Here is a 1,153,433-nt window from a genome sequence, read left to right as displayed (position 1 = left end):
CATGAAAAATCAAATGTGACTCTTTACAAGAAAGAGCAGCCAATTCCGAAACCCTCCTTGCTGAGGATATACCAACCAAAAATACCAATTTCCTTGTCAGAAGGACTAGAGGAATATGCTGTATCTGTTCAAATGGCTGTTTTTGTAACACAGACAAAACTAAGTTCAAGTCCCAAGGGTTCAAGGGAGGTTTGACTGGCGGATTAAGCCACATCACCCCTTGCATAAAACCCCAGACTAAAGAATGTATAACAAGCGGTCTTCAAAATAAGACTGATAAAGCTGAGACTTTGGCCTTTAATAGTACTCAAAGCCAATTTCATCTCTACCCCTAATTGTAGAAAGGCAAGAATTCTGCCTATGATATATCTCCGAGGGTGCCAACCCTTGGATTCACACCAGGAAACATAAGCCCTCCAGACCCTATAATAGTTCTGGAAGCTGGCTTCCTTGCATTAATCCGGGTAGAGATAACTGACCCGTAAAGCCCACGTTTCTTCAGAATGTGGGTTTCAATAGCCAAGCCATTACATTTAGAGACCGTAAGGTAGGATGGAATATCGGTCCATGTGAGAGCAGATCTGGCCGAAGTGGGAGGGACCATGGGCCCTCCTCTGCCATCTTCATGATTTCTGCATACCATGACCTTCCGGGCCATGCTGGTGCCACCAGAATTACCGGCTTTTTTTCCAGTCTGATCCTGCAAAGGATAGGGAGGAATGCAAAGATTAGTGAGAACTGATCCCACGGGGTCACCAATGCATCCGTTCTGCATGTGAGTGGATCCCTTGTTCTGACCACAAAGTTGGCTAACTTCATGTTGAATCTGGACGCTAGAAGATCTACGTCCGGAGTCCCCCATCTTTGGCAAACAGCTCGAAAAATGTGAAGAGACAGTTCCCCTGGGAATAACTGCTGGTGACTCAAGTAGTCTACCTGCCATTTCTCTACTCCCAGAATGAAGACGGATGATAGGCACTGAATATTCCTTTCTGCCCAAGTTAGAATTTGGTTCACATCTCTCTGCACTGAGAGACTCTTGGTGCCCCCCTGGTGATTGATATAGGCCACAGCCGTGGCATTGTCGGATTGGATCCTGACAGGACAATCCCGTAACCTGGAAGTCCAGGCCTTTAGAGCCAGGCGCACTGCCCGAATCTCTAGGATATTGATAGGCAAGGTTCTTTCTGCTCTTGACCACTGTCCCTGGATAGTTGTCTTTCCTAGTACTGCTCCCCAGTATGAAAGGCTGGCATCTGTCATTACCACTTTCCAGATAACTGGTCTGAAGGATTTTCCTTTCAGCAGATTCTGAGTTGGTAACCACCAACTGAGGCTTTGTGACACCCTTGGAGACAGCCGCATTGGCAAGTCTAAAGTTTGAATTGTTTTGTTCCAAGCGTACAGGATACTGTTTTACAACAGTCTTGAATGAAACTGGGCATAGGGAACTGCTTTGAATGAAGCCACCATGGTTCCTAGCAACCTCATGCAAAGGCGAATGGAGGAATCGCCTTTTCACCTGACCATCCGCACCAGCTCTCTTATGGAGTTGATCTTTTTCTGTGAGGCAAGAACACCTTTTCCTGGGCTGTGTCTATGATCGGTCCCAAGTACTCCAGCCTTTTTAGCGGTATTAAGGAAGATTTCTCTAGGTTGAGAATCCAACCCAAACTTTCCAGGTCAACTGATTGTAATGCGTACGCTTTGCTCCAAACGAGCCACCGTCTGGTCTATAAGCAATAGATTGCCTAGGTACGCTACGACTGTTATGCCCTGTGCCCTTAACCTGGCTAGAGGTGGGGCCAGCACTTTTCTGAACACCTAGGGTGCTGCTGTTCTTTTGGTGAGCGGGAAATATAGGAACATGCAGATATGCATCCCTGATGTCGATAGATGCCAGAAGTTCTCCTTCTAGAAGGATAGAAACTACTGACCAGATCACCTCTATGCGAAAGAAGCAGATCTTCAGGAACTGATTTCGATCTTTTAGATCTAGAATGGGCCTGCCATTTCTATTTGGTTTTGGTACCATAAAAAGATTTTAATAAAACCCCAAACCTTGCTCTTTTGTAGAGATCTGTATGATCACCCCTTGAGATATTAATCGGTCTAGTGCCTGAAACAGAGATTATATTTTCTCTGGATCTTTAGGAATGCTTGACCTCAGGAAACGAGACGATGGAAAGTCCCGAAATTCCAGCTTGTACCCCAGAGTTACTGTGGAGATGACCCATCTGTTCTGAATTTCCTCTTGCCAGACTTCTGAAAACTGCAGAAGTCTTCCACCCACATTGGTGAGGGGGTTTGCCTCTTCATGATGTGGCTTTAGGATTCTGCTTTGCAGGTTTCCGACCCCAAGACTTCTTTTGAGCCTGGGTCAGACCCTGAGGTATTGCTCTAGAGTCTGATGGCAGAGGCCGTCACCACTGCCTAGAGGCAGAAGCCCTGGTGCAGGGGAAAGAGCTCATTTAAATGAAGGGCTTTATACTTTCTTTTGACTGGCGAAAGAATACTTTTCCCAATAGAAATTGTTTGGATATATTTGTTCAAATCTTTTGCAAATAGCAACTCCCCATGAAAAGGAAACTCAGTTAGGAGGTTTTTATATGGTGCTACGACTGGCCAACTTTTAACCACAGGATTTTATGCATATGAGCAAGCATAAGCGTGAGGCGGGATGCCTGGTGAATAGAATCTTTAATGCCATCTATGGCAAAGCATAACTCTTTTGATTTAAGGGCCTGTCTAAATAGGTCCTTTAGGGATTGACAGACGCCTATTGCAGCGACTGCAGGCTGAGTAACGGCACCTGCAAAGGAAAAAGTAGATTTTAATAGGGATTCCAACTTTTTATCTGTTGGATCCTTAAGCATTTGTGCCATGTCTACAGGACAAGCTAGGATTTAATTCACACTGGAAATTGCAGCGTCAACTGCTGGTACTTTCCATTTTTTGGTGAATTTCTCCTCTAGGGGATAGAAAACTGAAAATCTCTTAGGAGGGAGAAATGCTTATCCGGGTTATCACATTCAGCAAAAATAAGCTGTTCTTGTAATGCATGGACAGGAAACTCATGCAAAGGCTGAGAAGGTTTTAAGGAACCCAAGGAAGAAACCGAACTTTCAGCAGACTCCGTTAGGGGAAGCATGAAAGTAGAACGATCCCAAATCCATAAGAGATAGTATCAGCAATTTCTCAGATTGTGAGGCTGAAAAGGGTTTATCTGCTGTTGTTTCCTCTGCAGAGGAATCATCAGTTTGTTTTTCCTCCTGATCTACTGAGGGTAACACCTCATGAGTCCACTGTTCCCCTTGCAAAGGGTCTAAAGTGGGGGAGGGGGATCTAGCATGCTTCCTAACCATTTGAATGGAGGATGCGATTAAAGCCACTAATCTTCCTTCCAGACCCTGCAGGGTGGAGGAAAGGACATCTTCAGTCACATATACAGGGGCTGAGATGTGAGAATCAGTTGCACCATCAATTTGTTCCAATGGCTCACCCTGGCTTGCCATAATTGGTAATTCAGTCGAGGATGACAGCGTGGAAATGAAACTCGAGATCCTAGCACCTGGGGGTGAAAATTTTAGTACCTTTTTGGTCTTTGTGGTATCTTTTTTGGCAGGCATAATCCTAAGTACAAATACAGAGGCACTATACAATTGCACTTAATAGCTGAATATAGTCATGACAGTAAAGTCGCTATAAAGTTCAGCCTAGTGCTGGGAAAAAAAGTGTCCTTCCCGTATCAGGAAATGCCAGGTTGCAACCCTCACAGGCCCTGCAGCTCCTTTGTCTCTATGTGCAGACCGCTTGCTTCCTCCTCATCAGCCGAGGAGAGACTGTCACAGCTGTGTTTTTATTAACATTGCCTGCCGTGCATCCTTGTGTTTTGTGTTCTGAGGGAGAAACAGTGTAAGTATCAAATAAGTTGCACTGTGGTGCTCATGTATTAACAAGGGACATGCTCATAGGAGGAGAGAGAGAGAAAGATGAACTTATCAGTTTGCTACTTCTCCGGTCACTGTCCAGTGACAGGCTGGGAGAGGGACAAGACCTGTAAACGTTACTGAATTTTTGCAGAGAAAATCCAGGTTTCCTGCCAGACAAGGTTGTGCATGTATTTAAGTTGGTGCCTCCAAAATGCACTGAATGTTAAAAAGGTTATTTTTCTTCTTTTGGGGTATGGACTCTGAGTCTGCTCAAATCAACTGTATCTGTGTGAAAAAGTCACTTGTTAAAATATAAGCTTACTGCAATCTGCCCTTAGTTGACCTGTGAATTTGTGGTTTCTGAGAAGGAAGGGTTAATGTTGCTGGCCAGGTTTTCACACTCTTTTCAGGATGGTTGCCATGCCCTACAGGTAATTTCCTATAAATAAGGGCTCACCGGTGTCATAGAGAGGTCGGTTAGGGGAAAGTCTGCCACAATGAAGCTTTTATTCTGTTGGATTGTTCCCGATTGGGTAGGAAGCGTATGGACTTGTTCTACCTGTTGCTTATGCATTACTGCCACTTCATGTGGATTTACTACCAGTAAGAAGTCTTCTTTTAAAAAGGATTTTTGTATGGACTTACTACCTAAGAAAGGTATGACTACCTCATGGGACACTATTCAAGAGCACTTAGGGAAATTTGTTAGGAATGTGTTGAAGATGCTATCAAGTACTGCTCAAATGTATAATTTAACTACCTCAGTAAAAGATATTTACTTTTCATTTAAATTGCCTGGCCTGAAGTCTCTCAAGGGGTGCATGTAAGGCTTATCAAAATAACAGAGTTTAGAACAGGGGACTGAAGAGAAGTTATAAAGGATACAGTACAATGGTCTAGTAAGCATGGAAGCTGTCCTAAGGATATTGATATTGATATTGCTAAGGACCACCATGTTTGTGCCATTCGCTTAATTAACCAACCAGCCAGGAAAAGGATTAGATGGCTGGCAGGGGTACTAGATATTCTGCTACTAAAGAGGTGGTGTGCTTGGCTTCTTCACTAGCAACCAGCTCCCCACATTCTGAGATCCAGTCCAATGGCACAGAGTACTTAGGGACCTAGCCTGGAGTCAATGAGAGAGACAGAGATTTGATGGGGCATCAGGAGGAAAACAATCATGAAGTTATAGAGAAGTGAGGAGTTATGGAGAAGTGTGTTCCCTGTATCCAATAGTAACATACAGGCATTGTCACTGGGAATGAGGCGATGGGACTGCTGAGTTGGTGGAGACGGATACAATATCCACAGTACCAGTTCAGAAATGCTGCAAACCTGGGGATAGATGATCTCTAACAGAAGTTGTGCATATAATATAGTGGTGTCAACAGTATAAGAAGTATGACCACGGATTACAAAGTGTTAACTGTGTAAGTTGCCTGGTCACTTCTAAATCTAGAGTGCTGCCTTAATGCTGAATTCACATGACTGCGGCTCCAGCGTGTGTTACAGGCATTAGTAAGTGCAGTTTCAGTGTCCCCTTTCGGGGTTCTTTAAGCCCAGCCCACATTTGTATCTCAAGACATAACCATCAGAAGTAGTGATGGCCGAACGGTTCGCCCGGCGGTCGTTTCGCGGCGAATTTCCGACTTTCGCCGTCCGCGGGTTCGAACGCCTTTTTCCGTCGTTCGCCCCGGCGGACTTACGTGTTTAATGTATACAAGAACTTTAACCTTTCGTGACACGTTTATCATGTGTTACAGGACAACCAATTGAGACATGACAGCTCATGGACACTTGGACATTCCCCCTAACCTATAAATACACCCGATCCGGTGGCCATTTTACATTCTTTCTTCTGTCACTGTAGGGAAAGGATCCTGTGTGGAGTAGGGACAGAGAAAACGCTAGCTATTTGGTACACAAAAGTTCTTTTCAGGACTGGTATAGGTGTTAGGTCAGCAGCCTGAGTTTCTTTTGTCAGTTTAGATAAAGGGACAGAGCGCTGTATGCTGCTATTTTAGGGACAGCTCAGCCAGATTAGTCTTTCTTCATCATCATCATCATCATCATCATTAGCTGTTACTATCAGGTCCACAAAAGAGCTGTTCCAGCTAATCGTTCCAGCCTACTCTTTTTTGCCAATTTGTATAGGGACAGGCAGGAAGCAGTGTGTCAGGCAGTGAGGATAATTTTAAAGACTTGCTGTTACTATTAGTTCCACAAAGGTTCTTTTCAGGACTGGTATCAGTGGTACGGTAATAGGCTTGTACACGTATAATATTCTTTCTTCCAAATATAGAAAGAATATTATACTTGACTGCTGCCCTTCTGCTGCAGTCTGCTAATCATTCACAACTCACTTGTTCCACAAAGCTCTTTATCAGGACTGGTAACTTGGTCTGTCTAGGGTGCTACGGTACATAGGCTTGGGTGCGGTACAGTCTGCTGTTCTGTAAGGACCGCTATCGGTCCACAATACATAGGGTTGCCGTGCACTACTGCTGACCGCTGCCCTATACTGCAGCAGTCCTTCATTGGTATAGGGACTGACGTACAGTCTGCTAATCACTAACACACAACCTGCTTGGTCCACAAAAGTTCTTATAAGGACTGGTAACTTGGTATAGGGTGCTACGGTACATAGGCCTGAGTGCGTTACAGTCTGCTGTTCTGTAAGGACCGCTATCGGTCCACAATAGATAGGGTTGACGTGCACCACTGCTGACCGCTGCCCTATACTGCAGCAGTCCTTCAGCGGTATAGGGACTGACGTACAGTCTGCTAAACACTAATACACAACCTGCTTGGTCCACAAAAGTTCTTATAAGGACTGGTAACTTGGTATAGGGTGCTACGGTACATAGGCTTGAGTGCGGTACAGTCTGCTGTTCTGTAAGGACCGCTATAGGTCCACAATAGATAGGGTTGACGTGCACCACTGCTGACCGCTGCCCTATACTGCAGCAGTCCTTCAGCGGTATAGGGACTGACGTACAGTCTGCTAAACACTAATACACAACCTGCTTGGTCCACAAAAGTTCTTATAAGGACTGGTAACTTGGTATAGGGTGCTACGGTACATAGGCTTGAGTGCGGTACAGTCTGCTGTTCTGTAAGGACCGCTATAGGTCCACAATAGATAGGGTTGACGTGCACCACTGCTGACCGCTGCCCTATACTGCAGCAGTCCTTCAGCGGTATAGGGACTGACGTACAGTCTGCTAAACACTAATACACAACCTGCTTGGTCCACAAAAGTTCTTATAAGGACTGGTAACTTGGTATAGGGTGCTACGGTACATAGGCTTGAGTGCGGTACAGTCTGCTGTTCTGTAAGGACCGCTATCGGTCCACAATACATAGGGTTGCCGTGCACTACTGCTGACCGCTGCCCTATACTGCAGCAGTCCTTCATTGGTATAGGGACTGACGTACAGTCTGCTAATCACTAACACACAACCTGCTTGTTCCACAAAAGTTCTTATAAGGACTGGTAACTTGGTATAGGGTGCTACGGTACATAGGCTTGAGTGCGGTACAGTCTGCTGTTCTGTAAGGACCGCTATCGGTCCACAATAGATAGGGTTGACGTGCACCACTGCTGACCGCTGCCCTATACTGCAGCAGTCCTTCAGCGGTATAGGGACTGACGTACAGTCTGCTAAACACTAATACACAACCTGCTTGGTCCACAAAAGTTCTTATAAGGACTGGTAACTTGGTATAGGGTGCTACGGTACATAGGCTTGAGTGCGGTACAGTCTGCTGTTCTGTAAGGACCGCTATCGGTCCACAATAGATAGGGTTGACGTGCACCACTGCTGACCGCTGCCCTATACTGCAGCAGTCCTTCAGCGGTATAGGGACTGACGTACAGTCTGCTAAACACTAATACACAACCTGCTTGGTCCACAAAAGTTCTTATAAGGACTGGTAACTTGGTATAGGGTGCTACGGTACATAGGCTTGAGTGCGGTACAGTCTGCTGTTCTGTAAGGACCGCTATAGGTCCACAATAGATAGGGTTGACGTGCACCACTGCTGACCGCTCACCTATACTGCAGCAGTCCTTCAGCGGTATAGGGACTAAGAGTTTTGTCACAGGGTCATTTAAAAAATGACATGCAGAGGAAGAGGCAGGCCCTTCCGCAGGGGTGGTAGGGGTAGGGCAGGAGCAACAGGCTTGAGCCAAAGTGGGAAGTTGCAGAAGGTGCGTTCAATTACTTTAAAGGATGCACCAGACTTGGTTGAGTGGCTCGCTCAGCCTTACTCTTCTGCACCCTCCTCATCCTCTCGATCTGCACCCTCTTCTTCACTCTCTGCTATGTGCACCCCCAAAGACACTACCACCAACAACACGACCACCACCACCACCACCACATACCTTCCGCTTGAGTCACTGGAATTATTTTCCGATCCATATCAAGAGGACATTTCTGATGCGCAGCCACTCTTGGTATTGGATCAGGAAGAGGAGGTAGCAACAAGCGCTACTCAGCAGTCTGACGCCAGTACCCAGATCAGCCCAAGGAGGAGGTTGGTCCCCGGTGTTGCTGCCTACTCTACTTATAGCGGTGGGGAAGGTGACGTTGATGATGACGTGTCTAGTGATGTCACGTGGGTGCCCACAAGAGAGGAAGAGGAGGGGAGTTCAGAGGGAGATATGGACCAGCAGATAGGGAGGAGAAGCAGCAATGACTTACATTGCACAGCAGGGACAAAGCAGACTGCAAATGTATCAGGAGCGAGTCATCGACCATGTACGGTCACATCTGGCGCTCCCAGGACACCGGCACATGGCTCCGCAGTGTGGGCTTTTTTTAACGTGTCCGCTGCTGACAATAGCGTTGCCATCTGCAATCTTTGCAGTCAACGCGTTAGTCGCGGTAAGCCCAATACTCACCTAGGGACGACCGCCTTAAGAAGGCACATGAGCAGCCATCACCGAGCCCAGTGGGAGCAACGGAACACACAAAGCCACACTGCAGGCTCTCACCGTCCAGCCTCGTCTTCTACTTCTCCTTCTCCTCTCTCCTCACAATTGTCCTCCACTCCACCTTCCATCACGCCAAGCTCACATTTTTCTGCAAAAAGGCAGGCTTCCGTGGGCCTAATGTTTGAGCGTAAAAAAATGATGACGCCGGATAACCCTCTTGCCCAACGGTTGGCGGCTGGCTTGTCAGAACTCATAGCCCGCCAACTACTGCCATATAAACTGGTGGACTCGGAGGCCTTTCGCAAATTTGTGGCCATTGGAACACCACAATGGAAGGTCCCAGGAAGGAAGTATTTCTCAGAGAAGGGCATCCCAGAGCTATATGGCCATGTTCAGCGGCAAGTGAATGTATCTCTGGCACACAGTGTCGGTGCCAAGATACATCTGACCACAGACACGTGGTCTAGCAAACACGGGCAGGGAAGGTATATCAGTTTTACTGCCCACTGGGTGAACCTTCTGACGGCCGTCAAGCATGTAACCCGTGGCACCCGTGTAGATTTGGTTTTACCGCCACGGATTGCATGCAGGCCTGACTCTTCTTCTCCTCCTCCTACTCCATCCTCCTCCCTCTCCTCCTCAGCTGCCTCCTCCTTTTCCGCTGCTAGCGTCTCTTCCACTGCACCGCCCAAGCTCCCCAGAACCTATTCCACATGCCAGGTGAGACGTTGCCATGCCGTGCTGCGTCTGTTGTGCCTGGAAGCAAAGAGCCACACTGGCCCGGCACTCCTTTCAGCTTTGCGTTCACAGGCAGATGAGTGGCTAACACCGCTCAATTTGACAGTTGGTAAAGTGGTGTGTGACAACGGTGCCAATCTGCTTAGCGCATTGAAACAGGGCAAAATCACGCACGTGCCGTGCATGGCACACGTCTTAAACTTGGTCGTGCAGCGATTCCTTGTCAAATACCCTGGGGTCCAGGACATCTTGCGGCAGGCAAGGAAAATCTCGGCCCATTTCAGAAGATCTTACACGGCCATGGCTCGCCTTGCTGACATTCAGCGGCGACACCATCTGCCGGTCAGACGTCTTATTTGCGATTGCCCGACGCGATGGAACTCAACCTTCTATATGCTTGATAGGCTGCTCCAGCAGAAACGTGCAGTTAACGTCTACCTGTATGAACTCTGCGAAAGAAACGGTTCTGGGGAGCTGGGTTTTTTTTCACCGCGCCAGTGGCTGCTCATGCGCGACACATGCAGACTTCTGCGGCCATTTGAGGAGATCACCAAACTGGTCAGTCGCAGCCATGGCGCCATCAGTGACATGGTACCTTATGCCTTCTTTCTGGAGCGTGCATTGCGTCGTGTCATTGATCAGGCTGTGGAGGAGCAGGAGCGGGAAGATGAGGAAGTCGCAATGCTGGATGAATTCCCAGGGGGGGCTACTCTATCTGAGACAAGTCAACAACAGGAGTCTGATGAGGAGTCAGAGGAGGATGGTGCCGGGGCGGATGAGCAGGAGCAAGAAGAGCATGCTTTAAACCTTTCTGGGATCCCTGTTGTGCGAGGATGGGGAGAGGAGAATGAAGAGGACGACATTATCCTGGATGATGAGCAGGAGCCAGGCCACCACACCGCTTCCACTTTAGTGCAAATGGGGGCCTTCATGCTCCAGTGTTTTAATAGGGACCCCCGTATAAAAAGCATGAGGGTCAAGGACCAGTACTGGGTGGCAACGTACTTAGACCCCCGGTACAAACACAAAATGGCGGAAATGTTACCGCCGTCGCAGAGGGCTGTCAGAATGCAGCACTTCCAGGCCTTGCTTCGAGAAATGCTGCATTCTGCTTTTGCGTGCGCTGGCAGAGGAGCAATTCCCACTCCCAGAGAAGGATTTGCGGGTACCAATCCAACAGCGCCTGCAAGAAGAGGCCGGTTTGAAGATGTGTTGGTGACTTCGGATATGAGGTCATTCTTTCAGCCGACCCATCGACAGGTGTCATCCGGATCCAGCATCAGGGAACGCCTAGACCGTCAGGTGTCCGACTACATTGGGTTAACGGCCGATGTGGACGCTCTGAGGAGTGATGAACCCCTAGACTACTGGGTGGGCAGGCTTGACCTCTGGCCAGAGCTTGCCCAATTTGCAATCGAACTGTTGGCTTGCCCCTCATCCAGTGTCCTGTCCGAAAGGACGTTCAGCGCAGCAGGGGGGATTGTGACCGATAAGCGTACTCGCCTAGCTCACCACAGTGTTAACTACCTCACATTTCTAAAAATGAATGAGGCATGGATCTCGGAGGAATTCAACACATGTGATCAGTAGACCATGTATATGTCTATAAACAATTTTTGGAATCAAGCACACAGACCTTCTTAATTCATTTGGCTCACTTCCCTGACCCAAAAAAGCACACCGTACTATATGCCCCTACCCTCCTCTTTGAAGAGGTTGAGCGGTGTCATATTTCTACTGGGGCTGCTTATTATGAGGGGTTCCCACCATCCCTGTGCTGTGCTGACTTCCTCCTGGGTGTTCTTATTATGAGGGGCTCCCACCATCCCTGTGCTGTGCTGACTTCCTCCTGGGGGTTCTTATTATGAGGGGATCACACCATCCCTGTGCTGTGCTGACTTCCTCCTGGGGCTGCTTACGGTGCTGCTGTCAGCGCTGTATGTCACGGAGCTGCTGTCAGCGCTGTATGTCACGGAGCTGCTGTCAGCGCTGTATGTCACGGAGCTGCTGTCAGCGCTGTATGTCACGGAGCTGCTGTCAGCGCTGTATGTCACGGAGCTGCTGTCAGCGCTGTATGTCACGGAGCTGCTGTCAGCGCTGTATGTCACGGAGCTGCTGTCAGCGCTGTATGTCACGGAGCTGCTGTCAGCGCTGTATGTCACGGAGCTGCTGTCAGCGCTGTATGTCACGGAGCTGCTGTCAGCGCTGTATGTCACGGAGCTGCTGTCAGCGCTGTATGTCACGGAGCTGCTGTCAGCGCTGTATGTCACGGTGCTGCTGTCAGCGCTGTATGTCACGGAGCTGCTGTCAGCGCTGTATGTCACGGAGCTGCTGTCAGTGCTGTATGTCACGGAGCTGCTGTCAGCGCTGTATGTCACGGAGCTGCTGTCAGCGCTGTATGTCACGGAGCTGCTGTCAGCGCTGTATGTCACGGTGCTGCTGTCAGCGCTGTATGTCACGGAGCTGCTGTCAGCGCTGTATGTCACGGAGCTGCTGTCAGCGCTGTATGTCACGGAGCTGCTGTCAGCGCTGTATGTCACGGAGCTGCTGTCAGCGCTGTATGTCACGGAGCTGCTGTCAGCGCTGTATGTCACGGTGCTGCTGTCAGCGCTGTATGTCACGGAGCTGCTGTCAGCGCTGTATGTCACGGAGCTGCTGTCAGTGCTGTATGTCACGGAGCTGCTGTCAGCGCTGTATGTCACGGAGCTGCTGTCAGCGCTGTATGTCACGGAGCTGCTGTCAGCGCTGTATGTCACGGTGCTGCTGTCAGCGCTGTATGTCACGGAGCTGCTGTCAGCGCTGTATGTCACGGAGCTGCTGTCAGCGCTGTATGTCACGGAGCTGCTGTCAGCGCTGTATGTCACGGAGCTGCTGTCAGCGCTGTATGTCACGGAGCTGCTGTCAGCGCTGTATGTCACGGTGCTGATGTCAGTGCTCTGTATTACGGTGCTGCTGTCAGTGCTCTGTATCTCCTGCACCCTCTTGTTTGCCTACCCTGGTCCCTGACCTTCCCTCTCCTCCATTGCCTTCATTAGCTCCATAGTCCTGAATTGTCAGAACAATTTCCCAAATAAAAAAAAAATGCTTGTAGTTATCGATCCCAAATTCACCTCATACATGTATTATGCTATTGTCCAGGTGGTGGGACTACGTGCTACCCCCTAATAATTACCCCGTGGCCGCAAATTCGACCTAAAGGTTTGCGAAATTCGCCTCCCATTGAAGTCAATGGAGCCCGCGGCGAACGGTCGTTTTCGCGAACGTTTGTGTCCGTTCGCGTTTCGCGTTCGCGAAACGTCCCGTCGGAAGTTCGTCCATCACTAATCAGAAGTACAAATCCTTTAGCAAGTAAACCAGCTCCCATATACAGTATGTATTTTATCTGTGTATTTAGCTATTTACCTGATCAGCTTTATTTTGCTAGTATTTTGAAAGACTTATGTTTTAAGACATTTCAAGTAGGGATGCCCAGCCGGTGCCTCCTAATTGTCTACTACTGTCAGTCCCCAATGACCCTCTGCATCAGCAGATCAAATTAAGTCTGATGGACCTTATAATGAACAGAGACATCAGACAGCAAGTATTTGAAACCGCATTGATGGCCATATAAATTGAAGCTGAAGAAAATAAAAGCACTGTACCAACTTGATGAACTGCCTTAGTAATGGCTTGTTTGAGGTCTACCACACAATTACATGGTCTCTGCTTTAATTTGGAAAACCTTGATGAACTAAACTACTACTTGCTGACTTCAACAGAATACAAATATAAAAACCTTTTAAAAGGTATAAAACCATACACAAGACAATATGTTTTTTGGGGAAGAGCTAGATTTTAATTGTACGTTGTCTTAATTGGGGAGATTTCCCCTCACTTTCTATATCAGTGTGATAATTTCAGAGGGACATGAAATGATGGGAAAAATATGCACAAATGAAAGAAGCGCCAGGCCAAAAGATAAGAGTCCCAATAAATTTTTTAGTTTGTTCTAAAAAAAAAAAAAAACAGCCAACTCGTTTTGGGGATGAGATAACGACCTTTTCATTTATTAGAAAACAAATAAATGGATTTGGACTCTTAACTTTTGGTCTGGTGTTTCTTTCATTTGTGCTAGATACCTACTGAAGGGTAGCCTTGTCTGTCATGAGCAGCCTAACCTAGTCAGTGAGCTCCTCAAATATTTTTGCCCTCTCACTCCCTTGTATGAACTCACATAAAAATCCCAGAGCCTCTTGGATGCTTTTTCTTCTAGGAAGGAAATGATGGGAAATAGCTCCAGTGCAAAAAAAAGGCAAGCACACTTTTTAGTAGAGTAAGGAAGAGATAGAACCTAGCTGAGGTTTTTTGTTGCTACTGTAACTGGGCCTTTATGCTCTCATGCAGCCTTTCTCAACCTTTTCAACACAGAGGAACCCTTGAAATAGTTCTCCGGTCTCGGGGAACCCCTGCTAAAAATTAGAAATCTACAACTCATGATACAATAGTGTAATGGTCAGTGGGAAGAATGGTCCTTAAGCCGCGTACACACGGGGCGGACTGTCTGGCCAACTTAGTCCGTCAGACAATCCGACGGACAGTCCGTCATACTTTAGAATGAACGGACTTGACCACACACACCACTTTTTGAGCGGACTAATACGGCGTACTAAGTCCGCCATACTATCCGCCCTACTTTTGAAATGAACGGACTCGCCCACACACGCGGAGGAAAGTCCGCTCATTTCGAGCGGGTATCCAGGTAGGCGGGGCCCGCGAAGGAGACCCTTGTCCGAGCACGCTACCCGGCCGGCCAGGAAAGGGGGGCGAGCGAGCGCCCCCCTCCTGAGCCATACCAGGCCGCGTGCCCTCAACATGGGGGGGTGCCTTGGAGAAGGGGGGGCCACGCGGCCCCCCCACCCCAAAGCACCTTGTCCCCATGTTGATGAGGACAAGGGCCTCTTCCCGACAACCCTGGCCATTGGTTGTCAGGGTCTGCGGGCGGGGGGGCTTATCGGAATCTGGGAGCCCCCTTTAATTAGGGGGCCCCCGGATACCGGCCCCCCACCCTATGTGAATGAGTATGGGGTACAATGTACCCCTACCCATTCACCTGTAAAATAAAAGTACAAAAAAAAACACAACACACGAGATAAAATACTTTATTGCACAGCTCCGGGGGTCTTCCGTCTTCGGGGGTCTTCTCGCCGGACTCCTCCGCTATCTTCTTGTAGCTATTTTGCTAGCGGAGGAGTCCGGCTTTCTTCCTCGCCGCCGGCCTCTTCTCCGGGGGTCTTCCGTCTTCGGGGGTCTTCTCGCCGGACTCCTCCGCTATCTTCTTGTAGCTCTTTTGCTAGCGGAGGAGTCCGGCTTTCTTCCTGGCCGCCGGCCTCTTCTCCCGACTTCGGGGGTCTTGTCCCCCTCTTCCGGTCTTCTGTCGCCGCCGCCGCCTTCCGTTCTTCTTCTTCTTCTTCTTCTTCTTCTTCTTCTTCTTCTTCTTCTTCTTCTTCTGTCACATGGGTTGTCGGGAAGAGGCCCTTGTCCTCATCAACATGGGGACAAGGTGCTTTGGGGTGGGGGGGCCGCGCTCGCCCCCCTTTCCTGGCTGGCCGGGTAGCGTGCTCGGACAAGGGTCTGTTGTGGACTTGGGGGGGACCCCGGGCCGATTTTTTTCGGCGTTGGAGTTCCCCTTTAAGTCCATACCAGGTGGCGGGGCCAGCGACGTCTCCTTCGTGGGCCCCGCCTACCTGGATACCCGCTCGAAATGAGCGGACTTTTCTCCGGGCGGGAAAAGTCCGCTCATTTCAAAAGTACGGCCGACTGGCATACACACGGGCGGATTGTCCGCCGAAATGCGAGTCCGACGGACAGTATTACGGAAATTCCGAAATACTTAGTCCGCCAGACTGCACGCTGAAAAAGTCCGCTGAAGCCCACACACGAGCGGACTGTCCGCTGAAATGTGTTTCGGCGGACTAAGTTGGCCAGACAGTCCGCCCGTGTGTACGCGGCTTTACATTTGTGGTCATTGGGAAGATTTACCCCTTACAGAGAGATAAAAAGATCAACGGTGTCAGTGGGAACTTATCTGAGAGGCATAAATTGCCCAATGCTGAAGGAACCCCTAGCAACCTTTGGAGGAACCCTGGTTGAGAATCACTGCTCTAATGACTTCCATTGTTTTGGTATCACAGGGATAAAGTCTAGTGAAACCATAGACAGCAATACAACAAATACTTTATCCACAAATTAGAAGACTTTTCTTTTTTCTTTTCTTTTTTTTGTAGCGTTGGGCTTTAGAGCTGAATTTTAGGAATGGCACATTTAACATAGTTACATTAAGAATATAAGTATGTAGAATATGTGTGTTACCTGTGGGATTCATGTGGAAGCTGGAAAACATTGCAGTGGTCTCTGCCGAGTGGCTGCCCTGCTTTATTGTGAATACATGAGATTGGGCATTTGGCACAGACATCAATTAGGGAACAATTTGCATTTTCTCAATGAAAGCAAAGCATTCACTGATTGGATGAAGTAGAGAGGCAGGTTAGTGACATCACAATCTCTACCTTGTCCAATCAGAAAATGCAACATGTTCTCTGAAAGGTGCCACATGTGTGACCCCCTACATTCAGAAAGCAGCAGTGCAGACGCTCGGCATCAGGGCTGGACTGGGACAAAAATTTGGCCCTGGACTTCATCCGGACCGGCCCACTCCAATTTTGCAAACACGCACAAAAACAGTATGCTGCGCACTTGCACGAGAGTGACGTCATCATGGCCCGGCTAGACACATAGCAGGAGTATGCAAACTCAGAAGCCGACAGCACACTGCTGGTGATCTTTTCTTTTCCAGCCCCCCCCCCCCCCCCCTCTACCCCCTGGTGTCCTCCTGTCACCTACCCGAAGCCTGGCTCTGCATTATATATTTTAAAATAAACAACTAATGCACACACTTATTTTTGATCAACCGCAGTAATGAGAAGCTGCCAACATCAAACAGGTTAACACAAACCCACAGATAAATTGAATATATAGCAAAGGATGTGATGCTAACCAAAATAATATAAAAAAATCCATTTGGTGCAAATAATGATTCAAATAATACAAAAAATCCAACATAGCTAAAAGTACATCAAACGTGTCAATTAATATTGAAATGTGCATAAAAAAAAATTTCAGCAAAAAATTCATATATAAACCATGCTTAAAATTAAAACCATTTTATCCAAACTATGTCCTTGGTATTAAAGTACAAAAAGAGTGCAAAAAAAGGGGGGATTTTAATTATAAGCATGGTTTATATATGAATGTTTTGCTGAAAATATTTTTATGCACATTTTAATATTAATTGACAGTTTTGGTGAACTTTTATCTATGTTGGATTTTGCATATTATTTTTATCATTATTTTCACCAAATCGATTTTTTATGTTATTTTATTTAGCACCACATCCTTTGCTATATATATATATATATATATATACACACAGCCATATTCTATATACAGCTATATACCGTATATACAGCTTTATACAGTATATATATATATATATATATATATATATATATATATATATATATATATATATATATATATACACATCCTTTGCTATATACAGTATATATATATATATATATATATATATATATATACAGCCATATGCTATATACAGTGTGTATATATATATATATATATATATATATATATATATATATAGCCATATTCTATATACAGCTATATACACAGCTATATACAATATATATATATATATATATATATATATATATATAGCCATATGCTATATACAGTATTTAATGACTGTGCTGGGCCGGCCGGTTACCTGGACGGGTTCCTGCAGCACCGCCATCCTCCAGCCTCCCTCGTCTGCTCTGGGGACTTCTCTGCCTGTCGGCTGCTCTCAGGACATCACACGGCGGCCCCTGCTCATTTAAACTCACAGCGTCCGTTACCGCGGGGGCCACCGGAGATAGCCGAGTTTTGTTTGCTGAAGCTGAAGAGCTGTCAGAGAGGAGGGGGGCGGGGGAAGCCGAGCGGTGGCGGAAAAGGACGACTGTGGGCCGGAGGTGGCCGAAGATGTGTGTAATGCCAGTGTTCTGAGAGCACCGAGTGGAGGCGGAAAGAGCCGAAGTGCGCCGCGCCGCGAGTAGCGCAGACATTAATTTGGCAGGCTGTCACTGAAACTGGCCCACTGAGCCATCGGCCCACCGGTAATCTCCCGGTAGTCCCGATGGCCAGTACATGCCTGCTCGGCATGAGACCTGGAAGCAAATGGCACTTACTAGTGGTGACTACTATAGTGATTTCCAGCTTCCAGGGGGATCCCACAGGTATGGCACATACATACATACCTACTGAATGATACCTGATTGATCCAAGCTGGACTAATGTAGCTATGTAAAAATGTTAACACCTGGAATTCAGTTTTAAAGTGGAAGTCAATTTTTTTTATTTATTTTTTATTCACCCTTTGCTGTTAAAAAAAAAAAAAGAAAGAATTTCTATGTATCTTTTCCATGCTCAAGTGATGTCTCTTCAGTCCAATATTGGCGGTCCTCTTCAGGCAGAAGAACATTCATGTCCATCATCCAGGCTGGGGTCACAATACTCCTGGACCAAGAGGCACTTTTTCGCCATTATCTAAACACAGCTCAGTCCTCAAATAATGAGGGCCTCCCTCTGCTGCTGGAGGAAGAATAGGGATCTGCCATGATATCCCTGCATCTCCTAGAAGACAGTGAGATATAAAATATATATATATATATATATATATATATATATATATATATATATATATATATATATATTTCTTTTTATATTAAAAGATTTCCTGGGAAGTAGAATTTGGGGTACAGGGTTATATGCTGGAGTTCCACTTTTATTGTAAAGCCATAGAGACGTTTTTTTTAAAAGAATAATAAATATATCACAGAAGGATAAATAGTCTGAATATCTATCTTTTATACATTTTAGGTACATATAAGGAAAAGATGACATTCTGAATTCTTAAAACAGATCACTGCAGTGCAATTATTTCATTGAAAAGGGCACCAATTTGCAACCAATTAGATGTCAACTTTTGTCAGTTTAGCGTCACAACCATAGAAGATGACTTTTCACTTTGTACATTGACCTTTATTAAACTATACATATGTCCAACTACTAAAATCTCATACAAGCTTTAACATGTTAATGTAATTTCAAAAGGCATTTTCAATCTTTTTAAATCTGCCATGGCAGTTCTTGTTTCTGCTTTTCCTGTCATAAGGTGACAGTGCTCTGTTCCAGTCTTCCAGTTGTACTCCTACATTGTCACCCTAGCTTGAACCAACATCTTCTCCAAGTGTTAAAGGGTTCAACATCTTTAGCTATCTTTGATCCTGGGACAGTGCATGGTCAGGGCAGATAGCAAGCAAGTCTAGTCTAAAGATAGTTACCAGGTCAGGGTAGGTTGCAAACAAGCACAGTCCACTTAACAATTAGGGATGGGCCGAACTGACCCCTGTTTGCTTCACACCAGAACTTTCGAACACCACGAAAGTTCGGACCTGAATAATGAACCCCATTAAAGTCAATTGGACCCAAACGCCAAAAATCAAAAGTTCCCATTTTGAAGGCTTATATGCAAGTAATTGCACATACAATGGTCATAGGGGTCCGGGTTCTGCCCGGACCCCTATATGTTTATGTATCAATAAAAAATAAGTTTGTGAAAACTGAATTTTTAAATGAGCAGTGATTTTATTTTTATTTTTTAAAGTGAAAGCCTAAATGAAAAATTCCTTCCAATATAGTGCCTGGGGGGTCCCCTTAGTCTACCTGTAAAGTGGAAGACCTTTACCATGTCTAGAATCTGCTGCAGCAATAATTGCATTTATAAAGCCAAAAAAAAATTTACATTTTCCCTGCAAGCTGCCTTTATTTTGCTCAGCAACAGCTGGGGAGCCAGTGTGTATGATGAGGCCACAATGTAGTGCATTGGGAACAAGATTAGAGATTTTTTGGATACATTCTGGTGTCATTTTGACTTTGGATGGAAGTAACGGATGAGTAAAAATTGGTATTTGGGTGTCAGTGGCACCTTCCCACTGTAACCCTATAAAGGTACTCTTGATGGAAAAAATAAGAATAGGCCTTGATGTAAAAAATTGCAATGATATGCACCTGTCAAACAGGTGCTGAAAAATTGGTCTTTGGGTGTTAATTCTTCGAAAATAATGAAAGTGCCAGAATCCTCCTCCCCTCTCTCCTCCTGTGTGTTCTGTGACATAGGAATGATGGTGTCTGGATAAAGTGGGCCTTGAGAGGAAAGGAAGTCCTCCTCTTCCTCCTGCTGCTGTGCCTCCAGTGCCCTGTCCATAATGCCATGCAGAGTCTGCTCCAGCAGGAACACAACAGGGATTGTGCCACTGATGCATGCACTGTCACTGCTCACCATTCTTGTGGCCTCCTCAAATAGTGACAATACAGTGCATGCACCCTTAATGATCAGCCATTGACGTGGGGAAAAAAAGCTGAGGCGGCCTGAGCCTGTTGCCGTGCCATACTGGCACAGATACTCATTGACGGCCCCTGCTGCATGTATAGCGGCTGCAGCATTCCCAAATTTGAGTTCCATCTGGTGGGAATGTCACAGATCAGGTGGTTTACGCGCAGGTGTAATTTCCGCTAAATTTCAGTTCTGGACCCTTTTTTGTCGCTCAAATCGAGCAGATTTGGGCGTTTTTCTTCTTTTTACATTGGTGTCCTTTTGCCCTGCAGAAAATCATGGCAAAACGTGGTAAAAAAACGCCGTAAAATCGCACGATTTTCTACCTGAAAATGGACCCATACTTTTGTGGGGTGCGAATGAGCCATGACTGGATAAAGTCATGATGACAGTATCCAATAATGACTCTGACAGTGCTCTGTGCCCTGATTGGCTGAAGCAGTGAAAGCTTCAGCCAATCAGGGCACAGAGCACTGTCAGAGTCATTATCATCAGGGCTTGCAATGCACTGTTCAGCGACGCAATGCATTTTTGTCCATTCGGGGGGGCCGAACAAACGGATCAGCAACAAGGGAATCCAAGATAATAGCAATCTGGGTCAGGCAAGGAAGCAGACAGGAATCCAGAAAGCTGATGCTAACAGAAGTTTAAAAAAGGGGGACTAATCCAGCTAAAGGGTGTGTGGCCAGGCTCAACTGGCATTTGATGGGAGCAGTAAGGAGTTCAAGAAGACTCATTAACCTGTAGCTGATGGAAGAAACTGGAAGGCTGCCTATTACATCCTATGATCATCAGCATTATCAAGCATCAATAATGCAGTATTTTCCTGATTGTGGTGTAGTGCTTCTCCTGTAGGAGGGGTAGGATTACTGTCCAGGTCTTCCCAACAGGTTTTGCCCCGCAGCCAGGCATGCAGGCTCATCCACACATTTCTCCAATGACCAGTCTAGGGATGTTGTTTTTGTTATTTTTATTTCTGGAGAACTTGGATAGGGATGACATGGACAGCCTCCCCTTAGTCAGCTTTCTTTAGCTTCAAGGTCTCTGCTTTGAGGTCCTCAGGTCGCCACCTGCAGCCTCACGACAGCAGACATAACAGCAGCTTTACCTGCAAGGCAAGCATGTCCTCCAGGCTGGACCAATCTTCTCCAGTAAAAGACCAGGAGCTCAGTGTGGTCACGGAATATATACAGTCTCTCAGCATGTCTTCAGAACCTGCCTCTCTAGGATAGGTCAGGGCTGTGTCAATATATACTGTATGCTGACATCTGAATATCTCCAGGCCTATCACCCAGAAATCCTCAAGTTCTCTATATGCAAGGGAAGCTATTAGACCAGACTGGCATCACTGAGCAGACTTGACTAGCAGATTGTACCTTCACTAAGTACAATGAGCAGACTATGCTTTTACCTAAAAAAAAAAAACATTAACAGCCACACTGACTACAATGTGGCAACTAAATTTACCTATCAAAACACATACTAATAATATCTGTTTAAATCTAGCACTTATCTAGGAGGGTGCTACAGAGGTATTCCAGAAAAATACATCATAATAACCACTAGAGGGAGCTGAAAATCATAGGAAGTAAACATAGTATATAAATTACGTAGGTTATTAGGGATGGTTGTGTGAATGCTGGAGACATTTGCACAGCACATTTTTTATAAATAGACCCTATGACAGTGATGGCGAACTTTGGCACCCCAGATGTTTTGTAACTACATTTCCCATGATGCTCAACTACACTGTAGAGTGCATGAGTATCATGGGAAATGTAGTTCCCATGATGTTCAACTACACTGCAGAGTGCATGAGCATCATGGGGAATGTAGTTTCAAAACATCTGGGGTGCCAAGGTTCACCATCACTGCCCTACGGCATGTCTTTTCTGCAATAAGAACATCTGTGCTCACGTTTTTTTAAGTTAAAGTGCCAAGTGGGCATTTCAAAATACTTTAAGCAGACATTATCCACTGGTATCACCATCGACCTGTCACTCTAAGCAATGCCATGCAGCCATCGCTGGAGTGATTGCATGTACACAGGAAGTAGCAGCAGATCAGTAGCGCAGAGATGCAACAAATGATGAAAAAAAGGTGAAAAGAGAACTTTATTTTTAAAAATGCCAGGTACTTGTGATACACAATGCTGTTGCAAACTGAATATTATTTATTTACATCATAGGTTAGTATTTGTTCTATTAGTCTTCCTAAAGTCTTAAATAGGCTGAGCTGTGAGACATGAAAAGAGTCAACTATTTTCCCGTATTCGATTTTACTGTTCCAAGCTGGACACATTGAGATATATGTCACCTCTGAAGTTTGAGGGTAATACATCCCTCTCTAAATTCTGCAGAAATGTGTTTCTTATTTTTCTTTTTTTTTATATAGCATGAGGGGATAGTTACAGAATATAACATATTAGCATTTAAATATAAAAATGTCACAATGGAAGAAAATTCCCTATTAAACAAAAAAAATAAAAAAATAATAAAAAAGACAAATGAGGCAGCTTTATGAAAAGAGTAGAAAAGTGTAGCCTGCAATGACCAACATGCAAGCTTTTATTTGCTATCTTGCAATGGAAATAAAATGTGGAGAATGGTTGCTATGGCTAGTTGGATGCTTTTTCTTTTTTTGGTTTTGATAAATCAGATCCTGGTATGAACAGCTATTGTATAATGTAACTCTAGTGTGGCTCTAGCTATATGCTGAGTTATATGCCATTGACATAAACAATTCTACTTTCTCAGTGTTCAGCATCATTATTTCGGCAGGAAACTCTTTCCAGTAAAAATTGGTTCTTGATCTATTGCTAAGATGTAATTATGAATGCTCTATAGGTATATTCTCCTAGCAGCCATAAGAAAAGCCAATTTAGGGCACTGCTTAGCATGATATGGCACTTTGACTCAATCACCTCTATTCATACAAAGTACACATTGAAGACATGTGCTGTTCAGTGAAGCAGTCAGATTTTGCCAGTTTTTCGAAGCCAATGGTTGCTATGGTTTACTGCTACTCTTTAAAGGTTTAAAGGTTGATTTTAAATAAAGAACATTGTGTGGAGTGCTTAAAGTGATTATAAAACATTTTTTTACAGGCTTTCAGCAGCTGATTTAACCACTTTTTTGTATGTAGTGTCTCTATCTTTTAATCGTTGCCTATGTTCCAGCCCAAGTGGGTGCCATAACCATTACTCCAGGTTTCATGTTTCTGGGGGGGCTTGCAGCATCCTATGGAACTGACTACATTGCGTGCATCATTGGAATCACACAGCCTCATAGTCTAGAATGGCAAGACATTCTCCTGCTCCTCCCTCTTCTTCCTCCCTCTCTTCTCCAAACTAACTGTCTCTACACTGCCTCCTGTTAACTCTTTCCTGTGAAGATCATAACTTCAGGGATTATCACGGTCAGGGGTCAGACTCTGAGACCAGTAGCTATAGCAGTAGAGGGGTTCACACTGACCAGTGGGATAATTACATGAGCAGGTCACCCTGGTGGATGTAGTACGCTCATCCAAAGTGCGAGGTCTAAGCACTAACTGGTCTTCACCAGAGCTCCTGATGGTGAGATTGATTTCACTGCATGCTAGTGCCAGGTCGCGGTCCTCTGGTTCGCTCCACCAGGAGGTGTGCAAGCCTGGGGCCAGTAATAGATGTATCAGGTAGGGATCAAGCACAAGCCTAGTCAGTAAACAAGTCAAAGGTCGGTAACAAGTTGTTGCAGGTTGCGATCAAGCAGAAGCATAGTCGAGGAACAAGCCAAAGATTGGAAACAAATGGTAGCAAAGAAAAGGACAGCTGCAAGTATGCAAGGAGCAAGATATCAGCTGGAGAGAGCACAATCATCTGGAAAACAGGAAGTGCAGAGAAATTAGGAAGTTCTTGGGGGGAGCGGAGTTCAAGGTTCACCAGTAACAAGGTACAAGGCAATATTGTCCAAGGGATCAGACAGGAAGCTGGTAGAGCTACAACCAGACAGCGCAGAGATCCCAAGTTCAGATCCAGACCCTGACAAAAAAAACAGCACTTCAAGTGTTACTAAACCCACAACAGTAAAGTCAGTCTGTATATGCAGTAAAGCATGTTTGGTATACTCACTGTGGAACCTAAGGAGTTAATCCTGTGTATTGTGTAAAAAGGCTATTTGATCCAGTCTTCTCTGATCCTCCCCTTCTTTTACTGTCCTCAAGCAATCTACTAATATTACAGAGCCTTGGAGACACTCTGCACATGCTCAGTTTGATGTGTACTGCTAGAGAGATTTTTTATCTTTGGGAGGGTGCATGTGATCAGCACAGGGCCAATCAGCACTGTCCAGACAGAGGGTCAGGGGTCCTGAAGGGGTCATAGGACAGTCAGAGGAGAATGAAAACTCCTACAGACTTTAACCAGTGCTTGCCTGTTCACTAATAGAAGTCACATGACTGCACTTGGCCATAGGCTTCTAATATATCCTGCAGGTTTGGTGCACTTATTAAATGCAGGAGTTTTGGTGCGCTTTCAGAAAGTGCACCACCCCTGCGGGATATAACAGAAGTCTATGATAAAGGGCAGTTAGCCCTGGAAGGGTGCAGGTGCACTGCGCTGCACTGGCAGTGCAGGTAACCCACAGCACATCAGTGTGAAAGAAACCTTATAGGGAGCTCAGAACAATAAGGGTCTATTTACAGTTGCAGTTTGGGGTGTGCCTCAAAGTTAAGAAGTGCTTTTATCACCCCCTGTCCAACTGCACCCCCTTTAGCTGCAGTGGCCAGGGGTGTACACATCACAGCCGAAGCAGACGTTATATGCCTGGTCATGCCTTGTCATGGTTGGTGGGTGTAGCACCTGCCAAGCATGACCTATTCAAGTGAATGAGGCCACTCTGCAAGGACCCTGCATTTGAGAGCATAGACCACATCCATGGTGGTGATGGCATCTCAGATGACATTCTCAAGGAAATTTCTTGAGCACTCTCCTCATAGATGGGTAGGGGATGTGCTTGACCCCTCTGCGGGCCAAACCTTGAATAATCAGGGGGTGTTGCCCTGGATGTTGCTCCAGATCACCTTCCTGACTGTGGCATTTAGCATCTTCTTTCCCCAAGACGCTTCCTTCTCTACCGTGACCAGGCATCTCTGTAGCTACTTCTTTAGCCAGACAAACAGACCTCAAAGACTCCAATGAACTTCACCAACATGTTAAAACCTCATGGTTTTTGCCACAAGTTCAGGGAAATTAAGTCTCTCAATTTTTCTCATGCCCACTCATGATGAGAAATATTAAATTGATGAACTTACCGTATATACTCGAGTATAAGCCGAGATTTTCAGCCTCTTTTTTGAGGCTGAAAGTGCCCCCCTCGGCTTATACTCGAGTCATCGCTGTCTGTCTGCCCGATCAGCGTGTCGAGCAGACAGACAGCGGCCATTCTAGGATTCAAAGGCCGCGCCTCCGTCTCCGCCTTCGCCTGTGATAGGCGGAACACTGAATTTCCCAGCAGTCTGTGTTCCGCCTATCACGGACGTCCTCTCATCCTCGTCCGTAGTATGAGGATGAGCGGACGTCCATGATAGGCGGACCACTGACTGCTGGGAAATTGAGTGTTCCGCCTATCACGGACATCCGATAGGCGGAACACTCAATTTCCCAGCAGTCAGTGGGAAATTGAGTGTTCCGCCTATCACCGACGGAGGCGCGGCTTTTGAATCCTAGAATGGCCACCGACGAAGAGCTGCGGGACGGGCCGGGACGCAGGCCGGGACGGGACGCAGGCCGGGACGCAGGCCGGGACGGGACGCAGGCCGGGACGGGACGCAGGCCGGGACGGGACGCAGGCCGGGACGGACACAGGCTGGACGGACACAGGCTGGACGGACACAGGCAGGCTGGACACAGGTAGGCTGCACGGACACACACACACACACACACACACACACACACACACACACACACGGATGCATGCACACACAGGGATGGATGGACACACACGGATGCATGGACACACACACACACACACACACACGGATGCATGCACACACACAGGGATGGATGGACACACACACACACGGATGCATGGACACACACACACACACACGGATGCATGGACACACACACACACACACGGATGCATGGACACACACACACACGGATGCATGGACACACACAGGGATGGACGACACACAGGGATGGACAGGCATGTCTCACCCTCGGCTTATACACGAGTCAATAATTTTTTCCAGTTTTTTGGGGGTAAATTGGGGACCTCGGCTTATATTCGGGTCGGCCTATACTCGAGTATATACGGTATGCTCTGGAAATCAAGGTAATTGGTGGATTGCTAATTTCCTGATCTCAGTACTTCATGCCCGTTCAATATGAGACTTTTTTTTAAATCACACAGGTTTGTCTATTACAAAAAAAATGAAATGCAATTCATTAATCACAATTCAATTCTTGAATTGCTTGATTCTCCACAAATCTGCATATAAATATTCAGGTCAATCAAGCACCTGCAAGTTGCCAATCTTCTCCTCACTAGGTTGCCACATTTTTTACTGTTGCCATTATCAAATAGCTACCAAATAATTTCTATATAATATATATATATATATATATATATATATATATATATATATATATATATATGAGTCCTAGGCTGAACACTAGGAAAAACATTGTGTGTGCATGTAATATGAATAGAGTATGATGTTGGGCATATGGATACCATTAGGTTTGCTTTCCTTTTGTTTTATACAGAATGTTTTATAAAGAATGACTCTTGACACCAATGGAAATGGAAATTTTGCCGAGCTTTGTGGTGCCTTATCTTTCATGTCCATTTGCCCTAAAGCACTTTGTTTTCTCTCAGCTTCCTCTGTTTGGCCTTTTAGTTGCCATCATTTTGTGAATGTTTTATCAAGATAAAAGAAATCTGAAAACTCTCAGGATCAAGCGCAATAGCTTTTAACTTTTAACTCTGTAGGAGACTCAGAAAAAGCTGTCTCAGGTCATGGAGAAGAAAGCGAACAAAGGAGAAAGGAGTATTATAGTGGACGAGAAGACAATGAAGCAAATATAAACTGGCTGTAGGAATTAAGTTGTCAGGCAGGAGGAGGAGGGAAAGTGGCTGGTAAGAAGGAAAGGGATCTATGCAAAGTGACAGAACTTGTTTTAAACGATATATGAATAAAGTATGTTAGTGGCTGACGAACTAGATCTGCATGTTCAAAAAAATTAGATTTATATAATTATTAAGGTACAGCTGTGCAGAGTATTGACCATAACAACCAGAGTGTATCCTTCGCTGGACTATAACAGGCTAAAATCTGACTGGTCGCATTGAGTTATTGCACTTTGTACAACAAAGCAATTTTTGGCTACTTTATAATGAAATGTAAACACACGCAGGTTGATTTAATAAAACTGGAGAGTGTAAAATCTGGTGCAGCTGTGCATGGTAGCCAATCAGCTTCTAAAGCCCCTTTCCCACGGGGCGGATGCCAGCAGCAGATCCGACCGCTTAACAGGGGATCTCTCCGCTGATTCCCGCTGAGCAGGCTGATGACATGTTCGTATCCACTCCGCTGATTCAGAGCTGGCACAGACACAACCCACTGTTCTCTATGGGGCAGTCGGATGGAAACAGACCACCTGTCTGCTTCCATTTGATTGTCATCCGATCTGATCCACCGGAAAGATGGGTACCGGATTTTCATCCATCTGGTCCTGATTGGATCGGATGCCAGTGGGTGTCAGCGGACCTGTCCACTGACATCCGTCGCTCCATAGAGGTTCCGATCAGGTCTGCCTGAAAAACTTACAGGCGGACCCAATCGGAATGTCCATGTGAAAGGGGCCTAACTCCAGCTTGGTTAGTGAAGCTATGACAAACAAACCTGGAAGATGATTGGTTTTTATGCAGAGCTGAACCAGATTTTGCACTGTTTCAAATGGGTTTAAAAAAATACCCTGGCCCCACTTTCAGGGATGCACAGGTGATATAACTGCACCTCCCGGCAGACCCAAGAGCTTGAGAATGCAATCTTGCAATACTGGAGGGCATTCTTATGAGGTCCTTCCTGAGCTTCAAACCAATGCTGCGTACACACGATAGGACTAGGTCCGATGGTCTTCCCGATGGACTTTCGGCAGAGTTCCGACTGACTTTTTGAACAAACAGACTTGGCCACACACAAGCACACCAAAGTCCGATGGATTTGAACGTGATGACGTACGACCAGACTAGAACAAGGAAGTTCATAGCCATTAGCCAATAGCTGCCCTAGTGTCGGTTTTTGTCCGTCAGACTAGCATACAGACGAATGGATTTTTCGACTGGACTCGAGTCCATCAGAAAGATTTGAAACATGCTCTAAATCTAAAGTCCGCCTGATTTTTAGACAGCAAAGGTTCAATGAAGCCCACACACGGTCAAATTGTCCGACAGATTCATTCCGTCAGACCTTTGCTGACGAAAAGTCCGGTCGTGTGTACACGGCATTAGTTGTAACATAACCTGTGTCTCCTAGAAGCATCAGAAGACAAGCCATTTTTTTAGCTATTTGTGTTGGGGGTGGGGTGGGTGTCAGTCAAAAAAGCTATTTGCTATTTGTCACGAAAATTAATGGCTTTTAAATCCATTTGTGTAGGGGCAGGGAGTTGTCAAAAAAGTAGACCTACTGTTTGGCCATGAAAGGTCCACTTTAATGGGATGGTGATATTAAAATTCTATTTTCAAGTACTGCTTAATTTTGCTTACATTTACAGAAAATCAAGTCAAAATATTCAATTTAGTGTGCATGAATATTAAAGCAACTTGTATGTAAAATTACATTAGCCTTAAGGGCAGAAATTAAGTGTATATAACCCCTAACAATTAACTTCTATTATTTTCTCCCTTGTGGCCTGTTAAAAGCATTTTGTTATATCTGTCTGATAAGTGGGAAAAAAATCCTACTGACCCTGCCAGCTGATAACTCCCTGTAAACTCTGCAGTGTTGTCTAAAATAATGTTGGTAGCCTTGCCCAATGCCCAATCACAGAACACCTCGACCCTTATGTTAGACAAGGAGAGGGGAGGGGAGGGTGTTCTTAAGTCCTAATACACTTCCTGCCCTAGGGTAACAACACTGCTACTAAATAGATACAGTATACTGAGTGAGCATTGTCACCCTCAGGACAGGAAGCACGTTACTGGGTTAATGGCAGGATCACCACTTAAAAATAAACAGAAAAAAAACCTCGAAAAAAATAATAATTAAAAGATCAGATAAATGTAGTAACACTATGGGGGTTATTTACGAAAGGCAAATCCACTTTGCACTGCAAGTGCACTTGGAAGTGCAGTTGCTCTAAATCTAAGGCAAATGAGGGGAAGCTCTGCTGATTTTATCATCCAATTATGTGCAAGCTAAAGTGCTGTTTTTTATTTTCTTTTCATGTCCCCCTCGGATCTACAGCAACTTTACTTCCAAGTGCACTTTCAAGTGCACTTGCAGTGCAAAGTGGATTTTCCTTTAGTAAATAACCCTCTATGACTATCTAATGATTGGTAAACAACAATATTTTTTTTTTTTTATTCTTGTTTTAGATATCTTTTAAAACAAACCTGAAGGGAAAAGTACTTACCCAACAGTTGCAAAAACATTCCCTCGCATTCAGTCCTGCTAGCCAAAGGTTCTTAAAACCTTCTTCTACTATGTTAACATAAGCCTCAGGTCAACTCGGCTGTCTACATTTGTAAACATGTTGAAGCGTTATCAAAGATTAAACTAAGAACAAGCTCACCTGGAGCTCAAACTGTACCTAAAAGAAGATATAAAAGGTTTTGGTAAATGTATTAAAGCTGAATTCTGGTCTAGACTAACATTGTCTAAATGCAAGAAGCATGTATATCCTTACTCGAATCTTGGTGCCCTGTTTATTTCTTCTATAAAATGTGCAGTTATTTAGCATTTATAATTTATTTAGCATAGATTTTTTGTATAAAAGACTGATTGCTGCTGCTCCCTCTCAATGGGCAGGGTGACTGGTCTTGTATCCGCCCCCTCCCTAAAGTTTTCTGCAGGCAGGCTGTAGTGGGATGACCTACTGGGTCCCTCCTGTAACAAAAATGTAAAGGTAGGATAGTTTTGCCTTAACGAGATGTGATCTGTAGAAGTAGTGTAATTGTAGATGTAGTTTAATTCTGGGTTATTAAAAATATAGTATTCAAATTAGCATCATTAGCATTTGAAAAGGACAGAGCCAATTTCTAGGATCGAAGTGACACCTACAGTGGTGTGAAAAAGTGTTTGCCCCCTTCCTCATTTCCTGTTCCTTTGCATGTTTGTCACACTTAAGTGTTTCGGAACATCAAACCAATTTAAACAATAGTCAAGGACAACACAAGTAAACACAAAATGCAATTTGTAAATGAAGGTGTTTATTATTAAAGGTGAAAAAAATCAAAACCATCATGGCCCTGTGTGAAAAAGTGATTGCCCCCTAAACCTAATAACTGGTTGGGCCACCGTTAGCAGCAACAACTGCAACCAAGTGTTTGCGATAATGTGCAATGAGGCTTTTACAGCGTCCTGGAGGAATTTTGGCCCACTCATCTTTGCAGAATTGTCCTAATTCAGTTACATTAGAGGGTTTTCGAGCATGAACAGCCTTTTTAAGGTCATACCACAACATCTCAATAGGATTCAGGTCAGGACTTTGGCTAGGCCACTCCAAAGTCTTCATTTTGTTTTTCTTCAGCCATTCGGTGGTGGACTTGCTGGTGTGTTTAGGATCATTGTCCTGCTGCAGAACCCAAGTTCGTTTCAGCTTGAGTACACGAACAGATGGTCGGACATTCTCCTTCAGGATCTCTTGGTAGACAGCAGAATTCATAGTTCCTTTTATCACGGCAAGTCTTCCAGGTCCTGAAGCAGCAAAACAGCCCCAGACTATCACACTACCACCACCATATTTTACTGTTGGTATAATGTTCTTTTTATGAAATGCAGTGTTCCTTCTACGCCAGATATACTTGGACACACACCTTCCAAAGAGTTCCACTTTTGTCTCATCGGTCCACAGAATGTTGTCCCAAAAGTCTTGGGGATCATCAAGATGTGTTGTGGAGAAATTGAGACGAGCTTTGATGTTCTTTTTGCTCAGCAGTGGTTTTCTCCTTGGAACTCTGCCACGCAGGCCATTTTTGCCCAGTCTTTTCCTGGTGGTGGAGGCATGAACGCTGACCTTAACTGAGGCAAGTGAGGCCTGCAGTTCCTTGGAAGTTGTTGTGGGGTCTTTTGTGACCTCTTGGATGAGTCGTCGCTGCGCTCTTTGGGGTAATTTTGGGCGGCCGGCCACTCCTGGGAAGGTTCACCACTGTTCCATGTCTTCGCCATTTGTGGATAATGGCTCTCACTGTGGTTCGCTGGATTCCCAAAGCTTTGGAAATGGCTTTATAACCCTTTCCAGACTGATAGATCTCAATTACTTTCTTTCTCAATTGTTCCTGAATTTCTTTGGGTCTCGGCATGATGTGTAGCTTTTAAGGATCTTCTGGTGGACCTTACTGTGTCAAGCAGCTCCTATTTAAGTGATGCCTTGATTGTGAACAGGTGTGGCAATAATCAGGCCTGGGTGTGGCTAGAGAAATTGAACTCAGGTGTGGACAACCACAGTTATAGTATGTTTTAACAAGGGGGGCAATCACTTTTTCACACAGGGCCATGATGGTTTGGATTTTTTTTCACCTTTAATAATAAACACCTTCATTTACAAATTGCATTTTGTGTTTACTTGTGTTGTCCTTGACTATTGTTTAAATTGGTTTGATGTTCCGAAACACTTAAGTGTGACAAACATGCAAAGGAATAGGAAATGAGGAAGGGGGCAAACACTTTTTCACACCACTGTAGATGCCAATAAAAGTTCCCATCAGAGTAAACATAGAATGCCACCTTCCTGAGGCTTCAAAGAAAACTGCTAGTCATCTTGGCTACAGAGATCTGCAGGGGGCAGTTGCAAGGCCCTAGCCGTTCTGCAAAGTTTGATTAATATCAACAGATCTAAGGAACCTATTTTAAATCTCATAAAAGCTAAAATATTAGCCACAGAGAGATGAAAATAATTCCTTTTGATCGTGCACGTCATGGGTTATGTATACATGTAACTCTGTATTTTTAGCATGTGTGGAATCCTAGAAAACCAAACAAAACCGATATATGGCGCCTAATTGCGGCAGGCAGGCAGTGATTGGTACTGTTGCGATCAGACTGATGCGCTGGTATCGGAAATCCTATCCATGACCCAGCAATCAGTGCTGTTCTGGGCCAATTCGACTCTGGTAATTTCAGAACACAAAACATCCTGTGGGCTGAGAAAGGAACAACCCAGAGGGATTGGCCAAAGGATAGCGTCCAGCCCACATCCATATTTCAATAAATTGGGTAGCCTGAGATATGGACATGGTTCTTCCATGAAGCCAGTTCGAAACTGGGGAGTTCCCACATGTTCCAGTATGCTTCTTCTAAAGGATAGACTTTCGTAAAGTTTATTTATGTTTTTATCCCCTTTTAGTTTCATAGCAAATTGCCAATTTGTGTGTCTTTCTGTATTTGTTGTATCTTTTTTGGGTAAATCCTTTTTCTTTGTATATCTTAAATGCACTGCCCACTTTCAGGATATTAAATGATAAAATTAATACGTGACTTCTGTGTACTAAGCTAGGAATCGGTATACAATTGCACTGCGTGTTGGCAGATTGCATGCAGATTGTACGCTAACAGATCTGTCAGACGGAGATCTCTGTGTGTGGTGGCTCAGCAGACCAGTCTGCGGACAAACTGTTGGGTGGTGACAGGCTAACGTTTATTAAAAATCAGATACAAAAGACTGCATATGATCAGAAACCATATACAAACAAAAAAGCCTTTGCCGTACAAGAATTTTTGTACATTTCCTTCCACGGTTCTGACTTGCTGTGAAACATCGAGGAAAACCGGACAATCATTTGCCCGAATGTCTCATAGTGCATACTTAGCTTTATAGTGAGTGTCAAGTTCTATGTTACTATGTCAGATGGCAGCTTAAAGTTCTCAAATTACTTAAGGAAACCAAATGAAATATCCAAATGTGATGCTTATCCCTTGCCCTGGGTGGATGAGTTGATAGAAAGGTCCCACCAAGTATATTACCACCCTTAATCTTATTTAAGGGTATTGGCAGGTTTCCTTAACAAACAAACCAAATGAAAAGAAAGCTTGTGTTACACCAGATGGTCCTCCCTTTCGACTTACATGAGGCCCTGGTCTCATTCCAAAGAATGGTAGACAGCATAATCAAGACGCACAACACATATACTTGGACATATCTAGATCATGTTGTCATTTTCACTTTTGACTGGGATTCCTGCCTACAGAAGGGGCAGACAGTTTTAGATTCCATGCATAAGAATGGTTTATCAACCAATCCAAAAAATGCACAATAGACATAGAAGAAGCCTGCTATGTGATCTACAGCGTTGGGCAGATAAAGCCTCCAATAAACCGGACTGAAGGACGGAAAGAGGGAAAGTGACAGAGGGGTTAGGTTCAGGGATCAGTGAACATTACCAGTAACTGAAAAGGAAAGCACATTTTTGTGTAAATCAATATTTTGGAAAAAAGATAAAATTCAAGACAAATCCATGTTGGCACCAATTGATTTTCACTTTTCTACAACTCAGAACCTCTTCTAGTGAAAATGCTAGAAACAGGCTTGAATCAGCTTTATTTTTGATGGCTAGCGGGGCTTTGATGTTGGGGATGGGGAATGATCTAAGCAGTTGCAAAGAGCTGTCCATACATATATATATATATACATCTTTTTGCTTATTCTGTTTGGTGGCCGCTGTTTATTTTATTCCTGCTCTACCAACCACTGCTAGGTCTAAACCTTTTTCACCTAGGAATGACAGTATTATTTGTTAATTAGATACACAGATATCTGAATGTCATAGCAATGTGTTGTAATACCCATAGCACAGTTTGTGCTGTGTTAAATGTATTGTAAGCATGTTTACTTTCTCTCTGCTGAAAAACAATGTGGCCTTTCAGATCTCTAATAAGCTTGTCAAAATGTGGGTCTTGTGGTTAGTAAGGGTCACATACTGCCTGGCTCGTTTCATGTTTGTGTCAGGAACTGACCTCCAAGGAGAATTGATCCCAGTGTCTCTATCAGCCATGCTTATGGAATTCTATTAAAGATGTTATTAAAGGCAGGGACGTGTTTGTTAAATAGCTTTAAAAGGGATATTAGTACAGATCGGGAAATGATGAAACAAATATAAACTCACTGCAGGTGATGTCAGTTAGAAGGTGAGCCAACGATCTGGATTTATTGGTAAAAAACCTCCAAAAAAATAAGCAAAAGCTCATAATTAACCACTTCAGCCCTGGAAGATTAGGCTGATCAATGACCAGAGCACTTTTTACAATTTTCACTGTGCTGCTTTAACTGGTAATTGTGCGGCCATGCAATGTTGTACCCAAACAAGCTTTCGTTTGATGGTATTTTATTGCTTCTGCAATGTTTATTTTTTGCGATATAAACGGAAAAAAATAATGTTTTCTACTTTTTGTCAGAAGAAAAATCCAATAAACTCAATTCTAATCATACATTTAGGCCAAAATGTATTCAGCCACATGTCTTTTGTAAAAAAAAATGTCAATAAGCGTATATTTATTGGTTTGCGCAAAAGCATCTACAGACTAGGGTACATTTTCTGGAATTTACGCAGTTTTTAGTTGACTGCCTATCTCATTTCTTGAGGTGTTAAAATGGCAGGGCAGTACAACCCCCCCCCCTCCCCCAAACAACCCCATTTTGGAAAGTAGACACCCCAAGGAAATTGCTGAGAGGCTTGTTGAGCCCATTGAATATTTAATTTTTTTGTCCCAAGTGATTGAAAAATGACAAAAAAAAAATTACACAAAGTTGTCTCTAAATGATATATTGCTCAAACATACCATGGGCATATGTGGAATTACACCCCAAAATACATTCTGCCGCTTCTCCTGAGTACGGGGATACCACATGTGTGAGACTTTTTGAGAGACTAGCTGCATACAGGACCCCAAAAACCAAGCACCTCCTTCAGGATTTCTAAAGGGTATATTTTTGATTGCACTCCTCACTACCTATCACAGTTTCGAAGGCCATAAAATGCCCAGATAGCACAAAACCCCCCAAATGACCCCATTTTGGAAAGTAGACACCCGAAAGTATTTGCTGAGGGGCATGTTGAGTCCATGGAATATTTTATATTTTGGCAAAATTTGCAGGGAAATTACAAACTTTTTTTTTTTTTTTGCACAATATTGTCACTAAATGATATATTGCTCAAACATGCCATGAGCATATGTGGTATTACACCCCAAAATACATTATTTTACTTCTCCTGAGTATGGGAAGTGTGCTTAAGAAAGTCCAATTAAGAATTTCCCATTGTTAATATGTATCAAAAAAGGATAAAGAAGACTCTATCCATAATTCAATGAATGTGAATACTATTTTCCTGTGCAGCTCGACGTGAGGCTCCCAGAGATCTCAACAATATGGCCGCTGCTACGTGAGTCCTTAAATACCCCTCCCCGTTACATCAGAACACGACGCAAGATATTGCACCGTGATGATGCACCGCGGATGCAAACAGAGGGGAGTGGCCATGCGGTGCGATATCCAGCGCCTGCACGCTCGCCGAAACACATATCCCATACACAGATGACGTCAGGACCACAAGTCACTGCTCCATGCATGACAGGGGCAATGCCCCAGCCCGCAGAGACACCCGAAACCAGAAGTCCGCACCACAAAGGTCCTCCCCACACAGCGGCACACATAGGAAGCCAAAGTCACGACAATCCCATTAACATCCTTTGGCGTCCGTACGGGGACCCAATGACAGATCGGCAAGAGAATGGCACTGTGGCAGCAAACGCCAAACCCCATCCAAATAAAAAAAGCAGAATAAAAATGTCATTTGAAAATGATTAGAATCTCATCAGACATATTTTGTTCATTTAATAAATGGAAGAACCAAATGCAGGTGGGATTTTTTCGGTGCAAAATTTAACAAAAGAGAGATATATATGTTATATAAAAAAACAATTTTTATTTTCCCATAATAAAATTAACACATGCACGTGTTACATAAATATCCTGATATACAAAAATTACAAAACAGTGGCTGGTCCATGTAATGAAAAGATTTTTTGAGGTACTTGGTTATCCCGACATGTTTCGCAATAGCTTCTTCGGGAGATATACAAGCTAATAGTAACAAAAACATAAAATTAATTTAAATCAATACAACCATGTTAAAATACGTTCAATACATATTATTTTATTTTATTTTATTCATAGAGTACTTAGGTATGAATCTCCAAAATCAAAGCCTCAAGAGGGCGCTTACCCTCCCTCCAGATCCACCGTCCCATGCAAAAACACCAATCTGGATGTAATTAAATGTGATGACTCTACTTAGTAGACAATATGAACACGACTTGGATATATTGGATAAGTCGATTGCCCAATGGTACGAGGATTATGCATTAGCCGCTATGACTCCTAAATTTAAGAAAAAGGAACTTGAGTTAATAAAACATGTTGAAAATTACACCTTGGAAACTATTCGTTCTAAGGAAAAGAAATTTGCTCGTGATAACAGTGCCTATACCAGTGGCTAAGCCTATAAATGGCCGAGTAATGGTCAAAGTAAAGGATTTAAAGTCCCACGTTCATATAAAGCTAAAAATAATAAATATGATAAGAATATGTCTAACCTTTCTCCTTCCTCCCTTTCATCTAGCCAATCTACCATTTACCGAGACCTCTCTGGAGATTGACTTCCCAAGAAGAGTAAGGAACATTCGGACACAGCCTCTTCCGACTCACAGCCGGAACTCACTCCGGTACCCCTTTACCACCTCGCGCACTAATCTTTACTTCTAAATCTGCACTGCCACGTTCTGGTACAATGTTTCAACAATCTTCTCTATCTCTCCCCCGTAGATCCTCTTTCACTGCCCCTACCCCCACCTTGGTCACTTCCATCACAACTAATGTCACATCTGTTACAGGTCATCCTACAGTAAGTAACTTAGATAATACTATAATCTCACCTTCTGGCACTTCTATACTGGCTGATCTCCGTCTTGCCCCAATTTTTTTAGGGAAAGAACCCTCCCCGGGGTCAATGTAAACGGTGACATATGTTCATATGTTCAAATCATGGAAATATTGATAATCTTGAATTGTCTATAATTAATCTGTCTAGCTATTCTTTAACTGACTCTGAAGAAGAAGTTTTGAAATTGGGCCTATCATTCTGCCCCGATGTGGATATAGATAAATTTGATTTAATCAAAGATGTCCACCTATTTGCGCGTAGGTTACATAGTTACATAGTTATATAGTTAGTCAGGTTGAAAAAAGACACAAGTCCATCCAGTTCAACCTTAAAAACAAATAAATAAAATAGGTTATTATTTAAAACCATCTTTGACAAACCCAATGACGAACCTCCTAATCAGTCACCTGATTTTCTACTAAAAGCTGAACATCAGGCCATTCAGGATTTGATGGACCTTTGGGAGGAGGGACATGACACCCCGGATGACCCGGGACTTATTAATCCTGGGGGTATATCCATGGCTGCCATGTCTCCCCCCCCCCATCAACCTACAAACCCAAATCAACTTTATTTCCCTTGCTAAATTAAAATCCAAATATTTGGGCCTTCACTGAACAGGTCTGTAAAACCATAGAACAGAGTTCATTTACTTTCAACAAATCCTTTAATCTCACCAAGCAGCAAAAAAATGCAGTAAAATCCTTACAAAGTAATTCGGAGATAATGATCAAGCCAACCGATAAGGGTGGAAATTTGGTCATTATGGATATTCCACAATACACCCATATGTGCCTAAATATCTTGAAAAATCGAGACTGGTATCGGCCTATTTCGACCACAGTAATTTCGAACTTTGATGCTAAGTACCGTTGTATAATCTTTAAAGCCTACAAGTCTGCTATTATTGACAAGAACACATGGGAATTTCTTAATATCAAAGATCCTAAAACTCCAACATTTTATGCACTCCCTAAAGTTCATAAATCCCTGATGGAACCCCCTGGACGACCGATCATTTCCAGTTGCCAAAGTTTTACAGAGAATGCTAGCTCTCTAATTGACAATTACTTACGTCCCCATGTTACTTCCCTTTTCTCGTATATTAAAGACACCATCGATTTGTTGAGAACTATTGATGATATATCCTTGCCTCCCAATTCGTGGCTTGTATCAATTGATGTGGAATGTTTATACAACGCAATCCCACACCACAAAGGGGTTGAAGTTGTATGATCATACCTCAATCAAAGAGGTCCATCTTCTAGTAAATACAATGATTTTGTGATGGAGCTTTTAGAGTATGTCCTCAGACATAATGTTTTTCAGTTTGACCAGACCCACTACCTCCAGGTACAGGGGGTAGCGATGGGGACTAAATGTGCTCCATCGTATGCCAACCTGTACCTGGGGGGGTGGGAAAAAGATGTTTTTGCACGTGATGATCTAATTCCATTTCTTGACTCTATTATTGCATGGTACAGATATTTGGACGATGTCTTGATTTTTTGGTCTGGTACTGAACTTCAATTACAACAATTTTTCCAACTAATTTCCATTAATGACTTCAATCTTCACTTTACATACAAATACAGTTGAGATGAGATTGAGTTTCTTGATTTAAAGATTAAAATCAATGCTGATGATACTCTTGCCTCCTCACTCTTTAGAAAGCCAACAGCCGGGAATACAATACTCCATGCAAAGAGTTTCCATCCTGAATCATTAGTGCGAAGTATTCCGTATAGCCAATATTTAAGAATTAAACGTAACTGTAGCAACGAAACTGACTATCGATTAGCAGCGAAAGATCTTTATAATAGACTCAAAGCCCGTGGATATAGTCATACTTGTTTAAAGAGAGCATACAATAAAGTGAAGGCCAAAAATAGAAATACCTTAATTTTTCCATCTCAATTACATGAAGATAGAAACACGGTCAAACTAATTACAAGATATTCTAATCAACATAAAAGTTTTAGGGATATTCTACAAAGATTTTGGCCTCTTTTAATGGCAGATCCTTTAATTAATAAACATATTAAAAATCATCCAGAAATAACTTATAAACGAGCACCATCATTAAAAGATCGCCTAGTTCATAGCCATTTCTCTATTGAAGCTACCACTAACCCAAAACAATTTGGAACTTATTCTTGTGGACACTGTGATATGTGCCCATTCATGATGAATTCATCTAAATGTAAACTACCTAATGGTAAGTGGTTTCTATCTAAATCCCACGTGGTGTGCTCCACACCGAGCATTGTGTACTTGGCACAGTGCCGTTGTTGGGGATACTATGTGGGAAAAACTAAAATACCCTTTTCTGTCCGTATGAGGGACCACATTAAACCTATACTAAATAAAAAAACTGTTACGGCTGTAGGCAGACATGTTGGTACTCATCATGCGTTTAACCCAGACGTTATTCGGTTTATTGCCCTGGACCATGTTCCACTGTCCTCGCGAGGAGGCAGTGTTGATAAAACACTGCTTCAGCTTGAGGCAAGATGGATATTTAATCTGAGGGCTACACGATTTCCAGGTTTTAATGAGAAGCTGAGTTATAGATCTTTCCTATAAATCTCGTTTTGATTGCTTAAATATTTACTCTCTCTTGGTGCTTTCGTTTTGGCCGTTTGATTGGTGCTCTGTGGGGGGAAATGGGGAGATGAATTGTATGTTGCTTTCTTCCCTCCTCCCTTCCTTTCCTTTTTTTTTCTTCCTGTTTTGAATAATTATAAAATAAATTATGTAAATTCAAAGTTGATTAACCACCTCGCGCCCACCCTATAGCCGAATGACGGCCGTAGAGCAGGCGCGTTCGTCCGGGAGGCCGTCCCTGGACGTCCTAATGTTTACTTCCGCAATGCGCGCCGCCGCGGGCACGCATCGCGGAAGTTCTGTGTTCGCCGTGTCCCCCGGGGACAGGCAAACACAGATCGCTGTAAACGGCCAATCACAGCGGCCGTTTACAGCGTGATCGGCGTGTCCAATGGGAGATGATCTCATATGTAAACATATGAGATCATCTCTCAGCGCCGCTCTCCCTCCTCACACAGACAGTGTGAGAGGGGAGAGATGAACGGCTGCAGCGGCAGCCGTTCTGCCTTGAGTTAAAAAAAAAAAAAGTAAAAAAAAAAAGTGCCATCCTCCCCCAGCAGTGCCATCTGCCCCAGTGCCATCCGCCCCAGTGCCATCCACCCCAGTGCCATCCACCCCAGTGCTACCTGCCCCCAGTGCCATCCACCCCAGTGCTACCTGCCCCCAGTGCCACCTGCCCCCAGTGCCACCTGTTGTCAGTGCCATTTGTCCCCAGTGCCATCTGTCATCAGTGCCACGTATAAGTGCCATCTGTCATAAGTGCCACATAGTGCCATCTGTCATCAGTGCCACGTATTAGTGCAATCTGTCATCAGTGCCACGTATCAGTGCCATTTGTCATCAGTGCCACCTGTCAGTGTCACGTGCCATCTGTTGTCAGTGTCACGTGTCATCAATGCCACTTATCAGTGCCATCTGTCATCAGTGTCACGCGTCATTGGTGCCATGTATTAGTGCCATCTGTCATCGGTGGCACGTATTAGTGCCACGTATTAGTGCCATCTGTCATCAGTGCCACGTATTAGTGCCACGTGTCTTCAGTGCCATGTATTAGTGCCACGTGTCATCAGTGCCACGTATAAGTGCCACCTGTCATTGGTGCCACATATTAGTGCCATCTGTCATCAGTGCCACGTGTCATCAGTGCCACGTATAATGTGTCATCATTGCCACGTATCAGTGCCATCTGTCATCAGTGTCACATGTCATTGTCCTGGTGCTTCAAAAGTGTAATAAATAGTCAACAAGTTAGATGTGTAATTTATGTTCCTAGAACACATGATGGCGCTACCTGCATGTTGGGCCTCTCTATGTGGCCAGGCTGTGAAAAAGCCCCATACATGTGGTATTGTAATACTCAGGAGGAGTAGCAGAATTTTTTGGGGGTGTAATTTGTGGTATACACATGCCACGTGAGAGAAATAACCTATTACAATGACAATTTTGTGGAGAAAAAAAAATGAAAAATCTTAATTTTGCAAAGAATTGTGGGAAAAAAATGACAACATCAAAAAGCTCACTATGCCTCTTACTAAATACCTTGAAAATGTCTACTTTCCAAAAAGGGGTCATTTGGGGGGTATTTGTACTTTCCTGACTTGTTCGGGTCACAAGAAGCGAGATAGGCCACCAGTACATCAGATGTGATCAATTTTGTGCGATTCGCACCACAGCTTGTAGACTCTCTAACTTTCACAAAGACCAAATAATATCCACTAATTTGGGTTATTTTTACCAAAGATATGTAGCAGTATAAATTGTGGCCAAAATTTATGAAGAAAAATTAATAATTTGCATAATTCTGTCACAGAAACAAAGAAATATGCGGTTTTTTTTCAAAATTTTCGGTCTTTTTTCATTTATAGCGCAAAAAATAAAAACCCCAGAGGTGATCAAATACCACCAAAAGATAGCTCTATTTGTGGGAAAAAAAGGACAAAAAATTCATTTGGGTACAGTGTTGCATGACTGAGTAATTGTCATTCAAAGTGTGAGAGCACCGAAAGCTGAAAATTGGTATGGGCAGGAAGGGTGTTTAAGTGCCCAGTAAGCAAGTGGTTAAATAATTTAAATGTATGTTACTATATATGCAAATGTTTTGGTTGGTGTGAATCTCCATATTCTTAGTCCTTGGCGATTTGCCCCATGGTCATAATATTTCTGGTCATTGCTGGCCTATGGGCTTGCTGCCTCTGGGAGGCGCAATTTTCCTTTCCTTTTCCACTTTCAATCTGCCCAATAGTGCTGGCATTAGTGCAAATGACGCTATTTCCCCTCTTGTTCCCTCAGCTGATGGATTTTGGCATTTTCGGGGTGGTCATACGGACACCCAGGGCGTTCCTGAATGGGAGTATTCCCATCAGGACGCCCGCTACTACGGCGGCGGCGGCAGATGTATGTTCGATGGGGTGGTTGTATGGGAATGTATGGCTTTTGCTCCTTCCATTTGAGCTTTACGTTGCCCAGGTACTCATTGATTGGTTATCGTCTGATTACGTAAGGTCCATTACTGCTTTAATGGCCTTATGGGTATTGTAGTTCTCTTCCTCACTCCCTCTCCCTTCGGACATGCGCTGTGCCGTTGGATGTGTCCGCGTCGAGCCGGTGACGTCAGACGCCGGCTCGATGGATGGGAGTATTTAGACTGGCTCTACCTAGCTGGATGTACTGGCGGAAGCGCTGGGTCAGCTTTACATGTGGTATGCTGTTCAACGTAAGTTTTTTAATTCAGAGACTGTAACTAATTTATACCCTAATTTACCTACTCCCTGTATACCAATGCAGATTATACTTTTATATACTTATAGGCACTCAGCGAAAGAATCGTTAGCTTGTGGGTGTTGGGTTGTATTGCAGTAGCGGTACACCGTAACCTGTATGCACTGAGTCTCTATCAGCATACCGGCTTAATATTTTACTTGCATCCTGATAGCATCATTTGTATTAGTAAGTATTATTTGGACTATTTCCTTGCTTTATTTATTCAAATTCCATGGTCTCCCCCCTATGTGATATGAGCTCATATGAACTACATTATGATAAGTCTGTTATACCCTATTTTTTTACACCTAATATATAGAGGCTGGATAGCCCCCCTGTCCCCCCCTCCCCCTTTACTTCTTTTTCTTTATTGATTAAATGAGATATTAAATAAAAATATTTATTTGATTGATAACAAATAAAAAATAAAAAAAGTTATAGTCCTATAAATTTGAGAGTATATTTAGCATCTTTCTTTTTTACTGTCCAGACTGGCTCCTATCTATGCCCTCCTGAGCCATTCCTCTCCTCAGCTGATGAATGAGTGGGTTTGCACACCTTTAATTACATCCAGATTGGTGTTTTTGCATGGGACGGTGGATCTGGAGGGAGGGTAAGCGCCCTCTTGAGGCTTTGATTTTGGAGATTCATACCTAAGTACTCTATGAATAAAATAAAATAATATGTATTGAATGTATTTTAACATGGTTGTATTGATTTAAATAAATTGTATGTTTTTGTTACTATTAGCTTGTATATCTCCCGAAGAATCTATTGCGAAACATGTCGGATAACCAAGTACCTCAAAAAATCTTTTCATTACATGGACTAGCCACTGTTTTGTAATTTTTGTATATCAGGATATTTATGTAACACGTGCATGTGTTAATTTTATTATGGGAAAATAAAAATAGTTTTTTTATATATGGTCTCTCTTTTGTAAAATTTTGCACAGAAAAAATCCCACCTGCATTTGGTTCTTCCATTTATTAAATATTCTAATTGGGATTAGGTGCCTTTAATTTTGGTGCTGATGGAAGCTTGAATCAAACCTTACAAAAAAATATTTTGTTCATATTTAATGCATTATTCTGTATTTTTCTCTGTCTCTGTTGCACAGCTAAAGTTGTTGAATTATAGGTTCTTATGTCAGAAATAAACAAACCCCCCCCCCCCCCAGTTCTTTCCTAAAGAAGCCATGCAACAAAACATGTAGAAAACATGAATGTGACTACAGTAAAACATTTTCATCAATAGGATGCCTTGCACACACCTATGGCCATGATTATATTGTATGTATTGTTTTTATGACATTGTTCATTTAATACAATGTGTCTATACTTTTTACATATTGTTGCTTCAGTGCTTTGCACCTATAAAGTCCTATATCTACCAAATGTTTTTCCTTATTTAAACGGGATGTTGGTGCTATATCTTATGTAGACTCTGTTTATGTAGTCCCTGACCACATAATTGACCATATTACCTAGGGTGGATAATGCACCCATGATACATACTAATGTGGCCAGATACCAGTGTTAAATATATTTTTTTTGTATTCTGTTTTGTATTAAGTAAAAACCGTTGTTCTAGAATTTGAATTTTTTTTAACAATATTTTTTTATTTTTGACTTTCCTGCACAATAGTGACTCATTCTGTGGTGATAATGTGGATGGGTTCTGATGCAACCACTCTTGGTGTTGACTCTCCATCTTCCATTTCTGGTAGACCTTTCTGGTGAGCAGTGGGGGACATGATGGATGGGGAGGGCTTCATACAAAAACAGGCATCAAAATCTCTCAGCTCCAATAGAAATATCATAATCAAACATTCAGATAAGGGGGGAACCTTGTCGTTATGGATGTGGAAGACTATGAGAGGATGTGCCTAGACATCATCCGTAATACACAATGTTATAAACCTGCTCCAATGTCTCACATTGATTATTACACCAAACAATATAAGGAAAATGAAATACTCTTACATTTTTGGACAGTAGAAATCCCACTACTCCTATATTTTATGTGTTGACAAAAGTGCATAAAAGTTTACTTCACCCCCATGGTCAACCGATCATTTCAGGTTGTAGATCACGCACGGAAAGAGCGAGTCAACTCATAGATGAGTATCTCTATCCACATGTTAAAGGTCTCTTCTCCCATATGAAAGACACCATTGAACTTTTAAAAATTGTGGATGGCTAGCAGGTCCCACAGGGGGCCTGGTTAGTTGCTATAGACATTGAGGCCTTGTATAATTTAATCCCACATGTACGTGGGGTCCAAGTGATACAGGAATTCATAGATGAGCGAGATTTGGATTAATGGAAATACACTGACTTTATTGAGGAAATGTTGAGCTTCATTCTTACACATAACATTTTTGTTTTCAAGGGTTCCACTACCTCCAGGTACAGGGAGTTGCTAGGCGAGCCAAGTGTGCCCCCTCCTATGCTAGCCTGTACCTGGAGGGGTGGGAATGGGACTTATTTGTAGATGAGTTGAAGACATTAGAAATAGATAAAATTCTGTCTTGGCATCACTATATCAATGACGTCTTTATGGTACGGGCAGGATCAAAAAATGATCTGATTGAATTTTTGAATAGCTTGCAACACAATTTTTACAACCTTAAATTTACTTTTACATTTGATCAAGAAAGGATCACATTTCTATATGTGGAAATCTTCATCAATGAGATGGGTGTCCTTTGCTCAACACTATACAGGAAACCATCAGCTGGCAACAGTATGTTGCCAGCTGATGGTAGCAAACAGCTCTCATCTGGAACAACTAATTAAGAGAATCCCTTATAGTCAGTTCCTTAGAATCAAACAAAACTGTACTCAGTATGAGGACTTCCAAAGGGAAGCTGACTTATTGCGAGAATGTCTCCTGCTGAGGGGTTATAGCAAAATAAGCCTTAGAAAGGTATTTATTAGGGTTAAAATACAGAGTAGACTCTCACTCATCTATGAATCTCGGAACAAGAAAAAGACTACATCTACAAGAATTATCACCAAGTACAGTAGGCAACATAACAAGGTACGTAATGTCTATAACAAATGTTGGTATCTACTAACTTCTGACCAGAAAATTATGAAATTCATTAAACCTTACCCCGAAATAACATACAAGAGATCAAAATCATTGAGAGACACTTTAGTGACCAGTCATCACAAAACTAGAGATGGTGGCAAGAGTAAGACACCTGGCACGTACCCGTGGAAATTTAATTTCTGTATTTTAATTTTGAAAGCTAAGAGTGTCACCCTTCCCAATAATACTAATAATAATTTGGACTCCAAGATATAGGACCACTTGCCAATCAATAGGAGTTGTTTCCATAATGAAGTGCTGCTGTGGAGCATTTTATATAGGCAAGACTAAACGACCACTTTTTTGCCGAATTAGGGATCATGTCTCAATAATTGCTAAACATAAAACGGAAACTCCTATCAGTAGGCATTTGGGACTATATCATAACTTTGACTTGAATTTAATTGGTTTCTTCAGTCTTGAACATATCCCAACCATAAAGATGCAGTGGGAAAAAATACGTTGCTACAGCCGTCAGTATTGGTAAAAGACTGGTAAGTACAGAGTCCAACAGATAAGATATCTCAGTATATGGAAAAAGACTTAATAATATTAGAAAAAGATATTACTCAAAGTGCAACAGAAACTCTTATATTCGATTATTGTATAAAAGAAGGATAATACGTCCTTTCACCTTTCAATTAAAGTGTGACATACCATCAGACCATATCAAAGTGCAGAAGTGCAAAATGGCATCCGTGCAAACAATGCAAATATAAATAATCGTGTATAACCAATCAGTACAAAATCCACAATAAAGTGCAAAGTGAATATTATCACTAAAGAAAATTAATAATCAATATTAGATATATAGTGCACCAAGAAGGTTTACTGATACCATGTAAAAAAAGAGAACAACAAAACGTATGTGTTCTGTGAAACTAAGCTGTGCAAAATTATGCAAAAAAAAAGTGTAAATAAATAACACACAATAATTAATAAATTTGATCCATGCAAATCCATCAATATATAAACAAAAAATCAAGTAATTGCAAATAAATGAATCCATTAATTCAGAAAAGTCCTCAATATATGAATCGGCGTATAAATGTATTCAACCATGCATACGGTGCAAAAATTCCAAAGTGCGGGTGCTTCACTGTGCAAATATAGCAATGTGCAACAGTTCCAAAAGTGTAAACATCCAGGTGTTTCTCTACTTCCTGTGTACACACTCTAATAAGTAATGGTCCCTTAGCTTGCGACAAAGAGGCAGCCGCATTTACAGAAAGACTGGGCGTATTAAATTCTTCTCCCCGTATCCCTGGATCTGAGTAGATAATTATCCCAATAGGTTCTCTTTTTCCTACGTCTTTGTCTCTCAGTGGGAGCAAGAGCAAACCAAAAGAGGGGGAGTGCCATAGTGTAGTAATTTTCAACAAACAGCGTATTTATTAAAATGTTATACAGGGTACTCACATAAACTCACATAAACAAATGCAAACAACACTTATCTCCTACGAATGGCAAGCTCGTGTTGCCTATGTCAATATGTCAAGCGCCTATCCTGTCCCTACACGTGACATCACGACCACGTGAATTCATGCACTTCTATTTTCTTTTTAATAAATACCTGGTCATAGCCCTTTTTAGCCTTTTTCTGTCCCATGTTTTCTGCTTGGTCTAGGAAAGTCTCTATCTTGGTGCAGTTGGGTCTAAGGTGCATGAATTGTCCCTTTGGTACATTGAAAATCCAATTCTTGTGATGACAACTTTCTATTGGAAGGTAACTGTTCCTGTCCACATTTTTAAAGTGCATTTGTGTCTTAAGCTTGAATTCTTCTTGCATAATTTCCAAATCTAGGAACGTTACAATTTTCTCACTGATTTCCCAAGATAGTCTTATATTTCTTTCATTTCTATTCAGTCTTTCTAGGAATAGGACACGTTGATCTGAGTCGCCTTTCCACAGTATAAAAATATCATCAAATATACCTTTTGTATATTGCCAATTCACCAGGTTTATTATTAAAGACATTTTCTTCTTCCCATTGAGCCATAAAAAGGCCCGCCACACTTGGGGCAAATTTCGCCCCCATTGCTACTCCAGTTCGTTTTTGATAATAGTTTTTCTCGTACCAAAAATAGTTGTTCTTCAGACAGAAATCATTTTACAATAAACTTCCTCTGCATACACGGTAATTTAGTGTACGTCCTCAGACCCCATTTTATGGCTTCACAAGCCTGATGGTGAAGTATTACTGTATATAGTGATGATACGTCAGCGGTGGCCAAGATCCATGGTCCTTCTTCTTCTGGGATATTCTCAATAATCTGCAACATTTGTTTTCTGTCTCTTAAATATGCTTTTGTACTTTGAACGACTGGTTGTAGAAAATAGTCTATATATTGGCCCATTCTGGCAGTCAGTGATTCGATCCCATTTACAATTGGCCTAAATGGTGGATTTATTCTATCCTTGTGTACTTTTGGAAGTGAATAAATAATTGGCGTACGACAGGAATCTGGTATTAAGTGTCTCACTTCTTTTTTATTTAGTATATTTTTCTTTAGTCCCAAGTGTACAATTTGTTCAAGCACATTCCTACATTTAAACATGGGATTTCCTAATTGCTTGTTATATGCATTTTCATCTTCCAGCATCTTGTTCTTGCCATCACGATATTGTTCTTTTGAAAGAATAACAATGGCTCCTCCTTTATCCGCTGGTCGGATGACCAAATCTTTCCGTTTTGTAAGTTTACGAATGCCACTTCTTATATAATTGGGCTCTTCCTTCTTCTTAATTTTAAAATCCTTAATTTCTTCTAAAACCACTTTTTTAAAACTTCAATGTGTTTATTGTCTTTTATCGGGGGATTAAAAACAGATTTATTCCTCAATGTACTGTGTAGAACTTCACCCTTGTGGTGCTCTGGGGGTTTGTGTCTAAACGAATTTCCCATTGTGTACTTTTTAATATTTCGTTTTCTGATAAATTTCTTGATGCCAATATAGGTTTCAAATTTATCTAGATTTTTTGTGGGCGTGTATTTTAGGCCTTTATCAAGGACCCCTATTTCTTCATGTGTAAGTACTTGACCGCTGAGATTAAGAATGCCCTCCCCCTTTATTCTCTTTTTCTTTTGTTCTCTCTTGCCTGATCATTGTCCTCTCTTCTTTCCTGACTTCTTCTCATATCTATCATTTCTTCTTGATTCTGTGGTGGGTGGTTCTCCCTGCCCTTGTCTAAAAAAGACCTATTGTACTCTTAGCCTCTGTATTGTGTGGCATATTGTCTGTCATACCTCTCTTCTTCCTCTCGATTCATCAATGGGGCATAGTAATTGTAAGTCGGTATCGGACTCCGTCCTCTCTGATACTGGTTTCTTTGATGTGTACTTTTTCTCTCATCATATCCATATTCTTGAGCTGGGCTCCTGCCTCTTGGCCCATAATATTCCTATGGTGGTGCCCTATTCTCTCTATATTCCTGTGGTGGTTTTCTATGTTCTCTTTGTTCCTGAGGTGGTCTGTATTCTCTTTGTTTCTGGGGTGGTCCTCTATATTCCCTATAATCATTTGGTGGTCTGTGTCAGTAGTTTCCATTTTGAGGCCTCTTGTTCTTCCCATAGTATGTTTTTTTTCCAGCCATTTTGTGGTGTCCAATCGTTATATGGCGGCCTTCTATCAACTGGATGTGGAGTCTGTTAATAGTAATTCCCATATCTTTCATCTTGATTTCCTTGTCTTCTGCGTAAGTTGTTCATTTGTGTATTGTGGATGGGCCCTTACTGTTTTTTCAGGTGTAGAGTATGTTGAAATCACATCTATTTTGCCCAGTTGTGCTTGCCATTTAAATACCTGATCGTTTTGGAAGTCATTCATATCTCTGATATATTTCTCACTTTTTCTTTGTTGAACATCTCTGTCCTTTTTTGGGAGATCTTTATTTAGCTGTAAGGTAAGTGTTTTAAACTCGGCAGTTTCTTTATGTATTTCCAGTTCTTCTTTTATTTCTGCAATATTCTGATCGATAATTTTACTTTTCTTATGTTTCCTTTGTAATAAGAACTTAAGTAATTCTAGGCCTTTTTCATTGAAAAATTTAAACCATTCATCATTTGATTCCTGATCCATCAGACCATCATTTGGGGGTATGTACCATCTAAGTCTTCTTGGGACAATATTCTCTTTCGGATAGGTTTCAAAGGTATTAATATCCCACCATAAGCTCACCTTTTTCTCCATATTATGTCCTAATCTTCTCATCAAACTTTCTAAATCTGTAGTTTTACTACTGACATTAGTATTAAATACTTCTTCCAAATTTATTTTTCTTTTATCCATAAATGTAAACACATCCATGGTTGCTGCGGGAATGGGTGGTATGTGTGTAACTTATATGGGGAGAAGAATTTAATACGCTGAGTGTTTCTGTACATGCGGTTGCCTCTTTGCCACAAGGTAAGGGGCCATTACTTATTAGAGTGTGTACGCACGAAATAGAGAAACACCTGGATGTTTGTACTTTTGGAACTGTTCACGATTGTATCTTTTATATGGTAGCGCAGGAATATTTATCTATTACATAAGCACATTTTGTTGCTTACTCTTATCTAAAGCATTATTTGCTAACTCATGCTAAAGTGGGCAGATTTAAAGAGGTTGTAAAGCTGCGTGTTTTTTCACCTTAATGCATCCTATGCTTTAAGGTGCAAAAACACCTTGCACTCTCTGGCCCCCCTGAGCCCCCGTTTTACTTACCTGAGCCCCGAATCTCCGTGGGCATGATCCCACGTTGCTTTCCCCCAGCTTCTGTGGGCTCTTCATTGGATGATTGATAGCAGCGCAGCCATTGACTCCCACTGCTGTCAATCAAATCAATGACATGGCACGCCGGGGCGAGGCCGAGTGATACACTATACTATACAGCCCCTTTAATGTATTTCTCATTGTGATATCCATTTGATTGCACATAGCTGCACTTGCTGTGCCTGGTGAGACTCTAATCATTTTCAAATTGCATTTTTACTTTGGAGGTTTTTTTTTGTTTTTGGATGTGGTTTGGCGTTTGCTGCCACAGTGCCATTCTCTTGTCGATCTGCCATTGGGTCCCCGTACGGACACCCAAGGGCGTTCATGGGATTGTCCTGACTTTGGCTTCCTATGTGTGCCCATTGTGTGGGGAGGCCCTTTGCGGCACGGAGTTCAGCTTTGGGTGTCTCTGCAGGCTGGGGCGTTGCCCCTGTCATGCACGGAGGAGTGGCTTGTGGTCCTGCCCCAAGGGGCGCGAGCTTCATGATGCCCTCTGTGTATGGGATATGTGTCGCGGCGCAGGATATCCTGGACCTTTGCGCCGAGTGGCCGCTCCCCTCTGTTTGCGTCCGCAGTGCATGACATCTAGCACCATGCTCTGATGTAACGGGGAGGGGTATTTAAGGACCCACGTGGCAGCGGCCATATTGTTGGGATCCCTGGGAGCCTCACGTGAAGCTGCACAGGAAAATAGGTATTCGCATTCATTGAATTATGGGTGGAGTCTTCTTTACCCTTTTTTTGATACATATTAACAATGGTAAATTCTTAATGGGACTTTCTTAAACACACACAGGCATTGTTTGATGATTGGGGGTCCACCTTATCTCCCTTTGTATCCTTGATGGGGCTACATGCCCCAACTCATGTAAGGGTTAGGCAAGTATGTCTGGATTCTGTTTTATCTCTTTATGAGAACTCATTATGCCATTAATATCGTATACTAAGGTTCTTCCCTTTTTCTTTTGTCTTTCTCTTCATATGACTCTAGAGTTGTGTAATGATCTTCTTTTTTGCAATACAATTCCCGTTATCTTTTGGACGGTTGAGGCTCCCAGTTTAATAGTCCATTACTTCTAGATATACTACATTCTAAGTGAGTTAAATATAGGGTTATATCCCCGCCATGGAATTCAATTTAAAATTACTTTATTCATATATGATATGGTTTATTGGATTTAATATATACTTACATTTATTGGCAGGATACCTGTAAACCTCTGATATTATATTATTCACCCCTCCCTACGGGTGATCTGGCAACATTCGGAGGTTTATGGTTTTGTGGATGCAGTATATGGTCGTATCTCATTCTTCATCAAATTTTTAACACTATTTAGGGCCCCAACACCCATATCATGAGGTAGGGCCTTTTTGGTTTTTGTTTTAATGAATGTCTCTTGTCTCTCATTTAAGTGCAGCCATCATTTTATAAAAAGACATTGTTTGTTCATGTTTAATGCATTAATCTCTGTTGCACAACTAAAGTTGTCAAATTCTAGGTTCTTATATATAAAATAAACAAACCCTCACGTTCTTTCCTGAAGAAGCCATATGGCGAACATGTAGAAAGCATGAACGTGACTATAGTAAATCATTGTCATCGATAGGATGCCTTGCACACATCTATGGCCATGATTATATTGTATGTATTGTTTTTATGACATTGTTCATTTAATAAAATTTGTCTATATTTTTTACATATTGTTGCTTCAATACTTTGCACCTATAAAGTTCCATATCTCACAAATGTTCTTCCTTATGTAAATGCTTTAGTGTGCATGATCTGGACACATGTTCACTTTAATGTTGGATCTTTCTCTTCATTGCAGAAATGGTGCATGCCCAGAAGAAGAATGAATGGCTGAATTGCAGCAGCAGAGTAATCTCTGATCAATAAAATTATTTACATATATATAGCAACGATTTTGAGTGCTGATTTGATTGTTTTGTGACCTTACATGGTTTCATGTACTCTGACCTGGGAGTCCTAACATCATTTAATATCCTGTGTGCTATCCCATCTTCTCATGCTTGTTTGTATGGTCATCATTTATAGGCTCACATTCATCAAAGTAATAGAACTTTCACAACCATCACATTTGTACAGTAGACCCAATGTCACCTCATTCTCATTACTTATTTAATTTGTAGATGAGGTCAAGAAGAACATTTTAAAGAATAATTCAAAAGGTTTCCATAGAAAAATGTTGCGCTTAATCACTTATTCCTCTAATTGTGTCATTGTGCCTCTAAAGTCTGACCTAGGGCTGGTTTATGCACATTTTTTTCTTTTCTTGTATCAATTCCCAGACGGATGTGGCCATAGGAGTGATTCTTTCATATTTGTTCGTAATCATTCATTACTTTTTAAGCTACAGTTCAAAAGATGGGCGCAGTGAGGCTCCATTTGATGGGCACAGTGAGGCTGCAATTGATCAGCACTGGTGAGGCTGCATTGATATTGCAGCACTGATGGGCACTGATGTTTTTTGATGAAAACCATGGATAGTAATCACGGATGCATCACGGCATCGAATCGAATCATTGACATGATAATTGGATCGAATCAAAATGTGAGACCAGTGAAGATGTGCAGCTCTACTGGGTATAGGCTCATCTTTTGCATTGGCTGGTTTATATGCAAGTCTTGGATGTTGGGGTTTGTTCTGATTGCATTGGTGAGATCTTCCATCACAATGATATAGTAAAAGGCTGATAGGGAACAAGCTTGACTGATATTGCTGTGGATTTGGAAAGACTGGGAGAGAGAGAGCAATTTATTCTAAGTTTGGCAGTTGATGGACAGTTTATTTATTTATTTATTTAAACTTGTAACCTATCTTTACCAGAGAAACATGGATGAAGTGCCATTCTACACTAGACATGTGCATTCATTTTCGTCCAAATTTTGGGTATTTTCGTTATCGCTTTAACAAACGATAACGAACGTGCAGAATCTGAAAACCGAAAGATCCGACATAAACAAATTCTTTATTTTTGTTTTCGCTGCAACAACAGTTCGATATAGATAGGAGATTCGACATGACGCTGACAATAGTGATCTGTGTCCACCGAACCTCTGGTCAAATGTGCCTAATCTTAGCTCTATTAGTTCAAGATTATTCTACATAGAGAGAAAAGATTCAACATTATAGAGACAATAGCAAAAAAGGTTGAATGTGCCTAATCTAACTCTATTAGTCCAAGATTATTTGACATAGAGAGAAAAGAGTTGACATGAAGATTTGACGAAGCAGTCGGCGCAAGCATTATCAAATTCTCCGCCCATAGGCTATAGAAGAATTTTAAAGTTGGTTAACTAGTAATAATAATTAATAAATATAATTATTACTAGTGTCATACAACGTTAGAATTCTACTATAGCTTGTAGGCAGAACATTTGACAGGAAATGTACGATTGCGGCGTCGTACAGTTTATCTATTCCGTCGAATCTTCTTAGAACATTCGAGAGACACCATAAAGCCCTGTACACACTATCAGATTGTCTGCTGAGTTTTTCCTTCAGATTTACCAAAACCATATATTATGAGGTCAAACCTTAGGAGTTTCAATGTGTATGCAATCAGGCAGGCCCTTCTACTACATGGTTTTGGTAAATCTGAAGGAAAAACTCAGCAGACAATCTGATAGTGTGTACGGGCCTTCAATAACAGATTCGACCTTAATTATTTCAGATTTTCGGACGAATGCATTTTTTAATGAAACAAAATAATTAAAAACTAATTTGGGGAGTAACTAAATAAGTTTTTTTGGACGAAAATGAAATTCCGAAACAAAATAGTTCAGTGTGCACATGTCTAGTCTACACTGCTGAAGGCATTCTTCCTTTTTGTGTTGCCTTTGTGATACAAATCCAAATGGTTCCCTGTTAATTAAAAATGAGATTAGGGGTTTAAATCTAAAAGCTAGTAGCTTGCATACATTTTTAGATCTATAGTTATACTGGAGATGGGACAATAATTGTCACAGTGTAATGGATCTCTGTCAAGTTTAGGAATTATTAAGTGAAGGGGAAGTAGGTGAAAATGTCATTGAAGGTGAATTTAGGAACGAGGAAGATTGTTTCCTAAGAGTGCTTTTAAATTTGTTAGTGAGTCCATCTGTGCCAGACTCTTTCCAGGGAAGGGGATTCTTTTATTATTGTACAAGCTTCTAAAAGGATAAATTGTGCCCTTAGCTTGTCTAAAATATAATTTGGAAGTTTGGGAAAAGCCATTCTTTCCAAGTAGTTGAGAAGTTGTGATTTATTATTAGAATATGCATTAGTACTAGGGACTTTTAGCAGATTGTAAAGATTTTAACAGTAATGATGGAATTCCAAGTCTGATTTATGGATAATACCTTGGGAGAAAGAGAAGAGTTTCATTATGTATGTGGAGGATTGTTTTTGTTGTATAGGCCTGTGTCTAAAAGAGAGAGCATCTAGTATTTTATGTATTTTAGTTCTTGTCTTTATAATTTATTTTAATAAGGAAGGCTCCAGTTAATCTTTGTGGCAGGTTTCCACAGGCTTCACAATTGCAAAAGTCTTATGTTAGTGGGCAAATTACAACATGAACTACAAAACCAAATGATACAAATATACTGTGAAAAATAATCATGCAGACTATTCAGGAGTAACAGAAGAAGTGAAAGACTTGAGACCAAGGTAGGCAAGGTCAATGGTCATGCCACCGAGTCTGGGGAAGGTCACATTCACTCCTGAGGGGACAACATGATAACCTAGGAGCAGTGGCGTAACTAGAACCTTCAGGGCCCCGATGAAAGAAACCATGAAGGGCCCCCCTGAACCCCAGCCAGGGCCCTTCCCTCCGACTCCGGCGGTGGAACTCCAGGGCGTGGTCACAGGTATGACCTTTGTGAGCCCTGTAGTTCCACCACTGGCATCAGTAGTTTTTTTTTATTATTATTTTTTTTTTTCTGGCTGGGGAGAACAGACATCGGACTGAGCGACAATGCATGGAGCAGGAGAGGGGTACTCTGAGGAGCCGGGTAGTCACCCTCCACCTCCAGCCACCCATGTGCATGGTGCACTGGTACCCCTAGCTGCCTATGCTGCTGCTGGCCATATGTAGAGGGGGCTGCATGGGCCCCCTGCAGCACAGGGCCCAGTTGTGGTCGCGACTGCTGCACCCCCTATAGTTACGCCCCTGCCTAGGAGCTTATATAAAAAGGTGGTTATAAGGTTTGAGGACAATTAGATCTCAGGTCAGGTTAGCAAGCTAAGAAATTACATTTAGTTAAAAATAAAAAAACAATTCAAACTCTTATAAATGCAAGAATAAGTTGAGCTAATTTAAAACAAATGCAGAAAAATAGAAATCAGTAACAGGATTACAGAGCAAGGTATGACACAACAAGACATATTTGCTGTTCACAAAGTATAACAGTAGTGTTAGATGAATCATGATGACATATGATCATGTAGTCTCCAAGAGGCAAACTCCGGACAGGTATCAAAGCAGATAGTAGGTACCAAATGAGTGAAGGCCTAGTTCAAACAGGTGAAGCTTGGTGAAAATCAACCGTGTAGGCAAAAAAAAGAAATAACTAATAGGAATACAAAACCAAAATATGAATGTCTCTTAATGGGACACCTGACCAAGTTTGAGTCATATGTCACTTATGGGATACTGCTGGGGATTACGCAGAGAATAATGGCTATGGTCTGCTGCTTAGACCTCCCATTCACCTGGCTAAGACAGGACAATTAGATATCTAGCTGACAGGGAATATATTTATATGAATGCTTACCCAAAATAAAGAAGTGGTTTGTAAATCCATTAACTGTAAAGTCGACAGGGATCAGAGGGTAGTGACTATCAGGGCCGCCGATAGGGGGGGGCACCGGTCCTCCTGTAGGGGGGCCCGAACAGGGAGGGGGGATCAGTGCAGCACCAGAACAATGCACTGTGAAGCTCTCTGCAGTAGCTAAATGCCTGTTTCTCCCCCTCCCACTGGCTTTCAGCTTCTGTAGGGTGAGACAACACAAAGGGTTTGTCTGTAATTAACCCCAGGGTCGGCATTAATATGTAAATTGCCCGCTATTCACATGTAAATCATGCAGGTATTTGTATGCAAATTAAGTCAGCAACCTGCCGGGATTCATATGCAAATCATGCCCCTCCTCTACATGCCACCCACCTAGAGGATGTAACAGCCACTTCTACTCCCATTGACCCTGCCACCACATACTGCACTTGCCCTGCTGCAGAGGTGAGTAGAGCAAAGGGGGTTATTGCTTGGGATGCAAAGGTACACAGTGAAGGGATCACCATTTCACCCTCTCACACTGACAGACCAATAGGGTGCGCCTGTCAGTTTTTCAGGTGGACCCAATCGGACGATTCATAGGTCTCTATGGAGCTGCAGATGTTAGCAGACATGTCTTTTTACATTTGTCTCACACTTGACTCCTCTTTCTTTTCACTCTTCTCCCTTTCTCTGAGTCCGCAGAGTTTATGCTCAGAGGAGCCAATTTATGATTTTTCTCATATTTACTGTGACACTAAATTGATTGTCCCTGAATGTTCAGGGCATGAACTCGCCTCAAAAAAGAGGGAAAGTTTTTAAGTATCTCAAGAGGCAGCAGATAGATATAGCTTGTTTGCAGGAAAACCATTTTCAACTGCCTCTGCCTCAACTGCCTCTTGCCCTAAATATTTTGATGCTCAATATCTGTAGGTTTATCTGTGCTCATTGCCTTTCGCAAATCGAATCCTTTTAGGTGCACTTAATAGATAGCAGATACGGACGGTAGGTATCTGTTGCAACAAGGTACCATTCAGGATACGGAGATTACTATCATGACTTATTAGGCTCCTAATTCTACCCTGGGACCCTTTTTGACCCATGTCTGTTACTTACTGACATCCCACCAAAAGGGTACTCTCCTTCTTGTGGGAGACTCATATCTGACTTTGAACCCTTCTTCGGACAAATATCCCTTGAAATGCGCTGTCCCCTCCCCTGACACCAAGAAATGTATCCGCTCCTTACAATTTCATGATCTGGTTTATCTCTGGAGGGAGTCTCATCCTCTGGGTAAAGATTATACATATTATTCCCACCCCCATCAATCTCACTCTAGAATAGATCATATGTTTATGTTAAGGAAGCATCTCCCCTTAATGGTATCTACTTCTATTCTTGCCACCCCATGGTCAGATCATGACGCCATTCTGGTAGTTTGCTGCTCTATTCTTGATAAACCTCAGCACTCCCCCTGGGTAATGAATGACCCGCTTTTATACCTCAAAGAGGTTCAGGCTGATATTCTGAAAGCCTCTGTAGACTATTTCCGCACTAATGTAGGTTAGGTTTCATCTCCTATAACTCTCTGGTAGGCAAACAAGGATGTTCTCAGGGGCCACATTATACAGTTGGCTTTGAAGAGTAAACAGGAACGATGTCTAAGACAACAAGATTTACAGGCCTGTCTGGGGGTACTCTCTACGACCTTTAAACAATCCCCCACCCCTGCTAATCGTAAACTCTTGGATCAAGCCCACTCAGAGTTGGACCTCTGTCTCACAGATGGAGCTGAGCACATCTTACATTGTTCCAGACAGAAATGGTATGCTAAAGTGAATAGGCCGAATCAGATGTGGGCCAACAAGCTTCATACTTTTACTTCTAAATTTACCCCTATCGGGGGGGCGCATGCGCGGCGCGAACCTGGAAGGTCGCACTTGAGCGGAGCTCCGTCTCAGCGGGGACGCTATCTCACTCCCCGGGGCCATTTAACGCACTGTTTGAGCACCTGAAGTACCTGCACCCCCGGAGGAAAGATCGGTGCATGCCGTCCGCCAAGTCCCGTCGCGGGAAACCAGCACAGCGGTCCCTCACAAACTATCTCCTCAGGGCCCGGGAGATGGCGGGGAATTCCCAAGATGGCGCTGACCTGGGACGCACGCCGGAGCTCAGAGGCAGCCCTGCAGCCTCCCCTGCACATTCGATCAGGGATGGTGAGTACTCTTTACAACTCACCAAAGCGGACCTAGATGACAGCCTCACAGCTATGTATACAAAACTGGCGGAGAAGTTTCAAACCGAACTCCATAAGTCCACCAGCACATTGCAACAGGAGCTTGCTGTTTTAGGAGGCAGAACTGACTTACTGGAAACAAAGCATGATGAGCTGCAGCTTGCATACTCTGACCTCCGCAGGGATCATGAAACCCTCTCAGAGTCGGTCTCCCAGCTCCAGGGCCACTTGGAGGACCTTGACAATAGAAACAGACGTAACAACCTGAGGCTCAGGGGGGTCCCGGAGGCCATAACTGATATAGCCCCTGCCGTGCTGAAGCTGTTTCAATCCCTACTGCCTGCTTCTCCTATCTCTGCATTTACCTGTGACAGACTGCATAGAGCTTTGCGGCCCAAGCCCCCTGAAGACAAACCTCCAAGGGACATTATTTTGTGTCTCAAAGATTATTTGGTGAAGGAGGAGATCCTAAGGGCTTCTCGAGCCACCCCCAACATTACCTTGGAGGGGGTCAAGATCCAAATCTACCCGGACATTTCCCCGGCGACCCTGGACAAGAGGCGCAAATTTAAAGAAATCACGACTCCCCTGCAGGAAGCACGAATCCGGTACAGATGGGGATTTCCATTCAAACTTCAGGTTATCCATAACGGCACCACGTACTCTGTTACCACCATTCAGGAGGGCAAGGAGCTCCTGGTCAAGCTGGGACTCATGGCGAAGGAGGACCTGCCCAGGATGCCCTCTACACCTCGCCCTTCGGCCATATGGGCCACTCCTTCTCCGAACAGAGACCGCAGGAGGCAAAGGCAAAACCTTAGAGCCCACCTCATGTGAAGACGGGTCTTGTAATTTTTGTTTTCTTTTGCACTTTGATATTTAACCCGTTGGCCCGGTTGCTTTTCTTTTCCTCTTTTTTCCCCCGGCCTGAGATTTGATGGGACTGGTGGACTGGTGTGGAGGCCAGCTGGGGGGGTTTTCTTCTTAGAACACTGTACTTTTGACACCCTTCCCCCCTATGGCCCAATGCGCTTTTCTGGATGCACCATTGGCTCTACCTAGTCCCCGCTGTGCGGAGATATTGGGCCCGCGCTTGTTTTTCCCCCCACTCTTGCGTCCCCGCGGGAGAGTTGAGGGTTGGGGTGAGTGGAGGCAAGTTAGTCCCTGCTCCTCCCCGCCATCTGTCTCCTCTCGGGTGGCCGAGAGTGTTGGACCAGGAGGTCCTACTGTTCAGGAAGGTCACTCACCTGGCAGATATGGTTTATCTTTATGTCGGGATGGTCTATCCCCTCCCGACCCCAATGGTTTATATGTTCACTATGTTTTTTTTGGTTGTTTTTATTTTCTGGTACGGGACACTTTTTTGTTATATCATTAGAATACCTAAGGTTAAGATCCTCTGGAAACACTTCTTTATATACGCTAGTAGTCTTCCGCTGCAGTGCGGCCTATTGGGTTGTCCAATGTGTGTATGTTTATCTTTCACCCCCCCCCTCGGGATCGGAGTTAATAGCCTCTATTGGGTTTTGCTTTCCCCTCAAAATGATCAATGGGGATTAAGATAGTCTCACATAATGTTAAGGGGTTTAACTCCCCTCAAAAACGTAAAAAAGCATTTAGTGCCTACAAACAGTTGCGGGCAGATGTGTTGCTCCTCCAGGAGACACATTTCTCTACGGGTAATCACCCCTCATTTTTCGATAAGGCTTATTCTCGTGGTTATTACTCCACTTATGCATCCCGATCCCGAGGGGTGGCTATTTTTTTACGCAATGGGGTTCAGTTTAACATGGACAGAATGTATAAGGACCCTGAGAGCAGATTTATCATCCTTCAGGGTTCCTTGCAAGGTAAACAGGTTACCCTAGCAAATGTTTATGCACCCAATGACTCACAACTAGCTTTTTTTAAAGCGTTCTTCCGGGTCCTGGATGGTTATATTTCTCCCCACATGATAGTGGGGGGTGATTTCAACCTGGTAGCTCACTCAGTGCTTGACCGTAGTAGGGACAGAGGCTCCGCTAACGCCTTCTCGAAGTCTCTAAAAACATTGCTTCTTTCCCATAACTTGACAGACTCTTGGAGGGCCCATAACATGGGGGCCAGGGAGTATACATTTTATTCTCACCCTCATGACAGTTATTCCAGGCTGGATTATTTATTCTGTTCTGCAATTCTCCTGGCAAACTCCACGGCTGCATCCATCCACCCCTGCCCATGGTCAGACCATCAGATGGTATCCCTAGACCTGTCCCACATGGGCCTTAAGCCCTCAGTGGCGGGTTGGAGACTAAATGAGGCACTTCTTTCAGACCCAAGCGTGTTAACGCAGATTTCCTCCCATATTACAGAGTATTTTGCTCATAATGATACGAATGAGGTGTCCCCCCCCATACTGTGGGCCGCTCATAAGGTAGTGGTCAGGGGGCACCTGATTCAGTTAGCGGCAGAAAGGAATAGGCAAAGGTTGGCAGACATTCGCAGACTCACGATCGAACTGGACAGACTTTATCACTTACATTCTCAAGATCACGACCCTAACATTCTCTTACAAATCAACTCGCACAGACTAGAACTTGACAGAATTTTGTCTGACAGAACAGAGAAAGCTTTGCGCTGGTCTAAGGCCAAGTTTCTGTTACACAGCAGCTCGGCCTCAGCTATGTTTGCTAGAAAGTTGAACCAATCTATTCAAGCACCGCATACATACAGATTAAGAAACGCTCAAGGCACTGCAGTTTCCCACCCAGCTGAGATCCTTAAAATTTTTTCCAAGTTTTACGCTGACCTTCTCTCCCCCCCGGCCTCCCCTCCGGACCGGGCCCTCGAGGCTTGGCTGGAGGAGATACCGCTCCCTAAATTATCTACGGTCCAGATTCAAGCATTGAATGCCCCGTGCTCTGATCAGGAAATCTCTAAAGTTATCAAATCCCTTAAACCCTCCAAAACCCCCGGGCCAGATGGATTCTCGGCCCAGTACTATAAGAAATTTCAGGACTCCCTGACACCGTACCTCAGGGCCATGTTCGATCATATCCTTGAGGGTAATACCTTCCCGGATGACATGCTCTTGGCGAATATGTCTCTGATCCCCAAGCCGAACAGGGACCACACTCTTCCACAGAATTATAGGCCGATTTCGGTTATCAACACCGACCTCAAGATTTTTGGGCGCATTTTGGCCGACAGGCTCTCTAAGATAATCACCTCTTTAGTCTCCCCTGACCAAACGGGTTTTATATTGACCAGACAGATCACGGATAATATCAGGCTTGCCTCTAATGTCATTCAGGATGCTGATCTATTTTCCCGTAGAGTGTTACTGTTGGGCCTTGATATCCACAAAGCGTTCGATAGTGTGTTGTGGTCCTATCTAGAACTGGCTTTAGGGAGATTTGGTTTTTCCGGAGCCTTTGTGCATGGCTTTAGGGCACTTTACCACCACCCCCGCACCCGAATCAAGCTGCCAGGCTGCAACTCAGACTATTTTACACTGGGTCGTGGAACCAGGCAGGGGTGCCCGTTATCGCCCTTGCTGTTCGCCCTCGCCATAGAACCTCTGGCTCGGGCGATCAACCTCAACCCTGATATTAGGGGCTATGTTAAGGGCGATCAGGAATTTAAGCTGAGCATGTATGCGGATGATGTACTCCTGTTTTTGACGGACCCCATGGTCTCCATACCCAACTTAGTTTCAGTCCTGCATGATTTCCGGGGTCTGTCTGGTCTGGGAGTTAACCTCACGAAATGTTCAGCTCTGCCAATTAATTTTCCCCAACAGATAGCAGCTCAGATTCAAGCGAACTTTGGTTTTCCTATGGATTGCCAGACCTTCTCTTATCTGGGGATTAAGCTAGCGGCTTCTAGCCATAAAATATACCTTGCTAATTACCCGGCTATGTTTTCCCGAGTTAGACAACTGTTACACACCTGGGACTCTTACCATATTTCATTCTTGGGCAGGGTTCAGGCGGTTAAGATGTCGATCCTCCCTAAACTATTATTTTTATTTAGATCCCTGCCCAATTATATTTCCCGTCTCACCCTGGAATCTTTACAAAGTGATATTAATAAGTTTGTCTGGCACAACAAAAAACCTCGTTTGGGCAAACATATGTTATACAGGAGTAGAGACAGGGGAGGCCTGGGTTTACCGAACATCTGGTTGTACTATCTTTCAGCCAGATTTCTCCAGCTTGCCCAATGGCACTATTCCCCGAGATCAGTGCCCTGGTTGCGCTTTGAACGGGCCTCGGTGATCCCCTATTACCTCCCCGGTCTTCTCTGGAATAAATCCTTACACATTAAAGAGCTCTCAGCCCTGAATACAGTTGTGAGTCAGTCACTTCGCCTATGGTCCCTGTACAGTGGGAAATTCTCACTTCGTCCCCCTAACCCAAAACTGGCCTCATTTATCGGGAACCCTGAGTTCCCTGCGGCCCTCCAGGATTATGCTGGTTTTGCATTATGGACTAGGGGGATCTGATCACCTACGGTTCCCTACATGTCAGGGGGACCTTTCGGTCTTTCGGATCCCTCCGGTCCTCTCATGCCCTACCTAACTCTGAATTTTTTCGCTACTTGCAAATTAGACATTATTATAACACTTATTTCCCGAGGGCCACCTGGGGGGCGGACACCTTATTTGAGAGACTATGTGGACCGGGATCTAGAGATAGGGGCGGTATTTCCATCTTATACTTATCCCTTACGGATGTGGGCCTTTCGGAGAAATCTGCGGCCATACTTAAATGGGAACTGGAGACGGGAGAGGTAGTCTCCTCGGAGGAGTGGTCTCGCAGAATTTCTAACATGCATAAGTGTACCAGGTCCGAGGCGGTGAAGGAAACGGTGTTGAAGCTCCATACCAGGTGGTATTACACCCCTGCGAAGCTGCATACCTTCTTCCCCACCGTTTCTGGTTCTTGTTTTCGGGGTTGCCCTGATTCAGGCACTCATCTCCATATTTTTTGGAGCTGCCCAGCTCTCAGAACCCTCTGGCAGAAAGTGCAGGACAGAGTGTCGGGTATCATTGGCACCCCTGTCACGCTTACCTTCCAAATGTGCCTCTTTTTTGCTGATATCCCAGGCTCTACCCCCCCAGAGCAAAAGCTCTCCCATACTCTCTTTAGTGCAGTACACTGGTCGATTGCCTTATTCTGGCGTTCGCCTACGGTTGCATGGGAGCGGGTGCTCAAGAGGATGGCTGAAATACAGTTAATGGAGAGGATTTCCCATACAATTTTGGACACCATGCCGGTATACGACCTTAAATGGAAGTCTTGGTCCCCCTGAGACCCTATGCCTTCGGGCTGGGGCTATCTGGGAGTTTGCTCGCCCCCAAACGGGGTTCAGACCTAGGTTGAGGATCTTGTAGTTCCGTACCCTTTTGGAGCATTTATTTCATTATTTCAGTTTTAGTTATTGTCTTGTGTTATGATTCCTGTTTTTCTTTGGTTTTCTTTGGCATTTCCATGCTTGATGTTTTTCGATGTTACAGTCACTACCCCAGTGCTTGGTATAGTGGGGGATACTTTATCTCTGTTTGATGCTTCGCTCTTTATACCCCCATGAACAATGACTACTGTGTTGGATGGCAGCTATTTACCAACCATTACTCTGTTTTACACTTGAATGACTGCTACTCCATTACTGCAAGCAATGTATTATTGTTTACTCGGTGTACTGTACTTTGATGTTTGTATTCTGGAGCACTCAGTCGCTCAATGTATGTGCCTATTTTTTTCTCTTTAAGTCTCAATAAAAGTTCGTATTAAAAAAAAAAAAAAATTTACCCCTATCACCTTGCGTATTCAATATAATGTAGGGCTGCACAATTAATCATTAAAAAATCGTAATCTTGATTCAACCCCTCTGACGATCTCTATTGTGGAGTTTGCAGAGTTTGCCGATTCTTTCATACAACAAGTGGAGAGACTTATCTGCTCACTCAGCTGTCAAAAGAAAACATCTGGGCAGTCTGCCAAGTTTTTAAAATTAAACATTGTAACTAACTCTTCCTTCTTAGATCAAAGGGAAATGTCTGTGTGTAAAGAAAAAAATCCAGGCAGTCTAAACTGTATTCGGCCCCTGATCAGTCAGGCAGTCAAGACACTGATAGTTTTCTCAGTCATCTCTCGCTCCCCACACTGACTGATGCTCATATGGCCCTTATGGTCTGAGACATTCAAGTTTCAGGAGTCCTCCAAAGTATTAAAGACTTACAAGTGGGTAAACGACCTGGACTGGATGGTTAAATGGCACTTTATTATAGGAAGCTAGCTGTCGTTATAGCCCCACATCTGATAGCAATGTATTATTCCGTTTAAGATGGCCAAACTTTGACAACAGATCTTTTGACCACTAATATTGTGATGCTCCCTAAACCTGACCATGATCACTCCTCTTGGGATAATTTTAGGCCCATTTCTCTTATTAATATAGACATGAAAATCCTGACCAAAATGTTGGCTAACCATTTAAACTCTTTTCTTCCCTGCTAAATTAAGAAAGATCGAGTATGTTTTGTACCGCAGAGGCAGGGGATGCCATCTGGCGAATATTGCAGTTACAACCTATAGCCCATTAGAATAAATGCTTTTGTCTATTGATGTGAATAAGGCCTTTGATACCTTGTCATCTTATGTCATCTTATGTCCGTACTTCGTCATTATGGATTCGGTGCCTCATTCTTGCGATGGATGACAGTCCTATATGACTCCCCTCGGGCTAAAATTAAATACTATGGATTTGAGTCACCTCTTCTCAATATTGGGAGGGGTACTCACAAGGGTGCTCACTCTCGTCACTTCTTTTGTTTTAGCTATAGAGCTATTGGCGGAGGCAGTTTGTTCCCATCCTGATGTAAAGGGTATTGCTGTAGCTGGCTCTTCCCATAAAATATCCTTATTCACCGATGATATCTTGTTAACTCTAACCTTGCCCAGCATCTCTTTAACAATCTCTTCTAGACACTTTTGCCTGTCTTTCGGGGCTTCGTGTCAACCCTTTCAAATCTAAAGCTCTGTCGGGTCAACCTTTCTCATCCAGTATTAACAGATTTGAAAGCTTCCTTTCCCTTTGAGTGGCACTCATCTTTGCCCTAACTGGGAATTCGCCATACATCAACATATGTGGGATGGTATCAGGCCAATTTACCACCCTTGTTCAAAAGATTGTCTGATATGCTGTCTTCCTGGATCCATTTACCATTGTCCTGGTTCGGTAGGATAACTGCTATCTGTATATCTCATCTCCCAAAATTGTTCCACTCCCTTCACATACAGTATTTTATGTATACACCAGCGTAATATTTTGCTGTTTATATGGGGAACTACCCGTCCTCGAATCAACAAGCAGGTTTTGTATGCCCAACGGATCAATGGTGGCCTTTCGGCCCCTAATTTGCAGGCCTACTATACTGCAGAAAGCATAGCTGCGCACTATCATCTTCATGAAATGTATCAGCTGCCTTAATGGGCCACAATTGATCTTGTTGATTCTGATCCCATACCTGTCTCGTGTCTACCCTTGCTCCCTACTATTCATCGCCCGACTACAATAGGGCCTCATTTAGCCCACTCTCTATGATTATGGGACTCTGTGGGTTTGATTTCCCCTCACCTTCAACTTTTACGATTTCTTTGTTGTCCATTATTCCCTCCAGGTTGCGAAAACCCAGCCCAATTTTTATGATGGACCATGAATGTGTTCACGGAAGTCCATTCCCTTTTTACCCCTACTAAGATACTGACATGCAATGCCTTACGCTCTTCTCATGATTTCCCCTTGCGAGAACACTATAGCTACCTACAACAGAGCCAGACCCCACTCTCTGGGCCTGATATCATTGAAATATTCATCCATAATTTCTGCAAAAAAAAGCCTCCATTAAGGCCCTATCATCTTCAATGGGAAAAATAACTGGGGAGGCAGTTAGATCCAGAGGATTGGCAGATTATGACCATAGCCCTTTCCAAGTGTTCAAGAAATGTTCTTATATTGGAGAATGCCTATAAAGTACTATATAGGTGGTATTATACAAGAGATTGGCGGATTTTATGAATGAATGAATGAATGACTTGTATAGCTCTACCTATACGAACTGAATCGCCTCAGGGAACTTACTCTCCTCTCTGTTTTTGGGGGTTGCTCACAAGAAGGCTCCCTGGCACATATTTGGGGGTCATTCCTGAGAGAATGCAGGCAATGGGTCAGGTCTATACCCTTCTTTGTAATTTATTCCACATTAACCTTAAGAGATACCCCTATCAAGCCCTCCTTGGTAAACCAATTGTTGTATTGCTATGTCCAGAATGGTAGTTGGCCCAAAATCTTTTTACTGCAACTAAATTAACTATTGCAAAGGCATGGAAAACCCCTGCGCTCAGTTTTGAGTTTCTTAGCGTTTGGTAGCCATGGATTACTCATATTCAACCATCTCGGTTTGACAGTACACTTCTCTCGATTTAATGCTCCCATGGCACACACCCCGTGGATTCTCCTCCTCTTTTCTTCTCCCTTCTTCTTGTCCTCTTCTCTTCTACCAGATTTCCTCTTTTCTTTTTGGTTGTCTTCTTCTCCTCACTCTGTTAGGCTTTATGCATTTAATCCATAGATCTACCAGGCCACCAAGTATTGCCCTGTTCATAATGGTTATATGTAAAACAATATATTTTCTATATTGATTCTATTTAGTTTTAATTGTTATGTTGACATATCCCTATGATCCCTAGGACATCTTGGAAACCTATTTCTGGACTTCTCTTTTTCTTTTTTTGCTTTGCTCCATGGGGCACTACGTTTGACTCCTGCATATTCCTACTGCTCATCTTCTTTCTATTATTGCACATCTTTTGTTTTGCCTTTTGTTTGCCCATTAATCAATGAAATACCATCCAAATGCTGACCTGATATGGTGGATTACATGCTAATAAATTGTTGTAAAACAAAGTTACAGTGTGATACTTCCTGGATTAAAAGCTGGTCAGTGGGAAAGCAAGGTGTAGCGTTTGGCATAGATTTCTGTTTTCTGTACTTCCAAAATATAAAAAACTTGGTACACCAAATGCTATGAAATTTATAAAAATTATATTTAATATTAATATTATCTTATATGTTTGATATATTTTTTCCATATGTTTGTGTGACTTAAAAGTCCAACATTTTGGTTTTCTGTTTTAGGCTGCTTTCACACAGGCGGTCCAATCAGGCCAGCCTGTCAGATTTTCAGGCAGGCCTGATTAGACCAGCCATTGTTCTCTATAGAGCAGCGGATGTTGGTGGACATGTGTCCGCTGATACCTGTAATGTTTTAACACCAATAATAGGCAGACAGCATGAGCTTTAACATGAGCCTGGTGTTTATTCAGCAGCATCCATCTTACAGAACAAACCACAGCTCCCTGCCCTCAGATCACATGACCAAAACTGTTAACTGTTTCCTAACATGCATAAGGAACTAGGCATAACAATTGAACTTGAATTATAACATAAAGCATACACATCATTACAATATCTGCCATTATCCGATCTGATCCTGTCTGCCAAAAACAGACAGATGGGGGATTCATTCCCCATCCATCCGGCAGATTGGATCGAATAAAAGTTTGATGGAAATGGACAGGCGGTCCGTTTCCATCTAACTGCCCTATCAAGTACAATGGGGCTGTGTCTGTCTCTGCTCTGCATAGCGGAGCGGACACAGACCTGTCATCTGCCTGCTCAGCAGGGATCAGCAAAGATCAGCAGAGAGATTCCTTGCTGAGCAGGCAGATGCTGCCCCCTGTGAAAGGGGCCTAAAAGTTACTCATCAGGAAGGTGATTTGGTGATCTTATTATGGTGCATTTCCAATTTCTTTTTGCCCACAAGGAGAAAGTAAAAGCCCTATTGATATATAATCTTTAGATCTTGTAGGATTCTTGTTGTTGGTTGAACAACTATTAATATGATACATTGGGATACGTCCAGAAAGTCTGTAATCTGTACACCATAAAAATTAACAGTTTGTTTTCTTTCTAGACTTCAGACACGTGTTTTGTTTTTCTTTAAAGAAATGTACTCTGCAGAGTTAGGGTTCAGAGCTCCTGTGTGTTCTGTGTACCTAATTTGATGTATTCTAACGTGAAGGAACACTTCTTAGTCATTGGGCCCTGTAGCGTCTGGGATTGTTAGACAGCCTCCCTGCTCTTCTTTGTCAGCTGCAGGGTAATGTGTTCGGCCATGTGCACCCCAGATCACAGATTAGCGCCTGGTACAAGAGGCATCATCGTTGTTTTCTGTTGATTTAGTACACTTGTGTCCTGGATTGTTTAATTATTTTGCTGACCTTTTCTACATTTTATGGATACTTATACCAGTCCTGACTTCTGCAGAGTGGCTTCCATCTTGTTTCCTTCATTGCTGTATGGTACATCTAATCTTCTTTCTTGGGTCTGCTGGTGAAATTCCAGGGAATATAGTTTTGTATAATAAATCCTAGGGGCAACATGATACTGGTTGGCCTGCTTGTTTTAAGAGCTAAGGGGCATGTGGCCAGATTCATTACCCAGCAGCTAACAAGGGAGATCAGAGGGGCTGGGAGGCTACCTATTGTTTTTACAAAGTGGATTTTTCTAAATCTTTGAAGTGGGACCAGAGAGCAGTAGTGTAGGATTGTTATATTTGGGTAGTCTCCTGAAGCAATGATATAGTCTTGTAGTCTTGTCACTATAGGTTTGCTTCACGTACTCCATTCTCTCCATAAAGTGTTGGATGTCTTTCTGTAGAGAATTGAAAAAACTGTGCTGAATGTCACCGGAGGTGCTGATCTGCTCTACATCCCTTCAAACTAGGAATAGAATAATCAATTTCATCTTGGTGTGGGATTTGAATTAGGGCAGTCAGCGTTTATGACTAGTAAATGAGGTAAAAAAGTATATACGATCTTTAATATAGATTAAATGCTATAAAACTATCCCCTATTTTGTAAACGCTATAACTTTTGCGCAAACCAATCAATAATCGCTAATTGCGATTTTTTTTACCAAAATTATGTAGAAGAATACGTATCGGCCTAAACTGAGGAAAAAAAATTTTTTTTTTTATATTTTTGGGGGATATTTATTATAGCAAAAACATTTTTTTTCAAAATTGTCGCTCTAATTGTCGCAAAAAATAAAAACCGCAGAGGTGATCAAATACCACCAAAAGAAAGCTCTATTTGTGGGGAAAAATGTTTTGTTTGGGAACAATGTCGCACGACCGCGCAATTGTCACTTAAAGCGACGCAGTGCCGAATCGCAAAAAGGGGCCTGGTCCTTTGGCTGCAAATTGGTCTGGGGCTAAAGTGGTTAAATAATCTATATTAACCACTTGAGACCCGCGCTATAGCCGAATGACGGCTACAGCGCGGATCTCCTTTGGCGGGACTACGTCTATTGACGTAGTCCCGTGCACGAGCGGCCTGCGCGCCCCCTGAGGGGCGCGCGCGGCGCGCTCTGTGATCGGCGAGTCTACGAGACTTGGCTGATCACCGATCCGTGTAAGGGGTCGATCCCGGCCCCTTATCACGTGATCAGCTGTCAGCCAATGACAGCTGATCATGTGATATAACGGAGCCGGTAATCTGCTATTATTCCTCCTTGAGCTGACAGCGCGAGGAGAAAAAAAAAAGCCGATCACCGGCGGCCGTGATCGGGACATCAGTCCCGATCACGGCCAGCCCTGCCAGTGCCCACCTGCCCCCTGCCAGTGCCCACCTGCCCCCTGCTTTGCCACATGAATAAAAAATGTGTCCCCCCTGTCAGTGCCACCCAGCAGTGCCCACAGTGCCACCCAGCAGTGCCCACAGTGCCACCCAGCAGTGCCCACAATCTGCCTCAACAAAGGTGCTGCACCCCAGTGCCACATATCTGTGCCCAGCAGTGCCGCCCATCAGTGCCCAGCAGTGCCACCTATCAGAGCCACCTATCAGTGCCACCTATCAGTCCCATCTATCAGTGGTACCTATCAGTGCCCCTTAGTGCCACCCATCTGTGCCACCCATCCGTGCCATCTTATCTGTGCCTGTCTTTGCCCATCAGTGCCGCCTTATCTGTGCCCATCGGTGCCGCCTTATCTGTGCCTATTAGTGCCGCCTTAACTATGCCTATCAGTGCCCACCAATGCAGCCTATCAGTGCCCACCAATGCAGCCTATCAGTGCCCACCAGTGCAGCCTATCAGTGCCGCCTCATCAGCGCACTTCAATGAAGGAGAAAAATGACCTGTTTGCAAAATTTTATAACAAACTATTAAACATGATTTTTATTTTTTTATTTTTTTTGCATCTTTTTTTGTTTGTTTAGCAAAAAATAAAACTCCCAGCTGTGATTAAATACCACCAAAAGAAAGCTCTATTTGTGGGAAAAAAAAGATAAAAATTTCATTTGGGTACAGTGTTGTATGCCCACGCAATTGTCATTCAAAGTGCATCAGCGCTGAAAGCTGAAAATTGGTCTGGGACTGAGGGGGGTTTAAGTGCCCAGTAAGCAAGTGGTTAAAGATCGTATATACTTTTTTACTTCATTTACTTGTCATAACGCTGACTGCCCTAATTCAAAGTCCCACACCAAGAAGAAATTGATTATTCTACTCCGATGTCTTTCTGTAAGTCGAAGAAAGCTCTATCATGAGACACCTTCTTTTTGTGAAACAAGGTCTCCAAATCCCTCTTATGCCATGTACACACGGTCGGAGAATCCATCAGAATGCGTCTTATCGGACCGTGTCGTCAGATAATCCGACTGTGTGTGGTATGCATCGGACTGATTCCGTCCGAATCTCCGTCCGACCCAATTTTCCAACATGTTGGAAATATTTCCCGACCAACTGGGCCGGTCAGACCTAATCCGATCATGTGTAGAGCATTTTGATCGGACCAAGTGCCATGCATGCTCACATTCAAATTCCGACACGGAAGCGCTCGTTCAGGTAAAACTACTGCTCGTAAGCGATATAGCACATTCGTCACGCTGCAATGTTAAAAATTCATTCATCAAGCGCATTCTCTTGTTCTTTACAATGCTGCAAGAACCAACTTCTTTTGATGCTCATAGTCACACACACTTCTCCCGAACGGATTTCATTACTCTTTTTTAACCATTTCAGCAATACAATTTTAGTTTGCGTCACATCTACACAATTTTAGATTAGGTTTTTTCTTTTTTGGAAGTTTTTGTGGGGGGATTCCCTAAAAATCTCCTTTAAAGACACTTTGCTTATTTCTCCTTATTTTTTTTATTTTTTTGTGTAAACTTACAACAACAACATTATTCTATTTTTTAGATTTTGTTTTTCTTTTTTAATCTACAGGAGGTTGTTTAGTGTTAACACCCCTTGTTATTTATTTCACTTTGTTTTTTGGAAATGTACCTGCCTGCTCACAAATATACTGGCCTTTTGGAAGGAAAACACATACACAAGTATTTCATCCAAACAAAAAATACCTTTATTTCGGTGTCAGTAACAGATAAAGAGGGAGGCAGCAATGTTGAAACTGGGGAGATTTGTGAAGCCTTTGGCCCCCAGGGCACACATCAAATATTTCTACGCAAAAATTGGTGGCCTGAGGAGTATATATCTGAGGGAGAGAAGTCTGGTCCTGAAGTCAATGAAACCCAGAACAGCAGCAGATGACATCTATGTTCCCAGGCTGTGGTACTACAACAGGCTGCATCTTCTGGCAGACCAGACTGAACCCAGGTCATCACACTCTGGTCTTCCTTCCACGCTTCCTTCCAGGCTGTGGCTGTGGTGCTGGAGGTGTGGCAGAAGGAGGAGGAGGAGCAGGGGCATGGGCCAAATGACACAAGTGTGTTTCTGGTGTCATTTGGCCCAACAGACCCATGTTGAGGGTTTGGAGAATAACCTGCTCACACAAGATCTGTTGCCCCTGCTCCATTTTCTCAAGCTTGCATACAACCAAGGCGGCCAAGGCCTCTTGGTAGGTTGGTTTTGCTTGGAGTGCCGCAGAAGCCTCACCAATCAGCCTCAGGGCCGACTCCTCAACATTCCCCCCCTTTCTCGCCCTTCTGCGTGGAAGGCGGAGGGGAGGGACCTGGCATTCGGTGAGGCTCCTTTGGCTGCCCACCGCCTGGCTGCCGCTTACCCCCGCCTCCTGGTGGCTGCCACTTTCCACAGCCACCTCCTGGCTGCTGCATTCCACACCCTCCTCCTGGCTGATGTCTTCCTGTGTATGAAAGGGACATAGTTTGAGTTTTTAGTTCATCAAACACACACAATTTTCACATCAACACTGTTGCAAATTGTTAACCAATAGAAAATACTATCATTCTGAGCCCAGCATTTTTCTTTCTTGACCCAAAGGTTTTGGCCACTACTGTCTATTGATATGTGAAACACTTTCTAAACTCACCAATTAGGGATCAGAAATCAAGTTAACATCATTCATTTTGACTCCACAAATATGTACAACAATACTATACCTGGCTCAAGCTGGGCTCCTCCAGTTCTTCCTGAGTGGAAGGCCCAGGTTGGGCGTCGGAAGACTCATCAGGTGTGGAATGTAGCATAGAAGGACGCGTGGAAGGAAGAGTGGAGAGGGATTCTCTGGCCTCAGCCTGGTCTGCCAGAAAATTCATCCTGTCATAATACCACAGGGTGGGAACATAAACCTCAGCTGCTGAAGCACCAGATTTCATGGACTTCAGCACCTTATTCCTCTCCTTCATATATGTACTCCTGAGGTTCCCAATTTTCTTTTTGATATATTTGTCATCTGCCCTGGGGACCACCGGCTTCACAAACTCAACCAGTTCCAACAGTGCTGCCTTCCTCTTTGCTCTGTTACTATACAAAGGGTGCGTGTTTTGCCACAGGATTGGCATGTCTCGATATTTATCGATGAACAGAGGGAGGAAGCTGTAGTCATTAAACCCGTCCATGTCTGCAAGACACAACACAAGACAAACCCTAATGTCAGGCTAAACTCCACTAATGCAGGCCTCAATCTAGAAGCAGTGTAGCCTAGTGATGTACCAAGTTCAAAATTTCTCCTTCGTTTGCGCGTTCGTCGCCTCAGCTTCTCCCTCTGTTCACAGATCGTACGGACGACACACGCGTGTTACGTTTTATATACAGTGCGCATGCGTGCAACTCCGCCCGCCCCTGACGTTCTTTCCAGACTATTCCCCGCCCCTTCGCTTCCGGCGCAGTGGGGAGAGTACATGGCGGAGAGAACACAGGTGCGCACTAATAATTACACTAACGAGGAGGAGGGTGAGGAAAGGCCGGAGCCTGAAACGTCCCGATCCAGGAAGACAAGATTTAAGGCCGCAAATATGTCTTTTGGAGAGATGTTGGAGGTGGTCGACATATTGAACAGGACCGACTATGATGGGCAGTATGGACCTTACCCAAACCCAAATATCAGAAAGACCAAGATCATGAATAAAGTTGTGAAGTGTCTTCTGCCTAATTTTGGGGTACACCGATCCATGGATCAATTGAGAAAACGCTGGTCAGACCTGAAACTGAGGGAGCACGAGCAGTACATAAGGATCAAGCGTGTTCTTGCCAAAAGTAAGTAGTTGTCGTGTGTTCATATGATTATTATTGCTTGCATACTGCTCTATGTGCTTTGAGTTCATGTTGTGCATTTTAAAATGGCCACTTCATGGTTTCATTCGTTCGTAGGAAACATTGTTCTTCCGGTAAGTATTCTAGCTGAACCCAGTGTCCCCTATAATGTTATGACCTTGAAGCTCGGCCAAAATAAACAATTGAACAACACTTCCAAACAATGTTTCATATTGTTAATTCTTCACTCTGTGTGTTCATTCTTTATTTTTTTGAAATCTCATAGGGGAGAGAAGACTCGGCAAGTATGAGGACACCAGTGACCCCACCCCTCACCAAGAAGGACAACTTCCAAAAGCACAAACAGAGGAGCAGGAGGAGGGAGGAGGAGGAAAGAAAGATCGTGCAGGTTGGGCAAATTGTCACCACAACAGGTGAGTGTCGGAGAACACAGCTTCCGGTAAGCTCATCAATGTATGTCACCATATTTATATTACATGTTTTTTTTTGTTTTGTTTTGTTTTGTAGGTGATGTGGAAGAAGATTTCCATTTTACCAGTGAAAGTGCCCAGATCGGGGAGATAATGGGGTGCAATCGGGATTGGGAACATATCCTGCAAAACATCAATGATGTTAATTGAAATTTGAAAAACATCATCGATGTTTTTGGGAGAGTGTGAAACACCCCAAACTAGATAGGGTCTTATTTTTGGAATTTTACTAAAAAAATGTTGTATTTCTCCAAATTCGACATTTGGAAGATGCACAGATTGTGTAAACATGCATTATCTCCCATCATGGGGGATCAATGTATGTGTTTTGTGTTTAGTGTCTGAGATGAAGGGGTTGCAGCCCCAAAGCATGTACATTGATCCCCCATGATGGGAGATAGCACATGTTAACACACTGTATGCATCTTCAAAATTTGGATTTTTCAGGGGTGACACCCCATGTGATGAAGGCAAGATCAGACCAGTTTGTACATACTAATGTCTGATATTGTCTTCACTTTTCAAAGTGTTCTGTATTTTACAGTTAGATACATGCCTGTTTACACAAAAACAACAATGAAACCAAATTTTGAATAAACTAAGTTTTGGAAACACACAATTTCTTGGTTGGTTGTAAAAACCTTTTCAAAACGCACATGTGAATGTGGTTGGATTAAACAGTTAAATTAGCAACAATGTGTGGCTTTTTTTTCATGGCAACAAAATGTATTTGGAGTACAATTTAAGTTTGTGCTGAGAAGGAGTGTGATTTAATAAAGGCAACTCCACTTTGCACTCCCAGGGCAGTTTCAGGTGTACTTTTGCAGTGCACTTGTAGTGCATAGTGGATGTGCCTTTACTAAAAAAACACCCACAGTGATGTGTAAATTTTGACAATCATGCCATTTTACTGCCATGGTGCTGAAAATGAGCACGATTTGGGTCAGTAATGCATTACATACATTAGTTACCAAAAAAGAAGGTGTGTGTGTAGCAGACCCACAACATAATAACAATATCTGAAGAAGAGACTGTCCCCTCATCTCGCTCTGAACTTGGGTTTGCACTGTTGGTGAAAAAGGCACAACTTGATCAAACCTAATTATACCTACGAGACACATAAATCCAAGCCAAGCAGTAAATGAAGGAGTTTCAGATAAAAATTTATTTTAAAATGCCGCTCAGACATTGTCTGGCATATCAATGGCCCCCTACCCACAAAGCAGTCCATGTATTGTGTTCTAACCTCACGGGCACTTTGGGGGGGCAAGCCAGGATGAGCATGTTCAAGGCCCGTGAGGTTATCTGCATTGTCCATCAAGTCTGCTTCTTGTTGGCCAACTGAGACCGCATAGTTCGCAGAAACTTTTTTCAAATAATTGTGAAGAATACAGCACGCCAGCACTATGTGATTCAGTTTGTATTCTGCCATGTGAATAGGCGTAAGAAAAAGGCGGAACCAGCTGGCCAGTATACCAAAAGTGTTCTCCACCACTCTTTGGGCTCTGGACAGGCGGAAATTAAAAATCCTCTGCTCTGGGGTGAGGGTCCTCATGGGGAAAGGATGCATCAGATGGTTCCCCAGGGAAAACGCCTCATCCACGACGAAGACGAACGGGAGTCCTTCCTGATTCTCCTCTGGGGGTGGCAAGCCCAGACTGCCACTCTGGAGACGCCAGTAGAACTCTGTCCGTGAGAACACTCCACCATCCGACATCTGTCCATTTTGCCCCACGTCCACATACAAAAACTCATATGTCGCAGACACCACCGCCAACATCACGATACTATGAAACCCCTTATAGTTAAAATAGTATGACCCCGAGTTGGGTGGTGGGATGATGCGGACGTGCTTCCCATCTATTGCTCCTCCACAATTGGGAAAGTCTCAATGACTGGCAAAGTGGGAGGCCACAGTCTGCCATTCCTGTGGCGTTGAAGGACACTGTGGATTGAAACAAGAACAAAAATTATTAATTTGACCAATCAACATTCCAAGCAGATTACACACAAACTTTTTGTGACAAAATTAGTTCAACATTTTGGGAACTGAGTATTTAAAGCCTAAAGTCTAATGTCCCCTTATGAGAGTCATCACCCCCCATCCCCCCCATCTGATGGGCCCTTGCTAAAAAAATGAGGGGGGGTGTTTAGGACAGGTAACCCTCTCCACTTGATTGAGAGTTGAATGGCTAAATAATGTGTGATACTTTGGGAAGCCCCTCCTTAGTTACACTATTGGCAGCCCACCGGACAGGTAAGAAGTGTCAGAATAACAAAAATTAAACAAAATGTAAGCACTTTTTGACATTCTCATATTACATATTCAGATAATTAATAGGTTAAAAGCAAAAAAAAAAAAAAAAACGTTTAAAGTATTGAGGCAGGCCCTTACACTACATGCTTTGGTGAATTCATCCATAAATGTGAGCATCAAAAAGGTAGGTATAGTGTGTATTGAGTTTGGTAAAGTCAACAGATAGAGGATTGCTATCAGCTGAGCTAGCAGTTGGGGGAGGGGGGTTCCTAATGAGTTTGGCACAACCCCCCCCCCCCCAAAAAAAAACACTCTGCATGAATTGAAGCACCCACATCACATTTGTAGGCATTTTAGGGGGTGTTTAGGGTAAAGCAATACTATGGAGCTGACAAAAGACATTGTTAAGTGACTAGACTCTAGTTTTATGGGCCAAGAAGAGCATGGTGGGGAAGTTAGTGAGGCAAATATGCCTGAGGACAAAGGGGCACAGCATATAAATTAGAGCATATTGCAATGATGGTAATTAGGGAATGAGGAAAGAAATCCAAGACATTAGCAATCATGAAATACATAGAATGTGATGTTAAAGGATAACACTTACCTTCATATAGTCCTTCTGCAGGACCTGAATGATGGCAGAACAGGTCTCTGGAATAATGATCCCCAGAGCCTGGGGGGAGATGCCTGTAGAGAACTTGAGGCCCTGAAGGCTTCTCCCTGTCGCCAAGTAGCGCAACATGGTGATGAGCCTCTGCTCCGGAGTGATGGCTTGCCGCATGCAGGTATCCTGCCTGGTGATATAGGGGGTCAGCAAAGCCAGCAGACGGTGAAAAACGGGGTCCGTCATCCGGAGATAATTCCTGAAATCATCAGGATTATTCTCCTGGATCTCATGGAGCAAAGGCATGTGCGAGAACTGGTCACGCTGGCGCAACCAATTCTTGGTCCACAAACGCCTCCCCTCCCTGTTCATGGACCTGCCTTGTGTCAAAGTAACAACCCCAACACGAAGCCCCTGCACAGCAGAAACTCTACGACGAGTACGTAGAGGAAACATGGTTTGAAACGGTCGGCTGGTCAGAACGGACACCAGAAAGCACCGATAAACAGCAAGGCCTGAAAGAACGACCTGAATAGCAGAAGCAAGCAGACAATAAGAAATGCCTTTCAAAGCGTACTATACCAAGATATAGTCCACAATGATCAACAAATACTTACTGACTGCACGCACTGATTATCAGATACGCACCGACAAGCAGAAACTGAAGAGCTGTAGCGATCTGAATCACAAATCTGAAAAGCGCGAATCGTCTATCACCAAACTTCTACTAACACGCGATAGACACAAGATCAGCAGAAGGAGCCCAAAGGGTGCCGGACGTGGAGCTGAACTTCCTTTTTCTAGTCCCGCCGTACACGGCTTACGTCACCACGTTCTTGGCAACCGCTAAATCAGACAACTTGGCCCGACTGTGTGTATGCAACAGTTTCGGACACAATCCGTCGGACTAAATCCGACTGACAAAATCCGACGGATTTGGGTGGCAAAATCTCAGACCGTGTGTACGTGGGCTTAGTGGGAAACATTTGCATTATGTCATTAAAGTAGGCTTTTGGGTTTGAGGGAAGATCATATGGGGCTAATTCATCATCTTATGGGGAGCTAGAACAGTATTTTACTAGCTCTGGAAATTCAGGCTAGGCTAGAAGCTAGCCATCTTGGAATTAGGATCTTCAAATCTATTAAATCAGAAAAAGAGCCGATTACTTTCCATGAGATTTTGAAGAACTGAATTTCGGAGGCTGTGGTGAAAGTTTGGATCTTATAGTGAGATCTCTGGCTAGATGCTTCCTCCTGAGACAATGCATTGATAAGCTTCCCTACAACTGTACCTTTAAAGCTCCAGTCTGGCCAAACATATTAAATTTGGGTGTCCTGTTCCTGCACCAGCTGGTCCTACACTGTATGTGATAAAATTGACAAGGGAGGGCAGCAACATAAATGTTGAATTAAAGACGCTTCAGTGACCTCACTACTGGAAGAGGCATTTACGAAACCTGCAAGCGAGACTGCATTTGTGTGAAGTCAACATTAAGGCAATACCCCATATTAGACGTGAGCCATGCACCCAGTGTAATTGTAAAGTAACTTGAGGCATTGCGGTACAAGCCACACTGTCCCATGATACGTACACCTGTTCTTGGACATTTTGAAGGAAACACTACAGAGCACTGTCCTGGGACCATGACCACTCGGGAGGAAGGCAGCAAACTGTTCTCTTCACTATGCATAAGAACCTTTACCCCTGCCGGTACTACTCTGCTGCTGTCTGGCTGTCATATAATTTCCTTACACTGGCTGCCTATAGTAAAGGCATGTTCTTTACTTCACCCCATGTGTTTTTCTTCTAACATCCCATATACCACCATTATATCCTTTGCAGTAACTTTAGACTAGGCATAAAAAGTAAAATGGTTAATTAAACATTACTGAGCACTCTCAATAGTACAGTCCAACAGGTACAGTCCAACAGTGCAATAATAGTCTTCCCCTAAATAACAAAACATAGACTTCCCAATGCATACATTCCAAAGTAAAAGTCCATAGTGTGGAAGAGTCCTGGTTCCAGGGGGATCTCCCCAAAAGAGCTCAGAATGTTGCTGCAGGTTCCATCTTTCTGTTGTGCCTCTCCTCTTCTTCCCATGCAGATGCAGGCCACAGTTTAGGACTCTGAGCAGAGTCCTCCCCATTTTTTGCAGCCAAGGAAGGAGAGCAGAACTCAGAAAGCCCAGGAGAATGCAGAACCTGGCTCAACCCTTTCCCATCAGAGCAGCCTAACCAACTGCTTAGTGCAATCACAGAACTGGCATTAACAGAGGAATTCTGGAATGCAAGCAGGGCTTAAAATGCACCCATACCCCCTGGATGCACCTTCTTACATGCTTGTCAGACCTCTTGTAATAGTAACAAAGTTAAGTGAAAAACAAGTAACGTGTAATGTAAAGGACTCTTGCTCCCCTACACACACACACACACACACGCGCGCACGCACACACACACACACACACATTTTTCAGTAAAAAAAAAATGTGTTTTATGTGCATTAAAGTTCATTTTAGTGTATTTTTTACAAAACATATAGGTTTGATAATTGGTTGTGCAAATATGCAATGTGAAATTTGCAATGACCATCCTTTTATTCTACAGGTCCTTTATTTTTATGGCCAATTTTAAGGCCTAAAATGTGCATTTTAAAATGCTCTGGCAGCTAAAGAAACTTTACTATTCATTATTATTAATAGTTTTTATTTATTTTAAGCAGGACTTTCACAGCAATGCCGATGGTCCACAAGATTAACCACGGATTGCGATTGTTTGATGCGGTTCTTTTGAACGCAACATCATAACTAGTACAAGGAAGGCAATATGGTACCCAAGTAAAGGCTCTCCGTCTTAGTCATGTCCAACTGGACAGAGGCAAAGACTTTTCATAAATAAGTTAACTATAGCCTTATATAATCTTTACCTTACTGGCCTTACTGATTTTGGAATCGATATTCATGTAATTGTTCCTAACAACTGTCATTACTTTCTGTTAAAGGAATTGCTGACCCTTAATTCAGTGCAATGCACTCCTGACCATTAAATAAGGACAACATCTATTTTTAATAATGTTGTTGCAATGCTTTTCTGCTGCTTTGACGTAGGTAGTGGCAGGTTTTCAGTAAGCAATCAGAAATATGAAAAGGCATTTTTTTACTGCCTTACCAAACCTTAAAAAATGAAATTGTAAGCAGAAAAAAATACTAGAAATATTCTATATAATGAAATTATAGACAAACATGAGTAGAAATTGATTTTGTTATATATCTCTGTCCTTTTCATAGCTTGATTATTTCATGTCCTGGCTCAGAAACCTTGCTCACAATTGTTTTCTCTTTGATTTTTTATTTTTTTTGCATTCATAAGTGTTAGCTGGCTATCACAAAGACATTCCTTCACTGGAGACATGCCATCTTGCCCGCCAATTGATTGTCTCTTGCAATGTGCTAACTGCTGTGTCTGTAACCTACACTAGCAGGCAAGAAACAAACAAACACATACAGTACCTTGAAAAAGTATTCACACCCCTTGAAATTTTCCACACTTTGTCATGTTACAACCAAAAACATAAATGTATTTTATTGGGATTTTATGTGATAGACCAGAGGTCTCCATACTATGGCCCCCCAGTTGTTCAGGAACTACAATTCCCATCATGCCTAGTCATGTTTGTGAATGTCAGAGTGGCTAGAGAGCATCTGTAAACAGCAATTTTCAAGTCTTGCCACAGATTCTCAATTGGACTTAGGTCTGGACTTTCTAACATTTGAATATGCTTTGATCTAAACCGTTCCATTGTAGCTACATAGTTAGTCAGGTTGAAAAAAGACACAAGTCCATCGAGTTCAAACATAAAAATAAATAAATAAATAAAAAATAATATCAAACAATCCCATATACCCAATCCTATACCCACAGTTGGTCCAGAGGAAAGTGGAAAAACCCCAACAAAGCAGGATCCAATCTGCTACAAAAGGGGCTGTATGTTTAGGGTTGTTGTCCTGCTGGAAGGTGAACCTCTGTTCCCAACCTCTGAGGGCTTCACAGAACAGCTGTATGTATACTGGGATTAAATTACACACATGTGGACATTATTTACTAATCTGGTGACTTCTGAAGGCAATTGGTTATGAGTAATTAAGAGAATCAGAATAAAGGGGGCTGAATACAAATGCATGCCACACTTTTCAGATATTTACTTGTAAAAAAATTCTGAAAACCATTTATCATTTTCCTTTCACTTCACAATTATGTGCCACTTTGTGTTGGTCTATCACATAAAATCCCAATAAAATACATTTACGTTTTTGACTGTAACATGACAAAATGTGGAAAGTGTCAAGGGGTTTGAATACTTTTTCAGGGCACTGTATAATATAGGGAGTCTAAGCTCAAAGGAATCCAAGAACACAGCAAAAATACAATTCCATAAGAGCATTAGGAGGGCCCTGCTCCTATCAGCTCACAATCTAATAGAGACATAACAGCATTATAATATCAATTCCCCCCATTTAGAATTAAAAACTTTGAAAAGCAGGGGGGTGCTAGGGTGGGCTGTGCCCCCCCAGATTTCAGTTGTGCTCCCCAGGACCAGTCATGTAGGTATCTGGATGTGGAATGGCTGCACAGTGCCACCGCACCACAATATTCTTTTCTATGGTGCAGGGGGGTGGACCAGGATGCATGGCATCATATATTGCTATCCTTCTGGAAATTGTATTGCCTGTATTGCCTCCTGAATGCCTGTTTTTTTTTTCCATAAGACAAATGCCTGTTTTAACCAGTGACAGCCTGCTGCAGCACAGTTGCAGTGCTACCCCATTCACTTGAATGGGTCATATCTGGTGGTGGTGCTTCCTGCCAAACGTGAAAGGCTGTATAAATTTCTCCGTGTTGTACCGCAACTGTGCTAACATGTGGCTCAGCAGTTGGGGGTGGTAAAACCATAAGGCCTAACAGCTGTTTCGGTTTATCTGAATCTGCTGACTTTGCCCGCCATTCTGTCCCCACTTTGTGACATCAAAATGTGCACTCTGCAACCGCTGGACAGTCAATAGGAAGTGTCCATGTCACCCAGACAGTGAAGGTTATAACCAAAGGTTTATGTACGTAGTTTGGTTAAGAGGTCAAAGGTTGTGTGTGTAATGGGGGGGGGGGATTGATGTTTTAAGAGAAGCTTTAAATATATTTCAAATTCATATAATGTAAGTATCTGAATTTGACTTGGCATCAGCCTCCTGTATTCCCCTATACAGCAGCACTTAGACTGTAAAAGAGCCAAGGAAGACACTGACAGTAGAAAAGAGCACAGGGGCAAATTCATCGGTCTGCTGCTTCTCCTTTACTGGCAAGTCACAGGTTGGGGGCAGGGAGGTGATCTGGCTGTGTAGCCAAGCTGCAACAGAGAAAAGTCAAGTCACCAGGGTGGCTGTGCACATGCTAGATGTATAAAAATGCAAATCCATTAACAAGTACAACAGCCTATATACAGTGTCCTTCAGCTTTAACCACTTGCTTACTGCACACTTAAACCCCCCTCCTGCCCAGACCAATTTTTAGCTTTCAGGGCTGATGCACTTTGAATGACAATTGCGCGGTCCTACAACACTGTACCCAAATGAAATTTTTATCATTTTTTTCCCACAAATAGAGCTTTCTTTTGGTGGTATTTAATTCCAGCTGGGAGTTTTATTTTTTGCTAAACAAACAAAAAAAGATGCAAAATAAAAAAAAATAAAAAATCATGTTTAATAGTTTGTTATAAAATTTTGCAAACAGGTCATTTTTCTCCTTCAATGAAATGCGCTGATGAGGCGGCGCTGGTGGGCACTGATAGGCTGCACTGTTGGGCACTGATAAGCACAGTTAAGTTGGCACTAATAGGCACAGATAAGGTGGCACCGATGGGCACAGATAAGGCAGTACTGATGGGCACAGATAAGGCGGCACTGATGGGCAAAGATGGGCACAGATGGGAGGCACAGATGAGTGGCACGGATGGGTGGCATGGATGGGCACTGATGGGTACCACTGATAGATGGGACTGATAGGCACTAATAGGTGGGACTGCTGGGCACTGATGGGCGGCACTGATGGACACTGATGGGCACTGGTAGATGACACTGATGGGCACGGATATGTGGCACTGAGGTGCAGCACTGTTTTTGCGGCAGATTGTGGGCACTGATAGGTGGCACTGTGGGCACTGATATATGGCACTGTGGGCACTGATAGGTGGCACTGTGGGCACTGATAGGTGGCACTGTGGGCACTAGTGGGTGGCACTGTGGGCACTAATGGGTGGCACTGATGGGGGGCACTTTTTTATTCTATAGGTGGCACTCTGAGGGGGCAGGTAGGCATTGGTAAGCTGGCCGTGATCGGGACTGATGTTAAACATAGGTGGCACTGTGAGGGGACAGGTAGGCATTGGTAAGCTGGCCGTGATCGGGACTGATGTCCCGATCACGGCCGCCGGTGATCGGCTCTCTTTTTTTCTCCTCGCACTGTCAGCGCGAGGAGGAAAAATAGCCGATTACCGGCTCTGTTTTGTCACATGATCAGCTGTCATTGGCTGACAGCTGATCACGTGGTAAGGGGTCGGGATCGACCCCTTACTCGGATCCATGATCAGGCGAGTCTCATACACTTGCCGATCACAGAGCGCGCCGCGCGCGCCCCTCAGGGGGCGCGCAGGCCGCTCGTGCACGGGACGACGTCAATAGATGTCGTCCTGGCAAAGCAGGTCCGCGCTGTAGCTGTCATTCGGCTATAGCGTGGATCTCTAGAGGTTAAACAGGTATACTACAGGGACATCTAAACAGACATATCCTGTAGTCAGGGGAGGCAGGTAAAGCAGAGCCTCACCTGCCATGGGCATTAAAAAAAAAAATCAAGCTTTGAGGGTCGTAGTTTGTCGACCTGAGGTCACAGAGCCTAAGTCCTACCCCACCACTGGTAAAAAAAAAATTGGTGCTCCTATGACCTATGGTTCCGGATATACGGGGCTCCTTGCACAGCCTGTCAGAAGCTACATATAGAGCAGGCAGTTTAAATACAAGCTGGCACACTCTGCAGCAGACTGAGGATGAGCTCACAGTGCCTCTCCTCACTTCTTGTCAGAGGCACTGAGCTCAATGGACAGCTTGGAATATTGGACCAATGGTAAAGTACCATTAGCCCCAGCTGTCCAATAAAATTGCTGCAGTGGAGGCATGCCTCTCACTGCAGTGTCATAGAAGAAGCATTTGTCTAAAAGACACATGCTCCCTTCCAGCTCAGCCCTCTTAACTACAAGGAAATACATTTTATAGGCATATGTTTTACCCACAGATTTACCCACAATCCCATGTTTTTCTCACACAGTTCAGAGGGAGAATAAGAATCTGCTGCTGTTGAAAAGGTTATTATTATGCTATATGTTATAACATAATACTTTATTATTTATCTATTTACTGTAAAATTACTGGTTTGAAGTTTTAACTTCAAACTTTAGTAATTTGTCCGTTAAGCCACACACTTTTTAAAATATAGTAAATTACCTTAAAAACAATATATAATTATTATTTTTATATTACTTATGGTAATTAACCCCTTTCCACCCAGGCCAATTCTGACACTTCTCTCCTTCATGTAATAATCAGAATTCCTTTGCTAGAAAATTACTCAGAACCCCCAAACATTATATATATTGTTTTAGCAGACACCTTAGGGAATATAATGGTGGTCATTGCAACTTTTTATGTTACACAGTATTTTTGCAGCAATTTTTCAAACAAGTTTTTCTTTTAATTTCATGAATATGAAAAATAAAAAAAAACACTAAAGATAATCCAATTTTTCTTGTATAATGACAAAGATGATGTTACGCCAAGTAAATAGATACCTAACACAGGGCTCAAAATGTCAAGCCCTGAGCTACTAGCCAGGCCTCAAGAGTTACTCGGCACCAATTGCCCCACCCAACCCCTACACTGCCCCGCCCCTAATTTTGCCCTAAACTCGCCATAATAATTTATCTCATGGAATGACACAGTTAAATGTTTTATGCAGAATTAAGTTACACAATTAAATATTACCAACAACATTAACAATATGGGATAGGGCACTGGGGCAGACCAGAGGGACATGGCACTGGGGACAGACCAGTGGGACATGGACTTTTTTACTTCTGCAAATTCTGCTCTTCCTATGTACAAGCCTCCCTCCTCCTCCTCCGCCTTCTCTCTCTAGAACCAGAGGGACATGGCGCTGGGGCAGACCAGAGGGACATGGCACTGGGGACAGACCCGTGGGACATGGACTTTTTTACTTCTGCAAATTCTGCTCTTCTTATGTACAAGCCTCCCTCCTCATCCTCCATCTTCTCTCTCTAGAACCAGAGGGACATGGCACTGGGGGCAGACCAGAGGGACATGGCACTGAGGACAGACCAGAGGGACATGGACTTTTTTACTTCTGCAAATTCTGCTCTTCCTATGTACAAGCCTTCCTCCTCCTCCTCCACCTTCTCTCTCTAGAACCAGAGGACATGGCACTGGGGCAGACCAGAGGGACATGGCACTGGGGGCAGACTAGAGGGACATGGCACTGGGGGGGGGGGAGACCAGAGGGACATGGCACTGGGGACAGACCAGAGGGACATGGCATTGGGGACAGACCAGAGGGACATGGCACTGGGGGCAGACCAGGGGACATGGCACTGAGGGCAGACCAGAGGGACATGGCACTGGTAGGGAGACCAGAGGGACATGGCACTGGGGGCAGACCAGAGGGACATGGCACTGGAGGCAAATCGAAGGACATGGCACTGGGGGCAGACCAGAGGACATGGCACTGGGGACAGACCTGAGGAACATGGCACTGGGGACAGACCAGGGGGGCATGGACTTTTTTACTTCTGCAAATTCTGCTCTCCCTGTTCCTATGTACAAGCCTCCCTCCTCCTCCTCTGCCTTCTCTCTCTAGAACCAGGTCTCTTCCCCATTCTCTTGCTGTCTCCTCTCCCTCTACCCCATTATCAGTAGCCCCTGTGTGCGGCTCTGCGCTTGCATGTCCGCACTTCCCCATTTCATTCAGTCTGGTAGTGAGGAGAGGAGCTGCAGCACAGCGGGAGGGAGTACAATCCAGCGCCAAGATCCACACACTTGCATAGCCATTGACAGCACAGTGTACACTGGCACCGCACAGCACACATTAAGACCAGTCAGCTCATACTGCACTGCTCAGGCTGAACTGCTGGACACTGTTACATAGAGCACAATGAGAAGAAAATTGCACAAACTGGAAGGCTGCCGCACTCTTGTGAGGGTAACTCTTGGTGAGCACTGCACTGCCTACATCGGACACCCAGAGTGGTGATTATTGCTGTCCCCTGGCTCACTCATTCCTTCCTGCTCTCCAGCTACATCGGCTGGGGTGGGAAGCTAGGCTCAGAGAGGTCATACTGTCAGTTTCCATGGCTTGATGAGAAATGTAGGGAGAGCACCTGTGTACTGCTCTGCCTGTGTGTGGCTCACCAGACTACTTTTCCCGGCCACGCACCTTTCCTCCTTAGCCACCAATTGCAGCGGGGCTCTAAGTGTAGGCACAGATTGGACTGTTGGTCATGCAGCCCTGTCATCACCCGCCCCCAGCTTAAATCCACTCGCCAAATGTGAGCAGGTGAGTGGAAATTTTGAGGGCTGCCTAACATATCACGCTTTAAAATTGTGCAGACTTGTGGAATGGCGCCAAACTTCAGTACTTAGGCGACGCTTTCAATTTTTTTATAGATTAAATGTTTAGAGTTACAGAGGAGGTCTAGTGCTAGAATTATTGCTCTCGCTCGAACAATCGCAGAGTATGTAACCTGTGTGTATCTGGCTCTGATACTAGCCAGTGCCCCACCAGTCACTGACCTCACTGCACGTCCCTGTCCTATAGCTGATGTAAATGCAGAAAAAAATAAATAAAAACTAAGCATGCCTCTGTTTAAAATAAAGAAAAACAAAGAAGAATTTATTAGGCCTTATGCACACAGTGAGTTTTACTGCCACTTTTAGTAGCATCTGGCATTTTTTTACAGCTTCAAAACGATTTTAATGCGGAGGCCACCAGTGTCCTTAACAAGCAGGGATTAGCTGGTTGTTAAGGAGCAGGCCGGGAAGTCAACCGCTGCGTCCTTAACAATGAATTAGTCATCAACTGTCAGCGTGCTTTTCCTCAATCCATACTAGGGCCTTTGGGTCTGGTATGGATTTTAAGGGGAATTACACAGCAAAATTAAAAAAAAAACATTGTAGGGTCCCCCCTAAATCCATACCAGACTCTTATCCAAGCATACAGTCTGGAATGCCAGGAAAGGGGGGTGAGCAAGCGCCCCCTCCCCTCCTGAACCACACAGGTCACATGCCCAGGGGGGTGCATGCTGGGTCAGTGATGTCACAAGGGGGCAGTGCAACCAGATGATGTCGCCAGTTGGCCCTGCCCCTTACCTGTCACACGGCGGACAGGGAGATGGTGGTAGCCTTCATTACGGGTGGAGCTTTGATTCTGTCCTTGCCAAATATGCTGAGTCTGGCTGCAACCATTTTAACTGTGGGCAGCTGAAGTTGCTGCCTGTTCACTTCCTGGATTTACACAGACACACAGAGGTACACCTCCAGCTCTGCAGCTATCATTTGCCCTCTTATGACTCATCCCCCCTCCCTTCCTGGTGAACTCTCATGAAAGTGAGAGAGAGCTATGCATGATGTCATAAGTAGGGATGGGATGAACACCTCCCATTCGGTTCGCACCAGAACATGCGAACAGGCAAAAAATTTGTTCAAACAAGCAAACACTGTTAACACTTTGACCTACAGGTAAGCCTAGATTAAGGCTTACCTGTAGGTCCAAGAATTATCTCCTAAACCTACATGGTTTAGGAGATATTTACCTGAAGACAGCATGCGCAGGAGTGACGTCATCGCTGCTCCGGCGGATCACAGCACCGGAGCAGCGAGACCCACAGAGACCCACCAAGAAGATGGACGCTCGGAACTACAGGGGACAGCGGTGACTTCGCTGGCTACTGTGCGATGCATAGTAGTCCATTATGCTTTACCATTATGCTTTACCTTTGCAGGGAATCAAAGAGGAAGTAAACCCATTAGGGTTTACTTCCTCTCTAAAGTCTATGGGACACGAACATGAAAAATCAAAAGTGCTAATTTTAAAGGTTTATATGCATGGTATTGTCTTAAAAAGTGTTTGGGGACCTGGGTCCTGCCCCAGGGGACATGTATCAATGCAAAAAAAAGTTTTAAAAACAGACGCTTTTTCAGGAGCAGTGATTTTAATAATGCTTAAAGTGAAACAATAAAAGTGTAATATACCTTTAAATTTTGTACCTGGGGGTTGTCTGTAGTATGCCTGTAAAGTGGCCCATGTTTCCCATGTTTAGAACAGTCTGACAGCAAAATGACATTTCTAAAGGAAAAAAAGTCATTTAAAACTACTCGCGGCTATAATGAATTGTCGGTCCGACAATACACATAAAAGTTCATTGGTAAAAACAGCATGCGATCCCCCACAGGGAAACCCCGAACCAAAATTTAAAAATAAAAATGTGTGGGGGTCCCCCTCAAAATCCATACCAGACCATTCAGATCTGGTATGGATTTTGAGGGGAACCCTGCGCCATTTTTTTTTTTTAAATGGTGTGGGGTCCCCTCAAAAATCCATACTAGACCCTCATCCGAGCATGCAACCTGGCAGGCAGCAGGAAAAGAGGGGGGGACGAGAGAGCATCCCCCATCCTGAACCGTACCAGGCCACATGCCCTCAACATTGGGAGGGTGCTTTGGGGTAGCCCCCCCAAAGCACCTTGTCCCCATGTTGATGGGGAGAATGGCCTTATCCCCACAACCCTTGCCCGGTGGTTGTGGGGGTCTGTGGGCGGGGGGATTATCGGAATCTGGAAACCCCCTTTAACAAGGGGACCCCCAGATCCCGGCCCCCCCTGCGTAATGGGGTACAAATGTACCCCTACATTTTACAAAAAAGTGTCAAAAATGTTAAAAGAGACAATAGACGGTTTTTGACAATTCCTTTATTAATGTCTTCTTCTTTCCCCGCTTCTTCTTCCATCTTCTTTTTAGTCTCCCTTTGGTGTTTTTCTTCTTCCTCCATCTTGTTCTTCCCCCGCTTCTTCCTCTATCTTCCTCCACTTCTTCCTCCAGTCTTCTAGTCCGGCATCTTCCTCCGGCTTCTTCTTCTTCGCTTCGGCCTCCTGACGATCCTCCTCAATGGGAGTCTCCCGCTGTGTGACGGTTCTGTTCAGGTGATAGCTCTTATATAGTGGAGGGCAGGGCCACCCGGTGACCCCTTCCCCTTTGAGGCACAGGGCTTCCCTATGGCTTTCCCCGTGGTGTCAGAGGGAGGCGGGGTCATCTGTTTACGGTGACGCTGGTCATCAATTAGCATGGAAGTAGCCTAACACTGTTCATGAGAAAGAAAAGGTTGGTCTGCGGGAGACAGAGTCAGTAAAGGGAGCCATGAAATGACAATTTTTTTTTTCTATTTTTTTTTTTTTAATGCTGAGCAATTTTATTTGAATAATTTTTCCCTATACTGGAGTTCTACTTTATGTAGGCATCCTATAAATCAGATTTGATTGGTTTGCCTAATTACTTGCATATTTCAAACATCTACAGAAACATTTTCTTTTTTTTGCTTTGTAATTTATAAGAATTGTCCAAAACATTTTTATGTGTTAAAGCTTTGGTTCGAAAATCTCACCGGGTACCATGCCTGTAATAGCAGGAATTTTCCCACAGATTGCTCATTTTATTTGTTTCCAGCTAAAAGTATGGTTGCCTTCTTCCATGCTGAGTTGTGAGAGGTGTAATTCAGCTTCTGTTAAAAAGTATCATTTTTATTTCATGTCTTCAAAAGTGTACAAAGGTGCATACGTCAAAATGGTGGTATTCATTTGGTTCAATGCAAAATGCTATCATATAGGAGAAAGTGGCTATAAAAGTAAAGCAATACAATAAGAAAAAAATATTGTTTAAAAATAATAATATGTTAGTGTGCTTTTAGCGTGATTCTTGTGAAGGCATCAGCAGATACTGTAATCTATCAGTTATTAGCTGAAAATTGCTAAACAAGACATATGCCATATATAAAAAAGGATAATGATTCTTTATATTATATTTAGCTTGTAATTTTACAACTAAAAAATTGCTTAAAGTGGAACTAAACCTGCAATAAAATATAGAGCAAGCAGCTATTTATTGCAGAAGAGACATACCATGTTTCTTCAGCAATAAAACAAACTTACCCTCCTATCTTCTATGAAAGAGGTATTGAACCCAAAACGAAAAATAGGATATTTATATACAGCTTACCTGTAAAGTCATTTTCTTGAGAGTACATCACGGGACACAAGAACTCATTACATAGTGGGTTATATAGGCACCTCTGGTGATTGGACACTGGTAAACCCCAATTAAGGAGAATTCCTCCCCTATATAACCCCTCCCATATGGGAGGCACCTCAGTTTTGTAGCAAAGCAATAGGAAACCATGTAAAACCCAAGAGGGGCGGGAGCCCTGTGTCCCGTGATGTACTTCTCAAGAAAAGGATTTTACAGGTAAGCTGTATATAAAAATCCTATTTTCTTGATCATACATCACAGGACACAGGAGCTCATTACATAGTGGGATGTCCCAAAGCAATGCTCAGATTGAGGGGAGGGAGACACAGATCATAATTATAGACCTCCATGGACCAGAGGACCTAAACTGCAGCCTGCAGTACCCTGCGCCCAAAGTTGATATCCTCTTGCCCTCTGACATCCACCTGATAGAATCTGGTGAATGTGTGGACTGATGACCAAGTTGCAGCCTTACAGATCTGAGCTAGGGAGGCCTGGTGATGCACTGCCCAAGAAGCACTTACAGCCCTAGTAGAGTGCGCTTTCACTTGAAAAGCAGGGATTTTCCCTTTAACACTATAGGCCTGAGAAATAATCTGTCTAATCCACCTTGAGAGAGTGGATTTTGATGCTGCCTGGCCTTCCTAGGGCCTTCCGGCAAAATAAATAAGCAATCAGTTTTCCTTATCTGAGCAGTTGCTAGAAGATAGATACTGATTGCCCTAACCACATCCAAAGTGTGCAAAGATTCTTCTTCTGCGGACTGTGGGTCCGGAAAAAAGGATGGTAGGATTACATCTTGATTCAAATGGAATCCCGAAACCACCTTAGGTAGAAAGGACCTGTTGGGACGCATGACCACCCGGTCCTTATGAACAATTAGATATGGCTCTTTGCTGGAGAGAGCTGCTAGTTCTGACACTCTTCTAGCCATGGATATGGCTACCAGGAAAACCAATTTTTTGGTCAAAAGAACTAATGAAGCCAGATGCAAAGGTTCAAAAGGTTGCCCCTGCAAAGCCGAGAGAACCAAATTCAGATCCCATGGGCATACCGAAGGTAAGACTGGCGGCCTTATGCGCATAGCCCCCTGGATGAAAGCCCACACCAGGGAATGCGATGCAAGTGGCTTCTGAAAAAACACTGACAAGGCCGAAAATCTGCACCTTGATAGTGCTTACGGCCAAATGTATTTCTAGGCCTGACTGGAGGAAGGCCAAGATCCTGCTAATGACATACTTTCTAGGATGCAATTCCCTGAGTTCACACCAGGAAACATATGCCCTCCAGATTTTGTAGTAAATAAGCCTGGAGGCTGGCTTTCTGGCATTAACCAGAGTAGAAAGGACTGGCCCCGAAAGTCCACGGTCTTTCAGAATGTGGGTCTCAGCAGCCAAACCATCAAGTTCAGACTGTGTAAAGCAGGATGGTAAATTTGACCCTGTGAGAGCAGATCTGGCCGGAGAGGGAGGATCCACGGCCTGCCTACTGCCAACTTCATGATCTCTGCGTACCACGGTTGCCTTTTGTCTCCCTCTTGACTCTTCCCAGGAACCGCGACAGAAGCGGGCACAGGGGGAAGGCATAAATCAGATTGTACTGATCCCAGGGAACTGTCAGAGCATCTGACCCCTGAGCAAGTGTATCTCTTGTTCTTGACACAAATTTGTCCAGTTTTCTGTTGAACCTGGACGCAAACAGATCTATGTATGGAGTACCCCACCTGCGACATATGTCCCAAAACACGTCAGGGTGCAGAGCCCATTCTCCTGGGCACAACTGCTGGCCGCTCAGGAAATCCGCCTGCCAATTTTCCACTCCTGAAATGAAGACTGCAGAAAGGCTTGGAACATGCTTTTCTGCCCAGACAAGTATGCGATTCACCTCTTTTTGCGCAACCAGACTCCTGGTACCGCCCTGGTGATTGATATAGGCCACTGCTGTGGCATTGTCGGACTGAACCCGAACAGGGAGACCCCGTAGTCTGGAAGACCAGTTTATGAGAGCCATATAAACTGCCCGGATCTCCAAGACATTTATGGGCAATAGCTTCTCGATCGCAGACCATTTCCCCTGCGAGCACGTCTCCTCTTACACTGCTCCCCAGCCTGTCAGGCTGGCATCTGTCGTAATAACCTTCCACGGAAGAGGAAGAAAAGTTTTGCCTTTCAGAAAATTCTCGGTTTGTAACCACTAGACGAGACTCTTGCGTGTCCCTGGGGATAGACGCATAGGAAGATCCAAGGATTGGGGCTTCCTGTTCCAAGCCGCAAGGATGCATCTTTGCAGAGGCCTTGAGTGGAACTGGCCGAATGGAGCGGCCTCGAAGGAGGCGACCATTTTCCCTAACAGTCTCATGCACAACCGAATGGGGGAAGATCTCCTGCCCAGAATTAGGCGCACCAGATCCCCAATGGCCAAGGCTTTTGGCCTTGGAAGAAACACCTTGCCCTGAGCGTTGTCGATAAACATACCCAGGTATTCCAACTTGGTAGCAGGCTTTAGGGACGACTTTTCTAGGTTTATAATCCAACCTAGGCGTTCCAGGTGTTCTAGCGTTCTGGTAACACTGTGGTTCAGGAACGCTACTGTTTTCTCCATGAGAAGCAAGTCGTCTAGATAAGCCATGACGGCTATACCCTGAGCTCTTAGGTTTGCCAAGAGAGGGTCCAGAATCTTTGTGAAGACTCGAGGGGCCGTAGCAAGCCCGAACGGCAAGGCCACAAATTGAAAATGGCGCCGCTCTACCGCGAACCTTAGATACTTTTGGTGTGCGGGAAAAATTGCCACATGTAGATATGCATCCTTGATGTCTATTGATGCCATAAACTCTCCCCCTTGCAGGGAGGAGACCACAGTGCAAATTGACTGCATTCGGAAGGACCGGATGCGTAAAAACCGGTTCAGATCCTTCAGATCCAGGATAGGTCTGACACTTCCATTTGGCTTCGGAACGGTGAAGAGATTCGAGTAAAACCCTGAACCCTGTTCTTTTGGGTCCACTTCTACTATCCCCCCCTGGGATAGTAAGTGATCTAAGGCCAGAAATAGCGGTTTTTGCTTTACTGGGTCCCTGGGGATCCTTGACCTTAGAAAGCGAGAAGGTGGAATCTCCTGAAACTCTAGCTTGTAGCCCAGAGATATCGAAGAGATCACCCACTTGTCCCGGATCTCTTCCCGCCAGGCTTCCGCAAACTGCAGGAGCCTTCCCCCCACTCGGCCCGAGTGGGGGCGCCCCTTCACAAGGAAGCTTTTGGGCTCTACTTGACAGGCTTTTGCCCCCAAGTCTTTTTCTGCCCCTGGGCCCGGCCCTGAGCCTTTCCTGTAGAGGAGGGTTGAGAAGGCCGTCGCCACTGCTTAGAGCTTGATGCTCCAGGAGAGAGAGAACGCCTAAATGATGGAGGTTTGCTCCTTTTGACTGGAAGGAGAGTATATTTACCCCCTGAAATTTTTTGAACGAATTTGTCTAATTCTTCTCCAAATGTTCCCCTTTAAACGGGAACCCAATCAAATGCTTCTTGTATGATAGCTCAGCTGCCCAAATCTTTAGCCATAGGGCCCTTCGCATGTGTACCAACAGGAGAGACAAACGAGATGCTTGCTGGACAAAATCACTTTAATCAATAAAACACAGAATTTGAGGTATTTCTGCATAATTCTCCACTTCCTCACTGGGAAGGAGGCCAAGCATCTGCTTAACCTGTTCCTTGAGGAACTGACACAACCCCACGGCTGCGACTGTAGGTTGCACTACAGCGCCAGTCATGGAAAAGGAGGCTTTTAATAATGTTTCCAACTTCTTATCAGTTGGATCTTTAAATACCTGAGCATTATCCAACGGACAGGTCAGGTTTTTATTCACACAAGAAACAGCCGCATCGACAGATGGGACCCCCCATTTCTTGGTGAAACTTTCCTCCAGAGGATAATGCATAGAAAACCTTTTAGGAGGAGCAAACAGTTTATCGGGATGTCCCCAATCCTCATACAACAATTTATCCATTAAGGGATGAATTGGAAAGGAAAAAGCAGTCTGTGTGACTTTCCTGACTCCCAGGGAAGAAACAGAGGATGTAGCGACTTCAGCAGCAGGCATTCTGAATGTGGTACGCACCAATTCAGTATAATACTGAACCTGTTTTCTGAGCGCCTGGGAGGAGGGGACTCTCTCCTCTTCCTCTGATTCCTCCGACTGCTTAAGATCACTGTCCCAAGATAGGGATCTCTCCTCATTGTCAGAAGAATCTTCTGAAAGAGGAATCTCAGCAGAGGGAGGGGATCTACCCTTTTCCTGCTATCTTTCAGGGAAGCAGAAATAAAATGTATGATTCTCCCTTCAAAACCCTCCAATGTAGCCCTAAGGGAGTCCTCAGTGATGTATACCGGGGCTGAGACATTAGGAGAGGCTGCAAAACCTGACAGGGGCACTGATTCATCCTGTGAGGCTGGCTCCAGTCTTGCAGGGGGGGATGGTAACTTACAGGCCTTTTTAGAACCCCTGGACCTAGGCGGTGATTTACCAGTGCCCTTGTTACCCCCCCCTGAGACCCTCTTACGAGGAGACATAGTCCTAAGCTACAAAGCAGAGGTACTAGTACAAAGTGCAATCACTGTTGTGCTGAAAGTCTCACGATAAATATATATGCTTAAACTGCACAACCTGATGCTGAGTAGGTGTCTAAGGTTTGCCTGGATCCAATCCCTTGGGATGCTCACTGCCCACAGCTCCTGTGTCTCACACTTACAGCCCCCTGACGCTCTGGGCTTTTTTAAAACTGCCGCCTGGCGCCTGTGCAGTACAGCGCCGTGCACACCAACGTGCATGGCTCACAACCACACTCCCCCCTCCTCGCACGTGCATGAGGACCGCCGGAATCCAGGGGGGAAAGGGAATCTCCATCAGAGCTGCGTGGGACCCCCAGACTACGTGGGACCCCTGTATTACCTTTATTGTGGCAGGGATTGCAGTGGAGACGTGAGACCTCTGGAGAACCAGGCTTCACTGAGCGTGTGTACTGAAAGGCATGTAAGTATGCATCAGGCTGCTCTTACTCCCTCTAGTGGTGGAAACCAGGTAAGACATACTACTACTCAAATGAAGAAATCCATAATATAATTATATATAGGATTAACTTCCCTTACCTGTCCTCGCCACAGGAATTGCTGAAAACAGACAGATTCCAGCCTTCACCCATCACGGCGGGCAGAGTTGTGCCAACCTTCAGGTTTTTTTTGGGGGTTCTTTCTCAGAAGAACCTCCTACCTGGACCTTGTAAAAGACTCTGCCAGAAACTTTCGTGTCACTATGTAAATAGTACACCAAGTCTGGTTTTCCCAGAGCCCAGTCTTCCAATAGGGGAGGACTTACAGGCAAAACCTTGTTTCTTCGGATGACGAGGTCCAGGTACCATACCATCTTGGGAGTCAAAATATCAGCCCAAGATATGGATCCGGTTTGTTGTAGCCCTTAGGCCCCCCCAGGGACCTGCACAGAGCTTTCTTCATAGCACATGTTTTACGTGACCAACCACCATAGACACTGGTGAAAAAACTGAGGTGCCTCCCATATGGGAGGGGTTATATAGGGGAGGAGTTCTCCTTAATTGGGGTTAATCAGTGTCCAATCACCAGAGGTGCCTATATAACCCACTATGTAATGAGCTCCTGTGTCCAGTGTTGTATGATCAAGAAAAATGTATTATAGTGCAGCTTACCAATCATTAGATGTGGTGGCTACATCACATTTCTTTTCTTGTTTTTTCACTTGGTGATGTGGCCAGTGACACAACTCCTGTATTAGTGAAACACAACTCTGGAGGAATGGGAAAGGGAGGCAGAGCAGAGAGCACCATTGTCAGTCTGGGGGGAGGGTAGTGTTAAATGTAGTAGCAGATTTATATGCACTAACAATTGGAAGCCAAACTCCAGCTCATACTTTATAATCAGTTACAGCAAATCATTTTTTTATTTTTATTTTTTCGGATTAAGGTTTTGCATGAATAAATAAAATCTGATCATTTTAATCACCCTTGCCAGTGTTAAGTAAGTGGTTTGTCTCATCCAAGTAAACTGATATATTCTGCTAGAGAGATGGAGAGCTTGTGCTAAACAGACTTGCTGGCTGCTTCACTAGATGAAAATAGTCTTTTACAAAGGTGTGTTAAATTTGGTGTTATCGCTCTTACTCTCTCATACTGGTCACTGGAAGATCAACATGGCACCTCATGACAAAGAACTCTATGAGGATCTGAAAAAAAGAATTGCTACTCTACATAAAGATGGCCTAGGCTATAAAAAGATTGCCAATACCCTGAATCTGAGCTGCAGAATGGTTGCCAAGACCATACAGCGGTTTAGCAAAACAGGTTCCACTCAGAACAGGCCTCGCCATGGTCGACCAAAGAAGTTGAGTGCACATGCTCAGCGTCATATCCAGAGGTTGTCTTTGGGAAATAGATGTATGAGTGCTGCCAGCAATGCTGCAGAGGTTGAAGGGGTGGGGGGTCGGCCTGTCAGTGCTCAGACCATATGTCACACACTGCATCAAATTGGTCTTCATGGCTGTCTTTTCAGAAGGAAGACTTCTCTTAAGATGATACATAAGAAAGCCTGCAAACAGTTTGCTGAAGACAAGCAGACTAAGGACATGGATTACTGGAACCATGTCCTGTGGTCTGATAAGACCAAGATAAACTTATTTGGTTCAGATGGTGTCAAGCATGTGTGGCGGCAACCAGGTGAGGAGTACAAATACAAGTGTGTCTTGCCTAGAGTCAAACATGGTGGCGGGAATGTCATGGTCTGGGGCTGCATGAGTGCTGCCGGCACTGGGGAGCTACAGTTCCTTGATGGAACCATGAATACCAACATGTACTGTGACATACTGAAGCAGAGCATGATCTCCTCCCTCCGAAGAATGGGCCCCAGGGCAGTATTCCAACATAACAACCCCAAACACACCTCTAAACGCGCGTACACACGATCAAACAATCCGGTGGAAAAGTCCGGCCGGACAAATCCGCCCGTGTGTGGGCTCCAGCAGACTTTTTTTTTTACCCTAAGAAAGTAGTTTTGCACATCAATCTGTCCACTGGACTCGCATTTCGGCGGACAATCCGGCCATGTGTGTGCTAATCCGGTGGACAATACGGCCGTGTGTGTGCTAGTCTGCCATACTTTTGAAATGAATGGACTTTTCCCGCCCGGACCAGCGAAGGAGGCGTCGCTGGCCCCGTCACCTGGTATGGACTTAAAGGGGAATCCCTACGCTGAAAAAACGACATGGGGGTTCCCCCCCAAGGTCCATATCAGACCCTTATCTGAGCACGCTACCCGACCGGCCAGGAAAGGGGGTGGGGACGAGCGAGTGGCCCCCCTCCTGAGCCGTACCAGGCTGCATGCCCTCAACGTGGGGGGGTGCTTTGGGGAAGGGGGGTGTGCGGCCCCCCCACCCCAAAGCACCTTGTCCCCATGTTGATGAGGACAAGGGCCTCTTCCTGACAACCCTGGCCATTGGTTGTCGGGGTCTGCGGGTGGACTACATTTTAGGATTTCTTCACACCAGGTGCAGCGAGGTAATGTGCAAAATCCCATGTTTTCCTGTACTGCACAAAAAGGCGCTGCCTTTGCAGTTGCATGTGGGTTCCATTATTTCTTAATAACGCCCCACGCATCTAGCAATGTGTGTACATTTGCACTCATTAAAAAAAGCACATGCTCAGACGTACCTCCTTGTGTGAATGAGCCCGCAGACCGGTGTGCCCTGAGACTATGCACAGTTCTAATGGATGCCTTGCCTGAAATGGTTGAAAAACACTGCACTAATGTTTTGTCATCTTTTGATATAGTAATTTTTAGCAGGGTTCCCTGAGCCAGGAAAGTTATTGCAAGGGTTCCTCTATGGTAAAAAGGTTATGAAACGTTGCTGTAAACAAAGGGCCTTTTTTCAACACAGCTGAAAGACAAAACAGCTGAAATTGGGAAAAGCAGACTGGAGCACCATCTGCTGTGCAGGGAAAAAACTGTAGTATTGCATATTTACCTAACTAGTCCTGAGCATAATAAATATATAAAATATGTATAAAATCATTTAATGCTCTTCTTGTTACAGCTGACATATTTAATTCTCAACAAGATTGCTGTAAACAAGGTTGCTGTAAACAAAGGGCCTTTTTTCAACACAGCTGAAAGACAAAACAGCTGAAAATGGGAAAAGCAGACTGGAGCACCATCTGCTGGGCAGGGAAAATACTGTAATATTGCATATTTACCTAACTAGTCCTGAGCATAATAAATATATAAAATATGTATAAAATCATTTAATGCTCTTCTTGTTACAGCTGACATATTTAATTCTCAACAAGATTGTCTTGTGCCTGGAGTTTTTCTGTTTTGGTAGCATAGATCAGTTGACATTGACACTGACAGAGACAAAGTGAGGCTGACATAGATTAAGGTAGTACGACAAGGCAGACTTACTCTGGTCCAGCATCAATCACGGATGTATTGCTGTGATGAACAGAAAATAGGATGTTTTTGTCATAGAGGCACGCAAGGCCCGTGATATTATTATTATTGACAGTGATTTATCCACATGTTGAAAATGAAGATATATTTTCTGAATTTCCTCAAACAGTATTTGCATACAATGTTATTTTACAGTTCTCTATATAAAGCAAGCTGAGGCCAATTTATGGACATTTCAATCGGCATTGTTAGCCTTAGTATTCTTCATCTAGTGACCTGTTCTATGCAGATGAAAGTACACACAACACATAGTCCCGTCGCTGTAACAAGTGCAGAAGAGATCAAGGCGCTATATGGTATATGAATTTCAGCTTCAACACTGCAAGCACAACTCAGACTTTAACCCCTTTATGGCTGAAGGTAAAGCAAATATTAAATATTTATATACAGGTGCATCTAAAAAAATTAGAATATCATCAAAAAGTAAATTTATTTCAGTAATTCAATTCAGAAAGTGAAACTTGTATATTATATAAATTCATTACACATAAAGCAAAATGTTTCAAGCATTTCTTTCTTATAATTTTGATAATTATGGCTTACAGCTAGTGAAAACCCCAAATTCAGTATCTCAGAAAATTTGAATATTACATGAGACCAATAAAAAAAGGATTTTTAATACAGAAATGTTGGCTTACTGAAAAGTATGACGATTTACAGTATAGTATGCACTTAATACTCGGTTGGGGCTCATTTTGCATGAATTACTACATCAATGTGGTGTGGCATGCAGGTGATCAGCCTGTGGCACTGCTGAGGTGTTATAGAAGCCCAGGTTGGTTTGATTGTATAACAGAATAATATGTATACACTATAACTAGTCAAAAATTATAATACAAAAACCCAACTAAGTGAATAATAAAAATATACTCTATAACTCATACAATAATCAAGTGTAAAAAAAAAATATATATATAAATTGCTCAAAAATTATATATAAGCAACAGTTCCTCATATATAATTTTTGAGCACTTTATATATATATATATATATATATATATATATATATATATATATATATATATATATATATATATATTGTACACTTGATTATTGTATGAGTTATAGAGTATATTTTTATTATTCACTTAGTTGGGTTTTTGTATTATAATTTTTGACTAGTTATAGTGTATACATATTATTCTGTTATAGGTTTTAGATATATTTTTTTAGATTTTTGTAATTGTGAGCGCGGTTGAAATTCCTGACTTATATGCTTTATAGGTGTGTATCACATCGTATCAATCGCAGCCTTTAGACATTTAGACTGATTGTTGAGAGATTTCTTTAGCACAGTATTTTTTTCCCAAATTTTTGTACAGTTGGTTTGATCGTAGCCTTCAGCTTGTCGGCATTGCTTGATCTGGTGTATCTCAACTTCCTCTTGACAATATCCCAGAGATTCTCTAAGGGGTTTAGGTCAGGCAAGTTTGCAGGCCAATCAAGCACAGCGATACCATGATCATTAAACCAGGTATTGGCATTGTGGGCAGGTGCTGCACCTGGTTTAATGATCATGGTCCTGCTGGAGAATTAAATCAGCATCTCCATAATACTGGTCAGCAGAGGGAAGCATGAAGTGCTCTAGAATTTCCTGGTAGAGGGCTGCGCTGACTTTGGACTTGATAAAACACAGTGGACCAACACCAGCAGATGACATGGCTCCTCAAATTATCACTGACTGTGGTAACTTCACATTGGACCTCATGCAACTTGGATTCTATACCTCTCCACCTTTCCTCCAAACTCTGGGACCTTGATTTCCAAAAAGAGGACTTTGGACCACCAAGAAACAGTGAAGTCCCTTTTCTCCTTAGCCCAGATAAGATGCTTCTGACATTGTCTCAGGAGTGGCTTGACACAAGGAATACAACAGTTGTAGCTTATATCCTGGATAAATCTGTGTGTGATGGCTCTTAAAGCCTCAATACCAACCATAGTCCACTCCTTGTGAATCTCCCCCAAATTCATGAATGGCCTTTGCTTCACAATCCTCTCAAGTCAGTGGTTATCCCTGTTGGGTGTGCACCTTTTTTTTACCACACCTTTTCCTTCTACTCATCTTTCCATTAATATGCTTGGATACAGCACTCTGTGACAAGCCAGCTTCCTTAGCAATGACCTTTTGTCATTTAAATCAATGACTGTCTTCTGGACAACTGTCAACTGTCAAGAGCAGTCTTCCCCATAATTTTGTGTAACCTACTGAACTAGTCTGAGAGACCATTTAAAGGGTCAGTAAACCTCTGCAGGTGTTTTGAGTTTTGTAGCTGATTACAGTGTGACACCATGAGTCTATCAATTTTTTATGATTTGCACCATAGCTTGTAGACTCTCTAGCTTTCACACAGACCAAATAATATCCACTAATTTGGGTTATTGTTACCAAAGATATTTAGCAGTATAAATTGTGGCCAAAATTTATGAAGAAAAATTAATAATTTGCAAAATGTTATCACAGAAACTAAGAAAAATGTGTTTTTTTCAAAATTTTCGGTCTTTTTTCATTTATAACGCAAAAAATTAAAAAACTCACAGGTGATCAAATACCACCAAAAGAAAGCTCTATTTGTATAAAAAAAGGACAAATATTCATTTGGGTACAGTATTACAAGACTGAGTAATTGTCATATAAAGTGTGAGAGCAACTTTTTTTTACAAAATTCTAATACAGAATTTTGGGTTTTCACAAGCTGTAAGCCATAATCATCAAAATTGAAAGAAAGAAATGCTTGAGTTATATCACTGTGTGTTTAATCAATCTATATAATAGATGAGTTTCACTTTTTGAATTGAATTACTGAAATAATTAGACGCACTTGTATATACACTTTATAAGATACACCTTGCTAGTACCAGGTTAGACCCCCCCTTTGCCTTCAGAACTGCCTTAATTCTTCATGGCATAGATTTAACAAGGTGGTAAAAAAATTGCTCAGAGATGTTGATTCCTCATTTGCTGCAGATTTGTTAGCTGAACATTCATGATGCAAATTTCCTGTTCTACCACATCCCAAAGGTTCTCTATTGGACTGACATCTGGTGACTGTGGAGGCCATTGGAGTACAGTCAACTCATTGTCATATTCAAGAAACCCGTGGTGAGATGATTTGAGCTTTGTGACATGGTGCATTATCCTGCTGGAGGTAGCCATCAGAAGATGAGTACACTGTAGTCATAAAGGGATGGACATGGTCAGCAACAATACTAAGGTAGGCCGTGGTGTTTAACCACTTGACAACTGGACACTTAAACCCCCCTCGTGACCAGACCAATTTTCAGCTTTCAATGCTCTGACACTTTATATGACAATTACTCAGTCTTGTAATACTGTACCCAAATGAATATTTGTCCTTTTTTTTTTATACAAATAGAGCTTTCTTTTGGTGGTATTTGATCACCTCTGAGTTTTTTATTTTTTTGCGTTATAAATGAAAAAAAAGACTGAAAATTTTGAAAAAAACTAATTTTTCTTAGTTTATGTGATAAAATTTTGCAAATTATTAATTTTTCTTCATAAATTTTGGCCACAATTTATACTGCTAAATATCTTTGGTAACAATAACCCAAATTAGTGGATATTATTTGGTCTGTGTGAAAGCTAGAGAGTCTACAAGCTATGGTGCAAATCATAAAAAATTGATCACATCTGATGTACTGGTGACCTAATTTCTTGCGACCCGAACAAGCCAGGAAATTACAAATACCCCCCAAATTACCCCTTTTTTGAAAGTAGACATTCCAAGGTATTTATTTAGTAAGATGCATGGAGGGGTTTTGATGTCATTTTTTTCCCATAATTCTTTGCAAAATTAAGTTTTTTTTTTCCACAAAATTGTCATTGTAATAGGTTATTTCTCTCACATGGCATGTGTATACCACAAATGACACCCCAAAATACATTCTGCTACTTCTCCTGATTATTACGGTACCACCTGTGTTTTACACAGCCTGGCCACATAGAGAGGCCCAACATGCAGGGAGCACCATCAGGTGTTCTAGGAGCATAAATTACACATCTAACTTGTTGACTGCCTATTACACTTTTGAAGGCCCTGGAGCACCAGGACAATGACATGTGACACTGATGACAGATGGCACTGATGGCACGTGACACTGATGTGGCACGTGACACTGATGTGGCACTGATGACAGATGGCACTAATACGTTGCACTGATGACATGTGACACTGATGACAGATTCCACTAATACGTGGCACTGATGACAGATGGCACTAATACATGGCACTGGGGACAGGTGGCACTGGGGACAGATGGAACTGGGGACAGGTGACACTGGGGACAGGTAACACTTGGGGAAGATGCCACTGACAGATGGCACTGTGGGCACTTTATTTTCGCTTTTTTTTTCTAACACTCAAACTGCAGCCATTCGCTCTCCCTCCTCACACGCTGTCTCTGTGTGAGAAGGGTGAGCCGGCAATGAGAGATGATCTCATATGTTTACATATGAGATCATCTCCCATTGGACACTCAGTAGTAAAAAGAGACAATGAAACATTGGACACTCAGATCGAGTGCTAAATGGCCGATGCGGCACTGTGCAGAGGGGAAATAAACAGGAAGACGTCCAGGGATGCCTGCCCGGCAATTGGAGTCCACGCTGTAGCCATCTTTCGGCTATAGCGTGGACGCCTAGTGGTTAAACAATGCTCAATTGGTTCTAAGGGGTCGAAAGTGTGCCAAGAATATTCCCCACACCATTACACCACCATCACCACCAGCCTGAACCGTTAAAACAAGGCAGAATGAATTGATGCTTTCATGTTGGTAATGCCAAATTCTGACCCTACCATCTAAATGTCGCAGCTGACATACAGCCCCATAGCTCTCTCTTCCTTCCTCCTCCTCCCTCCTCCCTTCTCCAAGCCAACAGACTGGCTGGAGATTGCACTGCCTACTGTTAATGCTTTCCTGTAATATATATATATATATTTATTTATTTATTTGTGCATGTTACCACAACACCATTACCCTGTAGTTTATAAGATCAAAGATACAACTATGTTGGTGTCCCTTGTGAATTTTACATTGTATTTTTTAAAATGTAACTGCCTACTCCCAAACTGTCATTTGGAAACCTCCTTTTTTCTATGCCTATCATATTTTATTCTAGTTCCATGAAGGATCTCACCTCGTGGAGTTTCAATGATCATGAGAATGGTGAGGAATCAGCTCAGAACTACATGGGAACATCTTGTCAATGATCTCAAGGCAGCTGGGACCATAGTCACCAAGAAAACAATTGGTAGCACATTACGCCGCAATAGACTGAAATCCTGCAGTGCCCTCAAAGTCCCCCTGCTCACAAAAGCACATGTACAGGCCTGTCTGAAGAATGCTAATCAACATCTGAATGATTCAGAGGAGAACTAAGTGAAAGTGTTGTGGTCAGATGAGACCAGAATCAAGCTCTTTGGCTTCAACTCAACTCACTGTTTTTGGAGGAGGAGGAATGCTGCCTATGACCCCAAGAACTTCATCCCCACCGTCAAACATGGAGGTTGAAAAATGATACTTTGGGGGTGTTTTTCTGCTAAGGAAACAGCACAACTTCACTGAATCAAAGAGATGATGGACGGGGGCATGGACCGTCAAATCTTGCGTGGGAACCGCCTTCCCTCAGTCATGGCATTGAAAATAGGTCGTGGATGGGTATTCCAGCATAACAATGACCCAAAACACACAGCCAAAGCAACAAAGGAGTGGCTCAAGAAGAAGCATATTAAGGTCCTGGAGTGGCCTAGCCAGTCCCATAGAAAATATGTGGAGGGAGCTGAAGGTTCGATTTACCAAATGTCAGCCTCAAAACCTTAATGACTTGGAGAGGATCTACAAAGAGTAGTGGGACAAAAGCCCTCCTGAGATGTGAGCAAATCTGGTGGCCAACTACAAGAAACGTCTGACCTTTATGATTGCCAACAAGGGTTTTGCCACCAAGTACTAAGTCATGTTTTGGAAAGGGCTCAAATACTTTTTTCACTCATTAAAATGCAAATCAATTTATAACTTATTTGAAATGCATTTTCTGGATTGTTTTCATTGTTATTCTTTTTTTAGTTTTGTGTATTTTCCAAGAAATGTTTTTATTTTAGGAAAATAAAACATTTACAGAAGTCTCGATCATCTATTGTACATAACCGAGTATTGGAACAACAAAATTGTAATACAAGAACAAAATAAAAAAATGTATTTTTTTTTTCACTTCAGCATAAACATTCACATAGTGGATCTAGACCTTCATAGACATGTGCACACTGAAATATTTCGTTTTGGAATTTAGTTTTTGCCCGAAAAATAAATTTATTTAGTCACTCCCGAAATTAGTTTTCATTTATTGAATTTAATTTAAAAAATGCATTCGTCCAAAACTCCGAAATAATTAAGGTCGAATCTGTCATTGAAGGCTTATGGTGTCTGTGGAATGTTCTAAGCCCCTGTACACACGGTTGGAGATTTCCACAACCAAATCCGTCAGATTTTGCCCGTCGGATTTTGTCCGTCAGATCTTGTCCGAAACTGTTGCATACACACGGTCGAACAAAGTCGGCAAAAAATCAGATCTTTCAGAACGTGATGACGTAATTTCGTTACGATGGGACTACATTCAGGCTAGTAGCCAATAGCTTTGATGTAGGAATTTGAACTGAGCATGCGTGGCACTTGATCCGATCAAAATTCTCTACACATGATCGGAGTATGTCCGATCAGCCCAGTTGGTCGGGCAATATTTCCAACATGTTGGAAAATTGGGTCCGACGGATATTCCGACAGAATCAGTCCAATGCATACCACACACAGTCGGATTATCCGACGACACGGTCCGATAGGACACATTCCGATGGATTCTCCGACCGTGTGTACAAGGGCTAAGAAGATTCGACGTAGCATTTAAACTGTACGACACCACAATCATACATTTCCGGTTGAATGTTTCGCCTACAAGCTATAGTAGAATTCTAATGTTGTAGTAATAATTATATTTATTAAATATTATTACAAGTCAACCAACAGTAATAATTATATTTATTAAATATTATTACTAGTCAACCAACATTAGAATTCTTCTATAGCCTATGGGCAGAGCATTTGACCATATATGTCCATTCGTGGCGACTGCTTCGTCGGATCTTCATGTCAAATCTTTTCTCTCTATGTCGAATAATCTTGGACTAATTGAGTTAGGTTAGGCACATTCGACCACAGGTTCGATGGACACAGATTGCTATTGTGAGCATCATGTCGAATCTCTTATCTATATTGAACTGTTGCAAAATGCATTCGGACAAAAACGAATGCACATGTCTAGACCTACTGTTCCGTTCAATATGGTCTACATTTCTTTGTTAAGTTGTATCAAAGACAGGGGCCCTTAAAGAAATGCGGCTACTGCTAAGGTTCTCAGACAATTGGCTAGGAAGGGAAGGTATCTAGAGTAGAAAACGTGGACACAGTGTGACCATATCTGGAGGGAGTTGCGAATAGTAGTAGTGAAGGGATCACTGCGTGTTAAGCCCATGTTTGGTCCTTACATGGCATAGCTGAGCAGTATGTGAAGTGAAGTTGTGGTGAGAGTCTGTGTGTGATTGAGCTGGAAACCATAGTAGAGTGTGGAGGGGGTGAATCGGAATGGAGAGTGGCAATGAGGAAGGGAGGAGAGAAGGGAAGGGAAGTGTGGGGGAGGGGAGAGAAGAGGAAGAGAGGGGAAAAAAAGTGGGGGGGGGTGGGGAGTGTCCGTCTCTGACTGTCCTCCTCAGGCTTTAAAGGAATGCAGGGAATTCCTGTTGTAATTCCAGTGTGCCTTGGGGGGGGAGGCAGGCCTTAAGGGGCGAGGGATGAGAGGTAACGTAGGATTTGAATTGTTTTTTTTTTCCCTGAGGGGGTAGATAGGGTTTGTCATGGCTATCGCAAACTCCTTATATGAGTGAATTGAGTACGTTTGAGTATGCAGGTGTCGTCTGAAAGTGTAAACAGCATGCCCATTTTTTGCTGAATTTTGATAGGGGATGACGTGAAATGTGGATCAGTTCTTCCATTTCAGGAACTTTACGTATCCTGTTAAACCAGTCTTTGATTGCGGGTATCTGAGAAGAGCTCCAGAGCAGGGGGATGCATTGTTTTTCTGCATTAATCATCTGCATTGCCAAGGATTTGTGGTAGGAGTTATTCAGTAGGGGAGAGTCGTGAAGGAGGAATTGGGCTGGGGATAAGTCTAGCTCATATGAGGTTATCTGGGAGGTGATGCGGCATACTTCTTTCCAAAAGGTTTGTAGATGGGCGCAGATGCAGATCCATCAGATATGTAGGGTGCCTTTGTCTTAAGATGCTGTTGGGGAGATTTTTGGGTGTAGAGCCTTTTGAAGGGGGTTGTCTTGAGCATTGCGAGTCTTTGTCTAATAATTTTAGGTAGTGAGTAATTAACAAGTATGTCCAAGGTGGATGGGTGGTTTTTCCATGTGGCTGGCAAGCTGGGAGGCAGTGAGGAGTTTTCCTTTATGAAAGAATTGGTGGGTTTGGGTTTTATCTTGTGACCAGGTATCTGTGGGAAAATGGTGATACATCCCTGAGGGAAAGTCAGGGTTCATTTTTACTGACGTTAGTGGTCCTGGGATGGAGGATATGGTAGTTTTGGTGCACAAGTTCCTGGTGCAACATAAGGTGGGTCCAATCAGTGGGTGTAACTGAGTTAGCAAAGGAATGTGGCTTGGGGTCATCCATGGCAGAGAGGCTAGAGGAAGGGTAGTGAGAGATGCTTCTAAGGGGACCCAATCTTTGTAGCAGGAGTGGACATTCCAGTCTAAAATTCTGGAGAGCTGTACTGCTGTGTAATAATTTTGGAGGTCTGGGAGACCTATTCCCCCTGGTCGTTTTGGTCGGGTGAGTTGTTTAAAGCTGATTCTAGGTCTCTGATCCCCCAAAGGAATCTGGAGCATAAATTTTTGCATGCATTAAAAAAGGCTGGTGGGACATGGATCGGGGATCATTTGTAAGATGTATAACAGTCTCGGCAGTGCATTCATCTATAAGATCGCTGCCCTACCAAACCGTGAGAATATTGGTTTGTTCCAATTTTTGAGGCCGTGGTTAGTTTATTTAGGAGAAACTAGTGATTTTTCATGTACAGGTCAGAGAGTTTAGAGAGAAGTTTATACCAAAATACGTGATTGAATTATTTTTCCAGTGAAATAGTACATTTTCTTTACTTTGGGGAGGGATATGTTGAGGGCAAAAGATTTAGAGAAATTGATCTTGAGGTTAGACATTAGTTGGAAATGTTGGAATTCTGCTAAGAGTATAAGTATAGTGGTCAGGGGTTCCGTGAGAAATAGTAATACGTCGTCCACAAAGGCGGCGTATTTATATTCTTTATTAGTCGTTTCCCTTAATGTCCGGGTTGAGTCGTAACTTTTGAAGGAAGGGCTCCAGCCTAAGAATAAAAAGGATAGGAGACAGAGGGCAGCCCTGTCTCGTTCCATTACAGATGGGGAAGGCGTCTGACAGAGTATTGTTGACTCATACTTTGGCTGATGGGTTGGAATATAAAGATAGAATGAAGGTGAGGGCCCAAGCCAATAGTTTGCTGCTTCCATGTAGTCCAACGCTACTCTGTTAAACGCCTTCTCGGCATCTAAGGACAGGAAGAAGCTCTTTTGATCGGTTTGTGTCATCAGGTGGTGTAGCTTGATAGCCTTAATGGTGTTGTCCCTGGCCTCTCATCCAGGAACAAAGCCTACCTGGTCTGGGGCGATGAGAGAGGGGAGGAAGGGTAATGCCGCGTACACACAAGTGGAATGTCTGACAGAAAAAGTCAGACGGAAGCTTTTCATCATATATTCTGATCGTGTGTATGCCTCATCTGACTTTTTTGTTTTAATGAAAATTCTGACGGACCTAGTAATAGATCATGTTTTAAATATTTCCTAGGGAACCAATTCCTATCGGGAAAACCGCTCGTCTTTATGCTGTTCCGACAGACCAAAAACTGGCTACTGGCTATTGAACTTCCTTTTTCTAGTCCCGTCGTTCATGCTGTACGTCACCGCATTCTTAATGATTGGACTTTGGTGTGATCGCGTGTATGCACGACAGTTTCAGCGGAACTCCGTCGGAACTCCATCGGAAAAACCTTTGGAGTTTATTCCAACGGGAAAACCATGTGTACACGGCATTAGAGTCTGTTTGCTAATACCTTGGAGAAGATTTTGATGTCCACATTGACTAACGAGATCAGTCTATAGTTCCCAGTGTTTGTATGGTCCTTTCCTTCTTCTATGTGGGATTCTAGTAACCAGCGTGTAAGGGGATTTGAAGGGGATAGGGAGTTGAAAGCATTGAGAAAGGGGGACTGTAGTGTCTCTGCAAAAAGTTAGTAATATACTGCCGATAGCCCATCTGGGCCTGGACTCTTGCAAAGTTTTAGTTGTTTTACTGCTTATTCCCATTCTGTTGGGGTGACTGGGGAGTCAAGTGTTTCAGTGGTATCTGCTGGTATTTTCCCAGGGGTGAATTTGTTCAGGAATGATTGGGTTTTTTGTTGTTATTCTACCATTAAAATTATAGATTGAGCATTTCTTTGTCAGTGGGCAAGTGTACAAAATCAGCAGGGGATCAAATACTTTTTTCCCTCGCTGTAGGCTTACATTTAGATCATGGAGCTATATACATGGGTAAAAACACATAGACATGGAGTACATATATATCTCTGTTACATCTCATACTAATATACCTTACTAGGATCCACTGGACCATTGCTTTCAACTGGCGCTCATCCAACGCCCCATGGTCTCAGGTTCTTATCCGCATGGCAAACATCAAATTATCAGAAAGAATACATCATACACTATACGACACCATGCATACCTACCAAAAAAAATGGATTATATGGGAAACCTCACTAATTGTTTGATGTCCACTACTCTTATTTCATTCAAGCACGTCTATGGATCCTTTCCTACAAATACAATATGGGTTTATAATCTAATATATGTATTTTCTCATATGATATGTCAATACTCGTATATAATGTATAATCAAAATGACTCTCATTCTCATTCCTTTCCACTGTAAATATCTTGTATTATGACCTAATTCATAAAAAAAAAATAGTTTGTAAACATAATATACCTTACTAGATTTGTGAATGTAAACATTTTCGATAATGTCAAAGCATGACTAATTGGATATTATTTGTAGTTTAAATGATGCCAGAGGGCTTTAGGTGGATAAAAAGAGCTTAACATGTCTGCCCCTTTAAGAAAACCTAATGTTTTTTATTGACTGGTATATATAAGGAGGTTCGTTCCCCTGACCACCCCAAACTCTATGATTAAGCCTATCAGGGTGAAACAAATCAGAGGTGGCAGTTCCTAGGTGGAAACTCGTTACTGGCTGGTTGTGACTGAACAACGTTTAATCCAGTGACGGCATTGGTGTACGACCTTCTACTTATTGCAGTAGTGCATACACTATTGTAAATGCACATACTGTAATCTTATGTGAAGATTTTTGAATGGATAGTGTGGCAACAAGGTCTCTTTAATTTAGGAAACCAGGTATAATTCTTAATATCATACACACTTTTTACATTTGCGTACCTATAACTTAAGAGTTGCAGTCCATGTTCAATTTCCCATAACAGTTTACCATTGATCAATGGCCCTATCTTTCTGCTTACAGCCCACAAGATTATTTTCTGTCTCTTTAGTTTTTCTTAATCGGGGGTTTTCTCGTTGAAACGCATCCCTCAAGGACCATCTTAGGAAGTTGATGTCTCACAGTGGACAGTAAAATTGGATTGTCTCTCTTCTTGTTAATCCCTGTGTCTGATGCTGTGTTCTGCAACACTTATCGCTATCATGGCCTGATCCTTACTGAAGGATGTCATACAGGGTCATCTGAAACTTTTCCATGTTTTGATCCTTTTCACTACCCAAAAGAAAGATAAGCTTTCTGTGCTATATTCGTCATAAAATAAATGCATTTCTTTGATTTCCCTGTGTTGACACTGAGCTCCCTCACATCAAATGCTAACTCAGAACAGACAAGGAAAAGCTTTCTCTGAAAGTGACATGTCAGCCTTTTATGGATTTTATGTATCTTTCATAAATAGATCCAAAGGTTAACTTTTTGGCATTATTCATTTTAATATTATTTCATGGAGTTATCATTTTCAATAACTAAATCTGCTTAGCAGTCTAGAGGGACATAACATGTATTAGTTCACTTGTAATACCCTACTTTTAACTGGAAACCTATGCCACTCACTACAATGGAGCAAATAGAGGCTATGCTTTGCCATACACCACTCAACTGTTACTAGTATAGTGGTGAACCAGAGCCCAGGGTTGTGCGGGTCTGCGGGCAGGGGGCTTCTTTAAAATGGGGCCACCAGATCTCGGCCCCCTATGTGAATGAGTATGGGCTACATTGTACCTATACCCATTCATCAAAAAAGTGTATAAGTGAATAAAGACAGTACAAGAGTTTTTGACAATTCTTTTATTAAAAAAATAACAAAACGATAGTGTTCGCCGCGACCCCCGCTACACGCTCGTACCCTTTTGTCCGCAATCCGATCGGGGGGGACCGCGGGATTCGGCCCGTTGTGATCTGCATAGGCCGCACTGCCGGACGCCATCTTGCGGCCTACAAAGCCTCCGGAGGCACCGCACTTTCCTACGGGAGAACCGCCGGAAGCCGCTCCGGCGGCGGAGTGAAGCAATCCCGGGGGGTGGCTCGTTATTGATGCCCTACACAGGCGGACACTATCTAGGGCTATACTATCCTGCCTCCACCTATGCCGGTGAGTCTCTACAGGAACTTTTCAGTTGATTCCCCCCTTCCAGTCTCCCCCCTGTCGGATGGATGCTCATTTTGCCTGAATCTACCTCTCCAAAGGGGGCCACGGACTATATAATAGCCTACAGCAGACCTAGCTAGTCCCCATCTGCAGTCCTACTCAGGCAAGGCCCTGGCTTTGGCCTATTCTGGATGTAGGCATCCATCTTACTACACCCAGCACATTACAGTTGCTATCACCACAGCCTCATAGTGAGCAAGAAGAGTGGATTCTTCTGAAAATATCTACACCCATTATCTGTCATCTAAATGTTGTCTGTCATCTACAACCATCGTGAACTTTAAATGAGTTAAAGGGGGGCGCATGCGCGGAGGCTCCTAAGATGGACGCGTAGTCCAAGAGCCCCGTCCCGCCGCAGCAGCTCCGGCCTCTCTTTTTGGCACCCCCAGCAGCAATTTTCGTTCGGAAAGTACCCACGCAGCCAGCGGAAACTTCGGGGACACATCCGATGTATGCGGGAGCGGTAAGAAGAAACCTGAAGCCTGCATTCGAAGCCGCTGTGTCCCTGTCAGAAACAGCCAAGATGGCGGCGGATCCGTGTGGCCCAGGCCCCGCGCGCTCGTCTAGCCTACACACAGCGGCATCCCCGTCCTTACTGGCTCCGGACCCCTTAGCTGACTTCCCCCCCCTGGGAGCCTCCTCTCCTGCCTCTACTGCATCCCTCCTGGAGCATACCCTGGCGGACATGGGTCTTTCACCCATGGAGGCAGGTCCACCTCAGTCGCATCCCTCACTACAGCCTGAGGCCTCGAGCCTACATCATAACTTGAATGTGTCTGATCTCTTTACTAAGTTTGCTGAACTCCTGAATGTAACGGCACATAAGATTACAAGTGACATTAAGGCGGACCTTCAGCATATAGGCTCCCGCATTGAAATAGTAGAGTCTAATTTGGAATCCACTATTACCAGGACCAATCAAAACACGGCGTGCATTCAGAATCTACAAGAACAATTGGAGACTGCACAAGCTAAAATAGACGATCTCGAAAATAGAAATCGAAGGTACAATTTTCGGGTCAGGGGGCTTCCTGAATCCTTCAAAGATGTTCCTGAGGCGGTTTCTTCTCTCATCAAAACACTAATTCCAGATATCCCGACCCACCGACTGGAATTGGATAGGGCCCACAGAGCCCTCAGGCCTCCCAGGGCGGATGGCCTCCCCCGAGACATCGTGGTTAAACCCCACTTCTATTCAGTCAAAGAGGAAATAATGCGCAAGTCAAGATCCTTACCGAAGATCCTTTTTCAAGGCCATCATCTGCAGATCTTCGCGGACTTATCTCCGTCTACTATCCAAAAAAGGAGAACATTGAAACCTCTGCTTCAAGTCCTGATGGAGAAAGAAATCAAATATTGGTGGCTCTTTCCATTCCAGCTCAAATTTGTCTGGAGAGGCAAAGCCTACACTTTCGGTTCCCTGCATGAAGGGGAAAAACTCCTGCTGCAGCTAGGCCTCATCAGCCAGACCCCAAATCACGCTCCTCATGGAAACACGCTACAATCTGCCAAGAGACAACTGCCCACCAGCCCCCTGCCTCCAGTGTGGGAGACAGTACGTTCCAAAAAGTCTAAGGAAACTGGTCCCCCCTGAGAGCACCAACCACAAACTGTTCAAGTTCTGTTTAACCACTCAGATGCTCCCCGAGAGCAAATGCCACCCCACTTGTGCCTTGGATTCTGTTCCTTTCCTTTGTCTACTGCTGCCTCTCACATCCACGGTGGACATGAGGTGGACTCTGGAGAGTGACTAGGCCGTGTGACACCCTTTGGGACTTCCCATTGTTTATCCCCAGGTCCCATTCCTTGTCATGCATGTTTCTGGGGGGGGGGGGGGGGAGGGAATGTGTTCCTATCCTCGCTCACCCGTGAGGTCGGGGTCCTTTTTTTTTTTTTTTTTTTTTTTTTTTTTTTTTTTTTATGATCGCTCATCTACCTGCCAAATGTCAGTGAATTTAAATTCTTATTAGTTTCAGGTGTCCTTTATGTTCCTTTTGCGTACACTTTCCTTACATATTTCATATGTTGATCTTTTACACATTTATTGCTGCATGACGGGCTCTCGGTCTTCCCCCTCCACTTTAGCCTATCCAAACTTATTATTCACAGTGGGGACACGAGAAGCCTTGGTTGTAATGGTGCCTTATTTCAGCTTATTTTTATATGTTTTATGGTTTACCCATAATTGTTGGGGCCTGCCTGCTGCGGCGGTACTCATGTTCCCCCCATTTGTCTGGCTTACTGGGACGTATTGGTCCTAGTGACTGGACAAACCATGTCCCAATTTTTTGAAGGGACGGTTTGTGTGAATGTTTTGTCGTTGCTTGTTGAGGGCTCTGTCCCTTCCACTATTCGGTTGGCTCTCTTGTCACCCGTCTTTCTATCTATCCTTCTCTCTTTTCTTCTTTCCCTCTGTATTTATTTTTACACTTTCGTTGCAGGAGTCGCCGGAGGTTCCTTACATCAGAACATTCATCTTCCTCAGGGGCTACTTCCATGGTTGGTAGTATGGATGGGGTTTGGTGGGCTCTGTGGGGTAAGTGCTTTTGATTTCTATGGCGGTCCCCCCTCTCTGCTCAATGGTTGATACGCCCTTGCCTCCACCATCCCCACTCAAAATTATCTCCCACAATTCCCAGGGACTGAACTCTCCCATTAAACGTCGCAAAGTATTTCAGTATCTATACAAACATGGGGTAGAGGTGGCTCTGCTTCAGGAAACACACTTCCCTAAAAGATTTAACCCCTCCTTTATACACTCTAAATTCCCTCTATTTTATCTGGCCAATGCAGAGGATAAAACTAGGGGAGTGGGCATCTTTATTTCTAAACGCTGCAAATTTACACTGAAATCCGAATTCAAGGATACGGAGGGTAGGTTCTTGTTAGTGGTGGGTGATCTCGATGGAAAGCTGTACTCTTTCGTTTCTTACTATGCTCCCAACAAGGGCCAGCTAGCCTTTTTTAAACGTATGCTTTCTACTCTTTCGCCATTATTGGAAGGTACTGTGGTTTTCGGTGGGGACTCCAATACCGCATTTGACCAGGGTTTAGACAAGTCACGCCCTCCTGGCCATCGCCTGACCAGACCCACCAATCAAAGCCTACGTATAGCCAAGCTGCTCTTTCAGCGAGGTTTGGTCGACATCTGGAGAGAAGTGAATCCGACCCTAAAAGACTTTACTCACTATTCTAACCCTCATGGTTCCTTCTCCCGGATAGACCACATCCTTGTCGAATCTGCCTCTATTCCTCTGGCTACAAGGGCTAGTATTAAGGAGGTGGTCTGGTCGGATCACTCAATGGTAGTTTTGTGCCTCTCTCGTCCTGCTAATCACAGGCCGAGTAGACGTTGGAGACTTAATGAGTCTATTTTGAGTGATCCCGCTAACGTTCAAGAAATTGAACGTAACATCCTTCAATACTTTGCCACAAATGACACACCTGACATAAATGCCACTTGCCTGTGGGCTGCCCATAAGGCGGTAATTAGGGGTCAACTTATACAACTTTCTTCACAAATCAACAAAGCTAACAAAGCTAATATTGAAAATCTGGACAAGGAGTACACCAAACTAGCCAAACAACATAAAAAGAACCCAAACTCGGTCCCCATTCCCCAACTTGATGCTGCTAGAGTGGCTTTGAACTTGGCCCTAACCACCAAAGCCGAAAAATGGATGCGCTGGAATAGAGCAAGATTCTACCATCAGGGTGATAACATTGGTTCTATGCTGGCCAAGAGATTGACACCTAAATTCCGATCCCCGGCACTTCCCAGAATCAGAATACAAGGAGGCTCTATTTCCCAGAATCCCCAGCGCATTATGCGCGAATTCCACGACTTTTACACTTCATTGTACAGTAGTAATCATAGTCCATCCCCTGCAGAGATTAACAAATTCCTAGATACCCTCCCGATCCCCTCACTAGAAGATAGACACAAATCTAGGATGGATTCGCCCATTTCAGCGGAAGAGGTGTGCGCTGTGATTAAAAACTTGAAAACGCATTCGGCCCCTGGTCCGGACGGGTTTTCAATTCCCTACTATAAGGCGTTTGCCCCTACGCTTGCCCCGTACATGGCCCGTTTTTTCAACGCTCTCCGAAGGGGGGGGAGTTTAGATTCCTCTCTCAATGAGGCTTACATCACTGTTCTCCCTAAGCCTAATAAAGATGCCAGTTCAGTCGGTAATTATAGACCAATCTCTCTTTTCAATAATGATTTAAAGATTCTGACCAAGATCCTTGCGGATCGTCTGGCTTCCTTCATTAGCTTATACATACACAAGGACCAAGTGGGATTCATTCCGGGTCGACAAGGTCCGGACCAAACTAGAAGGGCCATAGACATCATATCGCTTCTTAACTCGAACTGGGACGGGAAATCTTCCAGACAGGGATGCCTCTTGTCTTTGGATCTCCAAAAAGCGTTTGACTCTGTACACTGGTCATATATTTTCACCACCCTACAACGTTGGGGATTTGGAGAGTCTTTTCTCAATGTCTTGCGCGCCTTGTACTCGTCCCCAAAGGCCCAGGTACGTCTGCAGGGATTTTATTCGGAATCTTTCCCCATATCCAGAGGGACAAGACAGGGATGTCCGCTTTCCCCTTTAATTTTTGCATTAGCGATCGAATCCCTGGCCATAGCCATTAGACATAACCCTAATATACAAGGTATCCATTGCGGTTCTATCCAACACAAATGTGCTTTATTTGCAGACGACATCCTTATGTTCGTCTCTTCCCCCCTGACCTCGTTGCCCAATATTTGTAGTCTCTTAGATGACTTTGGATCGATTTCGGGTCTCAGGGTTAATTATCAGAAATCTCAAGCTCTTAATGTTAATATTCCTGGCTCACTCATAGAAAGGCTTAGGGACAGCTTCCAGTTCACCTGGAGTGACACATCAATATCGTATCTGGGGATTAAATTAACCTCTAGGATTGATCTCCTCCATCAAGCTAATTACCCTTCGTTATTCCACAAATTGGAGGAGGATCTCATCGGGTGGACTGGGCTGTCCCTATCCTGGCTGGGCAGAATCAATGCTATAAAGATGACGCTGCTCCCTCGCATTCTGTATTATTTCAGGGCTCTTCCCATCCCGGTGGATAGAGTACGCCTGCAACGCTTTCAAGCTAAAGTTATTAAATTTGTCTGGGGTAAGGGTGGACATAGATTTTCTAAATCTATTTTATTCCGATCCAAATCGGAAGGTGGTTTGGGACTTCCAAACTTACGATTATATTATCAAGCAGCTCAATTGGCACAGATGTCAGCTGTCTATTCTAGATGGGAACAGCCTGATTGGATACAGATAGAGAGACAAGCGGTTCCTAGGCACACGCTAGACTTCCTGATGTGGAGCCCTAAAAAGATGAGACCTCCGATCCTTTCACCAACTCTCTCGCACTCCTTCGCAGTTTGGGATGGTCTTAAACATAATTGCTCCCTAATTTCCCAATTAAAACCTTTATCTCACCTGTTCCATAACCCAGACTTTCCTCCGGGCCTGAACATTAAAGCCTTTCAATGGTGGCTGGACAAGGGGCTATATAGAATAGGTCATTTCCTTAGACCAGTGGGCCCAATCTCTAAAGCCTACTGCACCAGCAAACTTGATTTGCCCCCCACTGAAATATTTCGATTTACTCAGATCTCAAATTTCCTACACAAAAAATGCAAGTCCCTTCCCAGTGGTCCTCAGGTGACATCTTATGAAGCGTGGTGCTGTCAGTCCGATGAGCAGAGGGGGGGGATTTCAGTCATTTATAGGGCACTGTCTTCCACAAAGTCCAAGACATCTTATATGTCGGCCTGGGAAGAGGACCTTAACCAATCCTGGAACATTGAGCAGTGGCATGGGGTGTTCCTGAAATCCTTCAGAGGTATCCTTAACCCAAGTATGATAGAGGCTGGTGTCAAGGTGCTTACAAGATGGTACCTAGTTCCTTCGAAATTGGCCAAAATGTTCCCTTCCGCCTCCCCACTGTGCTTCAGGGGATGCGGCCTTCGAGGTGACATGATACACACGTGGTGGACATGCCCTAGAATACGGAAGTTCTGGTATAGGATCTTTACCTGGATATCCAGAGTTTCTGCAACACCGGTTCAGATGTCTCCTCTAGTGGCACTTCTTAATTTCCCTACAGAGGGAGCCTCCAGGAGTACGCAACGCCTCATCACTTTCATTTTATTGGGCGCTAAGCTCACTCTTGCCAAAGCTTGGAAGCAACCCTATGTCTCCACTATACAGGCCAAAAGGAAAATTTCCTGGATTATGTTACAAGAAAAGACGGCAAGCGTACTCCTGGACCGCTCGGATAAATTCAGGGCCACTTGGGAACCATGGGCGCACTTCGTGGGAGTTTCTTTATCCACATAAATGCTCACGGATTTAGACCCTGAGTACGGTTCTGTTACCCCCAGGCGACTCCTGTGGTAAAATGCCACTTCCCTTTTCCTTTTTATATCTTTCTTCCTTCCTCTTCTTCTCCTTTTCTACTATTTTTTATTCTTCACCTTCTTCTAAGGAGCTTAGTGAGAGACGATCTTTCGTGGACACTTCATTGCGGAGTTGGGCCGGGCCAGCTGATTTCAGGGCCAGTTCCTGCATCGCAATGTGGATCTCAGTATTTTACACTCGGTTCATAGAAACCTGATTTACGTACTTTCATCCAGTTGCACTGGGTTTCTGTGCCCATTAGGGATGTTGTTCCTTTCATCTTAGGATTACTGTTACATTATAGCCATACTACCTGTTTTTGTTACATATGATGGCTCAAGTATATAATTTAATAACCCTGGTTGATCTACTCCTGGTCCTATCTGTCTTTATTCTTGGCAGGGGGATGGGGGCCTTTGGCCACAGCAAAGAGCCCTTATGGGGTGGCGGAGACCCCTCCCTCCTTCTATGACCATTATATTTTATACGTATTTTCTTCATTACTTGACTGGGAATTTGTTCTAATGCCTATGTTAGCTCAGGCCTATTAGAGGCAAATATTTACCTCAGTTACATGAATGAGCACTTTCCATCATATGTATTTCGTGTTGGATGTTGGTCAGTATTATAACGCTCTGTATGCTTGAAAACTGGCTCGACATATTCAATCTTAAGAATGTCCATATCTCTATATTGTCTTTCACTATGTTTTAGTCATTTTCACGTTGACTTTGTTTATTGTACTTGATGCAAAATAAAAACATATTGAAACTAAAAAAAAAAAAAAAAAAAAAAAAAAAATAACAAAACAATATCCCAAGATTTAGATCCATCGTCAATCACGTAGGCCTACGCCATCATCAGGCTCAAGAAAAAAAAAAGGTACCCTCACTGTTAACGCTCCCGTGGTCTTCCTGCCCTGCCTGTGACGTTTCTTAAATAGCTATGGAGTGGCGCCAGCTTGCAACATCACCTGGTGGCATGCACCTGTTGATGATGTCACAGGGGGTGGTGCCAGCAGGTGCTGTCTCCAGGTAGCCCCGCCCATTGCTATTTAAGAAATGTCACATGAAGGGGCAGGCAGACCGTGGCAGCATTTGTGGCGAGTGGAGCTTTTTCTGTTTTAGTTTTTCAGGAACAGCGGTGGCGACGGCATCGTGAATGATGATGCATCTACATCAGGGCACATTGTTTGTTTTTGGCTCCCGCTGCTGTCAATCAAATCCAGTGACACGGGAGCAGGGCTGAATCTCACTGCCTGTGTTAATGGACTCTGGGAGCCCCCATGGAAATTGGCATTTCGTGGGGGCACCTGGTAAAGAGGAGCACCGGTGGGCTACCCCAGGATCTGGGCTGCTCTGAGCAAACCAAACTGCATGTAAGTATGATTTATTTATTTTTTATAAAAATAGCAAAGAGGGTTTACAACCCCTTCAAGTTAGTCTTAGTTACTTACTTAAATTTAAATATAAGTGTTCTGCCTTACTTTTGGATAAGCAAGTTCTCTTCTAGAATGCTGCTTATTGAGAAGTTCCCACCCCCAGTTCCATCCCGGATTGGCTATGAGACCAAGTAAAAAAATGAATTTAGGAAAGCGGTTTCCAATGTCTCTTCATATTTTGCTTCCTTCTCTTTTCTTTTGATGTTACATCACAACGCACACAGAATAATCAGTTTGCATAGACTGTTAACATAACAAAATGACAAGAGTCAGTTTTCACAGACAGAATTTAGCAGAAAATTTTCATTTTCTTAGGTCTGCACTTGTTAAGATTCCGAAAGAAACTGTGCTCAAAATAAAAGCAAATGTCATCCACAGTATCCTTTGGGACATGGGGATTAATGGAGAGAGTGAATTTCTTTTTTGTTTTATTGGATTTTTTTAACCCCTTCCTGCCCCGCCCAGACATCTCTTTAATTGGGTCTGTACACCAGAGGGACGTGACAACTGTGATTGGCTGTAACAGTGGTCACATGATCAATAGCTGGTCTCGCCAACTCTCGATCATTAGTATGGACTAAGAGCTAACTTTGACAGCTTGGTCACTGTGCTGAGAGTATAGATCGGGTCAGGGGTCAACGTGGAACTTAAAGGGTAAGTTCCCCTTTACAGAATATCTGTAGGGTGAACTTACTCTAATTGAGCCATCTGCAGGAGTCAGTGGGTGTTGTGTGCTTCCAGCGCAGTATACACCTGTATCTACCTATATTGCTGTTCTCTAATTGAGCCATCTGCAGGAGTTAGTTGGTGTTGTGTGCCTCCAGCGCAGTATACACCTGTAGCTACCTATATTGCTGTTCTCTAATTGAGCCATCTGCAGGAGTTAGTAGGTGTTGTGTGCTTCCAGCGCAGTATACACCTGTATCTACCCTTTATTGCTGGTGTTCTCTAATACAGCCATCTGCAGGAGTTAGAGGGTGTTGTGTGCCTCCAGCACAGCACAATATACACCTGTATCTACCCTTTATTGCTGGTGTTCTATAACAAAGGCATCTGCAGGAGTTAGTGGGTGTTTTGTGCCTCCAGTACAGCACAATATACACCTGTATCTACCCTTTATTGCTGGTGTTCTATAATAAAGGCATCTGCAGGAGTTAGTGGGTGTTGTGTGCCTCCAGCACAGCACAATATACACCTGTATCTACCCTTTATTGCTGGTGTTCTCTAATACAGCCATCTGCAGGAGTTAATAGGGTGTTGTGTGCCTCCAGCGCAGTATACACCTGTATCTACCCTTTATTGCTGTTCTCAAATAGAGCCACCTGCAGAAGTTAGTGGGTGTTGTGTGCCTCCAGCGCAGTATACACCTGTATCTACCCTTTATTGCTGTTCTCTAATAGAGCCATCTGCAGGAGTTAGTGGGTGTTGTGTGCCTCCAGCACAGTATACACCTGTATCTACCCTTTATTGCTGGTGTTCTATCATACAGGCATCTGCAGGAGTTAGTGAGTGTTGTGTGCCTCCAGCACAATATACACTACCCAATTGCTGGTTTCCCCATCTCACTGCAGGCCATTACCATGTCTGGAAGGCCAACAAGGAGAGGCAGACAGGCACGAGCCAATAAAAGAAGGTAAGCAGGCTCTGTGTCTAGAGACAACAGTGCTGGTCGTGGACACGGTGCATCGTCATCAGCACGTGGCCATGGGACACGCTTGTCCTTATTTTCGGCAGCTGGACGCGTTTAGCCGCATCATGCTGAAGACTTGGTAGAGTGGATGACCAAGCCCTCTTCATCCTCCTCATCCACTCTCACCCAGGCTCAGGGTACTAGCAAAGCAGCTGCCAACGCAACTCTTCCCTCGTCTCAATGTCATCATCAGTCACTCCTTCCCTAGACCCACCATGTCCTCCTGAGGAGTCCCCCGAACTGTTTGAGCACAGTGTTGGGTACATGCTCCAGGAGGATGCCCAGAGAGAGGGGATGCTCAAGAAGGACAGCAATCTGGAAGTCATGTTCTACAAGCTGCAGTATACTGCAGGTTTGCTCCAGTGATGAAGAGGGAGGGGATGATGAGGTCACTGACTCCACATGGGTGCCTGGTAGGAGAGAGGAGGAGGAGGAGGAGAACGAGGCACATCTCCAACGAGGCAGGATGCCCTCCGGGGGCCAGCTTAGGGGCAGCACACTGACTGAATCACACCGCAGAGCTCCGCCTGTGCAGGGCGCTGCCTCTGCACGTTATTCTAAAAGTTCTTTGGTGTGGGCCTTTTTTGAGACGAGTGCATCCAATCGCATCGCTGCTATTTGCAACATATGTCTCAAGCGTATCTCGCGTGGCCAAAACATCAACCGCTTGGGCACCACATGCTTGACCAGACATGCAGCTTGTTGGCAAGCTTACCTCAAAGACCCACACCAAAGAACAAAGCAGACCTCTCCTTGCTCCTCATCAGCTGGGATCTCCAACCCCACTAGACCTTCAGTCCTCTCTGAAACCTGCACTGAGAGGAATGAAGGTGTAGAATTAGGTGTGTCACAGCCAAGTGCTTGCGGGCACTCTGCCAGCAGTACACCCACTTCCAACTGTACCAGGCACAACTGTTTCCCTGCCCCAGCTGCTGGACCGTAGAAAGGAGTTCACTCCCAGTCATCCACATGCCCAGCAGTTGAATGCTAGCTTGGCTAAATTGGCAAGCACTTCAACTGCTGCCTTTTCAGTTGGTAGACTCAGCCCCCTTCCGTGAGTTTGTACAATGTGTGGTTCCTCAGTGGCAGGTCCCCAGATGCCATTTTTTCTCATGGAAGGTGATTCCGGCTCTCTACCGGCGTGTGGAAGGCAATGTCTTTGCCTCGCTGGACAGGGCGGTCAGTGGTAAGGTGCATATTACCGCTGACTCATGGTCCAGCAGGCATGGACAGGGACGTTGCCTGTCTTTCACGGTCCATTGGGTAACTCTTCTGGCAGCTGGAAAGGATGTAGGACAAGGTGCAGTAGTGTTGGAGTTTGTTCCGCCACCACGCCTCTAAAATGCTACTACTGGTTGTGACACACCTCTCTCCTCCACCCCCTCCTCTTCTTCTTCCTCCATGGCCTCTTCCTGTGCTCCGTCCTAGGAACCAGCAGTGCTCCGTAGGCGTTCAAGGGGCTACGCAAGTACGCAGGCCAAACAATGCCATGCCGTGCTTGCGCTGGTTTGTTTGGGGGACAGGAGCCACACTGGGGCAGATATTTTGTCAGCTCTTCAGGGGCAGGTCAAGAGGTGGTTGACGCCACGCCAGCTTAAGCCAGGATTGGTGGTTTGCGACAATGGCACCAACCTCCTCTCCGCCCTCCAACAGGGACAACTGACCCATGGGCCCTGTGTGGCTCATATCCTTAACCTGGTGGTGCAGCGGTTCTTGGGCAGGTACCCGGGCTTACAGGATGTCCTGAAGCAGGCCAGGAAAGTCTGTGTGCATTTTCGCCGATCATTTAATGCCAGTGCTCGGCTGGCTGAGCTCCAAAACGAGTTGAACCTGCCCAAGAACCGCCTTATATGTGACATGCCCACCAGGTGGAACGGAACGTTGCACGCGCAGCAGAGGGCCATCAATGGGTACCTGTGTGACTACGGCACCAGGACAGGGTCAGGGGAGCTCGGTTTTTTCTCTCCACGCCAGTGGGGCATGATCAGGGATGCATGCACTGTCCTGTGATGTTGTCCTTAGAGACCCAGAGGACTCCGGACCGAATGCCTCAGCTATCCTACGGTGCATGGCCTCCTTGGTCCTGCAAAGCCTGCGGAAGGATCCTCGTATTCTTCGGATCAAGGAGAGGGACCATTACTTGCTGGCCACTCTCCTTGATCCACGGTACAAGGGTAAGGTTGCCGACCTTATCTTGCCGTCGCAGAGAGAGCAGAGGATGAGACATCTCCGGGAGGCCTTGCAGAAAGGTCTGTGCAATGCGTTCCCAGAGACTGGGAGGTTACAAACTCCTGGTCCTGGATAACGTGTTGCTGAGGCTTTGGTAAGAAGGAGAGGTGGAGAAGGTGGCCGTCTGACCGATGCGTTCAGACAATTTTTTAGTCCCCACCCCCAAGGTATGATCGGTTCCAGCAACCATCTCCAGCATCTGATTTACATGGTACAGGAATACCTAGGGGCAAGGTCAGACTTGGACACCTTTCCCACCAAAAATCCTCTGGCTTACTGGGTCTTGAGGATGGATCACTGGCTAGAGCTTGCACAGTATGCAATTGAGCTGCTGGCCTGTCCTGCGTCCAGCGTTCTTTCAGAACGCACCTTCAGTGCTGCTGGAGGCTTTGTAACTGATCACAGGGTGCGCCTGTCCACCGACTCGGTTGATCGACTGACCTAAAGATGAATCAGTCTTGGATCACCACCAGCTACCAAGCACCTGAAGCTGATGTAACCAAATAATTTTTTTTGAAATGTCCCATCCCTTCAAGACTGCCTATGCTGATGCTGAGAGACTGTCCTGTTATGTTGACTGATTATCCTCTTCCTCCTCAATGATCCTGCTGATAGGTTGGAAGAACACTTTTGGCTCAATTTTTTAGCCCCTGTTTAACAGGGGCATGTAATTACAATTGTTGATGCAATGCTTTGCAGCAGGGCTCATTCCTGCACTCCAACTAGAGTATCTGGGAGAGGTTGCAGTGTCGTGGCACCAGCACCAGTGCCTAAGGCTCAATTTTTCAGCCCCTATTTAACAGGGGCATGTAATTACAATTTTTGATGCAATGCTTTGCAGCAGGGCTCATTCCTGCACTCCAACTAGAGTATCTGGGAGAGGTTGCAGTGTTGTGGCACCAGCACCAGTGCCTAAGGCCCAATTTTTCAGCCCCTGTTTAACAAGGGCATGTAATTACAATTCTTGATATAATATTTCAGAGCAGGGCCCGTTCATGCGCCCACTGAGAGTAACTGTGAGGACTTAAAGTGTTGTGGCACTAGCACCACCACCACAACCACCAAAGGCCCAATTTTTCTACCACTGTTCAACAATGGCATCTAATTACAATTCTTGATATAATCATTCACAGCAGGGCGCTCCATCGCCCACCAAGAGTCACTTTGAGGGCTTACAGTGTTGTGGCAACACCAACACCTTAGGCCCCCATTTCTGCAGAGCATATAGGGCAGGCCCCTACTTTCAAACATCCAACTTACAAACGTCTCCTACTTGCAAACGGAAGGAGACAACAGGAAGTGAGATGAAAAAAGACGGATGGCAAAAAAAAAATTATACAGTGGTGATAACCCTTCCCTATGTTTTCCAAAAATCTTAAAAATAGATTTTTTGACTGGAGCTACACTTTAAAAATGTACCAGTTCAAAATTACAAACAGATTCTACTTACCACAACAAACCTACACAGTCCCTGTCTTGTTTGCACCGCCTGTATACTGCTGTTCTGAGTATATAGGGCCTGGGGGCCCCACGCCTTTACTTTTTTTAATTTGGGAGCGGGGTTCCCCTTAACCACTCAACAACCGGCCCATAGCCGAATGATGGCTACAGGGCAGTTGCTTGACTCTAGGAGGCCGTCATATGACGGCCTCCCAGAATTTCGCTCTTGCGCACCCCCTGGAAATATTGTACAAATGGACAACTTTGTGTTAAAAAAAAAAGTATTTTAACCACTTCCCGCCCACCAGCCGTCATATGACATATTTTACTTTGTGCAGGCATATCTGAATGATGCCTGTAGCTACAGGCATTATTCAGATATCAGCTTTTTCAGCTGGTGATTCCCTACACCATAAGAATAATCATAGCGGCTGTTCCGCTGCTTGATCGTTCTTACAGGAGGCGAGAGGGGACGTCCCCCGCCCTCCGGTGCTTCTACCGACTCACCAATACGATCACATCGTTTTTTTTTATTTTTATTTCAGGCTTCCCAGCCTAGAGGTGAGATGTGGGGTCTTATTGACCCTATATCTCACTGTAAAGAGGACCTGTCATGCCATATTCCTATTACAAGGGATGTTTACATTCCTTGTAATAGGAATAAAAGTGATCAAAAAATTTATTTTTGGGGAAAAAAATGTCAAACGAAAATAAACAAAGTAAAATGAACAATAAAAATTTTTTTTTTTAAAGCGCCCCTGTCCCCATGTGCTCGCATGCAGAAGCGAACGCATAGGAAAGTCCCGCCTACATATGAAAATGTCTTCAAACCACACATGTGAGGTATTGCTGAGAACGTTAGAGCGAGAGCAATAATTCTGGCCCTAGACCTCTTCTGTAACTCAAAACATGTAGCCAGTAAAAACATTTAAAGCGTTGCCTATGGGGATTTTTAAGTAGCGACGTTTGGCACCATTCCACGAGTGTGTGCAATTTTGAAGGGTGATGTGTTAGGTATATATTTACTCAGCGTAACTTCATATTTCACATTATGCAAAAACATTGGGCTAACTTTACTGTTTTGTGTTTTTTTTACAAGCACAAAACTGTTTTTTTTTTCAAAAAAACGCGTTAAAAAAATTGCTGCGCAAATACCGTGCGAGATAAAAAGTTGCAACGACCACCATTGTATTCTCTAGAGTCTTTGCTAAAAATATATATATAATGTTTTGGAGTTCTATGTAATTTTCTAGCAAATAAATGATGATTTTTACATGTAGGAGAGAAATGTCAGAATTTCCCTGGGTGCTCCAGAACGCCTGATGGCGCTCCCTGCATGTTGGGCCTCTGTATGTGGCCACGCTGTGTAAAAGTCTCACACATGTAGTATCGTCATACTCGGGAGTGATAGCAGAATGTGTTTTGGGGTGTAATTTGTGGTATGCATATGCTGTGTGTGAGAAATAACCTGATAATATGACAATTTTGTGAAAAAAAGGAAAAAAAAAATATTGATTTTGCAAAGAATTGTGGGAAAAAATGATAACTTCAAAAAACTCATCATGCCTCTTACTAAATACATTGGAATGTCTTCTTTACAAAAAGGGGTCATTTGGGGGGTATTTGTACTTTTTTGGCATGTTAGGATCTCAAGAATTGAGATAGGCTGTCAGTCCTTTGGGTGTGATCAATTTTCGGATATTGGCACCATAGCTTGTGGACTCTATAACTTTCACAAAGATCAAATAATATCCACCAATTTGTACTTATTTTTACCAAAGATATGTAGTGGTATAAATTTGGGCCAAAATTTTTTGAAGAAAAATTACTAATCAGCTAAATTTTATAACAGAAACAAAGAAAAATTCATTTTTTTACAGAATTTTCTGTCTTTTTTTCTTTTATAGCACAAAAAATAAAAAAAACAGCGGTGATTAAATACCACCAAAAGAAAGCTCTATTTGTGTGAAAAAAAGGACAAAAAATATGGGTACAGTGTTGCATGACTGAGTAATTGTCATTCAAAATGTGAGAGCACCGAAAGCTGAAAATTGGTCTGGTTATTAAGGGTGTTTAAGTGCCCAGCAGTCAAGTGGTTAATATCCGTACAAGACCCAAAGGGGCTGGTAATGGGCAGGGGGGCTACCCATGCCATTTTTCTCAATGATTTTCATCCGTATTTCTGGAACCAGACATTACATTAAAACCGCAAGCAGTTTTAAATTACTTTTTTTCCGTTAAATGTCATTTTGTGCAGGGACTGTTCTAAACACGGGAAACACATGCCACTTCACAGGCATAGTATAGACGCCCCCAGGCACAATATTTAAAGGAAATTTCACAGTTTTTTTTCACTTTAATCATCATTAAAATCAGTGCTCCCAAAAAAAGTCAGTTTTTAAAAAAGAAATTGGCATTGATCCATGTCCCCTGGGGCAGGAGCCAGGCCCCCAAACCCTTTTTAGGACAATATCTTGCATATTAGCCATTAAAATTAGCACTTTTGATTTCAAACGTTGGTGTCCCATAGACTTTAATGGGGTTCTAAAGTTCGTATGAATTTTCGGTCCATTCGAAAGTTCTGGTGTGTTTTCATTGTGAAATACTTCTTTAAACAGGGTTGCAGGAGGTGACATATGCCCTTCTATGTCTAGCTGCATCCCAGACTTTCCTAAAGGAGATTGCATGCCAGTAGCCAGGCTCATGCAGCTCATCATGCTCCAAACTCTTGCTCTGTGTTTAAAATTTAAAAAGTTGGGAGATTGAGGAGTCACTGCTAGAAGCAGGGAGTAAAGTGAGCTGAGCAGCTGAGAAAACAGCCAGCGATCCTAGCAAGTGAGCCACCAGTGCAGTCAGTCAACTTAAGCATCAGATTGCAGTGCTGAGGATCTGCAATGCATGGGCCCCTCCAGGCAAGTGGGGCCCCCGGGCAACTGCTCAGCGTGCCCAGTGGAAAAAAGGGCCCTGAACCTCAGTCCTCAAGTACCCCCAATGGGCCATGTTTTGGGAACTTTCTTTAGATAAAATAGCTACTCTAGGACTGAGGTTGAGAACCATTGCTTTTTATATTGCAGTTTACCAGTCATTGTTGTGATGGTTTCATTATTTTCCTTTTTTTTAAGGCTAAGGCCGCGTACACATGGGCTGTACTGTCTGACGGACTTGGTCGTGTGTGGGCTTCAGCGGACTTTTTCGGCGGACAGTCTGGCGGACTAAGGCCGCGTACACACGGGCGGATTGTCTGCCCAACTAAGTTCGTCAGACAATCCGACAGACAGTCCGTTCAAAATTTGAATGAACGGACTTGACCACACACGATGAGCAGACAGTCCGCTGAAAGCGTGCGCGATGACGTGTACAGCACGTACGACGGGACTAGAAAAACGACGTCCTATACACTGCAATGCAACCTTCGGCCGTGTAAATCCTTTCTGAGCATGCGCCATACTTAGTCCGTCCAACTTGCCTACACACGAGCGGACTGTCCGCTGGAACCAAGTTTGGACGGACAAAACCAAGTTTGAATGGACAAAATTACGGAAATTCTGTAAGACTTTTTTCATCAGACAGTCCGCTGAAAAAGTCCGCTGAAGCCCAGGGGATTGTCCGCTGAAACACGGTTCAGCGGACTAAGTTGGACAGACAATCCGCCCGTGTGTACGCGGCCTAAGTCTTTCGGAATTTCCGTAATATTGTCCGTCCAAACTTGGTTTCAGCGGACAGTCCGCTCGTGAGTAGGCTAGTTCGACGGACTAAGTATGGCGCATGCTCAGAAAGGATTTACACGGCGAAAGGTTGCATTGCAGTGTATTGGACGTCATATTTCTAGTCCCGTCGTACGTGCTGTACACGTCATCGCGCAAGCTTTCGGCGGACTGTCTGTTCATCGTGTGTGGTCAAGTCCGTTCATTCGAAAGTAGGGCGGACTGTCTGTCGGATTGTCTGACGGACTTAGTTGGGCAGACAGTCCGCCCGTGTGTACGCGGCCTAAGAACATTTTCATGAAGTACAGAAAATAACCTGATGATTTTGCCAGAAATGCAATCTCCTTGTCACTTCCTGTTAGCTGAAATTAAAGCCCAAACAATGTTATCTTCCTTCTCTAAACCACTAATTGCCCATTACCCATGAAATGGAGATGAAGAGAGGAAGACATGTTTGAAATCAAGTCTGGGTTTTAACCACTGCTTCCTGTGGAAGTGGAAGGGACACGAAGTGTATCTTCCACAAGATTTTCAGATGAAAATCTAGAAACAAAAGCCTGAAAAAATAAAAATAAGATTCAACCACCACATCTAAGCACTGGTAAGCGGCACTTGGGCCAGGTTCAAGTGCATTGCAGCACATTTTCCTTCTGCACAGAAAACAGACAATTTTCCTTTTTTTAAACCGCACCGTATAGATCTGAACAGCCCCATTAAATACCATTGCTTCTTATGTCACATGGATTGTTTTGCTGAAAATAATACACTTTACAACTTGAAGTTGTGAACAGGACCTTAGGGTTTAGATTTGTTTTTAGAAAATCAATGGCCATAATAACAAAAAACAAGCACACTACAAGTGCTCCAGTGCTCCAGTATGTAGGGCATATACAGAATGAAACTCATCTTCTCATTCACTTATCCAGTTTCTCATGATTTCATAAACTTGCAGACGGGCCAGTTGATTGGTACCTGAGATGGAGTAAAGGTACAGAGACCAAGGAATGTGGCACAATTACTATTTGGCAAAACAAAAGTAACAATTAAGTGGCAGACAGTGGCAAGGAACTCACTTAAAGTTCCAAACACTGTGGCAATGTAGCCTCAATATTGCAGACAACCAGGGTAAAAGGGCTCTTAACAGCACTGGCTGTACTTGAACAGAGTCTTTGTATTTGAGAGGGCACTTTGGTAGGCTACCTTACCAAAACAGCATCTGATAAAGGAGTTTGCTGACAGGCAAAACACTGGTGCAGGCACCTTTAGTAACCAGGTGGGCAAGTCCTCATCCCGATTCTCTAGGGTTCTCTCATGGTGGAGCCAGGCATAGTGTCCCTGTTCTGTTCCTCCTCAACCAGAACCTCTCCCTTGCGTGAACTGCACTGTTCCTAGCTAGTGGGGATTCTGTCTGTCCACTTTTCAAATGCACGCCAACTGCAGAGGGACAATGCTACGTATTAGCGTTGCCCCCAATAAAGATGGCTGTAGAGGTCATTCAGAGCAGCAGCATCCAAGCAGACCGGTTCTCCCTGATGGGACCTACAGAGGCTTTAGAGGAACAAAGCCCCTCTCAACCTCCATTTACCTCTTCACAGCAGCCAACTGAACAGAGCCACCTACAGTGGGAAGGATAAACTTGTTTACAGCCTTGAACTTCCCTGGCAGATTTGGGAAATCTTTAAAGAATAAGTTCACTTTTATAACATGTTACATGTTCCATCCAGTGGTGGCAACTACATTAGGGGCACTGCACCCTAATCCATGCGCCTGGCCCCTAATCTACATGCAGGGTGCCGGACGCATTGGATTTCAATAGGGTTTTTTTTAAGCTCATGATTAGAATCTGATGCTCTAATTGGCTTCAAAAATGGCTGGGCTTGGAGCGCAGAGCACTGCACCCTGAGCTCTCCCAGTTGTGTGACATTAGCAAATTAATATTCTATAATGTCTTCTTGCATCTCCTCCCAGCCAAACAGGAAGCAGGTCCTGAACCAGAATGGTCAGGGAATCTTAGGACTCCCAGCCAATTGGGTCTCAGGACTCACTTCCTGTTCGGCTGGGAGGAGAAGTAATGCCTGTTCGGCCATGAGGAGAAGCAGCGGCCCCTCGGCAAGCTGGAGTGAGGAGCAGCATCGGCCTCCTGCATTGGCAGCATTGGCAAGCTAGAGCAAAGAGCACCATAGGCCTCCTAAGGTAAGGCCACTGATCATGGCCTTCCTGTCCGTCTCCCGGACAGGACACCTATTTTTAGGGTGGAACATGTAGCATGTTCCAGCTCCTGCTGCTCTCCCCCTCACCCTTCTCTACCTGTGACAGCAAGAGAGGGTTCTTCTACCTGCACCTGCTGTAATAATTTGAAAAGTGCGCAGCCATGCAGGGCTCTGCCCACACGACCATGCAGGGCTCTGCCCACACGACCATGTCACACATTTACAGTTGCCTGTGAATGAATGCCTACACGTTCCATCAGTCGATATAGCTGACAGCTTGTAGTTCTCAATGAGCTGCCAGAGTGCTAGTGGGTGATCTGGTAGTCCACTGATTGTTTCTGCTCTTGGGTAACTGCCTGTCCGTACCTTGTATGAGGTATGGGCAGACAGCTATGCTGAGAGTCTGCAGGAGACTGAGACTGTACCTGCAATGCAATGTTCTGCAGGCTCTAGAAAGAAAATGCACATCTTTACCTGCAAAAAAAAAGTGTATTGATTGTTTTTTTTTAAAAGTGAACTTATCCTTTAACCACTTCAGCCCCAGAAGGATTTGCCCCCTTCCTGACCAGGCCATTTTTTGCGATACGGCACTGCTTTGCTTTAACTGACAATTGCAAGTGCGACGTTGTACCCAAACAAAATATATGTTCTTTTCCCCCACAAATAGAACTTTCTTTTGGTGGTATTTGATCATCTCTGCGGCATTTATTTTTTGCGCTATAAACAAAAAAAGAGCAACAATTTTGAAAAAAACACAATATTTTGTACTTTTTGATATAATAAATATCCCAATTTTTTTTCAAAAACACATTTCTTCATCAGTTTAGGCAGAAATATATTCTTCTACATATTTTTGGTAAAAAAAATTGCTATAAGTGTATATTGATTGGTTTGCACAAAGGTTATAGTGTCTACAAAATAGGGGATAGATTTATGGATTTTTTTTTTTTTTTTACTATTAATGGCGGTGATCAGCGATTTTTATCATGTCTGCGACATTGCGGCGGACAGATCGGACACTTTTGGGACCAGTGACATTTATACAGCAATGAGAGTTAAAAATACTGATTAGTATATAAATGTCATTGGCAGGGAAGGGGTTAACACTAGGGGGCGATCAAGGGATTAACTGTGTTCCCTAGGTGTGTTCTGTGTGGGGGGGGGGGGTGGGATTGATTAGGGGAGGAGACCAATCGGTGTTCCTACTTAGTAGGAGCACACGATCTGTCTCCTCTCCCCTGAGAGAACCAGGATTTGTGTGTTTTCACACACAGATCCCAGTTCTCACTCTGTCACAAGCGATCGCGGGTGGCCGGTGGTCATCCTGCCCGCCGGGCACACACATCGACTCCGGGTGCACGCCTACCTTCTAAATCGCCTTAAAGTGCCGACGTACAGCTACGACAGTTCGCACAGGGAAGCCAACCTGCCGCAGTATAACTGTGGTGGCTGGTCGTGAAGGAATTAAACTGTACTAGAATAAGCAAGAAGAAAGAGCGCACTGGCTTTGTGCATTACCTTTCACACCATTTGGTAAAACCAATAAAATACTCATAAGGAAATTATTCCGGACGGCTGCACTTCCAAAAATCCTTTTATTGAAGCTTCATATGACAAGTGGTTGACAGATGGAGCAGGGGACAAGAAGGTAGACGAGTTTCATACAAACGTTAGCGCTTAGTCATTACCTATTGGAACTAGTCACCACAATCACCTATATACTACTCTAATGTTTCATTATTAGGTTACAGGTGAACTAATCAATAAAAACTAGTACTCAGCTAGTGTTACAAAAAAAAACCCAGCTAAAATACACGGTACTTACTCCAATCTGATGTCAAGAGTTCGGTCCAAATCCACTGCCAGATAAAATCTGCTACACCAATTGAACTCAGAGCAAACTCAACGCATCAGTCAAAATCATTGTATAGTTAACACAACATACACAAAACAATAAAAAACATGTATATATGTATACACACAATGAAGTTGATGTTAAGAACAAATGATTTTAAAAGCAAAGTGTTAAGCCCCATACACACTATCAATTTTTCTGCTGAGTTTTTCGATCCCTGCCTGATTGCAATTGCACATTGAAACTCCGAAGGTTTGACCTCATATTATATGGTTTTGGTAAATCTGAAGGAAAAATTCAGCAGAAAAACTGATAGTGTGTATGGGGCTTTAGCATATCATGAGGATCAATACTGGCATATTCTTAAATTATGTACATAGTCTCGAATGAATGTAAATGGCAAATAAAAAAAATAATAAAAAAATAATAATAATAATTAATAAATATATAAGGTGAGAAATAGAGGTGCTGATAGACTGCAGGAAACTAGCTAAGAGAAAAAAAAGTAGGAGAGAAATAGGTGCTAATAGACTGAAAAAATATATATATTACTAAATATATAGGAGAGAAATAGGTACTAATGGACTGAAGGAAAGTAGCTAAGAGAGAAAAAAAGGCAGGGGAGAAATGGGTGTTAATAGACTGCAGGAAACTAGCTAAGGAAAAAAAAAAAAGTAAGGTAAGGTAACTACAATGTTATGGGCAGACAGCTATGCTGAGAGTCTGCAGGAGACTGAGGCTGTACTTGCAATGCTCTGCAGGCTCCAGGAAAAAAATGCACATTTTTCACCTGCAAAAAAACATGTATTGATTGATTGTTTTTTTTTTTTTTTTTGAAAAGGTGAACTTATCCTTTAAACTGTACTAGAATAAACAAGAAGAGAGAGCGCACTGGCTTTGTGCATCGTTTTTCACACCATTGGTAAAACCAATAAAATACATTACTATTGAAAATAAAATCATATAATCGTCCATGAGTGGAAATACAGCCGTTATATGTTTCCTGATGCATTTCAAGGGATAAGCTTTCTTTCTCAGAGCTCAGACTTTATACCTGTATTGTCAATATTCTTGTGAGCATTTTTTTTTTATTTTAAAGTTGTGTAAAAGGTGAAGAACCAGTGTGCTCTCTCTCTCTCTCTCTTGCATATTGAAACACATAATTGGCCAGTTTAGGCCAAATTTAGCTTTTCATGTGTAAATATATAAAACCAAAGTGCCCAAAAAGATTTTGACAATTGTATTTTGCCACATTTATCGAAACAGGCATAGGCTCCACTAATTAAATTTTTTTAATACCGAATATACTCAAACAATCCAACAGTGAAGTCTATGGGGGTTATTTACAAAAGGCAAATACACTTTGCACTGCAAGTGCACTTGGAAGTGCAGTCGCTCTAAATCTAAGGGGTAGATCTGAAATGAGGGGAAGCTCTGCTGATTTTATCATCCAATTATGTGCAAGCTAAAATGCTGTTTTTTTATTTTCCTTCCTTGTCCCCCTCGGATCTACAGCGACTTTACTTCCAAGTGCACTTACAGTATAAAGTGGATTTTCCTTTAGTAAATAGCCCGCTATGTCTCAAGATGGATCTACGTAGAGAAAATACTATACTAGAGCTATTAACAATGCATACGTACACATTTTCTGCATTTGGCACAATTTATTGTAAACATTTGTAAGGATCAAGGTATGTGGAAACAAAATGGTTGACAGTATGTTTTACTAAATACTTGTCTGTCTTTATCCTTCTCAGTAAAATAAGGACTCATCATCTTTAGTCACGTACGCATAAGAAGAGGCCATATCAGCCCTAAAAAGCAGTCTACGCCCAGAAGATTGTCTTATCAGCTGATAACACCTGGAGAATTGCCTTTTCTTTGCAAATTGTTGTTTTTTTACATTGCTGATGTTTGCCTTTTTCTGTCTATAAAAGAGATGTAATAAAGAGCCTCAGAGTCAGAGTTAAGTACGGACTTCTGAGCAGAAATACTGAGTACCTCCGTGTCTCTTTGCTTAGATAAGAACTCTAACTAACAATTGGGAAATGGTAACATAACCTGACAAATAGGTGACTTGTTGAGGTCACACCTAACATTCTGGCGCCCGAATAGGGACCCGCAGAAAGAAACTACAAAGAGGCGAACGAACATAAGGACGGAACGAAGTGGTCGGGCACATCAAGAACCACAGACAAAAACCTGCGCAGGTAAGAAAAGCTTTATTTTCTTATAAACTCTGTGCTTCTTAGATTTGTGCCCACCTGATCTGTCTGAATTGTTCTTCAGGTAAACACCAACCTCTGTAGTAAGCGGGTCTTGAACTTAATATTTTGGCTTATGTTACTGTTGTTTCTTGTCTGTCTACTTGTCATCTGTCTGTTGTGAATGAGATAAGCCCTGTTTGTATGGTGTGAATTGAAACATATATCATCCCAATGGGTAACGGAATGCGCCCTTAACTCGTAAGAGTACTTTGGGGGTCCGACACTTAAGTTTGATATACGCTTTTTGATTCATGAGCCTAAAAACGGGTTGAAAGTATAAGTCCTGACTGCCTCGATAAAGCAGGAATAAGAAACGAATGCTGAGAGATTCCATGGTAATGGGAAGGGAATAAGGTCTCCACAAAGTCCCGGAGATCTAGTCATATGTGTTTGGCCACCTATAAGTGATGATTGTGATTGTCGTGTCTGCTGTATTAGTAGTCGCATTCATTGTCTGGTTGGGGTATAAAGTAGTTCGGTTTCAAAGTAAATACCCCGGACAAAGTTTTAATATTTTGGCACCCTAGGAGGAGAAGGCAACGAGACACTTAATAAGTGATCCAAACGCCACCTAGGCAAGACTGTCAAAATGGGCCAGACACAGGGTAAACCCCAGGAGGAATCTCAGAAATGTTATAGTGTTAAAGACATAATTACAATGTTGTATGGGAAGGATAAGGCACAAGGCACAAATAGGATTCTCAAGAAATTTGGAATGGATGGAGAAGATGGGCTAAGTATAGAAGGTTGGGAGAATATAAGGAGAGACAGACAGGGAGAGGTCCTACAGAACAGATGGGTATCACAAATACAATGTTTAATTAAGGTTTCCAACAGGGCTAAAGAGGAGGGATGGATCTCGGAAAGAATTTCAAACTTACCAAACAGACGTTATGGGTTTAACAAGAAGTACAGGTTCTGATAGAAAACATGTTAGTAGGTGTCATATCTAGAGGTCATCTTTGACCTAATTTTGTGAGTGTGGGGGGTGTGGAGTATGCAATACTGATGTGTCCTGTGAAGTTTGTTCACAGCTGCTGACAGCCCATTCAAATGACCCCCCTTCTTTCTGACCAGGTCAGTGAGAATGTAAAGCAAACTGTATTGACATGCAAATGACCTGAGCCAAGACTTGTACTAATGAACTGAAAAGGTGCATTTACTAAATTGTGTTTGTTCTATCATTGTTACAATTCCTGGCTGAAAAAGGGTGCAAAGTGAATAGAACTAAGTTACAGGTATGCCAGAAAAAGGTTGTCTTTTTGGGCCACTGTATATCCCAGGGTACTCGACACCTCACTGAAGAACGAGTCCAGGCCATAAGACAAATGAATGTCCCACGCAACTTTAAGCAACTTCGTATGTTTCTGGGAATGGTGTCATATTGTAGACAATGGATACCACATGCCAGTTCTCTGATGCAGCCATTATATGATTGCTTGAAAATAGTACCCTATGTACTCACAGAAGCAGGTCATAAGTCTTTTAGCACCTTAAGAAAGTTACTAATTTTGGCACCTGCGATCGGGATCCCTGACTATACCAAAACATTTCATTTGTACATTGCTGAAATCACGGGACACGCAACAGGGGTGTTGACACAACAACACATCAAACAAAGGCCGGTAGCATATTTCTCCTCGGCTCTCGATCCTGTCTCTAGAGGATCACCGTCCTGTGTACGAGCAGTTGCAGCAGTGTCAATTATCATTGACAAATCCTCAGAAATTGTCTTAGACAATCCTGTAGTGGTACATACCACACATGACATACACGCCATCTTGTCACAGGTCCAGCCAAAACACATATCAATGGCAAGGCAGCTGCGTCTACAATGCACCTTGCTCCTACCCCCCAATGTTACTTTTCAGCAATGCACTTCTTTTAACTTAGCACAGCTTTTACCATTACAGACAGATTTGACAGGGGGGAGTAATGATGATAATGGTGTAGACACAGCACAAGATACTCAGGATTCTGACACACTTTCGTTTCAGGACATAACATCTGATGAACACGATTGTTTCCAACTTATGGAACAAGAAACCACGGGGTTCCCACATGTCACAGACATACCCATTGCAAATGCAGAACACACACTGTACATAGATGGTAGTAGATTTGCCGATGACAAAGGTAAATATCACACAGGTTATGCTGTGGTAATGGACACACAGGTAATTGAGGCAAAGTCACTACCAGCACACATGTCGGCACAAGAAGCGGAACTAACCGCTCTGGAGAAAGCCTTAGAACACTTGGAGGGACAAGAAGGGAACGTTTACACTGATTCCGCATACGCCTACGGTGTTGCACATGATTATGGCCAAATATGGAAAGCTAGAGGTTACCTTACAGCAGCAGGCACACCTGTTAAACATGGTGAAGGAATCAAAAGAGTCCTGAACAATCTTCAAAAGGTTAAAAGAGTAGCCATCATGAAGATAGCGGCACACACGAGCGCAAAAACAACTGAGGCAAAAGGAAATGCATTTGCAGATTTAACTGCAAAACAAGCAGCTCTAGGGGAAGTAAGCCCTGAGACCTTAGCCACGGTACAGGTGAGTATGCCCGAAACCACATGGCAGCAGCTAATCGAACTACAGGAACAAGCAGGGGCTATTGAGAAGGACCGTTGGGTTAAGGAGGGAGCTGCACCAGGCCTTGACAATGTATGGAGAGAAGGAGACAAAATATGTCTACCCGCTTCTCTATACCCCGCAATGGCAGCGGCTGTCCACTTACCCACTCATGTCAGCTCCAATTCTATGTATAGGATTGTAAGCCAAGGATGGCTAGCCCCTGGATTCAGTAGTACTGCAAGGAACTACTGTGCTGCATGCCAAATCTGTCTGATTAATAACCCAGGACAGAGAGTGAAAACCCCACGTAAACATCAGGTCCGGGCCCAATATCCCTTTCAGAGACTGCAGATTGACTACATACAAATGCCTAAGAGCGGCCCCTTTGAATTTGTTCTCGTGTGCATCTGCCTATTTTCAGGCTGGCCCGAAAGTTATCCTGTAAAATCAGCTACGGCAAAAGCCACCGCCAAGAAACTGATTACTGAGCTGATACCTAGGTTTGGTCTCCCAGAAACAATAGAATCAGATAGGGGGACACATTTCACGGGAGAAATAATGCAAAATGTGATGGCAATGTTAGGGGTTCAACAAAGTTTTCATACTCCTTACCACCCACAGAGTTCAGGATCAGTAGAAAGAGTAAATGGTACAATCAAGCTGAAAATACAAAAGGCCATGCAGGAGTTGAACAAACCATGGCCTGAGTGCCTACCCTTAGCTTTGTTCGCTATTAGGTACACCCCAACAGGAAAAACCGGGTTATCCCCATATGAAATACTGTTTGGAAGTGCACCTAGATTAGGTTTATATTTTCCTCAAAGTATGCAATTGCAATGTGATAGTTTAACTACGTATGTAATACAGTTGCAACAGCGTCTGACTAAAATCCACAAGAGTGTGTATTCTTCTCTTCCAGACCCTAATTCTGTCACAGGTACTCACGACTTACAACCGGGAGACTATGTGTATGTAAAGAAACATACCAGGAAGACACTGGAACCAAGGTTTGAAGGTCCTTTCCAGGTGCTATTGATTACAGCAACCTCAGTGAAATTGGAAGGGAAACCTACCTGGATCCACGCTTCTCATTGTAAAAAGGAGCCAGTTGGCAAATGACAACATGTATCTTTTTATTCTTTTTGTTTCAGTAATCCTGGCTAATAGTTTGGTTACCTCACAGAATAAAATACACAAGGATGAAGGATTTTCTAAAAAAATGTTATTACTGAAGTTTAAATATGCTTATGCCCAGAAGTCAGGATATGAGAAATGTTGGATTTGTAGCAAATTACACCCCAGCACAGCAAGTATACCACTGATGGCAGTTCCTATAAACTATACTGATCTTGCTAACAGTAGCATTAACATAATTAGAACAAATACCAGCGAGACAGTAATGTTTAAGTCAAATGGCCTCGCCTTTTCCCCTGATTGGTGTTTCAACCTAGGGAAAACAACGGGAGGAAATGGAGAATGCCAAGACAGCAAATTTAACTTGTCCATTTTCATACCAAAAGCTACTCCTGGGAAAAACACGGTCTTCTACCCTAGTATAACCCACACACACCAATCGTTAGCTGAGTTCCTCGGTAATATTTCAGACAACAACACCAGGTGGTTAGTGAGTAACCTATCTCTTTATGGATACACCTCCCTTTATAGAAATAATATCGGTAGTAGATCAGTAGCACTGGGAAATAATATATATATCTGTTGTGAGGATAAATGTTATACTTGGATACCTAGAAGAGCTCAGGGATGGTGCTACCTCGCAAGTTTAGTACCAGTAATGGGAGTAGTAGGTGATGAACGAGGTGATCACCTATTAGAAGCTAGCATGCACCCTAGGTATCCCCTCAGGTATCGTAGTAAAAGAGAAATATTCCTGAAGAAGGACATGGCATGGGCTTGGTTCCCGTCCTGGACAGGATGGGGTATAGACTTAATGAAACGACTAAATAACTATACAGGAATTATTAATGATGTTTTGGAGAAAAACTCTGATGACATTACTAAGTTAAATCTGGAGACCAGAGCCATCAGACAACAATTAGAATTACATGAATTAGCAATTGAAAGTATGAGTGCAGCACTGACAGGACTCTGTGAAACTACTGAGGACTATGAGTGCTGTACTTGGATACATAACACCAGCATTGAGGTACCTGACTATTATGACATCATTGCACAACACCGTACGGAAGTAAAGAATTTACAAGAGAAGGCCCGAAATATTGGCCGTGACTGGGATCCTTTTGGTGGAACTTTTAGTTTCTCAGGGTTATTTTCTTGGTTCAAGAAGGCAGCAATGATGATTATAGTAGTGCTTATATTCATATTTCTCATTTATTTGTGTTTTAAGTTGTTTATGTGCTTTTGCAAGAAAGCCAAGGTAAATGCTGTAGAAAAGATGGAACTTTTGTAAGTTGATAAGTTGGATAAGATAGGTGGATTTAGTTTCTTGACATCACCCATCTGTCAGAAAAGCCACTCTTCCTGAATTTTAGATGTTGGTACTGTCCAGGGGGATGGGTGTATACCCCTCTGACAACTCGCGGTCAGGGAGAGTACTCTGGATATAGGCCGACTAGAACTTGTTCAGGTGGACCCAGGGCAAGAAGGAGGGGTGATGTCAAAGGGGGAAATGTAAGGATCAAGGTATGTGGAAACAAAATGGTTGACAGTATGTTTTACTAAATACTTGTCTGTCTTTATCCTTCTCAGTAAAATAAGGACTCATCATCTTTAGTCACGTACGCATAAGAAGAGGCCACATCAGCCCTAAAAAGCAGTCTACGCCCAGAAGATTGTCTTATCAGCTGATAACACCTGGAGAATTGCCTTTTCTTTGCAAATTGTTGTTTTTTTACATTGCTGATGTTTGCCTTTTTCTGTCTATAAAAGAGATGTAATAAAGAGCCTCAGAGTCAGAGTTAAGTACGGACTTCTGAGCAGAAATACTGAGTACCTCCGTGTCTCTTTGCTTAGATAAGAACTCTAACTAACAATTGGGAAACGGTAACATAACCTGACAAATAGGTGACTTGTTGAGGTCACACCTAACACATTTTCCTCTAGAACAATATACCACTCAGTCAGAATAATTCTTTCAATTATGACTCACACTTGAAGACCTGAAATAACTGAAAAGGTACATTCCACTTACTGTCTGCTATGTTGTCTATGCTCTACAATGTATTTCACCAATGAGTCAATTGAACTTTGCTTCCAATAATCAGGTAGTGCTTGGAAAATGAAGAGCAAAAAATTCTCCAGCAAGAAATGAATGTTGTGTCAATCTTCAATACATTCCAACATGAAAGCTTACAATATTCGTAGCTGAGCCTTGATATAGGGGATCGGCAACAGGTCAGTAACTATCTACCCGTCGATCATTACCATGTGAAGCAACACCAAGCCAGCCACCTATTGGTTTGTCTGGGCTTCAGCTTTAATTACTTGTACATAAATTATTATAAATCCACCCCAAGCAATTACAGATTTTCTCAAAACAGAGACCATAAAATAGCGGCAGTTGCAATGTTTGTGCAGCACTGTGAGTATGTAGATACCAAACATGTCAAGCCTTAAAATTGCAAAAAAAAATATGTTGTCCACAATTCTCCATTGGCTTCACTAAAGAGTCTCTCTGATGGAGACTCTTTACCATGTGATCAGACGTATCCAATCACGGCGGTTCACAGTGTAAACAGGAAGAGCCGTTGATCGGCTGCTCCTCTGATAGGGGGGTCTGTGTTGATTGATTATCAACACAACCCCCCAAGGATGCCCACACTGGACCACCAGGGACGCCACTAGGACCACCAAGGATGTCCCCACCAGGTATGCCACCTTAGACCACCAGGGATGGCAATCAGTGCCCACAATGGATGCCAATCAGTGCCCATAATGGGCATCACTGATTGGCAGGCATTAAGGTTTGGCACTGATTGGCATCCATCCGTACCATCAATTAGTGTACATCAGGGCCACCTATCAGTGCCCATCTATGCCCATCCGTGCCGCCTATCAGTGTCCATTCATGTCACCCTACAGTGCCCATCTGTGCCGCCTTTCAGTTCCAATCATTGCCACCTATGTGTACCCATCAACGCTACATATCAGTGCCACCTATCAGTGCCGCCTATCAGTGCCCCATCAGTGCCGCATATTAGTGCCAATCAGGGCCACCTCATTGGTGCCACCTCATTGGTGCCCATCAGTGCCGCCTTATCAGTGCCCGTCAGTGCAGCCCCATCAGTGCCCATCAGTGAAGGAGAAAACATACTTATTTGTAAAGTTTTGTAACAGAAACAAAAAAAAAACATTTTTGTTTCAAAATTTTCGGTCTTTTTTTTATTTGTTTAGCAGATAATAAAAATCCCAGAGGTGATCAAATACCACCAAAAGAAAGCTCTATTTGTTGGAACAAAACGATAAAAAATTTAGTTTGGGTACAGTGTAGCATGACCACGCAATTGTCATTCAAAATGCAACAGCTCTGAAAGCTGAAAATTGGTCTGGGCAGGAAGGTGTATAAATGCCCGGTATTGAAGTGGTTAACTGTGAATGATGGGCCTAGAATTCTTTCTCTCACTCTTATGCTGATTTTACCTTCAAGATGGTGGTGCCCCAGCACTCAGGGCTCTTGGATATCTACACAAGAAGGCTGTACAGATAAATAACATGCATAAAACACTCTGAATATACATATAATCCTATGAAAAGAGAAAATATTTTTTTTCATTTTTTTTATAAATGTTCTGGTGACAGGGTCTCTTTGAGTGTTCCTTTACAGGTAACAAAGAAGAAATGAATTAATAAGGGTATATTTGGGCAGGGCTAAAATGTTCTCATTTGTAATTTTTACCTACAGGTAAGCCTATAATAAGGCTTACCTGTAGATACAATTAATATCTCCTAAACTTGTCCAGGTTTAGGAGATATTCACTTTGCATGCAGCCACTGTCAGCAGCGCATGCGCTCTGAATGCCTGGCTGAAGGTCCAACAGACACTGCTGGACCTTGCCAGAAGACTCCCACACACAGTGCCGGAGCTGCGAACCCAGAAGAAACGCTGAGGGCAAAATGTCCGCTCCCTCGCCGTGGACTGGGCTGCGATACGGGGGCTTTGATCTGAGGTATTTCATAATGAGCTGCGGTGCATACTAGCTCATTATGCCTTTGCCTTACAGGGTTTTTTTTTATTTTACATGTGCATGTATACTTTACTACTGCTTTAAGGCACTCTAGTGGGGACACTGTGGAACTGCACTCACTAATGCCTGAATCACAGGCAGTAGTTGCGGACATGTGAAATTTAAATTTACATTTAAACCCCATACACACTATTAGATTTTCTGCAGATTTACCTAAACCATATGATATGAGGTCAAACCTTAGGAGTTTCAATTTCAGGTAGGCCCTTGTACTACACGGTTTTGGTAAATCTGAAGACAAAAATCTGCAGAAAATCTAAGACCTTGTACACACGGTCACATATTCCGACAACAAAATCCGTCTGATTTTTTCCGACGGATTTTGTCCGAAACTGGTGTTGCATACACACGGTAGGACAAAGTTGTCGGAAAATCTGATCGTTCAGAACGTGATGATGTTTGTTCGTTGCGATGGGACTACGTTGCGGCTAGTAGCCAATAGCTTTGGTCTCGTAATTTGATCTGAGCATGCGTGGCTTGTCCTATCTGAATTCTCTACAAGCGATCGGACCATGTTGTCGGAAAATTTTATAACCAGCTCTCAGACTTTGTTGGTCGGACATTCCGACGGAAAAAGTCCGATGGAGCCCACACACGGTCTGATTATCCGACAACACGGTCCGATCGGACATTTTCACTGGCTAATAGTGTGTATGGGGCTTTAAGCTCCATGTACACTAGTGTTTTTTATAAGCTCAAAAAATGCTAGAAAAAAATGCTGTATAAAAAATGCTGATAATATAGTTTTTTTGCTGGCTTGTAGTAGCGTTTTAGTAGCTTTTAGAAGAATTTATTAGTATTTTCACAGTACATGAAGAGAAAAAAAAAGCTGTTAGGAGCATAATAGTAGCATTTATGCTGCGTACGCATGATCGGACTTTCCAGCAGACTTGGTCCGGCGGACAATCCGAACGAGCGGACTTGCGCACACACGAACTGACTTTCCAGCTCACTAGGTCCGATTGACTTCTCATCTGACTTTTGGTGGAGGTCTGACGGACTTTCAAAATGAATGAACTTGCCCTCACATGGACTAAAGTCCATTCATTTTGAACATGACTCCAGGTACAACAGGACTAGAGAAGGAAGTCACTCTCACTGCTTTCATCGGCGAGATTGACAACTTTCCAACCCCCGTCGCCTGGTATGGATTTTAAGGGTAACCCCCTACAACATGGGGTCCCCCCAAAATCCATACCAGACCCTTATCCGAGCACGCAGCCTGCCCGGTCAGGAAAGGTGATGAGGACAAGTGAGCGCCCCCCCTCCTGAACCGTACCAGGCCGTATGCCCTCAACATGGGGGGGTGGGTGCTTTGGGAAAGGGGGCACCCTGCGGCCCCCGCAAAGCACCTTGTCCCCATGTTGATTAGGACAAGGGCCTCTTCCCGACAACCCTGGCTGTTGGTTGTGGGGGTCTGCGGGCGGGGGGCTTATCGGAATCCAGGAGCCCCCTTTAATAAGGGGGCCCCCAGATCCCGGCCCCCCACCCTATGTGAATGAGTATGGGGTACATTGTACCCCTACCCATTCACCTGGGGGAAAAATGTCAATAAAAAAACACACTACACAGGTTTTTAAAGTAGTTTATTAGACAGCTCTGGGGGTCTTCTTCCGAATTCTCTGCTCTTTCCGGTTCTTTTCGCTGGACTCCCCCGCTATCTTCTGCTCTTTTGCCGCTCTTTTGCTAGCGAAGGAGCCAGGCTTTCTCCTTCTTCGTCGCCATCTTCTTCTTCTTCCTTTTTCTGTTCTTCCGATGTTGACACAAAGCTCTCTCCCGCTGTAATGCCGTGGAGAAGATGCGAGGTGACTTATATAGGCATAAGAGGCATGGTCACCAGGTGATGTCACATGGTAAACTCACCCCTTATGACGTCACAGTCCTGGGGCAGGCGGGGGGGGGGGGGGGCGGCTTGCTCGTCCCCACCCCCTTTCTTGACCGGCCAGGCTGCGTGTTCGGATAAGGGTCTGGTATGGATTTTGGGAGGACCCCACGCCATTTTTTAGGCGTAGGGGGTTACACTTATGCCGCGTACACACGAGCGGACTTTTCAACATCCAAAGTCCGACGGAATGATTCCGTCAGACTATTCAATCGTGTGTGGGCTGCAACGGACTTTTGATTCGCAAAAGTCTGACGGACTTTAGAAAATGGAACATGCTTCAAATTTTTCCGACGGAACTCCGCCGGACCCGGTCCCTTCGAAAAATTTGCTTGTGCGTATGCTATTCCGATGGACTAAAACCGACGCTAGGGCAGCTATTGGCTACTGGCTATGAACTTCCTTATTCGAGTCCAGTCGTATGTCATCACGTTCGAATCCGTCGGAGTTTGGTGTGATTGTGTGTGGCCAAGTCCGCTCAGTCGAAAAGTCTGTCAGAACTCTGTCGGAACTCCGGCAGAACTCCGGCAGGACTCCTTCGGAAGTCTGTCGGACATAAATCCTCTCGTGTGTACGGGGCTTTAAAATCCATACCACACATAAGGGCCTGGTGTACAGTACCTTGTAGCCGAGAAGCAGCACGATCAAATATTCTCGTGGGCAGATGCTGTAGTCACTGTTGCGTTGTACTTGGTCCGTTGGACCAGCATACAGACGAGCAGACTTCCGGACAGGAACTGGGTCCAGCAGATTTTCGGCTGAAAGATTTAAAACATGTTTTAAATCTAGTTCCGCCGGACTTTGGGGAAGAAAAAGTCAGCTGGAGCCCACACACGATCGAATTGTCCAACTGACTCTGGTCCACCGGACCAAGTCCGCCGGAAAGTCCGATGGTGTGTACGTCAGAGTTTCTTTTTCCTGCTGGCAATCCCAAGAACTTTACAAAAACAATTTAAATAAAAATAGTGTAAATGGACACATAGGATAACAGCTTCTAGGTGCAAAAAACAAATGATCATAATAGCTTCCAGAAGCTTAAAGAACGCTACTGTGCATGGAGCCTAAGTCAGGTCTCCAGACTTTAGAAGAGAGCAGCAATGTGCACAGTTAACTCTTTATAATCCATTAAAGTGGTTGTATACCCGCTGAATTTATTTATTTATTTTGCTCACCTGCAAGGGAAAAGGTATAATGAGCTAGTATGCACCGCATACTAGATCATTATGAAATACTTACCTTAGGACGAGGCCCCGACATCTGTCCCGATCCATGCCGAGGGAGCTGACATGTTCCCTCTGCGTTTCTTCCGGGTATCGCGGCTCCGGCGCTGTGAGTGGCCAGAGCCACGATATCGTCACTCCCGTGCATGCGTGCGGGAGATTTCTCTCCGGCAGGGTCCGGCGTCTGCTGGGATTCCAGCCGAGAATCCCCTGTGCGCATGCGCCGCTGCAGTCAACGGTGCATTGCGAGGGGAATATACCTGTACGGTTTAGGAGATATTTTTTTTACCTACAGATAAGCCTTATTATAGGCTTTCCTGTAGGTAAAAGTCCCAAATTTGACTATACAACCACTTTAAGCACTTCAGACAAAATGTCTGTTAGAACACACCTTTCCCTTCTGGTGTGCAGCATTTATGAGCTGGTACTGGAGAACATGAACTGGTCTCCACCAACTTAGCAGTTTTGTCCCATCACTCCCAGTGACATTATTCTGTCACTATTGGAAAACAGAAACACACTTCTCCATAACTTCATACTTATTCTCCTTCCCGGGGCACCCTCTAAATCTCTCTCCTATGACTCCCGCCTAGGTCCCTAGGCACTCTGTGCCACAGACCAAATCCCAGTATGTGGGTACATGGCTGCTAGTGAAGGAGCTAACACCCATTTACTATCAGAGTAACCATCATCTTTGCCATTTCATCCAATTCCTGTCTGGTTGTGTGCTTTAGCAAGTGACACAAATTCTGTAGTCATTAGCAATGGCAACATATCTTCCTCTGAACAGCATTATGCTCATTAGACCTCTGTACTACATCTTTCCTAACTTCAGTTGCCTTGTTGTAAGCCCTGTTCTTTTGATAAACCATGCACACACCCCTTTAGAGACTCCAGACCAATCAATTCAGATGAACAAGTGAAGGTCTTTTATTGAACTAGTTGCAAATAACAGTTTTCAAGACATTTTCCACACACTTTTCTGTATAAAGTTCTCTAGTGCCCCATTAAGTGACTGTACCTTAGGCACAAAAAGCAGTCCTTTCAAGGCAAGTAAATACACAACAAGTAGCAAGTAATCCCTTAAAGGAGAAGTACAGCCAAAGCTTGTTTGTCTGTACTTCTGCTGTGACTCACAGGAGTGCTGTTCATGCTGCACTCCTGTGACCCATTTTCAGCAGACAGCAAGCTGAAGCCCACTGATGGCTGAGGTCACAGAGTCGGTCTGGCACCAAGTTCAGACTCTCAGCAAGTCGCTGAGAGCCTGAGCCAACCGAAAATAAAGCATTTGTTTATGTCGGATCTTTCGTTTTTCGGATTCTGCACTTTCGTTATCGTTTGTTAAAACGATAACGAAAATACCCGGAATCCAGACGAAAATGCATTCGGACGAAAACGAATGCACATGTCTAGTAACAGCTACATTTTGGCAGTTTTTTTCTCAACAACTCCCTCAGGAGACTTAGTATGCCCCTGTGGGCTGGTAACCTTCTGAAAAACAGGAGAAAAACCTGGCCAGCAATGTTAACCCCTCTTTTCAGACACCACCAGGTCAGCAGGTCAACCTGAGGACACAGTGCAACATTCACACATTGAAACAATTTGCATCTGGTTGACTTAATTAACTTGAGGGCATGAACACAGTAAAAAAAAAAAAAAACTGACCCCTCAGAACCCTCTTGGAAGCACCGGCTTACATGTAGACTCTAATCTACAATCCTTGAACTCGTGAACAGCCCTAGATATATATATATATATATATATATATATATATATATATATATATATATTGTTAATAGCAGAATTTCGCCCCAGCTTGCTTTATAACTATTTCCAATCTGTACACAACACATAATGCTATTATTAAAGTAATTGTGTTGCAGGGAAAGAACTACTCAGAAGTTCTGAACTACCGAAAAGTGGTTGTATTGAATGAGGGCGTGAAAGGCTTCAGTCTTCACTGCTTTGACCAGATCTATTGTCGAACAGAAAATTGTCCCTGTAAATATAACAATGCAAGCATTATATTGATTACGCTGAAAAGAAAAAGTGCCAAGTGAAGTCCTGTTGAAGGCCAAAATTCATATTTAATATATTAGGCATAGTTCTGCCTTTTTCATAAATAAGATGTCATTTTCCCTCTGCAAATTAAGAAAAAGAAATATTCACACAGCGTGATATATGGAGTTAAATATAAATCAGACAGATTCACTCCATTTCCAAGTATTCTTTGCTGTATTTTACAGCTTTGCTCAGATTTGTGCTCTGAAAATCACTAATTAAAAGGCCACTGGTTTCCATTGTGTGCTTTTAATACCATGTAAGACACATATCACTGCACTCAGAAAGCAAACTGAAACTGCTGTATGCAAGAGTTTGGCAGCACACCACAGAACACTCGCCATCTAGGCTGTTAGCTTGCAAATGGAGGAATACTACAAGCAAGAATCTGTTCTTTATTCAATCACAGCTTACTGTGCAGATGTATTTTGAGTCAAAACACAACACTTTTGAGAAAGCAAGTGAATTTATTCGATTTGCATTGTAAGAAGGGGCAGTAAAGCATAGCCATTGTGCTGCAGAGTTGGGAGCAAAGGCTGCAGATATAAACTGCAATAGTGGCTGCTCCCAGATACATGTAGAGCCCCTGCCCTGGGCTTGCTACGTTTAGTATATGGCTTTGCCTTTAACCAGTTAAGCTGTAATTTACCTTTTAGCAAAGGAAAGAGAGCAGCGCCATCTGAGTGCAGTATGTTAAGTATTTTAATGGCAACAAAAGAATATATACAGAATATATACACTTACACTTTAATAAGAGAAGGTCAGAATGGTGTAGACCAGGGGTCTCAAACTGGCGGCCCTCCAGCTGTTGTGAAACTACAAGTCCGATGAGGCATTGCAAGGCTGACAGTTACAAGCATGACTCCCACAGGCAGAGGCATGATGGGACTTGTAGTTGGAGAAGCTGGAGGGCCACCAGTTTGAGACCCCTGGTGTAGACACTGTATGGCAGGCATGTCCAAAGTCCAGCCCACGGGCCAGTTGCGGCCAGTCCGGTTTTGAACGGCCCGCCTGCTCTTTCTCAATTTATTGTGCCATGGGAGCAGGGCTGTCAGATCAGCCGATCCCCGGCACCGTGAGAAGCTCCGTGAGCTTCAAAAGTGAAAGTAAAGTGCAGAGGATTGTGCTGTGCTCTCTGCTTCCCCCTACAGTGCAGTACCCGGCTGAATGAGGAAGCTGCAAAGGTACTGTACTACAAGCTAGATTCGTGTTAAAAAGGCCTTTATTCATGTGTGTGTGTGTATGTATGTATGTGTATGCATGTGTCTGTATTTGTGTGCATGTATGTCTGTATGTGTGTGTGTATGTGCACATGTGTCTGTATGTGTGTGTGCACATGTGTCTGTATGTGTGTGAGTGCACATGTGTCTGTGTGTGTGCACATGTGTCTGTATGTGTGTGTGTGTGTGCACATGTGTCTGTGTGTGTGTGCGCACATGTGTCTGTATGTGTGTGCGCACATGTGTTTGTATGTGTGTGTGCACATGTGGCTGTATGTGTGTGTGTGTGCACATGTGTCTGTATGTGTGTGTGTGCACATGTGTCTGTATGTGTGTGTGTGCACATGTGTCTGTGTGTGTGTGTGTACACATGTGTCTGTGTGTGTGTGTGTGTGTGTGTGCACATGTGTCTGTATGTGTGTGTGTGTGCACATGTGTCTGTATGTGTGTGCGCACATGTGTCTGTATGTGTGTGTGTGCACATGTGTCTGTATGTGTGTGTGTGCACATGTGTCTGTGTGTGTGTGTGTGTGTGTGTGCACATGTGTCTGTGTGTGTGTGCACATGTGTCTGTGTGTGTGCGCGCACATGTGTCTGTATGTGTGTGTGCACATGTGTCTGTATGTGTGTGTGCACATGTGTCTGTATGTGTGTGTGTGTGCACATGTGTCTGTATGTGTGTGTGTGCACATGTGTCTGTATGTGTGTGTGTGCACATGTGTCTGTATGTGTGTGTGTGCACATGTGTGTGTGCGTGTGTGTGTGTGTGCACATGTGTCTGTATGTGTGTGTGCGCGTGTGCGCACTTGTGTCTGTGTGTTTTTTTTTTTTTTTATTGCACTGCACCAAAAGCACCCTACATTTTCCAATGTGTGGGGTACCATTAAGAATTAACGGTGCCCCCTAAAGTGCAGAGCATTCGTCTGTGTGTTGGGAACGAGTGAGACAAAGGCAAGAGAATTCTTGTTGGGCTGTGTATTAGTGCTCGGATGGACACACTTAGACCGAATTTTCAATGGTTCAAAGAATGTCAGGCAAAATGGTCGGCCCTCAGGCATGTTCACTTCATCAAATCCGGCCCACTTTGAAAAAAGTTTGGACACCCCTGCTGTATGGGGTTCATCTGCTCTGGAGGGAGGACGGATGGCCACGGTGTTCCATCAGATATAGCGACCCATCAGAATTGGTAACGAAAGTGACTTTCCGTCACCGCCATCTTGCTACACTCCTCCGCAGTAAGGATACACCGAGAAGGGACAAGCGGACATCTTGTTACACCCATCGGAGTTTTGCATTTCACAGTTATTTTTAACAGTAAACAGAGCTTATATGATGAACTACAGCATTTAGAAATCCAACGGACTGTTTAGATGTTTCATTTTAAAAGCAGCGGCAAACCTGCTGATCTCACAGGTTTGCTAATGTGACAGAACACCGCTGATTTTATAATTCAACATGTAAACAGTCCGATGGATTTCCAATACTGTATTTCACCATATATGCTCCGTTTCCTGTTAAAAATAATTGTGCAATGCAAGACTCTGGTGGGTGTAACAAGATGTCTGCTTGCCCCCTTCTCGGTGTATCATTACTGTGGAGTAGTGTGGGGTGCAGTAAGATGGCCGTGACGGAACGTCACTTCCATTACCAGAGAAAAGGGAAAGGGGAGAAAAGTGAAAGTAGAAGTAGAAATAAAAAGACTAAAAATAGAAATAAAAATAATAATAAAAGATTATAATGTTAAAAAATAATAATAGAAGGAAAAAAATTAATAATGAAGGGAAAAAAAACAATAGTAATGAGGATGAAATAAAAATTATTATAGTACAGAGTGGATGGTAGAATAGTATTTTGTTTATATAAATATAAATACAACTTGGATATAAAAAATGAAAGGGAGGTGGAAAAGAGAGGGTGGACAATGTCATTTACTTGAGAATTTACTTTTTAGGTCTGATCAGGATTATCTTCAAATCTGGTAGCTGATTGCTTCTACCTGCTTCTGAAAAAATATTCCATAAATGGTGTGAAAGGATGGGCCACTGGATTATGTATAGTTAACTGACCTTAGCCAATCCTTGGGAGGCTGATCCAGATGGTGTGGCTGGGGAGAAGATAAATATTTGGTAGGATCTGATCAGAGATTTTTACCTAGGGCTTCCCCCCTAGTAGAAGGCCTGTGTGTGTGTTCAAGAGAATCATTGCTTCTAGGCCTCTGCATATGCTATGAGGTGATGACCTGAAAGAAGACTTGCATCAAAGAAACTTGTCTGTGGAATCTCAGCTGGAGAGGTGGATGACTTTCAACTGAAGATTCAGGTGTGGAAGTACTTCTTGAGGGGTGAGATGCCATAAGTTGCTGCAAGGACTGTGACTGCTCTCATAGGGTCTCAAATATACTGACTGTCCCTTCTTTCTTCAGCATTTTGAATGTGCTACTATAGGGCCTGATACTGCTGGAACAAGATGTTTTCAGGAAGTTGTCCTGCAGGATTTTTTAATACCTTTGGGTATCCTGCACCTCAACCCTCCTTCCTGCATTTTGTTCAAGATTTGCAATATACCAAACAGACTTACTTTATCACTCTCATTAACACCCTCTCACGCAGTCCCCGTAAACTCTTTTCTACCTTTAATGCTCTACTTCGTCTTTCGTCTTTATATTTATATAAACAAAATACTATTCTACCATCCACTCTGTACTATAATAATTTTTACTCAATGCCCAGGAGATTGCTAATCACATCAAAAATTTGATTGAGACAATTTGTCTCGAGATCTCCTCCACTCTACAGATATCTTCCTCAGTTTACACTCTTTGTCCTCATGTACAATCAAAACTCTTGTTTAACCCAACTACTACAAAGGAAGTCAATAAACTTTTTTCTAACGCCCACTTAACCTCCTGCCCAGTGGACCCCGTTCCTTCTCAAATACTACGGTCACCCTCTGACTCTATCCTAAACTCTTACATTCATATCTTCACCTTCCCTTTCTCTACTGGCATCTTCCCCAACCCTCTGAAACATGCACTAGTCACTCCCATACCAAAAAAGGCGTCACTGGACTTAACAACCTAAGACCCATCTCCTTTCTTCCTTTTGCTTCCAAACTCCTTGAATGTTTGGTCTACAACCGACTGAGCTACCATCGCATTGAGAATAACCTTCTTGATCCCCTCCAGTCTGGATTTCGTCCACAGCACTCCACAGAAACTGCTCTCCTAAAACTCACAAACGACTTACTAACAGCTAAAACCAAAGATCATTATTCCGTACTCTTACTCTTGGATCTCTCCCCTGCCTTTGATACTTGATCACCCCCTCCTCTTCAAAAAACAAGATTTGCTTGGTATCCATGGCTGTGCTCTCCGTTGGTTCGAATCTTACCTATCTCACCACACCTTAGTGTCGCTTACAACTCTACTTCCTCCTCTCCAACACCTCTCATCATTGGGGTCCCCCAAAGTTCTTTCCTTGGACCTCTACTATTCTCAATCTACACATCCTCCCTGGGTCAGCTAATAGCCTTTCATGGCTTCCGCTACCATTTATACTGTATGCCGATGACACCCAAATCTATCTCTCTACACCTCAGCTCATCAGATCAGTCTCCTCACACATCACTGATTTACTAACAGACATATCAGCCTGGATGTCACACCACTTCCTCAAACTGAGTCTGAATCTAAAACCGAGCTCATAATATTTCCTCCCCCACGTGCCCCTTCCCCTGATTTCTCTGTCAAGATCAATGGCACAACTATCGGTCCTTCCCCACATGCCAGGTTGCTAGGGGTAACCATAGACTCTGAACTGTCGTTTCAGGCTGACATCCAATCACTGTCCAAATCATGCCGCCTTAGCCTCCACAACATCTCTAGAATACGCCCATTTTTAACCAATGACACCACTAAGCTTCTAATTCACTCCCTGGTCATCTCTCGCCTCAACTACTGCAACTCACACCTCATTGGACTACCTTTACATACACTATCCCCCCTTCAGTCCATAATGAATGCTGCTGCAAGACTCATCCACCTTACCAACCGTTCAGTGTCCTCTACCCCTCTCTGCCAATCCCTGCACTGGCTTCCACTCAGCCAACAAATAAAATGCAAAGTACTAACAATAATTTACAAAGCCATCCACAATTCCGCCCCCAGCTATGTCACTAAGTTAGTCTCAAAATACCAACCAAGCCGCTTTCTTCGGTCCTCCCAAGACCTCCTGCTCTCTAGCTCCCTTGTCACATCCTCCCATACTGGTCTACATAATTTCTCCAGAGCTTCTCCCATCCTTTGGAACTCCCTACTCCAATCTGTCTGACTGTCCCCTAATCTAGCCATCTTTAGACGATCCCTGAAAACCCTTCTCTTTAAAGAAGCCTATCCTGCTTCTGACTAATACACTGTTTTACTTTCTACATCAGCTCATCCCCCACAGCTATTACCTTTTGTATCAATTGACCCTCACTCCTAGATTGAAAGCTCTAGCAAGCAGGGCCCTCTGATTCCTCTTGTACCAAATTTTAATGCAACTGTAATGTCTTACTTTATATTGTTAAGCGCTGTGCAAACTGTTGGCGCTATATAAATCCTGTATAATAATAATATACCTTAAAAGACCCTCTAGACCATGTGTGTCATTTTAGGCCATATCAGCATTATGGTTGCCAACTAAGGGCCAGTTGTATCTGTAAAACTAGATTTCCAGATCCCCCCCACATTCAGAAGTCAAGAGTCTCTCACCCTCCCTTACATCACAGTGCATCCCTTACCTTGTGCTGCTGCAGGGAAGAAGCTGGGGGCAAGTCTGGAGGGCAGAAAGTGCAGAGTCTGGAGGAGAACCAAAGGAGGGCTGGAGTCTGCTGAATGCTGAGACCAGGGGAGGTGCAGAGGAGGGGGTGCTGCAGCTGCACAGAGAGGTTCAAGAGCTATAGAAGGAGTTCTGTTTTCCTCTCTGCTGCTGTCTGCTGGGGGAAGGGGTGGGGCAGGGGCAGAAATGAGCCTCTCTATGGCTGTATGGAGAAGTGCAGGATCTGGTGGAGGAGTTCTGTCCTCCTCTCTGCTGCTGACTGCTGAGACAAGGTGGGGGAAACAATGAGGGGGTTGCCATAGCTGCAGAAGAGGTGCAAGGGCCACATTAAATTGCCTGGAGGGCAGAATTCAACCCCCAGGCCTTGTGTTTGACACATGTACTCTAGACGGAGCGTGAGTTTGTTGGTGTGCTTCTGGGACTGAGCACAGGACAGGCAGCCTCTGAACAGGTAAGGGAGTTTATTTTCAATGGCCCCTTTGGGGGTTATGGCTACATACAGATAAAATTACAAACCATACAGTGAACAAGCTTTTTATTAATACACATTGTTAAGATATTTTGTATCAGACTGATCTCAGGTTATGGTGAGAATGTAATAAAGCAATCAAAAAGTCTTCCAAATAAATCAGTTTGTAGCACAGACAGTAAAGCACTTTTAGAACAAAAAGTGTTCATATGTGTCATTCCATCACATATCCCAAAATTAAAACGATAATTGCTTGTTTCAGGATAGTGGGCGGAGCCATGTAAATAATTATTTTACATTCCATCAGCCTAATGCACAAACAGATTCTCTGGTGTACAATGAAAAGATAGTCCAATATTATAGAGCCAATTATTCCAGGCCACACACAGCTGTTTCAGGATTTGTTTTCTATAAAATAGGTCTTCATAGGACAGTTTAATCATACAGGACACAGTAAGAAGGGACTTAAACAATCACAAAGCCCTCTCACCAATCCAGTTAATAGTAAAGTGTTCTCACAACAGAATGTACTGTATTCTATCATATATCCCAAAAATCAGAAGGATATTGGACGGAGTCATGCAAATTATTCCTTTACGTGCCATCAGTCAGGAAGCAATGGCCTATAAATGGCTACTGAAGGCTCTAGAAGTTCCTTTTACCAAAGCGATACCATTGTTGTACCAAAAAAATTCATCTCATTCGTTTAATTCCTTTTCTTTTACAGAAAGAAAAATATGACAGTAAAAAAAGTAAAATAAAAAATTTAAAGCAACAGTACAGAACAGCCTTTTTCAACCAGGGTGCCCATGCACCCTGGTCTGGCTTCAGGTTTCTTCAGGGGTGCCTTGGAAAAATACCTAGAAATTTCCCAAAAATTGTATACAAGCCAGTGGGTAGATCAAGCCAACCTTTTAATTACACAAAGCCACAGGTTTTAATTGTGAACCATTAAAACCTTCTAGCTGTTGGCATCCTAACAACTATTAACGTCATTGGTTGATCAGAAGAACCTCGGGCACCTTCAAAGCATCCTTGTTTGATCCTCCCCTGCCCCTCCCCATTAGCTATGAAGGTCACATTAGCTGAAAAAATGAGGGAGAAGAGAAACATTGGAATGCTAGTCAATACCAGTGTGCAAAAGTAAATTTGCTTTGGAGAAAATAAATCACCTCCAACGTTGGCTGTCCTACGTGTTTGGATGTTGCTGCTTTATTTAAAACTTAGTGTCGTTTTTGACATTTTGGAATGGAGTGCCTCAAGAGTGTGAAGAATTTTAAAGGGTTCCTTGACTGAAAAAAAGGTTGAGAAATATAGAAATAGTGATCAATTACACAAACACATATACAATGAACACACATAAACTAAGAATACTATAAATACATTATTCTCACACTTGTTTCTCTGTCCAAAAAAAAAAAACCCCTCTAAAAAAAAAAAAAGAAGACTTTGCTTAATTTTTGTTAATTCTATTTTCAGCAAAATTAAAATCAACATGTCTCCAATGACAAAAATCTGTATTTTCGCAGTAAATCAATTTGACATAAATCACTCATCTTCAACCATAATACTTCAACAGCTTGTTTGAAGGAAGGGCTAAGTAATAATTTCTACCTCCTAAGTCGCTTACTTAATTAGAATAATTTAAGTCACAAAGGGGAAGTTGGATTTCCATAACTGCATGTTAATTTTTTGCTGAGAACGTAACCATTTCACCTGAAACACTTGTGCTTGTGTTCCGTCGTTATCCCTCTAATCTTATTTTCAATAGTACTTGTCCTGCAGGTTCCCTGGTCATTTGCTGGTTTCAGGAAAGATGCTTTGCTCAGCTCTGTTTTGCAGTTATTTTCTGTATGACAAGAACAGTTTTTTTTTTCTCCCCCCACCATTTTCCAGTCTAGCAGAATATTTCTTCAGCAATTTTCAGGAGGAGAGAATTAGGCTTTAGGGATTAGTGATTGAGAGCTAACTTTGTCGGAAATCAGTTTAGGCGCAACTACATAATGATGACAAGACACCAAAGGTCCAGCAATGATTACCCAAGAGAGAGCTGGGGATACGCTAACTGAATGGTCCATTAACAGGCCAGATAACATGCAACTCAGTAATGACAGCAGTGCAGTAGTTATAGATCAACCTGAGATGTCTAGTTTTGTGAGTCAGAGATGGATCTACACTGTACTGTAAGAAATGTCCATCAGGGACGCAGTATATGCTAAATTATGTATTTTTATTTTTTTTTGTAAAGGGGAAAGCATATTTTTCATCACTAAGCACACAACTGTTTTAATACAGACTGCATAACTCAGCAGTACCGGATCTTTTTCAGTGACCTCTCTGGTTATGTAGCTGTGCCAGCTATTTGGCATTCCTAAAAGGTCTCACATATCTTCCAAAGTGTCTTCAAGGGAAATGTGAATAAGCGTGTTCTTTTAATTCTTAAAGTGACATTCCAGGCCAACCGTTAAATACACAGTGGAAATACAAATATTACTGTTTGTAACTATTTCAGAGTTTAAGATCCAATGGCAAGCAAAAATAGGCAGGGATCTCAGCTTAAGTCCAAGCACACCTTCTCAGCACACTTTTGAGGACAGTAACACACAGGTAGGTCAACATATAGTAGGACTGCCAGTTGGTTATGCAGTGCTACTTCCGTGGGCGCCACTGGTAATTTTGGGTCCTCTGCTCTCTCTAGCCCTAGGGGAGGCTTCACCCTCACTGACACCACCAGAAAACCTTATCTGGACACCCCAGGAGACATACAAAGATTGCACACACTGCCCTTTAAAAAGATAAGCAAACTCTATTGACAGAGTAAAATCAAAAATTTCATGGAGCAGATTGGTACATCAAGATCAATGCACAACAAAAACAAATGCAATGCACCCAATAGAGGTACCTCTATTGGGTATTGCATATCTGTTGGGTTTTGCATAAGCAAACCAAGCTTATACTACAATACTATGAGTGTAAACAGTAGTTCTCTAAATGAGAGGTTATACCTCAAGTGACCAAGGAGGATTATAAGGGGGTGTAACAGGCTAAGTCACTTGAGGCCGCTCAGACAAAGGGGCTAGACATAAGCTTTGACATTTCAACTCAATAACAGCAACCCAGTTGTGCCCTCAGATAGTGACTTGGACAGTCTTATGATGCGCTTCTGCCGGCAATGTGGGACCTTTTAACATAGGCATGCAGAAAGGTGGAGATGACTCAAGGAATTTAAAAAAGGGGAGGGTGGGACTTTATATGAAGCACCAGACAGCAAAAGGGTACTAGGATGAATATACGGAATTTTATTAGAAAGCCCAATTAGAATTATATAAATACATGGTATCATTAATAAACAGTTACATACATATAGTAATTGGGCCATTAGACACAATCCATATAAGTTTATGGTGATAACAATAATATGCAATAAAAATGATAACAATAAAGTTAATGATGGTATTACATAGGTATAAACACACTAAATTCCTTAATTCATCTCAAAAAAATGGATACAAATTTTTATTCAAATGGTATTGCCTACAGGACCTATGGCCTCACTGGAACTGGGGGGATAAATTGCATAATCATTTGAAAAATCTTGATATAATTGGTAGGTACACGGCATCCAGTAGCTCTATGCATTTCGTGGCTTTCATGCCACTCGCCAGGAGCAAGCGCGTGTGGTATCTGTAAAAAGTTATTGTAGAGATAAGAGAAAAAATAACACAAATGCATAAGACAAAGTTGGGGGTAAAATATAGAACCCCAATAGCCAAGGCTTACTTGCTGAGGTTGAATGTGTTGCTAATATGGTGGCGGGGCCCCACAGACAGTCCGATAATAGTTCCAACCTGGAGCTGTGGTGGAAACCCAGCGGACTGGAAAAGGACAATAGCCAGGGCAGGCACAGCAAGCGAGGACACTCTATGAGGGGAAAACACACTGTGAGCAAATTGGGGGAAAGGGGGAAAAGGGGGGGAAAAGGTAGGTAAAAAAGAAGAAAACGGGGAAAAAAATTTGAAAAAAAGGGGGGAAGGACGGTGAAGGGGGAGGGGTTTAGGATAAAAGGGGGGAAGGGAAGAGGGGCAGGAAAAGAAAGGGAAGGAAAGAGGGGAAAAAAGGGAGGTGGAAGGGGGAGGAGGGGAGGAAAAAGAAGGGGGAAAGGGGGGAAAAGAGGGAAAAGGGGGAGGAAAAGAGGGGGAAAGGAAAAAAGGTAAGGGAAGAAGAGAGGAGTTAAGGGAAAGAAAGAAATGGGGCGATATGGGTGAACAGTGAAAGTGTGGGAGGGGTGATGTGGAGGAATAGGAAAAAGAGTGGGCAAGGTTGTGTATGGTGGGAATGGTGAGAAAGGGACAAAAAACGAATGGTGAAATAGATGAGGCCAAAATAGTGATAGTACAGTGTGACACATTTACCTTGTGAGGACGAGGAACCAAAGGGATCAGGAGTAGTCAAATTGTGTACAGGTTTGTGTAGAGAAAGCCGGGACATGTCGGGACCACCCGGGGATTGCCCCTAAATAGACCAGGCAAGGGAAAATCCACCAATGTCACACCGTGCACCGGGGGGAGGAGCACCATGTGGCGGACTGCCGGCACCGACACACAGTCACCTCCCCCATTGTACACGTGCATGGTAAACACAGCCTGCTCGCAGCGGCATCACAAAGACGCCACGCGTGCAGCGTGAGGTGCGTGACATCGACATGAAGTAACGGTGCATCCGTCCTCCCCGGCAATAGAAAGTGCAAGGGGGAGGGGAGGAAGCCCGGAGGGCACGTCGCAGCTCCCGGAACAGGAGGCAAATCGGACAACAGTGATGCCCAAAATATGTCCACCAACAGCAAACACAATGTCTACTATTAAACCTGTTTAGAATGTAGGACTAACACAATTGGGAAGATGGCAAGTTAATATGGTACAAAGTTAATAAGGTAATGTAGAGGACTTTTAAAACATAGGTCATAGAGGGCAGAGGAGATAATACAACTCAACTGATAGAGCTAATCAGTGTGCTTCCACCCCTAATTATATTCAGAAAAAAATTGGAAAAAATACACTCTTTTCGCTCAAATGTATACGGGATGGATATTCATGACTCTACCAAATAATGATATCATTTAAAGTCCCTAGGGATGGAAATACATGACCTTACCCGACCTTGGCTTCCTCAAAGTCCCTAACTTCTCCCCGGAAAAAAATCAGTTTTTTCCAATTTTTTTCTGGATGACTCAAGGAATGCCGTTCAACAACAGTCTATTGTTAAGTTAGGCTCTGAAAGTATATAGAATCCTTAGTTCAACAATGCAGAAGGACTAAGCTATTATGTAGCAAGGGGGAGCAGATGGAAAGCAAAATAAAGTCAGCATTTGGGGATACCGATGGCCTTAGGCTCTGCATTTGGCTTTGATGGCTGCTGTCTACTGATGGATGCAGCAGCAAGTGAGATAGATATCTTGGACGACGATTCTGGATGGCAGATGCCCACGCTCAGATCAGCCTCCTGGTCCCAGCATCCAGCAGAGAAGTCCACTCTCTCTCTCTGGCACTTTACAGCCTAACACATTTCAACCTGGTACAGCTCGGCTTAACATAGTGCGGTTCTCTCATTGCCTTCTGGTTGACGCACTTCCCCCAACTCCCTGGCTGCTTCCCAGGCTTTTACTCTTATATGGTCCCTCCTGCTCCTAGGTGCTTAGAGGTCTTGTAGTTGAAACCCATAAACAGCGGAAGTTAGGATCTATATTCAAGACTACATCTCCCAGACTGCACCTGGCAATTGTAATTCAGTCACAGTTAGGCAGACTAATTGGCAATGTTAACTTGCGGACAAATACAGTTCTGCAATTCAGTAACATTGGACAGTGTTACACTTAAAAATAATACCAAGACGTATTCCAGGTATGGCTTTTTTTGCATAGTTACATTGGTCCAGTTTGGTATGCATGTTCGGAATTTGGCCAATCCTTGTGGAACCTGAAAATCACTATAGTGAGCATAACTAATACAATGGTTGCTCTTATTGTATAAGATGGAGAGGAGAAGTGGTATTATCACAATCTTCATCTCATTCAATCACACTTTGCATTTATTGAGAAGTTGCAAACTGTTCTCCGAATGAGATCTGTGACTAGTAAACAACTTCCTGTGTTCATTAGGCAACAGGACAAGAGCTTTTTACGGGACCCAAAGTCAATTTCTGTAGGAGAGGTGCCTACTACAGTGTTCCAAGTTTCTATAGGGGTCAGCCAATCTAACTGTGGACTTTTAAGTACATTGGCTTATGTTTATTTCTATGTGTTTTATTTGCATTTTTTTATTCATTTTTCAGTGAGGGAAAAACATTCACAATAGGGGTTTTCCTTGGTGCTTATGTATTCAAAATGCTCAACACTACATGATATGAGTTTTTGTGATTGCCATTCATTTCAATGGGCCCTGCTTAACACACGTCAATGCACACAAATACTAATTTTGTAGAAAATGTGCACTGAAGTGATATCGACATGTCATATAAGAATGAATGGTATTTCTAGTTAAAATGCATTTTTATGTAGTAAAATGGAAGCATTTTTTTGCAGGAAAATGGCCAAAAGTGAAGGAGCCATAAGTGCGTTGTTTGTACATGTATATTATATGTGTGTGTACGGTATATGCAGATTATGTATGTGCATAGGTGTTATGTGGATATTTCAGTTTTTCTTTGGTTATGCGACTTTTTTTCCCTCAAAGAAAACATGAAAACAATACTGTGTGAGTGCTGGTAACATCCTGTATATTTATCTTGAGCCGTGTAAGTGGGCAGGGCTTGACACACTCGGTGTGGACAAAGTGAAACATCGCTTGTAAATGCCTGCATGGTGGGCGGCCGCCACACTCTTCAGCATTAAGACGGCACTTCAAACTTAGAAGCAAGAAGGACAACTTGCACAGTTAACACCTTGTAATCTGTGGTCATACTTCTTACATTGTTGACACTATTGCAATACACAAACAACTTTCGTTAGTGAGTTACCCAGGAGCTTGTAACAATCTTCAACAATCCGGCAGTCCCCTCACCTGACTCTCAGAGACAACGTCAAGATACAACACAAAAACCTCCTGTGCATGAGTGTTGTGGTCCAATGCCAGAACTTGAGACACAACCGATCCACACTGGAGAAACAAACAAAAAGAACATGAAAAAGTGTAGCGCAACTCAAAATAAAGTAATCCACTTTAACATATACAGTATCTCACAAAAGTGAGTACACCCCTCACATTTTTGTAAATATTTTATTATATCTTTAACACTGAAGAAATTACACTTTGCTACAATCTAAACTAGTGAGTGTACAGCTTGTATAACAGTGTAAATTTTCTGTCCTCTCAAAATAACTCAAACACACAGCCATTAATCTCTAAACTGCTGGCAACAAAATTAAGTACACCCCTAAGTGAAAATGTCCAAATGCCCTCATTCTTCTTTTTTGGAAATCTATGCGCACCCCATCCATTCAGGAATGGCTACATAGGATCTCCAACATCTGTGAGATGGAGGAGAACATTGTCCAATCAAATGAAAATGTTGAGCAATATCATAAAAATTGGTATCCGTGGTTCATTTATAAATACTCTGAGGACTACGAGAAACTAATTTGAATCGCTCACTCATACCTGGATCTCATATCCTCAATCAGAGGCATCACACCTACTAGTGAACATCCCTTAACATCCTCTCGCGTGTTCCAGTCCATCTTTTCAAATAAGTACAACAACTTACGTTTGATTGAATGCTACCCTGGTATTTGAACAGTACTGCGCAAATAGCATATCGAATATCCTAACCCCCGCCCATTACCCCTCTTTGCCCCCTTCCCTTTCACTTTCTCCCTTTCCTCCCCTACTTACTTCTTCTTGGCTCTTATACTATAATAAATTCCTTCTCTACACATAGAACTATGGAAAGTTGTTATTCCACTGCTGTTACTGTATTTCAATGAAGATAAAAGGTCTTCAGATGCTATTACTAGGCTCTAGCCGTCTATCTGACCTTATCCACTAACTTGTTCTCACCTGTTATTTGTACTACCTTGTTCCTACATAACATGTCAAGTATAATCGGATATGTAATCCATGTTCATATGTAAACCTTTTTTTCTTCAATAAACTTTAATGACAAAAAAATACAAAAATTGTAAATGTATCTGCTCAAAGACAACATGATTAACACAGCACATTGAGGTTGCACAATGAATTCATCCACTCCACATGCTACTGTGCTTCAAAGGACATCACTTAAGGATCAAAATGGCTTACGCGTTTCAAGGGCCGTACCCTCTTCCTCAGAGTTAAAAAAATAAACTATACCCGTTTGTTATTAGTGGATACAGGAAACACATTTCTCCAAAACTCCATGCTTGTGCTCCTCCCTGGGGCCCCCTACCACATCTCTCTTTCCCTGACCCCAGGATAGGTCCCTAGGTGCCTCGTGATGCAAGACCGCTCCCAGTATGTGGGGAACCAGTCGCCAGCATAACACCTCCTAACTACCAGAGTATCCGTCACCCTGGCCATATCACCTGTTTTCTGGCTGGTTGGTTAAGTTAGCACTTAACACAAATATGGAAGTCATTAGCAATGGCAATATTGCCTCCTTAGGACAGCTTCTCTGCTTGTTAGATACATGTACTGTATCTTATCTTACTTCTCTAGTCCTCTTGCTTGGCCTCTCCCCCGCTCCCTCGTCACTGGCCTTGATTGACAGCAGCAGGAGCCATTGGCTCTTGCTGGTTCAGAAAAACTTGCAAGACCAGGAAGCTAGGGCAGAGCGCTGCTGCAGATGGTCACAGTGCTGGATTAAATGAGAGCTCAGGTGAATATTAGGGGGTGAGGACGATAGTACTACATACAAATTTTTTACCTTGATGCAAGGAATGGATTGAGGTAGAAAATGTTTAGGATTTTCAACTATTTTAAGCTGAGCCACCTTCAGGATCATCCTACTGTAGCAAAGTCACAGGGCCCCTGAGGCCTAATGGTGAACTCCAGAGTTAGGGACAACTGACATACTTCAGTGCAGAGTGGGTTACAAGGCATGGTGGGTGTTATGCAAGATGAAACGGTGGGCGCCAGACACTTTAAATGCAAAGAGATGTATTGTCTCTTAAACAGAACTGTGGGAGAGAGGATTAGGGCCAGGACACCCTTAGATAGATGTAATGTTAATTGGCAGACTCTGATACATCTATAGGTAGACAGCTATTGAGGTGAAAGCCTCCAGCCGGACACCACTTCTGTATTGGTAGTCTCCTATGGCAATAATCTTGTAGCTGTTACTAACGGTAAAGGTATTCAACTATCTGCAACACGAACAGATCACTTTACCCCACACTCACTCACTGTGGGTCTTCACTCAACAAGCTCCCGGTCTCTCTCACTAGACTTCAGATCCACTAGCCACTGGATCCCATGAGCTCTTACACTGTAGCACTCAGTATCTTCCTCAGGCATCAACCATGCTTCACTGCTGGGTCCCTGGCTTGGCACTCACAGATACTCCTTAGGCTTCACCCCTGCTGACATGTTAGGTCCCTGGCTTGGCACTCCCCAAGTGTCACCTCTGCTGTCCTGGTGGGTCCCTGACTTAGCACTTGCTGATGCTTTCCCACTTCTTCATCGTCCCCGGCTGGTGAGAACTCTGCCCTGGTACTGGCCTCAGCTTACTCAGAATGGTTGCCAGTAGCAAGGTGGATGGTCTGATCAGAGGACATCTAGGGATGTAATCAGGGCACTGATCATCATTGCCCTGATTACAAGTAAGTGCCCACCACTGCCAGCAATCAATGCCCACCTTTGCCCACCAGTGCCAGCAATTAGTGCCCACAAGTGCTAGAAATCAGTGGCCATTAGTGATGACAGTCAGTGCTGGCTATCAGTGCTGCCTATCAATGCCCATCACTGCTGCCCATCAATGCCCATTAGTTCACACCAGTGCCACCTATCAGTGCCACCTGTCAGTGCTCATCAGTGCCACATATCAGTGCCAACTATCAGTGCCCATAAGTGCAGCACGTTAGTACCTCCTCATCAGTGCCCATATGTGCCGCCTCATCAGTAACCATCAGTGAAGGAGAAAAATTATTTATTTACAAAATTTTCTGACAGAAACTAAGAAAAACTTTTTTTTCAAAATTTTCGGTCTTGTTTTTTTTTTTTTTTTGTTTTAGGAAAAAATAAACAGAAGTGATTAAATACCATCACAAATAAGTTCTATTTATGTGAAGAAAATTATAAAAAAATTCACATGATTAAAGTGTAGCATGACCGCGCAATTGTCATTCAAAGTGTGAGTGCTGAAAGCTGAAAAATGGCCTGGGCAGGAAGGGGGTGTAAGTGCCCTGTATTGAGGTGGTTAATGTCGCTTTAGGTTCACTTGAATGAGGGGAAAGGAGGGATAGGAAAAGGGGAACGTTAAAAGGAAAGGAAAGAGAAAAGGGAAACAGGAAAAGGAAAAGGGGAAAGAAAAGGATTATAGCGCGTATTAGTTTGTCACATTTAACCAGATTTCTTATTGTATTGTTGAAGACATCTTACAGTTTAAAGGGACATTAAACCTTTGTTTTATGTTTTGTTTTTTGTTTCAATTATAATAACAAACTTGTTATACATACCTGCTGTTGTAATATGCCCAAAACATGTTCTGCCATTTCAATATACAAGATGGCTTGAATCTGCAACTAAAAAGAATGCTAATGCCGCGTACACACGTAGCGGACTATCCGGGGAACTTCCCACCGGACTGTCCGCCGGACTTTCCGAACGGCTACTTGCCCAGACACGGCACTTTTTCAGCGGACTAATACGGTGTACTAAGTCCACCGGACTATCCGCCGTACTTTTGAAATGAACGGACTCGCCCACACACGCGGAGGAAAGTCCGCTCATTTTGAGCGCGTCTCCAGGTAGGCGGGGCCCGCGAAGGAGACGTCGCTGGCCCCGCCACCTGGTATGGACTTAAAGGGGAACCCCAACGCCTGAAAAAAATCGGTGTGGGGGTCCCCCCCAGGTCCACATCAGACCCTTGTCCGAGCACTCTACCCGGCCGGCCAGGAAAGAGGGGGGACGAGCGAGCGCCCCCCCCCTCCTGAGCCGTACCAGGCCGCATGCCCTCAACATGGGGGGTGCCTTGGGGAAGGGAGGGGGCCGCGCGGTCCCCCCCACCCCAAAGCACCTTGCCCCCATGTTGATGAGGACAAGGGCCTCTTCCTGACAACCCTGGCCGTTGGTTGTCGGGGTCTGCGGGTGGGGGGCTTATCGGAATCCGGGAGCCCCCTTTAATAAGTATGGGGTACAATGTACCTCTACCCATTCACCTGTAAAAAAAAGTAAAAAAAACACAACACACAAGGGCTAAAATAGTTTATTGCACAGCTCCGGGGGTCTTCCGTCTTCGGGGGACTTCTCGCCAGACTCCTCCGCTATCTTCTGCTAGCTATTTTACTAGCAGAGGAGCCCGGCTTTCTTCCTCGCCGCCGGCCTCTTCTTCCGACTTTGGGGGTCTTGTCCCCCTCTTCGTTTCTTCTTCTAGCTCTTTTACAGGCGGTGGCCCGATCTTCTGTCGCCGCCGTCGCAGCCGCTGCCGCCGCCGCCACCGTCTTCTGTTCTTCTCTTCAGATGTTGCCTCGTCGCTCCCTCCACTCACAATGACGGGGACCGGACGCGCGGCGACTTATATAGGGACATCACCGGATGATGTCCCCACCCAGTATGATGTCACAGTCCCAGCATCCTCTGGGACTGTGACACCATAATAGGCGGGGACACCATCCGGTGATGTCCCTATATAAGTCGCCGCGCGCCCAGTCCCCGTCATTGTGAGTGGAGGGAGCGATGAGGCAACATCTGAAGAGAAGAACAGAAGAACAGAAGACGATGACAGCGGCGGAGACGGCGGCGACAGAAGACCGGGCCACCGCCTGTAAAAGAGCTAGAAGAAGGCACGGTGGCCCGGCAGAAGAACCGAAGAGGGAGACAAGACCCCCGAAGTCAGAAGAAGAGGCCGGCGGCGAGGAAGAAAGCCGAGCTCCTCTGCTAGTAAAAGCAGAAGATAGCAGAGGAGTCCGGCGAGAAGACCCCCGAAGACGGAAGACCCCCGTAGCTGAGCAATAAACTATTTTAACCCTTGTGTGTTGTGTTTTTTTTACTTTTTTTTACAGGTGAATGGGTAGGGGTACATTGTACCCCATACTCATTCGCATAGGGTGGGGGGGCGGTATCCGGGGGCCCCCTTATTAAAGGGGGCTCCCGGATTCCGATAAGCCCCCCGCCCTCATCAACATGGGGACAAGGTGCTTTGGGGTGGGGGGGCGCGCGGCCCCCCCTTCCCCAAGGCACCCCCCCATGTTGAGGGCACACGGCCTGGTACGGCTCAGGAGGGGGGCGCTCGCTCGTCCCCCCTTTCCTGGCCGGCCGGGTAGCGTGCTCGGACAAGGGTCTGATGTGGACCCGGGGGTGACCCCCACGCCGATTTTTTTGGCGTTGGGGTTCCCCTTTAAGTCCATACCAGGTGGCGACGTCTCCTTCGCGGGCCCCGCCTACCTGGAGACGCGCTCAAAATGAGCGGACTTTTCTCTGGGCATGAAAAGTTCGTTCATTTCAAAAGTACGGCAGACTGGCATACGCACGGCCGGATTGTCCGCCGAAATGCAAGTCCGGCGGGAAGATTGGAGTGCAAAACTACTTTCTAAGTCCGCCGTACTTTCGGGTCAAAAAAGTCCGCCGGAGGCTACACACGGGGCCCCACCGACACACCAGGCTCCTCCTCTTTGGCTCTTCCATGGAGATCCACTCTCCATGGGGACACCCATGCAAGCTCACTCCCGAGATGTCAAGTCTGCATCTATTCAGGGGCGGACTGACCATTGGGCCACTCGGGCCCCATGCCACTAGGGGGCCCCATCAGGGTTGCCAGCCTCAGTAAAACCAGCAACAGTATATAAAAAAATTTGTGTTTTTTTTACATCTGTCTCTGAAATGTCCCTTACCGACATCCTTTTGGTCTAAAAATACAGAGATTATAGCTGTCCCATCTCTCCAGTACCTTCTCAGCCAATAGAAACATGTTTGTGTATACTGTGTGATTGGATACTGTATGTGTGTGTTTGTGTATACTGTGTGGCCCCATAATCTCTGATTGCCTAGGGGCCCCATAATCTCCTATTGCCCGGGGGCCCCATGAGTTGTCAGTCCACCCCTGCATCTATTGATACAGATCTGGCAACTCGGCCCCACTCCCACCACTCCCTTGTCACAGCATTCGACTGAGAGCAGCGACAGCCTACTATCAATCTGCCCAATGGGGAGGGAGACAGCATCAAGAGCCACTGCTCTCATGCACATTGCTGGATTGGATCGGGCTCAGGTAAGTAAAAAGGGGGGGGGGGGGCTGGAGGGGATCCTGCAGCACAGAAAGTTTTTTTTATTTTTTACCCTAATTTATAGAATGCATTAAGGTAAAAAACCTTGAGGCTTTAGAACCACACCACCATAGTTGAATGTGAAGTATGGAAAGGGAAAGAAAATGCAGAAAGAAAAGGGTAAGGAAAGGAAAAATTTGAGAAACAAAATGTGGACATAGTGTTTCAGCCCACGGCAACTAGTCATATTTCACCTTTCATTCTCCAAAAAATTATAAGGATTTTGGAGTCTGGAAAACATCAAGAAGTTTTTATTCTCATTTACTTTTCTTCAATTCAATCTCTGAAAATAGAAAGGTGAAGAGGACGAGTACAGATTGGGGCCAAAGAGAAATTTTTCTATTATTGTTTATTAAATAAAGGAAAAAGTTTATATGGGAATCTTTTGTCACGGGTCGCTGATGACCTGTACCCAGGCAGCTTGGCTTTTAACAGGTTTCTGCTTAATGAGAAAGAACTGGCTGCCTGGAAGGAGAAAATAAAACCTTGTTATGACCCATAATATAGATACAATTTAGAGAGTAATTTTAGAGTAATTGTCAGAAATGTCTGATTCTCGTCATTCCATAAATGTGTCAGCTTGGAATCCATTTATAAAAAAAATGCAACAGGGAAAAATACTGCTGACCTTACCACCCAATGTTGGTGTTCATTTACTACCCAGCAAAATAATTGTAGGCTGGTGGGTTATTCAAGGTAGAAAACGCACTTTTTTTATTTATTATAAAGAGCCTTGTTAACTGCCCAGCCACCGCAGTAATACTGCGGCAACATAGCTCGGCTGCGTGAATCGCTGTCATGTTATGTCAGTTCCCCTTTTGTCCACTAGGGGCACACGCATGCTCCCCCTGATCACCACTGGGCTCCCCCTGATCACCACCGGGCTCCCGCGATCGCTCGGGGCACACAGAGAACCGGAATCTGTGTGTATAAACACACAGTTTCCGGTCCTCTGAGGGGAGAAGTGACAGATTGTCTGTTCATACCGAGTATGAACAGCAATCTATCTCTTCCCCTACACAGTCCACTCCCCCCTTCAGTTAGAACACACACTAGGGAACACATTAGCCCCTTGATTGCCGCCTAGTGTTAACCCCTTCCCTGACAGTGAAATTTTTACAGTAATCAATGCATTTTTATAGCACTGACCGCTGTAAAAATGCCAATGGTCCCAAAAATGTGTCAAAATTGTCCAACGTGTCCACCATAATTATATTATATTATATATCATAATTATATATATCCCCGTTGAAGTCACGTGACAGTGACGTAATGCGTAGGACAAGCATACGGACACCGGAAGTGACATCTCTGAATGAGCACGCTGCTCGTTTTGTATGCTGTGCGTTTTTAATGGACAAAATGTGAGTAGTTTGAATTTTAATATTTTTTTTTAATAAATGATTTGATGGAAAATACTACACCATAGTAGGCTCTATTCCTCTGAGTATTTCAAGTAACCCATGTGGCTCATTACGAGAAGGAAATAGGAGTCAGTTCACCGGAGTGGTCCTCATTCCACCACTTTTCACCACTGTCTACATGTTGTTTGCCTTACAGCAGTAAGAAAGCCCGCAGCAAAGACAGAGGAAATAGGCGGAGGGCGGGCATGACAGGGTTAACTGGGAGACGTCTGTGTCCTTAAGGGGCGGTTCCATGCAGAGGCTGAGAGGGGAGGAGCAGTGTTAAATGTGTTAGAGTGGGCAGCTCCTCCCCTCCTCAGTCTGCAGGGAAAACGAGCTGGAGAACATGGCGGCCGTGTAGGAGCTGTTTGCTCGGCTGAAGGCCGAATCGGCATCCCGCGGATGGCTGGAGGCGAGGCTGGCGGCGGCGCTGGGTGAGGTACCCCCGGTGGCCGAGCGGGAAGGTAACGGGCGAGCGCGGCGCTCCCGGCCGCCTTCTCGCTTTTCACCGACCCCCCTTCCCCCCCCCCGCACTGGGACGCGTGGCGGCAGCGGCAGGGATGGCAGGGGTCACTCAGGCCCGCCCGCGAACCACGCGGCACGGCCTGTGGCGGCAGAGGGGTTGGGGGACAATGACACTGGAGAGGGACAGGTGGGGGGGGTGCAGAAGTTTCACGGCCGGTGGCTGACGGGGGCAGGAGGCCCAGGATTGTGCGGGGGCCCCACCTCATGGCTTTGAGACGGCGGGGGCGGGGCTGGCATCTGGGACGCCCGGGAAGATGGCCGCTGGGGGCAGGGGACAGTCGGCAAGTGGCACTCCTGGGGTTGATGGTCGGCAGCCGTCCCCTGCTATGGGACGGCGGGCTGTGGCGGACGGAGGAGAGACGGCGGCTGCCTGCAATGGTCTTGGGCGGCACTGCAATCGGGGGCAAGCTGGCCCAGGCAAGTCCTTGCGGAAGTCGGCAGGCGGATCTGGCGTGTTGCAGAAGACCAGGGAGCTCTGCGGATCCCCGGCACCCAGTGACGTTTCTGATGGATGGCAGCCGGCAGGCGAGGTGGAGTTGGCGGACGTCCACTCGGAGGGAGAATTGTCGCAGTCGGAGGACAAGGGACGGCACAGCGTTCTGACGGCAGTGGACCCGGGACCCTCGGCTGGTGGGACTCCATCCAGGCAACACGGTGAGTCCGCTTATGTTTGTTATCCTATGTCTGGCAATGTGGGGGGGAAAGCGGGTGGGGGCTGGGGATGCGCGGGGCGGCCGGTGGGGGCCGCGCCCATTGCGCCGGCCGCGGCGGTCACGGACCGCGTGGCGGCGGATGAGGGGTTGAGGGGTTTTCTGGCGGGTTTGAAGGAGCTGGTCCATCGGTTCGAACCGGGAGTGGGCGGGGCCGGGGCCCCAGTGGCGGCTTGGGTGGCCCCGGGCTCGGGGGACGGGGCGGACGTTGGGGGGCGGGGTGGGTAGGGGGGGTTGACGGTGGGGGCTGCGGAGCCAGCGGCGCCTGCCACCGTGGTGGCTGCGGTGGCTGACTTGGGGGCGGGATCGGCACCCGCAGGGGGTGGGACGGCTTCGGAGGCCTCCAAAAAACAGGACTTTGTCCGTTTGGCGGATGCGGTGAAATGTGAGGTATATGTTTGCTTCGAGGGGCCCCTCGGGGCTCATCTGAAGCCTGAGGTCCGGAAGAAGATCTGGAAGGGTGAGTATGTGGAGATCTTTGCCCTTCTGCCGCTGGAGAAGTTCAATCTGGATAGGGTGAAGCCGGAGGATCACAAGAAGGAGGATGAGGAGAAGTGGCGGTACAGGCTCATTCCCAGGACATTTACCAATTGGCTGCAGGCGTTCGCGATTCTGGCTAGTGTGATAGGCGAGAGAAACCCGGAGCACTGCTCGGCACTGTTTTGCTACTTGGACGCCGTGGGAGAAGCCTACCGGGTCTATGGGGGAACGGCGTGGTTACGTTACGACGAACAGTTTCGTCAGCGGAGGGTGATTCGCCCGTCCTTATGATGGGATCATAAGGACATCAGTCTTTGGATGCGCCTTATGACTTCAGCGCGGTCGACTGGCCAGTTTTTTCCAGGCGGGGCCGGTGGGTCCACTAACCCCGGACAATCGGCCACAAGGAAAAAAGGGGTGTGTTGGCAGTTTAACGAGGGGTCTTGTAGGTTCGGGCTGCGGTGGGGGTCACCCATCGTCCCGCTGTTTCAAGCAAGGAAAGGGCAAGTCCGGTGATGCGGCTGGAAAAGGGGACAACTCCGTTGAGAGTGGGAAGGATGCTGCCTTTTCTCGATAGGTATCCGGATCGGGAAGCGGCGCAGTTGCTGGCCCGGGGTTTGCGGAAGGTTTTCATATTCCGGTACAACTGGGGGTGGCACCCCCTTTGGCTCATAATCTGCGTTCGGCGTTGGCTCACGCCGAGGTGGTGTCTGCGAAACTGGAGAAGGAGGTGGCTTTGGGGCGCATGAGCGGCCCCTTCCCGACGGCACCCATTCCAGATTTGGTGGTGTCTCCCTTAGGTGTGGTGCCCAAAAAGGAGCCTAATAAATTTCGGCTCATTCATCATCTCTCGTATCCAAAAGGGGGATCGGTGAATGATGCTATTGACCCGGAGATTTGCACGGTGTCTTATACGTCCTTTGACGCGGCAGTTTTTTGGGTCCGGAAGTATGGGAAGGGGGCATTGATGGCTAAGACCGATATTGAAGCGGCCTTCCGGCTGCTCCCGGTCCATCCGGACAGCTTCCGGTTGCTGGGTTGTCATTGGCAGGAGGGGTTCTACGTCGATAGATGCCTGCCCATGGGATGTTCCATATCGTGTGCTCTGTTTGAGAGGTTCAGTTCTTTCCTGGAGTGGGTGGTGTGGGACGTCGCGGGATTGAACTCAGTGATCCATTATCTGGACGACTTCCTCTGCGTGGGCCCGCCTGCTTCGGAGTTATGCACGATACTGTTGGCTACGCTGGAACACGTTGCGGAGAAGTTTGGCGTTCCCTTGGCTCCGGACAAGACGGAGGGCCCGCGGACGGTGTTGAGCTTCTTGGGCATTGTGCTGGACTCAGAGAGGATGGAGTGTAGGTTGCCGGAGGAGAAACTGAGGGCGCTCCAAGCGGAGATTCGCGGGATGTTGGGCTTACGCAAGGTTCAACTTAGGCCGTTGCAATCGCTGCTGGGTAAGTTGAACTTTGCGTGTCGCATACTGCCAATGGGGAGGGTGTTCTGCCGACGGCTGTCGGCCAGTACTGCTGGGGCCACCTCGCCCAAGCACTATGTGCGCTTGGTCGGGGCACATAGGGATGACCTTGCGACGTGGCACGCGTTCCTGGCTAACTTCAACGGCAGGGCGCTGTGGATGTCGGGCCCCGTCAGCAACTTTGATCTAGAACTGTACATGGATGCGGCAGGGGGCAGCGGGCTTCGGTGCCTTTTTCCAGGGCAAATGGAGCGCAGGGCCTTGGCCGGCTTCGTGGAAGGAGGCTGGCCTGGTTAAAAACATGTTGCTGCTGGAGCGGTCGAACTGTGGGGAGAGGCTTTCCGGAATCTGACTGTGCGCTTTCATGGGGACAATTTAGGGGTGCAGGTGATCAACAAGGTGTCGGCGGCTTCGCCGCCGGTGGTCAGGTTGCTCAGGCACCTTGTGTTGCGCTGCTTACAGTTAAATGTGTTTATTTATGCTGTGCACCTTCCAGGCGTTGAGAACGTCATCGCTGATGCTTTGTCTCGCTTCCAGTGGGACAGGTTTCGGGAATTGGCACCGGGGGCGGAACAGCAAGGGGTCCCTTGTCCGGAATGGCTGTGGAGGATTGTCTTGGACGAGTAGCGGGCTGAATACGGCGGTCGGTGAGCGAGGCGACATGGTCCGCATACAGCAAGGTGTGGAGAGAGGGGGCTGCCTTCATGCAGCAGGCCACGGGGGGTCAGGAAGAACAGGATCTGCGCTTGTTGGTTACTTATTTTGTGGCCAGGAACTTTGAAGCTGGGGTGTCTGCGTCCGGGCTTACTAAAAAATTAGCTGGGTTGGCGTTTTGGTTCAAGCTCAAGAGTTTGCCAGACGCGACAAAGGATTTCTTGGTCAGACAGGCCATGAAGGGCTATTGGCGTTCTCAGGTCAGGAGGGATTCTCAGCGCCCGGTTTCGTTCGAGCTTTTGGGCCGGTTGTTGGAGCAAGTGGTGGGTACCTGTTCGTCGCCATACAAGGTGGTTTTGTTCAGAGCGGCTTTTGCTTTGGCATTTTTTGGGGCTTTGCGGGTTAGCAAGCTGGTTAGCCCATCGCGGAGCCGGCAGGGTGGTTTAGGCTGGGACGCGGTGGTGTGTGAGGTGGACAGGTTGTCCATCCTGGTATGCCGCTCAAAAAACGGATCAACAAGGTAAGGGTAAGTCGGTGCAGCTGTTTGCCTTGCCGGGTTCGCCTTTGTGCCCTATTGGGTTGGTGCAAACATTTTTGGCGGTTCGCCCTGCGATCCAAGGGCCATTTTTGGTGCATCAGGATGGGCAATTTCATTCGCGATTCCAGTTTTCTGCGATTTTTAAGCGATGCTTGCTGGCCTTGGGTTTGGGGGAGCAGAAGTTTTCCTCACATTCCTTCCGCATTGGGGCGGCCACTGAGGCGGTCCGGTGGGGTCTGGATGAGGCGGCGGTTAAGCGCATTGGGAGGTGGGAATCCAGGAGGTTTCGGTTATACGTTCGCCCTCATTTATTGGTTGCGTGAAGTGCCGGGTGGGGGATAGGAGACTGCTTATTGTTGATTGTTTTGGTTTTTCTTTTGTGGGTTTATGTTTTATATTGATGTTGGGGGTATGTTTTTCTTCTCTTCCTTTCTTACAGGCGGCCGGCCGGGCATGGTGTGGATAGTGGGCCACTCCTATGTTTGTTGGGGGGCAAGACGGGGAGATACCCGCCCGGAGGGTCGTCAGCTTGGGTTTTCTAGGCAAGAGGCACTAATACGCTGGCTTGAGGTGCCAGACATGCTGTGGGGCAGGGCGGTGTCGGAAGTCCACCGTTTTGCACGCTGGGACGGGCCTCCGGATGTGCTGGTGCTGCACGTCAGTGGCAATGACCTAGGGGTCAAGACCATGCTGGATCTCATCAAGGAGATCAAGTTCGATTTTTGCCAGCTACGCCTTGCTTTTCCACACATGATTATTGTGTGGTCTGACATGGTGGCCAGGACAGCATGGAGGTTCGCAAGGTCGATAGACCGGCTGAACAGGGCCCGGAGAAAAGTCTGTGAGGGTGTGGCAGGGCATGCAAGGGTAAGGTGTTGCCCTTGCTTGCTGTGGCATGTTGTTGGTCTGTGCGGATGAAGGATTTTACCCCAGGGATGGAAGAGTTCGGGGACTATCAGTGGTATAGTACCCATCGGTTGGTGATATAGCTAACAGTAGTTTAGCTACAGTGGGTGATCAGGTGCACTGCGGGCAGTGTTTGGCCTCTGAGCTAGTTTGTCAGCTTGAGGTCCGTTATAGTTTGGGTACCGCAGTGCCGTTAATGGTTTATGGTGATTGGTGGGTTATCCTAGCACAGACCAACGGGGAGGAGTTGCAATGGAGGAAGTGCCTTACTACCTGATTTAGTTATGTTAATTTATGTTATTTATGTTATTTATGTTAATTGTTTGAATATTTTGATAATAAAGATAATTGGCTGCTACGGCCATGTTTACTCCAGATGGGTGTGGTCTCAATTTCTGGGGTAGTAAATGGGGAGGGGCGTAGCAGTTTAAGAAGGAAAATGTTGGGTCAGTAAGTCACATCAGTTATACAATAGTCAAGAAAGCCCGTAGCAAAGACAGAGGAAATAGGCGGAGGGCGGGCATGACAGGGTTAACTGGGAGATGTCTGTGTCCTTAACCACTTGGGATCCGCGCTATTGCAAAATGACGGCAATAGCGCGGACCCACATTTTCGGGACTACGTCTATTGACGTAGTCCCGGTTACGAGCGGCCTGCGCGCCCCCTGAGGGGCGCGCGCGGCGCGCTCTGTGATCGGCGAGTCCGTGAGACTCGCCTGATCACCGATCCGTGTAAGGGGTCGATCCCGATCCCCTTATCACGTGATCAGCTGTCAGCCAATGACAGCTGATCATGTGATAAAACGGAGCCGGTAATCGGCTAGTATTCCTCCTCGCGCTGACAGCGCGAGGAGAAAAAAAAAAAGCCGATCGCCGGCGGCCGTGTTCGGGACATCAGTCCCGATCACGGCCAGCAATTTAAAAGGACACCTGCCCCCTGCCAGTGCCCACCTGCCACCCGCAGTGCCATCCTGAAATAAAGTAAGTGCCCCCCTGTCAGTGCCACCCAGCAGTGCCCATAGTGCCCACAGTGCCACCCAGCAGTGCCCACAGTGCCACCCAGCAGTGCCCACAGTGCCACCCACAGTGCCACCCAGCAGTGCCACCCACAGTGCCACCCAAAATCTGCCTCAGGTGCTGCACCCCAGTGCCGCCCATCAGTGCCCAGCAGTGCCGCCCATCAGTGCCCAGCAGTGCCGCCCATCAGTGCCCAGCAGTGCCACCTATCAGAGCCACCTATCAGTGCCACCTATCAGTGCCCATCAGTCCCATCTATCTGTGGTACCTATCAGTGCCCATCCGTGCCACCCATCCGTGCCACTTATCCGTGCCACCCATCCGTGCCATCTTATCTGTGCCCATCTTTGCCCATCAGTGCCGCCTTATCTGTGCCCATCGGTGCCGCCTTATCTGTGCCTATTAGTGCCGCCTTAACTATGCCTATCAGTGCCCACCAGTGCAGCCTATCAGTGCCCACCAATGCAGCCCATCAGTGCCCACCAATGCAGCCCATCAGTGCCCACCAATGCAGCCTATCAGTGCCGCCTAATCAGCGCACTTCAATGAAGGAGAAAAATGACCCGTTTGCAAAATTTTATAACAAACTATTAAAACATGATTTTTTTTTTTTTTTTTTTTTGCATCTTTTTTTGTTTGTTTAGCAAAAAATAAAACTCCGAGCTGTAACTAAATACCACCAAAAGAAATCTCTATTTGTGGGAAAAAAATGATAAAAATTTCATTTGGGTACAGTGTTGTATGGCCGCGCAATTGTCACTCAAAGTGCATCAGCGCTGAAAGCTGAAAATTGGTCTGGGACTGAGGGGGGTTTAAGTGCCCAGTAAGCAAGTGGTTAAGGGGCGGTTCCATGCAGAGGCTGAGAGGGGAGGACTAGTGTTAAATGTGTTAGAGTGGGCAGCTCCTCCCCTCCTCAGTCTGCAGGGAAAACGAGCTTCCCACCCTCCCTCCCTTAGCTTTTGGGGGGGGGGGGGGTTGTGGTGGTAATAATGTTGTTCCTTTGTTTTACAGGTTTGAATTGTCGTGGCAGTGGTATGTTGTTGGTCTGTGCGGATGAAGGATTTTACCCCAGGGATGGAAGAGTTCGGGGCCTATCGGTGGTATAGTACCCGTCGGTTGGTGATATAGCTAACAGTAGTTTAGCTACAGTGGGTGATCAGGTGCACTGCGGGCAGTGTTTGGCCTCTGAGCTTGAGGTCCGTTATAGTTTGGGTACCGCAGTGCCGTTAATGGTTTATGGTGATTGGTGGGTTATCCTAGCACAGACCAACGGGGAGGAGTTGCAATGGAGGAAGTGCCTTACTACCTGATTTAGTTATGTTAATTTATGTTATTTATGTTAATTGTTTGAATATTTTGATAATAAAGATAATTGGCTGCTACGGCCATGTTTACTCCAGATAGGTGTGGTCTCAATTTCTGGGGTAGTAAATGGGGAGGGGCATAGCAGTTTAAGAAGGAAAATGTTGGGTCAGTAAGTCACATCAGTTATACAATAGTCAAGGTAATTATTCTATATACTTGTGGGTGCTGTGGACACCGAAGGATCACCAGTGTTTTGAACTACATTGTCACTTGGTTGCTGTGATCACCTTTTGTTTCACATAAGCTGCTACTTTGAAGCACTTTATTTGCGCTCTGCACTTTGGACTGTGATTGATCGATTGTTCACCTGTGTTTGCTTTATTCATTTTTATTATTTCATATTTAATATATTTTTATATTTGATAATTGTTTTTAAATTAATTTGGGATTAGTAGCATTTTGATTTTCTGAGGACTGTTACACAATCACGTGTTTTTATGTGAGTTTATTGGTTCACATATGTTTTGCATGTGGTATTTGCATATACACTAATTTATTTAATATTTATTTGCACACTGGAAATGTATTTATTTAATATTTATTTGCACATTGACACTTTAAAGCTGATTAGCATATATTGATTTATGTTATAACTTGAACCCATTATTTCTCACGTGATTTATTATTATCATCATATTGCACATAATAGGAGTGCAACACCAATATTTTTTCATGTGTCCATAATGTCGCAGTCCCAATACAAAATCGCAGATCCCCACCATTACTAGTAAAAAAAAATAATAATAATAAAAATGCCATAAAACTATCCCCTATTTTGTGGACTCTATAACTTTTGCGCAAGCCAATCAATATACGCTTATTGCGATTTTATTTACCAAAAATATGTATATGCATATTGACCTAAACTGAGGAAAAAAAAAATATGTTTTCATATATTTTTGGGGCATATTTATTATAACAAAAAGTAAAAAATATTGTGTTTTTTTTTCAAAATTGGGAAAAAAGGACGTGAATTTTGTTTGGGTGCAATGCAACATCGCACGACCGCGCAATTGTCAGTTAAAGCGTCACAGTGCCGTATCGCAAAAAGTGCTCTGGTCAGGAGGGGGGTAAAATCTTCCGGGGGTGAAGCAGTTAAAACAGTAAAGTTCAGAGATAAAAAGAGATCACAATTTATCTTCTGTCAATGTAAATACAGTAAATTTGAATGTCCAGTGAAAACTTTTTTTTACTAAAGAAAGTTTAGAACTGCTGCCAAGTATTCATTGCTAAGGTAAAGAAAGTAATGATAGAACATAGAATTTGACTGGGGTGAGAGAGCATGGACTGAAAAACTCAACACTTTGAGAGCTGTTGTCTAGCTTGCAGTGCTATGAAAAAATATCCTGCAGAGTCTTTAATGCTGAGATTTGACTATAACTTTTCCCAAAGGACCAGAAACTGCACACAGTCACTAACTTCCAGCACCGGGTCATTGGCTGCCTTCTTCCAGTATCCACTGGGCACTCTCCAGTGAGGGAGACACAAACTCAGACCACCATAGGACAGCTGGATACCTTTCCCCCAACTTCCTCCTGTTACTCTCCAGTGAGTTTCTCCAGACCCAAATGACTAAACATTTGCAAATGAACTACCAAGCTGAAGCCGGGACCTTGATGTCTTGTAGCTGACACCCTGAGAAATCCTGTCCCAGGGGTAGCCTCCTAAAAAAAAAATTGAGGAAACTCTTCCTATAGAAGAAATGTTCTTACTCCAGTCCAGTTTATTACCCATGTGAACCCCCAGATACTTATATCTCTCTACTACATCCACATCTACTCCTCAGATGGAAACAGCCATCACTAGTGCCTTCCTCCTTCTCAAGTTCATCTACCTCAATGCAGGTGGTTAGGCACTATAGCTAGCTACTGTGTGCTTCACCTATAGCAGACCCCTTTCCCTTAAAGCAAGCAGGCCTACCGGTACTTGGTTGCCTCCAGGCCTTATACACAATGCTATAGTACTTGCCCACCACACCAGGGCAGACGCAAACAGAGGAAACAACAGACTACTTGCAGTTTAGCAGAAAGATAGCGTGATTCTATGACAGTCCAAGTAAAAGGCAGGCTGAGTTCAGGGAATAGTCCAATATCTGATCATACACAGGGCAATCCCACAGCAAAGCAGGGCAGACAAACGTGAGGCTTGATCACGAACAATGCAGGTAACTCTGTCTCTATCACAAGCAAGGGATAGAGTGTTCGGTATACTCATATCAGGTGACTGACCAGATCAATCACCTTGCAGGTCAACACAGACAGGAGGAATGCAACAGCCGGCTAACACCCAGATGCTGGAATGAGGAGCAGGAGCACTAAGTGATCTTGACAGCAAGAAGATGATAGTGTCCTCTACTCCCAATCTATTTTGGTTGGCGCGTTGTAGGGAGTCTCAGGATGTACTAACCATGGGCTTTAACTGATGTAAGATGAGTCTCTCCAAGGTCTTCATGACGTGGAAGGTCAAAGCTACCAGCTACCAATCTTTGGACTTGCCGGGGTGTGGTATCGTTGGGGCTGAGAATTCCCCGCTGACGTCAGGAGAGACATGAGATGTGTGAGGAGAGAGGCGGACGGGGCTGGGCAGGGCAGTCACATGAGCGGGATGTATTGTACTGTGAAATTCGGTATGAAGTTCCATATTTTTTTTAAAAGCACATACAGCAGGGCACTTCATTGATTAAAACACAGTAATTTTAACAACATTAAGTAGAGTACAAATGTGTATGTACTATACTTACACCTCATGCTCCATGCTGACAGTTCCCTGGGCTTCCCCTTTGCACATTCCACTGTTAACTCCTAGTGTGCTGAAAGGTGCAAACAGGAATGCCAAGGAACCGTCAGCACCAGTGGCAGCCCGTGCATTGTGGGAGGGTTAGTGAAGTTATGGCTGCATTTGATTGGCACAAGTGTCTGAATTTGATTGGCACAAGTTTCTGCATTTGATGGGCACAGGTGGCTGCATTTAATGGGCACAGGTGGCTGTTTTTAATGGGCACAGGTGGCTGCATTTAATGGGCACAAGTGTCTGCATTTGAGTGGCACAAGCGGCTGCATTTGATGGGCACAAGTGGCTGTATTTGATTGGCACAAGTGGCTGCATATGATGGGCACAAGTGGTTGCATATGACGGGCACAAGTGGCTGCATTTTATGGGCACAAGTCGCTGCATTTGATGGGCACAGGTGGCTGCATTTAATGGGCACAAATGGCGGCATTTGATAGGCAAGTGGCTGCATATGATGTGCACAAGTGGCTGCATTTGATTGGCATAAATGGCTGCATTTGACGGGCACAAGTGGCTGTAACTTATGGGAACAAGTGGCTGCATTTGACAGGCACAAGTGGCTGTATATGACGGGCACAGGTGGCTGCATTTTATGGGCACAGGTGGCTGCATTTTATGGGCACAGGTGGCTGCATTTGATGGGCAAAAGTGGCTGCATTTGATAGGCAAGTGGCTGCATATGATTGGCACAAGTGGTTGCATTTGATTGGCACAAGTGGCTGCATTTGATGGGCACAAGTGGCTGTATTTGATGGGCAAAAGTGGCTGCATATGATGGTCACAAGTGGCTGCATTTGTGGGCACAGTGGCTGAGTTTGATGGGCACAGTGGCTGCGTTTAATGGGCACAGTGGCTGCATTTGATGGGGAGGTTCAATATTTTTCAAAACATAGAATATAGCTGTGCATAAAGTTAAGCTAAAATAATGTAATAATATATGACAATAAAGCCTTGACAAGCTGTTGTTGTGAAGAACCTGTTTTTTCCCTAGCTGTTATTGGCTCCACCATTAGAGGAGGGGATGGAGTGCAGTTCTGGACCCCATGGCTAGGGTTAGGAAGCACCTAACAACTTTGTACAATGTACTACACTATATTGTCAAAAGTATTGTGACATCTGCCTTTACACGCACATGAAATTTAATGGCATCCCTTTCTTAGTCCGTGGAGTTCAATATTGATTTTGCCCACCCTTTGCAGCTATAACAACTTCCCCACTTCTGTGAAGGCTGTCCACAAGGTTTAGGAGTGCATCTATGGGAATGTTTGACCATTCTCCACTTTTATTCATCCCAAAGGTGTTGTATCGGGTTGAGGTCAGGACTCGCTCATCCATGTCTTTATGGACCTTGCTTTGTACACTGGTGTGCAGTCATGTTGGAACAGGAAGGGGCCATCTCCAAACTGTTCCCACAAAGTTGAGAGCATAAAATTGTTCAAAATGTCATGGTCTGCCGACACCTTCATTGGAGTTACCTTCACTGGAACTAAGGGGCCAAGTCCAACCCATGAAAAATAACCCCACACCATAATCTCCCTCCACAAAATAATTTGGACCATTTGCACAAAGCAAGGTCCATAAAGACATGGAGGAGCATATTATGGGGGTGGAGGGATTTGACTGGCCTGCACAGAGTCCTGACGTCAACTTGATAGAACATTTTTGGGATGAATTAGAGCGGAGACTGTGAGCCAGGCCTTCTCGTCCAACATGGTCAAGCACTCCCATAGACACACTCCTAAACCTTGTGGACAACCTCCCAGAAGAGTTGTAGCTGTTATAGCCTCAAAGGGTGGGCCAACTCAATATTGAACCCTACGGACGAAGTCTAGGATGTCATTAAAGTTCATGTGTAAAGGCAGGCATCCCAATACTTTTGACAATACCGCAGGCTAAAAGGTGCCATGCAGTGCTTCAGCTGGTGTGTTTAGGGGACAGGAACCACACTGGAGTGAAGATTCTTGCAGCTCTGCAGGGACAGGCCTAGAGGTGGTTCACACCACACCAGCTGGAGACAGGAATGGTGGTGTACGATAATGGCTCAAGACAGGGAAAGCTGACACATGCGCCATGCCTGGCACATCCTCAATTTGGTGGTGCAGCATTTCCTAAATATGTACCCAGGGTTGCAATTAGGGATGAGCTTCGAGTTCGAGTCGAACTCATGTTCGACTCGAACATTGCCTGTTCGCCTGTTCAGCGAACAGTGAACAATTTGGGCTGTTCGCAGCAAATTCGAAAAGCCGGAACACCCTATACAAGTCTATGGGAGAAATCTAAAGTGCTCATTTTAAAGGGTAATATGCAGGTTACTGTCCTAAAAAGTGTTAGGGGACCTGGGTCCTGCCCCAGGGGACATGGATCAATGCAAAAAAAAGTTTTAAAAACTGCCGTTTTTTCAGGAGCAGTGATTTTAATAATGATTAAAGTGAAACAATAAAAGTGTAATATTCCTTTAAATTTCGTAGCTGGGGGGTATCTATAGTATGCCTGTGAAGGGGCGCATGTTTCTGGTGCTTAGAACTGTCCCTGCACAAAGTGTCATTTGTGCAGGAAAAAAAGTATTTCAAAATCACTTGCAGCTAAATTGTCGGCTCCCCGTAATACAGAGAACACTCAATGAGTGTTCTCTGTATAAGCCGACAATTCATTCATTCATTGATTAAAAAAAAAAAAAAAAAGCGTGGGGGTTCCCCTAAATTCAATTACCAGGCCCTTCAGATCTGACATGGATATTAAGGGGAACCTCGTGTCACATTTAAAAAAAAAATTGACGTGGGGGTCCCCCTAAATATCCATACCAGACCCTTCAGGTCTGATATGGATATTAAGGGGAACCCCGCATCAAATTAAAAAAAAAATTGACGTGGGGGTCCCCCTAAAAATCCCTATCAGACCCTTTATCTGAGCACGCAACCTGGCAGGCCACAGGAAAAGACGAGGAGCGGCCCCCCCTCCCTCCTGAACCGTACCAGGCCACATACCCTCAACATTGGGAGGATGCTTTGGGGGTCTGTGACCCCTCAAAGCACCTTGTCCCCATGTTGACGAGGACAAGGGCCTCATCCTCACAACCCTGGCCGGTGGTTGTGAGGGTCTGCGGGCGGGGGGCTTATCAGAATCTGGAAGCCCCCTTTAACAAGGGGACCCCCAGATCAGAGGGGCGGGGTCAGGTGACGGGTGGCCCCGCCCTCCTAATATAAGAAACGTCAGCGCTGGGATCTCTGCAGTGTCTCCGCAGTGGAGACAGAAGAAGGATGTATGGACAGCGCTGGACTGAGAGATCCTCCGTCGCTGGATATGATCATCCATCGCTGGACCCCGGAGATCCGTCGCTGGATAGCAAGAGTGGATTAGCACCGCTGGAATCTTTTTTTTATTTTTTTCATTTTTAATAAAGGAATTTTTCAAAAGTGTGTTTGTCTTATTTAACCATTTTGACACTTTCTTTGTGAAATGGTAGGGGTACTTTTGTACCCCCCTTACCATTTCAAACGGGGGGGGGGGGATCTGGGGGTCCCCTTGTTAAAGGGGGCTTCCAGATTCTGATAAGCCCCCCGCCCGCAGACCCTCACAACCAACGGCCAGGGTTGTGAGGATGAGGCCCTTGTCCTCATCAACATGGGGACAAGGTGCTTTGAAGGGTCACAGACCCCCAAAGCATCCTCCCAATGTTGAGGGTATGTGGCCTGGTACGGTTCAGGAGGGAGGGGGGCCGCTCTCTCGTCCCCCCCTCTTTTCCTGCGGCCTGCCAGGTTGCGTGCTCGGATAAAGGGTCTGATATGGATTTTTAGCGGGACCCCCACGTCAATTTTTTTTTTAATTTGACACGGGGTTCCCCTTAATATCCATGTCAGACCTGAAGGGCCTGGTAATTGAATCTAGGGGAACCCCCACGCTTTTTTTTTTTTTTTTTTTTATCAATGAATGAATGAATTGTCAGCTAATACAGAGAACACTCATTGAATGTTCTCTGTATTACGGGGAGCCGACAATTTAGCCGCAAGTGATTTTAAAAGACTTTTTTTTCCTGCACAAATGACACTTTGTGCAGGGACAGTTCTAAGCACCAGAAACATGCGCCCCTTCACAGGCATACTATAGATACCCCCCAGCTACGAAATTTAAAGGAATATTACACTTTTATTGTTTCACTTTAATCATTATTAAAATCACTGCTCCTGAAAAAACGGCAGTTTTTAAAACTTCTTTTTGCATTGATCCATGTCCCCTGGGGCAGGACCCAGGTCCCCAAACACTTTTTAGGACAGTAACCTGCATATTACCCTTTAAAATGAGCACTTTAGATTGTGAACGTTCGAGTCCCATAGACTTTAATAGGGTTCTAAAGTTCACACGAAGTTTAGGTCTGTTCGCAGGTTCTGGTGCGAACCGAACAGGGGGGTGTTTGGCTCATCCCTAGTTGCAATATGTGCTAAAGCTGGCCTGAAGAGTCTGTAGCCATTTCAGACGGTCATACACAGCCAGTGCTCGGTTGGCTGAAATACAGCAGGAAATCCACCTGCCCGTAAACCACCTAATTTGTGACATGCCCACCAGGTGGAACACGACTTTGCGAATACGGCACAATGACAGGCTCAGGCCGCCTCAGCTTTTTTTCCCCACATTAATGGCTGATCATTAACCACTTCAGCCCCAGAGGATTTGGCTGGCCAAAGACCAGAGCACTTTTTGCGATTCGGCACTGCGTCAATTTAACTGACAATTGTGGGGTCGTGCGACGTGGCTCCAAAACAAAATTGACGTCCTTTTTTTCCCACAGATAGAGCTTTCTTTTGGTGGTATTTGCTCACCTCTGTGTTTTTTATTTATTGCGCTATAAACAAAAAAGAGCAACAATTTTGAAAAAAGGGGGTTAACCGGGAGGTGGCGCTGTAGGGGTTTAGTGTGCCCTAGGGAGTGATTCTAATTGTAGGGGGGGTGGGCTAGCTGTGACACATCACTGATCACCTACCGATTACAGGGAGCTGTGATCAGTGACAGTGTCACTAGGCAGAATGGGGAAATGCTTGTTTACATTAACATCTCCCTGTTCTTCCTCTCCGTGTGATGATCGCGGGTATCCCCGTGGACATAGAGTGCGTGGGACTTGTGGGCGGACTCATGGAGCTTGCGGCAGGCACGCACGCCTGATATGCAAGCCTCATTAGATCACGTAATATAATGTGATTTTTTTTTTTTTTTTTTTTTTTTTTCCATAAAAGTTTTTATTGTTTTTCCGAAAAGAAAAAGGAAAATGTACATTGCATTTCAGAATATACCAGAGTTACATTCAAATAGGTAACAAACAAATATCCCAAACATTGAGAAGTAATATTAAAGATTAAGTACACATATTACTAGGTGTATGATCTGTTGAACAATTAGACCACCTTAGCTAGAAATATCTCCTTACCCCAAAAAAATAAAAAATAAAAACTCGGTTGGAGAGATGGGAGATATAAATTACACATGGGGGGGCATAGGGAGAGATAACCCTATGTGTCTACCTTCGCGTAGACACCGAGTCGTTCCATCAGTGAAAAGAGAAAACGGGGTGGCGCTGGGTCTGAGTAGGGTCAAGTTGGTCCGTCTTGTGGTACAAGACGGTCTCTCCTGGGTGTCGTGCTCAAATGGTGTCAATAGAATTTACCTAGTAGGAGTCGCAACTACAACGGTCAATATAATGTGATTTTGCGCAGCGGAGCCAACCTGTTGCAGTAAAACTGCACGGCTGGTCTGCAAGCGGTTAAGGATGCATGCACTGTATTGTCACCATTTGAGGAGGCTACAAGGATGGCGAGCAGTGACAGTGCATGCATCAGTGGCACAATCCCTGTTGTGTTCCTGCTGGAGTAGACTCTGTGTGGCATTATGGACAGGGCACTGAAGGCACAGGAGGAAGGGGAGGACTTCCTTTCTTCTCAAGGCCCATTTTATCCAGGCACCATCATTCCTATGTCACAGAACACACAGGAAGAGAGAGGGGAGGAGGATGAGGATTCTGACACTTTCGTAGACTTCAAAGAATAGGAAGACATGCTTCACTCTGTAAGCGATGGCTTTCCAACCCCAGGACCCTTGGGAGTAGTACGTGGCTGGGAGGAGGAAGTTCCATCCTGAGTGACCCCCGAGGAGTCTGCTTCTCAAGGCTGCCCTGCATCCAGCATGCTTTCAGAACGGCATTCAGTGTTTCAGGAGGTTTCGTTACTGATCATAGAACATGTCTGTCCACAGACTCCATGGACTGTTTGAATTTTATAAAAATGAATCAGTTCTGGATTACCAGCTATGAATTCCCTGATGCCGATGTCACTGATTAAGTCATTTTGGGATGTGTAATCTCTGCAGGATTTTGAGGTTGCCTAGCTTTAATCAATGTTCAATCATTTTATCTGGAAGAATGTTTTTGGTATAGGTTACATGGGCCCAATTAGCACCCAAAGATCAATTTTTCTTTTTGCCTTCTACTACTCCTACTTCCTACTCTATAGGGTTATGGTGGGAAGGCGCCCCCAACGCCCAAAGAGTAATTTTTCTGCACCTGTTTGACAGGTGCATATCATTGCAATTTTTTACAGCAAGGCCAATTCTTGATTTAATCAAGAGTACCTCTATAGGGTTACGGTGGGAAGGCGTCACCGGCACCCAAAGACCATTTTTTATGCACCCGTTACTTCTATACGAAGTCAAAGTGACACCAGAATGTATCCAAAAAATCTCTAATCTTGTTCCTAGTGCTCTACATTGTGGCCTCATCATACACACTGGCTCCCCAGCTGTTGCTGAGCAAAGTAAAGGCAGCTAGCAAGGAAAATTTTTATTTTCTTTGGCTTTATAAAAATGCAATTATTGCTGCAGAAGATTCTAGACATGGTACAGATCTGCCACTTTACAGGTAGACAAGGCTCTATATTGAAAGGCATTTTTCATTTTTATGCTTTCCCTTTAAAAATTAAAAAAATCACTGCTTATTTAAAAATTAGGTTTTTCACAAACTTTTTTTTACTGATACCCAGTCCCCCAGGGCAGGACCTGGACCCCTATAACGATTGCATATCCAATTACCCGTATATAAGCCTTCATAATGGGCACTTTTGATGTTCAGTCCCATTGACTTTAATGGGATTCGTTTTTCGGGTCTGTACTGATAGACAATAATCAACTTGATTAAAAAAATATATAATTTATTACATATAAAAAACATACAATTGAACAATATCAACATACAAGTGAAAGAAAAAATGTTATATTACAGTATACTAGTAGGTTTTCCCAAAAGATATCTGGTAATGGAGTTTTCCTCACAGATTAAAGATCCTCTACTAGTTACGCGGTCCTAAGGCCGCTTTGTCAGGAGGAATAATCTATAAAACAGGTAAGCGTATAAAACGGAGCATGGCGGGAGGGGGGCACTCCCACCGCCGATAAAAGTAATCTCGCAGTGAATCCGCCACAGAGACCACTTTTATCTGAAAGCGGATCGCCTGCTGAAGAGGAGGTTACTGGGTTATGGCAGCTAGCTGCTGCCATAACAACAATATTCCTCTTTAAAGTAGCGACGTAAAACGATGACGGGCGGTCTGTAAGTGGTTAATGGGCCTCGGCCCACTGATGAGCAACGCAGACATCTTCTCCTGGAGGTTGGGAGGCCGGTTATATGGACAAAGGTGAGACCTCGATTTTCTGACTATCTGCCCTCTGACGCTTACCGGGGCCGTTGGCAGCGGCGGAGGTGATCGGGTCCTTTCTCCTGTGTGGTATGGAGATGAGATATCGGATATCATTGCAGGGCATAAACAATGTCAAAATGTCACTTCCGCCCATAGCTCTTAAAGGACATTTTTTTTTTTTTTTTGTCTTTTTGACCCCAGATCTCATATTTAAGAGGTCCGGTCATTCTTTTTTTCTATTACAAGGGATGCTTACATTCCTTGTAATAGGAATACAAGTGGCACCATTTTTTTTTTTTAAAGAACAGTGTAAAAATAAAAGGTCCGGCCGAGCTTGTGTGCAGAAGTAAACGCATGTGCGAGTAGCACCCGCATATGAAAACGGTGTTCCAACCACACATGTTAGGTATCACTGTGATCATTAGAGTGAGAGCAATAATTCTAGCCCTAGACCTCCTCTATAACTCAAAATATGCAACCTTAAATGTCGCCTATGGAGATTTTTAAGGGTAAAAGTTTGTCGCCATTCCACGAGTGGGCGCACTTTTGAAGCATGACATGTGTATCAATTTACTCGGTGTAACATTATCTTTCATAATATAAAAAAATTGTTGTCTTATTTATTTATTTAAAAAAAGGTATTTTTTTCCAAAAAAAAGTGCGCTTGTAAGACCGCTGTGCAAATACGGTGTGACAGAAAGTATTGCAACGACAGCCATTTTCTTCTCTAATGTGTTAGAAAAAAATATATATGATGTTTGGGGAAGTCATTTTCTAGCAAAAAAAAAAAAATGTTTTTAGCTTGTAAACACCAAATCTCAGAAAGAGGCTCGGTCCTTAAGTGGTTAAATGAGCTCCCCAACCCAGAAGACGTTTGGACGCCACCAGGACGGCGGCGTGTGACGTCACCGAGTCTGGCTCCCCACTCACGCCTGTACGTGATCCACGCTAATGCTCAAGAGCGCATCGCCTATTGTCGTGTTGGCGGGTGGTGAACAAAGGCAGTACAAGTGGGAGGTGGCACTCCCGAGGGTGAGCCACCCCCACCAGGGAAGTCACATGGCCGCCATTAATGGGAAAGAATGCGTAGTCGAGGGCCATACGACAAAAAAAACAAGAACATAGACATAATATTAAAGACGAATCATACAACATTTTTTTGACAGAATTCTAACCCAATAAGGGGATAGCTGTAATGGACAGTGGACTGAGGATTTAATGAACCAATATGGGGTTTCCAACATTCGGTCAAAAGGGACTGTATATAGGAAGCCAAGAAAGAATGGGAAAGGGGTAGAGGAAAAGAGAAGAGATGGGTGGGCGGGCGACGGCTGTAAAGGCCGCTAACGGGACGGTTTTATCCCATTTATTTCTACTGAGACACACAGCCGCTATATCCCAATATGACATGTTGGTGCGGGTCCTTGAATAAACCCTGCATGCATTCTGGGATCCGCACGCATGACATACTGGGATATAGCGGCTGTGTGTCTCAGTAGAAATAAATGGGATGCATGTAACACTTTATGCATCCCCAAGCCAGTAAAAGACAGCCCTGCATGTCTGCCTGTGTGAATGAAGCATAAAGATACAGATTTCTGTCATTCTATATCATCATTATTATCATGATAATCACACAATACAGGTGCTGTGGCTCAACGCACCTGTGCTGTGTGATTATCATGATGATAATGATGATGATTGGTAATTGTAATATGACACATGGAGGGGGTTAATGTACTCACTGATGTATTACTGACCAGTGACAATTAATTAACCCCTTTGTGCTGCATTAGTGGCACTAGTGGCAGTGTTTATAAACCCCTTCATGCTGTAGCATAAAAGGGGTTAATTAACATTGATGGTGCCACTGTCATTAATGCAGCACAAAGGGGTTAATTGTCACCGATCACAAATGAGTGAGTACATTAACCCCCTCCATGTGCCATATTACAATTACTATTGTAAATTATTTCACCCCCCACCCCCAAAGCATTAACCACTTCACCTGTAAGACAAGGTGTTAAAGAGGAAGTAAACCCTGATGAGTTTACTTCCTCTTTCATTCCCTGCAAAGGCAAAGCATAATGGACTACTATGCATCGCATAGTAGCCCATTATGTGTCACTTACCTGACACAGGAGCCAGCGAAGTCGCCGCTGTCCCCTGTAGTCCGCCGCATCCATCTTGTTGGTGGGGTCTCGCAGCTCCGCCGCTGTCATTCGGCGAAGCCACGATGACGTCACTCCCGCGCATGCGCACGGGAGCCGACACGCGTGGCAGCTCCGTCGCTGAGAATGCCGCGCTCAGTGCGCCTGCGCGCCGCTGTCTACGGCGCATGCGCCGTAGACAGCGGTGCCCGTTTTCGGGCAAATATCTCCTAAACCATATAGGTTTAGGAGATATTGCTTGGACCTACAGGTAAGCCTTAATCTAGGCTTACCTGTGTCAAAGTGGTTTGTAAGGGTTTACAACCACTTTAACTAATTAACATAGCAATGCCTGCCGTAGCTCATTAACATAACAATGCCCCTCTTAGCTCATTAACATAACAATGCCCACCGTAGCTCATTAACATAACACTGCCTTAGCTAAGTAAGAGATCACTCACTTGCAGTGCACTGAGCTGGCTACAGTCCATCTTGTCTTCAATCCTGCACGCCTCTGAATCGTGACGTCACACCCGCCGGGACTAGGAAGCTCCTGTCGGGTAGAGATCACTCCGCCTGACAGGGAAGTGAAGTGACACTCGCACCGCTCTGCTGCAACTCTGCCAGCATGTAGCAGCAGCCTGTGTCACATCAATTACAGACCCCCATAGTGACCCACTGGCCCCCTCTAAATGAACTGATGGGAGCCAGGGGAAGCAGCAATAAAGTCCCAGCTGCATTTAGATGCCTCATGCAAATCTGGTGAGGTGGCGGAGGGAGAAAGCCTTGGAGTAAGTTCTATTTTCTGGGAGGGGGCAATTGCCCCGTTGCCCCCCCTGGATCCGCCCCTGTCTCTAGTCCCGTCGTACGTTTTGTGCTTCACCACATTCTTGATGGTCGGAATTTGGTGTGACCGTGTGTATGCAAGACAGCTTGAGTGAAATCCCGACGGAAGTCCGTCAGGAAAACCATCAGAGCTTTTTCTGATCGTGTGTACGCTAAGAGATCATTTTGTTAAGGCCAGGGGGAATAGTGTCATTTAAACGTTCAATCCACATTGTTTCTCGTTGCAAAATAACCCTATCCCAATACCCCCCCCAGGTTGTATGGTTTTTAGATGTAATAAATTATATATTTTTTTACTCAAGTTGATTATTGTCTATCAGTACCGGGATAGTCCACAACTATATTTTCTTTGGTTAGAGTGGGGAAAGGACAGCCTCAGCAACTGTCCTCACCCTCTTTCCTCCCCCTCATTTCTATAAAAGTGCTACATAAGAGACAAAACAGTAGAGTATATAATAAAAATATATATATAATGAGAGTTTTTCTTTGAGTGGTAATGGTTCAAGGGAGGTTAGGGGTTTACAATAAATGCTGGGATCAAAACCCATGTAGTTCGCTAAAGCACTGTTAATCATAGACTGTTGCCATTTTTTTCCATAACATACTGGTCTTACTTTTTTCATCCTTCTTTGAATTTCAGTGCTGCTGATCTCTTGCAGCCTTTTTCAGTCACTTCCTCTCTGCGTGCACTTACTCCATTCTCAGCTGCATACTGTTGCTCTGGAAAATCTTCCTTATACTGACAACAGAGGACCATGGCCACCACTGCAAAATACCTGATTAGTGATGCACTGAAATTTCGGCCGCCGAAACATATCGTCCGAAAATGCCCTTTTCGGCAATTTGCCGAAAGAGAAAAACGGCCGATAATGGAGCCGAAAATGGGGCGTGGCCTGGGTGGGGGCGGGGCGCCGCCCCCCGCCCCTGGTGACGCCCATCATGGGGGGTATATAGCGCAGGAGAGCCGCCTCCGCCGCCTGTTTGATCACAGCGCCGGGAACATCACAGCTTTCATTTCAATAGCTGTGTGTTCCCGGCCGCACGCCGTCACACGCAGCCCCTCCCCCTTGTCCGGGCACTTAGATAGACCAATCATCCGCAGGATTGGACGGATGATCTGTCTATTAAAGTGCCCGGACAAGGGGGAGGGGCTGCGCGTGACGGCACGCGGCCGGGAACACACAGCTAATGAAATTAAAGCTGTGATGTTCCCAACGCTGTGATCAAACAGGCGGTGGAGGCGGCTCTCTTCCCTGCACAGGCTGGCTGCAAAATGGCACACAGGCTGCAATGGGACACAGTGGCTGCAAAATGGCACACAGGCTGCAATGGGACACACTAGCTGCAATGGGACACACTGGCTGCAATGGGCTGCAATGGGACACACTGGCTGCAATGAGGCACACTGGCTGCAATGGGGCACAGGCACACTGGCTGCAATGGGGGACACTGGCCTGCAATGGGGGATGCCTCCTGTACCACGTCCTCTGTCTCTGACCATCTCCTGTACCATGTCCCCAGTCTGACCATCTTCTGTACCATATCCCCTGTCTCTGACCACCTCCTGTACCATGCATGCAGTCTCTGACCACCTCCTGTACCATGCATGCAGTCTCTGACCACCTCCTGTACCATGTCGCCAGTCTCTGACCACCTCCTGTACCATGTCCCCAGTCTCTGACCACCTCCTGTACCATGTCCCCAGTCTCTGACCACCTCCTGTACCATGTCCCCAGTCTCTGACCACCTCCTGTACCATGTCCCCAGTCTCTGACCACCTCCTGTACCATGTCCCCAGTCTCTGACCATCTCCTGTACCATGTCCCCAGTCTCTGACCACCTCCTGTACCATGTCCTCAGTCTCTGACCACCTCCTGTACCATGTCCCCAGTCTCTGACCACCTCCTGTACTATGTCCCTAGTCTCTGACCACCTCCTGTACCATGTCCCCAGTCTCTGACCACCTCCTGTACCATGTCCCCAGTCTCTGACCACCTCCTGTACCATGTCCCCAGTCTCTGACCACCTCCTGTACCATGTCCCCAGTCTCTGACCACCTCCTGTACCATGTCCCCAGTCTCTGACCACCTCCTGTACCATGTCCCCAGTCTCTGACCATCTCCTGTACCATGTCCCCAGTCTCTTACCATCTCCTGTACCATGTCCCCAGTCTCTGACCATCTCCTGTACCATGTCCCCAGTCTCTGACCATCTCCTGTACCATGTCCCCAGTCTCTGACCACCTCCTGTACCATGTCCCCAGTCTCTGACCACCTCCTGTACCATGTCCCCAGTCTCTGACCACCTCCTTTACCATGTCCCCGGTCTCTGACCATCCTGTATAAAAATATTTTTTTAAAACAGTAATTTTCGGTACCGGTGCTGTTTCGGTATCGGTTTCGGTTTTCGGCCTAGTGTATTTTTCATTTTCGGTATCGGTTTCGGCACCAAAAAACCCATTCGGTGCATCCCTATACCTGATGCTTCCAGTTATAAGGGAGCATGTGACCTTCTCCTATAATGCAGTGTTAAAACCTTTTGTCCAGCTGCTAAGCCTGCACACTGTCACGCGATAGAGGGGGGTGACTTTTGAAAAGTGAAATTTCATCACCTTTATTAAGCTCTGTGGAAACTTCCCTTGCAAAGTCAAATTTACCCTAGCAAAGTGAACGGCCTATTTGCCTTTTACCACTTAAAGCGGAGTTCCGCCTAATTTTTTATTTTTTTTTAAAGTCAGCAGCTACAAATACTGCAGCTGCTGACTTTTAAAATAAGGACACTTACCTGTCCCGGCCCCCAGCGATGTCGGCACCCAAAGCCGACCCGTCCCTCCGCTCTCGGGTGGAGGCACCGCCATCTTCAGTAAGGGAATCAGGAAGTGAAGCCTTGAGGCTTCACTTGCTGGTTCCCTACTACGCATGCGCGATACGGTCGCTGCTGTCACCTGTTTGTCTCCCAGAAGACAGTGGGGGGGAGGGGGGCGGAGAAGGCACCAGATGGGGCTTAGATACCCGTGGGTCACTCGGCTATCTGTGCCCGGAAGTGGGAGCAAAATACTTGTATTAGACAGGTATCTGCTCCCCCCTCCCCCCCTGAAAGGTGTCAAATGTGACACCGGAGGGGGGGTGGATTCCGAAAAGTGGAAGTTCAATTTTTGGGTGGAACTCCGCTTTAAGGACCGCCCCATGTACCTGTACGTGATTTATTTTTCCTGGTCTGGGGTGCACCCGTGTGCCGCCAGAAACCACAGTGGAAGCCAATCAGCAGGTCTGGACGACCTGATGTCCACTGGGAATCCGGCGATCATTTGGAGAGAGGCAGAACGACGGTCTGCCTATGTAAACAAGGCAGACCACCATTCTGCCAGAGGGGAAAATGGAGATCTTGTGTTTCTGCTAAGCAGAAACACTGGTCTCTGTTCTCCTTTAGTCAAAGCACATCCCCTACAAATTGAAAGCACCCCCTAGGGACACATTTAACCCTCTGATTGCCCCAGATGTTAACCCCTTCCCTGCCAGTGTCATTATTACAGTGACAGTGCATTTTCTTTAGTGCTGATCACTGTATTGATGTCACTGGTAACCCAAAAAGTGTCACTTAGTATGAGATGTGTCAGCCGCAATATCGGAGTCCCGCTAAAGATTGGTGATTGCCGCCATCACTAGTAAAAAAATAAATAAAAAAAAATGTAAAGTCCCTAAATCTATCCCATAGTTTGTAAACACTATAACTTTTGTGCAAACCAATCATTATACACCAATTAGGATTTTTTTTTTTTTTTTTACCAAAAACATGTAGCAGAGTACATATTGGCCTAAACTGATGAAGAAATTAGATTTTTTACATTTTTTGTATTGGATATGTTCTATAGCAGAAAGTTAAAAAAATATGTTTTATTTTTTTTTTCCAAAATTGTCCTTTGTTCATACCGCAAAATAAAACAAAAACGCAGCGGTGATCAAATACCACCAAAAAAAAGGCTTATTTGTGGGAAAAAAAGGACATCAATTGTATTTGGGTACAGCGTCGCACAACCGCGCAATTGTATAGTAACGCAGTGCCGTATTACAAAAAATGTATAGTAACGTAGTACTGTATTGCAAAAAATGTATAGTAACGCAGTACCGTATTGCAAAAAATGTATAGTAGCGCAGTACCGTATTGCAAAAAAGTATAATAACGCAGTACCGTATTGCAAAAAATGTATAGTAACGCAGTACCATATTGCAAAAAACGGCCTGATCAGGAAGGGGGTAAAACCTTCCGGAGCTGAAGTGGTTAATAAATGAAATCCCAGTGTCTCCTACAGTGCTATAGCCATTGGATGAATCAGAATTGATGCCAAAAAAAACAAAAAAACATTCTTCTATTTACTGTGAACGTTTTAATGAAAATGTATTTTTAAAAATGGAACAACATTTCTAAGTGCAAATGATTTGACGGACTGACCTCTGCGCCCAGTGCTGCACCTTAAAATATAGGCACTCCAGGCAGTGCTGAGACTGTCAGGCCATGCCAATTATGCTGAGTCTGAAAAGCCTTAATAGTTATCTGGGTCTGCTTCTCAGTCTATTTGCTATTTTGTACATTTCTAATGTAGAATTTCCTCTATGCACTTCATCACCAAAAATACAACCTAAAAATCTCTGAAAATCTATTACCGGCCAAGCCACTGTGATAAATTGCCACCTTACTAGACTGCATTTAATGGCAGAGCAAAGCCTTAATAGCTATTGCGTCTGCTGAAGCCCGGCTTGTACAGGCTGTACCTGGACAGGCAGGGGTTACATCAGGATCTTGCAGCACAAAGTTACATTTGATTCCTAAGGGCAATGAGCATTGGTGGATATGTCACTCTGTCCTTGGCTAAGCACACATTGCTTTGTGCGCCCGTTTCCTCCTCTCTGATAGCATGTCTCATGGCTTTGTGGAGGCCGGTATTCCACGTTGTGCTTTCTTTTCACAGCCATGTGCAAGACTCATTGCACAAATACAAAAAAAAAAAGTAAGAAATGATTAAAGAGGCTCCCTAACTGCTAACTAGCGCTGTTGGTCTTGACAAAATACCCAGCAGTTTTTCTGTTGATGAAATGAGTGTGGTGGCTTACCATGTGTATCTTATTGTGACTTGTCAAAATTAGCTGTGAACCTGCTGTGTGATACACTTGATTGCCGCTGGCAGTATTGTACAATCATTTCTAGGGACAGGATGTTCTTCAGCCAACGGGTGCAAGCTTGTTAAGGAAAATATTGTTTCTGCGAATGAATTTTAAAATGCAAACATGTAGGAGTTAAGAATGTGTTTTGTTTTGTTTTTTCCAATTTTACAGGTAATCCTGAAGTAGATTTGAGCCAAATGACAAAAATGTCATAGGAAATCATTTTCAATATATTTTTAACCACGTTCTTACTGGGCACTTTTACCCCCTTCCTGCCCAGGCCAGTTTTCAGCTTTCAGCGCTGTCACGCTGTGAATGAAAAATGAATGGTCTTGCCACGCTGTACCCATATGACATTTTTTTTTCATGTTTTTCACACAAATAGAGATTTTGGGGGTATTTAATCACCTGTTATTTATTTAATTAATCACCACTAGTTTTTATTTTTTGTTAAATAGACAAAAAAAGATTTAAAAAAATGAAAGAAAAAACACAAAAATGTTTTTCTTAGTCTTTTAAAATTTAGCAAAGAGGTAATTTTTCACCTTCACTGATGTGTGCTAATGAGGCTGCACTCATGGACACTGATAGTCTGCACTGATGGCCATTGATAGTCAGCACTGATAGTCTGCACTGATAGTCTGCACTGATGGGCACTGAAAGTCTGCACTCATGGACACTGATAGTCTGCACTGATGGCCATTGATAGTCAGCACTGATAGTCTGCACTGATAGTCTGCACTGATGGGCACTGAAAGTCTGCACTCATGGACACTGATAGTCTGCACTGATAGTCTGCACTGATGGCCATTGATAGTCTGCACTGATAGTCTACACTGATGGGCACTGATAGTCTGCACTGATGGGCACTGATAGTCTGCACTGATAGTCTGCACTGATAGGCACTGATAGTCTGCACTGATGGGCACTGATAGTCTGCACTGATAGTCTGCACTGATGGGCACTGATAGCCTGCACTGATAGTCTACACTGATGAGGCTGCACTGATGGGCACTGATAGTCTGCACTGATGGGCACTGATAGTCTGCACTGATGGGCACTGATATTCTACACTGATGAGGCTGCACTAATGGGCACTAATAGTCTGCACTGATGGGCACTGATAGTCTGCACTGATGAGGTTGCACTGATGGACACTGATAGTCTGCACTGATGGGCACTGATAGTCTGCACTGATGGGCACTGATGGTCTGCACTGATGAGGCAGCACTGGTGAGGCTGCACTGATGGGCACGAGTGGCGGCTGGTGATAACATTTTTGGTGGGGAGCAAACCCCTCCAGGTCTTTATCTGCCCATCCTCGGCTGTCATGGCTCCCAATACCCAGACACACTATACACAGAGAACACATTGTATGTTATACACAGAGCACACACTGTACACTATACACAGAGCACACACTATACACAGAGCGCACACTGTATATTATACACAGAGCGTGCACTATAAACAGAGTGCACTATACACCGAGCACGCACTTTTAAAGTGACCACTTTTTTTAAAATGAGAATAGCCCCCTATGGACGGGCTGCCACTGATGGGCACTGAGAGGGAGCACTAATGGGCACTGATAGGCAGCACTGATAAGTGACACTGATAAGGAGGCACTGATTAGACATGTGCAGAATGGAAAAATTCCTTTAGTTTTGTTTCATTTTGTTACTAATTTTGTTTCATTGTTTTGTTTAGTTTCATTTTGTTTTGTTAAATTTAGTTTTGTTTAATAATTTTCTAATGAATTCCAAATTTTTGGAACAATTCAAATTCAGACCAGTTGAAAAATAATCGACCAATTTGAATTCTGTTTGAAGAATAGCTGGTTGTTAAGGAGAAGCCGTTGTTTCAACAGATTTGGTGACCCGTCAGAATGTGTAACGAAAGTGACATTTCATCACCGCCATCTTGCTACACCCCACACTCCTCCATAGTAAGGATACACTGAGAAGGGGGAAAGTGGACATCTTGTTATACCCACTGGAGTTTTGTATTTTACACTTATTTTTAACCGTAAACTGAGGTTATATAGTGAAATACAGTACTTAGAAATCAGTCTGGGGGCAAAATTAGTCACAATTCTGCATAGAAACCAATCAGCTTGCAGGTTTTATTGCCCTAACATAATTGAACAAGCTGAGATTAAAATCTGATTGGTTTCTATGCAGAAATGTGGCAGATTTTGCCCTCTCTAGCTTTAGTAAATAACCTCCACAGTGCATTAGCAATCTAGGATGGAAAAGGATGTGGGGGTCCTAGTAGTTGATAGGCTCAGCAATAAGCTGCTGATAACAAAGCAAAGAATATCGGCATGCATTAAAAAGGGGATTAATTCCAGAGATAATACAACTCTGGCAGGGCTGATCCTAGGGTCACAGATGCCTGGGTACAGAAATATTTCTGGCGCCCCCACGTGGGCGTGGTCATCTTCCCAACTCCTCCCCTTTACAAATGTTACTATGGCAATGACTCAAACACAGAGATGCTCCCCTAAGAATCCTTTGTTACCCTAGGATCCTCCGATGATCTTTTAACAATAAAGAAAATACAGGAAGAGCATACATTAATGAGACCTGGAGGGGGGTCTCTCTGATGCACACAGAGAGGGCTTCTGTTGGAGAGTCTGTTAGAAAGAGCCCCCAGACATAGTAAAGGAGATGGTCAGAGACTGTAGACATGATATAAGAGACGGTCAGAAACTGTAATAATGGTACAGGAGATGGTCAGAGACTGCAGACATAATACAGGAGACAGTCAGAGACTGGAGATATAATACAACAGGAGATGGTCAGAGACTGCAGACATAATACAAGAGATGGTCAGAGATTGCAGACATACTGCAGGAGACGGTCAGAGACTGAAGATATAATACAGGAGAGGGGCAGAGACTGCAGACATATTACAGGAGATGGTCAGAGATTGGAGACATACTACAGGAGACAGTCAGAGACTGAAGATATAATACAGGAGATGGTCAGAGACTGCAGACATAGGACAGGAGATGGTCAGAGACTGGAGATATAATATAGGAGATGGTCAGAGACCACAGGCATACTACAAGAGACGGTCAGGGACTGCAGAAATACTACAGGAGATGGTCATAGACTGCAGACATGATACAAGAGATAGTCAGAGATGGCAGACATAATACAGGAGATGATCAGAGACTGCAGACATGTTACAAGAGATGGTCAGAGACTGCAGTTCCTATGGACGTTATTAGTAATGGCCGATCGGCCCTCTCACCTGACCCAGCGATACAGCAACAACGGTTCCTCTGATCAGGAGTCTGCTCACTCTGAATTGCCTGTGGCGACTCCGCTGGGTAGAGCCCAGATCTGTATTCTGGCAATGACTCCATTCCTTTCTCCGCCAGGGATGGCGCTAGGCTGTGTGGCTTTCCCTCTGGTGGTGCAGGGAAGCGGGGTTCTCTCTCTGATAGTGTTCTCTCAGCACTGTCCTCTTCCTCTGGAGTCCTGAGTGTACTTCCCTGAAAGCTTTCCAGGGCTCCTGGCTCTCTCTCTCTCCCATTTAGCTAAGCATGCTGTGTGGGCTGCAGTTTCTGTGTTACAGTGGGGCTGCCAGTCCTTGGGACTACATGTCCCACAATCCTCTTCTTTGCACCTTTTTTTTCTTCCCTGGCCAATATGAAGGCGGGGGAAGAAACATAGTGTGCCGCTCACTAGTACAGCAGTGCGTGCGAGGAGGAGAGGGAGAGGGGAAATAAGAGCACGCGGTTGCATTGGCGTCACTAGGGTTGGTGTCACCTGGTGCGGTAAAACATGGTATCACTCCCCCTCCACCAACTATATTCGCCCCTCAGTACAGACCCCCCTCCACTAAGTATAGACCCCCTCCATCAGTGCGGACCCCCCACTAAGTATAAACCCCTCCCTCAGTACAGACCCCCACATCAGTATAGACCCCCCTCAGGACAAACCAACCACCCTTCCATTAGTACAGACCTCCCTCAGGACAAACCACCCCCTCCACTAATACAGAACCACCCCCTCCATTAGTACAGACCCCCCCTGAACAAACCACCAGCCTCCATTAGTACAGACCCCCCTCAGAACAAACCACCCCCCTCCATTAGTAAAGAACCACCCCCCTCCATTAGTACAGACCCCCCAGGACAAACCACCCCCCATTAGTATAGACCCCCAGGACAAACCACCCCCCTCCATTAGTACAGACCCCCCAGGACAAACCACCCCCCCTCCATTAGTACAGACCCCCAGGACAAACCACCCCCCCTCCATTAGTACAGACCCCCCCAGGACAAACCACCCCCATTAGTATAGACCCCCCCAGGACAAACCACCCCCCTCCATTAGTACAGAACCCCCAGGACAAACCACCCCATTAGTATAGACCCCCCAGGACAACCCCCCTCCATTAGTATAGACCCCCCAGGAAACCCCCCCCTCCATTAGTATAGACCCCCAGGACAACCCCCTCCATTAGTATAGACCCCCCAGGACAAACCCCCCCATTAGTATAGATCCCCCAGGACAAACCCCCCTCCATTAGTATAGACTCCCCCGACAAACCACCCCTCCATTAGTATAGACCCCAGACAAACCACCCCCCTCCATTAGTATAGACCCCCCAGGAACCCCCCCCCCCTCCATTAGTATAGACCCCCAGGACAACCCCCCTCCATTAGTATAGACCCCCCAGGACAAACCCCCCCATTAGTATAGATCCCCCAGGACAAACCCCCCTCCATTAGTATAGACCCCCCGACAAACCACCCCTCCATTAGTATAGACCCCAGACAAACCACCCCCCTCCATTAGTATAGACCCCCCAGGACAAACCCCCCCTAAATTCGTATAGACCCCCAGACAAACCACCCCTCCATTAGTATAGACCCCCGACAAACCACCCCCCTCCATTAGTATAGACCCCTCAGCACAACCCCCCTCCATTAGTATAGACCCCCCAGGACAACCCCCCCCTTCAATAGTATAGACCCCCTAGGACAAACCCCCCTCCATTAGTATAGTTTTCCCCAGGACAAACCCCCCTCCATTAGTATAGACTCCCCCAGGACAAACTCCCTTTGAATAGTATAGACCCCCAGGATAAACCCCCCTCCATTAATATAGACCCCCCCTAGGACAAACCCCCCCCCCCTTCAATAGTATAGACCCCCAGGACAAACCCCCCTCCATTAATATAGACCCCCCAGGACAAAAACCCCCCCTTCAATAGTATAGACCCCAGGACAAACCCCTCTCCATTAGTATAGACCCCCCCAGGACAACCCCCCCTTCAATAGTATAGACCCCCCAGGACAAACCCCCCCTCCATTAGTATAGACCCCCAGGACAAAGCCCCCTTCAATAGTATAGACCGCCCAGGACAAACCCCCCCCCATTAGTATAAACCCCCCAGGACAAACCCCCCCTTCAATAGTATAGACCGCCCAGGACAAAACCCCCCTCTATTAGTATAGACCCCCAGGACAAACCCCCCCTTCAATAGTATAGACCGCCCAGGACAAACTCCCCCTCCATTAGTATAGACCCCCAGGACAAACCCCTCCTTCACTAGTATAGACCCCCCAGGACAACCCCCCCTCCATTAGTATAGACCCACCCAGGACAAACCCCCCCTTCAATAGTATAGACCCCCCAGAACAACCCCCCCCTCCATTATTATAGACCCCCGACAAACCACCCCCCTCCATTAAGCTAATTAAAAAATACCCGGACGGCAGCTGAAAAGGAGAGCACAGTGTGCAGCCGCACTGCTCAGGTGGAGAACAGAGCGTGTCAGGCTTGGGCAGCAGGCAGGAGTTACAACCAGGAGGAGGAGAACTGGAACACATCGGGCTCGGCACGGATCGCCCCCCCCCCCCCCCCATGATGTCACTGTGCAGCCGCGGCTGGTCTCTCTGCACACAGAGACACAGCCGCTCCGATTTCCGGCTGTTTCCACTCTCCTCCTACGACAGGAGGAGGGAGGGGGGATGCAGCTGTGGTGACTGGCGGAGAAAGCAGCCTATGGACAAGGAGAGGAGGAGGGAGGGAGGAGAGCATTCTGGCGCTTCAGCCCCCCCCCCCCTCTGTGGAGCCTGGGTGCACTGCCTCGTGCACCCCGTCCAGAATCGACCCTGGGCTCTGGTCCAGCCGCACCTGGAGTATTCTGTCCAGTTCTGGGCACCAGTCCTCAGGAAGGATGTACTGGAAATGGAGCGAGTACAAAGAAGGGCAACAAAGCTAATAAAGGGTCTGGAGGATATTAGTTATGAGGAAAGGTTGTGAGCACTGAACTTATTATCTCTAGATGTGATATGGTTTAAATTTACAAATACCATACTGGTGACCCCACAATAGGGATAAAACTTTTTTGCAGAAGGGAGTTTAACAAGATACGTGGCCACTCATTAAAATTAGAAGAAAAGAGGTTTAACCTTAAACTACGTAGAGGGTTCTTTAGTGTAAGAGCGGAAAGGATGTGGAATTCCCTTCCACAGGTGGTGGTCTCAGCAGGGGGCATCGATAGTTTTAAGAAACTATTAGATAAGCACCTAAACGACCACAACAAACAGGGATATACAATGTAATACTGACATATAATCACACACATAGGTTGGACTTGATGGACTTGTGTCTTTTTTCGACCTCACCTACTATGTAACTATGTAATTAGCAAATGCAATCACATTCATTAGGGGTTTATATATACCTTAGTGTCCTAACAGTTTTTAGATGGATAGGTAAATGCAATGATCTTGATCAAAATAATGTTACTACTGTAAATCAATGATTCAAATGCCTTGCTTCTATTTATAGACATGAGTTATATTTGTTCTTGAAAGTAGCCTTATTGATGTCTCTTTATGCATGTTGTAATTCCAGCTTAGTGCTGGTAATTGTACTTTACTTTTCCTTTTAAATTAGCCCAAGTCTAAGGGTACCTAGAGATATAGGTGACACTCGGCTGGGCTAGTTGACAATGCTTTTTTTAGAGCTGGTGAGGGTACAGCTATTCTTGGCATGACATTGTTGCCACTAAAAGAAAATGTAATAAAACATCAAACACGTCCTTAATACAAAACCTATCCCTAATGCTGACCATACACTGTTAAAGCCTAAGGCTGGGTTCACACTAGTTCCGGATCACAGCAGGGGTCTGGTGCGTCCCTGTTCTCCATTTTAGGGACCAATCAGGGCCAAATTTTTGCCTGAATTCGGCCTTGAAATGGAGTCAAAGATGCACAGGACTCCTGTGCAAGTCGCTCCCCAGCTGCCCCGAAGATGTGAGAACCGGTCACAATCTCCTGTTATGCGAATTGGATGGGGGGGAAAACCCCACATCCAATTCACACTAGTTTGAACCCAGCCTAAGTGCTGTGAGAGTAAAAAAAAAACACAAATATCAGCACAAGAGACATAACTTCTAGTAGTCAGTAGGATGTGTCCCTTGTGCTGATGTCTCTCCTGTTAGCTGAAATTTTCACTCACTGATGCCACCCCATCCCTGTCATAGATCCTGTTTCATTCATGGTAGTTTTAGTACTGGCTTCCATTAATGGCAGAGGTGGACAAAAGGGATGGGCATAGTCAGGCACTCTTCATGAGAGCCTGGGATAGCATTCACAGTTCTATTAACCCCTGCCACACCTGAAGATTATGGCAGCAGGGGTGGGGGAACATGTGCAAAGTAGGATCGGACCTAACAAGACAACTCCTACTGTAATCGTCACAAAAGGAATTTCGAAAGGCTCTGCACACCGGACAGTATCCCTCATTCTGTCCCTATGCTAAGCAATGTCCAATGTCTCTATCCAGTGGGTTCTTCTCCCTAACCTACTACCTGCTTGAAACAAACTCAAATGATGTGGGATCCACTATAAGGTTCCCATGTTAAGACGGCCGCCTCAACGCTCAAAGGAACACATTTAATCAGGTGCTTACCTTCCCAGAGAGGGCAATATTTCCCTAATAGACTCCTCTTCCCCTTTAACAATGGGACAGTGTATATTAAATATGGTAATAGATGTACTGCAAGTCAAGCAAATAATAATTTAAAAGTCAGGTCAAAAACAACTATAGAGCTACCCCCGAAGGACCCACTGGAAATTGTCTGGATTCCTTTTGCCAGTCGTTTGCCCCACATTAGGTACATGATCACAGTCAGCCTTTGGCTCAATAACAAGTCTAGAAGTGTTCTTTTGGTGTTTTTATTTTTGGGGTAACTAGGATAGGGTTGAGGGAACTAGGTGGGATAATCTAAAAAGAACTATGTACAAGATGAGGACAGTAAAATTCCTTCTGTAGAAGTGAAGCAAAAGTCCTTCTAAAAGAAAAAACGGTAGACTTGACTTGTAACATAAGCAGTTAAAAGCACACAAACTTCTTTATTTGAGCAATCAGAGCATAGTCCCTTCACAGAGAATTGGACAATGTCCCCTTTAAACAAACACTCTCTAGCAGCACCCCAAAAGTCTCTGAGACCTCTCACAGCAGTCTGTACTCACAAATGTCCTTGAAAAATTGGTTGTCTCCTTCCAACATCCATGTGGCACCTTTCTACTGTGATACCAGACTAGATCTTCAGATTATATTACCCCAATCAGCTCTCGGTAGCTTCAGCATCCAGGTCCCCCAGCTAACCCTTGCAAACGACAATATATGATAGGGCTGCTCAGAAGGTAGCAAGCCCTTCAGGCTGGACGTCCCCTCTGCAGGATAAGACACTGAAGTTCTCTGTCTCAGAGTATTTATACAGACTCCCAGCTGCCTTCAGGGCCATCCGATCTGAGATTGACCAGGGCTGTATAAATATTCATGATGCTACTATATGTGCATTGTTCCACTCCTATGTTACAGACAGTTCTACAGTTCTTTGGAAAGCAAAGGAAAAAGAAAAACAAGCAGAAGCTGAAACACTGAACAGACCTAACTAATTACATACAGCTGCACTGATTACAGTGAGCACAACTAAATTTACCTAACACAACAATTATAGCCACTCCGTTTACAGTGAGACAAGATAAATTTAGTAGTGAGTGTACAGCTTGTATAGCAGTGTAAATTTGCTGTCCCCTCAAAATAACTCAACACACAGCCATTAATGTCTAAATCGCTGGCAACAAAAGTGAGTACACCCTTAAGTTAAAATGTCTGAATTGGGTCCAATTACCCATTTTCCCATCCCCAGTGTCATGTGACTCGCTAGTGTTACAAGGTCTCAAGTGTGAATGGGAAGCAGGTTTGTTAAATTTGGTGTTATTGCTCTCACTCTCTCATACTGGTCACTGGAAGTTCAACATGGCACCTCATGGCAAAGAACTCTCTGAGGATCTGAAAAAAACAACTGCTGCTCTACATAAAGATGGCCTAGGCTATAAGGAGATTGCCAAGACCCTGAAACTGAGCTGCAACACAGTGGCCAAGACCATACAGCACTTTATTAGGACAGGTTACACTCAGAACAGGCCTCGCCATGGCCGACCAAAGAAGCTGAGTGCATGTGCTCAGCATCATATCCAGAGGTTGTCTTTGGGAAATGGACATATGAGTGCTGCCAGCATTGCTGCAGAGGTTGAAGGTTGGGGGTCAACCTGTCAGTGCTCAGACCATACGCTGCACACTGTATCAAATTGCTCTGCGTGGCTGTCACCCCAGAAGGAAGCCTCTTATAAAGATGATGCCCAAAAAAGCCTGCAAACAGTTTGCTGAAGACAAGCAGGCTAAGGAGATGGATTACTGGAACCATGTCTTGTGGTCTGATGAGACCAAGATAAACTTATTTGGTTCAGATGGTGTTAAGCGTGTGTGGTGGCAACCAGGTAAGGAGAACAAAGACAAGTGTGTCTTGCCTACAGTCAAGCATGGTGGTGGGAGTGTCATGGTCTGGGGCTGCATGAGTGCTGCCTGCACTGGGGAGCTACAGTTCACTGAGGGAACCATGAATGCCAACATGTACTGTGACATACTGAAGCAGAGCGTGATCCCCTCCCTTCGGAGACTGGGCCTCAGGGCAGTATTCCATCATAATAATGACCCCAAACACACCTCCACTGTCTTGCTAAAGAAGCTGAGGGTAAAGGTGATGGACTGGCCAAGCATGTCTCCAGACCTAAACCCTATAGACATTAGACATTAATGTTTGTGTGTTGAGTTGTTTTGAGGGGACAGCAAATTTACACTGTTATACAAGCTGGACAACCACTACTTTACATTGTAGCAAAGTGTAATTTCTTCAGTCTTGTCACATGAAAAGATATAATAAAATATTTACAAAAATGTGAGGGGTGTACTCACTTTGGTGAGATACTGTATTTAGGAGGGTGCTACACAACGTTCAGGGGGCCTCCCTCCCTTTTTATCCCTCAATTCCGTACCCGCCCCATTACCCTCTCACACTATTCTACCACCCTTTTACACCTTACACTTTTATCCCTAGCTCAGTTACTTATTCCCGCAATCCCCTCCTCAATAGGGTGCCTGGGAAGTCGGGTAGAAGATGACAGCGCTGGTAAGTGACATTGTTGATGTAGCAATTTTAAAAGTGTTAACAGGAATTTGGCTTTAATTAATTTAGTCAAAAACATCTAATACTAATTTAATCTTGTTCCTATAACACAGGGATCCCCAGGCATGCAGGCTACATTAGGCTCGCAACGTGATTTTACTCGCCTTGCAAAAACTAGTCCTGTATTTGCATCATGCGTTTCCATGGTGCAAGTGGGCCAGCTGCCAGCACCATAACAACCAATGATGCTGAGCAGGACATCAGATGTAACTTGTTGCTTTGGTGCTGGTGGCCAGCCCAACCACATGATGGACGTGCATGACACTGATTCTGAGCTGTGGTACCCAGGGCCACCCCAGCATTCAGGAGGACCTGCTCCACCTCCTGCCCTCTGGCAAGACTTCCTGGGCTTTGCACCCTGTGTCATTCATGCTCTGGTGAAGAAGCTAGTAAGAGGGAGTGAAGGAGGGGCTCTGATGTACAGTGGGGACTGTGTTGTGAAGGAGGTGCTCTAATATGTAAGGGAGAACTCTGATGTAAGGGGGGATTCTATTGTGAAGTTTTTTCTTGGAACAAGCTTAATTATTAATTTAAAAAACTATTTTTTTCTGGCCTATGAATATTTGTAAAATACATGAAGTGACCCTCATACTGAAAAGTTTGGAGACCCCTGCTATAGGAGAGACAACACTACCTACAATATAAATACCTGCCTTTCCTTGTTCTCCATACTATTTTTTTCAAGATCTCCCTATACATCTGAAGTTCAATAGATACACACTTGTTACCAAACCTCGTCTATCACTAATTCCGAATATGTAAGGAAAGACACGATACTGTAAACTATACCAGAAGATGTTTATTCTGCTATGTAAAATTTGTAAACTGTTAATAAAATCAGATTATACAAAAAAAAACGACTTTCAGATAAACTTTATAATGACTCAAAATATGTACTCACTAAAAGCATACAACATAATTGCTTCTCTGCAGAAGTTGTTAAGGAAAAAAGCTTTCATGAGCAATGCTGTAAAAAGACTGGTTGTCTATCTGTCATCTCTGGTTTGTCGTTGGTACTGCCCCTGGAAATCCAGTATTGACTTGATGTAACATAAAAACCTTCTTTTAATTTATGGGAAATTACATAACACAAACACATAATAAGGTCTTCTAGGTTTTTAAAGGGCATGTCCACACACATGTGACCTCAGTACAATATGGAGGATGGTGGAATAAATCAGCCGTCTGGCTCCTTTTTTTTTTTTTTTTGCTGAACTCTGGGGATGAAAAACATTTACCCTTGTAATGGGTCTACCTCCCCACTGCAAGATATAATTGCTTGTTTTGCTTAGAGGATGATAAATTAGAATATATACTTCCCTTATTCCTCACTCTCACAGGCTCCTGTTTGGCTGCCACTCCCTCAAAGCCTCTTTCCTTTGTCACCCAACTGGTTGCAGCTCTTTGATGTCAACCCATACAATGCAGGAACAGCAGTCCACATTCCGGGGTGTTGGACAGCACTGGCTGCCAAAAGAGTGATGAATAAGGTGAGTATAATGGGGAGGGAGACCACATGACAAGATCTAACTACTGTAGTCCTGGGATTTCTTCTTGTCCCCTGAGTTCAGCGTTAAGGGCTCTATAGATAAGATCTACCTACCATAGTTTCCAGATCTCTTCTTGCCCATATCCCCAGCATTTGGCTTTAAGGACACCATGAGTAAGATCTACCTACCGTAGTTCCTGTATCTTTTCTTGCCTGTATCCTGAGAGTTCAGCTTTACGCACTCTATGGGTAAGATCTACCTTCTGTAGTTCCTGTATCTTTTTTTGCCTGTATCCCGAGAGTTCAGATTTAAGGACTCCATGGGTAATATCTGCCTATCATAGTTCCCAAATCTCTTTTTGACCTTATCCTCAGAGTTTATCTTCATGGACTCCATGGTTAAGATCTACCTACTCTATTTCCAGATCTCTTCTTGCTCCAGAATTCGTCTTTAGAGACTCCAAGGGTAAGGTCCATCTAACCTAGTCTCTTCTTGCCTGCATCTACAGAGTTTGGCTTTAAGGACTCCATGCATAAGATTAATGTATGATTGCCTCCATTCTGGATGAAGGAGCAGAGGACACCTTAAGGCTACGGTACACATATATGCGAATCAGAATAGTTTTTAACAGGATCCAGTTCGCATAACATGTGAATCGGACCAGCTTCCAATGGATCTGGTTGAGTAAGTTCTACCTACTGTAGTTCTTGGATCTTTTATTACCCTCCTTAAGGTGGCCATACACTATACAAGTCAACTGTACAATCTCCTTTAGATCTACCATCAACTACATAGTGAAAGCATCTTCCTGATTTAATGTCTGTTTATTGGGTTTGTTCAGGTTTGTCCCCATATTAGTTTGGTAAATCTAATGCAGCGTACACACCATCAGACTATCTGGCGTACTTGGTCCAGTGGACTAGAGTCCGCCAGACAATCCGCCCGTGTGTGGTCTCCTGGGGACTTTTTTCCACCAAAAGTCCGGTTGACTTCATTTTAAACATGGCTCCAGGTAGGCGGGACTAGCACAGGAGGTCAATGTCGTCGCCTCCATGCGTGAGATTCACACTTCGCTAGCCCCGTCACCTGGTATGGACTTAAAGGGGAAGCCCTACGCTGAAAAAACAGCGTGGGGGTCCCCCCAAAGTCCATATCAGACAACCCTGGTCGTTGGTTGTTGGAGTCTGTGGGCGGGGGGCTTATCGGAATCTGTGAGCCCCCTTTAATAAGGGGGCCCCCAGATACTGGCCCCCCACCCTATGTGAATGAGTATTGGGGTACAATGTACCCCTACCCATTCACCTGGTGAAAAAAATGTAAATAAAACACAACACAAGGTTTCAAAATAATTTATTGCACAGCTCCGTCTTGTCCCCCTCTTCGGTTGCTCTTGCCGGGCCTTCGCTTTTTTCCTTTAGCTCTTTTACTAGCGGTGGCCCGGTCTTCTGTCACCGCCGCCTATTCTTCCGACTTCGGGGGTCTTGTCCCCCTCTTCTGTTCTTCTTGCCGTGCCTCTGCTCCTTCTTCCAGCTCTTTTACTAGCAGTGGCCCGGTCTTCTGTCGCCATCGCTGCCGCCGCCTTCTCTTCTTCTTCTTCTTCCTTGAGATGTTGACATGACGCTCTCTCTGGCCGCAATGACAGGGACGCGGTGTGTGGAGACTTATATAGGGACAATGAGCGGGGTCACCGGGTGATGTCCCCGCCCCTTTTGATGTCACAGTCCCAGCCGCTGTTCTCCGGTTGTGTGTGGGCAGGTCCCCTCGTTTGGAAAGTCGGTTTGTCCGCCAGACTAAGTCCGCTGAATAGTCTGATCATTTGTACGCGGCATAAGGGAGATAGTGCAGTGAGGTTATATGATCAGCTTTAGGCACAATACACATTATAATCTCTCAGTACAGGACACAGCAGTGACATGAGGGACAACAGGAGACACAATAGGGAGCTGCGGTGGAAATAGGAGATCAACACTTCAGGGGCGAAAAACAGGAGAGGTAAGTATTCTGTTTCTTCTTTGAAGGTATTTGCTTCGCTCCAAATTTTAGATTTTTTGCTCTTTATAGAGTTAGTCCCCCCAAAACTTGGATTTTAGTTTTTGCTAGATACTGGATGGTTGAGTGTCCTCTATCTCTCAGAGACCACAGGTGCATAAGCTATGTGTTTCGGTAACCAGGTTTCCATACTTGCCAGGGCGGTTATAAATATAACTAAATATAAGTAAATGAGAGGGCAATGGGAATACAAAGCACTCTGAACCAGGGACGTGCAGTCAGGGGAGGCAGGTGAGACAGAGCCTCACCTGTCATGAACATAAAAAATAAAACGATTGACCTTAGAGGGTCGTAGCTCAGTGACCTGGGGTCACAGAGACAAGCCAGAGCCCTTTCCTACCACTGGTCAAAATTTGTGGCTCTTGGGACCTATGGTTCCAGAGATACAGAGCTCCTTGTGCAGCCTGTCAGAAACTACATACAGAGTGGTCAGTTTAAGAACAAGCTGGCACACTCTATTTGCAACAGACTGAGAGGATGAGCTCACAGTGCCTCTCACTTCTTGTCAAAGGCACTGAGCTCAATGGACAGCTTGGAGCCTTGGGCCAATAGTAAAGTACCATTGGCCCCAGCTGTCCAATAAAAATTCTCTAGTGGAGGCTGTCCTCTCACTGCAGTGTCATAGAAGGGGGCATATGTCTAAAAGACAAATGCTCCCTCCCAGCCCACTACGGGGAAAAACATGGGTTTATGTGTATTATGCCGCGTACACACATAGCGGACTATCCGACGGACTTAGTCTGGCGGACTTCCCGCCAGACTGCCCGTCCGACTTTCCGAACGGGCTACTTGCCCACACACGGCACTTTTTCAGCGGACTAATACGGCGTACTAAGTCCGCCGTACTATCCGCCCTACTTTTGAAATGAACGGACTCGCCCACACACGCGGAGGAAAGTCCACTCATGTCGAGCGCGTCTCCAGGTAGGCGGGGCCCGCAAAGGAGACATTGCTGGCCCCGCCACCTGATATGGACTTAAAGGGGAACCCCAACGCCTAAAAAATTGGCGTAGGGGTTCCCCCCAGGTCCACATCAGACCCTTGTCCGAGCACGCTACCCGGTCGGTTAGGAAAGGGGGGATGAGCGAGCGTCCCCCCCCTCCTGAGCCGTACCAGGCCGCGTGCCCTCAACATGGGGGGTGCCTTGTCCCCATGTTGATGAGGACAAGGGCCTCTTCCCGACAACCCTGGCCGTTGGTTGTCGGGGTCTGCGGGCGGGGGGCTTATCGGAATCCGGGAGCCCCCTTTGATAAGGGGGCCCCCGGATACCGGCCCCCCACCCTATGTGAATGAGTATGGGGTACAATGTACCCCTACCCATTCACCTGTGAAAAAAAGTACAAAAAAAACACAACACAGGGTAAAAATAGTTTATTGCACAGCTCCGGGGGTCTTCCGTCTTCGAGGGTCTTCTCGCCGGACTCCTCCGCTATCTTCTGCTAGCTCTTTTGCTAGCAGAGGAGCCCGGCTTTCTTCCTCTGGGACTGTGACACCATAATGGGCGGGGACATCATCCGGTGATGTCCCTATATAAGCCGCCGCGTGTCGCGTCGGAGCCATTGTGAGCGGAGGATGCGACGAGTCAATATCTGAAGAGAAGAAGAGAAGAGAAGAAAAGAACAGATGGCGGCAACGACGACAGCGGCGACAGAAGACCGGGCCACCGCAGAAGATACTCATTCACATAGGGGGGGGCCCGATATCCGGGGGCCCCCTTATTAAAGCCAGGGTTGTCGGGTTGTCGGGAAGAGGCCCTTGTCCTCATCAACATAGGGACAAGGTGCTTTGGGGTGGGGGGGCTGCGCGGCCCCCCCTTCCCCAAGGCACCCCCATGTTGAGGGCACGCGGCCTGGTATGGCTCAGGAGGGGGGCGCTCGCTCGTCCCCCCTTTCCTGGCTGGCCGGGTAGCGTGCTTGGACAAGGGTCTAATGTGGACCTGGGGGGACCCCCACGCCATTTTTTTTCGGCGTTGGGGTTCCCCTTTAAGTCCATACCAGGTGGCGGGGCCATCGACGTCTCCTTCGCGGGCCCCGCCTACCTAGAGACCCGCTCGAAATGAGCAGACTTTTATCCGGGCGGGAAAAGTCTGTTCATTTCAAAAGTACGGCGGACTGGCATACGCATGGCCGGATTGTCCGCCGAAATGCGAGTCCGGCGGGAAGATTGGAGTGCAAAACTACTTTCTAAGTCCGCCGTACTTTCGGGTCAAAAAAGTCTGCTGGAGGCTACACACGGGGAGATTGTCCGGCGGACTTGAGTTTGCCGGACTTTTCCACCCGATTGTTTGATCGTGTGTACGCGGCATAAGATTTACCCATAATCCCATGTTTTTCTCATACAGTTAGGAAGGAGAATGAGATTCTTCAGAATCTTCTGCTGCTAAAAATGTACTGTTTTAATCAAGCTAAATCTTGATTAAAAAAAATGTTGCTTAAAAAGTGTTAGCTGGAGTTCAGCTTTAATTTGTTAGTCACTTACAGTGCCTGAAAAAAGTAATTTTCCACATTTTGTCATGTTACAACCAAAAGCGTTAATGTATTTCTTTGGGATTTTATGTGATAGACCAACACAAAGTGACAAATAATTGTGAAGTGGAAGGGAAATGATAAATGGTTTTCTTCTTCTTTTTTTTTTACAAATAAATATCTGAAAAGTGTGGTGTGCATTTGTATTCAGCCCACTTTACTCTGACACACCTAACTAAAATCCAGTGAAACCAATTGCCTTCAGAAGTCACCTAATTAGTAAATAGAGTCCACCTGTGTGTAATATAATCCCATATAAATACACTTGTTCTGTGAAGCCCTCAGAGGTTAGAGAACCTAATGCCGTGTACACACAGCCGGACTTTTCGACAGCAAAGGTCCGACGGAACGAATCCGTCTGACAATTTGATTGTGTGTGGGCTTCATCCGACCTTTGCTGTCTAAAAAGCAGATGGACTTTAGATTTAGAACATGTTTCAAATCTTTCCGATCGACTCGAGTCCGGTCGAAAAACCGTTTGTCTGTATGCTAGTCCAACGGATGAAAACCGACGCTAGGGCAGCTATTGGCTACTGGCTATGAACTTCCTTATTCTAGTCCGGTACGTCATCACGTTCAAATCCGTCAGACTTTGGTGTAATTGTGTGTGGCCAAGTCCGTTCGTTCAGAAAGTCAGTCAGAAATCTGCCGAAAGTCCATTGGGAAGACCGCCAGACCTAGTCTGCCGGAAAGTCCGGCCGTGTGTACACGGCATAAGAGAACAAACAGCATCATGAATGCCAAGTAACACACCAGACAGGAAGGGGGTAAAGTTGTGGAGAAGTTTAAAGCAGGGTTAGGTTATAAAAAATATCCCAAGCTTTGAACATCTCACCAAGCACTGTTCAATCCATCATCTGAAAATGGAAAGAGTATGGCACAACTGCAAACCTACCAAGACATGGCCATCCACCTAAACTCACAGGCCGGGCAAGGAGAGCATTAATCAGAGAAGCAGCCAAGAGGCCCATGGTAACTCTGGAGATGCTGCAGAGATCCACAGCTCAGGTGGGAGAATCTGTCCACGGGACAACTATTAGTCGTGCACTCCACAAATCTGGCCTTTATAGAAGAATGGCAAGAAGAAAGCCATAAGAAGTCCCGTTTGCAATTTCCGAGAAGCCATGTGGGAGTCACAGCAAACATGTGGAAGAAGGTGCTCTGGTCAGATGAGACCAAATTAAACTTTTTGGCCTAAAAGCAAAACACTATGTGTGGCGGAAAACTAACACTGCACATCAACTTGAAGACACCATCCCACCATGAAATGTGGTGGTGGCAGCATCGTGTTTTTGGGGATGCTTTTCTTTAGCAGGGACAGGAAAGCTGGTTAGAGTTGATGGGAAGATGGATGGAATCAAATACAGGGCAATCTTAGAAGAAAACCTGTTATGCCCCGTACACACGAGAGGACTTATGTCCGGCAGACTTCCAAAGGAGTTCCGCCGGAATTCCGCCGGAGTTCTGACAGACTTTTCGGCCGAACGGACTTGGCCACACACGATCACACTAAACTCCGACGGATTCGAACGTGATGACGTACGACCCGACTCGAATAAGGAAGTTCATAGCCAGTAGCCAATAGCTGCCCTAGCGTCGGTTTTAGTCCGTCGGAGTAGCATACACACGAGCGGATTTTTCGAAGGGGACCGGGTCCGGCGGAGTTCCGTCGGGAAAATTTGAAGCATGCTTCATTTCTAAAGTCCGTCAGACTTTTGCGAAGCTAAAGTCCGTTGCAGCCCACACACGATCGGATAGTCTGACGGACTCGGTCTGACGGACTTTGGATGTTGAAAAGTCCGCTCGTGTGTACGGGGCATTAGAGTCTGCAAAAGAGACTGGGGTGGAGGTTCACCTTCCAGCAGGACAACAACCTTAAACATACAGCCAGAGCTACAATGTAGTGGTTTAGATCAAAGCATATGCATGTGTTAGAATGCCCCAGTCAAAGTCTAGACCTACATCCAACTGAAAATCTGTGTCAGGATTTGAAATTTGCTGTTCACTGATGCTCTCCATCCAATCTAACAGAGCTTCAGCTATTTTGCAAAGAATAATGGGCAAAATGTCACTCTCTAGATGTGCAAAGTATTGACTGTGGGGGTGAAATACAAATGCACGCCACACTTTTCAGATATTTATCTGTAAAAAATGTCAAACCATTTATCATTTTCCTTCCACTTCACAATTATGTGCCACTTTGTTTTGGTCTATCACATAAAATCCCAACAAAATACATTTACGTTTTTGGTTGTAACACGACAAAATGTGGAAAATGTCAAGGGGTATGAATACTTTTTCAAGGCAAATGTATGTTAAGTCTAAATCTACCAGGCCATCTAAAGCTACCCTCTACATAGGTTGACAATGCTGCTATCCAAGATGGCTACACAGCTCCTTCATATATACAGCAAAGGAGTGAGCGTAGCACCCCTAATGGTGCTCATTCACCTAATACTGGTCACTCTACTGGTTGTCAATGATTTTATAAATTATTGTATTGTTAACTGATTTACTGCCTGGAAGAAAGATACACTTGGAAGATCAAAAAGATAATTTGACATGCCATATACTTAAAGTGGTTCTAAAGGCTGAAGGTTTAAAAAAAATCTTCTGTGTGCAGTATCTCTCCCATCCCCCCATCCTTACCTGAGCTCCCTCCGATCCAGCGATGTTCATGATAGCCTCGGTTGTGCCGGGACTCTCCCTCCTCATTGGCTGAGACAGCATCGGGAGCCCATTGGCTCCCACTGCTGTCAATCACAGCCAGTGAGCCAATGAGGAGTGGGGGGGGGAGTGGCAGGGGTGAGCTGCAGCTATTTGTGTCTTATGGACGTATAGAGTAGTGGCTTAGGAGCGAAAATGCAGCAGTGCACCCAGGGCAAGCGGCTTTCTCTGGCGGTATTGCTTGAGGGGAACGAGCCAGGACCACTTGAAAAGAAAAGGATCTGAACCACTGCACAGAGCAGGTAAGTATACCATGTCTGTTATGTACAAAAAAACAAATAAAACATGAGTGGAAGGAAAGAAAATTGCCTGATTCCCCCACCAACACATTCAGTGTTGATGAGGTAATCCCTTCCGGCAGCACTATTGTGTTCTTCCGAGGGTGGGGGGGGGGGGGCAAGAAAGGAGCCTTCCTTGCTGGCGGAACACAATGATCCCTACCTGCTGCTATAGCTACAAAAAATCCATGGATTGACCAACCTGCCCATGGATGGATTGAATTTTGTCTGGTACCTGCTGAACCAGCCAAAATTCAATCCGTCTGTGGCCGGCTTTAACAATCATATTGCTCTATTTCCCTATGGATTAGACTTTCCATCCAGACAATCTTGAAGAAACTGGCTCTTTTTTCTCAAATTTGATTGATGACACAGTATGTGTCTTTTTAATAATTTATGGATTCAATGATATTGTCCAATTCTGTGACTCATTATGTGTATGGCCACCATAAGGCAAGAAGTGAGTTACTGGTAGGGATGAGCTCAGGCGAGTCCAAACCTGCCTGAGCTAGCCTGTTAATAAGCTGTGGACAGCCAATAATGAGCAGTGGAGGCTTGCACCACCCCGCAGCCATAACTATACAATACCTCCACCACCTATGATTCATTGTCCTCTTTGACAGCTTACTAGCAGTATAGCTCAGGTGGGTGTGGAATCTTGCGTTCTGAGTATACCTGAGTAGTGATGGCCGAACGGTTCGCCCGGCGGTCGTTTCGCGGCGAATTTCCGACATTCGCGGTCCGCACGTTCGAACGCCTTTTTCCGTCGTTCGCCGCGGCGGACTTACGTGTTTAATGTATACAAGAACTTTAACCTTTGGTGACACGTTTATCATGTGATACAGGACAGCCAATTGAGACATGACAGCACATGGACACTTGTACATTCCCCCTAACCTATAAATACACCCGATCCGGTGGCCATTTTACATTCTTTCTTCTGTTACGATAGGGACAGGTTCCTGTGTGGAGTAGGGAGAGATAAACCACTAGCTATTTGGTACACAAAAGTTCTTTTCAGGACTGGTATAGGTGTTAGGTGTTGATAGGTTTGCTGTGCTGCTGATTCTTGCAGCAGCCTGAGTGTCTTTTGTTAGTTTAGAGAAAGGGAAAGGACGGTGTATGCTACAGGGACAGCCAGATTAGTCTTTCATCATCATCATCATCATCATCATCATTAGCTGTTACTATCAAGGTCCACAAAAGAGCTGTTCCAGTAACCACTAATCGTTCTCTTTTTTTGCCAATTTGTATAGGGACAGGAAGGAAGCAGTGTTGTCAGGCAGTGAGGGTAATTTTAAAGACTTGCTGTTATTATTAGTTCCACAAAGGTTCTTTTCAGGACTGGTATCAGTGGTACAGTAATAGGCTTGTACATGTATAATATTCTTTCTTCCAAATATAAATATAGAAAGGATATTATACTTGACTGCTGCCCTTCTGCTGCAGTCTGCTAAACATTCACAACTCACTTGTTCCACAAAAGTTCTTATAAGGACTGGTAACTTGGTATAGGGTGCTACGGTACATAGGCTTGAGTGCGGTACAGTCTGCTGTTCTGTAAGGACCGCTATCGGTCCACAATAGATAGGGTTGACGTGCACCACTGCTGACCGCTGCCCTATACTGCAGCAGTCCTTCAGCGGTATAGGGACTGACGTACAGTCTGCTAATCACTAACACACAACCTGCTTGTTCCACAAAAGTTCTTATAAGGACTGGTAACTTGGTATAGGGTGCTACGGTACATAGGCTTGAGTGCGGTACAGTCTGCTGTTCTGTAAGGACCGCTATCGGTCCACAATAGATAGGGTTGACGTGCACCACTGCTGACCGCTGCCCTATACTGCAGCAGTCCTTCAGCGGTATAGGGACTGACGTACAGTCTGCTAAACACTAATACACAACCTGCTTGGTCCACAAAAGTTCTTATAAGGACTGGTAACTTGGTATAGGGTGCTACGGTACATAGGCTTGAGTGCGGTACAGTCTGCTGTTCTGTAAGGACCGCTATCGGTCCACAATAGATAGGGTTGACGTGCACCACTGCTGACCGCTGCCCTATACTGCAGCAGTCCTTCAGCGGTATAGGGACTGACGTACAGTCTGCTAAACACTAATACACAACCTGCTTGGTCCACAAAAGTTCTTATAAGGACTGGTAACTTGGTATAGGGTGCTACGGTACATAGGCTTGAGTGCGGTACAGTCTGCTGTTCTGTAAGGACCGCTATCGGTCCACAATAGATAGGGTTGACGTGCACCACTGCTGACCGCTCACCTATACTGCAGCAGTCCTTCAGCGGTATAGGGACTGACGTACAGTCTGCTAATCACTAACACACAACCTGCTTGTTCCACAAAAGTTCTTATAAGGACTGGTAACTTGGTATAGGGTGCTACGGTACATAGGCTTGAGTGCGGTACAGTCTGCTGTTCTGTAAGGACCGCTATCGGTCCACAATAGATAGGGTTGACGTGCACCACTGCTGACCGCTGCCCTATACTGCAGCAGTCCTTCAGCGGTATAGGGACTGACGTACAGTCTGCTAAACACTAATACACAACCTGCTTGGTCCACAAAAGTTCTTATAAGGACTGGTAACTTGGTATAGGGTGCTACGGTACATAGGCTTGAGTGCGGTACAGTCTGCTGTTCTGTAAGGACCGCTATCGGTCCACAATAGATAGGGTTGACGTGCACCACTGCTGACCGCTGCCCTATACTGCAGCAGTCCTTCAGCGGTATAGGGACTGACGTACAGTCTGCTAAACACTAATACACAACCTGCTTGGTCCACAAAAGTTCTTATAAGGACTGGTAACTTGGTATAGGGTGCTACGGTACATAGGCTTGAGTGCGGTACAGTCTGCTGTTCTGTAAGGACCGCTATCGGTCCACAATAGATAGGGTTGACGTGCACCACTGCTGACCGCTCACCTATACTGCAGCAGTCCTTCAGCGGTATAGGGACTGACGTACAGTCTGCTAATCACTAACACACAACCTGCTTGTTCCACAAAAGTTCTTATAAGGACTGGTAACTTGGTATAGGGTGCTACGGTACATAGGCTTGAGTGCGGTACAGTCTGCTGTTCTGTAAGGACCGCTATCGGTCCACAATAGATAGGGTTGACGTGCACCACTGCTGACCGCTCACCTATACTGCAGCAGTCCTTCAGCGGTATAGGGACTGACGTACAGTCTGCTAATCACTAACACACAACCTGCTTGTTCCACAAAAGTTCTTATAAGGACTGGTAACTTGGTATAGGGTGCTACGGTACATAGGCTTGAGTGCGGTACAGTCTGCTGTTCTGTAAGGACCGCTATCGGTCCACAATAGATAGGGTTGACGTGCACCACTGCTGACCGCTCACCTATACTGCAGCAGTCCTTCAGCGGTATAGGGACTGACGTACAGTCTGCTAATCACTAACACACAACCTGCTTGTTCCACAAAAGTTCTTATAAGGACTGGTAACTTGGTATAGGGTGCTACGGTACATAGGCTTGAGTGCGGTACAGTCTGCTGTTCTGTAAGGACCGCTATCGGTCCACAATAGATAGGGTTGACGTGCACCACTGCTGACCGCTGCCCTATACTGCAGCAGTCCTTCAGCGGTATAGGGACTGACGTACAGTCTGCTAATCACTAACACACAACCTGCTTGTTCCACAAAAGTTCTTATAAGGACTGGTAACTTGGTATAGGGTGCTACGGTACATAGGCTTGAGTGCGGTACAGTCTGCTGTTCTGTAAGGACCGCTATCGGTCCACAATAGATAGGGTTGACGTGCACCACTGCTGACCGCTGCCCTATACTGCAGCAGTCCTTCAGCGGTATAGGGACTGACGTACAGTCTGCTAAACACTAATACACAACCTGCTTGGTCCACAAAAGTTCTTATAAGGACTGGTAACTTGGTATAGGGTGCTACGGTACATAGGCTTGAGTGCGGTACAGTCTGCTGTTCTGTAAGGACCGCTATCGGTCCACAATAGATAGGGTTGACGTGCACCACTGCTGACCGCTGCCCTATACTGCAGCAGTCCTTCAGCGGTATAGGGACTGACGTACAGTCTGCTAAACACTAATACACAACCTGCTTGTTCCACAAAAGTTCTTATAAGGACTGGTAACTTGGTATAGGGTGCTACGGTACATAGGCTTGAGTGCGGTACAGTCTGCTGTTCTGTAAGGACCGCTATCGGTCCACAATAGATAGGGATGACGTGCACCACTGCTGACCGCTCACCTATACTGCAGCAGTCCTTCAGCGGTATAGGGACTGACGTACAGTCTGCTAATCACTAACACACAACCTGCTTGTTCCACAAAAGTTCTTATAAGGACTGGTAACTTGGTATAGGGTGCTACGGTACATAGGCTTGAGTGCGGTACAGTCTGCTGTTCTGTAAGGACCGCTATCGGTCCACAATAGATAGGGTTGACGTGCACCACTGCTGACCGCTGCCCTATACTGCAGCAGTCCTTCAGCGGTATAGGGACTGACGTACAGTCTGCTAAACACTAATACACAACCTGCTTGGTCCACAAAAGTTCTTATAAGGACTGGTAACTTGGTATAGGGTGCTACGGTACATAGGCTTGAGTGCGATACAGTCTGCTGTTCTGTAAGGACCGCTATCGGTCCACAATAGATAGGGTTGACGTGCACCACTGCTGACCGCTGCCCTATACTGCAGCAGTCCTTCAGCGGTATAGGGACTGACGTACAGTCTGCTAAACACTAATACACAACCTGCTTGGTCCACAAAAGTTCTTATAAGGACTGGTAACTTGGTATAGGGTGCTACGGTACATAGGCTTGAGTGCGGTACAGTCTGCTGTTCTGTAAGGACCGCTATCGGTCCACAATAGATAGGGTTGACGTGCACCACTGCTGACCGCTGCCCTATACTGCAGCAGTCCTTCAGCGGTATAGGGACTGACGTACAGTCTGCTAAACACTAATACACAACCTGCTTGGTCCACAAAAGTTCTTATAAGGACTGGTAACTTGGTATAGGGTGCTACGGTACATAGGCTTGAGTGCGGTACAGTCTGCTGTTCTGTAAGGACCGCTATAGGTCCACAATAGATAGGGTTGACGTGCACCACTGCTGACCGCTCACCTATACTGCAGCAGTCCTTCAGCGGTATAGGGACTAAGAGTTTTGTCACAGGGTCATTTAAAAAATGACATGCAGAGGAAGAGGCAGGCCCTTCCGCAGGGGTGGTAGGGGTAGGGCAGGAGCAACAGGCTTGAGCCAAAGTGGGAAGTTGCAGAAGGTGCGTTCAATTACTTTAAAGGATGCACCAGACTTGGTTGAGTGGCTCGCTCAGCCTTACTCTTCTGCACCCTCCTCATCCTCTCGATCTGCACCCTCTTCTTCACTCTCTGCTATGTGCACCCCCAAAGACACTACCACCAACAACACGACCACCACCACCACCACCACATACCTTCCGCTTGAGTCACTGGAATTATTTTCCGATCCATATCAAGAGGACATTTCTGATGCGCAGCCACTCTTGGTATTGGATCAGGAAGAGGAGGTAGCAACAAGCGCTACTCAGCAGTCTGACGCCAGTACCCAGATCAGCCCAAGGAGGAGGTTGGTCCCCGGTGTTGCTGCCTACTCTACTTATAGCGGTGGGGAAGGTGACGTTGATGATGACGTGTCTAGTGATGTCACGTGGGTGCCCACAAGAGAGGAAGAGGAGGGGAGTTCAGAGGGAGATATGGACCAGCAGATAGGGAGGAGAAGCAGCAATGACTTACATTGCACAGCAGGGACAAAGCAGACTGCAAATGTATCAGGAGCGAGTCATCGACCATGTACGGTCACATCTGGCGCTCCCAGGACACCGGCACATGGCTCCGCAGTGTGGGCTTTTTTTAACGTGTCCGCTGCTGACAATAGCGTTGCCATCTGCAATCTTTGCAGTCAACGCGTTAGTCGCGGTAAGCCCAATACTCACCTAGGGACGACCGCCTTAAGAAGGCACATGAGCAGCCATCACCGAGCCCAGTGGGAGCAACGGAACACACAAAGCCACACTGCAGGCTCTCACCGTCCAGCCTCGTCTTCTACTTCTCCTTCTCCTCTCTCCTCACAATTGTCCTCCACTCCACCTTCCATCACGCCAAGCTCACATTTTTCTGCAAAAAGGCAGGCTTCCGTGGGCCTAATGTTTGAGCGTAAAAAAATGATGACGCCGGATAACCCTCTTGCCCAACGGTTGGCGGCTGGCTTGTCAGAACTCATAGCCCGCCAACTACTGCCATATAAACTGGTGGACTCGGAGGCCTTTCGCAAATTTGTGGCCATTGGAACACCACAATGGAAGGTCCCAGGAAGGAAGTATTTCTCAGAGAAGGGCATCCCAGAGCTATATGGCCATGTTCAGCGGCAAGTGAATGTATCTCTGGCACACAGTGTCGGTGCCAAGATACATCTGACCACAGACACGTGGTCTAGCAAACACGGGCAGGGAAGGTATATCAGTTTTACTGCCCACTGGGTGAACCTTCTGACGGCCGTCAAGCATGTAACCCGTGGCACCCGTGTAGATTTGGTTTTACCGCCACGGATTGCATGCAGGCCTGACTCTTCTTCTCCTCCTCCTACTCCATCCTCCTCCCTCTCCTCCTCAGCTGCCTCCTCCTTTTCCGCTGCTAGCGTCTCTTCCACTGCACCGCCCAAGCTCCCCAGAACCTATTCCACATGCCAGGTGAGACGTTGCCATGCCGTGCTGCGTCTGTTGTGCCTGGAAGCAAAGAGCCACACTGGCCCGGCACTCCTTTCAGCTTTGCGTTCACAGGCAGATGAGTGGCTAACACCGCTCAATTTGACAGTTGGTAAAGTGGTGTGTGACAACGGTGCCAATCTGCTTAGCGCATTGAAACAGGGCAAAATCACGCACGTGCCGTGCATGGCACACGTCTTAAACTTGGTCGTGCAGCGATTCCTTGTCAAATACCCTGGGGTCCAGGACATCTTGCGGCAGGCAAGGAAAATCTCGGCCCATTTCAGAAGATCTTACACGGCCATGGCTCGCCTTGCTGACATTCAGCGGCGACACCATCTGCCGGTCAGACGTCTTATTTGCGATTGCCCGACGCGATGGAACTCAACCTTCTATATGCTTGATAGGCTGCTCCAGCAGAAACGTGCAGTTAACGTCTACCTGTATGAACTCTGCGAAAGAAACGGTTCTGGGGAGCTGGGTTTTTTTTCACCGCGCCAGTGGCTGCTCATGCGCGACACATGCAGACTTCTGCGGCCATTTGAGGAGATCACCAAACTGGTCAGTCGCAGCCATGGCGCCATCAGTGACATGGTACCTTATGCCTTCTTTCTGGAGCGTGCATTGCGTCGTGTCATTGATCAGGCTGTGGAGGAGCAGGAGCGGGAAGATGAGGAAGTCGCAATGCTGGATGAATTCCCAGGGGGGGCTACTCTATCTGAGACAAGTCAACAACAGGAGTCTGATGAGGAGTCAGAGGAGGATGGTGCCGGGGCGGATGAGCAGGAGCAAGAAGAGCATGCTTTAAACCTTTCTGGGATCCCTGTTGTGCGAGGATGGGGAGAGGAGAATGAAGAGGACGACATTATCCTGGATGATGAGCAGGAGCCAGGCCACCACACCGCTTCCACTTTAGTGCAAATGGGGGCCTTCATGCTCCAGTGTTTTAATAGGGACCCCCGTATAAAAAGCATGAGGGTCAAGGACCAGTACTGGGTGGCAACGTACTTAGACCCCCGGTACAAACACAAAATGGCGGAAATGTTACCGCCGTCGCAGAGGGCTGTCAGAATGCAGCACTTCCAGGCCTTGCTTCGAGAAATGCTGCATTCTGCTTTTGCGTGCGCTGGCAGAGGAGCAATTCCCACTCCCAGAGAAGGATTTGCGGGTACCAATCCAACAGCGCCTGCAAGAAGAGGCCGGTTTGAAGATGTGTTGGTGACTTCGGATATGAGGTCATTCTTTCAGCCGACCCATCGACAGGTGTCATCCGGATCCAGCATCAGGGAACGCCTAGACCGTCAGGTGTCCGACTACATTGGGTTAACGGCCGATGTGGACGCTCTGAGGAGTGATGAACCCCTAGACTACTGGGTGGGCAGGCTTGACCTCTGGCCAGAGCTTGCCCAATTTGCAATCGAACTGTTGGCTTGCCCCTCATCCAGTGTCCTGTCCGAAAGGACGTTCAGCGCAGCAGGGGGGATTGTGACCGATAAGCGTACTCGCCTAGCTCACCACAGTGTTAACTACCTCACATTTCTAAAAATGAATGAGGCATGGATCTCGGAGGAATTCAACACATGTGATCAGTAGACCATGTATATGTCTATAAACAATTTTTGGAATCAAGCACACAGACCTTCTTAATTCATTTGGCTCACTTCCCTGACCCAAAAAAGCACACCGTACTATATGCCCCTACCCTCCTCTTTGAAGAGGTTGAGCGGTGTCATATTTCTACTGGGGCTGCTTATTATGAGGGGTTCCCACCATCCCTGTGCTGTGCTGACTTCCTCCTGGGTGTTCTTATTATGAGGGGCTCCCACCATCCCTGTGCTGTGCTGACTTCCTCCTGGGGGTTCTTATTATGAGGGGATCACACCATCCCTGTGCTGTGCTGACTTCCTCCTGGGGCTGCTTACGGTGCTGCTGTCAGCGCTGTATGTCACGGAGCTGCTGTCAGCGCTGTATGTCACGGAGCTGCTGTCAGCGCTGTATGTCACGGAGCTGCTGTCAGCGCTGTATGTCACGGAGCTGCTGTCAGCGCTGTATGTCACGGAGCTGCTGTCAGCGCTGTATGTCACGGAGCTGCTGTCAGCGCTGTATGTCACGGAGCTGCTGTCAGCGCTGTATGTCACGGAGCTGCTGTCAGCGCTGTATGTCACGGAGCTGCTGTCAGCGCTGTATGTCACGGAGCTGCTGTCAGCGCTGTATGTCACGGAGCTGCTGTCAGCGCTGTATGTCACGGTGCTGCTGTCAGCGCTGTATGTCACGGAGCTGCTGTCAGCGCTGTATGTCACGGAGCTGCTGTCAGCGCTGTATGTCACGGAGCTGCTGTCAGCGCTGTATGTCACGGAGCTGCTGTCAGCGCTGTATGTCACGGAGCTGCTGTCAGCGCTGTATGTCACGGTGCTGCTGTCAGCGCTGTATGTCACGGAGCTGCTGTCAGCGCTGTATGTCACGGAGCTGCTGTCAGCGCTGTATGTCACGGAGCTGCTGTCAGCGCTGTATGTCACGGAGCTGCTGTCAGCGCTGTATGTCACGGAGCTGCTGTCAGCGCTGTATGTCACGGTGCTGATGTCAGTGCTCTGTATTACGGTGCTGCTGTCAGTGCTCTGTATCTCCTGCACCCTCTTGTTTGCCTACCCTGGTCCCTGACCTTCCCTCTCCTCCATTGCCTTCATTAGCTCCATAGTCCTGAATTGTCAGAACAATTTCCCAAATAAAAAAAAAATGCTTGTAGTTATCGATCCCAAATTCACCTCATACATGTATTATGCTATTGTCCAGGTGGTGGGACTACGTGCTACCCCCTAATAATTACCCCGTGGCCGCAAATTCGACCTAAAGGTTTGCGAAATTCGCCTCCCATTGAAGTCAATGGAGCCCGCGGCGAACGGTCGTTTTCGCGAACGTTTGTGTCCGTTCGCGTTTCGCGTTCGCGAAACGTCCCGTCGGAAGTTCGTCCATCACTATACCTGAGCTCATCCATGTTTTTGGCTGGATCACCAGGTGAAAACAAAGGGAAAAAAGCCTAAACCAAGAAAGATAATGCAACCACCAAACTTATGGATTAATAAACTGCAACAACATTCATTTCAGTCTTTTGGTTTACAGCAGCCTGATGACGGCTATGTGACGAAACACAAAGGGGAGAACTTAGAGTGTCATCACGTCACTTCCAGTTTAGAAGAGTCTCGTCCGTGGAATAAAGCGTCCTGGACATATTGGCGATTTTATCCATACTGACCCCTTAGCACTATTGGAAGTGCGTTTTTTAGCATCTGTTTTAAATAAATTTACTTTTTATGGACTTTAAGATGCCTTATGGAAACTATAAGATGGCTTTCTGTCCATCCATCCCTATGTCAGTGTACCCAGTAGGGATGAGCCGAACACCCCCCGGTTCGGTTCGTACCAGAACTTTCGAACGGACCCCAAATTCGTACGAACGTTAGAACCCCATTGAAGTCTATGAGACTCGAACGTTCGAAATTAAAAGTGCTAATTTTAACGGCTAATATGCAAGATACTGTCCTAAAAAGGGTTTGGGGACCTGGCTCCTGCCCCAGGGGACATGGGTCAATGCAAAAAAAAGTTTTAAAAGCGGCCCTTTTGGTGGGAGCACTGATTTTAATGACGATTAAAGTGAAAAAAAAAGTGAAATATTCCTTTAAATATCATGCCGGGGGGGGGGGGGTGTCTATAGTATGCCTGTGAAGTGCCACGTGTTTCCCGTGTTTAGAACAGTCCCTGCACAAAATGACATTTAACGGAAATAACGTCATTTAAAACTGCTTGTGGTTTTAATGTTATATCTGGTTCCTGCAATATGGTTGAAAATCATTGAGAAAAATGGCATGGGTAGCCCTCCCTGCCCATTACCAGCCCCTTTGGGTCTTGTACGCATATTAAGGGGAACCCCGTACCCATATTAAAAAAAGGAAATACGTGTGGCCCCCAGGCCCTATATACTCACAGCAGTATACAGGCGGTGCAAACAAGACAGGGACTGTGTAGATTTGTTGTGTTAAGTTGAATCTGTTTGTAATTTTCAACTGGTACATTTTTAAAGTGTAGCTCCAGTCAAAAAAAACTATTTTTAAGCTTTTTGGAAAACATAGGGAAGGGTTATCACCCCTGTATAATTTGTTTTGCCGTCCGTCTTTTTTCATCTCACTTGCTGCTGTCTCCTTGCGTTTGCAAGTAGGAGATGTTTGTAAGTTGGATGTTTGAAAGTAGGGGCCTGCCCTATATGCTCTGCAGAAATGGCGGAACAAGGTGTTGGTTTTGCCACAACATTGTAAGCCCTCAAAGTGACTCTTGGTGGGCGCTGGAGCGCCCTGCTGTGAACGATTATATCAAGAATTGTAATTACATGCCATTGTTGAACAGTGGTAGAAAAATTGACCTTTGGTGGTTGTGGTGCTGGTGCCACAACACTATAAGTCCTCACAGTTACTCTGAGTGGGCACAGGAACAGGCCCTCCTGTGAAATATTATATCAAGAATTGTAATTACATGTCCCTGTTAAACAGGGGCAGAAAAATTGGGCCTTAGGCACTGGTGCTGGTGCCACGACACTGCAACCTCTCCCATATACTCTAGTTTTATTGCATGAATTAGCCCTGCTGCAAAGCATTGCATCAAAAATTGTAATTAAACGCCCCTGTTAAACAGGGGCTGAAAAATTGGGCCTTAGGAGGAGTACGTGTGGAATTCACTAACCCTTCACCAGTGATATACACTGCATCATTTGGATGGATCATATGGATCCATGAAGTGAGATTTTTGTTTTGTGTTTTTTTCCTTTTTTTTTTTCTCTAGGTCAGTCCCCTCCCCCTACAGTTAGAAACACACATAGGGAACACAGTTAACCCCATTGATCGCCCCCTAGTGTTAACCCCTTCCCTGCCAGTGACATTTTTACAGTAATCAGTGCATTTTTATAGCACTGATCACTGTATAAATGCCAATGGTCCCAAAAATGTATCAAAAGTGTCCGATGTTATGTAATGCCGCAGTCCCAATAAAAATCACAGATCGCAGCCATTACTAGTAAAAAAATAATAATAATAAATAATAATGCTATAATAATGCTATAAATCTATCCCCTATTTTGTAGATGCTATAACTTCTGTGCAAACCAATCAATATACACTTATTGCGATTTTTTTTTACCAAAAATATGTAAGTGCAAAAAATAAAAACCACAGAGGCGATCAAATACCACCAAGGACATCAATTTTGTTTGGGTGCAACGCCGCACGACCGCGCAATTGTCAATTAAAGTGACACAGTCCCGAATTGAAAAAAATGGCCTGGTCATTTAGCAGCCAAATCTTCCAGGGCTGAAGTGGTTAAGTGCATAGAGCACTTTATCTTTTATTCATTCGTTTCATATAATATATTGTGGTAGACATGTTCGGTTTGTTTCGTTACGAATTAACATTCGGACAAATTTTTCGTTATTCTGAGATTCGGGTATATCTGAATACCTGACTTGCAATATAAACTAATTTTACTGAATGCTCCATATAACGTAACGAAATTCGGACTGAAATTCAAATCGAATTTTACATTGAACTCCAGTCAAAGACTGTGTAAGTTATTAGAGTATCATTTCGAAATAATGCTGTTTTTGTTAAGCCAAAGGTGATTTAACCACTTCAATACCGGGTACTTATACACCTTCCTGCCCAGATGAATTTTGAGCTTTCAGTGCTGTCGCACTTTGAATGACAATTGCGCGGTCATGCTACACTGTACCCAAGCTAAATTTTTATCATTTTGTTCCCACAAATAGAGCTTTCTTTTGGTGGTATTTGATCAGCTCTGGGATTTTTATTTTCTGCTAAACAAATAAAAAAAAGGCTGAAAATTTTGAAAAAAAACATTTTTTTTGTTTCAGTTACAAAACTTTGTAAATAAGTAAGTTTTCTCCTTCACTGATGGGCACTGACGGGGCCGCAGTGACTGGTACTGATAAGGTGGCACTGATGGGCACCAATGATGTGGCATCAATGAAGTGGCACTGATAGGCGGCACTGATAGAGGGCACTGATATGTGACACAGATAGACACTGATAGGTGGCACAAATGGGCACTGATAGGTGGCACGGATTGGCATGGATGGGTGGCATGAATAGGTGGCATGAATGGGCATGGATAGGCGGCATGGATGGGCACTGATAGGTGGCATGGATGGGCACTGATAGGCGGCATGGATGGGCATGGATGGGCACTGATAGGTGGCATGCATGGGCACTGATAGGCAGCATAGATGGGCACTGATAGGTGGCATGGATGGGCACTGATAGGCGGCACAGATGGGCATTGTAGTGTACAGTATTGTATAGGGATGGATGCCAATCAGTGCCAAACAATAATGCATGCTAATCAGTGATGCCCATTGTGCGCACTGATTGGCATCCATTATGGGCATTGATTGGCATCCATTGTGGGCACTGACTGGCATCCCTGGTGGTCTAGGGGGCATACCTGTTGCTGGGCATCCCTAGTAGTCTGGTGGCGTCCCTGGTGGTCCAGTGAGGGCATCCTTGGGGGGGGCTGTGCTGATAATCGATCAGCACAGACCCCCCTGTCAGAGGTGCAGCCGATCGGCTCTCCTCTACTGACAGACGCGAGTGAGGAAAAGCCGATCACCGGCTCTTCCTATTTGCACTGTGATCAGCCGTGATTCTCCGTCAGAGACTCTTTACCGAGATCGTAGTTGTGGGGTGCGCCGCTTTAACTAACAATTGCGCGGTCGTGCGACATTGTACCCAAACAAAATGTATTTCCTTTTTTTCCCACAAATAGAGCTTTCTTTTGGTGGTATTTGATCAAATATGCGTTTTTTATTTTTTGCGCTATCTCCAAAAAGAGACTGACAATTTTGAAAAAAAAACAATATTTTTTACTTGTTTCTATAATACATATCCAAAAAAAAAAAAAGTAAAGTAAAAAAAATTAATTTCTTCATAAATTTAGGCCAATATATATTCTTCTACATATTTTTGGTAAAAAAAATAGCAATAAGCTATATTGGTTGGTTTGCGCAAAAGTTATTGCATCTACAACTTCGGGATAGATTTATGAACTTTTATTTTTTCCATTTTTTTTTTTACTGGTAATGGCAGCGATCTGCGATTTTTAGTTTGATTGCAACATTGTGGCAGACAAATCTGACCCCAAATTACACTTTTTGGGGACCAGTGACATTATTGTATTGATCAGTACTAAAAAAATGCACAGATCAATGTATAAATGACACTGGCAGGGAAGGGGTTAACACTAGGGGATGATCAAGGAGTTAACTGTGCTCCCTGGGTGTGTTCTAACTTTAGAGGGGTGAGCTGCCAGGAACATGACAGAGATCACTGTTCTTGATCACTGGGACCAGTAGATCTCTGTCATGTCCCCTGTCAGAACCTGAAATCCCCCTTGTTTACAAAGGCAGATCCTCGTTCTGCCTCTGTGCACAATGATCGCGGTCGGCCCTGGACATCGAGACCGCCAGACCTGCGGGCACGCCCGCAATCTCACCTGTATGGACCGTACAGGTACGTTGGTGCACGCAGGAGAGCTGCGTACGGCGGCTGGTCGGCAAGTGGTTAAAGACTCATTGTAATCATTTAATGAAGATTTTTCTTTTGTTTGTTCACTTTGTGCTGCATTCAAATCGAAAACAATGTAACATTTTCGTTTTTACTGATTCGAAAATTTATTGATTTGAACGATTCAAATCGAAAAAAAACTATAAATTCGAAAATTACGAATATGAATTCACCAAATTTAACTAAACAAAATAACTAGATTAACTAATCAAAATGAAGCAAAACTATTTTTTTCGTCATGCACATGTCTATATTGTGGACTGTTTACTTGCACATTAACCACTTGATGTCCACGCTATATTCAAAAGACGGCTGCAGCACGTCCATGTACGTCCTCCTGTGCTTGAGCGGCCTGCGCACCCCCTTCAGGGCAAGCGGCGCACTCTGTGATCAGCGAGTCTATGAGACTTGGCTGATCACAGATCGGAGTAAGGGGTTGATCCTGACCCCTTACCATGTGATCAGCTGTCAGCCAATGACAGCTGATCATGTGATGTAAACAGAGTTGGTAATCGGCTATTTTTTCTCCTCACGCCGGCTGTGAGAGGGACATTGGTCCCGATCATGGAGAGCCTCTTCAGAGGCTTCTGTGCCCACCAGCGTCACCTACCAGTGCCTACCAGTGCCCACAGTACCACCCATCAGTGCCCACAGTACCTCATATAAATCACCAATAAGTGAGTCCACCTATCAGTGCCCATCAGTGCCAGCCATCAGTGCCCATCAGTGTTGTCTTATCTCTGCCTATCAGTGTCACCTTATCTGTACCCATCAGTGCCCATCAGTGCAGCCTCATCAGCGAATATCAATGAAGGAGAAAAATTACCAGTTTGTATAATTTTATAACAAACTATGAAACTTTTTATTTTTTTTAATTTCTGTCTTTTTTTGTTTGTTTAGAAAAAAATAAAAAATAAAGTGGTGATTAAATACCACCAAAAGAAAGCTCCATTTGTGGGAAAAAAAATGATACAAATTGAATTTGAGTACAGTGTTGTATAACTGCGCAATTGTCTTTCAAATTGTGACAGCGCTGAAAGCTGAAAATTGTTCTGGGCAGGAGTGTGATTTAAGTGCCCGGTAAGCAAGAGGTTAAATTATGGACATATATATATATATATAACTTTCAGATAGATTTGATGCAGTCTCCATTTATGACAGTGATTCTACTTATGTTTGCGTAAATAGCACAATTTAATTATTACTGTGCACTTAATAACAATTTGCACTAGGAGATTTCATAGGCACTGTGATTTAAAGAGACAGCATACTAATCTTTTCATATTTATATGGTTTAATTTTTTTTTTCATGTGTATATGGTTTGTTTCTCTTGAGCATTGCACGTCAGATAAAGACAGCGCCTTTTTAGTCTCTTCTTACACAGGACACTTATTGTTCCTCCTATGAGGACAACCTGTTACTTAGTCTACTCTGGCATAGCTCCACACTAAAACTATTATATAATGTAGAGCAGCCTTTAAAATAAAACAATATATATTTATTATTTTTTTAAATGTTTACACACATATATATATATATATATATATATATATATATATATATATATATATATATATATATATATATATATATATATAATAGATTTTATATATATATTCTACTTTGTCTACTCTGCCACAGCTCCGCACTAAAATTAATATATAACGTAGAGCAGCCTTTAAAATTAAACTATATATATATATATATATAATCATTTTTATGTATATATATATATATATATCTATCTATATTGTATGTGTGTGTATATATATATATATATATATATATATATATATATATATATATGATATATATATAGTTTTATTTGTGTGTGTGTGTGTGTATATATATATATATATATATATATATATATATATATATATATATATATATATATATATATATATATATATATATATATTTATTTATAGTTTTATTTATATATATCTGCCAAATATCCTAACTAGGTGCACCATTCTCTTTCATCTTCTTAGCCATTATTGGGCATGGTGCCATTATCCCCTCCTATGACTAGTAATAGAATAATGGTAGCCCCTGGATTTTGCATTAAAAAAAATTGGCTTTGGGTGGGGAAGAGGCTAATAAAAAATGCAATGGCCCCCACCTGACGCGATCAAAAAAGGCAACACTTAACCAAGTCATCTCCACAGGGGCCAGCTGCATGCTGATGTACCACGCTCCGCTCTTCTAATTCATCACAAAACATCCTTGCTCTATTCAAGACAACGCTACAGCCAATGTAAGAGTTAACGGGCAAGCAAGGGAGGGGGGAACGCTACACAGCTGATCCCTGTAGTTTGTGCTAGTTGAGAGATTTCCTGGGAATCAGATCCCCCCCCCCCCCCCCACCCCTCCAGGATTCAGTGGCCTCCTCCAGCCCAGCTCAGTGAGCAGTAAGCAAGTCTAACATCTTGCTCCTTTCCTTGTGCATTCCCTGAGTCTCCAGCAGGGGAGAACAGGAGAGGGGATTGGATCCTGGCTTCTTCTGTCTCACACATCTTTCCCAGTCCCCCTGCCCAGACAAGAGCTGGATGCTCATTCTGACACACCGGAGCGCAGCATGGAATGAATGGGAAAGTGGAGCTCGCTAAGCTTGCCTTTGAATGCAACTGCTGTCCTCCAGCCCCCTAAACTGTAGGACTCCCCCACCCCTCCTTCCCAAAGACAGGAGACCGAAAAGGTAGGACTATGTGTGCTGGCGCAGGGAGGGAGCTTTTGCCTGGATGTGCTGGTGTCTGTGTAGAGAAGCGGTGTCTATGCTCAGAGATGGGGAGCACATGTGCATGCATGAACCACTGTACAGCTGTTGCCTACAATTGCTTATCAATGATGGAATAGCTTCCCTTGTGTTGTCTACATGTTTACAGCTCTATGCAGTAGGTGGGTGGATGTGTTACATCGTTAAAAGTGTATAAAGCTAAAGGGGAGGCTAAGAGTCATATTTTTTCCCGTCAACCGGTCCTTGTAAACATTTTAAGACACAATAACTTCCTGTAAAGGCAGCACACAGCCCTGCCTTGCCTGTTCTCCGGCAATACGGCACCAAATGTGCATCAACACGTACCCACAACAGTTCGATTTATAGCTTGTGGCACCATCGCACACACTCGCTAAGCAGAGACAAAAAAACATTTTTTTTTTAAATATATAATCGGGTTTCTTATATTTTCAAAAACACAGTTCGAGCTCAACGGAAAAAAAAAAAATTGTCGAGTGCAATGCATAATTTGTGTCATTATTTTACAACCCCTGTGCACCTTTACTGCAATGGCACATTCATCCCTAAATATAGTACAACATCCATACAATGTAACTTAGTCACACAGAGGGATGGCAGCAACACAACATTTAAAGGCGCTTATCGTACGGTGGGTTAACAAGAACATAATGAGTCTGTGTGTCCAGGACCGTCCACTGTAGTATTGGCGACTTAATATGTCATAATAAAAAAAGAATGTGCAGCCGTGTGCCGTGGAGTACATTTTATGCCTTTGCCATGTTACAGCATAATTCTTTATGTCAATCAGCATCAAAGCCACAGCAGAACCAGAGCATTGGGATTCCAGTCTTTTTAAAATGTCATATCCCCGATGTGTTGCAAAATTTTGTCGTATCTTACAATATTACTACCAGCACCATCTGTCATAGCGGTACAGCTGAATTGTGTATAAACATAGAGTATACCATGTGTTCCTGCAGCACACACAAACTTTGTATTACATATTAACGAACGTAAAGGATCGGACGACGTGCAGCGACAACAAAAGGTCACTATTATTAAAACACCTTTTGCACAGGCGCAGGAGAAATCTGTCCCTGCTCGACGTAGAATCTGAAAATATATATACTGACTGATTGTATAGACGGGAATAGCCTCAAGCTCTCAGGGTGGTCAGACATTAGGCGATGTTCACAAGCAATGTAATCTTTTTAAGTATCATCTGCATGGTATGGAGATCACAGCATGACCTGTTCCAGTTGAAGAGCTAGTTAAAGAGATTTTGCAGAATGTTGAATTTGTTTTTGCAACCTGTGTTTTTTCATTTTTTTTTGTTTGTTTGTTGTGGTGTGTTTTTATTTTTTATTTTATTTTTTTGTTTGGTTTTGTGTATAACATCCTTTCTCCATAGGAATGACGATTTCTGCAAACGTGTGTAACAGGTAAAGTTGCACACGTTGGGAGGGACATTCATAGTAGGTGGTACCAATGGGTGATTGCTTCGAGGCTAGGCATGTTATGAATTCTTCACCAAGGTTGAGGTGTATGGTGTGCCAGAATTCGAAAAATAACTGTCATTTTAAAAAAGAAAGCTGCAAAAGAGACTTCAAATTCAATGTAGGGAACAACATGTCACAACAGGCTGGACATGTCGCTTGAACTGTTAGTTACATCTGTATTGTTTTTCCTGTAGTCACCTATTCAAAGGGACATTACGTTGACATCATGAAGGGAGACTTATAGAGTATGTGTAATATAGAGAACATGAAGAATACATATAATATAGTGAACATGAAGAGTACGTATAATATAGAAAACATGCAGAGTATGTATAATATAGGGAACAGCCCATTTACTTTCACAAGACGACATGTCTACTCAGCTTCGGAGATCATAACCATACAGTTCAATGAGGGCATCAAACAGGCGTTCAAGAGTTAAAGGTTTTTAATTATCAAATTATAGCAGAAGATATGTTTTATTTTTTATTTTTATTAAGATACTTGGACTTTTGGATGTTTGTTTGGTGCTTTCATTGGATTGTATGTGTGTGGATTCTCAACATTGGGTCCTTTCCCTGTTCCTAGGGGAAGTTCCTGTTTTTTGTGGACTGCTGTTGAATCATAGTCGATGTGCCCACTGACAACATCCATGACCTGTTAGAGAATCAGAATACAGCAACCTGTTTGTTTTTGTGTTTGAAGATCATAATGTCAATGCAGTCACCAGACAAGGTATTGCTCTGTATGTTCAAGAACGCCTCACCATAGTTGGTCTTCAAATGACATTTTATACATGGCGGGATAGAGCTACATGTGGCAGTAAATACATATTTCCATTTAGCTTTAACCCAGATTGTAGTATTTTCTTCACTTAGAAGAGTTTGACTGGTACTGGTATTTTCTGACACAACCGGCTTCATCGTAAAGGACATCTTTTTAAAGCAACTTCCCTAATTTCCCTGTCTATAATGCTGCCTTAAATTCAGCAGGGAATGGCTGACATCTGATCCATGTATGGGCAGGCTTATTGTACCCAAATCAATCCATTGATCAACTTGAGTACAACCAGCCTGTCGGGTTTTTACATTTGATCACTGCTGATGGCTATAGCTGCTAGCAGTAATCATTGTGTTCTGCTGGCCAGGAAGCCCCCCCCCCCCCCCGGCAGAACACAACAGCACTGCTGGAGGTAATTTCCCCATCAACACCGAGTATGTTGATTGGGGAATCAAGTAGACATGTGCACAATGGAAATTTTCATTTCGTCTGTTTCAGATGCATCCGTTCACTGAAGAATTTTGTTTCGTCATATTCGCTATGTTGGACCCCATTCATTTTTGGACTTGGTTCCATATCTTTGGCCTTCATTTTATATATTCATTAGCCGGTTGGATTTGAAAAATCTTTTTTGCAGTTTTCCTGGAAGACTGCTATATATACAGGAATCGGACAGATTTGATGTTTTCAGAAGCTAGTCTAACCCACCAAGAGAAACTGCATGAGCTGATAGGACAATATCGACTGTTGTCATGTACATCTAATTTCCCCATGGGCTCGAACCACTATCAAATCTTGTGACATCATCTGAATGAAACAAATGATTTTGTTAATTTCATTAACATTTTTTATAGATTCATTGACATTCATTACTATATCCATTCAGAGATTTGTATACATCCAAATCTCCGAAGATCAAAACAAAATGCATATTTCAAGAACTGAGCAATTTTCTTTCCTTACGCCCAAGGTGGAAGGAAAGAAAATCAAGTCATTTATGGGCTGCATTAGCTAGTCTAGACTCTGATCATCTTCTTATGCCAAGGCCTTTTGGTCACATGCCTTTCAAGGGAAGTCCTGGAGTAGCAAATTCTCCAGTCAAGGTAGGTGTTTTGTGTCAGTAGGTTAAAATAAAAAAAACACAAATCCAACTACCTTACCATTTAGAATTCATAAGGTAGATAGAGGGGTCTTATTGAAAATAAATGTGTTTTAAGTCCTCTCACTTGCTTATGGCCAAATACTGGGGAGTTAAATGACCTTTTTAGCTTCTCATGTCTTTTGAGGACTCCAACCTTCTAATCATCCCACCATGAAATCTCTCCTCAACCCCCTGGTAGCAAAAGAATTCTCAATCCAATTTCTTCCAAATCGATATTGCAGCATTAATGAGCAATTGAGCAGGCACAGTGAGACTTCTTGGTAATGACTACATCATTTGTATGGATCTAGGTACCCAAATACATAAATGTCTACATGAAGCTGTTGGGTGATCCATTCCCCCAGCAGATAACCAAACAAGAATCTGTTTTAATTGGTCTGACCCTTAAAATACATGATGCAGATGGACGTTATTTTCAATAACACAAAGCATCCAACAAGGAATGAGCTCACAGCAGTTTAGCATAATGAAGGTGAACCTAGTTTCCATGGGTTACTGCATTTGATTGTTCTTCATGTCATGATAAATAAAAGAGTAATTATTCATTACTAAAATATACTGTGTATAATCCTGTTACAGTAGATACCGTCACTTCTGGACAGAGCCTGCTACATACTCCACAACTGGTCTTGGGTCACTAGTCCATGTTGGCCTCATCAACCTTGTTAGTAGCAGCTGTCTGTACATGTGTAGGTCATTTTGAATGTACTTTGAACAATTTGTATTCAATTGTTAAAGCATATCCAAACCCCAAAAAACGAAAATGTAATATATTATCTGCTTCCGAAATCTTAAATGGTGTGTCCGCATTAGTTTCCTTTTTTAATGTCAGTAACATACTTCCAGTCCAAGGCTCACCCACTGTACTATATCTATGAAAGAGCAGCAATGTTACCCTAGGCTGCTCTCTTTATTTGAACTACAAACATTTCATCCTCCCCATCATCTCTATTACATAGAGACTCGGAGTTGTAAAAGAGAATATTGGAATTTAGAAAAGGTGGATGCAGCATTGATCTGATGCTGAATCTGTCCCCCACCGTCTCTGCACTAAGAACTGAGCGATGCATATGGTCGGGATTTTTTTCAGAGCCTGGACTGGCTCTGTGGTTTCAATCGGCAGTGGGCTTCAATTCACTGTAGGCTGAAAACAGGTGACAGGAGTGCAGAACGAACTGCACGTCTGTGATCCATAGGAAAAATATAGCCAATATAGCTTTGGCTATACTTATTTATATTCATAGAAAATGGCTTAAAAAGATGTCATTGTTTGAGATTTCAGTTCAGTACACAGGAAGTTGATTTCTAGGATACTGGATTTGCAGAACATATACATAGTCTGAACAAAGAAAACATAGGCCCCTTTACATAGACGCCTCCGTGCAGGGGATTCTGCTTGCTCAGTGGGGGATCTCTCTGCTGATCCCCTCTGAACAGGCAGATGACAGGTATGTGTTCGCTCCGCTGTGCAGAGTGGACACGGACACAGTCCTGTTTCCTCTATGGGGAAATCGAATGTGAACAGACCACTTGTCAGTTTTCATCTGATTCTATCCAGTCAGATGCTCCAGATGGAAAATTGGACCACCATCCGCCTGGTTTTTGCAGGCAGGATCGGATGGCGGCGAGTGTGAATGGACATGTGTCTGCTGACATTCAATGCTCCATGGAGACTGGAGAGTCCGATCAGGTCCGCATGAAAAACTGACAGGCGGACCTGACCCAACAGCCCGTGTGAAAGTGCCCTAGGGCAGCCTCTGCCAGCTTATTCCCAGCTGGCGAGCTGCAATACATTGAACTTTTGTTCTTGGGTTTAGATACACTTTGAGTACAAATTTCAGCATAGTTTGTGGTGCAGCCTTTAGTGAGACCTTGGTAAATGGAGCACTCTCATTTGGAGGCTACCTTAAAATTATAATAAACCCTCAGATTTGTAATCGCTTAGTTAGTATGCAGATTGTTTATCTTTTAATCATTGCCCAATGCCTATGTTCCAATTTAAGCTGGTGCCATGATCACTACCCCAGGTTTCCTGTTTCAGGGTCACTTCTTTCTCTTGCAGCATCCTATGGAGACACCCTTGCATGCAGGGACTAGATCTTTGTCTCTCCACACTATGTGCATCAATAGAAACAAACAGCCTCATTGTACTTTCAACTGTTAACTGTCAACCCTCAAAGTTATTCACTTTAATGCATTCTATGCATTAAGGTGAAAAACCTCCCTATGCTCTGGTTAAGCCCAATCATCCCAGCAATGAGGACAAGCCCAGCAGCTCGTCTCAGGTCCTCATTGGATAGATTGATAGCAGCAGGAGCCATTGGCTCCCACTGCTGTCAATCAAATCCAATGGTGCGGGGGGTGGGGCAGAGTCCTGCTGTCTGTGTCAAATATGCAGCAGCAGGACTCAGGAGCGCACCTGAAAGTGGAGCTCCGTGGGGGCACTCGAAAAGAGGAGGAGTCAGGTGCGCCACCTGGAGACTCCAGGAAAGGAGGATCGGGGCCGCTCTGTGCAAAACCCTTGCAAAGAGGAGGTAAGTATGGCATGTTTGTTATATTTAAAAAAAAAACGAACCTTTACAATCAATCTAACTCTTTCCTGTGAAGAATGGAATTTCAGGGAAGCAGCATTGGGAGAGCAGGAGTCAGCAGCATTTTAACCTGTAAACTGCAATTAATTGGGTTAGAATTTTACCAAATACTTTACTGATGATTGTTTTATTTTATTGTGATCAGTGGGGTTAATTTACTAAAACTGGAGTGTAAAATCTGGTGCAGCTGTGCATTGTAGCCAATCGGCTTCTAACTTCAGCTTGCAATAAAACCTGGAAGCAGGTTTGTTTCTCTGCAGAGCTGCACCTGATTTTACACTCTCTAGTTTTAGTAAACCAATTCCTGCGTGTCAAACTAAAAAAAGCTACTTTTAGCTGGCCATAGATTAATATAATTTCATAAAAAAAAAAAATTCGGGAACATTTGTTCAATTTTCCATTGGTTAGTGGGGTGAAATCGGCATTCATTTTAATCTGTAGCGATGGGAAAAATTCTCAAATGAACAAAATTTTAACTGTGAATGTGACTTTAGTTGGGGAACAATCATCCATAATATGGTAATCAGTCTGGGATTACATTCAAGTAGCAGGTTTGGACGATATTTAAGGACTTCAAATGAAATTAGTTGACTGGGTGATGGCAAGATTAAATGCTCTGATAAACAATTTTTCTGAATTTTCAATGTTCGAATGAAATCCTGCTGGTATACGGCCAGCTTTAGGCATGGCAGTCAGCGTGTGCACAGCCTTTCACTTTGCTGACTGTAGGCTTTCATCATGGCATTATCCAATAGGACCGGTATGGTACTGGTCTTGCTGAGTGTAAAGAAAATGCTATGCTCTGTTTATCATTTATTATAACCAGGAAAATGATTTATAAAAATACATTGCTGAAGGTAAAGCTCTTCTAACAGGACAATTTATTTAAATTCAAGAGATGTCAGATTGACTTTTTCAGAAACATGGAAGGGAACAAATTATTTTCCAAGTTAACATAACCGCGTATACATCTAAGGGGGAACTGGGTAAATGCACATCTACTACAGACAAATGGAAGTTTAGGCTTTGATTTATGTAAAAATCAAGATAACAGAAAATGTTTTGTACAGACCATGATTGCACTGTTGACAATGTGTATGTTCTGAAATTCTTTAGTACATAGATTTTAGCTGTCTCTACAAATCTTCTTGAAAAACATTTTGTTTTCCATTAGCTGTATAATAAAAAGACGAGATTGCCCATACTGCTTAGTGAGTTAGTGACCATAAAAAATAATTCTGACATTGACTGCATAGTTATTCATATTCCCATTGAGTAGGTAAGATTTTTTTAACTTAAAGTGGTTGTAAACCCTTACATATACCCAGTGAAGTGACTATCCTCAGGTGGTCCACAGAGATCAAACAAACTGTACCTGTCTATCTACATGGCATGGCTTGGCTCAGCCCTTCCTTCTCTGAGCTGGCCACTCAGCTGTCGGCTAATTGCCAGCTCCTATCTATCCACAGTGACTCATCTGTTGATGATATCCTGTTTGTCAGTCCTGCCTACTTAAGCCGTCAAGCCCAGAGGATCTCTGCCTTCACCTTGGTCAACATCACAGATCTCCTGTGTTGCTGTTAAAAAACTTGCTTGGATGAGATTCCTTCTGGCTCCAGATCTTGCTTGCTGATCCCTGGCTTCCTGACTTTCTGCCTTATCTGACTATCCGTTCCTGTTACCGAACTTTGGCTATTTTTTGACTATGTTTGTTCTCTTTACTTTTATTAACAAGTGTGATTTAACTGTACTTCTATCTCAGTCTGGTTCATGGTTTCAGACAGTAGGCAAAGGCCATGAATTCAGAAGATGCAGTCAATCCACTTGTTGGCAGTATATTTTCCAGATTGGATAAGCAGGATAATCGCATGGATCAGTTTATCATGGCATTACAAACGCTCCTGAGTCACACGGCTCACCTGAAATCTCCCACTGTGGCTTCTCCGGTACAACCTGTGTTGCAGGCCATCCCTGCTGCTGCTCCAGTCTCTGTGCAGGCACCCACCTTGTGTATTACATCTATAAGAGGTATATTTGGTTCCACTCCACTTCCCCAGCAATTTAGGGGCGATCCAGTCCAATGCAGAGGGTTTCTCAACCAGGTTGAGACATACTTTGAGATGCTGCCCCCTGGTGTTTCCCACGGATATAAGCAAAGTAGGTTTTGATATCTTTGCTTTCTGAGAGAGCCTTGGCAAACCCTCTATGGGAGACGCAAAAACCTCTTGTCTTGAATTACCCTGAGTTTGTGGCTTCTTTTAAAAGGGTATTTATTCCCACACACTCAGCTTCTGCTACCAAGCGCCTCATGTCCATCAGAGTATGAGAACTGTTGCCAATTACGCCATTGTATTCCATATGCAGCAGAGGTTGTTTGCCCTTGTGGCTACTTCTTCTCATGGTCTATCAGATACCATCAAGGATGAGATAGCAGCCTCAGATAAACCCACTGAGCTGGAGAAGTTGATCACATTTTGACATCCTCATTGACTCCAGACTCAGAGAAAGGCTCTCTTTTAAGGAGCGCTTGCGGAAGCCTCCTATACATTTGTCTCCAAGCTTTGTAGTCCCAACCTTGCCTCCCTTACCTCCCATGCCTCCTGGTACCGAGTCGGTCAGTGAAGATAAACCCATGCACTTGGGCTTCACGCGTCTCTCTGAGGATGAAAGGACCCTAAGGCGGAGGGTGAGATTGTGCTTTATTGTGGCCAAGTAGGTCACTTTTTGAAGTTTTGTCCTACCCATCCAGGGAACGCCCGAACCTTGAGGTCCTGTCACGGACAGTCCTTAGGTGGCGTTGTTTTGTCCCCAGTTGTCCAGAAGGATAAGCCCCTGGTTTCGGTTACCCTTCCTTGGGCTGAGTCGTCCGTCGAGATACAGGCTTTAATCGACTCTGGGGCTGCAGGCCTGTTTATTGATGCTGCTCACCTGTTGATATCCTGCTTGCTTAAGCCATCAAGCCCAGAGGATCTATGCCTTCACCTTGGTCAACATCACAGAGACTATCTCCTGCGTTCCTGTTAAAGACTTGCTTGGCTGACATTCCTTCTGGCTCCAGATCCTGCTTTCTGATCCCTGGCTTCCTGATTTTCTGCCTTATCTGCCTATCCGTTCTGGTTGCCTAACTTTGGCTATGTTTTGACTACATTTGTTCTACTTACTTTTATTATTAAACAAGTGTGATTTAACTATACCTCTGTCTCGGTCTGATTCATGGTTTCTGACTCTGCAGCTCTTTCTTCTCTACATCCATTCAAAGTGCTGAATTTTAAAGCTTGTTTTGAAGTTGAGAAAAAAGGGGTGGAGAGCTGCAGTTACACTATGCAGAATTTAGTGAGGAGAGCTCTGACAGCTGATTGGAGGGAAGGCACTCCCCTCCAAACAGCCCACAGGGACAGAGCTGAGGATGTCAATCTGCTGGAAATCCCTTCCCGTCACTTTTTTTTTTTTTCTTAGTGTCAAAAACTGGGCACAAGTGATTCATGCAGCTAGCAAAGGGAACAAAGCAGCAGATAAGTTACTTAGTGCTCTTGAGTGAGACAAGTACACGCTTAAGAGGGGTATGCTTTGTTTATGCTTCTGCTGAAACTTGTGACCGAAAAATGTGTGCCGACCAACTCCCAATAAGTGCTCTCAACCAATGACAGAGCATTGCCTGGAATGTCAGAACAGAATAGCTCAGCAGGGGAGATCGCTGTACTAACGTCGGATTGTTAGCTTAAGATTGTAGGCAATGTACTGTCAACCACAGTACTTCCTTCCAGCAGCATCTTTGAACACATTTTTTGTGAGCCCAGGTGGTCATAAACCTGCCCTCTGGGGAACCCTCATGCTGCCAGGGCTCAACACTTCTGGGCTAAGTGGCACTCATATCTCATCATGTGAGGTCCGCTCAATCCAGGAGGAAGGCCCACCTACAGTCCCCTGCCAGAGGGGAAAAGAATGATTCCATTGAATTGGTCAGAAAATGGAATATAATTAAAGTATTAACATAAACATTTAAAGAGGCTTTAGTAAGGAAGGAGGGGACATTAAGCTTAGTACACATGGGCCAAATGTCAGCCAGCATCACCCAGTTCAATAGAAACTGGATGACATTTGGCCCCTGTGTATGGCATCCTGTTCACCAGAAGCCAGCTTTCTTCTGTCGAAGACTCATGACCGAAAAGTCTGCCAATGGCTGAAAGCATTGACCGGAGTGTTCTGGCAGGGGGGCCATCCTCCTGTCAGAACATAATAGCTCAGCAGGGGAGATCATTGTACTAACATAAGATTCTTAGTACAGCAGCTCCTATCTGAGCTATCAGTTTTAAAAAAAAATAGTATTGTGTACTAGCCTTTAGTATGCACGTTTATTTAAAAGCCCAAATCTGCATAAATTAAACTGCACATGGACTTTAAGCCAAAGCTGACAGCCAGGCAGCTAGAAATTTGTAAAGTTACAATTCTTTCATAACAGACTAATTGTAAAGGGCAACTGGGTCCAACAATTCACATGGATAATTTATTATTAATGACCAAATCATAAGAAATGCTCTCCAAAGCTAATCAATGTTTTTTTTTTTTTTTTTGGGGGGGGTGGGGGATTTGCCTTCTATATTGACACCAGGCTGTTTGTATTTCAACATAAGGGAGGTATTTCAATGGGGAAGGTAAAATAAAAATGGTTTCAACCTATTCAAAAATCAGAACATAAATTTGTAGGGTCTTCTGCCTTTTTCCATGCATTTGATCATCATTTTCCATTTAGAAACTCCATCTAAGGTTAACTGTGTTGAAGCCAAGCTTCTTCCTTTCCCTCGCATCCTTGCAACTTCCAGCCCAAAAATAAATGGACCTTCGAGAGATTTGTAACAATAAATCTTGAAATTCCCCCAGTCTGTTTATTATAAATTAGGATATTACATTTATTTGGGATTTGATAGATGGTGAATTTATAGCGATAGTCAGGATAGATTCACATGAAGACAGGCTGAAAACTGATTTCTAATTGGATACTTGTGGTAGACAAAAACAATCTTAGCCCTTGTACACACGGTCGGAGATTCCGACGGAATGTGTCCTATCGGACCGTTTTGTCGGATAATCCGACTGTGTGTGGTCTCCATCGGACTCCGACAGACCAAGTTTTCCAACTTGTCCGTAAAATTTTCCGACAAAATGCTCCGATCGGACATAGTCCGTTCATGTGTAGCCTACTCCGACGGACAAAGTGCCACGCATGCTCAGATCAAATTCCTAGACCAAAGCTATTGGCTTCTAGCCTGAACGTAGTCCCGTTGTAACAAAATAACGTCATCACGTTATGTACAATCGGATTTTCCAACAACTTTGTCCGACCGTGTGTATGCAACAGTTTCAGACAAAATCCGCCGGACAAAATCCAACGGATTTGGTTGTCAGAATGTCCGACCATGTGTACAAGGGCTTAGACTTTCCAGCAAAAACGTGTTCAATGTGGACATATGATGAGTAGCCTTTGCAATACCCCGAACTGATCTTATGGTTCATAATATACAATTGGGAACAGGCTATGAACTCTCCTTTCGCTGACAGTTCAATTGTTGCCAAGAAGAAATGGGATAAGATTTAGGAATGTCTGAGTGCTGGTCAGACAGGGCGTAAAAGTTTACGAGACAGTGAGCAGTGTCCAGGTCTACATGAAAGTTGAAGGCTTCTCTTGCAACCTATTAACCCACAGCTACTATAAGTTAGCTGCTAAGGCTTGTAGGGGAAATTGTACAACTGCACAGGCTGCTCAAATGGTAATGTTGGTCAGGAAATAAGTAAAGTGTTTATACCCAACAACAAGACAGTGAACAATTTCCAGGTCTACATTAGTGGAAGGCATCTCCTGCAACCACCCAACCCACAGCTGGTATAAATGAGCCCTTAGGACTCAGTCTGCTTAAATTGTATGCTGGTCAGGCAGAAAGCAAAGGTGTTCATTGTCCAACAAGACAGTGAGCAGTGTCCATATGAAAGTGGAAGACCTCAAAGTCGGGACAGAAAGAAAACCATCCCAAAAAAAGATGCTACCTATTAGGACACATGTTACTTTACTCAAAAGACGGCTTTAATTGGAAGTTCATAGCTATCAGCTGTTGGTTCCACATACTGGAATTATTTTGTCATTATCACCTCCAGATAAAACCTGGTACACTATAGTTTAATTTGATTCAACATCTGTGGTGATTACTGATAGTTATTCTCTGCATTATGAAATTATTTTCAACAGAAAGGAATTTGAGGTTCGTGGGGGAGGTGGTTTTGCATTCTTAATGGGTGCGGAATTTATTAGGGTCCTTTTGGGCTCAATGTGATGCTGACCCAGCGGGTTTGTAATCCAACTTTTTTGAAGTGATGTCTTTATGTGTTGTGTTTATAACCATAAAACAACATTGTCTCATTTTCATCACTGTGGGTTGAGGGGCATGTCTATATTTTTGTGAATTGATATGAATAAAATTGTCTTTTCATTAAAGTCCCATGTGTCCTTATAGGCAGCATCTTTTTTTCAGGATTGTCCTAATTTTGTAATTTAGTGTTTAGTTTAGCTGTGAGGACTGCACTAATACTTGGTGAGTGGGCAGTGTATAGACATGCTTAGACTGTGATCATTCTATATAACATTCTGAAATTGAAGCGCTATAGCAAAAAAATCAAGCCCAAAAAAAAAAACGTATTACAAATATAATTGGTGTCTAAAAACCTAACCTGTTTTTAGGGGTCCAACACCACCCCCTTCATCAGGACTTTAGCAGTAGCTGAATGTTGCTGTGCTTTTCCACTGCTCTCAAAAATCCGAACTTGTCTTGAGTCTTTTATAATATGTGCTGTTATTCCTTCAAACCTGGAACACATTGGCTTTTACACCCAATTATACTTATCATTCATTTTGTTTTTGAACTTAAAATTCTTGGTGTGGACTCGAGCTTCAGTTTTTAGAACCATGTAGAAGTCCTTCACCATCTAAGGTGGTTGTGGTAGCCCTTCTGTCTATAAAAGCCATCTACCTAATGTTCAGATGCTTCAGTTTGCAGAACCATATATAAGTCCTACACCATCTGTAGAAGCTGCCTACCTAATATTCAGATGGTTCAGTTTGATGAAACACATGTAGCGGTATGTTGCCACTAGTTACTAACATCCATCATATCACCTTGCTGCCAGACCTCCATATCTCACCTCTGAGACAATGAACGGTCATTAGCTTTTTGTTTATTGGTGGGGATATAACTTGGTTGGGGTAAAGAGGTATATGGGATACCAATAGATCAAATTACTTTGCCATCATATTAATCAATTATAATGTTGGTTGAGCCTTGAAGAAATAATGCACATGTATAACATCTACAGTCTCTTCCCTGCATCATCATGCAGATTATTGCTCCTCCTCTGCGTAACTCCTGCAGACTATTGCTCCCAGGAATCCTTCCCTCCCGCACAAACTTATTCTGTAGAACATTACGTTTCCTGTCACATCCTCTTCTATATGCAAAAGATCCCACTCTGAATAGTCTCTAATGCTGACTCTGGTTGCTGCTACTGGGCCAGAGGTCTGCAGTACCTCTCCCCGAGGCCTAGCAGTTTAATAGCATTTGCAGAAAGGTGGACTACAGCTTTCAAATCCTGCGCCCTCGGGCCGCATCAATTAGACACTATTCCCTACAGTCTCTATTCTGATCCAGGACTCATCAATGACCGTGTAATGATGAGGACTTCATCCATGACCGTGTAAGGATGAAGTTCCTTCACAGACCTCCTGGAATGTCTCCACATCCAGCACTCCACTGTGGTAGTCACCAACCTTTCTCTGCCCTGAGTCCATGCTGAAGAACTTACATTCTGACAGCTTCTCCTGTCCCTCTGCTCCAGGAATTCCTCATCAATGACCGTTTAATGAAGATGCTCTCCCGGGTCTCCTCCCTTGAACAGCCCCCCCCCAAGATGGGGATGCCCCCCCTGCCGCTGTCTAGTACTGCCTTCTCTACTTCTCTTGGCTGACAACTCCTCCCAATGGCCTGTTACCTCAGCTTATATGGGAGGCCTGCCCCCAATTCCAGTTAGGGATTGGTCAGGGCTCCTCACATGAGCTGCCTGCTACTCCAGTTCCAGACCCTGCCCCTCTTCCAGAACACTCTCACTGGAAGCAGGGGAGGCGCCTCAGAACCAAAGTACAGGTGGTCACACCCACTGCTACACTAACCACTCCCTGCCCTCATATCAAAAACAAACATGCCCAGCTTGCAGCATAGGCTTGCTTAAATTTACCTGTACTGACAAAACCTACCAAAAATCCTCACTCTAGCACCTACTTATGGTAGAGGGGGCTACACGTATACAGTACGTCGTTCATCTAAGGTGAATACAGTAGCCCTTCAGTGTGTAGAAGTTGCCTACCTAATAAGATGCTCCACAGCCATAGCACCAGTACATTAATGACAACAATATAAATTAAAAAATCATCATCCCAGCTCTACTACAAGGTTCCAGCACCACAAATCCATCTACAAACGTATGCGCAAATTGTATGTCCGCAGGTCCCCATCAGTAAATCGCTGCAAGCAGCATTGATGGAATTTATTAGTATTTGGCTATGCTTTCTGTGATAATGGCAGCACAGCAGCTGGTAGAACAGAGTTTTAGTTATACTGTAGAAATAGTTAGCGCAGAGCATTTATATATTTATGGAGCATTGATGGTGTGCTAAGTGTTATAGCCCCATCGCAGACAACTATAAATCGCCTTGTGTATAAATTGAGTCCAGCAAACTGAAAACTATGGGTTACTGCACTGTATACTCCTTTTTGATTTTCAGCGCCTTACTTGAATAAGCTGGCGTTGGTCTCTGCGCTTAGTTCATAAGTAAGCTCAGCAGTGTTACACTTGACTAAATATATTTCTGTGTTTTCCTAATATGTTCCAAATACTAATGGCTATGCTTCTGGTGCGCTGCAGAACATTTTGTCTTCCAGTAGATCTGACGCACACGTTTATATAATTTGGGTGTCAATGCATACTTACAGAAGAGACATTAAAATGTGTATTAAAGATATTTTCCTCTGACATCTGTAGCTTATAAGGGCTCAGCTCCTACATGTATTACATTAGCACATGCACTGTAGCAGCCCGTACTTGTAACACTGCAGAGAGCTCAGGTGGAGCTGATGTGTGACAACTGCCTTCTGGAGCCCACAGATGGAATGAGTGCAGCTACAATATTAGGAGTTAGTCAGTTGACACGCTAGTGCAGAAGCTGTGAAATAATTCTTTTTTTGCTCACATTCATTACTGTGCTCTTTAACCACTTTCAGACCGGACCATTTTGCTGGCTTAAGACCAGACCACTTTTTGCGATTTGGCACTGCGTCGCTTTAACTGACAATTGCGCGGTCGTACGACGTGACTCCCAAACAAAATTGACGTCCTTTTTTTCCCACAAATAGAGCTTTCTTTTGGTGATATTTGATCACCCCTGCGGTTTTTATTTTTTGTGCTATAAACAAAAATAGAGCGACTATTTTGAAAAAACACATAATTTTTTACTTTTTGTTATAATAAATATCCCCCAAAAATATATAAAAAAACTTTTTTCCCTCAGTTTAGGCCGATACGTATTCTTCTACATATTTTTGGTAAAAAAAAAAAAATCCCAATAAGCGATTGATTGGTTTGCGCAAAAGTTATAGCATTTATAAATTAGGGGATAGTTTTATGGCATTTTTATTAATAATTTTTTTTTACTAGTAATGGCGGCGATCAGCGATTTTTATTGTGACTGCGACATTATGGCGGACACATCAGACATTTTTGACACTTTTGTGGGACCATTGTCATTTATACAGCAATCACTGATATACAAATGCAGTGATTCCTGTGTAAATTACACTGGCAGTGAAGGGGTTAACCAGGATGTGGCAGTGTAGGGGTTAAGTGTTCCTAGGGGTGTGTTACTAACTGTGGGGGGCTGGGATTTGTTTTAGTGAACACTGATCTCTGCTCCAATCACATGGAGCAGAGATCAGTGTCACTTGTTGCTAGGCAGAACGAGGAGATGCTGTTTACAATGGCATCTCCCAGTTCAGCCACCCTGTGAGACGATCACGCACGCAATGGCAGGGCGGCATTTAAAAATGGACGTACCTGTACACCAATATGCCTGCCCCTGCCATTCTGCCGATGTACATCGGCATGCGCCAGTCGGGAACTGGTTAATCAGCGATGCAATTTGTTCTTTGGTAGCATTTGAATGCGTTCGACCAGAGATTATGGTTGCATTTAATGCAGAATTTATTAGTAAGCCATAGATCTGTCCTGTAATTCTCCTTTTTAAAAGTAACTTAACATTCTTTCTAAGTTAATGTATGCTTATTTTCTAACTAATCATGTAGCAAATAGAACATCAGATAGAAGAGTTTTAAAGTGGTTGTAAACCCTTACAGACCACTTTTACCTACAGGTAAGCCTAGATTAAGGCTTACCTGTAGGTGCAAGAAATGTCTCCTAACCTACATGGTTTAGGAGATATTTGCAAAAAGACAGGCACCGCTGTCTATGGCGCATGCGTCATAAACATCAGCGTACAGGTGCACTGAGCATACCGCCGCTAACGGCTCCCGTGTGCATGCATGGGAGTGACATCATCGCAGCTCCAGCCAGTCACAGCGGCAAGGCCGCGATACTCGGAAGTCACCCCGGGATAGATGGCGGCGTCGGTGGAGGACAACGAGGGACGCTTCGGAGGCTTCCATCTCAGGTAAGTTATTCATAATGAGCTAGTATGCTATGCATACTAGCTCATTATGCCTATGCCTTGCAGTGTCTATATATTTTTGTTTTAATTTGGCTGTACTTCCTCTTTAACATACTGTAGCTCCTACCTGTCCCTGATTTCAAAGGACTGTCCCTGATTTGGAACAAAGTCCCTCTTTCCTCCTCATTTCTCCCTCTTTTTGGTCTGATCTACTGTATATAGTTGTATATAAAATGCATTATTTGTTCAAAAAGTGTTTCACAGTGCTAAATCTTTCATCCAATTTCTAAATTGCTGCTTTTGTAAATTTAAATAGCCAGTATAAAGGAATAGTAGTGGTAAAATAAAGCACTTGTAGGTTAACTAAACCATTTTTTTGTATAAATCTCCCTTAAAGTGGTTGTAAACCCTTACAACACACTTTGACCTACAGGTAAGCCTAGATTACGGCTTACCTGTAGGTCCAAGAAATATCTCCTAAACCTATACGGTTTAGGAGATATTTGCCCGAAGACAGGCACCGCTGTCTACGGCGCATGCGCTGTAGACAGCGGCGCGCAGGCGCACTGAGCGCGGCATTTCCAAGAACGGAGCTGGGGCGCGTGTCGGCTCCTGTGCGCATGCGCGCGAGTGACGTCATCGCGGCTTCACCGAATGACAGCGGCGGAGCTGCGAGACCCCACTGACAGCATGGATGCGCCGGACTACAGGGGACAGCGGTGACTTCGCTGGCTCCTGTGTCAGGTAAGTGACACATAATGGGCTACTATGTGATGCATAGTAGTCCATTATGCTTTGCCTTTGCAGGGAATGAAAGAGGAAGTAAACTCATCAGGGTTTACTTCCTCTTTAAGGGGGCGTGGCAGGGTGTGTGTACTATGCCTACATAATTTTGCGAATAGGTGTCCCTTGTTCCCATATCAAAAAGTTGAGAGGTATGGTTTTAATGAGTCTGACGTGTCGCCATCCTGTGGAGGTGTAAAGTATAATAAATGGAATAAGTAGGGACTTTACATGTGACACCAAAGACCACAAACATGAAAAACAAAAAAACGCTAAACTTATTGATAGCAGGTCCAGATATACAAAATACAATCATCGACACCAGTGGTCTCCAAACTGAACACCTCATATCCTTCTATAGTGTATACTTGCCCCAATCCGAAGCACTTAGTGTGATTTCTGTCTTCTCTCTTACCTTCTTGCTTTCTGCAATTTCTGACAGGTTATGCTGACACCACAGAAGCTCCGTCCCTACCTATTGCATTACATGTAATGTAAGCCTATTTTCTACATGTCTATGTGGGGAATAAAATAAAGCTGAAAACCAGCAGATCTAAAATGACAATGAATTATGTATTTATGAAAAAAATATTTAAAAGTATTTCTAAACTCAGCCAGTGTAATTGCTGGAATCTGTTTTTTTAAGTTGTAAGTTTGTAGCAGAGAACTCAGCAGGGAGAAGGGGCCAATCAGTTGTGCTGCATGCACATTTACTGATTTGGAAGTTTCTGATAGGAAGGGAGAGGGATGAGCTCCTCAGTTTCCTACTCCTGCAGTGTCCAATTGTGGCCATAACCCTGTACGGGGTTGCTGAATGTTGTGGTTCATCTGTCACCCTGCCCAACCCGACATCCATCTCTCAGGTGCTCAGACATAGAACAGTCCATAAGCTTTTTTTGTTTTTTATTGAGGGGATTGAACTTGGTGAGGAATGGGAAATCATGGGATGCTCAGAAAGATTCAGTGTAAACGTGCTTCCATATACACTCCAGTCTTCTCTCCAGCACAACTCTTGCTTAAGACCTCTTTCCCTTAAAGCCCCATACACACTATCAGATTTTCTGCTGATTTTTTTTTTTTTTTTTTTTCCTTCAGATTTACCAAAATCATGTAGCACAAGGGCCTGCTTGATTGCATACAAATTGAAACTCCTAAGGTTTGACCTTGTACTATATTGTTTTGGTAAATCTGAAGGAAAAAATCGGGAGAAAATCTGGTGTGTATTCAGGTGTTAACTCTGCTCTTCTCAGCCACTAATCCCAGATGGCTCTCTTCAGGCAGGGCGATGTAATCTCAGGACTGGTTGTATAGGAGTATAGCAGGTAAAACAGTTCAAGTCATCTATGTATTTAGATATTTGTCTTTCGGATAGCTTTAACATTTAAATATTTGAAACATTATAGTAATTGTTTTTCAGCTAATAAAAGCTGAATACTAATAGACATGGTTGACTGTTTCACTTTCCCATCGATGTTAAGCTGCATAGCCTAATGGCATGAGTGGCGATTCTAAGGCCGCGTACACACGGGCGGACTGTTCGCCCAACTTAGTTTGTCAAACAATCCGACAAACAGTCCGCTCAAAATTTGCATGAGCGGACTTGACCACACACGATGAACGAACAGTCCGCTGAAAGCGTGCGCGATGACGTGAACGGCACGTACGACGGGACTCGAAAAACGACGTCCAATACACTGCAATGCAACCTGCAATGTAAATCCTTTCTGAGCATGCGCGGAACTTAGTTTGACGAACAAGCCTACACACGAGCAGACTGTCCGCTCAAACCAAGTTTCAGCGGACTGTCTTACGGGAATTCCGAAAAACTTTGTTCGTCAGACTGTCCGCTGAAACTGTCCGCTGAAGCCCACACACGAGCGGACTGTCCTCTGAAACACTGTTCAGCGGACAAAGTTGGGCGAACAGTCCGCCCGTGTGTACGCAGCCTAAGGCCGCGTACACACGCGGGGACTGTTCGCCCAACTTTGTCCGTCAAACAGTTTCGGCAAACAGTCCGCTCAAAATTAGCATGGACAGACATGGCCACACATGACGGACGAACAGTTTGCTGAAACCGTGCGCGATGACGTGAACGGCACGTACTACGGGACGAAAAATACGACGTCCTATACACTGCATTATAACTTTCGGCGTGTAAATCCTTTCTGAGCATGCGCGGAACTTAGTTTGACGAACAAGCCTACACACGAGGGGACTGTTCGCTGAAACTTTGTTTCAGCGGACAGTTTTTCGGAATTTCCGAAAAACCTTGTTCAGCGGACTGTTCGCTGAAACTGTCCGCTGAAAGCCCACACACGAGCGGACTGTTTGCCGAAACACTGTTCAGCGGACAAAGTTGGGCGAACAGTCCCCGCGTGTGTACGCGGCCTAAGAGTCTGTACTTGCTTTATTGTCTGCAAGCCCACCTAAGCAAACACGATTTCCACACATAAGCTTAGGGAGCAGGCACACTCACTTCAAACTTGATGTTCACTCTCAGATGGAGTATGGCAAGTCAGCATAAAGGCTGATGTAACATTTCGTTGAATACATAAGTGCACTAAATAAGATATTGTGTGTGTTAAAAAAAAAATTATATATATATATATATATATATATATATATATATATATATATATATATAAATTATTAGAGTGTGTTCTCTTTTCACCTTTAACCCTTTCACAACCTTGGCTTTTTTCCCACATTTGTATAAAATTCACACAAAATTAAAATAAAATATATAATTGTGAAACATTTTTATATTTTTAAAATCACGTTTTGTTAAATAGTGAAAACTAAATATATGCAAAGCTATAGATAAGGGATTTTCAGCAAAAAGCTTTATTTCATTTTACATGAAGAATGATGCTAAAAGGGTGCCCCTAAAGATATTCTTAAACCTTATATGTTTGCAGAGATACCTAATATGTATCCTGTGTGTGTGTGTGCACATGCGCCCAGGGTGTGAGGATTGGGGGGGTATACTTTTTTTTTTTTTTTTTATTATTTTATGTACACAGAGGTCCTTTAGTTTACAGAGGTAATGTGCAGGTTTGATATGCCCGAGAAAGACTAATGCCACGTACACACAACCAGACTAATCCGTCAGACAATCCGATCCTATGTGGGCTAGTCCGATCATTTATTTTTATTTTTAATCAGACGGACCTAGAAATAGAACATGTTTCAAATATATCCAACGGACTCAACTCGGACGGACTAAAATAGAGATAACCGTTCGTCTGTGTGCTGGTCCGACGGACCAAATACGACGCAAGGGAAGCTATTGGCTACTGTCTATTGAACTTCCTTGTTTAGTCCTGTTTACGTCATCAAGTTCAAAACGAACGGCCTTGCGAACGGACATAGTCCGTTCATTCAGAAAGTCCATCAGAACTCTGCCGAAAGTCCATCAGGAAGACCATCGGACCTAGTCTGCCCTAAAGTCCAGTCATGTGTACGTGGCATAAGGAGTGTATGATATACAGGACCTCACTGGAATTCTGGCAGAATCAACAGGTACTTTTTTTTTTTTTTTTGAGCTTATCGAACAAGGGGACTGGGTGATGGTATATTCAAATGCTGGTAGTCCTCAAATTCCTTCTCCATTATTGGTACACCTGTAAGTATTTTGGAGTGAATACTACTTGTTCCATTTAAAGCCAACAGGATATCTAGGAACATGAAATTCATGCGTAACCCACCATTCTTGAAGAATCAGCCTAGCAAAGAACTAGGAGGAGTCGGAATGGGACCTGACAAAGGTGGTGAATTGGAGAAGGGTTTCCAGAAGATTTCTATTGTTTGCATTCATAGCTGAATAATCACATCTACAAATTACTTCTATACCTTACAGTACACATGCTGTTTAAACACAACGCTAAAGCATGGTGTTGCATTGCTCTACTATGGCCTGACCTGATTGAGCATTTTGTAGCCCAGATCACACTCAATCCCTTGAGCTCAGAGCTGAACAGCAGCTGTCACTGCATTTGATGGCTCTCTAGCACTGATTCCCAGACCCATGATTGCCGTTGTGTACAAGTGCCATTTTAAAATACTTTTAGGTAAAAAAAAAAAACTTAACTCAATGCTGTTTTAAGAAGTAAGTGTAGACATTCATGGGACACGGAGGGGTGTAGACATCCATGCAGGCTGAACTCAAACCCTTTATCCTGGTCTACATCTCTTCCTTCCTCCTACTCCCCTACTCCTCTGCAGTCTGTATACTTTCTTTACTCAGCTTTTCTTTATTCTTTGGGTGTCTTCTATCTTTGGGGTATGTATCTTTTTTGCCTTTAAAAGGCTTCAGGGGAACTCGCCTGATAGGGGCTTCCCCTACTACAATACTGAGAGTTTTTATAGGGTTGCTTAATTATCCAAACTATCACCAAATTCCCCAATGGAAACTAGACCACGTAGAGAGCCCCCCTAATAAGATATACCTAACACTAATAATGTAAGAAAGGCCTTAAATTTTTATCATGCATGGCCCCTCGATGCACTAGCAGCACAACAACCGCAATACAACCTGCAGGTTGTACATGAACCATTATAACGGAAGTATTAAACAATTACCTCTTAGCCATATACTTTACTCAACTAAAGCTGATGCTTGATGCTAGCCACAGATTGAAAATCCGTGACACCCTGGCCAGTGGATTGAAGCACACTACAACAGCAGAGATTACACCAGCAATGATATTCTCCTGCGCATAGGTGTGATGATACAATTCGTAAAAGCACTTTACGCTCCCAGGTGCTGGATATTATTGTATGGCCTTGCTGCCCTCTAGGATTGGGGTTGTCCTCAGAACACTGCAGAAAATAGGTAAAAACAGAGGGCACATTGGCCTAGTGCATTATCCAACATGAATTTATTGAAAATAACAAAATATATCTACTCACAAAATATATCTACTCTCAAGTGTATGCAGTAAAATTGCTCAATAGTACTACAAGTGGCTGCAAACTCCCGGCTTTTCCAAAGCCTCTAGCCCAAAGAGGACTTCACCAGGGTCCCTGCCGGCTGACGCATTTCAAAGGAATTCCTCCTTCATCGGAGCTTGGCTCTGATGGATTTACATATAATTGCTTCAGCTGTCAAGGACCCTGGAGAGGTCCTCCTTGGGCCAGAGGCTTTGGCAAAGAACGGAGTTTGCAGCCACTTGGAAATAGTTTGAATTTATTGAAGATAACATAAAATATAACTATTTACAAGTGTCTGCAAACTCCGGGCTTTGCAAAAGCCTCTAGCCCAAGGAGGACCTCACCAGGGACCTTGACAGCTGACGCAATTAGAAGGAAATCCATCAGAGCCAAACTCTGATGTAGAAGTATTTCCTTTAAAACGCGTCAGCCGGCAGAGACCCTGGTGAGTTCCTCCTTGGGCCAGAGGCTTTGGCAAAGCCAGGAGTTTGCAGCCACTGGTAAATAGTTATATTTTATGTTATCTTCAATGAATTCATGTTGGATAATGTACTAGGCCAGTGTGCCCTGTTTTTATCTATTTTCTGCAGTGATTACACCTACTGATGTTGATATCCTATCAGCTATAAAGCTGCAACACTCAACAGACTGTTCCTAGTTCCACACCCTACAGTCATGGGATCTTTGATATACTCCATTGATTGATGAGTTAGTCATTATGTCATTATGCAGTACTTACGTGAGATACCCACTGTTTGGGACTAAAAGGTGAAATTTTCCCAATCTAGCTTGAGCACCCACGGGGTCTACACACAGAGTAATTACCTTATGCACTTTGGATAATTAATGAAACAGCAAATTGTCATGGTATAGCCTTGTGTGGAGATGTAATTAGTGCCCAGATGATTTTTTGTTATCTATGTTTAATGTATTTTGTTTTTCTTTGTTGAAACGTATGCATGGCACATATTATGGTGATTTTTGTGTGTTCTCTTGAGGCTGAAAGTTTACATACCCTCCCTTTTTAGCTGGATGTAATTTTTTGATATTAAAGTAACCATTTTTTGCACAATAAAATATTTATCGATAACCCAACCTCTGAATTTTTGTCATTTAAAATAGCTACTGTACTACCCTTGTCTCTTGTTATGGGGGTTGGTTCTCCTAGTGAAGTTTACCTAAGTTTTTGTATTCTGGTTAGTGTTGCACCGATACTAGTATCCGAGTCAATACCAAGTATTTGCACAAGTATCTCTACTTGTGCAAATGCACCGATACATGAAACCGATACTAGTATTGGTGCAACACTAACCAGACTACAAAAACTTAGGTAAACTTCACTAGGAGAACCAACCCCCATAACAAGAGACAAGGGTAGTACAGTAGCTATTTTAAATGACAAAAATTCAGAGGTTGGGTTATCGATAAATATTTTATTGTGCAAAAAATGGTTAATTTTGACTTGGATATTTTATAGATAGGCAACTCCTATCCTCATATTGATTAGTGGTTCCAAATTAATAACTACTGCAGTAGGGAACAGACACAAAAGATACACTCCACATCTTTCCAAATAACTGTTGTCCTTTATTATGATAAACATGATTACATAGGTATCACATTAATATTACAATTGTACGTTTATGGTAACAAGGGGCATTACATAGGCAGGCTAATTCTAATCAGGACTTGAAAGAATGTAAAAATGTACTGAAAACATTATTAGTGCCGTGTGCACAGTGAGGGCATTGTGTAATACATATAAAATAGAATACAATTATATACAGAACTTACAAATCTCCATTACACTTTAATATCAAAAAGTCTTTGAGCTGTCAGTGGGGATGAACAAATGTTCCTCTGTTTAATCCCTTATTAACCCTTAATTTACTCAGCCTTAATTAACTCTCTATTCTATGCCATTTAATTTTCCTGCTTTTTTTTTTTTTTTTTTTTTTTTTAACGTCTATTTTATAAACGATTAAAAAAAATTTTGTTTGCTTTGTTAGTGAATATTTTCACACATACATATTAACATATATTTACACATTTCACATTAAAGCACACAATTAAAAAACAAAATCAGTTTAATTTGTAAATGACTTTTCAATGCTTTGTACCATTGATAACAGCTGCGGTAGGTATCGGTAATTGGTATTGGCAAGTACTAAAAAAAAAGTATCGGTGCATCCCTAATTCTGTTTATGTAAAACCTTTTCAACAAAAATTTATTGATAGAGAAAATCGTATAAGGGATGCATTCCAGAATACATTGCCTTGCGGTATTCATTAGAGACAGACCACTCTGCTCTGTGTGAAAGCAGTAGTATCTCTACATCGGTCCAGCTGACTCCTGCATGTGCAAACCATATGTGCAGGAATAACTTGTAGTGTAACCATCTCTAGCAATATTTGGGTAATATTTAATGAAAATCACATGATAGACTTAAAGAGTGAATGCATTGCTTCACAATAGTCTACAGAGACGGACTGCTATGCTCTGTGTGAGAGAAACTCTCTCTCTACATTGGTCTGACTGTACACTGCATGTGCAAAACGTGTGTTGGAATAAGTTGTAGTCTGTCCATCTCTAGCAACACCTGGGTAATGGTTGAGAACTGGATAATGGATTTATTCAGTAGTGAATACATTACCTTGCATTATTCTACAGAGGTAGACAGCTGCGCTCTGTGTGAGAACAGCAGACTCTCTGCATCAATCTGACTGTTCACTGCATGTGAAAAACATACTGTATGTGTTGGAATAAGTTGTAGTTTAACTATCATCTGGGTTAATATTTATTGAAAGTCAGATAATGGATTTATTCAAAAGCGAATACATTGCCTCGTAGTATTCTACAGAGACAGACTGGCGTTCTCTGTGTGGAAGCAGCAGTCTCTCTGCATCGGTCTGACTGTTCACTGCATGTGCAAACCATAAGTGCTGGAATAAGATGTAGATTGACCATTTATACCAACATTTGGTTAAAATGTATTAAAAATCAAGTAATGGATGACCAGCCAGAGTCCTCTATTCATTCTCTAGTTATTGCAAATAAGCCACGTATTTTAATGAACTGTTCAAAGCAAAAATCTGGTTGACGTTTATTGAATACAACACATCACTGCTGTTTGCATTGTGGCATTTAAAAAGCCTTAAGCATCAATAAGCCTTAAGAGTTCATTATGGTACAACAGCAATTTTGAAAGAAGCATTGTTTTTCATGCGTGATTCAGGCTTGCTTTGCTGTCATAATTCAAAATAATGAACTTGTTTTCTTAGATTAATAATGGTTTATATTTGTAATTGATAAATCACTGGCTGACAAGCCTTTGCTCTCTGATCTGGACTCTGGCATTTCTCCACCATAACCTCCCATCCTGTACCAAAGATTCTCTTTATTTTACAAACAAAATAAACCCTTTTTTCAGTTTTTTGTTTTTTAGAAAAATTAATCTGGTAAATATAATAAATTCTAATAAATGCAGTTATGTATTCGATTAAAGTCCAACTAAACATTTAGTTTAAATCAGCTGCTGTAAATACATTCTAGGTGCATGAAATCCAAAAGTACTTAACGGTCACAGTAATTCAAAAGGAACAAGGGTTCCTTTTAGTCAACGGTATAAAATATAACCTTTATTAGGATGTCTATAAAAAAAAAAAAAACTCTCTTAAATCTGTTCAAACCAGAGTCTAGCAGACATCCCAGGTATGATAACGTTTATAATATAATAATAATAAAAGTTATTCAATAATGTAATCAAATCCAAAAACACTGAATTTTGCTCATTTGTAGAATTGTCGCTGTCATTAGATTTAGTGTTTGATGACGAATTTCCCCACAAATCGCTATCGCTCAATTCTGCAAGTGATTATAACTTATTATCGCTGTTTTCTAGTTGGTTTAAAATCACTTTTGACATAAAGGGACACTTTTTGGTTGCTATGGACAATCTCCAAATTCCAGGCAGAAAAAACAGTATTTATAATATAAAAGTGCATGCAGGGCACTGCACAGACCACTAGGGACAAAGGGGGTGTGTAATTTTTTTATACAGTACTGTAATCTGTAAGATTACAGTACTGTGTGTGTTATGTCGTTTTTGCTTTTTTGAATTTGGCGCCAATCTCCGCTCCCGTGCGCCGTAACGTCGCAGGGAACGGAGCTCAGCGGCACTCGGGCACTGTGTGAATCGAGCGGAGGACAGCTCGATCACACAGTGTGGAGGACATCGCTGGATCCAGGGGACAAGGTAAGTAACTTCTCCCTGTATCCAGCGATGCGATCCCGAGTCTGGCTCGGGGTTACCGCTTATGATAGTAAAATCCCAACCCGAGCCAGACTCAGGATCACCGCCAGGGAGGTTAATGGCATCCCATTCTTAGTCCGTAGGGTTCACTATTGAGTTGGTAAAGAGAAGGCCTGACTCATAGTCTGAACTCTAATTCATCCCAAAGGTGTTCTATCAGGTTGAGGACAGGACTCTGGCAGGCCAGTCAAGTTCCTCCACCCCAAACTCGCTCATCCATGTCTGCACCACACCGATTCCCAAAAGTAGTTTCTGTGCTACTTTTGGAGATTTCAGGATGTGGTTTCCATTGAAACCTGTGCAGAAACCCACACAGATGTCTCTGAAATCGCCCCAAAGTCAGGACTGATGTGCGGGAATGAAAATGTGAGTTCAGCTAAACTCGCACGCTTTCATTCCCGCAGTCAGTGTGAACCAGGACTTAAACATGAATTGAAAGTATCCCATCAAACACTACATTTTTGTTGAAGGGGATGCTCAAAATCTGATCTGTAGCTCAGTGCAAACTTCTGGGAAAATCAGTGAGCCAATCACGCAAGCAGGAAATTATATTTATGGGGGGGGGGGGGGGTGTTCTGTATACCATATGTGTACAGAATTCTTCTAGGTTTGCCATATTGCATTTTACAGAAATTTGCAGTGCTGCAGATTGAAAAGGAATGGCCATTTTTATTAACATTCAATCACAATATGACATGTTGCAATTGTATATGCTATATTCTTTATTTGTAATTTTTTTTCCCATGAAAGTGGAGTTATGCCCCATACACACGGTCGGACATTCTGACCACAAAATCCATCTTGTTTTTCCAACGGATTTTGGCCGAAACTTGTGTTGCATACACACGGTCGCACAAATCCGATCATTCGGAACGAGGTGGCGTACAAAACCTACGATGGGACTATGTAGAGGCCAGTAGCCAATAGCTTTTGTCTCCAAATTTTTTTCTGAGCATGCATGGCACTTTGTGCGTCGGAAATTCTCTACACACGATCGTAAAAAGTCCGATCTGATTTTGTTGTTGTCGGAAAACTCTCAAAGCTCGGAGATTCTGATGGAAAAAGTCCGATAGAACCCACACACGATCAGATTTTCCAACAACATAATCCGTTCTGACTTTTTCTGTCGGAATTTCCGACTGTGTGTATGGGGCAGTACCCTTTAAATACACAGTACAGGTTATAGCTGTACTCAGGTTAGCTGTTTTTATCCTAATAGAGAAGTTTTAGCTTACCTGACTTACTTTTTTTTTTGCCCCCTAAGTTTTCTGTTCTTGTTATAAATTAGTTTAACTTACCAAAAGATAATTGGACCTCTGCTGGAGACTCCATGTAACAGACACAGAGGTGTGTCCACTCAGCCTTTTCCTATTCACTTCCAACGAGATCCTATAGTAAAATAAATTATATAGGAAGATCACCCAGGCATAGCTATCTGAAAGGGGCCACTATGCTATTGAGCTCTGTTAACAGGCATCTTTTAACAGAAGAGATAAATGGAGCCTGTAACCCACCAGAAAAAATATATATATGATATCCTACATGTTGGTTAAAAACACCCCAAAAATAATATGCAATATTTAATTTACAAGAAAATATATTATTAAATTGTATTTTTTGGTTCTGATCATAATAAAGAGTCTATATCAATATTTCTGCACCCTGCTAGTAATCTATTCCATTATCTTGTATGCGTGCTGTCTCCTATTTGGTAAATTAAAAGTTTGATTGTAGTTCATTTATTTTTTTATGTTTTGTGATGAAGGTGCCAATTTTTTCTGCTTGAAATGATACATCTATTAATCAAATTTGGATTGTATTTCATTTACACTCATTTGTAGAGTGAGACTGCATGACTTTACATAACATTATGTTTTATTGTATTTGCAAATTGGCCTTCCTAACTTAATAGTGAGGTGAATAATATTCTTGTTATGGTGTCCCTGTGTGCAGTGATGTTAATATTTCTTTGTAATGTCAAATCTGATGTTTATTACACCCTTGTATTTCATGTTCAGTAGAACATGGTTAGAATTCATTGGGCTTTAATCTGCAAACAGGTGATTCTGGATTAAAAACTCAATCTTCCTTCAATTCATCATCCATGAGTAACAGCAGTCTTGGTTTGTGACAGTTGATTTAGTCCCTGCTAGCTATTTATGAGGAATATATGGTGCTTTTCTATATGCTTTCACCTTTTTTATAGTCAGATCGAATAAATAAAATACATTTCAGTTGGGTAAATATAAAATATTGCATATCAATATTCCTTTTCAGCCAGCAGCAGATCTTTGGGATCTTTTCCACATGCTGTACATTTTATTGTTTTCCAAAAATTATGTATTGAGCTCAATGTGAAAATGTAATACACATGAATAAACGAGTCAAAACTCAATTGGAGATTTAAGTTATGCTGTGTACACACGACCGGACTTTCCGGCAGAAAAGGTACGACGGTCTTCCCGATGGACTTTCGGCGGAGTTCGGATGGACTTCCAAACAGACTCTCCGCACATGAACAGACTAAGTCTGTTTGAAAGTCCGTTCCTTTTGAAAGTGATGAGGTAAGACGGGATTAAAAAAGGAATTTCAATAGCCAGTAGCCAATAGCTTCCCTTGGATCGTATTTGGTCCATGGGACCAGTATACAGACGAATGGTTTTCCCGATAGAAATTGAGTCCATCGGACAGATTTGAAACATGTTCTATTTCTAGGTCAGTCAGATTTTTTTTAAGGAAAAACTATCGGATTAGCCCATACACGATCGGATTGTCCGACGGACTTATTCTGTCAGACCTAGTCTGCCGGAAAGTCCGGTCGTGTGTGCGTGGCATAAGACATAGCTATTGTGCTCCTTCGTTAGGAAACCCACTACATGTTTAAAACAAGAAGTGTGTATAAGTATAGTGTGTGTGTGTGTGTGTGTGTGTGTATATTGTTGACGCTATATAAACACTGTATAATAAAAAATATAATATATATATATATATATATATATATATATATATATATATATATATATATATATATATAATAAATTCATACTCTTCTGCTCTGTGCAATGATTTTGTATAGAGCAGCCCCAATACTCCTCCCCTCCTGGGGTCCCCCCCCCGCCAGTGCTCCTGGCTCCTCCACACCGCCAAGTGCCCCCTTGCTATGGGGCACTTGTGTGGGCTTGATTCCGAGCCATGCTCTGAGTGTCCATAGACATGCAGATCAGCACTTTGTCCTCACAGGCTGTGATTGACAGCAGCAGCTGGATTGAGATTGGGCTCAAGTAAGTATAAGGGGTGGTTGGGGGGATCCTGTGCATAGAAAGTTTTTTTTTCCTAATACAGAGTGCATGAGGGTAAAATAAAAACAACTTCTACCTTTTTACAACCATTTTAACCTATTCCGGACCAGCCGCCATAAGTGTGGCAGGTTGGCTCCCCTGCATGAGCCGTCGTAGGCTGTACGTTGGCTCCGGCGACACGCACGCACCTGAAGCATGTCCCAGATGCGCTGCAACAGAGCAAGAACTGGGATCTGTGTGTAAACACACAAATCCCAGTTCTCTCAGGGGAGAGGAGAGAGATTGTGCGTTCATACTGAGTATGAACATCGATCACTCTCCTCCCCTAGTCAGTCCCACCCCCCCCCCCCACAGTTAGAACACAACTAGGGAATACAGTTAACACCTTGATCGCCCCTAGTGTTAACCCCCTCTCTGCCATTGACGTTTATACAGTAATCAGTGAATTTGTATAGCACTGATCACTGTATAAATGTCACTGGTCCCATATTTTGTAGATGCTAGAACTTCAACCAATCAAAATATGCTTATTGCAATTTTTTTTTTTTTACATTTGGGAAATTTATTATAGCAAAAAGTAGTATTTTGAAAATAAATGCAATGGGGTTTATTTACAAAAGGTAAATCCACATTGCACTGCAAGTGCACTTGGACGTGCGGTAGATCTGAAATGAGTAGAAGCTAAAATGGTGTTTTTTATTTTCCTTGTATATCCCCCTCGGATCTACAGCGACTTTACTTGCAGTGCAAAGTGGATTTGCCTTTAGTAAATAAACCCCATTGTTTTTATTTTCAAAAATGTCGCTCTTTTTTTTGTTGCTCAAAAAATAAAAACCACAGAGGTGATCAATTACCACCAAAAGAAATCTCTATTTGTGGGGGAAAAAGACGCACATTTTGTTTGGGTACAGCGTCGCATGACTGCGCAATTGTCAGTTAAAGCGCCACAGTGCCGTATCACAAAAAAATGGCCTGGTCAGGAAGGGGGTAAATTCTTTCAGGGTCAAGTGGTTAAGTTACTACTCTTATAGTAAAAACAATAAAAAACATTGAAAACATGTCATTAATAAATATGAGCATGGCATTATCTCCTCAATGTCAAAAACCCCCTAATAACTCCCATTCAGTTTTACTAGACTTTAATCATGTCAAAAAGAAAAAAATATACATAAAAAAAATATGCATATGATTGATATATAATATATTTTGCAATAAGTTTCCTTTGCTATTAGATGCCCATATAGAAATGTTCCATGTCCATGAATCAAGATGAATATTCTAACATCCACAGTGTGATCCAAAGTCTACATGCACCTTCATCTAGAGCAGTCTATAAACATACCAAGCAAAGGGCCAGTTTACTGTCCTTCAGACTTTAGGGGGCTGGATTGTGGCCAGTGGTAGTAGAACATGTTCCAGTGGGAGTAAATGGAACCTCAGGTTTGTTGGTGGTTGGGGTAAAAAATAAAATAAAATACATAGCACCCATAGTCAGTAGGAGAGGAAATGGTGCCCCTTCATTGGTGTAAGTGGGAGAAATAGTGCTCCATTGTTGGTGTCAGTTGGAAAAATTTCACCCCATCGTTGGTGTTAATGGGAGGAAATATGCCCCATTGTTGGTGTCAGCTCGGGTGTCATACTAAGACAAGCAAAGGGCACAGTTTGCAGACCCCTGATCTAGAGTGGCTCTAGGCAAAGCAGAAACTGTATAATTCCTATTGTCAGCATGGTATCGTTCACATCTGACTTATTTTGCACTGTCTTAAGGGTAAGGTTGCCTGAATCAAGGTCTACTTTGAAAGTGTTGGTAAATAATGGTGGCCATTCCATGAGTTGTGTCCAGTAAAACTAGGGTTGTTGGGATTAATCCCAAGTTTGCACTTCTCTAGTTATTTATTTTCCTAATACAAGCCATGGCATGGGGTGGGCACTGAGGAGTGTCTAGTACAAAAGTTGCTATCGCTCATCTTTTTGTATCATTTATTGGTAGAACATCAAAGACAGTTAACACATTATGGTGAAAAAGCCTCCCCCTTCCTTAGGGCTTGAGCAGTGGATGGAGCCAGTTGCTCCATCCACCTTGTTTTGGTGAATGGAGAAATCTGTAATGCCACGTAAACACGACCAGACTTTCCAGCAGACTAGGTCCGAAGGGATTAGTCCGTCGCACAATCCAGACGGACCTAGAAATCGAACATGTTTCAAATCTATCCGATGAACTCAATTACTACGGACTAAAATCGGGAAAACCATTTGTCTGTGCGCTAGTACGATGGACAAAATACTATGCAAGGGAAGCTACTGGCTATTGAACTTCCTTGTTTAGTCCCGTTTACGTCCTCAGGTTCAAAACGAATGGACTTTTGAACTGACTTAGTCCGTTCATGTGTGGCCAGGTCCATTCGTTTGGAAAGTCTGTCGGAACCGCACTGAAAGTTAGCAGGTAAGACCGTCGGACCTAGTCTGCTGGAAAGTCCGGTCGTGTGTACGTGGCATTAGTTATTTTTCATTCAGATTGCTAGCTGAACAACAACAACAACAAAAAACTAACTAACCATGTATGAACAGCTTAAATCATTTGTCAGTATCTCTACATTTTCAAGGGCAGTCCAGGCATTCACATAGGCAGCCGTTTAGCTATAGCTGTGTGGTTTGGAGTATGGCTAGTTTTGATTGGAGCTGAAGCCTGAAATGTATTAGATCATTACCTAAGAATGTTGGCAAATGCATTTTTAGATTTTTATCAAAAATGGCACAACAATGTGATTTGTGCATAAAAAAGAAAACAGCATCTGCATAGATGTTGTGTGTTCAATTGACTTTCAAAATAAATCGATCAAAAGTTATTAAAACAGTATTTCATGATAATACAACATTGTTGGGAAATGACTAAATAGAAGAATTGCTTCAGCAACTTTGTGAGTCTGGTAATGCATTTTATTCAATGGGTAGTTTTTTACAGAGGTCCTGGAATCACGCTCAGCTACATCTATATTTCAGCTACTAGCTTAATGGCATGACTGATAGAAATGTACTGATGAAAAATATGTTAAACTCTCAATAGTAAGAATAGCGGATTGTGTTTATAGGCTGTTTACCAATCTGCATATGTATTCGGGGCTTTCAGAATATATTCTAAAACCATTTAGTGATTCAGAACTGCTTTAGCGGGTCATAAACTTTATCTGTTGCGAAGTTGCACAGATGCAGGTGAGTACGAAATTCAGCATATATTATGATTATCTGCCGACTGGCCCTGTGCTGAAGTACTGGCTGAATGATTTTGTCATGAGGCTATGTGCTAATGTAATGTTGAGCCCTTCTGCTATCTAGAAAGAGGCTGAATCTGGTGTTTGACCAGTGGAGGTCAGCTTGCCCTTTAAGATTGACTGATTTCAGTGCACATTATGAGCTTCTTACAGTGTGCAGTAGAAGCTACAGCAAGTAGGAGCTCTCCTCCATTACTGGCTGGAGCAAGTCCAGCATCATTAAAGGGGAGGGCCACCCTAAAATAAAAAAGGCATTAAAATTCTTTAAAAAATGTAAAAAAAAAAAATTTTTTTTTAACTTACCTGAAACCGCTGTTGCTAGGCAGTCTTCCTAATCTGCCTCTTCCTATTCCACGGCGCCTCTTCTTCGGTGAGTGGCCCCATTGCCTTCTGGGACAGGTGTGTGTCCCAGAAAACAATGGGGTCATTCACAAAGCTCTGCGCGACCCGCACATGCGCAGTAGGAAACAGGCAGTGAAGCCGCAAGGCTCCACTTCCTGTTTCCCTTCGTTAAGATGGACAGAACGGCCTCGGGGGGGGGGGGGGACATCGTGGGCTCGCTGGACAGGTAGTGTCCTTATTAAAAGTCAGCAGCTACAGTGTTTGTAGCTACCGACTTTAAAAAAATAAAAAATTGTGGCCGGAAAGCCCCTTTAACGCTTTCCTCCCCAGTCTAACTGTCCCTAGCCTCCCATTTCATTCATTGGATTTCAATTATGGAGGCTCTGTATCACATGTGCGCATTACCTAGGGTGCCTAGGAACACTCACTCCTCTCAAATGACACCCATCCATCAAGGCATTTTGATATTTGCATAACTCCTCTGAAGAGCTAGCCCATAAGCTTGCATAAGGGCTGAAGGCTCTTGTAGCAGAACTAATTCTAAAATAAAGAATAACAAAAATACTGTGAGCAAGCAGGCTTTTTATTGCAGAAGAGACATGCAATGTTGCTTCTGCAATAAAATGCATTGTATACTCCTTTTACCTGTTGACGTTATTTTAAACGAAACGCGTCAACGGAAGTTACAGCGGTGACATCACGCCCGCCGGGGTGTTGCAAGTACTATATACTCTTGCCTGTTGTAAGTCGTTTTTAATCTTCATTAAAAGCTAGAACCCTTTAATTACAACACTAGGAGTTCCTATTTTGTTTCCCCTCCTCACTGCTTCTAGAAGCGTTTGTTAAAAAAAAAAAGACTTTGTTGGACTATTTAAAGGCCTTGTAAAGGTATGTATTTTTCACCTAATGCAATCTATGCATTAAGGTGAAAAACACCCTAGCCCCCCATTTTACTTACCTGAGCCCCGAATTTCCGTTGACATGTCCCTGCTGTCCCTCTCTCCACGGGTTTCCGTCTCTTGATTGGATAGATTGAGAGCAGCGCATTGGCTCACGCTGCTGTCAATCAAGTCCAATGACACAGGTGCTGGGGGGCTGGGCCGAGTTATGCACTCTATGGGCGCCAAATTCTGGACTCGGGAGCATGTCTGCAAGGTAACCCCCCCCCCCCCTCAGAGCGCTTCTCCAAGGGGGTTATCTAATGTGGGGAGGTGCTGCCGAGGGACCCCAGAAATGGATGTTCGGGGCCACTCTGTTCAACAAAACAAGCTACACAGTGGAGGTAAGTATGACATGTTTGTTATTTTAAAAAAATAAAAAAATATCCTTTAGTATCCCTTTAAGAACTTTTTTCAATTACATTTTCATTTGCACATATGGTCTTTGATCTATATAGATTTTTTTCATTTGATTGACTGTTATCATGACTTTTTGCACTGTATATTGATTGCGCAACACAATAAACCTACCTACCTGCCTGCTCAGTCTTCTGCAGAATGTGCATGCGCAGCTCAGTTTACATTCCAAGACTTTGCCGGGGTAACTGCACTCCTGCACATTTGTGGGAATTACATCATCCTGCACTGGCCAATCAAGATGACTGAAGACCTTCACCGGGGAACCAGGCAGAACATGCCAGTGGGGGACCTCGCTGGCTTCAGAACATTGAAGCAGAGATATTTTGGACTTTAGTTGCGCTTTACAAGGAATCCTGAGCGAAGGTGCTGAAATGTTTTCAGAAATGAATGTACGGCTTCCTGCCCACCCCTCTAACCAGCCACAGTCTGCCTGCATTGCATATGGAAGCACAGAGACTGCATTACACAGAGATTACTTTACTGGAACTATATTCTAAAGTATGCAATGAAAATGTTAGGTTTTATTTAAAAATTGCATTAGTATGCTTTAAGATTGGCATCACGACAAACGGATTCAAGGGAGCTGACCATGGTGCTGAACTAACTTTTAAACAGCTTTTTACTAATTAAGTGGAAAATGTTTGTTTGCCAGCTGTACAGGAGCAATATCATAATTCATCATCTTGATTAGCATACACCAGGTCTGTTTTAAAGGTACACTCCAGCCAAAATGTAGAATTAAAGTGGGACTATGGACAAAATCAAAAGACCTATGCAGCCTGCCAGCGCAGCATTAAAGTATATGTAAACCCTTACCTTTAAAAAACAACCCATTCAACTTAAAATAGAAATCAATATATCTATTTGTGTATAGTTATAAAAAAAACATCAACACTTTCTTCCCTTTTTTTTTTTTTTTTATATAATTGCCTCTGTTCTCAGCTGCATATTTGCTAGAGGGAGGAGAAATGGTAGCACGCTGATCTTCCCAGGGAATGGCTATGTGGGGGGTGGTCAGGAGACTCAGGACAAGTCTGATTATTGTAGGAGAGCAGGCTGAGTTCCCAGCACAGCCAGCAAATGGATCACGCTGTGCTCTCATGCCTAGTGTGGTAAGATTTTAACAGGAAACCAGAGGGACTGTCAATAACACCAGTGATTTCACACAAAGGATGCAATACAAAGAGAACTGGATACTTTTTAATACAAATGCATGGTGCAGCAGTCACTTAATCTGAAATATGAAATATACTCCTTACCGCAACAGTTTTTTTCTGCCCCTTTAAATGTATTTTGTGTTTCATGCTGACAGTAGATCCATTGAATATCCCTTTGTTTAGCATGCCAAGCTGTCCAGCAGGAGTAGCAGTTGTAACGTTTGAAACAAACCATATAAACACTGCAGGAGGGCTTACAATTGTCAACTTTTATTAATATGACCTAAACCTTTTAAGCAAAAAAAAGGATCGACTGATTAAAAAGGGTTAGCTGGAGCTGGCATTTTTTATTTTATTTTTTGCCTCTTAAAGCCCCACTCCTGGCAAAAACATTTTTTTTTTATGTTTTACAGTACCTCCCTCCTAACCCCCCCCCCCCCCCCACCAACAGATCCTTGCTTCCCCTCCCCTTTACCTGGTTAAGATAAATATGCTATATTTATATTTTTAGGCAAAATACTACAAGTAATTTAATTTAATAAAAATACTGGAGTGTCGTAGCCACCCTGGCGGTACGATTATATCAGATTTTTGCGTCTCAAAGTGGTACATTGTTTTGCATAGAAATTTGGCGTTTTATATTGTCGGCCTGTAATTCTTAGTAATAACACACTTAAATCTGTCCAAACAAGAGTCTAGTAGACATCACTGGTATGATAAAGTTTGAAACACGAAATCATAACTTATAATATAATTATAAATAATTATAAAAAATAATATAATAATTATAAAAATAATATAATATAATATAATATAATAATGAAAACATAATAAAACATTTTCCCACAATTTACTATCGCTCAATTCTGCAAGTGTTCTAGTTTATTATCGCTGTTTTCTAGCTGGTCTAAAACCACTTTTAACGGGACACTTTTTGGTTGCCATAAACAATCTCAAGTCTTCAGGCAGAAAGAACAGTATATATAAGACTGCATGCAGGGCATTGGACAAAGCACTAGGGACAAAAGGCATGTGAAATAATTTCATACAGTAATGTAATCTATAATTTACAGTGTACTGTATGTGTTATGAATTTTGTACTATTTAAATTTGCCGCCAGGCTCCGTCCCATGTGTCGTGACACTTGCAGGGAATGGAGCCCGGCACACAGAGGCATCGGGCAGAGTACACGGCCCGCGGACGTAGCAGGGGGACATCGCAGGATCCTGGGGACAAAGTTGGTAGCCCGCACCAGGATTCTGAGATGCAATCATGAGTGTGGCTCGGGATTACCGCTAATGGAACTGAAATTTAACCCCGAGCCACACTCGGGAATACTGCCAGGGAGGTTAAACTCCTTCTGACGCTTAAGTTCATTGCTAGAAGCCTTAGAAAGTGCAGGGCGTTTGGGCGGCAGCTTTTCAATTATTCAATTAAGCCCACCTCATTTACTCTGTAAAAATTGTATTGGCATGTGCATATAAATTCCTGTCTATTGCCTAAAGAGTCAGCTATGAGTAAGCACCAGTAGTTACAGTGCAAAACATGTCAGCTGTTGATTTCATCTTTTGCTGTATGGTTTTTAACCAATAAAGAAATCTTTGTTGGAATGCGGCCATCTGGATTGAATTCTTTTCTATATTGGGTGGCATCTTAGTGCTTTTAGAAGAACGAAAAACACAAGAGCGTGGTAAACTGTTATGATGCTGGGCTGCGCATCTGCCGGAGAGGAAAAACCCGCAAATGACTGAGCATGCGAATTCTGAACCACAACTTTGTGGAGGTCGACTGTACCCCATTCAGATCCCCCACTGCCTCCTGGTTCCAGTACAAGAGTACTGATCTAGTGCTGCGATGTCACCCCGAGACTACTGGTACCCTTCTATCATCCTGATGTTGCCTTCTCCTGAGAGGACCCCACCAGTGACCATCCGGACAGAAATGACCATGTCTTACAGGCAGTGAAGAAAAATATCCCATTCTGAGACTTTAATTAAGACTATGTCCACTAGGCAATGAAGCTTTCTTATAGGCGGGATCAAGATCAGAAAAACCAAAAAAAATGCTGTTAATGACTGCCTACTTCATAAGTGTATAGTTTAATTGTGCTCTTAGTTACACTTAAAGCTTTGAGATGCATGCAGTGAGCACAGTCTAAGTATTTTCATTTCTATTCAGTCACAGCTATAGTGCAGCAGTCCTTCCCATGCCATTTTGTCATAAATCTGATGTTCCTGGATAACATCTGCTTGTGGTGCTGGAACACTGTTCTTGTTTCCTCTAACATGCAGAGAGCCTGATACAGAGAACACACATGGTGCTCAGTAATTTCCTAAAACCACTATTCTGATTCAACCCTGAATTGGAAGTTTTGAATGTGATTGTTGATACAGAAAGTAGAAAGAGTATAATTGCCAGTCTGTAACGCAATACTTGATTTAGAAAGTACTCTCCTACTACTTGGCTACTTACCTTGTAATGTGGCCTCTGTGTGCTGTGTCTGAACTATATTACAGGGAACTTTGATTCAGGTAAATGGAGTAAATCTAAGTCTTAGCCCTTGTACACACAGTCGGACATTCCGACAACCAAATTCGTCAGATTTTGTCCGACGGATTTTGTCCGAAACTGTTGCATACACACAGTCGGGCAAAGTTGTCAGAAAATCCGATCGTACTTAACGTGATGAAGTTATTTCATTAGGACGGGACTACGTTCAGGCTAGTAGCCAATAGCTTTGGTCTAGGAATTTGATCTGAGCATGCGTGGCACTTTGTCTGATTGGAATTCTCTACACATGATCGGACAAAGTCTGATCGGATCATGTTGTCGGAAAATTTTATAGCCCAGCTGGAAAACTTGGTCCGGTCGGATACTCCAATGGAAACAGTGCGATGGAGCCCACACACTGTCGGATTATCTGACAACACGGTCCTATTGGACATTGTCCATTGGAATGTCCGACCGTGTGTACAAGGGCTAAGTGTGCTGGAATAAAACATTTATCAGCTCACTGCTTGCACTTGCCATCAAGTTTGGGTGGATGACAGTGCTGGACTAGTGTGTGTGTGTGTGTGTGTGTGTATTATATACAGTATCTCACAAAAGTGAGTACACCCCTGACATTTTTGTAAATATTTTATTATATCTTTTCATGTGACAACCATGAAATTACACGTTGCTACAATGTAAAGTAGTGAGTGTACAGCTTGTATAGCAGTGTAAATTTGCTGTCCCCTCAAAATAACTCAACACACAGCCATTGTCTAAACTGCTGGCAGCAAAAGTGAGTACACCCCTAAGTGAAAATGTCCAAATTGGGCCCAATTAGCCATTTTCCCTCCCTGGTGTCATGTGACTCATTAGTGTTACATGGTCTCATGTGTGAATGGGGAGCAGGTGTGTTAAATTTTGGTGTTATCACTCTCAATCTCTCATACTCTGAGGATCTGAAAAAAAAATTTTCCTCTACATAAAGTTGGCCTTGGCTGTAAGAAGATTGTCAAGACCCTGAAACTGAGCTGCAGCATGGTGGCCAAGACCATATAGTGATTTAACAAGACAGGTTCCACTCAGAACAAGCCTCATAATGGTCGACCAAAGAAGTTGAGTGCACAAGCTCAGTGTCATATCCAGATGTTGTCTTTGGGAAAGTCATATGAGTGTTGCCAGCATTGCTGCAGAGGTTGAAGGGGTGGGGGGTCAGCCTTTCAATGCTCGGACCATACACTGTGCACTGCATGAAATTGGTCTGCATGGCTGTCGTCCCAGAAGGAAGCCTCTTCTAAAGATGATGCACAATAAAGCCTGCAAAGAGTTTGCTGAAGACAAGCAGACTAAGGAGATGGACTATTGGAACCATGTGCTGTGGTCTGATGAGACCAAGATAAACTTATTTGGCTCAGATGGTGTCAAGCGTGTGTGGCAGCAACCAGGTGAGGAGTACAAAGACAAGTGTGTCTTGCCTACAGTCAACAGGGGGGTGGGAGTGTCATGTTCTGGGGCTGCATGAGTGTTGCCGGCACTGGGGAGCTACAGTTCATTAAGGAAACCATGAATGCCAACATACTGTGACATACTGAAGCAGAGCATGATTCCCTCTCTTTGAAGACTGGGCCAAAGGGTAGTATTCCAACATAAGGACCCCAAACGCACCTCTAAGACGACCACTGCCTTGCTAAAGAAGCTGAGGGTAAAGGTGATGAACTGGCCAAGCATGTCTCCAGACCTAAACCCTATTGAGCATCTGTGGGGCATCCTCAAATGGATGGTGGAGGAGAGCAAAGTCTCTAGCATCCACCAGCTCCATGATGTTGTCATGGAGGAGGGGAAGAGAACTCCAGTGGCAACCTGTAAAGCTCTGGTGAACTTCATGCCCAAGAGGGTCAAGGCAGTGCTGGAAAATAATGGTGGCCACACAAAATATTGACATTTTCACTTAGGGGTGTACTCACTTTTGTTGCCAGCGAATTAGACATTAATTGTGAGTTATTTTGAGGGAACAGCAGATTTACACTGTTATACAAGCTGTACACTCACTACTTTACATTGTAGTAAAGTGTAATTGAAAAGATATAATAAAAAAATTACAAAAATGTGAGATACGGTGTGTGTGTGTGTATGTGTGCAGCTTTGTAAAATGTTTTTGTTGTCTTACTGTAAGCCCATTTGGGTCCCCCTTAGAAACCTGGCCAAAAAATCTCCCAGTTAGTGACCCCCACATTCTGCCTTGGTGCTAGAATGTGAAAACAGTTTGTTTTTGTTGCTGTAATGGCAAGAGTGAGCATCCAATGGTTTTCATGTTCTAGTAACAAGCTAGGATGTGGGGGTTGCTAACTGTGAGTTTTTCAGCCAGGCTTGGAAGGGGCAAATGACCTACACTCATTAATTCATATAATAGTAAGTAATTAATATTAATGATTTTTTTTTTTAGAGCTGTGCAGTTTTTTTTATACCTGTCATGGTCCTTTGACTGGAACTTTTGCGGCTTTATGTTGGACTCTGGCAAAGTTTAGCTGTGGTACACGTACAGAAAAATGATTAAAAGAATTGTAAAGGCAGAATGTTTTTTTTTTTTTTATCTGAATGCATTAGAATAAAAAAACTTCTGTGTGTAGAAGCCTCCTCAGCACCCCCACCCCCCCTAATTACTTACCTGAGCCCCATCTCTCTCCAGTGATGTCCATGAATATCTAAGCTGTCCGAAACACTCCTCCCGATCGGTTGATACACAGCAGCCGTGCCATTGGCTCCTGCGGCTGTCAAAGTCAGTCAGCCAATCAGGGGATAAAGGGGGAAGGGCCAGGTCAGGGCTCTGTGTCTGAATGGACACACAGAGCCCCCATAGTAAACTGCTAGCTGAGGGAGCACTCAATGGGGAGGGGCCGGGAGCAGCAAAGAGGGTTCGAGAGGAGTAGGATCTGGACTGCTCTGTGCAAAACCAACTGCACAGAGGGGGTAAGTATAAAGTTTTTTTTTTTTTTTTCTGCCAGACTTTCCAATCACTTTAAAGCTAAGTTCCGGGTATGGAATTTTTTATATAGTGGCTGGATGTAGCTATACATATACTTTTACCTTAATGGCTCCCACCTGGTAATTGGAAAACACTGGAGTAGACACAGCTACTCCAGTGATCTCCACTACTGCCATGCTGAGCGGCTGCCCTGCAGCTTTGTGAGCATGTTTTTCACTTGAGGCTTAAACTTGTCTTCTGTTCAAAGTCAGCCACACACAAGGGAATAGAAAGATCGAGATAACCACGTGCCACTGCAGTCATCTGCCAGCTGTCTGCAAATGACCATGAAGTGTTGTACAATGCTGTCAACTGATGGCAATTGCGGTACAATCATAGCAACATGTGATTGTTAAAACGGAATGTATAGTTATCTTTTTAATATATTCTATATTCATAATATTTAGAATGAATTGTTTTCTATTCGTATTGTCTGGTTGTTAAGAAATATTCCATATGTATATTCATGTGCAGCCAGCAGATGGAGCTGTCACCTCCTTTTTAGATGTTTTTCCAGGCTACTGAGGGCTTTATAGAAAAATTATATCAGAAACTCATCCTTGAAAAGAAACCGCTCCTGTTGTGGATTTTTTTTTGCAAATCCCGTGACATGGTTGCACACAGTCTATTTGTAAAACAAATAGTGAATACAGGTGTGTGTGTGTGTGTGTGTGTGTGTGTATGCATGTACACACACAGACCTGTATACTGTACATTAAAGTTAGAAAATTTTATATGAGTAGCATGGACCCAAAACTATTATAAGTTTACTTTTAACAGTAAAAATAGAAGTCAACGAGACTTGAAAACAAATTTCTGGCTCCACAGCTTGCAAATCTCCCATGGAATTGTTGCTTAAGACTCCAGGGTCACAGTAATTGTCAGAATTTCGGAATAATAACATATAGCTCTGTGCCTTGTTATGAAAATTGTGGAACTCTGCTCAATGCTTATGGTAAAGAAAAATAAAAAGACACACTCTCCCAAACATTCCCCTGTAGCTTGATAGGATTGAAAGCAATCAATTGTTGCAATGTGATTATAAAAAAAAACAATTTGGTCAAAAAGCTTCAAAAATATTAAGTCCATTTTTTTTTTTTTTAGTTTGTAAATGAAAGCCCTTCTGAATTTGCTGGAAGATTCTGATGGTAGTCCTAAGGAGAACAAATCAATTATAACATGTCGCATGTAGCATTGAACGATTTGTGATGTTGATTACCTTTTCTGCAGGCTCAGATTTTCATGTATTTACGTCACCCGCTGTGATCCACATATGTTTGCTCAGCTACAGATGATACATTCTACCGCCGCTGTTAACAAAGAGGTAAAAGACTGCGTGCATCTGTTCCTAACATATATATCACACTGCTCCCTCCAAATTGTCTTCCTATGGGAGAAGGTAAGACGTATTCTGCGATATTACCAGGAACTGATGTGATAAGGAGAAGATAACTCCCCGCCATAATATACCGCTGACAATGAGAGTGACAAAAACCATAAGCGTGTAGCTAGAAATCTCATCCTATTTAAAAGGCTTCTTTTCTTTTCTTACAGGGTCAGATAAGCTGAGGACATGCTGTATTGTGTTAGGGAGTGTGCTTCATTTGATATTTGCACTTGTACATAGCTTGGAAGCTGGGGTCAACATCATCCTTCTGCTGCCCGCGGCAATGACTGAAATGCCATGTGAACTTTGCATGCTTTACACAATCCGCCATAAATATTTCTTGTCGTCACTAGACGGCAAAGCAAACAGTTGTCATAGCCGGCTCTACCAGGATTTACATTAAAGCTGAACTCCAGGTAGGTTACTATGCAGTAGAAATAGATACAATATCAGGGGTTTTATCTGCTCAAGAATTTGAAATTCGAGATGAGCTTAAGATTTCTACCAGAATCCAGCTTGCTTGAAGGCCAGTGAATGGGCAAAAAACTGGTCGTTTAGCATTACTGTTCAGTGGCTTCTGATTGTAAACAAGTCTTCGGGGATCTGGGTGATATCATTGACTAATTAAGGCCATTTGTGACAGGAGTAGCAATGGGTGAAGATTGTTGGGTGTGAAACCTCTTATATTTCCCGCTGTTCTGATTGCTATATATGGCCAAGGGTTCCACCGCCAGGGTGAAAAGCAGGGGTGATAAGGGATACCCCTGCCTTGTCTCCCGAAACAGTGAAAAATATTCAAAGAATCTTTAATTTTATCTTTCACCCTTGGACCAGTATACAATAGTTTCACCTATTTTATAAAGAAAGGGCCGATGTTAAATTCTGACAGGACCCAGCACAAGTAGTGCCACTCAACGCTGTCAAACGCTTTGACAGCATCTACGGACAACACAACTCTTGATCCCAACTCTTCTGATGGAATTTGTAGGTTTAAAAATAATCTCCTAATATTTAATGATGTGGATATACAGGGGATAAAAAAAACACTGATCGGGATGAATTATAGTGTGAATTATCTTAATCTAATGTCTAATACTTTTGCCAATAATTTAAAGTCTGCACAAAGCAAAGAAATAGATCTGTATGATGCAGGTTGGGTTAGATCTTTCCCTTTTGGTAATATTATTTATCGTAGCCGCTGTCATGGAGAGCGGTAGTTCTCCCTTGTCCAATTCCTCATTTAACATATGTACAGTGGTGTGAAAAAGTGTTTGCCCCCTTCCTCATTTCCTGTTCCTTTGCATGTTTGTCACACTTAAGTGTTTCGGAACATCAAACCAATTTAAACAATAGTCAAGGACAACACAAGTAAACACAAAATGCAATTTGTAAATGAAGGTGTTTATTATTAAAGGTGAAAAAAAATCCAAACCATCATGGCCCTGTGTGAAAAAGTGATTGCCCCCTAAACCTAATAACTGGTTGGGCCACCCTTAGCAGCAACAACTGCAACCAAGCGTTTGCGATAACGTGCAATGAGGCTTTTACAGCGTCCTGGAGGAATTTTGGCCCACTCATCTTTGCAGAATTGTCCTAATTCAGTTACATTAGAGGGTTTTCGAGCATGAACGGCCTTTTTAAGGTCATACCACAACATCTCAATAGGATTCAGGTCAGGACTTTGGCTAGGCCACTCCAAAGTCTTCATTTTGTTTTTCTTCAGCCATTCGGTGGTGGACTTGCTGGTGTGTTTAGGATCATTGTCCTGCTGCAGAACCCAAGTTCGTTTCAGCTTGAGTACACGAACAGATGGTCGGACATTCTCCTTCAGGATCTCTTGGTAGACAGCAGAATTCATAGTTCCTTTTATCACGGCAAGTCTTCCAGGTCCTGAAGCAGCAAAACAGCCCCAGACCATCACACTACCACCACCATATTTTACTGTTGGTATAATGTTCTTTTTATGAAATGCAGTGTTCCTTCTACGCCAGATATACTTGGACACACACCTTCCAAAGAGTTCCACTTTTGTCTCATCGGTCCACAGAATGTTGTCCCAAAAGTCTTGGGGATCATCAAGATGTGTTGTGGAGAAATTGAGACGAGCTTTGATGTTCTTTTTGCTCAGCAGTGGTTTTCTCCTTGGAACTCTGCCATGCAGGCCATTTTTGCCCAGTCTTTTCCTGATGGTGGAGGCATGAACGCTGACCTTAACTGAGGCAAGTGAGGCCTGCAGTTCCTTGGACGTTGTTGTGGGGTCTTTTGTGACCTCTTGGATGAGTCGTCGCTGCGCTCTTGGGGTAATTTTGGGCGGGCGGCCACTCCTGGGAAGGTTCACCACTGTTCCATGTCTTCGCCATTTGTGGATAATGGCTCTCACTGTGGTTCGCTGGATTCCCAAAGCTTTGGAAATGGCTTTATAACCCTTTCCAGGCTGATAGATCTCAATTACTTTCTTTCTCAATTGTTCCTGAATTTCTTTGGGTCTCTGCATGATGTGTAGCTTTTAAGGATCTTCTGGTGGACCTTACTGTGTCAAGCAGCTCCTATTTAAGTGATGCCTTGATTGTGAACAGGTGTGGCAATAATCAGGCCTGGGTGTGGCTAGAGAAATTGAACTCAGGTGTGGACAACCACAGTTATAGTATGTTTTAACAAGGGGGGCAATCACTTTTTCACACAGGGCCATGATGGTTTGGATTTTTTTTCACCTTTAATAATAAACACCTTCATTTACAAATTGCATTTTGTGTTTACTTGTGTTGTCCTTGACTATTGTTTAAATTGGTTTGATGTTCCGAAACACTTAAGTGTGACAAACATGCAAAGGAACAGGAAATGAGGAAGGGGGCAAACACTTTTTCACACCACTGTAGTAGCTCTGGCAACATTACCTCTCTGTACTCCTTATATATCTTATTTGGTATTCCGTCTGGCCCAGGCATTTTATAAATGGCTGACTCTTCCATCACTGGAGTCAGCTAAGAAAAGATTTTGCTATATGCGAATGATATTCTCCTGTTTTTGGGAGATGTGAATTATTCGATAACTGCAGCAATGGATATTATAAAATTTGGTCAGATCTCTGAGTTCTCTATCAACTGGGAGAAATCGGTTCTTCTCTCGGTTGATGGATTGGAGCAGGAGTTACCAAAGAGTGCTAGATATTTGCAGGTGGTAGAGAGTTTCAAATATCTAGGAATAAATATAACAGTGGACCCTACATTGTATATAATAGAAAAAATTTGGAGCCTCTAATAAATATATTTATGGGGAAATGTGGGATATGGAGCAGTCTCCCATTGTCAGTGGGTCGAGGTAGCCTGAGTGTGGTTTAGGAAGTCGGATGGGTCTCTTTAGGAAACTGATTTGGAGGAAAGGGCAAGCTAGGGTCCGCTTACAAGCATTAGTTACTGAGAGATGAAGGGGGTTTGGATGTACCGCACCCCTGGAGTTATTTCCTGGCAGCTCAACAGATGCCCCCCCATCTGCAACAGATGGGGGGGCTCGGAGGTGATTTATGATTCCACTAGACATAATTCACTAGCCTGCACCCCACATACATCTTTAATGGAAGCACTAGAAGCAGGGGAAGGGGAGGCCAGTGTCCCTCGGCAAAGTTGATGTTGAAGGTATGGAACACAACACAAACAATATTTCAATATTCAGGATTTACAGTGTATACACCTATTTGGGATAATGTGAATTTGCCTGAGCTTGAGAGGCTGGAGAGTTTTAGCAACTGGAAACAAAAGGGTAAGGTTGTCGCAATTATACATAGTCTGGGACATTTCAGGAGCTGAAAGAGAAATTTGGGCTTTCAAATAGAAGTTTATATCAATACCTACAGCTAAGACATGCACTGACAACACAATTTAAACAGGGGAGGTTAGAATGGAGTAAAACCCCCTTATTGAAAACGCTGGTAGAGGCCGCTTGCCTAAAGGGGATGATCTCAAAATTATATAAAAATATACACTTAAACGTACTGGAAAGATTCTTGGCTTTCTAGTACTGTAGAGTAAAATGGGAGGAAGATGTGGGAAAACTAATGATGCTCAATGGAATGGCATAGTACCTTCAATAGATTTATTGTCCCTTTCAGCAGCTCAAAGGCTCATGCAGTTTTATATAATACATAGCGCATATTATACACCTAAAACATTGCTTCAGTTTGGGAGACGTCTGGTTGCAGTCTGCCCCAGATGTGGTGTTGCAAATGGGGATTTGATTCATATGCTCTGGAGGTGTCCCAAACTATATACATATTGGGAAGAGGTGTTGGGTAAAATAAATTCAGTATTTGGAATAAGTTTACGATTGGATCCGGTTCTGTGTGTGGTATTTGGGGTCAAACGAACAGCAGTATTGAGATATCTATATCAAGCTAGAAAGGCATTTACCTGGAAATGGATAAATTCTAAGCTACCATTGGTAACTGAGTGGCCAACAGTACAATTAGGGAAAAAACTGGCTTATTTGAGAAGGGGGGAAGTAGATTCAAAAGGATATGGAAAGTATGGATTGAAACCCCAGAACTGTTACCCGAAACTGTGGATATCTAGAAAGTCTGTTTTGTTAATATACGAATCCAAAAGGGATTGGAGGGAGGGAAGTTGGGTATTTGGGGGTGGGGGAAGTTTAAAGATATGTTTCTTTTTTGGAATATATTTTACAGTTTTTTTGTATGGAAATGTTGTATGTTGAAAAAAATTAAAATAAAGATGAAGTTTAAAAAAGATTGTTGGGTGTGGCTGGTTGTTCTGGTGGTGGTTTAACATAGCCTGGCCAACATTGTCAGGTGTTACTCATTACGATTGATGTGGATTTACATTTCTGGGCGACATAACTAATGTTGTAAATAAAGTGGGGCAGCAGGATTTTATGGATACCGTCATAGGACATTATAACAAGGATCTTTTTCAAAAACAATCAATTTTATTGTATACAACACAATGTAAGGCCATGTAAATGAATAATGTACAAATATTCTCCCTCTTGACGGTTTCTACATCCCCAATAGTGGGGTCACTTCTACCTAGGAAACCACTCCAGAGAAGATGTGTAGAACATCTTAACACAACATATTTTGCGGTCACCCGCTTCTTTTGGAGAAAAAAAAAAAAAAAAAAACAGAGGGAATAGAACAATGAAAAATGAAATATCCCAAAACTGAACTGCATATTCCAAATGAGGTCTTACTAATAATTTGTACAGGGGTAAAATTATATCTTGCTCTCTGGAATCCATACCTCTCAATACAAGAGAGCATTTTTCTCGCTTTGGAAACTGCAGCTTGGAATTGCATTAACCTTATGATCAAAACCCTCAAATCCTTCTCCACTATGGATTCCCCCAGTTGTACTCCCCCTAGTGTGTATGATGCATGCATATTCTTAGCCCCCAAGTGCATAACTTTACATTTATCAACATTAAACCTCCTTTGCCACACAGTTGCCCAATTAAAGAGGAAGTAAACTTTACTGACTTTTTTACCTAATAGGTATGTCTATAATAAGGCTTACCGAAGATTGGGTAAATATTGCCAAAACGGGCACCGTTTCAGAGATATTTACATTACATGCAGCCAGGGACATCACTGGTGCATGCGCTCTAAAAGGAACGACCACCCATGCTATTGCTTCTGAGCCCTGTTCCGTGAACGGCGGCTCCTGCGTGCATGGCAGGAGTGACAACATCGCGGCTCCATCCAGTCACCAAGCTGACATCACGTCGCTGGAACGGCTTAGTTTTTAAGTTAAGTTTCACATAGTATGCAATGCATACTAGCACATTATGACTTAACCTTGCAGGAAAAAAATATAAAAACGTCCAGTGGTATACAACCACTTTAAACAATGCATTGAGTTGTGAGTTGTGAGTTGTAAGTTGGAGACATCCTATAAGGACATTATTTCACTGCATAACATGTTTTGGCTGAATTCCTTCCTCTATAAAATATGAAACCAGCCAGCCAAAACATACATTGCCTTGTTACCATTCGTCAACTGCGAACCACCCAGAACAGCCCCAAAAGAGCAACATGCACCCGCTGGGGCCAATAGATCTGAGGCTTGTAGCATTATGTCAATGTATCTCAAATCTAGTGGCATATCAACTTGTCAGCCTACCTCATTCAAGCATAGGCAAGTGGATCTTTCTCATCTCCCATGGGGATCCACTTGCCTCATGCTGCTAAGAATGAGACTACTGATACACTGCTACATTTGGCATACATTGAGGTTGCAGATACATTGGCCTCAGCGGATGCATGTTGCTTCCTTTTGGGGCAGCTTTGTCTGCTTTTTTAAAAAGAAATCAGTACATTTCTTTTGTGTTTTTGCTACCCAGTCATAAGAATAAGTGCATTGTATAGGGACATGTCCTTTGCCATGAGGTGCATCCTAGGCCTGAAAGTCTAATGCCGTGTACACACGACCAGACTTTCCAGTAGACTAGGTCTGACGGAATCAGTCCTTCAGACATTCCAATCGTGTGTGGGCTAATCCAAACATTTTTCATTAAAAAAATCAGACGGACCTAGAAATAGAACATGTTTCAAATCTCTCCGATGGACTCAATTCTTATCGGGAAAACCATTCCTCTGTATGCTGGTCCGACGGACCAAATGTGGCGCAGGGGAAGCTATTGGCTACTGGCTATTCCTTTCTTAGTCCCATCTTACGGACTTACGAACGGACTTAGTCCATTTTGTGTGTGGGCAAGTCTGTTCATTCGGAACTCCGCCGAAAGTCTGTCGGGAAGACCGTCGGACCTTTTCTGCCGGAAAGTCCGGTCGTGTGAATGTGGCATTATATTATCTCTTCTACTACATTGTTAGAACAGAGCAAGATCTTAAGCCTGATGTTTGCCTGCTCCCTGTTAATAGGAGTCCATGGAGATGTGACATTCAGCTTTGAATGCATCACCACGGCCATAGAGGCCATTGAGCATTGCCTGGTGAATGACAGCATGACATCAGCACAGTTTTGGCAGGGGACAATCATGCTGTTGCAAAAATATGGTTTGCTGATAAACATGGTTTCCCACCCAAAATTTATTACAGCAAAGATGTTTTACAGTCACATTACCATAGTATCTTTGAACCGGCCACAAGGATAATATGATCTCATTTTTGTCAGAAGTCTAAAATAAGTAACATTTTACTGCTGATAATATAACCTGTATCTCCTCAGCGTGATAATTTCCTGGGTAAGTAGATGTCATAGAGCTGTGTGACATACTGTATATATAGTTTTCTGTATTTGCCAGGCAACCACCAATTACATGTCCAGCTATGCTTCAAGAAAGATTGTATCTATTAAATTACCTTTTATAAACAAGCTTAAAGTATATGGAAATCTTAACTGAGTGAGTTTAACTCCTCCTAACTCTTGTTTTGTACTGTACCTTTATTTTATATACTATATCTTTATGTTTTTATAAAATGTGTGTGTGTGTGTGTGTGTGTGTGTGTGTGTGTGTGTGTGTGTGTGTGTGTGTGTGTGTGTGTGTGTGTATGTATATTAATATATTGTACTGTACCTTTATTTTATATACTATATTTTTTTATTTGTTTTTCTAATATTTTATATACTGTTCCTTTTATTTTGTAAAACACTGAAAAAACTGTTGGCGCTTCATAAATGACTGCATAGTAATAATATTAAAAATAAGTTGTTTTTATATACAAAAAAACATTGTTGCATCTCAGGGCTGCTGATATCCTGCAGCATCTTTGCTACTACTCTACATGCGATCCAGCAATGCATGCATGCCATTTTTCAAAAACCTTGAAAATTTCAATTCGACCAGTGAATAATGTTCTCCGACGTGAGACTTGTTGGGATTCACCCATTAGTTTCTACCTGCATTTGCTCTGTTTAAACAGTTCCATATACTGCGGCAGGACAGCCCGCCTGCGGGGAACAACGTACCTGTACGTTGTCTGCTTGACCTGGTCAGGGGCGCTTGCAGGCTGCCGGTGGCCTGCTCCCGCTGTGACTGGATACACGGGGAGCCGACCAGCAGGCCTGGTGGCCATTGCCTTCCGTGATCTCTCTGGGGAATGTCAAAACGGCGGTCTGCTAATGTCAACAAAGCAGACCGTCGTTCAGTCAGACAGGAACAGAGAGATCTGTGATTCCTGCTCATCAGGAACACAGATCTCTCTGTTCTTGCAGTGAGTCCATCCCCCCACACAGTTAACAAGCACACTTGGGAAGCACATTTAAAACTTTGTTCGCCTCTGTTATCCCTTTCCCTGTCAGTGCATTTTTTTTAAGCACTGATCACTGTATTGGCATCACTAATCCCATAAAGTGTCACTTATGCCACGTACACATGATCGGACTTTCTGGCAAACTTGGTCCGCTGGACCGGAATCCGTCAGACAATTCATTCGTGTGTAGGCTCCAGCGGACTTTTTTTTTTTTCCCCCAAAAGTCAGACGGACCTAGAAATACAACGTTTCAAATCTATCTGATGGACTCAAGTCTGACGGACTAAAAAGCGGGAAAACCTTTCATCTGCGTGCTAGTCCGACAGACCAGATACGACGCAAGGGCAGCTATTGGCTATTGGCTACTGGCTATTGAACTTCCTTGTTTAGTCCCGTTTACATCATCGCGTTCAAAACGAACAGACTTTCGAACAGACTTAGTCCGGTCGTGTGTGGCCAAGTCTGTTTGTTCAGAAAGTCTATCGAACCTCCGCCGAAAGTCCATCGGGAAGACTGTCGGACCTAGTCCGTTGAAAAGTCCGGTCGTGTGTACGTGGCATTAGTGTCCAATTTGTCCGCCGCAATGTCATAGTCCCGCTATTACTATTAAAAAATAAAAATACATGAAAAGTCCCTAAATCTATCCCATAGTTTGTAGACGCTATTACTTTTGCACAAACCAATCATTATACGCTAACTGGGATTTTGTTTTACCAATAATATGTAGCAGAATACATATTGGACTAAATTGATGAAGAAATTACATGTTTTACATTTTTATATTGGGAATGTTTTATAGCAAAGTAAAAAAAATATATTTGTTTTCAAAATTTTCATTCTTTTTTTGTTTATCGCAAAAAATAAAACCCGCAGAGGTGATCAAATACCACCAAAAGAAAGCTCTATTTGTGGGGAAATAAAGGACATCAACTTTGTTTGGGTACAGCGTCGCACGACCGCAATTGTCAGTTAAAATAACAGTGCCGCATCACAAAAAATGGCCTGGTCATAAAGGGGGTAAAACCTTCTGGGCTGAAGTGGTTAATTAGTGGCATTGATGGGGAAAATAGTGCAAAATGGAATGTTGCTAAATGTCAGTCAAATGTCTAAAGTACAGTAGATGTTATCTTTGTATATTCTGGGCCAATCCTGTTAAATAACGGGATTTGTGCTTTCATTAATCTTCCAGCAATATCTCTTAACGGCGCTGAAACATTTATGTAAAAGATTTAAGGGGGGGGGGGGGGAAGCATGCCTCCCTCCTCTCAGAATTACTCAGCCAAACAGGTCAGGCATACTGGATGGTGTCCCTATAACAAACAATTTCTTTAGTATTGAGGGAATGCTGGCCAGGTTTATTCTAGAAAGGTCTATGCTGTGGTTATTATTTTTTTATGCTGAACCTTAAAGATTAACTCCACTTTTGTTGAGAAAAAAACATTCCCCTCTGGGTGATCTATGTACATTGCACGGATTTTAATAAACTTTATTGCAGATTCCTACCTTTTGTTCTGAAGGAATAGCTATTTGTTTGTGTTCATGGGTAGAGTGAATCTGTATAGGTGTCATTTTATAATTATCAATCAGCAGCTGCACCTGCAGGGTCTACATCCCTAATGTCCCGTACACGCGATCGGAAATTCCGCCAGCAAAAGTCCGATGTGAGCTTTTGGTCGGAAATTCCGACAGTGTGTATGCTCCATCGGACTTGAGAGCCGGTTCACTATTTTTCCGATCGGACATTCCGATCGTCTGAAGGCCAAAATTCCTATGCATGCTCGGAAAAAATTTGACGCATGCTCGGAAGCACAGAACTTCATTTTCTCACCTTGTCGTGGCGTTGTACGTCACCGCGTTCTCGACAGTCCAAAGGTCAAAGAAATGTTGTATGTAGGTAAGCCAAGCTTGCGTGGAATTCCATTGGAAAAACCATCCAAGATTTTTCCAGCGGAAATTTTGCTTGTGTGTACGGGGCATCAGACGTGATTTCCCTTTGAGAGTATTTCACCAAAATACATTTTTGTTGCAGGGGATGCTCATCAAAATATGATTTGCATCTTAATATAGACTTCTGGGGAAAATCATTAAGCCAATCGCACAAGCAGGAAATTATATTTGTGTGGGGGGGGGGGGGCATTCTGTACACATCTGAGAACAGAACACCTCCAGGTAGCCATTTTGCATTGCATTTTATAGAAAATTGCTATAGGTTGAAAAGGAAAGGTAATTTTAAATATTATTCAATTACAATATGATTTGTGTCACAATTGTACATGCTATATTATTATTATTCTTTTTATTTTTGCAAATTTTCTTTCCCACAAAAGTGAATTTACCCTTTAAACAAACTCCATAAGGTCTCATGTACACTGCTGCTGCTAATCAGACGTTTAGGAGCTGTTTGGCATTTTTTTTCAACTGCTACTGAACTTTTTAAAGTGCTTCTAAAAGCAGTCGCGGCAAAACGCCTCTAAACGCAGCATGTAAAAGCGGCAAAACTGACGTTTAAATGTGGGTTACTATCTGTCAAGTTAAATTGTTCAGGAGAGGTTGTAAAAACATCCCGTGTACATGAAGCCTAGATACTAAAAATACAATGATCCAGCACCTCATACAGGGGCATTTAAGGAAAAAATTGGTTAGGGAAGGTCAGGTGGATTTGTAGGAAAGGATATCCTTTTTAACATAGGGTTATTGTTGTTGTATAATGGTTTCCTCTTGAAGATTAGATGACCTAGAATGTCAATTAATGTAATCTTCACTGAGTGAATCTTGGGCCAATTTCCACCAATTTGGCTTAACACATTGGTTAAATGTTCAACATTAAATTTTAGGTAAAATTATTGATTAAAGCACTCCTAGGTTTCTAAAAGTTTAGGCTAAGCCTATACAGGCATGGCCCTACCCTATGCTGAACACTTCCGAACCTATCACTTCGTAAAGGTAGTACCCGGTGTATAGTGCACTGTGGGACACGTCACACTTTTTGGAGGCTACTGCTAATATTCTTTTGTGTAAATTAGAAAAATAGTAATAACTATTGGCTGGTCATTGGCCCAACATTCCACTACTGATGCCGCGTACACACGACCGGTCTTTCTGGCAGAAAAGGTCCAATGGACTTCCGACGGAGTTAAGATGGACTTTCGACTGAATGGACTTGCCCAAAGTATGTTAGTTTTTAACGTGATGATGCAAGGAGGGACAAGAAAAGGAAGTTCAATACCCAGTAGCCAATAGCTGTCCTTGCGTCGTATTTGGTCCATCGGATCAGCATACAGACGAATGGTTTTCCCGCTTGAAATTGATTCCGTCAGACAGATTTGAAACATGTTCTATTTCTAGGTCCGTCTGAATTTTTGAAGAAAAAAGGTCAGGTGAAGCCCACACGTGATCGTAATATCTGACGGAATGATTCAGTCTGACCTTTTCTGCCGGAAAGTCCGGCCGTGTGTACGCGGCAATAAGATGATGTGCATATGGTTATACTGATAGACAATAGGAGATCAGAAATTCATCCGGAGATAAATGACAATGTTTGCCATCACTGAAACATCAGAATTAATTGGAAATGGCCTGCCACTCCTGATTGCTGCCATACAAGTCCTACAAATATCTAGTGACTAGAAAAGGGACATGTTTAAAAAATGGTTTGGAGTAAAAAAAAATTTAAATTTTTTTTTGACTTGTGTGATATGATTTTACTGGTTTTATAGAAAATCTTTATATTACAATAGTCATTTATTACAGGGTCAAGTAGTGGCACTGGGGTCACAGAGAATTGGGCGCTTTCCCATGAATACATAGCAAAATGTGTTGGTTTAGACTCTCTCACTCACTCTCTCATTGGCACTCCAAGGCTCCATATGAACAATTGTGACTTCTCCTGATATAGCCACCCCAGCTGCTGACGAAGTCTGATAGTTCTGCTCAGGTTTTGTTTCACTTTGTCTGCTGAGTCTGCAAAGATCAGCAGGTTGTCCAGATAGGGAATTATGTGAATCTCCTCCAATTTCGGGGTCCACAGAGTTTCTACCAGAATCTTTGTGAAGATGCGTGGTGCTGACGCCAATCCAAAGGGCAGAGCAATGAATTGAAAATAGAGGGTCTTGAACCCATTCTTCACTGCAAACCTGAGATATTGCTTGGACTCCTTTCGAATGGGGACATGAAGATAGGTGTCTCTTAGGTCCAATGAGACCATGAAGACCCCAGGGGTTAACAAATCTCTGGTGATTTATACAGGGCTGGTGCAAGAATTTTTGACACCCTAGGCGAAACCTCATTTTGCCTCTCCCCCATTGACCCCACCCCCTTTGCAATATGTGACCTACCTGACCATTACACATACACTGACCTACCTGACCATTACAAATACACACTGACCTACCTGACCATTACACATACACACTGACCTACCTGACTATTGCACATACACATTGACCTACCTACATGACACACACACTGACCTACCTGACCATTACACATACACTGACCTACCTGACCATTACACACACAAACACACACACACACTGACCTACCTAGCTGACACATACACTGACCTACCTGACCATTACACACACACTGACCTACCTACCTGACACATACACTGACCTACCTGACCATTACACATACACACTGACCTATCTACGTGACACACACACTGACCTACCTGACCATTACACATACACACTGACCTACCTGACCATTACACATACACACTGACCTACCTGACCATTACACATACACACTGACCTACCTGACCATTACACATACACTGTCCTACCTGACCATTACACACACAAACACACACACACTGACCTACCTAGCTGACACATACACTGCCCTACCTGACCATTGCACACACACTGACCTACCTAGCTGACACATACACTGACCTACCTGACCATTACACACACACACACACACACACACACACACACACACACACACACACACTGACATACCTGACCATTACACACACACTGACCTACCTACCTGACACATACATGGACCTAACTGACCATTACACACACACTGACCTACCTACCTGACACATACACTGACCTGCCTGACCATTACACACACACACACACACACACTGACCTACCTACCTGACCATTACACACACACACACACACACACACACACACACACACACTGACATACCTGACCATTACACACACACTGACCTACCTACCTGACACATACACGGACCTACCTGACCATTACACACACACTGACCTACCTGACACATACACTGACCTGCCTGACCATTGCACACACACACTGACCTACCTACCTGACCATTACACACACACTGACCTACCTACCTGACACAATACACTGACCTACCTGACCATTACACACACACTGACTTACCCATCTGACTCCGATTTCCTGCACTACTCCCCCCCATCCCCCACATCCCCCACACACAGCTCGCTGTAGATAGGGAAGATCCATCCCCCTCCTTACCTCTGCTTCATTGACCATTACATCCAGGCTCTCCTCAGCACTGGGCGGGCAGTGTTGCTCTTGTGTCCCCGCTGGCCGGGAGGTCAGCTAGCATTTTGCAGGTTCGAGCCCCATTGACTTCCACTATTCCCCCATGTGTGATCTGCCAGGCATGTTCGTCGACAATATCGCTGCCCCATTTGCATTTGCACCCAGTTTCTGAGAGTTGAAGTCTTAATTGGCCTTAACTGGGCGCTATTTTCTGGGACTGTGGGATCATTTATTGGTGCTATAGTAAATGAGATTTGAATTTTGCAGACAGTTTGGCTCAAAGAAAGATGTATTAATGTGGAATTAATGTGGATGAGTGATACATTTTTGATTATGGTGTGGCAGGTCGCTAGAAAAGTGGGTGACCTGTTTGGCAATGTAATAATGTGACCTGGCACAACCTAATCATAGAGGGGAAACCTCCATCCCTAATATATGTTTAAACAAAAAAGGAAGAGTAAGGATGAGCCGAACACCCCCCTGTTCGGTTCACAACAGACCTAAACTTCGTGTGAACTTTAGAACCCTCGAACATTCAAAATCTAAAGTGCTAATTTTGAAGGCTAATATGCAAGTTACTGTCCTAAAAAGTGTTTGGGGACCCGGGTCCTGCCCCAGGGGACATGGATCAATGCAAACAAAAGTTTTTACAACAACCATTTTTTCGGGAGCAGTGATTTTAGTAATGATTAAAGTGAAACAATAAAAGTGTAATATTCCTTTAAATTTCGTACCTGGGGGGTGTCTATAGTATGCCTGTGAAGGGGCACATGTTACCCATGCTTAGAACTGTCCCTGCACAAAGTGTAATTTCTGCAGGAAAAAAAGTATTTTAAAATCACTTGCGGCTATAATGAATTGTCGGCTCCCGTAATACAGAGAACACTCATTGAAAATCATTAATAAAAAATAAAAAAAATAAAGCGTGGGGTTCCCACAAATTCAATTACCAGGCCCTTCAGGTCTGGTATGGATATTAAGGAGAACCCCACGTCAATTTTTAAAAAAAATTGACGTGGGGTCCCCCTAAAAATCCATACCAGACCCTTTATCCGAGCACGCAACCTGGCAGGCCACAGGAAAAGAGGGGGGACGAGAAAGTGCCCCCCCCTCCTGAACCATACCAGGCCACATGCCCTCAACATTGGGAGGATGCTTTGGGGGTCTGTGACACCTCAAAGCACCATGTCCCCATGTTGATGGGGACAAGAGCCTCATCCCCACAACCGTGGTTGTGGGGGTCTGCGGGCGGGGGGCTTATCAGAATCTGGAAGCCCCCTTTAACAACGGGACCCCAGATCCTGGCCCCCCCCTGTCTGAAATGGTAAGGGGGTAAAAGTACCCCTACCATTTCACAAAGAAAGTGTAAAAAATAGTTAAATAAGACAAACACACTTTTGAAAAATTCCTTTTGAAAAAAAGTCACAGACCCCCAAAGCATCCTCCCAATGTTGAGGGCATGTGGCCTGGTACGGTTCAGGAGGGGGGGGGCGCTCTCTCATCCCCCCACCCTCTTTTCCTGCGGCCTGCCAGGTTGCATGCTCGGATAAAGGGTCTGGTATGAATTTTTAGGGGGACCCCCACGTCAATTTTTTTTTTATTTGATGCGGGGTTCCCCTTAATATCCATACCAGACCTGAAGGGCCTGGTAATTGAATTTGGGGGAACCCCACGCTTTTTTTTTTTTTTTTTTTATCAATGACTTTCAATGAGTGTTCTCTGTATTACGGGAGTCGGCAATTCATTATAGCCGCGAGTGATTTTAAGACTTTTTTTCCTGCAGAAATGACACTTTGTGCAGGGACAGTTCTAAGCACGGGAAACATGTGCCCCTTCACAGGCATACTATAGACACCCCCCAGGTACGAAATTTAAAGGAATATTACAGTTTTATTGTTTCACTTTAATCATTATTAAAATCACTGCTCCCGAAAAAATTGCCATTTTTAAAACTTTTTTTGCATTGATCCATGTCCCCTGGGGCAGGGACCCGGGTCCCCAAACACTTTGCCACGAACTACCGAAATTGTTCACTGTTCGCCGAACAGGCAATGTTCGAGTCGAACATGAGTTTGACTCGAACTCGAAGCTCATCCCTAAGGAAGAGAAAAGAATGGGACTTTATATGAGGCATGTCACTGAATAAATATATCTAGTTTCTATTGATCACTAAATATTTTTTTATTTCAAAATCAAGTTAAAAAGTATCATTAATCTTTGGTAAAAGACATGATATACTGTAAATAACAGTTCATTTGTATACACATACAATTATTATACAAAGTAAAATACAACATGATTAGCAGTAGTGATGGACGAACTTCCGATGGGACGTTTCGCGAACGCGGCAATAGTTCGCGAACCGTAACGTTCGCGGCGGGCCCCATTGACTTCAATGGGAGGCGAACTTTGCAAACCTACAGGTCAAATTTGCAGCCACAAAATAATTACTAGCTGTGCAAACATAGTCCCACCACATGGCCAATGACATAACACATGTATGAGGTGAATCTGGGATCGACAACTACAAGCATTCTTTTTTTATATGTGAAATTGTGACAATTTAGGACTGTGGAGCGCATGAAGGCAATGGAGGAGAGGGAAGGTCAGGGTAGGCAAAGAAGAGGGTGCAGGAGATGATCACCAGCAGCGTGACATACAGCAATGACACCTGCACCGTGATAGTGATCTGACATCAGCAGCGTGACATACAGCAATGACACCAGCACCGTGATAAACAGCACTGACACCTGCACCGTAAGCAGCCCCAGGAGGAAGTCAGCATAGCACAGGGATGGTGGGAGCCCCTCATAATGAGCATAGCACAGGGATGGTGGGAGCCCCTCATAATATGCACAGCAGAGGTACAGCCCCAGGAGGAAGTCAGCACAGGGATGGTGGGAGCCCCTCATAATAAGCAGCCCCAGGAGGATGTCAGCATAGCACAGGGATGGTGGGAGCCCCTCATAATAAGCAGCCCCTGGAGGAAGTCAGCACAGCACAGGGATGGTGGGAGCCCCTCATAATAAGCAGCCCCAGTAGAAATATGACACCGCTCAACCTCTTCAAAGAGGAGGGTACGGTATATAGTACGATGTGCTTTTTTTGGACAAGGAAGTGAGCCAAATGAAGAAAGAAGGTCTGTGTGCTCGATTAAAAAAATCGTTTATAGACATATACATGGTCTACTGGTCACATGTGTTGAATTCCTCCGAGATCCATGCCTCATTCATTTTTAGAAATGTGAGGTAGTTAACACTGTCGTGAGCTAGGCGAGTACGCTTATCGGGCACGATCCCCCCCTGCTGCGCTGAACGTCCTTTCAGACAGGACACTGGACGAGGGGCAAGCCAACAGTTTGATTGCAATTTGGGCAAGCTCTGGCCAGAGGTCAAGCCTGCCCACCCAGTAGTCCAGGGGTTCATCACTCCTCAGAGCGTCCACATCGGCCGTTAACCCGATGTAGTCAGACACCTGACTAGGCGCTCCCTGATGCTGGATCCGGATGACACCTGTCGATGGGTCGGCTGAAAGAATGACGTCATATCAGAAGTCACCAACACATCTTCAAACCGGCCTCTTCTTGCAGGCGCTGTTGGATTGGTACCCGCAACTCCTTCTCTGGGAGTGGGAATTTCTCCTCTGCCAACGCACGCAAAAGCAGAATGCAGCATTTCTCGAAGCAAGGCCTGGAAGTGCTCCATTCTGACAGCCCTCTGTGACAGCGGTAACATTTCCGCCATTTTGTGTTTTTACCGGGGGTCTAAGTACGTTGCCACCCAGTACTGGTCCTTGACCCTTATGCTTTTTATACGGGGGTCCCTATTAAAACACTGGAGCATGAAGGCCCCCATTTGCACTAAACTGGAAGCGGTGTGGTGGCCTGGCTCCTGCTCATCATCCAGGATAATGTCCTCTTCATTCTCCTCTCCCCATCCATGCACAACAGGGATCCCAGAAAGGTTTAAAGCATGCTCTTCTTGCTCCTCCTCATCTGCCCCGGCACCATCCTCCTCTGACTCTTCAGACTCCTGTTGTTCACTTGTCTCAGATAGAGTAGCCCCCCTGGGAATTCATCCAGCATTGCGACTTCCTCATCTTCCCGCTCCTGCTCCTCCACAGCTTGATCAATGACACAACGCAATGCACGCTCCATAAAGAAGGCATAAGGTACCATGTCACTGATGGCGCCATGGCTGCGACTGACCAGTTTGGTGATCTCCTTAAATGGCTGCAGAAGTCTGCATGCGTCGTGCATGAGCAGCCACTGGCGCAGTGAAAAAAAACCCAGCTCCCCAGAATCTGTTCTGCCGCAGAGTTCATACAGGTAGACGTTAACTGCACGTTTCTGCTGGAGCAGCCTATCAAGCATATAGAAGGTTGAGTTCCATTGCGTCGGGCAATCGCAAATAAGACATCTGACCGGCAGATTGTGTCGCCGCTGAATGTCAGCAAGGTGAGCCATGGCCGTGTAAGATCTTCTGAAATGGGCCGAGATTTTCCTTGCCTGCCGCAAGATGTCCTGGACCCCAGGGTATTTGACAACGAATCGCTGCACGACCAAGTTTAAGACGTGTGCCATGCATGGCACGTGCGTAATTTTGCCCTGTTTCAATGCGCTAAGCAGATTGGCACCGTTGTCACACACCACTTTACCAACTGTCAAATTGAGCGGTGTTAGCCACTGATCTGCCTGTAAACGCAAAGCTGAAAGGAGTGCCGGGCCAGTGTGGCTCTTGGCTTCCAGGCACAACAGACGCAGCATGGCATGGCAACGTCTCACCTGGCATGTCGAATAGGTTCTGGGGAGCTTGGGCGGTGCAGCGGAAGAGACGCTAGCAGCGGAAAAGGAGGAGTCAGCCGAGGAGGAGAGGGAGGAGGATAGAGTAGGAGGAGGAGGAGGAGAAGAAGAGCCAGGCCTGCATGCAATCCGTGGCGGTAAAACCAAATCTACACGGGTGCCACGGGTTACATGCTTGACAGCCGTCAGAAGGTTCACCCAGTGGGCAGTAAAAGTGATATACCTTCCCTGCCCGTGTTTGCTAGACCACGTGTCTGTGGTCAGATGTATCTTGGCACCGACACTGTGTGCCAGAGATACATTCACTTGCCGCTGAACATGGCCATATAGCTCTGGGATGCCCTTCTGTGAGAAATACTTCCTTCCTGGGACCTTCCATTGTGGTGTTCCAATGGCCACAAATTTTCGAAAGGCCTCCGAGTCCACCAGTTTATATGGCAGTAGTTGGCGGGCTATCAGTTCTGACAAGCCAGCCGTCAACCGTTGGGCAAGAGGGTTTTCCGGCGTCATCATTTTTTTACGCTCAAACATTAGGCCCACGGAAGCCTGCCTTTTTGCAGAAAAACATGAGCTTGGCGTGATGGAAGGTGGAGTGGAGGACAATTGTGAGGAGAGAGGAGAAGTAGAAGACGAGGCTGGACGGTGAGAGCCTGGAGTGTGGCTTTGTGTGTTCCGTTGCTCCCACTGGGCTCGGTGATGGCTGCTCATGTGCCTTCTTAAGGCGGTCGTCCCTAGGTGAGTGTTGGGCTAACCGCGACTAATGCGTTGACTGCAAAGATTGCAGATGGCAACACTAGTGTCAGCAGCGGACACGTTTAAAAAAAAGCCTACACTGCGGAGCCATGTGCCGGCATCCTGGGAGCGCCAGATGTGACCGTACATGGTCGATGACTCGCCAGATGTGACCGTACATGGTCGATGACTCGCTCCTGATACATTAGCAGTCTACTTTGTCCCTCCTGTGCAATGTAAGTTATTTCTGCTTCTCCTCCCTATCTGCTGGTCCATATCTCCCTCTGAACTCCCCTCCTCTTCCTCTCTTGTGGGCACCCACGTGACATCACTAGACACGTCATCATCGACGTCACCTTCCCCACCGCTATACTTGGTGATAAAACATCACACCAACCACCCTGCAACTGTGTGATGAGCAAGGTAGTGGTGTGGTGGGTAAAACTCCTGAAATATAATCCAACGTGGATCTATTTTTAGACAGGTGCCAAGGGCTACCACACATATGAACAAGCCCTGAACCAGCTGATTCTGCCACTGCCCAGTGTTTTCTTTTGCCGTCTAAGGACTTTGAAATTCTGAAACCCATAACAGCTTTGTTTGTTGCCTTAGAAATATGATATTGGCTGTGAACACATTATCTTTAAAATAACAGCCACATCCACTTCAATCAGCCTGCTAAAGGCTGAAAAACAACCCTGTCATTATAAAAAAAAATAGAACACAGTGTACCTGAAAAATAAGGGATTGAATATTTATTTTTCCTGGTGTTTGCACTTCTACAACACTCAAGAGACGCCCTCCACTGAACTCTGCTGACAAATGACACTTCCTGAAGTGTTGACCTCCTTGGTCCCCCACAACACTCAGTGGTCTTCTCCAACTTCAACGTCACTACCTTTTCCAGTAATGATGTGGAAATCTGTGGGAGGAACCAGTAATTGCAGGGAAGGGGGAAAAAACAAGGACATTTACACTCTTGGAAGTGTGAGTGTCCCAGCAGATTTCAGTGGAGGACTTCTTTTGAATGGAACAGCATTCTTGCAATGCAAGCAGAGTAAAGGTATGGATTCAGCCCCTTATTTTCTGTAGGCATGCCTGTTCTTATTCTTTTACAGTGGCGGCTTGTGCTCAATTTACTTGGGGGAGCAGTCCCCCCACTGCCAGCCAACCAATCAACCATACACCACCCCCCCCTGGTGCTGGCTTGATTGCCGCTTCCCCCACCGCTCGACTGCCTCATCACTCACCCGCCAGGCCCCGCACTTACCTCTTTTAGGCTTTGGCTTCGGTGTCTTCCCCCCTGCGTTTCCTCCCCAGTCCTGGGGGTTGCTTCTCCTCCCCTGCCAATCAGCACTTAGGACTCCCGACCAATTGGGTCTTCCGCTTCCTGATTGGCCAGGAGGAGAAACAGGAAGATATTAGCGAATATTAATTGGCTAATGTCACACAAATAGGGATCTCCACCCCAAGCCCACCCTTTTTGAAGCCAATTGGAGCCTCAGACTCTGATCACGTGCATTGGAAAAAAAAAAAACATTGGAATCCATGTGTCTGGTGCCCTGCATATAGATTAGGAGTCCGGTGCATGGATTGGGGGGGGGGGGGTGCCCCTGCGCCCTGCATGAGTGGCCGCCACTGTTCTTTTATAATGACAAATTCACGATATAAAATTTACATACGCTAGTAGGTCAATCCTCCCACATTATGCAATTGACTATGTATTTCAAATGAATCAAATAAAAAGTGTGATGTGTACCAAAATTTTGTCGACTGGTAATGGGTAAGAATTTCATTGGCCAGATTGCTGATAGCAATGGTTTTATTAATCACAAACTAAAACATAAGTGGAATTGCTTCATTTTAATGAGGGCCAATTTACTAAAATAAAATGCATAATTTGCATCAAAAGGTAGCTCGGCACATACTTAAAACCACATTTATTTAATTGATTAAATCATTTTGCAAATTATGATTCCTTTTACAGCATTCTGACAGCAGATTCTGCATTTATAAAATCAGATTTTTACCTGTCTAGTTGGAAGCGGCTGCTGTTGTATTTCAGCCGACATCAGTTTCCACTGATTTGTTTCATTGTAATGCATGTTTTCATTTTGACCTTTTTGTCGACAATGAAATTATCAACAGAGAGTACGAACATGTCTGCACAAGCATTTCATTCAGCTGTGCTTTTGATTTGAATGCTGGTACGATGGTTCAGCTTAAAGATCACAGAGGGATCTGCTTGGTTTATACCGCTGTCGCCCTTGTAAATAATAGACGTGGCCCAGCATGGACATCAGCAGTTAGAGGAAGAATGCATGCACACGAGCAATTTCATGCAAGCCATGCATCTGATTCACGTGCTACTAACAACTATTGGATCTTGTAGAAAATGACCCCTGAGTAATGTTGAGAAATTCTTACAGTCAGAGGCTCTCATTATCCTACACAGCAACTTTCTATGACTGATCAAAGTTCTTTGCCTTTATTCCACAAGAAAGTTTTAGTTTTGCCAACATACATGCATCCTTAAAGTACCCGAAACTAAAAATTCATCAGTTTAAACATCTATGCTTCCTATAATTCATAAATATCTTGGGTTTTTGTAGATAAAACATCTGGTGATTCTGCAAGCAGTCTTCCTTCGGAAAGGTGGCACCACTGCAGGGCCTGCAATCAATTCAATACAGCGTTGCCATCCACTGCAACTGCATAGGGCTGTGTCACTAGGTATGTCGAAGAGGCACTGTCACTTTTGATCACCTTCCCACTTGTTTCCAATCAGAGCCAATCCCCACAGGGTGCCCTGCGATTGGGGGAAGAAGGGATGGTCCTTCCTTCCTTCCAGCTCTGAATGAGTTAAGGTTTTGGCAGCCCCTGTGATTATATTGGGGCACGGAAAATTTTATCACACACGAAGAATTAAAATGAAAAAAACGGCATTTGCTAGGTTGTGGGTGAGGGAGGCAGAGGTAAAAACGGTTGACCAGAAAATGTTTCATGATTAAGGCTTTTATTTTTTGGTTCCCCATAACATTCTGTTTTGACAAAGTCAAACCAGTAGACAGTGGGGGAACTAAAATTTAAATCTACTCTATTTAAAACTAAAAACCAGGTTCTGCCTCCTTCTAGCTCATTGTAAGTTAACTAACATGCTCTGATTGAAAAAGGTAGATTCTGCTGTTTTCTAATGGTTCGCAGGTAGAGCCCATGTGATCTAGGTTGCCGAAACTGGAAGCTTGATAGCAGCAGTTTGTTGTTCATGATAAGAAATAGTTTTTTTTTTTAACCGGTTCCTGGCCGGCTCATGCAGATGTATTGCGGCAGAATGGGCAAAACCCCATATGGGTATGTCCTTCCCCTTTTCGACTACCAGAGGGGAATCTAATGTGCATGGCCGGCAGTCACGATCACCTACGGCCAGGCATAATCACGTGCACGAGCACCAGCACGGGGATTTGGGTGTATAAGCACAAAAATCCCTGTGCTGTGAGAGGAGAGGAGACATGTTGGTTGTTCTTAGTGAGTAGGAACATCAATATGTCTCCTATCTTACTCAGTCCTATCCCCATACAGTTAGAACACACTGAGGGAACACACATTTAACACCTTGATTGCCCCCCCTAGTGTTATTTGCCAGTGACATTTACACAGTAATCCGTGAATTTTTATAGCACTGATCGCTGTATAATTGTCAATGGTCCCAAAAATGTGTCAAGTGTCCGATCTGTCCATCGCAATACCACTAAAAATCGCAGATCACCACCATTACTAGTAAAAAATAATAATAATAAAAATGCCATAAAAATGCCATAAATCTTTCTCATAGTTTGTAGAAGCTATAACTTTGCGCAGCCCAATCGATATATGCTTATTGCGTTTTTTTTTTTTATTATTTTTTTTTTTTTTTTACCAAAAATATGTAGAATACATATTGGCCTAAACTAATGAAGATTTTTTTTTAATTTTTTTTTAATTGGGGCATATTTATTATAGCAAAAAGTAAAAAATATTGTTTTTTTTTCTTCAAAATTGTTGCTTTTTTTGATTATAGCGCACAAAATAAAAACTGCAGAAGTGATCAAATACCATTAAAAGAAAGCTCTATTTGTGGGAAAAAAGGACACAAATTTTGATTGGGTACAGCATTACATGACCGCGCAATTGTCAGTTAAAGCAATGCAGTGCCAAATTGTAAAAAGTGCACAGGTCAGGAAGGGGGGTAAATTCTTCCGGGGCTTAAGTGGTTAAGCAGCAAGTTATTTTGGCAATGCTGACGTATTTTTCCAAGAGAAGTGAATTTTAATGATAAATCCACTTTAAGGCCCCATTTACACAGGCTCTATATACCTGCAGGAAGGCTTGTCTTCACCCGTGTGGCATGCACAGGTGTTATGTGCAACCGCTTACAGGCAGCCTGTTCAAATCAATAACGTGGTAAAACTGGCTCCCTGAGCTGCTTTTTCTTCCTTTCTCTGAGCTCTTCTGTCCAGTAGACAGCTGTCAGGGACCATGAACCAGGCAGAGACAGAAAATGCAGTTAAAACCACACCTTTAATGTAATAGTAAAAATAATACAGATCAGGAACATAGTTAAAAACAGAATACATGGTTAGGAAGCCAAAATGGGTAATCAGACGAGCTGGGATCAGGAAGCCAGGAGTCAGTGTTGTCAGAAGTCAAAGATCAGGGTCAGGAACCAGAAGAAATGTCAGCCAGGCAAAGTCATAGCAGGAACACAGCAGAGAAACACTGGAGATGTTAACCAGGCGAAGGCACAGAGAATGAGGAAGGCAGTTCAAAAAGGGGCTGACTGTAGGGAGGACTAATGAGGGAAGGAATAGTAACCAGGTTAGTCACTGTGGAAACAATGAGTGGCTGATAATAACTGACAGTTGAGCACTGAGAAGAGAGCTGCTAGAAGCCCAGCCCTGACAACTGCAAGAGGTACTCATATTGCTTTCATTTAATTAATACATTTAATTATGTATTATTGATAAGAGAGCTGTATTAGAGAGTCTTTTATATCTGCCTGGAATTCAGCTTTATGGTCCCTATTCTCAGTTAGGGTTGCCACCTGTCCAGGATTCACCCGGACAGTTCGGGTTTGGAATCATGCGTCCGGGTTTCAGACTGCCTGAAACCCAGACACATTATTCAGACTGGACTATGGCTTCCCAGCAGGGCTGCTGGCTGCAGTTGTCTAAGCCTCGTTCACACTTCTCAAAGCCAGCACTAACAGTCCCCCCCCCCCCCCCCAACACACACAGATAGACAGGAGAGCAGAGAGGGCTCAATATGCACCTCTTCCTCACGCCCCTACCCCTCTGTGTCTGCCCACACTCAATTCCTCTGCGCTGTGCCTCAGAAAAGGAAAGTGGAGGCTGGAAATTTGAAGTCTAGCAGCCTCAGAAACATCTGGATGAGAGGTGCTGATTGCCAAGGGGTGAGTGAGCTCACCATCCATCTCTGTCTCTGACTGAAGTCTCCCCCTTCTCTCTTGCCTCTGAGTGAGTACATTAAGGTATATCAGGGTTCTTGGAGCACCCCTTACATCAGAGTTCCCCTTTACACCAAAGGGTGCAGTGTTCCCCCTTACATCAGAGTCCTCTCTGTACATCAGAGTTCTCAGTGTCCCCCTTAAATCAGGGTTCCCAGAGCATCCCTTATGTTAGAGTCCCCAGAGTTCTCCCTTACATCAGAGTCTGCAGAGTCCCCCCTTACAGTGAAAGGGAACTCAGATCTAAAAGGGCAACTCTGAGTATTCAGATGTAAAATTGGAACTCTGTAGACTCTGACGTAAAGGGGAACTCTTGTTGTTAACTTCATATGATTATAAATGCTATTTAATAGCAAAATATATGTATAGTTTATACTATAAAAAAAAAATTGCTGTGCACCGCAAAAGTGTTCGGGTTTGACTTGAAGAAAAGGTGGCAACCCTATTGTCACTATTGCTAGTCACTAGTGAATGTGCATTAGGCCGCATGTTAACGTGGATTGCATTAGGGTAGTTTATTCAATTGAATAAGCTACCTAGCTTAACAAAACACACTAAAAACAGTGCATGTACAATTTCTAGCAGAACACTGCAACATACGGCCGTTGGCAAGGTACATTAGGGAGCCATTCAAAATGAGTGATATTACATTGCACCAACTCATTTAATGTGCAATGCAATAGAGTGCATGGGCCCTTAAGGATTGAAGAAACATTTACTTATAAGAAGTAAAACATAAAATATAAACTAAAGGGGAGGGATGGCAGGTCAAGCATTGAAAAGCTGGGAGAGAATATAGCTTTGTAAGATACAATGTGATCTGAGACTAAACTTCTTCAAACAAAGGCTTACTTATTTAAATAAAGAGCAAAGTGCAGCAATTCACAGCAGACAAGAATCTTTCATTGTACTGACTATTCTAAACAGACGAAATGTAAAATCTGCTTGCTATGTGTTACTATTTGCTCATTTTCAGGATATTTTGGCAACCCACCCTGTCTTAACACATTGCATGTTAACACACAACGTAGCGTGCATTAATGTACATGCACTACAAGCACGTAAATGGGACCTTAAAGTGCCTTGTTTTATATTTATTATATATATATATATATATATATATATATATATATATATATATATATAATTATATTGTAATTTATACAGGTGGGTTGGTTTAATTCAACAACAATAATTCAAAGCTTTAACCACTTCCATCCCACCGCATGCCGATATACATCCTAGTTTGAAGAGGAATATCGGTATCTTCTTCGGCCAGCAGTCTGGTTTCCAACAATAGTGGTCTCGGTGGCGGATTCACTGTGAGATCACTTTTATCGGCAGCGTGAGAGGGCCCCCCTCCCGACGCTCTCCGGTGCCCTCCGCGGTTTACCGGAGCCGTTGGCAGCGGCAGAGGCGATCGGATGCTCTTACTTGCTGGGTATGGAGATGAGTGAGGGGAAGATGACCCACCCCCGTCTCCATACCATTGCAGGGCAGAAGCAACGTCAAAACGTCACTTCCGCCCATAGCTCTTAAAAGGCCATTTTTTTAAAATGACAAATTAAAAAAAAAAAAAACTTGTGCATTTTAGTGTAAATATGAGAGAATTTTTTTAAACGTCGCCTATGGAGATTTTTAAGGGTAAGTTTGTCGCCATTCCACGAGCGGGCGCAATTTTGAAGTGTAACATGTTGGGTATCAATTTACTCGGCGTAACATTATCTTTCAGAATATAAAAAAAGAATTGGGCTAACTTTACTGTTGTCTTATATTTTAATTCAAAAAAGTATTTTTCCTGCGCAAATACGGTGTGACAGAAAGTATTGCAATGACTGCCATTTTATTCTATAGGGTGTTAGAAAAAAAATTATAATGTTTGGGGTTCTAACTTCTAAGTAATTTTCTAGCAAAAAAACTGTTTTTCACTTGTAACAACAAATTTCAAAAAGAAGCTTGGTCCTTAAGTGGTTAATAAAGTAATAAAACAGTGGGTTTCCTGAGCCCTTGAGGCTGTGTGGTGCCTAGCTATATAAAGGATCTATTATATAAAGGATCTAACTATTATTTCAGTATTTGATATACTAGAGGGTTAAAGCATTGAGCAGTTCCTTATATTCTTCAGGCACTTTCTTGGTGAGATATGTGAACTGATCTGTTTCTTTGTCTGCTCTACACACGTGCCATGACCATTGAGGGGTTTCCTCTCTCCTGTTGGGGTTTAATTCAATTCCCGAAAAAAAAAAATTTCATTCAAAGCATCTTATGTGAAGAATGTAATGTAATGGGGAGCCTGTGACATGTACAGTTGGGTGTGAGTACCCAAAACTGGTAGATGGATAGAAACGGAATGGGGAAAAATGGCAGGCAGATCTCATATTTGGAGTATCCAAGGTATATAAAAAGCCAGGGCTGACTTTAGACCAACATTTTTAATCTATTAAATACTGGGTTGGGTAAATTGGCTCTTTAAATGGAATGTACAGGTTTTGTTTTGCATATCCATTTAAAAGGGATCTTCTGTTTTAAAGTTTAAAAACCATGACTCCATATATAATTTGTAATGATATACAATACCTCACAAAAGTGAGTACACCCCTCACATTTTTGTAAATATTTTATTATATCTTTTCATGTGACAACAGTTGGTACAGGGCCTCACGGGTGTGGCTCCGTAATGGCAACTTGTGAAGCTCTGGTGAACTCCAGGCCCAAGAAGGTTAAAGGGGTTGTAAAGGTAAATGTTTTTTCACCTTAATGCATTCTATGCATTAAGGTGAAAAAACATCTGACAGTCCCGGCGCCCCCAGCCCCCCCCCCCCCCGTTTTACTTACCTCACCCCTCGAATGTCCCGCGTTCATCCCTGGAGTGGATGGATGGAAAGCAGCGCATCCATTGGCTCGCGCTGCTGTCAATCACATCCACTGATGCAGGGGGCGGGGCCGTGTGATACAGCGAGCGGCTATAGCCTCCGGCTGTATCATGGGAGCGCGCCCGCAGATGCTTCTCACCATGCGAGGGAGCGCGCATGAATGTGAGAAGTACCTGCAGGAGGAAGCCGAGACAGCCGCCGAGGGACCACAGAAGAGCAGGTTCGGGGCCACTCTGTGCAAAACGAGCTGCACAGTGGAGGTAAGTATAACATGTTTGTTATTTAAAAAAAAAAAATTCACTTTACAATCCCTTTAAGGCAGTGCTGGAAAATAATGGTGGCCACACAAAATATTGACGACATTGTGGGCCCAATTTGGACATTTCACTTAGGGGTGTACTCACTTTTGTTGCCAACAGTTTAGACATTAAAGAGGAGCTGCACCTAAAAAAAACTATTAAAAGCCAGCAGCTACTAATATTGCAGCTGCTGACTTTTAATAAAATGACACTTACCTGTCCCAGGGTCCAGCGATGTCGGCGGCAGATGACGAGCGATCGCTCGTCTCGCTGCTGCCACCGCCGCTATCCTCTGTCAGGGAATCGGGAAGTGAAGCATGACGGCTTCACTGCCTGGTTCCCTACTGCGCATGCGCGAGTCGCGCTGCGTGTCTCTTATGGTCCCCCGCTGTGTCTCTGGGAACTATGTGTTTCCAAGAACACAAAAGAGGGGGGGGGGAGCGGAGCGTCTGCGGGGGTCTGGCCAGAAGTGGGTGCAGTTACCTGGATTATCCAGGTAACTGCACCCCCCTCCCCCCTGAAAGGTGCCGATTGTGGCACCGGAGGGGGGAGGGATAAGATTAGCGGAACTTCCCCTTTAGGGTGAAGAACCGCTTTAATGACATTACTGGTGTGTTGAGTTATTTTGATAGTACAGCAAATTTACACTGTTATACAAGCTGTACACTCACTACTTTACATTGTAGCAAAGCGTAATTTCTGCAGTGTTGTCACATGAAAAGATAGGATACAATATTTACAAAAATGTGAGGGGTGTACTCATGTATGTACATGGAAGCAGTCATAGGATTATTACATACACAGGCTCTGCTTCTTGCTCTGCAGCTCTACACGATGGTTTTACTTTTTTTGCTATTTCTCCCAAATGTAAGTATGTGCAAATGTAAGTGTATGTATAAATTGGGCAATGCAGATTATAGCTGTATAATATCCCATATCAATAGCTATAAAACAAGGAAGGTGATTGGTCTAGTCACTAATCTCCATAAAAACATATAATAACAAAAAATATAGAATGGCAAGCAAAGAAAATGTGGTTGCACAAATAGAAGAAGGTAAAATCTTCAAAATGAACTGATATTTTCTTGCTGAAAACGTTGTCATGCTAGCTGTGTGCTGTGGAGCATGCCCTCCATGTACAAAGCCATGTGGTAGGGGAGCATACTTTCCTAAATTGGACATTGGAGGTCAGCTTTAAGCACTTCCTGCAAATGGACGTACCCATACGCCATTGTGTTTTAGTAGTTCTACCAGGATCATGGCTGCAGCTGGTATGATTTTTTTTATAGCCAGCAATGCCCTATAATATAAAAGTGATACACCTACACAGCCCCTGGGTCACTTTTACAGGAGGGGGAAGGTGGTTGACCACCTTCTGCTGCTTTCTTGGGCTCCCCAGTGGAACGGGAGACTAAAATGGTCAGTCAGGGAAACACACCATAGAGATGAAGGAACCGTTGTTCCCCTGATCATCCATATGGTGTGCAAAACCAGATGCGATAAAGATATGGTCACTTCCGATTTTGGTTTGGTGTTTACAAACTGTTATTGGCTTGTAAAGCATCTGGTCTGCATGATCTTGATTTGGTCAGATGCTTTTGAGGGCAGAGGAGAGATTTGGGGTCTATCAGATCCCCCAGTAAAGCGTACCTGTCACTGTCCATACTATTAAAAGAAATACTGTTCATCTCTTATGATAACAATAAATTTTATGCAAAAAAAAAAAGAGGCAGTGTCAAACAAATAATTTTAAATAAAATAAATGATAAAGTAAAAATGTTTCCCTGTGCTCACGTGCAAATGTGAACACATACATACTGTAGGCTCCTCACGCATATGTAAACAGTTTTCAGAGCGAGAGTAATAATTCTAGGAACAGATCTCCTGTTTACTCTAAACTGGTAACCTGTAAACCTTTTTGAAGCATCGCCTATGGAGATTTTTAGGTAACGTAGTTTGTCGCCATTCCACGGGCATGCACATTTACTTGGCATAACTCATTTAACATTTTGCCAAACAATTCAGTATTGTGTTTGTTTATACTAAAATGCATTAAAGTGCTCTTTTTTTCTGAAATTTTGTGTTTGGTAAACCACTGCACAAATATTGTGCGACATAAAATATTGCAACACCCACCTTTTTTTTTATCTTCAGGACCTCTGATTTCAGAAAATGTATAACATTCGGGAGTTCGAAGTAATTATTAGAAAAAAATGCAGATTTTTACATGGATGTGAGAAGTGTAAGCCCTTGTACACATGGTCGGACATTCCGACGGAAAATGTCAGAACGGACCATGTTGTCAGATAATCCGACCGTGTGTGAGCTCCATCGGACTGTTAACGTCAGAATATCCGACCGACAAAGTTTTAGAGCTGGGCTATAAAAATTTCTGTCAACATGATCTGATCGGACTTTTTCCGATCGTTTGTAAAGAATTCTGATCGGACAAAGTGCCACGCATTATAAAACAAAAGAAGAATATCGCGTTTGGGGTAAACCTAAAAGCTGCAACTACAACCATCTAATATCCAGATATGAAGAAACTCAAACAAATTATATATAAAGTTGCGCTAAAGTCACATGAAAAAATGAAAATAAAAAGTCCAATACAAATTATTGAGATAAAAATCAAAAAATCAAAAAATCCTGTGTAAAGTTCAATGAAGAAGAAAGGAATCTTTTTATAATAATAAGGGACTCTTTGTTTTCACGAAAAGCCAATAAATAGAGAAACCAATCCTTTTTACGAATTCAGTGTAATCTTCTTACAAATCCAAAGTTGAAAAAAGTTTGACCCTTACCACAATGGGTGGACTCCCAGTCAATGGAGTCGTTAGCGCGAGCAGACAGCCCTCTGCGGGGTTCTTTTGCGTGTAATCCGTTCCGTTATGATACTAAACGTATAGATAAATGTAGATCCTTCGGAAGCGATCGACATAGGTTATGACAATTCCGTGCGTCCCCCTTCCCTTCTCGAACACCGTAGGTAGTGGTAATCCGATCTCCCTGTGCGTCTGGAGTTTGTTTATAGCTCCCCAGCAAATCCTCCGATATCAGGGTTTTACAATGAGCAAACCTGTGGTAAAACACAAACTACTCGGGCCTCTCGGCCACGAGTAGAAGGAAGGGGAAAACAAAGAAGGACTCCAATCGTGAAAGTACCGTTTGGCAAACGACAATTTATTAAAAAAATCCTTTTCGAACATACAGCAGACCAATGACCGAATAGGTCCGATTGTAAAGAAAACTTTATAATATACAATAGACCAAAAGGTACGACCGAATCGGTCTAACTCTAATACATGAAAAAATACATATGCATAAAAAAACGGTTAAAAATAAAAACAAATATACACCGGTGCTAGGGAATATTCTAAGCGTGGTGGTATCAGCACAAACAGCCCGACATGTTTCGTAAAAACTTACATCCTCCTGGGGCACAGGTGATATGCTGATCCATCACATCTAAATAGCGTTACAATTAGACCAAGCCTCGATTACGTTCGAAAGAGGGGAGGGTCAGCATTCCGGCCGAACCAAGCCTCACTTCCGGACGGTAACCATTTTTTCGAAGGCTATACAACCTATCACTCGTTCTACAACCCATTGGTCCCGCCCAGGTCGCCATTTTCATGGAGACCAAAACCACGGTCCAGGTCCTGAACGGAGTATTAAGATTAAAACAAACCTCGATTCTATTCGAAAGAGGTGGAGGTCAGCATTCCGGCTAGACCAACCCCACTTTCGAACGGCTAAATTTTCCTTGAAAGAAAGATATAGATTTAGATTTTATTTAGAAAAATGATTTCATAAGTATGAACTGGACACCGTGGGCCATTCAAATAGGAGTAGTTGTATACTCTTTGATATGTGCTTTTTAGTTAGAGGTGTGCAGTTCATGTGTAGGTTCAATTTATACGAAAATATAACTCGAGCTTAGGTATTGTTCCAGACTTGGACCGCGTTCGGTCTCCACGAAAATGGAGACCGGGGCGGGACCAATGATTTGAGAGATGAGGGATTCGGTGCATTTCTATATCTTTCGAGGAAAAATTAGCCGTTCGAAAGTGGGGTTGGTCTGCTCGCGCTAACGACTCCATTGACTGGGAGTCCACCCATTGTGGTAAGGGTCAAACTTTTTTCAACTTTGGATTTGTAAGAAATAACGTCATCACGTTCTGAACGATCGGATTTTCTGACAACTTTGTCCGACCGTGTGTATGCAATACCAGTTTCGGACAAAATCCGACAGATAAAATCCAATGGATTTGGTATGTCCAACCGTGTGTACAAGGGCTTAGAATTGGCTTGGGCAGAAAGTGGTTAAAGTGAAGCAGGGAGAAGTAACAGGTTCACTTTATTGCAGCTCTTGAGAGACTCGTATAGTTACGGTTTCTTTTTTTTTTTTTTTTAACTGTCCTGTTGGTTTAGCTGCTGGGAATGAATGCAAAGTTGTATATGGTGAATTAAAGCTGAAATCCCGCAGCTTAAAAAAAGTGTATTCCCTTTCCCAGCCGGATAGAGGACTCATTTAGTCTAACAGGGTTCCAGCAGAGAGGATTAGTTGCCTTACTTTGAGGTTTCACAGGCTTCCTCATGCAGGTTATTGCAGATTAGTCCCCGAAGCTATTCCTCTTCTCCTTTGTTGACATCATCACCTACAATGGAGCCTAAACCAAAACCAGGAGTGCCAGACCATATTTGTATTACACTTGCAACTGGGGAGTGGCAAAAACATGTGACTGAGCCCCATTTACCCCTAAACTTCTCTCCCTTAAAATGCAAAGGTTGTCATGGTGCTGCACATGTAATCAGGTATTATGCCAAACATTTCACAGCTTGGTTGAGAACACAAGCAAATGTGACCGTTTGCATTCACAGCATTCCAGGAATGTAACTGTTTTTGAAACTGTTAATGCAATGGATTTAGTTCTACTTCTTTAAAGAGAACCCATAGCTTTTTAATGTAATGGTGTTTTTTTATTTTTTTATTTGGTTTTTCTGGTAAGTGTGCAAGGAAATACATTTTGTTTTTTGCTCTTTGAAAAAAAAACCCCTTTTCATGTGCACCTTACCCTAAAAGCAGGTTTTAAATTGGGACAGTTGATTTTTTTGCTTAGCTTGCTGAAATTGGCATGGGGACAAATTGGACACCTTCAGTTGCCATTGTGCTGTGCTTCTGTTGTGTCCCTGCACCTTTAAGGAGGAATGAACTGCCTCCAGACACACGTGCTCTTAATTTATTAATTTGCTGAATATGTTCCATAATGGGGACTCTCATAGTCTAAAGTTAGGCCTTCTCTATACAGTGGGTCTTGACAAAGCAAAACCGACAATATAGCACAAATTATTACACAGCATATATACCGTATTTATCGGCGTATAACACGCACCCAAAGTTTAGGAGGGAAGTTTAAGGAAAAAAAACTTACATTTAAATGCCCATCAATGCAGCCTTATCAGTGTCCATCTGAAGCCTTGTCAGTGTCATTTGCAGCCCTGTCATGCAGCCTGTCCATCATTGCACCCTTGTCAGTTTCATATGCAGCTTTGTCATGCAGCCTTGTCCATCGTTGCAGCCTTGTCCCCTTGTCAGTGTAATTTTCAGCTTTTATTTTTAAAAATGGTGCCGCCGAGATGTCCTGTGTATCTCGGCGGTGCTCGGTAGTTCTCGGCCGCCTTCGGCCCTTCTTGTCAGCTTTCGGCCGCCTTCGGCCCTTCTCGACGGCTTTCGGCCGCTTTTGGCCCTTCTCGTCAGCTTTTGGCCATTCTCTGTGGTTTTCGTTCGCCGAGAAAGGCCGAAGGTGGCCGAAAGCCAACGAGAAGGGCCGAAGGTGGTCGAAAGCCGACGAGAAGGGCCGAAAGCCAACGAGAAGGGCCGAAGGTGGCTGAAAGTCACCCAGAGGCTCCAAAATGGTAGAGGATCGGTGAATAACACGCACCCGTGCTTTTCCCCTGATTTTAAGGGGAAAAAAGTGAGTGTTATACGCCGATAAATACGGTATATATATATATATATATATTTTTTTTTTTTTTTTTTGGGCTAGCTGGTAAGTGTACTGGGAAATACATTTTTTTTGTTTGCTCTGTGCAAAGCTAGTCCATGTGCACCTTGCTATAAAAGCTACTTATAAATTGGAGAAGGTGCCATTTTTGTTTAGCAGAATGGTAAGTACGGTATATGCTGCTGGTAATGAACTGCAGATCACAGGTTTGCTTTAAAGTGTATTTAAAACTATAATCGGAAATGCAAAATATTGCAGATTACCAGCCTTGGATGTAGTAGAGCCATTTTTTTCCTTTTTTTTTTTTTTTTTTGTTTGCAAGTACAGAAAATATTTATTGATCTTAACAAAAATGCAGTGTCCTTGTCACTTCCTGTGGACTGAAATGACCACATAAACAAGGTTATCTCTTTTGTAAACTACTAATCCCATCAACCCTCCATGCAATAAACCATGGGCCACTGGTGAGGTCCTTGCCTCAGCCTCTTTAAGAACTTCAGCCCCTCTGACACATTAGGTTTAGGGTACAAATCCTGCAATATCACAGAAAATCACCAAAAATAATACTTAGTACCCAGTAGCAGTACTTCACTAAAGAAAACAAGCATTGAACCAGTTAGTAAAGGCAAACAGAATATCACCTGGATTGTAATGAAGTAAGGATAGAAGTGGATTAAAAACAGGCCATAACACAATTCAGCATACTAGGTAGTTGGTAATAAAGATTAGGTATAGGATGACACTTGGTGTAAAGATCAACATAAACAGTAGCAAGGTCACATAAAGTGCAGCAGTGAGCAGTAATAATGTTTGATTTACTGAACACAGAAACTATACTGCCAAAGTGCATTGATGGTGACTATTCTAGGCCTAGACCAGTGATGGCGAACCTTGGCACCCTAGATGTTTTGGAACTACATTTCCCATGATGCTCCAGTACACTGCAGAGTGCCAGAGCATCATGGGAAATGTAGTTCCAAAACTGGGGTGCCAAGGTTTGCCATCACTGGCCTAGACCGACTGAGTGTGCACTGTCCATAGGATAATAGCTAGGTTGCACAAAGTGCATAAGAACCCCTCATGGACTTTTAAAGGCAGAAAAAGAGTAAGCATATGTGTAAAAAGTATACATTTTTATTAGAAACTTGGAGGTAAAAAGAGAAGAAAGTCCCTATAACATGACAAAGTATAAAAAAAAAAAAAACATATACACTAATACATGTCTCATAGCTGTATATACACACACAGTCCTTCCTCAGGGAATGGGGTATGTTTGCTTCTGAACATGGATATCTAGGAAGGACTATTGTCCGAAACATGTTGGTATGACCACTAACACTAAACTGGGCTGACCTAAAGTTGCACATAAGCAACTCTATGGATGGTTTAGCTGGTTAAGGGTATTTTTGTATGCATATACAGCTATGAGACATGTATTATTGTGTTTTTTGTGTCAGGGCTAGGCTCAGCCCTTCCTTTTCTGAGCTGGTCGCTCAGCTGTCGGCTAATTGCCAGCTCCTATCTCTCCACAGTTACTCAGCTGTTGATGATATCCTGCTCGTCAGTCCTGCCTACTTAAGCTGTCCAGTCCAGAGGATCTCTGCCTTCGCCTTGGTCACATCACAGAATCTCCTGTGATCCTGTTCAGGACTTCCTTTGCTGACATCCCTTCTGGCTCCAGATCCTGCTTACTGTTCCACTACATTGATTTCTGGCTTGGCTGACTATCCATACAGGTTACTGAACTTTGGCTAGGTTTTGACTTAGTTTGTTCTTTTTACTTTTATTATTAAACAAGTGTGATTTAACTGTGCTTCTGTCTCGGCCTGATTTCATGGTATCTGACATTTTGTTACTTTGTCATCTTATTAAGGACTTTCTTCCCTTTTTTACTTCAAGTTTTCTAATAAAAATGCATATTTTTTACACATGTGCTTACTCTTTTTTTTTTCTGCCTACAAAGTCCATGAGGGGTTCTTTTTTGGTATGCACTTCGTGCAACCTAGCTATTGTTAATTATTTGGATGTTAGCAGATTACACTACACCTACCCCTAGCCTTTCTATTCTCTACTGTCCATAGGATAGTAGAAAATGGGAGAAGGGGACATTCAGGATGCTTTTTACGGGAAGGGGGGCAGTCCTTTATGATGTTCTTCTGCCAGCTATTGTTGGGGCTCTTTTAAGTAGTATAGATAAGCTTAATGACAACCAGCATGCAGTATAGGTGCACAAAAGGTGTGGTATAGGTGTAGAACAGATGCAGTATAGGTCCAGTATTTTTAATGTCCAGCCTCCAGTTCCTGTTACCAGCGTAAACAGTGGGCAGCGCCCTCTCACCATGCCCCCCGGTGTCACGATGAACTCTTGCTGTAGGAAGGGGGGCCCTAAGTCTCATCAGAAGATGCCTCTAGAGATACAACAACGGGAAGTAGAGGGTAAGAGGATGCACTGGTCTCCTTGCAGCTATCGTGCAGATATGTTTGCTGAGGCCTGTACGCACCCAACCTTGGGTGTCTGCACTGGACTGGCTTCTCAGCAGTCTGGTCAATATGCAGCAGATGTGCTCTCGTTGCTAAGAGAAAACAGCCTGTATAGTCTGGTAAAAGCTATTCCACCACTGCCCCCTCTACCTCAGGATTCTCTTGGGAATTGCAATGCAAAGGGTCCATGAGTCCCTTTAATCTCTATCATCCTCAAAATTCTGCATATAAATCAATAGGCTTTTTTGAATTTAGCTCTCCCTCTGCTGACTGGAGGGGACAGTGCAGCAAAATTTAGCATAACTGCAGAAAGTAAAAGAAAACAGTACAGAGGGGAATGTGTCCTTCTCCATGTTTCTGTATTTCAGTACCTGGCATATACTGTACTGTATGTTTGAAGGCCACACTGTGTGATGACTATTGCTTCTCACTTAAATAACATAGACATTAAAATACAGAATGTGTGTTACCAGGTAAATAGAAAGAAAGGCAAAAATCTGAAAATAACCAATGCAGCCAATACATTTAAAGACTGGTGAAGTGCAATATATAAGTTTTTCATTTTCGTTTAAGCTATGCTTTTTATACCTTCATCTTTCACTGATTTAGCCATTCTGTTTCTTTTCTTCCTTTTACTATATTTGTGATTGGTACCTGTATGGTCATTGCATTATTGATCTTTATTCAGAAAATACTAGTTATCAAATTGCTCATACAGCACAGTAGCAATTTACTTTTCTAAAATGGGCATTAATAGCTTGTGCTTTTTTGTTTTATTTTTCAAAATAGGTTTAGCAATCCATATAAGCATGAGTCATTCTATAAACTCAACTTTATGCATCACTGCTGGAAATAGAGCAATATACACAGCAACACAAGGAATTAATTACAATTCTGTGAACACATATAGGTGCTTTTGAAAGAGAAACAAATACAAAGGAAAGACGGTTTACAGGGACGTTAAAGAAAGCAGAGCTTTCAGTTGCTGAAATTTAGGTGAAAAAAAAAAACGAAAATGACTGTGTAAAAAAAAAAAAAAAAATCATATGGTAAAAAGCTGCAAAACACATCAGTGAGATATTTGTCACCCCGGAAGGCGGAAGTAGCTCAGCGCTGGTGAGCTGGCTGCTATTGTGACACAATGATCAGGACCTGTTGTTGTTCGGTTGGTGATATCTTCCTGGATTATCATCATATCATCCCTGGGGTCGTGCTTTCCGGTAGCGCTAGAGGGAGCAAGTCCCCAAAAGCTTGTTTGACCCGCCTGTATTTAAGGGGTCTACGAACTTTGGTAAGAGAACCTCTTGGGGTGTTGGTGATTGGCTTCTTTGGTGAAGGGAAGGAGACAACATCCATCTTCGATCTTTTGGCTGTTGGAACCGTATATTTTTCACTTTTTTCTTTTGTGGGCTGTTTTCACGTTGGATTTATATTTGATTACCATATACTGACTATACTGATTATTTTTTAGCGCAACACTTTGTTTACACTGAAATTAGTTTTAAGCCCATAATGGAAAATTTGTCCACACTCAGGGGCTGAAAGGTACAGGCTTGAATGGATGTGGTTAAATAAAAACCATAATAGCAATAACAGAACTGGACTCCATCTTTAGTAATTTTTCTTCTTTTGTTTTGTTGCGTCAAGAACAGTTAGAACCCCTGTCAGTTGAGTTTTTGTTTTGTTCTTTACTTCCTGCTGTGACTGAAAGTGAGGGAGAAATCTCCAATAAACAGCAATAGATAGCCATTGGAGGTGCCCAACCTGCGCTTCAAGGGCCAAATGAGGCCCTTTGATGTTTGAAGTGTGGCTCTCCGACTCCAGCAGTCAGTAGGGGAGCATCAGTTTGTGCAAGGGCCTATAATGGCAGTAATCCCAGGCATTTTAATTTGTTGTGTCTCTAGTCTCTGAACATCTCCTATATACCAAGACATCAGTCTCCAACCACTCCTGTAAAACAATCTGTGACAATTTTCTCTGTAGTCAGCAGGCCTTGACCATTATTTGTAGACAGTGCCAGGACAAGGTCATCTAGAGCCCAGGGTGAACATGCCAAATTGTGCCCCCCACCCAAGATGTATGAGCATTATTTGTTAGCAAAAATCCTCTCCCTCCAAAAAAAAATGTTCACTAATCTGCATTCTCACCCCCAAGTATAAATTCCCAGTACAAATATGCCCCCTACTGAAATCCCCCCTCTCAGCATAAATATTTGCCCCCCCCAGCTCAAATCCTCTCTCTGCTTATTCCCCCAGCACAAATCCCTTCCCCCTCCTAGCACAAATCCTCTAGCCTTCAAATTTCCCCTCCAAGCTCAAATTTGCCCCCCCACTCCAAATCCCCCCTTCCAACACAAATTTCCCTCCCCCCAATTCCCTATCCTAGCACATATCCCCCACAAATTTCCCCTCCTAGCACAAATACCCCCCAATCATCGCTACTACCACAATCCCCCCAAAATAATATTTCCTCCCTACCATATTACTTTTATAGCACAAGCCACCCAAATCCCCCTCCCCATCCTAGCACAAATCCCCCCCAAGTCACCACTCCTAGCACATCTCTCCAAATTTGCCCTCCTAGAATAATTCATACCCCCTGCCACTCCCCAAATTCTGCTTATCAACTGAAATCCCCCACCCAATCTCCTTGTGGTGCCCCCCCACCTCACATGATATCACAGCACCCAGGGCAGCCTACCCTCCTGCTCACCCCTTGTCCTGGCTCTGTCTGTAAAATTACATATAATAAAAATGTTAGAGGGCCCTTTGGAGACATCATGAGGCCCCCTTTGCCTTGGAAGCTAGTGGAAGTTGTTCTAGCCTGCCTAATCTTTAGTAATAAGTAATTTTATTGACATTATACCCTTGTTTGAAAGATTTGCCCTCACTTCCTGTCCTGGTGGCTGTGCTGCAACTGGGGCATGAAATGAGGAGAAATCTACAGAATGAAGTCGTACACAGCTAAAGGACTTGACACATGTTCTACTCTATACAAACCAAAAGTGTTTTGGCTAGAGATATAAAGCCAGATATCAGACATTACTTTGTTGCTCCACACCACCTCCGTAAAGAAGTTAGTACTACAAAACCCACCATACACGCCAAATAAAGGCCTTGTGCTCTGTGCCTTCTCAGTCTCTCTATAGTTCCATTGCTAAAGACAGATCATAGCCTGGATAAGAACCATAATGGATTACATTGCTTCTGGGTTTGTTCCTCCCATTTACAGTGGAGGTCTCAACCTTGACTTATATATATAGTGAGGGAGGAGCCAGGAAATGGGTGTGGGGGGTTCAGAAAATCAGATGCATTTGTGCCTTCGGCCTTGTTTACATGGGTGTCCAGGGACAGTAAGGGCCGATAGGCAGATGCCCTGGGGTTTCACCACCCTTGACCACTCAGCCACAAAATAATAATGGGAGCGGCCATGTTAGTTACAGTGTGACATGGCAAAATTTAAACTACATGTCGCTTTTGAGCAGCAGTAATGACGCTTAATGCTACCCATTTAAAGTGGTTCTGAAGGCTCAAGGTTTTTTACATTAAGAAAGGTAAAACACCTTCTTTCTGCAGCAGCCCCCCCCCCCCCCCAAGCACTCCCATATACTTCCCTGAGCCCCATCATAATCCAGCGATGCACGAAAGCCTTTGCTCTCCAGGCACTCACTTCTCATTGGCTGAGGCAGCAGCCATTGGCTTCTGCTGCTGTCAATCACAGCCAGTGAGCCAATGAGGAGAGAGAGGCGGGGCTGATCTGAAGCTGTGTGTGTATGGACACGCAGATCAGCGTCTCAGAAAGCAAGCTTGCTTGTTCCAGGGGGGCACTGGGCAGGAGGGAGGGGCCAGGAGTACAAGCCAGTGACCCAAGAAGAAGAGCATGATCGGGGCTGCTCTGTGCATAACCAAAGATCTTTTAAAAATGTTATGCTGCAAAACAGCACTTCCACAATTCTCACTTAGGGAGAATGTCATCTGGGGAACCACCCCCCCCCCCGCCGCCTACCTCCTAGAGCGCGCACTTGCTTGGGGTCCCGCATGAACGGGTTCATCGGTACATCTGCATACACACATGGTTTTCCTATATATGTGCAAAGATGGAAAGTCCAAAAACTTCTCCATCCTTAACCTCCCTGGCGGTGATCCGAGGGCTGGGATTTCAGTACCACGAGCGGTAACCCCGAGCCAGACTCGGGATCGCCTCACTGGATACAGGGAGGATACAGGGAGAGGTTACTTACCTTGTCCCCTGGATCCAGCGATGTCCTCCGCGCTGTGTGATCGAGCTGTCCTCCTCTCAAATCACACAGTGCCCGAGTGCCGCCGAGCTCCGTTTCCTGCGACGTTACGACGCACGGGAGTGGAGATCGGCGCCAAATTCAAAAAAGTAAAAACACACAAAACAGACACAGTACTGTAATCTTACAGAATACAGTACTGTATAAAAAAATACACACCCCCTTTGTCCCTAGTGGTCTGTGCAATGCCCTGCATGCACTTTTATATTATAAATACTGTTTTTTTTCTGCCTGGAATTTGGAGATTGTCCATAGCAACCAAAAAGTGTCCCTTTATGTCAAAAGTTATTTTAGACCAACTAGAAAACAGCGATAATAAATTAGAATCACTTGCAGAATTGAGCGATAACGATTTGTGGGGAAATTCGTCATCAAACACTAAGTCTAATGACAGTGACAATTCTGCAAATGAGCAAATTTCAGTGTTTTTGGATTTGATTACATTATTGAATAATTTTTATTATTATTTATTATCATTGTTTATTATATTATAAATTTTATCATACCCGGGATGTCTGCTAGACTCTGGTTTGAACAGATTTAAGAGAGTTATTCCTAAGAATTGCAGACCTACAATATAAAACGCCAAATTTCCATGCAAAATAACTGTACCGCTTTCAGCACCTAAAATCACTAACTAATCATACCGCCAGGGAGGTTAAGCACAAGTGTTAATATCCTACACGTGCGCATATGTGCCAATGGACTCTGTCAGGACCAGATAGCCAGGCAGAGCCCTTTGGCACATCTGAGCAAGCATCATGATGATGGCGCTGGAGTGTGGGGGGGAGGATGCAGAGCAAACGAACAGAGGATTCAAAATCCTCTTTAACACAATGCAGAGGGACGCCAAAGTGTAATGTTTGTCTAGGTTGCTGAGCTTGAGCTTTGTACTATAATAAAACTTCAATATTTTTAATGTAAATTATACTGATATGCTGTATTTTCATGCTACAACCTTTTTAAGGCTTTAATTTTTATTTTTTTGTAAAATGCAGAAAAAGTGGTGTAAAGAAGGACCTGTAAATCTAAATGCATATATAAAACCTGGCCAACTTCATGCAATGAATAACCTTAGTTTTTTCTTTTTTTTATACCCCTGGGAAAAGTCGATATTATTATCCCTTTTTAATACACGACATCATTCGTCTATTTGCGGTCAACCAGTGATTATGTAACACCTTTCCTTCAACAAAATGTCTACCCTTGTATTTCTTTGTTCTGCCTGAATGACTGTACACTTGCTTGTATGAATTAAAGGCCTTGACATGAGTTTTAAATGTCATGTTTTAGGGCCTTTCCCGTTGAGAGGTACAAAATCGAGCTGTTTGATCTATGTTATTGGGAGTGCTGCAAAGTTTCCGCCTAGTCGCTCTAATTTATACGCTTTCAAAAGGTGCTGTGCCCCCCTCCCCCCTCCCACGACGTGACACTCAATGTCAGGCCTAGTTTGTGTTCCGCGAGTCACATTGTCTGCGAATTGCAATAAAACAAGCTTAATAACCCTTATCAGGATAATACTCTGTGGAGTAACTTGCTTTGCAGCGGCTGTCTACAATGCAGTGACGAAATACACAATTATTTTTGCATATTACAATGTGGCATATCCATTTACTAAGATAAATGGTAAGAGATAATTCACTGAAAATAATTTAACGTTGTGTCTGCTTAATAAGCTGCACTGCCGCTGCGTTTTAAAGGCAGTGGAAGAGGCTGGTACAGTAGGTCAGGGTCCTATTTATTTATAAGTTGTGAAAAACGGGCTCGGAACATTGGTGGTTCCGCTCATCCCATTAAACACTTTTCATATCCCTCCTTGTTTTCAGAAGGAAGGGAGATTGCTGTAGGGATAAATGCGCCTTGATTCCCACGTGTCTGGATTCTGGGACACTCAGTACAGCTCATTAATGATTTGCAGGGTTAATGAATGGGGATGTCCTGAGTAGAATAACATATGCAAGACCTGAGGCTGAGTTTGTATTTATTAGTATATAGCGAGTGGATCTCATCAGTCTGGAGGGAAATGAAGAGGGGGGATGGGAGGGGGGTTTTATCAAGTGGGGGAAGACTTGTGGTCTGTGAATGAGCACCTGCATTTTATTGTCAGTATACGACAGGCAGCCATTTGACATATACGGCCACTAAACAGTCAAATGGCTTTTCCATGATAAATTGGAATTGCTCTGGCTCTGTCCTGCGCCTCCCCTGCAGGAATCATTATTTTAGATATTTATCTGCAGTGCCACTTGGAGAATGTTCTTCCTTTCTGCCATCGGGGCTGTTGGGACCAGGGATTAAAGTAGAGGTTCTCAAATTGAGGCAAACCTCTCCTCTGGAGCCTGCTTTCTATACTAGAGAAGCCTTGGAGGGCTTTTGTTTATTTTCTTTTTCCTACTTTGATTCAGATTATTCTCTTTTGACATTTTAGGGCTAAAACTGCAATTTGTAACTGCAGTTTTTTTTTTTAAAGTGTAGCACACCCCCTAAGAAGCCGCAGGTAGAATGGGATTCCACACCCTGCACAGCCAGGAACACCGAATTTCCACAGTTTCCCAGAGTCATTAAACAGTTCAGCACTGTTTTTGTATTGTTATTGAGGGGATAAAACTTGGATGGGGAGTAGGGGTATTCTGGGATGCCCACTTGACTTTGAAACTTCTTCAAGTACAACACCAATTATATACAGTCTATATATATATATATATATATAGAAAATATAGAAAAATAATAATAATAATAATATATATTTGTGAGGGCTGGTGGTCAAAATTTGATGGGGCGCGGCTAATAGACTCACTCGCACTAGCAGCCCCCCACATGGCTCTCGATCAATCAGATCAATCACAGTGGCGATCCTCTCACACTAAAGCCACCCCCCACCCTGCGCGGCTCTCGATCGATTGATCACAGCAGCGATCCTCTTGCACTAAAGCCACCCCCCCCCCACGCGCGTGTGATCAGTGGCCTTACATTATACTGCAGGGAGGAGGACGGAGTGGCAATGCACTGCTGAATTTGGGATAGGCTAATGCTTCTCCCCTTGGCCAAACAGGAGGTTGATCCTCAGACCCGTCCTAAGACTCCGGCCTATCGGGTCTCAGGAGCCACTTCCTGATTGGCCAGGAGGAGAAGCAGGAAGACATTAGCAAATATGAATTCACTAATACAAGTGGGTGGGCTCAGGGCTCTAATCACGTGGTTAAAAAAAAAAGAAAAACCCACATTGAAATCTATGCATCCGGCACCCCGCATGGAGATTAGAGGTTGGGCGCATGGATTGGGGGGGCAGCGCCCCTACTGGATGGGCCACCACTGCTATATACAGCTCCAATGTACACTCCTCCAGCATTTCACTTACTACCTTTCACCTCTTCAGGTCCTGCCAGCCCTCCTGGCTGCACAGCCTCTTTCCCCAGCCTGCCCAGCTACTTCACCACAGTCTCCCAGTCCTCCAGACTGACTTTGCCCCAGTCCTCCAGACTGACAGTCGCCAGTCCTTCCTCTTGGGAGATCTCCCAGACATGCTGACTCTCTCTCCTGCTGTCCTCACACTTGCTCCTGTGCATCCAGGAAAGGATTCCTCTGTGTGTTTGTAGAGGTTCCCTCCAGCACCCGAGCCCCAGGCCTGAGGTCACCCCCCCAGACTAGGGGCACCCTCAAGGGCCACCAACAGCCTCCTCAGTACTCAATCTCCATCTTCTATCCGACTGCCCCTGCTGGCATGACTCCAGAATATTTAAGAGTTGCCCACCTCCTTCTCACCTGCTGGGGATTGGCTGGGGCCCTCCTCAATACTCCAGGCAGCTCCTCCTAACCTCCCACTCATTCTTCTAGAAGCTTCTCCAAGGTTCCAGCAAGGAGGATGAGGTACCAGAGGTGCTGCTTACTCACCCTGACCCAGATTCAACCAGCCTGGCTCTCAGCCAGGCAAAAATTTACCTACACTAAACTCTATTTGCAGCTAACTCTCATTAGAGAGTGATACAAAAGTGTACCTAAAGGCAATTTTTTTTAGTTTTTGGTAGGTGGGGGAAGTTTTAGACCTTCTATTTATTATTGGTATTTATTGGTGTCTGTGTCCCTGTAAGGGAGATTCACCCCTCTATTTATGTTGGTGGCTATTGTCACTGAAACAGAGTTAGGTTAAAATGACACATTTTTTCGTATTCCTGAGAACTAAGGTAATATGTAATCTTTCATCTAAGAGGCGAATTAGCAAAAATGTCTGCCCTCTCCCTAAAATTTCTAAATCCAAACTGCTGTAATAATGTCCCATCACGATCATTCAGATAAGAGGGGAATTACTCTCACTTCAGGAGTTTTTTCATATTTTTTTTGTTGAATCTCTGGAGCAGGAAGTGAATGCAAATCCTCTAAATGACATGTCAAACACAAGGCCTGCGAGCCAAATGTCTCCTCTAAGATAATTTCTTGTGGAACTTGCACCTCTCCGCAGTCAGCAGCAGAGAGGCGGAAGGTACTCCTCCACCAGATCCCGTGCTTCTCCTTCCAGCTGCAGCACCCCTTTATCTCCGCCTCCCCTGGAGTAAGCATTCAGCAGATGCTGACAGCTGCCTACAGTCTTCCTCTGGTCCTCCTCCAGATCCTGCACTTTCTGCTTCCCAGCTCTGCCCCCAGCTTCTTCTTGGCAGCAGCACAAGGTAAGGGGGGTGCACTGAGATATAAGGTATGGGGGGCTTTTGACTTGTGATGGTGGGGTGGGCTCATGACATCCGCTGTAAGGGGGAGTGGGGTGATCTGGACATCTAGTCTTACAGATACAACCAGCCCTTTGAGGGCAACCATAATGCTGATGCAGCCTGCAATAAGGGGACACTTTCCACAGACCATTAATGTGTGGGAACACAATTTTCACAATCTGTTTTATTTCTGTAATTTATTATTTAATGTGCAGAGGGGTTAGCCTTTCTATAGGCCTTTATTGATGCCAGTATCACCATTAGGAGATTCACCACTCTATTTGTACTGGTGATCACTGTCACTGAAAAATATAATGAGTGGAAATCAAAATGTTTTGAATTGTCCTCAGAACAAGGTAAGTGTGACATACACAGCGTCAACCACGGCCACCTTCACCGACTTGTGACAAATGTCTGGCCAAATTCACTGATACATGACAATGACACCCTCAGCTTCACCCCAAACAAAGATTTTCCAGCTTGCAGGACCACAATCAAATGCCAACCGACTGAGAGTGATTGTCATTGGGTTTGGTTAACTAAGCAATTGACTCTTCATACCCCAAATCAATCATTGCCACCCAGTGGCAAAACTAGATATTCTTTAATCTGGTGCAAAGACTTAAGAGTAGTGATACTCTATCACTACTTCTGTCAGTATTGGCGCCCCTCTCGGTGTACCCCCTGCCCCCTTCAGTTTTGGCCCTGCTGCCACCAGATATTTTTAGCATAAAATATCAAACCTTCACAATATTGGTGATGGCAAATATGAATTTACATAAACTTCTGTAATACACACTGTCACTAGTGGACTAGTGGGACTTTGTGCCGTTTTATTTTTCAGGCCACCAGACAAAAGGATAGTAGTACTCTTTATTAATACAGAAGTTTTATTACAGAAGGCAGTCTCACCAGAGTAGTAAAGATACTCACAACAGGCATATTTGACCTTGTTGTCAGTCTTTGTTGGCTCTTGTGTGTCATGCATTTATTTTTCTACCTAGCACAGGAACACTTAAACCTTTAATGATTAACTTGAAATAAAAGCCAGCATTACCTCTTTTTCCAATGCTATACAATACTATCAGTCATCAGACTTAAAATGGACCTGTGGCTAGGCTATGAGTTTTCAAGTATTTAAACATTCTCCAGAGTACCTACAGTTGCAGAAGTCAGTTAAGGGCATACAACCCATTTACCGCTTGTCATACTCCAAGTCCACGCAGCACTTCTGCTTTACTATATGGGGCTACTGAAGCAGCTAACTGAGGACAATGTGAACCTCCAACTCTAAAAATGTATTGCTGGAGCAGAGCTTGTCAGAGAATGCAGGACATTTTCAGACATCTTTTTCCCTAGCCGCCTTGAATGCCCCTCACAGCAAGTCAAACGTTATGCATCATGTAGATTATACACAAAATAGTTCTAACTATTCAACCGTACAACATTCTTTTTAAAGTTGAACTTCACTCTCCCAATCAACATTGATTATTTGTAATCCTTATGCTGCTAGCATTGGTAAATGGATAGGAAAGTATATCATATTTACTTGTTTTAAACCATATATTTTTTTTTTTACATTTCTTCAGTTGCTTTCTGGTTTCTTGCCTAGGCAAATTGTCATACATCACAGGAGCTTTCAGGAGAAGAGAAGGGGTTTCCCACCTAAGCACACTCTCCTCCATGCATGGTTGAGTTAAGGGCAGATGGATTCCAGGAAGTAAATGCTACACCAATTTGGAATCATCTGCCCTTACTCAAGATATTCACGGCCAGAAATGCTAGGGGGTTGTTTTTCAAAGTGGAAAAAAAGCATGGAGACGTGGATGGATAGGGGAGTTTGCTCTGAATATTAAAGTGGTTGTACACCCTATACAACCACTTTTACCTACAGGTAAGCCTATATCAAGTCTTACCTGTAGGTACTGAAAATATCTCCTAAATCTGTACAGTTTAGGAGATATTTACAATATACGCATGCACACTGAAGAAAGGGCACGTTTCTAAAAAGGCTTGTGTTGTGACTGGCGGTTGGATGCGTGGGAGTGATGTCACACAACTTCGGCCAATCAGAGGGCTGGAGTCCGCGGCCCCGCAAGGAAGAGGGGTGAAGATGGACGCTTCCACACAGCAGGGACAGCAGTGACATCGCAGGCTTCCTTTGCAGGTAAGTACAACATAATGCGATGCATACTAGCCCATTATGCTTTTATTTTTCAAGGGAAAAAGAGGAAGCAAAACCCATCAGGGTTTACTTCCTCTTTAAAAATAAATTAAATAGTATTCAGAGGCAGTGCAGATCTGCTTTACATTGAACTTTGGGAAAATTAAAAATCCTCCCTTGCTGTGGGACTACCATGGCTTTGCACCCATCTAAGAGACATCAAAAGCACTTTTACTTAGCTGGTCCTTTGCTCCTTTAGCTTCCCTCTGCACTGTCCTATGCAAGGCGTTGGTCCCTGTATTAGTCTTGAAGATGTCAGATGACCTTAGATTGGTCTTTCCGTACATCTGCTCCATTCATAGGAGCCTTACTATAGATATGAACACAATCAAAAAATGGAGGACAGGCGGATCATTGATGGCTCCACCCCCTTAATTCAGAGATCCTGTTTCATCCATGGAAGCTTTAGCTCGGCTTCTATGAATGGAGCAGCTGGGCAGGAAGGGCGGGCATTCTTTGGCCTTTTTGATGATGCCTCCTTTGTGTATGTTGGGAAGTCCTGTGCCAGGTGGCCACATAAATTGATACTATAGCTACACTATTTATCAGAAGTTTGAAAGTCTCAGGCCATTATACTCCATTGTTTGGTTATTGCTTCATTTGCAGTAAAGCCACAGGTTTTTTTTTTTTTTTTTTTTTTTTTTAAAGTGCAGTTCAGAATTGATCTACAATTATTAGGGAATTATTTAGAATGTCGAAATGTTTATTGTAGGATTTAGGAAGATTTAGGAAGTACACTGGAAACATACTAGAAAAATAGTAATAAGCCAAATGAATAAAGAGTGTGGATTTCTGAAACGAGGAGCAAAATTGCCAACAGGAGCAGTCAGCCGGAAAACTTGGCTTTTGATGTATCACTTCCATTCGTAAATTGTTTGCAGCCAGTTAAGACCACATTAACAATCCACAATTTTATTGAATCTCTCTGAGTGTGTTATTTAATTACCTTCAATTAATTGGAAGCTTTAGGGCTAATTTACGCCAGCTTCTGTGGTTCAACTCATCGGATGGTGTACGGTGCGGTCCAGCGGGATCGCTGCAGTGTCAATCCCTCCACATCACACCGTTCTGCTTTTTTTTTTTTTGTTTTTTTTTTATGAACTTTATTGAAATGTCACACGGACATTTTCATTAAGTTAAATTGGTCCCCACATGGTGCAAGACAGTGGATTGCCTGCATGCAGTGCTCTTTTTTTTTAGCGCACACCGCCATCACACCACTGCAACACAGTGGTGCGAACCTGGGTACACAGGAGACAAGGCACTTTGACTTGTCATGCAGTGGGACTGCGCTGGAATAGCCACTCAATCAATTCCCATTGCATCTGGTGTGAATCGACCCTTAGAACGTCCCCTCTGCACAATGGAAACCCAGTGCAGTAATGAAGACTTGTACAGTTAGAAGCACTAGACATTGAACCTATGCGGAGAAGGTGAGGAGAATATGGCAGCAACCAATATCTGGGGACTTTTTGTCACCAGAGGTTATTGAAGTTTAGATCCACAGACAAAGTTTTGTAGCAACAGTATGGGGGGGATTTACTAAAACTGGAGTGAGCAAAATCTGGTTCAGCTCTGCACAGAAACTAATCGGCTTCCAGGTTTTATTGTCAAAGCTTAAAGTGTTATAAACCCAGGAGCCTGCATTCACTATATCTGGTCTCCTGCAGTACAGAGGACATGGAAATGCAATTATTTTAGTAAATATAAACTGCTAAATACCTTTTCTCATCAGCTGTATATAGCAGTCTTGTAAATTCTATCAGTGTCTGGTTAAAGCTTGTAGGAAAGGTTTTCGTTCTACTCTGATTGTTCTATGAGGCTGCAAGACCCCTGACCCTCTGTCTGGACAGTGCTGATTGGCTCTGTGTGATCACATTCACCCTCCCCTAGAAAAAAAACTCTCTAGCAATACATAGCAAACTGAGCATGTGCAGAGTGACTCCAAAGGCTCTGTCTTATCAGGAGATAGATTGGGGACAGTGGAAGAAGGGGAGGATCAGCGAAGACAGGATCAAACTGTCTTTTTACACAATGGGGGGGATTAACCCCTTAGGTTCCAAAGAGAGTATAACAAGCATGCTTTACTGCATATACAGACTGATTTTACTGTGGTGGGTTTAAGCTGAAATTAGAATCTGACTACCATGCCCTGAGTTGATTCTGAGTGCTTCAGTTTTAGTAAACATTCCCCTATATGTCATTTAACTTGACTATGGCTAATTTGTTTGACAACAGGATCTGAGAACTAGGAATGTGAACCTCTGCTGCAATGTTAATTAACATTCCCATGGCATGGAGAATTGTGCCTGAGGGCCTATAGTTATGCTAAACTGATTAAGTTTTTTTTTTTAATATGTTCTGTTTGTGAAATTAAGCTTTGTGCATTGGAATACCCCTTTAGACCCTGGCTGTCCAGACAGTATGGTCGCCTGCTGACTTGGCACCATCCACAGGCAGCTTAAGACTAAGGTAACACTGTCTTTAGCTGCAAAGGACAGAAGGATTTAGTTCCACTTCAAAATGTAAAGCACAGCCCGTATACGAACGAAGTGTAGGAGCAGGGCTGGCATGAGAAGAGTGGACTGGCATCGATTGGTTGATACAGCTGGGGGGCGGCGTCAGCGCGAGGATACGTGCGCGCTCTACGCCCCAGCGTTCAGTTGGTGAAAGGAAGTTCACCGGGCAGGATGGCGTCTTCTCTAGGGGAGCTTGTACACCAGCTGCGGGCCGCGGCGGCGGCGAACGGGGAGTGGTGGCTCCATGAACAGGTGGCGGCGGCTCTCGGTGAGGTCCGGGACGGAACGAGGGTGGAGGGGGATGGATCAGCCTGGGAGCGGCGTTCCCGCCGGTCCGATTCTCCCCTGATTCCCCCAGGGCTCCACCCATTCGCCATGCAGGGAACGCTGGCCCGGCCCCCCACGAGCCGCCCGCAAAACGGCCAGCCCAGAGGGCTGAGGAGACCTCTGGGCACGGAGGTGAGGGTGGGCGCAGCTCAGTTAGGCCGGTGGCCGGTCCGGTGCCGGCCTCCACCAGCGCGGCGGTCCGCCACGAAGATGCTCCGGCCCTTCTCGTAGCACAGCCGCTGCGGGGCGGGGCCACGCGGTTGGAGGCAGTACACAGCGGCTTCGAGGAATACACCCGTGGTGGAGGACATGTCTCCTGTGGGGTGGCGGCTCCCAGCAGCTGCGGAAGCGGGACCAAGAAGCCGGGGGAAAGCGGTGCAGAAGTCAGCGGCGGGGCGGAGCAGAGGACAGCCCAAGCGCACCTCGCCAGCAGCCCAGGCGGGGCCCTGTGAACAGATGTCGCCAAGGGATGGAGCGGCTACCCCGGACTGGTCGGAAGGCGAACTGTCGTCAGCGGAGGAGGGACCGAGTGGCGTTCCGTCAGCGGTCGGTGAAGGTTCGGCGGCTGGAGGCGATACTTCCAGGCGGCCCGGTAAGTCAGATTTTATTCAGGGGTCATTGGGGTGGGTTGAATGGGGGGGTCGGGTAGTGAGGGAGGGGGAGGAGGGTGCATTGGGGATTGCCCGCGGCGGGGGGATGCTGCCCCGTTTGCCCCGCATCTGGCACAGCGGGAGAGAGACCGCATTCCGGCGGATGGGGGGTTAGCGGGCCTCCTGGCGGGACTCAAGGAACTAGTCGGCAGACTGGAGGCTGGGGGGGCGGGTCCGGGGACGGCGTGGACCGCTCCGGGGACCATGACCGGGTGCGGCGGGGCCTGCCGGCGGGTCAGGGGCTGCGGGCGCGGCTCCGCAAGTGGATGGGGGGTGGCAGCTGGGGCGACCCCGCCGGCTGCGGCTGGGGCGGTCACAGCTCCAGGTACGGGGGACCAGGTGGTGGCGGCCGCGCCGGCAGCACCAGCTGGCGCCACGGGGGAAACAGCAGGGGACGCGGGCAAAAAACAGGACCTGGTCAGGTTAGCGGACGCGGCGCGATGCGAGGTGTATGTGTGTTTTGAGGGGCCGCTGGGTGCGCATTTGAAACAGGAGGTCAGGGAAAAAATCTGGAAAGGGGAATACGTGGAGATATTTTCTCTGCTGCCCCTGGAAAAGTTCAACCTAGATAGGGTCAAGCCAGAGGACAACAAGAAGGAGGACGAGGAGAAGAGACGGTACCGGTTGATCCCTCGGACCTTCCCGAATTGGCTGCAGGCGTTTGCAATTCTCGCCAGCGTGATAGGAGAAAAGAATCCGGAGCATTGTTCAGCTCTGTTTTGCTACTTGGATGCGATAGGGGAGGCACACAGAGTCTACGGGGGATTGGCTTGGCTGTGGTATGAGGAGCAGTTTCGGCAAAGGAGGGCGATTCGACCTGCTCTTCGCTGGGATCATAAGGATATCAGTTTGTGGATGCGCCTTATGTCGTCGGCGAGGACTACGAGTCAGTTTTTTCAGGGGGGGGGGGGCGGTGGACCAGGGGCTTCCAGTCAATCGGCCGCTAGAAAGAAGGGAGTCTGCTGGCAGTATAATGAAGGTAGTTGTAGGTTCACAGGAAATTGCAAATACAAGCACGAGTGCTCGGGTTGTGGGGGCGCCCACCCGGTGTCTCGCTGCTTCAAACAAGGCAAAGGCAGGGCTGGGGAGCCTTCAAACAAGAGGGACGATGCCGGTGAGGCTGGAAAGGATGCGTCCTTTTCTCGATCGATATCCGGATAGGGAGGCAGCAGCGATTCTGGGTTTGGGGTTTGCGGTGGGTTTTCGTATTCCGGCAGTCCTCGGGACGACCCCCCCGGTGTCCAAGAATTTGCGGTCTGCCATGCTACATCCTGAAGTGGTTTCGGAGAAACTGCGGAAGAGGTGTCATTGGGGAGGATCGCGGGCCCTTTCTCGGAGGTACCCATGCCGGACCTTGTGGTATCGCCCTTGGGGGTGGTTCCTAAGAAGGAACCGGGTAAGTATCGCTTAATCCACCATCTATCCTACCCGAAAGGGGGTTCGGTGAATGATGCCATCGACCCCCGGCTGAGCGTGGTTTCCTACACGTCTTTTGATGCGGCGGTGTTTTGGGTGAGGCGTTATGGCCGGGGGGCGTTGATGGCTAAAACGGATATTGAGGCGGCTTTTCGATTGCTTCCGGTGCACCCCGAGAGTTTTCGGCTTTTGGGCTGCCAGTGGCGGGAGGAATACTATGTGGACCGGTGCCTGCCCATGGGATGCTCCATCTCGTGTGCGCTGTTCGAAAAATTCAGTTCCTTCGTGGAATGGGTGGTCAGAGATGTCGCGGGAGTGAATTCGGTCATCCACTATCTCGATGATTTCCAGTGTGTTGATCCGGCCTCGTCGGCACTTTGCGCAGTACTTTTGACAACGCTGGAGCGGGTGGCACGGAGTTTCGGTATCCCTCTGGCCCTGGAGAAGACCGAAAGGCCGACGACGGTGATCAGTTTTTTAGGCATTGTGTTGGACTCGGAGGCGATGGAGTGTCGCTTTCCGGCAGACAAGTTGGAAGCGCTGAAGGTGGAGATTAGGGGTTTGGTGGGCTTGCGGAAGGTACAGCTCAGGACTCTTCAGTCTGTGCTGGGAAAATTGAATTTCGCATGCAGAATAATACCCGTGGGTAGGGTCTTCAGTAGGAGGCTAGCGGCCAGTACGGGGGGGGTGGATTCTCCGAGACACTTTGTGAGTCTGTCAAAGGATCATCGGGAGGATCTACGGATTTGGCATGTGTTCCTGGAATGTTTCAACGGTCGGGCACTCTGGATGGCTGGGCCGGTGAGCAACTTTGATTTGGAGCTTTACACGGATGCGGCGGGGTCCACGGGTTTCGGGGCCTATTTCCAAGGAAAATGGCGTGCGGGCCCATGGCCCGCTGCATGGAAAGGTGGGGGGTTGCTGCGGAACATGGTGCTGTTGGAGCTCTTTCCAGTGGTACTGGCAGTGGAACTTTGGGGGGAATCCTTCCGGGATCGGAAGGTTCGCTTCCATGTGGACAATTTGGGTGTGGTGCAAGTCCTCAACCAGGTGTCCGCGGCGTCGCCGCCGGTGGTTAGACTGCTGAGACATTTGGTACTGCGAAGCATGCAATTGAACATCTTTATACATGCGGTGCACTTACCTGGGGGGGGAGAATGTTGTGGCTGACGCACTGTCTCGCTTTCAGTGGGACAGATTCCGGGAGCTGGCGCCGTCGGCGGACGTTCATGGGGCACCCTGCCCGGAGTAGTTGTGGAAGATTGCGTTGGACGAACCTCCGACTGGATCAGACGGTCGGTGAGTGGGGGCACTTGGTCGGCATACGAGAAAACATGGGCGGAATGGGAGGCGTTGGGGTTACAGGTGGGAGCGGACGTGCGGGACAGGCGGCTGATGGTGATCTATTTTGTATCCCGGAACATGGAGCGGGGGGGGGGGTTCAGTTTCCTGAATGGGGCAGAAATTGGCCGGTTTGGCTTTTTGGTTCAAGCTGAGAGGGGAGCAGGACTTAACCAAAGACTTTTGGGTGAGGCAGGCTCTGAAGGGCTATCGGAAGGGGAGACAGGTGAAGGATGACAGGAGACCGGTGTCCTTCGAGTTGTTGGGTAGACTTTGTAGTCGGTTGGGGGTTGTGTGTTTTTCGGATTATGAGAGTTATTATGAGTGTTATTCAGGGCCGCGTTTGTGTTGGCGTTTTTTGGTGCTTTTCGTATAGGGGAATTGGTCAGCCCTTCTAAGAAGGGGCCGGGGGGTTTGTTTTTTGATGAGGTGTACTGCGGGGATGACCGGGTGCGCATGCGGATACGGAGGTCTAAGACGGATCAGGAGGGCAAAGGGAAGGAAGTTGTGGTGTTCGCGATTCCTGAGTGCAAGCTTTGCCCGGTCTTGGTTTTGAGGGAATTTTTGAACGCTCGGCCGGCTTGTCCGGGCCCATTGTTGATACATGGGAATGGGGAGTTTTTATCGAGATACCAGTTCATAGGGGTCTTTCGAAAATGCCTGAAGGCATTGGGTTTGGAAGGGGAAAAGTTTTCCTCACACTCTTTCCGGATTGGGGCTGCGACGGAGGCTGTAAGGTGGGGTTTGGACAAGGAGGCGGTTAAGAGGATTGGCCTCTGGGAGTCTCGGAGGTTTAAATCTTATGTGCGGCCTGAGTTGGTGGATGTTTAGCCGGGGGAGCTAGGGGACGTGTTGGCATGGGTCTGTGTTAAACATGTGCAGTTACTGTGATTTGGGTATGTGTTTTTACGTTCTTTCAGATGCAGCGCCAGGATTGGTCTGGATTTTGGGCCATTCATACGTCTGCTGGGGAGCCAGGGGGGGTGATGTTAGGCCAGAGGGCAGACAGTTGGGGATATCCAGACTTGAGGCATGTGTAAAATGGTTTGGGTTTCCCGGCATGCTATGGAGCAGAATGGTGCACGAAGTGTGCCGTTTTGCGGGGTTTGACAGGGCCCCGGATGTTTTAGTGTTACATGCAGGGGGCAATGATTTGGGCCTCCGCACCAAGTTGGATGTTACGCGGGACATCAAATATGATCTCTTGCGACTTAGGGCGGCCTTCCCCAACATGATTATAGTATGATCTGACATTATAGCCAGAACCAAGTGGCGGTTTGCCAGGTCTGTGGACAAAATTAACAAGGCCCGCAGAAAGATTAATCAGGAGGTCAGTCGTTTTGTGGTAAGCAATGGGGGGTTGGCGGTCCGGCATTTGGAGTTGGAGGTGGAGACGTGGCGGTACCTAAAAGAGGATGGTGTGCACCTCAATGATGTGGGCACGGATTTGTGGGCTTTGGGCATACAGGATGGGGTGGATCGTGCCTTGAAGGTGTGGCGGTGCTCACAAGGATAAGGTGTTATCCTTGCTTGCGGTGGCGGGTGTTGGTCGATGCAGGTACAGGAAGATAACCCCTCCCCACAGAGAAGTTGATGCGGGACCCATTGGAGATATGGGCTCGTTGATGATATGCCATATAGTGAGGGTTGATATGGCAGATGGTGAATGGGTGCACTGCGGTAAAAGAGTTGGGTGTCTTTGAGCTAGCATGTCAGCTTGAGGCCTAGTTAAAGGAATATTACCGCAGTGCTTGTTTTGGATCGATATGCTAATGGGGTGGGGAGGGGGAATTTCCTGCAGATGACTAATGCGCTCAGGGTTTTGAAGTTAAATGATGTTTTGTTGATATTTTTGTTACATGTTAAATTATTATTTTGATTAATAAATGGGCTGCTACGGCCACAAAATACTCCAAAAAGGAAGGTGTGGTCTCATTTAATGGGAAGGGGCAAGGTATGGAGTTGGGTGGTTGGTACAGCAGCTGAGGTACATCAGTCATACTATAGTCATGTAAAAATAAGTGAACCATATCCAATCAGATTTCAACCTTCAGTTTGGTTAGTCCATTGAAAGATAAAAGCTGTGATTGGATATTGGCTGTCTTATTAACTTATTGATAAAGGTATAAATGTTTACTTTTGGCTGCATTTGTTAATCCAATCACTCTTATGCCACATACACACGATCGGAAATTCGGCCAGCAAAAGACCGATGAGAGCTTTTGGTCAGAAAATGCGACCGTGTGTATGCTCTCAATTTTTTGGTCGGAAACAGTTCAGATCGGAAATTCCGATCGTCTGTAGCAATTTTGACGTGCAAAATACCTACACATGCTCAGAAACAATTCAAAGCATGCTCAGAAGCATTGAACTTAATTTTCCCGGCTCGTCGTAGTGTTGTACTTCACCGTGTTCTTGACGGTTGAAAGTTCAGAGAACTTTTGTGTGACCGTGTGTATGCAAGCCAAGCTTGAGCAGAATTCCGTCGGAAAAACCATCCAAGATTTTTCTGACGGAAAATCCGCACATGTGTACGTGGCATTAAGGGCCAATTTAAAAAAAAAATTAGCTTAGCCATTCATCCAGCTAGTTTGCATGTACATTCATTCCACACAAATTGGGCACAAATAAATGTTCTTTGGGCTATGGCCACTAGATGGTGCTGAGGAGCATATGAAAATGCATACGCCTTTTTTAAGCACTTCCTGCCTGGCCTATAGACAAATGACAGCTGTCAATTACCCTTCTGGATGGACGTCATGTGACGTCCTCCTGGAACATGCCTCGTCTGCGTGCCACAGGCCACACTGCAGCACAATCTGTCACCCGCTGAGTCCACCAGATAGTCGATGACTGATCAGTGTACCGGCCGCTGCGGATACCATGTCATCACTGCGGCCCATCACAACAGATCACATGGCAATTGTATATAATTGATGGGTTTCATTCATGCCATCCATTGTGTGCTATTGCGTTGGTCTCTGTGGTCACAGTGATCACATGGTACAGCTAGGGCCTATTACAGCCATGTGATTAGCCATGGCCAATAACAGCTAACCACAATAGTAAACAGTGACTGAATTGATGGCGGTACTATGGCAACACTGCATTGCTCTGGGCAAATGTAATAAAAAAGAAAATGTAGAAATTTAAAAAAAACATTATATTTTTTTTTTTACATACGGCCACCATTCAGTGTCACAATTTCAAAAAATTCGTCATACCTCTTATTAAATACTTTGCGTTGTCTACTTTCCAAATAGGGATAATTTGGGGGATATTTGTACTGTCCTGACCTTTTTGGGCCTCAATGTATCAGGATTGATCAATATATATATATAAAAAAAAAAAAAAAATATATATATATATATATATATATATATATATATATATATATATATATATATATATATATATTATACTTTGTGGACTCTATAACTTTCCTATGGACTAAATATTAAACACTGATTTAGGTTACTTTAATCAAAGAAATGTAGCAGAGAACAGTTTGGTCTAAATTTATGAAGAAAGATTTTTTTATTTGCAAAAAAGTTTTTTTCCTCAAAATTTTCTCTTTTTTTTGTTTTTGTTTTTATTTAGCAAAAAAAAACTTTAGTGATTAAATACCACCAAAAGAAAGCTCTCTTTGTGTAAAAAAAAAAAATATATAAAAATGTCATGAGTATTTGGGTACAGTGTTACACGACTGCACAATTGTCAAAGTGCGACAGCGCTGAAAACTGAAAATTGGCCTGGGCAGGAAAGCGGTGAAAGTGCCCGGTATTGAAGATTTTAAAAGAGATACAATGTAACAATTTTGGAATATGCTAAAGGGAACTAACAAATGTATCCAATAGTTTATTTGCTTATTGCCCCTTTCACAGGAGTAGGCAACCTCTGCACCCCAGCTGTGTTAAAACTATAAATCTTATCATGCCATTGCATGAGAGAGTCAAGCCTATGACGGTCAGAGTCTTGCAGTGCCTCTTGGGACTTATGGTCCCACAGCAGCTGGAGTCCTAAAGTTACTGGCCACTGCTCTAGCATTCTCTAGAATTGTCACATTTTAAGTATTTCCTATGCTCCTCTGCTCCATCTAGTGGTCATATTGTAATATTTTACTGCTGTTCACAAAAAAAAATTGTTCAGATGAGAACATATCCTTCCTATCTTATCTTGTGTCCCCAAGATAGCACAGCACTTTCATGTACAGTGTAACTACCCAATGCATCTCCCTCTAGCTACAGTACTGTCTTAATAGAATAAATACTTTCTGTACCAGAGTGGGTGGCTATAAGATTATTCATGTAGAAAAAAAAATTCTCTAGCAAATGCAGCTTGTTCTCTCTCTCTCTCTCGCCTGCTTTTTGTTATGTTATGTGGTTTATTGGTGTGTGCAAAATTGTGTTAATGAGTGGGTGGCTGGGAGCTTCATGAATGAATGTGAAAATAAAAGTAATGACTACTTTAGGTCCATGTCTCCGTCTACTCCATAGCGACAAAGATTCTGCAGCAAATCAGCCAAAGTGAGCCGTTTCTAGATAACAGACTCAATGATCTGTGAGAAACTCTTAACTAATACTTGCAGAAAGCATGCTGTATTCCTGGTGACTGTCATATTCACTGGCCCATGCTCTACATTGTAAATAGATCTACCATGTTGTTGGTTATTGTCATTTTCAGTGCAATTAGCATTCTTCAGAGCTCTTGTAAAAGAATATGGTGATGACACCCTTTGGGATACATGTGTGTTAGATTCATTGTGAGTATAGGTGAAAAGGACATAAAAATGCGCAGTATAGAAATCATTAATCTGTCTTTAATGAGTTGTTCGGTGCTTCCAGTGGTGTTATTTATGGTTTGTATGTAATTATTAGTATGACACTGAGTGTTCTTTTTTCAAGCTGGATACATGCTCTCTCCTGGTTATATATAAATATATATATATATATATATATATATATATATATATATATATATATATATATATATATATATATATATATATATATAAGCACTAACCCCCAAAGGAGCTGCTTGTTATTTCTGGGCTTACTGTTACCTTCCGTTCTCCTTTGTTGCACGTCTAGGGGATGTCCCGTGGTAGGTGGCCCAGTAACTTGAGACTGACAATAGATCCACTTGAATGGATTTTATTTGCAAACTCAGACAATTGAACAGTCTTTCAACTTGGGATCAGAGGATTGGAAGGGAGGTTCAGGTACTCTTAAGTCCAAAAAACGTTAAAGAACTTGCTTGCTTTGACTGCATTCAGAGAATAGCCATTCCCAGCATGTATGAACACTCAGGTTGGACAGTTCCTCTCTCACAAGGCCTAGCAGCCAACAAGGTGCTTACTCAGGAACAAAGTCTTTGTCACAGACATTGTTGCAGAACATGTAAGGAAACTAAGCTGTAGAACACTTGTAGGATACCTGGATCTTTCAGCCTGCTTGGCGATATCCACAAGACCGGATTCTCTTGGTTACTTCAGCCCTTCCAGGCTCTTGTTAAGAAAACCAACCCATACGTGATGTTCTTCTAAAGAGTCCTCCCCTGGAATGCTTGAAGTACACTGGGTCTCTTCGAACCAGAGACGGCACCCATCCACCTCAGAATCCTCCTTTAGTTTCCTTGCCTCGAGCTAGCCAGCCCCGAGACATCAATGTCAGGTGGATCCGCCCCCCAGGCCGTAGCCTTCCTGGGGGCTGGTCAGGAGGACCAGGACCATGTAATCAGCACTTCATACTGGACCAGAAAACCCGAACCACATGACATCCGCATTTTAAATACCCTCTTCCAGAGGGCACAGCGAGAGGGCCACTCCCACTGATCTGGCTCTGAAAGAGAGTAATTTAAGCACCTGACCAGACCATAGTTTCACGCCTGTCAGAAGAGACAGCGCCCCCTGTGATCAGGCTGAACATCTCACAGTCCAGTCAGACTGATGCACAAGTCCAATTTAGATGAATAAACCCAAACCAAACTGCAGTTTAGGTAAAGTGTAACTTTGAAAAACGCATAGAGCGTGCTCTTCAGGAGCCCACCGCTACAAACACATATATATATATATTATGTGTGTGTTTGTGTGTGTGTGTGTGTATATGTGTGTGTGTGTATATGTATATATATATGTGTGTGTGTGTGTGTGTGTTTATGTGTGTGTGTGTGTGTGTATATATGTGTATGTGTATATATATATATATATATATATATATATATATATATATATATATATATATATATATATATATTATTGGGACACCTGCCTTTATACACACACATGAACTTTTAATGGCATCCCAGTCTTTGTCTGTAGCGTTCAATATTGAGTTGGCCCGCCCTTTGCAGCTATAACAGCTTAAACTCTTCCGGGAAGTCTGCATAATGGGGAGGATTTACTAAAACTGGTGTACACAGAATTAGGCGCAGCTGTGCACGGTAACAGTAAGTAGTAATTATCTTGTAACTTCAACTTGTTCAATTAAGCTTTGACAGTAAAACCTAGAAGCTGGTTGGGTAGTATGCAGCGCTGCACCAGTTTTAGTAAATACCCCCCATAGTGTATAATACACTTTATTACCAAAAGTATTGGGACTCCTGCCTTTACATGCACATTACATTTAATGGAATTTCCAGTCTTCGTAGGGTTTAATCTTGAGTTGGCCCACCCTTTGTAGCTATAACAGCTTCAACTCTTCTGGGAAGGCCACCCACAAGGACAAGTGTGTCTATGGGAATGTTTGACGATTCTTCCAGAAGCACATTTGTGAGGTCAGGCACTGGTGTGGACAGGAAGGTCTGACTATCAGTCTCCACTCTAATTCATCCCAAAGATGTTCTATCGGGTTGAGGTCAGGACTCTGTGAAGGCCAGTCAAGTTCCTCCACCCCAAACTCGCTCATCCATGTCTTTATGGATATTGCTTTGTACACTGGTCATGTTGAAACAGGAAGGGGCCATCCCCAAACTGTTCCCACAAAGTTGGGAGCATGATATTCTCCAAAATATCTTGGTATGCTGAAGCCTTAGGACAGGCGTAGGGAACCTTGGCTCTCCAGCTGTTTTTAAACTACAACTCCCATGAGACATTGCAAGACCCTAGCATGACTGCTAGAGGCAGAGGCATGATGGGATTTGTAGTTTCAAAACATCTGGAGAGTCAAGGTTCCCTACACCTGCCTTAGGAGTTCTCTTCACTGGAACTAAGCGGTCAAGCCAAACCCCTGGAAAACAACCCCACATCATAATCCTCCCTCCACCAAATGATTTGAACCAGTGCACAAAGCAAGGTCCATAAATACCTGAGTGAGTTTTGGGTGGAGGAACTTGACTGGCCTGCACAGAGTCCTGACTTCAACCTGTAAGATCCCCCCCTCCAGCGTGTTCTGTGTGCTAAAGGTGGGATCTCACTGGGGAAGACCAATCTATGTGCTGGAGGTGGGATCTCACTTTGGGAAAACAAATCTGTGTTTTGGAGGTGGGATCTCACTGGAGATAAACAATCTGTTTGCTAGTGATGTAATATCACTGTGGAAGGACCAAGATGAGGCTGAATTCTCTAATAACAAAGAGTTGCTGAATGAATTGTCTGTGTTCCTCTTTTTCTTTTTTCTTTTTTGAAACTTTACTCAAATTTAGAAACATTTTCAGTCATTCCTATAGACCACAAAATAGAATTATTTTATTTCTATCCACCCAACTTTTACCATCGTGTCCAAACTAAGGCTTGAAGGCAAAATGGGTCTCTTTCAGCAGTCTCTGATGATACTATATACACATACTGTACATACACTGAGTTTTATGTGTGCTATTGTGTGCCCCCCTTCTGAGAGTGCCCTTGCCTAAAGTTGGAGCCAGAGCCGCTGATAAGGCAATACAGCCAGCCCTCCTGTACTGGGCCCGGATCCCATCAGTTCAAAAGGGGGACTCGGGCACCTGCTGAACAGGAGGGTCAGATGTACTGCCTCATTACTGACAGGGACTGATGAATCTCTGTCCTCAGTCCCAAAAATGTCAGACATCAGGGGTCTATTTAGACCCCTGATATTTCACCAAAGCCACCCTACCAAGGGCAGTTAAAGAAAGTAAAAATAAAATTCAAAAAAATAAAAAAAAAACAAAACAAAAATTAAGGACGTGTTCAAATGTTTTATATTGCCTCCTCACCACCTATTTTAACCCCACGCTAGCACATGCTTTGTACGTGGTTGTGCGGTACTTGTAGAGTAGCGCTATTCAATTAAATGGGTATTTATCGATAATGGTTTAGTTTCTGCCATGGCTCCAAAGCATAGCATAATTTGCAGCCATGGCATTTTAGCGAAAATATAATTTGATATTTGCGGAGGTGGGGTCCCTGTCAGGAAGTCTGCACGGGGCCCCGTGATTTCTAATAGCAGCCCGGGTTGGAGCCGCCTATATCTAGTAAATTGGCAACCGCTGAACTATTATGGATTAAGTCTGCAGCCAAGTGTAAATATTTCCTTGTAGCTCCTGTGACTCCATTCTCTATGAAATTCTTACTTTGTGTTATTGCTAGCCAAGCTGTCGGCTCAGAACACGTAACACAAGCAGGCACAAATTCAATCAAAATATTGAAGTGTATGTGTAGGCAGATAGCTAAATACACATTTGAAATGGAATGAAATGGAGTTTGTGAACTGTCTTACCTGACAAAAAATGTGTATTTTGCTTAGCCAGTTTTTTAATCCAGAAATCATAACCAGGTCTTGACCATATACCTTTCTCTGCTGTAATCAAGCAATATACAGTGCCTTGCAAAAGTATTCACCCCCTTGGCTCTGTTCGTGTTTTGTTGCCTCACAACCTGGCATTAACATGGATTGTTTGAGGATTTGCATCATTTAATTTACAGAACATGCCCACAACTTTGAAGATGTTTGTTGTTTGCTTCACATAAAAAAATAAAATAAAAAAAAGGACAAAATAACAGAAAAAGTCAATGTGCATAACTATTCACCCCCCTAAAGTCAATACTTTGTAGAGTCACCTTTTGCGGCTATCACCGCTCCAAGTCACTTTGGATAAGTCTCTATGAGCTTGCCACATCTTACCATTGGGATTTTTGCCTATTCCTCCTCCCATTCCAGCTCCTTCAAGTTGGATGGTTTGCGCTTGTGAACAGCAATCTTTAAGTCTGACTGCAGATTTTCTATTGGATTGAAGTCTGGGCTTTGACTAGGCCATTCCAACACATTTACATGTTTCCCCTTAAACCACTCAAGTGTTGCTTTAGCAGTGTGTTTGGGGTCATTGTCAAGCTGGAGGGTGAACCTCCGTCCTAGCCTCAAATCACACAGCGTGGTCCATGTTTTACTCAAGAATATTCCTGTATTTAGCACCATCCATCTTTCCCTCAACTCTGACCAGTTTCCCAGTCCTGGCTGCTGAAAAATGTCCCCACAGCATGATGCTGCCACCACCGTGTTTCAAAGGGATGGTGTTCTTTGGTCTATGTGTTTCCTTTGATGGCCAAAAAGTTCAATGTTAGTCTCATCAGACCAGAGGACCTTCCTCCATACAATTTGGCAGTCTCCCACGTGCCTTTTTCGCAAAAACTCAAAACATGCCATTTGTTTTTTTTGCTGAAAGTAATGGCTTTCTTCTGGCCACTCTGCCATAAAGCCCAACTCTATGGAGCGTATGGCTTAATGTCATCCTGTGTTCAGATACTCCAGTCTCTGTAACTCCTCCAGGGTTACCTTAGGTCTCTGTGCTGCCTCTCTGATTAATGCCCTCCTTGCCTGGTCCATGAATTTTGGTGTGCTGCCGTCTCTTGGCAGGTTTGCTGTTGTGCCATGTTCTTTCCATTTGGTTATGATTTGATGGTGCTCCTAGGGATCATTAAAGATTTGGATATTTTTTTTTTTATAACCTAAACTTGACTTGTACTTCTCAACAACATTATCCTTTACTTGTTTGGAGAGTTCCTTGGTCTTCATGGCAGTGTTTGGTTAGTGGTACCTTTTGCTTAGGTGTTGCAGCCTGTGGGGCCTTTCAAAAAGGTGTGTATATGTAATGACAGATCATGTGACACTTACATTGCACACACTAATTATGTGACTTCTGAAGGTAATTGGTTGCATAAATATGCACATGTCAATTATCTGTTTTTTTATTTCTGAAAAATTGTTTTATGTATATATTTTTCTAATTTTTACTTCACCAACATAGACTATTGTGTTCTGATCTATCACAGTTAATTCATTAATTAAAACATTGAACTAAAGGTTTAACAAAATAGGTAAAAAGCCAAGGGGGTGAATACTTTTGCAAGGCACTGTAGCTTGGTCAAGACCGATTGGATAAATCGGGAGCAACAGCTCACTGTGGAAGTCATCTATGTGGTTTCTCCTTCCAACAATGAGCTCTGTTTGTTAGACTGACTGATGTGCAAATGATTACAGGACTTTAGTACAAAGACATATCAAGGTGCAATTTAAAAATGCAATTTCAAATGTATCAATCCTAAAAACAAAAATTTACAATATTACAGTGCATCATTCCTTCGCTATGATGGCTACATTAATTTTCTTTTTTCCATCTTTTTTCCTTTATTTTCCTTTGTGATTCTGCCATTACCACATTTAGGGGTCTATTTAAAAAAAAATATCCTAGACAAATGTTACAAGCCCAGTCCTTACAAATTCGAATCCATATTTTGATTAATACAGTGATTTCCTTTGATAATCATCATCTCCTTCTAGTGGCTATAATGTAGTATTTTCCTGACTAAGATAATTCAGGAAAAATAATGAATTATGGCCACTAGATGAAACTGACAAGCATAGGAAATCAACTTATTAAGCAAAATACGGTCAGATATCATGAGGGCTGGTGAATGCTTCTGACATTTCTCTAGAGCAGGGGTCTCCAAACTTTCTGAACAAAGGGCTAGATTATTGTGCTTTAGGTGGGGCTTGGCTATAGCCAGTGAGAGTAGAAAATGCCCTGGCATCAGTGGGAGTAAACAGTGCCCCAGACTTGGTGATAAGTGGCAGTATAAAAAAATTATATAGCGCATGTGGTCAGTAGGAGAAGGGATAGTGCTTGGTATTAGTGGGAGGAATACAGTAATGGTCCATCTTTGGTGTCATTAGAAGGAATCATGTCTCATTGTTGGTATCAGTGGGAGGAATTATGCTCCATTGTTGGTGTCAGTGGAAGGAATTATGCTCCATTGTTGGTATCAGTGCGAGGAATTATGTCCTATTGTTGGTATCAGTGGGAAGAATTATGCCCCTATTGGTATAAGTGGGAGGAATTATGCCACATTGTTGGTGTCATTGGAAGGAATTCTGCCCCTCATTGGTGTCAGTGAAAGGAATGGTGCTGAATTGTTAGTGTCAGTGGGAGGAATAGTACCTCGTATCAGTGCGAGTAATAGTGCCCCAAAGGCTGGATAAAAGCAAGCTGAAGGCTGCATCTGGCCCATAGGTCACAGTTTGAACACCACCGGTCTAGCACATTTTTTAGAAATAAATTCCTTCCTGTACTAGGGTGACAACACTGACTCACTGTACTGTATCTAACTATGGAGGGGCAGTGTTGGCACCCTAGGAAGTATGTTGGAAACACAAAACAACTCTCCTTTGCCCATCTCGATAACATAGAGGGCGATGTTCTGTAGGTCAGTGGTCATCAACCCTGTCCTCGGGGCCCACTAACAGGCCAGGTTTGCAAGATAACTGAAATACATCACAGGTGATATCATGTGCTGCTCAGTGATTGCAGTATTCTAGTCTGCATCTCCCCAAGGTAATACATAAAACCTGGCCTGTTAGTGGGCATTGAGGACAGGGTTGATGACCACTGCTGTAGGCCACGGAGAAATATTGTATAGGGTTGAGATTTCTTTCTAACAGAGGCAGGGAACACAAACTTACAAGCTCACTGCTTTTCTGGCAGGATCAACAATCCTTTGTTAAAAAAATAAAAACTGCTAAAACAAAACACTTCTAATAATATATTCACCAGATCAAAGCAGTGCCACTAAGCCGTTGATGGTTGAGGTTAACATACCTTTTAATGACTGCATACCTGAATTAAATTAGAGTCCTTTATTTCTTCTACGCTTCTATTTTAGATAAATTGAGCTCCCTTTTCCCATTCCAGGTTTCACTTGCTGACACCATGATTCCTTCTTCTGATGCACAAAATAAAAGGAACCATTGGGAATTAGTCAGTCTGTTGTGAGTCTCATGAGTGGAGAAACTATTGAGTGGTGTGATTATGTTAAATATTGTTCTTATACTGCAGCGAACGGACAAATCTGCTGGGATTCTGCTCTCCCAAGAGAATCCGCCTAAATGTTAATAACTAAAGTGATCTATTCTCCTGGGAGCTTTTCATTAGCAAGCATTGGTCTGATGGGATAAGCTGCTGTCTGCCTGAATTGTTTCCACTAACACTCTTCCCTGGAGCTTTTACACTCGAAGCAAAAAAGGAGCAACATGCATGTAGGAATTGGCTGTTCTGGGAAGAAAAGAATTACACATTTTAAACATGTGCAGATTATCTTATTAGAAATGCTTCTCATACTGTCTTAGATTGTGCAGCTGGCATTACATACAGTGCCTTGAAAAAGTATTCATACCCCTTTGAAATTTTCCACATTTTGTCATGTTACAGCCAAAAACGTAAATGTGTTTTATTGGGATTTTATGTGATAGACCAACACAAAGTGGCACGTAATTGTGGAAAAAATATTATAAATGGTTTTCACGTTTCTTTACAAATATATGAAAAGTGTGGCATGCATTTGTATTCAGCCCTCTTTACTCTGATACCCCTAACTAAAATCTAGTGGAAACAATTGCCTTCAGAAGTCACCTAATTAGTAAATAGAGTCCAACTGTGTGTAATTTAATTGCAATATAAATACACCTGTTCTGTGAAGCCCTCAGGTTTGTTAGAGAACCTTAGTGAACAAACAGCATCATAAAGGCCAAAGAACACACCAGACAGGTCAGGGATAAAATTGTGGAGAAGTTTAAAGCAGGGTTAGGTTATAAAAAATGATATCTCAAGCTTTGAACATTTCATGGAGCACTGTTCAATCCATCATCCCAACATGGAAAAAGTATGGCACAACTGCAAACCTACCAAGACAAAACGGACAGGCCAGGCAAGGAGATCATTAATCAGAGAAGCAGGCAAGAGGTAACTCTTAAGGAGCTGCAGAGATCCACAGCTCATATGGGAGAATCTGTCCACGAGACTAAGTCCACAAATCTGGAGAAGTGGGAAGAAGAAAACCATTGTTGAAAGAAAGCCATAAGAAGTCTTGTTTGCAGTTTGCGAGAAGCCATGTGGGGTACACAGAAAACATGTGGAACAAGGGGCTCTTGTCAGATGAGACCAAAATGTAACTTTTTGACCTAAAAGCAAAACACTATGGTGTCCTTTTATGAAGCAGTGAAATCTATTCACTGCTTCATTCTCCGGCATTCACAGAGGAGATCTTTCTCCTCTGTATGCCAGTTTATAAAGCGGAGTAGATCGCTTCACCCTTGGAGAAGTGAAGCGATCTACAAATGCTTCTAACACTGGAGAACGGCCCCTAATACTGGAATCTCGTGAGACTTTACGAGATTACAGTACTAGAAATTCACTGATACACAGAGATGTCAATTTATTAAGCAGTGATAAATTATCACAGCTCAATACACTGACACACGGTGTGATTAATGTTAGTGAAATAAAGAGTCCCCCTACATAATATATACATGTATACATACACAGACATTATATATATATATATATATATATATATATATATACATATTATATATATATATATATATATATATATATATATATATATATATATATGTGTGTACACATAAATATGACAGGGGGACATGGTTACAGTGTTGGGGGGTCTGAACAAGGCATAAGGAAGTTAATTATCTTCCTCTTTCCTCCTCAGATCCCCCCACATTCTCTCTTCACTCCCCGATTCTCCACCTCTGAACTGGTGAATCGGGGAGTGTGAATTCTGACACAGATCGCCAGTGAAGCGCTGAGATCCCAGCTTCATAAAGTGACCGTTACTGTGTCATTCAATGTGGATGCTCAGTGTGTGGAGATAATCGGCGGGAGAACAAGTTCAAATACTTCTCCCCTGATTATCTCTGGTTTATAAACTGTTTATGGGCTGTGATCAGCGGCGATCCTCTGGATCTCCACTGATCACTGCTTCATAAAAAGAAAACCTATGTGTGGGGGAAAACTAACACTACACATCACTCTGAACACACCATCCCCAATGTGAAACATGGTGGTGGCAGCATCATGTTGTGGGGATGCTTTTCTTCAGCAGGGACAGGGAAGTTGGTCAGAGTAGATGGGAAGATGGATGGAGCCAAATACAGGACAATCTTAGAAGAAAACCTGTTAGAGTCTGCAAAAGACTTGAGACTGGGGCGGGGGTTCACCTTCCAGCAGGACAACAACCCTAAACTTGCAGCCAGAGCTAAAATGGAATGGTTTAGATCAAAGCATATTCATTTGTTAGAATGGCCCCAAGTTGATGTTTGGCGGTAACTCCAGTTAAGTAATTTTATTGCTAAATTGCCCCCCCCCAATCCGAAGTGACACAGAATATAGGCCCTTAGAGGGGCTATGTCTGAGAGATAAATCAAAAAATAGCATAGCACGAATATATAAAATTCAATCAGAGGGGGACGGACTGGAGGTCCCGCCCTACATTAAAAAATGGGAAAATGAGCTCGGGACACAATGCAATGCACATATTATGCATAAAATATTGAAATTTACTCACTGTTCGGTGGTAGATAATAAGATGACTGAGATGAACTATAAGTGCCTCACAAGGTGGTACGCGACACCAGACAAAGGGAGTAGATTCGCAATAGCGCAATCTTCAGAATGTTGGCGACGGTGCAAGAAAATTGGAACAATGGCCCACATATGGTGGGATTGCCCCATTATTAAAAAATATTGGAGGGAGGTCTTCTATTTAATAAAGGTAGTAACAAATAAAGAAATAATACAAGACCCTTGGACCTGTCTGTTCCACGGGACAGACGGTCCTGTAAGGCAATATAAATCCTCTATAATTCCCATACTGCTTAATGCTGCCAAAAGCTTAATCCCAAAAAAATGGCAGGAGACTGAAAGCCCTAAAATACGGGACTGTATATTCAGAGTAAATGAAATACAAAACATGGAGTGAGGGTTATAAGGATAAATGGGCAACATGGAAAGAGTTTAAAAATACATGGAGATATGTAGAGGAAATCGTACAATAAAATTGGGAAAGACAATACCCAGTCAGAAATGTTAAGAATACACAAAACAACTGTCCTCTTGAGAATACTGCAAGGAGGGGAGGAGGAGGGGGTGGGGGAGGAGGGAAATCAAATGTCAAGCTTGTTTTGTATATACCGAAAGATATTAGCAAATGTAGGTTTCTGTTGAAGAATGTAATTTCTATCTTTTCTATAAAAAATGTAATAAAGATAAAAAAAAAAAAAAAGAATGGCCCAGTCAAAGTCCAGACCTAAATCCAATTGAGAATCTGTGGCAAGACTTGAAAATTGCTGTTCACAGATGCTCTTTAGCTAATCTGACAGAGCTTGAGCTATTTTGCAAAGAGTGGGCCAAAATGTCACTCTCTAAATGTGCAAAGCTGGTAGAGACATCCCCAAAAAGACTTGCAGCGAAAGGTGGTTCTAAGTATTGACTCAGGGGAGCTGAATACAAATGCACGCCATGCTTTTCACATATTTATTTGTAAACATTTTTGAAAACCATTTATCATCTTCACAATTATGTACCACTTTGTGTTGGTCTATCACATAAAATCCCAATAAAATACATTTACGTTTTTGGTTGTAACATGACAAAATTTGGAAAATTTGAAGGGGTGTGAATTCTTTTTCAAGGCACTGTATATGTCCTGTATCCTGTAAGTTTACAGTAAAATGAAAACACCAAACAAACATACAAGAATCCAAGGTTTTTAATTATAAAACAATTATAATTGGATTTTTTTTTACTATCCTAGGTCAGAATACCATGTACCTAGTCCTGCAGTCATGGGATGTTTACACCACATCTTCCAGAAGGCTGTAGGACTGGCACACAGAACAACTGGTGGCTGGGTCTTGCCCATCATCAGAGCTGGCTGCTTGCACCCAAAAGAGGCAGCCAGCTGAAGAGAACCCAGATGGAGATATGGGAACTATGGTATGGGATACATAGAGAACACAGGACGACATCCGATTGTGACTAAATGCATTGGGAGGAGGGACATGCTGATGTCACCGTGCTGTATACGTTCCCGAAAGGGTGGCCATTTTGTATAAGCTGGTCTGCTTTTTATACTGAAGCTCTTATATGTGCCTTCAATGTAAGTGCATTACTGTTGTTATCTCTTTCTGGGTTGCCCCTTGAATCGCTTGCTAGCTGGTAAGCGTGCATTTTATATGGTGGAGGTTACACTTCTTGACGCAGTGTGAGATACCATCATTACAAGTACTTTTTAGAGTGAAACACACTTCATTATTTCTCACTACTTCTCTCTTCATGAGTGGTGTGACTTCCTAATAGGGACTTTTATATTAAGTTTCTTATTTTGTTTCGATCAATGAAAATGTTTTGTTTTACGTATGTTTTTTCTATTTAGGTTGATGTTTAGCTTAATTTTATAATTGTAAACATAGAGAACACAGTACCACATGTAAGAGGAAAAAACATGGGTGGGGGGAGCTGAGTGCGTAAACATAAGCAGATACCAGGTGGATTTATAATTTACTGCTTGGAGCAGTGGACTCTTGAACATTTGTTTGGCACTCTCATTGTATTGTATGTGTGTGGCTGCTTCTTGGTTCTTTACCTGTGTCTAAGGGGTTTTGAGCGGGGGCCTGGTAGAGTTGTAACGGAAAGGCTCCACGCTGATAGTAGCAACCAGTTCCTATTCAGTTACCCTTTCACAGGACCCTCTACCTACGCTAGGCAAACTCTCCATGACCAACGGGTTCCTGTCCCTGTCCTACCCACATGAAAAATGAGTGCCAGCTGTCGGAAAACAATATTTTTTTTAAGCACTGCCCTCACCAAGAAGGCCGTGTGGTCATCTGAGGCATCAACGTCCAATTGGACAGCTGCTCATCTGATGACCTCTACAGAGGCCAAAGAGGAATGTGCGTTTCTCCTGTTCTCCACTCTCCCTGCATGGTGGTGCTGCCAGTACCACTTGTGCGGGAAGACTAAACTACTTCTGCCAAGGTGTCCCTGTTGTATGGAGTGCTGCTGAACTGTGTGCCCAGTGGCAATTTTACTGGTCTTTAGAAAATCTAAACCCAGCATCCCATAAGTTTTTGGGTTTAATAAGTTGACAGTTGAAAGATATATATATAGTAGGAATTGACTTTCCTCCCAAATTGTGTTCATTAAAGTGTATAAACCCTAAAAATATTTTGCTTCACTGTATACAGTTTTCCTAAGCAAGCGACTGTAATTTTGTCAAATCTGCTGCAAAGTTTATTGCCTAGTGATCATGCAAATAACAACCCTCTGCTGTAGGCTGACAACACTGAGGAAGTTATTTTACGTTATATAATAAATTCACTCTATGAATGTCACAGCATTTACACAGCTATCGTACATAATCCCCATAACATGTCTTAATGTTTTTTTCCTACGATCATCAGCTCCATCTCATGGCCTAGATGCAGTATTTTCCTGATTGAGATATTTCATTAACTTGATACATTATGGCTACTAGATGGAGCTGATGATCTTAGGAAATAAACAGAAGGTATTTGTGCAAATGTTGTGACATTTATATAGTGAATTTTTTTATACATGGACCTATTAGTCACTACCTCACAATTAGCAGGAGGGTTGTTAGCCTGCCCTGCAAACCCTTTCAGATAGCCCAACAGCTGACCAAAGACTTGTATATGGTGAGCTAGTGCTAACTGTGATAAAGTTGCTCAGCATTGTCAGCCTATATCAGGAAGTGTTGTAACTGACAGGATTTGAAACGTTGCAACACAGCCGAAGAAAACTGAACGTAGTGAACAATGATGCCAAAACTACTGAAAATATATATTTTTTATGGGTGGAGGGTTTAATGCATTTTACTGGAAATTATATTTTTGGGAGGTCATTAGTATAAATTAGTATAGCTTCTACAGGGCCTCGCTATGTATGTCTATATACTGTATATCTACATATATCTATGCCCTTATTCCTGCTTTATAGTTCTAACTGTGAAGAAATAAATCTTGTCCAACGGATGTGGAGGGAGAAGGGATAATTAGAGTATTTTCTGCTTATTACATATAAGGTATAGTTTTCACTATATCTAATTACGGTATTCTGGGAATCCATGAATTGGCAATTTACTAAATTGTATTAATTCGTCTGCACACAATTTTCTAGCAGCACGGGTTCATGGCCTGATTTGGCCTCCTGGGGATTTCCTTTCTTCCACATCCATGCACTCGCCCTGGGATATTTTTAGTGACTGTGCCTCCTGGAACTAAGTTATTTAAGTATGTATTTGTAATAGATAGTACTGTACTTTAAGTATAAGAATTGATGTATGTGATTATTTTTTTAATTAATTTTTTTAATATTAGACCTAATATATAGAATCATAGGAAATGCTGGATGGTATATGTATGATTGAAGCAATATAATGACTGCACTAGGAAGCACAATAACATATATATTCCTCTATTCGTGTTAATAATTATAATTTTTTCAAGTGATACAAATAAATTTGTTACATTTTTTACACATATGGTTGTGATCCTTGTGTACGTTCAAAGTCTGCTATCCTTTGGAAAGAGTAGACAGTGGTGAATATCCGGATCAGGTGTTTACTGCTAAAGGAGTAGAAGTGTGGGACACGGAGTCCCTTAGGCCGGGTTCACATATGTGCCGATTGGATGCAGTTTTCTCCACATCCAATTCGCATGACATTTGAGTGTGACCGTCTCTCAATAGAGCTGGTTCACACATGTCCGGGAACAGTATCCAAAAGTGTCCTGTACATTTTTGGGTCCAGTTCAGGTGCGAATTCAGTCAACAAAAAAGGATCTGAATCGCATCTGAACCCGTGAGAGAAATGCACCAGCCCCCAGGCTGGAAAAAGTGGCTACACAGATGCGAACCTGGGCTATGTCTTAGTATGGACCTTACTAGCACATTTAATGTGATATCCCAGATAGCAAGGATAACTTGTCATAAATTTGTGGCAGTGTTGAATTGTAAGTCTTGTTAACTTACTGCACACTTTCATTGTTCTACACTTGCAGAGCACTTTAAGCACAAGTTCTAGTTGACACTTCTTGACAACATAACTGAATCAGAAGACAGCAGACTTGCAGAATGTTTGCCAAGAAAGTTGATCTGGAATGCAGTGCAGACGTACTGCAATTGTGAAGCCTGGCAAGTCTAGCAATAGCTTACACAAAACAAGACGATGATGGGTCCACTGATGGCACCTCTACCATGAATGTTAATTAATACAGACCTGATACCATTTACCCATGGGGGGTGTTGCTGCCGTAGCCGAGCATAATGGACCAAAAGAAAAAAATGGGGTAAACCTCAGATGAGGGAACCCCAAAGGATAATGTGGCTACCAAGGCGGCAAGAGGCAAGAGGTAATACTGGAGTCTGAAAATAAAGTACAAATGTTTATTTTAAATTAAAGAATAAAAACAGTACTCAGGTGGCTAAGAATAAATTAACCACTTCCCGACCAGCGCACGACGATGTACGTCGACAGAATGGCACGGGCAGGCATATTGGCGTACAGGTACGTCCAATATTCAATGCCGCCTTGCCATCGGGAGCGCGCCGCCGCCGGCGCACTCCCGCCGGCACGCTCCCGCGCTGGTCGGGACCCCCGTGAGTCCGGTCGCGGGACCCGCGGACTCGATCGCCGCGGGCATCCCCGCGATCGTCTCACGGAGCGGCCGAATGGAGGAAATGCCGAGTAAACAGCATTTCTCCATTCTGCCTAGCAACTAGTGACGCTGATCTCTGCTCCATGTGATTGGAGCAGAGATCAGTGTTCACTAAATGAAAGCCCAACCCCCCCACAGTTAGTAACACACCCCTAGGAACACTTAACCCCTACACTGCCACCCCCTGGTTAACCCCTTCACTGCCAGTGTCATTTACACAGGAATCACTGCATTTATATAGCAGTGATTACTGTATAAATGACAATGGTCCCAAAAATTTGTCAAAAATGTCCGACGGGTCCCCCACAATGTCGCAGTCACAATAAAAATCACTGATCGCCGCCATTACTAGTAAAAAAAAATAATAATAAAAAATTATTAATAAAAATGCTATAAAACTATCCCTATTTTGTAAACGCTATAACTTTTGCGCAAACCAATCAATAATCGCTTATTGCGATTTTTTTAACCAAAAATATGTAGAAGAATATGTATCGGCCTAAACTGAGGGAAAAAAACGTTTTTTTATATATTTTTGGGGGATATTTATTATAACAAAAAGTAAAAAATAATGCATTTTTTTCAAAATTGTCGCTCTATTTTTGTTTATAGCGCAAAAAATAAAAACCGCAGGGGTGATCAAATAACACCAAAAGAAAGCTCTATTTGTGGGAAAAAAAGGACGTCAATTTTGTTTGGGAGCCACGTCGCATGACCGCGCAATTGTCAGTTAAAGCGACGCAGTGCAGAATCGCAAAAAGTGGTCTGGGCTTTGACCAGCAAATTGGTCCGGTCTGAAAGTGGTTAATATCTACACTGGTTATAGCTTAAGTCCCACACTACTGAAATAGAGTGTGGTACTTACACAATGGACATACAAACGAATGGAAAACACAAACAAAACAAATAACAGAAAGGTCCGGACACCAAATTACCACACACCCATAGGTCACCTGCGGTGAATACCACTTAATCAATGGGGCAAGCAAATACATCAATGAGGGATCCTATTGAGATGGTCTATTGCGTGTATGGGGTAATGGAAAGCAATGAATGTAGTGAGCCTGCTGAATACTTAATGAAAAATATCTAGTACTAGAATTCCTGGTATGGGATCACAATCTTTAAATCAATACATGATGCCTGTAAATTCAAGCACTTCGGAGCTGTATATACAAAAATCAGATGATAATGCATAGAGGTGACCTCTGTCACTCAAATGAGTCCTACAAGAGTAAAATGATGCACTGAATCTAACAATGACATCCAAAATAAATATATCCAGGTGACTGCCGATGATGTGTGTAAGTTCCATTCCTATGGCGGCAATCCTGAAGTCCGCGCTGTTTGTCTGTGTGCAGCCATAGGAATGGAACTTACCCACATCGGCCACAGGAACTGGTAATGTAGGACCTCTCTACCTCAAGCATTACTTTGGAACTTTAATGCATTCCTGCAATAGTTGGTCTCTTCATCTTGTTTATTTGATATACTATTGATCCACCAAGTGGAACCCCACTCAACTGTGGTCAGCACTTCCAGGTTCTGCCAGCTACTGACCTCTACATGTTCATGTGTGACTGCTGTATACATCACTATTGCAGGCAATTAACAAAATTGTATACTGAATGAATTGCCTATGCGCATACATTTTTCTTTGAGACTCATCATAGTTCGCCTCTTAGGAACCGGCAGCTTGTTCAATGTGCATGTTTGGAGGCCTACGATCCACTGTGTCTTAGTAAGCAGTAGCCATACCATCAGTCACCTGGATATATTTATTTTGGATGTCATTATTAGATGCATCATTCTACTCTTACAGGACTCATTTAAGTGACAGAGGTCACCTCTATGCATCATCATCTGAATTTTGTATATACAGCTCTGAAATTCATGAATTTACAGGCATCATGTATTGATTTACAGATTGTGATCCCATACCAGGAGTTCTAGTACTAGATATTTTGTATTAAGTATCCAGCAGGCTCACTACATTCATTGCTTTCCATTACTCCCAGGGGCCATACACGCATAGACCATCTCAATAGGATCCCTCATTGGTGTATTCCCTTGCTCCATTGATTAAGTGGTATCCACCGCAGGCGACCTATGGGTGTATGGTAATTTGGTGTCCAGACCTTTCTGTTTGTTTTGTTTGTGTTTTCCACTTGTTTGTATGGCCATTGTGTAAGTACCACACTCTATTTCAGTAGTGTGGGTCTTAATATCTACACTGGTTATAGCTTGTTAATTGATTCTCAGCCATCTAAGTACTGTTTTTATTCATTAATTTAAAATGAACATTTATATTTTATTTTCAGACTCCAGTATTGCTTCTTGCCACCTTGGTAGCCTCTTTATCCTTCGGCGTTCCCACATCTGAGGATTCCCCCATTTTTTTCTTTTAGCGATAGCTTAGCAAGTCGTTTTCAAACTTGCAGCTCAATTGCTTGCTATCTGGCATAGGGAGTTTCCCTTCAGACAAGTTTCTGAAGAATGGGGGCATTCATTTGGACTGTATCTTGGATCCATGCAAAGATATGTGGGAAAAAAGTGCCAGAGAGAAGTGAGTCCAGATTAAGTTGCACACATAGTGAAAAAAAAACAATATGATTTAGGGGCTCTGCATTTACCACATCTTTTAACTTTAGTCATGCACAGTAATACCTTACTTTTTATTTTTACCACTTGCAGCCATCAGGTGTGTATTCAAGGCTATAATTTCAGCTTTTCACCAGGATGACATACTGCAACGTTGTAAATAGCCTAGACAGTCTATGTTGGGAATGGCCTTGGAACAGGAAGATATCAAACTATCCACTCAACAGAAGGGACACATACCCTCCTTCTAGCCCAGGGTTCCTTCAGAGATTGAGTCATTTCTGTCTCTCAGATAAGTTCCCACTGACACCACAGATTTTAAATTTTTTTACAGCTCAAGCATATATTCTTATCATAACATAGGAGCATAGTCAACCCTGCAAGAGGAATATTCAAGCATTTATTCACATCTCCCCATACCAAATCATCCTATCTACCGTGGATGTTGACACTGTATATCTTGGCCCTGCTTTGGTTCACCTATTCAGATTTATCTACGGTAGGTGTCTTACATTTAGTGCCCCTTCAGCCTAAACCTCCCTTCCCCTTCTTTTATCTCAACATTCTGTCCATGACCAGATCAACCGGAGAGAGACTGGGGGTATCCAACCAGAGTGCCCATAGTTTGTGAAACTTTTCTGGTCGTCCTCTATGCTGAAAGACATACTTTTCCATCCTAATGGTGTCCCCCATTTGGGCGATCCACTCCCCCAGCGACGAAGGCTCAGTCGCCTTCCAATGCCAAAGGATCAGCTTACGAGCTTGGGACAGGGCCCTGTCCAAGGCCTGTCTAGCATTGTCCCCCATGGGAATGTCATCAAGTATCCCAAGTAGGCATGGCTTTGGGTCTGTAGGTATGGTGGTCTGATACACTCTGTTAGTGGTGGCCAATACCCCGTCCCGAAAGTGCAATTTGGGGCACCCCCTTAACAGATGAATTAAAGTGGAAGTAAGCTTCCCTGGACTCAGGCGGGAATCTTTCAGTTGCGACATCTCGTACATCCGGCTACACGTAAACTTATGCCTTTCTCAGACCTGCAAACAAAATATGACCTGCCTACCTCCCTTCTATACTCATACCTACAGTTTAAACATTTCTTCCACTCTAACTCCCCCTCTCTTTCTTTGGAGAAACCGACTGATTTTGAGGCCCTGTGTGCCAACGGCCCCTATGAAACCAAACAGATTTCCTCTATATACAAAATCCTACAGGAAACCCCACCTCTAACAGAACTCACTCATAATTACATGAAAAAATGGTCCAGCATACTGCAACGACCAATCTCTCTATTAGACTGGGGTAAAATATGGGAATCTACATCCAAAACGTCATGTTGTGAAGTGCAGAGGGAAACCGTTATTAGGATCTTGATGTTTTGGTACAGGACCCCAGACTTGCTGCATGCTCGCAACCCAGCCATCTCCAATATTTGCTGGAGATGCGGCGAGTCTGTAGGTTCTCATTTCTATATATTTTGGGAATGCCCCTTTATTAGCCCTTATTGGACTAAAATTCAGGATCTTTTACAAAAGGTACTAATGACACCTATCCCTCTGAATCCAATGCACTTCCTTCTAGGCCTTCCTTTTCCGAGATTGTCTAAACCCTCGCGCAACCTGATGTCCTTTATCCTTCTGGCCGCTAAGAGAGCAATTCCTAGACATTGGCTATCCACCACTCCCCCCACATTCCATCTTTTTCTTTCCATAATGGCAGATATACGTAGGATGGAACACTTGACTGCTAAAACGGAAGATACACTACCCTCTTTTTATAAAATATGGAAGAAATGGGACGACTCTGAGTTCCCCCTTGAGTCTGCTAACCCTTAAACCTCCTGATTCCCATGATGCAAACGTCTGATTAAGTTGTACCTTGCTATCTTTTTCTTTCTTTTTTTTCTGTATTGTTGTTATACGTAACTATATATCCTCTTCCGCTTTCATTTATCACATGATATGGTATGCTAATTGTACTTGAATGATCCATGGTTGGAAGATGCTTACTTTATGAACATACCTGTATGTACGCTCAATTTCGTACGTTTCTATATACATGGCTTTGTATTATCGAAAGTTGAAATGCTTTTTCTTTATACTGTATTGTACCTTTTTCTTTTTTTGGAAAAAACTTTATAAATAAACAATTAACCACTTCCCGACCGCCGCACGACGATGTACGTCGACAGAATGGCACGGGCAGGCATAAGGGCGTACATGTACGTCCCTGCCTTCCTGCGGCGGTCGGTATTCGTTCGGGAGCGATCCCGGACGAGGAGGCGGCCATTCATTCATGGCCACCCCCTCGCGATCGCTCCCGACGAATAGAAATCGTTCATGACATCACTTCCTCTCCTGTAATGTAAACACAGGAGAGGAAGTGATGTATTGTCTCCTCCGTGTCTGTATTTTTCGTTCCGACACCGAGGAGAGAGGATCGGTGAGTTGCACCAACACGTCACTACACAGTAGAACATGCCAGGCACACTCACACTCACAATGTCATTAACATTTCACTGACACTCCCAGCAGTTCGCATAGGGCAGTGTGAACTGCCGCCGGGAGGCATGCGATGCGGGAACCCGCCGCGGATTCGTGGCGTTCCCACATCGCTCCAGTGTGAACCCAGCCTAATAAGCGATCGTTTTTCTGATCGCTGTATTAGTGTCACAGGTGACGCTAGTTAGGCAGGTAGGTATTTAGGTTCGCCGCAGCTTTTTATAGCGCCAGGGACCCCCATATACTACTGCATAAAGCCCCCTGATTGCCCCCTAGTTAACCCTTTCACCAGTGATCACCATATAACTGTTACAGGTGACACTGGTTGGTTAGTTATTTTTTTATAGTTTCAGGGCACCCGCCATTTATTACCTAGTCTTACTAGTGTACCCCTAAATTTAGGGGTGTCTACTTTCCAAAACGGGGTCATTTGGGGGGGGGTTTGTGCCATCTTGGCATTTTATGGCCTTCAAAACTGTAAGTTTGTAATTTTCCCGCAACTTGTGGCAAAATATAAAATATTCCATGGACTCAACATGCCTCTCAGCAAATAGCTTGGGGTGTCTACTTTCTAAAATGGGGTCATTTGTGGGGGTTTTGTGCCATCTTGGCATTTTATGGCCTTCAAAACTGTAATAGGTAGTGAGAAGTGAACTCAAAAATTTACGCCCTTAGAAAGCCTGAAGGCGGTGCTTGGTTTTCGGGGCCCCGTACGCGGCTAGGCTCCCAAAAAGTCCCACATATGTGGTATCCCCGTACTCAGGAGAAGCAGCAGAATTTATTTTGGGGTGTCATTTCACATATACCCATAGCATGTGTGAGCAATATATCATTTAGTGACAACTTTGTGTAAAAAAAAAAAAAATATTTTTTTTTGTCATTATTCAATCGCTTGAGGCAAAAAAATAAAATATTGAATGGGCTCAACATGCCACTTATCAATTTCCTTAGGGGGTCTACTTTCCAAAATGGGGTCATTTGGGGGGGTTTTGTACTGCCCTGCCCTTTTGGCACCTCAAGAAATGAGATAGGCAGTCGTAAACTAAAAGCTGCGTAAATTCCAGAAAACGTACCTTAGTTTGTAGATGTGACAACTTTTGCGCAAACCAATAAATATACAATTATTGACTTTTTTTTACCAAAGACATGTGGCTGAATACATTTTGGCCTAAATGTATGACTAAAATTGAGTTTATTGGATTTTTCTAATAACAAAAAGTAGAAAATATCATTTTTTTTCAAAATTTGCGGTCTTTTTACGTTTATATCGCAAAAAATAAAAATCGCAGAGGCAATCAAATACCATCAAAAGAAAGCTCTATTTGTGGGAAGAAAAGGACGCAAATTTTGTTTGGGTACAACATTGCATGACTGCGCAATTACCAGTTAAAGCAGCGCAGTGCCAAATTGTAAAAAGACCTCTGGTCATTGACCAGCAAAATGGTCCGGTCTGAAAGTGGTTAAAAAAATAAAAAAGTGGAAGTAAACCCATTGATTTAAACAGTAAAAAAAAAAAAAAGGCATGCCGGGAATGCTAACTGCACATTGGCTGTGCTCTCAGCCAAACTATCAAACCATCCAATGGCTGATGTCATAACAAATCACATGTGCAGCACCATAGCAGTTGAAGATTAAACAGAGGCAAAGATGGCAGCTTCCTTGGCTGAAAACGATAGGGGAGTTTACTTCCACTTTAAGTCCCTGTGATCTCTCGCGCACCTGGGACAGCTGGAGTTTTGTCTCACCCCCATCCTAAACAGTCTGTCGGGTGTGTAGTGTACCATGAGCACAATATATAGTTGAGATAGCCGCTGGGCCACGTTTACTGAGCAAGTTTGTACTGCCTGGATTGCCTCCTCCCATTGCTCATCCTTCGAATGTTCCGACATCCCTCTTCCATTTATTTGATGCAGCCTGCAGAAATTCCCCCAGGTAAACATTGAGGACCATGGAGTAAGTTCTAGAGATAAAGCCCTGGAACTTTGATGCATTAGCCATATATCGAAAAATCGGGGTTGGTGAAATAGACCACTGGGCTCCCCCAGCCTGTGCCTTCACTACATGTTGCAGTTGTAGGTAGTAGAAGAACATTGATTGTGGGAGGTGGAATTTTTCCCTCAAATCGGGGAAGGGAGTCAGCTTTGCTGCTGTAAAAATTTGTCTCACATGTGTGACCCCATATCTCTTCCACCGCGCACCACAATCCAGCGACTGTAGCTCCTTGTAGTGCCTATTTTCCCATATTGGGTTGTACTCAGTGAAGCCCTCCACCCCCTGCAGTTGTCTAAGTTTATTCCATATTTTCTGCATAAGAGCGTAAGTGGGGAATCATTTGTTTGACTTTGCATAAGCTAGGGCCTCCATACCCAAGGGTACATCGCCATGGCTGGAAATCGAGCACATCAAGGCAATAATGGGTTCAAATTGTATGGTCCCCTCCTCCCCTCCTGTCTCTTCAGGCATTGCCCTGGCTATATGTTGCTCCTGAGCTGCCAGATAATAAGCCCAAGGATTAGGGAGGGCAAGGCCTCAAACTTAAACTTTTGTAGTTGTTCTAATTTTATCCTTGGGGGTTTACAGATTTTTTTAGCTATCTATAACAGGTTACTCTTTCCAGTGACCACAAGTGTAAGGAGCATTTTCACACTGACCATTACACTAATGTATCATGAGTTGTAGATAGTCATTTTTAGCAGGGGTTCCCTGAGATCAGCAAGACATTTCAAGGGTTCCTCTATGTTGAAAAGGTTAATGAAGGCTGTTGTATCCTATCAGAAATGGCACCCTACAGGATTTATGTGTAAGACCAAGGCAATCAGCTTATTTAGAAAACCCAACATGGAGTGGCATGTATTAAGATATGCCCTGTATTAAAAATGTTATTAAAAAGTTATGTTTCTAAGCATTTAACTTTTTTGAAAAAAAAAAAGATACACTATTACACTTTCTACAGTGCCTTGAAAAAGTATTCACGCCCCTTGACATTTTCTACATTGTGTCTTGTTACAACCAAAAATGTAAATGTATTTTATTGGGATATTATGTGATAGACCAACACAAAGTAGCACATAATTGTGAAGTGGAAGGAAAATGATAAATGGTTTTCAATTTTGTTTACAAATAAATATGTGAAAAGTGTGGCGTGCATTTGTATTCAGCCCCTGTACTCTGATTCCCCTAACGAAAATCTAGTGGAACCAATTGTCTTCAAAAGTCATCTAATTAGTAAATAGAGTCCCCTTGTGTGTAATTTATTCTCATTATAAATACAGCTGTTCTGTGAAGCCCTCTGAGGTTTGTTAGAGAACCGTAATGAGCATTATGAAGGCCAAGGAACACACCAGACAGGTCAGGGATAAAGTTGTGGAGAAGTTTAAAGCCAGTTTAGGTTATAAAAAAATATCTCAAGCTTTGAACATCTCACGGAGCACTCTTCAATTCATCTCCTGAAAATGGAGAGTATGGCACAACTACAAACCTACCAAGACATGGCTGTCCACCTAAACTGACAGCATTAATCAGAGAAGCAGCCAAGAGGTCCATTGTAACTCTGGAGATGCTGCAGAGATCCACAGCTCAGGTGGGAGAATCTGTCCACAGGACAACTATTAGTCGTGCACTCCCCAAATCTGGCCTTTATGGAAGAGTGGCAAGAAGAAAGTCATTGTTGAAAGAAAGCCATATGAAGTTCCATTTGCAATTAGCAAAAAGACATGTGGGGGAAACTGCAAACAAGTGTAAGAAGGTGCCCTGGTCAGATGAGACCAAAATTTTACTCTTTGGCCTAAAAGCAAAATGCTATGTGTGGCAGAAAACTAACACTGCACATCACCCTGAACACACCATCCCCACCGTGAAACATGGTGGTGGCAGCATCATGTTGTGGGGATTCTTTCTTTCAGCAGGGACAGGGAAGCTGGTCAGAGTAGATGGGAAGATGGATGGAGCCAAATACAGGGCAATCTTAGAATAAAACCTGTTAGGGTCTGTAAAAGACTTGAGACTGGGGGTAAGGTTCACCTTCCAGCAGAACAACGACCCTAAACATACAGCCAGAGCTACAATGGAATGGTTTAGATCAAAGCATATTCATGTATTAGAATGGCCCAGTCAATGTCCAGCCCTAAATCCAATTGAGAATCTGTGGCAAGACTTGAAAATTGCCGTTCAGACACCCTCCATCCAATCTGACAGAACTTGAGCTATTTTGCAAAGAATAATGTCCAAAAATGTCACTCTAGATGTGCAAAGCTGGTAGAGACATCCCCAAAAAGACTTGCAGCTGTAATTGCAGTGAAAGGCGGTTCTACAAAGTATTGACTCGGCTGAATAGAAAAGCATGCCAAACGTTTCAGACGTTTATTGGTAAAATTTTGAAAACCATTTATCATTTTCCTTCAACTTCACAATTATGGGCCACATTGTATTGGTCCATCATATAAAATTCCAAAAAAATACATTTACATGTTCGGTTGTAGCATGACAAAATGTGAAACATTTCAGGTATGAATACATTTTTCAAGGCACTGTATGTGCCAACAATGGTGAATCCTACCTTGAGCCTCCTTTATCTTAACTTACAGAGCAAGCCATTGTGCTGCAAGCCATGTGTAGTAATGCAGTATAGATTTCAGGTATTTAAACTTACTGGACTGAAAAATTAGTTATAACATTTTAAGTAATACATAACCAGAGTGCTTTTATGTTAGGTATTTGCCTGAAGTTGTCCATTAATGGTACTTTTCTTTTTCACGTACATATATTCCATGCATTAACCTAGTATTCATTTTTTACATTGAGCTTTTTAACTGGTGGTCCTAAGGATGTTCTACAAAGATCCTTCTGCATCTCCTTGGGTAATTCTATAAGCCGTACTGTATCCTGTAATTTTCAATAGTTTCCAGCCCATCAACTAATAATTATCCTAAGTATATGGGTCAGAGCTTTAGATAATTGGACAACCAAGCTATAAATAACCCCTCCTATATGTGCATTTATACCTAATGCAGGTTTAATCTCTTCCACTATGCTATCCCATTTATCATATTAAAACATAACTTAAGGCAAGAAACTTAATAGGAAAATGAAATAAAATACATATAAGGGGCTATCAAATTTGGAAGATATCATACATGCTAAGGATTTGTAAATCCCTGCAGCCAGTTGCATAATCCAAGCGCCCCTGGTCAACATATAAGTTCTTGTGCTCCACACCAGCAGCAAGGCTTGGCCAAGATGATTGGACAACAAAGGAGCAGCAACACCGTGGCCAAGCATCTTTGCATGTCTCTTTTACGCAAAAACTTCTAAGTCTTAGCAATTTTTTGCAAATGGTGGCAAGGAATTCATAACCACATTAGTTGGTCATTTTATACGGTATCGGCTTGGAGTTTAGGTTCATCTGAGACACTTGCTTAGCGGGACTGAGATGCAAAAAAAAAGATAGAAAACACTATTTTATGTAAAACAAATGGTGACTGTTTATTATACATAATGCTTTGTTATCAGATTACATCTACTTTAACAGAAATAATGTGGCTGCCATTGCTAACCTCTTATTATGCATGCAGGCGCTTTAGCAGACTAAAAGGGGAATTTATCCAAACTGTAAATGTCAAAAGCCAATATAAAGGAATAGTAGTGGTAAAAAAAAAAAAAATCACTTGTGAGAGTATAACCGATTTATTATTATTTATTTTTTTACAATTCGCCACAATTCGCATTGAGGGCCAGTTTGAAATCATGCGAGTTCAGTTGAACTTCAAACCGGCATTTCAGTCCAATGTCTGTGTCGATTTGACAGACATCTTTGTGGGTTCATGTGCAGATGTCTATTCAAATCGTCCCCCAAAGTCGCCAAAAGTAATGCAGGAACTACTTTTGCGAATCGTGCGGCACTGCAAAGTTGGCGTCACACCAATTCGGATAGCGCCCTTGCCATCAATAAGTGGCAACTTCATCAAAATGGCTCGATGTGAAGGGGGGTTTAAGGGAGCATGGCAGGGTTTGTCTTATGCCTACATACATTTGCTAATAGGTGTCCCTCATTACCATCTCAGAAAGTTGGGAGTTAACGGAAAGGAAACCGCTGGTTAGCGATCGTGCTTTGTGCAGGGAAAGGTTGCGGGCTAGTAGGGGCAGTGCAGTGCACTCTGTCTGGTGCCACAGAACCTTCCAATGATCCCCTTCTGTGAACTAGAGCTGCCTGGTTATTCAACACACCCCTCCAGCAGAAGCCATCTTCCTGTAACCTTACATTGTGCAGTAGAACCTCTAAGCAGGAGCAGGTACATTGTTCAAGCCCCACCCACACATCTATGAGCAATTTATCCGATTTCCCTCCGATCCAATCCCCCTAGATGAAAAGGGACATATTTTGTTTTTGTTTTCACCTCTTTTTACATTTTTTTTTTATAGCAGACCAGATCAGACTGGAGGTAGGTGGATTTAAACACACAAGTTGTTTACACCCACTGATTGATAGGGGTGACAGAACCATCTAATTAGGTTTGCCTGACAAACTGACAGGCGGACCTGATTGGACCCTACATGTGAAAAGAGCCTAAAGCCATACACACCATTAGATTTTCTGCAGATTTTTGTCTTCAGACTTGCCAAAACCATATAATATGAGGTCAAACCTTAAGGCTACTTTCAGACTGGGACGTTGTTGGTGTCAGCGATAAAGCAGGGCTATACTTAGCCCCACTTTACCGCCGCTTTACTGGCGCTATTCGGCCTCTAGCGGGGTGGTTTTAACCCCCACTAGTGTCCGAAAAAGGGTTAAAACTGCCCGCATAGCACCGCTGCAGCAGCTCTATGCCGGCAGTTCAGTGTCACTGGCACACTGTTTTCAATGGGAAGGGGCGTTTTAGGAGCGGTGAATACATCACTCTTACAGCGCTGCAAAGATGCGACTTGCAGGACTTTTTTGACCATCCTCCAAGCAAACCGCTCCAGTGTGAAAGCCCTCAGGCTTTCATACTGGAGACACAGGAGAGGCTCTTTACAGGCGCTAAACAGGAGCTATTTTTAGCTATTGAAATGAATGGAAAGCTCTTCAAAAGCACCTGAAAAGCTCTTCAAAAGTGCTCAGAGCTTTACCGGCAGTTACAAGTGTGAAAGGGGCCTTATAGTATGTATGGGGCTTAACTGTAGCCAATCAGCTGCATGTAGGCCCCTTTCACACTGGGGCGGTGCGGGCGTCGGCGGTAAAGCGCCGCTATTTTTAGCGGCGCTTTACTGTCGTTTTAGCGGCGGTATGTGGCCGCTAGCTGGCTGTTTTAACCCCCGCTAGCGGCTGAAAAAGGGTTAAAGCTGCCCGAAAAGCGCCGCTTCAATGGATAAGAGCGTTGAATACACCGCTCCAAAGATGTGGCTAGCAGGACTTTTTTCACCGTCCTGCCAGCACACTGCTCCAGTGAAAGGAGTCCACCGCTGGAGTGAAAGGGCCTGTTTTTTTCAGGCGCTATTTTTAGCGCTGTAGTGCCTGAAAACCGCCCCAGTGTGAAAGGGGCCTAATTTCTCAGTATTCAGACAGCCTTGGGCAATTTCTGTATCAACTGTGGGTATAGAATTTTGTATATGGGATTGTATTCTTTTTTTTTTTTTTTTTTTTTTTTAGTTTGTTGGACTTTTTTCAGTCTGACTATGTAACTTGCTGTCAGAATACTATAGCCAGAGGGGAAGATTTCTCCATCCATACTGTTCAGCATGGATGGGGGGAACCAAATGATTTCTCTATTTTCATCCTGCAGGCTCAACAAGAGAAATCTTGATGTGTATTGCCGGCTTTACCTTAGATTTTAGGCTGCACAATGAAACAGCAGATTTATTCATGGCAAGAAAGGAACAATTTTTAGTCAATAATGTGATTCGGTAATGTTGACAAGTGAGCTATTGATTCATGTGATGTGTGAATTTTATTAATAGATCTGCTGTAATTTCCCCTTTTGTGTCTGGAGATCGCTCATCAAGCATGAGGAACGAGGCGCCCTCTTTATTGCCCATGTGTTCTGGGCAGTTTTATTTACTAATAGAAGCAAGTGACTGCCAATTATTAATGAAGGGTGATATCTTTGCAGCTATATTATTACCATATCCCTCATATTGTAGCTGCCACTGACATTTTAATATAACTGTTGTAATTGATTGTGTATTGACTGATACGTGTTTCTAGAATTTTGCACTGTGAATATAAATTGCACATAAACAGACAAATGCTTTTTTTTTAAAATACTAAAGTATGGTTTTAATTAATGTTTTGTGAAATAAACACAGAAGACAATATACATATTTCATTTTCTGATATTTTTTTTTAATAATCCCATGTCTGTCAAGATGGCACTGTAATATCCTCTCCCTGGCTATTGTCCAGAGCAGTGCAGTGGAGAAAATCAGGTATTCCGCTCTTTCTGAATGTTCACCTCTATTACAGATTGATCTTTTTTTTCTTTTTCCTTTATTTCCTTCTCATGTTAGCATTGATTACTTTATTTTTGCCTGTGGAAAAGGATGCACCAAGCTGATAAGTTTTGCAATATATACAATGGATATGTGGTGGTCACCTGGGCAAGCATTGTAGGATTGGTAGGTTTTGTGGGCTCCTATGGGCTGCATAGCAGATTTAACCACTAAATTGCTGGTTCTTCATTGCTTTAATATCTAATGTTACAGATAAAGAGGAAGCATCACAAGGTACCTGTAAATAAAAGTATTATTTGGTTGAATTCTGTACCCCTCCTGAGTGCACAGTCAATAGTTAAAGCCTTGGCTTCAGACCTGCACCTTGCCTCCCCACAAGTCAACCAAAGCCCATAGGACCAGATGGTTTGCACCTAATGTTGTAACATAACTGTAGCCTACATAAATTCTGTGCTTGATTTGATCAGCAATATCGAGTTTGGTGAAGTATTAACAAAATCCAAAAGAAATACTGTTATCAGATGAGAACATACCTCTTTAATATCTATATGTAATACAAACCCTTAATGAATAAATAAAATGGTATTTTTGGTATTATTGCAGAGTATTGTCAGGGTATGTATTGCAGAGTATTGTCGGGGTATTTATTGCAGAGTATTGTCGGGTTATTTATTGCAGAGTATTGTCGGGGTATTTATTGCAGAGTATTGTCGGGGTATTTATTGCAGAGTATTGTCGGGGTAAGTATTGCATAGTATTGTCGGGGTAAGTATTGCAGAGTATTGTCGGGGTAAGTATTGCAGAGTATTGTCGGGGTAAGTATTGCAGAGTATTGTCGGGGTAAGTATTGCAGAGTATTGTCGGGGTAAGTATTGCAGAGTATTGTCGGGGTAAGTATTGCAGAGTATTGTCGGGGTAAGTATTGCAGAGTATTGGCAGGGTAAGTATTGCAGAGTATTGTCAGGGTATTGGCAGGGTAAGTATTGCAGAGTATTGGCAGGGTATTGGCAGGATAAGTATTGCAGAGTATTGTCAGGGTATTGTCAGGGTAAGTATTGCAGAGTATTGTCAGGGTATTGGCAGGGTAAGTATTGCAGAGTATTGGCAGGGTAAGTATTGCAGAGTATTGGCAGGGTAAGTATTGCAGGGTATGTAATGCCCCCCCCAAGCAAGCATACACCTCACCTGTGTAATTGTTAGCTCAGCTGCCTTGGCCCCAGCAGAGATCACTTTCTCCCTCTTCCTGAGTGTCCACAATAGCTCAATCGCCCGGCTCCTGCTCTCTCTGCTCCTCTCACTCTGCTGCTTCTTCTCACACGGGGAGAGAGAGAAGAATATCACTCCGCAACACCATAGGCTATGCTGACCGGGACTTGTGCGGTGTGCGGAGGATGAGAGGGCGCAGAAGACGTATTCTTCCGTGCCCGAAATACAAAAAATAGGCAACCGGGCAACCTGAACTGCAAAGTAAATTTTACAGAACAGATTAAGCACATCTGTAAAAAAGAAAAAAAAGTAAAAAAGAAAAAAAAACTTTACCGAGCGGCTGGGGGTGCGGACGATGATCGGTGGAGGAGAATCTTTTTTTTTTTTCATTAAAAATTTACTTTGCAGTTCAGGTTGCCCGGTTCCCCCTGCTGGTCAGGCCCGGTACAGCAGGGCCAGTTGTACTGGCCTATCAGCGGCCCTGCCGGGCATCACTTGTACTGATGTATCCACTAAATGGGCATCACTGCTACAGCTATACCCAGTAACAGGACATTAGAACTCCTGGTGTACCCACTCACTGAACACTACTGCTATTGGTTTACCCAATAATTGGGGATCACTTATGTACCCAATAACTGGAGATCTACCTTTAACAGGACATTACTCTTACTGGTGTACCTATTTATTGGGCATTGATGCTATTGGAGTATACAAAAATTGGGAATCACAGCTACTCCTGTACCTACTAAATAGGAATCCTTGCTTTTTGTGTGCCCTCTAACTGGTAATCCCTAATACTGCTGGAACCATAACTGGGCAAGTGGGCATCCATCCTATTGTTGTGGCACCATGTGGGAATCATTACTATTTTTGTGCCACCTATCTGGTAGTGTTCATTTTGTTGACTAAAATATTTTCAATGACGAAAAACACTATTTTAGCCGGCTAAAATACGACTAAATCGAAAACAATTCAAATGAATAAAATATGGCATTTTAGTCAAAAGATTATGACTAAAACTAAATCGAAATTTGACATTAAAATTAATACTGCTATCTGGGCATCACTACTACAGCTATGTCAATTAACAGGATATTAATGTTACTGATGTACCCATTTATCAGGCATTGATGCTATTGATGTACCCAATAACTGTGGATCACTACCACTTATTTAGCCAATAACTGGATATCTACAGTTATAACCATTAACAGGGCATTACGGTGGCTGGTGTACCCATTTAGTGGGCATTAATGCTTTTTATGTTCCCAATAACTGGAGATCTCTAACACTTAATGTAAATCTCCAGTTATTGGATACATTCAGTAATAGCCATTACCAGGACATTACTGTTACTGTTGTACCCATTGATTGGGCCATAATACTATCGTGTACCCAGTAAATGATACTGATACATATCTATTACCTACCAACTAGACATCTTTACCTTTTTTTTGTGCCTTCTAACTGGGAATCACTACTACTCGAACCACAAATGGGCACATAGGCACCAATACTACTACTGTAGTCACTAAGTGGGAATCACTATTACTGCTGTGCCGCATATCTAGGCATCACTACTACAGCTATACCCAGTGACAGGACATTACTCTTACTGCTGTACCTATTAGGTTTGCATTAATGCTATTGGTGTAGCATCACTGTTAACTGGGCATCACTACTACTACTAGACACATAACTGGACAAACGGGCATCACTACTACTGCTGGAGCCACCAAGTGGGATTCACTAATACTACTGTGCCACCTATCTAGGCATTACTACTACGGCTATACCCATTATCAGAACTAATATTGTTGTGAGACTCATTGGGCATGAATGCTATCAGTGTACAGTGGGAATTACTGATAGTGATGTACCCATAACTAGGAAATATTGCTACTCACATAACCACTAAAACTAGGAACGACTGCTACTGGTGGGCATTCATGGAGTGCCCTCTATATGGGCACCACTACTACTGGAACCATAACTAGGAAAGTGGACATCATTGCTAATGCTATAGCCATTACTTAAAGAACTACAGCCAAAGCTCATTTGACTGTACTTCTGTGGATCACAGAAATGCAGTTCGTTCTGCACTCCTGTGATCCATTTTTAGCAGACAGTGGTCTGAGGCCCTGCTGTCGGCTGACATCAAAGAGATCGATCCACTCAGATACCTGGACCGGCACCAAGCTTAGCTTTTCGTTGAGCTGCTGAGAGCCTGAGCCACTCCCACCCCATCCACAGCCCAATGCTCCAGGGAGCTGGGGTTGGGAGGCAGAGCAGATAGTAGTGACTTACAGTCACCAGCTCTCTGCTCACAGAGCACTGAAAACCAATCGATCAGCGGTGTTTGATCGCTCAATTCCCACCCTTTGAGCTGGCGGGGAACAGATGCAGCCTGTGCAATTATGATTCCTTAAAAAAACTGTGTTTTGCTGCTACTGCTGTACCTATCACAAGGCATCACTACTACTGCTGTGCTCTATTACCGGACATCACTACTACTTGTAACCGAGACATTACTTTAAATTGTATGTACTTATTTTATGTCATTAATGATTATATGCAATGTTGGCAGCCATGCCTATCATGGTTTCCACAACACTGCCATGCAGAATTCTTACCAAGCTTTTTTTTTCCATGTTTTAAGCTGGTGGATGTTTGTCACCCCTGTGATCGTTCCCTTGAATATTATTTATGTAGTATCTGCAGACATATTGGTTATACAGGATCTCTAAGCATATTAATCATTTTATCTGCTTAATTATCTTGTAAGGCCTGGGACTTCAAAGATAAGTGCAGTTATTTCAATGGTGGGCAGAGGAAGGGCGCAACTTTGCAGTGATTCTGCTAAAATCTATAATACAACTCTAGAGCATAAGTATGTAAATATATTCAACTCTCCAGCTTTCAGAGAGACCTTCACTCCCCCTCTCCACTCAGAGATGGATTATATAGAAAACAGTGAACACTTTCTATTTTATTGTGACAGTAGCACTGATTGCTTAATCAAGGTGTGAGTACCACTCGCTGTTATCATTAGCTTGCTGGAACTGAAAGGAACCTATAAACCAGGTGAATAGCTACTCTAAACAGAGGTTTTGGGGTTTTTATTTTTTTAAACCATCAAGAGTACATAAAAGCAGGACTAAAGTCCCCTGTAACTCACTCAGATTTTTATTCCAGAAGAGACATGCACTGTCAGCTCACAGCGGTCCCAGGAATGTAAGCTGAGCTGTGAATGTGCAGCTCTGCTTACAGCAGCTGGCCCAACCCTGTGTTCCAGGATAACTAGCTCCTGTGCATGTGCAGGAGTGACGTCACCCCGCACCTGCCAATGGAGAGGCCCACAAACCAGCACACAGGAGAAGATGCTAGCATTAGCGAGGGACAATTGGAAAGATAAGTATCTATGCCTTTGGTTTCATTTTAAAGCTGAACTTGTAACTGCTAAGGACACAAATGAAATACTTAGAAGGGAGCTGTTTTAGCTGCTAAGAAATTAGTATTTCTGCCCATCCATTTCTGAGATTTACACAGCTCTGCCACACAACTAGTTCCTGTCTGACAGGGCAGGAGATTTGATTTTTCACTGCTGTAGTTCAGTAAAATGTATAGGTCGTAGGCTGGGTTCACATATGCTGCCGCCCGAGTCACAGCAGGGGTCCGGTATATCCCTGTTCACCAACTGAAGTGCGAATTATGCCATGTACACACGAGCGGAATGTCCGACAGAAAAAGTCAGATGCAATCTTTTCATCGTATATTCTGATCTTGTGTATGCCTCATCATTTTTTTTTTTTTTACGAAAATTCTGAAGGACCTAGAAATAGAACATGCTTTAAATCTTTCCGACTGAACAAATTCCTATTGGGAGGAAAACCGCTCGTTTGTATGCTGTTCCGAAGGACCAAAAACGACGCATGCTCTGAAGCAAGTACGAGACAGAAGTTATTGGCTACTGGCTATTGAACTTCCTTTTTTTTTGTCCTGTCGTGTTGTACGTCACCGCGTTCTTAACGATCGGACTTTAGTGTGATCATGTGTATGCACGAAAGTTTCAGTGGAACTCTGTTGGAACTCCGTCGGAAAAACCTTATTCCGATGGGAAAACCGGTCGTGTGTATGCGGCATTGGGTCTGAATTTTTGCCTGAATTGGCACCTGAATCGGCAACCAAAGACCCACAGGATCCTTTCCAAATGCGGACCGCGGATGCTATGGAGATGTGTGAACCGGCTCCATTGAGAGCTGGTCCCACTCTTCTGTCATGCAAATTGGATGCAGGGAAACCTCCATCCAATTTGCATATATGTGAACCTAACCTTATAGAAGCAGCAGATTCATTAGCTAATCTGTCAATCTGCTCTCTCTTCCTATCAGCACACTTCTAGCACTGCGGCACAACTGATTGGCATGTTATGCTGCTTCTCTCTGCTTCTATGCTAATGTTGACTTCCTAAAGTCTGTATTTGCATAAATTTTGCCATGCCTCCCTCCTGTCCTTGGTGATAGACCACTCAGGCACCCATACGTATCACATGTAGGTGGTAGTTTAGGAGGGCATGCCTACCCTGTCCATAATCTGGAAATATTTTTTAAATCTTAGTTTAATACTTTTTATCAGGATGCAGGGTTTTTTAAATTGGTTATAAACGCTTGCATTTACCAACTGAAGTGACTAGCCTCAGGTGATATACAGAGATGAAACAAATAGGTTCATTGGTTGGACTTGATGGACTTGTGTATTTTTTCAACCTCATCTACTATGTAAATCTGCCTTCAAATATTATTATTATTATACATGATTTATATAGCGCCAAACATTTACGCAGCACAATGTATAGGGGGGACAACACAATTACAGTACAGTTCAATAGAAAAGGTACTTGAGGGCCCGGCTCGTAGAGCTTACATTCTAAAGGGAGGGGGGTACAAAAGGTAATGGCTGCAGAGAATGATACCCGTTTATCTGCAGCCCTCTCTTACAACATTTCTCAGCTTCAGAAGGCATGGGGCAGGGATCTAATGTCACACACAGCACAGCATAGTGCAGGGAGCTGAGTGTAATCTGAGACCCGCGGGAGGGAAATTGACCCCCCTACACTCACACATGCACAGTCCCATAGGGAAGCATGCACATATGAGACTCATTGACCTTCTGTGTACTGGGAAGGAGACATCGCCATCTCTTGGGATTGCTTGGCATCAGCATAGACTGTTATGCCACGTACACACGACCGGACTTTCCGCCAGACTAGGTCTGACGGAATCAGTTAGTCTGACAATCTGATCGTATGTGGGCTAATCCAATCGTTTTCCGTAAAAAAAGAAATCAGACGGACCTAGAAATGGAACAAGTTTAAAATCTGTCCGACAGTCTCAATTCTTAAAACAAACTTTCGTCTGTATGCTGGTCCGATGGACCAAATATGACACAAGGGAAGCTACTGGCTATTGAACTTCCTTTTTTAGTCCTGTCATACGTCATCACGTTCAAAACAAATGGACTTTCGAACGGACTTCCGTTTGTGTGTGGGCAAGTCTGTTCACTTGAAAAGTCCATCGGAACTCTGCCAAAAGTCTGTCGAGAAGACAGTCAGACCTAGTCTGCCAGAAAGTCCGGTTGTGTGTACGCGGCATTAGAAATTACTCATTTAGATAACAGAGGATGGAGACAGCAGACAGAATTCACACTTAGTGCATTGGGTTAGGGGAATTACGCACTATAGAAGGATATACATTTTTTCATTTCAGGGTTTTTACAGTGACTCTAAGCTGACAATTCCTTTTTAAATAAAATTTTTAATTTTATAATGGTGGTGCTCGTGTGTGTATGTTAACTTTCTTTTTCTAGTAGTTCTGCTTTGATGTTGCAGTTACCGCTATTCCACCTGCATTGTAATCTAATTAACTAGTTCTCTCACTCCTAGGGCAAGAAAAACAGCATCTAGGGAGAATCGCAGCTCCTGCTGTGCTCAGAAATCTCCTGTGTTCAGGATATAATAGGATTTGTTTGCTCAGTGGTAATTAAAACAGAAAATGTTCAAGATTTTGTTGAAGGGAGCAGTGTGTGGTTTATGAATATACATAATGAGCACTTGCATTATCACAACTACTTGCTTTACAAGAAATGAACTTAACTTAAACTTCAATTGGTTTGTGGTTGTGTTAGTTTGAATGCTTACAACATCACGTGTGTCAGCATGTAGCTAATTTAAGTAAAAAGTGCCCCTTTTTTTTTTAACTCGCCCACAGGCACAACCCTTTCTCACTGCCTCCCATCCTCTACATTTTTGAAAACTTTTCTATTTTTATTACATGCCCTATGTCACTTACAGTAATGTCATCACTGGTACTCTGTGCTACTCTATGCATGCAACTAGATCATGGCTGGTAGGAGGGGCCACCAGGGTGCTGTACCTAGTTTCCTGAAAATATAGCACAGCACTCTGCCACAGTATTCCTTTTAAGAGTCCCCAGCCATGATGCAAACAGTAGGCTGATTCTTGGAAAGAGTTATGACAATATAAAAATACCTTGATGGATAGATGTCATTCTAGAGAAGTGAATGCACATACTTTCCATCTCATTAAGGATCCTCAAATGTCATCCAAAGTTTTTTTTATTGCAGAATGATCACATCACCTGCAATGTTTTAAAGCCTCACAGGACCCCTTTGTCAGGCATGAGATGAAGGGGTCCTGTGAGGCTCCAAAACGTTACACTTTCTCTTGGGATGTGATCACTCTGCAGTAAAAAACTTTTGAGGATCCTTGGTGTGCTGGCGAATATGTGCATATACCTGTGATTTTCAGTATCCTGCTGGTAGCCACTGTAGCACCCACTGCCGATAAGCCTTGTTCACAGGAATGTGTGCAAGGGGAATATAGACAAAAAAGACCTTTGCTTGCAATGCAGTGTATATTGACAAACCGATAAATTGTATAGACAAAGGAGCACTATAATAGACAAATGGGCAACAATTTGTTAACTGCCACCTAAAGAAACGACAGCACCGTTAAGCTGAAACTCAACTAGGCTATTAGAGTTGCTAAATAACTTCAATCAGTTCAGAAAAGTCAGAAAGGGTTCTGGTATACATCTTGTGCATACAACCCCAGTAACGAGTGGGTGCACGAGTTCCTAGTGTGGGGTACCCCTGGAGGTGGTAAAAGTACCTGGCCTCTAGTACTTGGCATTGGCTGGCTTTCAGTAGGGCCTTTCTTTAAGTGATGCACCATCCCTTTCACAGTGCTAATTGATCATCAACCCGGTTGTAACCAAGCTGGTTAGGTGCTGCCCCAGACGGCAGGGTGAGGGTTTGTTTTCCAAGTTTTTTAGTTTGGCAGGTTTTTCTTTGCGTCCGACCCACTGATCGTGTGTTATACGAAAGGGTTAGTGGTCTGGAGCATCGAGCCCAAAAAGGGAGAGAGAGGGAGAGAGTCGGAGAGCCACCATTTATGAGCAGTAATAATGTTCCTGCTGCAATGACCATGATGTAGGAGGGGTTTGATGCAAGTAAGGCACCTTGGGGTATGAAGTCATCCTTACAAGTGTGGAGATACAAGTGGCTAACAATGGGGCCTGAGGTTTACAAAGCATCTGCCATGGAGCACGGGCCTGTGGCAGGAGGGATAGCCTCTTGCAGAAGGGAGTTGTTGGCACTCTCCAAGAGCGGTCTGTTTCTCATAGAAACGGGACCAGAATTGCACTGCAGAGGTCCTCGGGGCTGTGCACAGGTACAAAGGAGTAAGATTTAAGTGCGTCCATGAAGTCCACACCATTAGTTGGAGTGAAGTAGTGGTGATGCGCTGGATGGGTGGATGTGGACAAGGCTCAGCGTGTCCCTCCTAAAACTGCAAACTACAGTAAGGTGTAGATTGTCACGGGCCCAGAGAGCTAACTAGATAACAGTTATGGTGCAAGTGTATACAGTGTATGTATTAGCAGAGTATTGAAATCATGCTTTGGAAGCTTCTTGAATACAGCTAACGGCTTTACTTTTATGGAGAAATATATTACATGCCTTTTATTATCATGGAGACAGACAGGAAGAGAACACAACAAGTAATTATCAATGAAGGTCAGTAGACAAGGGAGTTTTCATTGGATCGCATACGTCACTGTGTATGAGCTGCAGGGGTTGGGTAGTCTTTCTTTGAGAAGCCTGTGGAAGGGGAGCACGTGTGGCTTTTGCTTCAATACAGCATTTGCAGTTCATGAGCACTTTGCAAGGAACTATTGTTAAATCTTCTGCTAAACCTCTTTTTTATAATGTCCTGTATAGCTTCTGGACTTCTGTGCTCCAGACGCCTGTGCCATAGGTGGATACATTTGCTGTGTAGGTTATTAGTTTCTAAATTGGCTTGCTGGTATGTGGTGATGAGCTTGTAAAGGTGATCATCCAGTTTTCCTTTTGCGAGGAATTGCTTATTATTGTGAATTGTGCATTCATCACCCTAGAACTTAACTGTGAGACCATTGTTTGCAAGACTTTTCACTGATAGAAGGATACTCTGCTTGCCTCCTTGTGGTGTAATGCCGTTCAGGAAGCCCTGGCCTTTACCTTCTGCAGTGATGCTTTTCCCGTTTGCTAGAAAAACTTTGGGGGTTGTTTACGAAAGTCTAATCCACTTTGCACTGCAAGTGCACTGCAAGCGCACTTGAAAGTGCACTGAAATACCTGAGGTACATCTGAGGGGTAGATTTGAAATGAGGGGAAGCTCTGCTGATTTTATCATCCAATCATGTGCAAGCTAAAATACTGTTCTTTATTTTCCTTGCATGTCCCCCTCTGATTTACAAAGACTGCACTTCCAAGTGCACTTTTAGTGCACTTGTGGTGCAAAGTGGATTTTCTTTCGTAAATAACCCCCTTTGTCTTTTGCACTGTAATCAGGGTTTGTGAAGAAGGTCTCATGCGGCTTGTCACTCCTGAGTCTATGCACCAGCCATGTGTCTTGCTGCTCTGTGTCGCTTTAAAGGGGCCACTCCATGATGTGTCTGCAGTTTCCTTTGTGGTTGCTTTGACACTTTTGTGGATAGCTCAAACTTTCGCTGCTTGGCTTTCCAGATAGTACAGTCCTTTTTTATGTGAATGGTCCTTTTACAGTGAAAACAGGCTCTGCTTTCTTTGTTGTACGTTGTGCCATTGCACAACTTAAGAGCTTTATCATCAGGGTGTGCATTTTCTTTCCTTCTCTTATATTCATTAATTTACTTTTGACAAATCCTAATGTTAGCTCCTGCTTGGGTGTGGTTTATAAAGCATTAATGAGAGCAGTATATGTATCTGGAAGGCTGCAGAGGAGCAGGGCAACAATATGGTTATCTTTGATGTCCTCTTCGATGTCACGCAGCTGCTCTATGATCTCTAGCATAGCATTCACATTTGCTGGTCTTCTTGTACAACTTTCTTAGCAAAAACAGCTTACTGTTGAGGCTTGAACGCTCATGCAGTTTTTCTAATGAAATCCACATACCTTTGGCTATTTTCTCTGTTCTTATGTGGATAAGCTGGTCATCTTCCTCTAATAATCTTAAAATCGCTTTTGCTTGCCTATCGTTTCTGTCCCATTCCTCCATCTCTCTGTCCGTGGATCTGTCTGTATTCAGAACTTGCCATAAGTCATCCTTGCTAAGAAATATTTCCACTGTAAACTTCCATGGCTGGTAATTGTCATTGTTCAGCTTTGCAACTGCAAACTTCACATTTGAACCACATGCCATCTTTCAGTAGTTTTACAGTACTCACTGATTCACTGTAGAATTGTTTTCAGTGCCTGGGCTTGTAGTATACTCTCCAATGCCTAGGTGCCTGGGACCTATAACTTATTAGCGGAGTACTGAAACAATGGAAGCAAACGGCTTTAATTTTATGGAGAAATATATTACATATATGTATTATTACATATATATGTGTGTGTGTGTGTGTATATATATATATATATATATATATATATATAATGTGTGTGTGTGTTAGTTTATAAGAACTTTGCTGTTGTATTTTTTCCAACAGTATGTTCATCTCCAAAAGCAGAGGCCCACCTTCAGGTCGAGTATTTCCGCACAATGACCTCAGCCTTGTCCCAAGGCATTGATGAAAACAGCACAAAAGTAAAGGTAACCCATGTGTAGTTTAGGGATGGGCTTGATGTTCATTTGTTCATAGAGCAAATGAACATATGGGGCACTCGCGGCACTTTTGCCCACTGTGAGATCGCAGTGCATTGACGGTTGCTTATTGGCCAAAACATGCACCTGACCTGCATGCTTTGGCCAATCACAGTGCCATGTGCTGTGAGTGCCTTTGGCCAATCATGGCTCAGGGGCTAAGTCCACACCTCACACTATATAGGTCTGCTGCTTACACGGTGGCTGCATATAGTGAATGAAGGGAGATTAGGCAGGTAGTTAGTGTAGTGGGCAGTCAGTCAGTGTAGTATATAATACAGTTCAGAGTATATAGTGCAGTTAGGGTAGTATATATAATACAGTGCAGAGTATATAGTGCAGTATGTGTAGTGTGTATATAATACAGTTCAAAGTATATAGTGCAGTTCGTATAATATACATAATACAGTTCAGAGTATATAGTGCAGTTCATGCAGTATATACAGTAGTACCTTGGATTACAAGCATAATTCATTCCAGAAGAGCTCTTGTAATCCAAAGCACTCGTATATCAAAGCGAGTTTCCTCATAGGAATCAATGGAAACTCAGCTAATTTGTTCCACAGTCACTACTTGTCTATGCAGTACCGCATGTAGCCAGAGGTGGGGGGGGCGCTGGAGACACTCGAAAACACTTGGAGAAGTTCAGAGACACTTGTTCCCATGTTGATTGGGGTTTGCGGGCAGGGAGCTTATCGATATCTGGAAGCCCCCTTTAACAAGGGCACCCCCAGATCCCGCCCCCCCCCCCTTTTTGTGAATGTGTATCGGGTAAATTTCACCCCTACCCATTCACCAAAAAAAGTGTCAAAAATTAAAAACCACAACAGACAGGTTTTTGACAATTCCTTTATTAAAAAATGAAAAAAAATGTTCTGCGATGTACAGCCATCTTAAATAACGCTGCTGTCTCTTGGTTTTGACAGCTGTTATATAGGTAAGGGCGGGGCCACCCGGTGATGTAACGAAGTGACTCTGGCCTTTCTGACGCCATATAATGTCATATGATATCGGGGGGCGGGGTCATCCGGTTATGTCAGCGGATGGCCCAGCCCTTGCCTATATAAAAGCTGTCAGAACAAAAAGACAGCAGTCACCAGGAGGCCTCCCATGGAGGTGGATTTTTTTCTATTTTTCGGGTCTGTCAGGTGGCGTGATTGACGATGGATTGACATCATGGGACACGGTGTTTGACAATTCGTTTATTATATATATATATATATATATATATATATATATATATATATACAATTATTGCTGCGGCATGTTCTACACATCCCACTTTACAGGCAGACTAAGGGGATCCCCTAGGCACGATATTTAAAGGAAAAAAACTAAAGACAGCAGTCACCAGGAGGCCTCCCAAGGAGGCAGATTTTTTTCTATGTTTCGGGTCCGTCAGGTGGCGTGATTGAGGATGGATTGACATCATGGGACACGTGTTTGACAATTTGTTTATTAAATATATATATATATATATATATATATATATATATATATATATATACAATTATTGCTGCGGCATGTTCTACACATCCCACTTTACAGGCAGACTAAGGGGACCCCCTAGGCACGATATTTAAAAGAAAAAACCATTGTTTTAAAAACTTTTTTTTTGCACTGATACATATCCCCTGGGGCAGTACCAGGGTCCCTATATACTTTTTATGACATTAACTTGCATTGAATCCCTTTAAAATAATCACTTTTGATTTTTCATGTTCGTGTCCCATAGACTTTAATAGGATTTGCATGCTTGCTACAACTTTTTGCCTGTTCAATGTGTTCTGGTGCGAACCGAACCAGGTGGGTGTTCGGCCCATCCCTAATCCTGTTTTAGGTGTTTAGCGTAGCCCAGAAGAACCCATCCTAAGGGAAAACCTCCTATGTGACCCACACTTGGCATCTAACAGGGAGGGGAACATGGAAGAGGTACCATCCACCTACCCTTACAATTAGGAGCAGTCTCTGTTTTGGCTAACTGTATGTGGTTAGGGATTGCAGTTCAGTTTACTACTTCCTGGCAGGTGGCTACTCCAGTCCCAACAACTTAGTAACATGTGATTCCCAGTGATCAGGTCCCGAATCCTCACACAGGCCACAGACTCTGAGCTTAGACCCTGAAGACACAGCAATTCTCTATCTCAACTTAGTTTCTAAAGGCGACTTGGGTGCAGGTCTGTCTCCTCTCCCTAATGTGGGGGAACAGGTCCTCCTTAGCTTGTCTTTAACGTCTCCGGTCCATTGGCTGTGAAGCACAGACCCTGACTGCAAGTCTGACCCTTTGCTCTCTTCCAAGGACTGCCCCAATCTTGGCTGATTTGCCAGAAAAACTAGAATTTTTTCTGTTTAATATAGTGGCTTGTTAGAATTTAAGTCTGGTGACCATAATCCTTTATTGACAAGTATTTTGCAGCACCCCTTTGAAATTTACCAGTCCCATAGCACCTGCACAGTGAGTCCTTGCTAATGCTCTCATTAGCTCTTTTGCCCCCTGTGATTGGATCCAATCCCTGATGCCATAAGGGAGGGGGGAGGAGTAGGAGTGAGGAGGGAGATGTTTATACAGATACATAGCAGTTTTGCAGATATGAGGGGACAGGCAGCAGCAGATGAGGTAAGCTGGCACATCCGTATTGTTAGTTTTTTGTTTTTTTTCTTGGGAGATTGCATGTGATCAGCACTGGGCCAATCAGCACTGTTCAGACAGATAGTCAGGGGTCATACAGCTTTATAAGACAGTGAGTACAGAATGAAAACTCCTCCTACAAGCTTTAATCAGACACTGATAGTCATAAGACTGCTATATACAACTAATGAGAAAAGTTATTTAGCAATTTATATTTACTAAAATAATTGCATTTCCCTGTACTGTGGAAGACCAGCTATAGTGGCTACAGGGTACTGGATTTAGTAACACTTTAATGGCACTGAAAGCGCAACTAGTTCATTTTAGGTGTATAAAAGTGGCCCAACTGGCCATACACTATACAATCTAATTATACAATCTCTTGACAATCTCCTTGTTTTACCAAAACTATATAATAGGAGACATCTATCTATCCATTCACTCTGTATCCAATCAGGCAGGCCCTTGCATTTCATAGTTAATGGTAGATCTAAAGAAGATTGTACAATCAGATTGTAAAGTGTTTTCAGTACTACAGCTCTGCTCCACATAGGGTATTATCACTCAGCTCCTGCATACTCTGCCAAATGAACGATCTATGCAAGAAGAAGGTACAAAATAATTGATGGCTGTGTGCAGAGGGAGAACTGTGCTCACGGATGATGATTGCCTGGAACTACAGAGGTGGACAGGAGCAATCTCCTAGAGGGGAAGGGCAATCAGATTGTAAAGTGTTTTCAGTACTACAGCTCTGCTCCACATAGGGTATTATCACTCAGCTCCTGCATACTCTGCCAAATGAACGATCTATGCAAGAAGAAGGTACAAAATAATTGATGGCTGTGTGTAGAGGGAGAACTGTGCTCACTAACAATGATTGCCTGGAACTACAGAGGTGGGCAGGAGCAATCTCCTGGAGGGGAAGGGCAGGTGCAGGGTGTATGTTATTGAGGTCAGCTGCTGAATTACTTCCTTAGTTCACTAACAGTTTTCTTGTCCCAAATACTAAATATTAGGATGGGTAATGGAGGAATATTCTATAGGAGACTGGAGGCTGAGGTAATGTCTGTCCTAGAACATAAAGAAAGCGTTTTCTTTTCTGCAACAGAAGTATATAATAAAGGTATATTGATAAATTGGGAAGCTGAAATTTAGGGGGGAAATAAAGGTTGACTTGGCCTTTAAGATGTGAATTATGTGACTAGATGTTCTATACTGATTTTCTTCACTTTAAATAATTTATTAGAATAAAAAAACAAGAAAGCGTGCACTGTCTATTCAATGTACTCTTCAAATTTGGGTTCAAATTGTAGCATGACTGAAAGTGATAATCTTTGGACATGCTGGAACATTATTGCTCTCTGCCGATACAACATCTATGGGCCAATATAACAGTTTCCTGCTCATAACAGTTTTTCTGAACAGAGGATGTAGATGTTGAGATGGTGTGAAACTATCGTCTCAGGATTTCATCAATCATCACATGACCTGTCACAATGGCTGTCTCGACAGATGTAAGAAACTGAAATTTCAGATTGTACCATGTTGTTAAAGGACAATACAAGTGTGCCGAATACCATATTGTAATGTTTATCTTGCTAAGTAAATGAATCTATAAGGAAATATGAGTTCAACAGCTGGGAACCATTTGTTTTGTTATCTGTTGCCTTGGAACCAGCTAGTACATCGATTTATCATTGTTGTTTGAGAAATTACAAAAAAAATCACTGCAAAAGGCTGTGTGTCTGTCGTCTTGTATGTAATAATTTTTTTATATTATGCATTAAAACAGCGTGGTGCTCCTCTCTTCTTTTATCTGGATCTTGACCCAAAGGGGTGGATATAGTAAAACTGAAGAGTGCAAAATCTGGTACAGCTGTGCATGGTAGCCAATCAGTTTCTATCTTCAGTTTGTTCAGTTAAGCTTTGACAACAAAAACTTGGAAACTGATTGGCTTCTATACAGAGCCGCAACAGATTTTGCACTCTCCAACTTTAGTAAATCAACCCCAAATGCCCCTCTTGTGCATCTGGAGCTGCCTAACCAAGGATATTACAGTCTCTTCCATAAACTACAATTTCACAAAAGTAATTAAAGAGTGACAGAGGTTCTAATCCTTCTCCGCTCTGCTCACAAAGTATTCATTTTTGCACATTTGACCTTTGAAGGTGTCTTATTGGTTAATACAGTCAACAATCATATTCAAGACTCAGGTAGTGAGGCCAAGTAGGTGGAAATGGTTGGGGGTGAGTTAGATTTGTATCCACACAAAATACAAAAGTGAATGGTAGAGCTTAAAAGTCAGTTCCCCTCCCCATCTCTCCCAACTGTCTTACATGGGTCCCCAGAACCCCTCTTGGCCACACTTTCCCAACAAAAGAAAAAACCCATGCCCGATGATAACCATTGACTGTGTGTATATGTATATATATATATACATATATATATATATATATATATTTATTTATATATATATATATATATATATATATATATATAATATTTTTATTTTTATTTTTACTTTTTTGAAATCTTGGCTTTGATACCGCCCATGCTTTTGTTTAACAGTATCTTTCTTATTAGCCCTACAAATGGGCAAAACTCAATAAAAAGATTTGTTTCCCATACACATTAATAGGTTCACCTCAAATTTGGACATCTAATAGGATTCCCTAAATGGTTTCGAACTAAACCCAGACAGGCTCATTCATCTCTAATGTCTAATAAACATTAAAAAACAGAGAGACACAAAACAATAAATGGGTGTAGCCCTACCCTCTCAGAAGCTGCTGGATTTTGAGTCCACCTATTTTTGCACAGACAGGCAACACACATTTCTAACTCATCTGGACATAGGAAATCAGTCCATGGGCTTGGCTGTTTTGTTAGGTGAAACAACTTGGATAGGTTATAGGCATTATGGGATGCCCAACTTGACTTGAAGAACAACAGATGAGGACAATGAGTTTCAGTCCCCTTTAGTGAAATAGGACAAAGTTCCAAACTGTATGCAGGAGTGTTGTCTCCTCGGTAGAACCTCACACAGTTCTGACATTTGCAGATACTACCAGCGCACCTGGCTTCCTTGACTAGCAGCCCACCTGGCTGCTTTTAAGAATGCCACAGGACAAATTATTGGGATTTAGCTGAACACTGTCTCTGTGAAAGAATGCTATGCCTGCCAGTCTTTCTCCTTGTATGCTCCTGAGTGTATGTCCCTTGATTCCTCCTTACATTGGACAAGGCTTTTGTTCAGGCCTCCTATTGTCCAGATCTTCCTTTGCCAGCCAGGATGTTTTCTGCACAAGACCCATAAGTAACTGAGATTCCTCTTAGGCATCCTCTTTCCTTTACTCGCCTCCTGCCTGGAGACAGGGCCCCCCAGCCCAGGGGTCCCCTCTCAGGCCTTACGACAGCAACCTCAGCACTCCATCTTCCACCGACTCCCTTGCTGCTCAAGATCCATGATATTTAAGGGCTGATCCAGCCACCGTGTCAGTGCCTTCTGCCTGGAGATTTGCCAGATTCCCTCAAGTATGAAGATCAAGACCTCCTACCCATCCGCCCACTAACTTGCAGAGGCTTCTCCAAGCTTCTGAAGCTAGGAGGAGGTACTAGAGACCTGCCTAGAAGAGATTTCCAGCCTGACCTAGAAGAACCTGACCCAATTATAGACTCACACAACTAACATGAATCACAATATAAATGTATCTACACTAGTTGCACCCTAGAGAGTGCTACACTAGGTACCCAGAAAAGGTCATCCCGATGGTCAGATGCCCACTCGCCTAATAAGTAAATGGTGGCACTCCATGCTCAATTATGAAACCACACAAACATATGTCAGATAGTCTGCCAAAACCAGACCATTCTACTGAGCCTCTGGAGGCTCAGTAGCATGGTCCGGTTTTGGCAGCCAGCCTGTATCTGCCATATTTTTGTGTCCTTCATCCCCAGACATGACTTACTGACATTAACCCCTGATTGTGTATTTTTTTCTGTTTAATCTGCCTGAGATCGTGACAGCTTTGCCTAAAATTCTCTATACTGCAAGAATTGGCCCCGTTACCCTTGAACAAGCAAATGTACGGTAATAAAACCCTTTTGATCCTTACACGTGTTCCACTGGCTAAAACATAAGAGTCGATCCCTGAGTGGCCAGCTTAAGAGCCCTCAAGGTGGAACCCAATACAAAAAATAAGTAGATTGAATCAATACAATAAATCTAATACAAGGCAGTATATTTTATTTTATTACTGGTAAGAGTGAACTGACATTCTGTTCTAAATAGCATAGTTCAAATGTGTCTCCATCAGAGCCTTCCTTGCAATAAGGAACTGAGGCAAGAAGTGCAGTAAATAAAGTGTGAGCACTTAGACAGCTCACATGTATCAAGCACACATTGGACAGCAGGTGGGTGGAATTGGGAACATATAAAGACAGCCCATTCACCTAGTGAATTACTAATATGTGACATATATTTCATTTTTTTTATATATATAGCTTTGTCCCCCTGTATAAGCCCCCTCTGACCTAAAAAAATAGGAGGGTGCTTCCAATGATCTATCAGAACCTCTACAGAGAATTACAGCATTTATTACATTTTTGGTTGCCAAAGTACAGGAGGATATTATAAAACGTTCAATAACTCTCTGCTTGCATGAACCATTCATAATGTTCTGCACGTATATATTTTTCCTCGGGTTACAGAAAACACGTCCCTTAGTCGGGAGTTTGTCATAAATCTGCTTTTTTTTGTTTTGTTTTTTCGTCCTCTACCTTTCATAAATGTTATGTATTATTTATATCATTTACTGCGGCAGTAGGTAAAGATAACAATGACATGCATATTATGAATACGTTATGAATTTATAATGTTTCTTTAGTTGATTCTATTTTCCAGTTAAAGGGCCATTAAATTTTAATAGGACCATCTATGTATGAGCATTTGCAAAGGTTTATTTCCCATATTCACATGTAAATTTCCTGCTCCTGGTTTCCTTTGTGCTCACTCAATGACATTAGTGTAGTGCCACAGTTTGGAACAGGTGATGATGGTGTTGCATACACCTCATATTTGTCAGAAATGTTATGTATGTGGATCACGCATACCTTTTGGGTGAACCTCTACTCAATAAAGACAATTAAGCTGTCACCACAGAGTATATGCACAACATGGTGTCTGCGCAAATGATAATTTTTGCATCATGAAATCCTGGGCCACTAACGTATGCAAAATTCGACCAGTACTTGAATTCAAGAGTATCAAAAACAACTACCTCCAAGCACCCCCACTTGCTGTGCTTCACTTTTGGTCCATAACTATAGTAACTGGCTGCACTCACCCTCATATATATTTACACCAGTCCATGTGGTCAGGTCCGGAACCCCACTTGGCTCATAACTATGATAGGTGGCCTCACTTATCTGGGACTTTCACGTATGCTAATTTTTAACAGTTAATATAGTGTTGGAACCCACTTCCCAGTTTCTGTGCTTCAATTCTGTCCCATATCTATGATGGGTGGCCTTGCTTATCTGGAGCACTGTCTTATACAAATATTCACCAGTCCTTGTGTCCCATATCTACAATGAATGACCTCACTTATCTGGGGCACTGTCTTATGCAAGTGTTCACCAGTCCTTGTGTCCTATATCTATGATGGTTGACCTCACTTTTTTGGAGCACTGTCTTATCCAAATGTTGTTTAGTCCTTGTGGTCAATGGATCATGAGACCCCCTTTTCCTGCTTCCTGTGCATCACTACTGTTTAATAACTATGTTAAGTGACCTCGCTTACCTAGGGCTCTAATATAAAAAATTTCCACAAGTCCCTGTGATTGAGATAGTAGGACATCCCTCTTCCACCTCTCACTTCTCACTATTGGCACAAGGCTTTGATCGGTATCCTCACTTACTAATGATGCAAGCCATCGATGTTACCCATAAAAGTGGTGATAGATAATCTGAGATCAGGATTAAAAATAACAGATACAGTTCAATAAAGATAAATTCAGGTTTTGATTACAAATATCCTTGCAGACTATAGCCTGGAATAGACATCTGGACAATGTTTTTAAGGTCTGTCTAAAGCCAAACATTTTTAATGAGGTAGGGAATAGTTAAAACCCCTGTCTGTTTTTTGTTTTGCTTTTTTTCATTAGTGTCCTAATGTGGAGACTTGCGCTCACTTCCTGTTGTGTAAACACAACAGGAAGTGCGAGGAATTCTCTTTAAAAGTGAGGGAAATATCCTCCATAGTGAACAAAACAAGTGTCCCCATAGAAAGATCTTACTCTCTGCTCCTGTTTCGATAACAAATCTTTGGTTTTACTCTAGCTTTCAGTCTCAGTAATAGCAGTACACAGCAGCATGGATCTCCTTAATGGGGATATACTGTAGATAGCAGTAACAAACTTACAGGGGTTCTAACCTTTTTCCATTCTATCCAAAACTAAAATAATGGTTTGCATACCCTAATGTTCCACTCTGTCTCCTCCTTCTCTATAGCCTAAGGACATTTTGGTATATGTACATTTCTCATCTACGGCCAAAAATGTAATTTTAGGAGGCCATGCACACAGTGGTTAATATACACTGCTTATACAGATGTTCAATAATGTTTGTTTTTATTTTATTTTTATTTTTTAAGCCTGTAAAGACGCTTCCATTTTAGACATTATGGCAATGCATCCAAAGCAGAAATTGAGCCAGCAACTTGATCATTTTTTAGTATTATCATTTTCTTGGCTACATCATCTACACAGGACCAATGTTGACATGTTTCGGACATTACAACCTTACTTATAGCATGATTAACATTAAAATGGCGGGGCTTATATATTATAAAATTATATTTTTATAATATATAAGCCACAGCATTAATCCTGTGTATGTGAAGTAGCCAATAAAGGATAATACTAAGGTGGTATCGAGTTGCCGGCTGACTTTCTGCTTTGGATGTTCGTATAGGAGAGTGGGGATCCCCCAAGCCTGAGCACCGAATCTCGGAAAGTATTTCTTAATTGTGCGGTTGAGCTTGGGTATTTTTTGCTTGTATGTGGCCATGCACCCATAGGCATTTACAGGTGTAAACACACATAAACGTGCACGTATGAGCATAGATGTATTCCAATGGCCACAACAGAATAATATAGTGACCAGTAGCAGGCTTTCACCCGTGTCACCTGATGCCATGCCGTCAACCCCCACAAGCATCTGCCCAAACCCCTGGGATTTTTACCTTCTCTCATCCCTCCATACTCCCTCCCTTTACCACTTTTCTCTCTTCTTCTAGTCTTTCTCAACCCCTACCTCCTTTATTATTCTGTAGCCATCCTGGTTCCTCCAAATGGTTGCATATGGCTAGTGCTGGTACCTAGTTGTATTTACCACACAATACCTTTTCCTACCAACAATTATACTGTCTATTACATATGGTGGTGGTCAGTTATGCCACTTTTATTCTGATACTTGAAAAAGTAATTATCAATATAATATTTTGTTGTTCCAACGTAGTCGTGTATTTTATGTACCATGGTTTGATAAATGGACCCATGGTTGCCGTTCTTGTAATCTGACTATTGTAAATTGAATGAAATTTATTAACGATATTAAACAAAAATGCATTTACAGTCAATGCTGTGTGTACATAAGTGATATTTAAGGCTTTTTTTCTACAAAGTTCTGGCAGAAAAAATCCAGCATATTTTGAGCATAAATTCATATGCTTATGTCCACGCAGTCCAGTAAAGGGTCATTGCTACCTGAAGTTCCTACTGAAACTGACACATCTGGTAGTGTTGATATCATGTCGCCTGCTGTGCTCGTTGGTTTCTCCTTTCAACAAAGGCATAACATAAAATGTACCTTGCCACGTCCTTGCAGTTAAGATACCACAAGTGTGGGTTATGAACCTTTTTTGTCCAAACTTAACTAGACAAGGCACCAACAAACACAACCAGATTCAATACTACTTGCATATAAAGACACAAACAAAGTATGCCTTGAAGTAAATTTATTTTAGAAAAAGTTACTTCATATCTAATACAAACAAAAACACTTAATGGCTCTATCAAAATAAAAAAATATAATACCATTATCCTATCTGCTATTCCAATATATGGCGCAAATAATAGCTATACCAACCATGTCACCAAGGTCCATCATAAGTTCTGGAATCCCACAAAGAAGCGTAAGAAGGTATGTCCATCAGGGACTAACTACCCTAATGTATTTCACCTTAACCACTTTCAGACCGGACCATTTTGCTGGTAAATGACCAGAGGTCTTTTTACACTTTGGCACTGCGCTGCTTTAACTGGTAATTGCGCGGTCATGCAATGTTGTACCCAAACAAAATTTGCGTCCTTTTCTTCCCACAAATAGAGCTTTCTTTTGATGGTATTTGATTGCCTCTGCGATTTTTATTTTTTGCGATATAAACGTAAAAAGACCGCAAATTTTGAAAAAAAATGATATTTTCTACTTTTTGTTATTAGAAAAATCCAATAAACTCAATTTTAGTCATACATTTAGGCCAAAATGTATTCAGCCACATGTCTTTGGTAAAAAAAAAGTCAATAATTGTATATTTATTGGTTTGCGCAAAAGTTGTCACATCTACAAACTAAGGTACGTTTTCTGGAATTTACGCAGCTTTTAGTTTACGACTGCCTATCTCATTTCTTGAGGTGCTAAAATGGCAGGGCAGTACAAAACCCCCCCAAATGACCCCATTTTGGAAAGTAGACCCCCTAAGGAAATTGATAAGAGGCATGTTGAGCCCATTGAATATTTTATTTTTTTGCCTCAAGCGATTGAATAATGACAAAAAAAAAAATTTTTTTTTTTTTACACAAAGTTGTCACTAAATGATATATTGCTCACACATGCCATGGGCATATGTGAAATGACACCCCAAAATAAATTCTGCTGCTTCTCCTGAGTACGGGGATACCACATATGTGGGACTTTTTGGGAGCCTAGCCGCGTACGGGGCCCCGAAAACCAAGCACCGCCTTCAGGCTTTCTAAGGGCGTAAATTTTTGAGTTCACTTCTCACTACCTATTACAGTTTTGAAGGCCATAAAATGCCAAGATGGCACAAAACCCCCACAAATGACCCCATTTTAGAAAGTAGACACCCCAAGCTATTTGCTGAGAGGCATGTTGAGTCCATGGAATATTTTATATTTTGCCACAAGTTGCGGGAAAATTACAAACTTTTTTTTTTTTTTTTTTTTCACAAAGTTGTCACTAAATGATATATTGCTCACGCATGCCATGGGCATATGTGAAATGACACCCCAAAATAAATTCTGCTGCTTCTCCTGAGTACGGGGATACCACATATGTGGGACTTTTTGGGAGCCTAGCCGCGTACGGGGCCCCGAAAACCAAGCACCGCCTTCAGGCTTTCTAAGGGCGTAAATTTTTGAGTTCACTTCTCACTACCTATTACAGTTTTGAAGGCCATAAAATGCCAAGATGGCACAAAACCCCCACAAATGACCCCATTTTAGAAAGTAGACACCCCAAGCTATTTGCTGAGAGGCATGTTGAGTCCATGGAATATTTTATATTTTGCCACAAGTTGCGGGAAAATTACAAACTTTTTTTTTTTTTTTTTCACAAAGTTGTCACTAAATGATATATTGCTCACGCATGCCATGGGCATATGTGAAATGACACCCCAAAATAAATTCTGCTGCTTCTCCTGAGTACGGGGATACCACATATGTGGGACTTTTTGGGAGCCTAGCCGCGTACGGGGCCCCGAAAACCAAGCACCGCCTTCAGGCTTTCTAAGGGCGTTACAGTTTTGAAGGCCATAAAATGCCAAGATGGCACAAACCCCCCCCAAATGACCCCATTTTGGAAAGTAGACACCCCTAAATTTAGGGGTACACTAGTGAGACTAGGTAATAAATGGCGGGTGCCCTGAAACTATAAAAAAATAACTAACCAACCAGCGTCACCTGTAACAGTTATATGGTGATCACTGGTGAAAGGGTTAACGAGGGGGCAATTAGGGGGCTTTATGCGGTAGTATATGGGGGTCCCTGGCGCTATAAAAAGCTGCAGCGAACCTAAATACCTACCTGCCTAACTAGCGTCACCTGTGACACTAATACAGCGATCAGAAAAACGATCGCTTATTAGGCTGGGTTCACACTGGAGCGATGCGGGAACGCCACGAATGCGCGGCGGGTTCCCGCATCGCATGCCTCCCGGCGGCAGTTCACACTGCCCTATGCGAACTGCTGGGAGTGTCAGTGAAATGTTACTGACACCCCCAGATCAGTTCGCATATCGCAGTGCGATCTGCAAACTCGGATCGCATGGTGTGAACACCCATGCGATCCGATTCTGCTGCGGGCCAAAAAAAGGGTCCCGTGCGAATTTGCGGCGGGTGCGGCGGGTGTGGCGGGTGCGGCGGGTGCGGCGGGTGCGGCGAATGGCTGAACTCGAATCGCACAGAGATCGGATGTGATTTGCACTGCAGTGCGGTGCGAATCACATTCGTTCTCATAAACCGCTGCAATGTGAACCCAGCCTTAGTGACACTGGCGACGGGGGGTGATCACGGGGTTAAACCTTTATTGGGGGGGTTAGGGGGGTACATTAGAACTAAAGGGGGCTAACTCTAACTGCCCTAACAGTTATTACAGTCACAAATGACACCAATGCAAAAAAAAAAAAAAAATGACATTGGTGTCACTGTGACTGGGGGGCAGGGGTAATTGGGGGGGTGATCGGGGGGTAAAGGGGGGGTGTGAGTGTGCCTGGCATGTTCTACTGTGTGTGTAGAGTGTTGGTGCAACTCACCGATCCGCTCTCCTCCGTGTCGGAACGAAAAATACCGACACGGAGGAGAGAATACATCACTTCCTCTCCTGTGTTTACATTACAGGAGAGGAAGTGATGTCACCGGGGATTTCTATTCGTCGGGAGCGATCGCGAGGGGGTGGCCATGAATGAATGGCCGCTCCCTCGTCCCGGATCGCTCCCGGACGAAAACCGACCGCCGCAGGCACCGGGCGGGGGCCCGATCGGGCCCCCGACCCGCGGGAGGCAAGGAACGTACATGTATGTCCTTATGCCTGCCCGTGCCATTCTACCGACGTACATCGGCGTGCGGCGGTCGGCAACTGGTTAAAACCACAGACTTCCCCAGGATAAACCCACACTTTATATTCAGATTTAAGATAAAATGATACACTTGCGGGGTAGAGATCTATCCAAATGCTTGGAATGAACAATATTTAAATGTTTGTGATGTATCCGGTGTGCAGTAAGAAGAGGGACACATCCACAAGTTCATAACTAAAGCAATAGGTATAATTTGTTGAATATCCATGATCAAAGCACTTCAATTGAAACTATACTCGCACCCCCTCCAGCGACATCCGTAAGCCCCCAGATGCCAACATCTTGACTCAGTCTTCTTTTGGGTTCAGGATCTTCAGCCATTTTTATGGACTGTGTAGGGATAACGTAACACCAGCACATTAATGCATTCCAGCATATGACGACATTGTATACTGAACAGGTATGACCTAAGTCGGCCATAGACAGAACGAATCTCGGCTGGTATAGCAGGAAGTGGCCAATTTCGATCAATGTATGGGCAGGCTGGTTGTACTGAAGTCAATCCACCATTCGAGTTCAGTACAAATGGCCTGTCTGTTTTTTTTTTCATGCAATCACTTCTTGCAGCTAAAGCCTCAAGTGGTGATCATTGTATTGTGATGGCTGGGAAACCTCCCGCTGTCAGAATACAATAACTCAGCTGGAGGGATTCCTCCATCAACACTGAATGTGTTGTTGGAGGAATCAAGCAATTTTCTTACCTTCTACCCATGGTTGAAGGAAAGAAATTTGGTTAATGTATGGCCTGGCTTATCTCTTTTGCTGTAAAAAGCCTGCCTGGTCACCTGTTTTGAATTTTTACATAAAGTTCCATTTTAAGGGCTGTTAAAAAACATTCCGTATGCTATGTTTATAATATACATCAGTGACACATTACTGCAATGAGGATGCTTGAAGGCAGTTTCCTCTTATCTCCCCTAAGGCCACTTCAGTCGTAATTAACTTGTATTATATGACGGATCCTCAGCTGGGGCTTTGTGAAGTTCTATATTCAGCATGAACTTTGTTATAAGATTTTATGACCACGCTGAAGTATGTTTCCACAACACAGGATTGTGAAAATAAATTGTGACTTTTGATGAAGAAATATGGTGCCTTTACGATCCTATTTAGCGGCACTTTAAGAGTAGGTTCTGATATAGTGGGATAACCTCGGAATTTTCAGATCTGTCTGTTTTAATAAAGTGTTAATGGTAAAAAAAAGAGTTTTGTATTTCGTATCTTGATACAGCCATTGAGTATATTGGTTTGTATTAGATATGAAGTAACTTCTAAAATGAATGGTGCAGGCATATTTTTTTTCGGCATTTTTAACATGAGTATTATTGTTCCTCCAATAAACCTTCCATGTTACCACTGTGTCTTCTAGTGATGTGAGAGATGACAGGAGGAACCAACAAGTGCTGCAGGGTGTCATGGTTCCATGTACATTGATCTGGCACAGGGTTTTACCTTCTGTTTGAGCTGCTCGGGTTCCTGTCAATCTACCTTGAACCTAGGTATTATTAAGCATTTGCCCCTGTGTTTGAGCAATGTGTCTCCACGCTAAAGCCAGACCTCCCTGATCCTCTGGTGTTTGCTGTTCCTTCCGTACACTTGTACTTCTCCAGAGCCTCTCCCATCCTCTGGAATTCCCTGCCCTGGTATATCCGATCAGCCCCTAACTTGTCCACCTTTAGGGGATCCCTGAAAACTCACTTATTCAGGGAAGCTTATCCCACACTCACCTAACAACCCCATCAAATCATTCCCCGCATCTATTACCTTTTTGTACCCTCACGCCCTCCCTTTAGAATGTAAGCTCCACAAGCAGGGCCCTCCTGTCCCTTCTGTATTGTACTGTAATTGTGTTGTCCCCCTATACCAGTGATGGCGAACCTTGGCACCCCAGATGTTTTGGAACTACATTTCCCATAATGCTCCTGCACTCTGCAGTGTAGTTGAGCATCATGGGAAATGTAGTTCCAAAACATCTGGGGTGCCAAGGTTCGCCATCACTGCCCTATACATTGTAAAGCGCTGCGTAAACTGTTGGTGCTATATAAATCATGAATAATAATAATATTAATTCTGTGTGTTCGGTCTTGTTGTTGTTTTTCAGTATTTTCCCTTTTGCTGCACTCTTGTATTTTCTTTAGTTTCTGTCCATGTATCCCTTTGTTTTCTGTTGCTGGGGTGCTCTCCACCGCATTGTTTCTTGTTTTTCCTGCATGCTGTATCCATCTCTCTCTGCACTATTACCCCAGCTTCCCTGCTCTCCTGTGCTACACTCTTGTTCTCTGCATCTTCCCCCTAGTGTATGCTAACTGCCATACTTTCTTCTTTGGTCCTTGTATCCTCTGTGTACTCTGAGTCCATCCTGTGTGCTGGCACTGTGCCTGCACGGGTGTGTTTGAGAGACGCAACCTGGGGCTTGCCTTGCAGCACAACATTCACACCTTCAGTGGCTCTAGTGAAGACCAGGCAGCTCCTTAGATTCTACGAATGTGATACTCCCCTGTTTGTGTGCAGTCACACTGCTCCTGCACCATCCAGGATCCATACCCTGACACACCCGTTTAGCTGTCCCTACTTCTTCACTAAACTTAGCCCTTGTACACACGGTCGGACATTCCGACGGAAAATGTAAACACAGTAAATTGACACTACCTGAAGTGTCAGCTTCTGAAAAAACTTAGGGCATCTATTCTTCTTCACTAGAACAGTATTTGGCAGCACGGAAGGCAGGAGAGGTAAGTATTCATTACAGGTACATCTGTATTTTAAGGCTGTTTTTAAGGCAGAGTCCCTTAAATAATATCTTAAACAAAATATGCATCTCTGTTGGTTTCAACAAACCCATAAGAGAGTTTGGTTTGTGCTTCCAAGGAATTATCTGATACAGGTTTTCAAAGGAATTACTTCCTTAGTACAGGCAAACTTTAAAAAATCTACATGTACTGAACGCATTACCTGACGGTTGCCATGGAAATCCCTTTGGGTGCTTCTGTATTAAGTGCGCAACAGATATAGCCATTGTTAATCAATACGGAAATGAAAACCATAAAAAGAGACATTTTAGAATTTATATAAATTGCCTATTTTAAAAATTCAACAGAATGGCAGAATAAACCAACAGACACAGCTTATTACCGATATAGATAAAACGCATAAAAGTAGCAAACCATCAAGTCTACAAGAACTGCAAAAATCAAGATCAGAGATACAAATCCATCTGTAAGGCATTGCCGCAAAAAGCACTGGAATGGATAAAACTATACTTTTATGTGAACACTAATAAATTTAATGGCCTGTTAGCTAGAAAACTTTCTGAAGTTGCTAAATACCACACGATGTATCAGATCCAAGCTAGAAATGGCACCTTACTGTTCAATCAATATACTGAAAGTGATTCAAATGTATTATGATTCGTTATGCCTCCCAGACAGTTTCTCCAATTACTGACTGAAATATATTATTTTAAAGGATTGTACCTAACCAAACATGTTAGTAATGGTCAACACATTGAACAATGCTATGACAACAGTAATGGTCAACACATTGACTCTTCTGTTGTCATAGCATTGCTCAATGTAGTGACCAAATCTTTTGAAAGCATAAAGTCCCCCCGATTATCTACATTTCTATATTTGCAGCAATTAAATACTATACTTGGAAGTTTTTTAGTGATATATTAAAAAGGAAAGAATATTCCTTCAGAGTTGTTACATACATCTATTTTTTGCTGTACCCAAGCGTATCAGAGACCATCTTAGCATACTGCATGTAATTATGGACTAATTTCAGTTATAAATATAGATTATACATTTGTGTTTGTCTTTTTTTTATTTTTATTTTTTTACCTGCCTTCTCGGTGCAGCATAATGTATCTAAATCTTGTTCCCTTGGAATACGAACTCCATAAAATTAAATGGAAATTGCAACATGCCTGCATGGACTTGTTGAGACGAACAAGATCCTGACAAGGGGCTTCCCAGCAACATATTGGTGGATCAAGGATCAGAGAGTTTAAGATATGCAGAGGGGCTGGGGAGATGGAAAATATAAGTGTGACTGCACTAAAAGACCAGTTACACTTTAAGGTAACCTTAAACTAACCTGTAAACCTAAAGTGGAACTAAAGTTAGAGATACTTATCTTGCTTTAATGGTCCAAAGCCCATGAGGTCCTTTTCCGGCATCTTCTCACCGGCTTTTTTCCGGGGGGCTATATTAATTGGCCAGTGTGAGATGATATAACTTTTGCCAGATTGTAGACATTCTAAGACTGCATCCAAGCAGGTAGCCTTTATTTTATTTTATTGCATGTTCCATTTAAAGTAAACTTTAAAATTTTAGAATTTTTTTCCTATGTACCAACAGGTACACGTTATTGATTGGCCCTGCGGACTGCTTACACCTTTCCTTCATTCCTCTTGCCAGCTGAAAGTGAAGACAAATAGCTCTGTATAAGCTCCAAGTCACAACTTGGAGCTAACACAGTACTGAGCATCCCCTCAGTTTGAAAGAAATTGCAATTATGATGGTCTCCTCTGCAAAAAAAAAAAAAGCTTCTTACTTTCCTGGTGAAAATCTTCTTTTGCTTTGTGTACAATCCCAGTATCTGTCAGGTGGTAGGATGAATGAACTTTCATGCACATGTGCTGGAGTTGCATCATCCTGTGCTGGTTAATGATGATGATTGAAGATCCTGAACTCTGCAGAAGCCAACAAGAAGATGTTGGTGCCAGCAAGGGAACTTATAGATGTCACACCACTGGAGCGGAGGTGAGTATGCTTCCACTTTAACCTAATTAAATTGAAACCAAATATCTCTTTCATAATAAAATATAATAATAATGCATCTAATCTCCCTTGCCTCTAAAGCCTCATACGCATTAGGATCGTGCTCCAGAGGGTACTGCTGCAATCGCGTGCATTGTGTTTACGGCGCATCACCATTGACTTGCATGTGTGGCGTTCGGTAGGCTTGCCCCCTGCCAAGCAATACATTTTGGGTCAAATTTACCATGGCTGTGAAGCATCAAGGCCGAGCCCAAAATGTAGTTATCATGAAAATTCTTAGCATCATTTGACAATATACCCAATCCCCCATGCCTAAAAATCTGATGTCCAAAAAAGTCTGGAGCACCAGAACTACTGAACCACATAAAATAAATCTGAATTATTTTAAATCTACCAGGGGATGTGACTCTCCTGGTTATATAAATACAACGATTCAGCAAACTCCATACAACAATTAGATCAGTCATAGGGTGAGGTGGTAAAATGGGGGTTGATGCTACCAAAGCATAAATCCAGTTCAAGATATCACCAGCACCATGTTCAGATTTACCATTAGGAGACTTTGAAGTCACCAACAGAATGCAACTGTGTTTCAAAGCCACAAAGGACTACCATGGTCATTGCATGTTGGGGAAGAGGTCCTTAGAGGCCTCAAAATGTCATTGCTTTCTGTCGGAAACTTTTAAAGTGTCCTGTCTGATTATCTGAACATGATGTGCTGGGTAATATCCTGGAATGAACTTCTCCAGGTAATATGGTTCCCATATGGTGAAGTTATGGAATTTTGGGGGAAAGTGCTTGTGACTTGGGGGTCTATTCATTGTTTTCATCTCAAATCAAACACATTTTTTTTCTAATTAAATCTTAGGTGAAAAAAAGGTGCCAATCTTGGTTGAAAACATGGATTATTAGACCCCTTTGTCTTTAGTATTTTTAAACTCCGTTTTCCCCAAATCTTGGCTTGCCTTATTATTTTCTGTCACTCCTCCCATTCCATTCCCAAGAGAAATTATTTTCCACTATTATAAATATTAATATGTAGCTAAATGATATTGTTATTGACTGTCAAAAAATTCCATTTTGGATGTTACTAAATAGGGTAGGATATACTAATAAATATGGAGAAATTGTGCTGCCATTGTGGATAATGGGAATGAAAAAGCATTATGTCATGGTCAGAATACGAACTCTGTAGATGCGACCAAGTATAAAAAAACATTCCTTTCTTGACTAGGGTAGTCTGTGTTATTGTTTTGCTCGGAATGTAACCCTTTTAGAGTAATAAATATATTTGCCATTGTATAGGGAATCATTATCTTCATAGCAGACAACAAAAGCTTGCCTTTATTGTTTACTGTGCAAAAGAAAATGCATATAAAATGAATTTATGCATACATAAATATTCACTACATTTTATTTCTTCAATAATGTACACGATCCAAGCAATTGTAAATATGCAATAGTACAAATGTGTGAAAGTAAAGATTTGCCAATGCAATATTTTTTTTTAATAATGCAATAATTGATTTGAAATAATAAACACTTGATGTACAATTGGGATACAAAGGTAGAAAACAACATACATTATATGCGATCAAATATGTAATAGCTACTTTCTGTCTTTGGTGGCAATGCCTAGGGCAGCCTTTTTAACATTGAGGAACCCTTGAAATAAATGTAGAGTTTCAGTAAAACCTGCTAATAAATCCTAAGTCTAGATCTCCTAGTACATTAGCATGATGTTAAAGAGGGAAATATGTTCTGTACTGTATACTTGTGATCATTAGGAAGAATGTCCCCCTTACAGATCGCTAAAAAGATCAATGGTGCCAGTGGTTACTTATCTGAAAGGAATTAAGTGCTAATTTCTAAGTAACCCTTGTTGAGAAAGGCTTGCCTATTGTATATTATTCTAACATACAGTAAAAATCCATTTGATCAATGACCAATAGGCCCTTGAGGAAGAATGAGAATAATTTTAAGATTATCTTGTGGGGGAAAAAAATCTTCAATATCACCATTCCGGGATTTAAAGTGATTGTAAATGTTTTTTGTTTTAAAATAACAAACATGTCCAGGGGCAGACTGACCATTTGGCCACTCGGGCACTGCCCGAGGGCCCCATGCTACTAGGGGGCCAATCAGGGTTGCCAGCCTCAGTAAAACCAGGGACAGTATGTAAATATTTGTGTTTTTTTTTTTTTTTTTACATCTGTCTCTGAAATGTCCCTTACCGACATCCTTTTGGTCTAAAAATCCTGAGATTATAGCTGTCCCACCTCTCCAGTACCTTCTCAGCCAATAGAAACATGTCTGTGTATACTGTGTGATTGTATACTGTGTTTGTTTGTGTATACTGTGTGGCCCCATAATCTCTGATTGCCTGGGGGCCCCATAATCTCCTATTGCCCAGGGGCCCCATGAGTTGTCAGTCCGCCTCTGAACATGTCTATACTTACTGGCCCGATCCTCCTCTTCTCAGATTCCTTGCAGGCGCGCCTGGCTTCTCCTCTGTTGCTGGTGCCCCCAATAGCAAAACGATTCCCATGGGGGCACTCGTGCGGGCTCGTTCCCGAGCCGTCTTCTGTGTTCCTTGACACAGAAAGTGAGACAGTCCCACCCTGATCCCTTGTCACTGGAGTTGATTGACAGTAGTGGGAGCCAAACAGGAGCTCCCACAGCTATCAATCTGCACAGGGAGGAGGGACCAAGCCAGGAGAGTTGCAGCTCTTTTGCACAGTGCTGTATCACAATGGGGTTCAGGTAAGTAAAAAGGGGGGTGAGGGGGCAAGTCTGTGACACAGAATATTTTTTTACCTTAATGCATAGAATGCAATAAGGTAAAAAAAACTTTGAAGCTTTAGAACCATTTTAAATGAGTGGGATATATGCGATTGTCATATATAACTACAGACTTTTTAAGTGATGCGTACAACAGAACAACATCCAGAGGCTAATATACCCATACCTGTCCACTTGGGGTTTTCTTCCTCCTCCTGTTTTCCCCTCCTGGTGGCCTACTTCCTGGTGAATAGAGGTATGGTTGCTGATGCTGAATGCCATTTTATTAGGTGTTTATGTTGGTTGTAATATCGCCTTTGCTGGCCAAGCCATGTACTCTGAAGACTTTGGCCTGGATGGAAAACAAGAAATTTCTCCAGCAGCTAAGGGTTGACTTAGTATATCAGCAACAAAATTCTCCTGCGCTTTGGTGTAATAGCCCAAACCAGAAAAGAACTCTGTAGTCAGAAATGGATATTACTATCAAGCCTTGCTGCCCTCTAGGACTAAGGTTGTCCTCAGAACACTCAGAACAGAGGGTGCACTGGCCTAATGCATTATCCACCAACAAATGTATAAAAAATTTGCAGCAGGGACCACGGTGAGGTCCTCCACAAGCTAGAGGCTTTGGCAAGCTGATAGACTGCAACCACCTGTAGTGGCTTTATGAGCGTTTTTACTACCTACACTTGTGAGTATTTTTATTTTGTATCTTCTTTTTAATAAATTTGTTGTTGGATAATTCACTAGGCCAATGCACCCTGTTTTCATCTATTTGACATAGTATATATTATGATGCTGTGTAGGCAAACTGAAGTTGAAGGTTAAGGATTGCATACGAGAAGACAAGTGATGTCAAGAGCTATCAGATCTATGCAAAATACCAATATGTAATGGAGCAGCATGAATATTGTGTTTCATTTTTATACATTTTTATAATATACAGAATATATTTCAGAGATAATAAAGACAAATGGGTTTTTAATAGTTTATTGACTTCATTAAGTACAGTACTTAAAGTGGTTGTAAACCCTTACAAACCACTTTGACCTACAGGTAAGCCTAGATTAAGGCTTACCTGTAGGTCTAAGAAATATCTCCTAAACCTACACGGTTTAGGAGATATTTGCCGAAAGACAGGCACCGCTGTCTACGGCGCATGCGCCGCAGACAGCGGCGCACAGGTGCCCTGAGCACGCCACTGTCAATGGCAATATGCCGCGAGTGGCGGCTCCCGTGCGCATGCGCAGGAGTGATGTCATTGCGGCTTCGTTGAATGACAGCGGCGGAGCAGCGAGACCCACCGAGAAGATGGATGCTGCGGACTACAGGGGACAGCGGTGACTGCGCTGGCTCCTGTGTCAGTTAAAGCGGAGGGCCGGTTATAAAAATAAAAATAAAAAAGTCAGCAGCTGCAAACACTGCAGCTGCTGACTTAATAAACACACTCACCTGTCCAGGGTGCCCGCGATGTCGGCCGCCCGAGGCCGACCCGTCCCTCGGCTCTCGGGTCCCGGCGCCGCCATCCCTTGTAAGGGAAACAGGCAGCGGAGCCTTACGGCTTCACTGCCCGTTTCCTACTGCGCATGCGCGAGTCCCGCAGCTACTGCGCATGCGCGAGTCCCGCAGCGCTTTCTGAATGGGACGCGCTGTGTTCTGGAACACACAGTTCCCAGAACACAGCGCGACTCATTACCCAGAAGACGCCACGACGAAGAGAGAAGACAGAAGATCTCCGCGGAGGAGGAAGAGGAAGATTAGGATAAAGTGCCTAGCAACAGGCATTTCTGGTAAGTAAAAAAAAAAAATTTTTTTCATTTTTTTTTTTTTTAGATTTTTTGTAATTTTTAACATTTTTTTGTTTTTCAGGGTGGCCCTCCCCTTTAAGTGACACATAATTCACTACTATGCGATGCATAGTAGTCCATTATGCTTTACCTTTGCAGGGAATCAAAGAGGAAGTAAACCCATTAGGGTTTACTACTTCTTTAAACAATACCAAAAATGATCTTGTATTGGTTTAGAAGTTGTTTTATGACTTGTATAGTACAGGAATATAGAGGCTTTCATCTGAAAACACCAGTTGCCTGGCTTACATGTTGTTCTAGAAGCTTCGGTGCTTTTTGAGGCACTGACCTGGAAAACAAATGCAGATTGGGAGGTCTGACTTCACTATAACTTTCTAATCTGTGTGCTTTTTCCAGATCAGTGACTTCAGTGGTGCAGCACCTGTCCCAACCAGTGACTGGACAGTGAAAAGAGAAGCAGCACAGTAATGAGCTCACCATCCTGCTCTCACTTTCTATCAGCATACTTCGTACCAGCACACCCCCCTCCCGGTAAAAAGCACTCTCCCGTGAGGTCAGAGGGCCTGGTAAGGATACATCCGACGACATCCAGTTCCCGGGGCACAGTAGAAGGAACGGATGTCATTCTTCCCACTCTGTGATATTTCCTGTCTGTTTACTGGCCAGTTTAGAAAAAAGCTTCAGATCGAATCAGTCAAGTTTGATCCAAAGCTCCAAAGGACAGAGGAGACATCTAATAGACCCTAGATGTCTCAGTAAAGACAGCCTGTCACTGCTTATTGATATCACAAGATAGCAATTGTGATGTCAAATAAGCAGTGATATCTTGTGATAGCAATAAAAGTGATATAAAAAAAAGTGCAAAAAAAAAAAGTAAATAATACAATATAATTTTTTCTTAAAGTGCCCCCATCTGTTATGCTCACACCCAAATGTAAACGCACATGCCGGTCCAGCACACATATGTAAATGCCAATTACACCACACACGTGAAATATCGCCACAAGGCTCAGAGTGAGAGCAATAATTCTAGTTTCAGACCCCCTGGGTAACCCTAAACTAGCAGCCAGTAAAGGCTCTTAAAGTGTCACCTATGGGGATTTTTAGATACTGTCGTTTGGCACCGTTCCACAGGAAGACGCAATTTTAAAGCGTGACATGTTTGGTATCTATCTACTCAACATGCCATAATTTTTTATGCTTTAACAAAAAATGGGTATTATATTGTGTTTTTGTGCATTGAAATTAAAGTGTGTTTTTTCCCAAAAATTTGCATGTGAAAAACCACTGTGCAAAAACCGTGTGACATAAAAATATGCAACACCCACCATTTTATTCTCTAGAGCCTCTGCTTAAAAATATACAGTATACCATAATGTTTGGGGGTTCTAAGCAGTTTTATAGCAAAACAAAAATGTTTTAAGTAGGAGAGAAATGTCAGAATTGACCCAGACTGGAAGTAGCTAAGCAGGAACTTCGCCCTTGTCGTAAAAATTGCAACCGAGGCACATTTAGAAATGTTTGATAATGGGAATCTACAAACAGATACTTATAGATAATTGCAGTTTTTTTATTTTTAACGCTTTTTTTCTTTTACTCCCCATTTTTATCATGGTGGCCATTTTGATTAAAGGGTGATAAATCCACCTTGCTCTACATCCTGGAACTCTGTGTAGAGCTCTGGAAAGGTCCACTTTAAATTGTCATAAACGATGATCACGGCAGCCTTCTGCCACCCCCGGTGGTGCGCACGCACCCCCGTTCGCTCCCCGAGCTGATTGGGAGTGTCCATCGGTCTCGATCTCTGCCAGGCTCCCGCGATCGCTCAGGGCACTGAACTGACACTCGACTTTCTTTGGGATCATGTACAGGCATCTGGCAGCAGAGCCGAGGTAGGGCTGCACTTTAAGAATTAAGTTACCCTATATTGTCAAAAGTATTGGGACACCTACTTTTACACGCACATGAAATTGAAGTTCCTCCCCCCCAAACTTGCTCATCTCTGTCTTTATGATCCTTGCTTCGTGCACTGAATGTCGAGTCGCTAGAATCTTGGTAAACAGCTTAAGGTCTGTGTTTAGGAGGCAAATCAGCCTGTAGCTGCTGCATACTGTGAGATCTTTGTCTTCCATAGGGATGACCATAATATGTGGCCGTAGAGTATCGCTGGAGAAGGCTGCCGTGTTCCCTATTTCATTGTAGAAGGTTGCCATATGGGGACTAAGACGAGAGTGATGTTTTGTAGTATTGAAGGGAAAGTCCATCTGGCCCAGGGGCTTTATCCAGTTTAGTCGAGTTAAGTGCTAGTTCCAGTTCTTCTGGCATTATCGGGGTGTCTAATTCAGCTATACTTTCCGGTGTCAGTGTAGGGATCTGGGCGGAGGATAAATAGGCTTCAATCAGGGGTTGCACTTTAGGCGGGATCAGTAAATTGTACAGAGTTTCATAATATTCCTTAAAGGTGTTCACTATTTGATGTGGTAGACTGACCTTTGTATCAGTCGATGTCTTAACCACATGCCAACCATGTAAGATAAGAGGTTAATCCAGCAGGGGGACACCAAGGAAGAAAAAGGGAGGAACAGAGAGAAACCAAAAAATGGAAAATGGGGTGGGGGGGGGGGGGGGGGAGAGGGACAGATTGGGGGAAGGGATTTAGCTGTGTAAGCCCTTGTATACACGTTCGGACATTCCAACAACAAAATCCATCCGATTTTGTCCGACGGATTTTGTTCGAAACTGGTGTTGCATACACACGGTCGGACAAAGTTGTTGGAAAATCCGATCGCTCGTAACGTGATGACGTCATTTCATTACGATGGGACTACGTTCAGGCTAGTAGCCAATAGCTTTGGTCTAGGAAGTTGATCTGAGCATGCGTGGCACTTTGTCCGATGAGAATTCTCTACAAATGATCGGACAAAGTCTGATCGGATCATGTTGTCGGAAACTTTATATCCAGCTCTAAAACGTTGTCGGTCGGATATTCAGACGGAAACAGTCTGATGGAGCCCACACACGGTCGGATTATCTGACCACACTGTCCGATCGGACATTTTCCATCGGAATGTCTGACCATGTGTACAAGGGCTAAGAGTTACAAGATGTCTTTACGGTGAGGTTGTATAAACAATTCCCTATTGGAAAGAGTACAGCTTGAACCGGGATAGGTATACAGGTGGGGGGGGGGGGGGATAAAACCGGAGCTATGGGATTCAGGTCAGGGAGTGAAAGTAAATAGCTACTAGTGGCAAGCAATATGCTTGCATTAGCACGAGTCAACCAATTCGGTCGAGGGATGTGCTGGGCTATGTGGGGGAGTAGCTGGAGTGGGCTGCAAGGGGGTGCTCCCGACCCATCCCCCATGTGAGCGCCGGAGGGGGGCCTGCATATACAAATCATTGCATCCAGGCATCGCCAGCCATGAGAATTCATCTCACTCACTAGCCCCAGTACCTGCCAGCGTTCAGGCGTTCTTTGCCTAGGATCTACTTATGTTCCCCTTTTGTTTAAAAAGGACAACCTTACCCGGGTATCCATGGACCATCTAATAGCAAACAAACAATATGCCAAACATTCTTGATCGTTTCAGGCTGACATATAAAATTATATTTGCAGTCCCTGAGGTATTATAATAGTATACAAAAAAGAAAAAAAATCAACTGTAGTAGGAGATATGAAGTAAAAGAAACTCAGGGTGAATTGGAGGGGGAGATGATAAACCCGCCCCCACCCATTATGCACGGGGGTCCTTCTCCTCTTCCCCCGAAACAAAAGGTGTCAGTCTTCTCCTGAATGGTTCTGGCGAGGGTCCATGTCCCCACCCCCCCAACCAATCTCCAACATTGTCCCCAAGAGCAGGTTCTCTCCGTTTGTTTTTCCCGGTCTATGCAGTCATGCAAGTTCACTGACTTGTCAGAATGTTTTGTCTGTGCAGTGGCGCTTGTATATTTCAGGGAGAGGGGATCCGTGTTCCGCTCACAACCAGAGCCTCACAAGTGGCATATGCAAATACCACATTATCTGTATGGCATCTCGGGGGTCTGCTCCGTCTGAGGGTAAGGACGACGGAATGGGGGACAAATCTCTCCTCATCCAGAGTCTCTGTGATGCCTGTTGAGAGAAGGGGGTCAGCCACTTCAGAGACCTGTTAGTGGGGCACATGAGTGAGAGTCACATAATGATCTCCTCGGGTTCCAGGGCGAGGGCGTATGGGCACTTTGGGGGGAGAATCACGAGTCAAAGTTGGATGGTGATAGTAGAGGTCTCTAGGGGGCGGAGGGGGAGAACCACCCATGACTCACGTGTTCCATCTGGTGTAGGCACCCACGACCTTCGGCGCTGCCTCTGCGGTCTAGGTTGGAGGTTTCTCTGCAAGGGCTGTGGGCCGGATCCACCACCCGACTGTGGGAGGAACATCAGCCAGTTCTGGATTCTGATGGGGGCTGTGTCCAGAAAAGTAAATAGATCTGGTAGGTCCCTTGGAGAGCAGAGGTTGAAGGATTGTTGGTCTTTTCTGAAGATCACTGATGGTGGGTATCCCCAGCGGTAGATGGCTGCTTGTCGGAGGGCCAATTCTAATAGCGGTCGGAGCATGGCTCTTCTCTGCCAGTGCGTATTTTTTTAGCACTGACCACTGTATTAGTGTCACTGGTCCCCACAAAGTGTCAAAAGTGTCAGGTGTCCGATTTGTCTTCCTCGCAATATCACAGTCCCGCTATAAGTCGCTTATTGCCACCATTACTAGTAAAAAAAAAATATCCTGTCGTTTGTAGATGCTTTAGCTTTTTTGCGCAAACCAATCAATATACGCTTATTAGGATTTTTTTCCAAAATTATGTAGCAGAATACATATTGGCCTAAATTTAAAAAAAAAAAAGTATTTTTTTTCAAAATTGTCTGTTTTTTTGTTTATAGCGCAAAAAATAAAAACCACACTCTAGTTGTGGGAAAAAGAGGACATCAATTTTATCTGAGTACAAAATTGCACGACAAAAATTGGCCTGGTCATATAGGGATTAAAACCTTCCAGTGCTTACGTGGTTGTGTTTTTATTTTGGGGGGGGGGGGGGGGGGAGGTGAATGATCCACAGTGTCTCTTAAAGAAAAATCAAACCTGGAAAACCAAAGCCCTTCTGCCAAAGCCCTTGGTGTCATAATGACCTCCTAACCAGTAAGTGGTTTTGTGCAGAAAGGGTATTTGTTCTTCTGAAACAACATTAAGCTCTTTTTACGAGTACAGTTTAGGCGTGAATGGTGCTTACCAACGTTCTAAGGCAGTTTGTTTCCACGAGCTCATAAAAAAATAAAAATACTTGCTACCTAATGTTGTGTTCTTTTTCTGCTTAATTTTGTCCTGAGCGAGTTCCCCTTTGATGCACAGTTGAATTGATGGTAAATTATTGAAATAAAGAACACAAGTTTTATTATTAATGCAACCTCCGATACATGCAAAGCTTAAGCAAATGATTACACAGCCAGGCAGCATTATAGTGAATGCTAAGTGCAATCCATCTTCCTACTATAAAGAGAGAAATAACTAGTGTCATTTTTATATCCGCACCTAGGTGTTAATGGGGTGTCTGCTTTCACTACCCTAGATAAAGTTCCAGGCTGCCTGATCACAAATTGTCCTACTGGGAACATGGAACTTTGAATTATATTCTTGGCTCAATGGTCAAATAAGCATTTATATTATTGCAGTTGCTTCCGACGATATACTTCCGAGTATACCTTTTATATAGCAACCTTTTAAATCACTGCCTGATTCTCGGATGGGAAAATGTAATGCTAGTGATAAGTTTTATTGGCTGATTGAAGAGACAGAAATTGCAGTCTTTCAAGCCTACCTAGATGTCTGCGCCAGGCCTGGCACAGTATGACGCAAGCGGTAGCTGAAATAGAATCTATTATCAGGCAGATTGTTTCACTCCGATCAGAACTCATCTGTGTAGGTTGAAGCTTTCTGCTGTCACTGTAAAGTAGAGTAGAGAACATTCACTTTGTAAGTGGATTTTTCACTTTGCAAAAGAAATTGCTTTAGTAGATGATGTTAAACTAAGTGAAAATTCGCTTTGCAAAGAATACACAATCATATTATGTTATTATAAGGAAAATTAAAAATAATTTCCATGCAAATAATTGGGTATTTTGTTTTTTTCTATTATTTTCCTTGCCTATGATACTTAAATTAGGGTTAATTCATCCAAAAACAAATCCTAAACAAACAGATTTCATTCACCTATTTATTAAAGTGGTAGTAAACTTTTGCAAAAGGAATTGCTTTAGTAAATGTTTAAAAATAATTTCCATGCACATTATTGGGCATTTTTTATTTTTTTTTATTATTTTCCTTGCATATGATACTTAATTAAACAAATCCTAAACAAACAGATTTCATTCACCTATTTATTAAAGTGGTAGTAAACCACGGCTTTCAAAAAAATAAAAATAAATAATGATCCAGGGAATATCAGATTGCCTCTCAGGAGCAAAGGCTTTGCTGATTTTTTTATTTTTTTTGCCTTCCTCTGGATCAACTGTGGGTATAGGATTGTGTATATGAGATTTGTATGATTTTTTCCCCTTTTATAGGTTTAACTAGCTGTCTTTTTTTTTTCAACTTAACTGTGTAACTATATAAAGCAATGGCATAATGTGCTAGTATGCATCGCATACCAGCGCTTTATGAAATGCTTAGTTTAGAACGAAGCCCCCCAGTGGTACGCTGTCTTTGCTGACAGGGCTTCCATCTTCCCCCGGTCTTTCTTCGGGTTCGTGGGCTCCGGCTGTATGAGGGTCTGGGACCGCCATGAAGTCACTCTCGCACATGAGCAAGGGAGCCCTCGCCTACAGCACTTCACTCTGAAGGCCCGGCACATGTTTGCCAGATCTTCAGAGCGTATGTGCCAGTGACGTCGCCAGCTGCATCCAGCATGAATATCTCCTAAACACTACAAATTTAAGAGATATACACTGTATCTACAGGTACATTATAGGCTTACCTGTAGGTACAAGATCAAAAATTGAGTTTACTACCACTTTAATTGTTTTTTGCTTGCATGTGATTGGATGACTGAAGTCTCATTCACTAAGCCAAGTAAAAAGTTTGTTAGCTTAATGTATGAGTTAAAATTGTGCTGACTTCATGCATCCAATCTTTTAAGCAAAAATTGACTGGGTATTCTTTGAAAAGAAAGTATTCATTTGTTTAACCTCATTTACTAAGCTAAGTGCAAATCCCCCCTTCCAAAGTGAATGTTCACTACTCCTTTAGGTCTCTTTTGCATGGGTTCGCCGCCACCCTCTGACCGCTCACCTAAAACCAAACAGCCAGAGGGCACCATACACATGCTACTGTCAGCAAATTTAAGACAGCTTGTCGAGTTTACAGGCAGTATCTCTTATGAAACTGGTCCATTCAAGTCAATGGGACCTTGCTGCAACCATGAGCCAAATGCTTGTGCCTTGACTACAGTGTTTTTTTTCCCATTCAAAATCTCTATTTGGCAAAAAAAAGCTAAAAAATAGACAGCAAGATCGCCCCCTGAATGCCTGGAAACCACTGCTTAGCCACCCTCTGAAAAGAGGATTGCTTTTTAGAGGCTACTGCAGTGTTAACTTCATCAGGGACGAGACAATTTTTTATCCACATATGGTCACTGTGGTTAAACAGACATCAGCCTGCCGTTCAGCTTCTGTTCAAACGCTCTGTTGGAAGATTTCCGCTCAATCAGCACTGCAGGCTACAAACTGCAGTGCTGATCAGTGAATTCTGATGGCGGAGAAATCGGGTCACTTTTTTTTGAGCGAAAAAAAAATTCTTCTCTAGGGCCAGCCTTAGCCCTAGTAATCAACCCCACCATCAGAATGAAATTCACATGCATCTAGGAATTTTCTACCTTTAGAAAGGAAAGAAGCTTCATCTCAAACAGCATTAGAGCTTATGTATGAAAAGTGTGATAACAAGAGACTCTCTAGTTGCTAGGGGGTGCCAGCTGGCTGGTACTTTATTGACCGGTGGGGTAGTCCACCATAGTGATGGCCCAGTAGGAATATATGGGGGGAGGCAGGAGAGAGCTGCAAATTTGAAACTACCCTAGTGTCACAGCTTTGTCTGTCAGAATGGACCAGCATTTGAAAAATGTCAGGATTCGGGAGGCGGCTTTCACCTCTAGGTACTTGCTGCAAGGCTGTGTAATGCTGAAACTGATCTAATAGAGATCTACCTTGCTCTGATTGATATAACTAGGTTGCCATTGATTGAGTACAGTAGATACTGTGTTGGAAGTGAAAGCTTTAAATAAAGGGGGACTTTTTGGCTCCTGAAACGTGTTGGTTTCTTGTGGTTCTACTTCTGCCATTTGTGGATCATAAAATACTTACTGAACTCCTATCACATGTTTGGCCCTCCTTCAGTCTTGAGGCATCCTTTAAAAAATATAGACAGTCTGGCGGCACCCTATTCTAAAATGTAAAAACTATTCCAATCATTTTACATAATGCAGCAACATCCACAAATCCAAGTAGGACACCCAACGTTAGAGGTGATTTATTCTTCCAAAGCAAATACACTTTTGCAAACAGGTACTGACTAATATTCTAATGTTTCTCTTCTCCCTCACTCTCCATCTCTCAGCTATTACCCCAGTGCTGATGGTGAGGGGCAGGGAAAGATCAAACAAGGGTGTTATGCAAGCGACTGACATCCTCCCTATCAACTGATGATGCCATTGGTCATTAGGAAGCCAGCAGCTAGAAGGATGTAATGGTGCACAATGAAAACCTGTGGCTTTGTGTAACTACATGGCAGCCTTTATCCACACTCTGGCTTGTATACACTTGGCACTTTTTGGGTAATTTGCCAAGGGATCCCTGAAGAAACATCAAGGAGCCCCAGGGTGTCTGGGCACCCTGGTTGAAAAAGGCTGTTATAGACTACCCAAGCCCAGTGACCCCCTTGATTTGGAAGACTCTTGCTTTATGGAGAGCTTCCAAATCAAGTCTATTTTAGACCCAACCAAAGATCTTCAATCTATAAAAAATAACGTGTGCACAGCACCTCATACCTATCCGCAGATAGGTACTTTGTATGTGAAAGCAATTTTTTGTATTAGTGTAATGAAAGTTTCGGTAGCATTTGGTCTCTAGCTAGGGTTAGAGGTAACTTTATTCCTCCCTTCTTTCTGTGGAAACCGCGCTTCAGGGCCGCAAAATTAATGCAGACAAGAGCAACCTATTTACTTTTTTTGATTGCATCATCAAATACAAAACACTGCAGCGTTTTGTAGAAGGTCTGATTCGTAAGTCCTGAAACCTAGGAATGAAAATTCACTGAATGTTACAATTCTATAAATAAAATAATAAAAGCGCAACACTAAAAACTAAAAAGCAGAATAGAATAAATAATGAAAAATGTATGAATTAATTAGACATCAAAGGATTTAACAAAAAAAAGCTGAGTTTAAACTGAGAAGATTCTCTCGATAGGGAAGCTGTGCCATGACGAATATATAGCAAATACAATTTCACTTTTTGTCTCATGTGTTCAGGCTTAGTTTATGTAAATATGTGATTTCTGTTTTATGCAACATTATATTCAAAGCAAATTGCCTGCCATGAAATGTGAATAGCCAGCCTAAAGGTCTACTCCACCCGTCGCTCGTATTTTGGTCTTACAGGGCTGCAGACATGTTGAATCTAATATAGACATGGTGACATGACTCTTTCTATCTCTCATGAAGTCTTTGATGAGAATTTTTTTTTTATGTCAGCCAGCTGCTGCCCCTATTGCAAAGCCAGATGATGGTGTCATGCTCCTTAGATGGATTCTTTATAATATAGAAACATAGCAATGATTGGGGAATCCATCTACAAGAGGGTTGCAACTTTTGCTACAGTCATTTAGAAAGGAAGAAGAGACAATCTGTTCAAGAGCACCCTTGCTATTGGAGTTGCCAAGAGATGTGAGCTTTATGATGAAGCTGGGTGATTTAACCTATTGGATGCTTGAAGGTCTTAAAGTTGAAATCCCTTAACACTTAAATGCGAATGTAGTGTACTAATTTAATTACATTTTGTATATATACTGTACATACCCTTTCCATGTCTGGTTGAGTCCATAACTAGTATTTTTTATATTCTTAGGTAATTCGTGTTGTTATGACTAGAGACACCCAGATCATTGCTTTTTGAGGACACAGAAAAAGGGAGACCTGGAGGCAATTTTTTGTTGTTTCATTAATTAAATTTTAATTGGCTTTTCAAAGCTCTCTCTCCCTCCCCCCTCAATTTTCCTGGTTGTATTATACTCATTTTATTCCCTCAGTGCTCCCTCCTCCGTCACAACAGTGCTGATATCCAAGGGAAGCATTGGTCATGTACTGGTGCTTTGTTCTTGCTAATTAGAACTAACCATTTTTCCATGGAAGCTGGTCACATGTTTCCCGCATAGCCAAAAGTGCTGGGCAGTGTCACTGGAGTCTAGTGTAAAAGGGCCAAATTAAGCCTTTGCAGAGACACTGTGCAAGGCTGGATTTATAAGGGGACAAAAGGGAAAATTGCCCCAGGCCCCCCTGGCAGAAGGGGTCCCCTCTATACAAAAAAGATATAAAAAAAAAAAAAAATATATATATATATATATATATATATATATATATATATATATATATATATATATATATATATATAAAACACAAAAATATACAGTAATAATAAAAAGATAAAATGTACAATAAATCATTTTCTTTTATTAAATGTATCTTGAGAAATAATATTTTGCTGGCCATCGTCTGTAAAACTCTGGACTGGCATATTGTATAATTTTACAAAAATTAATTTTGGCAGCTTAAGCAAACATAACATAGAGCACTATGACTGCGTGTGTGTGTGGGCATATGTGACCTGAGAATGAGTCACGCATTTTAAAAATAAAACTGTCATTGAGAAGGTAAATGTAAACCAAATCTTTGTCGTAAGGGGCCCCCCCAAACTTGAAGTGCCCCAAAACTGGAGCACTCAGAATCTGGTGCAGCTGTGCATGGTAGCCAATCAGTTTCTAACTTTAGCATGTTCGGTTACGTTTTGACAATAAAACCTGGAAGCAGAGCTTCATCAGAAGCAACACGTAAAGGAAAAAATACACTTTGTTTGGAGAATCACTTCTATTAAGATACAGTTAGCCTGAACTACAACCCACCGCTGGCTGCAGAATTCACAAAAAAGGATTTTAACACAAATACTACATCTTTACACATTGTATATAGGTTGTTCATTATTTCTGACATTGAAACATCAAACTTTTTGGCCCAGTTTGCAACTTCCATACTTTGCAAATCCCTGGGATTCATAGCAAACCCATAACCTCACCCCTCAGTACGGAAGTATAATATTCTAGTACATACTCACTTACAATATGGAAATGTTTGGCTCAGTACAGATTGTGAGAATTCTTACAGTTGGTACAATATGTGACAACTGCTGAGATGAAATGCTTCTTCCTGTATTTCAGCAGGGAGGTGGCGGAGTACATGAAATGGCTTTCCAATAAAACACTTGCTAACGTTTATATAGATTGTGGTCACATCATTAATTAAAGAAGTATATTACATTTTTACATGAGACATTTCCTTCAAGTTATTGACCTGCATGACATCAGGCATATTACAGCACTTCATGAAACAGACTGGAAATCAGATTTGTATTGCCTTTTTCCTGTGCAGAGAAAAAAAAGGAAATTTTTAAAAGCATGAAAATGCACGCGGTGACATTTTATGTTGTCAGGCACAGTTGTCCAATGCAGTGGTCATCAACCCTGTCCTCAGGGCCCACTAACAGGCCAGGTTTGCAAGATAACTGAAATACATCAAAGGCGATATCATTTGCTGCTCAGTGATTGCAGTATTCTAGTCTGCATCTCCACAAGGTAATACATAAAACCTGCCCTGTTAGTGGGCCCTGAGGACGGGGGTTGATGACCACTTGTCTACTGTATTATCACAAAAAATATTATCACAAAAATAATTCATACTTTTGGTTACATAATCAGTAAGACTGAAAAAAGATTACAAAATTTAAAATTGTTACATTCGAGGCATTCCGTGAATGAAAACGTTCACAGGTGCTCTTGCTCTAAACTGAACTGTCAAGATATTAAATGGCTGGTGCCATAACTTATCACATGGGCATCACCATGACAACTGCATTTCAAACAGAGGCTAAGATGGCAGCTTCCTTAACCTCTCAACCTCTCAAACTCTCATTACTCCTGCAGGTTTGAACCAGAGGAAGACAACTATGCAGCTGTTAGCAAATTGGCACACCAGAAGTAAAAACACCTTCTTGATTCTCCCCAGGAGCGTTGCTAGGTGGCAAAATAAACAGGGGCTTCAGCCCGAAGTCCAAGCCCAGCACCGGAGGGGGGTAGTTCCTACCTGGAGCGCGCTGACCTACTTGACACTGACCTACTCTGACCTACCTGACCTACACTAACTACACTTCTGGTGTCCTCCTGCAGCTCAGTGGCATGCCCATCACACAGAGTAGACTCCAGGCAGCCAGAACCACGATGAGGAGAGGAGAGCTACCCACCCGAGCACTGAGGTGGGGTCGGAATCTACTCACAGTGGCACTGCGGGCGCATTGCAATTCTCGCCTTCTGGAACCTGCAGCACCTATGATGGACGTCACATGTCCCGCGGTCCCCGCATTGGACCAGTGGGACGTCCATTAGCGCTGAAGGCTCCAGAAGGCGGGACCTGCTATTACACTCGGCTGCGCTCGGGTCGGAACACTTGTTTACCTTCTGGGTCTCCTGCAGCACCCACTGGTTCCTCCTGCTGACCTTCATGTCACTGTTATGTTCTGTAATTATGTGCAGGTCAGATAGAAGCACCAGGGAGAGCTGTGCGGAGATTCACACTCCTGGAAGTGTCGTTTTCCCAAAGAACTTCAGGGGCAATTTCTCAGCAACAGAGTGGTGTTCAGTGGTAGGAAAGGTAAGTAGGACCCCTTCATCAAGCCATCACACGTTTGTTTTATGTGGCACACCCATGATCCCTGGAAGCAGGGTGGGCTGACATTTTACCTTAGGGTGTTGATTACTAAGGCAATAGTGGGATGCGAACAGGTGTGCGCCAGTCACTTTAAAGAATAAACACTACTTAAAAAAAATGCACATTTTTTGCAGGTAAAAAATTGTGTATTTACTCTTTTTCTTTTAGAAGTCTGGAAAGCATTGCACCCATGATCAGCACATCGTGGGAGCCATGCAGGAATCCTACAGACTGTCAGTATAAGCTGCCTGCCTGTACCTCACACAGACAGGCAGTTTCACACTTACAGGTAAAATCAATGAACTATGAGAGCGCTGAACAGCGCCCTGGTAGTTGAGAACTACAAGCCTACAGCCACAAAGGCTGTCGGTACTGGTAATTGTCACATTCACAGAACACTGTGAATGAATGATGTGGCCAGGCAGGCCAAGCTGTATTTAAAAAAAAATTGTGACAGCGAGCCAGGGAGAACATCCCTGCTCGCTGTCGCAATGGAAGATCATGGGTGTGGGGGCCAGTGCTGCAGTAAGATATTACACCCTGAATATGGATGTAGCATGTTACAAAAGGTGAATTTATCCTTTTTAAGGTGCAAAAAAAAGCTGCCTTTGGTAATAGCATGAAAAGATGCATAAATCAGAGTTCTCCCCCTGCTCACTGTCGCAACGGAAGATCAGGTACGGGATGTTAAGATGTTACACCCTGAATATGGATGTAACGTTACAAAATGTGAATTTATCATTTTTAAGGTGCAAAAAAATCTAGTTTATTAGCTCATACTAAAACTCCAAGGAAAGGGGGATAGGGCACAGGGCACAGGGCATGCATGAACTAGCAGACTCCATAAAATTAAAACTTAAATACTCAGTCTTCATAGATGGAGAAACTTGAAATCAACCCAGGAGTGATTGTAGCTGTTGACTGTAAAATTCAGTTGCCAGCATCCAGGGCAAAGGATGCCATACTCCATTGAGGTCCAAGCTCCACCCCTGAGCTTCTTCTGGACCCTCATGTCATCTGGCAGTCTTCCATAGCTCCTTGGTCCCCAGGCTTCACAGAATAGGCCAAAGATCCAGGCTCCTCTATGCAGTCACATGGTCACTCTTTCTGGCAGTAGGCCTAAAACGCTTCAGCAGCTAGCACACCCCTCTTATAGAGAGGAGGCCCAGGGGAGAACAGACTCCTCAAGGTCATTCCTTGAATATTTATACCTTCAACCAGCATGCCCCTCTGGCCAGAAAATTCCTACTGGTTGGCCAGGGAGAAAGAGAAATATTCATAACTCTGATTTATGCAGCTTTTCATGCTATTACCAAAGGCAGTAGTGCCACATACTAACAACAGAAAGACACAGAAGCAAAACTATCAATTCAGTTAAGCTGAATGCAGCTTAGGACCACTAAATTTAGATAGGCACTCCTGCCTAAGGGAAAGTGAATACACTTATATACATATTACAGAGTTGTATATGATGTTGACAGTTTATGCAGCATTTTATATACTTGTCGCCAAGGAGCTTACAATGCAAGTCCCTATGTCACGCACACACGCACTAGGGTCAATTTAGACAGAAGCCAATTCATCTACCGTGATCTTTTTGGAGTTTGGATTCTGAGAGGAATTTATAAGGTATACAGTATATCGGGAAGATCCCAATCAAAGTCCCTTTAAAAGTGTGCAATAGGAATATATTACAGGAAAAGTAAGCTTTTTTTTGTTACCGGTAGCTCTTTCTTTGAGAGCTTTATCTTATGTGACAGGGTTACTTTAAATGTAATTAGTATTATTGCCATTACTGCCTTGCATTGCAAAGTTCAATTGCTCTTAGCCCTTGTACACACTGTCGGACATTCCGACAACAAAATCTGTCGGATTTTCCGAAACTGATCGTTCGTAACGTGATGGCGTTATTTAGTTACGATGGGACTATGTTCAGGCTAGTAGCCAATATCTTTGGTCTCGTAATTTGATCTGAGCATGCGTGGCACTTTGTCCGATCTGAATTCTCTACAAACGATCGGACAAAGTCCGATCGGATCATGTTGTCGGAAAATTTTTATTTCCAGCTCTCAAACTTTGTTGGTCGGACATTCCGATGGAAAAAGTCAGATGAAGCTCACACACGGTCGGATTATCCGAAAACACTGTCCGATTGGACATTTTCCGTCAGAATGTCCGACTGTGTGTACAAGGGCTCCCCAAATCAACACAGACTGTGGAAACTTCAAGCATCTTGCAGAGCGTGCCTCTCCATTCTTCCTCCATACTCTGGGTCCTTGGTTTCCAAAATCAGAACTTTGGATTACTGAGCAACAGAGCAGGTCTGTATTTCTTTAGCCCAGGTAAGATGCTTCTGACATTGTTGTTCAGGAGTGGCTTGACAAGAGTAATACGACATTTGAAGCCCATGTCCAGGATCCATCTGTGTGTGGTGGCTCTTGATGCACTGACTCTAGCCTCAGTCCACTCCCTGTGAAAGTCCCCAATACTTTTGAATGGCCTTTCCTGACAATCCTCTCCAGGCTGCGGTCATCCCTGCTGCTTGTGCACCTTTTTCTTCCATACTTTTCCCTTCCACATAACTTTTTATTAATGTGCTTTGATACAGAAATTTGGGAACATCCCACTTATTTTGCAATTACCTTTTGAGGCTTTCCCTCCTTATGGAGGGTGTCAACGATGGTTTTCTGCACAACTGCCAGGTCAGCAGTCTTTCTCATGATTGTGATTCCTACTGAACCTGACTGAGAGACCATTTAAAGGCTCAGGAACCCTTTGCAGGTGCTATGGCTTAATTAGCTGATTAGACACTTTGAGCCTAGAATATTGCACCTTTTCACAATATTCTAATTGAGATTGTGTATTTGGGGTTTTCATGAGCTGTAAGCCATAATCATCACAATTATGACAAATCATGACTTGAACTATCTTGCTTTGCATGTAATGAGTCTAGCTCGTATATTGGTTTCACCTTTTAAGTTGCATTAGTGAAATAAATGAACTTTTGCATGATATTCAAATTTTTCGAGTATCACTTGTAAATACAATAAAATATTTATTGCAGCAATGATCACACATGAAAGAGTAGCATAAACAAAGGCAAAGCCGATACAATTTTTCACAAGGTTAATTTGAAATACATGAGTATACATGACATCTAGACAAGTCGACGCGTTTCACGAGATGTGACTCACACTACAGGGGTGGATGCATGTAGAAAATATATAGAAATGAATGACCAAAAAGGTAATATAACACATGAATAAACAATGGACAAATGGAAAGAGGGGCCTTGCAGAAAAAGACAAGAACCCATACTTACCAATCGGCAAGGCCTAGGTGCCTGTGGCTATATTCACCAAGGATGTCAGCAATATATGCTTGAGAAGTGAGTTGAGGGAGTGGAGCCAACTAAAAAACCCCCGGACCAGAGAACTATGGGAAGGCAGACATGGCATGGGTAGAAATGAGTGAACGAAGAAATAATCTTGTGTGTTGTTCAGGTGATCTAGCGTTCAATATGGATAATGTCTCAGGCCTTGCTGCCCTCCAGGATAGGGATATCCTAACAGTCACAAAAGAAAAAAGAAAAAGAGGGTGCGCACCAGCCTTGTGCATTATCCTTTGACAAGATTAATAAAGGAATGGATTAAAAACTACTCACAAACGTATGAATGGGAACCGCAATATAAAGCCTTATTTGGTCTGGTATCAACAGTCTCCAGATGACAAAGGGAGGACACGGGAACCACTGCTAGCTGACGCATTTCAAAGGTATACCTAGGCTCTGAGGAAGAAGGTATACCTTTGAAAAGCATCAGCCAGCAGTGGTTCCCGTGTCCTCTCTTTGTCATCTGGAAACTGTTGATACCAGACCAAATAAGGCTTTATATTGCGGTTCCCATTCATACGTTTGAGTCATTTTTAATCCATTCCTTTATTAAAATGTGTCAAAGGATAATGCACAAGGCTGGTGCGCCCTCTCTTTCTTTTTTCTTGTAGAAATGAGTGACCTTGGAGATCCTAGATAATCCGTTCAGGTGTCAACTATAATATAATATAATATGTATATAATCAAACATTACTAAATTGGCAAAATAATCATAAAGTATATAATGGAATTCATGTATGCATGTATAAACCAATCTGTTGCAATGGTAGGAAGGATAATAAGGCCAAGGAGGAATGTGTGCAAAACTGCAGATATGTGAAAAGGGATGTAAAAAACAATTAAAAGGAAAAGGGGAAATGAGAAAAAATGTGAATATAATAAACATAGCCAGGCACAATGCATGCTCGGTGTGAAGGATGAAAAATATGTGTACTTGTGTAGGATCAGTAGCCTGCAGCAGCAGAATGAGCTGTCCCATGTCTGCCTTCCCATTGTTCCTTGGTTGGGGTTTTTTGGTTGGCTGCACTCCCTCAGCTCCCTTCCCAAGCATATATTGCTGCCATCCTCTATGAACATAGCCATAGGCACCTAGGTTGGTAAGTATGGGGTCTTTTCTTTTTCTGCAAGGCCCCTCTTACCATTTTCCCATTGTTTATTCATGTGTTAGATTACCTTTTTGGTCATTCATTTCCAGATAGATCCTACATGCATCCACCCCTGAAGAGCGAGTCACATCTTGTGAAATGCATTGGCTGTTCCAGATGTCATGTATACTCATGTATTTCAAATGCATTCTAATCTTTAACCATGTGAAACAACCACTCACCAACTGCCCCATCTTAACTGCAATAGGTAGCAGTTAATGCTTCCCTTCACACCTGCAGCAAAATTGACCCGACATGTAGCAATCGGTGGGCAGCAAGCCTGCCAAATGCTACATATTTAAGTAGATGGGGAAAGGATACAAACCCCCCCCCCCCCCCCTCAATTGCGGCATATTTATCAGCAAAAATGGGATTAAAGCAGATGGGGAGGAGACGTTGTGTCGCTTCCTCACCATCCATCCAGCTTTAGAGGCAGATGCCTCTTTAGATGCCTAGTCCTTCCTAAACTGATGGAAAGCTCTTCTCACATGCAGTTGATGTCCTCTTGTCTTTAATTACAAAAATGTAATTTGTCAAATCTTTAAACTGGCTACGGATAAATTTGAACATGCTAATTCAGTCAACTCTGACTTTTTCCAGACTGAATATACTGAATTTTTCTAATATTTCAATGGAAGAAAAGTTATTCAGCCCTTTTTTAAAGTGGATGTAAACCCTCACATATACCCAGTGAATTGAACAACCTCAGATGATACCCAGAGACAGAATAGACTTACCAGCGTTAAAGCAGTAAAGCATTCTGTTTCCTTAAAAAGCAACCCCCCATCATGCAGGCTTTCTCCTAAATCGATTTGTTTATATGCCAGGATTAGTTTGGATCTGCTTGTAGGCAGGTGCAGTCTGCTGTCTCCACTGAAGGTGGTACCCAGTCATAACACCAATGCCGAGGGAAAGGAAGTCTAGAGGAACAGGGTTCCTTTATGGTTTCCTGAGTCACTGGGGCAGTGATCCAATTGGATGCTGGCCATCCATGTGACTGTGGCGGCCATCTTGGGTGTGACAAATTCTATTTAAGACTCTGGCCCATGGGTTTGGTGCACTTTTTATGCAAGTGGGTAGAGTAGGGAAAGGTAACCTGTCTGTGAGGGACAGTACTAGCAATGGGGAATAGGTTCCTGATGAGGAGGGAAAGCGTAGAGTTGCATCTCTCTGGGTACCTACCTGATTGGGCATGAAAACAGCCAGGCAACATTCTGTCCCCTCTCAACAGATGCTGTTGTTTATGCTGCAACCTACTACTTCTTGTTATTGGAACTCTGAGTGTGCCCAGTTGGGTAGCTGTCCCACCGGGTTTGTCATGAACTGTTGCTGTATTACTTCAATGCAAGTTTTCCATTTGCCCCTGACTCTGTGAATTATTGTCCCTGCACCCCACTTACATGCTGAACTTCCAAGCCGCTCAGATGTAAGTGTTGCAGGTCTGACAGACTTCAGTGCTGCAGTCATGTCTCTGCCCTCCTGGACTCCATGCCATTCACAAAACTCATAGCTTCAGGCTTTCTTTTGTGAATATAACTAAAAAATTCCACGCAAATATCCTAACATAAAAAATATATATATATATATATATATATATATATATATATATATATATATATATATATATATATATATATATATTGTAGACATGTCACTGGAGAAGTGATCGAGGGGGTGTACATCTCACCTAGGTTGCTACACAGTGTGAGATGGTAAATCCAGGATGGATCAGTTTCTCAGCAGCGATATGCTGCTGAGTTGTTATTTAATTTTGCCGGGCCTGGGTTTATATGGAATGGCAGGTAGGTTTGGTAGAGGGACCTGTCATTCCACATCCCCCGATCCAGTTCTGGGTTTGGGATCAGGTGAGCTTGGATCCTAATTAGCCTGGGAAGCTAAAGGCTCTGTAGGGTCTGCAGGTGATTGTTTCTCAGCCAGGGAATGAACAATCTGTGTGTTGAAGGAAGCTGCAAGCACAGCCACTGCTGGAGCTAAAATTCACCCTGCGATATCCAGGCGAAAGACGCTGTGTTTGTAAGTGTCAGATAGGTGAGCAGAACCTGTTAGTAAGCGCCCAGCCGGGCTAGGACTTTTATTTTTGTTGTACTTAGAAAGCACGGTGTTGCTGTATATTTTGTTTGCTGGACTGTTTGTACCACGAATAAACGCCAAGATCTGCTTTATCAAATCCCAAGTCTGCTGTGAACTGTGTCCAAACACACCCTACCCCGGGAAGATCCCTTACAATATATATATATAATACAACTGACCACAAAAATCTATAATGATATAAAGAGTGCTGCAAAATTGGTAAGTCTAAATAACAGACCCTTATAAATACAGATTAATCAACACCAGTGCACTACTCCAAACACTTCATTACTAAAATTATTCAGAGCATAAAAATGTAATAAAAAAATGCTGTGAAGACACTTCCAATATATAGTCTTTAGTGCATGAAAAAAAGAATAGTTATAATTCTAAAACAGTCACAAAAGGCAAAATAGTCCAAAAATCGATCAGCAAGTTCCCAGTGAAAGAAATAGTGCCAAGCTTCCAACACACATAAAGTGAAAGAGAAAAGGGAGTTTAACAGGCTGCCATCCCCACATAGACTCACGCCTCTTACCAAATGGATATGATCTTAAGTTAGGGCTCTATTGCACCAAAGAGAATATCCAAACACCTGTGGCTGGTAAGGCACACTCCTCAAATCCTACAGTGATATTATATGGATGGTGGGTTGTTAAACCTTACGGGACTCGGTCATGTACTTGCTGCCACTCTCATGTATAAATAAATAGAGGAGACTTCATCGTGTAGCATGTAAAAGGGTTTAAAGTGGAGGGCCACCCTAAAAATAGCATTAATATTCTTGAAAAAATGTAAAAAAAAAACATTTGAAAAAAAATAAAAAATGTTACTTACCAGAAATCCCTGTTGCTAGGCAGTCTTCCTAATCTGCCTCTTCCTATTTCGTGGGACTTCCTCCTCTTCGGGGAGCAGCCCTGTTGCCTTCTGGGACATGTGCATCCCAGAAAACAGGCCATTCACAAAGTACCGCACAACTTGTGCATGCACAGTAGGATAGAGGCAGTGAGGCCACAAGGCTCCACTGCCTGTTTTCCTTAGTGAAGATGGCAGCACCGGGACACGATACGAGGGACGTATCGGCCTCGGGGGGGAGGGGGGGCCACATCGCGGCACCCTGGACAGGTAAGTTTCCCTATTAAAAGTCAGCAGCTACAGTATTTGTAGCTGCTGACTTTTAACTTTTTTCTTTTTTTTCTTTTTTTTTATATTTATCCTTTATTTATCAAAAAAGAGTAGTAGAGAATACGTTGTCACTACACATTCCATCAAATACATATAAAGTCTTTTCCATCATTATAATAATCAAACTGACTTAATGTTACTACACCACCTCCACTGTGTTTACACCTATATATATATATATATACACATATAACTTTATCTTTTACTCACACCATGTCCAGGGGCTTGAGAGAGACTTATCACTAGTACCTCCCATTTCCCTTCTAGGTTCTCTAGTCCTCCTTATCCTTTGCAAAAAAAAAAAAACAGGTCGATGAATTCAATGCGAGATAAATAATATTCTTACATTGAGCCGGGGTGAAAGTCTTATTGAGGTCTCTTTGCCACTTATTAATACTTGGCATCACAAAATCTTCCGGCGGGTTATTTAGAAGCGCATACATCTTTGAGATCAACCAGGGAATTGATTCCTTATCTTCGCAATATAATTCAAATGTAGTTAATTGGCGTTGAAAATGTATTGGTGATCCCAAAGATCTTAAGAAATGGCGTAACTTCAGCGCCTGCCAAAGGTTTATTTCAAAGGGCCCCCTCGGTTATGTCAAGGAGTCAATTGTGGGCCAGGTCTCCAAATGTAAAAAATGTGATGCCTGATAACAACTTTTCTCTATAAGATTGTTAAATGCTCCTGCCTCCATACCTGGTAGGAAACTAGGGTTTCCCAAAATGGGAAACAAAGGGGATTTCCTCAAGGAATTTAAGGTCGCTGCAAATCCTAGCACTAATTTGCAGTGTGGGACCTATTGTAGGATGCTTTTTAAGAGAGATCAGCAATGCTGTCTAACACCAAGGTCCTCTGCGCAAAGGTACCGGGCTAAGCTGTTCCATGTTTCCATGTTTACCCATAGTTTAAAGTCTACACCAATCGACCACCCTACCAAGATGAACTGCTCTATAATACTTAAATACATCTGGGGCGGCTACTCCACCAAAGCCCCTGGGCACCGTCATAAGACCTCTGTTAATCCTTGAACGTCTCTTCACCCATATAAATTTCGGAAAAAGAGTGCAGATATGGTGAAGAAAGGATACTGGAACAGAGATTGGTAATGCTTGGAACAGGTACAAGAATTTCGGCAGAATACTCATCTTGACAATATTACATCGGGCAAACCACGAGTGTAGTCTGTGGTGCCATTTGTGTAATAAAGACCGTACTGAGTTATATAATGGTGGAAAGTTTACCTTGAACGTGTTCTCTACATTTGATGGGATGTGTGTGCCCAAGTACTTTAGTGAGGCAGTCACCCATTTAAAGGCTGGAACACCCCTTTAATAAAAAAGCCCATTGTACTTACACGTAGCAGATAAAAACATCAGCGGCTTAGATACAAACATAGCCGCGGGCCTCATCCGCTAGTCCGTGCACGAGCCGGAGCCACATCTGTGACGTCATCTGTGACGTTATCATGTACCTACCAGTGGGTGAGGCCCACGGCTGTGTTTGTATCTACACTGCTGATGCTTTTATCTGGACTACTGTTTTTTGGACTAATTTAGTTTTTTTAACTGTTTTAGAATTATAACTATTCTTTTTTTCACACTCTAAAGACTATATATTGGAAGTGTCTTCACAAAATTTTTTTGATTTACCTTTTTATCCACTGAATGATTTTAGTAGTGAAGTGTTTGGAGTAGTGCACTGGTGTAGATTAATCTTTCTTTTGTGAATGGCCAGGAGGAAAAGGAGACCATGAGACCTGCAGCTCGCCACTTACATCTGAGCAGCCCGGAAATGCATCAGGAGCTGTACTAACCTAGTTGGCAGTTCATAGTGCCTACTAGGGATAATATGGATAATATGATGGGATAACATATAATATGGATAATATGATAGGGATAATATGATGGGATAACATATAATATGATAGCGATAATATGATGGGATAACATATAATAGGGATAATATGATGGGATAACAGTCGAGCCCTAACATTGTGATTCAGTAACATCCATTGATGAAGTCCTGAGGGAGGGGGCGGCCTTTCGCCCAAAACACATTGGCTGTATATGACGTTCTTAATAAATGTTTCATATGAAAATTTGTATTAGGTGCTCCTTAATACCCATCTCAGAGTTCATCTGCTGAGAGCTCTTTTTCTCACTATCAAAGAGGTAGCATCCTATGACCATAGCAAGGTTCACCTACACTATACTTTCATTATGTATAGGCTGCTTTGAAAAGAGACACACCCCATTGTGGATCCATCAGAATCAAGCTTCACTTCTATCAAACACAATAGATATGAATGACGGTAGGATTGAAAGAAACATCACAGCATAAGTGGCAGTATCATAGAGGCCATAGAGTGAAGCAAACTCTGTGAATATGCAAAAAGAATACAAGGGGGGCTCCAACTAAGTGCTGTATTAAAGTGATACGCAAGTCTTGTTATTTCATATCATACTTACCTGTTCTGTGTAGTGGTTTTGCACAGAGCATCCCAGATCCTTCTCTTCTCTGTCTGTCTGCGGCACACCTGGCCCCACCTTCCTGTTAAATGCCCCCACAGCAAGGGGCTTGCTATGGGAGCACCTGAGCCAAGCTGCAGCTCTGTGTGTCCATTCAGACATGGAGCCATTCCCTGCCCCCCTCCTCCTCATTGGCACACTGACTTTGAAAACAGCAGGAGCCAATAGCGCTTCGCTGCTGTCTCAGCCAATGAGGAGGGAGAGTCCGGACAGCCGAGTCTCTTGTACAACATCGCTGGATCGAGATGGGGTGCAGTTAAGTATGAGGGGGGCTGCTAGACACAGAAGGTTTTTTAACTTAATGCATAGAATGCATTAAAATAAAAAACACTGTCTGCCTTTACTACCACTTTAACCACTTCAGGACCGCCGTATTGCCAATGTACGTCAACACAATGGCACAGGCAGGCACAATCACGTAGATGTACGTGATTGCCTTCCAGCGGGTGGGGGGTCCGATCGGACCCCCTCCCGCTGGTTACGGCGGTCCGGTTCGTTCCAGGAGCGCTCCGTGATGAGGGGATGGCCGTTGGTTTTCGGCCACCCCCTCTGGATCGCTCCTGGCCAATGAGAAGCTTCCTCCCACTGTGTATTGTTTACACAGGAAGGAGGAAGTGATGTCATTCTCCTCGGGGCGGTCTTTTTGACCGGACTACGAGGAGAAGACTAATAGTAAGTGTGCACCAACACTACACTGACATGTAGGTACACACAGGCACACAAACCCCCCCCCCGATCCCCCTCCCCGATCGCCCCCCCCCCCAGTCACAGTGTCACTGATTGCATTGATCATTTCTTTACTGATCAATGCATTCAGTGTCAGTTGTGACAGTAAAAACTGTCAGGACAGTTAGTGTTAGGTCCAGGGTAGCCCCCTATCACCCCCCAATAAAGATTTAACCCCCTGATTGCCCCTAGAGTTAACCCTTTCACCCCCTTTTGCCAGTGTCACTAAGCGATCATTTTTCTGATCGCTGCATGTGTCGCTAGGTAGCTAGTTATTTTTTTAGGTTCACCGCCAGGTTTTTATATCGCTAGGTACCCCGATATACTACCCAATAATGGTTTTAACCCCCTGATTGCCGCTAGTTAACCCTTTCACCCCCTTTTGCCAGTGTCACTAAGCGATCGTTTTTCTGATCGCTGCATTAGTGTCACTACAGTCGCTAGGTAGCTAGTTATTTTTTTAGGTTCACCGCCAGGTTTTTATAGCGCTAGGTACCCCGATATACTACCCAATAATGGTTTTAACCCCCTGATTGCCGCTAGTTAACCCTTTCACCCCCTTTTGCCAGTGTCACTAAGCGATCATTTTTCTGATCGCTGCATGTGTCGCTAGGTAGCTAGTTATTTTTTTAGGTTCACCGCCAGGTTTTTATATCGCTAGGTACCCCGATATACTACCCAATAATGGGTTTTAACCCCCTGATTGCCGCTAGTTAACCCTTTCACCCCCTTTTGCCAGTGTCACTAAGCGATCGTTTTTCTGATCGCTGCATTAGTGTCGCTACAGTCGCTAGGTAGCTAGTTATTTTTTTAGGTTCACCGCCAGGTTTTTATAGCGCTAGGTACCCCGATATACTACCCAATAATGGTTTTAACCCCCTGATTTCCGCTAGTTAACCCTTTCACCCCCTTTTGCCAGTGTCACTAAGCGATAATTTTTCTGAACGCTGCATCAGTGTCGCTAGTGTCGCTAGGTAGCTAGTTATTTTTTTAGGTTCACCGCCAGGTTTTTATAGCGCTAGGTACACCGATATACTACCCAATAATGGTTTTAACCCCCTGATTGCTGCTAGTTAACCCTTTCACCCCCTTTCACCAGCGATCACAGTATAAGTGTCACTGGTGACGCTGGTTAGCCAGTTAGTTATTTAGGTTCCCCGTCAGGTTTTTATATAGCGCCAGGGACCCCCATATACTACCTAATAAAAATTTGAACCCCCTGATTGCCCCTAGTTAACCCTTTCACCACTGATCACCGTATAAGTGTTACGGGTGACTCTGGTTAGTTTGTTTTTTATAGCATCAGGGCACCCACCATTTATTACCCAATAAAGGTTTAACCCCCTGATCACCCGGCGGGTGATATCAATTAGGTTTTAGGGTCAGGGTCTGCGTCGCCCCAGGCAGCGCTAGGTTAGTGCCAGTACCGCTAACACCCACACGCAAAGTATACACCTCCCGTAGTGGTATAGAATCTGAACAGATCAATATCTGATCTGATCAGATCTATACTAGCGTCCCCAGCAGTTTAGGGTTCCAAAAAAACGCATTGTTAGCGGGATCAGCCCAAATACCTGCTAGCACCTGCGTTTTGCCCCTCTGCCCAGCCCACCCAAGTGCAGTATCGATCGATCACTGTCACTTACAAAACACTAAACACATAACTGCAGCGATCGCAGAGTCAGGCCTGATCCCTGCCATCGCTAACAGGTTTTTTGGTAGCATTTTATATTCAAATCCGGAAGGCAGTGCTTGGTTTTCGGGGTCCCGTACGTGGCTAGGCTCCCAAAAAGTCCCCCACATGTGGTATCCCCGTACTCAGGAGAAGCAGCAGAATGTATTTTGGGGTGTCATTTCACATATGCCCATAGCATGTGTGAGCAATATATCATTTAGTGACAACTTGGTGCAAAAAAAAAAAAGTTTGTAATATTCCCGCAACTTGTGGCAAAATATAAAATATTCCATGGACTCAACATGCCTCTCAGTAAATAGCTTGGGGTGTCTACTTACCAAAATGGGGTCATTTTGGGGGGTTTTGTGCTATTTTGGCATTTTATGGCCTTCGAAACTGTGATAGGTAGTGAGGAGTTAAATCAAAAATTTGCACCCTTAGAAATCCTGAAGGTGGTGATTGGTTTTCGGGGTGCCGTGCGCGACTAGACTCCCAAAAAGTCCCACACATGTGGTATCCCCATACTCGGGAGAAGTAGAGGAATATATTTTGGGGTGAAATTCCACATATAACCATGGCATGTGTGAGCAATATATCATTTAGTGACAACTTTTTGTAAAAATTTTTTTTTTTTTTTTGTCATTATTCAATCCCTTAGGACAAAAAAAATAAATATTCAATGGGCTCAACATACCCATCAGCAATTTCCTTGGGGTGTCTACTTTCCAAAATGGGGTCATTTGGGGGGGTTGTACTGCCCTGCCATTTTAGCACCTCAAGAAATGAGATCGGCAGTCATAAATTAAAAGCTGTGTAAATTCCAGAAAATGTACTCTAGTTTGTAGACGCTATAACTTTTGCGCAAACCAAAAAATATACGCTTATTGACATTTTTTTTACTAAAGACATGTGGCTGAATAAATTTTGCCCTCAATGTATGACTAAAATTTAGTTTATTCGATTTTTCTTATAACAAAAAGAAGAAAATATCTTTTTTTTTCAAAATTTTCGCTCTTTTTCCATTTATATCGCAAAAAAAAAAAATCGCAGAGGCAATCAAATACCATCAAAAGAAAGCTCTATTTGTGGGAAGAAAAGGACGCAAATTTCGTTTGGGTGCAATATTGCATGACCGCGCAATTACCAGTTAAAGCAGCGCAGTGCGAAATTGCAAAAAGACCTCTGGTCCTTAAGGTGTTTATTGGTCCGGAGCTGAAGTGGTTAAGATTTAACCCATTGGCTTTTTAATAAACCTCTATCTTAATACTGCACTTAGGTGGCGCCCCCTTGTGTTCCTTTTTTTCCACTTCTTTCATACACATCTGGCATGTAAACAAGCAGATTTGCAGGACTTAGGAAATGGCCCAGCCACCAGCATCCTGCATGCCCTGTGCATACAGCTGCAGTGAGGATGGCTTGTCTGATAAGGACCCTTCTGCCTCAGTGCTGCCCCCACCAATTGCCACTAGTGGTGGTCACCTCACTTTGTCCCATTGGCAATAACCTACTGGTAAGGTTAGGGGACAGGGAGGGGGCGGGACGAGCGCAGTCAGATTACATGCAGTAATAATCTCCTGTTTACTTGGTGGCCTCTGTAATAGGAAGTCCCGTCTCCTGGGCTGCCATTGGACCAGTGTTCTGTCTATCATAGGAGATTCTCACTCTATGTAATCTGTCAGCGCTTGTCCCGCCCCCTCTCTGTCCCCTCTAGGCTGTAGATGGGCATCAATCAGGCTGCACTGATAGCAATGGTGTGAGGCTGCTGCATTGATGGCTATGGTGAGGATGCTGCATTGATGGCCATGCAGAGACTGCTGCATTGATGGCAATGGTGAGGCCACTGCATTGATAGCTATGGTGAGGCTGCTGCATTGATGGCAATGGTGTGAAGCTGCTACATTGATGGCAATGGTGAGGCTGCTGCATTGATTTCAATGGTAAGGCCGCTGCATTGATAGCTGTGGTGAGGCTGCTGCATTGATGGCAATGGTGTGAAGCTGCTGCATTGATGGCAATGGTGAGGCTGCTGCATTGATAGCTATGGTGAGGCTGCTGCATTGATGGCAATGGTGTGAAGCTGCTACATTGATGGCTATGGTGAGGCTGCTGCATTGATGGCTATGGTGAGGCTGCTGCATTGATGGCTATGGTGAGGCTGCTGCATTGATGGCAATGGTGAGTCTGCTGCATTGATGGCAATGGTGAGGCTGCTGATGGGCCTTGATCAGGCTGCATTGATGGTAATGTTGAGGCTGCAGATGGGCACTGACCCTTATTTTGCTTCAAAGTTTCTTATTTAAAAAAATTTTAAGTTTTTTTTTTAGTGAAACTTCCTTCTTAAAATGAATGTGCGTGTTTTATGTCTGTTTGCGTTATATGCGGATAAATACGGTACGTTGGCACTGCAGGGTTATGACATACAGCGTGGTGCGTAAAAATGCATATATGCTACATCTATGATGTGAACAGGGTACCTAGAAAACAATTGTTTTGCCTTGTGTTGAGCCTACATTGTTCTATGCAGACATGGTGTGAACAAGCCCTTAACATTAACATAAGGCCATGTATAGAATTAACTGTGTACGATCCATGGTCCCTTGCCTGACTCCTCTCACTTTTCTTCTCGTCTATTCATTTCATTTTACCTCTATGTGCAATATTTCTATAGCATTGCTCAGAGCTATATGAAGGTGCAAGGAATTTGTCATTGGCTGAAGCTTAATGTACATTTTTTGCTCCTTCTCTTCGTTCTTACAGCAGCATCTTGGCTGTCTTGGCAGAAGTGAAATCCTGAACATTGTTTTCAAATAATGCATGTAATTGGTAATGGCAATCAGCCTGTTAGCTTGTCATTCCTGTGGGGAGCACATCGTGTTGGAGTTTGCGACTTGACTGCTTCATACCTCGCATAGTGTACAGGAGAAGCTAAAGACTTGGCAGATTCTCTCCAACCCCGAACAATGCAGACTGCCCATTTCTGTTCAGCAGCCAAAGGGAATGGCTGACGCAGTTCACCTTGAAGGAACAATGTTATGGATTGACAGGGGCTGTTCAGGGGGAAATGTTACTTCTTCAGCTGTTATCTATGCCTTTTTAAAAAAAAACAAATTGAGATATGGCAGCAATGTGTAGCATTATGTTTTCCGTCAAGATGTCCGTAGTCACACTATTGCCAAGTCATCATGTGACCATCAGGAGAGAGACAAAGTAAATGGCTTAGGTAGGCTTGACTTTAAAGCAATGCAAGACCATTTTGAAATGGTATTTTAAATTTGAAAATGTGTGTGAAGTTCAATGACCATGGCGCTGTGAGTTTGGAACCGAACCACCAACATGACTGACAATCACACAAATTTATGATGAGTAAAGATCTGGGAGGCGTCGTATAGCAACAAGTTCTGTTTCCTCAGAAATGTTTCATCCCAAGACTATCACACGCCATTAATGAAGATGACTCTGATCGGAGAATGGAGTACTGCACTCCCTAGTCAATGTTGTTCATGCTGTAGTTTACCGAAATCAAAAGTGTCTGGATGCTAATGTTGACCTCTTTGAGCACCTAATGTGATTGCATAATTCAGAGATGACTTACAGCTTACCTTTTGATGTTTATAATCTAGTAATACAATTTGTATGCATATATTTTTCATGTTGAAGTGTGTACACATTTTTTTTTGGGCTCCTCTGTTTATAAAGAGTCCAAAGCATTCCGTTCACCAGAGCTAGTTAATCCAATGAACAGAAGCAGGCTCTGTACACATGATGAGACAAAAAAGAAAAGTGATTGCAAACCTTATTAAAACTTGGAACCAAGAATGCCAAAAAATGGCCACTCACATCTTGTATGGGAGCTGAAGAGCAACGCGTTTCTGAGCATGTACTGTTGTAGGTATAGGCATGCATGCCCATTCATCAAGCTTAGGGTAGGATAGTGATGAGCCCTATTATACAGGCTGACCATCGTGGGACAACAAAGCCAGCCCCCTTCCCAGTGATGTCATCAGCCTGCAATCCAGCACCATCTTGGAGGATTCTAATTTCTCCATACACCTACCACTGTGGAAGCAGACCTTGGTGGCTTCTTGGTAGATACAACCCCCTGCGTCCTTGATCTTTATAGTGATGAGCTTATCACTCATGTACAAAATATGAGTGGCCATTTTTGGCTATCGTTCTAATAATTTTTTAATGCAGCCTGCACTTGGAGGCGCTTTTCCTTTTTTGTTTTTGTCTGATCATGTGAAAGCCCTTGCTGTTCTTCTGAAAAGCAGTCCATGGTGGATAACAGGATGGGTTGTGTTGGGCAGAAGTACTTTCCGCTGAATGTAACAGGGGCTTTAATTTTTTGCAGCAGCATGTATACAGCCCTGAGCAGCTGCATGTCATTGTTTAGGTGGGTGGTCAGTTGGCGATTAAACTGCATCTCAAGCTCCTGCTTTACCTCCCCCTGGCCGCCCATGTGAACTAGCCCTTAGTTGATTTACCTAGCAGATAATTGATTCAACAGTGTGTAAACTCTGAGGCTAGGTTTACACATATACAGGTGCAGGAGCGCGTGTAAATTGCGCACGTTCCTGCATCCGAAATGCGCTGTGTAACAGGCAAGCAGGGCTGCCATTAATTATTAATGGCTTCCCCACACATTAAAAATGTGCCTGCTGTGCCCATGCAAACACAGTAACACTTGCAGGCACGAAAACGCATAGATGGGAACCTATGCTTAGAATTGCTCACTTCTAAACTCGCTATCTGAATCTAATCACGTCCGCGGTTTTTACATTTGTTACCTTTTATGCAGGATTTGATACAGGGTTGCAGAGGGAGAGAAATTTGATACTTGATGTTTGATGGAAAGCATTCAATGATACAGATATAAGTGCTTTTATGCAGTACCAGTGTAAGAGCTGTCTGAATTGTGTTATTCATTTTTAAGCATCACTTTGGGGATTGGTTTCTTTCAGTATAGCTGTTGCATATATAGGACTCCTTTTTTTTTTGTTTTTTGTTTTTTGCACATTAGGATTATTGTACTTGCTACTTATCCTGTCTCTGTGCACCCCACCACTACCACCATACTAACTGGCAGAACAGATTAGAAAACATAGTGAAAACTTTCATTGCAGTGTGACCTGCACCTGATTGTCACTTCACCGAAGTTGCACTTGCAGGCACTTTGTGCCTGATGGCCCATACCAGTACAGATAAACCAATTAGGTTTACACCTATTGCAGGGCAATATCACGGCACTCTGATATGCACATATTGTCCACCACTGGCCCACACTCCTCCTGCCTCCTGTTACCTATTAACCCATTCCTGTGATATGTGCTGCACAACTGGAAAGCAAAATTACCTAAGTCTGTGACTGCTTCATCATTGTTCAATCAAAAACTGGGGTGATTTGGGGGGTAGAAGGTGAACAAGTTAAATTGTGAGGCTGCAGTAGAGAAAAATCAGGTCACCGGATTGGCTGGGCTTTGTAAATCTCAGGAGTAGATGGACAGAAATACAAACTTCTTGGCATATCTCATACCTAAATGGTTGCTGTGGAAGCTACACATTACTGTAATAGTATTCTCTGATTGGACATGGTGGGAGTTGTGATATCACTGCCCCACCTTTGTACTTTATCCAATCAGAATGTCTTGTTTTAATGAAAAAAAAAAAAAAGTACAAGCCATTCTGTGAATGGCGGCAGTGCAAGTGTTACTCTGTGGTCAGTGTGCAGAAGGAAAGCTACTCTGCACAGAGCCTGGAAGTTCACTGCTATCATTGCAGCACCAACTACTGTGTAGCCAGGAGCTGGATACTTAAATTGTCCCGCAATTAGAAGAAGCCGTTACCAGGGAGCTGTTTCTCCCTAGTGTTCCAGTATAGCTGATCTGTGACTCTTTGATTAGCGGTAGAGCAATGTATCTTGGGACATGTAGTCTATTTGAAAAGGATTCACCCTCTGGCTGCATTGTGTGTAACTACAACTACCAGCAAGCTGATGGAGAAGAGCAGATTGCTGAGAGGGACTATAAGAAGCAAGGCTGGGGCCTGGCACGCTGTCTTGGGTCCGGCTTTGATCTGTGTGCAGGGAATCTTCTACTGAGGAGCTGAAGCATTTGTGGCCTACTTTAACAGATTTACCCATCAGATATTTGGAAGGACACCTGCAGACAGTTCCTCATCACTGTTCGACAGCAGACTGAAGGTTGTTTCTGTCCAATCCACCCTGCAGAGTTATTGGATTGGTGTAAGCCATGGAGCGGTGCAGCAGAGGCCGGAGGTCATCCCTTTAGACATACACTAGAGAGATCATCATCATCATCCTCATCAGAGTCATCATTCTCCTTATCATTGTCATCATCATCTCCTGTTTCAGTGTGGTGAGCGGGCGATTGAACAGACACTGTGTATAGACAACTTTGTTCCCTACACTATGTCATCTTTAATGCCAAGTTTTACCCCAGTATATCATGGGCACTATACACAGGCATCCATGCCATTTGTTGATCTGCTGTTGCTTATAGTTTCACATACCTTAATACCTTTAAGTCAGTGATCACTGTGAATTCAATTACAATTCTGGTTGCACAGGAATATTGTTTGCTTGCTACACATAATATATTAGAATAGCTACCCTATCTTAACAAGAAGTATTGTTTGCATGCAATTAAGTACTTAAAGTGGGGTACCCCCTAAAAAAAAAAAATTAAAAGTCAGCAGCTACAAATACTGCAGCTGCTGGCTTTTAATAATCGGAAAAAGAAAAGAAAATCTGCGCTACAGTGAAGAAAGCAAACGAAAAAAATCTTTGTCATGCAGCAATTCAAATTATATACCAAAAGATGCTATATAAAAAACTTGAAAGGAAAAGTGATAGAACTGCGCAATCCTTAATACTTAAATCAAGGTGTAGATATACAATAAAGTGCATATGTGCTCTTTATTGTTGGGCAAAGTATTACACTACATCCCAACACAAAAATGTATTAGTGACATAAACCCAAACAGTGCAAATGAGACCACATATAAATAACACCGGTTGTTATAAAATAAGGTCACTAATGAAATCTCAATAAAACTAGTGTTTCAAAAAATATAAATATGTGCAAAAATTATGTTGAATAAAAATCAAAGTAAAAAAGCTCATTAAAGTCCAAATAAGTGAGTTCAAACAAACGAATATCCACAGTGACTTGTCCGAAAGTCCAAACAGGTGTAGTCATGGAACAAGGATTAAGTGCACCACCACCGTGTAGATAACAAAAATGGCTCCTTACCAGATGCCCCAGTAAGGAGTGCCTATCATAGGGGTCAAGCCCAGGTATGTATCCGACTTCAAAGGATAAGGGACCACTGGTGCCGGACTCAGACGAATTTCAACCAAGGAACAGATGTTCACCATAAGAAGGAAGCAAACAATCCAAAATAGTGTAACACCATTTATTAAAAAAAAGAAGGTAAAAAAGAGTGCACTTACAGAAGTAAATGGACACAGAGCATATCGTTAATGGAAAAGCGTCGGCCGATCACAAACTCCAAACGATATCCTTATTCGGTTGCAACTTCCAATGAGGCAAAAAGCGTGTCACGCCACCCAACGCGTTTCGTGAAAAGATCACGTCGTCCTGGGGTATGGGTGACACGCCAGGATGCCCCAACTATATATACACACATATTGGCCCAAATCACCTCCTCCATAGGGCCGCTCAACCCCACTTCCGGGTATAGACCGGAAGTGACGTGTGCGGGTCAATTATAAATATTAAGAAAGGAACCTAAATCGATCGCAAAATAAACGTTAAAAATAATGGCGGGAAACGACATGGGTCCTCCTCACGGGGCCAGTGTCCTGACAATGAATCCCCTGTGAGAAGGTCCGAACGAACCTCGTTGTTCCCGAGGTACAGCCAAGCCTCCATATCGCCGCCAGTAAACTACGAGGTCAGGGGTCGGAGCGGCGGAAGTGACGCGCAACAGCGTCGTCACCCATCTCTCCATACTTAAAAACAACAGCCTGATACCGCCCCCTCCCATAGCGTGACTGAATGGAAGCGCAACGTCACCGCCCACCACGGACACGTGAGCGCTTCAACACAGCCCGGACTCAGTGACGTCCAGGGTGGGCAAGTATATAGATTTTTTCCTCCAGCCTCTCGTACGAATGATCCCATCGTATGTGAGGGATACAAAACATGTCCTCAATATATTGAGTACTATCAAACCGAAACAGGGTTTGTGGCTCGTGACGGCAGATGTCACATCTTTATACACTATTATCCCTCATGATCTGGGCTTTGAAGCTGTTAGATACTATCTGGAACGAGATTCCAATCTCACCCAGATTCAAATTGATTTTATTCTGGAGCTTTTAGAATTTGCTGCCAGGCACAACTATTTCTGGTTTGACAACCAGTTTTTCCGTCAGGACAAAGGAGTTGCTATGGGGGCTAAGTACGCCCCTAGTCTGGCCAATCTGTTCATGGCCAAGTGGGAGGAGGACGTGGTCGATGCCCCTAGGAGGTCGGAGATAGTGCTTTGGGCACGATACATCGACGACGTCCTCCTCCTATGGGATGGTGATGAACAGGACCTTCGGGGATATATGGAGGAGTTGAACAATAACACCAGAGGTATCAAATTCAACTACGAAGCCAGCCAGGAAGGGGTGAATTTCTTGGACCTAAACATCAGAGTGGATAAAGATAATTTTATCACTTCCACTTTTTTCAAGCTTACAGACAGGAATTCTTATATCCCTTTGGGCAGTTGCCATTTGGACTCCTGGTTGAAAGCGGTCCCTTTGGGGCAATACTTACGCCTTAGGAGGAACTGCACGGATACCTCTATGTTTGATGAACAAGCTAGGATTCTGTCTCAACGGTTCCGTGATAAGGGTTATGCAGCGGACTTATTATCTGAGGCATACCTCAAAGCACGGAATAGAGAGAGATCGAGTTTGCTGACAGAGGGGGGGAGCAATAGGGATAAGCATCAGGTGTCCCTTCCCTTTGTCACTACTTTCTCGATGCAACATCGAAAGGTCAAACAATTGATCCGCAGACATTGGCATATCTTGACAGGGGATCAAATTCTTGGGACCGTCTTACCTGAAGTCCCTAGGGTCATTTTCAAAGGGGCCTCCACTTTGGGGAATAGGATTGCCCCCAGTGTGCAGAATCCCCCGGTTGAAAATAGATGCTTCTTCCAGAACCTCAAAGGGTTCTATAGGTGTAAGAACTGCCAGGTTTGTGCTTATAATGTTAATAAAAACTCCAAGATTCCCGACTTTGTCTCCACCACCACTCAGAGGAGACACACAGTTGAGCCGTTCATCACCTGCTCCTCTGAAGCGGTTGTATATCTCATTCAATGTCCCTGTGGACTTCAGTACATAGGGAGAACTAAGAGAGCACTGAAAGTCAGATTGAATGAGCATATTGCTAACATCAAACGGGGCTTTGAGAAGCACCCCTTATCAAGACATTATGATGAGAAACATTGTAGAGACCCATCCAATACATTGTACATGGGGATCGATAAGTACAAACCGCATTGGAGGGGCGGAGCTTTGGTGAGGGAGATCTCACGGTTAGAAATATTTTGGATATATAAGTTGAAAACTTACGCACCCTTTGGTATGAATATTGACACTGACGTGAATGCGTTTATAAATAACGCGTAGTGTGCATTATGACTAAGCATTTTTCCTACATAATGGAATTTTTATCTTTTTATTTTTTTGGCTTTATGCCTTTTTTATCTCATTTCTGATATATGTGTTTTTGTATTTTTATGTTTTTTATGTGTCACTGCGGGGTGCATGATCGTTCCCCCACTGTGAGCACTATTAAGACCGTAACTTGCACATTTTGGGGATTGTTTACATGGATTTAAAATTACCATATTTATGTCTTATATGTTATTTTAGGGATAACATTTGATTCATTGTTAGTGCTATGTTATTATTAACATTGGAACAAATCCCCTCCTCCCCTTTGTTTATGTCCTTTGCTCTGGGGGCTTTAGTGTATGGACATCAGAGGCCCTGTCTGTTTAAGGGCTGGGGTGGGTTCGTATTGATTAGAGGGCCGTCAGCTCCTGTTTTTTCCCTCCACTCCCCTTTGCCGTCTGCTGGTGGAGGGAGGAGTTTTTGTGTGCCCATCCCTGCTGTGTTCGCATGGTGGTGAATGGGGCTGAGTCTTGGCCGGGGGAGCCTATGGGCGGTTGTTCCGCTGCCGCTCTGTCCGGTCGGTGAGAGGGGGCTCTGTTGGGGCATTGCGCATGCGTGCGCAGTTGCCTTTCTTGTTTGGTGGGAACGAGGCCGGGCTGTGTTGAAGCGCTCACGTGTCCGTGGTGGGCGGTGACGTTGCGCTTCCATTCAGTCACGCTATGGGAGGGGGCGGTATCAGGCTGTTGTTTTTAAGTATGGAGAGATGGGTGACGACGCTGTTGCGCGTCACTTCCGCCGCTCCGACCCCTGACCTCGTAGTTTACTGGCGGCGATATGGAGGCTTGGCTGTACCTCGGGAACAACGAGGTTCGTTCGGACCTTCTCACAGGGGATTCATTGTCAGGACACTGGCCCCGTGAGGAGGACCTATGTCGTTTCCCGCCATTATTTTTAACGTTTATTTTGCGATCGATTTAGGTTCCTTTCTTAATATTTATAATTGACCCGCACACGTCACTTCCGGTCTATACCCGGAAGTGGGGTTGAGCGGCCCTATGGAGGAGGTGATTTGGGCCAATATGTGTGTATATATAGTTGGGGCATCCTGGCGTGTCACCCATACCCCAGGACGACGTGATCTTTTCACGAAACGCGTTGGGTGGCGTGACACGCTTTTTGCCTCATTGGAAGTTGCAACCGAATAAGGATATCGTTTGGAGTTTGTGATCGGCCGACGCTTTTCCATTAACGATATGCTCTGTGTCCATTTACTTCTGTAAGTGCACTCTTTTTTACCTTCTTTTTTTTAATAAATGGTGTTACACTATTTTGGATTGTTTGCTTCCTTCTTATGGTAAACATCTGTTCCTTGGTTGAAATTCGTCTGAGTCCGGCACCAGTGGTCCCTTATCCTTTGAAGTCGGATACATACCTGGGCTTGACCCCTATGATAGGCACTCCTTACTGGGGCATCTGGTAAGGAGCCATTTTTGTTATCTACACGGTGGTGGTGCACTTAATCCTTGTTCCATGACTACACCTGTTTGGACTTTCGGACAAGTCACTGTGGATATTCGTTTGTTTGAACTCACTTATTTGGACTTTAATGAGCTTTTTTACTTTGATTTTTATTCAACATAATTTTTGCACATATTTATATTTTTTGAAACACTAGTTTTATTGAGATTTCATTAGTGACCTTATTTTATAACAACCGGTGTTATTTATATGTGGTCTCATTTGCACTGTTTGGGTTTATGTCACTAATACATTTTTGTGTTGGGATGTAGTGTAATACTTTGCCCAACAATAAAGAGCACATATGCACTTTATTGTATATCTACACCTTGATTTAAGTATTAAGGATTGCGCAGTTCTATCACTTTTCCTTTTAATAATCGGACACTTACCTGCCCCAGGGTCCAGCGATGCGGGGGAACGAAGCCCCCCCTCGCTCCCCGCTCCGCTCGCGGCGCCGTCATGCATACTGTGGGCACCCGGCTGTGGCTTCACAGCCGGGCACCCACTGCGCATGCGCGAGCGGCGCAGGGCGCCGTGATACGCCGTACAGTCACCTGGGACACATGACAGGTCCCAGGTGAATGTGCGGCGCGAGGGGAAGTGATGTCACCAGCCCGGGCAATGAAGAAGGCAGACTACGAGGGACCCCCTAGCAACCGGTATTTAGAGGTGAGTAAAAAAAATTTTTTTTGCCAATTATTTTTTTTTTTTTTTTTTTTTACGAATTTTAAGTAGTTTTATTTTTTTGGTGGCAACACCACTTTAAAAGCTAGCCGAAGATCAACTGGATTTTCACACAGTAACACTGGACTACTATTGGATCAAAGCTGCATTTCACCAAGAACTCTTTAACCAGTTGCCGACCGCCGCACGACGATGTACGTCGACAGCATGGCACGGGCAGGCATATGGGCGTACCTGTACGTCCCTGCCTTCCCGCGGGTCGGGGGCCGGATCGGGCCCCCGCCCGGTGCCTGCGACGGTCGGTTTTCGTCCGGGAGCGATCCGGGACGAGGGGGCGGCCATTCATTCATGGCCACCCCCTCGTGATCGCTCCCGACGAATAGAAATCCCCCGTGACATCACTTCCTCTCCTGTAATGTAAACACAGGAGAGGAAGTGATGTATTCTCTCCTCCGTGTCGGTATTTTTCGTTCCGACACGGAGGAGAGCGGATTGGTGAGTTGCACCAACACTCTACACACACAGTAGAACATGCCAGGCACACTCACACCCCCCGATCACCCCCCCAATTACCCCTGCCCCCCAGTCACAGTGACACCAATGTCATTTTTTTTTTTTATTTTTTTTTTTTTTGCATTGGTGTCATTTGTGACTGTAATAACTGTTAGGGCAGTTAGGGTTAGCCCCCTTTAGTTCTATTGTACCCCCCTAACCCCCCAATAAAGGTTTAACCCCGTGATCACCCCCCGTCGCCAGTGTCACTAAGGCTGGGTTCACATTGCAGCGGTTTATGAGAACGAATGTGATTCGCACCGCACTGCAGTGCAAATCACATCCGATCTCTGTGCGATTCGAGTTCAGCCATTCGCCGCACCCGCCACACCCGCCGCACCCGCCGCAAATTCGCACGGGACCCTTTTTTTGGCCCGCCTCAGAATCGGATCGCATGGGTGTTCACACCATGCGATCCGAGTTTGCAGATCGCACTGCGATATGCGAACTGATCTGGGGGTGTCAGTAACATTTCACTGACACTCCCAGCAGTTCGCATAGGGCAGTGTGAACTGCCGCCGGGAGGCATGCGATGCGGGAACCCGCCGCGGATTCGTGGCGTTTCCGCATCGCTCCAGTGTGAACCCAGCCTAATAAGCGATCATTTTTCTGATCGCCGTATTAGTGTCACAGGTGACGCTAGTTAGGCAGGTAGGTATTTAGGTTCGCCGCAGCTTTTTATAGCGCCAGGGACCCCCATATACTACCGCATAAAGCCCCCTGATTGCCCCCTAGTTAACCCTTTCACCAGTGATCACCATATAACTGTTACAGGTGACGCTGGTTGGTTAGTTATTTTTTTATAGTTTCAGGGCACCCGCCATTTATTACCTAATAAAGGTTTAACCCCCTGATCACCCGGCGGGTGTCATTTGTGACTAATAACTGTTAGGGCAGTTAGGGTTAGCCCCCTTTAGTTCTAAGGTACCCCCTAACCCCCCCAATAAAGGTTTAACCCCGTGATCACCCCCGTCGCCAGTGTCACTAAGGCTGGGTTCACATTGCAGCGGTTTATGAGAACGGATGTGATTCGCACCGCACTGCAGTGCAAATCACATCCGATCTCTGTGCGATTCGAGTTCAGCTATACAGATAGTATGGCTGAATTCGTGTCGCACCCGCCGCACCCGCCGCAAACTCGCACGGGACCCTTTTTTTGGTCCGCAGCAGAATTGGATCGCATGGGTGTTCACACCATGCGATCCAAGTTTGCAGATCGCACTGCGATATGCGAACTGATCTGGGGGTGTCATTAACATTTCACTGACACTCCCAGCAGTTCGCATAGGGCAGTGTGACCTGCCGCCGGGAGGCATGCGATGCCGGAACCCGCCGCGCATTCGTGGCGTTCCCGCATCGCTCCAGTGTGAACCCAGCCTAATAAGCGATCGTTTTTCTGATTGGTGTATTAGTGCCACAGGTGACGCTAGTTAGGCAGGTAGGTATTTAGGTTCGCCGCAGCTTTTTATAGCGCCAGGGACCCCCATATACTACCGCATAAAGCCCCCTGATTGCCCCCTAGTTAACCCTTTCACCAGTGATCACCATATAACTGTTACAGGTGACGCTGGTTGGTTAGTTATTTTTTTATAGTTTCAGGGCACCCGCCATTTATTCCCTAGTCTCGCTAGTGTACCCCTAAATTTAGGGGTGTCTACTTTCCAAAATGGGGTCATTTGGGGGGGGTTTGTGCCATCTTGGCATTTTATGGCCTTCAAAACTGTAACGCCCTTAGAAAGCCTGAAGGCGGTGCTTGGTTTTCGGGGGCCCCGTACGCGGCTAGGCTCCCAAAAAGTCCCACATATGTGGTATCCCCGTACTCAGGAGAAGCAGCAGAATTTATTTTGGGGTGTTATTTCACATATGCCCATGGCATGCGTGAGCAATATATCATTTAGTGACAACTTTGTGAAAAAAAAAAAAAGTTTGTAATTTTCCCGCAACTTGTGGCAAAATATAAAATATTCCATGGACTCAACATGCCTCTCAGCAAATAGCTTGGGGTGTCTACTTTCTAAAATGGGGTCATTTGTGGGGGTTTTGTGCCATCTTGGCATTTTATGGCCTTCAAAACTGTAATAGGTAGTGAGAAGTGAACTCAAAAATTTACGCCCTTAGAAAGCCTGAAGGCGGTGCTTGGTTTTCGGGGCCCCGTACGCGGCTAGGCTCCCAAAAAGTCCCACATATGTGGTATCCCCGTACTCAGGAGAAGCAGCAGAATTTATTTTGGGGTGTCATTTCACATATGCCCATGGCATGCATGAGCAATATATCATTTAGTGACAACTTTGTGAAAAAAAAAAAAAAAAGTTTGTAATTTTCCCGCAACTTGTGGCAAAATATAAAATATTCCATGAACTCAACATGCCTCTCAGCAAATATCTTGGGGTGTCTACTTTCTAAAATGGGGTCATTTGTGGGGGTTTTGTGCCATCTTGGCATTTTATGGCCTTCAAAACTGTAATAGGTAGTGAGAAGTGAACTCAAAAATGTACGCCCTTAGAAAGCCTGAAGGCGGTGCTTGATTTTCGGGGCCCCGTACGCGGCTAGGCTCCCAAAAAGTCCCACATATGTGGTATCCCTGTACTCAGGAGAAGCAGCAGAATTTATTTTGGGGTGTCATTTCACATATGCCCATAGCATGTGTGAGCAATATATCATTTAGTGACAACTTTGTGTAAAAAAAAAAAAATATTTTTTTTTTTGTCATTATTCAATCGCTTGAGGCAAAAAAATAAAATATTCAATGGGCTCAACATGCCTCTTATCAATTTCCTTAGGGGGTCTACTTTCCAAAATGGGGTCATTTGGGGGGGTTTTGTACTGCCCTGCCAATTTAGCACCTCAAGAAATGAGATAGGCAGTCGTAAACTAAAAGCTGCGTAAATTCCAGAAAACGTACCTTAGTTTGTAGATGTGACAACTTTTGCGCAAACCAATAAATATACAATTATTGACTTTTTTTTTACCAAAGACATGTGGCTGAATACATTTTGGCCTAAATGTATGACTAAAATTGAGTTTATTGGATTTTTCTAATAACAAAAAGTAGAAAATATCATTTTTTTTCAAAATTTGCGGTCTTTTTACGTTTATATCGCAAAAAATTAAAATCGCAGAGGCAATCAAATACCATCAAAAGAAAGCTCTATTTGTGGGAAGAAAAGGACGCAAATTTTGTTTGGGTACAACATTGCATGACCGCGCAATTACCAGTTAAAGCAGCGCAGTGCCAAAGTGTAAAAAGACCTCTGGTCATTTACCAGCAAAATCGTCCGGTCTGAAAGTGGTTAAAGTGCAGGTTGAATTGTGCCATAGGTACTGTTATATTTGTTTGTCTGTCACTTTGCTGGATCTTATGTGGGGAAGCAGTAGAGAAGGATTTGACACTTAAAGGAGGCTTTCCTTTGCTCTCCTGTAGTCCATTCACATAGACATTATATGCACTTATCTGGTTATAGAAAATGTAGTGTGAATTGTCTAATATTTGAACAATAAAGGTGATACTTTCTTTTTGCTACTAATAATACCTTATATAAGGTGAGAGAGGACTTTCAGGGTAGCCAGAGGGGTATTGATCTATTTTGCGACCCTCAAAAGGGCAGCGCTACAATTGTAATTTGCAGCTTCCACAGTAATCACTGACATATGAGATATGCATACTTACATTGGTCCAAGCTGGATCAATGTAACTATGCAATAAAAATAATACCTGAATTTCAGCTTTAGTGCTCCATTAGCATTTGCACATTTTTGGGAATGCATATAGAAACCCATGTTTCCGCATGAGTTCCCAAAACATACAAAAAACTTGCGGTGCCATTAATTGTTAATGACATCCCAAATGCAGAAAGAAAATACATGTTTTGCCATGTAAAAGAAGTGCATCAAAAGCAGCAAAATACATGGTATAAAACACGCAAACCTGAAAGCAGCAAAATGATCCATTAACAACTTTGTCATTTGTAAGGCAGCCCATTAAAATCAATGGGTTGCCCTATGAATCTTGTTGGAAAACCACACAAAAAAACTGCAAAATAAGGCATGGAAAAGAGCTAGATGTGAATGTGGACTAAAGCCAAAGTTTAGGTATGGCCTTTTTTTACATAAACACATGGGTCCAACTTGGACCTATGTAATTATGTACTGTATGTGCCATACCTGTGGGATCACCATGGAAGCTGGAAATCACTGAGGTAGACACCACTACTCCAGTGATCTCCACTAGCTGACCTGCTGCAATGTGAAAACAGAAGGTTGATCGCACGGCACTGGCACCATTTAGGGAATACTGTGCATTTACTGAATGAATACCAACACTTCTGTGATAGGACAAGATTGAGAGTCAGGACTATGATGTCGCAATCTCTGCCTCGTCCAGCCAGAGAATACTCTGCATTTATTGAAAATATGCAAACCTTTCTCTGAAGGTTGCCCAGGCCAAGCGGGCAACCTTTTGTGTTCAGTAAGTAGCAGGACAAGCCACTTAGTACAGGTCCCGGAAGCTAGTGGAGATCACCATATAAGTGGCCTACTACAGTGGTTTCCAGGTTCCATGGGAACCAAACAGGTATGACACATATTTACACTGATCCCAGCTGGACCGATGTACCGTAACTACATAAAAATTTCCAGGAATTCAGCTTTAAACAAAAAGACCACCACCAAACCCTTTTCAAAGTTGACAATGTTGTTAGATGTGCATACAGCCCCGCAAACCCTTGGATATAATAATCAAGTAAATTAAATACATTCATCCTGCAAATGCATGATTTAACCACCATAGGCTTTCATGCAATAAATCTACTAATAACTAAGCATCATTCTTTATCCTTGAAAAGATGTCTGTTGTATGAGATCAGTATAGTAAAACGTACAGTATATACTTGAATTTTGAGCACCTTGATGCTGTTACTATAAAATAACAACTATTCGTCTAATGCCGCGTACACACGATCGGACTATCGGGTGGACTTAGTCCGGCGGACAAACCTCCGGACTTTGAAGCGGAGGTCCGGGTGATCTCACATGATGACCCCGCCCCCTTATGATGTCACAGTCCCAGCATCCTCCAGGACTGTGACATTATAAGGGGCGGGGACGTCACCTGGTGACCCCGCCCACTGTCCCTATATAAGTCGCCGCACAACGCGTCCCTGTAATTGCAGCCAGAGAAAGCGTCAAGTCAACATCTCAAGGAAGAAGAAGAGAAGGTGGCGACAGCGGCAACAGAAGACCGGGCAACCGCTAGTAAAAGAGCTGGAAGAAGAAAGCAGAGGCCCGGCAAGAAGAACCGAAGAGGGGGACAAGACCCCCAAAGTCGGAAGAAGACCCCCGGGCGGCGACAAAGAAGAAGAAAGCCAAGCTGCTCCGCTAGTAAAAGAGCTAGCAGAAGATAGAGGAGAAGTGCTGCGAGAAGACCCCCCAAGACGGAAGAATACCGGAGCTGTGCAATAAATTATTTTAAAACCTTGTGTTTTATTTACACTTTTGTACCCCATACTCATTCAGATAGGGTGGGGGGCCGGTATCTGGGGGCCCCCTTATTAAAGGAGGCTCCTGGATTCTGATAAGCCCCCCTCCCGCAGACCCCGACAACCAACGGCCAGGGTTGTCGGGAAGAGGCCCTTGTCCTTATCAACATGGGGACAAGGTGCTTTGGGGTGGGGGGGCGCAGGGCCCCCCTTCCCCAGAGCACCCCCCCATTTTGAGGGCACGTGGCCTGGTACGGCTCAGGAGGGGGAGCTCTCTCGTCCTCACCCCCTTTCCTGACTGGCCATGCTGCATGCTCGGATAAGGGTCTGATATGGACCTTGAAGGGGCATAGGGCTTCCCCTTTAAGTCCATACCAGGTGATGGGGCCAGCAGCGTGTCAATCTCGCCAATGAAGGCGGCGACATTGACCTCCTTCGCTAGTCCCGTCTACCTAGAGCCGCGTTCAAAACGAACGGACTTTTCTCCGGGTGTGGGCAAGTCCGTTCATTTCAAAAGTCCGGCAGACTAGCACACAGACGCCCGGATTGTCCACTGGACTGTCGAGTCTGGTGGACAATTTTGAGTCAAAACTTCTTTCTAAGTCCGCCGAACTTTTGGGGAAAAAAAGTCCGCCGGAGCCCACACATGGGCAGATTACCAAGTCCGCCAGATAGTCTGATTGTGTGTACAGGGCATAAGAAAAAATAGAGCATCTTCTACATGGCCATCACTAGCCTTTTGTTGTAACTCAGTAACTAGAAAAACACTGGCCATTACTGTTTAACAATATGGCTTCCGTTAAAACCAACATATGCTTGTATTTCAGCAGCCAGAAGTTGTTTATCCAAAAAAGTACTGGTGCGTGTAGTGAACTGAAGCTCCTTAACCAATAGACAGTTATATTGTTTAAAAAAAGACAGTGTGTCTAAAAAAAAATCTAAACTTGCAGCTGATGCAGAGAAATGAAAAACCCCAACCCTGCCATAATTCAGTTTATTCCAACAAAGAAAAAACACATCAGCCTATGTGCTTCTGTCCCTATGCAAAGTTGATGTACCCGCAGTTAGTGACCAATTGAACACTTAGTTTAAATCTGCTATATAGATTCCAGGTGCATCAAATCAAAAGATGATGTGTCTTACATTGTCTTCCTGTTTTTCTTTCTAAAGGAGCCACAGCCTCCATAGAAACATCAGCCCTCTGCCAGCAGAGACCTTTGCTCACTGGGTAGAAGCAGTGGTCCCATTGCAGAGGCCCAACATGACCCCTACGAAGACAGATATAAATCTCTGCAAATGTCATGCTTCCCAATGAGGGGAATTGTGTAAAAGGAGATTTCTTGTACTTCGTAAATACCCTCTCAATTCCCAGATAGCAAGCAATTGTGCTGCAAGTTTGAAAATGACTTGCTAAGCTATTGCTAGACTTGCCAGGCTTCACAAGTTTGTTGCAGAATTGCACAAGTCCACATTGCATGATTCCATATCAACTTTCTTTGCAAGTCTGCTGCAAGTTCTGATTAATTTATGTTGTGCAATAGTCATCCCACCACAGGGGTCACTGTGGCTGACTTTTCATGGTATAGACTTGCAGAGCTTTTGCTGTAGACTCACCACTGCAACTTTGCTCTTGCTAGAGACTTGCCACAAAAATTTGCTACAAATGGAAAGGTGTAAATTAGAACTTGTGCTTCAAGTGCTCTACAAGTGTTCAACTTGCCAGTGAAAATGTGTAGCATGTTAACAAGACTTACAAGTCAACGCTGCCACAAATTTGTGGCAAGTTGTCCTTGCTATCTGGGTTTCTATTATTTCTAAAGGACAGGAAGTGATGGGAAATCTCCCTAATAGAACACAGGCACTTTAATGGGCAAGCTCACATTCCTTATATTGTTGCATAGTTTTATGTTGCAGGGTTCCACACTTCAGCCACTGAGATCTGATATTGTGCAAAAACAGCTCAAATAAATATTTGCTATTACAGCACTATGAGGATACCTGGCATTGCATGAGTTTACATGCAGTCAGGGCCATCTTTAATATTGATTGGATCCCGGGCAAGAATGTTCTTGGCATATCATTTACAGCATATCATTACTGATTAATGTCTGGTTGCTAGAGATTACAGCACACATTAAGTTTCACTGATTAGTTGCTAGAGGTTGCAGCAAATGATTTCTGCTTGTTAATTGGTTTCTAGAGATTAATGTGCAGTAATACTGCTCACTGATTGGTTGCTAGAGGTTACAGCACATCATCTCCTCACTGCAGGGGAGCATGATACACATATAAATGCCGCCTTTATTTACATATCAATGCCGCCGGCCGCAGCTATTTACTTAGCAATGCCACCGCTATTTACGTATGAATACTGGTTATTTACATGTAAACACAGGGTCTGCAAGTGAGTCATCTGTACACCACAATAGGGCAGAGCTGGGCAGCATTAGTACCAGCACTAAACACCCTCCCCTTCTCATGTGCCCTCTGGAACACCCGCTCTGTCTGCAATAAGCTCACTTCTGTCCATTACTTTTGTCTCCCACTCTCTTAACCTTCTTGCAATCATGGAAACATGGCTTCAAGAGTCAGATTCTGCCTTGCACGCAGCCTTCTCCCATGGAGACCCCCACTGGAATTACCCACACCCAGTGGATGGAAAGGAGGCGGAGTTGGTTTGCTTATATCCCCGCCCACTGAGCACCTTTCAAGTCCTGTCTAACCCTCATTCTCTATCCTTCTCTTCTTTTGAGACACATTGTATTTGTCTGTTTTCTCCAATTTCTCTAAGGATTGCAGGCCTCCTGGACCAGTGTCACACTTCCTTGATGACTTCTCTGCCTGGCTACCCTACTTTCTCTCCTCTGCAATACCCACTATTATCCTTGGTAATTTCAACATCCTTGCCAAGATTAACAGCCCAACTGCATCCCAAAATTTCAACTTAACCTCACCCTTTAACATTACACAATGGTCCCCCACTCACTCTGATGGTAATACCTTCAACCTTGTTTTCTCCCATCTTTGCACCCCGTACAACCTCTCCAACGCCCCCTTTCTTCTCTGGCCACAACCTCATCACTTTCAAAATGTGCTTGTCTCCAACCACCTGTCCCACCAAGCAGAAAATAATTACCCGCAGAAACCTTTGCCACTTTATTCCTTCTCTTTTCTACTCTGCAACTGACCACCTCCATGACAAAATCTTACACATGTCTTGTCCCAACCTGGCCACCTCTATCTACAACTCTTCACCTTCTTCCTCACTGGACTCTCTTGCTCCTCTCACTACACAAAATGTGATTCAACAACTATTACAACCTTGGCAGACCGACAACACTAGAAACCTTAAGAGACATATCAGAGCACTGGAGCGAGTGTGGCGTAAAACCAACTCCCAGCATGCATTCACCCAATATAAATATGCATTCTTAAAATACAATTCCTCCCTCCATGCAGCAAAACAAACCTACTTTGTCACTCTCAATAGTACTCTGTCCTCCAGTCCTCATTGTCTCTTCTCTACTTTTAACTCCTACTTTCTCCATCAGCATCTCCCCCCAGTAACTCACTCACTGCTCACGAGATTGCCAATCCCTTCAAAAACAAGATTGATGTAATTAATCAGGTCATCTCCACTGCACAGACATCTAACCCCTTGTACAAATCTATTCTCAGCACTCTACTCTCTTGACCTTGCTACTACCAAAAAGGTCTCTAAAGTTTTCTCAGAAGCCCACCTTACCACCTGCCCCTGGAACCTGTTCTCTCACATCTACTACAGTCACGCTCTTCTTCTATTCAATGCTCCCTCACTCACATTTTCAATCTCTCACTCTCTACTGGCACCTTCCCCTCCCCTTTAAAACATGCCCTGATCCCCCCCCATAATTAAAAAGCCCTCACTGGATCCCACCAACCTGAACAACTTAAGACCCATCTCCTTGCTGCGTCAAAACTTATAGAATGCTTAGTCTACAAGCATCGTAGCTCCTACCTGACTGACAACAAGCTTCTTGACCCCTTACAGTCTGGCTTTCGGTTGCTACATTACACTGAAACTGCCCTACTGAAACTGCCTGATGACCTACCAAGTGCTAAAACCAATGGGCACTACTCCATACTCGTTCTACTCGACCTCTCTGCAGCCTTTAATACTGTTGACCACCCCCTCCTCTTCAAAACCCTCCACTCTCTTGGCCTTCTAGACTCTGTTCTCTCCTGGCTCTCCTCCTACCTATCACAGCGCTCCTTCAGTGTGACCTATAACTGTTTCCTCCTCTCCACTTCCTCTTTCTTGAGGGATACCTCAAAGTTCTGTCCTTGGACCCTTTCTCTTCTCCATTTAGACCTCCTCCCCTGGTCTGTTAATAAACTCCCATGGCTTCCAGTACCATCTCTATGCTGACAACACAAATCTATCTCTCTACTCCTCACCTCACTCCTTCAGTCTCCTCTCACTTTACTCTCAAGCTCATAAATTTTCCTCCAGCCCATCAAGATCAATAATACAACCATCCGTCCCTCCCCTTATGCCAAGGTACTAGGTGTAATCCTAGACTCTTTTTTGTCCTTTTAGCCCCAAATTCAATCACTATCCAAATCATCCAGGCCTCCGAAACATCTCCAAAATATGCCCCTTTATAACCGTTGACACCACTAAGCAACATATCCACTCCCTTGTTATCTCTCCCCTTGACTATTGTAACTCCCTCCTCATTGGCCTACCTCTCCGCAAGCTATACCCATTTCAGTCTATCATGAATGTCGCTGCCAGACTCATCCACCTTACTATACTTAACTTAACTTATACTTAACTATTCAGTGCCCTCCACTCCTCTGCTAATCCCTCCCCTGGCTTCCCATTGTCCAACAAATAAAATTCAAAACACTAACAATAACGTACAAAGCCATTCACAATTCTGCCCTCAGCTACATCACCAATCCTATCTCTAAATATCACCCAAACCATCCTCTCTGCTCTTTATAAGACCTTATGCTCTCTAGCTCCCTTGTCTCCTCCTCCCTTGCTAATTTCCAGGACTTCTTCAGGGCCTCTCCAATCCTGCACTACCTCAAACTGTCAGTTAACTCCTACTCTGTCCACATTTAGGCGATCCCTGAAAACTCATCTCTTCAGGGAGGCCTATTCTGCCTCCAGCTAACAACCAAATCTTCTACTCACTTCATCAGTTCATCCCTCACAGTCTCTACCTTTTTTTTCACCAGCCCCTCCCTCTTAGATTGTAAGCTCGCAGGAGCAGGGCTCCTTTAACCCTCTTGTTTCGAATTGTACTGTTGGTGTAGTGTCTCCCTTTACATTGTAAAGTGCTGTGCAAACTGTGGGCACTATATAAATCCTGTATAATAATAATAATAATAATAATTTGGAGTGAAAATGGCACTTGAAGAGTCCTTACGTTTTTTTTTTTTTTTTTTTCTATAATTTTTTCACATGGTTTCCCCTTGCGTCAGAGGGGGGCGGGGTCAGGTGACAGGTGGCCCTGTCCTCCACAGCTAAGACGTGTCAGGCTGCCGGGATTCCCGCAGTGTCTCCGGTGGAGACAGGATGTTAAAAGTGAGCTTCCAGATTCTGATAAGCCCCACAACCACTGTCCAGGGCTGTGGGGATGGGGCCCTTGTCCCCATCAACTTGGGGACATGGTGCTTTGAGGGGTCACAGACCCCCAAAGCATCCTCCCCACCCCAAAGCAGATCCTGGCCCCCCACCCTATGTGAATGAATATGGGGTACATCGTACCCCTACCCATTCATCTGGGGGAAAGAGTGTCAATAAAAAAACACACTACACAGGTTTTTAAAGTAGTTTATTAAGCAGTTCTGGGGTCTTCTTCAGACTTCGGGTGTCTTCTTCCGACTTCTCCGTGCTTTCCGGTTCTTCTCGTCGGGCTCCTCCGATATCTTCTGCTCTTTTGCTAGCGGTGGCCCGGCTTTCTCCTTCGACGTCGTCCAAACATACCATTTACTGCAAGAACAGGTGCGCTTGCTAGGCACGCTATATTCATTGAATGTAGCCTCAGCTACCTACAGTTTAGAGCGCTGTGTTCCAGCAGTGAGACTGGAACTTCACTTTCACTCAAAACTGAGTTGGGTTGAGTGCTGCTCAGCCATTCATGATAAGCTTTGTATTCTATGAATAAGAACAAAGTTTCCTCTGATTGGCTGAGGTGGAGGGGTGAGCAAATGATGTCATGATCTCCAACTCAGCCAATTAGAGGATGTTTTGTATTCATCCACAGAATACAAACTTTCCCTTGAATGGCTGAGCAGTGCTCAGCCCAACTTAATTTTATTCCAGGTGGTGGGGTGGGAGGTTTCCGCCCCACTGCCAGAACACAGTGTTGTATACTATATGTATTAGGCGGCACAGTGGTGTAGTGGTTAGCACTCTCAACTAGCAGTAAGAAGGATTTCTGGTTCAAATCCCAACCACGACACTACCTGCCTGGAGTTTGCATGTTCTCCCTGTGCCTGCGTGGGTTTCCTCCAGGTACTCCGGTTTCCTCTCACACTCCAAAGACATGCAGGTAGGTTAATTGGCTTCTGTCCAGAATTGGCCCTAGTATATAAATGGGGACCTTGGATTGTTGGCTCCTTGAGGGTAGGGACTGATGTGAGTGTGCAATGTATAGTGATGGGGACAATTGTAGGCACTCAGGTTGAACTGGATGGACTGGTATCTTTATTCAACCTTACCAACTATGTAACTATATGTATCTGAGGCTACATACAGTTAATTTTGCAGGCATAACAAGTGCACCTGTTAATGTAGCAAATAATGTTTGGTCCAACTTGGCCCAAACAAATGGACATTAAAAGTGCTATGAGTACCCATGCTGTTAAGGACTTTGCCTTAGTTTGGGAAAGGACAGAGTTTCTACCTTTTTTAGGAGACTAACTGAGCACCTGTGATACTATACAAACTTTGGTGCTAGCAATTCTGAAGGATTTTCTATTGAAATGCATCCTAAGCCACCATATTGGAAATGTCTCTTTGTGAAGAAAAGATTTTTTAACAAGGTATGTTAAAGTAAAGCTGCAAAAATCCAATCTGAACCTGACTCCATGTCTTTAATTGTGATGAAGAGCGAGAGCAAGTGAAGAGTAGAAAAGGTGCTCCGGTTTGGGGTAGTAGGCCTGCTAATGTGTCACCACCACTGTGGCATAGGGTGCCTGGGTTTCCCTTCTCCTAAATGTACCCTAAACCTTCTGCTTTTCTGTCCTACTGACTCATGAGCTTCGATGTTGCAATTGGATCTTGAAGGCAGATGCCTTTTAAAGTAAAAGTTTTCCTGACAGCAGTAAAGATGACTTGGTTTCTGAAGTCCCTTAACTGCCTGATAAGGAAGATGGCCCAACCAGCCAGAACTGGATTAACAACCTTCTGGAAAAGCAGTACTGTGCTAGCATTGTTGTATCCCAGCCACTCCTGGGAACTGCCTTAACTGCTCACGCTACAGGAGTACTGTGCAGAGGGCGTGTTGGACCACTGGGGATCTGCACTGTGCTCTGTGTAAGAGCATAGGTTCAGATCTCCAACATGCTTCTGGCACAGGGCAATTTCATATAGTTTTGAGCAATAACACATAAACAATACCATATTCTTTACTTTTTATGCAGCCCGACTGCATAACGGTAACAAAAACCAAGACTTCAACTGGGCTCCTGCCAATTACATCATCATTTTTCTTGCAGTACATTAAATTCCAGTTAGGCCTTAGAACTCAGCAAATGTTGAGTCTTTTGTCTTATTCAAACCTTTCATTTGCTGTCAACTTTCAGGCTGAGAAGCTCCAGCTTCATTCTTTGACATCTAAATATCTAGTACTGTGTCCTAAAACAAAAAACTGAACAAACTGCAACTGTGCCAGTATCATCCACAGCAATCAGTAGCTTTGTGTGCACTTGGAGACTTTCATTCAAAACCTCCCAATTCTAATCTCAAAAGCTCAAGCTTGATAAAGAGAATACGACCGTAAATATAGCCTAATAATTACCAGTTGCCCGTATTTAATGACTGATCTCCTGGTATTATTGCCAAGAAATTCAAAAGCCTAACAAGGAGAAAGAAGTATTGATAAAAAGGAAAGAGTTTAAAAGCAGACCTATCATCAACTTACAACAGAGCAGAACAGAATCGGCGCTACATCAAACTGACTTTGTCCTACATTTGCAACTCATTTCTGTAGCCACCTTTTTAAATGCGCAAACATTTACTTTTTGATTTATCCAGCAAATTTATTTGGAGTTTAACATGTATCCTCACAGGTTGACATTGTGGATACACTAATCACAATATGCTAACGTCCCGATATTGAATGGAAAAAGATTAAAGATAACAAAAAATGTACTTTATAGGCACACGTAAGAAAAAAAGTATTTAAGAGTTTAATTGGATAAAGTTAAAATCGTAGTTAACAAAATATAAAAAGAAAACACATTATACTATTGTATGACCCCAGGGACTCATAACACACCACCAAATATTATATTGTAATCCAGTAGGATGTTATTATAAATGAGCAGTAGCAGCATCCAAGTGGAGTAAAGTACACTGTGACTCAACCACTCCATGCACTTTACTCCTCTTGGATGCTGCTACTGGTCATTTCTAGGCTTGTGCAATTCGTTTTGTAACAAATCAAAATTCGGCTGATGCATCCGAATAAAAAAATAACGAATTTCAACTAATATGAAAGAAATTATAGCGGATATATAACGAATGAATTCAACATGATTCGGTAATTCGTTAAAGATCTAATGAAACAAAAGGTCAACTCAAAGTAAATCTTATAGTCCAATCAGCTGATTCATTTTGTGCCGGAGGTTGGATTACTGGCAAAGTGCATTCCTGAGAACTGAGTGAGAAGGGTGTTGTATTGTATTTGAGAAGAGGATAAGAGATATTGTTATTGTGCGTGTTAAAAGATTCAATAAACAAACGACTTTCCAAATTACGAATCATTATCACGAATAATATATATATCGGATTTCAATGAATACAAACAAAATTATAGCGCATATAACGAATGAATTTGACATGATTCGAGATTCAGTAGAACGAATATTTACACTCTACAGAAATAATGAATTATCCGAAAACGTATTAACGTAACATAATGAATATAACAGAACAAAACTATGTATTTTACGAGTAACAATGAACCAAAACTAAATGAAATGTTCCATTTGTGCACAAGTCCAGTAATTACATCCCATTGTATTATAATATAATATTTGGAGGTGTTATTTGTGTCCCTGGGATCATGCATTAGTATGGTGTGTTTTCTTTTTATGTTTTGTTAACTACAATTTTAACTTTATCCAATTAAAATCTTAAATACTTTTTATCTTGCGTGTGTGCCTATAAAGTCAATTTTTTGTTATCTTTTATTTCTATCCTTTGCTGGATAAAGTCTTGTCGAAGGGTGGAAAAAGCTTGAAGGGTATCTCAACCCAAGAACAAAAATGTTATGTAATCCAACATAGGGTTCCTAAGCCCTTGTACACACGGTCGGAGAATCTGTCGGAATGAGTCTTATCGGACCGTGTCGTCAGATAATCTGACTGTGTGTGGTATGCATCGGACTGATTCCGTCCGAATCTCTGTCCGACCCAATTTTCCAACATGTTGGAAAGATTTCCCAACCAACTTGGCCGGACGGACCTAATCCGATCATGTGTAGAGCATTTTCATCGGACCAAGTGCTCAGATCAAATTCCTACATCAAAGCTATTGGCTACTAGCCTGAATGTAGTCCCATCGTAACGAAATTACGTCATCACGTTCTGAAAGATCGGATTTTTCGCCAACTTGGCCCGACCGTGTATATGCAACAGTTTCGAAGACAATCCGTCGGACTAAATCCGACGGGCAAAATCTGACGGATTTGGTTGGCAAAATCTCCGACCGTGTGTACATGGGCTTAGATGTAGTGGTTCAGATAGCTTCCTCTTTTTTAATTTATTTTTTTAGTTTTAATTTTCACTTGGTGATCATGCCAGTAACAAACTTTCTGTCCTAGGGTGTCAGCACTCACTCACTGTACTCTACATCTAGAGGAGGAATGTTGTCACCCTAGGGCAGCAAGTGTTTTAGGGGTACAGAACTTCGCCCCCTCTAATCTTCTCCATAACACAACTGGAGTTTTTATGGAGTCCACCAAGAAAACAATGTTATATGATTTTAGTCAACAGTGGCAAGGGGCACGGGAAGTTATCAGGTCACAAGTTTTTTGCAGGATCAACAAATATGTATGAAATCTTTTTAATAGTATATTTAACTGACCAGATAATGGTAACATGCAATTTATCATGACAAAAAAAAAAAAAAAAAGTATAATGGTTTTTAATCTAATTTTATTTTATTTTGATGCCCTTTTTTAGCTTAGGATAGAGTGGAGAATGGTTGAATCTTCTGTCCCGTCACTATACAAACAAAAGGCAGTGTAGCTCTCACTGGGTCAGTGAAACGGCAATCACTTCAGGCTGGCCCCTTTTGCAGGTATAGCTAAGTAAAATGTTAAATGTAAGTGCCTATACTGTTTAAAATCCAGTAATACGCTGTCTTATCCTGCTCTGCATATGTTCAGTTTCTCTCTATTTTTTGGCCTTGTGCCAAATTTGTAGAGGCTGATCTGCTGACAGCCTAAAGATTTACTGCTGTTCAGTACTCTGGGCTTAAGCAAAATGGCAGCCTCCAGCAAGATGGAGCAGGAACAATCCTGGAGGTAATTTACAGCACACACTAACATAATTAATACTGTGGAATGTATGTTCTTTACTAAAGAACATTATTATTATTTTTTTTTTTTGTTTTACTCTTTAAAGCTTTTTATTGCCTTATCAATAAAAGAACAAAGGCAGGTACAGTTACAGGTAGATCCATGTACAAAGACATCTAAATAGGTATTTTTATCATATAACAAACACAGCTAAGGTATCAAATATAGAAAACCTGAGAACTGGGATAAAAGAACATTATTTTTATAAAGTTGTTATGGGTAAGACAGCTGTCACCAGAACAAGTGAGTCTATTGGATTATTTACCCTCAACTCTTGTTAGAGGTAGTAAACCCTCCCACTCTGATGCTTCTTTTCATTTAGTCTATTATAATAAGTCATTATCAGACTATAGCCCCTGTAATCCAGCCCAAATTGCATATTACTTACTGTTTAAAGAAACTTTAAAAAACTTGTTTCCAGGGGTTAGGCAGCACCATCTTAAGTATTGTTTTCTGAGTCCACAGTGGAGTGTATTTCCGCCCTTACATTGAGCAGTACCTGTACTGTTAACCAAGCCTCCTTCTCAATCCAATGTTTCTATGGCAACCCTGCTTCTCTGTTCATAGCTTACTTGTTTAGACATTGGCACAAGTAAATACTATGAAATAATGTTTGCATTTGTCAGACTTATCAGCTTCAGCTGATAAGAATGCGGTAATGGCCAAATTTAGATTGTATGTGAGGTCACACGGTCACATGGTGTGTAGGAGGAAGCTCTGAGTGATTAGCAGAGTTCAGTGTTGTGCCATAGGAAGTCCTGATAACAGATAAATAAGACATAGAGAGTGTGCCCTAAATCAGGGGAGATCTGGGCATGCTCAGTGACTTCATTCTACAGAACAACAAGGATTACAACAATACTAAGCAAGTAAGGAGATATTCATTTAGGTTTTTTTTATGCTGATTTACATGGGACAAAGTTGTGGGGGAGGGTTTACAACCACTTTAAGGTGGCAACTCTAAAATGTTGTATTATATATCTTGGTGACAATGGTCATCAGCACAAATGGAGCCACTCTATCCAGTGGGAACACAGACACTTGTTATAGCACCTCATTGTGTTATTCATATTGCTGATTTCTCCTTATATGTGTCTCTTTTGCTGATATATGCCTTTTTAATTTGGTGCTCTGTATTCGGTTGTGACTCGAGTCACTTCGATCAAGGACTGTTGGTGAATCTTAGGATTAGTTGGTTCAAACCATAACGATTTAGGTCAATGCTATGGGTTTGTGTGTATGATGTGTTTTGTAGGGTAGCCACTAGGCCACTGTGGGTGTCTGGTTTGTATATAATAGATCCTGCTTACTACTGACAAACAATTTCTATACATGTATTAATAAATGGTGGTGGCAAGGGTTTTTGGTTGGTGTATTTGTTGTTGTTTTTGTTGAGTTCATATTTTTTCTGCATGCACAGTGATGCTGGTTCATGTGTGTTTGACCAAAAAACTTGACAAATGTGATTAATCCTACCATTATCTGCTCTATCTAAAAGTAATAAAAGAAAAAGGTTTTGCCTTTACAAACAGTTTTAAAATAAGTTTTTTGTCTCTGTCCCCGTTGGGGACATTTCTCATCAATTGCCCTTTCCTGACTGAATAGGGACACAGACGGAAATTAAAACCTAACAGAGGGTTATTATCAGTACTTTGATGGATATTTCGCTGACTTTGCTTGGTCCTAGTTTCCCTTGGGTCATGGCTGAGGTTGGCCACCCGAACTTCAGCTCTTTATCTTTTTCCACCTCTACTTTAGCTATTAAAAAGGAGAACCTAATGCTCAAAGCACAGTAAGCACCCCTCTGGATTTAATACAGACCAAGTGGTTTAGTAGAATTTTTTTTTATTATTATAATAAACATACAATAAAAATGCATAAGTAAAGGGGTAGAAATTACATATAACATATAAAATGTGTATATAGCAAATGACAGTATACTCAAACTCACATTGGTATGAAGCTCAGCTGCCCTGAAGACAAAATTGGGGTAGCAAGAATGCATACTGCAAATGATGCCTAACATGTTTCGGACCTTGTAGTCCTTCTTCAGTGGCTTATGTCATTCATGAGTATTCTATAATATAAGTATAATAATACATTATTAAAATAATAAACTAGTATATCAATTTGTCAGTAATGGTTAAATAACAAAAATTATCAAAACAAATATGCATATCTAAACACGTTTGGTGAAAAATAACAGCAAAAGAGACTATACTTACAAGGATGAGCTAATCACTGATAAAACCAACCAGGGAGCCAAAGGCTGTATTCCCATAGATTGAGCGCAAAACTGTGGTGGACCCCAGATGGCAACCGTTGTGCACAGAGGGTATATGTACAAGAGAAAAATGGGGGAAGAGAGTATAAGGGGCAAAGCATGCATAGTTTATTGTAGAGATGTAAAATAGTAAGTGTATAAAGAAAGTATAAGTTGTTATCAAAATGTTTCACCCCCAGCATAAATATACTGAGTGGGGTGAAACAGATGAAAGGAAATAAGTCTAAAAGTAAAGACAATGTTTGCTGATCACATACCTCTGCCCTTTGTCCTGTAATGTCTATTCCCACAACCACCACAGCCTTTCACTGTGGATGTCTAGGGTGCAGGCCAATATACCCTTGGTAAAGCAGACTGAAATCAATTGCACTCTGCAATTGGAATCAGTTGGTGGTCAGTGTGACAGATCACGGCGCTCAACCAATCACAACCTCAATCTGTCACGGGGTCCCTTGGCGCAATGACATGTGGCACAAGCCTGCCCCGAGGGGCGGAGTCACTTTCCGCACCAATGGCGCGCATGTAGCTTGCTGGTCTGACTTCACAGTGAAGAGCAAACAGGAAGAAATCTGTCATAGGGCAGACTCCAAAGGGCAAAAGATGTCCAATGGGCAGCCCCAAAAGGGTGCCCCAACAGAGGACCCCCGCACGCCGGGCAGTGGGGCAAGGCCCCAGATTCGCATGTCCCACCCTGGATGGAAAATGCAGACCAAGAGATATCTGTGTCAATAGTAGACTTGTGCACAATGGAAAATTTTGTTTAGTTTCGGTTCGTTGTCATTTGTAAAATACATCATTTAGTTCTGTTATAGTGTTAGTGTCGAATTCATTCTTTCGTATTAGTTGAAATTCGCTATTTATGTATGTATAGACATTCGTGATAATGATTCATAGTTTGGAAAGTCGTTTGTTTATTGAATCTTTTAACACACACAATGACAACGTCTCTTCTCCTCGACTCAAATACAATACAACACCCTTCTAACTCAGTTCTCAGGAATGCACTTTGCCAGTAATCCATCCTCCGGCACAAAATTAATTAGCTGATTGGACTATAAGATTTACTTTGAGCTGACAATTTGTTTCATTCGATTTTTGAAGAATTACCGAATCATGTCGAATTCATTCGAATTCATTCATTATATTTCTTTCGTATTCGTTGTTATTCATTATTTTTTTATTCGGATGCATCCGAATGTCCGAAAGATGCAAAATTTGGCTGAATTTCGATTTGTTACGAAACTAATTGCACAAGCCTAGTGAATAGAACAAAGCCGGTGATGCTAGTGTCAGTCCTGTCCAGATTATTAAGCAGGGCCCCAGCCAAACCCCAGCAAAATGGGCTGGCAGGGAGTAGGCCCCTCTTAAATGCTTAGAGTCAGGCCAGCAAGAGCAGTGTGGAGTTTGGGTGAAAGCTGGAGATGGAGTTCTGAGGAGGCTGTCGTGGCCCTTGGGTGTAGCCCCCTAGTCTGGGGGGGGGGACCTCGGGCCTGAGGTGTGGGTGCTGGAGGGATCCTCTCAAGATACACAGAGGAGTCCTGTCCAGAGGCATAGGAGCAAGAATGAGGACAGCAGGAGCCAGCTAGCATGTCCGCAAGATCTACAAAGAGAAGACAGCTGGGTGGCTGGTGAGTGTGACAGTCTAGGAGAACTGAAGAAAGTAGCCAGAGGGCTAATGAAAGGAACAGCTGCAGCCAGGTGGGCTGGCAGTGCCTGAAGAGGTTGTGCTAGGATCAGTAGCCACAGGAATGTAGCTAAACACTGGACTTTTTCTCTACACACCAAAGGGGCTTGCGGTTCCTGCCTATTCCTTTTGCTTAATCTGGCTGAGTGCCTTGCCAGATCTACCAGTGTTCCAGTTGGGTCTGAGTTGTTTCTACAAGCAAGTGATATGCAGAAGGAAGAGGAGTATAGACAAAGTGTGTATATAGTTAAAGTGTCCCTGAAGTCCCTTTGTTCCAGTCAAGTGGGCATCCCATAATACCTCATATTCCCATTCAAATGTATTAACCCCTAAGAAAAAAAACAAAAAAAAAAGTTGCTGGACTGTTCTCCCATCTCATGCGGGCCTGTGGAAGTTCGGTGTGCCTGGCTGTGCAGGGTGGAGGATCCCTATTCGCCAGCGGCTCCTACGGGGGATGCGCTACACTACCTTAAGTGTTTTACCATACAAAACCTTTTATCCAAACTCTAAATGAATGCACCTGTTATATTAAAAAAATAAACAGTATAAAGGAGAAATGGTTGTTAAAAGAGTACTTGAGGGCCAAACCAATAATTTATTATATATTATATTTTTTTATGGTTCACCTAACTGATGGCTTAGCAGAGTTGGGTCCATTGGTAGTTACTTTTGTGCTTCTCATCTTAGAAGGTTGGCACTGGCAGTACACTCAGCATGCTTATATGGCAGCCAAATCATAATCATACAGTACATGCCCATATATTATGTAAGCTAGTCTATCTGAAGAATTTAAGCATAGGTATTGCTGTTTGGCAGTTTTTTTTCGAATACTACTGAAAACTGTCATTATCTCCAATGTCTGTCACATGTTGGCTAAACCAGGTGCACAATCTGAATGCCAAGCACAAATATCTGTTACTCAATTGATTGCTCATTTGCATGGCCAAATTAGAGAGGATGCTTGAGTGACATGGGGTCCCGTTAGCATGATAAGCAGGTGACTGCACAGACATGCTGATGATGACCATGGTAATCCGACAGACACCTTTCCTTTTTTTTAAATCATTCAGTCGGCACTGTGCACACACAATGTATTCGGCAAATTGCCAACGCTGCTGCACGTATGGTCGACATAATTAACTGACGGTGGCAACTTTAGCTGCCGTGCTCCTGAAATATTTATAACATGAGGGTTACATCTCATAGATATGTGACTGAGCTGAGAATGCTATTAAAATATTACAAGTGAAACATTATTTATGAAAATATAGTGCTGAGGATGAATGTGTTTTGCTGTTTTAGAACCGTGTGTTCCCTTAAAAAAAATATATATATATATAAAACCATGCCCACTTTCTATTTAGTCTAGCACAATTCCATTGTGAAAAATCATGTTATATGCTGGGAACAATAATATCATAGAAACGCCAAAGAGAAATCTTAGAAAAATAGCATGTTTTATTTATTGTTCTAAAAAAGAATTTAGCTTTTGTTTACACTTGAAAATATTAATCATAGTTCAACTCCAAGGGCTTTTCATTTTCAAATCCCTACCATTCACCTTAAATTAAAAAAAACCTCAAAACAGTACTCAACCTCACCTTATTTCATCAATGCAGTCCTTGTCCTTTTCTGGTTCTGGTTTTAGGTCTCCTTTTGGGCTGAATAGCGCCCACTGTCATTCAGCCCAGTGAACCAAGGACAAACCCACTGGGTATGTGACATCAAGCCACCCTAGACTGACGGGAGCCTGATGAGGAGGACAGTGCCACATCATTTCATTGTAGAAACAAAAAGAGGACCAAGAGACATCATCTGACCACACTGAGGACAGCTTTTAAAAAAAATTGCAATTAATTGCGAGTGCTTCCAGAGTAGGGTGAACGCGGGTTGCCTAACCTATAGTAGGGCTTGCCTAACCTATAGTAGGGTTTTAATGGGTGAGTACACAGTATAATGTTTGCATGTGGATGCTCCAAAAGTGAGATCTTCATATCCTAATTCCCATATTAAAGTGTTACTGAACCCACTTCAGTAAAATCAGCCTGTATATGCAGTAACACATGCTTGTTATCACTGTGGAACCTAAAGGGTTATTTCTAAACAATGTGTAAAAATGCTGTTTGATTCTTCTTCTTTTACTGTCCCGAATCCATCTTCTTATAGTAAAGAAGCCTTGGGGGGCATTCTGCACATGCTCAGTTTGGTGCGTATTGCTAGAGAGTTATTTATTCCTTTTTTTTTGGGAGGGTGCATGTGATCAGCACGGGGCCAATCGGCTTTGTCCAGACAGAGGATTAGGGATCATGCAGCCTCATGGGGCAGCCAGAAGAGAATGAAAACCCCTCCTACAAGCTTTAACCAGTTCTCAGCCAGACACTAATAGAAGTCACAAGATGGCTCAATATCTTTTCTCATCGACAGTATATAGCAGTTTATATTTATTAAGATAATTGCATTTCCATGTTCTATGTATCATGGGAGACCAGATATAGTGAATGTGGGGTCCAGGGTTTAGTAACACTTTAAACAAGGGAGTGTGGAAACCCCTCAGAATGACCACAGCAGGTGTGCAGATACTAGAACAAAGCTGAGATCTTGCATACAGAGTTCCCAATAGATTAAAATTATTTTTTTTTAACTACCTTATTTTGTCATTTTTTTACTTACCATTTTTTGTGGTTTAAATTCATAAATTTGTCAATACTTAAGCCAAGGGATCTGCATAACCTCCTTGCAACAAGGATCTTTAGTTTGTATCATTTAGGTTTTCTGAGGTTTTTATTGCTGAAACATTAAAGAAGGGCTGTTTCTAGAATGGCAGGTTTCCTTAGGCACCCAAGATACCAACTCTACCCCCCCCCCCCCCCCCCAGCCTCTTCTTGCCCAATGTTCTTCCCACCCACACCCTTAGCATGTTTGGTCAGCTGTTCTTGTCTCCACATAGAAGCTTTTCATCCAGCTCCCTTACCTATCTTAAAAAAGTAAAAAAAAAAATATATTAAAGGCTTTTTCTTTTTTACTTTTTTACAACTTACCTGCTGTCCTTGTCACCACAGCTGGGTCATCCATGATCGGCACTGTTCACACTAACTTCCTGGTTGTAGGAGAGAGGGGAGCATATGGCTTCTGAAGCTGTCTGTCAGGAGTTGGGAGGACGGAGCAAAGCCAAGGCTTGCTGAGTCCCAACCCCAGCTGGGAGCACAATGTGCCTCTAGTCAAAGGAGAAACCCACAAACAAGATGGGGGGAGGCAGCAGTTGGGGAAACACCCATGCATACAAAAAAGGTGGCGTTTCACTTAAGCAGACTGACTATTATATGCAAGTCTGTGTATCCTGAATTAAAAGATATCATCATGACCTGGCATAAAATGGCCAGGTGACAGGCTCCTGATGTTTCCCAATGTTATTTCACATTGTGCTTTCAAGGACCACCAGTGATATTTTGGGCAAAATAAACCAGAACCAATATAACACACACACACATTTTAATAGTCTCTTGTATTCAGAACTAGGGATGAGCTTCGTGTTCGAGTCGAACGCATGTTCGACTCGAACATCGGTCGTTCGTGCGTTCGCCGAATTCCGAACGTTTGGGCCGTTCGCGGCAAAATTCGTGTGGCCCACAATGCACTGCGATGGCACAATGCATTGCTGTCTCACGATTGGCCAAGCATGCACTGTGACCCCGCATGCTTGGCCAATCGCAGCGCCAGTAGCGAGGAGAGCAATGGTTGGCCACAGGCATCCTGCCTGTGGCCAATCATAGCTCAGACTGTGTAGTGCACGCCCCACACTATATAAAGCTGCCTTTCAGGCGGCCTCGTGTAGTGTTTGTTAGCATCTGAAGCAGTGGGTGTTCTGTGTACCTTCAACACAGTTACACACCAATCGTTTTTGGCTGAATTACTATTTTGCTCTTGTGTAGTGGTTACTGTCTGTGCCCTGACCGCAGTATACACCACTATATTCACCTCACCTATATAGCTAGTGATCTAGCTTTAATAATAGAGCTTGCAGTCAGTAGTGTTAGTGCGTGCTGTCTGCGTGCTCTGTACCCAGTACATACCACTATATACACCTACAAAGCTGTTCTCTATTTGAGCCCGATTGTCATTTGCTGGAGTTATTGGAAGTTGTGTGTGCCTCCAGCACAGCACAGTATACATCTGTATATACCCCTTTAACTCTGCTGTTTTCTTGTTATTGTCTGCGTGCCCTGACCGCAGTATACACCGTGATATTCACCTCACCTATATAGCTAGTGGTCCATCTTTAACAATAGAGCTTGCAGTCAGCAGTGTCACTCAGGAGATAGTGCGTGCTGTGTGCCTGCTCTGTACCCAGTACATACCGCTATTATCCACCTACATAGCTGTTCTCTATTTGGGCCCGATTGACATCTGCTGGAGTTATTGGAAGTTGTGTGTGCTTCCAGCACAGCACAGTATACATCTGTATATACCCCTTTAACTCTGCTGTTTTCTTGTTATTGTCTGCGTGCCCTGACCGCAGTATACACCTTGATATTCACCTCACCTATATAGCTAGTGGTCCATCTTTAACAATAGAGCTTGCAGTCAGCAGTGTCACTCAGGAGATAGTGCGTGCTGTGTGCCTGCTCTGTACCCAGTACATACCGCTATTATCCACCTACATAGCTGTTCTCTATTTGGGCCCGATTGACATCTGCTGGAGTTATTGGAAGTTGTGTGTGCTTCCAGCACAGCACAGTATACATCTGTATATACCCCTTTAACTCTGCTGTTTTCTTGTTATTGTCTGCGTGCCCTGACCGCAGTATACACCGTGATATTCACCTCACCTATATAGCTAGTGGTCCATCTTTAACAATAGAGCTTGCAGTCAGTAGTGTCACTCAGGAGATAGTGCGTGCTGTGTGCCTGCTCTGTACCCAGTACATACCGCTATTATCCACCTACATAGCTGTTCTCTATTTGGGCCCGATTGTCATTTGCTGGAGTTATTGGAAGTTGTGTGTGCTTCCAGCACAGCACAGTATACATCTGTATATACCCCTTTAACTCTGCTGTTTTCTGGTTATTGTCTGCGTGCCCTGACCGCAGTATACACCGTGATATTCACCTCACCTATATAGCTAGTGGTCCATCTTTAACAATAGAGCTTGCAGTCAGTAGTGTCACTCAGGAGATAGTGCGTGCTGTGTGCCTGCTCTGTACCCAGTACATACCGCTATTATCCACCTACATAGCTGTTCTCTATTTGGGCCCGATTGGCATCTGCTGGAGTTATTGGAAGTTGTGTGTGCTTCCAGCACAGCACAGTATACATCTGTATATACCCCTTTAACTCTGCTGTTCTATAAAAAAGGCATCTGTAGGAGTTAGTGGGTGTTGTGTGCCTCCAGCACAATATAAACTACCCAACTACTGTTTTACCCAACTCCCTTCAGGCCATTACCATGTCTGGAAGGCCAGCAAGGAGAGGCAGACAGGCGCGAGCCGATAAAAGAGGGCAAGCAGGCTCTGTGTCTAGAGACAACAGTGCTGGTCGTGGACGCGGTGCATTGTCATCAGCACGTGGCCATGGGACATGCTTGTCCTTCTTTTCTGCAGCTGGACATGTTGAACCGCAACATGCCAACGACTTGGTAGAGTGGATGACCAAGCCCTCTTCATCCTCCTCATCCTCTCTCACCCAGTCTCAGGGTAGTAGAAAAGTAACTGCCAACACATCGTCGTCCCTCCTCTCAATGTCATCATCAGTGACTCCTTCCCTAGACCCACCACGTCCTCCTGAGGAGTCTCCTGAACTCTTTGAGCACAGTGTTGGGTACATGCTCCAGGAGGATGCCCAGTGTTTGTTGGGCTCTGATGATGACACTCAGCTAGAGGAAGGCAGTAGCGTGAGCACAGAGAGAGGGGATGCTCAAGAAGGACAGCAATCTGGCAGTCATGTTCCACAAGCTGCAGCATACTGCCAGGTTTGCTACAGCGATGAAGAGGGAGGGGATGATGAGGGCACTGACTCCACGTGGGTGCCTGGAAGGAGGGAGGAGGAGGAGGAGGAGGAGGAGGCACATGTCCAACGAGGCAGGATGCCCTCCGGGGGCCAGCTTAGGGGCAGCACACCGACTGAATCACACCGCAGAGCTCCGCCTGCGCAGAGCGCTTCCTCTGCGCAGAGCGCTTCCTCTGCGCGTTATTCTAAAAGTTCTTTGGTGTGGGCCTTTTTTGAGACGAGTGCATCAGATCGCACCGCTGCTATTTGCAACATATGTCTCAAGCGTATCTCACGTGGCCAAAACATCAGCCGCTTGGGCACCACATGCTTGACCAGACATATGTTGACCTGCCATGCAGCTCGTTGGCAAGCATACCTCAAAGACCCACACCAAAGAACAAAGCGGACCTCTCCTTGCTCCTAATCAGCTGGCATCTCCAACCCCACTAGACCTTCAGTCCTCTCTGAAACCTGCTCTGAGAGGAATGAAGGTGTAGAATTAGGTGTGTCACAGCCAAGTGCTTCCGGGAACTCTGCTAGTGGTACATCCACGTCCGATTATAGCAGACAAATGTCCCTGCCCCAGCTGCTGGACCGGCGGAAGAAATTTACTCCCAGCCATCCACATGCCCAGCGGTTGAATGCTAGCTTGGCTAAATTGCTAGCACTTCAACTGCTGCCTTTTCAGTTGGTAGACTCGGCCCCCTTCCGTGAGTTTGTACAATGTGCGGTTCCTCAGTGGCAGGTCCCCAAACGCCACTTTTTCTCACGGAAGGCAATTCCGGCTCTCTACCGGCATGTGGAAGGCAATGTCCTTGCCTCGCTGGACAGGGCGGTCAGCGGTAAGGTGCATATTACCGCTGACTCATGGTCCAGCAGGCATGGACAGGGACGTTACCTGTCTTTCACGGCCCATTGGGTCACTCTTCTGGCTGCTGGGAAGGATGCAGGACAAGGTGCAGTAGTATTGGAGGTTGTTCCGCCACCACGCCTCCAAAATGCTACTATTGGTTGTGACACACCTCTCTCCTCCACCCCCTCCTCTTCTTCTTCCTCCATGGCCTCTTCCAGTGCTCTGTCCTCAGAACCAGCGGTGCTCCGTAGGCGTTGCAGGGGCTACGCAAGTACGCAGGCAAAACGATGCCATGCCGTGCTTGCGCTGGTTTGTTTGGGGGACAGGAGCCACACTGGGGCGGATGTTTTGTCAGCTCTGCAGGGGCAGGCCGAGAGGTGGTTGACGCCACGCCAGCTTAAGCCAGGAATGGTGGTTTGCGACAATGGCACCAACCTCCTCTCCGCCCTCCGACAGGGACAACTGACCCATGTGCCCTGTGTAGCTCACGTCCTTAACCTGGTGGTGCAGCGGTTCTTGGGCAGGTACCCCGGCTTACAGGATGTCCTGAAACAGGCCAGGAGAGTCTGTGTGCATTTCCGCCGATCATTTAATGCCTGTGCTCGGCTGGCTGAGCTCCAAAAGGAGTTGAACCTGCCCAAGAACCGCCTTATATGTGACATGCCCACCAGATGGAACTCAACATTGGCCATGCTGCAGCGGCTGCACACGCAGCAGAGGGCCATCAATGAGTACCTGTGCGACTACGGCACCAGGACAGGGTCAGGAGAGCTTGGTTTTTTCTCACCACGCCAGTGGGGCATGATCAGGGATGCATGCACTGTCCTGTCACCGTTTGAGGAGGCCACAAGGATGGTGAGCAGTGACAGTGCATGCATCAGTGACACTATACCTCTTGTCCACCTCTTGGAGCATACGCTGCGTGGAATAATGGACAGGGCACTTGAGGCAGAACAGAAGCAGGAAGAGGAGGACTTCCTTGCCTCTCAAGGCCCCCTTTATCCAGACAGTGTTCCTGCTGTGCCACCCATCACACAGGAAGAGGGTGAGGAGGAGGAAGAGGAGGAGGAGGATGATTGTGTCAGCATGGAGGTGGAGGCTGGCACTCAGCATCAGCAGCAGCAGTCTTATAGGGATGATTTACAGTCCCAAGAAACACGTGGACTTGTACGTGGCTGGGAGGAGGTAGCTGCGGATCATGTTGTCCTTAGTGACCCAGAGGACTCCGGACCGAATGCCTCAGCTAACCTATGCTGCATGGCCTCCCTGATCCTGCAAAGCCTGCAGAAGGATCCTCGTATTCTTCGGATCAAGGAGAGGGACCATTACTGGCTGGCCACTCTCCTTGATCCACGGTACAAGGGTAAGGTTGCCGACCTTACCTTGCCATCGCAGAGGGAGCAGAGGATGAGACATCTCCGGGAGGCCTTGCAGAAAGCTCTGTGCAACGCGTTCCCAGAGACTGGGAGGTCACAAACTCCTGGTCCTGGACAACGTGTTGCTGAGGCATCAGTCAGAAGGAGCGGTGGAGAAGGTGGCCGTCTGATGCTTTCAGACAATTTTTTAGTCCGCAGCCCCAAGGTATGATTGGTTCCAGCACCCATCGCCAGCGTCTAATTTACATGGTGCAGGAATACCTAGGGGCAAGGTCAGACTTGGACACCTTTCCCACTGAAAATCCTCTGGCTTACTGGGTCTTGAGGATGGATCACTGGCCAGAGCTTGCACAGTATGCAATTGAGCTACTGGCCTGTCCTGCATCCAGCGTTCTTTCGGAACGCACCTTCAGTGCTGCTGGTGGCTTTGTTACCGATCACAGGGTGCGCCTGTCCACCGAATCAGTTGATCGACTGACCTTCATCAAGATGAATCAGTCTTGGATCACCCACAGCTACCAAGCACCTGAAGCTGATGTAACCGAATAATTTTTTTTGAAATACCACATCCCTTCAAGACTGCCTATGCTGATGCTGAGTGACTGTCCTGTTATGTTGATTGTCTATCCTCTTCCTCCTCCGCTGATATGTTGGAAGAACATTTTTGGTTCTGGGTGATGCCAGCAGCCCAATTTTTCTGCCCCTGTTTAACAGGGGCGTTTAAGTACAATTTTTGATGCAATGCTTTGCAGCAGGGCTAATTCCTGCAAAAAAACTAGAGTGTATGGCAGAGGTTGCAGTGTGATGGCACCAGTGCCTAAGGCCCAATTTTTCTGCCCCTGTTTAACAGGGGCGTTTAAGTAAAATTTTTGATGCAATGCTTTGCAGCAGGGCTAATTCCTGCAAAAAAACTAGAGTGTATGGCAGAGGTTGCAGTGTGATGGCACCAGTGCCTAAGGCCCAATTTTTCTGCCCCTGTTTAACAGGGGCGTTTAAGTACAATTTTTGATGCAATGCTTTGCAGCAGGGCTAATTCCTGCAATAAAACTAGAGTGTATGGCAGAGGTTGCAGTGTGATGGCACCAGTGCCTAAGGCCCAATTTTTCTGCCCCTGTTTAACAGGGGCGTTTAAGTACAATTTTTGATGCAATGCTTTGCAGCAGGGCTAATTCCTGCAATAAAACTAGAGTATATGGCAGAGGTTGCAGTGTGATGGCACCAGTGCCTAAGGCCCAATTTTTCTGCCCCTGTTTAACAGGGGCGTTTAAGTACAATTTTTGATGCAATGCTTTGCAGCAGGGCTAATTCCTGCAATAAAACTAGAGTGTATGGCAGAGGTTGCAGTGTGATGGCACCAGTGCCTAAGGCCCAATTTTTCTGCCCCTGTTTAACAGGGGCGTTTAAGTAAAATTTTTGATGCAATGCTTTGCAGCAGGGCTAATTCCTGCAAAAAAACTAGAGTGTATGGCAGAGGTTGCAGTGTGATGGCACCAGTGCCTAAGGCCCAATTTTTCTGCCCCTGTTTAACAGGGGCGTTTAAGTACAATTTTTGATGCAATGCTTTGCAGCAGGGCTAATTCCTGCAATAAAACTAGAGTGTATGGCAGAGGTTGCAGTGTGATGGCACCAGTGCCTAAGGCCCAATTTTTCTGCCCCTGTTTAACAGGGGCGTTTAAGTAAAATTTTTGATGCAATGCTTTGCAGCAGGGCTAATTCCTGCAAAAAAAACTAGAGTATATGGCAGAGGTTGCAGTGTGATGGCACCAGTGCCTAAGGCCCAATTTTTCTGCCCCTGTTTAACAGGGGCGTTTAAGTACAATTTTTGATGCAATGCTTTGCAGCAGGGCTAATTCCTGCAATAAAACTATAGTGTATGGCAGAGGTTGCAGTGTGATGGCACCAGTGCCTAAGGCCCAATTTTTCTGCCCCTGTTTAACAGGGACATGTAATTACAATTCTTGATATAATATTTCACAGGAGGGCCCCTTCCTGTGCCCACCCAGAGTAACTGTGAGGACTTATAGTGTTGTGGCACCAGCACCACAACCACCAAAGGTAAATTATTCTACCACTGTTCAACAATGGCATGTAATTACAATTCTTGATATAATCGTTCACAGCAGGGCGCTCCAGCGCCCACCAAGAGTCACTTTGAGGGCTTACAATGTTGTTGCAAAACCAACACCTTGTTCCGCCATTTCTGCAGAGCATATAGGGCAGGCCCCTACTTTCAAACATCCAACTTACAAACATCTCCTACTTGCAAACGGAAGGAGACAACAGCAAGTGAGATGAAAAAAGATGGACGACAAAACAAATTATACAGGGGTGATAACCCTTCCCTATGTTTTCCAAAAAGCTTAAAAATATTTTTTTTGACTGGAGCTACACTTTAAAAATGTACCAGTTGAAAATTACAAACAGATTCAACTTAACACAACAAACCTACACAGTCCCAGTCTTGTTTGCACCGCCTGTATACTGCTGTTCTGAGTATATAGGGCCTGGGGGCCACACGCATTTCCTTTTTTTAATATGGGTACAGGGTTCCCCTTAATATGCGTACAAGACCCAAATAGGCTGGTAATGGGCAGGGAGGGCTACCCATGCCATGTTTCTCAATGATTTTCAACCATATTGCAGGAACCAGATATAACATTAAAACCGCAAGCAGTTTTAAATGGTGTTATTTCCGCTTAATGTCATTTTGTGCAGGGACTGTTCTAAACACGGGAAACACGTGGCACTTCACAGGCATACTACAGACACCCACCAGGCACCATATTTAAAGGAATATTTCACTTTTTTTTTTCACTTTAATCGTCATTAAAATCAGTACTCCCACCAAAACGGTAGTTTTTAAAACTTTTTTTTGCAGTGACCCATGTCCCCTGAGGCAGGAGGCAGGTCGCCAAACCCTTTTTAGGACACTATCTTGCATATTAGCCGTTAAAATTAGCACTTTCCAATTCGAACGTTCGAGTCCCATAGACTTCAATGGGGTTCTAACGTTCGTACCGAACGCGGGGGTCGTTCGCAAGTTCTGGTGCGAACCGAACCGGGGGGTGTTCGGCTCATCCCTATTCAGAACCATGACATATACTCTTTCCAATGATTGCAGACATCTCAAGTCTCCCGCTACTTGCGGGATACCCCCATATTTGACAGCAGGCTCTTGGACACCTACAAATGTGGCACGATCTCCCAGCTGAGCCTGCACTGCCACTCAGCCTGGAGCAGAGCTGGACTAGCCTCCAGGATACCGAGATAATTTCCCGGTAGGCTGCTTGCCCTGGGGTATTTGAGCTGCAGCTGCAGTGGTGCCCAGGGCCGATGGGGGGTGTCGGCAGGGAATGTGACCTCCCTGAAATGAGCTTGCCACCTCCATGAAATTAGTTTTTATAGGTTGGGATATCCGCGCTTGGCATGCCTTAAGTTTCTGCTCCTGGAGAAGTCGGTGTATGGGCATTCAACTCACCAATGCCCATGTAAAACATCAGTTTTCTGGGGGGCACTGGTAAGTTGAATTGCCTCATCATTGTCCATAGCCAGGCCTGTGTGGAGATTTCTGCACAGTAGTCCCTGACACCTTCACACAAGGCATCAAGAAAGGTGTCACTCTCATGCAACTGGATTCCACAAACACACCATATTTATCTTTTTATACATTATAATGAATCCATCTTAGGATCGTGGTGGCTTCATATGAGTTTTTTGTTTTTGCATGTAAATGCATTTTTACCTTTGGTTCATGCATATTCGTACAGCAGTGAATCTTCAAAGGTGAATGTGTTTTAAATGACAGTGTTAATTTTATCACCAGTGAATGTTTGGTGAAATATTTATAAATATACTCAGTGTCTGACTATAACCTTTTATTTTTTGTATATTTCATGTATAAAAGACTTTTTGATGCTTGTAGAAATGTATCACAGAATAAAAAAAAAAAAAAAAAAGTTCATCTTTTATCATAAATCATAAGCATTCCTCATTGGCTCTTTGCAGTGTTCGGAGCTATTGTGCTGTTTTCTCTCTTTTCTATAGATACAGAGTAGGAACAAATTTGTTCAGCATACAAAAAAAGAAAAGGCTGAGTAAAATACCAGCATCATTTTCAAGGTCAGAACATATAGGAGCCTTTCTGAAAATCGAGCACACTGTGCAGCTCTTTAAAACAAGTATGACAGATGTAAGGAGCCATGGAGTTTATTAGTGGTGGTCAACGGAAGTTCTGGCTTTGTTTGTTAATGGAAATGTTGGTATTGAATTGGTTCTTGATCTGTAATAACACACACGATAATAAATGTAATGCATGTACACTCAATTACTAAAATTACATAATAAGCTTTAATATGTTAATGTAATTTCAAAACGAAATTAAAATATTTTAAAATCCAAAGCTTTCTTTAAAATATCTGACAAATCTACCATGAAGGTCCTTTTTCCAGAACTTCCTGATATAGAATTGCAACTGGCAACATTTGTCCCCGTTTCCCAATGTGACATTCCCTAATTAACCCGTGGGTTTCTGATAAAGACTCTCTTTCAATACATGCATGGCCCATTTTTGCAGCCATCAGTGGGAATCATGTAATCCTTAACCGCTTGCCGACCAGCCGCCATCATTATACTGCAGCAGGTCGGCGTGATCCCGCTAGCTGTCATAGCTATAAGTCGGCTCCTTTAATCCGGATAGTAAGCGTGCGGCGCCTTAGGACCGTGCATGTGCCTGCTGCACTGCGGTGGTGCCGATGCTCGTGGCCGGTTGTGATGACCGCCGGCTACGAGCGATCACGGGCATGAGAGCCAAAACAAGGACGTGTGTGTGTAAACACACAAATCCCTGTTCTGTTCTGTGAGGAGAGACAGTTCGGGAATTCCTATTAGCTAGGAACCATGATCTGTCATCCCCTCTAGTCAGTCCCCTCCCCCTACAGTTAGAACACAGTCAGGTAACACAGTTAACCCCTTGGTCTCCCCCCTAGCATTAATCCCTTCCCTGCCATTGACATTTATACAGTAATCAGTGCATTTTTATAGCACTGATCGCTGTATAATTGTCAATTGTCCCAAAAATGTGTCAAAAGTTTCCAATGTGTCTGCCATAATGTCGCAGTCATGATAAAAATCACAGATCGCCACCATTACTAGTAAACAATAATAATAATTAAAGTGCCATAAATCTATCCCCAATAGACACTATAACTTCGCAAACCAATCAATATACGCTTATTGTGATTTTTATTACCAAAAATATGTATAAGAATACATATCGGCCTAAACTAAAAAAAAAAATGGGGATATTTATTGTAGCAAAAAGTACAAAATATTTAGTTTTTTTCAAAAGTGTCACTCTTTTTTTGTTTATAGCGCAAAAAATAAAAACCGTAAAAATGATCAAATACCACCAAAAGAAATTTCTATTTGTGGGCGACAACGGACTTCAATTTTGTTTGGGTACAGTGTCGTACGACCGCAAAATTGTCAGTTAAATCGACTCAATATATGCAATATCGCAAAAAATGCTCTGGTCATTCAGCAGTCAAATATAACTAAAGGCAACATTTTTTATTTTTTTTAGTAGTTTTGAATAAAGTGGATTGGGATTAGAACGCTTTTCAGTTTTTATTGTTGTCTGTGCCCCCATTAAGGAGATTCAACCTCTCTAGTTGACCTGTTTACCATTATCATTGAAAGTTAAAGTAAAAGAAAATTCCAAATTGTGAGCTTTCCCCAGAAAAGTAATAGAGGGGAAATCTTCTAATGAGGACACTAGTTCCAGTGACCCAGGGGTCCCCAGGGAATTCTCTTAATTTGTTGGGATTTCCTTTCAGTTCCTGTTTGGCTTTGGGACAGGAAGTGAAGAGAAATCTCTGCAATGGGACACAGATATGGTGCAAAAAAATCTGACAGGGGTTATAACCCTCCCTTACTCTATTTAAAATGAAAAAAAAAAAAGTTTTGCCTATAGTTCTACTTTAAGCAGCTGTATAGTGGAGATCAGCAATAGAGATCAGTAATAGGATTTTAAAAAAGTGCACCATGTTTTCTTAAAACAAAACAAAAAAACAAAAAAAAAAAAACTGGTAGTTTACAGTATGTTACATCCAAATTAAACATCCATTTAATCACATCTAATCTAAAGAATAAAGGCACATTGTCCTGCCCTCTATTTGCAGGAAATTTGTAACACTGGAACCATATTCCTCTGCCATAATGTAATTTACAGTGCACAGGGCTGTAGTGATGTTTATTTTTTTCCAGTGCTCTCAGCAGCCTTTAAAAAACCTTTCTAAGCATAGAACATAAGATTTAATTGGATTTAATGCAGGCACCATTCTATAGGCAAAGGCAGCCATTATTCTCTGTGGCCCTAGCCAATGTCTTTGCAGGATTTCAAAGATTACTGAGTGCACTACACCAGAAGAGATAAACACTGTTCCAGCCCTGTATATGTCACTTTTTCCACAATCCCCCCCCCCCCCCTCCCCAACCACCCCTTATACTTAAATGAGCCCGATTCCAATCCAGCCATTTGAACTGTAGCCGCTGTCTCCCTCATCACTGGGCAGCTTAATAGCAGTGGGAGTTATTAGCTCCCGCTGCTGTCAATGAAATGATGTGACAAGGGAGTGGGGCGAGGTGTCAAGCCGCCCGATCTGTGCCAATAGACATAGACAGGGCAGCTTGGGAGTAATCCCACACAAGTGCCCCCATAGAAAACGGCGGAAAAAGAGGAGGATCAGGGCTGCTCTGTGAAATACCATTGCACAGAGCAGGTAAGTATAACATGTTCAGGGGCGGACTGACCATTTGGGCACTTGGGCACTGCCTGAGGGCCCCATGCCACTAAGGGGCCCCATCAGGGATGCCAGGCTCAATAAAACCAGGGACAGTATGTAAAAATCTGTGTTTTTTTTTTTTTTTTAAATCCCAAGATTATAGCTGCCCCACCTTTCCAGTACCTTTTCGGTGTGTGTATGTGTATTCTGTGTGTGTATACTGTGTGTGTGTATTGTGTGTCTGTGTGTGTGTATACTGTATGTGCGTGTGTGTATACTGTGTGGCCCCATAATCTATTGCCTGGGGGCCCCATAATCTCCTATTGCCCAGGGGCCCCATAATCTTCTCCTATTTCCCGGGGGTCCCATAATCTCCTATTGCCCGGGGGCCCCATGAGTTGTCAGTCCGCCCCTGAACATGTTTATTATACATGCTCAAAGCGGTACATTGTTTCGCATGAAAATTTGCCATTTTTATATTGTAGGCCTGTAATTCTTAGGAATAACACACTTAAATCTGTCCAAACCAGAGTCTAGTAGACAGCCCCTGTATGATAAAGTTTGAAACACAAAATCATAAATTATAATATAATAAATAATTATAAATAATTATAACAAATATAATAATAATAAAATGTACTCAATAATGTATTCAAATCAAAAACTGACATTTGCTCAGTTGCAGAATTGTCACTGTCATTACTTTTCAGTGTTTGATGACTAATATCCCCACAAATCACTATCCCTCAAGTCTGAAAGTGAATCTAATTTATTATCGCTGTTTTCTAGCTGGTCTACAACTGCTTTTGATGTAAAGGGACACTTTTTGTTTTTTTTTCTCAATCAAAAGTTTTATTGAAAACAAAATCAGGTTTACAGTCAATGATCAAATACACATATCATAGCCGTCTATCTGTAAACAGTAAAAAACAAATAATTACATCTCCAGTGTGTTCTAATTTGGTTAATGATAAGATATGAGGTGATTACACCATAGAGGACGTTAAATAGTGTGCAATATTTAAGGAAGGGTGAGTATTTTGGGGGGGGGGGGGGGAGAGGTGGTGGCAGGGGGTGAGGGGAGGGGAGGGGAATGTGGGATGTGGTTCGCCCTTTGCAATAGTATATAACTCCGCTTGTTACATATACTCTTTGTCATTCTGAGCCTAGTTCCTACTCTGTTGAGGGTCAAAGGATGTTGGAAAGGTTAGCCTTTAAGTGTACGAAATTCGGGAGAGAGTGTGAAAGCCAGCCACGGTTGCCATGTTTTGTTAAAATTTGTGCTGTTTTCATGTTTGGTTGCCACAATCTCCTCCATCTTGTAGATATATTGTACTCTGTTAAGCCAGTCTGTAATTCCCGGGGCTTTGGTCGTTTTCCAATGAATTGGTATCAGTGTTTTGGCAGCTATGAGAAGATGCCGGGTCAGCGATTTTTTGTATCGGTTTAAATTGATGGGGACCAGATTAATCAAGCATGTGGCCGCATTCAATTCTAGGCGAGTTTCTGTGATGTGCTTTATCCAGGTTCTAATTGCATCCCAATAGGTTCGTATTAGTGGACACTCCCACCATATGTGCAGGAAGGTGCCTATATGTGTTTTACATCTCCAGCATGTGTCCTAGGCGGAGGAAGACCATCTCCTGGCTTTTTGTGGTGTAATATACCATTGGGCGAGAATTTTATAGGATATTTCCTGGTATTTGGAGCTTAAGGAGCACTTATGTGCCAAAATGCATGCCTTGTTCCATTGCTCATCAGATATACTGGTCTGGAGATCACATTCCCACTTTGTTTTGAATTTAGTTTTGTCATCATGTGACGCTTGAGTTAACATCGAGTATGCAAGTGATGTGGTATTCGCTATTGGTGATCTCTGTAAACATATATTCTCAATCGGAGTCAATGGGAGGCAAAATTGATGCTTGTGTTTGTTGTTTACCAGGAAGTCCTTTAGTTGTATGTAAAACCAACGTCCAGGAAACAGCTCCCCCACCTCGGCGTTTAGTGTTTCGAATGTCTTGACTTGTGAACCTGACATACAAGTGTGTACCAGGAAGTCTTCTGGCATTTTGTGGTGTAGGCCAGGAATGAATTCAGGGTTGTTCCTGAGTGGTGTCAGGGGACCTGGGTTTGTTGCGATTTTTTGCAACTTTACCAGTGCTTGCCAAATCTTTATGGTGTTTTCGATTAATGGGTGATCTATACGTTTTGGCTTTCTGGAGTGAAGCGACCATGGGAGGTAGAGAGTGTTGCGCGTTGCCAAATTACTTTCTAGTTGGACCCAATCCTTATGCGATCCGTGGCAATGCCAGTCTATCACTCTTGTGACGTGGGTGGCCTGGTGGTACTTTTTAAAGTCCGGCAGTCCTATACCCCCATCCCTTTTAGACAGTGTTAAACGTCGGAATTGGATTCTAGGCTTCTTATCTGCCCAAAGAAATCGTCTTTGAATTTGGCTCAGTGTGGTAAAAAAGGGTTCTGGAATTTTAATTGGTAGAGCATTAAATACGTACAGAAGCTTGGGAAGTACCGTCATCTTTAATATTGAGGCCCTTCCAAACCAGGAGAACATTTTTACATTCCATTTGAGAAGGTCCCTTTTGATCGAGGCAAGTAAAGGTTTGTAGTTTACCTCATATAGTGATTCAATTTTACTGGTTAAGTTTATGCCCAAATACCTAAGGGTGCCTCGTTCCCATTTATAGGGGTGATTGTCTTGTATACTTTTAAGGTGGTTCTCTGATAAGGTTCAGAGCTTCAGATTTCGACTGATTTACTTTAAAGTTGGATATATACCCAAAGGTTTGGAATATTTTGTGGGGGTTAAGGAATCGAAATGTGGGGATTGGTGAGGAATCACCAATCCCCACATTTCGATACCTAACCTCCACAAAATATTCCAAACCTTTGGGTATATATCCAACAGGAGGTCATCTGCATAAGCAGCAATTTTGTACTCTCTATCCTTTAGTGTAAAGCCCTGAATATCAGCGTTAAGATTAATCGTTCTGATTAGAGGTTCTAGGGTAAGGATGAAAAGGAGTGGCGATAAAGGGCAACCTTGGCGGGTACCATTATGGATGGAGATAGGGTCTGAGGAAATATTATTAATTTTGATTTTGGCTTGGGGATTCCGATAGAGAGCCGAGATCCATGACAACATGTTTCCGTTGAGGCCAATATGAGCGCATGTAGCCATCATGTAGTCCCAGGAGACCCTATCGAAGGCCTTCTCGGCATCAGTAGAGAGCAGCATGCCTTTGGTGTCAGATTTCCGTGCATAATGAATTAGGTTCAAGGCCTTGATGGTGTTGTCATGGGCCTCCCTCCCCGGCATGAACCCCACTTGTTCGGGGCCGATTATTTTTGCTAAAAGAGGTTTTAGTCTAGTGGCTAGAATTTTAGCTAGGAGTTTAAGGTCTGTGTTAAGAAGTGAGATAGGTCTAAAGTTAGCGCAGTCCGTGTGTTCCTTATTGGGCTTGGGGATTACGGCTATATGTGCCATAAGGAAGGATTGGGAGTCATGTTGGTTCTTCGCTAGGAAATTAAAGGCCGAACGAAGGGGCTTTATAAGAGAGTTAGTGTAAGTCTTATAGTATTGTGACGTGAAGCCATCGGGTCCGGGGCTCTTTCCTGCTTTTAAGTCTGCAATCGCGTTCGAGATTTCAGTGGTGGTTATGGGGTCCTCTAGTGCATTTGTATCTTCTATCGTCAGGGAGGGCAGTCCACTATTCTGTAGGAAGTCACGTATAGCGTCCTGTTTTGTGCTCGTCAGGTGGGATGGTTTGTGTTGTGTCGGGATTTTATATAGTTTAGAATAGTAGGCATGGAACAATTCCGCTATTTCTTCTGAATTGTGTTTTAAAGACTTTTGTCTTTTAAGGCATGAATATGGTTCAACAACGTGGCCTCTTTTAGGGCTTTGGCCAGTTGCTTGCCACTCTTGTCTCCGTATTCGTAGAAAATGCTTTTCTTAAAGAAAAGAGAACGTTTAATCTTCATGTCTAGCAGAAGCCTCAGGGAGGTTCTGAGTTGTGTTAATTGGTTTTCTAGTCTGAGTGACTGGGATTGTTTATGTTGTAGTTCAAGGTTTGCTATTTGCTGGGAGAGTTTATTAATTTCATCTTCCCTTTCTCTTTTTTTCCGGGCACCCCATTTGATAAGTTCGCCTCTTATCACTGATTTGTGAGCCTCCCAGTTGTTTAATGGGACACTTTTTGGTTGCTATGGACAAGCTCAAATTTCCAGGCAGAAAAAACAATAGATATAATATAAAACTGTATGCAGGGCACTGGACAAAGCATTAAGGGAGGTAAAATAATTTAGTACATAATGTAATCTGTAAGATTACAGTGTACTGTATGGATTATGTGTTTTTCACTTTTTGACTTTGGCGCCGGGCTCCGTCCCTGTGCGTCGTGATGCTCGCAGGGAACAGAGCCCGGAACTGTGATAGATCAAGCAGAGTGCACAGCCCGGAAACACAGCGGGAGGACATCGCAGGATCCTGGGGACAAGGTAAGTAACTTTGCCTGAATCCTGCGATGCAATCCGGAGTGTGGCTCGGGTTACCACTTTTGGTAATGAAAATTCACCCCCAGCCACACTGGGGAATACCGCTAGGGAGGTTAATGTTACTTTAATCAATGAAATGAATATATAGTGTATATTGTATATGAATGTTTTATATTTGCATTTTCTTTTTTCTTTTTTTAAAGACGTTTTTTATTGAGCTTGTATATAAAGAGTATACAGAGTCACAAGCAGATATTTCAACATGCATGAGCGGGCGCAACCGCATTCTTAGTTGAAATACAAACATATCAATGTAACATAATTAAAAGATCATTGAAAATATCATTTTTCAAACCTTCCTTAACATGAGGCTAATGTTTACATATTAGATATCGTACATGGAGTTGCTTGTTTTGAGCCATAATCTTTCATATTTGCATTTTAAGCAGCAATTGGCACTCTAAAGTTGGCAATAGATTGATAAGAATGTGTCAGGTTTAGCAGGGACTGGCTGAATTTCGATCCATGTGTGGCCGCTAAGGTCAAATGGGAACGGCACAGTGGTATAGTGGTTAGCACTCTCACCTAGCAGTAAGAACGTCGCTGGTTCAAATCCCAACCATGACACTACCTGCCTGAATTTGCATGTTCTCCCTGTGCCTGCATGGGTTTCCTCCGGGTACTCTGGTTTCCTCCCACAATCCAAAGACATGCAGGTTGGTTAATTGGCTTCTGGCTTCTGTCCAAAATTGACCCTAGTATGTGAATGGGGACCTTGGATAGTGGGCTCCTTGAGGATAGGGACTGATGTGGTTGTAGCAATGTACAGGGAAAGGGATAATTGTAGACACTCACACAGGTTGAACTGGATGGACTGATGCTTTATTCAACCTAACTTACTATGAAAAGAGTTTCTCAACCAGCGATTGCAACCACTGATCTGTGAATTCTGACAGAAGGGAGTCAGAATAAAATGTCCTGGTGGAGGAATTCCTCTATATGTGTGGACGGAGGAATTTGTTTTCGATCATTCTGCTGGTTGATTGAAAAAAGAGTCATCTATGGCCAGCTTAATCTTCACACATTTACCAGGCTAACTTTAACTGCTTTGAGAAGTGACTTTACCCCTTGCACTGCTTTCTACATTCATATGGGCCATATGGAGATTCTCTAAGCCCTTGTACACACGGTCGGAGAATCCGTCGGAATGTGTCCTATCGGACCGTGTTGCCAGATAATCCGACTGTGTGTGGTATGCATCGGACTGATTCCGTTGGAATATCTGTCGGACCCAATTTTCCAACTTGTTGGAAATATTTCCCGACAAACTGGTCCGGTCGGACATACTCCGATCATGTGTAGAGAATTTTGATCGGACCAAGTGCCACGCATGCTCAGATCAAATTCCTACATCAAAGCTATTGGCTACTAGCCTGAATGTAGTCCCATCGTAACAAAATTACGTCATCACTTTCTGAAAGATCGGATTTTTCGACAACTTTGTCCGACCGTGTGTATGCAACAGTTTCGGACAAGATCCGACGGACAAAATCTGACGGATTTGGTTGACGAAATCTCCGACCGTGTGTACAGGGGCTTAGACTAAGTTTACACTTGTGGCAGCCCTTGTGTGCCCCTATGAAAACTAGTTAATGGCAGTTAGCTTTTCACAGACATTTGACAGGCAGGGAGGTCCCCACCACCTGTTTAACCCTGTAAAAATACACACCACCACATTAAACATGGTTGCAAGGGGTATCATTTTTTATTGTACAGCACTGTTCAGCTGCCTTTGCAGTTTAGGGAGGTAAGGGAGGGCAGTAGTGGGGCACCAAAAACATGGCCAAACCTCCTATTTTTACCATACCCCCAGCAACGGCAAGTGTACTGCTTCATACAAAGAAGGGGAAGGCGCACTGACCTAGTGCATTACCATAAAACAGCTTTATTTAAAATTGAATCAAATAGCAAAATGGCTACTCACAAACGAGTATTGATCACAGGCAAAATCAATACAAATAAATCCATCGCACCAAACGTTTGGCGACTCCAGACCAGATGTCCGAGGAATTTGATGAGTACCTCTACGGAAATGGCTAACGCGTTTCGGGAGTGACCCCCTTTCTTCAGAGCCAAAGAGGGCTATGGTCTCTCGCTGGAGGCTGCCAGTAAATATATATAAAAAGGCCTCTAAGCCCATGAGGTAGAAAAGGTCAGACAACTCCACCCCAGGTCAGGCAGGTCAGAAAGCTATGCCAAACGATGTGGATAACGGTAAAAAACATCAGCTACTCTGCAATAGAGAGGCCTACTGGATATTCTGTCTAGGAACTATGGCCCCCAAAGGCCTTAATGAAGAAATTGAATTGCACAACCTGCTGTAAGATGGATAGCCCTCGCTAGCTGGGTGGGTGGGTAAGGCCCTATGTAGTTTAGGCAACTGTATAATTTAATACAATTTAATTTAATTTTAGTTTTAATTTCATTTTCAATTTATTCTATTTTATTTTATTTATTTAATTGTCTTTATTCTAATCAAATTCAATTTAATCCCTTTAACCTTATCTTGGCTACATGTGGCCCATTTGATCGGCTCTTGAGGGCAATATATTCCCGTTGAGGCAGCATCCATACTTAAATGATGGTAGACCCAGTTTTAGGTATAAGACCTGGTTACTCATTATGTATATGTATATATGTGTTTATATATGGCTTATCATGTATGTTCACTACATTACTATATACTATATATTTATATGTATATATATTTTTTAAATATATCCTTTTTTTATTTTTAGATATATATACATATACTTTTAATCCATCGTTTCTATCAACTATGCGATTAACTAGTTCTAATGCATTTCTCTCTTTTTTGTGTTTAATTAATTATTGATAGATTTTTTTAATGCAAATTGAATTAATTTTTATGAATGAATGGGAAAAAAATTCCTTTTTTGCAACTCTTAATTTTAACATATATATATATATTTTTTATTTATTTTTTGTATTTCTTAAAAATGCCTTGTCATTTGTTCCCACTCTATAACTGTAGTACATTCACTAGGGCGTATGGCTTCTCGCTGGAGAGTAGGTGTGGCATTTGGTAATTCCCTGTAACACCCCCCTCCCCTTTTTTTTTTTTTTTTTTTTCCCACTTTTACATATATATAATTTTTTTTTTTTTTTTTTTTATTATTTTTTTTTAATATTTTTTATTTTTATTTTATTATTAATATTATTAGTAACCTCCTTGACTGTCCCAGCAAGGAGGTTAGCGCTCGCACGGGAGGTTGGATTGTGGGCGGGTTCCTCTGCGCCTGTGTTTCCGGGTCCTGGTTCCAGCTTGCGCTTCAGGGGTCTGGCTAGACGCCGAAGCGTGAGTGGACCAGGTCACGCCAATGGACGCCCGTGCTCGGACGTCCACTTTGTGCGCCTGAGCGGAAGTACTCACGCTGGGGCGCCCGGATGTTGCGGATGGAACGCATATCCGTCCGCACTTCCTGTCACATGGGACCAAGTGCGCTCCAGTCGGCGTGAGCGGAAGTGCCCATGCTGGTGCGCCCAGAAGTTGCGGGTGGAACGCATATCCACCCGCACTTCCTGCTACAAGAAACCAGGTGCGCTCCAGCCAGCAGATAGCGTTCCACGAGGACATCACCTTTGCACACATACAGGTTGTGTACAGCACTAAATGTATTTCAATAAAATAAAATAAAATGAAATTCGGTGTAGCACCTTCCCCCTCGAGTGTACCACTAAGATCATCAGTAATTTCTATGTGGCAGATATTAACACAAAAAATCTCTATCGTATGTGGCGGTTAGTATTATTCTATTGAACAGGAGTACATATGTATATCCACACACGTGTGCATGAGCACACGCGTGCGTTTCCGCATAAGATGCGACACTTGCAGTTGCCTCTCTCCCTCCCCTTTTTTATTTATTTATTTATTTTTTTCTTGGGGGGGTGGAGCTTTCTGACCTGCCTGACCTGGGGTGGAGTTGTCTGACCTTTTCTACCTCATGGGCTTAGCGGCCTTTTTATATATATTTACTGGCAGCCTCCAGCGAGAGACCATAGCCCTCTTTGGCTCTGAAGAAAGGGGGTCACTCCCGAAACGTGTTAGCCATTTCCGTAGAGGTACTCATCAAATTCCTCGGACATCTGGTCTGGAGTCGCCAAACGTTTGGTGCGATGGATTTATTTGTATTGATTTTGCCTGTGATCAATACTCATTTGTGAGTAGCCATTTTGCTATTTGATTCAATTTTAAATAAAGCTGTTTTATGGTAATGCACTAGGTCAGTGCGCCTTCCCCTTCTTTGTATTCTCTCTTTTTAGTATTTGAACACCCAATGTTCTAAAGGAGGGCTGCAAGACGTAGTGACTACACCATTTTCAAACTGTCTATATCACATCTAAAGACCAAGAAACCAGAGCGCAGGAGAATTTGCTGTTTTTGAAGTGTACTGCTTCAACATGCTTTTTGATGTTGTTGTGGTGATGCTTCGGTGGTGCTTTCTTGAAGCTTTAATGAAGCTTGGCAGAGATGCCCTGTGTGTGTGTGGATATCTCATACCTGCAATTTTTCCAAAACAAAGCAAAGTTACAGTTGAATTAAGTCTCTCAAAAACTGCAGGTGCTTCAAGCATGCTTTGCCATAGACTTCTATAGAGGCTTTGAAGATGCTTTGAAGCACCACTAAGAGACACGGGGTATAATTTTTGAAGCAAAGCCAAACCAAATGCAAGGTGTAAACAAGACTATAAGCTAACCATTTTATCTAGTGATGGGGGCTTTGACTGGTGTTCAAAGAGCTTTAACAAAGCGTGTCCAAAGCCATGTTTTGACAAGCCTTTAGAGGGATGGTCTGAAAGCAAACAGGTTCTACTTTGTGATTCAAGTGTGCACTAAAGGTTTATTTAAAAAATAAACATTTTATATAGTATAAATAAATACATTTAAAAAGAACAAAGAAAAGCACCCTCTAGTCTAAGTGTAGCAAGTAAACAGTTTTAATTGTAAACAATAGATATAAATACACTCACAAACGAGTAGTATATTCAGGCATGGAATATGGTTCATCCGCTCTGACTTCCAGGTGATCTCTAGCGTCACTGGCTTAGATGTCAGAGCAGATGAACCATATTCCATGCCTGAATATACTACTTGTTTGTGAGTGTATTTATGTCTATTGTTTACAATTAAAACTTTTACTTGCTGCACTTAGAGGGCGCTGTTCTTTGTTCTTTTTATATTCCAGAGTTTTTCCTTCTAAACTTTTGAACTGGCAGCCTCCTGGGGACAGCATAATTTTCTTTCCTTACACGGACTAATTTTATGGTCTTATAGCTCCCTTTTTTTATCCATCCCATATCCATTTATTAGTAACAACACTGTCATATCCAGAGTGCGGCATATTATCCCACTGTCTGAATGTTAAATAAATACGTATAAAATGTATAAAGCTAACATTTTTTTTTTTAAATGACCCAAAACCATTCTAGTCTCTCTTCAAAGTGTAGATACATTTACTACTTTGCCACTTTTTTCCAGAGCAGGTGCTTGGTGTCATGCGCACATTGGGTCATCTTTTTTCAGTGTATGCAAATATTGACTTTAGCTGGAATTGTTAGAACTGACCCTCCTCCCTACCACACCTCAGTCTTGGCTATGATAGCTGGCCTCGCTAACGAATAGTAAAGGTATGGGAGGAGACAAAACCAGCATCCTAGATGAAGCAGACACAATCTTTTGAAGATCAAACTTTTCTTCAGTTGCAGGAGGTGTTCACGTGTCTTTTCTGGTGACCTTAAAGTGAACAACTTTTCACTGAATTTTCTATATACAGCCATTTATATAAAATTATCATATTTCCCTTAATCACCTCTTCTGAAGGGGGAATACATTTGGTTCAGTTAGTTTTTCATTGTAGCTAAGGTCCTCTGGGCTCTATAGCAATTTACTTTACCTTTCCCTGCATCCTTTGAAGTTCCAGTAAATTTTCATGTGAGCTGCTGCACAAACCTGAACAGCATATTCAAGAAGATAAGACTGTAGCAATGCTTTGTATTGGGCCTTGCGGGGTGTCTATGTTCTAAGAGGTCTGTTCTCTAAAAAGAATCCCATAACCTTCTCAGTCATTTTATATCCCAATTTCCTTCTTCCTCCCAGATGTTGAATGGATACCCCCAAACCCATCAGAATAACCTTTAGGATACATGTACCACTATGAGAATATGCATAGTTTAAACAAAAAAAGATACAATGGGTTAAAATCAATATTATAACATCCAATTAATGTACTAACCAAGTAAGGAACTGGCCTGTCCCCACTCACCTCACATACTATTTCTTACTTGACACATCCATCTTTAAGGACCAAAGTAATGTAGGCCCCTACCCTGTCCACCTTTTAGGAGATCCCTGAAAATTCATTTATTCATGGAAGCCTATCCCACACCCACCTAACAACTGTCCCCGAGCCCCCCCCCCCCCCCCCCCCCATCAAATCATTCTCTGCAGCTATTACCTTTTGTACCACCACCCCCTCCCTTTAGAATGTAAGCTCTACGAGCAGGGCCCTCCTGTACCTTTTGTATTGAACTGTACCGTAATTGTGTTGTCCCCCACTTACATTGTAAAGTGCTGCGTAAACTTTTGGTGCTATATAAACCGTGTATAATAATAATAATAATAATAATAATAATAATAATGTAGGGAGAAGGTTTAATTTAACAAATTCATACTTGCGTATAGGTCTCAGGAATTCTAAAAGATAATAAATGTTATGTGCAGGCATCAGAGGGTACCGCAAAGCAAAAAAGCCACATCACCACCAAATTCCAAAAATTAAAAGTTTATTGTAGCAATTGACATACCTCCAGATAGATTCAGGGTCCATAATGCATTTTGCTCTTCAGTGGGCTTAGTCCATACCTCTACAACCAAGCCTAATCAAGGGCAAAATGCATCACATGGAAGTTTTGTCCGGGGGGAGATAAGCCCATTGCTACAAAAAACTTGTGAGACTTAATACAACGATGAGAGGAAGCAATGTGCAATAGTAATCAGTAAGTGCTGCTATCTGGCTGTTATGAGCAAATCCTTAAATGTAATTTCTTTTGTAGATCAGTTTCATCTGGAACTGTAATAATAATCTAGCAAAGGATCCTTCTTATATGTAACAATTCAAGTTATGGATCAAGGTCAGCCTTTTTTAACCAGGGGCTGCCCAGGCTCCCTGGGGTGCCTTGAGGTCTCTTCAGGGGTGCTTTGGCAAAATGCCTAAAAATTTCCCAAAAATTGTATACACGCTAACGGGTGGATGAAGCCTGTCTTTAAGTTACACAAAGCCACAGATTTTCAATGTGCACCATTACGACCTTCTAGCTGCCGACCTGCTAATGACCAATGGCATCAGTTGATAAGGAGGATGTTGCCTGCATAGTATCCTTGTTTGACCCTCCCTTTTCTCCCTCTATCAGCTTTGGGGTCACATTATGGAGAAGAGAAACCAGTTTGCAAAAGTGTATTTGTTTTGGAAGAATAAATCATCTTTGACGTTGGGTGTCCTGAGTGTGTGGATGCATTTATTAGAATAGTTTTTACATTTTAGAATGGGGTGCCTCGAGACTGTCCATAATTGTAAAGGGTGCCTAGACTAAAAAAAGTTTTAGAAACGCTGATCTAGGTGATATGAAACACGCAAAATGAAATACTGAACCCTAGTAGCAATTTAAGAGAATATTCAGTCTACCTAGAATAATTTAGTGTTGGTTGGATTAATAAAATATGATTTCTGACTGATTTAAACAAGTCTAAAACACAATATGTAATCACTGATCCGCTATTTCAGCCTTTTGATCATTTCAAGCACAGTTGCATACATTGCATGTAATGGCCAGCCCTGTGGCAGGAGGTGGGGGCTTCTCACAATATGGGGAAGCATAAAAAGATGACTGTACTTAGGATGATCAATCCTTTTGAAAGCACCGGTTTTCTGGCTGTCATGTTAATCTAAAGGCTTAATTTACAATGTGCATTTTTTGAGTCTGTTGCTGATAACACATTTGCAGTCGAGATAATTTAGAGTATAAATATCCATTGTGGGTCCTGTGATGGATACTCATTGAACAGAAGGTGCTAAACCTATATATATATATATATATATATATATATATATATATATATATATATATATATATATATATATATATATACATATTTTTTTTCTAATAAATAAAAAATACTTTTTCCTGAAAAGATCACTAAAATAAGCAAAAATGCACAAAAAGTGTCCTTCAAATGAGATGGTTATAATTCATATCACTCACTGTCTGCGCTGTTGATCTCTCACAATCTTGGAAGTGTTGGATTCTAGGTCCCTCGTTGTGGCAAAAAGTCATCAAATGTTGAAACTTTAAAAATGTGTTAAATATTCATTTTAAATCTATATTTTTATCCTAATTGGTCACGATATTCTATACATTAAGATTATACAGAAACATCATTACAGACAGTTTCCTTCCATCATACGATATAGCTTAAAGGGCCAATGTTTTATCTTTGCCCATTTCACAGAGCATTGTCTGCATCATCAAGATGGGAGATTAAAATTAGTGACCAAAATAAAGGCTTACGATGGATATCATTGGCCTGCATTATTTTTGCTTCTTCATATAGGACCCCATATATTGCCTAAGATGGTTTTCTTATGGCTTTGATGTCCTCCTGTTACTGGTAGAAATTGTAACACGTTGCACACAGCTTCTGAGCAATGACAGGAAAGGCAAGGTGTATACAGGTTCATTGCTGGGTCAACCAGGCGTTGAGTTTCCTAAAACTGCAAGCCTAGTTAAGTGACAAGCTAGCGCATTTGTACATTTTACAGATAGTCTGTTCTTTTGTACAGTGTTCTTATAGTCAGCATCTCAGAATGTTTGAACATCATGAAAAAAAAATTGTAAGGGGAAGCAAAAAGGCATTAGACGACACAAATAAGTCTTTGATTTCCTCCTATTGCTCAAAGAGCAGAACAGCCTGCCATCCGTCTCTCTTGGATTTATGCAGGAAATCTGCTTGTCCAGTAAGGCTTGCTTTATGGAGATTACTCATCAGGCAGTCACATTGTGCTCTAAATGCCCCGGTCTTCTTCTACAAGGTTATTATATGTTTGATTAATGCATACGGTAGACTGTTTCAAAAAGCACGTAGGGTTGTGTACATATATTTATCATCCCAGAGGAAAAGACTTGTCATGTAGGACATGTAGCATTTGGAAAATGGCAAAATTAACAACCATGGCATCGGTTCACTATCCAAAGTATGAAATGTATCCTGTGACCCTGCACAGAAGGTTCGCTGTAGCAATTTAGCAGTTCACATTTTAACAAGGTTATAGCTTCTTTTTTTTTATTTGCATTATCATTTTATGCCTAATGTGATCATATTGAAATAGTTTATTAAAAAGTCAAAGAAAAATTTCCCATCTTCAGATATACTATATTCATAGCAAGAACAATTCTTTGCCCCTTTGGTCGTTTTTTTGATGCATTTCAGTTTTAGGTCAAAGGCATTTGGTTGATTGTAACAATTATGTGTAATGGTAAATTCAATTTTTTAAAGGCCATCTCCACTTTAATTGAACTAGTGGGATTTGTGGTGCACTAGGTGGTAATGTGTAAATTAGATTTGGCGGCATGACCCATTTCTCCACAGTAAGTCCCAGTCTCTTTTTTGTTGCGGCCCAAGAGAAAACTGTGGGAGAAACATTGGTAACCAGGGACATTGACTCACTCTCTGCAGATCCATGGGACCACTGGAATCCACCAGATATAGTTTGACATAGTATGCCTTATAAGAATATCTACAAATTATACCTTATAATTATAACAGCATCGGGAAAACACTATAGAAGTGCTTAGGGCTCTATATGTCCATACATAGGTAATAACTGCAATACTGATATCATGATGCAATAGAATCTTTTGAAGAAATGTATTAAGCATCAAAAAGTTTATTCAACCATGTAAATATTAGTATATATTAGCATGTAGTGCTATCAGCAATAAACACTGTGGTACCCAACTTTAACCACCATCCAGGAAGCCTGCCGTAAGCACAAAATATCTTCAACCCCAGGCCCTATGACCCCACTCCAACAAAACCCAGATTTCCCTCCAGGAGCCTCCACTTCCTTTCTCACGGACTCATGGCCATACTCTACCATCCGAGCAGAACAATTCTACGAGAGAGGCAGTCTCCTCACACAATCTCAACTAGCCTCTCAGATGACAAATCATACATTCCCATTTTGGACGTATGTACAGATTCGACACTTCCTCGAAAATCCTAACCCTTGACCCGACTGGTCCAGACAGAAAACCTATTTTGAATCATTGTGCCTGAAAACAGAACCCCAAAATTACCTAATTTCTGACACATATGCTCTATTATTTGCAGACATTAACCCCAAAGCTAACCTAGCCAGTAGCAAATGGGAGAAAGAACTCTCAATCAACCTATCAGATCAAGAGTGGGAGAATATCTATACATGTATCCACAAAGGATCTGTAAATGTGTATGCCCAGGAGAACACTTTCAAAATATATTCAAGATGGTACAGGACCCCCCATAGATTGCATACAATATCCCATTAGTCTCCGCACAATGCTGGAGTTGCGAGGGGGAGCTGGGATCACTGCTACACATCTGGACATGCCCCAAACTCCAATCTTTCTGGAAGGAGGTTCACAGATTCACAAACCAAAATTACCACTTACTCTCTTTAATTTTCAATAGCGCAGTTTTTCTTACACCATTCTTCGATTCTAAAAAAAATGCTTAACTTTCGCTCACTTGCCATGCATATGGTATATGCAGCTAAATTAAATGGTGCTCTTCAGCAGGAGTATCCTTAACAATGTATCAGCATCCACAGCAGATCACAAAGTCAATGTATTTTTAGTGTGGTAGGGAAAACACGCACAGGACGTACTTTTCCAGCACCGTATTCTGGAGTGAACCAGTCCCTAACACTTTTCAACCATATGTAAACACTATAGGCGCATTTACGACCCATTACAATAGAAGTTAATGTAGCCAATTAGAATGTTTAAACGCCTTCTGACATCTGCAGACAGTGTTATTTTTGCCTCGCTTTTTGCTGCACATCCCAATTTAAAGCCATGGGCATTAAAGTTGGAGTTACCTTGGACCCCTACCTTGTGGCTAAACTAGTCTCTACTCCTCTGGAGAGGCACACTATTTTAGTAGACTAAAATGCGACTAAAACTAAAACAAACTAAAAATAAAATGGTCTTTTAGTCAAAAGACTATGATTAAAATGAGATCAAAATTTTACGTCAAAATGAACTCTGCACTACCACATAAAAATAAGTAGGGGGCAATTCTATAAACAGACAATATTAGATAGTAGTATTTACGCTGACTGTGATATAGCATAGCTGTTTGTCTATCTTTTGTGCATCTGTCAATAAAAAGATAATTTAAAAAAAAAAAATAGGGGACATCTAGTAAACTGCTGAAAGAAAAAAAAAATAGAAAAGGCTTTTCTTATTTTTTTTTTTCATTAATATTTAATGTTGGTAATATATTCAGGTAAAATGGCATTACAGCCAACAGAGTTTATAATTTTTTGCTTTTTTTTATATTTTAAAGTTGCACTTCTGCTTGTCAAAAAGCAATAGTTTTGTTTGTTAATGAAACTTGGTTCTATTTATAAAAACGTTATGTATCAATAATGGCTAAATCTGTGTCTGTACCGAGATAGCAAGGACAACTTGCCACAAATTTGTAAGTCATTTAACTTGCTGCACATTTTCAATGGCAAATTGCACAGTTGCAGAGCAGTTGAACCACTAGTTCTAGTTTACACTGTTCCAATATCTAGGAAATTTGTGTGGCAATGTGTAGAAAATTTGTGTGGCAAGTCTCTAGCAAGAGCAAAGTTGCAGTGGTGAGTCAACAGCAAGAGCTCTCCAGGTCTACAACATGGAAATTCAGCCACAGTGACCCCTGTGGTGGGATGACTATTGCACAACATAACTGAACCAGAACTTGCAGCAGACCTACAGAATGTTTGCAAAGAAAGTTGATCTGGAGTCATGCAATGTGGACTCATACCTCCCAACATTTTGAGATGGGAACGAGGGACATCTATCAGAAAAAGTATGTGGGCATAGGACACACCCCTGCCACGCCCCCCTAAAGGGGAATTAAACAAAAAAAGATTAGTTAAACCCAAAAGTGCTTTTTTTAACAACTACTATTCCTTTATATTGGCTTTTAAAATTCACAAATGCAGCAATTTATAAACTGAATGAAAGGTTTGGCACTGGGAAGCACTTTTTGGAAGATAAAAAGTGAATTTTATATACAACTATATAGATCAGACCAAAATGAGGGACAAACGAGGAGGAGAGAGCAAGAGGGACATTGCGGTTATTTACGAAAGGCAAATCCACTTTGCACTGAAAGTGCACTTGGAAGTGCGGTCACTCTAAATCTAAGGGGTAGATCTGAAATGAGTGGAAGCTCTTCTGATTTTATCATCCAATCATATGCAAGCTAAAATGCTGTTTTTTTATTTTACTTGCATATCCCCCCTCCGATCTACAGCAACTTTACTTCCAAGAGCACTTGCAGTGCAAAGTGGATTTTCCTTTAGTAAATAACCCCCATTGCTCCAAACCAGGGGCAGTCCCTCCAAAGCAGAGACAGTTGGGAGCTATGCGGACTTGCTACAATTGTGCAACAAACTTGTGAAGCCTGGCAAGTCTAACAATAACTTAGCAAGTCATGTTCAAACTTACAGCACAATTGCTTGCTATCTGGGTAGTGCATGCTCATATCTTAAAGTAGAGTTTCACCTAAAAAAAAAAAAATTAAAAGTCAACAGCTACAAATACTGCAGCTGCTGACTTTTAAAATAAGCACACTTACCTGTCCAGGGTGCCTGTGATGTCCTCACCGGAAGCCGACCTGTCCCCTCAGCTCTGGGTGGAGGCGCCGGCATTGCTGGTAAGGGAATTAAGAAGTAAAGCTGCTTCACAGCCTGGTTCCCTACTGCACATGCGTGAGTTGCGCTGCACAGAGTGGTCCCTGCTGTAACCTGTGTGGCTCTTCTGGGACCTATGTGTCTCCCAGAAGACAGCGGGGGGACAGAGGAGGGGCCAGACATGGAGTAGATCGCCCCAGATACTGCGGAGATCTTTTGCTGGAAGTGGGAGCAAATACCTGTATTAGACGGGTATCTGCTCCCCCCTCCTCCCTGAAAGTTGCCAAATGTGACACCGGAGTGGGGGAGGAATCCGGACAGCGGAAGTTACATTTTTGGGTGGAACTCCAATTTAATACCACAAATAATAACGTTATTAGATTTTGACTCCATGAGGATATAATGGGTTTGTAAATTCTAGAGAAATGCTTAAATAATGCATTAAAATTTAACTAAACTGATTTGATTTTAGTCAACTAAAATAGGACTAAAACTAAAATGGCATTTTAGTCAAAAGACTATGACTAAAACGTAATCTAAATTTGCTGTCAAAATGAACACTGCTGAGAAGGTCACTCAAGTTCCCCCAAACCAAGCTCAAACTCATAAAAAAAATGTCTTTATGGACAGGGGTACAGTCATGCTGGAACAGAAAAGGTCGTTCCCCAAACTGTTACCACAAGGTTGAAAGCTCACAGTTGTCTAAAATGTCTTTGTATGCTGTAATATTAACAGTACTTTCCTTTGGAAATACCTGAATTCAGTATCTTGCAGGGTTGGCCAATAGGGATGAGCCGAACACCCCCCGGTTCAGTTCGTACCAGAACCTTCGAACGGACCTAAAATTCGTACGAACTTTAGAACCCTATTAAAGTCTATGGGACTCGAACGTTCAAAATCAAAAGTGCTAAATTTAAAGGCTAATATGCAAGCTATGCAACAGACAACACCAGCAATAAGGGGTATCTTCAGGTGTATACTGTGCTGGAGGCACACAACACCCACTTTAATTCCTGCAGATGCCTGTATTAGAGACCACCAGCAATAAAGGGTAGATACAGGTGTATACTGCGCTGGAGGCACACAACACCCACTAACTCCTGCAGATGGCTGTATTAGAGAACAACAGCAATAAAGGGTAGATACAGGTGTATACTGCGCTGGAGGCAAACAACACCCACTAACTCCTGCAGATGGCTGTATTAGAGAGCAACAGCAATAAAGGGTAGATACAGGTGTATACTGTGCTGGAGGCACACAACACCCACTAACTCCTGCAGATGGCTGAGAAAAGAACACACTGTCCCTGCCTATCTAGCTCTTTCCCTGCACGCCAACACACTACACAAGGCCGCCACGCTGGCGGCCGTATATAGTGTGGGGCGTGTGCTAAACCCCCTGAGCTATAATTGGCCACAGGCATCCTGCCTGTGGCCAATTATGGCTCTCCTCGCTGCCGGCGATGTGATTGGCCAAGCATGTGGGTCACAGTGCATGCTTGGCCAATCATGAGCCAGCAATGCACTGTGATGTCGTCGTGCATTGTGGACCATTCGTGCCACGCAAATTTGGTGCAAACGGTCCACAAAGTTCTGAATTCGCCAAACAGACGAACGGCTGATGTTCGAGTCATACACCAAGCTCATCCCTATTGGCTACACATTTTTGACTACATAGTACAGCCATTCTCAACCAGGGTTCTGTGGAACCCTGGGGTTCCTCCAGAGGTTGCTAGGGGTTCCTTGAGCTGTGGCTGATGAACCGCCTATTTGATGATATCTACAGAGTACAAGGTTCAGCACCACTTAGAAAAGCCAGCAGCATGACACCAAATATCTTTTTAGCTATCTTTAAGGGTGGCCTTCTGAACACCACTTTAAGGGGGGCATTCTTCCTATTGACCACCAATATAAGGAGAATTGTTCCTATTGAGCCATGATGTTTTGGTTTTAGGAAGGGTTCCTCGAGACATGAAAATTATTTTTGGGGTTCCTCTATGGTTAAAAGGTTGAGAAAGCCTGACATAGTAGTTGTGATGGTCAAGTGTACACAAATTGTTGTCTATATATGATGTGTACCTAGACTTAGGTAGACTTAATTTTAATCACATACAATATAATAAAATAGTAAAACAAAATTTCAAGGGTAGAGGTTAGAAAAGAACAACCATGGATGTACTAAGGGTCTGACATTCAGACAGGTATTTACAAGATGGCTGCAATGGCTTCTCATTTTTCTTGATTTGAGAAAAAAAACTAAAAGAAGCAATTAAACGCTCTAGATATTTTTCATCTTCTGTTATGTCATCAGTTTCATACTTTTGTATGATTACTATATTTTTCATTCTTAGAGTCAGCTACAGTATATATTAAATAAACGTTATAAACATTCATTAAACTCACGGATTTTCATCCAAACTGGATTTCCTAATGATTACATCTGTCTTGTCCTACTCTGGGAAATTTAAATGTTTGTAATAGTGTTGGCCAATCTGCCAATTAAATTCAAGCTGATTTGTGCATGTGGACATTTTACCTCATGCATATCCTGTCATATATTTTTCAGCAGTCAACCTGTGTGATGTAAAGTTACTAGATGATGAACCTACAAATCTGCATACATGCACACTATATTACCAAAAGTATTGGGACGCCTGCCTTTACCCACACATTAACTTTAATGGTATCCCAGTCTTAGTCCGTAGGGTTCAATATTGTGTTGGCCCAACCTTTGCAGCTATAACAGCTTCAACTCTTCTGGGAAGGCTGTCCACAAGGTTTAGGAGTGTGTCTATGGGAATGTTTGACCATTCTTCCAGAAGCGCATTTGTGAGGTCAGGCACTGATGTTGATAAGAAGGCCTGGCTCACAGTCTCCGCTCTAATTCATCTCAAAGGTGTTCTATCAGGTTGTAGGTCAGGACTCATGCTTTTTTCTATGGACCTTGATTTGTGCACTGGTGCAAATCATCTGGTGGAGGAGGGATTGTGGAGTTGTTTTTCAGGGGTTGGGCTTGGCCCCTTAGTTCCAGTGAAGGGAACTCTTAAGGCGTCAGCATACCAAGACATTTTGGACAATTTCATGCTCCCAACTTTGTGGGAACAGATTGAGGATGGCCCCTTCCTGTTCCAACATGACTGTACACCTATGGCAAGATCCATACAGACATGGATGAGCGAGTTTTGGGCGGAGGAACTTGACTGTCCTGTACAGAGTCCTGACCTCAACCCGATAGAACACCTGGAATAAATTAGAGTGGAAACTGTGATCCAGGCCATCGTGTCTACATCAGTGCCCAACCTCACAAATGCGCTTATGGAAGAATGCTCAAACATTACTATAGACACACTCCTAAACCTTTTGGACAGTCTTCCCAGAAGAATTGAAGCTGTTATAGCTGCAAAGGGTGGGCCAACTCAATATTGAACCCTTCGGAATAAGATTAGGATGCCATTAAAGTTCACGTGCGTGCAAATGCAGGTGTCCCAATATTTTTGGTAATATAGTGTATGTTGATGTAAGTGCTATGATAACGGATAACTTCACTTTTTACAAATGAACATGTACTATTTAACAAAGGATTCCTATTGCACTGTGGGTTATCTAAAGAACAAAACACAACAGTAACCATCTTCTTTCAGATCTGCTGTTTATCAGATGGAGCTGAGCTATTAAATAAGAGTTCCAAGTATGGGTATTTTTACATAGTTACATTGATACAGCTCAGACCAATGTAACAATGCATATATTATTAGTGATGGCCGAACGGTTCGCCCGGCGGTCGTTTCGCGGCGAATTTCCGACATTCGCGGTCCGCACGTTCGAACGCCTTTTTCCGTCGTTCGCCGCGGCGGACTTACGTGTTTAATGTATACAAGAACTTTAACCTTTGGTGACACGTTTATCATGTGATACAGGACAGCCAATTGAGACATGACAGCACATGGACACTTGTACATTCCCCCTAACCTATAAATACACCCGATCCGGTGGCCATTTTACATTCTTTCTTCTGTTAAGATAGGGACAGGTTCCTGTGTGGAGTAGGGAGAGATAAACCACTAGCTATTTGGTACACAAAAGTTCTTTTCAGGACTGGTATAGGTGTTAGGTGTTGATAGGTTTGCTGTGCTGCTGATTCTTGCAGCAGCCTGAGTGTCTTTTGTTAGTTTAGAGAAAGGGAAAGGACGGTGTATGCTACAGGGACAGCCAGATTAGTCTTTCATCATCATCATCATCATCATCATCATTAGCTGTTACTATCAAGGTCCACAAAAGAGCTGTTCCAGTAACCACTAATCGTTCTCTTTTTTTGCCAATTTGTATAGGGACAGGAAGGAAGCAGTGTTGTCAGGCAGTGAGGGTAATTTTAAAGACTTGCTGTTATTATTAGTTCCACAAAGGTTCTTTTCAGGACTGGTATCAGTGGTACAGTAATAGGCTTGTACATGTATAATATTCTTTCTTCCAAATATAGAAAGGATATTATACTTGACTGCTGCCCTTCTGCTGCAGTCTGCTAAACATTCACAACTCACTTGTTCCACAAAAGTTCTTATAAGGACTGGTAACTTGGTATAGGGTGCTACGGTACATAGGCTTGAGTGCGGTACAGTCTGCTGTTCTGTAAGGACCGCTATCGGTCCACAATAGATAGGGTTGACGTGCACCACTGCTGACCGCTGCCCTATACTGCAGCAGTCCTTCAGCGGTATAGGGACTGACGTACAGTCTGCTAATCACTAACACACAACCTGCTTGTTCCACAAAAGTTCTTATAAGGACTGGTAACTTGGTATAGGGTGCTACGGTACATAGGCTTGAGTGCGGTACAGTCTGCTGTTCTGTAAGGACCGCTATCGGTCCACAATAGATAGGGTTGACGTGCACCACTGCTGACCGCTGCCCTATACTGCAGCAGTCCTTCAGCGGTATAGGGACTGACGTACAGTCTGCTAAACACTAATACACAACCTGCTTGGTCCACAAAAGTTCTTATAAGGACTGGTAACTTGGTATAGGGTGCTACGGTACATAGGCTTGAGTGCGGTACAGTCTGCTGTTCTGTAAGGACCGCTATCGGTCCACAATAGATAGGGTTGACGTGCACCACTGCTGACCGCTCACCTATACTGCAGCAGTCCTTCAGCGGTATAGGGACTGACGTACAGTCTGCTAAACACTAATACACAACCTGCTTGGTCCACAAAAGTTCTTATAAGGACTGGTAACTTGGTATAGGGTGCTACGGTACATAGGCTTGAGTGCGGTACAGTCTGCTGTTCTGTAAGGACCGCTATAGGTCCACAATAGATAGGGTTGACGTGCACCACTGCTGACCGCTCACCTATACTGCAGCAGTCCTTCAGCGGTATAGGGACTGACGTACAGTCTGCTAATCACTAACACACAACCTGCTTGTTCCACAAAAGTTCTTATAAGGACTGGTAACTTGGTATAGGGTGCTACGGTACATAGGCTTGAGTGCGGTACAGTCTGCTGTTCTGTAAGGACCGCTATCGGTCCACAATAGATAGGGTTGACGTGCACCACTGCTGACCGCTGCCCTATACTGCAGCAGTCCTTCAGCGGTATAGGGACTGACGTACAGTCTGCTAAACACTAATACACAACCTGCTTGGTCCACAAAAGTTCTTATAAGGACTGGTAACTTGGTATAGGGTGCTACGGTACATAGGCTTGAGTGCGGTACAGTCTGCTGTTCTGTAAGGACCGCTATCGGTCCACAATAGATAGGGTTGACGTGCACCACTGCTGACCGCTCACCTATACTGCAGCAGTCCTTCAGCGGTATAGGGACTGACGTACAGTCTGCTAAACACTAATACACAACCTGCTTGGTCCACAAAAGTTCTTATAAGGACTGGTAACTTGGTATAGGGTGCTACGGTACATAGGCTTGAGTGCGGTACAGTCTGCTGTTCTGTAAGGACCGCTATAGGTCCACAATAGATAGGGTTGACGTGCACCACTGCTGACCGCTCACCTATACTGCAGCAGTCCTTCAGCGGTATAGGGACTGACGTACAGTCTGCTAATCACTAACACACAACCTGCTTGTTCCACAAAAGTTCTTATAAGGACTGGTAACTTGGTATAGGGTGCTACGGTACATAGGCTTGAGTGCGGTACAGTCTGCTGTTCTGTAAGGACCGCTATCGGTCCACAATAGATAGGGTTGACGTGCACCACTGCTGACCGCTCACCTATACTGCAGCAGTCCTTCAGCGGTATAGGGACTGACGTACAGTCTGCTAAACACTAATACACAACCTGCTTGGTCCACAAAAGTTCTTATAAGGACTGGTAACTTGGTATAGGGTGCTACGGTACATAGGCTTGAGTGCGGTACAGTCTGCTGTTCTGTAAGGACCGCTATAGGTCCACAATAGATAGGGTTGACGTGCACCACTGCTGACCGCTCACCTATACTGCAGCAGTCCTTCAGCGGTATAGGGACTGACGTACAGTCTGCTAATCACTAACACACAACCTGCTTGTTCCACAAAAGTTCTTATAAGGACTGGTAACTTGGTATAGGGTGCTACGGTACATAGGCTTGAGTGCGGTACAGTCTGCTGTTCTGTAAGGACCGCTATCGGTCCACAATAGATAGGGTTGACGTGCACCACTGCTGACCGCTGCCCTATACTGCAGCAGTCCTTCAGCGGTATAGGGACTGACGTACAGTCTGCTAAACACTAATACACAACCTGCTTGGTCCACAAAAGTTCTTATAAGGACTGGTAACTTGGTATAGGGTGCTACGGTACATAGGCTTGAGTGCGATACAGTCTGCTGTTCTGTAAGGACCGCTATCGGTCCACAATAGATAGGGTTGACGTGCACCACTGCTGACCGCTCACCTATACTGCAGCAGTCCTTCAGCGGTATAGGGACTGACGTACAGTCTGCTAAACACTAATACACAACCTGCTTGGTCCACAAAAGTTCTTATAAGGACTGGTAACTTGGTATAGGGTGCTACGGTACATAGGCTTGAGTGCGGTACAGTCTGCTGTTCTGTAAGGACCGCTATAGGTCCACAATAGATAGGGTTGACGTGCACCACTGCTGACCGCTCACCTATACTGCAGCAGTCCTTCAGCGGTATAGGGACTGACGTACAGTCTGCTAATCACTAACACACAACCTGCTTGTTCCACAAAAGTTCTTATAAGGACTGGTAACTTGGTATAGGGTGCTACGGTACATAGGCTTGAGTGCGGTACAGTCTGCTGTTCTGTAAGGACCGCTATCGGTCCACAATAGATAGGGTTGACGTGCACCACTGCTGACCGCTGCCCTATACTGCAGCAGTCCTTCAGCGGTATAGGGACTGACGTACAGTCTGCTAAACACTAATACACAACCTGCTTGGTCCACAAAAGTTCTTATAAGGACTGGTAACTTGGTATAGGGTGCTACGGTACATAGGCTTGAGTGCGATACAGTCTGCTGTTCTGTAAGGACCGCTATCGGTCCACAATAGATAGGGTTGACGTGCACCACTGCTGACCGCTCACCTATACTGCAGCAGTCCTTCAGCGGTATAGGGACTGACGTACAGTCTGCTAATCACTAACACACAACCTGCTTGTTCCACAAAAGTTCTTATAAGGACTGGTAACTTGGTATAGGGTGCTACGGTACATAGGCTTGAGTGCGGTACAGTCTGCTGTTCTGTAAGGACCGCTATCGGTCCACAATAGATAGGGTTGACGTGCACCACTGCTGACCGCTGCCCTATACTGCAGCAGTCCTTCAGCGGTATAGGGACTGACGTACAGTCTGCTAAACACTAATACACAACCTGCTTGGTCCACAAAAGTTCTTATAAGGACTGGTAACTTGGTATAGGGTGCTACGGTACATAGGCTTGAGTGCGATACAGTCTGCTGTTCTGTAAGGACCGCTATCGGTCCACAATAGATAGGGTTGACGTGCACCACTGCTGACCGCTCACCTATACTGCAGCAGTCCTTCAGCGGTATAGGGACTGACGTACAGTCTGCTAAACACTAATACACAACCTGCTTGGTCCACAAAAGTTCTTATAAGGACTGGTAACTTGGTATAGGGTGCTACGGTACATAGGCTTGAGTGCGGTACAGTCTGCTGTTCTGTAAGGACCGCTATAGGTCCACAATAGATAGGGTTGACGTGCACCACTGCTGACCGCTCACCTATACTGCAGCAGTCCTTCAGCGGTATAGGGACTGACGTACAGTCTGCTAATCACTAACACACAACCTGCTTGTTCCACAAAAGTTCTTATAAGGACTGGTAACTTGGTATAGGGTGCTACGGTACATAGGCTTGAGTGCGGTACAGTCTGCTGTTCTGTAAGGACCGCTATCGGTCCACAATAGATAGGGTTGACGTGCACCACTGCTGACCGCTGCCCTATACTGCAGCAGTCCTTCAGCGGTATAGGGACTGACGTACAGTCTGCTAAACACTAATACACAACCTGCTTGGTCCACAAAAGTTCTTATAAGGACTGGTAACTTGGTATAGGGTGCTACGGTACATAGGCTTGAGTGCGATACAGTCTGCTGTTCTGTAAGGACCGCTATCGGTCCACAATAGATAGGGTTGACGTGCACCACTGCTGACCGCTCACCTATACTGCAGCAGTCCTTCAGCGGTATAGGGACTGACGTACAGTCTGCTAAACACTAATACACAACCTGCTTGGTCCACAAAAGTTCTTATAAGGACTGGTAACTTGGTATAGGGTGCTACGGTACATAGGCTTGAGTGCGGTACAGTCTGCTGTTCTGTAAGGACCGCTATAGGTCCACAATAGATAGGGTTGACGTGCACCACTGCTGACCGCTCACCTATACTGCAGCAGTCCTTCAGCGGTATAGGGACTAAGAGTTTTGTCACAGGGTCATTTAAAAAATGACATGCAGAGGAAGAGGCAGGCCCTTCCGCAGGGGTGGTAGGGGTAGGGCAGGAGCAACAGGCTTGAGCCAAAGTGGGAAGTTGCAGAAGGTGCGTTCAATTACTTTAAAGGATGCACCAGACTTGGTTGAGTGGCTCGCTCAGCCTTACTCTTCTGCACCCTCCTCATCCTCTCGATCTGCACCCTCTTCTTCACTCTCTGCTATGTGCACCCCCAAAGACACTACCACCAACAACACGACCACCACCACCACCACCACATACCTTCCGCTTGAGTCACTGGAATTATTTTCCGATCCATATCAAGAGGACATTTCTGATGCGCAGCCACTCTTGGTATTGGATCAGGAAGAGGAGGTAGCAACAAGCGCTACTCAGCAGTCTGACGCCAGTACCCAGATCAGCCCAAGGAGGAGGTTGGTCCCCGGTGTTGCTGCCTACTCCGAGATCTCTACTTATAGCGGTGGGGAAGGTGACGTTGATGATGACGTGTCTAGTGATGTCACGTGGGTGCCCACAAGAGAGGAAGAGGAGGGGAGTTCAGAGGGAGATATGGACCAGCAGATAGGGAGGAGAAGCAGCAATGACTTACATTGCACAGCAGGGACAAAGCAGACTGCAAATGTATCAGGAGCGAGTCATCGACCATGTACGGTCACATCTGGCGCTCCCAGGACACCGGCACATGGCTCCGCAGTGTGGGCTTTTTTTAACGTGTCCGCTGCTGACAATAGCGTTGCCATCTGCAATCTTTGCAGTCAACGCGTTAGTCGCGGTAAGCCCAATACTCACCTAGGGACGACCGCCTTAAGAAGGCACATGAGCAGCCATCACCGAGCCCAGTGGGAGCAACGGAACACACAAAGCCACACTGCAGGCTCTCACCGTCCAGCCTCGTCTTCTACTTCTCCTTCTCCTCTCTCCTCACAATTGTCCTCCACTCCACCTTCCATCACGCCAAGCTCACATTTTTCTGCAAAAAGGCAGGCTTCCGTGGGCCTAATGTTTGAGCGTAAAAAAATGATGATGCCGGATAACCCTCTTGCCCAACGGTTGGCGGCTGGCTTGTCAGAACTCATAGCCCGCCAACTACTGCCATATAAACTGGTGGACTCGGAGGCCTTTCGCAAATTTGTGGCCATTGGAACACCACAATGGAAGGTCCCAGGAAGGAAGTATTTCTCAGAGAAGGGCATCCCAGAGCTATATGGCCATGTTCAGCGGCAAGTGAATGTATCTCTGGCACACAGTGTCGGTGCCAAGATACATCTGACCACAGACACGTGGTCTAGCAAACACGGGCAGGGAAGGTATATCAGTTTTACTGCCCACTGGGTGAACCTTCTGACGGCCGTCAAGCATGTAACCCGTGGCACCCGTGTAGATTTGGTTTTACCGCCACGGATTGCATGCAGGCCTGACTCTTCTTCTCCTCCTCCTACTCCATCCTCCTCCCTCTCCTCCTCAGCTGCCTCCTCCTTTTCCGCTGCTAGCGTCTCTTCCACTGCACCGCCCAAGCTCCCCAGAACCTATTCCACATGCCAGGTGAGACGTTGCCATGCCGTGCTGCGTCTGTTGTGCCTGGAAGCAAAGAGCCACACTGGCCCGGCACTCCTTTCAGCTTTGCGTTCACAGGCAGATGAGTGGCTAACACCGCTCAATTTGACAGTTGGTAAAGTGGTGTGTGACAACGGTGCCAATCTGCTTAGCGCATTGAAACAGGGCAAAATCACGCACGTGCCGTGCATGGCACACGTCTTAAACTTGGTCGTGCAGCGATTCCTTGTCAAATACCCTGGGGTCCAGGACATCTTGCGGCAGGCAAGGAAAATCTCGGCCCATTTCAGAAGATCTTACACGGCCATGGCTCGCCTTGCTGACATTCAGCGGCGACACCATCTGCCGGTCAGACGTCTTATTTGCGATTGCCCGACGCGATGGAACTCAACCTTCTATATGCTTGATAGGCTGCTCCAGCAGAAACGTGCAGTTAACGTCTACCTGTATGAACTCTGCGAAAGAAACGGTTCTGGGGAGCTGGGTTTTTTTTCACCGCGCCAGTGGCTGCTCATGCGCGACACATGCAGACTTCTGCGGCCATTTGAGGAGATCACCAAACTGGTCAGTCGCAGCCATGGCGCCATCAGTGACATGGTACCTTATGCCTTCTTTCTGGAGCGTGCATTGCGTCGTGTCATTGATCAGGCTGTGGAGGAGCAGGAGCGGGAAGATGAGGAAGTCGCAATGCTGGATGAATTCCCAGGGGGGGCTACTCTATCTGAGACAAGTCAACAACAGGAGTCTGATGAGGAGTCAGAGGAGGATGGTGCCGGGGCGGATGAGCAGGAGCAAGAAGAGCATGCTTTAAACCTTTCTGGGATCCCTGTTGTGCGAGGATGGGGAGAGGAGAATGAAGAGGACGACATTATCCTGGATGATGAGCAGGAGCCAGGCCACCACACCGCTTCCACTTTAGTGCAAATGGGGGCCTTCATGCTCCAGTGTTTTAATAGGGACCCCCGTATAAAAAGCATGAGGGTCAAGGACCAGTACTGGGTGGCAACGTACTTAGACCCCCGGTACAAACACAAAATGGCGGAAATGTTACCGCCGTCGCAGAGGGCTGTCAGAATGCAGCACTTCCAGGCCTTGCTTCGAGAAATGCTGCATTCTGCTTTTGCGTGCGCTGGCAGAGGAGCAATTCCCACTCCCAGAGAAGGATTTGCGGGTACCAATCCAACAGCGCCTGCAAGAAGAGGCCGGTTTGAAGATGTGTTGGTGACTTCGGATATGAGGTCATTCTTTCAGCCGACCCATCGACAGGTGTCATCCGGATCCAGCATCAGGGAACGCCTAGACCGTCAGGTGTCCGACTACATTGGGTTAACGGCCGATGTGGACGCTCTGAGGAGTGATGAACCCCTAGACTACTGGGTGGGCAGGCTTGACCTCTGGCCAGAGCTTGCCCAATTTGCAATCGAACTGTTGGCTTGCCCCTCATCCAGTGTCCTGTCCGAAAGGACGTTCAGCGCAGCAGGGGGGATTGTGACCGATAAGCGTACTCGCCTAGCTCACCACAGTGTTAACTACCTCACATTTCTAAAAATGAATGAGGCATGGATCTCGGAGGAATTCAACACATGTGACCAGTAGACCATGTATATGTCTATAAACTATTTTTTTAATCAAGCACACAGACCTTCTTAATTCATTTGGCTCACTTCCTTGACCCAAAAAAGCACACCGTACTATATGCCCCTACCCTCCTCTTTGAAGAGGTTGAGCGGTGTCATATTTCTACTGGGGCTGCTTATGATATCCCTGTGCTGTGCTGACTTCCTCCTGGGGGTTCTTATTATGAAGGGATCACACTATCCCTGTGCTGTGCTGACTTCCTCCTGGGGGTTCTTATTATGAGGGGATCACACCATCCCTGTGCTGTGCTGACTTCCTCCTGGGGCTGCTTACGGTGCTGCTGTCAGTGCTGTATGTCACGGTGCTGCTGTCAGCGCTGTATGTCACGGTGCTGCTGTCAGCGCTGTATGTCACGGTGCTGCTGTCAGCGCTGTATGTCACGGTGCTGCTGTCAGCGCTGTATGTCACGGTGCTGCTGTCAGCGCTGTATGTCACGGTGCTGCTGTCAGCGCTGTATGTCACGGTGCTGCTGTCAGCGCTGTATGTCACGGTGCTGCTGTCAGCGCTGTATGTCACGGTGCTGCTGTCAGCGCTGTATGTCACGGTGCTGCTGTCAGCGCTGTATGTCACGGTGCTGCTGTCAGTGCTCTGTATTACGGTGCTGCTGTCAGATGCCTCTATCACGGTGCATGTGTCATTCCGGTATGTCACGCTGCTGGTGATCATCTCCTGCACCCTCTTCTTTGCCTACCCTGGTCCCTGACCTTCCCTCTCCTCCATTGCCTTCATTAACTCCATAGTCCTGAATTGTTAGAACAATTTCCCAAATAAAATAAAAATGCTTGTAGTTATCGATCCCAAATTCACCTCATACATGTATTATGTCATTGTCCAGATGGTGGGACTACGTTTTACCCCCTAATAATTACCACGTGGCCGCAAATTCGACATGAAGGTTTGCAAAGTTCGCCTCCCATTGAAGTCAATGGGGCCCGCGGCGAACGGTCGGTTTCGCGAACGTTTGGGTCCGTTCGCATTTCGCGTTCGCGAAACGTCCCGTCGGAAGTTCGTCCATCACTATATATTATACCTGTGGATCCTCCTGGGAGCTGGAACTAACTGTAGTAGGCACTGCTAGTACAGTGTTCTCCACTAGCTTCCGGGTCCTGTGCCGAGCATCTGCCTTGCTGCATTGTGGACACAAAGTCCCCCGCTTGGGATGGGCAAATTTTTCTCAATGAATGCAAAACATTTCTAAATTGGATGAGGTTGAGAGTGTGATATCACCGCCCCACCGCTCCACATTATCCAATCGGAGAACGCTTTGAATTCATTAACATTTTTTAGAAACTGCAAAGTGATCTCTGCATGGCGCCCGTGCATGGGACCTGGAAGCTAGTGGAAATCACTGGAGTAGCGTTGTCTACCACAGTGATTTCCAGCTTCAAGAGGGATTCCACAGATATGGAATATGGATAGTTACATTTATCCAAGCTGGACCATTGCAAGTAGAAAAGATATCCATACCTGGAATTCTTTAACTCCTTCAGATCCATACGAATGAATGACGGCTACATAGCGGATCTACTTTGCCAGGAGGCCATCAATATTGTCAATAGACGTCCTCTTTGCACGCTCCCCGCGCACCCCCTGCGCTGTGATCAGAGTCAATGAGACTCGGAGGATCGCAGTGAGAGGTCGATCCTGACCCCTTACCACGTGATCAGCTGTCAGCCAATGACAGCTGATCACGTGATGTAAACAAGATCGGCAATTGTTTTTTTTTTCTCCTTACGCTGACAGCGTGAGGAGAATAAAAAGCCAATCACCGGCTTCTGTGCAAGAGACATCGGCCCCAAAGAGGAAGAGGTGAAGCCGTCTCATCTGTGCCAACCAGTACCGCCTGCCAGTGCCACCTGCCAGTGCCCACAGTGCCATGAATCAGTGCATAACAGTGCCAGCAATCAGTGCCACCTATCAATGCCCCCCAGTGCTGCCTATCAGTGTCACCTACCCATGCCGATCAGTGGCCATCACTGCCACCTATCAGTGCCCATCAGTGCCAGCTATCAGTGCCGCCTATTAGTGCCCACTAGTGCCGCCTATTAGTGCCCACCAGTGTCGTCTATTAGTTCCCATTGGTGCAGCCTTATCAGCGTAGCCTATCGGTGCCCATCAGTGCAACCTCATCAGCGTACATCAATGAAGGAGAAAAATTACCTGTTTGCAAAATGTATTAACAAAATGATTTTGTATTTTTTTTTTTTTTTTTTGGTCTTTTTACATTTTTTTTTACAAAAAAGAAAAAAACCAGAGGTGATCAAAAGAAAAAAACAAAGCTCTATTTGTGGGGAAAAAATGATTACAATGTAATTTGGGTACAGTGTTGGATCATGCTCTGCTGGGGGGTTTTGCCTTCCTCTGGATCAACTGTGGGTATAGAATTGGGTATATGGGATTGTACGATATTATAATTTTTTTTTTTGTGGTTGAACTGGATGGACTTTTTGGTCTTTTTTTTCAACCTGACTAACTATGTAACTATTTAAGTGTTGTAAGAGTGTACAGTTGTTCAAAGAGTGACAACGCTGAAAGCTGAAAATTGGTCTGAGCAGGAGGGGGGTTTAGGTGCCCAGTAAGCAAGAGGTTAAACTGTGTAAGCTTTCAACTGAAGAACAAAACATGAGCCTAAAACACCAACTGCTGGCAGAAAATACTAATGGCTATTGATCTAGTTAAAAAGCCGCTTATTTTGCAAAAAAAGAATGTATACACTGTGTATATGTATGTATGTATGTGTGTGTGTATATATATATATATATATATATATATATATATATATATATATATATATATATATATATATATATATTATAGAGAGAGAGAGAGTCCAAAAATATAATACAACAATTTAAAAAAATATAAAACAAAATGTACAAAGAATAACATGGACCCAATTTTAGTTTTTGTTGTTGGCCTGGCTATGTTGTCTAGGAAGGGCATAGGTGTGCATTAGGGTGTGAACCCCAAATCTCAAACGTGCATATATATATATATATAATATAAAATGTATGTGTGTATATATAATATATAACTACAGCACTGGATGGTGTCAGTATTTTATTTATTTTTTTAACAATTTTTAAAATGATTTTTTAAAAAAATTTTTAATGAAATATCAGGGGTCTAAAAACACCCATGATGTCTTGCTTTTGGGACAGAGAAAGGGACCGAGGACAGAGATTTCCCAGTCCTTCTCTGCAGTGTCAGCTGCACTGGACAGTGAATCAATGTGAAGTGCTCTGTCCTGAGTGGCTTCCTATTCATTCTCAAACTGTAGCATAGTAAACAGTTTACTACGCTTCAGTTATGAATGAACCCAGTGAGTGAATGGTATTAAATAAAAGAGGAACAGGGACAGTAGGGGCAACGGCATATACTGGTACTGATCCACTGTATTTTCCTCCTCCAGCCGCTGAATGCCTGCAGGAGGGAGAGAAGGAGAAGCAGACTTTCAGTGGGTGCAGGAGGAATATACAGATCAGATACAGTAAGCGCCGCCCTCCTATTGTCCCTCCTGTCTAGGTTCCGGGAGTCAGCATAGGATTATGGTCTACCCATCACCAGCCGATCGGTACAGACACCTGTACAGGTTGTCAACCCCCAGATTATGGTGTGCCCAGGCACACCTGGCACACCCTCTGCACACGCCTATGAGGAAGGGGTGCTTTACAGCAATGTTTCTCAACTCCAGCCCTCAAGTACCCCCAACAGTTCATGTTTTCAGGGTTTTCCTCAGATGAAACGGCTGTGGTAATTACCGAGGCAATGAAACTGATTAAATCACCTGCGCAGAATAATGGAAAGCCTGGAAACATGACCTGCTGGGGGGTACTTGAGGACTGGAGTTGAGAAACCTTGCTTTACAGTACTGACTGAACAGGATTACAAATATAAAGCCATTCACATACAGTATATATATATTTTTTAATAGTGAATTTAGGAAATTGCCTTGGCCTTGCCTTTTGCTCTTAAAACATTATTTTTGCATTCAAATCTGAAATCCCTGCTTTAGTATTTTTTAGGGGGCACAGAATTGTTTTTCTTTGGTACAATTCACATTTTGCTTGGCTTTCTTGGTAGCAGCAGCAGCGTACCATTCCCAGTTCAACAGTGCCGTAGTAAAAATGTCTCTCGCATACATTGCTCTGGGCTACAATCTACCTCCCACTATGTGCTGTATCTCAGACAGCAGCGCCATGTAAGGTGCAGATGGGGCATTCTGTGGCTGGGAAATAACATTATCATACAAAGAGCCTGTTCAGTGTGATCTCTGAGTTTGTGTGCCCACCCATCCTGTTTGAAATTAATTTTCTTGCCATTAATATTCACATTCAGCAGGTGGGGGGAGCTGAATGTCCCTAGGGAGAGCAGGCAAAAGAGGAGGGGGACAGTGACAGCTAAGCAAGTAATTCTAGCAAGTGCTATGAATAGGAAAAACGTTTCCACCAGTGCATATGAATGAGGTTAAGGAACCGAAGAAATTCAGGACTATCTACATTGTATTGTTTACTCTGTATAAACAGCAATCTACTTACTCCTCACATTCGCTACCACTTAGACAAGGATCACTGGGTGTATCTCTGTCTGGCGCCGGTGTTGCTTAGATAGGTCATAGTGTTTTCTGCTGGAACTCTGTTAGAAACCATGAAATCGGGATGAGACAGAAGTACAGTTAAATTGCACTTGTTTAATAATAAAAATAAAAAGAACAAACATAGTCAAAACATAGCCAAAGTTCAGTAACCGGAACAGATAGTCAGCCAAGCCAGAAGTCAGGGATCAATGTAGTGGAACAGCAAGCGGGATCTGGAGCCAGAAGGGATGTCAGCAAAGCAAGTCCTGAACAAGATCGCAGGAGATAGTTTCTGTGATGTGGACCAAGGCAAAGGCAGAGATCCTCTGGACTGGACGGCTTAAGTAGGCAGGACTGATGAGCAGCATATCATCAACAGCTACGTAACTGTGGAGAGATAGGAGCTCGCAATTAGCCGACAGCTGTGCGGGCAGTTTAGTGAAGGAAGGGCCGAGCCCAGTCCTGACGCACTCATGCAGCTAACTCTTTTAGTTACTAATGTTTCTACAAGTGTGTGTGTGCGTATATATAGGGATTACAAATTGTATATAGTGATTGCGCAGGTGAAGGAAATGAATGATTAATTATTCACAAAACAGCAGCTGGCAATCACTCAACAGAACATTTGTGTGAAATAGTAGAAAATAAAGATTGCCATGCTAATAAAACAATATAACCAAAATGACATATACTGTATGATAAATGTATAACAGTGATCAGTCCATAATGAAATCCAAAATAAGTGAAATATCCTTTACATTCGTTTCTCAAAGGGGTTGGACAACTAAACACCCACAGTGCACCCTCCACCATGATAGGAAAAAAAGGCTGTGCCCTTACCAGATATCTAGACTTCACGTAATAGGAGCCTAGTAAAGCAGAGGCTCATACGGCACATAGGATCCATTCTCTGGATGTAGACAAGGTGATATGGATATCGACTCTACTGCTTGTTCTTTGTCTTTTTGCTCAACAGTAAAGTGTAAAAAAGACAGGAGAGGAACACCAACATAGCATAAAACTGTGATGGTTTATTGAAAGTTGCACAAATCCATCAAAACACAGACAAAAAGATCTGCAGATCGCAAACAAACTAGCGTGATGAGACTAAGCAGAGGCTTCACCCTACTAGTTTCGTCATAACTGATGTCACCCCCGATGATGTCAGTTATGACAAAACTAGTAGGGTGGAGTCTATACTTGGTCTCACCACATTAGTTTGTATGCGATCTTCAGATTGTTTTAATCCAGGAAATTTTTAACTATGTTTTGTTGGATTTGTGCAACTTTCAATTAACCATCACAGTTTTATGCTATGTAGGTGTTCCTCTCCTCTCTTTTTTACACTTTACTATTGAACGAAAAGACAAAGAGAGCAACCAGTGGAGTAGATATCCATATCACCCTGTCTACATCCAGAGGATGGATCCTATGTGCTGTACGAACTGCCGCTTTACTGGGATCCTATAATGTTGAGTCTAGTTATCTGGTAAGGACACAGCCTTTTTTCCTATCACGGTGGAAGGTGCACTCCGGGTATCTAGTTGTCAAACATCTTTGAGACACAAATGCAAAGTATATTTCACCTATTTTGGATTTCATTATGGACTGATCATGTTGTTATACATTTATCATATATATATTGTTTTGGTTATATTGTTTTATTAGCGTGGCAATATATAGGGATAAGTGTCATTGATCCCGGTTCACCTTGGTGCATTGCAGGAACCAGCGCGATTGCTTTGCTCTCTGTGAACCACTGCGGGCATCAATGTAAAGTTAATGATGCCCCCAAATCGGTTTGCAGATCACAGTGCGAACTGTGAACTTGGACAGGAATCGGATCGCATGGGTCTGAACACCCAATGCGATCTGATTCCAGTGCAGATCAAAAAAAGGGTCCAGCACATTTTGGATTTGAATGCGATATGATTTCAGCCATACAAACTGTATGGCTGAATTTGCATCGCACAGACATCGCATGTGATGTGCACAGCAATGCTGTGCAAATCACATGCGATGTCTGGCATCGCACTACTGTGAACGTGCCTGAAAGTTTTTATTGCCATAAAAGTTTGGATAAAATCTGTAGAGTTTGGTGAAATTAGTAATTTTGGCAAAATGCTTTGGAGTCAATGGGAAAGGCACAATGGAGTTTTTTGGTAATTTATTTTATTTTTTTAAGAGGCCATAGCCTTTAATTTGTTATATATTCGCTTAAAGAATAAGTACAGCCAAAGGTCGTTTGACTGCACTTCTCCTATGGATCACAGGAGTGCAGTTTTTTTTTGCACTCCAGTGACCCATTTTCAGCAGAGAGCGGGCTGAAGTCCGCTCTCTGCTGTCACAGAGTCGGTCCAGGCACCACACTATCATGACCAAGGAGTCGGGAGAACCTGAGCAGGGGCGGACTGACCATTGGGCCACTCGGGCACTGCCCGAGGGCCCCATACCACTAGGGTGGCCCATCAGGGTTGCCAGCCTCTGTAAAACCAGGGATAGTATGTAAAAAAGCGTGTTTTTTTTTTTTTTTACATCTCTGAAATGACCCTTACCGACATCCTTTTGGTCTAAAAATCCCGAGATTACAGCTGCCCCACCTCTCCAGTACCTTCTCAGCCAAAAGAAACATGTCTGTGTATACTGTGTGATTGTATACTGTGTGTGTGTTTGTGTATACTGTGTGGCCCCATAATCTCTGATTGCCTGGGGGCCCCATAATCTCCTATTGCCCGGGGGCCCCATGAGTTGTCAATCCACCCCCGGAACCTGAGCAGCCTGTTCTGCCTCCCTCCACAGCCCATCGCTCCAGTGAGTGAAGAGGGGGCAGAAGAGAGACCAGCAGCTCTCTGCTCACAGAGCTGTGAGATGTTCGATCGCTCAGCTCTCAGTGTTAGAGGAGACAAAGGCCGATGCACAATCATCGGTCATATTTCATTATAGATGGAGGGGGGGTTTAGTCAGCCCCTGGATATTTTAGGTCTTGTATGCTTTTTTAGCAGATTTGGATACATACATGTTATTTTCTAAGACAGAATTGGGAGGAAACAGGAAAGCCTTTTCTATTTACAGTATCTCACAAAAGTGAGTGCACCCCTCACATTTTGTAAATATTTTATTATATCTTTTCATGTGACAACACTGAAGAAATTACACTTTGCTACAATGTAAAGTAGTCAGTGTACAGCTTGTATAACAGTGTACATTTTCTGTCCCCTTAAAATAACTCAACACACAACCATTAATGTCTAAACCGCTGGTAACAAAAGTGAGAACTCCCCTTAGTGAAAATGTCCAAATTGGCCCGAAATTGTCAATATTTTGTGTGGCCACCATTATTTTCCAGCACTGCCTTAACCCTCTTGGGCATGGAGTTCACCAGAGATTCTCAGGCTGCCACTGGAGTCCTCTTCTACTGATGACATCATGGAGCCGGGGGATGTTAGAGACCTTGCGCTCCTCCACCTTCTGTTTGAGGATGCCCCACAGATGCTTAATAGGGTTTAGGTCTGGAGAAATGCTTGGTCAATCCATCACCTTTTACCCTCAGCTTCTTTAGCAAGGCAGTGGTCATCTTGGAGGTGTGTTTGGGGTCGTTATCTTGTTGGAATACTACCCTGTGGCTCAGTTTCCGAAGGGAGGGGATCATGCTCTGCTTCACTATGTCACAGTACATGTTGGCATTCATGGTTCCCTCAAAGAACTGTAGCTCCCCAGTGCTGGCAGTACTCATGGAGCCCCAGACCATGATGCTCCCACCACCAGGCTTGACTGTAGGCAAGACACACTTGTCTTTGTACTCCTCACCTGGTTGCCGCCACACACGCTTAACACCATCTGAACCAAATACATTTATCTTGGTCTCATCAGACCACAGGACATGATTGCAGTAATCCATGTCCTTAGTCTGCTTGTCTTCAGCAAACGGTTTGCAGGCTTTCTTGTGCATCATCTTTAGAAGAGGCTTCGTTCTGGGACAACAGCCATGCAGACCAATTTGATGCAGTGTGCGGCGTATGGTCTGAGCACTGACAGGCTGACCGCCCAACCCTTCAACCTCTGCAGCAAGGCTGGCAGCACTCATACGCCTATTTCCCAAAGACAACCTCTGGATATGATGCTGAGCATGTGCACTCAACTTCTTTGGTTGACCATGGCGAGGCCTGTTCTGAGTGGAACCTGTCCTGTTAAACCGCTGTATGATCTGCAGCTCAGTTTCAGGGTCTTGGCAATCTTCTTATAGCCTAGGTCATCTTTATGTAGAGCAACAATTCTTTTTTTCAGATCCTCAGAGTTCTCTGACCAGTATGAGAGAGTCAGAGTGATAACACCAAATTTAACACACCTGCTCCCCATTCAAAATGGCTATTTGGGCCCAATTTGGACATTTTCATTAAGGGGTGTACTCACTTTTGTTGCCAGTGGTTTAGACATTAATGGCTGTGTGTTGAGTTATTTTGAGGGGACAGAAAATATGACACTGTTATACAAGCTGTACAATCGCTACCTTTACATTGCAGCAAAGTGTCATTTCTTCAGTTTTGTCACATGAAAAGATATAATAAAATATTTACAAAAATTTTAGGGATGTACTCACTTATGTGAGATAATGTGTGTGTGTGTGTGTGTGTATGTGTATATATATATATATATATATATATATATATATATATATATATATATATATATATATATATATATATATATATATATATATATATATATATATATATATATATAAAATGTAGTAGGCACAGCTTTTGCAACATAACAACCAAGATAAAATTAGACACTTAGTAAGGAAAACCTGTGTCAAAGCTAGACAATTCAAACCGAGAAAATGATTTTAAAAATGCATTAGCAGAGATTTAATTGAAGCAACATTTCAAAACAATATGTAAGTCCAGAGATATAGGCAGCGGAGGTTCTATGCAAATCTCTATTTTATTTTTCTGCACAAGTTGACTTTGGACCCTTCTTCAGACATCATAATGTTATGGATGACCTCCAGGACCAAAAGAGTTTCTTAGTATCAATTGCTGGGAGTCGTCTGTGTATCTAATGTAAAAAATAAAGTCATGTATCTTTTCTACTACTACTAATTTATGGCAACACATGGTAACTCAAATGAAGTGCCATTCATTCTTAATGGTGCCCCAATGCATCTTCTGAGGGGCATGCATTGTAACACAGTGCAACCCCCAACAATGCAGTGAATGAAAGGTTTAGTACTGGGAAACACTTTTTGAAAGATAAAAAGTGCATTTTATACACCACTATAGAGATCAGACCAAAATGAGGGACAAATGAGGAGTAATGAGGGGCAGAGGGACATTGCTCCAAATCAGGGACAGTCCCTCGAAATCAGGGACAGTTGGGAGCTATGTATATGACATTTCCAAAAATTGAATCAAATCACAAGTTGGCAACAAGTTGGGTGGCACAGCGGTGTTGGGTGGCACAGTGGTATAGTGGGTAGCACTCTCACCTCACAGTAAAAAGGGTCACTGGTTAAAATCCCAACCACAACATTACCTGCCTGGAGTTTGCATGTTCTCCCTGTGCCTACATGGGTTTCCTCCGGGTACTCCAGTTTCCTCCCACACTCCAAAGACATGCAGGTAGGTTAATTGGCTTCTGTCCAAAAATTGGCCCTAGTATATTGTGGATTGTGGGCTCCTTGAGGGTAGGGACCAATGTGAGTGTGCAATGTACAGGGATAGGGACAATTGTTGGACTGGTGTCTTTATTCAACCTTACTATCTATGTAACAAGTATGGATGTCAGAAGTTCTGTCTTTAAGTGACCCTAGCAGTCAACCTCTCTTATCTGCTCTTTTTTGGTCTGTAGCTTTACTATTTTAAGTATCTGTTTGATAAGTGCAGATATAACAACATTTGTCCAATCCAGTGAGCTCCTAAATTCATGTGCCATCTGCCTGTGCTGCATCTTAAGCAGTGTTTCCAGACCCGCCAGTTCACCTATGTGAACTGTAGAACACCTCCCCACCATGTTTTGCAGATTAAAAGAGAGGGGGTTGTATTGCAGTCTTAAAGAACTTCCTGGCCTATTTTGACAATGCTGCTTCTATATAGATACAGTATGTGCGTTTTGTCACCCTTTGTCGGGAAGTGTTACCTGCATGACCCCCAGGTGAAAATAAAATGAAAAACTAACAAAAAACAAATGCAGCCACCACATCCAAGGATTGGTAAGCTGAAATATATTTCATTTTTATCTTGGGTTTAGATACGCTTTTAGTGTGACTTTCCCAAACTGTGTGCTGGTTCTGGGTCCAAAACTTAGACAGTTATTGCCAGACAACTAATATTTTCATAAAAAGTCAGCAAAGACATTCTTTATATTCTTCCTTTGCCTCAATAGCCCCTCCACGGATTTATAGCTTTGAAATTCCTGCAAAGATCCCCTTCATTCCTGTCTCATTTCCTTGTGCAGAGAATCTGTATAAAAATGTCCTTTGAAATCCACAGGTCCAGCACATTCCGACAAGCACAGCATAGCAACCAGATATTGGCGGCAGAGCTTCGGTGTGGAAGATCTGCCTATCGGGCTGTGGAAATAAGTAAAATAAGTAAAGATTTATTACTACTATCTAATATAACAAACTTCAGCATTTAATTCCCAAGTACATGTATACAAATCAGAATTTAGTCTGAGTTAGATGGAAAAAAATGAGGGCATAACTACAGACAGAATTTAATTTCTTGCTACTAAGTGATTTCAACTGTTGTTGGCAGTCATCTCACCTGCCACACATGAAAATGAATGCGCTGCAAATATGGTGATTGCCAACAAATGGTTTAATCGCTCACTAGTAAGGATGAGGTTTGTTTGGGTTCACCACTACCATGGGTTTGCTGTAGATCCAGCTCATTCAAAATTTAAACAAGAACAAAATAACAGTGCAGGCGCTTCTAGTGTAAACCAGCAATAACCACAATTGTGCACAGATAGTTATATATATATATATATATATATATATATATATATATAGTATAGTGTGTGTGTGTGTGTGTGTGTATATATATATATATATATATATATATATATATATATATATATATATATATATACATATATATATATATATATATATATATATATACATATATATATATATATATATATACATATATATATATATATATATACATATATATATATATATATATATATATATATATATATAGTCATAAAAAAAATATATGAAGGATGTATGATCAGTTTCTTGGGCATAGTTCTAGACTCAGGCGCTATGGAGTGCCGCCTGCTGGAGGATAAATTGTTAGCGCTCAAATGGAGATTCGGGGGATTTTGGGACAGCGCAAGTTTCAGCTTCGGAAGCTACAATTGCTGCTGGGTAAGTTTAATTTTGCATGTTGCTTTATTCCCAAGGGTAGGGTGTTTTGCCAATGGCTGTTAGCAGTTACAGCAGGGGTTAAGGCCCCGACCCATTTTATCCGTCACAATAAGGAACATCAAGAGGACTTGACACACGTTTTTGTAATCTTATAATGGTCGATCTGTGTGGATGTCGGGACAAGTGAGTAACTTTGACTTGGAGCTGTTTACAGACGCAGCCGGGTTGACAGGTTATGGGGTTTTCTATTAGGGTCACTGGAGCGCGGAACCTTGGCCACGTTCTGGGTAGACGCAGGCTTTCTACGTAACCTGGTACTCTTGGAACTTTTTTCAGTGGTACTGGCTATGGAAATATTGGGGTGAATCTTGTCGGAACTTGAAAATGCAGCTTAACTGTGACAACATGGGAGTGGTTCAAGTCTTCAACCGCATCTCAGCATCATCACAATCAGTAATACGGCTGCTGCACCACATGGTGCTCTGTTGTTTGCAATTGAACATTTTTCTATACGCTGTCCACCTTCCCGGCGTCGACAATACTTTGGCTGAATTCTTATCTCGGTTTCAGTGGGACAGGTTCAAAGAGCTACATGTAGCTTACCTGTCAAATATCTCCCCTTTAGCTGTTTGGAGCCCTGCAATTCTCTGAATTCTGTGGGCGGGTCTGTTGTCCAGTACTCGTGGGCAGAGTCATGATGTCATTAGACTCCCCGCCCACCTCTACACTCCCCTTGGCCAGGCATAAATATTTCTTACACTGAACTTCTGCTGGTCTCGTGGATTATGCCCCATGATCACGAACATCCAGTCAAAACCCAGGAAAGTCACCACATGACTTCATAAAACAAAACAATATAAAGTTGGCGCACAAATGACTGGACTCTTTAAGAGCGCTTGGCTATCTCGTGGGATGTTCGTTTATTTAAATAAATGTCCTGTAGATGGTCTCAATGTGCGGCTGTTAACCCATTATGGACTTGGCAAAAAATGGATGCAGCAGAAAAAACGATCAAAAACAGCGCATCAAAGGGACTAGTAGATTGATGTGAAAAAGACTTTAAAATGTCATTTATTAAATGTAAACAATGAACACAGACATCTGATCCCTGCAGGATCTAAAACACATAAAAAACACCAATCATAAAACGGACAGATGTTTGATAATGAAAAGCTCCTCAGATCTCTCAATTATAACTTTGGAAAGGTGAAAACCAAAGACCAATGTGCACAGCTATCGAATGCCTAATGAATGCAATCAATCATCTGAAAGAACCCAGAGCGTTGTATGAAAAGTCAGTGTAAACGAATGGAACAACGTTCCTAGGGACACTCACTTCATAGGTGTTCAATGGGCTGCAGAGCTGATGAGTCCAGTCTGATGACCGAGGGGGAGGTGTTTATTTCAGCTCCATCTGAAGCGTTCGGCTTGGAGGCAGAGGTGTAATGCTGCACGCTGGGTGGTAAGGATCAAGCTTAGTCACCAGATGATATCAGCTGTACACATAGGCAGCTTGGAGAACGCTGCACTGCTTGCAGCGCCGCTTGTCCGAGCGGCTGTGGATCACATGAGAGGCTTGTCACGTGGAAGGCTGTGAAGGGGAAGGTTGCTATGCCGACTCTCCTGCTTACATGTTTCGCGCTCCTGCGCTTTGTCAAAGCTTTGACTTAAAGGTTAACTGCTCATTTAGGTCTAGGGGACATAGGGACATAGAGAAGAAAATGTACTTACCCAGTGCTCTGCTCCTCCATACTGCTAGACTGCTCCCCTCAATGTCTTCTCCCCCATGCTCTGGAGGTCAATGGTCCTGACATCACCCAGGTCCAAAGCCATGCATTGGACGTGATGAAACTGAAGAGAGTTCCACTGCCAGAGCATGGGGGAGTGCCATCTGCCAGAGAAGCAAAGGTTTGGGTACGTAAAATGCTTTTATTATTCCCTAGACCTAAATGAGGAGTTAACCCTTCAGGCACAGCTCCACTGCAAGGGGGATTTGCAGAATTCCTACAGTTGGGCTTTAAAGGAGATCCTTCATGACAGAAATACAGGGGCTTCCATTGTTCTCTCGGAAAATGCTAATTTGCCTGACTGTAATGAGATTTCTCTGGTTTTAGTACTTTTTGAGTCACTGACCTGGAACAAGTCAGTAGATCAGAATATATGACTTCCCAAACTACATTCTTGTTCCAGGTCAATAATTTAGAAAGTATTTAAGCCAGAGAATTAGCATACCAGCAGACAACTCATTTTTAGAAGGAGGTTAGCCACGGCCATCCACATATTTCTCTTATGACAGGTTTCCTTTAAGCTGGACTGCTTTTGTGCAGTGCACTTTCTTGCTCTGCCCTTGCATAAGCCGAGCTGTCAGTCAGTTTGATGTAGTGGAGGAGGTGGAGAAAGGAGAAGTAAGGTGCACACTAATACAGATGGCAGAGTGCCCTGGCCCAGTCCTTCTTAGCACTAACGAGGACCCAGAAACATCCAAGCAGAAGAAGAAGCCAATAACTTCTTCAACACAATTTGAACAATCTTTTACTGAAAATATTAAAGCAATAAACACAGTGGCCAGAACTTTGACATTTTACAGTCAATCTCATTTATCAAGACAGCTACAGTGTATAAAGGCATACTTGCATGCATTTAGTTAAAGTGACCCTGTTTAAAAATTAAAGCTGATATCCAGGCAAATATAAGACACAAATTATTTCAGATCTGTAATCACTAAAAATATTATTTTATTTTAATCTAAGTACCTGTAGGGCCGCTGATGGGGGGGGGGGGGGGGGCACCGGGCCTCTTGTAGGAGGCCCGAGGCACACAGGGGGTCCCAAAAAAGGGAGGGGGATTGGTGAGGGACGAAAATCATGTCTCTTTTTTTCCAGCAGCTGGAAGCTGGTCTCTCCCCCTCTTGCTGCTGCCAGCTTTCAGCTGCTGGAGGAAGAGAGAGACACAATTGTCGCCCCTCACTAATCCCCCCCCATGTGTGCCCCCCCCCCCCCAACGCTGGCTCTAATGCTATATCTCTGCTAGGTGAGTCTGTTAGCTCTGTAACTTTGTTAGAAAAATATAATAAAGGGCTCATCACCCAGGTATTCTGGCTGCGTGAAGGAGGGGTTTGGGTTGGAGCCGCCTGTCATTCTATGGGGATACAGTGCCTGTACAAACACAGCCGCAGGACCTAATTTGATGGGTGTGCGGGGGAGAGGGCCCCGAATGCACGCTGCCTGTGTGCAGGCTGTACACCTGCATTCCCACGCCTGTCAAATGAGGACCTGCAGCTGTGTTTGTACAGCTCCAGGTGGCTTAAGCCACACGATAAAACCACTGATTCACACTGTACAGACCACAGAACCCATGTGCATGAGCCCCAAGACCTTATCCACAAAGTGCTTTATTTTTAATCTTATTTAATCTTTTAGATTTAGCCGGAATTCTGTGAGTTATGTTTTATTTGTTTCTGCTAATAATGGTTTTATTGTATTTTTAGTGAAAATAAACTTTAATATATTTTCTTGGGGGAGGGGCCTGTCAGGTAGTCTGTACAGGGCCTGGCGATTTGTATCAGCAGCCCTGAGTACCCGCCTCTTGGAGTCCCTGTACAGCAGAGCTCAGAGAGGGTAAAGGGAGAAACAGCACAAGAAGCCAATTAGGTGTTTTGACGTGCAAGGAGCATGCTGATTGGAAAGAAAAAGATGAGCTTATCAGTCAGCTGCTTCTCCTTTCTCTGTCCTTTCATAGTGTGGGGGGGGGGCGGGAAGGAGACATGTAAGTGTAATTTAACTGCAGCAGAACAAGGTCAGGTCCCGCTTTCCCTGCTAGGCAGGACTGTGGCAGAGCTGAATATATAATGGAACTAGATACAAACCCTACAACCGTTCTCATATACACTATGTATTTCATTTGTATATTCCGCTTTTTGCCTGAAGTTAAATGTATAGAATAAGCACTTAATTACTTAACTGTAAAAAAACAAAAACCCTTTCTTGATGCCCATGCACTCTCACTGGTTCTTCCTTCTAACCTCCACCTAGTACAGGCAGTAGAAATGTGGAGGAACCAGTAAGTACTGGGGGATGCCTAGGCGGTCAACACTACTGGAGGCATTTTTTCCAGCAGACTTCGGGTAACCGTTTTTTTTTTTTTTAAAGCGGAGCAGAGTTCACCCAGGCAGCGAGAGTTAGTATTCCCTCTCATCTTTACTGGTACATACTTGCTCTCATTGGTGGTTGCACCCCAAAGCCCCAACACAAATGAGTATGTGTGTGTGTATGTTATATATATATATATATATATATATATATATATATATATATATATATATATATATAGTAATTGGGAACTGTGAGCATCCAATGCAGCACTATGAGATATATGCAGTTATATCTTTGAGCATATGAACCCTGATATGGAGCTATGGTACACAGCTTGTAGGGTAGGTGAGTGGTACCCCTCCATGTTTCCCTCCTCATTGGACACCAAGTAAGGTTCACATGAGAGGCCTACATGCTTAACGACAGACTGCATGTGAAACCTTCATTACCCCTGGTAACCACTGTATCTTTACACTGTATTAAGTTGTCTTTATACTCCAATGTGTTTCGTGGCCCAGGCTGTAGACCAATGGTCTCCAAACTGGAACTGAATGCGGCCCTTTGCCTGTCTTTATCCGGCCCTTGGGACACACCTCCCACAGAAACAAGACACTATTCTGCCAACTGACACCAGCAAGGAAGCACAATTTCTCCCACTGACACCAATAATGGTGCACTATTCCTCCTAATGATACTAATGATGGGGCATTATTCCTCCCAATAATATCAATGATGGAGTATTATTCCTCCCCTCCTAATGATAACAATGAAGGGGCTCTGTTCCTTTCAATGATACCAATGACAGGGCACTGCTTCTCCCCCTAATACCAAATGTGGTGATGTTTACTCCCACTGATGCCAATAAAATTTCCGCTACCACTGGCCATAGTTCAGCCCCCCTAAAGTCTGAAGGACAATAAATTGGCCATTTGTTTAGAAGGTTTGGAGACCCCTGTTGTAGACTGTATGGGCCAGTTACTTACATTGCACCCCATCAGTAACTTCAGACCTGGCAAGGGCGAAGTTTCAAAAAGAATAAATGAACATGATTTCAATCACAGGTAACAGTTCAGAATAAAATGCAGGGATCCCCTAACATCCCTAGTCCCTAACTCAGGATTGTGGCTGCCCCAGCATACCTGCATAGCAAAAAGTCCATCTTTGGTAGAGTTCATACTTAGCAGAATCCAGAAATGGCATCTTCAGGTAGGACAGGAAGTTACAGCCATTCTCCTACCTTGCTGGCTGTCTATGCCTTTCCTCCCATACAGGCTGTGTGTGTGATTTTTCTCCTGCCAACAGCCTCTGGATCTGGGCTCCCTGTCCCTTTTTATAGCACACAGGACTGGAGGGTAGGGCTCAAGAAAAATTCTCCAAGAAAAACCCAGGAGTACAGTTATCCCCTAACTTCCCACTGGGACAGCAGTACCCACTATCTGCCTACAATCTACTGCAGTCAAAATGGCTTAAATGAGTTACTTCTGAGAAACAGAGTTATCCCTAGGAGAAGCATCACTTTATTGAATGCACTGATTACCTCCATGCTTCAGATATAGGAGTTTAAAATTTCCTGGATATATGGCTGTTGTACATGCTATACCTGGCTGATGTATATGTTCCTAAGTATATTCCAGTGGTAAACTGGGCACAAAAGGTGAAAATAAGACTGTTATATAAGAGGACTTTTGTTCTACTTTCTAGATTTATTATTCAAATGATCTACATATGCGTAAAATAAAAGTTGTGAACATCTCACACACCCTTGTTATTGTCAACTCATGGAGTGAAAACGCAGATTATCTAATTTAACCACTTAAAGGGGTTGTAAACACTCATGTTTGTTTTAAAAAAAAAAAAGTCATACTTACCTCCACTGTGCAGTTTGTTTTGCACAGAGTAGCCCGATCCTCGACTCCTGGGGTGCTGGTAGTTCCTCCCGGCATCAAATGTCCACATTGGAGAAGGCTCTCCTAAGGCCGCGTACACACAGGCGGACTGTTCGCCCAACTTTGTCCGCTGAACAGTGTTTGGGCGGACAGTCCGCTCGTGTGTGGGCTTTCAGCGGACAGTTTCAGCGGACAGTTGGACGGACAAGGTTTTTCGGAAATTCCGAAAAACTGTCCGCTGAAACCTTGTTTGAGCGAACAGTCCGCCCGTGTGTAGGCTTGTTCGTCAAACAAAGTTGCGCGCATGCTCAGAAAGGATTTTCACGCCGAAAGCTATAATGCAGTGTATAGGACGTCGTATTTTTCGTCCCGTCGTACGTGCCGTTCACGTCATCGCGCACGGTTTCAGCAAACTGTTCGTTCGTCGTGTGTGGGCATGTCCGTCCATGCTAAGTTTGAGCGGACTGTTTGCCGAAACTGTTGGACGGACAAAGTTGGGCGAACAGTCCGCGCGTGTGTACGCGGCCTAAGGTGGACACCCATGCAGGAGCGCTTTGGAGTCCTGCATATCTTGTTTGGACAGATTTAAAGACAGATTTAAAGTGACACTAAAGGTTCAATAATTTTTTTTAAAATAACAAATATGTCATACCTTCACTGTGCAGCTCGTTTTGCAGTCACCCCGATGCTCGTCTTCTGGGGTCCCTCGGCTGCTGATAACCCCCTCTGCCAATCACTCTCCCAAGGGGGTTACCTTGTGGGCGTGCTCCTGAGTCCTGTATTCGGCATCCATAGCTACCGACTACAGGACTTGGCCCTGCCCCCGACCCTTGCGTCATTGGAGTTGATTGACAGCAGTGGGAGCCAATGGCTGTGCTGCTATCAATCTACCCAATGAAGAGCTCAGAAGAGCCACGAAGACCGTGCAAAGGAAGCGCGCATTCACAACTCGGGACTTTCCAGGGCTCAGGTAAGTAAAACTGGGGGGCCGGTGATCGTATGATGTTTTTTTCAAGGTGAAAAACATGAACCTTTACAACCCCTTTAAGTGAGTTATTCCTAAGAATTACAGGCCTACAATATAAAACAGCAAATTTCCATGCAAAACAAACCAAAGGGATAAAAACACTCACATAAAAAGGTAGAAACCAGCATTACACACCAACTTCCCGCCCTCCTTCAAATGTGCAACGTGATGGTATCATCGTCATGTACCACTCCTGTACGTGTTACACCACAAATAGAGTTTCCTCAGTAGGAGATTTAAAATAAATGACATGTTTATGATTTTATTTATTATCTTAAGTCAGGGGCTATAGTAAGATTAGATACCCATTATTCTGGTGCATGGTTTTAGATGCCATAGTATATATATATATATATATATATTTTTTTTTTTTTTTGTCAAGCATGAATAAACAATCTTTTAAAGTTTAAATTTTACTCCAAATATAGTTTCTTTTGAGATACTATTTATAGTTTTTGTGGTTGGTCTGTAGAAGTCCAAAGTCAGGGACTTGACTTGATTTTTCTCCTTTTGGGTATTATAGAGTTTTTATATACATACAATTGTTTTGTCTTGCATTTCTAAATTAAACTGAATGGGTTGTTTTACAAGGCAAACTTTGGCATATACTTTAAAGCAGGGGTAGGCAGCCTTTCAGAGGTTGAGATCTACCTGGGAAATATGGAGGAAAGCAAAGATCCCAGGGGAGAAGCAGCACTGTCAAATAGACTATCAAGCCCCAAATAAAAAGTAGTATACTGTGCCCCCCTTCACATCACTTCATGTCACCCATCACAATAGTGGCCTCTGACCCTCTACCCCCCTGCCCACTTCACATCACCATCCCCCCACTGTAGTGTTCTCTGACCCCCTTATAGCCGTGTCCTCTGCCCCTTTACATCACCCCCCACACTGTAGTGTCTGTTGCCCCTCTGCCCCCCATAGCAGTGCTATTTGCCCCCTCCACATCACTCCCCCCACTGTACTGTCTGTTGCCTCCCCATAGCTGTGTCCTCTGCCCCCTCATAGTACTGTCCTCTGCCCCTCCACATCACCCCCTCCCACTCTACTGTCTGCTGCCCCTCTGCTTCCCCATAGCAGTGTCCTCTGCTCCTTTGCCCCCATAGCAATGCCCTCTGCCCCTTCACATCGCCTCTCCACTGTAGTAGCCACTGCCCCACTGCCCCCCATAGCAGTGTCCTCTGTCCCCTCCACACCCCCTCCCCCACTGTTGTGTGTGCTGCACCTCTGCCCACCCATAGCAGTGTCCTCTGCCCCTCAAAGCTTTCTCCAACCTGTTGTAAGTTGTACAGCAGAGCAGAGTACTGGATGGAGGGTGATTATTGGTTTGATTTCTAGGACCGTCTGGCTTCCTAACAACCAATCACCTGCTGGTTAACTGCAGCAGCTTCCAATCCCGCCCTCTATCCACTATGCTGCCTCCTGCTCCTTGCTCTCCTGTGAAGTGAGAGCATCGGAGGTTGGGGAGAAGGATCAGTTAATCAATTTTTCGAGATCTAACTGCTGGCTGACCACGGTCGACAGCTAGAGCATGATTGATGGGTTGCTGACCCTAGCTTTAAAGTATGTCTAAAGCCAAAATGTTTTGTATCGTTTTGTGGTGCGTGATTAGAACCCCTGCTAGGTCCCACTTAGGGATTATTACTCTCTCTGTCGTGGTAGCCACTATCATAGAACAAAATCTTCAAATATGGTAGTTTCTCTTACTTTGGAAAGATTTCCCCTCCTTTCCTTTTGTGTCTACAGAACTGAAAAGGGAATTCTGCCCAGTGAGGAGTTTGTGGCTTCCTTTCCCAGTATCAAATATGTCTCTTATTTCATATGTGGGTGTCACACCAATAAAGAACATGAGTGAAATTTTCCCAAAGGGGTTCAATGACAGAAATAAAATCCATGGAAAGGAACGTGCCTCCAAAGTGCTAAGTCTGGCAGTAAATGTCATTAGTAACATTTAGTTAAATCCAACATGTTTTGGGGGTTCAATAGGCCCCCTTTGGCCAGGGATTGGCAAATGATGCAGAAGAAATATATATACTAATATAAAGTGATCCTGAAGGGGGATTTCTATAAGATCGAATATAATGCATCTGCTCCAGAAGCCGGTTTAGGCTCCTGGCTGTTGCTCCTTGGAGAGCTGTCTAAAACTCAGTCCTTCTTCCTAATGAAGTGACTACTGCAATAAATAATCCAGTGCCTCACGCTTCTCTTGTACCCTTTTAAAACTGTAATAAAACTGGAAAGACATTTTAACTATTCCCAGATCTAACACTAAAGAAAAAAAGAAAATAAGGTTGGAGACAGACTTTAAAGTACTAACCTGGTACATTTATGTCATAGGCTGCTGACCACACAGGGACCCCAACACTCGCACTTCCTACAGCAAGAGACTTATAGCCCTATATGCTTGTGGTAATGGTAATACTTAGTAGGGAAGGGGAAAACATATTCTGCTTATCCAAAAACCATCAAAAATGTTTAGAAAAAAAAATCAGCAATTCAGAACACGTGGGAGCAATTCTGCCAAGCTGTCTGATAATGTCTTGAACCTACTAATGAGATATATATTTAGTAAGATCTTTATTTAATACCTTTTGTGTGGGGTTCTGCTTCACTAGATTTCCCTGTATGCATGTTGTTGCTGTGTACCATATGGCACTTGTGTCTTCCTTTCCTGATTCAATACATACAACATGTCCTCCCACATTTCTAGAAAAAGAAGTCTGGTTTGGTTTTCCCACTCATAGGTCTAATGCATAGGGAAGAAAAAATACCCTTTTTAGAGGAATATTTCTTTGTTTTCCCCGCTGAATGCAGATCTATTTTCACTGTTGGAGATTTACTAAAACTGGTGCACACGGAATCTGTGCATAGTAACCAATCAGCTTATAAATTCAGCTTGCTTAATTAAAGTGGTTGACTGTTTATAACATCCTGCCTGTTTAATACTCCTATGTGCCCCTGTGCCTGTGTTTTATAAAAATAAGCTGTTCTTTACCAGTTCTCAGAGTGGTAACCGCCGCTCACGTGACCCGTCGGCTCTCTCCTCTCCCCATCTGACAGCTGAAGCAGGCATGGGCCCAGGATTCCCCGCTGACGTCAGTGCCCATGCACATTGTGGCGTTTAGATCTGTATTTAGAGCACTGTTTATGGGCAAGAAAAATCCAACAAACTTGCATTTGGAGAGAGTCATACTGGCATAATTTACACACATACATTCCTGAATGCATGTAAATGCATGCTTATGTGTTTAAATACATTGCTGTGGCTAGAATAAATTAATATTCTATCCAACAGGCCTTTTGCAAAAAAAAAAAAAAAAACGCAGCATTTGTAACTTTTTTTTTTATTCGAATCTAAACATAGGTGCATTGTTTACTATGGGACAATGCACTTATCTGCGTAAAATATCCGTAATGAAGTGGTGTATTGAGAGAAAAAAAGGAACATTTTACATTTGAGTGTAGTATTTTATGCATATACACAAGTACATATGAGTATATAAGCAAAAATGAAAACACTGGTAGCTAGAATAGGATGAAGAAGAATCTTACGCAAGTATACCCTTGCGCACATTCATGCACATGTACGGTACTCATGTATACACAAAATCTTTAAGAACAGAACTTGCATCTTTTTATTGCAACAAAGAAAAAGGCATTCTCCTCCATAAATGGCAAGTATGAATGTCTATTGATATTTTACAGCACAAAGGCTGTTCCACCTGCTCCTCTGCTCCTTTTACTCTTGGTAAAAAGCTTAGCCTCAAAGTTCTTAGTGGAGTGAAACGCGTTAGTCTAGAGGAGAAGGTGTAACAGCCTTTGTACTGGAAAATACCAAAAAACCTTGATACCTGGCTTTTATGATAGCAGCATGTTTTTTTTTTTGTTTTTTTTTTTGGGGGGGGGGGGGGGGGGTTGGAACATTTGAAGCCAGTGCCTATATTGGATGGTGGAACAGAGGGTTTAGTTTGTTGCATTTTTTATTTTATTCAGGAATTTTTTTGCCTGCAAGATCGGCATATAAACATAAGTAAATGATTATGTCTGTTTCCAATACATCCTAGTAGATTGTAAGCCCTAACAAACAAGGTCCTTTGATTCCACTTGTATTGAATTGTATTGTAGCTGTACTGTCTCCTTCCATATTGTAAAGCCCTATACAAACTGTTGGTGCTATAAAAATTCTGTATTATTATAATTTTTTTTCAATACAAATAATAGAATGAGCTTAAGTGCATAGGCTTATTCCATACACCTGTACATGCGTATAAAGGTGGGTAAATATGTGCCAAAATTGACATTTCTTATTCTCGATTTTTCTGCCAGCTCCTGGTGGGAGTGTTTCATTATGTCCGTGTGCATGCAGCCATATATTGAAAAAAGTGGTGTATTACTATTCAGGTATTTGTCTCTGTCAAACGGCTGGTCTCCGCTCTCAATCTATCAGTGTCTTATCTTTGGCTCAGCAAATTAAGATAGAGATGCAAATGATACATATTGATCTTCAGTAGCCTTCCTTGCGTCTCCTTTCACGCCCTCTTCCTTCGATTTATCTTTTCCTGTTTGCATTGCTCATCTTTCTGCAGAATGCTCCTCGATTTGCTCTTTGGACATTTCTTGTCAGCTGTTTCATGTCTTATGTGAGCTTTCACAAGCTCGTAAAGTTATCAGCTATAAAAATTAACAGCTTTTTTATGTACGAAATTTCGGAAAGTTCGTGACGATTCAGCAGACGTATTTTGCTTTGTCCTTTTTCCTTTTTTTTTTTGCAACTTTATGAGAATGTTTGTTTTATTCTGGGGCACAGTTATATAAGATCAGAATCAATATGTTGCTGGCTTTTTTTTTTTCATGAGAAATATCATTTCCAACAGTTTCTTTTATTTATTAGCCTGCTGTGTGAAATTTCTTTACTTGTTTTCACTAATGTTGTTAGAAAAGTGATAAGAATCCTGCAAAATTCGTTTTTGTGGATTGATTTCTCCACTTATAAAGGCTTTTGTTTACGATATTTATCGATGTATAACACGTGCCGGCTTATAATATGCACCCCAAGTTTAGGAGGGAAGTTTAGGCCTTGCTGCCGAGCGTACGCAGGTGTGCGTACTCGGCTTTCGGAGGTCATACTGGGATGATGCCTGCAGCCGTTTTTTAGAGCCGGCGATCAGCTTTCCAGCTATAACAACCGATGCGGCTAAAAGCCGCTCTGCTGTTATGCTGGAGGAGCAGGAGGGGATGTCCCCCTCCTCCTGCCGCCTCCCGCCGCTCTTACCGGGGCTCCCGTTCCATCGGGAGCCCCGATCAACAAACCGCCGCTTCTGGCGGCTAGGGACAGACTGGAGTGAAGCCGTAAGCAACTTCATTCCAGTGTCCTGACGTAAACACAGAAGTGACGTCATGACGTCACTTCCCGTTTACTCGGCTGCCAATGGCGTCGGTTTAAAAAAAATATATAGTATTCACAATCGACGAAAACGGCGATCTGAATACTTTGAAGTGCAAAGGAGGGATCGGGGGTCTTTTAGACCCCGATCCCTCCATAAAGAGTACCTGTCACCACGTATTACTGTCACAAGGGATGTTTACATTCCTTGTGACAGCAATAAAAGTGATCACATTTTTTAATTTTTTTATTTTAAAACAATTCATTAATTTTAAAATAAATAAAATAAGAAAATATTTTTTCTTAAAGTGCCCCCGTTGCCGCGAGCTCGCACAGCAAAAAAACGCATACGGAAGTCACACCAGCATAAGTAAACGGTGTCCAAATCACACATGTGAGGTATCGCCGCAATTGAAAAGAGTGAGAGCAATAATTCTAATACTAGATCTACTCTGTAATTCTAACCTGGTAACCGTAAAAAATTTTTAAAGCGGTACCTATGGAGATTTTTAGGTACCGTAGTTTGTCGTCATTCCACAAGTGCTTTCAATTATAAAGCGTGACATGTTTGCTATCTATTTACTCGGTGTAACATCATATTTCACATTATACAAAAAAATTGGGCAAACTTTACTGTTTCGTTTTTTTTAAATTTATGAAAGTGTCTCTTTTCCCAAAAAGTTGCGTTTAAAACACCGCTGCACAAATACCGTGTGACATAAAATATTGCAACAAAGTGCAATTTTATTCTCTAGATTCTCTGCTAAAAAAATGTTTGGGGGTTCTACGTAATTTTTTAGCAAAAAAATACGTATTTTAACTTGTAAACACCAAATGTCAAAAATAGGCTTAGTCATGAAAGGGCTAAGTAAAAAAACTTACACTGAAATGCCCATCAATGCAGCCTTATCAGTGTCCATCTGCAGCCTTGTCCATCATTGCAGTCTTGCCCTGTGTCCATATGCAGCCTTGCCCAGTGCCTTTTCAGCCTTGCTAGTCTCTTTTGCAGCCGCTGATTATTTAAAATTGGCGCCGATCACAGTCAGGGGTGGGACTGCGAGAGGAGCCGAGTCTAGCCGAATACACTCGGCTTTCTGTATGACGGCAGCACTCGCTCATCTCCGCTTACAGGCAGCAGGGATCGGCGTATAACACGCACCCACGATTTCCCCCTGATTTTAAAGGGAAAAAACTGCGTGTTTTACGCAGATAAATACAGTACATATTTTTTTGGGTTGGACTTTTTATTGATAATTTACACTTTTTTAAACCTGCCCTAACCAGCTCTTAGCCCTTGTACACACGGTCGGAGATTCCGACAACCAAATCCGGAGTAATTCCGATGGATTAATTCCGTAAGAGGTCCGGAAGTAATGTTGCATACACACGGTTGGACTAAGTTGTCGGAAAATCCGATTGTACATAACATGACTCATAACTAGTAGCCAATAGCTTTGGTCTAGGAATTTGATCTGAGCATGCGTGGCACTTTGTCCGTCGGAGTAGGCTGCACATGATCGGAGTATGTCCGATCGGAGCATTTTGACAGAAAATTTTACCGGCAAGTTGGAAAACTTGGTCCGTCGGATATTCAGACGGAAACAGTTCGATGCAGACCACACACAGTCGGAATATCCGACAAAACGGTCCGATAGGGAACATTCCGTCGGAATCTCCGACCGTGTGTACAAGGGCTTAGGCAGCATTCACTGAGTGTCTCGTTTTTGTGCGTTTTTTCTTCTGGCATTTTGTCGTGCATTTGTATTTACGTTTTTGAGAATGTTTCTTCACCATTTTCAAAGCATTTTCCAAGCATTTGGGGCTTTGGTGTTTTTATATTAACCAGTAGAAAAAAAACTACCATTCGTAAAAAAAAAGGTTGCTATGTGTTTCTGCTTTCAGCTGCTTCAAAATGCACCAATCTGCCCTAATTGAGCTATAAAAGTAGCCCCAAAACTTCTTTGAGCTTCAGGCATTTTGGAGTGGAGATGTGAACCAACACCATAAAGAATAATAGATTTTTTCTCCCTGGTCGCTTGGGAGCTTCGAGCCACAAAACGCACAAGTGTGAATGGGGCCTTAAAACGTAGCTCTTCGCAAATATAAAAAAAATATGTATATGTATATATTATGCATTAAATGTTTTTTTTAAATGCAAGCAGTGTAGGAACCTTAAAGGAGCTGTAAAGGCAGAAGCTTTTTGATAAAAAGCCTTCTGTGTGTAGCAGCCCCCCCTCTAATACTTACCTGAGCCTCATCTCTCTCCCTCCTGATTGGCTAAGACACAGCAGCGGTGCCATTGGCTCCTTCGGCTGTCAAAGTCAGTTACCCAATCAGGAGAGCAAGGGAGCAGTTCAGTTTCTGAATGGACACACGGAACGGTGACTCGGTTAGGGTGCCCCCGCAGCAAGCAGCCACTCAACAGGAGGGAGGGGCCAGGAGCAGCGAAGAGGGACCGCAAGAAGAGAAGGATCTGGGCTGCTCTGTGCAAAACCACTGCACAGGGCAGGTAAATATAACATGTTTGTTTGTTTTTGTTCTTTTTTAAAAATGAGACTTCACAATCACTTCATCTCAATTGTTATTTATTTTAAAAACAAAAATTTTATATATTGCAGTTTACCAATCTTATTGATATTAAAGTTTTTTTTTAATAATAAAAAAGTCATACCTGCTCTGTGCAATGGTTTTGCACAGGACAGCCCCGGCCCTCCTTTTCTTGGGTCCCCTGCCAGCATTCCTGACTCCTTCCCCTTGACCAGTGCACCCAATAGTAAACCCCTTGCTATGGGGGCACTGGTGAAAGACCTCTCCTGAACCTCACTCTATGCATCCATAAGACACACACAGCCACGGTTTGACCTCACCCTTCACTCGCTCTCTCATTGGCTCACGATTAACGGCAGTGGGAGTCAATTGCTCCCACTGCCCTGTCTAAGCCAATGAGAGAGAGACCTTGGACAGCCAATGCTCCTGTGGACTTTTCTGGATCAAGATGGGGCTCAGAGGAGTATTGGGGGTGTGGAGGGAGCAGCACACAGAAGGTTTTTACCTTCAGGCATAGAATGCATGAAGGTAAAAAACCTTCAGCCTTTATAACCACTTAACCCTTACTACAGGTAAGCCTATAATAAGGCTTGCCTGTAGCTACTGTGAATATCTCCTGAACCTGCACAGTTTAGGTGATATCCCCTGTATCAGCATTTACCGGTGTCATCGGCACATGCACACCGAAGCAGCGGCACGTTCATGCCGTTACTTCAGCTGACATGCCGTGACGTCATCACGGCTCCAGCCAATCACAGTGCCGGAGCCCATGATACCAGGAAATAACTCCGGGAGATGAGTCGACAGGCAAAGCAGTGTGCCGGGACCGCTGTGGAGGCTTCGATCTAAGGTGAGTATTTCATAATGAGCTAGTATGATGAGCCCGAGAGAGCGCCCCCCATCCTGACCCGTACTAGGCCACATGCCCACAACATGGGGCGGGTGCTTTGAGGTAGCGGCCCCCCCAAAGCACCTTGTCCCCATCACTGCTCCCGAAAAAACTCCAGTTTTTAAAACTTTTCTTTTGCATTGATACATGTCCCCTGGGTCCCCAAACACTTTTTTATGACAATAACTTGCATATAATCCTTTAAAATGAGTACACATTTTTTGCCTGTTCGCATGTTCTGCTGCGAACCGAACTGGGGGGTGGTCGGCTCATCCCTATTGGAGACATCACATTTTTTTTATGCATAGAGTATCCCCAAGCCTTTTTTTCTTGGGTTCCTGACTGACGCTCCTTCCTCCTCCCTGCCAACAAGCGCCTTCAACAGCAAACCTCTTGATTTGACTGATGAATCAAAAATGAACCGCAGCTAACACTTTGTATGCAGTTAAAGCAATAGATTTGTTTCTTTCGTTTTGGGAGAAGTTTTATACAAATTAATAAAAGCTGATTGTTATAAGAATTCCTGTCGTTAGTAAATCATTTGTCTCAACCCTTTGCCATTTTTGCTGGACAGCTTGCTCTGTTAAAAGAAGTTAAAGAGGAGCTCCACCTTTAAAAAAATTATTAAAAGTCAGCAGCTACAAATACTGCAGCTGCTGACTTTTAATAAATGGACAATTACCTGTCCAGGGTGCCCGTGATGTCGGCAGCAGATGACGAGCAATCGCTCATCTCTCGGCTGCTCCTGCCACCGTCCGCGGTCAGGGAACCAGGAAGTGAAGCGTTGCGGCTTCACTGCCCGGTTCCCTACTGCGCAAGCGCGAGTTGCGCGGCGTGTCCTCATTGGTCCCCATTGTGTTCTGGGAACTGTGTGTTTCCCAGAACACAACGGGGCGGGGGGGGGGGGGGGCGTTCATCCGTGGCTAGCTATTTCCAGAAGTGGGTGCAGATACCTGGATTATACCCCCCTCCCCCTGAAAGGTGGCAATTGTGGCACTGGAGGGGGGGGAGGGAATCCGATGAGCAGAAGTTCCACTTTAGGGTGGAACTCTACTTTAAAAACGAACAGACCTACTGGCCGGATCGACGGGTGCAAATAAAAGAAAAAAATAAAAAAAACAAAACAATTGAGGCTACTGCATCTAAGAACTGGTAAGCTACAACATAATGGTTGGTTTGGGGTTAAATGCTGCTTTACTTGGTATCTGTTCCTCAGAGTCTATTGTATAGCAGAGCTCAAACTGAGAGTGAAAGAAGCAGCACAAGGAGACAATCAGCAATGCTACAGTGTTCAGTTAAGAAAAAGAATACTAATAGAAGGAGAGCGCATAGAGATCATTAGTGTGCTGCTTCTCTTTCCATTGTCCAGTCACAGACTGGGAGGAATAAGAACTATGATGGTTGCTTTAGACCCCTTTCACATCACACCGCCCATAGCGTGGGCGGTAAAATGTCGCTATTTTTAGCAGCGTTTTACCGCCGGATTTAGCGGGGGTAAAAGCGCCCCGCTAGCGGCTGAGGAAGGGTTAATACCGCCGGCAATACGCTGCAATAGCAACGTTTTGCCGGTGGTATTACAGCGCTGCCCCATTGATTTCAATGGGGAGCAGCGGTGGAGGAGCGGTAAACACACCGATCCTTCACCGCTCCAAAGAAGCTGCTGGCTGGACTTTTCCCTGACGTCCTGCCAGCGCACCTCTCCGGTGCGAAAGCCCTCGGGCTTTCACACTACAAACAATGGTGCAGCTTTTTTAGGGCAGATTGCAGGCGCTATTTCTAATGCTATAGCGCCTGCAAAATGCCCTGTTGTGAAAGGGGTCTAAGTGCAACAGGCTTACATCAGGTTTTCAACCGTGCTGTCCACAAGGGCTGTGTAGATTTCAACACTGGATGAACAGAGGGACAAATTGCTTTTAAAATAAAGCTCCAATGTATGTATTTCAACTATGTATTTAGCTGATTGTTTGGCGTTCAAGTGTATCTAAACCCCAAAAAACAAACAAAAAAAAACCCTAAAAAGAAAACTTATGCAGCCAAAACATCTAAGGCTGGTAAACTGCAATGTGATACATTTTTGGTTTTGTGTAGAAAACTACAGTACAAGAGGACACAGGATGATCAGGTCTAACAGTACTATTGGAGACATGTTTTATATTATATTTCCGTAAGATGTCAGTTGGTTGAGTAAGTGGTGATCGAGTGCCTTACAAAGATTTCACTACTAAGTATCTGGCTGTAGCATAAATGGGTTAAGTGACACCAAATGCTTCTACAAAAGAGAGTAACTGATAAAGTCTAATGGGAATTTGTCATGAATGTGGCTAATATAAAAACAAATCATTTATAGCAGAGATTTGGAATTATTGGGAAAGACCCCCACCTATCAAGAATATCCAATGTTTGGCCACAGCCTCTGAAACAGGCATTGGGGTAGGGTTGCCACCTGTCCAGGATTCACACGGACAGTTCGGGTTTGGAATCATGCGTCAGGGTTTCAGACTGCCTGAAACCCGGACACGTTATTTAGATTGACTATGGCTTCCCTGCAGCTTCCACCCCCACCCCACCCCCCAAACACTCCTACCCCTCTGTGTCTGCCCACACTCCAATCCCCGGCGCTGTGCCTCAGAAATGGAAAGTTGGTGCTGGAAATTTGAAGGTGCTGACTGCCAAGGAGTGAGTGAGTGAATACACTAAGGCAATTCAGGGTTCTCAGAGCACCCTTTACATCAGAGTTCCCCTTTACACCGGAGGCCACAGTGTTCCCCCTTACATCAGAATCTTCTCCATACATCAGAGTTCTCAATGTTCCACCTTAAATCAGGGTTCCCAGAGCACCCCTTATGACAGAGTCCCCAGAGTTATCTCTTACATCAGAGTCTGCAGAGTCCCCCCTTACAGTGAAAGGGAACTCTGTGAGTTCAGATGTAAAAGAGGAACTCTGCGGACTCTGATGTAAAGGGGAACTTTTGTGATTAACTTCATATGATTAGAAATGTTATTTACCGTAATAGCAAAATATATGTATAGTTTATACTATTAAAAAAAATTACTGCGTGGCGCTAAAGTGTTCGGGTTTGACTTAAAGAAAAGGTGGCAACCCTGCATTGGGGTTGATTTACTAAAACTGGAGAGAGCAAAATCAGGTACAGATGTGCATGGTAGCCAATCAGCTTCTAACTTCAGCTTGTTCAAGCTTGGTTTCTTTGCAGGGAAATTGCAGATTTAGCTTTTTCCCATTTCAGCAAATAAGCCCTATTGTCTTTAAAGCTGAATTCTAGGCACACATACATGCAACTCTGTTTTCATTAACATGGCCCTAAAATTTAGTCTTTAAATGCATGCAGGGTAAGTACCTGAATTTGATTTTACCTCTGCTTCTTGCAGTCCCCTGTACAGCATAACTCAGACTTGGGGAGGGAGAAGCTGCACAAGAAGCCTGTCAGCTGTGCTGCAGGGCATGCTGACAGGAGGAAATAACAGAATGGCCTGGAGATTAGCTCATCCGTGTGCTGCTTTTCCTTTCACTGTCCGGTAGGGCTGTCACTGATTAAAATTTTCATGTTCAATTAATCGTTTTTTTTTTTTTTTTTACTCGATTGACTAATTTTGATTAATTATAACGCACATACAGATCCAACTACTTTTATCTGATCTCCTTGCATTGCAACTCTGCATTAGTCAGTGGTAAATGTGGTATACACTATATACAATATACAATCAGCCAACACTAGTTAGTTTCCACAATCCATCACAGTTCACACAAATATGTTTTAAATTCAAATTGTAGCACTGACGTAAGTAATTTTTTCCCCACAGTAACGTGACAATCCCTCCACCTCCGGTCTAACTAATCACTTTCACCTTATGGCATGGACCCCTGTGCAAAAAGGTGGTGATTCAAGCGGGTATCAAAAGGGTTAACATGGATCATAAACTTCTCTCATGTCTCCTTAGATCTCAGCAAGGACGCCGGGTCATGGGTAGAAAGAAAAGATCTAAGTGCTCACCGCTTAAGTATAAGAGTTAGTTTTTGTGTTCAAACACAAACTACTCACATAAAGATGATAAAAACACAGCATGTAAAGCCGACAATCGTGTTAGTTCCGTAGGGCAGCAGCGGGTGACGTCATGCGTAGCTCCTCCCCCGTACGTGTTACGTTCAATCAGAACTTTGACATCACCGGACTCCTCCCCCCTTCCCTTTATTAGCAGATGGAGGCACTTGGGGAAGGGGGGAGGAGTCCAGTGACGTAAATGTCCATGACGTCACCGGATCTCCGACGGAACTCCCTGAAGACCCGGAAGCCGGCTGAGAGGTGAGTACCGATCAAAAGAATTTTGATCGATCAAAAAAATGAATCGAGGAATTAATCTTTGATTTCCACAGCCCTACTGTCCAGTAATAAACTGGGTGAGGGACAAGACCAGTCAGTATTAATTGCAGCAAAGAAACTTCAAGTCCTCCCTGCCAGAAAGGGCTGTGCTGTGTTGCACATCTGAAAATTGAGGCAGTTTTGAGGCAACTTATGGACGCTTCATGATACAGCAAATACTCATATACATATTTATAAAAAAGTATACATTTATTTAAGACAGAAAAAACATAATTAAAATGGTCCTATAGAGGGAAATATATAAAATACACAGTATCAGATCTCTGAAAAGGAACTAGACACTTGGACGAATGTCCACATAGACAGGAGGACCATAGATCTTGTCCTATGTCAGTTCAATCTCAAAATGTTTCACGGTGTGACCACTTATATACTTGTGTATGTATATAAATATATATACTGCATACTGTGTTTGTATGTATGTGTGTGTATATATATATATATATATATATATATATATATATATACACATATACACAGTACCTCACAAAAGTGAGTACACCCCTCACATTTTTGTAAATATTTTATTATATCGTTTCATGTGACAACACTGAAGAAATTACACTTTGCTACAGTGTTATTGCTCTCACTCTCATACTGGTCACTGGAAGTTCAACATGGCATCTCATGACAAGGAACTCTCTGAGGATCTGAAAAAAAAATAGTTGCTCTACATAAAGATGGCCTAGGCTATAAGAATATTGCCAAGACCCTGAAACTGAGCTGCAGCACGGTGGCCAAGACCACACAGCTGTTTAACAGGACAGGTTCCACTCAGAACAGGCCTCTCCAAGGTCGACCAAAGAAGTTGAGTGCACATGCTCAGCATCAATTAGACGTATGAGTGCTGCCAGCATTGCTGCAGATGTTAAAGGGGTTGGGGGTCAGCCTGTCAGTGCTCAGACCATACGCTGCACAGTGCAGCAAATTGGTCTGCATGGCTGTAGTCCCAGAAGGAAGCCTCTTCTAAAGATAATGCACAAGAAAGCCTGCAAACAGTTTGCTGAAGACAAGCAGACTAAGGACTGGATTACTGGAACCATTTCCTGTGGTCTGATGATACCAAGATAAACTTATTTGGTTCAGATGGTGTCAAGCGTGTGTGGCGGCAACCAGGTGAGGAGTACAAAGACAAGTTTGTCTTGCCTACAGTCCAGCATGGTGGTGGGAGTGTCATGGTCTGGGGCTGCATGAGTGCTGCCGGCACTGGGGAGCTACAGTTCATTGAAGGAACCATATGAACATGTACTGTGACATACTAAAGCAAAGCATGATCCCCTCCCTTCAGAGACTGGGCCACAGGGCAGTATTCCAACATGATAATGACCCTAAACACACCTCCAAGATGACCACTGCCTTGCTAAAAAAGCTGAGGGTAAAGGCGATGGACTGGCCAAGCATGTCTCCAGACCTAAACCTTTTTGAGCATCTGTGGGGCATCCTCAAATGGAAGGTGGAGGAGCGCAAGGTCTCTAACATCCACCAGCTCTGAGATGTCATCATGGAGGAGGGGAAGATGACTCCAGTGGCAACCTGTGAAGCTCTGGGGAACTCCTTGCCCAAGAGGGTTAAGGCAGTGCTGGAAAACAATGGTGGTCACACAAAATATTGGCACTTTGGGCCCAATTTGGCCATTTTCACTTAGGGATGTACTCACTTTTGTTGCCAGCGGTTTAGACATTAATGGCTGTGTGTTGAGTTATTTTTTTATGCGGACAGCAAATTTACACTGTTATACAAGCTGTACACTCACTACTTTACATTGTAGCAAAGTGTAATTTCTTCAGTGTTGTCACATGAAAAGATATAATAAAATATTTACAAAAAAGTGAGGGGTGCACTCACTTTTGTGAGATTCTGTGTGTGTATGTGTATGTGTATATATATATATATATATATATATATATATATATATATATATATATGTATATATATATGTATATATATATGTATATATATATATATGTATATATATATATATATGTATATATATATGTATATATATATATATATATATATATGTATATATGTATATATATATATGTATATATATATGTATGTATATATATATATATATATATGTGTATGTATATATGTATGTATATATATATATATATATATATATATATATATATGTATATATATATGTATATATATATATATATATATATATATATATATATATATATATGTATGTATATATGTATGTATATATATATATATATATATATATATATATATGTATGTATGTATGTATGTATGTATATATATATATATATATATATATATATATATATATATATATATGTATGTATATATATATATATATATATATATATATATATATATATATATATATATATATACGTGTGTGTATAGTGTTTTTTTTTCAACTAAATATTAAGCGGTTTGCCTTATGATAGAATTATTTTTGATCTCCACTGGGCAGCAGTACCATAAGGTTGGGATTGGTTTATTAAAGGATTAGAGGGTAGAGCTGCAAATACATTACCTACCTAGTTGAGTGCTGCTATGATTAATATTATTTTATCATTCCTTTTTTTTTTTTTATTATTATTATTCCAGATTTATTTATATATTGCCAACAGTTTGCACAATCCTTTACAGATAAAAATGAAACAGTAACGGAACAATGCAATTCAACACAAGACAGTTGGAAAGGTCTTGATCATGAGAGCTTACAATCTGCTTTTTCCCTGCACACGATTGGTTATTTAAAGTAACCAGCGTTCACCTTATTTTCTAACATTTTCTTTGCAAAGGAAACATGCCGGTGAGCCGTTTTTACTTTTCTTCGTATTTACACTTTCATCAACATTGCAATGTCTTATCTCAATATTCCCTAAACTGGAGGAAAAGATTTAGAAGCTAAATCTGTTATTTTGCCTTTATAAATTGCCAGCACAGAGTCAACATAATCCACAGCACTGTACACGGCCCATTGAACCATGGACATTAGTCCCCGAGAGCTTACACAGTCTGGTATATTTTGGTAATTCCATACATAAGCCAAAATGGGCCTCAGTTATAAAGTTATAACTTACAATTACGATTTTCTCTTGTGGAAAAATGGAATAAAAATGAGGGGCCAGCGTGCCAACTGGAAAGATGCCATTAGCCCCATAATAAGTTATGGGTATTCAAAATGCCAGTAAGATGGTAGCAGTCGTAATGACGAGGAGTGATTTGTAGGCCGTCGCCTCATTTTTCTCTCTGCCTCCAGTTAATGAAAGCTTGGAAGAAAAATTAATACTGAATACGTTTATACCCTGGATCAGGACAGGAAGACAAAGTGCAGCCCCCTGGAGCCAGTAGTTGAGCACCAGTATCTAGAGTCATTTCAGCATTTATTCATGCATGTATGCCAGTGTGTCGGTAGATTGGCAGTGAAATGAGGGAACCCATACAAAAAAAAAAAAAAACAGGAAGCATGTCACATTTTCAATTAAAGTAGCCGTAACCCCTAAATAATGACATTTAGTTTGCTAAAGCATTGTGTATTATAAACCTTTTCCATTTTTTTTAAAGTTGAACTCTAGTCTTACCTTCAGTTGTACAGGCTCCTCTAATATACCTATAATTGCTCATTCTAATTTCACTGCACACTACAGCTCACGTTGGAGCTGCTGTAATAATAATCCAATATTTGTACAGCAATCTCCCCTGCTGTTCTATTGTGTTCTGACAAGTTTTGCCTATATTTGTACTTTAAGTTGGCTTGTGATTTCTCACTATCACCAGTAGATGTCACTGGTATCACAGATCATAGTATGAGATTTCAAAAGCAAAACGAAGTTATGAATATTTATATTTTCCTCAGCCAATCCATTAGGAATGTTATGCCACTGGTGCATGCCGGGGGAGAATATAAATATTTGGGACAGGTCATGTGCTCTCTCTTTTTCCCTGGGCTGCAGCCTGGGGAGGTGCTGCTAGATGGAGCTCTACTGTTAGGCCCAATACTCTGTATTGCGGCCTAACGTGCTGAAGAGGAGCTGAAGCTGTCCTGCCTGGTCCGGAGGAAACTGTGCCAAAGAAGAGACCCAGGGGAGATCCCTCACTGGAGAGAGTCAGGAAGAAGACTGGTCTCTCAGAAGGGCCTTGTGACTCACCTGGAGGATGCACTGAAATGCGAGAACGTTCTTACAGTGTTGCTGGTTTGGCTTAAAGGTTCTGACAATGTAAAGCTGAACATTGATCTGGGGAGTTTGTTCTTGATTTACTACAGAATCTGGGACCCCTAACACTCACCTTTTAAATTGTTCTGCAATAAAACTTTATTATGACAAAAATGACCAGCGCCCAATATTATTTCTCGGGTTCCAGCCATGGATTCAGCTTTGGGGTGAAATTCTATGCCACCCACGCCTCTGAAAGTGCTATCCTGCCTTTGGGGTGTCAGAGAGGTGCTATAATATATTGGTAGTCTGCTTTCCATTTTTTTCTCTTTGCATTTTTTTGTTTTTTTAAGGTACCATATGCGGGTGCAATATCTTGCTTGCAGCTTGAATAATGGGCCTCTATCTTGGTCCACGCAAAAAAGCCATCCACATCTTGCAATGTGAATAATGGGCCTCTGTCTTTATAGGTCTAAAGCAAATGCCTTTTTTTGCACTTAAGTAAAAATAGATCTATTCGTAAGAGTTCACTCTACAGATGACAAGACAGATCATCCAACTTTTACTGAACAGAGGCACAAAAAATCTCAATGAAATGTTAAAATTGAATTCTAAATGAAAAGTGCAATTGTACACTGTCAAAAAGACCATATTTGTTATAGTACTTATGCCACGTACACACTGTCGGAATTTCCAACAACAAATATTTGATGTGAGCTTGTCGGAAATTCCGGCCTTGTGTAGGCTCCATCGGACATTTTCTGCCAGAATTTACGACAACAAAAATTTGAGAGCTGGATCTCAAATATTCCCACAACAATATTCGTTGTCGTAAATTTCAATCGTGTATAGACAATTCCGATGCACAAAATTCCACGCATACTCGGAATCAAGCAGAATAGCTGCACTGGCTATTGAACTTCAATTTTCTTGGCTCGTTGTACGTCTTGTATGTCACCGCGTTCTTGACGTTCAGAATTTCTGACAACATTTGTGTGACTGTGTGTATCCGTCGGGAAAAAAATCCAGGATTTTGTTGTTGGATTGTCTGATCATTTTCAATGCGGCATTCATGTTCTGTCTGTCAAGGAAGACTTCTTTTTTTTTCCCAAGTTAAATTTTTATTGAGTTTCAAGATAAAAACAGGTAACATATAACGTGTACAGTCATTGATTTTCATATTCAAACATCCAAAATCTCTTACAGAGTTACAATCACTCTCCAAATGTTTTATTCATATAAAGATATATTTTACATATAACTGAACACAATGATAGAATAGGTTTATATACGGGATAAAGAACAAGGAAATTATCGTTCCAATCTAATGCTCTTATCTACCTCTCCACCTCGGCCTCTCGTAACCTCTAGATTGTCCAACTTTGCAACTAATTGAGTACTCTCTATGTGGTCATCAACTGATAACTCAGGTACAATTATTCTATTTTGTTATAAACAAGACCTTTTGAGAATATATTGTTCATTTACAATTCGACTGTCAACTTTATTTAAACCTTTTAGCCCTCCGGCTCTTTGTTAAGATCCATAATCTAACTGTATGTTCTAACTGTATGTTCTACGCCTCTCACTAAATTTTTCCCACAAGGACCAGCTACTTGTGAATTTCTTTTGGTTTCCCTCCTTCCAAGCTATTGTTTTCTCATAAGTATAGGAGTCGACAATCAATTTTAGTACTTCTCTTACTGATGGGGGAGACATGGATTTCCATTTGCGGGCTATAACCAGCCGAGCTTTGTGAAAAACATGCATTACCAATGTACGGCAATGACTAGGGTATATATCCATATCAATACTTAATATCGCTTGTTACACCTTCAGTCTGTTAAGTAAGCCTGCTAGTTTAGTGATTAGCCTTGAAATTGCTGCCCAAAAACTCCTTATTGATACACAGAACCAAAGCATATGAGCCAGATTTCCTACTTTGCCCCAATCCCTCCAGCATAGGTTGGAACAATCACTTGAGTATTTTGCCAGTATATATGGAGTTTTGTACCATCTTAAATGTATCTTTTGCGCTATTTCCCTATAATTGGAGCATTTAGTGTAAATATAATTAGTTTTGATCGCGCGACTCCACTGCCTCTGAGAAACTGTTATATTTAGGTCTGATTACCATTTTTTAAGCTGTTTTGGGGTGTCGAAATGTAGTTTGCTGTGTAGTAAGTTGTAGAGAATCGTGATCCCTTTTTTTTAAAAATGGAGGTGGTATTCCACATCTTGTAGATAGACTCTGGGATTACAGCATCCTGGTTTTTGGTGGTTGCTAAAATATTGGTTACCCTTGCATACGTCAACAATTCTTTAATCGGTAAGGAATTTAGGAAATTGTGCTTCTGCAAATGTTTTGATTCTGTCCTGGGTGTATATGTCTGCTATATTCCTAATGCCATATCTCTCCCAATGGTGTACATATAGGTCTGGTGATAAGAAGGAAAGTGCTTTGGTAGAGATTGGCACGTTTTTATGGTTGACATGGGTATCTCTATTCTGCATAAAGTAGTCCCAAAAAAATGTAATGTTTCCAACAGGGAAGAGCCGACCTAAAGTAGTCCCAATGTAGCTGCTATTGTAGGGTGGTTTTTGTAGATCCTTTATTTCTTTAGTAATGTTGAGAACAATAAGTCCTTAATATCTCCCTGTTCTACTTGTGTTTGTTCTGCTTTACTCCAGTGGATTTGATCTGCTGTCTTATACCATGCCCTAGTTTGGTCTAGAATTGCCGACATATGGTAATCTTTAATGTTTGGGACCCCCCCTATTTTCCTGTGCTTCATTAGAATATCTTGGACATCTAGCTTTTTTCCCCTCCCATATAAAGTTAAATAAGGAATTTTGCCGCTTGGTATAAAACGTGGACGGTATCTGAATTAGAAATGCCCTGAAATAATACAGCAGCTTTGGTAGCAGTAGCATTTTATATGCCGCCAGTCTACATGACCAGGAAAGGTAGTATCTTTTTAATCTATTCATTTCTTTTATGAAATTGTTTAACAATGGTCTAAAATTGGATTGGTATAGATGTTGGAGTTGGTTCGTTAAGGTTATACCCAAATATTGGAGTGAGTCCTTTGCCCATGGGTAAGGTAATGATTTTTGTATTAAGGTTCTCATCTCATGGTTTATGGCTAACCCCAGTATACTTGATTTTGTTGTATTGATTTTGTAATAGGACACAGCATTGAACTTCTCTAGTATTTCATGAACTTTCAGGGAGTGAACCGGATTTGAGAGCGACAGAATGACGTCATCTGCGAATAACGTAACTGTATGTTCCTCTTTTCCTATGTTGATTCCTGTGACCTGGTGGTGCTTCCTGATTTTTTTCTCCCAAGGGTTCCATCACCAACGCAAAGATCAGGGGCGACAAAGGGCACCCCTGCCTTGTGCCATTGGTGATAAGGAATCGCTCCGAGAAAATGCCTTCTGTGAACACGTTGAGGGAGTTGAGTATAAAGCTGCTATGGCAGGTCGCATTTGGCCCATGAACCCAAATTTTGTCCACTCCGGAAAGTTCACTCGGCTGTTGCTACGCGGCCATACACCTCACTCACCGGCTCCGCCCCATCAAGGAAGACTTCTATTTGCCATGCATAAATGCAATACAGAATTGCACAGTTGACATTAACACATTTATAAAGCTACAGTATGTACAATATGGTAAGATGACAGTGTATTATTGGTAACAAGTTTTTTTTTAAATTGTTTTAGACTAACTCCCTAATGCCCAACCTATAATCCGAGGGCCGCATGTGGCCCTTTGCCACTTTATGTGTGGCCGGCCCTTAGGACCCCAGCAGGCACTAATCTGTGTTTCCATATAGTCTTGTCAGAGCAGTGACTTCTATCAGTCTTATATAATGTGTCATCAGTCAATAATTATCTCCTGAAACATGTTCCACTCCTATTGCATGTTCACAGTCTCTGAGCAATTTGCGTATCATTTCTGCAGTCTATGAACATCTGCTTCCTGTATCATGTCCATTTCTCACCATCTCTTGTATTATATCATCATCTCTGACCATCTTCTGTATTATCTTGGCAGGCTATGACCATCTCTTGTATCATGTCTGCAATTTCTGAGCATCTCTTGTATCATGCCCATAGACTTTAACTATATTCTGACTATATCTTCTTGTATGTTTGAAGTCTCATGCAGTGAATGTCCACTGTTTTTTATGCATAGCCCTTGGTGATGTCGAGGGCTTCCTGCACAGGCCAATTTTCAGCTTCCAATGCTGTCACACTTTGAATGACAATTGTGTGGTCATGCAACACTGTACTCAAACTATATTTTTATAATTTTGTTCACACAAATAGAGCTTTCTTTTGGTGGAATTTAACACTGCTGTTTTTTATTTTTTGCAAAAAAAAGAAAAAAGACTGAAAAATAAAAAATAAAACAGTTTTTATGGGTAATACAGGCAATATAATATAGGCAAACAGGTAATTTTTCTCCTTCATTGATGTGAACTGTTGAGGCTGCTGCACCGATGGGCACTGATTGGCTGCACTGATGGTTACTGATAGGTAACACTGATGGGGCAATTTTCTGTCAGTAAATTTTGTAAATGAGTAATTTTTCTCCTTCACTGATGTGCGCTGATGAGGTGGCACTGATCAGGCGGCACTGAAGGGCACTCAGTAGGTGGCACTCATGAGGAGGCACTAATATGCGCACTGAAAGGTGGCACTGATAAGTGGCACTGGTGGGCACTGATAGGCAGCACTGGTGGGCACTGATAGGCAGCACTGGTGGGCACTTATGGGCGGCATTGATGAGCAGGCACTGAAAGGCGGCACTGATTGGTGTCACTGATGGGCACTGATGGGGACTGTTGGGGCTTTACTTTAATCAGGGCACTGATCATCAGTGCCCTGATTACCAGCCCTGGTCTCCCTGCGAGGAGATGCCACGCATCGTTTCTACTTGCCAGAAAGACTCTATCAGTGTGAGGCGAGGAGAGATGTTAAACAGCACTTCCGCATTTACATGTGACCGACTGTGATTGGACACAACTGACCACTTGAGATCAGGGTCGCGCCGTGTCCTAGAAACACGGTGTGCCTATGATTGCCACACTGCAAGTGGATCTTCTTGGGTGATGTCGTGCCAAGTGGTTAAAGCGCTTTCACATCACTTTCTATCCAAGAGACACAACAAGAAGTAAGAGTAAATATCTCCAAAGTGAGGAAAATCTTAACTTAGTCCCCATTTACATTTGCAAATGGGGTCCTTAGAGATTGCGGAAGACACAGCGGGGGTTCCAAGTGATTAGCTGCTGGTGGCAGACCCATTAAAAGCAATTGGAGGCTGACAGCTTTTGTGCTAATTGCCACAGTTTGTGTCCAGGACCGATCATTCGCAGGTAATCACTCCATGATGAAAGTGGCCACAATTAGCTGCTGGATATGTCAGCTTTCCATTGATTTTGATGGGGTCTCCACCATGGTCCTGCATGTAATGACAGACATCCCCATTCGCAAGTGTGAATGGGGCCTTAGACATCTATCACTGGATTTAGTATCTCCATTAGAAGATTTCTTTTTACCACTTCCATCATCCTTTTCCAATACTTCTCGTCCTGTTATCTCGCAATGGGTTACATGAACAGCGTAAAAAACTTAAAGGGGTTAATTCCCCCTTTTGAATCCAGAACTAACAAAGAATATATGCATTTTAAAAAACTATATTCATCCAGTCTAATATTTTAGTAGAATCTGGTAAATGTAATTTTTCCATGCCTATTTCAATTATTTTTGATTAAATTTCATTCTGTATATAGTCACAGTAGTCATATGAACCGCATTCCATGATAAGTTAATAGGAAACTCTGTAGCCATAATAAAAAAGGCCGTAATATTACCCGATATGGACCAGGGGGGGACTTAAGTCCCCAGCCATGTCATCGTTCTCTTTTGCTATTTTGTAGAAATGGGGGAGCGAGAAAGGGAAGTAAAGAGGAGAAGACCACAAAGGAAATAAAGCCGAAATGGAGACGTGGGAGAAGAAATAAAAAAAATAACAGGGTGGGGGGTAAAGAAAGGGGTGTAAGAGGGAGTATGGGCTAAGGGTTTAGTCAAGGCCACTGCAGATAAATGCCATAAATTTCATTCAGAGTACACAGGGTTTGGCCAGTAGGATTTCCTGATATTTCGTTGAGAATCGGAATGGAATCCAATGGAACCACCATAAACCTCTGCCCCACCATCAGATGTCAGAAGTATCTTTCCACTTGGCCGGTATGCAAATTCTTGCAGCATTTAAGAGGTTTACCAGGGAGCATTTATATAGATTGCTGTACAGAGAACTGAGAAGGTTGTAGAAGGCAAGCAGCAAGATTATCCACCAAGGACAGACCAGCAAGATCTTGGATCAGGGCCCACGCTTCTCTACTAAAGACTTTATCTGTATGCCCAGAAAATATGGTAGAGCGAACTGTGAGATTTCTTACATCTCCGCTGCAATCTCTCAGGAACCGTATACCACCTTGTTGTATCTAAACTCTGGAGATCTACTAGATATAACGGACTTATGTGTGAAATTTACAACAAAATTCTGTTGTTCAGAACTAAACTGTTGGTTAAGGTCCTTTTCTTATTTAACTTCAGTAATTTTGTTCAACTTTCCATCTATTAAATCTTCTGCCCTTGTTGTTTTAACTTTGGATAGTAAAATATTTTTTTTCTGCCAATAAATACCTTATACAGCCCACTTCCTGTTTCTGATCTGGTAAAAAGCCAAGGCTTATGAAATCATGCACAGCTCTCTCTCTCTCAATCTCATGAAAGTTTGCCAGGAAGGGGGGGGTGAGTCATAAGAGGGCCAATGAGCACTTCAGAGCTGGATGTGTGCCTCTGGGTGTCTGGGCAAATCCAATAAGTGAACAGGCAGCAGCTTGAGCTGGATGCAGCCAGAATCCCTCCAGTGGAGGGAGATTTCTGTAGCATATTTGGCAAGTACAGAATCACAGTATATATAAAATAATATGCAAAGGGGTTGGCGGGTAGCTTCAGAATGGCAAATATGTTTTTATTACAAATTATGTGAGCAGACTGCAGTTCCTCTTTAACCACTTACCGTCCGCCATATAGCAAAATAATTTCGGCAAAGTGGTTGCGTTCTCCCGACCGGATATCCTGATGCACGGGAGCGCATCACAGCGATTGTTGTTGTGGTGTGTCAGTCTGATACACCGCAGCTCCGATCTAGGTAAAGAGTCTCTGACAGAGTCTCTTTACCACGTGATGAGCTGTGTCCAATCACGGCTGATCACGATTAGAGGAGAGCCGATTGGCTGCTCTTTTGACAGGGAGGGTCTGTGCTGATTATCAGTGCAGCCCCCCCAAGAATGCCCACACTGGACCACTAGGGATGCCACTAGTCACCACCAGAAATGCCCACCACTAGTCACCACCAGGTATGCCACCCATGGCCACCAGGAATGCCAATCAGTGCCCATAATGGATGCCAATCAGTGCCCACAATGGATGCCAATAAGATCCAAACAATAATGCCTGCCAATCAGTGATGCCCATCAGAACCATCCATTAGTGTACATCCCTGCCACCTATCAGTGCGCATAAATGCCCAACCGTGCCACCTATCAGCGCACATCAGTGCTGCATATCAGTGCCACCTATCAGTGCCCCATCAGTGCCGCATATTAGTGCCCATCAGTGCCATCTCATTGGTGACACCTCATCTGTGCCCATAAGTGCTGCCTTATCAGTGCCCATCAGTGCAGCCCCATCAGTGCAGCTCCATCAGTGCCCATCAGTGCAGCTCCATCAGTGCCCATCGGTGAATGAGAAAACGTACTTATTTACAATACGTATTTTTTTCTAAATTTTCGGTCTTTTTTTTTCATTTGTTTAGCAGAAAATAAAAATCTCAGAGGTGATCAAATACCACCAAAAGAAAGCTCTATTTGTGAGAACAAAATGATAAAAATTTAGTTTGGGTACAGTTTAGCATGACCACGCAATTGTCATTCAAATTGAGACAGCACTGAAAGCTGAAAATTGGTCCGGGCAGGAAGGTGTATAAGTGCCCGGTATTGAAGTGGTTAAGGAGGAAAATTGTATTTGGCAGATCGTTTTTGGGCAATAAGAATGGCATGAGAGAGAAAGAGGGTATAATGGAATGGGGATGACTGCCCTCTGATCATTTTTTGTCACTAAATTGATGTTGAATAGAACCATAGCTTCTAACATTCAACTAATTTAATTAAAGCAAAGAATTGCTGATCAGATAAAGAGCAGACGTGTGTGTGGCCAGCACTGAGTGTCTTTTATGTCTGTGTGTCTATGTTTATTAAGTTTTCAAGTTTTATACTTGAAAGGAAATAGAAAAGGCTGTTGTATAAAAGAGAGGAGTGTATATCATGTCACATCAGCAATACAGGTTACTTGAATTGGAAATGAAATTCCAGTCTTCACAACAGGATGCGTCAACCACTTGTAGGACGGTATTGTTTGAAAGTGTTAAAAAAAAAAAAACATTGTTGTGTTATGAGAAAAGTCTAGCTAAAAGCCTCATTACCACAATGGATCATATATCCACTTATACAGTGTGCGCGATTTTATCATAAGGACTGTAAAGGAATACAAAAGAGATGAGAATGGGGGAAAAAAAATCATAGAAATGCAAAAGAACAGGATAAACTAAGCAACAAAACAAAAAAGTTGAAGTTGTCTTATAGACGTGGCATGCAAAATAACAAGATAAACAAAGCAACAAAACATGTTTTTATTCTTATGCCACGTACACACGGACTTTGCAGCGGAGGTACGCCGAACTTTCCGAATGAGCGTACCTGCCCACACAAGACCGGACTTTCCTGGTGGACAATCCGCTGGACTATGGCGGGAGTTCATGGTCACCAAGACAAACAGATGGGTGAATCTACCAAACAGGGACACAGACTGCAATAAATATTTACTCTATCCAAAAAAGGGAAAAAATTTGCTTTGCCTGAACAAACACTTAAAGAGGAAGTAAACCCTGATGGGTCTACTTCCTCTTTGATTCCCTGAAAAGGTAAAGCATAATGGACTACTATGCATCGCAAAAAATAAAAAAAAGTTATAAAAAATAAAAAAATTGAAACATTATTATTTTTTTTATTTTCACCAGTCATGCCCCATACATACGGTCGGAATTTCTGACAGAAAAAGTTCGATGGGAGCTTTTCATCGTATATTCCGACCGTGTGTATGCCCCAAAGGACTTTTTTTTTACATCAAATTCTGACGGACCTAGAAATGGAACATGTTCTATATTTTTCCGACGGAACAAATTCCTATTGGGAAAACCGCTCGTCTGTATGTTGTTCCGACATACCAAAAACGACACATGCTCTGAAGCAAGTACAAGATGGAAGCTATTGGCTACTGGCTATTGAACTTCCTTTTTCTAATCCCGTCGTACATGTTGTACGTCACCGCGTTCTTGATGGTCAGAATTTGGTGTGACCGTGTGTACGCAAGACAGTTTCAGCGGAATTCCGTCGGAATTCCATTGGAAAAACCTTCAGAGCTTATTCTGATGCGAAAACCGGTCGTGTGTACAGGGCATCAGTGTCCCTGATCACCACCACACCAGTTATGATATTGCGGGTTATGAAATAAATTGTGGAAAAAATTATTATTTCTGCATTCTCCAAATAATTGTGACAAAAAATTTAACTGCAAAAAACTAGACATGCCTCTGTCTACTTTCCAAAAAGGGGTCATTTGGAGAGTATTTGTACTGTCCTGGCATTTTCATACCTCAAGAAATGGGATAGCTTGTCAGTACATCAGGATTGATGAATTTTCAGATATATAACATAGTTTGTGGACTCCAGAACTTTCCTACAGACTAAATAATAAACAATGAGTTGAGTTATTTTCACCAAAGAAATGTAGCAAAATACATTTTGACCTAAAGATGATTTATTTGCAAAATTTTATAACTGACATTTTTGAAAAAAATATATATCTTTATTTGTTTCTGTCTTTTTTAGTTTATTTAGCAAAAAATTAAAAACGTAGTAGTAATTAAATACCACCAAAATTAAGCTCTATATGTGTTAAAAAAAATTAACAAAAAATGATAAAAATTTCATTTGGGTACAGTGTTGCATGACCATGCAATTGTCATTCAAATTGCAACAGCGCTGAAAGCTGAAAATTGGCCTGGGCAGGAAGGGGGTAAAGGTAGTAGTATTCAGTATTGAAGTGGATAGATACCATGAAAATAATTTAAAAAAGCTCTATTTATGTGAAAAAAATGATGAAAATTTCTTATAGGTACATTGTTGCTTGACCGCGCAATGGTCATTCAAACGGAGACGGAGCTGAAAATTGGCCGGGACAGAAAGGGGGTAAAAGTGCCCGGTATTGAAGTAGTTAAAGGTGCATTTTTAGCTGCTGGCAAGTTGCATAGTAGTGAAGGAGGTCTATATTTAACTATTGATTAAAACTAAAAAGTAACAGGTAAAAGAGGTTTAGTAGCCAGAAGGGAATATAATACTCTACCCAAGAAATTGTTCTTCTGTTATCCATTATATGGGTTGTGTTTCATTTATCCATTATTTTTTTTTTCCCTCTCATTTCCCAGTATGAGTTGGAAACTGCAGAGATAACAGGACGATCATAGAAAAGGCTCCAGCTAGAGACCTGTTTGCCCCAAAGGGTCTGTGCTGTAACTGCTGTGCAAGGAGAGACTCATTCATTTGTTTCCTCCTGTATTGGATGATAAATAATTCAAGCTTAACGCCAAATCTTTGATTAAAATCTCCTGTCCCATGATAGAGAATTTCAGATGGGTAATTTTTCTACAGAGACATAATTCACTTGGGTTACTCTGAATAATGGGATTTCTCCTATAACGGAGTATACAAGATATACAGATATGCCTATAAGCTTACATATAATTGTGATTTAGAGTGACTTGTCTCAAAAAGATTTTTAAGTACATAGATAAGTAGGATTTTTTATTTTTTTTACTGTCTTTTAGTATTGGTGTATTAAAGTGCCAAACACCTATTGTAATGATGATGCTATAGTTGTGCTACTATTTCAAGAAGAAGTAAACCAATCTGATGGGTTTACTTCTTCTTTGTCTCCCTGCGAAGGTAAAGCATCACATAGTAGCCCATTATGTGTCACTTACCTGACACAGGATCCAGCAATATCACCGCTGTCCCCTGTAGCACGGAGCACCCATCTTCTTCCGGGTATCGCTGCTCCGGCCACTCGCAGCGCTGGAGCAGCGATGGCGTCACTCCCGCGCATGCACACGGGAGCCGCCACTAACGGCATATCGCCATTAGCAGCGGCATGCTGCTAACAGCGATAGTGCGCCTGCACGCCGCTGTCTATGGCGCATGCGCCGTAGACAGCAGTGCCTGTCTTTTTGTAAATCTCTCCTAAACCGTGTAGGTTTAGGAGATATTTCTTGGACCTACAGGTAAGCCTTAATCTAGGCTTACCTGTAGGCCAAAGTAGTTTGTAAGGGTTTACAACCACTTTTAACCTTACATTACAAAATTGTCAATTTTCAAGTTGCAATGAAGCAAAAGCTAAAGAGGATATTACTTTTTTTTAACTCAAAATTGTTCACGTAGTTTTGTGTGGAGGGAGATGGTGGTAGCATAAAAGCGCCAATGAGAAGCCGTGGACGTTGTTCATTGATCTGGTTTCCCCTGTCTCTGGTTGAGGACGTTTTGCAACTGTTGTGCCTAGGGTGATGACTCTAATACCGCGTACGCACGGTCGGACTTTCCGGCAGAAAAAGTCAGACGGAATAATTTCATTGGATATTCCGATCGTGTGTGGGGTTCAGAAAATTTTTTCAAAAATTCTGACGGACCTAGACATAGAAATTGATTCAGTCGGAAAGATTTAAAACATGTTCTATCAGGAAAACCGTTCGTCTGTATGCTGTTCTGACAGACCAAAAACAACGCAAAGGGCAGCTATTGGCTACTGTCTATTGAACTTCCTTTTTCTAGTGCCGTTGTACGTGTTGTACGTCATCGTGTTCTAAACGATTGGACTTTGGTGTGATCGTGTGTAGGCAACTCCGTTTCAGCGGAACTCCGTCTAAAAAACGTCAGTTTATTCTGATGGAAAAAACGGTCGTGTGTACGCGACATTATGGGTATTGCTGGGAGGATGTTGATTAGAGCCCACTTTATTTGAACTAGAGCCTATGCGGTAAGCACAATAATATTGGGCCTTAAGGCTGGTATCTATTATCTATAAGTGGCAGCATTGTACTTCCTTGAGGAAGTTCCTTGAGGAAGTTTTGAATCAATCCTCTTGGAAATTCGTACACATATGTATTGATCAGACATAATTTTATCACATTTGTTTGATAGTCATGTATTTTACCTGTTTTGTGAAAATAAAATCATGTTTTTTAATCGCTGTTTTGAGTTGTACCTCAAAAATCCTGCCGAAAGATTTTTTTTTTACCATTTGTAGTTCTCGTTATTTGGATATGGCACTTTGATGGTCAATTCCTATTGTCAAAGCAAAATAATTATTATTCCTGCAGACATTGGTTTAAGAGCAAGACCAAGTGTAAGTAAGTAAAGTGGGCCTGCTGATGGACCCATGGCACACTTGATGATGCCATTTTCTGTGGTACAGAGAAATTGTGGAAATAGCTCTGTATGCAAACTGTTCAAAGTCTCATGCCCCGTACACACGATCGGATTTTCCAACAACAAATGTTGGATGTGAGCTCGTTGGCTGAAAGTCTGAGCGTGTGTATGCTCCATCAAACATTTGTCGGACTTTCATTCAACAAAGGATGTTATATTATTGAATAGGATGCATTAAAGTGGTTGTAAACTCTTACAGACCACTTTCACCTACAGGTAAGCCTAGATTAAGGCTTACCTGTAGGTGCAAGAAATATCTCCTAAACCTACACGGTTTAGGGAATATTTAGTATGTCCCCAAACGATGCCGTCTTCTGCGCATGTGTCAATGTATTCAGCAGATGCACACTCTTGAAAGGGCACACTGTGCCATTTCAAGCTGGGGTCATGCTGTGATTGGCGGCTCCTGCGTGAATACGCGGGAGTGACATCACACGACTCCGGTCAGTCACAGAGCCGGAGTTTGCGGCCCCAGAAGGAATAGGGGTGAAGAATGGAGGAAAATCGGTGACATCGTAGGCTTCGGTTTCAGGTAAATGACAGATAATGGGCTACTATGTGATGCATAGTAGCCCATTATGCTTTACCTTTGCAGGGAAACAAAGAGGAAGTAAAACCCAATACAGTTTACTTCCCCTTTAAAGTGGTGGGCCACCCTAAAAAACCAAATGACATTAAAATGTTCCAAAAAAAAATGAAATATTTTTTTTTTTAAACTTACCAGAAATGCCTGTTGCTAGGCATATCGTCCTAATCTGCCTCTTTCTACTCCGTGGTGATCTTCAATCTTCTCCTCCTTGCGTTGTCTTCTGGGGAATGGGGCGCAGTGTGTCCGGGGAACTGTGTGTGTCCCAGAACACAGCGCGCCCCATTCACAAAGCGCTGTGTGACTCGCGCATGCGCAGTAGGAAAGCCACAAGGCTCCACTGCTTGTTTCCCTTAGATAGAATGGCGGCGCCGGGACCCGAGAGCCGAGGGACGGCTCGGCCTTTGGCGGCCGACATCGCAGGCACCCTGGACAGGTAAGTGTGCTTATTAAAAGTCAGCAGCAGCAGTGTTTGTAGATGCTGACTTTTAAAAAAAAAATTGTGAACTGTGGGTGCGGAGGAAATAATTTTACCAGTTTACTGATGAATTTTTATTTTATTGTGCTCAATGTGTTAAACTAAAAAAATCTGAGGGTTTAATACTACTTTAAGGTGAGTACCGTATATCTTTTTTCATACACTTATTTAGAAGACACAATACTGTTGTTTTTCATTGAACCAACTACTTACCTCCTCCTTGCATAAATATGCAATCCCTTGTACATTGTATGTGTATCCCATGCAGATGAAGTCCTGCTCTGCCTAAGTATTTCTATCCAAGGATGCCAAATCTTACAGCTGCTGCCGCTGTCATTATCTAGTGTAATATCTGTGCGATAAATGGATTTGTCATCTGGTCTGCGGGACCCATGCATTTCTTTCATTCTCTAAATACACTAAAGCATGGGAACGCTGACGTTTTTCTGGGATTCATTTATTTATATAGTGTATATATTCCTATAAGTATGAATTATTTATGTTTTGTGTATGTGTGAGAATGATGTGATAAATTATGTTCCAGTACACCTATAACAAGGCAAAATGTTCTTCTAAACATTCTTCATCACAGTTTAAATGCATTTCAAACGCTCTTCTTCTTACCCAAAATGTGAGGCTTGGGGATTTGAGAATAGTCTGCTGTCAATTACGGGTTTATGTTATAAAGCAGTTTATTGTGAACTCACAAATGGGTTGATTTTTGCAAATAATGTTAACATGAACATTTCCTGACACCCTACCAATCAGAATTTTTATTTCATTTATAGGCTTGGACTGCAGCAATGTCAATTGGATGCTAAATTATTTTCTGACGGCTGGACTCCAGGTAAATATAAGAACACCAATTAATAAAGCTTATATTCATTAATACATCATTAAATGCATTATTTTGTTTACTGCAAGCAGTGTAAATACCAGAATTGGACTTGATATCAACCCCTGGCAGTACAGCAGAGCTAAGAGGAGAGAGGGTGAAGCAGTACAAGGAGCCAGTCAGTTGTGTTGCAGTTCAAGGAGCATTCTGAAAGAAGGAGAGAGCAGAATGACAGAGATAAGCTCATCAGTCTTGCCTCCACTGTCATGTCACACACTACTGATGGGGCAAGACCTGGGCAGGCCATAGACGGCGCAAATTTCTTTCCTGCAACCAGGGGTTCCCCCATCAACACAGACGGTGTTGACAGAGGAATGAATCCCTCTTGCTGAGCAATTGTCTTCTCCTGACAAATGAAGACGTTTATTGCTAGCAGCTACAGTAGTCGTTTGCGATAATCGAAATTGAATATGGCAGGCTGGTTGTATCCAAGTTGATCGATCAACTTGGTACATTCAGCCTGCCAATTACAAGTTTGAACCTGGGTTGGTTCCTGCTGAACCATCCAAGATATGAACTGTGTATGGCCAGCCTTAGCGATGGTTAACTACAGCTGAGAGAAATCAGGTCTCTTCCCTCGCCAGGCAGATCTGTGCTGTGTAGCAAAGGGGTAAATCTCAGGATTTGGTGGGCAGAAATACAAATCATTTTGCAGGTAAAAGAGCATTCTCTCTGTATTTGGTTTGTGTGTTTAGTATGAATAAGTTAGCTAAGAGTTACCCATCCACTTACCACACTTACCGCATCCCTTCATCCTTGAACCTTTATATCCCCTTTTACTTGTAATCAACAAACCACTCAACAACTGAGGTGGGGTAAAATGGCTGAAACAACCTTTTATTAACAACGACTTTAAATAACCAACATAATATTTAACTACTCAAAACCAGATATAATTAATTTCGAGATTCTTGACGGTACCAATATACCCATACCATTATTGTGTCAGAGGCACGAGCTAGCTAAGTTGCAACCTCAGCCGTGACCTATTGACTCAGGGCCTAAAACCCAGGTGACCTCATCCACCCAGGGTTCTTATCACTCCACAGTGAACCGTTCCCACTCGAGGATACCATACTTGAGATGGTTCCCCACCGTTTTACCCAGTGCACCAAATTATGCCGCCATCAGGGGCCCCAAAAAATGTCAACATAGAACACGAAACACCATGAAATATATAAATGGGGCGGGCGGGAGGGACGTTCTTGCACTCCTTGCTTCACCAACTGTTGAGGCTCCACCCCTACCCTGCAGTTACCATCCTTAAGCTCCCCCAAGCTCCCTTTCTCCACAACCAATGGAGTAACATCTTAGTTTCCATCCACTTTTGTTAACCCATTCACTCCTGTATAACCTTCTCATCCTGTCATGTCTGCCCTTCGCTGACTGCGTTCCTGCTCAGCTATGGTTCTTTCTTTCAAACTAATCTCTGGCCACATTCTTACCCCCTCTCTCCCATCTAACCGGGATTAATTTAAAAACTAAATTTAAAGCCCCTTTTTTTACCATTGGGGGTTGATTTACTAAAACTGGGAGTGTACATTCTGGCACAACTCTGCATAGAAATCAATCAGCTTCCAGGTTTTTGTTTTGTCAAAGTTAAACTGAACCATCAGAATTTAGAAGCTGATTGGCTACATGCAGATGCACAAGATTTTACACTCTCCAGTTTTAGTAAATCAACCCTATTATAATATGGGGCAGCACAAGAAAAGAGGCAGTGGGCCTAGACTCCAACTCTTGGTCTTCGGTCTTCACTCTGGAAAAAAGATGGTGCAGAGAGTTCTGTGATGACAGAACCACATGGATAAGAAATGTGGTTAAATGGTGTTTGGGAGGAAGAAGGGGGCAATTAAAAGGTAAGTAGCAGGGGTGGCAAATAGGTAAATCTGTTACTTTGCCCTGTATATCGGTAGTTCAAAAGTCATAAGAATAAAACTGAACTGTTGATACCAGAAAAATGATTTGTAATACAGCTGGACTACCATTTGCTCTGAATATGTCATCCCCACGTTAATTCTTTACTTTATACTGGCTCCTATTGATGTATTGAAATTGGCTGCCTGGCTGCAGACTGGTGACACAGGCACTGGTTTTCGGGAGAGATTCAGAAATACATTCTCCATACACAAAATAACTACCACGATATGGTCTATATATCTAATGTTGCTGTAGATGAGAGATGGCGGCATTGCAATGACTGCACTGTCCTGACTTATAAGCCTCAGTCCAAAGACCTTTTCCTGCTTTTCTTTATAGACTGTAAATACAGGAAACTTGGAATTTTAAAGGTTTTTAAACATTTTGCAACATATAGAAATAAATACTTTTAAATTAATTTTTTTAAATTTTTCTGAATATTCGTAAATTTGAAAAATTCTGAAATTCGAAAATCCAAAAACTCAAAAATTCGAAAACTTTAAATAATAACTAACCAATAATAACTTAACTTTTACATACTAACTATTAAATTATAGGTTTTGTAATTTAATTTCCAATTTGGCTGTTGGTGAACGTAACAAATACGAATGTTCTGAAATAACGAACGCCATATCTAAACAAATGGAACGTAACCAAATTATAATAATAAATAAAATTAATAATAATAATAAAAACTTTTTATTTATGAATTTACGAATTCTTTAATTTATGAATGAATCAAAAAACAAAATTTTTTTTATTTTTTTCGGCAGTGCAGTCTAACCCCATTCTTATTTGTGCAGCTTTTCTAGGTGGGACCTTGATTGGCCAGTCAACGAGGCCTATTTAATTTTTTCCTGTTCTATTCACCGTGACATTAACAACGTTACCCTTGTTTTCCTATGACCCACCTCTTGGCAGGTCCAATAGTTTTTTATATAACTTGATGCGTTTCAATTGTTGTTGTTAATCTGTATGTTACACTGTTTGTAACAAAATGCAAACCAAAACCCAATTAAAAAAAACGGAATCATAAATTTGTAATGAGGCAGCTGCAGCATCCGGTTAGGATGATTTTCCACCCGGTTCAGTGGATTTTCAAATCGGGTGCAGCAGACAGGGTTGATGGGCTGATTCAGCATCTCTATATATAAATATAAATATATATTAGGTTGTCATTCTGGAGTAAGAACCCTATAAAGTAACTATCTTGGAAGTAAGACTTAAAAGCTAAGTTTCTGGTCTTTTGAGTACCTTGTGGGTCACCAGCCTTTAATAAATATAATTTCTACCTGTCACCAAACCAAAGCCAGACGCGCAGGCCCCTGCAAGTGACATGAATATTGTCTGTGTTCCAGTAACTTCTAGTTAGTTAAAATAGACTAACGTACTAGACATGCTTTTCTGTCAGCCACGTCCCTTCTCTAATAAGTGACATTCCCAACTACAAACGTTTTCCCTCTAGTGAACAATATTCCTCTCCAGTCAATGATGAATTCTGCTCAGCAGGGAAGATCAAACCAGCTACTCTCTGCAGCTCAGTGCTTTCTGCTGTCTGGTAAGTGCCAGACCACAAAGTGATATGCCCTCCAATTTAGAGAGTTTCTCATATTTAATGAGCATTTCATCATGGTGTGAGCAAACCTAGTGCCACCAAGGGGATTTGGTTCTCTGTTTAAAACAGATGGAAGTACTCCATGTAGGCAAAAGATGGGTTAATTATTGGAAAACAAAAATCATAATCTTGGGCAAGAAATTAATATCCAGCGTTCAGACAGGAAATTAAATGTAAAGGATGATGGGCATTCCAGCTGGTAGTGCTTGGACTAAATGGATTGCCTGCTGTGTCAAATAAGATGCTACAACCTTCTAATTTGAATTGAATGTTAACATAATATATTACACAATGAGGGCAGGATATATGTAGCATGTAGTGAAATTGAATGCACTCAAAGCCATTGCTAGAAAAAAAAAATCACTTTTCACCAAGAGTATACCAACCCAACGCAGATCTTTGCACAGTCTATTAAAATGTACTATATATCTATAGTCAAAACATCTTTTTCCGTTTTTATTATTGTAGTGAAGGATTAGAATCTTGGATTTACCACCACTTATGCCGCGTACACGCGATCGGATTTTCCGACGGGAAATGTTGGATGTGAGCTTGTTGGCGGTAAGTCCGAGCGTGTTTATGCTCCATTGGACATTTGTTGTCGGACTTTCCGCCAACAAATATTGGCTAGCAGGTTCTCAAATTTTCCACCAACAAATGTTTGTCAGACTTTCCAAACGCGTGTAAACAAGTCCGTCACGCAAAATTCCAAAGTGCAAACATGCATGCTCGGAATCAAAGACTTTCCGAATGAACGGACTTGGCCACACACAATCACACCAAAGTCCGATGGATTTGAATGTGATGATGTACGACCAGACTAGAATAAGGAAGTTCATAGCCAGTAGCCAATAGCTGCCCTGCGTCGGTTTTTGTGCTTTGGACTAGCATACACACGAACGGATTTCTCGATAGAAACTGGGTCAGGCGGAGTTCCAGCTGAAAAATTTGAAACATGTTCTATTTCTAAAGTCCGTCAGATTTTTGGGCAACAAAGGTCCGACGGAGCCCACACACAATCGAATTGTCAGACGGATTTGTTCCGTCGGACCTTTGCTGTCGAAAAGTCCGGTCGTGTGTACACGGCATAAGACTTCGGCAGTACACCTTGACATTCTGTTGGGCTTGGCTGGGGGTCTCAAATTGCTTTTCTTTTACCATGTAAAGTATTGTGAGGGATTGTTATCAGACTCCAGCTCTGTTCAAATGTATGCTCCCCTGCGGGCACACAGACAGTGATACAAGCCTAAGAGGGGTTGTAACCTCTCATCACTCTATCCAAAACTAAACTAAAGAGTTTGCGCTTTAGACACACTGTAATTATTTTGTCATACAAATACATGAGAATAATGGTCTGTCATACAAATATTTGCTTTCAGCCAAACACATTTTGCTAAAGCAGAAGGATTTTTGTTGCAGTTATCTGTAATAGCTTACATCATATAACCCATATCCAATGTCTATTGATATAAAAATATCTAGCATTGTGATTAAACTTAAAAATGATATATGTGTTGTTGATAACCCTAGTTATCAAAATAATATTACATACAAGGGTTGGTAGGGCCTTTGTATTGGTTTCCATTGTCTGTGTAATGCGTATTAGGGTTGTCTGGATTATATTCAGACTGCATACAGTATATTACACTGGCCAGACCCTTTAAATGTGCCCTGCAGCTATATATAAATCCCTGTGGTACAGAATATTTTTATTTTCTCCTCTTCCCCTGGTAGGTAACAGTCTAAAGAGGGAGAGGGAAGGAGAGTCCCGCGATTGGCTGATGCTACAGTTAAAGGGACCCCCTCCCCTGACACCAGGGGAAAAGATGATTTCTGATTGGCTGAGAGGGCCAGGGAAGAGATTATCCTCAGCCTGTTTCTTAGGCTCATGGTGTCCTCCATCATCAGACAAAGGGGTGAACCCACAAAAGAGGCATAGGTCTTGGTAAGCCAATTGAGCCAGGAGAGAGGTATGTGTGCCCAAAACAGTGCCACTGAGAGACACTATCAAACTGAGAGCTTTCTTTGGGACTGCTGCCACTAATTGCCAGTAGTGAGGAAGTGCTGAAAAGTGCTGTTAGACCATGTGCTTTGGCAAGAGACCATGTGCACCTGCAGGAGAAGTTGGACTGAGAACGTTGCTACTGTGAGGCCAGAAGGGAGAGCTGCCAAGTGATTTATGTTACAGCTGCAAGCTTTTTCCTGCTGTTTCAGTATCCAGTTTCAGTGTCCAGCTATTCCAGTGTCTGTGCCATATTCCATGGCTCAGGGCCCCTGATAAAGCACCTGGTAAAGCAAACAGGTGGCTCAGGCAGAGAGTAGCATTAATGCCTAATAGTTCTTGCTAGATGCTGATGCTTGAGGTTAGATCTCTCCTAACCGGTCAGTGGTGTATAGCCTTCCCTCAGGAGTAGCAAGCAGGAACATTACAACAGCAAGTGACACCACAGATCAGTGGACTGGTGTTAGTATGATGTGGCCGCTTTGGGGCTTAGGCAGGTGTGTAGGGTGGAGCATTACCTGTGAGACTGCAGGAACTTAGTACAGGTGTGAAGTCAGTCAAGTCGGGTCTGCATCCTACATATTAGGTGAGGTTGAAAAAAGACACAAGTCCATCAAGTCCAACCCGTGTGTGATTATATGTTACTATTACATTATATATCCCTGTATGTTGCGGTCGTTCAGGTGCTTATCTTATAGTTTCTAGAAACTATCAATGCCCCTCGCTGAGACCACCACCTGTGGAAGGGAATTTTACATCCTTGCAGCTCTTACAGTAAAGAACCCTCTACGTAGTTTAAGATTAAACCTCTTTTCTTCTCATTTTAATTAGTGACCACGTGTCTTGTTAAACTCACTTCTGCGAAAAAGTTTTATCCCTATTGTGGAGTCACCAGTAGGGATGAGCTTCGTGTTCGAGTCGAACATACGTTCGACTCGAACATACGTTCGACTCGAACATCAGCTGTTCGCCCGTTCGGCGAATTCCGAACGTTATGGGCCGTTCGCGCCAAATTCGTGTGGCGCTCACGGCCCACAATGTACTGCGTCATCGCAGTGCATTGCTGGCTCATGATTGGCCAAGCATGCACTGTGACCCTGCATGCTTGGCCAATCACAGCGCCAGCAGCGAGGAGAGCCATGATTGGCCACAGGCAGGATGCCTGTGGCCAATCATAGCTCAGGCTGTGTAGTACACGCCCCACACTATATAAGGCCGCCAGCGCGGCGGCCTAGTGTAGTGTGTTGGCGTCTGAAGCAGTTAGTGGGTGTTCTGTGTACCTTCAACACAGTACACACCGTTCGTTTTCGGCCGATTTTCGATCTTGCTGTTGTGTAGTGGTTGTTGTCTGTGTGCCCTGACCGCAGTATACACCGCTATATTCACCTCACCTATATAGCTAGTGATCTATCTTTTATAATAAAGCTTGCAGTCAGTAGTGTTAGGAGCTTGTGCGTGCTGTATGCGTGCTCTGTACCCATGCTCTGTACCCAGTACACACCGCTATATCCACCTACATAGCTCTTCTCTATTTGAGCCCACTTGCCATCTGCAGGAGTTATTGGAAGTTGTGTGTGCCTCCAGCACAGCACAGTATACATCTGTATATACCCCTGTATCTCTGGTGTTCTATAATAAAGGCATCTGCAGGAGTTAGTGGGTGTTGTGTGACTCCAGCACAATATACACCTGTATCTACCGTTTATTGCTGTTCTCTAATAGAGCCATCTGCAGGGCTTAGTGGGTGTTGTGTGACTCCATTACACTGCTGTTTTACCCAACTCCCTTCAGGCCATTACCATGTCTGGAAGGCCAGCAAGGAGAGGCAGACAGGCGCGAGCCGATAAGAGGGCAAGCAGGCTCTGTGTCTAAAGACAACAGTGCTGGTCGTGGACGCGGTGCATTGTCATCAGCACGTGGCCATGGGACACGCTTGTCCTTCTTTTCGGCAGCTGGACATGTTGAGCCGCAACATGCCAACGACTTGGTAGAGTGGATGACCAAGCCCTCTTCATCCTCCTCATCCTCTCTCACCCAGTCTCAGGGTACTAGCAAAGCAGCTGCCAACGCATCGTCTTCCCTCCTCTCAATGTCATCATCAGTGACTCCTTCCCTAGACCCACCACGTCCTCCTGAGGAGTCTCCTGAACTCTTTGAGCACAGTGTTGGGTACATGCTCCAGGAGGATTCCCAGTGTTTTGTGGGCTCTGATGATGACACTCTAGAGGAAGGCAGTAGCGTGAGCGCAGAGAGAGGGGATGCTCAAGAAGGACAGCAATCTGGCAGTCATGTTCCACAAGCTGCAGCATACTGCCAGGTTTGCTACAGCAATGAAGAGGGAGGGGATGATGAGGGCACTGACTCCACGTGGGTGCCTGGTAGGAGAGAGGAGGAGGAGGAGGCACATGTCCAACGAGGCAGGATGCCCTCCGGGGGCCAGCTTAGGGGCAGCACACCGACTGAATCACACCGCAAAGCTCCGCCTGTGCAGGGCGCTGCCTCTGCGCGGTATTCTAAAAGTTCTTTGGTGTGGGCCTTTTTTGAGACGAGTGCATCAGATCGCACCACTGCTATTTGCAACATATGTCTCAAGCGTATCTCACGTGGCCAAAACATCAGCCGCTTGGGCACCACATGCTGGACCAGACATATGTTGACCTGCCATGCAGCTCGTTGGCAAGCGTACCTCAAAGACCCACACCAAAGAACAAAGCGGACCTCTCCTTGCTCCTCATCAGCTGGCATCTCCAACCCCACTAGACCTTCAGTCCTCTCTGAAACCTGCTCTGAGAGGAATGAAGGTGTAGAATTAGGTGTGTCACAGCCAAGTGCTTCCGGGAACTCTGCTAGCGGTACACCCACGTCCGATTATAGCAGGCAAATGTCCCTGCCCCAGCTGCTGGACCGGCGAAAGAAGTTCACTCCCAGCCATCCACATGCCCAGCGGTTGAATGCTAGCTTGGCTAAATTGCTAGCACTTCAACCGCTGCCTTTTCAGTTGGTAGACTCGGCCCTCTTCCGTGAGTTTGTACAATGTGCGGTTCCTCAGTGGCAGGTCCCCAAACGCCACTTTTTCTCACAGAAGGCGATTCCGGCTCTCTACCGGCATGTGGAAGGCAATGTCCTTGCCTCGCTGGACAGGGCGGTCAGCGGTAAGGTGCATATTACCGCTGACTCATGGTCCAGCAGGCATGGACAGGGACATTACCTGTCTTTCACGGCCCATTGGGTCACTCTTCTGGCAGCTGGGAAGGATGCAGGACAAGGTGCAGTAGTGTTGGAGGTTGTTCCGCCACCATGCCTCCAAAATGCTACTATTGGTTGTGACACACCTCTCTCCTCCACCCCCTCCTCTTGTTCTTCCTCCATGGCCTCTTCCAGTGCTCTGTCCTCAGAACCAGCGGTGCTCCGTAGGCGTTCCAGGGGCTATGCAAGTACGCAGGCAAAACTATGCCATGCCGTGCTTTCGCTGGTTTGTTTGGGGGACAGGAGCCACACTGGGGCGGATGTTTTGTCAGCTCTGCAGGGGCAGACCGAGAGGTGGTTGACGCCACGCCAGCTTAAGCCAGGAATGGTGGTTTGCGACAATGGCACCAACCTCCTCTCCGCCCTCCGACAGGGACAACTGACCCATGTGCCCTGTGTAGCTCACGTCCTTAACCTGGTGGTGCAGCGGTTCTTGGGCAGGTACCCCGGCTTACAGGATGTACTGAAGCAGGCCATGAAAGTCTGTGTGCATTTCTGCCGATCATTTAATGCCTGTGCTTGGCTGGCTGAGCTCCAAAAGGAGTTGAACCTGCCCAAGAACCGCCTTATATGTGACATGTGGAACTCAACGTTGGCCATGCTGCAGCGGCTGCACACGCAGCAGAGGGCCATCAATGAGTACCTGTGCGACTACGGCACCAGGACAGGGTCAGGGGAGCTCGGTTTTTTCTCACCACGCCAGTGGGGCATGATCAGGGATGCATGCACTGTCCTGTCACCGTTTGAGGAGGCCACAAGGATGGTGAGCAGTGACAGTGCATGCATCAGTGACACTGTACCTCTTGTCCACCTCTTGGAGCATACGCTGCGTGGAATAATGGACAGGGCACTTGAGGCAGAACAGAGGCAGGAAGAGGAGGACTTCCTTGCCTCTCAAGGCCCCCTTTATCCAGACAGTGTTCCTGCTGTGCCACCCATCACACAGGAAGAGGATGAGGAGGAGGAAGAGGAGGGGGAGGATGATTGTGTCAGCATGGAGGTGGAGGCTGGCACTCAGCATCAGCAGCAGCAGTCTTGTAGGGATGATTTACAGTCCCAAGAAACACGTGGACTTGTACGTGGCTGGGAGGAGGTAGCTGCGGATCATGTTGTCCTTAGTGACCCAGAGGACTCCGGACCGAATGCCTCAGCTAACCTACGCTGCATGGCCTCCCTGATCCTGCAAAGCCTGCGGAAGGATCCTCGTATTCTTCGGATCAAGGAGAGGGACCATTACTGGCTGGCCACTCTCCTTGATCCACGGTACAAGGGTAAGGTTGCCGACCTTATCTTGCCATCGCAGAGGGAGCAGAGGATGAGACATCTCCGGGAGGCCTTGCAGAAAGGTCTGTGCAGCGCGTTTCCAGAGACTGGGAGGTTACAAACTCCTGGTCCTGGACAACGTGTTGCTGAGGCATCGGTCAGAAGGAGCGGTGGAGAAGGTGGCCGTCTGACTGATGCTTTCAGACAATTTTTTAGTCCGCAGCCCCAAGGTATGATGGGTTCCAGCAACCATCACCAGCGTCTGATTTACATGGTGCAGGAATACCTAGGGGCAAGGTCAGACTTGGACACCTTTCCCACCGAAAATCCTCTGGCTTACTGGGTCTTGAGGATGGATCACTGGCCAGAGCTTGCACAGTATGCAATTGAGCTACTGGCCTGTCCTGCATCCAGCGTTCTTTCGGAACGCACCTTCAGTGCTGCTGGTGGCTTTGTTACCAATCACAGGGTGCGCCTGTCCACCGAATCAGTTGATCGACTGACCTTCATCAAGATGAATCAGTCTTGGATCACCCACAGCTACCAAGCACCTGAAGCTGATGTAACCGAATAATTTTTTTTGAAATATCACATCCCTTCAAGACTGCCTATGCTGATGCTGAGTGACTGTCCTGTTATGTTGATTGTCTATCCTCTTCCTCCTCCGCTGATATGTTGGAAGAACATTTCTGGTTCTGGGTGATGCCATTAGCCCAATTTTTCTGCCCCTGTTTAACAGGGGCGTTTAAGTACAATTTTTGATGCAATGCTTTGCAGCAGGGCTAATTCCTGCAATAAAACTAAAGTATATGGGAGAGGTTGCAGTGTCGTGGCACCAGCACCAGTGCCTAAGGCCCAATTTAACAGGGACATGTAATTACAATTCTTGATATAATATTTCACAGGAGGGCCCGTTCCTGTGCCCACCCAGAGTAACTGTGAGGACTTATAGTGTTGTGGCACCAGCACCACAACCACCAAAGGTCAATTTTTCTACCACTCTTCAACAATGGCATGTAATTACAATTCTTGATATAATCGTTCACAGCAGGGCGCTCCAGCGCCCAGCAAGAGTCACTTTGAGGGCTTACAATGCAAGTGAGATGAAAAAAGATGGACGACAAAACAAATTATACAGGGGTGATAACCCTTCCCTATGTTTTCCAAAAAGCTTAAAAATAGTTTTTTGGACTGGAGCTACACTTTAAAAATGTATCAGTTGAAAATTACAAACAGATTCAACTTAACACAACAAACCTACACAGTCCGTGTCTTGTTTGCACCGCCTGTATACTGCTGTTCTGAGTATATAGGGCCTGGGGGCCACACGCATTTCCTTTTTTTAATATGGGTACAGGGTTCCCCTTGATATGCGTACAAGATTCAAAGGGGCTGGTAATGGGCAGGGAGGGCTATTTTTCTCAATGGTTTTCAACCATATTGCAGGAACCAGATATAACTTTAAAACCGCAAGCAGTTTTCAATGATGTTATTTCTGTTTAATGTCATTTTGTGCAGGGACTGTTCTAAACACGGGAAACACGTGGCACTTCACAGGCATACTACAGACACCCCCAGGCACCATATTTAACCACTTGGGATCCGCGCTATTGCCGAATGACGGCATTAGCGCGGACCTAGATTGCCGGGACTACGTCTATTGACGTCGTCCCGGTTACGAGCGGCCTGCGCGCCCCCTGAGGGGCGCGCGCGGCGCGCTCTGTGATCGGCGAGTCCGTGAGACTCGCCTGATCACCGATCCGTGTAAGGGGTCGATCCCGACCCCTTATCACGTGATCAGCTGTCAGCCAATGACAGCTGATCATGTGATAAAACGGAGCCGGTAATCGGCTAGTATTCCTCCTCGCGCTGACAGCGCGAGGAGAAAAAAAAAAAGCCGATCGCCGGCGGCCGTGTTCGGGACATCAGTCCCGGTCACGGCCAGCAATTCAAGCGGACACCTGCCCCCTGCCAGTGCCCACCTGCCACCCGCAGTGCCATCCTGAAATAAAGTAAGTGCCCCCCTGTCAGTGCCACCCAGCAGTGCCCATAGTGCCCACAGTGCCACCCAGCAGTGCCCACAGTGCCACCCAGCAGTGCCCACAGTGCCACCCACAGTGCCACCCAAAATCTGCCTCAAAGGTGCTGCACCCCAGTGCCGCCCATCAGTGCCCAGCAGTGCCACCCATCAGTGCCCAGCAGTGCCGCCCATCAGTGCCCAGCAGTGCCACCTATCAGAGCCACCTATCAGTGCCACCTATCAGTGCCCATCAGTCCCATCTATCTGTGGTACCTATCAGTGCCCATCCGTGCCACCCATCCATGCCACTTATCCGTGCCACCCATCCGTGCCATCTTATCTGTGCCCATCTTTGCCCATCAGTGCCGCCTTATCTGTGCCCATCGGTGCCGCCTTATCTGTGCCTATTAGTGCCGCCTTAACTATGCCTATCAGTGCCCACCAGTGCAGCCTATCAGTGCCCACCAATGCAGCCCATCAGTGCCCACCAATGCAGCCCATCAGTGCCCACCAATGCAGCCCATCAGTGCCGCCTAATCAGCGCACTTCAATGAAGGAGAAAAATGACCCGTTTGCAAAATTTTATAACAAACTATTAAAACATGATTTTTTTTTTTTTTGCATCTTTTTTTGTTTGTTTAGCAAAAAATAAAACTCCGAGCTGTAACTAAATACCACCAAAAGAAAGCTCTATTTGTGGGAAAAAAATGATAAAAATTTTTATCATTTGGGTACAGTGTTGTATGACCGCGTAATTGTCACTCAAAGTGCATCAGCGCTGAAAGCTGAAAATTGGTCTGGGACTGAGGGGGGTTTAAGTGCCCAGTAAGCAAGTGGTTAAAGGAATATTTCACTTTTTTTCACTTTAATCATCATTAAAATCAGTGCTCCTGCCAAAACAGCAATTTTTAAAAACATTTTAGGTTTTGACCCATGTCCCCTGGGGCAAGAGCCAGGTCCCCAAACCCTTTTTAGGACAGTATCTTGCATATTAGCCGTTAAAATTAGCACTTTTAATTTCGAACGTTCGAGTCCCATAGACGCCAATGGGGTTCTAAAGTTCGTTCGAATTTGGGGTCCGTTCGAAAGTTCTAGTGCGAACCGAACCGGGGGGTGTTCGGCTCATCCTTAGTCACCAGCACGGTATTTGTATATTGAAATCATATCCCCTCTCAAGCGTCTCTTCTCCAGAGACAATAAGTTCGGTGCTCGCAACCTTTCCTCATAACTAACATCCTCCACACCCTTTATTAGCTTTGTTGCCCTTCTTTGTACTTGCTCCATTTCCAGTACATCCTTCCTGAGGACTGGTGCCCAGAACTGGACAGCATATTCTAGGTGCGGCCGGGCAAGAGTCTTGTAGAGCAGGAGAATTATCTTTTTATCTCTCGAGTTGATCCCCTTTATAATGCATGCCAATATTCTGTTTGCTTTGTTAGCAGCAGCTTGGCATACATGCCATTGCTGAGCCTATCATCTACTAGGACCCCCAGGTCCTTTTCTATCCTAGATTCCCCCAGAGGTATAGATTGCATTCATATTTTTGCCACCCAAATGGATTATTTTAGGTTTTTCTACATTGAACCTCATTTGCCATGTAGTTGCCCACCCCATTAATTTGTTCAGATCTTTTTGCAAGGTTTCTACATCCTGTGGAGAAGTTATTGCCCTGCTTAGCTTAGTGTCATCCACAACCAGGGCCGGATTAACATAGGGGCTATTGGAGCTGCAGCTCCAGGCCCCTTTCTCAAGATAGGCCCATTTGCCAAAAAAACAAAATCAAAAAAAAAAAAGATCGACTTCGAGAATTGTAGCTCCGCGATCAGGAGTCACAGAGACCCCACCTTTGGGGGGTAGGTAGCTAAAGACCCACTCCAGCACTGGTTCAAATATGGGGCTGCTATCATCTATGGTTCTGGAGATACAGGGCTCCTTGCGCAGCCTGTCAGAAGCTGCATACAGAGCGACAGTATAAATACAAGCTGGAACACTCTGCAGCAGACGGAGAGGATGAACTCACAGTGCTTATAATAATTATTTGTAGATAACTTATGATAATTAACCCCTTGCCACCCAGGCCCATTCTGAGACTTCTCTCCTACATGTAAAAATCATTATTTTTTTTATGCTAGAAAATTACTCAGAACCCTCAAACATTATATATTGTTTTAGCAGACACCCTATGGAATAAAATGGTGGTCTTTGCAACTTTTTATGTTATACGATATTTGCGCAGCAATTTTTCAAACTTTGTTTTGGAAAGAAACTGTTTCATTCATTAAAAAAAACACAAAAGTTAGCACGATTTTGCTTTACATTTTTTACAGGTTACATGTTTAGAGTTACAGAGGCGGTCTAGTGCTAGAATTATTGTTCTCGCTCTAACAATCGTGGCATATGGAACCTGTGTGTATCTGACTCTGATACTAACCATAGCCTACCCAGGGACTGACTAGTATCTCTCCCCAGCCTGTCCCCACACACCCTCTCACCTGCTGACCTGTGAATGGGGCAATCACTCCCGCAGTGTTATTGTGTTCTGCCAATCAATACAATGATTAGTGTTGCTAACTATAGCTGGCAGCACTGATTGTTTTGGGGAAAACCTGACAGGCTGGTTGTACTCAAGTTGGTTAATAGGTTGACTTGTGTAAAACCAGCTAGCCCATACATAGATCGACTATGGCTGGTCTCTGCTTAATTGGTGTAATTTCAATCCACGTCTGGCCCACTCAACCACTACGCAGTCCCTAAACATCCTTCCACAAACCTTTAAATTTTTCATTCCCAGATTACTTCATCCTCCTCTCCTATACATAGTGCCCACTGTCATACTCTCCACACTTCTCTCCTATACATAGTGCCCGCTGTCATACTCTCTACACTTCTCTCCTATACATAGTGCCCGCTGTCATACTCTCTACACGTCTCTCCTGTACATAGTGCCCGCTGTCATACTCTCCACACTTCTCTCCTGTACATATTGCTCACTGTCATATCCTACACACTCCTCTCCTATACATAATGCCCGCTGTCATATCCTACACACTCCTCCTCTCTTGTAAATAGTGCCCACTGTCATACACTTCTCTCCTGTACATATTGCCCACTGTCATACCCTCCATACTCCTCTCCTATACATACTACTCACTGTCATACCTTCCATACTCCTCTCCTATACATAGTGCCCACTGTCATACCTCCAACACTTCTTTCCTATGCATAGCACCCACTGCCATACCCTCCGCACTCCTCTCCTGTACATACTACCCACTGTCATACCCTTCGCACTCCTCTCCTGTACATACTACTCACTGTCATACCCTCCATACTTCTCTCCTATACATAGTGCCCACTGTCATACCTCCAACACTTCTCTCCTATACATAGCGCCCACTGTCATACTCTCCACACTCCTCTCCTGTACATACTACTCACTGTCATACCCTCCATACTCCTCTCCTATACATAGTGCCCACGTCATACCCTCCCTCCACAATCTTCTCCTGTAATTACTGCTTACTGTCCTACTCTCCACACTTCTCTCCTGTACATGGTGCCCACTGTCATGCCCTCCACACTCCTGTACATATTGTTCACTGTCATACCCTCCACACTCTTCTCTTATACATAGTGCCCAATGTCATACCCTCTACACTCCTCTGCTGTGCATACTGCCCACTGTCATACCCTTCACACTCCTCTCCTGTACAAAGTGCCTTCTGCCATACCCTCTGCACTCCTCTCGTGTACATAGTGCCCACTGTTAGACCCTCCACATTCCTCTCCCTCACCTGCACATACTTCCCACTTGTATACCATCCATACTCCTCCCCTATGCCTCTTACCCACAAAAATTGTTCTTTAAAATTATACTGAATATCCTCAATGTTACCAGCTCTAGAATGGGCACTTTTGTCAGTTCAACTATAGGAAACCTCACAGTCCTCATATTTGTTCTGTCCCATTATTAGTATTTATTTCATTTTGTAATTACTATTGTGATGTATAGAGGAACACGGGGGGTGTCAACTACTATAAATATAGCACTTGTAAAGAAAAGCGTCCCTGAAAATATTTTTGAAATGTTGACAACTATGCACTTAGGCACTGCCCAAGGGCCACAGGGTCAGTAGGGGGCCCCATGAGAGGCTCGTGATATTAAAGCGGTAGTAAAATTTTCTAACATTATGACTTTTTAGAGGCCCTGGGGTAGGTTATGCCATAATGTACAAGTATGCACAGCATATTAGCACATTAGGGTACACTTAAATTGTCAGACTGAGCCCTCCAGTGCTGTGCTGTGATCAACCGGCGGGGCCCCGGGCACTTCCATCTTCACCCGGTCTTCCTTCTGGGTTCTGTGCCTTCGGTCACTTGCCTTGGCCAGGCTGCGTTGATGTCATTCCCACACATGCTCATGTGCATCCTCTCTCTCTCACCCCCCCTTTCTCTCACATCCTCCCTCCCTTACCCCTCTTTCACCCCCTTTCTCTCTCTCTCTCTCTCTCTCTCTCATCCTCCCTCTCTCTCTTTAATTTAATTTATCACAAAAAATAGTTTGCATTTTTATTTATTTATTGTTTATAAAAGGCCCCACCAAAATCCTCAGCACCAGGCCCATGATGTTCTTAATCTGGCCCTGTCCACAACTACAGAGATTGAACTGTTTACCCCATCCTCCAGGTCGTTTATGAACAAATTAAATAGGATTGGTCCCAGCACAGAACCCTGGGGGACCTCACTACCCACCCCTGACCATTCCTAGTACTCCCCATATATCACCACCCTCTGAACTCGCCCTTGTAGCCAGTTTTCAATCCATGTACTCGCCCTATGGTCCATGCCAACGGACCTTATTTTGTACAGTAAACGTTTATTGGGAACTGTGTCAAATGCTTTTGCAAAATCCAGATATACCACATCTACAGGCCTTCCTTTATCTAGATGCCAACTCACCTCCTCATAAAAAGTTAATAGATTGGTTTGGCAAGAACCATTCTTCATGAATTCATGCTGATTACTGCTAATGATACCGTTCTCAACTGGCGATCGGATCAAGTACAATATTGTGTGCAGAAGCGAGGTCAGGGTGCAGACCAGAGTCTGTATCTGATGAGCCAGACAAGAAAAGAAGGAGCAGGCACAGGCATAGTCTGATACAAGCATAGATCTGTATAAGCATGTAAGAGGAGGCTATTGCTTCTTTTAGGGTGGTTCCCACCAGTCTGGGCTGGACTTCCTTGGCTAGGGTATATAAAGTTGGGGAGGAGCATGAGAGAAGGTAGCCATGAAGAACTCCTATTTGAGGGGCTAAGATAGAGAGGTGCTTTTGCTTCTGTGAGCACCAGCTTGGTCCTGTGAAACAAACCTCAGGCTAATAGACTGAGAGAGCAGCCATTCATAGACCTGGAGATCTAGCAATAAGACCCCCCTATGCAGGATAATGTGATCTTCTAATTGGAATCAACTTATCCAGTGTTTCCTTTAGAAAATGTATTTAGGAAATGTACAAATATTGTTTCATTATGACATCTCCCCCTTACTCCCTCTGCAATTTTAATGGAACTTCAGACACACTGGCAGCATGGTGGGGGAAGAGGGAAATTCCACATATTACATAGGACATCACCAACATTTTAGGAAATATGGGTTGTTTTGTCAGTTCAGCATGAAAACATTGCAATTTGCAAACAACAACATGCTATGTAAGGGACAAAATTCTCTACACCATAACTAAATACAGTATATACATAGTTTTTCTACACCACCTACTACAAAGCTAGGAGACATGCCGATTATACTGAATTGTATATTGACAGTTATACAAAATTGTCATCTTTCATGCAAGGCCTAGTGTGAACACACAAAACAAAGGAATGTGTCACGTACCTTACAGTGGAGTCAGACTGCTGAGGGTGGCCTCTCGCACGGTTCCGGTCTCCACGCCCCTGAGGATGGGGACAGGGAGCGTGAGGACACGAAAGGGTGCAGGTGCCTGAAGGTGGAAGTAGCAGACCTTGGAGATGCTGGGTCCTCACGGTAGAAGAGATGTTAACTGGTCACGTAGGTAGGCACCGGAAGATCAGCAGGTGTGCAGGAAGCACTGCGTGTCTGTAACAGGCAAGGTCGGCAACTGACAGGCAATGCGGTACAATAACAGGAGGCAGGTGCGTAATCAGGAACAAGCAAGGGTCTGGCAACGTGCAAGCAAACGAGGTACAGATTCAGGAGACAAGCCAAAGTCGAAGTCCAAGCCGGGGTCAAAGGTAGTCCAGGAGATAGTAGCACAGGGTATCCAAAGAGCAGGTGTCAGGAACGGGTCACAGGAACAAGGATCACGGGAGCAAGGTCACAGGAGCAAGGTCACAGGAGCAAGGTCACAGGAGCAACGATCAGGTCTACAGGAGTAGCTGAAGACGACCCAGCACTGATGTCAGGCCAGGATCCTGTTTATATAGAGGGGAGTGAGCCAGGATTGGTGGAAGTGGCCGTCCGTGCGTGAATACGTACATCCGTTCAGTTTGCACGGGTGTCTTCGCGTGTTCGGATTGGCGTACGTCCACGTGTTCGGATTGGCGTACGTCCACGTGTTCGGATTAGCATACGTCCGTTCGTCCTGGAATTCGTACGCCTCTGACGGGGACACCGCGCATGCCACCTGGAACGAAGGGAAACTGTCGCTATACGGGGACGGGCATACGTATGGTGAGTTCCCTGGCAGTGCCCCCCCCTTAAGGGCAGCCTCCGGGTGCCCCTTAGAACCGACCTTTGAGAGAGATGAAAAGCCCGTATAAGCCTCTGGGCATGAAGATTTGCTTCGGGTTCCCAGGAATTTTCTTCAGGGCCAAAGCCTTTCCACTTAATCAAGTATTGGTTTTGTCCTTGACGCTTCCTGTAATCCAGAATGGCTTCGATTTCAAACTCCTCCTCCCCGTCTACCAATATAGCTTCTGGAGGGCTTAACTCCCAACCTGGAAAGGAATTAGGTACATCAGGCTTAAGTAGAGAAGTGTGAAATACAGGATGGATTTTAAATGAGCCGGGAAGTTCAAGTTCATAGGCTACTGAATTAATTTTCTTCTTAATTGGAAAAGGTCCCAAATATCTGGGTCCCAATTTTTTAGAGGGACACGCCAGTTTTAGGTTTGCAGTTGACAGCCACACACGATCACCGATTTTTAAATCCAATTCCCCCCTTCTCTTCCTGTCAAAATTTTTTTTATCGTCCTCCTGAGCCTTAGAGAGGGTTTCTTTAAGTACCTGATTGTTGATAACAAAGAAATTCAGCCTATCCTGGACGGCTGGTACAGGAGAATCCGGTAAGGATGTTGGCAGGAAGGAGGGATGAAACCCATAGTTGGAGTAAAATGGTGACTGGTTTGTGGCGGAATGAGTAGAGTTGTTAAATGCAAATTCTGCCAAGGGTAGTAACGAAGCCCAATCCTCCTGAGAAAAAGAAGTGAAACAACGTAAATATTGTTCTAACGTTTGATTAGTGCGTTCAGTCTGCCCGTTTGTTTGGGGATGGTAGGCTGAAGAGAAATTTAACTTGATACCCAGAGCTTCACATAATGATTTCCAAAATTTTGACGTGAATTGGACTCCACGATCAGAGACAATATCACCGGGAATTCCATGGAGTCTGACAATTTCTTTAATGAATACTCTGGCTGTCTCGGTTGCAGATGGAGTTCCCTTCATGGGGATGAAATGTGCCATTTTGGAAAAGCGATCCACCACCACGAAGATAGAGGAGAATCCTTCAGAGGGGGGAAGCTCAACAATAAAGTCCATTGCGATCTTATCCCATGGTCTTTCAGGGATAGGTAATGGCCTCAACAATCCCCAAGCTTTATTCTTGCTGTTTTTATTCCGGAGGCAGGTTGAACAAGAGCTAACATAGTTCCTGCAGTCTTTCGCAAGGTTTGGCCACCAGAAATGCCTTTGAACTAAATTTATCGTCTTGTGACCCCCAAAGTGACCCGCCAGGGGATAGTCATGACAAGCCTGTAGAACGGAGGTGCGAAGATTTTGAGGAATGAATAGTTTACTTCCTCTCCAGAGAAGACAATCTTTTTCTTGGAGGTTAATATCTGGAGGGACTGATGCACCTTGAGACGACTGCCGAACCTGTGACAGAAAACTGGTTTGTGTTAATAGAAAGTTCCCGGCTTGCAAAATGGTGTCCGGAGGGGATGAGGCTTCGGTTTCAGAGAACATACGGGATAGTGCGTCGGGTTTACTGTTCTTGGATCCTGGTCTGTAGGTTATGTGAAAATTAAAACGGGAGAAGAAGAGAGCCCATCTTGCCTGCCGGGGCCTGAGACGCTTAGCTGTTCTGAGATATTCCACATTTTTATGATCTGTAAAAATTAATACTGGATGTGTTGCCCCCTCAAGTAGGTACCGCCATTCTTCTAAAGCCAGTTTGATTGCCAGGAGTTCCCGATCTCCCACATCGTAGTTCTTTTCTGACGTATTTAGTTTTTTGGAAAAGAATGCTACAGGATGCATTAATGATTTAGGTCCTTGGCGTTGGGACAGGATGGCGCCTACAGCGTTCTCTGAAGCGTCCACTTCCAGAGTGTAAGGTAGAGCAGGATCAGGGTGTTTGAGTATTGGGGCCGACGTGAATAGCCCTTTTAGTTTGTCGAACGCAGCTTGGGCCTCGATGGACCATCGGAAGCGGTTTTGTTTGCTGGTGAGTTGCGTGATGGGAGCTATAACACTGGAAAAGTTTTTAATAAACTTTCTATAAAAATTAGAGAATCCAATGAAGCGCTGTACCCCTTTCTTATCAGTTGGAGGTGGCCAGGATAAAATGGCTGAAACCTTTTGAGGATCCATCTCTATTCCCTCCGTTGATATTACCAGACCCAGAAAGTGAATGGTCCGTTGCTCGAATTCGCACTTCTCGGCCTTGGCGTAGAGCCCATGTTGTCTTAACCTCAGGAGAACTTGTTTCACATGGTCACGATGGGTTTCTAGAGAGTCTGAAAATACCAAAATGTCATCTAAATAAACAATTACAAACAAATCCAAAAAGTCCCTGAAAATGTCATTAACAAAATGTTGAAAAGTAGCTGGTGCGTTGCAGAGTCCGAATGGCATGACCAGGTACTCAAAGTGGCCAAAACGTGTCCGAAAGGCCGTTTTCCATTCGTCCCCCTTACGGATTCTGATTAGATTATAGGCCCCTCGTAAATCCAGTTTCGTAAATATTTTGGCTGATCGAAGTCTCTGGAATAATTCTGGAATCAATGGAAGGGGGTAGCGATTTTTAATCGTCACTTTATTTAAATCCCTGTAATCCACACATGGGCGGAGCGAATGATCTTTCTTTTCAACGAAAAATATTCCAGCACCCGCTGGGGAAGAGGAATGTCGAATAAATCCTTTCTTGAGGTTCTCATTGATGTATTCTTTGAGGACCAGGAGTTCAGGTTCCGATAGAGGGAATATCCTCCCGAATGGAATTTCGGCTCCAGGTAGTAACTCGATTGGGCAATCGTAGACCCGATGAGGAGGGAGTGTGTCTGCCTTTCTTTTGTCAAACACGTCCAGGAATCTGTGGTATGTGACTGGGACCAACCTCTGGAGCTCAGATGTAGAACCCGAACAGGCAATGACCGGAACCAGGTGGTTTGAGGTCCTGACACAATTTTGGAGGCAGTAAGTGGATCGAAACACGACCTCACCGGTTATCCAGTTTATTTGGGGATTATGGGCTTGTAGCCATGGCATTCCTAAAATAATTGGGAAGAGTGGTGAAGAAATGACATCCAGGCAGATTAATTCTTGGTGATCGGATAGAATGTTGGCAAGTAGTGGCTGAGTCTCATGGGTAATAGGACCTGATCTGATGTTGGATCCATCTGATAATCTTATAGAAAGTTGGCGTTGCTTGGGTACCAATGGAATGTTGTGTTGTAGAATGAGAGTATGGTCAATGAAGCAACTACAGGCGCCCGAATCAATTATAGCTTGGACCTGGAGTGTTCCTCCTGGAAGCTGTAAGGAAAAGGGAACAGCTATATGAATTGATTTTGTCAGAGGTAATGCATTGGATACAAGAGGTGAGTCTTTGAACTTACGAATCTTATTTGGACATGTATTCGCATAGTGACCAGTTTCCCCGCAGTAAAGGCAAAGGTTATTCTGGCGCCGGCGTAGCTTCTCTTCAGGAGACAATGGTGAGCGAAGTAGCCCTAATTGCATTGGCTCTGGAGCTTCGGAAATGGGAGCAGGTGTGGAAGCAGGAGGATAATTCGGAGCCTTGGGTAACATCCAAGTGGGGCGAAACTGGCCAACTCTTTCAGACCTCCGTTCCCTAAGACGGCGGTCAATTTGGATCGATACCTGTATGAGGTCTTCCAAAGAACTGGGAACTTCGATACGGGCCAACTCGTCTTTTAATGATTCGGACAATCCGATGCGGAATTGGTAACGTAGGGCGGCGTCGTTCCATTGGGTGTCAGAACTCCACCGCCTAAAGTCCGTCACATAATCCTCTACAGGTCTGCGACCCTGTCGCAGGGCATGGAGACTGGCCTCAGCAGTTGTGGCACGCTGAGGATCGTCGTATAATTTAGCCATCTCATCCAGAAAAGAGTCCATGGTATCAAGTAAAGGGCTGGCCTGTTCCAAGAGGCGATGGGCCCAGGTCTGAGGTTCCCCCAGAAGCAAGGAGACGATGAACCCTACTTTTTTGCTTTCCAAGGAGAAGGTGCGAGGCTGTAGCAGGAAGTATAGTTGGCATGCATTACGAAAAGCACGGAATTTGCTGCGATCTCCGGAAAATCGCTCTGGAGTAGGAACTCAAGGCTCCGGGGATGGCACCACTATTGCAGGCATGGATGCTGGGGTTGCCGGACTGGCGGACCGAGATGCTGTAGCCCCTTGGGAGGCAGTAGTGTTGGGAGTTAATGTCTCCACCCTCTGCTCGAGTTGATGGTAACCATCCTGCAGGCCTTGAACTGCTTGGGTAAGGGCAGAGATTTGTTGGCACAGAGCTTCCAAAGGTGAGGCCCCCCTGTCTGACTCCATGTTTCTGGCTGGATCGTACTGTCACGTACCTTACAGTGGAGTCAGACTGCTGAGGGTGGCCTCTCGCACGGTTCCGGTCTCCACGCCCCTGAGGATGGGGACAGGGAGCGTGAGGACACGAAAGGGTGCAGGTGCCTGAAGGTGGAAGTAGCAGACCTTGGAGATGCTGGGTCCTCACGGTAGAAGAGATGTTGACTGGTCACGTAGGTAGGCACCGGAAGATCAGCAGGTGTGCAGGAAGCACTGCGTGTCTGTAACAGGCAAGGTCGGCAACTGGCAGGCAATGCGGTACAATAACAGGAGGCAGGTGCGTAATCAGGAACAAGCAAGGGTCTGGCAACGTGCAAGCAAACGAGGTACAGATTCAGGAGACAAGCCAAAGTCGAAGTCCAAGCCGGGGTCAAAGGTAGTCCAGGAGATAGTAGCACAGGGTATCCAAAGAGCGGGTGTCAGGAACGGGTCACAGGAACAAGGATCACGGGAGCAAGGTCACAGGAGCAAGGTCACAGGAGCAACGATCAGGTCTACAGGAGTAGCTGAAGACGATCCAGCACTGATGTCAGGCCAGGATCCTGTTTATATAGAGGGGAGTGAGCCAGGATTGGTGGAAGTGGCCGTCCGTGCGTGAATACGTACATCCGTTCAGTTTGCGCGGGTGTCTTCGCGTGTTCGGATTGGCGTACGTCCACGTGTTCGGATTAGCATACGTCCGTTCGTCCTGGAATTCGTACGCCTCTGACGGGGACACCGCGCATGCCGCCTGGAACGAAGGGAAACTGTCGCTATACGGGGACGGGCATACGTATGGTGAGTTCCCTGACAGAATGTCTTCAAATTAAGCAGTTGTTGGCATACATGGTTGAACTGAACAATTAAGTTCATACAGTGAGACTAGCTTGGAACCAGAGATGTTCACATTTTTACATTGGTATCTTGAGTTTGTCCCAAGTCTGCTGTTGGGAACCCAAAAAGAATTCAGCTTGCTGTAGACTCACGTAGAATAATGTCATATCAAATAAATCAGTGGAGTAAAAAAAAAACGCAGGTATGAGTAATCAACTTCCTTTCCTTAATGCAGCCCATCTGTAATGAAAGTCTTAGTAAGCCACATTAGTTTTCCCATACAATTAAAGATTCTATGCAACTCCAGTAATAGAAGTAACCATTCTATTAGATTTTATAAATGTTTGAAATTACATTTTATTCCATTTGTAAAGCCATCATCTAGACCTATTTGCAACAATGGTGCCTATGCCTACACACTTAAAGTAAAGGTTAACTTTTCAGATAAGGAGGGATGGCTCCATGTTGAACACTTTTCACCTTTTTTTGTACCAAAAAAAAATTAGAGGCCCACTTGAGCTCCTGGCCAATGTCTTCTGTGGACACATGGCCCTCTGATACCCCAATGACCATGAGCAGTTTTAATCTGTTCAAAGGAAGTCAGGTTCATGGTGTTTGGTTTATTTCCGTGATTGGAATTTCTTTCATTTCCTTCCATCCATTTAAAATGTGTTAATAGAACTCTATCCTGTATGCATTTCAATAATGGATAACTACAGGTCCAGCTGTTCATTTTTGTGCTATGGTATATTTACAGTAGGTATTCTTAGTATGCTATATACACCTCTGAGATATACAACCTCTTCTCTTCACCTCCAGCAAGTACACTTGCTTTCAGACTATCACTCCCAGGACCAGCTAGCACTGAATTTAAGGTCTGCCACTGGCTCAGCCAGGCCCTTTGCAGGCAGGAATCACGGGCCACTGTGGTGAAGCAAAAAATGGTGGTAGTTCTTAGTGCTAGCTGTCCCACATGTGGCTACTGATCCCAGCAGCACCTCTTCAGTCCCGGCCAGCCCTCCTGACTGCAGCTGCCTCTTTCTACTGCCTGTGCCAACACAGTTCTCCTGACTGGCTCTGCACCCATCCCAGACTGCTCCATCCACGCAGGCCTCCCAGTTCCCCTGACTGTGTGTGTGTTACTCACCAGCCCTCTTGGCTGTTCCTCCTGGAGACTTGCCACTGTCCTCTTTGCTCCCAGTGCATCCTGGTCAGGACTCCTCTGTGGTTCTAGGAAGGCCCCATCCTCACATGAGCCCAGGCCCAAGGTCATCAACAGCCCCCCCCCCCCCCCAGCCCTCAGACTGGGTAGCTCCCTCAAAGGCAGTGACTTCCTAAAACTCCATCTCCAGCTTCCACCTGAACACAACTCCCCAACTGGGCTGACCCTGAGTACTTGAGGAGGTCTGCACTCTGCCAAACCAAGTTGGGGATTGGTTAGGGCTCTCAGAATATTCCAGGCAGCTCCACCTTACTTTCCCTCCCATCTTTCTAGAAGATTCTAGTACATTCTAGAAATAGGGGGAATGTCTCAGTGATGCTGCCTGTGAGTTATCCAGCTCTCCCTGGATTTCTGCCCAACCCAGGGCAAAAAAAATCAAACAGGCTTGGCTACCAGCCAAGCCTGCATAAATTTACCTGCACTAGAAAGAAAAACTCTTTACACTTATAGCAATATGGGTGTGCAGCACCCTCTAGTGCTAGAAGAAAAAAATTTCCATCAATACATTTTTTGCATTGGAGCCTGCAAAGTTCTGCAACTGTGATCAGTGGCTCATGGGTGCATTGGACAGGCTCCTGCAGACCCTTCCTCCAACCCAGGTCAAATGGGATTGGATCTGTGATCGGATTATGCATCTGTGTGGGGGGAAGCCACACACAGCTGCACCAAATTAAAAGATCAACAGAAGCCTGCAGAGAGAAGCACTCAGAAAATCAGGTGGGGGTGATTTGAAGGTGCAAATGGCACATTGGTTCATGTTCTATCCAAAATATGAGCTTTTAAAGCGGAACAAAACCCTCCTATCGTTTTCAGCCAAGGACGCTGTCATCTTGGCCTCTGTTTTATCTTCAACTGCCATGATGCTGCACATGTGATCAGTTGTGACGCCAGTGATTTGATGGTTTGACAGTTTGTTTGAGAGCACAAGCATATGTGACAGTTACAATACCAGCACTTGCCAGTAATGTAACTGTTTTTTGGAACTGTTAAATCGATGGGTTTAGTCCTGCTTTTAAAACCAACAAAAACCACCTTCATTTTGCCTTTCCAATTTAATTCAAAAGCATTTTTTCAAAATCTCCCAATTTTTGCTAAAATTCTGGGAAATTTCAGGACAATGAAAACCCTTTATTTCACTTTCTTCTAATTTTAGACAAGCAATTGAATCACTTTGAAAAACAGTTTGTAGACTTGGCTGATTGCTAATGCTGCAGATGAGATTATGTCCACACATAATACATTTTCCAGCATCTTGATAGATTTTTGCAGCTGATGATGGCATATTTTTGTGCTGTAAAATGTTCCCTAGTGATCATTCAATGGCTATATCCTGGAAGATTCTCTCAAGTAGCACTCAAATCTTCATCTGTCAAAATATCTAGCTGCGCATAAATAGCAGAAGAGACTCCAGCCCATATATGTTCATATAACACATCACAAAGCATTGCATTAAGTTACAATACATAAAGCACAGAAAGGTTTGCCAGTAATATTATTCACAAAATAGATTAATACATGATGACGTTTATATTCAGTACTAAAGCGGAACTCCATGCAGATATAAAACAGTGTCATTTGTTTTTTTTTTTATTACTTCATTAACCACTTAAGGACCAGGCCTTTTACATGTTTAAAACAGTTTTTTTTTGCTAGAAAATTACTTAGTACCCCCAAACATTTTATATTTTTTTTTTATAACACCCTAGAGAATAAAATGGCGGTCATTGAAATACTTTTTTTTCACACCGTATTTGCGCAGCGGTCTTACAAGCGCACTTTTTTGAGAAAAAAATCACTTTTTTGAATAAAAAAATAAGATAACAGTAAAATCTCCATAAGCGACATTAAAAAAATTCGACAGGTTGCATTTTTTACGATACAGAGGAGGTCTAGAGCTAGAATTATTGCTCTCGCTCTACCGATCGCGGCGATACCTCACATGTGTGGTTTGACCACTGTTTTCATATGTGGGCGCTACTCACATATGCGCTCGCTTCTGTGCGCAAGCTCGTCGTGACGGGGTGTTTTTAAAAAACTTTTTTTTTTTTTCTTATTTATCTTAATTGATTTTATTTATTTTTACACTGTTTTAAAAAAAAAAATGGATCACTTTTATTCCTATTACAAGGAATGTAAACATCCCTTGTAATAGAAAAAAGCATGACAGGTCCTCTTAAATATGAGATCTGGGGTCAAAAAGTCCTCAGATCTCATATTTGGACTAAAATGCAACAAAAAAAAAAAAAAGAAAAAATGACATTTAAAAAAAATATACCTTTAAGAGGTATGGGCGGAAGTGAAGTTTTGACGTCGCTTTCGCCCTCCTATGGTATAGAGACGAGTGGGGGCCATCTTAGCCTCACTCGTCTCTATACCCAGCTAGTGAAAGGACCCGATCGCCTCCGCCGCTACCGACGGCTCCGGTAAGCGGCAGCAGATGCGGGAGGGCAGCGGGGGGGTGGCACCTCTCCCGCCGCCGATAGCGGTGATCTCGTGGCGAACCGTACAGCCGACCGACGCCTGAAGAGATGGATATCTCGGTTGTGGCAGCAGCTGCTGCCGTTACCGAGATATCCCTCTTCAAAAATAGGACGTACATCGTCGTGCGCTGGTCGGTAAGTGGTTAAAGCTAAATGTAGGAGCTTCAGCCCCCCCTCCCCAACAAATTAAAAAGTCAACAGCTACAAATACTGTAGCTGCTGACCTTTAGTATTGGGACACTTACCTGTACAGGGAACCCGCATTGTCGGCACCCCAAGCTCTCGGGTACTGTCGCCGCCATTCCTCCTAAGGGAAACTGGCAGTGATGCCTTGTGGCTTCACAACTGGTTCTCTACTGTGTATGCGCGAACTGCGCTGTGATCTCTGAGTGGCCTGGTGGTGGTGGAAGGAGGGGGGGCGAACTTCGAGGAGGCCTTGCTGAGCCTTTCGGGTGGAGATTTTCAATATTCCCGGCAAACTCGCCCACTTATCTATTTCTCCATACCTTATTTTGTTGAGATATCAATTTGAACTCTAATTCCCCCCCCCCCTAGCATTTCTAGTCATGGCTATCATTAGCAAGGCATTTACTTCCTGGAAACCATCTGCCCTTAGCTAAGGCATGCATGCAGGCAGGAGGGTGTGCTTAGCTGAGAAAGCCCCCTCTCTCCTCTACCAGATTAAACGGTTGTAAATCTTTGAGGTTTTTCACCTTAATGCATTCTATGCATTAAGGTGAAAAACCTCCTTTAGTGTAGTAGCCCCGCTGTGGCCCCATTTTACTTAACTGAACCTGTTTTTTCCCATGCTGGGAATGAGCACACCAGCTCCAGCCGGTGTATTGTGTCCTGATTGGATAGATTGATACCAGCGCAGCCATTGGCTCCCACTGCTGTCAGACAAATTTAATGACGCCAGGGGTGGGGCCAAGTTCTGGGTTCTAGCATGGCTCTGCTAGGATCAGTTTTAGCTTTTATACCATAGTTCAATGGCTCTAACATCCCCTTGGCAGAGTGGGAGGAAAGACTGGAGAGTGCTGTGCGCCTATTTAAGGTCCCAGCCTGGCTGGTGGCGGAGCTGGCTTTTTAACGCCTTAGATGATGCTTGCCACATGGTGATGGTGGTGCCAGAGGACGAGGGATACTCTAGAACAGATTGTGTCACACTGGGAGGGCCCCTTTCTAGAGCTGTGACAAAGGTTCTCCTTAAGGAAACGCTAGGATGCCGCATTCTGCCCCTCTCAACAGGCGCTGTTGGCTCGGCTGAAGCCTCCTCTCTATACGCTGTTGGAACTGTAAGTGTTCCCGGTTGGGCCGTTCTTCCACTGGGCTTATTGTGCACTATCTTGCATTATTTCAATACAAGTTCGTTCATCACACTTGGACTGTGTGTGTTATTGCTGCCACACTGCTCTGCATCCCACCTACAAACATAAGGATGAAAAATGGTTGAAGCAGTATTAAACATAAAAGTAAACATTTATTATATTGCAGCTTACCAATTCTTAGATGTGATGGCTGCATTCGTTTTCTTTTTTAGGCTTTCTTTTGTTTTAATTTGGTGATCCAGCCAGTAAAATTTCTTAAAGTTACAGGGATGAAACAAACCATTTAACACTGTCAGAGGTGCTTAAAATAAATAGCTCCAAAGGGAAAACAGCTGTGCATGCCACGGACATGCAGTTGTGTGAAAAAGTATTTGCCCCCTTCCTGACTTTTTTTTATTTTTTTGCATATTTCTCACACTTAAATGATTCAGATCATCAAACAAATTTTATTATTACACAAAGTTATCCCAAGTAAATCCAAGATGCAGTTTTTAAATGATTATTTTATTTATTGAGGGAAAAAAGCTGTGCAAACCTGCCTGGCCTTATGTGAAAAAGTAATTGCCCCTTCCCATGCTGAATCATGAATGAACTGTTACCACAATTTTTTTGGAAAGGTGAGTTAAATTTCACTTGCCACACCCAGGCCAGATTACTGCCAGACCTGCGGAATCAAGAAATCACAAAAATAGAAGCTGTCTGACAAAGTGAAGCATGCTAACAAGAAGCCACACATCATGCCACAATCTAAAAAAATTCAAGAACAGATTATAAACAAAGTAATGTACATGTATCGGTCTAGGAAGGTTTCAAAGACATTTCTAAGGCTTTGGAACTCTGGTGAACCATGGAGAGAGCCATTATCCACAAATGGAGATAGCTTGGAACAGTGCTGAATCTTTCCAGGAGTGGCCTGCCTACAAAAATTACTCCAAGAGCATGACAATGACTCATCAAGGAGGTCATAAAAAAACCCAGAACAACATCTAAAGAACTGCAGGTCTCACATGCCTCAGGTAAGATCAGTGTTCATTATTCAACAATAAGAAAAAGACTGGGCAAAAATGGCATCCATTGGTGAGTTCCAAGGCCAAAGCCACTGCTGACCAAAAATAACACAAAGGCTCATCTCACATTTACCAAAAAACATCTTGATTATACCCAAGACTCTTATCCCCAATATTCTGTGGACTGATGAGATAAAAATTTAACTTTTATGAAGGTGTGCATCCCGTTACATCTGGCATTAAACGAATACAGCATTTCATAACAAGAACATCATACCAACAGTCAGACATGGTGGTAGCGTGATGGTCTGGGGCTGCTTTGCAGCTTATGACTTACCCTAACTGATGGAACCATGAATTCTGAGCTCTACCAGAAAATCCTAAAGGAGAATGTCCGGCCATCAGTTCGTGACCTCAAGCTCAAGTGCACTTGGGTTATGCAGTAGGACAATGATCCGAAACACAACAGCCAGTCCACCTCCAAATGGTTCAAACAAAGCACAGTTTAGATTTTGGAGTGGCCTAGTCAAAGTCCAGACTTAAATCGAATTGAAATGCTGTATCATGAACTTACACAGGCCGTTCATGCTGGAAAACCCTTCAATGTAGCTGAATTAAAACAATTCTGCAAAGAGTGGGCCAAAATTGCTCCACAGTAATGTGAAAGACTCATTGGCAGTTATCGCAAACGCTTGATTGTAGTTTTTGCTGCCGAGGGTGGCGCAACCAGTTATTAGGTTTAGGTGGCAGCTACTTTTTCACATAAACCCAGGCAGGTTTGGACAGCTTTTTTGCCTTAATAAAAGAAACCATCATTTAAAAACTGCATTTTGTATTTATTTGGGTTATCTTTGTGTAATAATACAATTTGTTTGATGATCTGAGTCATTTAAGTGTGACAAATATGCAAAAACAAATCAGAAAGGGGGCAAATACTTTTTCACACAACTGTATATCCTATATATGGCCCCATTGGCCACCTTTATGGTGACTCTATAGCTCTTTCCTATACAACATCTTGTAACCTACCATGCAGAATTTTGCAACCTTTGATTTTCCTTCCTCTCTGTGAAAAAAAATCAGCGATTCCTATGTGACCTTTGTTTGACACTAGTCTTTTGTCTCTTCACTTGGTGGCTTCAGCATCCGTGGTTTCTGCAGGTTCTTTAAACAACCCTCTGTCCTGAGTAGGACCACCTAGGTGGCAACAGCAGACATTTAGTTTTTACCTTATGGCGGTGATCTCTCTCCGTGCTGCTTCAATATCTCACTATTAGATACTTTTTATATTAAAGGTATTATTTATACCTTTAGACACCTCCTGAAGAAGAGAATCAAAACCATATCTCAAAACTAGGGATGAGCTTCGTGTTCGAGTCGAACGTACGTTCGACTCGAACATTGGCTGTTCGTCCGTTCGGCGAAATCCGAACACTTTGGTCCGTTCGCGTCAAATTCGCGTGGCGCTCACGGCCCACAATGCACTGCGATGGCGCAGTGCATTGCTGGCTCATGATTGGCCAAGCATGCACTGTGACCCCGCATGCTTGGCCAATCGCAGCGCCAGCAGCGAGGAGAGCCATGATTGGCCACAGGCAGGATGCCTGTGGCCAATCATAGCTCAGGCTGTGTAGTGCACGCCCCACACTATATAAGGCCGCCATTGCGGCGGCCTCGTGTAGTGTGTTGGCGTCTGAAGCAGTGGGTGTTCTGTGTACCTTCAACACAGTACACACCGATCGTTTTCGGCTGATTTTCTATCTTGCTGTTGTGTAGTGGTTATTGTCTGCGTGCCCTGACCGCAGTATACACCACTATATTCACGTCACCTATATAGCTAGTGATCTATCTTTAATAATAGAGCTTGCAGTCAGTAGTGTTAGGAGATAGTGCGTGCTGTCTGCGTGCTCTGTACCCAGTACATACCGCTATATCCACCTACATAGCTGTTCTCTATTTGAGCCCAATTGCCATCTGCAGGAGTTATTGGAAGTTGTGTGTGCCTCCAGCACAGCACAGTATACATCTGTATATACCCCTTTATCTCTGCTGTTTTCTGGTTGTTGTCTGCGTGCCCTGACCGCAGTATACACCGCGATATTCACCTTGCCTATATAGCTAGTGATCTATCTTTAATAATAGAGCCTGCAGTCAGTAGTGTTAGGAGATAGTGCGTGCTGTCTGCGTGCTCTGTACCCAGTACATACCGCTATATCCACCTACATAGCTGTTCTCTATTTGAGCCCAATTGCCATCTGCAGGAGTTATTGGAAGTTGTGTGTGCCTCCAGCACAGCACAGTGTACATCTGTATATACCCCTTTATCTCTGCTGTTTTCTGGTTATTGTCTGCGTGCCCTGACCGCAGTATACACCGCTATATTCACCTCACCTATATAGCTAGTGATCTATCTTTAATAATAGAGCTTGCAGTCAGTAGTGTTAGGAGATAGTGCGTGCTGTCTGCGTGCTCTGTACCCAGTACATACCGCTATATCCACCTACATAGCTGTTCTCTATTTGAGCCCACTTGCCATCTGCAGGAGTTATTGGAAGTTGTGTGTGCCTCCAGCACAGCACAGTATACATCTGTATATACCCCTTTATCTCTGGTGTTCTATAAAAAAGGCATCTGCAGGAGTTAGTGGGTGTTGTGTGCCTCCAGCACAATATAAACTACCCAACTGCTGTTTTACCCAACTCCCTTCAGGCCATTACCATGTCTGGAAGGCCAGCAAGGAGAGGCAGACAGGCGCGAGCCGATAAAAGAGGGCAAGCAGGCTCTGTGTCTAGAGACAACAGTGCTGGTCGTGGACGCGGTGCATTGTCATCAGCACGTGGCCATGGGACATGCTTGTCCTTCTTTTCGGCAGCTGGACATGTTGAACCGCAACATGCCAACGACTTGGTAGAGTGGATGACCAAGCCCTCTTCATCCTCCTCATCCTCTCTCACCCAGTCTCAGGGTAGTAGCAAAGCAGCTGCCAACGCATCGTCTTCCCTCCTCTCAATGTCATCATCAGTGACTCCTTCCCTAGACCCACCACGTCCTCCTGAGGAGTCTCCTGAACTCTTTGAGCACAGTGTTGGGTACATGCTCCAGGAGGATGCCCAGTGTTTTGTGGGCTCTGATGATGACACTCAGCTAGAGGAAGGCAGTAGCGTGAGCGCAGAGAGAGGGGATGCTCAAGAAGGACAGCAATCTGGCAGTCATGTTGCACAAGCTGCAGAATACTGCCAGGTTTGCTACAGCGATGAAGAGGGAGGGGATGATGAGGGCACTGACTCCACGTGGGTGCCTGGAAGGAGGGAGGAGGAGGAGGAGGAGGAGGAGGAGGAGGAGGCACATGTCCAACAAGGCAGGATGCCCTCCAGGGGTCAGCTTAGGGGCAGCACACCGACTGAATCACACCGCAGAGCTCCGCCTGTGCAGAGCGCTGCCTCTGCGCGCTATTCTAAAAGTTCTTTGGTGTGGGCCTTTTTTGAGACGAGTGCATCAGATCGCACCGCTGCTATTTGCAACATATGTCTCAAGCGTATCTCACGTGGCCAAAACATCAGCCACTTGGGCACCACATGCTTGACCAGACATATGTTGACCTGCCATGCAGCTCGTTGGCAAGCGTACCTCAAACACCAAAGAACAAAGCGGACCTCTCCTTGCTCCTCATCAGCTGGCATCTCCAACTCCACTAGACCTTCAGTCCTCTCTGAAACCTGCTCTGAGAGGAATGAAGGTGTAGAATTAGGTGTGTCACAGCCAAACGCTTCCGGGAACTCTGCTAGCGGTACACCCACGTCCGATTATAGCAGGCAAATGTCCCTGCCCCAGCTGCTGGACCGGCGGAAACTCCCAGCCATCCACATGCCCAGCGGTTGAATGCTAGCTTGGCTAAATTGCTAGCACTTCAACTGCTGCCTTTTCAGTTGGTAGACTCGGCCCCCTTCCGTGAGTTTGTACAATGTGCGGTTCCTCAGTGGCAGGTCCCCAAACGCCACTTTTTCTCACGGAAGGCGATTCCGGCTCTCTACCGGCATGTGGAAGGCAATGTCCTTGCCTCGCTGGACAGGGCGGTCAGCGGTAAGGTGCATATTACCTCTGACTCATGGTCCAGCAGGCATGGACAGGGACGTTACCTGTCTTTCACGGCCCATTGGGTCACTCTTCTGGCAGCTGGGAAGGATGCAGGACAAGGTGCAGTAGTGTTGGAGGTTGTTCCGCCACCACGCCTCCAAAATGCTACTATTGGTTGTGACACACCTCTCTCCTCCACCCCCTCCTCTTCTTCTTCCTCCATGGCCTCTTCCAGTGCTCTGTCCTCAGAACCAGCGGTGCTCCGTAGGCGTTCCAGGGGCTACGCAAGTACGCAGGCAAAACGATGCCATGCCATGCTTGCGCTGGTTTGTTTGGGGGACAGGAGCCACACTGGGGCTGATGTTTTGTCAGCTCTGCAGGGGCAGGCCGAGAGGTGGTTGACGCCACGCCAGCTTAACCCAGGAATGGTGGTTTGCGACAATGGCACCAACCTCCTCTCCGCCCTCCGACAGGGACAACTGACCCATGTGCCCTGTGTAGCTCACATCCTTAACCTGGTGGTGTAGCGGTTCTTGGGCAGGTACCCCGGCTTACAGGATGTCCTGAAGCAGGCCAGGAAAGTCTGTGTGCATTTCCGCCGATCATTTAATGCCTGTGCTCGGCTGGCTGAGCTCCAAAAGGAGTTGAACCTGCCCAAGAACCGCCTTATATGTGACATGCCCACCAGATGGAACTCAACATTGGCCATGCTGCAGCGGCTGCACAGGCAGCAGAGGGCCATCAATGAGTACCTGTGCGACTACGGCACCAGGACAGGGTCAGGGGAGCTTGGTTTTTTCTCACCACGCCAGTGGGGCATGATCAGGGATGCATGCACTGTCCTGTCACCGTTTGAGGAGGCCACAAGGATGGTGAGCAGTGACAGTGCATGCATCAGTGACACTGTACCTCTTGTCCACCTCTTGGAGCATACGCTGCGTGGAATAATGGACAGGGCACTTGAGGCAGAACAGAGGCAGGAAGAGGAGGACTTCCTTGCCTCTCAAGGCCCCCTTTATCCAGACAGTGTTCCTGCTGTGCCATCCATAACACAGGAAGAGGATGAGGAGGAGGAAGAGGAGGAGGAGGAGGATGATTGTGTCAGCATGGAGGTGGAGGCTGGCACTCAGCATCAGCAGCAGCAGCAGCAGTCTTGTAGGGATGATTTACAGTCCCAAGAAACACGTGGACTTGTACGTGGCTGGGAGGAGGTAGCTGCGGATCATGTTGTCCTTAGTGACCCAGAGGACTCCGGACCAAATGCCTCAGCTAACCTACGCTGCATGGCCTCCCTGATCCTGCAAAGCCTGCGGAAGGATCCTCGTATTCTTCGGATCAAGGAGAGGGACCATTACTGGCTGGCCACTCTCCTTGATCCACGGTACAAGGGTAAGGTTGCCGACCTTATCTTGCCATCGCAGAGGGAGCAGAGGATGAGACATCTCCGGGAGGCCTTGCAGAAAGGTCTGTACAACGCGTTCCCAGAGACTGGGAGGTTACAAACTCCTGGTCCTGGACAACGTGTTGCTGAGGCATCGGTCAGAAGGAGCGGTGGAGAAGGTGGCCGTCTGACTGATGCTTTCAGACAATTTTTTAGTCCGCAGCCCCAAGGTATGATTGGTTCCAGCACCCATCGCCAGCGTCTGATTTACATGGTGCAGGAATACCTAGGGGCAAGGTCAGACTTGGACACCTTTCCCACCGAAAATCCTCTGGCTTACTGGGTCTTGAGGATGGATCACTGGCCAGAGCTTGCACAGTATGCAATTGAGCTACTGGCCTGTCCTGCATCCAGCGTTCTTTCAGAACGCACCTTCAGTGCTGCTGGTGGCTTTGTTACCGATCACAGGGTGCGCCTGTCCACCGAATCAGTTGATCGACTGACCTTTATCAAGATGAATCAGTCTTGGATCACCCAAAGCTACCAAGCACCTGAAGCTGATGTAACCGAATAATTTTTTTTGAAATACCACATCCCTTCAAGACTGCCTATGCTGATTCTGAGTGACTGTCCTGTTATGTTGATTGTCTATCCTCTTCCTCCTCTGCTGATATGTTGGAAGAACATTTCTGGTTCTGGTTGATGCCATCAGCCCAATTTTTCTGCCCCTGTTTAACAGGGGCGTTTAAGTACAATTTTTGATGCAATGCTTTGCAGCAGGGCTAATTCCTGCATTAAAACTAGAGTATATGGCAGAGGTTGCAGTGTGGTGGCACCAGCACCAGTGCCTAAGGCCCAATTTTTCTGCCCCTGTTTAACGGGGGCGTTTAAGTACAATTTTTGATGCAATGCTTTGCAGCAGGGCTAATTCCTGCAATAAAACTAGAGTATATGGCAGAGGTTGCAGTGTGGTGGCACCAGCACCAGTGCCTAAGGCCCAATTTTTCTGCCCCTGTTTAACAGGGGCGTTTAAGTACAATTTTTGATGCAATGCTTTGCAGCAGGGCTAATTCCTGCAATAAAACTAGAGAATATGGCAGAGGTTGCAGTGTGGTGGCACCAGCAGCAGTGCCTAAGGCCCAATTTTTCTGCCCCTGTTTAACAGGGGCGTTTAAGTACAATTTTTGATGCAATGCTTTGCAGCAGGGCTAATTCCTGCATTAAAACTAGAGTATATGGCAGAGGTTGCAGTGTCGTGGCACCAGCACCAGTGCCTAAGGCCCAATTTTTCTGCCCCTGTTTAACAGGGGCGTTTAAGTACAATTTTTGATGCAATGCTTTGCAGCAGGGCTAATTCCTGCAATAAAACTAGAGTATATGGCAGAGGTTGCAGTGTGGTGGCACCAGCACCAGTGCCTAAGGCCCAATTTTTCTGCCCCTGTTTAACAGGGGCGTTTAATTACAATTTTTGATGCAATGCTTTGCAGCAGGGCTAATTCCTGCAATAAAACTAGAGTATATGGCAGAGGTTGCAGTGTGGTGGCACCAGCACCAGTCCCTAAGGCCCAATTTTTCTGCCCCTGTTCAACAAGGGCGTTTAATTACAATTTTTGATGCAATGCTTTGCAGCAGGGCTAATTCCTACAATAAAACTAGAGTATATGGAAGAGGTTGCAGTGTGGTGGCACCAGCACCAGTGCCTAAGGCCCAATTTTTCTGCCCCTGTATAACAGGGGCGTTTAATTACAATTTTTGATGCAATGCTTTGCAGCAGGGCTAATTCCTGCAATAAAACTAGAGTATATGGAAGAGGTTGCAGTGTGGTGGCACCAGCACCAGTGCCTAAGGCCCAATTTTTCTGCCCCTGTTTAACAGGGACATGTAATTACAATTCTTGATATAATATTTCACAGGAGGGCCCCTTCCTGTGCCCACCCAGAGTAACGGTGAGGACTTATAGTGTTGTGGCACCAGCACCACAACCACCAAAGGTCAATTTTTCTACCACTGTTCAACAATGGCATGTAATTACAATTCTTGATATAATCGTTCACAGCAGGGCGCTCCAGCGCCCACCAAGAGTCACTTTGAGGGCTTACAATGTTGTGGCAAAACCAACACCTTGTTCCGCCATTTCTGCAGAGCATATAGGGCAGGCCCCTACTTTCAAACATCCAATTTACAAACATCTCCTACTTGCAAACGGAAGGAGACAACAGCAAGTGAGATGAAAAAAGATGGACGACAAAACAAATTATACAGGGGTGATAACCCTTCCCTATGTTTTCCAAAAAGCTTAAAAATATTTTTTTTGACTGGAGCTACACTTTAAAAATGTACCAGTTGAAAATTACAAACAGATTCAACTTAACACAACAAACCTACATAGTCCCTGTCTTGTTTGCACCGCCTGTATACTGCTGTTTTGAGTATATAGGGCCTGGGGGCCACACGCATTTCCTTTTTTTAATATGGGTACGGGGTTCCCCTTAATATGCGTACAAGACCCAAAGGGGCTGGTAATGGGCAGGGAGGGCTACCCATGCCATTTTTCTCAATGATTTTCAACCATATTGCAGGAACCAGATATAAGATTAAAACCGCAAGCAGTTTTAAATGGTGTTATTTCCGTTTAATGTCATTTTGTGCAGGGACTGTTCTAAATACGGGAAACATGTGGGACTTCACAGGCATCCTACAGACACCCCCCAGGCACCATATTTAAAGGAATATTTCACTTTTTTTTTTCACTTTAATCGTCATTAAAATCAGTGCTCCTGCCAAAACGGCCGTTTTTAAAACTTTTTTTTGCATTGACCCATGTCCCCTGAGGCAGGAGTCAGGTCCCCAAACCCTTTTTAGGACAGTATCTTGCATATTAGCCGTTAAAATTAGCACTTTTAATTTCGAACGTTCGAGTCCCATAGACTTCAATGGGGTTCTAACGTTCATTCGAATTTGCGGTCCGTTCGAAAGTTCTGGTGCGAACCGAACCGGGGGGTGTTCGGCTCATCCCTACTCAAAACACATCAGTTGTCTACTCTCTCCTGGTTTCTCCAGGTGTATCCCATTATTTTGAGAGATCTAATATGTATAGCCGCTACTTTGTGGATTTTATCTGCTCTCATGAATCTTTGTACCAATAAAGCTTTTTTTTTATTTTTTATATCTTTTTTTGAGTCTGTGCCGCTATAGTCCCACCTTATGAGTGACTTCTATATTCTTTTTTTTTCCCCCAAAATCAAAGTTTATTGTATACAAAAGATATATTGCACAATAGGAATACATGTGTAGCATGTCAAAATTGTAGTACAATGCATGTTATAAATCGCCAAATATATTACTGGGAATAGTACAATGTTTTTCAGTAGGGTGAACAATGACAATGAAAAAACATCAAAAGGTGAACAACATGGGCACTTAGCCCTGAAAGCGACCTGTTCGTTTTATAATCACAGTGTAAGGAAAAAGTTGCACTACTAGTGGATATAATAAAAATAGGTCAGCAGCTACCATATACTATATAGTGAATAGTACAACAAATGAAAAAAATATTTAAATGCAGCGCTTGTGAAAAATATCTAGAGAGTCCCTGGAGCGACCCTCAGGATGAGTGTTAAAGAGGAAGTGAACCCTGATGAGTTTACTTCCTCTTTGATTCCCTGCAAAGGTAAAGCATAATGGACTACTATGCATCGTATAGTAGTCCATTATGTGTCACTTACCTGACACAGGAGCCAGCGAAGTCACCGCTGTCCCCTGTAGTCCAGAGCCTCCATCTTCTTGGTGGGTCTTGCTGCTCCATCACTGTCATTCGTCGGAGCCGCTATGAAGTCACTCCTGCGCATACTCGTGGCATCTTTCGGCAAATATCTCCTAAACCATGTAGGTTTAGGAGATATTTCTTGGACCTACAGGTAAGACTTAATCTAGGCTTACCTGTAGGTCAAAGTGGTTTGTAAAGCCCCGTACACACTATCAGATTGTCTGCTGAGATTTTCCTTCAGATTTACCAAAACCATGTAGTAGAAGGGCCTGCCTGATTGCATACACATTGAAACTCTTAAGGTTTGACCTCATATTATATGGTTTTGGTAATTTTGAAGGAAAAACTCAGCAGACAATCTGATAGTGTGTACAGGGCTTAAGGGTTTACAACCACTTTAAGCAGATGACTGCTAATATATAAAAACTTGCATCATACCAATACACAACAAATTGAATCAATGTGCACAAAATAAAAACATGTATCTAAAGTGACACAATAAAAAAATCATGTGAAACATCAACAAACAGTCTATGGAGGAAAAAATGTGAATGAAAGCTCCTCTCTTAGGTGCTATATAGTCCTATTGAAGGGGGAACACAGGGGTGGTGCCTCTTCAAATACTGGTAAACAGGGATAGGCGGATTCCTCCAAATGGCATTCACAAGTATGGTGGTCCTCCACCCCACCCTATGTGGGCAACAGCTGATTCACCTTCATGAAATTTGGCATTCTTCATTCTTGAGAGAATGAATCCTACATTGAACATATTACCGAAATACAGTGCTACTCTAAAATACGTGAACAGTATTATCTGGTTTAGACAGAAATCAAAACTCCTCCCGACAATTTCCTAATTCATTGAAAATGTTAAATATCTGCCACATTAGGAACAAAATTTCCCTTCGTTCCATCTTCTGTCTGTGCGTTTTTTCTGCTGATTTACTGTGCTTGACTATGTACATCTAGTTCACATATCTGCTCAAGTACTGCACTTTGCAACTGTGCAATGTAGCTTCACCACCTTTGTAATGCTGGTCATACAGAACAATTTTTCTGGTAATGAAAAAAAATCAATTTGTGTCAATTTTTCAACCAGTTGCTGAGTAACCACAATTTTTTCCTTTCAACTATCCTTTCAACTATCAACTACGCAGACATAAAAGAATTTTTGTTTCGCCTTTTTTTTTTCAAATTAATCAATGCTTCAGTGTCTGCTCCTGCATTGTCTGTTCTCCTTTCTTATGTATACATCATGTACCAAACCCAGCCTCTTGTGTCAGCCCCAAACTGAATACAAAGAGTATTTTCATATAAGGGTAACAGCTTTTTTTTCTTTTTTTTTTTAAGATTCAGGGGATATTGAGAAAAAAGAATTTGCTTGTCAAATGAATTCACAGGGAGCCTGAGAAACAGCAGAGGCAATGAAGAAAGTAGGAAAAAAATCTACTATGGAACTGTTGCATTATAAAATCACACGAACATACTAAATAGCACATTGTAGGCGTAGTGACCCTGCCTATGCAATTGTCTCTCTATCTAAATGGCTGAGCTGGGCTGGGTTGTGGCCGGGCTTGAGCTGTTTAGCTTTTCTGGGTTCTGTACATTTTCCCCAATTCTAATGGGCTGATTGCCTCAGCCGTTTGCTGGTAAGAGGCTACAATAATCAGTGTGGGATGGATTCAACCATTAGGTCATGAACATTTATTTGACTTAGCCAATCTCTGATGGTGTCATTCAGAAGTATTGGGAGATGATAAATATTTATTTCCAGAACTCTCTCTACCCTGAGGGCTTTGTAAAGAAATACTGTCAAGATCTGGCCTCAGTACGAGCAAAGTGCTGAGGGACCTGCATATCAAATCAGTTGCTGAAGTGCATGCCTGAAGTCTTGAAAGGGGGCAAGAGGAGCTGGGTAGGAGCTATCCTCTGGACCTTAGAAGAAGGATTTTTGCCCAGGGACTTGGGTATTTTGTCTGCTTTTAGAGAAATATAAATTGGATTTGGAAGCAAGAAAACACTGACTGCTCTGAAAGATCTTCAGTCTTTTGGCATCTATAAGCCCTTGTACACACGGTCAGACATTCCGACAACAAAATCTGTTGGATTTTGTCCGAAACTTGTGTTGCATACACACGGTCAGACAAAGTTGTCAGAAAATCCAATCGTACGTAACGTGACAACGTTATTTCATTACGACAGGACTACGTTCAGGCTAGTAGCCAATAGCTTTGGTCTAGGAATTTGATCTGAGCATGTGTGGCACTTTGTCTGATCGGAATCTTCTACACACAAAGTCCGATCGGATCATGTTGTCGGAAAGTTTTATAGCCCAGCTCTAAAACTTTGTCCGTCGGATATTCCGATGGAAACAGTCTGATAGAGCCCACACACGGTCGAATTATACCTCAACACGGTCCGATCGGACATTTTCCATCGGAATGTCCGACCGTGTGTACAAGGGCTAAGTGGTCGCTCTCCTAGAACCTACTCCTGATCCAGTATATCTGTCTTCCCATTTTGAGTGCTTTTGGATAACCTGCACCTCAAATCCTCACTCCAGTTTGAGTACTGCAATAAATGGTGAGAAGACCATAGTGACCAGAGCCTGATTATTGCCAGAGGTTTGTCATTGAGCTGATGGAGTTCTTATAGGGCAGGTAGAAAAGGAACAGATAGGAGAACCCAATTGTTACACCAGCTTCCTAGGGAGCCATTACTATAAAGCACCAGCACCTAAGTACTAGCACATTGTACAATGATGGTTAAAGCGACTCTTGCTAAAATAAATGTTTAAAGACTGTGTTCCCTGCAAAGAAGATTATTCTTTTTTCCTAGTTCCTGCCTTGCTGATCTCTGCAGTAATAAAGAGAAACTGATGGTGGAAGATTCTGCCAAACCCCACACTTCTAGGAGTTTTGATTTCCTGGTCCCCTGCAGTGCACTGTGATTCCTCCCACCTGCCTCTACATTACTACAGGATAAAATATAGACATAAGGGCAAATGAATCAAACCACTGAGAGCTGTAGGAAACCAGGAACCCAACACTCCCATTGTTGTGTTCTGCGCAATCTTCAGAAGGCGCTTTCTCGTCACTACAGGAGTGATCCCTACCAGGAGAAGTGAGTAGTACATGTTTTCTTTGCAAAGACATTCTTTTCAATATTGATTTTAGAGACAGTCACTTTAAAGCATACAGTGCAGTCCTAGTTTGCATTGCACAACCAAATATTCTGCTTTTGTGCCTTCTGTTCTGCCAAGGTCCACCAAAGAATACACATTTCAACATGTAGCCTGAAAATAAACATGAATGTGACAAGCTTGCTGAGAAAATACATTCATATACACAGAGAAAAGCAACAAGTAAAAAGTGCTATTGGAACAAATAGGCATTTGTTAATTTATAGAGGTTCTGAATGTATCTTTGAAATCTTTTTTTAAGCAGCAGCATATTAAATGTAGTGTGGGCACATGCTCCATATCTGCGCATTGTAATACCCCTAGCACTCAATGTACTATGGCTTGTTTACTTTTACTAGTATTTTCCAGTGTTTTAATGGTATCAATAACTTTCAGTAAATCATCTCCACTGTGATTTATTTTGCATAAGTCAACTTTACCTGATAGACACCTGATAGAATATGCATGCATCATACATGCTAGGGGGAGTACAACTGGGGGATCCATAGTGGAGGAGGATCTGTTTTTTTTTTGGTAGATCATAAACTCAATAATAGCATGCAATGCCAAGCTGTGGTTTCCAAAGCGAGAAATCCTTTCTTGTATTAAGAGAGGTATGTACTCAAAAGAGATATAATTTTTCCCTGTACAAATTATTAGTAAGACCTTATTTAGACTATGCAGTTCAGTTTTGGGCACCAGTTCTTAAAAAGGATTATGAGGAACTGGAGAAAGTGCAGAGAAGGTCAACCAAACTGATAAAAGGCATGGAGGAACTCGGCTATGAGGAAAGATTAGAGGAACTGAATCTATTCTCTCTTGAGAAGAAGAGATTAAGGGGGGATATTATCAACATGTGCAAATACATAAGTGGTCCATATAGTGAACTTGCTGTCAAATTAGTCACTTTAAGGTCATCACAGACGACAAGGGGCACTCTTTACGTCTAGAGAATTTATTTATTTATTTTTATCTTCAAATATGCAGGTTTCTTCACAGCAAGAGCTGTGAAGATGTGGAATAGACTCCTTCCATAGGTGGTTCTTGCCAGCTTAGTTAAAAAAGGCCCGGATTCCTTCCTAGGTGCACATAAAATAACTGGGTACTACCATTTACAGGTAAAGTTGATCCAGAGAATATCTGATTGCCTTCAGGAGATCAGGAAGACATTTTTTTCCCTGCAAATTGGATGCTGCTTTGCTGGGGTCTTTCATCTTCCTCTGGATCAGCTGTGGGTATAGCATTGTGTATATGGGATTGTATGTTTTTCTTTTTTGGTTGAACTAGATGGACTTGTGTCTTTTTTCAACCTGACTAACTATGTAACACCTTACATGGCTCACCCATAGACCAGTTATATTTTTACAGTGCCTACAACTTTTGAATAGTGTGGGAATCGTTAAAACCCTGTCATATTTTTAAACCATGTCCTTTGGGGAAATTTCCTTTTTTTCCTTGTCTCCAGACACAACCTGAAGTTGAGATCTCTCCCTATTAATGTACAACTAAGGCAAAACGTTTTTGTTTTGTTTTGGACAGAATGGGCATAGATTAGGACAACAGTAAGTTTTTATTTCTGTCTGTGCCTCCGTTCCGGATGCTTACCCTTTCTATTTGTCCTGTTTCATTATTGAAACTGAAAGTAAAAAAGTCCCAATTTTTGGTTGTCCCCAAAAGTAATAGAGGGGAAATCTTCCAATGGGGACACTATTTCTGATGATCTGAGGGACCCCACTGGATTGCCTTAATTTGCAGGGATTTCCTCACATTTCCTGAACACTTTAATAAAGGATAACTCTTAAATCTTTAATAAAGGATAACTAAACCCAAGAATAAAACTGTAGTATAGCAGTTTTTAGATGTGAAGGCTGCTTAGTTTTTTTAGATGAAGATTTTTATCTTCCATTTTCAGCAAGTATATCAAATACCCACTGATCCTACAAGAAAGGCAATGGCCTTGCCCCTTCCCGTGAGATTAACTAAAATTTTAAAACAATGTTATCTTTTTTCTGTAAACCAGGATCTCCCTGTCCTCTATTTCATGGAGATGAACAAATGAAAACATGTTTGAAGTCCAGCCTGTGTGACAATCATGGCTTCTTCTATAGATAACATGGAGAAATGGTGTTGATATAAAGCAACAGGAAGTGCGTTATTTACAGGATTACAAGATGAATATAAAAAAACCTGGAAAAAGCGAACTAATGCAGTCACCAGATGTAAGAGCTGGAAATCTGTAATATATGAAATTCTTGGTTTTTGGTTTAGATACGCTTTAGCAGGCAGTGTGTTTGCAATTCACAGATGGCCAAAAACAATCTTTCAAGGTTCTTCAGGGGTGCCTAAAAATTGCAACAATTGTCCTAAAACTAGCAACATGCTGGAGGGTGGATCCAGACTGTCTTTTTTTTGTTATACAAAGTTTTTAATGTGCACCAATACAACCTTGGTCATCTTTAGGCCCAGCTTGTGTCCTAACAATTGATGTCATAGGTTAATAAGGAGGACAGTGGGCACCTGAGGACCTCTTTGTTTTGCCCTCCCCTACCCCTGTCCATCAGCACCGAGGTCACAGTAGCTGAATGAGGTAGAGAAAATGAGGGAGAAGAGAAGAGCTAAAATACAAGTCATTATCAGTGTACAGAGGTATAATGCTTTGTAAGAATAAATTGCCCCTACTACTGGGTGTCCTACTTGTGTAGAAGCCAGAGCATTATGTAAAACTATTTGTTTAATTTTTTACATCTTTGAATGGGGTGCCTCTAGATCAGTGATTCTCAGCCAGGGTTCAGTGGGACCCTAGGGTTCCTCCAGAGGTTGCTAGGGGTTCCTTCAGCATTGGGCAATTTCTGCCTCTCAGATAAGTTCCCACTCACACCATTGATCTTTTTAGCTATCTGTAAGGAGGTAATGCTTCCCAATGACCACAAGTGTAAGGACCATTCTTCTCACTGACCATCACACTAATGTATCATGAGTTGTAGATCTCTAATTTTTAGCAGGGGTTCCCCGAGCCCAGAGAACTCTTTCAAGGGTTCCTCTGTGTTGAAAACATTGAGAAAGGCTGCTCTAGATTGTGCATAATTTTAAAGGGTGCCTTGACTGAAAAAAGGTTGAGAAACACTGTATTAGAACAATATGTAAGATGTAAGAAATGTAAGATTGCCATCTCACCCAACTTTCTAGTTCCTGGTACTTCGTGAGACCAACCAGTGTGTCTATATCTAAAAACAGCACTGGTTTTACAGACAACATAATTTGGTTATATAAACTCACATTACAGCTCACAAAAAAGTGTAATACAATCATTTAGATAAGAGCCATTGCCTTTATTGCCTCACTCTCCTGCACTTTGACGTCTTCAAGTCTAAACACACAACCATGAAAATGTTAAACGGACAGACCCCAAGCACTCAATTTAATATACCTCCTCCATACTGACCAAAGGGACTGTCATCTAATGAATAACACTTAGCACAGATCAATTAGACTGTCCTCTACTGTGCTGCACACCACCGATCAGTCAGTCTGCCTCCCATTGAATGACACTCGCCGCTGATCAGGGGGGGCTGCCCTCCGCTAAATTAAATTCAATACCTATCACAGAAACTGTCCTGCACTGAATAACATTCTATTGACTCTCTCAGAAAGGTTACTGCTCTGATATTAAGTAGGGTACTGTCACTGAGATGTAAATGTCACCTTATGATGCTTCATCCCGCTATACAAATTAAATAAGACATTTAAATGTGGAGATCTAATTTTCCAAGCCTTGTTCACTATTATTATTGTTATGAGACATTAAAAGATAACTGTAATTGAATAATGTCATATTAATATTGGGGTTTGGGTTGCAGCTTTGACAATAGAATATATAAATAATAAGCACATGTGCACATCAAAATATGACTTAAAGGAGACCTGCAATAAATTTCCGTAATACATATGGAAATTACTCCTATTTCCTTTTGTTTTTGAATGCGCTGTCTTCCATGGCTTTGCACAGAAAAGAAAGCAATCATTTCCATACTCTCTCTCAGTTGCTAGGATGATTTTCATTCTTCAAGTGAATCTAAAATAAAATGTAATATATTGCAACGTACAGGTCCTTTGATGTGGTGGATGCGTTTTTTCTTTTTCAGGGTTTTTTAACTTCATTTATACCTGACGATCCTGTCAATTTCCTGTCCTTGGGTGACAAGACGTAATCACCATACTCCTACTTACCAACTATAGAACTTTCGCAATTTTTACATCTAGCTTGGACCAATGTACAGTATGTATGTTTGTGGATCTTAAGACCACTGTAATAGATACCACCGCTACAGTGTTTGCCGCTAGCTTCAGGTCCCATGCTAAGTGGCTGCACTCTTGAACACAGGAGGTTGCTTGCTCACCATGAGCACTATTCGGAGAACACTTTCCATTTTCTCGAAGAATGCTAAGGGTTCTCCAAGTTGGAGATTGTGACATCACTGCCTTGTCACTCTACCTTGTCCAATCAGAGAATGATTTGCATTTATTGAGAAAATGGAAAGTGTTCCCTGAATGCCGTGTATGCCCAGAGAGCAATCTCCTGTGTTTGCAATGCAGCTGGGCAGCTGTTCTGCACAGAAGCTAGTAGGGATCACTGTAGTGGTGCCCACTAGAGTGATTTCCAACTTCCACACATCTCCTAGGTATCTTGCATACATACATACTTACATTGGTCCAAAATATGTAAAAATTGTCATATCTGGAATACATCTTCAAAATAGATTGTTTCATTTTCAAACTGGCAGCAGTCCGAAAAAAAAATACAGATTTTCCCATCCGCACAAGGAAGGTTTTTGTTCTTTTTTTAATTAAAATAACAAACAAATAACAAACATGCTATACTTACCTGCTCTGTGCAGTGGTTTTGCACAGAGAGGCCCCAATCCTCTTCTTATGGGGTCCCCTGCCAGCGCTCCAAGCACCTCACCCCCACCCAGTGACCCAATGGAAAGTAGCTCACTCCCAAGCCACACTGTCTACATCCATTGACAGAGTGGGTAGCTTGGCCCAACCCCCACTCCTTCAGCACAACATTTGATTGGCAGGAGCCAATGGCTCCCATTGTTATCAATTTGCCTATGGGGGAAGGAGACAGCAGTGAGAGACACTACTCTGATGCACATCGCTGAATTTGATCGGGGCCAGGTAAGTATAAGGGGGCTGGGGGGGGAGGGGGTTTCACCTTAATGCATAGGTTGAACCATTTTAAGATACAATCCTAACTTATGATTGTAAGTTCTTGATCACAACTCTGTTTTCACCATGTCATCTCATAATATGATCAATCAAAATATGATTGTATTGATGATTACTGGCTACTGTGCCAGGTCTGCAGATAATAATCCTCCAGGTTGTTCCCTGATAGTGCCCTCCCCTTATGGGCAGCCTATAGATTCCCAAACGTGACACTTTCTCAGGGTTCCTATTGAATAATTCTCAGAGTAACCTGAGGACATGAATATTTTCCTCAAGCTCCCACTAATTTTCTTCAGGTGGCTATCCCTTTCACTTAACAAGATACTGAATATGTCTTTAGTGAAGACTTGAGCCTCTCAAAATCTTTGAAAAGGTTTGGGTATGAGAGGGAGCAGGTAGTGATTTTTATGGGTAATTTTGTTTAACGCCATGTAATCTACACAGGGTCTGAGAGTATAGTCTTTTTCAACAAGGAAGATTCCTGCTCCTGCAGGGGAAGAGGATGGATGGATAAATCCTTTTGCCAGATTTCCATCTATGTAAAGTTATAGAGCCTCCAGCTCTTTTTTAGATAATGGAAAAATCCGACCAAAAGGGATTTCTGTCCCTGGAAGCAGTTTTGTAGGGCAATCATAGGATCGATGGGGTGGCAACACATTGGCTTTCCTCTCATCAAACACATCCAGAAAGTCATGATTGTTGGTAGGTACATACTGACTTCTATCTGAAACTGTCTAAACAGTCAGGCAACTAGGAGAGTCCATGGGTTCAGGAACAAAACAGTGCTGCCAGCAGTAGACTGAAGAGAACATGATTTCCCCTTAGACCAGTCAATCTTGGGATTATGGGCCTGCAACCAGGGAATGCCCATTATTACCAGAAACATGGGGGACTAGAGGACATCGAAACCCAGGAACTCTTGATGTCCAGAGTTAATAATCATTAGAATTGGTTCAGTCTCTTTCGTAATGGGTCCCGACTTGGGAATGGTGCCATCTGCCAGATGAATGGTAGGACACAGCTGCTTAGGTCTCAGTGGATGCCGTAATTTCTTGGCTAATGTAAGATCCAGAAAACAACTGCAGGCACTGGAATCAACAATGGCTTGTAACTTGAACTCCCCTTCCGCCGCCTGCATCAAGATAGGCAGATTGATATGAGTGGGAGAGGATCCAGTGAAAGAGGCATATGTGACGAGAGAACATACTGGGTCTTACAGGGCAGTTTAGAAGAAAATGTCCAGTATCGCTACAGTACAGGCAAAAGTTGGCTTGCTGTCTGCGCATTCTTTTTCGGGGGTCAGAGTAGACCACATCAGGCCGATCTGCATGGGTTAGCCCTCACAATATGCTGAAGAGGAGATAGGTGTAGCGGTGGTTACTGGAGGTACTTTTGGCATTAACCAAGTCGGTAAGATTAAATCCATTCAGACCACCTCTCCCGTAATCGGGGGTCGAGCTGTATGGCCAGCTGTATAAGGCATTCAATGGTGGCAGGAGTTCATCTTTGAGTGCCTCTGATAGGCCAGGCTGCAACTGGTAGTTGAGTGCAGCTTCATTCCAGCTTGCATCTGCTGACCATTTGTCGAATTCGACCGCAGTGTCCTGTAGGTGCTGGCGCCTTGTTGGAGTGTGTGCAGGGCTGCCTCAGCCATAGCCATTCACTGGGGGTCATCATAAAGCTGTTACATGTCTTCAAAGAAGTCTGAGACTAAGTCAAGGACTGGGTTCTTTTGTTCTATGAGATGGTGAGCCCAAGATTGTGGTTAAGCTGTGGGCAAGGAGATAATGAAACCGACCTTGACGATTTCAAGAGAGAAAGTCTGTGGTTGCAGAGCTATGTATTTTTGAAATCTATGAATTTTATTCAGTCCCTAGAGAAACGTTCTGGCATGGGGACCCTTGGTTCAGGTGGAAGCACCTTTACCATATGCATGACAGTGGTGCATTCAGAGGCAGCGGAAGCTGGAGCAGGGGCCACATGTGCTGGGTTCTGGTCAGCAGGAGAGGACATAGAGGGTATGCTCTGCAGGCTAATTCCACTTAGAAATAACCTTCTTGTAGATTCTTTACAGCTTGCATGAGGGCTGCAGCTTGTTGGCACAAAGCCTATAGTGAAGATGCACCTCTGTCGGCTTCAGACATCTGGTCCTGAAACTGAAACCTTGCGGCTGAGTGGTCGTGCCCCTGAAGGTGATAACAGGGCATATGAAGCCCAAAGAAGCAGGGGTTGCCAGCTGTGCCACAGAGGGATGGGGGGGGGGGTGGAAATCTCCCTGCAGGTGGATCCCAGATGACATGTGCAGGATGACCTAGGAAAGCTAAAGTTGGTGCAGACTGCACACAGCAGGAAGCAGGTTGCAATGGTAAGTGCAGCAGACTGTTTACTGTAAGTAAGTGCTGCAGCAACAGGTGAGAACTATAGATAGATACTGCTACAGCAGGTAGGTACCAAGGTGGATCACAGCAGACAGGGAACAGCAGAAGACATAGTCTGGGACGATAGCAGAGGCCAGGAAGCCAACAAGGGTTCCATGGAACACCTGGGGTTCCTCCATAGGTTTCTAGGGGTTCCTTGAGAAATCAGCAATTTTTGTCTCTCAGATATTTATCCATTGGCATCAATAATCTTTTTAGCTATTTGTAAGGGGGGAATGTTCCCAATGAGCATAAGTGTAAGTAACATTCTCCCCAGTAGCCACCACATTACTGTACCATAAGCTTTAAATATAGTCATTATAAACAGGGGTTACTTGAGACCAGAATGTTATGTCCTCCACTTTACAAAGGTTGAGAGAGGTTGGACTAGAATATGCCCTCAACTAAAATGATTTTTTTTTTAAAATCAAACAGCATGAAAAAGACTGTACATAGTAACACGTCTAATTAGATGTTAAAAATACTATAGGCACATGCATTATTTATAACAAAATTTTTATGGATAGAAAGAAACCGATTTGGCTAAAGGTAGTGGCGAAAACCAGAAAAGAGAAGATTTAAACTGCTAAAATTAGGAGGGCCCATAAGTCAATATGTAAATATAAAGAATGTTGCAATATACAAGGTTATAAAAAGAAAATGAAATTAGAAAACATTTCAACTGAAAAATGGATTGCTAAGGACAAAGGATCCATTTCCAGATTTCTGTCAACTTTATAAACAACAAGACCATAACACTGATAATTTCAGGGCCATTAAAAGATAAACTCGGGGAAAAAAAAGTAGAAACAGTAATTATGTAAGATAAAAGGGTAATATGACCTAGTTTTTTTGCCTTGTTTTATTCACAAAGGAGAAAAATGGAAATAATTGTGTAGTAATAACCTATGCACAGCATTAATTGTTACATATTTAACACAGGAGGAGGTGTAGTTACTACTAGCCTGAATTAAAGAAGATTCAGCCTGAAGTTTTCACAGCAAGCATCTAATACTGAGGACTCGGCATGTCCTACAGAACTGGTGACTGCTGGGAACAAAATGGTGTAGTAACAAGGGGCGAGAAAGGCTGCAGCCAGTACTGGGCTCTGGCCTTGGGAGCCCCATTGTAAAAGTTCAAAAATCTTTGTTTAATTTCCTCCTAATTACACAAAGTGAAATATCATTATGTTCTGTGTATTAGATAGAATATGCATTGGTCATCACCATTTTCTTAGATTGTATCTGGCGTAGCGCATCCACTTAGGAGTCACGGATGAATTGCGCAAACCCCACACTGCGCAACCAGGCACTCCAGAGACAGAAAACAGTCAGTGACTTTGTTTTTTGTGGTTTATTGAGGGTTAATAACTTGGATGGGGATGGAAGGTTATGGGATGCCCACTTGACTTTAGCAACAAAATATTGGCAACAACTTCAGTAACATCTTCCTATATATGGTCTGCATTATATACAGCCTCTTTGACACTCCTCCTGCACTTCACTTGCTTGCAGACTCCAGCTGGATCACTGTAAGCGGATCTGACAGGCACAGTCATATTTAGAAATGGCCCTTTGCAGGCAGGAACTCAAAGCTCCTTGTTGTGTAGCAGAATGCATCAGCTTGTACTTTCCCTCCTGTGGCTACTGATCACAGCACCACCTCTTCAGGCACTGCCATACCACCTTGCTGCAGCTGCCCTTTTCAGTAGCCCTCCAGGCTAAATTTCCTCCACAGTCCTCCAGACTGACTCTCACCAGCCCACCCGGCTGACTCTGCAGGAGATCTCCCAGGAAAGGGATGAAGATTTGGCACAACATTGTCTTCAGGGAGAAATGGCTATATGTGGCAGTTTCCTCCATTGTCCCCAGTATTGCTGCTCTACTTACACTGTCCTCTCTTTTGCTCCTGTGCCTCCAGGAAGGGTCTTACATAGTTACATAGTAGGCGAGGTTGAAAAAAGACACAAGTCCATCAAGTCCAACTTATGTGTGTGATTTTATGTCATTATTACATTGTATATCCCTGTATGTTGTGGTCGATCAGGTGCATATCTAATTGTTTTTTGAAATTATCGATGCTCCCAGCTGAAACCACTCCCTTTGAAAGAGAATTCCACATCCTAACTGCTTTTACAGTAAAGAACCCCCTACATGTGTTGTGGCAGGATCCTTCCAGCACCTGAGCCCCAGCCCAAAGCCCCCCTCCCAGACTAAGGGTTACCCTAGAGGACCACTGACAGCACTATATGTCCATCTTTCACCAAACTGACCCGGCTGGCATGGCTCCTACCAATCTATGAGGTAAGCCTTGCCCCCTGCTAGCTCTTTACTGGGGATTGGCTGTGGCCCTCATAAATATTCCAAGAAGCTCCTCCTAACCTCCACCCAATAGCTCTATATGTTTTAAACAACCTTCCAGACCACGGGGAGGCACCAGAGGAGCTGTCAGGATGAATCACCCAGCCCTGACTCACTGAACCCTGACCTAGACTTACAGCTCAGGCTTGGCTCTGAGCTAACTAAAATGTTCCTACACCAACAAAACCTACACTACAAAAACTGTCCTGCACCTAGCACACACTTGAGAGTGCTACACTGGTACTTGTGTATATCCTCATATCATAATACCTATTCCCATTTTGGAATTGTGCCTTCTGGAGTTTAGCTCCAAGCTGTAACATCTTTTGTAAAGAGCTTGTCAGAGACTACATACTTAAAGTGGTTGTAAACCCTTACAAACCACTTTGACCTACAGGTAAGCCTAGATTAAGGCTTACCTGTAGGTCCAAGCAATATCTCCTAAACCTATATGGTTTAGGAGATATTTGCCTGAAAACGGGCACCACTGTCTACGGCGCGCAGGCGCACTGAGCGCGGCATTCTCAGCGACGGAGCTGCCACGCGTGTCGGCTCCCGTGCGCATGTGCGGGAGTGCCGTCATCACGGCTTCGCCGAATGACAGCGGCGGAGCTGCGAGACCCCACCAACAAGATGGATGCGGCGGACTACAGGGGACAGCGGCGACTTCGCTGGCTCCTGTGTCAGGTAAATGACACATAATGGGCTACTATGCGATGCATAGTAGTCCATTATGCTTTGCCTTTGCAGGGAATGAAAGAGGAAGTAAACTCATCAGGGTTTACTTCCTCTTTAACAAATGGAACACAGCCAGAAAAGTGACCACGCTGAGAAGGATGAACTTCTATACCTAGTGTGGTCTGTTTGAATAAGGAAAGCAGAGGTACTGGCAGGGTCACCAGGAATTTCACACTAAGGAATAGTGATGGACGAACTTCCGACGGGACGTTTCGCGAACGCGAAACGCGAACGGACACAAACGTTCGCGAAAACGACCGTTCGCCGCGGGCTCCATTGACTTCAATGGGAGGCGAATTTCGCAAACCTTTAGGTCGAATTTGCGGCCACGGGGTAATTATTAGGGGGTAGCACGTAGTCCCACCACCTGGACAATAGCATAATACATGTATGAGGTGAATTTGGGATCGATAACTACAAGCATTTTTTTTTTATTTGGGAAATTGTTCTGACAATTCAGGACTATGGAGCTAATGAAGGCAATGGAGGAGAGGGAAGGTCAGGGACCAGGGTAGGCAAACAAGAGGGTGCAGGAGATACAGAGCACTGACAGCAGCACCGTAATACAGAGCACTGACATCAGCACCGTGACATACAGCGCTGACAGCAGCTCCGTGACATACAGCGCTGACAGCAGCTCCGTGACATACAGCGCTGACAGCAGCTCCGTGACATACAGCGCTGACAGCAGCTCCGTGACATACAGCGCTGACAGCAGCTCCGTGACATACAGCGCTGACAGCAGCACCGTGACATACAGCGCTGACAGCAGCTCCGTGACATACAGCGCTGACAGCAGCTCCGTGACATACAGCGCTGACAGCAGCTCCGTGACATACAGCACTGACAGCAGCTCCGTGACATACAGCGCTGACAGCAGCTCCGTGACATACAGCGCTGACAGCAGCACCGTGACATACAGCGCTGACAGCAGCTCCGTGACATACAGCGCTGACAGCAGCTCCGTGACATACAGCGCTGACAGCAGCTCCGTGACATACAGCGCTGACAGCAGCTCCGTGACATACAGCGCTGACAGCAGCTCCGTGACATACAGCGCTGACAGCAGCACCGTGACATACAGCGCTGACAGCAGCTCCGTGACATACAGCGCTGACAGCAGCTCCGTGACATACAGCGCTGACAGCAGCTCCGTGACATACAGCGCTGACAGCAGCTCCGTGACATACAGCGCTGACAGCAGCTCCGTGACATACAGCGCTGACAGCAGCACCGTGACATACAGCGCTGACAGCAGCTCCGTGACATACAGCGCTGACAGCAGCTCCGTGACATACAGCGCTGACAGCAGCTCCGTGACATACAGCGCTGACAGCAGCTCCGTGACATACAGCGCTGACAGCAGCTCCGTGACATACAGCGCTGACAGCAGCTCCGTGACATACAGCGCTGACAGCAGCTCCGTGACATACAGCGCTGACAGCAGCACCGTGACATACAGCGCTGACAGCAGCTCCGTGACATACAGCGCTGACAGCAGCTCCGTGACATACAGCGCTGACAGCAGCACCGTGACATACAGCGCTGACAGCAGCTCCGTGACATACAGCGCTGACAGCAGCTCCGTGACATACAGCGCTGACAGCAGCTCCGTGACATACAGCGCTGACAGCAGCTCCGTGACATACAGCGCTGACAGCAGCTCCGTGACATACAGCGCTGACAGCAGCTCCGTGACATACAGCGCTGACAGCAGCTCCGTGACATACAGCGCTGACAGCAGCTCCGTGACATACAGCGCTGACAGCAGCTCCGTGACATACAGCGCTGACAGCAGCTCCGTGACATACAGCGCTGACAGCAGCTCCGTGACATACAGCGCTGACAGCAGCTCCGTGACATACAGCGCTGACAGCAGCTCCGTGACATACAGCGCTGACAGCAGCACCGTAAGCAGCCCCAGGAGGAAGTCAGCACAGCACAGGGATGGTGTGATCCCCTCATAATAAGAACCCCCAGGAGGAAGTCAGCACAGCACAGGGATGGTGGGAGCCCCTCATAATAAGAACACCCAGGAGGAAGTCAGCACAGCACAGGGATGGTGGGAACCCCTCATAATAAGCAGCCCCAGTAGAAATATGACACCGCTCAACCTCTTCAAAGAGGAGGGTAGGGGCATATAGTACGGTGTGCTTTTTTGGGTCAGGGAAGTGAGCCAAATGAATTAAGAAGGTCTGTGTGCTTGATTCCAAAAATTGTTTATAGACATATACATGGTCTACTGATCACATGTGTTGAATTCCTCCGAGATCCATGCCTCATTCATTTTTAGAAATGTGAGGTAGTTAACACTGTGGTGAGCTAGGCGAGTACGCTTATCGGTCACAATCCCCCCTGCTGCGCTGAACGTCCTTTCGGACAGGACACTGGATGAGGGGCAAGCCAACAGTTCGATTGCAAATTGGGCAAGCTCTGGCCAGAGGTCAAGCCTGCCCACCCAGTAGTCTAGGGGTTCATCACTCCTCAGAGCGTCCACATCGGCCGTTAACCCAATGTAGTCGGACACCTGACGGTCTAGGCGTTCCCTGATGCTGGATCCGGATGACACCTGTCGATGGGTCGGCTGAAAGAATGACCTCATATCCGAAGTCACCAACACATCTTCAAACCGGCCTCTTCTTGCAGGCGCTGTTGGATTGGTACCCGCAAATCCTTCTCTGGGAGTGGGAATTGCTCCTCTGCCAGCGCACGCAAAAGCAGAATGCAGCATTTCTCGAAGCAAGGCCTGGAAGTGCTGCATTCTGACAGCCCTCTGCGACGGCGGTAACATTTCCGCCATTTTGTGTTTGTACCGGGGGTCTAAGTACGTTGCCACCCAGTACTGGTCCTTGACCCTCATGCTTTTTATACGGGGGTCCCTATTAAAACACTGGAGCATGAAGGCCCCCATTTGCACTAAAGTGGAAGCGGTGTGGTGGCCTGGCTCCTGCTCATCATCCAGGATAATGTCGTCCTCTTCATTCTCCTCTCCCCATCCTCGCACAACAGGGATCCCAGAAAGGTTTAAAGCATGCTCTTCTTGCTCCTGCTCATCCGCCCCGGCACCATCCTCCTCTGACTCCTCATCAGACTCCTGTTGTTGACTTGTCTCAGATAGAGTAGCCCCCCCTGGGAATTCATCCAGCATTGCGACTTCCTCATCTTCCCGCTCCTGCTCCTCCACAGCCTGATCAATGACACGACGCAATGCACGCTCCAGAAAGAAGGCATAAGGTACCATGTCACTGATGGCGCCATGGCTGCGACTGACCAGTTTGGTGATCTCCTCAAATGGCCGCAGAAGTCTGCATGTGTCGCGCATGAGCAGCCACTGGCGCGGTGAAAAAAAACCCAGCTCCCCAGAACCGTTTCTTTCGCAGAGTTCATACAGGTAGACGTTAACTGCACGTTTCTGCTGGAGCAGCCTATCAAGCATATAGAAGGTTGAGTTCCATCGCGTCGGGCAATCGCAAATAAGACGTCTGACCGGCAGATGGTGTCGCCGCTGAATGTCAGCAAGGCGAGCCATGGCCGTGTAAGATCTTCTGAAATGGGCCGAGATTTTCCTTGCCTGCCGCAAGATGTCCTGGACCCCAGGGTATTTGACAAGGAATCGCTGCACGACCAAGTTTAAGACGTGTGCCATGCACGGCACGTGCGTGATTTTGCCCTGTTTCAATGCGCTAAGCAGATTGGCACCGTTGTCACACACCACTTTACCAACTGTCAAATTGAGCGGTGTTAGCCACTCATCTGCCTGTGAACGCAAAGCTGAAAGGAGTGCCGGGCCAGTGTGGCTCTTTGCTTCCAGGCACAACAGACGCAGCACGGCATGGCAACGTCTCACCTGGCATGTGGAATAGGTTCTGGGGAGCTTGGGCGGTGCAGTGGAAGAGACGCTAGCAGCGGAAAAGGAGGAGGCAGCTGAGGAGGAGAGGGAGGAGGATGGAGTAGGAGGAGGAGAAGAAGAGTCAGGCCTGCATGCAATCCGTGGCGGTAAAACCAAATCTACACGGGTGCCACGGGTTACATGCTTGACGGCCGTCAGAAGGTTCACCCAGTGGGCAGTAAAACTGATATACCTTCCCTGCCCGTGTTTGCTAGACCACGTGTCTGTGGTCAGATGTATCTTGGCACCGACACTGTGTGCCAGAGATACATTCACTTGCCGCTGAACATGGCCATATAGCTCTGGGATGCCCTTCTCTGAGAAATACTTCCTTCCTGGGACCTTCCATTGTGGTGTTCCAATGGCCACAAATTTGCGAAAGGCCTCCGAGTCCACCAGTTTATATGGCAGTAGTTGGCGGGCTATGAGTTCTGACAAGCCAGCCGCCAACCGTTGGGCAAGAGGGTTATCCGGCGTCATCATTTTTTTACGCTCAAACATTAGGCCCACGGAAGCCTGCCTTTTTGCAGAAAAATGTGAGCTTGGCGTGATGGAAGGTGGAGTGGAGGACAATTGTGAGGAGAGAGGAGAAGGAGAAGTAGAAGACGAGGCTGGACGGTGAGAGCCTGCAGTGTGGCTTTGTGTGTTCCGTTGCTCCCACTGGGCTCGGTGATGGCTGCTCATGTGCCTTCTTAAGGCGGTCGTCCCTAGGTGAGTATTGGGCTTACCGCGACTAACGCGTTGACTGCAAAGATTGCAGATGGCAACGCTATTGTCAGCAGCGGACACGTTAAAAAAAGCCCACACTGCGGAGCCATGTGCCGGTGTCCTGGGAGCGCCAGATGTGACCGTACATGGTCGATGACTCGCTCCTGATACATTTGCAGTCTGCTTTGTCCCTGCTGTGCAATGTAAGTCATTGCTGCTTCTCCTCCCTATCTGCTGGTCCATATCTCCCTCTGAACTCCCCTCCTCTTCCTCTCTTGTGGGCACCCACGTGACATCACTAGACACGTCATCATCAACGTCACCTTCCCCACCGCTATAAGTAGAGTAGGCAGCAACACCGGGGACCAACCTCCTCCTTGGGCTGATCTGGGTACTGGCGTCAGACTGCTGAGTAGCGCTTGTTGCTACCTCCTCTTCCTGATCCAATACCAAGAGTGGCTGCGCATCAGAAATGTCCTCTTGATATGGATCGGAAAATAATTCCAGTGACTCAAGCGGAAGGTATGTGGTGGTGGTGGTGGTGGTCGTGTTGTTGGTGGTAGTGTCTTTGGGGGTGCACATAGCAGAGAGTGAAGAAGAGGGTGCAGATCGAGAGGATGAGGAGGGTGCAGAAGAGTAAGGCTGAGCGAGCCACTCAACCAAGTCTGGTGCATCCTTTAAAGTAATTGAACGCACCTTCTGCAACTTCCCACTTTGGCTCAAGCCTGTTGCTCCTGCCCTACCCCTACCACCCCTGCGGAAGGGCCTGCCTCTTCCTCTGCATGTCATTTTTTAAATGACCCTGTGACAAAACTCTTAGTCCCTATACCGCTGAAGGACTGCTGCAGTATAGGTGAGCGGTCAGCAGTGGTGCACGTCAACCCTATCTATTGTGGACCTATAGCGGTCCTTACAGAACAGCAGACTGTACCGCACTCAAGCCTATGTACCGTAGCACCCTATACCAAGTTACCAGTCCTTATAAGAACTTTTGTGGACCAAGCAGGTTGTGTATTAGTGTTTAGCAGACTGTACGTCAGTCCCTATACCGCTGAAGGACTGCTGCAGTATAGGGCAGCGGTCAGCAGTGGTGCACGTCAACCCTATCTATTGTGGACCGATAGCGGTCCTTACAGAACAGCAGACTGTACCGCACTCAAGCCTATGTACCGTAGCACCCTATACCAAGTTACCAGTCCTTATAAGAACTTTTGTGGACCAAGCAGGTTGTGTATTAGTGTTTAGCAGACTGTACGTCAGTCCCTATACCGCTGAAGGACTGCTGCAGTATAGGGCAGCGGTCAGCAGTGGTGCACGTCAACCCTATCTATTGTGGACCGATAGCGGTCCTTACAGAACAGCAGACTGTACCGCACTCAAGCCTATGTACCGTAGCACCCTATACCAAGTTACCAGTCCTTATAAGAACTTTTGTGGAACAAGCAGGTTGTGTGTTAGTGATTAGCAGACTGTACGTCAGTCCCTATACCAATGAAGGACTGCTGCAGTATAGGGCAGCGGTCAGCAGTAGTGCACGGCAACCCTATGTATTGTGGACCGATAGCGGTCCTTACAGAACAGCAGACTGTACCGCACTCAAGCCTATGTACCGTAGCACCCTATACCAAGTTACCAGTCCTTATAAGAACTTTTGTGGACCAAGCAGGTTGTGTATTAGTGTTTAGCAGACTGTACGTCAGTCCCTATACCGCTGAAGGACTGCTGCAGTATAGGGCAGCGGTCAGCAGTGGTGCACGTCAACCCTATGTATTGTGGACCGATAGCGGTCCTTACAGAACAGCAGACTGTAACGCACTCAGGCCTATGTACCGTAGCACCCTATACCAAGTTACCAGTCCTTATAAGAACTTTTGTGGACCAAGCAGGTTGTGTGTTAGTGATTAGCAGACTGTACGTCAGTCCCTATACCAATGAAGGACTGCTGCAGTATAGGGCAGCGGTCAGCAGTAGTGCACGGCAACCCTATGTATTGTGGACCGATAGCGGTCCTTACAGAACAGCAGACTGTAACGCACTCAGGCCTATGTACCGTAGCACCCTATACCAAGTTACCAGTCCTTATAAAAACTTTTGTGGACCAAGCAGGTTGTGTGTTAGTGTTTAGCAGACTGTGCGTCAGTCCCTATACCGCTGAAGGACTGCTGCAGTATAGGGCAGCGGTCAGCAGTGGTGCACGTCAACCCTATCTATTGTGGACCGATAGCGGTCCTTACAGAACAGCAGACTGTACCGCACTCAAGCCTATGTACCGTAGCACCCTATACCAAGTTACCAGTCCTTATAAGAACTTTTGTGGACCAAGCAGGTTGTGTATTAGTGTTTAGCAGACTGTACGTCAGTCCCTATACCGCTGAAGGACTGCTGCAGTATAGGGCAGCGGTCAGCAGTGGTGCACGTCAACCCTATGTATTGTGGACCGATAGCGGTCCTTACAGAACAGCAGACTGTAACGCACTCAGGCCTATGTACCGTAGCACCCTATACCAAGTTACCAGTCCTTATAAGAACTTTTGTGGACCAAGCAGGTTGTGTGTTAGTGATTAGCAGACTGTACGTCAGTCCCTATACCAATGAAGGACTGCTGCAGTATAGGGCAGCGGTCAGCAGTAGTGCACGGCAACCCTATGTATTGTGGACCGATAGCGGTCCTTACAGAACAGCAGACTGTAACGCACTCAGGCCTATGTACCGTAGCACCCTATACCAAGTTACCAGTCCTTATAAAAACTTTTGTGGACCAAGCAGGTTGTGTGTTAGTGTTTAGCAGACTGTGCGTCAGTCCCTATACCGCTGAAGGACTGCTGCAGTATAGGGCAGCGGTCAGCAGTGGTGCACGTCAACCCTATCTATTGTGGACCGATAGCGGTCCTTACAGAACAGCAGACTGTACCGCACTCAAGCCTATGTACCGTAGCACCCTATACCAAGTTACCAGTCCTTATAAGAACTTTTGTGGACCAAGCAGGTTGTGTATTAGTGTTTAGCAGACTGTACGTCAGTCCCTATACCGCTGAAGGACTGCTGCAGTATAGGGCAGCGGTCAGCAGTGGTGCACGTCAACCCTATGTATTGTGGACCGATAGCGGTCCTTACAGAACAGCAGACTGTAACGCACTCAGGCCTATGTACCGTAGCACCCTATACCAAGTTACCAGTCCTTATAAGAACTTTTGTGGACCAAGCAGGTTGTGTGTTAGTGATTAGCAGACTGTACGTCAGTCCCTATACCAATGAAGGACTGCTGCAGTATAGGGCAGCGGTCAGCAGTAGTGCACGGCAACCCTATGTATTGTGGACCGATAGCGGTCCTTACAGAACAGCAGACTGTAACGCACTCAGGCCTATGTACCGTAGCACCCTATACCAAGTTACCAGTCCTTATAAAAACTTTTGTGGACCAAGCAGGTTGTGTGTTAGTGTTTAGCAGACTGTGCGTCAGTCCCTATACCGCTGAAGGACTGCTGCAGTATAGGGCAGCGGTCAGCAGTAGTGCACGGCAACCCTATGTATTGTGGACCGATAGCGGTCCTTACAGAACAGCAGACTGTAACGCACTCAGGCCTATGTACCGTAGCACCCTATACCAAGTTACCAGTCCTTATAAGAACTTTTGTGGACCAAGCAGGTTGTGTGTTAGTGATTAGCAGACTGTACGTCAGTCCCTATACCAATGAAGGACTGCTGCAGTATAGGGCAGCGGTCAGCAGTAGTGCACGGCAACCCTATGTATTGTGGACCGATAGCGGTCCTTACAGAACAGCAGACTGTACCGCACCCAAGCCTATGTACCGTAGCACCCTAGACAGACCAAGTTACCAGTCCTGATAAAGAGCTTTGTGGAACAAGTGAGTTGTGAATGATTAGCAGACTGCAGCAGAAGGGCAGCAGTCAAGTATAATATTCTTTCTATATTTGGAAGAAAGAATATTATACGTGTACAAGCCTATTACCGTACCACTGATACCAGTCCTGAAAAGAACCTTTGTGGAACTAATAGTAACAGCAAGTCTTTAAAATTATCCTCACTGCCTGACACACTGCTTCCTGCCTGTCCCTATACAAATTGGCAAAAAAGAGTAGGCTGGAACGATTAGCTGGAACAGCTCTTTTGTGGACCTGATAGTAACAGCTAATGATGATGATGATGATGATGATGAAGAAAGACTAATCTGGCTGAGCTGTCCCTAAAATAGCAGCATACAGCGCTCTGTCCCTTTATCTAAACTGACAAAAGAAACTCAGGCTGCTGACCTAACACCTATACCAGTCCTGAAAAGAACTTTTGTGTACCAAATAGCTAGCGTTTTCTCTGTCCCTACTCCACACAGGATCCTTTCCCTACAGTGACAGAAGAAAGAATGTAAAATGGCCACCGGATCGGGTGTATTTATAGGTTAGGGGGAATGTCCAAGTGTCCATGAGCTGTCATGTCTCAATTGGTTGTCCTGTAACACATGATAAACGTGTCACGAAAGGTTAAAGTTCTTGTATACATTAAACACGTAAGTCCGCCGGGGCGAACGACGGAAAAAGGCGTTCGAACCCGCGGACGGCGAAAGTCGGAAATTCGCCGCGAAACGACCGCCGGGCGAACCGTTCGGCCATCACTACTAAGGAAGAACTACAAAGAGAACAGGATACTTTTTAATACAAGTATTTGGCACAACAGACACATATCCAGAATATGAAATGGGGTAACATACTTGTTAGCATGATTAAGCTAAAAAAAATAACCTTTTTTTGCTATGTACATATAGTCTTTTGTGGGAAAAGCAAGACTTTATTTCAATTTAATGACTTCCAAAAATTATTTAATTTCATATTTATTTTAAAGGCAAACAAAAAAAAAAGGCAAATATACAAAGAATATATATCCTTTTTTTGTTTTGACACTTAAAACCTATAGATACAAAAATGCATTTTATCGTAGGACTTGCTCTGTTAATTACAACATGAAATTATATTCCTGGTACAGCATGCAGAAATGATTTACATAAACAAAATAAATATTTGAGTAAAATAGGCAAAAATGTTTATTAAGAAATTTTGCCATTTTTTTTGTTCATGTCAATACATCCGTTTTAAAATGCACGGCATGTTTGACATATTTTCAGCAACTGATATTTACATTCAGCAAATAAATAATGCTTGTGATTATGATTTGTCATTTTTAATGTGAATCCGTGCTTTGCCTATGAAAAAAATGACAGGTTTGTTTAAAGCAGGACTAATTCAACATCTAATCCTTATGCTGCTAGCGTTAGTAAACAGATAGAAAAGTATATCATAATTACTTGTTTTAAATTTTTTTTTTACATTTCCTCAGTTGCTTCCTGATTTCTGGCCTAGGCCAAAATTATGTCCTACGTCCAAAAAGTCTTCATAGGATTTTTTTTTTCTGTCATCTGGTAGAGGGGAGGAGGGGCTTTCTCAGCTAAGCAACCTCCTTCATGCCTGAGCAAAGGGCAGATGAATGCCAGGAATTAAATGCTACATGAATCACCTGCTCTTTTCCAAGATGGTCATGGCTAAAAAATGCTAGGGGGGTAATTTTTAAAGTAATTTTTCAAAAAATAAATCATGGAGACACTGATGGATGGGTGAGTTTGCTTGGAATACTAAAAATTAAATAAGTAGCATTAGTTTTCAGTTTCTGGTGCTCAGACACAATGCTTTGCTTTAGCCCTTGTACACACGGTCGGATATTCGGACTGTGTGTGGTCTCCATCGGACTGTTTCCGTCGGAATATCTGACAGACCAACTTTTCCAACTTGCCGGTAAAATTTTCCGACAAAATTCTCCGATCGGACATACTCCGATCATGTGTAGGCTACTCCGACGGACAAAGTGCCACACATGCTCAGATCAAATTCCTAGACCAAAGCTATTGGCTACTAGCCTGAATGTAGTCCCATCGTAACGAAATAACGTCATCACGTTATGTACAATCAGATTTTCCGACAACTTTGTCCGACCGTGTGTGTATGCAACAGTTTCAGACAAAATCCGTCGGACAAAATTCTAATGGATTTGGTTGTCAGAATGTTCGACCGTGTGTACAAGGGCTTAAAGCCCCCCCAAAACACCTTCCTGTTCTGGTGCACTGCGCATATGTAAATTATGCTGTGTATAAATATGGAGTGCCCTAAAGTAGCCCACTCACTTAAACTTACAACGTGCTAGACCAGACATAAAACTGCACCTGCACCTAATTTTTCAACATAACATACTGCATCCCACAGCAGCGCTTTACTGTGCTTGTATTGTTTTTCAACACAAGTGCATTGGGGTACCACTTAAACTGAATAGATGGTTGTGCACTGATATGATGGGCCCCTACTGTTATTACATACATGTCCTTCGGTCCCCCACTGTTCCATTCACCTAGGCTGGTGGGACTTGTGTTTGAGGATTGGCCACTCAGGCATCCAGCACTGTCACATGGGTGGGTAAAGAGATTCTTTAGCCCTGTAGGCTTAAAGCTTACCCCGTAGGAGGTCTTCTCCTCAAACTCGTGGGTGAACAGAATAGCAGGGGAGCAAAGAGAAGGATTGGATTTTCATAGACAAAAGCACAGTTTCTCTTTAAGTTTATTCAATGCAGAGGTCATGTTCTAGCAAATCAGCAACATTTGTTTCCTCAGGGTTTTTCAACTATTTGTATTATTTCAACCAATTATTTCTAAGCTTTGGCTTGACACTCATTTTGCTTGTGTCCTCTTTATCAAATTCATGTCTCAAATATATTCATTTTTGAAAATCGCCTTTTTACATTCATATTTGTAAGATTTTTTAATAGTTATTTTGCATAACCAAATTTTAGTGTAAAGTCCCAAGCCTTTGAAAAACCACACATATATAGAAGTCCTCGGCAAGCTTTTTATAGGCCATCAACAGCATCATTAATAAAAAACTGAAGGACAGGGCCAAACAGAGATCCCTGTGGTACACCACTAATAACTCTATTCTAGCCTGAATATGTTCCATTTACTTATTTTGTCTCCTACTCCGTCTGAAGCGCTCTAGCCTGGTACAAGTTATTTTCCCAGTAGACCTGGAAATCTCATTTTATGTACCTGTCTTTCATGTGGAACACCGCTGAAATCTTTTACCCTGTACAGATATTATTTATACTACTAAAATGTAGTCTGAAAGTCAACTCCACATGAAAAGAAAACATACTAGCTTTATACAATCATTCCTTAATTAAATCATACAAAATTACGATCAAATTATGTTGTATTTCTTTCTGGGGACTTCATCTGAATGCCTCACACAAATAAAAAAAAACAAAAAAAAAAAACACACACAATTTTAAGTGTAAGTGAACCTAAAACCATGAATTATATGTTTGCCCATACCCTGTAACTATGAAAAGCATGTTCAATTTTTAGTTTACCTTAAAAGTCATTAGAAATTGTTTTGTATTTTTATCAATGAAGGCTTCCTCTGATTGGCTGTGGTGGAGATACTGACAATCAACTTTAAAGCGGTCTTCAGACTTGAAGACCTTCTATTTGTAACCAATAGAGATGAAACATATAGAGTGTACATTGGTATATTATTACGGGTGTAGTGGTGTACCCATGTAATCATAATGCTCAGATGTAAACACAGGTCCCTTTATCTCCTTTTCCCGCAATTCCCTGGTTTCCTGGAAATGCCTAGGGACGATAAGTTTCTCAGTTTCCCTACCTCAGGTTAGATACCCTTCATTGTCAGATTACATCTGAATAAGGCCATACTTAGTATCATACACCTTGTATGTATACAAACAGTATGCACATATAATCGAATGATAGCTCCAAAAAAAAGAAATGTAATTCAATTATATAATTGAATCATAAATAGAGCCAATGTGTTTCAAGGGCCAAATACACACCCCGTTCATCAGGGCTTAAGAATTTTGATTGTGTTTAAATGAGCAGATACCAAATAAACCTGCCCTGTGATTTACTCCTTGGAAAGTTTCAGGAGGTCCTTTATCTTTTACCTGAGGGTGGTCCACGTTTTGTGGTGTGCTAGGGAACTGTATCCAGTGTGTACAGTGACAATTTCAGTAACTCTAGAAAGTCGAAATCCAGCGCCCCATGTGTTCTTGTGTTACAACATAAAACTTGCATGTGGGCAGCTTGCAAACCTAATAGCTTGTCCAGAAGACCCAGCTAATGTGGGAAGCTTCTCCACAATTGTTACCAGGATACTCTAGGTCCAGTGGGGTGGCTCCCTTGTATCTTTGAGGCTCGGATCACTCCAATTGTTTACCTATATTACCAGAGCTACTTGGGCCTGCACTGAGAGGGACGCCACTTATGAAGATCAGTAGCTGTTTGTGTTGTGAAATGTTTTACCTGAACTAGTGATTCCCAGTCAGACTCTTTTGTTATAGAGCAATCTTTCTCAAACAGAGTCCTGTGGAACCATAAGGTTCCTTCAGCATTTCCTAGGGCTTTTTGGGAAATTAGCAATCTCTGCCTCTCAGATAAGTAACCTCTGACAACAATGATCTTCTTAGCCATTTGTAAGCAGCAATATTTCCATAAACCACCAATGTAAGGGCATTCTTCCCACTGACCACAAATGTAAGGGTATTCTTACCTCTGGCCACCAATGTATTGGGAACTTTCTTCCAGTGACCACCAATCTAAATTGGCCCTTCTCCCACATTTAATCAATCTAAATGAGCCCTTCTCTACTGACCACAAATGTAATGGAGCTCTTCACTGACCCTCAGTGCTGAGGGCACTTTTCCACAAACCACTAATGAGAGGGAATGCTACAATTTTTACTATCTGGATTTTTTTGGTCATTATTATTTGTTTTGTTTTATTATTATTACTAAAAATAATTGTTATATAGATCAGCCCTAAGTATGTAACCTTCCTTGTTATTTTACTTTTTCACTGATGTACCTTGAGCTGTAGCTATGATAATTTTAGGGGTTTCCCCAAGAGAAGGGGTTCCTCCATGTCATAACAGTTGAGAAAGGCTGTTCTAGAGTCTTATAGAGACTATGCTATGCAGCCAAATATTACCCCGATTGAGTCAGAGATATTACTGTGAAGAGTCCATATTTGCGCAGTTTTCATAATCAGTTTTTTAGTATTCTGCAGTTTATGAATGCTCTTCTGCCATCCTGACTTTGTTTTGCATTGATGCTTTTAACTTTGTACCTGTTTAGTAAACTGCAAGTTACAGTTACTCCTTGCCTGATCATTTGAGCAATTATTTATTCCAATAAACTAGCATATAAATCAGTTTCTCTTGTCTGCATTTATTAAACTCAATGTATTTACTGTCTGCCTGGAAACCAAGAAGTGCCTTTCTTAATCCACTGACTCCCTTCACTTAAGGTATATGTAAACCCTAACGACTAACTTCTCCTATTTGTTTGTTCCTTTTTAGTCTTTCAATATACCATTGAAAGAATTTTATTATATATGATTAATTAACTCTACCCCTCCCAACTTCAGAACCATATTAATATAGGGTTCACAGTAATGGGCCTGGTTGTACCATTAAAGAGGAAGTAAACCCTGATGGGTTTACTTCCTCTTTCATTCCCTGCAAAGGTAAAGCATAATGGACTACTATGCATCTCATAGTAGTCCACTATGTGTCACTTACCTGACACAGGAGCCAGCGAAGTCACCGCTGTTCCCTGTAGTCCGGCGCATCCATCTTCTAGGTGGGTCTCGCTGCTCTGCCGCTGTCATTCGGCGAAGCCGCGATGACGTCACTCCCGCGTATGCGCACGGGAGCTGCCACTCGCGGCATATCGCCGTTGACCGCGGCGCGCTGCTGTCTACGGCGCATGCGCCGTAGACATCGGTGCCTGTCTTTTGGCAAATACACGGTTTAGGAGATATACCTTGGACCTACAGGTAAGCCTTAATCTAGGCTTACCTGTAGGTCAAAGTTGGTTGTAAGGGTTTACAACCACTTTAAGTGATTAATTGCTATTTTCAGATTTTTATTGATAATGATTTTAGTAACACAAATTAGCTACTGAAAGCTAGTATAACTATAACCTATTTAGGTGACTGCAACCAAGATTAAAGTCCACCTCTGGGCATTTTTTAAAATGAAATAGTCCCCCAACAGCTTAAAATAACTGCTTTGACTGCATTACTCACCTCTTCTCTGGTGCTGTCCCCTGCAGGAATTCCCTTCTGCCACTAGATGTCCTTAGACTTTCAGGTTGAATGACACCCTGTGACAACATCTTGAAATGCAGGGTGTCATTGGTCCACCCCTTATGGACCCATCCCTTTAGGGAGGCATCATGACAACTTCCTGCACTCACATACACAGTATCTCACAAAAGTGAGTACACCCCTCACATTTTTGTAAATATTTTATTATATCTTTTCATGTGACAACACTGAAGAAATTACACTTTGCTACAATGTAAAGTAGTGAGTGTATAACGATGTAAATTTGCTGTCCCCTCAAAATAACTCAACACACAGCCATTAATGTCTAAACGGATGACAACAAAAGTGAGTACACCCCTAAGTGAAAATGTCCAAATTGAGCCCAAAGTGTCAATATGTTGTGTGGCCACCATTATTTTCCAGCACTGCCTTAAAACTGTTGGGCACAAAGTTTAACAGAGCTTTACAGGTTTCCACTGGAGTCCTCTTTCACTCCTCCATGACAACATCACAAAGCTGGTGGATGTTCGAGACCTTGCGCTCCTCCACCTTTTGTTTGAGGATGCCCTACAGATGCTCAATAGGGTTTAGGTCTGGAGACATGGTTGGCCAGTTCACCTTTACCCTCAGCTTCTTTAGAAAGGCAGTGGTCATCTTGGAGGTGTGTTTGGGGTCGTTATCATGTTGGAATACTGCCCTGCAGCCCAGTCTCCGAAGGGAGGGGATCATGCTCTGCTTCAGTATGTCACAGTACATGTTGGCATTCATGGTCCCTCAATGAACTGTAGCTCCCTAGTGCTGGCAGCACTCATTCCCCAGACCATGACACTCCCACCACCATGCTTGACTGCAGGCAAGACACACTTGTCTTTGTACTTCTACCTGGTTTCCGCCACACACGCTTGACACCATCTGAACCAAATAAGTTTATCTTGGTCTCATCAGACCACAGGACATGGTTCCACTAATACATGTCCTTAGTCTGCTTGTCTTCAGCAAACTGTGGGCTTTCGTGTGCATATTCTTTAGAAGAAGCTTCCTTCTGGGTCGACAGCCATGCAGACCAATTTTATGCAGTGTGTGGCGTATGGTCTGAGCACTGTCAGGCTTACCCTCCTACCCCTTCAACCTCTGCAGCAATGCTGGCAGCACTCATTCATCTGTTTTCCAAGGACAACCTCTGGTTATAACACGACCATTGCGAGGACTGTTCTGAGTGGAACCTGTCCTGTTTAACCGCTGTATGGTCTTGGCCACCATGCTGCAGCTCAGTTTCAGGGTCTTGGCAATCTTCTTATAGCCTAGGCCATCTTTATGTAGAGCAGGGGTCTCAAACTGGCGGCCCTCCAGCTGTTGCAAAACTACAAGTCCCATCATGCCTCTGCCTGTGGGAGCCATGCTTGTAACTGTCAGCCTTGCAATGCCTCATGGGACTTGTAGTTTAGCAACAGCTGGAGGGCCGCCAGTTTGAGACCCCTGATGTAGTGCAACACCTTGTAACACTAACGAGTTACATGACACCAGGGAGGGAAAATGGCTAATTGGGACCAATCTGGACATTTTCACGTAGGGGTGTACTCACTTTTTTGGCAGCAGTTTAATGGTAATAGTGTGTTGAGTTATTTTGAGGGAACAGTAAATTTGCACTGCTATACAAGCTGTAAATTTAAAAAGGTGGGTATAAACTGCGCTATGACTTTAAACATATAAAATATATAAAGTGGCAAACATCGCCAAAAGACAAACAGTGAAAAATAAATGTAAAAGATGCTGCTCTAAAATTATATATGTGTAAGCGAGATCTACGTTAAGAAATCATGTGGGATAAACAATGGAAAATGCTCAAAAAATCACATAAATAATAAAATTAAATAGATCAAAAATGTCTTTAAGCCAGTGATGGTGTGAATGTTATATGGGCCATATCAACCTAGGACATAGAAAAAATCCAAAGAAAGACAGTCCATATGGAAGGCAGATATCTGCTTCAGTGTATCCAAGTGATGGAAAAAGTGCTCAAAAAAGGAAATAGCTGGCAACACCACCACCCTTAGGAATGAGGCTTACCGGAACTCAGACTTGAAGAGGCTTATACCTCTCAAGTCCTGATTAGCTTGTATTTGGTATCCCAAAGGATGTGGCTGGTCCCTGCTCCAAAATGGTCACCAATGCTTCACGAGGTGTAACGTCAAATGGGGTCTCAAGGGATGTGCATCAAAGTCACAAGGAGGGGGTGGTCATCAGATATCCATGTATTCATGCATTGAAATCATATCAGAGAAAACTCTGCATAGTGTGATATCGTCAAGAGATATTTATTTATTCATAACAAAGATTAAAAACACTCACATTTGAGTAGTTGTAAACAGGCTTAGAAATGTGCTAAGAGTAGCGTGATGTTGTTGGTATGGTTCACCCGATGCGTTTCGTCCTCATGGACATCATCTGGGGTATGGACACCTGCCTCCAACATCACACTTATATAAATAATATGACCCTAAATTGAATTGAGAGTCAACCGGATGTGAACATCACTTCCGGTTGTAACACAACACTTCCGGTCTATAAATCTGTATATTTTACCCAGTATATGTTAAAACATTTATTATATTGATTCAAAAATGAAATATAAAACAAAGTGTTAGTGGAATTGTGTTATCCATAAGAATAGGTGCTAAGTCAGATGTCTCGGGAACGAGGATACTCACTCACTGTGGCGAGTGTTCTAGCACGACGCGTCAGTTCCATCCGTTCACTGCTCCACTCTATTAGCAGACCAAGCCTTGTTGTGAGATTGCTGGTGTGCTGAATGGGTGGAGATGGATGCGCAAGACGCTGCAGGTCAAGCAGAGCCATGACGTGACAAGCTGTACACTTACTACTTTACATTGTAGCAAAGTGTCATTTCTTTAGTGTTGTCACATGAAAAGATATAATAAAATATTTACAAAAATGTGAGGGATGTACTCACTTTTACTCATTACTCACTGTAATTATGCAGAAGACATGCTGATGTCAGTGCTGCTCCCTGCATCACTGAGGAATGCATAGTGCTGAAGAAAAGGCAAAGAGGAAAACACATGACCAGCCTTAAGGCATGCACTCACTGGTCACTTTATTAGGTACACCTGTTCAATTGCATGATAACACAAATTGCTAATCAGCAGATCACATGGCAGCAACTCAGTTCATTTAGGCTTGGTTGTTGGTGTCAGTCTGGTCTGAGCATTTCAAACACTGCTGATCTACTGGGATTTTCATGCACAACCATCTCTAGGGTTTACAGAGAATGGTCCAAAAAAGAGAAAATATCCAGTGAGTGGCAGTTGTATGGGCGAAAATTCCTTGTTGATGTCAGAAGTCAGAGGACAATGGGCAGACTGGTTTGAGATGATAGAAAGGCAACAGTTACTCAAATAGCCACTCGTTACAACCAAGGTATCCAGAATACCATCTCTGAATGCACAACACATTGAACCTTGAAGCAGATGGGCTATAGCAGCAGAAGATCACACCAGGTGCCACTCCTGTCAGCTAAGAACAGGAAACTGAGGCCACAGTTTGCACAAGTTCACTAAAATTAGACAATAGAAGATTGGAAAAACATTGCCTGGTCTGATGAGTCTCGATTTCAGCTGCAACATTCAGATGGCAGGGTCAGAATTTGACATTAACAACATGAAAGCATGGATCCATCCTAAAAAACCCTTGAAAAACAGCGCTGGTCAGAATAAAGTGCAAAAATAAAAATAATCAGGTGTAAATAAAACACATCATGATATTAATATTAATACTAATAATAGTAAGTTCTTGCTGCAACCCAATGTGAGACACACAATATACAGTAATCTTAGAAAAAATAGCTGCGCTAAAACTTATAAAACAAAATTATAAAGTGACATAATCTTTCCAAAAAATCCCAAAACTTGCAAAATAGTGCCAAAGTAATAATTTCCAAGTATATAAGCAGTCCAAAGAAGAGGGAAGATGAATAAGAGCTGAATCTCAATCCCTTTTCGGTGACTTTCAAAACCACCCTTTACACACGTAGCAGGTGCACCCAGAGGAGAAAGGAATTATCCACCACCAAATTAGAGGAGGCTTACCAGCTGCCAAGATCTCTTTTTTAAGGAGATCATACAAGCTTGCAAAATGGTACGTTCCTGGTTCCTGGTGTATGTCTCTGTATGCCAATTTAGAGTAGGTCTTAATTACCTCCACTTTTGATTTCTAAGAACTTCCCCCATGTCTTCAGACTAAGAAAAGATGGATCCATCCTGCCTTGTATCAACGGCACAGGCTGGCGGTGGTGGTAGAGTTATAGTGTGGTGGATATTTTCTTGGCACACTTTGGGTCCCTTAGTACCAACTGAGCATTGTTTAACCACTTAAGCCCCAGATCATTTTGCTGGCTTAAGACCAGAGCACTTTTTGCGATTCGGCACTGCGTCGCTTAAGCTGAGAATTGCGCGGTTGTGCGACATGGCTCCCAAACACAATTGACGTCCTTTTTTCCCCACAAATAGAGCTTTCTTTTGATGGTATTTGATCACCTCTGCTGTTTTTATTTTTTGTGCTATAAACAAAAAAAAGCAACAATTTTGAAAAAAATGCATTATTTTTTACTTTTTGCTATAATAAATATCCCCCAAAAATATATAAAAGTTATAGCGTTTACAAAATAGGGGATAGTTTTATGGCATTTTTATTAATATTTTTTTTTACTAGTAATGGCGGCGATCAGTGATTTTTATTATGACTGTAACATTATGGCAGACGCATCAGACATTTTTGACACATTTTTGGGACCATTGTCATTTATACAGCAATCAGTGCTATACAAATGAGCTGATTCCTGTGTAAATTACACTGGCAGTGAAGGGGTTAACCAGAAGGTGGCAGTGTAAGGGTTAAGTGTGTCCTAGGGGCGTGTTTCTAACTGTGGGAGGCATGGCTGTGTTTTACAGATCACTAATCTCTGCTCCAATCACAGGGAGCAGAGATCAGTGTCACTTGTTGCTAGGCAGAACGGGGACATGCTGTTTACATCTGCATCTCCCGGTTCTTCCTCCCTGTGAGACGATCGCGGGTATCCCTGCGGCGATCGAGTCTGCAGGACCCGCAGTCGGACTCACGGGGGTCCCGACCGGCACACGCCAGCAGTGCGCACGCGATGGCGGCAAATTTTAAAGGACGTACCTGTACACCTATTTACCTGTCCATGCCATTCTGCCGACGTACATCGTCGCATGCCGGTCAGGAAGCGGTTAAACGCCATGGCCTACCTGAGTATTGTTGCTGACTGTGTCCATCCCTTTATGACTATAGTGTACCCATCTTCTTACAGCAGGATAATGCACCGTGTCACAAAGCTCAAATCATCTCAAACTGGTTTCTTAAACATGACAATGAGTTCATTGTACTCCAATGTCCTCCACAGTCACCAGATCTCAATCCAATGAAGAACCTTTGAGATGTGGTGGAACAGGAGATTTGCATTATTGATGTGCAGCTGACAAATCTGCAGCAACTGCGTGATGCTATCATGTCAATATGGACAATGTTCTCTGAGGAATGTTTCCAACACCTTGTTGAATCTATGCCACAAAGAATTAAGGCAGTTCTGAAGGAAAAAAGGGGGTCCAACCTGGTACTAGCAAGGCGCGCAGGCGCACTGGGCCGGCCGCAGATCGCGGCGATATGCCGCTTGTTTTGGCTCCCGTGTGCATGCGCGGGAGTGATGTCATCGTGGCTCCGGCGAATCACAGCGCCGGAGCAGCAAGACCCGGAAGTCACTCCGGGATACATGGCAGCGGCGAACATGAAGACAGAGGACCGCTTCGGGGGCTTCGTTCTCAGGTAAGTTATTCATAATGAGCTAGTATGCTATGCATACTAGCTCATTATGCTTTTGCCTTGCAGGTTGCATTTTTTTTTTTAATTGCCTTTACTTCCTCTTTAACTATCTCATTAGCAATCGTTAAAGTAACTTAGCCAAGAAAACTGCACTCAGAGAGCATACAGTATCATGTATATGGAAATTATACAATTTTTTGAATGTGTAAATTCCTAAATCTATAGTTTAACTCTGATAAAAGTTGGGTAAGTACATGACATGAATCAAGTAGAGGTATTCCCAGTTAAACCAAAAGTACTGTTCATAATATTGTTGCAAATGCACACAGCAGCACTCTGTTATTGGCGCTGTGACCGGAATCATTGTGAAAAAAAGATACTCAAGACGACTGAATTACTGAGAATGGCTTTGTTGTTTAATTGCTTCACATGTGTAGGGACCGCTGTCAACTGCAACACAAAAAAAAAGCAGTCCTTGCCAAACTTAATACTGACTGAAGTGCGGGAAGTACATTTAAAATTTAATACACTTCTCCTCTCAAAAGAACGGCGCGCACCAATATAAATATGATTTATAATCCCATATTGCAATAACCATGCAAGCGACAGGATTGTAACAAATTATCAAAAGAAGTATTAATCTTAATGGCTGCTTTGTTTAAAAACATTTAAGAACAAAGCAGTTAGTATGGTGGGGTAATTGGGGAGCTTACTGCAAATACCACCGGCTTTTTAAAAGATTTGAAAAAGTATAATGTTCAAGTGGATTTTCAAAGGGCTTATTTATTTTTTTTTGTATTAAAGTAGCAGTTTTCTATACATTACTTGTGGCAGCATGGAATTTCTACCCTGTGTAAACAAAATAATGGCTACCTACCAATCTCCTATTCCCCAATGTTAACGCTGAGCATTCACAACCCATCTGGACATGAAGGCAGGAGAGGCAGAGCCTCATCTGCCATGAACATAAAGAAAAAAAGATCGCATTTCGAGGGTCGAGGGTCGTAGCTTGGTGACCTGGAGAGTGGATAGCGGAAGTCCCACCCCACCACTGGTCAAAATTTGGGGCTCCTTGTACAGCCGGTCAGAAGCTACATACAGAGAGGCCAGTTTAAATACAAGCTGGCACACTGTTTGCAGTAGACTGAGAGGATGAGCTCACAGTGCCTCTCACTTCTCCTGAGAAGAACGGAGCTCAATGGACAGCTTGGAGCCTTGAACCAATGGTAAAGTACTATTGGCCTGAGCTGTCCAATAACAATGCTACAGTGGAGGCACGCCTCTCACTGCAGTGTCATAGAAGGGGGCTTGTGTCTAAAAGACACATACTCCCTTCCAGCCCAGCTCTCTTAAAGCGGAGTTCCGCTTTTTTAAAGACAGCAGCTACAAATACTGCAGCTGTTGACTTTTAATAATCGGACACTTACCTGTTCATGGGTCCAGCGATGCAGGGGAATGAAGCCCCACTCATCTCCCCCTCCTCTCTGCGGCGCCAGCATTGTAAAAATGGGAGTACGGCTGGGTGCCCACTGCTCATGCGTAAGCTGTGCCGTGGGCCATAACTGGTCGGGCATTCATCTGGGACCTGTGACGTGTCCCAGATGATTGCCGAGAGGGAGGGGTGAGAGGTGATCTCCCTTCCGGTGCCACGGTGCGCCAGGAGGAAGTGAGAGCTGGGACCCTCTAAAAAGAGGGTATCCCCCCTTCCCTCCAAAAATGTACATGCCAAATGTGGAATATCAGGGGGTCACATTCCCTTTAAGCAGAAGTTCCATTTTTGGGTGTAACGCCGCTTTAACTAGAAGTAAAAAACATGGAGTTATGGGTATAAGATTTACCCAAAATCCCATGTTTTTCTCACACAGTTAAAAGGGAGAATGAGAATCTTCTGCTGCTGAAATCATATATTACAGTATAATGCTATATGTTATAACATAATTTATTATCTATTTACTGTGAAATTACTGTTAAAACTTCAAACTTCAGTAATTTATCCGTGAAGCCACCTGCTTGAGTACAGCAAAATATAGTAAATTACCATAAAAACAATAATAATTATTTGTATATTACTTACCTATGGTAATTAACCCCTCGCCACCCAGGCCAATTCTGACACTTCTCTCCTACATGTAAAAATCATAATTTTTTTTGTCAGAAAATTACTCAGAACCCCCAAACATTATGTATATTGTTTTAGCAAACACCCTAGGGAATAAATGGTGTTTGTTGCAACTTTTTATGTTACACTGTATTTGCGTAGCAATTTTTCAAACATGTTTTTATTGGAAATAGCTTCATGAAAAAAAAACACTAAAGTTAGTCCGATTTTTTTGTATAATGTGAAAGATGTTATGCTGAGTAAATAGATACTTAAAATGTTGCGCTTTAAAATTGCGCACACTTGTGGCATGGCACCAAACCTCAGTACTTAAAAAGCTCCATAGGCAACGCTTTTCAAACTTTTTGCAGGTTACATGTATAGAGTTACAGAGGAGGTCTAGTGCTAGAATTATTTCTTTCACTCTAACGTTCGTGGTGTATGTAACATGTGTGTATTTGGCTCTGATACTAGCCAGTTCCTAACCGCATGTCCCTGCACCATGGGGGGGGGGGGTGCCAGGAGAGTGGAGGGTGGCTGCTGAGTGCTTCTTTGCTGGTAGACTGGAAGAAGCTGCATGGATCCACAGCATCGGTCAGCTAGATACACAGTGCTCATGGAGGGCTGTGAGGGACTTTACTGATTCACAAAGCACTTCCTGGATGAGCGTGGCAGGTTTCCATATTAACAGGTTTCAGGGGCTTGTCCCCACTTTCTCAAATTTCTTAACCACTTGACATCTGCGCTGTAGCCGAATGACTGCCGCACCGTGGACCTGAATTTCCAGGAAGCCTCTCCTGTGCATGCTCCCTGTGTGCTGTGATCACTGAGTCACTGAGACTCGGGTGATTACCGATCCAAGTAAGGGGCCAGTCCTGCCCCCTTACCATGTGATCAGCTGTTAGCCAATGACAGCTGATCACTTGATGTAAAAAAAAGCTTGGTAATCTTTTTTTTTTTCTCCTCACGCTGAAGAGAAAACAAAGCCGATCACTGGCTAATCTGCAAGGGACATTGGTCCCGAAGAGAAAGAGTCAATTATGCCTCATCTTTACACACCAGTGCCCCCTGCCAGTGCCACCTGCCAGTGCCACCTGCCAGTGCCCACCAGTGTCACCTATCAATGCCATGAGTGCCACCTATCAATGCCCACGAGTGCCACCTATCAATGCCTACCAGTGGTGCCAATAAGTGCCACCTAGCAGTGCTGCCTATCAATGTAACCGATCAGTGCCCATTATTGCCACCCATCAGTGCCCATCACTACCACCTATCGGTGCCCATCAGTGCTGCCTCATCAGCGTACATTAATGAAGGAGAAACATTTTATAACAGAATATAATTTAAAAAAAAACAGAAGTGATCAAATATTACCAAAAGAAAGCTCTATTTGTGGGAAAAAGAGTGATAAAAATTTAATTTAGACCCCTTTCACACTGGGACATTTTTCAGGCGTTTTTCAGGCGCTTTAGCGTTAAAAAAAGCGCATGTGAAGCGCTTGAAAGAAGCCTCACCTGCAATCCCAATGTGAAAGCCCAAGTGCTTTAAGAGGCCTTTCACAATGCCAGCCCCCGAAATACGCTCGTAAAGGCTGCTTGCAGGACTTTTTTTGATGCCCTGCCAGCGCAGCACCTCAGTATGAAAGCACTCAGACTTTTACATTGGGATTGCAGTTGCGGCTTCTTTCAGGCGCTTTACAGGCGCTTTTTTTAAAGCTAAAGCGCCTGAAAAATGCTGCAGTGTGAAAGGGATCTCAGTGTGAAAGCACTCAGGCTTTTACATTGGGATTGCAGTTGCAGCTTCTTTCAAGCGCTTTACATGCGCTTTTTTAACACTAAAGCACCTGAAAACGCCTGAAAAACGCCCCAGTGTGAAAGGGGTCTTAAGTACAGTGTTGTATGACCGTGCAATTGTCATTGCGACAGCGCTGAAAGCTGAAAATTGGTCTGGACAGGAGGGCGGTTTAAGTGCCCAGTAAGTATGTGGTTAAAGATATGTGGTATTCAAAAAATGAACAGAAAAAAATGTAGCTAAAGTCAGGCATTAATAAAAAATAAAAAGAATTAGTGGATATTGATTTATGGTGTGGCGGTGAATAAGAATTCCACAAGATGATTTCAGTGATACTAGTTTAGTTTACTAGTGTACTGGTGGATTTTAGTTAAATAGCTCTATAAATAACATTATTATATTTGTATTATGTTTTATATTTGTATAATAATATCGAACCTTTAACGTGCAGCAAGTAAAGCTAGAATTTATAAATTATAGTAAAGTGCAGCAGACTAGCATTTATAGAAGAAATGTGTCCTATATGCTTTGCAGCTCTGCTACCTTTATTGTAGGAGGAAACACACAATAATTATCCTTTGTATCACTGGATGCCCCCATAGTGCAGTCGGTATATGGAAAAGGTCACAGTAATTAAAAAGGGAACGCCAGAGCAGAGGGAGGGTAACATAGGGATTTTTTTCCTTTTTTTTTGCTACCCTTGCAATTCTGTTGTGGATACAATATATGCATCTCATGATGTGATAGCTCTAACTTATTTTGCTATTTCTGTACTTATAACAGCAAACATAAGTAATTATTAAAATAGAAAAAATCTGCTTTGAGATACATCTTGTGAGTTAACAAAATATTTTTGTTTTCCAAGCAATCTCTTGGGTTTGTAATTATAGAGGATGTATTTTTGTCTTGTACATACTTTCTTCATTTATTTTTAATTTACTTTTTTATTTTTATTTTACTTTTTTTAAGATGAGTACAGGTGAAATATTATATTAATATGTTTTATTACATTATATCCAACCAGCAATTGGACCTTTAGGCCGCTTTTAATATTCTCTCTTCTTGCTGTTAAAATTCTGATTACAGAGTTCAATAGGTAAAGTTTGAAATCACCCTTACAAGTGAATCACGTTAAATTGTTCTGGCCTTAGAAAAACCACAGTGCTCTGTGTGTGTGTGTGTGTATGTACAAGATATATATATTATATAGTGTGTGTGTGTGTGTGTATATGTGTATATATATATATATATATATATATATATATATATATAGTATATTTTTGTAAATATTTTATTATATTTCATGTGACAACTCTGAAGAAATTACACTTTGCTACAATGTAAAGTAGTGAGTGTACAGCTTGTTTAACAGTGTAAATTTACTGTCCCCTCAAAATAACTAAACACACAGCCATTAATGTCTAAACCACTGGCAACAAAAGTGAGTACACCCCTAAGTGAAAATGTGAAAATTGGGCCCAAAGTGTCAATATTTTGTGTGGCCACCATTATTTTCCAGCACAGCCTTAACCCTCTTGGGCATGGAGTTCACCAGAGCTTCACAGGTTGCCAGAGGAGTCCTCTTCCACTCCTCCATGACGACATCACAGAGCTGGTGGATATTAGAGACCTTGCGCTCCTCCAGCTTCCATTTGAGGATGCCCCACAGATGCTCAATAGGGTTTAGGTCTGGAAATATCCTTGACCAGTCCATCACCTTTACCCTCAGCTTTTTTAGCAAAGCAGTGGCCGTTCGTTATACAAGCTGTACACTCACTACTTTACATTGTAGCAAGTGTAATTTCTTCATTGTTGTCACATGAAAAGATAGAATAAAATATTTACAAAGATTTGAGGGGTGTACTCACTTTTGTGAGATACTGTGTATGTGTGTATGTATATATATATTTATATTCAGTATATTCACACACAGTGGTTACAAGCAGTTTAAAAATGTCTAAACTTATAAAAAGTAAACTCATGGACAACCATAAGGGCACTTTTACACTGAGGCACGGGGATGTTGGCGGTAAAGCTTTACCATCGTTTTAGAGGTGCTTTTCGGCTGTTAGCGGGCACCTTTAACCCACGCTAATGGCTGAATAAAGGGTTAAAAGCACCCACATAGTAGGTGCTTCGGTGGCGCTGCCTATTGATTTCAATGAGCAGGGGCACTTTACGAGTGGTAAATACACTGCTCCTAAAGCACCTCAAAGATGCTGCTTTCAGGATTTTTTTTAACGTCCCAGGACCGCACCGCTCCAGTGTGCAAGCCCTCGGTCTTGCACACTGGAGTGACAGGAGAGGCGCTATTTTTAGCGCTATAGCACCTGTAAAGCACCTAAGTGTGAAAGTAGCCTAATAGTTTAACAGTGAACCATTCTTTATATTTCTTTCACAGCAAAAGTCTGAAAATGAATGGCAACAAAACACAAAACAGATTTGTGCATCAGCAACGCAAAACATACATTTTAGTGCCTATTAGCAGAATGTGCGGATGTGCAGGAGGCTGAAACATATCAACCCCCATTTCTTTTACTTTTCTAAATGGCTAAATGTACCACCCTGGGGTGTCTTGAGGTCTCTTCAGGAGTGCCTTGGCAAAATGCCTAAAAATTGCCCAAAAATTGTATTCAAGCTGGCGGGTGGCCTGAAGCCTACCTTTCAGTTACATAAAGCCACAGATTTTCATTGTGCACCATTACAACCTTCTAGCTGCCAACCTCCTAATGACCAATGACATCAGTTGATAAGGAGGATGTCAGTCACCTGCATAACATCCTTGTTTGACCCTCCCTTTCCTCCCTCTATCAGCTTTGGGGTCTGAGTGACAAAGAAAAACTGAAGGACAAGAGAAACTTTGGAATGTTAGTCAGTACCAGTTTGCAAAAGTGTATTTGCGATGGAAGAATACATCATCTTTAACGATAGGTGTCCTACATGTGTGGATGTTGCTGCATTTATTACAATAGTTTTTACATTTTGGAATGGGGAACACAAGATTGTCCAAATTATAGTGGTTTCCTTGAGATTGTCAATAATTGTAGAGGGTGCCTTAAATGAAAAAAGGTTGAGAAACACTGGCTTAGACCAATAAACCTCGAAGGCTTACCCATTTAATACTTTTTTTCTAAGGGACCTATTTAAAATAGTACAAGCCAATAATGTAACTTTTTTATACTACTTGCAATCATGGAGACCATGGTAACGGTCAATCTGTTAGCATGCAAGGAGCTATCAGGCTCATTTTCTCTTGACAAACTTTATAGTAACTTGCATCTCCAGTATTCAACATAAAGAAGCTCTTACGTATTTCAACCTGGTCTAATGCAATTTCATATTACAGATGATTTCCTGTCATTTTGAGAAAGTGTGGTTATTTGTTAGAAGTCTGGTATGGACATGTTACCAAAGGATTCATTTCTCAGGAGGCAGAATGTGATGTAAGAGACCCTTTGTGTATCCTCAGTATTCCTTGAATAAGATATGTGGACCTATCAAAATACATTGGATGTTTACAGTGTAGAATTAAAGTGGTAGTAAACTCCTTTGGTTCATGTTTACCTATAGGTAAGCCTATAATAAGCCTTACCTAAATATCTCCTAAACGTGCACTGTTTAGGAGATATTTACTTGTGAAGCCACCAGTGACGTTACCGGCACATGAGCTCTCAATGGCATACAAGTGCTGTTCCTTCAGAGCCCTGTGCCATGAACAGCAACTCCCTCACGCATGCACAGGAGTGATGTCACCGTCCATTCAAAGCAGTGGTCATCAACCCTGTCCTCAGGGCCCAGGTTTTATGTATTACCTTGGGGAAATGCAGACTAGAATACTGCAATCGCTGAACAGCAAATGAGATCACCTGTGATGTATTTCAGTTATCTTGCAAACCTGGCCTGTTAGTGGGTCCTGAGGTCAGGGGTTGATGACCACTGATTCAAAGGATTGGAACCCGCAAACCCGGAACGAAGACCGGGTGAAGATGGAAGCCCTGTCAGAGGTGACAGCGTGCCACTGGAGGGTTTCGTTTTAAGGCAAGTATCACATAATGTGCTAGTATGTGACGTATACTAGCACCTTATAACATTGCCTTTCAGGAGGATTTCTTTTTGTTTACTACTGCTTTAAGTAATGTCACCCACAGAACGAAATGAAATTTGTAGGGGAGTTTTAGCACATCTAGTCATGTTGTCACCAGCTGGGGTTTTGATAGTGTATCATACTTTATTTACAGCATCACTGCCCCTGTTTTTAAGATCTGAGTATTACAGGATTTTAACAAGCACTTTTTTCAGATATGCATCTTACTGAACCCCTGACTAAAGTTAGAGTCGGATGGATAGTGTAGAATCTTCTCAGCTGAATGTTTGAGCTGCACAGGTTTATTGAGCTTTATGTGTATGTATAGCTATTTTATATTGTATCACTGGACTATGGAGTCAGTTGTTTATTCTCAAGGCAAGTGCTGACTGATAGCGTTTCCTATACCAAACCACCAACACACTTCAGATACTCAAAGATCTCCCCCTTATTCAAGGCTATAAAATAGACATAAAAACATATCCAATCTTAATTTTTTTTCGTATTCACACTGGATTACATTAAAGTGGTTGTAAACCCTTACAGACCATTTTAAACTACAGGTAAGCCTAGATTAAGGCTTACCTGTAGGTCCATGAAATATCTCCTAAACCTACACGGTTTAGGGGATATTTGCAAAAAGACAGGCACCACTGTCTACGGCACATGCGCAGGCGCACTGAGCATGCCGCTGCTAACGGCGATATGCCATTAGTGGCGACTCCCGTGCGCATGTGCAGGAGTGACGTCATCTCTGCTCCGTCGCTGTGAGTGGCCGGAGCAACGATACCCGGAAGAAGATGGACGCTTCGTGCTACAGGGGACAGCAGTGACATTGCAGGCTCCTGTGTCAGGTAAGTGACAAATAGTAACCCGTTATGCTTTAGCTTTGCAGGGAGACAAAGAGGAAGTAAACCCGTCAGGGTTTACTTCCTTTTTAAGTTTAATCAATTCACAATATATATATATATATATATATATATATATATATATATATATATATAGATAGATAGATAGATAGATATCTCAGCAAGGTGGTTGCTCAGTCAGTTGTAGACCAAGGAGTTTGGAGTTTAAGGAGTTTGGATAAAAACGAGAGCAAGAGGATGGGACATAGGTTGTTAAGATTGTATGGATACAGTGAGAGATTTTTAAGTATGGGGCTGACTAGTGTATGTTTTTGAGAGTTGGGGAAGATGCCAGAAGAAAGGGAGAGATTGATGTGGGTTAGAGCTGTATTTCTCAACTCCAGTCCTCAAGGCGCCCCAACAGGTCGTGTTTTCAGGCTTACCATTATTCAGGTGATTCAGTCAGTTTCACTGCCTTAGTAATTATCACAGCCGTTTCATCTGAAGGAAATCCTGAAAACATGACCTGTTGGGACCCCTTTAGGACTGTAGTTGAGAAACACTGGGTTAGAGAGTGTAGAATAGAGGATTAAAAATGGTGTAATCTCATCCTCTTATAGAATATATACTGCCTCTATGAGAGCATATAGTACTTGTAGTCCCACAAATTTTCTTCTATGTTTCTCACACCACCTTTACACTCAGCAATTTGCCAGTCTTGCTGCATATCACTAGCCTCCTCTTTTTTTTAATCATTTTATTATTATGTTTTATTACCCTAGTATTTCCAGTTATGTGACCATTTTACGTTGTACACTTTGGGAGTTAAGGCCCTTTAAGGGTTACTGTCATAGCCCTCGGGCTATAGCGCCGCCCCCGGTGCTTTAAAGAGTGTCTCCTGTTGTGTACCATTCACGGTATGAACAGGTATACTCCGAAACACGTTCTGCCCACTCATGTCACTTTCGGGTCCTGCATTCCGTCAGCTTGAAGAAGACTGAAGAGACTGAGCCCGCAGCTCACCATTAAATGTATCTGCTTCCCCAGAATCCTTCTTGCTTCACCATCCCTCTGGTATATGTAGTCCAGTCAGTACTCAGAAACACAGCATGTATTGACAGAGGGACTACAGGTCCCAAGATCCTCTGCTATCCAGGAGAATTTGCTTTGACTCTGCAAACAGGAAGTGATGTAGTTTTCCTAATACTGGGCGCTAGAGAGAAAGGCTTAATACACAGTCCCACTTGTAAGCATCATTGAGTTTCACCATATCGTAGCCGGCACCTAGCTACACACCCTACAGAGAAAATTATTTTGTTGTTATTTTTAGCTGTTTTGCTTCTTCTTATAAAGATATTTCCAATCACTTTTTAGGACCGGTTTAAACCACTGTGTTATATTTTTTTGCCGAAAAAGCATAAAGTACAGTAAAAATGGAATGCATGGCTTGGTTTGCATGGTTGAGAAAGAGCTATTTAAAAAACAAAACAAAAAAAAAAACAGTATTTGCTTATGGTGTTAAGATTGAATAGATATGGGTACTCTAGTGACTCGGCACTCTAGTAGACTCTGCATTCAATGAGGTTGATTTACTAAAGGCTATTAGGCTGTTCGCCTTGCAAGGAATGTATCTTAGTGAAGGACAATCATGTGCTAAGAAATAATAAAAAAAACTGTATTTTTGCTTGCATATGATTGATGATGAAAGTCGGGAGAGCTTAGCCTTATTTACTAAGCCAAGGAAGAATTCCTTTTCAAAGGGAAAATTCCCTTTCAAAGCAAACAGTCTATTTGTTTTTAGTAAGGCCGCGTATACACGTGGCGGACTGTCTGGCCAACTAAGTCCGTCAGACAATCCGACAGACAGTCCGTCATACTTTCGAATGAACGGACTTGCCCACACACGGCACTTTTTGGGCGGACTAATACGGCGGACTAAGTCCGCCATACAATCCGCCCTACTTTTGAAATCGCCCACACACGCGGAGGAAAGTCCGCTCATTTCGAGCGCGTCTCCAGGTAGGCGGGGCCCGCGAAGCAGACGTCGCTGACCCCGCCGCCTGGTATGGACTTAAAGGGGAACCCCAACGCCAAAAAAAATCGGCGTGGGGGTCCCCCCAAGTCCACAACAGACCCTTGTCCGAGCACGCTACCCGGCCGGCCAGGAAAGGGGGGCGAGCGCCCCCCCTCCTGAGCCGTACCAGGCCGTGCCCTCAACATGGGGGGTGCCTTGGGGAAGGGGGGCCACGCGGCCCCCCCACCCCAAAGCACCTTGTCCCCATGTTGATGAGGACAAGGGCCTCTTCCCGACAACCCTGGCCGTTTGTTGTCGGGGTCTGCGGGCGGGGAGCTTATCGGAATCCGGGAGCCCCCTTTAATAAGGGGGCCCCCGGATACCGGCCCCCCACCCTATGTGAATGAGTATGGGGTACAATGTACCCCTACCCATTCACCGGTGAAAAAAAGTACAAAAAAAACACAACACACAAGATAAAATATTTTATTGCACAGCTCCGGGGGTCTTCCGTCTTCGGGGGTCTTCTCGCCGGACTCCTCCGCTATCTTCTTGTAGCTCTTTTGCTAGCGGAGGAGTCCGGCTTTCTTCCCCTCCGTGGCCCCCCCACCCCAAAGCACCTTGTCCCCATGTTGATGAGGACAAGGGCCTCTTCCCGACAACCCTGGCCGTTGGTTGTCGGGGTCTGCGGGCGGGGAGCTTATCGGAATCCGGGAGCCCCCTTTAATAAGGGGGCCCCCGGATACCGGCCCCCCACCCTATGTGAATGAGCTCTTTTACAGGCGGTGGCCTGGTCTTCTGTCGCCGCCGTCGCCGCCGTCGCCTTCCGTTCTTCTTCTTCTTCTTCTTCTTCTTCTCCAGGAGATGTTGCCTAATGTTGCCTAAGGCCGCGTACACACGGGCGGACTGTCTGCCCAACTTAGTCCGCCGAAACACATTTCAGCAGACAGTCCGCTCGTGTGTGGGCTTCAGCGGACTTTTTCAGCGGACAGTCTGGCGGACTAAGTCTTTCGGAATGTTGGAAAGACTGTCCGTCGGACTCGCATTTCAGCGGACAGTCCGCCCGTGTGTGTGCCAGTCCGCCCTACTTTTGAAACGAGCGGACTTTTCCCGCCCGGAGAAAAGTCCGCTCATTTCGAGCGGGTATCCAGGTAGGCGGGGCCCACGACGGAGACGTCGCTGGCCCCGCCGCCTGGTATGGACTTAAAGGGGAACCCCAACGCCGAAAAAAATCGGCGTGGGGGTCCCCCCAAGTCCACAGCAGACCCTTGTCCGAGCACGCTACCCAGCCGGCCAGGAAAGGGGGCGAGTGAGCGCCCCCCCTGCTGAGCCGTACCAGGCCGCGTGCCCTCAACATGGGGGGTGCCTTGGGGAAGGGGGGGCCGCGCGGCCCCCCCCACCCCAAAGCACCTTGTCCCCATGTTGATGAGGACAAGGGCCTCTTCCCGACAACCCTGGCCGTTGGTTGTCGGGGTCTGCGGGCGGGGGGCTTATCGGAATCCGGGAGCCCCCTTTAATAAGGGGGCCCCCTGTTACCGGCCCCCCACCCTATGTGAAAGAGTATGGGGTACAATGTACCCCTACCCATTCACCTGTAAAATAAAAGTACCAAAAAAAAACACAACACACGAGATAAAATATTTTATTGCACGGCTCCGGGGGTCTTCCGTCTTCGGGGGTCTTCTCGCCGGACTCCTCCGCTATCTTCTTGTAGCTCTTTTGCTAGCGGAGGAGTCCGGCTTTCTTCCCCTCCGCCGGCCTCTTCTTCCGACTTCGGGGGTCTTGTCCCCCTCTTCGGTTCTTCTGCCGGGCCACCGCGCCTTCTTATAGCTCTTTTACAGGCGGTGGCCCGGTCTTCTGTCGCCGCCTTCTCTTCTTCTTCTTCTTCTTCTTCTTCTTCTTCTTCTTCTTCTTCTTCTTCTTCTTCTTCTTCTTCTTCTTCTTCTTCTTCTTCTTCTTCTTCTTCTTCTTCTTCTTCTCCAGGAGATGTTGCCTCAACGATCTCTCCGGCCGGAATGCAAGAGCCGCGCTGCGCGGCCACTTATATAGTGACAATGGGGCAGTGTCACATGGCTTTATGTCACATGGGTTGGTGTCACATGGTGACCCCGCCTCCTTACGATGTCATAGTCCCCATGTGACATCAACCCATGTGACGAGCCCATGTGACATATACCATGTGACACCGCCCCATTGTCACTATATAAGTGGCCGCGCAGCGCGGCTTTGGCATTCCGGCCGGAGAGATCGTCGAGGCAACATCTCCTGGAGAAGAAGAAGAAGAAGAAGAACGGAAGGCGGTGGCGACGGCGGCGACAGAAGACCGGGCTACCGCCTGTAAAAGAGCTATAAGAAGGCGCGGTGGCCCGGCAGAAGAACCGAAGAGGGGGACAAGACCCCCAAAGTCGGGAGAAGAGGCCGGCGGCGAGGAAGAAAGCCGGGCTCCTCCGCTAGCAAAAGAGCTACAAGAAGATAGCGGAGGAGTCCGGCGAGAAGACCCCCGAAGACGGAAGACCCCCGGAGCTGTGCAATAAAATATTTTAACCCTGTGTTGTGGTTTTTTTGTACTTTTTTTCACAGGTGAATGGGTAGGGGTACATTGTACCCCATACTCATTCACATAGGGTGGGGGGCCGGTATTTGGGGGTCCCCTTATTAAGCCCCCTGCCCGCAGACCCCGACAACCAACGGCCAGGGTTGTCGGGAAGAGGCCCTTGTCCTCATCAACATGGGGACAAGGTGCTTTGGGGTGGGGGGGCCGCGTGGCCCCCCCTTCCCCAAGGCAGTCCCCATGTTGGGGGCACGCGGCCTGGTACGGCTCAGGAGGGGGGGGGCGCTCGCTCGCCCCCCTTTCCTGGCCGGCCGGGTAGCGTGCTCGGACAAGGGTCTGTTGTGGACTTGGGGGGGACCCCCACACCGATTTTTTTCGGCGTTGGGGTTCCCCTTTAAGTCCATACCAGGCGGCGGGGCCTGCGACGTCTCCTTCGCGGGCCCCGCCTACCTGGATACCCGCTCGAAATGAGCGGACTTTTCTCCGGGCGGGAAAAGTCCGCTCATTTCAAAAGTACGGCGGACTGGCATACACACGGGCGGATTGTCCGCCGAAATGCGAGTACGACGGACACCGATTTTTTTCGGCGTTGGGGTTCCCCTTTAAGTCCATTCCAGGCGGCGGGGTCAGCGACGTCTGCTTCGCGGGCCCCGCCTACCTGGAGATGCGCTCGAAATGAGCAGACTTTCCTCCGCGTGTGTGGGCGAGTCCGTTCATTTCAAAAGTAGGGCGGATTGTATGGCGGACTTAGTCCGCCGTATTAGTCCGCTCAAAAAGTGCCGTGTGTGGGCAAGTCCGTTCATTCGAAAGTATGACGGACTGTCTGTCGGATTGTCTGACGGACTTAGTTGGCCAGACAGTCCGCCACGTGTGTACGCGGCCTAAGGCTCCATTCACACCTGAGCGATCTGCAGAGACAGCTGCTACAGCTCCTTTTTTTTTTTTTTTTAGCTTTTTTATGTTTTTTAGTGGAGCGTTTTTCAGAGCAACACCATTAATCTGAATGGGCCTCGTTCCACTCCAAAAATGCTCCAGAAAAGCTTGTGTACCGATTCTGACCGCGATCCGGATCGCTCAGGTGTGAACGGAGCCTAAATCAATGCCAGTTATCATCAGCATACTCTGAATCAGAGTTTACTTATATGGGTATAAATATGCTTCACACTATGAAGGGAGCCTGCAAGGCAAGAAAAAAAATAAAAATCTGACTAAAGGTATAGCTTATGGATAAACATCCTATCATCACACACACTTAGGCTGGGTTCAGACTTTTTGTGAATTGGATGCAGGAGCATCACATCTAGTTCGCAATAGCAGGAGATTGTGAACTGCTCTCTATGGAGCCGGTTCACATATCTCCAATGCGGCTCCGGTGTGAATTTGCATTTGTGTGTCTATTGGTCTGTTTCAGGTCCGAATTCAGCTCAAAATTCGGGCTGAAATTGGACCTGAAACGGTGAACCAGGTCACGCAGGACCCCTGCTGTGAGCCGCATTGGCATTAAGTGTGAACCAACCGAGCCTTAAAAATCTAAAGCATCTGTTTGCAGGAAAAACCTCAGCAGCTACCTGCTAATCCAGAGACAGAAAGTATTTGTATTACAAAATGAAATGTCACTTTCTGCATTTAGGTTAGCTTGTTTTCATTAAAAAATAGAAAAAAGAGAAAAAAAAAACAGAAGCTTGACTTCACTTTCAGTACACACTGATGATTACACATGCACTCGTAACAACCTGCAGTGCTGACTGAAACCTATCCAGTTGCTATGATTTATCCTATAAAGCTTCATGCTGACTCCAAGAGAACATTCTCCGACCATAATGAATTGGTTCCATCACACAACACGGGGACTAGACTGGAGAGGTTTATTTAATTCTACACATTTCTGAGAGGCGAGCTGTGTTCACGGTGAGGCAGAAGGCGGGTTTGTCTGTCTTTGTGTGTATTCTGAGTAGAAACATAGCAGTGATGGCAGAAAAAGGTCTACTGAGTATGCCCTATTCTATTTAATTTTTTTTTGTGTGTGTTTTTTTAACTTTTTTTTGTTTGAGTATACATCTACGTTTGTCCTGTGCATTTTAAAATTCACTTATAGTTGACTGGCTACAACTTATGGAAGACTATTCCAATTGTAGCATGCCTCTGACACCCCAAAGGCAGTATAGCACCTCCAGAGACATAGGCGGCGAGCATTTCACCCTAGGGCTGAGCCCAAGTCTAAAATGAGCAGTCTGAGAAAAGATAATGGGCACCAGTCACATTTGTTTTTTTGCAGATTGGTTAAGGAGGTGAGGGTTAGGGGTCCCAGATACTGTAGCAAATCACTTGCAGACTCTCCAGATGAATGTCCAGCTTCACAGTGACAGAACATTTAGGTAAAACACTGTAAGCACGTTCCCAAATTTGCATTCTCCAAGTGAGTCACCAGACCCTTCTGAGAGGTTAGCTTTCTTCCTCTCTCTCTCCAGCAAGGGGCATTCCCCTGAGTATTTCTCCTCCAGCTTCTTCCAGACCAGAACAGCTTCAGGACCACTTCAGCACACGATAGGCCCCAAAACAGGCTATTGGTCCTAACAGCTGACAGGACTTCCCTAGGCCTCAGTCCAGGGAAAGAGAGCAAGTACATTGCCTTCCTAAATATTTATATCTCCCTCAGCATGCACCAGTGGCATAAACCTCCTACTGGATTTGCTGAAGAAAATATAAATATTTATAACTTAGTTTTGTTTGTGAAATTGCATACTATGACCAGGTATAAGTGACATCTACAGGCGACGGTGAGAAATCACAAGTCAACTTCTGCCGCGTACACATGACCGGACTTTTCGACAGCAAAGGTCTGACGGAAGGAATCCGTCGGACAATTCGATCATGTGTGGGCTCCATCGAACTTTTGCTGTCCAAAAACCTGACGGACTTTAGAAATAGAACATGTTTCAAATTTTTCCCGCCGGAACTCCACCGGATCCAGTTCTTTGTTTTCTTTGTCTGAATTTCTCACTTCCTGTTCCTCCTCAGTAAGCTGTTCAGTAAGCTGTTCTGGCTGGCTAAACACCGCTCGGATGATGGTGAGAAGTTTACTGAGGAGAAACAGGAAGTGAGATATTCAGACAAAGAAAAAAAACATTTAGAAGGGAAATCGAAGGAAAAGGTAAGTGAACCAACAATGCACTAGCTTAGAGGAACCTATGTAGAAAATAAAAAACGAACCCTTACAACCCCTTTAATGTATTTAAAGGTTTCAATCAGGTCTCCTCTTTTCCTTTTTTATTCAAGGCTGTATATATTAATTTTCTGAAGTCATCCCAGATATGTTTTATCCCTCAGACCTTTCAAAAATGTTGTTACTTATCTCTGGACTTGTTCTATCTTATCCATTTCTTTTTGTAAGTGAGGTTTTCAGAACTGGACACAGTATTCTAAATTAGGTCTAACTAAAGATCTATATAAATGAGTCGGGTCCTACTTCCACCTAATTTCAATCCCTCTAGGGATAAATAAAAATCTATATAGAGGAATCAGGATCTCCTTCCTCTGCTGGTGATCCCTCTAGTGAGAACTAAAGATCTATAGGGGAATCACCGTGTGTTGGAGACTGCTCTGGACAGACTGGATTGCTGCCTATACAACTAAAGCTGGCATCCTGTCATTCTGGTTTCTGAAACCTTGATCCAACATAACCATTCATGGGAATTGTTCCCATTAAATAGTACACAGAAGTTGTGTTTCTCGGAACACTGGGCGCTCCTTTCCTTTTATCCAAATATAGGGGAATCAGTACCTCCTTCCTCCTGCTGGTGATCCCTCTAGTGATACCTAAAGATGTATATAGGGGAATCAGCATCATGTTCCTCCTGCTTTCAATCCCTCTAGGAAAAATAAGAATCTGTATAGAGGAATCAGGACCTCCTCCTGGTCTACTCCTCTAGTGATAACTAAAGATCTCTATACTTCCTTCCTCCTTCTTTATTGATAACCAAAGATATTTACAGAGGAGTCAGGATCTTCTTCCTCCTACTGATCATTCCTCTAGTGATAACTAAAGATTTATATGGGGGAATCAAAACCTTCTTTGCACCTGGTGGTGATACCTCTAGTGATAACTAAAGATCTATATAGAGGAATCGGGATCTCCTTCCTCCTGCTGGTGATCCTTGTAGTGATAACTAATGGTGACTAAAGAGGAATCAGGACTTCCTTCCTCCTGCAGGTGATCCCTCTAGTAATAACAAGAGATCTACATAGAAGAATAAGGTCCTCCTACATTCTGCTGCCAACCACTCTAATATCTGAATAGGGGAATTCGAACAGTATTTTTCCTGCTCCCTTTAGCGATAATTAATTGTCCATATAGGGTAGGGGTGTCAAACTCAAGTTCATTGTGGGCCACATCAGCAGTATGTTTGCCCTCAAAGGGCCTGTTGTTTCTGGGGTGAGCTTCGTACAGGGTGCAGGGTTCAGGAGTGCATTACGTGCAGAATTCAGGACTGCACTACATACAGAGTGCTGGGTCCAGGGGTGCAGAATGTACAGAGTGCATCTTTCAGGGATGTGTTTTGTAGAAAGTGCAGGGTTAAGGGGTGTGCTATGCACAGTTTGCTATGCCAACCTCCCTACCCAAAGCTTATTTGCATCTTTTTCACCTACGTAGCCTGGCTCTAGCACCTCCCTGTGTGGGCACCTCTGCCTAGCCTTGCAGGGAGATAATTCTCTCTATCAGATTCTGGAGATGCCGTGCTCCACCTATTAGATCTGGGAGCTGCTGAGGGCAAAGCTGTCCCTTATAAACACAGAAGGCTTCTGTGTTTACAAGTGACAGCGGGAATGGAGGGAGAGAGCTGGATGTGGGGGGGGGGTGGAGTTCCGTCATGCTCCAGGTGCAAAACTGGATGTGAGGGCCGCATGACAAAGCCTGGAGAGCCGCCTTCGGCCCACGAGCCTTCTGTTTTACATATGTGATATAGGAGAATTCTTCCTGCTGGTGACTCCTTAAGCGATACAACCCAGAATCCCATTTGCTTTCCCCACAACATGGCCACAGGTTTGCTCATTTTGCAAATTATCTGAAATAAACTCTCCCAAATATTTTTACTTTGTAGTTCTGGCTAACATAGTGTCCGCCGAAGGTTTCTTCTTCCCTCATTTTACATTTAGAAACCTTGAACTCCAGTTTCCGCTGCTTTGACCAATCTTTCACCAGTGCCAACTCATGTTCCATGTTACGGACACCTCCAGTATTATCATCCCTATTGTACATCTTTGTGTCATTAGCAATCAACATACCTTACCCACCAAGCCTTTAGTTATATCACTTACAAACATAGTGCAGTGCCTTGTGGTACACCACTATTGACTGATCTCCATTGAAAACTAACCTAATTTACAAATAGACACTGAAATCTATCCTTTAGCCAACTGCATATCCACTGTGCCACCTATTGGTTCAGTTCTAGCTTGTACAACTTACATTCCCCATAATGATATTATAATTAATGTATCACATGCTTTACTGAAATCAAACTCTGTCTACTGAACCATTTGGTCCAAAACATTTGTGATATAATCAAACAATTCAATCAGACTAGTGTGACAGAATCTGATTGAATTTTTTGACTTGATCGCACATCGTCAATTTCCCCTTACATGCTGAGGTAATTAGACTAATGACTATGACTTAAAGTGGTCAATAAAATGGAAGCAACAGTGTTCCTTCTGTTGCAGACAAGCCGGAAAAGGGCCCACCTGCACATTCCGCTATCCTTGCATATGTATGGAACAAGGGACAGGATCTGAAATGATGATTGCTGATTTCCAACCTGTGAAAACATGCCAGATCTACACAATGTATAATCATGTCTCTGAATATGTATGATGCCTTTCTAAATGTGTATGAAGAAGCCTACATTTCATAGCTATACTGGCAGTCATGGGCCTGCCTATAGCAGAAGGGTTAGAGGGGGCATCACAAAGCCTCCAATGTTAGATTGTGAAAACCTTTCCCCTTAATTCTGTCCCATTTCTGCCTCTCTCTGGACATTTATGGCTAAATTCAACAAGAAAATCAAGGCAGAACGAGATGCAGAGAATACTGATCTCACTCTTTCCAGTTGTGCATTCTAGCAGTGGCTTTTATAAATGTAGCACTACCCCCCTTGCAGATGACCGGGTTCCCCATTGCTGCACAGACAGGCTACAAGTCATTTCCATGCTAGGCAAAGAACAGTCTTTGAGCTTTGTTCTGATGTTTTATTAGGGGGTGATAACTTAAGCCGCGTACACACGGGCGGACTGTCTGGCCTACTTAGTCTGCCGAAACACATTTCAGCGGACAGTCCGCTCGTGTGTGGGCTTCAGCGGACTTTTTCAGCGTGCAGTCCGGCGGACTAAGTATTTCGGAATTTCCGTAATACTGTCCGTCGTACTCGCATTTTGGCGGACAATCCGCCCGTGTGTATGCCAGTCCGCCGTACTTTTGAAATGAGCGGACTTTTCCCGCACGGAGAAAAGTCCGCTCATTTCGAGCGGGTATCCAGGTAGGCGGGGCCCGCGAAGGAGACGTCGCAGGCCCCGCCGCCTGGTATGGACTTAAAGGGGAACCCCAACACCGAAAAAAATCGGTGTGGGGGTCCCCCCCAAGTCCACAACAGACCCTTGTCCGAGCACGCTACCCGGCCGGCCAGGAAAGGGGGGCGAGCGAGCGCCCCCCCCCCCCTCCTGAGCCGTACCAGGCCGCGTGCCCTCAACATGGGGGGGTGCCTTGGGGAAGGGGGGGTCGCGCAGCCCCCCCACCCCAAAGCACCTTGTCCCCATGTTGATGAGAACAAGGGCCTCTTCCCGACAACCCTGGCCGTTGGTTGTCGGGGTCTGCGGGCGGGGGGCTTATCGGAATCCGGGAGCCCCCTTTAATAAGGGGGCCCCCGGATACCGGCCCCCCACCCTATGTGAATGAGTATGGGGTACAATGTACCCCTACCCATTAACCTGTAAAATAAAAGTACAAAAAAAAACACAACACATGAGATAAAATACTTTATTGCACAGCTCCGGGGGTCTTCCGTCTTCGGGGGTCTTCTCGCCGGACTCCTCCGCTATCTTCTTGTAGCTCTTTTGCTAGCGGAGGAGTCCGGCTTTCTTCCTCGCCGCCGGCCTCTTCTCCCGACTTCGGGGGTCTTGTCCCCCTCTTCGGTTCTTCTGCCGGGCCACCGCGCCTTCTTATAGCTCTTTTACAGGCGGTGGCCCGGTCTTCTGTCGCCGCCGCCGCCGCCCCTTCCGTTTTTCTTCTTCTTCTTCTTCTTCTTCTTCTTCTTCTCCAGGAGATGTTGCCTCGAGGATCTCTCCGGCCGGAATGCCAGGGACGCACTGCGCGGCCACTTATATAGGGACAATGGGGCGGTGTCACATGGCTTTATGTCACATGGGTTGGTGTCACATGGTGACCCCGCCCCCTTACGATGTCATAGTCCCCATGTGACATCAACCCATGTGACCAACCCATGTGACATAAAGCCATGTGACACCGCCCTTGGCCCCCCCTTCCCCAAGGCACCCCCCCATGTTGAGGGCACACGGCCTGGTACGGCTCGCTCGCCCCCCTTTCCTGGCCGGCCGGGTAGCGTGCTCAGACAAGGGTCTGTTGTGGACTTGGGGGGACCCCCACGCCGATTTTTTTCGGCGTTGGGGTTCCCCTTTAAGTCCATACCAGGCGGCAGGGCCAGCGATGTCTCCTTCGCGGGCCCCGCCTACCTGGAGACGCGCTCGAAATGAGCGGACTTTCCTCCGCGTGTGTGGGTGAGTCCGTTCATTTCAAAAGTAGGGCGGATAGTATGGCGGACTTAGTACGCCGTATTAGTCCGCTCAAAAAGTGCCGTGTGTGGGCAAGTCCGTTCATTCGAAAGTATGACGGACTGTCCGTCGGATTGTATGACGGACTAAGTAGGCCATACAATCCGCCCGTGTGTACGCGGCTTTAGATGGGGAATAGAAATTATGGCATGCCCAACTTGATAGCAACAAAACCAGGGACAAATTCCTCCCTCTGTACAACTCTAATTGATTCTTCTCCTTTACGCTGTACAGCGCTAAATGATTCCTCTTTTGGTAGCTAACTGTCTCTGTTAGAAAAGCAACAGTCCCCTACAGATTAGGAATTCTCAGTCCCTTTAGAAAATAGCACAATGTGTTGTGAACTGCATCCTGGACCACCTCCAACTCCCCTGTATATACCGATCCCAGCTCTACCACTGCAGGAAATGCTAGCCCACCTGGCTGCTTCTTTACCAGTCTACCTTAACTGACTTTCTTCACCAGTCTACCCGACTGACTGTTCCAGAGCACTCCCAGGGCAAGTTTAGGGAAGATTTAAGCACACTGCTGTCTTCTAGAGAGACCTGCTACATGTGGTAGTCTCTCCCCCTGTGAGTCCCTGTGCCGTGCTTTAGTACTCACTGTCCTCCTTGCTCCCACTGCCTCTTGGGGAAAGCTCCTTCCAAGATATTCCTTTTGCCAGGACCCTCCCAGGCCAGTACTTGAGCTCCGCCCTGAGGCAGAGCGCTAAGCTCCCCTAAATATGCAAAACAACCCTCTTAGCCTTCCGCCCTTCAGCTTCCAGAATGTTCTCCAACTTTCCAGAACCAGAGGAGGCACCAGAGAACTGCCTGCATGAGTCATCCAGTCCTGAAATCCAGTAAACCCCGGCCCAGATTTCACGACTCAGACTTAACCCTGAGTCAAATGATGGTTTATCTACTCTGAAACTAGTAGCACACTAGAGGATGCTACATAAAAAAATAATGCAAAAAAGACGCCACATGCTCCCATCTATAACTGGCTATCACAATAAGAAGCATTGGAAGGCTAACAGGTACAAACAAGGCCAAGGATAAATACAAGGGAAAAACCAAGCTTAACTTACCACCAGCCCGCAGACAACCAAATAACCCAACAGTATGTGTTAAAAGCAGGGGTTTAGTCTTCCACAATGACAAGAGGAACAGAGCTTGAACAAAAGGACATCATTGCTGCCCATGTCTAAATTTGGCCATGCTCTGATGCATGATATCACTAATTGTGTGCCCCTCTCCCAGACCACCTCCAGTCAGCTGCAGATCTCTTAACCTCCCACAGTGACCCCCCCCCCCCCCCCCCGCCTCCTACAGTGCCCAAGTCCCCCGAGAGCCCTCATCCTTCGCAGTGCCAGTCAGCCTGCTGCAGTGCCTCCAGCAATTTAACAGAGTCTCCACCCTACAACAGTTTTCCACACTGCCCCCCAACCTCCCACATTGCTCTCCAGTACTCTCCAGAAACCTCATTCCCTACAGGGCGACCAAGTCTGCTACAGAGCCTGCCAACCCAATCCACAGTTCCCTTCTTCCTACAGTGACACCCAGTCCCATTCACACCATTCCAGAATTTCATTATATATTTAATGCTTTTAGACCCCTTTCACACTGAGGGCGTTTTGCAGGCGCTATAGCATTAAAAATAGCACCTGCAATTCGCCCTCAAACAGCTGCTCCATTGTTTCCAGTGTGAAAGCCAGAGGGCTTTCACACTGAAGTGGTGCGCTGGCAGGGCTTCACAAAAAATTCTGCCAGCAGCTTCTTTGGAGTGATGAAGGAGAGGTGTGTTTACCACTCCTCCACCGCTGCTCCCCATTGAAATCAATGGGGCAGCGTGGTTATACCGCCAGCAAAGCGCCGCTATTGCGGCAGTTTTAACCCTTTCTTGGCCGCTAGCAGGGGTTAAAAGCGACCTGCTAGCGGCCAAAATGCACCGCAATTCCGATGGTAAAACGCTGCTAAAAATAGCGGCACTTTACTGCCGACGCTATGGGTGGCACATTGTGAAAGGGGTCTTATTGTGTGCGGATAAACTTTATTCTTTACTGTTGGCACAGGTTGAAGGAGGTTTTGAAAGAATTTACTTTACTGGAGCAGAGTAATTTATCCTGTGAAACTGTATGTACAGTGCATGTGTTGTGCGTGAATGGGGGCAAACCCGAATGTCATTAGGCGATTTTCTCTTCATACAGTATAGAGTGAATCAGCAAATCACAGCATTATGGCCACTAGAATAAGCTGATCATTACAGGAAATAAATATCCTGATCATCAACACAATCTAGTGGCCATAATACCGTATTTTCTGGCACCTATTTTCTTATGAATGAATAAAATTTGACCTGGAGAGAAAATTGCCTAATAACATTTGATTTAGTCACACCACATATACCGGTATGCAGTTTCACAGGATAAAAAGCTCTGCAAATTGTATATGAATACACCCCATGGTGTTTACTTTGTTTCACTGATCTGTGCATGATCTCAAGAAAGCGACCCTACCAATAAAATTTCTAAAATAAAATACGCTCCTCTTTAACCCCATATTGACCCTTAGTTAACCCTAATCAACCCTAATTAACTCCGCTCTCCTTTTCACCCCTTAGCTGCTATTTTTTTGCATTTATTTTATTTGTAGCCATTATATTTTAAATTATTTTTCCTTTATTTTTGTACATTTTTTAGTTTCCCTTTTAAAAATGTGCAAAATTAAAAAGCAAAAAAAAAAAGGAAACAAATACTTTGTGTCAAAACCGATTTTTCCTTTTTGTTTGTACATTTTTTAGTTTCCCTTTTAAAAATGTGCAAAATTAAAAATAAAAAATAAAATAAATAAGCAAATGCTTTGTGTCAAAACCATAATTTTAATGTCCTATTAAGCAGGAAAAATTACAGAATAAAATTATTTATATTTTTTTTATCTACAATGGCAGATGTTGTTTTAACACCAATCAAAGTATGTATTTTTAGTGATAGATGTGTATATTTAGTATTGTGGGTATAGCTTGGATAGAAAATCAGATAGACAATATCACCAAAAGAAAACCTTGTTTTCCACAACCACGTGCAGTGCGCGTGATTGCAGCGTCCCCCCCATTGAGTTAGATGGGTCACGTAGTGGCAGTACTGCCTGCCGAGTGTGACAGTGGAGATCATTTTTGCTGCACTGTTATGCAAGGCATCACAGCCGCATCATATGTATACCCCTGTCGGCTGCCTTTGCAGCTTAGCGAGAAGAAGCTTGGGGGGCAGTAAAAATGTGACTCAACTGAGTGTGTTTACCCCCCCCAGCCATGAGTGTAAAGACAAAAATGTAACTCTTTTACGAGGTTTTAATGCCCACATATTTGTCACTGGGTGGTAGATGTTTGTGTTGAAAGAGTGCTCACTCTCAGTACAAATACCGACCTGCCAAGGCTCTCGTTTTGGGGTAAAGATCGGTAGCCAGCGGGACCGACTTCTGATCACATGACCACTGTCACATGATCGCCGATTTTTCCCACCGCCTGACCATTCTGAACTATTTAAAGCAGAACTAAAGTCCTGCTGTAAAAAAAACTGAGCGGGCAGGCTTTTATTGCAGAGGAAACGGTGTATAAAATGTCCCAACCTGCCTATTCTTCATCTCTTCCGGCAATATAAGCTGAGCTGCACATGCACAGATCACCTTATAATGCCGGGCCGGTCTTTGAGTGCTGGAATGACGGCCTCTTGCACATGTGCATAAGTATATAAAATATTTCAAGGATGAAATTGTCTAAATTATTGACCCCGCTCAGGGGTCATAATGTCAACAGTGTGTGTGAATCATTGACAGTCTATCACACAGTGTGGCGACCTGGGAAACGCTATTAAACAGAACCTGTGCCCCCTTAGATGTCTCTATCAGAGTCCCCCTCTACATCATGACTACTCATCAAAGTGTCCCTTTACATCAGGTATTCCCATCAAGAGTGCCACCTTACATCATGTGTCCCCATCAAGAGTGCCACCTTACATCATGTGTCCCCATCAAGAGTGCCACCTTACATCATGTGTCCCCATCAAGAGTGCCACCTTACATCATGTGTCCCTATCAAGAGTGCCACCTTACATCATGTGTCCCCATTAAGAGTGCCACCTTACATCATGTGTCCCCATCAAGACTGCCACCTTACATCATGTGTCCCCATCAAGAGTGCCACCTTACATCATGTGTCCCCGTCAAGAGTGCTACCTTACATCAGGTGTCCTCGTCAAGCATACCACCTTACATCAGATGTCCCCATCAAGCGTGCCACCTTACATCGGGCGTCCCCATCAAGAGTGCCACCTTACATCAAGCATCCCCATCAAGAGTGCCACCTTACATATGGTGTCCCCATCAAGACTGCCACCTTACATCATGTGTCCCCATCAAAAGTGCTTCTTTACATGAGGTGCCCCCAATAGAGTCCCCCCTTACAGTAAGTGTCCCCATCAGAGTGTCCCCTTAAATCAGGTGTCCCCAATAGGGTCCCCCCTTACATCAAGAGTGTCCTAGCTCAATGGATGCACTCTCATAGACCTGGGGGGGGGGGACTAAAATCTGGAGGGGGTGCAGTTTGCCCCAGCATCCCCCAGATCCTGCCCTCTGATTGGTCAATTTGTGTAACATTTCATTACTCCATTTTCTTCCCCCATAACTTCCAGTATTCTTTAAGTGTAAATCTATGTACACTGGCTAAGAGTTTAGGTACAGGTCAATACATGCTTTCATCCTCATGATTAACATCCACCTTTGATAAATAGAGTTACTTTTTCCTGTAGCCGCGTCTCCACACGTCATCGCCATTTGTAGAATGAAATAAATATTGATACGGTCGGGATGTATTCAATTTGTCCTGATCAGTGGCTTGCAGTCATTCTGACAGGAGGCTGTGTAAAACAGAAGCCCGAATGTAATTTTTATTGTCAACATGATGTACAGTAGCGCTCAGCCAAACAGAGAGCTGTGACTGGAGAAAAGAGAGGTTGCATTATGGAACTTAGAAAAGTGGGGGCTCAACTCCCAAATACATTGAAGATTGGAACACCTGCGACCAGAACTGAATATTTATTATCTCGCTGAGCACTATAGCAGAACCACTGGTAAAAGAGAAAAAAAGAAAAAAAACATGTAGTTATTGGAATACTCAGAAAACCCCATCGGAGGCAGGAGATACAATAAATGACTGGGCAGCAGGTGCAGTTACTGAGGATGTCACTAACCCATAGATAATAACTGGAAATCTTGTTATCATCTAACACTTCTGTGTCTGATTTTATTGTTGTCACTTTATTAACATTTGCGGTTCAATCACTGAATCCAAGACTTTGTATTCATGAGATACCCCTCCGCTCTGCTGAGACTCGGATTTAAAGCTGGGTTCCAGACAAAAACACACAGATGAAAATTGAAAAACATATAAGGCCTCATTCACGTGACTGTAAAAAAAATAAAAAAAAAATACCAGCGTTTTTAATTAAGGTTTTAAACGCAGCTGCATTTTTTTTTCAATGGAGACGTTCCCACAAGTATGTAAGCGTGCTGCGTTCATGTCTGTAAATTAAAAAATTTGAGTCTAAGGACATCCATATACACGTGAACCATTGATTAAAAAATAAATAAAAAAAGGGACAATTTTTATTCATTAACCACTTGAAGACCAGGCCCTTTTCCCCTTTTCTGTCATTTGTTGCTTACAGGTTAAAGTGACACTAAAGGTAATTTTTTTTTTTTTTTTTAAATAACAAACATATCATACTTACCTCCACTGTGCAGCTCGTTTTGCACACAGTGGCCCCGATCCTGGTCTTCTGGGGTCCTTCAGTGGCTCTCCCGACACAGGAAACCCCCTGGGAGAAGCGCTATCGAGTCCAGCATTCCATGCCATTGGATGTGATTGACAGCAGCAGGAACCAATGGCTGTACTGCTATCAATCAATCCAATCAATAGCTGAGAACCACTTAGCAGAGAGAAGGCGTGTCCCCGTGGGACAAGTTCCAGGGTTTAGGTAGGTAAAATGGGGGGGGGGGGGAGTCGGTCACTGACAGGTGTTTTTTCAACTTAATACATATGATGCATTAAGGTGAAAAAACAGGAACCTTTACAACCCCGTTAAATCTGAATTTTTTGCTTGAAAATTACTTAGAACCCCCAAACATTATATATATATATATATATATATATATATATATATATATATATATATATATAATTAGCAAAGACCCCAGAGAATAAAATGGCAATCATCGCAACATTTAATATCATACTGTATTTGCAAAAATTTGGGGGAAAAAATACACTTCAATGAATTTTAAAAATCGAAACGTGAAGTTAGCCCAATTTTTTGTATAATGTGAAAGATGTTACGCCGAGTAAATAGATACCTAACATGTCATGCTTGTGGAATGGCGACAAACTATGGTGCTGAAAAATCTCCATAGGCGATGCTTGAAAAAAAAATAACTGTTACCTGTTTAGAGTTACAGAGGAGGACTTGAACTAGAATTTTTGCTCTCGCTCTAACGATTGCTGCGATAATTCACATGTGTGGTTTGAATACTGTTTACATTTGTGGGTGCGACTTACGTATGCGTTTGCTTTGGTGTGCGAGCGCGGAGGGATGGGGTGCTTTTTTTTTTTTTTACACTGTTCCTTTATTTTTATTTTTTTTAGCACTTTTACTGCTGTCACAAGGAATGTAAACATCCCTTGTGACAGTAATAGGCAGTTACAGGTACTCTTTATGAAGAGATCTGGGGTCTATAAGACCCCAAACCCCTCCTGTGAACTTGAAAGTATTCAAAGCTGTCCAGAAACCCCAAGAAAGCCAGGATCAGCTTTAATTGGGTCTCGGATGTAGTAACCAGGATGCGACAACACAAGGTCACTTTCGGTTTACTCGGGAGCCGACGGCGCCAGTTTTCAAAAAGCGGAAGTATTCAAAATCGACAGTGGGACTAGAGTCGGGCGAGCGGTGGAAAGTGGCGGAAGGCCAGCTATAAAAAAAAGTTTTGGGGTGATGCCTGCTGCTGTACAACCACTTGAAGCCAAGGATGTACAGGTACGTGATTTGGCGGCAAGCGGTTCACCACTTGCCAACCAGCCGCCGCAGTTGTACTGTTGCAGAATTGCATGGCTGGGCAAAATTATGTTATGTACGGACGCTTCTCCCTATGGCCACTAGGGGCACACACACATGCTGCTCGCCCCCGGAGCCAATGCGAGTGTCCGGTGGTCACGATCACCGCCAGGCTCCCGCAATCGTTGCTGACACACGGAGAACCAGGATCTGTGTGTGTAAACACAGTTTCCGGTTCTCTATGGGAAGAAGAGACAGATCGTCTGTTCATACAGAATATGAACAGCGATCTGTCATCTCCCCTACACAGTCCCATCCCCCCTTCAGTTAGAACACACACTAGGGAACACAATTAACACTTTGATTGCCCTCTAGTGTTAACTCCTTCCCTGCCAGTGCCATTTTTACAGTAAATGCATTTTTATAGCACTGATTGCTGTATAAATGCCAATGGCCTCAAAAATGTGTAAAAATTGTCTGTGTCCACCATAATGTCGTAGTCCTGATAAAAATCGCTGATCACTACCATTACTTGTAAAAAAAAATAATAATAATAATAATAAAAATGCCATAAATCTATCCCCTATTTTGCAGACGCTATAACTTTTATGCAAACCAATCAATATACACTTATTGCGAATTTTTATTTGTTTATAGCGCAAAAAAAAAAAAAGAAAAAACGCAGAGGTGATCAAATACCAAAAGAAAGCTCTATTTGTGGGAAAAAAAGGATGTCAATCTTGTTTGGGTGCAGCGTCACACGACCGCACAATTGTCAGTTAAAGCGGCGCAGTGGCGAATAGCAAAAAGTGCTCTGGTCAGTAAGGGGGTAAAATCTTCCAGGGCTGAAGCGGTTAAAAAACAGATTTAATCAATCAGATAAAAGTGAGAACCTCCACACTACGAACATAAAAATAGTGTTACAAATTTTTTTTTTCGTGTGTGGTATTTGGGACTTTATTTAGAACTTATTTTTATTTGTATTATTGTATGCATTATTATATAATTTTGCTGTATCGTTTACTTTTACGTTTGTAGCGTGGAGCTATTTTTCAGACCAAGATTGCTTATAGATTTAAATTGGACTGTGTATGGGACTTCATAATTCACATGTGACATTTTTGACTTTTTTTTTAGGACCTATTTTTATTTGCATTTTTGTGTTTTGTGTCTTATATCTATTTGTATGATTTGTAGTGCGGAGTGCTTTGCTTTTATCTAATTGTTTTTGTATATGTATAGTGATTGCACGTATAGGTGGTAGGGACTCCCCTTATCGATCTATGGTGTGATATATTTTCTGTCTTTTGTGATATTTAATAGCGTGAGGATTTTTAATTATCTATTTTAAAAAAACAGATTTAGCCTTCATTTACATCGACAGGCAGAGGTGGATAGTTGGAGGCTCTATTTGCATGAAACGGGTTACATGTGAACAAGGGCGGCGCTGGCTATTGACTTGTACGCAGTACGAATCTGAAAGTCGCCGCTGTTTGCACACAGCGTGTGAAGGCAGCGTTTAGTACTGCTGGCAAGCATCTGTTGATTTTTATTCGCAGCCGCCTCTGTGCTGATGTGAATGTAGCCTTACACAGCTCTGAGTACTAGCACAGCCAGGCAGATGAGGCCACTTTATCTATTACAGCTATAGACTCTTTTCTACTCCTAGCCTGTTGATGAGACAGTGTTAGAGCAGCAGGAGACTGATGAGGCTATCTCTTTGCACACCCTGCTCTCTTTGCCTATCAGTTTGTTCTTTGTCTGAATATTTGCATGCAGAAAACCTCATTAGCAATAGCTTCCGGTGCTGCTCTTCTGAGTCTGAGTGATGCTGTGCAGGGAATTGAACGATATTGATATTAAGTAAAAATTCAGGTACTTACACAAAATAAAAAAAATAAAAAATGTAAGCTGAACTCTAGTAAAAATTTAAAATGCTCCTGCAGTGGGGCTGCGTTTCTCCCTAGAGCATGGAAAATATTTTTTAATTACCTGGTCCTCCATTAGGCTGGATTCACACCTATGCAGTTTTAGTGCTTTTTGCATTTTGCAGATTTGCACTACAGTCCATTTATCATTGTTTTCTATGGAACACGTTCTGTAGTGCAAATCTGCAAAATGCAAAAAGAACTAAAGATGCATAGGTGTGAATCCAGCCTTACTGCAGGTTCCTCCACTCTCATAAACCAGCCCCAGCAGACTCTTCTCCTTTGCATTCCAGCTGTCCAAGGTCCTCTGACGTCACCAAGACCGATGCAGGGACCATAGCCCTGCATTGAACATGAGGACGGCAAGAGACAGCCCACTGTCATAGCCTAGAGGAGCACCATCTGCTGGGGGAGCAGAGGATCAGCTAAGCAAAAGTGCTTTTCCATCCCCTAAGCAGAAATAATCATTTAACCCTTGCAACGCAGGCACAGCCCTAATGCAAGGAAGGGTTATTATTTTTTCCTGGAGCTGGGCTTTAATTATGCTACAATAATATGACTTTTATATCTGCCTGGAGTAGAACATTTCAGAATAGTTCTAATACAATTTTCTACTTGTTTTTAAAGCGGTAGTAAACTCTGTTAAAAAAAGAAAAACGTTTCTACCTGCAAGGCAATATCATAATGTGCTGGTATGCACTTACCTTGAAATAAAGCCCACCAGCTGCTTGCTGACACTGCTGCAGAGGCTTCCATCTTCACCCGGTCTTCCTTTCCGGGTTCGAGGACTACGGGTGTCTCATTGGCTAAGCCATTATGACGTCACTCCAGTGCATGCACGCGGGAGTCTCGGCCTCGGCACACAGCTCTGAAGGAATGGCACAGGTATGCCGTTCCTTCAGAGCGCATGCGCCGGTGACGTCACCTACTGCTGCACGTTTAGGAGATATTCATTTAACCTACAGCTAACCTTTACTATAGCCTTACCTGTAGGTGAAAATGAAATTCCAGGGTTTACTACCACTTTAAAGATACTGCCTCCACAGCTGCCATCCTGACCTTGGCTTTCAATGTAATACTTGTGAAGTCTGAGACTCTGTCTTCAGAGCAAAGTTTTTTTATTTTATTTTTTATTTCATTGTCATTCTCTTAGCAGGGCCTGGCATTCAGTGGGAGTCGGCAAAAAAAAAAGATAAGGTGAGGGCAGGGTGGGGGCTGCTAAAGTTTACTTTTCCTATTAACAAGCTGGTGATTGGTTGCTCGGACCACCTAAAAAGTTCACTTTGGCAGCACCCCCTCCCCTGTCCAGTGCTGTTCTCCACTGTAAGCCCTTGTACACACGGTCGGAGAATCTGTCGCAATGTGTCCTATCGGACCGTGTCGTCAGATAATCCGACTGTGTGTGGTATGCATCGGACTGATTCCGTCCGAATCTCCGTCCGACCCAATTTTCCAACATGTTGGAAATATTTCCCGACCAACTGGGCCGGACGGACCTAATCCGATCATGTGTAGAGCATTTTCATTGGACCAAGTGCCACGCATGCTCAGATCAAATTCCTACAGAAGAGTATCGCAAAGGGGTCGATTTACTAAAGCTGGAGAGTACAAAAACCGGGTAAGGCTCTGCATAGGAACCAATCCGCTTCCATTTTTTTGTGTCAAAGCTTAAAATATATGGAAAATAAATCCTCACCTTGTAAAACAAAAAAAAAACATTTGGTTTAAAATAGAAATGAAAAACAAAACATTTGTGTAAAAAAAGTATAAATACATGTTTTTGTCTTTTTTATACATGATCACATACCCTCTGTTCTGTATAAGAGCTAGGGGTAGTAGAAACAGAAGCATGCTGGTCTTCCCAGTGAATGGCTGTGAGGGGGAATTGGGGGGCGGGGGGAGGGGCATGTCAGCAGAAGTCTGCTAAAGAACTGTCTACAGTGTGTTCTCATGACTAGTGTGGTCAGTATTTCACACAGAGGAAGCAATACAAAGAGATACTTTTTCATACTTTTCAAGTAGATGATAAAACGGGTACATATTAGGAATAGGAAATGTTGGGTTTACATAATATTTAACTGAATGAACAAACTGAAGTTAGAAGATGATTGGCTACCATGCACAGCTGCACCAGGTTTTGCACTCTCCAGTTTTAGTAAATGGACCCCAAAGTAATACTGCTAGAAGAAGCTGAAGCAGCCAGACATTTACATAGGGGGGTTATTTATGAAAGGCAAATCCACTTTGTACTACAAGTGCACTTGGAAGTGCAGTCGCTCTAAATCTGAGGGGTAGATCTGAAATGAGGGGAAGCTTTGTTGATTTTATCATCCAATCATGTGGAAGCTAAAATGCTGTTTTTTATTTTCCTTGCATACCCCCTCGGATCTACAGTGACTTTACTTCCAAGTACACTTGCAGTGCAAAGTGGATTTTGCTTTAGTAAATAACCCCCTTGAAGGAATCCAGCAATGGTCGCTGACATAGTTCTCTCACTTGCTGCCTCTTGTAAAGTGATAAAAAACAGTCATAACTGTCAAAAAAAAGCAAAAACAGATGTCTAGTTCTAGAAATAAGTGTCTTTGTTTCTCTTGTTTAGGTCCCTTTTGCACTCCAGGATACGTTCAGCACCAAGGACAGGTCTTGATGTTTCCTACGTTCGGGTCAAGATGAGAGATACAAGCTTGCTATTTTCTGGACACTGAACTGAATATGGCCTTCAGGAACCACCGTCAGATTGGAAGGCCTGGATGCTTCATTATAAGGTTGTGACTACTGATGCAACACGCACCGCTCATGCTAAGTAATCTGTCAATCCTTTGGACACTTCTACATATTGCAACCTTTTTTCTATAATTTATTTTTTTTAGCGCCTATACATCCCATTCCAAACCAGAGATTTTTTTTAATACAATCCTATAATGCCACCTTTTTTCATATTTGCACTAAAGCTGCAAGTATGATAGTGCATACCGTGCAATATTATTTGCATCAGGTTTATCAGATCACCACCTCATTATATTCCCTATAGATTAATCCTAGTATAGTCAACCACGTGTGTTTGTGGTGTCCAATATTATATATTCAGCTCCTACCGCTTAATATCAGCAGAACCCATGTAATGACTATACGATTGAGCATCAATATGCGTATGGATGGGTTTTAACACTTTGGTGGGATTACAACGCAGCTCAGAGCCTCGTTGCCATACCCAGCTCTACATTCTATGGGATTTTGGTATAGTATCTCAATATAACCTCCCGGGATGCCAGGCTAAGCTCTTTGCGTTAACCTCATGTATCGTTTAGAGTGTTTGACATCTTTTGCATATCCTCCTCCAGCTGTGCTTATCAGTTTAATGCACTTCTAGCATATCCTAATTACGCCAAAGTGTTGCCTATACAGCCAAATCTATTTGAACATAGTCAAGCATGCTCAAAGAAGGTTTGTATATAAGTATGGTATAGGACAACGGAGAAGAGCTTATCTAAGAAGGAAGCTTGAAGCACAGCTGGTTTTGGATTCTGATCCCCCCGCCCCACCTATTTCTTTATAAGTTCATTAGCATGAGAGGACCCCAGGAATAAGCCTACTTTGAATATAACATTCCCTTGCTGCAAGAAACCGAGGGATGCCTGAGGACAACACAGGATTTTGCAGAAGAGTGCAGCACACCGGTAGCTCTACAGATCATTCTTCGGTTGATTCAGAGAACTGTAGTCCTAGACTACCCGGTAGAGCTCAATACACCTGTTAGAGCCCTGATCACATTACACGGCTTCAGTTCCCAAGACATTTAAACCGTACTCAGTCAATGCCTTTACCTAGAGCTGCATGCAATTGCAGCCTCGGCTAACCGGGACTTTATTGCTCCAGCCGGTGTTGGAGATCCCTTTGGACAAGGTCCCAGCTGGATGCCCAGGAATGAGTAGTACAAGAAGCTTGATCCTTTCCCGTCAATATGACAGTTGGCGTACTTATCCTCCCTGCGTGATGTGAGGCCCCAAGGATCCTGTGGACTTGGGATGGCTGCACAAGGCTTTGCCTGGACTGTGGTGCTGATATTCTGCAGCCCGGAGCTCTTGGGAATGGTTTCCATGGAGACGGGATTGTCGTTGGAGGTGTCTGGTCGGGTGAAGCGTGGCTGGGTGTGGAACCAGTTCTTTGTGGTGGAGGAGTATACGGGAACAGAACCACTTTATGTGGGGAAGGTAAGAAATAAGAAAAAAAAAAAAAGAAAAAAGCATGACACAGGCACGCGTCTTTCAGATGTGACAGAAGCATATGGGGGGGAAGGAGGGGGTGGCGGGCTTGCGTTACACACCACACTAAACAATGCCTGTAGGGAAGAGTGCAAATAGGACGCAACGTCTGAGGGACATCACAAGGGAGAATTGTGTGCCTAAAGGAGAGAAAACTGAGACAATAGCCTTAGGGAACACGTGGGTGAATCAAACACAGACAGAAGATCCTCACGAGATGAGGTCTAAGGGAAAAGCCGGCATGTGTAATACCTCTGGGTAATCACACTGCTGCAAGCCGTAGAGGGGTTAGCCGTGACATGGAGGAAGCTGAGGATATTCCAATTCAATTTCATGCATTTTTTTTTTCTCTTGGTGCCTCTCATGTTTTTCAAAGCTGGAAACATTTTACTTGGAGATTTCATTACAATCAAATATGCCTTTAAATCTTCTCTTCCCCGTGTTGAGTTTTCGTTTTCATATCAGTTTAATGTATTCCTTTACAGCCATATATTTAGACAAGCCACGACAAACGTCTTTTATTTTCCTTTATGGTAATTTCCTCTCCGTCTGGGCAGAGGGGCGAAGCATTTCAAGTGTCAGAGTTTCTTATTCATTGTTTAGTTTCATTGATGAAAAGGAATTTGAGTGAAAATGAGCGTTCAGGGTTGTGAAGATTTGAATGCGGTACAGATCTGTAACAATCTAAAGAAACGTACCCACTTTAAATCCCGGGCACTTTTCGCACCTTCTTGCCCAGGCCAATTTTCTAGCTTTCAGCGCTGTCACTTTTTAAATGCCAATTGCGGGGTCATGCTACATGTACCAAAACTAAATTGTTATCATTTTGTTCCCACAAATAGAGCTTTCTTTTGGTGGTATTTGATCACCTCTGCGTTTTTTTTTTTTTTTTTTTGCCAAACGAATAAAAAAAGACCGAAAATTTGGGGAATTTTTTTTTTTAATATATATAACATTTTGTAAATAAGTAAGCTTTCTCCTTCACTGATGGGCACTGATAAGGTGGCACCAATGAGATGGCATCAATGAGGTGGAACTGATGGGCACTGACGATGGGCACTGATAGGCAGCACTGATGGGCATTGATAGGCAGCACTAAAAAGGCTGCACTGATGGGTACTGATAGATGGCACAGCTGGGCACTGATAGGCGGTGCTGAAAGGCAGCACTGATGGGCATTTATGGGCACTGATGGCTGGCACTGGATTTCACTGATAGGCATCACTGGCAGGCATTTTTCAATGGCAGTGATTGGCAGCTGCCTGGGCACTGATTGGCAGCTGCCTGGTGGTCTAGGGTGGCATCCCTGGAGGTCCAGTGTGGGGGGCATTCCCTGGTGGTCCTAGTGGCATCATGGTGGTCCTGGTAGGCAGGACAAAACTCTGGATGGCCACACACCGGAAAAAAATTAAAATCCTGTATTTTATTGAAACTCGTAGGTCACATCACATCAAATGGTCCACAGCAAAGGAAAAGGGTGCAAACTGATGCGTTTCGCAATGGAATCCGTGCTTACTCATAGCTATAAAATAAAATAAAGGAGTTTGTCTTTTTCCGGTGTGTGGCCATCCAGAGTTTTGTACTGCCTACCTGCCTATTGTGTATGTATCAGCCAGCACCTGGGGCTCACTGATAGGAGGAAGAGCATTTTCCCTGGAGGGATATCTTGGAGCGGTGGTTTCCCTTTCTTTATCATGGTGATCCTGGGCGGGCATCCGAGGGTGGGCTGTGCTGATAAAAAAATAATGATAATGATAAACAGACCCCCCCCCCCCCCCCCCATCAGGAGAGCAGTAGATCGGCTCTCCTTTACTCGCGTCTGTCAGACGCGAGTGAGGAAAATCCGATAAACGGCTCTGTTTACATCGTGATCAGCCATGATTCGACAAAGCTAATCATGTGATAGAGTCTCTGTCAGAGACTCTTTACCTAGATTGGAGTTGCAGCGTGTGTAAGACTGACACACAATGATCTCTGTGATGCGCGCCCCCGGGGGCGCCTTGCGGCTTGATATCCTGGTGACATCATATAACATCCGGTCAGGATATCGCAGCTACTTTGCCAACGGCATATTGCTATATGGCGGCCAGCAAGAGGTTAAAAAAGTCAGTAATTAAAGAGGAACTGCAGTCTGCTCACATAAAAACATCTTTGCCATTCTGAAGCTTCCCTCCAACTATTCTGCATATTATTTTATATATATTGTGATTCTGTACTTGCCAAATATGCTGCAGAAATCTCCCTCCACTGAGTCTGGCTGCAGCCATTTTAACTGTGGGCAGCTGAAGCTGCTGCCTGTTCACTTCCTGGATTTACACAGACACACATAGGCACACCTCCAGCTCTGCAGCTCTAATTGGCCCTCTTAAGACTCGCCCCCCCCTTCCTGGGAAACTCTCACAAGAGTGAGAGAGAGCGAGCTGTGCATAATGTCATAAGCCTAGGCTTTTTACAAGACAAGGAACAGGAAGTGGGCTGTATAATATATTTACTGGCAGAAAAAAAAAGTTTTACTATTCAAAGTTAAAACAACAAGGGCAGAAGATTTAATAGATGGAAAGATGACAAAATGAGTGAAGTTCCTTGATTACTGAGCACTTCCTGCCCAGGCCAATTTTCAGCGCTGTCAGACTTTGAATGAAAATTCCGCGGTCAAAGAACACTGTACACAAACAACATTTTTATAATTTTTTTTCACACAAATAGAGCTTTCTGTTGGTGGTATTTATTCACCACTGTGTTTTTTTTTTTTGCTAAACAAATGAAAAAAGCCTGAAAATTTGGAAGAAAAAAGTTTTTCTGTTATAAAATTTTCTAAAATAATTTTTCGCCTTCACTGATGTGCACTGATGGGCACTGGTGAAGGGGCACTGATGAGGCTGCACTGATGGGCACTGATCAGCATCACTGGTGATCACTGATTGGCAGCACTGATGGGCACTGGTGAAGTGGCACTGATCGGCATCACTGGTGGCCACTGATTGGCAGCACTGATGGGCACTGGTGAAGGGGCACTGATTGGCATCACCGGTGGCCACTGATTGGCAGCACTGATGGGCAACTTTAAAGTGGAACTTCACCCAAAAGGGATGTTCAGCTCTTCCCCTCCACCTCTCCCTACTCTGCCACATTTGGAACTTATCATTTTGATAGGTACCTGTTCCCACTTCCACTCAGATCCCCTACTCATCAGAGCCAAAGTTCTCTCCCCCACCCTGACCACAACCTTCTGGGATAAGCCATAGGTCCCAGAAGGCTGTGGGACTATTCGCAAAGTGCATTGCAGCTCACACATGCGCCATGGGCAGTCAGCTGTGAAACAGCAAGGAATCATAGCTGACTGCCCACAGTTAACCTCCCTGGCGGTACGATTATTTCGGATTTTAGGTGCTAAAAGCGGTACCATTATTTTGCATGAAAATTTGGCGTTTTATATTGTAGTCCTGCAATTCTTAGGAATAACTCTCTTAAATCTGTCCAAACCAGAGTCTAGCAGACATCCCGGGTATGATAAAGTTTGAAAAATTAAATCATAAATTATAATATAATAAATAATTATAAATAATTGTACCAAATAATAATATAAGAATAATAAAAATTATTCAATAATGTAATCAAATCAAAAACACTGAAATTTGCTCAGTTGCAGAATTGTCACTGTCATTACATTTCAATATTTGATGACGGATCTCCCCACAAATCGCTGTCGCTCAATTCTGCGAGTGATTCTAATTTATTATCGCTGTTTTCTAGCTGGTCTAAAATCATTTTTGATGTACAGTGACAGTTTTGGTTGCTATGGGCAATCTCCAGTTTCCAGGCATAAAGAACAGTTTTTATTACATAAAACTGCATGCAGGACACTGGGCAGACCACTAGGGACAACGGGGATGTGAAATATTTACATACAGCAATGTAATCTGTAAGATTACATTATACTGTATGTTTACTGTTTGTTTCACTTTTTGAATTTGGCACCGATCTCCGTGCCCGTGCGTCGCAACGCTCGCAGGGCACGGAGATCGGCGATGTAATGCATCGAGCGAGACACGGCTCGCTCGTACAGCGGGGAGACAACGCTGGATCCGAGGGAGAAGGTAAGTAAACCTCCTCCTGGATCCAGCGATGCAGTCCCGAGTCTGGCTCGGGGATACCGCTTTTGGTATGAAAAATCCACCCCAAGTCAGACTCGGGAATACCGTCAGGGGGGTTAATATGCCGATGCTGGGGTCCAAAGACTGTTGAAGAAGCTGGCCCAGGTGAGGATGGCACCGGGTTTTAGGAACAGTAAGTGACCTTTTATTAAAGTATAGTATTTGTAGCTGCTGACTTTTATATTTTTTAAGAAATGACTGAAGAACCGCTTTAAAGCCCAACTGAACTATTAGTAGAAATCAGTGAAATACATTCCAAGAACATCAAAGCAAAAGGTGTTCAAAGTAGAATTCTAGTCAAAACCTAACTTTTCCTAAAAAATACTCCCTCCCTCCTCCTAACACCTATTCTGACTAACCTGCATAAGAAATATCTGTATACGAACAGGTTAAGGACTGCCTGTTTGTTCTGAAGTCGAATTTGTTCATAATCTGGACGGGCATTCGCAGAACGTCGTTTCCGTTGTTTTCCGCTGTTTTCCGGCATCGTTTTCTGCTGTTTTCTGCTGTTTTACCAACGTTGTTTTCCTCTGTTTTTCCGATTTTTTTTCCGATGTGCCCGCCGGCGCCACCTGCCGTTCGTAAGTAAGATGATCATAACTCTGGGACTCCCTGTACTTAATTTTAAGCTGTTCTGGTCTGGTCACATGATCTCCCTTGGGTCAGCCAATGCTGGTGATGCCTGGGAGCAGTGACGTCACCCATAGGCTTCTATGACCCATCAGTCGTCTTCTCCCCCCAGAGCGGCCTGAATATAGATAAGTATACAAATTTTTCTTACACAGGTTAGTAAGAATAGATGTTAGGAGAGGGCGGGCAGCATTTTTAAGAGTAGTTAGGTTTGTCCTGGAATTATACCTCAAAGTGGAGTTCCACACAAAAGTGGAACTTCCGCTTATCTGATTCCTCCCCCCCCCCCTCCAGTGCCACATTTTGCACCTTTGGGGGGGGGGGGGGACAGGTACCTGTTTTTGACAGGTACACTGTCCCCACTTCCGTACTGCAGCGAGGTACATCAGACGTTTGGCCCCCCTCCTTCTGCTGGGCCAGCAAGAGAGCGCAGCATGCTTCGCTCATTTGCAGTAGAGTTCTCTTACCGGCAATGGAGGCAGCAGCACCCAACAGCCGATTGACACATTGGCTGGGGGGGGGGGGGGTGTCAGCACTGGATTCCAGGGCAGGTAAGTATCCTAAAACAAATCAGCAGCTACAGTATACTTTTAATTTTTGGAGGAGGGTGGGGCAGAACTTCACTGTAATGTCTTATAGTTTGCTTTCTGCCCCATGCTAGCAAATACAGAGTGGGACCTTTGCTTTTTAGGGGGAAGCAGTGGTCTAAGTGCAAAGGTCCAACACGCCCCCTACTGAATCTGGCCTTTAGCTGCAGTGAGCATAGCTCATGCTTCTTGCTGACTGTAGAGTTCTGGCTCAACAGGAGGTGTTCTGGACCTACGCAGAGAGACGACGCATTCGGCCGTATCCTGGCAGGGGACAGGCTTTTCTGCTTAGGCTGTGGATGATTTTTAAAGTGTAATTTCCCCATTACTGTCTGAATGAGCCCTTAATGTTTATCTAAAGCCAAAGCTTTTTTCTTCCATCTGGATAAAGTAGGCAACAGGAATGATCTGTGTTCGGTTTGAATCCAGTTTGGCAGAACTGATCGCATGATCGCATCACTGCTGGCCCAATCAGCTGTGGCCAATGCATTCTGTGCTCAGCAGCAGTGCATACACAAAGGGGCAGGGATGGACATGTGACCACATAAGATCATCAGTGTCACAAGCCGCCCCTTTGTAAATGTGAAGCTGTGGGACACAGAATGCATCGGGCACAGCTGATTGGGCCAGCAGGGATGCAATCTTACAAAGGGTTCTGGCAAACTGGGGTTACACTGAGTCTGGACATAGCCCAGTTCATCCCTGGTAGAGAATGGTTAAACCCTGACAAGTTTTTTTTTTTTTCTTTTTTTTTTTCCATTAGCCATTTGTGTCCTATCATCACTCATCAGATGTGAGATCACAAGCGTAAGATCAGATGCAATTTTGCAAGGGGGATGGGTCATGGTCTATGTACATGAAGGGTATTTCCAGCTATAATGGTGGACATTCATGTAGCAATTTGTTATTGATCTAGGTAAGAATCATTGCAAACAATAAATTCCGCATTGACGAAATATCGACTGATGCAGCTTACATGATATTGTTCCTTACTTTGCAATGAACTGAAACTATCGATCAAAAATATGATTTATCTAAATGATTTATTAAAAACAATTGTTTATGCAATCTGTATTATGATAGTTTTCTCTAAGAGGTAATTATTTATCTTAAAGCAGGCAATATCTATATCAAACGGAAGGAAGGTACGGGAGATTCTAACCATTCCTTTGAAGAGTTAGTTCCCTTTAAATGACAGTTAAAAAATAAATAAAAATCTATGTGCAGTACAGCATCCTTAATACATTAACATGTTTGCTGTCAGAGCCATTTCTGCATTTTTTGGACACATGTTTAAAAATAATTTTAGGTCTGAAGTTTCCATAAAACCACCAAAACATTATATATTTTCTGAAAGTAGACACCCTAGATCAGTGGTTGTCAACATGAGTGTAGCATAAGGGTTTGCAGGGGTCACAATCGCAACCCCACCCCTAGCTCCAGGGGGCCCCTGCAGCCTCCCTGTCATATTATCATATCCTCCACAAAATCCAGCTCCGATCACGCTCCAGTACTGGGCTTCTACTTTGCCTTCCACAGTCCACATCCCTCTCTTTTCATTGGCTGGGGAGAAGCTGGGAGCCATTTCCTGAATGGAGAGGAGCATGAGGTGAGAACAGCCCAGGATAGGTGAGTGTCTGTTCTTTATGCTGGCAACATGGAATGGTAACCAAGCTCAGCGAGGCAAAAGGAGTGTGCCATCCTGTAGCCACGATGGGACTGATGTCACTGGTGAGATATGACACTGCTCAGTGTCTCCTAGTCACCAGATGGGATTCTCTGTACCCCCACCCCCATTCAGGGATGTCTACTTACCCCACTTCTCTGACAACTGTGGAAAAGACAGACCTCTAGGAGGTGACCTTCTCTCAACACCTGCCAACACTGACAGAGAAACCTTAAGAAATTGCTGAAACAAATCCTTTAACACCTCCTCGGGGAGCCCCTGAAGGGCTGCAGGCTCCAGATTTTGTTTAACATGGCTTTGACCTCCCAGATCTAAGTTGCCCCCCCCCCCAAAGCCCCCTGACCACCCCCTCCATCCTGCATGCTATGCCCGCTGCTGAGCTTTTTTCCCATTAAAGCACTCTATACTGTTTCTCCTCCGCAAGGCTTTACAACACAGCCAGTTAGCCATGATCTGCTCAGGGTTTATCTGCCTACTGCAACTACAGTGCCGTTCCAACCAGAGAATTTCACAGGTCAGAAGGGCAACATAAAAGCCAGATACACCCTGTGAAGGCTGACATACTGTGTGTAAAGGAATGTGATTTCAGCCCTGTGTAGTGCGGGGGGGAGCTGTATACAGTGCTTGGATGGGAAAGGAACTCTGCCAAGTGACCTGCCAGGGGTCCCTGTCCTCTGATTCTCCAGCGGTAAACCCTGTCCTCTGATGTAAGGAGGAACTCTTGGAACTCAAAACTCTTAATCCACTTTGAGCATCTTGGCGCGTGGTGAAGCATGCATGTTGGAAGTAGTGGGGGGGGGGGGGGGGGGCAGGTCAACTTTTGCATCACAAGCTTCAAGCTACGCCTCTGGTTCTCAACCCTGTCCTGAAGTACCCCCAACAGGCCATGTTTTGGGAATTTCTCTTAGAAAAAATAGCTGTCCAAAATATCAAGCCATTGATTTCAAGTATCTGTGCAAGATAAAATGAAAATGAAAGGAAAACCTGCAAACATGGCCTGTTGGGGGTACTTGAGGACTGAGGATGAAAACCACTGCCCTAGAAAATAAAGTATTAGTGTGTTTTTTACCTTTGTGGTAATATTGTGTAAAATAAAAATAAAACTACCATTAGTTAATTTTAGGGCATACAAACGCAACAAATTACCCATTTGTTTGGTAAAATATAAAAGATGTGGTTGCACAGAGTACATAGATACCCAATACCCTATATTTTCAATAGGCAATGCTTTAAAAGCCCCCAATAAGTCATCAATTTAGCTTTATGGAGGAGGACTGGAGGTCGAAATATTGTTCTCACTGTGCGGTGATATGTAACATGTGTATCACAATCAACATTATAATGCCTAGGCACCCCCGATATGTGTGTGTTTATGTTTGTATGTGGGGGTAGGGGGCCTGAAAGAGACAAAAAGTCCCCTATGTGATGATTGTTTTGGGGACAGGTTCTCCTTAAGGAGATGTCTAAAAGACCCCACATGTCTCCACTGTGCTCCACTGAATCGAATGTTTTACAGTCCTTCCCGGCCATGCTGGCCAGGGCCACTGAGAGGCAGACCCGAAAGTGATTGCGCTTTCTGAGTCAGCAACAAAGGGGAGTAGGAGAGAAGACGTGAATTCGCTAAGCTCCCACCCCACTACCTGGCGGTAGCAGCTATGTCAGTCCCAGGCCTGCAGATGGGCAAGTGTAGCCCACATGGCAGAGGGTGCGTGCGGGGGGGATATGTTGAGCTTTCTTGTCATAGTTAAATAAAATCCCCGCTGTCAGGTCCGTACACCACACAGACCTGGCAGCGAAAGGGTTAAAGCAGTATTAAAACACAAAGACAAACATTTATTATATTGAAGCTTACCAATCATTAGATGTGTTGGCTGCATTTGTTTTCTTTTTACAGCTTTCTTGCTTCGATTTTCATCTGGTGATCTGGCCAATAAGTCTATTGTTTTTGAAAAGAACAAGCTCTCCAGCAGAACATATCAGTTTACAGGGATCAGACTAATTATTTAATACTGGCAGGGATGCTTAAAATGATCAGCTTTTTAAAATGTGTTTAAAACCTTTATCCCAAAAGGTCTGTAACTAATTATCTGGAGCGTTAGCTGGAGTTTGGCTTCAAATTGTTAGTGTAATATAAATCTCCTAGTACATTTAATACTCCTCCTTCCAGGATGACAATGCTGCAGTCCAAAGGTGGGGGCAATCTAATACAGTAGAATGTAACACTAATATTTAAAAAGGGCCCAAAATACATCCCTGGGAATTACAGACCAGTTAGCCTAACATCAATAGTATGCAAGCTCTTGAAGGGGTTGATAAGGGACTATATACAAGATTTTAGTAATGAGAACAATTATTAGCAGTAATTAGCATGGATTCATAAACAATCGTTCTTGCCAAACCAATCTATTAACCTTCTATGAGGAGGTGAGTTGCCAGCTAGATAAAGGAAGGCCCATAGACGTGCTGTATCTGGATTTTGAAAAAGCATTTAACAGAGTTCCCCATAAACATTTACTGTACAAAATAAGGTCCGTTGGCATGGACCATAGGGTGAGTACATGGATTGAAAACTGGCTACAAGGGCGAGTTCAGAGGGTGGTGATAAATGGGGAGTACTCTGAATGGTCATTCATTCATGTCAGGGGTGGGTAGTGGGGTTCCCCAGGGTTCTTTGCTGGGACAAATCCTATTTAATTTGTTCATAAATGACCTGGAGGATGGGGTAAACAGTTCAGTCTCTGTATTTGCGGACAATACTAAGCTAAGCAGGGCAATAACTTCTCCACAGGATGTGGAAACCTTGCAAGAAGATCTGAACAAATGAATGAGGTGGGCAACTACATGGCAAATGTAGAGGTTTAATGTAGAAAAATGTAAAATAATGCATTTGGGTGGCAAAAATTTGAATACAATCTATACACTGGAGGAAGAACCTCTGGGGGAATATAGGATGGAAAAAGACCTGGGGGTCCTAGTAGATGATAGGCTCAGTAATGGCATGCAGTTCCAAGCTGCTGCTAACAAAGCTAACTGAATTGGCATGCATTAAAAAGGGAATCAACTCCAGAGATAAAAATAATAATTCGCCCACTCTACAAGACTCTGGTCCAGCCGCCCCTGGAGTATGCTGTCCAGTTCTGGTCACCGGTCCTTAGGATGGATGTCCTGGAAATGGAGCGAGTACAAAGAAGGGCAGCAAAGTTAATAAAGGGTCTGGAGGATATTAGTTATGAGGAAAGGTTGCGAGCACTGAACTTATTCTCTCTGGAGAAGACACGCTTGAGAGGGGATAGGATTTCAATTTACAAATACCATACTGGTGACCCCACAATAGGGAGAACATTTTTTCGCAGAATGGAGTTTAACAAGACTAATGACCACTCATTAAAATTTGAAGAAAATAGGTTTAACCTTAACCGTTTGCCGACCAGTCGCCGTCATTATACTGTGGCAGGTCAGCACATTCCCGCAAACTGTCATAGCTGTACGTCGGCCCTTTAAGCGGGTTATGTCTTGCTACTCTTTTACTCTCAAAGAATGCTGAACTGCGAGAGAGCAGACTGTGCATGTGTGGGTGGGGCTGAGCATCCAACGCTCTGTACAGCCTGCCATCTGCAGGATGAAGAGGGAATGGCAACAGAATAAGCAGGTTGAAAAGTAAGAATTATTTTACAAAAGAGAGGACTACATATGGATGCTGTAATGCATTGGATTTTTTGGGGGAAAATGTAAATAAAGGTGCACTAACCTTATAAGTTTCTGGGCCAGCTGTACACCCAGAACCACTAGATTCCAGGACTGATGGATGCATCCTAATATTTTATAGCCATTTATTTCAAACTGCATTAAGCTGTTTCAGACTTGTTAGCCATCAACAATGCATTGTATTGACTAGAGATGCACCGATGACCAAAAATGCAGCAAGATTTTTAACACCACAACGGAAGCGCAACGGACCAGTGTGAAGACATACATAGAATTTAAAGGGATGCATTTTTCCTGAGCTTTTCTTGCGCCAAAGGTGCCACTAAAGGCCCACAATACATGCATGCATATTCATTTAAATTCATGATATTAAAAGTCGAGTATAATACAATTTTATATATATATATATATTTATATATATACACACACACATATATATATTTTTTTATTTTATTTATTTTTTACTGTCTTTTTTGGCTTCAGTTTCGGCCAAGTGTATCCTGAATTTATGGTTTTCGGCACCAAAATTTCATTTGGTGCACCTCATGTATTGATGCAATTACAAACAATGACTTTCTTAAAATTAGATGAAACTCCTGTTTTTGGGATTTGTGATGGGTGTAAGACATGTACACTAGATGCCTTTTTGTTTTAAGACCATGCCCATCAATTGCAGTCACTGTGTTCATCAAATGCAGCCACTGTGACCCCTGCTGTCTAACTGGCACTTACCCCATCTTGGTGACGGGTCAGGCAGCAATGAGCTGTGTCCTCCATGTGTCTCGTCTTTCTGCTTCCTGCTAGGCATCCAATAGCAGCGCCTGTCCTTTCTTACAATCAGGTGATGGGTATCAGACCTGCGCTACCTGATTGGAGTTCAGTGTTAGAAAAGCAAATATTCATTTGCTTTTCTAACACACCTGGGTGGGCTCCGAGCGCAATGCTCTTCGCTCCGAGTCCACCTTTTTTGAAGCCTATTAGAGCCTATGGCTCTAATCAGATGCTTCAAGAAAACACCTCTGCCGCTGTAATTCAAGTGCCCGGCATTCTTAAATTGTCCGGACGTCTGAATAGAGGGTGGCAGCGGCCATGGATAGATTAATGCTATGCATGAATCTATCTATTCCACATAGAGGGGGTGGCAGGAGAGAGGGGGGTCGCGCCCGCGCGTCCTTAATGGATGCATCGCCACTTGCTTTTTGGTTCTTTTTGTCTATCTTCACCATAATGAGGTTGATTTACTAAAGGCAAATAGACTGTGCACTTTGAAGTGCAGTTGCTCCAGAGCTTAGTACATGAGAGGAAGCTCTGCTGACTTCCATCATCAAATCATGTGCAAGCAAAAATGATTTTTTTTTAATTATCCTTGCATGTCATTGGGTATTCTTTGCAAATTGAAGCTTCAACTCATTTACTAAGTTCTGGAGCAACTGCACTTGCAGAATGCAACTACGCGTTCAAAGTGCACTGTCTAGTTGCCTTTAGTAAATCCACCCCATGCCGTCTAGTATATTTATACTTTGCTCCTCAAGCCCTACTTCATAGAACCCATAAACTGCACTGCTGATGCCCAACAAGCCTGCATGCAATCTGGAATAAATGGGCCTACAGTATATTATTAGGCTGTATTCTGTACTATAAACCATCAGTTCTTGATATACTGTACAGTTGACCATGGTACTTATGGCTTTCCCCTCACTATTTTAAAATAAAGACTTAAACTTTTATTTTGGGGATTTTTGGTAGAAGCATGACAGTTGCGCCTGTTTTATTTATTTATTTATTTATTTATTTATTATAACATGCATGGGCATATTTAGCCTGCTATTCAGAAAAAAAAAAACATTTTGTAATCCCCATTATTCTCTTATTTAGTTTGTTTTTCCCTTTTATTTGTTCCAAAGGGATGTAGACTGTGCTACTAAGTTAGCAGTAAAAACAGTTTTAGCGTGAACTGTTTTAGCACAGTTATTGGTCCAGGGAAAAGTTCAATTGTCACAAAGAGATCCTGATTGCTTTTTTTTTCCCTGTTACTGCCTTTTCACAAAGGCCGGCTTTTATTTCTGAGTCCAGTTGCTGTTTAGATGTGTTACCTGTAAATTATTTGTGTGGCTTTTCTAATAGGTAGATTTTTTAAAGCTTGCCTTAGATGAAAGAGAACAATTTGCTGGCAGTGTGTTCAGCAGTCTCCCTGCATGGTGTTACACAATTCCCATCTATCATTCCGGTAATAAAGTTCTTTACTTGGAAATGGATGTTTCAGCCAAGTGTACATTGTGTTTCATTCACTATGTGCTAAACAGAGTGTAAAACAAGCTTCAAATTGAGATTATTCCTGGAAAACGACTGATAAATCCATTGTTTACTGCAATATTTGAAATAACCTTTGTGGCTGACAAGAGGACCATGAGTAACCGGCTGGCTGAATGTTCTCAAATTCATGATAGAATTCTCATGCAAGTGAGAGTTTGAGCTAATACTTGAATAATTTTAGCTCACTTATATCGTAGTTACCCTGTGTCACATTGGGAGTTTTGTGGTATTTGTGGATGAGGCTCTTTATCTTCTCAGATGGTAAAGCTGCCCATTCCTCTTGACAAAAAGCCTCCAGTTCCTGTAAATTCTTGGGCTGTCTTGCATGAACTGCAAGTTTTGAGATCTTCCCAGAGTGGCTCAATGATATTGAGGTCAGGAGATTGAGATGGCCCCTCCAGAAACTTCACTTTATTCTGCTGTAGCCAATGACAGGCCGACTTGGCCTTGTGTTTTGGATCATTGTCATGTTGAAATGTCCAATTACATCCCATGAGCAGCTTCCTGGTTGATGAATGCAAATGTTCCTCCAGTATTTTTTGATACCATACTGTATTCATCTTGTCATCAGTTTTGACCAAATTTCATGTGCCTTTGTAGCTCACACATCCCCAAAACATCAGCGATCCACCTCCATGTTTCACAGTAGGAATGGTGGACCTTTCATCATAGGCCTTGTTGACTCCTCTTCAAATGTAGTGTTTATGGTTGTGGCCAAAAAGCTAAATTTTGGTCTCAACACTCCAAATGACTTTGTGCCAGAAGGTTTAAGGCTTGTCTCTGTGTTTGGTGTATTGTAAATGGGATACTTTGTGGCATTTGCGTAGTAATTGCTTTCTTCTGGCGACTCGACCATGCATCTCCAATCTTTCTTCAAGTGCCTCCTTATTGTGCCTCTTGAAACAGCCACACCACATGTATTCAGAGAGTCCTGTATTTCCCCTGAAGTTATTTGTGGGTTTTTCTTTGCATCCCAAACAATTTTCCTGGCAGTTGTGGCTGAAATCTTAGTTGGTCTACCTGACCATGGTTTGGTTTCAACAGAACCCCTCATTTTCCACTTCTTGATTAGAGTTTGAACACTGCTGATTGGCATTCTCAATTCTTTGGATATCTTTTTATATCCCTTTCCTGTTTTATACAGTTCAACTACCTTTTCCTGCAGATCCTTGACAATTCTTTTGCTTTCCCCATGACTCGGAATCCAGAAACATCAGTGCAATACTGGATGAAAGATGCAAGGATCTGTCAGGAGTCCAGAAACTCATTGATCTTTTATGTACACACACTAATTATAAGCAAACCGATCACACGCAAGGATGGTTACCTTTTAATAGCCATTCAAACCCCTTTGTGTCAACTTATGTGTATGTTATCAGGCCAAAATCACCAGGGTATGTAAACTTTTGATCAGGGTCATTTGGGTAGTTTCTGTTGTCATTATGATTTAAAAAGAGTAAACAGTTGATTGATAATAAATGGCTTCAGCCAAACACTAACCATGAGTGAAAAATGTTTTTGTGTTATCATTCATATTCTCTGAAAAATGGCCAATAAATCATAAATTCTGGCAGGGTATAAAAAATATGAGCACAACTGTAAGTTCCCATTGGCACCAAGGATCTTTTTAGCTACCTGTAACAAGGTAATTCTTCACAATGACCACAAATGTAAGGAGCATTCTTCCCAATAACCATCACACTAATGTATCATGAGTTGCAGATATAGTAATTTTAGCAGCGGAGCATTATTTCAGGGGTTCCTCTGTGTTCAAAAGGTTGAGAAAGGCTGATCTAAGGAAACCAAAGTAGAACCACTCTCAAAAAATGTAATATTTAATCTCAACGCTAAACTCTGGTCAGCTATGAATCCTCTTTTGGTAGCCTCCCTCTCCTTACAGTAAGGCTCTAATACTCATTTAGTCTAGGGAGATATAACATAAAGGAATGCATTCCTTAATCCTTGTTGTCCAAGCAGTTGGTGATTTTCTACATGTAGCAAAGTCTTTAACCACTTCCAGTCTAATGAGAACCTTCAAGGCCAAAGACAGCTGACATCATTCAATATATAGTGGGTTGTGAGGCATAGTGGGTGAAAAGATAGTAAAAAAAGACACTTCTTGGATGCAAAAGAGATTTTATTTCATAGTTAGTAAGGTTGAATAAAGACACCAGTCCATCTAGTTCAACCTGAGTGTCTACAATTGTCCCTATCCCTGTACTTTACACAATCCAAGGTCCCCATTCATATACCAGGGCCAATTTTGGACAGATGCCAATTAACCTACCTGCATGTCTTTGGTTTGTGGGAGGAAACCGGAGTACCCGAAGGAAACCCATGCAGGCACAGGGAGAGCATGCAAACTCCAGGCAGGTAGTGTTGTGGTTGGGATTCGAACCAGCGATCCTTCTTACTGCTAGGTGAGAGTGCTAGCCACTACACCACTGTGCTGCCCAAGGCATTTCTTTTAACAGTCCTTTTTAGATTTTGAAGAGAAAGAGGGTTAGGGCCAGGACATCCTTGGATAGTAGTAATTTCAATTGGCAAACTTCCAGACTTCAATAGGAGGACAGCCATACAGGGAAAGGCCCCAGCAAAGCGCCACTTCTGCACACGCAGGATTGCTGTCCCCTATGGCAACAGTACTTAACAGTTCCTAACACAAAGTTTAAATGTTCCCTCAGCTTCACTACAACGTCTACTTGTAGTTCTTCAGCTCCTTGAGCTCCTAGTCTCTCACTGGACTCTGATTCACTGACTCTGAATCCCATGAGCTCAAGGCTTTTGAGGTGGTATCTCCCTCAAACATCACCCACGCTTCCCTGCTGGGTCCCTAGCTTGGCACTCCATATACTTATCAAGCTTTACCCCTGTTAACCGGCTCGGTCCCTGGCTTGACACTAGGGATGAGACGAACACCCCCCGGTTCGGTTCGCACCAGAACTTTCGAACGGACCCCGCGTTCGTAACGAACGTTAGAACCCCATTGAAGTCTATGGGACTCGAACGTTCGAAATGGAAAGTGCTAATTTTAACGGCTGATATGCAAGATACTGTCCTAAAAAGGGTTTGGGGACCTGACTCCTGCCTCAGGGGACATGGGTCAATGCAATAAAACGTTTTAAAAGCGGCCGTTTTGGCGGGAACACTGATTTTAATGACGATTAAAGTGAAAAAAAATATGAAATATTCCTTTAAATATGGTGCCTGGGGGGTGTCTGTAGTATGCCTGTGAAGTGCCACGTGTTTCCCGTGTTTAGAACAGTCCCTGCACAAAATGACATTAAACGGAAATAACACCATTTAAAACTGCTTGCGGTTTTAATGTTATATCTGGTTCCTGCAATATGGTTGAAAATCATTGAGAAAAATGGCATGGGTAGCCCTCCCTGCCCATTACCAGCCTATTTGGGTCTTGTACGCATATTAAGGGGAACCCATATTAAAAAAAGGAAATGTGTGTGGCCCCCAGGCCCTATATACTCAGAACAGCAGTATACAGGTGGTGCAAACAAGACAGGGACTGTGTAGGTTTGTTGTGTTAAGTTGAATCTGTTTGTAATTTTCAACTGGTACATTTTTAAAGTGTAGCTCCAGTCAAAAAAACTATTTTTAAGCTTTTTGGAAAACATAGGGAAGGGTTATCACCCCTGTATAATTTGTTTTGTCGTCCATCTTTTTTCATCTCACTTGCTGTTGTCTCCTTCCGTTTGCAAGTAGGAGATGTTTGTAAATGGATGTTTGAAAGTAGGGGCCTGCCCTATATGCTCTGCAGAAATGGCGGAACAAGGTGTTGTTTTTGCCACAACATTGTAAGCCCTCAAAGTGACTCTTGGTGGGCGCTGGAGCGCCCTACTGTGAACGATTATATCAAGAATTGTAATTACATGCCATTGTTGAACAGTGGTAGAAAAATTGACCTTTGGTGGTTGTGGTGCTGGTGCCACAACACTATAAGTCCTCACCGTTACTCTGGGTGGGCACAGGAAGGGGCCCTCCTGTGAAATATTATATCAAGAATTGTAATTACATGTCCCTGTTAAACAGGGGCAGAAAAATTGGGCCTTAGGCACTGGGGCCATCACACTGCAACCTCTGCCATATACTCTAGTTTTATTGCAGGAATTAGCCCTGCTGCAAAGCATTGCATCAAAAATTGTACTTAAACGCCCCTGTTAAACAGGGGCAGAAAAATTGGGCCTTAGGCACTGGTGCCATCACACTGCAACCTCTGCCATATACTCTAGTTTTATTGCAGGAATTAGCCCTGCTGCAAAGCATTGCATCAAAAATTGTACTTAAACGCCCCTGTTAAACAGGGGCAGAAAAATTGGGCCTTAGGCACTGGTGCCATCACACTGCAACCTCTGCCATATACTCTAGTTTTATTGCAGGAATTAGCCCTGCTGCAAAGCATTGCATCAAAAATTGTACTTAAACGCCCCTGTTAAACAGGGGCAGAAAAATTGGGCTGCTGGCATCACCCAGAACCAAAAATGTTCTTCCAACATATCAGCGGAGGAGGAAGAGGATAGACAATCAACATAACAGGACAGTCACTCAGCATCAGCATAGGCAGTCTTGAAGGGATGTGGTATTTCAAAAAAAATTATTCGGTTACATCAGCTTCAGGTGCTTGGTAGCTGTGGGTGATCCAAGACTGATTCATCTTGATGAAGGTCAGTCGATCAACTGATTCGGTGGACAGGCGCACCCTGTGATCGGTAACGAAGCCACCAGCAGCACTGAAGGTGCGTTCCGAAAGAACGCTGGATGCAGGACAGGCCAGTAGCTCAATTGCATACTGTGCAAGCTCTGGCCAGTGATCCATCCTCAAGACCCAGTAAGCCAGAGGATTTTCAGTGGGAAAGGTGTCCAAGTCTGACCTTGCCCCTAGGTATTCCTGCACCATGTAAATTAGACGCTGGCGATGGGTGCTGGAACCAATCATACCTTGGGGCTGCGGACTAAAAAATTGTCTGAAAGCATCAGTCAGACGGCCACCTTCTCCACCGCTCCTTCTGACTGATGCCTCAGCAACACGTTGTCCAGGACCAGGAGTTTGTGACCTCCCAGTCTCTGGGAACGCGTTGCACAGAGCTTTCTGCAAGGCCTCCCGGAGATGTCTCATCCTCTGCTCCCTCTGCGATGGCAAGATAAGGTCGGCAACCTTACCCTTGTACCGTGGATCAAGGAGAGTGGCCAGCCAGTAATGGTCCCTCTCCTTGATCCGAAGAATACGAGGATCCTTCCGCAGGCTTTGCAGGATCAGGGAGGCCATGCAGCGTAGGTTAGCTGAGGCATTCGGTCCGGAGTCCTCTGGGTCACTAAGGACAACATGATCCGCAGCTACCTCCTCCCAGCCACGTACAAGTCCACGTGTTTCTTGGGACTGTAAATCATCCCTATAAGACTGCTGCTGCTGCTGCTGATGCTGAGTGCCAGCCTCCACCTCCATGCTGACACAATCATCCTCCTCCTCCTCTTCCTCCTCCTCATCCTCTTCCTGTGTGATGGGTGGCACAGCAGGAACACTGTCTGGATAAAGGGGGCCTTGAGAGGCAAGGAAGTCCTCCTCTTCCTGCCTCTGTTCTGCCTCAAGTGCCCTGTCCATTATTCCACGCAGCGTATGCTCCAAGAGGTGGACAAGAGGTACAGTGTCACTGATGCATGCACTGTCACTGCTCACCATCCTTGTGGCCTCCTCAAACGGTGACAGGACAGTGCATGCATCCCTGATCATGCCCCACTGGCGTGGTGAGAAAAAACCAAGCTCCCCTGACCCTGTCCTGGTGCCGTAGTCGCACAGGTACTCATTGATGGCCCTCTGCTGCGTGTGCAGCCGCTGCAGCATGGCCAATGTTGAGTTCCATCTGGTGGGCATGTCACATATAAGGCGGTTCTTGGGCAGGTTCAACTCCTTTTGGAGCTCAGCCAGCCGAGCACAGGCATTAAATGATCGGCGGAAATGCACACAGACTCTCCTGGCCTGTTTCAGGACATCCTGTAAGCCGGGGTACCTGCCCAAGAACCGCTGCACCACCAGGTTAAGGACGTGAGCTACACAGGGCACATGGGTCAGTTGTCCCTGTCGGAGGGCGGAGAGGAGGTTGGTGCCATTGTCGCAAACCACCATTCCTGGCTTAAGCTGGCGTGGCGTCAACCACCTCTCGGCCTGCCCCTGCAGAGCTGACAAAACATCCGCCCCAGTGTGGCTCCTGTCCCCCAAACAAACCAGCGCAAGCACGGCATGGCATCGTTTTGCCTGCGTACTTGCGTAGCCCCTGCAACGCCTACGGAGCACCGCTGGTTCTGAGGACAGAGCAGTGGAAGAGGCCATGGAGGAAGAAGAAGAGGAGGGGGTGGAGGAGAGAGGTGTGTCACAACCAATAGTAGCATTTTGGAGGCGTGATGGCGGAACAACCTCCAACACTACTGCACCTTGTCCTGCATCCTTCCCAGCAGCCAGAAGAGTGACCCAATGGGCCGTGAAAGACAGGTAACGTCCCTGTCCATGCCTGCTGGACCATGAGTCAGCGGTAATATGCACCTTACCGCTGACCGCCCTGTCCAGCGAGGCAAGGACATTGCCTTCCACATGCCGGTAGAGAGCCGGAATCGCCTTCCGTGAGAAAAAGTGGCGTTTGGGGACCTGCCACTGAGGAACCGCACATTGTACAAACTCACGGAAGGGGGCCGAGTCTACCAACTGAAAAGGCAGCAGTTGAAGTGCTAGCAATTTAGCCAAGCTAGCATTCAACCGCTGGGCATGTGGATGGCTGGGAGTAAATTTCTTCCGCCGGTCCAGCAGCTGGGGCAGGGACATTTGCCTGCTATAATCGGACGTGGATGTACCACTAGCAGAGTTCCCGGAAGCACTTGGCTGTGACACACCTAATTCTACACCTTCATTCCTCTCAGAGCAGGTTTCAGAGAGGACTGAAGGTCTAGTGGGGTTGGAGATGCCAGCTGATGAGGAGCAAGGAGAGGTCCGCTTTGTTCTTTGGTGTGGGTCTTTGAGGTATGCTTGCCAACGAGCTGCATGGCAGGTCAACATATGTCTGGTCAAGCATGTGGTGCCCAAGCGGCTGATGTTTTGGCCACGTGAGATACGCTTGAGACATATGTTGCAAATAGCAGCGGTGCGATCTGATGCACTCGTCTCAAAAAAGGCCCACACCAAAGAACTTTTAGAATAACGCGCAGAGGAAGCGATCTGCACAGGCGGAGCTCTGCGGTGTGATTCAGTCGGTGTGCTGCCCCTAAGCTGGCCCCCGGAGGGCATCCTGCCTCGTTGGACATGTGCCTCCTCCTCCTCCTCCTCCCTCCTTCCAGGCACCCACGTGGAGTCAGTGCCCTCATCATCCCCTCCCTCTTCATCGCTGTAGCAAACCTGGCAGTATGCTGCAGCTTGTGGAACATGACTGCCAGATTGCTGTGCTTCTTGAGCATCCTCTCTCTCTGCGCTCACGCTACTGCCTTCCTCTAGCTGAGTGTCATCATCAGAGCCCACCAAACACTGGGCATCCTCCTGGAGCATGTACCCAACACTGTGCTCAAAGAGTTCAGGAGACTCCTCAGGAGGACGTGGTGGGTCTAGGGAAGGAGTCACTTATGATGACATTGAGAGGAGGGACGACGATGTGTTGGCAGCTGCTTTTCTACTACCCTGAGACTGGGTGAGAGAGGATGAGGAGGATGAAGAGGGCTTGGTCATCCACTCTACCAAGTCGTTGGCATGTTGCGGTTCAACATGTCCAGCTGCAGAAAAGAAGGACAAGCATGTCCCATGGCCACGTGCTGATGACAATGCACCGCGTCCACGACCAGCACTGTTGTCTCTAGACACAGAGCCTGCTTGCCCTCTTTTATCGGCTCGCGCCTGTCTGCCTCTCCTTGCTGGCCTTCCAGACATGGTAATGGCCTGAAGGGAGTTGGGTAAAACAGTAGTTGGGTAGTTTATATTGTGCTGGAGGCACACAACACCCACTAACTCCTGCAGATGCCTTTTTTATAGAACAGCAGAGTTAAAGGGGTATATACAGATGTATACTGTGCTGTGCTGGAAGCACACACAACTTCCAATAACTCCTGCAGATGACAATCGGGCCCAAATAGAGAACAGCTATGTAGGTGGATTATAGCGGTATGTACTGGGTACAGAGCACGCACACAGCACGCACTATCTCCTGAGTGACACTACTGACTGCAAGCTCTATTGTTAAAGATGGACCACTAGCTATATAGGTGAGGTGAATATCACGGTGTATACTGCGGTCAGGGCACGCAGACAATAACCAGAAAACAGCAGAGTTAAAGGGGTATATACAGATGTATACTGTGCTGTGCTGGAAGCACACACAACTTCCAATAACTCCTGCAGATGACAATCGGGCCCAAATAGAGAACAGCTATGTAGGTGGATTATAGCGGTATGTACTGGGTACAGAGCACGCACACAGCACGCACTAACACTACTGACTGCAAGCTCTATTATTAAAGCTAGATCACTAGCTATATAGGTGAGGTGAATATAGTGGTGTATACTGCGGTCAGGGCACAGACAGTAACCACTACACAAGAGCAAGATAGTAAATCAGCCAAAAACGATTGGTGTGTAACTGTGTTGAAGGTACACAGAACACCCACTGCTTCAGACGCCAACACACTACACGAGGCCGCCTTAATGGCGGCCTTATATAGTGTGGGGCGTGCACTACACAGCCTGAGCTATGATTGGCCACAGGCAGGATGCCTGTGGCCAACCATGGCTCTCCTCGCTGCTGGCGCTGCGATTGGCCAAGCATGCGGGGTCACAGTGCATGCTTGGCCAATCGTGAGACAGCAATGCATTGCGCCATCGCAGTGCATTGTGGGCCACACAAATTTTGCCGCGAACGGCCCAAACGTTCGGAATTCGGCGAACGCACGAACGACCGATGTTCGAGTCGAACATGCGTTCGACTCGAACACGAAGCTCATCCCTACTTGACACACAAGGCTGCTCTGCAAGCATCACCTCTGCTGGCTGGGTCCCTGACTTGATCACCGCCTGAAGTTTCCCGATTCTCTTCCGTGCCCGTTCAGTGAGAATATTGCTCCAGTACTTGATTCAGTTACTCAGTGTGGTCCCCGGGAAAGGCGATTGGTCCCCTGGTGGCAACAGCTTCCCTTCTACCTCTAACCACGACAAGTTCTCTGGCCGGCAAAATCGTCACTTTTGGTTGGACTGTAAGCCGCAGTTCCAACCCTACACTGCTCTCTTACTTCTGGATAGGCCCACACACAGAATGGCAGCCAGATGCCCCCGGGATAGGCCCAATCTCCGGCCTAGCAGCCCGGGGCGTGTGACACATGCACAGAACAGAGATCAGCTGACCTCACCCGAATATTTAAGTTCTCCCAGCAATTTCCAAAGGATTAAAAAAAAAACTGCCCATTGGCTAAGATACCCCATATACCCATAACCTGACATTGGATTGTCCTTCTCATATCTAGTACCTCCAAGTTACCGGCCACCTAGTGGTAGAAGAGAAAAGTGCAACGAGGCCAAACTTAGGGAAAAATCATTGGATCTCCATCTAAGTAACTGCAGTAGCTAATCCTGGCAAGGAATTTGGTGGGGAACTCCCTGACTAAACCCCAGGGCGCTACATACACTTCTGCCCCAGCCACCAAATGTATATGGACTCTTGACATCCTCACATACAATGCAGGACCACTGATTCTGCGCTGCCCATAATGATGTCCATAGGGATGGTGGGACTTTGCAGGACTGGTCATATGGCAGGGAGGGAAGCTTGCAATATAAAGGAATCAGGTAATTATTTCTGTCTATTACATGCCCTGTAGATTAAAAGGTTCATTCACATAGGGCATGGACTCATACATCAGAGAACTAGGCGATTTTTATGTGCCAAGGGAATGAGAGGTGTTCCATGCAGTCATCCCATCAAAATGAATGACGGGCTAAGAGATGGAGGAACTGCAAGGATCTTCCCCCACATGCCAGTTTTTACTTCCGCACAATATAATGAACATACAATGAATGCACACAGTGCCTGAAGTGTAAATCTACAGTTCAGGCACTGTGTGTGTTCGTTGTATGGCACTGTCTGTGATGAAGGAGCATTGCAGATTTGTGGATATCGTTATTAACCCTTGACGCCCACTTTTGCAGTGTGTTTGGTGCACTGCTCTCGTGGTGGATACATGTTCAAAATGATCCAGGAACCTGCAAAGTCCACCTAACACAGAGCCCAGGGGTGGTTCAACTGCATGTATAAACCAAACTTAATTGTGCAGTCAACCGCCCTGAGTTGAGGATAATCACATAGGGGGAGCACGAGAGTGTTGGCACCTATTATTAAGTTTGGAGCATGCAACACAACGATTCAATCCAATCCATTTCTATTTTGAAATATCTTAAAGACTAAAGACTAATAAAAACGTAATGGGGGTTATTTACGAAAGGCAAATCCACTTTGCACTACAAGTGCAAAGTGCACTTGGAAGTAAAGTCGCTCTAGATCCGAGGGGGACATGCAAGGAAAATAAAAAACAGCATTTTAGCTTGCACATGATTGGATGATAAAATCAGCAGAGCTTCCCCTCATTTCAGATCTACCCCTTAGATTTAGGGCGACTGCACTTCCAAGTGCACTTAAATGCAATTTCAAGTGCACTTTGCACTTTTAGTTTGCACTTGTAGTGCAAAGTGAAATAACCCCCAATGTTCACATGGGACACAATGAAATATATTATCAGCACATTAGAACTTTATTGCATGTATATTACAAGGGATTGAAATCATTTTGGTCTATTTTTAATTATTTAATTAGTTGTTTATATTGTTTCATCAGTAATTAAGCACTTTTGAATATACAGAATGTCACACGGATTTTGAATATTTTGTATGCAAAATTTTATTTATATATTCAATATATTATATATTCATATACGATGTACCAATTAGCGCAACACTTTTTGATTGACCTTTCTGTTGAGTGTCAGGGGTCAAAGGTAACCATGTGTGATGCCAATAGGTTGACAAGGCAGCAGTTCTCAGACTTCTGGTTTCCCTTCAAGGTGAAATACAAGGTTCAGTCAACGAAAGTTAAGCTGAAACATCCAGATAGCATCTTTCATTACTTGAATAACACTAAACTGATAAAAATCTATCGAATTTGTTGTCATTTACCATGGGTCACTGAATATAATTTCTCTTTACATTACGTTATTAAATAATGACAATTAGATGTACTTGTTAGGCTCGTTTCATTTAAAATGCCATATTTTGCTAATTGTAGCCCTCTTCTTAGTATACCCATTACTATCATTTGCTGGCCAGATTCTGGATGATGTACAGAAGCAAAGAATACACATGGTTATGTGATCGCTTAACATCAGCAATAAATGGGTCATGTGACCTCTCATCATTCTGCTCATCTATTGCTCCATAAACCTAAGTGGCCTCCTCTGTTTAATCAGCAGCAAGTATAATACTCACCCAGTCCAATTAAATGTAAGAGGTGAAAAAAATTATAAAAATAAGAAACACAGTTTTGCATATATTCAATGCAGAATTAAAACCTACACATTACCTATGGCAGACTTTCTCAACCAGTGTGCCCTGGCACCCTGAGGTGCTGTCTGGGATTTGTCAGGGGTGTCGTCAAATGACAGCACCCCTTATGACAGCGTAATGCATACAGTATATCCACTTCAGCCCCGGAAGATTTTACCCCTTTCCTGACCAGAGCACTTTTTTGCGATTCGGCACTACGTTGCTTTAACTGGCAATTGCGCGGTCGTGCGACGTGGCTCCCAAACAAAATTGACGTCCTTTTTTTCCCACAAATAGAGCTTTCTTTTGGTGGTATTTGATCACCCCTGCGGTTATTATTTTTTGCGCTATAAACAAAAAAAGAGCGACAATTTTGAAAAAAAAAACACATTATTTTTTACATTTTGCTATAATAAATATCCCCCAAAAATATATAAAAAAATTAGTTTTTCCTCGGTTTAGGCCGATACATATACTTATACATATTTTTGGTAAAAAATAAAAAAAAATTGCAATAAGCGTTTATTGATTGGTTTGCACAAAAGTTATAGCATTTACAAAATAGGGGAAAGTTTTATGGCAGTTTTTTTCTTTTTTTTTTCACTAGTAAAGGGAGCGATCTGTGATTTTTAACATGACTGTGACATTATGGCGGATGCGTCGGACATTTTTGACACATTTATGGGACCATTGTCATTTATATGCTATACAAATGCACTGATTCCTGTGTAAATGACACTGACAGTGAAGGCGTTAACCACTAGGGGGCAGTGTAGGGGTTAAGTGTGTCCTGGGGCATGTGTCTAACTGTGGGGGGTCGTGGCTACGTGTGACACGTCACTGATCTCTGCTCCCGATCACAGTGACACTGTCACTAGACAGAAGGGGAAGATGCGTATTTACATTAGCATCTCCCTCTTCTTCCTCTCCATGAAACGATCGCAGGTATTCCCGCATCGATCAAGTCAGTGGAACCCGCGACCCGGGCGGCGCGCGCAATGGCACGCCAGCAAATTTAAAGGGACATACCTGTACGCCCATTTGCCTGTCTGTGCCATTCTGCCGACGTACATCGACGTGCGCCAGTCGGAAACCGGTTATGCATGGCGCAACATACACTGAGTAGCCAACTTCATGACAACCCCCCTAATATTGAGCAGGCCCCCCTTTTGCTGCCAAAACAGCCCTGACCCATTGAGACATGGATTCCACTAGACCTGTGAAGGTATGCTATAGTATCTAGCAGCAAGCCATCGGTAGCAGATCCTTTAAGTGCTGTAAGTTGCGAGGTGGGGCCTCCATGAAGCTGACTTGTTTTTGCAGCACATCCCACAAATACTCGATTAGATTGAGATCTGGAGAATTTTGTGGTCAAATGAACATCTCAACTTGTTCTTGTGACCCCCAAAATTTTCTTAACCATTTTTGCATTATCTAAAAAAGGCCACTGCCATCAGGGAATACCGTTCCCATGAAGGGGGTGTACTTGGCCAGCAACAATGTTTTGCTAGGTAGCATGTGTTAAGAAACTACCACATGAATGGCAGGATCAAAGGTTTCCCAGCAGAACATTGCCCAAAGCGTCAAACTGCCTCCACTGGCTTGCCTTCTTTCCATACTGCTTCCTGGTGCCATCTCTTCCCCCGGTGTGAGACATACCCAGCCATCTACATGATGTAAAAGAAAACGTGACTCATCAGACCAGGCCACCTTCTTCCACTGCTTTTGTGGTCCACTTCTGATGCTCACGTGCCCTTTGCAGTAGCGTTGCTACCTCATCCCTTTAAAACTGAACACATATGATTTACACAGGTTCTGAGGCTAATTTAATTCAGATAAAACACCAAGTGAGTTTAATTATCACCTTAATCAGCCACACAACCTGTGTTATTCATATGTGTTCAGTTTTAAAGGGATGAGGTAGCAACGCTACTTTGTAGGCATTTTTGTTTATGGACACGGGTCCGCATGGGCACACTGAGCGGTCTAAGTACACAGCCCCATAACAAACAACAAACTGTGATACCCATTTATTTATGCTTTCAACACATCAACTTGAGGGACAACATGTTTACTTGCTGCCTAATATATCTTACTCACTTTCAGATGCCATTGTAATGAGATAATCAATAGTATTCACTTAACCTGTCAGTGGTCATAAAGTTATAGCTGATTGGTGTATATGTGGTTGTGTAGCAAGGAGTAAGTCACCAATTAACTCCTGGTCTTAGAGTAACGATTGAGAGTTGGTAAGACCAGCACCCAATCACTGTAATAGGCAATCACAGTGAGAACTCACCACTGTACTTTTTCTCCTCTGTGAGGAGAAAGATACATTGTATTTTTTCATTCACACCGATGTGACTTGTCATGCAATTTGATAGTTTCAAATCGCATGACAAGTCACACCCCTTTGTCCGCAATCTGACAATAGCAATCTGTGTCCATCTAACCTGTGGTCTAATGTGCCCAACCTTAGCTCTATTAGTCCAAGATTATTCTACATAGAGAGAAAAGATTTGACACAGAGAGGAAAAATTCAACATAGAGAGAAAAGATTCGACATTATAGAGACAATAGCAAAAAAAGGTCGAATGTGCCTAACCTAGCTCTGTTAGTCCAAGATTATTCGACATAGAGAGAAAAGATTCGACATGAAGATTCGACGGAGCAGTCGCCGCGAGTGGACATTTATGGTCAAATGCTCCGCCCATAGGCTATAGAAGAATTCTAATGTTGGTTGACTGATTAATAAATTAATCAAATTAATCAATAAATTAATAAAATAAAGTGTCATACAACATTAGAATTCTACTATAGCTTATAGGCGGAAAATTCGAGCGGAAATGTACGATTGTATCGTCATACAGTTTAGCTGCTCCGTCTATTCTTCTGCCTACAAGCTATTCCGTCCAATCTGCTTAGAACATTCGATAGACACCATAAGCCTTCAATGACAGATTCAACCTTAATTATTTTGGATTTTCGGACGAATGCATTTTTTAACGAAACAAAATAAATAAAAATGAATTTCTGGAGTAACTAAATAAATGTATTTTTCGGACGAAAACAAAATTCCGAAACTAAATATTTCAGTGTGCACATGTCTAATAGACATCTGTGTATGAAATCACAGAAGTCTTCCAAGTAGCATCTGAAGTACTACCTTGAAATTGTGCTACTTCACTTGAATGTCAATGTCGTGTGACCGGGGTGGCTAAGGGTCCTTTCACATGGAGTAACCTCCATTCCGATTAGCAGGGGATCTGTGAGTTGATCTCCTGCTGACCCCCTGCATTGTGCAGATGACAGGCACACGTCTGCCCAGTTTAAGAGTAAACAGTCTCCACTTATGGTTACAGCCAGCTGTCTCTGATCCAGTCCCCCCAAACAGAATAGTCCTCCTCCATTTTTTTTTTGCGGGCTTGATCAGACTCAGACCTAGGCAGGTGTACATGGACACAAGTCTGTTTACTCCCACGGTCCCACCAGTCCATAGGAATGCATTGATCTTCTGATCGGGTCCTCCTGAAAAACAGGTGGACCTGATCACATTGCCCGTGTAAAGGGTCGTAACAAAAAAAAAAGGCCTGTTTAAAAAAAATATATATTAAAAAAACAGATTTGTATTTTAAAGCTGAAGTTCAGTGATTTTTATTTATTTTTTAATCAGCACCAGGGATGGTATTTACAGTACATGAACGATAAGAGTCCCCTGTGCTGGTGGCAGTTCTTTTCCTTGAAATACTCCATCCTCTACTCCCCAGATACCCCTGCAGCTGTGATCTGCTGGTGCTGCAGTCTACAAAGAAAAGCCCTCTATGAATAGAGGATGGGTAGATGAATGAAAGGTCCGCCTCCATTTATAGAGAGCTTTTCATTGTGGGAACCAATAGTACGGCTACTTTTGACAAGTGCCTGTGACAGGCAGAGTTACCCATATTATCCCCTGCAGCACCAGAAGATCACAGCTGTTGGGGGTATTGGGGGGGGGGGGGAGCTGACGATGGAAGTTTTCAAGGAAGAGAGCAGCCACCAACACATGGGATACTCATCATTCATGCTGATTTAAAAAAAAAAATCCATGTTTTCCCTCCCTGCACAGTGTGCATTCTGTAGACTTTGTAAGAACTTCCTCTGGATGTGTGCATGCTCCAGCAATGGCTTAATACCAAAGGATAGGGGCACCATAATGGGGTACTAGTCTTCCCATTGACACCAGTGATGGTGCACCATTCCTCCCACTAACATCAATGAAGGGGCACCATAATGGGGTACTATTCTTCCCACTAACATCATTGATGGGGCACCATTCCTCCCACTGATAACAATGAAGGCATACCATTCTTCCCACTAACTTCAATGATGGGGCAACATTCTTCCCATTGACACCAATGATAGGGCACCATTCTTCCCATTAACACCAATGATGAGGTACCATTCTTCCCACTAATATCATTGATGGGGCAACATTCTTCCAATTGACACCAAGGATAGGACACCATTTTTCCCATTGACACTAATGATGGGGTACCATTCTTCCCACTAACTTCAATGATGAGGTACCATTCTTCCCAATGACACCAATGATGGGGCAATATTCCTTCCTTGAATACCAACAATGGGGCACCATTCTTCCCACTGCTACCAACATTTTGGCATTATTCCTTCCATTAAAACCAATAAGGGGTCATTGTTTCCTCCCACTGTTTACTCCCACTGAAACTAGGTTGTTTGCCACTGGCCCCCTAAAGTCTGAAGGACTGTAAGCTGGTGCTTTGTTGAGAGAGTTTGGAGACTCTTAGTCTAGGGGACTAAAAAATCAGTTTACTTACCTGGTCCACCACCTAACCCCCCCCCCCCCCCAGCAGCTCCTCTCCTCTACTTCCTTTTGCAGCGTATTGTCCCTCGTCATCCTCACATCCAATGCAGGTCTAAGACTGCTGGAGCAAAGGGAAGAAGAGCCTGGAGGAGTCTGTAGGAAAAGGGGATTGGGGCGGGCAAAAGTGATTTTTGCAGTCTCCTACACATAAACAAGTATTTAACCCTCGCAGTGCTGGGGCAGCCCCATTACAAGGTAGCATATTTCCTTTCCCTGAAGTTTACCATTAGGCCCCTTTAACACTGGGGCACTTTGCAGGCGCTATAGCGCTAAAAATAGCACCTGCAAAGTGCCCTGAAACAGCCGCTGCTGTGTCTCTAGTGTGAAAGCCCCGAGAGCTTTCACACTGGAGTGGTGCACTTGCAGGATGGTCAAAAAAGTCCTGCAAGCCGCATCTTTGGAGCGCTGTAGGAGCAGTGTATTTACCGCTCCTAAAGCACCCCTTCCCATTGAAAACAATGGGGCAGCGCTGAAAACCCGGCGGTTTTAACCCTTTTTTTAAAACTGCCCCGCTAGCGGGCAAATAGTGCCGCTAAAACAACGGTAAAGCACCGCTAAATATAGCGCCGCTTTACTGCCAGAGCCCACAACACCCCATTGTGAAAGTAGCCTCAATGAACACATTGATGTCCACTCAGGAGAGTGAGAGAGTAGCAGCAGGCTGATGAGGTCACCCCTCCACTCAATCTATCCCCTCCCCATCAGCTTGTTCCTTGACAGCACATTCAAATGCAGCACATCTCAGTCTGAGCTCTGCTTGTACAGGGAAATGCAGGGTGCTGATATCAAGTCAAATTCAGGTACTTACACTGCTTGCATAAAAAAAATAAAAATACATGTCAAGATTTATTAATGAATACAGAGCTGCATTAATTTGTGTCTTTTGTATCTGCCGGGCGTTCAGCTGTATGCTACGATTAAATCGGGTAAACAACATCATTCATAGTCACTTTTATTTCACTGACTAATGCATGGAATTCACATTAAAAGCAGATAGGTGTAAATAAACCTTGACAGTTTCTTATAACCAAACCAAAGTATAATTGACTTGTACAGCTCCTAGTACATGACTGGTAGAACACGCTAGTGACAGATATACAGAATCATGTTCTAATGGGAGAAGCTTTGCCTTCATCAGATGCTGGCTACAAGAAATTTATATGTAAATAACCCTTTTAATTTTCAGCTGATACTGCCCTTTCAACGTTTAAAGATTTTTTTTCCTCCTAATGCTGACTACATGATATTTAAATGTAAATAACCCTTTTAATTTTTAGCTGATCCCGCCAATTTAATGTTTCATTTGAATGTGCAATGCTATACACAATGATAGTGATGGCTGGTGAGCCCATATTAGACATTGGTGCTTTCACTGTATCTGTGAATGTGTTCTATCTTTAGACTGCTAGATGCCGTTTAATTGGCAGAAGTGGATTTTACTTTAGCAAAGTAGTCACAAGCAGGTTAATGCAAACATCTGAATGTTTAGTCTTAAATTAGTTTAATTATGAAGATGTAAACCCTTATGACAATTAGTTTGTTAAAGCACTGCGTATTATATAATCTCAATTAAAAAAAAAAAAAAAAAAGCTTTAAAGTGTTTTTATTTCGTTAAAATAAAAACATGTTCTACTTGCATTCTCTGTGCGCTGGTATTTAACAGAACGGCCCCCAACCCAGCCCCCAATACTTCTCGGGTCCCCTGCCGATGCTCCTCTTGGCTTCTCCTCTTCTCGGTGTGCCACTAAAGGAAGTCACGTCCTATGGGGGCACCTGTGGGCTCACTCTTGAGCCTGGCTGTGTGCGTCTATAAACATTTACAGTGAAGCTTGGTCCCGCCTCCCACTTCCTCCTTACAGGATTTGATTGGCAATGGCTCCTGCTCCTGTCAATCCAATCTTGTGAGGAGGAAGTGGAAGCCAAGGCGCACACAGCCCAGCTCAGGAGCAAACCCACAAGTGCACCAATGGCTCCTGCTGCTGTCAATCCAATCCTGTGAGGAGGAAGTGGAAGCCAAGGCGCACACAGCCCAGCTCAGGAGCAAACCCACAAGTGCACCAATGGCTCCTGCTGCTGTCAATCCAATCTTGTGAGGAGGAAGTGGAAGCCAAGGCGCACACAGCCCAGCTCAGGAGCAAACCCACAAGTGCACCAATAGCTCCTGCTGTTGTCAATCCAATCCTGTGAGGAGGAAGTGGAAGCCGAGGCGCACACAGCCCAGCTCAGGAGCAAACCCACAAGTGCACCAATAGCTCCTGATGTTGTCAATCCAATCCTGTGAGGAGGAAGTGGAAGCCGAGGCACACACAGCCCAGCTCAGGAGCAAACCCGCAGGTGCACCAATGGCTCCTTGCTGTTGTCAATCAAATCCTGTGAGGAGGAAGTGGAAGCCGAGGCACACACAGCCCAGCTCAAGAGTAAACCCGCAGGTGGACCAGTGGCTCCTGCTGCTTTCATTAAGTACTGTGGAGAGAGGAAGAGAGAGGGACTGATATAACCAAGAGGATATTTTTTACCTTTATGCAGAAAATGCATCAACATAAAATTTGTACTGCCTTTAGAACCACTTCAACCTTTTTTTTTTATCCTTTGTGGCAACTCAGTGCACTGCTGCTGATCCCTAGATCTAGAACTTTTTGGAAATCAGTGGGCCTGAGATTGGTGGTAGGGCAAGGGTCAAGGCTAATAGCAGTACACTACACCAAAATAGACATAATTGCAGCATGCTGACATTATTGCAATGGTTGCGGCACACTTTGTACACTGCAGTGAATTTAAGTACGAACTTCACCCGGCCATGGTGTCCTCTAGCCACTTCTCTTCCACGCCGTAGGTCTCTACCAGGTTCCAAGGAGACTTGCAACACATCTGCATACATGGGAGAATCCTGCATGGTGCTTAGCTCTGGTTGTGCTATGTATGCTGGGTCTCTGACAGGTCCTAAAATACGCAGTATAGCACAGGACCAGGGTTGGACTGACAACTCATGGGGCTCCCGGGCAATAGGAGCTTATGGGGCCCCCAGGCAATCAGAGATTATGGAGCCACACAGTAGACACAAACACACACACACACAGTATGCAATCACACAGTATACACAGACATGTTTCTATTGGCTCAGAAGGTACTGGAGAGGTGGGGCAGCTATAATCTCAGAATTTTTAGACCAAAAGGATGTCGGTAAGGGACATTTCAGAGTCAGATGTAAAAAAGAAAAACACACATTTTTACATACTGTCCCTGGTTTTACTGAGGCCGGCAACCCTGATGGGGCCCCCTAGTGGCATGGGGCCCTCGGGCAGTGCCCGAATGGCCCAATGGTCAGTCCGCCCCTGCACAGGACATGTCTGCAAAACACTGTCTCCTGGTGTCAGTGATGTAAACATCTCAGGGAGGGGCCCTATGTCATCTCGCCTAGGTGGGAAAACACAAATAGATAAAAAAGTTTATAAACATTTCCAAAAAAAGTTGTGTAGGTGGTGGTGGAGGGACTAGTTACTTCCATGGGTGAAGGTCCACTTTAAGAGGGTACAGCATGTGAGGTCCATGAAACTTGGGCATTTTTGGCTCTGAGGATTGGAGGGGTGGTTGAAGAGCTCTGAGGGAGTGTGACTGAGGGCTTTTAAGGGTTTACAGGGGGAAGAGAATTTTTGGCGCTGAGTTGCTCCTCTAATTTTGTCATGAGATATGTCACATGAAAAGGGAAAACAGGAAGAATGGCAGTCTACCGTTACTCCCCGGTAGGCATCCATAATTAAAGAGAGGTTTGTTCTCAGTGCCTAGACTAAGTTTCCTTTGCATATGGAGCAGAATCCATGCTCCAGCATCTATTCCAGTCTCTGCTTTGACTGACAGTAATGACGCTGCTGTCACATCTGTCAGTCAGCAGGCAGTCAGACAACTGAGCCCAGTGCCCCAAGATCTAGTCGAATCTCTGAGTGGAACCCAGCAAGTTTCTAGATATGCTGATCTCCTGCAGTCACCTTACAGCCATTTGCTGACTATGTACTCTAGCAATAGTTGCTTGGCATTTCTCAGGGTTGGCTTCCTGATAGTGATACAATAGACCATGCCTATGCAATATGTGTTGAAAAAGTCACTTAAAATCTCCATCAAAAGGCAGTGTGATAGGAGGACAACCCAGGTACACAATGAAAGGGCAAGGGGCAAAACTTTGTCACCTCTAACAAAAAGCAAATAAATGTAAATGGCAGCACGTGTTTATTCACAAACAATACATGTATATAAATAAATAATTCACCTAAAACAATATTAACAAGGGCCCATTACTTAATCGATTATTAAAGCGTTTATAAAAAAGGGTGAAAAGTGAATTCCACTATCTGTGATGTCCATTACCACGTTAGGAAAGAAGCTTGTAGGCAGATGCAGTATGACCTCCCTGCACAGGTGGTGCTGTTGCAGCTGCCCAGCAGAGAGAGTGAAGAAAGGAGGAATACACATTCCTCTTGGACCTCCATACGTGTTATTGTGTGGACTGCTGTCTGGTTGGATGCTGCCACCTGGACAACCTCTGTGGCCACCTTTAGTGAGGTCAAAGCACTGTCCCACTGCAGATAGCACGGGTTTTGTATGTGCCTAGGTTACTGCCAGGAACCCGCTTGACAGGGAGAGCATGCCTACCATAGGAAGAGGTTCCAGAGGGGAAGGGATAGCATAGGTACTGTCGCCAAGGCTCAAAAAAAGGGACCTTTATGCTACTACTCCTTTTTGCATCTGCCTTCCAGCTACTCCTTCTGTGGCAGGTGCTACCAATCTCTGTACATATCAGTATAACCTTCTGTGAGTATTGCTGCCAGTTCTAAGCCGCTGCATAGACTTTGTTACTGTGAGTTGGAAGTTTTTTGATAATACAATTTCTGCAACTTTAACCACCGTGTGTGTCGTGCCTTCTCTCTGGGGTGCCTACCACCTGGGCTCCTACAGCCTGCAAGCTCAACACAATGAATGACCTCTTAGAGATAGGAAGGCCAGAGAGAGCTTGTTAAGAATCACTCCTTTAAAGCTGAACCTTGGGAAAAGCAAATATCATCTAGATACAAAAGGCATGTGTATTCTACCTTGAATCGTGTATTTCTTCCAGATTTTTTCCAGATCTGTGCAGTAAGCCTGTGTGAAAGGTTGCATCTGTGCATGAGCTTCTTGTAATAAAGACTGGTCAAGCTGCTCTCTCCCCTTGTGCAGGGTGACTGGTCTTGCATCCGCCCCCTCCTGTAGTTTTCTGCAGGGAGCCTGTAGTGGGTGGAGCCCATCCTACAGCCCCGCTCTGTGCACAGGCTTACAATGTTACTGCTCTTTTTATAAAGTATTAAATAAAGCATTTAGTCCACACAAAAATGTATATATTTTTTGGCTATTGAGGAGTATATTTAACTTTAACATAGAGTTTCTCTACTCCCTGATTTAACGGGAATATGGCCCAATCTACAGTCTCTTCTGCTAACTCAATGCCAATGTCTACATGTCTCCAAATGATACCATCCCATTAAGTAACAGAAAGAAATAAAAACAGGTTTTAACTTTTAATATACCATTAATTATGGTAAAAATCATAAAAACAATATAAAATATAAATTTTTAGTTTCCCATAGCACTATACAATATGCATAACAACTGTCCTCCATGTCTTTCCATCCAGTGATCTACACAACAGGATGGCATGTTTCTGTAGCCCCCCTATACATTTCTTGTCTTTAGAACTTTTCAGGGGCCCTTTAGGGAGATCTGAATGGTGAAAGATTATTATGGAAATGTATTATACCGTATTTTTATATTTTAGGTGAATCCTTTAATGATATATATTTGTTAGCTTTGAAGATACCCTTGTTGACGCTTTATTATTTATTTTTATTTTTATATTATTCAATGTGTTACACAAATTTATAGGTGTACAGCTGAGGGAACAGTTTATACATTTATTCTGGGAATTTTTGAGTAGCATAAGGTATAAAAGATCGCAAATGATAGAAACAAGACTTTTATAACATTCCCATGCTTTAAACATTCCCTTTATGATTTACGCATTCTTTTTAGACATTTCCTTTAAGGAAGGTGCAATTAACTACTGGCTTCATGTGCAGTCATGTATACCCAGAAGCAGGGAACCAGTGTGTGAGGTCAGGCAGTTAATAGAGCAGTACCTGTCAGACCTCTGACCCTGACTCCCTTGTAAGTGTTACGTGCGTGAGACAAAGCAAGTAATACCAATTCGGGGCCCAATATAGATCTTTCTTTACGAATTATATATAGCACCTTATCACTATACAGCAATCTCATGTAAGCTTTAACATGTTCATGTCATTTTAGAAAGGAATTTTCAATATTTTTTAATCTGCAGCTTTTACTAAAATAATAGCTGATGATCCTGACATGAAGGTGCTTGTTCAACATTGGCATGTGGGTGGGGCCAATCAGTTGGTACCCAAATTGGAAGAATGGCACAGAGAGCCCAAGGAATGGTTGCACCATTATTATATTTGTTGAAGGTCAGATAAACAGATTACAAGTTGAGTAACAACTGGCAATCGCCAGCACCGGTAATGTGTCTGCGGTAACTGCGGCAAAACATAGTTCCAAAGATTATGGTATCAGCAAACACAGTGATACTGGCAAAACAAGTGCATAAAGGCAAGTAGTCATGTCCTCAGCAATGCTAGTGGTACATTGTCAGTGTAGCAGTATAAGTGTCACTTAGAAGAGAGGTGCAATGGATGGCAGAGTGGACAACAGCGCCCTTCACCTGTCCTTCCTGAAACTTTCCCTAGAGCTAATTCTCTGCCGCAGACAAATGTGTTTAATTTCCCTACTCTAGCCACTTGCAAATATGTGCCAAATACAGCAGGGCACTGTTATTTATTATCATTGTCCACACTAAAGATGGCTGCCAAGGTCAACCAGTGCTGCAATATCCAATTGGACTACTGCTCTCCTGGTGACACCTATGTGGTCTGCAGAGGAACAATGTTTATCTCCTCCTCCGCTCCTTCACCACCATATTACAGATGGGCTCTTTCCCACTAACTTTGTCCTTGCTCTCTCCAGTGAGCTTCTCCAGATCCAGCTTGATCCCTAGGACACAGATCTGTAAATAGGCCCCCTAGCTAAGCCTAGCTGAGACCTTGTGTCTTTCTTAAAGCTTCCATCAGGATCCTGCACTAGGAAGCAGAGCCCACTCACAGGGGCCGCCTCCTGCAAGACTGGACCCAGGACCACTGCACTTGCTGCTCAAGCCTCAGGCTATTTATGAGCTCTCTCCCCACCTTCTGGGCACACCTCCCAAAGTGTTGGCTGGAATTCCATACATTTTCAGGCTGCTTATTCTGTCCCTCCTCCCACTATACTTCTAGAAGACTCGGGGAAGTAATAGAACAGCAGCCTATGAAACACTGCTTAGCCAAATGATTACAGGGGAGCCAGACTAAATGTACCCAACAGCCTGCTCTATACTAGGAGGGTGCTACCAGTGGAGCACAATAACATGATTTTTTTAAACATATACATATAATTTCCTTTAGAAGGGTTCTCCGTTAAACACAGGGGCCTAAGGGGCCTAAACAAGACATTGCTCCTCATCCTACATGCTTTAGTTAACCTCAGGAAAGATACAGGATGTATTTTCCTGGCTTCAAAAAGCCCCCAAAATTACAAGTTGTGTTTTTTATGGGAATAAGGAAAATCTGTCTGGGCAGACAATAAGCAGAACTTTTCTACTATTCAACTAGGTCTATTTCTGTAACTGTTGGTGCTTTATGACCTGGCTAAAAGCAGAAGCATACTACAGCTAGTAACATGGCCATTAAAGGGGAAGTGGGTAGGCTGCAGCAGAGAGGACTTACAGAGATGAAATGAAATGAGAAGTTACACAAAGTGTACAGATGATCTTAGAATAACAATCTAATATTTGCTTTAAGCCCAACTCTAGGTGGAAGAAAAAAATCTTGCAGTGGAGCATGTGCCACTGTAAGGCCGCGTACACACGCGGGGACTGTTCGCCCAACTTTGTCCGTCAAACAGTTTCGGCAAACAGTCCGCTCAAAATTAGCATGGACGGACATGGCCACACACGACGTACGAACAGTTTGCTGAAACCGTGCGCGATGACGTGAACGGCACGTACGACGGGACGAAAAATACGACGTCCTATACACTGCATTATAACTTTCGGCGTGAAAATCCTTTCTGAGCATGCGCGCAACTTTGTTTGACGAACAAGCCTACACACGCGGGGACTGTCCGCTGAAACAAGGTTTCAGCGGACAGTTTTTCGGAATTTCCGAAAAACCTTGTTCAGCGGACTGTTCGCTGAAACTGTCCGCTGAAAGCCCACACACGAGCGGACTGTCCGCTGAAACTTGGTTTCAGCGGACAGTTTCAGCGAACAGTCCCCGCGTGTGTACGCGGCCTAAGGGTTAAATGCGTATTACCTCTAGGGGAGATGAAAAGGCAGCATTGCTTATCTTATCCCTGCCCCAGCTGGCTCCATTGCTGTCCTCCTCCCCCTCTGGCACTCCAGGCTGTGGGTGGTCCTTCAATCGCTTGGAGGAGGCAGGAGTGTGACTGCAGTTGTAATGCACCATAGAGAGGAGGCTTCATGAGACTGACCACACTGTTGGAGGTATTACACTCTATTCCTCTACCCCAGGCCAGGGGTCTCCAAACTATGGCCCCCCAGTTGTTCATGAACTACAATCTCCATTATGCCTAGTCATGTCTGTGAATGTCAGTTTTACAATGCCTCGTGGGATGTGTAGTTCCACAACAGCTGGAGGGCCGTAGTTTCGACATCCCTGCCCTGGGCAAAAACAAGCTCTTAACCTTTGCACAGTGTGGTTGGCCCTACACTACAGGGGTATTTTTTTTTTCTTGTGTCTGGAATGGGGTTTTATAATGGCGATCCATTTAATGATAATTTTTAAAACTGTAAAGTGACTCTGTTACTAGTCTAAAAACTTAAAAATAAGCTCTCTCTGCAAAAAAAAAAAAACAATAATTATTAGTCTCCTCATTCATTCCTGTCTTTCTTGAAGAACTATGGTGACTAAATAATCCTCAGCAGTGGCAGCTGGTACTCACAATTTTTTTTTGGGGGGGGGGGCACAACCAGCACTCACTGGACATGAACGGCGAGTCATCCAACACAGCAACCCAAGTGCTTCAAGAAAACACCCCCGCCCCCCGTATTGGAATCCATGTGCCCAGCGTCCTGAAAGGGGCCAGACGCATGGAAATGGGGTGGTGACGGCGATGCTATGCTAATTGGGGGGCCTACTCTAATGAAGCTGTCTGAGGGACTTCTTTTAGGACCTGTTATGGGAAATTCACATTTGAAGACGGCATCAGTACAGACCGGTGTGTGAGATCAGTGTATGTGTGCTGCTGCTATCCCTCTTGCAACAGAGTCAGCTTGTACTTTAAGTAGACATTGTTCATGGTGAATGAATGAATGAATAACTTGTATAGCGCTACATATGCAAACTAAATCGTCTCAGGGCACTTTTGCTGCCAGTGTCCGTCTGGGTTTTCAGAAGAGATGGGTCTTCAGACCTGCGTAGCTCAGTCTATCATTTGCTGCTTCATGAACTGTGCTCATAATCTCTAAGAAGAAGATAGGTGTCCTCAAGTTACTACTTACTGTTGCTGAATCCATCCAAGCTCAAGTTTATTTCAATAAAACAAGAAAAAGGATACCCCTAGACTAGTGATGGCGAACCTTGGCACCCCAGATGTTTTGGAACTACATTTGCCATGATGCTCACCTACACTGCAGAGTGCACGAGCATCATGGGAAATGTAGTTCCAAAACATCTGGGGTGCCAAGGTTCACCATCACTGCCCTAGACCAAACAATGAACCAGGAGTGACTGAGACTGTGTGCCTGGCTAATAGAGGACCTATTGGAAAGAATCTTGGGACCAAATCAGTGGACCCTTTAGGGGCTGAGAGCTACATGTGCTTATTTACATTGTGCCAAGCTGGCTCAATGTAAGTATGCAAAATTAATCACCCCTAGAGTTCAGCTTTTATAATGTTCTCTGTGCTCTGCTGGCTTTGCCGGTTGGATTTGTGAAACTGGTATAGAAAATACAGACCAGCTCAGTCATGCAGTTCTCTGTGTGGCTTCACCGACTAGGTAACTTGGTCCAATTTTTATAAATGTGAAGAGCCTCAATGAGCATAGTCAAGCAGTGTAACAGAGAACAGATAGTAATACCCATTCTCTGTCTATAATGAGCCCCTAAATGTCATTCAGCTAGGCTTTACATCTACTTTATTGATATCGTGTCATGTTTCTATAGGTTGGTGACCATGCTAAGTGCACCTGCTGTGTTTGCTGGCTGCATTGGTTTAAAGTTAACACTTTAGGCTTGAAGATCAAATACACACGTTGCTTGGCGCAGAGAGGGCAAAATAATAAAAATATAGCAAGGAGTTTGTGAAAAGAGTCTGTGCCACGAGACAGAAGCTGATAGAGTAACAGAATATGTGGGCCAATACAGAGGAGAGACAAATATCTAAGTACATGAAGGAGAGGGGCATGAAGCTAAGAAACTTTAAAACAAAAAAAAGCAAGTTTGTGCACATTGACATCTCTGTCAGTGTCTTTTCTCCTTTCTGTTTCATTTATGTGTAGACACCAAAAACTGAAGTTCCTGTGTAGATGGCACCCAGAGAGAAACAGAGATAAGAGAAGGGCAGAATAAAAGTATTGCATGCCTAAAGCCCAAGGATACATAGAGAGAACAATGGAGGGAAGAGAAGATTGCACTAAAAACAATGGTAGAAATGGTAGAAAAGTCAGCACATCAAATGTCCTGGCAAGTAGTATGAGAAGTGAAATTCTTGAATAGTAGACCATGAAACCACAAAAATCAGAGTCACATTAGTAGACTACCTCCATTGCTCCCCACCATCGGTACAACAGATTTCCAGTTAGCACAATGGTACAGTTAGTACAGTTGTCCTTGTTAGATGAAAAGCTGTCTACCTAGCTGAAAATAGCTGTTTGAACTTATATTGGTACACTAGGAAATGGCTTCCAGTCAGCACTCCTGTCCTCATATTGCTACAATGCCTATAATCTAATTCTCCCGAAGACAATACCAGACATTGAACTGTACCTGTATTGTTCTGTGATATCACAGTTGTATCAAATGTTAATTCATTGCAAATGATAAAACTCAGTGTACGTTTTAAAATATAATGTTATGGCTTTGCAGAGCTGATTTCCAAGGACCTTTTTTAGCTTCAAAGTACTGAGATTTTATACAAAATAATGCACATACAATGCATAGTGAGCAAGAAGCTTTGATGGAAGGTTTTTCCTGTTGGAAGTTGTATAGCTTGTTCTCTTCGCTTGTCGATGTACAGCCAACGTTAAAAAAATGTAGGATACATCTTTTAGTCCAACAAACATAATGCATATTAAATAAAAAAAAAATTATATATATATATATATATATATATATATATATATATATATATATATCTTTTTTTTTTTTAATCAAGAGGTTTTTATTGAACATAGAAGCAAAACAAACGTACCACAATACACTTCAGATTGTCACGCTACAAACAAGCACATAACAAAGAAAATTAAAAGGTCACCAAATCCACCTAGCATACCTCCAGTCTTACAATAGCCCAAATGTTTGATATAAAAAAGATGATCTTATGCCGAGTGCATGGATGCCAAACACTTGCTTGCGTTCGCCTTTGTGCATGAGCACGGGGGGACAGGGGTGCTTTTTTTTTTAATGTTCCTTTCATTTTTATTTTTTTTTTATATAATTTTTATTGTTATCTCAGGGAATGTAAATATTCCCTATAATAGCAATAGGTAGTCTCAAGTACTCTTTTTTGAAAAAATTGGGGTCTATTAGACCCTAGATCTCTCCTCTGCCCTCAAAGCATCTGACCACACCAAGATTAGTGTGATAAAATGCTTTCCCAATTTCCCAATGGCGCTGTTTATATCTGGCAAAGCCTAAGTCATGAAATGCTGATAACTTCCGGTTTCTTAGGCACCATTCTGGTCCCCGATCAGCTCTATGGTCAGCTGGCGGAACCTCCGGCTGCATTCTCGGGTTCCCTGGTGGGACAAGAGAGCCCAAGAAAACCATGGAAAACAGTGGGGACAGGAACGTTCCCTCCCACTGCTTGTGAAAGCAGTCTAAAGGCTAATTAGCCGCTAGGATTGCTTTTACATGAAAGCTGGCTAAAAAGCATGATACCAAAATGATACCTACACCTGCAGGCATCATTCTGGTATAACCACTCAAAGCCCTGCAGCATACCAATACGTTGCTGGTCCTTGTTGGGCATATATTGTAATGTCCTTTTTTTTCATGCAGCCTGTGGGCTGAACGAAAAAAAGAGATTGATCGGTGGGTATGCCCACCATTAGACTATCGCCCTTTATCCACCTACTTCTAATGATGGGCATACACCACATGGTGGTGGCGAAAATCACCTCCTACAGCACTGGAGTTGCTCATTTACGTATCGTGAGAGCAAACGCTGTTGCTGTCAAGATAAATGAATCAGTGCTGCAGCTGAATGGTGTACATGAAAAAAAAACAATGGTAACAATAAAACATTTACTCAATAAAACACATTTGTTTTTGCAGGTAAAAAAAATTGCATTTACTATTTTTTTTTAGGCGCCTGGAAAGCATTCGATCCGCATATAACAGTTCCATGCAGGACTTCTGCAGACTGTCATTGTAAGCTGTTTACACGTGCATTGTACGGCCAGGCAGTTTCGCACTGACATTAAAAATCACTGAACTACCACAGCACTCAACAGTGTGGTGGTAGTTCATTGAGAACTACAGTACAAACGAACAGCTGCAAAAGTGTCAGTACTTGTAGTTCGTTCATTCACTTTTCAAAAAATGACAGCTGGTATGGGGAACTTCTCCCCGTACTGCTGTCACACAGAGGTAGCAGATCCCCCAAATGGCTGCAAGAGAGGTAAGGGCCGGTTCACACTGCGAGCCGCGGCGAGGCGTCTCCGACTTCCTCGCCGCGACTTGCAGGGGGGGTCAGCGGCGACTTGCAGAGGACTTCTGCATAGAAGTCAATGCAAGTCGCCCCCGAAGTCGCCCCGAAGTAGTACAGGAACCTTTTTTCTGAGTCGGAGCGACTCGAGTCGCTCCTCTCAGAACGGTTCCATAGCACTGTATGGGGGCGACTTGCGGGAGCGAGGCGAGGCGAGCCGTGTCGCCTCGCCTCGCGTCGCAGTGTGAACCGGCCCTTACACTAAAAACAGGTTGAACATGTTCCCAAAGGTAAACCTATCCTTTAAATACAAATCTGCATTACATTAACAATGCACAGTTTTGCACATGTAAAATATTTAAGCAAAATGATACCTAAAACAAGTACTAGGAACAGTGGATGCTATGAAGTGGTGAACAAGGTATTACAGTGGCATTTAAAAAGTCACATGCACACTTTAAACACAGTCCTTAATGTCTAAAGGTGTAACTCTCAGTAACAGTAAATCTGCACAATAAGTTCCTGACATGCAACAATATACAGCAACTATATCATCTTAAAAAAACTGGACTAGTCCAGTGACTTTGCCTAGGCTGAGATAATGCCATCAGTTTGCTGCAGGCAGAAGTTAGCATTTCCTCACTCTCCTCAAGTGAATCCGACTGCAACCTTGTAGCTTTGTAGCAAGTCACGAGGTAGAAGGTCAGGGGCTAATCTGTGTCAGGCATTCATGAACTATGTGCAAGTGTGTTTTATAGCTCACTTGCTTCTTTTTATAGCTTTGTGAAAGAATCTTTTTTTACAGTGTGGGCGTTAGGAAGGAGCTGAAGGCAAAATGATGCCCATATACAGCTCAGGGGGAGCATGGGAATGTCCTTTTTTGCCAGAAGATGCCAATTATTTTCCTGTGTTACCACATAGGGCCTTCCAGTCCCTGACACTTACATTTAAGAGGTAAGGCAAAAAATGCAAATACAGTTTCCAATAAAAAAAAAAAAAAACAAAAAAAAAAAAGGAATTTACCTTTTTTTAAGAAAAATGTATGTCACACTCTATATTAATGAAAGACCTTTAAAACTAATCAAGCAATCCAGTGATTTTGCAGATATAAAGTCTTAGCAATGTCTCCTCTTTCCTTGTGCTTTAGGAGCTTTCATCATATTGCTTTATTTACATTTCACCTGTCTGCAGCCACACTATAGAGTGTAGTGAGATCAGTGGCATCACTAGGGTTGGTGACACCCGGTGCGAAAAAAAAAAATTGTGTCAACCCCCCACCAACTACAGTCCCCCCTCAGTACAGAGCCCCCTCCACTAACTACGGACCCTCCTCCCGCAGTATAGACCCCCCTCCCTCAATACAGACCACCCTCCATCAATATAGGCCCCCCTGCCTCAGTATAAACCTCCCCTCTCAGTACAGACACCCCTTCAGTGCAGACCCCTCCATCAGTACAGACACCCCACCTCAGTACAGACCCCCCCATCGGTACAGACCCCCCCACCTCAGTAAAGACAAACCCACCTCGGTGCAGAACCCCCATCGGTACAGACACCCCCACCTCAGTGCAGACCCCCCCAGCATTACAAACACCCCCTTCAGTGCAGACCCACCTCAGTACAGAAACCCCCCTCAGTGCAGACCCCCAGTGTAGACCCCCCAACAGTACAGACACCCCCTCAGTGCAGAGCCCCCTCAGTGCAGACCCCCCAGCAGTACAGACACCCCCCTAGTGCAGACCCCCCTAGTGCAGACCCCCCCAGTGCAGACCCCCCCCCAGTGCAGACCTCCCCCAGTGCAGACCTCCCCCCAGTGCAGACCCCCCCTCCGTTCAGACCCCCCCCTCTGTTCAGACCCCCCCAGAAGTACAGACACCCCCCCTTACATACCTCAGAACAGCAGACAATTCTACACACACACAGTGGTGTGTGTCCCTCGAGCTCGGCTCCTCCTCCTCCTCCTCTGTGGATGTAAACAGAGAGGAGGGGCAGCACAGTGGTGTAGTGGTTAGCACTCTCACCTAGCAGCAAGAAGGGCCACTGGTTCAAATCCCAACCACGACACCACCTGCCTGGAGTTTGCATGTTCTCCCTGTGCCTGCGTGGGTTTCCTCCAGGTACTCCGGTTTCCTCCCACAACCCAAAGACATGCAGGTAGGTTAATTGGCTTCTGTCCAAAATTGGCCCTAGTATATAAATGGGGACCTTGGATTGTGGGCTCCTTGAGGGTAGGGACCAACATGAGTGTGTAATGTATAGGGATAATTGTAGACACTCACTCAGGTTGAACTGGATGGACTGGTGTCTTTATTCAACCTAACTAACTATGAAACTATGATAAGGAAGGAATTGTTTCCCCTGCTGTAGCAAATTGGAGAATGCTTTGCTGTTTTTTTTTTTGCCTTCCTCTTTTTCAAACGATGGGTGAAGGATTGTGTATATGGGACTTCATTATTATTATAATAATAAATAAATATATAAATATATATAATATATATATATATATATATATATTTATATATTTATCTATTTTTGGTTGAACTAGATTGACTTGAGTCTTTTTTCAACCTAACTATGTGACTATGGATATGTGAAATCACAGCATCAGCCCGGGCTCTGGTCAATTCACACCCCCAATGAGTTTCACTCCACCCACGGAGCTTAAGCATGGGGATAGAGACTCCATACAGAGGGGCAGGGCAGGACTTAGGGTACTGGGGGCCCCTGGGCTTGAGCCACTTTCGGGCCCTACCTTCTATATTAATTTGTCGCCATCTGGTGCCGTAACAATCTAATCGATCCAATCGTTATTTGAAGTGCCAAGCTACTTTTAAAAGGTGACTGGTACCATAGACAGCGTTAAATGCTAAAAAAAAGTAACAATCGATTACTGATTGAAGCTTGAAAAGCTTTTTTCCAATAAATAAATAATGATGAAAAAAGTTCAAAGTGATCAAGTGTTTATTGCAATGCACAAATGTCTTGGTCAGAATGAGAACATAAAACACTTATTTACCTGGAAAACATATTGAAAAACTTGAATCAACTACCTTGTAAGGTTGCAATCATAACAAATCAATTGCAAGAATATAACAAAATAACTCATTGAACAAAGTGCAAGATAAATTGTGTGTGTGTGTGTAGTACATAAGTGAGTGTTGTAGTGAAAAATCTTAACTTAACTTTTAGTCAATAAAATAAAAGTAGTACACTATCATATCTTAAGAAAGCATTACATCAACAACAGTATCCAGAGACTGATCATTTAAAACAACAACAGGCAAGGTAGAGAAAGAAAGAGAAAGGTGATCATGTTATGACTTCATGCATGTCATCTCATTTTAAAGATATTAACATAGTACTATTTAGAAGCGGCATTTTCTGGATTTCTTTGCAGCAAAGTCTTTGATCAAATCAGTAAAATCCAGTTTACGTAGAAGGTCGCTCTCAATTGACATCAGAGTGAGATGATTTAATTTCTGCTGTACAATTGTGGATCTTAGTCTATTTTTTAATAGTTTCAGTTTGGAGAAACTGCGCTCCCCACTTGCATTTGTCACTGGTAATGTCAGGTAAAGTCTGAGAGCGACATCCACATTTGGGAAGATGGTCTGTAGTTTTCTTTTTTTAATGCACAAAAGAAGTTCCCTAGCAGATGATGGCTCATCATGGCAGATGAATTCTTTGAACTGGATGATTTCTTCACAAAATTCATTTTCCAGGTCAGTGTGGTATCTCTTCTGTAGATCTGCTGCTTTTTTACGAAGATGTTCTGCAGAGAGGGTAGATATGTTGTTCAGGAAACCAAAGGTGCTGTTGAGGTCATTATAGGACTGAAAACGGCGATCAAGTTCAGCCAGCAGCCTATCCATCACAACTAGAAACACACCAGATGAGAACCGTTCTCTTCCTGATAAGTGAACCTCAGGTGTTGCAGACTCATCCATGTGAGTCTTGCGTTTTCTTTCTCTTTGTGTGTCTTGTTTGTATGTTGCGGAAACGGTGGGAGACATCGCTTTTGCTTGGTCTTCAAACACATCAAATTCATCTCTCAAACCAACAATATATTCCCGCAGTGACCTCACCAAATCAACAGCATTGCACAGGTCCAGATCCACAGCTTGAAGTGCAACACTTGTCCCATGAAAGCGTTGTAGAACATAATTCCACACAGTGCAAAGAAAAGCAGTCTCAAGCCTGTTCATTTTTTTATGTAGAGACCAAGCATCATTTTGTGTTGTCGGGTTCTGTTTGCTGTCTTCTGCAATGTTCATCAGTGACTCTTGAATATTGGCATAGTTCCGGCACAGTGCCTTGGTGGCCTGTGCATGCGCAGCCCACCTGGTGTCAGAGAGAGATTTTAGTGTCTCAATGCGGTGGTTTTCATTAGGCTGCAAACCTGCAGTTACCACCTTCCATCTAGCTGTGGATTTCGAGAAGAAGTTGAACAAGGTCTGAATGAAGTTAAAAAAATCGGCGGTCTCTGTACAGCAGTTTACACTATTAACTCCAGCCAGATTAAGTGTGTGCGCGGCGCAGGGCACCCACTCTACTAGTGGATTAATGTCTTTGATGTGAGCTTGCAGCCCATTGTACACTCCTGACATGTTTGCGGCATTATCATAGCACTGTCCACGGCAGTTACTGATATCTATGTCCATCTCATGTAAAACTGTGAACACTGCATCACAGAGTGCCTTCCCTGTGTGGCTAGATATAGGGAGAAATTTTAAGAATCGCTCTTCTACGAGGCCCTCTGATGAAACATACCTTATGATAAATGTAAGCTGATCAATGTGCGTCATGTCGGGAGTTGAATCAATGCAAATGGAAAAGTACTTTGTCACTTTCACTTCAGCAATGATTTCAGAAAGTACTCTGTTGCTCATTAGCTCGATAAATTCATCGCATGTTTTCGATGAAAGATATGAGGGGGTTCCTACCCCAGCATTGCCATATATCTGTATGTGCGATTTCAAGAATGGGTCGAATTCACTGATCAGTTCCAGGATTCCCATGTAATTCCCATTGTCAGCTCGGCCAAATATTTCACTGGAGCCTCGGAAAGCCAATCCCCGCTCTGACAGAAATTTTACAACTGCAACCACTCTTTGCAAAACTTCACTCCAATAATTGCATTGCGACTCAAACTGCTTTTTAAGCTGAGAATCTATAACTCCGTCAGCTGCTGCTCTGTTGATGTAATTAAACATAGCCTTTCTATGACTTTCACTATTCTCATGCTCAGCAATGCGTCTGGTAGCATGTTTCCAGTCATTATAGCCAGACTCAAAAAGGGATTGACCGTTACAATCGCCAAAAAGGCGGCAAGCAAAACAAAACACACAACCAGTGGATGGTGAGTAAAGCAACCATTCTCTGGGCAAGTACTCACCATTCAAATGCTTGCGTTTGAAATGAGTCTTAGAAAACAGCCTCTTCTGATGTTTGTAGTGGCGTTCAGAAGCCTTAACATTGGCATCCTTATTCTGAGCAGACTCCGGACCTTTTCGCGCCCAATAAGCACGTACGCTTTCATCAATTTTACCCCAGAGAGCAGGATCAGTGGATAAAGAATCTTTAGTTGGACATTGTTCAGTCGCAGTTTCTGACTGAAGAGATGATGATGATTCGTTGATGGGCTGCCCTGCTCGTAAATTCAAATCGTCTCCAAGCGTTTCTTCCATCGGGTTCGTGTTGTTGTCCTCTGGATTCTCTGCTTGCACATCAGGCTGTGGTGTCATGGGTGTAAAAAATCCAGTAATTCTTTTCATTTTACTGAGATCTTCCTTTTTGCGTTGCTGTCTTTCATTTTTTAGTTTTCGTTTAAGCGCACCACTCTGATACCGTTTGTCCGCCATCACTGTCTAATGCAGACAGGTTTTCTCAGCGCCAGTAAACGAGGCACTATGTAACTGCCAATAACCAATCAGCAAACAGCAAACAGCAAGATAAGAGAAAAGGAGCAAGGAACAATTCTGAAAAAAAAACTAATTTTTCTCAGTTTCTGTGATAAAATTTAGCAAATTACTCATTTTTCTTAAAAATTTTGGCCACAATTTATACTGCTACATATCTTTGGTAAAAATAACCAAAATTAGTGGATATTATTTGGTCTTTGTGAAAGTTAGAGAGTCCACAAGCTGTGGTGCAAATCATACAAAATTGCTCATGTCTGATGTACTGGTGGTCTATCTCATTTCTTGTGACCCGAACAAGTCAGGAAAGTACAAATACCCCCCAAATGACCCCTTTTTGGGTATTTAGTAAAAGGCATGGTGAGGTTTTTGATGTTGTAATTTTTTCCCACAATTCTCAGAAAATTGACATTGTAATAGGTTATTTCTCTCACTTGGCATGTGTACATATAACACCCCAAAACACAAGCTACTCCTCCTGAGTATTACAATACCACATGTGTGGGACTTTTCCACAGCCTGGCCACTTAGAGAGGCCCAACATGCAGGGTGCGCCATCATGTGTTCTAGAAAAATAAATTACACATCTAACTTCTTGACTACCTATTACAATTTTGAAGGCCCTGGAGCACCAGGACAATGACACATGACACTGACGTGGCACTGATGACAGATGACACTAATACGTGGCACTGATGACACATGACACTGATAACAGATGGCACTAATATGCAGCACTGATGACATGGGACACTGATGACAGATGACACTAATATGTGGCACTGCTGACAGATGGCACTAATACGTGGCAATGATGACAGATGGCACTAATACGTGACATTGATGACATGTGACACTGGGGACAGGTGGCACTAGGGACAGGTGGCACTGGGGACAGATGCTACTGGGGACAGGTGGCACTGATAACACGTGACACTGATGACAGATGTCACTTATACATGGCAGTGGCACTGATGACAGATGGCACTTATACGTGGCACTGGGGACAGATGGCACTGATGACGGATGGCACTTATACGTGGCACTGATGACAGGTGGCGCTGATGACAGGTGGCACTTATACGTGGCACTGGGGACAGGTGGCACTGATGACAGATGGCACTTATATGTGGCACTGGGGACAGATGGCACTGAGGACAGGTGGCACTTATACATGGCAGTGGCACTGGGGACAGGTGGCACTGGGGACAGGTGGCACTGATGATGGATGACACTTATATGTGGCACTGGGGACAGGTGGCACTGATTACAGATGGCACTTATATGTGGCACTGGGGACAGGTGGCATTGGGGACAGATGGCACTTATATGTGGCACTGGGGACAGGTGGCATTGGGGACAGATGGCACTGATAACAGATGGCACTTATACGTGGCACTGGGGACAGGTGGCACTGATGACGGATGGCACTTATACGTGGCACTGGGGACAGGTGGCACTGATTACAGATGGCACTTATATGTGGCACTGGGGACAGGTGGCATTGGGGACAGATGGCACTTATATGTGGCACTGGGGACAGGTGGCATTGGGGACAGATGGCACTGATAACAGATGGCACTTATACGTGGCACTGGGGACAGGTGGCACTGATGACGGATGGCACTTATACGTGGCACTGGGGACAGGTGGCACTGATTACAGATGGCACTTATATGTGGCACTGGGGACAGGTGGCATTGGGGACAGATGGCACTTATATGTGGCACTGGGGACAGGTGGCATTGGGGACAGATGGCACTGATGACAGATGGCAATTATATGTGGCACTGGGGACAGGTGGCACTGATGACAGATGGCACTTATACGTGGCACTAGGGACAGGTGGCACTGATGACAGATGGCACTTATACGTGGCACTGGGGACAGATGGCACTGATGACACGTGACACTGATGACAGATGGCACTTATACATGGCAGTGGCACTGATGACAGATGGCACTTATATGTGGCACTGGGGACAGGTGGCATTGGGGACAGATGGCACTGATGACAGATGGCACTGGGGACAGGTGGCACTGATGAAAGATGGCACTTATATGTGGCACTGGGGATAGGTGGCACTTATACATGGCAGTGGCACTGGGGACAGATGGCACTGATGACAGATGGCACTTATACGTGGCACTGGGGACAGGTGGCACTGATGACAGATGGCACTGGGGACAGGTGGCACTTATACATGGCAGTGGCACTGGGGACAGGTGGCACTGATGACAGATGGCACTTAAACGTGGCACTGGGGACAGATGGCACTGATGACAGATGGCACTTATATGTGGCACTGGGGACAGGTGGCATTGGGGACAGATGGCACTTATACGTGGCACTGGGGACAGGTGGCACTGATGAAAGATGGCACTTATATGTGGCACTGGGGACAGGTGGCACTGATGACAGATGGTACTTATATGTGGCACTGGGGACAGGTGGCACTGATGACAGATGGCACTGAGTACAGATGGCACTTATACGTGGCACTGGGGACAGGTGGCACTGGGGACAGATGGTACTGGGGACAGATGGCACTAGGGACAGGTGGCACTGGGGACAGATGGCACTGGGGACAGGTGGCACTGGGGACCAGGGCCGGACTTTCAATAGGGCTTGACGGGGCTCAAGCCCATGGGCCCCGTCCAATAGGGGGCCCCGCGAGCCCCGCGAGCCCATACTTTACACGAGGCGTCCGCGCTATAACAAGCTACAGCGCGGACGGCACTTGCTGGGCGGGCGTCCCTGTGCGTCCTCCTCTCGTTTACTTCCCCTGATGCGTGCCGCGGGCGCGCATCGGGGAAGTACTGTGTCGACTCGGCAGTGTCCCTTGGACACAGCCAAACAGCCAATCACAGATCATGCTAAATGGCCAATCACAGCGGCCATTTAGCACTGATCTGAGTGTCCAATGGCAATGAGAGATGACATCATGAGATCATCTCTCATCGCCCGCTCTCCCCCTCACAGAGACAGCCTGTGAGGAGGAAGAGCGACGTGCAGCTTGTCACTGTAAGTAAAAAAAATAAAAAAAAACAGTGTAAAGTGCTGTCCCCAGTGCCACCTGTCCCATCTGTCCCCAGTGCCACCTGTCCCATCTGTCCCCAGTGCCACCTGTCCCATCTGTCCCCAGTGCCACCTGTCCCATCTGTCCCCAGTGCCACCTGTCCCACCTGTCCCATCTGTCCCCAGTGCCACCTGTCCCATCTGTCCCCAGTGCCACCTGTCCCATCTGTCCCACCTGTCCCCAGTGCCACCTGTCCCCAGTGCCATCTGTCCCCAGTGCCACCTGTCCCACCTGTCCCATCTGTCCCCAGTGCCACCTGTCCCATCTGTCCCCAGTGCCACCTGTCCCATCTGTCCCCAGTGCCACCTGTCCCACCTGTCCCATCTGTCCCCAGTGCCACCTGTCCCATCTGTCCCCAGTGCCACCTGTCCCCAGTGCCACCTGTCCCCAGTGCCACCTGTCCCCAGTGCCATCTGTCCCCAGTGCCACCTGTCCCTAGTGCCATCTGTCCCCAGTACCATCTGTCCCCAGTGCCACCTGTCCCCAGTGCCACGTATAAGTGCCATCTGTACTCAGTGCCATCTGTCATCAGTGCCACCTGTCCCCAGTGCCACATATAAGTACCATCTGTCATCAGTGCCACCTGTCCCCAGTGCCACATATAAGTGCCATCTTTCATCAGTGCCACCTGTCCCCAGTGCCACGTATAAGTGCCATCTGTCCCCAATGCCACCTGTCCCCAGTGCCACATATAAGTGCCATCTGTCATCAGTGCCATCTGTCCCCAGTGCCACGTTTAAGTGCCATCTGTCATCAGTGCCACCTGTCCCCAGTGCCACTGCCATGTATAAGTGCCACCTGTCCCCAGTGCCATCTGTCATCAGTGCCACCTGTCCCCAGTGCCACGTATAAGTGCCATCTGTCATCAGTGCCATCTGTCCCCAGTGCCACTGCCATGTATAAGTGCCACCTATCCCCAGTGCCACATATAAGTGCCATCTTTCATCAGTGCCACCTGTCCCCAGTGCCATCTGTCATCAGTGCCATCTGTCCCCAATGCCACCTGTCCCCAGTGCCACATATAAGTGCCATCTGTCATCAGTGCCACTGCCATGTATAAGTGCCATCTGTCATCAGTGTCACGTGTCATCAGTGCCATCTGTCCCCAGTGCCACGTATAAGTGCCATCTGTCATCAGTGCCACCTGTCCCTAGTGCCACGTATAAGTGCCATCTGTCATCAGTGCCACCTGTCCCCAGTGCCACATATAATTGCCATCTGTCATCAGTGCCATCTGTCCCCAATGCCACCTGTCCCCAGTGCCACATATAAGTGCCATCTGTCCCCAATGCCACCTGTCCCCAGTGCCACATATAAGTGCCATCTGTAATCAGTGCCACCTGTCCCCAGTGCCACGTATAAGTGCCATCCGTCATCAGTGCCACCTGTCCCCAGTGCCACGTATAAGTGCCATCTGTTATCAGTGCCATCTGTCCCCAATGCCACCTGTCCCCAGTGCCACATATAAGTGCCATCTGTCCCCAATGCCACCTGTCCCCAGTGCCACATATAAGTGCCATCTGTAATCAGTGCCACCTGTCCCCAGTGCCACGTATAAGTGCCATCCGTCATCAGTGCCACCTGTCCCCAGTGCCACGTATAAGTGCCATCTGTTATCAGTGCCATCTGTCCCCAATGCCACCTGTCCCCAGTGCCACATATAAGTGCCATCTGTCCCCAATGCCACCTGTCCCCAGTGCCACATATAAGTGCCATCTGTAATCAGTGCCACCTGTCCCCAGTGCCACATATAAGTGTCATCCATCATCAGTGCCACCTGTCCCCAGTGCCACCTGTCCCCAGTGCCACTGCCATGTATAAGTGCCACCTGTCCTCAGTGCCATCTGTCCCCAGTGCCACATATAAGTGCCATCTGTCATCAGTGCCACCTGTCCCCAGTGCCACGTATAAGTGCCACCTGTCATCAGCGCCACCTGTCATCAGTGCCACGTATAAGTGCCATCCGTCATCAGTGCCATCTGTCCCCAGTGCCACGTATAAGTGCCATCTGTCATCAGTGCCACTGCCATGTATAAGTGACATCTGTCATCAGTGTCACGTGTTATCAGTGCCACCTGTCCCCAGTAGCATCTGTCCCCAGTGCCACCTGTCCCTAGTGCCACCTGTCCCCAGTGTCACATGTCATCAATGTCACGTATTAGTGCCATCTGTCATCATTGCCACGTATTAGTGCCATCTGTCAGCAGTGCCACATATTAGTGTCATCTGTCATCAGTGTCCCATGTCATCAGTGCTGCATATTAGTGCCATCTGTTATCAGTGTCATGTGTCATCAGTGCCACGTATTAGTGTCATCTGTCATCAGTGCCACGTCAGTGTCATGTGTCATTGTCCTGGTGCTCCAGGGCCTTCAAAATTGTAATAGGTAGTCAAGAAGTTAGATGTGTAATTTATTTTTCTAGAACACATGATGGCGCACCCTGCATGTTGGGCCTCTCTAAGTGGCCAGGCTGTGGAAAAGTCCCACACATGTGGTATTGTAATACTCAGGAGGAGTAGCTTGTGTTTTGGGGTGTTATATGTACACATGCCAAGTGAGAGAAATAACCTATTACAATGTCAATTTTCTGAGAATTGTGGGAAAAAATTACAACATCAAAAACCTCACCATGCCTTTTACTAAATACCCAAAAAGGGGTCATTTGGGGGGTATTTGTACTTTCCTGACTTGTTCGGGTCACAAGAAATGAGATAGACCACCAGTACATCAGACATGAGCAATTTTGTATGATTTGCACCACAGCTTGTGGACTCTCTAACTTTCACAAAGACCAAATAATATCCACTAATTTTGGTTATTTTTACCAAAGATATGTAGCAGTATAAATTGTGGCCAAAATTTTTAAGAAAAATGAGTAATTTGCTAAATTTTATCACAGAAACTGAGAAAAATTAGTTTTTTTTTCAGAATTGTTCCTTGCTCCTTTTCTCTTATCTTGCTGTTTGCTGTTTGCTGATTGGTTATTGGCAGTTACATAGTGCCTCGTTTACTGGCGCTGAGAAAACCTGTCTGCATTAGACAGTGATGGCGGACAAACGGTATCAGAGTGGTGCGCTTAAACGAAAACTAAAAAATGAAAGACAGCAACGCAAAAAGGAAGATCTCAGTAAAATGAAAAGAATTACTGGATTTTTTACACCCATGACACCACAGCCTGATGTGCAAGCAGAGAATCCAGAGGACAACAACACGAACCCGATGGAAGAAACGCTTGGAGACGATTTGAATTTACGAGCAGGGCAGCCCATCAACGAATCATCATCATCTCTTCAGTCAGAAACTGCGACTGAACAATGTCCAACTAAAGATTCTTTATCCACTGATCCTGCTCTCTGGGGTAAAATTGATGAAAGCGTACGTGCTTATTGGGCGCGAAAAGGTCCGGAGTCTGCTCAGAATAAGGATGCCAATGTTAAGGCTTCTGAACGCCACTACAAACATCAGAAGAGGCTGTTTTCTAAGACTCATTTCAAACGCAAGCATTTGAATGGTGAGTACTTGCCCAGAGAATGGTTGCTTTACTCACCATCCACTGGTTGTGTGTTTTGTTTTGCTTGCCGCCTTTTTGGCGATTGTAACGGTCAATCCCTTTTTGAGTCTGGCTATAATGACTGGAAACATGCTACCAGACGCATTGCTGAGCATGAGAATAGTGAAAGTCATAGAAAGGCTATGTTTAATTACATCAACAGAGCAGCAGCTGACGGAGTTATAGATTCTCAGCTTAAAAAGCAGTTTGAGTCGCAATGCAATTATTGGAGTGAAGTTTTGCAAAGAGTGGTTGCAGTTGTAAAATTTCTGTCAGAGCGGGGATTGGCTTTCCGAGGCTCCAGTGAAATATTTGGCCGAGCTGACAATGGGAATTACATGGGAATCCTGGAACTGATCAGTGAATTCGACCCATTCTTGAAATCGCACATACAGATATATGGCAATGCTGGGGTAGGAACCCCCTCATATCTTTCATCGAAAACATGCGATGAATTTATCGAGCTAATGAGCAACAGAGTACTTTCTGAAATCATTGCTGAAGTGAAAGTGACAAAGTACTTTTCCATTTGCATTGATTCAACTCCCGACATGACGCACATTGATCAGCTTACATTTATCATAAGGTATGTTTCATCAGAGGGCCTCGTAGAAGAGCGATTCTTAAAATTTCTCCCTATATCTAGCCACACAGGGAAGGCACTCTGTGATGCAGTGTTCACAGTTTTACATGAGATGGACATAGATATCAGTAACTGCCGTGGACAGTGCTATGATAATGCCGCAAACATGTCAGGAGTGTACAATGGGCTGCAAGCTCACATCAAAGACATTAATCCACTAGTAGAGTGGGTGCCCTGCGCCGCGCACACACTTAATCTGGCTGGAGTTAATAGTGTAAACTGCTGTACAGAGACCGCCGATTTTTTTAACTTCATTCAGACCTTGTTCAACTTCTTCTCGAAATCCACAGCTAGATGGAAGGTGGTAACTGCAGGTTTGCAGCCTAATGAAAACCACCGCATTGAGACACTAAAATCTCTCTCTGACACCAGGTGGGCTGCGCATGCACAGGCCACCAAGGCACTGTGCCGGAACTATGCCAATATTCAAGAGTCACTGATGAACATTGCAGAAGACAGCAAACAGAACCCGACAACACAAAATGATGCTTGGTCTCTACATAAAAAAATGAACAGGCTTGAGACTGCTTTTCTTTGCACTGTGTGGAATTATGTTCTACAACGCTTTCATGGGACAAGTGTTGCACTTCAAGCTGTGGATCTGGACCTGTGCAATGCTGTTGATTTGGTGAGGTCACTGCGGGAATATATTGTTGGTTTGAGAGATGAATTTGATGTGTTTGAAGACCAAGCAAAAGCGATGTCTCCCACCGTTTCCGCAACATACAAACAAGACACACAAAGAGAAAGAAAACGCAAGACTCACATGGATGAGTCTGCAACACCTGAGGTTCACTTATCAGGAAGAGAACGGTTCTCATCTGGTGTGTTTCTAGTTGTGATGGATAGGCTGCTGGCTGAACTTGATCGCCGTTTTCAGTCCTATAATGACCTCAACAGCACCTTTGGTTTCCTGAACAACATATCTACCCTCTCTGCAGAACATCTTCGTAAAAAAGCAGCAGATCTACAGAAGAGATACCACACTGACCTGGAAAATGAATTTTGTGAAGAAATCATCCAGTTCAAAGAATTCATCTGCCATGATGAGCCATCATCTGCTAGGGAACTTCTTTTGTGCATTAAAAAAAGAAAACTACAGACCATCTTCCCAAATGTGGATGTCGCTCTCAGACTTTACCTGACATTACCAGTGACAAATGCAAGTGGGGAGCGCAGTTTCTCCAAACTGAAACTATTAAAAAATAGACTAAGATCCACAATTGTACAGCAGAAATTAAATCATCTCACTCTGATGTCAATTGAGAGCGACCTTCTACGTAAACTGGATTTTACTGATTTGATCAAAGACTTTGCTGCAAAGAAATCCAGAAAATGCCGCTTCTAAATAGTACTATGTTAATATCTTTAAAATGAGATGACATGCATGAAGTCATAACATGATCACCTTTCTCTTTCTTTCTCTACCTTGCCTGTTGTTGTTTTAAATGATCAGTCTCTGGATACTGTTGTTGATGTAATGCTTTCTTAAGATATGATAGTGTACTACTTTTATTTTATTGACTAAAAGTTAAGTTAAGATTTTTCACTACAACACTCACTTATGTACTACACACACACACACAATTTATCTTGCACTTTGTTCAATGAGTTATTTTGTTATATTCTTGCAATTGATTTGTTATGATTGCAACCTTACAAGGTAGTTGATTCAAGTTTTTCAATATGTTTTCCAGGTAAATAAGTGTTTTATGTTCTCATTCTGACCAAGACATTTGTGCATTGCAATAAACACTTGATCACTTTGAACTTTTTTCATCATTATTTATTTATTGGAAAAAAGCTTTTCAAGCTTCAATCAGTAATCGATTGTTACTTTTTTTTAGCATTTAACGCTGTCTATGGTACCAGTCACCTTTTAAAAGTAGCTTGGCACTTCAAATAACGATTGGATCGATTAGATTGTTACGGCACCAGATGGCGACAAATTAATATAGAAGGTAGGGCCCGAAAGTGGCTCAAGCCCAGGGGCCCCCAGTACCCTAAGTCCTGCCCTGCTGGGGACAGGTGGCACTGGGGACAGGTGGCACTGGGGACAGATGGGACAGGTGGCACTGGGGACAGATGGGACAGGTGGGACAGGTGGCACTGGGGACAGATGGGACAGGTGGCACTGGGGACAGATGGGACAGGTGGCACTGGGGACAGATGGGACAGGTGGGACAGGTGGCACTGGGGACAGATGGCACTGGGGACAGGTGGCACTGGGGACAGGTGGGACAGATGGGACAGGTGGCACTGGGGACAGATGGGACAGGTGGCACTGGGGACAGATGGGACAGGTGGGACAGGTGGCACTGGGGACAGATGGGACAGGTGGCACTGGGGACAGATGGGACAGGTGGCACTGGGGACAGATGGGACAGGTGGCACTGGGGACAGATGGGACAGGTGGCACTGGGGACAGCACTTTACACTGTTTTTTTTTATTTTTTTTACTTACAGTGACAAGCTGCACGTCGCTCTTCCTCCTCACAGGCTGTCTCTGTGAGGGGGAGAGCGGGCGATGAGAGATGATCTCATGATGTCATCTCTCATTGCCATTGGACACTCAGATCAGTGCTAAATGGCCGCTGTGATTGGCCATTTAGCATGATCTGTGATTGGCTGTTTGGCTGTGTCCAAGGGACACTGCCGAGTCGACACAGTACTTCCCCGATGCGCGCCCGCGGCACGCATCAGGGGAAGTAAACGAGAGGAGGACGCACAGGGACGCCCGCCCAGCAAGTGCCGTCCGCGCTGTAGCTTGTTATAGCGCGGACGCCTCGTGTAAAGTATGGGCTCGCGGGGCTCGCGGGGCCCCCTATTGGACGGGGCCCATGGGCTTGAGCCCCGTCAAGCCCTATTGAAAGTCCGGCCCTGCAGAGGGGGAATATAAATGCATCATTAGCTACCATGCAATTAAATAAATAAGAATCAGGTGAGCATTTGCCCTTCCCTGGCAGCTAATAATACAATTATATTCTCCCTCTTCATGGAGTCTCTATCCTCATGATTAAGCTCCGGAGATGGAGTGAAAAGCATCGGGGTGTGGCTTGGCTGGAGCCCAGTCTGAGGCTGTTATTTCACATATCCACAGGGTCGTGCAGTGATGTGCGGTACAGGACATTTTCTGTATCCTGTGTCATTGAAGATGGGAGGAACTCTGTCCAGCACTCCCAGCGGGGTACTACAGGAGAGGATCCAGATGTTAGTTTCATTATTTACAGTTTGATTATGTCATGATGCTGTGACATCTCAACAAAAGCCAAGGACAATAGCTTAAGTCAACCTTAGGCACAACAGTAACATTATAATTTGTTAAACAGATTTGCAAGCTACCCAAGCCAAGCCAGGCCAAAGCTTAGACAGAGGTGAAGGCCGCCTTATTAACTACAGCAGAGGAGTGGAATCTTTAGTTGGCAGGGACCACAGTCTATGTCGCTGAGGTAGTGCACAGCTTATTGGAGGTCATGCTTTGGCCTTGAGTTCTAAAGGACTATGTCCCAGCAATGGTATTCAGGTCTGCCTGCTTTCCACAAAGAGAAATTTTGGTGCAGAACAGATCTCCAATCTTCACACTGTATGGCCACAGTAACCAAAATTCAAGACTGGTAGACCTTTCTACTGCTAATTTCTGGTACATAAAGGCTTATTTCCTAATGTAGGATTAAATCAGTTCCTACAGACTTTATGGCCATTCCTGGCATTATTCATAGCATATATGCCTCTAGCATGTAGAGTTGAACCAGATCTATATTTGTCAAGCTGTGGGCATGCAATGAACTTGGTTTGTGTTTATGTACTGCCAAACATTTAACAGAAACTTTGAAATCTCTTCCATTTCGTGAAACCCTCAAGACTCCAGAGCCGCAACCACGCTAACTCCAGGGCTCCCAGCTGCCAACTTACTCAGAGATAGGAGATAACATTGGGCACCATGCCATTTGGAAACACTTTAAATTGCCTGATTTGCAGCTCTGGTGTTTTGTATGTTCCCTGTCGTCCTTAGCTGGCTCAACCACATTGCATTTAATTCTGTGTGTTATAATGGGTGACGGTGTGCTTGTACACATCAATATAGCACAATCTCAATTTCACTTGAAAAAACCTGTTACCCAGACATAAACTAATCAAACTTACACACATACCTTGCAGCACACACTGTATTTGCAGATGACAGTAGTGCCCCCTGCTGGCATAAAGGCGCAATGTTCTTCCAATACAGATCTTGCTTGTTTAATAGGATTATAGGGTCAGAGCCTGCCATGGAAGACAGAATACGGAGAGATCTATTTTAGATATAAAAGGGATTAAACACAAAGCTCACACGTTTAATTAACTTGCAGAGAATTAAAGGAAAGTGCTGAAGTTTTCTCTTTCTCTGGGGATGCCAAACAACTGAATATTAAATTCTGCTTATTTAAAAAGCTTAAGTTGGATTACGTGTGATTTGAAACAATGCTTCGGCGATAGCAAATCACATTCCTTTTGATTGCAATAAGGCACTTCAGCGACTATAATTGACTTTGTATTGACAGGTGCTATACACAGCAGTAACATTGTAATATTCTGTCATATGGAGGGGACATGCATTCTTTCTTGTGTACACAATCCCATCATGTTATTACAGCAGTAATCCCATAAACAATATGTGAAAAATAATATAGAAAGCTGTTATTAATACATACTATTATGTACTTAGCTGTGCCTTTCTTCTCTTAAATGCACGCATATATTATTAGGCATTGTACCTACAGTTTCTCACAAAAGTGAGTACACCCGTCACATTTTTGTAAATATTTTATTATATATTTTCATGTGACAACACTGAAGATATGACACTTTGCTACAATGTAAAGTAGTGAGTGTACAGCTTGTATAACAGTGTCAATTTACTATCCCCTTAAAATAACTCAACACGCAGCCATTAATGTCTAAACCACTGGCAACAAAAGTGAGTACACCCCAGTGAAAATGTACAAATTGGGCCCAATTAGCCATTTTCCCTCCCCGGTGTCATATGACTCATTAGTGTTACAAGATCTCAGGTGTGAATGGGGAGTAGGTGTGTTAAATGTGGTGTTATCGCTCTCACGCTGTGATACTGGTCACTGGAAGTTCAATGTGGCTCCAAATGGCAAAGAACTCTCTGGGGATCTGAAAAAATAAAAAGTCGCTCTACATAAAGATGGCTTAGGCTATAAGAAGATTGCCAAGAGCCTGAAAATGAGCTGTAGCATGGTGGCCAAGACCATATAGTGGTTTAACCCCCACAGCTACTACCTTTTGTATCAATTGACCCTCCCTCTTAGGTTGTAAGCTCTCACTAGTTGAGCCCTCTGTACCAAATTGTATTGTAACTGTAATGTCTGCCTCCATTTTGTAAAGCGCTGCAGAAACTGTTGGCGCTATATACATCCTGTATAATAATAATAATAGATATACAGCTGTCAAATGACACAGCTCTTTTCCAGCCTGTCTGCAGAGAAACATATGCAAGATCTTCTAGTCTTCTGCCGCTGGTTACATGTTCAAAATAAAAAATAAAACAGCCTTTGGAATACAGAGTAGAAATAAATCATTAATATCACTAAACTGTTTTAAATCATATAAATATTTAAATCTTAATTATTTTTTGACAATAACATGGTGTGGGTGGATTTCTGCTAGTCGCAGGCTGTGTCACCCCCATCAAGCCTGTGTCTTAGAATAAGAGGGAGGTGAAGAATCCATCAATCTACATGTAATATCCCACCCACATCGTGTTTAGCTGGTTAATGGTCATGGAGGAGGAGGGAGAGAGTAGACACATGTCTATAGTCACCTGGACTGTTCAGATGTGATAGGGAAGAAATGCTCAGCATAGAAACTCACTGAAAACTGAGTATGTGCAGGGCTGCCAACACTACTCTGCAAAATTCTCAGCTAAATTAGGGACTTGGGCAGAAGAAGGAGATAGAGAACAGCACCATTTATTGAGAGGTTTTTATGATGTGGGTAAAGTGACACTTCAAGGGGGGGCACTGGACCCGACTCAAACTGGGGCCTGCTGAGAGGAAGCATTTAGCTAACTTACCACCACGTCTTCATGGGTAACTCCTACCATATGCCAATCTACCTAGCTGTCTAGCAGTTCCTCCCCGCTTTATATAGATTAGACGGGAGAAGGAATTCCAGCCCAGACAAGTTGATAAAAGGGCCAAAGCTCCCCTAAAAGGGGTCTTGTTTCCAGCCAGTCAAATCTTGTAAATTGTCTGTAGGATGATAAAACTGATACCTCTAAAGGTCCTAACATATGTTTACTTTTTTAAAGCTTGCCTCAGGCAACTAGAACACTTTGTTATATAAATTGCAAACATATTTTTAATGGTGATCATCCTGTGACCTGCTCAGTCTCCCTGTTGGTCCTTGAGGCCACTTATAACACCATAAGCACTAATAGAGGATAGGAGAGAACAGGCCATGGTATGCCATTCAAGATCTGGTAACAATTTGAATAATATAGTTACCTGGCTTTGAGGGGTTCCCAGGGCATTCTGGAAAATAAGAAACATGCATACAGGAACTACCTGGTGGTTCATGCTATATAATCCTGCAGAATTACAAGGTTTTACAAGGTTAGAAGTACATTTTAAAATATCCTACTGTCTTGGCTAACAGATCCTCGAATTCTGCTTGAGTTTTCTGCACCCATGTTTACACTAAACTCATAGGCTTTATAGTATTACTAAAGCCGCGTACACACGTAGCCGTCTGTCCGACGTACTTAGTCTACCGGGAAGAACCGAAGAGGGGGACAAGACCCCTGAAGTCGGAAGAAGAGGCCGTGGCGACGAAGAAGAATGCCGGGCTCCTCCGCTAGTAAAAGAGCTACAAGAAGATAGCGGAGGAGTCCGGCGAGAAGACCCCCGAAGACGGAAGACCCCCAGAGCTGTGCAATGAATTATTTTATCTTGTGTGTTGTGTTTTTTTTTGTACTTTATTTTACAGGTGAATGGATAGGGGTACATTGTACCCCATACTCATTCACATAGGGTGGGGGGCCGGTATCCGGGGGCCCCCTTATTAAAGGGGGCTTCCGGATTCCGATAAGCCCCCCGCCCGCAGACCCCGACAACCAACGGCCAGGGTTGTCGGGAAGAGGCCCTTGTCCTCATCAACATGGGGACAAGGTGCTTTGGGGTGGGGGGCCGCGTGCCCCCCCTTCCCCAAGGCACCCCCCATGTTGAGGGCACGCGGCCTGGTATGGCTCAGGAGGGGGGGGCGCTCGCTCGCCCCTCCTTTCCTGGCCGGCCGGGTAGCTTGCTCGGACAAGGGTCTGTTGTGGACTTTGGGGGGACCCCCACGCCGATTTTTTTCTGCGTTGGGGCTCCCCTTTAAGTCCATACCAGGCGGCAGGGCCAGCGACGTATCCTTCGCGGGCCCCGCCTACCTGGAGACCCGCTCGAAATGAGCGGACTTTTCTCCGGGCGGGAAAAGTCCGTTCATTTCAAAAGTACGGCGGACTTGCATACACACGGCCGGAATGTCCGCCGAAATGCGAGTCCGGCGGGAAGATTGGAGTGTAAAACTACATTTTAAGTCCGCCATACTTTCGGGTCAAAAAAGTATGCCGGAGGCTACACACGGGGGGATTGTTTGGCGGGCTTGAGTTTGCCTGACTTTTCCACCCGCTTGTTTGATCGTGTGTACGCGGCATAAGTTTCTTAAGCTTTCAGGCTATTTAAAAAATAAACTTACCAAGGAGTAGGCAATCTCCGCACTTCAGCTATGCTTAAAATATCCCTAAGGCCCCATTCACACCTGAGCATTTTGTAGCTTGAAGCCTGAAGCTACAAAATGCTGGAGAAGAAAAAAACAATTATTCTCTATGGAAATGGTTCACATCTCCACTCCAAAATGCCTGAAGCCAGAAGCGCGGAAATGCCTGAAGCTCAAACAAGTTCTGGAACTTTTTTTTTTTTTTAGGCAGGTTTGGGCCTGTACAAAATCGTGGCAAAAACACAGTAAAAACGTGGCAAAATCGCTTTAAAATCGCGTGACTTTCTGCCTGAAAATGCTACGCTCAGGTGTGAATAGGCCCTAAGTCCCATCATGCCTCTGCTTCTGGGAGTCATTCCTGTGGCTGTCAGTCTTACAGTGGCTCATGATGTTCCACAATTGCTGGAGTGCTTTGGTTGCCTACCACTGTATTCATTTGACAAAAAAAATGCATGAATAACTCCTCCTTACCATGTTAAAGTAAACTATTTTGCACATACGACATAAATAGTAAATTTCTCTGAACACCAGTGTATGGTCTAAATCAGGGTTTTTTCAACCTCCCTACCTTGGAGGAACCCTTGGCAAAAAGTGTGAGATCTCTGGGAAAACCCCAGATAAAAAAATTCAGACCTACAGCTCACAGGAGATAGAATCTGATCACCGAGCTGTAGATATAAAAACAATTATTGTAGAAATAACATGAAATCAGGGTTTCTCAACCAGAGTCTACAAGAACACTGTTGTTTTCAGTGCACACCGACAGTGAGTACTGTCAGTGCTCATTGATACTCAATATCTCCTCTGTAGCATGTCGCTGAGGCAGGAGGTGAAATACTGTGTATGGCAGTGTTGTATGCAGATTGAGGGGGGGGGGGGGGGGTTATAACAAGACCACATTGCTGGATCAGTCTGAATGTCGCAGGAGGTGAGATCAAAATAGCTTTATGTTATGGTATAACATAAAGCTATTGTGATGATCTCACCTCCAGATATGTTCATTCTGGTCCAGCCACATGCTCATGTTCTCTGCATTCATTGCTGCCATACACAGGATATCACCTCCTGTTACGTTCAGCCATGTGGTCCCGTTTTCTGCTCCCCCTCTCCGTTGTCTGCATTCAGTACTGCCATACACAGCATCTTACCTACTGTTTCAATCATGTACTCCCACTCCCTGCTCCCTCTTTCTGCAGTCTGTGTTCAGTGCTGCCATACACAATATCTTGCCCCATACTTATCTGCTGCTTCAGCAAAATGCTCCTGCTCGCTCTACTCCTCCCAGTGCTGCCCTCTGAGTTCACAGGACATGAAACTGAGATGACCTGGTCTGTATTACTGGACCTCTGACTTTTCTCCAGTAGCATGTTGCATGATGCAGTGACACAGTCACTCCCATTCCATGGAGAAGAGATTCTGAGCCAGTGCAGAGATCTGACCACCAGAAGTGTGCTTCAGAGTCGTGCTCCCTCTCTCTCCACTCTTCGTGGTGCCATCCTGTGAGTTCACAGGAGCCAAAACTACAGAGGAGGCATCAGATCTCAATGCACTCTGACAGTACTCATAGATATACTATACATGTGCAATTTGTTTCGGTCCGAATATAAATTCTGACAAATTTTTGATTTGAAGATTCAGATGTATCCGAATCGCCAAATGAAATAATAATGAATTTTGTTGAAATGAATTTAATTTAATTTAGTATATTACATTTCTAACTTATTCCAAATTTTCAGGATGATTTGGATTGATCGAAAAATGATCAATCGATTTGAATTCTGTATGAAGAATAGTTATTTGTTAAGGAGCGGGCCAGAAAGCCGGTTGCCACATCCTTAAGGCTGGGTTCACACCGCTGCGGGGGGAGAACCGGATGTGATTCGCACAGCAAATCACATCCGATCTCCGTAGCACTGCGAGTTCAGCCATACAGATAGTATGGCTGAACTCGCAGCTGTCCCGCAGCAAACTCGCACAGGACCCTTTTTTGGGTCCGCAACGGAATCGGATCGCATGGGGGTTCACACCATGCGATCCGATTCCTGTGCGAGTCGGCAGATCGCACTGCGATATGCCGACGGATCTGGGGGTGTCATTAACATAACATTGACACCCCCAGCCGTCCGCATAGGGCAGTGTGAACTGCCGGCGGGAGGTGAGCGATGCGGGAAAACGCCGCGGATTCGCGGCGTTCCCGCATCGCAATAGTGTGAACCTAGCCTAACACCCGATTACTCATCAGCTGTCAGCGAGCTTCCCCGCTGACAGCTAAATGTATACAAAATATCCCCCAGATCCCACCCTGCTCGCCCCCCCCCCCCCCCATGTAAATGAGTATGGGGTACCCTTACTCATTCACCAAAAAGTGTAAAAAGTTAATAAAAGCACAACAGTTTTTGACAAGTCCTTTATTAAAAACAAAAATAAATAAATGTGTCCCGAAGTAGATCCAATGTCAATCATGATGCCCACCGTCATGGCTTACCCATTCTTCCACTGTCGAACAGCTGCACCACCTAACCGTTCATCAATTGGGGCATGCTGGTTTCATCACCAAGCCTTCCACAGGTGTAGGTTTTTTTGGGTCGCGGTAGCGATGGGCATCGTGATTGATGTTGGATCTACTTTGGGGAACATTTATTTTTTGTTTTTATTAACTTTTTACACTTTTTTGGGTGAAAGACTATGTACCCCATGTTTATTCACATGGGGGCAGGTGGGATATGGGGACTCCTTGTTAAAGAGGCTTCCAAATTCCAGAAAATCACTCCCTGCACCCCCACAATCACCAGAGAAGGGTTGTGGAGAAGAGGCCCTAGTCCCCATCAACATGGAGACAAAGTGCTGATGTGGCCTGGTATGGTTCAGGAGGGGGGGGGCGCTTGCTCGTGTTTTTGGGTGTGCATGTGTGGGGGGGTTGTTGCCACTTTAATGTGTCAAGTCCTAAAAATTGTTAACATGATAGCGGAAGTAGCAAAGGGAATTCCAGAGAACAGAATGCGCCTGGACCCCATAATTAAAAACATTGGTGGGTGCACTGTGTGTAGTTGCACCCAGCAAAGAACCCTCACCCTCTACAATGTAATGTTGTAGAGTACATGAACTTTTACACCTCTCTGCTCACACCTCTAGAATCTTCATCTTATCCCTTCATTAATTTAGCAAGCCTTTGCCTCTCCGTGTAGCCACCATTACCATTTCGAATTGCTAATACACAAGATGAATTATCCTCATATTTGAGCTTAATCACCCAAAGACAACAATATGATCAGCAGAGGATAGAATTAGCCTCCTCTGTAACCAAAGAAGAGATATTTTCTGTTATCACTGGCTTTGTGGCTTTGTGGCACATACAACACCTGACCTACATGATTTTCCTGCCAAATCGTTCAAAATATCTCCCTCTTCTATGCAAGAGTCATTAATTGTGCTGATATGAAATACTGGTTAGGATTCATTCTACTGTGACTAATATAGACCCATCTTGGAAGTGAAAATTCTTGTGTGGGCCATCATGTTGAATCAGTTATTAGTGAAGATCAAACCGTAAACAGCTGAGCCGATATTAAAATTAGAAGGCTCTCCTAAAATGTGCAGTATCCTTATAACAATGCAGGGAAAAGAGCAATGGTTGCAACGGACAACTTTAAAGCCTTTGACTGTCAAGCACTTTATTTATTGAAGTCATGAGCACATATGACCCACCATTCATTTCAGGGGTTAAGCTGTTATATAAAGAGCAGATAGCCTGTATTCCCATTAATAACTGTAATGGAAGCTTTTTCAGCATCCAGACAAGCAAGAGAAATTCCCATTCGGTCTCCTAATAGCTGTCACTGACAGAATTAAAGCCCTTCATGCATTGTATTTTTGGATCTACGCTTAAAGCGGTAGTAAACCCAGTTTCAAAAAACACTTGCATTCCCGGCATGCCGGAAATGCTAACTTTCACATTGGTTGTGCTCTCAACCAAACTTTCAAACCATCCAATGACTGGTTTCATAACTGATCATATGTGCAGCATTATGGCAGTTGAAGAATCATTAGAGGCCAAGATGGCAGCTTCCTTGACGGAAAACGATAGAAGGGTTTACTTCCACTTTAACGAGGCAAGTAAAGTGAGTATCCTTGTATGGCCATTGGCTTAGAAGAGACTGTTCATTCCTGAGCAGCATTGCTAAACATTGCAGTGATATTTGGGTACTACAGAGAGTAAGTTAGAAGACGTCTATTCAGGACAGAAATAGCTGGGGGTAGGGAGGACATTTGCACCCAGGGCCATTACTAACAAGATTTGCTGGGCTGTGACCCTGAGCAAAGATACTTTACCATTCAGAAATTGATCAGAGACTTACAGTGAGCGACAGCTACTGGGTATATATTTTTCTAGTCCTCCCTATGTCCATTGTCCTTGCACTATTGGCTGTCTGAGAGCAGGTGTCAGTTGGTCCCTAGTTGGCCATCATAGTCTGCGGAAGTAGTTTAATTGATGTTGGTGGGCCAGTAGATGTTCTCTTTTGTGGCTTCCATCTAAACATTTTAGAGTTAGGGGTCAGACATCATGTGTTGATGCTGTGTCGGTAGCATTGGTTCCAGGCACCATTTTCTGGGTGACTTTATGCTAAACAACATGCAGGAAGTATGAGGTTGAAAAGCAGTCAAATTGGAAAAGGAAGAAATAATAGAGCAAAACCCAGAGGACTAAATCATCTAGACAGGAAGACAAGGTAAGCAGCTAAGCAGAGAAAGAAAAAGCCCAGCATAAAGTAAAGACAGCTGTGCCAGACAGAACGAGGAAGCCATGTAGACTGTGTAGTGATTAGCAAAGCAGCAGTAGTTATGACAAATAAAAAAAAATGAAATAACTAGCAAGGCATGAAAAAGAGAAAAGCCGTACAGAGTATAGAACACCTCATAATTGGGGCACTATTCCTTCCAGTGATATAGATGATGGGGCATAAATCCTCCTACTGATATAAATGATTGTGAAATATTCCTCGCACTGACAACCATGGGATACTATTCCTACCAATAACAGGGCACTATTCCCCCAACTAATTCCACTGATAGGGCACTATTCCTTTGCCTACTGACCACAGGTGCTATGTAATTTTTTTACTTCCACTGACCACCAACTTGATACATGAACTATTCCTACTGATGCTGGGGCATTTTCTTTTTTTTTTTTATTCCATAATTTTTTTTACTGAAGAATAACGAAGATAATTAAACAAATTTGTCTAAGCAAGACAGTAGTTACATGGACCCAACGGTTTAAAGACATACACAGACTTTACATCTTTCATCAAGAAGACAAGTACATCAACTGTGGCAACATAGTAGCCTATGACAGAGTTTGATTGAGGGTGTTAGGTTATGAAACCTATTGTAATCCGGGTGGTAATTTAGCTTTCCCTTGGATTGGGTTTGTCGGATTTCTGAGGGGGTGTGTTCATGTTGGGTGTTATTATCTTGGACTGGAGATAGTTTGTTGGAGATGGAGATGGTTTGTTGGAGTAAGCTGTATAAGTCTTTGGTATGGGGCATTTTCTACTCGTATTAGCCATAGTCCAGCCCTGTTAAAGCGGGAGTCCACTGGGACTCCGCGTTTTTTTTTTTTTTTTTTTTTTAAAGCCAGCAGCTACAAATACTGCAGCTGCTGACTTTTAAATAGTGACACTTACCTGTCCAGCGCGCCCGCGATGTCGGCACCCGAAGCCGATCGCTCGCTCGGCTGCCGGGTCCCGCCGCCATCTTGGGTATGGGAATCAGGAAATGGAGCCTTTCGGCTTCATTTCCCGGTTCCCTACTGCGCATGCGCGAGCCGCGCGGCGCAATCCGGACGGTCCCCGCTGCCTCTGGGAGCTGTGTGTTTCCCAGCAGGCAGCGGGGCACTTGCTGAAGGGGGCGGGCGCTTGCGGAACGGGGGCGTAACGTACGCCCCGTTCCGCAGAGAGCTAGCCCGGAAGTGGGTGCAGTTACCTGGATTATCCAGGTAACTGCACCCCCCTCCCCCCTGAAAGGTGCCGATTGTGGCGCCGGAGGGGGGGGGATTCCGATGAGCGGAGGTCCATTTTAGGGTGGACCTCCGCTTTAAAGTCTGAAGGACAGTAAACAGACCCTTTGTTTAGAACGTTTGGAGACACCTTGGCTAGATCTATACAGAAATATATTAGCTGTTCATCTGTGCTACTAAAACACCTAGAGAATAACTACCAGGAGTAACAATAATTGGAACACATGGCTTTCTATGGAGTAAACTACACAAGTAGCATGCATAATATTCAGTAGCCTTTTGTGTGATCTTATAATGCTCCTACATGTTATTCATGGACTTAATTTGAAGTCCTTTGCTCAATCTGTTTAGTGATCAAATGTTACTCCTACTGATTAATTGTTCGCAATTTTAGTGGCGCAGTTGGGCTACTTAATAGCCCACTGTGTAGCTCTGAACTAATTATGTGACTGCCAGCACATGGTTCAATTTTCACAGGAGATTAACATCACCCTTGTACAACGTAACTTCTAATACAAAATGAAAATATAGAAAGGCACCATAGGACAGTTGCAACAGGATATTCGAAGAAAAAAAAAAAGAGCCTGAAATAATCTGAATGTATAATTATATAGAATTTATATAGGGCCAACAGTTTGTGCAGCCCTTTACAAAATAAAGGAAGACAGAACAGTTACAATACAATTTGATATAATAGGATTAGGAGGGCCCTGTGTGTGAGAGCTTACAATCTAAAATGGAGGGGTAAGTGGAACAAAAGGTAATAACTTTGAGAGATGAGTTTGTGGAGAAAGGAGAATTACAGTTTTTATGGCAAGGTTAGATAGGTTTCTCTAAATCGATAATTTTACACCGATGACCTAAAGGTGGACAGAGTAGGAGAAAGCTGGGCAGATTGCGGTAGGGAGTTCCAGAGCATGGGAGAAGTTCTGTAAAAAGCCTGGAGAGAAGCATGAGAGGTGGTTATGAGGATTCTATAGAGCATGTCTAAGTCCTTGTACACACGGTCGGACATTCCGACAACCAAATCCGTCGGATTTTGTCTGACGGATTTTGTCCAACGGATTTTGGCCGAAACTGTTGCATACACACAGTTGGATAAAGTTGTCAGAAAATCCAATCGTACTTAACGTGATGACGTTATTTCGTTAGGACGGGACTACGTTCAGGCTATTAGCCAATAGCTTTGGTCTAGGAATTTGTTCTGAGCATGCGTGGTTTCTGAATTCTCTACACATGATTGGACAAAGTCCGATCGGATCATGTTGTCGGAAAATTTTATAGCCCAGCTGGAAAACTTGGTCCGTCGGATACTCCGACAGAAACCGTCCGATGGGGCCCACACACTGTCGGATTATCCGACAACGCGGTCCAATCGGACATTGTCCATCGGAATGTCCGACCGTGTGTACAAGGGTTTAGGATGAGCGGACTGCATGGTTTCCGTGATATTTTGAGATTAAGTTGTTGACGTACAATACCTAGGGTAAGTGTTGTAGGCTTTGTATGCTGTTAATAATTTGGATTTTATATGTTGGACTAGCAGAAGCCAGTGGAGGGATTGACAGAGAGGGGTGGTTAGAAAGGTAGATTAGTCTAGCAACAACTTTCATGATAGACCAAAGGGGGGGTAGTCTGTGTTAAGGTACGCCAACAAGAAGGGAGTTGCAATAGTCAGAGTGGGATATAAGGAGGTAAATTAGTAGCTTTATGGTATCTTTGGGTAAGGGGCACATTTTGGAAATATGGAGGTTAAGGCAGCAGGATTTATTCAGTGACTGGAATGTGAAGCCCAAAGAAGAGGTCAGAATCTAAGATTATCCCTAGTACCCTGCTATATGTGAAGGGAATGATGTGCCATTGATCTTGATTAAAAAATTGGAGAGGGCAATTGGGGGAAATTAAATACAAGTTCTTGGAGGAGCCTGCAATTAAACATACTGTAAGGACCAGTTTGTCGTATTTTTGTATACCTTCATGTATAAAAAAACTTTTTGGCTTGAGCATTTTCTGATTCACCAACTCAAGTAAGAATGCTGACTGGGAGTTCTAATGCCGCAGGCTGCATACGATTATTTTAGAGTGATTTAGATTAAAAAAAGAGTTGAAACCCAGGTCAAATATTCTTTTGCTGTCTGTCATATTGGAGAGATTTCTGTTCACTTTCCTCTAGTATGCATTGGTCACTGAAACAGATACCCCCTTTGAAAGATTGACCCTCTATTTTGGTGACTTTGTCACTACTACTACGTGGTCACTATAGTATTATAGTAATATTGTTTAGGGCAAAAAAAATTTAATGGATCTTTCAATCTAGGACTCAGACAGCCCAACATGTTATCTTCCAGGACTCTGCTTCAGTTTTGCTTTTTCTTCTTCTTGGACTGTTGTGGGACGACTCCAGAGGTCCAGGGGCAGGGCCAGATTAAGAACATCATAGGCCTGGTGCTGAGGATTTTGGTGGGGCCTTTTATAAACAATAAATAAATAAAAATGCAAACTATTTTTTGTGATAACAAATTAAATTAAAGAGAGAGAGGGAGGATGAGAGAGAGAGAGAGAGAGAGAGAGAGAGAAAGGGGGTGAAAGAGGGGTAAGGGAGGGAGGATGTGAGAGAAAGGGGGGGGGGTGAGAGAGAGAGGATGCACATGAGCATGTGTGGGAATGACATCAACGCAGCCTGGCCAAGGCAAGTGACCGAAGGCACAGAACCCAGAAGGAAGACCGGGTGAAGATGGAAGTGCCCGGGGCCCCGCCGGTTGATCACAGCACAGCACTGGAGGGCTCAGTCTGACAATTTAAGTGTACCCTAATGTGCTAATATGCTGGGCATACTTGTACATTATGGCATAACCTACCCCAGGGCCGCTAAAAAGTCGTAATGTTAGAGAAGTTTACTACCGCTTTAATATCACGAGCCTCTCATGGGGCCCCCTACTGACCCTGTGGCCCTTGGGCAGTGCCTAAGTGCATAGTTGTCAACATTTCAAAAATATTTTCAGGGACGCTTTTCTTTACAAGTGCTATATTTATAGTAGCTGACATCCCCCGTGTTCCTCTATACATCACAAAAGTAATTACAAAATGAAATAAGTACTAATAATGGGGCAGAACAAATATGAGGACTGTGAGGTTTCCTTTAGTTGAACTGACAAAAGTGCCCATTCTAGAGCTGGTAACATTGAGGATATTCAGTATAATTTTAAAGAACAGTTTTTGTGGGTAAGAGGCATAGGGGAGGAGTATGGATGGTATACAAGTGGGAAGTATGTGCAGGTGAGGGAGAGGAATGTGGAGGGTATAACAGTGGGCACTATGTACACGAGAGGAGTGCAGAGGGTATGGCAGAAGGCACTTTGTACAGGAGAGGAGTGTGAAGGGTATGACAGTGGGCAGTATGCACAGCAGAGGAGTGTAGAGGGTATGACATTGGGCACTATGTATAAGAGAAGAGTGTGGAGGGTATGACAGTGAACAATATGTACAGGAGTGTGGAGGGCATGACATTGGGCACTATGTACAGGAGAGAAGTGTGGAGAGTAGGACAGTAAGCAGTAATTACAGGAGAAGATTGTGGAGGGAGGGTATGACGTGGGCACTATGTACAGGAGAGGAGTGTGGAGAGTATGACAGTGGGCGCTATGTATAGGAGAGAAGTGTTGGAGGTATGACAGTGGGCACTATGTATAGGAGAGAAGTATGGAGGGTATGACAGTGAGTAGTATGTACAGGAGAGGAGTGCGGAGGGTATGACAGTGGGTAGTATGTACAGGAGAGGAATGCGGAGGGTATGACAGTGGGTGCTATGCATAGGAGAGAAGTGTTGGAGGTATGACAGTGGGCACTATGTATAGGAGAGGAGTATGGAGGGTATGACAGTGAGTATTATGTATAGGAGAGGAGTATGGAGGGTATGACAGTGGGCAATATGTACAGGAGAGAAGTGTATGACAGTGGGCACTATTTACAAGAGAGGAGGAGTGTGTAGGATATGACAGTGAGCAGTATGTACAGGAGAGAAGTGTGGAGAGTATGACAGCGGGCACTATGTATAGGAGAGAAGTGTAGAGAGTATGACAGCGGGCACTATGTATAGGAGAGAAGTGTAGAGAGTATGACAGCGGGCACTATGTATAGGAGAGAAGTGTGGAGAGTATGACAGTGGGCACTATGTATAGGAGAGGAGGATGAAGTAATCTGGGAAGGAAAAATGTAAAGGTTTGTGGAAGGATGTTTAGGGACTGCGTAGTGGTTAAGTGGGCCAGACATGGATTGAAATTACACCAATTAAGCAGAGACCAGCCATAGTCGATCTATGTATGGGCTAGCTGGTTTTACACAAGTCAACCTATTAACCAACTTGAGTACAACCAGCCTGTCAGGTTTTCCCCAAAACAATCAGTGCTGCCAGCTATAGTTAGCAACACTAATCATTGTATTGACTGGCAGAACACAATAACACTGCGGGAGTGATTGCCCCATTCACAGGTCAGCAGGTGAGAGGGTGTGTGGGGACAGGCTGGGGAGAGATACTAGTCAGTCCCTGGGTAGGCTCTGGTTAGTATCAGAGTCAGATACACACAGGTTCCATATGCCACGATTGTTAGAGCGAGAACAATAATTCTAGCACTAGACCTCCTCTGTAACTCTAAACATGTAACCTGTAACAAATGTAAAGCAAAATCGTGCTAACTTAAAAAGTTGCAAAGACCACCATTTTATTCCATAGGGTGTCTGCTAAAACAATATATAATGTTTGAGGGTTCTGAGTAATTTTCTAGCATAAAAAAAATGATGATTTTTACATGTAGGAGAGAAGTCTCAGAATGGGCCTGGGTGGCAAGGGATTAATTATCATAAGTTATCTACAAATAATTATTATAAGCACTGTGAGTTCATCCTCTCCGTCTGCTGCAGAGTGTTCCAGCTTGTATTTATACTGTCGTTCTGTATGCAGCTTCTGACAGGCTGCGCAAGGAGCCCTGTATCTCCGGAACCATAGATGATAGCAGCCCCATATTTGAACCAGTGCTGGAGTGGGTCTTTAGCTACATACCCCCCAAAGGTGGGGTCTCTGTGACTCCTGATCGCGGAGCTACAATTCTCGAAGTCGATCTTTTTTTTTTTTTTTTGGCAAATGGGCCTATCTTGAGAAAGGGGCCTGGAGCTGCAGCTCCAATAGCCCCTATGTTAATCCGGCCCTGTCCAGGGGGACTGTGTAAAGCCAATGTTTGGGGTCACTTGACAGCTGGAAAACAAATTGAGCCATGTCCAGGTCTAAAAGATATTAGGAAGGGTCCCAGCACTCTTCTGGCCCACACTAGTAATGGATCTTGTAGTCCCAGAGGAACCCTTGTGCATCTGCAGAGTCTGCACAAATCGTATATCTGCCCTGGTTTCCCAACATTTGTTACAGATAGCTGGGAGATGTGGAGCTGGCTCATGCCATTCCTTGCACAGTATTGATAGTAACTTGCAAAGTCTTCCATGCAACATATTTCAGTCCCCGAAGCTTGAAACAAAAACCACAATGTTAAATTAAAGCTTCAGGAGAAATTTCCTAGGGTCCTTACTCAATAAATTAGTATTAACCATTTGGCATTTTTTAGTTTAAGGATGGCTGTACACTGGTGCTCTGCGATTTGGCTACAGCAATACTGTATCTGCGGCCTTAGTGCATTTTAACCATGTTTTTAGCTGCTGTCCCATACACTTCTATTAGGCAGTGTGTGTGACGGAACTGTCCAGCACCCAGCTTGGGTGCTTCCGTCAAGATATAGCTTCCTCCAGTCTGGAACCAGGAATCAGGTATTATAGTGGCAAATTGCACCCAAGATGCTAGGTGGCACTAGCTCAGGTACAAACTAGAACTTTCTTTATTGTAAAATCACACAGAATATATAGCATACAGATCAGTTGAGGGCCTAATTACATTATCATAAGCAAAGGAAACTGTATACAGGAATATAATTAACATAGCTAAGGAACATCCAACATAAACAGTATGCTAATCCACCTCTAGCAACCGATAGCAGACAGTGATTTAATTAACCTAAACAAATTAACAACTAACCACTTAAACCAGCCTAGGTAACCAGACTGCCCAGAACCCAGCCCACAACCCTGGATACAAAGTATATTACACATTATTATAAGCATAAATGCTTAACATCCCACAATGGTTCTATAACAAGGTAAAGTGGTCACAATATTATTCTCATCTCCAAGAGATCAATAACGAGAACAATAGGTAACTCAATTAACAATGGGCATGCACACCTAGGAGGCACACAACATCTGTGTATCACAATCCAAAGCAGTCATTGAGGCTCTAAATATGTATCTGGATCTTCCAGTTCCCAGAGTCTGTGTGTTTTGAGGAGACATGGACTTGAATCAGAAACAAGACCACTCCAAGGGTCCCCCAAGCACACACCTCCCAAAGAGTAGTGTTCCCTTAAAAGCTAGGATGCATAGTCAGTAGGCCAGAGCCCATCATGCAGTCTCCTCCAAAAGCCCCTGTCCTGGTTGGGTCTGTCACAGCATGTTTTTGCTGAAGTGCACCAAAAGTCCTGCATGCTGCAATTTGGTGCACTTCCAGAAAATGTGGCAAAATTGTGCAACCTATTTGAAGTCTATTCGACTGCGGCTGAAAATGCAGATAAAAAGCACAAGAACTACGGATACACCCTCCCCATGGGTGTGAAACATGCCTAGCATATTGAAGACAATAAAATAAACATTCCCCGGTGAACTATTTGTAAAATTTTAATGCAGCATTAGCAGTGTAATACCTACAATGCTGCTGGCTCCTGCTTCATCAGTGCTGCTTCCCTGAACTTCAAGTTTTCTCAGGAAAATGTTAACAGTGGAGAGTGTAGTTTGAATCAACTGTTAGCTTGGAGCAGGGCATGCTATCCTAGCTTATGGAACTGTGTGTTTCTATGGATGCACACAGTGTGGGGAGACACAATTCTAGTCCCTACATGCATGGGTGGCTTTAATGGATCTTGCAAGAGAAAGGAGCCAACCCAAAACAGGAAACCTGGGCTAATACACCAGCTTAAACTGGAACATAGCCAAGGATTAAAGATGAAGAAGCTGCCTACTCAGAAAACAATTAAATCCGCTGCTGAAAATGCTTAGAAATAGAGGATTTTAATGCCACTTTAATTCACATCAGGAATAGGCATTATTTCTCGATCCTGCACCATACCTCATAATCATTAAATGTATAAACCACATTACCTCATTAAAATCTTTAGGAAAGCTTTAAAACTACTCCCAGATGAAAATCTCTCAAGATCCTCTAACAACCTAATTTTATTTAACCTAGCTCTGTGTTGTCCCTGAAGACCATTAATGGATCAGATATAGAATTAACTATGTACAGTACAGCATTTATATAAAGGAACAAAGTTTAAGGCATTACTGTAATTACACAGCAAGTTCGGTATTGCTAACAGCTTAAAGCTTACCAAGAAGTCCAGTTCCTACATCTAGGCTCTATGGCCTGGATACATTTACTGTAGAGAATACCATATGAGACCGGCTGCTAATGAAGGAAGTGACAAAAACTGATTTCTAGCAATTACTATTTATTGCTAGCATCCAAACACTGGCCAGCTGTCGGGGTATAGGAAGGACAGAAAAGAGATTTTCCAGTAACTGTCACAGTGAAAAATGGAAAGAAGCACTCAATACATATTTAGCAGCAAAGAGACGAATTTTTGTAAATAAGATATTTATGATGCACAAACTATTCTGCTACTAAAATGTTTGGAAAATATTGGCACTGGTTACATGTTTAAAATATTGACACTGAAGAAACTTAGGAAAGTATTTAAAGTGGAAAATAATTTTTTTTTAATACACCGAACCGCATTTTATACAAAAAAAATGCCCAAAAGGGCAAATGACACTGTATAAAGTGATGGAGGAATGAGGGTGCAAAAGTTAAGGAGGTGGGGTTCTTTTTAGTTATTTTTTTTTTTTCTGGAACAGGAACAGAAGGTATTTCTTTGATTTGGAGGTGGGGGGCAATTATTCCGGTGAGAACTGTCAAAGTTGGGATTATCAACTTTTTGGATATTTACTCTTACTTCCTGTTCTGTGTCTGGAATAGGAGGCCATATATCCTCAATGGGGCACAGACAGAAAGACAAAACTAACTCAATATATTATATTTAATTTTATATTTATATGATATTTAAAATGAAGGAAAAAAAGTTTTGGCTGGAGTTCCACTTCAACGAGCATTGCACAGTGTGGCTTCCTTTGGTTGAAAAATAAATACAAAGGTTGGAGCCATGGGTTCTACTCAAGTACACATATACTGTTCATCATATACAGTATATATATCAGTGTGAAACCTCCAATTAGACAGGGCTTTATTGCTCATTGTATATATAAACATTAACATAAATCAGAATAAAAATGTCCCATTAGTAATGAATGATAAATGCCTAGGAATAAATGATGGATGCTATGTAACATAATTAAAAAAAAAAAGTGAATTGTAAAGCTTGTCACCAAAGATTACTTACTTGGCTCATAGCTTGCAATATATGTCACTTAGGTTTATATTTAGCATCCAATTAAAATGTAAATTCAAATAATTATAAATGTAATATTATTGCACAAAAGCAGCACAGAATATCATTTTTAGGGTTTCCATTTTTGTGTGTGCATATATATATTATATATTTTTAAATTCTGTCACATAGCAGGGCAGAACTAAGGAGCAGTGCAGATAATAAGATGGATTTACTATAGGGCTAACGTTTAAGTCATGAATTCCCCCTTGCTACTCTAAGGCAGGCCATAAACAGTTTGAATCTTGGCCGGTTCAACAGGAACCCGGACAAGATTCAAAACAATGAATAGGCAGGCTGAATGAAGTTGATTGATCGATCAACTTGGATACATCCAACCTGCTGAATTTGGTAAGCGATTATCTAGTATAGCCGCTAGCAATAATCATTGTCTTCTCCCAGCAAGGGCGGCTTCCCCTGTCCCCCTGCTGGGAGAATCAATGGCTCGGTGGGTTGGGATTCCCCTGTCCACACCGTCTGTCAACCACAGCCCGTGGCTGCAGGAAAGAAATGTGATCAGTGTATGGGCTGCTTAAAGTAACACTGCAACAAAAAAAAGCCTGCCTCTGATCATTTGTTAATTCTGCATGTGTTTATTTGAAAACGACCTGCTCTACAATAATAAATCTATCACACACCTTTGCAAAGCTGTCCAAGTGTCATGGTTATGCAGTGATCTTCCTGTGTTTGCTTACCTTCCCTCATGTCTTCAGACTAAGAAGCCAGCCACTTCCACCTGGTGGTTTTTATGGCCTCTCCTCTAAGCATGGCTCCGCCCCAGGCCCTATCAGGGAGCCCTATATTAACCTGTGCACTGCAGGCCTCAGGGCTGATCAACCATTGTGTATTCTTTGTGTGTTAGCTTCCGCTTGCCTGCCGTGTGCTCTGCTACTGGTTTCCGTTACCGACTTTGGCGTGTCTTGACTATCCTTGTTTGCCTGTGATCCTGACCTTTTGGCGTGTACCCGACTATTCTTGTCTGCTTGTGGCCCCGACCTTGGCTTTGTCCCTCATCCCTATCCTCCTGTTGCCTACTGTGGGTGTGAGCTGGGGGACCCTGGGGGTCGCGACCTGGAGCCAGTTGCAGCCAAGTCCATCCTCACCACTGGAGGCTCTGGTGAACACCTGCTGGCTCTTAGACTCCGCGCCCCAGGGAATCTCACGCTCTATCCCCAGTGGGATCTGTCCCCCGTCTGCAGCAGTCAGCCGTAGGGTCCACAACCTTGCGGTGCACTCCGGATCCCTACGGTGTGCACCTGTCACCTCGCCTCAAGGTGACCTGACACCAAGTTGGCCACCCAGGATTACAGATACTAATATTTGTGTAGCGGGGCTGCTGGTAGTTGAGGTTTGTCTCTCACCCTGCACAACCAGGCAGACAAATCTCAATCACTCAATCACAGAAAACCAGTCCTTGCACTATGGTTTTTGTTTTTATTGGGGAGAATTCAACATGGGTGGGGTAAGGGTAAGTATGGGATGCGCACTTGATTGAAGAAATAAAGAATTGTGACTCCAACTATATACACTTCTTGTATATACACCACCTCACTAGCATCTCCAGCACTTCATTTAGACTTCCTCACTTCCAGGACCAGCTAGCACTATAGTTCAAGCATGACACTGGCTCCGTCAGGCCTTAGCAAATTCCCATTTCCCATGAAGGCAGAGACAGCGGGCCCCTTTGGAGTAGAAAAAAAAAAAGTATGGTGGTAGTCCTAGTGCTAGCTGTCCACATGGCCACTGATCCCAGCACCACATCTTCAGGCCCTGCCAGCCCCTGGCTGCAGCTGCCTCTTTTCACTGTCTGTGCAGCCACAGTCCACTACACTGGCTCTGCACCCATCCCAGACTGCACTTTCAAAGTCCTCTCAGTCGTGCCTCCCAGTCCTCCTGACTGTGTAAACACTCACCAGCTCTTGGTTGCCTCTGTGGAACTCCTGGAGATTTGCCCGGCAGTGTTCCCCTGCTTTCCTCTCTTGCTCCTCCTGTGCCTCTTGATCAGTTCGCACCCGAGCCCAGGCCCAAACTCACCCCCCCAGACTGGGGAGCTCCCTCAAATGCCCCAACAGCCTAATACTCCATCTTCCACCCAATCACAACTCCTCTCCAGCTATGATCAGAGAGAGTAGTAATTGTTTGTTAGTGTGTGTTCTAGGTTCTGCTGATGCATGCTCAGCTACTTTTCCCTGCATCCCACTGAACTCTTGGATTAAGTGGGTGGTGTGCTTTAACCTGGCTTGCATATCCCCTGGTCAGAAGCATGAGTGACCAGCAGGAGGATGAGGGAGGTATAAATAAGCTGGGGCCTGGAATATCTTCCTCTTGTTTCTGGGGGAATAAAACCCATCTTGACAGATGAAGCATCCCTGGCATTCTACCTGCAACACCAAAGAAATGATTTTGGTGTCCCAGCTTCTAATAGGGCAAATGTTGATTGGTATTGCAGTACATAGAACACAGTGAATACCTGCTATGTGGATTGTAGAAACTTTCTTACTACAGTACATCCAGGACTATACTCCTGTTGAGGAGTCCCTGTTTGGAATCTACTTACCCTTCACATCCAAGATGGTGGTTCCCACCATGAAGGAGCAGATCAGACTCCTCCATTAAAGTTTTATTAGAAGTTTTCGGAGTACCTCAAGGCTCCCCCTCACCCTATTCCAGTTCTCTCAGCAAATAAACTGCAAAAAGACATGCATGGCCTTTATTCTGACTTGAGTGACTGTGAGCTACAGAGAATGGAACCTGGAACCCAACAAGCAGACCAGTCCCAGAGCTGTGCTACATATATTTTGCTAAATGCAAGATAGTCAAATTTGCAATGGAAGTAATTTTGTTGTTAATAATTTGCTTGATAACTGTCCCAGTATGTGCAAGCAGGGTTAATACTACACAAGGAAGTTTTCAGAGAAGAGAAACACTGGGATGAGGCTACAGTCATACTAAAAGCAAATTTGAAAGCCTTGCCTAAGCTCCAGGTGCCCATTGTAAAAGTATCTCAAACTCAATGACCTAACGCTTTCCTGCTAGGTGCTAATTCAGAAATGTTGCCTGGGTCACCCCCAGAAAGATGTCAGCCTAGTCTAGGAAATCTTCCAATGGGAGTTCCAGGGACAACTGTCAAAGGTGAGAATTCAGCTCAACTGCGAAAGTCCTGTTGTGCCTCTGGCACAGAAAATGGATAGAAGTTTCTCCAATGGTATACAGATGGCAGAATATAACGTGGCACGACACTGTATCCTGCCCCCCCAGCACTTTTGAGGGGGTCAGCACAGAAAGAGTCCCCGCCGGCTTGCGCTGTTAGTGTAGCACCAATCTTAAGGGGGGGACTGGGCTGAGAGGCAAATTAATCTGGTGCCCCCATAAAGTGGCCGCACTGCTTCGGGTATGCGGGCGGGAACACCACTTCTAATTTTGACTGTCCTCTGGACCACAAATCTTCCTCACTGTGCTATATGTTTTCTGCTGCACCATTGGCATGGTTATCTTCTTAGTCCTCTCCATAAAATTATCAGAAATTTGTGCTTAAAGTAGAACTATAGGCAACGCTTTTTTTTTCATTTTGGAAAGAGTAGTGTCCCCACTCGAAAATTTCAAGGCAGGTCTTAAACAGCAAGGGGTGTGGTCTTGACAGGAAGGGGTGTGGTCTTGACAGGAAGGGGTGGGTCATATTTCAATTAGGGGGTACACAAGTTTATTCAGGCCTAGGGCAGCACAAAGCCTAAATACACTACTGACCTGGTAGGGGTTTTATCCCTTCCCCACTGTCTCCCAAGCTTAAAAAAGGTTTTGGTTACATACACTTTAGCTAGAACTATATTGCCTCATTTTCACTGAGCGGAACGGTTCGGGTCGGAAGGGTTAGAATGGTCCGGCCTTTTCAGGTGAGCGTTTCCACTGCAAGTCGGACCGCCGGGGGGCCATATGGTGTTTAGAAAAATGCCTTTGACGTGAGCATTGATGTTCTTTCTGTCCGTCAATCAGTGGAATGTATTGTGTGGTGCCAGTAGCTCCGCCCTAACAGTACCGTACCATTTTCTATGGCCCTACATTTGAAGCAGGACCATGAATGGTGTGGTATGGTTCAGTTGTATGGGCCGCTTTCAAAATGGAAACACTCTGCTCAGTGGAAACGAGGCATAAGTAAACTATTGGTAAAGCAGCGTATCCCTCTCAGCAGCAGTACACGCATACATTTTGCATAATGACTTGGTTCAGAAGATTTCAGTCTCACAGATGTTGTTCCCTGACGAATAGTGATACCTCATTTTTGGAGAGACATCAGCATTACAACTTTCTGTATGCAAACAATAAAACCAGTGAAGCTCCTAGTAGTCTGATGCTCGTTTTTCATTTTTATATGTGCGAATATTCCAATAAATGTCTTCACTTTGTGCATTTAGTTATATATAAAGCTCTAAACACAACTTTCATCCCCTTCAGCAAAGCTGTTTTGGCAGATGCTTCTTTACTGGATCAGTATCCGCTCTTTTTACTGAGCAGGGAATGTTGCTGGCAGTAAGGAAAAACTGCCAACAAATGAGCAGGACAAGACAGATTAAAAAAACATATGCCTATACTATGAGTAATTCAGGTGCCATCGGCCTGGTATCATTTTACTGTATTTATGTTCATACAATGCCAGTTACATATAGCCCCAGCCAAACAAGTTTTCTGAAAAGAATTATAACTTTGTTTTAGGCGGTGAATATTCAAATAAAAAGAAATCTCTCTGTTCACCTGAAGATAAAGTTTCTATCCTAAAATACATCTGTCTTAAGTAAAATGTGGGGCTGTAGTGGCTTACTGCCTTCTGAAAATGCTGGCTGACTGGCTGTTATAGAAGTCTAGTATAGAAGTCAGAGAAAAGTCCTCTGCATACCCAGGTAGCAAGGTTAACTTGCCACAAATTTGTGGCGGTGGTGAAGTGTACGTTTGTTAACCACTTTAACCCCCGGAAGATTTTCCCCCTTAATGGCCAGGCCATTTTTTGCGATACGGCACTGCGTCGCTTTAACTGACAATTTCGTGGTCATGAGATGCTGCACCCAAAAAAAATTTTCTTTTTTTCCCCACATATTGAGCTTTCTTTTGATGGTATTTGATCACCTTTGCGATTTTTATTTTTTGCGCTATAATCCGAAAAAAGAACGACAATTTTGTAAAAAAAAACAAAAAAACTATATTTTTTATTATATATCAGTTTAGGCCATTCTTCTACATATTTTTAGTAAAAAAAAAAAAATCGTAATAAGCATTTATTGATTGGCTTGCGCAAAATAGGGGATTCTTATTTATTTATTTTTTTACTAGTAATGGCGGTGATCAGCGATTTTTTTCTAATTAATTTATTTTTATTAAATTTCTAAGCACAAATAAACAATAAATTTCACACTTCATAAAAGCCTTCAACTCATGCATAAATATCAGAAAAACAAAACTGTATTCAACACACAAGTTGTCGGAAACTCGCAATATAATTATCCCCCAACCCACCCCCCTCTTCGAATACACACTGTTAGCTCCAGCCACTCCAGTAATGGTTGACTGGTTGGGTAGTAAAGGACGCCGCCAAGAGCAGGGGAAAAGGGGGTAAAAGGCAAACCCCCCCACACCCCCGAGCGACACACCCATAGGGTGGTCCAACAGGGGGAGAGTGGCAGAAGCTCCCCCCCCCGAACGCAAACCAGCCGGATGGGTGCTAAGCCAGCCCCTCAGTGGCCCCACCGAGGGGGTAGCCCATGTCGCTCAACCAAGGGTTCCACAGTGCTCCGAATTTCTTTAAGTTGTTTTGCTTTATAAACATCACTCTTTCACACCAAATTGTAGAACTAATTGCATTGACCCATGTTTCAAATGCGGGGGGATTTCTGGCTTGCCAGTTTATTGCTATTAACCGCCTAGCCTGGTACAGGCACCTTAGTACAGACGTCCTTATTGGGGAGGGAGCTCCACCCTCTAAAATCCCCAGTAGGCAAATCTTAGCTTCTGGTTTCAAGGTAGTCTTAAAGATCCTATTTATTCTATCTACTATTTCTATCCAGTACCTATACAATTTTGGGCATTTCCACACCATATGGAGAAGGTCCCCTGACGCCCCACATCTGGGGCAATCATTGCTAGGTTTCCTGCCCATTTTCCACATCTTTTGTGGGGTGTAATATGCTCTATAGATAAGGAGCAAGTGGGACACTCGCTGTGATGGAGATATGGATACCAAGCTCCCCTGTTCTAGGATTTTGTCTCATTGTTCCATAGATATCGGTCCTACATCCCTTACCCATCCCCTCCTGCTCTTTTCAGGTCCCTCTCCCTTCAGGATTTTATCCCTAAGTTTAATATATAACCTAGAGATCTGACCTTTTACTTGCTTCCGCTCAATAAGTCCCTGGAGCAAGGGGGATTCAGACCTCTCAATAACTAATGACCCAAACTGGGCTTGAATTCCATGCCTTAACTGTAGGTATTTAAAAAATGTCTTGTTGGAAATACCAAATTCTTGCCTAAGATCTTCAAAGGATTTCATTAGGTTCCCTTCATATAATTGCACTAGCCTACTAATCCCCTGCCTCTCCCATTCCACGGATCTGTCTATGCTATTTAATTCAGCCATATTTCTATTGTGCCATAATGGAGTATAGTTGGTCACTCCCACATATCCCATAAATTGCTTTGCTATCTGCCACACCTTCCTCATTAATGCACTAGTAGCGCACCTATGGGCAAATGAATTGGCCTCCAAAACTTCAGCCAATACTTTATGGGGCGCATTCTCAATCATCAATTTGTGGTTTGGGCACCCTCCAACTTGGAGCCCATCCCCATGCTAAATGCTGGAGTTGGGCTGACAGAAAGTATGATCTCGGATGTGGTATCGCCACTCCTCCCCCCGCGACGGGTAGCTGCATTGTCTGTAGTCTAATCCGAGCTTGCCCCTTCTTCCAAATTAGGTCCCGAAATAACGATTCCAACTTCTTAAACCATTTCTGGTTAATCCAAATTGGAGAGTTATGTAGAATATATAACAACTGTGGCTGCCAGATCATTTAAATTAAATTGCAGCGCCCCGCCACGGAGAGAGGGAGGCAACACCAAGTGTTAACTTTCTGTTTCATTTTCATCAATAGTGGTGCCAAATTATCATTAACATACTGATTTACTTCTCCAGAGATCCAAATCCCCAAGTACTTCAGCTTAGATACCACCTCTAGGCAAGTAATTATAGGCGGTAATAGATCCCCGGATCTAATCAGCGGAAGGAGGGTGATCAGCGATTTTTAGCGGGACTGCGACATTATGGCAGACAGTCTTGACACTTTTGTCACTTTTTGTGGGACTAGTAACATTTATACAACGATCAGTGCTATAAAATGCACTGATTACTGTATAAATGTCACTGGCAGGGAAGTTGTTAACACTAGGGAAGCGATCAAGGGGTTAAACGTGTTCCCTAGGGTGGTGTTTCTAACTGTGGAGGAAGTGGACTGACTGGGAGTAGAGAGAGATTGCTGTTCCCCAGAATCCCCCTCATTACATCAGGGTCCACAGAGAGCCCCCCCTTACATTAGAGTCCCCAGAGATCCCCCCTTACATCAATGTCCCCAGAGAGCCCCCCCTTACACCAGTGTCCCCAGAGAGCCTCCCCTTTACATCAGTGTCCCCAGAGAGCCCCCCTTACATTAGTGTCCCCCGAGAGACCCCCCTTACATTGGTGTCCCCAGAGAGGCCCCTCTTACATCAGTGTCCTCAGAGAGCCCCTCCTTACATTAGTGTCCCCAGAGAGCCTTCCCCCTACATTGGTGTCCTCAGAGAGGCCCACCTTACATCAGTGTCCCCAGAGGGCCCCCCTCTGGCATCAGGGTCCCCAGACAGCCGCCCCCACCCTCTTCAAGAGGTTCCCCTGTACCTGGTTGGTCTCCGCTGTCTGTGCACCTCCAACCCCCATCACATCTCTGTACCCCCCACCTGGCGGGGGTGAGAGGTGGTGATCGGCAGCTCTATGGTTTCCACGTGCAGCGGGATCTCCCTGGGGCTTGTAGTTCTCTTCTCCAGTGTATACAGCGAAGAGGGAGGGGCCTCTGACCCGTGCATGTATCAATGTACAAGCAGAGCAACTCACTTTCACAGTGAAGCGTGAAACTGATACCTGCCCGGATCAGAGGCCCCTCCCCTCTCCACTGTATACACTGGCACTCGGGAAGAGAACTACAAGGCCCAGGGAGATCCCGCCGCCCACTGGCAACAAAGTCGCCTCCCACCTCCCCCCACTGCATTCTAAACAGACAGCCAGAGGTGCAGGGGGAGATTCCAGGTCTTGGGAATATCTTGCGACATCACTTCCTCACTGCCTGACAAATGCCACTGAAAAGAAATCCATGGGTGAAATGTTTTTAAGAGGAGTGGCTGCCTTTTTTCAGGCTGTATTTACACATAATGTAGAGCTGTCGGAAAGATTTGCCAGTCCTGCAGCATTGCCTGTGGTGGGGGCAGTGTGGTGCGTGATTCAGTGCAGCACATGGCCCCCCTTTTTTTTTTTTTGCACAAACTTTACTTGAAGTGTAAAAAACATATACTTCATTAACAGCAATGTACAACCATGAGATGTGCTGCATTGCTGTACATTGCCAAGCGATTCAGCGCGGTGTGCTGCGATAAAATGCAGCATGTCTGCATGTTATTGCAGCATGCTGCATTGCAGTGTGAATGGGACACATAGGAAACAATCGGTAACAGTTCCCTACTGACACTGCCCGCTGCTCTACTGACTGACACTATCCACTTTTAAAACCCCTTTCACACTGGGGCCACGGCTAAAGTGTTATATCGCTGCTCGTTTTAGCAGCGCTTTGCCGCTGTTTAAACAGTGCCTTTCAGCTGCTAGCAGGGTGCTTTTAACCCCAAAGAAGGGGTTAAAAACTCCCGTGTCGGAAGCGCTGCCCATTCATTCCAGTGGGCAGGGCGTTTTGGGAGCGCTAAATACAGTACTACTAACCGGCCCCAAAGATGCTGCTTGCAGGACTTTTGGAACCTCTCACAAGTGCACCACCCCAGTGTGAAAAGTCACACTTGAATGAATGGGAGGCGTTTTTTGGGCGCTTGGCAGAGGCTATTTCCAGCGCTAAAGCACCTGAAAACCAGTGTGGGGATTAAGGTAATGTAAGGTAATGTAAGTTTTTATATTTACAGTGATATTTGTTTTATTACCGTATTGGCGTATAACACGCACCCCAAGTTTAGGAGGGAATTTTAAGGAAAAAACTTTTAGGAGGGAAGTTTAAGGGGAAAAACAATGTACATTTAAATGCCCATCAATGCAGCCTTATCAGTGTCATCTGCAGCCTTGTCCACCATTGCAGCCTTGTCATGCAACCTTATGCAGCCTTGTCCACCATTGCAGCCTTGTCATGCAGCCTTGTCCACCATTGCAGCCTTGTCATGCAGCCTTATGCAGCCTTGTCCACCATTGCAGCCTTGTCATGCAGCCTTGTCCACCATTGCAGCCTTGTCATGCGGCCTTATGCAGCCTTATACAGCCTTGTCCACCACTGCAGCCTTGTCCACCATTGCAGCCTTGTCCGTTTTATTTGCCTCTCTTATTTTTTTAAAAATACTGCCGCCGAGATACGGAGCCGGATGTGTATCTCGGCGGTGCACGGTAGTTCTCGGAGGCCTCTGGCCACCTTCGGCTCTTCTCGGCAACTTTCGGCCGAAGGTGGCCCGGAAGCCGTGAGAAGAGCCGAAGGCGACCGAAAGCTGCAGGAAACGGCAGAAGGCGGCCGAAAGCCGCGATAATGGCCGAAGGCGGCCGAAAGCTGCCTTGAAGAGCCGAAGGCGGCTGATAGTGGGGGAATCAGCGTGGGGGATCGGCGTATAACACGCACCCACGATTTTCCCCTGCTTTTATACGCCGATAAATACGGTATATCTTTCTAAGTTTTCCTTACTCTTTAGTTAGGCCTTGCTAGATAGTTTCTTTAAAAAAAAAATAAGGGAGCCTAACTCCAGTGATCATAAATAATTTCATATTGTTCAGGCAGATCTCCACCTCTCAAAGGTTACCTATCCCTGCTTTAAAGCCTAAAGTCAGGGGCGTAACTATAGGGGGTACAGCAGTTGCAACCGCAACTGGGCCCTGTGATGCAGGGGGCCCATGCAGCCCCCTCTACTTATGGCCGGCAGCAGCATAGGCAGCTAGGGGTACCAGTGCACCATGCACATGGATGGCTGGAGCTGGAGGGTGACTAGCAGAGCTCCATGCTTGACTATCGTACTGGCTGCTCTTTAGTTGTGCATTCCCCGCATGACCTGTGTCCTCGGCCGGCTCCTCAGAGTACCCCTCTCCTGCTCCATGCATTGCCGCTCAGTCCAATGTCTGTTCTCCCCAGAGTCCCGCCCCCCCTGAGTCTGGCCCACACTGCACTGCATACTTCTCCCGGGTAAACAAACTTTAAGCACACAGATGCAGTGCAGCCCTATGAGAGCTCCCGGAGGACACTGCAGGCTTGTCTGCCAGCCCCCCTCCTCCCCTGTCATACACAGATGATGAAAGGTCTTTCTGGGAGATATGCTGCTCGCCCATCCAGCACACTGGATGGAGCCCAGGTCAACATGGATGAGTGCACGGCCTACAGCTTGGTCATGGTGAGTGAGAGGACCCCATCCCCCACACACCATTACATACCCCCTCCATCTCCCGCTGGGGACAGGGAGCCCTTCTCACGTGGGGACAGGGACCCCCACCTCCCCTGGGGACAGGGACCCCTTCTCACCTGGGGGCAGTAACTTCATCTGCCCTGGAGAAAAGGACCTCATCTCTTCTGGGGACAGGAAACCCCATCCTGCCTAGGGACAGTCCCCCAATGGGGCACCTAAAAATTAAAAAAAAAAATAATAAAAAAAACTACTGATACCAGTGGTGGAACTACAGGGCTCACAAAGGTCATACCTGTGACCAAGCCCTGGAGTTCCACCACCAGACTTGGAGGGAAGGGCCCTGGCTGGGGTTCAGGGGGGCCCTTCATGGTTTCTTGCATCGGGGCCCTGAAGGTTCTAATTACGCCACTGCCTAAAGTTATGTCTGAAAAAAAATGCAAGACAATATTGCTAATAGAAAGCCGTATACTATGTGTAATCATTTGTTATCTTAAGTTATCTTAAGTACCATATTTATTGACGCATAACATGCACCACATAAACCACTTTGAAGCAAAATAATGGTCAGTGAGCATCAATGCAGCCTGATCTGTGCCCATCTGCAGCTTCAGTGCAGCCTGATCTGTCCCCATCTGCAGCCTGATCTGTGCCCATCTGCAGTCTAATCAGTGCCCATCTGCAGCCTTGCTCCTCACTGCAGCCTGATCAGTGCCCATCTGCAGCCTTCCCCTCACTGCAGCTTGATCAGTGCATATCTGTAGCCTTGCTCCTCACTGCAGCCTGATCAGTGCCCATCTGCAGCATTGCTCCTCACTGCAGCCTGATCAGTGCCCATCTGCAGCATTGCTCCTCACTGCAGCCTGATTATTGTCCATCTGCAGCCTTGCCAAAATATAGGCTGCCACAGAGGGGAAAGAGGGGATGAGCGCTGCCACAATAGAGCCAGATCTCCTCTGTACTCGTCTCAGCGTCCCCTCCCTTGGCCTGGATCCTATGATGGACATAACGCTGGTCCAAAGCCGGATGTCAATGCAGCTGCTAGGAGCCCTCCAGGGGGCAGGACTGAGCGTGACTGCGAGCCAAGCCAAGTACACGCTGGCCCCCTCCTTCCCCTCATGGCAGCCTATATCGATTATGTTATATGCCGATAAATACAGTAATTATATTTTTTTTGCTAAATTATTAGGCCCATAGCTAAAACATAAAATTGCTCTAGTCCATATACATGTGCAAAATCTAAAGCTGTCTTTAAAATTTTTGTTCTTGGATTCAAATACATTTTTGTGCCGCTGAGACTGTGGGTTGGGGGATTTGAAAAGCCCTATAAGAATAGCTTACCCTTTCATACTCTAAAGGAAACCTGTCAAATGTAAAATACTAAGTCTGCAATTACTGAGAATCCTGGCTGGTTGTTTAGCTTCAAAACTTTGAGCCACTTCCCTCATTCATGTATGCAGAAAGGAACTTTACTGATCTGCATACTTTTCTAGTTTAGTGATTCAAGAAGCATATAAGTTAGTAATCACAAAAGCCAGGCAACTAGCATTTTCAGAAAGGTTAACTAATGCAGCCCCTATATTTCTCTCATGACAGGTTTCTTTTAATTCCCACTTTTGACTCTGGCACCTTGTTGTAATTACAGTAAAATCAATATTAATCAGCCACCTCATGTAAATGTTAAAACAGTGTAAATAATGGCTCCAATTATCTGGCAAGTATTCAATTTAAGTGAAACTTTAGGCAAACAGCTAAAAGCAGAGTTAAAATGCATAAATGTGAATTGTTTTAAAGGCCAGAGGATTTGTAATTCCATCAAGCCAGTTTTGTGATTCAGGCAGCTCTTCCAAGCAGTACGGATTTGTTGTGAACCCCCTGGCCCCCATAATGTTTAAGGAGCAGCAGCATACACATGAGATCATCCCTCTGCTCTTCTCTTACAGTGTTCACAGTGTTAAACTAAGGTGCAAGACAGTGGTGTATCATTTTCTAAATTAGGCCTAAATTCATTTATTTTTCATTTCTAGCACTCCTGAGGTTTACAAATTTCTTACCTCATAGCACAGCCAGATTAGTGTCCTCGCTTTTCTTGACTGAAATTAGAGCTTGGTCACCTCCGTGACCCAGCCTGTGACTGGACAATGAAGCAGCAGGCTGATGGGCTATTCACTCTGTTCTCTCCTCATATCAGCACTAACCTATAGCCACGCCCCAGACAAAAAAGGCAGAAAACCCACATGCATGCTGTAGATATTTAAATAGGCCGAGTAAGCGGTGACGTACAACACGTACGACGGGACTAGAAAAAGGAAGTTCAATACCCAGTAGCCAATAGCTTCCATCTCATAGTTGAATCTGGGCATGCGTGAGTTTTTGTGTGTGGGAATTGCATACACATGATCAGAATTTCCGATAGAAAGTTTTTCCGTCTGGAAAATTGAGAACATGCCCTCAAATGTTTGCTGGCGGGAATTCGGCCAGCTAAATTCAGATGGAGCATACACACGGTCGCATTTTCCGATGAAAAGCTCTCATTGGTCTTTTGCTGGCCGAAATTCAGATCGTGTGTACGCGGTATTAGGGTAGTTCCATCTCTGCAACATTGTATGGATTCTGTATAGCAGTGTTTCTCAACTGGCTTCCCCGAGACGCCACAAGCATGGGACCCAGTTTGCCCTGGTTCAACGTCATGAGATGCCATGGTGCGGGAGGGCACAAGGCATCACTCATTGCTATGGTAATTGTAGACTAGCTGGCTCATCAACACCATGACAACACATGACTCTGATCCAGGGCGGCCTGCAAGCAGGGCGCTCCCAGCATTTAGGAGAAGGCTGAAGTCATCCTCCCACAGAACTCCTCCACCTCCCACCCTCTGCTGGAGCCAAAGGTAGGCCTCTGATGTGAAGAGGCAACTATATGATTGGGAGCACAGTAATGGGGGGATTGCTTGCCTGGGGGCTCTGTGATTGGGGTGTCTTGGATGTGATGGGGGGACTCTGTGGTGATGTGATGAAGAGACAATCTCATATATAGGGGGCCTCTGATGTGTTTATGGGCACCCATTTAAAGGGAGGACTCTGATGTGATAGGGGGTCTCTTTTGTGAAGGGTAGATTCTGATGCGATAGGGGATCTCTGATGTGAAGGGGGGGTTCTGATATGATTGGGGGGGTCTCTGATATGGGATCACCTCTGATGCTAAAGGGGCTTCTGATGTGAAGTTATTTTCATCAAGGTGGTCGTGTGAATCCTCCCAGGTTCAGGTTTCCCATTAATAGGTAACATTTCATTTTTTTTATTACTTTTAAAGGTTGCCGTGTTTGAAAAAAGGTTAAAAAATGCTGCTGTATAGCGGTTAATTCTTTGCAGTAGCTGATTCATTAAATTGTTGCGGTGAGCACAGGAGTCTTCATTAACTTGTGCACAGTTCAGAGGTCTTCCCCCTATCATTTGTTTCTTCTGGGCAAATGATTTTAGCCTACAGTATTTCAGCCCTGGCCAAAAGTTTTGAGAATGACACAGATATTAACTTTCACAGAATCTGCTGCTTCAGTGTTTTTAGATCTTTTTGTCAGATGTTACTATGGTATACTGAAGTGTGATTACAAGCAATTCATATGTGTCAAAGGTTTTTATTAAGAATTACATAAAGTTCATGCAAAGAGTCAAAATTTGCAGTGTTAACCATTCTTTTTCACGACCTCTGAAATTTGCCCTGGCATGCTGTTAATCAACTTCTGAGCCACATCCTGACTGATGGCAGCTCATTCTTGCATAGCCAGTGCTTGAAGTTTGGCAGAATTTGGGGGGGGAGGATTGACCACAACTTCTCAATCGTTTTAAGGTCTGGGAAGTTTCCTGCCAATGGACCCAAAATTGCGATGTTTTGTTCCCTAAGCCACGTAGTTATCACTTTTGCCTGGAAAAGGCATTGTTCGTCATCAAACTGTTCTTTGATGGTTGGGATAAGTTGATCTTGGAGGATGTTTTGGTACCATTCTTTATTCATTGCTGTGTACTTAGGAAAAATTGTGAATGAGCCCACTCCCTGGGCTGAGAAGCAACCCCAGACATGGATGGACTCAGGATGTTTTACTGTTGGCATGACACAGGACTGATGGTAGCGCTCACCTTTTCTTCTCCGGACAAGGTTTTTTTCTGGATGCCCCAATTGGAAAGGGGATTCGTCAGAGAACATTACTTTACCTCAGGCCTCAGCAGTACAATTCTGTACCTTTTTCAGAATATCAGTCTGTCCTTGATGATTTTCCTGGAGAGAAGTGGTTTCTTTGCTGCCCTCCAAAAGTATTTGCCTCACTGTGCATGCAGATGCACTCACACCTGCCTGCTGTCATTCCTGAGCAAGCTCTGCACTGGTAGTGCCCGATCCCACAGGTGAATCAACTGTAGGAGGTGGTCCTGGCACCTGCTGGACTTTCTGAGCCCTGAAGCCTTCACAACAATTGAACCTCTCTCTTTGAAGTTATTGATGATCCGATAAATGGTTGATTTAGGTGCAATCTTAGTAGCAGCAATATCCTTGCCTGTGAATCCCTTTTCGTGCAAAGCAATAATGACTACACGTGTTTCCTTGTAAGTAACCATGGTTAACAGAGGAAGAACAATGATTTCAAGCACCACCCTCCTTTTAAATCTTCTACTGTTATTCGAACTCAATCAGCATTACAGAGTGATTTCCAGCCTTCTCCTCGTAAACACTGATGTGTGTCTCGCGTTGACGAGAGAATCACTGACATGATGTCAGCTGGTTCTTTTTTTAGGGCTAAAATGCAGCGGAAATGATTTTTTTCTTTTTTTTTTTGGGATTAAGTTAATTTCATGGCAAAGAGGGACTTTGCAATTAATTTCAGTCCATCTGATCACTCTTCATAACATTCTGGAGTACATGCAAATTGCCATGTCAGAAACTGAGGCAGCAGACAGACTCTGTGAAAATTAATATTTGTGTCACTCTCAAAACTTTTGGCCAGGGCTGTAGGCTATTTTGTTTATTGGTCAAATGTTCTTTAACTCTTATGTTCAGGTATTCTTAATGGTTTTTCCTCATATGATTGAATGTTACATTTGCCCTATGAAAAGTAACCATTAGAAACTGGTATTTCACCTATATTACAAACATTTTGGGTGTTATTTAAATAGGCTATCCCCTATTCAGTCCATTATGAATGTTGCTTCAGACTCATCCACCTTACTAACCGCTCAGCGCTACCCCTCTCTGCCAATCCCTCCATTGGCTTCCACTCACCCAACAAATTAAATTCAAAATAAAGCCATCCACAACTCGGCCTCCAGCTACATCACTAACCTAGTATCAATATATCAACCAGATCAATTTCTTCATTTATCCCAAGACCTCCTGCTCTCTAATTTCCTTGTTGTCTCCTTCCATGCTCCCCTCCAGGACTTCTCCTGAGCGTCTCTCATCCCATTTAAAATTCCTTACCACAGTCTGTTCAACTATCTCGAATTCTATCCACTTTTAAGCGATCCCTGAAAACTTTTCTCTTGCCTCCACCTAACAACTGTACTTTTATTTTCTATATCAACTCATCCCCCACAGTTATACCTTTTGTATCACTTGACCCTCCCTTTAGATTGTAAGCTCTAACGGCCCTCTGATTCCTCCTGTATTGAATTTTATTGTAACTGTAACTGTACTGTTTGCCCTAGTGTAAAGCACTGCTCAAACTGTTGGCGCTATACGCATCCTGTATAATAATAATACTAATTTGTGACTTTTGCACAAATCCTGAAACATTTGTAAAGCAGATATATTATAAATAGTCCCATGAGTGTCCAACTGTATATGTTAGACTACAAGGCAGTGGTGAACTGCATTCAAATAACATTTCTTTGCACGGCAGAACACAGAAAGCTTGGAGGCAGCCATGCCATCCCATATATATATATATATATATATATATATATATATATATATATATATATATATATATATATATATATATATATATATGCTCTTCTTCCAGTGCTTTACTCAAAGAAACATTAAAGCAGAAATTGTTAAGGGTAGGGGGGGGTGCAGTCCCTGCCGGGTGTCATCACTCTGTAGGTGTTGCGGGCTCCTGGACTTTTTTTTCTGTTTGCTTTTTTGCAGGGTGCTGCACTGCCTGCAAGGTATTACCACTACAGTGCTGCTTTTCCCCATCTGTCAGCTACAATTCAGAGCAGAGAGAGGCTTCTACTTGGCTCCAATCACATGACAAGCCCCCCTCACTTCAAAATCCCACTCTGAAATTGTGACCTAACTTTGACGTTTTGATGTTACCACCATGCTTTGCATTCACTGATAAAATGCAAAGTGTTCTCCAATTAGTGCCCGTGCCCAGTGAACGACCTCCTATATTCACCAAGCAGCAAGTCAGCACCGCAGTGACCCAGAAGCTAGTAGTGATCACTGCAGTAGCGGTGTCTACTACAGTGACTGTAATCGGTGGCCTCCACTGGTTATGGCATGTACATACTTACATTGATCCAAGCTGTAACTATGCAAATACAGCTATACCTAGAGTCCAGCTTTAAATTTAATTACAGTAAAAGTAATTTTCTTTTATAAACTAGAGAAAATTTAAAAAACCTGTCCTATTTTTCTGCTGTTTGTCTCATTTGAGAGATTTCTCTTCACTTCCTGTCCTATAGATACAAGAGGGAGTAAGAGGAGATCTCCTAAATGAGGTAAAACCCCTTGTATATAGCGGTCACTGGACCAAGTGATATCTTTAAAACATTTTACCCTACCTCCTGTTCAGTTGACTCCAGAGAAATGTTGGATTTACCATAACTAAGGCTGCATTCACACCTGAGCGTATCGGTTTTTTACCGCGATTTGCCGCAAATTTGTGCAGGGCAAAAGGTCACCAATGTTAAAAGAAGAAAAACGCCCAAATCAGCCCGATTCGACTTGGAGTGGAGATGTGAACCATATCCATTGAGAATAATGATTTTTTCCCCTCCAGTGTTTTGTAGCTTCAGGCGTCAAGCTACAAAACGCTCAGGTGTGAATGGGGTCTTAGTGGTGACTATCAGAGACAAGGTGAATAAAAACGCTTTAACCCTTTACTACCCTGTTCAAAAGTAAAAGCATGGACATTACTATTTTTTTGTATACAAGCAGTGAAAGTAACCCCTCTCTCCCTCTCCCTCTCTCCATCCTTCAGATTCATTCGGATTCAGATGAAGGTGATGGCTCCATCAAATACACAATTTCCGGAGAGGGCGCTGGATCCATCTTTATCATCGATGAACTCACTGGAGACATCCATGCCACTGAGCGTTTGGATCGGGAGCACAAGACATTTTATACATTGCGTGCCCAGGCCAGAGACAGAGACTCAGACAGATTACTTGAACCGGAGTCTGAATTCATCATTAAGGTTCAGGATATTAATGACAGCGAGCCTCGATTCTTGCAGGCACCTTACATTGGAAGTGTCCCAGAGCTGTCCCCTGTGGGTAAGTCTTCTTGCCAAAGTAAGATGGTCAAGACAAGGTGGGTAGATGTTTTAGAACTTGTGTCTTTGCTTTGTACAGGTACATCTGTGATGGCTGTATCGGCTTGGGATGCGGATGACCCAGCTTATGGTAGCAGTGCAAGAGTGGTATACAGTGTCCTAGAAGGAGAGAAGCACTTCACTGTGGACAGCAAGTCGGGTAAGTCCTTTTTGATGGCGCCTGTCTAACAACAAGTACCAGAAGCTCTTCATTATGATCATTAGATGATGCCAATTGTCATCCAAAATAAATACTTATTTACTATGATTGTCAGCTAAATCTAGTAGCCGTAATGCAATATTATCCTGATTCACCCTATTCTATATAAATAATACCATTGGAGAGAAAATAACTTAATAACAGTTGTCCCCATTTGCATAGTACAAATGTACATGTAATTTCACAGAATGAAGAGATCTGCATATTTTTTTAAATACATCTCTTAGTGTATGGAGGTACAAGTATCTGTAGCATTCTTAACATTAAAAAATGCATGATGTATAGCTTGATAAAACTGTTATTTGTGTGATTTTATAATCTTCTGCCACAAGGCAATGACAGTCATATCTTTAAGACGATGCTGAAAAACTAGTTTGTCATTGTAAAGGCCTTGACTTCTTTTCAGATGCCATATTGACAGGGTCACTTTAACACTGATTCAAGTAGACCCAAAATTGGCAACACGCAGAGCACATTTTAGCAGTTTCAGTCGCTTTCAACCAGCTTTTGATCTTATAAAACAACCAAATAGATTAATGCACCCCACCACCACTAGTGTCTTGAAAAAGGGAAAATATAGTCTCACAAATGTGAGTACACCCCTCACATTATTGTAAATATTTTTTTCATATCTTTTCATGTGACAACACTGAAGAAATGACACTTTGCTACAATGTAAAGTAGTGAGTGTACAGCTTATATAACAGTGTAAATTTGCTGTCCCCTCAAAATAACTCAACACGCAGCCATTAATGTATAAAAGTGCGTACACCCCTAAGTAAAAATGTCCAGATTGGGCCCAATTAGCCATTTTACCTCCCCAGTGTCATGTGACTTGTTAGTGTTACAAGCTTTCAGGTGTAAATAAGGAGCAGGTGTGTTAAATTTGGTTTTATTGCTCTCACTCTCTCATACTGGTAACTGGAAGTTCAACATGGCACCAAATGGCAAAGAACTCTCTGAGGATCTAAACAAAAGAATGGTTGCTCTACATAAAGATAGCCTAGGCCAGTGATGGCAAACCTTGGCACCCCAGATGTTTTGGAACTACATTTCCCATGATGCTCGTGCATTTTGTAGTGAAGTTGAGTATCATGGAAAATGTAGTTCCAAAACATCTGGAGTGCCAAGGTTCGCCATCACTGGCCTAGGCTATAAGAAGATTGCCTAGACCCTGAAACTGAGCTGCAGCATGGTGGCCAAGACCATACAGCAGTTAAACAGGACAGGTTCAACTCAGAACAGGCCTCGCCATGGTTGACCAAAGAAGTTGAGTGCACGTGCTCAGCGTCATATCCAGAGGTTTTCTTTGGCAAATAGACGTATGTGTGCTGCCAGCATTGCTGCAGAGGTGGAAGGGGGATCAGCCTGTCTGTGCTCAGACCATACGCCACACACTGCATCAAATTGGTCTGCATGGCTGTCATCCCAGAAGGAAGCCTCTTCTAAAGATGATGCACAAGAAAGCCCACAAACAGTTTGCTGAAGACAAGCAGACTAAGGACACGGATTACTGGAACCATGTCCTGTGGTCTAATGAGACCAAGATAAACTTATTTGGTTCAGGTGGTGTCAAGCGTGTGTAGCGGCAACCAGGTCAGGAGTACAAAGACAAGTGTGTCTTGTCTACAGTCAAGCATCATAGGAGTGTCATGGTCTGGGGGTGCATGAGTGCTGCTGGCACTGGGGAGTTACAGTTCATTGAGGGAACCCATGAATGCCAACATGTACTGTGATATACTGAAGCAGAGCATGATTCCCTCCCTTCTGAGATTTGGCCGCAGAGCAGTATCCCAACATGATAATGACCCCAAACACACCTCCAAGATGACCACTGCCTTGCTAAAGTAGCTGAGGGTAAAGGGGATGGACTGGCCAAGCATGTCTCCAGACCTAAACCCTATTGAGCATCTGTGGGGCATCCTCAAACGGAAGGTGGAGGAGCACAAGGTCTGTAACATCCACCAGCTCTGTGATGTCCTCATGGAGGAGTGGAAGCCCTTGTACACAGGCTCGGAGAATCTGTCGGAATGAGTCTTATCGGACCGTGTCGTCAGATAATCCGACTGTGTGTGGTATGCATCAGACTGATTCCGTCCGAATCTCCATCCGACCCAATTTTCCAACATGTTGGAAATATTTCCCGACCAACTGGACCTAATCCGATCATGTGTAGAGCATTTTGATCGGACCATGTGCCACGCATGCTCAGATCAAATTCCTACATCAAAGCTATTGGCTACTAGCCTGAATGTAGTCCCATCGTAACGAAATTACGTCATCACGTTCTGAAAGATCGGATTTTTCGCCAACTTGTCCCAACCGTGTGTATGCAACAGTTTTGGACACAATCCGTCGGACTAAATCCGACGGGCAAAATCCGACGGATTTGGTTGGCAAAATCTCCGACCGTGTGTACGTGGGCGAAGAGGACTCCAGTGGCAACCTGTGAAGCTCTGATGAACTCCATGCCTAAGAGGGTTAAAGTGGTTGTAAACTCTCCCCCACTACTTTGTCCCATGTAAATCAGCATAAAAAAACCCTAATGAACACTGCTTGTAGATATCTCCTTACTTGCTTAGTATTGTTGTAATTCTTTTTGTTCTTTAGAATGACATCACTGAGCATCCCTAGATCTCCGCTGATTTACGGCACACTCTGTGTACCTTGTCTATTATCAGGACTTCCTACAGCACAACACTGAAATCCCAGGAAACTGCAGAATCATTCAGAGCTTTCTCCTACACCTAATGTGACCATGTGACATCACATGCAGTGTAAAGCAGGGCATGGGACAGCATTACTGCAGTCTTATCAGCTGAAACTGATAAGACTGACAAAGGCAAACACTAGATAATCGGTACAAGTAAATACTATAAGATAAAACAAGTCAGCTATGAATGGGGAAGCAGGGTTGCCATAGAAACGTTGGATTGAGAAGGAGGCTTGTTTAATAGTACAGGAAGTGCTCAATGTAAGGGCGGAAATACACTCCACTGTGGACTCAGAAAACAATACTTAAGATGGCGCTGCCTAATCCCTGGAAACAAGTTTTTTAAAGTTTCTTTAAACAGTAAGTAATATGCGATTTGGGCTGGATTACAGTGACTATAGTCTGATAATTACTTATTTTAATGGACTAAATGAAAAGATGCATCAGAGTGGGAGAGTTTACTACCTCTTTAAGGCTGTGCTGGAAAATAATGGTGGCCACACAAAATATTGACACGTTGGGCCCAATTTGGACATTTTCACTTAGGGGTGTACTCACTTTTGTTGCCAGCGGTTTAGACATTAATGGCTGTGTATTGAGTTATTTTGTTGGGATAGCACATTTACACTGTTATACAAGCTGTACACTCACTACTTTACATTGTAGCAAAATGTCATTTCTTCAGTGTTGTCACATGGAAAGATATAATATCATTTATTATATACAAAAATGTGAGGGTTATACTCACTTTTGTGAGATACTGTATTTAAAGCTGAACTCCAGGCAAAACAAATATTGTCCTACTCCTAATTAATGGTGGTAAACTTACTTGATATGGGAGCCCTCAAGTGCAGCCCCTGACACAATAATCATCAAATGTAATACTACAGAAATCTGTTAGCCCACGTACACACGGTCGGAGATTTTGCCAACCAAATCCGTCGGATTTTGCCCATTGGATTTAGTCCGACGGATTGTGTCCGAAACTGTTGCATACACACGGTCGGGCCAAGTTGGTGAAAAATCCGATCTTTCAGAACGTGATGACGTAATTTCGTTACGATGGGACTACATTCAGGCTAGTAGCCAATAGCTTTGATGTAGGAATTTGATCTGAGCATGCGTGGCACTTGGTCCGATCAAAATGCTCTACACATGATCGGATTAGGTCCGTCCGGCCCAGTTGGTCTGGAAATATTTCCAACATGTTGGAAATTTGGATCGGACGGAGATTCGGACGGAATCAGTCTGATGCATACCACACACAGTCGGATTATCTGACGACGCGGTCCGATAAGACTCATTCCGACAGATTCTCTGACCGTGTGTACAAGGGCTTAGTGATGCAGATGTACAAAAGTGGAGGCTATGAGCATTCTACAAGAGATAATCAAAAACTTCAGACATGCTGCAAGAAATAGTCAGTCTTCAGACATGATACAAGAGAGATGGCCAAAGACCGCAAACTTGCTACAGAAGATGGTAAAAAAATTACAGACATGCTACAGGAAATGGTTAAAGACTGCAAACATTCTATAGAAGATGGGCAAAGACCACAGACATTTTAAACAAGATGGTGAAAGACAGCAGACACGTTACAGGAGATGGCCAAAGACCACAAACTTGCTATAGAAGATGGTCAAAAATCACAGACATGCTACAGGAGAAGGTGAATGACCGCATGCATTCTATAGGAGAAGGTCAAAGATCACAGACAAACAAGATGGTGAAATACAGCAGACACGCTACAGGAGATGGTCAGAGACTGGAGTCATGCTACAGGAGATGGTCAGAGACTGCAAACTTGCTACAGAAGATGGTGGGAGACTATGCATTACCAACCTGATCTAGGAGTTTTTGGAGACTGGAGACATGTTCCAGTAGACAGTCATAGGATAGGCTGAAGAATACATTAGACTGTTGGAGATCACTCCTATTACAGAACTTTTACAGTACTTTATTTGTACTCTCTACAGACCCCTTTTACTCTAGTATTCATTTCTTTTACTTTTTTTTTTTTTTTTTTTTTTTTTTTTTATATTTTCTGACAGGCAGGGTTTTTATGACAGAAGAGACCATGAAGGGTCTATAATTTTTAACATAGGTGTATTTTAAATGATAGAGATAGAATATCAACCAAAAATCCAGAAAAAAAAACACATGATACAAATGTTATAAACTGAGCTGCAGTTCAGTTTAGTAAAATAAGTATTTGATCCCAGTGCCATCTCTAAGGCAGGGAAAAAGGGGCAGCTGCCATGGGCCCTGTCATTGGTGTGGGACCCAAAGCAGCTGCCTCATACTTGCAAACTATCCTGGGTTAAATTCCCCTGTCCCTTAAAGTTTTAGTCCTGTGCTATGTCCTGATATCTCAGTGTGAAGTGATGCTACTAATTCTGCCCAGCTCTGCCCTATTGTTGTGTACAGAGGACTCACCTGCAGACCCTGTGTTTATATATATATATATATATATATATATATATATATATATAGTGAGGAGCAGCTCCAGGACTGCGCCTGACCGGCCCACTGAGCCCGGTAGTCCCGATGGTCAGTACATGTCTGGCTGTAGCCAGTCTGAGGGAGCCAGAATTATTGTTGGTTGGTAGGGGATCAAATACTTATTTTACTCACTGAACTGCAACTCACTTTATAACATATCATGTGTTTTTTATCTGGATTTTTGGTTGATATTCTGTCTCTATCATTTCAAATGTGCCTATGATAAAAATTATAGACCCTTCATTTATTTGTAAGTGGGCAAACTTACAAAATCTGCAGGGGATCAAATAATTATTTTCGCCACTGTATGTACAACACCGTGGTGACGTCACTACCACTTTTTCAGATAATTTAATGCACACACAGCGCATACAAAGTGGTTTTATATTTGGCTATAGAGAAATATAATTGAATTAAAATGTTTGTGTCAGGAGTTCAGCTTTATAGTGTGAATGGTTTGCTATCTTGATATATTCAGTTATTTTTGTGATGAAAACGTTCTGAAAATAGTTGAAATTGCATGTAGATTGCAATGTGTTTGTAAAGGTGTTGGTCTGATAGGCCAAATCTGCCTACGGGTGGACAGCTTTTCTTTACAAGTGTGTGCAAAAAAAAGGGTGTTGCTCCCTTTTAGCCCTAGTACACACGGTCGGAGATTCCGACAAGCAAATCCGTCGGAGTAATTCCGACGGATTAATTCCGGAAGAGGTCCGGAAGTGATGCTGCATACACACGGTCGGACTAAGTTGTCGGAAAATCCGATTGTACATAACATGATGACGTTATTTCGTTACGACGGGACTACAGTAGCTAGTAGCCAATAGCTTTGGTCTAGGAATTTGATCTGAGCATGCGTGGCACTTTGTCCGTCGGAGTAGGCTACACATGATCGGAGTATGTCCGATCAGAGCATTTGGTCGGAAAATTTTACCGGCAAGTTGGAAAAGTTGGTCCGTCGGATATTCCGATGGAAACAGTCCGATGCAGACCACACACAGCTGGAATAACTGACAAAACGGTCCGATAGGACACATTCCGACGGAATCTCCAACCGTGTGTACAAGGGCTTAGTCTGTTAAATATACAAGTGTTTTGTTATGCAAAACATACATGTTGGTGATGCCAGAAATTTACTGTAGTGCTTACATCCATAACACGAGGGAGGCGCTCTGTAGTCCTAACGCTCGGTTAGGTAATATTGTAAATCTACAATTGTTATGAAATAAATTTCTATTCTATATCAAAATGAGATATTACCCTTGACATGGAAATTGGAGAAGAGAGAAACTTAAAATATATCTCAACCGAGTAACAAAAATGTATTGCAGCTTATCAGTCCTTAGATGTGTTGGTTGCATTTCCTGCTGATCCATTGGTTTCAGTACCCTGACTCAATGACCCACAACAAGCATGCAGCAGGGTGGGAGTTCTGACTTCACGCTATCATTTCCAACACTTGCACTTGTTCCTAGTCAATGGCTTCAAGCAGAGCCACTGGATCAGCAGGAAAGCCAGACGACTAGCATTTTTTGAGGGAAGCCAGTGAAGGCCGCCTCTGTATTTCTCTCAGTACGGGTTTCCTTTAACCGCTTGCCGACAAGCCGCCGCCATTATACTGCTGCAGGTTGCCACGATCCCGCGAACCGTCGTAGCTATACGCTGGGATAGTCGCCCGAGGCGCGCGCACACACCCTCTGCACAGCGCGGGGTGCCGATGCTCGTGGCCAATGATAGCAAGTACAGAACACGGAAGTGTGTGTGTAAACACACAAATCCGTGTTCTGCTCTGAGAGGAATGACAGATCATGTGTTCTTATTAGCTAGGAACAACGATCCATCGCTTCCTCTAGTCAGTCTCCTCCCCCTTCAGTTAGAATTGCCTCCCAAGGAACACCATTAACCCTTTGATTACCCCCTAGTGTTAACCCCTTCACTGCCAGTGACATTTTTACAGTAATCAGTGCATTTTTATAGCACTGATCCCTGTATAATTGCCAATGGTCCCAAAAATGTGTCAAAATTGTCCAATGTGTCCTCCATAATGTCGCAGTCACAATAAAAATTGCAGATTGACACCATTACTACTAAAAAAAATAATAATAAAAATGCTATAAATCTATCCCCTATTTTGTAACTTTTACGCAAACCAATCAACATACGCTTATTGCGATTTTCTTTTTTTTTTTACCAAAAATATGTAGAAGAATACGGTACATATCGGCCTAAACTGAGAAAAAATTGCTTTAAAAAAAAAAAAAATGGGGATATTTATTACAGCAAAAAATACAAAATATTTTTTTTTTTCAAAATTGCCACGATAAAATACTACCAAAAGAAAGCTCTATTTGTGGGAAAAAAAGGATGTCAATTTTGTTTGGGTGCAGCGTGGTACGACCGTGCAATTGTCAGTTAAAGCGACGCAGTGCCGAATCGCAAAAAATGGCCCGGTCATTCAACAGCCAAATCTTCCGAGGCTGAAGTGGTTAAGCTTCCTTCCTACAGCATGGCCAGCACTACACGACATTTGCCAGTTATTGATGTCTTTCAATCAACAATAGGTAGCTGTCTCGGATGTTTATTGGCGATGGTAGAAAATTCATAAGTCAGCACTAACATTATAAAACCTACATCACAGCTCAATACAACAAGCTGCCAGTCTTTAATTACACATTCCAGGTGCAAACATAAGCAATTTCAGTCACACCACTCGCGTGCGGCTTACGATCGTACATGTGTAAATCTGACAACTGCCGGAAGTATGTTGGCACACAGACAAGATGTGTGAAGCAAACAACGTTTTGTTTTTTTATTCTTAGGAAATTGATGAGTTGATTTTCAGAAGCATAACTATCCGGCTTACAAAACATTTATCAGTGTGATAGGTACACTTTACAGGCCGGTTTACATCACAATTTCTGTCTTGCTAACGCATTTCTACATGTGCGTTTTTGATATGTTCTGGTGTGTTTTCCCCTTTTTTTCATCTCAACTTAGGATATGTGAATTCAAATGTATTTTTGCTGCATTCCATGCAGAAAAAATGCAGCATGTTCTGCTTTTGTTGACTGCATTGGAACGCACCGCACAGGTGTGAGCTAGGGTCATTGGAATGCATGGAAAACACTGTGCATGTTGGTTTGATGCAGACTAAGGGCCAGTTCACACCACATGCAGTCCAGTGCGTTTTTTACTGCATCATAAATACATGAACACAGGGCAGTAGATCATTTTTTTCCTGGGAGGGGTTCAGGTCTTTAAAACGTAACCACCTGCCGTCTGTGCTATAGCCGAAAGACAGCTACAGCGCAGACTTCATTTGCTGGGATGGCATCCCTTGACGTCCTTCCATGCTCGAACGGCCTGCGTGCCCCCTGCATGTGATTTAACAAAGCTGGTAATCGGCTATTTTTCCTCCTACCTCTGATAGTGTGAGGAGGGAAAAAAGCCGATCGCCAACGGCTGCGAGAGGGACATTGGTCCCAATCGTGAAGCTACTACCAGTGCCCACCATCGTCCCCTACCAGTGCCCACCAGCACCACCTACCAGTGCCCACAGTACCACCCATTAGTGCCCACAGTGTCACCTCACAGTGCCACCCATCAGTGCCCATAGATCCGCCTATAAATTAATCAGTACATCATTACCAGTGCTGCCTATCAATACCACCTACCAGTGCCACCCATCATTGCCCATCAGTGCCACCTATCATTGCCCATCAGTGTCATCTGTCAGTGCCCCCAATCAGTGCCACCCATCAGTGTCACCCATCAGTGCCACCCATCAGTGCCGTCTTATCAGTGCCATCTTATCTGTACCTATAAGTGTCGCCTTATCTGTGCCCATCAGTGCAACCCATAAGCTACCCTCACCAGCATCAATGCAACCTCACCATCGAATATCAATGAAGGAGAAAAATGACTCGTTTGCAAAATTTTATAACAAACTATGAAACTTTTTTTTTTTTTTTTTCGGTCTTTTTTGGTTTGTTTAGCAAAAAATAAAAACCCAAATGGTGATTAAAGAGGAAGTAAAGGCAATATAAAAATTTAAAAAAACGCACCCTGTAAGGCAAAGGCATAATGAGCTAGTATGCATAGCATACTAGCTCATTATGAATAACTTACCTGAGAACGAAGCCCCCGAAGTGGTCCTCCATCTTCCTCTTCGCCGCTGCCATGTATCCTGGAGTGACTTCCGGGTCTCGCTGCTCCGGTGCTGTGATTCGCCAGAGCCGCGATTACGTCACTCCTGTGTTTATGCGCACGGCAGCCGACACGAGCAGCATATCGCCGCAATCTGCGGCCTGCCCAGTGCACCGCTGTCTACGGCGCATGCGCCGTAGACAGTGGTGGCTGTCTTTTGGCAAATATCTCCTAAACCGTATAGGTTTAGGAGATATTTCTTGGACCTACAGGTAAGCCTTAATCTAGGCTTACATGTAGGTCAAAGTGGTTTGTAAGGGTTTACAACCACTTTAAATACCACCAAAAGAAAGCTCTATTTGTGTGAAAAAATGAAATTTGGCTAGAGTGCTGTATGACCGCGCAATTGTCATTCAAAGTGCGACAGCGCTGAAAGCTGAAAATTGGTCTGGGCAGGAGGGGGGTTTAAGTGCCCAGTAAACAAGTGGTTAATGACATCATTTACACTTTTATGTTGGGGGAGGTACGGTAAAAACATGTGACAGCAGAGTGGGGCCATGAGGCTTTGCAATGCAGCGCAGCAAACATCCCCAATCAACTGAATAGAACGCAATGCACACAGTTGTGGTGCGGTAATGTACTCATTAGTACAGAGAGCCCCTCCTAAGCTCCCTAGTTTTTTTTGTTGTTTAGCCTGCTGGGTTGAACTAAAATAAACTTACCATGTGAACTAGGCTTTAGATCTCATTGATATGTTCTAAATGGCCATGTTCTCAATTTTCCCGATGGAAAAACTTTCTATCGGAAATTCCGATCGTGTGTATGCAATTCTGACACGCAAAAACTCACGCATGCTCAGATTCAACTACGAGATGGAAGCTATTGGCTACTGGGTATTGAACTTCCTTTTTCTACTCTCGTCGTATGTGTTGTACGTCACCGTGTTCTTGGCGGTCAGAATTTGGTGTGACCGTGTGTAGGCAAGACAGTTTGAGTGGAATTCCGTAGAGCCATCAGAGCTTTTTCTGACGAGAATTCCGATGTGTGTACGCGGCATTACTGTGCAAGTTGAGCAGATGCAAGGGGCAACATATTGTGGTGGGCAGTAAATTCAGTGATTTATAGTGATGGCCGAACGGTTCGCCCGGCGGTCGTTTCGCGGCGAATTTCCGACTTTCGCCGTCCGCGGGTTCGAACGCCTTTTTCCGTCGTTCGCCCCGGCGGACTTACGTGTTTAATGTATACAAGAACTTTAACCTTTCGTGACACGTTTATCATGTGTTACAGGACAACCAATTGAGACATGACAGCTCATGGACACTTGGACATTCCCCCTAACCTATAAATACACCCGATCCGGTGGCCATTTTACATTCTTTCTTCTGTCACTGTAGGGAAAGGATCCTGTGTGGAGTAGGGACAGAGAAAACGCTAGCTATTTGGTACACAAAAGTTCTTTTCAGGACTGGTATAGGTGTTAGGTCAGCAGCCTGAGTTTCTTTTGTCAGTTTAGATAAAGGGACAGAGCGCTGTATGCTGCTATTTTAGGGACAGCTCAGCCAGATTAGTCTTTCTTCATCATCATCATCATCATCATCATTAGCTGTTACTATCAGGTCCACAAAAGAGCTGTTCCAGCTAATCGTTCCAGCCTACTCTTTTTTGCCAATTTGTATAGGGACAGGCAGGAAGCAGTGTGTCAGGCAGTGAGGATAATTTTAAAGACTTGCTGTTACTATTAGTTCCACAAAGGTTCTTTTCAGGACTGGTATCAGTGGTACGGTAATAGGCTTGTACACGTATAATATTCTTTCTTCCAAATATAGAAAGAATATTATACTTGACTGCTGCCCTTCTGCTGCAGTCTGCTAATCATTCACAACTCACTTGTTCCACAAAGCTCTTTATCAGGACTGGTAACTTGGTCTGTCTAGGGTGCTACGGTACATAGGCTTGGGTGCGGTACAGTCTGCTGTTCTGTAAGGACCGCTATCGGTCCACAATACATAGGGTTGCCGTGCACTACTGCTGACCGCTGCCCTATACTGCAGCAGTCCTTCATTGGTATAGGGACTGACGTACAGTCTGCTAATCACTAACACACAACCTGCTTGGTCCACAAAAGTTCTTATAAGGACTGGTAACTTGGTATAGGGTGCTACGGTACATAGGCTTGAGTGCGGTACAGTCTGCTGTTCTGTAAGGACCGCTATCGGTCCACAATACATAGGGTTGCCGTGCACTACTGCTGACCGCTGCCCTATACTGCAGCAGTCCTTCATTGGTATAGGGACTGACGTACAGTCTGCTAATCACTAACACACAACCTGCTTGTTCCACAAAAGTTCTTATAAGGACTGGTAACTTGGTATAGGGTGCTACGGTACATAGGCTTGAGTGCGGTACAGTCTGCTGTTCTGTAAGGACCGCTATCGGTCCACAATAGATAGGGTTGACGTGCACCACTGCTGACCGCTGCCCTATACTGCAGCAGTCCTTCAGCGGTATAGGGACTGACGTACAGTCTGCTAAACACTAATACACAACCTGCTTGGTCCACAAAAGTTCTTATAAGGACTGGTAACTTGGTATAGGGTGCTACGGTACATAGGCTTGAGTGCGGTACAGTCTGCTGTTCTGTAAGGACCGCTATCGGTCCACAATAGATAGGGTTGACGTGCACCACTGCTGACCGCTGCCCTATACTGCAGCAGTCCTTCAGCGGTATAGGGACTGACGTACAGTCTGCTAAACACTAATACACAACCTGCTTGGTCCACAAAAGTTCTTATAAGGACTGGTAACTTGGTATAGGGTGCTACGGTACATAGGCTTGAGTGCGGTACAGTCTGCTGTTCTGTAAGGACCGCTATCGGTCCACAATAGATAGGGTTGACGTGCACCACTGCTGACCGCTGCCCTATACTGCAGCAGTCCTTCAGCGGTATAGGGACTGACGCACAGTCTGCTAAACACTAACACACAACCTGCTTGGTCCACAAAAGTTTTTATAAGGACTGGTAACTTGGTATAGGGTGCTACGGTACATAGGCCTGAGTGCGTTACAGTCTGCTGTTCTGTAAGGACCGCTATCGGTCCACAATACATAGGGTTGCCGTGCACTACTGCTGACCGCTGCCCTATACTGCAGCAGTCCTTCATTGGTATAGGGACTGACGTACAGTCTGCTAATCACTAACACACAACCTGCTTGGTCCACAAAAGTTCTTATAAGGACTGGTAACTTGGTATAGGGTGCTACGGTACATAGGCCTGAGTGCGTTACAGTCTGCTGTTCTGTAAGGACCGCTATCGGTCCACAATACATAGGGTTGACGTGCACCACTGCTGACCGCTGCCCTATACTGCAGCAGTCCTTCAGCGGTATAGGGACTGACGTACAGTCTGCTAAACACTAATACACAACCTGCTTGGTCCACAAAAGTTCTTATAAGGACTGGTAACTTGGTATAGGGTGCTACGGTACATAGGCTTGAGTGCGGTACAGTCTGCTGTTCTGTAAGGACCGCTATCGGTCCACAATACATAGGGTTGCCGTGCACTACTGCTGACCGCTGCCCTATACTGCAGCAGTCCTTCATTGGTATAGGGACTGACGTACAGTCTGCTAATCACTAACACACAACCTGCTTGTTCCACAAAAGTTCTTATAAGGACTGGTAACTTGGTATAGGGTGCTACGGTACATAGGCTTGAGTGCGGTACAGTCTGCTGTTCTGTAAGGACCGCTATCGGTCCACAATAGATAGGGTTGACGTGCACCACTGCTGACCGCTGCCCTATACTGCAGCAGTCCTTCAGCGGTATAGGGACTGACGTACAGTCTGCTAAACACTAATACACAACCTGCTTGGTCCACAAAAGTTCTTATAAGGACTGGTAACTTGGTATAGGGTGCTACGGTACATAGGCTTGAGTGCGGTACAGTCTGCTGTTCTGTAAGGACCGCTATCGGTCCACAATAGATAGGGTTGACGTGCACCACTGCTGACCGCTGCCCTATACTGCAGCAGTCCTTCAGCGGTATAGGGACTGACGTACAGTCTGCTAAACACTAATACACAACCTGCTTGGTCCACAAAAGTTCTTATAAGGACTGGTAACTTGGTATAGGGTGCTACGGTACATAGGCTTGAGTGCGGTACAGTCTGCTGTTCTGTAAGGACCGCTATAGGTCCACAATAGATAGGGTTGACGTGCACCACTGCTGACCGCTCACCTATACTGCAGCAGTCCTTCAGCGGTATAGGGACTAAGAGTTTTGTCACAGGGTCATTTAAAAAATGACATGCAGAGGAAGAGGCAGGCCCTTCCGCAGGGGTGGTAGGGGTAGGGCAGGAGCAACAGGCTTGAGCCAAAGTGGGAAGTTGCAGAAGGTGCGTTCAATTACTTTAAAGGATGCACCAGACTTGGTTGAGTGGCTCGCTCAGCCTTACTCTTCTGCACCCTCCTCATCCTCTCGATCTGCACCCTCTTCTTCACTCTCTGCTATGTGCACCCCCAAAGACACTACCACCAACAACACGACCACCACCACCACCACCACATACCTTCCGCTTGAGTCACTGGAATTATTTTCCGATCCATATCAAGAGGACATTTCTGATGCGCAGCCACTCTTGGTATTGGATCAGGAAGAGGAGGTAGCAACAAGCGCTACTCAGCAGTCTGACGCCAGTACCCAGATCAGCCCAAGGAGGAGGTTGGTCCCCGGTGTTGCTGCCTACTCTACTTATAGCGGTGGGGAAGGTGACGTTGATGATGACGTGTCTAGTGATGTCACGTGGGTGCCCACAAGAGAGGAAGAGGAGGGGAGTTCAGAGGGAGATATGGACCAGCAGATAGGGAGGAGAAGCAGCAATGACTTACATTGCACAGCAGGGACAAAGCAGACTGCAAATGTATCAGGAGCGAGTCATCGACCATGTACGGTCACATCTGGCGCTCCCAGGACACCGGCACATGGCTCCGCAGTGTGGGCTTTTTTTAACGTGTCCGCTGCTGACAATAGCGTTGCCATCTGCAATCTTTGCAGTCAACGCGTTAGTCGCGGTAAGCCCAATACTCACCTAGGGACGACCGCCTTAAGAAGGCACATGAGCAGCCATCACCGAGCCCAGTGGGAGCAACGGAACACACAAAGCCACACTGCAGGCTCTCACCGTCCAGCCTCGTCTTCTACTTCTCCTTCTCCTCTCTCCTCACAATTGTCCTCCACTCCACCTTCCATCACGCCAAGCTCACATTTTTCTGCAAAAAGGCAGGCTTCCGTGGGCCTAATGTTTGAGCGTAAAAAAATGATGACGCCGGATAACCCTCTTGCCCAACGGTTGGCGGCTGGCTTGTCAGAACTCATAGCCCGCCAACTACTGCCATATAAACTGGTGGACTCGGAGGCCTTTCGCAAATTTGTGGCCATTGGAACACCACAATGGAAGGTCCCAGGAAGGAAGTATTTCTCAGAGAAGGGCATCCCAGAGCTATATGGCCATGTTCAGCGGCAAGTGAATGTATCTCTGGCACACAGTGTCGGTGCCAAGATACATCTGACCACAGACACGTGGTCTAGCAAACACGGGCAGGGAAGGTATATCAGTTTTACTGCCCACTGGGTGAACCTTCTGACGGCCGTCAAGCATGTAACCCGTGGCACCCGTGTAGATTTGGTTTTACCGCCACGGATTGCATGCAGGCCTGACTCTTCTTCTCCTCCTCCTACTCCATCCTCCTCCCTCTCCTCCTCAGCTGCCTCCTCCTTTTCCGCTGCTAGCGTCTCTTCCACTGCACCGCCCAAGCTCCCCAGAACCTATTCCACATGCCAGGTGAGACGTTGCCATGCCGTGCTGCGTCTGTTGTGCCTGGAAGCAAAGAGCCACACTGGCCCGGCACTCCTTTCAGCTTTGCGTTCACAGGCAGATGAGTGGCTAACACCGCTCAATTTGACAGTTGGTAAAGTGGTGTGTGACAACGGTGCCAATCTGCTTAGCGCATTGAAACAGGGCAAAATCACGCACGTGCCGTGCATGGCACACGTCTTAAACTTGGTCGTGCAGCGATTCCTTGTCAAATACCCTGGGGTCCAGGACATCTTGCGGCAGGCAAGGAAAATCTCGGCCCATTTCAGAAGATCTTACACGGCCATGGCTCGCCTTGCTGACATTCAGCGGCGACACCATCTGCCGGTCAGACGTCTTATTTGCGATTGCCCGACGCGATGGAACTCAACCTTCTATATGCTTGATAGGCTGCTCCAGCAGAAACGTGCAGTTAACGTCTACCTGTATGAACTCTGCGAAAGAAACGGTTCTGGGGAGCTGGGTTTTTTTTCACCGCGCCAGTGGCTGCTCATGCGCGACACATGCAGACTTCTGCGGCCATTTGAGGAGATCACCAAACTGGTCAGTCGCAGCCATGGCGCCATCAGTGACATGGTACCTTATGCCTTCTTTCTGGAGCGTGCATTGCGTCGTGTCATTGATCAGGCTGTGGAGGAGCAGGAGCGGGAAGATGAGGAAGTCGCAATGCTGGATGAATTCCCAGGGGGGGCTACTCTATCTGAGACAAGTCAACAACAGGAGTCTGATGAGGAGTCAGAGGAGGATGGTGCCGGGGCGGATGAGCAGGAGCAAGAAGAGCATGCTTTAAACCTTTCTGGGATCCCTGTTGTGCGAGGATGGGGAGAGGAGAATGAAGAGGACGACATTATCCTGGATGATGAGCAGGAGCCAGGCCACCACACCGCTTCCACTTTAGTGCAAATGGGGGCCTTCATGCTCCAGTGTTTTAATAGGGACCCCCGTATAAAAAGCATGAGGGTCAAGGACCAGTACTGGGTGGCAACGTACTTAGACCCCCGGTACAAACACAAAATGGCGGAAATGTTACCGCCGTCGCAGAGGGCTGTCAGAATGCAGCACTTCCAGGCCTTGCTTCGAGAAATGCTGCATTCTGCTTTTGCGTGCGCTGGCAGAGGAGCAATTCCCACTCCCAGAGAAGGATTTGCGGGTACCAATCCAACAGCGCCTGCAAGAAGAGGCCGGTTTGAAGATGTGTTGGTGACTTCGGATATGAGGTCATTCTTTCAGCCGACCCATCGACAGGTGTCATCCGGATCCAGCATCAGGGAACGCCTAGACCGTCAGGTGTCCGACTACATTGGGTTAACGGCCGATGTGGACGCTCTGAGGAGTGATGAACCCCTAGACTACTGGGTGGGCAGGCTTGACCTCTGGCCAGAGCTTGCCCAATTTGCAATCGAACTGTTGGCTTGCCCCTCATCCAGTGTCCTGTCCGAAAGGACGTTCAGCGCAGCAGGGGGGATTGTGACCGATAAGCGTACTCGCCTAGCTCACCACAGTGTTAACTACCTCACATTTCTAAAAATGAATGAGGCATGGATCTCGGAGGAATTCAACACATGTGATCAGTAGACCATGTATATGTCTATAAACAATTTTTGGAATCAAGCACACAGACCTTCTTAATTCATTTGGCTCACTTCCCTGACCCAAAAAAGCACACCGTACTATATGCCCCTACCCTCCTCTTTGAAGAGGTTGAGCGGTGTCATATTTCTACTGGGGCTGCTTATTATGAGGGGTTCCCACCATCCCTGTGCTGTGCTGACTTCCTCCTGGGTGTTCTTATTATGAGGGGCTCCCACCATCCCTGTGCTGTGCTGACTTCCTCCTGGGGGTTCTTATTATGAGGGGATCACACCATCCCTGTGCTGTGCTGACTTCCTCCTGGGGCTGCTTACGGTGCTGCTGTCAGCGCTGTATGTCACGGAGCTGCTGTCAGCGCTGTATGTCACGGAGCTGCTGTCAGCGCTGTATGTCACGGAGCTGCTGTCAGCGCTGTATGTCACGGAGCTGCTGTCAGCGCTGTATGTCACGGAGCTGCTGTCAGCGCTGTATGTCACGGAGCTGCTGTCAGCGCTGTATGTCACGGAGCTGCTGTCAGCGCTGTATGTCACGGAGCTGCTGTCAGCGCTGTATGTCACGGAGCTGCTGTCAGCGCTGTATGTCACGGAGCTGCTGTCAGCGCTGTATGTCACGGAGCTGCTGTCAGCGCTGTATGTCACGGAGCTGCTGTCAGCGCTGTATGTCACGGAGCTGCTGTCAGCGCTGTATGTCACGGAGCTGCTGTCAGCGCTGTATGTCACGGTGCTGCTGTCAGCGCTGTATGTCACGGAGCTGCTGTCAGCGCTGTATGTCACGGAGCTGCTGTCAGCGCTGTATGTCACGGTGCTGCTGTCAGCGCTGTATGTCACGGAGCTGCTGTCAGCGCTGTATGTCACGGAGCTGCTGTCAGCGCTGTATGTCACGGAGCTGCTGTCAGCGCTGTATGTCACGGAGCTGCTGTCAGCGCTGTATGTCACGGAGCTGCTGTCAGCGCTGTATGTCACGGAGCTGCTGTCAGCGCTGTATGTCACGGAGCTGCTGTCAGCGCTGTATGTCACGGTGCTGCTGTCAGCGCTGTATGTCACGGAGCTGCTGTCAGCGCTGTATGTCACGGAGCTGCTGTCAGTGCTGTATGTCACGGAGCTGCTGTCAGCGCTGTATGTCACGGAGCTGCTGTCAGCGCTGTATGTCACGGTGCTGCTGTCAGCGCTGTATGTCACGGAGCTGCTGTCAGCGCTGTATGTCACGGAGCTGCTGTCAGTGCTGTATGTCACGGAGCTGCTGTCAGCGCTGTATGTCACGGAGCTGCTGTCAGCGCTGTATGTCACGGAGCTGCTGTCAGCGCTGTATGTCACGGTGCTGCTGTCAGCGCTGTATGTCACGGAGCTGCTGTCAGCGCTGTATGTCACGGAGCTGCTGTCAGCGCTGTATGTCACGGAGATGCTGTCAGCGCTGTATGTCACGGAGCTGCTGTCAGCGCTGTATGTCACGGAGCTGCTGTCAGCGCTGTATGTCACGGTGCTGATGTCAGTGCTCTGTATTACGGTGCTGCTGTCAGTGCTCTGTATCTCCTGCACCCTCTTGTTTGCCTACCCTGGTCCCTGACCTTCCCTCTCCTCCATTGCCTTCATTAGCTCCATAGTCCTGAATTGTCAGAACAATTTCCCAAATAAAAAAAAAATGCTTGTAGTTATCGATCCCAAATTCACCTCATACATGTATTATGCTATTGTCCAGGTGGTGGGACTACGTGCTACCCCCTAATAATTACCCCGTGGCCGCAAATTCGACCTAAAGGTTTGCGAAATTCGCCTCCCATTGAAGTCAATGGAGCCCGCGGCGAACGGTCGTTTTCGCGAACGTTTGTGTCCGTTCGCGTTTCGCGTTCGCGAAACGTCCCGTCGGAAGTTCGTCCATCACTAGTGATTTATTTAAACCTTAAACTGTGTCCTAAGAAATTTTATGAAATGTTTTAAGAGATTAAAAAAATATATATTGTGCACTGCCTACCACAGGATGGTGGCCTTTGCACCTGGTCAATATGGTTGGCTTTTATTCAGTCTTAATGTGGTAAACCCAGCTTTTGAACTTGTACCTACAAGTAACCCTATAATAGGCTATAATGTACCTACAAGTAAGCCTGTAGGTACAGTGAATATCTCCTAAACGTGTGACGTTTAGGAGATATTCACATGGAAAGCAGCCGGTGATGTCACTGGTGCTTGGTTGCACTTCTCCTGGGGAGGAGTGCAGTTCGTTCTGCACTTTTGTGACCCAATTTTTAATTGTGCGGTCATGCTGTACCCAAATAAAATTTTTATCATTTTGTCCGCACAAATAGAGCTTTATTTTGGTGGTATTTATTCATGACTGCGTTTTTATTTTTTGCGATATAAGTGAAAAAAGAGATTTCTATTTTAACCACTTGAGACCCGTGCTATAGCCGAATGACGGCTACAGCGCGGACCTCCTTTGCCGAGACTACGCCTATTGACGTCGTCCCGGCAAAGGAGGTCCGCGCTGTAGCCGTCATTCGGCTATAGCACGGGTCTCAAGTGGTTAAAATAGAAATCTCTTTTTTCACTTATATCGCAAAAAATAAAAACGCAGTCATGAATAAATACCACCAAAATAAAGCTCTATTTGTGCGAACAAAATGATAAAAAATTTATTTGGGTACAGCATGACCGCACAATTAAAAATTGCACGAGCGGCCTGCGCGAGACTCGCCTGATCACCAATCACCCGATCCCGACCCCTTATCACGTGATCAGCTGTCAGCCAATGACAGCTGATCATGTGATACAACGGAGCCGGTAATCGGTTATTATTCCTCCTCGCGCTGACAGCGCGAGGAGAAAAAAAAAGAGCCGATCACGGCCAGCCCTGCCAGTGCCCACCTGCCCCCTGCCAGTGCCACCTCAATAAAATATAAGTGCCCCCGTCAGTGCCACCCAGCAGTGCCCATAGTGCCACCCAGCAGTGCCACCCAGCAGTGCCCACAGTGCCACCCAGCAGTGCCGACAATCTGCCTCAACAAAGGTGCTGCACCCCAGTGCCACATATCCGTGCCCATCAGTGTCATCTGCCAGTGCCCATCAGTGCCGCCCATCAGTGCCCAGCAGTGCCACCTATCAGAGCCACCTATCATTGCCACCTATCAGTGCCCATCCGTCCCATCTATCAGTGCCACCTATCAGTGCCCCTTAGTGCCACCCATCCGTGCCACCCACCCGTGCCATCTTATCTGTGCCCATCTTTGCCCATCAGTGCCGCCTTATCTGTGCCCATCGGTGCCGCCTTATCTGTGCCTATTAGTGCCGCCTTAACTATGCCTATCAGTGCCCACCAGTGCAGCCTATCAGTGCCCACCAGTGCAGCCTATCAGTGCCCACTAGTGCAGCCTATCAGTGCCGCCTCATCAGCGCACTTCAATGAAGGAGAAAAATGACCTGTTTGCAAAATTTTATAACAAACTATTAAACATGATTTTATTTTATTTTTTTGCATCTTTTTTTGTTTGTTTAGCAAAAAATAAAACTCCCAGCTGTAATTAAATACAACCAAAAGAAAGCTCTATTTGTGGGAAAAAAATGATAAAAATTTCATTTGGGTACAGTGTTGTATGGCTGCGCAATTGTCATTCAAAGTGCGACAGCGCTGAAAGCTAAAAATTGGTCTGGGCATGAGGGGGGTTTAAGTGCCCAGTAAGCAAGTGGTTAAAGAAAACCAATAAAATCGAATTTTGTAATAAATTTAAGCCAAAATGTATTCTGCTACATGTTTTTGGTAAAAAAAATTCCCTTAAGTGTGTAATAGTTGGTTTGTGTGATCATGGACAGATGTACGCAAATGATCATGTACAGATGTGTGCAAGTGATCACGGACATGTGTGCAGATAATCATTAGGACATGTGATTTTAGTGGGACATATGTGGGGGACATGTGTGTTTTTACACTAGACTGGTGATCAGTGAGTAAAAAGCTGTAAAAAAACAGCTCATACTCACTGATCACCAGCTGACTTCAGCAATCTGCTCTCCTCTCCTCAGCGAGGACTTCCGTGTGAGGAGAGGAGAGCCGATTGCCTAGCAACCGGCTGTTTGTTTACAGCACATGATGGCTGTGATTGGACACAGTCGTCATGTGATCAGGAAGACCAATCACAGAGCCCTCCTTCTATTCCCGAGATGCGCGCATTGGGATTGCGCCGTTGTGCGGGCGCGCATGCGTGATCCCCCTCCTTCTGAAGGACATTCCTGAATGTCCAGTCAGGAGAGAGCTCCCACCCGGCCATATATATACATTGACCGGGTGGGAAGTAGTTAAACTACGTAGAGTGTTTTTTACTGTATGAGCGGCAAGGATGTGGAATTCCCTTCCACAGGCGGTGGTCTCAGTGTGGAGCATCGATAGTTTCAAGAAACTGTTAGATAAGCACCAGAAAGACCGCAACATACAGGTTACACAATGTAATACTGACATATAATCACACACATAGGTTGGACTTGATGGACCTGTGTCTTTTTTCGGCCTCACCTACTATGTAACAATGTAACATGGGGGTGTTCTGTTAATAGAACTAGGAAGGCTGATAGCACTGTGATTGAGACAGTTCTGTACCTAGCCTTAAAAAATGAACTGAATGCAGCATATGTTTGGTCTGGTAAGCTGCAATATATGACCATTTTATTCTAGACATTCAGTTCCTCTCTCCCCCCTAATTTCCATTTCAAAGGGAATGCCTCTAGTGATACAGAATAGCAATTCCATAATATTTGTAGTTACTGAATTAAATAAACATTGTTTCATCCAAATGTATTGCTTCCTGCATATGACCACTGTTTACCCAGACAGCGCTGGGCCCCCTGTGCCTCTGGGTCCCATAGCAGTTACATGGGAATGCGATGGCTATAGTACACCCTTGTGAATATGTACTTAATATGTTGTGTGAAATGAAACCCAAATGGCAATAACAGTGTATCAAAGAGAAACTCTGTTCAGTTCTATTTGCATCTAAATTAACATAAAAGGCCTCATGTACCCAGGACATTTTTTTTCCTCCCCTGTATTGCTTTGGTCCTGGCAGAAAAAAAGCAGCAATAAGAACAAATTTAGGCATTTCAAGCCTTTGGGCATTCATTAATTCCATTGGCCAGAATATTCATTTATTTTGGCCATTGGAATGAATCAAGCACCAAGCGTGTGTAGTGTTTAGAAACGTTTCCACTCATTCTGTACGTCTTCCCAAAAGCTCCTCTCCTGAAACGCACAAGTGATGGGTTGTTTTCAGGCATCTAAACCTCTGTAAACACCTGTTTGCATGCACAGGCTGAAAAAAAACGACAAATGTCTGTAAAAGCAACATCTTCTAATCCCTTGTACACATGGTCGGACATTCCGACAACAAAATCCGTCGGATTTTGTCCGAAACTTGTGTTGCGCACACACGGTCGGGCAAAGTTGTCGGAAAATCCGATCGTACGTAACGTGATGACTTTATTTCGTTACGACGGGACTACGTTCAGGCTAGTAGCCAATAGCTTTGGTCTAGGAATTTGATCTGAGCATGCGTGGCACTTTGTCCGATCGGAATTCTCTACACACAATCGGACAAAGTCTGATCGGATCATGTTGTCGGAAAGTTTTATAGCCCAGCTCTAAAACTTTGTCCGTTGGATATTCCAACGGAAACAGTCCGATGGAGCCCACAGACAGTCGGATTATCCGACAACGCGGTCCGATCAGACGTTTTCCGTTGGAATGTCCGACCATGTGTACAAGGGCTAAGACCTGCATGCTATATTTTACAGACCAAAAGGTAGTAAATAAAAGATGTTTCTGTAGCGCTATGCCCACAGGAGCCGCTGGTGAACAAGGCATCCTCACCCTGCACAGCCAGGCACACAGAAATTTCCACAGCACTCTTGAGTCAAGAAGCAGTCCTTGCAGCTTTGTTTTTTTTTATTCTATTAGGGTATTGAACTTGGATGTGGTTAAGGATATCATGGGATGCCCAATTGACTTTAACAGAACTTTTCCAGGGACAACTCCTTCTGCACTCCTCAGCTTCCTCCAGCCAAACACTTCAAGCACAACTCCCAGAACCAGCTGGCACACTGTTAGGTGATCTGACAATAGGGCTTAGTCAGATTTTAGCAAATGCCCTTTATAGGCAGGGACTGCGGGCCCCTTTGGTAGTGTAGCAAAGTCCTAGTCCCCAGCTGTCCTTCTCTGGCTACTGATCCCACCACCACTTATTCAGGCATTGCCACCCCACCTGACTGTAGCTGTCCCTTTCTCTAGTCCTCCTGGCTAAGCATCCACAGTCCTTCCAGACTAACTTTGTATTCATCTCAGACTGTTCTCACCCAGTCCTCTCAGGCTGCCTCTGAGTCCCCCTGGACTGTAACACTCATCAGCCCATCTGGCTGTCTTCTCCTTGGAGATCTCCTGGGTGTGCTTTCTGGCTCCTGCTGACCTCACACCTGCTTCTATGCTACTGGACAGGATTCCTCCTTGGCATATCAGAGGATCCCACATGTACACGAGCTTCCAGACTCGAGGTCAACCCCCCCCCCAGATTAGAGGGTTACCCTCAAGGGCCCACAACAGCTTCCTAACACTCCATCTCAAACTTCCACCAGAACTCTGCTGCCCAGCTGGGCTGACCCGGAGTGTTTGAGGGGGCCTGTCCCCTGCCAACCCATCTTGGTCAGGGCCCTCATGAATACTACAGGCAGCCCCTCCTATTCTTTTGGAAGTTTCCAGCAAGGTCCACAAGTAGGGGGAGGTATCAGAGATGCTGCTTGATGAGTCATACCAGCCTCCCTGGATCACTCACCCGACCCAGATTAAAACACAGGCTTGGCTACCGGCCAAGCCAAAACTTTTTACCTACACTAGTGAAAACTGAACACTACATATTCTAGTACACTAGAGGGTGCTACGTTACATTGTTAGGGTTAACATACACTTTAATGTTACACTTTTACATACCCGTATCCGAAAGGATAAAAAGAAGAGAGAGGGCTTCATAGTGCAATAAGTTTAAAAGATTCCTTTATTCCATATTCTTGACAACTCATATCCTAGGAAGCACTGGCAGACAATTCAAACGAAAAAGCACAGCTGCGGCATAAGCCAGCCATCTGATTTGTGGTGACGTTAGTTCCTAAGGCTCCACCCGACACGGTGTTTCTCCATACTAGGCATCGACCGGGGAAGGAGGCAAAGGAAACACACTTATTTACATAGATTTTTCATTTATTTGTCTACTTTGAAACATATTAGTTTGCAGAAGTTTTGGTTGCATATCTATTTGCACAATTTGGTTGCGCATCTAACCCCTTGTTGATATAAAACATATCCAATACAAAATATAAAAAAAAAAAAAATTTCTTCATAACTTAGGTCAATATGTATTCTGCTACATATTGTTGGTTAAAAAAAATCCCAATAAGTGTATATTGATTGTTTTACGCAAAAGTAGATGCCGTTTACAAACTATGGTATATATCATGGATTTTTTTTTTATACTAGTAATGGCAGCGATCACCGACTTAAAGCAGGACTTCGATACTGCGGCAGACATTCTGACACTTTTGACGCTTTGTGGGAACCAGTGACATTAATACAGTGATCAGTGCTAGAAATATGCAATGTCACTGTACTAATGACGCTGACTGGGAAAGGGGGTAACCATCTAGGGCAATCAAAGGGTTATTTGTGTGCCTAGCCAGTGTTTTTGTGTACTGTATATGGTGCTTTTACTAAGGGACAGAAAATCCATTATATTCCCCCCTGTCAGAATGAAGCTCTGCCTTATTTACATAGGCAGAGCTACATCCTGTGTCTCTTCTCGACGATCAGTGGGCACCGGCGGACATCCATTGCCCGACATCCGCAGATCGGCTTCTACTCTTAGTAATCACAGCAGGAGTGGCACTTGCTCCCTAGGTCGAAGTGCAGAAACATGTGTATCTATGTATATATATATATATATATATATATATATATATATATATATATATATATATATATATATGCGATTTTGCACAGAACAGCCACCCTGTAGCAGTACATCTGCTAAGGGGCGGTCAAGATGGTTCTAGAATATGTAAACCCAACGTTTCATATTTCTGATATGTGCCTGCTGTACCATGTACTTGAATGAAAAAGTATGCTGTTCTCTTTGTATTGCTTCCTTTGTGTGAAATACCTGGTGTTCCTACCAGTCCATCTGCTTTCCTATTTTATTTTTTTAAACTGACTGACCACACTAAGCACAGCGCTGTCAGTTTTCTGGCTGTGCTGAGAAGAGCCTGCTCTGCTCCAATGATCAGATTTGTTTTGACGCCCCACCCTCTGTACAGCCATTCACTGGGAAGAAAAGCGTGATGAAGTTTCTCCTTCCCTAGCTCTCTGAGCTCGTTATGCAGCTGAAAACAGAGATTATGTGATCACTTATAAAAAAGGGGCGGGGGTATTTATAATGCTTTTTATATTATATATATATATATATATAGATATATATATATATATATATATATATATATATATATATATATATATATATATATATATATACTCATACTTTAATTTCTGTTTTAAACTGAATGGGTTGATTTGCAAGGTGGGGGTCTACATATACTTTAATTATTTTACATATTTTAGAAATATAGAAAATTCAAACATTTTCATATGGCAGGGGGCAGCAATGGTAGCCCAATATTTCTTAAAGACAGGTGACTTTTATTATTTTATTTCTTTATCATGTTGCTGTATTTAGAGATGAATGAGTGTAAAATACAATTGTGTCTGTTGAATGGTGTGGGACCGTGCAGCCACTATGTGGTCATAGTGGGCAGCACAATAAACATGACCTGGAGGGACATATTGAATTGTTTCTGGTCACCGCTATTAAAACCGGCTGCATTATTCAGCTGCCTTAAAGTCATGGTGAGTTTGATTCAAATTCCAGGCCAACTGCTTTTTTTTTTCCTCTGAATGTATGCATGAAGAGTTGTCCAACCTGCAGGGACTTGTACAATCCATGAATTATGACTGTCTTGCTTTTTTTATTGTGTGATCCTCCACACATCAGACAGACCAACATGGAAATACTCAGGAAAATTAAATATTGATGAATGGACGAATCTCCTGATTCTGACATCACTGATGAGATGCTGAGCTGTGAATGTATCTTGCATTATTTTACTTGATTGTTCCTTTTTATCTAGGTGTGATCCGGACGGCAGTGTCAGACCTTGATAGAGAATCTCAGGACCGCTATGACGTTGTGATCCAGGCCACAGATATGGCTGGTCAACTGGGAGGACTTTCAGGTTCAACAACAGTCACTATAGTGATCACTGATGTGAATGACAATCCACCAAGATTCCCCCAGAGTAAGTCAGAGAGAACAAGAATGAATCTGGTTTTATAGGTATGAATCTACTTCACGTAGCAGCTATTGCAAGGTTGTAGCCACTCTACCAAATACATTATGATTGACATTGAGCTAGAGGTTATACTAGAGGTTGTACTAACAAAAGCTAATATCTTCATCACAGTTCTTTGCAAGTTGGTTATATGAATACTGCTGGCCATATATCATATTCCCATCACACATCATCATCATAGAACAAGGTATACTGTATATTACCAGCACACCACAGATCTTTGAAATATTGTACAAACATTTATTCAGAGGATCACATAACATTGGTAAGGTAAAACGTTTCAGGGCCACACAGGACCTCTTCGTCAAGCATGGGTCACACTGCCCCATCCCCCCTTAATCTAACACAGCAGTTAGAGGGGTTTGTACACTTGCCATGGCCACTACAAAAATCGTATTTCTGTCACGTTCAAGCCATGACGCAATAGCGGTGCAACTGTATGGAATACATGCAATTGCGGTAGGTAGAAGAGGCATATAGCATGGAATATCTGAGATACTGTGGAGAAGTGGGAATAGAGGGAATGATAAACAGATAGAAAGTGTGGAAGGTGTTTAAGAACACAATGAGATATGTGGAGGCTGTAGGAGAATAAGACAGGGTAAATTGGGAGAACTGAGAGAAAGGGAGAAAATTTTGAATTTAGATAAGGGATAGACAGGGGCGGTTGGAGAAGGGCGAGGGGAACGGGGAGGATTTACAGGGGGATGTAAAATGTGTATATCAAATGTAATCATGTTGGAATTAACGGAATCTGTTTTGTATGTGGCTTCCATCTTCCTCTGGTCTTCCTTCCAGGTTCGCTTGATAGGTCAAGCTGCAATGGTATCACTCACGCACATGTGCATGGGAGTCACTGTCGCAGCACAGAACTCTGGAGGGACACCATGCCATGACGTCATTGGCTGCTTCCAGTGTAAATATCTCCTAAACACTGCAAGTTTAGGAGATAATCACTGTACCTCAACCTTTCTCCACCTTTTTAAAACAGGAGAACCCTTGAGAAAACTTTCCCGGGCTCAAGGAACCCCTACTAATAATTACTATATCTGCAACTCTGACTACATTAGTGTGATGGTTACCAGTTCCATTTGTTGTCATTGGGAGGACCCCCCCTTACAGATAGCTAAAAATATCATTGTTGTCAGTGGTTACTCACCTGAGAGCTCAAGGAACCCTTAGAAACCTCTCAAGGAACCCTGGTTGAGAAAGGTGCGTTTGGGAACTTGGTCAACTAAGTAGGTGGTGTAGCCAACCCTTTAAAAAAAGTATATGACATGTCGTAGGTCTTGCTCAGAACAATAGGTATCTTTTGCATTACCAGAGATAACATTCATTTATAAAATATAAGAAGAATTATACTCACAAACAAGCTTTAAAACAAGGCTTATAAATGCTCCAGCAATTAGAAGCAGTATCTCTAGATGCCTGCAACCTGGACCAAATATTTGGAGGAACCAGATGGCATCACAGACAGCTTATGCGTTATGAGGGTTTATCGTTATTAAGAAAGGTGCCTGTACCTACAGGTAAGCCTTATTATAGGCTTGAAATAAATGCAGTGTAGCGCAACACCAAAATCAACACACAAACAAATCAAAGTCCCATAAAGGTAAGTGTCCAATAATTCATTTAAATAAATGTGTCCAATTACTTACAAATAATGAAACAAGCGTAAAAATACTGTGAAAAATAATAACATGAAATAATATATATAACAAAACACCCAGTGTCTTTACTCTTTAAAAGCAGTGCATAGCCTTCACCAGATAGAGTGCCTGCTCACCTCAATACAATGAACAGAATGCTCATCCCACTCCAACCCAGATAAATCTTGTCTCCTCCTTGATTCCCAATAGACCAGTCCACTGCCCAAAGCACTCCTCCAATTCAGCTCCCATGTCATATGAAGCAAAAGGGCATAGACATAGTGTACTCTGTTTGATTTCCTTATTAAAATTCCCCGCAATAAAATTTCACTTACTGTTACGTACCTTGTAGTGTAGTCTGATTTGTAGGAGGAGACCTCTCTTACAGCTCTGGCTCAGGAGCCACTGGAGTCAGAACAGTGGCCTCGAGAGCACAGTGAGGTAGGAGTGCCTGTGAGTACTGTGATGGTAGGCACAAATGGTTGGATGGATGGATGCTGAGCCACCAGATTCGGGATGCCGGTGTCAGCAGAGGCAGGTGCAGGTCAGCGACCTGGGGAGCTGGCAGGTACAGGCTGGAGCGAGGTGAGACAAGCCGGCTCAAACACAGGTAGTCAGGCAGAGTAGGGCTGTCGCAGGAGCTGAGTCAGATGAACAGGCAGAGGTTGGCAACATGATATCAAGCAAGGAAGTCCTTTAGCAGAGTCAAATCAAGCCAAGGTCAAGGTTAGAGATAGCAGGTAAGTCAACAGTCGGGTCAATAAAGATGATCAGAAGGCAGATACAGGTTTTCAGGACATACAAGCTGCAGATCAAACAGCACTGCACTTGTGCAGCTGCTGTCCTTTTAAAGGCCCATTGGTGCCAAGCAGCGTCTACTGTGCACGCACACACATCCGACGCATGCCCCTGCGCCCACGCGTACACACACACATCCAGCACACGCCCTTGCGCACGCATGCCGCTAACCAGTTTGTTGGACTGGCACCCGTGTGTGCATGTGCGCACGCACGCACCTCTTACCACAACAGGTCCGTGACACTTACAGAGTAGGGCTACTGAAGAAGCCCAATTGTGGGATGCAACGCGTCTAGAGAGGACCTGAGCCTGTGACATCACACCAGGATTGCGCTGTACATGGTGGTGAGTCAATTGGAAAGATTATTTTAGCACTGTTAATTTTGCTATCTTGTAAGTGTAATTTTATTGCGGGGAATTTTAAGAAGAATCAAACCGAGTATACTATGTTGATGCCCTTTTGCCGTATATGACATGTGAGCTGAATTGGAGGAGTGCTTCAGGCAGTGGACTGGTCAAGTAGGAGACGAGATTTATCTAGGTTGGGGTGCGATGAGCTTCATTGTATTGAGGTGAGTGGGCACCCTATCTGGTGAAGGATAGGAGTGAAGACACTGGGTGTTTTATTATATATATTTTTCACGTTATTATTTTTCACAGTATTTTTAAAGTTTTTTCATTATTTGGAAGTAATTAGACCCCCTTTTTTTTAAATCAATTGTTGGACGCTATACTGAATTTATTTCAATTTAACATTTTGGTGGTGTGAAATCACTGTACAGTGTCTGGCTGTGCAACACACAATTAATTTGTATTCATATTTTAGTAATATTATTTTGCGCTAAATGTATTTATTATTTTTATTATAGGCTTACCTGTAGGTACAGGTTCAAAAACAGTGCTTACTGCCACTTTTAATAGGTATTTCATTTTAGATACAAGAGAGTAATTTGAACTGTCTTTAATTAAATTTTTATGAAGAAATTAATTAGCGTAATACCTAGAGGTTGCTATGGTAGGTTTGAGATAAGTACAGTTGTATGTAGGTTGATATGGGATATGGTGTGCACTAAATATGTCAAAAATAATTTCATTTTAAGTCCTGTACAGTTTTATCAATTACCCTTTAGGTGACGAAAAAATATATTTTAGCTTTACCAATATCAGTTGTCTGTGATTCTGTTTATCGTAGTCCTAGCAAGTTCTGAAATCCGTTATTGTAAGCTCAATTTAGCAGTCAAAGTTTCCAACAGAGGTAATGCTTGAAGGCAGAAATTACACTGAAATAAGCTTGTATTATAGATTATTAAATGTAGACTTTACAGTGCAGTTTAGAAAAAACAGAAACAATATAAAGAACTAATAAAGAGGAGGCATATGGTTTAGTGCTGAGAATAACGAGAGAGAACAGGTAACACAATCTCCATGTTTTCTGAATTGTTCTAATCACAGTAGACATCCTGAAGGATTGCTGGAAGCCAAGACATCTTGGCTAGGTTCTGCACCAGCTGTTTAAAGTACTTCACTAAGAGGCGTATTTATAAAGACCCGCGGTATGCACTTTCTGCACACCACAGGACATCACTGGAAATGCTTCACAATGCTCCTGCATTTTACATTTCATTTAAAAAATGTTGATCATTGTGTGGAGCATACAATGCATTGCATTGTGTTCTCTGCATAATAGGCTGGATGACAAGTTTCCTCCTCCAAGAAAACTTTTTTTGCAAATGAATTAAAACTGAATAAAGACTGCTCAACCACCTTGGAAAGCGGAGCAGAAGAGCCAGCTGAGCTGGTGAGGGAATAACTTTAGCAAGTTTGCTTTGAACTTGAAGAATAAATTGCTCCACAGTGCTTGCAGCTTCAGAGGTTAGTGAGGGTTTTTTAAGGCCCATTTAATAATGTGTGTTAAAATATGTAAATACTTGAATATCCACAAACTGGTTCACTTGAATGTATACATGCAGGAAAAAAAATGCAAATTTTGACTTTCCTTAACATGCTACCTCTTACCTTCTGAGCTTTTTTTTTGATCCGTTAGTGAGATGAGTGACCTCACTGACAAGTATAGAGGCTCAGGAAAGTGTGGGGTATGCCCAAATTTTACAGGGAAAGCTGACATTTGGATATATGTTCAGATGCCTACGTCTTTAGGTCTGAAGATCATTTTGATAGTTCTCAAAGGTAAGCTTTGCTTATGCATTTTGTCATCATAAGCTGAGCTTGAACTGTTTAGGTTTTTGGCTTGTTTATTGCCGAGGAGGATTCAGAGGGTACAGAGACAAGGAAGGCCAGGTGATGTACAAGCTATCACTATCTGTCATGTGTCCTTGAAAATTCAGCAGCAGACTGGTGGATTTATAAGATCATTAAGGTACTTATAAATCATTTTTGTATCTGCATATAGTTCATACTGCAAAAAGCAATAGCACTCTTCTCTCCATGACTAATATTTTGGATCTTCATATTTTGCGTTGCAAGGAAGATACTAAAGTATCTTCCTATATTATAGTATCCCCCAAAATTGCTTTAAGCAGTCTCCATCCATAGCCCCATTCTTAAGAAAAACAATGCTGGGAACATTTTGCCCTCCAGCACTTGTAACCAACACCTTGCTCTGCTGGGTGGAATGATCTCCTACCCCATCAATAAATATTACTTACAGTTTATTATTGTGCTGGGGTTTATTGCTTGCCCTGACATTTGCTGGGGGTTATTTCTGGGAGTTATGACTGCTGACCCTGACACTTGCTAGGAGTTATTGCTTGCCCTAACAAATGCTGAGGGTTATTGATGTGAGTTATCATTGCTGGACCTGACACTTGCTGAGGGTTATCATTGCTGGACCTGACACTTACTGAGGATTATCATTGTTGGCCCTGGCACTTGCTGAAGGTTATCATTGCTGGCCCTGACACTTGCTGAGGGTTATCATTGCTGGCCCTGACACATGCTGGGACTTATTGCTTACATTGACACTTGCTAAGAGGTATGATTGTGGGCCCTAATAAATGCTGGGGGGGGGGGGGGGGGTGGTTGAAGGGATTTATTATTGCTGACCCTGACACAGGCATGCCTGGGGCTTTACAATGTAAAACTCAGATGTAGTTCCTCGTCTGGCTATCACAGGTGCTGCATACAACCAAACACAGAAATCAAGGGCTGTACAAAAATACAACCCTGAATGTAGACTGTCTGCATCCAGGGTCATGCATCCATATGCATGCACATATTTACACAAGTACCGGTTTATACCTGTGTAAGCTACACACAGCTATAGTTTTCTATGAGCGGCTGTACGCAGCACCTGAGGTTTCCGGGCGGGGAAATACACCCATATTTTCCATTGTACAGCCCCAGGCACCCATGTTCCTAAGGCCAGGGACAAAGAAAAGCATGCACCATTTATTGCTCACTTGCAGAAATGGAGCACTACATACGCATAAATACTTTCAATTACTAGCAGTGCAGGTCACAAGAAAAAACACACCCATTTATTTTAGAGGTTACCAGTACTATCATATAGAATAAAAAAGCACACCTACTGGATGTAAAAGCAAACATATTTTAAAAGTGAACATGGATAACGTAACTAAAATGTGCCTATTAGAGCTCCCCCTAGCTGCAGCCTAGTAATGACATTGCTGGGAGGTCTATTCATTTAGATGCTACACATAGCAAAGGAATTGAATAAAAAAATGAAATCAAAGGAGACATTAATAAGTAACAGACCACCTCTCCACTTTTCAGAGCTATACCGGTTCAGTGTGTTGGAGACGGCTCCCCGGGGCTCAGTGATTGGACGACTGAAAGCTGAAGATGCTGATGTGGGAGAGAACACAGACATGTTTTATCAGATTCAACAACAAGAGATGGCAGCATTGTTCAGCGTTACAACTGATGCAGTCACCCAGGAGGCCATCCTCAGCATTTTTCAGGTATGGTTTAGAAAGATGAAAGACGAAGCTGAAATATCCAAAACCGTTGTAATGAGGCATTAAATAAATGTAATAAATATAATAAATATTGGATGAAACCACCCAGGAAAAATAGCTCAGCCATAGTTCAACTCTTAAAGGCTCCACTCCTGTATTTGAACAGTAAGCTTATGCTATGAAGGAGGAGGGTTAGGAATGGGCTATGCGCATAATCATTTTCAGAATGTAAGTTTTAGTGTATTTTAACATTCAAAGCCTACCTGTGCTGTATGCCTACATACTGTTTGACTGATGTCACGGCAAGCACCAACACTGTTAAGAGCTATCCCTTCACTTCCTGCCCTAGAGAGACAACAGGAAGTGTTTCCTTTTAAATGCCGCTTTATGCATTGACATACCTCCTTAAACCCAGTCTATCAGGACAGTTTGATCACCTGCTGACTTCACATCATCCATAGGCAGCTTAACTCTTAAATAAAACACAGAAGTTGAATCCAATGCAATTTTACTTTAGCTAATTGCAGTACAGAGAATGTTTTTTTCAGTCTTTTGAAGTGTAAGAAGATAATGATTTTCCTAAGCCCTGTCCATGCGAATAACTTATGCCCTGTACACCTGATCGGAAATTCCGACAACAACGTTTTGTTGGCCGAAAATTTGAGAGCCTGCTAGCCAACGTTTGTTGGTGGAAAGTTTGACAACAAATGTTCGCATACACATGGTCGGACTTTCAGCCAACAAGGTCACATCCAACATTTCCCATCGGAATATCCGACCGTGTGCATGAGGCATAACACTTACCGGGAAAACATAGAAGTGAGGAGGATCTAGCTAGGATTAAACTAACTTGCACTAAACAGAAGGGGAGGACAGAGGAAGAAACCACTACTGTGCCCCATCAATTGCTGCCAGTGTGCCCCATCAATTGCTGCCAGTTTGCCCATCAGTTGCCGATACTATGCCCCATCAATTGCCACTACGTTGCCCTATTAATTGCTGCGAGTGTGCCCATCAGTTGCTGCGAGTGTGCCCCATCAATTGCTGCCAGTGTGCCCCATCAATTGCTGCCAGTGTGCCCCATCAATTGCTGCCAGTGTGCTTATCAATTGCCGCTACTGTGCCCCATCAGATGCTGCTAGTGTGCATCGCCCGGAAGTCAGGACTTACCTGTCTCGCAGCGGGTCATGGTGGCGTCCTCCATGTCCACGCTCCTCTGGGGATGCTGGGACTGTGACATCATAAGTCTATATAAGTCACCACGTAACGTGTCCCCGGCAGTACAGCGGGAGAATGCGTTGTGTCAACATCGGAAGAACAGAAGAAGGAAGAAGAAGACGCGATGACGAACGAGAATACCGGGCCAACGCTAGTAAAAGAGCTGGAAGAAGATAGCAGAGAAGTCGGAAGAAGACCCCCGAAGTTGGAAGAAGACCCCCGGACAGCAACGAAGGAGAAAGCCAGACTCCTCCGCTAGTAAAAGATCGGCAAAAGAGCAGAAAATAGTGGAGGAGCCCAACGAGAAGACCCCCGAAGTCGGAAGAAGACCCCTGGAGCTGCCTAATAAACTACTTTAAAAACCTGTGTTGTGTGTTTTTTTTATTGACACATTTTCCCCCAGGTGAATGGGTAGAGGTATGATATACCCCATACTCATTCACATAGGGTGGGGGGCTGGGATCTGGGGGCTAAGGGGGGCTTAATAAGGGGGCTCCTGGATTCCGATAAGCCCCCCTCGGGAAGAGGTAAAAAGAGAAAACTGCGCTATTATCTAAACCCACCCAGTGAGCAGCAGCTCAAATCCCTATACAACGACACACAAATTATTAGTCCATATGTAATGTCCCATCAAGAACCGAAGGAATTCATGCAAAAGGATCACCAGGAACTCTGTGTAGAATCAAACAAAACACCCTTTAAAAAAGTGCTGTAAAGTGTACAGGATGCCACCACCAATAATAACTCTGGCCGCTTACCAGAACCATAGGTCCCTATTATATTAGACCTAAAAATGCATAGATTGATCGTCAGGATTGACACTCAGGATGGCAGACAGGAAATCTCTTGCCCCCAGCAGCGGGATGTCAAACAGCGATAAACAATTCCATATACGAAAAGAGAAATGCTCGCATAGCGTAAAACCTTTATAATTTATTTGTATAATACATAGATGTGAACTCACATTATCCAGATACAAGAAAAGCCATAAAAACATACGAGCTGGCCGGCTCTCGACTACCGCCTGTTAGTTCCGGGACTGGCGTAGAACACGGTGCCGTTCGGCGTACTGACGTCACCACGTTCTACGGCAGTAGTTCCTGCTGATCCTTTTGCATGAACTCCTTCAGTTCTTGATGGGACATTAGATATGGACTAATAACTTTTTATTTTGTTTACATTAAGTGTCATCATCAAATTAGTAATTTCCACTTATTCATTTGTATTTATTCGTTGCAATTTTATCAATTTATTTATTTATTAATTTTTGAGCACATATATGATATTTATTTCATCATGGTATCTGGAATTTGATTTTCATTTATTTTTTATTTTTAGATATAGGTGTTTCTTGTTATTCACGTTTTTTATTTGATATTGTTTGCACCTCTAATTCCAATTAGATCAGTATAAATTTTTTGATCACAGTTTTATACACAAATCTTTTTCAGCACAGCTCCTTATATTTGGTAATTGTTGGGTAGAGGCCCTTGTCCTCATCAACATGGGGACAAGGTGCTTTGGGGTGGGGGGGCTGCAGGGAGCCCCCCTTCCCCAAAGCACCCACTCCCCTATGTGGAGGGCATACGGCCTGGTACGGTTCAGGAGGGGGGGGCTCGCTCGTCCCCACCCCCTTTCCTGACCGGCCGGGCTGCATGCTCAGATAAGGGTCTGGTATGGACTTTAGGGGGACCCCCACGCCAGTTTTCGGCGGTTACCCTTAAAACCCATACCAGGCGATTGGGCTCGCAAGGTGTCAATCTCGCCGATGAAAGCGGCGACATTGACTTCCTTCTCTAGCCCCATCGTACCTGAACTCACGTTCAAAATGAACGGACTTTAGTCCGTGTGTGGGCTAGTTCGTTCATTTGGAAAGTCCGGTGAACTAGCACACAGACGAGCGGATTGTCCGTCGGACTCGAGTCCGGCGGACAATTTTGAGTCAAGTCTTCTTTCAAAGTTGGGAAGAAAAAGTCTGCCGGAGCCTACACATGGTCGAATTGTCCGCCCGGATAGTCTGATCAACACTGGGTAAACAGCGAATGCACAGCATTGCGCCCGCTGTTTACTATTTTGGAAGCCTATTAGAGCCTACGGCTGTAGTCAGGGTGCCTATTAGAGCCCACGACTCTAATCAGACACTTCCAAAAAACCCTGCCACTGTAATTCAGGTGCCTGGCGCCCGACAAGGGGCCAGACACCTCAAAAGGGGATGGCAGCAACGACCATAGATAGATTCATGCAATGCATGAATTTATATATGGGGGAGAGAGAGGTGACAGGAAAGAGGGGGCGGCGCTCCTGCGCCCTTTATGGACGCATCGCTACTGGTCTGCCAATACATGTTACAATAATGCTTAGGTTTGATCATTTTTGATGATCTTTTGCTAGACGTCCCTTTCAAAACAACAAATAGACCAGGTTGGGCAAATTCAGTTGGATTTTACATCAAGACCAAACTTCCCTATAAAAAAACTTCATAACTTCCCTATAAAAAAAAAAAATGATTACTAATCCCTCTGCCCATTGCAGTGCAAACAATTTATATTACCATTACAAATGATAATCTGTTTCTGTATATGGCCAGCATGAAAAAGATCAGGGACATACATGTTAGATCAAGGACATACAAGTTCTACTCCTCAGGGTATTCTTCCTTTTATCAGCTGTGTTTTTGTGTTAAACTTGCATTGATTAACTACATATACTTTGTCCCATAGGGAACAGAACTGTAAATAAAAATTATGATAGATCTTTTTTAGGCTTCATGCACACTGGACATTTTTCGGCTGCTACTTGGGGCATTTAGCATTTTTTTTCTTTTTTCCTGCCTCTAAACACCCCTGCATTATAGCCTGTGTCAATGCACACAAAGAAAAAAAAAGAAAAAACACAGTCAGCAAAAAAGACGTGATGTGGCTAAACTTGTCTATACGCACCTAACTGCTTCAACACTTGAGCGTTCATTTATTTCACTGGCCAGAATAATTTAATGCCCAAGTGGTTGATGCGCCTAAATGCGGTACGAGTTTACAAGCATCAAGCATTTTTTTTCTGCCAAAACTCTACTGCCAGGGGGAAAGGAGCCTAGGATAGTTAGTAAAATGTCTTGTGTGCATGAGGAGGCCTAAAAAAACCAAAAAAAATGACAGTGGAATGGCTAATAGTTCTTCGCCCTTCCTCACTAAGGTCTCATACACACGATTGGACTTTGTACAAACTTTCCCATGGATTTTTGTACAAAGGGCGTTGGCCATGAATACACACAGCAGGACTTTTTCAGCCAACTTTCACCAAATCACGTGGTTTTTCTGCTCTTTACCGCCACCTTTGGTCAACTCCTGTATTGTTGTCTGATCTTTTGCATTGGTTCTGAGCATGCGTGTTTGCACTTTGTACAAAAGTCCTATGGTTTTCTGTACACACGATCGGACTTTGCTCCATCTGACTTTGCCGGAAAGTTTGTCCGTTCGCACAGCCAACAAAAGTCAGATGAAAACCGAAAAATTTTGTCTGATGGAGCGTACACATGGTCAGATGTTGCCTTAAAACAGCTAATTTGCATGTTTGTTGTCAAAAAGTCAGATCGTGTGTACGGTCCTTAAGAGTGCTTCTGTTCAATTATTGTTGGAGCCTGATACCAAGACAAACTCAAGCACTTAAAAGGAGAAGTATAGCCAAAGATGTATTTTTATTCTTCTCCTATGGTTCACAGTAGTGCAGTTAGTTCTGTGACCAGTTTTCAGCCAACAGAGGGCAGCTTATGGTTGGGATCCACCCAAAAGCCTGGACTGGCACCTGGCTCAGCCTCTTAGCAATCTGCTGAGAGCCTGAGCAAGCCCCTTCCATCCCCTCCACAGCCTCACTGGAGGGGAAAGCAGAGAGCTGGTAACTTACACCAGCATTAGAGCGACGATGCATTCACCTAGGTAAATATAATTGTTTTGTTTTTGTTTTGTTTTTTCAGAAAGCCGTACTTCTCTTTTAAATGTAAAAAATACATTTATAGTTTCATAGTTAGAAAGGTTGAATAGACACCAGTCCATCCTGAGTGTCTACAATTGTCCCTATCCCTGTACATTGCACACTCACATTGGTCCGTACCCCAAGGAGCCCACAATCCAAGGTCCCCATTCATATACTAAGGGCCAATTTACCTACCTATATGTTTTTGGAGTGTGGGGGGAAACCAGGGTACCCAGAGGAAACCCACGCAGGCACAGGGAGAACATGCAAACTCCAGGCAGGTAGTGTTGTGGTTGGGTGTGGTTGGGATTAGAACCAGTTACCCTTTTTGCTGCTAGGTGAGAGTGCTAACCACTACACCACTGTGCCACCCATTTATATTTCATAGACAATGCACATTTGCACTAATTGTTTTTTTCTACGTGCCGTAAGTTGAACTTTAACCACTTCCCGACCAGCGCACGACGATGTACGTCGACAGAATGGCACGGGCAGGCATATTGGCGTACAGGTACGTCCAATATTCAATGCTTCCCTGCCATTGGGAGCGCGCCGCCGCCGGCGCGCTCCCGCACTGGTCGGGACCCCCGTGAGTCCAGTCGCGGGACCCGTGGACTCGATCGCCGCGGGCATCCCCGCGGTCGTCTCACGGAGCGGCCGAATGGAGGAAATGCTGTGTAAACAACATTTCTCCATTCTGCCTAGCAACTAGTGACGCTGATCTCTGCTCCATGTGATTGGAGCAGAGATCAGTGTTCACTAAATGAAAGCCCAACCCCCCCACAGTTAGTAACACACCCCCAGGAACACTTAACCCCTACACTGCCACCCACTGGTTAACCCTTTCACTGCCAGTGTCATTTACACAGGAATCACTGCATTTATATAGCAGTGATTACTATATAAATGACAATGGTCCCAAAAATGTGTCAAAAATGTCCGATGGGTCCCCCACAATGTCGCAGTCACAATAAAAATCGCTGATCGCCGCCATTACTAGTAAAAAAAAAATAATAAAAAATTATTAATAAAAATGCTATAAAACTATCCCTATTTTGTAAACGCTATAACTTTTGGGCAAACCAATCAATATTATTGCGATTTTTTTACCAAAAATATGTAGAAGAATACGTATCGGCCTAAACTGAGGGAAAAAAATGTTTTTTTATATATTTTTGGGGGATATTTATTTTAACAAAAAGTAAAAAATAATGCGTTTTTTTCAAAATTGTCGCTCTATTTTTGTTTATAGCGCAAAAAATAAAAACCGCAGGGGTGATCAAATACCACCAAAAGAAAGCTCTATTTGTGGGAAAAAAAGGACGTCAATTTTGTTTGGGAGCCACGTCGCACGACCGCGCAATTGTCAGTTAAAGCGACGCAGTGCCGAATCGCAAAAAGTGGTCTGGTCTTTGACCAGCAAAATGGTCCGGTCTGCAAGTGGTTAAATTTAATTTATTTATATATTCAATTTTTTTTCACAACAATGGTAGTGTGGTTTTCATGAAACAATTATCTGTAAATAACATTTTATATTACTAAGGCCCAAAGAGGCTATACTACTCTCTAAGGCATCCTTACAGAGAACTAAATGCAGATAAAGATCATGCTATTGTGTACTCGGCAGGCACAAGACGTCAATAAAAATCATATTGGACTGTAGCTTAAAACTGGCAAAGGAATTTCTTGGTAATTTACGAACACTAGATAGAACAACTGGATATATAGCCTTATGATATAACACAACAGTGTCAAGCTCCATTAGATGCACTCGAGGTTTCACCCTTCACCATGTTGACTTAAAAGCTTAAACGCTGTCTTATCTATATCTAGTAAAATCTGGAACCAGACATGAGTTATTCTAAGCGCTACGAGCAATCCCGAGCTGCCACCTACTCGCATCAAAATCCTGTGGGGGACAGAAAGTGATACACAACTACTGTAAAATTGCCCTAGAAGCTCTCCTTGTCAATCTTAAAGTACCAAGCTCTCAACAGTAATAATTGACGGTTGAAAAGAAATACAGTAGAGTAATTGATGGGATTTGATGGGTACCCCTGACCTAAGAAAGGTCCTCTAGTGGTTTGTGGGTTATTTACTGCAGTCACCTACATGTCTCTCAACCGTTTTCAATCATTGAACCCTTTAAAAGGTATGCAATCTCCAGTCTAAAATGTAAAAATCCTAAATGTTGCCTATCAATAGGAAATTTGAGACTGGGATGATGCACACAACCACTATAAAGTGGTTGTAAAGGCAGAAGGTTTTTTTTATCTTAATGCATTCTATACATTAAGATAAAAAAAGCAGCTCCACTCAGTCCCCCTAATACTTACCCTGAACCACATCTTGTTCCAGCGATGTGCACGAGTGCCTCGGATGTCTGGGACTCTCCCTCCAGATTGGCTGGGACACAGCAGCGGCGCCATTGCGCCTGCTGCTGTCAATCAAAGTTACTTAGCCAATGAGGAGAGAGAGGGGGCTCTCGTGTCTGATTGGACATAAAGAGCTGTGCCTCAGCTCGGGTGCCCCCATAGTAAGCTGTTTGCTGTGGGGGCACTTGATCGGAGGGAGGGGCCAGGAGCGCCGGTGAAGGACCCGAGAAGAGGAGGATCATGTCTGCTCCGTGCAAAACCACTGCACATAGCAGGTAAGTATAACATGTTTGTTAATTTTAAAGAAAAAAAAGAAACTTTAGTATCACTTTAACCAGTTGCTGACCGCCGCACACCGATATACGTCGGTACAATGGCAGCAGTGGGTGAATGGGTGTACCTGTATGTCCCCTTTAAGAGCCAGGGATAGCAGGCGTGTGCCTGCCAGGACATCGAGTCTGCCGGTCTCCATGCGATCATGTCACGGAGCCTCAGAACGGAGAAGTGCCTATGTAAACAAGGCATTTCCCCATTCTGGCTTGTGTCATGACAGAGATAACTGCTCTCTGTCCTTGAGAGCAGTGATCACTGTCATGTGACTTGAAGCTCACCCCCCCCCCACAGTTAGAATCACTTCCTAGGACACACTTAACCCCTTCATTGCCCCCTAGTGGTTAACCCCTTCACTACCAGTGTCATTTACACAGTAATCAATGCATTTTTATAGCACTGATCGCTGTATAAATGACAGTGGTCCATAATAGTGTCGAAATTGTCCAATGTGCCCGCCATAATATCGCAGATCGCCGCCATTACTAATAAAAAAATAATAATAATAAAAATGCCACAAAACTATCCACTATATTGTAGATGCTTTTGCACAAACCAATCAATATACGCTTATTGCAATTTTTTTTAACCAAAAATATGTAGAAGAATACATATTGGCCTAAACTGAGAAAAAAAAATGTTTTTTTATATATTTTTGGGGGATATTTATTATAGCAAAAAGTAAAAAATAATAATGTAATAATAATAACTGCAGAGGTGATCAAATACCTCAAAAATAAATCTCTATTTCTGGGAAAAAAAGGATGTCAATTTTGTTTGGGACCTTGCAATTGTCAGTTAAAGGGACGCATTGCCGAATCGCAAAAAGTGCTCTGGTCAGGAAGGGGGTAAAATCTTCCTGGGCTGAAGTGGTTAATGAAAATGACTTCACATCAGAGGTCCCCCCATCTCAGAGACCTGATAACAGGCCATATTCAAGAGCTTATATTGCTTGCTTTTGAAAAATTTATTTATTGTATTATTGATTACAGCACTGCATTAAATTGAGTCTTTTATATCAGCCTAGAGTAATGCCGCATACACATGACCGGACTTTTCAACGGACTTGGTCCGGCGGACTGAATCCGACGGACAATTCGATCGTGTGTGGGCTCTTCTTCCCAAAAGTCAGGCGGACCTAGAAATAAAACTTGCTTCAAATCTTTCCGACGGACTCGAGCCCGGTCGAAAAATCCAGTTGTCTGTCTGCTAGTCCAACGGACTAAAACCGATGCTAGGGCAGCTATTGGCTACTGGCTATGAACTTCCTTATTCTACATCATCATGTTCAAATCCGTCTGACTTTTGGAGTGATCATGTGTGGCCAAGTGCGTTCGTTTGAAAGTCTGGCGGACCTCAGCTGCAAAGTCCGTCGGATTGTCCGCCGGACTAAGTCCATCGAAAAGTCCAGTCGTGTGTACGCTGCATTAGACTTTAATAGTTAAATTCACTTTTACAAACATTTCTGTACATATAGTTATCAACTGACATGCAATGCTAAATTGAACCAGGGTCAATGAGCCCCAGAGTCTGTTCAGTCAGTGGTCATTATTGTAAAAAATCACCCGTGGGAGTATATACTGTACATATCCATGAAGCTATTGACAGTATATTTGATGGTCCTCAAGGGAGCTCTCCTGCAAGGCTGGTCAATAGAGCACAAAAATTATTGAGAGCGGGTCAGGGGCAAGGGAAGCTATCTACAAAGAAAGAAAGAGACTAAATCCAACCTCTCTTTTAAATGTAGTGTTTCCTGTCGAAGAGATTCTAATTTGAGTTTTTTTTCCTCTAAAATATTAATCCCCAATGGAGGCCTGTATGGTTGATTACTGTGTAATACATAAAAAATGGTGTATTTATTCCAAACAAATCCATATACCTGGACTCAGAAGATGTGTTCTTCACCCAGGGGAGCAATGCAATTAATAAAATATCTGTTTGTTTGTGCTTTACTAATTTATATGTGTAAATCCATGTTTCAACAAGATCAATTTCACCTTGTTATATGCAGTTCTGTGCTCTAATTTTCGGCTCCACTGACCTGGCCTGGCTTAAATAATTGAGGCTAAAGCTAAAAGAAAGCAATTCCCAGGTTGGCTGCGCAGTGTTCAAAAGTTCTTCCAAACGGCACAGCTTTCTTCACACAGTTATACTGTATAGGCTTGCCATTGCTGACCTCTACATCTGAAAAGGCTACATACCTGGCTAATCATCTGGCTTTAATGCCTAAAGAATCACTGATCTGGAACTAGTATCCAGATCAAGGGTCTAGACTTGAACTTTGATTTTACTGATTGCACGCCTGTTTTCCAGACCAATGAATTTCATAAAGTCAGAGACAGCTAGAAAGTTACTATACTCAGAACAATGTTTTGAAAATGCTAGCTACCTGGCTATTATGGCTTTAGTTTGGTTTCAGTATGTTGTCACTACATTGGAGCAATCGTAAAGATGTGGCCATGGTAGTGAGGCAGGGGTTGGAGGGAGGACTCACCAAGCTGACCGGGAATCCAACACTGACGGAAGTATAGATTTCTGAAGAGTCTTCAGATGGGCATTTTTACTTCAATGAGCAACATTCAGCAGGAAGCGAACATTTACTTATAATCAGAGCTTTTTTCAGAAGGAACCTGAGGGAATGCATTTCTGGCACCTTTAAGCATCGAAGGTATGTAATGACAATGGGTACTGGGATATGCTAGAGAGTCTATTGATTCTGGCTGCTGGGGGATCTATTGTCACTGGGAGGGATCTACTGTTGCTCGGGGGGTGGATTGTTTGTGGGAGGGATCTACTGTTGAAGGAGTCTATTGTTGCTGGCTGCTGGAGGTTCTATCGATGCTGGCTGCTGGGAGATCTGTCATTGCTGGCAGAGGTTTATTGTTGTTGGGTTTGAGCTATTGATGGGGGGGGGGCATTTTGTTACGAGGGGTCTGTTATTGCTGAAAAGATCTATTGTTGTTGGAGGGGTCTATCGTTGCTGGCTGCAGGGGATCTATTTTACTGCTTTTCTTACTATCACTAACACATTCTATACAAATTATTTAGCATGATGAAATGGTATTTGTTTCTGTATTCTCTAAAAGATGCAGAACTGAGAAGTGGGTAGGGGGTCGAACTAAAGGACAGTACTCCGAAGTGAGTAGTGGGGGGAGACAAGAGGACACTCTGAAGGGGAAGTACCTGCACCTATTCTCTGAGAAAAAAAAGCTCTGCTTTATGAGCCTGATTTTTTTTTTTTTTTAAGTATTATGGGCATTAGAGTCAAGAAATGTCCATCAAAGCCTTCCCATACAGGAGTTTTGCTTCATAGCTGAGGCTCTTTTTATATATATATATATATATATGTAGCACTAACCCCCGAAGGAGCTGCTGGTTTTACTTGGGCTTACCGTTACCTCACATGCTTGCTTCTCCGTCTTGGGGATCCCGTGGTAAATGGCCTAAAGAAAGTTGAAACTGACACTGAATCCTCTTTTGAGTTATTTATTTAGAAAAACAAAGTCTCTTAACAGAGGGTAGAGGGTTAGGGGTGAGTTCAGGCACTTAAATTGCAGGGTGAAAATATTGAAAGAATCCAGAGAATAAAACGGTTCCACACTGGATTCAACAACCCCTGGATAGACCTCTCTCACTAGGCCTAGCAGCCGGTAGGATGCTCGGTAAAGTCTCTGCCACAGACTTGTTAGATACACTTGAGCGTTACTGAGGGATGCGGATAAATTTAGAGAACTAACATATGGTACCAGGTTCTCTCAGCCGATCCAGCGATACCGTATGAATGTTGATCCAGGTTGCGTCTTTCAACTAAGCCTGCAGGCTCCTTCAGAGAAGCCAGCCTTGCGCACCGCCTTCTCCTGAAAGAGCCCTCCCCTGGAGTTCTTCAGTTGCTGGGCGTCTCCTTTCTGATGAGTCAGCACCGGACCATCCCTGGATGAGTAGGCCCCGCAATTCGTTTGGGCCCATCCCTTCAGTTGTGTTGCCTCAGGCCAGCCAGCCCCAAGACTCAGGATGCATAGTTTCATGCCCCAGGCCAGGAGGGCCATGGGGGCTAGGTCAGGAGGACCACCCAAACCAAAAAGACAGACAAAACTCCCCCGCCAACATGGTGTCGGTACCTTAAATACCACCCCCCAGAATGCACAGCAGGAGAACACTCCCACTGGGTTGGTTCCGAGAGACAAGTGGCATTCAATGCATCCAACTAGACTGCATTTCTGCTCTTGCCGGCAGTGACAGCAACACCTGCGGTCAAGGAGAACCCAGTGCAACTCAGCTGGACTGGTACTGAAACCAGTAATTTAGAGAAATAATCCCAAAACCCAACTGTGGCTTCAGGCAACTTAATTTTACAAAAACAATAGAGCCTAGCCAGTGCTACATACACATATACTATATATATATATATATATATATATATATATATACATATCTTGCATTACATACAGTATGTCATGGTACCACATCACATATAGTCATTCTTCTGGAAACATCATTCCCTTAGCAATATGCTAAGGTAATATTTCTTTATATGGCCTGGATTCTAAAAGCTGACATTTCTTGAAGAACCAGTAAAGGCAAGTTGATTTGATCATACATGTCCCGGATTCAAGCAACATAGACAATGACAAAAAGAGGATAATGTTGTGAAGGGCTTTCTTTGGACATGATATTGATAGCTTCTATCAGAGAGCTAGAGAGCTTCTATCTCATCAAGACTTTCAAAGTCGGTTTCTGCAATGAGCTCTGTGCCAAAGTATTAACCTCATGTGCTCTGCCTTTACCTTTTGTCAGCCTGGTATTACTGAGCCAGATCATGTTGGGTTTAAAAAGGACAAAAAGTGAGCAGGTATCTTAATAAAGTGAGGGTCCATAAGTAGGAGCTCCTGTATCGCTACAAAACAATTATGCTCTAATTTTAGTTGAATGAAGCACCCTCTGTGTACAGTAGGAACATTTAGTAGGGCTCCTCTGTAGGCCGAGGAGCCAGGGTTAATTTTTTTTAGAGTTGGCAAAGCTCCAAGGGCTGAGCCTCTGTTTCCTTCCCCTGGCTTCTGGAACTGCTGGAGAGTTCTAAAACTTAGAGGGCGGAGGAGCAGAAATGAGGCCTGAATATATATGGCGTCTCCTCCAATCCCTGGATGAGGCCCAGAAAGTGGAGATAGGTCATAAATATCCTGGAACCTGACTATGCATGTACAGAGTCCAGGGTCCAGCTGCCTGGAGGGGACCCATACGCTGAGGGGCTCTGCCCCTGGGCAGAAGGAAGGAGCCAGAGGAGAAGTGAGAGAGAGTAGCAGATGAAGCCTCACACCTTTTCAGCCTCAGCTAGGCTTAGTCGAAGCCACTCTGGAAGCTATTGGAACCTGTCCAGCAGGAGGCCTGTTCAGCAGTCACATGAGCAACCAAAAGATCTGAGTGAGTAGCTTCAACCACTACACCCCATAAACTATAGAGGAGAAGCAGGCAAGTGCTAAACTCGGCTACCCTTCTAACAAGGGACAGCTTACACCTTACACCTCTGCTTGGGGAACATAAGGAGAAGCCAGGTGTCTCGGCATTATTCACAGAGAGATAGCATTTGCAGTCAGTGTTATCCTATGGGAGGACAGCCTAGTGATTTTTGGTAGCAAAGACAGTTTTAAGTCCTCAATTTGTATTCAAGCTACTGTTCTGGGTATCCCATGCCTTTCCATCCCTATCCAAGTTTATCCTCTAATTAACCAAAAACAAAGCACCTTGGACTGGTTTTTGACTACAGAATGAATGTTGGAAAATTCCTGTTGCCTGGCTATGCATGTGAAGGAGAACCCAAAAATCCAGCAACTCTTAAGGGGGTAGCGCTACATGTATAAATGATAAAACTAAGTGTAGACTTCTATGTTATATTATTCTGAATGTAAGGAATGCTGGAAACATAATTTCTAGTAAATCTTTATTAATACAAAACATTTGAGCATTAGCTTTTGTAAGGGTTAAACATATCATGCTCTCTTTTTTTGCAGCAATCTACAGATAACATCACAGTCCCAGCCCCCACAACGTCACAATATAATGTTATTGACATGCATATTTGCACACTCTGTAGCTCCAATTTTGGTTAAAGTCAGAAAACTTAAAGTATGTGTTTAGATAATGGGAGGAAACTGGATCACTATAAGCAAACTATTGCAGGGACAGGGAAAAGATACAAATCTCATGCAGATCATGTCATTGGTCAAACATGAACCCAAGACAGTAAAGCTACAAGGCAAGAGTGTTCCTTATCCCTTTAAGACTACATACAGTCAAGCATGTATTGCCACTCTCCCACATAAAAAGAGATGATCCTTTCAGCACAAATATATTTAAAAAATGTCTGCAAAACTTCCAGAAACATGATGACAGGTTTATCAAAGTGTCAATCAAAACAAATTGAAACACTCTACCCGCATTTAATAATATAATTCTGTCTTTTATGTTTTCTGATGTAATAACAAAGTGAGCTATAATGGTACACCATCAAATACAAAAGTTAGATTGCAAAACTAGATTTTAACAACAGTAGGCACTGCAGGTGAAGTCTTGAACACAGGTGCCTTAGAGAAGAAAAAAAAACCCAGAGGGGATGGGACTTTAAGGGCAACAGTGTAGAATGGTAAAAAAATATATATTTTATTCAAAAAATACATATATACATACATAAATAATTTCAACAATATTCAGAAAATATAAAAACAAGGATAGTGATACTGGTAGATTCTCTGGTAAATTCCCATGGCACCTGGAATTGGGCAGCTGACCGCAGCATATTCAACAGGAGATTCACCCATTGGGGACTCAGCTCAACCCACCTCCTGTTTGAAGGACTTTAAATCCACCTCTGCCGCTGCACTGTTGGCACCTACAGTAGCAGCAATGCCCACCAGACCCCTCCCAGATTGTATAAGTACTTTGTCCATGCCAGACACTGACAAGCATGTGCCTTTTCTCTCAGAAACTTCAGCTATCACCTTGTCTGGAGCGCCAGAGTCTCCCAAACCCTTTTCTTTCTGTGAAGAGGAGTTGGTAAAGATCCCCTGTAGTATCCTGATATCTGACAGTAGTGAGGAGAAGTGTCCCACCTTGCCCAAGGCTGTCATTTCCCTGCCATGACTGCCTGAGGGAGCAGTGGCGCCAGTGTCTGTCCTAAAAAAAAGACTGGCTGCCGTAGTGCCCTCACTGTCCCGATAATGCAAACCTCCCACGAGGGTTGGTCCCCATTGGTAAAAGCTAACCTGACTGTTTCGACTTCAAAGATATTTCAATGCCTGTGTTCAACAAATACGGCTACAAATTTCCTTATATGCCTAAGGATCTCTTCCGACAGCTCAAAGAGGAATGGCCAAAGATATATAGCAGAGCTGTTTGGGAGAAGCTCCATGTTCCAAAGCACCTCCAAGAGTTCCTGCATCAGAAAGGGTAAGGAGATCCACCTGTGAGCACTAGGACTGTGCTGAACAAACTGGGAGTCACGGATAGCATCCATAGACAATGCCCACATTGACTGTCACCCCACAGGGGTATGTCTGGGCCACTACAACATATTAGTTAGGGTTAGGGAAAAGACATTGTTCTTGCTGTACTTCCATGTTTCATCTCAACAGTAGAGTTTGTTAACCGTTCTAAGTCTGGTCTGAAGTTATTCACAGGGGTGCATGTTGGTTCTGGCATATTCCAGAGAACCTGGGTCTGTAATTGCATTATGGGGTATGAAGTAACACCACTACAAGGGACTAACAAGACAAGACAAGACCAGCAAGACAAGGAATAGAAGTGTAGTCACTATGGGTAACCAAATGTAGGAGTAAGCTAAAAGCAACCCGCTATTAAGCATGGTACCTGGTAAAGGTGACAGGTCCTCTGGTAGTGAGGGGGTTGATGTCTTGGCTCCCTCCCTAGCAGTTAATTTCCCATGGCAACAGACTACCATAGCAGACTAGCGTTAGGGAGATCTATGGCTTAGTCACATGGTATGGGAAAGACAGAGATAAGTGAGAGTATGCATGAGGTCCACGCTAGGTGGTCTGCGGGACCCCATTCTGTTGCTGGAAGTGAGTTAAAAGATGTATGCTGGACTGGTGGAGTGGGTGCAGGCTCATCAGGTCCCACCTAATGCAAATTACAGTGTGTAGTGACATGGGTCAAGTCACTTTTCAAAAGAACTCTGCCCTTTATTACTGCTCACAGTAATGAGTATGAGTCAGGGGAACTGCCTTATTTTTTGACTCTTCACATTACTGCAGTCTCTGCCTGGTACCAGCATTCATGAGCGCACTCAACATGAGTGTTATACCACGGGCATGGGCACAGTAGACATACACATACATACCTGCAGCAGTTTTTAACTTGATGTTATACTGAATTTTATGCTTAAAGCACCAACAATACTGAAATTTCTGAAATTCCAAATCCTTATGCTTTGTTTTTCACTTGCAGTGCACATCAAAGCACATTGTAAATTGGGGTGCACAGTTGTGCACATGTGCTTTTCAAAATTAATGGCAACACTCATTTCAAATGCATTTCTATGTACTTCAGCAAAGCATGTGCATATTGCCATAGAGCAATATGCGTGAATAGGCCCTTGCTGTTCTTTCTCACATTCTAAGTTTAAAGGGCAGTGGATTGTTCTATACTCCATGGGGCTCCGCACATCAGTCTTCATTTTATAGACCATTCATTCAATACTGTATGGGCTGCGGTGTAGAGCCTGCTGTGGTTTAAGAAGTTACCTTTGCTTAATGGAGCAGAGAAAAACCCAAGATTGGAGGAGAGCTGGTCATATTACAACGTACTTGGACCAGTCACATGACTCTTCCCCCAGGTTGTTTTTTTACTGCACCTTTTATTAGGGCTCCACAGATTTCTGACTTCCAAAGCCAGTGGAGCTCTAACCACGTGTGTAAACTACATCATTGTGCTTCATAAATCTTTTATTTTAATTTTTTTAAGAACAGCAATATAGTTGTGGTATGGCCCCTATAAGTCGGCTCACTATAAAGCACACCCTAGGTGGCTGATATGGTATGTCAACAGATATTATTAGAGAGACAAAATGATTACAGTGAACCACTGAGAGCTCCCTTTAGGGGCTAATTTACAAATCTCTACATTTAATACAGTAATAATTACAGGCACACTGCAATAAATAAAAAATGTGCTCCCTGAAATCCACTATGCTTTCCCTTTAAGTTGATTTGTGCAATGTGTTAGATACTGAACTTAATGAATGTGATCACAATTACCATTATTAACTTTCTTAGATATGGTCAAGAGAACAGAGCTCGTGAGTCTCCATTCTATTTATCACACATCATTTAAATTCCCCTGCTAAAGAACTTTCTTCTCCTATCTAAAAGTAATTACAGAGCTATCATTAATAAGCATATTCTTTAATGTTTGCAGGAATTTGCAGAGCATTCATTTTCATATAAGTTACTTATACACTAACTGGTATTTCCATTTCACTTTCTCTTTCCCTGTTGACCCATTTATTTTCATTCACATTATTAGCAAAACTGGGTCTCAGAATGTTGGGTTTACCATTAGATCTTTGTCTTTGTTTTGCAGCCCCTGGATTTCGAGAAGCAGAAAGAGCACTCTCTGGTCTTAGAAGCTCAAAACCGCTTTGTGGATCCCCGCTTCTCGGATTTGGGAACTTTTCGGGATCAAGCAATTGTGAAGGTGTCAGTCCAGGATGTGGATGAACCTCCTAAGTTTCACCCACTGAGTGGGGTCATTGAAGTTTCTGAGGATGCACACATTGGATTAGTGGTTGTAGTAATTACAGCTAGCGATCCAGACAAAGCCAACAACTCAGTCAGGTAACTTGTGGGTTGTCGTGATAGCTTATATTAATGGTGCCTGTATTTGTCAATGCAGCTCTTGTTGTGAACACCACCCCCCTCAAATTACTGATTCAGGTGTTTCTATGGAAGGGTCATGCTATAGCATACCTCATCATTTTAGACCATAGCTTCTTTCCCATTTTGTGGCAACAGTTTTGGAAAGGCACTTTTCTTTGTCAGAATGACTGTTCCCCTGTGCACAAAGCCAAATTCATGAAGACATGGTGTGGTGGAATTTGAGTAGCCTGCACAGAGCCCTGACTTCATCCCTATTGAACACCTTTGGAATGAATTGGAATGTTAATTGCAAGCTAGCTACCTTTTGTCCAAAATCAATGCCTAACCCCACAAATGATCTTTTGGCTAAATGTTCAAAAATCTCCACCGACAAGCTTCTAAATCTTGCGTAAGCCTTCCCAGTAGACTTAAGGCTGGTATAGCCATAAAGAGTACCAAAGCCATAGAAATGGACATGGTTTATGAATCAAATGGTCAACAAGCTCAAATATGTGTCATGGTCACAAACCTTCAGCCTTATGGCATAAATAAACATGGAAGTTGAGGGTGGGAGTTTCCAATTTGTGATTCTGTAAGTAAGTTGGGCAAGGCAAAAAAGTCTGCGGCCTAACATGCAGCTTCTTGTAGGGCAATATTATATTCTGCTTTAGTTTGTCCTCGCAGAATGATCCCTGATAGTCTAAAAACGTTTGTCCCAATTGTCTTCTCAGGCACAGACATGATTGGAAAGTCACATACTGCTAGCAGCTCTTGTATTTGTCTATAACTATCTAATGTTTAACCATGGTGAACATGGTACAGTCCAATGCTGATCATCAGAAGTGAACCAGAAAAGAGGATGAGATGCTAAATGCCAGAGGATGACTTCTATACTAGTTGTTGGAACAGTAAAACTGTATGGAGGTACAGAATAGATGGGACAGATAGGCACCAACTTATGTTATCCTAGTGCTAGAATTATATAATATATAGAGATGCAAAGAACTTTAGAAACATCCTACTATCAGAAGGTATGTCATCAGGGGTGGACTGACCATTGGGCCACTCGGGCACTGCCCAAGGGCCCCATGCCACTAGGGGGCCCCATCAGGGTTGCCAGCCTCCGTAAAACCAGGGACAGTATGTAAAAAAGTGTGGGTTTTTTTTTACATCTGTCTCTGAAATGACCCTTACCGACATCCTTTTGGTCTAAAAATCCTGAGATTATAGCTGCCCCACCTCTCCAGTACCTTCTCAGCCAATAGAAACATGTCTGTGTATACTGTGTGATTGTATACTGTGTGTGTGTTTGTGTATACTGTGTGGCCCCATAATCTCCTATTGCCTGGGGGCCCCATAATCTCCTATTGCCTGGGGGCCCCATGAGTTGTCAGTCCGCCCCTGTATGTCATAGTCAAATACTTAATCTATCTACATCTGTTTATTAATGAGACTGTGAAATTGAATTTTTGTTAGCTAAAACAGCCTTACTTAGTACGGTTTTAAGTTCATTGCTCACAGTAACCAGCCAGAATACTTTTTGCATCAATCAGTTATTTTATGAAGCAGACAGGCAGTCGATAAAATGAATGCGGACAATTAATTTTAATTACCTAATCTGTCAAGTACACTAAAGGGGGGCTCACATTTTCTTATTGATAGACACAGTTGGCCATTCGGTAGCATAAAGCACACTTCCTGTCACTCAGGGCCAGATTTCCTTCAGCGGAGCCTATACATACACAGCCCCTGGCACCCAGATGAAAATGTGTGGCAAATAACTGTACAGGGGGAAGCTGCGCCCTCCCCATACAGAGGTGTAGATAAGAGGGGGTGGGGGTCAGGAGTGTTCAAACCACCACCAGAGTATCCTGGCAAAATGTGCAGACAGTGTCCCTGCTGTTTAGCCTCAACATCAGCACAGTAGAGGCAATCAGAGTTTCGAAGTGAAGCAGCCAGTCCCCCTTCTATTGTGCCCCACCCCCTCAGTTTAATATGGAGCCCCCCTGAAAAGCATGAAATAACTGCAAGGTCTCAGATGCTGGCAATTGATAGTGCACGGTTGAGGGAACTCCTAGACTCCCCTCAAGGTATCATATGACACAGCTGAAGGGAGACTTGGGATGCAGAAGTTTTCCTACTTCTGCGCCGTGCTGAATTTGAGGTCTGGTAAGTTGAGAGGCATCAATTTTCTGTTTTGGGAAAGAGGAGGTGAGAATTCCAGCCTGGGGGAGTTTCTTTTGGTGGGGGGTTAAGGAAAGGGGGCAGGTTTTCTTTTGGAAAAGGGAGGAGTTTCTTGTAGAGAAGTTTACAGGGGGTGGTTAATGGCAGGGATTTTCTTATGGGAGGGAGTTTGATTGGATGAAGGGAGATGTTCTTCATAATTTGGAATCTTAGCTGGGGGAGAGGGTGTTGACTGTGGGAGATGTTTTTGCTTTGGGGGAGTCGGTTTAGAGATAGGGGTGTTTAATTTTTTGGGGGATATTTGAGGGAGGGAGATATTTTACAGTGGGAATCTTTGCTTGGGGAAGGAGGGTTCTTAGGAGGGAGAGGGGGATTTTTTTCCTTTAAAATAGATGTATTTTTTTTTTTTTATTATACTTACCCAGGTGGATGGAGCATTTATCCAATGTTGCATCTGTCCCCAGCTTCTTCTAAGACAAACAGAGTAATCAAAGACCGCTGATCACTCAGTTCTTAGACTTCAGTGAACAAAGAGTGGTGACTGTTAATCCCTGGCTCTGCCCCCTCCCCCCAAGCTCGCTGGAATGCCAGGCTGTGGAGGGGGAAGGAGCTCCTGGCTAGCTGCTGGTCCAGGCATATGGGTGAATCCTGACTTTAAAGTTTGGATCTTTCCACAGCCTGGACCTGCTGAGCGATGTTAGCTGACAGCGGACTATAGCTGGCTGTCTGCTAAAAATGGGTCTAGAAGAAGTACAACCAAGCGGTATGCCGTCCCTTCAGAGCGCATGCACCGTTGACATCACGACTGCTTTCCATGTGAATATCTCCTAAACAGGAGTACCGGCAAAGGGAAGAGAGAAAAAAATCGCTGGTGTCGCACATCCACTGAGTCCTATGGTAATGTAGTAGTAATGGGAGAGACTTCCTCAGCCTGTGTTCCCGCCAGGCCCCACCCCAACATGTTTTGCTTTGTCCCCCGGAGTTTAAACATGGCGACCACTGGATGCGCAGATACATGTTAACAGCAGTGGCTCTTTTCAGCCCATCACTCAGGTGCACAGGCTGAGCAGATGAAAAAAAAAATTGGAACATCTGGGATCCTGGCTGTAGGTATTCATGGTATATTTGCCATTCCATGGCCATTTAGACAGCTATGTAGGCCCTGCCCTCATAGGCATGACATTATGCCTACTGGTAAATCTGACCCTGTTGTTTCTAGACAGATAGTGATCGACTGCCCAAACAGATGTAAGGATAGTGATTACAACCCTCTATCTGTGCTCATTGCATGTCATAGGCGTTTTAAACAATAGATACTGTGGCTGCTGGTTAAAGGGCTTCTATTTTCAATCTTTAATTTAACTTCATTTTTATTGAAGTTTTAACAAAAGGAATAGTATGCATACAGTGCAAATAAAAAGTACATTCCAATGAACAATTGTACAAATTATCCACGCTTGATAAGGTGCCTTAGAAACAACATCATAACAATAGGGTATAGCCTATGTGCTTAATTGGCAATAGAATATTTCGTAGAGAATGAAAGATAGTCTTCCTGTGTAGAAACACATTAACTGTTGACGAGGATGAGAAAACCAACAACAGGGCAATCGGAGCAATATCCTACTCATCAGTCACGGCTGTACTGATAACACTGGAGCCTAGTAAAGCCCATCATGGGAAGGCCCGGCTAGAGAGAAAAAAAACACGGGGGAGGGGTGATCAGCCACTGCCAGGGTTAGGAAGAAGAGCACATCAGGAGCTTAGAGAAGTAAAAAGGGGGGTAAAAGAAAGATAAAGAGGGGGAGTTGGGTGCGGAAATGAGGGAAGGAAGATGGGTAAAGGGGGGGGATGTAGGGTAGAGTACCCTAGGGGCTCTTGTCAACCCAATAAAGAGTGGCTATAGTTCTAGGAAGCGGGAGGTCATTTGAGATGGAGGGACATGGTCAAGCCAGGGTTGACAAACCCATATTTGTCATGCGTGTCATTATCATTAAGGATGGCGGTCAGCTTTTCATGAGCGTTCCATGAACGCAACTTTTGACCTCCTCAAAATTGAGAATACACTCATTCAAGGGTGCAGAACCATCAAAGTACATTTACATGATCAAGATTACAACCATCCTATATTATGCTGGAGGTTCACAAAGGCATTGGAAAAAAAGTGCCATGGGTCTGGGGATAACTGGTATAACTGGTATATTCCTAACAAATTAATATAAAAATTGATATAAAAGAGTTCATGAGAGAGAATAATAATAAAAGGAAAATGTGCGTATAGCTGTGAACAACATAATGTCCATACCTGAAGTTAAATATCTACATCTCCCATGAAAGAAATTCAGACCTCAAAAAAAAAGAAAGCATATCCCCCGCCCAAGCGGAGAGGTATGCTTAAGATGGCCTTAAGAGATCTGAAAAAAATTGAAAAGCAAGTCTTGGGGATATAAGGTGTTTTACAAAATGGCTATACAGAGGCAGGGAAGCAAATTAATAAATCTCCAAGACCTGAGCTTACCAGTACGGGTCTGTCAGTTCACAAAATTTGTAAGCCTGTTCTTCACAACCCAGGGATCACCTCTATGTTGCACCAGCCATGGACAGCAATGGAGTCCCAACAATATAAGTACAAGAAATAGCCCCATCATGTGACTGCAGGGGCGAGTCAATGGGGCGCAAACGGGCACTAAAACAATTGAAAACACATGAGGGTAATCCTATAGCGAACAGGCTCATTGTTGGAGACAGATGTCTCCACTATCCTCCACCGTCAACTCTGGGCACGGGTGTGACGTCATCGCCCACGCGCCAATGCCATTTTCCAAGCCCGCACAATGGTTTGCTTCATTGCCATGAACATACGGGTGATCTTTTCAATCTTTCAATGCCAATTGATCTATGGGCCATGCAGGAAGAGTTTTTCTTTTAGAACCCATTCACATCTTTTTCTGTGTTGCAATAACGAACACATGGTAAAGTGTGTTGTGCCACTCGATATGTGTATTTCCTTAAGGCAGCCCTTAATTTAAATGGGGTGCCAACACATCACATCACAGACGAAATTGGACAGTCACCATTTTTTTTCATATGCAGCATACCACAATACACAAGTTTTGTGGTACACTGCAGTAGAAGTGTGTTTTGTTAGTGTGTTGGGGTGATATTCAAAATTAATGGCAGCTCAACCCAGTGTGGTATGCGCTTTGCTTTGCTTTGCTTTGTGATGTCTGTGTAGTCACAGTGCAATAAATATTAATGGACATTTAGAAAGAAATAATTTTTTTTTTTTTTTTTTTAAATGTATGTTAATTACAGAAATATGATAGAGAGGTAAAGTAGAGGGGAGAAAGCAACCTAGTCTAATGTTGTATATAATTATTGCATACATGGCTTATCATGTGTAAAATGTATGCATTTAGCTAGCTTGTGCAGGCTGAGAACCAATCCACAATGCATATTTTGTTCTGAACTGTATATATTTTTATATACATTATTTCCATTGCATTACATATCTAATATGGTGAAAAGAAGTTGTATGTTTTTGGAATCGCTTTTTATTTAAAAACCACCAATGATATCCAAAGCAAGTGTTCCAACAGTCTTTTTTCTGTATCCAAAGGAACTTAATTTATTTCTGGAGTCGTTTTGGCTGCGTGTTCTTATATGGTATATATTTTGATTATAAAAAGAACATAATGTGCATTTTAATAATGTCTCTAACTGAACCTTGAAGTTCATTTCATTGGAAATAATTATACTGTTTTAATATAGTAATTGCTGTCGTTAGATTTTCAATTTGTTATTTAAGGGTTTTAACATAAAGTTAAAATCTCTTTATAAATCTGGAGCTGGGCTTTTAAAAAGCTTGTAAATGTACCGAACATTTTTCTTGGACAAAACGTGACAGTATTTTCTGATAATACTGCGCTTTATGGAAATTCCTTATGTACATACTCCGATCAGATCAATCAAAATATTTCCTTTTGGTATTCAAATCAATAGCAAATTTGGCTCTGTACAAGGTTCTAACCACTCAAGAACATTATGGAGAAGCAATTGTTCCAGAGCCACATAGAATCAGCAATGAACATACACTATATTACCAAAAGTATTGGGACACGTGCCTTTACAAGCACATGAACTTTATTGGCCTCCCAGTCTTAGTCCGTAGGGTTCAATATTGAGTTGGCCCACCCTTTGCAGCCATAACAACTTCAACTCTTCTGGGAAGGCTGTCCACAAGGTTTAGGAGTGTGTCTATTGGAATGTTTGACCATTCTTCCAGAAGCGCATTTGTGAGGTCAGGCACAGTCGCCCCTCTAATTCATCCCAAAGGTGTTCTATTGGGTTGAGGTTAGGACTCTCTGCAGGCCAGCCAAGTTCCTCCACCCCAAACTCACTTATCCATGTCTTTATGGACCTTACTTTGTGCACTGGTGCGCAGTCATGTTGGAACAGGAAGGGGCCATCCCCAAACTGTTTCCACAAAGTTGGGAGCATGAAATTGTCCAAAAGACTTAAGGGTTCCCTGCACTTGAACTAAGGGGCCAAAACCAACCCCTGAAAAACAGCCCTACACCATAATTCCCCCTAAACCAAATGATTTTGACCAGTGTACAAAGAAAGGTCCGTAAAGACATGGATATGCGAGTTTGAGGTGGAGGAAGTTGATCCTACGGTTTTAGACTGGGATGCCGTAAAAGTTTAGTGTATGTAAAATTAAGGTACTAGATCCAGAGTGTGAAGATATGTTCACTGCAGTATATAATGACTCTAAGGCCTCGTGCACACTGGACATTTTTGGACATTTTTACAGCAGCTATTTTTAGCTTCAGAGGTTTTTTTCTACAGTCAATAAACTCACCATCGTGTTATCCTGCACACATAGGTTGTTATCAGCAGTTTTTGGCTGGAGCGTGTTTTGGCTTTAAAAAAAAAAAAAATCTAGGGGGTTCTGAGAGGATTTTTTCAGCTGTTTCTAGCTATAAAAACGTTCTAATGTCAAAAAATGCTGATTAACGCTGATAAACACTCAAAAACGTGGCTCCCCGGTGTTTTTTGACATTTTTGATCCATTAAAAAAAAAACACTAATGCAGAAAAATTCTAAAAATGGTAATAAATGCAAAAAACGCTACTGCAAAAACGTTGAAAAATATTGAAAAACTCACTGCAAAGCTTCTGCCGTTTTTATAACGTTATCTTAACGTCCAGTGTGCACGAGGCCTATATTTAGGCAGCTCTCTAACAATTAGAGGCCTCAAGGTTGCCTCTGTTGAGTATAGTAAGTTGAGTATAGTAAGTGGTAAATAAAATGAGAGATCCACACCAAAGGTTTAGGGGTCAGAGAGCAGCAAACAATATTCTGTAAAGGTATAAGTAGAAAAGATATTCTCCTGCGCTATTTCGGAGGGCCTTAGTAAAAATGGCAGTATTTCCTGGTAGTGAAGTGATCATGCATACCCCGCTGCCTAGGCCGACTAGGGGAAGTCCGAAATGCTATGTAGAAAAAATGATGAATCATAGTAAAGAATTTATTCCAATAAATAAATGAGTTAATACAGGGGTGGATACTACGTATTCAACATTAAAATAGTAATAATACTAGCTAACGACAATGTTGTCACTAGATGGATTGACATAAAATAATACCCATACAAGAGTTAAAATTAGATGAATACTTGGCTAACGCATTTCGAGGGTTTTCCTCTTCATCAGAGCCTTGGTCTGCGTGTTACAACTGCGTGAGACAACTGGATGGGTGGTATAACTCTAGCTGAGTGGTTTAACCATATTAGTGAAATATCCTTCACTTTTGGGATTTATCCTTCCACATCGCAGTGTTCTATATTAAACAGACACCAAATAGACATATATGTAGAGAATTGCAGACGATAATACAGACGATAATACAAATATTATCAAGCATGTATATACCATATACAGTAGTAAAAATGAAAAAAGAAATCCCATTTACCATAAGGTAAGGGGTGGTCATTGTGTTTTTGAGAGGTGTGTACAGTCTGATGGGAGCAAAGAAGTGTTTGTTTCATAAAGTCCATAGGTAACTGTCCAGTATGTTTCAGGGCTATAGACCTTCCTCTTCATCAGGGTTAAATGGAATATAAAATACGTGTATATAATAACATAGTATTGTTTTATTGTTATTATTAACATACATTGTTTGTGTTCCTTACAGCCATCATAAATACCATAACCCCTGAGCACATTGTTTTTTGATTATGGTGAAATAATTATCTTTGTTATCTTTGGACTTCTAGACCTTTGAGGTGGCACTCTTTTTTTTTTTCTTACATTTCCAGTTCAATATTGAGGAGGGTGATGTTTATGTTGATAGGAATGAATAGGAGGAGTATGTCAAGAGACTAGACAGTGACCACACAGAGAAGTAACTGCCGGCTCAGTAGTTGTGGTCATGCAGTATAGGCAAAATCAGCTATTTCTGTTAAGGGAAACAAAAGTTAATTGCGTACATTGAATTACTAGCAACTATGTAGTGCAAAGGCCTGATTTTTATATTACATAGTTTTGGTATATATAAAGTTGATTGTACAAAAATCATATGGTCATATTGTTACATGTATATACCTACCCCGAAAATAAGACCTAGCATTATTTTCCAGGAGGGCTGCAATACAAGCCCTACCCTGAAAATAAGCCCTGGTTTAAAATGCCTGTAAAATCCTATAATCCACTCTATTACAGTAGTATATAATATACAATGTGTGTGTTTCTGTAATATAATTGTGCCAAATACCTTGGTACAGCGTCGCTCAGCTGACCTCCTGCTGCTCTCCTCCTCTTCTCCCAGCAATCAGTGGGGGATCTCTGTCACCTCCCTGCAGTGCTCGGAGCAGGGAAGAGAGCTGTGGCGGGTCACGGAATCGCCAAGTGGTATTTGGCACAATTATATTACAGAAGCACACACATTGGACATTATATACTACTGTAATACAGTGAATTATAGGATTTTACAAGCATTTTAACTGGGGATTCCTGACAGGCAGGTAGGGAGATGGGGAGAGAAGACAGCACTTTACATGGTAAGACCTACCCTGAAAATAAGCCCTACTGTGTCTTTTGTTGCCAAAATTAATACAAGACCTGGGCTTATTTTCAGGGAAACATGTTAGTGCCAAGGACTGATTGCTGATTGCCAGAAGCCATTAGTCCTGTAACCACTGGGTGTTAGAAAATATTTTCAGGTCAGATTTTGTCTGCACTTTTTAAAGCCTATTATTTTCTCTCATTCTTTCAAAGGTATAACTTACATCTAAATGTGTTCAATTCCCCAGGTATTCACTGGACAAATCATCAGACGATGGAATTTTCGAAATTGATGAAGAGACAGGTGAAGTTAGAATAACCAAACCCTTGGACCGTGAGACCTCTGGCTGGCACAATTTGACTGTTCAGGCAATGGAAGCAGGTTTTCTTACGTCTTTATTTTACCTCTGTCCGCGTACAAGTCAGTGTAATGTATCCATTTTAATGGTCTGCTTCCATCATGAATTTAGTTCTTTTTTTAGTCCGGTCTAAATATTGTTGGTCATAGATGGGCTACATTTTCAGGTAGTGCAATAAATACAAAATAAAAGCTTTCAGGTTAATGGTGATGAAAATTCATAAATCATGGTTTCTGGCTGAGCATTGACTGTATCCAAAAACCTATTCCAGTTATTAGTAGAAGAATAATTTCACTTTCTGTAAAAAAAAAAAAAGAATAATAAATGCACATATTTTTGCAGGTAAAAAAAAATGTGCATTTATTATCTTTGTACACTGCAGTCTGTAAATGATCGCAACTATGATTAGCAGATCGCGGGTGCAATGCCAATGCAATGTAAAAAGACTTGTGTCCATCCAGATCCTGAAAAAAAAAAAATGGACAGTATCCAGCCACCTGTAGAGCCATCAATGGTCCACTGCAGATCTCTGTCAAAATGAGGACACAAACTGAAGGGGCATGGGTGTCTCAAAACTGACTTTTTACCCATTCAGCTATGATTTTTGGGAAGGGGCTTAGTAATGGCAGCCTGCATGTTTCTCATACTACAGGTTTACCCTTAAAGACTAAAGACAGATGTGTGGGAGATCCTAGAATTTGTAATATGATAAGGAGATGTCATCTAATGTGAGGGAAAAGCTTTGAAATTCAAACTGCTGTTTTTGGTGGTGGTGCGCTAGTGTTAGGACATTACCACTAGTCTCATTAATACAATGTAGTACTCACCTATGAAGGGGACCAGGTCTCAGAGCTGCCAGCCCAGGTACCAGCTCCAGAACACACCGACAAAACTCAGGGAAAGGATGAGGGTGCAGGATTCTCCAAAAACATACAAAGGTATTAGAGGACAGATTGTCAAGCAAAGTACTTCAGTAGCAGCCTTAGATATTGCTAGAGGTAAAGGGGACAGTCAGCTAGTCTGAGACTCTAAGAGCAGTCTCAGTCTTTGTAGCAACCCCTGGAATCTAACGCTCAAAGCACAATCCCACCTGGAGCGCTAGGAGAAAGGTCCTACTCACAATGTCCAGTGTGTCAGAAACCATGAAACAGACTGAGAAAGAAGTACAATCAAATCACACCTGTTTATTAATAAAAATAAAAAGGTAAATAGAAAAAAGCGTATTTAAGCATAGCCAGAGTCCAGTAGCCAGATCGGGTAGTCAGCCAGTCCAAAGTTCATTAACCAGACCGGGTAATCAGCCAGGCCAAAAGTCAGGGATCCAAGGAGAGCAACTGCAAGCAGGATAAGAAGCCAGGAGGGATGTCAGCAAGCCAGTCTTGAAACAAACAGCAGGAGATGGTTCCTTGTGATGTGACCAACGCGAAGGCAAAGGAAAAGGTGAGCTGGAAGGCTTTAAATAGGCAGGTCAGACGAGCATCATCGGGAACAGCTGGTAACTGTGGAAAGAGAAGAGAGCTGGTAATTAGCCGATAGCTGAGTGGCCAGCCCAGAGGAGGAAGGGCTAAGCCAGCCCTGACACAGTGACAGTTTCCCTCCGGCACTCTTCAGGGAAAGGGTTCCCTCTCCAGTCCACCTCCCACAGGTAGCATCTTTTTTTTTTTGTCCAGTTTCCTCCAGGCCCTCAGCCAAGCACATGCTGATGCCTAAGGCCAGCCATACATGTTTTGAATCTTGGGTGGTACAGCCTACTCCCAGAAAAGACAATAGCCCGACAGGAGAGCACTGTCTGTGTTGATGGAAAATCGTGCACATTTCTTTCCTGCAACCATGGTTGCGGGAAAGAAATTTGCACCCTGTATGGCCTGCATAACAGCTCCTCTGTCACAGAGGCTGCCACCCAGAACCCAGGAGAGAGACCTCTTATCAAACCCTTCCAAACATTTATCTCTCTGGGCACACTTTCTGGGCCAGCCTTCAGGGATTGGGATCACATAAATATTCATACCTCAATGGCTAACCCTCTTACTCTATTTCTGGAACCTTCCAGAGGCTGGAGCAATCAATTACCAGGCTTTAGCAATAGGTCTGAAATGACCTGAAAAATAAATGGTTACTCAGCTGGTTACAGCAGAGCCAAAAACAAAATGTAGCCCGCCTAGGGCAGGGCGCGACAACAATTACTATCGATGTGTGGTGAAGATGTTATAGTCTTGGACGGGCATCGGGAACTGTTTTAGTGTGACAAAGAGGAGACATCAGAGGAGAAGGCAGTGTTGAAGAAAAACAACTGCGCAATGTGTCATCAGTTTACCATGTAGGTGCATTTGCCCCCCACTGATTGCCCATTAGGAAAGAATAAAATCTACAGCAGGTGGTTTTGTCTCTCCAAGAGCACTCAATTTTTCCTGCAGTTGTCAAAAGTTGAACCTGAATATACTACGTTCAACTACTTCTGCTGAAAAGCTCCATTGCCAAAGATTACTACTCCCTGCACCTGCCCCAGGCTACAAATTCTTTTTTTTTTTCTGTTGATCTCACGCTCCCATTATATTTTCTGCTCTTTCTAGTACACAGCTTCAGTTAATTCTTCACTAGCAAAACCTTCCATGCCCACACTAGCGACTGATCAAGTTGAGACTGCTGTGGACATCTCCGCTAAAAAAGAAATGTTGTTTTTTTTCATCATCACTGCCTGCTTGGCGCTGCCCAACTCCACTGCTTCAAAGAGAAATGTAAAAAAAAAAATCTCACTTGACTAATGCCCCAGTAAAAGACCAAAAAAGGTTTAAAAAAAATAAATAAACACATTTCTCCCTATAGTTTTAAAGCTACATTCCAGGCAAGCAGCTAAATACACAGATTAACTGTATACAATGAAGCTATTTTATCTACCTCCACCCCAGATTGGTTCCTTGCTGCTGTTTCCCTCTCCCCTCTCTGAGCTCTGCTGTACAGGGACCGCAATAGGCTTATTCTGAGTCAAATTCAGGCACTTACACTGCTTGCATTCGAAAAATACGTTAAGGTAGACTTTCATTAACATTATTCAAGTGTTTTTTTTTTTTTTTTGCTTTCGGGTAATGGGTACCCTTTTTACCCACTCACACTTACTTGATATTCTCCTAGGCGATAATGATGCCCATTTGGGATGCCCAACAACCTCATGGCTGCAGACAAGTCTCCCCTGGAGACTGCAGGACCAGTCCCATAGCTCTGCCGTGATTTGCACATGCTCAGTGGGGTGCCAGCTGTAATACATTAGGAATTCACAGCCAGCTTCCAAATCCAGGATGGCATAGCCAGAGAGCAGAAGCTTGGCAAAAAATCAGCTATGGGAGGAACAGCGCCGGACTGGGCTGTTAAGTGTTTATTTCCTAGTCAGCAGCTACAGTATTTTTTTAAACCAGAGTGAAGTTCCTCTTCAATAATGTATTAATGATTACAGAGCTGAATAATTTGTGTCTTTTATATATGCCTGGAGGTGAGATTAAATTTTGACAGTTTTCAAAGGTGTGTTCAGTTCAAAAAAAAGTGAGAAATGTGTAAAAGCTCAAAAAGGAACATTATTGCTATGATTATTTTATAATAAGACATTTATCAAAGCCCATAATTTCATTGTACTAAAATAGTAGGAGATTTTTTTTCCGCCCTAAAGGATCAAAGGGGCATGTTGGGTGAATAGTCTGCAAATTAAATTCTAGGAAATTAGCCCATCTGTATCGGAGAATCACTCATCATTGCTATGTGTAATCTTTACAGATGATCCTCAGAAGGTTTCATCGCTCGCCCTGCAAATTCGCATCCTGGATGTAAACGATAATCCTCCTGAGCTGGCTACACCTCACGAGTCTTCTGTTTGTGAGGATGCTCTACCTGGGCAGGTAATGCGCCATAACCCCAGAAATGAAATTGAATGATCACTTGTATACAGTTACACCAACAGGCTTTGAGGTTTCATTTTAAGAATATTTCTACTCGGCACAAATACATTTAGGGATAGTTAGGATTTGAAGTAAAAATCTTTCTCTGTGGTTTCCCTTATATGCTGTGCACATTTATGAGAATATGAGAAGAAGGTTGGGTAAAAATCCAGAAGAGAGCTAATCCTACAACCACTCCAGCACACATACTTTTGTCTAGTTTAGTAATTACATACATACAACCAACATATTAAAGTGTACATTAAACCAGAACTTTTTGGGGTTTTGGATAGAGTGTGGAAGGGTTAGAACCTCTGAAAGATTTGTATTGCTTTCTGTGTCCCTGCTGGGGAGGTTTGTCCTCTCTATTTGTCCTGAGGACTATTGTCACCAGCAGTTCTGGGACAAGGTCTTCTAGAGCCCAGGGCAAATTTGCCAAACTGCCCCCCCCACCCCCCCAAGGTTTATGAGCATTATGTGTCAGCAAACCCCCAACTCCCCTCCAAAAAAACAAAAAAACTTGAGCACTAATCTGCACGTATATCCTTAAATTATCCCTAAATTATCCCTACTTCTGCTGAAATCCCCCCGGTACAAATATGCCCCCCAAAAAAATCCCCCCTTTAGCAAATCCTCTACTCTTCAGATCCCTTACATTTCCACACATCCCTCAAATACAGATCCCTTTCCCTTCACCCTCCCAGCACAAAACCCCCCCTACATCTCCCTCCTAGGAAACAGCCCCCAAAAAAATATTCCCCTACTAGCACAAATTGCCCCCCCCCAGTTTTTTCCCTGTTTAACACAATTTCCCTCCCCCTCTACCATATCACCTCTTCTAACATAAACCCCCCATATCCCCCTAAATCACCGCTCCTAGCACACACCCACAAATGTCCCCTTCTAGAACAAGTCTTGCCCATTTCTGCCCCCAAAATCACCCTCACAAATCACGTCCCCTCCCCCATCTCCTCGTGGTGCCCCCCCCCCAAACCTCACATGATACCACAGTGCCCAGGACAGCCGTCCTTCCTGCCCACCACTTGTCTTGGCCCTGGTCACTGGTACAGAAGAGATTTGGAGAGATTTACTCTTACCTACTGCTGTGTCTCCAAAACAGGAAGTGAAGGAAACCCCATATGTAGACTACTCTTAAATGATGCATTAAAGGAAAATTGTAGAGAGAACTATGGTGGTCTTTGCCGAAAATGGCCCAGATTCGAACTTCGAATTCATTAAGTGGCATGCTGAATGTGCCAAGTTGATTGAGCAATCAACTTGGGTACAATGAGCCTGCTGGATTCTCTTGCGATTATCATTAGCGGCTGCTATAGCCGCTAGCGATAATCACTTTCTTCTCTCAGCAGAGATGGCCACCCCCTGCTAGAAGAAGACAATGGCCCAGCAGGAGGGATTCCCGCATCATCACTGCCTGTGTTGATGGGGGGAATCGAGCAAATTTAATTTCCTGCAGGAAAGAAATTCGCTCAGTGTATGGCCGGCCTAAGCATACTAGATGCCTGGCTGTCTTTCTTCAATCTGGCTTCAAAAAAAGTCACTGACCAGAAACAAGCATGGGTGTGAAAGTTGGGTCAGATTTATTGATCTGCTTATGTGTTCCAAGTCAAGGCCCTAGAAACTACTAATTTCAGGGATGTAGCATTTTTAGGATAGGTCAGCAATGGCACCTTCCATATAGACTAGTTCCCTAGAGAGACACAAACAGTGATAAAATCCTCAAAGGTTCTAACTCTCCACTCAATCCAAAACTAAAAGATAAATGTTTTGGCTTTAGATACACTTAAAGGGTAACTCCACTTTCGTGGGGAAAAAAATAGCAAATAAAGAAAAAATATATATAGCGCATATAATTGAGACACTAATAATATTGTAATTGAATGTTATTAAAAAATGACCTTTCCTTTTCAATCTGCAGCCAATGTAATTTTCTGAGAATGCATTGCAATATGACTACCTGGAGTTGTTCTGTACACGGAGTGTGTACTGACCACTCCCCAGAAACATAATTTCCTGCTTGTGTGATTGGCTCACCAATTTTCCCAGAAGTCTGCCTAAGGTACAAATCAGATTCCAGGCATCCCCTATAACAAAAATTTAATTTTTGGAAAGATACTTTCAATAGAAGCACGTCTAAAGGGATGCAGGCCAGCAGATTTCCTCATTAGTGCTTTTCAGCTGCACACCAGACAGTTAATTATTAAACCCACAATTATTAAACCCACAATTATTAGACCCACTCAGTAAAAAGGCGCAGACAAACACATGGATTTCTTCAGAATAACAAAAGGTAGGAATCTGCAACAAAGTTTGTTATACACCTTGTGCATAGATTACCCAGAAGGAAATGTTTTTTCTCAACAAAATTGGAGTTACGCTTTAAGAAGATGGGTAGCTTCATGTCTGGCAACATGTATTGCCAGATAAGATAAATTTTAATCTGACTTATACTGAATGTAAGCACTACATTACTATTTGTGTACATCAGAGGTATTGTAAATATTGTACGCTTCTACAAATAATGTCTGCTCATTGTACCGTAGCTCATTCAGACTATCAGTGTGGTGGATCGAGATGAGCCAATGGGGGGCCATCGGTTCTACTTCAGACTTGCACCTGACCCCAGTGCGGAGCATCACTTTACTCTGCTCAATGTCAAGGGTGAGCCTCATATCGGTCACCTGATATCCCATCCTCCATCTTTCAAAGTCATCCATAATTATGTAATGCTTATCCATCATATGAAATTGCGCACAACCACCAAAACATGCACGTATTTTAATATACCATTTGTCATCATGTAACAGTCACATTTTCAACATTCTGTTTAGCAATATTAGCAAGCAAAACATACAGAACCCTTTCTTTATTAAAGATCACCAGTTTTCATTATTCTCCTCCAAGTCTGCCCTCTCCATTTATCACAAATAGAACTGGACAGATTGTAGATACAATTTTTTTTTCTCATTTTCATTGTAAGTGGTCACTATAGGGCAACACAAACGTCCAATATTTATTAATTCGTGATTTGCTTTATGAAGGTCAACTCTGATCACTTAGTTGAACCGCTTCCCCCTGTCCCTAATATACAACCACCATCCTTTTTAAAGTTTTCCTAAAGGCATATAATGTGCTTTATTGTAGGGTGTTTTGGAGCCCCTTTACTTTTGTGTGGCGTATTAATGCACATGCATTAATGAGCACTATGCACTAGACATGTGCATTAGTTTTCCTCCAAATTTCGGGTATTTTCGTTATCGTTTTAACAAACGGTAACGAATGTGCAGAATCCGAAAACTGAAAGATCTGACATAAACAAAAAGGTTTATTTTCGTTTTCGTTGCAACAGTTCGATTCGAAATTACGCTGACAATAGAGATCTGTGTCCATCAAACCTGTGGTCGAATGTGCCTAACCTTAGCTCTATTAGTTCAAGATTATTCTACATAGAGAGAAAAGATTTGACATTATAGAGACAATAGCAAAAAAAAGGTCGAATGTGCCTAACCTAACTCTATTAGTCCAAGATAGAGAGAAAAGGATTCGACATGAAGATTCGACGAAACAGTCGCCGTGAGCGGACATTTATGGTCAAATGCTCTGCCCATAGGCTATAGAAGAATTCTAATGTTGGTTGACTAGTAATATTTATAAAATATAATTATTACTAGTGTCCTACAACATTAGAATTCTACTATAGCTTGTAGGTGGAACATTCAACCGATTGCGGTGTCGTACTGTTTAGCTTCTTCTTAGAACATTCGACATTCATAAGCCTTCAATGACAGATTTGACCTTAATTATTTTGTTTTTTTGGACGAATGGATTTTTGAACGAAACAAAATAGATAAAAACGAATTTCGGGTGTAACTAAATAAATGTATTTCTCGGAAGAAAAAAAAATTCCGAAACAAAATATTTCAGTGTGCACATGTCTACTATGCATCAGTTGTTGCACATTTCAAAAAAGTTTTTCCACTACCCGCCACAAAGCATTATGGTGCATTGTGGTGCTATTCAAGACTTGGCAGTTCTATTTTCCTGTTTTCTAACTTATTCTTAAATAGCCATGAATCTTGTAATTTATGTTGGCGTCATAGTCCCGTAATGTTGTCAGCTGACATTTTGTTTTAATTTGTAGGACACTCATTTTTTTTCCTCACTACATTTTATCTTCTGTCTCTCATTATATCTTATGTCTCATTATACAATCAAACTGTATTTTCCTGTTTAATACCTGTTCTTGCAAAATCCTTTATCCCATATACAGTATATCGCCATAAATAAGCGCAGTAATCCAAAGGGCTCCAAAGTGGTCATGTAAGAATCTGGTGATGTATAAAATGAAAATAATCACATGAGATAAGTGCCAACAGCCAGACAAAAGGGAAAATGTAAATGCATATTCCCTTTACAGCTACTGATGAAAGCTAGAATCCAGTACTACACTATTTAAATACATGTTTTACCGGCTTAAATATTTGAAAATCAATTCAATCAGCCTTGTGAGCGAGGTAATCGAACAAAATACTACGGCCTAATACTGTACTTCACTGTAGCTAAAACTTAAGAAACACAGTCTTGCCTAAGACTTACCTAGCCTGTGATTGGACATTGAAGGAGTAGCAGGACCCTAGTGAAGCTTTCCCTTTTGTCTCTCCCTAAAAACACTGCACAAAAGCAGTAGAGTCCTAATTGGCTCAGAAAACTGACCCCGTCCCCCTTTTACTTAGGAAAAGCAGATGCGAGGCACATGACTTGAATCTATTTATCATCAGTCAAGGGGTGTTGGTTGGACTTGAAGAATTCACTTCTGCAGCTCCACAATGTTGAGGTCCCCCCAGGAGAAATGGTCTCCCCAGCTGAGAAACCCAAGTGATATCGACAAGAAAAGTGTTAAACAGTCATCTTAAAGTCATCTTAGGGGTCCATATCCCTTATTGTTAATAAAAATGAGACACCAGGGAAATAAAAGGTAGCCAAACCATTTTAAGAATCATGGAATCCTCCTTCATCAGGGCTGAAACATTACATCAATAATTAAGGTCAATATGGGGAATGTAAAACATGGTCATAAATGATCCTCATAATACAAAGTTAAATCAAAAGAAACAGTATTCATACTAAACCAGTAAAGAATAAACATTTACATAAAGCAAATAAATCAATAAAATAGCATATAAGAAAATAATATATACACCTAATTAAAAGATGTGTATATATGGTATAGGACCCCTGATATCCCTAATTAATAAGATCACCCATAAAAAAAGAAGATCCCTGGATGCTCAGTGAATAAAGTATAATTATTGTATAGGCAGTCCCTATGAGTTCAGCCTTAAGTATAGATGTGCTCCATGCATAGAACCCTATGGAAAGCTTACCCAACATGCATCTGAACAATCAAGTGCCTGAGTGTTTCAGAAGAATATTCATAAGCAACTGTGAGTACTTACTCTACCTTGAGCCTTACCCCTTGTAATGCCTTCATAACTAACCTTAAACTTTTAACCTAAATGTCCAAAAAAATAAAAAGCAGTCAACACATCCTGAAACTCCACCAACCTTTATTTGTACAAGTATCTGCTGCTCTATATTATTTTAATGGGGAGCTCCAAGCTTTAGTTCTTCAAACCCATTGGGTGGGATACCAGTAGTCAACGAGATACGTATCCTTGTCATCTTCTGTAAAGGTTGCTTCTCCTTACATGGCAGGATGGGAAAACCCAAACTTGAATTATCCAGTCAGTTTGCATGTGACAACTTGTCATGGCACAACTTAAATTTTAACTTTAAAACAACCATTTTAGCAGCGAGAATAGGGGTTTAATCAGTAACATTTTTAACTTCTAACACTCTGTATTACATATTTAAAACAGAAATTCAGGGAAATGAAATAATCCAATTGTTAAAACATTTAAAGCGGATCTCTAGTTTACGTTTTCTTACTTGTCTGCAGTCGTGGAGGAGGTGTTGTCCTTAAAGTTCCCTCTGAAGCAACACTAAACTGCAAACTTGGCTCAGCCCCTTGGTTGCCCCTAGATGGATGGTCCCATTGACCAATGAGGATGCTCAGAAGGTCGCAAGGGATGAAGGAAAAATCCAACTTTTATGGGAAACTTTTATATTTACTCTAGTTGGCAATGTACGATAGAAGAAAAGCTAGAATTCTTTACACCTATAGAAAATCATAACTGGATGCAGATTAAAGGCTTTGCACTGAGGGGGAGTGGCTGTCAAAAAGGAATTGTTTTTGGAATATTCTTTATTTATGACATGACTGCATTTCCATCTGCAGATAACACAGCATCAGTACATACACACCGGATGCCGTTTGACAGGAGAGAGCAAGACATGTATATCCTGCCAATTCTGGTTGTTGACGGAGGTACACCAGCGCTAAGCAGTACAGGAACCCTTACTATAAGAGTATGCGGCTGTGACAGCACTGGCGCTGTGCAGTCATGTAACACTACTGCCTATGTGATGGCTGGGAGTCTCAGTCCTGGAGCCCTTATCGCCTTGCTGGTGTGTGTCCTGATTCTTGTTGGTGAGTTCACACAATTGTACTGTGTTTTTGTCTCTGTAAATGTCTCATCTTCTATGAATTGTACAGGAAGCCCAAGTCCTACCTGTGGTCCACCAACAAATGAGAGTGCCAGAGTCAACTAAACTGGCTGAAGACCCCTCTCATTCCACCTTGACATGGATACTTGTCATTCTTTTATTTATTTCTCATGCATTCTTGGTTTTTCTCTTCTTTGCTCTGGAAAAGTTTTTATGTTTGTCTGTTTGTGTCCTTTCTATGTTTATTTGGGAATTGAACAGTCAGCCTGGCTAACGGGCCCTGGTTACACATATTTTTTTCTTGGTTACATCCAAAGGTGGGTACAATCTGTTTTGGCTGCTGGAAACACAATTTATTGCTGCTCTTAAAGTGGAAGTAAACTCCACTATCGTTTTCAGCCAAGGAAGCTGCCATCTTTGCCTCTGTTTAATCTTCAACTGCTATGGTGCTGCACATGTGATTCGTTATGACACCGGCCATTGGATGGTTTGATAGTTTGGCTGAGAGCACAGCCAATGTGCAGTTAGCATTCCCGGCATGCCTTTTTTTTTTACTGTTTAAATGGATGGGTTTACTTCCACTTTAAGGCCTCATGCACACTGGATGTTTTTTGATGTTTTTACAGCAGCTGTTTTTGGCTGTAGATGTTTTTTTCTACAGTCAATAAATTCTCCATCATGTTATTCTATGTGTCCATGCACACATAGGCTGTTGTCAGCAGTTTTGGGCAGGGGCGTTTTTGAGCAGTAAAAAAAACCCAAAACTAGGTTGTAAAATGCTCGATAAACGCTCAAAAACATTGTTCGCCAGCATTTTTTAACATTTTTGATCCATTGAAAAAAATGAATAAATAAATTTTTCTTAAAAAAAAACAAAAAAAAACACTAACGTGGAAAAAACGCTAAAAAAACGGTATTGCAAAAAACTTTGAAAAAGGTTGAAAAACCATCTGCAAAGCTACTGACGTTTTTATAACGTTATTTTAACGTCCAGTGTGCATGAGGCCTAAAGGTGCAGCTTTCTATTTATCTAGTGTTCCAGCTAATTAGGTCGCACAGGGACCTGCTTTCCCTTAGGGCCGGTTCACACTGCGACGCGAGGCGAGGCGACACGGCTCGCCTCGCCTCGCTCCCGCAAGTCGCCCCCGTTCTGTACAATGGAACCGTTCTGAGAGGAGCGACTCGAGTCGCTCCGACTCAGAAAAAAGGTTCCTGTACTACTTTGGGGCGACTTCGGGGGCGACTTGCATTGACTTCTATACAGAAGTCCTCTGCAAGTCGCCGCTGAGGTCCGTGCAGGTCGCGGCGAGGCAAGTCGGAGACGCCTCGCCGCGCATCGCTGTGTGAACCGGCCCTTATTCACCCACTTAGTTGGATGAATAAGGGAAAGCTGTGTTCTCTTCTATCACCCATGTAAACACAGCTTTGCCTGATTTGCAAACTGAACACAAAGAAAAAGTGCTTAACTCCATAAGTAACCTAACCCCATTGTACAGATGGCAAAAATGACTTATTTTATTATGTTCAATAGGTGTTTAACCCATTCACACTATGCAGTGCTGTAGCACGATACTTAGGGGTTGATTTACTTAAAGTGGTTGTATAGCCAAATTGGCGACTTTTACCCACAGGAAAGCCTATAATAAGGCTTACCTGTAGGTTAAAAAAATATCTCCTAAACCTGTACGGTTTAGGAGATATTCCTTTCGCAATGCGCCACTGACTGCAGCGGCGTATGCACACAGGGGATTCCGGGCTGGAAGCCCGGCAGACGCCGGACTCTGTCGGAGAGAAATCTCCCGCGCGCATGCGTATGAGTATACCCGGAAGAAACGCAGAGGGAACATGTCAGCTCCCTTGGCGTGGATCAGGACAGATGTCGGGGCCTCGTTCTAAGGTAAGTATTTCATAATGAGCTAGTATGCTGTGCATACTAGCTCATTATGCCTTTTACTTTGCAGGTGAGGAAAAAAAATAATTCAGCGGGTATGCAACCGCTTTAAGGCAAATAGACTGTGCACTGTGCATAGTGCAGTTTACTTGACTCCCCTGTTCACCTACACTACATAGCACTGCATTTTAATACACCACTATGCACAGATATGACCCATTTGTACATTGTGCTTCCCTAAAATATGTGTTGTGCTTAGGCAGCCCACTCAAAATAGGCTGACTTACCATAATGTTAATACATAATATGTGCATTAACACATGCTTGATTGTGCCCCTAAGGAACACTAATGCACACATGATTTTAACTCATGACTGAGCATATATATATTAAAATTGTAAGTATTTAGCATCAAGGGTAGAGATTTCAAGGACTCAGACCACTCGCCATCTTTATTTTAGGGCCCCTCCCTACTTTTATTTAACAGCAGAAGTTTATTTTACCACTCGTAGGGGTTCTCACCATATTACAGAACAAGAAAGACTTGTGAGCCTCCTGTCTAGGGGGTCTGCTTAGATGGACAGTCCATTTCAGCACAGACAGGAATGTCTTCTCTCAGACGAAAGCCTATTCAGAGCCCCTATCTTTGAGGCCTAAACAGACACTCTCCTAGCGTCTGCTTACACACCCTTGCAGGCTGTATTGGCTGTTATTTTGTGGGGCAAACACCTACCCGGCAATCTTTCCCACACCTTCTCAGAGACTTTTTGCATGCAGGAGATAGGGACTTCCAAGAACAGTCCAAGCAGGTTTGTCCTGCACTTTTGTTCAACAAACACAGTTTCAATGCAGCAAGTCTATAGCATAAAACAAACAAAACATTTTGTCTTACAAGTCACTACATAAAAGAATGGTTCCATTTCTGACTAACAGGGTGCCCACTAATGGTTTCCCCCAAACAACAGACAGCTCTTGTATCTTTTTAGTTTTCTATCATCAGTCAGCGTTTTCACCCAGCAGAAGGCTGCCACACCAGAGAGTAAACGGAGAGAGAACTCTAAATTCCAGTCAGTTACCCCAATGAGAATTTAACCCCTTCAATCAGTGCATACCGTTTACCTTCAGTTTAGGGCAGTCAGAGATCTGTTCCTTGAATTCTCAGCTCTTTGCTGGTGTTTCCCAAATTTTGCAACAAAGTGACCCATAGTCCCGATTCATTGGCACTAGTGGGAGTGAGGATCATCACTAACTCTACAAGATCATCCTCTTGGAAACACATGGCAGAATTCAACCTTGGAGAGCCAGATTAAGAGTGACACTGCAGAGCCCTGCACTCTTCAGCGGTATTTGTCCTTTTCACACAACACACAGAATCTTCAAGAGAATTCCCACAAAAAATAAACCCCTTTGCAGAAAAGTTTTTTATTTTTACATGTTCAGCCACATGTAAGCATGTTCAGCAACACAAAACAGAGGCAGCTGTTACTACACACAGAGGCGGCTCTCTAATTAGGCAAAAGAGGCGGTTGCCTAAGGCCCCGCGCTCCTGGGGGCCTCGCGACCCGGCCAGTGTCTCCAAGCTGGCAGGGTGAGCGGGCCGGTATGGTAAAGCCTCACCGTCTTTAGTATACACTACAGCGCTGCTGCAGAGTGCAGAGGAATTGTAGAGGAGGTGGAGCTGCCGGCCACTACTGAAACCGTCAGGAGGTAGGGGCGGACTGGGCCGGGGGGGGGCTCGTAAAAATAGTGCTTGCTCTGCACCGCTGCCTGCAGACGACCGTGACACCCGCCGGCCACCGCTGCACTGTGTTAACTCTGCAGCAGAGCGGTGCGAGTATTCTATGGGTCCGTCCATCCGACGCATTTACTGCTCTGTCAGGTGGAGTGATCTCCGCCCGACAGGAGCTTCCTAGTCCCGCCCGGTGTGATGTCCTTCATTCACAGGCCGGGAGGCGGGATGAACAGGCAGAGGAGATTGTGGCTGCACAGACCTGCGAGGAGCCAGTAAAGCCCCATGCAAGAGTGAAAGTAAGTTTGCAGATGGTATTTCTAATATGCAGCATGGAGGGGATTAATGCATTACTATTCATTAACGACCAGTGTTAGTTAATTAACCCCTTTGTGCTGCATTAGTGGCAACAGTATCAGTGTTAATTAACCCCTATATGGTGCAGCATGAAAGGGTTCATAAACACTGATACTGTTGCCACTAATGCAGTGCAAAGGGGTTAATTAACTTCCACTGGTCACTAATGCATCAGTGGTGTATTTGATACTATCCCCACCATACACTCCGCACCCCTCTCATCTACATAATACCCCCACCATACACTCCGCACCCCTCTCATCTACATAATACCCCCACCATCCCTCTCATCTACATAATACCCCCACCATACACTCCGCACCCCTCTCATCTACATAATACCCCCACCATACACTCCGCACCCCTCTCATCTACATAATACCCTCCACCATACGCTCCACACCCCTCTCATCTACATAATACCCCCACCATACGCTCCGCACCCCTCTCATCTACATACTACCCCCACCATACGCGCCGCACCCCTCTCATCTACATAATACCCCCACCATACACTCCGCACCCCTCTCATCCACATACTACCCCCACCATACACTCCGCACCCCTCTCATCTACATACTACCCCCACCATACACTCCGCACCCCCTCTCATCTACATACTACCCCCACCATACACTCCGCACCCCTCTCATCTACATACTACCCACCATAAACTCCGCACCCCTCTCATCTACATACTACCAACCATACACTTCGCACCCCTCTCATCTACATACTACCCTCCATACACTCCGCACCCCTCTCATCTACATACTACCCCCCACCATGCACTCCACATTCCTCTCATGTAAATACTACCCACCATACACTCCGCACCCCTCTCATGTACATACTACCCTCACCATACACTCCGCATCCCTCTCATGTACATACTACCCCCACCATACACTCCGCACCCCTCTCATGTACATACTACCCCCACCATACACTCCGCACCCCTCTCATCTACATACTACCCCCACCATACACTCCGCACCCCTCTCATGTACATACTACCCCCACCATACACTCCGCACCCCTCTCATGTACATACTACCCCCACCATACACTCCGCACCCCTCTCATCTACATACTACCCCACCATACACTCCGCACCCCTCTCATCTACATACTACCCCCACCATACACTCCGCACCCCTCTCATCTACATACTACCCCCACCATACACTCCGCACCCCTCTCATCTACATACTACCCCCACCATACACTCCGCACCCCTCTCATCTACATACTACCCCCACCATACACTCCGCACCCCTCTCATCTACATACTACCCCCACCATACACTCCGCACCCCTCTCATCTACATACTACCTCCACCATACACTCCGCACCCCTCTCATCTACATACTACCCCCACCATACACTCCGCACCCCTCTCATCTACATACTACCCCCACCATACACTCCGCACCCCTCTCATCTACATACTACCTCCACCATACACTCCGCACCCCTCTCATCTACATACTACCCCCACCATACACTCCGCACCCCTCTCATCTACATACTACCTCCACCATACACTCCGCACCCCTCTCATCTACATACTACCTCCACCATACACTCCGCACCCCTCTCATGTACATACTACCTCCACCATACACTCCGCACCCCTCTCATGTACATACTACCTCCACCATACACTCCGCACCCCTCTCATGTACATACTACCTCCACCATACACTCCGCACCCCTCTCATGTACATACTACCCCCACCATACACTCCGCACCCCTCTCATCTACATACTACCCCCACCATACACTCCGCACCCCTCTCTACATACTACCCCCACCATGCACTCCGCACCCCTCTCATGTACATACTACCCCCACCATACACTCCACACCCCTCTCATCTACATACTACCAACCATACACTCCGCACCCCTCTCATCTACATACTACCCCCCACCATGCACTCCACATTCCTCTCATGTAAATACTACCCACCATACACTCCGCACCCCCCTCATGTACATACCACCCACCATACACTCCGCACCCCTCTCGTGTACATACTACCCACCATACAATCCGCACCCCTCTCATGTACATACTACCCACCATACACTCCGCACCCCTCTCATGTACATACTACCCACCATACACTCCGCACCCCTCTCATGTACATACTACCCACCCCCATACACTCCGCACCCTTTTCATGTACATACTACCCACCATACACTCCGCACCCCTCTCCTCTACATACTACCCACCATGCACTCGGCACCCCTCTCATGTACATACTACCCACCATACACTCCGCACCCCTCTCATATACATACTACCCACCATACACTCCGCACCCCTCTCATGTACATACTACCCACTCCCATACACTCCGCACCCTTCTCATGTACATACTACCCACCATACACTCCACATTCCTCTCCTCTACATACTACCCACCATACACTCCACATTCCTCTCCTCTACATACTACTTGCCTCCATAGACTCCGCACCCCTCTCATGTACATATTACCCACCGTCATACCCTCCACTTTCCTCTCCTACTCAAATTTACCGCCACTGTACAGTAGGGGCCCCTACTAGGGAGATGATGACCCGTGGCATACAGAAAAAACTGTGAGTGTGGATAAATGATGCTACCTATTGGGCATGGCTTTTTAGTTTGATTAGAAATTTTAGTTTTTTTTTTTTTTATATTCTTTACAGTTTTATTTTTTATACAATCTTTTTATTTATTTGTTTGCGTCTTTTGCTGAAATTTTTTGGTTTCTTTGGTGAGATATCAGGGGTCTAAACAGAACCCTGAAGTCTCACTTTTGAGACAGAGAAAGGAAATGAGGAAACACGTTCCCCAGTTCCTTTCTCTATAGTGTCAGCTGCACTGCAGATGAATGAACAGGAGACAGAGGCTCCTGTTAATTCATAAACTAAAGCATAGTATGCTATGAATGAACACAGTGAGTGATCAGTTCCAATCACTCACTGTGTTCTTTTAGAAAAGGTAGGTTTACCAGCCCCCTTTTCCTGGCCTCTATCCTGAAGATCCCCCCACAGCAGTCAGCTGGAGAGCAGAGGAGGGAAGTGGGGGCACACCTTTATTTTTTATCGATTGAATTATTTTTTCCATTATGGTCGTGAGTGGGGCCTCATGTCTAAGTTTTGCCTAAGGCCTCACAAAGCCTAGAGCCGCCTCTGACTACACAGTTTCAGTACTTCTGTGGTTAAACACTTTATAACTTGTCCAATTAGCATAGCTCCAATGGAGATACCTACAGTATGTTCACATAGTTCCTCTGACTTTTCCTCATATCCTCATCCCAACAAAAGGGCAACGGTCCTGCTTCACTTCCCTCCCCATTGTGGAGTAGACTTGACGTTCCGTCGAAGGGGGGACACAATGCAGCACTATGAGCACTTACATGGTGTTCTTTGGTGTCTCCTCTGTATGAGAAGAGTCCCTCTTTAGCTGTTTCTGCTGTTCAGCTGCCCAAAAGAACCAATAGACCCACCCACCACTGCTCATAAATCCATGAGTAAAGAAGTATGAGTGGCAGAAAAATGTTGCCAAGTAAGATTTAGGCAAGTTTGTTTTGATAAACCCTGGAGCACCTCTCCATATGTAAATAAGAAACCATATACACCGACTGCAGTCCTGTCCTTTTCCACACAATACAGTATATTATTATTCTGTCAAACAACATATACATTATATACTGGGTATATTCATATTGTGATATTGGGGAATTCAGCTCAGTGGTTAGAATCATTATATTGAGTCCATGCCAGTCTGAACTATGGTTCAGGGGTTGCCAGCCCACTTGTATTAGACAAAATCTAGGTAAAGCAAAGTCTTTTATATAATTTCTCTCACACGGGTTTTCAGTTTCACACAACAAAACGGATATAAAAAATGGCAAGGCACCTGGCTCCCGCTTCAGTAGTGCCCTAATCTTTTCAGTGGTCCCACAGACCATCTCCCCCAGCTCTCTTGGCTCTCCTGTGCTCAGTTAGCTTGTAGTTACAGCACCCTGCTGTATTGGCCCCACTCTGTGGACTCTCAATAAGGGTTCTCCTGGTGCTCCAGGCTCTCCCACTCCTCCGAGACTCAAAGATTCCCTAAGTCCAATGGAGTAGCCGAGTCACCTCAGTTCCCCCAGTCCACCAGACTCACTCAGCAGACTCATTCTCTGCATCCTGTGGGCTCCTTATGGAAGCCCTGCACTATGGTCAGGCCCTTGTTTATAGCAAGTGTGCACACCTGCACACTCCCAAAGCCTGCAGGTCTCCAATAAGACCTGGACACTGGAATGAAGATTCCGTCCTACCCAAGACTCTTTGAAGCTTCCGGACTCTAGACCCTGATCTGGGATTAAAAACTCAGTCTTTTCTGCTCAGGCACAATACTCTGAAGCCCTGCACTTCTCATTAATGTGGACCCTGTGTTGCTTTCCCTATACTCACACAGTGGCAGGGCCTAGCACTGTAACTATATACACATAGTATTCTGTATATATTCTTATATATTCTTCTACTATCATAAAGAGAAGTTCATCAATGTACTTTGCTGATTCATGAAAATTAGATCTTCCATTTTCAAATAAAGGGTAATATTCACAAAGTTAGTATGAAGTTCACGGCCTTTTATAAGGATAATAACCTTTTAACTGAACAGTTGTAGTCACCGTCATTGCGTTTTATAAGGGAAATAACCTTTTAAGTAAACAGTCTCCATTTTCCTGCCTACGCACAATTATTCGTTATAACACATACTCTGTTTTCTTCTGCAGTGTTGATTCTTCTTATTCTGGCTCTAAAGCGACACCACCAGGGTCACCTGGCATCAGATGAGGATGAAGATATGAGGGACAACGTCATCAAGTACAATGATGAGGGCGGAGGAGAACAGGATACAGAGGCTTACGATATGTCAGCCTTGCGAAGCTTATACAACTTCAGTGAAGGGAGCGAGGCTGGAGGGGACAGTTCACTTGCTTCCCAGCGTCACCCACTGCCCCAGTGGTTTCCAGGGGCTGAAATGGACTTTTCACTCTTCAGAGACTACATCAGTAGAAAAGTGAGGATGGCAGATCAGGACTCGACAGTGCCTCCTTATGACTCCTTTCAGACTTATGCCTTTGAGGGATCTGGCTCCAGTGCAGCCTCTCTCAGTTCCATAAGCACCTGGTCTACAACTTCAGAGCAAGACTTTTCTCAATTGGGCTCTTGGGGCCCCAGGTTTCGCCAACTGGCTGCTCTATATGCTGGACACAAGGGGCAGGAAGAAAGCCAGGGGTCCTAGCCCTACTCAATCCCTCTGTTTTCAGGGTACCAAGACCTTATGTTCTAATTCCGGGGCAAAACTGCTCCATATTTATTACATCTCAGTATGTAAGCAGCATATTACATGACTCTACTATGCTCATTCATTGCATCATTACATGGCAGCTCATTTAACCACAGTTACCTCCTATCACTGTCATCCTGCTCTGTTTCTACTCAACACAGTTCTCTCCATAAAGTAAATAACCATGTGCCATTAGTTCAAACTGTCTGCTCATTGAATATATAAATAGAAATCATCTACCAATATTGCACTCAAATATATTGGTCATTATCTGTGAGTATAAAGGTGAGAGAATCATCTAATCATCTTTAAAGAAAGGAAAATCTAACAAATACAATAACTGTAGCTGTACAGTGATCATGCGGACTCAAACATAATTATTGGTTATAATAAGATATTATTCTCCCCTTTCCAAAGGGTCTTATATTCTTGTCCTGCTGTTTGCAGCGTTTGCCCAATTTATGTCTGACAAGTGACATATGATGGTCTCACTACTATGGGTCATAGAAGTTACAATCAACTGGCCTTGTTCTGTAATTCTGAAGATATTTCACCATTCATCCAAGTGGCTTCCTCAGTTATAATAAGTATCAGGAACATAACCCAAAATGTATAACCACATGGACAACTAAGTCACCTTAACCCAATTATTACAGTGTTATGAAGTATATCAAGATAGATACTGATTGTAAGGGAACATGAATACTGTGTTTTAATGTACATAATCCAATCACCAAGAAGCTATGGTGTCTGGGACAGGTGTCAATTATCACCTGTCACAAATGCTGGGGTATCCACTGGAATTACTGTTGAAAGACCTTCAACATACCTGAACAAGTACAGTTGGATGTAACTAACTTCTACTAGCTATATATGACCTAGTGAAATTAAAATCTTTGCAGGCCTTATATATTATGGTTGTTCTTCAATATTAGATTTTACTAGAAAGTGGTACTGCAAGTGAAATCTCTCATTTTAGTTTACAAAAGTGGTAGAGCTGAGGAATACAGAGAGGTCACAAGAACAGGAGATTGTTTTTTACCCCATCAAGTTCATAGCCCCATTTCAATATAAGAAAGATTTTTGAGTATATGATGTAGAATATACTTAAACAAGTCAAATTATTGAAAGCCAAACATATGTTGAGGACTTGCTTCAAGCTGTCTCAGAGAAGGTGGAGAGGCGTATGTGGCTCTTGCACCAGTAGTTTGGTGGTCACTGTCCTATGGTGGACAGATAAATGCGGCTCCTGAGTCAGTTTCTAGAAGTTGCATTTCTAGGTTGTATAGTGGAGAGCCATATGTGAATCCTAGACTAGTGGTTGGAGATCACTGTTCTATAGAGGAGAAGCATATGTGGCTCCTGAGCCAGTGGTTGCAGATCACTATTCTGTACAGTATTGTTTTTTAAAATTGGTTGTGAACCAGTTGAACAATTAAGCATATTAGACTGATTATAAAGCACTCTGGCATGAGCATTTGGACTGAATTACAGTATTAAATCTGTGAATATGTTGAGACTCATAGAACAGGAACTGTTGGAATACATTCATTTTTAAAAGAAAAATTATACCGAAGAAACGTTACACTGTGAAATGGCCAAACTAGCAGCTAAATATAGTAAAATATTGTGGCCTCAAAACAGGTCTTCAGATGTTTCAGCCAAAATGGTAGTAATATCCCTTCATTGTAACAATTGGCAGTTGCCTTCTTTAGACACCAGATAGTTGTCTGTGTCAGTCTGAGTGCTCAGGACAGGAGTCAGGACAATGTGAATTCTCTGTCACAATATAGCCGCAGCCTTGAAAAACTTTTTTATTTCAATGGGTGTCTGGAAAAAAGTAACAAAGCATTTTCTAAAACATCTAAGCTACTCTCAAGTGACTTTCACAGCCGATTGAGTCACTAGTAGCAAAAGTAATAAAAATGAAAATATGGAACATTTTTAACAATGCTTATCTGTAAATTTACTTTTTTGGTCTATCCCCATGTCAGTATACCATGGGTCAGATTCTCTTCCCCAACCACATTCAGTCACCAGACCCACAAAGAACCAACGGGTAAGGGGAGGCCTATGCTGACATGTGGATAGGTATGGACATAAAAATACAGGTAAGTATTCATAACAGTTTTTTGTATTCCTGGTTTCATGTCTACTAACTATGGAATCTAGCAAGCAATAACAATAAATAAGGGCAGGAAACAAGAATGGAAACCAACATAACTACAACGCCAGCTTGAATGTGAAAAGGATTAATTAATGAGATAGAGCCGGAAGATAAAACTGAGGACACAAAGTGCAGAGATCCTAACCACAATGTCTACTTCACTAGAAAGAAATCCCTTTTGAGAAAGTAGCCATTCCCCTCTTCAGCCTTTAAAAAAGGACAAAGATTATCCACCATGGAACAAGGATAAAAAGAGAATGCTATAGGGTAGGACTCTTAGATTTATAGACTTGTTACAGTGTGTTCCTATGGGGTCACCGACGGAGAAGCTGACCTGTAGTATGCTAACATGAAGAGACCAGGGAACCCCTTTAACTGATTCAAGGAACCATAGATTGAAGCCATTGCTCCCACCAGTGAAGGTGACACTTAAGTGTACACGTGAATATACATTGCTCATGAATGTCTCATTCGTTTTAGGCTGTTTTATTGTTTTTCAAAAAACTATTGTTAAGGGCTAAATTTATAAATCTAAAACACAAGTTGTCTTACCTTAAAAAAAAAAGTTATGTTTAAAATGATACATGTTTCAAAATCAGAATAGTATTGTAAGTATAAAACATTAAACAGTGCTGCATCTAAAACATAGTCGACTTCCTGTTGGAAAAATGCTTGATAACATAATGCAACAGGTTGCCTTCAGCCAGACTGCAGATGTTAGAACAATATTAAATACTGTATGTCCAACTATATGAAGGTTTGATAGTATTTAGGATGAATGCCAACTTTACCAAGTTACTTTAAGTAGCATATTTTTAACACTATTTACACACCATGCAATCATTTTGTATGACTTTCCGCAGCCTTAGAATCCCACTTATTTTTGAAACATATCATCATCTTATCTTTCCTATCCCAGCAAAATACCATGTTATAAAGGAAAAATGCACGCCCACTATATTATTGTCTATGGCTGTCCAGCTCTGTAAAAGCAAGTAGGGGCTTATCTCTAAACAGTCATGTACCAGGGTACTTAAGAGGGTGCGGTAAAATGAACACTCAAATGCTGCCGGAATTTGATATTTTTATCTTTCAAACTTTAACAGCAGATTCTATTGAGTTTGCCAATTTAAAGGAGAAAGAAAGTTATTTTAAAAAAAAAAGTACATTTATTAAGTTTTAAGTAAATTATCTTTTTTATACAAAGTATATAAAAATCCTTATTTTAAAAATACAAATTACAGGGTGCCTCCATGACACAGAGTTCACAGTATGGGGTTTTCAAGGTGGAGCCCAGCAGAAGCTTCCACACTCTAAACAGAACAGGAGGGAAAGAGAAGAGGTTGGAGTCATTCCTCAAATTAATTCAGTTGTGTTTATAAATTCAAGCTTGAACTATTGGCCTCTGTCATAGATTCATTTTATTTTTCAGCAGAGCAGTGAAGTATAGATGGGTACGTATGTGAAAAGGAGACTTTATGTATATGCAATGTTTTATATGTTATATATGACCAACATGAGCCGCAAGTGAAGCAAATGTCCTAAATGTGCACTAACACCAAGTGTGCTCTGGTCATCACTGATCCAAATGCGGAAATTTCAAAGGATGCTGCCAGGAACCAGCCAGTAAATCCACAATTTACTGTATTTCAATGTATAATGCCAAAAGTGTAGGGCACCCTGCCATTACAAATATATTGGCTTGTTAGATATTTGCATTCCAAAACCATGGGCATTAATATGGAGTAAGACCCTATATGGCTACATTTACACAGCTGAACAACTGGGGCAGACAGGGGAGCCGCCAGCGAGAATCGCCACCAGATATAAACCCGCAACCAGCAGTTACTAGTCATCTGAGTGGTTACATATGGCTAGAGCCCCTGACTGATCCTAGACCGATGTGCATTCAGGGTCAATGTTTCTGCAGAGATTTTGGTCCCACACAAACTGGCTGCAGCTAATCACCCAGTTTGTATGGTGAATCCAGATACAGTGTTTAGCCGCTTCTAAATGCTGCAAAATATTTGCACCCATTTAGCCATGTAAATATAGCCTAACAGCCTCCACCTTTCTTAGGAGGCTCTCCATGTGATGCTGTAGTGTGTCTGTGGGGGTTTTAGCCCACTTAGCCAAAAGAGCATTTATGAGGTCAAGCACTGAAGTTAGATGAGTAGACCTGACTTGCAACTGGTTTTCTATTTTTTTCCAAAGGTGTTCTGTAGGGGTTTGATCAGGCTCACTGCAGACCACTTAATGCCCTCCACACCAGATTCATCAAACCATGTACCTGTATTTATGTACAGGAGCACAATCATGCAGAAACACTAACTCCCTAGACCAAGGATGGCCAACCTTGGCACCCCAGATGTTTTGGAACTATGTTTCCCATGATGCTCTGGAACTCGGCAGTGTAGTTTAGCATCATGGGAAATGTGGTTCCAAAACATCTGGGGTGCCAAGGTTTGGCATCACTGCCCTAGACTGTGCCACAAGGTCGAAAGCTCATAATTGCCTAAACTGTCTTTGTATGTAACACAAGCCTTTACTGGAACTCAATATTTTGTTTTTTTTAGACAGATCTGTATACCATCAGCTACAATATATCTACAACTGAGTGTCGCAACCCTTGCTTGTGTGTATATATATATATATATATATATATATATATATATATATATATATATATATATATATATATTTATATATCTATATATATATATATATATCTATATATATATATATATATATATATATATATATATACACTATATATATATATATATATATATATACACTATATATATATATATATATACCATATATATATATATATATATATATATATATATATATATATATATATATATATATATATATATATATATATATTAATATATGGTCTGTGGAAGACCTTCATCTGCAGAAGCGCATATATATATATAATTTATTTTTATTTTTTTCAGTCCTGATTATAATAAATAAAATATATATAAAACCACTTCACAATCCATTTAAATATATACTTGCATATTTGAAATTTCCACAATACAACTTGTGTTTCTAGATTTAATGGCTCTTCCATTAAAACTATAAGATTTATACATGTCCCTGTCTGTATTCCTGCCCTTCACTATCATGGCCATTACCACCATTTTTCAGCTGTCTTTTTTTTCTATATTCTGTACACGATGATGTTACTTCTATTAACACCAGCTGTAATTTTTCCTGCCAACAGAGCAATGTTTTCAGACTCCAACCACAGCTGAACTTAACAGGGTACCCTCTTTGGATTAACACACGGTCCTCAAGAGGTCAGATCTGCAGTATTAGCTGTCATTGACAATGTAAATTCTGTCACTTTTCATGATATTCACATCTGAACCTGTGCTTTCCCATCCATTTTGTCTACCCAGTGCAGTTATAACATCTCAGTCTCCCACAATGCACTACAACACCTTCTAACAGGGAATTCATTCGTTTATCATGATTCTTCAAAGGACAAAAATAAACAGTTGTTCTACTAATTTTATTGCAGTATATTTTTTATTGTTGGCAGAAATGGGAGGGGAAGGCAGAGATTCGGCTGTTTGGTGAAATAATATTATATGATGATTCGTACACACTCACTGGCCACTTTATTAGGTACACCTTGCTAGTACCTGGTTGGACCCCCTTTTGCCTTCAGAACTGCCATAATTCTTTGTGGCATTCATTCCTCAGAGATTTTGGTCCATATTGACATGATATCATCATGCAGTTCCTGCAGATTTGTCGGCTGCACATCCATAATGTGAATTTCACGTTCCACCACATCCCAAAGGTGCTCTATTGGATTGAGATCTGGTGAGTGTGGAGGCCATTGGTGTACAGTGATCTCATTGTCATGTTCAAGAAACCAGTTTGAGATGATTTGAGCTTTGTGACACGGTGCATTTTCCTGCTGGAAGGAGCCATCAGATGATGGGTACACTGTAGTCATAGGGATGGTCAGCAACAATACTCAGGTAGGCTGTGGTGTTTAAATGATGCTCAATTGGTACTACGGGGCCCAAAGTGTGCCAAGAAATTATCCCTCACCCTATTACACCACCACCAGCCTGAACTGTTGATACAAGGCAGGATGGATCCATGCTTTCATGACGTTTATGTCAAATTCCGATCCTACCATCTAAATGTCACAGCTGAATTCGATGGTTATATACATTTCAGCCTGATTGTACAATTTTTTTTTAAGAATACAATAAGTATTTAGTCTGCACATTTTCTTTTACGATCCATAGTGGATCACTTTTTCAGAGGTGATTTAAAGCCAGGTACTGGCAATCAGTACTGGCAATGCTGCTGAATCCTAAATGCCAGTTTTTTTTTTAGTCCCTATGGGGGTTTTACATTGAACTACCGTTTTGCATTCACCAAAGCCACATTTGGAATGCCTTTGCAGCATATATTGTTATTAATGGACGGTTTAACATGCAAAGTAAATTTGTCTCACTGCAAAGCATCATGGGTTTGATAATGTAAAAAAACCTGAGTGGCTCCCATGTCCATTTGTAGGCATATAGTTCCCATGGGACTTTTTGGGCAATGTACAAAATCATACACATCTTCCACTAAAAAAATATACCGACTTTATGCACAATCCATATAAAATTCGTTTTAAAAGGGGGATATTTAATTTTACAACATTGCTGGCATATTTGTACATGTACAACATAACACTAAAAACAGTATATAGGTGTATACCACTTTGTACATATAGTATCTCACAAAAGTGAGTACACACCTCACATTTTTGTAAATATTTTATTATATCTTTTCATGTGACAACACTGAAGAAATGACACTTTGGTACAATGTAAAGTAGTGAATGTACAGCTTGTATAACAGTGTACATTTGCTGTCACCTCAAAATAACTCAACACACAGCCATTAATGTCTAAACCACTGGAAACATAAGTGAGTACACCCCTAAGTAAAAATTTCCAAATTGGGCCCAATCAGCCATTTTCCCTCCCGGTGTCACGTGACTTGTTAGTGTTACAAAGTCTCAGGTGTGAATGGGGAGCCAGTGTGTTACATTTGGTGTTTAGAGCTGGCCTTGCGGTTCGCCTAGCGGTCGGTTCGCGGCAAATTTTTCTCGTTTGCGATTCGCCAAACCGGCGGACTTCTGGCACTGTTTGCGGCGGACATATTTGTTTACATTGTGAAGAACTTTGACCCATGACACATCATGGGGTACAGGACAGCCAATTGAGACATTTCAGCACATGGACAATTGGACATTCCCCCTACCTTATAAATAGACCTGATCTGGCGGCCATTTTACATTCTGCCTTTTGTCAGTTTAGGGAGAGGTTGCTGTGTGGAGCAGGGACAGACTGTAGTAACACAAATGTGTGGAGCAGGGACAGTCAGTTTAATCACTAGTTATTACTATTAGGGCCACAAAAGTCCCTTTAAGGACTGGTATAGGTGTACAGTATATAGGGTTCTGGTGCACTGCTGCTGACTGCTGTGCTGGTGATTGCTGAGTGCACTGCTGACCGATTCTGCAGCTGTCTTGTCAGTGTAGGGACAGGACGCTGTGTGGAGCAGGGACAGTCAGTTTAATGGCTAGCTATTACTATTAGGTCCACAAAGGTCCTTTTAAGGACTGGTATAGGTGTACAGTATATAGGGTTGTACATGTATAATATACTTTCTTTCAAATATACGAAGTATATTATGGTGCACTGCTGACTGCTGTGCTGCTGATTGCTGCCAGATTCTGCAGCTGTCTTTTATCAGTGTAGGGACTGAGGGACAGTTTGGTGTTCTGAGCAGGGACAGTCTGCAAATCACTAGCTACTAGGTAGCTACTATTAGGTCCTTTTAAGGACTGGTATAGGTGTACTATTTGGTGTGCAGCGTATAGTGGTGTATTACACGTATAAAATACTTGCACATATAGAAAGCATAGTATAGTGCATTTCCACTGTGCAGCATTGTGACTGCTGAGCGGTTCAGCAGCGATACTACAAAGAGTGACAAACGCAATAAAAAAAAAGTATTATAACTGGTGTGATAGACCAGTGGCCCCCAAAAATGACAGATTGAAGCAGGGTGTTATATACCATCTTCCACATACATACTGCACTTCTCTAGAGACTTTTGTCACAGGGTCATTTAAAAAATGACAGGCAGAGGAAGAGGCAGGCCCTTCCGCAGGGGTGGTAGGGGTAGGGCAGGAGCAACAGGCTTAAGCCAAAGTGGCAATTTGCAGAAGGTGCGTGCGATTACGTCAAAAGATGCACCAGACTTGGTTGAGTGGCTCACTCAGCTTTACTCTTCTGCACCCTCCTCATCCTCTCGATCTGCACCCTCTTCTTCACTCTCTGCTGTGTGCACCCCCAAAGACACCACCACCAACACCACCACCGCCATATACCCTCCGCTTGAGTCAGGAATTACTTTCCGATCCATCACAAGACATTGCCGATGTGCAGCCACTCTTGCCATTGGATCAGGAAGAGGATGTAGCAACAACCGCTACTCAGCAGTCTGACGACAGTACCCAGATCAGCCCAAGGAGGAGGTTGGTCCCCGGTGTTGCTGCCTACTCCGAGATCTCTAATTATAGTGGTGGGGAAGGTGACGTCGATGATGACGTGTCTAGTGATGTCACGTGGTTGCCCACAAGAGAGGAAGAGGAGGGGTGTTCAGAGGGAGATATGGACCAGCAGATAGGGAGAAGAAGCAGGCAGAACTTAGATTGCACAGGAGGGACAAAGCAGACTGCTAATGTATCAGGAGCGAGGCATCAACCATATACGGTCAAATCTGGTGCTCCCAGGACGCCGACACATGGCTTTGCAGTGTGGGCTTTTTTTAACGTGTCCGCTGCTGACAATAGTGTTGCCATCTGCAATCTTTGCAGTCAACGCATAAAATGCGGTAAGCCCAACACTCACCTAGGGACGACCGCCTTAAGAAGGCACATGAGCTGCCATCACCGAGCCCAGTGGAAGCAACGGAACACACAAAGCCACACTCCAGGCTCTCACCATCCAGCCTCGTCTTCTACTTCTCCTTCTCCTCTCTCCTCACAATTGTCCTCTACTCCACCTTCCATGGGCCAAATGTTCGAGCGTAAAAAAATTATGGCGCCTGGATAACCCTCTTGCCTAACGGTTGACGGCTGGCTTATCAGAACTGATAGCCCGCCAACGACTGCCATATAAACTGGTGGATTCGGGGGCCTTTCGAAAATTTGTGGCCATTGGAACACCACAATAGAAGGTCCCAGGAAGGAAGTATTTCTCACAGAAGGGCATCCCAGAGCTATATGGCCATGTTCAGCGGCAAGTGAATGTATCTCTGGCACACAGTGTCGTTGCCAAGATACATCTGACCACAGACACGTGGTCTAGCAAACACGGGCAGGGAAGGTATATAACTTTTACTGCCCACTGGGTGAACCTTCTGACGGCCGTCAAGCATGTAACCCGTGGCACCGTGTAGATTTGGTTTTACCTCCACGGATTGCATGCAGGCCTGCCTCTTCTTCTTCTTCTCCTCCTCCTACTCCATCCTCCTCCCTCTCCTCCTCGGCTGACTCCTCCTTTTCTGCTGCTAGCGTCTCTTCCGCTGCGCCGCCCGAGCTCCCCAGAACATATTCGACATGCCAGGTGAGACGTTGCCATGCTGTGCTGCGTCTGTTGTGTCTGGAAGCCAAGAGCCACACTGGCCCTGCACTCCTTTCAGCTTTGCGTTCACAGGCACATCAGTGGCTTACACCGCTCAATTTGACAGTTGGTAAAGTGGTGTGTGACAACGGTGCCAATCTGCTTGAAACAGGGCAAAATTACGCACCTGCCATACGTCTTAAACTTGGTCGTGCAGCGTTTCGTTGTAAAATACCCTGGGGTCCAGGACATCTGGTGGCAGGCAAGGAAAATCTGCCCATTTCAGAAGATCTTACACGGCCATGGCTTGCCTTGCTGACATTCAGTGGCGACACAATCTGCCGTTCAGACGTATTATTTGCGACTGCCCAACGTGATGGAACTCAACCTTCTATATGCTTGATAGGCTGCTCCAGCAAAAACGTGCAGTTAACGACTACCTGTACGAACTCTGTGGCAGAACAGGTTCTGGGGAGCTTGGTTTTTTTATCCGCGCCAGTGGCTGCTCATGCGCGATGCATGCAGACTTCGGCGGCCATTTGATGAGATCACCAAACTGGTCAGTCGCAGCCATGGCGCTATCAGTGACATCGTACCTTATGCCTTCTTTATGGAGCGTGCATTGCGTCGTGTCATTGATCAAGCTGTGGAGGAGCAGGAAGATGAGGAAGTCGCAATGCTGGATGAATTCCCGGGGGAGTCTGAAGAGGAGTCAGAGGAGGATGGTGCCAGGCGGATGAGGAGGAGCAAGAAGAGCATGCTTTAAACCTTTCTGGGATCCCTGTTGTTGTGCGTGGATGGGGAGAGGAGAACGAGGAGGACGACATTATCTTGGATGATGAGCAGGAGCCAGGTCACCACACTGCTTCCAGTTTAGTGCAAATGGGGGCCTCAATGCTCCAGTGTTTTAACAGGGACCCCCGTATAAAAAGCATAAGGGTCAAGGACCAGTACTGGGTGGTAACGTACTTAGACCCCCGGTACAAACACAAAATGGCAGAAATGTTACCACCGTCACAGAGGGCTGTCAGAATGAAGCACTTCCAGGCCTTGCTTCGAGAAATGCTGCATTCTGCTTTTGCGTGCGCTGGCAGAGGAGGAATTCCCACTCCCAGAGAAAGAGTTGCGGGTACCAATCCAACAGCGCCTGCAAGAAGAGGGCGGTTTGAAGATGTGTTGGTGACTTCTGATATGAGGTCATTCTTTCAGCCGACCCATCGACAGGTCTCATCCGGATCCAGCATCAGGGAACGCCTAGACCATCAGATTAACTACATCGGGTTAACGGCCAATATGGACGCTCTGAGGAGTGATGAACCCCTGGCCAGAGCTTGCCCAATTTGCAATGGAACTGTTGGCTTGCCCCTCATCCAGTGTCCTGTCCAAAAGGATGTTCAGAGGAATTCAACACATGTGACCAGTAGACCATGTATATGCATAACTCTATAAGCGATTTATTTAATCGAGCACATGGACCTTTTTTCTACCTTTGGCTCATGTCCTTGTACAAAAAAAGCACACCGTACTATATGCCCGTACCCTCCTGTTTGAAGAGGTTGAGCGGTGTCATATTTTTGGATCCCGCAGCGAGTTGCTGGTATCAGTGCTGCTGTCAGTGCTCTCTATCTCGGTGCTGGTGTCAGTGCTCTCTCTCTATCTCGGTGCTGGTGTCAGTGCTCTCTATCACAATGCTGGTGTGGTGTCAGTGCGCTCTATCTCGGTGCTGGTGTGGTCTCAGTGCTCTCTATCACGGTGCTGGTGTGGTGTCAGTGCTCTCTATCTCGGTGCTGGTGTGGTCTCAGTGCTCTCTATTACGGTGCTGGTCTCAGTGCTCTCTATCACGGTGCTGGTGTGGTGTCAGTGCTCTCTATCACGGTGCTGGTGTCAGTGCTCTCTCTCTATCACGGTGCTGGTGTCAGTGCTCTCTATCACGGTGCTGGTGTGGTGTCAGTGCTCTCTATCTCTGTGCTGGTGTCAGTGCTCTCTATCTCTGTGCTGCTGTCAGTGCTCTCTATCTCGGTGCTGGTGTCAGTGCTCTCTATCTCGGTGCTGGTGTCAGTGCTCAGTCTCTATCGTGGTGCTGGTGTCAGTGTTCTATCTAAGTGCTGGTGTCAGTGAGGGAGATAGCAGTGGAGAAGTCAACCAGCAGGCAGTGCCAGCACCATGGCTGAGGATCAGCACTGGACTGGCACCTCAGGACCACCGCAGTGAAGCCCTGCATAGGTTGGGGTAAGGGTCGGGCAGAGGGAGGGGCTCAAGCACAGGTTGGCACACTGGGACACTGGCACAGGACTGCGCTTCCCTGACTGTGGCACTGATCATCTCCTGCACCCCCTTCATAGCCTGGCCTGACCTTGCCTCTCCTCCATGGCCTTCATGCACTCCTGAATTGTCAAAATTTCACAGATAAAAAAAGAATGCTTGTCGTTGTCGATCCCAGATTCACTTAATACTTTTGTTATGTCAGTGTCCATGTTGTGGGACTATGTGTGCACAGCTAATAAGTATTTTGTGGCTGAAAATATATGACCTGGAGGTTTTTAAGGTTCGCCTGCCATTAAAGTCAACTTTGCGGTTCGCAAACTTTTGGCCACGTCCCATCGGAAGTTTGTCCATCACTATTGGTGTTATCGTTCTCGCGCTTCCATACTGGTCACTGGAAGTTCAACATGGCACCTCATTGCAAAGAACTCTCCGAGGATCTGAAAAAAATAATTGTTGCTCTACATAAAGATGGCCTAGGCTATAAGAAGATTGTCAAGACCCTGAAACTGAGCTGCAACACGGTGGTCAAGACCATACAGTGGTTTAACAGGACAGGTTCCATTCAGAACAGGCCTCGCCATGGTCACCAAAGAACTTGAGCGCACATGCTCAGCGTGCAGAGGTTGTCTTTGGGAAATAGACATATTAGTGCTGCCAGCATTGCTGCAGAGGTTGAAGGGGTGGAGGGTCAGCCTGTCAGTGCTCAGATCATATGCCGTACACTGCATCAAATTGGTCTGCATGGCTGTCGCCCCAGAAGGAACTCTTTTCTAAAGATGATGCACAAGAAAGCCCACAGTTTGCTGAAGACAAGCAGACTAAGGACGGGGTTTACTGGAACCATGTCCTGTGGTCTGATGAGACCAAGATAAACTTATTTGGTTCAGATGGTGTCAAGCGTGTGTGGCGGCAACCAGGTGAGGAGTACAAAGACAAGTGTGTCTTGACTACAGCCAAGGTGGTGGGAGTGTCATGGTCTGGGGCTGCATGAGTGCTTCCGGCACTGGGGAGCTACAGTTCATTGAGGGAACCATGAAAGCCAACATGTACTGTGACATACTGAAGCAGAGCATGATCCCCTCCCTTCGGGGATTGGGCCGCATGACATTATTCCAACATGATAATGACCCCAAACACACCTCCAAGGTGACCACTGTCTTGCTAAAAAAGATGAGGGTAAAGGCGATGGACTGGCCAAGCATGTCTCTAGACCTAAACCCTATTGAGCATCTGTGGGGTATCCTCAAACGAAAGGTGGAGGAGTGCAAGGTCTCGAACATCCACTAGCTCTGTGATGTTGTCATGGAGGAGTGGAAGAGGACTCCAGTGGCAACCTGTGAAGCTCTGGTGAACTTCATGCCCAAGAGGGTTAAGGCAGTGCTGGAAAATAATGGTGGCCACACAAAATATTGACACTTTGGACCCAATCTGGACATGTTCACTTAGGGGTGTACTCACTTTTGTTGCCAGCGGTTTAGACATTAAAGGCTGTGTGTTGAGTTATTTTGATGGGACAGCAAATTTACACTGTTATACAACCTGTATACTCACTACTTTACATTGTAGCAAAGTGTAAGTTATTTAGTGTTGTCAAATGAAAAGATATAATAAAATATTTACTAAAATGTGGGGGTGTACTCACTTTTGTGAGATACTGTAGATATAGTGCCCATGGGACTTTCCACATTCCTCATGTTACTTAAAGGTGGATGGTCATTTTCGGTAAAAATGATGAACTGTCTGTTTTTACCCCCCCCCCCCCCCCCCCAGCTGGCCGTGTGAAATAACCCCAAGATTTAACAAAACTATGCAATGTAGGGACAAACCCAAACAAGTCATTCAATCTGTTTCCAATGAGAAAAGCCCTTGCATAAAATGATTATTGTTAGATCTTAAAGTAGCATTCAATGCTCAGCATTTTTTATGAGAATATTAAAATACAAATTCCTCTGTTAACTATTTAATAAAATGTATGAAAAAGCAAAACGTTTGAAGGTGCCAGACAATGAACTACATCATGATTTAAAATTCATATTACATTTTATTTAGAATATTTTTATATTTTTATTTAGAATACTTAGCAAAAAATACTAAGAATAAAGATCACATGTGATCCAGGTATATGGTACAGCGATTATTGCTCAACATGTTTCGCCAGAAGATGGCTTCTTCATGAGACTTTTTAATTACTGTACAAGATATTCACTGAAAACAGGAAGAACACATTAAGGTATTAAGGTGTGTCTGGCACCTTAAAAATCTCCCAATTTGCCTTTTCATATACTTTTAACTTTTGGGATTGGGTGCCTTGCTCCCCAGATCTCTGGCTGACAAAAACCCCTTTTTCACTATTTAATAAAATTCTTACCTCAGCAATTGCAATTTACAACTTTCAATACTGCTGGCTCCTGCTGTCTCAGTACTGACTCCCTGAACTTCCGGTCTTTACAGGAAAAAGGAACAGGAACAATAGACAGTGATGTACTAAATCAGTGCTCTGTGGGAGATATTAGCAGCTAGCACAAGAGGTCAATATGCCAAACAAAGTATAAAGTGCAGCGCCTAAAGGAATCTAATCCTAAAATTATGTAATAAACAATAAAAACAATATAAATCCACCCAAAAATAGATACAAGTTAAACATAAAAAGTGTATAATTCATTCATAAATTCCAAAGATCTTCTATGCGGTAAGAATGATCAGTCCGTGGAACTACACATAAAAGTGTTATCACTAAATATTATAAATAAAGTGCAGTGCTTCTCCCCTGGTATTTGTCTGGATCCAACAAGTGACCCGTAAACTTCCACCACTGTGCATTCACCACCAACACTCCAGACTCACCAGAGCACATGGCTGCATCAAAAGCAGCAAATATGTTTAATGTGGTCATCCAGGCAACTCCACCTCTCCTCTGGAAGCAGTCCCTTTAAAGTGGTTGTAAACCCTTACAACACACTTTGACCTACAGGTAAACCTAGATTAAGGGCTTACCTGTAGGTCCAAGAAATATCTCCTAAACCTACACGGTAGCGCATGTACGGGAGTGACATCATCGCGGCTATGCCGAATGACAGCGGCGGAGCAGCGAGACCCACCGAGAAGATGGATGCGCCGGACTACAGGGGACAGTGGTGACTTCGCTGGCTCCTGTGTCCGGTAAGTGACACATAATGGACTACTATGCGATGCATAGTAGTCCATTATGCTTTACCTTTGCAGGGAATGAAAGAGGAAGTAAACTCATCAGGGTTTACTTCCTCTTTAAGCGAGTATTATACTGGATGTGCCTCTGGCCAAGTTTCACCACCCAAAACGGAGAGGTAGATTACAGAACTGTGTAGAACAAATGCTTACCCAACTGAGCCAGGTATAGTCCTCATAGTGTAGTATTTATTAGTATAAGCAATCCAGCATACAATATAAAACAATCATCAACAATCATCTGAGCGGCTACATGCTAATAGAGCTTCGCAGCCCAGTTCCTCTTATTTTAGGGTCCCCTGCCAGTACTCCTGGCTCTTCCCTGCCAATTGCCCCAAAAAAAAAAGCTGCTTTCTATGGCGGCATTTATGCTGGCCCTTCCCAAGGCATGGTCTGAGTGTCCACGCCCTCTTCTCATTGGCTCACTGGCAGCATGACCCAATGGTTTCCTCTGCTGTGTCTAAGGCAATGAGGAAGGAGAGACCGGGGAGAGCCACTGCTCTCGTGCACTTCACATCACTGGATCAAGATGGGGCTCAGGTAAGTATTGGGGGGCTGGGGGGGGGGAGACTGATTTAGGTAAAAAATCTGCTGCAACCAAAAAAAACCTTGAGACTTTGAAACTACTTTAAATGTTAATTAATTTGCACTTTCAGCTCTCCTCCCACAAATACCTGTTGATCCTTACATTGAAGTCGACCTCATGCAACTTATTGTGATGGGGTGACAGCATGGATTTACTGCTTGTTCCACAGTGGGGGTGAGAGGACAGTGCAGGAGGTGCGGCTATTAGTAATGTGAATGTTGATTTACAAGCCTGTAGCTTTTCAATCAGCAGCTGACCACACCTAGTCCTGCCCACTGCTTTCTGGATTCGGCTAACTCTTTTATTTTGAGGTTTGTGCATCACATACTAACTAGATCTGGAACCCGTTTAGACTGTCACACAGGAGCACTTCATGCATTGAGAAGAATTTACTAAGACTGAAGCAAACAGAATCTGGATGGAGCATGTGCATGGCAACCAATCAGCTTCTACCTTTCATTTTCAAAGCCGAACTGAACAAGCTGAAGCTAGAAGATGATTGGTTACTATGCACAACTGCTCCCATTTTGGTAAATCCCCCCCATTATATTTATTCTTGATCTATACTATATTCCTTTGAGAAAGTAGGTCTTAAGATTGCTCACATAAGAAGTTCTTTCCCATATGGGCTCCTTTAACAGCATACAGTTTAATTACTCGTGCTTGATAATGTTCTCTCGCTGATTCCTTCCACTAAGCAGGCCCCGTTATAGCGCCTCCTCAAGTGAAAATATGCAGATGATAATTATCATCAATGGATTTCTAAGCAGAACAGCTGTTCCTATTTGAGGAAATCCACTGCAGCTGCCAAGTTGATGAAGACTGGGAATCACAGTTAAGTTTTTGTAATCTATTAAGCCCTTCGCCAGCCAGGGAAATCTGAAGAACCCGAAGAGTTAAAACAACTGAAACCCGGCTTCTAATTTTATGATGGTGTCAAAACACGTACATCTCCTCCTGCTGTTCCATGTCATTTTAGCTGTGTGATGACTTGTGGATTGTGTTCTACGGCCTCTTCTAACCTCTCTACATCCCATGTCTACCGTTCCCTCCTCTCCTCCGCTCCCTCCTCATCTAAATTCACACAAACTGAATTAATGTGCTAGCTAATCAGGATCTGGTCGGATTTCACTCTGTCCTCATTTAATTAAGCGGCTTCACCAGTTTCATTTTCCACCAATTAGTTTGCAGGGTGGATGCAAATTAAGATATTTGTTCTTTTTTTTTCAAGTCAAAAGAAAAATCCTTCGAGGCTCTTATTAGTTTTTCTGCTGAAAAGGAAGAAATCATTTAATCAGAGGAGGCCTCAGAGACCCATAAAGCAGAGATTCCGAAGAAGGAAGAGGGAGGGAGAATACAGATAGGAGAGAGAAGCATGGGGGAATGAGAAGATGACAACATTGTTTTTCATTATGACTACATCGCCCAGAATTTCTGTTTACCATTATTGCTTTTCCAAGCCCAGTATTATGTGGATCATCTTACCTGCCCTATTTCTATATTATTCATTTTCACAGAGGATGGACTCCTATCTTATCAATATCTTATCAAATGAGGTATGCTTTTGATCTGGGCACTGGTGTGGGAGCATGGAATGTGTTATTTTTTTTTCACCTGGAGGAGTTTTTAACATTTTTCGAAGATTATTTAATTTACAATTCATGGTGGAGTTCCTTTGTTTGCATAGACATTCTACTTTAGACACATAAACTGGACTGATATGAGTTTTGTTTTGGTTTTGTTTCATGAGCACTGCACTTGAGTTTGCGTTTATTTGATATTACCATTTTGTATCTAATGGTATTCTAGCTGCTGGTTTAGGGATTTTACCCTTCAGCGCAAATTTTTTTTATAAAGTAAACCTTTGACTTGGAATACATCTGTCTGCCCCACTGGAAATACTGACCATTGACTTTTTTACACTCAACATATTAGAAGATGGATACCAATCACGTTCTAGTCACAGTGGACCACTTTACCAAGTTTACATTGGCAGTACCAATCTGCGATCAGACCACCAAGACTGCCACCCAGATGGTGTGAAAGCACTTCTGCATTCCTTATGACCGTCCACAGTAGATACATTTAAGCCAGAGACCCTATTTTGACTAACTAGATATTAAGAAGTTGTGCACTACCCTGTATGATCCATAAGGCAATGAGACATATGAGAGATTGAATCGCAAGTGCTAAAAAGCTGAATTGCTAAAAATACAAACATAAAGTGCATTCCCCAACAGGCCACTCACTCTACCTTATGTTTCGCCATACTTTCAGTGGGGGCCCAAAGATCTATGGCCCATAGTACCCGTAGAAGAACTTGAACACACTCTGACTTCCTGGATTCAGAAGTGACTTCTGTCCGAAGTACAACATATTGGCAAAGACCAGTCATGGGTGTAGTAAGTAGAGTTAGAAGCATCAAACTTTGACAATCTACAATATCTGGAGGGAAGGAATCCAAGAAAACTTGGTGTGCTTATACCCCAAACTTCTCAACCTCATTGAGACCAAGAAAGAGGCCCATAAGGGGCTTTTGAAGAATCTGTCCAAGCTCATGAGTCACAAATTTCTCTCTTACCAGAGGGTCAATAATTGTTGCCGCCTGCACTGTCACTATTATCTCCAAGACTCCCAGGAGAAGCCATGAATCCTGACAATATTACACAACCCAATGGTCACCCAGTTCAAGTCCATGCTCGCTCTGCAGCCCTCTGAAGCAGCATCTACTGAGGTGCCTGATAGAGACATGTCGCCTCTTTCCCCAGAAGATGGAACTGAGACTCAGTCCTTAGGACACTCCAAAATATTAACTGTGAGAGACCCCCTGTACACTTTAAGCAAGATGAATTTAAATGATTTGCAAACTTGTAAGGGACAGCAAGTTCCAAGTGGGGTGTAGCTCAGGTGCGGGCACAGGCTCTTTAACTCTCACACAACTCTCTGGGTCCTTGGACATGCACAGGGAAGATAAATGTCTCAGATTTCCCCAACTAGCAGCTCAGACAGGCCACACCAGAAAAGGCAGATGTAGCTGGGTAAGTTATCTGCAGCCATTTGAGAGACCCTCCACAAATTGGCATGTGGGCAGCTGGGTAGGATCCTAAGAGCGAGAAGCTTCTCAAGCAGACCCAGCTACTGCTGGCAGAAACCTCGCCCAACCGCCAATTGCTACTAGAGTACTCCATTTCCAGTGGGGTGGCCCTTTGTTCTTTGTCCTCCTGTTTTACCAGAGTTACCTTGGACTTCAATGAGAGGGATACTGTATATGAGGTTATTTGCAGTAGCTGTTTGTGTTCTGAACTGGTTTACATAGGCAACGCCCAATGGCCCCACATTTGAAATCAAATCTCTTGTTACCTCTTTCCTCCCCAGTCATTGCTCTTTTTATAGATCACTATATAAAAATGCATTATTTAACTATGAAAATTTCCTATTGCACTAAATCTTTCACCCAACCTTTAAATTATTTAATTTGTTAATTTAAAAGCCAGTTTAAAGTAAAAGTAATGTTGAAAAAAGAATTGTGGATAAACCAATGATTATATTGAATATTATTATTATTTTCTGTGGTCTGCATAACAGGCCTTGTGGCAGAGGCATGTTCTTTACCTACATACTTTGTGCTTAAAAGTGTCCCTTTTTCTCAGCTCAGAAAGTTAGGTTAGGAGGTATGCTTAATTAGTGATTCTCAGCTAGAGTCCCACTATGCAGCCAAATGTTTCCTTGGCTGAGCCACATTGTTGTGAGGAATCCATGTTTGTGAAACTTTCATAATCTGTTTTGTATTATTCTGCATTGTATGCATGCTCTTTGCCATCCCAAACCTATTGTGCATTATTGATTTCAACTGCATCTGTTTTGTAAACTGAAAGATTTAGTTACTTCCTGTCTGATCATTTGACTAATTACCTATTCTGTTCAAATACCAACATAAAGTATAATAACCTCTGAAAAAATCTCTCTCTCTCTCTCTCTCTATATATATATATATATATATATATATATATATATTTTAGAGAGAGAGAGAGAGAGAGAGAGAGATATGTGTATGTATATATATATATATATATATATATATATATATATATATAATACACAGCTTCCTTCCATGCACTACTATAAGCAATTATGATATTTAAACTTGGTCTCATAGCCCTAGGGAATAAAACACTTTACAATCTGGTGGTATGGCAACTAATACTTCTATAATAGCTGCCTGAAGGCAACAAATTAAATAAGCTATAATTGGAATTAATATTATCCATCACAAATGCCATGAGCTTTGCAAAGACACTTCCTCTCTTCAATATCTTTGATACTGAGCATCTTGATTTCTATAATGTCCTGTGGAGTTTTTGGAACCCAATACAGGACTGCACCATTATATCTTAAAGCTGAGTTCTTAAAGGTTTTGCCCTCTTATGTATCCTTAGAAAGTGTAGATATTGTTGTTCCTTTCCCACCAAGGTGGATATGTGTTATCCATGAAAGATCTTATGAAATACCTTTTCTGAAAAACCAAAATTGATTCACTCGCTTAACTTCTGCATCATCTATAAACACAGATGGGTATGGACCTTAATTTCGCTCCTCTACGATCAACTATTAACTCTTTTCTTTTGCTGATGTTGAGCAGCAGATTATTTTCCTGAGATTTTATTAAAGTTTTACAATATAAGAAGAGAAATAAAGCATTACAAAAATTAAGTGTGCACTTAAAATGTACAAAATGAGAGCCACAACAGTCTGAAAATGGATAATACAAAACGTGCAGAGCATCAATTTGTAAAAATGGGATGAATATCTAAGACTTAAGGATCATATGTGCACAAAAAGATTCCAGAGAAGAAACGGCATTCAGAATATGGTGGCAAGACTGTGCAGTTAAAACCACAAATGTCTTCACAATTCTATAGCACAAATTAAAGATATGGGTGGAGGGCCTGGCCCAAGGGAAAAAAATAATAATAAAAAATAATAATAACTTAGGCAGCCATGGCCTAACCTGTACATCTGGACCATACATGAGCTCAGCAGTGGGAGAGAGAAGCACATAAGGGCAAGCTACAGAGAAAACAGAGAAAGAAAGAGAGCAGGATGGGGGGAGGGAAAAAAGGAGAAGGGTACCACAGGGGATTCTTAAACTGAGCATACCGTGAACCCGGTTCTTAACCTCTTCAAAGCTAAGAAGCAGTGTCTTCCAAGACTGCGCTATCGTTTGCTTTGTATTCACAAAAATATGAGTGATTAGAGTATGTTACCGATGGGTAGCATCTGTGATAGGTTAATGTAAAAGTGCCTCTCATGGGTCTCTCTGCAAATTCACATGGAGGACCGTATTGACCATTGTGTACACCCTGATCCATAACCTCCGGACTTTAGGACAGGTCCACCATATACGTTTCAAATCATCCAAATCTGGGCTACCTTATAAACAATTGGACAGGTACGATGGTAGACATTTTGTGATCCTAGATGGGGTAGAGTACCAACAACACATAACTTTAAAATAATTTCCAAGAGCAAGGACATTGCGAGAGGATTTCAACAGGGCCTCCCACATTTTACGCCAGTCACCTGGCTGTGGATCAGAACCAAAGTCTTTTATCCATTTATCACAGTACATGAGGGTTTTCGGTCCAGTATTGTTCAATATAGAGAAATATAACATCACACAAAGAGATCAGGTCCTGAGTGTTTGTGCTGGCTCTACATCTGGTCTCCAAAACAGTAGACAATAATGGGGGTTTGTGATGCCTCGTAAGAGACTTCACAAAGTGGCGGATTTGTATATAGTGAAAATAATCAGATTCTGGTATCTTGCGAGAGTCCCGTAAGTATTGAAATGAAAAGAATCCTCTGGCCATGAGTAGAGAATGAACCGTGGTGAGGCCACGTTGTCTCCACCATTGAAAACTTTGTTCCCACCTGGGATGGAGAATCCTCAAAGGACAGTTAATCAGAGGCAAAAGAGGAAGGTGGGGAGATATCAAGCAGGTGGAGTATTTAATGGAGTTCCAGAGGAGAGATATTAATGTAGATGTAAACTCACCACTCTCCCAGTATAAACTAATGGCACAGTATTTGTCACGTACCTTACAGTGGAGTCAGACTGCTGAGGGTGGCCTCTCGCACGGTTCCGGTCTCCACGCCCCTGAGGATGGGGACAGGGAGCGTGAGGACACGAAAGGGTGCAGGTGCCTGAAGGTGGAAGTAGCAGACCTTGGAGATGCTGGGTCCTCACGGTAGAAGAGATGTTGACTGGTCACGTAGGTAGGCACCGGAAGATCAGCAGGTGTGCAGGAAGCACTGCGTGTCTGTAACAGGCAAGGTCGGCAACTGGCAGGCAATGCGGTACAATAACAGGAGGCAGGTGCGTAATCAGGAACAAGCAAGGGTCTGGCAACGTGCAAGCAAACGAGGTACAGATTCAGGAGACAAGCCAAAGTCGAAGTCCAAGCCGGGGTCAAAGGTAGTCCAGGAGATAGTAGCACAGGGTATCCAAAGAGCGGGTGTCAGGAACGGGTCACAGGAACAAGGATCACGGGAGCAAGGTCACAGGAGCAAGGTCACAGGAGCAAGGTCACAGGAGCAAGGTCACAGGAGCAACGATCAGGTCTACAGGAGTAGCTGAAGACGATCCAGCACTGATGTCAGGCCAGGATCCTGTTTATATAGAGGGGAGTGAGCCAGGATTGGTGGAAGTGACCGTCCGTGCGTGAATACGTACATCCGTTCAGTTTGCGCGGGTGTCTTCGCGTGTTCGGATTGGCGTACGTCCACGTGTTCGGATTAGCGTACGTCCACGTGTTCGAATTAGCATACGTCCGTTCGTCCTGGAATTCGTACGCCTCTGACGGGGACACCGCGCATGCCGCCTGGAACAAAGGGAAACTGTCGCTATATGGGGACGGGCATACGTATGGTGAGTTCCCTGACAGTATTAATGTATATATACATGCAAGCCTCCTGCATGCATCTCTACCCTGCAAATGTCACCCCCTCAGCAGTAGGAGCCCCAGTGGGTGGGTCTCTTTGCCGGATATCAGTGGGCAGAGTCATGATGTCACAAGACACCTCGCCCACCTCTACACTCTCCCACTCTCTCTGCTGGCTCTGGGAGCAGACTGCACCATGAATATCCTCCTCACTCACACTGATCTTCTGTTGATCTCAAGAATCACGCCCCATGATCACAGAAATCAATGAAGGGTCACAATTCCTCCCAATGACACCAATGATGGGGCACAATTTCTCCCAATGGCACCAATAATGAGACACAATTTCTCCCAATGGCACCAATGATGAGACACAATTTTTCCCAATGACACCAATGATGGGGCACAATTTCTCCTAATGACACTAACAATGGGGTCCAATGACTGCAATGATGGGACAGAATTCCTCCCAATGGCACCAATGATGGGGCACAATTCCTCCCACTGACACTAACGAAGGGGCATTGTTTTTTTCCCACTGTCGACGGGACTTTTTCAAGTTCCAATGGCCACAATCTGGCCCACTTAAAGTCTGAAGGACTGTAAACTGGCCCTGGGTTTAGAAAGTTTGGAGACCCCTGCTCTAAACTGATGAGCTGTAAAGGCACATTGATTATTTTGGGTAGCCTAATGCCACGCACACACGACTAGTTTTTCCATCAGAATAAACTCTAACGGTCTTTCCTACGGAGTTCTGCTGAAACGGACTTGCCTATACATGATCACACCAAAGTCTGTTTGTTTAGAACACGGAGACGTACAACACATACAACGGGACTAGAAAAAGGAAGTTCAATAGCCAGTAGCTAATAGCTGCCCTTGCGTCGTTTTTGGTCCGTCGGAATAGCATACAGACAAACGTTTTTCCCGATAGGGATTGATTCCGTCTGAAAGATTTAAAACATGTTCTATTTCTAGGTCCGTCAGAATTTTTGAAAAAAAAAAGTCTGATGAAGCCCACAAACGATCGGAATATCCGATGAAATGATTTGGTCTGAAGCCGTGTACACACGGCCGGACTGTATGGCCAACTTAGTCCGTCAGACAATCCGACGGACAGTCCGTCCTACTTTCGAATGAACGGACTTGACCACACTCGGATGCACAAACAGTCCATCGAAAGTTTGCGCGATGACGTGTACAGCACGTACGACGGGACTAGAAATAGGAAGTCCAATACACAGCAATGCAACCTTTCGCCGTGTAAATCCTTTCTGAGCATGCGCCATACTTAGTCCGTCGAACTAGCCTACTCACGAGCGGATTGTCCGCTGAAACCAAAGTACGACGGACAATATTACGAAAATTCCGAAATACTTAGTCCGCCAGACTGCACGCTGAAAAAGTCAGCTGAAGCCCACACACGAGCGGACTGTCCGCTGAAATGTGTTTCGACGGACTAAGTTGGCCAGACAGTCCGCCCGTGTGTACGCGGCTTTACTTTTTCTGTTGGAAAGTCCGGTCGTGTGTACGCGGCATAAGTGTTCCTGATACATTTGGCATCTATTTACTCAACACAATCTTATTTTTTATTTTGTACAAAAAATTGGGGACTATAAAATTCATTACAGTTGTGCAAATGTTGTGCAGCATAAAGAATTGTAACTATCGTTTTTTTATTCTACAGGGTCTCTGTTATCAGAAAATATGGAATATCCTACTGTTTTAAATACTTTTCTAGCCAAAAATGGTGAACTGATGAATAATAAAATGTGTGGCGTTTTAAAAAAAATTATACTGTCACTGTTGTAACAATGGTGGTGTCAAATTCCAGCTGCAGCCACGAATATGCGACTATAGCTGGGTAATTAACCTGCTGCTGTCACCAGGATATGACAATGGCACTCTCAGCCTCAGCCTGCACATAGATTTTCTAGCTAACAATCTAAGTACCAGCAGACTGAGAGCGATCGACACTGAGGTCAGATGACTTTGCAGTTAGCCCTTTACACACACACAAAACAGCTGCCACCATGTGTTTTCACAGAAACACGCACTTCTGCCATAGCCATTCGGAATTTAAGGAAACCTCTGTAATACACGCTGTCAAGCTGGACAGGGATATAACAGAGGTTAAAATATAAAGTATAGGATTCTTTAATTTTTAGTGTAGGATAAAAAAAAATAATACTTAATGATTTTAGATATAATTTAATGAAAAGACAAGAAAAATGGTACAAACAAAATATTTACAGACAAAGGCCGCGTACACACGGGCGGATTGTCTGCCCAACTTAGTCCGCTGAAACATGTTTCAGCGGACAATCCGCTCGTGTGTAGCTTCAGCTGACTTTTTCAGCGGACAGTCTGGCGGACTAAGTCTTTCGGAATTTCCGTAATTTTGTCCGTCCAAACTTGGTTTCAGCGGACAGTCCGCTCGTGTGTAGGCAAGTTGGACGGACTAAGTATGGCGCATGCTCAGAAAGGATTTACACGCCGAAGGTTGCATTGCAGTGTATTGGACGTCGAATTTCTAGTCCCGTCGTACGTGCCGTACACGTCATCGCGCAAGCTTTCGGCGGACTGTCTGCTCATCGTGTGTGGTCAAGTCCGTTCATTCAAAAGTAGGACGGATTGTCTGTCGGATTGTCTGACGAACTTAGTTGGGCAGACAATCCGCCCGTGTGTACGCGGCCAAAGACTTTACAGAAAATATATTTTAACAGTAAAATAAATGGGAATACAAATTAAATTTTCCTGGTCTTTAGGTCTGGCAGAGTCTAATTCAATGTAGGATAAGTCTGAACTGGATTATCAGAGTCACTGGCCCTTAGAATTATTCTTGGCATATGTGCATTTTTTCCGGAGCCTGCAGTTGCACCAGTTTTTAGTGGAACTTCTAGACGGCATTGACGACTCAATTGGGGGAATTAGAAGTTCTAAAATGTTTGATTATACTTCATCAAGCATTCTTTAATGTCACTTTTATCATTTTATCAATATAATTTTTTATTTTTTTACCAGAGCTTAGTGTCGCTTTAAGTCACAAGAAACCAATCATGAGGGATCTCGTACAAGTGGATTCCCCAGAGGAAGTAAGTTGCCCCATTCCGGCACTTTGTAAGATAGGGGTGTTTGGTATTTGCTTGATAGTAATGTAGGTGTTTGTTATTACCATAGCTTTATTATATCAGTATTTGTGAATTATGTGTAGATCTTGGTTATGGTAGTTTAGGATGGAGCATTTTGGGGGTCAAAGTACTCAAAATGTTTATCACTTAAAGGGTAAGTTCACCTTTACAGAAAAATCTGTAAGGTGAACTTACACAGAACCTCCTCTTCGCCCCCCACCCCCAGTCCTGCTGACCTTGACAGCAGCAATCTCCCGTTCTGAGCCCTGGTATACCAGCGTCAGGAGTGAGTCTGGGGCTTGGAAATCCCCTCGGCATCCACACCTCTTCTTATCAGCTGACAGGACGAGCTATGCGACTGCTGATTGGTTAGCGCCGCCCATGTGACGTTGCTGACCAATTCAAATGTTCCAAAACGTCCGTCCTGAGGAAGGACATTTTGGACATTCAGCTGAGGGGATTTCTAAGCCCAGGACTCCTGGTGATGATATACCGGGGCTCAAAACAATATATTTCTAGGTCAGCGGGACCGGGGGAGGGGGGGATAAGGAGGGGGTCCTATGTAAGTTCACCTTACAACTTTTTCTGTACAGGTGAACTTACACTTTAAAGAGGAGCTCCTGCCCTTACATACAAATACTGTAGCTGCTTTTAATATTAGGACACTTACCTGTCCAGGGATCCCATGATGTCGGCACCCCAGCTGAGGGCTCTCGGGTGTAAGGGAAACTGGCAGTGAAGCCTTGCGGCTTCACAGACCGTTTCCTGCTGTGCATGTGCAAAGAGCACTGCGCTTTTTGAATGGCCTGGCGGCGGGTGAAGGAGGAGGGGTGCCGAACTTCCGGGGGCCATGGCAGGGTCCCCTGGAAGTGGGGAGGAGTACCTGTCAAAAACAGGTACCCGCTCCCCCCACGAAAGGTGACAAATGCGGCAATAGAAGGGGGAGGGAACAAACAAACGGAGCTTCCCCTTTTGGATGGAGCTCCGCTTTAATTGCAGGCTAGACGAGTTTATGCCATATAGCCTCTGCTAATAGATTTAATTACTGCTAGTATTTAAGTGCACCTAGATCGTGTCAAAAGACATTATAAACTAGAAAGCTGTTATTATCAGTTTTACAATATGCCATTACAAATTTCTGGGTTGTGATGTTATGTCTAGGTGCTGATAATGACTGTTTACATTGCAGTTAAAAGTCTTAATAGCACTGCCAAAAGTCCTGTGAAGCTTAAGGGAAGGCCTCTGCTGAATAGGATGTAGGCTAAATGATTGTAAATGCTCAATTTTTATTTTCCTAAAATAATAAATATGGTATACTTACCTGCTCTGTGGAATGGTTTTGCAGAGCAGCCTTGATATTCCTCTTCTGGGGTTCCCCGCCAGAGCTCCTTGTTCCTCCTCTTCTCGGTATGCCACCATAGGAAGCCACTTCCTGTTCTGGCACACCTGCAGGCTTGATCCAGAGCCGATCTGTGTACGTCTATAGACACACACAGTGTGGCTCGGCCCACTCCCCACCCTCAGCTATAATTAAGCACAAACATACGGTGTAAAACACGTTAGTTATTCGCCTCTGCCCCTGCCTCATATGGACTGACTGTTTTGGATTTTAATTTACAAATAAATGTGTTGTATCGGTGTGCGGCTGTCCAGCACTCTTTCCTTCCCCTCTCTGCTCCTTGGATTTGACTGACAGCAGCAGGAGCCAATAACTCCTTCTGCTGCCTGTGTCCCTGTGAGAAAAGGAAGAGAGGGGGAGAGAAGACTGCAGCCAGACACAGCACTGGATCACTGACAGGCTCAGGTATATGATTAGAGAAGGGGGGAATGAAATAATGGGTAGTTTTTTACCTGTATGCATTCAGGTAAAAACATCGAGGCTTTAGAACCCTTTTCTAAAAAAAGTATTTTAAAAATGTCTCTGCCTGGGCTTGCAAATTTCAGAGCAATAATGCTGTCCCGTGTTTCTTGTTCAGTTCTGGGTTCCTCAGACCTCATTATCTGCACAGCTGTATATTGCGATAAGTCAGGAATTTACTCATGCAGACTTGTAAAGGTTACTGAAAGGTCCTCTTTAATTAACCAATAAAAATATCACTTAACTCGTTATGTTAAAGTACACACACATTTATTTCTTACATTTCTTCATGAATTGCATAAATTACACAAACCACTGAAATTGATTATTTCTACTCAAAGACAATTTTGAGAGGATACTACAAGGAAGTAATGATTTAAAGGATATCTATCGTCACAGCATCCATTTTTATTTTATAACATCAGGATTGTAATAACAATACAATCAATACAATACAATTAGTTATTTTTGACAATCCAATATAAACTTACATGAAAATCTCCTTTATTGTTGTGAGTTCTGCCTATCTACTGTACATCTTTCTACAATTTCCCAGATTCCCTGTATGCTTTGCAGATTCTCCTCTGCTGTTTACTTTCCATTTCTAAAGACTACATATCCCATGGTACCTTGCTATCTGCAAGCAGATGTGATCTGGTGTCTGTACCGACTGTGCCTCATGAAACTATCCTCTGTAGTTCAGAAGGCAGGCTCTGTGCAATCTGTGACACAAAAGTGCTTACTCAAATGGCATAGTGAATACATGTCACCAAATTCAAGGAAGTAAATGTGTGGAATTCTTCAAAAAGTAAGTTTTCAAATTTCAAGGTCAATCAAATTAATAGTTGTAGGCTAGACCTAATTTAAATATTATGTGGAAATTAATATATTTAACATTTTGACCATAGATACACCTATCAATAAATGGCGAACCACGGTCCAGACCCAAACCGAGTGACAGTCCGATCTGGACTGCCACCCAATCCTGTCCACAGGTTCCCCCTCCTCTGCAGTCATTGGTTGCTAGGACGGCTGGCATTCCAACAACCAATGATGTCATATGCATGGTCCGCCCCCAGCATAACATGAGGAAGGAAGTGGAACTTCCTCCACCTTTACATGCAGCCACCTCTGCCTCCTGGCTCTTGCCTGGCACTAAAAGGTATGGGGAATTGTGATGGGGACACCTAATGTAAGGGAGCGTCCCTAATATAAGACGGCACTGTAATAGGGACACCTGGTGTAAAAGGGTACTTTAATGGGAACACCTGATGTAAGGGAGGACAGTGATGAGGGTCTATTTTTTGATATCTGTACAATGACTACATACAGTATATACTGAATCATAGTCCAGATATAAGATTTGGGCTGGAAAAAGGTTTACTGACCACACCTTTCATTTTAATTCAAAACACCTGCTTTAAAGCTGAAATTTATGATTGCATATTTATGGACAGTTATATTGGTCCAGTGTCAACCAATGTAAGTATGCATATGTCATATCTGGCTACTGGAAATCACTGTAGTAGGCACTGTCACTACTGCAATCACTGATAGCTTCTGTGTCCTGTGCCCTGCAGCTTAGTGAACACAGGGGATTGCTAGCTCTGCCAGTGGCGGCCCATGCATTGTGGGCGCATGGGCACCACCCCCCCCCCATTCTTGCTGCGGCCTACCTATCCATGCGCCCGACCCTTTCAGGATGCGGGACGTATTGACTCCTATGGTGGGGGCAGGAGGTTGTGTATTTTTTTTAGCACCTGATTAGAGCCAGAGGCTCTAATAGGCTTCAAAATAAGTTGGGCTCAGGTTTGCAGAGAGTGCACCCTGATCCCACCCAATTGTGTGACCACAGCAAATTAATATTCACTATTTTCACACCGCATTGCCTCCCCGCTAATCAGGAGGCAGGTCAGCGAGACCTGTTTCCTGATTGGCCAAAGCGCCAGGTGTCCCTACTGGATGCTCAGCGCTTTGGCAGAAGTGGGACAGAGCAGATGAAGCTCACTGAAGAGGAGACGCCGGAGAAAAGGACATCTTATCAAGGTAAGTGCCTCCTGCACGGTGGTGTCCCGGGATCCATCCGCGCGGGGGATGGTGTGAGTGGGCCCGGGGTTCCCGCAATCCATTCATGGTGGAGTTGGTAGCGGGGTGTCAGCATATGATGGGCAGACTGGCAGCATGTGATGGGCACATTGGCAGCATGTGATGGGCACACTGGCAGCATTTTATGGGCACACTGGCAGCATTTTATGGACATACTGGCAGCATATGATGGGCACACTAGCAGCATTTGATGGGCACACCGGCAGCATATAATGGGCATAGTGGCAGCATTTGATGGCACAGTGGCTGCGTTTGATGGGCACAGTGGTAGCATTTGATGGCACAGTGGCAGTGTTTTAGCACAGTGGCTGCAATTGATGGCACAGTGGCAGCATTTGAGGGCACAGTGGCAGCATTTAATGGGTACAGTGGCAGCATTTGATGGCACAGTGGCAACGTTTAATGGGCACAGTGGCAGCATTTAATGGGCACAGTGGCAGCGTTTAATGGGCACAGTGGCAGCATTTGGCAGAGTGGCAGCGTTTGATGGGCACAGTGGCTGCAATTGATGGCACAGTGACAGCATTCGAGGGCACAGTGGCAGCGTTTGATGGGCTACAATTGATGATTTTTTTTCAAAAAATGTTTGCGCCTCCCCAAAAATTTTGAGCACCAGCCGCCACTAAGCGCTGTCATTTTCTTCATGAATGCAAAGCGCTCTCTGATTGGACGAGGTGAAGAGGCGTGGCGGTGACATCGCAATCTCCTTGGCGGACAGATGTAATTTCAATAGAACAAGTGGTGATCATCACACTCAAAGTCCATTGATACTTTCTCTAGCTATTTAACTGAAAGTACACGCCTTAGTACAGACATAAAGCTTTAAGTAGAGTCTACAAGGGCCTGACATTGCGCCCACAATGTACTGATTATGGTTGAAAATGCTCATTTGCAAAAAAATATATAATAATTGCACATTTTTTCTGCAAATGTATTATTATTTTGTAAAAGGTGGACTTAACTTTTTTAAAAAGCTTGCATACCTCAAAAATTTCAAGATGAGCGGACAGTCCTACCTGGCCTGTCAGGCAATAACATGTAATGGTAGCAATCCTAGACCTATCCCTTTGCTGTAGGTAGGAGGCTTCCTCTATCAGTTACATCCTATCAGAGGGAAGCTTCAGAATTCAGAAAGAGCTTCAGAAAGTACTTACTGTACATGCATGGCTTGGTTGCAGGACATACATAACTTCAGAGGTATGTCTACCTACATATTAAATGGACAAGATGTTCTATGCAGTAGATGTGCATACAACCGGAGAAGTGAGAAGTCCAAAGCCCTACATAGAAACATTGTCTTATCCTTCATGTGTATAGATACCTTATGACCAGTTCAGCATTTCCACACAGAAATTGTTATTTTGCCCTGGTCTTGCTAGTCTCTCACATGCAGACAAATCTCATCTTGACCTGAAGACAACAACATTTTTAAACTATAACAATCTATTTACATTACTTCTTGACTTGGCTCCAGTCTCATGAGTGACGCCTTTGTAATAGTATTAAAAATATAGGAATCCGTTTAAATAACTTCTGCTTGAGCGCCATCATTTTTCCTCCTGTGACATGTGATAGTCTTTTCCCTGTTCCTGAGCCACAGGCAGTCCTTGCATAGTGATATCCTGATCATCCATGTCTTCTACAGGAAGGTTTTGTATAACCAGTGGAACCGCATTGCCGTTCTTGGCTACATCCTGTTATAAAAAAAAAAAAAATACAAACAATGGCAATCTTGTATCACACATGGTGGTTATGCCCTAAGCTTGTAGATAGGTCCCTTATATTGTTTAATTGTAAAGTGTGGGCTGTCATTTCAAATGACCACAGCAGTGTTTCTCAACTCCAGTCCTCAAGGCGCCCCAACAGGTCATGTTTTCAGGATTTCCCTCAGATGAAATGGCTGTGGTAATTACTAAGGCAGTGAAACTGATCAATTCCCCTATGCAAAATAATGGAAATCCTGAAAACACCTGTTGGGGCGCCTTGAGGACTGGAGTTGAGAAACACTAGACTACCTTACTAGTGCCTATGTGCTTTATAGAAGCTAGCCAGTCAGGAACTTGAGGTGACTTGGCACAGGTGATGGAGGTCCCCAGTTGCAAAGGAGCCTGTGTGCTTGATTCCTTCCCTACAGATTGGTACCCCAACTTGGGTTTGAATTCAGTACTGGGGCTTCCTAGGGACCCAGCCTGGAAGTCACAGAAGATGGGGTAAGGCCTTGGAATATTAAAGCACAAGTCAGTAATGCTAGAGCTTCCTGGGATACAGATTTAGAAGTGGAGAGGAAGAGTTGAACATGGGTATCAATGTCACTGGGATGAGGGGAAAGTTTGCTGGGTTGGTGGAGTTCAGTGCATGCTACACGGCACCAACTCAGAAGTGCTGCACAGTAGGGAGAAGTGTGCTAATGAACTGTTATGTGAGGTGTTTAGTTCAAGAAAAGAGTGATCCACACTAAAGTTACTTAAACGTCTGCTCAGAAGAAGTGGCATTCATATCGGAGAGGGCTGACCTATCTTGCAAGGGCATGAGCACTCCGCTTCTCCAGGTCCCCTCAGTAAACCCTGCCAACAAGCAATTCTGGACTGCTATCTTTTCACGTTTAAATACATTGAAAGGCCAGAAAGTCCCTCTCACAGCGGAATATGCCCTTCTCTGTGCCCTTGTACACTCGGTCGGACATTCCGACGGAAAAGGTCCGATCGGACCACGTTGTTGGATAATCCGACCATGTGTGGGCTCCATCTGACTTTTTGCGTCGGAATGTCTGACCAACAAAGTTTGAGAGCTGGACAATGGCGGCTGGTAAAGTTTTTGGATGGGGGGGAGCCAGACCCCGCCCATCATGACCCCGCCCATCTTTTTGGCCCCTCCCACTTCTCATAAAACACTCCCCTTATGTAATCTGAAAAAAAAATTGGCGTGGGTTCCCCCCTCCGAGGGCATACCAGGCCCTTAGGTCTGTTATGGATTCCAAGGGGAACCCCCTACGCCGAAAAAACGGCGTGGGGGTCCCCCCAGATCCACACCAGACCCTTATCCGAGCACGCTACCCGGCCGGCCAGGAAAGGGGGTGGGGACGAGCGGGCGGCCCCCCCTCCTGAGCCGTACCAGGCCGCGTGCCCTCAACATGGGGGGGTGCCTTGGGGGAGGGGGGCGTGCGGCCCCCCCACCCCAAAGCACCTTGTCCCCATGTTGATGAGGACAAGGGCCTCTTCCCGACAACCCTGGCCGTTGGTTGTCGGGGTCTGCGGGCGGGGGGCTTATCGGAATCCGGGAGCCCCCTTTAATAAGGGGGCCCCGGATACCGGCCCCCCACCCTATGTGAATGAGTATGGGGTACAATGTACCCCTACCCATTCACCTGTGAAAAAAAAGTACAAAAAAAACACAACACAGGGTTAAAATATTTTATTGCACAGCTCCGGGGGTCTTCCATCTTCGGGGGTCTTCTCGCCGGACTCCTCCGCTATCTTCTTGTAGCTCTTTTGCTAGCGGAGGAGCATGGCTTTCTTCTTCGCCGCCGGCCTCTTCTTCCGACTTCGGGGGTCTTGTCCCCCTCTTCGGTTCTTCTGCCGGGCCACCGCGCCTTCTTATAGCTCTTTTACAGGCGGTGGCCCGGTCTTCTGTCGCCGCCGCCGCCGCCCGTTCTTCTTCTTCTTCTTCTTCTCCTTCTTCTCCAGGAGATGTTGCCTCGACGATCTCCCTGGCCGGAATGCCAGGGACGCGCTGCGCTGCCACTTATATAGGGACAATGGGGCGGTGTCACATGGGTTGATGTCACATGGGTTGGTCACATGGGTTGATGTCACATGGCGACTGTGACATCAACCCATGTGACCAACCCATGTGACATCAACCCATGTGACACCGCCCCATTGTCCCTATATAAGTGGCAGCGCAGCGCGTCCCTGGCATTCCGGCCAGGGAGATCGTCGAGGCAACATCTCCTGGAGAAGAAGGAGAAGAAGAAGAAGAAGAAGAAGAACGGGCGGCGGCGGCGGCGGCGATAGAAGACCGGGCCACCGCCTGTAAAAGAGCTATAAGAAGGCGCGGTGGCCCGGCAGAAGAACCGAAGAGGGGGACAAGACCCCCGAAGTCGGAAGAAGAGGCCGGCGGCGAGGAAGAAAGCCGGGCTCCTCCGCTGGCAAAAGAGCTACAAGAAGATAGCGGAGGAGTCCGGCGAGAAGACCCCCGTAGACGGAAGACCCCCGGAGCTGTGCAATAAAATATTTTAACCCTGTGTTGTGTTTTTTTTTTGTACTTTTTTTCACAGGTGAATGGGTAGGGGTACATTGTACCCATACTCATTCACATAGGGTGGGGGGGCCGGTATCCGGGGCCCCCTTATTAAAGGGGGCTCCCGGATTCCGATAAGCCCCCCGCCCGCAGACCCCGACAACCAACAGCCAGGGTTGTCGGGAAGAGGCCCTTGTCCTCATCAACATGGGGACAAGGTGCTTTGGGGTGGGGGGGCCGCACGCCCCCCCTCCCCCAAGGCACCCCCCCATGTTGAGGGCACGCGGCCTGGTACGGCTCAGGAGGGGGGGCCGCCCGCACGTCCCCACCCCCTTTCCTGGCCGGCCGGGTAGCGTGCTCGGATAAGGGTCTGGTGTGGATCTGGGGGGGACCCCCACGCCGTTTTTTCGGCGTAGGGGGTTCCCCTTGGAATCCATACCAGACCTAAGGGCCTGGTATGCTCTCGGAGGGGGAACCCACGTCAAATTTTTTTTCAGAAATTTGGCGTGGAGTTCCCCCTTCAGAGCTCATTCTCTGATTGGCCACGGCAAAAGTCGCCTGGCCTGGGGAAACCTTTCTGGCTGTGAAAGCTTTTTGCATTCATTTAGCTAAATGCATGAACATTCTCAACAAAGTAGAAACTAGAAAGCCTTTATGCGGTGACTCACCTGTCTCACTGTCTGGCAGCTCCGCTCAGGCTAAGGAACGAAGCTGCCGACGTCACTTCCGGGTTTTGTGAAGCAGCCGAAAGCCGGAAGTGACTGCCTGTCTAAGAATGACAATGCTCCCGCCCGTAGAATCACAGTGATTTTACGGGCGGAAGCTAGTCGGCGTTCTGCAGTGCGCCGCAAGGCGGGTTTTTAACCCGCAAATGAAGCGCCATGGATGCAATCTTGTGATTGCATCGACGTGGCGCTTCTCATAGTGCACTGTGACCGGCGCCACAGTACACTATGTCAAATTGTTAAATGACTTTTTTTTTTTTTTTTTAACTTTTTTTTTTTTTTTAACTTTTTTTTTTTTTTTACACCTAGGGAGAGGGGGGGCGGCGCCCGGGCGCCCCCTATGGGCGGGCCGCCACTGGAGCTGAATATAAAATTTTCCGACAACATGAGAATTCCGATCGAACAAAGTGCCACGCATGCTCAGATCAAATTACAAGACCAAAGCTATTGCCTACTAGCCGCAATGTAGTCCTGTCGCAATGACCGAACGTCACCCCGTTCCGAACTATCGGATTTTCCAACAACTTTGTCTGACCGTGTGTATGCAACACCACTTTCGGACAAAATCCGTCTGAAAAAATACAACGGATTTTGTTGTTGGAATGTCCGACCCCGTGTACAAGGGCTGTGTCAGACCATCTGGTGTGTTTAAAGTACAATTTAAACTTTTGGTCCATGTCCATGCTGCTAAGCAGAGGATTGGTAAAACATGGAAATATCCCAATGTTTCTATAGTTGAAACTAAATCCAGGATCACGCAGACTATTTTGTACAAAAAAGTAGAGGCTCAGTTGTCTGATACAATGTAAAAATACCTTGCTGTTTGGTACCCCTGGTTTCTTCTTCACTTTCTTTCGTCTGGAATGGATTCTGTCCCTACTGGTCTTTAGGCTTGACCACACCATCGTCCCTCTTACCTATCCTTTTCCTTCACAGGCCCAGCACTCATTTCTTCTGTCCCTCACTTCTGTCAATTTATTCATTTGTCAGAAAGACTTTGGATTTTTATAAAGCATTACATACAGCCAGTGTCTTTATCCAACCAAACCCCATTCTGATATATTTCAACTAACCCATGCCCATACAGTTGGCAGGTCTGCCGAAAAGTATAGATCTTACTTATGTTAATAAACTCTTACCTGTATTTCATGTTGCATCTTGACCTTCTTTCCTTTTCGTCTTTTTCTAACTAAACAAAAAATAAATAAAAAATAAATATATATATATATATATATATATCAATTATAATATATAACTTTTTTTTTTGATGAAGGAGAGGGTTAGACCAGGAACTTTATTACATATGCCCTCTAGTAACCACCCATTGGCAATTGTACTCGTCTGTCACTTTCAGGAACTAATAGGGAGTCGTGAAAAAAGGTGGGCCAATTTATAACCTTCTCAGTTAAATTTGCACATTACCCCAGGTTTCCGAAGTTACCAGGGTCCTTATGTATATAATAAAAGTTAGGCAGAGGCATTTAAAGTGACACTAAACTATATTCTTATTCTCCAAAAATCACCCATACACAACCACTATTTAACCACTCGACCTTCAGAAGATTTACCCCCCCCCCCCCTTCATGACAGGCCATTTTTCTGTGTTAGTTTAACTGACATTTGCGTATGACATTGTACCCAAATAAAAATGTTGTACTTTTTTCCCCACAAATAGATTTTTCTTTTTGGTGGTCTTTGATCACCTCTGCGGTCTTTATTTTTTGCATTATCAACAAAAAAAGACAGACAATTTTGAAGAAAAAAAAACTATATTTTTTACTTTCTGCTATAAAACATACCCAATATTTTTTTTTTTAAAAAATCACATTTACTACATCAGTTTAGGCCAATATGTATTCTGCTACATATTTTTGCTAAAAAAAATCCCAATAAGCGTATATTGATTGGGTTGCGCAAAAGTTATAGCGTCTACAAACACTGGAATATCTTTATTTATTTTTATTTTTTTACTAGTAATGGCGACTATCGGCGACTTATAGCGGGACTTCAATATTGTGGCGGACAAATCAGACACCTTTTTGGGGACCAGTGACACTAATAAATATTAAATAATAAACTAAAAAAATATGGACTGTCACTGTACTAATGACACTGGAAGGGAAGGTGTTAACACCAGGAGTGATCCTTTGTAAACCTTCAAACTCAGCATGACAACTCCAGGGCTAGGGTAGTGGCCTCCTTGGATTCTAAGAAGGCAGTAGACTCTGTAGAGTGGCCTTATTTGTTCTATCTGTTTGAATCCTATGGGTTTGGACCTGTTTTTATCTCCTGGGTGAGACTATTGAGCCGATGGTGAGGTTACAGGTGAACGGCATTATTTTAGAGCCCTTTCCTATTTTTCGGGGGACTAGTCAGGGATGCCCACTGTCGCCCCTCCTGTTTGCCCTAGGCATAGAGCACCCCGCTGCTAGGTTGCGGTCAAGTGACACTTTTTCCGGCCTTTGGGTTGTGTGGTTGGAAGAACGCCTCTCATTATAGGCAGATGACATGCTACTGTACCTTCAGGACCCCGGTCCCGCACTTTGGGCTGCCTTTGGGCTGATCCAGGAATTCGGGGACTACTCACGCTTTCACATTAATTGGACTTTCAAATATTTGGGGATCCAAGTTCAGCTCCTCATGTCTAAGTTTTTGGAGGTCAACTTGACACAGATTATAGGGGCCTTTCACGAGAAGGTGCAAAAATGGCATAGTCTACCACTTACGATGATGGGTCGAATAAATCTATTTAAAATTATTTTTCTTCCTAAATTCTTGCACATTCTCTCGAATTCTTCAGTTTTTGTGCCAAAGCAAGTCTTCTGGGGCATAGACTATTGTGATGGGTTTTTTTGTGGGGATCTCGCTCTCCTCAGTTATCTATAGCTATGTTGAAACTGTCCATTACTATGGCGGGCTTAGCCCTCCCGGATTTACATTCATACTAATTTGCCTCTCAACTGTCCTTCTTACACTAGTGATTTCTACCCCAGAAACTATGTTGCTAGAAGCTGTGGTGGCCACTTCCCAGGAGACCCTTTTAAATATTTATTATAGGAGGGGTGTCCTGGGTAGGAGGGTGGTCTCTGTGATGGCATTTCCTGGTAGGATTTTTCCCATTTGTTCCCAGCAGGTGGGAGATGCGCTTTTAGGGCTCTCTCCTAATAGCCCGCTATGGTGTAATATGTCTTTGACGGAGTTCCACAAATTTGAGGGTGGCTCTGTGTGGGCCCAATTTGGGATAAAGTACCTACATCATATATATCAGGAAGGTAAGATATGCACTTTTGATCAACTGAGGGACCAGTTTGGGATACCCAGGACCTGGCGCTTCAGATATGCTCAAATGCATCATGTGGCAGTAGAGCAGTTTGGGGAGGGGAAGTGCAGGTTCAAAATACCTCTTTGGAAACTACCCTATTGGACCCTAAGAGGATTTCTAGGTATTACCAGGCGGTGGGACCTGGGGATCATGGGTTGATAGGTAGGGCAAAATCTAGATGGATAGCCTTTGCACCTGAGTTGTCGGATGAGCTGTGGCAGGAGGTCCATGATACTTATCTTGCTACGGTCATATCTTCGACGGATAGGATAATTTAGCTTAGGTACCTCCATCAGATGTACTATACGCTGGTTAGATTATTGTGAATGCGTAAGAGGGACGCTATGACTTGTCACAAATGCCTGGGGGATGAAGAGACTTTTCTCCATATGGTATTGGAATGTACCAAGATAAGGCCTTGGTCTATGGTGTTGAAGTTAGGGATGTGGATGAAGGTCATAAATGATGACATTATTTAGTATCATATGATGTATGAGGCGCAGGACTCTCCCAACAATTTTAGGAAGGTGTGATTTTGGTGGGTGGACTCGAAAGATATGCTGGAGCGGGATGTGAATCCATGAGTGGTAAAGGAGGGGAGGAGATGCTGCATGATAAATGTGTTCTTTTGTAAGCCATAGCCTGAAGTTAGGATAATGCTGCGTACACGCGATCGGACTTTCCGTCAGAAAAGGTCAGATGGACTTTCAGCGGAGTTCCGACGGACTTCCGAATGAATGGACTTGATCACACAGGAACGGACTAAGTCTGTTTGAAAGTCCTTTCGTTTTGAACATGACGTAAGACGGGACTAAAAAAGGAAGTTCAATAGCCAGTAGCCAATAGCTTCCCTTGCGTCGTATTTAGTCTGTCGGACCAGCATACAGACGAACGGTTTTCCCGATAGGAATTGAGTCCGTCGGACAGATTTGAAACATGTTCTATTTCTACGTCCGTCTGATTTTTTAGTGAGAAATGATCAGATTAGCCCACACACGATCGTATTGTCCGACGGACTGATTCCGTCGGACCTAGTCTGACAGAAAGTCCGGTCATGTGTACGCGGCATAAAAGTACTGCACACAGTTATAAATTATGGGATTCTGGAGTAGTTTACTCCATCTGCAATTGCCCATGGTTTATGTATATAGTTTGACCTACACAGCGGAGTGGTCAAGCTCCTTGGTTTTTCTAGGGTGTTCGTGGCCCTTGTGGGGGGGTTTCCAGAGTATTGGATGGGGTACACAGTTTTGTTTGTTCCTAATTTTAAAAAAAAGAAGCAGACTTTATAGATAACAGGTGTCGGATATGTGATTCCGGTAGGAGTCTTATGATGTGAGATGCCGACCCTTCAGGCTGGTTATTTTGAAATGTATAAAGTTCTTTGATCTGTTTTACATTTATCTGGCATTTTGTATGTGAACTATATTTTCTGCTAATAAAAATCTTTAAAAAAAAAGTCAGAAGGGTTAAATGTATGCCTAGGCTGTGCTTGCTGACTGTGGGGGAGGTGTTTGGACTAGAAGAAGGTAAAGATCTGTGTTCCTGCTTAGCAGGAACACAGGATCAGTACAATCCCCTCACACAGAACGGTGGTCTGCCTTGTTTACACAGGCAGACTGCCGTTGTGCCTGTGTCCCAAACGATTGGTGGGTCCTGGCGGTCATCGAGTGCGGGTTGCCGGAAGCACACACGGCCCCAGATCCAGAAGTGTCAGTAGTATATGTACGTGGGGCAGTCAAGAGGTTACAGTGACACTAAACTATGAGTTTAGCATGTCTTTAAGAGGGAATGCATTCTATTCAATATTGTCATATTAGCTAACGTATAGTGGGGAAAGATACTTAACCAATAGTCGACCAGAGCACGGCGATGTACGTCGGCACAATGGCATGGCTGGGCAAATGGGCGTAGAGCTATGTTCCCTTTAAATCGCAGCATTGTGGGTGCGCACGGTTACGGAGCACGCAGCAGATGCGTGCGGTCCTGCGAATTCTATGTCCGCCGGAGGCCCGTGATCGTGTCATGGAGAGGAAGAACAGGGAGATGCCTTTGTAAACGAGGCATTTCCCCTTTCTGCCTAGTGACATGACAGGGATCTACTGCTCCCTGTCATTGGAAGCAGTGATCGCTGTCATGTAAGTGGAAGCACATTCCCCCCACAGTTAGAACACCTCCCTAGGACACAATTAACCCGTTGATCACCCCCTAGTGTTTAACCCCTGCCATTGCCATTTGCACAGTAATCGGTGCATATAGCACTGATCGCTGTATAAATGACAATGGTCCCAAAATGGTGTCAAAAGTGTCCGATGTGTCCACCATAATGTCGCAGTCACGATAAAAATCAGAGAGATTTTTTTTTTTACCAAAATTATGTAGAATACAGAATCGGCCTAAACTGAGAAAAAATTATTATTTTTTTTATACATTTTTTCTGGATGTTTATTAAATAAAGCTTTTTTTCAAAATTGACACTTTTTTTTGTTTATAGCGCAAAAAATAAAAACCACAGAGGTGATAAAATAACGCCAAAAGAAAGCTCTATTTGTGGGGAAAAAATGACGTCAATTTTGTTTGGGTGCAACGTCACACGACCGCGCAATTGTCAGTTAAATTGACGTAGTGCCGAATCGCAAAAAGTGCTCTGGTCAGGAAGGGGGTAAATCATACCGTGGCTCAAGCGGTTAAAGAAATCAGGTGGTCTGGTGCACCGTGGCTACGCTTGGATAAAATTAAAGTAGTCTTAATCTTCTGTAGGCAATTCAAAGCTTATTTTCAAAGCTGACTATAGTGTAAACAGTGGCACAATGTTGCTGTATGAAGCTGTAAGCAGATCCTCTTTCTGCTATATTGCTGTGCATGGAGTGTTTTCATCAACAAGCTGCATTGTTCCTGGACAGAGCAAGCAACAGTGCCACCTGCAGGCTGAAAACAGACTCAGCAGCACAGTACATGCAAACACAGTGTAACAGCATCAGGCAGACCAAAGCTCAATGGCTCAGCTACTGCACATTAGGAAATAGGCATGGAATAAATTCCTTAAAAAAGCCTTTGCCAAGCATAGAGCTTTACATTGTCTATGTAATGTCGCCATTGTTATATAAATGCCTCTCTGTTTGTTACTGGCAAAAAACTAAGGCTGGGTCCTGCAGTTATAAATCTTTATCACAGTGACAAGGATTTTTATTTTGGTCATGTAATACTATGCCCTGTACACACGGTCGGAAATTCAGAAAAGGTCTGATTGGATTATATTGTCGGAAAACCCAATCGTGTGTGGGCTCTATCGGACTTTTTCCGTCGGAAATTCCGACGGAAACAATTTGAGAGCAGAATCTAAAATTTTCTGCCAAAAAAAATGCGATGTGACTTTTTCCGATCTTTTGTAGAGAATTCCGACGGACAAAGTGCCACGCATGCTCAGATCAAATTACGAGAACAAAGCTATTGGCTACTAGCCTGAACGTAGTCCCGTCGTACGCAATGAACGTCACCTCGTTCCGAACGATCGGATTTTCTGACAACTTTGTCTGACCGTGTGTATGCAACACCAGTTTCGGACAAAATCCGTCTGAAAAAATCCGACGGATTTTGTGGTCGGAATGTGTGTACAGGGCATAAGCGCTGCACGATTCTGGGCAAAATGAGAATCACGATTTGTTTGCTTAGAATAAAAAGATCACGATTCGCTCACGATTCTCGCAAAAATCTTTCACATTATACCAAAAAAAATTGGGCTAACTTGCTGGTTAGTTTTTTTTTGTTTTTTTATTCTTTAAAGTCATTTTTTCTCAAAAAATTGCATTTGAAAGACCGCTGCACAAATACAGTATGACATAAAATATTGCAACGGCCACCATTTTATTCTCTAGGGTCTCTACTAAAAAATATATATAATGTTTGGGGGTTCTAAGAAATTTTAGAGCAAAAAAAAAAAAATGATTTTAACTTGAAACTTGAAACCAACAAATGTCAGAAAAAAGTTTGGTTAAAATTTCCTCATTTACACACAAAGTCTATTCCTTTGACAAATTGTTACAATGTTTATACTTAGTTCCACTGCTAAAGAATGTTGTGATTCTTGGCAGACTGCACGTTTTTTTTTTTCTTCCTTTCTTTTGAGGGCTGTGGCTTCAGAAGAGCAGAGGGAATTCTTTGCATAGAAAGAATCGTGAAACACTTTTGTTAAGATCGCAACAGGGAAAAAAATCGCGATAGCGATTCTTGACGACTAATCGTGCAGCTCTATTTAATATTGAAACCTCACTGGACTCAACACAACACATTATTTGCAGAACAATGTGGGGTTCAAGGAAATTTGTACTAAGAAACAATAAAGGCCATCATTGATTACATCCCCAAGGGAAAACGAGTTGCCTGGCTGTCTTTGGGTTCAATACTTTCTGAACCATCGCCCTGGAACAATTATGTAGCAATTAAAGTCTGAACCCCTGAACAGTGTTGCCAACCTCCCACAGCATTTTTTTTACTGACAAAACATGGCAAGTTTTCTGACGGAGCAATTTTTACTGACATTGTGAAAAATTACAGAACTAAACAAAGAAAACTGATATTTAAACTGTATAAACACAATATTAAAACAATAGCAAAACCCATAACAAGTAATTTGCCTGATTTACACTTAAAAAGTAAACACAACATAACAAATTATCAGCCCCTGATGTTTACAGACAGTTGTAAAAAATCACAGATTTTTACAAACTGTCTGTAAATTTACTGACTGTTGGCAACCCTGCCCCTGAACTTTATACTTATATTGCAGGTTAGTGAATTAGAAAGTCTGGAAGCCACTAGTCAGCATGACAGGCTAGGCAAACAATAAAAAAATAAAAAAGCGAGTCAGCAACAGCAGTCCACATATTCCTTTAAGTCTTTGTTTCTCAAGATGGCGAGCATGGGGCATAATTTGCCATGGATCAGCCTCATAACAACCAATGATGCTCTGGGGCCAGGATGCATGGCATCATTTGTTGCTATGGTGTTGGCCCACCCTCACCATGGCAATTCACTACGCGGATCCAGGGCAGATGGCATGTAGGGGCGCTCTCAGCATTCAGTAGAGCACAGACGTCTGCCTTCTCCAGACCAGCTCCAGCTCCCACCTTCCACTATGCTGCTGCAGTCAAAGGGTAGGGCTCTGATAAACTATATTAGCAAAAGTATTGGGACACCTGCCTTTACACACACAAACTTTAATGGCATCCCATTCTTAGTCCGTAGGGTTCAATATTGAGTTGGCCCACCATTTGCAGCTATAACAGCTTCAACTCTTCTGGTAAGGCTGTCCATAAGATTTAGGAGTGTGTCAATGGGAATGTTTGACCATTCTTCCAGAAACGCATTTGTGAGGTCAGGAACTGATGTGCACGATAAGGCCTGGCTCGCAGCTTCCACTCTAATTCATCCCAAAGGTGTTCTATTGGGTTGAAGTCAGAGGTGCTTTGTGCACTGGTCCAAATCAGGGTGGATTATGATATGGGTTTTTTTTTTCAGGGGTTGAGCTTGGCCCCTTAGTTCCAGTAAAGGGAACTCTTAGGCCTCAGCATACCAAGACATTTTGGACAATTTCATGCTCCCAACTTTCTGGGAACAGTTTGGGGATGGCCCCTTCCTGTTCCAACATGACTGCAGACCAGTGCACAAAGCAAGGTCCATAAAGATAGGGATGAGTGAGTTTGGGGTGGAGAAACTTAACTTAGCCTGCACAGAGTCCTGACCTCAACCCGATAGAACACCTTTGGGATGAATTAGGATGGAGAATGTGAACCAGGCCTTCTCATCCAACATCAGTGCCTGACCTCATAAATGGAAGAATAGTCAAACATTCCCATAGACACACTCCTAAACCTTGTGGACAGTCTTCCTAGAAGAGTTGAAGTTGTTATAGCTGTAAAGGGTGGGCCAACTCAATATTGGACTCTACAGACTAAGACTGGGATGCCATTAAACTTCATGTGCGTGTAAAGACAGGTGGCGCCAATACTTTTGGTAATATATGGTATGAAGAGGGACTGTGTTACTGGGGGCTCTGTGATGGGAGGACTCTGGGATTGGGGGCTCTATTATGGGGGACTCTGATGTCATGACTGGATTCCATGATGGGAGTACTCTGGGATTGGGGGGCTCTATGATGGGGAACACTGATGTGATGACTGGACTGTGTTGTGAGGACTGTGATGTCATGGCGACACCCTATGGTAATGGATGGACTCTGATGTGTTGGGTGGACTCAGTTAAAGGGGTACTCTGATGTGATAGGGGGCTCTCATGTATAGCGGGAATGTGATGGCTAGGGCTGCCACCTTATCCCTTGAAACCCAAACACATATGAATTACACAGGTTCTGAGGCTAATTTGATGCAGATAAGGATCCAAGTGAGTTTAATTACCACCTTAATCAGCCACAGTGAAATGAATATGTGTTTGTTTTTAAAGGGATGAGGTTAGCAACCCTACCCATCACATCAGAGCCCCCCCATACATTCCCACTGACGTCCTGCCAGCGCACCACTCCGGTGTGAAAGCCTGCGGGGCTTTCACACTGGAAACAATGGAGCAGCAGTTTGAGGGCGGATTGCAGACGCTATTTCTAACGCTATATCACCTGCAAAACGCCCTCGGTGTGAAAGGGGTCTAAACACGACCTCTTCCCGGAGATATCACACCTTTAACATAAAGGTCATAAAAGTATCAGGACTATCCGGGGTAAATGTCAGATGAACCCCTTCAGGCAGGCATCACAACTCCTCAACACATCATAAATGGACCATGGAGAGAGGAAAAGGAGTGTTCACCAGTATATATTTAATGTGACATTATATATTCAGTTATGGTATAATTTGGTTGTTTATTGCACTTTTGCTGTTTTTTTTTTTTTTTAAGGAGGAAGCACAACAGGTTTTATGTATATACATTTTTCTGTTTTGTATTTGCACACCTACTGTGTAAAGTGCTGCTTCTGTACAATTTTATACATTTTTTATTTTTATTTTGATTAGCATTACCTCATGCAGATTTATTTTTTTAGAAATGTTTAAATTTTTTTACATTTTAGTCTGGAGTGCTTAGGATTTAGGAAGGTACCGTGACTGAAAAAGGTTGAAAACTTTGCTCTGAGTGCAGGTTTCCTTAAAGTGAACTTGCACATTTACAATAGACTCACTATACCCAGATAGCAAGCAATTGTGCTGAAAGTTTGAAAATGGCTTGCTAAGCTATTGCTAGACTTGCCAGGCTTCACAAGTTTGTTGCACAATTGCAGCAAGTCCGCATTGCATGACTCCAGATGAACTTTCTTTGCAAACATTCTGCAAGTCTGCTGCAAGTTCTGGTTCAGTTATGTTGTACAATAGTCATCCCACCACAGGGGGCACTGTGGCTGAATTTTCATGATATAGACTTGCAGAGCTCTTGCTGTAGACTCACCACTGCAACTTTGCTCTTGCTAGAGACTTGCAACGCAAATGTGCTATAAATTGGAAAAGTGTCAACTAGAAATTGTGCTTCAAGTGCTCTGCAAGTGTACAACTTGCCAGTGAAAATGTGCAGCAAGTTAACAGACTTGCAATTCAACACTACCACAAATTTGTGGCAAGTTATCCTTGTTATCTGGAATAATGCCCCCTTCTCCCTACATTTACATACTCACCTTTGCTTTGCTCCCCCAATGCTCCTTTTAGTGGGCTAAGGAGAGACATGCTTGTGTAAACTAAAGTCAGATTTCTGGCCAGAGCTTACATGGGGCTGATTCCTTTTCTGTCTACGTGTAACATCATTGTGCCAATCACCAAGCAACCACTGAATGGTATGTGCTGCTGGGGGCTATACTTTGAAGTTGTTCTAAACCTCAGGCATAAAATATGAACAAAGCATATGCCTCTATAGTGCGTACTTGTTTCAAGCCAGAGCACCAAGTGTAATTTCTGTCTACTGCTTTGTTCCTCTGCTATCGGCATGATCCCCTTCTGACAAGTTTTCCTTATACTAAGAGAAAAATGGTGACAGGGGAGGGAGCTCCAGCTGACCGACAGCCTCACCTCTGTTCCTGTGTGCTGTGTGAAGGGGGTGTGTCCCTTCCCTCCAATCAGCTCTCAGAGCTCTCCTCACTGAGCTCTATAGGGTGTAATTTTATCTCTCTGTCCCCTTTTTTTCTGACAGTTTAGACAAGCTTTTTAAAGTCTGGACTTTGAACAGGTGTAGAGAAGAAACGACTTGAGATAGACAGGTGCAACGTGTGTAGGAGCATTTGTTTCATCTCTGTGTATCCCTTGAGGCCTGTCACTTCACTGGGTATATGTAAAGGTTTACAACCACTTTAAAGTGGAAGTTCAGCCAAATGCTAACTACTTAAAGTGTTACTACACCAACAACAGTAAAAGTTGTCTGTATATTCAGTAAAGTATGATTGTTATACTCCCTTGGAACTGAAGGGTTTAATCCACTGCAGTGTGTAAAAAGGCTGTTTGATCCTGTCTTCCCCGATCCTCCCCTTCCTGTACTGTCTCCAAAACATGTCTGGATAAGACAGAGTTACTGGAGTCAGGCTGCACATGCTCAGTTTGGTTTGTATTACCAGAGAGTTTTTTTTTTCTTTAGAGAGAGTGCATGTGATCAGCACAGGGCCAATCAGCACTATCCAGACAGAGGGTCAGGGTTCTGCATCCTGATAGGTCAGCTAGTGCAGGATGAAAACTCCTCCTACAAGCTTTTAGCAGAGACTGCTAATAAGAGAAGGTATTTAGCCATTTATATTTACTAAAATGATTGTATTTCCATGTTCTGTGTACTGTGGGAGACCAGATATAGTGAATGCAGGGTCCTGGGTTCAGTAACACTTTAAATCTACTCCCACCCCCATTCTAAGCCTATAATATCTTCTCTGTCAAAGGAAAGCTGTCCATACTTACCTATTCAGGTTCAGTCACATGATCGGGTCCCAGCGTTGGCTTCAGTGTAGAGCAGGGACAGCCAACAATGTATTCCTCATAGGTGTCACCTATTAGTGATGTCATCGCTCAGGCTCTGCAGCCGGTTCACGCTGAGGTCTCTTCTTCACCGAAGCCGGCGCTGGGTCCCGATCATGTCACCAGACCAGAGTTCCCTTAGCATAGGTAAGTATGCTGATCTTTCCTTTGCAAAGTAGATAGAATAGGCTTAGTATGATTGTGAGAGTAGATTTAAGTATATTTAGTATTTCACTGAACTTCCACTTTAAAGTCATCCTGTTATTTTGCTCTGCTCAGGACAAGCAAAGGTTTGGTTTAAGTTTTTCTACAAAAGTCAGCGCTGCCCAGAACATAAATGTAATTGGATGGACACTAAATGGTTTTCATACGACTTTTAGCCCTTGTACACCCATGGAAAATGTCCGATCGGACCGCGTTGTCGGATAATCCGACAGTGTGTGGGCTCCATCGGACTGTTTCCGTCTGAATATCCGATGGACCAAGTTTAAGAGCTGGGCTATAAAACTTTCCGACAACATGATCCGATCGGACTTTGTCCGATCGTATGTAGAGAATTCCGATCGGACAAAGTGCCACACATGCTAAGATCAAATTCCTAGACCAAAGCTATTGGCTACTAGCCTGAACGTAGTCCCGTTGTAACGAAATAACGTCATCACGTTCTGAACGATCGGATTTTCCGACAACTTTGTCCGACCGTGTGTATACAACACCAGTTTCGGACAAAATCCATCAGACTAAATCCGACTGATTTTGTTGTCGGAATGTCCGACCGTGTGTACAAGGGCTTAGACTTCAGAGCAGAAATCTCTTGCAGCAATTTGTAGCTCCTGCTCTTCCCACAAGGCTATAATGTAGGTGTCTTTCTATTATATTTGGACTCCCCAGTTTTTATTTGTTCATGCTTCGCTGGGAGCATTACATATACTGGGAGGGTTATTTACTAACAGTAAATCCACTTAGCACTACAAGTGGACTGCAAATGCACTTAGAAGTGCACTTGGAAGTGCAGTGGTTGTAGATCTGAGGGGGACATGCAAGGAAAATTAGAAAACAGCATTTTAGCTTGCACATGATTGGATGATAAAATCAGCAGAGCTTCCCCTCCTTTCAGAGCTTCCCCTCAGATCTACAGTGATCTACAGCGACTGCACTTCCAAGTACTGCAAAGTGGATTTGCTTTTCTTAAATAACCCCCTATGTAGATTAGAACAAAAGACAAACATCCACCAAGGTCAACCTATCAAAAGCTCCAACACATTTGGTCAAGAAGTTAGTAAGACTTGTGGGTGACTACAACCAATTTTGCCTGTCAAAGAGAATCTCTGAGAGACAGAAAAAGCCAACATGTGATTCCATTAGCCGGCAAGCACACTGTACACAATAAGAAGTAAGACATCAATTTTCTGGACTTACAAAAGAAGAATAGTACTAGACCAATGATGACTACTAACAGGACCACCACAATATAAATCCAAGTACTGTTTTTTTTTGGAAGAGGACCTGTAGCAAAAAAAAAAAAAAAAATGTTACTATGTATTGCAAAAAATATATGCCACACTATAAAAACAATTAACAAAACATTCTTACCACCCAACAAATGCTAAGTAATGTTGAAGATGGGATGCATATAAAGTAACTGTTTTAGCAGCCAAAGAATTTATAATTCTGTCCGTCCAGACTCTCAAAACTTATGGTGGCCATACACGCTTTGCAAAATCGATTTTTTTTTTTTTCTGATTGATCTTTCTGATATAAGTAATTGATCTATAGTCAACAACCTCTCACATCGCTATGCCACACACAGGTGATGGATTTTGATTGATAGTTAAAGAGGAGGTCAAGCCTGGGGAAAAAATTAAAAGTCAGCAGCTACAAATACCGTAGCTGCTGACTTTTAATATAAGGACACTTACCTGTCCAGGGAGCCCGCGATGTCGGTGCCCCAAGCCGTTCCATCCATCGTCTCCGGGTACAGGCGCTAGTATTTTCACTAAGGGAAACGCAGCTTCACAGCCTGTTTCCTAATGCGCATGTGTAAGTCGTGCTGTGCTTTCTGAATGGTCCCGCTGTCTTCTGGGTCCACTGTGTGTCTCTCGGAAGACAGCGGGGGGAGGAGGAGGGGCCAGAAACATAAAGGGGAGCAGGCACCTGGTTTTGACAGTTATTTACTGCCCTCACCCCCCGAAAGATGACAAATGTGGCAGCGGAGGGGGGAGGAAGCAAACAAGTGGAGCTTCCCCTTTTGGGTGGAGTTACACTTTAAGATACAAGTGCAAATTACAGTTGCATGTTATCGATTGCATTTCTGTTTCCACCATGTCATCTCATAATCTGATTGCTCAAAAATGTGATCATATTCATGAACAAAGTATCTCAGTGCTGTTGATTGATGCAAACGATCAATAATATTCCACACTGGCCAATCAAATCTGATCAAAATTGCATCTAACTGCATCTAATTGCAAACTAAGTGGTAGGAGGTTTTGGCTGTTTGATTGTTTGCTGATTCGATTATTTTGTTTGTTATTCCATAATATTTTATTGAAATATTTTGTAAAGAATTACAATAGTAACAAAAAGCCAAATACAACAAGCGTAATGAAAAGTCAACATTAGTAACGTAATTGTTGGTTGAGGAAGATCAGTGAAATTGGGTAAATAACTCACAAATCTAAGTAACCACACAAAAAATAAAATACATAAATAAATAAATAAAACAAAACGAAGATACAGAATACTATTCACAATTCACAATTCTGTTCCCTTACTCAGCAATATGACTCTTTATAGAGCAAAATCTAGAGGATATTGATTGAAATGCACATTGAGCAGATCAAAATAAAAATCAAACTGTATATGGCCTCCGTTACACAGCACAATCTTGTCTGGGAGGGGGACCTGATTTTTCTTTGCTGTGGTTACATTTTCATTTATAGGTCTTTTCCCTGTCCCGCTCTGTGATTGGACAGTGAAGGAGAAGCAGTACACTAATGAGCTCATCTCTCTGTCATTCTATCTTATCCTCCTATCATATCTTCCTTGCACTGCAGCACACACCAGACTGGCTCCATGTGCTTCTTCTCCCTCCCCATCACTGAGCTCTGCTGTACAGACTGTATTGCAGACTGCAAGAGACTGATATCTGGTAAAATTCAGGTACTTACATGGCTTGCATTTACAAAGAACACATTTCGTGATGTATTAATGATTATATTGCATTGATTTTTGCCTTTAATATCTGCAAATAGTTGAATTTTAAGGGAATTTCTGCAGAAAGTCTTCACACAGCAGTTAACATCAGTCTAACCTCTTAATTCTAAGTACTTAAGATGATTTTACTGGCTCAGCCATGCACACAAAATGCCCTGCAATTAATAATCAAGGCTCTATTCACATCTATGCATTGTGGTAAAACGGGTATAACCGCAAAGCATCTTAAAACACAGAACTAAGTGGCATTCATTTTATATGGCATCTCAAAGCACCTAGCCAAGGCACTCTTTGTACCCTTTCTGTGGTGTGGGGTGCTGCATTAGGGAAAATGGTGTAGGTTCATTAAAAGGCGTGTTGTAGTGCATTGACTATTCATCTGTGGTTCCATCTTCTACCTCAACCCTCCCATCCAGGGGCGGACTGACAACTCATGGGGCCCCCAGGCAATAGGAGATTATGGGGCCCCCAGGCAATCAGAGGTTATGGGGCCACACAGTAGACACACACACAGTATACAATCACACAGTATACACAGACATGTTTCTATTGGCCGAGAAGGTACTGGAGGGGTGGGGCAGCTATAATCTTGGGATTTTTCGACCAAAAGGATGTTGGTAATGGACATTTCAGAGACAGATGTAAAAAAAAACAGATTTTTACATACTGTCCTTGGTTTTACTGAGGCTGGCAACCCTGATTGGGCCCCCTAGTGGCCCAGGGCCCTCGGGCAGTGCCAGAGTGGCCAAATGGTCAGTCCGCCCCTGCTCCCATCACTACACAGCAATGATACACGGATTCGGGGATTCGGGGGAAGGAATCATAGCACACGGTGGAGGACATAGGCAATTAACACTCATGGAAATGTTGAACGGTGAAGAGTCTTAAGCCAGCCATACACAGATCCAAATTCGGCCTGCATGGGCAGGCTGATTGTACCCAAGTCGATCCATCAATTGACTTGGGTACAACCAGCCTGTCGAATTTTTCACATTCGATTACTGCCAGCAGCTATAGCCATTAGCAGTAATCATTGTGTTCTGCCAGACAGGAAAGCTCCCTGTGATACCCCCACCCCACAGAGAACACAATAACACTGTGGAAGACATTCCCCCATCAACACTGACTGTGTTAATGGGAGAATCAATTGATTTTATTTCCTTCCACCTGTGTTGGAAGGAACAAAAATTGAATCATCTATGGGCTGTTAAGGCCACATTCAGATGGCCGAATAGCAGGGGATAGTTTGCTGGATTATGCTGATACTAATTGGCCACCCTGGCTGCTACAGTGAGGCCATTAGAATATAGCCTAAGGCTGGATTCACACCTATGCATTTTTGGCGCTTTTTGCATTTTACAGATTTGCAGTACAGTCCATTTAAAATGGTTTCCTATGGAACACGTTCTGTAGTGAAAATCTACAAAATGCAAAAGGTAGACATGAGCGCTGTCAAAAAATGTGTTTTGTTTCGTTCCGTATGAAAAAAAAATCGTATTTCGTAATTCGTGTACGAAATTCAATTCGGATTAACACAAAATACAAATTTTCGTTAGATTCGTAAACTTTTCGTTAAAATAACAAAAGTTCGTTATGATGAATTTATCATTATGAGGGGTTCCCACCATCCCTGGGATGTGTTGACTTCCTGGGTTTTTAACCTTTAGTTTCGTTAACTTTTCGTAATAATAACGAAAGTTTGTTATGATGAATTTATCATTATGAGGGGTCCCCACCATCCCTGTGCTGAGTTCCCGGGTCTGAGTGTACACCCGCTGTGCCCATTATGGGGGGTTCCCACCATCCCTGTGCTGTGCTGACTTCTTCTGATTGGTGAACAAAACACCAGTAATTTTTCTGTTAATTTGGATCCAAAATTCCTTAAGGAAATTTCGTATGAAATTCGTAACCATATAAATTCCCATAGAGTTCCCACCATCCCTGTGCTGACTTCCTGGGGTTTTAACTTTTAGGTTCATTAACTTTTCGTAACAATTACGAATTTTCGTTATGATGAATTTATCATTATGAGGGGTTCCCACCATCCCTGTGCTGTGCTGACTTCCTGTTTTTTTAACTTTTAGGTTTGTTTACTTTTTGTAACAAATACGAATTTTCGTTATGAATTTGGATCCGAAATTCGTAAACGAAATTTTGTATCTCATACGGAATTCTTACGCATAAAAATTTGTATTTCGTAGTCATACGAATGTACTAATCGCACATGTCTATCCTAAGGGCAGGAGTAGTACAGACTGATGGAACCATTAGCCAATGGTATGTGCTGCACAGCAGTATGCAGTAGTATTTATTGCACTGATGGCATAATGCTAAAACTTATGCCGCGTACACATGGATCAGACTATCCGGCGGACTTGGTCTGGCGGACAAACCGCCGTAAAGTCCACCGGACTGTCCGAACGAGCGGACCTGCCCACACACGGGACTTTTCCGGCGGACTAGGTCCGCTGGACTATCCGCTGTATAGTCCGCCGTACTTTTGAAATGAACGGACTTGCCCACACATGGAGAAAAGTCCGTTCATTTTGAGCGCGGCTCCAGGACTAGCGAAGGAAGTCAATGTCGCCTTCGGCGGCGAGATTGATACATCGCTGGCACCGTCACCTGGTATGGACTTAAAGGGGAAGCCCTACGCAGAAAAAATGGCGTGAGGGTCCCCCCAGGTCCATATCAGACCCTTATCCGAGCACGCTACCCAGCCAGTCAGGAAAGAGGGTGGGGACGAGCAAGCGCCCCCCCCCCCTTCTGAGCCGTAACAGGCCGCGTGCCCTCAACATGGGGGGGGGGGGGCGCTTTGGGGAAGGGGGGCCGCGCAGCCCCCCCACCCCAAAGCACCTTGTCCCCATGTTGATGAGGACAAGGGCCTCTTCCTGACAACCCTGGCCGTTGGTTGTCGGGGTCTGCAGGCGGGGGGCTTATCGGAATCCGGGATGCCCCCTTTTATAAGGGGGCCCCTGGATACCGGCCCCCACCCTATGTGAATGAGTAAGGGGTACAATGTACCCCTACCCATTCACCTGCGAAAAAAATGTAAATAAAGCACAACACACAAGGGTTAAAAATAATTTAATGCACAGCTCCCGGGGTCTTCTCGCCGGACTCCTCTGCTATCGTCTGCTCTTTTACTAGCGGAGGAGCCCGGGGTTCTTCTTCCCGACTTCGGGGGTCCTGTCCCCCTCTTCGGTTCTTCTTACCGGGCCTCCGCGCCTTCTCCCAGCTCTTTTACATGCGGTGGCCCGGTCTTCTATCTCCGCCGCTGCCTTCTCTTCTTCTTGTTCTTCGGTGGCGACATTGACTTACTTTACTAGTCCTGGCTACCTGGAGCCGCGCTCAAAATGAACTGACTTTTCTCCGTGCGGGAAAAGTCTGTTCATTTAAAAAATACGGCAGACTAGCACACACACGGCCGTATTGACAATTTTTGAGTCAAAACTACTTTCTAAGTCCGCCGGACTTTTTGGTAAAAAAAAGCCCGCCGGAGCCCACACATGGGCGGATTGTCTGGCGGACTCGCCAGATAATTTGATCGTGTGTATGCGGCATTAGTGAAATTGGTCACACAAAGCCATAGCATTCTCAGGCATGCAAATTTGACAGGTAATACTGCCTATCATTCTCACCCACTGAAGTTAATGTGGCTGTGACGCAACTGCAAGCCAAACGCTTGGCCCGTGGTTGTGGAATAATGGTTCTATACAAAATCCCTTGGCTGGGGAAAAAAAGGAAACGTATTCAGCAGGTGCTAGAGTCACCTCCTTAATACCTAAATGCCACGGCTCTGCTGAAGGAGAGAAACTACTTCCAGTTTGAAAAAGGCCTTACAGTCAGTCTACTGTGTAGCTTACAGTATAGGGCAGTGATGGCGAACCTTTGAGTCTGAGTGCCCAAACTGAAATAAATAAGTTGGTTTTGTGTTGTAAAGTGCCAACACGGCAATTCACAAGAGAGGGGTGCTGAGCAAAAGAGAGGGGGTGTGTGAGAGAGATGGGGGTGTGTGTAAGAGAGAGAGGGGGTTGTGAGATAGGGGTTTGTGAGAGAGAGAGAGAAAGGGGGCTGTGAGAGAGAGAGAGGACACAGAGAGAGAAAGGCGACAGAGTGAGGGGTGGACAGATAGATAGAGATGGGGTACACACACACAGAGAGGGGGGACACACGGGGGGCAGAGAGAGAGGGGGGACAGAGAAATGGGGGCACAGAGAGGGGGAGGGGGACAGAGAGGGAGAGGGGGGGCAGAGGGGGAAGGGTGTGAGAGATATGGGACAGAGATAAAGGGGAGGGCACAGTGAAAGAGAGAGAGAGGACAGAGAGAGACAAGGGTGACAGAGAGTGAGGGGGGAAAGATAGATAGAGATAGGGGACACACACAGAGAGGGGGGACACACGGGGGGCAGAGAGAGAGGGGGGACACAGAGGGGGAGGAGTGTGAGAGATGCTGAGAGAGGGGGCAGAGAGAGAGAGATGGGACAGAGAGAGAGATATGGGACAGAGATAAAGGGGAGGGCACAGAGAAAGAGAGAGGGGGGACAGAGAGAGAGGGGGACAGAGAGAGAGAGAGAGAGGGGGGACACAGAGAGAGAGGGGGGACACAGAGAGAGAGGGGGACAGAGAGAGAGAGAGGGGGGAGAGAGAGAGAGGGGGGAGAGAGAGAGGGGACACAGAGAGAGGGGGAGCAGAAAGAGGGGGACATGGGGGCTGAAAAAGAGGAGAGCTGAGAGAAAGGGAGACCTCTAGCTCTGTCCTTATCTGCAATCCCTGCTCTGCCTTCCTGCCCCAGTCTTTGTCTGCAGGTATTCAGTGTATAATTGTGCCCGGTACCTGTCTCCATCCCTGTTCCATCCACCGGCTCCCTCACAGCCTGTGCCTCTTGCCTGTCCTTGTCTTCTGGGCCCACGGTCAGTCTGTTCTCCGGGCCTCACTGTTGAAGGAGGTTTGAGGAGTCCAAGCTCCGGAAGGCGCCAGGGATGCTGCGCCCCTCTTCAGCCATACAATGAAGCAGTGAAGGTCTTCTCTCCCTCCCGTGCGTGCTGTCAGGCCTGTAGCCTACCACGCGGAGAATGTGGGGCCGCCCACTCACTCGTGCAGACAGTTTCCCACACCTTGCCGCTGCTTGCTTCTCTCCCTCGCGTGCTCTCAGGTCTGTAGCCTTCCGCGCGGAGGCTGCGGAGCCACCCACTCATTCGTGCAGTTAATTTCCTGCACCTCGCTGCTGTTTGCTGCCATGTTCTCCCCACCGTGAACCAGGACCCTCTCGCGTGCCCACAGAGATGGCTCTGCGTGCCAGCTGTGGCACGCGTGCCATAGGTTCGCCATCACTGGTATAGGGGGTCATTTGATTAACTTGTTAGCAATCAATCTTAATTTTGGGGGCATATTTGAGGCACTAATAGCATCCTTGTACCCTTAACCTTGGCTTTACTATAGTAAAATGCAAACAGAGTGAGTCCAGAGTATAAACAAGATGCAGAAAAATTTCCACTTTAAAACGAATGTATATAAATGTCTTTTGCTGTCATTTACCTCGTTTTAAGCAGATGGAACTTCCACAATGTATAATGACTAATGGTAAGTGATCATTGTTAAAAGTTAATAGAATCTAAATGATCAAATCAACTTCCAAGACAATTTGCTTTCAAGATTGTTCTAGTTCCATAATGCCAGCTTTTGTAGCATAGCAGATGCTAAAATCACGATACCAGTAATAAAGCATGCAACAAATCCTGAGGTTTTTAGAGACCGTATAATTCTCCTATCCTACCGCTTGAGATTTTGAGTGCTATCATAGGAGCTACATACTGAGCTGGCAGTCCCGGAGTTCCCATGCAATAGGGCTGTATAATGTTCTTTGTTCTGTGTGTAGCTGGTTTTGGGTCAATTTTATTGAATTTCTATTTTTATGTTAACAAATATTTGACCTAATTGTAACCTAAAAGTATTTATAAGATTTTTTTTTTTTACAAACAGACATTTAATGTGATCCTAATATATAACTAAATTATAAACCCCCTATACTCTGATACCCCTAACTAAAATATAGTGGAACCAATTGCCTTCAGAAGTCACCTCGTTAGTAAATAAAGTCCACCTGTGTGTAATTTAATCTCAGTATAAATAAAGCTGTTCTGTGAAGCCCTCAGAGGTTTGTTAGAAAACCTTAGTGAGCAAACAGCATCATGAAGGCCAAGGAACACACCAGACAGGTCAGGGATAAAGTTATGAAATTTAAAGCAGGGTTAGGTAATAAAAAAAATATCCCAAACTTTGAACATCTCATTGAGCATTGTTCAATCCATCAAAATGGAAAGAGTATGGCACAACTGCAAACCTAACAAGACATGGCCATCCACCTAACCTGACAGGTCGGGCAAGGAGAGCATTAATCAGAGAAGCAGCCAAGAGGCCCATGATAACTCTAGAGAAGCTGCAGAGATCCACAGCTCAGGTGAGAGAATCTGTTCACAGGACAACTAATAGTCGTGCTCTCTACAAATCTGACCTTTATGGAAGAGTGGCAAGAAGAAAGGCATTGTTGAATGAAAGCCATAAGAAGGCTTTCTCAGTTTGTGAGAAGCCATGAGGGGGACACACAGGGGAGGGCTGGCAGCCTTAGGCCTGGGGGGCAAGTCCAGTTAAGTGGCCCATTGAACCACTGAATCAGCTCACCACCCATCTACACCACATTCCCTGTACAGAGAGAGAGGGAGACTGCTCCACATTGCCCCAAAGAGAGATAGACTGCTTGACACTGCCTCCACAGAGAGAGACTGCTTCACACTGCCTCCACAGAGAGAGACTGCTTCACATTGCCTGCACAGAGAGAGACCCCGCTTCACACTGCCTCCACAGAGAGAGACCTCGCTTCACACTGCCTGCACAGACCCCGCTTCACACTGCCTCCACAGAGAGAGACCCCGCTTCACACTGCCTCCACAGAGAGAGACCCCGCTTCACACTGCCTCCACAGAGAGAGACCCCGCTTCACACTGCCTGCACAGACCTCGCTTGACACTGCCTGCACAGAGAGAGCAGTCACTTTCTGTGCAGGCACTGTGAAGCAGTCAGTCTCTGTATAGGCAGTGTGAAGTGGAGCAGTCTCTCAGAGAATGGAGCAGTCTCTCAGAACGAGACTGCATGATTGCCCCCAGAGAGACTGAGAAAAAGAGCTGGCCCCTTCCCCACACACAGTACACAGACCAATGAGGCTGCAGGAAGATGAAGACTAAAGACTGTGCTGTCACCAGGGTGCAGGTTCCTCCTGTCTCAATTGCGGATAGTAAGAAATGCACATGCAGACGCATGCTGGAGCACAGGCCAGATTAAGGGCATTTTGGGCCTGGTGCTGCAGTGGAGTAGGTTTAGGAGTGGCAGGGATATGAGGTAAGTAATGTCATATCCCAGCTCTTGCCCAGACTTGGTCACAGCCCCACAGGGCTGTAATGTTAGGGAAGCCCAGAACTTGAATTACCAAGCTTCCGTAAGAGCCGTGTGTCGGTGTGTGCTCTGAGGTGAAAGTTTCCAAGCCATCAGAATACAGAGATCACTGCTGGCAGCTATAGCAGCCAGCACTGATCGCTAAAAAACATAAAGACACACTGGTTGTACTGTCAGTTGATGGAGTCAAATTCTGTACAACCAGTCTGCACAGAGATAGATTGAAATGTCTGCTGAACCGGCAAAATTTCAATCTGTCTATTGTGGCCTAAGTCCACCAGTCTCTGGGTTTAGTAATATCCTCAAATCTTCTGAAAGGGGGGCTCCACTTAGGTGTAGAAATTCACTTTAAACTCCACCTTATTTCCAAAACTCTCTTTAGGGTCCTTTAACACTAAAGGCGCTGTACAGGCGTTTTAGTGCTAAAAAATAGCACCTGTAAAGCGCTTCTTATGCCACCCCAGGTTTCCCACTGGGGCGGTGCGCTTGAAGGACATTCTGAAAAGTCCAGCAAGCAGCATTATTGGGGCGGTTTGGGAGAGGTGCCCAGCCTATTGAAATGAATGCAACACGGCCCTTTTTAACACTTTCTTTGGCCACTAGTGGGGGTTAAAAGTGCCCCGCTAGCACCACTAAAACAATGATAAAGCGCCACTAAAACGAGCAGCGCTGTACCACTACCGCCCACATCGCCCCAGTGTGAAAGTATCCTTTGGTATTAGATGTGCAAACAAAAAGGTGAGACCACATCTAATACCTACAGAGAGTAATGGAAATAAGGTGGAGTTCAAAGTGAACTGTGTCATTACCTGCAGGGATTGGCATTTCGGGGGGTTAAAGCAGGCAGGGATGAAATGTGATATCAACTATTCACTGCCTGTCAAATGCCTCTGAAAAGTGACCTGAGCATGGATCACCTTTCAGAGGAGTGGCAGTGGCTCCTGCAAGTGAATACAAGCATTTAGGCTCACACTGGTGTGCTGCGGTTTGGCTGCAGTGCGGGTGTACTGGCGGGTGTCACACCCCCTCAGACTTCTTTTAGGTTACTCATTGTTGCTGCATGTTCTGAAAGTGCAGGACGTTTTGTGCACTTTCAGAACATGCAGTAAAAATGTGCATCCTCTGTCCCAGGGGCAACATGCAGGATGACTGCCAGTACACCAGCACTGCAGCCAAACTGCAGCATGTCAGTGAGAGCCCTCATCATACCACCTAGCCCTAGGAGAGCAAGGTACTGGCACAGGCTGCTAGAAAAAAACTCTTTGGCTGCAGAGAGGAGGAGCTCACTTACTTGGATGGTCCCAGCCTCCCAGGAGCCTCACTGGATTCCAGCCAACTGCTCAGATTGAGCAGAGAGCAGGTCCAGCCTCTGCCAACCAATGGTGTGGAGTAGGGAGGGGCTGGGCGGGGCTGTGCTGTGTAACACAGACTGTCAGCCCTGACATGAAGACATCGCTGGCTCACAGTACTGGACTCGGCCAGCTCAAGAACTGTGCATGTTGCGGTTTTGAGCTGACGACACAGCAGCCTTTGCCACTGCGTATCAGAGCAGCCCAGGGGGCAATTGCATCCCTGCCCCCTGGCCCAGCCCTCCCCTGGGGACACAGCAAACATGTGGAAGAAGGTGCTCTGGTCAGATGAGCCCAAAACTGATCTTTTTGACCTAAAAGCAAGACGTTATGTGTGGCGGAAAACTAACACTGCACATCACTCTGAACACACCATTAACCAGTTCCCGACCAGCGCACGCCGATGTACGTCGGCAGAATGGCACAGGCAGGCAAATGGGCATACCTGTACGTCCCTTTAATTTTGCGGCACGCTCCCGTGCTGGTCGGGTCCCCCGTGAGTCCGGTCGCGGAGCATACCCCACGATCGTCTCATGGGGTGGCTGAATGGAGAAATGCCATTGTAAATAGCATTTCCCCATTCTGCCTAGCAACTAGTGACGCTGATCTCTGCTCCATGTGATTGGAGCAGAGATCAGTGTTCACTAAATGAAAGTCCAGCCCCCCACAGTTAGTAACACACCCCTAGGAACACTTAACCCCTACACTGCCACCCACTGGTTAACCCCTTCACTGCCAGTGTCATTTACACAGGAATCACTGCATTTACAGTACAGACCAAAAGTTTGGACACACCTTCTCATTCAAAGAGTTTTCTTTATTTTCATGACTATGAAAATTGTAGATTCACACTGAAGGCATCAAAACTATGAATTAACACACGTCCAATTATATACTGAACAAAAAAGTGTGAAACAACTGAAAATATGTCTTATATTCTAGGTTCTTCAAAGTAGTCACCTTTTGCTTTGATTACTGCTCCGCACACTCTTGGCATTCTGTTGATGAGCTTCAAGAGGTAATCACCTGAAATGGCTTTCCAACAGTCTTGAAGGAGTTCCCAGAGATGCTTAGCACTCGTTGGCCCTTTTGCCTTCACTCTGCTGTCCAGCACACCCCAAACCATCTCGATTGGGTTCAGGTCCGGTGACTGTGGAGGCCAGGTCCTCTGGCGCAGCACCCCATCACTCTCTTTCTTGGTCAAATTGCCCTTACACAGCCTGGAGGTGTGTTTGGGCTCATTGTCCTATTTGAAAAATAAATGATGGCCCAACTAAACGCAAACCGGATGGAATAGCATGCCGCTGCAAGATGCTGTGGTAGCCATGCTGGTTCAGTATGCCTTCAATTTTGAATAAATCCCCAACAATGTCACCAGCAAAGCACCCTAACACCATCACACCTCCTCCATGCTTCACGGTGGGAAACAGGCATGTAGAGTCCATCCGTTCACCTCTTCTGCGTCGCACAAAGACACGGTGGTTGGAACCAAAGATCTCAAACTTGTACTCATCAGACCAAAGCACAGATTTCCACTGGTCTAATGTCCATTCCTTGTGTTCTTTAGCCCAAACAAGTCTCTTCTGCTTGTTGCCTGTCCTCAGCAGTGGTTTCCTAGCAGCTATTTTACTATGAAGGCCTGATTCACACAATCTCCTCTTAACAGTTGTTCTAGAGATGTGTCTGCTGCTAGAACTCTGTGTGGCATTGACCTGTTTTCTAATCTGAGCTTCTGTTAACCTGCGATTTCTGAGGCTGGTGACTCGGATGAACTTATCGTTCGCAGCAGAGGTGACTCTTGGTCTTCCTTTCCTGGGGCGGTCGTTATGTGAGCCAGTTTCTTTGTAGTGCTTGATGGTTTTTGCCACTGCACTTGGGGACACTTTCAAAGTTTTCCCAATTGTTCGGACTGACTGACCTTCATTTCTTAAAGTAATGATGGCCACTCCTTTTTCTTTACTTAGCTGCTTTTTTCTTGCCATAATACAAAGTCTAACAGTCTATTCAGTAGGACTATCAGCTGTGTACTGTATCCACCTCCTGCACAACACAACTGATGGTCCCAACCCCATTTATAAGGCTTGAAATCCCACTTATTAAACCTGACAGGGCATACCTGTGAAGTGAAAACCATTTCGGGTGACTACCTCTTGAAGCTCATCAACAGAGATGCCAAGAGTGTGCGGAGCAGTAATCAAAGCAAAGGGTGGCTACTTTGAAGAACTTAGAATATAAGACAAATTTTCAGTTGTTTCACACTTTTTTGTTCAGTATATAATTGGACATGTGTTAATTCATAGTTTTGATGCCTTCAGTGTGAATCTACAATTTTCATAGTCATGAAAATAAAGAAAACTCTTTGAATGAGAAGGTGTGTCCAAACTTTTGGTCTGTACTGTATATAGCAGTGATTGCTGTATAAATGACAAAAATGTCCGATGTGTCCGCCATAATGTCGCAGTCACAATAAAAATCGCATTTACTAGTAAAAAAAAAAAATTATTAATAAAAATGCCATAAAACTATCCCCTATTTTGTAAACGCTATAACTTTTGCGCAAACCAATCAATCGCTTATTGCGATTTTTTTTTACCAAAAATATGTAGAAGAATACGTATCAGCCTAAACTGAGGGAAAAAATTTTTTATATATATATTTTTGGGGGATAGTTATTATAACAAAAAGTAAAAAAATATGTTTTTTTCAAAATTGTTGCTCTATTTTTGTTTATAGCGCAAAAAATAAAAACCGCAGGGGTGATCAAATACCACCAAAAGAAAGCTCTATTTGTGGTGAAAAAAGGATGTCAATTTTGTTTGGGAGCCACGTCGCACGACCGTGCAATTGTCAGTTAAAGAGACGCAGTGCCAAATAGCAAAAAGTGGTCTGGTCTTTGACCAGCAAAATGTTCCGGTCTGTAAGTGGTTAAACATGGTGGTGGCAGCATCATGTTGTGGGAATGCTTTTCATCAGCAGGAACAGGAATTGATAGGAAGATGGACGGAGCCAAATACAGTACAAAGCAAGAGAATACAGGACAATCTTAGAAGAAAACCAGTTACAGTCTGCAAAAGACTTGAGACTGGGGTGGAGGTTCTAAACATACAGCCAGAGCTACAATGGAATGGTTTAGATCAAAGCATATTCATGTGTTAGAATGCCCCAGTCAAAGTCCAGACCTAAATCCAATTGAGAATCTGTGGCAAGACATGAAAATTGCTGTTCATAGACCCTCTCTATCCAATCTGACAGAGCTTGAGCTATTTTGCAAAGAAAAATGGGCAAAAATTTCACACTAGATGTGCAAAGCTTGTAGAGACATCCCCAAAAAGACTTGCAGCTCTAAGTACAGTGAAAGGTGGTTCTACAATGTCTCAGGGGGCTGAATACAAATGCACAAATACAAATACACTTTTCAAATATTTATTTGTAAAAAAAATTGAAAACCATTTATAATTTTCCTTCCACTTCCAATTATGTGCCACTGTGTTGGTCTATCACAAAAATCCCAATAAAATTCATTCACGTTCTTGGTGGTAACTAGGGATGAGCTTCGTGTTCGAGTTGAACATACGTTCGACTCGATCATCAGATGTTCGTTCGGCGAATTCCGAACGTTATGGGCCGTTCGCGCCAAATTCGTGTGGCGCTCACGGCCCACAATGCACTGCGCCATCGCAGTGCATTGCTGGCTCATGACTGGCCAAGCATGCACTGTGACCCCGCATGCTTGGCCAATCACAGCGCCGGCAGCGAGGAGAGCCATGATTGGCCACAGGCAGGATGCCTTTGGCCAATCATAGCTCAGGCTGTGTAGTACACGCCCCACACTATATAAGGCCGCCAGCGCCGCGGCCTTGTGTAGTGTGTTGGCGTCTGTATGAGTTAGTGGGTGTTCTGTGTACCTTCAACACAGGATACACCGATCGTTATCGGACGATTTTGCGTTCTTGCTCTTCTGTAGTGGCTGTTGTCTGCGTGCCCTGACCGCAGTATACACTGCTATATCCACCTATATAGCTAGCTATATTTCTCTTTTTTAATAGAGCTTGCAGTCAGTTGTAGGAGATTGTGCGTGCTGTCTGCGTGCCCTGAACCCAGTATACACCGCTATATCCACCTATATAGCTAGCTATCTTGCTAGTTTTAAATAGAGCTTGCAGTCAGTTGTAGGAGATTGTGCATGCTGTCTGCGTGCTCTGAACCCAGTATACACCGCTATAGCCACCTATATAGCTAGCTATCTTGCTCTTTTTAAATAGAGCTTGCAGTCAATTGTAGGAGATTGTGCGTGCTGTCTGCGTGCCCTGAACCCAGTATACACCGCTATATCCACCTATATAGCTAACTATCTTGCTCTTTTTAAATAGAGCTTGCAGTCAGTTGTAGGAGATCGTGCATGCTGTCTGCGTGCTCTGAAACCAGTATACACCGCTATATCCACCTATATAGCTAACTATCTTGCTCTTTTTAAATATAGTTTGCAATCAGTTGTAGGAGATTGTGCGTGCTGTCTGCGTGCCTTGAACCCAGTAAACACCACTATATCCACCTATATAGCTAGCTATCTTGCTCTTTTGAAATAGAGCTTGCAGTCAGTTGTAGGAGATCGTGCGTGCTGTCTGCGTGCCCTGAACCCAGTATACACCGCTATATCCACCTATATAGCTAGCTATCTTGCTCGTTTTAAATAGAGCTTGCAGTCAGTTGTAGGAGATCGTGCGTGCTGTCTGCGTGCCCTGAACCCAGTATACACCGTTATATCCACCTACATAGCTCTTCTCTAATTGAGCCATCTGCCATCTGCAGGAGTTAGTGGATGTTGTGTGTGCCTCCAGCACAATATACACTACCCAATTGCTGGTTTTCCCATCTCCCTTCAGGCTATTACCATATCTGGAAGGCCAGCAAGGAGAGGCAGACAGGCGCGAGCCGATAAAAGAGGGCAAGCAGGCTCTGTGTCTAGAGACAACAGTGCTGGTCATGGACGCGGTGCATCGTCATCATTAGCACGTGACCATGGGACACGCTTGTCCTTCTTTTCGGCAGCTGGACATGTTGAGCCGCAACATGCCAACGACTTGGTAGAGTGGATGACCAAGCCCTCTTCATCCTCCTCATCCTCTCTCACCCAGGCTCAGGGTACTAGCAAAGCAGCTGCCAACGCATCGTCTTCCCTCCTCTCAATGTCATCATCAGTGACTGCTTCCCTAGACCCACCACGTCCTCCTGAGGAGTCTCCTGAACTCTTTGAGCACAGTGTTGGGTACATGCTCCAGGAGGATGCCCAGTGTTTTGTAGGCTCTGATGATGATACTCAGCTAGAGGAAGGCAGTAGCGTGAATGCAGAGAGAGGGGATGCTCAAGAAGGACAGCAATCTGGCAGTCATGTTCCACAAGCTGCAGCATACTGCCAGGTTTTCTCCAGTGATGAAGAGGGAGGGGATGATGAGGGCACTGACTCCACGAGGGTGCCTGGTAGGAGAGAGGAGGAGGAGGAGGCACATGTCCAACGAGGCAGGATGCCCTCCGGGGGCCAGCTTAGGGGCAGCACACCAACTGAATCACACCGCAGAGCTCCGCCTGTGCAGGGTGCTGCCTCTGCGCGTTATTCTAAAAGTTCTTTGGTGTGGGCCTTTTTTGAGACGAGTGCATCAGATCGCACCGCTGCTATTTGCAACATATGTCTCAAGCGTATCTCGCGTGGCCAAAACATCAGTCGCTTGGGCACCACATGCTTGACCAGACATATGTTGACCTGCCATGCAGCTCGTTGGCAAGCGTACCTCAAAGACCCACACCAAAGAACAAAGCGGACCTCTCCTTGCTCCTCTTCAGCTGGGATCTCCAACCCCACTAGACCTTCAGTCCTTTCTGAAACCTGCTCTGAGAGGAATGAAGGGTTAGAATTAGGTGTGTCACAGCCAAGTGCTTCCGGGCACTCTGCTAGCAGTACACCCACGTCCGATTATAGCAGGCAAATGTCCCTGCCCCAGCTGCTGGACCGGGGAAAGAAGTTCACTCCCAGCCATCCACATGCCTAGCGGTTGAATGCTAGCTTGGCTAAATTGCTAGCACTTCAACTGCTGCCTTTTCAGTTGGTAGACTCGGCCCCCTTCCGTGAGTTTGTACAATGTGCGGTTCCTCAGTGGCAGGTCCCCAAACGCCACTTTTTCTCACGGAAGGCGATTCCGGCTCTCTACCGGCATGTGGAAGGCAATGTCCTTGCCTCGCTGGACAGGGCGGTCAGCGGTAAGGTGCATATTACCGCTGACTCATAGTCCAGCAGGCATGGACAGGGACGTTACCTGTCTTTCACGGCCCATTGGGTCACTCTTCTGGCAGCTGGGAAGGATACAGGACAAGGTGCAGTAGTGTTGGAGGTTGTTCCGCCACCACGCCTCTCTCTCCTCCACCCCCTCCTCTTTTTCTTCCTCCATGGCCTCTTCCAGTGCTCTGTCCTCAGAACCAGCGGTGCTCTGTAGGCGTTCCAGGGGCTAGGCAAGTACGCAGGCAAAACTATGCCATGCCGTGCTTGCGCTGGTTTGTTTGGGGGACAGGAGCCACACTGGGGCGGATGTTTTGTCAGCTCTGCAGGGGCAGGCCGAGAGGTGGTTGACGCCACGCCAGCTTAAGCCAGGAATGGGGGTTTGCGACAATGGCACCAACCTCCTCTCCGCCCTCCGACAGGGACAACTGACCCATGTGCCCTGTGTGGCTCACGTCCTTAACCTGGTGGTGCAGCGGTTCTTGGGCAGGTACCCGGGCTTACAGGATGTCCTGAAGCAGGCCAGGAAAGTCTGTGTGCATTTCCGCCGATCATTTAATGCCTGTGCTTGGCTGGCTGAGCACCAAAAGGAGTTGAACCTGCCTAAGAACCGCCTTATATGTGACATGCCCACCAGGTGGAACTCAACGTTGGCCATGCTGCAGTGGCTGCACATGCAGCAGAGGGCCATCAATGAGTACCTGTGTGACTACGGCACCAGGACAGGGTCAGGGGAGCTCGGTTTTTTCTCACCACGCCAGTGGGGCATGATCAGGGATGCATGCACTGTCCTGTCACCGTTTGAGGAGGCCACAAGGATGGTGAGCAGTGACAGTGCATGCATCAGTGACACTGTACCTCTTGTCCAGCTCTTGGAGCATACGCTGCGTGGAATAATGGACAGGGCATTTGAGGCAGAACAGAGGCAGGAAGAGGAGGACTTCCTTGCCTCTCAAGGCCCCCTTTATCCAGACAGTGTTCCTGCTATGCCACCCATCACACAGGAAGAGGATGAGGAGGAGGAGGATGATTGTGTCAGCATGGAGGTGGAGGCTGGCACTCAGCAGCAGCAGTCTTGTAGGGATGATTTACAGTCCCAAGAAACCCGTGGACTTGTACGTGGCTGGGAGGAGGTAGCTGCGGATCATGTTGTCCTTAGTGACCCAGAGGACTCCGGACCGAATGCCTCAGCTAACCTACGCTGCATGGCCTCCCTGATCCTGCAAAGCCTGCGGAAGGATCCTCGTATTCTTCGGATCAAGGAGAGGGACCATTACTGGCTGGCCACTCTCCTTGATCCACGGTACAAGGGTAAGGTTGCCGACCTTATCTTGCCGTCGCAGAGGGAGCAGAGGATGAGACATCTCCGGGAGGCATTTTAGAAAGGTCTGTGCAGCGCGTTCCCAGAGACTGGGAGGTTACAAACTCCTGGTCCTGGACAACGTGTTGCTGAGGCATCGGTCAGAAGGAGCGGTGGAGAAGGTGGCCGTCTGACCGATGCTTTCAGACAATTTTTTAGTCCGCAGCCCCAAGGTATGATCGGTTCCAGCAACCATCGCCAGCTTCTGATTTACATGGTGCAGGAATACCTAGGGGCAAGGTCAGACTTGGACACCTTTCCCACCAAAAATCCTCTGGCTTACTGGGTCTTGAGGATGGATCACTGGCCAGAGCTTGCACAGTATGCAATTGAGCTACTGGCCTGTCCTGCATCCAGCGTTCTTTCGGAACGCACCTTCAGTGCTGCTGGTGGCTTTGTTACCGATCACAGGGTGCGCCTGTCCACCGACTCAGTTGATCAACTGACCTTCATCAAGATGAATCAGTCTTGGATCACCCACAGCTACCAAGCACCTGAAGCTGATGTAACCGAATATTTTTTTTTAGAAATATCACATCCCTTCAAGACTGCCTATGCTGATGCTGAGTGACTGTCCTGTTATGTTTATTGTCTATCCTCTTCCTCCTCCGCTGATATGTTGGAAGAACCTTTTTGGTTCTGGGTGAGGCCACCAGCCCAATTTTTCTGCCCCTGTTTAACAGGGGCGTTTAATTACAATTTTTGATGCAATGCTTTGCAGCAGGGCTCATTCCTGCACTGCAACTAGAGTATATGGGAGAGGTTGTAGTGTCGTGGCGTGGCACCAGCACCAATGCCTAAGGCCCACTTTTTCTGCCCCTGTTTAACAGGGGCATGTAATTGCAATTCTTGATATAATATTTCACAGGAGGGCCCGTTCCTGTGCCCACCCAGAGTAACTGTGAGGACTTATAGTGTTGTGGCACCAGCACCACAACCACCAAAGGTCAATTTTTCTGACACTGTTCAACAATGGCATGTAATTACAATTCATGATATAATCGTTCACAGCAGAGCGCTCCAGCACCCACCAAGAGTCACTTTGAGGGCTTACAATGTTGTGGCAAAACCAACACCTTGTTCCGCCATTTCTGCAAAGCATATAGGGCAGGCCCCTACTTTCAAACATCCAACTTTACAAACATCTCCTACTTGCAAACGGAAGGAGACAACAGCAAGTGAGATGAAAAAAGACGGACGGCAAAACAAATTATACAGAGGTGATAACCCTTCCCTATGTTTTCCAAAAAGCTTAAAAATAGATTTTTTGACTGGAGCTACACTTTAAAAATGTACCAGTTGAAAATTACAAACAGATTCTACTTAACACAACAAACCTACACAGTCCCTGTCTTGTTTGCACCGCCTGTATACTGCTGTTCTGAGTATATAGGGCCTGGGGGCCACACGTATTTCATTTTTTTAATATGGGTATGGGGTTCACCTTAATATGCGTACAAGACCCAAAGGGGCTGGTAATGGGCAGGGAGGGCTACCCATGCCATTTTTCTCAATGATTTTCAACCATATTGCAGGAACCAGATATAACATTAAAACCGCAAGCAGTTTTAAATGACGTTATATCCGTTAAATGTAATTTTGTGCAGGGACTGTTCTAAACACGGGAAACACGTGGCACTTCACAGGCATACTACAGACACCCCCCAGGCACGATATTTAAAGGAATATTTCACTTTTTTTTCACTTTAATAGTCACTAAAATCAGTGCTGTCGCCAAAATGGCCATTTTTAAAAACATTTTAGGCATTGACCTATGTCCCCAAACCCTTTTTAGGACAGTATCTTGCATATTCGCAGTTAAAATTAGCACTTTTAATTTCGAACGTTCGAGTCCCATAGACTTCAATGGGGTTCTAACGTTCATACGAATTTGGGGTCCGTTCGAAAGTTCTGGTGCGAACCGAACCGGGGGGTGTTCGGCTCATCCCTAGTGGTAACATGACAAAATTGTAGAAATTTTCAAGGGGTATGAATACTTTTTCAAGGTACTGTGTGTATGCGTGTGTGTATATGTGTGTGTATACATACATATATATACACACACATACATGATGGTTTCCATTTAAAATCCACTGTTAGAACAACACAATTATGTATGTAGGCAATGAATAATAACTTACCACAGACAACATCAGCTCTGTCAGTTCCTGGACGGATTTGTAGTTGTGATCTACCACAGCTAGAATGAAGACATAACAAGTTGTGATATATTCCACATATGGATTTATTGCATTTAACCAACAATAGTCAAAGGATAAATGTGGTATGTAAAAAAGTACAAAAGTTAGTCTTCAGCGCTACACATTTTATTTTAAATTGAACTCTTGTAAGCATTTGACTTGGTACCAGCCTATTGCAATCCCCTGTATAGCGACATTCAGATATTCAGAGAGAGGGAGGGGTGGTGCTAATAGTTAATTAAGTGTGCTTCATAAAAATGTGCTGAAAGAAAAAAGCTGATAGGAGGCAGGCATGTACTGGCCATCGGGACTACCGGGAGATTCCCGGTGGGCCGATGGCTCAGTGGGCCGGTCTGGTGCAGTCCTGGAGCCGCTCCTCTCTGACAGTGAGTGATTTCGATTTCACTCCTGTCAGGAGGAGCAGTCTCCGAGATATGCTGGAGAGAGCATTAGGCTTTCTGCTCCCTCCGGGCCTGCAGGGTGAGATAGACACGGTCAGCAGACTTTCCTTCCTCTCTCCCCTATCGCTTGTTATCACATGACTGGAGCAGGCATGTACTGGCCATCGGGACTACCGGGAGATTCCCGGTGGGCCGATGGCTCAGTGGGCCGGTCTGGTGCAGTCCTGGAGCCTCTCCTCTCTGACAGTGAGTGATTTCGATTTCACTCCTGTCAGGAGGAGCAGTCTCCGAGATATGCTGGAGAGAGCATTAGGCTTTCTGCTCCCTCCAGCCTGCAGGGGGAGATAGACACGGTCAGCAGACTTTCCTTCCTCTCTCCCCTATCGCTTGTTATCACATGACTGGAGAGAGGAAGAAGAGAGGCTGCCTTTAGAACCGTGAGTACATGTGGGAGGGGGACACTCTGATGTAAGGAGCTGGTGGTGGGACTCTGATGTAACGAGCTGGTGGTGGGACTCTGATGTAACGAGCTGGTGGTGGGACTCTGATGTAACGAGCTAGTGGTGGGACTCTGATGTAACGAGCTGGTGGTGGGACTCTGATGTAACGAGCTGGTGGTGGGACTCTGATGTAACGAGCTGGTGGTGGGACTCTGATGTAACGAGCTGATGGTGGGACTCTGATGTAACGAGCTGGTGGTGGGACTCTGATGTAACGAGCTGGTGGTGGGACTCTGATGTAAGGAACTGGTGGTGGGACTCTGATGTAAGGAGCTGGTGGTGGGACTCTGATGTAAGGAGCTGGTGGTGGGACTCTGATGTAAGGAGCTGGTGGTGGGACTCTGATGTAAGGAGCTGGTGGTGGGACTCTGATGTAAGGAGCTGGTGGTGGGACTCTGATGTAAGGAGCTGGTGGTGGGACTCTGATGTAAGGAGCTGGTGGTGGGACTCTGATGTAAGGAGCTGGTGGTGGGACTCTGATGTAAGGAACTGGTGGTGGGACTCTGATGTAAGGAGCTGGTGGTGGGACTCTGATGTAAGGAACTGGTGGTGGGACTCTGATGTAAGGAGCTGGTGGTGGGACTCTGATGTAAGGAGCTGGTGGTGGGACTCTGATGTAAGGAGCTGGTGGTGGGACTCTGATGTAAGGAGCTGGTGGTGGGACTCTGATGTAAGGAACTGGTGGTGGGACTCTGATGTAAGGAGCTGGTGGTGGGACTCTGATGTAAGGAGCTGGTGGTGGGACTCTGATGTAAGGAACTGGTGGTGGGACTCTGATGTAAGGAACTGGTGGTGGGACTCTGATGTAAGGAGCTGGTGGTGGGACTCTGATGTAAGGAGCTGGTGGTGGGACTCTGATGTAAGGAGCTGGTGGTGGGACTCTGATGTAAGGAACTGGTGGTGGGACTCTGATGTAAGGAACTGGTGGTGGGACTCTGATGTAAGGAACTTGTGGTGGGACTCTGATGTAAGGGGGCTGCTGATGAGAATCTGATGTAAAGGGGATGCTGATGGGACACTCAAAACGTAAGTGGGCCGGTCTGGATGACGTCCAGGGCCGAATTTATGTCCCAGTCCAGCCCTGATAGGAGGGAATGGGCAGAGGGAGGATTTTATCAGTTTGCTGCTTCTCCTTCACTGTCCAATGAGCAGGCTGGAGGTATACAGTAGACACCACTGTACCCCTCCTACAGAGTATAACTAACAGAAATTTTAATTAAGTGATGTAATTTGCCTGGCTGTTCTTTGTGACAGGGCTGTGTAAATCTCAGGAATGAATGGATAGAAATTAAAATCCTGTGGTAGGCTCCCACATTTATTTCATATGTGTATTTACATTTGCCTGAAGTTCAGGTTTAACTTTGCTCCTTTCTATTCAAGGTTTTCTCAATTTGGGTTCCTCAAGATGTATCTTGGAGATTCTTGAGCAATGGAAAATTTCGGTCTCTTTTATACTAAGTAACCACTGATACCAGTTATGTTTTAGCTATCTCTAAAGCCGCGTACACACGTAGCCGTCTGTCCGACGTACTTAGTCTGGCTGACTTCCCGCCAGACTGTCCGTCGGACTTTCCGAACGGGCTACTTGCCCACACACGGCACTTTTTCAGCGGACTAATACGGCGTACTAAGTCCGCCGTACTATCCGCCCTACTTTTGAAATGAACGGACTCGCCCACACACGCGGAGGAAAGTCCGCTCATTTCGAGCGCGTCTCCAGGTAGGCGGGGCCCGCGAAGGAGACGTCACTGGCCCCGCCGCCTGGTATGGACTTAAAAGGAACCCCAATGCCGAAAAAAATCGGCGTGGGGGCCCCCCCAGGTCCACATCAGACCCTTGTCCGAGCACGCTACCCGGCCGGCCAGGAAAGGGGGGACGAGCGAGCGCCCCCCCCCCTCCTGAGCCGTACCAGGCCGCGTGCCCTCAACATGGGGGGTGCCTTGGGGAAGGGGGGGCCGCGCGGCCCCCCCACCCCAAAGCACCTTGTCCCCATGTTGATGAGGACAAGGGCCTCTTCCCGACAACCCTGGCCGTTGGTTGTCGGGGTCTGCGGGCGGGGGGCTTATCGGAATCCGGGAGCCCCCTTTAATAAGGGGGCCCCGGATACCGGCCCCCCACCCTATGTGAATGAGTATGGGGTACAATGTACCCCTACCCATTCACCTGTGAAAAAAAGTACAAAAAAAACATAACACAGGGTTAAAATATTTTATTGCACAGCTCCGGGTGTCTTCCGTCTTCGGGGGTCTTCTCGCCGGACTCCTCCGCTATCTTCTTGTAGCTCTTTTGCTAGCGGAGGAGCCTCTTCTTCCGACTTCGGGGGTTTTGTCCCCCTCTTCGGTTCTTCTGCCGCCGCCGCTGCCGCCTTCTGTTCTTCTGTTCTTGTCTTCTTCTTCTTCTTCTTCAGATGTTGCCTCGCCGAGTCCTCTGCTCACAATGACGGGGAGCGGGCACGCGGCGACTTATATAGGGACAAGGGGCGGGGTCTTCGGTGGATGTCACATGGGTGGATGTCACATGGTGACCCCGCCCCCTTACGATGTCACAGTCCCGGAGGATGCTGGGACTGTCGCCATGTGACATCAACCCATGTGACATCCACCCATGTGACATCCACCGAAGACCTCGCCCCCTGTCCCTATATAAGTCGCTGCGTGCCCGCTCCCCATCATTGTGAGCGGAGGACTCGGCGAGGCAACATCTGAAGAAGAAGAAGAAGACGACGACAAGAACAGAAGAACGGAAGGCGGCGGCGGCGACAGAAGACCGGGCCACCGCCTGTAAAAGAGCTATAAGAAGGCGCGGTGGCCCGGCAGAAGAACCAAAGGGGGGACAAGACCCCCGAAGTCGTAAGAAGAGGCCGGCGGCGAGGAAGAAAGCCGGACTCCTCCGCTAGCAAAAGAGCTACAAGAAGATAATGGAGGAGTCCGGCGAGAAGACCCCCGAAGACGGAAGACCCCCGGAGCTGTGCAATAAAGTATTTTATCTCGTGTGTTGTGTTTTTTTTGTACTTTTATTTTACAGGTGAATGGGTAGGGGTACATTGTACCCCATACTCATTCACATAGGGTGGGGGGCCGGTATCCGGGGGCCCCCTTATTAAAGGGGGCTCCCGGATTCCGATAAGCCCCCCGCCCGCAGACCCACGACAACCAACAGCCAGGGTTGTCGGGAAGAGGCCCTTGTCCTCATCAACATGGGGACAAGGTGCTTTGGGGTGGGGGGGGGCGCGCGGCTCCCCTTCCCCAAGGCACCCCCCATGTTGAGGGCACGCGGCCTGGTACGGTTCAGGAGGGGGGGCGCTCGCTCGCCCCTCCTTTCCTGGCCGGCCGGGTAGTGTGCTCGGACAAGGGTCTGTTGTGGACTTGGGGGGGACCCCCACGCCGATTTTTTTCGGCGTTGGGGTTCCCCTTTAAGTCCATACCAGGTGGCGGGGCCGGCGGCGTCTCCTTCGCGGGCCCCGCCTACCTGGAGACGTGCTCGAAATGAGCGGACTTTTCTCTGGGCGGGAAAAGTCCGCTCATTTCAAAAGTACGGCGGACTGGCATACACACGGCCGGATTGTCCGCCGAAATGCGAGTCCGGCGGGAAGATTGGAGTGCAACACGGCATTCTAAGTCCGCCATACTTTCGGGTCAAAAAAGTATGCCGGAGGCTACACACGGGGGGATTGTCCGGCGGACTTGAGTTTGCCGGACTTTTCCACCCGCTTGTTTGATCATGTGTACGCGGCATTAGACACCTTTCACATGGGTATTGTTGGTGCCAAAAAGAACGGAAGCCTCATTTTTACACATCTTAGCCACCTGTCAAAACTTGCAAATGGCTGCCAGGCAGCCCCATACACATTTTCACAGCCGCAAGACTTTCAATTGCAAGAAAAAAGTAGGGTGGGGCAGATCTAGTTTATGCAGTTGTGGTGTGGTGAAGAGGGATTTCAGTGTGAAATCCCTCTTCAAACAGTTGTGCAGGAGGTGACATATTGCCTTCTGATCTCCTTCTTCTCTTCACTGACCAACACCATAAAGAGAAGTCTTTCCACTCACCGCAGTTGTAAGGCTCATTCTTCCTATTTTTCACCAGTGTAAGAGCATTCTTCCTATTGTCCACCAATGTAAGGAGGATTCTTCCCAGTGACTACGAATGTAAGGAGCATCCTTTCCACTGAGCAACAAGCAGGGTGAGAGCAGGTCAGGGTGACAAGGTGGTTGTCATGCCCTCCATGTTCCTCCCCCCGTTGGGCACCAAGCAAGGAGAGGCCTACTCCAGGGCGGGTTCTTCTGGGCTATGTTAGGCACCGTGTACAGGGTCGCCTTGTTCACATGGGGTACCTTTATTTTGTGCCGTCTTCATCAATGTCCTGGGACAAAGCTGAGGCTGTTGTGGGGGAATGCTCAACCTTAATACGGACCTCTAATATTAGATCTTAGAGATAAACATATACCATGCACACTTGCACTGCAACTGTTCTCCAGTTAACTCTTGGGTCCCCATGTCAATCGTCAATCTATACTTTCTCTGTATTCTGCATTTAGGAGCCTTGTTCACATCCACCTGTCCAGCGTTTACCACTACTACCCCTAATAGCATACTGGGCCCCACCGTACATTCTACACAAGCTCCACATGTGCACATAACTTAACTCTTGAGTTTCTGTACCTCTGCACAGGATGGGAACCTCTGCGGCGCAAATCTGCTCTCGTTGCATTGGGAGACAGCACACCATTGGAAGGAGTGCTGACAAGATCTCTCTTGCCTCTAGAGGCCCTTCAACCTATAATGGTACATGCTACCAACAGGCTGATTGTTAAACATCTGTTGGCCGTGGTAACCACTTGTCTTCCCATTACTCCACTCCACCCAAAGTCTTCATACCCCAGTGTGTTAAGACCCACTCGGTGAACAATGCCAGTTACTTTCAATACACCTGGTTGAGTAACTTCAGACCAGGCAAGGACAACATTTCAATGCCTTGCTTTAGAAAGTGCAAAATTAACATTTCAATGTATAACATATAAGTACAGGGTCTTTCCTAAGTTCCTACTCCTAGCTACAGGCTTGTGTTGCCCTGGTATGCCTGCAAAGAAGAGGTCCAGCAAATATAGTCCTTCAGAGGCACTCTCATGCAGATTTAAGTCCTCTAGAGACATGCTCTAGTGCTGGTGTCTTCGAGGCGAACCTCAAGATCAGATGACTTCACATCCTGTTGGTAATAGATGGCCTCCTTCTGCTCCTCGCGAGTAATATTCTCTGTCTCTCTCCCTCACAGGCATCGGTTTCAGCTCTCTCTCTCTCTCTCTCTGGCTCTCCACGGGGGGGGGGGATCCCCAAACTCTCCCTACTATAGCTAGCTCTCTGGGGGTTCACCATGTACTAGCTGGACACACAGAGAAGAACCCGCCAAAAACCAAAGAATCGAGAAAGGCATTACCTCCTATCCTCCTGGGCAGTAACTATCTGGCTATTTGAACATGTTACATGTTAAGCATGTTACAAACATGCTAAGCGGTAGCTATTGTAAGGTGTTCCCAAAGACCTAAAAGTTATTTCAAGGATTCCTCCATGTTAAAAGAGTTTAGAAATTATGGGTTATTCTAATAAAATAAAAAATTAAAAACACTGCACTTAACCAGCATTGCTGCACTAGAACGTGATCAGCACACCATACATATACAACACCGAATAAGGCTAACAGACATTAAAGCCAATCAAACTGATATATGCTTTGCAGCCATGAAAACACATACATACACTCTGCCTCCATCTTAATTTGTGACGGGAATAACTTTAATCGACTGATGTTTTATTAACCAGTAGGCCTAAAGCAAGCAGCATTACTGTTTGGTGCAATTTATGCATTTTTGTTCATCTGGAATTCCTTTGAAGGAAATTAACAGATTTAATTTATGTAGCCGAAACAGGTTTTCTTCATTAAAAAAAAAACACACACACGCATTTATATCAAATAGCCTATTTACTCAACACTTTGCAATTAAAGAGCTATCTTGATTGAGTTCTTCAAAGTTAATGCTGCCTGTAGCTACAACATTTTATTAATAAATGAAATGGAAACTACTATTTATAATTTATATTTATTATATTGCCTTCCATTTACCAATGTGATATCAGAATGTCATTAAGAATCACTGAAAATTTCTCTATCTATTAATTATTAAAAATATGTAAACAATTGTCTTTTATAATTACCAAAAACATAGGTTGCAGTTGCATTTGCACCCTTCTACCTGCTGGATCCAGGCTGGCTATACTGCGCTTACATTAGATCTAAACCCAATTACTAAAATCATATTTAAACTTAAACACGCTAATGTAATTTTAAAAATTGTATTCACTCTTTTTTTTTCAACGTCTTCACGACCAGTCATTGCAATGAAACAGACCATCAGAGCACCTTTTTCTCTAATTGGACATTATAGACATCTTTATCTGTTTTGTACATGCGCATGCCAGATGAGCTCACAAAGCCTGTGATCATGCTTGTCATTAGACAGTGCAGATCACAGACAAAATCAGTCAGAGTGGCTCCATGCCTTGTGATCGCTTGTGATCGCTGTGAGCAATCGCATGTTGTAAACACTGGCTGTGATCAGCAGCTAGCCATCCCCTTCCTCTTACAACTTCCACACTTTACCAGTTTATTACCTCACGCCGCATACACACAATCAGACTATCCGGTGGGTTGTCTGCCGGACTTTGCAGTGGAGGTCCGCCGGACTTTCTGAATGAGCGCACCTGCCCACACACGACTGGACTTTTCCGATGGACTAGGTCCAGCGGACAAGCCGCCGGACTATGTCGGGGGTCCTCCGGACTTTTGAAATGAACGAACTTGCCCACACACGGAGTAAAGTCCATTCATTTTGAACGTGGCTCCAGGTAGACGGGACTAGCGGCCCCCCACCCCAAATCACCTTGTCCCCATGTTGATGAGGACAAGGGCTTCTTCCCGACAACCCTGGCCGTTGGTTGTCGGGGTCTGCGGGTGGGGGGGCTTATCAGAATCCAGGAGCCCCCTTTAATAAAGGGGCCCCCAGATCCCGGCCCCCCACCCTGTGTGAATGAGTATGGAGTGCGATGTACCCCTACCCATTCACCTGGGGAAAAAGTGTTAATAAAAAACACAACACAGGTTTTTAAAATACTCAGCTCCGGGGATCATCTTCCGTCTTCAGGGGTCTTCTCGCTGGATTCCTCCGCTATCTTCTGCTCTTTTACTAGGAGGAGCCCGGCTTTCTCCTTTCGTCGCCGCCTCCGTCCGGGGGTCTTCTTCTGACTTCAGGGGTCTTGTCCTGCTCTTCGGTTCTTCTTGCCGAGCCTCCGCTTTCTTCTTCCAGCTCTTTTACTAGCGTTGGCCCGGTCTTGTCGCTGTTGCGACCGCCTTCTGCTTCTTCTGATTTTGACATGACGCTCTCTCTGGCCGTAATGGCAGGGACGCATTGTGCATTGACTTATATAGGCACAAAGGGCGGGGTCACCGGGTGATGTCACATGGTGACCCTGCCCCTTATGATGTCAGTCCCGGAGGATGCTGTCACAGACCCCACCCCCTATATACCGTATTTATCGGCCTATAACACGTGCCGGCGTATAACACGCACCCCAAGTTTAGGAGGGAATTTTGTGGAAAAAACTTTTAGGAGGGAAATTTAAGGAAAAAAAACTTACATTTAAATGCCCATCAATGCAGCCTTATCAGTGTCCATCTGAAGCCTCGTCAGCGTCATATGCAGCCTTGTCATTGCAGCCTGTCCTCATTGCACCCTTGTCATGCAGACTGTCCTCATTGCAGCCTCATCATGCACCCTGTCCTCATTGCAGCCTCGTCATGCAGCCTGTCCTCATTGCAGCCTCGTCATGCAGCCTGTCCTCATTGCAGCCTTGTCATTGCATTGTCCGCTTCTTTTTTTAAAAATGGCGCTGCCGAGATATCCTGTGTATCTCGGGGGCGCCCGGAAGTTCTTGGCGGCTTTCGGCCGCTCTCGGACCTTCTCGGTGGCTTTCGGCCGCTCTCGGCCCTTCTCCGCGGCTTTCGGCCGCTCTCGTACCTCGGCGGCTTTTGGCCGCTCTCGGAAGATCCGAGAGCGGCTGAAAGCCGCCGAGAAGGGCCGAGGCGGCCGAAAGCCGCCGAGAAGGCCCTAGACCGGCCGAAAGCCGCCGAGAAGGGCTGAAGGCGGCCGAAAGCCGCGAGAAGGGCCAAAGGCGGCTGAAAGCCACCCAGAGCCCAAAAAATCGTTCGGAAATCGCGGAGTATCGGCATATAACACGCACCCGCGATTTTTCCCTGATTTTAAGGGGAAAAAGGTGCGTGTAATACGCCGATAAATACGGTAAGTTGCCGCACAACGCGTCCCTGCCATTAAGGCTGGAGAGAGGGTCGTGTCAACATCGGAAGGAAGAAGAAGAAGAGAAGAAGAAGAAGCAGAAGAAGAAGGCGGCGGTGGCGACAAGACCAAGCCAACGCTAGTTAAAGAGCTGGAAGAAGAAGGCGGCAGTGGCGACAAGACCAGCCAACGCTAGTTAAAGAGCTGGAAGAAGAAAGCGGAGGCGCGGCAAGAAGAACCGAAGAGCGGGACAAGACCCCCGAAGAGCAGGACAAGACCCCCAAAGTCAGAAGAAGACTCCCAGTCGGCAGCGGCGATGAAAGAGAAAGCCGGGCTCCTCCGCTAGTAAAAGCTCTAGCAAAAGAGCAGAAGGAGTCCAGCGAGAAGACCCCGGAAGACGGAAGAAGACCCCCAGGGCTGTCTAATAAAGTATTTTAAAAACATGTGTTGTGTTTTTTTATGTACACTTTTTTTCCCCAGGTGAATGGGTAGGGGTACATCGTACCCCATACTCATTCACATATGATGGGGGGCCGGAATCTGGGGGCCCCTTATTAAAGGGGGCTCCCGGATTCTGATAAGCCCCCCACCCGCAGACCCTGACAACCAACGGCCAGGGTTGTCGGGAAGAGGCCCTTGTTCTCATCAACATGAGGACAAGGTGCTTTGGGGAAGGGGCAGCAGGGCCCCCCCTTCCCCAAAGTACCCCCCATGTTGAGGGCATGAAGCCTGGTACGGCTCAGGAGGGGGGGGGCTCGCTCATCCCCACCCCCTTTCCTGACCGGCCGGGCTGCATGCTCAGATAAGGGTCTGCTATGGACTTTGGGGGTACCCCCACGCCGTTTTTTTGGCGTAGGGCTTCCCCTTTAAATCCATACCAGGTGACGGGGCTAGCGAGGTGTCGATGGAGGCGGTGACATTGACTTCCTTCGTTAGTCCCATCTACCTGGAGCCACATTCAAAATGAACAAACTTTTCTTCTTGTGTGGGCAAGTCCGTTCATTTAAAAAGTCCGGCGGACTCCTGCCATAGTCCAGCGGATTGTCTGCCGGACCTAGTCCGGTCGTGTGTGGGCGTGTGTGTGCAGGTCCTTTCTTTCGGAAAGTCCGGCGGACCTCCGCTGCAAAGTCCGGCGGGTTGTCCGCCAGACTAAGTCGGCCGGATAGTCTGATCATGTGTACGTGGCATAAGACATGCCCTTTGGCGCTTTCGTTTATCAAGCAAGCAATAGACTGGTAGCATATGTCATGGGAAGATGATTCTGGAATACTAAGCATTCCACTAATATATAGTGATATTATGGTGTTTCACTGAAGTTTAGTGCTTTCCGTTCAGAACCAGCCTTTACACCATCACTTCAAACACCAAAGTAAAATGACATCAAGCCTCCTGGCTTCCTCTCCCAGCACCGTCACTCAAACCTCAACTTAGGCCTTTAGTCTGGTCCTTCAAACTGTCTCTCAACACCACTGTGCTCATGTGCATCTCTGAGGCCACGTACACACGGGCGGACTGTCTGGCCAACTTAGTCCGTCAGACAATCCGACGGACAGTCCGTCATACTTTCGAATGAACGGACTTGCCCACACACGGCAATTTTTGAGCGGACTAATACGGCGGACTAAGTCCGCCATACTATCCGCCCTACTTTTGAAATGAACGGACTCGCCCACACACGCGGAGAAAAGTCCGCTCATTTAGAGCGGGTATCCAGGTAGGCGGGGCCCACGAAGGAGACATCGCTGACCCCGCCGCCTGGTATGGACTTAAAGGGGAACCCCAACGCCGAAAAAAATCGGCGTGGGGGTCCCCCCCAAGTCCACAACAGACCCTTGTCCGAGCACGCTACCCGGCCGGCCAGGAAAGGGGGGCGAGCGAGCGCCCCCCCCCTCCTGAGCCGTACCAGGCCGCGTGCCCTCAACATGGGGGGGTGCCGCGTGGCCCCCCCACCCAAAAGCACCTTGTCCCCATGTTGATGAGGACAAGGGCCTCTTCCCGACAACCCTGGCCGTTGGTTGTCGGGGTCTGCGGGCAGGGGGCTTATCGGAATCCGGGAGCCCCCTTTAATAAGGGGGGCCCCCGGATACCGGCCCCCCCACCCTATGTGAATGAGTATGGGGTACAATGTACCCCTACCCATTCACCTGTGAAAAAAAGTACAAAAAAAACACAACACAGGGTTAAAATATTTTATTGCACAGCTCCGGGGGTCTTCCGTCTTCGGGGGTCTTCTCGCCGGACTCCTCCGCTATCTTCTTGTAGCTCTTTTGCTAGCGGAGGAGTCCGGCTTTCTTCCTCGCCGCCGGCCTCTTCTCTTGACTTCGGGGGTCTTGTCCCCCTCTTCGGTTCTTCTGCCGGGCCACCGCACCTTCTTATAGCTCTTTTACAAGCGGTGGCCCGGTCTTCTGTCGCCGCCGTCGCCGCCACCTTCCGTTCTTCTTCTTCTTCTTCTCCAGGAGATGTTGCCTCGACGCTCTCTCCGGCCGGAATGCCAGGGACGCGCTCTGCTGCCACTTATATAGGGACAATGGGGCGGTGTCACATGGCATTATGTCACATGGGTTGATGTCACATGGGGACTATGACATCGTAAGGGGGCGGGGTCACCATGTGACCAACCCATGTGACATAAAGCCATGTGACACCGCCCCATTGTCCCTATATAAGTGGCAGCGGAGCGCGTCCCTGGCATTCCGGCCGGAGAGATCGTCGAGGCAACATCTCCTGGAGAAGAAGAAGAACGGAAGGCGGCGGCGACGGCGACGGTGGCGACAGAAGACCGGGCCACCGCCTGTAAAAGAGCTATAAGAAGGCGCGGTGGCCCGTCAGAAGAACCGAAGAGGGGGACAAGACCCCCGAAGTCGGGAGAAGAGGCCGGCGGCGAGGAAGAAAGCCGGACTCCTCCGCTAGCAAAAGAGCTACAAGAAGATAGCGGAGGAGTCCGGCGAGAAGACCCCCGAAGACGGAAGACCCCCGGAGCTGTGCAATAAAGTATTTTATCTCGTGTGTTGTGTTTTTTTTGTACTTTTTTTCACAGGTGAATGGGTAGGGGTACATTGTACCCCATACTCATTCACATAGGGTGGGGGGGCCGGTATCCGGGGGCCCCCTTATTAAAGGGGGCTCCCTGATTCCGATAAGCCCCCCGCCCGCAGACCCCGACAACCAACGGCCAGGGTTGTTGGGAAGAGGCCCTTGTCCTCATCAACATGGGGACAAGGTGCTTTGGGGTGGGGGGGCCGCGCGGCCCCCCCTTCCCCAAGGCACCCCCCATGTTGAGGGCACGCGGCCTGGTACGGCTCAGGAGGGGGGCGCCCGCTCGCCCCCCTTTCCTGGCCGGCCGGGTAGCGTGCTCGGACAAGGGTCTGTTGTGGACTTGGGGGGGGACCCCACGCCGATCTTTTTCGGCGTTGGGGTTCCCCTTTAAGTCCATACCAGGCGGCGGGGTCAGCGACGTCTCCGTCGCGGCCCCGCCTACCTGGATACCCGCTTGAAATGAGCGGACTTTTCACCGGGCGGGAAAAGTCCGCTCATTTCAAAAGTACGGCGGACTGGCGCACACACGGGCGGATTGTCCACCCAAATGCGAGTCCAGCGGACAGTATTTCCAACATTCCGAAATACTTAGTCCGCCAGACTGCACGCTGAAAAAGTCAGCTGAAGCCCACACACGAGCGGACTGTCCGCTGAAATGTGTTTCGGCGGACTAAGTTGGACGGACAGTCCTCTCGTGTGTACGCGGCCTGAATCTCTATCGGCTCTCTTGCAGTTCCCTACTGCACTGGCTCATGCCCTGACCTCTGGACAGGAGACCTTCTGTTTCCCAGGTCGAGCCCTGAACTGTAGACAGCCCGTTGATTGTAAAGGCTGTGTGAACCTGCACACACAGCTTGCTGGTCTTCAGTGGCACCTGGACACATGATTTGTCCCTCCCAAGAATCTTTAAGCTTCTGGACTCCAGAACCCAATCCAAGAGTAAAACCTGCAGAAAACTGAAAAAATAACTTTCTCATAATATCCATTCTGGAGCCCCTCAATCTGCATCCCTGAGAACCCTGCATGCCACCATTTACCTCTTTTTATACAATGGGAGGGAATGCACTGTCACAAGAAGTATTTGTATTGCGATTAATGGGGTTACTAGAAGCTCTCACATGCACAGTCTTTATGTAAATTCTGTAATATATGAACATACATTTTCTAACCTGTAATTAACCACTTAAATACAGGGCACTTTCCCCCCCTTCCTGCCCAGGCCAACTTTCAAAGCTGTTGCATTTTAAATGACAGTTATGCGATCATGCTATACTGTACCCAAACAACATTTTTATAATTTTGTTCCCATAAATAGAGCTTTCTTTTGGTGGTATTTGATCACCACTGGGTTTTTTATTTTTTGCTAAACAAATAAAAAAAGACCGAACATTTTGAAAAAAAAAAAGTCGCTTTGTTTTTGTTATAAAATTTTGTTTTTTCCTTCACTGATGGACACTGATAAGGCAGCACTGACGAGGTGGCACTGATGAGGCACTAATGTGCAGCACTGATGGGTGGCATTGATAGGCAGCACTGATGGGCACTTATAGGCGGCAATGATGGGCACTGATAGGCGATACTGATGGGCACGTATAGGCAGCACTGATGGGCACTTATAGGCAGCACTGATGGGCACAGATGGGTGGCACTGATAGGCAGCATTGATGAGGAGGCACTGGCAGGCATTACTGATAGGCACTGATTGGCATCTTTAATGTGCACTGATTGACACCTCAAATGGGCACTGATTGGCATCCCTAGTGGTCATGTATGGGGATCCCTGGTGGTCATGGATGGGCATCCCTGATGTGCTCTAGTGGCCATCCTTGGTGGGTTTGCACCGATAATCAATGCGTTGATTATCAGTGCAGACCCCCCTGTCAGGAGAGCAGCTGATCGGCTCTCCTCTACCCGCGCCTTGTCAGTGCGAATAGAGGAAAAGCCGATAAACGATACTTCCTGGTTATGATGTGATCAGCTGTGATTGGACACAGCTGATCACATGGTAAAGAGCCTACATCATAGGCTCTTTACAGAGATCGGTGGTGCGGTGTGGCAGACTGTCACCCCCGCGGCTTATCTTGCTGGACATCATATGAAGTGCAGTCAGGATAATGAAACCACTTTGTGGTCGCCATTTTTCTATATGGCGGGCGGGAAGTGGTTCGTTTTTGATTATCATTCTTGTTCCATTATGCCTGTGGAGCAGGCATCACTGAATGGTGGATCGCAGTCTGGATCCGGACTGAGCCACTGCCCCATTTGAACAGCTGCAGTTGCGCCATTTAGGAACCACTTCTTTGCCCAAGACTCCACCACTGTCATTATCACAGCAGAGCAAAGAACGGGAGGCAGGTAAATTCTGAACTGCAGGTGGGAGGCACAAAAGCACCAATGGAAGGCGGGAGTAGTAGTTAACTTTTCTAGGTTAACGAGCAGGTGGCTGGTTGTAAGGACACAGGGTGGTGCTTGCAACCAATCACCAGCCTGTTAATATGAAAATTCAACTCAAGCAGCTCCCTCCCTCCATGCAGTGCTGCTGTGCCCCCCCCCCCTGTCTAAGATAGGAGAGTGAAGGGGGGCAGAGGATATGGCTGTGAAGGATGGGGGGATTTGAATGGGGCAGAGGACACTTCTGTGGGGGGGGGACTGGGCAATGCTGTGTGTGTGTATGGGGGGGGGGGGGTCAGTGGGATGGGGAAATGTGAATTGTGGCGATGATGTGGGGGTGATATGAAGAATGCAGGGCATGCTATTGTGTTTTGGGAGGGGGACTGATGTGGGTGATGTGAAAGGGGAAGGTAGAGGGGGGGTAGTTTGGTGGGTAACGTGAAGGAGGGAGGGTGCTGTGGGGAAAACACATGGAGAGGGCCAAGAACACTATTGTGGGGGGGGGGGGGGGGGGTTTGAAATGGGGCAGTGCTGGGGGGGGGGGGATGTGCAGGAGGCAGTGTTGTGAGGGGTGAGGTGAGGTGATGTGAAGGGAGGCAGTGCTGTGGGGGTAGTGAAAGTGAAAGGGGCAAAGGATACTCTATTGTGGTAATGATTTGATGAGGGGGTTGAGGACACTGCTTTGAATAAAGGGAGGCATGTGATCTGAATTGGGTTCAGAACACTATTTTTAAGAGAGTGGAGGGGGCTGATGTGAAGGGGCACTGAGAACTAGACATGTGCGTTTCCAATTTGTACATTCAAGGAGGATCCGAAATACGAATTTCTATGCTTCTGAATTTTGTATGAAATACGAAATTTCGTTTACGAATTTCGGATCCAAATTCCGTTACAACGGAAACGTGACTGGCGTTTTGTTGACCAATCAGAGGTTTTCTTCTGCTGCTGAGTGAGGGCTGGGAAAATAACCTTTTTTAATATGGGAGTGGCAGACTGGTACTGGTAGTCGATGGGAGATTCAGAATCGGACAAAATAAGAATTTTTGTTAATTACGATTATTCGTTATGATGAAACCCAGGAAGTCGGCACAGCACAGGGATGGTGGGAGCCCCTCATAATGATAAATTCATCATAATAAACGTTCGCAATTATTACGAAAAGTTAACAAACCTAACGAAAATTCGTATTTTGTACGAATCCAAATGGAATTTCGGACAGAAATTACGAAATACGAATTAATACAAAACAGAACGGAACAAAACAAATTTATTGATGGCGCACACATATCTACTGAGGACACTACTGTGAAGGGGAAACTGTGAAGGCAAGTGGGGGACTTTGGTGTGCAAGGAACCGAGGACACTGATATAAGAACAGTATTGTGATATAGGAGGAGATGGCTGTCATGCGAAGGATCTGAGTCATCGCACAAAAGTGCAATTTGGACCTCTGCTGAAAGAAAATTTTACTGATCGGACCTCCGTGAATTTTGATTTAATTCTCCTGCTGTAGAAGAACTCAAGCGCCTTTTTTCAAATATAACTTTTTTTAAATGTACTTGTTCTTGGAGGATGTGGACACACTAAACCAACAGTGAAAATCTGCTTCATTTGATACAATTGATACTTCCAACATCTCTACACACACAACTTAACAAAATTGGTCACACAGCTGATAATTGCAGTGTAGACTTTTATCATTAGGATCAAATTAGCTTTTAGGAGCCCTTTATAATACCCTGTGGTAATGCATGGTTTCTTCAATTTTGAATGGCACCCCAATACTAATATAGTTGTGGACAGTAATCCTGCCTGTAGCGCACCACACTGCACCGCATCTGAGTTTGGTGTGGTGCTTTGAAAAAATGGTGCATGTTTGTCTTTGCCTGCATTGTGGTGCTTTAGCAGTCCATTCATTAAGACTCCTCAACACAGTTCTAAAGCTCTGTCTGTACCCACGATCGGATTTTCCACCAACAAAACCGTGGAATTTTGTCCGAAGGGTGTTGGCCCAAATTTGTCTTGCATACACACGGTCACATAATTGTTGGCCAACAATTATGAACGTAGTGACGTACTACTTTGTTTTTCAGCTCTTTAGCGCCACCCTTTGGGCTCCTTCTGCTAAATACGTGTTGGTAGAAGTTTGGTGGGTGTTGATCCGCACTTTTCATTTTGCACTTTTCATTTCACGCTTTTCAGTTCGTTTCTGAACGGCCATTCCTCAACCAGACATGTTGCAGAATCGGAGGAGATAACGTGTTATTTATTATTGGCTTTCGAGTTATTGCTTTGACATAAATTTTTTGGTTGAATAATGATTTGATTTCTATATTTTTGAATGCATAGAATGCACTTTTTGGTTAAGTTCTATTGGCAGATAGCATGTCTAATTTTTTTTTTTTTTTTTTTTTTTTAATGCACAATAAAAAAGTTGTGTAGAATAATACTCGGCTATGCGTTTTACTTCAAATGACAATTTGGGAGTAGGCAGTTACATAAAAAAACAATGTAAAATTAACAAAGGACACCAACATAGTTGTATCTTTGAACTTAAAAATTCCGGGATAATGGTGTTGTGGTAACTTGCCCAAAAAAAATAATTATTCTTGATACCACCAGAAAAAAAAAGCCTTTGAAAATTTGTTTGCAATAACTCCATCAGTATCACCAGCAAAGCAGCGTCATTATTATCCCATGAAAGAAGAAGAGAATTGTGGGCTGCATTTCGAGATTTCATAATTTGCCACATCAAGAATGTTAATTCTCCATTACGAACACTAGTTTACAAGACCAACCGCTTCTGCTTCCTACCATGTGTTTTTTTACTTTGGACTTTTGTCAGATGGACTTGTGCACACACGCTCGGAAAATCCAACAACAGACATTTGCCCGTGGAAAATTTTAAAACATACTAGCCCACATTTGTCCGCGGATTTTCCGTCAACAGCCTGTAATTGAACATTTCCCATCAGAAAATCCAATCGTGTGCACGAGGCTTAAGATGTGAATGGTTCGTAAATACTTTCTGCCTGGTATGTACAGTATTTGTCATTCTGCATATGTCTTACCTTTTCCAATCCTTACAGGGCTCTGTGTCCGATGAAACATTAGAGAAGGTTCCATTTTGACATGGTGCACACTCAGTGTCTGAATATCTTTCAGCTGAAGAAAACAAAAGGACTTTTAAAAAAAAACAGAGAATGATTGTATGATACAGGGGGGACCATTTAAAATGTAAATCAGTTGTCGGTATCTGCTGGACACTGCAGTGACTATTCTATTCCAAACTATGACTGAAAAGTCATTCATAAAATGCAGGAAATAGGAATCTTCACACTCACATCTTGGTATTCTGATGGTCTTCTTCTATTAATTTAAAGCAAAAGGGATCATAAGTCAATGGTTTGGGATCCATTTCTCAAGGCACCATACCAAGGTGTGCTGGGGAAGATCTTTATTTCCTTATGATGGTTTGGTGAAACAATCCAATAATTCTTTACAGCATCTTGCATGAACTGCGCAAACTATATACCAAATATTACTACAAAGATGGAAAATCTTTGTTTGATATGTATTCTAATTCATAGATAAAGTGCAATAAATCAATAATTATATCAATACTAATGGTGAATCAAAATCCAAATTGCTGCTGTGCATGCAATTATTTAGCTGCTGTGCAAAACTGCAATAATTGCATAACAGCAGCTAAATAATTGCATGCACAGCAGCAATTTGCATCAGGATTCACCATTAGTATTGATATAATTATTGATTTATCGCGCTTTATCTATGAATTAGAATACATATCAAACAAGGATTTTCCATCTTTGTAGTAATATTTGGTATATAGTTTGCACTGATCACCTTTTTATTTATTGTTCAAGTGCATGGTATACACTTTAGGTCTAACAGTAATCTAACCGACATACCACATTCAGATATTTTTCACTTTGATAGCACGAGAGAACCCCATTTTTCCATATCTTGCATGAACTGTAGGCACTTTTCTATGTATATGATGCAGGGCACACCGTGCAGATGACAAATGCATAACATGGCAGAGAACAATTTTTAATCGAATTTGACTGGCCATGTGACAAGGCTGTCTTATGCCGCATACACACAACCGTTTTTTCCGTCAGAATAAACTCCGACAGAGTTCCGCTGAAACGGTTTTGCCTAGACGCGATCACACCAAAGTCTGATCGTCTAGAACTAGAATAGTGGCGTATAACATGTATGACGGGACTAGAAAAAGGAAGTTCAATAGCCAGTAGCCAATGGCTGCCCTTGTGTTGTTTTTGGTCCGTCGGAACAGCACACAGACGAACGGTTTTCCCGATCGGAATTGATTCCGTCTGAAAGATTTAAAACATATTCTATTTCTAGGTCCATCAGAATTTTCCAAAAAAAAGTGTACACACGATCGAAATATCCAATGAAAAGATTCCGTCAGCCTTTTTCTGCTGGAAAGTCTGACCGTGTGTACACGGCATTACTGACAGTCTTTTTTTCTTCTTTTTTTTCCCCAAACTAGCAGTATTAAGATAAGATCTAATGATGCAATATATATTTTGCATCATTTCTCAGATGCAAACTAATATTGTGACCTTGTATAGGTCTCCTTATACAAGAACATCATATTTAAACATAGCAAACTAAATTAATACAGAACATGTTTTCCTGTCTTATACTTGCTATGCCAAAGACCCTAATATCAGTAACCTGGCTAACTTGCTACTGACAGCAGTCTTAATTCAGATAGCTAATTGCTTCTGTAGTTTTATTAAACAGAATAATTATTTTGATTGATATTCCATTAATTAGCACATTGCAAGCATAATAACTAAACCATGTATTTCAGTTTGACATATTTAATCAAACACCTTTACTGTACTATATTATTAGGAACGCTATAATAATACTAGGTAGGGTCTTCCTTTGCTCTCAGCCTCATTTATTATCCTTTGCATATACCTTAAGATCAAAGGGATTTTACAGACATCATACTGCAAATTACACATATAATTTGACAAATTCTCAAGTACAAAAAAAAGATATACTTTTATTAATAAAAAGCTTAATGGTATAAGAAATAGTACAGTAAAAACTTGGTTTGAGAGTAACTTGGTTTGAGAGCGTTTTGCAAGGCAGGCAACAAAATTTTAATAAATTTTGACTTGATATACAAGTAATGTCTTGATATACAAGTGATATCTTGATACAAGTAGCATCATGTCACAGCGGAGTATAAAAGAGAAGAGAGGCGCCTCTAAGTGTAGTAATATGGTTACATTTAATGAAGGTACAACATTTAGCAACTGACATGGTTGATGATTAAAACAGGCACATCTAAGTATGCAGGCATCCGGGGTAAAGCTGTCCACATAGACCGTCCTCCACACCGCCACTGACGTCGTCCCTTCCACTCCGAGTTCCACAAGTGGTTCAAGCCTCGCTTTCAGATCGCTCTACTGCAGGGTAGTCTTCCCGGTCACAATTGCAGACAGCTTTACCCCGGATGCCTGCATACTTAGATGTGCCTCTTTTAATCATCAACCATGTGAGTTGCTAAATGTTGTACCTTCATTAACCACTTCCCGACCTTTTGCTGTATAAATGACAATGGTCCCAAAAATGTGTCAAAAATGTCCGCTGTGTCTGCCATAATGTCGCAGTCACAATAAAAATTGCTGATCGCCGCCATTACTAGTAAAAAAAAAATTATTAATAAAAATGCCATAAAACTATCCCCTATTTTGTAAACGCTATAACTTTTGCGATTTTTTTTTTACCAAAAATATGTAGAAGAATACGCATCAGCCTAAACTGAGGGAAAAAAATTTTTTTTTATATATTTTTGGGGGAAATTTATTATAACAAAAAGTAAAAAATTATGCGTTTTTTTCAAAATCGACGCTTTATTTTTGTTTATAGCGCAAAAAATAAAAACTGCAGGGGTGATCAACTACCACCAAAAGAAAGCTCTATTTGTGGGAAAAAAAGGACGTCAATTTTGTTTGGAAGCCACGTCGCACGACCGCGTAATTGTCAGTTAAAACGATGCAGTGCCGATTCGCAAAAAGTGGTCTGCTTTTAAGCCTTAAATGGTCCGGTCTGTAAGTGGTTAAATGTAACCATAATGCTACAATTAAAGTCACCACTCTTCTCTTTTATACTCTCTAGCTCCAGCTGGATTTTGCTTACTGAGCTAAATATTTCAAACCAAAATTTAAACAAAGAGCTTAAGTCCTCTTGCCTTCCTTCCTCTCTTCAAAGGAAGCCTTGCAATGTTTCAATCAGAAAAAGAGAGTCTGAAAGCAAAACAGCTTCTGCGGTGCTTTTTCTTTAGAAAACCCACAATACTTTGTGCATAATATTTTAAATGTTTATTTTGTTAAAAGATGTTATATAAAAAATTTTTTTTAAATCTTTTAATATGGGAGCCAAGCAACAAGACTTTTGAGAAGTAGAGGGCCGCAATCACAGCTTCCATATTTCTCAACACATGTTTCTTTTGAAATTCATCATGAGGCCAGGAACTTCCTGCCACAATATTCAGCACTCTCTCACCTTTCCGGGTGACTCCGAATCCTAGAGTGCAGGGCTTATTCAATACACACGTCTCACATTGTTGGCTGGAGCAATGCTTGCCCTCTTGACAAACGCAATCTACATTTTTCGCATCTGTCCCCTCGCTTATCTTCTGAAATCCTAATTCTAGTGTACAAGAAAAGTATTAGTTAAAATTTACCGGGTAACAAATTGCACACATCTAAAACATCTGCCATGTTTTGTTTATATATATATATATATATATATATATATAGATAGATAGATAGATAGATAGATAGATAGATACAATAAATTAAATAAATAAATATAAAAAAAGTCTTTGCACTAAATAAATGCAGGGACCCAAAAAGAAAACAGCCAAACATCATTTTAAGGATAAACAGTTATGTAGGTTACGTATCAGATCAAGGAATTCTGGAAAGTAATGAAACATCTACAAATGCTTTTGAAGGCAAATAAAAATGTTTCTCTCAAAGCATGCATTTAAGCCCAACTCTATACACTAAATCCTGTTTTTTTTTTTTTTTTTTGTATAATATGGAAAGGATAATGACAATGTCATAGCACTCTATCACATTCTCTGTTTTTAAAGTGGTTGTAAACTCTCCCCCACAACTTTGTCCCAGGCAAATCAGCATAAAAAACCCTAATGAACACTGCTTGTAGACATCTCCTTAATTGCTTAGTATTTGCTTAGTATTTTTGTAATCTTTTGTTCTTTAGAATGATGTCACTGAGAATGCCCAGATCTCCCCTACTTTACGGCACACTCTCTATGTGCTTATCTATCTGTTATCAGGACTTCCTACAGCACACAACACTGAAATCCCGGGAGACTACAGAATCACTCAGAGCTTCCTCCTACACACCATGTGACCATGTGACATCGCATGCAGTGTAAACATGGCCATTGCTGCAGTCTTATCAGCTGAAGCTGATAAGACTGACAAAGGCAAACATTAGACAATTAGACAACTATGAAATAAAACAAGTCAGCTATGAACAGGGAAGCAGGGTTGCCATAGAAACATTGGATTGAGAAGGAGGCTTGGTTAACAGTACAGGAAGTGCTCAATGTAAGAGTGGAAATACACTCCACTGTTGACAAGTTTTTTTTAAGTTTCTTTAAACATTAAGAAATATGTGATTTGGGCTGGATTACAGTGGCTATAGTCTGATAATTACTTATTATAATGGACTAAATGAAAAGAAGAGCAGAGTGGGAGAGTTTACTTCCTCTTTAACACAAAAGGAAATAAAATTATCAGAATTTTTATTGTAATAGTACACGAAAACCCAGTGTGTGCTACCCCAAAAATTCAGATTCAAAATGTGTGTTGGGTTATTCACATACTTTTTAGTAAACATAGCCTGTAATATTTGAATTTAATATGTAGCTGCTAAATACCTAGTGATCCTGCCAGTTCCCCTTTGCCACCTGCAAGATTGCTATGCAGGACACAGCAGGGCAGTTAACCACTTTCTGTCCATGTCTATATTTTTATTTTCCACACACGTTAAAATCTGAATTTTTTTTCAGTGGCTTTGCAGATCGTTTTTTTGAATTTCCTGTGTGCATGAGGCCTTAGTATTTAGTACATTTTTGTGTACTATAAAATTTTGGCAAAAAAAAGCAAACTGCTGCAGTTTTTTGGAACTCCTTTAATGCACCAGCAGCAGCCTCAGTGCAGCATACATTCTGTCATCAGTCGGAAGAATTCATAATGCATGAAAGCACCACACATTCACTGCTGCTCATGGATAATATGTTTTATTGTAAATCTCTGTAAAACATGACTGCCCAGAGGATCTAAGCTGTCATGTTTTACCGAGGCTTACACTAAAATGTATTATATGAGCAGCAGTCAATGTGTAGTGCTTTCATAGATTGTACACATTCTGAATTATAACGTTTGACTGGAAGCATTATCTGATGTGGCTTTCGTGTTTTTGCATAGTTGCTGTTCCATATTTCATACACCATTTTGTAAACTTCTTTTCTGTCACTGATGTGTATTTCACTGTAATCTATCAGCCGCCTTTCTTAACAAAACCTCACATAGCCATACAGAATGTGTATTGCTTTCAGTGTGCTATATCCGACTACCGCAACTGCTTTGCAAAACTATAACGTGAGAAGCAAAACCTGCATATGTAATCAGCAAAGATGGATTCCACCCAGGGCCAGTGCTAGATTATTTTGTGCCCTAGGCGAGACCAGCTACTTGCACCCCCAAAAGATAATAAAATGTAAACATTTTTGTTATGTCTCCAGGATACTTTTCTCTATCCTGAGGTCCAGAAAAGAGAATTCACCTTGTCGTTTAATTTGTATATTGTGTTGTTGCATTATTAAGCTATAAATTATGTTTGTTCTAGGTTAGCTTTTATGCTTGCGTCACCTACTGGCCAAACATTAATATAGTTTATGAGAGAAACTATCCAGCCACTTAGGAAGTGATGTAAAAATCATCATATCCTCTTTAGTCAGGAAGTGAAACAGCCACAGGGATTAGCATGTTCAATATCATGCCAGCAGCCTAGATGCTATCTCTCCCCATCTATGGCATCGGAGGTAAGCAATATTCTTTTCCTCCTCCACAGGCTATCAGGGAAAGGAATTAGTAATTTCAGTTATTATCTTATATGATGTTTACTATTGTATGGTAATGTTATATTATTCTTGCTGTTTTCAGTTTTACCGCATATCACATGTGTCATTCAAGTGTATATTAAAATCTGCAACGTGCCAATAAAAGACACAGACAAGAAACAGCAGTCAATTATTGTCAAATGATGCCTTCAACATTAAAATGAACCTGAGTTTGTTAAAAACTTCCAATTTCATTCCTACCGATTGGTGCCGTGTATGGAAACCATGGCTTCTATGAGAACTTGGAGACTGACAAATTCTAACCAAACAGGTCATGGTGAGATGGACTTAAGCTATAGAGCCTTCCACTGAACCAGTGTGAAGCCTTCTGTGAAATTGTGGGTATTGACAAGGACTTAAAGAGGAGCTCCAGTTTTCTGTGAAAAAAAAAAGGAAGCAGCTACAAAAGTGTCTTCAAAGCTTCCTTCCTTTTTGAGGTGCTCCCAGTTGGACTACCTGGTACCCTGCCAAGACACAGTGCACTATGGACCATTGCTGCTAAGGTCACCACCGCGGCAGACATACTACAAGAGATAGTCAAAGACTGAAGATAGGCTACAGGAGATGGTCAGAGACTGCAGATGTTCTACAGGAGATGGTCAGAAATTGCAGATATACTACAGGAGAGTGTCAGAGACTTCAAACATACTACAGGAGACAGTCAGAGACTGCAGACATAGTACAGGAAATGATGTGAAACATTACACAGACAAGAACACATTTAGAGTACAGCAAGAAAGGGGTTAAACCTCTGACAATATTTTTATAGCTGTTCCTGTGCCAGGATCAGGAATTTGGGGGGGGGGGGCGGGGGGTCACCAGACAGGAAATCTCATTCTGGTGGGATCACAGGATAAAAAGTGAGTGGAAGTAAACACCAGATTCTATCTAGAACACAGTAATATGAAGGTTGGGTGTTAAGCTGTGATGATGACGTGCTGAGCCCTGTGCTTCCACAGCAACCCCCCACCCCCGCACTCCCCCTTCCTTCCTCCTGCACACTGACTCTTCATGTTCTATGGGACCTCCTGATAACACAGCAATCATCTCCTCTAAACACATATTACCCCCATACCTATCCAGTGCACACAGCCTCAGGGGACCCGACTACAGATTCAACTTCATCTGTACACGACTGACACACTGCCCCTACTGGTCAGAAGACCGAACAACCACTGCTTGAAAGCACAGCCACAGAGCTCCTTACAACAACAATAAGCTGTCTCCAGGATGGATGGACAGAGCCTGGTGAATGTGTGCAGCGGGCAGGGCCCAGTCTTCTTGATCCAGAGGTTCTTTGCTCCTGCCAGCTGTCTGCGCCTCCTGCCTGTCATTGTGCTTTTGGGTCCCCAGTCAGCCTGTCCTCCAAGGCTCTGGGCCACTGTCACTGTAGATAATGGAACAGAGAGAAGGAATCCAGGCTCTGGGAGGAGCTCCCAGGCATTGGATGCTGCGCCCGCTGCTCCTTGCCTTTTCAGGTGTAAAGGAGCCAATGGAGCTCTTCTCCCTCCCAGACTCTCAGACCTAGCTGTTCACCTTCCCCGCTGCCTCCACCTTGTGGAGATAGATGCCTGCACCCTGAGGACACTTTGCTGTCCCTCCCCTGCCGCCATTGACCCAGGACTCCCAGTGGCTATGCCCCTAGGTGACAGTACGCCCTCTGCAGTTGCCTAGATCGCCTAATTGTAGCGCCGGCCCTGAATCCACCATGAACATATATAATTAAAAAAACACATAGGGGAAGATTTACCAAAACTGGTACACACAGGGGTTTATTTACTAAAACTGTACAGTGCAAAATCTGGTGCAGCTGGTCATGGTAGCCAATCCGTTTCTAACTTCAGCTTGTTCAATTAAGCTTTGACAAAAAAAAAACAGGATGTTGATTGATTTTGCACCAGATTTTGCACTCTCCAGTTTTAGGAAATTAGAGCTGCAAATTATCGCCTCACTTGCTGTACTGATATCCACTTGAGCGGCATCATCACTTGAAGGAGAGGCAGCAGGGGCTGCACTGCTACTCTTTTCTATGTGAATGTATTTGCTCTATGAACTGTTTGCACAGTTGGCCCAGTAGCTTAAAGTAATGATTTGCATGGCTCTGTCTGCTATCCTAGTCTACTATCCTACTTAAGGCAGAGCTTCACTCAAAAGGGGAAGTTCCACTTTAAGGCTTCCTCCCCTGCTCCCGGTAAAGAAACTGATCTTTTAGGGAGCGGGTACCTGATTTTGACAGGTACCTGCTCCCACTTCCTCTATGATCACCTCCCTCCTCCCTCCCCGCAGTCTTCTGTGACACGGGACAGGTCCCAGAAGACTACAGCACAATTCACATTGCGCAGAGAGACTCGCAACCTGTCACAGCCGCGTGCCCGCGGTTAACATTCCGGCACGAGGACAGATGAAAAAGATGAAAATGGCTGAGGTGAGCACATCGCTGGATCTTGCAACAGATGAGTGATTGTTTATTAAAAGTTTTGTAGACACTTTTGTAGCTGCTGACTTATTACACAGAAGACTGTAGCTCCTCTAAGTCCTTGTCAATAACCACCATTTTTCAGAAGGCTTCACACTGGTTCAGTGGAAGGCTCTGTGGCTCATTTAAGCCCATCTCACCATGACCTGTTTGGTTATAATTTGTCAGTCTCCAAGTCCTCATAGAAGCCATGGTTTCCATACATGGCACCAATAGGGAGTAATGAAATTGGAAGTTTATAGCAAACTCGGGTTCATTTTAATATTGAAGGCATCATTTATGTGTTTTTTTTAGAATGACTGAATGACTCCTGATCATCAACAATGCTGCTTTGCATTATCTTATGACCTGTTCTTGCTTCAAAAGTGCAAACCCTAATGCTGCGTACACACAATCAGAATTTTGGCCAGCAAAAGACCGATGGAAGATTTTCATTGGAAAATGCAACCTTGTGTATGCTCCATCGGAATTTAGCTGGCCAAATTCCCACCAGCAAAAATTTGACAGCATGTTCTCAATTTTCCCGATGGAAAAACTTTCTATCGGAAATTCCGATTGCGTGTATGCAATTACGACACGCAAAAACTCACGCATGCTCAGATTCAACTACAAGATGGAAGCTATTGGCTACTGGGTATTGAACTCCCTTTTTCTGGTCCCGTCGTACGTGTTGTACAGCACCACGTTCTTGACGGTCAGAATTTGGTGTGACCATGTGTATACAAGACAGCTTGAGCGAAATCCCGTCTGAATTCCATCGGGAAAACCATCAGTTTTTCCGACCAAAATTCAGATCGTGTGTACGTGGCACAATGCTAATCTTAACCCTAGCGCTAACTTCAACACTAACCCTAACCTGAAATGTAAACCAAGCTCTAGAGCTAACCCTAATGATACACTGACTATTTGTTTATAACACTTTGTAAGTACTATCATTGCAATCTTTATCAACAAAGTCATATTATTTTACCAAAAGTTTAGTTGATGCTTCAAATAGACTTCCAGCAGAGGTAGTGAGTCAGTCAACAGTAAGGCTGCGTTCACACCTGGGTATTCCAGAATTGTGGCCAGAATCAAACGATTCTGCCCGCAATTCCAGAATTGTAGAGGAATATCTTTGAGATGCCATTTTTTCTGAATGGCACCTCAAATTTGGTGTGATTTTGCCATGTAATAGGTGACGGCAAAAGCACAGCGTGCAAAGCTTGTCACTCAAAAAGGAGCAGGAGCTTCTTTTGGGCGACAGCACCTCCCGCACTGCAGTTGGCAGCACAATTTAGCATGCAACAACCTCTCCAAAATTGCACCACAATTGTGCCGTTAGGAAGTAATGACAGCATGCATTTTGCCCCAATTCTGGAATCGCTGGCAGAATAGCCCGATTCTTCCCGTTTTTCCTAAAACCCCCAGGTGTGAATGGTGCCTAAGTGATTTAAAACATGCTTGGGACAAATCTAGATCTATATTAAAATTGCCAAAACGCCCCCAACAAATAGAACAGACTTGATGGATCACTTGGTCTTTTTCTGCAGTAATTCTTGTGTTTCTATAACTATGTCATCTGACATCAATGGCTTTTTTTAAGCAACAAAACCAAGTGATACAACACCAGGGTCTAACAGCCAGAAACACTGTTTTCAAAAAGGATATCGGGGAACTGGAGAAAGTGAAGAGAAGGGCAACCAAACTGATAAGAGACATGAAGGAGCTCACCTATGAGGAAAGATTAGAGGAACTGAACTTGTTCCCCCTGGAGAAGAGAAGATTAAGGTGGGATATGATCAACATGTACAAGTGGTCCATATAGTGAACTTGGTGTTGAGTTATTAACTTTAAGGTCATCACAGAGATTTCATCTCCAAATACAGACAGGTTTCTTCACAGTAAGAGCTGTGAAAATGTGGAATAGACTCCCTAAAGAGGTGGTTCTGGCAAGCTCAGTAGATTGCTTTAAAAAAAGCCTGGATTCTTTCTAAAAATGTACAAAATATAACTGGGTACTAACATTTATAGGTAAAGTTTACCCAGGGAAAATCTGATTGCCTCTCGGGGGATCAGAAATAAATTTTTCCCCTGTTATAACAAATTGGATCACGCTTTGCTGGGGTTTTTGGCCTTCCTCTGGATCAACTGTGGGTATAGAATTGTATATATGGGATTGTATTTTTTTTTTTGGTTGAACTAGATGGACTCTTTTTTTCAACCTGACTAGGGATGAGCCGAACACCCCCCGGTTCGGTTCGCACCAGAACTTTCGAACGGACCCCAAATTCGTACGAACGTTAGAACCCCATTGAAGTCTATGGGACTCGAACGTTCGAAATTAAAAGTGCTAATTTTAACGGCTAATATGCAAGATACTGTGCTAAAAAGGGTTTGGGGACCTGGCTCCTGCCCCAGGGGACATGGGTCAATGCAAAAAAAAGTTTTAAAAACTGCCGTTTTGGCGGGAACACTGATTTTAATGATGATTAAAGTGGAAAAAAAAGTGAAATATTGCTTTAAATATGGTGCCTGGGGGGTGTCTGTAGTATGCCTGTGAAGTGCCACGTGTTTCCTGTGTTTAGAACAGTCCCTGCACAAAATGACATTTAACGGAAATAACGTCATTTAAAGCTGCTTGCGGTTTTAATGTTATATCTGGTTCCTGCAATATGGTTGAAAATCATTGAGAAAAATGGCATGGGTAGCCCTCCCTGCCCATTACCAGCCCCTTTGGGTCTTGTACGCATATTAAGGGGAACCCCATACCCATATTAAAAAAAGGAAATGCGTGTGGCCCCCAGGCCCTATATACTCAGAACAGCAGTATACAGGCGGTGCAAACAAGACAGGGACTGTGTAGGTTTGTTGTGTTAAGTTGAATCTGTTTGTAATTTTCAACTGGTACATTTTTAACCACTTGCTTACTGGGCACTTAAACCCCCCTCAGTCCCAGACCAATTTTCAGCTTTCAGCGCTGATGCACTTTGAATGACAATTGCGCGGGCATACAACACTGTACCCAAATGAAATTTTTATCATTTTTTTCCCACAAATAGAGCTTTCTTTTGGTGGTATTTAATCACAGCTGGGAGTTTTATTTTTTGCTAAACAAACAAAAAAATATGCAAAAAAAAAATCATGTTTAATAGTTTGTTCTAAAATTTAGCAAACAGGTCATTTTTCTCCTTCATTGAAGTGCGCTAGTGAGGCGGCACTGATAGGCTGCACTGGTGGGCACTGATAGGCTGCATTGGTGGGCACTGATAGGCTGCACTGGTGGGCACTGATAGGCATAGTTAAGGCGGCACTAATAGGCACAGATAAGGCGGCACCGATGGGCACAGATAAGGCGGCACTGATGGGCAAAGACGGGCACAGATAAGATGGCACGGATGGGTGGCACAGATGGGTGGCACTAAGGGGCACTGATAGGTACCACTGATAGGTGGCTCTCACTAGCTATATAGGTGAGGTGAATATAGCGGTGTATACTGCGGTCAGGGCACGCAGACAACAACCACTACACAACAGCAAGATCGAAAATCGTCCGAAAACAATCAGTGTGTACTGTGTTGAAGGTACACAGAACACCTACTAACTCCTGCAGATGCCTTTATTATAGAACACTAGAGATAAAGGGGTATATACAGATGTATACTGTGCTGTGCTGGAGGCACACACAACTTCCAATAACTCCTGCAGATGGCAAGTGGGCTCAAATAGAGAACAGCTATGTAGGTGGATATAGCGGTATGTACTGGGTACAGAGCACGCAGACAGCACGCACAAGCTCCTAACACTACTGACTGCAAGCTCTATTATAAAAGATAGATCACTAGCTATATAGGTGAGGTGAATATAGCGGTGTATACTGCTGTCAGGGCACGCAGACAACAACCACTACACAACAGCAAGATCGAAAATCGGCCGAAAACGATCGGTGTGTACTGTGTTGAAGGTACACAGAACACCCACTGCTTCAGACGCCAACACACTACACAAGGCCGCCGCGCTGGCGGCCTTATATAGTGTGGGGCGTGCACTACACAGTCTGAGCTATGATTGGCCACAGGCATCCTGCCTGTGGCCAATCATGGCTCTCCTCGCTGCTGGCGCTGCGATTGGCCAAGCATGTGGGGTCACAGTGCATGCTTGGCCAATCATGAGCCAGCAATGCACTGCGCCATCGCAATGCATTGTGGGCCGTGAGCGCCACACGAATTTGGCACGAACGGACCAAAATGTTCGGACTTCGCCGAACGGACGAACAGCCGATGTTCGAGTCGAACGTATGTTCGACTCGAACACGAAGCTCATCCCTAAACCTGACTAACTAAGTAACTATAAGAAACATAATATAATGTATTATAATATAATATATTATATCGTATTATAATATAAAATACTACTAATAATATATACATATTAGAATAGAAAGAGAGGTAAAAAAATATCAGGTAAAAAAGTAATAAACCTTTAAAAGATGTAAAACATAACCATAGACTATTATACTTCCCATTAGGCCACAAGGATCTGCCAAGAATGCAAAATATTGTGCCATAGAGGTGCCTTAAATTAAAAGAGTTTCCTGATGCAATGTCACCACTGGCAGCTGGACCACTTTTACCATTATCAATGCCTTTTGTACGCTTTTACGGGAAAATTATTGCCTTAAAATGTTAAAAACACAGATACTTCCTATTAGCTTATACAATTTATTTTAAACTCTTAAAAAAATGACTTCATGTTGCCAATATTTTGTATTCCTTATACAATTTTGGATTTACAGTTTTAGGTTTTCCTGCTGCTTCATCGCTGAAGCTTTTGTGAGTTGCTCTGACAAGCAGGTTAGCAGGGTGAATGGGGTTAGAAGGGCACAGTGATGTGAACTGGCATCAAAGAGGTTAGCAATGGTAGTGAAATACAGTTAAAAAAAAAAAATGAAGAGTGTACAGAAATGTTCCAGTGATAAAACTTAACTTGGGATTTAAAGAAATAACCACATCCAGGGAATAATTATGGTCAGCTTGCTTCCTCATGCTGTGTTCCAGTTACCTTGTGGAATTCAAGAGGAAAGGGCTAATTGGTTTGCCCTTCATGCTGTGATAAGGGTAACATGACTGACACTACTATGGATAAACATAAAGTACAGGAAAAAGCAGGAGAGCCGTATTAAAAGTGAAACTGAAGGCAAATTTTTCTTTTTCATTTTGGATATAGTAAGGGAGGGTTATAACCTCTGTTAGGCTTGTTTTGCCATCTGTGTCCTATTGGGGGGGCTTTACCTCCACTTCTTGTCCCATAGTTAAAACAGGAAGGAAGAGAAAGGCCCTCTAAAGTGATGGAATTCCGATGTGTCATCAGGGTCACCAGAATTAGTGTCCCCATTGGAAGATTTCTCCTATTACTTGTATTGTGCCAACTTAAAATTTGGGATTTTCTTTTGCTTCTTTTAACCTCTTGCCGACCAGCCACCATCATTAAACTGCGGCAGGTCGGCACCATCTGGCGAGCTGTCATAGCTATACGTTGGCTCCTTCAAACGGAATAGCAGGTGTGCGAGTGGTGCCGGTGGGGCGTGCACATGCCCGCTGCACTGCGGGGTTGCCGATGCTTGTGGCTGGCGGTCCTGATGACAGCTGGCCACAAACGATCATGGGCACTAGAGGCAGAACAGGGACGTGTGTGTGTAAACACACAAATCCCTGCTCTGTTCTGTGAGCAGAGACAGATCGTGAGTTCCGAATAACTAGGAACCATGATCTGTCATCTCCTCCAGTCAGTCCCCTCCCCCTACAGTTAGAACACACAGTCAGGGAACACAGTTAACCCCTTGATTGCTCCCTAGTGTTAACCCATTCCCCACCAGTGACATTTAAACAGTAATCAGTGCATTTTTATAGCACTGATCGCTGTATAATTGTTAATTGTCCCAAAAATGTGACAATAGTGTCCGATGTGTCCGCCATAATGTCGCAGTCACAATAAAAATCACAGATCGCCGCCATTAATAGTAAAAAAAAAAATTATAATAAAAATGCTCTATCCCCTATTTTTTTGCACAAACCAATCAATATACACATATTGCGATCAGAAATATGTAGAAGAATACATATCGGCCTAAACTGAGAAAAAAAATAGTCTAAAAAAAAACGGGGATATTTATTATAGCAAAAAGTATAAAATTATTGTGGGTTTTTTTTTTTTTAATTTACGCTTTTTTTGTTTACAGCGCAAAAAATAAAAACCACACAGAGATGATCAAATACCACCAAAAGAAAGCTATTTGTGGGGAAAAAATTACGTTTTATTTGGGTACAACATCGCACGTTCACGCAATTGTCAGTTAAAGCAACGCAGTGCCGTATCGCAAAAAAAAAACTCTGGTCATTGAGCAGCCAAATCTTCCAGGGCTGAAGTGGTTAAATGTACTTTACATGATATCAAACATATAGAACTAAATTTCTAATACTTAAAAGAGAAGTAGGGCCAAAACTATTTTGGCTATACTTCTCCTGTGGGTTACAAGTGTGCACATAGTTCTGCTGCACTCCTGTGACCCTTAGCCCTTGTACACGCGGTCGGACATTCCGACAACCAAATCTGTCGGATTTTGTCCGACGGATTTTGTCAGAGACTGTTGCATACACACGGTCGGACAAAGTTGTCGGAAAATCCGATCGTTCAGAACGCGGTGACATTATTTAGTTACGACGGGACTACGTTCAGGCTAGTAGCCAATAGCTTTGGTGTAGGAATTTGATCTGAGCATGCGTGGCACTTTGTCCGATCGGAATTCTCTACACATGATCGGACAAGGTCCTATCGGATCATGTTGTCGGAAAATTTTATAGCCCAGCTGGAAAACTTGGTCCGTCGGATATTCCGACGGAAACAGTCCAATGGAGACCAGACACCACGATTATATGGATTATACGACAACACGGTCCGATCGGACATTTTCTGTCGGGATGTCCGACCGTGTGTACAAGGGCTTATTCAGCCGACAGTAGGCTAAAGTCTGCTGTAGCCTGATGTCACTTAGCCAGTCCAAGCTCTGGAGGAATCCCAACTTTAATGTCGGGATCCACCCAAATGCCTGGACCGGCAGCTGTCTTAGATTCTCAGCATGCCGCTGAGAGCCTGAGCTAGCAGCTCCCTCCCTCTCCACAGCTCTGCACTCCAGTGAGCACTGGAGGAGCAGAACAGAGAGCCAGTGACTTCTGTCACACTTCTCAGTTCTCGGTCGGTTCTCAGTCTTTCAGGTGGCGGGGATCATCCACCTAGATACAGTAAGTATAAAAGTTTATTTTTTTAAATTCACATACTTCTCTTTTAAGTTTTCAAAAATAGCCCACAAATAAAATCTGTTACTACTATCTGCGGTAAACACTATTACTATTTTTATGAAGCAACTGAATGTAAACTTTACAGTCAGCTGTAAGCTACAAGCAGCGTAGCCCCACTTTCTGATAACATTATCCCCTCCCTTCTCCCTGTCAGTTATTAAAAATCAGGAGGTCACCAATGCTATTGCCACAGGACAGTTCTAGCTTGAGTGGAGGTTCTAGGATTTCCTTGCAGCAATGGCAATTGTTAATCCCCTGGTTATAGAAATGTCAGAGATGGTTTCCAGAAAATTGGAGCTTTTGGCATTCTATGCATTATAGTAAAAAACCTTCTGTGCCAGGGAATCCCCCCAGCCCCCACTTATAAGTACCTGAGCCCGAACATGATCCAGCATTGTGCACGAGAGCAGCGTGTGGGAAGCGCAGCGTGATGTGGCAGGAAGAAAACACACGGAGTCCAAGTGCAGTAACCGGAATCTACTGTAGCAGCAATATAAGCAGACCTGACCGGGGAGCACTTTACAAGTAGTAAGGCCGCGTACACACGCGCGGACTGTTCGCCCAACTTTCTCCGTCCAACAGTTTCGGCAAACAGTCCGCTCAAACTTAGCATGGACGGACATGGCCACACACGACGGACGAACAGTTTGCTGAAACCGTGCGCGATGACGTGAACGGCACGTACGACGGGACGAAAAATACGACGTCCTATACACTGCAATGCAACCTTCCGACGTGGAAATCCTTTCTGAGCATGCGCGAGACTTAGTTGGCCGAACAAGCCTACACACGAGCGAACAGTCCGCTGAAACCTTGTTTCAGCGGACAGTTTTTCGGAATTTCTGTAAGACCTTGTTCGTCCAACTGTCCGCTGAAACTGTCCGCTGAAGCCCCACACACGAGCGGACTGTCCGCCCAAACACTGTTCAGCGGACAAGGTTGGGCGAACAGTCCGCGCGTGTGTACGCGGCCTAACAGCAGTGTGGCGGCAGACTGGTGACTCAGAGGTGCCGACAGCGTCTATCTCAAGGACTGGAATACAGCCTGCCCGGTCTACACCCAAATGGGGAGGCTTCCAGGAAGGATTACGTGTGCCTGCACTTTCCCTATTCCTCCATAACCTTTCCCTGATGCCAAGCACTGTCCCTGACAGATGGCTGACCTGTCCCTACTCTGACCACTCAGAAAATGTGTACTAAACTTGGGAGCCGGGGGTTCTAAATAGACTCTGCCTGACCCAAGATGGTCACCTGGATTTATACTACACCTAATACAGTTAAAAACAACAAGTTCCAGCATGTTGAAACTCCGGGGAATTCTGGGCAAACAGATAAATTGAACGGGATTTAGAGCCTCAAAAACAAGGGGCTGTCACTCCGGGTGCTGTTGGTGGGCATCAGCAACCCTGGGGGCTGCATCGCTAGGCAGAGGGTTGCTGTCGCTGTCACTGCATCCTCTGCGTTGCTGATCAGGTCCACATCCACGCAGTCATTGCTGGACTTTTGGACCTTCAGATTGCCAGTAGGGCACCTCACAACTCACTGCAGACATTTAATAGCCTATGCAAGGAGAGGCTCTGAAGAAGAAGGATTGTCCTTCGAAACACGTTAGCCAGGCGGGAACTGGTCCAGTTCCCCCCCATGCTTGAAGCTTCAGGTGGTCTGGGATAATTTAGCCACGTGTGTGGCCTGACCATAGATTTTTTTTTTACACCTCTGTTTGTGAGAAGTTATTGTTAATTTTGAGTTTCTAATAAATATTTGATGGATAATGCAGAAGGCCAGCCTTCTTTTCTTTCATTTCACATGCTGTCTACCAAGATTCGTGTATTGGTTGGATTGGTGAGCGGGCAAATCTTATCTCTGACACTTAGACATTGCATGCAGACACCTTTATATCTGCTTAGTTGGAGGGCCTTTGCTGGGGAAAATACAACATCTATTCCATTCAGCTTTATTGCCTTGCTACTGCACAGTAACATCTATGGGCCCCACCATAGCTAGCTGAAGATCACAGATATCCATACTCCAAGGACCCTCTCTCGTCAAAGAAACTGCTGATAGAACCTGTGGCAGATTAAAACCCACTTAAACACAAATTGTATAGATTGTTACTTAATTTCCTACCCTGTTTCCCCAAAAATAAGACCTAGCGTGATTGTCGGTGATGGCTGCAATATAAGCCCTACTCCCCAAATAAGCCCTACCCTGTTTCCCTGAAAATAAGCCCTACCCTGAAAATAAGGCTTATTTGTGGAGTAGGGCTTATATTGCAGCCATCACCGACAATCACGCTAGGTATTATTTTTGGGGAAACAGGGTATGGCATCAGGGCCTAGAGGGAGCTGACTGATTAAAAGTCTTCTCTTCCCCCTTTTGCTTCTGGGGTCATACATCTGTTATAGCCTGTTTATCATAGCCATTTGACCTATTGCTATTGTTATTTCAGTGTATATTCTGGTGATTTTGGTTTACTGCAATATCACTCAAATTGGGATATACCTGTAGCCTTTATAGTCTTGCTGACTTAATCTTACAGTAAAGTGTTGACCTACAACTCTTTCTAATAATTGGTGTGTCTACTAGGGTTGCCACCTGTCCGGGATTCACCCATACAGTCCGGGTTTTTAATCATGTGTTCGGGTTTCAGGTGGACTGAAACCCGGACACATTATTCAGACTGGGCTGTGGCTACCCAAGTAACCAAGATAGTCACACACAAATCTGTTGCCATCCAGGAGCTGTGGGCAGCTGTCTGGGGGCGGGGCAATGATGTCAGCATGAACAAAGTGTCCACGCCCCCTGTTCACTGCAGCATGCTATGCGAACCGCATTACTACTATCCTTTGGGCACCCAATGGTGTCCCAGGTTGCTAAAGTGTTCGGGTTTGGCTTGAAGAAAGGGTGGTAACCCTAGTGTCTACATTTGTATGTTCTGCTTGAAGTATGTTGGAACCCAGAGTGTCAGAGGTGTTGGCGGTCTTGCAAGGTGAGGGCAACCACTGAGGACAAGCAACTTCCAGCCGCCCTTGGGGGGGGGGTAGCACTACACAAGGAAATCTGTCCCAGAGTTTAGTGAATGAGTTCAAGCTCTGCCGACTTCCACCAACAAATCGTGTACAAAAAAAATTTTTTTTTCCTTGCACGTGATTGGGTATTTTATATAGTATGACAACAATCCCTTCGTCTCTCAATGGAAAACAGATCACCATAGGCAGTATACTCTGGGTTCTTCTGGTAAGCCTTGTGTGTGGCTACTGGATGGAGGTCTTTGGATTCTAATATCCCCTTAACCCCTTGGCACATTTACCTGAATTGCTGGCAATACAACTGTGCTGAGAGCGTGCGCGGGGCGCCTTCCCAATACAGTTACCTAAAACAAAGCTCCAGTTCACTGCTTGCTATTGAGAGATTTGGGATCACCTGACTGCAGTGACAGCCAATCACAGCATTCACATTCTCTCAAGCCACGCCCCCGTCTCCCGCTGTCAAAAACCTCTTAAAGGGCCAGGAGGCACCAGTTTGAAAAGGTAAGACACCTACAGTGTGTTGCACAAATGTCATATTTTGCAGCAATCATAAGCAAAAGTTCAGTGCTGTTTTACCTATACTTTTGATGTAAGCTTATATATTTCTTTTTTAACCTATTAAATTTGTTTTAAACTACTGCACAATGGGGATGCTTTTCTTCTTCACATGCCTCAACCTCATCTGCTGAGTTTGAAGCTCCCCACTAGAGATCCGTCGTGTGCTGTGGCGATCGGAGGAGATCAATCAACTGCTAGCTGACCTTCAGATCACAGGCTCTTTCTGACCTTAGGGGTCTCCTTTGAAGGTAAGAGGCTGGGGGAAATGTGTGACACTCCATGGATTGCTGCTGATTGGAGGACTTTGAAGTCGATCACTTTCTACACATGCACTTTACATCTTCTATGTGAACTGTTTGATGAAGATTCAGTACATTCACGTTTGCACTTTACTACACTGATTGGACATTGCACCTTTTCCTTTTTTTACATTGACTTTTATTATTTTGCTTTTTATGTGATTTATTTGCACTTTAGCAATTTTTTTTTGCATTGTATTTGTTTTTTTTACGTTATTTATGGTTTTGTTTGTACCTTTGTGCACTTTAGACCTTCCTATTCCTATTGGATCCTTCTTGTTCTTTATGTGAAGAGTTTGGCACTTTATGCGATTTTATGCGACTTTTTCACTTTATGCGATTTTTTGGTTAATTGTTCCGTTTTGTGATTGCTATCCACTCCCACGCATTCTACGTGATTGCTATCCACTCCCATGCATTCTATGTGATTGCTATCCACTCCCACGCATTCTACATGATTGCTATCCACTCCCATGCATTCTATGTGATTGCTATCCACTCCCATGCATTCTATGTGATTGCTATCCACTCCCATGCATTCTATGTGATTGCTATCCACTCCCACGCATTCTACATGATTGCTATCCACTCCCATGCATTCTATGTGATTGCTATCCACTCCCACGCATTCTACGTGATTGCTATCCACTCCCATGCATTCTACGTGATTGCTATCCACTCCCATGCATTCTATGTGATTGCTATCCACTCCCACGCATTCTACGAGATTGCTATCCACTCCCATGCATTCTACGTGATTGCTATCCACTCCCATGCATTCTATGTGATTGCTATCCACTCCCATGCATTCTATGTGATTGCTATCCACTCCCATGCATTCTATGTGATTGCTATCCACTCCCATGCATTCTATGTGATTGCTATCCACTCCCATGCATTCTATGTGATTGCTATCCACTCCCATGCATTCTATGTGATTGCTATCCACTCCCATGCATTCTAAGTGATTGCTATCCACTCCCATGCATTCTATGTGATTGCTATCCACTCCCATGCATTCTATGTGATTGCTATCCACTCCCATGCATTCTATGTGATTGCTATCCACTCCCATGCATTCTAAGTGATTGCTATCCACTCCCATGCATTCTAAGTGATTGCTATCCACTCCCATGCATTCTAAGTGATTGCTATCCACTCCCATGCATTCTATGTGATTGCTATTCACTCCCATGCATTCTATGTGATTGCTATCCACTCCCATGCATTCTACGTGATTGCTATCCACTCCCATGCATTCTACGTGATTGCTATCCACTCCCATGCATTCTATGTGATTGCTATCCACTCTTTGCACTTTATGTGAACACTTTGGCACTATATGGGATTTTATGTGATTTATTTTTTCTTCTCACTTTATGCGATTTTTGGTTAATTGTTTTGTTTTGTGATTGCTATCTACTCCTATGCATTTTTAGAGCTATATTGGTTACGTTTGATTATTATTGGTTTCTTTTATCATATGGATTTAGTCAGTCTGGGGATGTTACACTGCTGATTTATTTTTGTTTATTTATTTTTTTATTCAGCTCGACCACTCACTTTTCCTTACTGCAGTTAGCGCCACATATTTATTTCTATTTGATTGTTTTTTTGTGTGGGAACACTCTTTTTATGTTTGTCAGCTTCTGTTGGTCTGTGTGGATTTGCTTTAGCTGTTCACTTTGGTTTTGCGCATTTGTTTGCCTTTAGTTTACATAAGCAAAAGTAATCTAGACAATGTAATCGTAAAAAAACAAGAAGCTATAGAGACAGTTCACTTACTTTCATCACAATTATGGTGAGGGAGACAATATGCTTCTTGGTTCCACTTATCTTGATACTCGCCATCTTCGCAGGCCACACATACCGTTTCACTGCTCTCTGTACAATCTTGATCTAGTCTGTGTCCTGTAAAGCAAACACATTTCAAATCACTAGATTTTATATTAATTCCTCTGGACAAATTCCAGCCAGTAGCTATTTGATATCATTCATTCTCGTTGTCCACACAGAATGATTTTCACTTTAGATTAGGAAAAGCTCAAAACACCATCGATTTTATTTTTTTTGCCATCTATGTCCCATTCCAGAGATTTCCCTTTACGTCTAATGCCTTGTACACACGGTTGGACCACAAAATCCGTCTGATTTTTTTCCGACGGATTTTGGCTGAAATTTGTCTTGCATACACACGGTCGCACAAAGTTGTTGGAAAATCCGAACGTTCGGAACGAGGTGACGTTATACACATACGACGGCACTGCGTAGAGGCCAGTAGCCAATAGCTTTCATCTCCAAATTTTTTCTGAACATGCGTGGCACTTTGTGCGTCGGAATTCTCTACACACAATCAGAAAAAGTCCGATCGGATTTTGTTTTCAGAAAATTTTAGAATAAGCTCTCAAACTTTTTCAGACGGAAAAAGTCTGATAGAGCCCACACACAATCGGATTTTCCGACAACATAATCCGATCAGACTTTTTCCATCTGAACTTCCGGCCGTGTGTACAAGGCATTATACTGTAGATACAACAGGAATTGAGAAGTAAATCTCTCTAAAATTAGGTAAACCTTCTTTTAGACCAACTGTCTTCCAGGCCTCAAATCATCTCTGAGGCACAGTGGGCTGCTCACTGAATGACAGCAGCTCCAGTGGGCTTTAAAGTGGAACTAAACCCTCCTATCCTTTTCAGCCAAGGAAGCTGCCATCTTGGCCTCTGTTTAATCTGAAAGTGCCATGGTGCTGCACATGTGATCAGTTATGACTCCAGCCATTTGATGGTTTGACAGTTTGGTTGACAGCCCAATCAAATGTGACAGTTAGCATTTGCGGCATGCCAGGAATTTAACCGTTTTTTTAACCACTTGCCGACCAGCCACTGTATATATACGGCGGCAGGTCGGCTCTATTGCGCAAACCGCCGTAGCCGTACAGCAGTATGTGCATGTGACACTGTGGGCGCCGGCGACCCGCTATTGCAGTACACAGAGGCAGAACGTGGATCTGCCTGTGTAAACAAGGCGGATCCCCATTCTGACAGGAGACATCATGGAGCTCTGCTATTTCTAGTAATCGGGAACAGCGATCTCTGTGGTGTTCCAGTGGGCCCGGCCCCCCCACAGTTAAAATGCACTCAGGGAACACAGTTAACCCCTTTATCGCACCCTAGTGTTAAACCCCTTCCCTGTCAGTGTCATTTATACACTTGAACAGTGCATTTTTGTAGCACTGATCAATGTAATCTAATAGTACATCTAATACTACCTCTTCCCAGATTGACAATGCTGCTGTCCAAGGGTGTTTTCCTTGATCTTCCATCTAGGGTGGAGACACCATGCGACAAAAAGTGTGTTACTGGTCAGATCACCACTTCCTCAAAAAATAAATAAATAATAAAAATAAAAAAAACCTAATGCAGCTACCACATTTAAAGTTAAAGTAAATTCACCTATTGTTTTTTAGCCAAGGAAGCTGCCATCTTGGCCTCTTTTTAACCACTTGACTTCCAGAAGATTTGCCCCCCTTCATGACCAGGCCATGTTTATTGATACAACACTGTGTTATTTTAACTAACAATTTCTCAGTCGGGCGACGCTGTATCCAAATAAAAAAAGTTAAAAGTAACTTAAAAGTAATTTTTTCCCACAAACAGAGCTTTCTTTTGGTGGTATTGGATCACCACTGCATTTTTTTATTTGTTGTGCTTTAAATAAAAAAGACCACCAATTTTGAAAAAAAATAATATCTTTTACTTTCTGCTATAAAACACATCAAAAGAAACCATTTAAAAAAATCGAATTTCTTCTTAAATTTAGCCCAATATGTATTCTACTACATGTTTTTGGTAAATAAAAATCCCAATCCGTGTATATTGATTGGTTTACGTTATAGCGTCAACAAATTATGGGATATATTTATGGAAATTGGATTTTTTTTTATACTAGTAATGGCAGCAATCGGCAATTTATAGCAAGACTGCGATATTGCGTCAGACTATCAGACACTAACTGACACTTCTGACACTTTGTAGGACCAGTGACACTAATACAGTGATCAGTGTTAAAAATATGAACTGTCACTGTACTTATGACCCTGGCTGGGAAGGGGTTAAACATCTTCGGCGATCAAAGAAAAGGTCCCTGCAGGACCTATGACCTCACTAAACCTGAAGGGGAATAAGAAACCTGTGTTAACTTAAAAATCTTGATGCAATTGGTAAGTACACAGCAACCGGTATCTCTACGCGTTTAGTGGCTTAACCGCCACTCATCAGGAGCAAGCACGTGTAAAATCTATAAAAAAATATATTTATTAGAATAATAAAATTATTCATTAAATGTATCAAAAATATGGCTAAGAAGACAAGGTTGGGGGGAAGAACAGGTGATCACCCCAACCAGGGCGAACTTACTGGAGTTCGCTGTGTAGATGGTGTGGTAGTGGGACTGAGAAAGCGGTCCGGGGAACAAAGGGTTAACCAGAGTTTTTGTGTGCACAGTGTGCTGCTTTCACTAAGGGAAGAGATCAGTTCTAGTCTCTGGACACAGGATCATCTGTCAGAACTGGGATAAGCCCTGTTTACATAAACATATCTAAGTTCGCTGTCTTTTACTAATGATTGCTGGCTGCTGGAGTACATCAAGTCCCCTGGACCCCGCAGATCGGCTTCTGCTATGAATTATTGCACGCTCCCTACAGGTGGAAGTGCACAATCACATATTCATACGTGATCTGCACACAGCTGCTGCCCTGTAGCAGTAAAAGTACTATAGGGCGGTCAGCAAATGGGTAATCTTCAACTGCCATGATGCTGCACATGCTATCAGTTATGACACCCGCCATCGGATGGTTTGACATTTTGGTTGAGAGCTCATCCAATGTAACAGTTACATTCCTGGCATTTGCCGAAAATGTAACTGTTTAACCACTTGCAGACCGGACCATTTTGCTGGTCAAAGACCAGACCACTTTTTGCGATTCGGCACTGCATCGCTTTAACTGACAATTGCGCGGTCGTGCGACGTGGCTCCCAAACAAAATTGACGTCCTTTTTTTCCCACAAATAGAGCTTTCTTTTGGTGGTATTTGATCACCCCTGCGGTTTTTATTTTTTGCGCTATAAACAAAAATAGAGCGACAATTTTGAAAAAAAACGCATTATTTTTTACTTTTTGTTATAATAAATATCCCCCAAAAATATATATAAAAATTTTTTTCCCTCAGTTTAGGCCGATACGTATTCTTCTACATATTTTTGGTAAAAAAAAAAATCGCAATAAGCGATTATTGATTGGTTTGCGCAAAAGTTATAGCGTTTACAAAATAGGGATAGTTTTATAGCATTTTTATTAATAGTTTTTTATTATTTTTTTTTTTACTAGTAATGGCGGCGATCTGCGATTTTTATTGTGACTGCGACATTGTGGGGGACCCATCGGACATTTTTGACACATTTTTGGGACCATTGTCATTTATACAGTAATCACTGCTATATAAATGCAGTGATTCCTGTGTAAATGACACTGGCAGTGAAAGGGTTAACCAGTGGGTGGCAGTGTAGGGGTTAAGTGTTCCTAGGGGTGTGTTACTAACTGTGGGGGGGTTGGGCTTTCATTTAGTGTACACTGATCTCTGCTCCAATCAAATGGAGCAGAGATCAGCGTCACTAGTTGCTAGGCAGAATGGAGAAATGTTGTTTATACAGCATTTCCTCCATTCGGCCGCTCCGTGAGACGATCGCGGGGATGCCCGCAGCGATCGAGTCCGCGGGTCCCGCAACCGGACTCACGGGGGTCCGGCGGCGTGCTCCCGATGGCAGGGCGGCATCGAATATTGGACGTACATGTACGCCAATATGCCTGCCCGTGCCATTCTGTCGACGTACATCGTCGTGCGCTGGTCGGGAAGTGGTTAATCTATGGGTTTACGTTTCCTTTAAGAATCGGCAAGCTGCTGTACTGTATATTACAATTGGATTTGGCATTTACTACCGCTAAAATCGGTTGAGAAATAACCAGGCCCGGACTTTTTTTTAGGATCCAAACGTTATGGTTCATTTACATGTTTAAGCTGTACCCAGCGTTCTTTAATGCTGAAAGGGAATGTATTCCCATGTCCCTCAACAGGGAACCAGTACAGCATCAAGAATCATTTTACTTGTCAGTCATCATTTGTGGTTTAGGCTCTCATTTGCTTGTGTGGTTTAATTTATGTGGGAGAAACTAAAAACGAAGATCAAAGACCAAGTGGCTCCACACAAGTTCTCGATAGGCCACAAAAACCAGGTCTACCTGTTTCCAGATATTTTACTGGAAAACATCACAATGATTTGCAGTATATGGATGTCGATGAGGTTAATTGTATGGATTTGCCATTAGGTTGTAATAAATAATTTTTCTTGGATGAGATATATACAGTAAAATAATTATTTGATCTCCTGCAGATTTTGTAAGTTTGCCCACTTTCAAAGAAATTAAGGTTCTATAATTTTTATCAAAGGTGTATTTTGAACGATAGAGACAGAATATCAACCAAACATCCAGAAAAAAACACAATACAAATGTTATAAATTGAGTTGCCAGGTGCTCTTCACAAGATTTCTGACAGAGGAGTGAAAAAAATTATCAGAAGAGTTGCCCAAGAGCAAATGACCACTTGGAGATCTTCAGAAAGACCAGGAATTAGCAAGTACAATTAACCACCATGGCCTGTATGCATGCCCTCCATGCAAGACTCCATTGCGGAAGAAAAAGCCTGTTGAAACTCGTTTAAAGTTTGCTGCACGACATTTAGACAAGCCTGTGAAATACTGGGAGAATATAGTCTGGTCAGATGAGGTCAAAATGTAACTCTTTGGATTTCATGATACACACCATGTTTGGAGGTCAAATAGCACTGCACATCATCCCAAAAGCACCCCAATACCAACAGTGAGGTTTGGAGGTGGAAACATCATTGTGTGGGGCTGTCTTTCAGCATACGATATTGGCAAACTTCAAATAATTGAAGGATGAATGGAAAAATGTACCAAGACATTCTTGATAAAAAAAATCTACAAGGATGATGCAGAAATTTCCACCCTTGTTTCATACAAGGGTGGAAATTTCTGCAAGACAATGATCCCAAACACAAAGCCAAGGAAATTCTCAATCTAAAGCTGCTTGAATGGACCAGCCAATCACCTGACTTGAATCCAATTGAAAGTCTATGGAAAAAAACAAAGATGGGAGTTCATAGAAGAGGCCCACTTTCAAGGTTTGAAGTCTGTTTGTGTGGAAGAATGGGCCAAAATCACACCTGAGCAATATATGTGACTAGTTTCTTCATACAGAAGGTGTCTTGAAGCTGTCATTACCAAAAAAGTATTTTATATGACGTATTAAATACATTTCAGTTAGCATGTTCAATACTTTTCCCCTGTGTCATTCCACTTTATTACACGTAATTTAACCAGTTCCCGACCGGCACACGACGATGTACATCAGCAGAATGGCACGGGCAGGCAAACTGGCGTACAGGTACGTTCAGTTGAATTTGCCGCCCTGCCATCGCGTGCGCGTGCCGGTCGGGACCCCCGTGAGTCCGCAGGGATACCCGCGATTGTCTCACGGGGAAGGAGAATGGGGAGATGCTGTTATAAACAGCATCTCCCCGTTCTGCCTAGCAACAAGTGACACTGGTCTGTGCTTCCTGTGATTGGAGCAGAGATCAGTGTTAACTAACACACAGCCCAGCCCCCCACAGTTAGTAACATGCTCCAAGGACACACTTAACCCCTACACTGCCACCCCCTGGTTAACCCCTTCACTGCCAGTGTCATTTACACAGGAATCAGTGCATTTGTATAGCACTGATTGCTATATAAATGACAATGGTCCCAAAAATTTGTCAAAAATGTCTGATGTGTCTGCCATAATGTCACAGTCACAATAAAAATCGCTGATCGCCGCCATTACTAGTAAAAAAAAAATTATTAATAAAAATGCCATAAAACTATCCACGCTATAAATTTTGTGCAAACCAATCAATAATCGATTATTGCAATTTTTTACGAAAAATATGTAGAAGAATATGTATCGGCCTAAACTGAGGAAAAAAATGTTTTTTTATATATTTTTGGGGGATATTTTTTATAGCAAAAGGTAAACAATAAAGCTTTTTTTCAAAATTGATGCTCTTTTTTTGTTTATAGAGCAAAAAATTAAAACCGCAGAGGTGATCAAATACCACCAAAAGAAAGCTCAATTTGTGGGGAAAAAAAGGACGCCAATTTTGTTTGGGAGCCACGTCACATGACCGTGCAATTGTCGGTTAAAGCGACGCAGTGCCGAATCGCAAAAAGTGGCCTGCAAAATGGTCCGGTCTGAAAGTGGTTAATTTTTTAACTTATTTGTTTTTGTTTCTTTGTTTGTATGGGTTGCATGGGTTGTTACTGACATGTGGTGAAATATTCATATCAATAGCACCTTTAGAAATATATTTCATTAGAAAAAAAGTGACGTGTTCAAAACTTATTTTACCGCTATCTGTAAAAATATATACAGTATCTCACAAAAGTGAGTACACCCCTCACATTTTTGAAAATATTTGCTGTCCCCTCAAAATAACTCAACACATAGCCATTAATGCCTAAACCTCTGGCAACAAAAGTGAGTACACCCCTAAGTGAAAATGTGCAAATTGGGCCCAAAGTGTCAATATTTTGTGTGGCCATCATTATTTTCCAGCACTGCCTTAACCCTCTTGGGCATGGAGTTCACCAGAGCTTCACAGGTTGCCACTGGAGTCCTCTTCCACTCCTCCATGATGACATCACGGAGCTGGTGGATGTTAGACACTTTGCCCTTCGCCTCCTTCCATTTGAGGATGCCCCACAGATGCTCAATAGGGGTTAGGTCTGGAGACATGCTTGGCCAGTCCATCACCTTTACCCTCAGCTTCTTTAGCAAGGCAGTGGTCATCTTGGAGGTGTGTTTGGGGTTGTTATGATGTTGGAATACTGCCCTGCGGCCCAGTCTCTGAAGGGAGGGAATTATGCTCTGCTTCAGTATGTCACAGTACATGTTGGCATTCATGGTTTCCTCAATGAACTGTAGCTCCCCAGTGCAGGCAGCATTCATGCAGCCCCAGACCATGACACTCCCACCACCATGCTTGACTGTAGACAAGACACACTTGTCTTTGTACTCCTCACCTGTTTGCTGCCACACATGCTTGACACCATCTGAACCAAATAAGTTTATCTTGGTTGTGGTTCCAGTAATCCATGTCCTTAGTCTGCTTGTCTTCAGAAAACTGTTCGCATGCTTTCTTGTGCATCATCTTTAGAAGAGGCTTCCTTCTGGGACAACAGCCATGCAGACCAATTTGATGCAGCATGTGGTATATGGTCTGAGCACTGCCAGGCTGACCCCCCACCCCTTCAAACTCTACAGCAATGCTGGCAGCACTCAATACGTCTATTTCCCAAACAACCTCTGGATATGACGCTAAGCACTCAACTTCTTTGGTCGACCATGGCGAGGCCTGTTCTGAGTGGAACTTATCCTGTTAAACTGATGTATGGTCTTGGCAACCATGCTGCAGCTCAGTTTCAGGGTCTTGGCAATCCTCTTAAAGTCTACGCCACCTTCATGTAGAACAACAATTCTTTTTTTTAGAGCCTCAGAGAGTTATTTGCCATGAGGTGCTATGTTAAACTTCAATTGACCAGTATGAGATAGTGAGAGTGATAACACCAAATTTAACACACCTGCTCCCCATTCACACCTGAGACCTTGTAACGCTAATGAGTCACATGACTCTGGAGAGGGAAAATGGCTAATTGTGCCCAATTTGGACATTTTCACTTAGGGGTGTACTCATTTTTGTTGCTAGTGGTTTAGACACTAATGGCTGTGTGTTGAGTTATTTTGAAGGGACAACAAATATACACTGTTATAAGAGCTGCACACTCACTACCTTTACATTGTAGCAAAGTGTAATTTCTTCAGTGTTGTCACATCAAAAGATATAATAAAATATTTACAAAAATGTGAGGACAGCGAGGGGTGTACTCACTTTTGTGAGGTACTGTATATATATATATATATATATATATATATATATATAGATCAAGATCTGCTACAATACTGGCTACTTAAAGCCATTTCCCCCAAAAATTTAAAATATTTTGGATAGACTACAAATGCAAAACTGATATCGAAAGTGCAGCACTGAGTCATAAATTTCTTGCATAAACCAAAATAATATCCCCTGAAGAAGACACGTGACCCTGTGTCGACATGCGTAGGGGAGGAGATAGGACGGTGAAGGCACTCGGGCTTTACAGTGGTTTGAGGAGCTGATTGAGATTTTGGATGTGCGGCTCTGTGTTTTAAACCCATGTCCGTTATAGTGTTGTGCGCTGAAAGCACTCACACATTGTGAGCACCCTGTAGACATTTTTAAATACATTTTGGTAATGTTTAAAACAATTCAAGCACTATTGACTTTCTCTCTGCATGCACTCTGCTGCTGACATACTGAGGAGGAGACTATGGGAAAAGTATGACAGCCAGCTGTGTTGGATATCTCATTGAGCCCTAGGGTGGCTCACAAGCATTATTTAACCCTGCTTAGTTGGGGGGTCGCATTCCCAAAGGTGAGCCTATACCCATTGGGGGGAGCACAAGTGGAGTGATTCCTCTGTGGTCTGGACGGGTTATATTTTTACACAAGTTGTTATCAATCCAAAATCCACCTGTGGGACATGCAATGTTATTATGGACTTTTTTGCACTTCATTACATAGATGTTTAATCATGCACTCTATATGTTGTTTTTGTTTCACATGATTTTTTGGTTTCTGCAAGTAATTCATGACTCAGTGCTGCATTTTCTATATCAATTTTTTGTGCACATGAATATAGGGATGTGATAAGTGATAGCAGCTGGTCCTCTCTGATTACCTTTCACACACGCATTTGTGTTCATAGCACATACACAATCAGATTATGACTTGATTTATTGGATAGCTCACAAGAATGTATTATTTTATACAAATACAAAATATTATTCAGTACCAAAGATCTTCTATTCTAAACCTGAAAAAGCTAAAAACAATAAATTATTCTTTTTAAATAAAACCTAATAAACTTTAAGATGTTGCGCTTGGTAGTGAAGTGGCTGAAGAAGCCCACATCTTTAAATACACTTCCAAAGAAATCACAGTCTACTAAGCATTGATTCTATAGAAGACACAACCCGATGAGCACTAGTTTCTAAATTGTTGTTGGTTATTTCCTTCGTACAGATATTCAAAATAACTAGGTTCCTCTAAAGCTCTAAGCCCTTGTACACACGGTCGGACATTCTGACGGAAAATGTCCAATCGGACCGTGTTGTCGGATAATCCGACCGTGTGTGGGCTCCATCGGACTGTTTCCATCGGAATATCCGGCTGACAAAGTTTTAGAGCTGGGCTATACAATTTTCCGACAACATGATCCGATCGGACTTTGCCCGATCGTTTGTAGAGAATTCCGATTGGACAAAGTGCCACGCATGCTCAGATCAAATTCCTAGACCAAAGCTATTGGCTACTAGCCTGAACGTAGTCCCGTCGTAACTAAATGACGTCATTACGTTACGAACGATCTGATTTTCCGACAACTTTGTCTGACCGTGTGTATGCAACACCAGTTTCGGACAAAATCCGTCGGACAAAATCCAACGGATTTTGTTGTCGGAATGTCCGACCGTGTGTACAAGGGCTAAGAGAGACTTTACTCCCTTGTGTTATCTTTTCTTCCTCCCTTCTTACCTGGTTTCTCGGATTATCCTGAAAACACATACTCATACACTCAACGAATCCAGCGTCATCCTGCTGTAACCCACCGAAGGTTGCTGCAACCTTTATTTAATCATTAATAATTGTTTATAGCATCAGAAACCAGCTGTCCCTTCCCGATTCCTTGCAGGTTGCCCCTGAGATGTGTGGCGGTGCTTGTGCAGGTTGTTCTAGATTGCTGAAAAATACCCTCTTGAAATACATGATTTGTGTATCGTAGGCAGCCGGGGATGCTATTCTCATTTAGTTGAGAAAGGCAGAAAAGTATCCCTTCTAAAAAAAATGTAGAACTGCAATTTCTTGAAGGAATATTCTTTCTTCCCACCCGGCCTAATATTATACCATATGGTTATGTTTCTTTATAGGTCACCATTGCATTTGCCCCTGAAGAGTTGTTATACCATAACAAAACACGTCGGGCTTACATAGATGCATAATGTCCATACAGATGATTTTATGTCCCTTATATTGTTTTGCTCTAGGTTTTCCAACACCATCCAGCCCTTCCAGTGGCCCATGTTGTGCAGGACTTGTCTTTACCCTATGATATGCCAAGTACTATGGCGTCAATATTTATATGTGCTTTTTAGCATGCCCTGCGTTAATTCGATTCTGTGTATGCCTTTTTGCGTGTCATTACAGTATGCTGTACACAATTTCACAAGGTATAATAAAATGTTCTTTGCCAAGACTGCTCTTGGGTATGCATCTCTCATTCAAAGTCCCCAAAAAAACTCCCCCACTTTTTTGTTGGAACCCATAAAAGCAATACTGTGTTTTATATCCCACATGCTTACTTTATATAGTGATTGGCCTCATTCAAAGTCCCACCGACCAAACATTCTCTCTTCTTTCTTCCCACCTGGCCCAAAGACCAATGACAGGCTGGCGGGAGCTCTCCCAATCTGGGTGGACGTCATATTACATCCTCCCAGAATCACGCCTCATGAGCGCCACAGTAAAATCTGCCACCCATTGTGTCCACCAGACACAGCGGATGACAGATCAGTGTACCAGGCCACTGACAGTACCATGTGATTGCTGTGACCAGTCAGAGCAGATCACATGACAATTGTACACAATGGATGGTTTCCATTCTCACCATCCATTGTGTACTATTGTTTTGAACTCTGTGATTGGTCACAGTGATCACATGATCTAGAGAGGGCCAATCACAGTTGAAAACAGGAACACTTTAATTGACTTGTGCAACAGATAAATGTGCTGCACTGTGGAACATCTTGAAAATTTCATACATTTTTGATTAAAAAAAAAAGTTCCAAAGTCTGAGTTAACAGAATTTATTATGACAGCTTCCTACCTGGCATGCACAGTGAACAGCATCTGCCATCTTTCTCGTACTCTGTGCTTCTACATGAAATTGCTTCACTCTGCAAGGAAAACACATGACTACTATAGCATAGCAGTGATAACATAGCAACAATTACAATTAAAATTATTATATAATGAGATGGGTTAAAGAATATGTCAACTCAAATTTTAACATTCCTGATATTTGCTTCCTGTACCATGTTTTAGTATGAAAATGTATCCTCTTTCTCTTTGTATTGCTTCCCTTGTGTGAAATCAATGGTGTTCCTGCCAATCCTGCTTGCCTAAACTATGAAATTCATTAGGCATAAGAGCATAGTGTGGTCAGTTTTCTGGCTGTGCTGGGAACTCAGCAGAAGGACCACTGCAGCAGTACCTTCTATATTTATTGTGTGTATTGTTATGTGTTTATTTGACTTTATATTATTATATGTGAATTTCTCTTTTAGTAATTATCCTCAGGTACATCCCCTGAACCCTTCTTGTTTACAATATATGTGTTGTTGATCATTTTACTGTATGTGTGATTATTTAAAATAGGGTAGGGTAGGGGCATGGGCGCCCGCAGAACTTTTCTCGGTGGGGGGGGGGGGGGCATCATTTTAAGGTCACCCATGCACCGACCCTTTTCGACAATGTCATTATCACATTATAATGGTCAGAGACTGCATATGTAGTACAGTCCCTAGGATAAGTAATGGATAATGGCCAACAGGCCCTCTTACCAGACCCAGTGAAACTACAGCAGTGATCCCTCCGGCTGGACGATCGATCACTCTGGGTCCCCCGGGGGCTACTCTGGTCAGTAGTGTAGCATGTCTGTACCCTGGTCTCTCTGGCTTCCGTCCGACACACTCCTCATTCTTTTGTCCTGTAGCGCTCTCTCACTCAGCTTTTTTCCAGGCTGCAGTCTCTCAATCTCTCTCGTGATCGAGCTGTAGCCTCCTCCCTGTGGAAAATTGGGCTGCCAATCTTTGGGACTACATGTCCCATGATGTTCTCCTCTCCTAGTCACCTTTGATTGGCCCTCAGTTATGGCCAATAGGGAAGGAACGGAGCGGGCAGGAAGCCCCGATAGCGATGCAACTGTGCTGAATTTAAGATCTGATCCTCAATTCCAGGGGGGGGGGCTCTTGACCCCCCTTGCCCCTACCTGCGGAGACCCATGGGTAGGGGTTGTATTAGCTAACAGGATTTGCTCAACTTTTTTTATGTCTTTTAGGGGATGATTACCCTATACTAAAGATTTTAATGGATTTAAAATAAAGAGAGTACACCCTTCACATTTTTGTAAATATTTGATTATATCTTTTCAAGTGACAACACTGAAGAAATTACACTTTGCTACAATGTAAAGTAGTGAGTTTACAGCTTGTATAACAGTGTAAATTTGCTGTCCCCTCAAAATAACTCAACACACAGCCATTAATGTCTAAACCACTGGCAACAAATGTGAGTACACCCCTAAGTGCCATGTGACTCGTTAGTGTTACAAGGTCTCAGTTATGAATGGGGAGCAGGTGTGTTAAAGTGGAGGGCCACCCTGAAAAAAAAAAATATTAAAAATTACAAAAAAATCTAAAAAAAAAATGAAAAATATTTTTTTATTTTACTTACCAGAAATGCCTGTTGCTAGGCACATAATCCTAATTTTCCTCTTCCTCCTCCGCGGAGATCTTCTTTCTTCTCTCCTCGTCGCATTGTCTTCTGGGTAATGGCTCGCGCTGTGTTCTGGGAACTGTGTGTTCCAGAACACAGCGCGTCCCATTCACAAAGCGTTGCGCGACTCGCGCATGCGCAGTAGAAAACGGGCAGTGAAGCCGTAAGGCTCCACTGCCTGTTTCCCTTAGAAGGAATGGCGGCGCCGGGACCCGAGAGCCGAGGGACGGGTCGGCCTCGGGCGGCCGACATCGCGGGCGCCCTGGACAGGTAAGTGTGCTTATTAAGTCAGCAGCTGCAGTGTTTGCAGCTGCTGACTTTTAATTAAATTTTTTTTTAAATGGCCCTCCTCTTTAAGTTTGGTGTTATCACTCTCACTCTCTCATACTGCTCACTGGAAGTTCAACATGGCACCTCATGGCAAAGAACTGAGGTTCTGAAAAAAATAATTGTTGCTCTACATAAAGATGACCTAAGCTATAAGAAGATTGCCAATACCCTGAAAATGAGCTGGAGCATGGTGGCCAAGACCATACAGCAGTTTAACAGGACAGGTTCCACTCAGAACAGGCCTCACCATGGTTGACCAAAGAAGTTGCGTGCACATGCTCAGCGTCATATCCAAAGGTTGTCTTTGGGAAATAGATGTATGAGTGATGCCAGCATTGCTGCAGAGGTTGAAGGGGTGGGGAGTCAGCCTGTCAGTGCTCAGACCATACGCCACACACTGCATCAAATTGCTCTGCATGGCCGTCGTCCCAGAAGGAAGCCCCTTCTAAACATGCACAAGAAAACCCGCAAACAGTTTTCTGAAGACAAGCAGATTAAGGACATGGATTACTGTGTTGCCTTTCCATGTCCTGTGGTCTGATGAGACCAAGATAAACTCATTTGATTCAGATGATGTCAAGCGTGTGTGGCGGCAACCAGTGTGTCTTGCCTACATTCAAGCATGGTGGTGGAAGTGTCATGGTCAAGGGCTGCATGAACATGAGTGCTGCCAGCACTGGAGAGCTACAGTTCATTGAGGGAACCATGAATGCCAACATGTACTGTGACATACTGAAGGAGAGCATGATCCCCTCCCTACGAAGACTGGGACGCAGGGCAGTATTCCAACATGATAACCACCCCAAACACACCTCCAAGATGACCACTGCCTTGCTAAAGAAGCTGAGGGTAAAGGTGATGGACTGGCCAAGGATGTCTCCAGACCTAAACCCTATTGAGTAATATGTGGGACATCCTCAAATGGAAGGTGGAGGAGCGCAAGGTCTCCAACATCCACCAGCTCTGTAAAGTCGTCATGGAAAAGTCAAAGAGGACTCCAGTGGCAACCTGTGAAGCTCTGGTGAACTCCATGCCCAAGAGGGTTAAGGTAGTGCTGGAAAATAATGGTGGCCACACAAAACATTGACACTTTGGCTCCAATTTGGACATTTTCACTTGGGGGTGTAATCACTTTTGTTGACTTTAAGGGTATCCTTATAGTCAAGTTGTTTCTCTTCAAAAGATCTAATGATTAATAGTATATAGACAGGAAATGAGGCAGCAGAAAGAGACACAATAAACTATCAGGCAGTTTTGCCCTGGAGTGCCATGTACTGTATACTATCTTCTCAAACACTGGCATGCTGTAGAACCGTTGAAACGTATTCAACCTTCTCAGAGCCTAACCATTCTCCATGATAAATACAGCCCTGAAGAAGGGGGTAGAGGGGCAATTTACCCGAAACGTGCTGGCTCTACTTGTATACTTTTATCTACAACAAGCATATTAAATCATCAAGTGAGATGTTTTTCTGGACACTGAGTGCTCCTTTTCAATCACCCTAATGTACACTGTAATAATATTGGTCTGGCAATATTGGTATGTAATTGTTTTTTTTGGGGTAAAGTTCCTCTTTAAGGCAGTTAGTTGTAATTGCTTGAGATCACATTCCTGCAATCACACAGAACTTTGTCCTTTGCTACGTTCTGAGATTTATTCAGGTAAAAATACGTTTCCAAAAAAGCTCCCAGGAATAAATCTGTCATAATAGACTTGTTAAATCCGCCTAACAGGGAGAGCTCTTGCTCATACCACCGACATGTATTTACATAATTAATGAGTATAAAACATGACAAGCCCATTAGTTTTAATTGTCTCAAATTTTCATGCATATTATTTCTCTTCATCCATGACAAAGTTCTCTGTGTCTTAAATCACCATACACACCATGGGGGAAAAAGCAAGAAAGAAAGAAAGATAAAACATGTTGGAAACATTGTAGGGGAGAAAGCATTAGAGGCACTTAAGTTAAAGCTGTAGTTAACTCTTTTTTACCTTGTACTTACATGTAAGCTAAAGCCTGCGGTCGCTGATCGAGCAGAAACTTTCCAACAGTAGCTCTACAAATCAGCTTGTGTACAACCACCCTGCCCATACATGGACTGATGTCCGGCCAGTCCCTGCTGACCTGGCAGAATTTCGGACATTTATGGCTGGCTTAAAGTGATTGTAAAGGTTCTCCCTTTTTTCTTTTTTTAAATAACAAACATGTCATACTTACCTCCACTGAGCAGTTTTTTTTGCACAGAGTGACCCCAAACACCGACTTCTGGTGTCCTTTGGCAGCTCTCGCGGCTCCTCCTCTTATCATATATCCCCCTGGGAGAAGCGCTCTACCGGGGGGTTACCTTGCAGGTGCGCTTCCTAGTCCAGCATTTGTGTCCATAGACACGTTTGCCAGATTCAGCCCCTGCCCCCCCTACACACACGTTGATTGACAGCAGTGGGAGCCAATGGCTGCGCTGCTATCAATCTATCCAATCAAAATCCGAGAACCCTGGGCAAAGGTAGAGCATGTCTCCACCAGGTGAAATTCCAGGGCTTGTGTAAGTAAAACAGGGGGGGGGGGGGGCTGGGGGGCCGTAGGATGCATTAAGGTGAAAAAACACGAGGGTTTACAACCCCTTTAACTCACAAAAATACTAAATGAAACAGTTTTTTTCTATCCTACCTAAAATAAACAGGACCTAACCTTTGACGCCAGCCTTTGACTCTGTCCATGATCTTTACCTTGACTATAACTCTGACACAAAAAAAAAAAAAATAATAAAAGGATAAAATAGTTACATCACGGTTTGATATTTTACACACACACTTTTTCGTAGTTTACACTTTTCTCCTCTAGCAAGTAGAAAAGGGTATAATGTAATCTCAATTCAACAGGGGAAAACAACACAGGGGTAGGCTGTTAAAGTGGAGAGCCACCCTAAAAAGAAAAATAGCATTAATATTCTCAAAAAAAATTGTAATAAAAAAATTGGAAATTTTTTTTTTTAACTTACCAGAAACCCCTGTTGCTAGGCAGTCTTCCAAATCTACCTCTTCCTATTCCGCGGCGCTTGCTCCTCTTCGGCCAGCGGCCCTGTTGCCTTCTGTACATGTGTGTGTCACAACGGGGCCATTCACAAAGCACCGCTCGACTCGGGCATGCCCAGGAGGAAACGGGCAGTGAAACCAGAAGACTCCACTGCCTGTTTCCCTTAGTGAGCATGGCGGCGCCGGGACACGATACGAGGGACGTATCGGCCTTGGGGGGGCTGACACCACGGGTGCCCTGGACAGGTTGTCAGGTCACCTGAGACCAGGTGACAGATGCACTCTGTAGGAGTCGGAAGTGCACCACTTAGGTAGTGGACCTTAGGACTGACTGCTGCGGATTGTACCCAGGGAGATTCAGGATACAGGTCTATTGGATCACTAACAGAGATCCCAATGGGAGCTAGAGCATAGATTCCCCAGGGCGCGGAGTCTAAGAGCCAGCAGGTGTTCACCAGAGCCTCCAGTGCTGAGAATGGACTTTGCTGCAATCTGGCTCTAGATTGCGGCCTCTAGGGTCTCGCAGCTCACTTTCATGGTAAACTACAAGAGAAGGAAACAGCAGGCTGGAACAACAAGGATAGTAAAGTGATAAGGCAGAAGTCAGGTCAACTAGCAGACAGGAACAACAGAGTACATGCCAAAGGTTCAGGGTCACAGGCAGACAGGGATGGTAGGGGACACGCCAAAAGGTCAAGGTCACAAGCAGACAGAAATCGTTGAGAACACACCAAGGTCGGTAACCGAGACAAACGTAGAGCACAAGGCAAGCAGGAAACAGGAAGCCAAATACACAATGGTTGATCAGCACCAATGAGTTGCAGTGCACAGGTAAATATAGGGTTCCCTGATAGGGCCTGAGGTGGAGCCATGCTTAGAGGAGAGGTTATAAAAACCACTAGGTGGAAGTGGTTGGCCTCTTAGTCTGAACACATGAGGAGAGGTAAGCGAACAGAGGAAGATTACTGCATAACCATGACACAGGTAAGCGTCTTTATAAAAAGTCAGCAGCTACAGTGTTTGTAGCTGCTGACTTAATTTTTTTTTTTTTTTTTAAGGCTGGAACACCCCTTTAAGTGACTGATCACTGTAATAGCCAATCAGTGGTCAGATGATCAGGAACCAGGCCTTGTAGTTCCTAATCGTTAGCACGAGACCTTGAGCTCTTGATGAAAGCCCATTCTCCCTGCTGGGAGCGTGATGTGCAGGGCACTCTTGGTACAAAACACAGCAACATATATATGAGGCCCAACAGATAAAGATCCACTTCTGTGGGGCATATTATTTATGCCCACAATCATCGGGAAGTGGTAAAAACAACAATGACATGCAATATAAAAGCAAGTAATTTGCCCTAAAGCATACTGCCTTTTCACTTTTCTCTGTTTTCCATGAAGCCGATGTAGCACCCTGATGTTTAGGCAGGGTTACTAATAAATTTACCTGCCAAGCATATTTGCTTTGGCCAATTGCTAGGAGATCAATTGATTCCACCCTATTTCTTGAATTGCTGCACTTCTCTCTTCTGTCACTAGATGGCCGGGTATCTGGGGGCATTAGATAAGACAAGGGCATTGCAAGGACAGATTAGAAATAGATGGGGTGTCTCTGCCAATGGGCAGGGATTTTCTTGGGTCCCTTGGCTAGGCTGTCTGAGGGGCTATCCAGGAGCAAGAGAGCAGCACAGGGTTCGGACTGCGGCTTGCATTCCAACCAAAAGTGATGGTTCTGCCGGCCAGAGGACCTGTCATGGTCGGATGTAGAGGGGAAGCTGTCTAGTTCTTAAAGGAGCTTATCCGATATGACAAAAAGAGACTGCTCCTTTGAAAAAAAAAACTATTAAATAAATAAAAGGCCCTTATCTCAAACAATAGTCATCAATTAGCTCTTTTTCTCACATGAACAACTCTCCCACTTCTGCCAACTGCGCAATGACTAAACTCGATAGACTTTGTGACGTACAAGAAAAAAAACACCTTTTCCCTAAGGGGGGTACCTATGCAGAAAAAAGGGAAATTCATAAAAAGGGTATTTCCAAATTTGTGTATTGAAGAATGAGTGCAATTGTGCGTAACATACTAATTAACAATCCTACCTGAGAAACCGCAAAAGCTTATTGCGCTATTTAAACCACAACAACATATTTAGTATACTGTTTTTAAAACCCCAGTAAAAACAGAGCACTTATTAAAAAAACTGTTATTTCACTATCATCATATTGGCTACCTTTATTTCTAATTGCATTCTCATATTTAAAAAAATAATAATAAAAAAAGAAATAAATTAAAAAACAGAGCATTTGTTACGGTACAGCAAAATATCAGCATTAGTAGTTCATCAACAGCACAGTGGCTTAGTGATTAGCACTTCTGCCTTGCAGTAATGAGGTTATTGATTCAAATCCCAACCAGGCCACTCTGAGCTGCTGTTGGTTTCCTCCCACACTCCAAAGACATGATGGAGCAGGGCAATAAGTAAATAGTTGGTTATATATAAATACCTGTAAGAAATAATACTAAATATGGTGTTATAGTTACCCATACTAGCTTGATACCTGCAAAACAGTAATAATAAACAGTATAAAGTACTAAATAAACACCTGAATTATATGAGTGGCAAAGGTTGTCAGTGTCTTGAACAGTTAAAGTGTACATCCACACAAAACTTATTTCTGTTAGGTACAGTTCCTTGAAAAAGTATTCATACCTCTTGAAATTTTCCACATTTTGTCATGTTACAACCAAAAATGTAAATGTATTTTATTGTGATTTTTGTGTAATAGGCCAGCACAAAGTGGCACATAATTGTGAAGAGGAAGGAAAATTATCACATTTTTCTGATGGACTCGAATCCAGTCGAAAAATCCATTTGTCTGTATGCTAGTCCGACGGACGAAAACCGACGCTAGGGCAGCTATTGGCTACTGGCTATGAACTTCCTTATTCTAGTCCGGTCGTACGTCATCACGGTCGAATCTGTCGCACTTTGGTGTGATTGTGTGTGGCCAAGTCCATTCGTTCGGAAAGTCTGCCGAAAGTCCGTTGGGAAGACCATCGGTCTTAGTCTACCGGAAAGTCCGCTCGTGTGTACGCGGCATTGGTGAACAAATGGCATCATGAAGACCAAAGAACACACTAGACAGGTCAGGGATAAAGTTGTGGAGAAGTTTTTAGTAGGGTTAGGTTATAAAAATATATCCCAAGCTTTGAACATCTCACAGAGGACTGTTCAATCCACCATCCAAAAATGAAAAGAGTATGGCAGAACTGCAAACCTACCAAGACATGGCCATCCACATAAACTGACAGGCCAGGCAAGGACAGCATCAATCAGAGAAGCAGCCAAGAAGCCCATGGTAACACTGGAGGAGCTGCAGAGATCCACAACTCAGGTGGGAGAATCGGTCATGCACTCCACAAATCTGGTCTTTATGGAATATTTTGCAAGAAGAAAGCCATTGTTGAAAGCCATAAGAAGTCCAGTTTGCAGTTTACGAGAAGCCATGTGGGGGGCACAGCAAATTTGTGTAAGAAGGTGTTCTGGTCAGATGAGACCAAAATTTAACTTTTTGGCCTAAAAGCAAAACACTATGTGTGGCAGAACACTAATACTGCAGATCAACCTGAACACACCATCCTCACCGTGAAACATGGTGGTGGCAGCATTATGTTATGGAGATGCTTTTCTTCAGCAGGGACAGGGAAGCTGGTCAGAGTTGATGGGAAGATGTATGGAGCCAAATACAGGGCAATCTGATGCCGCGTACACATGACCGGACTTTCTGGCAGAAAAGGTCTGACGGTCTTCCCGACGGACTTCCGAACGAACGGACTTGCCCACACAAGAATGGACTAAAGTGCGTTCGAAAGTCTGTTTGTTTTTTAAGGTGATGACGTACGGCAGGACCAGCACACAGACGAACGGTTTTCCCGATAGGAATTGAGTCCATTGGACAGATTTAAAACATGTTCTATTTCTAGGTCCGCTAGATGTTTTTATATTTTAAATATTGTTTATTTCGTTTTCCACATTTACAAAAAGAACAGTACAAAATATTCCTTATACATACTTTTAAAAATCACTTTGACTAACATTCATGTTATTTCAGTGTTTTCAACATTCACATAAAAACAAACAGTCAAAAAAAAAAAAGTACACATTGGGTGCCCAACCGGATCGATCTTAAATATCCCAAAAGGGGAGAAGAAGAAGAGGAGAGAGAGAGGGAGGGAAAAGAAAAAAAAAAAAAAAAAAAAAAAAAAAAAAAAAAGGTTTTAAGCCCGCCCCCTCCCCCTCTCTTCATGTGTTTAGAATTATCCTTTTGTGATTTTATCTTACCCATATTTATTACCCCTCCCACGTGACGCTTTTTCTTACTTCCAATTTGTGATTTGTGTAAGGTGGGGATTCCTCTCCTTCCATCCCCACTCCCTTCTACAAAAAAAAAAAAAAAAAAAAAAAAAAAAAAAAAAAACCCCCCGACAAACCCCCTAAAGGGCCCCAGAACAAGGGGTCCCCCATCTCCTCCCCCCCACGCAAAAAAAAAAAAAAAAAAAAAAAAAAAAAAAAAAAAAAAGGGGGAGAACCAAGGGGGGGAAAGGATCCTTTCCCCTTCTCCTCCCTTCTTCCCTCCTCTCCTCCTCCCTCCCCTATAAAAAATAAATAAAAAAATTTTATAGGGGGCTATGAAGTATATGCATCTTATCTCCCTCCCCTAGATGCCCTCTCCATCCCCCATAATTCCAAGATATATTGAGGATTTTCTAAATTCCATCCAGTTCCTCCAAGTCACCTGGAATCTAATTTCGGCTCCCCGTTGAAGGTGTATTAGTTCTTCCATAATCCTCAATCTATCTATTTCCCTAAACCATTCTCTTATCCCGGGTGTTTCCTTTACTTTCCAGTATCTCGGGATCAGTACTTTCGCTGCGTTTAGCAAAAATGGAGTTAATGCTCTTCTATATTTTTCCCTAGGGCCCTCGGCCGCGTGAAACAAACATTTCCAGGGATCCAGTTCTATTTCCTTCCCGTCGATCTCTTTAATTAAACCCACCACCTTTTCCCAGTATAACTGGATTGCACTGCATTGCCACCATATATGGGCATGGGTTCCCTCCCTCCCACACTCTCTCCAACAAAGGGGTGATAAGTCTTTGTTAATCTTATGCATTTTCGATGGAACATAATACCATCTAACCAATAATTTATAGTTCATTTCTTGGATCTTCGTATCTATTGAAGTGGAGTGGGTATAGTCTATAACTTTCCCTTTCAGTTTTTCTGGGATTGATTGATTCAATTCCCCTTCCCACCTCCCAAAAGCCGGTATCGCCTCATCCTCCATTAAAGATATTAAGGTCCTATATATCTTAGAGATCCCCTGTCTGCCCGCTCCTCCTCGGTCAATCAATTTCTCCCAAGGGTTTAAATTGTCACCCGAGCGGAGAGGTTTTGGAAGGGACTCAACAAAATGTTGGAGTTGTCTGTATCTCCATCCATCCCATGGTGTTCTTCCGTATTTCTCTCGTATCTCCTCTAATGAGCATAAGCTATTTGCTTTTAACACATCCCTTAACCTTAATATGTCCCTATGCGTCCACTTCTGGAACATTTTGTTTTCTTTCCCTGGAGGAAAATAGTTATTTCCTGACAGGGGCATTAGAGGGCTATTGTTGTTTTGACCTTCTGTACCTTTAAGTACCCCATCCCATGTTCTTAATGTTTCCATTGTAATCGGGGATATTCTTCCAGAGAGACCCCTAAACTTCATTGGAATCCAAATGGTCTGGCTCAGGACAACATTACTCATATTATCTTCCAGTGATACCCACTTTTTAAATGGAGCGTTGTAAACCCAATCCAAAATCCTCCTCATTACCGCTGCTGAATGGTATTTTTGAAAATCTGGGAGAGATACCCCTCCCTTATCCTTAGGCCTATTCATTACCTTATAAGAAACGCGACTTCCTCTTTTGTTCCATATAAATTTCTGAATCAGGGATTTAATAATTCTAAAATAGGCCCCTGGGATATTTATCGGGAGGCTCTGAAAGACATATAGAGCCTTTGGCAGAATCATCATTTTAATTACGTTTATCCTGCCAAACCATGACAGTCTGTGTGCAGGGTAACCTTTAAGATCTTGTTTAATTTTATTTAAAAGAGGGAGATAATTATCTTGATATAAATCTGTAACTGATGTCGATAAGTATATTCCTAAGTATTTCAGGCCCTTCTCTTTCCACACAAAGGGGAAAAGAGCTCTAAGTTCTCTTCTCTCCTCTGGGGAGGAATAGACATTTAATATCTCAGTTTTCTCTCTATTGATCTTAAAGTTCGAAACATTCCCATATTCCTCCAACTCCTGCACGATCCTAGGAAGGGACTGTTTGGGATTCGTTATATAGAGCATAATATCATCTGCAAATGCAGATATCTTATGCTCCTTCTCTGATACTTTTATTCCCTCAATACCTTGGTTCGCTCTTATAGAAACCAAAAGAGGTTCCAAGGAGAATACAAAAAGTAAAGGAGATAATGGGCATCCCTGACGTGTACCATTATATAGCCCAAAAGAATTTGATAGGGTCCCATTCACCTGAATCTGAGCTGTAGGGTTAGAGTATAAGGCCTCTATCCACCGCAGCATTCTTGGGCCTAAACCAAATTTATATAATGTCTGCAGCATGTATTCCCATTCTAACCTATCAAATGCCTTTTCCGCATCGACCGATAGGAAAAGGGAAGACTGCTTCTTCTTCTTCTTAACTTCCTGCATTAAGAGGGTTGTCCTCAGTATATTGTCCCTCGCCTCCCTTCCAGGTACAAAACCTGCCTGATCTCCTTCTATACAATCTGGCATATATTGTTTCAGCCTCTCGGCTAAAATCCTTGCATAAATTTTTACATCCTCATTAATCAGAGAAATAGGTCTAAAGCTAGAGCATAATGTTGGGTCTTTCCCTTCCTTTGCTAATATAGTTATAAAGGCCCCCAAAGCTTCCTTCCGTATCTCCCTTCCTTCCCCTATTGAGTTCATGTACTGATGGAAATAAGGTGTTAAAGGTCCCAAAAACTTTTTAAAGTATAATGATGTGTATCCATCGGGCCCTGGGCTCTTCCCATTCTTACTATCCTTAATTGCTCTTTCTATTTCCTCCTTAGAGATATCCCTATCGAGCATACCAGCATCCTCCTCTGCTATCCTCGGTAGATCTATCTTCCGGAGATATTGTTCAATTTTTTCCCTTCTCTTTTGTTTATCCTTGGGGTCCTGGTTACCATTTACCTTATACAGTAGTTGGTAGTATTCTGAGAAGATGTTACTAATATCCCTTGTTGCATATTTCATTACTCCCTTCTTATCTTTAATTTTTGCGATATAATTAAAATTTCTTCTAGGTTTAATTACCTCTGCCAGGATTCTCCCCGGTTTATTACCAAATTCATATTGTCTTTTAGCGGACTTTAAAAAGGCCTGCCTGGTTTCCTGTTCCAGTATGTCTCTCAGTGCCTCCCTTTTTCCCATAAGTTCGTCCATTATTTTATGGTCATTTAATCCTTTATGTAACTGTTCCAACTCCTGGATTTCCTGTAAAATCAGTGATTTTTGCGTTGACCTTATTTTCCTCCTCTTAGCTGCTTCTGCTATCAATCTCCCTCTCATGTATACCTTATGGGTCTCCCACAACACAGTTGGTGCAATATTTTCTACATTATTTTCTTTAAAAAATAAGTTCATATCTCTTTCCAAAGCTTCAAATATTTTATGGTCATGCAAGAGGGATTCATCCAACCTCCATACTCTTTGCCTAATCGGTATATCCTCCAGGTCCAAAACAGCCATAACTGGGGCATGATCAGAGAGAGTTATAGATTTTACTTCTACTTTCTTTAACCCCTCCAAAAGCTGATGGTCCAAGAGGATATAATCGATTCTTGAGTAAGAGTGATGTACCTGGGAGTAATATGTAAAATCCTTTCCCCCTGGATGCGCAATTCTCCACACCTCTACTAGTTGCTGTCGATGTAGTTTTCGTTTAATTATCTTTAGGTATTTACCTTCTGAGCGTAGGGATGGGGGTTGGGCATCCAGGGTTGGATCAAATACAAAATTAAAGTCCCCTGCCATAATCACCCCCCCTTCCTTAAAACATTCTAATTTATTCAGCACTTTCCCCAAGAAGGGACAGGGGAGATAATTAGGGCAGTAGATACAAGCCAACGTATACATTTTATTAAAAATCAAACCTTTGATAAATAAATATCTCCCTTCAGAATCCGATTCCATATCCTTTAAAGTAAAGGGGGTATTTCTGTCAAACCCAATAGCAATTCCTCTTGCCCTTTTGCTAGAGGAATATCCATGAAACCAAGTTGGATAATTTTTAGACTTCAGACCACTATTATGGGACCATTTAAAATGAGTTTCCTGTAGGAAAGCAATATTTGATGACCATTTTTTCAACTCCTGCAAAATCTGATATCTCTTATTGGGACTATTTAACCCTCTAACATTATATGTAACAATCTTCAACGGGGCCATCTTTCATGGAGATTGGTTATAGCCCACCATAAACATTCCATCATGAAGCCAAAAACAAAAATAAACATATATTTTTTACCTAGATCGATCCAGTCGGTACACCCTTCATTAATAAATGTGAAACAACAACATATTCCCCCCCCCCAATATTTTCCTCCCTCCCTTCCCACCCCCCCACCCCTTGCACATTGAATATCAATGTTATCGTCCTCCAGGCTAGTGCCTATTTACTAGACCCCAGCCCTGGTTGGACCTCCTTGAGGGAGTATAAGTGCCCGCGTGGTCCCCCGAGCCTCACCCCCTTTCGGTTGTGGTCTCGGGGGAGCACGCGTGCACCGCCCAGCCCCCGGCACATACCTCCCCTCTTAGCGAGCCTACTCAAATTCATCCTTGCCCAAAATCTTTATTCTTTTTACTTCATATTCAGTTTATTGCAGAATTCTTTCGAGTCCTCTGGGAATCTCAAGGTAGCTGATATCCCTTGGTTTTTGGCTATCAGATATGCGGGGAAGCCCCATCTATAAGTGATCTTCTTCTCTTCCCCCTTCCCCTCTCCTCCCCCTTCCTACCCCTTTACTATTCTTCCCCTATTCCTTCTCATTAACCTGTTATTATTTATTTACCCCCCTATTTGCCTCTTCCACCCCCCTCCCCTCTCCCCCTATACAACGAAGGAGAAAGGGAGAGGAAGGAGAGGAAGAGAGGCCCTACACTCTATTCCAGGGTTGTTCTCTTAATTTCGTCCAGTCTAGGGGTTTTTTCTCCCAGTTTTCTATATTAACACATGGTATATTCAGTTTATTGCAAAATTCTTTCAGGTCCTCTGGGAATCTTAAAATGGCTGATATCCCTTGGTTTTTAGCTATCAGACATGCGGGGAAGCCCCATCTATAAGTGATCTTCTTCTCTTGTAGTTGATTTATTAGGGGTTTCAGTGCCCTTCTCCGGCTCAATGTTTCTTGTGAGAGGTCAGAAAAGAAAAGCAACGTAGCTCCTTCATATTTAATAGTTTCAGATCTTCTTGCATCTTGCTGAATTTGTTGTTTTGTTTCGTATTGAGTGAACCTCACAATCACATCTCTCTCCGTCTCGGGTCTTGACTTCTCCCTTATTTGAATTCTGTGTATTCTATCAAAAGCTATATGAGATGTTATTTCTTTTTTCATTATTTTATTAAAGACTTCTCGAAGCACAGTCTCCAACTCAGTGCTTTTCACGGATTCTGGTAGGCCACGGATTCTTAAATTATTACGCCTGTTCCTGTTTTCCTGGTCTTCTAATTTATATCTGATATTTCTCATTTCTATCCAGTCCATATCCGCCCTTTTTTGTAGTTCCGAAATAGCTTTTTTATGCTCTTCTAATTGTATTTCCGAGTCTTCTACCCTTTTTAATACGTTTTGGATATCTGCACGGGTTGCCTTTAATTCTCCCTTAATCATCCCTTCCAGATGTGACATCATTTCTGCCATATCCTGTTTAGTGGGGAGTGAATGGGGGTTGATTCCTTCTTTTTCTAATTCCCACGTCTTTCCTGATTCTTTTTGTTGATGTCGTTCTTTCAAGCTTTTCTGTGGAGTTGTACTTTCCTCTATATTAAGTTTTTTATTTATCTCTTCTTCATGGAAGGGTGATGTTTCTTCTCCCCTTTCAGCCTCCCTTTCCTCCCTCTGGTCTACTCTGCCCTGGGCCATATAAGTTTTTATAGAGTTCCCTTTCCCGCTTTCTGTTTGTCCCGCTTTGGCTCCCCTCCTTACCATTATCCCTTCCTCCCCCCTTCCCCTTCAATTTAATATTTCAGATTTACGTAAATAAGTGTTAGTATTATTTAATTCTATTACCAACCTAGTCACCCCCCAGTTATAACTCCTCCTGGGGAGCGCACTCTTTCCTTATTTATTTCCCTTCTTTTCCCCTTCCCTCTCCACTTCCCTCAATGTATTTATATTCAAATCTGTTTTCAGTTACAATACATTCACAGTATTATTCAATTTTTATATAATTTTCCAAAACTATATTTTATGTATATTGTATACCCTCACACTTAAAAAAAAAAAAAAAAAAAAAAAAGGGGAGGATTTTCCTTCCCTTCTTCTTCTTTCCTTAAAATAGATGCAAAAAGTGCATGAAGTGCAAAAAAAAAAGCGCGAGGTGCAAAAGGTGCTAAAGGTGGTGAATTTGCCAAAAAATGCAGGAAACAAGTTCCTCAGTAAAAAAGTGCTTAAAAAAAAAAAAAAAAAAAAAAAGGGAGAGAAAAGAAAAAAAAAAAAAAAAAAAGAAAAAGAAAAAAGGGAGAATAAATAAATAAGTGCAATTAAAGCAACAGGTGAAAAAAAAAAAAATTTATATTTTATGTATATTGTGTATCCTCACTCTTAAGAAAAAAAAAAAAAGGGGGGGAGTATTTTCCTTCCTTTCTTTCTTCTTCTTTCCCTAAAATAGATGCAAAAAAGTGCATGAAGTGCAAAAAGATGCACAAAGTGCAAAAAGTGCTAGAGGTGGTGAATTTACCAAAATATGCAGGAGGCGAGTTCCTCAGTAAAACAAAAAAGCAAAAAAAAAGCAAAAAAAGTAAAAAAAAAAAAAAAAAAAAAAAAAAACTTTTTACAAAAAAATGCAAAACCTACAAAAATGTTAAAAAGTGTAAAGAAGAGTAGAGTGCAGAGAAAAATTGCAAAAAAGGTGCATAGAGTGCAATAAAGAAAAAATCTCTTTTTCTTTCTCTTTTTTCTCCTTCCTTCCCTCTTTTCCTCCCCTTTCCCTACTGAAACATTTTTTTTTTTTAGTCCAGACCCTATATCCCTTTTATTACCCCCGAAAAAAAAAAAAAAAAAAAAAAAAAAGGGGGGGGGGATACAGGTAATAATACCGTGACAATAAGGAAAAAGGGGAAAAAAAGGTAGGGTATTATATTGGTTTGCAGATGTACGCACTAGTCCAGTCTAATCTTAGTCTCTTATTCTCTACACAGACGAAAAAGCAGTGTCCACTAATTCTTAACTTCAGCTGTAACAAAGAGAGAGAGAAGGGATTTCCAGCACATACATCTTAATATCTATATCTATTCAACTCAATGTCCAGAAAAAAAAAAAAAAAAAAAAAGAAAGAAAAAAGATAAAAGGGGGGGAGGGGGGGGGGTACAAGAGCCTGTCCAATATCTCTTGTCCAATATTTCCTCCTAGGGTCACACTTTCTCTATTTGTAGTTGACTTAATAGCATTATATTTCTTTTTTGTAACTCATACAATGTCTTTATTTCAAGTTCCTCCAAAACTCTATCGTGTTCTCTCTCAAAGTATTTTATCACCCAGAGCCTTCATACAGTCTGCTGAGGTAAGTATTTTGTTTGGGGGAATCCACGCCGCTTCCAGCATCCGATCGGGATCACCACTCACTTAGCCCCAGTACATCAGACAGGTCACAGATCTTTCATCCAGCTTAATTCTTAATACTTAGAGGGACAAGTTATATGAACCTGGGCATGAACTGATTTCTATATCCACCATAGACCCAAGGCAATTCTCAGAGGAATAATCCAATGCAGCAAACCTCTCGAAGCAATCCACGGGGTATGGGAGAGGCAGGGGGGGGAGTAATTTCGGTCTAACAGTCTGCTCGTCTACACAGCCACAGAATACAGCCGCTCTCTCTCTTCCCTACCCCCTCAAGAACCCTCTCACCGTCAGCCGCATCAGCGTCCTCTCCCTCTGGATGTCACGGGATCCTTCACCCTCCTCTCTCTCACTAGGGGGAAGTCTCAGCGAACAAACGCCTCCGTAGTCAATCAATCACGTCCTGGGTCTGGAACTCCGGAAGCGGACCTCCGTCCGCTAATCTCCCTCACTCCTTCTCCTCCGCTCCTCCGCGTCTGGCAAGTTCTAGGCTTCTTACCATGAGGGTACGTAGGTCTCTATGTCTGGCTCCACCGACAGCAAGGTATTTAGGCTCCACACATCCGTTGCTTCAGTTACTTCAATAGCGTAGGCATAGGTATAGGCAATGTCAGCAATTAGCACAGCATGCTTTCAGCTCGCCGGGGGAGATGCGCCTTTGGCCACGGCGTTCAGCTGGTGTGTGGCGCCATCTTGTGTAGCTCCACCTCCCTCTCTTCTCTTCCGCTAGATGTTTTTAAAGAAAAACGATCGGACTATCCCACACACGATCGGAGTATCCGACGGAATGATTCCGTCGGACCTAGTCTGCTAGGAAAGTCCGGTTGTGTGTACGCGGTATTAGAAGAAAACCTGCAAAAGACTTGAGACTGGGACAGAGGTTCACCTTCCAGCAGGACAACGACCCTAAACATACAGCCAGAGCTACAATGGAAGGGTTTAGATCAAAGCGTATTCATGTGTTAGAATGGCCCTTTCAAAGTCCAGACCTAAATCCAATTGACAATCTGTGGCAAACATTAAAAATTTCTGTTCACAGACACTCTCCATCCAATCTGACAGAGCTTGAGCTATTTTGCAAAGAAGAATAGGCAAACATTTCACTCTCTATATGTGCAAAGCTGGTAAAGACATCCCCAAAAAGACTTGCAGCTGTAATTGCAGTGAAAGGTGGTTCTACAAAATATTGACTCAGGGGGGCTGATAATAAATGCACGCCACACTTTTCACATATTTTTTTTTTTACAATTTGAAAACCATTTATAATTTTCCTTCCACTTCACAATTATGTGCCACTTTGTGTTGGTTTATCACATAAAATCCCAATAAAATACGTTTACGTTTTTAGTTTTTTAACATGACAATGGAGCGGTGTAAAGATTAGAACTACTGTCAGGTTTTTACAGCCATCCAGAGCTTTTATCCTCATTTCTGCCTGCTGACAATGTTTACCAGACAGGAAGTCTGGGGAGCCCTTCAACAGCAATACAGACAGAAAAAACTAGACATGTGCCCTGCTGAAAAATTTGTTCGATTTCCTTTTCAGTCTTTTTTAATAGTTTTTTTCGGAAAATTCGTAAATTTGAAAATTCAGAAAGTAGAATATTTGGAAATTCGAAAGTTCAAAAATTTGAAAAAAACAATAATTCGGAAATCCAAAAATTTGAAAATCCTAAAATTTGAAAAGAAAATCTGAAAATTAGAAAGATCGAAAATCCAAAAATTTTTAATAATAACTAACAATAACTATTAAATTATAGGTATTTGAATTTTCTTTCAAATTTGGCTGTTAATGAAAGTAACGAATATGAATTTATCTGACGTTACAAATTAAAACTAATGGAAAGGAACAAAATAATAATAATGTTTTTATTATTATTATTATTATTGTTATTAATTATTAGTACTTCATTATGTTTCATTCATTTAGATCCAGCATTCATTATTACGGATAATTTGTAACTTTGGATAAATTCGTATTCTTTTTGTTCACTAACAGCCAAATTTGAAAGGAAATTCCAATACCTATAATTTAATAGTTAGTAATAGTTAAGTTATTATTAGTTAGTTATAATTTCAGATTTTCGAATTTTCAGATTTTCATTCTTATTTTCGAATTTTTGTTCTTTTGAATTTTCGGATTTTCATTCTTAGTTTTAGATTTTCGAATTTCTAATTTCCAAATTTCCGAATTTTCAAATATTCTGAAAAATTCTGAGATTCGGAAATTCGGATATTTCCGATTTAATGAATTTGGAACTAAACGAATTGCACATGTCTAGAAAAAAATGGTTTTGTTTAGCAGAGCAGAATATCCTAGTCATATTTTTATTGCTGTTTCTGTTGCAGGTTTCCCCTCACTTCCTGTCTGGAAAACATATCAGCAGAACAGGAAGTGAGGGTAAATCCATCTAAGGGCTCTTTCACACTTGTGATCCCCTCTGAAGAGTGATCCACCTTCAGATCGCTTTTCAGAACGCATTTAACAGGCGGTTATATCGCCTTTTTCACTGCCTGATTTAACCCTGTAATGCCCCACTACCGAGCAGCAGTCGCATGCATTGCACGCAGTTGTGGTGCGGCCATTAAACTGAATGGGCGATTTTGACAGGTGGTGCCATTTTTCAAGCTCTGCAGATTGATCTAAAAATGGCACGGCCATGAAGCAAAGTATCGCAACCATAGCATTTGTGGCTGTATTGCATTGTTAGGATTCACATGAGTGACCAGAGGGTGGTAAAACCTGGCCACTCTAACAGAGGCCCAGATATCAGTAAAAACTAGGGATGCACCGATACCAGTATCGGTATCGGTGCCGAAAATGCTCCCAATACCGAAACCAATACTTTGCGCTAATACATAATGAATGGGCGCAAATCGCACTGCAAAGAATCGCATGTGATTTGAACAGGAATATGGTGCGATACCTGTTTGACTCGCATGCGATTTCTCCCACTGCTCCTGTGTGTGTGTGTGATACTAAAGTCTCATGTTTTTTTGTTTAAAAATAACAAACATGGTATACTTACCTGCTCTGTGTAATGGTTTCGCACAGAGCAGCCCCGATCCTCCTCTCCTCCTCTTCTGGGGTCCCTTACCAGCACTTCTGGCCCCTCCCTTCTGCCGAGTGCCCCCTAAAGCAAGCAGCTTGCTATGGGGGCGCCTGAGCCGAGCCGCTGCTATGTGTGTCCATTCAAACACTAGCTGTGGCCCAGCCCTCCCCTTCTCTTCCCTCATTGGCTCACTGACTTTGATTGACAGCAGCAGGAGCCAATTGCGCTACCTGCTGTCTCAGCCAATGAGGAGGGAGAGTCCCGGACAGCCAAGCCTCTTGTGCAACATCGCTGGATCGAGATGAGGCTCAGGTAAATTTTAGGGGGGCTCCTGCACATAGAAGGTTTTTTTATCTTAATGCTTTCTATGCTTTCTATGCAAAAAAAACCTTCTGTGTGTAGCAGCCTCCCACCTCTCTGAGTCCCACCTCTCTCCAGCGAATGTCTAAGCCTTCCGGGACTCTCCTCCTGATTGGCTGAGATACAGCAGTGGCACCAATGGCTCCCGCGGCTGGCAATCAAAGTCAGTCAGCCAATCAGGGGAGAGAGGGAACGGGGCTGGGTCGGGGCTCCCTGTCTGAATGGCCACACTGAGCTGTGACTCGGCTCCAGTGCCCCCAAAGGAAGCTGCTGACTGTGGGGGCACTCAATAGGAGGAAGTGGCCAGAAGCAGCAAAGAGGGACCTGAGAAAAGGAGGATCGGGGCCACTCTGCAAAACCAACTGCACAGAGAAGGTAAGTATAACATGTTATTTTTATTTTTAAATAAGCCTTTACAATCAATCACTTTAAGATAAAAAAAGACTTCTGCCTTTACAACCACTCTAAGTACAGTTCAAATACAAAATCTGCATAGGTGTCCCGGTCCCGTCGATGATAGCAAATCTTGGCCGCTGAGGTGCTCACAGGTCTGAAGGAGATGTATAGGAGGTCCACCCCCCCAAGCTGACATCACTTCCGCCCAATACCCATGGGTTTCTGGAATTTCTCCTCCAGCTCCAGTATTGGTGCAACCCAAGTAAAAATCCTATAAGGCCGCGTACACACGCGGGGACTGTTCGCTCAACTTTGTCCGCTGAACAGTGTTTCGGCGGACAGTCCGCTCGTGTGTGGGCTTTCAGCGGACAGTTTCAGCGGACAGTCTGCTGAACAAAGTTTTTCGGAAATTCCGAAAAACTGTCCGCTGAAACTCTGTTTCAGCGAACAGTCCCCTCGTGTGTAGGCTTGTTCGTCAAACTAAGTTCCGCGCATGCTCAGAAAGGATTTACACGCCGAAGTTTGCATTGCAGTGTATGGGACGTCGTATTTTTCGTCCCGTCGTACGTGCTGTTCACGTCATCGCGCACGGTTTCAGCGGACTGTTCGTTCGTCGTGTGTGGGCAAGTCCGTCCATGCTAATTTTGAGCGGACTGTCCGCTGAAACTGTTTGACGGACAAAGTTGAGCGAACAGTCCGCGCGTGTGTACGCGGCCTAAGTGTTCCAAACTCTTCTGTACTCCAAAACTAGAAAAGCATGTTTGACTTTAATAGATCACTTTAATTCAGAACGGTATTTATGTTTAAGTGTGTAATTTGGTATGTGACACACACAGTGCTTTATAAATCTTCTGTGTAAACAATGCTTTTAGTAATGTATTGGAAACATGGTATGAGGGCCCCATTCACACAATATATTTTGGTCTGTCGGGTAGCTTTGCCCAATGCAGTCCCAACGCATAGACTAGGCAATGTGCCCTATCTCCTGTTAGTTCAGTTCCATGTTCTGCATTGGTGTGCGCTGGAAAAAAGTAAGACAGGATGAATTCTTACAGGCCTGCTTTTGACTCTTGTGTCTGGCTTCTTTAATGCCTGAAACCTGGACAAATTATGCTGACCAGACTGAGGCTCCCCAAGTAACCACAACCGCCGAGTGCATAGACGTGTGCCTGGGCAGACCCTAATCACCAGGGTTGCCAAACGCCCAGAGGCATTTGGCACTCTAAGCCAAATGTTTATGACGAGAGGAGAGAGAGCTTGATCTGCTCCTACAACTCCTTCCCCTACCCCTCTATATCTCACACTCCTATCCCCGGCATGCTGTGCTTCAGAAAAGGGATGAGTGGGTGGGTGCGACAGACCCAACTGGGGCAAGGACTTTTGGAATGGACTGCAGGCTAGCCTCCTACTGACTATGGGCCCTGGTGTTTGAAGGGACTCTATTGTTTGGGAGGTGTGTGCCTGGTGAACCTTTGGAGTGGTTTTACTTTGGATTCAAGTCCATATCTCCCTAAAACACACAGACTCTGAGAATTGAAGGACCCAGATACAGAATTTGGGGCCTATGTGTTTTGTTGGGGTTTAGACAGACCAACCCAAAAAGGTGGAGCAGCCGACTCATCTTCCCAATGGCAGTTCGAGAACACGGGAAAGGAGGAAGTTGTCCTCCCTCCACAGTGGCAGTTCCCCAAGTCTGGGGGAGAAGTTGATCATCCTTCCTTCCCAGCAGCAGATCCACAGTCTGGGAGCAGAGGAAGCCATCCATTAGCCTGAGCGGATGATGCAGGCTCCTCAGCAGAAGGGCTGGCATCAGGGCAGGTAGCCCCTCTCCCCAGCGACATGCTGCTGTAGTGAAGCCTCTACTCACAGCTGAAGCATTGGCAGTAGGGTAGAGAGCAGCTGGCCATTGCCTTTGTCTGTGCTTGGGGTAAAGGGCTGGCATTAGCTTTTGGTCTGCTGGAACAATTTGGAGGGCAATAGGCACCGTTTGGCTGAGGTACCCAGGTGGGGTGCCAGGCAGTCCGTCACAGTGAGAAATTTGAAGTCCAGCGGCTGGCAGATACATTGTGGATGAAAGGTACCAATGCCTAAGCCTCCACCCTCGGGTGAGTGAGCTCACCATTCACTGACTGAAGTCTCTCCCTTCCCTCCCTTCTTTCTCCTGCCTCAAAGCGAGTGAGTACACTAAGGGGGGCATGATGTAAGGGGTGCTCTGAGGACTCTGATGTAAGAGGGGCTTTTGGAATCTTGATTAAAGGGGGAATGCTGGGGACTCTGATGTAAGTGAAAGCTTTGGTGAGCAGAAGAAACCCCCTTATATCAGAGTTACCCCTTATATCAGAGTTTACTCCCTTAACCACTTCAACCCCAGAAGAATTTACCCCTTTCCTGACCAGAGCACTTTTTGTGATTCGGCACTGCATCGCTTTAACTGACAATTGCATGGTCGGGCGATGTTGCTCCGAAACAAAATTGACGTTCTTTTTTTTCCACAAATAGAGCTTTGAAAAAAACGCATTATTTTTTGCTATAATAAATATCTCCCAAAAATATATAAAAAATTTTTTTTTTTCCTCAGTTCAGGCCGATACTTATTCTTCTACATATTTTTGGTAAAAAAAAATCGTAATAAGCGATTGATTGGTTTGCGCAAAAGTTATAGCGTTTACAAAATAGGGGATAGTTTTATGGCATTTTTATTAATACATTTTTTTTAAATGGGGGTGATCATCGATTTTTATCGTGACTGCAACATTATGGCGGACACATCGGACATTTTTGACACATTTTTGGGACCATTGTCTGTGACGAACGCGGGTGTCAGATCCCTGCCCTCCTCGCTAACTGGCGACAAAGGACTGGCCAACCTCACACCCCGCTGTCACTTGCGTAACAATGCCACACTCAGCTGCACCCAGCACAAAGATTTTCCAGCTTGCGGGACCACAATCTAGGTGCAGGCAGCCTGAGAGCGATTGTCACTGGGTTAATTCCGCAATTAACCCTTTAACTGCCACCACCCCCGTTTTAAAAGACAGAGCCGGGGGGACTCGTAATTTAAGCAACACCAATTATAAGTTTAGAATAAGCGCCTGCAACACACACTGCCACCACAGACAGGTCTGCTCAGTGCCTTACTCTACCACAGTAGCGCCCTTTTAAGAGACAGGTTCGTTTATAGTTTGCATCAAGAGCTTTAAAGACAAGGTTAACACTTTTCAACATAAGGATTTATTATGAAAAGGTCAAGGTTGGTGCGAATAAAACATTTACAGAAAAAGGATGTTTCAAAAAATAAAGACAATATACAGCCACAAAGAAATAAGGTAGAATTGAGAAGGAAGAATACTTGCAGTTAATGTCCAAGGGTTGATCAGAGTTCAATCGATGAGCAAAGGTAATCGGTTCTCAAACTTGGCAGATCTTCCTGCTTGGATAGTAAAAGGAGAACTGACCATTGCCTTGGCCTCTCTTCTTTTCTGTCAAATCAAAGGGGGTGTTGACAGCGACCAGTGACCAATCGTCTGGTCATCTTGTTTAGGGGTTGGTTGCTGGGAGGTGTCTACACTCATGGCCCTGTCCCAGGTACACTTTGTGATACATATTTATATCTCTGCCTCTCTATTGTTTATAGACTGCAGATATCCATTTTAGTGATCAGCATGATATTTGCTTCAAAACAAGTCCACACATGACAGGTTTCCCATTTCAGGGTTACCTAGGAGGAGTAAGGGGTCCCAGTGGCTTCCCATATGACCTGACATAGGGGTGTTTGGACTTGAAATGTTAGAAATTATCCGAGGAAACCAAATATATCCATATTATGGCTGTGCTATGATGGCTTTGAAAGTTATAAAAAAATGTTGAAGTTTCAAAAACTTTACTAATCTTTCTGCAGTCTGTGGTTGGAAGTATTTACGACGGGGATCTGTTGGTTCTCTGCATGGAGAGGGTGACAGTTTTACGACAGGCCGGAATATCTTGCCAGGCAACATGAGCTTTGTGTATTGACCTCGCCTGGCTCTGTTTTCTCTGCTAAGATAACCTTTCTTTCCTTTTGAAGATGTTAAAACATTTGGAATTCCTAAGACAAGGGAGGGGGGAGTTTTTACAGATGTAAGTAAGTTTACAAGGTAGCCAAACTGTCATGGCTGCGTTCCACACAAAATGGCGGCTAGTTACAATATATCCTGGCTCAGACGTGATATCGTTACATTGTCATTTATACAGCAATCAGTGCTATACAAATGCACTGATTCCTGTGTAAATGACACTGGCAGTGAAGGGGTTAACCAGGAGGTGGCATTGTAGGGGTTAAGTGTGTCCTAGGTGCGTGTTGCTAACTGTGGGGGGCGTGGCTGTGTTGTGCACATCACTGATCTCTGCTCCAATCACAGGGAACAGAGATCAGTGTCACTTGTTGCTAGGCAGAACGAGGAGATGCTTGTTTACTATAGCATCTCCCCCGTTCTTCCTCTCCGTGAGGCGATCGTGGGTATCCCCGCGGCGATAGAGTCCGCGGGCCCCGCGAACCCGCCGCCTCTTAAAGGGCAAAGTACAGGTACGTGATTCTGCCTGTACGTGCCCTTCTGAAGTCGTATATTGGCATGAGGTGATCGGGAAGCAGTTAATTAAAAAAATTGTTTTGCGCCGCTAAAATGTTTTTGGGTTTGGCTTGAAGAAAAGGTGGCAAACCTAACTGTCAGTGCACATTCTGAAAAGCTGAATTAGACTAATAATTTGTATTGTTATGTTGAACAATAGCCTTGTGAGGCCTTCTCTATATAAAATGCAACATGTAAACTGTTGAAAACACAATAAATCTTATTGAAATGGAAATATATGAACTGTCAATTCAAAGAAAAAAGGTAAACAGAATGATATGTAACAACCAATCACACCATCCGTACATGGTGCACCCCAGCAGCCACATGTTCTATAGGGCAGTGCTGGTGTGTGAATGGGCAGTATAACGTTGTTGCTGTTCCAGAGTCACACAGCTGTATAATATGGGTCTGAATGGTCTTCCACTAAAATTGAACACCACAGCAAACACCAGCCTGTAAAAGATAAATCGTCCTTCTAATGTATGTTAAAAAACGGACACTTTTGGGAATATCGATCTCCCCACTGCGCTCAATGGTTCAACCTGCCAACCTCCATTTCCCTACTGTGTCCTGTAGCGACATGTAGGTCAACCAATCAGATGTCCAGCAGTGAGATCTTCTCAGGATACAGAAGAGAGTAACATCATCACAGGGAGACAGTAGGGGACTAGCAATCTAGAACTCCATTCACACTGCTGGATTTGCATTCCCCCAAACTTAGAAACCAGCAGCGAGGGACCTAGAGAGGGGACTTAGGTGAGTATGTCTGGCTTCCTAGGGTAGCGGGAAAAAATGGCTAGTAACATGCAGCGTTAATTTAGTCAGCACAAATATTTTTGGCAACTAAATTAACACTGTTTTAGTCGACTAAAATAGGACTAAAACTAAAACAATTCAGATGACTAAAGTATGATTAAGACTAAAATGGCATTTTAGTCACAAGAGTAAAATACGACTAATGCCTTGAACACACGGTCGGACATTCCGACCACAAAATCCGTCGGATTTTATCCGACGGATTTTGTTTGAAATTTGTGCTGCATACACACGGTCGCACAATGTTGTCAAAAAATCTGATCTTTCTGAACGAGGTGACATCAAACACGTACGTCAGGACTATAATCGGGCCAGTAGCCAATAGCTTTCACCTCTTAGTTTATTCTGAGCATGCGTGGCACTTTGTCTGTCGGAATTGTTTACACACGATCGGAATTTATGCAATCGGATTTTTGTTGTCGGAAAATTTTACATCCTGCTCTCAAACTTTGTGTGTCGAAAACTCAGACGGAAAAAAGCCGATAGAGCCCATACATGATCTGATTTTCCGACAACATAATCTGATCGGACTTTTTCCATTTGAGTTTCCGACCGTGTGTACAGAGCATAAGACTAAAAAGGCATTTTAGTCAAAAGGTTAAAATACGACTAAAACTAAATCAAAATGTTATGTCAAAATTAGCACTGCACTACCACATAAGAATACGTAGGAGGCATCTACTAAGCAGCTAAAAGGAGAAAAAAAAAGAAAAAGTTTTTTCATAATATCTAATGTTAGTAATATATTCCATGTATGTGCAATGGTGTTACAGCCAATAGAGTTTACAGTTTGTTTGTTTTTTTGCAGTTTGTTTATGAAACTTAGCTTTATTTATAAAGATGTTATGTATCACAACTGCTAAATCTGTGTATGTAGTGCATGTTCCATAGTTGCCAACTGTCCCGAATTTCGCGGGACATTCCCGCGATTAGGACATTTGTCCCGAATTAATTTTGTCCCGGGAAATGTCCCGCAAAATTCGGTTTGTCCCGGGAAATTGAATTTCCAGTTTTTTTTGCCGCCATTTTTAAGAAGACCAGAAGTTGGTCTACACCTGTGGTGCCGCCCACCCCCGCTGCTAGTGTGTGTTTGTGTCAGTGTAAAGGGCGGTGGGCGGCGCCACAGTTAAATGTCTGTGCGCGGCAATGGCGGCCAGTCTGTCAATGTGGATGTCGGGGCTGGGGCAAGTCGGGTTTTGGGGGCCAGTCGGATGTCGGGGGCCAGTGACAGTCATGGTATGTGGATGTCGGGGGCCAGTCTGTGAATGTGGGGGGCCAGTCTGTGAATGTGGGGGGACAGTCTGTGAATGTGGGGGGACAGTCTGTGAATGTGGGGGCCAGTGGTATGTCGGGGGCCAGTCTGTGGATGTGGGGGGCCAGTCTGTGGATGTGGGGGGCCAGTCTGTGGATGTGAGGGCCAGTCTGTGGATGTGGAGGGCCAGTCTGTGGATGTCGGGGGCCAGTTGTAGGTCGGGGGCTAGTCTGTGGATGTTGGGGGGCCAGTGGTATGTCGGGGGCCAGTCTGGAGATGTGGGGGCCGGTCTGTGGAGTATGTGGGGGGGGCGGTCTGTGCAGGATGTGGGGGGGCAGTCTGTGGATGTCAGAGGGACACCAGATGTAAGGAGGGGCTCCGCTGATGGACACAGATGTGAGGAAGGTAACTCTGATGGGGCACCTAATGTAAGGACAGACTCTGCTTGGGACACCTGATGGCATCTGGTGGCAGGCAACGTGGCTAGTGACACGTGCATGGCTACCACTGATTCGGCATTATGGCGAGTTGAATGATTTCATTTTATATTACAATGTAATAATAGAAATAATGCGCTTCAATCATCCTGACACCATAACAATCATGGCGCCGGGATGATTGAAGCGCCAACACCAGGTATTTGGAGTATCTTTATCTGCTGATTGTCAAACTCTGGAAAAAACATATTGCTATTGTGGTGTAGGATCGGGGGGCTGCTGTCCCTCCTTTCCCTCCCCCCCCCTCTCTCCATCCCCCTCCTTTCCCTCTCCATCCCGCATTCATCTCAGACTAACCACACCCCTTTGAGCCATGCCCCATGTAAGCCACGCCCACTATTTTACGTAAACCACGCCTATTTTTCGCCATGGCGCGCTGCGCACGCCACATTTTTACCTTTTCCTATGCCACACCTATAAACGCATGCCCCCCCCTAATTATACCACGACTCCGCCCACTACCAAAAAAGTGTCCCGATTTTTTTTTTTTTTACAATGTTGGCAACTATGATGTTCAAACTTTAAAGGGGTTGTAAAGGTTTATGTTTTATATTCTAAATAGGTTCCTTTAAGCGAGTGCATTGTTGGTTCACTTACCTTTTCCTTTGATTTCTCTTCTAAATGTTTTTTTTCCTTTGTCTGAATTTCTCACTTCCTGTTTCTCCTCAGTAAACTTCACACCATCATCTGAGTGGTGTTTAGTCAGCCAGAACAGCTTACTGAACAGCTTACTGAGGAGGAACAGGAAGTGAGAAATTCAGACAAAGAAAACAAAGAAAAAAACATTTAGAAGGGAAATCAAAGGAAAAGGTAAGTGAACCAACAATGCACTAGCTTAAAGGAACCTATTTAGAAAATAAAAAAACAAACCTTTACAACCCCTTTAATACCATAAATAACATGTTGTTAGATTTTTACTCCAGGAGTATATAAAGAGTTTGGCAATTCTAGAGAAATGCTTAAATAAAACATTACAATTTAACTAAACCCATTTGATTTTAGTCAACTAAAATGTAATGGAGATTTGAGTTGACTAAAATAGACTAAAACAATTCACATGACTAAAATTTTTGTCAAAATACTATGACAAAAACGAAATAAAAATTCGATGTCAAAATTAACACTGTGCATACACATAAGAATAAAGCCCCATACACACAATCAGAAAATCGTACAATAAAATACCGCTTTAGAAGAAATCAAGCAATTATCTGTTGTACGCAGCTTTTATCCAAAATTATCCACAAGGAGAAACATGAAAACCTCTCTCTTATGATACCAGATCGTATGATTTTAGTTTAATCAGAACAGTGATCATCCAAAAATACAATACAATTAAAATACATTACATCACTTTCAAATTTTTATTTTGTCGTACGAGAATTTTTCTTCGTTTTTGATATGGAGAATAGCATAGAAAACAAAATGCATTAAGATAAAAAAAACTGCCTTTACAACTTCTTTAACCGTTTGCAACTGCCACACACAGATACCGTACAGGTATGTCTCTTTAAATTTGCCACCTTTTGGGTGCATGTGTGCCCGCCGCGGGAGCGTGCCCACGGGTCCCGGGAGCTCAATGTTCTCCGGCGGCCCGCGATTGCAGTGTGGAGAGGTAGAACAGGAAGATGCCTTTGTAAATAGGGGATTTCCCTGTTCTGCCTTGTGTAATGACAGGTCTATTGCTCCCTGTGATCAGGAGCAGTGATCACTGTCATATCCTAGGTAGCCCCCCCCCCCACAGCTAGAATCACTCCCTAGGACACACTTAACCCGTTCATCGCCCCCTAGTGGTTAACCCCTTCACTACAAGTGTCATTTACACAGTAATCAGTGCATTTTTATAGCACTGATTGCTGTATAAATGACAATGGTCCCAAATTTGTTTCAATGTGTCTGCCATAATGTCGCAGATTGCCGCCATTACTAGTAAAAAAAAAATAATAATAAAAATGCCATAAAGCTATCCCCTATTTTGTAGAGACTAAAACTTTTGTGCAAACCAATCAATATATGCTTATTGCGATTTTTTTTTTTGTTTTACCAAAAATATGTAGAAGAATACATATCGGCTTAAACTGAGGAAAAAAATAGTTTTTTTTATATATTTTTGGGGGATATTTATTATAGCAAAAAGTAAAAAATATTGCTTTTTTTCAAAATTGTTGCTCTTTTTTTGTTTATAGCGCAAAAAATACAAACCACAGAGATGATTAAATACCACCAAAAGAAAGCTCAATTTATGGGAAAAAAAGGACGTCAATATTTGGGTACAACGTCATATGACCGTGCAATTGTCAGTTAACCACTTCAGCCCCGGATTATTTTGCTGGTCAAAGACCAGACCACTTTTTGCAATTCAGCACTGCGTCGCTTTAACTGAGAATTGCGCGGTCATGCGATGTGGCTCCCAAACAAAATTGACGTCCTTTTTTTTCCCACAAATAGAGCTTTCTTTTGGTGGTATTTGATCACCCCTGCGGTTTTTATTTTTTGCGTTATAAACAAAAATAGTGTTTGAAAAAAACGCATTATTTTTTACTTTTTGTTATAATAAATATCCCCCAAAAATATATAAAAAAACATTTTCCTGGTGCCTCCATGGCAGCATACCTGTGACAAGCTCCGCCTTGGCTCCTCCCTCAGGACTAGTGAATATTATAAAAGAAAAGGTTAGTACAGCCCCCGCATTCTCCTTTTTTTCCTCATACCTCATGGCAGTGAATCCTGGTCGGCGTCCTTACCTTCTGCATTCGGCAGCGTCCGTCCGGGTTCAAGCCTCTCCCGGACGCAGTTCCTTCTCTTGGGCAGCTAAATGCGCTTATAAGGTTGGAAGTCCCTTCTGTAGGATCTTTTGGGACAAGCAGTTTGTCTCTTAAGTAAGAGCTTTACCTGCAGTATGGGCGTTCAGGCTCCAGTCTATGGCAGCAGAGGTAGCAGCTTTGCTCTGTCCCTGAGGCTTGTTTTTTCCCTCCAGTCTCATCTGTCCTTCCTCTCTCCTGCGCTCTGTTTCCGCGGTCCCCATAGTCCTAGCAGGCCCCCCTTTCCTTTCCCATGTGTGTTTGTCACCCCCAGACTCACTAGGGGCCGCGCGCGGCGAGTCTGTGTCATTTTATAATAGTCTAGCGTTCCCGCCGTCGTCTGCGCATGCGCCGGCGGGTCGTATGTTTCGACGGTCAGTTTTGACGTTCGGCGCGTGGGCGGTAGCGTTGGAAGCTTCGGCGGCCATCTTTTTTGAGGGCAAATGGTTCTTTTTGCCCTCAGAGTGTCAGAGGAGGAGCTTTAGCATGACATCACTTCCCCTCCTCCTATTTATTTCCCCAGCAGCACAAGTGAAATGCCGGTGGTCAACAAGAGAATTACACTCTAGAGTTCCAGGCTATTCCCACCCCTGTTAAGGTAAGGCATGTTTTAATGCATTTGTTTTTGTACATGTGATCATCCGAATATATTGGTATAGCTCTGATGGAATGTCTCTTTTCATTAAAAGAGAATTAATTTATTAATATATTAAATTATTTAAATCGGAGCCTCCAAAAAAAAAAAAATATATATATATATATAAAAAATGGATTTAAAAAAAAAAAAAACACAAAACACAACACACAGTAACGGGGGGTGGGAATCGTCACTTTTGTAGGCAAATTCCCTTCTTTTCCGTGAATCAGTGCACGACTGGTTGACGCCTTTTCCTCTGACTCTTTCCTAGCCGTTACCTCTGCTAAGCCGCCTAACATGAGCCTTTCGCCGCCCGCTCAAGATCCTACTCTACTCCCAAGGTAAGGACCTACGCCCAGGTAAGTTTAAAAAAAAAAAAAAAAAAAAGAGTGCACTAAGGACGATACTTTTTGTATTTCAGTCCTGTACGCCAGAAGACGTCTAAGAAGACCTCAAGGCGATATGGAGATGACGATGATGATTCCTGTCACAGCAGAGACAGGTCACCCAGACATGGGCATTACAGAAGCGGCAGGAAAGCTTCAGCCAAGAGGCGCCGTCATTCGCGCTCCCCGAGACCTAGACCTACCAGATGTCAGGCCTGCGGAGGCTCCCCACTTCCGGACAAACTAATTTGTCGAGACTGCCTTAGAGACTATGCAGCAGACAGAGAGTCTGAGAGCCTACAGGTGGCAGATCTCCTTAAAAAGGCAGTAAAAGACTCCCTTACGGAATTGGTCGCTACAATGCCGACACAACAACCGGCATCTCCTCCTCAGGAGCTGATGGCTGAGGCCTCCATTCCTGGTCCATCCACCAGTGGAAGTGGTCGTCTGTTCCCTCCCTCCTCCTCTAAGCATCAGGACGAAATGGCCATTTCAGAGGATGCCTCTGGCTTTGCCTTTGCCATGGTCCAGCCCTATGTGCAGGCCGTTAAACAAGCAATCGGTTGGGAGGATTCCAACGTGGAGGTCAGGAAGTCCAAATCATACTTCCCCTTCCTTAAGCGCCAGATCTCCTTCTTCCCTCTTATGGAGGAAATCAGGGAGGTGATCGAGGAAGAATGGGGGAGGACAGACAAAAGACTTTCCACCAATCGATTGGGAAAATTATACCCTCTCTCCGAGGCAGATTCCAAAATGCTGGACGGCCCGCCGGTGGTAGATGCCGCAGTGGTAAGGCTGGCCAAGAACGTCACTTTACCCCTAGATGATTCAACCTCCTTCAAGGACCCTCTGGACAGAAGGATGGACCTTGACCTTAAGAAGGCCTATCAGATGGCAGGATATGCCTGTAAACCTGCAATAGCTCTGACATCAGTGTCCAACGCACTACGCGTCTGGACAGATAATATAGAGTCGGCAATCCAACAGGATATCCCTAAAGAAGAGATAATAAGGGCATTGGATGAGCTGAAGCTCTCAGCCGACTTCATTGGAGAAGCCGCCATCGATTCCATTCGTTGCTCCGCAAGGGCAATGCTTCACACAGTAATGGCCAAAAGGGCACTGTGGCTAAAACCATGGGCAGCGGACGTTGCCTCGAAGCAAAATTGGTGCAAGATACCTTTTGACGGTAAAGCCTTGTTCGGGGAAAAACTTGACAAAGCCATCTCTCGGGTCACCGGCGGAAAGTCAGGCCTACTTCCTCAAGACAGGCGATCTAGACGTTTCAGATCCTCTGCACCAAGGTTCCAATATTCCAAAAATAGGGACTACCGACAATCAAGACAAGGGAAAGGCTTCAGGCACAACTGGAAAAGCACACAGTCTACGTTTCTCAAGTCCAGGAGGCAGAGGCCGGTACCTACCCCACAGGAGCCATCAAAATCTTTTTGACGCCAGGCCAGCCCAAGTGATCCCTGTGGGGGCCAGGTTGAAACAGTTCTCAAAGATTTGGGAACAAAAATGCAGGGATCCCTGGGTAGTTGCAACAGTCAAACACGGTCATTCTTGGTCCTTCCTAAACCAACCCCCCAAGGACTATTTTTCTCCGACAAGGGTGTCAAGATCTCCTCAAAAGGCGGAAGCTCTGAAGCGATTTCTTCTTTCCCTACAGGAACAACGAGCAGTAGTTCCAGTGCCTCCATCCGAGAGATTTTCAGGTTTCTATTCCACCCTGTTTCTAGTCCCCAAAAGAAACGGAGGGTGGAGACCTGTGATAGACCTAAAGAGGCTAAATCGCTACATTTTTCTGGAAAAGTTCAAGATGGAGTCTCTTCAGACGATCATTCGCGTAGTCCAACCAGGGGATTGGATGTTGTCAATAGACCTGCAAGACGCCTACTTACACATACCTATACTCCCTACGTTCCAGAAATACCTGAGATTTGCGGTGGGGCAAGTACATCTCCAATTTCGGAGCCTTCCGTTTGGCCTCTGCACGTCACCCAGAGTCTTTACAAAAACCCTGATTGCCATCATAGCACCTCTGAGAGAATTGGGGCTCCGGGTGTATCACTATCTGGACGACCTTCTACTCCTGGCGAAGAACCCAACCCAGTTATTAGAACACAGGGATATCCTGTTAACAACACTAGTGGATTTCGGATGGAAGATAAACTACGAGAAAAGTCTTCTCTCTCCGACCCAAGAGATGGTCTATCTGGGAGCCCTGTTCAATACAATGAAAGGATCAGTGTCTCTCCCTCCTCAGAAGGTATCTTCCATTATCCAACAGATGAAGAAGGTGAGCTTGAGATCCTACCTGACAGCCTCAAATTGTTTGAGCCTGATAGGTCGGATGTCATCATGCATCCCTATGGTCCCCTGGGCCCACTGGCATTTGAGACATTTTCAGCTGGAGTTCTTAAGAATGTGGAACAAACGATATCTATCCCAACCCATACACCTGACAACCCGGATGCTCAGGAGTCTACATTGGTGGATGAAGAGACAGTCGCTTCTGAAGTCTCGCCCGCTAGGGCATGTCGACTGGATCATAATTACTACCGATGCCAGCGCAGCTGGTTGGGGAGCACATTCCAACAAGACCTCAGTACAAGGGAGATGGTCCTTCAATGCAGCAGGGGTGGTGTCCAATGTCCTTGAGCTCAGAGCGGCCTATCTTGCACTGCTAGCCCTGGAGTTCGAGATTTCGGGCAAACCAGTTCTCCTCAGGATGGACAACAGGGCCGCGGTATCTTATGTGCACCGTCAAGGGGGAACGCGCAGCAGATCCCTCCTGAACGAGGTGGAGCCCATATTCCTCTGGGCCGAAAGGAATCTGAAGGACCTGAGGGCAGTCTATCTGCCCGGCCATCTCAACTCAAGGGCAGACGGCCTTTCCCGCAGGTTCGCAGACACCAACGAGTGGTCCTTACACCCGGAAATCTTCAACTGGATAATGATCCAGTGGGGGCCCCTCGAGCTAGACCTCTTTGCGACAGCATCCAACACCAAACTTCCAAGGTTTATCTCGAGATTTCCGCACCCCCAGGCGGAGGCAACAGATGCCCTATCAGCCCCGTGGGCATGCGATCGGGCCTACGCTTTTCCCCCACGGCCCCTCATACCGAGGTTCCTGTCAAGACTCGTGAGGGAGACATCGACGGTGATAGCGGTTCTACCATACTGGCCAAGAAGGCCTTGGTTCCCTACGGCAATGGATCTGAGCACCAGTCCTCCAGTCAAAGTTCCAATAGTACCCCTCCTCCTGTCGCAAGGATGTCACGCCCACCCAGATCCCCGCAGGCTGGACCTTCACATCTGGCAACTGAAAGGAAAAGGTTCCAATCCCTAGGGTGCTCCGACAAGGTGATCGCAACCCTGCTCAAAGCGAGAAAACCATCCACAAACAACATATATGATAAAGTATGGAACAACTTCAGGACCTTCATGCTTGATAGAAACTGTGATCCAGGTTCCCCTTCGTCATCTCAAATTCTTGAGTTCCTGCAGGCAGGCCTGGACCTGGGTCTTGCATTGAGTACTTTGAAGGTACAGGTGTCAGCGATCTCAGCAGCAACCAGTAGAAGATGGGCGGAGGACCCATTGTTAATCCAATTTTTTAAGGCCGTCAGGAAGATCAGACCACCGTCCAAACAATCTTTTCCCACTTGGGACCTTACGGTCATCCTGGAGTCCTTAGCCAATCCACCCTTTGCCCCTTCGGACTCAATATCACTCTGGAACCTAACTTTAAAATTAGCCTTTCTGATAGCCATAACCTCCGGCAGGCGGGTGTCAGAGCTCCAAGCTTTGGGAGCAGATCAGGATCACATTATTTTTTACCCAGATAGAGTGGAACTTAGAACAGTACGAGGGTTCATTCCCAAGGTCGCTTCATCCTTGAGCATGTCAGAACCCTGGGCACTCCCAACATTTTCTGAACAGGACTCTGTCACTCTTCATGAATTAGACATCGCCTCCACTCTGAAATGCTATCTCCAAGCCACAGCTCCATTCCGGGCTTCCATCAGACTGTTCATAATTCCCTGGGGAAAACATAAAGGAAAGGAGGCATCAGCCAGAACGATCGCTTCATGGATCGTCAAACTCATCCACAAGGTGTACAGGACAAAGGGACTAGAGACCCCTTCAGCGGTCAGGGCGCACTCCACAAGAGCGGTCTCTGCCTCTTGGGCGGCAAGAGCGAATGTGTCGATCGAAACTATTTGTCGGGCAGCAACCTGGTCATCCCAACACACATTCCTGAAACATTACAGGGTGGACCCAGGAGCTCTCTCCTCAGTGGAGTTTGGCAGACAGGCAATCACTTCGGCCTTCGCCTCTTCTAAATAATAAATTCTTTAAATAAACCTCTAAGCATTATCCCACCCGTCTCAGCTAGTTATTTGTCACAGGTATGCTGCCATGGAGGCACCAGGAAAACAGAAAATTGTTCCATACTTACCGTAATTTTCTTTTCCTGGTGCCTATCCATGGCAGCATACATTCCCACCCTCGGTATTCTATATTAACGAGAATGCGGGGGCTGTACTAACCTTTTCTTTTATAATATTCACTAGTCCTGAGGGAGGAGCCAAGGCGGAGCTTGTCACAGGTATGCTGCCATGGATAGGCACCAGGAAAAGAAAATTACGGTAAGTATGGAACAATTTTCTGTTTTCCTGACGCATCATGGCAGCACACACACTGGGTTGTGACTCCGCCTCCACAACCTGATAGGACTGGTTAGCTATAAGATTTGAAGAGGAGTCCACCTTTGCATTCTCCTTTTTTTCCTCACCTGAATGGGACATCACATTTTGCGATCGGTTAGCAGATGGAAACCCCTTACCGCACTACCCCAGCTAGGTTCAGCCTCTCCTACCTGGAAGTCCCTGTCCGTACGGTCTCTAAATGAGCCATAACGCAGGGGGCCCCACTCTGGTGGTCTCAGGGGCAAAACAACAAATCAACAGGCTTTTTAGAAACAAAACCTTAAAAAGGTTTTAATAATTTGCAGCGGTCTCCCCCCCTATCTGTTGTGGTTCCACTTACCTCCCAGGCATGCCTTCCCTTTCTGCCTGCTTTCCGTTTTCTGTTTTTTACTCTTTTCCTCCTCTTTTTCCCCCTCTGGGCACGCTGAGCCCTGTAGTTCCACAGCGCTGTGACCTCTCCATCATGGCGGTTCCGTTCGGACGCTCGGCGCTCAGGAAGTGATGTTTTCCCCTTGCCCTCTGCATTTGCCAGCATCCAAGATGGCGCAGGACGGCGCGGCCGGCCACTGCGCATGCGCGGCGGTGACGTCACTCCTCCGGCGACGGCGGGCTATTTAAAAACTGTCATTTTCGTTTTAAAATGCTGCTTGTGCTTTCTACATCACCTACCATCCTGATCTCTGCACACAGCCTGCTGCCTTGCAAGACAAGTCCTCCTGATCTCTGGTAAGCCCTTTCTCTATCATCTTTATGTGCTTTACCATTCATTTCTGTGTCAGCACCTTCTGCCCATACTCTGCATTGGCTCTTACACTGAAAACCTCTGGTCACAGGTGTACTCTATTCTTCCCTATGGAGACCGCCGCCTTAGTAGACCATCCTAGAACTACAAGGTAAGGGGACGTATGGATTGGTAAGTAGTGAAGAGGAGAAAAAGAGAGCACTGCCACTAATACCTTTCATTTTGGTAGCTCTGGCAGGTCATCGGGGTCATCCCATTCTAAAAGAAAGGAACGTTCCCCCTCAAGACACTCTCACTCTCGGCGTAGTCGGTCAAGGTCTTCCCATCATCGCAGAGAAGCGTCATCCTCACACCGAGAGGAGCACCATACCCGTCCTGCTGTTAATACCTGCTGGGTCTGTGGAGCGCAAGCATTACCTAGTAAGCTTGTTTGCCAAATCTGTCTGGAGGAAGCAACTCGGGACAAGGAAGCTGACGCTAGAGAAGCTTCCAATATTATAAGAGACTCGGTTAAAGAAACAATCTTACAGGTGACAGCTTATGATCCAATTAGGTCATCTAACTCAGCCTCAACTTCTCACATCCCTCAGGATCCAGATGACTCCCCAGAGGATGAGGAACCCCTGGCCCCTACAGTTTTTGACTTCGCATTAATAAACCCATTTGCGAAATCGGTCAAGGAGGCGATCGGTTGGGAAGAAGAAAGAGACGTTCCGCCTAAGTTACGGAAATATTTCCCTAACCTAAAAAGAGACCCTGAGGTCTTCCCCTTTATTGAAGAGCTAGAGGAGCTCATAAAAGATGAATGGTAAAAACCAGAAAAGAAGTCCGGCTTGAACAACAGATTAGCAAAGCTCTATCCCCTAAAAGAGCCAGCAGTGAACCCTCTTATCTCCGCTCCCGTGGTAGACTCCTCACTGATGCGTTTAGCGCGCCATGTAACCCTACCAATAGAAGACGCCGTAACCTTTAAAGATGTGATGGATCGCAAAATCGATCTCGACCTTAAGAAAGCCTATTCAGCAGCGGGGGGGGCCTGTAGGCCAGCAATTGCTCTAGCAGCGGTCGGTAGAGCCATCACCTCCGGGACGGCTGGCGTTGAAAGATTAATTGTAGAAGCAGCAGACCAAGACAAGATTATTTCAGCACTGCAGGAACTCAGCCTTGCGGGTGATTTCGTAGCGGAGGCGGCGGTGGACATTATACGGTCCTCAGCAAGAGCGATGCTAGCCTCAGTAACTTCCAGAAGAGCTCTCTGGCTAAAACCTTGGGTTGCTGACGCAACTTCCAAATCCAGCTGGTGTAAGATCCCTTATGACGGCACTAACCTTTTTGGTTCAAAATTAGATTCCGCAATATCAAAGGTCACGGGGGGAAAATCGGGTCTAATACCGTCGGACAGAAGATCCAAACAACAGAAAAATCCGCCCTTCAGACGTCACCTTCCAGAAAGGTACCAGTACGTAAGATCTTATAGACCCGGTAAAGAATTCAAACGGAATTGGCGAAGCACACAACCCTCTTTTGTGAGAGTCCAAAAATCAAAGACAACCATTCCGGGAGACCAACAAAAATCTTTTTGATGCCACGCATGCCCAGCCCGTAATAGTAGGTGCGAGGCTGAGGCTATTTGCCCAAGTATGGATAGACAAAATAAAGGAACCCTGGACGATATCCACCGTTCAGCAAGGTCACAGGTGGAGGTTCAAGCGAAAACCGCCAAAAAACCACTACAGACCTACCAAACTACCCTTTTCGCGCCTAAAACGAAAGCTTTTGGTCAGATACATTATGGAGTTGCTCCAGAAGCAAGCAATCATAGAAGTTCCACAGGATCAGAGAGGAGAGGGGTTTTATTCTCCCCTCTTCTTGGTGTCAAAGAAAACAGGGGACCTGAGGCCCGTGTTGGACTTAAAAAAGTTAAACCAAATGATTCTAGTCAAATCGTTCAGGATGGAGAGTCTCCAATCAATATTACTAACAATAGGGGAGAAAGATTGGATGCTCTCGGTCGATTTGTCCGACGCTTATCTACACATTCCAGTGCATCAAACTTTTCAAAAGTACCTACGCTTTGCGATAGGCAGGCAACACTTTCAATTCAAAAGCCTTCCATTTGGGATATCGACGGCACCCAGGACCTTCACAAAGGTGTTACTTCCGGTTATAGCACTATTGAGAGAGAGGGGTCTAAGAGTCCTACACTATCTCGACGATATTCTTCTTCTAGCAGACAATCGAGAAACACTTCTATGACATCGTTCAATTCTGATTTCCACACTCCAGCAGTTCGGGTGGATAGTGAATTGGAGGAAGAGCAGCCTGGCCCCAGTACAGAAAATGGTCTTCCTAGGAGCCGAATTGGACACCAGATCCAACACAGTAGGGCTTCCCCAGGAGAAACTTTATCCTCTTATCCGCAAAGTAAGAAAGCTACTGTCAGTAGACCACCTGTCTGCAAGAAAATGCTTAAGCGTTCTGGGCTCAATGTCATCAACCTTTCTAATGGTTCAGTGGTCCCAATGGAATTCGAGGGTATTCCAGAATTCGTTCCTAAAACAATGGAACGGGGTGTCAATGTCACAACAAATAACAATCACCAGGACGGTCAAGGAGTCAGTACGATGGTGGACTCAAACCAGCAATTTAGCACGCCGTCGTCCCATCGTTCATCCACTCCCAGAAATAGTAACGTCGGATGCCAGTTATCTTGGCTGGGGAGCGTATCATCTACATCGGGGAGCACAGGGCCGCTGGCCCTTCTGTCCACAAGGGATAGTCTCAAACGTTCTGGAACTCAGGGCTGCATGGCAAGCACTTCTAACTTTCAGTCCCCTCCTTTCAGGGAAAGAGTGTCCTCCTGCGCATGGACAACACAGTGGCTGTGAATTATGTCCACAGGCAAGGGGGCACCAGAAGCAAGGCCCTAATGCAGGAGGTTCGACCTATAATCGAGTGGGCTCAAGTGTACCTGACGGATCTGAAGGCAGTGTACGTACCCGCGATTCACAACCAACTCGCGGACGACCTAAGTCGAATATTCATTTCAAACAACGAGTGGTCTCTCAGTCACAAGGCTTTTACTCTTCTGACACGCAAATGGGGCGTTCCCGATATGGATCTAGCAGCAACTCCAGCGAACCGCAAATGCACTCGCTTCTTAGCAAGGACCGCCTATCCAGCAGCAACAGGGATCGACTGTCTCCACCATCCTTGGGAATTTCGCCTAGGTTACATATTCCCTCCGGTGCCCCTGATAGCCAGGTTTCTGGCCAGACTGAGGACTTCGTCTTCCACAGTAATAGCAGTGTTGCCCTTCTGGCCCAGAAGACCATGGTTTCCGACCATCCTGCAATTGAACACAGAAGAGCCTCTCCCACTTCCGCTGTTCCCAGACTTGCTCTCACAAGGGAAATTCCTACACCCGTCACCAGAGCGATTACACCTGACGGCTTGGAAACTGAAAGGGAAAGGTTACTAGATCAGGGTTGTTCATTAAGAGTAATATCCACCTTACAACAAGCAAGGAAGAAATCGACAAACAACATATATAATAAGATTTGGAAGAAATTTTCCGCAGTAGCCCAACTACAGTCCTGGAACCCCCTTTCCCCATCAGTCTCTCAGGTGTTAGAATTTCTACAACTAGGTCTAGAGAAAGGTTTAAGGTCAAGCACCTTAAAAATTCACGTCTCTGCCATATCCGCAATGACAGGAGTCAAGTGGGCTTTAAACCCCGTCATCATTCAGTTTCAGAAGGCATGCCTAAAAATAAGGCCTCCCAGAAAACCAATTTTTCCGACCTGGGACCTGTCGATCGTCCTGGAAGCTTTAACAAAAGAACCTTTCTCGCCGGGGGGATCAATATGGGACTTGACATTAAAACTATCGTTTCTAGTTGCAATCACATCGGCCAAAAGGGTCTCCGAGCTGCAGGCTCTATTAATCAAAGAACCACACCTAGTTCTTTTCCCAGACAGGGTCGTACTCAGACCTTCGGAACAGTTCGTGCCAAAGGTAGCATCTAGCTTCCACTTTAATCCGGAGATCAATCTTCCTGTTTTTCTCAACACAGATGGAAATCCGCACCCTCTGGACGTGAAGTCTGCAATATCTGCCTACCTGGAGGCTACCGCTCCATTCAGGAAGTCAGAAAACCTCCTGGTCATTCCGCATGGCGCCAAAAAAGGTCAAGAGGCTCCTTCAAGGACAATATCTTCATGGCTGATTAAAGTCATCAAGAAAGCATACCTAGTTCAACACCTTCCAATACCGGAAAACCTGAAAGCGCATTCAACGAGGGCGATGGCGACCTCATGGGCAGCGTTCAGCAGAGTATCACCAGAGACTATTTGCAAGGCAGCAACTTGGTCATCAAAAACCACATTCATGTCACACTATAGAATAGATCCGGCTCAATTAACTACGGTTGAGTTCGGGAGATCAATTATTCAATCAAATTCATCCATATCTTGTGCTTGAGTAAATAAAAAACTTCTGAAAGGCACCCTCCCATGTAGCGAGTTATTTCCCAGTGTGTGTGCTGCCAGGAAAACGGAAAATTGTATACTCACCTTTCCGTAATTTTCCTTTCCTGACGCATCCCATGGCAGCACACAGATCCCACCCCTCTAAGGTGATAGTTACTGAGAATGCAAAGGTGGACTCCTCTTCAAATCTTATAGCTAACCAGTCCTATCAGGTTGTGGAGGTGGAGTCACAACCCAGTGTGTGTGCTGCCATGGGATGCGTCAGGAAAGGAAAATTACGGAAAGGTGAGTATACAATTTTCCGTTTTTTTTCACTCAGTTTAGGCCGATACGTATTCTTCTACATATTTTTGGTAAAAAAAATCTCAATAAGCGATTATTGATTGGTTTGCGGCGCAAAAGTTATAGCGTTTACAAAATAGGGGATTGTTTTATGGCATTTTTATTAATATTTTTTTTTTACTTGTAATGGCGGCGATCATCGATTTTTATTGTGACTGCAACATTATGGCGGACACATCGGACATTTTTGACACATTTTTGGGACCATTGTCATTTATACAGCAATCACTGCTATATAAATGCAGTGATTCCTGTGTAAATGACACTGGCAGTGAAGGGGTTAACCAGTGGGTGGCAGTGTAGGGGTTAAGTGTTCCTAGGGGTGTGTTACTAACTGTTGGGGGCTGGGCTTTAATTTAGTGAACACTGATCTCTGCTCCAATCACATGGAGCAGAGATCAGCATCACTAGTTGCTAGGCAGAACGGGGAGATGCTGTTTACAACGGCATTTCCTCGTTCAGCCGCCCCGTGAGATGATCGCGGGTATGCTTGCGGCAATCAAGTCTGCGGGACCCGCGACCGGACTCACAGGGTTCCCCGACCAGCACACGAGCATGGCGCATACAGGTACGCCCATTTGCCTGCCTGTGCCATTCTGCCGACGTACATTGGCGTGCGCTGGTCGGGAACCGGTTAAAGAGACACAGTGCGGAATTACAAAAAATGGCCTGGTCATTCAGCAGCCACATTTTCTGGGGCTAAAGTGGTTAAATAATGCATTACAATTTATCTAAAACCATTTGATTTTAGTCGACTAAGGCCTCATGTACACTGCTGCTGGTAAACGAACGTTTAGGAGCAGTTGGGCATTTTTTTTTCAACTGCCCCTGAACTCTCCTCTGTTATCTTATCAGTTCATGTACACAGGGTCATTTCTAGTCGTTTCTAGGCAGTTATGTTTAGAGGCTTTTTTTGGAACCCAAAAAAATGCATTCAGAAGCTGAGTTTAGAGGCATTCCAATGCGGCTAAACGCACTTAACCACTTGCTTACTGGGCACTTAAACACCCTTCCTGACAAGACCAATTTTCAGCTTTTGGTGCTCTCACACTTTGAATGACAATTACTCAGTCATGCAACACTGTACCCAAATGAATTTTGTGTCCTTTTTTTCCCACAAATAGAGCTTTCTTTTGGTGGTATTTGATCACCTCTGGGGTTTTTATTTTTTGCGCTATAAATGAAAAAAGACCGAAAATGTTGAAAAAAAACGCATATTTCTTTGTTTCTGTGATAAAAATTTTCAAATTATAATTATTTTTTCATAAATTTTGGCCACAATTTATACTGCTACATATCTTTGGTAAAAATAACCCAAATTAGTGGATATTATTTGGTCTTTGTGAAAGTTAGAGCGTCTACAAGCTGTGGTGCGAATCGCACAAAATTGATCACACCTGATGTACTGGTGGCCTATCTCATTTCTTGCGACCCGAACAAGTCAGGAAAGTACAAATACCCCCCAAATGACCCCTTTTTTAAAAGTAGACATTCCAAGGTATTTAGTAAGATGCATGGTGAGGTTTTTGATGTTGTCATCTTTTTCCCACAATTCTTTGCAAAATGAAGATTTTTTTTTTTCTTTTTTTCTCACGAAATTTTCAATGTAATAGGTTATTTCTCTCACATGGCATGTGTATACCACAAATGACACCCCAAAATACGTTCTGCTACTCCTTCTGAGTATTACGATACCAAATGTGTGAGACTTTTACACAGCCTGGCCACATACAGAGGCCCAATATTGAAATAGCACCATCAGGCGTTCTAGGAGCATAAATTACACATTTCATTTCTCAACCACCTATTACATTTTTGAAGGCCCTGGAGCACCAGGACGATGGAAATGCCCACAAAGTGACCCCATTTTGGAAAGCTAACACCCCAACGTATAATCTATGAGGCATAATGAGTCGTTTGAATGGTTCATTTTTTTTCCAGAAGTTTTGGAAAAATGTGGAAAAAAATGAAAACGCATTTTTTTTTACGCAAAGTTGTCCATTTATAAGATATTTCCAACACATAGCATGTACATAGCAAAAATGACACCCCAAAATACGTTCTACTACTCCTCCTGAGTATACCGATACCAAATGTGTGAGACTTTTACACAGCCTGGCCACATACAGAGGCCCAATATTGAAATAGCACCAACAGGCGTTCTAGGAGCATAAATTACACATCTTATTTCTCAACCACCTATTACAGTTTTGAAGGCCCTGGAGCACCAGGACAATGGAAATGCCCACAAAGTGACCCCAAGTGGCACTGACAACGCGTGGCACTGACAGATGGCACTGGAGGCAGATGGCACTGGAGGCAGATGGGGCTGACAGATGGGGCTGGCAGATGGGGCTGGCAGATGGGGCTGGCAGATGGCACTGGGGCTGGCACTGGCAGATGGCACTGGCAGATGGTGCTGGCTATTTGCTCTGGCTAATTGCTCTGGCAAATGGGGCTGGCAGATGGCACTGGCGCTGGCAGGTGGCACTGGCGCTGGCAGGTGGCACTGGCAGGTGGCACTGGCGGCACTGGGGCTGAAGGCACTGGGGCTGACGGATGGCACTGGCGCTGGCAGGTGGCACTGGCAGGTGGCGCTGGCAGGTGGCACTGGCAGGTGGCACTGGCAGGTGGCACTGGTGGGGCTGGCGGCACTGGGGCTGACGGCACTGGGGCTGACGGCACTGGCGCTGGCAGGTGGCACTGGTGCTGGCAGGTGGCACTGGCAGGTGGCAGGTGGCACTGGCAGGTGGCACTGGCGGCACTGGTGGTGGCAGGTGGCACTGGCGGCACTGGGGCTGACGGATGGCACTGGCAGGTGGCACTGGTGCTGGAAGGTGGCACTGGCACTGGCGGCACTGACGGCACTGGGGCTGACGGCACTGGGGCTGACGGATGGCACTGGGGCTGGCAGGTGGCACTGACGCTGGCAGGTGGCACTGGTGCTGGCAGGTGGCACTGGCAGGTGGCACTGGCGGCACTGGGGCTGACGGCACTGGCGGCACTGGGGCTGACGGCACTGGGGCTGACGGATGGCACTGGGGCTGGCAGGTGGCACTGGGGCTGGCAGGTGGCGCTGGCGGCACTGGGGCTGACGGCACTGGGGCTGACGGCACTGGGGCTGACGGCAGGCGCTGGCAGGTGGCACTGGCGGCACTGGCACTGGGCTGACAGATGGCACTGGGCTGACAGATGGCACTGGGCTGACAGATGGCACTGGCACTGGGGCTGACAGATGGCACTGGGGCTGAAAGATGGCACTGGGGCTGACAGATGGCACTGGCACTGGGGCTGACAGATGGCACTGGGGCTGACAGATGACACTGGGGCTGGCAGTGTAACAATTTATCACTTACAGATCGCTCTCCCTCCTCACACGCTGTCTCTGTGTGAGGAGGGAGAGACACGGCAATGGGAGATGATCTCATATGTTTACATATGAGATCATCTCCCATTGGCAGCTGCGATCGCGCTGTGAACGGCCGCTTTGATTGGCCGTTCACGGCGATCTTTATTTGCCTGTCTCCGGGAGACACGGCGAATACAAAACTTCCGCGATGCGCGCCCCCGGCGGTGCGCATTGTGGAAGTAAACATGAGGCCGTCCAGGGATGGCCAGGCGAAGGAACCCGCCTGCTCTAAGGCCGTCATTCGGCCATAGGGCGGGCGGGAAGTGGTTAATTTACAGGCGTTTTTCATTTTTGCCTATTTTGCAAAAATTTAATTTTTTTTAATAAATACATTTTTATTCAAACGCTTCTAGACGCAAACACGGATAAACGGCCATTTTTAGATGTCAGTTTCTAGTTGTCAAGGTAAATCATTCAGAAGAGGTTGAACAACGTCCCACGTACATGAAGCCCAATGCCCTGTACACACGGTTGGACTTTCCGACGGAAAATGTGCGATCGGATCGTGTTGTCGTAAAATCCGATCGTGTGTAGGCTCCATCTGACTTTTTCCGTCGGAATTTCTGACACACAAAGTTTGAAAGCAGGATCTAAAATTTCGACAACAAAATCCGATCGTGTGTAGACAATTCCGATGGACAAAGTGGCAAGCATGCTCAGAATAAATTACAAGATGAAAGCTGTTGGCCCGTTTATAGTCCCGTCGTATGTGTTCTACGTCACCGCGTTCAGAACGATCGGGTTTTCTGACAACTTTGTGCAACCATGTGTATGCAAGACAAGTTTGGCACAAAATCCATCGGAAAAAATCAGACGGATTTTGTCGTCGGAATGTCCGACTGTGTGTACAGGGCATAAATGTACTGGAGATTTTAGCTGACTAAAATACGACTTAAACAATTCAGATGAATAAAATAAAACTTAAATTGCATTTTAGTCAAAATACTAAGACACGACTAAAGCTAAAATGGCATTTTGGTCAGAAGGCTATGACTAAAACTGAAACTAAATTTGACGTCAAAATTAACACCGGTAAGATGGGTTAGAGGGGAGTAGAAGGGATATGAAAAAAATAATTTTAGCCCAGTATGGGGCTTTAATGTTAGAAAACCACAAATAGCTGAACGAGGACAGCAGCCAAAGTGTTATATTAACACTATGTATTTCTAAAGTCAAATGTCCCTAACTACACATACTGGTGTATGACAGAGCGCCATCGCTCTATATCCCTCTGTAGGTTAATGCATTGTGTGACCTCTGCTAACGACCTCATTTTTAGGAGAATTAAATGGCACCATGTTAAAGATTTTTGTTATGGCCCATATATGCAAGGGATTAATGCTGGCGTGTTGTCAGATGGGTCCCTTAATAGCACAAATTATTTTAATGTAGAAGACCTTTGTTAAACCTTCATCAAACATCTGATAATAGCGCACTACCTTGTACACATACAGCAATCGCATGACCATTGAAAGAGCGATAAATCATTTAAAAGCGGAGGTCCACCCTAAAATGGACCTCCGCTCATCGGAATCCCCCCCCCCTCCGGCGCCACAATTGGCACCTTTCAGGGGGGAGGGGGGTGCAGTTACCTGGATAATCCAGGTAACTGCACCCACTTCCGGGATAGCTGTCTGCGGAAAGGGGCGTAGATTACGCCCCTTTCCGCAAGTGCCCGCCCCTTTGCGCAAGTGCCCCGCTGCCTGCTGGGAAACACACAGATCCCAGAGGCAGCGGGGACCGTCCGGATTGCGCCGCGCGACTCGCGCATGCGCAGTAGGGAACCGAGAAATGAAGCCGAAAGGCTCCATTTCCTGATTCCCATACCCAAGATGGCGGCGGCAGCACCCGAGTGTCGATCTAGAGATCGGCTTCGGGTGCCGACATCGCGGGCCCGCTGGACAGGTAAGTGTCACTATTTTAAAAGTCAGCAGCTGCAGTATTTGTAGCTGCTGACTTAAAAAAAAAAAAAAAAAACGCGGAGTCCCGGCGGACTCCCGCTTTAACTGCTACACTAGAAGTGATGTTCCTATAGCCTCTTGCTAGGGTTGCCACCTGTCTGAGATTCACCCGGACAGTCCAGGTTTTGAATCATTTCAGTCCACCTGAAACCCGGACACATTATTCAGACAGGAATGTGGCTTGGAACAGGGCCTGACAGGAGGGTGAGCGGGCACCACGTGCCCAATCACTATTTTCTTGGGAGTTCCCAACGGTGTCCCAGGTCTATTACAATCCTATAGTGTATATTAAAAATATATTTTTTTTACTGTGCACCGCTTAAGTGTTCGGATTTGGCTTGAAGAAAAAGTGGCCACCCTACCTCTTGCTGAATCATTATTTGTGCACACATCTGCCATTCTAGCAATTATATTTTGTCTGTGTTTCTGCGCTGCCCCAACAGGGCATAGAATTTATATATATATTGTTTTTCTAGCCATTTTTCTATGGACGTTTATATTTAGTTCACATGCTGTCATCTAGTGACCTTTTGTGGTAATGCACTTGTGTTCTCAAGTTTATTTTCCCCTTATGTTATGACATACTTCCTTTGTATGTAATGCACCACCCTTCTTCCTGTGTTTTGTAATTTTTGTGTCATCAACGGAGTAACACGCCTCATGTAGCAGACCACGTGTATTCTACATGGTAAGCTACAGACAATATCATCTTTTGACTGCACAATACAACAACCTGTTCATCTGTTTGTATCCTGTCATCTGCTGTTATCTGATGTTCAGAGTAAAAGCATCTGTTGATGTAAATCGGTATTGGCGAGTTCAAGCTATCTGATGAGGATTGTCCTCAGTGATTATATCTGCTTATACAGGCCAGGCATAGAGGTCTCACAAGGTATGGATCGCGCTTCACAACAATCGGAGTCAGAATAGTCTTTGTATGTTATTGGGCTCAAGTGGTTAATTGAATTAAACCACTTGCCGACCAGCCACCGCCATTATACTGCGGCAGGTCGGCATATTCCCGTGAACCAGAGCTGTGCATTGGCTCCTTTAAGTTGGATAGCAGGCACGTGCACATGCCCGCTGCACTGCAGGGGTGCTGATGCTCATGGCCGACGGTCATGATGACCGCCAGCCACGAGCGATCACGGGCACGAGAGGCATCCCTGTTCTGTTCTGAGAGGAGAGACAGATCGTGAGTTCCTAATAGCTAGGAACTACGATCTCTCATCCCCTCTAGTCACTCCCCTCCCCCTACAGTTAGATCACCCAGTCAGGGAACACAGTTAACCCCTTGATCGCCCCCTAGTGTTAACACCTTCCCTGCCAGTGACATTTATACAGTAATCAGTGTAATTTTTAGCACTGATTGCTGTATAATTGTCAATCGTACCAAAAATGTGTCAAAAGTGTCCGATGTGTCTGCCATAATGTCGCAGTCATGATAAAAATTGCAGATCGCCGCCAGTACTAGTAAAAAAAATAATAAATAAAAATGCCATAAATCTATCCCTTATTTTGTAGATGCTATAACTTTTGCGCAAACCAATCAATATATGCTTATTGCGATTTTTTTATTACCAAAAATATGTAGAAGAATACATATTGGCCTAAGCTGAGAAAGCAATTTGCTTTTTTTTTTAAATTGGGGATATGGACACTGTTGAGCCAGTTGTAAGAGATGTAGACAGACGATGAACATACGAACCTCCACCTCCCCCACCTCTGTTAGGCATCCCAGGAAATGGGGAGCATACTCCCAGACATAATGTTCAGAATATCCACCGTCGGACTGATACAGGAAGGGGTCGATACCATTCCCGAAATAGAGGCAGGGGAAATGTTAATCGAGGTAGAGGTAATCCTCAAGGGAATACCGGATATTCACATTATTCCGAGTACCCGAGAGAGTCCTCTAGATCCCGACATGAGAGCAGAAGGGGTAACAGAAGGGGGGGATATTGTATAGTACCCCTAAAAACAACTATGATCGTTACCTCCCCCATAGGGATGAAGGCCCTTACGATAATTACCGTGACCCATATGCTTACGTGACTCGTGATGATGAATTAACATCTAGGACCCCTTATAATTACAATCACAATTATTCAGAGCAATTACAAAATCAGGATTTTTACAGACCCATCACCAATTACATGGGAAACCTAAAACCAAACGAGGTTCCAGAGGGGGGTGGCGCCTCCAACGGAAAAAGAAAAAGAACTCAATAGGAGCCGGAATTTTTAATCTAAGCTCAGCCATACTCACAGACAATGAAAAACTAATTTTGGATAAAGGTCTTAAATTCGTTCCGCCCAGAAAATTAAATAAATTTAATACGTTCATGGATGTACAAAAATACATTCGTAAATTGAATATTCAAACACATTTTTTGTCTCTATCTCCCGCCAATATCAATAATGCCCATTTGAATAGGGATCATTATTCTGGATTGTCCAACCCCTCTTTATTCGACCCTCCAGGGAATATTGCCCCATCCATTAATGTCTTCCATAACCTAGTATTGAATGATCTTGACAAATTGCCATCTAAAAAGATGCACCAAGATCCCACCATTTCAGCGGGTCTCAAGTCCCTCTGCAAAAAGAGGGACCTGATAATCCGCCCTGCCGATAAGGGAGGGGGGATTGTTGTCTTAGACAAAAGGGCCTACATTGGAGAGATGAATAGGCTTCTTGAGGATCCCAGTACATATAAACTTTTGCCGAGAGATCCTCCCGCAAAATACAAAAAGGCCCTTATACAGATAGTGAATGAGGGCTTTTCTCTAAATATCTTAAATCAAAAAGAAAAGGAGTTTTTGGTTCCATTGGCCCCGCGCATTCCCATTATCTATCAACTACCCAAGATTCATAAAGACCCTGTAAACCCACCCGGCCACCCAATAGTAAGCGGCATCGATTCAATCACATCCCACATTGGGAAATATATAGATCACTATCTTCAGCCTTTGGTCAAACGAGTTCCATCCCACCTACAGGATTCCAGAGACATTATAAGATTGTTGCAAGGGGTACAATACTAAGATGACATGATTTTGGTTACTGTAGATGTTTCTGCTCTTTACACATGTATTCCACACCATCTGGGTCTAGCTGCGGTTGAATTCTATTTGTCCAGGGATTCCTCACTTTCCCTCATACATAGGAACTACATTATGGAGTTACTGAGATTCGCCACTGGACATAACTATTTTTGGTTTCAAGGCTCTTTTTTCTCCCAAACCAAGGGTGTAGCGATGGGGGCCAAATATGCCCAGAGCCTGGCCAATTTGTTTATGACCCAGTGGGAGGAGGATGTCGTCTATGCCCTTAATAGACCTGAACTGGTCCTGTGGGCCAGGTACATAGACGACATCCTCCTCCTCTGGAAAGGCAATTGAGCCGCACTAGATGCCTTTATGCTGACTCTTAACAAAAATGATAGGGGGATCGCTCTCAATTTTGAGGCCAGTACAACTGGCATTCATTTCCTAGATTTGGAGATCAATGTAGTTAGTAACAACTTTGAACTCAAGACATTTTTAAGCCCACTGACAGAAATGGATATATCCCAGTGGACAGCTGCCACCATCAACAGTGGCTAAAATCGGTCCCACGTGGCCAATTTTTACGGCTGCGCCGCAATTGTACTAACATCAGGGACTTTTTCCAACAGTCTGAAATTCTAAAATCTAGATTTTTGGAAAAGGGATATAAATCCACAGATCTGGATGCGGATATTTTATCCGCATCAAGGGTAACTAGGGCCTTCCTTCTAGAGACAAAATCCAAAGCTATACAAAATGATAAACATAGGTGGTTATTTCTTACAACCTTTTCTACTCAGCATAGAGAGATTAAAAGAATTTTCAATCGACATTGGAAAGTGCTCCGCAGTGACAGGATTCTGGGGAACTCTATCCCAGAACGAGCGGGGGTGATATTTAGGGGCGCACGGTCTGTTCAGGGAGCTATTGCTCCCAATACAATAGATCCCCCTAAACCTATCTCCTTCTTTCCTGAAAGTAAGGGCTTCTTCCCTTGCGGGAAATGCAATGTATGTTTGCATAATGCATTAGGAAGGAGAAGAAAAATCGAAACCTTCACATCCACCGTTACTCGTTATTCTATTAAATGATTTGCTACGTGTGTAACAAAGTTTATTGTTTATTTAATTACGTGCCCCTGTAAAAAACAATATGTGGGTCGCACAATTAGAAATTTTTCCATCAGGGTCAATGAGCATATAGCTAAATTTAAAAAGGGTTGTGATAAACACACTGTTCCTAGACATTTCTTAGAACACCATGGGAGAAACCCAACAGGTACCCAATTTCAAATTATAGACCGTTTTTTTTCGAACTGGAGGGGGGGATTCTTGCCTGCGGGCCGTATCGCGCCTTGAGACATTTTGGATCCATGAACTCAGGTGTTATGCGCCCCACGGCATGAATACTGACTGGGATGTCAACTGTTTTATTAATCAGGCTTGATCTATAAGTTCCTCCGTGGGATACAATGTTAAATGTCAGGAGTTGGCAGAAACGTTGGATCCACCTGTATTTTACTGTCTTATTATGTGAGTGGTGACGTATTCTGTGGGTGTTCTTATTCCCCACGGGAGGTAGGCGTTCTGACGTCTCCGCGTTCTACGCCCAACTAGGAAGTGCGGGCGGCATACGAGTCCCGGCCGGCTCGTTTTTCTTATTATTCGATCGTTTTCTCCTATGCACATGTGAGTGTAATATTTTACATTTTAATTCTATTAAACTAAGTGGTTTTACGCTATGCGAGTGCCTTTTTGATTTCTTATATGATGCACGATACCCTCGTTCCTTGTCTGGAGGCTTCGTATCAGAGATAAAGGTTGTGTGGCGCCTGTGACGGTTCATCCAGAACTTCTGTGCTGTTGCCCTGTTGATCTCATTGACACTGAGATCTATAATTCTGGTAAGCGGCCCCTCTTCTCACTGGTGGAGGATTGTTTGGATTTTCTTTAACACAGAAATTTGTGGGTGTCCACTTCATATTTTCACCTTGGAAGAATCATCACTACTCTTTGGACATTTCGTTTTTCTATTTTTTAATATATAATTTTTGCCAGTCTTTTCTGTTTATTCATTATAATTAATTTGCTGGTGTGTCGGTTCATTTTCTCTAATGTATGCGATTTATATATAAGGGGTATATAATTTATGCTATTTTTATTATTGGTTTAAAAACAAATTTTTCACTCATATGATGAAAAGTTATTATTCACTTATATAATTCAATTATTTGCATTTTTTTGTTCACAAAACCTTTTTTCTCACGATTATTGATGAATTTTTGTAATTAGATTTATTTTTTCTGTTCAGTTTTTTTTTTGTTTAGTTCTTTTAGCGCAGCTCACTTTTTTCACTTATCTAGTTTGGTATCGGAGTATTACGATTAGGGTTGCTGCTTGTAGGGAATTTATTTATTTTTTTATATTTTATTTTTTATAGTCTTTATCTTGTTTGAATAGCGCGGTTTACTCTTTATACAATGTTAAATGTCAGGAGTTGGCAGAAAAGTTGGATCCACCTGTATTTTACTGTCTTATTATGTGAGTGGTGACGTATTCTGTGGGTGTTCTTATTCCCCACGGACATTCTCACCATTCATTATAATTTCATTTTGGGAAGGTGTAGATTATTTTAATAAGATGATTCCTTATTCCTTATATGGGAGCCTTTTTGTTTTTTGTTTTGTTTTTTTTGTTTTTTGTCCAAATTCCTTTTATTTTCACTCTATATAAAATTTTTTGGAAGTTGCTTTTAGTAACTTTCACTCATGTCGATGCTTTGGTGTCACAAAGCACCCACATGAGATAAATTCACATAGTGGAGACACCATTATGCTCACTAGTTATGGTCACGCCCCCTTATACACGTTCCTGCTATGTCTATGTGCCTCTACCCTTACAGTGGATAGGGCACTGTGACTGGCGGCTTGTTACGCCCCGTCACGCCGTCCTGCGTCACGTGATGTTCATGTGACATGGGGGGGCGTGTCATACTCTGACCGAGCACTTTGTCCGGAAAACAGTCCCCTCCCCCTGTAGCTCTGACGGTGTGCAGAGTCGTTCTTACGCGCACGGTCACAGAGTCTGTGGTGGGGAGCAGTCCTCGGTGTGGCCGGTGCAACTCGTTCTTAACATGCGCCGGTCGATCTAGGTGACCAGTGTCCCGAGTTCCGGGATTTGCGATGTGGGCGTCATGTTGTCATGGTTACAGCTGACGCGCACGCCTTCCCTCCCTCCTGCCGATCACGTGGCCTTCAGACTCTGAATGGCTAGGTGATCTGTATAGGAGGTTTAAGCACATCCAACACTCATAGAGGAGTAATTTTATACTCATCATTACAGTGAAATATCAGGTCTCATTTATCCCTATTCAGGTGCTTTACCATTATCATTGGTTCATACAGTAATTTTATATTTTTCTGGCCTGTTGCTATATTAAATTTAGTGACCCCGGAAGCATGCTTTCTAACCTTTGTTTAGTTGGGGACACAGCGAACGGAGGTGATAAGTTTATATGTCTATAACTCTCTGGTTTAATCCCTAGTGTGATTCTGATTTCTGCCCATGTTATAATGTAAATGTTGATAATATTAGATCGTAGTTTTACTGCTGATATGGATTTAAAATCTTGACCTAAGCAAGTTTATTAATGGATTGCCCCATGCACATGTGGGGGATCCATTAGCATCTCATTCATGCCAATTTCCTGTCCCGCCCACTTTTATGGGCGGACCAGCTTTAAAGTAATGTATTTATACCAGTAGCAATGTGGGGGGACATAGTATGCCCCTGTTGATGACCGCTTGTGTCGAAACGCGTTGGACAGCATTACTTGCACCCCACATTGCTTTTTTATATTCGATTTCGTTTTTTGTGATCACTTTTTATATTTGTTAAATACGTATAATTTTAATAAAACCAACTGGTTTATTTTGACCTACACTATCCGGAGCCCCCCTTCCTTTTCTTTTTTCGGTTTTTATGTCAGCTGTTTGAGTTCCTATTTGAAACTAAAGCTTGGATACATCTGGCCCTGGAAGTATTACCGCCCTCGATTGTGGAAAACATCGCTTGGCGACAGCTTGGATCATCCACCTCTACTTGAGACTGAGGACGTCTATGGGAGAACTGGATGCTGGGACCCCTTCCATGAGGAGTTGGAGCATAGTCCCTTTTGGACGATACGCATTTTAGACCCACTGTCGTATGGCAGGTGGGTCCAACATTTCTGGCAAGGGTGTGCACCTTATTTCTATTGAGTGCGGTGTCTTCAGATATCACCATAGACAAGCAGATCGTTGTCGTTGATTTTTCTGCCATCTTAATTCAAGGTTTCCAAGAGAGAATTGGTTGACTTTGCGTAAATAGTACATGAGGACTCCTGTATAGACTGATATATTGATTACTACCCATTTTTTTTGGATTTATATCGGGTTATTTTATTGCCACTACTTTTTTTCACATAAAATTTGTATGTATACTTCATTGGTGACTATATAGTGCACATAGTGTTGCCTACACGGATTTCACAACAAGTGTGTGACTCCTCTGTGGTTCAACACAGGTTGTTCACATTTGTTCATAAATTGTACCTAGTGTTTTTACATTCACTCTTTCAGCGCAACACTTTTTTGTTCCACATTCTTTGTAACTTTGTTTGTTTGAGTGTTAGCTGCTTGTTGTATTATAGTAGCGCAGTGTTTTCTTTTTTGCTGATATTTATTATAGCAAAAAGTAGTTGTGGTTTTTTTTCAAAATTGTCGCTCTTTTTTTGTTTATAGCGCAAAAAATAAAAACCGCAGAGATGATCAAATTCCACCAAAAGAAAGCTCTATTTGTGGGGGGAAAAAGGACGTCAATTTTGTTTGGGTACAGCATCACACGACCGCACAATTGTCAGTTAAAGCGACGCAGTGCGGAATCGCAAAAAATGCTCTGGTCATTGAGCAGCCAAATCTTCCAGGACTGAAGTGGTTAAAGTGGTGTTCCAGCCATAAATTTTTTTTTAAAAAGTCAGCAGCTACAAACACTGTAGCTGCTGACTTTTAATAAGGACACTTACCTGTCCAAGGCGCCCGTGATGTCGGCCGATCCGTCCCTCGTATCGTGATTTGGCGCCACCATCCTCACTAAGGGAAACAGACAGTAGAGCCTTTGCGGCTTCACTGCCCGTTTCCTACTGTGCGTGCGTGAGTCCCCCGGCGATTTCTGGATGGGCGTCTTTCTGTGACACACAGGTCCCAGAAGACACCATGTCCAAATTTACCAGAAATCAACGCGAGGAGAAAACTAAAGATCACGGCGGAATAGGAAGTGGCAGATTAGGACAATCTGCCTAGCAACAGGCATTTCTGGCGAGAAAAAAAAAATATTTGTTTTTTTCAATTTTGTTGTTGCATTTGGATGTCATTTTTTTTATTTTTTTTCAGGGTGGACCTCCACTTTAAGCCACCACATTTTGCTGGTCTAGTTACCATGTTACAGCATAAAATGGGAAAATCTCTTACATGTGCACATCAATTCATTACACGCAAGAAAAATGTCAGTTCTACATTAACCACCTCAAGTCCAGACACTTTTACCCCCTTCCTGCCCAGGCCAATTTCAGCTGCTCAGATGCTCAGGCATGCAACACTGTGCCCAAATTACATTTATTTTTTTTTATTGTTGAGACAGATAAAGATGTTTTATTTTGGTGGTATTTAACTGCTTCCCATCCACCCAACATCATATGACGTTGTCGAAAATTTGAGAGCTGATATCTGAATGATGCCTGCAGTTACAGGCATCATTCAGATATCATCTTATACAGCCGGCGATTCCCTTCACCATAAGAACAATCATAGCGGCTGTTCCAGTGGGCCAGATGGTCCCCGAAGTCTCTATTCAGAGACCGGGCGCAATGTTATGACTTCACGCCCAGCCTCTGCATTTGAAAAGATGCTGCCGCCTCGGCTGGACAGCCAGGATCGTTTTTTTATTTCAGGCTTTCCAGCTTAGAAGTGATATCTGGGAACTTGTAAAAGAGTAGTGGTGCGCTGTACTAGAAAATAAATAAGCTGCTAAAGATAATCAAACAGTGAATTGCACTTCTACTGACCTATCTGAATACCTAGATTTGATACCATTTCCCACACTTGACTCAGACCAAAGCAAAGTACTGGAAAAGGACATAACATTAGAGATTCAGAAGGCCATGAGTTGCCTGCAGGCTGGAAAGGCCCCTGGTCCGGATGGAATACCCATAGAGTTTTACTCGACGCATCAAGAGCTGTTGGCCCCTAGATTGACCTCCCTCCTTTCACAATTCTTCATTCTTGATTCACTCCCAGAGGTGGTGGTGGTGTTGGTGCCCAAACCCGGGAAGGACCCCGAAGAATGTGCCTCGTACAAGCCCATATCTTTGATAAACGTTGCTGGCTAAAATCCTGGCTAGTAGGTTGGCCACGGTGATTGAAGACCTGGTCCATCATGATCAGACGGGGTTCGTGCCGGGGAAGGGCAACGACATCAATATCTGCAGACTTTTTCTAAATCTTGACACTGCCCACAAAAACGAAGGTACTAGAGTCATAGCTTCCCTGCTTTATAAGTCCCCTAGAGCCAGGATCCGTACCAATGACACCCTCTCGCACTTTTTTCTCCTTCAGAGGGGCACTAGGCAAGGGTGCCCATTATCACCCAGCCTATTCGTGCTGGCTCTTGAGCCACTGGCTATCCTGATACGGGAGTCACGCAGTGTTCAGGGACTCAAAGTTGGCCCTCTGGAGGAAAACATTTCCCTATATGCAGATGATGCATTGCTTTACCTGCAGGATGCCGGAACCTCATTACAAGCGGCTTTAGAGATTTTCAATGAATTTGGGCGGTTTTCAGGTGTTAAGATTAACTGGTCCAAGTCAATCTTATTCCCAATAGATCCCCAAGCCCAAGCGGCGGCATCTCCACTTCTGCTGATATGGGTAGAGGAATTTAAATACCTGGGGATTATAATAACCAGGGACCTCTACGCGTTCCGTCGCCTTAATCTCCAGCCCCTTGTAACACGACTGAAAGAACATTGCTCTAGATGGAAGGAACTGCCACTTAACCTGCTAGGCCGCATTAATATGCTTAAAATGTTATTCTTACCTAGATTTAACTACGTTTTCCGGAACTGCCCGGTGTGGCTTCCATATTCCCTTTTCAAGGAATTGGATAAATACATTGACTCCTTTCTATGGAAGGAATCTTCCCCTAGGCTGGCCAAGTCAACCCTTCAGCTCCCGATACAGTATGGGGGTCTTGCGCTGCCCAACCTATTGGTGTATTATTGGGCAGCGATGCTAGTTACAGTAAGATGGTGGTTTGAGCAGTCCAGGTCTAATGCAGCTACATGCTTAGAAGCTGTTATATTGGGATCCCTTACAGAATTAGGTAGCACAGTATACAGGGGACCCTCTGCCAACCCATCACTCCCACGCCCCACTAAGGTGACCCTTAAAGTATGGACAGTGGCCAGGAAAAGGTTCCTACGCCCACATCAGTTCTCCCCCTTCTCCTCCCTATTGGGGGATTCCTTTCCTCTCTCATTTTAGGACTATACCAGACCCACAGCTATGGGCTCAATATGGGATCAAGGTCCTCCAAGATGTTATACAATCAGGTTCACTGCATTCCTTTCAGGACATAGCAGGGAAGCATGGACTCCCAGGGAAAATATTCTTCAGATACTGCCAGCTAAGGCATGCAGCCAGGGCCAAATTACCTCAGCCTATAAACCTAAAATCAGACCCCATTGAAGCAATATCAGCACAGGAAACCCTCAAGAAGACCCTCTCTATGCTGTATCTTGCCCTACTAGGGACCGAATCACCCAAAATAAATGCCTTGTGGGGTAAATGGCAGGCTGACATTCCTTGTCTGGACAGGGAGACCTGGAAGGAGCGTTTTGAGGACGGATCTAAACTGTTGGTTTCATCTAGAGATAAACTGCTGCAAACGAAATTCATGCACCGAATATACTACACGCCGAGGAGACTGCACCAGATATTCCCACATAGGTCACCAAACTGCTCCAGGTGTCAATCCCCTGATAGTTCATATATACACATGTTCTGGTCCTGTCCCCTTATTACGAAATTCTGGGCAGAAATTTTTGAATGTATCAATATCCGCTTGCAACTGACATTGCCAGTATCGCCTGAACTGGCACTGTTAGGCATTCATGAAGACGAACAGAGACCCAGATATACAAAGTAACTTGTTTCCTTTTTGCTATTCTATGCCAAGAAAGAAATTTTTAAAAAATGGGCCTCATCTTCTCCCCCAAAGGTGGATTCATGGGACTCCGCAATAAATGTTGTATTACCTATGTATAAGATGACCTACACAAACAGAGGATGCCCACAGAAATTTGATTGGATATGGTTACCCTGGACTGAACAATTTTAGATCCTCTGCTGAGTAGGAACTGGGGTATCGACCCACGGTAATGAGACATAAGCACAGAATTGGTCATGCCCCCCCCACCCACAGACAGGGGTTATTACCCCCACTGGCCAGTCTAGAACAGATGTACATAGGATACTAAATGTACTAATGAGTATTGTTTATCTACCTCTCTTTTTCACTTGCCTCTCTATTTTTATCCTGTCTTTCTTTATTTTTCTTATCCTCAGACTGTTTAAAGCAGACCAATGTGTAACTTTTAATTGTAAAATGATGTCTTCTCAATAAAGACCCACCCTGTTGTTAAAAAAAAATAGATAGTCACATACAAATATATAGTATACACGGCAGGGAAAGATAGATGCTCAAAAAAGTGCTGTGCAAAAATGTCAATAAAAAAACACTTCAAATTAGTGGTGGAAGGTGAGCTCGGGGGATTATAATAAATAATCCGCAGCTCATGCAAAAAAGTGCTTGTTTCCCAAGTAAAAGAAGTATTTTAAAAATTGTCACATCATATGAATAAAATAAAAAATAATATATAAATTATAAAAGTGTCCATAAGCATTACATATTGTATACAGGCTAAAAGAATAATGAATCAAGGCTGTAAGTGCAAAACAACACAAGTACTGGTAGCTGCCAAGTAATATAATGCATATAATCATGTGTCTTTAGGGTCCTTGGTGACCGTTCCTATCGTAGTAGCCCAGGTCCTTGTTGGTAAACCTATCCTGGCTATAGTCAGCGAAGGCATCCCCTTTTAAAAGCGACCTTTGGGTGTCCACGGTGGGGGGTCTCGCTCACTGGTTCAGGGATGTGTTGGAGAAGGTGGATCTTCACATTCGGTTTGTCTAAGGGTACAATAGCCACCCATTTGCAATTTATGGTCACAAAGTAACATCATGCTACTTTTTTTCATTTAAGCCCCTACAGGCCAGAGAGTCCAAATCTCACACCCAGGAGTGCCCAGCAGAGTCCCCCTTACATCCAGAAGTGCCCATCAGGGACCCACTTGCATTCAGGGTGCCCATCGGAGCCCCCACCTACATCCAGTTGTGTCCATCAGGGATCCACTTACATCCATGAGTTCCCATCAGAGTCCCCCTTACATCCAGGAGTGCTCATCAGAGTGCCTCCTTTCATCCAGGAGTGCCTTACAGAGTCCCCATTACATCCAGGAATGCCCAGTAGTGTCTTACACCCAGGCATGTTAAGCAGAATTCCCTCTTACATCCTGGAGTACCCAGCAGAGTACCTCCCGTACATCCAGGAGTACCCCCGTACATCCAGGAGTGCTTATCAGAGTACCACCTTTCCTCCAGGAGTGCTCAGCAGAGTCCCATCTTACACCCAGGAGTGCTAAGCAGAGTTCCCTCTTCCATCCAGGAGTGCCTATCAGACCCCTCCCATTCCACCCAGAAATGCCCATTACAATCCCCCTTTTACATCCAGGAGTGCCCAGCAGAGTCCCCTCTTTCATCTAGGAACTGCAGGCCAGATAAAGCCTTGTAGCATGTCGGATGTGGCCTGCGGGTGTAGCTTGAAGATCGAAAATTGGAAAATAATTGCCTAAAGGAGCATACTAACGGTAAGAATTTAGGACAATAGTCTGTCAACAGACAATCCACTTCCAACAATTGAACTGTGTGTACGAGGCTCAATGCTACAAGGTGGACAGACTGTGTGAATGAAATCCAGACGTGGTTCTGGTCATAATATAAAAAGACCTGTCCTTTAAAAAACAAGACAGGGGGTAAGCATGATATAATACTTAGCTTATTTTTGGGGAGATTCCATTTCACTTCCTGTCCCATAGCCAAAACAGGAACTGAGAGGAAAATCCCTCCAATGTGAGGAAATTCTTGGTTGTCATCAGGTTCACAAGAACTAGTGTCCCTAGTGGAAGATTTCCCCTCTATTTTTGTTCTGGGGACAACCCAAAGTTTGGGATTTTTTAAAGACCTGACAGTTCTACAATTAAAAATAATGTTTTTCTTTTGGTTATACTCTAAATACCACCAATATAAAGCGCTATGTATGAAAGAGTAATAGGCAGTCAACCCATCACAGCATTGAAAACTGAAAAATGCCCTGGGCAGGAAGGGGGTGTACCATGCCAGTCCTCAAGTAATTAAAGAAGTACTGAACAAGGTGACTACTTGCCTAAATAAATTGCATAACTAAATAAATAAATTGCATTGGCATTATCCAAAATAATCCTTACCGTTCAGTTTCTTCCAACAAAGTACAACACATTTCATGTTTTTTTATTCTTTCAACATCACGCAATGGGGGTTGAAGAGTAAAAACTGGAGAGTACACGATCTGGTGCAGCTGTGCGTGGTAGCCAATCAGCTTTTAACCTCAGCTTTTTCATTTAAGCTTTGACAATAAAACCTGGTAGCTAATTGGTTTCTATGCAGGGCTGCACTGGATTTTTTTTGCACTCTACAGTTTTAGTAAATTAACCCCAAAGTCTCAGAACTGCAAAATAATGCTGTCATTAGTGCGGAGTTGTAACGTGATGTCATCACGTGCCCACGGGTCAACTGATCAGGACTCTTCTGTTTGTTAAGTGCAATTCGTCTTTTAATAAAAAAAGATTTTTTTATATTCTGCACCATGTGACTTTTCCGTATTTGCACTGCGGGTGAGCAGTATCCGTTCCGGAAGTGATAGGTTTGTCGTGCATGAGGCATTCTCTTTGGAGGAGGAAGTCCATTCATCTGAGAGTCTGGTAGTGGCAGTTTTGAATTCTGTACAGTAACTTGAGATCATTGATTTTTGGTAAGAGTCCATTTCTGCTTGAGGAGCAACTTATATGAAATTTATGAGCACAGAGCACTTTAATCACACTGGAATTTCATATTGAATTTACTGTCATCTATATTTCTATTTCTTTCTTATTAGTTGTATTTTTAAGATTTGTACATTATTTATTATATTGTGTATTTGCCCTGGTATACTATGTGGTATGCATCTATATATGAGGACTGAAGGATGTATTTTTATTATCGACTAATTTATCATATACCGTGTTTATCGGCATATAACACGCACAGACGTATAACACGCACCTTCATTTTAGGAGGGAAGTTTCAGGGAAAAAAATTCAAATTTTCAATAAAGAACTTTGAAGCAGAATAAGGGTCAGTGCCCAATAATGCAGCCTCGCCATTGCCCATCTGCAGCCTGATCAATGTACATCTGCAGCCTCACAATTGCCCATCAATAAAGCCTGATCAATGCCCAGCTGCAGCCTGATCAATGTACATCTGCAGCCTCACAATTGCCCATCAATAAAGCCTGATCAATGCCCATCTGCAGCCTGATCAATGTCCATCTACAGCCTCACAATTGCCCATCATTGCAGCTTAATCATTGCCCATCTGCAGCCTGATCAATGCACATATGCAGCCTCACCATTGCCTTGAATGCAGCCTGATCAATGCCCATCTGCAGCCTCACCTTAGATTTCTGCTGCCTTGGAGGGGACAGGGAGGTGGGCGGGACGAACGCCGTCAGATTACATACAGCCAGAATATCCTGTTTACTCGGTGGCCTCTTTAATACAAAGTCCTGCCGCCTAGACTAGCTTCTATGATAGGCAGAACACTGGTCCATTCCCATCCCAGGAGATGGGACTTCCTATTACAGACCACTGAGTAAACAGGAGATTCTTGCTGTATGTAATCGGACAGCGCTCGTCCCACCCCCCTCCCCGTTGCCTGCTACGCAGCCCAAATTGCAGTATTGGTGAATAACACGCACACACTATTTGCACCCAATTTTCAGGGTGAAAAGGTGCGTGTTATACGCCAATAAATACAGTACATTTATCCACTTTTTGGGTTTAGATTTTATTTAAAAAGGATAATTCACTATTGGTTTTGCATATGAAATCACCATATAAATGATCACTATATTTATTTTTGTTTATTAGATATTTATTTCTAGCTTAAGGCATTACCAGTGAGGGCAGCACACTATTAATATAGAACTAGCTTAACCTTCCTAGCGGTATGATTATGTCAGATTTTTGATGCTCAAAGTGGTACATTGTTTCACATGGAAATTTGCCATTTTATATTGTAGGCCTGTAATTCTTATGCCGCGTACACACGAGAGGACTTATGTCCGACAGACTTCCAAAGGAGTTCCGCCGGAGTTCCGCCGGAGTTCCGCCGGAGTTCCGCCGGAGTTCCGCCGGAGTTCTGGCGGACTTTTCGACCGAACGGACTTGGATACACACCATCACACCAAACTCCGACGGAGTCGAACGTGATGACGTACGACTGGATTCGAATAAGGAAGTTCATAGCCAGTAGCCAATAGCTGCCCTAGCGTCGGTTTTAGTCCGTCGGAGTAGCATACACACGAGCGAATTTTTCGAAGGGGACCGGGTCCGGCGGAGTTCCGTCGGGAAAATTTGAAGCATGTTCCATATTCTAAAGTCCGTCAGACTTTGGTGAATCAAAAGTCCGTTGCAGCCCACACACGATCGAATAGTCTGACGGACTCAGTCCGTCGGACTTTGGACGTTGAAAAGTCCGCTCGTGTGTACGCGGCATTAGGAATAACTCACTTAAATCTGTCAAAACAAGAGTCTTGATGGAGGGGCGCCCCAGATTAAGGAGCATGGGTGTGTCGGATATAGTACTCCCTTCTCAATGGCAGCCCACTGACTAGTTGCATGTAAGGAGGACCATGTGATATTAGCTCTCAAATGCGTAGCATGGTAATATTTAGTAATGTCCGGGGCTTCCAATCCCCCCTGGATCTTGGTGCAAACACCACTGAGCTCACTAGACGGTGAGATCTGCCTGCCCATATGAATTTTAGAAAGTGCCTCTGAAGTATTTTTAGTTGTGAGGACGGAATGGCAACCGGCAATGTTTCAAAGTGATCGAGTAATCTGGGTAAAATTTACATTTTTAGGACATTAATCCTTCCCAGCAGGGACAGGGGATACTTTGTCCATAACAACAGGGGTCTCTTTATATCCTGAACCAGAGGAGGGCAATTAGCTGAATACAAATGAGAGTAGGAAGGGGTTAGAAATACACCCAGGTATTTAAGGGAGACACTACACCATTTATAGGGATATGCTTCCTTGAGCTGGGACAACAGAGCTGCTGAGGTGTGAATGGGGAGTGCTTCACTTTTGGAGGTATTAACCTTGTAGCCAGATATGTCACCAAAGGAGGATAGCAATTTATGTAATGAGGGAAGAGATATTAATGGATTAGTAACAGTCAGCAAGATGTCATCTGCAAAAACTGATAACTTATATTCCCCCTGTTGCATCACTACCCCACGAATGTCCAGATGAGATCAGATAGACTTGGCCAGGGGTTCATAAAATAAAAAGTAATGGCGATAAGGGGCACCCCTGCCGAGTTCCGTTCATCATGGGGAAGCGAGGCGACAAGGACGACATCTGCACTTGGGCCGTAACTTTTGAATATAGGGCCTCCAAAGCACTTAAAAAGGGGCCAGTAAAACCATATATTTTTAAGGTAGCAAACATATAGGGCCAGCTCAGCCTGTCAAAGGCCTTCTGTGCATCTAAACTTAAAATCAATGCTGACCGTTTAGACCTATCCAAGAGATCTATCAGATCTATTGTACGTCGGGTGTTGTCCCCGGCATGTCTGCCAGGAACAAAACCCACCTGGTCTCTATGGATAAGCTTGGGGATAAGTCTGGACAATCTAGAGGCAAGGATTTTGGTGAATATCATATAATCAGAATTTAAAAGGGCTATAGGTCTGTAGTTGTCAGGAATAGAGGGGTCCTTACCAGGCTTTGGAATGACTGAAATGTAGGAGTGGGAAAATTGCGGGTGAGGAGATGTGCCCTTGAGTAGAGAGTCAAATAGGGTTAGCATATGCGGACATAATATATCAATGAAGATTTTATAATAAAAATAGGGAAGACCATCAGGGCCAGGGGATTTATGTGAAGGGAGGTCCTTTATTATAATTGAAAGCTCTTCAGCCGTCACAGCCCTATTCAGGTTCACTAAATCTTTTGGTGAGAGTTTGGGGAGTTTTATAGTAGAGAAAAAGGTCTCAAGTTTTTCTTGTCTGAAATTGAAGTGGTTCTCCGGGGTCAAACAATTGTATAGTTTATGATAGAATTTGCTAAAAATGTCTGACATCTCACGAGGGCAGTGCGTCTTGGTTCCATCTGTCCATAGAAGGAAGTCAGGAAATGAGTTGAATGGACGTGGGCGTAGTTTATTAACTAACATTTTGTGGGGTTTATATTCATAAAATTTTTGCTTTGACCATAACAGAGATATAGCAGACCTATCAAGATGTGCCATTTTAATTTGTTCTCTAAGTAAGGTTACTCTCCGCAGTTTCACAACCATGGGGTGAAACAGCTTCCGCTCCGCAGAAATCGGAGCAGATGTTAGAGACCGTAAAAGTTTGTTTCTATCCCTCTTTACTCTAGAGCTCTCAGCTATGCATGCGCCCCGAAAAATGGCCTTGTGCACTTCCCACAGGGTGGAAAAGTCAGAGACTGTCCCTTTATTAAGTTGGAAAAATTCTGTCAGACCCTTTGCCAAAATAGAACGTGAGATTTCAGACTGTAAAAGATGGTCGTTAAGCCGCCAATGACAGGATCTGGGATAGGCCTGAGTGAGTATGAGATCTAATGTGATGGGAGCATGGTTCGACCATGTAATAGGCATCACATCAGAGTCAACTACATAGGGGATAAGTGGGGCCGAGATAAAAAAAGTGATCGAGCCGTGAGTACATCTTGTGAGCTGGGGAGTAGAATGTGAATTGTTTAGCGGAAGGGTGTTTAATCGTCCATGAGTCGAAGAGCTGATGGGACCTAATGCATTGACGGAAGGAGTTAGCTTGGGACGAAAGCTTTTTAGAGGGTGTAGTAGAGAAAAGTGTTTGCCTGTCTCTAGTGGGAGACATAACCAAATTGAAGTCCCCACCGACAATCATAAAAGGCTGTGCACAATATTGGGGGGGGATTCAAAAATGCATTTATTTATTTATTTTACAAAGGTTAACTTATTCTTTAAATCAATACGTTGAAGGACAGTTGGAATCTATGGATTACATCTTTGTCAACATCAACGAAAATGTATCCTGTGCAAATATTTGTATCAAATTTCCTCTTAAACCGAGATGCTCATTCTCAAAAACCATGGTAGTTAACGTGGCTCACCTTATCCTGTTTTTTGCACAACTGAGAAGAAAAATATACTTGTATTTCCTCTTTCACATATCAAGTTCCTCTTTGTTTTTTGTTTTTTTTGTTTTTCTTCTGTATATACTGTACCTGTTGCGCTTATAACAATCTCTCTAAAGCTAGATTTTAAGGCCAGCTGAATCCGTTCAGCATAATTCCTAGCATATTTCTTCTGCCCAGGCAGCCCAGATGCACCATACGGTCTGTCATTAACATGAAAAGTTGTGTGCCATTTTTTTTTTGCATATGCAAAGGTAATTTTTTCAGCAGCTTGGTCTTTAGTGTTTCTTTTTTTTTTTTAGCACCTATTTTAGGAGCGAATTTGTTTTATTTCAGCAGCTTGATCTCTCTGTGTGTTTTAGTACTTGTTCTATCAGGCACTAACCCTATTTCAGCAACTTATTTTCTCAGCACATTTTTATTTTGATGCAATTTATTATATGTTTACATTATAAATATACTTTCTTTATTTGATGTTTTGCTATGTACAGTATCTCACAAAAGTGAGTAAACCCCTCACATTTTTGTAAATATTTTATTATACCTTTTCTTGTGACAACACTGAAGAAATGACACTTTGCTACAATGTAAAGTAGTGAGTGTACAGCTTGTATAACAGTGTAAATTTGCTGTCCCCTCAAAATAACTCAACACACAGCCATTAATGTCTAAACCGCTGGCAACAAAAGTGAGCACACCCTTGAGTGAAAATGTCCAAATTGGGCCCAATTAGCCATTTTCCCTCCCCGGTGTCATGTGACTCGTTAGTGTTACAAGGTCTCAGGTGTGAATGGGGAGCAGGTGTGTTAAATTTGGCGTTATCGCTGTCACTCTCTCATACTGGTCAACATGGCACCTCATGGCAAAGAGCTCTTTGAGGATCTGAAATGCTCCCTTACACAGGGGAGCTGGAGCTGCAGAATCGCATAACCAGACCAGGGTGGATTAAAAATAGGTAAGTGCAGTGGAGAGTAGGTCAGAGGGAGGAGGGAACATTTTTAAGAATAGCTAGTATTAGTCTTTGCAACTGCCATGTACTTGTGTGAAAAGAGAAAGAAAAAATCTGCTCTAGACTAAAAATAGTGAATAATAAAAACAACACAGGCAGCAGCTCAAATGTGGGATACACACACACAAATAGACAAAAAAGATAGATAGGAGTAGCAATTTGTATATTAGCATTGGTAAAACAATAGTCCATATAAATCAGTCCTCCAATGACACCACAGTGACTCCACACATAGAAAAGAGTGCCCAACCACCGTATCAAAGGCCTGCTTACCAAATAGCAAGCAAAAAGGATGTGTGGCTGTAACCTAGCCACAGCCTTTAGCTTGCAGTGATGACCACTGGAAACACACAGGAACCAGACCTTGTAGCTGAAAACCACCCTAAGCATCTCACACAATTTGTAGCCGTGCTTCCATGGTGTACTCAAAATGGGCTCAGAAAGAAGAAAAACTGACCATAGCGCGATACAGATTTAAACATTTAATAAAAAGTTAGTATTGCACCTACAGCTTGAGAGGAGCAGTTCAGATGCAAATAAAACCCTAATGACACAGGCCATGAAAAAGGCCTGTGGTGACCTCCCCCCCCCCCCCCCCTTATGTAACGACCCCTGTGGCTGCCCAGGTCACATCTAACTTGCAACCTATGCTGTGGAAACTTTTTTTTTTTCAAATTCTTTATAAGAAACAATGAGATCACAAATACAGTAGTAGAGATTGGCCTAGTCAATATTATGTAAGTATGCACAAACCTTATACATTCAGGTCTTTATCAAACAATAATCAGTCTTCATCTTCATTATCATAGAAAAAGGCCGTGGTATATCAAGTATTCCAAATATATATAACAAAATCAAGGAAAATATAGCAGCATATATGCTACAGTAAGTCATACTTGTTGGATCTAAGCTTTAATAACTTAAAAAGCAGTACAAATACGAAAGGATTAAAGTGGGTATCATCTAATGGAAAACTGATTTAGGCAAATATTGAGTCTAGTGTTCAGGTTTACAATGCTCTCCATTCAGTATTTGCAAGTTAGAAGCTGAGAAAATTGGATATATTCTTTGCCTAAGATAGGCATAACAGCAGCCTCATAGTTAGCACTCCTGCCTTGCAGCACTAGGATCTCTGGTTTAAATCTAAACCAGGATACTACCTGCATGGAGTTTGCATGTTCTCCCTGTGTTTGCTTGGCTTTCCCTGGGTACTCTGGTTTTATGCTACCATTTAACCGCTTCAGCCCCGGAAGATTTTACCCCCTTCATGACCAGAGCACTTTTTGTGATTCATCACTGTGTCGCTTTAACTGACAATTGCGCAGACGTGCGACGTTGCCCCCAAACAAAATTTACATAATTTTTTTCCCACAATTAGAGCTTTCTTTTGGTGGTATTTGATCACCTCTGGGGTTTTTATTTTTTGCACGATAAACAAAAAAAGAGCGACAATTTTGAAAAAAACACAATATTTTTTACATTTTGCTATAATAAATATCCCCCCCAAAAAGTATAAAAAAATTGTTTTTCCATAGTTTAGGCTGATATGTATTCTACATATTTTTGGTAAAAAAATAAAATAAAAATCGCAATAAGCTTATATTGATTGGTTTGTGGAAAAGTTATAGGGTCTACAAAATAGGGGAAAGATTTATAGCATTTTTATTATCGTGGGAGCCCATCGTTGATCATGACCGCCACTCACATCGGCTGCGGAGCGAGCAGTGGGCGCGTGCGCCTCCGGCGGCATGTGCACGCCCCTAGTGGCCACAGGACGAAGCGACGTGACATAACGTTGTTTTGCCCAACTGTGCCATTCTGCCGCAGTAAAACTGCAGTGGCTGGTCGGCAAGTGGTTAAAGACTGGCTGGTAGGTAAATTGGCTTTAGTATGTGTATGCATTTTAAAAAGGGACCTTAGATTGAAAGCTCCTTGAGGACAGGGACTGATGTGAATGTACGATATGTAAAATGTTGCATAAATTAACAGCACTATATAATTTCCTGTAATACATAACAATGCTATTTTTTTTTTTTTTTTTACAATTATAAGAATTTTGGATAAAGAGATTATTTAGATTAGATATGAGGAAGGGGAGCATTTGAGGGTGGAGATGTCAGATATTAATAAGACCTCATATGGAATATACAGTTCAGTTTTAGACACCAGTTCTCAAAAAGGATATCGGGGAACTGGAGAAAGTGCAGAGAAGGGCAACCAAACTGAAAAGAGGCATGGAGGAGCTCAGCTATGAGGAAAGATTAGAGGAACTGAATTTATTCCCTCTTGAGAAGAGGAGAATAAGGTGGGATATGACCAACATGTACATATATATAGGTGGTCGATACAGTGAACTTGGTGTTGAGTAATTCACTTTAAGGTCATCACAGAGGACAAGGGGGCACTATTTATGGAAATATGTAAAGGTTTCTTCACAGGAAGAGCTGTGAAAATGTGGAATAGACTCCAGAGGTGGTTCTGGCCAGCTCAGTAGATTGCTTTAAAAAAGGCCTGGATACTTTCCTAAATGTACACATTATAACTGGGTACTAACACTTATCGGTAAAGTTTATCCAAGGAAAATCTGATTGCCTCTCGGGGGATCAGGAAGGAATTTTTTCCACTGCTGTTGCCAATTGGATCATGCTTTGCTGGGGTTTTTTGCCTTCCTTTGGATCAACTGTGGGTGAAGGATTGTGTATGTAAATAGTATTGCATTTTTTTTTGGTTAAACTGGATGGACTTGTGTCTTTTTTTTCACCTGACTAACTATGTAAAATATTAGACTTTATGGAATGACTGAGTCATTGGGCATGCGAGGGGGGTTTACACATTGAGGAAGGCTTTCCACACATTGGTCCTATGACATGGGTATCTGACTATTTGAAATGTTAGTATTTGCATAAATCTTAGGAGTTCTATTGTTTATAATTTCAAGGAAATCTAAGCACCAAGTTTAAACCGTTTGGGGACCAGACATTTCCAAATATTTTCCCTTTGTTCAAATGCCTATAAACATTCCAGTGTGTTTTGGGTGTCTTTAAATTCTTACTACTTCAGGGCTTTATAATCTAACAACCTGCCAAGCACTGCTGGATGGGGACAGCTTTCATTTCTAAAGTCCACCAGATTTTTGGCAAGCAAAGGTCCGATGGAGCCCAAACACGATTGAATTGCTGTCAAAAAGTCCAGTCGTGTGTACACGGCATAAGTGCCACTAGTCAGTACAAGCACAGTCTGCAAATTATTGGTCTCTGTGGGCAGAAGCAAGAGGGGTGGAGTGATCTGACAACACCCTCCTCCTGCTTAAAGCGGGAGTTCTGCCGTTTTTTTAAGTCAGCAGCTACAAATACTGCAGCTGCTGGCTTTTAAAATATGGACACTTACCCCTCTAGTGTGCCCGCGATGTCGGCACCCGAAGCCGATCTGTCGATCGGCTCTCGGGTGCTGCCGCCGCCATCTTCGGTGTGGGAATCAGGAAGTGAAGCCTTGCGTCTTCACTTCCCTTTTCCCTATTGCACATGCGCGAGTCTCGCTGCGCAATAAGGATGGTCCCTGCTGTCTCTGGGATCTGTGTGTTTCCCAGCAGACAGCGGGGGCCCCGCAGGAAGTGGCATACAGTAAATACCCGCAGATTCTGTGGCTATCTAAGCCCAGAAGTGGGTGCAGATACCTGTATTATACAGGTATCTGTACCCCCCCACCAAAAGGTGCCAATTGTGGCACCGGAGGGGGGGGGGAGGGTTCAGATGAGGGGAAGTTCCACTTTAGGGTGGAACTCCGCTTTAAGTTAGGCCTAACAAGAGCCAGCACACATAAACACGCCGTACACTCTGCAGGTGCCCTCCTCTTTTCTCCCCTCTACAACTACATTCTCTGATATTGCAGATGGAAAACTTGAAACCTAGATATACAATGACAAGCATACAGTGTAGGCAATATTCTTGTTTGGCTTTTGGAGAATATTATATCTATCCAATAAAACAACATTTAGGCTAGGTTCACTTATATGCAGGTGTGGGGCTGTGTGTAAATTGCACACTTTCTCACACTCACAGCAAAAAACACACTGCTGTTAGCAGATGCTTAGAGGTACCATTAAGTCCTAATGGTGCCCACATGCACTGAAAACTGCAATACGTTTTTGCATGCTGGGAAACGCCTAGCACTATGTGGTTTCCCTGCAGCTGCGATATTAGGACTTGGTGGCCCACTTTTTTATTTAAAGAAAAAGTTCAAAAGCAACTTACTCTTATCTTTGCAGGGGCTTCCAACAACACTTCAAAAGTAGTGAGCTTGCTGGCTTCTTGCGGTATCACTGCTCTGGCCTCAAGCTTAGGCCCTTTTTCTGTTCCTTCAAACTATCCCACAGCACCACTGTGCTCACGCACAACCTCTACAACTCTCTCTTTCAGCTCCCTGCTGCATTGGCCCACACTCTTACCTCTGGGCAGGGCACATCCTGTCTCCCAGGTGGAGCCCTGAACTAAAGACAGCCCCTTGATTACAAAGGTAAAACCTAGGCCCAGATTTAGAGGCTTTGTTCCTCCCAAGACTCTTGGAATTATCCAGTTTTCTGAACCCATTCTGCGAGTTCTAAAACCCAGAGAAAACTGAAAACCCAATTTTTTTTGCTTTACCAACATTCTGGAGCCTCTCAATCTGCATCCATGAGAACCCTATATGATCTTTAATCCTACTAACAAAGTGGCACTGACACAGTATATAAACCTTAAAGTGATACTAAAGTCTCTTTTTTTTTTCTTTAAAAATAACAAACATGTTATACTTACCTGCTCTGAGCAGTGGTTTTGCACAGAACAGCCCAGATCCTCCTCTTCTTGGGTCCCTCGTTGGCTCTCTTGGCCCCTCCCTCCTGTTGAGTTCCCCCACAGCAAGCAGCTTGCTATGAGGGCAGCCATTTCTCCATTCAGACAGAGTCACGGTTCGGCCCCGCCCCCTCTCTCTCTCCTGATTGGCTAACTGATTTTGGTTGACAGCAGCGGGAGCCAATGGGGCCAGAAGAACTGTCTGAAATTCACTCTGTGTATGGACAGATTTATGCCGCGTACACACGACCGGACTTTCCGGCAGAGTAGGTCCGACGGGCTTTCCGATGGACTTTCGGTGGAGTTCTGACGGATTTTCCGAATGAACGGACTTAGTCTGTTTGTGTGGGGCCAAGTCAGTTCGTTTTGAACGTGATGACATAAACGGGACTAAACAAGGAAGTTCAATAGCCAGTAGCCAATAGCTTCCCTTGCGTCGTATTTGGTCCGTCGGACTAGCATACAGATGAACGGTTTTCCCGATTTTAGTCCGTCTGAATTGAGTCCGTCGGATAGATTTGAAACATGTTTTATTTCTAGGTCCATCGGATTTGTTTTTTGAAAAACGATCGGACTAGCCCACACACGATCGGATTGTCTAACGGTCTAATCCCTTCAGACCTAGTCCAGTCGTGTGTACACCGCATTACTCTTTCCCTCTCTATCCAAAAGAAAAAAAAAAGTTTTGCCTTTAGATAAACTTTAAACAAGGTTCCCTAAATCTTTTACTTCGGCTCCTTTTCTAGGATTCAGATTGCTCATCAACCCCAAACATTTATTATATGAAAATAAATGAATACTACTTAAAATAATAGTACCACTAGTAATAATAAAAATATTATTAAAAATATAAGATTTAACAGTCCTTTCACATTCTGAAACTGTTGATATCATTAATGGGTCTAGGGACTATTGTGGAGCTCTTCAGAGACCTAAACATTTTACAGCACAACTGATCTCAACCAACCTTCCATCATTAATTGACTACCTAATGACCTACATTTTGCCCCTTGGATACTGCCATTGACCCTTGGAGTCAACAATGAACACTATGGGGAACCCTGCTTTAAAATAAGCCTTGTATAACAGTGGTCATCAACCCTGTCCTCAGGGCCCACTAACAGGCCAGGTTTTATGTATTACCTTGGTTAGATGCAGACTAGAATACTGCAATCACTAAGCAGCAAATGCTATCACCGGTCATGTATTTCAGTTATCTTGCAAACTTGGCCTGTTAGTGGGCCCTGAGGTCAGGGTTGATGACCACTGTTATTTAAGACTTCATAAAAAATTGGTCATGTTTGAAATATGAAAAATATAGAATTTAACATTCCTTATTAACTGAAAATGTTGATATCATTAATGAGACTAGTGACTATCATGGAGCTCTCCGGAGACCTCAAAATATTAATTGAACTCAATCCACCTTCTTTTATTTATTGACCACCTATTGACCCACATTTGATTGCCCCTTGGATAGTCCCATTGACTTTTGGGGTTCAATATTCACCACTTTGGGGAACCCTGCTTTAAAACAAACCTTTTATAAGAAATTATATTTCTACTGTTTATGGGGAAATATGTGGCCTGTAACTAAAAAGTTGCCTCTTTGCTTCTGCTGCTTAAAGGTACAGGTCTACTGTGCTTAACCCTAATGCCGTGTACACACGACTGGACTTTTTGACAGCAAAGATCCGGCGGAACGAATCCACCGGACAATTTGACCGTGTGTGGGCTTTATCGGACGTTTGCTGTCGAAAAGTCAGACAGACTTTAGATTTAGAACATGTTTCAAATCTTTCCGACAGACTTGAGTCCTGTCGAAAAAATCCATTCGTCTGGATGCTAGTCCGAGGGACGAAGACTGACGCTAGGGCAGCTATTTGCTACTGGCTATGAACTTCCTTATTCTAGTCCGGTCGTAAGTCACCACGTTCAAATCCGTTGGACTTTGGTGTGATAGTGTGTGGGCAAGTCCGTTCATTCGGAAAGTCCGTCAGAACTCTGCTGAAAAAAGTTAGTCGGGAAGACCATCGGACCTAGTCTGCCGCAAAGTCCGGTCGTGTGTACACGGCATTAGGCTCTGTTCACACCTAGGCGTTTTTGGGTGTTTTTCTGCTGTAAGCCTCAGCTCTAAAAACGCCCAACAAGACATTCATTTCAATAGCCCCTGTTCACATCTGAGCGTTCTGTCACCTGAAGTAAAACACCCATCGCTCAAAAAAGGAGCTTCTTTTTTGTCAGTTTACAGGTGTTTTCTGCTTCTTACATTGGTAACTTTTTGACCTGTACAAAATTGCTTCAAAAAATTGCAGGAAAATCGTGGCAAAAAAATGCCGCAAAAATCAAGTGACTTTCTGCCTGAAAACGATACACTCTGGTGTGAATGCAGCCTTAAGCTGGACCTGCATTACTCAGAATAACATCTTCCCTGGACGTGAATTGCATTCATTTTTAGACCCAATTAGCTTACTTTGTAATGCTCCCATTGACATGACAACAGTGCACGCCTGCAAATTCTTTCTAAATCTATAGCAGGTGCCTGAAAATGACTACATTCAGCAATGAGGACTGACCACAATTACCCCAAATCACATAAGATTACACACCAGCAGTGCCGGGACAAGGTTATCTAAAACCCAGGGTGAAAATGCCAAATTGCACCCCCCCACCAAGATGTATGAGCATTATGTGTCAGCAAAAATCCCCCTCCCCCTGAGACAATCGCTCCCTAAACTGCATACTTGTCCCCTAAGCATAAATCAACCCTTCCTCCCAGTACCAAGCTGCCCCTGCTGAAATTCCGCCTCCTGGCACAAATCTTTGCCCCCCCCCCCATCCCCTCCAGCTCAAATCCTCTCTCTCCTCATATGCCCCCAGCAGAAATCCCCCCCCCCCCGCAAAAAACTTTCCCCTCCTAGCACAAATTCTTTACCCCTCAAATTTCCCCTCCGAGCACAAATCCTCTCCACCCCACTCCAAATCCCGCCCTTTATCACAAATCCCCTCCCCCTCCAATTTTCTCCTCCTAGTACAAATACTCCTAAATCATCTCTACTAGCATAAATCCCCCAGCTCAAAAAAAGTCCACTTTTAGCACAAATCCCCCCCCCCACACACACCATATTACAGTTTCTAGCACAAATCCCCCCTCCTAGCACAAAACCTCTTCCTCCATCCCCCCTTTCAACACGACTCCCCCCAAATCACCACTCCTAACACACCTCCTGAAATTTCCCCTCCTACAACAATTCTTACCCCCTGCCACCCCTGCCCCCTAATTGCCCCTCCCAACACAAATTCCCTCCAACCAATCTCCTTGTGGTGCCCCCCAACCTTAAATGATACTGCAGTGCCCAGGGCAGCTGCCCCTCCTGCTCACCCCTTGTCCCGTCCATGCACACCAGCACAATGTACACGCTTCATCTTCTAGGTGGCGGCAGGCCAAGTCTGATTATTTGAGGAGAGCAGGCCGAGTTTCCAGCACAGCTAGAGAACTGATCGTGTATGGCTCTCCTGCCTAGTGTGGTCAGTTTCAATAGGAAAACAGAGAGACTGACAGCAACGCAAGAGATTTCACACAAGGCAGCATTACAAAGAGACCAGGATACTTTTTCAAACAAGTACATGGTACAGCAGGTACATATCAGGAATATGAAATGTTTACATATTCTTTAACCACTTCAGCCCCCGGAAGGTTTTACCCCCTTAATGACCACAGCATTTTTTGCAATATGGCACTGCGTCGCTTTAACTGACAATTGTGCGGTTGTGCACCGCTGTACCTAAACAAAATCAATGTCTTTTTTTTCCACAAATAGAGCTTTCTTTTGGTGGTATCTGATCACCCCTGCGGTTTTTATTTTTTGCGATATAAACAAAAAAAGAGCCACAATTTTGGCAAAAAAAATAAAAAATGTGTTTACTTTCTGCTATGATACATATCCAAAAATAAATAAATGTATTCATCAGTTTAGGTTGATATATATTCTTCTACATATTTTTGTTAAAAAAAAAAAAATCTCAAAAGGTATATATTGATCGGTTTGGATAAAAAGTTATAGCGTCTACAAACTAAGGGATCAATTTAGGGACTTTTCTTTTTTTTTACTGGTAATGGTGGCGATCTGCAATCTTTAGCGGGACTGCGACATTGTGGCAGACAAATCGGACCCCAAATGACATTTTTTGGGGACCAGTGATATTATTACATTGATCCATGCTATAAAAATGCACGGATCAATGTAAAAATGACACTGGCAGGGAAAGGGTTAACACTAGGGTCGATCAAGGGGTTAACTGTGTTCCCTAGGTGTGTTCTAACTGAAGGGGGGGTGGGATCACTGGGACATGACAGAGATAACTACTCCTGATCACTGGGAGCCGTAGATCCCTGTCATGTCACTAGGCAGAATGGGGAAATGGCATTTTACATAGGAAGTTCCCCGTTCTGCCTCTCCTCACCCTGATCGCGGGCCTGGCGATGGACATCGAGTCCTCGGGAGCCACGGGCATAATCCTGCAGTGTGCGCGTGATATCCCGCTTTTATGGACTGTACAGGTACGTTAGTTTGTGCAGGCGTGCCATTCTGCCAACGTATATTGGCGTGAGCCGATTGGCAAGCGGTTATCCTCTGCTGTACTAGAACTTTATCTCTGTGGGGGGCATGGAGAGGGGAAGGTTTAGAGCAGCCTTTTTCAACCAGGGTGCCTTGAGGTTTCTTCAAGGATGTCTTGGCAAAATGCCTAAAAATTTATCAAAACTTGTATACAAGCCAGCAGGTGGATTAAGCCTGCCTTTTAGTTACAGAAAACCATGGGTTTTCATTATGCACCATTAGGACTTTCTAGACAATGACATCATCAATTGATAAGGAGGATGTCTTTTACCTCCACAGCATCTCTGTTTGACCCTCCTCTGCCTCTCTTCCTCAGCACTGAGGTGACATTAGCTGACTGATGGAGAGAAATTGATGGAGAAGAGAAACATTGGTATACTAGTCAGTACCAGTGTGCAAAAGTGTATTTGCTTTGAAAGAATAAATCACCTCTAATGTTGGGTGTCCTACGTGTGGATGTTGTTGCATTATGTAAAGCAATTAGAATAGTTTTTTACATTTTAGAATGGGGTACCTCGAGACTGTCCATAATTTTAAAGGGTGCATTAAGAGTGTCTATAATTTGAAAGGATGCCTTGAGATTATCTATAATTCGAATGGGTGCCTTGAGATTGTCCATAATTTTAAAAGGGCGCCTTGACATTGTCTATAATTTTAAACGGGTTCCTTGAAATTGTCTATAATTTTAAGACCCCTTTCACACCAGGGCGTTTTGCAGACGCTATAGCGTTAGAAATAGCGCCTGCAATCCGCCCCTAAAGAAGCTGCACCATTGTGTGTAGTGTGAAAGCCCGAGGGCTTTCACACTACAGCGGTGCGCTGGCAGGACGTCAGGGAAAAGTCCTGCCAGCAGCTTCTTTGGAGCGGTGAAGGAGCGGTGTGTTTACCGCTCCTCCACCGCTTCTCCCCCTTGAAATCAATGGGGCAGCGCTGTAATACCACCGGCAAAACGCCGCTATTGCAGGGTATTGCCGGCGGTTTTAACCCTTTCTTGGCCGCTAGCGGGGGGTAAAAGCACCGCAAATCTGGTGGTAAAACTCCGCTAAAAATATGGGCGGTGTGGTGTGAAAGGGGTCTAAAGGGTGCCTTGAGATTGTCCATGATTTTAAAGGGCGCCTTGAGATGGTCCATCATTTTAAAGAACGCATTGAGATGGTCTATAATTTGAAAAGGTGCCTTGAGATTGTCCATCATTTTAAAGGGTGTCTTAACTGAAAAAAAGGTTGAGAAACACTGGTGGTTTAGAGGAGTGAAGACTTCACGGGAGCAGCCACCAGCACAAGGGACACTTTGCATTCAATGTATGTGCCAATTTAAAAAAAAAAAATTAAACGTTCGGCTTCTTCTGATGACATGTAATTTATTCATTTAGACCCGAGTAGCTCACAATCATATGACATGCAACACTGCACTTCTGCAAATTCTTTAGAAATCTATTGCAGGTGTCTGGAAACTACCCCATTCAGAAATGAGGAAGAAACATAAGAATTAACCCTTTATAGAAACAATCAGCACAATATACACACTTTACTGTCTTAAAGAACAGGTTTGCAGTTCTTAACTTTTCACAATAAAATAATGACAGAAATGACAATAAGGCATTATTGGCGTGTCTCACCTGGTAGTAACGACTACATAGGACAAGCAGTAACACCCACCAAGACATTGTGACACGGGGTCCCATGGAGGTATGAAGACAGAAGACCCAGGAGCTCCTACGACAGTATAATCCCAGACTCACAAGGAGTTAAAGGGTCTGGTTACAGGAATGGAAGACTGCAGCAATACACAGAAGAGGGATCGGTTCATTAGTATATATACAAGCAGCTATTGTACTTTATCGGCTAAGAAAACACAAGAGATTACCTATAGCACAGACCTGGAATGAAAGCTGTCAGCGTGGTTATTGTATCACCAAAGCTCCTGCTTATAAGGACCCGCCCCAATTCCCGAAAGTGAAAGTAGGGAACCACAGGGAAGCCAGCAAAGGGGATTTCCGTTAGAGAAGCTCACACAGATGTCCCATGATCCATTTAGAAGAAAGAGAAAAGAAAGCAGATTATTGTAACCATGCCTATGTATTAATTATTTTTTTTAAAGGGGTATTAATTCCAAAAGCAAAAATGTTAAATATTGAAGCTTAGCAAGATTAGATGTGATGACTGCTTATTATTGATTTTTTTTTTTTACTTTATTTTCACCTAACAATCCTGCCTGTTAAGACACGTTTACATAAACTTTGTCGACATTGACAGGAGGCATTATGCCGCATCCTCACAGCCTATTTTAACTGCTAAAATTGTCGAAAATGTCCCAATTGGGACTTTTACGCTCCACGCACACTGGACGTTAAAATAGCATTAAAAAAAAACGTCAGTAGATTCGCAGTGAGGCTCCATGCACATTGGAGCTCAAAAAAGCTTTTGCTGGCAGAAAACGCTGGTTGAAAAACGCAATTTTAACAGCGTTTAGTACTAGCGTTTATGCACTTTTTTTTTGCGTTTATGGGCGTTTTTAATAAAAATATACAGAAGGCACTACAAAAATCCCACAGTGCATTCCCAAACGTCCCACAATGCATTAAAAAAATAGAATGCCGAATGCTAATTAACGTGCGTTTATTCGTGTTATCTGCGTTGGGGGTTTTTTAGAATTTTTTGTGGTCAGAAAAAATGCCATTTTGAGCGCGATTTTATGGCGTTCAGAGAACAGCACATAAACTCCACTGTTGATAAAAGCTAAAAAACGTCCATGTGTGCATGGATACATAGGATAACATAGAGGGGAGTTTATGGGCTGTTAAAAAAAAAAACACTCAAACTCACAAAAAAACTTCCGTTTATGAGCTTCAGTGTGTATGGAGCCAGTCTTTCAAAGTTTTTGACGTTTTTGCAATAGCGTTTATTAGTTTTTAATTTTTATTTATTTTTTTTATATATTTTTTTTTTTTTCATGGATCAAAAACGCTAGTGAGCCACATTTTTTGAGCATTTATCGACGTTTATCAGCGTTTTGGGTTTTTTTGTGGTCAGAAAAACAACTTCTGAATGCGATTTTATGGCGTTCAGAAAACAGCCCATAAACTCCACTGCTGATAAAAGTTAAAAACGTCCATATGTGCATGGACACATAGGATAGACATAGGATAGGATAGGGGAGTTTATGGGCTGTTAAAAAAAATGCCCAAACTCCAAAAAAACGGCCGTTTATGAGCTCCAGTGTGCATGAAGCCAGTTTTTCAAAAAATGTTAACATTTTTGCAGTAGCGTTTATTAGTGTTTTTTAGCGTTTTTTTTTTATTATTGATTTTTATTTTATTTTTTCTTGGATCAAAAAAACGCTGGTGAGTCAGGTTTGTTAAAAAAAAAAAACACTCAAACTCCAAAAAAATGTCCGTTTATGAGCTCCACTGTGCATGGAGCCTTAAGGCAGAATGTGAAAAACAGTACAGCTCTGTGCACACTGGAATGAATAAAATAGTGTAGAAATGACGCTAAACCTCTGTGGAGTAAAAGTCTGGTGTTTGCTAAGCGATACACACATTAATAATAAAAGAATAATAAAAAAATCCAATATCTGTGACAAGAGTTACCTGACGGGGTTTTGCTATACAGAAATAGCATATAGATCAAAGTGATGAAAATCTAAAATCAGTAAATAAAAATGAAATGAATGTAAATTATACATTAAAGTGGTTGTAAACCCTTACAAAACACTTTGACCTACAGGTAAGCCTAGATTAAGGCTTACCTGTAGGTCCAAGAAATATCTCCCAAACCTATACAGTTTAGGAGATATTTGCCTGAAGACGGGCACCGCTGTCTACGGCGCATGTGCCGTAGACAGCGGCGCGCAGGCGCACTGAGCGTGGCATCCTCGATAACGAAGATGCCGCGCAATGCCTCGCTTCTCGGCTCCCGTGTGCATGCGCGGGAGTGACGTCATCGTGGCTTCGCCGAATGACAGCGGCGGAGCTGCGAGACCCACCGAGAAGACGGACGCTCGGAACTACAGGGGACAGCGGTGACATCGCTGGCTCCTGTGTTAGGTAAGTGACACATAATGGACTACTATTATGCTTTGCCTTTGCCGGGAATGAAAGAGGAAGTAAACTCATCAGGGTTTACTTCCTCTTTAAAGTGTGTTACACCCTCTGCATCTAAAGCCCTTGGCATTACCCAAAATGATGAGAGGCGATGGTGCCTGTTAATGTCAGGTGAAAAATCCTGGTGGCTTGTGTGGTCTTTCAACCCCCAAATGTGTTTGACCCTCTGCAGTAAAAACTTTCTGCAGTTTGCCGATCATTTTAGAGAGCTAAAACTCTCTATATTAATGGACTAATACAGGAATCTTTTTTTAATTATAAATAATTTTTTCTATGTTCATATATTTTTGTTTGTGTAACTGTATGAATTTATCTATTTGGAATTTAATGGGGTTGGTTAAGACTATACAGATTGTGTCTTTTTTGGTTTTGTTTTTTTGCAGGGGGTCTAACACAGAGAGAATACACACATTTCCACTGCCACAGCAGTATTAGGTGCTATTTAGAGGCTTTTCCATTTTACAATAATATATAGTTCACTATTTATTTTACACATTTGGCACCACTATTTATATATTTATTAACTCTAACCCTTTACCCTAACAAAACAAAAAAAATAATAAATTAATAATAATAATTAAAAAATAAATAAAAGCTGATAGGACAGCTAAAAAAGTTGAAAAACCTAGCATTAAGTGATGATAGTTTTCTCTATTGGCAAATATAAAAATGGCAAAGCTCAAAACTGCTGTATAAAAATGTACAAATCACACACAAAAATGGACCAAAAATCACACAAAAAACATGCAGGAAAAATGCTCAAAGACGCTACGCTCAGGTGTGAATGCAGCCTACTCTTGTTGTAACTGCTGAAAATGCGTTGGAAGCTCAGCTCAGTTCAGCTTTAATTTGTTAGTCCATTGAAATCTGTTAGCCCTTGTACACACGTTTGGAAAATCCGTCGGAATGTGTCCTATCAGACCGCGTTGTCGGATAATCCGACTGTGTGTGGTATGCATCGGACTGATTCCGTCTGAATATTTCCCGACCAACTGGTTCGATTGGACAAACTCCGATCATGTGTAGAGAATTTTGATCGGACCAAGTGCCACGCATGCTCAGATCAAATTCCTACATCAAAGCTATTGGCTACTAGCCTGAATGTAGTCCCATCGTAACGAAATTACGTCATCACGTTCTGAATGATCGGATTTTTCGACAACTTAGTCCGACCGTGTGTATGCAACAGTTTCGGACAAGATCCGACGGACAAAATCAGACGGATTTGGTTGTCGAAATCTCCGACCGTGTGGACAGGGGCTAAGTAAATCTAAAGCCTCATACACACGATAGGACTTTGTACAAACTTTCCCGTGGATTTTTGTACAAAGGGCGTCAGCCGTGAACTTGTATTGCATACACACAGCAGGACTTTTTCAGCCAACTTTCTGCTCTTTACCGCCACCTTTGGTCAACTTCTGTATTGTTGTCTGACTTTTTGCATTGGTTCTCAGCATGTGTGTTTGTACTTTGTACAAAAGTCCTATGGTTTTCTGTACACGCGATCAGACTTTGCTCAATTGGACTTTTGTTGCCAGAAAGTTTGTCCGTTCGCACAGCCAACAAAAGTCAGATGAAAACCAAAAAAGTTTGTCCAATGGAGCGTACACACGGTCAGATGTTGCTCCAAAACAGCCAATTTGCATGTTTGTTGTCAAAAAGTCCGATCGTGTGAATGGGCCTTAACACAAGAAGTGTGTTACTGACAGGATCACCAGGTGACAATGCTTAAAAAAAAAGAAAACAAATGCAGCCACCAGATTTAAGATGTGCAATATTTCCAGTTTTTGATTTTGGGTTTATTACCACTTTAAGGGGAACTGTCCTGAAATAGATACTGGATCTTTTGTTGCTGGGACAATCTTAGAAATAGCTAGCAGAACTTCATTTAGGGTCCGTTCACTCTGTGAAGTTCTTGCACGCTGCATTAACAGACATAGAGCCCATAGCCATGAATCTCTTGCCGCAGGGCCCCTACCTAACCAGCGGGTCGCAGCTTGCTGCATTAGAGGTGGAGGAGAGAGCCGAGCGGGCGGACGGGCAGAGATGACATCATCTCTCTCCGTCCGCTCCCTGTCACCACTCTTCCACCCTCACAGCCGGGCCACTTCAATGTGGGAGCGATGTGCGGCGGGGAGCAGAGAGATGACTGCCGCCACCCATCAGCACTCTTCCACCCTCACAGTGCGGGCCTCTTCAGTGTCGGAGGTGCAACAGGGAGCAGAGAGATGACATCATCTCTCTCTGCCCGCTCCTCGTCACCACTCCTCTGCCGTCACAGCTGGGCCACTTCAATGTGGGAGCGATGTGCGGTGGGGAACAGAGAGATGACATACTCTCACTGCCGCCACCCATCAGCGCTCTTCTGCCCTCACAGGCGGGCCTCTTCAGTGTCAGAGGTGCGGCAGGGAGCAGAGAGATGACATCATCTCTCGCTGCCCGCCCCTCATCTCCACTCTCCTGCCCTCACTAAATGGGCCAGTGCTGCCAGCCTGCCACTAATGCAGCGACAATGCACATTTGGTGGCACTGGCTGACTTGGCAACCGACAATCCACATCAGTTGGCAAATGACAACCCACATCTAGTGGCAGGTGACGTGGTAAGTGAAAATCCGCTTTAGGTGGCAGGTGACATGGCAAGTAACAATCTGCAAATTGTGGCAGGTGATGTGTCAAATGACAATCTGCAAATGGTGGCAAGTGATGTGACAAGTGACAATCTGCAAATTGTGGCAGGTGATGTGACAAGGGACCTGGCAAGTGACAATATGCAAATGGTGGCAGGTATGGTGGCAAGTGACAATCCACATATGGTGGCAGGCATCATAGCAAGTGACAATCCACATATGGTGGCAGGCGTCATAGCAAGTGACAATCCAGATCTAGTGGCAGGTGACGGTAGCAAATTAAAAAGCTGCATCTGGTGACAGGCGATGGTGGCAAGTGACATACAGCATCTGGTGGCAGAAGATGTAGCAAGTGACACGCCCAGGGCTCCCACTGATTCTGCATTATGCTGAGTTGAACCACTTCATTATATATTAGAACATAACAATAGAAACAATGCGCTTCGATCACCCTGACACCATATCAACCATGGTGCCATGATTGAAAAGCCAACACCAGCCTTTGCCCGCGAAAAATTGCTTACCACGTGTGCCCCCCCCCCCCCCCCTTCAGGCCTGCAAAATGGTTGGTGACCGCTGCTATGGTGCAGATCTTTTACAGACCTAGCAACGCTCTTGACTCATATTATATGTTTTTTGTAAATCTGAAGACAAAAATCTGCAGAAATTCTAATAGTGTGTATGGGGCCTTAGGGGTTAATTTACTATAACTGGAGCACTCAGAAGCTGATTGGCTACTATGCACAGCTGCACCAGTTTCTAACTTCAGCTTGCTCAATTAAGCTTTGGCAATAAAACCTGGAAAATGATTAGTTTCTATATCACCAGATTTTTCACTCTGCAGTTTTAGTAAATAACCCCCAGCATCTGCATTATTACATGGCAATGCAAACCAGTGATCCAGCCCTTATGCCGCATACACGAACGGAATTTTGGTTGGAAAAAGCTCTGATGGAATTCCAACGGGATTTTGCTCAAGCTGTCTTGTATACCCACGGTCATACCAAATTCCGACCATCAAGAACGCGGTGATGTACAACATGTACGATGGGACTAGAAAAAGGAAGTTCAAAAGCCAGTAGCCAATAGCTTACATCTCGTAGTTGAACCTGAGCAGGCTTGAGTTTTTGCGAAATTGCATGCACACAAACGCATTTTCGGATAGGAACTTTTTCTGACCGAGAAATTTAGAACATGCTCGCAATCTTTTGCTGCCCGAAATTCGGCCAGCAAAAGTCCGATGGAGCATACACACGATCGCATTTTCCGACCGAAAGCTCTCATCGGTCTTTTGCTGGCCGAATTTCCGATCGTGTGTACGCGCCATTAGTGTTTTAAAAAAATTCTAGTAAATAGGTTTTTATCGTAGAAAAGAGTCTATATGACTATTGCTTCTGCCATAGAATCTTATCCCCTGCCAGCTAGAATTTGTTTTATTGATTTTACAGTGAAAAGCCACGCATGCACAGCTCAGTGTCAGATGCCAGGATGTTTCCTCTGAAATAATGTTCTTGAAATACTGTAAGCCCTTGTACACATGGTCGGACATTCCGATGGGCAATGTCCGATAGGACCGTGTTGTCGGATAATCCGACTGTGTGTGGGCTCCATCAGACTGTTTCCGTCGGAGTATCCGACGGACCAAGTTTTCCAGCTGGGCTATAAAATTTTCCGACAACATGATCCGATCGGACTTTGTCCGATCATGTGTAGAGAATTCCGATCGGACAAAGTGCCAAGCATGCTCAGATAAAATTCCTAGACCAAAGCTATTGGCTACTAGCCTGAGCGTAGTCCCGTCCTAACGAAATAACGGCATCACGTTAAGTACGATCGGATTTTCCGACAACTTTGTCCGACTGTGTGTATGCAACAGTTTCAGGCAAAATCCATCAGACAAAATCCGACGGATTCGGTTGTCGGAATGTCCGACCGTGTGTACAAGGGCTAAGAGGGCCAGTCAGTTGATCGTGAATATTTGTCTGAACCTAGCCCATTCCTGGGGGACTTGCCCAAAAGGTGTGGCTGGGGAGAAGATAAATGGGAGCGACTGATCAGAGGGCTCTCTTCTGGCCCCCAATCCCCCCCAGGAGGAAGCATGTGTGTGTAATCAGAGAAACTACTACTGTTGGGCCTTGGCAAGTGCTATGGCTGAGGGCCTGAAGGAAGCGGGACTTAAAGGGATACTAAGGTCCAGTTCACATTGAGGCAGCGCGACTGCCTCAGGCGACCTGGACGCGACCACTGCGGCGACTTGCAAAATGACTTCTGTATAGAAGTCAATGCAGGTTGCCTCAAGTCGCCCCAAAAGTCGTACAGGAACGACTTGAATCGCTCCGATTAGAACGGTTCCATTGCACAGAGCGGGACGCGACTTGTCAGGCGGCTAAGTTTGATTGACAGCAGCAGGGGTCAATGGCGCCCTGTTGCTTTCCCAGCCAATCAGAAGGGAGAGCCCAGTACAGCCAAGTCTTTCATGCAACATTGCTGGATCAAGATGGGGCTCAGGTAAGTATTAGGGGGGCTGAGGAGAGCTGCCTTAAAGTGATATTAACTACTTGCCGCTCACACTATAGCCGAAAGACATCTGCATTGTGGGCCTTAATTGCCAGGAGGGCGTCCTCCCGAGCAAGCTGGTCGCGCGCGGCACACTCGGTGATCACCAAGTCTATGAGACTCGGCTGATCACAGATCCGAGTAAGGGGTCAATCTCTGTCCCTTACCACGTAATCAGCTGTCGGCCAATGACAGCTGATCACGTGATGTAAACAGAAGCTCGGAAATTTGTATTTTTTTTTCCTCACGCTGTCAGCGTGAGGAAGAGTTGACTTTAGTAACACTTTAGTTTGCTAGGAGACACTACCTGTAGAAACTGGGCTTTAAAGTGGTTGTAAACCCTTACAGACCACTTTGACCTACAGGTAAGCCTAGAAACCACAGTTTCTACAAGGAGTGTCTCCCAGCAAACTAAAGTTTTACTAAAGTCAACTCATTTCATGGACCTGTAGGTCCATGAAATATCTCCTAAACCTACACGGTTTAGGAGATATTTGCAAAAAGAAAGGCACCGTTGTCTGCGGCGCATGCGCTGTAGACAGAGGCGCGCAGGCGCACTGAGCATGCCGCTGCTAACGGCAATATGCCGTTAGTGGCGGCTCCCGTGCACATGCGCGGGAGTGACGTCATTGCTGCTCCGGTGCTGTGAGTGGCCGCAGCAGCGATACCCAGAAGGTGGTTTACTTCCTCTTTAAAGGGAACCCTTTCACTGAACAGTGTTTAGGGGAGCTGGTTGAAGGCTGCCCCTGGGCATTGTGAGTATGACCTTACGCCTACAGCTCCAGGTATGGAAATGTTTGAGGCTGCTCACATAGGGGCTCAGATTGGCTGGCAGTCCCCTTCACTATCAGCATCATTTTGTTTTTTGAGGACACGACTGTGGGGTCCAATACTAGAAGTACCCTCCAAAGTCTAAATCTGAGACAGGACTTTGAGAATCTGTCCTCTAATACTTTTGTATGCTTTTGAGTATCCTGTACCCTCATCTCTCCTTCCTACCTAATTATAAAAAATCTACAATAAAGATTAAAAAAACACCCTTAGACTGAGCCTGAATTTTGTCAGTATGCTTCTGGAGCTGGTACCAAGGCTAGTAAGGAAAACCTGTATAATTCCAGCAGCCGCCTGGCAGTTATCACTTCATGAACAATCAGGCTCAATTTAGTGGTTAGAAGGAGTTGAGAGTTGGGAAGGAGGTTAAATGCTCAGGGCTTGTTTTAGATTGTTAGGGTTGGAGGAGTTCAGTGCTGAGGGTTCATTTTATTGGACAATTCAAGTAGAACTAAAGACAACTTTTTCTCATTTTGGATAGAGTAATGCGTCGAATTCCGAACAAATTTTTTTCATAAATCAGAACTTTCATGCATTTTGCTGCCACTATTGATTTTGAAAATTCGACCAACCAAGCCTTCAATTTCACCTCATGTTGCTACAGAAAAGATCTTTTTGTGGCCGGGAATCTTCTTTTCTTTCCAGGTCACAGCTCAATCCACATTTCTTTTTCGATTTTATTTCTCTGCCATCATTTATCAGAAATTTGTTAGTTTTTAAAAAAATTTCCAACATGCCCAATCAATCACTCAAATTCAATGGCCACGCGAAAATCGGTCTTTGCTGCAGCCCACTAGTGGTGCGAAATTCAAAAGAAATTTCTTATTTATAATTTTCTAAAAGAAAATTATTTTGGAATTTGACCCATTGAAGGCCGGCCTAAGGGAGGGTTTTAATCCCTGTCTGATTTTTATTTCGCTACCTGCAACCCATTAGGGAGATTTCCCTTCACTTCTTCTCCCATAGCCAAAACAGGAATTGAGAAGAATTCCCTCCAAAATTGGGGAATTACTCATTGTCACCAAGGTCACCAAAACTAGAGACCTCCATGGAAGATTTCCCCTCTATTCCTGTGCTGGTGACATTCCGAATTGTTGGATTTTTTTTTTTCCTTTCACTATTGGTGATAATGGCCACCAGGACAAACAGACAGGGTGAATCTCCCTAATGCCGTGTACACACGATCAAAATTCTCGTCGGAAAAAGCTCTGATGGTTTTCTCGACGGAATTCCGATGGAATTCGGATCAAGCTGTCTTGCCTACACACTGTCGCATTTTCCGATGAAAAGCTCTCATCTGTCTTTTTCTGGCCAGAATTCCGATCGTGTGTACGCGGCATAATAGGGACACAAACAGTAATAAAACCAGACAGATGTTCTAATCTCTCTTAATTCTATCCAAAACAGAAAAAACTTTAATTGTCGAGGGGGGGTAAATTAATGTAGAGGGTAACATACTTACCAGCTATGCTATTCATACTGGATCTGGATCTCAGTGCCAGGAGTCTTGTGCTGTGAAATGCCAGTCTTAGGCACTTATGCCCATTCCGATTATCGGACCACAAAAGTCGGTTTCAGACAGATCGTTTGATAATCTGATCGTTAGTTCACAGCTTTCGACCGCCGATCACAACAGTCCATCCAACCAAATCCGAAGGGACAAACAGGAGAACTTAGGTCGGACGACAGCCCATCGTACGACAATCGTGTAATCAGTACAGTATGTGTCCGATAAAAGTCATTCGACAAAAAACACGCATTCTCAGAAACACGAAAATAAACCAGAAGGAAACGGGTCACACGTATTTGACATCATTTAAAATAAGTAGCTACGCACAGCGGAAGATTTTTCCAGAATCGTACGACAAAAATCGTACACACATTTTGCTCTGTTGTATTCGATCTTAGTTGTATGCAACAAAATGTGATCGATCTGTCTTGCGATAATCGGAACGTGTGTACGGGGCATTAGGCTTTGGTATTTTGCATTAACCAAGGTTGGAATACAGAATTTGGTGAACCTTTTATTTACTGACACATCTGAGTTTTATAGGCTCTATGGTTAAATTAATTGACATAGTGCTTTATCTACATTTAATCAGCTACAAAACCTTTGCAATTCTTGTGTGTCAGTAATTAGAGCAATGAGCTGGCATCCTTGCTGGCAGAAGAGACTCAGCAGCACTTATATCATTTTCTTGCACAGTTTGCTGCTATAATTAGTACAGGGAAGCAGCATCCTTGTAGTATATGGTGTAAGAATTTAGAAAGGCAAAATAGCATAATAGACGACAAAAGCTGAGTACTACTACAATATCAGCATAACCTTAAAAAATGTTACTAAAAACTGTGGAGTTTATGATCAGTTAAATGCTCTGTAGAACCTGATATGCTGATAACTGGTGTTCTGTTGAAGTTTTGGACGGGAAAGCTTATAAAAACTGGCTTTAAATGCACATGATGCTTCAGTTTAACTGGCTTTAATTCACACTTTGCACATAGGTCCATTTGTGTTTAATGCAGGAGACGCAGCAGGGTTTTTTGCGATTAGCTGCAGGTGGCAAACCCTATTGAAAATAAAGGGGGGGGGGGCTGACAACTCCCACAGCTATTTGTGACCACTCACAGTTTGTGTCCAGGACTGATCATTCATGGGTGATTGCGAGGCATCTCACAAAGGGCATGTAATCGCAAAATGTAACTATGGGAAAAATAAAAAATAATATTTATGATGTTATTTGATGCTGTTATGCATGTTCAGAAGACAATAGGCTCAACTTCACCAGAGCCCTCTGAAGTTTTCTGCCAGCTTTTGGCGCTGTGCTTCAAGCTTCACTGGGCTTGGGCACACTCCTCGATAATGTCCAGCTCCTCCGCAGTTGAAGTAGATTCCTTAATTTGCTGGCTTCTCCATCTGAGCAACTATAGAGCTTGAGGACTTCTTGGACTCTGAAACTTCATCACTGGGTAGAGCAGCAGGCTTGGTGGTCCACAGGGCCATCATCTCTATCAGCTGCGAGACCTGAGTCTTAAGAAGCTTGACTTCATGTTCGCCATCAGCTGCACTGGTCGCGCTGACCCCGACAACAGATTCTGGCTTCTGATTCTTCTTTTTGTTTTCCAGCATGGCCTCCTCTTCCCGCACAACCTGGATCAGATATGGATACTTCAGGATGCCACCATCTTGCCGGGTTCTCAATAGGAGGGTAATGGGGTCCAAAGGCTGGGCACCCCTCAAAACTTGTTGTGCACTGACTTCATCCACCTTTCGGGGAGGTCTAGTCCCTTCTTCAGCAAGATCTGGTGCATAATCTTGTCCAATCGTCTCATGTAATCAGACAGCTTCTCTCCCTAATTTTTTGGTAAGTTTGCTCCAACTGATACATAAGATCAGAAACCTTCTCTGTGCAAACCCATGCTTAAGAATGTTCAGGTAGTACTGGGCAACACAATCTTGCTCGCTGAGCTTCAAACTGCGTGTCAGGGCTTTGCCTGCACGAAACGGGCAAATGCGCATGCGCGCTGCTGGGCAAACCAGGCATTGGTGCGTGTATGTGCGCTGGTGCACACCCCAGGCGCGTGCACATGCACAGCGGGTGCATGTGCGTGCACAGCACGCGCACACATGTGAGTGTTTTTAGCGCTGTTTTGCACCACTGGCCTTACTTAAGGAAGGCAGCTGCACTTGCTCAGTGCTGTTTGACTGTAGCTCTGTATCTGAGTTCCCTGTATCCTGCCTGCTGATCGTATTCTCTGACCCGGCTCTTGTTTGCGCTGACCTCTCCTGCCCTGAACCCGGCCTGCCTGACCTTGCTTTGGACTCATCTTCTGTTGCTGAACCTCTGCCTGTCTGTGACCTCGCTTAGCCTGCTGAATATACCTGATTGCCTTATCTGTTGTGACCCAGCCTGTCTGGCCATCCATCTGCTCACTTCAAGTGTACTGTGCTCCATCCTGGTCCTGCCGCTGCTGTTTCTGTGACTGCTGACTACTACTGCTGATCCATCATCCACTCTGCCATCCCTGCAGTTTCCAGTTTGCGGAGAATCATCTCTTCACTGAGCACCAGCCGCTGCTACCAGCTCAGACACTCCTACCCCGCTGTGCTCACTGGGCCACTGTCTCCATTCCAGTGGTCCCTGAACCAGAGCTGTAAGAGAGGTCTTGTTCCGAACCAGGTACCTAACACTGCAAATGGCTTCTGAAGCAGGCCCCCTTAAACTCTCTGTGATTCTTTGTTTCTTGTGGGTCTCGGGGATGTCCCATTCATCCAAGGCTTGTGTGGCCTGGTCCATCCACTCTTCAAAGTTGCCCTCTCCTGTAGGCATGGGTTGTCTTCTAGAAAAGGCCCTGAGCTTCCGATACCCACTTTCAGAGTATGCGGGAGCTTCTTTCTGGCATTTTGACACAAAGTCTCCCAGAGCAGCAAAAAACGTTGGTCCAACTGTGGCCAGGGCTGCCGTAGAAGTAAGTTCTTTCCTTTGTTGCCTCGGCTTGGCTGGAACTGGCTGGGAATGTATCTGATTCTTTCGGCTGAATTAGACAAAGCTAAGTCTTGTTAGCCAATTGTACACGGGTCCCTTGGAAATGGTCTGGGACTCCTTGCTTCCACTCTAGCAGCGCGTAGGTGTGAGATGTTCCATGGTCTGGTTTAACATCAATCACCCACACCTTCTTGTCTGGGAACAAAGTCTTCACTGCGGCTGATTTGTTCTTCAGTCCATATCACCCCAGGGAGCTCGATCACCACTCGACCCTGAGCGGGCATGTCTTCCACGTACCTGACCAATGAGCCTAATATAGCAGAGGAAGGTCTCCCTTGAGTGTCTGGCTTGCGCCCCCTGATAGTATAGACAGGAGGCACTGGAGTGCAGAGTGGTATGAGAGCCTGGCGGGTGATAGCAGAAGAGATGGCTCTGGATCCAGGTGCAAGTGGTTTGATGATCACTTGACAGCAGGCTGACAGGCTGATACACAGGCAGCAGATGCAGAGAAGGAGCGGAGCAGGCAGGTCGAGTCACAGGCAGGGTTGGCAAAAGGCGGGCAGCAAAGTACAGAGGAGCAGGCAGGTTCAGAGTCAAGAAAGGCCGAGGTCAGGTGCAGGCGGAAGACCAAAGGTAATCCAAGGGGCAAGCCCGGTAGTCAGGAGATCAAACATTCAAACAGGGTAACAGAAGCAAGGACACAAGGAGCTGCAGATCAAATAGGCCAATTGGCGCCAAACGGCGTATGCGCACACCAACGGACGCAGGCCAGCGCGCACAGGGGTGCACCTCCCCCAGCGCACCCAGCACTGTGTCCATTCTGGGAACTCCTCTGACAGGGCGACTTCTTCCTCAGAGCACCGGATCACAACAGCAGGGTCCATCCTGGTGCTTGCAGAGATGTTGTCTGGGGGAGCTGATTGCAGAGTAGCGGTACATATCTCGGATGAACCCCCCATGTGTAGTGCTACCCAGTAGGAGCCGCTTGATTATGTTTGGTTCCGTACTCTGCCTCTCAACTCCAAGAACTGTTCCAGCCTCTCTGACACACAGTAAAACAAACACTAATGTAGTGAACAGGAAGTTTGTTTACTGGGAGACTTTCCACAATCAAACAGTGATCTGGTAACTCAGTAGTCAAGAATAGCAAACTGTGATCTTTAACGGTGTAAAGCAAAACCAAATGTAGACATCAAAAAAGCACAGTCAAACAACTTAAATTACTCTAAAGTGGCCTATGCACTCAGCCATAAAGGGGGACAGATCTGGCTTAACAAAGGTCAGTCTGTTTCCCTTAAATCCTGAAATCACAGACCCAGGCAATGAATGTGTGAGTCAATAGGCCGCAAATGCAAATGATCACTTTAACAATTAATGTGAGAGTTACCCTTTGATGGTAGTCACTGAAATCACTAAATTACTGATAGTGATACAGCAACAGAAAGGGTCTTCACAATGGAGATGGTCCAGGATCTTCGACAAGCTTGGTGTTGGTGCACTTGGTGTCCTGTTGAGCAGAATAAACAAAGTTTACTTGAAAGTATCCTGGCACGGCAAAGTGGAAATGTGTCTAAAAATGTGGTCACTGGTAAGGCAATATTGCCTGCATACAGTGTCTATAAAAGTGGGCAAGTTGCCAGCTCACTAGTCCTGCGACCAAAGGATCAAGCGACAGGTTCTTCAAAAGGCCAGACTGGCCACCTTGTAATTGGAATGGCCCACCCCCTCAGGAACACCTGGAGATGCCCCCGGGCCCCTCTCGGAATGGGTTGTCCGTCACCGTCCGACTCCTGGATCTGTGTCAGGATTAGCACACCGACCTCTTGAACTATGGCAGGGTGGTCACCTCTGTGGGTAACAGCAGTCCCTCAGGTCACCTCTGTCTCCCTCTCTGCCTCGTGGATAACTTTCCTCAGCTTTTCAAAATGGAGTGCTTCCTCAGCCCCTCTGTAGCAGAGCAGCCTGGGGTTTGTAGTTATGTCCCCTTTAAGCAAATGGGGTCATCTGGTGATTAGACTTCATGTCCCATGTTCCTTTGCTGCTGCTGGGGCTGCTGCTAATTGGCTCCTTGATGCTTGGGGCTGCTCGGGGCTAACATGAAAATATTAACAATGTGAATCCGGTGACATCACGCCCATGCAGTGACGTCACCACGTCCATTTGAAGGGGAAAGGGCTCCTAAATGTGCCAGCCGACATCTTTTACATGTTTTTAATCTACCGATGTTTGTAAGTACCAATATTTTTTAATATATCGTCCTGCATTACGGAATTATGCTATGGTCCCCTTCCTTTCTATATGCTGTATGAATTCACGGACCGCATGTTCTATGGAAAGAGCCTAGCATCCTGTATTATCTGTGAGAGGCATCCCCTGGGTCTTCCATTCAGATGTCAGAGGCCGTGGCTGGGTTATAGCCAAATGCTGTTTTGGGCTTGCCTTCTGGTAAACGCCTTTCCATATGATGGTGGCTCACCCCACTCAATTTGTGGATCACAGAGGTGTTTTTATTCAACCATATATTTGGGCATATGTTTTATTTAGAGACTGTAATGGTTAATTTGCATCTGACACTTAATTTGGATGATGCTTACCCTCCGGTCTGCCGGACCTGGTTGGACTCACTGCTAGCGCAGTTTTTCTATTTATATATACAATCACAAAAATAATAATTATAATTGCTTGACCAAATATAAATGATAACACAGTACGAGTGTAAAAATACAAATTGTATATAAAGACAAAAAATGAATCAACAGTTGAAAAACAAAAAATAAACAAATAATGTCCACCAATGTGAGGAAAAAAAGTGTACAAAACAAGAGGGGAAGGATTGAGTGAAAAAGTCATGATGTAAATATACACTATCAGTAAGTTGACATTACATGAGGCGTCAATGGAAACAGAAAGGAGAACTTGCAAGGAGAACCAACACCAACCGTGTGAAGGCTTACCGGAAACAGTGGACTTAAAGGGGCATATTAAAGAGGCATATACCTCTTAAGACATGCAGGCTTGTGGTGATATTCACAGTTTAGAGTGAAGATATTTTATAGACAATCACAGATCCAGGTCACTACGATCACAGATCTGGGTCTGAACAGTACTGGTCATCAGCAAGTTCACAGTGGAACATATGGGGGAAGTTCAGATGGAGGGAAGGAGGACCATACGATATCCACATACACCATGTAACCAAAAATTAAATAAGTTCCACATAGTGTGATATTGTTTTAAAAAATTGGTTTAATAAAAAGAGGGTAAACGGGAACACTCACATTTCAAATGTAGATAAAAAGCTCTTGCAGAGAATATGGCAATAATGTTGGCAGGACTTGACCCTATGTCAATTCCACTGCCGGTTTTTTGATGGACCCAGAGAAACTTGCAGCAGTAATAAAGTGGCCCAGAAATGTGGTTATACATCCTCTGCAACGTTTTCTTGGCTTTGCCAATTATTATCAAAAGTTTATTCTTAACTTCTCGTCTCTGGTCCAGCCCCTGACTGATATGACCAGAAAGGATGGTAACCCACAGAGTTAGTCTCTGGAGTTCATTAAGGCCTTTGAGAGTCTCAAGGCTGCCTTTGTTTCTGCTACTGTTTTGGCACATCCTGATCCTATTTTACCTTTTATGCTTGAGGTTGATGCTTCTGAGACTGGAGTTGGCATCCTACCTCTAAGAGTGCTATTCATCCTTGTGGCTACTTTTCCAAGAAATTGTCACTTGCGGAATGCAATTACAAGATTGGGGACAGAGAGTTGTTAGTGATCATTTTAGCCCTTATAGAATGGAATCATCTCCTCGAAGGTACAACTGTGCCGGTTCTCATTCTTACTAACCATAAGAATCTAGCATTCTTGTCTGAGGCTAAACGCCTCACTCCCAGAAGGGTGCGATGGGCTCTTTTCTTGTCAAGTTTCAATTACATTGTCTCATTCTTACCCAGTACTAAGAATGTAAGGGCTGACGCTTTGTCGCAACAATTTTCCTCCACGTTCAAGATGGAATCAGTTCCTGTTCCTGTAAATTCCTCCTGATCGTATTCTGGCTATGGTTCGCACTAGTCTCACTTCTCCTTTGGGTGCCAAAATTCTTGCCACTCAGGTCCATGCACCTCCTGAGAAACCTTGTGACCGCTGCTTTGTCCCTGAGAGTCTCCGTACTGCCGTGATCCAGACTTACCATTCTCCCAAGGCTGCTGGCCACTCTGGGAAGAATCAACTCTCTCTCCATTTCCCAACAATTCTGATGGCCTACTCATGTGATGTAGCCGCCTTTTGTAGCTGCTTGTTCCGTGTGTGCTCAGAGTAAGACACCTTCCAGTGGGCCTCCTACAACCCATACCCAATGGAGAGAGGCCTTGGACCCACCTGTCCATGGATTTCATTGTGGAGTTACTCAACTCTCAGGGCAACACAGTTATCCTTATGGTGGTTGATCGGTTCTCAAAGATGGCTCATTGTATTCCACTTGAGAAGTTGCCCACATCTAAGGAACTGGCTTCCATTTTTGCTCGGGAGATCTTTCGCTTACATGGGCTACCCAAGGTGATCGTCTCGGACAGGGGTAGTCAGTTTGTGTCCCAGGTCTGGCGAGTCTTTTGTGCACAGTTGAGAATTCAGCTTTCTTTCACCTCTGCGTGTCAACCGCAGTCTAATGGGGCTGCAGAACGAGCCAACCAGTCCTTGGAGCTGTTTCTACATTGCTATATTTCTGACCATCATGACAAATGGTCAGACCTCTTATCTTGTGGGCAGAGTTTGCTCACAATAGTGCCTTTAATTCTGCTTCCCAATTGTCCCTGTTTATGGAAAATTATGGTTTACAACCTTCCATGTTGTCTGACTCATTTGTTAGACAGAGCATCACTGTGTTAGAAGAGCTACTGCGTGGTCTCCGTTCCACTTGGGCACAAGTCCAGGAGGCTTTACAACATGCCAATGATAGGTACAGACCCCATGCTTACCATGGACGCCTGCCTGCACCTTCCTACCAGGCTGGGGACAGGGTCTGGCTGTAATCTCGCAACCTCCGACTCCATGTTCCCTCGCTGAAGTTGGCACCTCAGTTTTTTGAGCCTTTCCGTAGCCTCTGCAGGATTAACCCAGTGGCTTACGCTTTAGACCTTCCTTCTAATATGCGTATCTCAAATGTATTCCATGTCTCCTTAATAAAATCTTTGGTCTACACCGCTTTACCACCTCTGTGCCACATACTCAACCACTACAAGTTGAGATCCATGAGGAGTATGAAGTACAGTCCATTGTTGACTCCCATAGGTTCCGTGGGCACATACAGTACCTGGTAAATTGGAAAAGGTACAGTCCGGAGGAGCACTCTTGGGTCTTAGCCTCAGACGTACATGCTCCTGTCCTCTTCCATGCTTTCCATAAAGGGGAGGGGTCGTTGAGGAGGGGGTACTGTCAGGGCTGGGCTCAGCCCTTCCTTCTCAGAGCAGGCCGCTCAACTGTCGGTTAATTGCCAGCTCCAATCTTTTCCATAGTGACTCACCTGATCATAGTCCTGTTCATCCGTCCTGCTGTTTACGTAAGCGGTTCAGTTCAGTCCCTCTCTGACTTTGCCTTGGTCAACACATCCATTGGCTCTCACCTGTGTACCTGTTGAAGACTTACTTGGCTGACGTCGCCTCTGGTTCCTGATCCTGCTTGCTGTTCCACTATGCTGATTCTCCGATTTCCTTATTTGGCCTGTCCTGAAGTATGCTGATCTCTGGCTCCCTGACGTCCTGGCTTGTCTGACTATCCATCCCGGTTACCGAACTCTGGCTATGATTTGACTACATTGCTCTGTTTACCTTTTACAATTATTATTATTAAGCAGGTGTGATTCTAACTGCACTTCTGTCATAGGCGATACCCTCCAGCAATTATCCTTAGTCAAACTTCTTTTGAGTCCTTAGCTAAGCACAAGCTGAGGCTCAATAGCCTCTCCAATACACAGGCTGCATCCCATGGGTAGCTGCCCCAGGACAAAAGCACTCTGAACCAGTCTCCCAAATATTTATCGTCTCTCCACCCTCTTGGCGCCTCTTCCTCGGTCTGATGTCCGATAAACATTCATAAATCAGTGGTTGATCCTCCTATTCTATCTTCTGGAAACTTCCTACAGAAGCAAGCAGGGGTAATCAGCCACCAAACTTAGGGAAATCTGAACAGGCTAAAAAACAGATCACTAATCCACGAGTACAGCACCAAGTCCAAACATTAAATTTAGCCTAAGGCATGATGCTACATCAATAACATTAAATGTGTACATTTTGGAAGTATACTGCATGTGGTACTGTGAACAGTTCAAATAAAAATTCTTTGCAATTTGACTACTTTTTCTGAGAATTTTGACAATAATTGATTAGGAATACTGGAAAAGCACCTATTCTGTCTCCAATAATGGAAACCCCCTTTCAGAAACATCCATTCTTTCACTTCCATATTAGGGATATACAATTGTAGTGTGTTCCCAGTTACACAGATGGAAAGGGTTTTACCACACTGAAATGACAAGTGATACAAAATAGTCATCATGACCTTTACATAATGATTAACCAAAAAGTGTCTTATTTATAAAACTTTTTGGGGAAAATCTATTCTTGGAAATCCAGAGCAATGTATTAGTTTCAGCTCTGGGGCTAAAAAAATAACAGTTACAGAAAAAAAGAATACAGATTCTATCTGGTAGCAATGAATAGCCTTAAATGGTTCTTATACATAAGATAGACAGAGCATTTTGTGTACAGTATACAATTGTAAAGCTGGCTATAGATGGATAAAATTTTAAATTAAAATTCTTGGGAAAAGTCTTAGGAAAAACTCATACGAAAAATTCTCAGAACATTTGTTTGTTGCTTAAAAGATTTTGTTTGCTTTGAACATTTGATTTTTGAATGAATGGCCTTTAACGAATAAAAAACACATACACTTTTAGAAATGTGTTCAAGAAAAAGTTTCCATCCTGCTCCAAGGGACTTATGCTAGCAGAATGTTGCCTATCTACTGTCATCAACTATTGTCCAATAAACAGAAATCTTAGCAGTCTTAGTATGTGTCTGTTTACTTAATAATTCTATGATTAATTTGCACACCTTAATATATTTCATTTTTTAAAGTTTTAAAGAACATATATGGCTTTATTTTTGGATACTGTTTTATCATTAAAATTCCCTGCTCTATTTTTATCATGGGCTGACAAATGCGCAAAAATGTCAAGTAAAAATGTAAAATTTTTAATGTGGTTGTAAAGCTTTGTGTATTATTTTATTTAAATAATAAACATGTCATACTTACCCCCACTGTGCAGTTCGTTTTGCACAGAGTGGCCCCGATCATCCTCTTCTGGGGTCCCCCGGAGGCTCTCATGGCTCCTCCTCGCATCAGATAACCCCCTAGGAGAAGCGCTCTCCTGGAGGGTTACCTTGCTGGAGCATTCCCGAGTCCAGCATTTACGTCCATAGATACAAATGCCGGACTCGGCCCCGCCCCCCAGTGCCTGCGTCATTGGATTTGATTGACAGCAGCAGGAGCCAATGGCTGCACTGCTACTGATCTATCCAATCAAGAGCTGGGACCCCGTGCAGAGAGGGAGAGCGCGACTCCCTCGCTGCACAAGAGTCTGCACGATGAAGGGGCTCAGGTAAGTAAAACGGGGGGCTGGGGGGACAATCACTGCCAGAAGTTTTTTCACCTAAATGCATGGGGTGCATTAAGGTGAAAAAACACTAGGGTTTACAACCTCTTTAAGTGATTTATTATTTCAAATAAAGCAACTGTATCTGACAGTTACACTATTAAAGTGGAAGTAAACCCTCCTATCGTTTTCAGCCAAGGAAACTGCCATCTTGGCCTCTGTTTAATCTTCAACTGCCACAATGCTGAACATGTGATCAGTTATGACACCAGCCATTGGATGGTTTGACAGTTTGATTGAGAGTGCAACCAATGTGACAGTTACATTCCTGATACGTGCCGGGAATGTAACTGATTTTTTTAAACTGTTAAATCGATGAATTTACTTCCGCTTTAAAGAGATACAGTAAAACCACAGATGAACAGTGCCACCTGAGGGCTTTCACTGAAACCTCCAGTCTTCATGTGATCACTATGTCATTTAACATAGTGGTACATAATCATGAACCACTATGATTGGTTCCCTAGGTTCACTGTGTCACTTATGGCCTAGGTAAAAGTGACATATTCACATGTTCTGTGGCTACCAAGTGTGTTGTGGGTGTTTAATATCATTAGAGCCTGCAGGCAATCATTTTTTTACACTCAGACAGACCTTTTAGAAAAACAGGAGTGTTATCAGTAAGGCCGCGTACACACGCGCGGACTGTTGGCCCAACTTTGTCCGTCCAACAGTTTGAGCGAACAGTCCGCTCAAACTTAGCATGGACGGACATGGCCACACACGACGAACGAACAGTTTGCTGAAACCGTGCGCGATGACGTGAACGGCACGTACGACGGGACGCAAAATACGATGTCCTATACACTGCATTATAACTTTCGGCTTGAAAATCCTTTCTGAGCATGCGCGGAACTTAGTTTGACGAACAAGCCTACACACGGGCGGACTGTTCGTTGAAACAAGGTTTCAGCGGACAGTTTTTCGGAATTTCCGTAAAACCTTGTCCGTCCAACTGTCCGCTGAAACTGTCCGCTGAAAGCCCACACACGAGCGGACTGTCCGCCCAAACACTGTTCAGCGGACAAGGTTGGGCCAACAGTCCGCGCGTGTGTACGCGGCCTAAGTGAAACCTGCTAATATACTTATCTGTAGCAGCAGCATTGTTGGTTTTAGACATGGTTTGCATGTTTCTAAAGAGTCATTAGTATCATTCAAGGGCATATTATAACATCCATAGTACATGAGGCCTAATTGTCAAGAGTGGCCTAAGCTTTGCAGGGGGGCGAATAGCACCAGGTAACGTGAACTGTCCAAAATAATAAAGGTTTAATTACCCCTATGGAAGATTCAGCAAGCATATTTTTTCTATTGCTTCAAAGGTGTGGATCTAGATTATTTAGATCTAGTATAGTATAACACAAGGGATTTTTTTATTAATTTAAAGTAGTATTAAATGCATTTTTTTTAAATGAATGCAATAATTATATCATGCCTGTTGAATCTGGGTTGGATGGGGTGGGACCATTTGCTTATAGCTCCAAGTAAGGAAGTACTCCTTTAGCATGAGACACCAGAAGGTGATGCTTAAGGACTGCAACTGCTCACATAAGATTACGGATAACTTACTGGCTGCCCCCTCTTCTGTCATCATTATTTTGAGGCAGCTACTAAACAGCCTAATACTGCTGGGATAAGATATTCAGGAAGATGTCCTTCAAGGTTTGTGAATACCTTGGGGATCCTGCGCCATCAGCCCTCCTCCCTGTATGTTTGTGAAATCTGTCAGATTCCTAATAGAACTGGAAACAGAACAGGTAAGAGGGATCCAGCTCATTTCTGGTGGCCCCTTCGAGGGTCTTCACTACAGACTCATGCAATATCTATAGGTGTGAGCCAGGAACGTGCAACCCCATGGAGATAGAGAGGAAAAGGTGAAGACATTGAGCAGCAACATGTCATGTAAGGTGATTAATCAGCCTTTTAAAAAGAGAAAAAAAAAACTTTTAATATTACTTCATCTTTCAAACCAGAAACTGTGCTTTTCACTAGCAATTTGCTAGCCATCTCCATGGAGATGTTGAAGAGGCGATCAAACGATGTTGATATGGTGGTAAAAAATTCACAGGTCACAGTGATCATCCAAATTGTTTTAACGGATTATGTTTCCACAGATAAAAGATATCCCAAAAAAAGAAATTCTGTTTTAGTCTTTTAGCAGTAGTACATTACCAGACCAGACCATCTAGAAGAAAATATCATTTCAGATAACAGTAGAAGCAAAATGTAACCCGCCAAAAAGACTGCAAAACCTACATCACTTTTTTCTATTTACTGAACTGAACACTGAGCACAATCATTTCATCTTCTCAATCTTTTTCTTCTGGTAGTATTAAACTCCTTAGCTAACACATCGACTGTGATACTGCATGGCCCAAGGAAATAAAGGGAAAGACTTCTGTTCACCTTTGCTAATTAAATAACAATATAGTCCGCAATTTTAAAAAAAAAACAGTTCTAAAAGAAACCTGCCAGCATAGAAATATAAAATCTGCCTTTTTTAATTTGTTATTAAGGCACTTGATCCAAGGCTGATATGCTCACTCTTTCTTCACTATTTGACCAATAAAAGACCCGAAAATCTTCCCGACATTGCAGCAATAAAATCTGCGATACTATCTGCCATCATTGTACCTTTGGTGGAGTGCTAGCATATGCAAAGATGCTCTTTGGGGGTGAAGATCATGCTGGGCTGCTGCCTCACGGTGTGGTTTAGTTGTTGATTCCGCATGCATTTGAGAAAGGTGGAAGTAAAGGAGTGCCCGGTGTCCAGTAAATGCAGGTTTAAAAACATTTTATTTAGAGTAACAATAATAAAATAGAGCCAACGCGGCAATGCTGCCTTTGAAGTTACAGACAGCTTTCGGACACCTACCTATCCAATTCATGTGCCACAAGCAGACCCCAACAGGATTATTCTCCAATATCTTTCAACCATAGCCCTGAGGAAGGGGGGAGTCCTTGTTCCCCCAAAACCTGTTAGCTTTATTTTTGTAGCGGCCATAACCCGTTGCAGGGTGGCCTTAACTTAATGGGCTTACCGGTTACCTTCTCTCGGCCTGCTCCTCCGCGTCTAGGGGTTCCCAGGGTTGATACCCAACGACTTGTACACTGACACAGATGAAGTCCTTTCAAAAAGGTTTATTTTGCAGTAGAACTTTCACAAACACAGTCTCTTAGGGAACAGAGGGCACGAGTGAAAAACTCAGGCACCTTGAACTGCAGGTTTAGCAAAGTCTCTAGTTCCACCCAGAGAGTAGCCACTCGCAGCTGGGTACTTCAAGGCTGAACATATCTCTAGCCAGAGATCATGGCAGTCAGCAGGTTGACTCAAAACTTGAACAATCAACTGAGGGTATACATGAACCTTTATCTAACCATACCTGGAATGTTTCCCGCTTCCTTTATGGTACTGGAAAATTGTGAATTTGTCAATGTCCTTCCCAACTCGGTAACCAGGCACTTCTCAGGGTGCCACTTGCCAGCCCTCCTTAGAGTCCTCCCTCGGTCACTTCCACAAACTGTGGTGTCCCTCCAAGCCGAGAGCACACCTGGACACTTTGAATCCTCCCTCAGTTACTGCGCCTCGGACCAGCAGGTTCCTAGACTCAGGAACAGACGGATCCCTACCCCAGACCAGGCAGGTCTATCAGGGGCCACCGACAGGAACATGTTGTGGGATGTCGAACACCCTGTGACCGGGACCCCTCACGGGGCTACCCCAGTCCTGGAACCAGAACAGACCACACAGGTTTTACAAACAACTCTGGAACTCTGAACACGTGACCCACACCTGTTTAAGTACCCCCTCCCAGACTCATCAGTGGGCCCCGGCACTCCTGCTGATTGGCTCCGAGAGGGCCGATACCCAAACATCCAACCAGACTTGGTTCTGGCCTGTCATGCGCACCTCACCGTTCACATGACCAGGCAGAACTTTTAAACATAGCCTGGCCAGACTGGTGTTAGGCCTACCTACAATAATTAACCCAAAGAACCTATATTGTCCTGAGGCCAAAAACTCAATTTACAATGCGTATGACATTTGATCCCAAATGTTATCCGCTACATTTTATTATTGTTAATTCAAATAAAACATTTTTAAACCTACATTTACTGGACACCGGGGGGCTCCTGTACTTCTACCTTTCTCGAGCATATACAAAGAAGCATTTTAAAGCAAAATGCCAGCCAAAAATAACATGATAATAGTTTGCATAGTTTGCAAGCCATTAAAAAAATACAATAAAAGTAGAGTTTATGTTGCAATATTAAATTTTAATCCAGAGATCTCCACCTAAGTAATTATTTTCTCCCACAATATGTCTTTAGTCCTATAGCCAGCATCATTTAACCCACTGACTGTACAGTGAAAGCAGAAGCAGTACAGTGATGAGCTCACCTCTTTGTCACTCTCCTCCTATCGGCATGCTCCTTGTCAGCACATGCGCTGATTGGCTGCTTTTTTCTTACACACGCTGAGTTCTACTACACAGGGATGGAAAGAGGCTGATACCAGGTCATATTCAGTTTGATACACTGCTTGCATTTAAAAATACTCCATAATTGTATTACATTGTAAAATAGTTTTAATGATGTATTATTTATTACACAGCTACATTGACCACTTGCTTACTAGCCACCTAATCCCCCCTCCTGCCCAGACCAATTTTCAGCTTTTAGCGCTGTCACTCTTTGAATGACAATTGCGCGGTCATACAACACTGTACCCAAATGAAATTTTTAGCATTTTTTTCCCACAAATAGAGCTTTCATTTGGTGGTATTTGATCACCTCTGGGGTTTTTATTTTTTGTTTAAAAAAAATTAAAATGACCAAATCTTAAAAAAAAAAAAAAAATACAAAACCGTTTTATATTTTGTTAATAAATTTTGCAGACAGGTATTTTTTCTCCTTCATTGATGTATGCTGATGAGGCTACACTGATGGGCACTGATAGGCTGCACTGATGGGCACCAATAGGCTACACTGGTGGGCATTAATACGTGGCATTGGTGGGCACTGATGAGTGGCACTGATGGGTGGCACTAAAGGGCATTAATAGGTGGCACTGAAGGGCACTAATAGGTGGCACTGATGGGTGGCACTGATCAGTACTGGTAGGTGACACTGTTAGGAAAGCACTGCTAGGTGGCACGGATGAGGCACTGATTGGCACCACTGGTGGGCATTGATAGGTGGCAGTTGTGGGCACTGATAGGTGGCACCAATGCTGGCACTTAAGTAACGTGGGCACTGATTGGTGGGCACTGATTTGTGGCACTTGCAGGTGGTACTGGTGGGTACATAACATGCTGCTCCTCCTAGGGGCCGATGTCCCTGCAAACTGTCGATTGTGATCGGCTCTTTTTCTTACTCTGACAGCGTGAGAAGAAAAAAAATGATTACTGATCCTCTGTTTACATCACGTGATCAGCTGTCATTAGCTCACAGCTGATCATGTGGTAAGGGGACGGGATCGACCCCTTACTCGGATCTTTGATCACCCGAGTCTCATTAACTCAGGTGACCACAGCGCGTGCCCCCTTCAGGGGCGGCGTGGCGAGGCTGCAAGTGGGAGGCGTCAATAGACGTACTCCTGGCAAAGTAGATCCGCGATGTAGCAGCCATTCGGTCATTCGGCTATAGAGCGGATCTGAAGGAGTTAATGAGTGTATTTTATATCTGCATAGAGACACATCAGTGAAGGAGAAAAATTACTTATTTACAACAAGAAATTAAGAAAACCTTTTTTTTTCAAAATTTTCATCCTTTTTTCATTTTCTTTGCAAAAAAAAAAAAAAAACCAGCAGTGATTAAATGCCACCAAAAGAAAGCTCTATTTGTGGAAAAAAAATTATAAAAAATTTATTTGGGTACAGCGTTGCATGACAGCACAATTGTCATTCAAAATGTGACAGCGCTGAAAGCTGAAAATTTGCCTGGGCAGGAAGGGGGTGAAAGTGCTCTGTAGGCAAGTAGTTAAGTGTTGGATGCCATTCAAGTATTGGTTATGGATAACATTTTAAAGGCTTACGTACAAACTTACATCACTCCAATTCTGCTGTTATGCGTTTTATCTTGTTTATGTTCTTGAACGTGTGTTTAAAGTGCATTTTACATGAATTTTTACATGCTTTTTTTTTTTTTTTGTGCATTTTCATGTGCTTCTATAGACTTCAATGGGATGGAAAATTATCAGACATGTCTAATTTTTTACATTGCAGCCCAATGTAGCACACAGATGTGAACAGGCCTTTAGGAAACAATGGGTTTTTATACGATGCAAAACGCACAGGTGTGAACCACCCCTGAAAATGGTTGTAAACCCTTACATACACCCAGTGAAGGGATTAGCCTCAGGTAAGGCACAGAGATTAAACAAATTCTCCAACGTAGGATATACCTGTCTATCTGTAGTCTTCTATTTTCTGCATTCGTTCAAAGTGCTGAATTTAAAAGCTGGTGTGAGAGTTCAGAAAAAGGGGGCAGGGAGCTGAAGTTACCTTCTGTAGAGCTCAGTGAAGAGAGCTCTGGGAGCTGATTGGAGGGAAGAGACATACCCCCTTTCACACAGTTCACGGGAACAGAGCTGAGGCTGTCAATCTGCTGGAAGTTCCTCCCTTGCCACCATTTTTCTTTTGATGTCATAAAAAATTTGTAGAAGTGATTTATGCTGGAAGCAGAGGGACAGACAGACATGACACTTAGTGCTTTTAATTGAGAGACACACACTATAGAGAGATATGCTATGTTTACTTTTCATGTCTGAGTTTTACAACCACTTTAAAAGATAAGTTCAGGATTTATAGTGAGAACTGAGCGATCAAACACCGCTGATCGCTCAGTTTTTCCCCTCCACTCTGAGCAGAGAGCCATGACTATCAGTCAGCAGCTCTCTGCTCTACCCTCCAGCACTCCCTGGAACACTGGGCTGTGAAGAGGAGGGAGGGGCTGACTCAGGCTTTCAGTGGCTTGCTGAGAGGCTGAGCCAGGTGCGGATCCAGGCTTCTGGGTGAATACCAATCATATGGTCGGGATCTTTTTAAAGCCTGGACCACCTCTTCAGCCCGCTGTCAGCTGAAAATGCATCACAGGAGTGTAGAACTAACTGCACTCCTGTAATCCATAGGAGAAGTTTGACCAAAATAGCTTTGGCCATACTTCTGCTTTGATGATGGGAAGATGAAACCCTCTGATGACTTTTAGGAATATCTGTACAGTCCAGCAGTGTAAAAAATAAAAAAGGCAGCTTTTGCCACAATACTCAGCTTCTCTGTAATGCTAATCCCTGAAGACTAACTAACTAATTGGCACCCAGCAGTGGCAACCTACTTCCTGTGAACCCAGGCCATAGTGGAGTGGGTCACCCTGTCAGCCTTGGCTCTGGACAGAGCAGCATTCACATTTCATAACATGATTGCAACAATGTCCAGGAGTAAGAACTGTCCCCTGACACTGCCAGAGGAGAAGATGAAGAAGGAACCCATCACGTCATCCAAGGTTGGCCCAATTTTTTTTTTAGTTCCCTTTACTTCTCAGGACTGGAAGTTTTTGGGAATCTAATGGAAAAAAATGATTTTATGAGATTGGAAGGGTTAGAACTTCTGGAGATGTTTACTTTGCTCAGGACTACATTAAATACAGAGTGCAGAATTCAGGAGTGTACTACACACAGAGTGCAAAGTTCAGGGGTGCACTACACACCCCATGCAGAGTTCAGGCTTCTTCCACAGCTGCTTACCTCTGCATCTCCTATCCAGATCTAATTTTCACCCTTCCTCGGCTCTGACCTCTGCATGCAACCTCCCATCCACTGCCCCAGCTTCTCTTTTCCTCTTTAAAAGCTCCACCATCTTCTACATGTCTTACTTGTATTACTGTATTAAGCTAAAGAACCCAGCTGGCTCTAGAACCTCCCCACACACTGTACGTGGCTCTGCCTCTCTCACTTGCAGGAAGATCATCCAGTGGGAGTATTGGGATCTGCATCTGCACTGCACCCTTGGCACCTGTGTCTCCCTTGTCCCCATCCGGCACTCAGTGAGAACTGCTCAACAGATCGGATCTGTGGGAGCCGTTGGGAGACAAGCTGTTACTTGTAATTTACAAGTGATAGTGGTGAGCAGAGAGCAGAGGGCCTGAGCCATAGGTGGTGGAACTGAGTTCCACCAAGTTCCAGCTTAAAAAAAGCCCTGGCTGTGGGTAGGCTTCAGTGAGGCAATTGTTAAAAAAGTTGGAGTTGGAGTTGAGCTTTTAACTAAAACCTTTATTCTTTTTTGTGGGGTGAAATATGCCTTGTTTCAATGCAATCTTGATTTATAGAGAATTTTTTTTTGTGGATGTGGTGATATATGGGGCTCGTCCATCAGTGGTTATTTGTGTACACATGGATGAGTGTACCTGTATTACATATCTGAGAGATAGATCATTTCATAGGGCAGAAGACAGATAACCCACATCTTCAGTAAGACAGTATTTACTAGTATACTTCCTCTTTTTCTGTTCATCTCATTTTATATGTGGCCAATAGATGGTAGAGGGGACAAATGACCCCCCATCTCTTTATACCAGTTGGTGTTGGTGAGTAGACCTCGAGTTTATATACCCTCTAAACAGCCTGGAGCCTTTATATTGGATGTAAGAGGAGATAATAACGTATTTATCGTCGTATAACATGCACTCCAATTTTAGGAGGGAATTTAAAAGAAAAAAACTTACATTTAAATGCCCATCAATGCAGCCTTATCAGTGTCATTTGCAGCCTTGCATTGCAGCCTTGCCAGTCCATTGCAGCCTTGCCAGTCCATTGCAGCCTTGTCAGTCCATTGCAGCCTTGTCAGTCAGTCCATTGCAGCCTTGCCAGTCCGCCGTTTAAAAATGGCGCCGCCGAGATAAAGAGCGGATGTCCTGTGTATCTCGGCGGCTTTCGGCTATTTTCAGCCACACTCGGCCGTTCTCGGCTATTTTCGGCCGCTCTTGGCTATTTTCGGCCACACTCGGCCGTTCCTGGTGTGTAGGGAAGCGCATCCTCGTCTAGTTCTCGTTAAAACCCTTATTTTCAGTTTTTTTTTAAAAAGCCATGTGTCTACAAGCAAGCAGCGTTAAATGCAGTGGGCCTTCTATAGTATTCAAGTAAATAAAGTATGTCTAAAGGCAATCAGGCCTGATGAATGTAACACTGGCCAATTTATAAATCCAAGTCTAAATTTATAAATATGGAAAACGTTACCAAGGCCTGGAACTTCTACTGGCTAAAAATTAATTCAGATGTTGGGAAAATGCCAATGAATGAGACTCATTCGGGTGACTCAATAAAAAACACTCAATGGATGTATAGGAAAGTCATATGTGTTATATAAATGGGAAAATCTTTGCAGTAATTGGTTGGCAAATCAATAATTTGCTGCTTCAAATATTCTCTTTTCCATAATTTGAGAAGATGCATTATACCTGCCTAGAATAAGCTGCACATCTGCAGCATCCGTTTCATTCTATTTACTAACTTGAATGCTGAACAGCAATCATTTCATCTTTTGAATCTTTTTATCCTGGCATTATTAAACTCCTTTGTGATGATGTTTGACCCTGAGAAATAAGAAGAAACTTAAATATAAATGTAAATCTGGCACCTCTGCTAGTAAATACAACTGTGCCTGTAGAACAATCAGTCCTTCTGTTGAATACCACAGTGTTTGAGGACCCAGCAGCTCTTATATTAACCACTTGACTACTGGGCACTTAAACCCCCTTCCTAACCAGACCAATTTTCAGATTTCGGTGCTCTCAAATTTGAATGACAATTACTCAGTCATGCAACACTGTATCCATATGAAATTGTTGTCCTTTTTTTCACACAAATAGAGTTTTCTTTTGGTGGTATTTAATCACCGCTGGGTTTTTTATTTTTTGCACTATTAATCAAAAAAGACTGAAAATTCGGTAAAAAAAGAAATAAATATTTTTTTCTTTTAAAATTTATTGGGGAGTATTGGCGAGTATTGGGAGAGTATTGGCGAGTATTGTCAGATTATTGGCAGAGTATTGGCAGACTATTGGCAGAGTATTGGCAGATTATTGCAGAGTATTGCAGTGTTGCAGAGTATTGGCACAGTATTGCACAGTGTTGCAGAGTATTGGCACAGTATTGCACAGTGTTGCAGAGTATTGGCAGAGTATTGCACAGTGTTGAGGAGTATTGGCAGAGTATTGCACAGTGTTGCAGAGTATTGGCAGATTATTGCACAGTGTGGGCAGAGTACTGAAGATTATTGGCACTGAGCAGCACTGTGGCCACGATCGGTACAGAGAGGGGAGGGCGGAACCGACGTCATGACGTGACGCCGGTTTGTTTACAAATGATCGCTCCCTCATTTGACGGAGCGATCACATGGTAAACGGCCGCGATCAACGGCCATTTACAGTGATCCGTAATGCGCCAGGGCATCCGGACCTGGCGGTCACGGATGATACCGGGTGCGTGCCCCAGGGGGCGTGCAGGAGCAAGATTCTAGGAGGGCATCCGTGGACGCCCTCCCAGAACGCGCTGTAGCCGTCTTTCGGCCATGTGGTTAAACACCACTATGCTTATAGATCCAGCAGCTCTTTCATGAAACTCACTCTAGTTGTGCAATCAGTATCTGAGTTAGTGAACACCACTATGCTTATAGATTCAGCCCCGGAAGATTCTACCCCCTTGCTGACCAGAGCACTTTTTGCGATTCGGCACTGTGCCGCTTTAACTGACAGTTGCGCGGTTGTGCGACGTTGCACCCAAACAAAATTTATGTCCTTTTTTTCCCACAAATAGAGCTTTCTTTTGGTGGTATTTGATTGCCTCTGTGATTTTTATTTTTTGCGCTATAAACAAAAAAAGAGCCAAAATTTAGAAAAAAATCGCAATTTTTTTACTTTTTGCTATAAAAAATATCCCCAAAAATTATATTGAAAACATTTTTTTTGCTCAGTTTAGGCCAATATGTATTCTTCTACATCTTTTTGGTAAAAAATAATAAGCAATAAGCGTATATTGATTGGTTTGCGCAAAAGTTATAGCGTCTACAAAATAGGGGATAGTTTTATGGCATTTTTTTTATTATTAGTAATGGTGGTGAGCTGCGATTTTTATTGTGACTGCAACATTATGGCAGACACATCTGACACTTTTGACACTATTTTGGGACCATTGTCATTTATAGAGCGATCAGTGCTATAAAAATGCACTGATTACTGTGTAAATGACACTGGCAGTGAAGGGGTTAACCAGTAGGGGGCGATGAAGGGCTTAAATGTGTCCTAGGGAGTGATTCTAACTGTGGGGGAGGGTGGGCTACCACTCACATGACAGCGATCACTGTTCCCGATGACAGGGAGCAGTGATCTCTGTCATGACACAAGGCAGAACGGGGAAATGCCTTGTTTACATAGGCACTTCCCCGTTCTGTGGCTCCGTGACACCAGAGGTGGCTCTCTAATTAGGCTAATTAGGCGGTCGCCTTAGATATCTATATATCTATCTCGCTCTCTATCTTTCTATCCATCTATCTATTTCTTTTTATCTATCTCTCTATCTTTCTTTCTCTATCTATCTGTCTATCTATCTCTCTCTCTTTCTTTTTTTCTATCTATCTATATATCTATCCATCTTTCTCCCTCTCTCTCTCTATATATTTATTTTTTCTATATAGCTATCTTTCTTTCTCCCACTATCTATCTATCTATCTATCTATCTATCTATCTATCTATCTATCTATCTATCTATCTATCTATCTATCTATCTTTCTTTCTTTCTCCCTCTATCTATCTATTTTTTTCCATCTATCTATCTATCTATCTATCTATCTATCTATCTATCTATCTATCTTTCCCCCTTTATCTATCTATCTATCTATCTCGCTCTATCTCTCTATCTATATATCTATCTCGCTCTCTATCTTTCTATCCATCTATCTATTTATTTGTATCTATCTATCTTTCTTTTTTATCTATCTCTCTGTCTATCTTTCTTTCTCTATCTATCTGTCTATCTATCTGTCTATCTATCTATCTATCTATCTATCTATCTATCTATCTATCTATCTATCTGTCTATCTATCTATCTATCTATCTATCTATCTATCTATCTATCTATCTATCTTTTTTTTCTATCTTTCTTTTTTTATGTATCTATGTGTCTATCTATCTATCTATCTTTCTCCCTTTATTTATCTATCTTTATCTATCTATCTAGCTCTATCTATATATCTATCTCGCTCTCTATCTTTCTATCCATCTAATGCCGCGTACACACGAGCGGATTGTATGGCGTACTTAGTCCGTCATTCAATCCGACGGACAGTCCGTCGTACTTTCCACTGAACGGACTTGACCACACACGGATACACAAACAGTCCGTCGAAAGCTTGCGCGATGACGTGTACAGCACGTACGACGGGACTAGAAATAGGAAGTCCAAGACACAGCAAAGCACCGCCGTGTAAATCCTTTCTGGGCATGCGCCATTCTTAGTCCGTCGAACTAGCCTACTGACGACCGTATTGTCCACTGAAACCAAAGTACGACGGACAGAATTTCAAAAAAAACGAAATACTTAGTACTCCGGACTGCACGCTGAAAAAGTCCGCTGAAGCCCACACACGAGCGGATTGTCCGCTGAAATGTGTTTCGACGGACTAAGTACGCCATACAATCCGCCCGTGTGTACGCGGCATATCTATTTATTTTTATCTATCTCTCTATCTTTCTTTCTCTATCTATCGGTATATCCATCTATCTATCTCTCTCTATCTCTCTCTTTCTTTTTTTCTATCTATCTATATATCTATCCATCTTTCTCCCTCTATCTATCTATCTATCTATCTATCTATCTTTCTTTTTTTCTATCTATCATTCTTTCTTTTTTTCTATCTATCGTTCTTTCTTTCTCCCTCTATCTATCTATGTTTTTTTCCATATATTTTTCTATCTATCTATCTATCTATCTATCTATCTATCTATCTATCTATCTTTCTTTCTATCTCTATCTATCTATCTATCTATCTATCTATCTATCTTTCTTTCTACCTCTATCTATCTATCTTCCCCCTTTATCTATCTATCTATCTATCTATCTATCTATCTATCTATCTTTTCTTTCCATCTATCTATCTAGCTCTATCTATCTATCCATCTATCTATCTCTCTCTCTTTCTTTTTTTTCTATCTATCTATATATCTATCCATCTTTCTCCCTCTATCTATCTATCTATCTATCTATCTATCTATCTATCTATCTATCTATCTATCTTTCTTTTTTTCTATCTATCATTCTTTCTTTCTCCCTCTATCTATCTATGTTTTTTTCCATATATTTTTCTATCTTTCTATCTATCTATCTATCTATCTATCTATCTATCTATCTATCTATCTATCTATCTATCTATCTTTCTTTCTATCTCTATCTATCTATCTATCTTTCTTTCTACCTCTATCTATCTATCTTCCCCCTTTATCTATCTATCTATCTATCTATCTATCTATCTATCTATCTATCTATCTATCTATCTATCTTTTCTTTCCATCTATCTATCTAGCTCTATCTATCTATCTATCTATCTATCTATCTATCTATCTATCTTTCTTTTTTATCTATCTTTCTTTTTTTTATGTATCTATGTGTCTATCTATCTATCTATCTATCTATCTATCTATCTATCTATCTATCTATCTATCTATCTATCTATCTATCTTTCTCCCTTTATTTATCTATCTTTATCTATCTATCTAGCTCTATCTCTCTATCTATATATCTATCTCGCTCTCTATCTTTCTATCCATCTATCTATTTCTTTTTATCTATCTTTCTATCTTTCTTTTACTATCTATCGGTATATCCATCTATCTATCTCTCTCTCTTTCTTTTTTTCTATCTATCTATATATCTATCCATCTTTCTCTTTCTATCTATCTATCTATCTATCTATCTATCTATTGTACAGGACGCCGTGGCTGGGTCCTGGAAGGACGCTATATTTCCCCTCTGTTTGGGTTGTGGTCTCTTTAAGGTAATAAAATTGATTAACCCACCTGTTAAGGAAGTGTCTTTAAAAAACAAGACAGGAGTGGAGAAGACATGGTGGATGGTGTTTATTTTGGACTGCAGCAACTGAAGTGGACAGCAGTGTCTTGTTTGGAAGGCTCCTGGCAGGGGAAGCTGCCTGCCATCAAGACCAAGCTCTGTTTTTGATAAAGACAGCTATTCTGGACTTTGCAAGTCGGTGAGACTACAGACCTTTTTCCTTTTGTTTTTGGCTGCTGTAAAGCTATCTAAGTTAATAAACCCTTTGTTGTATGAAAAGCCTGTGTCCTGTGATCTACCTGGTCCCCCGAACATTACACTATCTATCTTTCTTTTTTTCTATCTATCGTTCTTTCTTTCTCCCTCTATCTATCTATGTTTTTTTTCCATATATTTTTCTATCTATCTATCTATCTATCTATCTATCTTTCTTTTTTATCTATCTCTCTATCTTTCTATCTCTATCTATCTATCTATCTTTCTTTCTCTATCTCTCTCTATCAATCTATCTATCTATCTAGCTCTATCTCTCTATCTATATATCTATCTCGCGCTCTATCTTTCTATCCATCTATCTATTTCTTTTTATCTATCTCTCTATCTTTCTTTCTCTATCTCTCTCTCTCTGTCTATCTTTCTTTCTCTGTCTATCGGTATATCCATCTATCTATCTCTCTCTCTTTCTTTTTTTCTATCTATCTATATATCTTTCCATCTTTCTCCCTCTATCTATCTATCTATCTATCTATCTTTCTTTTTTTCTATCTATCGTTCTTTCTTTTTTTCTATCTATCGTTCTTTCTTTCTCCCTCTATCTATGTTTTTATCTATCTATCTATCTATCTATCTATCTATCTATCTATCTATCTATCTTTCTTTCTTTCTACCTCTATCTATCTATCTTTCTTTCTTTCTACCTCTATCTATCTTTCTTTCTTTCTTTCTCCCTCCCTCTATCTATCTTTCTTTCTCTCTCCCTTTATCTAATTTTATTTTCTTATTTTTTTTATCTATCTTTCTTCCTTTATCTATATTTCTCTCTCTTTCTTCATCCATATTTCTTTCTTTCTCTCTCTCTCTTTCTTTATCCATATTTCTTTCTTTCTTCATCCATATTTCTTTCTTTCACTCTTTTTTTCTTTCTCTCTTTCTCCCTTAAAGGGGTTGTAAAGGTAAATGTTTTTTCACCTTAATGCATTCTATGCATTAAGGTGAAAAAACATCTGACACTGCCGGCGCCCCCAGTCCCCCCGTTTTACTTACCTGACCCCTCGAAAATCCCGCGCTCGCCCCCGCCGTCCTCTTCGCCGCTCAGCCTGGCCGCTGATTGGCTGGAGTGGATGGATTGAAAGCAGCGCAGCCATTGGCTCGCGCTGCTGTCAATCACATCCAATGACGCAGCGCGCCGGGGGGCGGGGCCTTGTGATACAGCGAGCGGCTATAGCCGCCGGCTGTATCACGGGAGCGCGCCCGCAGTGCTTCTCACCAATGCGAGGGAGCTCGCATTAACGTGAGAAGCACCTGCGGGAGGAAGCAGAGACAGCCGCCGAGGGACCCCAGAAGAGCAGGTTCGGGGCCACTCTGTGCAAAACGAGCTGCACAGTGGAGGTAAGTATGACATGTTTGTTATTTTAAAAAAATATAAATTTTTACTTTACAACCCCTTTAATCTTTCTTTCTCTTTGTCCCTTCATCTTTTTTTCTTTCTTTATCCCTTTATCCTCTTTTTCTTTATTTCTTTCATTTTATTATTTTTATTTTTTCTTTCTTTCTTTCTTTCTTTCTCCCCTGACCACTCCAGTTCTTCTCTACCCAATCCCCATCTCCTACCCACTACCCCCTTTTTCAACCCTCCTCCTACTCCCCTACTCGATGGTTCCCAGCTCCATCCTGACTCCCATTCTTTCAGGGGCTAAGAAAGAACCCAGAGGCAGAGCATCTTACTATTGATTTAGCCAAGTGACAGCCTGCCAGAATAGATGGGATCTGTGGGAGCAGCTTCCCTGAGCAGCTCTGATTGAGGAGACCATATCTGTTACATTCATTACTGCCCCTGTACTGTGTCCACTTACCTACCCCCTGTACTGTGCCCTCCTGCTCCCCCTTTACTGTATCCTCCTACCCCCGTGCTGTGTCCACCTACCCTCCTGACCTGTGTACTCTCCACCTACCCTTCCTTTATACTGTACCCTACTAATTAATTTTTATCAATCACTTTCATTATTTTTCCTATTATGGGCATGAGTGGGGCCTCATGACTTAGTTTTGCCTAAGGCCTCACAAAGCCTAGAGCCGCCTCTGCATGACACGATTGCCGGGATGCCGGCAGACATCGAGTCCACGGGTCCCGCGGGCACACGCTAACCCCGCCAATTAAAGGGGACGTACAGGTACGCCCATTTGCCCACTGCTGACATTGTGCCGATGTATATCGGTGTGCAGCGGTCAGCAACTGGTTAGATCACTTTTCCAATGAACACCACTGTGCTTATAGATTAACCAGTTGCCGACCGCCGCACGCCGATGTACGTCGGTACAATGGCACGGGCAGGCATAAGGACATACATGTACGTCCCTTGCCTCCCGCGGGTCGGGGGCCCGATCGGGCCCCCGCCCGGTGCCTGCGGCGGTCGGTTTTCGTCCGGGAGCGATCCGGGACGAGGGGGCGGCCATTCATTCATGGCCACCCCCTCGCGATCGCTCCCGACGAATAGAAATCCCCGGTGACATCACTTCCTCTCCTGTAATGTAAACACAGGAGAGGAAGTGATGTATTCTCTCCTCCGTGTCGGTATTTTCCGTTCCGACACGGAGGAGAGCGGATCGGTGAGTTGCACCAACACTCTACACACACAGTAGAACATGCCAGGCACACTCACACCCCCCCAATTACCCCTGCCCCCCAGTCACAGTGACACCAATGTCATTTTTTTTTTTTTTGCATTGGTGTCATTTGTGACTGTAATAACTGTTAGGGCAGTTAGAGTTAGCCCCCTTTAGTTCTAATGTACCCCCCTAACCCCCCCAATAAAGGTTTAACCCCGTGATCACCCCCCGTCGCCAGTGTCACTAAGGCTGGGTTCACATTGCAGCGGTTTATGAGAACGAATGTGATTCGCACCGCACTGCAGTGCAAATCACATCCGATCTCTGTGCGATTCGAGTTCAGCCATTCGCCGCACCCGCCACACCCGCCGCACCTGCCGCAAATTCGCACGGGACCCTTTTTTTGGCCCGCAGCAGAATCGGATCGCATGGGTGTTCACACCATGCGATCCGAGTTTGCAGATCGCACTGCGATATGCGAACTGATCTGGGGGTGTCAGTAACATTTCACTGACACTCCCAGCAGTTCGCATAGGGCAGTGTGAACTGCCGCCGGGAGGCATGCAATGCGGGAACCCGCCGCGGATTCGTGCGTTCCCGCATCGCTCCAGTGTGAACCCAGCCTAATAAGCGATAATTTTTCTGATCGCCGTATTAGTGTCACAGGTGACGCTAGTTAGGCAGGTAGGTATTTAGGTTCGCCGCAGCTTTTTATAGCGCCAGGGACCCCCATATACTACCGCATAAAGCCCCCTGATTGCCCCCTAGTTAACCCTTTCACCAGTGATCACCATATAACTGTTACAGGTGACGCTGGTTGGTTAGTTATTTTTTTATAGTTTCAGGGCACCCGCCATTTATTACCTAATAAAGGTTTAACCCCCTGATCACCCGGCGGGTGTCATTTGTGACTAATAACTGTTAGGGCAGTTAGGGTTAGCCCCCTTTAGTTCTAAGGTACCCCCCTAACCCCCCCAATAAAGGTTTAACCCCGTGATCACCCCCCGTCGCCAGTGTCACTAAGGCTGGGTTCACATTGCAGCGGTTTATGAGAACGGATGTGATTCGCACCGCACTGCAGTGCAAATCACATCCGATCTCTGTGCGATTCGAGTTCAGCCATTCGCCGCACCCGCCGCACCCGCCGCAAATTCGCACGGGACCCTTTTTTTGGCCCGCAGCAGAATCGGATCGCATGGGTGTTCACACCATGCGATCCGAGTTTGCAGATCGCACTGCGATATGCGAACTGATCTGGGGGTGTCAGTAACATTTCACTGACACTCCCAGCAGTTCGCATAGGGCAGTGTGAACTGCCGCCGGGAGGCATGCGATGCGGGAACCCGCCGCGCATTCGTGGCGTTCCCGCATCGCTCCAGTGTGAACCCAGCCTAATAAGCGATCGTTTTTCTGATCGCTGTATTAGTGTCACAGGTGACGCTAGTTAGGCAGGTAGGTATTTAGGTTCGCTGCAGCTTTTTATAGCACCAGGGACCCCCATATACTACCGCATAAAGCCCCCTAATTGCCCCCTAGTTAACCCTTTCACCAGTGATCACCATATAACTGTTACAGGTGACGCTGGTTGGTTAGTTATTTTTTTTATAGTTTCAGGGCACCCGCCATTTATTACCTAGTCTCACTAGTGTACCCCTAAATTTAGGGGTGTCTACTTTCCAAAATGGGGTCATTTGGGGGGGTTTGTGCCATCTTGGCATTTTATGGCCTTCAAAACTGTAACGCCCTTAGAAAGCCTGAAGGCGGTGCTTGGTTTTCGGGGCCCCGTACGCGGCTAGGCTCCCAAAAAGTCCCACATATGTGGTATCCCCGTACTCAGGAGAAGCAGCAGAATTTATTTTGGGGTGTCATTTCACATATGCCCATGGCATGCGTGAGCAATATATCATTTAGTGACAACTTTGTGAAAAAAAAATAAAAAAAAATAAAAAAGTTTGTAATTTTCCCACAACTTGTGGCAAAATATAAAATATTCCATGAACTCAACATGCCTCTCAGCAAATAGCTTGGGGTGTCTACTTTCTAAAATGGGGTCATTTGTGGGGGTTTTGTGCCATCTTGGCATTTTATGGCCTTCAAAACTGTAATAGGTAGTGAGAAGTGAACTCAAAAATTTACGCCCTTAGAAAGCCTGAAGGCGGTGCTTGGTTTTCGGGGCCCCGTACGCGGCTAGGCTCCCAAAAAGTCCCACATATGTGGTATCCCCGTACTCAGGAGAAGCAGCAGAATTTATTTTGGGGTGTCATTTCACATATGCCCATGGCATGCATGAGCAATATATCATTTAGTGACAACTTTGTTAAAAAAAAAAAAAAAAAAAAAAAGTTTGTAATTTTCCCGCAACTTGTGGCAAAATATAAAATATTCCATGAACTCAACATGCCTCTCAGCAAATAGCTTGGGGTGTCTACTTTCTAAAATGGGGTCATTTGTGGGGGTTTTGTGCCATCTTGGCATTTTATGGCCTTCAAAACTGTAATAGGTAGTGAGAAGTGAACTCAAAAATTTACGCCCTTAGAAAGCCTGAAGGCGGTGCTTGGTTTTCGGGGCCCCATACGCGGCTAGGCTCCCAAAAAGTCCCACATATGTGGTATCCCCGTACTCAGGAGAAGCAGCAGAATTTATTTTGGGGTGTCATTTCACATACGCCCATAGCATGTGTGAGCAATATATCATTTAGTGACAACTTTGTGTAAAAAAAAAAAAAAATTTTTTTTTTTGTCATTATTCAATCGCTTGAGGCAAAAAAATAAAATATTCAATGGGCTCAACATGCCTCTTATCAATTTCCTTAGGGGGTCTACTTTCCAAAATGGGGTCATTTGGGGGGGTTTTGTACTGCCCTGCCATTTTAGCACCTCAAGAAATGAGATAGGCAGTCGTAAACTAAAAGCTGCGTAAATTCCAGAAAACGTACCTTAGTTTGTAGATGTGACAACTTTTGCGCAAACCAATAAATATACAATTATTGACTTTTTTTTTACCAAAGACATGTGGCTGAATACATTTTGGCCTAAATGTATGACTAAAATTGAGTTTATTGGATTTTTCTAATAACAAAAAGTAGAAAATATCATTTTTTTTCAAAATTTGCGGTCTTTTTACGTTTATATCGCAAAAAATAAAAATCGCAGAGGCAATCAAATACCATCAAAAGAAAGCTCTATTTGTGGGAAGAAAAGGACGCAAATTTTGTTTGGGTACAACATTGCATGACCGCGCAATTACCAGTTAAAGCAGCGCAGTGCTAAAGTGTAAAAAGACCTCTGGTCATTTACCAGCAAAATGGTCCGGTCTGAAAGTGGTTAAGCAGCACTTCGAGTGACCACCACTGAGCTTGTGGAACCAGTACCTCCTTAGTGAAAATCACTGTGCCTGTGTTCCAGAGGCCATTCTAGCGAGCACCACTGTGCTTGTAGAAACAGTGGAAAAGGGGTTCACTACCCCCACCTATGACTGCCCATTATGGTAAGCAGCATTGGAAGGCAAATAGATATAAACAGGGCCAAGGATAAATCCAAGGAAAAATTCCAAGCTTACTTACCGACCAGCCCGCGGACAACTGAATCAACCTAACAGCATGCATTAAAAACAGGGGTTTAGTCTGCACATGCGTAAGCTACAGGCCATGTTAAGGCACCCTGGTATCTGTAGTTCCTATCACTGACTGATGAGTTAAATCACAGTGGAAGCACATGCATTCTGATGAGTAGGTGGAAGGCAGGTGGACTGAAGGGAGCCCACCTCTTCTTAAAGGTACAGGTGCATACTGAGCACCCGGCAAATCGCGCAATGGCTGCAAATGTGTCAGTGCGCAGCCTGACCAATATAACGTTGTTGCAAAAAAAGGGGTTCACTACCCCCACCTATGATTGGCCATTACGGTAAGCAGCATTGTAGGGCAAATAGATATAAACAGGGCCAAGGATAAATCCAAGGAAAAATTCCAAGCTTACTTACCGACCAGCATGCGGACAACCGAATCAACCTGTCTAAGCCCTTGTACACACAGTCGGAGAATCCGTCGGAATGTGTCCTATCGGACCGTGTTGTCGGATAATCCGACTGTGTGTGGTATGCATCGGACTGATTCCGTCGGAATATCCGTCGGACCCAATTTTCCAACTTGTTGGAAATATTTCCCGACCAACTGGGCCGGTAGGACATACTCCGATCATGTGTAGAGAATTTTGATCGGACCAAGTGCCACGCATGCTCAGATCAAATTCCTACATCAAAGCTATTGGCTACTAGCCTGAATGTAGTCCTATCGTAACGAAATTACGTCATCGCGTTCTGAAAGATCGGATTTTTCGACAACTTTGTCCGACCGTGTGTATGCAACAGTTTCGGACAAGATCCGACGGGCAAAATCCGACGGATTTGGTTGTCGAAATCTCCGACCGTGTGTACAGGGGCTTACAGTATGCGCTAAAAACAGGGGTTTAGTCTGCACACATTTGTAAATACATGCGTAAGCCAAGGCCATGTCAAGGCACCCGTTTTTAATGCATACTGTTAGACAGGTTGATTTGGTTGTCCATGGGTTGGCTGGTAAGTAAGATTAGAATTTTTCCTTGGATTTATCCTTGGCCCTGTTTAGAACCAGCATCCCTTTTGGTGAATCCAAATATGCTTGTCCAACCTACAGATAATCTAATGGACACAATTGTAGATCCAGCAACCTTTATAGTGAACATGAAAAAAGACACAGAAGGATGCAAATGCATAGTGCATTAACATCACCAAATTTTATTACCGTATATACTCGAGTATAAGCCGAGATTTTCAGCCTCTTTTTTGAGGCTGAAAGTGCCCCCTCGGCTTATACTCGAGTCACCGCTGTCTGACTGCTCGATCAGCGTATCGAGCAGACAGACGGCGGACATTAAAATTCAAAAGCCGCGCCTCCTTCTCCGCCTCCGCCTGTGATAGGCGGAACACTGAATTTCCCAGCAGTCAGTGTTCCGCCTATCACGGACATCCGTTCATTCTCATACTACGGACAAGTATGAGAGGATGTCCGTGATAGGCGGAACACAGGCTGCTGGGAAATTGAGTGTTCCGCCTATCACAGGCGGAGGACGGAGGCGCGGCTTTTGAATTGTAGAATGGCCGCCGAGAAGAGCGGCGATCCTGGAGCGGCGATCCATCGGCACGACACGGGACGGAGGAGGCACGGGACGGAGGAGGCACGGGACGGAGGAGGCACGGGACGGAGGAGGCACGGGACGGAGGAGGCACGGGACAGAGGAGGCACGGGACAGAGGAGGCACGGGACAGAGGAGGCACGGGACAGAGGAGGCACGGGACAGAGGAGGCACGGGACAGAGGAGGCTCGGGACGACGGCGGCTCGGGACGGAGGCTTGGGACACAGGTAGGCTGGACACACACACACACACACACACACACACACACACACACACACACACACACACAGGGATGGATGGATGGATGGATACACACACACACACACACACACACAGGGATGGATGGATGGATGGATGAATACACACACACACACACACACACACACACACACACACAGGGATGGATGGATGGATGGATACACACACAGGGATGGATGGACGGACACACACACAGGGATGGATGGATGGATGGATGGACACACACACAGGGATGGATGGACGGACACACACACAGGGATGGACGGACACACAGGGATGGACAGCCATGTCTCACCCTCGGCTTATACACGAGTCAATAAGTTTTCCAGTTTTTTGGGGGTAAATTGGGGGCCTCGGCTTATATTCGGGTCGGCCTATACTCGAGTATATACGGTAAGTGCAAGAGCCAAAAACATACTCACAAACATAAAAAGGGACAAGCGTTTCAAAACTCGACTCCAGCTTTAGACAATGCCATAATCACTGTTATTGGAAAACTGGCATGACTCTGAGGAAGGAGGCATGTCCCCCTTTCCAACCATAGTGATTATGGCATTGCTTAAAGCTGAAGTTGAGTTTTGTAATGCTTGACCCTTCTCATGTTTGTGAGAATGCTTCTGGCTCTTGTATTTAATACAATTTAGTGGTGGTAATGCATTATGCGTTAGCGCCCTCCTGTGTCTTTTTTCAGTTCTGTCTGGAGTTTCCCTGCTTGAGGAGGGTAGCATTGGTTTGAGCAAAGTGTGTCCACCATCAGATGTAGGACTGTGTGAGCACTTAAAGTGCAACTTCAGTCAGAAAATATAGTCTTGCTAGAGCACTTCAGGCTGGCTCCTTTTACAGGTATTACTATGTAAAACATTAAATGTCAGTGTCCATACTGTCTAAAATCCAGTAATACACTGTCTCACTCTGCTCGGCACATGTTATCAGTTATAACATGTCATCAGTTATTTTTCATTCTTATACCGTGTATACACAACCAGACTTTTCGACAAACTAGGTCCAACGGTCTTCCCAACGGACTTTCGGCGGAGTTCCGACTGACTTTCCGAACGAATGGACTTGGCCACACACAAGCACACCAAAGTCCGACGGATTCAAACATGATGACGTACGATCAGACTAGAATAAGGTTGTTCATAGCCAGTAGCCAATAGCTGCCCTAGCATTTCGTCCGTCGGACTAGCATACAGAGGAACGGATTTTCGATCAGACTCGAGTCCATCGGAAAGATTCAAAACATGTTTTAAATCTAAAGTCCATCTGATTTTTAGACAGCAAAGGTCCGATGAAGCCCACACACGATCGAATTGTCCGGCGGATTTGTTCCGTCGGACCTTGTCCATCAAAGTCTGGTCATGTGTACGCGCCATTAGGCATTTTTAGGCACTGCAGATATTGTAGAGGCTGATCTGCTCACAGCCTTAAAGAGAAATGAAACCCTCCTGTCCTTTAGAGCCAAGGAAGCTGCTTCTGTTTCATCTGCAACTGCCATGGTGCTGCACATGTGATCATTTATGACACCAACCATTTGATTGTTTGACAGTTTGATTGAGGACACAAGCAAATGTGACAGTTAGCAATCCCATAATTTTAAGAATGTAACTGTTTTTTGAAACTGTTAAATCGATGGGATTAGCTCCCGCTTTATAATTTACTGCTGTTAAGGGGCTCTGGGTTTCAGCAAAATGGCAGCCTCCAGCAAGAATAAACAGGAGCAATGCTGGAGGCAATTTACAGCACACACTAATTTTGGTAGCATAATTATTATTATGGAATATATGTTCCTTGCTAAAGAACATTATTTTTTATCAAGTTGTTATGGGTAAAGTTCCACTTTAAGTGTTGATACTTGTGCTTATAGAGCTAGCATTCATATTGAACACCAAGGTGCTTGTATTACCAGCATCTCTCGTGCTTATAGATCCTGCAGATTTTCTATTGAACACCACCGTTATAAATCAGCAACCTTTCTAGTGAACACCACTGTGCTTGTAGAACCAGCAACTCTTTTACTTCCAGGAAGGGGGGGGGGGGGGGGGGCCCAGAGGACTGATTCCTTCAAATGGGAGTGTAATCTAATGGTGTATAGTCACCCCAAACACATTAAACTAAAAATGTAAAATAATTGATAGAAAACCTCTATACGCAATATATGGGTTAATCTATCACCTAATAAGGCTGTTCATATAAATTGAACTGTATATATATATATATATATATAATAATTGAATATCCTAGTGCCACGTGCAACTTAAAACTCAGTGATATGACAAAAGGTGCTGAGTGCAATAGTAACCACTTGCCGCCCGCCCTATAGGCAATTGACGGCTGCAAAGTGGTTGCATAATCCTGACCGGACGTCATATGACGTGATCAGGATTATGAGCCGCTGCGCGCCCCCGGGGGCGCGCATCGCGGCAATCGTTGTTGCGGGGTGTCAGTCTGACACCCGGCAACTACGATCTCGGTAAAGAGTCTCCGACGGAGACTCTTTACCACGTGATCAGCCGTGTCCAATCATGGCTGATCACAGTGTAAATGGGAAAAGCCGGTGATCGGCTTTCCCTCACTCGCGTCTGTCAGACGCGAGTAGAGGAGAGCCGATCGGCTGCTCCTCTGACAGGGGGGGTCTGTGCTGATTGATTATCAGCACAGCCCCCCCGAGGATGCCCACACTGGACCACCAGGGACGCCACCAGACCACCAGGGAAAAGGTAATCCTCCCTAGACCACCAGGGATGCCAGTCAGCACAATGGGTGCCAATCAGTGCCCATAATGGATGCCAATCAGTGCCCACAATGGGCATCACTGATTGGCATGCATTATTGTTTGGCACTGATTGGCATCCATTACTATAGTATAACACCAATGCCGCCTATGAGTGCCCACCTGTGCCGCCTATGAGTGCCCACCTGTGCCGCCTATGAGTGCCCACCTGTGCCGCCTATGAGTGCCCACCTGTGCCGCCTATGAGTGCCCACCTGTGCCGCCTATGAGTGCCCACCTGTGCCGCCTATCAGTGCCGCCTATCCATGCCCATCTGTGCCGCCCATCCATGCCAATCCGTGCCAGCTATCAGTGCCAATTTGTGCCACCTATCAGTGTCCGGCCGTGTCGCCCATCCGTGTCGCCCATCCGTGTCGCCCATCCGTGTCGCCCATCCGTGTCGCCCATCAGTGCCGCCTATCAGTGCCACTTCATTGGTGCCACATTGGTGCCCATCAGTGCTGCCTTATCAGTGTAGCCCCATCAGTGCCCATCAGTGAAGGAGAAAACGTACTTATTTACAAAGTTTTGAAACTGAAACCAAAAAAAAACATTTTTTTTTTCAAAATTTTCGGTATTTTTTTATTTGTAGCGCAAAAAATAAAAACCGTAGAGGTGATCAAATACCACCAAAAGAAAGCTCTATTTGTGGGAAAAAAATGATAAAAATTTCATTTGGGTACAGTGTAGCATGACCGCGCAATTGTCATTCAAAGTGCGACAGCGCTGAAAGCTCAAAATTGGTCTGGGCAGGAAGGTGTTTAAGTGCCCGATATTGAAGTGGGTAAACATAGAAATATTAAAACACACGCAATAATCAAACAAAGTGCTAAGTGCGTATAGTAAACAAAAGAACTGGAATATACATAACATATAACTGGGTGAACACAGTCCAGTGGCAATATCAGATATGCATATAAAGTGAATCCGTGCTTCTAAAGTGCATAAAAAAATCCCAGTTGAAGTCACCGGAAGTGACGTAACGCGTAGGATACGGAGACCGGAAGTGACGCTCGCACCAGAGCGGTCTGTTTGAATTGTCTTGCTGAGAATACTGCCTGACTTACCCCATTCGTTTGTGAGTAATTTTAATCTTAAATAAAAGAGTGACTTTTTAAAAAAACTTGTTACACTATGGTTGCCCTTATATCTGTTCTTTGAGCTGTATTGGAGTACTTTGATGGAGTTTACATGGATAGAGATCTGAGAGTGATTCCCTGAGGCTCCCCTCCTTCCTCTCTTCCCCCTGGTGCATCTGTGAGGAGGCTACATATATACTATATTTTATATAGCGGGGAAGTAATTACCTAGTGTGTACACTTACACGTGGAATCACTTGTGTGGAGGAAGATCCGTTTTTTGATGCACTTTAGAAGCACAGAATCACTTTATATGCATATCTGATATTGCCACTGGACTGTGTTCACCCAGTTATAGCACTTTGTTTGATTATTGCGTGTGTTTTAATATTTCTATGTTTACTATTGCACTTTTGTCATATCACAGAGTTTTAAGTTGCATGTGGCACTAGGATATTCAATTATTATATATATAGACAGTCCAATTTATATGAACAGCCTTATTAGGTGATAGATTAACCCTTATATTGCATATAGAGGTTTTCTATTAATTATTTTACATTTTTAGTTTAATGTGTTTGGGGTGACTATACACCATTAGATTACACTCCCATTTGAAGGAATCAGTCCTCTGGGGTCCCCCCCCCCCTTTTTTTTAAGGCTCCACTTTCCTGGAAGCGCAACACCATTCTATCTTTTATTTTGTTTAAATACATGAGTTGGTGTCTCGTGAAAGTGTTTGCGGTCCAGTGAATGAGAATAGTTCACGCTAACTCCATATAAAGCGCAGGAGCCCATTTAATATTTATTGAAACTCTTTTACTTAATGTAGATAAAGAAAGTCTTCTAGTGAGCGCCTGTCATGTACCTGGTAAGGCCAAACTGATGAGAGGGGCTCTCCCTTACACCCCCAGTCCTGTTTTCCTACCCGAGGTTGATGACATGGTGTGACAGGACATGGAGTAGCACGGGTGCCCATGGTAAATCCTCACCAGAAGAATATCTCAGTCATGCAGCATAGCAGAAGATGCTTAGCAGGCACTCATGCAGGATGTCCTCACAGGAACTTGCACATAAAGTAGACAGAACCAAGGCCAGCGAGCAGAAGTTTGCAGCAATCTGGCAGTGAAGATGCAGATTCAAGAGACAATGGCAGAAACGGAAACCAAGCCAGACTCAGTATCACATAGGCGTGAAACGGTACCAAAACGAGAAGCAACAGGCGGAGTTAGGAAACAAGTCGGAGATCAGGTAATGAAGAACTCATAATCAGGCAAAGTCCACAGGCAAGCCAGGTTACATACTTATAGTATTTTTCTGGCAAAAAATACAAATATAAAGGAATTTAAATGCATCCATCAGGTTAAGAATGAAGTTGATGGTTTGCATGGAAGATGGGAAAATAGAAAATAGACACATTTTGTGCAGGAAATTGAAGAAGATGCACTCGTTTTCCTCAAAGCATATCTTGAAAAGCAAGGTTTTTCAATAGTAGAATTAGGCATAAGTCACAGAACATTCTACTGACAAAATACCTGGTTAAGTTAAAGTGAACCTTACTTTAGAGTTATACATTCTAGCTAGGGCTATTTTTCAGCGGGAATGTGGGAATGCAGTTCCGGCACCTCCAGCACTGAATGTATGTATTGGAAAGAGGTGCTGGAGGGTCTATTAATGCTTGCTGCTGGGGTATCCATTATCATTGGGGGGGATCTGTTTTGGGGTGGGTGTCTTTTGTTGCTGGGTAAGTCTACTGTTGCTGGTTGGGGGTCTTATCTTGCTGGGGGGCCAATTGTTGCTGGGTGGGATCTACTGTTGAGAGAGAGGTCTATTGTTGCTGGCTACTGGAGAGTCTATTAATGCTGGCTGCTGAGAAATCTGTTATTTCTGCTAGGGGTCGTTGCTGGGGTGGTATTTTGTTGTGGGGGTCCATTGTTGCTGAAGGGGAAGTCTTTTGTTGTGTGGGGGATCTATTGTTTCTGGGGGGATCTATTGTTGCTGTGGAAGGTCTATTGTTTCTGGGGTGGGGTCTATTGTTGCTCATTGCAAGGGATGTTTTAATATCTTTCTTGTTTTCATTACCACAAAGTTGCACAAAATACTCGGTTCTGTATTCTCTGAAAGGTGCTGTACTGGGAGGTGGGTAGGGGGTGGAGCCAAGGGATGGTGCTCAGAGACTGGTAGGAGGCATTGATGAAGTGTGACTCGGAAGGGTGGAGTTCCTGCGCCTATTCCCTGAGAAAAAAAGCCCTGATTCTGTCCATATCGAAAACGAGTAGGTTACTAAAGTATGAAAATTCTCGTATGACAGAATAAAAATTCAGAAGTGATTTTATGTGTTGGAGTGTATTTGTATTGTATTTTTGGACCAAAGCTGCAGTGGGTGGAGCTCAGCCGTTAAGAAGGTCAAGAGAATTCAAGTCCCATCAATAAAGCAAAACTAAATCTGGAACAGGCACAGAAAAGGCTTTTCTTATGTAGCCGTGCCCACGCAGGGGTTGATGAATGTAGTGGTTCACCTTTCACAATGCCCAGTCATCCATCCTCAGTCACTCAGAGACATAGACCAGTCCATAGCTTTGTTTTGTTTTTATTTGAGGGGATTAAACTTAGATGGGAAATTGGGAATTATAGGATGCCCAGGAACAATCAGTGCAAACTTGCTTGGGACTTCTATATACATGCCAGTATATACACTTCAACCTTCTCTCCAGCACAAACACTTGCTGCACACCGTTTCTCCTCCAGCACTTCACTTGCTGCAAACTGTTAATCCTCCGGACTAGCTAGCACTGCATTGGTAGGCTTGACACTGCTTCAGCCAGGCCTCAATGAACTGCCTTTTGCAGGCAGGGACCTCCGGCCCCTGTGGTGTAGAAATTGTTAAGGTGCTAGCTATCCTCTATTCAGCCACCACTCCTAGGCTGCAATGACCTCTCTCCACTGCCCTTTCCACAGTCCTCTCTTCTGGTTCTGCACCCATCTCAAACTGCAATCTCCCAGTTCTCTCAGGCATGCCTCCCCAGTCCTACCAACTGTGCTCACTCAACAGCCCTCCCGGCTGCAACCCATAGTCCTCCCTGGAGACTTAGAAGTTTTCTCTCCCGCTGTCCTTTACTTGCTCTCTCATGTGCCTCTCCTTCCAGGATCTTGTCACTCCTCCTGGATGCATTTGAGCCCCAGACTGGGGAGCTCCCTGCGGGCCCAACAGTCTCCACACTCTCTCACTCCAACTCTTCCACCCGACAACTCCTCCCCAGCTGGGCTGACCCCAGATATTTAAAGAGGCCTTCCCCCTGCCAATCCAGGTTGGGGATTGGTCAGAGCTCCCTAAATCCCTAGACTAGAGCTCCATCTCCCCTCTCCTCCTCTCCTTTCAGGTCTTTCTAGCAAGCTCTAGAAGGAAGAGGGAGGTGTCTGTGATGCTGCCTGTGAGTCATCAGCTGCTACCCTCAGCCAATCCCAGGCCAGAATGAAAACAAAATAGGCCTAGCAACCAGCTAGGCCTACCTAAATATACCTACTCTGCCAGAAAAATCCTCCCTCTAGCCTCCCTAACTAGAGGGTGCTACACTTAATCAAGATATCTTGTGGTATCTTGAAGCAGGTACCTTGTGGTGTCTGCTCCTGGGCAGACAGTATTCGTTTAACCGTTTTACTTGCTTCCACCTGGCCAATTCAGTAATCCTTACATTATTGCCTGTTTTAGAGATTGTGGAGTTAATTTACTAAAGGCAAATACACTGTAGTTTGTAAGTGCAGCTGCACTCATTTTCTCCAGAGCTTAGTAAATGTGGCAAAACTGCACTTTGTAAAGAATACCCAATCAGGTGCAAGGAAAATTAAAAAAATAAGCAGTATATTTGCTTGCACATGATTGCAACTGCACTTGCAAAGTGCGCAGTCCATTTTCCTTTAGTAAATCAACCCCTGTAAGTCTACCAATCAAAACCTTACAGCCATCTAATGCATAGGACTGCCTGCCTGCAAATATGAATTAATGTGATCAATGACTAACAAGCCACTTATCACAATAAAGTAAAGTAACATAGGGGGTTATTTACTAAAGGCAAATCCACTTTGTACTGCAAGTGCACTTGGAAGTGCAGTCGCTGTAGATCTGAAGATCTGAGGTGGACTTTAGGTGTTGGGCCTAAAGCCACAGACCCCATTTGTGTGTGTGTGTGTGTGTGTGTGTGGGGGGGGGGGGGGGGGAGGGAGGGGGGTATGTAGCTTGTTCCGGAGATATGGGGATCTTTGCGCAGCTTGTCAAAGGCTACATACATAGCGGTCAGTTTAAATACAAACTGGCACACTCTGTTTGCAGAGAGGATGAGCTCAATGTACCTCTCCTCACTTCTTTTCAGAGGCACTGAACTCAATGGACAGCTTGGAGCCTGCAGAGTTTGACAGGCAGCACCACCTGTCAAATTCGCCTATGGGTCAGTCTGCAACTGCAAGCCAAACTCGCTCACAGTAGCAGCATAGTCCAACCATGTAAAACTACCATTCAGCAATGTAAAAAAAAAAAACAAGGAGGCAGCAGTAGCACCTCATGAATGCCTGTCAGCTGCTGCTATACCACTCCTTGAAAAGCAATCCACCACAGATCAATTTTCTGAGGGCAGTAAGCATTGCTGCAAATGTGAAAGAAACTTGAAACACATCATCCATTTCACACTCACCACCAACCAGATCACTCCCCAGCCACTTCCTATGTTGGCCACCTCCCTTCAACTTATATCACAGGTGACCATTTCCCAGCCGGCAGATGACAGACCCTACTCCATAAGATATCACTCCCAGTTACTTTCCCCACCAGCTGATTGATATCCCTTCATAACCACCTCACATCCCCCCCTGCTGACGGACCACTCTCCCCAGCCTGTCCCCACACACCCTCTCACTTGCTGACTGGTGGATGGGAGAATCACTCCCACAGTGATATTGTATTCTGCCAGTGGGTAGCCTTCCCTACCCACAGAATACAATGATCAGTATTGCTAACCATAGCTGACAGCACTGATTGTTTTGGGAAAAACCTGGCAGACTGGTTGTACTCAAGTTGATTAACAGATTGACTTGTGTACAACCAGCCAGCCCATACATAGATCGACTATGGCTGGTATTTGCTAAATTGGCTTAATTTCAATCCATGTACGGCCTGCTTAACCCTCCTGTACATACTTCCCCCATTATACCCTCCACACTCCTCTCCTGTACATACTGCCCACTGGTAACCCTCGGTAGGGATGGCCGTACGGTTCGCCCGGCGGTCGTTTCACGGCAAATTTCGGCTGTTCGCGGCCCGCCCGATCGGCGAACTATTGCCGCTGTTTGCCCGGCGGACTTCCATGTTTACTGTGTAAAAGAACTTTGACCTATGATGACACATCCATCATGGGGTACAGGACAGCCAATTGAGACATTACAGCAGATGGACACTTGGACATTCCCCCTAACTTATAAATAGACCCGATCCGGCGGCCATTTTACATTCTTTCGTATGTCACTATAGGGAGAGGTTGCTGTGTGGAGCAGGGAGAGACTGCAGTGACCCAAATCGCTAGCTATTAGGTCCACAAAAGTTCTTTTAAGGACTGGTATGGTATAGGTGTTAGGTGTAGTTCAGGATATAGGTTTGAGGCACTGCTATTCAAGTCATTGTTGCAGCAGCCTGTCTTTTGTCAGTGTAGAGAGAGGGACAGGATGCTGTGTGCAGCAGGGACAGTCAGTTTAATCATTAGCTGTTACTATTAGGTCCACAAAAGTCCTTTTCAGGACTGGTATGGTAAAGTAGTACAGGATATAGTTTTGAGTGCTCTTCAAGTTATTGTTGCAGCAGCCTGTGTTTTGTCAGTTTAAATAGGGACAGGCAGGAAGCTGTGTGTGGCAGTGAGGGACAGTCAGTTTAATCAGTAGCTGTTACTATTAGGTCCACAAAGGTTCTTTTCAGGACTGGTATGGTAATAGGCTTGTACACGTATAATATTCTTTCTTCCAAATATAGAAAGAATATTATACTTGACTGCTGCCCTTCTGCTGCAGTAGTCCTTTATGAGTATAGGGACTGAGGTACAGTCTGCTAATCACAACCTACTAGTTGCACAAAGGTCCTTATAAGGACTGGTAAGGTATAGCGTACTACAGTACATAGGGTTGAGTGAGGTACAGTCTGCTATTCCTTAAGGACTGGTATAGGTCCACAATATATAGGGTTGAGGTGCACTACTGCTGACTGCTGCCCTATTCTGCAGCAGTCCTTTATCAGTATAGGGACTGAGGTACAGTCTGCTAATCACAACCTACTAGTTGCACAAAGGTCCTTATAAGGACTGGTAAGGTATAGTGTACTACAGTACATAGGGTTGAGTGAAGTACAGTCTGCTATTCCTTAAGGACTGGTATAGGTCCACAATATATAGGGTTGAGGTGCACTACTGCTGACTGCTGCCCTATTCTGCAGCAGTCCTTTATCAGTATAGGGACTGAGAGTTTTGTCACAGGGTCATTTAAAAAATGACAGGCAGAGGAAAAGGCAGGCCCTTCCGCAGGGGTGGTAGGGGTAGGGCAGGAGCAACAGGCTTGAAACAAAGTGGGAAGTTGCAGAAGGTGCGTTCAATTACTTTAAAGGACGCACCAGACTTGGTTGAGTGGCTCACTCAGCCTTACTCTTCTGCACCCTCCTCATCCTCACGATCTGCACCCTCTTCTTCACTCTCTGCTATGTGCACCCCCAAAGACACTACCACCAACAACACCACCACCACCACATACCTTCCGCTTGAGTCACAGGAATTATTTTCCGATCCATATCAAGACATTTCTGATGCACAGCCACTCTTGGCATTGGATCAGGAAGTGGAGGTAGCAACAACCGCCACTCAGCAGTCTGACGACAGTACCCAGATCAGCCCAAGGAGGAGGTTGGTCCCTGGTGTTGCTGCCTACTCCGAGATCTCTACTTACAGCGGTGGGGAAGGTGACGTTGATGATGACGTGTCTAGTGATGTCACGTGGGTGCCCACAAGAGAAGAAGAGGAGGGGAGTTCAGAGGGAGATATGGACCAGCAGATAGGGAGGAGAAGCAGGAATAACTTACATTGCACAGGAGGGACAAAGCAGACTGCTAATGTATTAGGAGCGAGTCATCGACCATGTACGGTCACATCTGGCGCTCCCAGGACGCCGGCACATGGCTCCGCAGTGTGGGCTTTTTTTAACGTGTCCGCTGCTGACAATAGTGTTGCCATCTGCAATCTTTGCAGTCAACGCATTAGTCGCGGTAAGCCCAACACTCACCTAGGAACGACCTCCTTAAGAAGGCACATGAGCTGCTGTCACTGAGCCCAGTGGGAGCAACGGAACACACAAAGCCACACTCCAGGCTCTCCCTGTCCAGCCTCGTCTTCTACTTCTCCTTCTCCTATCTCCTCACAATTGTCCTCCACTCCACCTTCCATCACGCCAAGCTCACGTTTTTCTGCAAAAAGGCAGGCTTCCGTGGGCCTAATGTTCGAGCGTAAAAAAATGATGACACCGGATAACCCTCTTGCCCAACGGTTGACTGCTGGCTTGTCAGAACTGATAGCCCGCCAACTACTGCCATATAAACTGGTGGACTCAGAGGCCTTTTGAAAATTTGTGGCCATTGGAACACCACAATAGAAGGTCCCAGGAAGGAAGTATTTCTCAGAGAAGGGCATCCCAGAGCTATATGGCCATGTTCAGCGGCAAGTGAATGTATCTCTGGCACACAGTGTCGGTTCCAAGATACATATGACCACAGACACGTGGTCTAGCAAGCACGGGCAGGGAAGGTATATCACTTTTACTGCCCACTGGGTGAACCTTCTGACGGCCATCAAGCATGTAACCCGTGGCACCCGTGTAGATTTGGTTTTACTGCCACGGATTGCATGCAGGCCTGGCTCCTCTTCTCCTCCTACTCCATCCTCCTCCCTCTCCTCCTCGGCTGAATCCTCCTTTTCCGCTGCTAGCGTCTCTTCCGCTGCGCCTCCCAAGCTCCCCAGAACCTATTCGACATGCCAGGTGAGACATTGCCATGCCGTGCAGCGTCTGTTGTGCCTGGAAGCCAAGAGCCACACTGGCCCGGCACTCCTTTCAGCTTTGCGTTCACAGGCAGATCAGTGGCTAACACCGTTCAATTTGACAGTTGGTAAAGTGGTGTGTGACAACGGTGCCAATCTGCTTAGCACATTGAAACAGGGCAAAATTACACACATGCCATGCATGGCACACGTCTTAAACTTGGTCGTTGTCACGTACCTAGTTGTAGAGCCTGGAATGCAGGGATCGGCCTCTCGTATCCCCCTGGCTAATGAACCCCTGGAGATGGGGAACAGGTATTCAAAAGTTCAGGGGGCACAAGTGCCTGGCAGATGGAGACTGGTCCAGATGATCAGCTGGGCACCGACAGCGGGTTGGTAGAGCTGGTAGGATTGATCAGTAGCGGGCAGGCACCCGTGGATGGACTGCTGGGCAGGTAGTCGTCAGGAGGCACCAGGAACCCAATGGGTAAACAGGAGCGGGAGTATCGGGTACAGGCCGGGTCAGCAGGAGTCGGTCAGCGAGGTACAAGGGATGAGGCAGAGACGTGGTCAGGCAAGCAGAGGTCGTAGACAGGCAGCAATGGATCGGAGTCAAGGAACAGGCCGGGTATCAGGAAACCAGAGTAACGGGTACAGATTCAGACAACAAGATCACGGACACGCTGTAGACTGGACAGCACGGGTGGAAGGGAGCCAGTGACTAAAGAAGGCCTTAGGGCGCCAAACAGACGTACGACGGGTCAGCGCGTCCCCGCAAGGGAACGTGTCCCGTTCGTGACCCACGAGCGCGTGCACGTTCGTCCGGGTCGACGCGAGTGCGTTCGTCGGCTTTAGCGCGCGTCAAAGGGAAACGACGGCCTCTCCACGACGGAACTCTACAGGTAAGTCTCTTACATACGACCGAGGTGCCCGAGCGGTCGTGACAGTCGTGCAGTGATTCGTTGTCAAATACCCTGGGGTCCAGGACATCCTGCGGCAGGCAAGGAAAATCTCGGCCCATTTCAGAAGATCTTACACGGCCATGGCTCGCCTTGCTGACATTCAGCGGCGACACAATCTGCCGGTCAGACGTCTTATTTGCGATTGCCCGACGCGATGGAACTCAACCTTCTATATGCTTGATAGGCTGCTCCAACAAAAAAGTGCAGTTAACGTCTACCTGTATGAGCTCTGCGGCAGAACAGGTTCTGGGGAGCTGGGGGTTTTTTCACCGCGCCAGTGGCTGCTCATGCGTGACGCATGCAGACTTCTGCGGCCATTTGAGGAAATCACCAAACTGGTCAGTCGCAGCCATGGCGCCATCAGTGACATGGTACCTTATGCCTTCTTTATGGAGCGTGCATTGCGTTGTGTCATTGATCAAGCTGTGGAGGAGCAGGAGCGGGAAGATGAGGAAGTCGCAATGCTGGATGAATTCCCAGGGGGGGGCTACTCTATCTGAGACAAGTGAACAACAGGAGTCTGAAGAGGAGTCAGAGGAGGATGAGCGGATGAGGAGGAGCAAGAAGAGCATGCTTTAAACCTTTCTGGGATCCCTGTTGTGCGTGCATGGGGAGAGGAGAATGAAGAGGACGACGTTATCCTGGATGATGAGCAGGAGTCAGGCCACCACACCGCTTCCAGTTTAGTGCAAAATGGGGGCCTTCATGCTCCAGTGTTTTAATAAGGACCCCCGTATAAAAAGCATAAGGGTCAAGGACCAGTACTGGGTGGCAACGTACTTAGACCCCCGGTACAAACACAAAATGGCGGAAATGTTACCGCTGTCACAGAGGGCTGTCAGAATGCAGCACTTCCAGGCCTTGCTTCGAGAAATGCTGCATTTTGTTTTTGCGTGCGCTGGCAGAGGAGCAATTCCCACTCCCAGAGAAGGAATTGCAGGTACCAATCCAACAGCGCCTGCAAGAAGAGGCCGGTTTGAAGATGTGTTGGTGACTTCTGATATGAGGTCATTCTTTCAGCCGACCCATCGACAGGTGTCATCCGGATCCAGCATCAGGGAACGCCTAGACCGTCAGGTGTCCGACTACATCGGGTTAACGGCCGATGTGGACGCTCTGAGGAGTGATGAACCCCTGGACTACTGGGTGGGCAGGCTTGACCTCTGGCCAGAGCTTGCCCAATTTGCAATTGAACTGTTGGCTTGCCCCTCATCCAGTGTCCTGTCCGAAAGGACGTTCAGCGCAGCAGGGGGGATCGTGACCGATATGCGTACTCGCCTAGCTCACGACAGTGTTAACTACCTCACATTTCTAAAAATGAATGAGGCATGGATCTCGGGGGAATTCAACACATGTGACCAGTAGACCATGTATATGTCTATAAACAATTTTTTTAATCGAGCACACAGACCTTCTTTCTTCATTTGGCTCACTTCCTTGTCCAAAAAAAGCACACCGTACTATATGCCCGTACCCTCCTGTTTGAAGTGGTTGAGCGGTGTCATATTTCTACTGGGGCTGCTTATTATGAGGGGCTCCCACCATCCCTGTGCTGTGCTGACTTCCTCCTGGGGCTGCTTATTATGAGGGGCTCCCACCATCCCTGTGCTGTGCTGACTTCCTCCTGGGGCTGTACCTCTGCTGTGCATATTATGAGGGGCTCCCACCATCCCTGTGCTATGCTCATTATGAGGGGCTCCCACCATCCCTTAGCTATGCTGACATCCTCCTGGGGCTGCTTATTATGAGGGGCTCCCACCATCCCTGTGCTATGCTGACTTCCTCCTGGGGCTGCTTACAGTGCAGGTGTCAGTGCTGTATATCGCGGTGCTGGTGTCAGTGCTTTATGTCACGCTGCTGATGTCAGTGCTCTCTATCACGGTGCTGGTGTCAGATGACTCTATCACGGTGCAGGTGTCATTGCTGTATGTCACGCTGCTGGTGATCATCTCCTGCACCCTCTTCTTTGCCTACCCTGACCTTCCCTCTCCTCCATTGCCTTCATGCGCTCCACAGTCCTGAATTGTCACAATTTCACATATAAAAAAAGAATGCTTGTAGTTGTCGATCCCAGATTCACCTCATACATGTGTTATGTCATTGGCCATGTGGTGAGACTATGTTTGCACAGCTAGTAATTATTTTGTGGCTGCAAATTTGACCTGTAGGTTTGCAAAGTTTACCTCCCATTGAAGTCAACGGGGCCCGCCGCAAACGTTACGGTTCGCGAACTATCGGCCGCGTTCGCGAAACATCCCATTGGAAGTTCGTCCATCACTAACCCTCAGCATTCCTCTCCTGTACATAGTGCCCACTGTCAACCCTCCACACTCCTCTGCTGTGCATACTGCCTACTGTCATACCCCCCACACTCCTCTCCTGTACATAGTGCCCACTGTTATATCCTCCACATTCCTCTCTCTCATCTGCACATACTTCCCACTTTTATATCATCCATACTCCTCCCCTATGCCTCTTCAACGAAAGGAAATCTCTGGGTATATATATCTGATGGAAATAGATATGGATATGATGTAAAATTGTATGAAGATAGACAGGTTATATAAAAACAGTACTCAATGTATTTTATAATTATTTTTTATTTTTTTAAATAAATATATTTTTTTACGCTTAATACATATATAATTTCTCTTTATTATTTTTTATGCTATATATTCAATCACAGTAGTATGCCTAAAAAGTCCAACACGACCAACAATTTTTTTGAGGTTTTTTGTGTCTTCCCCTTCTTCGTCTTCTTTTTCCCTTGTTTTATTTCAGACTAAAGGAAATGTTCTCAGTCCTCATATTTTGTCTGCCCATTAGTAGTACTCATTTTAATTTTGTGATTACTGCTGTGATCTATAGAGGATCATAGGGGATGTCAGCTACTTTAAATATACCACTGGTTAAAAAAGTGTCCCTGAACATATTTTTGAAATGTTGACAACTATGTACTTAGGTACTGCCCAAGGGCCACCGGGTCAGTAGGGGGCCCCATGAGAGGCTCCTGGGATATCAAAGCGGTAGTAAACTTCACTAACATGAAGGCCCCAAGGTAGATTATGCCATAATGTACAAGAATGCACAGCATATTAGCATATTGGGGTGCACTTACGTGTCAGACTGAGCCCTCCAGCATGCGCTGTGATCCGGCGGGTCCCGGGCACTTCCATCTTCACCCGGTCTTCCTTCCGGGTTCTATGCCTCCGTTCACTTGCCTTGGCCGGGCTGCGTTGCTGTCACTTCCACGCATGTTCGTGCGCATTCACTCTGTCTCTCATCCCCTCTCTGTCTCTCATCCCCCCTCCCTTACCCCTCACCCCCTCTCATCCTCTTTCTTTCTCTCTCATCCTCCCTCTCTCTATTTAATTTAATTTGTTATAACAAAAAAAAATTGCATTTTTATTTTTTTATTTAAAAAAACACCAAAATCCTCAACACCAGGCCCATGATGTTCTTAATCTGGCCCTGCTTATACCCTTGATGAGATTATGTCCAATGCACTTGATCTCTTATAAGCTGGAGATCATTGTGATCCGGTAAATGAGTGGGCACTCTTGGTTGTGAGGCAGTTCTGGAATTATGCATGCTGTATTCTGGCACTTGAAACATATAAAGATTTTGTACTAGCCCTTGAAGCCCTTAATCTTCTAACTGGGATTGGATTTATGTTTATTTCTTTGCAGTATATACTTATTTTGGTTTAAGATTTATTTGGTTATCATCACATTTTTGTTGTTGAATATGCACATGCGTATGGTGGGTTTAACCTCTTCCCGCCCGACCTATAGTCGAATGATGGCTATAGAGCAGGCGCTTTCGTCCGGGAGGCTGTCCCTGGACGTCCTGGTGTTTACTTCCGCAATGCGCGCCGCCGCGGGCATGCATCGGGGAAGTTCTGTGTTTGCCGTGTCCCGCGGCCATTTACAGCGTGATCGGTGTGTCCAATGTGAGATGATCTCATATGTAAACATATGAGATCATCTCTCAGCGCCACTCTCCCTCCTCACACAGACAGCGTGTGAGAGGGGAGAGATGAACGGCTGCAGCGTCCATAAGTGGAAAAAAAAAGTTAAAAAAAGTGCCATCCTCCCCCAGTGCCATCCTCCCCCAGTGCCATCCTGCCCCAGTGCCATCCGCCCCAGTGCCATCCACCCCAGTGCCACCTGTTAGTGCTATCTGTCCCCAGTGCCACCTGTTAGTGCTATCTGTCCCCAGTGCCACCTGTTGTCAGTGCCATTTGTCCCCAGTGCCATCTTTCATCAGTGCCACGTATAAGTGCCATCTGTCATCAGTGCCACGTGTCATCAGTGCCACATAGTGCCATCTGTCATCAGTGCCACATAGTGCCATCTGTCATCAGTGCCACATATTAGTGCCATCTGTCATCAGTGCCACGTATCAGTGCCATTTGTCATCAGTGCCACCTGTCAGTGTCACGTGCCATCTGTTGTCAGTGTCACGTGTCATCAATGCCACTTATCAGTGCCATCTGTCATCAGTGTCACGCGTCATCGGTGCCACGTATTAGTGCCATCTGTCATCGGTGCCACGTATTAGTGCCACGTATTAGTGCCATCTGTCATCAGTGCCACGTATTAGTGCCATCTGTCATCAGTGCCACGTATTAGTGCCATTTGTCATCAGTGCCACGTATAAGTGCCACGTGTCATCAGTGCCACGTATAAGTGCCATCTGTCATTAGTGCCCCATATTAGTGCCATCTGTCATCAGTGCCACGTATAAGTGTCATCATTGCCACGTATCAGTGCCATCTGTCATCAGTGTCACGTGTCATTGTCCTGGTGCTCCAGGGCCTTCAAAAGTGTAATAGGTAGTCAACAAGTTAGATGTGTAATTTATGCTCCTAGAACACCCGATGGCGCTCCCTGCATGTTGGGCCTCTCTATGTGGCCAGGCTGTGAAAAAGTCCCACACATGTGGTATTGTAATACTCAGGAGGAGTAGCAGAATTTTTTTGGGGGTGTCATTTGTGGTATACACATGCCATGTGAGAGAAATAACCTATTACAATGACAATTTTGTGGGAAAAAAAAATTAAAATCTTAATTTTGCAAAGAATTGTGGGAAAAAAATTACAACATCAAAAAGCTCACCATGCCTCTTACTAAATACCTTGGAATGTCTGCTTTCCAAAAAGGGGTCATTTGGGGGGTATTTGTACTTTCCTGGCTTGTTCAAGAAGCGACAGTACATCAGATGTGATCAATTTTGTGCGATTCACACCACAGCTTGTAGAATCTCTAACTTTCACAAAGACCAAATAATATCCACTACTTTGGGTTATTTTTTACCAAAGATATGTAGAAGTATAAATTGTGGCCAAAATTTATGAAGAAAAATTTATAATTTTGTCACAGAAACAAAGAAATATGCGTTTTTTTTCAAAATTTTCTGTCTTTTTTGATCAAATACAACCAAAAGAAAGCTCTATTTGTGGGAAAAAAAGGACAAAAAATTCATTTGGGTACAGTGTTGCATGACTGGGTAATTGCCATTCAAAGTGTGAGAGCACCGAAAGCTGAAAATTGGTCTGGTCAGGAAGGGTGTTTACGTGCCCAGTAAGCAAGTGGTTAAACAGAAGTAATTTCATTTTTATATATCCTGAGTGAAGCACTTTACTATAATTGTTTGTTTTTGGGTTTTTGTGCATCTCTTTTTTTTTAACATTATTTGTATCTTTCTGTATCTGAAACACAGAGTACAGCATTACCTCTTAGCACTAAGCGCATACAAATATTTGTTTTTTATTATTATTAATACAGTTTATCCTAGATTTAGTAAGAATTTTGGAAGTTATGTTGTATTTGTGCGCGCTAATAATGATTTTTGAGTTTTTATGCAAAACATTTGTTCAGCTATCACATAAAATAAAATCAGTAACACCATCTTTCAATCCTACAGGCCCTGTTCTTTTTACAAGCTGTATGGTTTGTGGGGTATTTTACTAACTTTCAAAGGTGAAAGTGAAAAATAGTAGAAAATGACAGAAAATTGAAAAATATCAAAAATGGGCTGGACATCATATAAAAAATTGGAGGCTGGGCCTGGCAGCGAAAGGGTTAAATGTTTTAAAAATAACAAGTTTCATTTTAAATAATGTTCCAGTTTTATCTGTTAACTGGATTTTCTTATTTCTGTACCATATTTCCTAATTTAATAACATTTCATAACTTTTATAAGACGCTTTTTTTTATATTTGTAAAGGTATCTTTTCACATTGTTTTCTGTGTTTACACTGCATTTCTGTGGAAAGTAACTGCATAATTGGTGCCAAGCGCTTGAAAAAATGTGTAATAATAAGCATTTTATACTTGGAGTATACATAAATGTTATATATACACACACACACAACAATGTGGCTATTAACTGATAGTAAACCCCAAATCCAATTTGTGATTCAGCCCACTGTATAGTTCTTAGTTAAATACAAAAAAATGTAATGTATTAAGATAACTAAAGGAGAGAAAGGACAAGGATCTGATGTTAATACACTGCATGTAGATGGAAGTATAAAGCTGAAGTATCAGAAAGAGATTATAAAGAATATGAAAACAGAAAATGTAGGTAATGAGCAAGAAATAATAAAGTGATAACATAATTTGCAGAAACACATCTTGGTTATCAAACTTTTTAAAGGAGATTGGTTTGATGAGGATTGTAGAAAGGCTATAGAAGAAAGGAATAAAAACATGTCTAAAACACTAGAATGCTAAGAAAGATGAATTTATGAAACAATAGAATAAAATATGCAAAAACAAGAAAACTAAAAAGGAAATAGAAAAGTTTGAGAAAACTGAAAATTGTTACCAATACTTACTGTAATGTTCCTTTCTTGGCCTGTCCCCATGTCGGCACACAATGGGTTAACCCATCTCTCCAGTCACTCAGGACCACCTTCTCCTAGCTGATAAAAAGGGAGCCCTTTCTCCCCCACTTTTGTTCCAATAACTAGCGGACGACAGGCTTGAAAGGAGGGAAAAAAGATTTTGCTGACGTGAGGACAGGCCAGGAAAGGAAAATTACAGTAAGTATTGTTAACAATTTTCCGTTTTCCTGGCCAGCCTCCCGTCAGCATACAATGGGATTTGATTTAGCTGATATAGGGTGGGATAATAAAAAGACTCGAAAAACTACTAGGAATGCTGCTTTAGTGAAGATTTTATTTTGCTTGGAAGGGTGCTGACACCACTGCGTTTCCAAAATTTGCTGCCCTAGGCGCTGTGACATTCAAACTGTAATGTTTGGTGAAGGTTTCGCAGGAGCGGTCCTGCATAATCATATGTCTTCAACCGATATTTTAGCAGAAGCTGCCCATGATGTTGCCACCCCTCTTGTTGAATGAGCTCTAATAACTTGTGGATGCATCAGCCCCTGCTTCTCACGTAAGGCTTATCACTTTGGTGATCCAGTTAACTATGATTCTAGCTGATGCCGCTTCTCCTCTTCTAGGTCCTGATGGCAGGACGAACATCAGTTTTGTGCAACTGCAGAGAGCGGTGTAAGTAACTTGAAAATAATTTGACCATGTCCAATGGTCTGAGATGTCCAATGGTTCCTCCTCTTGTCTCGTCGGTTGCATGAAGCTGGGTAGGACCGCCTCCCAATTTACATGGAACTTGGAAACCACCTTCGGGGGTTAAGGCCAGTGAGGGCCTAAGAATCACTTTGTCCAGGAGAATGATACAAAGAGGATCTTTGCAAGATAGAGCTCCTAGAAACAGAAACAGAAACTCTCCTTGCTGTCGTTATGGCTGTGTGAAAAATCAGCTTGACTGTCAGGAACCATAGTGGGCATGTCTCCGCAGGCACGAATGAACGTTGGAACAAAGCTTTTAGCCCTGTGCCCAAGTCCCAGGCTGGGAACAGGGACTTCCTTGGTGGTCTTATTTTTATTGCGGCTCTAAGAAATTGCTTTATTAGCGGCTCGTCTGCCTGTGAATAGAGATGGGCCGAACACCCCCCCAGTTTGGGTCTGCAATACCCGCTAATACTCTGCAATACCCGCTAATACTCTGCAATACCCGCCAATACTCTGCAATACCCGCCAATACTCTGCAATACCCACAAATACTCTGCAATACCAGCCAATACTCTGCAACACCCGCAAATACTCTGCAATACCAGCCTATACTCTGCAACACCCGCAAATACTCTGCAACACCCGCAAATACTCTGCAACACCCGCAAATACTCTGCAATACCCGCAAATACTCTGCAACACCCGCAAATACTCTGTAACACCCGCAAATACTCTGCAATACCAGCCAATACTCTGCAACACCCGCAAATACTCTGCAACACCAGCCAATACTCTGCAACACCCGCAAATACTCTGCAACACCCTCAAATACTCTGCAATACCAGTCAATACTCTGCAATACCAGCCAATATTCTGCAATGCCAGCTAATACTCTGCAATGCCAGCCAATACTCTGCAATACCCGCCAATACTCTGCAATACCAGCTAATACTCTGCAATACCCACTAATACTCTGCACTACCCTCCAATACTCTGCAGTACCCGCCAATACTCTGCAGTACAATTCCAGCCAATACTCTGCAATACCCTGCCAATACTCTGCAATACCCTGCCATAAATTGCCATACCCGGAGATACCCAGCCATACTCGGAGATACCCAGCCATACTCGGAGATACCCTGCAATACCCAGCCATAGTCGGTGATACCATGCAATACCCAGCCATAGACATCCCCTCCCTCCCACCGCCCTCCGGTGCGTCTACCGACTCGCCAATACGATCAAAGCCAGAATCTTTTTTTATTTTTATTTTTTTTTATTTCAGGCTTCCCAGCTTAGAGGTGAGATGCGGGGTCTTATTGACCTCCATATCTCACTGTAAAGAGGACCTGTTTACATTCCTTGTAATAGGAATAAAAGTGATCAAAAAATTGATTTTTGGGGAAAAAAATGTCAAACTAAAATAAATAAAGTAAAATGAACAATAAATTTTTTTTTTTAAAGCGCCCCTGTCCCCATGTGCTCGCATGCAGAAGCGAACGCATACGTAAGTCCCGCCCACATATGAAAACGGTGTTCAAACCACACATGTGAGGTATCGCTGCGAACGTTAGAGTGAGAGCAATAATTCTAGCCCTAGACCTCCTCTGTACCTCAAAACATGTAACCAGTAAAAAAAATTTAATGCGTCGCCTATGGGGATTTTTAAGTAGCGACGTTTGGCGCCATTCCACGAGCGTGTGCAATTTTGAAGAGTGACATGTTAGGTATCTTATTACTCAGCATAACTTCATCTTTCACATTATGCAAAAATTGGGCTAACTTTACTTTGTTTTTTTTTAAGCACAAAACAGTTTTTTTTCCCAAAAAAAAGCATTCAAAAAATTGCTGCGCAAATACTGTGTGAGATAAAAAGATAAAAAGTTGCAACGACCAACATTGTATTCTCCAGGGTGTTTGCTAAAAAAACATATATAATGTTTTGGGGTTTTATGTAATTTTCTAGCAAATAAATGATGATTTTTACATGTAGGAGAGAAATGTCAGAATTGTCCTGGGTGCTCCAGAACGCCTGATGGCGCTCCCTGCATGTTGGGTCTCTGCATGTGGCCACACTGTGTAAAAGTCTCACACATGTGGTATCGCGGTACTCGGGAGTAATAGCAGAATGTGTTTTGGGGTGTAATTTGTGGTATGCATATGCTGTGTGTGAGAAATAAACTGATAATATGACAATTTTGTGAAAAAAAAAAGTAAAAAAAATCTTGATTTTGCAAAGAATTGTGGGAAAAAATTACAACTTCAAAAAACTCATTATGCCTCTTACTAACTACCTTGGAATGTCTTCTTTCCAAAAAGGGGTCATTTGGGGGGTATTTGTACTTTTCTGGCATATTAGGGTCTCAAGAATTGAAATAGGCCGTCAGTACTTCAGGTGTGATCAATTTTCAGATATTGGCACCATAGCTTGTGGACTCTATAACTTTCACAAAGACCAAATAATATCCACCAATTTGTACTTATTTTTACCAAAGATATGTAGTAGTATACATTTTGGCCAAAATTTATGAAGAAAAAATTACTAATCTGATAAATTTTATAACAGAAACAAAGAAAAATTCATTTTTTTACAGACTTTTCAGTCTTTTTTCTTTTATAGCACAAAAAATAAAAAACCGAGCGGTGATTAAATACCACCAAAAGAACGCTCCATTTGTGTGAAAAAAAGGACAAAAATTTCATATAGGTCCAGTGTTGCATGACTTAGTAATTGTCATTCAAAATGTGAGAGCACCGAAAGCTGGAAATTGGTCTGATTATTAAGGGTGTTTAAGTGCCCAGTGGTCAAGTGGTTAAAGTGAAACAATAAAAATAAAATATTCCTTTAAATTTCATACCTGGGGGATGCCTATAGTATGTTTGTAAAATGGTGCATTTTTCCCGTGTTTAGAACAGTCCCTGCACAAAACGACATTTATAAAGAAAAAAAATGTAATTTAAAACTACTCCCAGCTATACTGAATTGTGTATGGGAGAAATCAGAAGTGCTCATTTTAAAGGCTTATATGCATGATATTGTCATAAAAAGTATCTGGGGACCCGGGTCCTGCCCCAGGGGACATGTATCAATGCAAAAAAAAGTTTTTAAAACGTCAGTAATGCTTAAAGTGAAATGGCACTGGCTTCCTTGTGGTGTCAGGGGGTGGCCCGCCCCCCTTTGATGCCCCAGGAAAGCCATGGGGATGTTCCTGTGCATCGTAGGGGGCGGGGTCACCTGGGTACATCACTGTGTGGCCTGGCCCTCAGTTATAAAAGAACTGTCACCTGCGAGGACACGTCATATGGCGTATGACGTACCCATTACCATTTCAAATGGGGGGTGGTATCTGAGGGTCCCCTTGTTAAAGAGGGCTTCCAGATTCCGATAAGCCCTTTGGGGGGCTACCCCAAAGCACCCTCCCCATGTTGAGGGCATGTGGCCTGGTATGGTTCAGGAGGGGGGAGGTGCTCTCTCGTCCCCTCCTCTTTTCCTACGGCCTGCCAAGCTCGACTGGTATGTATTTTTGGGGGACCCCATGCCATTTTTTTAACTTTTTTGGTGTGGGGTTCCCCTTAAAATCCATACCAGACCTGAAGGGCTGGTAAGGGACATTTTCCGTCAGAAATTCCGACGGAAAAAGTTTGAGGGCTGGATCTAAAATTTTCCGACAACAAAATTCGATCTGACTTTTTCAAATCATTTGTAGAGAATTCCAATAGACAAAGTGTCACGCATGCTCAGATTAAATTACGAGACCAGAGCTATTGGCTACTAGCCTCTACGCAGTCCCGTCGTACGCAACAAACGTCACCACGTTCCGAACGATCGGAATTTCCGACAGCTTTGTCCAACCGTGTGTATGCAAGACAAGTTTGGCACAAAATCGGTCTGAAAAAATCTGATGGATTTTGTTGTCGGAATGTCCGACCGTGTGTACAAGGCATAACTCTAAAAAGTGAAGTGTCTGGTCTCCATCCTGCTCCATTTGTTTTGGACCTGTCTGCAGAGGCCGTGAGTGCCCCAGCCCTGGAGACCAGCATCCAAGTTATCTGGATCCAATCTCTGGGGCTGCGAGGCACACCCTGCGGCAGACAGCAGACACTTGAACTGGAAATGATCTTCCCCTGCCACGAATCTTAGGTATCTTTGGTGATGCCTGTTGATTGGGATATGAAGGTAGGCATCTGCTAAACCGACTGATGTTAACCAGTCCCCTGGTTGCAGAATTGATATAATTGTATATATTGATTCCATTTTGAATGTCTTGGGATCGATGTAGTGGTTTAAAGACCTTAGGTCTAAGACCGATCTGAGATCTCCGAGCGCTTTGGGCACCGGAAAAATTGGGGAATAAACTCCTGTTCCCTGCTGCTTTAGAGGCACTGGCGAGATTGCTTCTTTTTGAAGTAACGTGGTCACATATTCTTGCAAGCACCTTTGTTTCTTCTGGTCTTGTGGTCATTCTGTCTGGACAAGGATGTCCGGTGGTTTTTCTCTGAACATTATTTTGTACCCTTGCTTAACTGTTTTCTGGACCCATTGGTCCTTGCCTTTCTCCACCCATACCTTCCAAAAGGGTGTAAACCTGGCACCCACTTGGGGGGGACGGGCGGTCAACCTGTCAAAAGGACTTCCCTGGTTTCTTAGCAGTCTTATGCCGCATACACAAGACTGGACTTTCCGGCAGACTAGGTCCGACGGTCTTCCCGAAGGACTTTCGGTGGAGTTCCGACGGACTTTCCAAATGAACAGACTTGGCCACACAGGAACGGACTAAGTCCGTTCGTAAGTCCATTCGTTTTGAACATGATGACCTAAACGGGACTAAACAAGGAAGTTCAATAGCCAGTAGCCAACAGCTTCCCTTGTGTCATATTTGGTCTGTCGGACCAGCACACAGACGAACATTTTTCCCGATTTTAGTCCGTCGGAATTGAGTCAGTCGGATAGATTTGAAACATGTTCTATTTCTAGGTCCGTCTGATTTTTTTTTTCTAAAAAAAATCGGACTAGCCCACACGCGATCGGATTGTCCGACGGACTAATCCCTTCTGACTTAGTCTGCAGGAAAGTCCGGTCATATTTACGCAGCATTAGACTTCGCGTTCCGAAGAAAGGAACTTTGTGAGCCTCTCCATTGGGATCTTGTATATTCTCGGCCTGATCTATATGACCTGGCCGCCTGTGGTAGCAGACTCGATTTCCCTCCAGTAGCTCATTTGATAGCTTCCTCCAGGATGGCATCCTGCCATTGTATGGAATATTACAAAGTGCCTGTTTCCAGGTACTGTACTCCACCCAATGGCACAACCATAGGGCTGTCAGGGCTGGCTTAGCCCTTCCTTCTCTGGGTTGGCTGCTCAGCTGTCGGCTAATTGCCAGCTCTCACCTCTTGCCACAGTTACCCAGCTGTTTCTGATCCTGCTCATCTGACCTGCCTATTTAAAGCTGTCCAGCTCACTTCATCTCTGCCTTCGTCTTGGTCACATCAAAAGAAACCATCTCCTGCGGATCTGTTTAAAGACTGGCTTGCTGACATCCCTTCTGCCTCCTTATCCTGCTTGTTGTTGCTCCACTTGGATCCCTGACTTCTGGCCTGGCTGATTACCCAATCTGGTTATTGAACTCTGGATTGGCTGACTAATCAATCCGGTTACTGGATTCTGGCTATGCTTTAACTACATTTACTCTATTTACCTTTTTATTTTTTATTAATAAACAAGTGTGATTTAATTGTACGTCTGTCTCGGTCTGGTTCATGGTTTCTGACGAAGGCCATGAATTCAGAAGATACAGTCAATCCACTTGTTGGTAATATTTTTTCCAGATTGGATGAGCAGGATCACCGCATGGATCAGTTTGCCTTGGCGTTACAAATGCTCTTGAGTCGCACGGCTCACCTGGAATCCCCCACTGTGGCTGCTCCGGTACAACCTGAGTCGCAGGCCGTCCCTGCTGCTGCGCCAGTCTCTGTGCAGGCACCCGCCTCAACTACTACCTCTATAAGAGGCATGTCTGGTTCCACTCCGCTTCCCCATCGATTTGGGGGTGATCCAGTTCAATGCAGAGGGTTTCTCAACCAGGTTGAGATTTACTTTGAAATGCTGCCCCAGGCGTTTCCCACGGACAGAAGCAAAATAGGTTTCGTGATATCTTTGCTTTCTGAGAGAGCCTTGGCCTGGGCAAACCCTCTATGGGAGACGCAAAAACCTGTTGTCTTGAGTTACCCTGACTTTGTGGCCTCCTTTTAAAAGGGTATTTGATGTCCCCGCATGCTCCGCTTTTGCTGCCAAGTGCCTCATGTCCATCAAATAGAGTATGAGAACTGTTGCCAACTACGCCATTGAATTCCATACTCTGGCAGCAGAGGTTGCTTGGAACAATGGTTCTCATGGTCTCTCGGATTCCATCAAGAATGAGATAGCAGCCTGAGATATACCCACTGAGCTGGAGAGCTTGATCTCGTTTGACATCCTCATTGACTCCAGACTCAGAGAAAGATCTTCTTTGAAAGAGCGCTTGTGGAAGCCTCCTGTACGTTTGCCTCCGAGCTTTGCAGTCCCACCCGTGCCTCCCTCACCTCCCATGCCTCCTGGTACCAAGTCAGCCAGTGAAGATGAACCCATGCACTTGGGCTTCACGCGTCTCTCTGTGGATGAGAGATCCTTTAGGAGGAGGGAGAGATTATGCCTTTATTGTGGCCAGGCAGGTCACTTTTTGAAGTCTTGTCCTACCTGTCCTGGGAACGCCCGAACCTTGAGGCCCTGTCATAGACAGACCTTAGGTGGCGTTGTTTTGTCCTCAGTTATCCAGAAGGATAAGCCCTGGTTTCAGTCACCCTTTCTTGGGCTGAGTCGTCCATCGAGATACAGGCTCTAATCGACTCTGGGGCTGCAGGCCTGTTCATTGATGCTGCCTTTGTATTGCAGCACTCGATTCCGCTGCAGCTGCGTGACACTCCACTTGCCATTGAGGCTCTTGATGGGAGACCTCTACAGCCTGCCCATGTGACTCATGAGACGGTTCCGTTGTCCATGGCCGTAGGGGCTCTTCACCATATAGACATATGATAATCCAATTCCAAGTTATTTCCTCACCCAGGTTTCCGCTGGTGATTGGTTATCCTTGGTTACAGAGGCACAACCCCTCTTTTTTGATTGGCTCCATGCTGAGGTTCTCTCCTGGTCACCACAATGCAGTGAGACATGCTTCATGAAGGTATCCAAGGTCCTGTGCACCGCTTCACTCCCCTCCCTGCCGGAGGAGTTCCGTGATTTTGGCGCTGTCTTTGATAAAGGTCAAGCCGGTAGTTTGCCTCCACTCCGGTCTTATGATTGCGCAATTGACCTTCAACCTGGTGCCATACCCTCTCGTGGCCGGGTTTACCCTTTGTCGGTCTTGGAGGATAAGGCCATGGAGGAGTATGTTGCTGGCGCACTTTCTCGAGGTTTCATCCGCAAATCCTTGTCTCCTGCTGGTGCTGGTTTCTTCTTTGTGAAGAAGAGCGGTGAACTGAGACCTTGTATTGATTATAATCGTGTCACGATTAAGAATGCCTACCTGATTCCGTCGAATACAGAGTTATTTGACCACCTCAAGGGAGCAACGATTTTCACTAAGCTTGATTTGAGAGGGGCATACAATCTTCTTGTGCGAATTAAGGAGGGCGATGAGTGGAAAACTGCGTTTAATACCAGGACAGGCCATTATGACTACCTGGTAATGCCTTTTGGCCTTTGTAACGCCCTGGCAATTTTCCAGGAATTTATTAACGATGTCCTCCGAGCTTTGTTGCAGTTATGTGTGGTGGTTTATCTCGATGATATCCTCATATTTTCCAAGTCCCTGGAGAGCCACCACACTAATGTCTGTCGTGTACTTCAGAGACTAAGAGAGAACGATTTTCACTAAGCTTGATTTGAGAGGGGCATACAATCTTCTTGTGCAAATGAAGGAGGGCGATGAGTGGAAAACTGCGTTTAATACCAGGACAGGCCATTATGAATACCTGGTAATGCCTTTTGGCCTTTGTAACGCCCTGGCAATTTTCCAGGAATTTATTAACGATGTCCTCCGAGCTTTGTTGCAGTTATGTGTGGTGGTTTATCTCGATGATATCCTCATATTTTCCAAGTCCCTGGAGAGCCACCACACTAATGTCTGTCGTGTGCTTCAGAGACTAAGAGAGAACAATCTCTATTGTAAACTGAAGAAGTGCGAGTTCCATCGTGAGTGCGCATGCGCGAGCGGCTATCCGCTCGCACGGAACGGACGGATCCCTGACACAGAGTGACTTTTTTTTTTTTTTTGGTTGTGCCAAACTCATTAGGAACCCCCCTCCCCCCAACTGCTAGCTCAGCTGTTACCAAACCCAATACACACTATATCTACCTTTTTGATGCTCACATTTATGGATGAATTCACCAAAGCATGTAGTGCAAGGGCCTGCCTCAATACTTTCAAATGCTATATATTTTTTTCCCCCCTATTATTATCTTGATATGTAATAGCAGAATGTCAAAATGTGCTTCCATTTTGGTTTCTTTTTGGTATTATGACACTTCTTACCTGTCAGGTGGGCTGCCAATAGTGTAAGTAAGGAGGGGCTTCCCAAAGTATCACAAATTATTTAGGCATTCACCTCTCAATCAAGTGGAGAGGGTTACCTGTCCAAAACATTCCCCCCTCATTTTTTAGCAAGGGCCCATCAGATGGGGGGGGATGGGGGGGTGATGACTCTGATAAGGGGACCTTATACTTTAGGCTTTAAATACTCAGTTCCCAAAATGTTATACTAATCTTGGCCAAAAATGTTTGTGTCTAATCTGCTTGCAATGTTGATTTTTAAAATTAATCATTTTTGGTCTTGTTTCACTCCACAGTGTCCTTCAACGCCACAGGAATGGCAGACTGTGGCCTCCCACTTTGCCAGTCGTTGGGACTTTCCCAATTGTGGAGGAGCAATTGATGGGAAGCACATCCGCATCGTCAAACCACCCAACTCGGGGTCATACTATTATAATTATAAGGGGTTTCATAGTATCGTGATGTTGGCGGTGGTGTCTGCAACTTATGAGTTTTTGTATGTGGACGTTGGGGCAAAATGGACGGATGTCGGATGGTGGAGTGTTCTCCCGGACGGAGTTCTACTGGCGTCTCCAGAGTGGCAGTCTGGGCTTGCCACCCCCAGAGGAGAATCAGGAAGGACTCCCGTTCGTCTTCGTCGCGGATGAGGCGTTTGCCCTGGCGAACCATCCGATGCGGCCTTTCCCGATGAGGACCCTCACCTCAGACCAGAGGATTTTTCATTTCCGCCTGTCCAGAGCCCGAAGAGTGGTGGAGAACACCTTTGGAATACTGGCCAGCCGGTTACGCCTTTTTTTAACGCCAATCCACATGGCGGAATATAAACTCAATCACATAGTGCTGGCCTGCTGTGTTCTGCAAAATTTTCTAAAAAGACTTTCTGCGAACTATGCGGTCTCAGTTGTCCAACAAGAAGCAGACTTGCTGGAAAATTATAACTTCACGGGCCTTGAACCTGCTCATCCTGGCTTGCCCCCCCAAAGCGCCCGTGAGGTTAGAACCCAATACATGGACTACTTTGTGGGTAGGGGGGCCATTAATATGCCAGACGATGTCTGAGCAGCATTTTCTGAATAAATTTTTCTTTGAAACTCTTTCATTTACTGCTTGGCTTGCTTTTAGGTGTCTCCTATGTAAATTTATGTATTTTCTTGTTGTGCCTTTTTCACCAACAGTGCAAACCCAAGTTCAGAGCGAGATGAGGGGACAGTCTCTTCTTCAGATAAGCTTATTATGTTGTGGGTCTGCTACACACACACCTTGTTTTTGGTAACTAATGTATGTAGTGCATTACTGACCAAAATCGTGCTAATTTTCAGCACCATGGCAAGAAAATGGCATGATTGTCCAAATTAACGCATCACTGTGGGTGTTTTTTACTAAAGGCACATCCACTATGCACTACAAGTGCACTGCAAAAGTACACCTGAAACTGCACTTGGAGTGCAAAGTGGAGTTACCTTTAGTAAATAACACCCATTCTCACCGCAAACAAAAATGTTACCCCAAATACATCTTTGGCACAATGAAAAAGGAAGCCACACATTGTTGATAATTTAACTTTTTAATCCAAGCACATTCACATGTGTGTTTAGAAAAGGGCTTTACAACAAACCAACAAATTGTGTGTATCAAAAACAGTCTTTCAGGTAATTTATTTTACACTTGGCATGTATCAAAGCGTAACATACAGAACACAGGAACTTACAAAGTTCAACTTTGAAAAGTGAAGACAATATCAGACACGAGTATGTACAAACTGGGCTGATATTGCCTTCATCACATGGGGTGTCACCCCTGGAAAATCCAAATTTGGAAGATGCACACAGTGTGTCAACATGTGCTATCTCCCATCATGGGGGATCAATGTACATGTTTTGGGGCTGCAACCCCTTCATCTCAGCCACTTTCCACAAAACACGTACTTTGATCCCCCATGATGGGAGATAGCGCATGTTTACACACTCTGTGCATCTTCCAAATTTGGATTTTCTAAAAATACAAAAGTTGTGGTTTAAAATACAAAAAATAAAACCCTAGCTAGTTTGGGCTGTTTCACACTCTCCCCAAAACATCAATGATGTTCTTCATTTTATTTTTAACATCATTGATGTTTTGCTGTATATTTTCCAAATCCCGATTGCACCCCATTATCTCCCCAATCAGGATCTGGGCACTTTCACTGGTAAAATGGGATTCTTCTTCCACATCACCTACAAAACAAATCAAAAAAACACACCATGTATTAAAAATATGGTGATACACCTTACATTGATGAGCTTACCGGAAGCTGTGTTCTCCAACACTCACCTATTCTGGTGACAATTTGTCCAACTTCAACGATCTCTCCTTCCTCCTCCTCCTCCTCCTCCTGCTCCTCTGCTTCTGGTTTTGGAATTTGGCCTTCTTTGGGAGGGGTGTGGTCCCTGGTGTCCTCATACTTGCTGAGTCTTCTCTCCCCTATGAGAATGTAAAAAAAGAATAATTAGCACACAGAGGGCAGAAATAGGAATATGAAACATTGCTTGGAAGTGTTGTACAATTGTTTTTTTTGGCCGAGTTCCAAGGTGAGAACATTATTGTGGACACTTTGTTAAGCTGGAATACTTACCTGCAGAACGATGTTTCTTACGAACGAATGAAACCATGAATTTGAAAGTGGCCATTTTAAAATGCACAACATGAAATCAAAGCACATGGAGCATGTATGCAAGCAAGAATAATCATATGAACGCACGACAAATACTTACTTTTTTCAAGAACACGCTTGATCCTTATGTACTGCTCGTGCTCCCTCAGTTTCAGGTCTGACCAGCGTTTTCTCAGTTGATCCATGGATCGGCGTACCCCAAAATTCTTATGAAGACTCTTCACAACTATAGTCATGATCTTGGCCTTTTTGATATTTGAGTTTGGGTAAGGTCCATACTTCCCATCATAGTCGGTCCTGTTCAATATGTCCACCATCTCCAACATCTCTCCAAAAGACATATTTGAGGCCTTAAATCTTCTCTTCCTGTATTGGGACATTTCAGGCTCCGGGCTTTCCCCACCCTCCTCCTCGTTAGTGGAACTGTGATTGCACACCTGCATTCTCTCCGCCATGTGCTCTCCCCACTGCGCCAAAAGCGAAGGGGCGGGGAATAGTCTAGAAAGAACATCAGGGGCGGGCAGAGTTTCACGCATGCGCACTGTATATAAAACGCAACGCGTGTGTGTCGTCCGTATGATCTCTGAACAGAGGGAGAAGCTGAGGCGACGAACGTGTAAACGAAGGTAAAATTTTGAACTTGGTACATCACTAGGCTATACTGCTTCTAGATTGAGGCCTGCATTAGTGGAGTTTAGCCTGACATTAGGGTTTGTCTTGTGTTGTGTCTTGCAGACATTATGGACGGCTTCAATGATCATAGCTTCCTCCCTCTGTTCATCGATAAATACAGAGACATGCCCTGCCTGTGGCAACCAACACACCCTCAATATAGTAACAGACAAAAGAGGCAGGCAGCAATGTTGAGACTGGTTGAGTTTGTGAAGCCGGTGGTCCCCAGGGCAGACGTCAACTATTTAAAAAAGAAAATCAGTGGCCTGAGGAGTACATATCTGAAGGAGAGGACCAAGGTGCGGAAGTTCATGCAATCTGGAGCTTTAGCAGATGACGTTTGTGTCCCCAGGCTGTGGTATTATGACAGGATGCAGTTTCTGTCAGACCAGGCTGAGGTCAGAGAATCACTCTCTACTCTTCCTTCCACGTGTCCTATACTACATTCCACACCCGATGAGTCTTCCGACGCCCAACCTGGGCCTTCCACTCAGGAAGAACTGGGGGAGCCCAGCTTGAGCCAGGTATAGTATTGTTGTACATATTTTGGGAGTATAAATGAATGATGTTAACTGGATTTTTGCTCACTAATTGCTGAGTTTAGAAAGTGTTTCACATATCAATAGACAGTAGTGGCCAAAATCTTTGGGACAAGAAAGAAAAATGTTGGGCACAGAATGATAGTCTTTTCTATTGGTTAACAATTTGCAACAGTGTTGATGTGAAAATTGTGTGTGTTTGATGAACCAAAAACTAAAACTATGTCCCTTTTTCATACACAGGAAGAACTCAGCCAGGAACAGGAGGGTGTGGAATGCAGCAGCCAGGAGGTGGCTGTGGAAAGTGGCAGCCAGGAGGAGGCGGGGGTAAGCGGCAGCCAGGCGGTGGGCGGGCAAAGGAGCCTTCCACGCAAAAGGGCGAGAAAGGGGGGGGAATGTTGGGGAGTCGGCCCTGAGGCTGATTGGTGAGGCATCAGCGGCCCTCCAAGCAAAACCCACCTATCAAGAGGCCTTTGCCGCCTTGGTTGCATGCAAGCTTGAGAAAATGGAGGAGGGGCAACAGCTCTTGTGTGAGGAGGTTATTATACACACACACTCAACAAGGGTCTGTTGGGCCAAATGACACAAGAAACACACTTGTGTGGTTTGGCACATGCCCCTCCTCCTCCTCCTCCTTCTGCCACACCTCCAGCACCACAGCCACAGCCTGGAAGAAAGCGTGGAAGGAAGACCAGAGAGTGGTGACCTGGGTTCAGTCTGGTCTGACAGAAGATGCAGCCTGTTGTAGTACCACAGCCTGGGAACATAGATGTCATCTGCTGCTGTTCCGGGTTTCATGGACTTCAGGACCAGACTTCTCTCCCTCAGACATGTATTCCTCAGGCCACCAAGTTTTGCCTTTAAATAGTTGATGTGTGCCCTGGGGGGCAAAGGCTTCGCTAATCTCCCCAGTTTCTCCATCGCTGCCTCCCTCTTTATCTGTTACTGACACCTAAATAAAGGTTTTTTTTGTTTGAAGAAATACTTGCGTATGTGTTTTACTTCAAAAGGCCAGTTTATTTGTGAGCAGGCAGGTACATTTAAAAAATACAAAGTGACATGAATAACAAGGGGGACCAACACTAAACTACCTCCTGTAGATTAAAAAAGAAAATCTAAAAAATATAATAATGTTGTTGTGGTAAGTTTACACACAAAACACACCCCAAAAAATGGAAAGATGAACAAACTGTCAAAAAAGGAGATGTTTAGGAAAAAAATAAATAAAAATGCAGCCAAAAAAGAATCAACAAAATATAAAATTGTGTAGATGTGACGAAATCAAAAATTGTATTGCCGAAATGAGTAAAAAAGAGTCATGAAATACGTTCGGGAGAAGTGTGTGTGACTATGAGCATCAAAAGAAGTTCCCTCTTGCAGCATTGTAAAAAACAAGAGAATGTGCTTCATGAAAGAATTTTTAACATTGCAGCGTGACGAATGTGCTATATCGATTACGAGCAGTAGTTTTACTTGAGCGGGCGCTTCCGTGTCGGAATTTGATTGTGAGCATGTGTGGCACCTTGTCCGTCGGAGTAGGCCACACATGATCAGAGTATGTCCGATCGGAGCATTTTGTGGGAAAATATTTCCAGCAAGTTGGAAAAGTTGGTCCGACGGACATTCCGACAGAAACAGTCCGATGCAGACCACACACAGTCGGAATATCCAACAAAACGCTCCGATCGGACACATTCCGACGGAATCTCCGACCGTGTGTACAAGGGCTTACACTCTCTATTTGTTCAGGTGACCATTGTATACAAGACAAAAAAAGTTATCCAAAAGCATACAGATGTCACCAGAACAAGATTTGAGGGGATAGAGTCCAATGAGGATATTTGTCCTGATGATAACTGTCATTCGAGACATGTCATTTGAGCTATGTTGAGCACAGATCAATGAAAGCTCAATGCAAGAGCACATTCAACTGGGTTGCAATTCATAAGAATGCAGACATACTGTATGTTTTCACAGCTGACCTCATGCCAATGAATCTCCCCACACTGTAGCTTGTAAGCAGAGCATGGAAGTGAATAAAATGTAATTTGTGCTGTTTTAATAAAAAACAAAACAAAAAAAAACATACATAACAGACACCAGCCCTCATGTTAGCACTATTTTTGTGTGCCGACCCTTAGGCCCCTTTCACACTGGGGCAGTTTACAGGCACTACAGCGCTAAAATAGCGCCTGTGTAGCGCCTGAAAAAAACGCCCCCTTTCACTCCAGTGTGAAAGCCGGAGGGCTTTCACACTAGAGCGGTGCGCTGGCAGGACATTGAAAAAAGTCCTGTTAGCCGCATCTTTGGAGCGGTGAAAGGAGCTGTGTATTCACCGCTCCTAAACCGCTCCTACCCATTGAAATCAATGGGGCAGCGTGGCTATACCGCCAGCAAAGCGCCACCGCAGCGACGCTTTGCGGGCGGTTTTAACCCTTTTTCGTCCGCTAAAACAACGGTAAAGCGCCGCTAAAAATGGTGGCGCTTTACCTCCGACGCCCGCATCGCCCCTGTGTGAAAGGGGCCTTAGATAGGAACATCCCACATTTTTCTCATCCACAGTAGTGCGCAGACACAGCCTACATGAAAGTAGCAACACTGCTCTGATTTCAAAGAAGTGTAGCAAGATTGCCACCCCACCATGCTGCATTAGATGGACTTCACTGGCAGGTCAATGGGTATTTGCGTGACTTTCCAGGAGTACTAAAAGAAACTGTAACTGTAAATGCACTAATAATTCTTTGCTGCAACACATTTTCATATTTTTGGGTGGCTGTTGTTCTACTTTAACCACTTAAGCCCCGGACCATTTGGCTGGCCAAAGACCAGACCACTTTTTGCGATTCGGCACTGCGTCGCTTTAACTGACAATTGCGCCGTCGTGCGACGTGGCTCCCAAACAAAATTTACGTCCTTTTTTTCCCACAAATAGAGCTTTCTTTTGGTGGTATTTGATCACCCCTGCGGTTTTTATTTTTTGCGCTATAAACAAAAAAATAGCGGCAATTTTGAAAAAAAAGTATTATTTTTAACCTTTTGCTATAATAAATATCCCCCCAAAAATATATAAATAAAAACAATTTTGACACATTTTTGGGACCATTGGCATTAATACAGAGATCAGTGCGATTAAAATTGCATTGATTACTGTAAAAATGTCACTGGCAGTGAAGCGGTTAACACTAGGAGACAGGGGAGGAGTTAATGTGTATCTTATTTTGTGTCCCGAAGGGGGGGTGGGACTGCACGGAAACTCTGTATGGACAGACGATCTGGCAGTTTCCTGTTCAGAAAACAGGAAACTGTGGTTTACACACACAGCTGCCGGTTCTCCATGTGCCCCAAGCGATCGCTGGAGTCTGGCGGCGATCGAGACCGCTGGCCATTCGCATCGGCTTGAGGAGCGAGTGGGGGCTCCCTAGTGGCCGTTTATGTTACCGACGTAAAATAATGGCGATTTGCGCAGCCGAACCATGCTACTGCAGTGCAACTGCGGCGGCTGGTCAGCATGCGGTTAAGAGAAAGGTTATCCTAGTGCAGCGAAAGACATTTTGGACAAAATGTCATACGCATGTAAATGTAGTTTTTGCCTCAGAACAGTAGGGGTTATGAGGGTGATTCTGTAGGTTAGGCCTTAACACCAGTCTGGCCAGGCTGTGTTTGGAAGTTCTGCCTGGTCATGTGAACGGTGAGGTGCACATGACAGGCCAGAACCAGGTCTGGTTGGATGTTTGGGTATCAGCCTTCTCTGAACCAATCAGTGGGAGTGTCGGGGCCCGCTGAGGACCAATCAGTGGGAGTGCCGGGGCCCGCTGAGGATACTGGGAAGGGGTACTTAAGAGGTGTGGGTCATGTGGTTCGGGAGATGTGTTCGTGAGACCAGTGTGGTCTGTTCTGGTTCAAGGACCGGGGTAGCCCCGTGAGGGGTCCAGGTCACGGGGTGTTCAATATCCCGCAACATGTTCCTGTCACTGGCCCCTGATAGACCTGCCTGGTCTGGGGTAAGGATCCGTCTGTTCCAGAGTCTCGGAACTGGCTGGTCAGAGGCGCAGTAACTGAGGGAGGATTCAAGGTGTCTGGGTGTGATCTCGGCTTGGAGAGGCGCCACAGCTCGTGGAAGTAACCGGGGGAGGACTCTTCGGGGGAGGGCCGGCAAGTGGCATCCTGGGAAGTGCCTGGTTACTGCGTTAGGAAGGACATTGACAAATTCACGTTTTTCCAGTACCATAGAGGAGACAGGAAACGTTCCAGTTACGGAGGAAAAAGGTTCCTGTTCACCCTTAGTTGCAACTTGTACACGTTCGTACGATTTGTTCAAGTTTTGAGTCAATGTGCTGACTGCCATCATCTCTGGCTAGAGATCTGTTCAGGCTTGAAGTACCCAGCTGCGAGTGGCTACTCTCTGGGTGGAAATAGAGACTTTGCTAGACTTGCAGTTCAAGGTGCCTGAGTTCTTCACCCGTGCCCCCGTGTTCCCTAAGAGACTGTGTTGTTAAAAGTTATTACTGCAAAATAAAACCTTTTAAAGAGGACTTCATCTGTGTCAGTGTTCAAGTTGTTGGGTATCAACCCTGGGAACCCCTAGATGTGGAGGAGCAGGCCAAGAGAAGGTAACTGGTAAACCCAATAAGTCAAGGCCGCCCTGCAACGGGTTATGGCTGCTACACGAGATTTGAACAGTGAAAAAAAGCCTTGAAAATCATTAAGAGAAAAAAAAATTCAATTATATCATTAAATAGAAAAATATTAATTGCAGCAAATCAATTCGTTTAAATATGTAGTATCTATAAATAAAGAGAAAAATAAAGTAATAATGAAAATAAAGCTGGAATAAAAATAGAAAACAATGTAAAAATGCTATGAACTTAGTATTAAAATCAAACATAATAAAATCTTTGAAGATAAAGTTTTATAAAGCTATAATTAGAGCCAGTGTACCATACAGACCTGACACATGGTCATTAACACCAGCAAATGAAAAAGGGCTTCAAGTGTGAGAACTGAAAGTGTTGTAGAATGTCTACAGATCAGAGTGAGAGAATGGGCTATTGAAAACAAGATCAAATGAAGAAATAGCAAACCAGACATTGTAGCATACAATAAGATGAATAGACCGATAAGGATAGGGCATGTAGGAGAATGGGAGAGGAGAGATGCGCTAAGACAATTTATAAAGGAAAACGATAAAGCAGAAGAGGTATCAATAGGCTAAAGAAACGATATATAGACGACATTGTAGACTTGAAACCTCTAAAAATCCAAAGCTTTTATTCCAAAGCAATTATGAAAGCCAAGAGTTAATGAAGGATGAGCAGACATTCTACAGGAGGGCTAAGACTTTAAAAGCTGTAGTACTTTAAGACATAATGAACATGAGAGTCATTTAAGGATATCTGAACCCAAAAATCAGTACATTTTCTGTAAGTATTGAAAAATAACTTGCCAAAATTCAAATGTTCCTGTGCACTGAACAGATACAATATAACAAACAATCATCAGTTTTCTCAGTTACCTTTTGTGAACTACAATGCAACACCCCCCTATGTAATAGGGATAAGGAGTGGAGGATAGGTTGGTAGTCCACATCAGGGGAGTAGCCTAATGACACCCTTGGCCCCCTCCATAGATACAGTAGCATGGAGAGAAAAAGCATAGTCACCCTGGCAGAGAAAGTGTGTTAATCACAGGATTACCATGAGAAAATAAAGGAAAATAACCCTGATAAGAAAGCTAATTCAGCCACCCTATTAACCACTTCAGCCCCGGACCAATTGTCAGCCTAAGGACCAGAGGTCTTTTTACAATTTCGCACTGCACTGTTTAACTGGTAATTGCGCGGTCATGCAATCTTGTATCCAAACGAAATTTGCGTCCTTTTCTTCCCACAAATAGAGCTTTCTTTTGATGGTATTTGATTGCCTCTGCAATTTTTACTTTTTGCGATATAAATGGAAAAAGACCGAAAATTTAGAGAAAAAAATATATTTTCTACTTTTTGTTATAAGAAAAATCGAATAAACTCAATTTTAGTCCTACATTTAGGGCAAAATTTATTCAGCCACATGTCTTTAGTAAAAAAAAATGTCAATAAGCGTATATTTATTGGTTTGCGCAAAAGTTATAGCGTCTACAAACTAGAGTACATTTTCTGGAATTTACACAGTCATTTCCTGAGGTGCTAAAATGGCAGGGCAGTACAAACCCCCCCCCCCCCAAATGACCCCATTTTGAAAAGTAGACACCCCAAGGAAATTGCTGAGGGGCATGTTGAGCCCATTGGATTTTTTTTTTTTGTCCCAAGTGATTGAATAATGACACAAAAAAAAAAAGTTTACAAAAAGTTGTCACTAAATGATATATTGCTCACACATGCCATAGTTATGTGTGGAATTACACCCCAAAATATATTCTGCTGCTTCTCCTGAGTACAGGGATACCACATATGTGGGACTTTTTGGGAGTCTAGCCACGTACGGCACCCCGAAAACCAATCACTGCCTTCAGGATTTCTAAGGGTGCAAATTTTTGGTTTCACTCCTCACTACCTATCACAGTTTCGAAGGCCATAAAATGCCAAAATAACACAACCCCCCCCCCCAAATGACCCCATTTTGGAAAGTAGACACCCCAAGGAAATTTCTGAGGGGCATGTTGAGCCCATTGAATTTTTTTTTTTTTTGTCCCAAGTGATTGAATAATGACACAAAAAAAAAAAAGTTTACAAAAAGTTGTCACTAAATGATATATTGCTCACACATGCCATAGTTATATGTGGAATTACACCCCAAAATATATTCTGCTGCTTCTCCTGAGTACGAGGATACCACATATGTGGGACTTTTTGGGAGTCTATTCGCGTACGGCACCCCGAAAACCAATCACTGCCTTCAGGATTTCTAAGGGTGCAAATTTTTGATTTCACTCCTCACTACCTATCACAGTTTCGAAGGCCATAAAATGCCAAAATAACACAAACCCCCCCCCCCCCCCAAATTACCCCATTTTGGAAAGTAGACACCCCAAGGAAATTGCTGAGGGGCATGTTGAGCCCATTGAATATTTTTTTTGTCCCAAGTGATTGAATAATGACACAAACAAAAAGTTTACAAAAAGTTGTCACTAAATGATATATTGCTCACACATGCCATAGTTATATGTGGAATTGTACCCAAAAATATATTCTGCTGCTTCTCCTGAGTACGAGGATACCACATGTGGGGGACTTTTTGGGAGCCTAGCCACGTACAGGACCCCGAAAACCAAGCACTGCCTTCCGGATTTAAATATAAAACGCTACCAAAAAAAACTGTTAGCGATCGCAGGGATCAGGCCTGACTCTGCAAACACTGCAGTTATGTGTTTAGTGTTTTGTAAGTGACAGCGATCGATCGATACTGCACTTGGGTGGGCTGGGCGGAGGGGCAAAACGCAGGTGCCAGCAGGTATCTGGGCTGATCCCGCTAACAATGCGTTTTTTTGGAACCCTAAACTGCTGGGGACGCTAGTATAGATCTGATCAGATCAGATATTGATCTGTTCAGATTCTATACCACTACGGGAGGTGTATGCTTTGCGCGTGGGTGTTAGCGGTACTGGCACTAACCTAGCGCTGCCTGGGGTGACGCAGACCCTGACCCTAAAACCTAATTGATATTACCCGCCGGGTGATCAGGGGGTTAAACCTTTATTGGGTAATAAATGGTGGGTGCCCTGATGCTATAAAAAGCAAGCTAACTAACCAGAGTCACCCGTAACACTTATACGGTGATCACTGGTGAAAGGGTTAACTAGGGGCAATCAGGGGGTTAAAATCTTTATTAGGTAGTATATGGGGGTCCCTGGCGCTATATAAAAACCTGATGGGAAACCTAAATAACTAACTGGCTAACCAGCGTCACCAGTTGCACTTATACGGTGATCGCTGGTGAAAGGGTTAACTAGGGGCAATCAGGGGGTTAAAACCATTATTGGGTAGTATATTTGTGTGCCTATGTGTGCCTACATGTCAGTGTAGTGTTGGTGCACACTTACTTTCTCTCTTCTCCTCGCAGTCCGGTCAAAAAGACCGCCCCGAGGAGAATGACATCACTTCCTCCCTGCCTGTGTTTACTATACACAGCGGGGGAAGCTTCTCATTTGCCAGGAGCGATCGAGAGGGGATGGCCAGAAACCAACGGCCATCCCCTCATCCCGGATCGCTCCTGCAGCGAAACGGACCGCCCAATCCAGCGGGAGGGGGTCCGATCGGAACCCCCACCCACTGGAAGGCGAGCACGTACATGTACGTGCCTGTGCCTGTTGGTGCCATTGCGCCGACATACATTGCCATGCGGCGGTCCTTAAGTGGTTAAAGGACTGATACGCTGCAATAAAGAATTTTTATTTTTGGCCTGGTTTAAATACACTTAAAGTGATTGTAAGGGTTTGTTTTTTTTGTTTGTTTTTTTTTTTAAATAACAAACATATCATACATACCTCCACTGTGAAGCTCGTTTTGCACAGAGGCGGCTCTTGCGGCTCCTCCCCACATCAGATAACCCCTAGGAGAAGCGCGCTCCCGGAGGTTTACCTTTCGGGTGCGCTCCAGAGTCCAGCATTTGCATCCATAGACACAAATGCCGTACTCTGCCCCGCCCCCCGGGTGCTCGCGTCATTGGATTTAATTGATAGCCGTAGGAACCAATGACTGCGCTGCTATCAATCTATCCAATCAAGAGTCGGGACCCCATGCAGAGAGGGGGAGCGCATCCCTGCCCACAGAAATAGGGGGCTCAGGTAAGTAAAACGGGGTCTGGGGGCCGGTCACTGCCAGTTGTTTTTTCACCCTAATGCATAGAACTTGTTCAGCAGCCACTCTGACCCGGTCCCACTCTGAGCTGTCAGCAGCGGCTTCAGCATGTAGGAGTGTATAGGAGAGGCAACCGACTACAGAAGCCCCATAATAACTCCATGGGTGACGTAACTTCCAAGGCATTTACAGGGCTAGATAGATTAGTCATAGAATGTGGCTAAAGCCCCGTACACACGGCCAGATTTTCTGACGGAAAATGTTCGATGGGAGCTTTTTGTTGGAAATTCTGTAGGCTCCATCAGACATTTTCCATCGGAATTTCCAACACACAAAATTTGAGATCTGGATCTCAAATTTTCCGACAACAAAATCTGCTGTCAGAAATTCCACTCATGTGTATACAATTCCGACGCACAAAGTCCTACGCATGCTTGGAATCAAGCAGAAGAGCCGCACTGGCAATTGAACTTCAATTTTTCCGGCTCGACGTATGTCACTGCGTTCTTAAAGTTTGGAATTTCCAACAACATTGTGTGACCATGTGTATGCAAGACAAGTCAACATTCATCTGAAAAAATCTCAAGGATTTTGTTGTTGGAATGTCCGATCGTGTGTATGCGGCATTAGAGTAGGTTTGGAATTACTCCACTTTAAATGTATGCAGTAATTTCCGTCTCAAGCAATCATCCCTGCACATGAACAGTAACATTGGCAGGCTGCAAAAAAACTGTTCCTTTTAAACTTGTGTATGTATTTCACAGATATCATGTGTTAATGTACTGCAAAATAGATTATTTTCTATTTTATTATTTCACTTCTTTTACTATCCTACTAACTCCCAATTGAGTTAGTTGAATGCAATACTTTGGATTAATAATTAACAATAAAGGATATGTAGTAGTGTGGTGTAATGCATAAAATTGCCTTAATTTGTTGCTTCAGAATGGAATAAATGTACCTTTACCTAGAGTGAGGCGCACTTTAAACCTTATATGAGTATATGTAGTAGGGAGTACAATGAAATCTAAACCTCAGTTAAAGTGACTGTAAGGGCTTGCTTTTATTTTTTAAATAACTTACCTCCACTGTACAGCTAATTTTGCACAAAGTGGCCCCGAAACTGCTCTTCTGGGGTCCCCTGGCGGCTCTCGCGGCTCCTCCCCACATCAGATAAGAGGAAGTGAGGGAGTGGCTGAGAGAGAGGGGAGGGGAATGAGAGAGGGGGGTGAGAGAGAGAGAGGGAGAAGGGTGAGAGATCGTGAGGTGTTCAATATGCCTGCTACTCACAATTATGGCCCCTCCCCTAGTCTTAGGGAGCCAGGATCTACAGCTTGTGTGTCCTCTACACTTAAATCTGCCACCCTTATTAAAAGCCCTTTCATAGCAGCGTGTGCAAGTCAGGGAGTGGAGTGTGAGGTGGGGCAAACTCAGCAGGGATAAAATGGGAGGCAGAGCAGATTCAGCCTCCTCTGCCCTGTTTGTGCACACTGTACTGGGCACTGCTGATCGGACCGGCACCGCACAGTGCACCCTCCCTGCTGACACGGGAGTTGATGCAGTAGATCTAGTGCTGCAGATAAATACAATGTATTACTCAGAGTGTGTAGTGCATGACAGGGCACAGTGAGTCCCCCTTCCATCACACCCATGTGTCCTGCACACTTCTGTAAACTGGATGATACACTGGATGGTGCTAGTACAAGGGGTGATTAGGATGTGCCCTCGCACACCCGGCACCCTTCCTGCGCATGCCTATTAGACTGACCCTCGCAGTGCACCCCCCAGCCTGTCTCACTGGCGTCTGTCGTAACCAGTCTAATGGCTCTAAGGGGCGTCACTTCTTCAGTCTCTTTCTTCAGCCCCCACACTGTTATTAATTGTGCCAGGTTCTGTTTCCTTCATTGCGCTAAGAAACCCAATTGAAACTGATGCAAGTGCCAGTGCACCATACAGATCATCAGAATGCATGATGACATTGTGCCCAAAAGACTGGGTCCCTGGGAGGCCAACAAGTGAATGAAAGTTGCTGACTTCAAGATTCTCCTCCTGACTATCACCGCATTTTTTGATGAAATTGAAATAAAAGCATTGACGGTGTTAAAGAGCACTCCCAGGTACATTAACTTGGGTGGGAATGAGTTGTCTCTTCTTGAAACTGATGATCCAGCCAAATCTTTGTGGATCTCTCAGTGTGTCAACAATTGTTTCTGGTACCTGGCCAGCAGAAGAAAGTCTTCCAGGTAGTGGGGAACCCGGAAACCTTGCACTTTGAGTGGGGCTCACACAGCAATGACTATCATGGTGAAGGTCCCTGGAGATGTGCATAGGCCAAAAGGAAGGCTGTTGAACTGTAGATATGTCTGTCTGACCTCAAATCTCAGATCCCTCAGGAAGGAAGGCAGGATTGGGATGTGAAGGTAGGCATTTTGTAGATCCAATGAAATCATCCAGTTGCCTGGCTGTATCATTTGAATAATTGTGTGAATGGACTCCATCTTGAATTTTTCCAAGAGGATAAAGAGGTTCAGCCTCTTCAGATCTATAATTGGACGCCAACTCCCGTCCTTTTTGAAAACCATAAAAGAGGTAAAATAGAAACCTGTGTATCTTTCTGTAAATGGAGCCGGTGCCATGGCTCCCTGGGCTTGAAGTGTCTGTATGTACTGCAGTAGTATACCTGCCTTTTGTGGTGCATCTGGAATCTTGGTGGGAGAGAAGTGGTCTGTAGGAGGAGCATTGAGGAATTTCCATAAATGGCCCTGTGACTGTTGATAATCTGTGCAATTTTCTGACAAGACATCCGCAAAGTGCGCCAGCCTGGCTCCTACTGCGAACATCTGGGCATGTGCACCGTCAAAAGGGCTTGCTGGATTCCTGTCGAAAATGTAAGGTTTTCTGCTTATGGGGATGGTTGAGGAAGGTTGCCTGTGTTCCCTTACATCCCCCACCTGAGCCCATCTAGGTTCCCTGGATCTGGAGGAAGGAAACATTTTTTCCTCTTTTTCATTCCTGTCCTGTGGGAGCAAACCAGACGTGCCTCTTGACACTCTTAATATGGCTTTCTCCAGTTTACTACCAACAAAAAATTTCTGTCAAAAGGTATCTTACACCATTTTTGCTTTTAGGCAGGGTTTTAACCATAGAGCCCTCTCAACTGTGACTGAGTGTAGCATCGCCCTAGCCGAGGAATTGTCTGCCATTCCTCCTTTATAACATCCTTAATTTCCCTACATGAAAGGAAAAAAGCATTACCATTTCTGAAGCTAGCCGAAGTAGGATTTTGCCCTTTTTTGGTGGTTCCCACGCGATAGCCTGTTTGGCTGCCTGGAGATATGGATCCACCAAGGAAAAACTAAATCTGAGCTACTCTGGGTCTCCCTCTGATGAGTAGGAGCTACTATTTCTGCAGGCTGCCTACTTTCCAGGAAAGCAGCACTGAGTGGATGAGTGCTACCTTCCAGTGGGGCTTTCTGACTGGCACAGCTAGAGGGCTGTCTGGCCGGATTAATAGAAGTGAGCTCAGGGATAGTCTCGCACCACCATCTTTAACAATGACACCAACTTATTGGGCATAGGTACTGTGCTACAAGCCCTACAGGACTTCTTACTGGGCCAACAGTGTAGCTCTAGAAAAGAGGAGATATGATGTCTATTTTGGGATTTTTTCTTAGAGTGGGAGCATCGACTAGGGCTATTCTCCTCTGAAGAACATCTGTCCTCTCTGGCTCTTGATCTTTGAGAGCGTGAGCATGCAGGGCTGAAACAAATCAAAGCAGTGCATAAGAAGGCACTCTTTTGAGATTCCTGAAAACTTACCAACATGGCTTGTATAAACGGTGACTGACTTGTGGTTGAGGAAAAATATAGGAATATAGCCAGCAGTCAGCAGATGATACTGTATGGAGGGCATGCAATAAGTCCTAATAATAGGTTGATAGAAGCACTGCAAGAAAAGACTACCACATAATGAATACCACTGCTGATATATACAGGAATGGTCCCAAATCAATTAGGTGTAGAGGTACCTAATTTATTTTGGGAACATCCCTGTATATATATCAGCAGTGGTATTCATTATGTGGTAGTATTTCTTTGCAGTACACCTACCAACCTATTATTTCTTACAGGATCATCTGCTGGTTGCTGGCTATATTCCTACACATGGACAATGCATATTTCTACATCTGCCTGCATAAGAGCTTTTCTACCCTTGATGTTCCAGGATGTTCTATTAGTGTTTGACATACCCATTTGCAGCCGTTGCTACCATTATCTTGGCTCAGCTTCCAGGGGCACTCATGCATGCACTGTGCACTTTTCATCTTACTGACAATGGTTCATGACTATTACTGTTGACTTATAGCGGTTCACTGCAGGTGGGTATTGTCTGTGGTTGGCTCTGCCAGCACTGTGGTGAGGTGCCTCATTCGCTCATTGCAGCTTTAAGGTCTGACACCATCTGCAGTGGGGCTAGATCTTGCCATAGAGGTGTTTGATAGGGCAGTGTTCTGCAGGGGGTACCTTTTTGGGAGGGGAGGGAAGGCTCCCTTGTGGGGTTGTATCCTCTACCCCGCTCATCTGCTATTGGTGGGGGGTTGTTTTTTATTAGGGTTGGTATCAGTGGCAGCCCATCCATTAGGGGCACCCAGGCACCACCCCCTCTATCCACGCCACCCCCTATATGTATATTAGATAGATTCATGCATACCATGAATCTATCTACAGCCGCTGCGGCCACCCTCTATTCATGCATCCGGCCCCTTTCAGGACACCGGGTGCCTGAATTACAGTGGTGGGGGTGTTTTTTGAAGCACCTGATGAGAGCAATAGGGTTGGCTCGTGGCACAGAGCATTGCATCAAGAGCCCACCCAGGTGTTACAACAGCGAATGAATATTCGCTGTTGAAACACTCATCCTCAATCCGGCCAATCAGAAGTGGGTGGGAGATCCGTTTTCCGAGTGGCCGTAAAGAGAAGACTCCTGATTGGTCACTGAGAAGGAGGGAGGAAACAGAAGCTGCCACCGTGATGACCCGTGGAGAGCTGGGGAACGGGAGTCCACCGTCGAGCAGGGTAAGCTGCCGGTGAAGCGATGGCATAAGTGCTACCTACTAAGCTACGGACTGGCCACCACTGGTTGATATTGGGGAGGGTGGTTTAGGGGAGGTTATATGCTGTGTGGGGAAGTGGAGTTTTTTTATATCTAGGGGAGCCAACCTGGTGCCACACGCTGACTTTTCTTTGTTTGTGATTTAATACATTTGTTAGGTAACTCTGATTGGGTGTGTTGAATCTTCTGTGCTTTTGCATTTTTTGTCTTCACTTAATGCAGCTTCCTGTGAGAGTGTAGCACTGATGCTGTACTGTGTCACTGTGCCTGCTTGCATTTCTGTGTGATGAGAATACATTGCACTAGGTGTGGCTACCAGAATTGTCACTGCTGTTTTACAAGCCTGTAGCTTGTCAATCAGCACCTTGCCACACCTAGTCCTGCGCACTTTGTTCTGGATTGACAGCATTGCCTCTGTTGCTAAACCCTCCCAGTGACGTCACTAGGGTTGGTGTCACCTTGTGCGGTAAAACATGGTGTCACCCCCCTCCTGTCTAGGCAGCCCAGCACCCTGCAGGCAGCGCACAGTCACTGAGTGCACCCCAAACTGGTCCCTGTAAATTATAGTATAGGTGGTATAGTGGCAGGTTGGGGTAGTATAGGGTGGTATAGTGGCAGGGTGGGGTGGTATAGGGCAGGTTGGGGTGGCACAGGGCGAGTTAGGGTGGCATAGGGCAAGTTAGGGTGGCATAGGGCAGGTTGGGGTGGCATATGGCAGGTTAGGGTGGTACAGGGCAGGGTAGGGTGGTACAGGGCAGGTTGAGGTGGTATAGGGCATGTTGGGTGGTACAGGGCATGTTGGGGTGTATGGGGCAGGTTGAGGTGGCACAGGGCAGATTGGAGTGGTAAAGGGAAAGTTAGGGTGGCACAGGGCAGGTTGGGTGGTATAGGGCAGGTTAGGGTGGCACAGGGAAGGTTTCGGTGGTATAGGGCAGGCTGGGGTGGCACAGGGCAGGTCGGGATGGTATAGGGCAAGTTAGGGTAGCACAGGGCAAGGTAAGGTGGCACAGTGCAGGTTGGGGTAGTATAGGGCATGTAAGGGTGGCACAGGGAAGGTTGGGGTGGTATAGAGCAAGTTAGGGTGGCACAGGGCATGTTGAGGTGGTATAGGGCAGGTTAGGACTCTATGTAGTGACACTGTGCACTGCAGTAACGTGCAGCATGCTTCCTGCCTGCAGATGAAGACCCGGGGGGGAGGGGGGCTGCTGTGTCCTTGCCTCTATCTCCTTCAGCTGGGGGATCAGCCATAGTGAAGGAGTCTGTGGGAGGAGTGGAGGAGGCACCCCCAGCTACGCCGACCAACTCCGGCTCACTCGGGTATATTAGCCTGACTGAGGAGTGTTACAGGCAGCCTCCCCCACACGTCTAAACGCCCTGCTTGCACCTCTCCACTACAAGCAATAAAGTGGAGTGTTTATCCCCCCCCCTGCACCCCCATAGCAACGCCACTGAACCCTCCTACTGTGAGCTGGAGTGTCTGGGAGGGGAATTATGTGAGACACAAATGAAGGAGGATTTGACTCAGTCAGGAAAGGTCACTTACGTTTTTTGTTTACTTTATGAGGCTTGTGCATCACATAATCACAGAGTAATTAGATTTGGGACTTGTTTAGACTGTCACAAGGGAGCATTTGGATGTACTTTTTTTTAGAATAAAGAAGCTCTATCAGTTTGTTATTTTAGAAGAGCAATACCACCTGCTCCTTCTCGCCGGGTACACTCTACTTTTCTAATTATAACATCAATAAAAAATGTATTATCTTGCATTATTTGTAAATCTTTTGAGAATATGTGTTCCTAAAATAAACTAGTACTGAGAGAAGTATGAAGGTAGCTTTTGCTGATATCTTGTACTAAAAATGCTACATGTGTTTTCTACTTTAAGGCCTCGGAAGGTCTGGGAAGAGTCTTTACTGAAAGAGGTTTCTCAGCTGGTACCTAGGGAATGTATGCTGGAGGCTACATCCAGAAGAAGTGGAGCAGGACGATAGCTGCTTGGGAAGAAGTTTTGATGGTGGGTAGTGTCCGTCTTAGCTGAGCATAAGCTGTGGGTAGAAGTTCTGGCTGCTCATCCATAGAGGTTCTTGTGCTACTTAGTTATGTTAATAATCCATAGCTCCCAACTGTCCCTGATTTCGATGGACTGTCCCTGATTTGGAGCAATCTCCCTCTGTCCCTCATCCGTCCTCATTTGTCCTCATTTTGGTCTGATCTATATAATTGTATATAAAATGCACTTTTTATCTATCAAAAAGTGTTTTCCAGCACTGAACCTTTCATCTGATTTCTAAATTGAATTTGTAAATTCCAAAAGCCAACATAAAGTAGTATAATAGTAAATATACTAAAATACTAAATAGTAGTGGTAAAAAAAGCACTTGTGGGTTTAACCAATCTTGTTTTTTTTTTGTACAATTCTCCTTTAAGGGGGTTTGGCAAGGGGTATGCATACTTTTGCTGATAGGTGTCCCTCATTCCCATCTCAAAACTTGGGAGGTATAGTCTACCAATACAGGTGGCTGATCTTGGCTTAAAGGTCCATAGCCTGTATTGACTGTTCCTAGAAGAGAAGCCTGGAGCCATTGGTTTGCCTATTTGTGGGTATAATTTGCCATAACCATCTGTCTTGAATTTGTTGTGCTTTATTAAACTCTCTTAAATGTACTAAAGTGAGAGACTAATTCCTTGCACTACAGAAAGAGTCATACAATGTTGTACCCTGAGGTTTGATATATACAAATCACTTCAGCGCAAATGGATCTAAATCCGATAAAATAAAAATGAATAAGTGTTGCATACACCAAATATAATACTGCTGGCACAAAACAGTGTTCACACTTGCACCTGTGTACCCAGTGAATTAAAATAATAAACTGTGCATGGGTAATATATATTACCAATCCTGACATACGAAAAATCACATATATTTAATAAAATTAAATACGTGTAGGGATGGCCGAACTGTTTGCCCGGCCGTCGGTTCACGGCGAATTTCGGCTGTTCGCGGTCTGCCCGATCGGCGGACTATTGCCGCTGTTCGCCCGGCGGACTTACGTGTTTACTGTGTAAAAGAACTTTGACCTATGATAACACATCCATCATGGGGTACAGGACAGCCAATTGAGACATTACAGCACATGGACACTTGGACATTCCCCCTAACTTATAAATAGACCCGATCCGGCGGTCATTTTACATTATTTCGTATGTCACTATAGGGAGAGGTTGCTGTGTGGAGCAGGGAGAGACTGCAGTGACCCAAATCGCTAGCTATTAGGTCCACAAAAGTTCTTTTAAGGACTGGTATGGTATAGGTGTAGTTCAGGATATAGGTTTGAGGCACTGCTATTCAAGTCATTGTTGCTGCAGATTGTCTTTTGTCAGGGCTGAGAGAGGGACAGATAGGACGCTGTGTGTTGCAGAGAGGGACAGTCAGTTTAATCATTAGCTGTTACTATTAGGTCCACAAAAGTCCTTTTCAGGACTGGCATGGTGTAGTAGTACAGGATATAGTTTTGAGTGCTATTCAAGTTATTGTTGCAGTAGCCTGTGTTTTGTCAGTTTAAATAGGGACAGGCAGGAAGCTGTGTGTGGCAGTGAGGGACAGTCAGTTTAATCAGTAGCTGTTACTATTAGGTCCACAAAAGTCCTTTTCAGGACTGGTATGGTAATAGGCTTGTACACGTATAATATTCTTTCTTCCAAATATAGAAAGAATATTATACTTGACTGCTGCCCTTCTGCTGCAGTAGTCCTTTATGAGTATAGGGACTGAGGTACAGTCTGCTAATCACAACCTACTATTTGCACAAAGGTCCTTCTAAGGACTGGTAAGGTATAGCGTACTAGAGTATATAGGGTTGAGTGAGGTACAGTCTGCTAATCACAACCTACTAGTTCCACAAAGGTCCTTCTAAGGACTGGTAAGGTATAGCGTACTAGAGTATATAGGGTTGAGTGAGGTACAGTCTGCTAATCCTTAAGGACTGGTATAGGTCCACAATATATAAGGTTGAGATGCACTACTGCTGACTGCTGCCCTATTCTGCAGCAGTCCTTTATCAGTATAGGGACTGAGGTACAGTCTGCTAATCATAACCTACTAGTTCCACAAAGGTCCTTCTAAGGACTGGTAAGGTATAGCGTAGTACAGTATATAGGGTTGAGTGAGGTACAGTCTGCTAATCACAACCTACTAGTTCCACAAAGGTCCTAAGAACTGGTAAGGGTGTACTATTTGGTGTGCAGTATATAGTTGTGTAATACACGTATAAAATACTTGCACATATAGAAAGCATAGTATAGTGCGTTTCCACTGTGCAGCATTGTGACTGCTGAGCGGTTCTGCAGCGATACTACAAAGAGTGACAAACGCAATCCAAAAAAAGTATTGTAACTGGTGTGATAGACCAGTGGCCCCCAAAAATGACAGATTGAAGCGGGCTGTTATATACCTTCTTCCACATACATACTGCACGTCTCTAGAGAGTTTTGTCACAGGGTCATTTAAAAAATGACAGGCAGAGGAAGAGGCAGGCCCTTCCGCAGGGGTGGTAGGGTTAGGGCAGGAGCAATAGGCTTGAGCCAAAGTGGGAAATTGCAGAAGGTGCGTGCGATTACGTCAAAGGAAGCACCAGAATTGGTTGAGTGGCTCACTCAGCCTTACTCTTCTGCACCCTCCTCATCCTCTCGATCTGCACCCTCTTCTTCACTCTCTGCTATGTGCACCCCCAAAGACTTTACCACCAACAACACCACATACCTTCCGCTTGAGTCACAGGAATAATTTTCCGATCCATATCAAGACATTTCTGATGCGCAGCCACTCTTGGCATTGGATCAGGAAGAGGAGGAAGCAACAACCGCCACTCAGCAGTCTGACGACAGTACCCAGATCAGCCCAAGGAGGAGGTTGGTCCCCGGTGTTGCTGCCTACTCCGAGATCTCTACTTATAGCGGTGGGGAAGGTGACGTCGATGACGACGTTTCTAGTGATGTCACGTGGGTGCCCACAAGAGAGGAAGAGGAGGGGAGTTCAGAGGGAGATATGGATCATCAGATAGGGAGGAGAAGCAAGAATAACTTACATTGCACAGGAGGGACAAAGCAGACTGCTAATGTATCAGGAGTGAGTCATCGACCATGTACGGTCACATTAGGCGCTCCCAGGACGCCGGCACATGGCTCCGCAGTGTGGGCTTTTTTTTAACGTGTCCGCTGCTGACAATAGTGTTGCCATCTGCAATCTTTGCAGTCAACGCATTAGTCACGGTAAGCCCAACACTCACCTAGGGACGACTGCCCTAAGAAGGCACATGAGCTGCCATCACCGAGCCCAGTGGGAGCAACGGAACACACAAAGCCACACTCCAGGCTCTCACCGTCCAGCCTTGTCTTCTACTTCTCCTCTCTCCTCACAATTGTCCTCCACTCCACCTTCCATCACGCCAAGCTCACGTTTTTCTGCAAAAAGGCAGGCTTCCGTGGGCCTAATGTTCAAGCGTAAAAAAATGATGACGCCAGATAACCCTCTTGCCCAGCGGTTGACGGCTGGTTTGTCAGAACTGATAGCTTGCCAACTACTGCCATATAAACTGGTGGACTCGGAGGCCTTTTGAAAATTTGTGGCCATTGGAACACGACAATGGAAGGTCCCAGGAAGGAAGTATTTCTCAGAGAAGGGCATCCCAGAGCTATATGGCCATGTTCAGCGGCAAGTGAATGTATCTCTGGCACACAGTGTCGGTGCCAAGATACATCTGACCACAGACACGTGGTCTAGCAAACACGGGCAGGGAAGGTATATCACTTTTACTGCCCACTGGGTGAACCTTCTGACGGCCGTCAAGCATGTATCCCGTGGCACCCGTGTAGATTTGGTTTTACCGCCATGGATTGAATGCAGGCCTGGCTCTTCTTCTCCTCCTCCTCCTCCTCCTACTCCATCCTCCTCCCTCTCCTCCTTGGCTGACTACTCCTTTTCCGCTGCGCCGCCCGGCACTCCCCAGAACCTATTCGACATGCCAAGTGAGACGTTGCCATGCCGTGCTGCGTCTGTTGTGCCTGGAAGCCAAGAGCCACACTGGCCCGGCACTCCTTTCAGCTTTGCGTTCACAGGCAGATCAGTGGCTAACACCACTCAATTTGACAGTTGGTAAAGTGGTGTGTGACAACGGTGCCAATCTGCTTAAAGCATTGAAACAGGGCAAAATTACGCACGTGCCATGCATGGCACACGTCTTAAATTTGGTCGTGCAGCGATTCGTTGTCAAATACCCTGGGGTCCAGGACATCTTGCGGCAGGCAAGGAAAATCTCGGCCCATTTCAGAAGATCTTACACGGCCATGGCTCACCTTGCTGACATTCAGCGGCGACACAATCTGCCGGTCAGACGTCTTATTTGCGATTGCCTGACGGGATGGAACTCAACCTTCTATATGCTTGATAGGCTGCTCCAGCAGAAACGTGCAGTTAATGTCTACCTGTATGAACTCTGCGGCAGAACAGGTTCTGGGGAGCTGGGTTTTTTTTCACCGCGCCAGTGGCTGCTCATGCGCGACTCATGCAGACTTCTGCGGCCATTTGAGGAGATCACCAAACTGGTCAGTCGCAGCCATGGCACCATCAGTGACATGGTACCTTATGCCTTCTTTATGGAGCGTGCATTGCGTCGTGTCATTGATCAAGCTGTGGAGGAGCAGGAGTGGGAAGATGAGGAAGTCGCAATGCTGGATGAATTCCCAGGGGGGGCTACTCTATCTGAGACAAGTGAACAACAGGAGTCTGAAGAGGAGTCAGAGGAGGATGGTGCCTGGGCAGATGAGGAGGAGTAAGAAGAGCATGCTTTAAACCTTTCTGGGATCCCTGTTGTGCGTGGATGGGGAGAGGAGAATGAAGAGGACGACATTATCCTGGATGATGAGCAGGAGCCAGGCCACCACACCGCTTCCAGTTTAGTGCAAATGGGGGCCTTCATGCTCCAGTGTTTTAACAGGGACCCCCGTATAAAAAGCATAAGGGTCAAGGACCAGTACTGGGTGGCAACATACTTAGACCCCCGGTACAAACACAAAATGGCGGAAATGTTACCGCCGTCACAGAGGGCTGTCAGAATGGAGCACTTTCAGGCCTTGCTTCGAGAAATTTTGAATTCTGCTTTTGCGTGCGCTGGCAGAGGAGCAATTCCCACTCCCAGAGAAGGAGTTGCGGTTACCAATCCAACAGCGCCTGCAAGAAGAGGCCGGTTTGAAGATGTGCTGGTGACTTCTGATATGAGGTCATTCTTTCAGCCGACCCATCGACTGGTGTCATCCGGATCCAGCATCAGGGAACGCCTAGACTGACAGGTGTCCGACTACATCGGGTTAACGGCCGATGTGGACGCTCTGAGGAGTGATGAACCCCTGGACTACTGGGTGGGCAGGCTTGACCTCTGGCCAGGGCTTGCCCAATTTGCAATCGAACTGTTGGCTTGCCCCTCGTCCAGTGTCCTGTCCGAAAGGACGTTCAGTGCAGCAGGGGGGGTCGTGACCGATAAGCGTACTCGCCTAGCTCACGACAGTGTTAACTACCTCACATTTCTAAAAATAAATGAGGCATGGATCTCGGAGGAATTCAACACATGTGACCAGTAGACCATGTATATATCTATAAACAATTTTTTAAATCGAGCACACAGACCTTCTTTCTTCATTTGGCTCACTTCCTTGTCCAAAAAAAGCACACCGTACTATATGCCCGTACCCTCCTCTTTGAAGAGGTTGAGCGGTGTCATATTTCTCCTGGGGCTGCTTATTATGAGGGGCTCCCACCATCCCTGTGCTGTGCTGACTTCCTCTTGGGGCTGCTTATTATGAGGGTCTCCCACCATTCCTGTGCTGTGCTGACTTCCTCCTGGGGTTGTACCTCTGCTGTGCATATTATGAGGGGCTCCCACCATCCCTGTGCTATGCTCATTATGAGGGGCTCCCACCATCCCTGTGCTGTGCTGACTTCCTCCTGGGGCTGCTTATTATGAGGGGCTCCCACCATCCCTGTGCTGTGCTGACTTCCTCCTGGGGCTGCTTATGATGAGGGGCTCCCACCATCCCTGTGCTGTGCGGACTTCCTCCTGGGGCTGTACCTCTGCTGTGCATATTATGAGGGGCTCCCACCATCCCTGTGCTATGCTCATTATGAGGGACTCCCACCATCCCTGTGCTGTGCTGACTTCCTCCTGGGGCTGCTTATTATGAGGGGCTCCCACCATCCCTGTGCTGTGCTGACTTCCTCCTGGGGCTGCTTATTATGAGGGGCTCCCACCATCCCTGTGCTATGCTGACTTACTCCTGGGGCTGTACCTCTGCTGTGCATATTATGAGGGGCTCCACCCATCCCTGTGCTATGCTCATTATGAGGGGCTCCCACCATCCCTGTGCTGTGCTGACTTCCTCCTGGGGCTGCTCATTATGAGGGGCTCCCACCATCCCTGTGCTGACTTCCTCCTGGGGCTGCTTATTATGAGGGGCTCCCACCATCCCTGTGCTATGCTGACTTACTCCTGGGGCTGTACCTCTGCTGTGCATATTATGAGGGGCTCCCACCATCCCTGTGCTATGCTCATTATGAGGGGCTCCCACCATCCCTGTGCTATGCTGACTTCCTCCTGGGGCTGTACCTCTGCTGTGCATATTATGAGGGGCTCCCACCATCCCTGTGCTATGCTCATTATGAGGGGCTCCCACCATCCCTGTGCTATGCTGACTTACTCCTGGGGCTGCTTACGGTGCAGGTGTCAGTGCTGTATATCACGGTGCTGGTGTCAGATCACTCTATCACGGTGCAGGTGTCATTGCTGTATGTCACACTGCTGATGTCAGTGCTCTCTATCACGGTGCTGGTGTCAGATCACTCTATCACAGTGCAGGTGTCATTGCTGTATGTCACGCTGCTGATGTCAGTGCTCTCTATCACGGTGCTGGTGTCAGATCACTCTATCACGGTGCAGGTGTCATTGCTGTATGTCACGCTGCTGATGTCAGTGCTCTCTATCACGGTGCTGGTGTCAGATCACTCTATCACGGTGCAGGTGTCATTGCTGTATGTCACGCTGCTGATGTCAGTGCTCTCTATCACAGTGCTGGTGTCAGATCACTCTATCACGGTGCAGGTGTCATTGCTGTATGTCACGCTGCTGATGTCAGTGCTCTCTATCACGGTGCTGGTGTCAGATCACTCTATCACAGTGCAGGTGTCATTGCTGTATGTCACGCTGCTGATGTCAGTGCTCTCTATCATGGTGCTGGTGTCAGATCACTCTATCACGGTGCAGCTGTCATTGCTGTATGTCACGCTGCTGATGTCAGTGCTCTCTATCATGGTGCTGGTGTCAGATCACTCTATCACGATGTAGGTGTCATTGCTGTATGTCACGCTGCTGGTGATCATCTCCTGTAGGGATGAGCTTCGTGTTCGAGTCGAACATACGTTCGACTCGAACATCGGCTGTTCGTCCGTTCGGCGAAGTCCGAACATTTTGGTCCGTTCGCGCCAAATTCGTGTGGCGCTCATGGCCCACAATGCACTGCGATGGTGCAGTGCATTGTTGGCTCATGATTGGCCAAGCATGCACTGTGACCCCGCATGCTTGGCCAATCGCAGCGCCAGCAGCGAGGAGAGCCATGATTGGCCACAGGCAGGATGCCTGTGGCCAATCATAGCTCAGGCTGTGTAGTGCACGCCCCACACTATATAAGGCCGCCAGCGCGGCGGCCTTGTGTAGTGTGTTGGCGTCTGAAGCAGTGGGTGTTCTGTGTACCTTCAACACAGTACACACCGATCATTTTCGGCCGATTTTCGATCTTGCTGTTGTGTAGTGGTTGTTGTCTGCGTGCCCTGACCGCAGTATACACCGCTATATTCACCTCACCTATATAGCTAGTGATCTATCTTTTATAATAGAGCTTGCAGTCAGTAATGTTAGGAGCTAGTGCGTGCTGTCTGCGTGCTCTGTACTCAGTACATACCGCTATATCCACCTACATAGCTCTTCTCTATTTGAGACCACTTGCCATCTGCAGGAGTTATTGGAAGTTGTGTGTGCCTCCAGCACAGCACAGTATGCATCTGTATATACCCCTTTATCTCTGGTGTTCTATAATAAAGGCATCTGCAGGAGTTAGTGGGTGTTCTGTGTACCTTCAACACAGTACACACCGATCGTTTTCGGACGATTTTCGATCTTGCTGTTGTGTAGTGGTTGTTGTCTGCGTGCCCTGACCACCGTATACACCGCTATATTCACCTCACCTATATAGCTAGTGATCTATCTTTTATAATAGAGCTTGCAGTCAGTAGTGTTAGGAGCTAGTGCGTGCTGTCTGCGTGCTCTGTACCCAGTACATACCGCTATATCCACCTACATAGCTCTTCTCTATTTGAGACCACTTGCCATCTGCAGGAGTTATTGGAAGTTGTGTGTGCCTCCAGCACAGCACAGTATACATCTGTATATACCCCTTTATCTCTGGTGTTCTATAATAAAGGCATCTGCAGGAGTTAGTGGGTGCTCTGTGTACCTTCAACACAGTACACACCGATCGTTTTCGGACGATTTTCGATCTTGCTGTTGTGTAGTGGTTGTTGTCTGCATGCCCTGACCGCAGTATACACCGCTATATTCACCTCACCTATATAGCTAGTGATCTATCTTTTATAATAGAGCTTGCAGTCAGTAGTGTTAGGAGCTAGTGCGTGCTGTCTGCGTGCTCTGTACCCAGTACATACCGCTATATCCACCTACATAGCTCTTCTCTATTTGAGACCACTTGCCATCTGCAGGAGTTATTGGAAGTTGTGTGTGCCTCCAGCACAGCACAGTATACATCTGTATATACCCCTTTATCTCTGGTGTTCTATAATAAAGGCATCTGCAGGAGTTAGTGGGTGTTGTGTGCCTCTAGCACAATATACACTACCCAACTGCTTTTTTACCCAACTCCCTTCAGGCCATTACCATGTCTGGAAGGCCAGCAAGGAGAGGCAGACAGGCGCGAGCCGATAAAAGAGGGCAAGCAGGCTCTGTGTCTAGAGACAACAGTGCTGGTCGTGGACGCGGTGCATTGTCATCAGCACGTGGCCATGGGACACGCTTGTCCTTCTTTTCGGCAGCTGGACATGTTGAGCCGCAACATGCCAATGACTTGGTAGAGTGGATGACCAAGCCCTCTTCATCCTCCTCATCCTCTCTCACCCAGTCTCAGGGTACTAGCAAAGCAGCTGCCAACGCATCGTCTTCCCTCCTCTCAATGTCATCATCAGTGACTCCTTCCCTAGACCCACCACGTCCTCCTGAGGAGTCTCCTGAACTCTTTGAGCACAGTGTTGGGTACATGCTCCAGGAGGATGCCCAGTGTTTTGTGGGTTCTGATGATGACACTCAGCTAGAGGAAGGCAGTAGCGTGAGCGCAGAGAGAGGGGATGCTCAAGAAGGACAGCAATATGGCAGTCATGTTCCACAAGCTGCAGCATACTGCCAGGTTTGCTACAGCGATGAAGAGGGAGGGGATGATGAGGGCACTGACTCCACGTGGGTGCCTGGAAGGAGAGAGGAGGAGGAGGAGGCACATGTCCAACGAGGCAGGATGCCCTCCGGGGGCCAGCTTAGGGGCAGCACACCGACTGAATCACACCGCAGAGCTCCGCCTGTGCAGGGCGCTGCCTCTGCGCGTTATTCTAAAAGTTCTTTGGTGTGGGCCTTTTTTGAGACAAGTGCATCAGATCGCACCGCTGCTATTTGCAACATATGTCTCAAGCGTATCTCGCGTGGCCAAAACATCAGCCGCTTGGGCACCACATGCTTGACCAGACATATGTTGACCTGCCATGCAGCTCGTTGGCAAGCGTACCTCAAAGACCCACACCAAAGAACAAAGCGGACCTCTCCTTGCTCCTCATCAGCTGGCATCTCCAACCCCACTAGACCTTCAGTCCTCTCTGAAACCTGCTCTGAGAGGAATGAAGGTGTAGAATTAGGTGTGTCACAGCCAAGTGCTTCCGGGAACTCTGCTAGCGGTACACCCACGTCCGATTATAGCAGGCAAATGTCCCTGCCCCAGCTGCTGGACCGGCGAAAGAAGTTCACTCCCAGCCATCCACATGCCCAGCGGTTGAATGCTAGCTTGGCTAAATTGCTAGCACTTCAACTGCTGCCTTTTCAGTTGGTAGACTCGGCCCCCTTCCGTGAGTTTGTACAATGTGCGGTTCCTCAGTGGCAGGTCCCCAAACGCCACTTTTTCTCACGGAAGGCGATTCCGGCTCTCTACCGGCATGTGGAAGGCAATGTCCTTGCCTCGCTGGACAGGACGGTCAGCGGTAAGGTGCATATTACCGCTGACTCATGGTCCAGCAGGCATGGACAGGGACGTTACCTGTCTTTCACAAGCCCATTGGGTCACTCTTCTGGCAGCTGGGAAGGATGCAGGACAAGGTGCAGTAGTGTTGGAGGTTGTTCCGCCACCACGCCTCCAAAATGCTACTATTGGTTGTGACACACCTCTCTCCTCCACCCCCTCCTCTTCTTCTTCCTCCATGGCCTCTTCCAGTGCTCTGTCCTCAGAACCAGCGGTGCTTCGTAGGCGTTCCAGGGGCTACGCAAGTACGCAGGCAAAACGATGCCATGCCGTGCTTGCGCTGGTTTGTTTGGGGGACAGGAGCCACACTGGGGCGGATGTTTTGTCAGCTCTGCAGGGGCAGGCCGAGAGGTGGTTGACGCCACGCCAGTTAAGCCAGGAATGGTGGTTTGTGACAATGGCACCAACTTCCTCTCCGCCCTCCGACAGGGACAACTGACCCATGTGCCCTGTGTAGCTCACGTCCTTAACCTGGTGGTGCAGCGGTTCTTGGGCAGGTACCCCGGCTTACAGGATGTCCTGAAGCAGGCCAGGAAAGTCTGTGTGCATTTCCGCCGATCATTTAATGCCTGTGCTCGGCTGGCTGAGCTCCAAAAGGAGTTGAACCTGCCCAAGAACCGCCTTATATGTGACATGCCCACCAGATGGAACTCAACGTTGGCCATGCTGCAGCGGCTGCACACGCAGCAGAGGGCCATCAATGAGTACCTGTGCGACTACGGCACCAGGACAGGGTCAGGGGAGCTCGGTTTTTTCTCACCACGCCAGTGGGGCATGATCAGGGATGCATGCACTGTCCTGTCACCGTTTGAGGAGGCCACAAGGATGGTGAGCAGTGACAGTGCATGCATCAGTGACACTGTACCTCTTGTCCATCTCTTGGAGCATACGCTGTGTGGAATAATGGACAGGGCACTTGAGGCAGAACAGAGGCAGGAAGAGGAGGACTTCCTTGCCTCTCAAGGCCCCCTTTATCCAGACAGTGTTCCTGCTGTGCCACCCATCACACAGGAAGAGGATGAGGAGTAGGAAGAGGAGGAGGAGGATGATTGTGTCAGCATGGAGGTGGAGGCTGGCACTCAGCATCAGCAGCAGCAGCAGCAGCAGTCTTGTAAGGATGATTTACAGTCCCAAGAAACACGTGGACTTGTACGTGGCTGGGAGGAGGTAGCTGCGGATCATGTTGTCCTTAGTGACCCAGAGGACTCCGGACCGAATGCCTCAGCTAACCTACGCTGCATGGCCTCCCTGATCCTGCAAAGCCTGCGGAAGGATCCTCGTATTCTTCGGATCAAGGAGAGGGACCATTACTGGCTGGCCACTCTCCTTGATCCACGGTACAAGGGTAAGGTTGCCGACCTTATCTTGCCATCGCAGAGGGAGCAGAGGATGAGACATCTCCGGGAGGCCTTGCAGAAAGGTCTGTGCAACGCGTTCCCAGAGACTGGGAGGTTACAAACTCCTGGTCCTGGACAACGTGTTGCTGAGGCATCGGTCAGAAGGAGCGGTGGAGAAGGTGGCCGTCTGACTGATGCTTTCAGACAATTTTTTAGTCCGCAGCCCCAAGGTATGATCAGTTCCAGCACCCATCGCCAGCGTCTGATTTACATGGTGCAGGAATACCTAGGGGCAAGATCAGACTTGGACACCTTTCCCACCGAAAATACTCTGGCTTACTGGGTCTTGAGGATGGATCACTGGCCAGAGCTTGCACAGTATGCAATTGAGCTACTGGCCTGTCCTGCATCCAGCGTTCTTTCGGAACGCACCTTCAGTGCTGCTGGTGGCTTTGTTACCGATCACAGGGTGCGCCTGTCCACCGAATCAGTTGATCGACTGACCTTCATCAAGATGAATCAGTCTTGGATCACCCACAGCTACCAAGCACCTGAAGCTGATGTAACAGAATAATTTTTTTTGAAATATCACATCCCTTCAAGACTGCCTATGCTGATGCTGAGTGACTGTCCTGTTATGTTGATTGTCTATCCTCTTCCTCCTCCGCTGATATGTTGGAAGAACATTTCTGGTTCTGGTTGATGCCATCAGCACAATTTTTCTGCCCCTGTTTAACAAGGGGGGGTAAGTACAATTTTTGATGCAATGCTTTGCAGCAGGGCTAATTCCTGCAATCAAACAAGAGTATATGGGAGAGGTTGCAGTGTGGTGGCACGAGCACCAGTGCCTAAGGCCCAATTTTTCTGCCCCTGTTTAACAGGGGCGTTTAATTACAATTTTTGATGCAATGCTTTGCAGCAGGGCTAATTCCTGCAATAAAACTAGAGTATATGGAAGAGGTTGCAGTGTGGTGGCACCAGCACCAGTGCCTAAAGCCCAATTTTTCTGCCCCTGTTTAACAGGGGCGTTTAAGTACAAGTTTTGATGCAATGCTTTGCAGCAGGGCTAATTTCTGCAATAAAACTAGAGTATATGGAAGAGGTTGCAGTGTGGTGGCACCAGCGCCTAAGGCCCAATTTTTCTGCCCCTGTTTAACAGGGGCGTTTAATTACAATTTTTGATGCAATGCTTTGCAGCAGGGCTAATTCCTGCAATAAAACTAGAGTATATGGCAGAGGTTGCAGTGTGGTGGCACCAGCACCAGTGCCTAAGGCCCAATTTTTCTGCCCCTGTTTGACAGGGGCGTTTAAGTACAATTTTTGATGCAATGCTTTGCAGCAGGGCTAATTCCTGCAATAAAACTAGAGTATATGGGAGAGGTTGCAGTGTGGTGGCACCAGCAGCAGTGCCTAAGGCCAAATTTTTCTGCCCCTGTTTAACAGGGACATGTAATTACAATTCTTGATATAATATTTCACAGGAGGGCCCCTTCCTGTGCCCACCCAGAGTAACGGTGAGGACTTATAGTGTTGTGGCACCAGCACCACAACCACCAAAGGTCAATTTTTCTACCACTGTTCAACAATGACATGTAATTACAATTCTTGATATAATCGTTCACAGCAGGGCGCTCCAGCGCCCACCAAGAGTCACTTTCAGGGCTTACAATGTTATGGCAACACCAACACCTTGTTCCGCCATTTCTGCAGAGCATATAGGGCAGGCCCCTACTTTCAAACATCCAATTTACAAACATCTCCTACTTGCAAACGGAAGGAGACAACAGCAAGTGAGATGAAAAAAGATGGACGACAAAACAAATTATACAGGGGTGATAACCCTTCCCTATGTTTTCCAAAAAGCTTAAAAATAGTTTTTTTGACTGGAGCTACACATTAAAAATGTACCAGTTGAAAATTACAAACAGATTCAACTTAACACAACAAACCTACACAGTCCCTGTCTTGTTTGCACCGCCTGTATACTGCTGTTCTGAGTATATAGGGCCTGAGGGCCACACGCATTTCCTTTTTTTAATATGGGTACAGGGTTCCCCTTAATATGCGTACAAGACCCAAATAGGCTGGTAATGGGCAGGGAGGGCTACCCATGACATTTTTCTCAATGATTTTCAACCATATTGCAGGAACCAGATATAACATTAAAACCGCAAGCAGCTTTAAATTACGTTATTTCCGTTAAATGTCATTTTGTGCAGGGACTGTTCTAAACACGGGAAACACGTGGCACTTCACAGGCATACTACAGACACCCCCCAGGCACCATATTTAAAGGAATATTTCACTTTTGTTTTCCACTTTAATCGTCATTAAAATCAGTGCTCCCGCCAAAACGGCCGTTTTTAAAACTTTTTTTTGCATTGACCCATGTCCCCTGGGGCAGGAGCCAGGTCCCCAAACCCTTTTTAGGACCGTATCTTGCATATTAGCCGTTAAAATTAGCACTTTTAATTTCGACCGTTCGAGTCCCATAGACTTCAATGGGGTTCTAACGTTCGTATGAATTTATGGGTCCGTTCGAAAGTTCTGGTGCAAACCGAACCGGGGGGTGTTCGGCTCATCCCTAATCTCCTGCACCCTCTTCTTTGCCTACCCTGACCTTCCCTCTCCTCCATTGCCTTCATGCGCTCCACAGTCCTGAATTGTCACAATTTCACATATGAAAAAAGAATACTTGTAGTTGTCGATCCCAGATTCACCTCATACATGTGTTATGTCATTGGCCATGTGGTGGGACTATGTGTGCACAGCTAGTAATTATCTTGTGGCTGCAAATTTGACCTGTGGGTTTGTAAAGTTCGCCTCCCATTGAAGTCAATGGGGCCTGCCGCGAACGTTATGGTTCGCGAAACATTCCGTCGGAAGTTCGTCCATCACTAAATACGTGTAGTTCAAAACAAGAACAAAAATGTGCAGTCCTTATATGTGCAAATCTCATCCTATCTTTTCTTCCAATAGAGAATAAAGAATATTAAGAGTATCAAGAAATCACCCAAAAATATTGCAAAATGTCACAAAAATTTTTTTTTTTTTTTTTTTTTCACAATAGTTTTATTGATGAAAATAAGTAATAACAAAGGTGACAGGTAGGTAATATGAACATAAAGCGAATTGAATATGGATATGAGTTTTGACATTAGGCAATATTACAATGTGCAACAATATAAATGCAAGTCAGGTTTTAATGCAGTCATAATAATCATAATAATCATAATAATCATAATAATAGTCATAATAATCTTGAAATAGATATATTAATACTAATATGAAATAACATGGGGACAACTTAATACCTGAGATATAGACCACCAGATACCCGAATCATAGGGAATGGGGCATAGAATTGGAAGGACAGGGATCTATTAATCTGTATAGTTTAACCAAGTTTTAAATCTCGGAGGTTTATTTGGCCAAGGTCGTGTATGTGTTTGATGAGGTAAAGGAACACCAAGGTTCCCATATCTGATGGAACTTGTCAGTGTTTTCGATTTTTATAGCCACGATCTCTTCCATACTTTGAATGTAGTTTATCTTAGTAAGCCAATCTTTGATGGAAGGGATACCCTGAGAATTCCAATGTGTTGGGATCAAACTCTTCGCTGCGTTCAGCAAATGTCTGATGAGAGATTTCTTGTAAGCTTTATATGACAGGTGTGTTACATGGAGGAGACACCAAGCAGCATTGAGGTCTCCTTCATATCCTGTGATGTGTTTTGTCCAGTGTATGACCTGCGTCCAAAAAGGCTGGATTTTAGAGCAGTTCCACCATGTATGAAGGAAAGATCCCACCTCCTCCCCACATCTCCAGCATGCGTCGGACTCCCCAGAGAACCATTGTTTCTTTTTAATCGGAGTTATGTACCATTGGGCGTGCAATTTATAGGAGGTTTCTTGCATGCGGGTGCTCAAGGAACCTTTGTGAGTATAGACGTTTGCTTTCTCCCAAAGGGGTTCAGAAATTTGTATTTGTAGGTCATTTTCCCACATCAGTTTATGCCTGTCTGGGGAGTCCGACACCGACTGGATAAGCCATTTGTACATAAGAGAGGTGCTTTTTTTTGTCGGCATCTTCCCTGCACAAATGTGTTCGAAATTAGTTAGTTGCCTGAGAAAGGCCTCTTTGTGTTTACCATTTAAGATGAAATCACGTATTTGGGTATAAGTCCAGGGATTCAGGAGGTGATGATCTAATTCGTGATTAAGGTCTGTTGAAATCTTTAAAATAATTGTTTTGGAGGCAATGGGATACTGTTAAAGGTTCATTGGGAAATTCTCTAAAGAGTTTCTTGTTTTTTAAGCCCGGGATAAAGTCAGGGTTGTTGACCAGAGACGTGAGGGGTCGGGGACCGAAGAAGTCATATGTTTTGATGCTGTCTTGTGGAAAATCTTAAGTGTGGTATTGATGATAGGATTCCCTTTAATGTTGAGTGGAATAGAGGAGTACCTTGTCCAGGGCAAAAACCGGACATTTGGATTCGAACTCGCTTCCTCCAGTTTCACCCAATCTTTACATTTTCGGTGGCAGTGCCAGTCAATGATTCTGGCAAGATGTGAAGCAAAGTAGTATTTTTTAAAGTCGGGTAAGCCTATGCCACCTCTTGATTTAGGTCTTTGCAGATAATTGAGACTTATGCGAGGTTTTTTTTTTGCCCAAAGGAAGGCACCCTGTATTCTATTTAAGTGCTTGAAGAAGGAGTCAGGAATGTCGATAGGGAGGGTATGAAATAAGTAGAGTAGCCTTGGCAGGACTGCCATTTTCAGGATGGCAAAATTTTGTTAAATGAATTCAGTGTCCCATGTTCATTTCATAAATGTGCTCCTTTTTTATCAGTCCTTTCTACTTAAATAATATATACAGTGTGTGTGTGTGTGTGTGTGTGTGTGTGTGTGTGTGTATATACATATATATATATATATATATATATATATATATATATATATAATAGGATTTTTCTAGCTCAGGGCGCAAGTGCAGGTAAATTTAGCCAGGCCTGTGCTTTAGTCTAGGCCTGGTTGTTTTGATTTGGGACTGGGAGTGTTCAGTGTAGTGGTGGGTGTGGTCACCTGTGCTCTGATTCAGAGATGCCTCCCCTGCTTTCAGAAAGATGGTTCTGGAACAGGGGTTGGACCTGAAGTCTCAGTAGCAGGCAGCTCATGTGAGTAGCCCTGACCAATTATCTTTCGGTATTGGCAGGGGGCAGGCCTCCCACATAAGCTGGGGTCGCATGCTACCAGGGAGGAGTCTGGAGTAAAGGAAAGACAGTATGGAGTAGTGAGGTGCTGTTCTGGGCATCCCCACGTGGGTATGCGCCGAGCGTAGAGGAGGGATGGAGGAACCGCGGAGAGAGAGTTTCAGATAAAGATCTTCATCTTTAAAAAAGGTATCAAGCTGCTGTGACCGAGGAACACAGGACTTAAATGCTGGACAAGATCAGAACAGAAGAAGTAGCAGTAAAGCGGAAAAGAGTAGAGCAGCGTTCTGTGACCGGGGACACAGAATGGTCAAGTAACCAAAGGTCAGTGTAACAGAACAAGAGAACTTATCAAGAACAGTATAGAATGCTGTGGCCGAGGAACAATGCATTGACAGCAAAGGACTGGCTGGGAGCAGTAGTCCACTCATTACCATGTGTCAGGCCAACGGGGGGACATACTCTGCTATCTCTGGTCCGGTTAGCACATTGGTAATATTTTCCAAAGACTGTGTGGCTGTCTAGCTCAGAAACCATCATAGTCTGCAAGGTGGAATTATTCAGAGTGATTCATCTTTGTCAAAATTGGAAGTGTTTCAGGAATTTGCTGAGAATACTAAATGTACTACAACTTTCAAGCTAAGGCTATTCAGTATTGTCAAATAATACACCAACTGCTATGGGCATCTCTCTCGCTTTGTTCCACCCAAGTTGAATCCTGCAATAAATGCAACAAAACCCTGAAACTTACTGTTTCTTGTCTTGTCTGAATGTGGGGAGCCTGGTAGCAGGGTGATTGGCGGATTGCTAAGTAACCAAATTAGCAGCCCTTACGGGGGTACCGCTACATGTATATGTATATGATCTTATCCACCAGTGTATATTCTAGAGTTGCTTGTATTTGTAGTGGTCCTTATTCCACCATCATCAGTGTTATACACCTCTCTTCTCACAATATGGACCTAATTAAATCAGGTCAACCATGCTTTTCCCCTTTATAATGGGGTTTTTGTGCTCCTCTGTGTATTTCCTTCCCAGTCAGTGTGGATACTTAGATGTTAAACCATTGCAATCCTGGGTCATCTTAAAATGTTCCCACATGTGTGATCCTAAATTATGGGCTGCCTCATCTGTACGATCTTGCCCTCTTCCAGTTTGAATGTGGTGTGAAAAAATATTCTTTATTCTCTCTTGGAAGAAAATATAGAAAATATAGGATGCACTTTATTTGAACATCCTGAGGTTTAAAATGCTACCTGGGGGTTCTCCCCATCTGCCCAGGGGTAACAGAGTACTACTAGGCTTACAGCACAACTCTAGCCAAAATCACAAGGTAAAATAAATAGCTCATTAAAAGATCAAATGAAACTAGGTTTCTTCAATCCAGAGACTTTTTAATCTAGAGAGTGCTTCTTTCTACCTTTAGAGGACCTCAGTCTGTAGATCATCATCACTTACCAGGCCATCCTAGACATACCGTATCCTGCTGTGACTAGACAGTGAAAAAAGAAACAGCACACTAATGAGCTCATCTCCCCGTCCCTCTGCTTTCTTCTTCTATCACCATGCTTTTGGCCAGCACATGAACTGATTGGCTCTTTGTACGGCTTAATTCCATTTACAGTTCAGCCCTGCTGTTCATGACCGCAAGGGGCTGATACCAGGTCAAATTATGATATTTACACTGCTTACATGTACAAAATAAATGTAATGATGTATTGATGATTACAAAGCTAAATTGATTTGTGTCTTTTATAGGTGCATAGAGTTTAGCTTTAATCTTGACTTGGAAAGAAGTACATCCCACATTACAGTTTAGGCCTAGGTACCAATATGACTCCACAGGGACCATGTTGAAGTCGAACACTTCCAGGTACCACAGTGCCTAGTCTCCTGCTACCATAGAAACATTTTCGCAAAGATCACTTCACTGTAAAACTGACTATAAATGTGCCAGTTTACCTGGGGTTTTATATCTATTATAAAAAATAACTTACAACCATGAGGTGTAAGGGAAACCTGCATCATATCTCTTTTTCTGCCTCCTACTGATCATTACAGATAAGCCAGGCTGCGGCAAGAAACAATTATCAGTTGGCATGGCAATATAAATATAGATACGCTATGAATTGTTACTGTAGATAAACCTTAAACAAGAAATATGAAAAGCACCATGGAGATCCCGGATTGGAGTTTTTGTTTGGTTACCTGATGCTCTCCATGGTGCACAATGAACACTGGCTGGGAAAATCTACAGTTGCATTTAGAGCCTACAGCCTACCTGTGTGTGCACGAACTCGGGACTCGAACGTTCACAATCTAAAGTGCTAATTTTAAAGGCTAATATGCAAGTTATTGCCTTAAAAAGTGTTTGGAGACCTGGCTCCTGCCCCAGGGGACATGTATCAATGCAAAAAAAAGTTTTAAAAACTGCAGTTTTTCTCAAGTCGTCTTCCAGGATGGCACCCTGAGAGATGACTGGTCCACCTGACAGGAAACACAATCAATCAAACAGGTTAAAAGCCCCCGCCCCTCCCCGTGCTCCTCAGTTTTGATTGTGTTTCCCCACAGCGAAACCGTTTGTTATTTTTTCCTAGACCCGAAGCCTGGGGCTGGTGGTCTCCCCCTGGGAGCTGGACCAAATGCCTGGGAAGCCTCTGGGTCCGGCAGGATGTTCTCATCCTTCCTGGGGGGGTTCCCCTATATTTTCCTCAGGGGGGGCAGCAGAAACTGGAAGAGCCCCCCTGAGCGCTGAAGGACCCTGGGTACAGTGGTGTACCCAGAACTTCAGGGGCCAATTTTCCTCTCCTCTCCTTACCTGTGCGGTGGCCGTGCAGAAAAGGAGCCTGGTGTCCCTTTTGGCTCAGGGTATCTCTCTCTGAAGACTCCAGGTCTAGCAAACCAGAGGGTCCTTGGTGCAGCTGGAGGCAGTATCTCCCCTTTGCAGCAGAGGTGCTCAGCTTTCTGGGGAGGTTTGGCACCATCTTCCTGGAGCTTGGTGGAGGAATGACATCACTTCCTCCACAGAACAGGAAGTGAGATTAGAGTTCGGGTCATTTCCTGTCTACAGCAAAATGGTGGCAGTATCAGTATGGAGGTAACCACAGCCTCAGCCTCACAGCTGATTTGCCAAATCGGGGAAATAAATCCAGGAGGAGCAGGCGCCCACTTCTCCCACAGACCGGCTGCCTTCGCCTGTGTTAGCTGTCCGAAGAAGCTCACTGGCGCCAGCGGCCTGGAACGTGAGGAGAGACCCGCAGGGTCCATGGCCATGGAGGAGACCACAGGGGGTGAGTCTGACCGGCCGCCGGAGGTTTAGATGGGGGAGGGTACCCCAACTCTTCTCCTCTGGGTGGTACAGTGCTGTATTGTAATGCCTGTATGTTTTTGTTTCAGGGGACGATGCCACTGACTTTGGGGTTGCCAGCCGTCCCGTGAAATCTTCCACCCGCTCTAAGCATTGTGGAAACTGTAATGCTAGATTACCCCCAGATCATCCTAAACCCTTCTGCTTTAAATGTATACAGAAGCTGACAGGGAAGGAAACATCTCAGATAATGGAGAAGTTTCTCACAGTACAAACTGAGATGCTGTCCACTCTGAAAGCCTTTCAGTCCTCCCTTAAGTCTAGAGATTCAGAGGCTCACACCAGCAAGGACGCCTCCTCCCAGGAGGGCTACGCTTCCTCTAGGGGGTCTAGACAGCGGGCAGACAACCCAATCTCCGGTCTCAGGATTCAGAGGAGGAGGATGAGTCCGAATCCCATGGGCAGGGATTCTCGGACAAGGGTGTGTTGGACAGCCAGGAGGAGGATGAGGGGGAGGACTCCAGGTCTAGCAGGCATATCTTTTCAGCCGACGACATGGAGGGACTACTGAGGGCGGTTTACACTTCTGAAGAGATTCAGGAGCCCACGGCACAGGTCTCTGCCCAAGACAAAATGTATAGGGGCTTAATTAAACCACAGACCAGGGTTCTTCCGGTACATCCTGCACTCAAAGAGATTATCTTAAGGAAGTGGAAGGATCCGGAGAAGAGGCTCCTAAAGTACAAAACATGGAAGCGTAGATGCCCCTTTACTGAGCAGGATGAGGAGAAGTTTTTCAAAACTACTAGGCTAGATGCCTACCTGGCACAAGTTTCTAAACAATCCGATCTTTCCTTTGAAGACACTGGGAACATCAAGGATCAGATGGATCGGAGGGCAGAAACTATTTTGCGCAGGGCCTGGGAGGCCAACGCGGCGGCTATGAGCCCCGCGTTGGCCTCAGCCTGCATCGCTAGAAATGCGGACATGTGGATCTCTAAGCTGATAGACCACATCTCCCAGACTTCCAAGTCTAAGGAGGTCTTAGATTCATTGGAGGTCATAGGCAGCGCTGTTGCATACCTAGCGGATGTGGCCGTGGAGACGGTGCGCACAAGCGCCAAGTCCGGTGCCTTACTAAACTTGGCTCGGGAGCCCTATGGGTTAAAACTTGGGACGGGGATGGCTCATCTAAGACCCGTCTATGTGGCCTCCCTTTTGAGGGTTCCCTCCTTTTTGGTACTGGCCTAGACCAAGCCCTTGCTAGGTCGACCGAAAAGGGGAAGAAATTCCCTACTAAACCGAGGAGGGATAGGAAGAGGTTTTTTCATGGCCCCCAGGCAAAGAACCGCTTCTTGGAGAAAAAGGTCTCCCCTAATAGACGTTGGGGGGCTGGGAAGGACAAGCAGAAGTCGGGCATTCTCTTTTCCAGCCAGAAGTCGGGCGACAAGACCCCCAAATGACATTCCAGTGGGGGGAAGGCTTTCCCACTTTGTCCCTCAGTGGGAAAGCGTCACTCGGAGCCCCGATATTCTACAGATCATAAAAGAGGGTTACAGATTAGAATTTCTTTCCCCTCCTCCCACCAAATTTCTCTTGACCCACCTTCCCAGGGATCCCGGCAAGGCAGCAGGAATCCTACAGAATATAGAAGAACTGCCCAGGCAGGAGGTCATAGTGCCTGTTCCAGAGGGCCACCAGGGTCAGGGGTTCTACTCCCACATATTTGTGGTACCAAAGCCCTCAGGAAGATATCGCCTCATCATAAATCTAAGGCACCTCAATGTCTTCCTGCGGTACAAGAAGTTCCGCATGGAGAGTGTTTATTCTCTCAGGAGACACCTTCTCAGGGACGTGTTCATGGTAACCTTGGATTTAAAGGACGCCTACCTTCACGTCCCTATATTTCAGAACCATCAGGTCTTCCTAAGATTTGCAATTGCCTCTCCAGAGGGAGTTCAGCATTGGCAGTTTGCGGCCCTCCCCTTCGGGCTGGCATCCAGTCCAAGGGTTTTTACGAAGATCCTGGCAGAAGTAGTGGCCTTCCTGCATCTCCAGGAAGTAGCGCTGATTCCCTATTTGGACGACATTCTGATTTACAATCAGATTCGGGATCAGCTCCTTTTGGATCTAGCCAGGGTAGTGGAGACCTTAGAATCCCTGGGATGGATCATCAGCAAGGAAAAATCCTCACTGATTCCGGCCCAGACGAAAATGTATCTGGGATTCTTGGTGGATTCCGCGCAACAGAAGTTAGTTCTAACCCACAGCAAGGTAGATGGTATCATTTCAGCGGTCCTTTCTCTGTTAGAGGCAAAGACATCTCCATACAGAGGGATTATGAGGGTGCTGGGCCTGATGACGGCAGCTATCCCAGCAGTTCCTTGGGCACAGCTGCACTCCAGGACCCTCCAGCACTTCCTCCTTTGCTTTTGGGACAGGAAAAGAGTTTCTCTAGATGTAGAAGTGGCCATTCCGATCGAGGTAAAGTATTCTCTTCGCTGGTGACTTCGGCCTCAGAGACTTCAGGGGGGTCTCCTTTGGAGTCAGCTTCAGCCGCTCAGGATAACAACAGACGCAAGTTCCTGGGGGTGGGGGGCCCACCTGGAGGATCTAACAGCCCAGGGATCCTGGGACATGAGTCAGAGAAAGGCATCCTCCAATTTTCGAGAACCTTTGGCCATCGGGGAGGCATTAAAAGCTTTCGAAAGGAGGATCAAGGACCAGGAAGTTCAGGTCCTATCGGACAACGCCACAGCAGTGGCATTTGTCAATCATCAGGGGGGCACCAGATCTCCAACTCTACTGGCACTATCTTTAGAGATCATGGGCTGGGCGGAGCATCGGATTATCTCCATTTCCGCAGTCCATATAAAGGGGTCCCTGAATGTAGAGGCAGACTATCTCAGTCGTCAGCCGTTTCTTCAGGGAGAATGGGAGTTGAATTGAGGTATTCTCCCTGGTATGTCGGCAGTTCGGCGATCCAGAGATAGATCTGTTCGCCCACAGAAAGAACAGAAGGGTAAAGAGATTCTTTTCCCTTGCCCGAGAGGGGGGCTCAGAGGGGATAGACTCCTTGGCCCAGGTTTGGGACTTCCGGTTGGCCTCCGGGGCTAATTCCGAGGGTTCTTTAAAAGCTGTTTCTCTCGGAAGGCACCCTGATTCTGATAGCCCCTTGGTGGGCCAAGAGAGCTTGGTTTCCAACCCTGCAGGGTTGGTCCATACCCCCGCCTCTACACCTTCCTGTTCGGCGCGACCTTCTCCTTCAGGGTCCAGTTTGCCATCCAGACCCCAGCTTCTTCAGGCTGACGGCCTGGCTCTTGAAAGGCAGAACCTGCGGGAGAAGGGCCTGTTGGACAGAGTAGTGGATACTCTCCTCCTTAAGCCCCATACACACTATCAGATTGTCTGCTGATTTTTTCCTTCAGGTTTATCAAAACCATGTAGTACAAGGGCCTGCCTGATTGCATACACATTGAAACCCCTAAGGTTTGACCTCATATTATATGGTTTTGGTAAATCTGATGGAAAAAATCAGCAGAAATCTGATAGTGTGTATGGGGCTTTAGTAGAAAGCCGGTCACAAGGCGTATTTACGCTAAGACCTGGGGGATTTTTTCTCGCTGGTGTCAGGCGAGAGGGACTTCACAGCAAGAGATCCCGGCCATTCTGGAGTTTCTCCAGGATGGAGCAGAGCAGGGGTTGGCAACCAAGACACTTAAGGCACAGGTCGCAACCTTATCCTGTTTTTTGGAGAGACGCTTGGCACTAGACCCTCTGATCAAGAGGTTCCTTTTGGTCAGAGAGAAGTTGTCCCCTGTCCAGGTGTCTAGGTTCCCACCATGGGATCTTACCTTGGTGTTAGAGGGGTTAACAAGGCCCCCCTTTGAACCAATAGACCAGATCCCCCTCAGGATCCTCACCTTTAAAGCGGGAGTCCACCGGGACTCCGCGTTTTTTTTTTTTTTAAAAGCCAGCAGCTACAAATACTGCAGCTGCTGACTTTTAAAATAGTGACACTTACCTGTCCAGCGTGCCCGCGATATCGGCACCCGAAGCCGATCTCTAGATCGTCTGTAAGGTGCTGCCGCCGCCATCTTGGGTATGGGAATCAGGAAATGGAGCCTTTCGGCTTCATTTCCCGGTTCCCTACTGCGCATGCGCGAATCGCGCTGCGCAATAAGGATGGTCCCCGCTGCCTCTGGGATCTGTGTGTTTCCCAGCAGGCAGCGGGGCACTTGCGGAAAGGGGCGGGCACTTGCGGAAAGGGGCGTAATCTACGCCCCTTTCCGCAGAGAGCTATCCCGGAAGTGGGTGCAGAATACCTGTACTGTACAGGTATCTGCACCCCCCTCCCCCCTGAAAGGTGCCAATTGTGGCGCCGGAGGGGGGGAGGGTTCCGATGAGCGGAGGTCCACTTTAGGGTGGACCTCCGCTTTAAGTTGGCCTTTCTGCTTGCTATTACATCAGCCAGGAGAGTAGGCGATATTCAGGCTTTTTCAGCCAAGGAACCATACTTCTGTTTATTCGAGGACAGGGTTATACTTAGGCAGGACCCCCTGTACCTCCCTAAGGTAGCATCCAGGTTCCATAGGACTCAAGAAGTAGTGCTGCTTTCCTTTTGTAATAATCCCCAAAATGAGAGGAAAATTTATTTTCACTGTCTGGACGTCAGACGTTGTTTATTATCCTACTTAGAAAAAGTTAAGGAGTTTCGAAGGTCCAGCCATCTTTTAGTTAATTTTTCTGGCCAAAAGAAGGGCCAACAAGCCTCCAAAGCATCCATAGCTAGATGGATTAAGCATGCCATTGCTTTAGCCTATGAGCAGTCAGGTAATGCAGTTCCTAGGGACCTGAAAGCTCATTCCACGCAGTCTCTGTTAACCTCTTGGGCAGAAAGGGCCGGAGCTTCGGTGGAGCAGATATGTAGAGCCGCTACATGGACAAGCCAGAACACCTTCCTGAGGCATTACAGGGTGGAGTTACTGTCCCCTCAGGATCTGGCATTTGGCAGGAAGTTCCTGCAAGCGGTTGTCCCGCCCTAAGGTAGGCCTGAGCTACTTGCTCCTCTCTCAGGGTGCCGTCCTGGAAGACGACTTGAGAAAATGACCAGTTACACTTACCGGTAACTGTGTTTCTGGGAAGTCTTCCAGGATGGCAGGCCTACTTCCCACCCGTTCTCTTTAGGTATAATTTAAGGTATAGAGTGTGGTGGTGTGGTTTTCTTCACTCTCGTGCACTGGTGTGGGTCAATACTTTGTCACAACTGAGGAGCACGGGGAGGGGCGGGGGCTTTTAACCTCTTTGATTGATTGTGTTTCCTGTCAGGTGGACCAGTCATCTCTCAGGGTGCTGTCCTGGAAGACTTCCCAGAAACAGTTACCGGTAAGTGTAACTGGTCATTTTTCGGGAGCACTGATTTTAATAATGCTTAAAGTGGAACAATAAAAGTATAATATTCCTTTAACCACTTCCCGACCGGCGCACGCCGATGTATGTCGGCAGAATGGCATGGGCAGGCAAATAGGTGTACCTGTACGTCCCTTTAAATTTGCCGCCCTGCCACCGTGAGCGCGCTGCCGGCGGCGCACTCGTTTGCCGGTCGGGACCCCCGTGAGTCCGGTCGCGGGTCCCGTGGACTCGATCGTCGCGGGCATACCCTCGATCGTCTCACGGGGCGGCTGAACTCGGAGACGCCGTTGTAAACAGCATCTCCGAGTTCTGCCTAGCAACAAGTGACGCTGATCTCTGCTCCATGTGATTGGAGCAGAGATCAGTGTTCACTAAAAGAAAGCCCAGCCCCCAACAGTTAGTAACACGCCCCTAGGAACACTTAACCCCTACATTGCCACCCACTGGTTAACCCCTTCACTGCCAGTGTCATTTACACAGGAATCACTGCATTTGTATAGCAGTGATTGCTGTATAAATGACAATGGTCCCAAAAAAGTGTAAAAAATGTCCGTTGTGTCCGCCATAATGTCGCAGTCACAATAAAAATCGCTGATCACCGCCATTAATTACTAGTAAAAAAAAAAAATTATAAAAATGCCATAAAACTATCCCCTATTTTGTAAACGCTATAACTTTTGCGCAAACCAATCAATAATCGCTTATTGTGATTTTTTTTTTACTAAAAATATGTAGAAGAATACGTATCGGCCTAAACTGAGGGAAAAAAATGTTTTTATATATTTTTGGGGGATATTTATTATAACAAAAAGTAAAAAATAATGCGTTTTTTTTCAAAATTGTCTCTCTATTTTTGTTTATAGCGCAAAAAATAAAAACCTCAGGGGTGATCAAATACCACCAAAAGAAAGCTCTATTTGTGGGAAAAAAAGGATGTCAATTTTGTTTGGGAGCCACGTTGCACGACCTCGCAATTGTCAGTTACAGCGATGCAGTGCAGATTCTGGTCTGGTCTTAAGCCAGCAAAATGGTCCAGGGCTAAAGTGGTTAAATTTCGTACCTGGTGGGTGTCTATAGTATGCCTGTAAAGGGGGCATGTTTCCCGTGCTTAGAACCGTCCCTGCACAAAGCGTAATTTCTGCAGGAAAAAAAGTAATTAAAAATCACTTGCGGCTATAACGAATTGTCGGCTCCGTAATACAGAGAAGTCATTGATAAAAAAAAAAAAGCGTGGGGTTCCCTCAAATTTAATTACCAGGCCCTTCAGGTCTGGTATGGATATTAAGGGGAACCCCGCGTCAAATTAAAAAGAAATGACGTGGGGTTCCTCCTAAATATCCATACCAGACC

The 1,153,433-nt window shown here is 44.0% G+C and overlaps 2 protein-coding genes across 4 annotated transcripts; one reads left to right on the top strand and one right to left on the bottom strand.

The window, feature by feature from the left end:
- Positions 1–232,550: 232,550 nt before the first annotated feature.
- Positions 232,551–836,847, top strand: CDH22 (cadherin 22). 2 transcript variants are annotated; one of them, XM_077459248.1, is made up of 13 exons: positions 232,553–232,815; positions 551,929–551,987; positions 658,647–660,258; positions 756,274–756,568; positions 756,647–756,766; positions 782,851–783,018; positions 789,273–789,460; positions 806,938–807,191; positions 816,712–816,845; positions 820,585–820,706; positions 823,307–823,424; positions 827,062–827,313; positions 836,096–836,847. In XM_077459248.1, exons 3-13 carry the CDS (start codon positions 660,073–660,075, stop codon positions 836,605–836,607), a joined length of 2,349 nt encoding a protein of 782 aa, XP_077315374.1. In that variant the 5' UTR covers positions 232,553–232,815; positions 551,929–551,987; positions 658,647–660,072; the 3' UTR covers positions 836,608–836,847. The 2 variants fall into 2 exon arrangements, with proteins under 2 accessions (XP_077315376.1, XP_077315374.1); XM_077459250.1 differs by lacking the exons at positions 823,307–823,424; positions 836,096–836,847 and having other exon boundaries at positions 232,551–232,815; positions 827,062–827,307.
- A 27,872-nt stretch (positions 836,848–864,719) lies between these two features.
- CD40 (CD40 molecule) lies at positions 864,720–1,035,060 on the bottom strand. Of its 2 annotated transcripts, none has more exons than XM_077459246.1 (10): positions 1,034,927–1,035,060; positions 1,034,666–1,034,823; positions 956,445–956,514; positions 945,076–945,201; positions 926,940–927,086; positions 923,435–923,528; positions 905,634–905,692; positions 885,270–885,356; positions 872,681–872,730; positions 864,720–868,271 (listed from the first exon to the last, which is right to left on the bottom strand). In XM_077459246.1, the coding sequence occupies exons 2-10, from the start codon at positions 1,034,729–1,034,731 to the stop codon at positions 868,125–868,127; spliced, it is 846 nt and encodes a 281-aa protein (XP_077315372.1). In that variant the 5' UTR covers positions 1,034,732–1,034,823; positions 1,034,927–1,035,060; the 3' UTR covers positions 864,720–868,124. The 2 variants fall into 2 exon arrangements, with proteins under 2 accessions (XP_077315372.1, XP_077315373.1); XM_077459247.1 differs by having other exon boundaries at positions 1,034,914–1,035,008.
- Between the last annotated feature and the right edge of the window lie 118,373 nt (positions 1,035,061–1,153,433).

Source organism: Lithobates pipiens, unplaced genomic scaffold, assembly GCF_037356315.1.
Source record: "Lithobates pipiens isolate NorthernLeopardFrog02 unplaced genomic scaffold, aLitPip1_a1.2 Scaffold_28, whole genome shotgun sequence".
In the NCBI taxonomy this organism is placed as follows: domain Eukaryota; kingdom Metazoa; phylum Chordata; class Amphibia; order Anura; family Ranidae; genus Lithobates; species Lithobates pipiens.
This window is presented reverse-complemented; position numbering and strand designations above follow the sequence as displayed.

Excerpts from the sequence above, each read along its gene's own strand:
- CDH22 (XM_077459248.1), top strand. The coding sequence starts at position 660,073 with ATGGCTGCACAAGGCTTTGCCTGGACTGTGGTGCTGATATTCTGCAGC. Across the intron at positions 756,767-782,850 it reads CACTGTGGACAGCAAGTCGG|GTGTGATCCGGACGGCAGTG; the intron begins GTAAGTCCTTTT and ends CTTTTTATCTAG. Across the intron at positions 816,846-820,584 it reads TGTTCAGGCAATGGAAGCAG|ATGATCCTCAGAAGGTTTCA; the intron begins GTTTTCTTACGT and ends TAATCTTTACAG.
- CD40 (XM_077459246.1), bottom strand. The coding sequence starts at position 1,034,731 with ATGGGACCCCGTGTCACAATGTCTTGGTGGGTGTTACTGCTTGTCCTA. Across the intron at positions 956,515-1,034,665 it reads TATGTAGTCGTTACTACCAG|AGTGAAGCAATTTCATGTAG; the intron begins GTGAGACACGCC and ends TTTTCCTTGCAG. Across the intron at positions 872,731-885,269 it reads TCTAGTACTATTCTTCTTTT|TTAGAAAAAGACGAAAAGGA; the intron begins GTAAGTCCAGAA and ends TTTTTTGTTTAG.